We start from the raw sequence: 1,071,888 nt of genomic DNA, 5'->3' as shown, positions 1-1,071,888 counted from the left end.
AAGCGCCGGGAGCCTTCCGAGGGGCCTCAGGCCCTGGGGGCCCGCGAGCTGCGGTTCCTCGCTGGCAGGCTCCGGCAGCTAAGGAAGAAGCAGGCAGCGGCCCGTGCGAGGGAGGGGGGGGGAGGGGAGATCCGAAGAAAGGGAAGGTCCTCTGGAGAACTCCAGGGACGAGCGCAGAAGTGGGCATTTCTCCCTCTGCAGTCCAGCAACAGCATTGGGAGAAAAAGCCATAACAGCCCAGACCAACTGTGAGCATCAAATGAAAAGAAGTTAAGATGCATCGCGTGGTCAGTGTTGAGTCTCTAAGGCCATTATGAATCTTTTATGTTGTAAATATATCCGCAAACTTTTAATATTGCTTAGTCCCTGACATCGTGTAGTTCTTTCTACCAGAGTAAATGTGAGCTATTGCCGGCTAAGGACTAGGAAAGAAAATAGAACTCAAAAAGCTGACTGAAGAGCATACTAATAGTTAAACAACAAACAAACAAAACACCAAAAACTCAGTTCCTTAGCAACTTAGACTTTTTTTTTTTTTAAACTCCTTATTCTCCCTAAGGATACATATTTCAGTAGCCTCAAAATTTCCCAATGACACTCTCCAGGGAGGTACAAATGCTTGTGCCTTTTTCCTTATATCTATGAGGCAGTTGAATTTTAAAAGAGAAGAGAATTTCAGAGCAAAAGCTATGTTGAGTACAACTCATACTGGTCTGAAAACCACAGGAACAAGATTCATGTGTGCGTGCGTGTGTGTGTGTGTGTGTGTGTGTGTGTGTTCATTTAGCCAAATTTTCAGTAGTGGTTAAGAAAATGGATAAATACTGGCATCAAACAGACTGGGATCAATTCTGTCCTTGCCACTTAATGAGGTCTGTGACCCTGTACAAGTTATGTAATTCTCTCTGCCTCACAGTTTCCTTATCTGTGAAGTGAAGATAAAAATAGTACCACATTCATAGGACTATAAATAGTAGCAATAACAAACCTTTATTAATGACTTATTATGTGCCAAGCAGTGTTCTAAATACTTTGCCAGTAAATTACTTAGCATTGTGTCTGGAGCATAATAGCCCCCCCCCCACCCCCCGTTAGCTTTTTAATATCAGTGTTATCACCAAGGGGCTGCCAGAGGCATCAGAGAAATTTGTAGCTGAGAATTATACCACATACACAAAGAACAGCTTAGTGAAAGACCAAGGGATGCATCCAGAAGTGGAAGAAATTGGAGCCTTCTGAGGTTCCAGGGGACAGGTGAGTAGAAGAGAGATTTGAAACAAAGGAAGTTCAGGAAGTCCACTTTCAGAGATGGAATTTTAAAGTTCAAGGGAGAAAAAAAATGGAATGGGCTTGGAGTGGCAGTTCTAAATCAAATAAGGAATCCGAAATAAGAAAAATGGCTCAGAAAAAATCCTGAGGCAAGTGCAAGCACCAAGGTGTGGTGATAAAAATTGTCAGAGATATTAGGGGGCAAAAGAACCAGAGAAAGCCAGGCTGCCTGCCTTCCCTCACCCATTATACATTCTACAGAGTATTAGGGCTAACTTCTCAGATTTAGTATGGACACACATCAGTTTTGTCTTAGACATGCAGCAAGGCAGCTAGTTAGAAACAGAGACAATTCAAATATTTTTTTCGTCAGTGGGGTGTTTATAGGAAAAAGAAGTATCTGGATATGATTGTCAGAGAAGGACCAAGAAAGGGATGTGGAGTTAAAGGTGGTAAGGCTAGTCTGGAGACTGGTTAAACTTTGTGCAACTTTCTTACCATTTGTAATTACCAATTGCTAATTATCCACTGTGAGAACACCTGATGAACAAAGTTCTGCTTCAAGTAAAAAAATTGCTCAAGTATGTTATGGAACAGTTAATTTTGTCTTCTCATAGGTTTTGGGGGGAAAATGTTTTTCTCAAGAACAAAGATAACACATTATATTGTGGCTCAAATTTCATTATTTCTTAGTACAGTTTTTGCTTACCAACAAGTACAAAGGAGAATTTTTAGCTGCTGAAATAATGGAATATATTTTGCAAATTTTAAATGGAAGTCAAAGGATCTGTGAAAAAGATTGGTTAAATTACTAACTTGCATCAAAGTGCCAGGACTGCCTTAAGGGATTTAGTCCAGGATGGTGAGTGTGCACCCAGATCATACTAGGCTCTCAGGTCCTACAACTAGTCCAAGACTAAAAACTTAATTGCTGAAGTCACTAGACATTGAATTTTTTTTTTTTCTGAAATAACATTTGTATGGTGGTGATGCCCTGTTATACATGTCTTTTGGAATCAAATCCTATTGTATTCTTACTATAAAAGTTGAATTTCTTCACAATTTCCCAATTTTAGTGTTTGGGGAAAATCTGTTTATAGTTCACAAAGAGAAAAAAAATCATGAGAACTGAGTCACAAAAGAAGGAGGAAAGAAAATTAACATGGGGTGACATTTAATAAATGGATATATATAGATATATATCTATATAGAGAGATACATATATATCTCCAAGATTATAATGTTAGCATGACATTTGATTCTGTCACACTTTCAGTCCCTGCTAAGGAAATTCACAGAATGTAGAATAGAAAATATTGTCCAAGTCCTGGAAATCAGCAAGGTCCCACCGGAAGAGTTAGACTTCTGTGGGATGAAATAGGTGAAATATATATTTTTAAATATGAGAGAGATTTGTATATTTATATATATTTACAAGAGACAGATTTATATATTTATATATAAATATATGTATATATATATTATATATATGTATATAAAGCCCAAACTCACTATATTCTTGGTTAGAATGAAGAATGCCAATTGGAATTGACATGGCCAAAGGGGGCTTTATTCATGTAGCTCACAGAGTTACATGAAGGACTGAATAGCTGAGAGAAAGCAAGAATTAGGATGCTCCAGGAAACTTTGTTACCAGAACCAAGTACTCGTGACTCTGTTTCTCTCAGCATGTCAGCTGGTTTTCTCTTACTAATTTTTTCCCCTGGGGTCTGATAGCTGGCCATTTAAATTCTCTAAGCTCACATCTTCAGAACTTGACCATTCAAGATCTACTTCAAAAACCTTCTGGATAAGGGCTCTGATCGAACTGGCTTGGCTCATTGGCACTATTCCCGGAATAAGAGAGAAACTATGAAACAAAAGCTGTCCGCCATAGACATTACTCAGTTCACCTATAAAACTGATAAAAGGATTCATGATCCAGAGGGACTGAGACTGTTACCCTAACCCCATCCAGCATACTTGAGAAGTTATTCATATTTTCGCACTCGCTACATCATGAGAAAAACTGCAGACCCCATCCTCCTCTTCACTGTGGGGAAGCAGACCACACTTCTTGTTTCCCTTATCCCAAATACAAGATATGCCCTGGTATGCTCTCCACCCACTGCTCTGTCCCTGCCCAGACCTACCAGAGTACTGAAGGAATGTATATCAACTGGGAGTACTGCTTAATCTAGAGGTACATGGATAAAGCTAAGCAATAAAGACTGAGCACATCAGGAGAGTCAGCAGCTTCAAAAGAGGAAGGAAACAAACAATTATACTTCCCCAAAGCAGAGGAAACACTCTCACTGAAAACAGAGGAAATGTAGAAAACTGGAAAGGCATTGAAAAAAATCTGTTTTTTACTTTTGATAAAATTTTAGGGATATGACAACAACAGATAAGATCAGAGTGCTATGACAAAAGAGTAGGGGGCAGCTGTGTGGCTCCATCAGTTAAGGGTCTGACTCTTGATTTAGGCTCAGGTCATGATCTCTCCCCACCTTCCCCTACCCATCTCCCTTCCATCCCCCCATCTCCCACCCCCACTCAGGCACCTGCTCTCTCTCTCTTTCTCAAAAAAAAAAAAAAAAAAAAAAACAGACTGAAGGCCAGGAAGAGTGCATGATAATAGTAAAAATATTCTCATTAGAAATGTTTAAATGTTAGGGGCATCTAGGTGGCTCAGTCAGTTAAGTATCAGATTCTTGGTTTCAGCTCAGATCATGATCTTCTCATGGGTGGTGTGATTAAGCCCTGCAATGGGCTCTGCACTCAATAGGGAGTCTACTTGAAAGATTCTCACCCTCTGCCCATTCCCCCCTAAAATAAATAAATCTTTAAAAAATGTTTGAATGTTATAGCTGTAATCAAGGTTATAGAGAATACTGCCAATAGGAAACATTGATAGGCCCAGTGCAATATGCCGGAAGCACAGACCCATAGCAACAATGACTGGCCCAAGCATAGTGGAATTCTTTTTCTTTGAGGAATCATTTAACACAGATGCAGTTTTAACAGTTCAAGAAACTAGAGAAACAGAAAAAGTTCCAAAATTAATTATGAATTACAAAACCTGGTAAAAAATAATTTTTAAAAAGAGACTATATAGTTCAGTCTTATTCTTGAATATCATACAAAATTTTTAAATAAAATAACAGCAAGCAAAATCCAGCTTTTCAAAAATATTATACATATACATACATATACATATCATAAGTAGACTATTCTAGGAGTAAGAAAAATAGTTCAACATTTAAAAAAAATCTATGAGCATAATTCACAACATTAAGCTACTAAAAAGAAAATTATATTGTCTCCACCGTTGCTGAAAAGATATCTGATAAATTCCAACTTATATCACTCATTAAACAAAACCCTTATTCACAAAAAAAAAAGAGATAAAAACTTCCTTAGGATGATAAAATACACACATCTCTTCCCCAAATCTTCCTCTTATTAAATGGAGACACAATGAAAAAAAGCCTTTATTAAAATTAGGAATAAGACTTAAATGCTTTTTGTCATCATTGTCGTATAGTATTTAATATTCTTCTATGGATGCTGGCCAAAAAACTGGGAAAGAAAAAAAAAAGATATGAAATTGTGTTGGAAACAGTTATAATGTTTTACCATTTCTCTATCTGAATACCTAGGAAGACTGTATTTGTTGGCCTTTCTTGCATCTGGGTGAAGTTATATGACTAAATTAGGCACTGGAATTTTCCAACACTGGCCTTTGCAAACATCCTACACATACTCCTTGCCTCTTTATCCCTCCCAAATGGTAGAGAGCTACTTGATCTACATTAGACTTGAAATGCACGAGAAATAAAACTTCATTGTGTTAATCTCTATACAATTTATATGTAGTGTGTATATAGTGTGTACTGTTTACATATGTTTCCACGTTAGATGTGTATATAGTCTTTTATGGATGATATAATAAAAATACATATTTTTTAGAAGAGTTAGAGGAAGAGAAATCTAAACAGAAGAAAATGTAGAGACCATCAAAAGGGAAAGAACTAGGTATGTTCTAGAATCACAATATCTAGTCACTAGCTACAAGCGTCTATTTAGCACTTACAATATGTTTGTTCTACACTGAGATGATATAAGTGTTGAAATGCACACCGGACTTCAACAAGAGTACAGAACGAAGAGAATCTAAAATATCCTGTTAATTGTTTTTAGATTGATTGTATGTTGAAATGATATTATTCTATACACTTGATTAAATAAAATGTGTACTTGAAAAGTTCAAATTATACCTGTGGTTCATAATTGTGGTCACATTGTATTTCTATTGGATAGTGCTGTTCTAGAGACTGACAGAACCCCGACCCAATAAACACTGTGGACGAGGGGGATGAGTTACATGTGAGGGTTATGTGTTAATGGTCCATATCACCACCACTCTACATGCATTCATTTTTTTCATATGACAAAAATATGTTAAGAATTGTCGGGATCCCTGGGTGGCCAGCAGTTTAGCGCCTGCCTTTGGCCCAGGGCGCGATCCTGGAGATCCGGGATCAAGTCCCACGTCGGGCTCCCGGTGCATGGAGCCTGCTTCTCCCTCTGCCTGTGTCTCTGCCTCTCTCTCTCTCTCTGTGACTATCATTAAAAAAAAAAAAAAAAAAAAGAATTGTCAATGCTCCGGAACTTTCAGGGTTTGGGATACTGAGATGAAAAAGTCATAATCCTTTCAAGAGGCATATTGCATGGCGGAGGAGGCAGATGAGCAAACTGATAATTAAACAGAGATTTATAAATGTTCTTAGCTAGGGCAACACAAAGGCGGAGCAGCTGGGGCAGAGAGGAGGCCTAGGAAAGTTGCATATATATCCACTGTACTGGAGGCCATCTCCCTTTCCCCTATCCCACCCTCATCCCCTACTCACTAGGTGAAGAGCAGTGATTGGCATTTTCTTATTTCTCTATTTCAGCCTCTGTGTCAATCATTTGCTGCCATTACCAAAATATCTTTTAGGATCCATCCCTCTTACTTTCCCCCATTTTAGTTGTTTCTTTTTTTTTTTTTTTTTTTCTTTTTTTTTTTAACCAACCCCAGACCAACTCCTGGTTAAACTTTTCTCTATGACTTTAGCAACTGTATCATAATCCTCTTTATCTCACCACCTGTCCTCATTATTCATGACTTCAGCATCCCTTCCATGATCAGCCATACCTATTTCACAGTTGCTTGACTTTCTCAATCCCAATGGCCTTCATTTCCCTTGAGTCTTAGGCACTAAAGGTATATTCACCTTTTGGACCTCATCTTTGTTTCCTCCACTATTTCCCACTGTAGATTTCCCTGTACTCTGAACTATTTATCTGCCCTTCATCACCCTCCACATATCATACATATATGCCTTAACACATCCGGAATCTACATTTGCTTCTTACTGTGATTCCTAGGGCTGCTGACCTTCCTTATTCACTTCTCATAGCCTTGGGAGTGAAAGCTGTGTTTATGTATGGTAAAGTGGGAGGAAGGATCCTTGAGAGCAATCTCTCCTTCAAAACACAACACTACTTGCTCCATTTTGCTCTGGCCATTCTCTCCTTGCACTCATCTAATCTGAAATGCCTACTTTTATCTCTATAAATGCCATGCTTTTTTTCAACATCAAACTCAAATCCTCTCAGAAACTGAGATCCAACTGAAAAGGATCTTTCACTCTCTTAACTCCTACTGCATGTACCACATCTGCTTCTGATAATATAGCTTGTCATCTCCTAATTATTTTGTGTCTATTAGTTGTTACCTCAATAGAGGTCTGGAAAAAAGGGACCATACCTTCTATTTCTTTGACATTTCCTACAAGAGATAACACAATGCTGGATGCATATTTGGAGTCCAAAATTATTATTCTTTAAAAGATTTTTATTTATTTATTCATGAGAGACACAGGGAGAGAGAGAGAGAGGCAGAGACACAGGCAGAGGGAGAAGCAGGCTCCATGCAGGGAGCCCAACATGGGACTCGATCCCGGGTCTCCAGGATCACACCCTGGGCTGAAGGTGGCGCTAAACCACTAAGCCACCCAGTCTGCCACAAAAATTATTTGATAGGGCAGCCTGGGTGGCTCAGCGGTTTAGTGCTGCCTTGGGCCCAGGGTGTGATCCTGGAGACCTGGGATCGAGTCCCATGTCCAGCTCCCTGCATGGAGCCTGCTCCTCCCTCTGCCTGTGTCTCTGCCTCTCTCTCTCTCTGTGTGTCTCATGAGTAAATAAATAAAATCTTTAAAAAAAATTATTTGATAAACAAATATATTATTTTTTTATTAGAGAGGTCTGGGAAGATCATAGTAGGAATATACACCCAGAAAATTACCTCTCAGATTGGATCCAAAAGCCAAACCTGTTTAGTGAGGTTGTTATTAGAGCAACCAGAAATGAAAAAAACATAGGGCATCATGATAATAGCTGAGTTTTTTAGGCATTTCATAGCATCTTACATTTTATTAAGCATTCTATAGGCAGTCCTGCTAAGTAATTTGTGAGCATTACTTCAAGTAATTCCCCCAAACCCATGATATAAGTATTCTAGTCCCATTTTACAAATGAGAAAATAGAGGCTCAGAAGTAGAAAATAATTTGTTCAAGAAAACAGAAAGTATTAGAGCTGAGATTTGAACTCACATTTGTCTGACTCTAAAGCCCATGATTTAACCTTGAAGTTACAGGATTGTAAGTCTGTCTTGAGAATATTAATTATTATTTTGGGATTCAATATTTCTCCTTTGCTCTGTTAACACCATTCTCCTTTTTGGGGGGAGAAGTTCCCTTTTTCTTCCCACTACATTCCATCATGAAGAAGAAATGGTTCTGTCACCTCCCAACATGGCTATACCTCTTTATCCCCAGTGTTGGGTCAAGGGAGAGATACCTGGCCCAAGATGAACCAATAATACCTTATTCCCCATGTTGTAGGTCAAGCCAGCCCAATTAGAAATCTTCCCTGAGGTTTAAGAAACTAAACCTGTGAGTGAGGAGCCTTTTCCTGTTAGGTACTCGAGCTGTATGAATGTAAACCTGGAGCCACAGCAGCAGCCACAGCAGCCACGTCCTTCCCCTGGACAAAGCCTGTGTGTAGGGAATGCAACTGAGAAGGAGAAAGAGGAAGACAGAGCCAGTTCTACTGGCTTGTAAGCACCTCTACCTTTTTTGTTTTTTAACTCCTGTTTTTTCTGATCTTCCTACAGTTAGAAGAATGAATAACATCCCCATTTTGCTCAAACAAGTTCAGGTTGGCTATTTGTCCCTTGCAAAGGAGTTCTAAATGAAGCTCTTTTCTTTTTAAAGATTATTAGTCAAAATAAGAATCAGTAGGTCAACTTAGTTCAAAGACATGGATGGAGTAAGACCAATAAATCTTTTAAGAATCAAGCCTAGATGAAACCATCTCCATCTTAAAATGGTTTTTTTCCACCGGTATTCACCACCTCTTTTTTAATGACCACTACAAACTAAATAAATCATGTGCTAGACCAAAGGAAAGAGTCAAAAGGAAATAAAGACATTTGAATATGTAATATGTCATATTAGCCAAGGAATTAAAGTGATACAGAATTGATTCACAGAAGGAAAAGAGCCTTGGTTCTTGGTAGACTTAATTTCACCAGGATGATGTTTTGATGTTTAGATTAGGCCACAATCAATCTTTGGCAATAAATGACTCTCTAAATGGAGTCATACTCACCACTAATTATTTGACTATAAAAAGGAAGCTTTCTCACTCTGTATTTTCCCTTTTGAAAATATAATTGCACAAGCTTAATTGCCTAACTGGGTTTAACTGGGAATCCGAGTCAAGCAGCAAGCTCTAAAATGTAAACAATTCATTAGTTCACATTGTGATTTCCATAGCCATGAAGGACTTTAGCTCCCTGACCTCTGGGAGACAGGGTTGAAGGCTGGACTGAAGCTTTATTTAGCAAATCCTTTTCACTCAAAACCCATAAGCTCCTTGTCCCTGTCAGCAGGTGTCTAGAAGGTGCCTTGTCAACAGACCCCAACGGAGGGGAGCATGGCTGCAAGCTGACAGAAGTGGGAGGAGCCTTGGGAGCTTCTGCTGCAATTAGGCCTGTCTCTCGAAGTAAATTGAAAGTTGCTCTGATTTACCAGCTGAAAGTAAATAAGATGTGTATGGCTTGCTTTCTGTTTCGTGATGTGCATGTGTAGATGTATAATATATGAGGTGTGTATGTGCATGCACACATGCAAGTGTATTTATCAATTGAAATTGGGCAGTGTTTCCACAAAGTCCATCTCCAGGTCTTCTTGTGGGTTCTGTGATTATGGTCCAATCCAACTCATTGCAGAATCTACCATCAGTACAATCAAGGAGTATGACCAAAAATGTCTGAAGGCTGCTAATTTACATGGATCAATGTGTGCCCAAGTTGTAATATTAACCATTCAGTTTTCTCTGAAAGATTTAAAGTTTGGGAGTGGCTTAGGAGTTACATACAAAAAAAAAAAAAAACCAGAATTGCTTATGCAAATTTCTTTTCTCCTTTGAGAAAACAATTGTTTCCTTCTTTTAGTCACATCACTGGAAATAGGCCATGATGTAATGTTTCTACCATGAGAAAGACAAATTAACTAAGTTCTCTAAATTGTATCACTTTTACAGGTGACAATTTAACCAAATTATTATGCCCATAAAATAGAATAAGAGAAGGGCCTTGCTGAATAAATCATTTCAATTTTGGAGTTGCTTGATAAATAGTAATAGGAATATAAATTCTATTAAATGAGAAACTCTGCACTATAAATTAGATACATGGGTGGACCTGAGAAATGGATTTGAGATGAGAAATATATTTGCTTTGTGAAAAACAAGTAATGTAGTGGTTGTTAATTTCATTAAGGTATTATCTGGTTTATAATTCAGCATGTTAATTTAATATTGTGGATGATAAACTTTGCCCTAGTTTTAGTTCTGATCTATAATAATCCTGTGTATATATATTTCCCCATTTCAGACCATCCCTGTTTTAGTCCTTTTGAAATAGCATCATTGATACCTTTCATCTGTGGCTTGAACTGCACTTCTTGTGAATCTTCTCTGACAAAAGCTGGAAAAAATATTAGTAATTGCACTCATTCCTACCAGTAGGTGAAGCTTATAATTATTTATGTTTTCAGTGTGTTATCAGGGTGCTTTGGGTGAACTCTGGATGCCTGAATGCTCTCTTATACCATTTTATACTGGTCCATATACATCATCTTCCCTTAGTTTTCCAGCTTGTTTCCCATAGAACCTGCTTATCAGAGACTCTGACATTTTTCTAGTTTTATCAAACAGAATTGGTATCCATTTTCCACTTGCAGTTTTACATCACTGAACATCACTTTGCAGAGGCCACAAGCTGAATATAAAATAGTAATAGATGATCACTTCCAGCATCAATCTGAGTTTGTACAAGATAGTTGAGATACTACAAGATTAATGGTTATCATTGAGTTTAATAATGAAGACAGGGCTTACACAAATGTGGAAAGAGCCAAGGAAATATCAGTATTGATGGTCAAGGCTGGAGAATCAAGAAACAGTCACAAATGTCAGACCAAAGCAAAGGAGCAGAAGGGTAGTTTTCAAACCTCTGTGATTGCTAGCTGAGGAAGACATCTGGAAACCCACCATGTGGAATTGTGATGATTTTCCAAAAATTCATTTGCTTCATGTCTACCTTCTAAATTTCAATTAAGTTATTCTCATTGGAAAATTCTGTCCAGAACCATATAGGAAGGATATTTGGGGACACATATTTTCCAAGTTCAAAAGGTGGGACTATCAAGATGCTACTAAATTGACAACAATCTAGTGGCCTCAATTCCTTTGTAAATTTCTTTTTACCACATTTAAACCCCAAATACAGAATTAAACAACCTCATTCTTTTTAAATATTTTTATATTTTATTTATTTACTCAAGAGAGACACAGAGAGAGGCAGAAGCATAGACAGAGGGAGAAGCAGGCTCCCAGCCAGGAGCCTAATGCAGGACTTGATCCCAGGACTCTGGGATCATGTCCTGAACTAAAGGCAGACACAACCACTGAGCCACCCAGGCATCCCAACATCATGCTTTTATTTTATTTTATTTTATTTTATTTTATTTTATTTTATTTTGTTTTGTTTTATTTTATTTTATTATTTTTTCATGCTTTTAATTAGCACAATTCAACCATCTTTTAACAACCAAATCCAACAAGCAATATTCCCAAAGAGGAGACTTAAGCCCATATGTCATATTGACTATCCCTAGGTTATGTCTAACCCTCTTAAGCTGAGTTACATTTACCCATTTGAAATCATGCAATTTAATATTGAAATAGATAACCATTATTAAAATAACTAATATTAGTTAATATGACAAGAAAAAAGGAAAAAGAAATAATTCATTAATTTATATAAATATAAATAAATAAGGCATTAAAGAAAATTCGTATAATTACAATTATTGTTTCTATAAGTAATAATTTGGCCATGGTTGGTATTTACATGTTTCTTATTCTACTAAACTTCTCTTAGTCTCCTTGTCTTTTGGAAATGGCTCAGTTGTTTGTGGTTCTCTGCCCAGTAGAGTTACCTAAATTCTCCTGGAAGATGTCTGTCATTAAAAGTCCTGTCTGTATCAGATTTCTATAGATTCCTGTTATCTTTTGCCACAGAACAGGAGTACTAAGAAATACCCTGCAGTACATTCTGGGTTCTAGTCATACCCAATTTACTCCCATTTTGTAGTAGCAGCCTACTTTCTTCTTTATAAATGGAATGAATTACCCCAACCATCATAGCAACACCCTACTTTGTTGTTGGTTTAGTGGCATGAGGTGTCCATAATGGCCAGATGGTGGTTACTGTTTCTAGTTCATAAAAATTATTTTATGTCTCCTGATTCTAGGAATTCAGATCTTAAAAGCAGCAAGCCCAGGTGGTAATAATGGAAATGGATAATTATGCTTGTGCATCATTAGAGATATAATGAAAGGAGCCAGTTCTTTTGTGTGGTTCCTGAATCCATGCATTCTGGCTATGGGTGAAATAACATACACTAGTTGCTCTTTCAGAGCATAAAGTATCCTGAGGACATTTTCCCAGCCTTGCAAAGTTTGGCAAGCACTTACAGACCTATATCTTAGAATATCTATATCCAGAATAAATGTTTGTTTCAGTAAGAACAAATCACTGCCACTAGGCAGCTGCCTGGCCCTCCTAGGGAATGGCAACATATAGAGGGAATCAGTATTTTTAAAAAATATTTATTTAGTTATTTATTTATGATAGACAGAGAGAGAGAGAGAGAGAGAGAGAGAGAGAGGCAGAGACACAAGAAGAGGGAGAAGCAGGCTCCATGCCGGGAGCCCGACGTGGGACTCGATCCCGGGACTCCAGGATCGTGCCCTGGGCCAAAGGCAGGCGCTAAACCACTGAGCCACCCAGGGATCCCCGAGGGAATCAGTATTGATCTTTGCTTTGGCAGATTGGTCACTCAGTGGAGGCTATAGCCAACAGCGTTGATGAGTGTGCAGTCTTCGCCCCATTTTGATCATAAGCACATTGGGTAAGAAAAGATGCAGCTGGAGAGAGACTGATGAAGATCCAGACATGGGATTATATTGTCCCTCCAGTTATTGAAAGTCCCCTCTCCTGTGGTAGCCCTTTGGTGAGCATTTACATGGGACACGAGTATCTTATATACTATGCCAATTTGGAGAATTCCATCCACTTAATCTCTTCTCCAGACTTCCTTGTAAATAATTTTGCAATTCTGTGTCTTTCAATTCTATGACCGTCTAACTAAACTGTTAGCCACTGCCCAGAATACAGTAAAGATGCATATCTCTGCCCACAGTTCTGTCCAAGAAAAATGAATAATAAGTATATTGCTCAACATTCTTTGTACTGGGAAGATTTCCCTTCACCAGCATGCTTTAGGGTCGCTCCTGAGTGATGCTGCAGTGTTGCAGCTGCCTGCTTATAGCCACTAGGATATAATGTAGATCATCTGTGAACAGGCTTTGTTTTTGTCAATGAGCTCACCATGAAACTAGAGGTGCTGACTGAAGGGAAGTCTGTCAATAAGAGTAAGAACCATAAGAGTGATTTCCTATGCAAATTGCTTGTGCTTCTAGTACCAGCTTAAGCCCTATCTTGTATATACTCCTTCTACTTGATGATGAAGCAATGTTGAACTCACCCAAGTTTATAACTTGGTGAGCCAGACAACACACATTTTGTGAGAAAAGCTTCTCCCAAGGTGTATTTTCTTCGATGGCACATCTCTTCCCCCATCTCCCCTAACTGGATGAAATGTACAAATATCTGAATTAAGCAGGAGGATGTATCTTATTAAGGAAGGACCTGGGATCCCTGGGTGGCTCAGCGGTTTGGCACCTGCCTTCGGCTCAGGGCATGATCCTGGAGTCCCAGAATCGGTCCCACGTCAGGCTCCCTGCGTGGAGCCTGTTTCTCCCTCTGCCTGTGTCTCTGCCTCTCTCTCTGTCTCTCATGAATGGGTGGGTAAAATCTTAAAAAAAAAAAAAAAAAAGAAAAGAAAGAAAGAAAGGACCTGCAATTTTCCAATACATAGATGCTGTTGATCATTGCGTTGTGTGAGTTCCCCACCTGGCCTGCCCCTGCTGACCTGGCACAGGTCCTTCTGGAGGAGGCAAGTAGGAGTGCCAGACACATGTCCCTCCTTCAGCAATATCCCCAGGGTCTCGTCCTACCTTCAGACTTCTCAGACAGCCACTCCTGAAAGGTGGGGCTCTATAGGGATGGGGGTCTGCAGACTCTGAATCCAGAGCCAGTGGATCCAGTCTAGTTTCCCAGGGGGAAAAAAAAGTCTCTTCCAGGACCTGGGAGCAAGCCAAAAGCTGTTTTTCAAAAGGAAAATACTGATCTTCAGAAGACAACATAGCTTTACTCCAAAATTCAAAAGGTATGCACTGTTATTTATCTATAAGGACCTGCCAAAGACTCTATATAGCATTCATATCTGTGGCTGATGCTTCACCACCATTGAATATGCATGGTTATATGGCTCAAGTGGTGGAGTAGTTTGAACAGGAAGTACCGTGGACCTGTCACATAGCACTTGCTCTGTGTCCTACTGAAAACTGTTAGTAATAACACATTAATACTCAGTAATGGATAGATCAAAGCAGAGTTCCTAAATGACGTTTTGAGGATTGCCTCAAAATCCAAGGAAGTATCCTACATGTTATACCTTTTTCTTAGTGGTTGGAGCCACTCATGATTCACTTTGCAGGTATTATTGCAATATATCCCACACAATAGAATTCCTAGAAATTTCACTGAGTGCAATCTCTGAATTTTATGGGCCTATCACCTGACACGTGTAGGTTTTATTAAGGTATTCAAGGATATTAGCTACTTCCTGCTTAGCAGTTCCAGTGAGCCTGATATCATCAAAGCAGTAGACAAGAAAAATGTTCTGTGGAATTGCTAAACCATCAAGGTCCTTGAGGACTGAAGTATTACAGACGTGTGAGGTTAAGGTAACCTAGTGAAGGTGTATTGCAACTCCCTCTACATGAAAGAAAACTTCTTCTGGTTGTGTTTACTAACAAGTGTAGAAAAAAAATTCATTAGATCAATAGCTGTCTACCAGATTATCAAGAGCTGCATCAATTTGCTCCAGTAAAAATCCACATGTGATCAATAGTTTCAACTAAACTCACCATGTGATAAGTTTATGGTAATCCACTGTCATTTCCAAGATTTATCTTTTCTCTGCACCAGTCAAGTAGATAGGTCACATGGGTAGAGTGGTAAGAACCAATAGCCCTCCATATTTCAAATTTTTGATGCAGCATTACTTTTGGTTTATTATTTTAGAAGAGAGAGGACTTTCTTACCACAATCTGTCACTCCACAGATCAAGAAACTAATATGAGAAGTCTGAATATGTCTATTTGAGCTATGCATTCAGAACTAGGTAAACAGTGAGAGTGCTGGAGACCTAATGGCCTTATAGGCAGGCATGAGCTGAAACTTCATTAACCAACCACCTGACCTCTTGCGTCCCTACTTTAACTATTGGGCCACAGTGGCATATGGGTCTACAGGTATGAGCATCATTTCAGAGTTAGTTTCTACTAATCCCTGGAAAGTGTGGCTATTTCCATTTCTTCAGCATGGTAAGGACGCAAGTCCCTTTGGGAAAAGTTCAGAGGCAGACTTACAGACAATTTTTATAAGTATAGCAGATTCTTTACTTAAAATAACTTCGTGTATTGACTTAAAATAACCCATGTCTGTCATAATAAATTACCAAAAATGTAATGACTCAAAACAATACAAATACAAACTTATTAACTCAAAGTTTTGGAGGTTAGAAATCCAAAAGTGGGTCTCATTGGCCTGAAGTTATTTATTTATTTTTTGGAGGGCTATATTCCTTTCTAGAGGCTGTAGGGAACAATCTACCTTCTTGGCTGTTCCAAAGGCTACTTGCATTGGCTCAATACCCATCCTATATTCAAAACCAGCAGTGATTGGTAGACTTTCACCCAATGCCATCTCTTCAGTTCTGACTCTTCTGCTTCCATCTGCCATCTTTTAAGGACCTTGTGATTACCATGGATTCCCTCAGATAATCCAGGATAATCTCTTTATTTTAAAGTCAGCTGAGTAGAAACTATATGCAACTTTGGTTTCTCCTTTGCTGTGTAATATGACATATCCACAGGTTCTGGAGTTTAGTATGTGGACATCCTTGGGGAGACCTTACTCTCCTGACCATACCTAAACCCTCCCTTTTTAAAAAAATTTGTTTTAAGATTTTATTTATTTTATTCATGAGAGACACACACAGAGAGAGACAGAGACATAGACAGAGAGAGAAGCAGGCTCCCTGTGAGCAGCCTTATTCAGAACTCAATTCCAGGACCCCGGATCACACCTCAAGCCAGAGACAGACGCTCAGTCACTGAGCCACCCAGGTATCCCTAATCCGTCCCTTTTAAAAGGGGCTGTAGGTCTGTGATTTGGCTCAAGTCTAGGAACTTGTTGAAGAAATGTGTCCAGCTATTGTATTGATCTATATTAGGTCTCTGTCATCCAATCAAGTTTTGTGTTTGTTTCTTTTGCTTTTATGAATGAAGTGGGTGTTTTATTGTGGTCCCAGGGTCCGTATGATAAATTAGCCACTACCAAAGATTTCTGTAGGCCAAATCATTCTGATTACTTCTTGGATCTTAGAACTCAAGGATTTCATCATTCATTGAATTCAGAGCCTATATCTATGGCAGCATCTCTTACTTTATTTGCAAGCAACTGCCACTACAGAGTCTTTCAAGAATACTGATAGTGTCTTAACTGATTTATTTCTCAAAGCCTTGTGGAAGGTCCTCACCTCCCCAGGTGGCACAAGTAGCAGATGGGTAAGCAGGCCATTCCTAACAAATAAACTCCAACATTCATATCTCTATAAGCCTTTGGATACCTTCCTCTATAGCAATGGTTCTCAACTGAAGCCAATTTTGCTCCCTCAGGGTACATTTGACAATATCTAGAGACATTTTTGATTGACTTAAACTAAAGGAGATGCTACTGGGACCTAAGTGGTAATAGCTAGGGATACGGCTAACCATTCTACATTCTGTCCCCAAACTCCAACAAAGAATGATTTAACTCCAAATGTCAATAGTGCCCAAATTGAAAAATCCTGCTCAATAGTATACTAAGGAAGTTTTGATATCTTAACCTCATTAATTATGGACCACTAAATTTCAGTCAACCCATCTAGAAACTCTTAGAGTCTTTCTCAGCCGGTTGAGCTAGTACCTTGAATTCAGAATCTCTTGTTGATGCATCCATTTTAATAAATTCAGGCTGATTCAATATTATATTTCTCCCACCCTGGTCTAATGCCCTTAAAATCCCTTCTTTAAAAAATAATTATTGTATTCTTTTACCAACTTCTTCCAATTTCCTCCACATCCTAGTCCCTAGAACCATTTTATATTCTGTGTTTCTATGGGTTTGACTTAAAAATAATTAGATTCCACATTTAAGTGATACAGTTTGGTTATTTGTCTTTTTCTGCCTGGCTTAATTCACTTAGCATAATTACCTCAAGATCTATCCACACTGTAGCAAATGGAATGATTTTTCATTTTCTCGTGGCTTAATAATATTCCATTTTATATGTACACTAACTTTCTTTATCCATTCACCTGTTGGTGGACACTTATGTTATACTCATTTCTTGGCTATTGTGAATAATGTTGTGATAAGATGAATGTACATATATATTTTTGATATCCTATTTTCATTTCCTTTGGATATATATCTAGAAGTGGGAATTCTGGATTGTATGATAATTCTATTTTTAATTTTTTGAGGAAACTCCATACTGTTTTCCATAGTTGGTGCACCAATTTACCTTCCCACCAATAGTACACAAGGGCTTTCTTTTTTTCACATCCCCAACAACACTTGCTATTTCTTGTCTTTTTAATAATAGCTATTCTAACAGGTGTGAGATGATATCTCATTTTGACTATGCACTTCCCTGATGATTAGTGATATTGAGCACTTTTTCACATACCTGTTGGCCATCATTTGTATGTCTTTTTTTGAAAAAATGTCCATTGACTTCCTTTGCTTATTTTTAAATTGGATTGTTTTTGTTTTCTGTCCTTGGGTTGTATGAGTTCTTTATATTTCTGGATATTAACCTTCTATCAGGTATATGATTTGGAAATATTTTCTCCCTTTCCATAGCTTACATTTTCATTTTGTTGGTAATTTCCTTTGCTGTGTAGAAACTTTTTATTTTATTTTTTTTTTTTTGTAGAAACTTTTTAGTTTGATGTGGTCCCACTTGTTTAGTTTTGCTTTTGTTGCCTTTCTGAAGATCTCTTCTCATCCATATTTCTCAAATTTCTGCTGGTATAATTGGTAAGACCTTATATTCAATGCCTGTTCATCTGGATTATCCTGGGTATTGAGTCGTAGTAAAGGTGTAGCATCGATAGTGGTGATGGGGATTAGTCTTAAGGATCAGCATTTACCTAAAAGAAAACTGTCTCTGGAATGGTCATTACGGGTTCTGCAGGCAAGAAGAGTCTAACCCTTTTACACAGGGAAAAAAAGGCTATTTCCACTGGCAAGAGAGGCTCAGGGGAATTTGAAGTTCCAGGTCCTCAGCTTAATTAAAATCTGCCAGATATTCTTACCCCAGTTTTTAAGGTCTTGCTCTTTCCCAATCTGTGCCCTAAATTTAACATGAGAGAAAAAATAACTTTGGATTTGGTTGTCAGAAACTTCAACCCTGAGGCTCTAGGAGATAGGGGTTCTTTCAGGGCAGTCATAGAAGTTTTCTGATTATTTACCTAGCCTTAAGCAGGAATCAGAGACCTAAGTATACCTCCCCATCCTAAATTCTCCATTACATATAGAAGCAACCAACCTATCCAACAGTTACTATGCGCTTATTTCCATTACACTGTTCTATTACAGAAGCTTCCAGCCTCGATTTCTATAAGGGTACTTGACTCCAGGTAACTACAGTGATAATATAAGTAACTCGTTTTCCTACTGTCTGCCATATACTACCATTGACTCACTACCACTAAAAATGAAGGTTATTAATACTTTAAAATCTAATCAGGTCAGAGAACCAATGCAACACTCCCATCCACAAGTTTCTGTACCCCTAAGGCTACTTTTAACCCAAAGGTTTTATTAGTTTTGGTTTGGTCAGGGAAACAGGGTGATGACAAGTATAATGGAAATAATTACTTTAATATAGAAATTAGAGCTTACAAATTAGAAGGATCTGAGGGATCTGGGATATCTGCTATTCCAAGGCTGGATGATGGGAGAAAGTTTCACTGTGGTATCAACAAAAGCCATGGAACAGAGAACGAAAACTGCCACTTTTGGAGAAATCTGCAACTACTGCAACTTAAAAGTAGGAACTTTGGAAGAAGTTTTGAAGCCTGCCATGTATGACTGCCATGATATTGCAAACATAATAGCTTCTGCTTCATTTCTGCCTTTCAAATCTCATGCAAGTTCTTCCATTGGCAAATTTGAACTCTGGAACTTACAGATGAGGAATTCTGGGTAATGTAGTTTGTAGCCTCAAAAGGGACTGGAGGTGATACTATCAAGTCAACCACAAATGCAGCATTCTTGCCAATTTTACAACTACTGATGAATTTCCATTGTCCAACTTTGCCACCTATATTAACCTTGGTGTTTCAATTCTTGTTTGTTTGACCCCAATCTGCTTTTGAATGCCCTACCTAGCATTAATGAATCAGCTTCCAAAAGTAAATGCTCAGTGTTTTGATTCAAAGATTTTAACTTTTTTTTTTTTCAGAACTTTACACTGGCTTGAGGAAACCATGTTTCTGGACTGAACCAGATGGTTCATGTGTTTGAACTTGATTTTAGTTTTATTAATCCTTTGGGCTTTTGGAAACCAAGTCTCCATAGCAGCTGTAGGTAGAAGCCATTCTGAGTTTCTAAGGTCTGTGATCCTATCACTCTAATTTTAGTTCGAACATTACATCCTTAGAGAAATTTAGACTGACTTCCATATCTAACTTACCCCGTCAGATCAGTTGAATACATTCTCATAGTAACACTTTGCACTTTTTAATAGCTCTTATCACAGTGTGCTTACACATTTGTACAATTATTTAATAAATAATTCTGCCTCCCCCTACACTGTAATTCCCAGGAGGACAGAGACTATGACTGTTTCATTTACCACTACATCCTTTTGTTTATCATTATATCACAGTGCCTGATACATAATAGGTGCTCAATAAATATTTGATGAACGTGTCATTTGATAGCACCATGCCATCCCTTGCAAAGGTGACAACATGATATAAAGAAAGAAGTGCTAATAGACCATCAAGAGAGCTCTGTTCTAGTTCCTCCTCACTTGCTACCTTGTCAGATGACCTTGGGCAGGTGACTTAAACTTCTTGAGTTTCAGTTTATTATCCAAGAAGTGAAGCAGTTGAACTGGAGGGAAGGTCCATTTCAGTTCTGAGCCTACAACTTATTTGTACCTTGTGCATAGAATCCTATTCAAATTGGGTGTACTATCAAATACCTACATTGAATATAGTGGATATGAAAAATGGAGGATACTGAAATGACCCCCAAATTTTTAACTTGGGCTACTGGTATTATTTATATAAACAATAGAAATCATAGTCCATAGCAGGGATCTTTCTTTGCATTCAGGATTAACAGTATTTCCCTTATTTTTACTCATTTTCATTAATTTTGGTCATCTTTTTTATCACATTACCCCATCAGTTCACAATCAATTATACTAGTTGAATCAACATTCCTAAATTATAATTAATTTCAAATCATGTTCTATGTGTAATCTTTGTTTTATAGGAGTAAAAATGAATAGCCCCAAAGTTGCTTTAAAGATTATAGATTCAACCTTCTTAATTCATAAAAAGAGAATGGAAGCAGAGGGAGTTAAAATAACATGTTCAAGGTTTTATGCAATCATATCACATGGCATAACTGGAATTTAAATTATTGTCTTAACTCCCCAAAACTCAATTTAAAGATTATCATTTCTTTGGTTTGGGTACTTTGGAAATACTTTTAAAGTAAAATATGGCAAATACAGAAGCTTACAGAGTTTAATATATTAGTATATGTGTACTTATTACCCAGATTAATTGAAATTTAAGTGTCTTTATATTTGGCAATGAAATATAGAGTTGTAGCTCTTCCCCAACATTCTCCAAAATTCTCGTCACTTCCCTCCTTCCTCAGAGATAACCGTTATGACAAACTTGGTCTTTTTCATTTAGGACTCCCTTCAAACGTAATTACATTTATGGAGTGTTTTTATTCTTAAGATGTGTGAACCTACAATGCTAAAAGGAGAATGCAAATAGAGTTGCTTTATACACCAAAATCACCCTATGAAGGGAAACAGAGCTCTCCCAAGTACATCTCTTACGAGAGTCCCAAATTGAAACTCAAGTTCATACATAAGAAATTCTTTGGTTTCAATAACAAGAAACAAATCTTCTTTCTCCAAGAATAAAAACCCAGAGAGATGCTTCTAGGCAGGACCAGCTTCATGGACAGGCGGCCTGTGCAATCACGCAGAACCCCCATCGCTTAAAGGGTCTCAGGCTTGATTTAATGCTATACTATTGCTGTCTTGAAATTCAGCAAGAATTGGTTAATTTTAAACAAAGGGCCCCACTTTTTCATTCTGCACTAAGCCCTGCCAATTAAGTAGCTGGTTCTAGTCCCAAGGCAATTGGCCTCTGAACTGAACTTTCCATCCCCAGCTCTACCACTGAGAATGAAGTTAGTTGGCTTCAAAGGACTGGAGCTGACCAGGGCTGTCAGATTCACTTCGAGCTCAGAAGGGCGCTGTTCCACCTTTAATACTCAGTCCTAGTCTTAAATGTTGACTTCTTGCCTTCTTTCCCCAAAGCATACATAATATAAAGCCTGGAATGTTCAAGTAGGATTTTAAAGGATGGGCTACCTCAAAAGAGGTATGGACATGGAAATACAAAGATAAGAATTACAGCCATTTGTTGAGCTTACCTTGTGCCAAATGCTATGCTAAGCACAGGAAATGCAGTATTTCTTTCATCTGTATGCTATGATATAAATGTTATTATCTCCACTTCACAGGTAACAAAACTGAAGACCAAAGAGTTTAAATGCCTTCCCAAGGGCAAATAGCTAGTAAGAAGAAGAATTAGAATCTGAACCCCATTCAGTCTGCCTCCAGAGACCATGAATGGAAGGCTCTTGCTTGTTCTAATCGAGGAGTAAAAATTCCAGAAACAGACAAACAAACAAACCCCAAGTAACAGTTGTTTTTAAAGGATTTTTTTAAAGGGGTCTCCATGCTTTAAATCATCCCATTCTAATAACACAGGAACGATTGCCATAGTGCATCATGTACTTTCTGAGCTCATCCTACTAATCAGACGCAAAGCTCTGTATTATTGTCTGGATCCAATAGTTATGCATTTCAAATTTTACAGAATGCTATCCTCTGAACGTTTGTGTCTCCTCTCATTCATATGTTAAAATATAACCCACAAATTGATGGTATTAGGAGATGGGATCTTTGAGAAGCTCCACCCTCATGAATGAGATTAGCAAGTACCCTCATAAAGGTGTGCTGGAAAGCTCTCTTGCATCTTTTGTAATGGGAGGACACTGTGAGAAGATGGCCTCAGTGAGGAAGCAGGCTCTCATCACACATGGAATAATACTAGTACTCTGATCTTGGATGTCCCAGCCTCCAGAACTGTGAGAGAGAAGTTTGCTGTTTATAAGTCTTCCAGTTTCAGGTATTTTTGTTAGAGAAGTCTGAAAGGCATAAGATGAAGAAGAGTCCGGATTTCAAATATGTTGTCCCATTTTCTTCTGAAGTTTTTAGTGTCCAAGGCAATAAGTTTTGATTTGGGGCTCTGGAAACATAGTCATGAAATTGAGACATAACCATAAGCTGCTACCTTTTAACCAAAACCATTATCAACTTTATAAACATAGCTTTGGGGTACATCAAGCCATATATTTCTCTAGGCTATAAATTACCTGTAGGGTGGGAAAGTTAACTATTTATGATAATTTTTAAAATGTAGTTCAATACGCCTAACACCTTTACAGAAGACATATACATTTCCTAGTAGGGGTTTATATTTTTAATAATTTAAGCTGGCCCTTATAAAATGCCACATTAAAATAATATTTTCTCATAAAGTAGAGAGATAATGTATATCAGATGAAGGAAATTTCCTTTGTTTCCTTGTTTTCTAATAATTATTATTATGAATGGGTGTCGAATTTTATTGAATGTACTTTCCATGTCTATTGAGATTTTCATACCTTTTTTCTTTCTTTTATAAAGAACATAATGTGTCCAATTATATTCATTGGTTTTCTGACATTTTAAACTGAATAGCTGGGCTAAATTCAACATAAGCATTGCATATTCATTTGGTTATTTATTACTAGATGTGGTTTGGTGAATCTCTCCATTGTATCCCTGTTATTTATTTAATGTTTCTGCTGTTATTTTATAAGCTCTTTCATTCTACTTTCTCTGGGCTTATTCTCCTCAATTAATTCTGATTTCTTAGGTTCAAGGCTTGGCTGGCATATTTTAAGGCTTCCTTTTTCTTTTTCTTTTCTTTTCTTTTCTTTTCTTTTTTCTTTTCTTTTCTTTTTTTTTTTTTAGAGAGAGCACACGAGCATGCAAGTGGTTGGTGAGGATGCAGAAGAAGAGGGAGAGAGAGAGAGAATCAGAAGCAGGCTCCATGCCCAGTGCCTGAGCCCAATGCAGGGCTCCATCTCACAACCCTGAGATCATGACCTGAGCAGAAATCAAGAGTTTGATTCTTAACTGACTGAGCCACCCAGGTGCCCCTTTATTTTCTAATATTACCTTTTATGGTATAAAATTTCTTCAAGTACTGCTTTAGTTGAATGTTGCAAGTTTTGATATGTTTTATTATTTATATTCATTTTTAAATATTTTCCATTTTCCATGATAAGTTTTCTTTTGATTCAGGAGTCATTTACAAGTAAATGTTCAAAATCAATAACAAAAAGATGGCTAAAAATGAAATAATTTTCTGTAATGCAATCTATGAAATCTTATTAGCTCCTAAGTCTCTAACTATCTTTAGCTCTGTCTTAATCTTCTATTCAACCTATCCATTGAGTTTTCATTTCAGTTATTATATTTTTCATTTCTAAAAGCTTTGTTTTCTTTTCCACATCTTCCTGGTCATACTTTGATACTCTTATTGGTTCTTTAAGCATATTAAACATGCTTTTAAAATATCTATTTGTTAACTTTTATATATAAAAGTACTTACTGGATCTAATTCTACTGGTTGTTTCTGTTGCGTTTTGCTTCACACATTGTTGATATCTGACTGTGAGCTCACATGACTAAAAACTTAATCCATATCTTGTTTCAAGACTGAATTTAATGTGATTTCCCCTAAAAAAGGATCTACTTATGCTCTGTCGGGCACCTGTCAAACACTACCAATATAGGATTATTTTCAACTCAATTATTTTTATTTCAAGTTCTTAGACCACAAATAAGTGTGAATTCTTACCTGGGGTTATGTGACTGTGGGATTCTGTTGAGATTTCTCAGGGAAGATTTTTTCTTTTCTTTTCTTTTCTTTTCTTTTCTTTTCTTTTCTTTTCTTTTCTTTTCTACCTTTTCATTCACAGTCAATGCTAAGAATGTAAGTATTACCACAGTTTTCCTCTACAGGGTATTCCATCCTCCTCACCTAAACATCCCTAGAGGACATCATCTTCCAGGTTCCTGCTTGAAAAAGGGGTTCAGGACCACCTTCCCATTTATTCAGGTGCCAGGAATGGTCTTTGGTGCCCCTTGAAGTATGAATGCCCAAACTCTTGGCCATCAGACACTTTCAAGACACTACCACTCCTGAGCTACCTTCCCTTGCTGGTTTCCCTCTTCCTTATCTTTTCTGGCCTGCATTTTTTTTTTTTTTTAATTTATGATAGTCACACAGAGAGAGAGAGAGAGAGAGAGAGAGAGAGAGAGAGGCAGAGACACAGGCAGAGGGAGAAGCAGGCTCCATGCACCGGGAGCCGGACGTGGGATTCGATCCAGGGTCTCCAGGATCGCGCCCTGGGCCAAAGGCAGGCGCCAAACCGCTGCGCCACCCAGGGATCCCTCTGGCCTGCATTTTTAAAGCTTATTTTGCTCTACCTCAATGGTACATCTATCAAGCACTTTTTTTGGTGTTATAAATCAGAACATTTTCTCCAGACCCCTTAACAACTTGTCAGAAATGGAAATCTAGGAATCAGCTTTAATAAAGAGGAAACTATGACATAGATACAAACTACTTTATTCAGGTACTTTTGTGTGTTAATAAAGAAATCTCAGATTAGGGATGCCTGGGTGGCTCAGCAGTTAAGTTCTGCCTTTGGTTCAGGGAATGATCCTGGAGTGCCGGATCAAGTCCCACTTCGGGCTCCCTGCATGGAGCCTGCTTCTACCTCTGCCTGTGTCTCTAGTTCTCTCTCTCTCCCTCTCTCATAAATAAATAAAATCTTAAAAAAAAAAAAGAAACCTCAGTTTAATAGCTGATAAAAGAAACAAAGAGCAGTGGCCAGTAAAATGATCAACTGGGGATAGATCGTCCGTGACAGTCTTCTTTATTCTTCATGTTATAGGTTTATTATTTCTCCATTTTTTTTTTTTTTACTTTTTTTTTTTTTTTTCTTTTTAAATTTATTTATTCATGATAGTCACACGGAGAGAAAGAGAGAGGCAGAGACACAGGCAGAGGGAGAAGCAGGCTCCAAGCACCGGGAGCCCGATGTGGGATTCGATCCCAGGTCTCCAGGATCGCGCCCTGGGCCAAAGGCAGGCGCCAAACCGCTGCGCCACCCAGGGATCCCTCTCCATTTATTTTAATTTAATATTTCTCCATGTCACTGTCAGAAGTGTTCCCATTTGGATGATGAATTGTGGTCATCCATACTAAGGAAAAGTTTCCTTTGGTCTCTCATGTGAGAGATTTATCTATTGTATTTTCTTGTCATTCAGTTTAAAGAGATAAGGACACTTGTTAGGTCAAATTTTTCTATAACAGTCAACCTTTACCTATTTGAAATGTAAGCACTATATTTTTATGATAGTCATCCTTTGAGACAGAATAAAAGTGATTATGGGAAATGATAAAGTATAGCGAGAGAAGGAGATAATTATTGTCAATAAAGTTATTAATAATTTGTAACAGAACTTACAATGAAATTACTGTTTTTATTTAATGTATTATAAAGTATTTAAGATATATAGATAGTATAAATTTAATATATATAGAAGGTGTAAATCTAGTATGAAAAGCTTGATTTTATGTCATTATTATTTATTAATACCCCAAGTGATGGTACTTCTGTGTTATCTCTCCCCCAAGCCATACCACCCCACTCAGAAATACTGTTCCAAATTTCACCTGATAATTCTGATTTCTTTTTTCAAAATACATTTTTTAACTTCACATGTATGTTCCCATTACCAATAGTTTTCATTTTAATTTGATTTTAGTGACATCTCATCATATATATTTTTTGCAATCTAATTTTTAAATCTAATTATCACAGTTGTGAGAAGTATCATGTTTATTTGTGATGCTCTTAAACATTTATTTTCATTGGCAAATAGACTCCACTGTGTTCATGTAACCATATTTCTGGAGGTGGATATTTAGGCTTCATGCATTTATCTTTTATTACAAAAAGTGCTTCTCTGAGCATTCTTCTACATGCGTCTGTGTGCTCATTAAAATGTATTCAATATATACATGTCAAAGAGTTGGAATACTGGATTATAGGGTATGCTTATTTTCAATTTTACCCTAATAACCTCAATTTTAATTTAGTTACTTCTTTAAAAGCCCTATCTCCAAACATAGTCACAATCTGAGGTACTGGGGGTTAGGGCTTCCATATATGAATTCTGGGGAGACATGAGCCCATATCACCAAATTACATGGAAAACCTTTTAGGATTTTATATTTTATTTATTTAAATGTATACAACAATTCAGAGGAGAACTTGGACTCTTATAAGTGTTCCAATTCATGAGCATTTATTTCAGTCTTTAGAGTCTTTCAATAAAATTTTGTAAGTCTCCCCATGAAAATTTTACACATATCTGTTAGATTCACTTCTAGTGTTCTCATATTTTTAGTAGCTATTACTAGATATACCTTTTAAAAATGTATATTTCCTGGGATCCCTGGGTGGCGCAGCAGTTTGGCGCCTGCCTTTGGCCCAGGGTGCGATCCTGGAGACCCAGGATCGAATCCCACATCAGGTTCCCTGCATGGAGCCTGCTTCTCCCTCTGCCTATGTCTCTGCCTCTCTCTCTCTGTGATGACTATCATAAATAAATAAAATTTAAAAAAATGTATATTTCCTGTGTTTAATGGTCTTAAAAAAGAAATGTTACCAAGTTCTTGGTATTTTTATGTGCCTAAAGATTATATAATGATTCATTATCAAACTATGTTTAATCCTCAGCTTACAATTTATGTCTTTTTCAATTTCTTCTTCTAAAAATTTTTTTTTCTTCTTCTATCTTTGCAAACAAGGAATATGGAACCCACCAAATTTACAATAGAGTTTTTCTACCCACTTGTGGGTGATATTCACATTCTCCATAGCTATATTAATATTTCAAATTTTTCCCTTTGTGGTACCTTAAAGTTGTTTATAACCTAAGGAATTTCCATAAACAATCTAGTATAAGTGTGAAGTTTGGCCATTTTTTTGTTTCTTGGGTTTTTTTGGAAAGTAGAGAAAGGGATTCTCTAGCCATAGGTGTCTTTGCAGGAACATCAACTTTAGCAAAGAGTGTGAATGAAATTAGGTATCTGGAAATCAATTCCTTAAAAACTATACTTGACATGTTTTGATTATCCACAGGAGCATATAAACCCTGCAGAACTTTGCTACAACCAATGAAAAACCACTGATGACACTAACCAAGATAGTGTTAGGTTCATATTTGAGTTTTAGAAAGATCTATCTGGCTTTGGAAAGGAGAGATCAATAGGTTGATGAAATGCAGAGATTGGCACCACTGGCCAAAGGAGTAAAACTGAGGCCGCTCAGATCATGTTGGCCACAAAAGGAAATGGAAGTTAGGGAAGGTGTTAAAAAATTCTGCAAGTAGTGGCTCAAAACTACCTAATGGTACTATTAACTCATGATTTCCTTGATCTGTTATATTTACCTACACCATGGGAACTATGTAGGAAGAACCCCAGGGAACAATGGAATGAATTTCATGTATATATGAAATTATCTTGAGAATTTGGTTTTTATCAAGTAGAGTTTTCAGTATTCTCAATTCAAAAATGATGATTCAAAAATGATGAATCATTTCCTAGAGTATGTTTTAGAAACTAGTAAACTAAATCAGCTTCTGCTCCCATAAAGAATTTATTTTGGGTAAACTGGACTGGGCAGTATAATGTGAACTCATCTTACCTAAATACTATGCATCCTTTAAGGACCATCTCATATCTGATTTCTAAAAATTTCTCAAATGGAGCCAAAGATTGGCTAAAGTCAATGATTACTTTAGGAATCTCCATTTTGTACTAAATTGTTTACAATTGATTTCTATTAACCTATATTCATCCATTTTTTTCCCATATTGCCTTGAGACTTCTCTTTGGGGGTTGTAATAGATTGTTGTTAATTATAGACAGTTAGCATTCCATTTTACTAAGGTTGTATCATTTTTTTTTATTTTTATTTATTTATGATAGTCACACACACACACAGAGAGAGAGAGAAAGGCAGAGACACAGGCAGAGGGAGAAGCAGGCTCCACGCCGGGAGCCCGACGTGGGACTCGATCCCCGGTCTCCAGGATTGCGCCCTGGGCCAAAGGCAGGTGCCAAACCGCTGTGCCACCCAGGGATCCCACTAAGTTTGTATCTTGTATGACCCATGAGCTTTTAAGTTAGAAGTATCATGATCTTCTGGAGTTGGGACCTGAGTCTAAAGCTTCTCTGAGGCTTGCAGAGTGTCCAGTGTCACGTCACGCAGAGCAGATTCAATAAATATTTGTCAACTGATGAAATTAAACCTCCTAGATACTATCCTTGTCTTTGTGAGACTATTTAGAGAGGGTATCCTTTTCTCCAAGTTTTAAAAAAAATCATTAGTTTCCATGTTTCAATAAAATAGTTGAGTGATCAAGTAAACAAGAATAGAAATGAGGGTGACAGCCAGGTCTTCTTTATTATAAGGCTCACTTTTTAGGCACTTCTCTTCCATACCATTAAAAACAGAGTTTCTGCACCCCAAACTTTACTCTTTGGTTGTAAGACTAATCTGGAACTTAAATATTCAGGGATGGAAAGAGATATAGGAAGCAAACATGTATTGAACTCCTACAGTGCAAGAGATGACTCGAGTGTGCTATCTTACCACATCAGCAATTTCTTGGGGAAGGTCAGAGTGGTAGAGTGCTAAGGATTAAGTATCTGCTCTCAGCAATCCTTGAAGGTTTTTCCTAATCCAAATTTCAAATTCCAGATATCTTTAAGAGACCTCGACCCTGGACAGTCATCTGAGCTTTCATATGAAGATGTTTTATAAAAACCTCCAGAATCAGATCAAGGTAGTGAACAACTTGCCCCACTTTAGATCACTCAAACTACCAAATTCTTTGCAGTAGCAGACAGAAGGAAACAACAAGAACAGGAACTCTGAAAACAGCTGGCTGATGTCTTCAGTGTAGTCGAGATCTCAGGCCTCGTTCATAGAACAAAACTACAGTAGCTTCCCAGTCTCTGGGGCCAGGGAAAATGGCTTCCCAAAAAGGTAGACTCCAATAATGAATTGCAAAGTAAGTGGGCCTGTAGCTAGAGAAAGGTTGTATGAGGCTGAAGCAACCTAACTTTGGGAACTGATGATCTCTGTGTGTCAACTTGAGTCTTGGCTTCTTAAAATCTAGCTGAAGGTAGTCTTACACCAAGATCTATATTGGTAGAGAAGCATGGGAAACATGGGCAGTGGGGAAGAATACTACTAAACAGTTTTAGGGAGGTTGAATTCGATTCTTGATTTTGTGACATTGACATTGAGTTAGGCCCTTAAGCTCTCTGAACCTAAACATCCTTTTATGTAAAAAAAAAAAAAAAAAGTAATAATGATACCTACCTTGCCTATACCACAGAACCATCATGAGGATCATTCCATCCATTTTAAGCAAAATATTTTGCTTAAAACATATACTGACACATATACTTTCTGTGTGTCAGGCACTGTGCTACATGCTGGGGATAAACTGGTGAGCACAGATGTGTTTCTTGGCCTTATGTAGCTTTAATCCACACAAAGTTCTTCAACCTCACCATTATTGATCTTTTGTTTTGACTAATGCTTTGTCTTTGTCGTGGGAGGCTATCCTGTGCATATCCTGCAACAACATCTCTACCCACTAGATGCTAATAATGTCTCTGCCTCCTGTCATGGCAACCAAAAATGTCTCCAGACATTTCCAAATTTCCCTGGAGAGGCATAATTATCTTCAGTTGAGAACCACTGGACTGATGGAAAGCAGGTGGCTTCCAAGAAAGGGAAAACAGTTCTTTTTTTCTCTCTTTCTCTTACTAATATTAATTGGGAAGCATCTCCTGGTGGCAGCCATCTTATAACTGAAAAGAAGTTATAGGTGGCAGAATGGAAAGCTGGAAATAACTTGGCACCCTGTTAACACAGTAGAAACTTAATTCTCGCCCTCTGGATTAGCTGTTCAGTAAGACAGTGCATTTTCATATAATTTAAGCAAGAGTTTCCATTGCTTGGAGTTAAAAGATTCCTATCTCATATGACCTAACTTCAGTTCTTCTTGTTTCTCATCTATACAATGAGTATCACAATACATTCTTTCTTTTGTAATAAGGATAAAATGTTTGTAGAACATCTTGCCCATTGTTGGGCATATTGAGTGTGTTTAATCAAGTAACCATTACTATAATTCCCATTACTGGCCTTTTAATACACTCACCATCATTTGTGTATATTTCTGTTTCATGCTGATCCTTAATATGTGCTTCAGACACTAATTTTGATCAGAGATTTCCTTGGAGAATGTTCCTTAAAACATAGTTTGCAACTTGCTAAGCACTATTATTTGTTAACCCAATAACCATACATCTGTATATTAAACCTATAGCACTCTTGGTGACCTCACTGTTCTCACCTCTCTCCATGTCTCACTTTTCTTCAGATTGCTTATCTTCCTTATAGTGAAAAGATGTATCATTACACCCCTCTCCCTTTGATGCAAATTGTCACTTCCTAAGAGAGGCATGAGATTAATGCTGGATCTTCAGTTAGGAAGGAACAAGAACATTATGACCCTCCCAGTGATGCAACATTAGATGTCCTTCTTATCTATGCTGTAGTAGCCAGTCAGGAGGTTTGAGGTCTCTACACAAACTAACTGGTGCTAATCTTACCCAGCTTTCCTTTCCTTCCTGAGCCCAAAGGAAAAATGCCCTGGGCCCTTATCTTCAGATAGAGCCATATGACCAATTTTCAACAATAGTCTGAACAAAAGTGACACGGGTTAACCCTGCACAGAAACATTTGAGAGTGGGCATGAGCTCTGCAGGTTCTTTCTTTTGTAACTTTGGAAGCTGTTTTTTATCCAGATGATGTAGCCACAAAATGGAAAGAGTCTGGATCCCTGCTTGGAAGAGAACAGCCTTAGAGAGCTGTCTGACCTAAGCAGATTTTGTGAGTGAGAAATAAACCGGTGTGGGTAAGACCACTAAGGTTTCTGGGCTGATTTGTTACCCAAACATAGCAAATCATATCCAGATAAGGGGTATTCCTAATTGTCTGTTTCATGTCACATATCCTGTGGCTATACTTGGTCATTTTTTATTCCAGATAAACATCCTTTTTATCTGGAATCATCTGGGAAGGAGATGTTCCACATTAGTGAATTTTCCAAATACCCAAGTGGAACCAGCATGTTGAACAAACACTACTTGTGATCATCTTTCCCCATGTCTGATTGAAAATTGGGCAGGTCTCATAAATTTTCTGTTCAATCTTAGAGAAAAAAAAAAACAGTCTTAGGGTTATTTTAAGTTGTAAACACAGTTTCAATTCAGTATTTGGAATGCTCTATGTAAGATATTAATCAAAACTCTGAAACCACATTTTGTTCCTTCCCCAAGTTGGGTCTGCTTTGGACTGGAGGTCACAGCAGGAAGGGGACATTTGGGTTTCTCCTTCTCCTGTCCCTGCTCATCTGGTCTTCATATGGAACCTTTGCATATGGCAAAGTGTGGGGAGGTGCAATAAGGAGATGGGAAATTTTTACTTGGCTGTGTATCTTTATGTCCTATAGCCCTGGAAGATGATTAAATTGGCAGCTCTGGATGGGCCCAGAAGATAATTAAGTTTGACTTCCTCTTGATATGCTTTTGTGAGCTCTATAAAAGTGCTATGCTAATTCTACTCTCTTCCATTTCTTTTGACTTAGGCAGATGCATCTCTATTCTCAATGGCAAGACATATGATTACTTTCTCAGCTCCCAGATATCTTCTTCTCCTATGGGTCACCCTATTAAGTAAGAACCAAGAAGACTCCATATTAATATGGTCTGTGTGGCCCACAGACAGTCCACAGGAAACATGCCTATATTGCCTTGTCAGACTCCAGAGTAAAGGCTGATCTCACCATGACAGCAACCCTGGCTCTGGGTCCCTAAACTAATCAATCTTTCTCTTCCTCACTCTCTATGTCGTCCACAGTCTCCTTGTGCTTTCTTAAACACCAGTTTTCACCTTGGTACCTCCCAACTGCAGTGGCCACATAGAATCTCTCCAAGTGGTCCTCTTGAAGATCACTTCACTAGGATTTAGAAGATAGTAATTCCACTTTTCCAAAACAGCCAAGTAGAGACTTACAGCAAGGCAAACTCACTCCTCTTTGAGTGCATCTCCTTTCCCCAATTTTTTTTTAATCTGGCCCCATTTTTATTTTTGATCTGACTGAGGAGTTTAAGAGACTAGGACTATTTTCTCAGGATCATTTTCTTTATAAATCTGCGTTTGGAAGAATAGAGGTAAATGGAGAAGTTGTATCTCAGGCTCATTTTGGGATCCTGATATGTATAGAATGCCTTATTTGATACTAAGATAAGGTAAACAAGTCCCACTGTAATATCTCGTTACATGAAACTTAACTTTTCAAAACAGTAGAGTCCTTTTCATTTTAATAATTTTCAGTGACATTTGGACTGTGTTACATACTTTGCCTGTAAGCTTAAATAATTAGTAGATATTTGAGATTTATTTACACGTTAGTTATTATTTTCATGCCTAAAAATTTAATGCCTTTGGGGTATACTGATGTATGTAAATGTGCTTATTTCTATATAAAATGGCCCTCAAATGAAGTTATTGTTAATGTCAAGTGAAGAAATTAAAGAAATTGGAGGTATTTAGATTGAAGACAATAAAACATATGAGAGACATAAAATCATTCTTTAGATATTTGAAGGGTTATCTTATGGAAGAGGGATTAGAATCATTTTATACTGTCTTGGGGCAGAATTAGAACCAATCTATGTGGAATTTTGGCTCAACATTAGAATGAAATTTCTGATGGATAAAACTGTAGCATTGAGTGGCTAGTCATTTAGGAAAACCTGTTTCTCCTTGTCCTGGGCACAAAATTAGACATATTTCCCAGCCTTGTTTGCAGTTAAGTATGTCCATGTGATCCAGTTCTGACCAATGGAATGTGACATTTGCTGCTTTCAGGCCTGCTCTAGAAATAACTCCTTTGCACAATCCTCCATGCTCTTTCTCCTTCCACTAGCCGCATGTGGGTGATACTGGAAGCCTTAGAAGCTACATGCCAGAAATGAAAGGAGACCATGCTCTGACTCAGTACCTGGGGTGAAGCCTGCTACCCATTAGGTAACCTATTTTGGACTTGACTAGATTTATTTGACTAGATTACTTGTTACAGATATGAGCCCTGCCCTAACTAGCATACAAACCATTCTGGAAATGGAAAGGGCTTCATTGGGAAGTACTACATTCTTTGTCACTAAGATATTCATTCCACAATGATGCCGTAGAAGTAATTAAACATTTGCACAATAGTTGAATTGCATGATCTCTGAGTTCCTCTCTAATCCTGAGCTTTTTAATATTTTATTCACTCAAAGATTTTTCTAATTTACTACACTCTCAGACACTCATTCGAGAGTTGAGAGCATATTTTCCTTTAACGGTCCCTAAATCTCTCTTATAATTTGCTGCTTCTAATACTCTGTGAATATTTTAGACAACCAAACTTGTTAGCTCTGGGCTTAAAATAACTATCAGTATGAAAAAGGCAGGGTATGAATTATATAGAGAGAATGATTTTCATTTTTCAATCTATTTATATTCATATGCAAAGAAAAACAAGATTAGAATGAAATACACAAATAGTAAAATGGTTATTTTTGTGCACTGGCATTACTGTGAATGTTTAATTTTTTTTCTTTAAAATTGTATTTTTTTAAACCAAAAAAATAGAAAAAAAAGAAAGAAAAAGAATTTTCCCTTGAATAATCTAAAAAAAAAAAAAACAAACCCAAATTAAGGGGTTACTTAATTTATTAAATTATTACTAAGTTTACCTTAAAAATTAAAAATAAATGCATCTTAAACTAAGACCTCTGAGGTTATGTATAACATAAGACTGTGACTTTGATTTGTATATTTTGTCATATTCATTATCTCCAGACAATCAGACTTTACCATCAACATCTCAGGTGACCAACCACATGCCCTCCAGCTAAGTGATGCTACTTCACTGTGCACATGTTGAATTTTATTTATATCTGTCACTCAGCCTCCATTTCTCATTGCTGTATACAAAGGAAAGGCAAGAGAGAAGCTGCATTTATAGTTAATATTAGAGGTGTTTATCTCATTCTTTATGACTCATTTCATTAACTGATTGTTTATATAGTTTATATACCACCATTGTTACTCTATGGAAATCTTTGATTGGAATAATTATTCACAACTGCAGCCTTAAACGAATGCCTTTTGTAATAGAGAACTTGATGGGGTATTATTTCATATTCTTCACGGAATTATAATTGGATAACTCTCATTATAGCTGTCCTTTGTTTTATTACCCCCTTGAGTCCCAGTTTACCTTTCAATTACTTTTGGATTTGTTTTCCCCCTAAAATCTGAGCTATCATTTCACATAGTTGTAAGAGAAGCAAGTTTCCCTGGTAAATTTTATTTCTGTCCTTAAAATGGCTCACCAGCTACCTTGTTTTGTTGTAACTGGAATTGACTGCTGTGAGATAATAGAAAACAGATATATATTGGTCTCTGCCCCCAGTTCCTGCACAGGATTCCTAAAACCCTTATAAATTCATAAGTGGTAAGAGCACCAGGAGCATCTTTTGTTCTAATGAGGCAGCTCTGGGTGGACTTCTGGATGGGAACTGATCACCAAAAGGACCAATCCAGGATTAGAAGCTTAGAATTTCCAGCCTCAATCTCTCATCCTCCAGAGAGGGGCGAGGGGCTGGGAATGGAAATAATAATTGATCATGCCTTTGTAATGAAACCTTGATGAAATCAACATAATATGAGGTTCTGAGAGCTTCTAGGTTGGTGGACATATCCACATTCTTCAGACTTTCATTTCAGACACTATATTAGCCATTTTTATTTACCTCTTATCAGAAGCTACTTATGAAATGCTCTCATTATCTTCACCTCCTTTAATTTGTTTATTGTTTTCTGTCTTCCTATTCTACCCTCTGAGTAAATAACTTTAAAAAAACTTACTTGTGGTCAGCCCGGGTGGCTCAGTGGTTTAGCGCCGCCTTCAGCCCAGGGCGTGATCCTGGAGACCCAGGATAGAGTCCCACGTCAGGCTTCCTGCATGGAGCCTGCTTCTCCCTCTGCCTGTGTCTCTGCCTCTCTCTCTGTCTGTGTCTCTCATGAATAAATAAATAAAATATTTTTTAAAAACTTACTTATTTCCACTTTAAAATAATTTTACATAGCATTTCTCTTATTCATATTTTTAAAAATTATAAATAGTTCCTTATTTGGTCATCATATTTTCTCCAAATGTAATTATTCTCATCAAATGAGAGGACTGACAGAGAATTTGAGTAACTTGATTATGGTCACAAAGTTAATAAGTGGCAGACTAGGGCGATGACAAAGTCTGAGGGATCCCAGAACCTGCTCTCCATTCTACTACTGCTTTAACTGATAGGGGGATCCAAGAAGAAACAGGGTTCAGGGAAAAATATTCATGCAAGAAAGATACTGTTTTCTCATTCTTTCCAAAAATTTTATAAATGCCAAATTTGGGGTGGAGAGAGACAGAGAGATGAAATGTAATCATGAATCAGCCCTAGCTTCTGCCTTCAAGGGACTATTCATAGCCTAGTTGAAAGACCATCTATTTTAATAGTTGTGTTTTATAAGGAAGGAGAATGTAAGAATGCCCATCTTCTCAGAGGAAGTGATATCTGATCTGTGTCATGAAAGATGAGTAGAAGTGGTAATGGGACAGTTGGGGAGAGGGAGCCATCAGCCCCAGTGGCAGAGTCCTGGGAAGGCTGGATCCAATAAGAGCCATCCAAGGAGAGAATGAGGTTGTGAAGGCAGTGAATCAGAGCCAGTTTATGAAGGGTCCTGGATGGAAGGGGCAGGGAGTTTGGGTTTTACCCCAGAGACAATCAGAAGTCCTTGGAAGTTTTAAAGCTGTTGCCTTTGAGTGACTAGCTGAGCTCTGCATATCTGGGAAAAGTCGCACTGGACTGGAATTAACACACTCTGCTAAGAAACAATTATGATTGGTGTGTTTTTACTTGCACATGTTTTTTGGTTATTCTCTTCTGGTTAGTCAGCTTGTTCATGTAGTTCTCAATCCTGGCAGGTGCTTGCTTTTTTTTTTTTTTAAATAAAGATTTTATTTATTCATTTGTGAGGGATAGGGGTTGGGCAGAGGCACAGGCAGAAGGAGAAGCAGGCTCCCTGTAGGGAACCCGATGTGGGACTCAAGCCCAGGACCCTGGGATCACATCCCAGGCCAAAGGCAGACGCTCAACTGCTGAGCCACCTAGGTGTCCCCTGGCAGGTGCTTTCGAGTTGATTCATCCATCTTATAGCTGCAGTTGCCCCCAGAGTAGCTCTAACTTTTCTGAGTTCTGAGTTCTGGATCCTTCTCAGATTTTGGCCACTTAGAAATTTGGGCATCCTCATCTCTGACCTTGAGCCCTTCTGAGTCAGCTGGCTTCTAACCATGGCAGGGGAATTGGAGAAAGAAGCTGAACAGCAATGTCTGCAAATGTCACCTGAACCAAAGTAGGCCAGTGAGTGAATCCTGGCCTCAGCTCCATTCATGTGGTTGTGAGGGTATCCATGTTTGGAAATCGCAAAGAATTTAAGAAGTGATTTTTTTAATTACAAATATTACCTCATTTAGTCTTCATATTAATGTGTTTTTTTGGAATGTTGGTTAAGTCCAGAGCCAATGGTCAAGAAAGAATTCTTGAAATGTCTTTGGTGCAAAAAGGTGGTTTTATTAAAGCAGGACAGGACCTGTGGGCAGAAAGAGCTCCTGCACTGGGGTTGTAAGGAATGGCTGATTATATACTTGGGGGTTGAGGGAGGTAAAGCAAAAGGAAGGTGTCCATAAGGACTTTGATATGCAAAGAAGACTTGCTATTTTCAAGCTAAGATTGTTTTTACCTCTAGTAAAGCATTAACATTAAGACAGTTGAGAGTGGGCACCTGGATGGTTCAGTGATTGAGCTTCTGCCTTGTGATCCCAGGGTCCTGGAATTGAGTCCTACTTTGGGCTCCCTCTGGGGAGGCTTCCTTTCCCTCTGCCTATGTCTCTGCCTCTCTCTCCGTGTGTCTCATGAATAAATAAATAAAATCTTTAAAAAAAAAAAAGACAGTTGGGAGTTTCCTGGAGGAATGATATACTCTTCTGTTACAAGTCCTTGTCAAGAGTCTGCAGCTCATAAAGAAATTTAATTTTGTTTATATTCCCTTCAGCCTCTGTTTCCCGCATTGTGGAGGGAACTCATACATGGCAAACTAGGCTCTCTTAGCTTGTTTTTTTTTGTGCCTGCTCCAAAGTCCTGAGAATCCCAAAGAACAAACATAATGTGAATTACATTTCACTGATTTGGTTTTCCTCTTCCCTTTCTCATAATAGTGTAGTAGTTAATGGGATTCTCGCCAAAAGGTAGTGGGAGGAAAGGAAGGAATTAAAAAGGGATCCAATGCCTATGCATTAATTATAGTATCCTGAGAGCAGAAGAGAGGGTATATCAAAAATCTTAGACAAGTTTGATTCTTGTGGGAATTTTGATATCACCAAAAATATTACTGATCCATCACTGAAATATTACAAAAGAGAACAGAAATACCCCTTGTGACTACCAAGTTTGAGATACACTCATCTTGACTTGCCCATGGTCAAGTATTTCATAAGCATAATCTTAGTCAAACAGCACAATTTTATTCATTCCACCTTGAAGAGGGGAAAAAAACCCTGAAACTCCAAATGGCTGAAAATTTGGGTCAAGTTCATATTAGAGCAAGATTAAGGTGGAGCAGACATAATTTAGTTAAATTTCAGGTCACCTGGGCCAAAGCCAAAGGGCTTAGGCTTCCTGTGTTCTGCTTCATCTTCCCACCCATCCTTCCTAACTCCCTGCAGCATAAAACTCTGTAAACCTCTATGTCTAGGAATAAATAACATGCAGTTTAGCCAGGTATTCCATGTTGTGCCCCTAATTTAGCTTTTCAACTTTTCCGGAATCCTCACTTTTATTCCACCAAACTGTTTACTTTCTAAGCCTTGAGCAGCAGGTGCATTTTGAGGACTCCATATCTTCTTAAATAATCCTCCTTCCCCCTTAAAGCTTTTTCCAGGTTTCTCCAGTTTCCACAGGTCCTTTGCTTCACAACTCATCTCAATGAACTCATCTGAAAAGCTTTCTCAATCTCCACTTCTCCCACCTTATAGCTTTTTTTTTTTCTGTTTTAGGTCCCTTGCCACCATTGTGGGGGCTACCTTTTGTTTTTGTCTGTCCAGGATCCCTATCCTGAGATATAGCTGCACCCACTTCTTGGTTCCTTCTCCAGAACCTACTCTATTTTCTTCGGTGGCGATTCCTACGTTCCTGGTCATGGTAGGATGGTTTAGATGAAGCTCCTGTTTCCAGTGGGAAGTTTAACTGGAGTCTTTCCTAAGATTTTTATAAGTAGACCTGAAAAAAAGGAGGACAAAGCTTCCTCTCCAAGGAGCCAAAGTTATCAGGCATCAGTGTTGGTAGCGTATGGCATATGTTCATGAAGAATGGGACTGCCTGAGTTGATGTGCCGTGACAAGCACAAGTTAGAGGAGAGGAAATCCAGGCAGCATCCGGGTCCTATTTCCTGTGGTTTCTGAGTTAAAGCTGCCTTGCATTCTGCGAGCCAATTTGCCAATTATTTACCTGTTGTCTCTCAGCTGCCTCCTCCTGCCTTTCTATGTTCTGCAAACTGCATTTTCAAAACCCTCTGCTAGCTGGCTTCTTGTTTATTTATAGGATGCCCAAGAGGGAGAGAAGGAGGCCAAAGAGAAGAGCCGGGACTCCTTTTCTGTTTTCTGGATGCTACCATCAGTGTCTGCCCAGCAGTGCCAGTTGGCTCTCAGTTGCTGACTCATCACAGCCCCTTGGAGAAACCAACAGTAGCCAGGTGGCAAGCCACCCCTTCCTCAAAAAATCTGAGAATTAGGTCCACAGAGATATTTATCTGAGATCCATGGTTCTGGAAACTTACCCTTCTGTTTTGTGCTCCAGCTGGTGGAGGTAGCTTCTTTCTGCACCTATCATCCCTGTGGTAGCTTAGGATTCCCTTTTCATCCTCTCAGCCTCCAACATGCATGAAACTATTTCCTATATGTGATCCTCTTTGATAACCAATTATGATCTCTGATACATAAAAAAAACTCCCCTTTTGTTTGAGGTAGTTTAAAGTGGGGTTCTGTTTCTTGCTATCAGATTACTCCTGACCAATGCAGGCATGCTTTATGGTTATCTATTAGAAGTAGCAACACAGTGCCTTGCATATATCTCACTGTCTTATCTCCTTCAGAATATGACCAATACATGATTTCATTTCTTTTCTACTCTTCACTCCTGCCCTCAATTTATTGGGCAGTGCCTTGCCAATAACCAGAGACTCTAAGAATGAATATTGAATATCTTTATAAAAACACAAACAAACAAACCCCACCATCTGTGAACTTCATCTTCTTTCTATTTGTTCCAAGGGCTTTGAGGAAGGCCAAAGAATCTGCTGGGCAGTCCCATCTTTGAGACCTCCAACCCACCACATTCAAAACAGTCCTTCTTTTTTTCTGTTTAATACTACATAATCTATTTTACATAAGATAAAATCTGAGAAAAGGGTTTCTGCTGTCAAAACAACTTTGAAAAATTCCTGATACAGAAGACTTTTCAAACTACCTAAACTAGTTCTTGCATATGTTTTTATCTCCTTTTACCCAGTCTCATAAGAAACAGTACCTAAACAGTACCTTTAGTACCTAAAAAGCTGAGCTGCTAAATCCATGATGGTAGGCCATTAGTATTAAAATACTGATGGCAGTGGAAAGTGATGAAAACTGGTGGCAACAAAGGTGGTATAGTACATGGCAGATATTTGTGTTCTTGCTGCATATCTTTAGAGGAAATAGGAGTCATGTCCTCAAGTCTCAGTGGCATTGCTGTCAAGGAAGAAGCCTCTGTGATTGGTGGCACAAGGGTTGATGGAATTTCACAGAGGATGCTGCGGGACCTGGCTTCTTCTAGATTCACTTCCTCATTTCATTCACTAGGCACCTCCATAGAGAGCCCGCCCCTGACCTGCTGTCTCTACAAGTGTCTTCTCCTATCCATCTGCCAGCCCTTATTCTGTTACATTTTTCCCTAATTCCTTTTATCTCTACCTGAATTGTAGTATATGTGTGTGCTCATTTCTGTATTTATTGTCTGTCTCCCTGCACTAGAACGTAAGCTCCATGAGGGCAGACACTTCATCTTTTGTACTCACTTCAATCTTCCCAGTGCTATAGACAATTCAATGCCTTTGTTGAATAGGTGGATAAATAAATTCCATATCTTGGATTTCTCTTGGGTAGAGTTAAAGGTCTACAACTCTATGCATATTAGAAAGGAATTGGAACAGACCTCTGGCCTATGGGTTTTTTCTTTCTTACTAAATTAAGCTAATAATGACTTTTCTTACCAGGATTATTATGTTTACACTGTATTTCCATGTCCACAACTGATGGGGAGATAGGAGTCGTTAGTAACTGTGAAGTTCACTTTAACTTACATTTGTTAATATCTTCAGGAAATCCTATGATATTCTCAGACACAGTAAAGTCTCATGTATTCAAATCCCACAGATTTGTGATGATATGGGCAGACATTGGACTGAAGTGTATTTTCTCCATTATCTGAAGTAAGGTTTTGCTATGTCCATCGATAGTCCAAACAAGGTCATAGGGGAACTGCATAACTACTTAACAAAATAAATTCTTACCCAAGTGTTTTTTAGAATTTTCTGCAGTACAAATAGACTCATATGTTCCAATGGTTTAAATGACTTATCTATATGGATTGAGGCATATGCAGTAGAGCCTTGAATTGAAATGTTAACTTTGAACTTTGGTTCTTTTTTTTTTTTTTTAAGATTTTATTTATTTATTCATAAGAGACACGGAGAGAGAGGCAGAGACACAGGCAAAGGGAGAAGTAGGCTCCATGCAGGGAGCCCGACGTGAGACTCGATCCCAGGACTCCAGGATGAGGCCCTGGGCTGAAGGCCAGCACTAAACCACTGAGCCACCCGAGCTGACCTTTGTTTGGTTCTTAAAACAATAAAACTTCACAGAGACTGGGACATGAAATCTCTGTACTCTATTTTTGGCTACAAATTTTAAAAAGGAATTAACTAGATTCCATCAAAGGTGGCCACCATGACGGTTGAGACCCAGCTTGTACCTCTAAATTCCTGTTTCCTTGGCTTGCTTATCTAGATCTCATGCCACCACTGTTAGGCAAGTTCACCTGGTTCCTGTCAGTTCTGATTAGGCCCATGGGCATATTAGCAATTTTTGCTCTCATCAGTGAAAAATAATTAAAATAATATATTGACCATTTGCTGAACACTGACTACATTGCCATGTACTAAACTATGAACTAAAATAGTATTTCCTTTAATTTTCTTGATAAGGCCCTTTAGTTAGGCATTATCTCATTGCATAAAGGGAGAAAGTGAGGTTCAAATAGGTTAATTAATTTATGCCCCAGGTCCCTGTAGCTGGTAAGCTGCAAAGCCAGGATTTAGAATCAATGCTTTTAATCTCCAAATCACTCTCTTATCTAGTGCACCAGAGGTAAATGGCCTTTGGTGCCACAAACTAAGCCTTGGTGCACTGAATAAACCCTGAATTCTCTGGTACCTCCCAAGTATTTCCCTTCAACACTCCAGTCTGTAGAACCGCACAGTGCTTTGCCTTGGTTTTCTGCCTACCCGTCTAGTTATGTCCATAACAGCCTACTGGCTAGGTCTAATATGTAACTCTGATTTGACGTGTTCCCCTTTCTTATGATAACTCCTAGGACATACTCTACCCCACTGATAAGAACTCTTTGATCCTCATGCTTGTCAAAATCACATTCAAACTTGCTCAGTCCTTTAACATTGCATGCTATAGCCTTCTCCAGCCTCTGTAGATGACTTAGTTTTCCCTCATCCTGTCCTAATGACCATGCCTGCCCTTTTTTCTATGAAGGTTTCATCATGTGATGTAGTCTAATCCCCTTGAGAAATGATAACATCTTTCCATAGTTTAGCCCAAAGGATGTTTTGGCAGAAATTTTCTGCACGCATCATTATTTTCATTTCTTTCTTCTAGTGTTATGATTGAACGTGCTCATTAGCAGTTGTTCATCCAAGAACTTAGCAAAGCAGTCATTGCAGATTACAGTGCACCTGGAGATAGAGCCTGATGATATGATACCCAATTCTTTATCTCTATCTCTTCTGCCCATTCTCCTTGCTCCTCCCAGGCAAATTTACTCAACATTCCCTTTGTGTCATCACCTTAATCCATCCTTGAATGCCTCTTCCATCACACCCTTGGCCCAGAACAATTCAGTCTATTCATTTCTTATGTAACCATCTCCTGAACGTGATTGCCTCGTGAATTATCCAAAAATTCCATTTGACAAATTGAAAGAGAGGTTGCAATGATCTCTGAACTCTTAATCTTTTTCTAAACAAGCAACTACCCTTTCTTCTCCTGTCTTACTACCTTACAAACAATTCATCAGTTAACAGCAGCTATCAAGATTTCTTTAATGCATTGGGTTACATCTCCAGTTACAAAATAATAAGAAGTTAAAAAGGAAAAGTGTATTTTAAATAAAAGTATCACAAGTAGAATTAATTTGATTTATAATCTATTTTAGATTTCCATGATTAGGGCCCATGGAAACCTTAAGAGACAGGCAAGTGGTGATTAGCATTAAGCTGGGTGGCCAAAGAACTGGATTGGATATCAGGAGGACTGAATTTCAGTTCTATCTCTTCCACTATCTGTGTGATGGTGGACAATTCTTTTCATATTTTTGGATTCCCTGAAAATATAGAAAATTGGACCACATGGTATAGTAGGTTCTGGAATATTTCATGGCGATAGCACTTACAAGCCCAATTTAATGTTTTATTAAGAAACAAAAGTTAACTTATTTAGGTTTCTTTTATCTCCTTATAATCTACCAGATAGGGCAGCCCAGGTGGCTCAGCGGTTTAGCACCACCTGCAGCCCAGGGCGTGATCCTGGAGACCCGGGATTGAGTCCCATGTCGGGTTCCCTGCATGGAGCCTGCTTCTCCCTCTGCCTGTGTCTTTGCCCCTCTCTCTCTTTCTCTCTCTCTGTGACTCTCATGAATAAATAAATAAAATCTTTAAAAAAAAATCTACCAGATAATTTATTTCTACACCACTCAAAATTTCAAAACAAAACAAAACAAAACAAAACTCTTTAAACTGGACTTTTGAAGCCCCTGCAACTCTGTGTTTTTTTTTCCTATTATCCATGAGTTTATAATAAAATTTTATTTGGATGTTCTAGTTTTGCCTCATCTGGAACAAGAAATATTAAGAGAGAGGTCCAGTGTCTCTGCTTGGACAAGAGTGTAAAGAGGATGTAGACTAGCATGGAGATATCAGGGACAATGAGTGACAGACTCAGAAGGGAGAGATGAATCACTGGGACAGACGTGGGCTGATTCACGAACCACCCCTCACCCCTGAAAGGTTCTTCTCCTGGTTCCAACCTAGAGACCCTATGGGTTTTATTTTTGCTGAGAAAGAAAGCTTTTCCTTTTCATTTATGTATTTAATAGAGAAATTACTACATGCTAGTCATCAGGCTAGGAACAGAGATGCAAGAGGGAGCAGTGCAGAGGAGCTCAGTGTGTAGAAACAAGCATTAGCCAAATAGTCAAATAATAAATACAATTACACAAAGTAAGTGTTATCATAGCTCTGGTGAAACAGGTTCCCTCACCCATCCTTTCTCCCTGGTGATGTTCCTTACTCTGCTATATGGTAGAGGGTGTGTGTATGTGTGTGTGTGTGGGGGGGGGTGCGTGTAATCTATACTTGAGAACAGGGCCCCAGTTTTTTATCTTAGCTAATGTCTTTGCCTGGATATCAAAGGATTTTCTTAGCCCAGGTTTTGATATCTTACAAATGGAAAGATAGGAGTTCTCATTCTGTGAGCAAGAAGGATTGTGCATTCTCTGTTTTCAAATGACTCTCTATATCAACAAGATCTGATTACATCACAAATTACCTAAGAGTAAGCACTCTTTGCCAAAATAAATATCTACCAGATATTTTCTTCTAAGATAACTTATATCCCTTATGAATTATGAAGATAACACATTTGTCCTATTGACATAAATTTTTACCTTACTCCTTGCAAAATAATAATCCTGTCAGGATACTGTTAAAAACATCTTCCTAAACCCATTCATAAGATAAGACCTATTTTATTAGCTTGGAAAATCTGTGTCTGGATCAGATGGACCTGTTCTAAAATATTCCTTTTGATCATATCATTTCTCCCAAGATAGAAGAATAAAACCATATGTGTGGAGAAGTTCAGTTCACTCATTCCTCCAACTAAACCATGAAAGAACATAAAACTAAGGCATCTGATCTTGTCTAGGGACATTGGTTATGGGTCTTAGTAATGAACAATGACATCAAAAATCTGAAGGCCATCTCACTGAAAGAGGATCTAAAGACCCCACCAAAGAAATACTCAAACCTAATAATTCAAGTCAGTGTCAACCATTTGTAGGTTTGATTCTATTGGTTCATTCAGTTACTCATGCAAATGTACACAGCATTATCTGCCATGTGTGCAATATGATGCTAAAGACAGAAATGCTCTTGCTGGTTACAATCTAGCTGAGCCTTTTATCTATTGCAAACATACGAAGAGTATTTATTAGCTGTGACATCTAAAAGATACATTTTTCTTCTTATAACACATTGCTTCTGCACTAACACTGCAAAAGATGCATGTTATTCAGTGTTGATTGAAAATTTATTTGATTATCCATTTCCTTTCTTATTGAGGAAAGAGAAAAATCATTTTCTAGGTTGTTACTGATTCTCTCTTGTCTTGGAAAGAAGGGTCCATCAGGTGACCTGGCAACTCGTTAAATTAAAAAGCATTCTTGAAATGTGCAGTCAAGGAATAAACTAAATTTCTTTCTTCTCTTTAGTCTGGAATTTGTGGTTCTATTATTTCTATGACCTAGTTTCAATAACCAGAGTGTTCAAGGAAATGGCATCAGATGAAGGCCAATGCACATCTCAGCACAGATGCTGGCAAAAGTTCTACCAAGTATAACTCAGCTCTATGACTAATTGAACAAAAGTAACATAAGGCTGAGTAGCTTGTAATTTCCTGTAAAAGTCTTTAATGTTGGGACTTGAGATCCAATTCAGCTGTATTTGACTGCATGTTAATAGCGTTTCCTTTTAATGGGAAAAATCTTAAGTGCTGTTGGCTTAGCTTTTGAGAGTTTCTTGAGTGTTCTCAAGCCTTGTAGAAGGGTGCTCGGAAAATCTGTCCTTAGTGTGCTGGGATCCTGATGAAGAGCTAATAAACTTTGACTGCATTCATTGAAACTTAATACCCTCTATAACAAGTTGGAAACAGACAAGTGGGAAATTGTGTCCTGTTCTGGGTGCGGCACTTCAACAATGACACTGGCAATTATAAAATATAAGGTGTAATAAATGCCACCTGGGAAGTAGCTCACTAGGAAAGTTTTACAAAGAATAGTTAAAAGAACTCAGGATATTTTCTCTGAAGAAATGAAGATTCAGGAGTGGAGAAAATAACAGGAGTTGGGGAAAAGCAGAGTTACAAAGAATTAGCTTATTTAGATTTATTCCAAAAAGCTGCATAAAGACTCAGTGGAAGTTTCTGGTAGGCAAATTTTGGGGTCAGAAATTAGAGAAAAACCTCAGAGCTATTCAAATATAGAAAGAGCTGCCTCTCAAAACAGAATCCATTCCAGACTATGTTGTTCCAGATGAAGATGGGACCCCTACTCCCTGTGATCTGTGAAAAAGAATGCTATAATTGGAGGAAGTAAATCTGATTTAGGTACGAAAGGTTAAGGTCTTGGATCTGAGCACACCTGTGTTTGTAGATTAGCTCTATAACTTCTTGGCTTTAAATTTGAGTGAAGAATGTACCTTATCCGAATCCAAGTTCTGCCATCTTATAAACAGAGGTTAACACTTTCCTCAACATTTTGTTTTGTAATGAATAAATAAGACTTTGTATGTCAATGGTCTGTTGAAATGCTTGACACATAGGAAGCACTTCTCTGAGTAACTTGTAGGGTCTCTCCTAGTCTTAAGAATCCCAAATTCTAAGAATGGTACAGGGAGTATGTAACCCCATTTCTTCTGACACATATTGTGATCCTGCCTTTTTTGGGTTGCAGTACCCTGTGCACAAACCTGTGATCAGAGGTTCTGAAATCAATATGCAATTACTCAGCTGATACTTAGTAATTTTGTCATAGAATCTTGAGTGAGTTCAATTTAAGATAGTATGTTTGGGTTTGCCTTTAGTACTGGGGGAGGTTGGAAAAACCCTCCACACCTTCCTGTCTATTGGGATATCAGGGGTTTTGTTCTGGCTTTACTATAAAGTAGCTCTATAAATTTGGAGAAGTAATTGCACCTCTAAATATCTCAGATTCCTAATCATTGAAACAAGGATGTTGACTAGATAATCTTTAAAGAACCTTCCTATCTATAAAAGTAACAGGATTTCACCTTAGAGGCAGCTCTTTCAATATTTTCCTAGAATGGAAAGTGTGGATAACACCTCAGAGAATGTAATTTGAATTCCAAATAACTTTATTATGGCAGAGAAGTAGGAAGAAAGCAGTGGGAAAATGTTCATTGTAAACTAATACAGAGGAAAGTAAATGGTACTATGTCAAGGTAAGAAAAACACCAGATTTAGATCACACAAGAAGCCTCAAGTACACGAGTCAGGGAGTAAATAAAGATTAATGAAAAGAGATACACAAGGTACGCTGAAAGACCCAAATCTTGTAAGAGGCAGTCAAGACAGCCTTCAAGATCTCTTCCTAATAGAAGAGAGGGAATTTGCCAGAAAGACCAGGAGAGAAGGCAAGTGAGTGTGAGAGGACATGTGGTAACTTCAGGGACAGCAAATGGGTCCAGTATACCAAGAGTTCCAAGTGTGTATAAAGGAGTAGCAAAACCTGAAATGAAAGAAGTAGGAAGGGGCTCAGAACATGAAAATGAGTGTTTCTGAGCTATAGTGTTATGAAGAAGAGTAATGGGAGCTTGAACATACCACTTTTATCACCCTCATTTTCCAAAAAAAAAAAAAAATGTGTGTGGGTGTGTGATTATATAGGGGGTATAGTACCACACAAAGAGAACTAACCCACTCACTTTTTTCTTTCTTATCTGACTTCCATAACCATTTACTGTGCATCTCCATTAGGGCGGCCCCATGTGACATGCAGCCGACATTTAAGTCCTCACTCTAGACTGCAGAACGTCTCTTGTCTACACAACTCCATGTTTTAGGAAACCTGGCCTTTGTGCCACTTACCCATTCCACCAGGCCTCCCAAAAGGTACTCCATCCTGCTCCAGCTCCCAGATTCAGCACGCAGCCCAGGTTAGGCCAATAGCCTTTCTTGGTGACATCCACAGGGGATTTCAGGTATCTGCAAGGCACGCTGCTTCACTCTGGTCCCTTTCTCAGTCCAGCTATGTTCCAGTTCTCTATTCCTCTGTTCATGGTGATAAAGAGGTTAATAAATTACCAGCCATGCAGATTTCTAACTGGGGAATAATTTCAGGTCTCCTCTCATTGCGGGAACCCCAAATCTTTAAGAACTAGTCAACCAGTCTAACAGAGACCCTGAGCTCTGAAGCAACTGGCTACCCCTCCTCCACAAGCGATGGCGAGGAAGGAAACCTCCACTCTTTGCAAACTCTACTTTCCAGAAGGTTCACTACCTTTTTCCCTTCTTGGTTCTTCTTGTAATGACTAGGGTTTGGGCAGTTTGGGTGCTTCCCACTGAGTCCTTTAGGTAAACTTCTGAAGACTCATTCTTCTTAAAATGTGTCATACTTTGTAGTATCTTTTGTAGTAAATTTTGGGCCTTAACCGCCCTCTTGACTTCTTATATTGTTTAAAAAATAACATCGTGGGATGCCTGGGTGGCTCAGCAGTTGAGCATCTGCCTTCAGCTCAAGACTTGATCCTTGAGTCCTGGAATAAAGTCCCACATCGGGCTCCCTGCATGGAGCCTACTTCTCCCTCTGCCAATGTCTCTGCCTCTCTTTCTGTGTCTCTCATGAATAAATAAATAAAATCTTTTAAAAAAAATGACATGGTGCCCAGAACTGCAGTTTACCTTTTTAGAAGTTTAAAAAATTAGTACAATTTAGAGGATCCTATCTAAACCTTTGATTGTTCAATGGGAGAGCTAAGTTCCAAAGATGTGAGGGGGCTTGTCCAAGGTCACATATTTGCTTCTAATACTAAAACTGTATGAATTAAGATGCTCCTGTTTAGGGGCACCTGGGTGGCTTAGTCAGTTAAGTGTCCAACTTTTGATTTTGGCTCAGGTCATGATCTCACAGTTGTAAGACAGAGACCTGTGTCAGGCTTACACACTGGGCATGGAGCCTGCTTAAGATCCTTTTTCTCTCTGACCCCCGTTTCCTCTCCTTCTCAAAAAAAAAAAAAAAAAAAAAAAGACGTTCCTGGTTATAAGAAACTCTGATTCTAAACTGTGTTAAATAACATGATACATTATATAAATTAATTAATTAATTAATTTAAAAAATGATGCATTACATTATATAATAAAAAGTCCAGAAATGGGACAATCTGCAAGCAAGGCATAATCAAGTGCTCTGACTCTATGACTATACTCTTCTCTCTGCTGTGCCTTTCTCCCAGGTGGCAGCTTTGGGTTGAGCTTGCATCCCATGTGCTCTCAACCTGTTTGCTCACTGTAATTGTGGCAAAAAGAATTCTTGATTCTTGTCCAACCAGTAAAAGAGATTCTTTCCTCCAAACATGGAATGGAAACTCTTCTTTGTAATCTGACTGAGCCAAACTGATCATATGCTCAATCATGTACCAATACAGTCACAGGAAAATGCCTGTGCACTGATTCCCTTAAACCTGGGTCCCTGAATAAATCACTCACTACAGGGTAGAATTATTCTACTTGGTTTAGTTACTAGGATCTATTTCTGGGCTGCAGATAAGTTATGCTATTCTAAAGTCACAAATAGGACTTTCAGGGAGTGGTGAGGGGTGGTTACCTAAACAAAATTAGGAAGGAAGAAGAAAGGAATGGATGCTGTGTCAGCAACAAAAAGTATTAACTACAGAAACCCAGGGACCCCCTAATATTCCAGTCTTGCTTTAATTGACTGACATGAGGAAGAAAGATGAAGGACTCTAAAACAATCTAATACTTAAAAGAATACCACATTCAAAATAGACATTGTGTGATCCTTCCTATGAATAGTGATGCTGAGACAGTCCAAACACAAAAAAAAAATTGCTATGGAGAGAGCAACCATTTCATTCTGCTGCCAAGGCAAGGCCATCTGCTGTGACATCACAGGTAGACACAGGAGCACATTTTATCTTGTGAAGTTGCCAAGGCAACATAGTCTGGTCTGACCGGGACAGCAGGTTAAGGTGGCAGCACAGAAACTGATGTTTTTTTTAAGATTTATTTTTTTATTGTGAAAAATAATTTAGATGAAAAAACAACCTATTGTTACAGAATATTTTAGATTCTCAGAGGTAGGTTAGCCAGAGAAAAGGTAATTAATTGCTGTAGATCAATATACTTTGGAAATTCTTTGATGATTTAAAATGGTCAATAAGTCCCTGTGGTTGGAGTCTTAGAAGGTTCATAAATGATGAGTCTCAGTTGCTTTGTTTAACTTTTTCTTTGTCTAATTCTTTTTGAATTTTTAAATTTCTTATCAATTAGGCATATGTCTGTAAAGATCTGGCTTTTTTTTTTCCTCTTGATTTATTTCTTTATCAACTTGTCCAATTCTGTTGTAGCTATTTGATGAAGTTCTTTCCAATATTCTTTTGCACCTGCACTCCAGAATGCCTATCATAAAGCTAGCCAAATAGAAGGTATTTAATTATACTTTTTGGTGAAATACTCTTTCCTCATGCTTCCTTTAAATTTTTATTCCATCACTAATTTTCTAAGTTAATTTTCCTTATTTGCTTCTTTTTTATTTGAATTTGTCCAAAACAAATAATAGATGGAAATAAAGTTTACAAAGCAGCATGAATCTCAATTAAAGAAACACATCTACACTATCTGTTTACCAGCCTGATATATAATTTTAATTTTATCTCTACAATTGATGACTGAAACTCTCATATACCCTTATAAGCAGCAGAAAGTCCAGTGTCTCCTTGAGACTTTAAAACTGATTGTGCAAGAAACATGGGACTTTCTCAGTCATTAATGTATTCATAAAACAATTATGAGTGACCATTATATGGCAGTCAGTGTTCCAGGGGCTAGCGCTACAACAGGGGAAGAGTTCTACTTTCAGATACATTCAGACAGAGAGAATTAGGAAATTTATGTCAACAAGCACTGATGCTTTGATCATTTCCATATGGTTCACTATTAACACTCAGTTTGTGCCATTGGATTGAAACCTGCCCACCATAAGGTGATACTTTTTTGAATTCCAGATTCTTACCCAGTGTTGCCTTAGCACCTTACCCTGAGGTCCAGAGTTACTATACCTTAGTTCAAATTTATAGCCATTTTCTCCAAAGCTTATAATTGAGCCAGGAAAAATAAATCTTGATGGAGCTGTATTTGTGTGAAATTATTTCTAATTAACCTATTTTTTTTTTTAGTGACTGAAGCTTTTTATAGTGATTGTGTGTTAAATTTGTAAGCAAACAAACAAAAGAACAATTAAAAAATTGTATATCTGGAGACTTACTAGTTTCCATCTGGGATGTAGATAAGCTGAAGAGAATGTTGCTTTTATCCTACAATAGAAGACTCCAGAAAAATCCAACAAAACCCTAACTTTTTTTGAGAGCCTAGACAGGGGAGAAGGCTCTGCTATGGAAAAAGCCCAAAATCCTGTCCAGGCCCTTCTCTAAGGAACAAATATTTAAGCTGTCAGTGGAAGGGCAGCAAACCCTCTTGCTCCTAGGCTGTAGGTGAAGATCCATTTCAGCGGGGGGTTGGGGAGGGGAAAAAGAAAAAACTATGACTAGAGGAGAGTTAGAAAGCTGTACAGGGCCTATTTGAGATCATCTACTTTGAGGGAAGGACAAGATCACCAAGAAAGCTCCAACTCTAAGACCCTTAAATATAGGGCCTGCCTAAGAATGAGGCAGAAGCAGGGCAACAGAGTATCCCTCATGCTCCATTACCAATACCATGCCAGCAACCACCAAGTAACAAGCAAGAGCAGTCTATTGCTGCTGAGTGAAAGGCAAGTCTACTGGAGAGACAACTTCTCTGCTATATAGGTACACAAGGAAGGCCTAAAGAGGAGGATAGGGCAGCAATATTGATAAAACCACCTGGCAGGGATCCCTGGGTGGCGCAGCGGTTTGGCGCCTGCCTTTCGCCCAGGGCACGATCCTGGATACCTGGGATCGAATCCCACGTCGGGCTCCCGGTGTATGGAGCCTGCTTCTCCCTCTGCCTGTGTCTCTGCCTCTCTCTCTCTTCTGTGTGTGTGACTATCACAAATAAATAAAAAATTAAAAAAAAAAAAAAACCACCTGGCAAACCAGCCTCCACCTTAAGTATAAGGTAATACCAGAAGAATTAAACTGGTTAGGCTTAGAAGCAAGAACAAAATTGGAACCAGCTGAGTTTCTGACCATATTGACTCAAACACCAGCAGGAGCTGACGTATTCCTATTTGCAGGCATAAATAACATTGGCCTTACTCTCTACTGTTCTACATACCACATCCTGGGTGCAAAAAGATACAACCACTGTCAGGAGGAAAAGCAATTAATAGAACCAGATCCAGAAGGCAGTTAATAGAATCAAACCAGAGATTCCCCAGGTGTTGAAATGATCAGGTTTCAATTTAAATTAACAATGATTAATATATGAAAGACTCTAGGAGAAAAGATGGACAATATACATGAACAGATGGGGAATATCATCAACCCAGAGAATTGAAACTGAAAGAGGGTGCCATATAGAAATGCTTGAAAAACAGTAGTTGGCAGAGATGAAAAACAATTTTAATGGACCCAATGAAAGAATCAATACAACTGAGGAAAGAATTAGTAGGAAACAAAAGTCAAGAGAATTCTTTTTAGCAGACTCGAACTTTAAGAAATCCTAAAGGCAACTCTTTAGGCAAAAGGAAGATGCTATCAGAGAGAAACTTTGATGTACACAAGAATGAAGATCTCTGGGAATGGTGAAAATAAAAATAGAAAGTTTTCTTTTTATTTCTAATCACTTTAAAAAATAATTGGCTATCCAAAGTAGAATCAATAGTGATGCATCATGGCACATGTCAAAGAAAAATGTATGACAGCAACAGTATCAAATATGGGAGGGAGGAATTGGGAGCAAGTGCTATAAGGTTCTTAAATAATACTTGAAGTAGTATGATATTATTTTAAGGAAACATGCTTTGTTAATGATAAATATTGTAAACCTTGGAACAATCACTAAAAATAAAATCGTTTAAAAAGATTTGTGAATAATAGACCAAAAGTGGAGGTAATATGGAAACTTAAACATACTCAATCCAAAACAAGGGGAAAAACAGGAGCAAAGAAAGGCACCTGACTGGGTCAGTGGTTGAGCATCTGCCTTTGGCTTAGATAGTGATCCTGGGGTCCTGGGATCCAGTCTTGCATCCTCCTGCAGGGGAGGGGAGCCTATGTCTCTGCCTCTCTGTGTCTCTCATGAATACATAAATAAAATTTTCCAAAAAAAAAAAAAAAAAAGAAAACAAAGGAGCAAATTATGCAGAGAACAAGTAGAAAACAACAAAGAAAATGGTAGGTTTTACCTAAACATGTATCAGTAGTTACCTTAAACATAAATATTCTAAACATATCAACTAAAAGAGTTTATCAGATTGGGTAAGTGAGCAACTCAACTATATGCTATCTATAAAAACTAATTTTAAACTCAGGTTAAAAGTAAAAAAGAAATGAAAAATAGATTTACTATGAAAACACTAATCCAAAGAAAGCTGGAGAAGATAAATATCAGACAAAGTAGACTTGAGAACAAGAAATATTACCAGGGATAATGACAGACATTATTACATAATAAGTCAATTTATCAAGAAGACATAACAATGCTAAATGTAGATGAACCTAACAATGGGACTTTTAAAATTCCTGAAGCAAAAATTGACAAAATAAAGAAGAAATTGATGAAACCACAGTTACAGTTGGTAACTTCAATACTTCCATCTCAGAAATTGATAAAACAAATAGATTTAAAATACCGATAAGGATAGAGAAGATACAAACAGCATGACACTATCAACAAACCTGAACTAATTGACATTAACAGGACACTCCTTTCAAGAAGAATAGAATAGGCATATGTTCAGTGCAGCTGGAAATACATCCTAATAGACCATTTTCTTAAAGTTGCGTATTCATAAAGCAAACTCGAATTTTATTTTTTCTAAAGATTTTATTTATTTATTTGAGAGAGAGAGTGAGTGAGAGAGAGCACAAGCATGAGCAGGGAGGAGGGGCAGAGGGAGAGGGAGAAGCAGACTCTCCACTGAACAGGGAACCCTGACCTAATAGGGGGTGGGAGGGCAGCCTCTGGAATCATGATGTGAGCCAAAGGCAACTGCTTAACCAACTGAGTCACCAAGGCACTGCACAAACTTCAATTTTAATGAATTTAAGAATACTTGAAAAAAAAAAAAAGAATACTTGAAATCACACAAAACATGTTATCATTCAGAAATTGAACTAGTGGGCAGCCTGGATGGCTCAGCAGTTTAGCGCTGCCTTTAGCCCAGGGCCTGAACCTGGAGACTGAGGATCAAGTCCTGCATTGGGCTCCCTGCGTGGAGCCTGTTTCTCCCTCTGCCTGTGTCTCTGCCTCTCTCTCTCTCTCTCTCTGTGTCTCTCATGAATGAATAAATAAAATCTTAAAAAGAAAAAAGAAAAGAAAAGAAATTGAACTAGTAACAAACAGAAAATTACCTAGAAGATCCTGAAAAACTTGGCAATTGAGTAACATAGTTCTAAGTAACCCATGCCTCAAAAGGCAAGACTCAGTAGAAATTAGAAAATATTTTTAAATGAATGAAAATAAAACACAATGTCTAAACTGTATGTAACATAGCTAAAACAGTCCTTGAAATTGCTAGAAATAAATGTTTAGTAGACAAGATGAAGAATCTCTAATCAACAAGCTAAGCTTCTCTTTGAAGAAATTAGAAAAAGAACATATTAAACCAAAAAGGGAAGAAGGAAATAATCAAGATCTGTACAAAAATCAATGAAGTATAAAGTAGGATAACAGGAGAGAAAATCAATAAAATCAAATGCTGATTGTTTGAAATCAGTAAAACAGTAAATCTGATCAAAAACAGGAAGTCACAAGTTACCAGTAATGGGAATGAGAACAGTGACATCACTATACATTCTACAGATATTAAAAGATAGTAAGGGAATATATGAATAATTTTATGTCAATAAAGTAATTGCTGTGGGCTGAGTGTTTTGGGGGAGAGTATGTTTGACTGTGTCAAGGACCTGACCATGCAAGTGGCAGGATAAAGAAATTCTTGCGGCTGATGGAGCTGTTCTACACCTCGGTTGCTATGGTTGCACAACTGGATGTGTTTGTCAAAACTCACAGGACTGTGCATTACAAGAGGTGAATTTTACTCAGTGTAGAACCAGCAGGTTCTTTAGGCTACTTCATTTTTTCTCAATCATTCTCAACATATGTAACAGCCAGATCTAATTTCTGGGCTTTTTATCCTCTTGTTTTTAATTCACACAGACTAGGAAACTTAGAAGATAAAAATTTCAGGGTTGCGTGGTTGGCTCAGTCAGTCAAGGGTCTGCCTTCAGCTGATGTCGTGATCCCGGAGTCCTGGGACCCAGCCGTGATTCCAGCTCCAGCTCCTGCTCAGCGAGGAGTCTGCTTCTCCTTCCCCCTCTGCCCCTGCCCTCTGCTCATGTTTGTGAGCACGCTCTCTCTCTCCCTCCCTTCCTCCCTCTTTCTTACTCAAATAAACAAAATCTTTAGAATTTTTTCAGTTAATAAAAATTCTTGTCATGGAGACTGGAGAGGACTACCGAGATGAATGTAATGATCCTGAGTTGGATCCGGAACAGAAAAGGACATTACTTGGGAAAACTGGTAAACACTAGAAAATAGAAAAATAGTCTCACACATAGGACTTTTAGCTTAAATATGTTTCTTAAACTAACAAATGTATGTAATCCAAATGAGAACAAGATTAGAAATTTAAAAAAATAAATAAAAGGCTTCTTTTTGTTGGTGCAGCTAAAGAAAGTTCCAGCAACACCCACCATTGGCCATCCCCCAAGTGAACTTGTTTACTGAAGCAAAGAACCTAAGGCAAGAACGATGTGCTGCTCATGAATATTTGCAGCTGCCCTTGTCACTCCTAGCCCTTGATTCTGGGACATGCGAAATTCATCCGATAAGAGGGGAAGCTCAGAACCTCTCCAGGCAAGGACAGAAGATGAGAGGCCCACACCTCACCTAAGCCTTGTTATAGACATCTTAATGAAGCCTGTGTGTGCCAATCACAAAGAATCCAAAATTAAGAAATCCACAATGTATAACATTTTTTCTTTTAAGTTTTGCTTGTGACAACTCTTTATTGTGAATGACACGTTTTTCATGACATAACCATCCGTGACTTCTTGGGCAGGTCCAGACTTGCTCATGAATTTCAAGGATTAACTCCCACCTCCATTTGCAATCCTCTTGTGTTCTACACACAACTTGGCATTCAACTCCCTTTTTCCCAACAACATTTGAGCCTTTTCTTTCTGCAGATTATCCCACAAAGTTTTCTCAAATCTATTTATCTCTGTGTTCTTGGTGCTCCTCAATCTTCTGCTAGAATTTCTATATAGTTGGGAGGAGTTCATCCTTTTTTTTTTTTTAAAGGGAAACAAGCTTTCCCTAAATATTTTTTTAGTATGTCAATAAATCCATGGTAGAAAAAAGTGGCTGATATCCCCCAATGTCCCAATAAACACAATAAAAAGTATGTGCATCACTGAATTACAAAAATTTAATCTAGAATTCTACCTTTGGATGTAAGGCAAACATTCCAAAGAACCTAATATTGTTCTTTTATGATTTTGAGAAACGCTTTGTCTGTATTCCTCTAAGAAAGTAACTACAAAATAAGGGAAATTCCTTCGTAGTTGAACAAAAATGTCTTCACATTATGAGTTTAAAGGACACTATTCCCCACTTATAATTTCTCCAAATTAATGGTTTTTCTAAGTATATATACATCTGCAGTTAAGAATTTCCAAGCTGGGGCATCTGGGTGGCTCGGTTAAGTGTCTGCCTTTGACTCCCATTGTGATCCTGAGGTCCTGGGATCGAGCCCCACATCAGGCTCCCTGCTTAATGAGGAGTCTGCTTCTCCCTCTGCCCCTTCCCTCTGCTTGTGTTCTCTCTCTTTCTCTCTCAAATACATACATAAATTAAAATCTTTAAGAAAAAAAAATTTCCAAGCCATATCCTTAGAACTACCTTTCCTCCCCTTAGAACTACATATGGTTTTTTTCCTTAAGCCCCTATTCCAGCAAAAACAAGACACAATGTTGCCAATTTAGAGTAAATGTTGACATCTTAGGGGTTTTTTTTAGGGGAAGTGTTATCCCTTGACACTTTCTCCTCAGGCTTTTTCTCTCTGTGGCACCTACATCCTGGGGGTCCTCAAAGCCCGCTGATCATACAGAATGGGGCAATTGCCCTGGGTCCCAGGCATCCCTAGCTCCTCTGTCTTTTAGTGTCATGTCCACAGTCCTCTCGGCTCTCTCAGAAACATTCTGCCCCTCTCAGTGCTCCATTGGTGAGCAAAGGAGCTGAGTTCACCTCTGGCCCATCAACCGGTGTACCTCACCCAGCATCTCCACTCTACTCCTATGACCGTGATGCCATAAGAACTCCGCAGCTGCTCGCCACCTCCCAAGGCAGATGAGAAACAGAGCACCGGCCTCCACTAGCCCAAACCTTCCAGTTTCTCTGAGTGCACTATCATCCCCTCTATCCACCACCTCCTTGAAGTTGAAGAGAAGAAGGGTATCATTGCCACTTTTCAAATCTCCTTACCACTTTCATGAATTCCTTGGAACACTCTCTTCTCTATCTCCTCGGAGCCTGTGCTTATTTACATATTTTGTGTGTGTGATGGGTGATGGGTAACACAATAAGGCAGAAAAAAATGACTAGATGAATATTCTTAGAAATCTGTAGTTTATTCCAGATTTTTAAAAAACAAGTTTTATTTTTTAGAACAATTTTAGATTCAGAGCAAAATTAAGCAGAAGGGACACAGATTATCCATACACAACTTGGGTATGCCTTCCCATGATCAACATCCTCCACCGAAAGCTACATGTATTATGATTGATGAACCTGCATTGACTATAACTATTCAAATAAATTGAACCTTACATTAGGGTTCACTCTTGGTGTACTTACTGTGGGCTTGTACCCAGCATTCTAGTGCCATACAGAGTAGTTTCAGTCAGTTCAGCGTCTGCCTTGAGCTCAGGTCATGATCCCAGGGTTGAGTTCCACATTGGGCTTCCAGCTCAGTGGGGAGCCTACTTCTCTCGCTATTCCCCAATCCCCCCACCCCACGGCCGCTCCCCTTCGTGGTGCTGTCTCTGAAATAAATAAAAATAAAATCTTAAAAAATATATTTTAATGTTGGTAATTATTTTATTTTAATATACTTATTTTGTGAGCAATGTGTCCCCTGAGAGCCATAGTACTCTTTTGTCTATTTCTATAGATCTTAAAGGAAGGGCAGGACTGGTAACAGTGCATATATGGACTCAGGTGACAACACACAGGGATTTACTGTCATTTGTTGTGATCATTATGCTAATGATTTAGTTTGCAAAACAAAAAGAAAAATAATAAAGCTGTTCTAGGGAATCAGGCTGTTCAAAATGCACTGAATCATACAATGGGTTTGGGAAGGGTTTCGTGGATATGACCCCATAAGCACAGGCAAAAAAAGAAAATAATAGGTAAATTGCACATCATCAAAATGAAAAATTATTGTGTGTCAAGAGATATTATTAATAGTGAAAGCAACCTACAGAATGTGAGGAAACACTTCTAAGTCATATAGTTGATTAAAGGTTAACATTTAGAGTATATAAGGAACTCCTACTACTTAACAACAACAAAAAAAGCCCATTTCCAAAATGGGCAAAAGACTTGAATAGACATTTCTCCAAAGAAGATATGCAAAAAGTCAATAGACACATAAAAAGATGCTCAACATCCTTAATCACTGGGGAAACAAATTGTAACTGCAATGGGATAGCACTTCATACCCACTAGGATGGCTATTATGAAAACAAAAGACAAAAATAGAAAATAACCAAGGTTAGAAAGAATGTGGAGAAATTTAATTAAAACCCTCATACATTGCTGGTGGGGATATAAAATGGTACAGCTGCTGCAGAAGACAGTGGTTCCTCAAAAAGTTAAACCTAGGATCATAATATGATCCAGCAATTCCACTTCTAGGTATATATTCAAAAGAACCAAAAGCAGGTACTCAAGTAGATACTTGTACAACAATGTTCAGAGAAGCATTATTCACAATAGCAAAAGGTAGAAATAACCTTTACTTTCAAAACTTCTGATACCAGATGGTGGTGGTGATATTGGGGGGAGGGGGCACAGATTTTCCCACATCAGGGACTTTTCCAATACTCAGAAGACAACAACTGGATGTCTTACAAATGAAACTTAGTTCTGACACTATCTACCTGAAGACAGCATCAAATCCCACAATTAAGTCTACACCTCCTTCAGACGTTAATCACAAGCCTAGGTTGTCATCTGTGTGTCTGACTTACCAGCTCTATATTGAGATTCCACAACCCCCTCCTTGGGTTCAATAATTTGGTAGAATGCAGAACTTCGGGAAACATTTATTTAAGTTTACTGACTTTTTATAAAGGCATATATCTCAGGAACAGCCAGATGGAAGAGATGCATAAGACAAGTACAGAGGGAGGGCCCTCTCTAAGCTGACTGCTCCCACACACCCTTGATGTGTTCACTAACCTAGCAATTCTTCAAATCTCAGTGTTCAAGAGTATGTATGTATGTATGTATGTATTCATTGAGATTGAAAGAGAACGCACACACAGCAGGGAGAGGGCAGAGAAAGAGGGAGAAGCAGGCTCTCCATCGAGCAGGAAGCCTGACTCCAGGCTCCATCCCAGGACCCTGGGATCATGACCAGAGCTGAAGGCAGATGCTTAACCAACTGCACCACCCAGGTCCCCCAGTATTAGGAGTTTTTATAGTTTTAACCTCCATATCCCTTTACCAGTGGTGGATGGGTGGGGTTGAAAATTTCAAACTTCTCATCATCTGTTTTTCTGGTCACCAGGCCCATCCTGATGTTAATCTAGAGTTCCCATCTGAAATCATTTTATTAGCATAAATTTAGGTATACCCGAAAGAGGCTCTTTATGAATAACAAAAGACAGACCTATCACTCAGGAAATCCCAAGGATTTAGAAGCCCTGTGCCAGGAATACCACAAACCCAAACGTCCATTGATGGATGAATGGATAAGTAAAATTTTATACACATATACAATAGAATATTACCCCACCTTATAAAGGAATGAAATTCTGCTATATACTACAAATTGATGAACCTTAAAAAGTTATGTTAGGGGGATGCCTGGGTGGCTCAGCGGTTAAGCATCTGCCTTCGGCCCAGGGAGTGATCCTCGAATCCCGGGATCAAGTCCCACATCGGGCTCCCTGCATGGGGCCTGCTTCTCCCTCTGCCTGTGTTTCTGCCTCTCTCTCTCTCTCTGTGTCTCTCATGAATAAATAAATAAAATCTTTAAAAAAAAAGTTATGTTAGGTAAGCCGGGCACAAAAGGACAAATTTGATATGATTCCACTTATTTGACATACCCAGCATCCAACTAAATTTATAGAGACAAAAAATAAATAAATAAATAAATAAATAAATAAATAATAAATAAATTTATAGAGACAAATAGTAGAACAGTGATTATGGGTGCTGGAAGTGGGGAGGGAGGAATGGAGAAGTATTGTTTAATGATTATAAAGTTTCTGTTTGGGCTAATGAAAAATTTCTGGAGATGGATGGTGGTGATGGTGTACAACAGTGTTAATGTACTTAATGCCACTGAATTATACATTCAAAAATGATTAAAATGGTAAATTTTATGTTATCCCAATTTTAAAAAAGTATATACATGTATACACACACACACACACACACACACACAGTGACATGCAAATGTACTCATATCTACTTCTCTCTAACGGCTGATCATCTCCTTAAATGTAAGGACCTGTAGTTCTTTTTTGAGTGGCCTGTGTGTCCCTTCTGACAAGAACAAAGTAGATGTTTGGATAAGCTTCATCTTGTGGTCAGGCCCAAACGGTTTTACCCAGCTAAGTTATTCATTTTAGATTTGCTGCACAATTTACTGTGGGCTGAACTGTATCCAACCAAAATTCATATATTGAAGTCCTAACTTCTGGTATCTGAATGTGATTGTATTTGGAAATAGTGTGTTTAAAGAGCTAATTAACTCTTAAAATGAGTAAAATGAGATCATTAGGGTGGGTCCTAAATCAATATGTCTGGTATACCTATAAGAGGAAGTTGAGACACATACTACATCAGAGGGATGGCCGGGTGCAGGCAGAGAACCAGTTATCTACAAGTACCTGAGGCCATGGGGAGAGGTCTCCTAAGTACAGGTCTCCTATACTTCAAGTTCCAGAATTATAAGAAAATAAATTTCTGTTGTTGAAGTCACTCTGTGGTATTTGTTACAACATCCCTAAGAACTTACTATACAATCTTTGAAGGAAACCTCTATTTGCTAACAGATTGAAGCAAAGAACTTCTTGGATAGGGATGCCTCGGTGGCCCAGTGGTTGAGCACCTGCCTTCAGCTCAGGGTATGATCCCGGAGTTCTAGGATCAAGTCCTGCATCGGGTTCCCTGTATGGGGCCTGTTTCTCTCTCTGCCTGTGTCTCTGCCCCTCTCTCGACTAAATAAATAATATATATATTTTTAAAAGAACTTCTTGGATGAAAACTGTTATTTGACTAAGCATTTCCCCCCAGAGATTAAGCTAGCTCTTATCCATATAATTTGTCTTCCAGATAAAAACATAACACATTGTATGCTATATTTTTAATTTTTATTTTAATTAGAGTAAAAGACTATGTGAGCTCCTATTCATGGAGATCTATTTTGTCTCTTAGACTATACCAGATACTGCCATTTTTTATGCACTGCTACAATGCTATAACTTCCATTACTAAATGTCAGTTTGTTATTTTTATATTTTTATATTTTGTTTTATTTGTTATAGATTCAGCAGGAAATGATTAGCTTGATCTTGGTCATGAGTTCAAAAGGGAGCCCTCCGGTCATTGTAACCAACTATTCCAAAAGAAAGCTTATAACGAGGTTCTGAAGAACAAATAAAAGTTACCACATATTCACATCTTTAGCTGAAAAAAAGTGAATAACTGGGCAGGATTTTTTAAAACATTTTTGTGTAGGGGACACCTGTGTGGTTCAGTGGTTTGAGCATCTGCCTTCAGTTCAGGGCGTGATTCCAGAGTCCTGGGATCAAGTCCCACATCGGGCTCCCTGAAGGGAGCCTGCTTCTCCCTCTGCCTATGTCTTTGCCTGTCTCTGTGTGTGTGTCTCTAATGAATAAATAAATTAAATCTTAAAAAAAAAATCTTGTGTAGAACAATATTCTAGGTGTCATACATGTAATAATTAATTTAAGGCTTACAACACTGTAAGTGCTTTTCTTATCCCTACCTAACAGTCACGATGAGCTTACCTTACTTGCTCTACATCATGAAGCTAGGGAAGGGCAGAAATGGATTATGGGTTCAGGTACTGAGGTCCAGGGCCCACCCTCTTTATCAATACCCTTCAAGGCCTCCATCCACTCATGCACCAATATTTACTTCTGTACTCCAGTTAGTTGTGTTAGAATTTGCTTTCCCCGATCTGTGTCTCTTGATCTTCTATTTGTGTTATCATCTCTTTCTCTCTGGACCTCATTACAAGTAATTGCTTCAAATTACATTTCTCAACTCATTGTCTCTTCAGGTCTGTTCCACTCAACCATGGAAATCTATCTGTGTGTGTACTTGAAATCTACAAGGTTTTTCATTTGTTTTTAAAGATTTTGCTTATTTATTCATGAGAGACACACACAGAGAGGCAGAGATATAGGCAGAGATAGATGCAGGCTTCCCAATGGGAGCCCCATGTGGAACTCAATCCTGGGACTCGGATCACGCCTTGAGCCGAAGGCAGATGCTCAACTGCTGAGCCACCCAGGTGTCCCGAAATCTACAAGTTTTATTTAGTTCTTTCTATAACCTGCCTTATCATTTTATATATATATATATATATATATATATATATATATATATATATATATATATCTCCTAGGTTTCCTTTCTTGTTTTTATTTCTCTTTTTAGTTCCTTGAACCTTTCACATGGATTATTGTACATTTTCTTCAGCTCATGCCAATATCTGAAGTCTTTGGAGAAGAGATCTAAGTCTTTCATTTATTGTTTCTGTTGTCTCTCACCTATTCCTTGTGCTTTCATGGACTTTTTAAAATTGTGGACTATATTTCATTGAATGAAATCTGGGAGAATCCCAAGAGCCTAAGACAGACGTGTTGACTGCAACAATGTGAACATTTACTTCCAGGCAATATGATCTTATAGCTCCTTCTTCTGCATACTTATGTCCTACTCCTTGCTCAGGCTTTAGTTCACTGCTACTGTTACTGTTCATTTAATTCTTAGATCCTCAGAAAATTCCCTTCACTCTAGTAAGTACTAAAGGCATTAAAATTGTGTTTACTGTGTTTGCCTAATCCACTGTCTGATTAAATATTATATGGAAGGCCATTTAAAAGCAGCTAGTTGGCTATATTGGCAGGAATTGAAATCCAAGTCTTCCTTTGGTAAGTTAAATTTTCAGGTCAAATTGAGAGTTTGGGTTGTTGGAAGCTCTAAAGTATTTTTCATACATTCTCCAGGAAGATAACAAACCCGCTTATCCATGTCCAATTATTCCAGACTTTATTTTTCTAATGAAAGAAATGAAGGTCAGAGGGAGAAAATGACTTGTCCAAGCTACTTCTGCAACTGAAAAACAAAACAAAACACCAAAGGATCAATACTGATCAGAACCAAAGGTCTTTTCAGGTTTATCCAATGGTCTGTGGATTAGATTCATAAAAAAAATGAAAAAAAAAAAAAGACAAAGTAAGAGCTCAGCTAGCCACAGACTGCTTGGCCTATACAAGTCATCCTGGATGTCCAGCAAAGACACCTCCACTCACTGGGCATACAAACCATAGTTCTTTCCAACTTGAGTCTGATCAGCACTCACAAGGTGAAGTCATGAGAAAGCGGAAGGAAGAAAAATTTGCCAGTTGACCAGATACTTTTTGAGTCCTGGACACATTATATAGGTTGCCTCTTTTCAAAATTCCATGGGGATAACCCAAATCTACATACCTTACTCTCTAAGACTCAAGAAAGTATATACATCTGCATTCCCAGACTAATAACAACTGGGTAGTAGTACTCTAAGAGAGATTTTGCAAAAGTCTTGCTTCCCTAGAAATGCCCACACCAGGAGCTTGAGGTTTAAAAGATCTATATTTTCTAGGCCCTAAGAAGACTGACATCACTTTGGGCCATAGATTAAAGAGTGAGGAAACTCTGTCTTAGACACCTGTCTGAGAGGTCCGGCTCATCTTTTAGTAGTGAAGATAACAAATAAGTGATGCCTATAAGAACAACTTGTACAGATCTTTCTGAAACCAGTGTATATAGATTTTTGTAAACAACACTTGCTATGTTCCCAGTGTCTAGTGTAAAGCTCGACATATCAGAGGCTTTCAAATTAAAACTTGATTGATTTTTTTTTTAAATGACTGAACCCTGTTTTTGAACTTTAGTGACAGTTTTGTTTTGTGCCACTGGGTGGTGCTATTAAACCACTCTCACATGCACACACTCAAAGCAGATTTATTTTTTATTTTTTATTTATGATAGAGAGAGAGAGAGAGAGAGAGGCAGAGACACAGGCAGAGGGAGAAGCAGGCTCCATGCACCGGGAGCCCGACGTGGGACTCAATCCGGGGTCTCCAGGATCGCGCCCTGGGCCAAAGGCAGGCGCTAAACCTCTGTGCCACCCAGGGATCCCTCAAAGCAGATTTTGATGCTTTCCAGCGTTCCAAGCATAAGCTATCTCTCACTTCTTAGCTTTTCAAATCATCTCAATCTGGACATCAAGCAGCCCCCTTTTTTTCCCCTGAAACAAGCTGAAAACATTTCCGATTCATTCTTTTTTTTTAAGACTTTATTTTTTAGAGCAATTTTAGCTTTACAGCAAAATTAAGATACAGATTTCCCATATAATCTCTACTCCCACATATACTTACCCCCACCCCATTATCACCATCACCCATCAGAGTAGTACGTTTGCTATAATGTTATCTGCATGTCATCATTTCCCAATGTCCATAGTTTACACTGTATACAGACATATCTGCGGAACATTTTGTTGTTTTTTTGTCAGGAGTGGCAGTATCAAGTAGTTAATAGAAAGAAAGGAAACCAAGAATTTGAGCACCCATTGTACTCTTACTCCTCAGTGACCTACAGATTCTTCAGAGATGCTTCCAATTGTGAAGGGTGTGTGTATGTGCACATTTGGTTGTTGCAGTATGTGCAAAGGAGGAATGAGACCAGGACTGTCTCTTCCAACATTATTAACCAGAATAGCTCCATGTTGGGGATGGGGGTAGGAGATATATGCTTCTGTTTTATTTTTTGTTTTGTTTTGTTTTTAAGAATATTACCCTCTATTAAGAGAAAATATGAACAAACGACAAGGCTCAATTATCTCAATGGTTCTTCTGGTCCTAACATGCTGTGTTCTAAGTTCTTCAGTTTTCTTGGTTGAATAGTTCACCTTGGTCTGCCTGCATAGAGACCAAGAGGATGTGAGGCTCTGGATTAGCCTGAAACAGTGGCATGCAGGTCTGAACTCATTCCCAGAGGCCTCCTGTGACTGCTGTCTCCCTACTGTCACCCTGGCTGCCTGGCTCAACAAGTCACCACTCAGAAGGAGATATCTGGGAAAGGTTTGGAGAGACACAGTGTTTATCAACTTCTTATAGTGGGCTGAGGAAGTACATTGGTAGAAACTGAATGCCAAGGTTCTCAAACAAGAATGCATCAACCCAAAGCAGACTGTTCAAGAGGTGGAAACAAAGTATGCTGGGAGAAGAGGGTCACAGGGATGGGCAGGTGAGAAGACAGTGTAAACTAGTTCAACAAGTGTGTTTTGAACTTCTACACTGTGCTGGGCTCTAAGGATACAGAAATGAATGTAAGGAGATGTCAGAAGATTGGAGGTGAATACATAAGTGTAGAGCTATCAAGCCATATTTAAGTGTTTGGGGAGTGGTTGGAATAGAGCACTAAGGCAATTCAGAGAAAGTCACCAAACCTAGAGGAGGTGATGCCCAAACTGATTCTCCATTGCTCGGAACACTCATCATTACAATTATTCTTGACTAAAAGGTTTTTATTGAAAGTATTTTTTTAAATAGGACTTCTGTATATCTTTGATGGTTGCCTTCATAGAACTATATAGTATTAATAGCTATTCTTCATTAAGTTCAAAACATAGGGCTGAGCACTTTACATATAATTCCACATTTAATCCTCACAACAATCCTGTGAGATAGTCAGGCATTAAGATCCTTACGCTGGGAAAATTTTGTGGAAAATTTCAAGCCCATAGAAAGTTTTGTTCTGGGATCCCTGGGTGGCGCAGCGGTTTGGCGCCTGCCTTTGGCCCAGGGCGCGATCCTGGAGACCCGGGATCGAATCCCACGTCAGGCTCCCGGTGCATGGAGCCTGCTTCTCCCTCTGCCTGTGTCTCTGCCTCTCTCTCTCTCTCTCTCTGTGACTATCATGCATAAATAAATAAAATCTTTAAAAAAAAAAAAAAAAAAAAAAAAAAAAAGAAAGTTTTGTTCTGAAGTACAATTAGCTCCATTGTAGCCATCATCCTGTATGAACAGTTATCACTTGTGGCCAGAGGTGTTTCATCTATACCCCACACATTTTCTGATGTCAGGAGTACACTGAGGCAAATTTCAGGTATCATGTCATTTCTGAACATAGCTCAGTATGTTAATCTAAAAGATAAGGATATTTCAAAAAAAGGTAACCACAAGTTTGCTTTTAGCTAAGATGAGGTAACAGACTAGATCAGACTAGATTTACCCACCTGCCTGGCTTAACAGAAAGAAAAGAAAGAAAGAAAGAAAGAAAGAAAGAAAGAAAGAAAGAAAGAAAGAAAGAAAAATAAAGAAAGAAGTAAGAAAGTAAGAAAGAAAGAAAAAAGAAGTAAGTGGGGAAAGGATGGAAAAGGGAAGAAAGAGGGAGGGAGGAGGAAGAAAAAAAGAGAGAGAGAGGAAGAAAAAGACAAAATGTGTGAAAGTATGTTTTTCAAGACACTGAACATCAGACAGTGAAGGGCAGTGACACCTGAGATGGGAAAATCAGATGAGTTGCCCCCTTCTCTCACCCTAGATTATTGCCTTGAGAGGTGCAGCACAGGGAAGCCATATGGACAACCTGAGCAGGCTCTATGTAGATGTGATAATTTGACTGTGAAGTTCAAATGGAAATGCAAATGATTTAGAACAGCCAAATCAACTCTGAAAAAGAAGTTGGACTAGGATGAAGGAGTAATACCATGTGATTTTTATACTTATGACAAAGTTACTGTAATGAAAACAGTATCATTGGAATTAAAATAGGCAAATAGATCATTGATCAGAATTCAGCGTCCAGAAAGAGACCATATATATATGACAACCGATTTTTGTAAAAAAGAAATCAGTAGAGGAAAGTCTTTTCAAAAATTGCATTGGAACAATTAAATATCTCTGAAAAACATGAAGTTTGATATCTACCTTGTACAATATATAAAAAACAACTCTAAAATATAGGGAACTTCTGTAACCTTGAATTAGGCAAAATTTTATTAGATATGATGTCAAAAGCAAAATCCACAAAATTAAAAATTGACAATTTGGACTTCATCAAATTTTGAAACATGTACTCTTAAAAATTCTGTTAAGAGAGTGAAAATATAGCCTATAGCTTAACAGAATATGCTTGCAGATCATGTATCTGATGAAGAACATGATTTTCTTTATATATCATGATTGACTGATTTTATATGAATATACATATATATCCAAGACACTTGATTTTATGTATGTGTATATACATACAGAAAGTAAGAACCATGAGGGAAATGCAAATTAAAGCCACAATGTGAAGGCATTTCCAATCTATTATACTGGCTAAAACCAGAAAGGCTGGACAACACCAACTGTTGGTGAGAATATAGAGCCTTAACTAGTATGGAACCGGGAGGCAGCTCTCTAAACACATTTCCAATTGCCTTGCTTTGCCAACACTATCTGAGCATTTTGGCTAAACACCCACATACCTAATTAGGGAAACAAAATCTGGGGTGAATGCAGTAAAATGAGGCCTAAAAATGTGGTCATCTGCCTTCCAAGTGGGGGACATTGAACACTTAGAGACTCTAAAAGATTTGAGAGCCTGGGGAGTTGTGACACACACTGAAGTCCAGTGGACTCCAAACTTGAACCAGAAATCAGGGGTTTACTAATTAAACTGCCTAGAGGCTTGTGAAGGACGGTAGAAAGCATGGCCTCTAAACTGGAATGTGCATCAGCAGGACACACTTTCTTTGCTGGACTGTCAGTGTCCTCAGTTCAAATACCCAACATGAACTGAAGTTTGATGTTGCAACTCAGCTATCTGCTAAGAATAGGGGAAAAAACTAAAGCAAGGGTGGTGATTATCACATTGTGGTGAAATACATTGTCCATCTGGTGAGTGTGACCTAGTGGTGTGAGGAAAAAGCTCAAGTAGTTTTTCTAAACAAGCAGGATGGTAAGTGAAGTCTTATCAAAATAAATAAATAAATAAATAAAAAATAAAAAATAAATAAATAAATAAATAAATAAATAAATAAATAACATTAACTTATGCTCCTGCTTCTGATCAATAACATGCCACAACACATTAGGGCAGTAGATAATGAGTATTCAACCTAAGCAGTTGCACTTTAGGTCAGAGAAGCAAACATTCAGGATTCAAATTATGGAACTGAGAATGGGGACTTTTTAATCATTTTGGATGTAGCCCCTGTGCCCTGCTGCCCTTCCCCTTCCTTCTTGTTCAAAACTGTGGGGTTGTCTTGAACCATCTCTTTAGCCATCGGGTCCCTAATTTTCTCATCTGCAAAATAGAGAAAAATATTATAGTACTCAAAGAGAATAATAGGGGCCTAATATATATTCCTTAAGAGAATTAAAAGATTGGTTTCTTCAACACTTAAGTGCTATCACGGGTAACATCAGTGACCATAGTTTTCCAAGGACTCTAAACCTTACAGAGGATGTAAACTATTTCCTGACTCCAACTGTAAAAACCAACTTCCTCATTTCAGTAGAAATGACACGATGAGCAATGAGTCAATACCATAAAGTGTGTGTGTCCTAATACTGATATATTTTTCCAAATTTCAGTGCTTTTTCTTTTGTTTTAAGTTGGAAGGAATCTGAGCAACCTTCTAGCTGCTATAGATCTTTTACATAGGAGCCAAGTGAAGCCCCCAATAACTGAATGTCTTGCTTGTATTTCCCTAGCAAAGACCCTTGGCCTATTGATCTTTCTTCCACCCAAGAAACAAGTCTTACTAGAATTGCCTACCTTCAGTTAAATCCCAGGATTAATAGAAGAATCTAATGCTCCATTAAACCTGCTCTTGATACTAGGTTGCAGATGTGAATAGGTCATACAAATTGACTTGAAGGGGTAGTAGGAGCCATACAGGTCAAGGAGTATCACTGTCCTGATAGGTTCAATCCTTTATCATTTGAATCATCCTAAAGTAATGAAAACTCCATGGGGAGAGTGCCTCAAAGAGGGAGGATATGGAAGTTTGGTTTAGTCCTGGAGGCAGGGCATTAATGCCAAGACACAGGATGGCTTCAACTTCCAAAGATAGTGCAAGTGGGAGCAAGTGCAAGGGATCGGGGTGGCTTGAAAAACTGGCCAGTGTAAGTCTCTGCCTATCAGAGACCCATCTCAGCCAAGCTAGTGAGGCCTGAAGTATGGAGGGCAGAGTTGCTGACAAATAAGATAGTTCATAGTCCAATGGACTAATTCCAGAAATATGGAACTTGAAAACAAGTAAAGGGGCAGGAAAGGAAGATGCTCACCTAGGGGTGCTGAGGCTGTGTGTCCACAGAAGTTACACACCAACCACTTGGAAATGTATAGCATCTCAGGAACATATCCATAGCTTGATTTCCAGCAAGTGTACAGGAAGCCCTGTGCTGTGTTTTACCTGCTTACAGGGCCTACTCTTGTAAATGCACTGGGGAGGTTAGAGCTGGCCATTCCTAGCCAAATCCATTACTACCAATTATACTATCTGCTGAATAACAAGAAAAATCATAATTCAGAATTATAGAACTTTAGAGTGAGAGGGACCCTAGAACAGTGTGTTTATCTATTGACATTTGACATTTTGGGTCCAATAACTCTGATTAAGGGGGACCATCCTATGCACTGTTGGATGTTTAGCAGTATCACTGGCATTTCACTAGATGCCAGTAAGCAGCTCCATAGCGGTGACAACTAAAAATGTCTCCAGACATTGTCAGATGTCCTCTGGGTGGAAAAAATCACCCTCAGTTGAAAACTGCTACCCTAGACAACTGTATCCAATCTTTTTCACAGCACACACTCTTAAAAAATAAAAATATTTGAATAGGATGAGGAGTAAATGAGATGGGATCTGGAAATAGCTATATAAAGCTTGGTGAAAAAAATTTATTGTGCTTTATATATTTATAGCAAAAATAAGATACAAAATATTTAGGGAAATATTACATATTAAACTTACATAAAAATTCTAATTTTTTTTTTATGATAGTCACACACAGAGAGAGAGAGAGAGAGAGAGAGAGAGGCAGAGACACAGGCAGAGGGAGAAGCAGGCTCCATGTACTGGGAGCCCGATTTGGGATTTGATCCCAGGTCTCCAGGATCACGCCCTGGGCCAAAGGCAGGCGCTAAACCGCTGCACCACCCAGGGATCCCTTTTTTTAATTTATTTTTTTATTTAAAAAAATTTGTTTTAATTTAATATTTATATATAAAAATTCTAAATAAAATTATTTCAAAAATTTAAATGAGAAATTTGAACTTACTTTCACAGACATATCTTTTACCAACAGATTATGTCAAAAGTCTACATGAAACTCTGATCAAAACTTTTGAATGAGGATCATTTCAAATCCTTAGCGATCTCTATCAATAAAAAACTTCATTTGTATGAGTAGATGATAAAGATTTTAAAACCATTATTTACAGACACTTGGAAGATTTGCAACTTTTGAAATAAAAAAAAACAATAAAAAAAGAAATAAAAAAAAACCTACTAGTTTATTCTTTTCTTATATTGACAAACCAGTATTTATGAAACCAGTTCCTTATGAAAAAACAAAAATATTTCAAATTCAAATTTTACATATCTTGTATTTTAAAATAATAATGGAAGGCTAATTAAATACATTGCATATGCATTGTAAAAACAGTCATCCTGTAGCTTAGTTTGGAAAACCCTAACTGGGTTTCTTGTCCCTCAGCTGCAGATGGATCGGAGAATCTGACACAAATAAAGACAAGAGATTCTGGGCTACTGTTTATTGCTGGCTAGACCAGAAAATCCCACCATTTTTCCCCACTGGTTCATCCCCAAGTGGCTGCATCTTGGGCTGAGCTCTTGTGCACTTGGCAACAATCTCCCTACTGATCCAGAGTCTTTGTCTAGGATGGTTGGTATGCTCTGAAGCTGGCTGCTGAGATTTCCAGGCCATCAAGCACCTGAATGGGTGTACTCAGGGCATTAGAGTAGAAGAATGCATGGTAAACATGGCTCATTGTGTCTTTTCTGGGAACTATGAAGATGGCCCTTGGACTCCTCAGATCACTAACCCAAGGAACCTGTGATGAGACTTCTTTTGTTTAGAGACACTCAGCCCCAGAGCCTTGGCCACTCCAAATCCCACAAGGTCTTCTGAGTGTTGACAGCCTCAGTCATTCAGAGCATATTTAGAATTCATTTGTGGCACACTCTTGTGATACGGCACATAGATTGGGAGGCTGTGCCTTGGAGAATTCTTTCTGGTCCTGGTTGAGTACCCTGTGGCCCAGAAAAGAGGTGTGACTCACCCCAGGTTCCATACTAAGTTAATGACAGAGCAAGGACCAGAACTTCATCCTACTGGCTCCTAGCACCACAATCATGCAGATCCTTCATTTCTTGTCCTTATTTTTTCTCCCCTTCTCTTCCTTCCTCCCACTGACTCATTCACCACAAATTCCTCATGTGCTTAGCCTACTAGTCATAAACATTGGCTTGTACCGCAGGGATGGCAGTGTTTCTTAAGCTTTGGTGTGCTTAAGAATAAAATGTTAAGAATAAGTGTGTTTTACTTTTCTATCTTTGTGAAAAAAGTTGAAGCAAGAAGAATGAAGATTCACAGTAGGAAGGCACAAGGTAGCATTTCCATTATACTCTACCTAAGTTCTTTTTTTTTAAGATTATTTATTTATTCATGAGAGACAGAGAGAGAGAGAGAGAGAGAGAGGCAGAGACACAAGCAGAGGGAGAAGCAGACTCCATGCAGAGAGCCTGACATGGGACTCCATCCCAGGTCTCCAGGATCAGGCCCTGGGCTGAAGGCGGCACTAAACCACTGAGCCACCCGGGCTGCCCTCCACCTAAGTTCTTTGGTTGAGTCTTAAGCTAAACACTAGATCTTGGTGACCTCTGAGGAGACATAGTGACCCAAAGTCTACAAATATGTAAGAGTTAAAAATAACAGATTTGTTTCTTTCATGAAAGTCCAAAATATCTGCTAAGGCTTCCCTTGTCTTGGACAACCTGATTAGACACACTTGGGCTACACTCCTACTCTCTATCTCCAGAAAAGGTGAGATGGATAGATATAATGTGCTAGTGGCTGCCTTTCTTAAAGTAGGGTGTGGAAGGCTTGGAGTACCAGTTAGGGCTGAACTGTTGCCCTAGGAAACCACATGATAGAGTCCATAATGTTAGCCCAGAAATGGGCTCATAAACACATTTCCACCCTAAGTTAACTAACCCTTCATCCTTTTCTTGTCTAAACTCTTTTATATAAGTCTTATGTGTGTATTTGTGTGTCATATTGTTACACGTTTTATGTGTGTGTGTGAATGATTGCTACCATTTTATCAATGTGAGAAGAAAAAAATTAAGAGTCCCTGGCATCCACATCAAATACTGTGATGTATTTATATATATATATATATATATACATATATACATACATATATATATGAACCAATATACATATATATTTTCTTGTTTGATCCTCACAAAAGCTTTATGAGGAAGGTAGAGTTGAATTTTTAAAATATTTATTTATTTATTTATTTATTTATTTATTTATTTATTATTTGAGTGTAGTTGAGACACAACATTACATTAGTTTTAGGTGTACAACTTAGTGATTTAACAAGTTTATATATTATGCTATTTTCATCACAACTATAGCTACCAGCTATGTTGATATATCACTATTACTTGATACATCACAAAAATACACATCAGTATCATTGACTATATTCCCTATGCTGTGCCTTTTATTCCCATGGCTTCTTCATTCCATAACTGGAAGTCTGTATCTCCCACTCCCCTTCACTTTTGCCCATCCCCTTATCCCACATCCGCTCTGGAAGCCATTGGTTTGTTCTCTGTATTTATAGGTCTAATCCTACTTTTTGTTTATTTATTCATTTTTTTCCACTTATGAATGAAATCAAATGGTATTTGTCTTTTTCAGTCTTACTTATTTCACATAGCATAATATTCTTTAGTTCATCCATGTTGTCTCAAATGGTAGGAGTTCATCTTTTTATGACTGCTTAATATTCCATTGTGTGTGTGTGTGTGTGTACATACACATCATCCTTATCCATTCATTTATTGATGGACATTTTGAGGAAATGCAGATTTAGAGAGTGAATATGTTGTGTAACTTTGAACAAGTTATTTTTCTCTTCCGAGTTTCTGGTTTTGTTTTGTTTTTTAACCTATAAAAGAGGGGGATTGGCATAGTCAATCTCGTGGTAACAATATACCATAACCAGCCCAAATTACACAGCTAGAAAAGGACTTTAACCCAAATCTTCTTTCTCTAAATTCAGTATAAGTCTTTTAAGTAACATAGCTTATCAAAGAGGATGATACTCAGAGGAGTTAATCGAAGTCCTACAAATCTTGTTCTATCTAGGGTAATAATAAGTCAAGAAATACTCCTACACTGCTGACCCTGTGAGAGCTAGGATTGACTGTGTGGGCCCATTTCCCCTCCATTAGGTTTTAGTTCCAGTTTTTCTGCCTCACTACTTTGAAAGTGAGCCTTCCTTGCCACGCCCAACTGTCAGATATCAATCTTGCATGGCACAGCAGAACAAGTCAAGTGAGTTAGAAGTCCTCGTCTTAGTTCAAGATAGCTGTGTGACCTTGGGAAAGTTATGTGACCTCTTTGAACCTGGGTTTCCCATCTTGAAAACAAATACAATTGGTCAAATAATCTCTAAGGCCTTCTTAGAGAAAAAGAAATTCTCAAAGTTGTAAGAGGCCTTAGGAATCACTTGGGGATTGACTTACTTCACTCAGCATATTGCCCTCCAGTTCCCTCCACTTCGAAGCAAATGGTGGGTATTTGTCATTTCTAATGGCTGAGTAATATTCCATTGTATACACAGACCACATCTCCTTTATCCATTCGTGTTTCAATGGACACCGAGGCTCCTTCCACAGTTTGGCTATTGTGGACATTGCTGCTATAAACATCGGGGTGCAGGTGTCCTGCCATTTCACTGCATCAGTATCTTTGGGGTAAATCCTCAGCAGTGCAATTGCAGGGTCGTAGGGTAGTTCTTTTTTTTTTTTTTTTTTAACTCTTTGAAGAATGTCCGCACAGTTTTCCAGAGTTGCTGTACCAGTTCACATTCCCACCAACAGTGCAAGAGGGTTCCCCTTTCTCCACATCCTCTCCAGCTCCTCTAAAAAAAAAAAAAAAAATATATATATATATATATATATATATATATATATATATATATATATACACACACACAAAATAAGCAAGCAAACAAAAAAGAATCACTTGGGGAGCTTATTAAAATGCATACCTATAGGGCTCCTGGTCCCAGTGATTCTTATTTAGTAGGCAGAAATAGGATTCAGTAATCTGAATTTTTAACAAGTACCTTAAGTGCTTCTGCTAGAGGTAGTCTGTAGAAACACTTTCAGAAATACTGCAGGGCTGAGGGCCCCTCTAGCTCTTTCTGTGTGGATTATTCATCTCCCATCGTAATCAGCTAATCAGTAAGTGCTGGTGATTATTCAGGAAAAATATCTGCTTCATTTGCCCCTTCCTTTCAGTCCCACAGCAATGCCAATTTTACGTCAGGATGCTGACAATGACTTCTGATTTGAATTCCTGCCTCTGTTATTCTACCCTTCATGTTCTTCCATTACAGTCTGCTTATATTCCTAAAATCTTCTCATCAAAAACACGCAGTGGCTGTTACTTGTCTGTAGGATGAAGTCCAAACTCCTTGATCTGGCAATTGTCTCTAAATCCTTATCTTCTTTACCCCCATCATAAGAACTTTCTGCATGCAGAGTTTGACTGTTTGAGGTCTCCCTAATGAGCATGTATCCTTACCACCATGCCCTTTGTTGGTAGCTTGTCTGCTTTCTCATACTATTCCCTTGACCCTCCTATACCCACTGTCAAAGTTCTATTCATTTTTTGAAACCCAGTTTTAAGTTTCCCTCCTTTATGATGTCTTCTCAGACCAGCCCTCTTGACGTGAGCTCTTCTTTCTTCCTGTAACTCTAGCCCAATACCACAAAATGATCACTCTAACTTTTCTGCCTACACTGTGTGTTTGTTTATCTCAGTAGTTTCACCTCGAGCACAGTGGTATGTCAGTGGTTACCCATTTCTGTGTTTTCTGAAAGCCTCTGCACAGAAGAGGTATCCAATCGGATTTCTTGCAGTCTTTTCTCACAGAAAGCCTTGACTAGTTAAGCAACAAAATGAATACACACCTGAGTGAGTTAATTCACTTTTGACATTTTTCTCTGTTTGCAAAACAGAAGAGCCAAAACAGGATACTCCTCATCCCAGGATGTTATAATAAACCATTTTTAAAAATGAGAAATTGTTGACTAAGAAACAGAATGAATGGGTGCACCTGCCTGCTCAGATTAAGAATGCTTCCTTTCAGTAATAAGCCTTTTTCCCTCCGTGAAGGATTTCCTGACATCCAAGCATATCTGAACATGCCTGTTATTGTTTATAATAATGGCGTGTATTGAACATTTCAAAGAATCAGACACTCTTTACTACTTCATATATGTGATTTTATGTAATGTTCACAACCACCCTATTAGTAATTATTAACTTTATTTTATAGGTAAGGAAATGGAAGTGTAAGAGATGAAATAATTTAGCAAAAATCACCAGCTAGTGTCAGAACTGGAACTTGCACCTAAGTCAGTCTGATCCCAAAATTTAGGCATGTAGTCATCACATTATCCTGCTAACCTAACATCCTGCTGACCTAATATCACAGAGCCTCTCAGTTGTTGCTTGCAGGCTAGTCATCTGGAGAGACTGTAAACTCTTTGGAAGTGAGCTGTGCCTTTAATGTCTGACACATAATAGGTGCCCAGGTAAGCTGAATGAATGTGGACTGGAAGGGAAGATAAGAATGAGACATAGAAAAAAAAAAAAAAAAAAGAATGAGACATAGCCTACAATATGTCCCAGGCCAGGTGATCATGACAAGTGTTAATAAGCAGCCTCAAAATGTGTGAGGCAGAGGAGGGAGGGAGCGCCTCCAGCTGCTATCAGGAAAGGCTATGTGGAGAGGTTGCTGTTGAGATAGTAATGATCCCTTATCCTAGGGTCCCCTCCTTGATACCTTTGACCTAAAGAAGCCCTTGATCAATAATCAATATGGTATGCACAGCACAAAGTCCGAAACCACTTAATAATTCAGATGATCTGTATGTCACTTGGGTTCTTAGATGCAGATTAGCTCCCCCTAACTAATTTAAGCAGATGAAGAATTTATTAAGGATCTTGGGGAACTCACAGAATCTCCAAGAAGAGCCAGAGAATCAGGAATTAGAGGCTATTCAACTTGAAACAACAGCCCAAGCCCCATGTTGAGGATGCCAGGCTGAGAATGTCTGAATCTCAGCTGATGCTATACCTCAAAGCTGGGGACTCCAGCCAGCCAACCATTTTATTCAAAGATGGGGTTAATTGGGTGCCTGCATCAACACATTGCTCTATACCTAATCAAAAAGTATGAAGTTGCTGGGGGAAGCACCGCTTTAGGTACTGACATCTGGGCTTCACAAAAGGCTAAGAAAGAGACTTTGGGCTTCTAACTCAGCAGAGCCAAATTCAAAATGTAAACTATTCTCCTAAATGTAGGAAAATAGTTCAAAAGATGTTGAAGGGTTCCATAAAGCAGAACAGACGTTAATATAACAGCAAGAGTAGCTGAAACTTACTGAGCATTTACTACGTGCCAGGCATTGTACATATATCCCCTTTCTTCCTTGCAAAAGCTACTCAACGAATAATGCTAAAACTGAGAATACCTTGGCACACAGGTGGATACTAAGCCCTAGAGAGGTTAGCTTTTAAGGCCATACATTGAAGGTGTTAAATTCTATACCAAATCATATTAGAGGTTTCTGCTACTTCCCTAACCTTTCTGTATCATATCACTCTTCTAATTTTATTCTTCTTAAATACTTAATGACTGCCTTTTTGGCTAAGTGCCATGAGCATACAGACCTGCTTGTCTTGTTGACTATTTTGTCTCCAGCACCTGTTATATTTATTCATTCAGTTAACACACAGTCAAGGTCCACTATGTGTCTGGCACATTCAAGCATTCTCTCAAGAACAATGCTTTGAATTTGTTTAAGGTGCCAAGCACGGTCATTAGGTGCTGAGGGTACCATGGGAACAAAGCAGGTGAGACAGCCTCAGGGAATTTACATTCTGCCTGAGGGAGACAATCAACAAATAAACAAGTGTATAAAGTAACTCAACCCAATAAGTGCTATGAGGAAAAAGCAAGCAAAGGAGGCGATAGGGAGTAATGGGGTGGGGTGATGAGAAAGGCCTTTTTGAAGAGATGACATTTGAAACACCCAAATGAAGGAGAGGGTGATGCTTATGAAGATCTGGAGAACCATGCTCAAGTGGTGGGGATAGCAAGTGCAAAGCCCCTAGGTGGGAATGAATTTGGACTGTTCTGGGAACAATGAGGCTGGTAAGGCTAGAGCACAATGAATAAAGGGGGAAGTGCTTAATGATGAATTCAGAGTCAGGGTCAGGTCATATACAGACTTGAAGTCACTCCCTGGTAGGAAATTTAGGTTTTATTTAAGACAAGGGCAGTGTTGGAGGGTATTGAGCAAGGAATTGCCATGATCTGATTTAGTTTTAACTAGATTACATCAGAGGCTGTGTGGAGATCAGCCTGGGAGGGAGGTTAGATTCAAAACAGGGAGATTGTGTAGGTTATTTCAGCAGTAGAACAAGAAAGAGAGAACTTGCACTGGGCTGATGGTATAGGGGATGGAAAGAAGTGGCTGGGTGTGGGGGTTTCTTTCCAAGCTAGAACAGAAAGGTTTCCTAATGTGTTCGATTAGGGTAGGGAAAGAAAACTCTCTTGAGTCGCTGGGTAAATGGAGGTCCATTTCCTGTGATGCAGTAGATTTGGACAGAAGAAGCTTTGGAAGAAAAACCTAGACTTCATGGTATTTTGGACATGGACACTTTGAGAGGCTTATCAGACATTTGAGTGGGGATAGATATTCAGAGGCATTGGATATACAAGTTGGGATTCCAGGGGAGAGGTCAGGACCAGATGTGTGAACTTGGGAGGTTTGAGTATACAGGCGATGTTTCAAGTTTTGAGACTAGATGGGATCACCTAAGTTAGAGCTCAAGAAACACTTGCTAAGTATTGAATGGATGTTTAGGGATAGAGACCACACTGAAACAAAGGTCTGGTTCAAAGCCCTTGGACAATGCTTTTTCTGAGCTTCAAGATAGGTAGAGGAAACAACTTTATTGAAAGAGAGAAAGAGAAGTTGACAGAGGGATAGAGCCACTGAGAAAAAAAAAGGAGTAGAAAGAGGAGTGCCAGATAGAGCAAAACACAGACAAGAAGAGAGGCCACCAGGGGAGTTGGGGAAAAGAGAGTAAGAGCTTACAGGTCTGACTGGGACACCTTTCATCTTCCATTTTTGTACTTTTAATCACCCTCTACCTTTGAATGCTTTCTTTGGATTTGTGGACTGCATTTTCTAAAATTATTCATGGAACTAACTTTATACATCCTCTTGGGAGCAATTTATTTTTATTTGGTATCAAAAATAGCTATCTTTTCTTTAGAAATTTAAAGCAAATCCTGAGAAATCTAGGAATCCCATACTAATCGGGCTTCTTTTTATGCGTCAATACTGGGAAGCTTAGAACCTCGTGAGTGGTATTTTTGTATGACCCTAATTCCAACTCTATTTTATGCCCCAGTCATGTTTGTCTTTTTTATTTATATGTGCTTCTTGTTTAAGTTTCTTTGCTCCCTTTACATATCCCTGACAGCTATATTAACTGCTATATGGAACAAGGCAGGAAATGACCAAGAAATTCAGCATCTTAAAGAAACTTCATTTCAAATCATCTGTTCCATTTCTCTTATAAACTCACTTGTCAGATATATGTCTCAACTTCTGGTAAAGAAATTACGTCACTCAGATCCATCAAGGGACTGTGCCCCAAGTTTCTGCTTTTTCTTCCTTTTCCCAGAGGAGGGAGAAAATGAGTTCAGTTCTCCTCCCTCTAGGCACCTGATGAATGAAGAGTAGGATTAGCTTAACTATACCTGAAATAAAAGAAAACCAAATGTTGTCAGCACATTTATCATTATCTCTTCAGTAAAATCGAGGCTAATTCTATTTTATTTGGGGGGAAAAAGCCAATGCAGTCGCTTGCTTTAGCTTTGTAGCAGGAATCTCAGCTTGATAGTTTAAAGTTGTACTTGTCCTAGGACATAGTTCCAAACGCATAAGGAGAACAGGTGGATTGGGCCTCAAAATGGCATGTCCACATGAAGGAATACCACCTGAGCCAGAATGAGCTCACATGTGGAATGGAGAGGTCATTATGCTCCAGAAGAAAGACATGTCATGGAGTCTTTGGCATTAGCCATGACCGAAGACATCACTGCTACCAGGCTTAATGAGAAAAAAAATGACCAAAGCCAAGACAGCTACCGAAGATGGCCACTTTTGGGGACTTCCAGAATGAACAAGGGAGGAGTTTGAGGTGGCCAGAATTACTGCAATAGCAGGTGGGAGAAGAGCCCAAGAAACGCTGTTTTGATACGGAGTTGTTGGGACGTGAGTTGATTTAGCCTGGAGAAATTCTAGTCAAAGGCTATTTTTAGAATGGTTTGAACTATTAATGGTTCAGAGAATGTTTATCTAAACCTACTTCTGTTAGCTTCCAGGAACACTCGGGTAAATTTCCTTATAATGCAAAAGAAGCCCTTATGAACTCACTGTTGGTAATGATTAGGTGTATACAGGAGAAGGGAGATGCTATTTCCAGTCATTGATCAGCCATTTGTAAACATTTATTAGGAACTGATTACAAGCTTCCACTGTGCTTGGGGCAGATCTACTTTAAGAGAAAAGGGCGGTTGTCATGGAAACTGCAGATGGTTACTGTCCCCTTTGGCCTGAATGAAGAGTTAAAGCCCTCTGACCAAATTCTTGTCCCTAGCCAAAAAGCCTAGAGGCTTCAAGACTATTCTAATACTAGACTTCTGGTTTTGTGCATGACTCTCCCACTCTAGTTCTGAAGTGTGCTGTGAAATCAGGCTCTTCTGGTAAAGAGGAAGATAATGACTCAGCATGTGACACACTCTTCAAAGTCTGTATTGCCTTTTTTGGAGCAATGTAAATCCACTCTTGCCTTTGCATTTACCTTAACATGGGATCTATAACAGAGAGAGCAAAAGTAGAAGGGTAGAGGGCACCTGATACATCAGATGGACTAGGGTGAGCTGATTGTCTAATACCTCTCTGTCTGGTTTGCACTAGTAATTTAAGCAGGTCCAGGATCTCAAAGATGTGTGGCACAGACTAAGGACAATGGACTTCCTTGCCTTTCCCTTAAAGTTCCTGTCCTTTCAAATTCCAGCACCACTACTTAGTGTTTCTTTGACGTTAGGCAAATCCCTCAAGCCTTTAGAACCTCAGATACCTCCTATGTTCAATGGGGATATTTGTTATTAGATAACAGAGTTATTTGAAGAACAAATGAGAAATTGCATGTGAAAGCCTTTTGTTTTTTTTTTCTTTCAAATACTATGAATTAATGGCACCTTTATTTAGTTTCATGGAAAGAGGTTAGTATCCAGTTCAAGACTGTGTTGCATTTGTAGAGATACCTATGCTCAGATTCTGGCATAGCGCCTGGTTTACTGTGGGGGCTTAGTAAATATTTGTTGTTGAAGAAATGAAAAAAGATGGCAATTACTTTGCCTAGAATCTCTTTGATATTTGATTCCAGGATTTGGAAGGAAAAGCTTGAGGTCATCTGGTCCAATGCCTCTTCAGTTTGATATAGAATGAAAGTTGTTCCAAGGATACAGGTGTCTGTGTGCCTTACAGCTGCTTATAGCAAAGCTTGGGGTAGAAGCTCTAATAGGACACAAAAAAAGAGCAGACTTGGCCCACCTGTAGAGAAAGCAGACTGTCTTAGACTATGCAGACACCATAATGTCCATCTCCTCTAAAATAATTCCACTATCCTAATCTTAATGTTGGGTTTGGAGCAATATCTCTAGGAGCAAATACAAGTATGTTTTCAAAGAATGATAGCTTACAAGGTCATCGACAAATTCATAAACCAGCAGATAGTAGGGACTACTGAACAGTAGGCTTTCATGGGTGGGAGGGAGAGGGATTGAGGGTAGAGTAGATTTGAGGTTATTTCTCTAAGAGCATGAATAAGCTAACATGCTCTGGTGAGTCCCAGACAAACTGGGGACAACACAAAAGCACTGAGGAGAGGAGGACTCAGGAAGTGTGGGATGGGGCATGAGCAAAATAAAGGGGATTAAAAGATCTAAATTTCTGGTTATAAAATTAGTAAGTCATGGAGATGAAAAGTATAGCATAAGAAATATAGTCAATAATATTGGAATAATGCTGTATGGTAACAGATGTTGACTACACTTATCACGGTGAGCACCAAATAATATGTAGAATTGTTGAATCAATATGTTGTAAACCTGAAATTAATGTCATATTATATATTAATTATACTTCAATTAAAAAAAGAGAATCAAAGAATGTGTGTGATGGGTATCTAAGGCATAGGGGGAAAATATTGCCATTTGACTGATTTTTAAGGTTATTAAAGGTTTCAAAGCACAGCTACCTTAATTTTCTCATGTAGCTCTCATGACAACTGAGGTTATCAGAGAGGATTATGGTGATCACATCATTTTCAAGAGAGGAAAATGAGGCCCGGAGCAGTCAACTGATCTCTTGAACATCACTCAGATCTTATGCACCAAGAGTGATGCTAGAATTTAATTCTTTTGACTCCTAATTGGGTACTCCATTCATTAGGTTCTGCTGGCTCTCAGACTAGGACAACATGCCAAATAACACAATGACAATAAACTAAAGATCATGCTGGCAGTCTTCTTGTATGATGCCCTCCCTGTGCAGTAAGAGCATTGTTACTAAGGAACACTGTGGCATTATGCTAAATAGCAGAAACTTTTGCCCTTTAGTATCACTTGTATCTTGTAAATTTGAGAAAGAGGTGATGGAGGTGGAGGGACTAAGTAATGGGCCCACACTCCTGCAGAGATGGAAGGAACATGGACTCCAGTCCTGATCCATCTGCTGTCAGTCTGGGCATGCTTGGAACTCTTGCACTAAAGATTCTCTGGGTTGGAAGGATCATAAAGGTAGTTTGGTATAACCATACATTTAATCCTTCTCTCATGTCCCCCCAAATGGCTCTCTATGTGTTTGACTTACAAAAAGAAATCAATATCCCTATTTCCACGGGCAACCTGCTCCATTTTAGGGCAGTTCTCATGGTTATATCACCAAAGGGAGAGATTTTTATTCTTTCAGCGACAGATATAAGAAACATTTGAACAGGAAAACACTTTGAGAGCCTGACTTGAGGCTGATCTAACCCTTTCAAGTTCTGGGAGTTGGCTGGTGCCACTTTAGCGAGAAGGACCAGGGAATTACGTAAGAGGGGATGAGTTATTACTCTCCGCCAGGAGAGAGTATTAAAAAGGAGGGAAAGGAAAGAGGGAGGATGAGTAAAATCGTGGTATGCTGTGTGCTTCTTCACATATCTCCTCTTTATCTACCTCTCCCTCTCCCCAGTTTTGCAAAGTATCTAAAACCCTAAAACATGTGTTTGGATTTTTATGGAAATCTTGGAAAAGGTTGGCCTGGGCATACTTCCAAAGAAATAGAGACAGTTCTTGTACTCAAAGGAGCTGTCCATATGAGTGTAATGCCCAGAAAACTGACAAATGACTCTAGCAATGAGGTCCTCCTAGATGATCAAATGGGAGGTTGTGCAAGCTCTAGCTAGATCTCAAAATCCAGGGAGACCTCAGCTGATGCCTGTGTCACAGTTAGAAGACTTCAGATCATGGCGCTCATGATTTTTCTTTCAGCTGGATTGTTCCAAGTAAAGAAGAGGCAGGTTAGTTCAGTGGATGCCTGACAGGCAAAGGAGATACTTTCTGAGACTTTCTCAAGTCCTCGTCTTCAGGAATATTATCATAGCTCATGACTTCTTATATAATGATCTGGAAGGTGAACATAATATCTACTCAACAGGGCTCTTTGCGAGGATTATGTGAAACCATGTTTTAAGTGGAGATGAAACTCCATAGAGAGTCTGATAACTTGCTTTTCATAGTGTTATCTAAATTTGTGCCTTGGCAAAATTTTAAAATGATGGCGTAATACAGTCTTTGGAAGGTAGCATGGCAATAATTGAAACGTCACATGAACATTTCCAGTGCCAAGATTCACCTATGTCAAGCAACTTATTCCAGGTATATTCCATATTCCCTGGGGTTTAAACCCTCAGGTCTTGGCATGTCAGCCATCAGTTTCACACTAAAAATGACGAATGACCCAGAATAATGGTGCCATTTTTTTTCTTGCCAGCTTTTTCTTCCAGCGAGTAATGACCTCATCTCTGGAGTTGAAATCCCCTCCTACTAATGACTATTCAGGAGTAGGTGATAACCATGATTACGTCCCCACTCCTTGCTTTTGCTGTCTCTGCAGAGCTAGAAAGGGATGTCTAAGTGTAGCAGCAATCTTGTTGAGGACCAAGGGGGAAGCCTGGGATAAGAGATCAAAGCTTGGCTGGATGCCAGGTTTATGAACAAAGATCATCTTGTTTTTGTCTCCTGGGAGATTTGTGAGAGGTAAGAACTTCTCTTGTCTGATCAGAGAACATGAGTCTTAACAGTAGAGAGAATGAGTGATATTGGCATCACAAATAATTTGGGGGACTGACAGGGTGGTCACAACCACATTGTAATCATCCGTGGGTTAGCCAGAACTCCGGGTCTGCAAGTTTATACCATCTACATGAGCCCCTGACCTTCCAGCATGGGATGATTGACTCTCCTTGGAAAGTGACCAGCTCAGGTTCCCTAGCCCTCTGAAGATAAGACAGGGGAAGTGATGACAAGAGGGGAAAGGCTGAGAAATTGCATTCCCAGGATGATCAGAGAGGTTTAGCTGAATGGGAATGTTATTTCTTGCAGGAAAGACGTGGCATTATCTGTGAACCATCTGGTAGCAGCGGGAACAAGAAGGGGGAAGGAGGCTCTGAGCAGTCGTCACGTAGCCATGTCTTACTGTTTGCAGATGCCCAGGATCAAGCTATTTCCTGACAGAAGTGGGTCAGCTAATAGCATCGGCTCAAGAAAGAATAGAGCTTCAAGGAATAAGAGAGTGGTTCTGCAGAGGCTGTAGGGTTCCTCTAGCAAGAAAGCTTAGAGACACTACCTGAAGCTTCCTATAGCGTGGGCTAGGTCTCCAGACCTAAGGACAGTGTAGGGTGCCCTTGACCTTGCAGGGTGAGATTGATTGGACTCAGGTGGGCTGATTCCCTGGGAACCTAAGTGTAAGATGGCATTTGTGGTTTCAATCTGGTCTGCTTTTGTCTTTTGTTTGACCCACAGTAATCACCACAGAATAGTTGGATTAGTTCCCAATATTCAAATATCAAGGCATTTCATATAAGATGCAGATTTCTAGCTGCTCTTGGAGAACAGGAAATCTGGCAGCCGTGGGCCCATGTTTTCACATGGCAACATTTGGCTAGAGTTGTGTAGCCACTGGCCACAGAAGCCAGGGAGTAACCCTCCACTCCCACATATTCCCCCTCATTCACTTCACTTCAAGCCCCTGTAGGAGTTTGTATTTGTGACTTCTGCTCTAGAATGCAACATCAGTGAAGGCAAGGAATGAGAGTATTTGTCTCTAGTAAGGATTTGTCCCCAGCACACATCCGCACAGTGCTGGGCAATGCACAGGAATTTGTTACGTATTTATTTAATAACAGACAGTGAATGATACAATCCTGTTGAAACAAAGCAGATTTGCATTTAAATCCAGGCTGTGTGGTTTTAGGTGAGTGATTGAACTTTCTGAGCCTCCTTTTCCTCATTTATAAATTAGGGATAAAAACACTGACCACATTGGGCAGTCCGACAGAAAATGTGAAATGCTTAGCATGATGCCAGTTCATGGTAAGCACTCACTAAATATTTGCTAAATGGCTGAAATAACATTTAGTCACAAGGTTTGATCCATGGGCCTCTTTTGTTGGATAAAGTAGAAATTCATTTCATTAAGCATGCATGGGAATTGCAAAGGGCAAAAATCTCAAATAATGACCAAAATAGCAGTTCCCATGGGGTGAGGGGTTGCTGTGCAGGAAAGATAATTTGTTCCTCAATTTCACTGTTGACGGTCAGAGAAGCAAAGTGATTTGCAGTCATAGGGAGGAAGGTGCTGGGTGAATTATAGGGATGGAGGTGGGGGTTGTTAAGTATAGGCTTTGGAGACCAACAGGTGTGTCTGATGTGCCAGGCGCTTGGCTAAGCTACTACATGTGTTTGAGACCTTGGTTTACTCCATTAGAAAATGAAGGTAAAAGGTGTGGAAGCTCACCTCTATAACTAAACTCTATGCGGTTTGATCTGATTAGTTAGTGTAAGACTCCATATAACATGCCTAACACATTAGCTGGCACACAGGAGATGCTCATCAAATGATACATTTATTGGTATGAAAGGGAGAACCCTTTGAGGCTTATAGTCCCGAGTACTGTATTTATTCCACCGCTTTATTGTGCGACCCAGGGATCTAACTTTCCTTCCCTGGGGCTCTCTTTCCTGTGATGTGAGAGAGTTGGCTTGTGTAGCGGATACTGTGGGGGTACCACAAGAAGCTCCCTTCAGAAGAGAGGCTCTCAGTTACCTCCAGCGGCTGGGAGTGCTGGCCTTGGAGAGCTCATGACTGACTTTCTCTTGGAGAATGGCTCTCAGCCAAAGGTAACTGCCTCATCTGAGCTTACACCCTCCTTCCCCGGGGGTGGGGGGCAGAGCCATGCAGAGGTACAAACTACAGAGAGGCTAATTTAGGACCTTTATGAAAGACCAGCCCAGCTTCTCACGCAGGATCAGTGGAAATCCTCTGGTTCACTGTAATTCTGCCTCTGGCTCTGCTCAGTTCCATTTCCCTCATTCCCCTGTATATGTTGTTCCAAAAGTGCTCTCCAACAGATCTGCCTCACGGAGGCTGCTTCCAGGTGACCTGACCAATGGCAGTTTGTGTGATGATCTCAGTTTCTCTGAGCTCAACATTTTTTGGCTTACTGCATTTGGGTTAGATGACAAGAAACTGGGATCTATTACAGAAGAAGATCAGAATTACCTTCCTATGAAATCTTTAATCCAGAATCTATAGAATTCTCTATGAGGATCTTAATTCTATATGAGGATCCTAAAAATAATGTGGTAGCAAGGCAAATATTTTCTAGAAGGATGTGAGGATTCAAGTAAGTGGCCGACTTCATCTTAGTGCAGCTGATGTGGGATTTCGGAACTTGAGGCACACATAGTACAGATATGTCTCTGTCAGATATGCCTCTCATGGGTCTCTGTAGAAACGTGGAAGAAAATTCCTGCCTTAAGCCTAGAGGTTTCTTCCCCCAAATGCTATGTGTAGGCTCTGCTAAGACTGTACCATCTTGCCAGCAGTCAGTATAGGCTCTGGCAGGTGCCGCCTCCATTCCAGAGAGAGGAGATTGGGAAACTCATGTGGGATGGGGGAGCCAGGGCAGTCCAGCAGCACTACTACTTACTGTCGGTTTTCTCCCAAACATCAGGCATTTCCACGCCAGGAATGGTGAGGGGAGCCTGTTTTTTTTTTTTTTTTTTTTTTTTTTTTTTTTTTTTTTTTTTTTTTTTTTTGCAGAGGAGTAGGCATCTTGATCAATGCAGGATAACCCCCAGATGTCATTTCAGTACCCAAAGGTGGGGGGAGTTCGCTCAGCCCCTCCAAGAACAGTGTGTGCAAAAGGAGCCACAGCTGCATCTGGTATTTGCACATACTGTCCCTAGGGACCCAGAGCTCAGAGTCCTATGAGTTGTCTGTGTGCTGCAGCAGCAAAGGTGTGAAGCCAGGAAAATAAATTCTTCCTTCACAAAGACTCTCAGGAGAAGGAAAACACCCTGACTCATGTCCTGGGAAGCCAGGGGATGGGGTTGGTTTTAGGGTCAGAACAAATGAGCAGAGGAGGAGCCCTTCCCACAGTATCTGCCAGAGATTCTTGGGGGGTTGAAAGGAGTTAAGGACATGTCTTGGAACCAGAAAACTGTCTTTTCCTTGGGCATGCTCTTTAACTCCTTTGAATTGCTTATTTCCCTTTCTGTAAAATAGGGATGATAGAGTTTGGACTTAACAGGTTGCTGTGCAGCCTAAGTGAGATCACCTATCTAGAGGATTTAGCTCAGGCTCTGAGTCTCAGCATGCACCCTCTAAGCAACTGCAGTCTTTACCCCCATTCTCCAAGGTGGCTGGAGCTGAGAGGTCAGGTGGAGAAGTCTGGGCTCTTGGTGTTTTTAGGTCAAGTGTCCACCAGGACTCTGCTAAGGAGCCCTGTAACATGCAGAGACTCAGGCCTGGGATTGCTATCACATCCCGATTGGGTCATCCCCCTGCATTTAATGTCTAAATTAGCATCATCAATAGAAAAGGACTATCTTTCCCTTTCAATATTCCAAACTAGCTCCTACAGGTCTCTCTTGATTCCTGTGGGTGTCTGGGTTAAGTCGGCAGAAGGAACCAGACTTACTTTTCTCCAATGTTGATGCTATTATTACAACAAACTCTGATTTGCTGAGTGCCTACTATGTATCATCTCATTTATTGTGTCTTTTTTTTTAAGAGCTCATTGTGGGGCTTGAACTCAGGACCCCAAGATCAAGAGTCACATGCTCTACTGACTGAGCCAGCCAGGTGCCCCTCACCTCATTTTTTAAATACAATCTTGATATATTCCTAAAATGTTATTACAGATACTAAGTTATCACAAAGCACTCATTTTATGGGTAAGAAGTAAAGGGGGGAGAAAAGAAGCAACACTACCAACTCTTAACCTATTACTGTGTGTCAGGCATTGTATCATCTCATTTCATCACCACACTTACTTCCTTTCTCATGTGGAATGAAAGTCCCATGGAAAGGGGATGCTGGAACAGAAGAAGCAAGTTGGGACACAAGCAATGTGGTGGCAAATAAAGCTTGTTCATGAGTACATGTGGGATTCCCAATTACTGGAGCACATTCTCCAGGACCTAGAGGTCCTTCATGAGCAAGTGGAGGCAAGAGCCAGCCATGGTCTATATTGGAGGGTCCTTCTGAACTATCTCCTTGTCAAAGGTTTCGTGTTTTCTTACAAAACACCTTTGATGGCCTTCTCCATATCGTCCAGCTAGGATTTTCCCATGCCAATGAAAACAAATTCCAACTCCTGCCACTTGACATTCTCCTTGATGTGGAAGCTCACCTCTATAACTAAACCTTTCGATCCAGGTCCAGGGCTGTGAAGAGAAGGAAATCTGCCCCTTAAGGTGGTCTCAGGATGACCACGAAAAATCCAGCTTTGCCTGTGGGAATCTAGAAGGACCTCTTTGTGAGCCTTTCTTAGGCAAGTCCTTGGGGGTTTCCAGAGCCAGAACTCCCTAATAATGCATTCATTTCTGTGGTATAAGCCAGGATCTTCTCATATTTCTCTTGCTCTGGAGACAGCTCTAAATACTGGAATTACCTGCTTGTCTTCCTTCCTTCATTACTTTTTTTTTCTTTCTCTTTCCTCCCCCTCCTTCTTTCTTTCTTCTTCAAACACACTTACCTCCAAGTCCTGGCTTTACCACTTTCTATGTGCCCTCGGGCAAGTTAACTTCTCTGAACCTCCGTTTCCCTCTCTAAAACGTTCAAGCCCTAAAATCAAATTTAACACTGTTGAGAGCTTGGGCATGACAGTTAGTAGGACTGGATTTGAATCTCATTTGCCATTGACTTCATGACCCTGGGCTGGAAAGGTGAGCTTCCTTTGGGCCTCAGTTTTTCCAACATGGAGGTAATATCGACCACATAGGACAAGAGGATTGGAGGTGATAGCTGCCCCGAGCACAAGGACCATGTGCCCGATTCTGCTGTAAGCTCTGTACATATGGTAACTCATTGGATTCACACAGTATCATTTGATTTTCTTACTGTCTTTACTCATTTTTCTAACTTACTCAAGATTTTTATTTGCTTATTTTAAACTTAATTATATCACTTCTTATTTTTGACTTATCAACAGCTACAACACAGGTGGCCTCTCTGTCTTCATTCAATACATTCCTTAGAAATGTATTGTAAAAGCTATGTATGGCCAAAAATAGAACACTAATAGTGCTAAATCTTTGCCCATTAGAACACGAGGGAGTCTTTGAAATATACAAATGACTGATGTTCACTGAGGACAAATGAAATCTGAATCTCTGAGGGTAGATCCAAGTACTGGTGTATTTTAAAAGTTCCCCTGTTTATTCTAACAGTTGGCCATGCCTGGGAGCCACACAACCCTACGTCGTGAGTCTAGGGATACTTGTCTAGACTAATAAGCCCTGAATGACAGTGAGTAATAACCACATCCTAAACAGAACTTTTACAGCATCTATCAAAAAATCTTAATTTTTAAAACTAAATCCCTCTCCATTCTCTTAGAACAAAGACAGATTCTATGTGCTCACCAGTGTTTTATATACTCTCATTCCTTCCTATCTTTACAACTTCAACATAAATCTCCTTCTCCCTCATTTTTTGTCCTCTATACACAGTGGGGACCTTTTAATTCCTTAAATAGTCGATCTCCCTCCTTCCTCGGGGCTTTTGCACATACTGTTTGTTCACTCGGTGATATTTGTCCCCTCCTTCCTTATCTGGTTAACTTCTCTTCTTCCTTTTGAGCCCCAGTTAGATCAGGTCAGACCTTCACCTATCCCTTTTAGCATTATAGAACTTTCTTTCACGGAGCTTATCATGGTTTGTGAATGTGCATTCACTGTGTCAATATTTAGTAAATTCTATCACCTCACCATTTACTTCCAGAGCCCCAGGGTGTGGCACAAAGAGGGTAGACCAAAAAAAAAAAAAAAAAGACCAACCAAGTAAATACAGACCAATGTCTTGACGTTTCAAATCAGTACAGGAGCCCTGTGAATTATCAGCTTCCTTTGTCCTTTGTGTATTTAAAGTATTAACCATAATAAATGTGCAGAGGACCTGTCACAAAACAATGCATTTGTGAAATGAGGCAACACTAGTCAGATGGCAATTCCCCCTTCCCTGGCTTGACCCATGTCACATGCATGTACACCCATGTACTCTTGCTGGGCTGCTCTATTGCCACCCGAAGGCAGTGGGCAGAGAGATAAAGGGGAGAGTAGAAGTGCTGAAGCAGGCAGAGGTTTGAATCTCAGCTCCAATATTCTATAGCTGTGCTAAGTGTGTTATGTGGCTTCACTTCTCTGTTCCTCAATGTTCTCATCTGTAAAATCCCTCACTCATAGCATCATCGTGGAGATATAGTAGGATGAGTGAATCTGAAGCACCCACCTGCACAGATACTGACTTGTTCAGTAATTCTTCGTACCCCCAGAGGACAAGACATACTTGGTAAAACAACAGTGCATTTCTTCAATCAAGTTATATGATTAAAGTAGTTGACATTATGTTATGGCACATAGTTCTAAACATTCCCCCCATATAAACCCAGGTAAACTCCCAAGAGCACTGTAAAGCAAGTGCTAGTACTGTCAGCCTCATTTTACATATAAGGAAACAGAGTTTCAGGGAGATCAAGTAACTTTCCCAAAGTCACACAGCTAATCATTACTGGGCCAGGATTTAAGCCTAAACTGTTGCTTTATGTTCTTAGACCATACTCAATACCATCTCTTGGCCAGAGAATTAGCAAGAAATCTTAGGCAGTGAGAAGACCTTTGGCTTTGAAAAGAAAAAAAAAATCTCCCGGTTTCACTATGTGCTGGGTGACCTTGGCCAACTCAGTTCTTTCTTGTCTGAAATGGGGATAACACCTCCTACCTCTAGAGTGAGAGCCAAGACAGATAACGAATGTAAAATTCCTGCACACACTGAACGTAAGAATGTTGGCTCTTTCCTCTCATGACAATCAGGCTGGGCAATTTCTCTTTCTTTTATAAAAGTGAAACCTTTGAGTTTTCTCGTCAATCACCTGGGCACAGTAAAGAGAACTTTGGCACTTGAGCTCTCAAGTTTCTCGGACAAAATTTGTTGTCATTGAACCTCCACAAAGCTGGAAACTCCCAGAGGGATAACGGGACAAGCTCTGACCTGGCACAGATTGCCCCTGAATTCTACAGAGTTTCAACACAGCTGACTCTCTTAGAGAGTAAAGCTCAGAGATTCCGGAAATGCAGAGCCCAGCACAGGGGAGGGGAGCTCTTTTTCCTTTGAATGGGAGGGAGATTTGGTGATTGAGTTTAGCGAGTAGGGCTCCAACCATGCTGCCCCTGCCCTTCAGAACCATCATGAAGGATGCCTGGGTGGCTCAGTGGTTGAGCATCTGCCTTCTGCTCAGGTCATGACCCCTGCAGGGAGCCTGCTTCTCCCTCTATGTCTCTGCCTCTCTCTGTGTCTCATGAATAAATAAATAAAATCTTAAAAAAAAAAAAAAACACAAACAACGAACCCATCATGAATGTCTCTTTAGGAACTTCCTCCATACAGACAGCATCATCCCGAGTGGTGGTTTTCAAAAGAAAAAAAAAATTTTTCTAACATTCACTCTTTGGTCATCAGAATTGCCTTGCTCTGTAAAGGAGAAGGATCTGCCAAGGAGGCTTCAGAACATAGACGAGCACTCTGAGCCCTAACAGGTCGGAGTCTGCAGAGTGGCTCCCTCTCATCCATGAGAGAAAGGAAGGCATGGCTCCCATCTCCTGTGGTTGTGCGGAGGACGTGGTGGGATAGTAACTATTAGGAGCTTGCGACAGGGCCTGGGCCTTTGTAAGCACTTAGGCAGTGTGAGTGGTAGCTGTGTTATTCCAGCAGGTAAGCTTTTGGCCCTAGATCACTCAGCAGCATAAGTAAATAAACGGGGATTGAAACTAAAATCTCAGAGCATCGCAAGCCCAGCTCTTTCTGTCCCATCTGGCAAGTGTGAGCCTCGGTTTCCTACTCTGTAAAAAAGTTGAGCCCTGTCATTGCATTGTAGGATGCGGAGTGTAAAAAAGCCTCCGCATCACACTACTCACTCTGCCTCGTGTAATCTGACCTCATTACAATCAGTTCCCAGCCCCTCACCCCTCTGGGTTCTTTGTACCCTGACAGGCTTCCTCCAGCCTCAGAAAATCCCTGTGGGATAGACGCCCACACAGATTTTTCTAATCAGCGTTTTCTCCTAAGTTCCCATATTTTGCCGGGCAGTGGGCTCCGGGCATGGCATCTGAAGAAGGTACCCGTGACCCATAGCAGTTCTGAGCCCAGGGGTGCTACGTCTGTCTGTGTCCTGCCCTGGCTCGGCGTGGCCAGTTAGACAAGGGCCATGTTCCAGGTCTGTGGGAAGGAGGGGTGAGGAGCTCCGTTCCCACAGCAGCATGTGTGTAGGGGCGGGAGGCACTAAGCTTGTGGAGATTGGGACTGGAGAGGGCAGCACAGGCTGGTGGGACGGGCAGGAATCTTGGAGGCAAACAGAATTCTTTTTCTCCCTCAAGTGAGTTCAGCATCTGATTCAAGTGACTTCACTTCTCCGATTCTAACTTGCATGCACGTGAGAGATCTTCATGCCCTCCTTGGGGCTGTGGGGACAACCGAGAAGGTAGTATGTGTAAAGCAGGAAGCAGAGACTCAGTAAAGTAGCTGTTTACTTACCCTTGTCCTCATTCTTTTAATATAAATGCAAATAATGGATCTGGGTCCCAGGTGGATGGAAAGAGAAGGAAAACTTAATGACAATTCAGTGGTATTTATCCTCTGTGCAATACATCCTTCTATCTTCTCTGTAGCCCCATGAGGTAGGGATGGCCATCAGCCCCATCTTACATGTGAGATAACAGTCCTGGCGAGGGAAGGAGCTTGCCCGTGTCCTCTGGGAGGTGGTGGAGTGGGACATGAGCGTAGGCCTGGTCTCCTAAGCTCTCCACCACCCGAGCAGGTCTGTCATCCATGAATTGAACTGGCAGCTCTGAGTCCAGCAGCTGCGCATTAGGCCTCCTTTCAGCATTTCTGGAAGACGTTTCTCACAGCTGAAGTCTCCTCTCAACAAAGTTCTGCTACTTCCTCTCTAGGGGTAGCTTCAGCTCAGCCTCAGCCTCACCCTTTTCTTTTGAAACCACAGATCTCCTGTTAGCTGTTCACTCTCGGTCACATGAGAAGAAACGTACAGCCGGGGAGGGAATGTGGTCCCAGTGATCCAGACACTCCCAATGGGGACGTCCGGGCTGGCCTGGGCCTGGGGGCATCTGAGGAACCTGGCTGTGGTGCCCTCCAGGGCATGCTCCTCATTCTCAGTTGGCCCCACTGTTGGTTGGCCATTGCTCACCCTCCGTTAGGGCCTGGGCCTTGCTCTGCTGAGGTCCTACTCTTTCTGTCCCATTGCCCACTCTGTTCAGTCTTCCCACAGCTCTCCTCTGCATGGTCTTCAAGTCTTTTGCAGTCTGGCCACACTGGGTGCCATCCCTTCCTGCCCCCAGGCATCCCACGCTGCTGAACTTTTCAACGTGCACGTCAAAACTTTGGGCCTTCCCACACCACTTCGGTTTTTTGGGCCTTCCCATTTTTGCCCTCTCTAAATGGCACACTCCACGTCCATCAAGAACATGGCCACCACATGGCAGGACTCTGCTATTCCCATTGTAGTCTAAGGAAACACCACCACCACCTCCACCCACAATATGTACTTTTGGGTAAAAGGGACCTGGATATCAGGGCAGGAGTGGAGAGCCATGGTATATTTGTTTGTGAGATGGGAAACCAGGTTCCCTCAGTTTCTCCAATTCTCAGATATGTATGGAACCTTCCAGGTTCTGGGCCGAGAAATTCAGAATCTGCTTCAGGATCAGGGCAGGTGAAGGGTGCTGTTTCAGGCAGCATAGCCTCCACTCTCTCTGGTCTTAAGTGGATATGGCCAGATCTTCAGATGAGTAGAAGAATTGCCGTTGGCCTTCCATGTCCTCAAGAGTACCACAGGCTGGTGGCTCCTCCTTTTGCATGACTGCAAAGGGATCCTCTGAGATAGTCTGGGGTCTCAGACACATCTAGTGGGCTTGCAAGTAACACTTTTCCAATCAGCTAGCTTTCTGGGGTTTTGGTTTCCCGCTAGTGATGCTTTGAGTGTGGACATCCTATGAGCTGGGGATCAAGTCTCTTAAGCATATTTTTTATTCTTTTTTTTTCTTTTCTGATTATTAAATAATGTATTCTAATAGTAGAATATGTGGGAAAGTGTAAAACAGAAGCCAGTCAGGGATCCCTGGGTGGCGCAGCGGTTTAGCGCCTGCCTTTGGACCAGGGCGCGATCCTGGAGACCCGGGATCGAATCCCATGTCAGGCTCCTGGCATGGAGCCTGCTTCTCCCTCTGCCTATGTCTCTGCCTCTCTCTCTCTGTGTGTGACTATCATAAATAAAAAAATAAAAAATAAAATAAAATAAAAAAAACTGAAGACAGTCAAAAACTTAGGCCTCAGAAAAACCTAATAATTATGTATTGATGTTAATTATTCTTTTTCTTGTGCATTTGTGTGTTTATGTGCTTGCTTGTTTTATATATTTATTACATGGCTTTCAATAAATATAAATGAAAATATATTAGCATATATAATTAAATATTACTCAAAAATTATTTTAATGACATCATAAAATCCCATCATTTGTCTTTACATTGTTGGACATTGAGACTGTTTTAAGTATTTATGCCAATATAAATAATAACGTAGTGAATATCTTATTTATAAACCTACATGTATACTTACATCATTTCCTTCCTCAATTTCACTTAAAAATAGAATTACTGGGGTGCCTGGGTGGCTCAGTCGGTTAAATGTCGGCCTTCAGCTCCAGTCATGATTCCAGGTCCTGGGATCTAGCCACCCTCCCTAATCAGGCTCCTTGCTCTGTGGGGAACCTACTTCTCCCTCTCCCTCCCCCCATGGTCTCTCTCTCTGTACTCTCTCTCTTAAATAAATAAATAAAATACTTTTAAAAATGGAATTATTAAATTAAAGAATTAGAGTTTTTTTTGGCCTTTTGCTGAATAGTACCCAAATCCCTTTCCAAAGAGTTGTATTATTGATACATCTCTCAGAAGTGAGCATGTAAAAATATGAATGTGAATTTTATTGGAGTATTAGGTTTGATCTTTTAAAAAAATTTGCCCACTTGAAAAATAGTATTTCATTATTATTTTAACTTGCATTTCTTTTTTCCTTGTAAAGCTAATATTTTCCACATAATAATTAGTGATTTTAATTTCTTTTTCAAATGAAATCTCTATTTGTGAGTTCACTTAGTTTTGTTTTGTTTTTTGTTTTTCTTTTTTAAAGACTTTATTTATTTATTCATGAGAGACGGAGAGAGAGGGAGAGACAGAGAGACAGAGGCAGAGACACAGGCAGAGGGAGACGCAGGCTCCATGCAGGGAGCCTGATATGGGACTTGATCCCGGGTCTCCAGGATCAGGCCCTGGGCTGAAGGCAGCGCTGAACTGCTGAGCCACCCAGGATGCCCTAGTTTTCTTTTTGAGTACCCATCTCTTCTTTTTCTTATTGGTTTTGAGAGCCCTTTATTGATTTTGAAAATCAAACTTAACCTTTTTGATCTTTGGGAAGTCTATGCTTTTCATATATGTGGCTTTATTCTCCAAGTTAGGGCTTCCTTTAGGTTGGTTTATCATGAGTTCTAACACACATATTTTAATGTTAATGGAGAAAAACTGATCAATGTTTTCGTTGAAGTTTCTTTTTCTTTTTCTTTTTTTTTTGTGCTTAGAAAACCTATCTTTACCTAGAGATAAGGTAGTCTCCCATAATTTCTTATAATTTATTTCTCCCTTTAGCTCTATAACCAACTTATTTTTTTAAACGATTTTATTTATTTATTCATGAGAGACACACAGAGAGAGAGAGGCAGAGACACAAGCAGAGGGAGAAGCAGGCTCTATGCAGGGAGCCTGATGTGGGACTCGATCCCGGGACTTCAGGATCACACCCTGGGCCGAAGGCAGGCGCTAAACCGCTGAGCCACCCAGGGATCCCCTCTACAACCAACTTAAATTTAATTAATATATAATATAAAATGAGAATCTATTTTTCTCTAATAATAAATAATTCTAGGTTTGATAATACTAATCAATTCTTTTTTTAAAGATTTATTTATTTATTTATTCATGAGAGACACAGAGACAGGCAGAGACATAGGCAGAGGGAGAAGCAGGCTCCATGCAAGTAGCCCGACGTGGGACTGGATCCCAGGATCCCAGGATCACTCCCTGAGCTGAAAGCAGATGCTCAACCGCTGAGCCACTCAGGTGTCCCAATCAAGTCTTCTTTTAAAAAATGATTTGAGGGATCCCTGGGTGGCGCCTGCCTTTGGCCCAGGGCATGATCCTGGAGACCTAGGATCGAATCCCACCTCGGGCTCCCGGTGCATGGAGCCTGCTTCTCCCTCCGCCTGTGTCTCTGCCTCTATCTCTCTCTCCCTGTGTGTGACTATCATGAATAAAAGTAAAAATTAAAAAAAAATGATTTGATATGAAATACATGATACTACATATTAAATAGCCATATATAGGAAGTTCAGTTTCTAGGCTTTCTATTACTTCTATCTTCTTACCCTGTAACACTGTCCCATGCCTTATTTATTATATTTTTACAATAATTTTAATTATCTGGAAGTTTACATTATCTATAATTTGTTCTTTCAAAAGATCTTCAGCTGTTCTCACTGGTTTGATATTTCATCTATCTATCTATCTATCTATCTATCTATCTATCTATCTATGATTTTATTTATGTATTTGAGAGAGAGAGAGAGAATTGAGGTGAGGAGCGGAGAGAGAGGGATAAGCAGACTCTGCATTGAGTGTGGAGTCCGACATGGGGCTTCATCTCAGGACTCCAAGATCATGACCTGAGGGGAAACTGAGAGTTGGTCACTCAACCAACAGAGCCACTCTGATGCCCCTGCTTTGATCTTTTAGATGAATTTTAAAATCAGTTTGTTAAACTACCCCCCAAACTATCATCAATTCTCTTTTGAAATTACATTGGTCATATGCAAATTCGAGGTTAATTTATATTATTATGATATTGAGTCTTTCCATCCAGGAATATAGTGTGCATTGCCACTTGGAAAAGTCTATCTTTATGCCTTTACATCTCTGTTTTTCTTACAGTTCCTTCCTGTTTTCTCTTGTTTGTTTCAATGTTTTTAATTTTTTTTGCTACGAATTTTAAAATATTTTGCAAGTTATTACACTTTCTCACTGGTTATTATTTCATATGGATTGCTTAGCATTAAATAATCAATCAATAGTATTGATCTAGCATTTGGTGATAGCATACAAATCAAGTATATACAGCATTTTTTCTTAGTGGAAGAAGAAATATACTTGTATTCATTTCCTAAACTCCATCCACTCACCATGCAACACCTATTCATTTTTACCACTTACTGAGTGCCTCCCTTTGCTTCATACTGTGCTTGGCAGTGGGGCTCAGAAACTTTCACTTCACACTCACCTTTCAGAGTTTGTCCTTTAGAGTCCTCTGCCCCCCTTCCACCACAGTGAGAGGTTGGGTGTGTGTATTAAAAACACTTTCTGGCAGCCTCATGATGCTTATTTGGAGGCTTCCCAGAATTGGCAGCATAGGCTTCCATTTTAATTAGCTTCTCAGGAGGTGTTTGCACAATTCCTAAGGCAAATAAGCCTGCTTTGGAAGCGGGAAGCCCAGCGCATAGTGGGCAGATCTCCTCAGTAGAGCTCCCCAGCACAATGTTTCTGGGAAGAGTGATTGAAATTGAAATTGTGACAGGGGAAATGGTGGATTTGGCTCAGCTTATCCTTCCTGCGGATCAGAGACTTGGGCTATTGCTGGAAAGGAGTGACACGCTAAGCTATGGAGACCTAGAAGGAAAAAGTCAATAATACGGATCTTGTTTTTATTTAAAATTTCATATTTTTAAAGCATTCACTTTCTTTAAAAAAAATAAAAAAGATTTTAGGGATGCCTGGTGGCTCAGCGGTTGAGCGTCTGCCTTTGGCTCAGGGCATGATCCCGGAGTCCCAGGATCGAGTCCCACATCGGGCTCCCCGCATGGAGCCTGCTTCTCCCTCTACCTATGTCTCTGCCTCTCTCTGTGTGTGTTTCTTATGAATAAATGAATAAAATCTTTTAAAAAATAAAAAGGATTTTATTTGGGATGCCTGGGTGGCTTAGCGGTTGAGTATCTGCCTTCAGCTCAGGGAGTGATCGTGGGGTCCTAGAATCAAGTCCTGCATCAGGCTCCCCACAGGGAGGCTGCTTCTCCCTTTGCCTATGTTTCTGCCTCTGTCTGTGTGTCTCATGAATAAATAAATAAAATCTTTTTTTAAAAAAGATTCTATTATTTGATAGAGAGCAAGCATGAGCAGTGGGGAAAGGTAGAGGAAGAAGGAGAAACAGACTCCCCCACTGAGCAGGGAGCCTGATGCGGGGCTTGATCCTAGAACCCTAGGATCATGACCTGAGCTGAAGGCAGATGTTCAATTAACTGAGCCACCCAGGCCCCCTAAAGCATTCACATTCTCCATTAATTTTGACTTTTTGAAATATTTTATTCAAACATTTGCATTTATTATTTATTTAGTATTACTAATTTCTTATTTATTTATATTACTGTGGATTTTTTGACACTCTATTAAACTTTGCACTTCAGTCGAGTGCCTCACTTTCCTCACCCTAGTCCTGACCCTGCTGGAAATGACTCTGTCATGAATTGAATTGTGGCCCCCTAAAGATATGCCTAACCTTCTGGGACTCATAATCTGTAGGTGTGGCCTTACTTAGAAGAAGAGTCTTTACAGATATCACTAAGGATCTCGAGATGAGGGTCTGTTGGATGGGCCTTAAATCTGCTGACAGATATCCTCAGAAGACAGCCCAGATGCACAGAAGAGACAGCCTTGTGAAGACAGAGGCAGAGACTGAGTTATGCAATCACAAGCCATGTGATGACCAGAAGCTGGAAGAAGCAAGGAGAATCCTTCCTTAGAGCCTCTGGAAGGAACACAGCCCTACCAACCACTTGACCTTATAGTTCTGGCATCTAGACTGTGAAAGAATGAGTTTCTGTTGTTGTAAGCCACCAAGTTTGTGATCACTTATTCTGGCAGCCCTTGGACACTGTTACAGCCCTAAAGGCACATGTGTTGGTGGAAAGTTTGTAAGCCAGACTGAGGGGAAACCTCCATCCTTGGGTCCCAGCTGGAGAAGCTACAGGTGTTCCAAAGTGTGTAGAGAGAAATATAGGCACAAATAAATGGTTAAGGACAGTTCCTGGTGGGTTAATTGTGTGTAAAATTTTGTTGATTTATCAAATATTTGGGTACTTTCTATTTGCCAACCCCTTGTGTTAAGCAGCGTGGGGCCTGCACACACATGGGCCTATGCTTCCAAGCACAGACGTGATGATTAAATCAAATATTAAAAAGACAGAACTAAACTGTGAAGCAACTGCAGAATTCTAATCAGCTTTTCCCAGAATTCTTGCCATATTTCTCCCAGCTCTCAAAGAAACCTAGCAAAAGCTCTCTGTGATTTCATAATACCCTCTGTTTTCTGCTGGCATGGTACTTTCCCCACTGGGTGGTAATGACACATTATTTTTTTTTAAAGATTCATTTATTTATTTTAGAGAGAGAAAGAGCATGGGGCAGGGCCAGGGGAGAGGGGCAGAAGGAAAGGGCAAGAGACCGAAGCAGATTCTGAGTTAAGCTTGGAGCCCAACACAGGCCTCAATCTCACAACCCTGAGATCACAACCTGAGCCAAAACCAAGAATTGAGTGCTTAACCAACTGCACCACCCAGTTCCCCAGTCATTATGTTTTTACCTGCCTCCTCCCCCCATTAACCATGGGATCCAGAGAGTCAAAGATTGTCTTTTCAAATCTCTATTTCTCCAGGACTTTCTCTCACTTTTCACTCTCTCTCTCTTTTTCCTTCTCCCTCCCTTTCCCTCTCCCCCTCTCTCTATCTCTATCTCTATCTATCTCTATCACTGTTTTTAAAAACAGATCTCAAATGATTTTTTTTGAGGGGGGGAGGAAATAATCAAGACACTCATTCTTGCATATGCCCAGTGAGGCCACAAACATTTTAACTCAGAAGATTTTAACAAGCAGAAATTCTCAAAAAACAATGATAAAACCAAGTAAACAAAAAAGAGAGGGCAATGTGTAGTGGCTAAGCTCGTAGACTCTCAATGTTCTTTTGTTAAAAGGATTGAAATCCGGGTTTGTGTCCTATCTCTATTCTGTAATAGCTCATCCCTTGTTCATTCTTCTATAAAATCAGGCTTATAGAAGACCTGCCTCAAAGGGCTATGGTAGGGCTTAGATGGGCTATTATATGTAAAGCTTCAATACATTTTAGTTATTATTGTTATTCATTGAATATAAAACTTTGAGCAATGTAGTATCCTTATGCATTCTCCAAAATACATTGGTAACAAAATATATTTCTGGACAAAAGTTAAAATGCTATAAACAGTTGTTAGCTTTAAGCTGGATAAATGTTGAAGGTTTGCTATCCAAAATGATGACATTGGTTTTATACTAATTGATCTGAAGACGTTCTTTTTTATACACACGTATAACAAAAAGCCTGATAATAACACTCTTCAATTTCTTCACTTTCAACATTTGTACTCTAGCTGTCATTCATTTTACTTTTATATACCTTATAAGCTCCATGCTATGTTATTTTCAATTTTGCTGAATCAGTTATCTTATAAAAAGATATTTTTTAATAAGAAAAAAATATGTATTTGATGGTATAGTTACCATTTCTTGGTTTCTTCTTTTCTCACTATAGATCCAAGTTTCCACCTGATTTCCTTTCTCTTTTGCTGGAGGGTTTCCTTTTTTGTTTGTTTGTTTGTTTTTTGTTTGTTTGTTTGTTTGTTTTTTCCAGAGGGCTTCCTTTAACATTTCCTGTAGTGAGAGTCCATTGGCCATGCATTCTGTCACCTTTTGTATATCTGAAAAAGCTCTGGTTTCTCCTTCATTTTTGAAAGGTATTTTCACTGGGTATAGAAATCTTGATTAACAGTTTTTTCTTTGAGTACTTTAACCATGTGGTTCCATTGCTTTCTTGCTTCCATTACTTCTGACAAGAAATCTGTTGCCATGTTTAATCTTTGTTCCTCTGAATATAACATGATTCCCTGCCCCGTCCATCACTCCCATAGCTGCTTTTAAGATCCCCCCTCCCCCCGCTGGCTTTAAGCAATTTGATTGTGATGTGCTTTGATGCAGTTTTCATCAAGTTTCTTGTTCTTGGGCTTCATTGAGTTTTTTACATTTCAGAAGGGTTTTTTTGTGGGTTTACAGTTTTCATCAAATTTGGAAATTTTCCAGCATTTATTTTTTAAAAGATTTTAATAAGCCCCTCCCCCTCCCTCAGGGACTCCAACTACACATTATCAGATCCCTTGAGTTTGTCCCAAAGGACAATGATGACTGATTCATTTCTCCTTTTTTTTATTCTTCCTTCTTTGTGTTTCATTTTGAACACTTTCCATCACAATAAATTTAAGTCCACTAATCTTTTATTTCACAAAGTCTACTCTGTTATTAATCCTGCTAACTGTATTTTTATATCTTTCTAATTTCTCCTTATAGTTCAAACATTTCTAATATGGCTCTGACGGTATTCCTACATCCTAATTCTAACATTTCTGTCAGTTCAGAGTCAATTTTATTTGACTGATTTCTCTCCTTCTTATGGGCCATATGTTCTTACTTATTTCCATGTCTGGCAAATTAAATGCCATACATTTTGAATTTTACCTTGTTTGGTGCTGGATAATTCGTATTCCTAGAAATGTAACCAAGCTTTATTCTATGATGCAGTTAAGTTAGTTGGAAAAAGTTTGATCCTTTTGATCTTGTTTTTAAGACTTATTAGATGAGACTATGGCAGTGCTCAGTCTGGGCTAATTATTCTTTACCTGTGGCATTATTTCCTGAGTACTCTAATACCTCATGAATCTTAAGGTTTCCTAGTCCAGATGATAGGTACAGGCACTCTTTCTAGCTCTATGTGAGCACAAGGCACTGTCATCTCATCCATTCTAGTACTTATTACCCTTGCCCTGGGTCATTTTCTCATAGGTATGTGCTGGTCAGTACTTTGCCATATACTTGAGGTGGGCTTTCTGCAGGCTTCTGGGGTTTTCTCTCTGTCTGCACCCTCCTTTCTGGTGTTCTATCCTGAGACCTCTAGTTACCTTGTTCTCTTCTGATTCTTGGCTCTTTCTCTTCAACTCAGGAAGTCAGCTGGGCTTTGCTAGGGTTACTATTCTCTAACTGTTTTCCACAGATTGCAAATTCTCTCAGGGAAGATTGTTGGGCTTACCTCATTTGTTTCCTGTTTCTCAGAAATCACTTTCCTTTGTTGACTAATATCTAGTGTCTTGAAAACCATTGTATCCTATTTTGTAAGGTTTTATTATTTTTTTTCCATTGGTTGTTTTAGGCAGGATGGTAAACCCAGTTCCTATTTTTTCACATTAACTGGAAGTCTGAGGCTGCCTTTTCGATTTTCATATGTCCCATCCCCTGCTAAAATCTGATTCAGAATCTGTATTTTGGGAGAGCAAGCTATTCTGATGGATGCTCCTAGTTATAAACCAGAGGACTAGATTTTTGCTCTTCAAAGTGTAGTCCATGTATTAGCAGCATCAACACCATCTGTAAGCTTGCTAAAACTGTAGAATCTCAGATCTCATTCAAGACTTACTAATTCAGAAGCTACATTTTAATAAGATCCCCCATTGATTTGTATGTACATTAAAGTTTAAAAAGTGCCAGACAGGGCTAATTTTAGAGTTCTCTTCTTACTCTAAAGTTCTATGTGCCTGTGAAATGCATTAGGTGGTTTCTAAGAGAGCAAGATGCATTGCGGAAAAGGTTAAAGGCATAAGTTTATGGGATAGGTTTGTCATATTAACTACAAGAAATCTAACAAAGGGCAACAAAGGAGAAACAAATACTCAACTTACATTTATTTTTGCAATTATTTGATTAATGTCTCTCTATTTGGTTTATATATTTCTTTTTTACCAATCTATACTAAAAGCCTAGATGGTGGTTGGCATATGTCAAGCACTCTGTAGTTTTTGATTGACTGAGTGACCAACAAACAGACTGAAAGTTTAGATGCCCTGTCAAAGTGGGTATTTATATGCCTCTGAGGACAATTTAGGCACAGAGAGCTCAAAAGGGGAAGAATAATTTGACTCAGATGAGACGCTCAGACTACCCAAGAAACATTAGAATTCATAAGAATTTGGAAAAGGTGGGTCTCAGAAAGTTCAGTCAATAATTCATAAACATTCTTTATAATTGAGGAACTGACTAAGGGAACTATAATTCCAAGTAATTACAACCAAAGAGGAAGAGCATGTTGAGGAAATAACAGGTAATTTTGGAGAAAGTGATTATGCCTCCAAATTTATAATAGCTGAGGAAACAAGTCCTGGAGTAGCAGCTTTACATATAAGACAGCCTCAATGTTAGGACTGTGCAGATCTCAGTTTGAGTCCCTGCTTTTGGGCTGTGCAGTGGAATGATCTGAGGCACTTCCTAGTCTTCTCTGGACCTCTATCTTTACAACAAAGTTGGAGATGACCATGATGGTGATTATGGGAAGTAGTGTTGCTATTAGAGCTGGTGGCACAGAACTTGCATCTTTAGGCGACATTGTGGGGTAATCAAATGCAGTAATAACTACATATGGGTGCTATAACATCTATTAGGTTCTATGCATATGACCATTACTCCTGGATCTTGGGAAGGAAATGAGAAAAACTCATGTGGCTGCACAAGGGTGTGCTCTGAAAAGCTCAGGTAGTAAAATAACGAGTATAAAAATGATAGGAAGAGGAATGACTTCCAAAAATGGATACAAAAGTATAGAGCCATAAAAAAAGAGGCACGAAGTCCACTTGATGAATATGAGTGTATGCTTAGTAAGAAAACAATAAAAATAAACTAGGCGAAAAACTGCTGAGGACAAGAGAGGGAGTATTCAAAGCTCTGATGGAAATCAAGTCAAACAACACACACACACACAAACACACACACACACACAGAGACATGCACACACACAAGCAAAAAAGAGAAAACATCAAGGAAGTACAGGAAAGTCTTATAGACAGTAGTATGGAGCCAATAGAGTAGAACTAACAAGTCGAAGAAAAACTCTGCCTCTAATTCTTACTTCCTATCAACTCTTCTTCCCTATCTTTCCATCTTTCTATCTTCTCAGGGAGAATAAACTTCAAGATGAAGAAAGAGAGAACAAATGACCTCAAGCTGTAAAGGGGAAAAAAACCAGTCAAATAGAATTCCCAAAATCCAGCCTCCCATCTCATGCTTAAATTTCCCCTTTTGCATCAGCCCCAACAAGTACAAGTTTTAAACAACTGACTCTAGTATCTGAGGATTCACCACATGTTTAATCAAAACATTTCATCTTTGCACAAGAACAGTTAGAAAATCTAGTTTGTCTAAATGCTGAGTCCAAACTAATCTCCCAAATCTCCCTGCCATCAGCCTGGGTTCCACCCTTAGTGAAATTAAGAACAAACAAAATTTTTTTAGGTAAAAATTACTTACATATTCAAAGATGACTATCATCTCCCTTCTCCAAGTAGAGCTATCACTTCTTCAGGCTTAGCATTCTTATTTGGCTATAATAGTTGAATTTCTTTAGCATCCTCTCAAAGTGTCTTTACTTGATTTCAACCAGATGTCCTTCCTGGTTAAAAAAAAATGTGAGTGAGAAAGGGCCAATATTCTTTTGTTAAAAGAAAATCAAAGATGGGATGCCTGGGTGGCTTAGTCAGTTATGCATCTGCCTTGAGCTTGGGTCATGATCTAGGGGTCCTGGGATTAAGCCCCACATCGGGATCCCTGCTCAGCTCCTGGCATCTGCTTCTCCCTTTCCCTCTGCCCATCCCTCCCACTCATTCTCTCTCTCTCTCGAATAAATAAAATCTTTTTTTTTTTTTTTTAAAGAAAGAAAATCAAAGATATCAGAAGGAATTCTTTGAATTTCCCTTTGTTGAATCCACTTAAATCCATTCCCCTCCTTTTCTGGTATATTGGAGGAAGTGACCTTTCTTCTAGGACAATTCCTCTACCAGTGTTTTGGACCACACCATCTCTGCCTTCCCAGGCAGACACAATCAATGATCCCTGAGTCTCTCCCAATCTTCCTCGTCATAACTGAGCTTCTCCTCTCTTCTTACTACATCCATTTTTCACCTCCCCTTATTCTTTCTTCACTGAAAACTGGCCACCAAGCCATCATTTTACTGGAAATGATATAAGATCTCCAGTAATATCCATATTTCTAACTAAAGTAAGTATTTTTTCCTTTTTGATTTTACTTCTTCTCTCAGCAGGGTTCAATATTATAGAACATCTCTTTCTTAAAATATTTTCTTCCTTCAGCCTTCTTTTTTTTTTTTAAAGAAAAAGATTTTATTTATTTATTTATTTATTTATGAGAGACACACAGAGAGAGGCAGAGACATAAGCAGAGGGAGAAGCACGCTCCCTGGGAGGAGCCTGATGCAGGCCTCCATCTCAGGACCCCAGGATCACAACCTGAACCAAAGGCAGACGCTCAGCCACTGAGCCACCCTTTAGTTCCCCTTTAGCCTTCTTAGACACCAGATTCTCTTGGTATACTCCTAGTTCCTTTACTTTGTCTTCCTCATTCTCCTTTGTAGGCCCAACCTTTTTATATCGTCTCATCAAATAACAGAGATCCTCAAAGTTTAGTACTATCCCCAACTCTCTTTTCTCACTACATAATGAGACACCCCATGGCTTTAAGTACCAGGTGTATAATCTATGGGTACCTTCCAGCCCAGGCTTCTTTGCATTCCAGACTATCATATTTTGATGTCTCCTTCACATCTGCTGAGATGTCACAAAGACAACTAAATGTCAACATACCCCAAACTGGAATCCTGTTCCCTCCCCGTTTGCCAACTACTAGTTCCCTGGTGATCCTTTTTTTTGGAAATTGACTTCACAACTTTCCACTTGTGTGAGCCAAAAACTTGGAATCTATTCTTCTTTTTTCCTTTTTTTCTTCTTTAAATCATTCATCACCAAGAGCTATAAATGTGACACCTAAATAATTCCGCATGCATGCATTTCTCTCCACCTCCACCATCCTACCTTAGTTCATATCATTTTTGCTGGACTATTGAAATTACCTGCTAACTGTCTTCCAATTTTTATCATCCTCTCAGGATTTGCCTTCCACATTATAATTAGTATGATCTTTCTAAAATCCAAGTCTGATCATTTCACTTCCCTACTTAAACTGCTTAGGGCATTCTCATTGTGTAAGTTAAGAGCAAAATCCTTAAAATTCCCTGTGAGATATGGCCTGTGCCTGCCTCACCAGGCTCATGTTTTACTACTCCACAATCTCTAGTCAAACTGGCTCTCTTTCCGTCCCTCCTAGGCTCTCTGCTCCTTCCTGCTACAGGACTTCGGCAAATATTATTTTTATAGTCAGTCATAAAACACTTCCTTTTCTTTTTCCTCATAAATTGTCTGAGGTGATTTCTTCTAATTATTCTCATGTAACTATATTTCCATCCTTTGGAGAACTTCTATCAGTTCCTAATAACACATTCACTTTTTAAAATTTTAATTAATGTCTGTCTCTAACTTCATTCAATGAGAGTAGGGCTTTTCTCTGTTTGTAGGTCTCTGTATCCTCAACATCTAGGAGAGTACCTGGCCCACAGTATGTATTCAATAAGTATTTGTGTAATATATGAATATATGGATGGGCTTCAACAATAGTCTTTCATGGCTCTATATGTTCTTTTCTCTTTTTTTAAGATTTTTATTTATTTATTTAATCCTGAGAAACACACACACACAGAGGCAGAGACATAGGCAGAGGGAGAAGCAGGCTCCCCGTGGGGAGCCCAATGTGGGATTCAATCCCATGACCCTGGGATCACAACCTGAGCCAAAGGCAGACATTCAACCACTGAGCCACCCAGGCGCCCCTCTATGTATTCTTTTCATGTGTCCTTCCTACCCTTCCTCTCCTGATCCTTTTGGTCTGTTGGCTGCTCTATATCCTTGAAGACTCAACCTTGCCTTTCATAGAAAAACACTCCTATTATTCCCCTCCAAAAAGAATGAGCTCCCACGTTCGTGTTCTTTATACATATATCTACTTGAGCACTTCTTATACTGCTTGAATATTTTATTTGAACCTTTGTTTTCCTATATCCTCCAGCACATGAAAAGCAAGAACAATGTCTTAGAACACTGTCTGAGAAATATTAGGGACTCAATACAAGTTTCCTGAATTAAAAAGTAGTAGGTGCTAAAGAACCCTTATTCCGAACAGTAGATAGGTTCCCCTATCCTCTTTCACTGCTCTTTTGACATCCTTTCTGAAATTGTATGTTTGGTGGAAGATGGCAGTTTTCTTCAGGTAGAAGGAGAGAAGCCCTTAACCAAGAGGATATGAGTACCATTATTTTCTGCTAGACTTGCTCAATAAAGCAAAGAGGTGTTAGGAGAGCATCTCCTAAGTGATTTCATTTTTCTAAGTGCATTATTTTCCAGTGTATTGAAAGGACTTACCAAATGTGTTTTTGATTCATAATTGGTGATCTTGGAGAAATGAGAAAGAATACAAAATATGTCACAAATTTGGGGGTGTGTGAGAGACAAATATTATCCCAATCTCTAGAAAGAAAGATAGAATCTATCAGTACAGATTGTCAAGCATGACATCAATTATATGAGAAATTTTTAAACAGATTATTAAGATATGAGTTGTAGGTCATTTAGCAGAGGAGTTTCCTCAGATCAAGTCATGCTATAGTAGTTTTTTTTCTCAGTTAGGGTTAGTAGATTGTACCAAGGAGACAAGTGCTTTAGACATGCCGTGTCTCAATTTCAGGAAAGCTTTTGATCACAATTTTCCTGATACATTTGTGTACACAGGTGAATTTATAGCTGGTACACACAGCCGAATTTATAGTCAACTCACTACCATTGCCTATGGAACACTGACTAATGGATTGATGCTGATCTGGAAGGCTGCTGGTGACTTCATACATTTCCATTCCTTGTCCTGTCCTGGTTAACATTTTACTAACAATGGAAATGAAAATATAGAATACATGATAATCAAAGACTTAGATCACAAATCCTAAGGAGAGGGTCAAAGCTAATGAATTATTGGAATAATAATTTACAATTATTTTTAGGCTAAAACAATGTTTATTTTAGAATTAAAATGAAAAATATATTTTTTCCCCATACATATATTTTCAGTTAATCATCACCTATAGTATGGCACCAATATTACTCTTTTATTGAATGCCTGAACATGCCAGACTCTTTACTTAAGTTATGTCACTTAATCTTTCTAAATAATCATTTGACATGGATATCATTCCTCTATTTTTCAGAAAAGAAAACCAAAAATCAAACAAGTGCCTTCTTTGAGGTCTCAAAAATAGTGCTGTAGCTGGGATTCACACAGAAGTCAGTCTGACACCCCAACTGAAAATGTTCTTCCCTATACTCCCCTAGTTTTTCAGATGAAATGTTATCAGTAAAGTGTCAATGTGGCATTTGGTTGAAGAAACCCAATGCTGTAAGCACAGAATGGAGGAGATGTGGTTTCACAGTGGTTCCTGCGAAAAGGTGTGAAGGGTTTGTTTGCCTGTAAGCACCTTATGAATCATCACAGTGAGTCACTGACTTCTCCCCAAATGAATACAATCTTGGGCCCTGGAACAGTGCTCAGAACAAAGAAGGGCAAGAGTCATACCGTGCTTTACCATGACCAAAATATGGTGCTTGCTTCTGGAACATTCATCCTAAGAAAGCACAGTTAATGTGAGCAAGCTCAGGATAATTTGACCAGAATGATAAATTTAAGTCAGATGAAATATGGTTGAAGGAACTACAATGTAGAAAGCATGCTGTCTCTAGCTGTATATAGTTAACATCTGTTAATGTGTACTGTGGGCCAGACACTAATCTGAAAGTTTTCAGCCATAATTCATTTAATCCTCACAATAATTTTTAAGCTTTTGTTCTTATCACTTCTGTTTTACAAATAAGGAAACTGAGGCACAGAGTGATTATATTATCCTTCCCAGGTTCATATAGTCACAAACTCTGAAAGTTTGGCTCCTATCTTCAATTGGAACAAGAAATTAGAAAAGGAATTATATATATTATTTGGCTATAGAATAAAAAAGTAAACCAGAGAGAATGCTCCAGAAGAGCACAATTGGATTCCATCTTAAAAACCTAATAATTAAAAAAAAACCTAATAATTTACAACATCTCAAAAAATATTACTGAGTTCCCTATTAACAGAAAGCTTTCAGTCAGGCAGACATACTTTGAGGGATTTGCTTCATTGGAGCACCACAGGCTAATATGATCTACATGTTTCCTTCTGTTTCCTTGAGCTTGTCAGTGTCAGAATGGCCCCATATTGGTGGAGTGGAATGTGAGCATTTATCCCTCTGGAGTATTGAGGTGTGTGTAGAAAAATCTAGACTAACTGGAGCTTAATTTAGAGAACACTAAATTAATCAAAAGATATTGCTGCATTATGCTTCTCAGAGACAGAGGTGATTTTTAAAAGTATTTTAATATTCATTAGTCCTTTCATCCATAAGAACATACATCCAAACAGTAGAGTATTTACTATATGGAACACTATATATGACCCCATCTTTAGCTGTCTATTACTTATTCCATTTAATTATGAGAAAACCTAGGCTCAGAAAATTTAAGTGGTGCCCAAGTTCCCACAACTAGGAAAGGGCAGAACAAGGCCTGTCACATGGATTCATCAAATCTTGTTTTCCCAGCATACTCTATTTCTTCCCCAAGAAAATCAAGTATATGGATATAGTTCACAAATTATTTCAATAACAAGGTTTTTTTGTTTCTTCAGCCATTTCCTCAAGAAACATCACTGGACACTCTTTTCACTTAAGGCCAGAATAATGCTGTTGATAGGAATACAAAGATTAAAAAAGAAATAAAATGAAAAACATCCTAGCTTGGAGGGGCTCAGTGTTGAGTAGGGAGACAGATCTGGAAACAGATCATTGCAATCCAGTGAGAGAAATAAGAGCCAACTTGCCTGGAATGTATATCTTTCTCATCTACCTATTAACTGAGGTCTTCTTGTAGTCACCTTCCAGGTTTATTCAGCAAATGTTTGATCATCAACTCTCTGTGCCAGGTGTGGGGCTAGGCATTGTGGAAACAGAGAACAAAGCCCCAGACCTGGTCCTTGTCCTCACAAAGTTTACAGTTGCTTGGTTTCGAGCACTCCAGCTGGGCTCTTCTCGAGATTTCCATGTGGGAACCTAGAAAACGTGGAGTCACATCTTACTTGAAAGTTAGGTTAGAAGTCAATGAAAAAGACAAAAATAAAATAAAAACAAAATTACTATTGAAAATAGCTATACTGAACATGACATACTGTACCTTAAAGCATCCAGAATGGCCACTTTTGTTCTTCCCCCTCTGTTGTAACAAACCACTTTTTATTTGTTTTTATTTGTGGGTCTCCCCTCTGCTCACACCAGAGCCTGCACTCAGGTCACTGAGCTATATAGAGAAATGCGAGAGCTGCTTAGGGTAAAACAGGAGATGCAAAGAGCACTCTTAAGCAACAAAAGGGCTTGGAAGAATTGTTCTATCAAAGACACGGAGAAGAGTTCATGCCCTTGAAGTGACGGAGTAAAATTTGAGAGGAAGGAAAAAAGAACAGGAGATAAGATCGCTACCCAAGAGCCCAAGTCCTAACCACTGAGCAGAGCCTGAGGACACTGCTCAAGCATCAGTGCAAATCTGGCAAAGGTCATGAGCAGGGTTTGACCATGAGGTAGGGAAGGCTTGGGAGCCATAAGGAGACACTTGAGCTTTGCCTTCTCCTCACTTACCTCTTAGAAAGTTTGTGAGACTTTCCATTTTTATGGAGGGAAGAGATAATCAAAAAGGTTCTTATATTTGAATTCCTCTTAGGAGAGCAATGTATATAATTGCACAAAGAACATATTGAGAAGCTCTTTGGTTTTGAAAGGAGATTTCCCTAAATCATACTCCATGAACAAAATATGAATGCTAAATGTGGTGCAAAAGGCAGGAAAAATAACTCATTTGCTCCTGAGAGGGTGGTTCAGTGGGTTCAAGGACAGAGGGTACAGAGAAGAGGTAATGAGGCAGCTATGCAGTCCAGAGAGCAGCATGTCGTAGAAAGTGACCTTCCCAGACCCAACTGTTGCTTCTATAAAATTCTATTAAACCACAAAAATGCTTGGTTTGGGCACATCTCTTGAGGAACCTCCTTAAGGGGCCACATTTTGTGTCAGAGATGCCTTGGGGTAAAATAGATTTAGTCCACATGGACAAGTAGATACGGAGCCTACTCACTGATAAGTTTAGGACTTTGATGACATCTGCCCTGAACTTCAGATTCATATACCAATTGCCTCCACAATATCTCCATTTGGATGACAAAAAGCACCTCCAACTCACCAAAATCTGTTCTCCTCCAATTGCTCCCCATTGTGGTAAATATTCCTACCATTCAACGGGTTGCCCAGACCACACTCTTGGAATCTTTCTCACTCCTTGTCCTATGCTTCCCTTTTCAAATCCATCAGCAAGACCTGTTGGCTCTTCCTTGAATATGTATCCCAGGTCTTCCAAATCTGAACCACCTTTACCACCGCTAATCTTGTCAAGTTTCTGTCACTTCAGAGGATGATAGGAGCAGCAACTGGTCTCTCTGAGTCTGTATTTGCCTCTGTATCATTTATTCTCCTTACAGAGTAATCTTTTAGAAATGCAGGTCTGATCATGTTAATCATGTGCTCAAAATCATCCAATAACTTTGTGAAGTCCTTGCAAAAGCCTAACAATTCTCTGTGACCTGGCTGCCAGCCCCATTTCCTGTTCCTCTCCTTTACCTGGTGTTCCTGCTCTTTGTTGAAGTTGACAGGCACACTTTGTATTTGCTACACCCCAATTTATACTATTAGCAAAGAGTGAGGCTGGGATTCCTACCTGAGTTGAGGAACTCCAGAGCCATTGCTCTTACACCACTGTCCCTTGCCAAACCCAAAGCACACATCACCCTCAGATACTGTAGTAATCATCTTCTCGTTTCTTTGGGGTCTTTCTCCCCCATTAGAAAATATAAACTTCATAAAGGCAGGGACTTTGTGTGTTTTGCTCATCACACAGTGCCTAGCACATAATTGGCACTCTATAAATATTTGTGGAAAGAATGAAGCCTTAGCTGATACCCATGTATAATGGCTCATGCTGAGGCACTTTTTATGCATTGTTCACTAGTCTTTACAGAAATCTCATTAAGAGTTACTATTATTTTCCTCATTTTAACAAAGAGGGAACATGGCTTGAAGAGGTTAAATGTTTGCCTCAGGTTACACAGCTAGGAAGTGGATTTGAACAAGGATCTGTTCATTTTCAAGGCCTAAGCTTTTAATCTCTGGGCTATGTATTTCCTCGTACCCTAAGGTTCTGCTTTTTCTTCTCCGTGTGGCATTTAGGAAAGGAAACATTTAATAATTAAATAATTAATATATTTGAAGAACTCAGAAAGACCTTAAGAAAACAAAATGCCTTGGTATAAAGTGTTAAACTTTTTATAATGGGGTAGTACCTCTTTAGGAATACGGTCTCTTCCTCTGATTTCAGAGAGAATTTTGAGGTACAGGAAAGTTGAATGGGTGTCTACAGCTCCCAACATCCATGATGCTGACAAAAAAACACCTGAGTAAGGAATTGAGAACTCTTCTGGTGAGTAACTATGTATTATCGGTTGAGTTATATCCTTCCTCACATTTATATCTTGACATTCTAACCTCCAGTACCTCGGAATGTGACTTTATTTGGAAATAGATGTAATTAGTTGATTAGATGTAATTAGTTAAAGTGAGGTCCGACTGGAGAAGGGTGAGTCCTTAACCCAATATGACTGATGTCCTTATAAAAAGGGGAAATTTGGATGCAGGTATACAAACACAGAGAACACCATGTAAACATGAAGGCAGTGATTAGGGTGCTGCATCTACAAGCCAAGAATGTCAAAGATTGTCCCAAATTACCAGAAGTGATGGGAGAGGCGTGAACAGATTCTCATAGCCCTCAGAAGGAGCTGACCCTGACACCATCATAATCTTGGACTTCTAGCCTCCAGAACTGTGAGACAATAAATTTCCATTGTTTAAGCACCCCCAGTTTACAGTACTTGTTTATGGCGGCTCTACAACACTACTATACTGTGTTACACTACTATACTGTGTGATTTCAGGTGAATCACTGGCCATCTCTGATCCTCAGTTCCTTTATTTATAAAAGTAATGGGGTAGACCAGATGATCTTTGGGAAATCTTTGGTTCTAAAATTATATGGCTTATTCATTCCAGACTCAGAGACTAACACTTTTTATTTTTTTAAGATAGATTTATTTATTTATTTGAGAGAGAGAGAGAGAGAGAGATGTCCAGAAGGAGAGAGATAATCTCTCTTTTAAAAAATATTTTATTTATTTATTCATGAGAAACAGAGAGAGCCAGAGACATAGGCAGAGGGAGAAGCAGGCTCTCTGCGGGGAGCCCAATGCAGACCTTGATCCCAGGACCCTGGGATCACAATCTGAGCCAAAGGCAGATACTCAACCACTGAGCCACCCAGGTGCCCCGGGAGAGAGAGAAACTCAAGCAGACCCCCAACTGAGCATGGAGCCTCACACATGGCTCTATCTCATGATCCTGAGATCTTGACCTGAGCCAAAAATCAAGAGCCAGACGACTGGGGGCACCTGGATGGCTCAGTGGTTGAGCGTCTTCTTTTGGGTCAGGTCATGATCCCCGGGTCCTGGGATCGCGTCCTGCATCAGGCTCCCTGCATGGAGCCTACTTATCCCTCTGCGTATGTCTCTGCTTCTCTCTCTCTCTGTGTCTCTCATAAATAAATAAATAAAATATTAAAAAAATAAAAAAAGAGACAACTGACTAAGCCATCCAGGCGCCCCTCCCAACATCCTTTTTTGGTTTGAAAAGCTTTAGGCATGAGATTGTGTTTTACCCTTGCACAAAACCACTTGATTCATTTAGTCTGACAAATATATATTTGTATCAGATATTGGATTGGGCATTGGAAGTTCAATAGGAAATAAGATCCAGCTTCTGACTTCAATGTTTTTTGGAGAAGATGGAAACCAAACTTCACCGTATAGCAGTAGATGTTAATAATTATAATATTTCCCAGAACTTTATGTATATCAACTCATGTAATTCTTGCATAACCTGCTATAATCTAGGTATTATTATAATTATCTTTATTTTACAGATGATAAAGCTGAGGCAAAAGAGAGTTAAGTGACTTGCCCAAGGTTACACAGCTAATTACACAGGTAAAGCACAGGCTGTTCTGGGAGCTCTAGTAAGAGTCCTTATCCCAATCTTGGGGACCAGGGAAGCTTCCTGTAGGAGGATATCTTATCTGAATCTTGAGGAATGTGAGAGATAACCAGCTTGGAGAATTCTTCATAAGGGGTACAGGATACATAAGGTGTGGGTTTATAAAGGGAATTTGCCAGCTTTCCTGTCTCACCTGGGTCTCATAGGTTTTAAAGCTCATGATCATGGATTTGATCAATCACTAAGACATGGGCTCAGATAAGTAGCAATGGAATGTTGGAAAAATCCTGGGATTATTACCTCCACCTGACAAATTAATAATCCCCATTTTACTGTAGCCGAGAGAGTAGGTGACTTATCTCAGGCCATGTGGTTAGTAAATGGAGGAGACAGGATTTAAACCCAGGCCAGTTGGCTCCAGAATCCATGTAATAAACCATGTTTCTTTACTTGAACTCCAGTAGGCTTTGTTCAGTGGACTGAACAAAGAGAATTTGAGACTTTCCATGACTTCCAACTCATGTCAAAATAAGCCTGTGGAAGTCTGATAGTGCCTGACTCTATAAGTCAGCCTTAGGCTCCTACACATTTTTTTAAAGTATCCTCAGCCCTGGCAAAGATACCATAGTAATTTCTGCTTCCACAGTAGCTCCTTGCCATTAGGAACACTGATGTGTCATTATAGATAAGAGAACGGTTATACTTATAGCCTATGTTCTAGAACCAGATGATTAACTTTCTTTTAGACTTATCTTCATTGTGGTTTTCCTGAGAACATAATTATGATTTTGTGGTCTGCAAAGCAGATGGTGAGCAGCACAAGCAGCTTGCAAGCTCCTGGAGTATAGAGCTCTGAGTTACCTCATCTCTGATGCCTGGCCTCATCTCTGTACCTGAACCAGCACCTGGCCATGGTGGGTGCACGATATCTGAAGACAATTGCAGTGAAAGAAAGTTGCTATGGCCTGAATGTGTCCTCTCCAAAATTCATCTGTTGAAATCCTAACTCCCTAAGATGACAGTATTAGGAAGTGAGGCCTTAGGGAGATGCTTAAGTCATGAGGGCTGGGTCTTAATGAATGGTATGAGTGCCTTAAAATAAAAAGGTCCAGAGAGATCTTTAGTCCTTTCCACCAAGTGAAGACAGAGCAAAAAAGTACCAGCTATGACCCAGGAGGTGGACCTTCACCAGAATGTGACTATGCTGGTTCCTTAATCTTGGACTGATCTCAGCCTCTGGAACTGTGAGAAATAAACTCCTGTTGTTTTTAAGCTGCCCAGTCTTTTGTCAAGATTAAAGGAATGACAAAAGCCTTAGTCCCAAGCATGGCTCTTTCTTCAGGAGCAAATAGCTCTCCACTCAGATTGCACATGGAATTACCTGTGGAGAATTTTAAATTTGGCGCCCAGGGCTCTACCCAACACCAATTCAAATAGAATCTAGGAGTGTGGGTATGACCCAAACATTAATATTTTTTTAAGAAAATATTTATTCTCCAGGCGATTCTCATTTGCAACAAGGATTAAAAACTATTTCTCTGTAGAAAACATACCTGCACATATTCATAAATATTTATAGCTGTAGACATTATGAAAGTCACACCTGTGACTCTGCTAACCAATTCACTTTTGTCACTTAATCTGTAAGAGCTCAGGAATCCAAAAATCTAAGAAGCACTTCTCTATCAGAGAAGGTAGCTAAGTGCTGTAAACATTAGCTCTGCAACCAGCAGGCTAACTGGTTCTGCAATATTGGCTCATCCTGTCTTTGTAAAGAATTAGGTAATTTCAGTTTATTGAGTGGAATTCTAAAGCAGACCCACTTACTAGTTTACAAACAGTTCCCTGTGGTTAAATATCCACTGGTTCTTATCTATGGCTTTCCTCACCACACACACACACACACACACACACACACACTTCTTAGGAAAACATTTTTTAAAGCTGATTTTAAAATTTAAAATTTCAACAAAACATTTTAATATTCTGCCTATCATATTTATATAGCTCTTTCCAGATCAAACCAGATGATCAATAAGGGGCTCCACAAATCATCAAAAAGACCATGAGAGTCAATCAGTACTCTATCAATGGTGCTTGAAGATGACTCTTTGGACCTCAGATCCTTTGTGTGTAAAATGAATCAGTAGAACCGACTCCATGAAGCTAATGTTCTGGAATTCTATGATTCATTTTTTCTGGAGGACTCAGCCAAGTTGGAGATTCCCTTGATTTATAGTGGATTAAACTTTTCAGACTCTTAAACTGGTTTTGTTTGTTTTCCTTTACCACCTCCCGCATCATTGAGCTGTGTGGATATTTGCTAAGAACATGTGAAACGTTCCAAGCTAGGGGACTTTTGGGACACAGATTCTGAAACTTCAGTTGAGAGGTTGGCCAGGCAAAGTAATTGGTTTCCTTAGTGCGGTATGGTAGGAGAGAAGAGAAAAAAAGATCTGCTTTTCATAGGTCAGAACTAACCACAAAATAATTGGGCCTACAGTCTAATCTAATCATGCTTCTGTTTATTCACTTCATATAAAAGTCTCTTACGAATGCATTTGAGCACAATATATAATAATAATACTATAACATACATTGTGAGAAACTTTTGAAAACAATAAAATGTTCACCTGAAATAATGCAGTGTTCATAGACATACAAACCCATTGGTCATGCACATTTGTGCCATTTCTTTAGTGAGTTACAATGTTGAACTGAAAGCGTGGAATATATTTTACAAATGGAGACTGAAGCCAATTACAGGTCTAACAAGTGTTATCAGAAGCTTCACATTTGCATAATTTACTACATCAGTTCACATTTTATTATAAAATTCACATTGCTTTATTGTGTGTGTGTTTTTTTTTTTTTTTTTTTGTAATTAGTTAGAACATGACATTCCTGCTTAATGGCAGGCAGGAGGCTTTTGCTTCAAAGTCAGTAGTTTGGGAACACTCAGAAGAGCCATCTGTGAGCAAATGTAGTGTTGCTGTTTAAACCAAAGCCACAATTATAGTAGAACCCAGTCATAACCCAACTCCTGCGTACACAGATTTGGATAGAACATGGGTAAAAACTACATCCCCTTGCCCCCTACCCCTATCAAACTCTACAAAAGTAAAAGCTCAGTATAAACCATTTAATATCGAATGTGAGAATCCTGTTTCCAAAACTGGTTCACAAAGGAGTTGTGCAGAATTAGCAACTCAGACAGGGAAGGGGGCAGACCGTCTGAATAAAAGCCCACGAATGTCCTCCTGGGAGGGGGTCGTATGTCTTTCTTAAGCGATGTCCAGGTTATATAATACACAATACAAAACGTTACAAGAAAAGTCGCAACTCTTAGGCAGAGTTTTCTACACAAATGTAACACCACCATTGGCAGGCAATGTTAGATATATAAATTAATAACTTACAAAACATTACATTATATACATTAAGTAATAAATAGACTGTTATAATAAACAGAAACGGAGGTGTTAGCGCAGAAGGCAGTGCAAGAGAAGGACGGCAGCATCAAATTGAAACCGGTGTGTCACTGGGTAGAGAACGCTGGGGGGTGGGGGGGTGGATGGGGGGCCGTGCAGCGCCCAGTGGCTCAGGGCTTCAGGACTCAACATGGCGCACTGCCTAATCAAGCTACATTTTACAGACTGTTGTTGGGAACGACACAACTACCCCTTCCCACCTCTTAGCTTGTTCGCTTTTATTCTGTTTGTAGCACAAAAGTGAAGTCCTAAGAGGAGAAGAAAAACTGCTGTAAGCAGGCAGACAGAGATTTGTTAGACGGGCAACTGTGAAGTTGGATGGGACAACAGGGGAAGGAAGTAGAATGTAGTTAGAAGCATATCCTTTCTATTTGCAAAATAACTGTAGTAAAGTGAAAGATATTGCCCATGAAAGAAGGAAGACCATTTTCTTTCCTTTTTTCCCCACCCCCAGAAAGAGTCAAAAAAGTTTATGTCAACTTTGAATGCTTATCTGTGTAGAAGTTGATACTAAACTCTAGGTATTCAACAGGTGTTTTAAAGACGTGAAAATGTTCTACAAAAAAGGCACACAGGTTGGCAGACAAGGGGACAGGTGAGCGGATTTATACGTGAAGTTATTAGTCAGTTCAGTCACGAGAGGGGGCAGATTCCCAAAACTTAGTGCAGAGAAATCTCTCAGTTTTGTGTCTTCCATTTTCAAGCCATTTACTCAGGATCTGATCTTGGCCTCCAGTACCAGATAAAGCTTCAGCTCTCCATCCACTAAGCTTGCAAGCAAGGCAAGTCAACCGTGGGATTTTCTGAACTGCTGTCTGCTTCACGGTCTTGCATTCTGGCTCCAAACTCGAGTTAACTGGAAAGGCCACATGGCCCTTGTCCCGCGCAGGCCTACGTCCCCATGATGGGCTGGCCCTACCATACAGCTGGCATGCTTGTCAAAGGTGGAATGTTCATCTCCCCACAGAGAAGGCGATTATGTGTCGATTGGGGTCTTGTTCTCCGCCCCAGTGTCTCCATCAGTGTCTCCTAGCGAATCCCTATGTTCAGGGTCGATCACACAAAGTGTCTTTGTGCTGCTGAAATAATTGTGACCCTCTCCCTCTTTGTCAGGGCCTTCAGAATCCTCCTCTTCAAGGGTTAGTTCAAACTGAAACTTCTCCATCAGACCCTGACAGTCTCTGTTCTGCTCATCCAGCGGTGGGGAGGGACTCTGGGGTATCATGCTCTGATACCAGTTCCTGTTATCTTCTAATGTATCCAGAATGTCCTGGGCATCAGGCTGTACCAGATCTGCCCAGGTCTCCCACAGTGGGTGCACGATGTAGTCAATGAAACCGACCTGGAAAAAAATAAGGTTACAAGTCGATTATTATGATGGACTCTTAAAAAACCAAACAAGCAGTCCTGGTTTCTAGACAAAGAAAGAGCCACAACAACCCAAGAGAGATCAGTAATGATGGATTCCCCTATTTGAGCATATGCTCTGTGGTACACCCTGCACTGGATGTAATATATATGTTATTACTCTTAAGTCCCCAAAGGAGGTATTGTTATCCGCACTCTACAAAGGAGGAAACTAAGATTCATTGAGACAAAATATCTTGTCAGAGATCACAGAGCCGGTAAGTGGTCTGATTCCAAAGCCTGTGTTTGTCTCACTAGAACATACTACTTTTCCTTTTTTGTGTGCCAGATAAGAAGTCTGGATGTAACCCTGGCTGGGAATGACTTTGCCTCTACTTGGATTCTGTGAGTCATTCTCCAAAGAAGGAAGCTCCAGGTCTAATGAGTTCTGACTCAAGATTCCTTCCCTGATTAATTTAAAATATGCCACCATTCCAAAATGAAGAGGAGACGGCCCCTGATGACTCTGAAATTTCTCAAGTTCCACGGAATGCTTTTGTTTGTAGAGGACTTTGGTAAAACATCTGAAGATACTTCAAGCACCTAAACAAACAAATATTCCCTCTGTGGACATGTCTGCAATTGTCTTAGATCCACAGGGTTATAATCACTTCCATCAGGAGAAAGGAGGGAAAATAAAAACAATTAAGCAGTTCCTTTGCTAGTGTTCCTGTGAATAAATACGAGGCTTATGGCTCTGTTATGGTTTACACAGGGGCTATGCATCCTGCATGAGCTGGCTCTGTGGCCTTATGCTGACCTCTCCATTGTCGGACAAACAGGAAACACTGGGGGTGGGGGCAGGTTGTGAAAAAGAATAGGCACTAGTTGAATGAGGGAATGGAATTCCCCTGTCCTGGTCTGGGGGACTGGAGAGATACTGGGTCTGGATTCAGGGGTAAATGAGCAAGAGCAGCGTATATGTGTCTGTGGGACATGAAATAGCTATCTTTCCATACGACTGGAAACCTGCCCTTAAACAGCTATTCTGGGTTTTGGAAAATCATTTAATACATCAAAGTTCATAAGTGACTCTTTTATATCTATATCTATATCTATATCTATATCTATCTATATCTATCTATCATTATCTATCAACCTATCTATCATCTATCTTCTCATCCCTGGTGCTTCCCTAATTTTAACACAACTCATACCAAAGTCAGGGACCTCTGTCATCTGCTTTGGTCATGTGAACTTGACTGCAAATGATTCAGATATTTCTCTTGCATCTGCCCACTCCCTCCTTTCTCTTTTTTCCTTCTTTATGTGTATTTAATGGATTTTAGAGACTATTCTCAAGGTGTTTTCCAGGGACCTGAAAAAATTAACTCAAGGCAATGGAGAAAATGGGATCAGCTGAACAAAGTGCTGTCATTTCCTTTCTTCATTTGTTTTGCTTCTGTTAAATGCTTGGCACTTTTTTGAAAGGGAGCCTCTAGTTGCTTATTTGTGAGGTCCAGGGATGAGAGAGCTCTACAAATCCGAAGAGCACCGAGTCAAGGACTTTATTGCCAGACAACTCAGACAATGCTTGCCAAAGCCCATCTGCGGGAAACACCTGAGTGGACCATGACGTCATGGCAACAGAGAGACCTGCCCACAGTGATGGAGAGTGAAGAGCTCTGGGCGGAGGGTAGCTGGGTCATCCAGGAGCTGGTGAATGAACCAAGAGGAGAGCTTCTCCACCTGATGCACTGGGAAACAACTGCTGTGTCTATTTCACAAAGCTCTTTGAGGTTCAAATAGGACAAGGTATGGGAAAATGTATGGAAAACCACATAGAACACCATATAAATATAAAATATCACTGTTGATAATCAATGGACATTATTCTACTTAACTAATTGTTCAAATTTAGGCTTTAGGGGATTTGAATTGGCCCTGACAACTGAATGTTAGCATGCATTTTTATAGCATATTAGACTTTTAGAGCACTTTCACAGATTTTAAACTCATTTGACTGGGTTTCTTTAAAAAACAACAAAATGATAACTGCAAAGGAACTTTGCATTGATATTATAACATGTGTAAGTTTGGGGGTAGCAGGTAGCGGGGAAAGAGGATGAACACGAATTAAAAAAGCACTCCTCAACCTGGACCCATTATCGATCATGACCACCTGGCTCAGGCCATTCGTTGCCCTGAAAAAATAACATTTCAGCATGCCCTGAGGCCTTTGTAGGGATATTGATACCTCTAGTGGGACATACTCTGCAACTACAAGTGTCTGAGGCATTTCTGTATCCCCCTGCCTCCAGCATAGCATCCCCAGTTCTCAGACACAACCCAAGATGTCAGTGTGTTCTCAGAGGTGGAGAAGCAACCTTGGAAGGGGACATAGGATGGGGCGTTGACTGTGAGGTAGAAGAGGTATGCAGAATGAGATTCACATTTGGCCGTGCACTTGATAATGGAGAGACAACAGACACAGGGCGGAGGAAGCAAGGATGAAGAGTAGAGCTCTTGGATGAGGACAGGGAGAAAAGAAATCTGGAGAGACAGTGAGGAGGCAGCCGCTCTAAGTTTAGTCAGCTAGATTTGCTAAGGCCATAGACAACTTTCTAAACTGCTTGAGAAGACACAGATCAAGCTGCGATGAGTTTCTGAGGCCTACTTTGTCTACACCCTGTGAAATTGAGTGTAATGGAGAAGGCGAATGAGTCACAAGCAGAATGGAACTAAAGGGGTAGTTGCTTCCTTATAACTTCAGGAATTAGATAGAACCCTCTAGTTCTACAATCAGCAGAGCTCACAAAAACTTTGAAAATGGCATAGTATATACCTGGGATTTTTCCACAGAAGCTGTGTGCTTATCACACATTGGGCTAATCTCCATTCCTCTCTCCCGCTCTTTGTCTCCCTGCTGGAAAAATTCTTCCATGATGCGGTCTGTCCATTGCCGATACAATTCCAACGACTTGGTGGGGTTGCTCAGGTCTGCACAGTGTACCATGTTGCGAAGGACCTGGAATCACCAAGTTTTAGAAATCCCATAAAATATAGTGTAAATACTACCAGAACATCTCATATCTCTTGTACTAGTACACTTGGTACCAAACCCTAGAACATTTTAGTTGCATTATAATTGTGGTGTGTGCACAAAAAAATGTGCTGGCTAGACATGGTTATTTACCATTATCAAGTCCTGAAAGGGAAAATGTGTGTCTTCTCAGATTGACAGTCATTGAATGTAAAAATTGGAATGAACATTAGAGGTCAAATGCTGCCATCATTTCCCTTCCCCAGTTTGGAAAAAATGCAAAGAATTACTCAAAGTAGATGTCTTCATATTTTCCACTTGTGGAAAGAGACCAGCTGATGGCAGTTAGTATAATCAAAACAGACCTAACAATCTTCAAGTCGATGGGATTTATATCCAAACGCGAGCTTTTGGGACCAGCAGTCACGTATCCCCTATTACAAATGAATTTTGCCATTTATTTTTAGCACTAAGCAATTCAATAAATAGGGTTATGTTTTTTCTTCATAAATTAGAGGATAAACTTGAATGTCCATTTTCCTTAGCTTGTTCTTAAAATAAACCCAAGTTGTAATAATAATCAGATGTGTGGCTAACTGAACTGATGCTTGTTTTCATTGTTGACTTGTTGTTCGGTTTAGTTTGATTTGGCTTTGTGTTAAATCAAAGGCATTCTTCAAATACCTGTATACGATCCGTGTAGTTGTCCAGGAGAAGAACACCTGAACTTGTAACTTTCTTTGTTTCTACCATTGTCTTCAGGTCTGCCAGCAGGCTCATATGTTTGGACATATCAGTTGCTAACACCTAGGGTAAAAAGAAAATGAAACTCTCAGGAAATTCAGTTTATCATAGAGAATGGGATTTCTCCTTCTGGGAAGGGAACAGTAAGTGAAGGATGTAGAAAGGAAGTCTTACCATGTCAATAACCATTTTCCTGAGTGTCTGGCGCTGCTTCTTGGTGAGATTCTGGAAGATGTCACAGTGTTCTTCTTGCAGCAGCTTGAAACCCACAGCAAGGTGATGGTTTTCCAACACAGATTCATCATTATACATCAAAGCGAGTTCTGAATCTAATAAACACGGAAAATGATGACTTAATAAGAAAGGGATATAATTCCAACGTTGGCATTACTTCAGTATGAAATCAGATCTAGTTGTCTCCACATGATGTCAGGAACCAAGACCCACATGTCATTTCTCATCAGAGAAACCATTTCCCTCTTCAAGAGGAAGTAGTCCATTCCTAAGCAAAACATGCTTGTCATAGATACTGGTGCATAAACTCTCTTTGACTAAAATTCACAATATTTTAAAATTCTTTTTCTCCTTCTTCATTTCAGATGAAAAATCGACCATTAGGTAAGCTCATTCCCAAGCAACTGAATCTTACTTTTATCTCAGTTTGTAATTTCCTTTATGTCTTCACGCATTTTGTGCTGTGGAAAGGAAAATGCCACTAAACTTTATCATATGTATGAGGATTTTCAAACTGATTCACTTTTGTTATAGGTTCCCCCTGTTCTGTCAATTGCGACTTTCCGATTTTCAAAGATGATAATAGTGTGGGTGTGAAATTTTGTTTTATCTAAATAATTCAGCTCTCTGTAGCTTTCTAAAAAATGGTAATGAAACATCAGTAATTTTTTAGAACAATCTTGATGTCAGATTTTCTGTCCTCTGGCCCTATATGTCATAAATAGCAACATCTGGATACCTGAACAACAGTTTCCAGCCTGCTTTGGATCACACAGAAGAACCACAGACATGTTTTGTTAAAGCCCTGGTCTGCATTGGAGAAGATGGTCAATAAATTCTAGAAGGACCATTTTCTCTTAATAAAGAATAATAGCCAAGGGATGGTGATAGGTTACTAGTTGTGGATGCTGTCCCTTATATACCATTGCTTTAACTGTGTGCTTCATGTTCCATCCTCAGAATACATGGTGGGGTATATTAAGTTATTTCAGCCCTTCCTGCCTGTTGACCCTGTGATTAATCCCAGATCTTCAAACTGCGTTTATATGTTCTAGTGTTGTCGGTGGCTGTAGCAGAAACACCATTTTTCTGCGTGAAGCTAACTGGCTGGTATATGGATTGATTTGTGACACACACTATACCAGCTGTTACAATCCAATAGCCAAGTAGTTGCCTGATGTTTATGTTCTTTCAGTAGAAGAGCAAGGTTAAAAAAGAATCTACCCTATACCTAGATCATTCAGATATTCTGATAACAAAGTAGGACAGGAACTCTTTTATAGCAAGTGGCTCAAAACATTTCCATAAAACCATCAGCACTTGATGTCAATTATGACCACAACTGTATAATCAATATTCTCAGAAGAAAATGTACTGAGATTTTTAGCACTTAGAAATAGTGCATTGAGAAAATTCCACGGCTTCTCATTAGCATGGATACTAATCATTTTCAGCATGACAAAAGCATTGAGTATAGTTTGGGATCCTAAGGCTGGAGCAGCGCTAAATGTCACTGGGTCATCTTCCCTACTACAGACCAAGCATTCTGGTGCTTTCCTTGGAGTCTTATTTTTTTTTTTTGGAGGTTCCCATGCTCAGGTCCAACATTTGGGACAGCTTCCTCAGTAGAGAGGGACACTAGTGGGTCACCATGTTCTATGGGAGAGTCCTGCATAACACTGAAAATCATTATCACGTTATCCCCAAGCCTTTCCTTGTCCTTACTGGATAATTCCACATCTGTTACTCTTTCCTCACGTATTGTATTTTCCAAATGTTGAGTACTTTTTATGGCTCCCCTCTGACCCTTTCCAAGTTCTCCATGCTAGCTCAAAAATTATGTTGCCAGACTGGACACAGTATCCAGGAAAGGTCTGACCAGCTTGAGTGGAATGGAAGGATTACCTCATTATTACCCTTATTATCATCCATAATGAAAACATTAGGGGGAAAAATGAAGCAATGAATCATACAATTATCTCGAATGACTATTCTGGTAGTGAACTCACTTGTGTTGATGAGAAACTGGTTGGAGACTCCAGGGTGATCCACGTCATGGATAGCAGCTGCAAAAATGGTGGCCAGAATTTCCAAATCAGTGAAGACAGCCTGTAGAGCAAAAGGAGCACATTTAACTCCAGATCCCATTGGCCTATCCTGCTTATTCACTTTCATATTGAAGTATCCCATTCCATTCTTGTTGGGAGAAGGACTGTTTGCTGATGTATATGATGTCTCAATACACTAATTTCAGTGTACACTCTATCCATCATCATAAGGTCTCACATGAAAGGGATGATGGCAAAAGCCCATGCTCACATCAAACTTATAGGAAGGCATTAGCACCATGCTCAAGACGAGTAATCAGGTGGGGTCCTGTTTATTTATTGGATAAGTAGTATAGAAGCATGGTGCTTATATAACATGAGTGCATACAAGTCAAAAAAGCAAGTCGGACTGGCTCTGCTCTGAGATATAACAACATTCATGGTTTCACGTGGTTTCAGGCTGAGTAACTCAGAGAAGAAAGGCTAAATCCCAAACTCAGAAGACTGGCAATAAATTATTTCCCAAAGCTAAATTTGTAGAGTGGCCAGAAGCTTTCATATATTCACCCATCCATTCATTCATTCAAGCATTCCTTCAGTTCCTATCCACTAAATGTTTACTATGGGCCAGATCTGAGAAGATTTCTTAGAAGTGAAACCTAATGCCCCTCTGCTCCCCTTCATGCCATGTTGTGAAGCCTCCTCTGCCCCTACTTGTATAGGATAATTTAAACCTAATATTTGTGTAGATATATATTCCTTCTGACTAAAAGGTCTTTCATTGGCTGAAATGTCTTTCCTCATCCTCTGTGATTACTTAAATCTTCTGATCCTTCAACCACCAGCTCAGTTTACACCCCTCCTATGAAGACTAGTTGCTCAAGGACACGTTGAGCGGTCTCTTGTCTCATCATGTACAGCCCCCGTGGTCAATTTCTGGACGCACAATAGGCATCCTATCAATAGCAGTGGGTAGTTGATAAACAGTGTTGGCCCACTCTATAATCCTTATACAGAACATACAAATAATACTGTTTCTCTCCTTCAGGGGATAAAACAGCCTCAGCTCCATTTCACTTTCCCATCGTCTTGGATCTCTTTTATCAGGAAATATGGAACACAAACAATAGAATAGTGGTCAGTCTAATCTTTCTTCACCTTCCAAACTGAACCTGTGAATCTGGTGGGGGTTGGCAAGTCTCCTTCTGCAGTGAGCCTACACATTTTGGAAGTACCTACCATTGCCATATGTCAAGGAAGAATATGGCCTGCTAGGCACATTGCTGCTAACACTGGTGCATGGAAATGCATTAATCTACTAAGGAAGGAGTCACAGCCGCCTTCTAGCAAGATGTCTAGCAAAATGGAATGCTGTTCATTAATTCCTCAGTTTTAGATATTCAGTTACTTTTGTAGAATCAGTTTTATGAATTCTTAGGAGAATAAGCTAACAAATGCTTATTCCCCACAGGAACTATGTAGGACATTTTATATTATACTTCTGTGCTATCCCTTACAGTATTTGGGTTGGTATGGGCAATTCAGATCAGTATATGCATATTGAGGATAAACTACATACTAGATGCTGAACTGGATACTTAACTACATACTGGAGATGCAATGAAAAATAAAGCACCCTGGGGGCACCTGATAGCTCATTCGGTTAAGTGTCTGATTCCTGATTTCCAAGTGTCTGACCTGATGATTTCCATCATCAGGTCATGATGTCAAGGTCATGAGATCAAGCCCCACGAAGGGCTACATGCTCAGTGAGGAGTCTCCTTGAGATTGGCTCTATCCCTATGCCCTTCCCCCCCATGCATGAGCATGTGCTCTCTCTCTAAAATAAATATATCTTTAAAAAAAAAACACCCTGTTAAATGCTTGATAATGAAATAACTTTTCAATTTTAAGAGATATAAAGAGATGGTTACTCTGATATTTGAAAGCAGAGTAAGTAGAAATGCCATTCATTTTTATTAGTAAACCAACGGATAGATGCTACACAAAATAAAGAACCCATTTGAGCATGTGCAATTATTTCTGTAACTATGTTACATGCTGTATAGCACTTTTCTAAAGAGGATGGGTGGTTAATGCAAAACAGATCATAACTACTCACATCTAATGCTGGCGTAGAAAGAAGAACATGGGTTGACTGGGCTACATCAGCAGCGTGTAGGCTGTTATGATATGCCACATCAGAATGGTAATGGTCTTCTAAAGTCATCATGTAGGTTACAAATGTATCAGATGAGATTTTGAATGTCTTTAGGAGGTCTCTTTCCTATGTAGTAAAATGGAGTAGAAAATAAATAAGTGGATGTTCAAAAATGAAGAAAAAGTTAAATCAGGAAAGTGAACTGGGATGGAAAAAAATCATAAAGAGCCATCTAATTAAATAAGCAATACTCTCCTTTTAACTCACCTGGAAAATGGCATACATGATGCATGTGAGGGGCCTATTGTGTGAATATCCAGCCACATTGAAGATGTTAAGGCCCCATTTGTTCAGGTCTTCCAGCTCCTGTAATTAAAATGAGAGGAATTTAGGAATAAAACTAGTTTTGTTAGCATGCCTCATTATTTTCATTTAGTTTTTGGACAATGGCTGGCTAAGACTGTGGAGTGTCTCTTTAGAGTGTTTGGGTCTAGTTGCATGAAAATTTGAAAATAGAATGGCCTACGAGATTGGACATCCTCTTCATATTAGTTATAAGTTTCTGTATATTCTTCAGAAAAGGGAAAGTGTGTGTCTAATATATAGATTGAGTTGTTAACCTGTATTTGCACATCAGTCCTCAACCAAGTTGTATTCAGAGGTAGCTGTCAGTGGCTTAGAGATCCCTCTAGTTCCATTTCCCTGTCTCTTCTCTTCACTGAGCACTGGCTAATTAGTAATAGCTGAAAAACCACCTCAGGGGAACTCCCTTGCCCTTTGGCTATCATTGCAAAGGGCCCAGTTGGGGAGACTCAGTTGCTAGAATGTGTGGAAGTCAACCCTAATTTAGTAAAAGGTCACGAAGAATGCCAACCATGGATTATTCCATCTTAGAGTTCTTGGGCCACGGACAGGCCTCGGAGAAACAATTCAGTCCTCCGTTGTGTGATTATTCCAAGATTATCTGATTAAAGGAGTAATTTATTCTATCCTGAATTCTTGCCCAGAATAAGGGATCTAGGCTCTCCCCAGAGGCTTGCCCCAATGTAAGATCAATCTTGCTCCAATGCCATCTGTCAGAAGTCTCATTGAATGTCTCCTTGCCCATGGCAAGCTCCTTTCCTATTGTCACAAGGCTGCAGGAACCTCCGTGGTCACCTTACGTGGCCCTCTAGGGGATGTGTGTCTTCCTTCATTCACGAGGTTTGGGATCTGAGTCAGTGCTGTCAACCTCTCTCATTTCTTCTTTAGCTCTGCCAATCAGTGCTGATTTTCCAACTAATCCTTGGCATATAGTCCTAGATCTGTCCTCTGGGACAATTCAATCCTGTCTCCTGGCCACCCTGTGGATTCTCCCAGTGTGCCTTCCTTAGGATTCTCATTCATGAGGAATTTCCATTTACAAATCCAACTCAGAATAAAAAAATAAAGGTCCTTTGTTGTTGGAAAAGGGTTTCGAATTAGGTGTCCAGCAATGGACAAAGAGGCCACACCAGCCTTCTTATCATACAATTTAATAATAAAGCAAAATGATTACTACTATTTTCTAGTAGATAGTTTTGGGCAGCCACCTGTTATAAAGAGAGAGCTGCATGCACATGCCCCTAGCTCAGACATACCTTGGCCAGATGATCTTCGTTTTCTGTGTTGACTCCAAAGCGTGAAATGCTTGTATTGTTCAAGCTTGAGCTATGCATTAGTTTTTTCACTCCACTTATCTGTGTCATGAGTTGTTGCTTTTTCTTTTTCTCTCGGTCTTTCTGGGTGGGAGATGGAATCTCCACATCATTCTGCTTATCTGCAACAAGGGGAAACATTTTTCAGCCCCTGTGTGCCAATGAGAACCCACTGCAATATCCAAAACAATTTCTAATGTCCTACAATTATACAGTCTTATAAAGGACTATCCCACATTATCTCACTTGACCTCCAGGACAATCTTGTGAGGTTGATGGGGAAAATAGGAGAATTTTTTTGGCTTCATTTTATTGCTCAACCAACTGAGGCCAGAGGAGCTAAATAAGTTGTCCAAGCAGTGGCAGAGGTAGGACTCAATCCTCCATCTTCTATCTGTAGTGTAATTTAGAATTACATTTCTATATTTTCAAATATAGGCATCAATATTTATATGTAGGGCATCAATATTTATATGTAGGGTTTTTTTAAGTAAATAACTTCTATGAAAAAAATAACTTCTATGTTTGTATAATAGAAAAGGTTCACGTAGCCAGACCCAGATTAATAAAAACAGGCTTTATGTTCTGCTAATTTTATCAGATTTGTATTAATTTTTTAAATTTAAAATCAATTAGCCAACATATAGTACATCACTAGTTTCACATATGTATTAATTTTTTTAATTTAAAAATACATACAACTTTAAATAAATACAGCATTTCAATTTAGATGAGCAGTATGTAAGTTAGAGAAATGCATGGTTTATGATCTTTATATAATTATGTTAAGCCTTGGCTTAACAACAAATATGGTAACATCATTTGAGGTTCAGAGGAAAAGTCTATCAGCTTTACTTCATGCTTTATTTTTATTCATTCTACTAATTAATAATAAACAATGCCTCTCACTTGTAACAGGCATTAAATTTATTAAAATATTTATGCTGATTAAATATTTATGCTGATCTCATTTAATCGCTTAAAAAATTTCACTACAACAAGGTAATAGCAGAGCTACAATTCGTGACAAAAACATCTACCTTCTCATGGAGGTTCTTCCTTCTATATCACGCTATTAAAGGCATCAGCCACCAAATATCCCATTTTACTTCACAGGGGGCTTTATCCTGAGTCCTTCTGCAAAATGCATTGACTCTTTCAGGTCACAGGGCTGCTTGTGAGTGTGCACAGAGGCAATCATTTAGTGAATTGCATGAACAGCTACTTCATTGAACTAAATGACACCCTGTGGCTGAAAGAGTTAATGCAGCTCTCAGAAATTCCTACCTGTATCTCTGCTTGTTACAGTAGAAATTAGGACAAAGACAACTTCCCCATTTGAAAATGACATGTTTCCAGATGGCATGCTGGCGCCTAGAATATTTGCTTTCAACTCTTGCAAGGTGATGGCACAGTCACATGCTTTCCCCAGAGACCTCCGTCTGCTCTTAGGGCCCTGTGGCCAACTCCTCAATGCAAAGCAAGCTCAGGGAGACAGAAGCAGCGCCCAGTATGTCTCAACACCTGGAACAAGGGTATTCTCCATCCCTAGCATCCCTGTGCTATCTTTAGGGACCTATAAGCTCCTCGCCTCATCAGTCTATGACTTTTGCCTAGGGAGGAATTTTAGTGGTCATTTCAATTAGTTCAGGGGTTTCTAACCTGCTTCAACATCAGAAACACCCAGGGAACTTGAGAAAAACACAGATTGATGAGCCCCATCCGGTCCTCCTGAATCGGTATTTTTTTTTTAAAAAGAACTTCCTAAATGACACTGATGATCAGAGCCAGGTTTGGGAACCAATAATAATCCCACACTTTCGCTTTTCAGATGAAGTCAGCGATTTGTCCAAGCTCAAAGGGCAATTTATTCCACAGATATGTATTTTACAATTACTCAGTTCCAGACACAGTGACTTAATAGCATAAAACCCAGGCCCTGAGGTTCCCGTTAAGAATTTCTTTCTGGTCTCACGATCAATGGCAAAAAATACTGCATATTATATTATTTCTGACATTAACTTTTCTGTCGCCTCACTCCTAATAAGCATAACTCTTCGCTAAAAGGAAAGGCCACAGTAGCCTCTGTCTTTCCCGACCACCATTCTTCATCATTCCTCACGTCTGGTTATCTAAGAGACTGTCAGTTTCCCCTATGCTACTGTACATAGGAAAACCTCTAGTGGGACTAGCAGCCTTTCCCTGTGTTAACTAAAGATTCCTTGCAACAGCCAGTAATTGAACCCTACTGTGTCTGGAACATTACAATAAAGAAGAAAGCCATTATTCACAGACAGGAGCAATTTGACATTAATGGGTGTTTCCCTATACAGGCAGGCAGTAGAACAACTGAGAGGTTCCCCTAGTCTGAATCTCCTCTGTTTAGAAGCTGAACCCTTACACTGCAGAAATATCCTGAAACACAGACTCACAGAATTGCCATAAATGCTCGGTAAATTTACATTTATTTGCAAAATGGTCAGAATACAGTGGGGACATAGTGGACGAGCATAAAACAAATCAACAACAACAAAAATGCAAAAAACGGTCACGTCAAAACTCTGTTAATGGCATAATTTGAAGGACTTTTATTAGAGCATGGCATATGATCACGCAAAATGTCTAAATTCTTTTCCTTGCATCTTTGAAATTCTACGTCCTCTGGCTTTTGAGTCGTAGTAGGGGATTTGCAGGAATGAGTTTTCTCTGTAAAAAGATTTACTAAATTATAATATATCTACTTATCTTGCTTTACCTATGCTCCCTTCCTACAGGTCCTGCTTTATCTCCTCTTGGGCCAGCAACCTGGAGCTCATTAGCATATCAGAGCATCAGTAAATGCCTGCTGTGGTAAATGGACTCTTGCCTGCCTTTGACTTGCCCATCTCAACACCATCCTCTTGAATGGAAACAGTACAAATTTCACAGATCCTTGGAGTAAGGGATTCCCTCCTTCCTGGACGACACATTTTAGCAATCAATGGCTCTTACTGCAATAATGCTCTTTAATTTTAACTTAAAGCACTCAGGTCTTCTCATTTTCTGCTCACTGAGAGGGTTGCTGTACTCTGGACAAGGTATTTTTATGTTACTGGGAAATGTTAAAAACACATTTTACTTTTAGGTCCAACAATCACGATTCTTAAAGACTTTTTTCCAAAAGAATATACCCATTATTTAAGTGTCCTTTAAGGCAATTTTCTTTTTTTTTCTTTTTAAGATTTTATGTATTTATTCATGAGAGACACAGAGAGAGGCAGAGACACACACACACACACAGAAGCATGTGTCCCAGTGCAATCTTCTTCTATAGGGTCTGAGTCCCTGACAGCCTTCTTTCCTAGTTAAAGTGACAGGGTACTTTAGTCTGGGAGTCAAGAGAGCAAAGCCTTCGTTCTGGCTCAGGGACACAGTAGCCAATTAATCTTGATTAGGTTACTTTGTCCTTCTGGGCCTATTCTCTCTCCCATAAAATGACAGAATTGGAGTGCAAGGCCATTAAGGTCCCTTGCGGATCTGACCGTTGATAAAGAAGGCTTTATTCATGCTTCTCCAGGAATATTCACCCCCACAAGACAGGATTAAGAATTCCATGTCCTAGGGACACCTGGGTGGCTCAGTGACTGAGTGTCTGCCTTTGGCTCAGGGCAAAGTGATTCTGGGGTCCTGGTATCAAGTCCTGCATCGGGCTCCCTACAGGGAGCCCATTTCTCCCTCTGCCTGTGTCTCTGCCTCTCTCTGTGTCTCTCATGAATAAATAAATAAAATCTTAAAAAAAAAGAAAAAAGAATCCCATGTCCTACATTTGCAGTTTGGAAGCAAGTTGTGTTTGTTTGTTTGCTTTTTAGGATTATCAGATTGCAAGTCTATAGTCCATTATGGAGAATCCAGACTGCCAGGTATGTCTTAGCAAAACTAATCAACTCAGTTCATATCAGAGTCATAAAATGTTAGAGTTTGAAGAACTCTGTCACCTATGCCAAGTGCTCCCACTGTACAGATGAGGCAACTGACATATCTTTTGTTTATATGAGGGATGTTTTCTCTCCTATATTTTTCCAAGAATATTTAAAATTTTAATTTGTCTAGTCTGTTTGATCAGGACTACTTTGTGCACACACACACCCCATCCTCCTAATGCTGAGTCTCTAAGAATTGAGATTCTATTACCTTCCCCAACAACCTGTATTTGATCATTTAATTTTTGGAACAATGAGAAGCCAAATGATTGGTTTCCTCAAGAGATGTGCTAACAGCAAATGAAATATTCAAGATTTGACATTTACTTGTTTTTGAGATACAGTGTTGACCCTGAGAGGTCATCTTTATTATCTTATCAGCTTTCTCACTTAATAGCTTATGATGATTAAAAATAAAAAAGATCGATATGCTAAACTATTCTAGCTGTCCTTGGCAAGCTGCTGGTGAGAGCTAGTACGTGTACAGAGCTGCCTCTGTGCAGTCTTGGATGACAAAGGGCTCATGCAGCTTTACTCTGGTTGTGAGAGTCTCTCCCAAGATGACAGACAAGCCCCGGCTTTTTAAAATGCAATGTTTTTGAGAACAAAAAGGAGTTCTTGCACTAATCGACTTTCTTCTTCTCTCCCACAATCATTAGCCTTGGAAAAGTGTAAGATTCCCAGTTTGTGAAAAATACTTGAGTGTTGCACAGAGCAGAGTACATTTGAAAGGAACAGCGAAAGATGTCTCTCTTCAAAGGGATGAAGGGGGGATGATGGAGAAGAAAAGATCAGTATATAACATTTTCTGTTCAATTAGATCCTAGCTGCCTCTCAGAGCTAGGACATATGAAAATTCTTCTCCTTTGTTCCCAAAGGTGTTTGTAACTGCCGCCGGAGAAAACCAGGTGTGGAAGGTACCCACAGAGGAAACAGTTGGCAAGGCACTTGTTAATTGTGCCACTGCCCATCTGCTGCAGGGTAATGCCATGGGCTCTGCACTAGACAGATCAAAGATTGATCGGCTGACAGCAGAAACTGCTTTGGTATTGGAGAAATAGGATTGATTTTTTAAAAAATAAAACCAGAAGAGGTGTGTGTTTCTATAAGGCCCCAAGGCAGATGTTCATGGATTAAATGATGTGTTGCTATGCCAAAAATGTAGGGAGGTGTGATGTTCAGTTGTAAGAATGGGTTGTTTCCCTACATAATGGAGTTCTGTAAATAGGCATAATCCAGCAGTATTTGAAAGTCAACAGAATCAGAATCGAAATGCTACCTATTTGCTTTAAAGTAGATTTGCATATTCTGCAAGCCCTATTAAAGAAAAATATAATCCAAATAGGTTCACTATACAGCAGAATGGCTTTAAACATGAGATCAGAAATCTCTAGTAATCAAACAGGACATCTGACAGTAGTTGAGGATCTTTAATGCAAACCTTTACTGTCAGTGTCATGTGTTAAATACCATCAATGTGACAACACAGCACAATAGATAAAAGCATCAGATTGGGAAAATAATGATGCAGCTTGCAGAAAGCCAAATCTTTCAGAGATGTGAAGATTCTTTTCTTCCCGTTGATCTTTAAGAAATAACTTAGCAAAGCAACAGTCAAATTACTTCCGAAGCTTATTCCCATGGGCCAAATCGGCACACAATTATTCTCCAACCGTATCTCATACAAACCAACTAAGAGGAAATCTTTTGCTCCAAGTCAAGTTATTGGAAGAATTTAAAGAATACCATGTCAAAAGAGCCAATAGACTGGTCCCTCAGGTTTGGATGACTGGACCCCCCCCCCCCCCCCCGCCGCCGCCCCGCCCTATTCGGAGGTCTTGGCCAAGATATAAGTGGGTGGGTGCATAAGGGGTGACCTGAGCTACACAGAAATACAATTAGCCTATAAAAACCTTCTGTCTTTGATTCTTTAAAAAAAAAAAAAAATCTTTCTGCCTTTTTTTTTTTTTTACCTTAAATGTTGTCTTTAGTTCTTATTTGAAATGGCTTTTTCTGTGACTTAACCCCACTCCAAACTCACATAAGGATGTCGCTGACAGATTGCAGAGATTAATACTGAAAAATCTCAATTATGGGACAGGTTTCCCAGTTAATGTCTTACCTAAGAAAGTATTTGAAATGTATTCAGAAACCTGGTTTCCTGATCGGCTCATCTCTGAGAGGTGTGTCAGTTCCCGGTTCAGCATTCTTTTGAACTGTTTATGAGAAGAAAAAATGTATTAATCACCTTAAAACTAGCAAATGATCACTTCAGATGTTTTCGACTTTACTAAGAACCAAGAGATTGGAAATGGAGCAGATACCATTAAATAGATGATACTTCTTCTACAAAATACCTCTCTTAATGTGAAATCATTCCAATGCCACCTTAGGGGAAAAGAAGTTTTCTTAAGATTTCTTAGAATTAACATCTTATCTTATTTCTCTTGAAGATGCAAACATAGGAAAAGGAATTTTAATAGAGGTCAAGATAATTTCATTGAAAACGTAACGACTTTTAAAACACATTTATTGGCAATTAACTCTAAAATATTATTTGAGAAGAGATCATATGTGAAAAATTGAAGAGAAAACTAAGGGAAAAAAAAGAAGCATCCTTTAAAAATCGAGCTGCATAAAAAGAATAGGATTAAAATACAGCACAGTCTACTTAAATACGATGTAATACCACATGCTCTTATTTTACAATAAACAGCCTCAGTGGGCTAAGGGACAACACAAATTAAATCATTACAGATGTTTTTCTACTTCACAGAAAGCATACAGATGTAAATGTTTCACATTCTATCAAAGACACATAACAGAATCAAATTAACCCACCTTGATGTAACCCCAAGATACAGTTAACAAATAGTTTGCCTCAGGCATTTTGGAAAGCTCTCCTTGCCACAATCCACAAATCCCTTTGCAACAATTCACTGTTCTGAGAGAGCACTCCCGAAAAGGACCCGGGAAAGCCGAGCAGATTCAGTGGTAAAATAATCAAAACTTAGAAAAGACAAAGTCTCTTAGGGCATTTCCTAATCCAAACAAAGCCCATCTTCACACTCCATTGTGACAAGAAGCCTGGGCTCCCTGCTTCTTTCCTGGCAGAGAGAGTAATGGAATCAGGAATTGCACGAAGGAGCAGGAGCTGTCTAAATGTATTCAGCTGCTGGTTTACAGCACTTATGAATTATGAATAGTCCTGGTGGCCGAAGGGGTTTCCATCCTAGATTAGTCCTGCTCAGCTGAACTCTGCAAGGAAGGAACGATTCTTCTTCCCTGAGGGGTTGCCAGACTGGGAAACACAGCCATCTTTTAAAAGGAGAAGATTAAAATGGAGGAAGCCCCATGAATATTTAAGTAAATCTGAAGTCGGTCCCCTCCCCCTCCCCCATTTCAACTAGGTGTTCTTAACCCTCTCTCCACTGTGCAGACCTTCCTCCACACAGACGCAGTCACGCTGACGGTTTCAAGGGGATGGTGCATTTAAGTCATTTACTTTCCAAACATCTTTTTTTTAAAAAAAAAAAACTGAGAACAGGTTAGAACTGTGGCTGCCTCCAGACTACGCTTTCAGAATACGAAGGCTTTGTTAAAGCTAGCTTTTTGGAGGATTTTTTGCACACCGACAGTGCGTGCCAGTGTGTTCAGCCTTCCTTCACAATGAAACAAGTGGGAAAAGGATGAACTTATTTCATTTAAAAAGTACTTCATCTGCCGAATGCAGTTTTCTCCACTCCATCAGCTCATTAATATGCATATTAGATTGCATTCGACAAATGAATTAAACACGTTTGATCTTTCCATCTAGGATCACGAAAGGGTGAATTATTTGGGTTAGGAAGGACCACGCCGTTTTGGAATTTTAGTGTTAAACGTCTTCTAATTCATGTTAGGTATATTTAGGAGTTAAACTGATTTTTATTTCATTTTAGCAATCTGGGGCATGTTGAGAAAGTCATTCCCTTCCTGTAGACTCTCAATCTCTCTGCCTCCCCCCATCCTCCCTCCCCCGCCCCCTTTCCTTGCCAGCCTTAGATAGCACAGGAAAGAGGAACCTTATGGAAGACTAGAGTCCTATTGCAGTGAGCTCTCCAGGCCCATCCCACTCCCCTCCTCCTTCCTCCTCTCTGTTACCCCACCCTTGGACTCCCAGAAGTTCAAGCACAGCATGTTAAAGCAGGAGCAAAGCACCATGGCAACAGCCCCCACATGCAATTGGCTCTCTTTCCTGTGAGGCTTTCTCCTTTCAAATGAGCATCTTGCACCAAATATGGCTTTACTTCAAGCATCCAAGCCCCCATGATGCCACCGCCTGTGCCCAGGAGACTGGGCCTTTCCAACTGAAGACAGCGCAACTTAGTACCGTTGCCTGCTGGCTCACGGCACTATGCATTGTCTTCGAAGAGGTTCTGGGGGAACTCTGTTTGCGTATGTGTGTTTTCCCATAACACAATATGTTAGTAACAGTAACCAGGGATGTTTGGATCAATTGTCTCAGCTCGTGTGTTTTACTTATTGAACCTCAATGCAATTTTGAACTCCAAGTGAATCACGTTAAGTTACCAATTATATATTTTTGAAGACATACCTGCTTGGTCATAGTGGCCTCTCAATTTTACTTTTCAAAAGCCAGGCACATACACTAAATAAAGACTTAGAAGCTGGAAAAGACAGGTCTCTGCACTCTCATTGATCAGCTAAATTTTGGCAAAGAAGGAAACTGTACTTGGAGCACTGCAAATATATCTTGAAAAAAAAGGCAGAGACAGATGATGTCTTTACACTATGCACAAGACTTAGCCAAATGTAACATTCAAACACTCCATCTTGGTTCCTTTGGTCAGTAAAATATTTAGGAAGATTTTGGAGTCAATCGGGTTTGTACCAATTTAAATAAAACCAGTTTATTATGTACTTGATAAATACTTTTTGGACCTCTAAAATGTGCCAGGCAAAGCATTAAAGATGGAGCAATAAAAACAAACAAACAAACAAACAAACAAACAAACAAAAAACAAACCAAAACAAAAAAAAACCACCCTCTTAATCAGCTTTCATCCTACTGGAAATAGATACATTAGAGCATGTTCGTTGACAACAGTTAATAGAGAGTGAGGCCAGTCTTTATTAGTCACGTTGGCTCCTCAGGGCTAGATAATTTGTGAGAGATGAATACCACCCCCTTCCTTCTCATGCCTATATTGCTCTCTATGAGTCTTTTGCTACGAGCGTGGCAAGCCTACCAAAAAGCAAAGTCATCCTAAGGTATGAATGGATGAAACACATGATGTGAGGAAGCATGCACATGGAGGTCATTCAGGGTCAGAAGTGACCCAGTCCTAACGGGCTGCTTAGCAACAATCCTCGGTTTTCCTCCTCCATAAGGGAGGACCCAACCACACTGACTAAGGCCATCACTGCTCTCATCAAAAAGCATTTACGAATGGCCCACATATGTCAGGCTCTGTATAAACCAAGAAAGGCAGATGTGGCCTGCAAGGAGCAGACAGGAGCATCTTTGACATTCAGTAATGTAGAGGACAATTAGTATGATCAGTGCTGACCTGTGTGATGAAATACACCAACGAGTGGATCAGATATGAACTGTGTTTGAGGCTAAGGCTGAGGAGACAGCCAGAAAGTTGGGCTTAGTTGGGTTTTCAGTGTCAGACTCCTATCTGAGAGTTGTTTCTGTTGAGCCAGAGATAGCCACACTTCACCTCTCATATAGAAGATGAAAATAACGCATGGTTTTCAGCTCTCGGCCTTTCGATCTGAACCTGTCATGATTCTACAACAAGTTCTGAGGCAGTCTCCTACAGATTGGACACAACATTTACTAGCAACTGATATTTCCCAGAAAACAAAACTCTCAATACTACTGAGAAAAACAACTCAAATTGGACATGCTTCAGACTGTAAGAATAAGTCGCCAACAATGGAAAAGAAGTATTTATAATGCCTCCACAGTTTGGTATTCTAAGACTCTTGGAATCTTCCCTATTTGTCACATTGAGTGTTCAGTCTAGATAGGAAGGTAAAGTAGCTCCTGAGTGAAACCGTGTCCCAAGCAGTTACAGGATTGAAAGGGAATGAACATTATTTATTTTGTCAAATGCAGCAGAGAAATCCACAAACAGGAGCATACTATTTCAAAGATAAATGTGTCTTTAACCACCTAATGTACACAGATTCTATTTTTCTGTTAAGAATCTGTCTTACAAGAAAACCCTGTTAGAGCTTACCTAGAAATAATGTCCCCAGAGGAAATGGCCAAAGCCCCTTTTGAGTACAGACAAGCAAAGTTTGTGAATGGACCCTTAGTAACACAAATTCCTTCAATGCTCCCTTAAGCTTATTCCTGACACTGGTTTGTGAACACTGCTAGAAATTGCAGTTATTTTTTGAAAATGAAAAAAGATACCATTCTCTATCGATGATTTAATCTTACTTGCCTAAATATATCATCCCTATAAAATCATATGTGAATGTTTTTGAATAGGCTACCTTTAATAGTGGAAAGCTAGCTATTTAAAATATATAGTGGAAAGCTAGCTATTTAAAAAAATATATATATAAATATATATATATAATAAAATATATATATAAAATATATAATTGAATCTGAAATTCAATTACACTTGCTAGGAACATTTTGTTTTATGGCTTCAATTTTTCTTCAGCTGCAGTGCTTACATACAGAGATTATTTTCTTCTGAGCCAGGTTTTTGTGAAATGATGGAACACTTCATCATTTTTCTAGATTTCTCAGGAGAGGACTGGTTTGAGCTTTGTGCAAAGATCCACAAGCAACTTAGGAGCACTCTTGGTAACGAGGTTTTGCTACGCTAATCACGCAGGAGGCAGGGAGTAGAAGGATCTCAGAGATTCATCCCAGTTCTAAAACTCGGTGGTTTTATGTTTCTAAGAATAAAACACATTAGAAGAGTAATGATAAGAAGGGCTAGCATCAAGCACATAGAAGAGTTAATCTCGGGGGATGCCTGGGTGGCTCGGTGGTTGAGCATCTGCCTTTGGCTCAGGTCGTGATCTTGGAGTCCCAGGATCCAGTCCCGCATCAGGCTCCCTGCAGAGAGCATGCTTCTCCCTCTGCCTGTGTCTGCCTCTCTCTGTGTGTTTCTCATGAATAAATAAATAAAATCTTAAAAAAAAAAAAAAAAGACTAATCTGGGCTTGGGAGGGGATGACTTGCATGTCACAGGAGGAGTGAATCTTTAGTGAACTAGTATATCTTCAGCCTATCAGACTAGATAAACAGGCACCTTCCTCTCATTGATAACCTCACGCTGAAGTCAGTAGGTGAAAACTATGTGGATTTAAAAAAAAAAAAAAAAAAATGGAGCCAGAGAGGAAGACCGCTCCAGCAGTTACCCTTGTGGGTGGCCATCTACGCAGGAGCCCATCTGTGAGACAGGCGCCTTATTGTGTGGGACCTTCCTGTTTTTGCAGTATGAAACAACTGCCCAAGTCATTAAAGTCACAATGACTTTATTAGGGACTAAATTTTGACTCATATTTTACACTTTGTTAGTCACAACTTAATCAGAATTCCTGGGCATCAGGAAAGCAAAGGGGCTGAAAATTCTTCCTTAGAATGCTACGGGCAGTTGAGGAGGTCACAATGGCTCAGAGAAGGTGTACAGCTCAGGGAAACATGCTAGTCTCTGGTTCAGTTCTGGCACTAATTCCATGTGTGATCTTGGGTCAGATAAGTTGACTTTTGTTTTGTTTGGGCAGAGTTTCTTTAGTTATAAAATGGCTAATTTCTAAGGTTCTTTCTGATTCCAAAACATTGCTTCTTTCATACTCTTATTTTGACAGGGAAAGAAGACCCAAAGAAGTGAAGAATTCTAACTGCTAAGCCGCTACACTTCACTTTGCAAAATCTGATGTAAACAAAACACAGGGATTTACTGTACTTACTCTAGAACCCTTTATCAAACTCAAGATTTCCACAATTCTTAACATTTCAGATCATCTGACAGTGAGCATCCCATCTCTTGTCTCCTTTTTCTCTTTCCTTATCTATCATCTGTTTGAAACTTGATGTCACAGTCGCTTTAATGACCTGTTTGTCTTATTGGAGAGGGAAATGAAATTGAATTGAGTGACTAGTAACAGGATTCAGGCTGGAAGAACATACCATTCACTGACCATCAACATCTACTACCCTAGAAACTATAGTTCCAAGATGGGCCATCCCAGAAAACAAGCTCTGCTGTGTTAATATCTGGAGCATATTGCTGGTATACCAGAGAATAAAGTTAGGTCATTCTAACTGTCCATGTGCCATACAGAATGAAATTCATCTAAACAACCAGAATTGAGTGATTCCCTTAACTGCCCAGTGATGTAATAATCCACAACAAATATGTCATGAAAAACAAGCATGAACAAACATCTCTGGCATTACTTTGCAGCAAAACATTGGCATTTATGATGAAGCTAACTGAATAAACTCCCTTTGCTGCTTAAAGGACAACTATCTGCTCCAGTGACATTTTAAAAGTCAAAAGAGGGATAAACCATTAGTGCTTTCATACACAGAACTGAAAAAACGAAAACTCAAAAGAATTTAAATATAACTTTCTACAACTTGACAGTAGGTCTGAAACAACCCTCAAAATTATTAGGTGTTTCTTCCTACCTATTTATCCTCTTTGCTGCTGTCCATTTTTCTTGGGATTTCTGAAACTGTTCAAGAGGAGACATGGCACACATTATTGGAGCACTAAAAAATTGACTTCTCCTACACCCAAAGTAATTCCCATAAGAATGTTAGTGAAATTTAACATTCCCTTAATTCCAAAAGTTTTTGCAGTGACACAATTAAATAGACAAAAGACACTATATTTATACCCAAGGGCGCTCAAAGATACATTTAAATTTTAGATAAACATTTTTTTTTTTTTTAGTATAAGTGTATTCTAGATACTACATGTTCCAAATATCCCATAAAGAGACTAGATTACATGGGACCCCTGGGTGGCTCAGGGGTTAAGTGTGTCTGCCTTCGGCCCAGGGTATGATCCTGGGGTTCTGGGATCGAGTCCCACATCGGGCTCCCTGCATGGAGCCTGCTTCTCCCTCTGCCTCTGTCTCTGCCTCTCTGTGTGTCTCTCATGAATAAATACATAAAATCTTAAAAAAAAAAAAAGAGACTAGATTACAAAATCATATACTCATGTCAGGTTTAGAGGTATTGTATATTTTTAATAATTTGAAATGCTCAAACTTGTTCTTTTTGACAGAGGTCTTCTCTTCTGGTGAGAAACACAGCAACACTGCATCTGTTATTGGAGTTTCAGTCTTATTTTATGTATTTGATCCTTCTCTTTTAATCTGGCTGTTAAGAGAAATACACTTAAAAAAAAAAAAAAACAGGAATGTTGCCAAGTCTGGGGTGCTGGCCTGACGATTAAAGATAGCAAAGGCCTTTCCTTCAGCAGATGACATAAATCATTGCAGCAACTGAGAAAAATCAAGGAATCAAGGTACACTGTTCAGTTACCCTTTTGTTTTTCATTTAAACTATCTACAATTTTTCTGTGTATAATGGCTAATATTTAACCTCAAGCTTCTAAAGCCAGTTCCAAAGCCATGGGGTGCTAATGTGATTCCAAAGCAGATGACTAAGGTTTCTGCTGAACCATTTCATGGCCAGAAGTTCTACAACTTATTATATTTTTAAAATTAGAAATCTTACCATAGATCAGACCCAGAGACCATGCAGTCTAGTGTCCTCTACTGACTAGCAGAAAACAAGGCCTATGTCTCAAGACCTCCATATCTGCCTTGAAAGCCATTGAAACAAAACAGGAAAATCATTCCCCAAATGCATGCTTTCTTTTCATAACCCTATAAGTATTGGTCATGATTCTCTTTAAGAACTGATTTCCAATTTTATTCTATAACATCTCCTGAGGTGTTAAAAATTATGCACTAAGTATTATCTTACTAGAATTTTCAATATTTTTGTAGACACAAAAATCTACCACAGCTTGGTTTTGAGATCACTACTCTACCCCTTTAAATAAATCATGTAACATGTATTGTGTTTAATATTAATTATATTGATTTCTACTAATACTATTTGAGATCAAAGACAATGTGATGCTTCAAAGACTCCTGTGGAAATCAGTACTTCTGGATTAACAGTTTCCCAGGGCTGAAAATTTATAAGATCAACTCTAAGAACCATCTAATAAATAAAGGAAACCCATGGGCTACATAGACGTATCATTTTATTCCCTGAAAGCATACACGTTATGTGTTTTGGCATTTTGGTAATCTCCACACTAGACTATGCACTTACAAATTGAGAAGAATCTGCCACATGTTGAAGTCTAGAATGTATTTTTAAACTATAAAGGATGAAAACAGTGGTCTTATCTAATGTAATTCTATAAAAAAGTGCATTTTCTTATTATTCTTATTAGTTCTTGGTGTATTTCATTTTCTTATTATTAGCTACCACAATTTAAAATAGATGGATGAGTACTTTGCACAATAATACACCCCAAGATGTATAGTTTGTTGGTTTCATGATTAGAAATATTTTATGTAAAGGGATTGGCCAAGTGTCTCTAGCACTTGGACTTTCTTCCACAGGATTTATACTTGAAGTTGATGTTTTATTTCTCAGTTTTGTTCCATAATTTAATTTAATTTAATTTAATTATTTAATTTTAGGGGGGGGAGGGGCAGAGGGAGGGAGAGAATCTCAAGCAGGCTCCATGCCCAATGTGGAGCCTCTCAGGGCTCCATCTCACAATTCTGAGATCATGATCTGAGCTGAAATCAAGAGTAGGATGCTCAACCGACTGAGCTACTCAGGTGCCCCAGTTTTATCTCTGAATTTTAAAAGAATCTGAGCTTATGGTATGGTCTTCAGTTGGGTTTGCATTTGGGTGGAGCTTGCAACTGGCTCTTTGGCATCTGAAGTCTTTTTTTTGTTGTTGTTGATAGTAGCTGGTATAATTAACTACAGAATTCCCACAATATGTTATTGCAGGTGTGACGCAGGGCTATGTCATATTGATTACATGACACATGAGTTACTCATAGAAGTTCTGGCTCTTTGGTTGACATTTAGATTATTCACCAGTCTAAGGAGTGTAAACCAGAATTGCCAGAAAGATAGATGAAGCTGGTCAAATGAAACAAGAACTGAAAGAAAGAAAGAAAGAAAGAAAGAAAGAAAGAAAGAAAGAAAGAAAGAAAGAAAGAAAGAGAAAGAAACCATAACTCAAAAGGGCCTTGTGTTAAAACTGTATCATTAAAAAAAAAAAAATGCCTATTCTGAGATGTCTCACTATTGCTAACTCTATCCATTCATGATTCCATGACTTAGCCAATTTTCTCAAAGTAAGAGACTTTGGAACTCTTCAGGTATTAACAAAGCCGGAATGACCACAAGTTGCCTGACATAAGGAAAATTACACCAAGTATTCATTTTGCTCAGATTGCTACAGTTGAGGTCAATCCAGAAACACATCTAGAATTAATTGAATATGTGGCTGGGAGAGTAGTGAGAGGAGTATCAGCAGTATGTCATGAACAAAAAACATCACCAGACAATGACAGAATGACTAAACCGCTACACTCCAGACACAACAGATATGTAGAATGGCTGAATTTCAGACACAACACATGTTCATAAATATATTCCCAGCTGAGTGTGTGTTGCCAGTCTCCGAAGGGCTAAGATCCTTGGCCACAGGATGCAGACTTTTCAAGAGAAAGCTAAACTAAATACCCCAATGCCGAACCAAATGACAACCACGATGTGCTTCACATTTCTGTTTACAAGGAAAGAACATTTGACTCTGATAAATTTGTTCTTTGTATCTGACTTTGAACTTGGGAGAAGGCTCAAGAGCAAGCTTTTGCTGCTTCTGGGGGTGCTTTGAAGAGTCACTATAAACCAGAGACGAGTTTCTCATTCAACTGAACAATTAGAAAAATGAGTTGGGCACAGCAAGCAAATGTACATAGTGTGGTACAGTGCAGCAGAAAACAGGATTCCTGGGTTCTAATGGATTTGCTGCTAACAACATAGTTGGTTCTGGACAAATTAGATTAAATTTCCGAGCCTCATGCGAAGGATATTTATTTGAATGCCTACCATGTGCCTAGAGCTGTTTTAAATGCTGGGACTACTATAGCGAACAAGGGAGACCTAATTCATGTCCCTAATAACCTTACCATCTGAGGGAGGAGATGAGTAAATACCAAGTTCCACAACAGAAAATAAAAATTATAAATTGTGATAGCAAATTGTAAAACCAACAAGTTATTGGGTTAGGATAATTAGAGAAGTTCTCTCCAAAGAGATAACATCTAAACTGAGGTCTGAAAAATAAGAAGGGAACTTGATTGAGCCTTAGCTTTCAAAATCTATGATTACATGTTTTGTAACCAAGTCATATAAGAAGATAATAAATTATCCTGTGGATTGCTCTTTAATTTTAATTTTTAAATTATTTACTTTGGAGCAAAAAGAATGAGATTTGATCTTAGGCATCAGCAGTGAGTAGCTGAAGGGCTGGGACAAATCAGTGATCTCTCTTGCATCCTGATTTTACACCGAAAATGGGGATATAGTAATACTTTCCTCTTGGTGAACATCAGAATGAGATCACATAAGGAGAGCTCTGTGTAAGCAGGAAAGCCCTCTTCAGATATGTTTCCTTACCTTGCTACCTTGGACCTGGCAACACAAAAATAAGAAACAGCTATATACTTAGAGAAAGTGGTCCTTTATTTAATGCTCTATCCCAGGACCATAGGGAACTTTGAGAGCAAATAAGCTTTAAAGTGAAGAAATGAGCCTTAAAAATCCCCACATTGCTCCATAACTAATGTTCCCTCCAGCAGAATCGGAGTTCTCTGGGAAATGCAGTCCTGGATCACAGGGCTAGATTTGAAAAGCAATAATTAAAACAGAAAAATCTTTCCTGAGTCGTTCCTCACTAATATCTCCTTCTCCTTTATTACCTTTATGAGAAAGTGCTCATATTTTACTCATTTCAATCCAATTTATTATCTTACTTTAAAGAAAAAGAACCCATTCCTACCCAGGGGGTCATGTTTTTATTTATTTTTGGCCAGGCTCTCTTATTTTAGGATTTACTAAGGGCACTGAAGGGTTTCTTGAAAAGCAGTATATGGCCTTTCTTAGTTTGAAATTTTTTCTATGCCCCATCTACAATGCAGCATTAGACAATGAGTTTATCTTAATACCATAAACATATAGGAGAGTATTAACAAAAGAGTATTTAAAATTATTGTATCAAAACTAGATAAATTCTTTGAAATTAAATTATACTGATTTAAAAATATTTTAAAAGTCATACTGGTAAATCTTAATGAGATATTATCAGGGAAGCTTCCATGCTATGGGTAAGAAAGATGCAAATAAATTTTGTGCAACTAGATCCTGAGTGTGTTAAAATATGGCAGGGAAAAATTCAGTGGCAGCCCACCCTGCCACAAATATAATGTACTGGACACGCCAAGTAAATGCAGATATATTTAAACCATCCTGACTTAGTTACAGAATGGAGCTGGCAATAGCAATCAAATGAATAGGGGCTGAGGCAGGGAGGGCACTGTGCCTTTCAGTTGGGTAGATGGGTAGCATCTGGCTGGCTAAACTGACCCGTCTGGGCTATGAGTGGGACATCTAAGCAGGAGCCGGAGATCATTAATGAATGATCTATCAGAGTCCTTAGCTTCTCACAATCAAATGGGCATGCAAAAGTATACAAGAAATTCATATTACCACTGGATAGTCTGAGCATGTTCCACGAATTTAAATTTTTTCAAAATTCTAAACAATATTTCCATCTTGAATATCATGCAGTACCCGCCAGTGAAGTCATTACCTGTCCTAATATCCATCAAAAGTCCTCACGTCAATAAATTTCTTAAATGACCAAATCAAGAAGAATTTCCGAGAGCTTCTTAAAATATGATAAACCCCAAATCAACTCCCATCAATTGACAAAAGCCTTCATTTGCTTTTTGTTTTTCTCCTGACCATTAAACAGAAAGTTATGTCTCTTTGATACTTTTTAGTCCTACTACTATAAGCATCCATGGAGTCTCAAAAAATTCAAGACATAATCATGCAGGCATCAAGAGCTTGCAATCTGGAGTAGACATAAAACCTCAGAGAACTAAAGTATTAGCTATGATATTAACCAATAAGCTAGGTAATAGGATGATTTATGAAAATCTGATCAAAGTTAGAGTACCTATATCAAGGTTTCAAAAAAAGAAAGCCAAGAAGCATGGCACACCAGGGGTAGGTTCATAGTATAGAACCGATGATGTATTCAAGCCAAAGGGAAGTCTTCAAGGCAATGGAATGCCAAGGGAGGCATAAAGGCCTGTATTTCTTCATTTTCAAGTTATCATAAAACTCTTATATTCTTAAACCAGGTTTTCAATAGATCTTCTAACATCAAGGGCAGAGAGGAAGTTGGAAGTCCACTGTTTTGATCAATGGGAGCTACTAAAACTTGAGTATCATTTTGATTATGTGAGGATAAAAATGTTAATCCTGGCTGCCTTTGTAAAACGAGATTTATTTTCCTGCTGGTGTACATATATATTTTTTGATGATATATATGCATTTTTTAATTCATAAATTAAAACAGCAAAAAGTGGAAAAAAACAGCAATGGCAAAGGCATTTAAAGTAACTCATTTCAACTATTTCCTGCTGGATTTTGAGCACACAATTTTCAGGACTACTACATTAGTTCTCTTTACTTGAAGTGATTAAGACACGTATAGCTTTTACTCAAGAAAGGCAATGAGGAGAACAATAACAAACTTAAAAACCAATGCAACTGATAAAGGGAAGTCCTATGTCTTTCTTAAGTGTAATAAGCCTTCTGGATTTGTAATCAGACCTGTATTTTACTATCTTATCTTCTGCTAATTAACCTTGGAGAAGTCATGTCATAATGAAATTATATTTCATTTAGACTGTGTTTTATATTTTACAAAGATCTCTGGAGTAAATTAGATTTTTAATCCTCAGTTTTTATCACTCTCATCTATAAAACAAGGTCTTCAAATCAATGATATCTATGGTTCCATTTTGGGTTTAAAGTTTTAGGATCTGTTTAATGCAGCCATGTAAGCCTATAACCAGAAAGGATATATTTCCATCTTTTTCTGGCTTGATTTATCAACTTTCCCCATGCATTCTGACCGAAGACGTTACACAGACACCAAATAACCACTTCACTTTGTCCTGTCAGATCAGCTTTATCACACAGCCTATGTGGTTGAATTGGAAAGGTATTTTTATTTAATGACACCTTCTCTTCTTATTGTTTTCTTTTCCAAAATAACTAATTAAAAATTTACTCTTTCAGATAGCAAATGACCAAAAATTCTTGTCCTAAGTCTACATTTTTTAATTGGTTTGATCATGTTTATGACCAATACCTGTGCTTGAGTTTCATTTTTACAATTGATGAAGGTTATAATATGCTATGCTGTTAGCAAGGAGTGAAAAGAACTTGGCCATTTAAACATTTTAAGGAGCATTTTGAAGTGCTATATTTTGAATGGCTAAAAAAATATAAAGAAGTGAAATTGAGCCACTAAGATGAAATTTTATTTTCAATAAATTCACTAAACTTCACTTTCTGAAGGCTTTAGGTTCCAAAAGTGTACATTTTTAAACCGCAAGTAATTAGCAGGAGAAAACACAGTACTGATGAGCAGAAATGCATGATTTATAGCCTTTAAATGCTGCTCCATAAAAAGAAAAAACTATCAGGTACTTCTTAAAGAGAAAAAGATTATCAGGCACTTCCCAAAACAGAAACAAAAGAAACAGAAGTTTTACTGTCTTCTTCATTTCTAAATAACTTAACAGTCCTTTCTTTGTGGAAACACTTGGCCACTTTAAAGTAAATCAAACAAAGGAAGTTACAGTAAAATATCCAGGAGACTAAACAGTTTGGCACCAGTTGAGGGAAACATCACGTACAAATGGGCAAGACAGAGAGGGGCTGGCAGGTCCCTGAAAAAATGTTAAAGTGGAGGGATGTGCTGGGACGCACATCCACTGTTGGCATAGTGCCTTCAAGAGTGTGAAATCTTTTGACTGTGGCACAAGGCTTCCCTAGGATCTTTGGTTTGGTGAGTCCTGGCTTCCAGAAAGCTGATGTATCTCTACTTGCTGAACATATTTATACTCAGAAGTAAAATTTTGGGAAGACTAGCATAAGACTAAGCTCCACCCTTGGCTTTTCCTTCATAGGTAGCAATGGCACCAATTTTGGAAGCTTTTTAGATTAGGACACATTCTCAAAGAAAAATGAAAGATGAGAACGAAGTATAAAAAATGTGAAATAGACGCTTATCCCATTAAAATATTATAATTCTATTTTTTTAAAACTAGTGTCTTGGATTTATATTTGATACTTCAAATATTGTTGTCTGATTTTTTTTAATATGAAGATAAAAGCTCCCCTTAAATTGACTTATTTATTAGATTTTGATAATATATTCTTTTCTTACCAGCTAGCCGGGGATGTAACAATCAAAGGTAATATGCCCTGCCTTCATTGCTATTTTATTTTTAGAGATTTGATCACTTGGGGACTTTCAAGTGAATTAGCAGAAAGACCAGGGTGTAAATGAATGAGAATTCAATGAAGGAAATGGTTCGGTCTATATCAAGGAAGAAATATTTAAACTAAGCAAAACAGATTAAAATTCAAACCTATTACAAAGCACTAAACTTTCAAAACCTTTGATTTGTTAAGTTTTCAAAGAGTAGAACTTAGAACACTCAATGACATGGTCAATAATACAACTTATTTTGTCGTAGAAATGGTAACTGAAACAATACCAGATAAACAGCTTAATCTTCTCTTTCTTCTCTTCTTTCTTGTTTGTTGGAAGACAAAGTCTAATGCAGACAGGCTATATGTTACCTCTAGAAAATTTCCCTATATTATTGCTACTGGAGCACTGATCCTGTTTCATGGTCCTGGGGCATGTATTAGAAAGGATATAATGAAATTGCCTCAATTTTTGGATGATAATTAAAAAAAATAAAAGAAAAACCTCTCTCCATTTTCTTTTTATGTTGGAAGAGGGGTGGTAAAAGGGGAATTTTCAGGTTGGTTGTCTTTTAAACAAAACTTCACTGTTTTCTCTTACGCCATGTTAGAGAATTTGGAATAAACAGATCCTGAATTTGGCAAACTGGTCCGCAAGAGGCAACAGATAAGTCTAGTACTGTCATTTACATTTCGATGAGTGGTTTACAACTATTTTCTTTTATTTATTTTATTTAAAAATTTTTTTTTAATATTTATTTATTCGTGAGAGACACAGAAAGAGGCAGAGACACAGGTAGAGGGAGGAGAAGCAGGTTCCATGCAAGGAGCCCAATGTGGGACTTGATCCCGGGAATCTGGGATCATGCATGCCCTGAGCCAAAGGCAGACGCTCAACCGCTGAGCCACCCAGGCTTCCCTACAACCATTTTCTATAACTACAGTTTTTCTCCTCCCTTTTCTCTGTTAACAGACACTGCTTCCCAGTCAGGAAGACTGAGTTTCAGGTTATTAATGGCTGGTCTGGAGGTCCAGAATATGGTAATTGCAGATTAGGATTCTGAACCAAATAAGCAATGATGGCCAGAGTTAGGAGAATAAGACCTCCCAGAAATGACAAAATTCCCGTGTAAGAGTTATTAAATACACCTATATTTCTATGTTTAGCTGTCCCGTTAGGATCATTGACAGTGAGTCAGATAGTCCTGGGTGTGAATCCTGCTCTCTTCTTTACCTTAAGGCAATGTAATCCAACTCTTTAAATCTCACTTTACTATAAAATGGAGATGATAATAATAGTATGTATTTCAAAGGGTTGCTGAGAGTATTAATGATGGAATGTAGGTAAGGGGCTTAGCACCATGTTTGCACAGATAGTATATACCCGTAGAAGTAGTTTGGCTATTGACTATTACTGTCCCAATAATAAATGTAAGAGCTGCAGGAGACCACGAAAATACTCTTCTCCCAACTATTTTGTTTTGTAGATAAAGAAAGGCAAAGATTCAAAATGAACTAACTGTTTAAGATAATATTCCTAAATGGAGGCAGAGCTAGACCTCAAACTCATGACTTCAAGCTAGGCTCTTTTACCTTTGGTGCCTCCAGTTCTATAGAAATCTGAGAGTAAAGAGAGAAAAGTTGGATTGAAAATGTTCAAGTGTCCCACCTAGCTGTCAAAACTGATTTTCCTTCTAGTTTGTCCTCTAATCCAGGCCACCTCTAACATTTGTGGGGCCACATACCTAAGTCTGAATAAAGTTATAAATCAAGCTACCTCCAGTGCTCCTACCTCAACAGACATCCCTTCCCAGCAGCTTGGAAGGCCAGCATGAAATGTGAATTCTTGAATTCCTTGGGTATGTCAGTGAAGGGAGACCTAGCTCTGGACCACACCCTGTCCCATTTCTTCCCCAAGGAACTCACATGCAGGAGTGAGTACACCCTCAGCCACCACCCGCATGTCAAAACTCCTCCTCCACACTTCTTCCAAAACCAACTGCTGCCTTTTAGGCTACTCTTTGGGCCTAAGGGTGTGAATTCCTACAGCACATCCAGGAAAGAGGTCTGTACCGGCCCTGGAACAGGGTTCAGAACTATTGGGCAGAGAATGTAGGGGGTCTAGTAGATGCATTCTGGTCTGGAGCAGGCACCACAGCTACCCCTTGGCCCCATCGGCTCCTCACCTCCTGGAGCAGAGCACAGTTAAAGGAAGACAAGGCTAGAGTTCTCTTAAAGCAAAAAGTTCAGGTGAAGGACCGCTCTTGCCCTAAGGGTGGGAATGCTCTAGTCATATCATTTAACTTTGAGCAAAAGTAGAAGCAGTCTCCTTCGATAACTGGTCACCTGCCTATCATTTTCGTGACAGAGCTATCAGATGAATCTGTTGACCAACAGATTTATTTCCTTTTTGGTTCTGTTGGATCCAACATTTCCCATACTTACTGATTAGTCAGTTGGATAGAAAAAGGACTCAGCCAAGTGCAGGGCAATCAGCCTACCCTGATCACATGCAACTTGGGTCCCAAGTGGCTCCAGGTTGGTAGAATTATATGAGTTTATTCCTTCCCACCCAAGAGCACAGACGATTATTTGCCTTTATGTTCAATACCCCAGTACAGACACACCTGAAGAACCGGAAAAATAAACCTGTATAGCCAGAAGGACTCACTTCCTCTGTGATGGTATCTGCAGCTGACTTCATGATCCCTTCAAAGAAGAAGGACCTTCTATCTCCCATTCCTATCTTGTAGATTTCCTTAGCAAACGGACTGAAGTGCTAGGTCCTGAGGCTTCATTTTAAAGAGACTACTGCTAGTATGCACGACTGCTCTTTTCAACAATGAAGCATCCATTTTCACTGATTGGGCCCAAACCTCTGTCCCAACACATACAACAGCCCCGGGCAAAGCTAGTCAAGAAAGAACAGGAGAATGGAGAGTGTGGGGGAGTTAGGAGAGTGACTAGTTGCTTGAACAGAGCTCCTTGGTGCTGCATACCACAGCATGCTCATCTTTTGAAAAGCATTCGACAGGCTGGGTACAAGTGACCCCTTGGACGCGTTCACCTGAGAAGCTGGGGCGAGAGACTCTCGGGAAAAGCTCCCTGTCCTCCTCAGTCACAACTACGCCTCACTGGGATTGTTTTGTGTGGGTCCTTCCTCAGCCACTGTTGCTGCAACTCTGTACTTTTCTGACTGAGTCTGTCAGGAAGGAGACAGGAAATTCTAGTCACCCGCACAGCAGCTGCGCCATTCCTCCTATCCTCCTCCAATGACGTCGGTTGGCTTTGGTGACATGAGGTCAGGAACTGAGCCACAGTGAAGGTCAGGAAGATAGGTCAGTGTTTATGCCGTTGTTGGGCTGGGGATCCTGCTGAGGCTATTTGCTTTCTTCCTTGCTATACTGTTTCTCTTTCCGTTCCTCTTTTTTATAATGCGGAGCCAAAGCATCCTGTTTTGAAAACATCTGACTGTTTTGCCACCGAGGAACTCATGCTCTGATGCATTTCGCTGAAGTGTAAGACAATTCTTCTAATTCGGGAGGCGATAAAAGTTGAAGCAAAAATTAATGAACAAGTCTCAGAAGCCAATCTGTCGTTATAGAAAACAGTTCTAACACGTCCAACTGAACTTGGGCTGCTGGCAGGAAGGTTCACTTGACATCCTTTTCATCTTGAAAAACAATGTCACTGCCTCATAACACTGCTTCATTTATTTCATCTTGTAATTTGGGGGGGGGGGGGCAGAAATAACCTACACTACTAAGCCACCTGGCTGCATCGTTCTCTATAATCCTGGAATTCCATTTGGCCTATGGCCAGCGTTCAAGGGATAGGGGAAATCGGGCCCAAGGAGGAGACTACGTTTCTATAGGTCACAGAAACAGTTCCTTATCTAACTCTCAGGCTCTAAAGCACACTTGGGAAAGTTGGTTATAATCTTTGAATCACAATTTTCTTTAAAATATAAGAGGGTTAAGAAAAACACTAAACACACAACCCTCCCAAGATGTGCTACATATGAAAGACTGCTTCCTTTTCCTCGGCTAGGCACAGTCACCCCTCTACCATTTGCAGGTTCCCAAACACACCCTACGCCAAGCACTGGCTTTCCCATCACCACTGCTGAGTAGGTGAAAACTCAGTAAATCACTTAGTTGATCAAACTAAGGACATACAGTTTTTGCAAAGATGTAGCAGATGCTATTAATAAGTCATCATTCATTGAATCTTTACAACCCAGCAGGTGCCTTGCTGAGTATTTTAGATGCATTATCTCATTTAATCTTCACAGTGACCCAGTAAGGTAGGTACCACTTTTATCCCTATTTTCCAGATAAGAAAATAGTCTTAGAAGAGTTAAGTAAGTTAGCCAAGGTCAAGTAGGTAGTAAATGATAGAGATAGGATGTGATCTTTTGACTCTAAAGACCATGCTTTTCACATACTTCCTGTACAGAACATCTTCAGACTCACTTCCAAATCTGTAACTCAGATCTGCCATGGCTCTTTTGTTCAGTGAGGAGAAGAAAAAGATGATTAGATACAACTACCTAGTAGTGACAATGGTGATGGTGCTGATGATGATGATTATATTTTTTAAACACTGACTTGGGTGGAATGTTCAAATAATTTCAACAAGATTTATGATTAAATGTGGGACTTTATTTTTTACCATAAACAATTAAGTTCCCCCAAAACTGACAGTGATCAATTTCTTTTTGGTGGCCACAAAAATATTTTCGTAGCCATGGGTTAAGTTTTACCTGAGACAATTATCTGGATAATCAAGATTTGGGGGTAACATGATTGCTAAGTAAAAAGAGAAAGAGATCTTTTTACAAATGAAATTGACTTTAGCTGTCAGCTGAGCACTATTTATCCACTGGATAATTGCTTTGCCCTACAACCTTTCCACCGCAGATGTAGAAAATAGGTACATGCCTTCTACGTAAGCTAACTATGCCAGCATTAAGGTTTAGCCCTTTCCTTAGGGTTAGCTCTATTCGACTTTCATTGCTTCCTGCACAGGACACCATAAAGGAGGAGCGGAAGCCCGAAGTGATTGGCATTCTCACCAGGTCCTACACAGTCCTTGGTCTCAGAGCCTTAATGACCCTTACATGGAATATGAAACATTTTTTAAAATAAATTTGCAAAACAGACAATGTGTCATTTCAGCAGTCCAAATCCAAACCTTGTTAGAATCTATGAGGCATCAACAATCAAAATGAAAAATAATGACAATTTGCAGTTTTTCAATGAGTATTATTTTTCTCCCCTGGAGTTAGTTGGCTTTCTCTTAGCAACCCAAGAAGAAAGTTCAGCATGTCTTTTATGGTGAAACCTGCTGAAAAACTACCCTTAGATATTGGATCTACAACTCGTATGGGTATCAATGCTCACAGCACACAGTAAATAGAGGATCTGTTAATGCTCCAAAGTAGGCTGAAGCATGTGCGCAAATCTTTCTACTTGGAATCCTGTGTGGATTGGAGAAGTTACGCAGTTAAGCCCTCCTCATAGGGAAGCAGTTGGTTGAGATTTGCAACAGCCTGGAAAATCCCAGATTTTGGCTTTCATTTGAGAACTTCAGAAAAACATCAGTCAATAGTTAAATCTCAAAAGTTTTCTTTTTTCCAACTTGAATCTAAACTAAAATTTGGGAAAGAGACTTACTTCATTTTTTGCCCTTTCATTAACCAATAAACAAGAGTAAAAAGAGTCTATTCTCCCCCCACCCCAGCCCCCTTCAAAACCTCTAAGGACTCAATGCTCCTTCTGCTCAGACCCTGTGAACAGGAGCCAGTAAGCCTTGATAGGAAGGTGATACTTTTAACCCTAGTAAAGAGGGAGTAGGGACACACATTCCCTAGCGAACCTCAGGGCTGGAAAGGGCATGTTGGCAGGTGTGGAGCAAAGCTCTTCCCGGACCCAGAACCTTAAGACAGTAAGACAATACCTAAGGCTAGGATGGTTGGGGATTCTTAAAATGCGTACTTATAAGGGTCCAGTGTTAAGGTTTTCCATTAAAAACAATAGCAGTAAGTATATACATATATACACACACACATCATATATATTTATAAAGTTAGCATTCTCCAAGTTGGGGGGGCGGAGACAAACAAAAAGCAGCAACTCTCACTACATAAATTAGCACTCTAAATCCAGGTGTTAATTAAACAAATGATATAATGATAGATAATTAAAACCCTTCCACATTAAGTTTTGTCTGGGAATCGTAAACAAAACTATTGTTTTGAAGTATGGTGGAACTTTTTTCAAGTAATTCTTCGAAAAGCAGCAAACTTTAAAAAAAAAAAAACTTTCGCTTGTTGGAGATAAAGTATATATTGTTTCCTTTACAAAAAAAAATCTCGGGTCACACCAGCATCACAAAAGAAATATTCGAAAATCCCAGAATGCCCTTCGGAGAAAAATTTCAGAATTTCTAAAGCTTCAGGGCTAACCATTCTCTCCACTGATATACTGAGGTCACGTTATTGTTCAAAAATAATAATAATAATAATAGGTCTAACACCTGATTGCAATGCAACGTGTTGTCCATTTCACCCTACGAATTCATTCAGAGGCTATCTACCTGACAATTGTCTTTAAAAAAAAAAAGGGACCTTTCAATTTTGCACAGTGATTCGTGAGCTTTTGAAGCACCTCTCCCCTTAGACATATTCTGAACTACATCAATTAACAACACAAGTTTGGTTTCTGGGAACGAAGGGGGGGTTTAGCTTTTGCCCTAGCATCGAGGCACAAGCAGAGTGTGGCAGCCGGGGCCGGAATCCTCGGAGGCAGCCGTGCAAACCCGCGTCCCCCGCGGCGTCCTCGGATGCACCCGCGCCGCAGGCCGCGGCCGGGGCGCCCCGGGGAGCGCGGGGGGCGCGGGGGGCCGGGGGGCCGGGGAGGGGCGCGGGGCAGCCAGGCGCCCGCGGGCCTCTTACCTTGTTAGAAGCCATCTCACTGACGGAGCGGTAGGTCTGGATGGTCTCGAGCTGGTCTAGGCACCAGTCCAATTCCTCCAGCGTTTCCATTGCTAATTTTTGATAAGATTCTTCTGCAAACAAACACACAGGCATGTAGTTAGGCTGGAGCGGCTGCAGGCTGTCCATCGCCGCGGCCCCGCTGCCGCCGCACACCCCGGAGCTACTGAAGGTCGCCCCGAGCTCCTTCATGATTCGCGCGCCGACTCCTGCCTTCCAGCTCCCTCCACCAGGAGAGCAAATCACCGCGGCGCTCCGCCTGGGACGGCTGGTGCCAGGGGTTCGCGCCGCCGCCGCCCCCCCAGCCCCCGCCCCCCGCGGGGATGAGGTGTCCGCGATCTACCAAGAAACTTCCTCCGAGGAAGAAGGCGGGGAACCATCTCTCAGAGGCTCATCTGCATACATGTGTCCCAAACCTAAAGGCAGAAGCAGCGAGTTTTCTCAGGCTCCCTCTGCCTTAGTCATCCTGGGGCTCTTTAGGGTGCGTGATGTCATTTCTGAGCGTTTGCAGGCTAGAGGAGAAATGAGAAAAGCCTTTTCTCATTTTTGCTTTTCTTCTAAATGAAACGCAGGGGGGAAGATTGGGAGGGTGGCGCGGGGTGGGGGCACGGACAGTCAACGTTGGGAGGCGAGGCAGTCAGTCACTCATTCCTGGGGATGTGCACACAGTGGAGTGACTTTTAACTCCGCAAACACCGACCCCCAGCAGCTGGAGGTGGTGGCTCTTCCTCCGCTCTTCTGACTCTCTCCCTTAAGGAAAGGCAAAATGAAGTTTCCCTGATAAGACTTGGGTCTGAGAGAAACTGGAGTTTTTTACACGTTTATGGGCCACAGTAGGTAGGCAGCTCTTGTTATACTAAACAAAGCTAAAACTTCTCTTCTCCAACTGTCAGGATCACTGGGAAATTCTGAACCGGACTTTCAGTTGGAGCCAGATGGGGACACTGCAGAATTTCACTTTGATTAAAGTGGGGTGCTCTGGTTTGTGGTTACAGAACTCTACAGACTTTCTAGAAATGTTTCTCAATTGTCCATTCAAAAAATATTATTTTTTAAGATCATGTTTTTTCTTTTTTGCTGGGTGATAATAAAGTTCTTACTGAATGGTCACAATATATCAATTCCATACTCAAACATTGAGGAGTCTGAACTAATACTCAGGAATATTGACTTAAGACCTCTATGCTAGTAAACTCTGAATTAACTCAATAGATAGATGCTGGATGAATTAACGATGCTACAGATGGTTATAAAAAGTCAGACTCTCCTGCAACCATGACTGATTTTGAAAGGAACAACATTCATTAATTCTACCAATCCTTCTGGAATGCAAGCACATAATAGGCACTAATAAAATCAAAAGTCTTGTTTGGAATTCTCCTAGAGAGATTACATACATCCCTGTCAAGTTTAGAATACATTTTTTCCTATGTTCATACAGAAGTCTGAAGGAGACCACATACCCTTTTATCATTATTTGAAATTTTGTGTGTGTGGCACTCATACTTGAACCCGAAGAAAAGAGAATAAGCACAACAGACTCTAAGAGACTGAGATCACTTGCCCACAGACGCACATTTCAAAGAATAGATGCTTTATGTATTCCTCGAATATGCATACACCTCAGGATAGCTTGGGGTTAACATTCAATATCCTGTATGTCATACTTAAAAAGCCCCAAAACCGCTGGAGGTGTCTTCCTCTATTTTTTTCACACTCCTCAACAATGTGCAGACAAGAACTGAGGTGTTTAGAGTAAAACTCATTTCAAGCCAGACTTACACATACCTTCTCCTTTCCTCCCCAGTTTTGCTCAGCTGCCTCAACTTGCGGAATCTCCTCACCCCCTAGTGTGTCCAAAACACTCCCTTATTTCCTCTAGTTCCCTCCAGAGGAGCACTTCTTCCAAGGAAGCTTTTCCTGAAGTGCCCGAACCTCCTCTATCCCATTCCCAGCCTCTCATCAAAGGAAAAGTCCAACTACTTCCCAACTACTTGGACTTTACCACCTTGCTGTCCATATCACCCCGTGGTTCTCTGGTACCTGGGATGCTCAGGGCTTTTGAATTGGCTGATATGCAAAATGACTGTAAGATCATCTATCACCGTTCTCCTTCTTGGAGAGGGAAAAAAAGGGATCCAATTTCCACTCAGGGTTGACAAAAGAACTACAATAATTATAGCAGCAAAAGCACTAGAAAGAGGGAGGACTTTTCAAAAATCCACAATTAAGGGTTACCTGCCCAGCTCATTCCCGGTCTGTGACCCAGAACAAGGACACGTGAGCTCCTAGAATTAGTATAGTAGTGATTTGCCAGTGACCGGCCAGTGAATGTGACAGGCCCTTCCTCTCCACTGCCCTTTCTTATAATGGTCAGCTACAATATTCTTTAATTCAAAGTTTTTTGAAGTTAATGTGGAAGTTAATGACAATTTGTTCCTTTTCAGATTCTTAATCTATAGTCAAGACTTTGTGTCCCATTTTAGACCCTTCTTATCACAGAGACTAAAGTGGGAGGCACAGATGTCAGAGTGGGCTGAGTATATGGGCATCAAACCCCTGCTACTTCTGGGTAGTACAGCCAAAAGAAAGGACGGATGCTGCTCACGAACTTCCTGACTCCAGCACCAGCGCCAGATCTGGAACCTACCAGATACTCAGTAAATATGCAGAGGAATGGAGACCAAAGTGCCTGCCCAAGTAGCCTGCAAATACTTGGATATCTAGAGGCTGAATGGTGCATCTGTAGTATTGTGGCTAGCGCACCAGTTCTGGAGTGAGACTCAAGCATTTTGAGTTTCTCTTCTACTGCTTACTGTGTGATGCTGGACCTCAACTTCTACATCTTAAAATAAGGATAAGAATACTTATCTCGTAAAGTTATATAGGGATTAGAGAGAAAGCATTAAAGCTTCTGGTATGGTAGCCAGTTCTCAGTAGATGATCAATCCAGAGAAGCATAACTCTTAATAGTAATCAAAGTAACCCAGGGCCTGGCATTTGGGAGTAGTGAGGGATAGGAAGGGAGATAGAGGACTTGTGTAGTCCACAAAGGGTGGAGCTACATAATTTGTGGGGTCCAGTGCAAAATGAAAATGCAGGGCCTCTGATTCAAACAGCAGGAAAAGTGCTGTTGAAAGTAGTAAAGTATGAAACTCTTTTTTCCTTCTGGAATCTCTCTCTCTCTCTCTCTCAACCTGTCATACTGGTATTTTTGGGGTTTTGTCTAAGCATTTTATTTTAGGATAGCTCTAGATTTACAGAAAAACTGAAAAGCTAATATAGAGAATTCCTAGATAACCCATGTTTAGGTTTCCTTATTGTTGACATCTTACATTATTATGGCACATTTATCACAATTCATCAATGGCATGGTGTGTTCTATTTACTCTCTAATACTGTGTTCCCTCAGGCATAAGGATACCACAAGGAGAGTGCAGACCCTCACAGGCCCCAGCCCCTGCATCCAGTGACTGAGTGCAATACACAGTTCACAAGTCACAGGGCTACCCCTATCCGCCAGCTGCCAAACTCATCTCCTGTGCCCCAGCCAGGGCCAGGCTCTGGGGAAGTCAGACATTCCCTTCCTCACCGTACCGATGCACCACTCCACAGCAGATAGGTGGCCCCTAAGGATGCCACAAGTTCGGCATGGGGCATACTAGACACCCAGATCAGAGGTGGACAAGAGGCTCACTCCCACCAAGACATGTCCTGGTCTACCATGGTACTGCCATGCCAGCCCAGGCCAGGGATGGCTGCGACCATGCCCCATGTGAGATTTTGCAAGGCACACATGCCCAACTCAGACCCTCTCTGCACCTGCACCCTGAGGCCCTTCTGGGAATGGATGGCAAGGATGAGGGATGCTGGATGAGTTCTAGGGTGCCAGGGATCAAGGTGGCTGATGACATGTCCAGGGGAGGCAGGCAAGTGGCAGGAAAAAGGTGGGACAGCCTAAGAACCAAGGCTCCAAGCCACTGGAGTAAGTATATTCTATTTTACCCTCAGATTTCACTTACAAAACATAAGATCAAAGATAAAGTTATTATAAGTTTCAAGATATCAACTATGGGGCCCTGCTGGATATGGGGCACTATGCATCTTGCACAGGTTGCATGACCGTGAAGCTGGTCATTTCCTGTCTTACAAAAAAAAAAAAAAAAAGGCTCTGAGAATGAACAATGCTTAATATCACAGAAGCAAGGCTCAAGGGGATGGGAGCAAGTGATGGGACCATGTATGGTCATGGGATTGACCCTATTTATCACAAATTTCCAGAGGGACAGGGAAAACCAAACTCTCATGTGTTTTTCCCTCTACCAAGAGTGGCAAAGAGAGATTTACTTCCTCTTGTAGGTCTGGTAGGAATCGCATTTGGCCCTGGTAAACAGGAAGAAAGAATGGATAAATAATTATAGTTAATATTAATCTGATAATAATATGTGGCATTCATAAATCCCTCTCCTCAAAGGAGCTCCAAGGACACTACTCATTTATCCTTGCAACATCTCTGTGGTAGCCACAGGTATGAAGAAGAGGTATGATTATCTATAATTTACCTTAAGGCACAAGCCAAGAAGTCAGAGGTTAAATTACTGGAGCAGGATTCCTGGCAAGACCATATCTTGGTCTCTTAACTAAAGGATTCAGCTCCACACTGAAAATGCACGAATCCCTGAAAATGCTGATTTAGGGTGGCATCTTCCCCTTGGGTATTTTCTGTTTAAAATTGTGTAATTGCTTTCTTAAATGTTGTCACCTTCTTGAGTCTCCTCTTCCCTTTTCTGATGTATCTAACGCAGTCAGTAGCGCAAGGAGACTGTGTGGTATTTACTCAGAAGACCTGGTGTGGTTCTGGTCCTTCATCTTGCTTCAGTTGGCTGACCTAATGCAAGTTACCTAAGTGTGCTGAGACTAAGTTTCTTTATCTGGAAAGTGAGGGTTAAGAAGAAAACTTACCCTATTCTCAGTGGGAAGGTAAAATAGGAGAATGTCCACAAAACCAGACTGTCAACCTTTAAGTATTGTGCACATTTTGTAAATATCACATTTATTATTACAGATGGGATATAGATACATTAGAGAAAATTACAAAGAGGCAAACATTTTATCACAAACGTGATAAAAATGTCACGTTTTTACTAAGATCATTATTAATCCTTTTGTGCATATCTGTTCATGTATGTGTGTGGAGATCATACTATACAAACTGTTGAGTTACACTTGTTTTAATGGTTTTCCAATTCAACTAATACTTAGCCCACATTCCAATTTCCCCAGGTTTTTTTCTACATAAATCCAGTAGAAATGTGTGTGTGTGTGTGTGTGTGTGTGGTGTGTGTGTATAGAGAGAGAGAGAGAGACAGAGAGAGGTGTGGGAAAGGACAGACTCAGAGATGGGAAGGGAAAGGGTAATGAGAAATCTCAGCCTGGCCACAAAGAGCTAACTCCTCATAGCTGGAAAACATGGAAATAGATCTTAGCAGTAAGGAAGTCAGTGACCCAGCTGGTAACAGACCTCAGGTATCCTAAGAGTTGGCCTCACACTCAGTGCAGGGAAGTGTTATTATGCAACTGATCTCTGGGTAAAGTGGAGACAGAGGCCATTTACACACCTATATCATTTAAATTTTGAAGCCCTGAGTATCATAATTCTTTTTTTTTAATTTTTATTTATTTATGATAGTCACAGAGAGAGAGAGAGAGAGAGAGAGAGGCAGAGACACAGGCAGAGGGAGAAGCAGGCTCCATGCAGGGAGCCCGACGAGGGACTCGATCCCAGGTCTCCAGGATCGCGCCCCGGGCCAAAGGCAGGCGCCAAACCGCTGCGCCACCCAGGGATCCCTCATAACTCTTAATACAGATGAGAATTTAGCAAATGAGAGCATCACATTATAGCCCAAATATAAATTTTCTACAAATAATATCTCAATCCAATTTTTTATTGAGGTGTGACTGACATACAAAAGAGCTGTGCATATTTAATATGTACATCCTGATGAATTTGACGATAAGCATACGCTTGTGAAACTGTCACCATAAACAACGTCATAAACTAAACCATCACCTCTAAAAGTTTTCTTCCTCCCTCTGTGGGTATGGGGGTGTGCATGTGTGTTATGAGAATATTTAACATAAGATCTACCCTCTTAACCAATTTTTAAGTAAATGATATATTATTGTTAACTATATGCACTATGCTATACAGTAGTCTTTAGGACTTACTCACTTTGCATATCTGAAACTATGTGCCTTTTGACCAACACCTTCTCAATGCCCATTCCCCCAGCCCTTAGCAACTACCATTGTACTCTCAGCTTTTATGTATTTTACAATTTTAGATTCCTGATATAAGGGATCGTTCTAAATACAACTTTAAGATAGCTCCATATGTATCAGAAACATATCCATCAAGTCATTTCACTTTCTGCCCAAAGACAGCACATAGAAAAGAATATAAATAACCTTTTGTTTAGCTTTCTCATATAATTGGCCTCTTCCCAGTAGAAAAGGTGGTAGTTATTTTCAAGGTTATGCAATAGTTAAATCAATCAGAACAACTGTCACATGCAACAACAGGGATGAATCTAATAAATGTAAATGTCAAGCAAAAGAAACCAGATATTGCAAAGCGCATACAAATGGAATTCAATTTATATAAAGTTCAAAAGAGGCAAAAATGAATCTAGGTTATCAAAAGTCAAGATACTAGTTACTGTGGAGAGCTAGTGACTGGAAGGGACTTAAGGGGGGGCTTCTACAGGTGCTGGTAATGGTCCATCTCTTGCTCTGACTACTGGTTACATGACTTTAAAAAGCAAATAATAGGATTTCTAAAAAAACACAAATTTCCTTTCCTTTTGTTGAACTATAGAATGAGTAGCAACAGAATTTGAATAAATCTAACACAGCTGAAAAACAGCACCCCCCCAATATGCTAATTTATATTGCATAGATCAGAATGCTCCTACTAACTCAAAAGTCAGTGGAACACATTGGAGTCTGATCCAGACATTTATAAATCCTGATGGTGCCGTTCATTTCCTAGCAGTGTAACCTTAGACAAGCTGAGTAGCCTGACTATGCCTCTGTTTCTTTACCTGTGAAACAGGAAGACAGCATAAACTAGCTGTGAGAATTAAGGGAAGCAACCAATGCCAAGTGTTTGGTACAGCGCTCACACGTCAGGAACATTTTTATTGCCTGTCCCCATCCCCAACCTTATCCCTATTCCTGGTCACTTTCCTGAAGGTAGATTGCCACATATTTCATAGCTGAGCTGGGTGGAGTTTTGGTCTGGAGAAGAGTACATGTAAGTGACTATGAAATCTTAAATTGTCCCTCCCACGGTGTGACCTCAGATAGGAACTGCTTCTTGGTTAGGTTAGAGTTTATTGATGTTCACTTCTAAAATATAGACCTGGCCTGATATATCATTCTGCTTTCACCAAATCCTGACTGACACACCAGATCAGAGGACCTTCAGAAGTAGAGAACTATACAAGAGAGCTGTTTGTTCATTTATTCATTCCACAAAAATACATCGAGTATTTAGTATAAGCCAAGCCTGATGCTCAATGCTGGGTGTTACAGTAATGAATGAGACATAGTCCCCCTGCATTGAATGATCATATAAGAAACCCCTTTCCCATTCTCCAGAATTACCCCTCTGTGAAACGGGGTGCCTTAGCAGCTTCCTCCCCTTCCCTGCCCCCTGTCCCAAATTTATACATTATCTTTGTGAAAATTAGAAAAATGTGCCTTCTCTCGGCAGACATTGCCCTTGGGCAGAAAGGTTGGGAAGTGACGCATGGGCTGAAATTCAGCTCTTCTCATCACCTGGCTGAGTACCTTTGATCAGTACCCAAACTACACAATGACCTTATGCAATGGCCCAGTGGCACAAACTAGCAGGAAGCTTTCTCCCACATGACTGGGAGTGCTCTGTGAAAGCAGAGCACAGAACACAGAGTCACAGCAAAATCCACACTTTAACCTCAAAATAAAGCAAACCCTTGACATTGAAAGGAAAGTATCCCAAGACCTTTCCTAGCTCTTAATTTGTGAATACCATAATAACTGAAATAGCATTAAATAGGCCTCTATAAAATAGCTTAAAAATTTAATTTAATAGACTAATTATTACCTTTAAATACAGTTTTTGTTTTTGTAGACAAAGCTTCTAAAGCAAGCGCCCCGCAGGGGGAAAAAGTATTAAAGAAGTCCTTCAACAGGAAAACTAAGAAACCACTCTTCTGATCCTTGGAGGTGAGAAGTGTGTATTAATTGGATTCTCTGTATTCGGCCTATGACTCTAGCTTTATCCACAAGCTTCTAACCCTGTAGATGTCCGCTCTAGGTTCTTCGCACCGCACCTGGAAGTTAGCAGGCTTATTTCATTCCTCCGTTGCTCCTCACAACGCAATGAGTATTTGTTAAAATGCAAAATAGTTGCATACATATGGAAATCAGCCTCTCTTTATTTCAAGGTGTTAAGTTGTGGCTATTGGTCTATTTATTTAGTGGTCTTGGTTATGATTTTTTTCCCCTTATATTAGCAATACTTTTCTTTTAATTGTAAGTTCTTATGTCCAAAGGTATTTATTTTCTTTCGATGAATATCTGGTAAATGAAATGTACCTGTGTTAGAGTGCAACATTTCAAGAAGGCATGTTGCTTTAACCTCGAGTAAAACATTCTTAGAACAAATCACAGAAACTGGAAGACATTTATACATTCTGTAACATAGTTCTTTCAAAGGCAGTTTGTAAGCCCTACGTGGCCTTTCTCTAGGCAGGACTTTGTCACTGTGTCTCTATAAATATGGAACTTTGCAATTGCATATGACAGGGATTTCGCTGTGGGTGGATTCACAGAAGAGGTTCACTGCCCTCAAGAGAAATAACAGTGAAAAGTAGGTCATTTTGATGTCGATTTCTTTAGCAAACTCCTCTAAGACTAGAACTTAAAAAACGTCCAATCCAACTAGCTTTTGTAGTTAGTAGTTAGTTTAGTAACTTGACAGTTTACCAAGTACTTTCATTTGCAAATCTTAGTTTTTCCTTGAAATATAAATCCCATGAGATAGAAATTATTATTACATATTATTATTAAACACTTTCTATTATGCATGAGAGGAAATTGAGGCTTGTTGGTGTTTAATGATTTGCTCAAAGTTATCCAATGAGAGAGAGATAAGATGAGAGATTGGGAGGAAGGAGGGAGGTAGTGGGAAGGGGGACAGCCAGCAGGGAGGGAGAGAACCTAATTTCTCTGATTCTAAATTCCATGGTAATTTTTACTAAGCTAGGGGCCCTATTATAAACAAATGGTCCACCTTCTTCTTTCACCCAGGTGGGCTTAGACAGAGCAAAACTATGTTTTTGATGAGCCAGCCTCAAGCTCTATTCCCTTCTACCCTACTTCCCCCTCTTCCAATGGCCTTCTCCTTACAGAAACCTGCTCTTCAGAAGGACTCTGACTTTAGCATTTACTTCCTAATGGGAATCTGTACTTATCTAGGCAATAGCTCACACTATCAATGTGAAAGAGTACTCAAGGAACTTCATTGTCCACTGTGTTAGTGTTAAAGAGCGGTGACACAAGAAAGTGATCAGAGGTGGAGGTAAGTTGCTATCCAAATATTTTTCTAATACATTAAATCTATGCAAGAAATATTTATGAAGAAGATACAATGATGGTTAAATCTTAGTCTCTGGAACCCGATTGTCTGCGCTCATATTCCAGTATCACTACTTACTGTTACCTAACATTGTATTATAATTTCTCTATGCCTCAGTTTCCTTGCCCATGTAATGAGAAAAATAATGGGAACTATATAGTAGATTGTAGTATTTAATTAGTAAGTAATGTAAAGGGTTTAGGACAGTACCTGGTGTGTTATAAGTACCAGATAAATATTGGCTATTGTTTGTTGAATATGATCAAATATTTATTTATTTGATGAGTTGATTTTTTAAAAATGTTTTGAGTATAATTGACACACAATGTTACATTAGTTTCATTAGTTTCAGGTGCACTACATAGTGATTCAACTTCTCTATACATTATGCTATCTATGTTCACCGTGCTATGTCCACCGTAAGTATAGCTACCATCTGTCACCATACAGTGCTGTTACAATATCATCCCTATATTCCCTATGCTATGCCTTTTATTCCTGCAACTTACTCATTCCAGAACCAGAAGCTTGCTATTTCCTACCCTCTTCACTCATTTTGCCCCTCCTCCTTGCCATCTCCTGAAACCATCATTTTATTCTCTGTATTTACAGGTCTCATTCTGGTTTTTGTTTGCTTGTTTATTCATTTGTTCTTATAGATCCCACACATAGTGAAATCATACGGTATTTGTCTTTCTCTGTCTGACATATTTCACTTAGCATCATACCCTCTAGGTTCATCCATGTTGTTGCCAACAGCGTGATTTCATCCTTTTTTATGGCAGTGTAATACACATACACACACATACATCTATGTATATATACACATACTACACACATATATACACACACACATATACACTATATGTACATTATTATATAGGTATATCTATACACAAATATATATATATATATACACACACACACACCAACATATATACACACCATATTAATGAATAGATTTTTTAGTGCCTATTATGTCTTAGGCTCAGCATGAATCTCTGAGGATATAGTGGTAAATTTTATAGACATTGTTTTTGTTTATTTGAAGCCCATATTCTAGCAGAAATAGACAATTACACAAGAACTTATTTAATTAAAATTGGAAAAGGAGCTAGCAAGAAATGTAGATTGTCCTAAGAACTTGCCACAGGATATAGGGAACCCAAAAGTCTGAGGAAGAGCAGGGATATGATAGAGCTCAGGGCAGGGATACCTTGGAGGGTTATGAGATTCAAAGGAATAAGAATTTGTTACAGGGGCACCTGGGTGGTTCAGTCGGTTGAATATCAAACTCTTGGTTTTGGCTCAGGTTGTGATCTCAGGGGTATGGGGTTGAGCCCTGCAAAGGCAAGAAGTCTGCTTGAGATTCTCTCCCTCTCCCTACCCCCACCCCCACCTTGAGCTTGCACTCTCTCAAATAAATAAATAAAGTCTAAAAAAAAAGTAATTAGGTACAAAGAAGAAAGAGAATGTTCTAGGCAGTAATAACAGCAGCTCTCATGGAACTGAGAGCAGTACCTGCAGCAGGAACACAGAGGAAAAGAGAAGTTTAGGTCAGGTCCTACAGAGCCAAGGAAGGTCAGGGAGAGGACTTTGAACTTTGTTCTGGAAGCAATGGGAAATCTTTTTGGAGCCTTATCAAAGGTGTGGCCTAGCCAAATTTGCATTTTAAGAAAGATCAATCTCCCTGCAATTTGGAGAATAAATTTGAAGGCTGGAAGGAGGCAGCTAACTTGTATTTAAAAGCCCAGAGTCTGAGGGTAGACTAATAGTTTGATTTCTGACTCTGCCATTTAATTTATTAGCAGTGTGAACCTGGACAAGTTACTTCATTTCTGTAAGTCATGATTTCCTCATCTCTCCCACAGCACTGTACATCTTTCCCACCAGGTTTTATGAAGGGTAAATGAAGTAGCCACATCAAACCCCTTAGCTTGGTACCCAGCACCTAGTAAAGTATTCATGCCAGTTGCTGGTAACATTACTATTGATTTTATTGCAGTTACCTATGCAGGAGCTGGTTGGTGGTGGCTAGAATTTAATAGCGTGGAGATGGAGATAGGTAAGTGGGTTTGAGATGCTTGGGTATTGAAATCAGGTGGCCTCTAGGAAAGTGGTTTTAGGCTAGTGCCCAGAAGTCCTAGTCACTTTGGCTTCTCAGGTCCAGAATGTGATTTTTGTCAGCGTGGTTTGATTTCATTCTGCTCATATGAGTCCAACTCACAAGAACACGTTGAAAAGAGACCAATCAATTTACAGAATAATAATTTATGGTGACTTTTTCTGGTCATTCTACATTCCTTGACACAGGAGACCAATTTCTAATCATAAGTTTGTTCGGTAAGCATGAAATCAGAGCAGAGGAGTTAGCTGGATGATCAGGCCGCTTTCTTCAAGGTAGACTTGAAGAAAGTCTGAAGTGCCCATCTCAGCTTTATTCACCTGGCCAATTTTTACTTCTCGTTTAGGATTCAGTCTAGAGTTATATCTTTGCAAAGCTTTCTAAATATTTTAAAATTGGATTAAGCTCCCTACCCTTTATTTCCAACTGACCATATTTCATTTCAATTATTTCTCTTGATTTATCATACCCATTAGATAACCTTCCTGAGAGTGGGCACCTGGGTGGCTCAGTGGTTGAACGTCTGCCTTTGGCTCAGGTTGTGATCCTGGGGTCCTGGGATTGAGCCCTGCATCAGGCTCCTTCCAGAGAGCTTGCTTCTCCCTCTGCCTATGTCTCTGCCTCTCTCTCTCTGTGTCTCTTATGAATGAATAAATAAAATATTAAAAAAAAAAAGATAACCTTCCTGAGAGAAGGGAAGATATCTTTTTTTTTTTGCTTAATCTTTTATGCAGCACAGCATCTATTATCTGGTAGAAGCTCAAAATATATTGTTTGCACTGCTGACCTATCCCATCGATGATGGGATATTGATGAACCAAAAGGAATGGGGCCTTTGCTACTTAACAGTATGGGAAAAAAAATGTCAGGAATTCCTGTTCTCGGTTCTCTTTTTATTCATCATCAAACAAACCGCTTTCTTTTTTTTGTTGATGTATATTCAATGTTACCACAATTAATGGGCTCTCCATTTCTTTTGCCTTCATATCTTGATTAGATTCCTAGGTTGGCTAAATTTTTTTCTTTTGACTAGGCTCCAAGCCCAACATGGTGCTTGAACTCATGACCCTGAGATCAAGAGTTGCATGCTCTACCAACTGAACCGGCCAGGTGGCCCCTAGGCTGGCTTTTAATATGAGGGACATTGTGTCTGTCTAGGAGACTTCTGTAAAATCACATGCAGAATTTGTTATTTGACTCACCCTGAAGAGCTGTATTTTAGGCACCTTACTGGAGATCTCTGTGCACCAAGTGATACTAGAATCCCAAATATTTTCACAGTTGTCATAAGAAAGATACAAGTAAGTTCAGAGGCAACACAGATAGATCTTAAAGACTAATGAGATCAAGAGATCAAGAGAGATTTGGAGGCCAGGTAAAAAAGAATGAGTGGAATTCTGAGAGATGAAAAAAATTAGGTAAGGCAATGAACAGCATGAATAAAAGTATAAAATTAGAAACATGCCACACCATTTAATTCTGTTTGGGGAGATCAACCTTAACAGTTCTATTTGTCAAGAACACTGGGTTTTAGTAATGGGGTAGAGTAGAATAAATTTGCAAATTAGGGTGGTCAGAGCAATCTTAGAGAATTTTTTTTATGCTAGACTAAGGTATTTGACTTGACTTGTCAGGCAATGAAACGGGATTGAAAATTGTTCAACATAAGAATGGTACACCCAAATTGGTTTATAAATATCTAATACTGTTTTATAGTTGTGCAATGCTTTATAGTTATAGATTTCTTTCATACATATACTCTCAATCTTCACCATACCTTATGAGAGGTATATTATTGTCTCTCTTTTATGGAGGAAGAGACTATTGTCCAGGGACTTTTAGTGTCTCGTTCCAAATCCCGTAAGTGGTAAATGCAGAACCTAGAGACTTGAATCTAGGCTTTCTGACTTGAAGTGTAGTGTTCTTGCCATTACAATGATGCCTATATGAGATGAATTATTGATTTGATAGCAGTAAATTGTAAGGATTATAGGAGGGAGTAAAGAATAAGCACTTGATAAATTATTAATATTAGGGATCATTACTTGCAGGAAAAATTAGGACTTAAGAAGAAATGGGATCCCAAACTAGGGTGTTATCAGAGGGAGTAGAAGGATTATTTATACCTTACCTTTATTTTTACCTATAATATGAAAGTTGTCAAAGGAATTTCAAGGATAGAGAGTGGAAGAGTAGAGGCAAAGGTTTTTGTCATTAGGAGTAAACATGGTAGGTGGGGAACAGAAAAGAGCTAGAAATTTTCCTTCCTCTCCAAATATTATTAGCCAAATCTCTTTCAGCTACCTGTAGGAAAGCCCCATTCACCTGGTGCTCTCCTGGGTGATGTCTCAGATCACCTTCATCACAGGATTTTGGGGACTTACCATGTGAGAATGGCAATGCATTTGACAGTCAAATGTTGCAAAGAGCAGAAAGCCTGCTACAAACAGCAGTTTCTAGTTGACAAAGCACTTTGAAGTTTGCTCATTTTCTTTTGCAAACAAAGCCATAAAAGTTATCGCCATATTTACAAATGAGGCTTTACCTTGAGGCTCATCAAGGTAAAGGGATTTGCTTTAGAATTTGGAATTTCTGCATTGTCCAGTATGTAGTTTCTAGTCATGTGTGGCTACTGAGCACTACACTGTGCCTAGTCAGTGTGCATGGGGATCATACACACTGGATTTCATAGACTTTGGGTGGAAAAAAAGTGATGCAAAATATCTCAATAAATTTTCATATTGGGTTACATGTTGAAGTTATAATACTTTAGATATTAAGTAAAGTACATTATTAAAGCTAATTGCATCTATACGTAGAAAATTTAAAATTATCTATAGAGCTTGCATTATATTTCTGGACATCACTGTTATAGATCATAGCCTAGAGCCACGACTTGAACATCGCAACATTCACAAACCCACAGATGCTTGTCTTAAAAGAGATAGTAATGATAATGATCGTAGTTAATATTCATCAAGTACCAGTTACACCTTCTAAGCACTTTACATTCATGAAGTAGTTTTTCCGTCATCAAAAATTTCATGACTTGAGTATTATTTAATATATAATGGATTGTTTTATTTTCCAGATGAGAAACACAGAAATTCAGTAACTTTCCCAAGGTCACAGATTTAGTAGAGCCAGAATTCAAACTTAGGCAGTCCACCTACAGTGCCATTAGGAATGCCTCAGGGCTGCCTCTATTTGCGGAGTCCCAGGGAAACATTTGGATGGGCTGCATTTTATTTTAACCTACCAGGAGTCAGGCAGTACATAAGAGACTTTGTGTATTATGTCCTTTAATTTTTGCAACAACCTCATTAAATAGTTACTACTCCTATTTTATAGATGAGCAAACTGAGGTTCAAGAGATCATGCAGTTTGCCCAAAGTTATACTAGACACGTGCTGGAACTCAGTCTCGAACCCAGCCTGGATCTGAAGTTGATGCTTGATCATTACGCTCGACTCCTGGGGGTAATTCCCAGACTAAACCCTGAAGTACTGACAGTCTCTCTCCAGGGTGGGCTCGGGCAATTTGTTCTTTTTAGAATTGGTCCAGACGGCCCCCATTCTCAGCCAGGTTTGGTGATCACCAACCTATTGGAGTCTTCATTTTTGATGTGTTTTTTTCTCTTAAAGTTCTGTCGCCTCAAACTCGCTTGGGATCTGATGAAAAACACTTCTTAAAAAAGGAAGGAAGGAGGGAAGGAGGAAGGAAGGAAGAAAAATGGAAGGAAGAGGAAGGAAGAGGAAGAAGAAAAAAGAAAGAGAAAGAAAGAAAGAAAGAAAGAGAAAGAAAGAAAGAAAGAAAGAAAGAAAGAAAGAAAGAAAGAAAGAAAGAAAGAAAGAAAGAAAGAAAGAAAGAAAGAAAGGCCAAACAAAACCAAACTAAACCACATGAAGCCAAACCAAATGAAACAAATAAAAACAGTATTCCCCTCAGGCAGTCTCGGGTAGGGCTGACCATTTATTTGAGCAGGGTCCCTGCTTCTTTTAAATCTGATCATCATCTACCCCCAAATGCAGGCTGCAATGATTTAATTAAACAGAGATAATCATAGACTTCAGAAATACAACAGCTGGTCCTCCTGAAGACATTCTTAGAAACATCTGAACAGCCCAGGGCTGTGTCTGAAACGAGAGGGGTGGGAATATGGGGAGTGCAGAGGTGGTGAGGTGAGAGGAAGGGACATGGAGATTTACAGGCTCTCCAGGTGATCTATGGAGTTCTGGATGGGAATGAAGGCACAGAATGAATAAAGTCAAGCAACTCTCTTGTGGGCGGGGTTTGTGCGTGTGTGGTAAGAGAGCTTAATAGTATGATTTTTGCAGCCTTGTTTGCAGGTAGACATGCTGTTGTTTTATGTGACAGATTCAGAACTTCCAACTAGCATGCACTGGAATATAAAATTAGGTCCCAGATTTCATGGTAACCTCATTTGACACAGTAGCAAACAAAAATTGCTTGGGAAGATATAAGTCAACCCTGTATGGCACAGCTAGCTTGGCTTCCTTCAGCCATTTTCTCCTGATCTAGCAGGACCTTGCTCTTGCCCTAATTTCCCCTGGTTTGTAAACGATGTTACTTAATTGAACTCAACTCCAGACTTTAGAAAAATAAAATTTTGTATTTCAGCAATGGTTTTCTTGGCATTTCTACCTCTGAAGAATTTCACTTAATTCTAACTTTTCCTTTCTATCTTTGAAAGTTGGTAGCTATAAGCTGTGCTTACTCTTTCTCTGCTTCTCCCTTTCTAATGCAGTGTCTGATGCAGTATAATGCAGTGTCTGTTTAACCGTGATTAAAGATTTCAGTGTTTGGTTTAAACCAATATTTACCAGTGAAATCCTGCCAACATAAATGTGCAGGCGAGGTAAAAAATATTGGCTTAAATCAATCTCCCCCTGAACACACACATACAGACAAGGACTGTAAATGTTTTGTGTGTTACTTCTGACATCCTGGCCTCTTTTCGTCAGCTTCACACATATATCAATTTAACACAGATTCAGAGCAGTCTTAAAACCGGCGTAATCTAGATCATAGGTTCCAAGAGTGATTTTTAAAGAAATTGTTTCTCTAGTCGATGTTTTTGTCATTTAATTTGTTTTGTTGTTTTTGTATGGTGGTTCTTCTGGCACTTACCACACATTGCCCTGTCATCTAGCCTAAAAAGTTTCCTTGAGTTATGAAAATTTGTATTATTCAAAATAGTAGTAAACAAGGGAATAATGATCTTTTAAAAAATAGATTATATTACAAAGCTTATTGTGGAATCATACAATAGGCGTTTTGAGATTAAGTCAGGCTTGGTGAGTGATTGCTTTTATTTAGCAAAAATTTACTGAACTGAATTTATTCAGTGATTGAATTTATTGAATGAATGAATTACTGCTACACTTTGAATGAATTTCAAATAGTTGTAGTTTGGATTAGAAATTATTTTTCTGAAACTGAATAACCCAGGCAGCCAGCAGACAGAAGGCCCCAGCTGGCACCTGGCAGCCTCAGGAGACCTGGAGAGGGTGGAGAGCAAGTGAGTTTTACATGGCCAAGGCTCAGGACCAAGCCCTCAGTGAAAACTTTGAATTGCAGTTCCCATACCGCACTTCCTCTTAGGGAGGGAGGGAGGGCTGGGTCTGAGATGAGGAAGGCAGAATGACTCATCTACAAAAAAGGCCACTGAAATTTGCTAATGGCAAGCCCTGAACAGTACCTGGCAAACAGCAGGCACGTAATAAGTACTTGCCTTATATACAGGCAAAATAAAATGTAATAAACTCCATAATATGTGGGGTTGAGTGGGGAATGTTCCAAACAGGATTTCAGGGCAAGAGCAATTCCATGTCTAGTAGTGATAAAATGTCTTTTGTTACTTTCTCCAACTCCAAATGCTCAAGAGCCTGTGCACCAAAAACTGAAGCACTATGGAAAGGATGGATAAGTCAGATATTATATTAATTACAGCAATAATTAATTGAGAGTCTGCCTGAATGAAATATCTTTGATCTTCAAAAGAACCTTGTGAGTTAGATTGCACTGTCACTGATATATAGAGGAACACAACAGGTGGGAAATGAATGGAGAGATGGGAGATGAATCTGGAAAGGTGGCCTGGGCATCTGGACTCAATGGTGGAACTCTGTGGGGAATACACAGAAGTAAAAGACATAGTCATGGCCATCCTCAAGAAATGTGCAGTCCAGGAGGAGAGCGGGGATACACAGACATAGAATGAAAACAGCAAGGGCACACCATGGGCTGTGCATTGGATCATTGGAGAAAAACAGCGAGCAGCAAAGGTTTGCTGTGCTATGAATGGAACAGGTGCTTACTAAATGTTTGTGGAAGTGCACTGAACTTAATTAAGAGCCAGGGAAAGGTAATCATAGAAGGAAAGATGTGGAATCCATAATGAGATGCAAAGCAGCAGGAAGATGAGTTTTACTGAGCAAAGAATGTTGAAGAAAAATGGTTAGAGGGTCAGAGTGGGTCCAATTATGAAGTGAAGCAGAGGAGTCTGGACTGCTGGAGACTCTTGAACAGAGGAGAGGCTTGAGGGAGGTTGGGATTTAAGACAATTAGGCCAGCAGGAATATGTCAGATGGTTCTCAATGGGAAGTAGCTAGAGTTAGGGACCCCAGAAAGACCCTAGGGCAGGGATTTTTCATGAGAGACACACAGAGAGAGGCAGAGACATAGGCAGAGGGAGAAGCAGGCTCTCGGTGGGGAGCTCGATGCAGGACTCAATTCCAGACCCCAGATCACTGAGCCAAAGGCAGACACTCAACCACTGAGCAAAATAGGGTAAGGATTTAAGTTGAAAACAATGCAGGCTAGAATAGATGGTGACAATAGAATGGAAGAAAAGAGTTAAATTCTAAGTAATGCCCAGAAGAAAAAAAGATGTCATCTTCATAAGAGATGGTATACAGAGGACTAGGGAGAAGAAAGTGTCCAAAATTGTCACCAAGGTTCCTAGCCCTAAAGAAGGACATAAGAATAGAACCACAAACAGACATGAGGGATTTGGAGGAGGGAGAGGGAGAAAGGTAGACCAAATTGAGTTCGGTGTGATTCTCATATGGTTACAAGAATTTGAGGTGGGTCTCTAGTAAATAGTCAGAGCTCCAGGCATGGATTGCTGCAAGGATTGTAGGCTAGGGATTGTGAGGATGTACTACTTGGACGTGGCTCTTGAGGGCATGTGTCTATCTTCTAATTGGTTCCTGGAAGAAGGTCAATAACAAATTCATAATTCCCCATATTATCTCACCAACTCCTTATTTTCCTGTACTCCCTCCTTCCCTATTTCCTCAGCCCCCAGTTGCCACACAAAGCCAAGCCATGAATGATAAATGTCTTGGATGATTTCCAGCTCTGCAGGGCACAAACCTAATGCAGGAGATCTCTTTCAGCACTGGCAAGGAACTAGGTCAAATTTTCCATAGTGAGACCAAGGCCAGGAGAAGAGAATTTATATCTCCAAGACCATACAGCCTCCATGTATCAGCAGAGACCAATTCTGAATTTTCATAGAATCTGTTGTTATTGACACTATATTGTGCCTCAACTCTGACTGATAATATTTAAAGTACTCTTCATTAGACTAATATTTATTAGATGCATAATACATCAGCCCCTATGCTAGGCACAGGGGATACGAAGAAGGATAAATACGGCAGTCATTGCCACTGAGGCACTTATAGTCCTGAAAGATTGCTTTGAGAATAGGTGTAATTACTTATCCCTGGGTAGAGGTGTTGGGGAAGGTTTCCTGGAGGAAGTTATGCCTTGGGAGGGTTTTAAAGGATGAATAGGAGTTTGCCTGGCAGGAGACAGAAAAAGAAGCTAAATGTATTCTAAGTAAAGAGACCAGCATGTATCAAAATAAAGAGACAACACAGTACAATGCTTAGAGTTACTATAAGGGTTCAGTAGTTTTATGGCATTTAGGGTAGAAGGAGGAAGGGAAAGAGAGGCAGGCACAGCACTGCTATGAATTTAAAAAGTATGGGTGTGGGGAACAGGGAAGTGGGAAACATGAAGAACGTATCCAGAAGTTCCCCCAGTGATTTTATGTAGAAGTATAGTCACAATCAGAGATAGACGGGGTGCTATAGTGAAAAGTCAGGAAGCTTTTTAGAAAAGCCAGACTGTTTAAAAAAAAAAAAAAAAAAGAAAAGAAAAGAAAAGCCAGACTGTAATCCTTTTAGGTTTGTGGGCCATACAGTCTTTGTGGCGAATATTCAACTGTGCCATTTAGGCATGAAAGCAGCCACAGAGAATACATAAACCAATGCATGTGGCCGGGTTCCAATAAAACTTTATTTGCAAACACAAGTGGCTGGCCATGAACCATATTTGCCAAACATTGCTCTAGAAACATCCCGAGATTCTGACGTCATTCTCAATACTCATGGTAGACAGAACAGTGGTCTCTCAAAGATATGTCCATGCTAATCCTTGCAACCTGTGCATATATTATCTCACATGGTAAAGGAGAATTAAGGTAGCAGATGAGAATAAGGTTGTTTGTGAGCTAACCTTAAAATAAGGAGATTGCTTTGGATTATCTCCGTAGACCAAGTGTATAAAGGTCTTTGTGAAGGACTGAAGCAGAGGTGTCAGTGTCAGTGTGATGGAATGTGAGAAAGATTCAACCAGCCATTGCTGGCTTTGAATATGGAATAGGACCAAGAGCCAAGGAATACAGGCAGCCTCTAGAAGCTGGACGAGGCAAGAAAATGGACTTTTCTTAAGACACTCCAGAAAAGAATGGCTTGCCAAAACTTCGATTCGTGTTGTTTGAAGCCACAAAGTTTGTGCTATTTGTTACAACAGCAATAGAAAACTAATACAATACCCACATGAGCTAAACCTTCTAAAGACTGTGGAGAAAGCCGAGCCTCCAGAGTTAAGAATGCAGGTTGAACATCCAATTAAACGCCTCATTTAGATGAAAAGGGCAGGACTCTGGGAAACAAACAAAAGGGTGGCAGAAGGGGTTGTGGGTGGGGGTATGGGGTAACTGTGTGACAGGCATTAAGGAGGGCATGTGATGTGATGAGCACTGGGTTTTATACTCTATGTTGGCAAATTGAATTTTAAAAAATAAAATAAAAAGGCCAGAAAAAAAAATCTGCATTTGAACGTGGGGAAATTAGGCAATGCTTTCAGGGACTGTCTATAACAAGGAGCTGCTTTTACACCAAAAAGGCTTTATGGCTCCCTGATGGAGTATAAGAGGCATTGAAACAAAATTTTTCTTTATTTGTGTTTCTCCAGGCGCTTTCAGACCTACACACTTGGGGATTTATACCTAAGGCAAGAGAAAGTCTTGGCGTGGGGATGAAGATCAAAGTCCCAGAACAGGTCCCCATAAGCAGTGCTCATAGTAGGGAAGTGGGCTGCCAGAAATCAGCCCCTGACTTTCTATTCCGCTGGCACCGAGCCACCCTCTGCCCTGCTGCTGTGCCACTGTACCATTTACGTCATGGGGAATACAGCTTGCTGCTTTAAAATGTGTGTTATGAGGGAAATGAGAACATGACGCTGGTGACATTTCACAAAGGAGGCAGCATTCCAAAGATGAACTTGGGCAAGCCTGGCATGCATGTACTGTTAGGGGTCACTTCAGAGACCACAGCCTCTGGGCACTCACTAAGGTAGGTCAGTCGAGGTCAAGGGTCCTTGCCCAAAAGATCTTTCCAACTACCTGTCATGGAGGGGGGCAGAAGCCATGAGTCCTAACCTCCCTTCCATGCTATAAACATCTTGAAGGCAGCTGACACAGTGCCTTCTAGTCCACAGACAGGCATCACTGCACAGTGGCTACCTAATTATTAAGTAAAATCAAGAAGACAGAGAAGGAGGATCTTGTCATGAGGATGACTCTCCTAACAAATTCAGAAAGTCCATTTTAAGTTACAAAACATTCTCACATCCATTGTCTCAAATTATCCTCCTAAGGGTGCTGTGAAACGAGTATTAGGAAATTCGTTTTGCTGATAAAGAGAACGAGTCTCACACACATCCAGTGACTAGTTGAACACTTTGCAGCTGGCAAGTGGGAAGCAGTGCCTGAAGTCAGGTCTTTGGTTTCTTCATTTGGAGCTCAGCCACATCCCACAAAGGTTCCTCCCTCCCTCCTTCCTTCCTTTCTCTTTCTCCCTCCCCTCTGGAAACATTGAGTATCTATTACGTACCAGACAACACCATCCAAGGCCCCACAGAAGCAAAACTAACCAAGAGAAGGTTCTGTACCTGTTGAAGATCATCAGTTAGTGTGGGAGGCAGACACTTCAATGTGCAAATAGAGATACAGTGTAAGACACTGACTGAGTGCTATGTGCCAGGCACTGTGGTAAGGATTTCACGCGCTATTAATGTTTAACACCTTAGGAGGGAGGTATCATCTTCCCCATTTTACAGGTAAGGAAGTACAGGTTTAGAGTCACTGAGTCTCTTGTAAGTTGCAACCAGGATCTTCATTCTGCTGATTCCAGATCTCACTCTTAGCCACTAATCTATGCTATGGCAACAGAAGCATTGGCACAGAGCTCCACACTGGGCCAGTAAGAGAGAGAAAGAGAGCCCGGGAAAGATGGACTGGCTGCCCGGAAGAATTAGAGAAGGAAGCTTTCAGCAGGAAGTGTGCATTCTCATATACTGCAGCATAGAGCAATGAACCAGGTCATTTAAAGATGATCTCTACACTGATCCCCAGTTTCCCAAACTGAATGAGAATTAAGTATCCCAGAAATTTGATTCCACTTAAAAATATTTTTCAGGGTAACTATTTTTTCAGGTAACAAAGCATCGTTCAGGGGATTCCATGTAGAATCAGATTCAAGCCCAGCTCTCAAGGAGGAAATATTTCCTGGAGGAAATACCAGGATTTTTCGAAATCCTGCATTTGCACTGAGACAGGGAGGTGAAATCAACTCCCAAGGGCAAGTGTTCTGAACAGAGTGGAAGATTTGGGTTCTCGTTCCAGGTTTATCACCAGTTCACCCTAGACAGGCCCCTCAGCCTCTCTGAGCTCCATTTCGTCAGCTGTGAAAAGCAAGTGTTGGAAGAGGTGATGTCTAGAGTCTCTTTTAGCTCTGATGTTCTATTATTCTGAGACTCATCAAGGAAGTTCAGGGAAAGTGCTTACCTGGGAGAGTAGGGTGGGAGGGAAGAGAATAGTACATCTCATCAGAAGCCCTTTCACCTGAGAAGCCTTTGGCACCTGAATCTTCCAAGTGCCCAGCAGCCATATGATTCCAGCTGCCAGGGCCCTAGGCTTGCTCTCTGTTCTCAGCCTGACAAAGGTTCCCCTAAACAATGAAACCATAAAATAAGTAACCCAGGAGGTCTGTGTTTGTCAGATGCCTTGCAGGCCATCAGCGCTAAGTGGCTGCTTGAGGCTTTGATACTATTACTATTGTTGTCGTTACAGAATTACAGTAACAAACACCACTCATTGGGAGTCTTCTGTGCATAAGGTGCAATGAGGAGTGCTTCCTTACAATTATCTATTTCTCTTGGGAAACGTACAGAGTGTTCTTATCTCTACCTTACAGATGAATCTGTGGCCCAAGAAGGTTAAATAACTTGCCTGAAGCCATAGAGCCCTAGTCTGTTATTCTCTCACTGTCTAGCTTTAAAGGTACAGCTCTTCATCCTCCTGCTACACTTTGGACACCAGTGATGTTTCCAATCTGGGTAGTCCTCCTTCTTTTCACCTGCAATGAGCAACTGAAAGGGACACACACTCATTAAGCATCATATCATACCTACCTTACAATTTGAAAAGTGCTTTCTTGCACGTCCCATCATCTGATTCTCAAAGGCGCTGGAGAGCTAGAAGGAGCATTAGCTCTATTTTACAGAAGAAGAAACGGAGTCTCAAGGGAGGTTGAGTGACTCGGAGCTTTCTTAAATCCACTTGCCATACCAATCACATACTTGTCTAAATTTCTGACCACTCTGGTACATTGTTTTTCAGAATATATGTCTTGTGTCTTAAAGTGTATCCAGTTATTTGTATTTGCATCGCAGATTGGTTAACAGAGGGCCTTCTCAGAGAGATATTACCAAGCAGCTGTTAGCATTTCCTCAAATCTTCTTCCAGGACTACTGCGTACATCATTTCCAAATAACTAAGACTAGTTCAGTGAATCCTAAAGCTTCAAACCCTCATAACGATACAATTTTCTTCTTTCGAAATGCCAGTACATTCACTGAAACTTACCCTCTTTACTGAGTTGACAGGGTATATGTAAGCTACATAGAACATAGAACATTTTGAAAACCTCTTTTCTACACATGAGGTGAATGCACTGCTATGAGTAGATCATGAAGAACTTCCTTAGCAAATCGTCTACCAACTCTATCCAAATGCAATTTTAACAGAGAAATGTATCTATCAAGTCTCCTCCACTTTCTACCCAAGGAAAGCACATAGAAAAGAAATGTAAATAACCTTTTGTTTATCTGCCTCACATAATCAGACTCTCTTCCCACTAGAGAAGGGGGTGGCTGTGTATTTGCAAAGTTGTGTGGTGGCTAACTCAACCAAAACACTTACCATAGGCAACAACAGGGATGAATCTCATAAATGTAAATGTGACTTTTGCCCTTAATTCTTCCCAACATTGCCCGGTCTCTTTATCCAACATGAATCCCATCAACAGCGATACATAAAACAGCGACACTCACCACTGCCTGGGAATTCCAGGGAAATCCCCACTGGCCATGTTTCTTCTTCTACTGCCATAACTGAAAGTTTCAAGGCTAAGTTCATTACATCCACCCCGCACGCATGACTCTAACCCCAAGTGCAGTTTTATCGTCTCAATACTGATTCCCCACAGGCGTTATACCAAACCATTCCCAATTCTGTCTTCTTACTTGTACCCTACATGCAATGTCCTACCTCACTAGCAACACAGAGGCCAAGTCGAACTCCATCACTCTACCCCTTCATGCCTCTGGAAGCCTCTTTCTGTCAGCCTCTTTCTGTCCGTTTACTCATCCATTTTACTGTCCCTCCTCATTGTATGCTCCTCCATCCTCTAGTACTCTGATTTTGGAAACTGGCTCTTCTACTTAACATGTTGAGTGATCGTAGGCAAGTCATTTACTCTCACCAAATATTCTTCTACATGAAGCAGACGGATTGGGCATAATCATGACTTTTATAGCTGTGAAATTCCATAATGCTGTGTTTAAAAAGATAAAGCAATTATCTTCTTCTGACCTGCAATTCACCCTTTTCCCAGATCTCCATATTTTTGTGAATGGTACCACCATTCCCCTAGTCATCTAAACTTCAGATCTTAGCTTCTCTTCATGCCTCTATTTTTTCTCAATTTCTACAACCCACCAGTTGGCAGGCTCAGTGGGTTCTACCTCAAAACTATCCATTGCATCCAGTTCCTCTTTTTCTCATTATACATTAAAGTCCAGCCCTCACTTAACTAGCTAAGGCATTAACAGTCACTATCTCATGGGTTTTCATGTTTTGCACCACCAGAAGACTGAGTTTCTTCACATATGCCTCTTACATTGAGTGCCAACACAAAAATTTCCTTAATGACTCCTATGACTTATCAAATGCGTCTGAATACTGTGATTCAGTGTTCACGATTCTATATAACCAAGGTCTAACATCACATACTCTTCCCCTCTACTTCTTCTCTGCTGCAACCACAGAGATGGATTCGCTCCCCACACAAGTCCTGTTATTTTCACCACCCGCTCCTAGCGTGTGCTGTTTTCTCTGCCTGGATGATGATCTCTCTCCCCTTTATTGAAATCCTTACCATCTATCAAAACCCAAGTCGGATGTTAGCTTCCACTTAAAAGCTTCCTTGATTCTCACACTGGAGGCCATCTCTCCCTGCTAGAAATACCAGTGCCATCTCATTCCACTGCAGTGACCCTTTGTCATGTTCTAAGCTGACTTAAAATGACTTATAGATGCTCATTTTTCCTATTATCTGAATGGCAGAGGCCAAATCACCTTTGTATCCAGAATACTACTTCTATTGCAGGCTTGCAATTGTAAGGAGATACAAGAATGAATTAAATATTAATGTACTTATTGTATGACATAATAAATAAATTTCACAGAGAACACATCCTTGAGTTGTTGAGGAGACAAATTACTTCCCAGTGAGACAATTAGAAAGCAATATAAGATTTTCTATAATATCAACACCAAATTGAATTGCTTCTGCTTTAGATTCAGATTTTATTCTAGCTCAGCTCCAAGTAGCTGGATGATATTGAACACATATTGCCCAGGGTCACTTTTTCCCATGAGTAAAATGTAGAGTTGTCAGATTTAGTGAAAACACCCCAAAAAACAAAAAACAAAACAAAACAAAAACCAAAGAATCCAGTTAAATTTAAATTTCAGATAAACAATATTTTTTTTTAGTTCTTATACTATAATTCGTTCTTGTACTAGAAAAAATTGTTATTTCTCTGCAATTCAAATTTAAATGAGCATCTCATATTTTCTCTGACAATCCTAAATGAGGAAACTGCTCTTAATCATCTCCTAGGCTTTCTACTACAACATGCATGTCCAATGGCACTTTCAGAAAAAAGAAAGATAAATATGCATTCCCTTGGCTCATAATTATTTTCCCCTGGATTGCTGCACTCAGATTTTAGCCCAATGATAGTTTCCCTAAACCCTTCTTGATTCTCCTAAATAAAGTTGTGCCTTTTTATCCTTCCATCTGTCATCCCCAGTTACTCCTTATCTCATTAGTTTGTTTTCTTTATCTGAAATGATCTTCTTCACTTTCATGGGCATGGGTTTATTGTTTGTCTCTCTCATCACTAGAATGTAATTTGCAAAGGGAGGGACCTTTACTGTCCTATTCATTGTTGTACCTCCAGCACTTAGAGCAATGCTGGGCACAAGAATCACTTAAATAACCAAAACATACCATAGGTGCTAAAAATTAATTTTTTGACCAACGAGGGCTAAGGGTGCCCAAAGAAAAAGAGCTGAGTGTGGGACGGCTTCTTGGAGGAAGTGGGATTTTAGTAGTGCCATAAAGCAGTAGTTTAGAAGGAGAGTAGGAGTTGCCCAAATAAGTTTAGCAACATTTTAAAGCTATACCTGTCCTTATCCCCACCTCCCACCACTCCCATTATCAGAATTTAGGGTGGGTGGGAGATAAGCACTGTTAATGCCAAAGGCTTCTCAGCTGACTCTGACTTGACTTTTCTATCTGCATTTGGGAATATTTACCAAAAAGAATGGGTAGGATTTGGTTAAGCAGAAAGCATTAGGAATCGTGTCATTGGTACAGAGCAATGTGAGTTGAGCCCAGAGAACAAAAAGTAGCATGGGGTATGAAAGCACTGCTCAGATCAGAACAGAATAGAATTGAGGAGTTTGTGTAGGCAATAGAGAACTAAGGAGGGATTTTTCAGAAGGAAATAAAATCGTAAAAATGAGAATGAGTAGCTATAATTTACACTTGGGTCAGAAAACTATGGTATGCCAAACACAACCCACTGCCTATTTTTGTAAATAATATTTTATTGGAACACAGCCATGCCCATCTGCTTACTATTGCCTGTGACTGTTTTGCTAAAAGTTCAGTACAATGCCTGTGATGCTCAACCCTGTCAAGACCTGGATGCCCTTTAAGACTCTGTCATTGAAGAAATGGCCTCACTGCCAAGGTTCGACTAATTCATTTTTTATGATGATTATATCCATACAGTCATTAATTCCTAAACACTTTAAAAGTTTTTGTATATATATAGGTACTAGGATAAGTGCTGGGTTTCACAGTTAGAGGAGTTGTGAGTCCTAAGCCTTGTTCTTCATCTACCATATTTATCATATTTTATCTGTATGTGGTTCTAATAACATACATCAGTGATATTGCAGGGTCTTCTAACCTGACACAAACTGGGAAGACATAGCTATAAATAACCGAATAGCAAGTTTAAGTCTCTTTCTGGAAACTGGTATCTGACAGAGGATTGGTGTGAAGCTTGGTTCCTAGCAATAGTACCAGACACATGAGCAGGCTGGGTGTCATGGCTAAGTTTTCCAGTAACTCCAAAAATATCTGCTCTTACCTCTTTCCCCATATAGCTACACAAACACTAACCTCCATCCTTATCACATTTTTTTTGTCTTTTTTCAACTTTAAGTCTTCTGGGAATAACCTAAAATTTTAGGCGAATGGCTAGACTTTCATTTCCTAAGAACTTCCTTCTGGAAACAGTACTGCCCTAGATGGTTTTAAAAGAGCTTGCAATCTCCTCTGACTAGTGCTGATGGTAATGGAAGCAAAATTCCCTTTTGGCTACAGTAGATCATACAGCATTTACTCATGCTAGGTGTTGAGGTTACAACCGTGAAGAAAAATCCACCAATGAGTGACTTGTGAATAACCAGTCTTAGTTCAGAGTTATATTTCAATACAGGCAATTTAATTACAGTGGTAATGTTAGTGGTGATAATCACTGGGAGTCAAGAGAACCTATAGGATGGTCACCTAACAGTCTTGGGGACTTCTTGAAGGATGTGGTATCTGAGTGATAAAATGTAGGAGTTACTAGATAAAGAGAAGGCTGGGGGATGGAAGATGAAGGCAGAGAAGTTCCAAAGGCCCAGAAGGAGAATAATATTGGAGTCCTGTGTTAACAGTATACTATAATCAGTTGCTGATTAGCTGAGTATGGCTAAAACACTTTATGGTAGATTCTAATCACTCTCTGGTGTGTTGCAAAAGGAAGCAAGGACTTGGCTTTTATTCTACTTTTTATATTACCACTAGCAATTTTTTGTGAAGTGGCCAGTGTTTCGGGCCATCACTTCACCTTTTCGCATATCAATTTTCAGATTTGTCAAATGGGACTAAAAATACCACAAGTCTTTGTAGGACTTTGCAGGGATCCAATGACACTATGTGTGGGAAAGTGCTCTGCAATCTCTAAAATGCAAGGGATTATTATTCTAATTCCTGCCTCCACCCAGACCACTCCCTGTTTCCACCTTCCACTGCCCATCCAGATTTGCTCAGCAAATGCAAGCTCATTTTAATGTCATCTGCTGACAATAAATCAAATAAGGTGATCAAGAGCCAAAAAAACAGTTTGTTGATTCTCCCCCACTGCACAACATGATAGCCCATGTCGTGGTCACAGACAACAGTAGGATGATCATCAGGGAAACTTATCAAACTGACCAATCTGTAATTCTTTTTATTTTTCTTGCTCATTTGACAAATGTGGAAACTGGTGCAGGGAAAGGTTTTATGAATGTCACCCAGCTAGGGAGTGGTGCTAAACAGGGTCTGGTTCGTTTCTATTACCTCTTTTCTCCAAAGCCACTGGGTCCCTTCTTTTCTGGTTCTTCTCAAATCCTCCAGAAACTAGTATAGAAACAGTGCGGTGCAATCTGCAAGCAGGATAGTTTCCCCATTTTCACTTGGTGAGGCTGTGTTCTAATCCCTTTCTGCTACTAGGCTCACTGTAAATGACTAGGGCAAGCCTCTGAGGTTTAGGAGACTAATGGCCACTTTCCAGCAAAGTTGATCAGCTGGATGAGCAGCAAACTCTCAGCTTCAGAAGGAGCTTTCTCTTTGGTGTAAAAGTCTAGTGAACATGTTACTTGTATTTCTCCCATCAAAAAGTCATTCCTTAGAAGAAGTTCAGCAGCAATCCCTGCAAGAAAAAGTCCTTGTAACTCACATGGATAGAAAAACCAAACCTGTCATTTGGGAAAGGAACTCAATTATGCCCAGGGGAAGGAAGAATTATAGAATATATTTGTGATCTAGTTTCAGGTAGTATTTAAAATGAACTTTAACATTTTTATTTCATAGTTTTATTGTATCATGAGATCACACTTAAGTTTGCGAAAATTACTCTCATCTCTGCTTTATTTTTTAAAAATAAGGGCAGGCAATCTGGTATAGATAAAAACAACACAAAACAAAACAAAAACCAAAGAAAAAGACTGTCCTAGTGGCAAGAAGAATGGGGATCCAGTCCCAGTTTTCTTAGTCACTCATGTTGAGGATCTTGGCACGTCACTAAACCTCTCTGGGACTCAGCTTCCTTCTCTGTGACATAGAGATAACATTACAAGTTCTTTTACCTCAGGATCAACTGGAGCAAAGAATGACAGCCCCAAGAAGAATGTCAAAGCGGCTTGGGGATCATGATCTCTGACTCAGTCTCCCATAGCCCAAAGGTCTTATGGGGCTGGGAACACAGCAGGCCCTCGAGGAATACTTGCCAGTCAAATGGAGAAGCTCTATGATGGGTTCTTAAAATAATGGGAAAATAGTGTTCTTAAATTATTAAAAATTATCAATGGACACAAATCTGCTTATTCAATATTGGTAGACTGATGAGTGTTGCAGCCATGTGAGGCCAAGAATATATTAGTAGTTTCTACCATGGGTCTATTCATGAGCAAACAAACACTTTTCTTCTGTTTCAGAGAACTACACCCCATGAACACATATGCATATATTTACATGCAAGCACATGTGTCTGTATGGACTCTTTTACTAGGGAGAAAATGGAGCCCATTGGTAGTATTACTTGCTTGATCTTTGGACTTCACCCATTTAAATACTATTTATCAATAATGCCATATTTGGTTGAGGCACTCCTGTCAGAAAGTTGAAGACCAAAGAATAAGCCATTTATGAAGACTGTATCTAAATACTAGAAATGGAGCTGTACATGACCAACTGTGATTTTTAAATCCATGTAGGGTAAAGAGATTACTCTGGCATTGAGTCGCTTTCCTAACAGAACTCAGACCCTTTAGGAAATCAAAAACGTGAAGCAGGGTAAAGGCCTTGAGTGCAGGGTCTGGGTCATAATTCACCTTTGTAGTCACAGCTACTCATGCTGTAAGCATCCAATAAATGTTTGATGAATGTATATAAGTGAGTGACTGGGGAATGGAAGGAGTTCTGGACTCAAATCAGGGAATGTGGATTCCACCTCACGCTCTATCATCAGCACTCTGAACATAAGGAAGTCATTCCAAGTCTACCCTTCATCTGTGAAATGAAAGGCTGGGATAAAGTGCAGTGAATTAGCTGATCTCTTAGCTGAGAGATAGTGCTACAGTTTTCTCTTCAGCATATTATATAGTTTTCAGGCTCCTTGGTAGGCAAGGAGAAGTGAATCCAGCTAGAAGTGATATCCCAGGTTGCAGCCAGAAGTGCAATCTGAGTGCTGACCGGCTCCCAGAACTAAATTGATAATATTTTCTTCATGGTCAGTATCTCAGGAAGTCTCACGACAAAGGAAACTAAAATCACCAGAAAATAAATTTATTCAAGAAAAATATTGGCTTCCTTCCACCAGCTACTCTGCTAATTGCAGGACAAGACCCTTGAAAGTCTTCTCACATGGAGATAGAAGCAAGAACCCTAGAGAGAAATGTCCCTCTGGATGCCTGGGTTTGTGCAATACAGCAAATGGCCCCAAGATGCATTTAGTTAGATTTTAATATTCATGACATTATGAGTTTCTATCATAGCATGTTATTTTCCTTATAATATTTTCATTCTGCAATCACATTTATTATTATTAAAAAGTACTATAGGAATGGCTACCATGCACACGGTGCTTTCTGCTTCACTAAATGTTTTAAGATCCATATGCAACACATTTCAGGCTATGGAGATGCTCTCAGAGGAATCATTCATGGTAGAAGATGGAGAAGATGCTATCTCAATTCAATTCCACTGTGTGGAACCTCTCCTCAATTTGTCTGAGAATGCTTGTAAGGAAATCTAGATGATGTCAAGTGCAATTCACCCAAATGGCCACACAGAAGTTTAACTGGAGTATTCTGGGGCTCTGTGGTCAATAAAGGGAGCATGAGTTTTAAAGGCATGGGTTTAAATCTGAACTCTGTCTCCTAGAGTTGAGTGACTTTGGACTGGTGACTAAAAAAAAAAATAAAAAAATAAAAATAAATAAAAATTAAAAAAGGGATCCCTGGGTGGCCCAGCGGTTTAGCGCCTGCCTGCCTTTGGCCCAGGGCGCGATCCTGGAGACACGGATCGAATCCCACATCGGGCTCCCGGTGCATGGAGCCTGCTTCTCCCTCTGCCTGTGTCTCTGCCTCTCTCTCTCTCTGTGTGACTATCATAAATAAATTAATTAATTAATTTAAAAATTTTTAAAAATTGTTATGGGCAGTAGTTCACTATAAAACATATGCAATAATCTTCCCCATAGTTTCAGCATTAGGATGTAAAAGACTGGGAAGCACCTAGTACATAGCAGGTGTTCTAAAAATGTTAACCTTCTTTGTTTCTCCCAAAGCTCTTCTGTGGTCTCCTCTGATCCTCATCACTGAATCAACTAAGTAAGACCTACTGGTTAGTCAGGCAAGCTTCTCCTTCTTTTAACTCCACTTACCAAAATGTATTCTCTTTCTCCCAAAATATACTCATCTTTCTATTTCCAAAATTTTAATGAAGAGCCCCACCAGCCTGATATGACTATAGTGACTTAGGGGTAATCATAAGTTTGAGAACAGAAGTTAATGTGAGAACAAAAGTGTTTTAATATATCATTCTGTTGATGAATTTAGTAAGATATTAAACTAGTATGGTATCACAGGATATATGTTCTTTTTAATATGTACTCTCTTAGTATATATCTCTCTTAGTATATATGATAAGGAATATGCTTTGAAATAGCACCTTAATTCACTCACAAATGAGTAAAACAGCTTTGGCAGACTTTTACATACAATAGAGTAGGTAATGATAGGACAACCCTGTTCTTGTCATGTGAAATATAAGGCAAACAGCCCTAATGGCTAATAATCTAGATCATGTAACATTACTATGTAAAAGATTCTGCAGCAAATATTATAATAAAGTGTATTTTGAATAAGTGCATGAGAAAGTGAAGGCTAGGTAAGTACATCCTTGTGAGAATTCTTTTAGTTCAGATGCATTATAAAAATGAAGCAATGCCATTGTTTTATTTGCCCTGGTTTGTGGAAGAGTTTGAAAATTGTTTTTTAATATTTGTTTCTTTGTTTTGCATTCTGGTAGAAGTGAGAGAGGTCTATAAGCTGATGACATGCAGAAAACCTTAAAACAATACCTTTATTATGTGGCACAAGAAGTTACTTATAAATGTACTGAAAATGGGAAAGGCCTAAGATGAAACCTTGGAATACAAACATCCATTCATGAAATGGAAAAGAGTGAAGGACATTAGGTAATAATGGATTTTCCATCTTTAGGGATCTCACACAGAATCTTTGTAGAGGAAGGGAAGGAAACAAATCTACGAACACTGAGCAATGCCATCATTTTCCCCCAAGACCCTAAATCAGAATCTGCATAAGTCTATCAAACATGCAGTGAATGATGATGTGGCTCATGGATGTATAACAAGAAGAGAAGGGCAAGGGAAGAAGCAAGAATCAAACACCCATATGTGGCAACTTAAAAACAGAACCGAGGAACCTCCATAAAATTAACCTCGAAATGGTTAAACTTAAATGTAGCTTAATGGCCTGAAATACAACATTCTTCAGGAAGACCAATGTTTCTACATGCATCTGGAGTTATTGAATGTCAGGGTCTTGGAAGTATTACCTCACTATAGGAACCTAACTTCTGATTAAAGAAGTTACAAGGAATTATGTACATCATGTGTAGTCTAAGGAATCCTGTACAAAACTGGATGAGAAATCCACATGAATAGGAGCTGCTATAAAGTATTGAGGACTTATTATGAGCAAAATATTCATTGATACAATGAATATGTGCCAGGCACTCTTCTAAATCCATGACAATGAACCAAAGTGACAAATATTCCTACCTTCATGGAGCTTACATTCCATTATTTAACATCTACACAATCTTAACAACACTCATAGATGTTATTATTCTTATTTTGCAGATAAGGAAACTGAGATTTTAAAAAGTTAGGTAACTTACTTACAGAGCTAGTAACTCATGTGCCAGAGTTCAAATCCAGCTCTGCACAGCTTCAAAGCCTAAACCTTTACCTACTCTGCTACACTATCTTCTATAAGCAACAGAAAATGGGTTCTAATGAGCATCAACATATCTACTGCAACTCAGATGAGTATTTGCAATAAAAAAAATACTTCCTTGTTTGCAGTAAACAGACCACAGCTTACCAAGGAGGTAGATACTCAGTACCCAGTGCCTACCAAAGGCAGGCTCTCACTCAACCAAAATTTATTAATTAGGTTCAGTGTCAAACTTAGATCACTTCTTAGGGATGTAAGTAAGACACGTCTAGTGGGGAAGAAGAACATATGAATGGGTCATCATAACACAGCATGATAAGGCTGAGATTAAGATAAGCCCCGGATGCTCAGGAGAGTACAGTAAACAGGTTGACATAGATCGAAAGGGAAGAATGTTGACCTCTGCATTGAGTCTTAGCCAGCAGGAATGAGCTTGATGAAGAAAGGGGAGGTGGAGTGAGAAAATTGTAAAGTGCTTGGAGTGGAGAGGGAGAATGACATGTGCAGGGATGTGAAAGGCAGTATGCTATTCAAGAAAATGCAAGCATTTCAGCATGATGGTGAAGTGTGAGAGAGATGCTCCTGAAAACTGGCTGCAGCAATGTGTGTGTTTAGGGAAGGTTGCAGACAGGATAGAAATTGGGGAGCACACCTAGATCTGTATGGAATCTGTTTCATGGATCTTGGCCAGTATTTACTTAAAACAACAAAAGAATAGAATAGAATAGAATAGAATAGAATAGAATAGAATAGAATAGAATAGAAAATATCATGTATTACATATGTAGTAAGGTATTGTCTCATAAAACCTTATGCCCATATGTTGGGACTGGGTCTTGATGTTTAATGTATGTCTTATTATGAGTCATCATCCAAAAAGTTTGAAAAGCTCTGATCTAGTCTGTACCTTTCAATAGGCAGACTGTCCCCTTTGGATTTACTCAACAGGGTTCCCTTTGGGGACCTACTACTATCTATCTATTCATGTCAGGAGAAAAGAGAGGTCACTTGGAACAAACCTGCCCCAGTTTCTTAAATACTTTCCATATTCCAAAGTCCATGATCTAATTCTAAATCTCAAGTGGCTATACAGATAAACTCCAATGACCAGGGCTATTTCTGAAAAGCAATTAATATTTCCATTTTGCAGGAGTGAGACAAAATATGCACACAAAATGAAGCTTCAAATGATTCCAAGAAAGTTCAGGGCCAGTAAAAAGTTCTCTGTCCCAGCTATGTTTTCCACCAAATGAATCATTCAGGTACAGAGCCAACGCATGTGAGTCATGAAACACACCCTATGTTGTATCTCTCTCTTCTTTTCCTCTACACAGGGATTTTCCCTAAAAATTCTTTTTTGGATTTTATTCCTCAATTTTTTTTTTTCCTAAGTCAGTTCATTTCTTGCCAGTTTCTCTGCTCTTTGATCTTTTCCTTTATGTTGTTTAATCTTGTTTCTCTTTTCTTTAGCCTGATCATTTTGAATTCGTAAAACAGTTCGTATACAAAGAAAATCCATATAAAACATGGCTTTAAAAGAAAAGAACTTAAGATAGTACTGTTTCGTTTAAATCTATTACTTAACTGATTGCAAAGCACAAGAGTCAAAGAGAAAGTTAACAGAAGTAGTTTAATAAAATATCTCTTAACTAAATTATCTGGGTAATTTAGGCCATTAAAATAGAGAAGTTGATAAAAACAAGTAAAAAATTGACCTTGGGCCTAAGTTAATTAGGCTATTGGTCAATATCAGCAGAATTAATCACTCATTTGTCTACAAATCAACAATCAGAAGGCAATATTGGAAATGATTGATCACCTCGCAAGCCCTAATGATTTAAACTTCTCTAAGAATACATCTCTCTTCTCTGAGCTATAAAAATACCAATTCTTACAGGGAGGAGCTTTTGTAGAATTACAGACTTCTTGAAAACAACCTTAGAGATGATCTGATCCAGAGTTTTTCAATTAGCTTTATGAGGTTGAGAACATAAAAATATCACATGCCTGGTCCTCATGCAGATTTAAATGGCCCTTTGGTTGGGAGTCTATGCTTTTTATATCTCTACTGGCTAAGAAGTGTTTGTCAAGCACTATTTTCTGTGGTTCTTGAAAATATTTTTCTTATATTTTTTAAGTAAAAAATATAATATCGAAATTGTGTTATTAAACTATGTATAAAACTTGGGATGTACTGATGTAGTCCAACTCTCCCTTTTACAGACCAGGAAAATGAATCTCAAAGATGGCAAATAATTTTACCCTGGGTTCAGTTCTCCAGAGACCTGGTATAGTATATACAAAGCACATAGCAAGGCCTGATAAATACCTTATTTAACCATTTTTGAAATGGCCATGCAGGGAAAGAGTGAGCAAGGAAGTGAATGACAAGAAATAATTCACTGAGTTACAATCTTGTGGCTTACATTTCCTGAGGAGTGTGATTTTCCAGACTTCAGAATTTGTCCTTAATTTCTGTCACATTTTAGTTACTTTGCCAAGAGCCCCACAGCAAATAGCTGCTGCACATGAGGGGACACTTGTCTAAGCAAGTGATGTGAAAACAAATGCTGCTTTGTTTAAAGCAACTCGGTGTCTTCCTTCCCTCCCTGCAGAACCTCAAGGACCTTGAAAAAGGTCATTTAATGAAGTTCTGGTGTGTATATGAGTAAACTTGAATCATCATATGTCATAATTGGAACCACTAAACCAAATGCCATGAACCAGATTACATGTCATCCCCAAATAGGTTATTATGGCAGAGCTGCTAGGTCACCAGGCTACTTTGGCTAGGCTTGTTTTTTAATCATACTCCCAGAGAGCTCTGGACCATTGCAAACATCCATAGCTAAAGTCATAGGAAAATATCTTGAATTCATTAGAAAGGACAAAAGAACAGAAATACTTATTTCACTTTTTAAATTATGTAGAATTAAAGCATCTGACAGTCTCGAGCACAGATCACCTCTAAGAAAGCAGAAGGAAGTGGAGGCATCGAGTTGATTAGCTGAGTAATTTAGGCACTTAATAAGGAGAAAAGATTGTATTTTATATAAGGCAGATATTTGAATTATAAATGTTTGCTGATTATGGTGATCAAAATTATGGGATACTTGTTAAGTTTCCGGCTTATTCCATTTACTAACAGAGCTACCATTTAGTGAGTATCCAATACCCGGTAGGCATGTGCTTGGTGCTGTATGTGCATTTTTTCTATCATCCTTGCAATAACCATGCAAGACCATTCACTTCGTCTTTCAAACTGGTAAGTAGTAAAGCTACAATTCATATCCATGGCCATCTGTCTCCAGAAGAGGACTTGGCTTTCAAAGGCTCTAGAATCACTCTAAATCCTCATTTTGCCTTTTAGTAGCCATGTGACTTTGGGCTAGTTACTTAATCTCTTTCCATCTCATTTTCTTGATCTTCAAAATAGGGTTAATGATAGTCTCTCCCTAAGAATTCGTTATATGTGAAATAGGCACATGAGGCCCTTCGTTGGTACGGAGTAAGCAGTTAATCAGCTTCTGGCTTTTGTCATTATTGTAATGATAACTTATTATCAGTCGATCCACAAATAACCTGAACAGTTGAGATGCCCAGATACTGAGACTAAACTTTTCTTACTGACCTCAATTATCTGGGAATTTGTGGTAAAGATCAAATCTCAATTCATAATTACATGGTGGGAAGATCAGGTCATCGCCAGTGCTCAGGGTCCAAGGAGCTCAGCTTATGCTGTGTCACATGTGTCAACACGTTTGACTTTGGGGAAAACTGTCTTAACATAGGTCAACAGGCTTGCAAAAACCAACAACCATAAACTCCTCTCTTTTAACAGGGCTGGTGGCTCTGAAAAGAGGAAACATGAGTAAAATTCATAAGTTCTGTAGTCACTCCCAGTTGAATTTGTTCTTTGAGTACATGGGGGAGTAGAAACCAGTCTCAATCTAATTGAAAATAAAACTCATGTGTTTTCTGCGTAAAACTGATAGAATGGTAGCAACATACAATAACATACTGATATGCACAATAGTTTGATCTGGCATGGATGCTCACCGATCTGTTATTATAATGTACTTGTTAAAAGAGCCTGGATCCTGGAGTTAAGACTTCTGGAATCAACTCTTGGCCTTTCCAATTGTTAACTTCCTAATCTTGGAAAAATTATTCAATCTCCTTAAAGTTCAGTTTTCTTATGTGTAATATAAACCTTATAAAAATATTTACTTTATTCTGTTGTTTTAAGGATTAAGGGAGATACTACATAAAAAAGGCACTTAGCCCAGAGTCTGATCAAAGAATAAGTGCTTAATAAAATGTTAGCTATTGGTACATGCTGTCAATCTAAAGCTTCCTGTGTCAAGTAAAGGTTTTGTACCCCTTGTCCATTCACGAGATCTTGGCAATGGGAAGAGTTAATGGTGATTTCTTAGACAGAGGAGACACCTTTGACAGAAACCTGGCAAGCTGCGAGGTATAGCAGGACAGAGATTTAAGCCTGGACCTCTGATACCTATAAGCTCAAACATGGTTAGTCAGTTTCTATTATCATCCCGATGGGCTACTGATGGTTTCCGCCTCTGAGCTAGGGGATAAGCGGTAGCAGGGGAGGAGGAGGACTCCTTGTGGCCACGTGTCCAAAAAAGCTTCAGAAACATTTATCAAGAGCTAGGATGCTAGTAGGGGATACTAGTGGATTTTATTACTCCTGGCATTGGAAATTACTCCTGCTTGCAAATTAAGTATCAAATCAGGCTCCTAAAGTATGCGTGCTGAATGCTGTAGAAGACCCATTTGGATTTTGTGTTACACTTGCTTTTTATTCATGATTTCAAATCTCAGATAAAGTCTCAATACTGCCTAGAAGTCTCACTAGGAACCTTGTGTGACACTATGCTCTATCTTCTCCCTTTTCAAATATTCCATCTGCCTCCCCCTCCACAATTTAAACCATCAGGTGAGAAGGAACTCTCTCAGTTTTGAGTATGTGTACAAACCTATCACATAATATTGTTATAACGATTAAATGAGTTAGTAAATGAAAATTACTTAGAGCATTACATGGTACATAGTGAACTCTCAGTAAATGTTAGCTATAATCATGATTATTATTACCTGTGCCTAAATCCATTTTCTCCTGCTTCCCTCTTTCACCTGTTCCTGCCAGATGCCAAGCCCTCAATTTGCTTTCTGGACCCCACTGTCCTTTATTTTCTCTAGGATTGCTCCTTTGATTGTTCCCTCTTTCTCTTCATCAGTAACTTCTCCTTCTCTCTGGATTTTTTTTTTCATCAATGTAAAAATCTGCTTTACTATCCTCAAATGTTCAACCCACTTCAATTCTGCCTCCTATCCTTATAAGTCCTATAAATCTGCTCTTCTCAAGATCATCAGTGAATTCTGTTGTCAAAACTGGTAGTCAGTCACTTTCTATCCTCAACTTACTTCAACACAGCTGATGGCCATTCTTCTCAACACAGTGCCCTCAGGTTCCACACTGTAGGGTTTCCTCTTAGCTCTCTAATCATTCCATCTCAATCTTTTCCCCAATCCTGTCCTCTACTGAGTATCTAAATGCTGTCACTTTCCATGGACATGGGTCTAGACTTATATTCTCCCTCTACATTCTCATTCATGCCCAGGGATTTATTCAAAATGTATGTGCTCAAAACTCCAAGTTTAGATCTTTAGCCTAACCTGTTTTATGCCTACCTCATATTTCCTCTAGGATTCAAAATAACACTCAAAATGAATAACTCAAACCAAATCAAGAACTTCTTTCCCACCCCAGCTGCCAAAATTTCCTCTTCTAATCTTATCCATCTTAGTCAGGGGCACCCAGATCCATGCTGTGATTGGCTTAAGCCAGAAGCCTGGATTTCATTCTTGATTCTTCTTTCTCTGAATATTTCTACCTTCACCCCTTCCTATTTAATCCATTAGCAAGTTTCATCTCTTCCATAACCCAAATACATATCTGATGTCTGCTTCTCTCCATTGCTGTTTCTCCACCATTGTCAACTAAACAAGCATCATCTCTTACCTGATCTGTTTCAATGTTCCCCTCACTTCCACTTTTCTAATCCACTTTATTATCCACATTAATGTCTTGGTGAGCCTTAAAAAGTTATATAACATTTTCACCATTTCTTGAGGGCTTCCTAATTTGCTTTAATATTGTCTTAACTCCTTACTAGAGCATACAAGGGCCTACAGGATCTGGCCCTCACCCCTCTCTGACGCTATTTTGTACTGTTCTCCCCCAATTCACTTCACTTTAGCCACACTGGCCTTCCTCAAACACACCAAGTTCAATACATTCTGTTTTAAACATTCTGCTTCTCTGCCTGGAATAGTGCCCCCTTCATTCTCAGCTTTCTGGGTTCAGGTGAAATGTCACCTCCCTGGAGAGACATTTTCTTATTTTCCCATCTCAACAACTTCCTTTCTTCCCCATTATTTTCTATAGCTGTGTCCTCTAAATATCCTTCAAAGCACTTATCCAAACTTGTTTATTTTCTTGTGTATAGTTGGTATCTCCCTCCTGATCCAAAAGAGAAACGGTCCATTTCTATTTTACTCACCAGTACCTAACAAAATGCCTGATATACAGTGGAGTCTACATAATACTCACTCAATAAACGAGTGAATAAATAAGCAGTCATTCACATATTAATCTAAGCAGTTGAAAGCATAGAAGTGAAACAGAGCTTTGGACAACTCACTTAAAGAGCTGGCCCATGACAAATTATTCCCCCAGAGAATGGTGCCAAGTCCTGTTGATAAAGGAGCATCTTATGACTATGACTGGATCTTTCCTTCTTCCAGTTTATGCAAATTATATGCCTTCTTTGTGAACTCCTTACCCCTATTTAATTCCTAGCCAAGATCCAACTTAACTCTTTGTCCTTGATGAAACCCCTCCCCATAATTCTAGCCCAAAGGTCTTCATGATCCTCAGAAAAACCTACAGTACTCACTTAATATTTATATTCCATTTTGTGCATTTTTTATGAGCTAAGCACTGCCTCAGGAAATGAGGATGATCAAATATAAAGATCTTTGAACTAACATTTATTCAGCATCTTTTGTACATTAAGTATTTTATATCAGCACTCATATTATAATTACATAATTATAATATTAGCACTCACTCGTTCTCACTACAAACCCAATTTCCATTTATTTTTATTTAGCAAATATTTTCATAGCACAGACTGCATACCAGGCCATAGTTTAAGGACTATACAAATGTTAATTCATTTAATCCACATAACAAACCTAAAGGATAGGTAGTATTATGATACTTTGGGACCCCCGAGGCAAAAACAAGCTATTTGCCTAAAACCATAGAACTAATAAATGGTAGGCCAGAATTTGGGCCCAGGCATGAAGCTCCAGAGTCTCCATTCTCAACCATCATTCTAAGCCACCTCTCAATTCCTATCAGGTAGGTATGATTACTTCTCTTTCCAGAAAGAACTCAGGACTCTTAGGTTAACCTTGCTAGGAATACATAGTTAATTCACGTATTCAACATCAAATGTTTATAGAGTACCTTCTAAATGTTAGGCACTATGTAAAAGTTTTGAGATACACAATGTTTGAATAGACTTGTCCTCAGGGAGTTTACAATTCAGCGGACAAGTGGAACAGTGTGGGATTTAGATTTAAGGGCTTTTTAACTGTTAAATCCAGGACTTGTGACCTTTCCAGGATTCTATTCTCATAGAATTCAATCAAATTGTTTGGGTTTCAAGATGATCCCTCAAGGAACAGGTGGTGGAGTTGGGACATCTCCAAAAGGCTTCCCTGAGGAGGAAGGCACCACTCATCGCTTTTTGTTACTTAAATGGTGAAATGTTTCACAATTAAATATCATTCTTCAACTGCTCACTGCAATCTCCTTGAGGACTGGGACTCTAACTTAACATTGCTCATAGTGTTTGGGACGGTGTGCTACACACATAGGGTCCAATAAAGAGATCTCAAATTGTGACTGGTTGAGTTCTTAAAACAGTGAACAAAGCTGGCAGTCTTAGTTTTGCTACGTGTAAGATTTCTTCAGACTTGAACACTTACTTACCATGGCAGACATACACTAGCTTTTCCTGGCTCTCTGGGGACTGTGACTCAAAGAGTGAATGCCATAAAACCAGGAGGTGTTCTCAATTTTCACCTTACCACATGGCCTAGGTCCTTTGCACTTCCAGATTCAATATTGTCTTCCCTAAGGAACCTCACAGCCCCATCCGCTGCCACCAAGCCCTCTGGAACGGGGAGTCCTGCCTTTATGACCACAAATTGTCCTGTGTTTATATTGCCAAAATAGGCAAACTGAATTCCCACATTTTTTTTCACTGGTGCAATGGGAAGCACCAGGGCCTTGGTCCTAGGAAATGATGAAAACCCAACCCAGATGTATACAGAGCAAACACTGCTATTTGCCACACTGTCTTGTTTGTTTTGGAGGAAAGTGGATTTATTAATAATAAAGTTTCACCATGTGGCAGGCACATCTGTGTTACAAAGTATCAGTCATAGAAAGTAACTCAGGAAAAACCCCATTAAGTCACCTAGTCCTGCATATGCCAAGGCTGTAGTCTACGTTTCTGTCTTTTGAGATTTACCAGCATTTCAGAATAAAAGATGAGATGTTAAGAGCAATGTCTCACCTATGATTCCAAACTACCATTAACGATGGTGCTCATGGTGGGAAAATGGAAAAGAAAACACACACACAAAAATCTCAAATCCTCAAAGTTTCAATTCATAGCCCTGAATGGGGTGTTGTCCCAAACTGATACAGAGAATAAACTGAGGAGCAGACTTCAATTCACAAAAGCACATGGTGTCTTCTGTGGAGACTCATGGCCAAAAGAGGAGAAAACCCTACATTTATTTATTTAACACTTATTTATTTAACCTTCTTGCTGGGTTGGGTTGTTGGATTTGGTTTTACATCCTGAATTACAAAATTTATGATGGGAACATGTGTCAGCTGTTTGCTGAAGGAAAGAAAGACTTCTGTTCTTTGTCTTTTCTCATAATAGAGCCAAGCATCCCACACCATTTAGAGAAGTTAAAATACGTGAAGAGTAAGAGCATAACCCTTGCTTGGCTTCCTTTTCTACATCTTCTGTTCTTTCTTCCTGATGGTACCCGCCTGGGCACGATCCTGGTGCCTCCTGCCTGGACTGCTGTATAGCATTTACTCAGACTTTCAAACCCTCTGGCCAGCAGCTGCCAAAATCAGCATCAGCTAAGATTTTCTGAGACTCAATCACACACACCTGCTCTTTGCATACTGTGATCAAATATGTATCCTTTGCTTAATTTATTTGTCACAATGGGGCACAGTATGGATAGTAGCCAAGGGCATGGGCTCAAAATGAAGCAGAAAGAGTTTTTAATCCTAGCTCTACTACTTCCCCACCCAGCTTTATTGAGATATAATTGACATATTACATAGTGTAAGTTTAAGGTAAATAACGTGATGATTTGATACAGGTATTATTGTAAAATGATTATCATAATAAGGTTAGTTAACTTATACATCACTCTTTTTTTTTTTTTTTTTTGAGAGAAAGAGTATGCATGGGGGTGAAGAGGCAGATGGAGAGGGAGAGAGAGAGAATCCCAATCCACACCCAGTGTGGAGCCTGACATGGGGCTTGATCTCACAACCCTGATATCCTGACCTGAGCTGAAATCAAGAGTTAGACTCTTAACAAACTGAGCCACCTCCACTGCTACTTTTTAATGGAGGCTTTGGAAAGGCAGTATCTTTATCTGTAAAGGGTAATAAGAACAGAGCCTACTTCATAGTGTTTTTGTTTTTAAAATAACTTTATTTAGGCATATTTTGCATAAATATATTTCACCTTTTCAAGTGTAAAAATTCAATAATTTTTCGTAGATTTACTAAGTTGTGCAACCATCACCATGAATTAGCTTAAAAATATTTTTATTACCCCTCATGTCCCTTTACTATTAATCCTGTCTTCTGCCCCTACCCCACTTTCCCTGTCTTCATATCTTTGCTTTTCCTGGATATTTCATGTAAATAAAATACAATTAATGGTATCATACTATATATGGTATCTCATGTCTGGCTTCTTTCACTGAGAAGGATAGTTTGAGGTACATCCCTATCATATGTAGCATGTCTTCTTAGTTTGTTCCTTTTCACTGCTAAATAGTTTTTCATTGTATGGATATAGCATCTTTTGTCTATCCATTCAGGCGATGGGCAGTTAGGTCATTTTCACTTCTTGGTTACTATACATAATGTTTCTAAGAAGACTTGCATTCAAGACTTTGTGTAGGGATCCCTGGGTGGCGCAGCGGTTTGGCGCCTGCCTTTGGCCCAGGGCGCGATCCTGGAGACCTGGGATCGAATCCCACGTCGGGCTCCCGGTGCGTGGAGCCTGCTTCTCCCTCTGCCTGTGTCTCTGTGCCTCTCTCTCTCTCTGTGACTATCATAAATAAATAAAAAAATTAAAAAAAAAAAAAAAAAAAAAGACTTTGTGTAGATGTATGTCTTCAGTTTACTTGTGTAGACACCTAAGAGTGGAAGTGATGGGCCATATGGTACACTATGTTTAGCATCTTAAGTCACAGAGTTGTCTGAGGCTTAGATATTACATAGAAGGCCTCACTCAAAGCCCCTGGGAATAATGATCCATGAAAATTGCTGTTGTGGTTGTTGCTCTATCCTTTGGAGAAGTTTCTACTTGTTTACTGTGTAGACAAGGAGGCTAAAACAAAGCTCAGAAAGGGTTACCAACTCACTCAAGACCACGCACAGTGGGATGCCTGGCTGGCTCAGTGGTTGAATGCCTGCCTTCAGCTCAGGGCATGATCCTGGGGTCCCGGATCAAGTCCCACATCAGGCTCCCTTCATGGAGCCTGCTTCTCCCTCTGCCCGTGTCTCTGCCTCTCCCTCTCTGTGTCTCTCATGAATAAATAAATAAAATCTTAAAAAAAAAAAAAGACCACACACAGCTAATCGATGGGTAAACTAGAATTCTTCTCTTATGTTTTCTGACTCTAAACCTGGCATCATTTCCTGCCATCATAGCCAATAGCCACACAAAGTATCCTGAGGAGCGTAGTCCCCTGTGTAACAAATACTCCTGGCTCCTCAATGCACATGAAATAAAATCTTGATTTGTGTGCTAGGTATACAAAGCCTCCTATTATTTTCCCACTGATCTTTTCTGCCTAATTTCCCTCCACACACCTCCACTCTATCCTCCCTTCAGGAATCTGCCAAGATGACTTTCATTCCAAAAACTAAGCCCACACTCTTTGGCCCACTATACCTTTGATGGCACATGATCTGGGTTCTTGAATAGTATTTCTCACTTTTCCCTTGTGAACTCTTACCCCTCCTTCAACACAGAGTTCAAGTCATACCTCCTATACATTCCTACTTCCTCAGCCTAGTGACCTGTTTGAAATTAATCTGTATTTTCTTAACACACTTAGTTATAATAGGTAGTCAATGAACACACTGACTTGAGCTGAAATGACTGAAAAAAAAGAAAACAAACAAACAAACAAACCCTCAGCTGTGTAATGAATGACCTAGCTATGAGAGGTACTAATTTTTAAAAATTCAATAAAAATCATTTGTAAAATGTCCAGGTATAGCAACACAGTGTTATTTGTTACAGATTACCTGGAGTAGAATCTTATTCCTCACCACTTGGCTTCCTCTGTGTATCAAGAGCACTTTACTGTGTTTTGGGCAACTTCTTATCACACTGGATTGCATATCCATTTGTGTTTGCCAGCCCCAAAAGACTGTGAGCGCCTCCAGAGAAGAAACTGTCTTATTCATTTCTGTATACCCATTCCCCACCACAATGCTCGATTCATGTAATGGTGAGTACTCACTCAATGCTGAATGAATGAGAGGGTTAGTGAATGAGAGAATGAGCTGCTCTTTCTGTCTGACACAGATAATCCATTAAAAATTGGTAGTACTCTCTTGCCTGACATTTGAGTTCTAAAAGAGGGTTCTCCTTTAAAAAAGATTCTAATCTTCCCTTTGACCTACTGTTAATTCCACTTCCTCCAAATGGCTCATCTGAATAAGTCAATAAGCATATACGTAGACTATTTTCTTCCCAGTTCCTTCCTTTAACTCTTTCTAAACAAAAGCCACAAGAAAGATGAATAGTTAAAGAGAAAAATTCTGCAAATTATATAAGCTCTAAAACACGGTGACTTTTCCTAAGTTGTCAGATTCTAACAAGGATCCAGCAGAGGCCTTCCACATAGTACAGGCATTGTAAAGAGTTGTGGAATAATTAGATCCAAAAAGATTTATTAAGTGCCAATGAACAAGACCCTGTTGCAACCTTCTAAGACTTCTGGCATGAGGGAGCTAACAAACATATATAGTGGTAACAATAACAACAACTATGTATTCCTTCAGTCATTACTCTATGACTGGCACTATTTCAAGTGTTTTATATGAAATAACTCAATTAATTTTCATAATAACTCTAAGAGGAAACTATTATAGACGAGAAAATGAGGATGAAGAATCTGAAGTTTACCAGTTTCAGAAGTAATTAGTGTAATAAGTAGTAGAACTGGGACCCAAGAAATCTGGCTCCAGAAACTTCCCATAAGAATGCTTCTAAGCTTAGGTGAGGGGCCTTGTGCCCTCCCTTCCTGTTTCCCCAGCACTCATAACCACTCAATGACCATTTGCTGTTAAACTGTGCCAACTGCAAGGCTGACAGGGATTAGGAAAAGAATAAAGATACACTGTGTTATCCAACAATAATATGGCCTAATATCAGGGTAGGAAGGGGTGGAAGAAGCCCAGGTTTGGGAGCCAGACCAGAGACCTGAGTTTGAACTCCAGATTCACCAATAACTAGCTCAGGGGCTATTTTTTCTCTGACAAAAAATTATCTACCCCAACTCCCACACACTACCATTTCTGGGCCAAAAGCCATTTTGGAAATCCAAAGACTCTGTAAGATTGGACTCTAGACTCAAAGACTCAAACTAATTCAAAATAAAGATGACTAAGTCTGAGGTTAAATGATTTACCTCAGGTCACACACCTGGTTGGTACTGGTACTAAAATTCAGTTTCCTGAGTTCCAGCTCAGTGCTCTTTCGTTTAAGTCAGAGTTTCATTTGAGGTAAAGACGTTGAACAAAACGCCATCAGAAGCAAATTATTCAAAACGGGACTTTCCAGAGCCAGCCTGGAATTGGACAGCTGCCTCCTTGTGTTCAAGAGAGGCACACCCCGGTTTCACTATATATCTGAAATCTAACTCTCTCCTTGTGATGCCAGAGCTGGGGATATCTTTTAAGCAGTGAGTAATGCTCTGGAGATAAGTCTCCCACTGCTCTCCTATGTCCTAAAAATTCTCCCTTGCCTTGTTTCCTTGTGGGGATGTCCTACTCAATACCAAAAATACTTTTCAGTGAAGAGGACTTATTTCCGGAAGAGAGAAAGACACTATCACCTTCCTGTTGGCTCAGTTCTTTCCCTGAAGGGCTTGAAGCACATTTTCTTTTAAATTCTCTATAGTTCTAGAATCTGGAGAAAAGAGTAGATTAAATGTAGCACAGGAAAAGGAGGGCATTGTTAGGAGAACGCTGAGTATGACTGGAGCAGCAGGTGTAAGCATCATCTTAAGGGCTGGTATCCCTTGAAAACAGGTACCTGAGTGGGCATCACCTACAAGACTTTATGTACCTGATAGCACAGAGGACTAGTGCCAAGCATCTTTGGAGCCGAACAAGCCAGAGTTCAAATCTTAGCTCTTTCCCTTACTAGCTGAGTGTTTTTATATTAATAGCTACCTTCACCAGGGCATGGTTTCAGTAGTTTAGAAAAGTGAGATAATAATGACTTCATAAAGGGTTATGGATGAGGAGAAGATTGTAGTTCCTAACAGCAAATCTTATATTTAGCAGGGATTTAATATTACGTTAACCCTTCTTCCTCCTGTTTTGTAGTTGAAACAAATGTTTCAGAGTGAATTCTTTGAAAACGAAGAAAACACTTTGGGTATAGTATAGCATTAAAAGTGATTTGTCAAACCACTGTTCAATTATATATGCTCATAATGCAGGGAAAATCTCAGAATTGGCTGAGTCTGCCCTTCTTCTGAATAAGAGAATCTCATGTTAAACTTTCTACATCTATCTAGACATGCTCTTCTGGCAAGGCGCACAGAATGAACCACCTCCCAGGAAACACATTCCATTTTCTGCCAAATCTTTACTGGGCTAAATGGTTCACTGAGGCAAAACTTGTCTCTGCTATAAATTCTACCCAGTATAACCTGCCTTTGGTCTTTGCTCTGGCAACACAGAATGGTGAAAAGGGAATGTTTCCCCAATGCTGTTCCCTGCTAAAAATCAGAGTGACTCTCCTCCACAGAAACCCAAGGAGTAGAGGGTAATAAGTAATCCCACCAACAAAATCAGAAAATGAAATTGAAGGAGCATATTCCATCGCTGCAGAAAAAGAGGACACAAAGAGAAGTGTTTCTACAACTTGAGTATACCTGTGACTCCAGACCAGGAGAAAAAGCAAGATTTGGGGGAAAAGAACCAGCTGAGATGTCAATTCCTTGGATGCTAGAAAGTATCCATAGTTGATTCAGTTTAGTTACTTGCTGAGAGCAATTCCTTATCTACAGGTAAATGATCACAAGTCTGAGATGTTCTGGACAGAGGTGGTTATGGGAACCACCTGGCTCACGGTTAGAGTACCCAGGGAATCCCCCTGAGATGCAGAACTGTAGTGGTGAGAGCAGAGGCTGGGAGCTGTGGCCAACACAAGGCTATGTGCTTGGCAAAGGGGCTGGAGGCCTCATCTCTGATGTGTATGTTCTCAGTGGCAGGAACACAAGATGCAGAGAAAGCATGGACGTGAGGAGGTGTTACAGTCCATGTCTGAGAAAGAAAGGGTCTCATGGATGACCTAGCGAATGGGGCTGACATCAAATTTCCTCAAGAGGAGATGAATGTTCCAGACCCCCTTCTGTGGAAACAAGTACTATACATAAAGAGGATGCTCACCCCACTCCAACATATTTCTGGCCAAATTAACCTGTTTTTTGAAATATTTCTCCCAACTGAGTTTACAGTAATAGTTTATAGTCTCCAGATACAGGGCACAGAATGACTGGCATTCTTGTAGAGCCAAAGCCCAAGATTCTCTTTTCTCTCACTGCTGCTCAGCAGAGAGAATGGTGAGAATGTGGGGCATCTGTGGTGTCACCAACATTTAGTAGGTGTGTCACCACTGCCGGGGACTGTCAGGGTGTTCAAAATACAAACACGTTGCCCTTGTGGTCTTTCAAACCATCATACTGTTTCAAAACAATTCTGTGAGCTGGGAGGAATGGTTATTTACCATGTTTTGAAGTAAAGTCTCAATTAGTCAGAAGGAATATAAAGATTTTTTATTCTCCTGGATCTTATATTTTGTGTGTGTGTGTGTAGAACTGGGCATAATTCTGGTCTGATATCCAGGGCAGGCTTGTTTATTTATTGGTTGGTCCTTTTGATGATTTGTTTTATGTGTCAATTTGTCTAGGCAATAGTACCTGGATATTTAACCGATATAGATCTAGGTGTTGTGAAGATATTTTGTAGATGTGATTAACATCTACAGTCAGTGGATTTTAAGTAAAAGAGATTACCTTCAAAAAAAAAAAAAAAGAGATTACCTTCAATATTGGTGGGCCTTACCCCATCAGTTGAAGTCCTAAGAGCAAAAACAGGTTTCTTGGAAAGGAACAGATTCTGCCTCAAGAACACAGCATTAACTCCTGCCTGAGTTTCCAGAAATTTAAACTTGCTAGCCCCTACAATAACACAAGCCAAAACTTTAAAATAAATCATAAATATGTGTATATATATTCTCACACTACTTCTGCTTCTTTGGAGTATCCTGACTGATATGATCTATATCTTCCGGTAGTTTTTTTCTCTACACTTTTATTCCCAGATGGTCCAAACTCAAGATCAGATTCTGAGTCTTATTCAACTTAGCACTTCCCTTCCCCTTTACTTGGTAGGAGGCCACAATAAAAATTTTTAGCCTACAGAACACACAAAAACTCAAACAGATGAAGGAACATATGCCAATGGCATAAAGAAAAATTATGTTTTTAAAAACCAATGCAGGACATGGATACCCCAATACAATATATGAAGAGTAGACAGGGCAGCCCGGGGGGCTCAGCAGTTTAGTACCGCCTTCAGCCCAGGGCGTGATCCTGGAGACCCGGGATCGAGTCCCACGTCAGGCTCCCTGCATGGAGCCTGCTTCTCCCTCTGCCTGTGTCTCTGCCTCTCTCTTGCTTGCTCTCACTCTCTTTCTCTCTGTCTCTCATGAATAAATAAATACAAGATTTTTTAAAAAAGAGTAGACAATTATTACAATAAGCAAGACTAATTGTAGGAGGCTTTCCATAGGTATGTTTGAGTTTGATTAAGAGGCCTATAGAGAAGGTGGTTTGGAGGTATGAGGGGCATGAAGAAAACAGCAAACCAGAGGGAAGCCTAGACGCGATCTGCAGGTGAAGAGAGACAGACTGGTGAAATTTGCAATGCGAGAGGAAGAAATAATAAGAAACGAGGTCAGTGAGGACAGAGGCCCGTTGTATTGACTAAAAAGGCATTTAAAGAACCCCTACTTCCCCCCAGGATTGAAAAAAAAAAATAACAAACCAGCATGCATGTACATGCCCGCACATGGCATAGGGCTGGCACAAGAGAGATTTGAAGGATCCCCTGTCGGGACAGGTACTCTGCATCGAGACGTAGAGCAGCTGTTGCCACTGAATGCCTCAGACCTCCCAGCTGTGCAAAGCCATGAAAAGCCTCTCCCAAAGCCTATGCATCACATTTAAGGTATGGGTTTGCTTCGTAGAACTGAGCCTCTGTCAGCAACGTAGGGGTGAAAAAGAAGTCCACTGGCCACAGGGTTACACTCTGGGCCAGTGGGACTGTCCTCCAAAGCCAGCAAATGGAGAACTCCGGAGGTTTCACCTGTGCCTTCCAGACAGCTAGTCCTGTAGTCTGAGGGAATGCAGCAGCTCTTTTAGGAGCCCACTTTTCTTTGTCTGCAGATGGCAATCCAGATTGGCAGCAGTGATCCTGAAGCATATTTTTGTCTCATGGACATTGTTTCAAGTTCCCCAAAGCTGGAGCAGCTGGGCAGTTGCAAAGTCATTCAGTTTCACCTTCCCCATAAGCTAATTTCGCCTTATCAGAATCTACTACTAGAAATCGACTCAAGAAAGTCCATTTTTTGGGATCCTTGGGTGGCTCAGCGGTCTAGCGCCTGCCTTCAGCCCAGGGCGAGATCCTGGAGTCCCGGGATCAAGTCCCACATCAGGCTCCGTGCACGGAGCCTGCTTCTCCCTCTGCCTGTGTCTCTGCCTCTCTCTCTGTGTCTCCATGAATTAATAAAATCTTTTTTAAAAAATCCATTTTTTTCCATGAGCAAGTCAGCAATCTTTCTCTTCTTTTGCTTACAATTCATTGCACTACCTCTCTTTCACTGTCCTTTTCAATGATGTTTTCCAATAATTTTTTTTGAGCACCTGCCCTGTGCCAGGCACTGAGCACACAGTCTAGAGGTATAAGTAATCAAGAAAACAGGCCATTATAATACATTAAAAACATTAACATTTATTTACTGCTGTGTGTGGCATTGTGCTGAACCCTTTACATACAATAATCTAGCTCTCACGATGATTCTTTGCTGAAGATCTTATTGTTATCCTGATTGTACCTATGAGGAAATGAAGGCCCAGAGAGTGGAATTACTCACCTATAGTTATACAGAAAGATAGGAATAGAACCAGAGCTAAACCCAGCCAATCAGGATCCAGAGCTCACCTGCTTAGCCATGAAGGTGGACAGAAGGGGCAGGTGCCCAGTATTGTGCCAGAGAAAGTGCATGTCCTGGGGAGCCCACAGGAGGTGCCAACAGCCCAGACTTGTGGCTCAGGGAGCCGTGCTGTATTTGAAATTCAAATCAGATCATGCATGTCAATCTTCTTCTCAAAATTCCTTAATGGCTTCTCTCATAATTTAGAATAAAATTCACAGGTTTCACACATGGCCTACAAATGCTCTGCTCACTGGCCTTTCTCATTGTCACCCTATGGATCCAGACCTTAGACTGCAGCACCTGTAAGGTGTCACTTACTGTCTCTACCCACCCGGCTCCTACTCAGTGTTTAGGTCTCAAAGTCAAAGTCATTCACAAAGGCCTTCCCTGTCTCCTAATCTGCATTAATCCCAATAATAACTAATGATAATAATAATTAGACCCAACACTAAATAATACTAGATGGTGGGCAGTATTTTAAATGCTTTACGTATAATAGTTTACTTAAATATTACAACAAGCCTAATGGTAAGTATTAATATTATTCCCATTTTTACAGGTGAGGCAATATTATAGTATTCTGTACTTTTCTTCATTATAATCAAATGTGTAATCATGTATTTATTTGCTTAATATTTCCTGGGCTATCAGATCAACAAGGCGAGGCTGTAAATGCTTTCTCTTCCCCATTATATCTCCAGTGTCTAACACAGGGTCTCATCTATAGTAAGCACCTAATAAACATTGTTGAATAAATTAATAAATGGATAACTACCATGTAGGAGATACTTCTTTTAAGATTTACACATTTTTTATGACTTAAAATGGATAGGCAACAAAAGAATTGGAGGAGATTATTATATAGTAGCTATTACAGCTGTAGATGATTCAGTTTGTTTGCTCTCCTGTTGTAAAATTCTCACCACCCCCCTTTTCATCAGTTATAACTTCTGAGGTTTACAATGGGGTGGGGCCGGGACAGCGTGGTCTAGACGACAGGAAAGAACATGTGTTTTCAAGAAATACAGATCTGGGTTTCGGTTCTGACTTTGTCACTAACTGTGTGGTCTTGAGTAGACCCCATGTGTTCCCTGGGCCTCTTTTTCTAAATCTGTGAAATCAGGACAACCATCTACAAAACCGTTCAGTTTTGAGAATTAGGTAAGATAATGTATGTAGAGGGCCAAGCCTCATGCCTGACACATAACGGGAGTTGAATAACTGGTAGCTCCTTTCCTCTCCTGCAATCAGAGGCAAGCAGGTGGGCTTTAGAAACTATATAGTTTGCCAGGTGGGCAGTACTAGCCAGATTAGACCCTAGAAATTTGAAGTCAAAGCACTACTGAGGATAGAGTGGCAAAGACTGCATTATCTGAACGGGCTGGATCATGGATCAAATGGCCTGGGTAATTGTCATGGCCCCAGCTCACGCCATGGACACAGCCAAAGAGGAGGTAGGAAAAGAGTACAAAACTCTGAGGAGTGACGTTTGCTACTTGTCATCAGCTCTGGCTGGGAGTAAGACAATAAACTAAGAAAAAGATCCAGTGAGTTCTGTTGCCTATTCTCTGTTTCAAGGGGACAGTCCCTGCTTTGTTTCTCTTCTCTTGGTGAAAGACTGTTCCCTGAAATGCTCCTGGCTTCCGAGAATAGCTCTAAAGTCAACTCCATAAAGTGCTGGCCAAGGGTTGATCAGAAACAAGCAAGCAGAATTCACCCTGCCCCCAAGATCATGTGGTCTTGGGGATGCAGGAGGGAGAAAACAGGGAACTTAGAAGGTCCCCTTCCTTCCTCATTCATTTCCCAACATCCATGTTCATTCTTCTCTAGGCCAAACCTGACCTTCTTTCCTCCTTCCCTCTCAATAAAGGGAAAACAAAGGGGTAGGTGTGTAAGAGGAGGCCTTCACATTCTCAGAAGATCGAGGGCAGAAGGGTCTTTCCAAAAGGAGTCAAAGCCATGCCCTGGGCTAGACTCTGCTAGCAGGTTTTATCTTTTCTCCAAAGGGAAGCTCTGCACCAGCTCCCATTGTTAATCTCTGCTGAGCTCCCCAAGTTGAAAAACCTGTGTCCATGCAGATGTGCACTAACCCCTAAACATTGTATTTAAATACAATTCTGTATTTAACATTGTATTCAAATACAACTGTAATGGGTTGTAGAGCTGCAATTATTGTAAAAGAGAAGTCCGGTTAAGTTTATGCAAGAGAAAGCTCTCAGTCAACTAAGATCCTTTATCAGAGTCCTAATCCAGCATTCTCTGCAATCTGTTTTTGAGAAAGAGCAATCCTTGTATGGTGTCCTACCTTCAGCTCCAAATCTATTTCAGATTTTTATGGTTTCAGGGAAAAGGAATCTTAAACCTCGAGAAAGCTTGCCTTCTAGTTTGTATTACTATAGAAGGGAAGTAGATCAGAACCCTTTAGAAAGAACTGAGCAAGGCTTTCTGTTTTGGTTCCCTGCTTATGCCAGCAGGCCTGGGCCTCTAACTATCACACACTGACCACCTGCTATGGGAAGCACATTGCATAACATGATTAATAAAATGCTACTAATAAAATGCTACTAATGACACTTTCTAAGTGTCACAAGCAATTCTAAGTGCTTTTTGTATGTTTACACATTGAATCCTTACAACCAATATATGAGATATGTAAAATTTCCATCCCAATTTTGGAGGTGAGGCGATTGAGACTTGGAGAGGTTAAGTAATTTGTCCCAAGGTCAACTAATGGAGTTGGGATTTGAGAGGGGCAGTCTGGCTCCAGAGTCTTTACTCTTAAGCACTACACATATAGCTTTTCTCATTTAACCTTCACAGCAATCTTACAAGATGGAATATTAAAATGCCTACTTTCTAGACAAAACAAAAACAAAAACAAAACACAAAGAAAACAACTGAGTCTTAGAGAAGTACTAACGTTTTGGCCCAGGTATTCCCAGCCCAGTTCAATTCAATATACTAAATGAGTACCTACTTTGTGCCAGCACTATGCTAGGCATTTAGAGCACAGTATGAAGTAATAAGCTAGTTACAGTCTTTTTTTTTAATTGTATTTCTCTTAGCACTGCCACTTCCCCCTGAAGTAATAATGGATGATAAAGAGCTTACTTCAAGTGAAAAGAAGTTACCTGTAGTCAAGATTAGTCAGGAATGTCAGCATTGTATCCATGCCTCAGAGCTAGAAAATATTTAGACAAGCCAAATATGAATTCTCTAATCCTTCCTGATTCAGGTATGGCATATACTCATTTGTATTTTTTCATTCCATAAACATTTATTGAGCATCTACTATATTCCAGGTCATATTCTATAAAATGGGGATATTGAAAAAAATTAGCCCTTGAACTTGGGACAGTCTTAGTTGAGAAGGGAATAAAATTAAATAAATACAGCATAATATGACAAGCCAATTATTGAGTTTGAGATAATAACTAAGATAATAGTTGAGAATAATTTTGGATGTGTGGCAGGGAGCTCCTACAGAAGATGGCAGATATGCTGAGTGTTGAAGGGTAAGGAATGTACTTTTCAGATGGGAATGAGTAAAAGAATTAGTGTTTACTAAGCATGTGTTATATATATCAGGCTCTGGATTGAGATTATGTATTTAGTTGAATCCTGACTCCAGAATCCAAGATTCAGTGAGTCGAAAGAACTTATTCACTTGACAATGTAAGAATATCCCCAAGCTCAATACGTGAGTGATATTTTTGCGAAAAGGCAGCTCGGACAGAGGGAACTGCGTGTACAAAGGCCGAAAGGCAAGAAGAACCTGACATATTTGAGGGACAGTATGTTTAGGGCACCTCAGCCATCAGTTGTGCATGGGGGTTAAAGTGAAAGATGAGAACAAAGAAGGAATTAGGAGCAAAATTCTGCAGGAATTGGTAAGAAGAAGGGATCTTGTGTTGAAGGCAAAGGAGAGCCAACTAAGGAAATAACTATCATTGGGTTTAGAAGATTAATTCTAGTACCTGAATGGAGGGTGGATTGCAGCAGGGAAGGATTAAGGACAACAAACCGAGGGGGAGGTCCACCATAATGGTTTAAGTGTGGGAGGATGAAGCACTGAATTAAGAAAGAAGGGATGGAGAGGAAAAGAAGGGGGGATGATTCAAGGAAAGGCTATAAAAATCTGCTGTTGGTTGGGCTCCTGGGTGGCTCGGTCGTTGAGTGTCTGCCTTCAGCTCAGGTCATGATTTCAGGGTCCTGAGATGGAGTCCCACGTCAGGCTCCCTCCTCAGCAGGGGGTCTGCTTCTCCCTCTGCCTCTCCCTGCCCCAATGCACTCTCTTTCTCTCTCTGTCTGAAACAAATAGATGAAATCATAAAAAAAAAAAAAAAAAAAAAGGGAATTGGCTGCTGGAGGTAAAGAGAGAGATAAAGGATGGACTGTGAAGCCACTACTCAAAGCTAGGAATATAGGAGAAGGAGCAATGGTAGAGGCGGAATGGATCCAGGTCTCCAGATGCACCAAAAGGGGTGACCAACGGTGGTCAGATGTCTGGCATTTATATACACACTAACTAAAAAAGAAAACCAAACATATATATCAATATATGTGTCTACACACACACACACACACACACACACACACTAACTGACAAGCAAGTGGGGCAGTGTGGGAGTAGGAGACCACGGGGGGGGAAGGGAGATGAGAGCTGAAACCAACATGGTGGATTCAGGTGACCAGATCTGAAGAAAGCTGTCTGCTCAGGATGGCTCCTTAACCCTGAGGTGGAGGAGTCCAGGTATGAGGTGAATCTTTGGCTCTGACTCCTGGGGCTGTCCAGGTAAATGGAGCTGTCAAAAATACCCAGAAGGAGACAGATGTTTCCTGAAGGGCTCTCTCTCACACACCTGGGAGCTGCATGACCAGACTTGAGGTAGGCAGCAGCTGCGGCTCTGGAGGCCCCGGGCACGTGGGCAGCCTCTTGCCTGCTGCGGCAGCTGAGAGAAGTGAAGCTTTCCCCCTAGCCTCCTCCTCCACCCCTTGCTTCAGAGCCCCCAGTGCCCCAGCACAGAGCAGGCTGCATTAAGGTCGATTCGTGGATGGAGGGCTGTGGCTACGAGCCATGCAGAAGTGCAGAGAGGACAAAGTTGTGCGCGTGTGTGGATGTGTGTGTGTTCAGAAAACACTGTTTACTCAGGGAACCCTATATCAAACACAGCCTTGCTGGCAGACAATAGCGGTTTGCCCAGACAATTTATGCCACCAAATAAACATCAAGATGGGCTGTGGAGAGCTGAAGGTGAGACACGTTTTCAGAAGTGGGGGGCCACCCCTCACGGTCTCAATTACAGGAGATGCTTTTGAACACAAAACACTGAGGCAACAATATGTGGGCATCGCCTGAGCCTACTGTAACCAAAGAGAAAGAAAGGCCGGAACTAAAATGCAAAAGAAAAAAATAAACTGTGTTTGGAGATAGGTCTGCTACAGTATAAACTTTTCCCTTTCTCTGGCTTACTGCTATAGCAAAAGCTGATGGTTGTCTTTGTAAAAAACGTGTCTGTATCTAGGTCCCTGGCAGTGATTTGCCTCTGGGAGGGCCAGCAATCTATTTAATGACTCCATTGACGTCAATAGCATAACTGAAATACTTACTAACATGCATGATTCCAACTTTCTGGGGGGGTGGGTGGATGGTGTTTCTCGGCAGCACAGAAACATGAAGTGGAGTCAACCCGGAATGGACTCAAGTTTTGAGGCAGCAAGTGAGAGATTAGATGCGGCAGGTTTCGCTGGTGCCACTGAATACGAAGAAGCGGTCACACTAAATTTAGAAATTAATTTTGAACTGGGGAAATAGCCATTAATGAGCAGGGCTTTATTTTTGGCAATGTTTGCTCAAGGGTAGCATTTTAACTATTCACACTTCAGTTGACTTGTCAAAGTTTTTGCAACTACCCACACTTAATTTTAGACATACATGAAATAATTGCAGATCAATATAAATAGCCTGATATTGATGCTCTGGGGTAAATGTTCAGAAGAGGGCTATTTTAGACAAAAGAAGTTCTTATAAAACAACCATTTGGGGAATTATTCCCAGAATTACTGGGGCTTTTCTAGCGCATTTGCCCTAACATTTGTGTGCAGGCTGCTTAAACACTCGAGGTGAGTCATTAAGGCAATTATTCCAATAATTCAGGCCACAGGACAATCAGAACACTAATGAAAAAATTCTCTGATATTTCTAGTTTTTTCTCCCACTCCTTCTTCTCCCCCCACCCCCCCGCCCTCTTTCTCTGGTTATTTCCCCCAGTCTCTCTTTTGTTGTACATGGCCACAGCCTTTGGTAACACAATTGATTTTATTCGTATTTGTCCGTAAGTGTTGTAATCCTGCCTCAGAGTTCTTGCTTAATGTAGAAACCAAGCAAATGTCGTGCTTATGCCAGGCTTCATTTCCAGTCATCTGACACAGGCCAGCTCTCAGGCCACTGCTGTGGTTCTCAGAGAGCCCTTTACTTGTGTACCCACAGTCCATTTCTCATCCTAGGACCTGGCAGCTCTGGCCAGGAATGAGAACTCAGTCAATGTCATGACTTTCTGAAATTTCTTAGAATCCAAGATAACTCTCTGAGCCCCTTGTCCACTCCTTGAGCAGATCCTGCGTCTGGCACACCCCCATGAATCTTCGGGGGGATATTCATAATAAAGTAAAGATGTGGGAAGAACTCATATTGAGAAGTAGGCTTCTTAGCAGAAAGCCCCTTCTGTTTTAGCAACCAGTAAAGAGTCATTTCCTCACCCAGGATGGCTTGGACACAGAATAGGAGAAAGAGATTCCCATGAGTACTGAAAAAAATTAATTAAGTCTATTTCTCACTTAGGCAAACCTATTTCAGACATACAGGAAAGTCCTATGTTATCGCATCTTATTTCTCCATGTACAGGCTTTTCTTGAAAACTGTCTAATTGACTGGTGTTGAAAACCACCATAAACCAAGGCTTTGGAGACCCAGGCTGGGAGAGACTCTTGGTCTGCACCAGTCTGGCCTGAAGTCTTCAGGCAATTTTCTGGTCATCTTCGTGGCCTGGTTTGCTGTCATTTCTGATGACTCATGGACCTGGGGACTCACTGTCATTCAATCTATTATATTGGTGATGCTCTTGCTCAATATGTTTATTGTTAAATTTTAGAACAAGAAGATTAATATAGAATATCCCATCTTACAGATGGATTTGACTGCTGAAATGTTGTATATACAATATACATTATAAATCAAGTCACAGCATATGAATCAGAGGTTCTGGCCATCAAGAGGAATCCTTCTCTAATTCTTTTGTAAAGCAAAGAGTCATTTTGTAAAGGCAGTGAATGCTGGATGATTTACTCTTTCATGAAATTCTTACTTCCCATGACATATCTGTACTCACTATTGAAATGCATGCAAAGGCAAAGGATAGGATGGATGGAAAAAGTGAGACAATTATCCTACACACACACACACACACACACACACACACACACACACACACTGGTTTTCCTCATCTATCTGATTTTTTCTGTTGAAAATAGTTTGAGGCCTGAAATCCTAAAAATTACTTCCAATTTCCATGTTGAATGTATACAGATGACAGAAACCTGCCTTGTTTTGGAGAGTTTTTTCTTCTATGTTTTTCCTCCTTTCTGTTCCAATCCTAACTCACTACAGGGAAAAGGTCTGGAATTCCTGCTTGTGCAAAGGCAAAATGTGATACAAATAGAGATGTTCACTACACTCCACAGTGTTAGCATTTTCAACACTTCCAGAAGGATGTAGTGCATCTTTCTCCTGAAACCAGGAGTGTATCAATTCCATGCTGCTATACTTTCTGCGTTTTAAATTCTCAATTACTTTCCTCTGGCTTTGCAATTCAAAGTGCAAAACGCCAACTTTTTGTATTTAACTCTTTCTGTCTAAAACCCATATGACCACACAAATACATATATACATACATATGCTGTTATATAATGTGTTTTAAACCTCTTTTCATTTCAATGCAATAACTGATTTTTTTTCATAGTAAAAAAACCACAGTTGAATATTTCACATATTCATAGAGATAAAAAATATTGACTCATTGTTGAAATTTAATTTATGGATGTTTTTCTTAAGATGAACTCCACAAACATTATGCAGATCTGGTCAAATCAAGATTTACTGTCCTCCTACTATGTGAAAATAGCTAAGCTAATGAATTTTGAATAAGGAGATGAATAAGGTGCAGCTCCTGCCACCAAGGTGCTCCAATGCAGGAGACACATAAGCCATGAATTGCAATATAACCTAGAATAGGATTGTTGCCATAGCACACAAAAGGAGCAATTACACTGATTTTTTTTTTTTTAAAGAATATTGGGATAGCTTAGCAGAGGAGGGAAATTCACGTTGTATCTGAGAACTGAGAAGAGAAACCTTGATTCAATAGAGAGAATAAAGGTACTGAAGACTAAGCAATTTGCTATTTCCCCCATGCATTATTTCAGTTAATGATCAATTTGTAAGAGCAAATGTACCAGCTTAACCATGGGTTCTGACAATTAGCTTTTACAATGAATTGCATCCCCTTCATTTAGATACATGAAAAAAACGCCTTTTAAAAATATTTAACTTTTTTATTTCTCTCTTTGTCTCTGTCTCTCTCTTACACTTGCTTTTTTTTTTTTTTTTTTTTTTTAAATCTAAGAACAGTTACCTAGGTCAGTCAGGCTTTCTTAACAAACTGGATTGTTGCTAAATCTGTTTAAGTGATCATGGGTTTCTTGTATCTTTTATCTTAGATTTCATTGAAACGATGAGTTCCACATTAGTGATAATAAATGAAAACTTGATCTTATTATCATGAAAAATCATCTTTTAAAGCAGCACTCCAGCGTTTTAATTCTGTTTGCTCTGAGCTACTTATTTTTCATTCCCCTTTAGAATTTCTATTTAAACACACCTCTTTGTCACATGCTGATAAATATTAAAATACCAGGAAAAATCTGCCTGACTTATTTAAGCTGATAATAAGAACAAAACACAGGATGTGTGTGTCCTCCTTCCTTTTCTGGTTGTGGTTAAGCATTAAGGAGATTTTGAAACCTATAATTACGTAATAATTGGTATCGCTACATTCTCTTCCCGATGAAAAGCCAGAATTTTTGTAGTTTGCCACAAAGACAGACAAAAACAAATTGCCTAAGTGGTATTGTCATTTCTTTGCTTCATTGTTTTAAAAGAATTTAGCAAAAGAATCCCTAGGTGCCAAGCTATAGTTACTGTGCCAATAATCACAAAATGATCTTTTCAACAACATCTTTGGCTAATGAGCTAATTTATAGAGCCATAAATATCACATATTTTCCTAGTGTTTGTCAGTATTTATTACAAGAAAAAGAAAACAGTTTAAATATTCAAATTGATGTCAAAAGCTTCTTATTGCATTTGGCTAACAGAAATGTGAGCAATGGTGTCTCACTGGTAAGCTAAAATGATGAAATGATAGGAGTTTCAAAACCACCTCCTTTGGTCTCCAACTACATAACACCAGTTATATGTTAAAACACTCTATTTAGTTTCCTTTTATCAAACTTCTAACGGAAATAGTACATCAGCACACCAGGTCTTTGAAGCCCCTGGACAGAGTACTATTTTCTTCTCTCTGTTTCATATCATGGGTTTCTCGAGGCAAACTTACTTTTATTTAATTTCTTCCTTTCACCTTTATTCTTATTCTCAATCTTTTTCTAATAAAAGTATTTTTTAAAGCGTGTACCATAAATACTTCGGAAACTAGCGAGCCAATGGAACCTATATTTTTGTTCCTTTGTTTTAGAAGATGGGCTTTTGCATGATTTCCATCATCCTCATGGCTGTGATACCAGCGAGAGAATGCAACATGCAAGGAAGGAAGATCGCTAAGTATAAACCAGTGGGAATACCATAGCTGGACAGAGAAGTGTTCAAGGCAGTGCTGTTTGGTGTGAGACAATCTCAACAGAGCTCTATTTCTTGTTTCTCCTGCAGTTTTGCTCAGGTCCACTACCACTCTAGCAGGGAATGGTTGGGAGGGTGGAGGGTGGGGGTGGAGGGACTCCATTTTGGACTTTTAAAAACCTCATATAACTGGTTGCATCTTATGTCAAGTAGGTTTTATGTTCAATACATCTCCAGAGTGTTGCTTCAGGGTAGCCCTGCCCCTCCATAACTCTCAACTCTGCACGGAGAGTATATGCACAGCCCTGTAAGATGAGACATTAGGTTTCTTTAAAAAAAAAAAAAAAACCCACAAGAAAAACACAACGCCATCCCCCCATGCCTACCCCCCACATACATACATCTGAGGAACAAAGTTGGATGACCTCCAAGGGAAATGATTTGTGAGCTGGAAAAGGCTTTGGTTTCACACCTGGAAAGGATGTAGATTCAAGTGGGACCTCTAGTTGACGCTAGGAGGAAAACCACTAACATACCCTGTGGGGAGCTCAGGCCAACCTGGGGGCCCCTCGGGGCCTTTGAACTTAGCTGTCCTGGCATTCACTGGGGCCTGCAAGCCTAGGTGAAGTTGCAGTATCAATAGAGCTCCTGCCTCCCTTCTGGGGAGCCCCATTACCACCCATCCATCACATGATGGGAAAGCCCAGGCACACACATGATGGGAAAACTGTTTCATACTGCATTTCATTCAGTTTTACATGGAATGAAGTAAAGCTCCACTATGCCTTTGAAAAAAAGTCACCAAGAGACTTCAGAGGGCCATGATATGCAAACAAATGCTATCATCTGAAAAAATGTTTCTGCATAAGTGACATATTTATTACTTTGAAACAGGGAGATTAGGCTGCACGATGCAGCTTACCTTGCAGGTTGACTCTGGAGACAGGTGGCTGACTAGTAGCAGCTGGGGATCTCCTGTGGAAACAGAGGAAAGAAGGCCCGAGTCTGTGTATGAACATCACCTCCACATCTCTTGCTCCCCTCTCCACCCCCCACCTCCATGATCACTGAGGAGTTTTCCAGGTCATAATGAGCTATCAAATGACATAATGCTCTCTCCAGAAGGCGGTCTCCCATAACACTGGTAGATGACTGCAATCCTCTCATATCCAGATGGCCTGGAATTTCCCTATGCACAGCCTCCTGGATGCTCCGGCTCTCCAGGAAGGAAGTCGTTTACTCCAGGTCCCTAACCAGCCCCTCTGTTTCAGGTGTCACTGCTACAGGAGGTCCTCAGACAATACGCTTGCTCAGGAATAACACCAAATGTCAGAGTGGATCTCCATTCCTTTGGCAGTGCTGCTAGAATGTTGTGCCAGAAGAGCCCTTAGAGACCAATCAGTCCAGGTCTCCCTTTTGCACTTCCGGAAACTGAGACCCAGAGAGATGAAGTCAGTTGCCAAAAGTCACATGGGAATAGCATTCCAGCTTCCTTAACCTCTGGAGTGGTCTTTTCACAGAGGAATTGGGCATTATTCTACATTGTAACAAGCCTGCTGATGTCAAGAGTCTAATGACACAAGCAAACAAACCCAGGCTTCACAAATACTGGGCTCCTCCTTTTGTTTTTTGTTTTTCTTTTTTCTCTTCTCTATCCCCCAAACCCGCTTCCACTCCCCAATTTTGCTGGTCTCACTAACCTTTTCATGCTTTGTGGAACTTCTCTGCCCATCACATGACAGGAGAACTTCCCCCAAATAGTATAGAGCAGTGGTCCTCAAATTTTAGCGTCATCAGAATCACCTAGAACGCTTTACTAAGATTCACTGCTAGACTAGTCAATCCCCAGGGTGTTTGACTGAACTGGCCTGGGGTGAGCCTGAGACTCTGCATGTCTAGAAGTGCCTTGGTGGTACTGATACTGCTGATCTGGGGAGCCCATTTTCAGAACCACTAGAATAGAGGACTTTCTGCCCCACTAAAGAGCAATAGGATATTAGCAACAAGCACGAGAGTGGGACTCTAGGCCAGTCAGTGGTTCTCAAGTATGGATGAGTGTCCTACTCACTTGCAGAGCTATTAAAAGTATGATTCCCTTCTCCATCCCTGGAGAGACTATTTCAGTGTATCTTGGATGGGGCCTGGGAATCTGTATCCTTAACATAAATCTGTGAGTTCTGATCCACAACCAAGTTTGGGAAGGAAGCCAGATTCTAAATGACCGAGAATGGCCTGCAAGGATCTTAAGAAAGGGTCTCCCTACTGGTATGGTCACCAGTTCCTAGGTTTGTAAGTGCACCAAATCCATCTGTGATCCATTAGGGGAACCTAGTTTCTAGGTAACATGCCTGACAGCTGCAGGGTCTGATGGACAGGGTTCATATTTACCAAACATGTACCAGCTAGGTCATCTAAACACAGTACTTTAAAAAAAAATTTATTTATTCATGATAGACAGAGAGAGAGAGAGAGGCAGAGACACAGGCAGAGAGAGAAGCAGGCTCCATGCCGGGAGCCCGACGCGGGACTCGATCACGGGACTCCAGGATCGCGCCCTGGGCCAAAGGCAGGCGCCAAACCGCTGAGCCACCCCGGGATCCCCTAAACACAATACTTTTAAACCGTCTATGGCATGACATTTTCTTGTCATCCAAAAATTACTTTTTTCCTGCTAAACATCATGCTAGGTACTTCTTAGCTTCCACTGGGAATATAATCATCTCATTTCAAGCAGAAGGAGACTGAAGCAGAGGTTAAGAGCTTAAGAAATATGCTGAAGCACACATGGTTTATAACTGGCATGGTTGAGATTCAAAGCTAAGACCTTCTGAATCCAAAGTGCATTCTCTTTCCACTATTCCATCTGCTGATAACACCTGCAGTCATACTGAGGGCTGTTTTTCAGGAAAAGTAAGAGATTAAATTCCAAACTCCTTAGCTTAACATTCAAAGTCCTCTGCTCTTTGGCCTCAACATGCTTTTCCCAGCTTATCTAGTAGAATTCCTGACATTTCATCTCAAACCACTGGCTGGCTGTTTGATCTCCTGTACCTCATACTTCTCCTTAGTAGCACTTTGAAACTGTGATTAAAATAGGCACTAATGAGTGTTCAATACGGAACTCCTTAGTTTAAATATAAAATGTATGCAGGCCCGGAACAACTTGTTGACTACTGGATCCCTGGAACCCAGGATGGTCTTTCATATGCCGTGCACTCAGTGAAGGGTTAATGAATAAAAAAAAGAAGGAAGGAAGGAAGGATCGCTTATTCTTCCTTGAACATGTGCTGTCCCTTTCCTGACATTGCTCAGGCTATTCCTCTGAAAGGGAAGCTCTCCACACGTGTAAATATCACCTTCCCTTCCGTGATGTTGTGATTTATAATAAGAAATATATATTTGATCTTTGTCTTCATTCCTACCACAGAGTTCCCAAAACTCTTGGAATTTGCTATAAAAAGTGCTATAAGATGTAAGTGTTAAAAGAGCTATAAAAAGAGTCTTTTGTTATGTTAATGAGATTTATGGAAAGCTTCTGAGTGACCTAAGGATGGGGGCTGATCACGGGGGAATCAACCACCTGATTAGAGGGTTGGCACTTTCAGCCCCTCCTCTGGGGAGATGAGAGGAGCTGGAGATTAAGTTCAGTAACCACTGGTGGCCAGTGATTTAATTCATCATGACTATGTAACGAAGCCCCTCTAAAAACCCTGAAGGACTGGGCTTGGTGTGTTTCCAGGATGGTGAATGCGAGGAGATTGCACCTCTTCCATTTGGCCATTACTGAATTATATCCTTTTATAATAAACCAGTATTCTTGTAAGTAAAATATTTCTCTGAGTACTGTGAGCCACTCTAGCAAATTAACAAAACCCAAGAAGGGGGGCCATGGGAACTTCTGATCTATAGTCGGTGGATCAGAAGCACAGGCAGATAGAGCATCAGAACTGAGTTGAGTTGTAGGGCATTCAGCTGGTGTTAAGGGAAAACTGCTTGGATGTGTAGGGGAAAAGTCCACATTGGCATTGGTGTCGGAATCCCACCTTCAAAGGTCAAATGCCATCTTCTGCCAAGGATGTCATCATGTTAGCTAAAATTGACCCCTCTTCTAATATCCCATGGTGCTTTGTACCTTTAGGGTTATTTCCTCCTGTTACAACTCATATGTGCACATATTATCCCCACCTAATCCATGATCCCATTGGTGGGGGGATCCAGTGTTGACTCCTTTCGGTATATCTTCTGTAGATAGATACCAACCTGCCTCACAAAGAGTGGACACTCCATAAATGTTGGTGAACTGTTTATTGAATGAACTGTTGATGTGACAATCCTTTGAGAAGCCAAATACTACATGAATGTTTTATCTGGTTTCCTTTTCCTCTACAGTCTTGGTTCTGCATACTTCTCACTATTCCCACAAACACAGCATGTACTCATATTACTGGGCTTTTGCAAATGTTTTGCTCTGCTTGCTCTTTTCCTTCTTTGTAAGTGGCAGACTCCTTCCCCTGCACATGGAATCCCTTCAGCCATCACTTCCTTAGCCTTCCCCACTGTGAGTAGTCACTGGCTTTGCTACTTGTGGTTTGCTGCTTTTGCACCATCCTCACATTGCTCAGACTGTCTTGCAGTTCCTATTTTCTTGTCTGTCTCCTCAACTCACCTGTGAGAAATTTAAGCAAAGACTGGGTCTCATTCATCTTTGTAAACTTGGAACCGGCAAAACATTTGCTACAATAGAGGCATTCAATATATATTCATGAGATTAATAACACATTGTTAATAATTTTATTTTACCTCTCTTGCTGAGTTCCAAAAAAAAGCTCTTGTGCAAGGAGACACTGAGCTAGGGGACCCTAAATGTTTGGGAATCTCTGCTTTCTTAACAGTTTGGCTACTTGCAGCATCCAATTCTCCCAATGACTTCTTGAAAATGACACAAGCTACATAAATTCCTTTGTCCTCGGAGTGAATTCTGAAAATAAGGCTCTTGTTTAGAGTTGTTAATTCAGATAAGCATCTATGTGTGTAAGCTTTGCAAAAGCAGGAACCATATTTACTTGGTTTCCCACTTATTCCCAAGACGTAGTGCAGAGAAGAGGCTCAACACATATTAAATGAATAAATGACTTCTGAAAGCTGTATTATTGCTTGCAGGGCATGAGAGTGCCAATTAGAACCTGTCATGAGTGCCAGAAGAAAATGTCATTGGTTGCCCAGTTTCCAGTGGTCCTTAACTTATAGAAGAATCATAAGAAGTTATATGCCTGGATTAAAGATGTGGTATTAATAGGGAAGATAATTTGGCCACAGCAGTTAATATTTTACAGCCCTGAATAGCACAGTAGAGAAAGGACTGGACCATGAATAAGAAGACAGGAATCCTAATCTTGGCTCTGGCACCTTCCAACTGTATAGCCCTCGGCAACTCACTGAACCTCTCGGTTTCTTCCTCACTTGGGGAAAGCAGGCGGCAACTAACATTTACTGCTAATTTACAATGTGCCATCTCCTGTGTGAGGACTTTTATGTATATTTCCTCACTTACTCTGAGGAAATTTGGCTGGGTTCTTTCCCCTCTGAATGCTAGAGATTTTATTATTCTCCACTAATTTAAATACTATGCCAAAGGACATAAAGCAATGAAAGATATACATTGAAAACAAAGTTAAGTGGTTATTAATTCTTTCTTAAAGAGTACATACACGTTGATTAAATCATGCCCTGGAAGAATGTTGATACAGAGATGTCACATGATTTCCTGATAGCCACTAGTGATTTCTGCAATGCCAGATGCACAGTTGAATGATGGAGGACACCTCTTTGTTCCCAGCTGCTCTACTCCCTGGTTATCAGACTGAAGAATGGTGGGCATTCTCACTCATAAGTGATTTCTCCATCAGTTGAAGCCAGTAAATGCTTTAGGGATGTTTATCTGAATTAACAGCTCTAAATGAAGGCCATATTTTCAAAATTAACTCCTGGGACTGAAGAAATAATAGGTTTTAATTTGAAGCCAAGAAATACAGGCCCAATCAAGCATCTCTCAATGAAACATTTCATGGAAGAGCAAGGAAATCACCTCAACAGAAACTGAGATTTTCACCCCTTGGGTGGTAAAGCTCAGGCAGACAATGAACTATTTTTATGCAGAGCAAAGAGCCAAAAGATAAAGGAAATCTTGACTTATGAGAAGTAGAGTTCTATGTGGGAGTTCCTTTTCCTATAGTAAACCACACTATCCAGATGTCTCAAGAAAACCATTCCAAGGACAGAATTATTGCTTAAATGTTACATTTAAAGCAAGAAGTGTCACCCTGGAACCCAAGTCAAATATCCCAGAAAGCAACTTGTGAGTTCCATGAATCTTACAGTTTCAGTTGTTATGACAAATGAATATGTGGGAAATGGTCTCGGTATAGTGGACCCATTTCTGGCAGGTATTCTTGTCCTCAGTGTTATTTCTTTGAGGATATTGACTATCTAGGAATAGGATAGGATGCATTAAATTAACCCTCAGTTTTCCAATCTGCACCCACTATGCTGCTTCATTTGTAGCTAAAGCCCATCATTCAGTTCTCAGCCCAAGCTAGATAGGCAATCTCCACTCCTGGTGAAGTTCTAGTGGTATGTGTGCCCTGCTTTGAACTTTTGTTAGGTGGTCTTGGTTTCAAGAAAATACTTGGAATCAATAAGAGGATTAACACTATACAAACATGGGGCTAGATTTGAGACAGATCATCAGATACAACTATCCTACTGCTGGAGATCTATTCTGTTTGATGAGTGTGGTTTGGTTTGGACCAAAGGTGATGCAAAGGGCCATAATTTGGAGGGTGGTCCTCAGCCACATTGTGAGAATGGGCTCTGGGGTCAGCTCTGTATGTGACAATCGTGGTCTTAGGGTACTCTAGTTCTTGAAGGTTTATGTGTCTCAAAACCCTGAAGGCTGTGGAGAGACTTGATTCTCAAGAAAGCAGCTTCAGCTGGCATAGCCGATTAACCAGCACAGTTAGGCTGAATGCCCTCATAGTTACAGAAAAAGAATATTCAAGTTGCTGGTTAACACTCAATAACTAAAAACATCCCTTATAACCCTTTGCCCTGGAGCAGTGTGGTAAACTTGAGTCCTGCTAAGCTAAAGAAGCCTTCGAAATGTATCCTTATTAATCTTTCCTCCCGAGTTCTGACCTCCATCATCTCTCAGTCCAGGGCTTTACTCCTAATATTTTAACATTAAAAAAATTTTTTTTTACTTATTTGAGAGAGAGTAGGGGGGAGGGGCAGAAGGAGAAAGAGAGAATCTCAAGCAGGCTCTGCCCTCAGGGAAGAGCCCAGTGCAGAGCTCTATCTCAAGGCCTTGAGATCATGACCTGAGCCAAAATCAAGAGTCAGATGCTTAACTGACTGAGCCACCCAGGTGCCCCACTCCTAATATTTTAATTCCTGAAAACACTCTCTTAGTTCATGTCTCTGCCTTTTGGCTCTCTGACCTTCATCTATTCCATAAGTTCTTTCTAAATGACTCTCTTTTAAAAATCCCTGGGAGGTTTCTCCCCCAAGCCCAAAAAGACTTAATGAGTGTAGTGAAAGCAAAGATGTGAGGTGATAGAAATAGAATATATTGGTCTCTGCCCTCAATTCCTGGCACAGAGTTTCTAAAATTCTTGTAACTTCCTAAGTGATAAGAACACTAGGAGCATCTTTTGTTCTAATGAGGCAACTCTGGGTAGGCTCCTTGGAGGGGTTGGACACCAGAAGGACCAAGCAACAATTAAGGGTTTGGAATTTTCAACCCCACCTTTCATCCTCCAGAGAGGGAAGAGGGGCTAAAAACAGAGTTAATAATTGATCATGTCTATATGATGAAGTATCCATAAAATCCCAATAGCATGCAGTTCAGAGACCTCCCAGGCAGGTGAATATTTCCACCCTGGGAGGGTGATGCCCCCCAAGTCCATGCAGACTGATGCTCCTGTGTTCAGGACCCTCCCAGACCTCACTCTAGGTAGCTTCTTCATCTGGCAGTGCATGTGTGCCTTTGTCTTGTCCTTTAGTCAACTGGTAAAGCTAAGTAGGTGTTTCCCTTAGTTCTACAAGCTACTCTGGCAAATTAGTTGAACCTGAGGAAGGGCCCGTGGGAAACTGCACTCCGTAGACAGTAGGTGAGAAGCACAGGTGCCAGCCTGAGCAGTGACTGACATCCAAGTGGGAGGCAGTCCTGTGGGACTGATCCTGTAAGCTAGGACCCGATGGGGTCTACAGGTAGATAGTGTCTGAACTGAGTTAAATTGTACGATGCACAGCTGGTGTCCAAGACTTGCTTCTTATTGCAGGGTAGGGGACTTCCACACATTTGGTGACCAGAGAGTCAGAAATGAAGTGTTTTCTGTTCATCAAGGAGACTCACAGGGAAGAAAAACACAGAAAGAGCTCTGTTTTCCCCTACATGGGAAGAGAACAACTCTTATTCCTTACAAAGTACACTGCCATGAGAGTCAAGTTATTATGCTTGAGGTCTGACTCTGCTCTTCATCAGAAGTGCTGCGTTCTTGTGCAAGTCATTTAATCTCCCCAGGCTTTGTCTCCTTGTCCACACAGTGGGGGCAACAACACCTGTCATAACTAGCATTTATGGTGCTTATAACTGAGATAATGAATGTGAAAATTCCAAAGTGTTACACTGTCTGGATTCAGCAAGAGAAATGTTAACTATCAGTTATAATATCTCACAATTATGGAGCACCTACAATGTGCTAGATGTTGTTATAAATGCTCTATAAATATCAATTCATTTCATCCTCAGAGCAACCCTATTTTATAGATTGGGAAGTAGAGAAGTTGTGCCCACATCACATAGTTGTCAAGTGGTAGGACTGGGTTATAAAACCAACAGTATGGCCCCAGAGGCCCTTGTCTGTAAAAAAAAAAAAAAAAAAAGGGAAGAAAGAAAGAAAAGAAAAAAGAAAAAGATGGGGAAAGGGAAGAAATCTCTTCTGACATAATAATTGTCCAAATAATTGGTGGTCTTTCTCTAATGATTACTTATTCAAAAATTTATATGTGTGGTGAATATTTACAGATTGTATACTATGTGTCAGGCATTTTGCTACATCTTGGAAATTCAAGGAAAAGTAAATGTAATTCTAAAGGGACCTCAAAGGACACTGAGGCTAGTGATGGGCAGAGACCGCTAAATGGTGTGAGAAGTTTGGATGAGTGCTTGGGGGCCATGGAGGGGCAGTCAGCCAAGCTTGGTGGGGTCAGGCAAAGCATTCTGGTGAAGGTGATACTAGAGATGAGCTATAAAAGCAAGTAGGATTTAGCCAGACAATCACTGGCAGGTGGAAAGAGACATTTTAGGAAGAGAGAACAGTAAGTTCATAATTAGGATGGAAAATAGAACATGCAGGGAACAACCAGACCACAGTTGTTAGAATGTGATCCCATGTGGCTAGAGACCTGGTCTGATTATTCACCACCATATGCTCTGGCACTTCCTATTTGAATGCAAGACTTGAAAGGGCAGAAAACTTGTCTGTTTTGGGGCACTATTATATTACCAGTTCCTGGTGAAAGGTGGTGCTCAATAAATATTTTTCAAAAACATACATATATGCACAGATAAATAGTATGTACTAAATAAATACTTCAGGGTGAATCATTTAATAAATGAACAAACAGGGAGTATCACTACAAAAGAGGCCGGGCAAGTTTCTAGCTTTCATGTATACTGCATCAAATATAAACCCAGTCAACTATCAATCAAACTAATTTGAACTGGATCATGAAGTGCCTTGGGTGCCATTCCACAATCATTGATTCTTGGACCTTCTGAGCCCTGTGATGATCTTTTAAAATGCTGGATAGTGAATGCATAGCACTTAGACTCACAGATTGAAATGATTTTGGAGGAGAAAGTTATGTGGGAACTTGGAGTTCAAACCTTACATTATAAAGATGAGGAGACCAAGGTTCGGCAACGTTAGCGAAATGACCAGGGCTATATAGTTATTTGGGGCAGAGCAGAAGATAATCCCACTTTTATTCATTAAATTGCATGAGCCTGTTTATGTAGTATCCAAAAAAGGCAACTTGGACTTGAACTTTTTGCTACCTTTAATCTTGCATTTGAATCTCTGAATTCATTAATAGCTATTCCCAAAGAATTTTAGTAGAATTTATGGCTGTTACTGATAAGTATTCACACTTTGTAAAGTAGTACAAGCAAATGTCAACAAAAATCCTCATCTTGAGCTTCCGTTTGTTGAACTCTTATTGTCTACTAAGTGTCAAGGGTGCAAAGATTAATAAGATCCAGACTAATTTCTAACATCTTACCAGTTCTAAAATACTATGGTGCTCCATCCTATTTTCACATTCAGTTTGTCCTAACTTAGTTTGGAGGGCAAATTTCCATGCAATAGTTTTTTTTTCTTCTTCTTCTTTTTAATGTTGCTCAATGTTTTTGTCTTTATGGAAGGGATTCATAACTCCACAAAAAGTTCATGCTTACTTGTTGGATGCTCCATGAAGGTTTGTCAGTACAGTAAAGTTGTTTCTCACACTTCGCAAGCTGGCAAGGACCTAGAAGGACAATTATCAGGATGGTTAGGAACAAAGGGAGACCAGTGGGCAAGTTCAGAGGCCACAGAGAAACTGCACCTGGGGCAGAGGGAGAGCAAGCCAGGGCCAGCATGATACATACCTGGGCAAAAGGTGTGACAATCAAGTCATCGCCATGTCTGGTGAAGAGAGAGAAACAAACATTTAGAAACGAATTTGAATTATAACTATGACATAAAAGTTGTAATATTAAACTTTATCAGTGTTAGCAACACAAATGTTACACAAGTCTTTCTACCTGGATATATGGCAGGACTGATCTAGGCATAAATGGAAACCCTAAGAACTCGAAAGAGAAAAATACCAGGTTCATGGCTCCTGGGCTTACAGTGACACAGAAAAGCACTTGCAAGTAAGCGTATATCCTCAGGGTACATTCCCATTAAATAGCAGACCCAGAGTACTGTAATTCAAAGCGACTTGGTTGCCAAGAGCCAGGAAATTCAAAGGGAAGGCTGCTCACAGGCATACACAGAGTTGGAAAAAATGGCATAACAGTCTGGATAAAGGTTAACTTTGGATTTCCTGGCTTTTGTTGATTTGAACCACAGCCTTAATGCCATTTAAACACAGATTTCTGTCTGGGAATCCCATTACTTTTTTTGTTTTTAATATAACTTTTTTTCTTAAAGTACCCAAGGAGAAGCTTTCAAGATGGGAGTGTATAGACTGAGCCTACTATTAACCATATCACTGTTGTTCATTTTGTCCCAAAGATCTGATGATGATATAACTAGTGTTACGTAAATCTGTACTTAGGAAGAGTCAAAAGCATGTTTTCAGAAATGCACTCTCTCTCTGGCACATGCTTTGATAAATCTACTTAAGCCCATATTTGGCAAGCTCTTCATAAAGTCATTAGAAGTCACATTGTTGTTAGTTGCAGACACAAAATCAGGCCAATTTATTATTTGTGAATCGAAACAGCTGCACAGAAGTTGACTGACAACGACCTTCTTTTACTGTCTGATCTTCTCTGTCCTCATTGCCATATAAATATGACACCTTATTATGTGAGCACAACCAATGATTATGCAGCACCTGCCTCAGTATCAGGCATTACATTTGATGTTGAGATGCAGAGCTCAACAACTCATATGCCCAAGTGGGCCTCTTCTCTAATATGGACGCACCTCTCTGGGGTCTTATTTAATATAATACTTTGCTTTCTACCTTCATCTTTAGCTAGAAGTCCCCCTTCAATTCATTCCAGTCAAGTTCTTGTGCATCTACTGTGTACAATGACTACAAAGAGAATACTGACGAGAGCATTCTTTGCATGATTACCATACGTCAGACCCTGCTCTAAGCACTTTATGTGCAATATCTCATTTAACTCTTGTAAGAAGGCTTAAGGCAGGTTACTCGTAATATTCCCATTTAAAGATGGTATCAAGGCTTAGAGAAGGTAAGCTACTGCTTAACCAGCACATCATAAGTGGAAGAGCTAAGACTGTTTTGTAGCCAAAATCTGTGTTTTTAGCCATTAAATTACCTATGTTATGATGACCCTACATAGTTGGCATATTGAATTATACAGAGTCCATGATACCACCCTCCCCTCGCCCCTGTCCTACCCGCCGTTAAAACACAGTAGGGGATACAGAAAAGACCGCAATAGATATAGAATGAGAAATACAAACACCTAATGGGAAAACTTAATGGGTTGTACAGGAGAGGTAATAATTACAAATTAGAGGAAGTAGGGCAGGCTTGATTGAATGAGTGGTTTTGAGATGAACTTTGAAGGGCAGGCTTTAAAAAGCATGCCACCAATGAGAAATGGCAAGAACAAAGGCATGAAATGGGAAAGTACTGAGCATGCTCACTGAGATGCCTGGTGGCTATTTGGGCAGATTTGAACACACTACCTAGAGACATTTTTAGAGGATATGATTAGAGGGTCCTTCACACCCATCTTACGGGTGGTATAGACCATGTCATAGAGGTGGTACATAACTCAGAAGGGAGAAGGGAGTTAGTGAAGGTTCTTAGTGAGGTAGACAAATGGAAAAGTGCTTTAGAAAGGAAAATGCTGCAGACACCAAGAGACAGATCAAAGAGAGGACAGAGTCAGGAAGAATGGTTAGAGGGATAATGCAGTCATTCAGACAAGAAGAAATTGGTGAAGCAGAGGAAGAAAGAGGAAAAGACAGTTTGAAGAGACCCTAAGTCTTGCCAAAGACTCAGCATTTAATTGGCTAAGGGGTCATAAAGAAATACTAGTCCAGTTTAAAAGATGGGTGAGAGGGAAAATAGTGAAGTCATAAGCAGAAATAAGAAAGTAAGGAGAAATTGGGCGGGAGACATGTCACTTTCCCACAAGCTGAATTTTAAGATCCTCATTGATATCCCAGTGGAGACATCAAGCAGGAAGACAGAAATATGGGAACTGGAGCTACACATTTCAGAGTGGGGAAAGTTAAAGCAATGGCAGGGACTGGCTTCTGGAGGTGGGGAAATATAGAGAAAGAGAGAAGCCTCAGGGTTCTTGGAGAAAAGCCAAAGGAGACAGAAGAAGGTGCTGAGAGAAGCAGTTGTGATAAAGGCAGGGTGGTGAACTATACCAAGAACTGCCCTTTACCAAGCCATTTTCTTGAGATGAACTTTACATGGGTGAAATATCTTGCTATTTGTTCTGATTTCTGCTAGGAAGTTCACATTGTTCATAAGGGCCTCAGGATGAGTTGGGGATCTAAGGTAATGAAGCTAAGAGTTAAGTAGATTATCTAAGGCTCCTAGATTTTGGGAGTCTAAATACCCAATAAAAGCTAACCATGTAAGCAAATCTCATACACATGTAGCACCTAAAGCTGATGAATTGTTGCATGAACGAGGAGTTACCAAAAAGGCACAAAGCAATGATTTAAGGGAAGAAAAGACTAAGGGGGCACCATGTCAGCATGACTTTATCATCATGGAACTTTTGAAGTTTAGGAAAGCAGAAAATTCAGGGACACCTGGGTAGCTCAGTGGTTAAGCTTCTGCCTTTGGCTTAGTACATGATCCTGGGTCCTGGAATTGAGTCCCACATCGTGCTCCCTGCAAGGAGCCTGTTTCTCCTGTCTATGTCTCTGCCTCTCTCTGTGTGTGAACAAATAAATATAATCTTTTTTTTTTTTTTTAAAGGAAAGCAGAAAATTCAGAAACAAGAGATGGACTTGCAGGTCCCCAGCGCTGGTTCCTTTAAAGGATTTGAAAGGCAAAAGCTCATGCTGTACATCATATAATAGCTGCTAGGGGAATGGATCAGACAATTTGCAGGTAATTTATAGCAAGCATAGGAAAAAAACAAAACAAAATTCCTATCTGAGCACAGCCAGATTATTTATTAAACGATTCTAAAATGTTTAATCATAATTTGATATATTAATAATTACAATAAAATGGCACGGAAATAATAAAATTAATTATGATTAATTATGAAAACTGATGTACTTTGTTTCCCAAATGGCTAGGGAGGGCAATGCCAGATGTTCAGAACCATGGCATGAGCAACATCTAGTGACAAAACCAGCACATTACAACTTTGTAGAATAATTGCTGACGACAACTATAGGTCTTCAAACGAGTGCAGGTCTGCACTAAACAGTGAAAAGGTTTTCTAGAAAGTAAAAATGCTACTTCCTTTGGTATGCCCTCTGGATTCCATTAATTTTGTCTTTCTCTGTTTCATACCTACACATAGAATTCTACTTGTAACGCTGATTTTACTCTGTCCTACAGATAGACATATACTACGGTGGTCAAGAACACAGATTTTGAAGCCAGACAGCACTGGTTTGTTTCTGGATTACACAATTACTAGCTATTAGACATCAGGCAACCTCTCTAGGCCTCAATTTCTTTATCTGTAATGTGGTGTGTTGTAAGAATTAAGTTAGTTGTACATGTACAACTCTTACAACAATGCTTGGCACATATAAGCATTTATTCATTTAGTCATAGTTATTCTTGTTAGTAGTAGGTATCATTATTATTATAATTTTAAAATTGCATGTCTATCTTCCCTACTGGTGAGAACTCTGTTGGGAGAGTCATATCCTCCCCTCTTGCAGTCAAAAGAACTAATGTTGTACTTTACAGTTTATAAAGCATTTTCACATACATTATTTCATGTGACAAGAGAATGTTCTTGACCCTAAAATATGGCGCAACCACCTATCTTGTTGGTCAAGTCTGAAACCTCCCCCCATACAACCACCAACCCCTGCTTATGCTAACTTGCAAATATTTATTAATTGCCCACTGGATCTCCTCTAATGTAGATCCCTACCCTCTATTATGTGGATTACCAAAGCAGTCCTCCATTTGGCTCTTGGACACTAGTCTTTAGGCTTGTCCACCATCCAAACCACTCTTGAATGTAATCAGAGCTATCTTTCAAAAATATTCATTGGATTATGTATTTTCCTGCTTAAAAGCCTTTAGTAGCATGGCGCCTGGGTGGCTCAGTCAGTTAAGCATCTGCCTTTGGCTCAGGTCATGATCCCGGGATTCAGGGATGGAGTGCTACATCGGGCTCCTTGCTCAGTGGGGAACCTGCTTCTCCCTCTCCCTCTGCTGCTGCCCATGCTTATGCATGCTCTCTTTCTCTGATAAATAAATAAGTAAGTAAGTAAATAAATAAATAAGTAAAATCTTAAAAAATAAAAAGCCTTTAGTAGCTCCCCACTAATTCCCTTCAGTACAGAGACCAACTCCTTAGGACAGGCACCTGGTGATGAGGTTTCTGTTTACTTTTCCAGCCTTGCTTCTCACCACTTCCTCATCTGCTCACATTCTCTGCCTCAGTTGCACTGAGTTGTGCTTCTTCATAATGCTCCTGACAACTAGAGAGTAGTTAGCACATGGCCCTTCTTCCTGCATAATCCTCCACCTGGCTAACTCTTATATCTTAGCCCTAACTATTCAAAGTGGGTTACTCACCTGCCTGGCCAGACCTTTCAAAGTCCCCCGAATACCTTTCTATAATTCCCCTAATTCGAAGATATTAAAACTCCCTATAGACTTATTAAACTTTCAACCCTCATGAAGACACAGAAAATGTTTTCTTTGCTTGCAGAGTGCCTAAATTTAAAAGTTTTTGTTATAAAAAAAGAATGAATATGATCCTCATAACAGCTGGGAAAGTAGGCAGAGCAGAGATTAATATCAATATTTTTATTTTTCATCCTCATTTTGAGTCTGTATATATACTAAATATCCATATGATTTAGAGTGAAGCCTTGGTTCCCCGTTTATTAGGCATGTTACTTAACTTCCTTAAGCATTAATTGTCTTCATCTTTAACACAAGAAAATTATAGTACCAACTCAAGTAAAGTAATGGGAATTAAATGAGTTAACGTATGTAAAGTACTTTAAATAGTACCTAGCACATAGGAAATGCACTTTTATTTTATGTGCACTTTTATTTACAGGTAATTTAGCACTGTAAAAGAGATTCAATGCCAACGTCAGGATGCTAGTAAGTGTGATGGCTATAGGTCTAACTGAAGTCTTAAGCACCACGGGGTACTTTTTTGGTAGTCCATCAATAAACTGGTCTTACATTTAAGTGAGCAGTTATTAATGCTTTTTTCCCTTGAATGCTCTCTCTAGAGACCATTTAGCTCTCACACAAATGACTTTAAAATGCTCTTTGCCTACATTAGGCTTTGCAAATCGGGTGACCAAATGAAGGAAATGCGGATCTTCCTTCCCTGTGGATTTGTGGACTGTCAAAACTCCATCCTGTTCAGGGTAGTTCCTGCCACAGTTTTGAACAACGTAACTGGTCTCACCAGTTTCCAGTACTTGATGTTCCCATTGGGAAATCTGTACCTCGGTGTACATAGGCATTACGTTAGAGATGACTATAACAGAGGAACAAAAGAGAAATCAGCAGAGTATTGCCACATCTAGGAAAGCATCTGAAATTTCCTCATGGGACCCAGTGATGATCTTGTTTTCTTTAATAAAAAGCCTTATTTCAATCTTTCTTTGGTTGCTAAAAGTTAAAGCCACTTTTAATTTTCCATTCCCATTTTTAATCTTAATATTTTCTCACTCACTCTCCCTGCTTATGTTTCCCTTTACTCTTCTGAAAGTGTTCAGATGAGAAATGTGGAAAAGCTAGTGTTGTCCCTACTACTGGGCTTTTTATTTATTTATTTATTTATTTTTATGATAGTCACAGAGAGAGAGAGAGAGAGAGAGAGGCAGAGACATAGGCAGAGGGAGAAGCAGGCTCCATGCACTGGGAGCCTGACGTGGGATTCGATCCTGCGTCCCCAGGATCACGCCCTGGGCCAAAGGCAGGCACTAAACCGCTGTGCCACCCAGGGATCCCTACTACTGGGTTTTAAGAAATATTTTATTTAAATTCAATTTGCCAACATATAGTATAACATCCAGTGCTCATCTCATCATGTGCCCTCCTTAATACCCATCTCCCATTTACCCCATCTCCCCACCCCCCTCCCTTTCAACAATCTTTTGTTTCCCAGAGTTAGGAGTCTCTCATGGTTTGTCTTCTTCTTTAATTTTTTACCATTCAGTTTCCATCCTTTCACTATTTCTTATATTCCGTATATAAATGAAACCATATGATAATTATCTTTCTCCGATTGACTTACTTCACTCAGCATAATACCCTCCAGTTCCATCCATGTTAAAGTAAATGGTAGCTATTCATCCTTTCTGATGGCTGAGTAATTTTCCATTGTATATATAGACCACATCTTTATCCCTCATCTGTTGAAGAACATCATGGCTCCTTTCACAGTTTGGCTATTGTGGACATTGCTGCTATGAACATCGGGGTGCAGGTGTCCCATCATTTCACTACATCTGTCATTGGGGTAAATACCTGGTAACCTCTAGGGTTTTTTTTTTTTTTAAAGATTTATTTATTTATTTTTATTTATGATAGACACTGAGAGAGAGAGAAAGAGGCAGAGACACAGGAGGAGGGAGAAGCAGGCTCCATGCCGGGAGCCTGACGTGGGACTCGAACCCGGGACTCCAGGATCGCGCCCCCGGCCAAAGGCAGGCACCAAACCGCTGAGCCACCCAGGGATCCCACCTCTAGGGTTTAATACAGAGTTATTATGCAAGTTTTCCACCTTCTACATAAATCCATGATGGTACCATGCTGAATACGAGGAGCTTCTGAGCTGGGAGCATCCCATAACCCCCACCCAATGACCTTTCCATCAAGACTCTAGACCTATCCTTCTTTTCCTTGGCTCCCATGGGAAGAAGACAGGAAAAGCATGGAGAGGATTGTGGGTTGCTCTTCTTCTATTCATTTCAATTCACTCTGAAGAGTAATAATCAGGTGAAATATCTTTGAGAGCATTACTTCAGTTTAGCTCAAGCTACTGATGTGAAACTGGATTTTCCAACACAGTCCTGATAAAAGGAAATACCAGAAAAATCTGGATATCATTCAAGCTCCTCTTCTTTTTGTATTGAGAAATAGAAATTCCTAAACCGACAAATATGTAAAAGTTTACCTCTAACGTTGAAACATTTGCAAAGTAAAAAAATACGCCATTTTTATTCAAAGATTTTAATAGATTCTATTATCAATATCTTTGAAAGGGTGATCTTATATTGCCCACTGTGTTTTCTCAGGAAAGGCTATTCTTTATTATGAAAGTGTGTCCTTTCTACATTTGTTCTTTTAATTTTAAAAAGTCCTTTTCTCGAAAAACAAAAACAAAACAGTGAGAATGATACTAGATAACTTACACATACAATTATAACTTGCCTAAATTTACAGTAGGTTCTAAGTTAGGGGGAAAATTTTGGTGGTTGACAAAATTGAAGAGGGTAAACCATGAATATTAGAGACACCACATGCAGAGTCACTTAGAATTAGGTCTCTTTTTTTACAGCTGTAGACTGAGTTGGACTGTAATCTTTAAGGTCTCCTTGAGTTCAAATTTTCATAACCTTTGGTTCTTAAAAAATTATCAGAATTTAATCTGAAGTTTGGTCAGAACCTTCTGGGAAGCCTCAGAATGACCCTGAGATTCATCACGCTATTTGGCAAGAGTGTGGGGTACTGTGAGCTGCCTTCCAAAGCTAATCTTTTACCTGTCAGACACTATGTGAATGGAACTATAATTACTTTCAGCTCACCCGGTTTCCTCTGCTTTCTACCTACGATGTCTAGAGAGGTGTTTCTCTTGGTAAAAGAGGAAATTCCAGGTATACTCAGCCAAGCCCCCATGCAAACCTTGGTCAGAAACATTCTTGGCTCGGCATGATCTGCAGCAAAGGGATTACCTCTCCTCCTGCCTCAGGCACCTTGACTCTGCACTCATCTGTCTTCTATCTGGTGGTAGAGATTCTACTCTGCAGTTTAAAGAATATAGGCAAATAGAATAAAAAAATTTGAATGTGGTCTTAGCTACATTGTGGGATACAGCATGGCATACAGTCATAGAGTCACGGAATGAGGGCAGTTTTCTCCAGTCTCTCAAAGGCTTGCTTTCATTATCTATACAGTGAAGATAATAGTGGTACCTACCTGACAGGACTGTCATGAAGATTAAAAAAAATAAGCCATATTGGTACCACTGGCCTTGAGATAAGCACTCATTAAATATTTCCTTCCACTCCGTAGTAGAGTTATGTGGGTGTTCTTTTTATCTTTCTTATTAACTGTAACCTCCCTGAGAGCATGCAACCTTTCTGAGAATATCTGTTTTTAACCTATCTGTGATTTTTCCACTGTTTTGTTAATCTTTTATTCCCAGAGCCTAACATACTGCATGGCACATTGGAGAGATTTGGGACGTATCTGCAAAATGAATGAATAAATGAATTTTGGCCTACCCAACAATTGAGACATTTTAGGCCAAGGGTGCTTCTATTGGAATTTGTTGGCAGAAATGTCCTAAGAATCCTTTCTTACTGGTAGCTTTAAAATGTCCCCTGCCCCTTTCATAAGAAGGTGACCCTTTTTTGCTTCTTTTCCAACAGCAGAAGAGAGCCCAGTGAAAATTTTCAGGCCAGAGATTTTAGGGAGCTACCAATATCTTTATAACATATGATGTTAAAAACAATTGTACATGTGCCCAGAAACCTCTTAAGGCATGAATTCCAGCATCCAGCTTTATTTAGTTTCAGAAATTTAATAAACGAGTAATACAACCTTGTCATTGTTCTTTAAGAATTAGAGATCTACAATTAATAGTAGCAAAACAAAAACATCAACTGTGTTTAATAGGGTGGTGGAGTGTTGTGTCTCACCAAGGAACCCAGCAGCAAGTGGGCATTGGGTTAAGGTTCCAGAAAAGGGATGCAGACGGCTGGATGATGGCTATTAAATGTCACCAAAGACCACTGAGAAAGGAGGCATGTCCCCAATTGCTGTTTTTCTTTTTCACCATAGCCTCATGCAAACTGCATATACTGTGGAAAATTCAAGTATTATTTGCAAAAAGTGTCAAGGTTCTCAACCCATAAATGATTCAACAGTTCAGGAAATGAAGCCGAATGACAGTTTTTTTTTTTTTTAAAGTATCAATAACAGAGGAAAACTGTACACTGTGCCTGAGATTTTGAATACCTTTGGAGACCTCAGCTACATATTTCTCATGCTAGTGAGTACTAATGTCTTAAAGATCATCATTGTCACCTCTGCCCATGTTCATTTTTCTCCTCTCTCCTTCCCACGGTTAAAGAGGGAACAGTTGTTGTTGCTGCTGTGACAGGTTAAAGATGAGATAAGTGTGAGACTGGAAGCCACACAGGGCTCATACTTACTGCTCGCTTGGAAGTGAAGAGTTTCTTGACATTGCCTTTGGTGACAGGTCATAGTCGCTGTCTGATCTGTAGAGAAAGGACTCTCTACGCTGGCTGTGCCCAGGAAAGGTGGCATGGAGCACCAACCCAGAGGAAGAGCTGGCCTGGGGGTCCAGCGGGCTCCGACCTGGAGAAGGGCCATTTTCCACATCAAAGCTTAAGAGAAAGCAAAAAATTCTGGTCACATAATCATGGAGGAGGACATTCGATGTACATTCATAGAGAACCAAAGTGTGCCAGGCATTTTGCATAAAACGTCTGCACTTTATGCAAAATTTTAATCTTCTAAACAGTTTTGAGTTGCAATCACTATTACTCTCATTTTGTATGAAGGAAACAGTCCCGCAGAAGTCCAGTCATTAGTAAATAGTGGAGGCAGGACTTGAACCCTGGAGCAAAGCCCCATGACCTTTCAGCGGCAAGAACATTTGACAAATTCAGAATAAGAGCCAACCATAAAATAATTTGGTGATAATAAGCAACTCCAGAGACTGCATCTAACACAGCTCTAGGTGTCAGACACTAAACTATCACTTAAATGAGTCTTCAGAGCTGGGAGACTTCTTCCTGCCATAAATAAACATCACGGTCTCATTAAAGATACAATATGCATATTTCGCAATGTTTCAGGAACAGAGTGCTATCCTGAAAACATTCACTGGCTGATTAGATGGGAGGCCCAGTCTGAGACTTAATATTCATATGCAAGTTTAATCGCAGAAAATGGTTTAATTAATCTGGTGATGCCAAATTACCCTCCAGGGCTGCAGAACTTTATCTTAGGGTTCTAGCCACTGGCTCCAGCATAGGAAAGACTTTAGGATTTCTAGTTAGTCTGCTCACCCTAGGAAGGTACCCTCAAGCCCAGATTAGTCGAACAAGGTTTGATCTATGAACACTGATGAGAGCAGTGGAGATTTAGTCTCTTGTCCTCTCTCCCTATCCTGGTAGCTTGTTAGGCACTGTGTCCTTCCCCTGCTCTCCATCATCCTCTATGCATTTGCCCGTGTGCACTACCTCCCTTTGCTTTAAACTGCCAGTAACCCTCTTGCCTACCATTTCTCTAGACCACTCACTGGTCTCCAGCTAAAGCTCTGCAGAAAGGTACTGAAGAAAGTATGAACAAGGGAATGTTCTCTCTTCTAAGCTAGGACCACAATAGTGGACTTCCTTCATACTCATCCAGCTGCCATCACTTATTTCTACACTCATGGTCATTTCTTTCACTAGTTCTTACAACTTGCTCTCTTGGGGTGAATTTTGCTTACATTTCTTTAGTTTACAAATTGCTTTCTAATCTGTTATTCCACCTACCTTAAAACAACCTGATGAAGTATACAGTATGTCCACACTCTACATTTGAGGAAAATGAAGGCTTAGAGAGATTTTAAATACTTGCTCAAGGGTACCTTGAGGTACCTTGTAGGGTGAGTACTGAAAGACGCAAGTCCTCCAATTCATTTCTCTACAATCCCAGCCTTCTCTAATCACAGCCTATCAGCATGACTTGCCGGCTAGTTGAGGGCAATTTTTCTTTTGAATTCAAACAAAATTTGCGTTCGGTATGTAGAGAGTCAGTAAGATTACGTGCAGCCTTGACTGTTATCTTGAATGAAGACAGAAGCAGCAAATTACCCTGAAGCTGTAGGTTTCTTTGAAACAGGAAATAAGAAATAACACAATGCAGGGTTATCATGCTTCCCCAGAGACTATTCTGAGAAGCTGCTTTTAGCCAACCTACAAACACCAGGTGTCTGATAAGAAGCAGCGGGTGAGAATCTCTGGTTAAAAGGACAAGAAAGAGCCTTAACAATCCAATATGTATTTGGACTTTCTAGGCACCAGTGCATGGATTTTCACAGCAGGCTAATGGTCTGGGATGGGGCTGCCTTTCAAAGACTACAAGCAAGCAGGCAGGTGGGCAATCACTCACATATACCGGCTTGTTTCTTTGCCTGCCTAGAGGTAGAGCTATGTTGTAAGCCAACTACATTGCAGAGAGTGAAAATATAATGAAAGCTGACTTGCAAACTTTCCTTGGGTGAGATCTATACCAGTTGTTGAGCAAAATAAAGAGCTCCTTTGTGGATAAGGACTCCTTTGTGTCACCCAGACCCTGTAGAACTGGTAGGTCCTGACACTGGTTCTGAACTCTTCTTCAGGACAAAGAGGGTAGTTCTCAAAAGGTGAACATGACACTACATATAGCTTAAGAGTGGGCACGGGCTTTGAAGTTTCATGTGTACTCCTGTTATTCTTTTAGGATGTATCTGTTCAGCCTTGATGGATATTAAAACACTGAAATACTTTGGTAACAGTTGGCAGCCAGTCGCTGCCCCAGGCCCTCCAGAATTTGCCAGTCTCCCCGGTGACCCAGTAACTACAGGGTTGGTGTCTGGAACAGCAGGGGTCTCTAGCTTCAGCACTATCACCTGTGTCCATTTAATTGGTCAGTGCCCATGTGGTGGCAGTCATTAAACATTATGAATGCGTGTGCCTGTGCTAAAATATTAGACACCCATCAAGTGGGTATGCCTACTAAAGTCTTAGAACTTATTCCACCAGGGAGGGTTTCCACCAGGCCTCATTCTGCCCTATTTTCTGCTTGAGGCATTCCTAGGGGGCGAAACTTTAAGTTCACCAGGCATTACCCTTAACACGGATGTCAAAGGCTTTCTGCCCCAGGGTTAATATATAAGAAGTTTGGTCCTGACAGGTAAGCAGGGACTAGACCCAGACACCAAATCTCTTTCCATGCTGTTCTCGTTTGTTTTTGTTTGGTTTGGTTTGGTTTCCTTACCCTTTACCGTGCCTAAATTCTAAACTCATAGTGGAGCTTGCTGGAATTCAGAAGAATCCAGGGAAGAATTCTGGTGCAAAGAAGCAGTCTTGGTGAAACAAAGGGCCTTTCATATCCCCTGGGGCACTGTTTCAAAGCAACCAACACAGATGTACAACTCAGAAACAAACATGAATCACCAACCAGACACCAGCCCCAGTCACAGCAACATTCACGGGCAGACATCACAATACATCCCGCAGACCCTGGGTGGGAGGAGGGCTGTGGGCTAGGGGAAGACCGGGGACAGACCTAACGAGCAAAATGAATAGACCACACAAACTGAAACACAATTAGGGAGAAAAGGGAATCTGAAATATCAGAAACAGACACACAAATGGGGATAATTTATTTAGGAGGAATTACGTAGGGTAATTTTTTGCGCCTGCCTTCAGGACACACATTTCACCTTTAGACTTCTTTGTAATAAAAAAAAAAATCATTATAACAGTCATCAGTATAACAGTTTTATATATCATCTAAAGCACAGACAACAGAGAAAAAATACCACTTTTATTAGCAATTTAGTATGTTTCCCTCTGAATAAGTTTTCCTGGAGGCTCGTATCATGATTTTTTGTACCAGTATTTTCATGTACTGCAGTTTCTGGAATTATCATTTTCCATGCCCTGGCACTTAATGGTTCACCCAGAAGCTGTATCATAATTTCTTAAGCACTTTCCTTACTGTTGGCATCGCATTTACGGTCTTAAATAATATCATAGTTGATATCTTTGAGCTTATAGCTACTGTAATATTTAGATGAGGTCACTCATAACTTTCAGATAGATTAAGGCGGGATGTCACTCATGAGTTTCTGAATATTTCACTGTACTTCCCTGGAAGGGCTCGTGCACATCCAGCACACGGAGGGAAACAGTAATGCTTTTTTTCTAGGTTCAGAGAAAGTCCCAGAACTGCTCTCTCCCGTCCTGGATTCTGCATGCTGCCCCCCCACCCCCCCCACCCCATGATGCTGCCTCCTGCTCCCTGCCTTGGTCCATCACCCTGGGCTGAATCAATTGCTCGTTGTTGTCGAAGACAGAATATTTTAACGACTCTCTCCTGCTTTGTAGCTAGGATTCTCGGCCTCTCTGAGGCAGTGGTGGTAGCGGGTAATCTGTGGGTAAGAAGTGGTGCTCCCCGAAATGGCAATGCCTTTCTCACCACTGTCTCTGCTCCTTTACTGAAGCACTTGATCACGGCCCTTTGTACCTCTCCACTCTTTGTTCTCTATTTTGCTGATTTCCCACTAGATTCCTGTTTCCCAGAGAGAAGGGACCTGATATTACTACTCACTTCTGTATCCTGGGCATCTGGGCCAGAGCCTTCTAAATGACAGATCCTCAAAAAATGGCAGCTGTGCCACTTAAAGAATCCTGCGATTTACTGCGAAATGCTTCTCCTCTACCCTCTTCCTGACTCCTTACTCTCATCTCAGTTCCCACCGAAATGGGTTTCTGCCCTCTCTTACAGATGAGTCCATAGAGAGGTGGCAGTGACTTATGTGAGAAGCCTTAGAAGGCGACGATCTAAGAATAAAAGTAAAATCAAAGAAAACAGAACAAATGGAAAGAAACTAAAACACACTGCTGTGTCTTCCCTGAACAAAACAATCTTGTGCAGAAAAATCACTGCCGTGGATATCTGAGATGGTGCCATCGTTCCACAAGCCCCATAATGGGAAAAGCCCTCCTAGGCCAGTCTCAGTTTGCCATCTTCTTATCTCCTTTTTCATGAAAGGCACAGCCTTCTCAGCCCCATTGCTTTCTCCGCTGGCAGTTCCCATTCCCTAAGATCTTGCAAAGCCAGGCCCCAACCGGTGCAAAGAGGGAGCCAGCAGATGGCAGAAGACAGCTGAGGCTTCCACCCTCGGCACCTCCCCGCCTCCCCTCGGAGGTGGGGCTGCTCGCAGGCTCCAGGGAGAAAAGTGACTGAGGCCTTATTCATAAGCCCAGGAGGAAAGATCAGGGATAAAGAACAGAACCACAAGGTATACATGAAACCTTTTATTAAACTAAGAGAAGCTCTGCTTCCGAGAATTCAAGCTAAGCCAGGTGATTGCCAATTGTTCCCAGGGCAGTTGTTTCCTGACCCCCAATTGCACGTGCATACCCCAATTTCAGTAACAAAAACTCACAAAACAACCTCCGAGGAGGAATTCCTTTCTGAAGCAGAGGAGACTTCTTTTCCAACTTGGCCTGGCGCTTCTGGAGGTGAGTCTCTGGCTTATGTTGATAAATGGCCCCATGGTAAAGATGGTGAGCTCTCCAAAAGAGGCTTAGATCCACAGGGCATGGCTCATGGCCATTTGGGGGAAAGTGCCCTATCGTCTCCGTTTTGTTTTTCTTTCTTAAAAATGTATTCATTGAGTATCTCATATATCACTAAATTTTATACAGCTCAGGAAGGATAATTCTCTTCCTCCCATCTCAAAGAGGAGAAAACAGAGCCTGCAACCACGACGTCTTCTTGATTCCAGAACCTACCACACTGGGTTGTATTCCTCTGTTTATTCATCTTTTTCACTCCACTGGTCTGTGATCTTGAAGCCAGGACTAAGCCTAATCCATTCTGTATTCCTGGGGCCTAGAGCTAAATCTCACACCAGAAGGCACAGATAACTAGCGTTTGTTAAATGAATGTGAGGAGCTCACAGTTTATATTTCTCATCTAACAAAAAGCTTTTTCTATTTGGATTAAAACCTCTGGCAGGTGAAGACTTCTGAGAAGTCCCTCGGTGGAATCCATAGGTTCCTCTTCCCCCATTCTTTCTCACCTCCCTGCAGTATCCCAGGAACTCCATCCCGGGGAGTTTTGGCTTTTGAAAACTTTTGTGTCTCTGTTCGTGTATAGAAAGTGTGTGCGTGGATGGTGGTGGTATATCTGTGAGAAAATGCCATGTTTCATTAAAGTTCTGTTGGAAAATATTTCCCTCAATTGTACTCAGAAACTAACAACTTCAAATGCTTGCTTATAGTCTTGATAAAAATAAACATACTTTTGTTGGCCATGACCTCAGTGTGCTGTCTGGTCCCTGGGGATGGGGAGGCTGCACAGGGACATGCATTTTTACCCACAATGAGTGACCCACCCTTATATAATTAATGGTGGCAGGCTGCTGCCAGGCCTCATTTTTAATGAGGGGCTTAATGGTGCAAAATCACAGGCAGCGTGATGTAGAGCTCATGTCCTCGCTGCAGGTAGGCCGAACTCCTCTGGCCATAGTTACAGCAGAGAATCCAGTTCCAGTCTGTAACTTCCCTCCCATCTGAATTCTAGAAGCGGCTTCCCACTGTTTTCTTTTCTTCCTAGGGGCTTTGAAAATTAAACTCATGGCAATAATCTAAAATTGCTTTGCCCACAGAGAGGTTTAACCAGAGATAGCAGAGTAATGCTGAAGAGCTCTGGGATTCTGGAGATCTGGCTTCCAGTTCCTGCTCTGTGAGGAAATAACTGGAACGAAACAGAGACTCCACATTCCCTGACCCTCACACCTCAGTCTTTCACTCCTGAAATGAATGAAGAAAAGAATGAACAGAAGATCTCTGAGGCACCTCTGAGATTAGACATCTCATAGACATTTTGGAGATGGAAGAAAGTTTGGTTCTCAAGAGTGGCTTCATGTGATTTTATACTGTTAATGATCATTCATTCAACTCATTCATTAGGTGCCCACTATAAAACAAGGCACTGTTCTAGGCTTGAGAATACCACACTGTGCAGGACAGATGAGATCCTCGTGGGGAGGAATGGACAAGAAATAAATCAAATAAGGTAATATCAGATAGTGATAACTGCCTTGAAGAAAATAAAACATAACATTGTGGGAGAAACAGGTGTGGAGAAGAGTGTTTCTTTAGTTTGGGCGTCAGCAGGCCCACCCTATAAACCACAAAGGTGGTCTCCTGCTCTACACCAGCACATACTCCTCTCCCCACCACCCCTCATCATTCCCAGATGGTGGCACTTGAGTTGAGATTTTTTTTTTTTTTTTTTTGAGATTTGATAGAGGTAGTGGGAAAGTCTGCCCTTGGATTCTTCCCAATCTCCATTTCTATTCCCTTTTTTACCAAACAATTTGGTCAGATGATATTGTGTTTGAATTTGGTGCCATTTACTTTTTAAATTTTTTAAAAAAATATTTTACTTATTTATTTGACAGAGAGAGAGAGAGAGAGAGCACAAGCAGGGGGAGCAGAAGAGGGAGAGGGAGAAGCAGGCTCTCCGCTGAGCAGGGAACCTGATGAGGGACTTGAGATCATGACCTGAGCTGAAGGCAGATGCTTAACCCACTGAGCCACCTAGGTGCCCCAACTTGGTGCCATTTATTAAGCCAGAGATTTAATTTTCCTCATCCCTGTTCCCTTTCTGAGCTGAGTTAGTTGTTCCATTGTCTCATATAGCCATACCTGTATTGACATCTGTGTATCTCTACCACAGCACTTGTCCAGCATAATTGTTATTATTCTAGTCTGTTCGTCAAGAGCACAGAACGTCTTTTTCATATTTTTTACCCCATTGCTAATAGTCATGTTTGTCAGAGTATGGGTACTTAATAAATGTCTGATGGATATACCAATGAAGGAATTAATGACTTGGGACCAAGAAACTTTTATCAGCTCCCCTTGATACACTCATCATAGCACAGATGAACTTCTCCAAAAAGAAGAAACATTAGTGGTGTTGTGGGCACCCCTCTTCTCTAACTGACCTCTAAAAGCTAGCTCCATAAAGAAGAACCCGGGGCCTGCTATTAAATATCACCCTCAGAGAGGGCTGGAATACCTTCCATAGGGTACTGAGCTCAAGGAGAAGGCAGTGGTCCTACTTGGCAGCAGTCATCCTCATCCCTTGGTATTGGTGGTATCCGAAATAGAAGTGCCAAGAATATTCCTTAATGTTTCTTTGGTAGAAAGCTTTAATTTTTCTGAGGAATTTATGTTGCAACTTCTTTCTTTTACTTGTTGTTTAGATCCCTTCTTGGGTTGTAAACATTTCACGAAAGAAATGCATCAACAAAGATGTAATACCAATACTTCATTTTTCTAATGAGATTATAAGACAAGGGTCATTTCTTTTAAAAGCTTTCCTTTTGAAATGCTCAGGAGATTATTTTAATGTGATCCTTTAATCACTTCACATTGTGTTGTTCCTGTGCGATAGGATTTGATGTACAAGGAAAGCAGAACCAAATATAAACATTCCTACCTCATAATTATAAGAACATTATTTCTAACAAGTTTACAGAGTGCTCTGTCAATCTATTTCCAGGTAAAAAATGATTTTCAGAAATATGAATGTTATAAAGTAAGTATACTTTTCTTTACGTGTTCTAATTATGGCTAAAATTTCACATATCTACTCTCAGACTTTGATTCACTTAAAAGTACTAAGGTTTAGAAAGACTCTTAACTAAAAGTCACTTTCCATAGAACAGTGATTCCCAGGAAAGGTAGGGGTCCCTCTAGATGAGAATAGTTTTGTGTGGGAATGTATTTCATATGTGGACTTTATAAAGCATGGGGGAGGGAGGGGAACCAAAATTGAGAAGTTACTACTCTGTGTTGCTGCTCTACATTGCACTTTGGGTATACAAATTTTTTACTAGCTCCATATTTTCCAATCTACATTTTCCATCTTTTCTAAAAGATTGTCATAGAAGATATTCAAATGATGTCTTAACAGGATATAAATACTCCCATTTATATGTTTGTAGCCCTGCCAAAAAGAAAATCTATTAATCAAATAAAATATTTATTTAAAAGTATCATGTCAGTTTCCAGGAGCTCAAAGGCAAGTGAAATTCCCTTCAAGAGAAATGATCTGGGAAAACCAGTTCTTGTTCAACCAGTGATGGCTTCCAGGAATTGTTGCTTTCTTTAATAAGTTCTCAGATACCATTTAGAAATCAGTTCTAGAATTCTGCTTGATGTATAGCTAAAATACTGTAGACAGACGGTCACTTAGCTTGTTGGTATATTCTCCAGTGATGGGGGGCACATTAATCCCATGAGATAGCAAATTTCACTTTTGGATTGATTTCATTGTTTATGACTTAGGCCGCACACTTGAATTAATTTTAATCTTTAGCCCAAACCTCCCCCACCTTCATCCACTTATTCAACCAGCCACCGTCACTGTGGTAAATGGACCTGCCATCTATTCAGTTGAATCATCCATGATTTACCTCCTTCCTCAAAGTATCCTCCTCCTTTTTTCAGTTGGACAAGATGTTTTATTCATCCTACATCAAAACTATACACTTTAGGGATGCCTGGGTGGCTCAGCGGTTGTCTGCCTTCCACTTAGGGAGTGATCCTGGAGTGCCAGGATCCAGTTCCACATGAGGCTCCCTGCAGAGAGCCTGTTTCTCCCTCTGCCTATGTCTCTGCCTCTGTCTCTGTGTCTCTCACGAATAAATAAATAAAATCTCAAAAACAAAACCTTATACATTTTTTTTGCTGCCACTACAGTTTCAGTGCATTAAAATCTCACTTGAACTATAATAGCCACCCTATGAATCTCTCTGCTTTCCACTCTACTCCCAGCTTCCAAAATCTTCCCCATATAACAATAAAAGCAATCTCTTAACATAAAAATCAAATCATGTCATTGCATTCAGAATAAAATCCCACCTCTTTACCATGGATTACAAATCCCTGTATAATCCAGTTCCTGACACTACCCCTCCAACCTCATTTCATACCACACTCCCCTCTGTTCAATGTGATTCAGCCTCAGGGGCTTCCTTTCTGTTCCAGGAACATGCCAAATACTTTCCAACCTTAGCTAGTTTTGCGTGTGTTTGTTTTGTTCACTAGTATATTTTATTTGCTTTGGACACTCACAGAAAGTACTGAATAAATATTTGTTAAATTAATAAATACATGCTGGCCTCTCTGCTTGTTCTCTCCTCCACTCTAGGCATGGCTGCCTTCTTCTCATTCTTTAAGCCTTGGATTAATTTAGCTACTGGGAAAAAAAAAAAAAAAAAAAAAGAATTCTTTCCCTAACCCATTATTTGTAGAGGGTCCCTTATCTTCATAGCACCTATATAAACTTTTTGCTATACCTATTTGTATGTTCATTATTTTTTACTTGTCTTCCTCACTCATAAAACTCTAAGCTCCATGAAGGTCATCTGTTTTATTTACCAATGTATTAGCCAGTGCCTGGCCCTGGGCCTGGGACATACTGCTAGTCCTGAACTAATCTGTTCAACAGATTAATGAATAAATAACTGAGTGTGTAAGGGTATTAAACACTAACAATCAGCTCAGTAATTCATAGCAGACTCATCTTATTGCTATTTAAAAATGTATATTTCTTTATTAGGAGAAGAGCTCATTTATTGACTTCCTGTCCTTGGGGCAGTTCCCATACTAATCCTAAGGAAGCTCAAATTTAAGATATCAATTGATGTAAAAACTTGCTACAGCATGTTTTGTGATTATTACTCTGGGCCTATTTCAGAAAATGAGACTAGTTTTCAGACTAAGTTTCACAAGTCATTGACCTTTTAGACAGAGCTGCAAGGATGTAGTGAGGTCTACGAGGAGGCAGCATCCATCCACAGTTCTAGGTGTGTGAAATGCCATTACTTAATATTTCCAGAAATTCATATTTTTAAAAATAATTTATATTCTCTTGAGACTGAAAAGGCTACACACATCTTTTTGGTGGAGGTAGGGGGCTGGGAGGAGCGGCAGACTAGTTTACTGTAAACTCAAATAATAATCATAAAATCGGAAATCATTGCCTCAGCCTCCGGTCTACTGAGCACTTAATAGTGTTTACATCAGTTAACATCTGGCCTCCAAATGTTATCAGTCTTAAACACTGCACCTGCAGACAACCTGGCATTTGAGTCTTAAATGTATTCTTTTGGGAAGGAAGGAGGGGTGAGAGAAGGGGGATAAGAGAAAGTACAGGTGGAAAAATGAGATCCTAGAATCTTTTCTCCTTGACTCAGGCAGTAAAGCGAAGAAACATTACACATTTTTTCCTCCCAGATACTGAGCATTTATAATGTGCCCTGCCATGTACTCAGTGTTTGTTATATATTAACTCATTTCATTGCTATAGTCACTCTGTGTGGCAGTTGTTCATTTGACTCTATGGATGTGAACACTGAAGTTCAAAGGGTTTAAATAGCTCAGCTATTAAGTGGTGGATCTTTGATTCAAATCCGGAAACCCACTTTGATTGCATCCATTAACAGATCAATGAATTCACCCCCATCAGGGGCACCTGAGTGGCTCAGTTGGTTACGTGTCCGCCTTCAGCTCAGGTCATGATCTCAGAGTCCTGGGATCAAGCCCTGCATTGGGCTCCCTGCTCAACAACAAGTTTGCTTCTCCCTCTGCCTCTGTGGCCTTTCGTGCTCTATCTCTCTCAAATCAATAAATAAAATCTTAAAAAAAAAATTCACCCACATCAGTAAACATCTGCTCAGTCTTTCCTTTTGTGACCATAGATAAGTTTTCATGATTGTATCTGAAGCCAAACCTTCTGTTCTGAACCCTGCCCTTTCTCCTCTACTCAGAGATTGTGCTACTGTATCATCATTTTCCATTTTGCACATCAGCAAACAATCAAACTGTAAAAATTTATATCTAAAACAAACTAATCCACAAACAAAAAATAACAACCAAAAAGATTTCTATCAGACATATGAAAAGTTGAAAGAATTCCTCACCAGCAGACCTATAGTCTAAGAAATGTTAAAGGAAATCCTTCAGGCAGAAGGAAAATGATACCAGATAGAAATCAGTATCTACACAAAGGAATTGGTTTTTTTTTTTTTTTGCTTCTTTTAAAAATCTACTCAAAATACAATTGACTGAAAAGAATAAGAAATGAGAACCATGTATTGTGAGGTTTATAATGTACATAGAAGCAAATCAAATGTTAATAAGAGCACAACAGCAAAGAAGGGAGAAATGGAAGCATATTGTGGGAAGGTTCTTACACTATATTTGAAGATATATGATATTGCTTGAAGGTAGGCTGGGATAAACTAGAGATTTACACTAGAAACACTAAAGTAACAATTAAAATAAAAAAAAAATGAAGAGCTTTACCTAAGGAAATAAAAAAGGAAGCATAAAACTCTTAATTATTCAAAACGCCAGAAAGAGGAAATGTATAATGGACAGATAGGGCAAATAGAACACAAATGGCAACACGGTAAATATAAACCTAACCGTGTTAATAATCTCTTTAAATGTAAGCAGTCTAAACACCATAATTAAAAAGCAAACATTTTCAAGATGTATAAAAGAGCATGATTCAACATTATGCTGCCTATAACAAGCCATTTTAAATATAAAAACCCAAGTTAAAGAAAAAGGAGTGGAAATACATATACCATAATAACACCAATCAAAGGAAATCCATAATGACATTATTAATATAAGAACAAGTAGATTCTAGAATAAAGAATATTATTAGGAATATTAAGTCATTTCATAATGATAAAGGAGACAATTTGTAAAGAGGATATAGACAATTCTAACAATTATGCACCAATAAATGAAATAGAGTTTCAAAATACACGAAAAAAGTAACAAAAAGTAAAGCAAAGAAGGACAAATAGAAAAATCAAAAAGTATGGTATCAATAATTGATAGAACTAATAGAAACCCAGTAAGGATAGAAAACTTGAATTGAACAACACTATCAATTTAACCTAACTAACGATGTTAGAACACTACACCTAACAACAGCTGATGACACATTCTTTTTAAGTGTACATGGAACAAATCACAAAAATAGACAATATTCTAGGCCATAAAATAGGTCTCAAGTTTTTATTATTTTTATCTTTTTAAATTTTTATTTGCATTTATTCTATGCAGAATTTACTCCCGGGCCATAAATGTTTGTTTCTTCGGTTTCTTCTGGGATATCTTTTTCTTCTGTGCAACCTCCTCTTCTGGTTTAGGAATAATCTGCTCTTTTTCAGTAAGAATCATCTCGATGTGGCAGGGAGAGCTCAGGTATGATTAATCCAGCGATGAGCCCTGTAAATTCTATGTTGCATCTTGGGGGCTTTGTTCACCTGTATGTGCTCAATGACCAGAGAATCTACATCTAAACCCTTAAGTTCAGCATCACTCTGCATTTTTAAGCATGTGGAATAAAAATTCAGCACTCTTCTTGGGCCACCGACCCTGTGTCCAGCTCCACTGTTTGGCCTGCACACACCTACCACCTCCACCAGGCCACTCGGGGGAAGAGTCAATAAGTTTTTAAAAATTCAAGCCATACAAAATGTCTCTGATCAGAGTGGAATTAAATTAGGAATCAATCACAAAGATATCTCTAGTGAAGCTCCAAGAATTTGAAACTAAACATTTAAATAACTCATGAGCCAAAGATAAAACCAAAAAGTAATTAGAAAGCATTTTGAGGGCAGCCTGGGTGGCTTAGCGGTTTAGCGCCACCTTCAGCCCAGGGCATGATCCTGGAGACCTGGGATCGAGTCCCGTGGGGGGCCTGCTTCTCCCTCTACCTGTGTCTCTGCCTCTCTCTCTCTCTCCGTGTCTCTCATGAATAAATAAATAAAAATTTTTTAAAAAAGCATTTTGACTGACTGAAAATGAAAACATTACATATCAAAATCTGTGGCATATAGCTAAAGCAGTACTTATAAGTAAATCTATGGCATCAAATACCTTTATTAGAAAAGGATAAACATAAATGACCTCAGTTTTTAGCTTAAATGAGAGAAATAACAGAAAAAAAAGAAAGAAGAAAGAAAGAAAGAAAGAAAGAAAGAAAGAAAGAAAGAAAGAAAGAAAGAAAGAAAGAAAAAGAAAACAAACCACCCCAAAGTAAGCATAAAGGATAAGAATGAAAATAAAATGGCGGGGGGGAGGGAATCAATGTAGACAAAATGGGTTATTTGTGTAAACACCAAAACTAACAAACTTCTAGCCAGATTTACCAGGAAAAAAAAAGAGAAGCTACAGATTAAGTATATCAGGAATGGAAGAGTAGACATCAGTACAGATTGTAAAGATATAATAAAGACAACAAGGAATGACTATGAACAACTTTATGCCAATGAATTCTACAACTTAGATGAAATGGATAAATTCTTTGAAAAACACAAACTATCAAACCTCACTGAAGAAGAAAGAGATAACATGAATAGACCTATACACCCATTATAGAAATTGAATTTTTAAAAGTTTAAATCATTCTCACAAAGAAAACTGCAAACCCAGAGGCCTTCCTGGTGAAACTGCCAAAAATTGAAAGAAGAAATAATACTGATTCTACATACACCTTCAGAAAGTTGAAAAGGAGGGACTACTTCCCAACTAATTGTTTAAAGTCAGCATTTCTCTGAAAAGAAAATCTACAGATCATTTCCCTCATAAACACACATGAAAAAATACTTAATAAAATTATAGTAAATCTAGTCCAATAACATATAAAAAGGTTGACATATTTTGAACAAGTGGGTTTTATCCAACGAATATAAGGTTGTTATAACCTATAAACAATCAATGTAATTCACCCTATTAATATTTTTTTAAAAACTATGATCATCTTGAGTAGACGCAGAGAAAAACATTTGACAAAATTCAATATTTTGAATTTCTGGTAAAACAACAACAACAACAACAACAACAACAAAAAAGCTTCTTGAAAACTAGCAATAGAAGAGAAATTTCTCAGCCAGGAAAAGAGCATCTGTGAAAAAGCTACATTTAACATCACACTTAAGAGTGAAACACGAGTTTATTGCCCCTTGAAATTAGGAAAAAAGTAAGAATGTCTGTTCTCACCATTTCTACTGAATATTTTACTTAAGTAGTAATCAGTGTAGTAAGGAGGAAAAAAAGATATAAAATCACCTACACTGGAAAGGGAAAAGTAAAATTGTCTCTATTCATAGGTGATATGGTTGTCTATGTAGAATATTCATTGCAGCTTTGTTATAGTAAAAAACTGAAAACAACTCAAATATAACAGGTGAATAGGTAAACAAATCATAGTGCTCTCATACAATAGAATACCACTTAGCAGTAAAAGGAAACAAACTATCAATACCTGCAACAATATGGACTAACCTCAAACTAATTATTCTTGGTAAAAGAAGGTAGATCAAAAGCGTATTGTACGTTTTCATTTATCTAAAAGACTAGAAAATAGAACTGTAGTGACAGCACATTAGTGATTTTGCGGGGGTTGGAGGCGCAGTAACAGGGAGGATTGGGAGAAATTGCAGAGGAAAACTTTTGGGTTTGAATGAATATGAATGATCTTGGATATAGCAATAGTTTCATGAGTGTATATGTGTCGAAATTGTACACTTTAAAAAGTAAACTTCTTGCATGTCATTTGCACCTAAATAAGGATTTAAAAAAAAAAAAAGACTTGTGATTACTCCATGCTGTCCTTCAACTATTGCCTCATTTCTTTTTTTCTTTATTTGCACTCTTTTAAAAGCAAAATTCTTCGAGAAGTTGTCTTTACTTGCTGTCTCCACTCCACAACATCTCTGTTTTTGTCAGCACAGTATAACCAGGATTTGGTCCACAGCACTTCATAGGAAATCCATCTTGCCTAGATCATCAGGGTCCTACATCTTGCCCAAACTAATAGCTAACTCTCAGTCACCTTCTTTCTCAAAGTGTTGAGAACGCTTGACACTTTTATCCTTCTCTTATTTTAATTTTTGAGATATTACTTTCTTCTGGTTTTCTCCCTATTTCATTGGCCTTCCTAGTCTCTCATCTCTCTCCAGATTCTACACGCTGGAGAATCATGGGACTCAGCTTTCAGCCTTGTTTTCTTTATCTATACTCATTTCCTAGGTGATCTTATCATGGCATTTATCATGGTTAAAATATTATCTGTTCACCAATGACTCCCTAATATGTTTAAAACAATGACAACCACAGGAAGAATATGATGAATGGTTAAGAGACTCATAAACTAATTAGACAGAGCTGGAAATCTCAAGAACAGCCAAGGCAGTTTAAAGGGTAAAGGCCTGAAAATGTGGATGGATGCCAGGTGCTGTCAGATAGGCTCCCAGACAGTGCTTTCCAGTGCATTCAAAACACTGTCTGCACTGCCTTTGTGCATCACTGTCCTCAGCTCTGGTGGTGATTTTATGTAAAATGCATCCAATTTCTATAAAACTACTTAGCATTGATTTTGCATCTGAAGAATTTCAGAAACGTCAACATTCCAAAAATAAATGGCATCATGATTCTATTAGAGCTCAAGCAAAGTCTCCAGGCTTCACTGTTCTTTGCCATTATTTTTAGAAATTAAATCTTCCTGTAATCTAAGTCAAATATCTCTGAGCAGATCACAGCTTGCCCTTCATCAGAATAGACAGCCCTCCTTTTCATTCCCGAGACATGGGACCAGTCAATCTTGGGGGATGGCCGCACCATTACAGTATGTTTGGGGAACTATTAGGATCCTTTACTTCACATTTGGCCTGCACATGGAGAATGAAAACCCCAAATCACTAGGGCAGGTTTCAGCTTTTCTTTCCACAGCAGTCTTCTGTTTTGTTTTGTTTTTAGATTTATTTATTTGAGAGAGAAAGAGAGGGAGCACAAGCAGGCAGAGGGGCAGAGGGAAAGGAAGAAATAGACCCACTGCTGAGCAGGGAGCCCGATATGAGGCTCGATCCCAAGACTGTGGGCTTATGACCAGAGTTGAAGGCAGATGCTTAATGACTGAGCCACCCAGGTGCCCCATCCAGAGCAATCTTTTCCGAAGAGGTGTATATAGCATCAGTGTTTTGAAATAACTGAGAAGCTTTTATAACTAATGTGAATTCATTTTCTTCTTCAGATATCAATTCCTATTCATGACTTATTATTTTGGAAAGAGCATTGTTCCTTTACAAATCCATCTTTTCAATAACAGAAACAATGATCATCTTCAAATAGAAGTAGTTGAGGAAACCCATTTGCAAAGTATTCACTTCCTTTCAATTGCTTTTCCTACAATCCTGTCTTTTGACTGACTCACAGTTAAACAAGACACTTGAGGGCTGATTTATTTGCCAGAGATGTCCCCTGAAAATTTTGTCTCAGCTCTGTCACTAATCCTATTTCCTCATTTTATCTTTTCACAACCAATTCTCTCGACATGGATTTCCTCTTTAATACTCAATTATGTTAACTTACTGGTAAATTACCCAGTCTAACCAAAACATCAGTTTCAGTAATCAAAAGGGCAGAGGGCTCCTCACACAGTGTTTCTGACTCACATATTTCTGACTCACGGTTGGATGTACTATGTTCTGTGCCACCTCAATAATGTGGCATTACTTGGACAAATTAAAAAAACACCATCTTATGCAGGCTAGCTGTTTCTTGCATGTTTTCTTCTCAATTTTATAAATGAGTCACTTAACTTCTTCAGTATTCCTCAAAAAATTTTTAAATTCTATTCTGAAATGTGACCGTTTTACTCTAAACAAGGAAGCTATAAAACTCATTCCATTTTCCACGCAGGTTTTATAATTTTATAATTTTTCAAATTTGCAATTTCCATGTAAGTTTCACTATTTTAATATAGAATTAAGAGATGCTTAAGGTCATTCCTTATTGAATATAAATAGCAGCAACTTTTATTCTATTGGGAAAATGGAGTTTGGGAATAGTTGATTTCTTCTTTTGTTTATTTATAAACTAACATTTCTGATGTATAAACTACAAATCTCATTGCTATTTTGAAAAAAATATGACAGAAAAGAATGCAAAACTTTCAAATGTCTGTTAACAATTCTTGCAGTAGGATTATCATGTGTGCTTGGTACTTGAAGCAGTTTTCAAACTCCTCTTTTTAAAAAATTTGCAGCATAAAATGCAAAGCGTAATTAAATTCTCTTGTGGCAAAACCTCTAATACATCACTACCACAGACAGAAAAAAGTTCATACTCCTCTGTCTGATAGTCAAGGTCCTAATGGTGTGATTCGAACTTGACCTTCTAAGCATATGTGTTAGGATCTCTAATCTCTAATCAAGCTAAAATATACACTTTCCCAGAGTTATACTTACTTCACTTTTGTTCATGCTTGTCCTATTTCCTATACTGTCTTTCCACATAGAATATCCGTTTTGGACATTTCTGCAAATCTAAATCCATGTGTGAGCAAGGGACAAAGTGGGAGATGGAAAGCACAAGAATTAGAGAACTCAGTAATTGTAATTGGGAGAGTGACTGCCTAGACACTGTTAAGCTGCCCTGAGTGGTCAACCCCATTAAGAAATACTTAGAGTGACTCAAGAGCTCCTATATATAGAGGGAAATGATTGCCCTGGGAAAGATCTGCTTAAAAGCAGTTTAATGTAATGCATCAGGTCAGGCAGAGGCTTGGGAAAGAGGCAGACGTGGGTCTGAACCGAAGCTCTCGCCAGTTGCCAACTAAAGGGCCTTGGATTTAACTTCCATAAGCCTTTAGTTTCTGCATGTGTAAAAACAGTGATAGAAGAGAAAGCTAAAGGCTTGCTATGAGGATGATGTTAAATAATATGTGTAAAGATTTAGATGTTCAGCTCTACAATTCGCTAGTCATGCCAGTGCTGGACAAGTGCAATAGAACAGAAATGGCAGTATGGTTTGCTTAGACAAAGGGCCAGAGATTTTACCTATCCCCATTCTCAAAATGGAATTCCCCAAGATTTATAGATATCACATAGCAGACCAAAAAGTTCTTGCGTGGCCTGGGAAGCTGCTGAAGTGTGGAGTAGACATTTCCCTGGGTCTGTGCAGGAGTGCTGGCCACCACCTTGTAATGGAGGCTCTAAGGAAGAAGGCCCAAAGCCAGGAGGCTGAATTGAGTCTGGGAAGATAAGCACTTCAAGGAGAGACAAATTGTGTATGGCAGACACTGAAGTGGTTGCCCCAGAGGCTCCCACAATCTTTGTCTCCTACTCTGTTTTGAAGATAAGAGTATCCAACTGACATAATTTTGGCTGATGACATGTAGGCAGAAGTCTCTGGAAAAGGTGTTCCTTCCCAAATCTCAGGTCAGACACCTGAAATTTACATTTTTGTGTTAAAAATAGTTGAAAGTTAGATATTTTGATCCACAGAAGACAAGCCTTACTCCCTAAGAAAACTCTGTATTTTGCTCCTTTACCTTTCTTCTTTATTTTTCCTCCCTGAGCAGGGGACTCAATACACAATCACTCTTAGTCTTAGGGCTTTGAGGATATGTACCATGGTGGCAGAAAAAAAAGATAAAAGGATCCTGAATCTCAGGACATCAGTGAGTGACATGAAGCTCTGGACTACTTACCCCTGAAATTCTTGTTGTACAAACAAACACAGCCCTAATTGTTTAGCCACTATGGTAGGGTATCTCATATGCAGCTGGAAACAATGCAAAATTGATGTCATGGCACTGAGTTAGCAAGCAGAGGGTGGGTGGACCTACTGAATGGAAGAACTGACTCCAGAGAAACTGGCTTTAGGGAGTAGAGCTTCTCTGGGAATGACCAGCACCTCTGGAGTAGAAACAAACCTTAGGTTACCTTGGAGGGAACACGGTACAAAGCCTTTCCTGGAAAAGACAAGAAGGGAAAATAAAGGAAGAGGAGGATGGGGAAGAGAGGGGAAGTTAAAGGGGAAAAGGAACATAGTACTAGGGAAGCTGTAGTTTTAAACGGATGGTCAGGTTAGCAAAGCATATATCTCAGGGTAGTATCTGGGATATTTGAGTGTCAAGCTAAGGAAACAGGACACTAACAGGTCCTAAGGTAAGAACATGCTTGTGTATCTAAATATTAGCAAATAAGTTAGTGTGGCTGGAGCTAAGTGGATGAGGGAGAGAGGAGGAGATGAGGCCAGGGAGCCATTTCTTAGAAGGCTTCCATAAAGCATGTGTGAGAAAGACAGGAACCAATGAGGACTGGGAGGCTTTATACTTGAGCAATTAGGATGCCTGAGATGCCATCCTCTGAGATGAGGAAGCCAATAGAAAGATCAGATTCTAGGTTTGGGGGTGAAGATTAAATCATGTTAAGTTGGAAATGACAGGCATCAAAGAAGAGATGTCATATAGCAGCTGGATATAAGAATCTGGATTTCAAGGGAGAGAGACACATTTTAAGTTCATATGAATGTTTCCTAGATTGATAAGTGGAGATGTGCACATTCTTCAAAAAGTGAAAAATAAATTTGTGTCTTCATCCATCTCTTCTCAGTCTCCTTCCTGTATATTGATATTTAGCCAGAATGGTTGATGTGAGTCATCTGGGGAAGATTCGGTGAAATAAAGTATACAAAGGACATATCTCAGTATAGATATTCAATTAATAATACCTAATATATGTTGTGTACTTATATTTTTCCAAAGATTTTGTTAAGCACTATGCATGAATCAACTTATTTAATCTTTACAATCAACAGATAAAGTATATAATATTTTAAACTCATTTTATAAATGATGATACTATGGTTCAGACAGCTTTAAGAATCTTGCTTGAGGTCACAGAGCTGGTAAGCAGAAAAATGTGGATTCATACAAAGATCCTTTTACTCCTGAACCAATGTTCTTAGCCTACATACTATAGCAGAGTTAGACTCAGAACCCCCTCAGGAGTAATGTAAATTTATGCAGTGACTCCTATATCCAATGCCTTCTCATAATTTACACATAGGTGTCTAATAAGCATCTTAGACTCCACATGACTGAAACAAAATCCTTTATTTTTCCAACTAAATGTGTTCCTCCTCCAGCCCTTCAGTTTCCCATCTCAATTAATGGCAGTGTTTATTTAGTCACTGATCTTCTTGTTTCCAGTCTTGGCTCCTATAACCTATTTTACCCACAGTAACCAGGATGAACTTTTAAAAAATAAACCACACCATGCTTTAAAATATTCTATAGCTCTTCATCACATTTAGATAAAATCCAACATCCTTATTGCAGCCTATAAGATTCCTCCTAACCTGCTCTCTGCTGCCTCATTTTGAACTAGTCTCCTTCTTACTCATTATACATTTTTAAAGACTTTTTTCATTTATTTATTTGACGGCAGTTGGGAGAGGCAGAGGGAGAGAATCTCAAGCAGACTCCATACTGAGTGAGGAGACCGAGGCAGGGCTTGATCTCAAGACCATGAGATCATCTCATCTGCAGCTGGAAACAATGCTAATTGATGCCATGGTGCTGAGTTAGCAAGCAGAGGATGGGTGGACCTTTACTGAGTGGAAGAATTGACTCCAGAGATACTGGCTTCCTGAGCTAAAATCAAGAGTCAGATGCTTACCTAACTGACTCACCTGGGTGTCCCTCATATTTTGGTGCACTGACCTTCCTTCTCCTTCAACAAAGCAAACTCTTCCTGCCACAACCACTTGCACTTGCCAGTTGACTCTGCTCACCATGTTCTGTTCCTGGTTCTTCATATCATTGAGGTCTCAGAGCAAACGTAATCTCAGGAAGGCCTTCCTTGTCTGCTCAATCTATATTGTCACCTCCTCCCACAGACACTACACACCACACCATCTTATTCTATTTGCTTCATTATTTACTTATCATTATTTGGAATTTCTTTATTAATTTATTTATTTGCTCATTTTTATCAGTCTTTCTCCACTAGAATGCAACCCTCATGAGATCTAAGATCTTGCTATAACTTGTTCCCAGCTATATCTCCAGGGCCCAATACAGTGCCTGATACATAGAAGGCCATCAACAAAGATTTGTTAAATAAAACTGGCTGAATATAATATAATGGAGAGTAATTATTGAGGTCTTAGTGAACTGGATGCATCCTCAGCTCAAAGAAATTTAAATATAAATTTCTTTAGAATACTTTGTTGGCCAAATCAAAAGGTCTTAGAATTTATAATCTCTGCACTCTACCACTTCATCTCCTAACCCAACGTCACTAATTCCATAAGGTCAAGGACCTGAAAACTCACAAACAGAATGATACTGTTTGCAGATGAGCAACTCCTTTTGAGCAAAATATATTTCTCCTAGATCTGTAGTGATTTCCCCAACAGAAGAAATCATTCAGCCACCTAGTTTTCCTTTAAATATGACACATACAGTGAATGGATTACTTCCCCATAGTGGGAAATAGATTGATGGAAAATTTATTGATGGAAATTTATAAATCTATGAAAAATTTTTGTTTTCTTTTTTTAAAAATTTTTATTTATTTATTCATGAGACACACAGGGAAGGGCATAGACATAGGCAGAGGGAGAAGCAGGCTCCTCACAGGGATCCTAATGTGGGACTTGATCCTTAAACTGGGAGCATGCCCTGAGCCAAAGGCAACCACTGAGCAACCCAGCTGTCCCTAAAAAAAAACAGTATGAGTTTATATAAGTTATACAGAGGGTAATTTTTAAGAGATTTAATTTCTAGGTTAAGCATCAAATAGCCCTTTAATGGTTTCCAGGCCCAATATTCAGGTTATAGTTTTTAAAACCCTAGTCTAGGGATCCCTGGGAGGTGCAGCGGTTTGGCACCTGCCTTTGGCCCAGGGCACGATCCTGGAGACCTGGGATCGAATCCCATGTCAGGCTCCCGGTGCATGGAGCCTGCTTCTCCCTCTGCCTATGTCTCTGCCTCTCTCTCTCTCTCTCTCTGTGTGACTATCATTAAAAATAAAAATAAAAATATAAAAAACCCTTAGTCTAGATGAATCCTGGCTGGAGATGTACATGTCTTGCTCAAAATCCTCAGGAGTAATGCCATGGGAGCTGATATATCTGTACCTAAGGAGGGATAGGCTTTCTTCACTTAATTCAGTTCAAATCCTTTTTATGAATGTAAAGGAATTTATTTCACTCATGGTCTCCCATTATAAAATGTGAAGGTGGAAAACTATTTAAGCTAATATTAAGAATGCAGTAGTTCTTAGAAATATTATATACTGGGGCACCTGGGTAGCTCAGTGGTTGAGAGTCTTTCTTTGGCTCGGGTTGTGATCTTGGGGTCCTGGGATTGAGTCCTGCATCAGACTTCCCGCAGGAAGCCTGCTTTTCCCTCTGCCTATGCCTCTCTTGCTGTGTTTCTCATGTATACATAAATAAAATCTAAAAAAAAAGAGAGAGAGGGAAATATTATGTACTGAGTAAAATAAGATGAGGATTGATAAGGCACCAGAGGTTTGGGAAAAGGGAGAATATAGGTGATGTGGTTTATATTTGAGAGTAGTTTGCTAAAGACTGATTGAAGTGGGGTGAGGTGAGAATGGGAGGTAAGAAATCAAAGACAACTTTTTAAAGAGTTCTGCTGTGAAGGGGAGGGCAGATGTGAAGCAGTAATCGGTAGGGACCCATGGAGTCCATTGGCTTCTTTACTGTCATACTTGAGTGCTTGAGAAAGGGAGAAAATGATAATCAAGGTGAGGGAAGAGAAATACAGGTGCAAAGTCCTGGAGGAGGCCAAACAGGATGGGTCCAGGATACAGCGGAGGGGCTAGAGTTTGGGAGGTTACAAGAATTAACTCTCCTGTGATTTCTTCTATTTTCTCAGTAAGAATGAGATAGATGAACTTGGTTTTGTAGGTTTTAGGAGAAATGACCTGGCACGAAATAGTTGTTTTAAGAGAATAGGAGAGTGAACTGACCTGAAACATGCAGTAAAATTGCTGAGTAATACTGACAACTCATCTGATATTTGCAGTCATTAATTTAGAATGAGCTCCAGAAGCATGGTTGAGTGTTTTTCTCCAGTCATGTCCAGCTGCTCTTGTGCTGAGGCTGAGTAGTTTGAGTCAGTCTAACAGGGTCTAAAATGTTGCTGGTGAGTAAGGCAGGCACCTAAGGGTATTTATAAGGGAGTAGTTTCAATGTAGCCCTTAAATCTAAGCTGGGTAAGGAAATAAATGGGGGATATGTAGGACAAGAGTTGAGGGGAGTAAGGGACAGTAAAGAGGTGGTAGTGTCAATGAATTGGAGGGCATCACAGGGTACAGATCTAAGCAGTGAGAAACAGAAAGAAGCGCCAGAAAGATGGGTTGTAAGAATTAGACAGTAGGATATTTAAGATTTCAGATATGGTTCACTTATTGTTAACTAAAAGATCTAGGATAAATATGGGAAAGACGCTTAGTTGGTGTGGAACAAGAGATTATTCAAAGTGATAGCAAATAGCCATAAGACAAGAGTATTGAATAGATTGTCTACATATATGTGGAAGTGATCCTAAATGATGACACAGTTACCTAGTGGGGAGAAAGAGTGAGTCAGATGCTGCAGGATTCAGTGAATTAGACAAAGTGACCCCGAGATGGATGAATGACCACACCCAGGAGGGATATTGGGTGGTAGAGTCTGATGGCATGTACTTCAAAGGAGCCAGGTTTTTGCAAAAGAAAGGTAATAAAATGGTCCCTAAGCAGCAATGAAAAGTAAGGACAGCACCTCCTCTACCTTTAGGTCCTACAGTATATGAATATGGGAGAAAAGAAGGGTAGCTATCTCTTAAGAACAATGCAAGGGTAGCCCAGTGGCCGAAGGGAAGTCAAGTGTCAGTTATAGCAAAGCAAGGGAACAATCAATCAACTGAGAGACGGAGAATGCAGGAAATCTTGATGATTCCAAGACCAGGAGTTCCAGCAGTATGGTGTAAAGGTTAGGGGAGATTAGCTTATATTAAGGGATGTGTCAGGCCATTTGGAGCTAAATGCCAGGGTGGTTATGGGAGGCTTGGGTTTCTGATGGTAACTGAGGGAACTATGAATGTAAGAAAGATGAGAGAAATGGTGACAGAGAGCAGGAGGGTCAGAAGGAGGGAAGGAGACAAGATTCTGGACCTTAAGTTCTTCAAGAATCTTATCTATCTGACTATCAAATCACAGAATAGGAGAGATAAAGAGGAAAGAATAAAAAAAAAAAAAATAGAGGAAAGAATATAACATATATAATTAGGAGACATATGACTCTGTCACTTAGTTGCTACATTACTTGAGAGAATTTATATAATACATTGAATCCTAATTTATTTAATCTATAAAACAGTTACACTGCATATCTCTTAATTGAGATTAATTGGATAATGTGTTTTTACATTTTTTTTATAAAAAAAAATACAATGGATTTTTTTTTTTGTTTGCCAAATAAGCATTTCCTATTTTTAGCAATATCTCATTTTGCCCCTAAGCAATTTGGTCTTCCCCATCAGAAAAAGTCAGCTGACATAACAAGCAACCAGAGACCCTACCTAAACCAAACAAGGATCCAGAGTATAATTCTGGCTGAGCTAAACAAGATGCTCCATCCTTAGAATTTAAATTCCCCCTAGAGGGATGAAGAAGTTAAAAATGGCTAGAGTTCCTTTCCTTTCTAGTGGGGTGGTCTTTATCAAATGGTTCTGGTTGGGAGGCCATTCTGGAGCATCCTGCTCCTTTTCTCCAGAGTTATCTTCATCCTTGACTATTTATAGGACTGGTTCTCCAGACTCCCAACAATTTTAGAAGCTCCTGATACCTTTTCAATAAATTCCCATTTGTTTAAGTTAGTCAAAATCAGCATCTGTTGTAAGAAACCAAAGACCCCTCACTGATATATTAATGCATATTATATAAATAGTTATTGCTACTGCTACTGCTAATAGCAGCGAAAATGATATGCCTGTTTATCACTTTAGACAGAAACAGCCAAGCCTTAACTAGAAAAATAAATGAAGATACCAACTTCATGTCATTCCCTGGAGCTCTGGCAACATTTTCAACCTATTCTCCTTCAAGGGACTATCAATTCTGATTGATGTTATTACCCATCTCCAGAAAGCTCATGGAAACAATTTTAAGACACCTTCCTAAAGCTCTAAATTTGCCAAACGAGGCACAGTAAATCCAAGTCTGTGCCATTAAATAATTGTAGCACAGGGAAAGACAGTTTAAGATTGTGAGTGGGGAAGGATAAATCATGGGTAAAAAAAGAAATTAGCTACGTGAGAGAGCAATGACTCAAGAAAGGAGCATGCATTCTAATTTATAATGCAAAAGGCTCTGCTGTCATCATCCATCTCAGCCTGCACGCAGCATATGGGGCTACTTTGCAATTTCAATAATCAGTTTTTATAAGGAATATCCACATTAAAAGCCCCTCAACTTCATACTGCATTAAGAGGATGCTAATGTGTCAGGCTCCCGAATGTCTCTCACTCTATCCTCTGGAATTCATGAAGAGACAATTTGGAAACTAAATGTTTTTTCTCTCTAATGGAAGGAAGATGAGGCCAAGAGAAAAGTACCTGAACAAAGAAGTACTGAATATTAATCCAGGGCTATAATGCTTTGAAGTAGAAGGCAATCAGAGAACATTCTTGATATCAGCTCCTCTGCTATTTTTCCCTATGGTAAGTAAAATATCTAATCTTGTGAGCTTCTTAGCTGCTTAGCCTCAGACCACCTCTAAGGCTCCAGACATTTCCTGACCTCTCTCCACTTCCTTCCTTTTACTTAGTTTGCCTGGTGGTTATTAATTTTTGCCATCCCTTGGGACTTTCCTCTTGAATCTGCTTGGTATATGTAGCTCTCTCAGCTCTAGCTCCTCAGCCCCATGACACTTTGGAAGATAAGTAGGAAGGCCTTTCTAGTTTTAAGAGTTTTGATGCCAATCACCATAGAAAAACTGTCAAAGAATCACACACACACACACACACACACACACGCACACACACAAAACAACTAAAGAAATGATAAAGGTCTCCAAAATTGTACAAAGTCTGTAGTCTCTGGGCTTTTGTTTCCAATTACCTAGCAGACATGGTGACTAGAAGTTCTATTGTGTTCCTGCTCTCTGATTTTGTTATTAAGGATGGGGCTCATTTCTATCCCCATCCTTTGCCTGATCTTGTCTCTCTGCAAGGTTATGTAGAGTCCTTCTGCAACATCAGTCTTCTTGTCAGTGCTTGACCTACAGACCATAATTTTTGAGAGCATATATTTTGGCTAATGGAAATGAGATCATTGAAGAGTTTGATTTGGATAATTTGATCTCTATATTGTAATGCCAGATAAAGTAACACCTCTTCTAATGTCATTGCCCAACCCAGAAATCATTAGAACACCTTTCATCATGAAAACGGGGCATAGAATCCAAAGGTAAGGAAGGGCAAATAATGTGCTTTGTGAGTGTCTCTGCATTTCAATTTTCTCCAAGACTTGGTCTTCACCATCACAGGAGGAATAGAAACAGCACATTTTGTGCCCACAACTGAAACCACAACTTAGGAAAATGCTATTACCTGTGAAATGATTTGTGTCAACTATAAAATCTCTATGATGGTTTACTAATCAGTTTCAACCTCTGTGAAACTTGTTTGGCACTAAGCAAAAGCAATGGATTCTTAGTAGCAGCCAAGAGAGCTGGGTGAGAAACATGTCACTTACATTATGATTTATTACTTGTCTGTCAGTACCAGCTACTAATGGCTGCCATTATGCTGCCATTGCCCCTGGGCCATATTCCAAGGGAAACAATATTAAAGGAAGAATCTTCTAGTGACTTCTCTTTTCTGAGCCCATATTTAAGAGAGATCTGACATTACTAACTTCTGCACTTGTGAAGAAGTCATATATACTGGCATCCCCTGACTGAGAGGTAATTTGATTTTATTTACTCAATCTGAGGAGACAGGGGTACTGATGCTATTTAATGCCATTGGCAGAAACGATGAGCATTAGTAAATGCAATGACAGTATCACTTTTCTATAAGAAAAACATAATTGAACACCATAGTTAAAACCCAACTAAACAGATTTTTAAAGGATGCCTGTTGATAGTCATAATTCCAGGTTACTAATCAACCAAAATTTCTCCAATTCTATCAAATGCTAGGCTTTATGGTAGGTGTTAAGAGTGCTAAGATGAATAAATAGCAACACTGTTTGCAAGAATATTATAGTCTAGTGGTTGGATAATATATACACAATCATCTGACAGAAGATTTCCTCCAGATCACAACATTTTGGGAAGATAGAGAAGAGGTCCCACAGAAGTCACAGAAATATTAAAATTTGGTGCGCTGGAGGTTGGGGGTAAGCACTGACATTAGAAAGGACTGATTGTCTAGGAGGATCATAGCTCTTTGGCAAATGGAAATATGACCATTAAAGAGAAGAAACAACAATAATCATTCAGCAAGAATTGTGGCTAATGAGTTTATCTCTGTGTCTCCCTCCTTTGCAATTTCCAGACAATTGAGAAAGAGAGAGACTTTGAGGCTTGTTCCACAACAGAAGCCCTGGGACCACTCCCAAATTTCACTGATGGAAACCAATTAATTCTTCTCTTAATGCCTATGTTGTTGGACTTGTGAGGAAACTTTCTTTCTCATCGCATTTAAGATCTCTGCTGACCCTGACTGGGAGTTTCCTGGTTTCCTCCTTGTCCTCCATCTGGTGGCTAGGAGCTGCTGTTTTGGATGCACATTTACCTTTCCCATGCACTGGATAATATATCCCTATCTAGTTGCACCTAATAGCTTTACAGAGTGTTTGGCAGGTTGCTTCTAAGCTATTGCACTTTCCTCAGTGTTCTCCTTACCTTTAATTACTCTTCCATCAATCCATCTGATAAAATGTTGTCAGCTTAATTTTTCCATAATCCATTCCTAACTAAGTCACTCCCTTCCTCAACATCCTTCACTGTCTTCCCAATGAAAGTTCTCAATGATCTAACTTCAAACTACTTTTCCAGCCATACTTTTTTGTGTTTTTCTTCTTGAACCTCAACCAGCAACGACACAGAACTTCTCCAATCCCATGTGTACAATTCAGTTACTTGCCCCTGGATTGTACCTGTGATTCCATTCCTTGGAAATAATTTTTTCTCTCTCATTGTTCGATCCCAGCCATTATAGAAGGTTTTCTTCAAATGCTGTCTCCAGAAAGTTTTTTTTCAAGATTTTATTTATTTATTTATTCATGAGAGACATGGAGAGAGAGGCAGAGAAATAGGCAGAGGGAGAAGCAGGCTCCCTGGGAAGAGCCTGATGCAGGACTCGATCCCAGGACCTCAGGATCACAACCTGAGCCAAAGGCAGAGGCTCAACCACTGAGCCACCCAGGTGCCCCCTGGAAAGTTTTCTTATAATACCTCAAATATATTCTATGGTTTATGTGTATAGTAGCCTCTGAATTCGTCTAAGGATATTCAATAAACAGCTACTAATGTACATGGTACTATTCATAACACTTAGGATTTAGACAATTACCATTAGGAAACCCCCTGTATAATCAGAAGAGGGGATATAAAGGGTCAGCAATCTAATTTTACTCAGCAAATATGATTGTTGTTCCTACTTGATTTCAGACACACACAAAGCTGTATTTTTCAAAAGATCAAATGCAATTTCCCTCTTAAAATTTTTTTTCTTATCTGGGTCACAGTAAAAGCAATATAATCCATTTTCTGTCTGGAGTTGGAAACACAGTTTCAATTTTATAGCCTCATCATTGGTTACCTTTTGGAAAAAAATGTACCACTAAAGTTTGAGGATGAAGGTATAATTTGGAAATAGAAGAGAAATGAAACAGAATAATAAAGAATCATAAATTTAGGTTTGAGAAAGTCCAGTGATTTCACAAATTAGGTGATATTTGGTAACCTGAGAAGTTATAAACATCATCTTGTTCCTTATCTCCTAGAAATTATACCTAATATGTTGCCATTATTTGCTATTGAAAACATGGTCAGAATCTCTCACCCTGCTCTTGTGTTTACATTGTGTGGGGAAACCAGTTGCAGACCCACATATTTTTAGAGAGCTGGACTGGATCTTAGAAATCAGGAGTGACCAGGGGTTGTCTACCTGCACTCCTTGGGGACCTCTGAGGGTGAGTTAGGTGGGGTTAGGATCCAGGAATATACTTAACAGGACTCCAGGGGTCTTCTCTCCAGGCTTCATCCAGATAATTGCAACTTCACTAACTTAGAATCTTATTTTTTGAGGTTACTATGGTTAAAACAATAAATTTGGAACCACTAAACTAACCCATTTCTTTTATTGTTCAGTGAAAGAACTGAAGCTCAGATATTAAATGGGTCTTGCTCAAGGTCACACAAAGAATGAATCAGAAAAGTACTCAACAACTTATCTATTCCCTCATTTCAAAAGACTAAAGAGGTCTACAGAAACAATCAAGGGATGGATAGGTGGTTGGATGCATGGATATACAGAAGGATGGATAAATTATTGAGTGAATGTGTAAATGTGTGGATGTTATGATCATTTGATCCAGATGTGTGCAGGCTGAACTACATCTGTGATGCCTTTAAGGAAACAGATTGGTCATCAGAGGTCTTAGGTGCAAATCTCAGCTCTGCCATTTATTAGTTATGAGAACTTGAGAAAATTTACAAAATGGAGTTAAAATGTATTTCTATTATGGTTATAGTAAGGAGTCAATGATACACTGTTCAGAAGATCCCAGTGTAGTCTGGGTACCAGAAATGTGAGTAGATAATAAATAACAATTGCTTGACAAAACCCAGGCCTTGGCAAAAAAACACAATTTTTAACTAAATAGATTTTTAATAAGGATTGCAAAAATAAAAAAACACAATAAACCAAGCCAGATAAACATCCCAAATAGCAAATAGATTATTCTCCATTTCCTTCCTCCAGTACATTCTCCACCCTTCTCTGTGTACTATGAGGCTGACCCCTAGATTCCTTTGCCTTCTAACTTTGGTTGAATTTAGCCAATAGGAGACACTAAAAGGGGACAGACAGGCAGGAGGACAAAGATGTCAGGGCATTTCTTTTCTTGTTCCTTCCTGCTTAGTACTGGAGTTCTGGTGGTGGCTGCATACTATACTTTAGCAACCCTGCTTCCTCCTCTTATTCCTTTAGGGGAATTAGATTACTAGCACTAGCAACCACTTCCTACTTTTGGCAGTCCTTGGGAACCTCCATATCTCTTATGTTGGTTCCCTTAACTCTGCCTATATATCTGTAAATAAACCTTTATCAAATTTCATTCAGAGTCCCAGCTGGATATGCCTTATATTCCCTGATAAGAGCATGACTGCTACACTGTTGGGGTAAACACTTAATGATGAAATTAAATAGCCTCACAAGGCCTTCAAAAATGAATAAGGTTGAACTGATCCAGTGGATTAAATGCAGGTACCAATGACATACATGAGCAAGAGCCTGGTGAGGGTAAACTGAGACCTTTGCAGACCATTGCATTCCTCCTCCTCTACTTAATGACCTGCCTTATTTTTCATATTGAAAAAATAAACTTGGGGTGCCTGGGTGGCTCAGTTGGTTGAGTGTCTGTCTTTGGCTTAGGTCATGATCCCAGGGCCCTGGGATTGAGCCCTACATGGGGCTCCCTGCTCATTTGGGAGCTTTCTTCTTCCTCTGTCTGTGCCCCTCTGCCTTGCTAATGCTCACTTTCTCACTCTCTCTCAAATAAATAAATAAAATCTTTTTTTAAAGAATAAACTTGAAGCAAATGAAGCAAGTGGGATGATATTAAGAAAAGTAATTTGAGTTCAAAGCTTTATTCAATTTCACAGCAAAGGAATTTATAGCTGAGGCTGGATCTAGGGCCATGACTTGTCCTCAATTCATCCTGCCATGCAGAAGTAATGAGGCTGAGGTTAAGAACATGTTGTCCAGAGAGTCATAGTCAAATCCAGAAAGAACTGGGCACATTAATGACTGTGCTACCTCCAAGACTAACTTCTCCACACAGCCTCCTCTTTGTTTCATTATCCCTTTTCCTTTCCTCTAGTGAACATCATAAACTAACCAGTTGGGAAATGACCTTGTCACATTCTGTCCCTAGTTAAGAGTTGACTGTGTTCTGAGACATTTTCATGGATGTCTTAAGAAAGCAGGCTCATAGTCAAATTGCATTGACTTCTTTAATAATCTAGTACATGCTCTTGTTAAAAGTGACATATTGCATTCAAAGAGTAATTTGCTAGATATACTAGAACTAAATCCATGAAATAATGCTTGAGATTCAGCCCTTAGCAGACGAATACCATGGTACCATTTATAGCACTAGTGTAACCAGTTTATTGCAAAATGTCAACTCTATTTGGGATAAACTAAGAATTTTTTTCTAATTAATTTCTTCAATTATACTTTTTTGAATTTCCCTTTATTTTGATACTTTAATAACATTCTAGATAAACCTAATCACTTTGCAGTTTTAGAAGTTGGTACTTGCATACCAGTTTAAAACCCCACTCTCATATCAAATGTCATGTTTTCTACTTGCTAATCACTGACTTAGGCATTTGGCTTCTGCTCTTTCACCCTTCCTCCCAGCCCAGACCTTATGGGATGGGGTACAGAGTCTGGTTCTATGTCAACTTTTCACCTCTCTTTTCAAGACCTAGTTTTTCTGGGGTCAGGAGAGATGTTAGAAAGAATAGGAGAGACAGAGAGATTCTTAGGTAACTGATCACTTAATTGGTTCAGGGGGCCCTCCCTGGTCTCTTTTGGCTCCTGCCACTGAGCTGGCCCACATGTGGATGGGCTATGTTTTTCCTGGGACATGTTCAGCTTCAGTCCAATCCCCAGTCTCTGAACACTCCTGATGAGAAAAGCCATTATATTGTTCTCTGGCCCCGAAAGGAACCTATGCCGTCGTGCAGCTTTAGGTAGAATATTCTGTCATTTGACCAGCAGCAACCCAGCCAGCTTACTGCTCTTACCACTCCTTTAGCTCCTTCTTCATGTGGCATCATAGAGCTCCTGGGGGTGCTCTTCTTCCTCTTTCTAGTAGAGCTGGGGTAGAAACTAGGAGTTCTAGCACTCAGCCCAGGGTTGTTTGCAGCATGCCATTGCTAGCTCTCTCATCTCCTTGGCATCTCCCAGCCCCAAGATTTTGTCCCTTGCACCATCCTAGAAAAATCATATTCTTCAATGACTGTCAAAACTATTGCCTCTAGAGTGAACACACTTGCTGGTACTTGCTCAAACTATAACCTTTCCATACACATGGTTCTTATGACCTGAAATCTATTGAGAGAGCTCTCTGAGGCCTTTTGTCTGCATCATTATAGACTGCCTGGACTGAGCTTTCTAACTCCTGGGCTCCATTTACCTATCAAAACATCCCATCATCTCTTACTAAACTTCACTCACCTGCCACAGCAGGTTTCTGTTGCCTGTCACTCTAGTCTAGACTTCCTGCTTTCATCCTTATCTACTGTAGCTCACATTTTAAGCTCTACCTCATGACGGTACCTGTTCTATTCTAGGAGTTGTGCCTATTTCCTCCTTCTCATGTTCCCATTTATTCCTTCAAGTCTGGCCATATTATGAGAGAGGATCACTTTCAATTTCATTTAGTTTGTACTGAACTGCCCTCAACAGCTGACTAGGGTCCTGAATTTGTCATAATGAGTCATAGGTGTTTATCATAATTTGAAGTAATACCTTCTAATTTGTTAATGGTTTTTGGAACTATTCCAGACCTGAGCTAGAATCCTGGTTCTACTTGTGACTTGGAGTGGATAACCTCTCTAATTAGAGAGGCTGGATCTTCAAAACTTAATAAAGATGATGCTCAGATTAAACAAGGCATATCTCACTGGATTTAAGACACTGCCAGTTTTAAGACATGTTTTTGGAATATTAAAATTTAAGGAAAATGCCCAAATTAGACCCGATGCAGTAACATATGTTCAATGCCTCAGCTCAATACCTGCACAAGAGTAAGTACCCAAGAGATAGGTGTTCACTTCGCCTCCCTTGTCTTTGTGACCTCCCTTCACACTACTGTCTCTTTCCTCTTCAAAAATCAATCAAAGTTACAAAACAACACCAGAACGGAAAGTAGGGGATGAATAAAAATATTTTTTTGCCTAAACAGAAGCTTTTTGTCACTTAAAGTCTAAACATAGTAGTGATCCCAGAAATATAGTTTTCTGGAGAAAATGGTTGTTCTGCTTTTAGAGCTAGGGAACATTTCATGGACCAAGAATAAAGAAAGTTTTTCAGTTAAGAAAAAAAAGATGTTGCTTAATTTTCATCATATTATGCCCAAGATCGCAGTATGTCTCTTGCCATGGATATGCTTAGAGGGACATTTCAAGTTTTGATAGAGAAATATTTTTGCATAGTAGGCATCCATATGGCTGGCAGAAAGGTCTATAAAGATAATCAGGACTAGATTACAGGGAAACTTTTAATCATGATAATGAATTCAAACTTCGTCCTGAAAGTGATGAGGTGGCATGGAATGATTTTACCTAGAGATGAATGAGATAATATGATAATCATACTTGCATTTCCAAAGAAATCATTCAGGGCAATGTGATGAAGAAGATGAATGAAAATAGAGCTACTCTAAATCTACACTGGAGCCAAAATCACAAAGGGTCTTGGATTTCCAAGTGACAGTAAGTGCATCGTGGAGGAACAATGGAGCAAAAGCAAATTAACACAGGGAAGTCCAGCATGCATGTGTTCCCCATCAAGCAGAAGAAGAAAAAAATTGACTCTGTTACACATAGTTGTTTATTGCTTACAAATTCGGGTTTCAAAGAAAAGACCCTAAAAGGACAAAAAGTATTATGTTAGGTCAGATTGAGATACTCAATGAAATGTATGATTTTGCAATACTAATGTTTATAGTGCTTAGTTAAAATTGCTATAAAAACAGAAATTCCACAGGTACATGTAGCAAGGATCTAGAAATTAAAATAACCCATGGAACACCTGGATATCAGGTCCAGTTACCAAGCAGTTACCAAGAGTCTTTTTTGTAGACTTGATGGTGTCTTGGGGGGAAATCTCAAAAGCAGTTTTAGAACTAATGATTTCTAGCTAGAAGAAAAGAAGGGAAGGTGTTCCCTGGGAAGGAACTCTCTGAATCACTCCAAATAAGAAGAAAGTCAGGGTACCTTTCCCTCTCTTGGATCACTTATTTATGTTTGGTGGACAAGATTGTGCCACTGAATATCATCTAGTTCAGTCTCAAGGAGATTTCTTTTTTTTTTAATTTTTAAATTTTTTAAATTTTTTTAAAATTTTTATTTATTTATGATAGTCACAGAGAGAGAGAGAGAGGCAGAGACACAGGCAGAGGGAGAAGCAGGCTCCATGCACCGGGAGCCTGACGTGCGATTCGATCCCGGGTCTCCAGGATCGCGCCCTGGGCTAAAGGCAGGCGCCAAACCGCTGCGCCACCCAGGGATCCCGTCAAGGAGATTTCTATGGCTTCCTTAGAAAGATTTCCTTTAGAGAGTTAGTGATATATGCTGAAAGAGTGTCCACGGAGTAGAGGCTAATTAATTATAGTCTCCAGGGCTAAAATAAAGGGCAAAGCAAATTAAGAACCTTTCAGATTTAATTTGAAAAAAATTCCCTGTCTGGAAACCAAAGCTTGATTGATATATTTCCAAGGCCCTCCATAGACTTTGAAAGCAATATAAACCATATTATTATGTTTGGTCTAGACTCATTGTCCAGGTGACTTGAAAGCTTCTAGTTTTAAGCAGACTCCAGAGCAACAGTAGGCCTTTCTGCTGTGCTGTGCCACAGTACATACAGCTCTGTCAGTTGTTCCTTATTGAGCTTATCCAATGATGCTCTTAAGTGTTGGTGTAGGCTAGGAAGCTATATGGAATCTACAGCATGTCTCAGAAAGCATATCATGATGGACATCTCCAGGATTTGGGTCAGCTCAATAAATATTGGGAACCTAGTATAAGCCAGTATTCTAGGTGCTTGCAATATGTCAGTGAACATAAAAGAAATGATATCAATGAGTTTACATCCCAGTAGGGAGAGAAAATAATAAAAAATAAAAATAATAAATAAGTAAATTTTATGGTTTATTAGAAAGTGTAAGTGCTATAGAGAAGACTAAATAAAGTAGAGCAAGATGATGAAGATTAGGAGATGGGGTGGAGGGGCTGAGAATGTGAGGTTGAAGCCAAGGCTTGAGGGAGGTGAGGCAGTTAGCTATGTGGATATGGAGTTGGGAAGATTTCAGACAAAGGCAGCAGCCAGAAGAGGTTTTGAGGCCGGAGTGTTACAGATATGGTGTGTATGAAGAATGGCACAAAAATCTATTTGGCTGAGAGAAAAGAGTGAGAAGGAAAGTAAAAAATAGAGGAGTAGAGTTCAGAGAAGTAATAGAGGGCCAGATCAAATAGAGCTTTTACTGGGATTATGAGAGAAAAGATTCAGTGGTGGCTCCATACAAAGGTTTAGGACCAACTTCAAGCAGATTCTGTGACATGAATATTGAGGGAATCCAACGAATTTTCTAGAGTACGCTCTGCTGCCCATGCAAAGTGGTAGGTGGCAAGAGAAGTTTCTGTCCTATTCAGGACCTCAAGGATTAGATCCATCAAGAATAAAAGTTTGAGTTCCCCCTCAACAAATATCAACTATCTGAGATACAGGCTGAAGGACTATCAGGTAACTTGGTACAACCGGTGGAACCGTAGAACTATCTCCTGCCATGCACTAAGGAATGTCACGAAATTGTGATAACATTGCTGTCTTAAAGTTAAGCAAACCTGGTCTGCTGCTATGTACTAGTTGTGGAACCTTGGACAAGTTACCTAGCTCCCCTAAGCTGCAGTCTCTTTCTTTATAAATCAGGGCTAATTAAACAACCTACTTGAAAAGTTTCCTGAGAGTATTAAATGAGATAAAGCATGGCGTAAGACTTAGTAGGGTCTTATTTTACTATTAATAAACCAATATCATTTACTCCAAGGTACAGCATTACTATTGCATTGGCCTCAGATAGAAGCATGGATAATTCATCTATAGGTGGGAAGGTAGAGTATTTGAGGGCAGAGGCTAGTAACAGGGAGTCTGTGGAAGGCTTTTCTTATTGCTTCACTTCACTCAATGAATTGATAGGATCATCAGCTGAGAGTGAGTATGGGTGAAGCTGACAGTGGGGAGGGTTTGAGGAGAGTCACTGAATGTGTGAAATACTCGTCTACAACTTTAGGAGAGTGAATGGACTTAGATTGTATAGTGTGATTGCCTGGAGAAAAGTCATGCCTTTTATACAAGTAAGAAGTTGCATCTGACTAGTGTCTGAATCTGAGAGGAAACTAAATCTGTAGACCATGTGATATCATATTTACACCACGTGGGATTCAGGTGACTATGTGGCCCCGGGATGTCTAATGGTGTATTTAATCTTCCTAGTCTTAAAATCAGGCATACCCTGCCCTGCTATACTCTGTTATGAGGAGAAAGTGCTCAAACAAGTTTTGATGTCTCAATTAGAAGGCAGAGGCTTCTGGACCACACCTCTAGGATGTCTGCTCCTGCTTTCTACTCTTCCTCCACAACCCATATCAAGGGCCTCACTGAAAGTTTCTTAGGAGCAGCCTTCTGAAAGCAACGAGGAAATGGAATATGTAATTATGGTTTTATATCAGGAGTGGAAATGGAGAGTCTAGTGTTAGCAGCTGGGGCAGTGGTGTTACCAACGGACAGGATTTGTGTGTGATCTTGGTTGTGGCCCTGACAACTGTCTAGCTTTTCTTGGTCTGCCTGTTTGCCAAAACTTGTTTTGTAGGTTCCTGGTGATTGCACGAACAGCCTCATATCCTTTCCATATATTCACCTACTTTTTAAGGGAGTTTAGAACTAAGAAGCCTGATGAATACTGTGTGAAGCAATGATGAATGCTACTTGTGTGAAGTAAAAAGATCACTGACCCTAAAAGCAACACAACCAATCAGACATATTGCAATGCATATTGTAAATGCATCATCAAATACCTCAGAGAAAAATGCTTACACTAAGCATGGATTTCAGAAATTGGCTAGAGTACGTTATGTTCCATGAGATCAGGCTTGTATGAACAATTAGAGCTTCCTTCAAGGCAAATGCTGAGTTCAAAAAATGTTTTGGGATAATGATGTCCATGAGCCAATAAAACTGGGCTATGAATGTTCTTAGTAGCTTGATTCATAATAACCCCAACCTAGAAACAATCATATATCCATTAGCAGACAAATGGAAAAACAAACACAGTATAACAGTATAATAGAATACTATTCAGTAATACAGAAGAATGAAGTACTGATATTGGCAACCATGTGTGAATCCCAGAAAACATTATATCAATTGAAAAAGGCAGACTCAAAAGAATATATAGTGTATAGAATTCCTTTTATATGAAGTTCTAGAATTGGCAAAACTAATCGGTACTTATAGCAATCACATTCATGGTAGCTTGAAGCAAAGGTGGTAGGGAAGGACTGAAAAAGGGCACAGAGCAATTTACTAGATGGAAACGTATAGCTTGAGACTAGTGGTAGTCACTTCAAATACCATCAAAAACATTACACTTAAGGGGCACCTGGGTGGCTCAGTGGGTTAAGTGTGTGACTCTTGATTTTGGCTCAGGTCATGATCTCAGGATTGTGAGATCAAGCCCTGTGTTGGGCTCCATACTGGGCATGGAGGATGCTTAAGATTCTCTCTCTCCCTCTATACAAGCTCCCCAGCTCTGCACTTTCTCTCTCTCTCTCCCTCAAAAAAAAAAAAAAAAAAAAAAAAAAGAAAAAGAAAAAGAAAAAAAGAAAAGAAAAAAGAAAAAAGAAAAAATCACACTTAAAAATGTGCATTTCATTGTATGTAAAGTATACCTCAACAAAGTTGGTTTTTAAAAATTTCATATGGCTAGATATAAACATATGGTAACATGAGCTCTGACTTAATCAGCATTATTTGGTGTACACTTTGCAATTAAACAGCAGAGTCTGAATCCAAGACCTTCCATTCATTTATTACCTATGTAACCTTGAATAAATTACTACAGATTTTAGAAAACTGGTATTCTTCTGTATTTTTACAGAGAGGATTAAAGGAGAAACTGCCTAACATATAGTAGAAACTCAAGAAGTAATGGTCTCAATAAGCAACTGAATTGGATTCATGGTGCTTTGAGTAACCCTACATACAAAGTCCTGAACATAACAGATGTTAGCAACCTTTTCATATAGATTGCTATGGGACAAGAAATCATCATTAGACTGAATTTCCACTGCCTATAAAACACACATGAAAAGATGTCTAAAGCTTATAAGGGGGCAGACATGAGAATTAGGATTCATATGTGACATACCTATTAAACATAAAATAATTCTGATGAAAGATTCCAAAGTTGTGCAGGGTTGAAGCATTTCCTATGGAATCAAGATAGTCCTGGCCTGCTGCTATTTACTAGTTAAGGACTTTGGGCATGTGGGTTCCTTTCCTAAGCTTCAGATTTTCATCCATAAATGAGAGTGTATAAAATAAATACCTTGGGGATCTCTGGGTGGCTCAGTGGTTTAGCGCCTGCCTTTGGCCCAGGACAGGATCTTGGAGTCCCGGATCGAGTCCCACATCGGGCTCCCTGCAGGGAGCCTGCTTCTCCCTCTGCCTGTGTCTCTGCCTCTCTCTCTGTGTCTCTCATGAATAAATAAATAAAATCTTTAAAAATAAATAAATAAATAAATAAATAAATAAATAAATAAATACCTCAAAGCGTTGCTATGAGAATTAAATAAAATAATACAAAGTATTTACACAATTTTATTTTGTAATTACTAGATCAATATATTTTCGACATTTATTTAAATGACTTATCCATTATGGTACACTTATTATTTGTAATAGCTTTCCTTTAAACAACATATTGAGTAAGTCTTGCTTTGTAATATTTTAATTATTTTAAAGGAGGAAGATAGTATGTTGTAGGAAATTAACAGGTTTTTTTTTTTTTTTGTATGGCTCCAGTTATAATAATAAGTTTACCGTGTTAGAGAATATTTTAGGCTCACTATACCTACAACTACAAAGAAATGCAAGTCTTCTGAAGAGGAAGATTATCAGAGCTTTTCTTGACAATTATCTTAGGAATCATACCAGAAGAATCTCCAAGCAGTTAAGCACTTATTAACATGGCTTGCATGGCTACCTCTATCTCTGGAACTGGCAGGTGATGACTAGAAAAGCTTGCCAGAAGAAGATGCTCCCTAGACCATAAATTCTTTTAGGATTGATTCATCTTTTTATCCCTAGCACCTCACACAGTGTGTACTCAAGAGTTGTTAGTTAGGTGAGATGGGGTGGGGAGAGTAAAAGCAAATAGTACCAACAATGGCTTATATAAGAGAACTTGTGCTGATCCTCAAGGCTTCTTTCAGAGACAATTATGGGAGTGATTAGCAACCATTTACGAACAATGGCCCAAAATGACAGGAAATATTGAAAAGAGCACACCTAGAAAGCATGGAACATTAGCAACAAATGCTACTTAAATTATACAGGAAGCAGTTATAATTAGTGGGAAAATACACGGTGTGATTGTGAAAATAAGAGTCTTCCCCTAGGATTTATTTAAAATTAGTCTAGGTAATTGAACCAGGCGAAAGGTAAAGAAGAGGTGTTAAACATTTTAACACCTAAGAAGCTGCACTATTAGTTGGTAAAATTGAATATGAAGAGGATAAATAAGCTGAGACCCTAGCGTTCTTAATGCAATTCTGAAGACTTAATTTCAGAATACGAAAGTACTCAAAGAGTATTTTGTAATTACAAACCAATAAGAAAATCCATCCAAGAGGAATAATTATATAATTTCTGCATGGCTTCATTGTGTGAAGCCTAGAGAATGGGAATAAATAGATTCCTCTATCATTATGCCTGCTGTAGGCAGTGACTCATCATTACAAGTGGGACCACATCCTAGAATAGTTTCTTGTCCCTTTGTGTGTCATATAAGAAATTAAGCAGACTATGTTTCCCAGTTACTTAAAAAAAATTTTAGAAACCCCAAAACCTAATTCAGTTTTGGAGATTTTTGCCAGTAACAAGATCAGCAACAGAGTTAAGCTATTATTAAAAATACAAGAATTCTCTGTTTTGAAATTTTTTTTTTGTCTGCCTTAAATTGTTGGTCTTTACTGGTGGGAAATTAATTTATATCTTCAGTGACCTGTAGTTTCATAAATATTTATAGTAGCAAAATGCCATCTGTGTAAATAATTGGGGTTTAGTTTCTAAATTCTTGAGACTAACACTATAAATCACATTAAGAAACATTTCACTTGCTCTAATCCTGCTGAGTTTTAATCAATGAATATTATAACAACCTTGTTATAGTCTGCATAGTATTAACAATAAATGATGGCACTGAGAGACTACAAATTTAACAGATAACAAAGAAGCAAGATGATTATAAACAAGTTACTCTACAAACAAAAATAAGGAAAACTTTAATCTTTTAACCCTCAGTCTACCTCCATATGAATTGAGAATCTGTAAATTTTTGCATGATAAGTTATGTTTATTTACTTAGTTCCATTACTCTTTCCTGCAAAGCTTGTGGCTGGAGAGAAAAAAAATGTAGGGTTTCCTTTTAGTACAAGCCTTGGTGATCTTTCACCAAAGAGCAGGCTCAGCCTTAAATGTTTTGCCTGAGAAAGACAAATATGAAGACAGTAAAGGACAGCAGTGAAGGCCTAAGTGCCCATATAATCAGACCATTTTATTAAGCCATGCCGCAATGCAGAATCTTGCTCATGTTTACCCTACAACCCTCCTTCAGTGTAACTTACATGTTCTAAATTCACATGCTAGGAATTCAAAGAAAAATGGAAACAGGCCTTGAGTTGGAGGACCACACAGTCTCTGAAATTCCACACACGATTATATGAGGTCCAGACTCTGCCATAAGGGACAAGGGTTGACTCCAGAAGACTCTAGCTATACTTGGACTACCCGGTCAGACTCCGGTTCTGCTTCACCAGGCATTTAGCCTGTGACAGATTTCCCAACAAGCATATTCATGAACCAAGCCAGCTCCTGGCGAAATTAATGAAGGTCATTAAAATAGATGATCCACATTTCATTGTTATCAGTTATTCCTATCCCACCTAAAGGATTGTCGTTAATATGAAAGATTATATAATGCTTGGTATACCTAGGATGCCCAACTTCTACTTTTTGCTGCTTCCTCCAGCTTCCTTTACAGGGTTACCAGAACACCTCCAATCTTTCCTTACTGAGCTACGTCTGACATGAGAGGCTGGGATGAGAGAGCTGGGTTGCAATCGTCCCTTAGAGGTTCTGATTGTGCTCCAGGCCAAGCCGCCTCCTGGTGTGGACCATTCAGAGACCCAGAAACATAAGTCCTTGGAGAGACCACTGGAACCTGTCCCATATTAGGATTTCACTCCTAGAGGGTATATTACAAGTTTCCCTGAAGGAAACAGGATTGGAAGGAGAAACAAAAAGAGGCTCCTGCATAAAATATCCATGTGTGAGGATGCCTAGCAGTGCAAGCCATGGTGAGGAGCAGCAGAGATTCTAGGGGAAAAACCATTGTGCCTGACCACTTGGAAGCCATATCTGTCTGCCCTCAACCCCACCAGGGTTCTGGACAAGTTTACGACCTCCCGGCTCCTGGCATGTTGCTGCCACTCTCTTCCTCACCTTTTTCCTTTCTCCCTATAATTACTACAAGTGTCTAGAGGGGCCCCAGCAGGAGGACAGATAGTATTGTGCCAAGGACTGCTTTGAAGAACAACTGAAAAGAATCAGTCTATCTGAATGCAGAAAAAGACCAGCAGAGGCAGTGGGGAATAGACTCCAGGGAATACAATTTGACATCTGACGAGAAAGGACCATTTACTAGTTGCATGACTTTTCCAGTTCTTTTTTTTTTCATATGTAAAATAAGGAAATTAATTATAATACCTTGTTTCACAGCAGCTGTGATGATCAAATGGAATATCTATGAAAGTATATTATAACCAGCTGCACACTGCAAACATGGTAATACATATTTTTCTACAGTGAGAGTAAGATTGTATCAAGATCTTAACAATCATAGAGCAGTTGATACACGCTACCTACTGTGGTTGTTATTTTGTGGTTATTATTGATAATTACAAACCATGAGTGAGTAGTAATGATGAACTATTAATTGGAAAAACCAAGATTAAGACAGAGGGGCACCAGGATAGGTCAGTGGTTGAGCATCTGCCTTAGGCTCATGGCATGATCCCGGGGTCCTGGGATGGAGCCCCACATCAGGCTCCCTCCATGGAGCCTGCTTCTCCCTCTCCTCTGCCTCTCTCTCTGTCTCTTGTGAATAAATAAATAAAAATCTTTAAAAAAATAAAAAAAAATCTAATAGAACGATCCTAACAACATTTAAACAGTACATAAGCTTCCTGGGAAGCCAGAAGAAAAGACATCAAAATGTTATCAGTAATTATCTCTAGGTGGAGGAATTGTAGGTTTAAAAGGGAGATTTATTGGAATATTTGCTGAGTATCCTTTTATGAGGAAATGTGTCCCCACTCCATGATCCATTTAGGTGCAGGGGAAGCAACTATGTTCTGTCTTATGTGACCTCATTTCAGCTTGAGCTGTATGTGATTGGGCCAAGGATGGGCTATGAGTCTCTTTCTAAAGAGTCTAGATATGGAATGGAGAGGGAGCATGGTAAGTAAGCGGTCTATAGAACGGAGGTGTAAATTCTAAAACCTGGGAGCTCTGTGCCTGTGCTTTTTGTCACGTGGGCTGGAAGAGACTGGATTACCAAAGACTGCTAAGAACACAGCAGGAGTGCAGAAAGGAGCAGAGAGAGGCCATGGAAAGTCCTAATGGTCTTTGAAAGTTTGGAAACACCTGCATTTCTGTCAGTGTCTCCAAGCTACCTCATCATCTCTACAAAACATGTCCTTTTTTGGCTTTACCTGGCTTGACTGTGGTTTCTGAGTATTTTCTCAAAAACAAAGAGATTTTAAAAATACTTTTTGTCATTTTTTTTTAATAATTCCCCCTTGGTGGGCATAAACTTCTTTTATAACCAGGAAAACCATTTAAAAAATAGCTCTGTACATGAGGAATGCATGTAAAGATAAGATGTAGAACTTTAATACCAGCTATTTTGCAATTGCTCAGGAGAATGGATTTTTAAATCAGGCTTAATAAATGACTTCCACATCCAGGACTCAATAGGAAGGGGACCTGGGGCTCACTGGAGAGTGTTAGTCACTTGGTTTGTCCCTAAGTTTCCAGATCCAAATTAACATGAATAACATTAACAGTGTATTAATACAAAGCCTCAGCCTACTTGATCTCCACTTACATTCTTCTTGCAACTGAGTACTTGCAGCGGTCATGAACTTAGTCCAAAAAAGCTCTTTGCGAGGAAAGTACCAAAAGCAGTGTGATTTCTTTGGCCTGCTCTCTTTATTCCATTCAAGCATACTAACTTGCCAACTCAACAGAAATCTGTTCCTTCCTATTGCAGTGAAAGAGCAGTAAATTTTGAACAGAAATATACAGCAGTAGGGTCTTCCTTTTCTTTCTCAAATTATATATGAATGCACTTTAAATGCTCTCAGAATAAATCCCAAGTTGTTAGGGACTCTAAATTTTACCATGTAGTTCTTGTTTGCCTTATCCTTGCGTTTTTAAATTAGTTTATTTTTTATTTTGATCTTTTGAGAGAAAAAATAAATTTATACAAAATATGGATTCCAAGTCTCAAGTAGGGGATTTTGAAGAAATCAATGCTCTTTGGGTTTTACATTCTCCCTTATCAGCACAAAACAAAACAGCAAAGGAGGTTCTTTATTGTCGTTTCAATAGCATATCTATAGACTACCTCAATTCAGTTTTAACCATGAGAAATGCCATTCCTGAATATTCTACTTAATAAAGCAATACATAAGATGTGTGTCTCTGGGTGATTTTTTTTTTTTTTTTTTTTTACTCTCGCTCATAATAGGAAAGGCTGCTGCTAGCTATGAGATATTAACATCTATAAGTCATTTTGTTCTTTTAGTTGGGAGAAATGAGTTGATTTATCATCTGTTATGGCCAAGATTATGGCTCTAGGCCAAGCATACAATTAGACACGGTCCATTTCTAAATGCCGAAAACATGGAGATAAAAAAATAAAAATACAATTTCTTCAAATATATTCTTTTATTCCAAATAAAAAGATCTAATTTCGGCCATAATTGGGAGAATCACAAATATCTAAACATTCCAGCTCCAAGATAATTAGATTACTAAAAGTGATACTGAGAATTTGGTAAATTCAGCAGACACTGCAGTGCCACAAACAGATCCAGATGCAAATCTCTGAAATCTGATTTAGCTAAGTAAATCACTTGTATGATTTCTGATTTCTATGGTTTTTATTCCCTTTTTTGTTGTTTTCTGTGTCTTGAACTCCTGCTTAGTGTTCTTCTGCTGTTGTCCTTTCTACTTTTCTATTTAGTGACAAACTTTCTCCAATCAGGACAGCAATGATCTTCATCTAAAAAAGGAATGTGAGGGGGCAAAGTACCTCTGGAATCTTCTTATGTTCATAATGAAGCAGTTGAGATTTTCCCTACAGAGATATGCTGGCCTAAGGTCCATATCATGGTGCAGAAATCCTTCATGCCTGAAGTTTGGATGGCAAAAAAAGATGGAGCCTCACCCCTTTGGGACTCCAAGCAGTATCTCTTTGAGAGAACAGCAATGTCTGAATCTCAGTGCTATAGACTGTTGATGCAGGAAGACTCTGGATATCATTCTCTCATTTTAAAGATGAAACAGTTAAGGTCCAGAAAGAAAAGTAACTCACCTGAATTTATCTAATTTGTAAAAGAGCTAGCTCCAAACCTAGGGCTCCTGATTCCTAATCCAGACTTTTTTCCCCCATGCTATACAGTCAACCTTGGCAGACTGTTGTCAATTTTCACTTTTAAAAATATAATTTTTAAAACTTAGTTCTTCAAAAAGAAACACATTCTCAGAGGTTTATAGGTTTGTGTTATTACTAAGTGATCAATATCACTCTTGGAAAGAAATGCAATAAAGTGTTTTATCAAAAACCCTCAGTCACTTCTTGCAGGGGTCTCTTAGGTCCATTGCACATACTAGTTTTGCAAATCATATTAATAGCCATTTCTTACTAAAGAGATGGGCAAAGGAGAAGGAGAACTGAATGTGGAGGAGACAATAAACTTACCAAGATCCCAATAGTGCCAGGAATCTTAGGAGATGGGTAATTTATTTCCCATTTTACAGAAAAGAAAACTAAGGTCAGAGGAGCTAAGTAACTTTCCCAAGGATCTACTTGTATGACAGACCTAGGATCTCCGAAATCACTTTGAGTCCAAAGCTCATGTTCCTTGAGTTAAATATTTGTAAATCAAGTACAAAGACAGGGAAGGGTGCTCTTTAGAAAGATCAACATATTAGTTACAGACACTCCTTTTTATATCCCTGACATAAAAATTTTTCCTATATTACTCCTCTGGCCCTTTGGCAATGTTCCCCATGGAAGAAGGTCAAGTACTTTAAAAGACTCCTTTTAGTTATGTTGTTAATAAATAAAGCAATGTTATTTAAACCTTTGGGTGCTTTTGTCAGTCAAAGAGATCACTGATTTTTCTCTCCCACATAGGGAAATATACACAAGGTCATGGAAGCCCTGGAAAAATAGAAGTTTTTCAGAGTAGCTCACCTCTCCTGGTGCCAGGGTGACTTCTAATGGGCTCTGGGAGGTCACCTTAGTCACATTTGAGTTCATTTGTCATTTCAGATTGTTCATCAGAAAAGACGGCATTAAACTCCAAGAAGTTAAGCTTTGTACCACTGATTATTTAATTTACGAACCCAAAATTTTCTTTAAAAAAAAATGTACTTATTTGAAAGAGAGAGAGAGAGAGAGAGTAAAAGTGGGGGTGGGGTGGGACAGAGGTAGAGGGAAAAGCTGACTGCCTGATGAGCTGGGAGCTCAACATGGGACTTGATCCCAGGATCCTGGGATCATGACCTGAGCCAAAGGCAGACACTTAACTGACTGAGCCACCCATGTGCCCTAGGAACCTAAAACTTTCAGAAATTTTTTTCCAAGATAAACAATAAATGGATAACAGAAATATTCCAGGGGGATTAGGCAAATCAAAATTTGGTTTAATTTTTAAAAATCCAGTATTAATACTGACTCTTTAAAAATTAATAGTAGTGGCTCAGTGTTACATAGAGTTCAATAGTTTACCAAGTATTTTCATATATGTACTCTCATTCAATTCTTACAAGCAACCCTTCAGTAAAATTCAAACACTAAGTGAGTGTTAATCTATGTTATGAATTGAACTAGGCTCTGGAGGTACCAAAATAAATAAGAATGGTTTGTTCTTATCCTCAGGGAATTTGTCATTTTTATCATTATCATTTTATGTAACATAAATATAAGCTCATAAATTAGAAGGCAGTTATGCACTGAGTCCAGTTACATCCAGGACTGAAACTGAAATTGTTTTGATACTCAAATTTATTCTTGTCTCACTACATCAAGCTTCTGCTTAGGATGAGAGCAGAAATTTAAAGGAAAGTGACCAGAGTTGTTTTTTTTTTTTTAATCATCTCCCTTAATTTATTAGTTTTTATTTATGATTTTTCTAAATTCGGGATTTTTAAGGCAATGTGCACCCTTATAATCACTCATGCTGTTAATACAATGCTTCCCAATTATACTGTTAAAAAGAAAAGTTTAAAAAAAATAAAATAAAATAAAAAGTTTTCCCCATATGTTTGCTTAAAGAGAAACAGAGTCCAAGTTGTCATGTTCATGTAAAATACTCAACTATGCAATTCACTGGGTACAATTGCTAACCAACTACATATGCTATATTTATTATCCTGGAACTCACAGCTGAGAAAATGAAGACTTGAGAAGAGTTCAGATGTGCAAAAGGAAGATGATTAAAGAGTTGGCAAAAAGAAATTATGAAGAAAGAGTTAAAGAATTTGGCTTTAGGATGTGAGTTGAATAATATTTTGATAGCAGGGATGCCTAGGTGGCTCAGTGGTTGAGTGGCTGCCTTTGGCTCAGGGTGTGATCCTGAGATCGGGGATCGAGTCCCACATCAGGCTCCTTGCATGGAGCCTGCTTCTCCCTCTGCCTGTGTCTCTGCCTCTCCCCACGCCCCCCCATGTGTGTGTGTCTCATGAATAAATAAATAAAATCTTAAAAAAAAAAACCTCGATAACAATCTTCACGTACATGAGAAGTTATTGTACCAGCTATTTTTTGTTTTTGTTTTTGTTTTTGTTTGTTTGTTTGTTTGTTTTTTACCTCTGAGGATAGAAGAAAATGAATTCAAACTGCAGCCCTAGGGGTTTAGAGTAGGTATGAAAAATGCTTTGCTGACAAGTGAGATTGCCAGTTACAGGAATAAGATACCAGGGGAAGTTGTGGAATCTCCCTTAAAAAAAAACAAAAAATATTTCTAATCTCTCTAGTTCAAATGTAACATGGCTCAAGGCAGAAAGGTAGAGTAGTTAATTTCCCAAGGTTCCCTTCAGTTCAAGGACTCTATCACTCTAACAATCTAGCGACCAAAATTATCTTGCCATGGTGAAAGCCAGTTTGATGCTAAAATTCATAGTACCTTTCTATTTTGCTGATAGTTCCATGTAATCATTTAGAAATAATAACCTTAGTTTATGGTTTCCTACAAATGTCAGCTAGAATCAATTTAAAGTTGACTTGATCAATGTTCATAAAGATTAAAAGGCCAAGTGTAGGACATTGTTATTTCATATTTCAAAACTGTTGCCCCTCTCAGGGAGGCTGGGTGGCTCAGTGGTTGAATATCCGCTTTTGGCTCAGGTTGTGATCCCAGGATCCTGGGATCAACTCTCACATCGGACTCCCTACAGGGAGCCTGCTTCTCCCTCTGCCTATGTCTCTGCCTGTCTCTCTGTGTCTCTCATGAATAAAGAAATAAAATCTTAAAAAAACAACAACAACATTGCCCCTCTCATTAAGTCTCATTTTAATCCCAAACCATGTAAAACCCAGTAAATAAGATCATTATGAAGCTCTGAGATGATAATATCCCCCTACAAGTAACCCCCAAAACTTTCTCTCACCAAATTATGTTGATTTAGAACTTCAGAGGTTGCTCAGAAGCAAATCAAACATAGCAGAGGGATAGGATATCATTCTATCTAGCTTATTTACTTGACAACTAAGAAATAGATTCATGATACTTACGGAATCATGCCAGATCATACAGATTAGTAAAATACAAAGTTGGGAACAAAATTCAAGTCTTTTGGTTCCTTATATAGTAGTAGTTATTTTATAAAACACATTTTTCATGTCAAAGAACCAAACTAAAGGCAACTTAAAAAAATCATGTTTAAAATATATCCAGATGCTTAAAAGACTGGACAAAGAACTTGAAATTCCTTTTTTGTGAAAGGTCTGACCATTCTCTCCACACTATAATGAAATCAAGTATCTTCCTGCACTAACAGGTATATATAAGAGTCATTCCATTAATATGTGGCTACCGTATTCTAGTACCGTACGTAAATAAAATGTATATCTTCTCTAATGGGTTTGTTATATACTATCAACTTCCCATAACTGTAAAAAGTAGGCTTTAGAGGCAGAAAAATGAGTTAACTTGATTTTACCAACTCTTAATATCTATATGACTTTGAGAAAGTTACATAACCTTTTTATTTCCCCATCTGCAAAATGAAGGTAATATTATTTGCCTAGATTGACTAAGATATTACAATATGTTAAATACTTAGCACGAGCCTGGGAAACACAAGTCCTCAGTAAACTATAAGTGCTGTTATTATTATTATTATTCCTATAAAATTATCTTAATTGATGATGAAGGCTAAAGCCTTTCTATTAGGCATAAAGAATAAAAAACCTCTTTCTTAGGAAAATTATACTTACCCTCCAAAGCCGTATTTCCATTATCAAAAGAAAGTTCAGTTGACCTGACACTTCCTGCATTTTCTGAGGACCTAATTTGTGCCAGAAGCTCTACTAAGTGTTGTGGGTACAAAGATAAAACAAAGAGTCACAGCTTCAAGGGTCTCATGGCCCAGGGTTGAAAGAAACATATAAACAAATAAATACAATATGACATGACACAGAAAGCAGTAAAGAAAGTACAGTGAAAGGATGGAGGAGAATGGGGAGGGGTAGCAGGTGGAATTTAGAATTGCTCATCAGAAAATCCAATCAAGTAAACGGGAAGGGGGTTCAAGACAGTATTGTAGGATGACTATAAGCTCACCTCCTTCCATGAACACAGCAATTTGGGAACATATGGGACAATTTTCCTCTGAAAGGTTGCTGAGAACTAGATGAATAGTACAACAAAAGACAAAAGAGATGCATTAAGAAGGGTTAGGAGAGGCAGAGATGTAGCCTTGGCTGAACCCCACCCCAGATACAGTGATTCCACAATTGGGAGAAATCTCTCAAATATGGAACTTTCCCTGAAGGTACTGTGCCCCACATCAGGTACTCCAACCCTGGGGGCTGGCACTGGAAAGATGAGCCACCCAGTGTCTTGTTTTGAAAATCAATAAGTTTTAAGAGAAGAATACTCATAGAACCACAAGGAAAGGAAACTGTACTTTTAAAAAACTCATATGCAAACCCACTCACCATAAGATCCAATGTGGAAGGAAGGGATTGAAAGCATCTAGACCTTAAGTGAGGGAGACACACTAATTTTAAAGCAGCTACCAGAGACACAGGAACCTGCAGGGACTTTATCTGAAAACAAAAGGGCTGGCAGACACCGTCTTCACAATCTCATTCTAACTTACTGATGGATGCTATTTTTGGTGCCTTCCGTCTATCCTGCTAATACCAAAGTTTACTCTTCCTACTCTCCCTGCTGACCACCCCCTGAGACTGGGCCAGGAAAGTGCCCCACACTCTGCCCACTCCATATACACCCAAGTTGCAACGGGGCCAGATGAGTGCCCTGAGCCTTGCTTAACCTGTGCAAAGACTGAACTGCAGTGGGACACACAAGTGCCTTGAACCCCACCCAGAGCACTTAGAGATAAAGCTGCAACTGGGAGGCACAAGCCATTTGAACCCTGCTCCACCTGTACAGTGGCCCAGCTGCTATCAGCCAGGGAAGTGACCCAAACTCCACTTCTCCAGCAGCAGGCTCAGCCCTATCATGTCCTGCAGGCACACGCAACCCACACAAGAGATGCCCATAGTGTGCCTGGCTCTGGTGGCCAGAGGAGAATGTCTTCTGGGCCACACCAAACAATTCCTACACGAAACCACTCTTTCAAGACTGAGGGAGGTATCTGTTTTGTGTATTACAATAAATAAACACAAAGAGACAGGCAAAATGAGAAGATAGAGGAATCTGTTTTAACCAAGGCAAATCCCCAGGGAAAAAAAACAACACCTTAATGAAACGGAGCTAAGCAATTTATCTGATAAAGAGTTACAAATAATGGTCATAAAGATGCTCACCAATCTTGGGAAAAGAAGGGATGAACATAGCAAGAATTTCAACAAAGAGAAAATATAAGAATGTACCAAAAAGAAGTTATAACTGAAGTGAAAAATACACTAGAGGAATTCAACAACAGAATGGATGAAATAGAAGTACAAATAAGTGAGATGGAAGACAAAGCAATGAAAAACACCCAGACATAACAGCAAAATGAAAAAAAGAATTACAAGAAGTGAGGATACCTTAAGTGACCTCTGGGACAACATCAAGTGGAATAATCTTTTCATTATAGGAGTCCCATAAAGAGGAGAGAGAGAAAAAGGTCCAGAAAAATGACTTGAAGAAATAATGGTTGACAACTTCCCTAATCTGGAAAAGGAAACAGGTATCCAGGCCCAGAAACATAAAGTTCCAATAAGGTAAACCCAAAGAGAAACACATTATAATTAAAAGGTTAAATGTTAAGGATACAGAAATAATCTTAGAAGTAACATGAGAAGAGCAGCATATTATGTATAAGGGAAAACTCATGAGGCAATCAGATTTTTTAGCAGACAGACCAGAAGGGAATGGCATGGCATATACAATATGCTAAGGGGAAAAATTGCCAACCAAGAACTCTCTACCCAGCAAGATTACCATTCAGAATTGAAGGGCAGATTAAGGATTTTCCAAATAAACAAAAACTAAAGGAATTTATCACTACTAAACCACTATTAAAAGAAATATTAAAGGACATCTCTAAGCTAAAAAAAGGTCACTAATTAATAAGAAAACATACATATGTAAAAATTTATCATCTTATTTTTATTAACATACTCCTCAAAGATAATTTTCCAGGTGCTGTTTTCAGTTTCTCATTTCAGCTTTCACATGAATTCTCATTCTTAACTTGATAAAAGGCAGACACATTAAAGAGGTCATTATCAATATCCTCGGGTTTCTATGGACTGGGTAATAATTTAATTGTGTGGCTCACATTTATTTGGATGGGTCATGAGATTCTTAATATCTGCTAGTTTTTAAATATATCTTGTAACTTATCTGTAATGCTAATCAGCTAAATATTTTAAATATACATTGTAACTTATTTATAACACCAATCATTATAATTAGCATTATGAATAAGTTCTGAGACTTGTGGATACATAGGAAAACCCACCTATACTCTATGTGATAAATCACATTTAAGTAACCTCAAAGAAGATCGTTAGAAGCTTAAGATGACATAGCTCCCAAAACATATCAATACGCAAGCCCGAACTGAACCCTTCCCCATGAGGAACTAGCACCCTGCATATTAATTTTAGTTGCTCCCTACACTCAGTCATAGAAAAGGACACACGGTCATAAAAAAGCTCCCTATACAATACCTAATATCATTATTCGTAATGTATACTACATTAGAACATAAGCAGAAATCATAGAAACAAGATTAAAAGATTACATGGCAAGGTAACTTCCGAAAAACATACCTTTGAAATAACTTTTCTGAGATTCTTTGAAAACACATAATGAATATAAGCATATTTGACTCTGATTTAAAATGATAAGTAAAATGGGAAAAAAAAACAATTTCCCAGATTAAATACTCTGAAATATTCATACTGTGTTAGAATAAAAATACACTAAAAAGGCATTCACAACCACAAACGATAATATATATATATGTAGTGTGTGATGCTTTGCCAAACATCTTTCCATAAGTCCTCATACCTGAGCTAGATGGTATCCAAGTGAAATGTTATAGTAATAGAAGAAGGGTAACTCTGTAGAGTAAATGCACTTTTAGCTAACAGGCTATGGGGCATGTTGCGTCAAGCAGAGAATTTCCAAGTCAGCATGGGCTCTTCTTCCATTCAGCAGGACCTATTACTAAATGCTCTTACTTCTAGCTCCACAGTACTTGAATTTGTCTCCTTTTTTCCATTTCCTCCTTTAGAGACTGAAAGAACAATGAGGTGAGGAGTTTATCAGTCTGCTACTGGCATATTCTCATACCCAGAATAGTGCCTGACAGGTAGAAAGTGCTCAACAAATCCTTTTAAACAAATGAATGAATCCCCATAGTCCCACATTATCCTATTTCCTCAAACCTCATCCCCACCCTCGATTTCTATGGAACCTTCTAGTTGGTGTCATGAATCAGATTTTCTGTTCTCTCGTGCACCTTACATATGGCTGCTTCACTGATTACACTAAAGCACAGGTTTAATGGTTTTACTTCTGAGATTAAAGCCCTTATATTTCTTTTTATTATTACAAACTCCTCCTCCTCCTGGTACTTAAAAGTCTTCCATAATGACCCTAACTGACCTTCCCCAGATCCCAGCCTTCAGTTTAAAAATATGATCCTTTGTATCATTCTTGTCACCTCTCAGACCATCTTGCTTATTTGGCTGTGTTCCTGCAGGTTCTTTAACCCACAATAGCTGCAGTCATCACATTTACCTGCAGAAATAACAAGAGTCCTTCAGTATTTATGTGAAATGCTACTTCATTCAAGATTTACTAATCAGATGCCATCGCTTTGTCTTATGCAACTCTCCTACTCTGTCTTATAATAGTTACATGTAGATCCATGTCTTCTCCTCAGTATTCTAGACTCCTGAAGGCCAATAACTATGTCTTACGTAACTTTGACTTTAAAGTTTATAAAGATTGTTTTGTGTTGTTGTTGTAGTTGTTTTCAAATTGTATGCCACGGAGATTGTTGGCTGAATAAGAAACGAAAGCTGTTTGGTAACGGTGAGTCTTTTCCTGCCATACCTGGTGGAGAGTGAGGAAGGGGCAAGCCTAAGGAAGAGAGAAGGAGAGCATTCCTCCTTCTGCTGGTAGCCCAATTGCCCAACATGAGCAAAATTAGCTTTTGGACATCTCTGAACATTAATATTCAGCCTAGTCACTCAATTGATATGTGGCAGCATTTAGAAAAAAAAACTCTCTATGATAAATTATTTTGAAGTTCACAGTTTATCATACATTTAATGTAATAAGCTGACAAAGCAGCTTTAAAAACATTGTGAAGGTTTTGTTTTCCTCCTCTGCTTCCTCCTGTGTGTTTTCTCTTTGTTAAATTCATTAAGAAAAAGAAAAATACTTCCTTGGAAAATACTGTACTCTACTCTGTGATCATACCATTGTCTATGGATGCCCCTGTTCTGAAACTCAAAACAAAAGGCTGTGTCTGAAGAAAGAAGAGGAGGAAATGGTGCAGAGAACTAGCCTGGGTGGTTAGAGTAGTCCTGCCCCCAACCCCCAGGGAAAGCTGTTCCCCAGGCCACTTTCTGCTTTAGACAGCCCTGATCTTAGAGATAAGCGGGATGCAGGTTATGCTATCTGAGAACCCTGGACAAATGTGGCTCATTGTGATGTAATCTGATTTTAGAAGGGCTTACGCAATTCACATTCCTTGTCAGAGGCTTTCCCACATTTCTGGATTGCTGATTCCATTTTAATAATTTTTTTTAAGTGCAGGGAAGGAGAAAACATCTGCTCATTATCTGAGAAAATATAATAGCTACCTCTTTGGATGGAGGGTTGGGTTATGAATCAGTGTTTTTCTGTTTCTTCATTTCATTTATGTGCAGGTTTACTACACACTCTGGACTGGTTTGAAACCTCCCAATGACGTCAATGGAGCAGAGAAATTGGAGCAGCGGAGACAGCTGCAATGCACCAAGTCTACTGAGGTTTTATTCTTTTCTCCCAGAGTGACATCTGAGACAGATATTATCAATCAAGCCCTCCTGGCTCAGCATCAAATCAAAGGCACTTTATCATTCAAAGCAGTAAAAGCTGCAATTAGATGAAATGCTCAGTTTTTTTCCCTAGGAATATCTTGTGACAATTAATAATGCAATTAAAACTTAAATAAAAGAATGCTTACTAAAATATTTAATTTAAATATGGGCATGATTTCCTTTACTGTTTAATTATCAATTATTAAAGATCACTCTCTACATTATTTTGTATAAAAAATTCAAAACAATCAAATTACTGCCTCTTTTGAAACATTAATAAAAAACAAATGACCAACTTCAACTGGTTTCCAAGAGATGTCTAAATGTCCAGGAAGAAAAATATATATAGCATGGTTTTACTATCATTTAGAAAACAACATAAAACAACAACAGAAATCCCACGATATCTGACAGGCAGGGATCCAGAGCTCCGTGAGTTAACATTTCTTCTAACAACACTCAAAGCCAGAAAGAAGAAAGGAGAGCTTACTGCTTTTTTGTTTGTTAAGCACAACATATTATTTACTGACTTTTCAAGCATCTCTTCCTAGGAATAGTCTTACTTGCCTGAGTATATAATAGCATATTAAAATTAAAAAAAAAAACAAACAAACCCACAGCACTTAATCTAATTATACAGTTTTAAAGAAATGTCTCTCTTCTCTTCTCTTCTCTTCTCTTCTCTTCTCTTCTCTTCTCTTCTCTTCTCTTCTCTTCTCTTCTCTTCTCTTCTCTTCTCTTCTTCTCTTCTCTTCTCTTCCCTTCCCTTCCCTTCCCTTCCCTTCCCTTCCCTTCTCTCTCTCTCTCTCTCTCTCTCTCTCTTTTAAAGGGAGACTTTAAACTTCTAAAAATCCTGAGGGCTAATCATAACCAGTCTAACTAATAAATATCCTTAAAATGGGTTTTTGTTTTTAAAGTTACCCAGGAGACATAAGCATAGAACAATATTACCAGAGTAAAGAAAATGAAGAATACTTTCTCATTTCTCCCTGCCTTCTAGAATATTTGTTGGCAAACAATGCTGGTGATAAAATAAACATAAAGTGGACCACAGAGAAATCTGGGATAAAAATAAAGGAGAAAATACCAACATCAATCTCAAGGTTATGTGGCCAAACTGAATAGGATGCAAAGCCATTTAGTCCAGAAAATCGGACTGGCCGAGAACAAGAAATAGAGAAAACAATACTCTTCATCAATTGTCTATTATCCACAAAGCATCATCATCCACTCTATGTTATTCTATCAGGTAATATTATATATGATGTATATTGTTGTAACTCAATAACAGATTCCAAAAATACGAAAAGCTATGATGCAGGAGACTTACTTTTTCAGTGAGAAATAAACGAGAGAACTAAAAGTTTAGGTTAGCTAGACTAACAAACGTCTTGCTAATTAGCCATGCTTACCCAACATAGGGTATTGAACATGTTCTTTATTATTTGGATTTAAAAAGTAAGTTTCTTTTTCCTACCCTCTTTCATTCATTTAGCTGTGAAGCAGACAATAAATCATAGCTAAAGCTACCAAATATCTTGTACATTACTTACAAAGCTGAACTTCCCAACTGATCCAACCCTAAAGTCTCTCCAACCACTGAATCCATCTTCCCTTTCCCATTCCCTTTGTTCCACATAATGGTAACATGTTCTTGTATTCCAGCTCCCAGAAAAAACAAGTACATGTCCTTGCATGACTAAGTCTGCCAAATGATAATACAATGAAATGACACATGAACAGATGCTCTAAGTGTGATAGATATTATTTTAGATGTTTGCTTAAAAATGTGTATCATTGTGCTTTGGTGCCAGGTACTATGCTACACAGTGGGAACAAACACAAACACACACACACACCCAAGTAAATCATACAAAATCCACGGAGTAAACCAAACCAGCAAATAGAGACTCATCATTCTTCCCTCCCACATCTAATCTTCAGTATCAGTACCCAAAAAAGCAAAGTCCCATTCACAGCTGTGGGAAATCTGTCTTATGCTGATAAGTGGTCTGCCAAACCTTGTCATAAGTGTCATAAACAAGCAAGTAATAGCTCAGGTAGTTACGCATCCCAGAAGATTCTACCTCTTTTACCTTTCTTGGATTGGTTTCCTCTTCATCTGGCCAGAGATGACCTAGTTTATGTCATCTTTGTCTCTTTCGTAGATTACCCCGACAGTCTCCTAACCAGTTCCCTTGCTTGGAGCTTTACCTATAAGATCATACTTTTATTTATTTATTTTTTCAAAGATTTATTTATTTCAGAGATAGAGGACATGAGCAGGGGGAAGGGCAGAGGGAGAGAGATGGAGAAGCAGACTCCCCGCTGAACAGGGAGCCCTACAAGGGGCCAGATCTCAGGACCCTGAGATCACGACCTGAGCCAAAACCAACAGTTGGATGCTTAACCGAGTGAGCCACCCAGGAGCCCCAAGATCATATTTTTAAATGCTAAATCTGGCCTTGCCATTCCCTACTTAAAAGCCTTCATGATTTCTCAAAGCTTTTATGAAAAAAAGTCTCTTCCTCAGCATGTCACAACAGATCCTATATGATAGGTGCTTTGACTACCTCTCCAGCTCTATCTTCTTGATGTGTCTATAAGTACCCACTCACAATGCTCAGTTTCCCAAACTCACTGTACTATTCCACATTTTTGTATATTTGCTGCCCTTCAGCTCCACCTTTACATCACAATTCCCATTAACACATACTTTTATTTATGATAGACACATAATTGTAGCATATGTATCATACATAGGTCTGCTGCCTCCCTACCTGAGTGTGAGCTCCTAAAGAGTTATGACTATATATAGTTCACTTCTATTTCCCTCAGCTAGGCCCAGAATGGCATTCTGTTTCTGAAAAAATGACAAAGGAATAAATGAATATTAGTATCTATGATTTCAGTTGATCTACCTTACAAAAAAAGACATTAGAATCCTTTCTGTGGGATAAGGATGAATCTTAGAGGGTGGCCTCGGCAATTAGGCCCCATTTCCTTCTCCTCTAGACTTGTTTCAATTGGGAATGGGCCCTGCATCCTGGAGCCATGAGAAAAGATACCAGAAGTTCCAGAATCAGGTTTAGATAGAAGCATTTAAAATCTACACATTATGAGGGTTTCCAGTTCTTCTAAGGAGTGCATAGCTGACCATTTCCATCCAAAAATTGTAGTGAAGCTAGAGGTAGCAGTCTACATCAATCAATCCCTGTAGGATGCCAATTAATCATTTATTGACAACTACACTTATCCAAATGACCTGAGCATCCTGGCTTGTTTACTGCTTAATTCAACAAATATTGATTGACAACTGTGTCATCCTAGACATTGCAAATTTAATGGTAAACAAACAGGTTAGCTTGTACTTAGCTTTTTTTTTTTTTCTCTTCTAATACATTTTTGGTATGTGAGCAGCACATGAAGAAGGGCCCTTTTTGTCAAAAGGTAGATCTCATTCTCCAGCTCATTACTTGGATCTTCTCCAAGTAATTCCTGTCTCTGTGTGCAGTCTCTACCATCAATTCTATTCCATGTTCCAACCTGCCTTGTGCAGTTCCACTGTCCATTGCAAGACAGAGGGGAAAAGAATCACTGCTCTCGAAGCATGCACAGGCATCTAGATAGTCTAGCATTGGGCATCCACAATTTGATGGTGCTTTGATGTTAACAGAGAAATATCTGAGTGAGCTCTCCTGGTTGACAAACACTAATGAATTAGTGGCTCTGAATTAATCAAAGTAGTAAAACGTGAAGGTGGATTTTTTAACAGATGAATGATATGCAGAGACTAGATATTAAGCATATATGCTTCATTATCCAAATTTAATTTTAGGGTCCTTGGGATCTTTCCCTTATTTACATCAGTTTCAGTACACAGTGTAACATATATTTGCCCATGGCATGGGTGCCATAAAAATTTGTGGATTGTTGTTTTTGTAAGCAATCAAAATATTTTTTTGTCAAGAGCACCAGATATATCTAAGTAAGCTAGAAAATAAATGTGATTTTTCTGTTCATAAGGCCCCCCAAATTTAAATATAGTCATTAAATAAAATTTAAATATTTTAAAACTTTGTAAATAATAACAAACATTTAAAACCTTGTCATCAGCGGTCAAGAAATCAGTAGTTACACAATCAGCTTTATCATGTGGTACAAAGAGCAAGACTTTTAGAATCATACAGACCCAAGTTTGTGTTCTGAATCTGTTCAAATATTCATTCCTTAAAAATGGTTAAAACGATACCATCTAAGCCTCAGTTTATAATCCATAATATAGGGAGCATAGTACTTATTTATTAGATTATTATGAAGAATAAGTATGTATAAAATACCTTAAACTGGAATAGAGTATATAGTTAATATTTTTAAAAGATACATTTTCATCTATTTTGAGTTTTTTGGAGAGAAGGGGAAAATTTTACATGTAACTTCAGAACATCATTAATCATGAGCTTTTTCAAGAAATATATAAGCGAATAAAAGGTGCATATATAATCTCTTCCTTTTACTGTCTTCTTAAAAAAGCAATGGTAGACTCTGTGATGACACTTTATAGTATTTTTAAGTGTGAACTATAATTCCAATTCCAGGACTTGTCCTTTATATCTTAGAAAGTGATTTTTCACTGTGTGACTGAAATTTTTGTATTTCATAGAACATATTATCTACCAAATCTTCCAAATCTTTGTTTACTGAGCCATTAAGGCACTTTACCTTTAAAAATGGGTATTCTTGTTGCTTACTTGAAATCAACACTGAGGGTCTATATTAAATATCTTTGAATGGGATTTCCTAAAATGTCACAGCTTAAATATTTATTATCTGGTTTCAACATGCAATGGACGCAAGCCATTTTAACTTATTTCCACCTGCGGCTTATGATACTTATGCCAGTTCTGATGGCAAAAAATTTCTGAAGGCTTTGAAACTTTGCTAATGTAAGAATAAAAGCTACACAGTGACTCTTAGTTTTAAAATAAAATTTTGCTTTAGGTCAGGTATTCTCAAGGGGGTAAGAGGACCAGAGACCAACGATTTCCTAATGTCATTTCTCCAAAATCACTTGCATTTGTGGAGATACCTAAGTGCCAAGTCACACAACACATGCATACAGGCGAGTATGCATGTGCATGCATGCACACACACAAATACACACACACACACAATGCCTTATTTTAACAAGTACTTAGTGGGTTTATTATGTGCCAGACAGTCTTCTAAGTATTTAGAATATATCCATTAATGAAACAGACAAAATATCTTGCCCTCATGGAATTCACATTCCAGTTTGGGGCAGGGAATGACATAGGAGGAGTAGGTTCCGAAAATAAAATATATAAAACCATAGTATAGAATTTATCTTTCCCTGGACCAGGCACAGCCACTTCTGCTTCCATTCCTTTGCATTTGCTTTCATCTTTATCTGGAATGCCTCCTTATTGTCCTGATAGACCAAGGTTAAATATCAACTTTCTGAGAAGCTAGGCTAGCTCTTCTTGGGGACTTAAGGAGCTTCTTGCATGGCTCCTTTATGGCATTTCTCAAATTGTCTTCCAATTGACATGTTTGTCTCTGTCACTGGAGGACAAGCTCCTCGTAGGCAGGAACATAGCAAGGACTAATATTTAGTAAGTATTGTATCACCAGGGCCATCAAATACAATCAATGAATATTCAGTTAAAAATGAATACAGTTTTTGCCTTTCTCAGTCTGACTCCTTTCACTTACCTTCTAGATCCATCCATGTAGTCTCAAATCACACAATCTCATTGTTTTTATGTCTAGATAATATTCTATTGTATATATGTGCCACATCTTCTTTATCTATTCATCCACTGAAAGACACTTAAGTTGCTTTTATATCTTGTTATTGTAAATAATGCTGCAATAAACATAGGGGTGTATGTATCTTTTCATATTAGTATTTTTGTTTTCTTCGGGCAAATACCCAACAGTGGAATTATTGGATCATATAGTATTTCTACTTTTAATTTTTTTTGAGGAATCTCTATATTGTTTTCCACAGTGGATGCACAAATTTATTTTCCCACCAATAGTGAATGAGGGTTCCTTTTTCTCCATATTCCCACCAACACTTGTAGTTTTTTGTTTTTTTGATTTTAGACATTCTAACAGGTGTACAGTGATACCTTATTGTGGTTCTTTAAAAAAAAAGATTTATTTGATTATTTTAGAGAGAGAGAAGCATGGGATGGGGGGGAACAGAGGGCAAGGGAGACTCTGCAGCAGACTGCCTGAGCATGGAGCCTGACACTGGGTTCCACCTCAGGATCTTGAGATCATTACCTAAGCCGAAATCAAGAGTTGGATGCTTAAATGACTGAGCCACCCAGGCATCCCTCTCATTGTGGTTTTGATTTGCATTTCCTTGATGCTGAGTGATGTTGAGTATCTTTACAAGTGTCTGTTAGCCGTCTGTATGTCTTCTTTTTTTTTTTTTAATTTTTTAAAAATTTATTTATGATAGTCACACAGAGAGAGAGAGAGAGAGAGAGAGGCAGAGACACAGGCAGAGGGAGAAGCAGGCTCCATGCACCGGGAGCCCGACGTGGGATTCGATCCCGGGTCTCCAGGATCGCGCCCTGGACCAAAGGCAGGCGCTAAACCGCTGCGCCACCCAGGGATCCCCGTCTGTATGTCTTCTTTGGAAAAATGTCTATTCAGGTGTCAACTATACTCAAAAAAAAAAAAAAAAAAAAGAATGAATGTAGTTTTATTTTGTCACAAAAAAAGAAAGATTAATTGTGAGGTTAGCTATGAATACAATGTTTCTTTGCACACCATCCATACACAAGTTTGGATAATACATAAATTCAAGAAAAATTTTGCTAGAAATAGAAATATTTTATGTGAAATACAATAGCATTGTTTTACTAAAAGCTGATTCAGTAGGCCTGGTAACTCAAAAGCTAGCTTTTAATTAGTTGATATAAATAATCTTGATAGAAATATTAATTCTATGACTTGATTATCCTTTAAAATGTTTAATTTCATCTGTGGTATAATCATTTGGATAATTTGAGGAGTATAGTTATTTATTTTCTTCGGTCTTGTAATTAACAGAAGAAAATTAAATTACTGTGCTGTAAGAAGGAAGTCTTAGCCATCAGACTAACTTACTGTGATTGGCACAATAGAGCTTACTATGGGGAGCTGCAACTGAATGGAGGTAATATTCCAAGAATGGAGGTTCTTGTAGCTTTTAAACAGTGCCTATACCCCACTGCAGGATCACACCTGTGGTTCTGTGTGTGGGGCCCTGTCAAGTCATTATCCACCAGATTAGCTGTTTGTCAGTGACCTCTAATCTTCAAATTTTTCTTCTGTCTTCGGTTTGGAAAACCTTGCCTTTGTTTCATTTGACTATGCAATGAAAGAAGAAGCTGCCTTGTTACAGAGAGGAAAATCTTGGGAGCAAGATAACATCCCTTCCTGCATCAACTCTCAGGGTAATTTTAGGTCTTCTACTGATCTGATAGCCTGTATTATCTGTGTTTAACAAGCTTGTATTACTAGGTACTAAACGTAGCTTCTAATATTGAATAAGAATATGCGTCCCTCTTTGGTCTTCTTTCCTGAAAACAATCAATCAAACAAACAAACAAACAGACAAATGAACAAACACACTTTGCCTGAATTTTCAAGGAATAATTTCATGAGAAAGGTTTTATTCTTCTGCTCTAAATCTGGGGCAAGTGCATTCACACTTTTCTTGCATACCTCTGACACCTAGCTTCATGCTGAGCACAGCAAATATGTGATGATTGATAGATTACTCTGACTTAGAAGTGTGTGCTATGCTTGAGCAGACTGTATGCAGTTCCTTTAAATAGCATAGGAAGGAAGAAGTAATATAATTCTTCAAATATTACATACAATTTTCTTCATCAAAGTAGGCTCATAGGCATTCACTCATACTGCTTGTTCTATGGCTAAAGTCTCAAGAGAAGGATAATGATACAGCACAGAAAAAACAGAAATGTACTTTTGAAAGTTTGAGAGTTTATATTCCAGCTAAATAAAAGAGTCATTGATTGAACTGAGTTCTTTGTTTTGCTGTCTGTACCTCAGTAATAATCAGTAAAAGATTTTTTGAATTTTTGTGATATTCAAATTTTACTTGTTTTTACCTTCATCACAGGGACCTGATCTCAGGCATATTTTTTTCTCATGTTGGCTTTGGTAATTTTAGTATACATGTTGCTGAAGTGAGCACTGTTGGCTTTGGTATTTAATGCAAAGGCCTTCTTTGAGCTAAAAAAAGTATCCTTTGCAACAGAATCACACACAGGATTGGAACTTAATGATTGTTAAAATTAGCTCTTGAACTAATTTTAGTTTAATTTAGCTTCTATGTTTAACAGTGACAAATGCACTCTATCAGGGTCTATAGAATTTTTAACTATTATTTAAAAAAACAAGTATTTGCTGATTTCTGGAAAGGTTTACAAGTCTATAATTTAGTTTCTAATATGATTCCCATGGAAGCCAGCATGGTTTTAGATTAAGCTCATAATCCTAACTACTAAACATGATAAATGTAGGTATGCCCTGCTCTAGGGAATCATGTGGCATACATATATATAAAACAAATAAATTGTGAAGTAATTTTACTATAATTCTTCTCATGGCTAAAAAGATTTCCCCCAGAGTTCCTTAAAAGTTTAGTTTCACTGGTGCATTTAAGTGATTGTTTACATATAATTAATTGACATCAGTGTAATTGAAAATGTAGAGTGCAATTTTATTTTCTCACTTGAGTTTATTCTTAGCAGTTGAACTATATAGTTCAATAAGAAAAATACATGTAGATAAAGTAACTTAAAAAAGTATGTAAGTCAAATGAGGTCAATTGGAAAAAAGACAAATTTGCACTTAACTCTTAAGGAGTTATATAAAAAGAGAGAAATCTTTATCACATAGAGGGCTTACAAGGATATTCTAGACGAGTTTCCAAGCTTTTAGCTGTTGAACCTTGAAAATATTTTACCACTTAAAATTCAACAGTCTAATTGTGAAGTTCCATTTTAATCATTACAAATTCTCATCTAAGAGTTGACTGAGCCATTGGGTCAGCTCAAAGATTATAGATAAACACAAATAGACTCTTCTAGGTTTAGTAGCCCTTGCCTGAATTTTCTCCTCTAAAAACAGAATACAACCTTTGTGGAAGTCCCCAGTCTCTGCCACCAGGCTGGCCCTACACAATGGCTTATATCTTTCTTGTCTCAAGATTCTTTTTCTTTTTTTAAGATTTTATTTATTTATTCATGAGAGACACACAGAGAGAGGCAGAGACACAGGCAGAGGGAGAAGCAGGCTCTTTGCAGGGAGCCTGATGTGGGACTCATTCCTAGGTCTCCAGGGTCACACCCTGCTGAAGGCGGCGCTAAACCACTAAGCCACCTGGGCTGCTCCTGCCTCAAGATCCTTAATGGTTTCTCACAGCTTTCAGGATAAACTTATAGCTACTTGAGGGCTTATCCAGTTCCGTTTGTCTTCAATATCTGTCTCAAGCAATCATTTCCCTTCTTGAGATTTGAAACACCTACAGTTTTTCCCAAAATGAGTCATGCTAAGCTATGTTATGCCTAGAAGGTCTTTTTTCTTATTCTCTGTCTTGTTGTGGCCTACTAATCCATCAGAATTGTAGTTAGAGGTCTCCTCCTTTATTCTCTGATTTGATATAGATGTATCCAAAGCAGGCTGTGTATACATATATTATTGTTTTCACACATTGATTTATAATCCTTGACCTACTTGTGTGTTTACTCTTATGGTTACACAATTTTGGATCCCAGAAGCCTAGCACAGTACCTACCATATACTAAGTGCTGAATAAATATATGTTCAATTTCAATAGATAAGTGAAATTTTTCAAAAAGTTGATTTCAACAGCATATCATTACTAAAAGAATCTAGATTTTCAATGAAATGCTACCAACTTACAAATAACTGTAAGGTGATGAGATGAGGAGTTAAAGAGGCTAATTTTGTTGAGTTAATTCTTTGGACCAGGCATTGTGCTAAGTACTTTTACATCTCATTTAAATATCACCAGTAGACACGTAACATCTATATTACTTTTCATATTTTGTGTTTAAAATGAACTTAGTCTTATTGGGTGATTCATATGTGCCAAACGTTGTTGGGTGATTCACATCATATCACTTAAATTTCACGACCTCTCAAGGGAAGCATTGTAACTTCATTTACAAACAAAAAAATTAGTACTCAGACCTGACAAGGTCAGACAGTTGTTAAACAATGAAGTTGGGATTTTCACCCACAGTAATCTGGTTATGTAGGCAGTGTTTGCTTCATGGAAACCTCACATCACCCAAACTGTTTTCCAGAGGTCCATGAAGATAATAGGTATTTCACTCCCCCAAAAGTTTTATGGTTACATAGGTGTAAATTAGTTTTTCCCTTTTAAAACATATCCTCTTTTTAGAAATGCGCAATGACATTAGCTGTACATCACAGCTCCAAAGCCATCAGGAAACCTGCTTAACTGTCTAACCAAGTGTTTTCCAGTTTTAAGAAACCATTTCCTTTTATTCCTTCAGAAACCACTGAAGTTCAACCCCAAGACTGCCTTCTATTAAAGTTATATCAAAATGTGATAAAGGGGTTCTTTTTTTGACCTAGTTCTCTCTTGAATTCCATTTTTGATGGAAAGAGTAAAAATTCTAAGTTCCTTTTCTTTTCATGTCTCCCATATTTTCATGTAATCAGGAAAAACTGTGGATGGGTTCTTGAGAACTAATTATGCTCAAAATTAAGAGTAGGAGTACTTTGCTTCTCTGATACACTCATCAATATCCAAAGTATTTGTTGAATGAACTGTCAGAAGCCTGTGTTATGAACTGTGCAAAAAAAAATTATGCCAGCCATAATTTCTGCCCTTTCAAAGCACTGGCATTCAGAGCAATTAGAAAGTGAAGTAATCCTCAAACAAGCAATACCTGTTTAAATGTATGCTCATAGTCCTGTTTTGATGCATATGTAAATCTGTGACTATAGGTGACATAAGGGTAAACTGGTGTAAAACCACACAAATCATTGTTTGGTTCCATTTTGTGTCACCCATAGTCTCCCACCTACCCATAATTCCATGTTCATCACCATCTTAACTCAAAATGAAGACACAGTTCACAGACAATAGAAATATTTAAACAATGCAAAGTATTTACATCTCTCACATAGCTCTAAAAACAAGATTAAAAAATACTCAACTATTCACTAAGCACATAAAAATATACATTCAAGAATGGTTAAAAATCTTTATAATTTATAATAACTGCTCATTAGATTATATTTCTTTTTTGTAAGAGTCTAATACAGAAAAGCTTTTTAAAAATAGTCTTATGCAAGTTGAGGAAAACTTCAAGTCAAGAAAAATAAATATAATTCACAAATTTTACTCCGGCCTGAGGAATCAACTTATTCTTAAAGAAAAACTTCACTTAATTCATAATCTACTTCTATAATTTAAAAAAAAAAACCTAAAGAACTTTTAAAATATAAATATATTCAAGTATTTTTCCTAAAAATCATACAATTTTACAAAGCATAACATAGTCCCCTAGTCTTTTTACATATTTTTAATTTCTTATGATTTAGTGATTTAAAATATGAAACCATGTCCCAGCCCTACCCCTGAACTGTCAGGTCAAGTTTGTTTTTCATAGCATTAACAGCACCTACCATATCCACGAATGTCGCCGGGGAAGCAGCAAATCACTAACATGCAACATCCTGAAGAGCTGGTGCTCTATTAGTATCCCACTATTTGGGACCTTAGTTTATTTTCATTAATTTCCCTGTGTTCTCACTGCCACATAGTTATTGCTTAGCTCTTTGTCCTTTTATTTTTCTTTCCGAAGGCATGCCACTTCCCACTGCAGAGTAGATATCATTTTCAGTACGAATACAAATGACTTAGCAATCAACATGTAAGCATTCAACTGGAACATCATCAGTAGTTTCCTTTAGATATCAAATGAGAAAATCGATTTGCAGTCACATCTGAATGATAGCTCCCATGGTGTATGTAGCATTTCTTGCAATTTACCTCAGAAAAGGAAAGAATTTGAGTTTCCAAAATGGTTGAAAAATCTCCCTTTTAAAAGTATCCTCTGTCTTCTCTTTCATTTTGCATTTTCTCCTCCATGCCTGGTGATATGACAACATGTTTTCGGGTTTTCTTTTAACTGAAATAGTGATCAGATTGATCAAGTAAAATTCTCTCTCCTTCTACTCTTTGCATTGTGTTTGGAGCTATCAAACCTCTTGTCTGACTCGTTCTGCATTGTTTAGTCCATTCGGAGCACGATGAAAGAACACCTAACACACGGGGTTAGATTTCCTGAATGACTTATGTTAGACCACAACAAAGGAGAAAACCCTGGAGAGATTATAAGTCCTTTTCATCACAGGAGATTACAGAGTACAGAAAATGTCTATGTTACACAAAGAAATAACAGTGTGACTGGAATAATGAATTCAACTTTGCCCAGGTTTAGGATCATACCCCTGACTGTTCTAAGCATTCTGGTGTGTGTTTCAACTTCCAACTCTCGCTGAGAAAGACTGGCCTCTAAGTAGAGACAATAGCCCCTGAAGGCCACTGGGATCATCATTAACACAGCACAGCAGTAACATGTTCAAAGATCCTCAGATCCCTGAAGAACTAAAGGCATCTCCCAGTGGACAAATTACACCCTGAAGACATTCAGCAGACAGGGTAAGGGCCTCAGCATTCGGGATCTCTGAGTAGAATGTGGCCATTGCATGGCTCTCGCTGACAAACACCCATTTGTGACAAATGAGAAGACACATCCAAATGGCTTCCCCTTGGTCTCCTGTTTTAGGACTTAGTTTTATTTGTCACCTTTCTGGATCCTGATAATCGTGTATTTTAATAGGATCTGCGCTCCTAGAAGGGATACCTGGTTTCTCTATTTCAGATTTACCTTCACATTTCAAGGTCCAAAACCTCACAATGTCTCAGAGAAGCCAACTCATTTTATGTAATGAGAGCAACAGGCATAAAAAAAAATGTAGATACACAGACAATGAAAACTTAGATGTGAAAACCAGTTTTTTAATTAGACTTCCTCTGGAGTCCTTGCCCTGCTATAGTCTTTTCAAAAGAGCTGCCAGGGTAATTCTTTAAAAACCTGACTCAGGTCACATCATTCATTGGCTGAACATTTAGTTGGTCTCCTTACATTCACAGCAAAAGCCAAAGTCTGTGAGGCCCTAAATATAATCTCCATCATCTCCCTGACCTGCTCATTAGGCACCCCCTCCTCACTCTATTTAAGTTGCAGCGGCCCTTTCCTGTTTCTAGAACATGCTGGTCATGCTTGTGCTTCTGGAATATTTCAGTGGGTATTCTCTCAGCTTCAAATGTTCTTCACCACTTTGCTCCAGGGCTTTTTTCCACCCTTAAGTGATCGCTCAAATGTCATTGTTGTTGAGGCCTGCCTCCATCACCCCTACTGTACCCCAGCACTCTTTTTTCTTGCTTTGTTATGTTTGTGCACAGCATTTAACACCTTTTAACATGCGTAATTTATTGTGTATATGAACTATATCCTCCCACTAGCATATGACTCCAAGAGAAAAAAGATTCCTGTATTTTTTCTGCTATTGTACTGTCAGTGCCTAATTTAATGCTGAGCCTAAAGTAGGTATCCAATAAATATTCATTGAAAATTAATTAATCAATTAATTAATAAAAACAAACGCCAGTCCATATGCTTACAGCTAACAAGAAAGAAGATAGCTGGCCTAGTTTATAATTCAATAAAAGTACCTTTCATAAGAATAATATTTTGAGTTAGGGCGAATGTGTAAGTAACGCTCCCCATAGGAAAAGGCTTTATTTTTTCCCTTGTGGTTTAGAAAGCAATATAATTGTTAGAAGCACTAAACAGAGAAGAGGGGGGCATTAGTGAATATGGTTCATTTAATCCAAGCAGGCAACATGATGGCTTTCAGGAAAGCTAATAAAGGACTGTTTTCAGATTATGAAGGAAATATAAAATTAACAAAGGCTATCTGGGAAGACTCGATAAGGGGAGTTTTTTTAAAAAGGCATGTGGCTAACTTACCACCATAAGACCCGAGCAAGAAACTACGCTTTTACTCTCGGAAACGGAAAAGGAGGCACATCATGTTATTTTTCAATGCCATAGGATTATCAAAAAGTTTAAGTTTCTTCTTTTTTAATAACAGCTTTATTGAGCTATAATTCATATCCTATAAAATTCAACTTTGTAAGGTATGCAATTCAATACTTTTTACTATACTCGCACATGTGCAACCATCACTGCTACTCAATTTTTAAACATTTTCATCATTCCCAAAAGAAACCCCATCTTCATTTACCCCTCCTTTAGCCAATGGAAACCACTGATCTACCTGCTGTTTCTACAGATTTGCCCATTCTGAACATTTCATAGAAATAGAACCATATGATTTGTGGTTTCTTTCACCTGATGTCAAGTTTTCAAGGTTCATCCATGTTGCAGTATGGATCAATATTTCATTCCTTTCTATTGCCAAGTAACATTCCATTTTATGGATCTATCACATTTTGCTTATGTTGATTACCATTTGAGTTGCTTCTACTTTTTGGCTATTGTATATGAACAATGTTTCTATGCAAGTTTTTGTGCGTATATGTTTTCATTTTTCCTGGATATATGCGTAGGAGTGAAATTTCTGGGTTATATGGTAGTCCCAACTTTTACATTTTGACATTACAGTTTGTCAAACTGTCTCAAAGTGGCTGCACCATTTTATAACATCTTCAGCAATGTATGAGGGTTCCAATTTCTCTACATCTTATCCAGCTTTTGTTACTATCTGCCTTTTACATTATAGTCATCTTAGTGGGTATGAAGTGGTATTTCATTGTGATTTTGATTCACATTGTCCAAATGGCTAATGATGTTGAGCATATTTTCATGTGGTTATTGGCCATTTGTATGTTTCCTCTGGAGAAATGTCTATTCAAATTCTTTGCTCATTTTTAAATTAGATTATTTGGTTTTTATTGCTGAATTGTAAGAGTTCTTTATATATTCTGAAAAAAATTCCCTTACAAATATTTTCTCTCATTCTAATGTTTGTCTTTTCGCTTTTTACTGGTGTCTATGGATGCACAAAGTTTTTTATCTTAGTGAAACCCAGGAACACAGTCAATAGGATATAATGGCAGTGCACGGATTCAAATATAACTTAAAGAAACTAAGCCTGGGAGACACAGCTTCCTCGAGGTCACTCATCTAAAGATCCCAGAATCAAAGCCCAAACCTAAGTTCTCTGACTCATTTAATGTGCAGTGTGTTCTACTGCCTATAACAGATATCGCTGGTCTTTTCATAAGAGCTGAACTACTGTTAGTAGAAATTCCTCCAGATGGGGAAAAAAGATTATACATATGGCATATATTACTCTAGGATTATGTCTATAAAATGGTACTCTTTTGGGTTTCTCTTAAAGCATGTGTGGCTAATGGAGTAAATCCTGGTTTTCAGATGAGAAGTCTAGGCAATATCAGGAAATAAATGGAAGGAAAACAGTGGCAGAGACTTACATACTAACAGACAAACACATCTCAAGACTTGTGCCTAAAGCTCATGAAGTGGAAAAGCAACAGGGAATAATTGTTATCTGAGAGCACAAAGACACATAGGCCATCTATCAACAGCTAACAGCATGGAAGACACCAAACAACTTTGCCTGAGCAATCTGTTTCATTTAGTAGTAAGTCACGCACCAGTGCTGAGTAGAGACTTTCCGTAGGCTGGCACTGAGAATCTGAAGTGTAATGGGCAACTTGGTAACCTTTAAGTACTCAGCCCTTATTTTACTTCACTAATTTTTGACCTCACTAGTTTTAAATGACATTTAAAACGTTATTTTGCTCAAAACATTAATTAAAAAATATACATGCACCCTTATGTTAATTGCAGCATATTTACAATTGCTGAATTATGAAAGCAGCCCAAGTGTCCATGAACAGATGAATGGATATATATTCATATATATATATATGAAAAAATATATATATTCCATAATGGAATATTATTCAGCCATAGAAAAGAATGTAATCTTGCCATTTGCAACAACATAGAGAGAGCAAGAGAGTATAATGCTAAGCAAAGTAACTCAGAAGAAGACAAATACTGTATGATTTCACTCATATGTGGAATTTAAGAAAACAAATAAGCAAAGGGGGGAAAAAAAAGAAAGAGATATGCCAAGAAATAGACTTTTAACTATAGAGAACAAACTGATTACCAGAGTGGAGGGGAGTGGGGGGGATGGGTGACATAGATGATGGGGATTAAACAGTACACTATGTTGAATATTGAGTAATGTATATAGTTGTTGAAACACTATATTGTACATTTGAAACTAATATAACACTATATGTTAACTATACTGGAATTAAAATAAGAAATAATACAAAAAAGAAAGTAAAAATTATTTTGCTCAGGAACAACGTTACATGCTAAAATGTGAAATGTAAGTGGTTAAAGTACTTTATAATAAATGTGTCTCTGAATAAAATCTTATGGGCTGGGGGCAACCCGGGTGGGTGAGCGCTTTAGTATCACCTTCAGCCCAGGGCCTGATCCTGGAGACCCGGGAGCAAGTCCCACGTTGGGCTCCCTGCATGGAATGGAGCCTGCTTCTCCCTCTGCCTGTGTCTCTGCCTCTCTCTCTCTCTCTCTGTGCCTCTCATGAATAAATAAATAAAATCTTTTTAAAAAATCTTAAAAAAAAATCTTATGGGCTGAAGAATTTGAAAAGTTATTTCCAAGCCATCTTTTTTCATAAGTATTTCTTAGATATAAAAAATCAGAATCTATACTTTCTGACTTAGAAATAATAAAAGCAGTAATAATGATTAACAGTAGTAAAAAAAAAAGCATTACTTTACTTATTATTATTACTACTAATAATAGTAAGAGTAGTATTAGTAAAATAATAGTGATAAGAAATTAAAAATAGTACTAATAATTACTTTTATATAATATTTTGGAATTTCCTTTTTTTGGTTTTGTTTTTGCAGCAAAAAGGAAATTAATGACTTAATTTCTATTTATTAACCTGAGCCGAGCACACAGGCCAAGCCAACAGTGTTAATTTGGGTTGAGCAGCAACACACACTGCATGGGGTTTCTAAGAATGATCTGATCCTCTGGGGAAGGAAGAGCTGGTCACCCAGCTCTGATGGAAGGGGAAGGAGGGAAGAGTTTCTGCTTCCGTGACTTTTGAGGGATGGGTGAAGTCAGGTGGGGTAACTTTCTCCTGTGATGGTCCTCCAGGGGTGGCGAGAAGAGTCAGCTCAGGCTGCTGACTATTTTGGGATTTCCAAAGTGCTTTCACATATTTCACATATTGCATTTAAATCCTATCACAATCTTCTGGGAAAAGTATCCTTATCTCTATTTTATAGATAAAGAAATCCAAGTCCAGATCCAGTCTCAACAATCATCATTGTATTAGACACTATGCCAGATATTGCTACTCATGCAGGATTATCTACCACTCACAACATTTTTGAGGAAGGCCTTGTTAATTCCATGCTGCAGATGAATCTCTAGGAGAATACAAATTGCCCAATCCTACAGCTAGTAGAAAGCAGTGAGAAGTTTGAACATAGCTCTTTGCAGTCTAAGATTGTACTATTCTAGTAAGAAACCATAGTTCTTGAGATAATGTTTATATATGAAACTGTGTTTTACAAAAAGTTTTCATAGTGGTTATATGGATGGGAAGTTGTATTTTGCTTCTGAGACTCAATAAGAAAAATAACAATGACAATAGAAATAGTTTACATTCATTGAATACTTACTATATCTCAAACACTGAGTGAAGTAAGCACTTTGAATTTACCATCATTTAATCCTTATGGACAACCCTATCTCAACTTAGGATACTGAAAACTAAAACTAAGAAAAGTTCAGCAAGCTATCTATGGCCATAGTATGGCTGATGGCTTCCAATCACATTGAATTTGGTCTTTCTGTTTTTTACAGAGAGGAACACCATAGATAATCCATCAATCTATTATCCTAATGACTGATAATCTTTAACTCATGTTTCAGTTTACCTAAGGTCTGACACTACCTCATCCATACACTGTAAATAGGAATCAGCATAGACTGGGCAACACGCTGAGTCTGTTGTCATGGAACAGAGAGAAACTAGCTGGTTTACACAAGATCTGATGCATACTTTAACAAAATTTACCAGCTCCTTTAGATACTAGTTCCAGATAATGCATCAGCAGACTAAGAAACAGATTTTCTCCCTTTCCTGGAAGCCACAGACTGCTAGATTCTATGTGTGTAGGGAGTAGGGAGGAGGTTAAAGTGTTATGAGACTGGCAGAGCAAAGTAGGCAAGCTCATGAACCTTCTGAGGAACCAAAGAACCACCAAAGAACCACCAAAGAAACTTGTGAAAGCTTAGCTTATCCTGTATACTAGTTTTCAGTTAGGGAGAAACTGAGAGGGCAGAAAATTCCTGGAGGCTCAAAGCACCTCAGCACTGACCACTTTATACTACAAAAGTTTGGAACTTCTAAAGACCCTCATACATAAACACTGAATAGAGCCCTCCTCCCTTTTTCTTCAACAGTCAAAAGCTTTTGGGTTAAAACTAGAGCCCCTAGAGCCATGCATCACAGCCATGCCATAGCCAGCTAGTTGAACATTCCACTTGCCTCCCTATCCTGTGCTGTAGCAGCAGCCCTGCCACAGCTGACAGGCACATGCAGCCCACACGTGGGACTCCCCTTAAAAGCCTAAACCTGGTGGCCAGGGGAAATTGCACTTTTGGGCTCCATGAGTCATTTCCTACACAGGGCCATTCCTTCAAGACTGAAAGAGATAGTAGTTTCACCTATTACATAAAAACAAACATAGAGAATCAGGAAAAATGAGAAGAGGAATATGTTCTAAACAAAAGAACAAGATAAAACCTTAGGAAAAAACCTTAATGAAACAGGTGGTCTATTTGATAAAGAGTTCAAACTAATGGTCATAGAGATGCTTACCAAACTTAGGAGAAGAATGGATAAATACAGTAAGAACTTCAACAAAGAGACAGAGAATATAAGAAAGTACCAAACAGAAATCATAGAGCTAAAGAATATAATAAGTAAACCGAAAAATCCACCAAAGGGCTTCAACAATGGAATGGATGAAGCAAAAGAATGAATCAGTAAGCTGGAATACAAAGCAATGGAACTCACCTAGATAAAGTAACAAAAAGAAAAAAATTTTTAAAGTGAATATACCTTAAGGGACATATAAGACAAAATCAAATGAAATAACATCTTCATTATAGGAGTCCCAGGAGAAGAGAGAGAGAAATTTATTTGAAGAAATAATGGCTAACAAATTCCTCAACCTGGTAAAGAAAATTGACATCCAGGTCCAAGAAGCCCAGAAAGTTCTAAAATAGATGAATCCAAAGAGGTCCACACCAAGAAACATAATTAAAATGTCAAAAGTTAAAGATAAAGAGAAAATTTTAAAGCAGCAAGAGAAAAGCAGTATGTTGTGTACAATGGAAATGCTATAAGGCCATCAAATTTTAAAGCAGAAACTTTGCGGGCCAGAAGAAAGTGGCATAACATATTCAAAGTCACATTGACAGGCAAAAACTTCCAGTGAAGAATGCTGTACCTGGCCATGTTATCAATCAGATTGATTGATAAGAAAGAAAGAATTCTCCAGGTAAGCAAAAGCTAAAGGAGTTCATCACTACTAAACCAGTCTTATAACAAATAGTAAAGGGGATTCTTTAAGCTGAAAAGAAATGGCAGTAATTAAAAGAAACAAAACATATGAAAGTTAAAAGCTCACTGGAAAAGATAATATACAGTAAAGGTAGTGGATTAATCCCTTACAAAGCTAACAAAGATGAAAAGACAAAGGTAGTAAGCTTAATTAAAATATAATAATTATTTCAGGAATACATAAAATAAAAAATGTAGAATGAGCCATCAAAGCATAAAACATAGCAGGGAGATAAAAACTTACAGAATTTGGGAATAGGTTCCAACTAAAGTTATTACCAACTTAAAATAGCCTGCTATATACATAGGATAATATATATGAGCAGCACAGTAATCACAGAGCAGAAGCTTATAGCAAATACACAGAAGAAAATGAGAAAGAAATCTAAACGTAACACTAAAGGAAATCATTAAATCAGAAGGAAAGAGGGAGAAAGAAGAAGAAACAGAATAACCACAAAACAGCCAGAAAACAATAAGAAAATGGCAATATATACATACTATGAACAATTACTTTAAATGTAAATGGATGAATCTCCAATCAAAAGACATATAATGGCTGAAAGGATTTAAAAACAACATCAACAAGACTCATCTATATGCTGCCTACAAGAGACTCACTTCAGAAGTAAGGGAACAATGGCTGAAAGTGAATGGATTGAAAAAATATCCCATGCAAATGGGAACCAAAAGAAAGCTGGTGTAGCTACACTCATATCAGACAAAATAGACCTTAAAACAAGGCCTGTAATAAAAGACAAAGGTGGGCATTACACAATGATAAAAGGATCAAGTCAGTAAAAAGATGTAACATTTATAAATATATATGCACCTAACATAGAAGTATCAAAATATATAAAGCAAATACTAACAGACCTAAAGAGAGAAATTGACAGCAATACAACAGGAGACTTGATTACCTCACTTACTTCAATGGATAGATCATCCAGATAGAAAATCAATAAGGGAAACTTGGCCTTAAATAACACATTGCATCAAATGGATTTAATAGATATATACAGATATATATACAGATGCATTCCATCCCAAAGCAGCAGAATATACATTCTTCTCAGGTGCACATAAAAGATTGTCCAGGATAAATTACACATTAGGCCATAAAATAAATCATCCCATAAAATGGTATGAAACTAGAAATCAATTATAAGAAAACTGGAAAAAACTACCAAAATGTGGAGATTAAACAACATGCTACTAAACAATCATGATCATCAAATAAATTAAATGAGAAATCAAAAAATACCTAGAGACAAATGAAAACAGAAATACGACATAGCAAAATCTATGAGGTGCAGCAAAAGCAGTTTTAATAGTGAAATTTATAGCGATATACACCTACCTCAAGAAACAAGAAAAATCTCAAATAAACAATCTAACATTATATCTGGAGGAACTAGAAAAAGAACAAGCAAAAGTCAAAGTTAGTAGAAGGAAGAAAATTAAAAAAAAAAAAAGATCAGAGCAGAAAAAATTAAATAGAAACTAAAAACAATAAAAAAGATCACTGAAGCTAAAAGCTGGTTCCTTGAAAACAAACAAAAATTACGAATCTTTAGATAGACTTGTCAAGAAGAAGAGAGGGCTCAAGTAAATCAAATCGGGAACAAAAGAGAAGTTGCAACTGATACCACAGAAATATAAAGGATCATAAGAGACTGCTATGAACAATATACATGAAAAAATTAGATAACCTAAAGTAAATGGATAAATTCCAAGAAACATACAATCTTCTAAGACAGATTTATGAAGAAATAGAAAACCTGAATAGATCGATTACTACCAAGGAGATTAAATCAGTAATCAAAACCTCCCAACAAACAATATTCCAGGACCAGACAGATTCACTGGTGAATTCTATAAAACATTCAAAGATTTAATACCAATCCTTTTCAAACTCTTGCAAAAAATTGAAGAGGAAGGAATGCTTCAAAATAAGTTTACAACACCAGCATTACCCTGATACAAAACCAGACAATGACACCACACACACAAAAAGTTAAAAAATTAAAACTACAGCCATTTGATGAATACCTACTTGACATTCATAAGTACCCACACTGGAAGTGATGAGTGTCAAGGGGTTTATATGGCTTCTTATTTAATACTCCTAAGAAGCTTGTAATTTTGAAACCCTTAACTCTGTTGTAAAGATAATGGAACTAAAGATCCAAGAGATTAAGTTACCTGCTCAAGGTCACAAAACTAGTGGGTGAACTTGGATTCCAGCCCAGATATGCTTGGCACTGAAGCGCTGCTCTTTGCACTATCCAAAGCCTGAGTGGAATATCAGTTCTACCACTAAATTAGTCGTGCATCCCAGGACAAATCATTTATACCACACCAAGCCTCAGTATCTTTATCTTTAAATGCAAATTATAATAGAGCTGCTATAACGATGGAAGATAAATAGGTAAAATATAAACAATAATACTACTGACGGCATAGGTTGGTTTGCTAGGTAACTTACATAGGTCATTTGCATAAAACACCTGGTAAACAATAAAACATTACTTAAATATGAATTTAGAAATAATTGAAGCTTCAGTAGAAAGGAGATTCCAAAAAGATGAATTGAAAGAAAAGAAATATAAAGAGTTGATTATCTTATTCAAAGAATTGAGTGTTAGGGGATCCCTGGGTGGCTCAGCGGTTTGGCACCTGCCTTTGGCCCAGGGCGCGATCCTGGAGTCCCGGGATTGAGTGTGTCTCTGCCTCTCTCTCTCTCTCTCTCTCTCTCATAAATGAATAAATAAATCTTAAAAAAAAAAACAAAGAATTGAGTGTTAAAACAAAAATGCATTCAGATTAAGATTATCCTGGTCCTTTAGACTTGGGCAAGTATCAAAAGGCTTCCACAGGGGATAATTTCCCAGCACCCAATCTAAGAACGCATTCCAAAGAAAACAAATGCCAGTCTGTGTGGTGTGTGTATGTGTTTCTGTTCAGGTTTGCATGCCTGTGCCTGTTTGTGCCATGTCGGTGCCGAAACGAGCTTCAGTGTACTGATTTTATCTCTCAGTGTGATCATCTATAGAGCTCCAGATGTTCTGTAGGAGTTGCTGAGCACCTAATTTGAATGCCAAAAGAAAGGTGCTTATAGCATATTTTCAAAATAATGTGTTTCCGAGATTTAGGAGTGTATACTATAATTTTCAAGGAAAAAAAAAAATAAAAACTCTCTTTTCATCTTTCAGAAGATGGTTGTTTCTGGAAATTTTTAAATTCCTTCCTGACAGTGCACACATGTCCTTCAGGATAGAACTCTGATCTGTAAATAACATATTGATGTTCTGACAGTGCCACTCGAGTTATTGCTGCAGGGCTGGAAGCCAACTTGGCTCCTGATCATGAAATCTGACAGAGGCAGCTCCTCTTGATGGCTTTTTGTTTTTGTATTTTAATAAATCTTAGAGGCACAGTCATATAATTAGATCTTCAGAGGCACTAAGAATCAATTTGACTTTGGAAAACTTTCCATGAAAAAGAAAAAAAATATCTTGGAGGTCATTGAGTCCAACTTGGTCATTTCACAAATAAGATACTTAAGCAAACGCTTGTGTGGGGTCACTTGGATAGCTAGAATTTTTTTCTATAACTACATTAGATACTTGTTGCCATTAAAACACAAACGAATACAACAAGAACAGAAAAAAAAAAAAAAAAAAGCCTAAGTAGATTGTGTCATTTTTAACTGCTTGCTGAGTGCTAACTTTTTTGGGGGGGTAGAAAAGAGTGATAGACCAGGGGTGGTAGTTAGAAGCCCACAGACCTGATTTCAAGTTTCATCTGGCCACTTAACAGGTAACAAGTAATTTAACTTCCCTGTACCTTGGAGTTTATACCTATAAAATGGAGATAATATGCTGTACTATTTAAGGCTCCTGTAATTGCAAGTCCCAAGTATCCAATTAAAAGAGACATAAAGGATTGGCTCATATAATGAAGCCATTGGAACAACTGAAAGAATAGAAATAGTGCCAACCTCAAGGAAGACTAAATAGAAAGACTCCAATACCTCTGTCCCTGGTGGGACTCTATTCTTTATATGCCAAGTAAATTCTCTAAGTCTAGCTCCTCCTAGCGGTACATGGCCATAGGCCGCAATATATAGCCTTAGCATTAGAAGGAAAACCCCTTTTCTTCTTCAGTATTCACTGTAAAACTCCTGTGTAAGAACTTTAATTGGGTCTTCCTTGGCCACATGATAACATCTCTGGCCAGCAGGTGGGGAGCTATATGCAAAGATGTTATTAAAGCATCCAGGGCAGCCCGGGGGGCTCAGCGGTTTAGCACCGCCTTCAGCCCAGGGCATGATCCTGGAGACCCAGGATCCAATCCCACATCGGGCTCCCTGCGTGGAGCCTGCTTCTCCCTCTGCCTGTGTCTCTGCCTCTCTCTCTCTCTCTGTGTCTCAAATAAATAAATAAATAAATAAATAAATAAATAAATAAAATCTTTTTTTTAAAAAAAATAAAGCATCCAGTGTTTGATAAGAAGAGGTATTTTCCAGAAGAGGAAGACTGTTCTGGATAGACGGAATTATAAATGTCTACTAAAAATGCCTACCTCAGGAATGTGAAGATCACACAAGCTAACAGACTTAAAATGTTGGACACATAGTAAGTTCACAACAAATGGCAACTGTTCTATCCTACTATAAATATTCTTGAACCAATTTTATATGTCTTCCAGGCAAGGGTGGGGGAAACAATAAACTCCTGGGTAACAAGGACAGGAAAAGTTAACATTTTAAAAGTAATCTCTACATAAAAAAAGAGAACACAATCCTAGTCTGCCAGGGCCTGGGACAATCAGACTGAAGCTTCAAGATCACTTAAGTCTATGTCCAAGATCCCATTACCCATGTCACCTTATATAGAGACTATCTGAAATGGTTTTATTTGTTTTTCTTCTGCTCATTTAGTTTCACTAGGTCAAAATTTAAAAATCTGTTCGTTCCTATTTTTTTAGGATGTGCTCCTTTGCTACTCTTGACTCTGTAACTAAATCTACACAATGGAGCATTAATGTTAGATGACTCTGAGCCATTGGAGTATTGTCCATGTCCCTTTCCCTGCAATTACCCGACCCAACTGCAATTACCTAATTGCTCTAATATGATACATATCCATTTATCTAGAAGAATCTGAAATTGAGTTTCTCAAAATGTTTCTTCAGAATATTCTGGAGATATCAAAAATATGGAAAGATGATCACTTTTTACTTTGCCTTTGAATCGTGGAAAAGACCATTCAACTTTTAGTTAAAAGGCTTATATTCACAACTTGTTCTCTCATTCAGCAAATATTTGTTGGGCATTAATAATATAACACTCTTGAACTTATATTCTATTGAGGAAAAGAGGGACCATAAAGAATGAAGCAAACAGATAATATATTGACAGGTAAGTAAATAAAAAAAATAAAGTGGGTTAAGGTACAAAAGGATAAAGGATGGTGAGAGAGATTTCCTGTTTGAGTAAAATCAGAGGGAATTGAGGGAGTGAATCATGGGAAAATGTGATAGAAGAATACGGGAGACAGGGTCTGTAAATGCAAATACCCTAAAGGTAGAAATAAACTTGGACAGAAAGGTGAAATCTAGATCATGTAGACCTTATAGGCTCTAGAAAAGACTTTAAGTTTTAATTAGAACAAGAAAAGAATCCCACTGAATAGTTTTACATTTAAAAGAACTACTTTGGTTGCTCCAAAATGTCTTCCACAACTACACAAGGGGAAAGAAAGGAAGCAGAGCCAGATATAAAAGGATTCCAGAAGTTGGTGATAAGGGTGGCTTTGCCTAGATTGGTCAAGGTAAAGGTAGTTAGATTCCAGGTATATTTGGAATGTAGAATCAACAGGACTTACTGATTGATGAAACGCTGAGCCTGGAAGAAAAAGAGGCATTAAGATGACAGGCAGGTTTTTGGTGCAGGCATCTGGTTGAAGCTAGCACAATTTCACAGAAAGGATTAGGGCAGGATTTTCCAGAGTTCTGCTTTAGGAATTGTAAGCCTAAAATGCCTATCTAGAGAGTTAAGAAAACTCTTGGATATACAAGTTTGGAGCTGTAGGGAAAGAACTGGGTTGAAGCTACAAATGTAAGAATTATCAATTTGCAGATAATTTTGAAAAGCAGAGTCTGGCACCTTGGGAGTGAGTGGACAAAGACAAGATGAGAGATAAGAACTGACCAGGGGGACACTTAAGAGTCTGAGAGAGGAGGAGACAGACTGGAATAAGGTAGTTGAGAAATTAGTGGAATATATCATGTCTGAAGCCAACACAAGAGAAATGGTTCAAGGAGGAGGTTCCTAATTACCTTGATAAAAGAAATTTCAGTGGAGTTGTGGGGATGAAAACCAAACCTGAGTTAAGTGAGGAAAGAATGTCAGATGAAAAAGTAGAGACAGTGAACACAGCTTTTGAGCTTTGCTGTAAAAGAGAAGACACATAGGTTTGTTCCTGATGGGGAACTTGATGTCTGCAGAGGGAATCTTAAGGATGGAGAATTATAGAATGTTTGCTTACATTATCTTAATGAAGATAATGGTCCAGTGGAGATTGAGAATTAAAGTTTAAATAGGATAATGAATGTGAGTGTGTTTGATGAATTTGAAAATGCTATACAAGTTTCAGGTGTTTAGTAATTTGATCTAAATGAACATTCACAATCTAATCTTTCATAACCCACATCTCGCAAAACATTGCACCATGTCCATTTTATAAATATTTATGATGACATAATAAACACTCTTCTGACTATTTCTTGTTTGTGTCCAACTCATAAGACTTGCTTTGTCAGTCACAATAATAGCTATTGAGTTTGAAAAAGGATGAAATTGTTCATTTACCAATGAACTCACCCTTTTACTTTCCTTTCACTCACTCATTTCTACTGGATCTGAAACCAGATAAAAACACAAATGCCATGTTTTAATCCACTCTAACAAGAACATACTGAATGCTTACTACATACAGGGTAATCATAGGTTTTGTGAGATTTACACATTAGTAGATTTATATCATTTAGACATTAAATCTTATTAACCTGTTAAATTCATCTTCACTTCATCCCATACTTCTGCATTTCTACTGATTCTGTCATGTGTAAAGGCAAGGGTATGGAATAGCATAATGTATTTCATGAATGACATTGGTTTTGTAGAAACATAAGGTACAAGAAATTGAGTAGGGTTAGGTAAGAACTAAAGTAGTGATAAATATCCTCATACTAATTTGGAAGATAAATACTATTAATATTTTTAAGCAGGAAATATCATGGCTGACTTGTGTTTCAGAAAGATTATTTTTTTGATGGTGGATTGGAAGAGGGTGAGTAAGAAGTAAAGATGTCAGGAGTTTCATTTAGCCATTCATTCAATATTTTGAGGACCTATAGGATGCCAGCTTCTATGGAATGTGATAGATTCTAGGGGAGATATAAATAATTCTACCCTAGTGGTACCAACTATATTACATATACATTATAATGTAAGTGTATAAATCTGTTATGATATTTGTTATATTAGAACCAATCTGTGGATCAGAGTGCTAAAAATTAATTTGAAAAATACATTTGAAGAAAAATTAAGATTAGCATGAACCAGAGGGTATATATTTGGAGGCATATATTTTTGAATCTGAACATTTATGAGGTAGTTGGGGGTCTGGAGCAACCATGACAGGTCATGTGAAGTTGTGAGAGAGCAGAAATTATAGGTAAGCAGAAGACATGAGAAAAGAAAAGAGGCCTATAGGGCAGGAGAAGCAAGAAGAAAATGGAGCAACTCTACAGAAAGAGGAAACATTGTCAGAAAGAGAGAGCTAATGAGAAAGAAACAGGTAGTAGTGGACTCAGAGAGCATCTTGGTTTCAGAGCTGATTTCAGCTCCATCTAGATACATCTTGAAAACTCTAACCCTATAACTTGAGAGAATTTGTCTCCGTCTCTATTTCTGCTGCCACAGGACTTGGGAAAAACACTGTGGCTGTCTCTACTTATCCTTTGAGCAAAGGCAGAGGATAGTGGATGAGAGAGACGCAGGAAGAGGTTTGTGTTCTCAGTTCATGCAGAAATAAAAGATAGTGTGAACACACTTTTGCTTTTATAAATGAAGCACGTGTAGCCACCTTTATACCACAAATGCTTCCAGAAAAAACTTCTGCTATCTGACAGTGCTTCAGATTATGTATTGCAGGACAAAAGAAAAGAGTGTGCTTAATTCACAAGGTATTTTATCCATGAGTGAAACCAAAAAGTGAACTAAAGCAAAGAGCAGGATCAAGGATGGATCCAGGGACAAATTGGTTTCCCTAAGGTCCTTTTCCTTCCATACCTAAATAGGAAAGCAGTCAACATTTGGGAAGGCAAATGGTATTTGCATGGGGTCTAAGGGAGAAGTCAAGGAATCTAACAGCTGGGAAAAGGAAGGAGGGAGACTCTGGAGTGGAAATAGTGGAACTAGCAAAGGCACCAAAAGGCAGGGATGTGCAGAGCTCTTCCAGATGGCAGTCCAGTGTGGGGCATGGCACTATGTGACAAGTTAGCATGTTGAGATGGCATGTTGGTATGGTAAGTTGAGAAGTTGTAGAGAGGGGAAGCTACTTACTGTAAGCGACAAAGGACCTTATGATTATATTTTATATGTTAAGTTGGTTAGGCTACAGTGTTTAGTATCTAACCAAATGCTAATCTTTGTGTCTCTGGGAAGGCGTTCTATTGACCGAAGTCAAAAATCAGTTAAGTAAAGATTACCTCAATAATATGAGTGGGGCCTCATCAACTTAATTGAAGGCCTTAAAAAACAGGTTTCCCAGAGAAGATGAAATTCTGCCTCAAGACTAACACCTGCTTGAGTTTCAGCATGCTCTTTTAGACTCAAGGCTGCAACATCAACTCCAGCCTGAGTTTCTAGCCTGTCAGCCTGACCTACAAATTTTAGACTTGCTAGCCCCCACAATCCTGTGAGCAATTCCTTAAAATACATGTTCTGTGTGTGTTTGTGTGTGTGTGTGTGTGTTGTTGTTGTCATTTCTCTGGAGAACTCTGACTGATAGAGACCTTGAATGTCAACATTAAAAAGCACAGACCTTGCCTGGGTGGCGGTTGATGTACTGCTATTACAGACAATGCTGCCACTCCACATGTTCACCTTTGCCTTGTGACAGGACAATATAAAAAACTCGAAATGTGCTCCTCCCTTTGAGGATCCCACAATGCTACTGACTTTCTCATATTCCAAGGCATTTAAGTAAATGGCTCTGGGGATTGCTTCCAGATACAGAAAACAAAGCTTGTCATTGAAAAGCTTCTAAAATGGGTTCCCCTCCCTAGTATCAAGCAGTGCTGTTATGATCACCAGAATCCCCAAACACAGCTCTGTTACTCAGAAATATTCAAGTGTAATTATGTTTCAAAACACAACAGAATTGTTTTGTATCTTCAAAAAGAAATGCCATCCAAATAGATTTTTACCATTTCTATTTTTTACAGCTGCTTTGAGGCTTTTATGGTGCCTTTTTACTGTAGGGTTCAAAATGTGCTGCTGATATTATAATATTAATTTGTCATTCAGCTGAGTTAACTTCAATGAACATTTATCAGTGTCACACTAGATGCTGTTAGAAGCACAGAGAACTATAATAACATCTTGACAATATGAAATGCTGAGGGAAACTCAGGATAGCTGGGGCTATCTATTAATTCAACAAATATTTATTGAATGTCTACTATGTGACAGGCACTTTGCTAGATTTGGGATAAAGAGCTGAATAAAAATGGTTTCTACAATCAAAGGACTTATAGTACACAAGAGAAGCAAATTAAGAAAAAATATCCGTATTTCTTAAATGTTCTTCACTGATATTTTATTTAGGGACATAAAAATGTTTTCATTGTGCAGGTGAAACTTGAAGTAAGTTATTAATAATGAGTAGATATTTGTCAGTTGCACAAAACTGAGGCAAGGAGGGAGCAGGGATGAATAAAGGCATAGTTTATTCTGGCGAATGGTAGTTTCATGAACAAAGTGATAAAGTGAGAGAGGCTTTATTTCTGGAAACTGAACATAATGGTTAATTGAGATTACCATAGGGCCTGCAAAAGAATAAATATTATTATCATTTCTTCATCCTAGATGATCGTATAGTGTGACAGAAGTTATAGCAAGAGATGAATGAAGCTGGATACGTTAATCAAGTTCCATGTTAGGAGGAGTCACAAACTAAACTAAGACTGATTGATTGATTACATATTTGAATATAGTTGACACACAATATTACATTAGTTTCAGGTGTACAACATAGTGATTAGACAAGTTTATCCATTATGCTATCTATATTCAACACAGGTGTAGCTACCATCTGTCCCCGTACATCGCTATTATAATATCGTTGATTATAATCTGTTCACTATGCTACCTTTTATTACTTTTATTCCATTGACTTATTCTATTCATTCCATAACTGGAAGTCTCAATCTCCCACTCCCCTTCACCCACTTTGCCCATTCCCCTAAACACCTCACCTCTGGCCACCATCAGTTTGTACTCTGTATTTATGGATCTGATTCTGCTCTTTGTTTGTTTGTTCATTTTTTGTTCTGAAGATTTCACATATGAGTAAAAGTATATGGTATTTGTCTTTCTCAGTCTGACCTATTTCATTTAGCATACTACCCTCTAAGTCCATCCATGTTATCTCAAACGGCACAATCTCATCCTTTTTATGGCTATGTAATATTCCATTGTGCATGCACACTCGCATGTGTGTATCACATCTTCCTTGTCCATTAACCTACTGATGGATACTTAGGTTGCTTCCATATTTTGGCTATTGTAAATAATGCTGCAATAAACATAGGGAGAGGTGCATATATCTTCTTGAATTAGTGTTATTGTTTTCTTTGGGTAAATACCCAATTGTGGAATTATTGGATCATATGATAACTTTATACTATTTTCCACAGTGGCTGTACTAATTACATTCCTACCAACAGTGTATTAGGATTCCTTTTTCTCCACATCTTCACTAGTACATGTTATTTCTTATCATTTTGATTTTAGACATATTAACAAGCATAAGGTGATATTTTGATTTGCATTTGATGAATGATGCTGAGCATCTTTTCATGTGTCTGTTGTCCATCTGTATATCTTCTTTGGAAAAAGGTCTATTTAGGTCCTCTGCCAATTTTTAAATTGGATTGTTTGTGGGCATTTTGGTGTTAAGTTCTTTATATATTTTGGATATTAGCCCTTTATCAGATATATCATTTATGAATATCTTCTTCCATTCAGTAGGTTGCCCTTTTTTGTCTATGTTTTCGTTTGCTTTGCAAAAGCTTTTTATTTTGATGTAGTCCCAAAAATTAATTTTTGCTTTTGTTTACCTTGCCTTAGATGTATGTAGAAAAATGTTGCTATGGCCTATGTCAGTGAAATTACTGCCTGTGTTCTCTTTTAGGATTTTTATGGTTTCAGGTTTCATATTTAAGTATTTATTCCATTTTGAGTTTACTTTTATGTGTGGTGTTAACAAGTGGTCCAGTTTCATTCTTTTTTTTTAAATTTTTATTTATTTATGATAGTCACACACAGAGACAGAGAGAAAGAGGCAGAGACATAGGCAGAGGGAGAAGCAGGCTCCATGCACCGGGAGCCCGACGTGGAACTCGATCCCGGGTCTCCAGGATCGCGCCCTGGGCCAAAGGCAGGCGCTAAACCGCTGTGCCACCCAGGGATTCCCCAGTTTCATTCTTATACATTCAGTCATCCAGTTTTTCTAGCACTATTTATTTGAGATTAATTTTAACAGTCAGGCAATAGGGAGTCATTTCAGTTCCTGTTAGCTTGACTTTATCTTTTTGAAAAACCAGTCAAATCCTATTGCATCTTACTGTTTTCTCTGCCTATAAATCCCTTGATCCACAAAATGTCCAACAAAGAAAAGTCCAGGACCTGTTGGCTTCATTGGTAAATTCCACCAGACATTTAAAGAATTAACACAAATCGTTATCAAATCCTTCTAGAGGAAGAAGCAGGAGAAGGAGGAGGAAGAAAATGAAGTGAAAACAGTTTCCAACTCATTCTGTGAAGGCAGATTCTAAAACCAACCAGAGACATCACAAGAAAAGAAAAAAATAAAGGCTACTATGCCTTATAGATATAGATGTAAAATTCCTCAAGAAAATATTAAAAAGTTGAATCCAACAATGTATAAAAAGCACTAAACATCATGACCAAGTGAAATTTAACCCAGGTATCTAAGGTAGATTTAACATACAAAAATCAACTAATATAATATGATACTCATAAAATGAAAGTGAAAAACCCAAATGATCCCCTCAATAGAGACAGTAAAAGCATATGACAAATTCTAACACCCTTACAAAATACACAAACTCAACAAACTAGGAATAGAATGTATCTTCCTCAGTCTTTGAAAAATCCACAGCTATATCATATTCAACAGTGAAAGACCAAATGCTTTCCCCTTTATGATCAGGAAAAGACAAGATGTCTGCTTTTACCACTTCTGTCTAACATTATACTGGAGGTTCCAGTCAGTACACTTATGAAAGAAAAAGAAATAACAGGCATTATGATTGGAAAGGAAGAATGATATCTTTTTTTAAATTAGAGAAGCTTTTTATTTTTAATTGAAGTATAGCTGACATACAAAGAAGAAAGATGTCTATCTAGTGATGACATGAACTTACAAATAGAAAATCTTAAGGAATCTACTAGAAAACTATTAGAGCTAACATATGAGTTCAGCAAGGTTGCATGATACAAGACCAATATTCAATAATCAACTGTATTTCTATGCCCTAGCAATGAACAACTTGAAAATGAATTCAAGAATACAATATCATTTACAATGGCAACACAAAGAATAAAATATTTAGGAATAAATTTGACCAGGCACTATGGTCTGAATGTTTGTGTCCTCCCCAAATTCCTGTGTTGAAATTCTAACCCCTAAAGGTAATGCATTTTAGTAAATAAGCCTTTTGGGAGGTACTTAAGTCATGAGACTAGAGTCCCCATGAATGAATTTCATTAGTGCCTTATGAAAGAAGTTGCAGAGACCTCTAGATTCTCCACTGTGTGAGGACACAGTGAGAAGGTATATGCTATGAACTAGGAAATGAGCCTTCACCAGGTGATCATGCTAGTGCCTTGAATTTGGACTTCTAAGCCACCAGAACTGTAAGGAAAAAATTCCTTTTCATAAACTACCCAGTTGGTGGGATTTTGTTATAGCAATCTAAAATCCAAATCCTGATCCCTTGTTTATTGATTGGAAGAGTTAATATTGTTAAGATGATAATACTCCTTAAAGTACTCTACAGATTCAATGCAATCTCTATCGAAACACCAATGCCTTCCTCCCCCCTCTTTTTTTTTTTTTTTAAGATTTTATTCATTTATTCATGAAAAACACACAGAGAGGCAGAGGAAGAAGCAGGCTCCCTGTGGGGAGCTTAATGCAGGAATCAATCACAGTTCCCCTGGTCACAACCTGGGCCAAGGGCCAACACTCAACCACTGAGCCACCCAGGTGCCCCTTCTCCTCCCTCTTTAAACAGAAATAGAAAAGCTGCTAAAATTCATACAGGATTACAAGGGATTCCATGGGTAAGGTGGTACAAATTCTTACGTGTGTGAATGTATACATTTAATGATACGGGTATGATAGCTACCCTCAAAAGATAAGAAAATATGTTTATCCTCCTTTCTATTGTCTTTCTGCAAGACTTGGTATGGTTATTTTGATATAATGCAAATAATTATTGCCTCAAGTGATAGAGTAATACCAAGCCATTAGACACTTGTTAGGACAGAGCTCCTGCTACAAATCAGGCTTTCTTATTCAGTTTCTCTTCCTAAGTGTTGTAAAGCATTTCCACATAGAACTCCAAGAAATAGAATACAGTGGGTAAGAAATGCCCTCCTGGAAGCACTCTTTTACTGCCATCTATAATTTGCTCATTCATGCTAAAATCTGAGTTGAATCCAAGCTGGCAGGAAGATTTACCAGATTTAGAAAATAGCTTTTATTCTGAACAAGGCATTTGAACCAGAAAAGGCAATGTGATATGTGTGGACTGGTTTTCCTCTTCCTTGAAATTGGTTATTGAGAAGAAAGTGTCAATGTGGGCATGTAGAAGGTATCTCATGTCATGGATGGTGCGTAAGTTCCCTCTCCAAATTCCATCATGAGCTAACAGTATTATTTTGGGCAAGTCAATACTCAACCTCAGTTCCATCCTCTGCAAAATGGCAGTATTTCTCAACTTACAGGGTTGTGGGGAGGGCCAAATATGATACGATATGATATGATTTCTTGTTGATTAACAAGAAATATTTATTGAGGATCTATTTGGGGCAATGACATGGGAACATGAAGAATTTAAAGATGGTGTTTGACTCAAAGAGGCTCACAATCTGAGTGTGCTTTCTAAAAGACGATATATTGATCACATATAGACATTATTTTTATTTCCTTTCTACATGAATTGTTCCTTCCCACACAAATCGGCTCACTTGTGCTTCTTAAGCTGTCCACCTATTTTGTGGCCGTTGGCCAGCTTATTAGTGTAGCCATACACAGACTCTAAAAGGTGTGGACTCGCAAATCAAAACAGGCTGAATTTCCAAGTCCTAAAGTTGCATATGGCTCCTCATCAGAGAAGTTGCGTTTGTGTTTACCCATCTATTTTAGTGTATAGTAGGTATAAGAAAGTACAGGATTTTAAAACATTGTGAATTTTTTGGGAGTTTTAATTTTCTGCTGTTGCAAGCAGTTTATTTTACCTTTTTTTGGTATAAAATCATTCATTTTAAAAGTGCTGATCCAATAAATAAGCTGAATTGACATGGTTGTTTTAAGCAATTTAAAACATAATTTCCATCTTAGACTTCTGTTAGAATTGAGGCAAAATTTACTTGAAATTTTAAAATACAACCTTGACTTTCTAGGGACAACAAGCAGACTCTCAAAGTGTGTAATGATAAGATGGGCACATTTCAAGTATCTTAGCTCAGAGCTGTGACTTTTGTGAGGACTCTGCACGTGTGCATGCATATGTTATTTATTGCACAATGTCAGGGTCACCATTCACATAGACTTTGAATTGAAAAGTGTCCTGGGAGTCATACACAGTGGTAATTCTGTTTAGCTGCTTATCCAGGGAAAAAGTCTTGGTATACTAAGTCCATAAAAATCCTGCTGCCCAGGATATGGCCTTCTCCTAAAGTCTTTTTCAGGACAAGTAATTTGGGGTTTTGTTTTGTTTTGTTTTTGTTTTTGTTTTGTGTGTGTGAGGCCTAACATGTGACCTATCCTAAAGACTATTCCAGACCTCCTTGGAAATAATGTGTATTCTGCTAACTTTGGATAGAATGTTCTATATATATCTCTTAGGTCCATCTGGTCTAATATGTCCCTGAAAGACATTGTTGATTTTCTGTCCGGATGATCTTTCCATTAATTTAAGTGCAGTCTTAACTTCCCCTACTATTGTGTATTCTCAGTTTCTCCTTTTATGTCTGCTAATATTTGCTGTGTGTATTTAGGTGTGTCTGTGTTAGGTTCATAGATATCTACAACTGTTATAATCTCTTGTTGGACTGAGCCTTTCATCATTATGTAATGTCTTTTCTCTCTTGCTATGGTCTTTGTCTTAACATCTACTTTGATATAAGTATTGTTACTCTAGGGTTGTTTTTTGTTTTTTTGTTTTTTTGGGTTTTTTGTTTGTTTGTTTGTTTGGCTTCCTGGCTTCCATTTCCATGAATATCTCCTTCCATTCTTTCATTTTCAGTCTGTATGTGATGTGTCTTTAGGTCTGAAGTGAGTCTCTATAGGTAGCATGTAGATGGGTCTTATTTACTTATCTTTTTAGCCATTTAGTCACTCCTATGTCTTTTGATTTGAAAGGTTGGTTCATATACACTTTTTAAAATTTTTAATTTTTTATTTGGGTATAGTTGACACATCCTGTTTTACTAGTTTCATGTGTACAACATAGTGATCCAACAATTTATACATTATGTTATGCTCACTACAAGCATAGCTATCATCTGTCACCATACAATGTTATTACAATATCATTGACTATATTCCTTTTTTTCTTCAAATTTTAATTTAATTCTAGTTAAACATATAGTGCAATATAGTTTCAAGAGTAGAATTCATTGATTCATCACTTACATACAACACCTAGTGCTCAACATGACAAGTGCCCTCTGTAATACCTACCACCCATCTAGCCCATCCACCACCCACCTCCCTCTATCAACACTCAGATTGGATCATAGGGTAGTTCTATTTTTAATTTTTTGAGGAATGTCTATACTGTTTTCCAGAGTGGCTGCACCAGTTTTCATTCCCACCAACAGTGCGAGAGGGTTCACCTTTCTCCACATCACTGACACCTGTTGTTTCTTGTGTTGTTAATTTTAGCCATTCTGAAAGGTGTGGGGTGGTATCTCATTGTGATTTTGTTTTGTATTTCCCTGGTAATGAGTGATGTTGAGCACCTTTATATGTGTCTGTAGCCATTTGGATATCTTCTTTGGAAAACTGTCTATTTATGTCTTCTGTTTCATAACTGGACTATTTGTTTTTAGGGTGTTGAGTTTGATAAGTTCTTTATAGACTTTGGATACTAACCCTTTATCATATATGTAATTTGCAAATATCTTCCCCCATTCCATAGACTGCCTTTTACTTTTGTTGATTGTTTCTTTCACTATGTGGAAGCTTTTATCTTGATGAAGTCCCAATAGTTCATTTGTTTTTGTTTCCTTTGCTTCTAGTGACATGTCTAGTAAGAAGTTGCTACAGCCAATGTCAAAAAGGTTGCTGCCTGTGTTCTCCTTTAGGATTCTGATAGCTTCCTATCTCACATTTGGGTCTTTCGTCCATTTTTTAATTCGCTGTTGTGTGTGGCTTAAGAAAGTGGCCCAGTTTCATTCTTCTGAATGTTGTTATCTAGTTTCCCAACACCATTTGTTGAAGAGTCTGCCTTTTGTCCATTGGGTATTCTTTCCTGTTTTGTCAAAGATTAGTTGACCGTATAGTTGTGGGCCCATTTCTAGGTTTTCTATTCTGTTCCATTGATCTATGTGTCTGTTTTTGTGCCAGTATCATACTGTAAGACTACAGATTTGTAATACAGCTTGAAGTCTGGAATTGTGATACCTCCAACCTTGCTTTTCCTTTTCAGGAGTGCTTTGGCTATTTGGGGTCTTTTGTGGTTCCATACAAATTTTAGGATTGTTTGTTCTAGTTCTGTGAAACATATTGGTAGTATTTTGATAGGGACTGCATTAAATGTATACATTGTTTTGGGTAGTATAGACATTTTCACAGTTCTTCCAATACATAGTATGTTTTTCCATTTCTTTGGTTCCTCTTTAATTTCCAGATCATTTACCTCTTTGGTTAGGTTTCTTCCTAAGTATCTTATGGTTCTTAATGCAGTTGTAAATGGGATCCATTCCTTGATTTCTCTTTTTGCAGCTTCATTATTGTTGTATAGAAATTTCAACAAATTTCTGTACATTGATTTATATCTTGTGACTTTTCTGAATTCATATATCAGTTCCATCAATTCCTTGGTTGAATCTTTTGGGTTTTCTACATAGAGTATAATATTATTTGCAAAGAGTGAAAGTTTGACTTCTTTTTTGCTGATTTGGATGCCTTTTATTTCTTTTCGTTGTCTGATTACTGAAACGAGGACTTCTGGTACTGTGTTAAGTAGTAATGGTGAGAGTGGACATCCTTGTCTTATTCCTGACTGTAAGGGAAAGGCTCTCAGTTTTTCCCCACTGAGGATGATATTAGCTGTGGGTCTTTCATACATGGTCTTTACAGTGTTGAGGTATTTCCATCTCTTCCTATTTGTGAGGGTTTTTATCAAGAAATGATGCTGTATTTTGTCAAATGCTTTTTCTACATCTATTAAGAGATCATACGATTCCTATCCTCTCTTTCCTTTATTAATGTAGTGTATCACATTGATTGATTTCTGAATACTGGACTACCCTTAAAGCCCAGGAATAAATCTCACTTGATTGTGGTGAACAATTATTTTAATGTTCTGTTGAATTTGATTTGCTAGTATCTTGGTGAGAATTTTTGCATCCATGTTCATCAGGGATACTTTTTGTAATTCTTTTTAGTGGGGTCTTTCTCTGGTTTTGGAATCAAGGTAATGTTGACTTCATAGAAGGAGTTTGGAAGTTTTCCTTCTGTTTCTATTTTTTGGAACAGTTTTAGAAGAATACATATTAACTTCTTTTTTTTTTTAATGTCTGGTAGAATTCCTCTGGGAAGCGATCTGGCCCATTTTGTTTTTTGGGAGATTTTTGATTACTGTTTCAATTTATTTGCTGGTTATGGGTCTGTTCACATTTTCTATTTCTATTTTATTTTTCTATTTCTTCTTGTTTCAGTTTTGCTAGTTTGTATGTTTCTCAGAATTTGTCCATTTCTTCTAGATTGCCCTGTTTGTTGGCATATAATTTTTCATAATATTCTCTTGGGATTATTTGTAATTCTGTGGTGTTGCTTGTGACCTCTTTCATTCATGATTTGATTTATTTGGGACCCTTTTCTTTTTGAAAAGTCTGGATAGGGTTTTTTGTTTCTATATTGCTTATTTCTTCTCTAATCTTTATACTTTCTCTTCTTCTGCTGCATATAGGCTTTATTTACTATTCTTTTTCTATCTCCTCAGGGTAGGCCTAAATTGCAAAATACTTTCTCTTGGGACTACCTTTGCTGCATCACAAAGTTTTTGGACTGTCATGCTTTTATTCTCATTTACTTCCATATACTTTTTTAGTTCTTCTTTAATTTCTGGTTCACTCATTCATTCATTAGTAGGGTGTTCTTTAATCTCCATGTATTTGTGGTCTTTCCAAATTTTTTCTTGTGATTAACTTCAAGTTTCATAGCATTGTGGTATGGAAATATGCATGGTATGATCTCAATCATTTTGTACTTGTTGAAGGCTGATTTGTGACCCAGTATATGATGTATTCTGGATAATGTTCTGTGTGCACTTGAAAAGAATGTGGATTCTGCTGCTTTAGAATTCTGACTATGATATTATATTATATTCTGAATATATCTGTTAAGTCCATCTGGTCTAGTGTGTCATTCAAAGTCATTTCTTTGTTGATTTTCTGCTTAGATGATCTGTCCACTACTATAAGTGGGGTGTTAAATAAAATCCCCTACTATAATTGTACTATTATCTATGAGTTTCTTTATTTTATCATTAATTGATTTATACATTTGGGTGCTCCCAAGTTGGGGGCATAAATATTTACAATTGTTAGATTTTCTTGATGGAAAACCCCTTAATTATGATATAATGTCCTTCTTCATCTCTTGTTACAGTCTTTGTTTTAAAATGTGGTTTGTCTGGGCAGCCCCGGTGGCTGAGCGGTTTAGCGCCACCTTCAGCCCAGGGTGTGATCGTGGAGACCTGGGATCGAGTCCCACATCGGGCTTCCTGCATGGAGCCTGCATCTTCCTCTGCCTATGTCTCTGCCTCTCTCTCTCTGTGTGTGTCTTCATGAATAAATAAATAAAATCTTTAAAAAAAAAAAGTGGTTTGTCTGATATAAGTGTGGCTACTCTGGCTTTCTTTTGATGTCCATTAGCATGAAATATGGTTCTCCATCCTCTCATTTTCACTCTGCATGTGTCTTTATGCCTAAAATGAGTTTCTTATAGGCAGCATATAGATAGGTCTTGTATTTTTTTATCCATTCTAATACACTGTGTCTTTTGATTGGAGTATTTATATTCAGAGTGATTACTGAAAGATATGAATTTAGTGCCACTGTGTTACTTGTAGAATTGGTGTTACTGTGATGTTCTCTGTTCCTTTCTAGATTTTGTCGCTTTTGGGTTTCTTCCTCTCACTCAAAGAGTCCCCCTTACTTTCTTACAGGGCTGGTTCAGTGGTTATGCAGTCCTTTACTTTTTGTTTGTCTGAGAAACTTGATTTCTCCTTCTTTTCTGAATGACAGCCTTATTAGATAAAGTATTCTTGGCTGCATATTTTCCCCATTCAGCACATTGAATTTATTCTGCCCTTCTCTTCTGGCCTGCTAAATTTCTGTGGACAGCTTTGCTGTGAACTGATCTGTCTTTCCTTGTAAGTTAAGGACTTTTTTTTTCCCCTTGCTGCTTTTAGGATTCTTTACTTGTTTGTGTATTTTCTGAATTTGACTACGATATTCTTGGCCAGGTTTTGCTGAACTTAATGGGAGTTCTCTGTGTTCTTGGATTTTGGAGTCTGTGTCCTTCCCAAGATTAGGAAAGTTTTCAGTTATAATTTGCTCAAATAAATCTTCCCTTTCTTCTCTCTTTTCATTTTCTGGTACTCCTATGATATGAATGTTACTACATTTTAATAAGTCACTGAGTTCCCTAAGTCTACCTTTGTGATCCATACCTTTTCCTCTTTTCAGCTTCATTATTTTCCATACTTTTATCTTCTATATCACTGATTCATTCCTCTGTTTCATGCATCCTTTGTTACAGCATCCATCTGGATTTGGATCTCAGTTATAGCATTTTAAACTTTGGCCTGACTAGATGTTAGTTCTTTTATCTCTGCAGTAAGGGATTCTCTAGTGTCTTCTATGATTTGTTCAAGCCCAGCTAGAACCCTTATAATTGTTGTTTTAAATTCTAGTTCAAATATCTTACTTCTATCTGTATTGATTAAAGGCCTGGCTATTAATTTTACTTCCTGTTCTTTCTTTTGGGGTGAATTGCTCTGTCTTGTCATTTGTCAAAAAAAAAAACAAAACGAAACAAACAAACAAAGAAAAAACAACAAAAAACAAAACTAGGTGCTGGGTGTGTTTTAGTGTGCTTGTTAAAAAAAAAGCTAGATCCAAAAATTTTAAAAATAAAATAAAAATACAAAATATATAAAATTTTTTAAAAATAATAAAAAATTTTAAACTTTTAAGGAATTTAAAAATAAAAATAGAAAGGAATCTAGGTCCTCTTTCCCCTAGAGGTGAAGCTTTGCAGCACTCTATGATCAGTAGACTTGGTGCATGTGAGGTGTTTATGCTGGTCTTCTGGGGGAGGGGCCTACTGTGCTGATTCTCAAGTAAACTTGCCCTATTGGAGATGCATCTATAGGGTGAGGGGGCCAGGGCTTGGTGTAAGCAGCTCTGACCTCCACTAGGTGGCACTGCTTTTTCTCCCTGAAGACTTTCAGCATTGATAGGGTGAAAATGGCATCACCCAGTTCTCCAGCCCCAGAGGTGAGAATTAGTGCCCTCCAATCCTCAGGAAGCCCTGTGAAAAGAGCAAACAATCACCCCTCTTGTGTCCCCAACTTCCATGGGATCCCTGCCTTTACCCTGCCTGTGTCTGAGCTGTTTTACCTCAGGTGCCCACCCAGGTTTCAAAACTTCAAATTTTGGAGACTCCTATGGTGCAGATCTGTGCTGATCCTTAGGGGGAGAGTCTTGCTGTGCTTTTGTCTTTTGCTGGCCAGTGCCAGGAAAACAGTGGCACAACCTCTCAGCAGTTCAGAGTTTATGGTAGAAAGAGAGAGCTGGCACCCAGGCTCTCTGCCCTCAGCTGGAGTCCCCACTCCTATGCCTGGAAACAATGCCACCCATTCTCCTTGTGACCCAAGGGATCCTCAGACCACAGTATCCACTCTTGGGTCTCTGCCTCACTTCCCCACCTGAGCACCTTTAGCCAGGCACAACCCTGTAGTGATGGACTTCTAAAACTTCTGATTTTTGTGCTCCGCTGCATATAATACCTTGTGGTAGTCTCTGTAAGCAGGGCTCCCCCCTCTCTGTAGCACCCATAGTTCTTATCTCCCCCAAATCTCTGCACCTCCTATTTTCCAGAGGGTGGTCTCTTTTCTACTTGTAGACTTGCAGTTTTGTTCTCTCTTTTCTCAGATTGACTTCTTGGTTGTTCAGAATTTGATAATTATCTACCTGTGTTTGAGAGACAAGGCAAACATAGGGTTCTCCTACTCTTCCATCATCTTAACTCCTCCCTGGTCAAGTCTTACTGACTATATTCTTTATGCCATACCTCTTACTTTTATGATGTATTCATTCTATAAATAGAAGCCTGTATCTCCCAAACCCCTTCACTCATTTTGCCCATACCCCTACTTTCTCTCTAGCAACCATTAGTTTGTTCTTTGTATTTATAGGTCTAGTTCTGCTTTTTGTTTTTTTATTTGTTTTCTGTTTTTTAAATTCCACATATGAACAAAAGCATACGGTACTTGTCTTTCTCCATCTGACTTATTTCCCTTAGCATAATACCCTCTAGGTCACCCATGTTGTTGCAAATGGAAAAATATCATTCAGAATGAGTAGTTTTAGTATACTTGTGTTATTTTGCTGTGAGTAAAAAAGAAGGATAAGAAATCTTATAATAATAAGAGCAGGTGTTAGAAGTTACTTGCATAAATGGGTGGGGGGATGGACTGGCTAACCTATCAAATGTTTTTCTATCCTTGGTGACTTTTGTGAAACAAAACAAATATTGCAGTCATCCAGCAGTCCCATTATTTTCAAAACACACATACACACAAAATCTTAATAGCAGGGATCATTACTCAACATCACAGAACTGATACTATCACTCTGCAGAAATAATTAGGAGAAAAACAACTTTCTGTGTCTGTCTAGAAAAGCACAACAATCCACTGTGGGAAGCAAAGTAGCAATGAAATGGCTGGAAAGGCACCATCTACATTTTATCTCATCCCACATTTCTTAAAGAGCAAGCAATAATAAGGCATAAAAGCTTTTGTGGAAATCAATTGCTATCATCTGAACACCACAGGACTACTACTTAAATAAAAGACTTGGAAACAACTTCCAAAGGTCCCTGAGACTAAAGACCTCAAAAAACACTGCATTCATCATACAAAGATGGTGATGAAGTGCCTTTCTTCCCATGAAAGGCCCAACTTTTAACTTTGCAGTATATGAGAGCTAACAGCACCTCAGGGTATGGTTATACACCTGGGCTCTCTCATCCTATTTGTAGTAACGTCCAAATATTAAAGTAGAGAAATAATAGCTTTACTCATTGTACTGCTTGACTTATACTATCTACGAGATTCTTTTGTACTCTGATACCATTAAAACTGTTTGGCTTTCTACTGATGAACCCTCCATGCACTTTCTGCAGCTATCTTACGTGTCTGCTCTGGAAACTGCTACCTCCCTGTTTGCTTTTGTAGGCACAGGCTCCCGGGAGCTTGAGAGCAAATAACATGCTACTCTACTTTGTTTTCTCATGACCTGTGGTTTCTGGCACACAGTAGGTGATTGAAAATGCTGAATATCTGGAAAGGAATGCATCAATGCTCAAATTAATGTTTATTTTAGGATCTAGCGGTCAAGTTTGTAGATCGCGTTTTGTAGCCACCAGAACATTATCAGGGTATAAGGAGGTTATATTTCAGATATCAGTCAATTCTACTACCTTCAAAGTTAAATATTTGTTAGTGTGGAGTAGAGATGGGAGCCTCTGGAAATTTACCAAAGCAGAGTAGCCTTCCATAAGTATCCTGGCATAACTGGTGGCATTTATATGTCTTCCAAGATGGCCTATCTTCAGCTACTTAATTTATTTTCCTTTAGAAAAACATTGATTGTATGTTACCTTAACTCAAAATCACCAGTGACAAAGTACCATGGCCCCTTTTCTTCTGTGTCACTAATATATCAGCCAATTCAAACTCCAAATTGTTGGTGCAGCTGAAAAACAATAATTTAGTCTATATTTGAATTTCAGAAGTTTTTTTAAATCACATTTTTGAAATTCAGCCTATTTATAACCAACTTTGATACCCTCATTTTCATTATATCGTGTGCTTCCTAAGAGGCCACATCATATATTTGTTGTATCCCTGGAACCAACACAATGCCTGACACATAGCAAATGCACAATAAATACTTATTTGATTGATGTATAGATGGATTTTCTAAAAAACATGTTAGAATGTTAGATGTTAGAAAAAAAGGAAAAGAAAGGGGGAGAAGGGAGAGGGAGAGACCCAGAACCCTTTGCAAAGTACTGACTCAAAAAGATCAAGGAAGTTTCCTTTTCTCTATCACCATGATTCTTAAGACATTTAACTCACAGTCAGAATCACTCTTGCTTATTTGGTTAACTATTTTTGCTTTTACTCACAAGCCATCTTTACCAATTAGGATTGAATTTAGCTGCATTAGTAGAAGCCTAGCCATAGTGGTCTAAACAAGTAAGTTTATTTTTTTCTCCTATAACAAAGAGCCTAGTGTAGGCAGCCCAGAGCTATTGCTTGAGAACCAGGCTTTTCTTCCTGCTCTAACTTCAGTGCAAGACTTTTGTCATCCTGGCAATGAGATGGTTTTGCATCAATGTGAATTGAGTAGAAAGATGGCACATGGCGATATGAAAAAGACACATTTCGGTTATGTCTGCCCCCTTTTGAAGAGCCTTCTACAATACCATCTGAGCCCCTTCTGTTTATATCTAAAGGGCCCAAACTAAGTTACATTGTTATTCCTGGCTACAAAGGAGTCTGAGAAGGGTTGTGGTTTTATGTAGGTATTTTTTAAATTTCATTTAAGTTCAATTTGTCAACATATAGTATAAAACCCAGTGTTCATCTTACCATGTGCTCTCCCTAATGCCTGTCACCCATTTACCTGGTTACCCCCACTCACTCACAATTCTATAACCCTGTTTCCCACAATTAGGAGTCTCTCATGGTTTGTCTTCCTCTCTAATTTTTCCCCACTCAGTTTCCCTCCTTTCACTATTCCTTATATTTCACATATGAGTGAAACCATATGATAATTATCTTTCTCCAAGTGACTTATTTCACTCAGCATAATACCCTCCAGTTCCATCCACGTCGAAGCAAATGGTGGGTATTTGTCCTTTCTGATGGCTGAGTAATATTCCATTGTATATATAGACCACATTTTCTTTATTCATTCAACTGTTGAAGAACATCATGGCTCCTTCCACAGTTTGGCTATTGTGGACATTGCTGCTATGAACATTGGGGTGCAGGTGTCCTGCCGTTTCACTACATCAGTATCTTTGGGGTAAATCCCCAGTAGTACAATTGCGGGATCATAGGGTAGCTGTGTAAAAAAACTAACAGTAACTTCAATATATTTCTTATTTGTTTGTAGAGTTTTACACACACACATACAAAAATTAGTCCAGAAATTGTTTCCCTATAACAGTAGGGTTATTTTAAAGCAGGTATTCTTGTAAATGAACTCTATTGTGTTTGCATTCTAATGATGTTTCCTGTTTTTTTTTTATCAGTACACATACAGACACATACACACACACATACACACACACACACACACACACACTGCTAGTGTATTGGCATACTGCAACAAAATCCAAGTTCCTACTATGGTTTTCTTTATTAGAAAATGTTTGCATGCCAAACTCCTGGCAAAAGACTGTAGTTTTTTCAATTATGGAGAGAGCCCAGTGAAGCAACATGTAAACTGGGATGCCACCCTTTACTGACTTTCTTAGAAGTTACTTAAAATTTTTTCTACTCCCCTACTGTTTTCATGACACCTTAGGTACCTAATACCTTGTGCTGCTTTCCTAGTTCAAGCAACAGCTGACCTGGGAGGGAAGTCCACTGGCCACATGTAGCATCACCCAAGATGGGCTCAGGAAATATTGCCTTAAACACAATGGCTCAGGCAGCCCGGGTGGCTCAGCAGTTTAGTGCCAACTTCAGCCCAGGGCCTAATCCTGGAGACCTGGGATCGAGTTCCATGTTGGGCTCTCTGCATGGAGCCTGCTTCTCCCTCTGCCTGTGTCTTTGCCTCTCTCTGTCTCCGTCTCTCATGAATAAATAAATAAATAAATAAATAAATAAATAAATAAATAAAATATTTAAAGAAAAAGAAAAAGACACTAAATACAAAACAAACAAACAAACAAAACAAACAATGGCTCCTTCAAGCCCTGCCTCTCACAGGCCAGAAAGGATTATATATCCTATTTTGACTTCCATCAGATGTAGGGAGATGATCCCTACTCCCTGCTCTAAGAGATCCAGAGCGGAAAACAGAAACCAATAATAACATTTACATCCCAGGGCAAATCACAGACACATTCTGAGATCCCTTCTCAATTTCTGTCTTTTTTTTCTCTCTCTCCTTTCCTTTATATCCCATCCTCCACTAAACTGGGGAATTCATCCAATCTGAAAAGATACCAAAAAAATACCAGAAACCTAAATAAACAAATTACTTCTAAAGACTTGTTCACTAAAATAAAGTCTTCTCCAGGAATCCTCACTCAATTTTTTCTGCCCTAGTTTAGAGTAGGTTTCTTTTCTATATTCCCAAAGATCTTCACACGCACGGCTGGCTGCTAGCACAGCATTTACCACAATATACTATTTGAAGCTTCTCTCAACCAGAATTCTGAGAGCTCCTGAGACCAGATCATATGTCTTAATAACACTAGCATTCTCAGTGTTCAGGTCACTATAGGAAACACAGTAGGAGCTCATTAAACATTTAATAAATAAATGAAGGTAAATTTCCTAAGCTCTAGCTTATACATACACACATAAATTTACACATATATACCTATAATTGTATATTTATATACATACTTACCTACATACATACATATATATTTAGCTCTGATTCGATTGATATATTTGACAACCAAACACTAGTAAAATTCTGCATCTGCCAAAGCACACCATATGTGAAACCACTGTATCCAGACAGAGACCTAAAACGTTAATATGATGTTTTTAAATATATCTCACAAGCTTCAAAACAGAGCTCTAAAATGTAAGTGGGTGGCAAAAGTGGGGAAACCAACTGCCACAGAGCTAATTTTCAAGAGAGCAAAATGTATGTGAAATTATATTCGAAGTAGTAGAGCAAGAACAATCTGCAATACACCTACTCCTCCCAATGAACATGCATCCTTCGAATATATAAGACTTAACTACAACTTTAACAAGCACACAGATCACATTTAAGCACTGTCATAAGTCAAATAATACTCTCTTGTACTCAAATATATCCACAGTCCCCAAAAGTCATGAGAACTTTTAAAGATGAATATTTTTAAAGTTGAACAAAATAAACATAAGGATTCCTATAAACACTATAAAAACATGATTGATTCCTGCATTTCTGCATTATTAAACAATGCCATTTTCCTTTTTTGTATAGCACAAATTGAGATGTTTAAAAAATTTGCAATTATCATATGGTGTCACTCATATGGGGAATATAAGAAATAGTGAAAGGGATTATAAGGGAAAGGAGGGAAACTGAGAGAAAAATTAGAGAGGGAGACAAACCATGAGAGACTCCTAACTCTAAGAAACAAATAACTGGTAGTGGAAGGAGAGGCAGGTGGAGGTTTGGGGTGACTGGGTGATGGGCATTGAGGAGGGCACTTGAGGAGATAAACACTGAGTTTTATACTATATGTTGGCAAATCGAACTTCAATAAAAACAAAATAAAACAAATTTGCAGTTTTTTTCCTTACATGATTAAAGAATCTTCAGCTCTTTTGACATTTAAATTATATTTTATGCTGCTTATGTAATGATGTGTCATTCTTTGCATTTAATTTGTAGTTGTAAAAGTTGCATTGAGGCCTTTGTTTCTTAGTTCTCTATTTTTAAATCTGAGAATCTTTGCTGACCTTTTTGCCAGTCCCTGGCCCTCTCTGAGACCATTTCATCAAGTAGCTGGCCTTTCTGCAATGCATAGGGAGCATGCCAGTTGGGGCAAATTGCATATTAACAAACTGCTTTTCACCTTTCACATCATTTTTATCTGATTGAGGGCAGTTTAAAATGAATATTTAGAACAGCCAACAAAAGGAAAAAGAAGTACCTCTTTTCAAGGTGTTTGCCACTCTGTCCGTTCAATATATTTATCTATATACCTGTCATTTTTCCTAGACAGAGGCTATGTTTTATTTTCTTTGAATCTGCTTCAGTTACTAGCATAGTGTCCTATGTCAAATTTAGTAAGATCACTGTTGTGATCATTATCACCATAGCTGTATTTTACTAAGCACCTCACACAGGCAAAAACTGATCCTATGCCTAGTATATATACAATGGGATACCTGATGAAATTTTTTCCACAGATCATGTCTACCTCTTCTCTAACTGGAACTGGAGAGACAACAGGTAGGTATTTGGCTCTGGAGCAGATGTGTATTCTTATAGAAAGAGTCACTTTGTTGGCCCTAGCCCCATTGTCCTAGAAGGGAGAAAGTAGGAGGTGTAACGATGTCCCAGGATGTCCACATCCTAATCCTCCAAGATTTCAGGCTTTAGGATTAGAAGACAATCTTGAATTTTCCTGGTGGGCCCAATCTGATCCTGAGTCCTTAAAAGTAGAGAACATTTCTTCTATTGGAGGCAGAAGAGAGATGAAGCATAAGGGGAAGTTGAGAAAGTCTGCAGTATGCAGATGAGCCTTTGCTGGTTTAAGGATGGAGGAGGCAATGTGACAAGCATTCAGGCAACCTTAAGAGGCTGAGAAGGGCTGGCTTTCAGAAGAAAACAAAAAAACAAGGACTATGATTCTACAGCCACAAGAAACAGAATTCTGTCAAGAATTTGAATGAACTTGGAAGAAATTTCATCCCCAGAGCCTTCAGGAAAGAAGGCATCCATGCTGACACACTGACTTTGATTTGTGAAACTCAGTGCAACAGGCCCACTTGCGCCATGCTGCCCTCAGACTTCTGATTTATTGACTACTGAGATAATAAATAGGTGCTGTTCTAAGCCACTTAATTTGCAGTAATTTGTTATGCCAGCAATAAAAAACTAATACAAAGGCTGTACCCAGACATTTGAGTTCCAATACAAGCTGTCCCTCCCAATACACCTTTGATATGTGGATACATTGGGGATAAAGCCAGTAATTTTTAATGGGTGCTAAAGAGCTTCCTTAGAAGTGAAAAGAATCAAGGCCCTTACCCACTTACTCTTTTGCAGTTCAATGTTAGTGTAATTTATCACAATGGGTTCAGAAGGTTCTAACTTAGGTTTGTTAAGAATAAAGGAATTTACCTGAAAGAAGGAAGTCTAGCCTGGTAATTTAGGTTTTAATAAAAGAGTTTAAGGGTTTATGTATATGTACATTATAAAAAATGTCTACTTGGACTATTCCTCTTTGATCAATTAAATTCAACAAATATCTCTTAGTCCTAAATATTAGTAAAACATGTACCAGTATAGATACAGAGGTGAGCAAGTTATGGCTGCAGCCCAAGAATCCTGACAACTCCAGTATTGAATATATTGAGCAAAGATGCAATGAAATTTGCTGGATGGATGGGTGGATGGTAGATGGACAGATGGATGTGAATCATCTGCTTTGTCTAAAACCTAGCTCTTGCTTTCTTCATTTTTTAAAAATGAAATGTAGAATGGATATGATTTTGATGGAACCTCAAAGAGTTGCCTATTCTCAACCTCAGTCTATTCTTACCTCTCTCAGATTTGTGAGTCAAACTATTCTAATCCTACCGGCCAGGCAAATGAGTCCACACTGAGCTCTTTGATTTCTAATTATCTAGACCAGTCATTTTGCAATTCATCATGCCCTGTATTATTGCTTTTCTTGTATTGTTACATTTTCCTGCCATTGAATGCTTTATATGTTAAAGCCAACATTGTTTTCCTTTTGCTTCCTCCCCATCCCCCCGAAAATAAGCCCCTCAAGAGCAGGAACTATGTACATTGTAATGGATAAAACTGGGTGTTGTAGCCAGACTAGCCTGGCTTTGTCATTTAATATCCGTGTGATCCAATGTATGTTAGTCAACCTTACTAGATTTTTGTTTCATCAGCCATAATATGGAAATAATAAGAGTTCTCCACTTTCATTGGATTGTTGTGAGGACTAGAGTCATTTATATGTGCAAAGTACTTGGAATAGTTACTGGAACATACTAAGTACTCTTAAATATTAGCTGCATATTTGGTTTCCCAGCATAGCACCTACCACAAGGTATAACAGGAGATTTAAGATACTCAGTAAATAATTGTTAGTTTAGCTATAAAAAGGAGAGAGGAATGGTGATAAGAGATATTTTTAAAATTTTTTTATTTTTACCCTTTATACCTTGGTAAATATAAAACATACAAATCTCTTAAGACTCTCTAACAATCTGGAGACTCCTGATGCAGTCCAGACTCTGACATTAGCCTCCGGGTGACCTCAAGACAAGTCACTGAAGTATTCTGAATCACTGTTTTGACATCTCTATGTTGGGCATAATAATACCCTCCACTCAGCTGAATCTTTCTAATTTCCAAATGACTAGATTAGGATGAGTGACTCAGATCCTGATTCATCACCTTCAGCAAAATAGCCATACCCCCTACCATCAGTGAGAAAACTAAAGCCATCATATGTGATCCCTTTCAACTTTCTACCTCCATGAACAAACACATCCAAATGTATGCTTATGTAATTCCCCTCCTTTTTTCAGAGAATGAGATATCCCTCCTTCTAATTAGCCCTAACCTCTTAGCAATGCTCTTTAAAAAAAAAAAAAAAAGATTTTATTTATTTATTCATGAGACACATGGAGAGAGAGAGGCAGAGACACAGGCAGGGGGAGAAGCAGACTCCATGCAGGGAGCCTGACGTGGGACTCGATCCTGGGACTCCAGGATCACGCCCTGGGCCGAAGGCAGGCGCTCAACTGCTGAGCCACCCAGGCCTCCCTTAGCTATGCTCTTGAGCTCCTTCTTTCCTATACCCCATGAGGTCATGAAAATACCTATAAGAGAAATAATCAGCTTTAAACATCTGCCATCAGTTATCCTCTTTCTTTCCCGTATCTTCAAATCATTCCTCACTAATGCCTGCTTTCCCTCAGCCTGTGAACATGTAGCTGTTTTCCCATTCCTAAATCTCTACCTTGACCTTACATCTAACATCCATACTCTCCTCTCTCATCCAAACTTCTCTAAAGCCTTCATTGTGTCCCTCTCTTTAAGTGGATTTGCTTGAGGTAATGGTTTATCTCCTAATTGCTAAATCTGATATTCTTATGCTAGTCCTTATCTAATTACATGTATTTAATATGGTGGTTATGCCCTCCTTATAACTCCCTACTCTGTAATTTCTGTGACTCCTTACTCTTATAGTCCTCCTTTGACTTCAATTCCATCCGTGTTGTCTCTCTCCTTCTCTGCTTCTCTTCACTTTCTGAATGACGTTTTCTCTCAGAAATCTGTCCCTATTACACTTATTTTCCCTTGTGAGCATTCTTGCTTGAGCAGAGGGGTCTCATCATTTCCATTAAAATTTCTAATGAAATGATTCATACATCTTTGAAAAATGAGGTTCATTCTATCTTGGTTTTAGTTAAGGCTCCAAGATAACAGATATCAAGTAGTCCATTGTTCAGAATAAAGAGCTACAGCACCTGAGCAGAACTGGAAATTCAGAGCATAGTTATACTAATGCATTTTCACAAAGAGGTACTATAGAGGTGAGGGTGGGGAAAGGTTAGAAGAAATCAGCCAAAGCAGACACACTACTGACATGGAGGGATCTATGGTTAGAGAGCTCAGTACATAATTCTTCAATGAGCTCAAAAAAGGGTCCATGGGAGAAAAAATCATATTGAAACACCTGAAACAACCAGAAAAACTCAATACTATATTATATTGGTACAGTCAAGAGAGATCTTTCCTGACCCTTGTTATATGCCCAAAGTAGTGGAGGACAGGAGTTTTAACTTAAAATGGCAATTTGAAATTTCAGCTACTACATGAGATCAATTTTTTTTGAGATCTAATATCTTAATTACTAAAATGAGACTGGGGAACTAAAAGTGATTAAAATGCTCTATGATCACTGCCTCTCAAGTTGCATTTGTTAAGCATAATGAATACATCTATGTGACTGGCACAGATTCTTCTCTGAGCTTCATGTACATGATCCTAACATCCAACTGTACATCTTCATCTGGATGCCTTAAATTTTATCTGTTCCAAACAAAACTCATCCTTGTTTCTAAACTTGTTTCTATCTCTATATTTTTTCTTAATCATTGGCATCAACTATCATTCATTCCCATATTTAAGTCAATATCCTCAACAGCTAAATCAATCTCCAAGTATTGCTTTTTTCTTTGCACTTGTCATTGCTTCCCCTGGACTACTGATCTAACTTGTCACTCCAACTGTGGTTTTGATATCTCAAATCTACTACTGACCCAGTGAAAAACCTTTGTTGGCATTATTTAAAATTAAAATCTGATGGCAAGAGATCCTTTAGTGATCTCTAATTCCCCAAAGTATTAAGACTGAACCCCTTATCAGAATAATCTGGCCTTTAACTACCTCCTCTTTTTCATCTCCAACTACATGTTGCTTTAAATTGTATTAATAAGGGCATCTGGGTGGCTCAGTCTGTTAAATGTCTGCCTTGGGCTCAGGCTGGGATCCTGGGATCCTGGGATCAAGCCCCACTTTGGGCTCCCTGCTCAGCAGGAAGCTTGCTTCTTGCTCTGCTGCTCCCCCTGCTTGTGCTCTCTCTCTCTCTCTCTCTTAAATAAATAAATAAATAAATAAATAAATAAATAAATAAATACTTCAAAAATAAATAAATAAGATGTATTAATCATTGTAATGGTGTTAATACTGCCCCAGCAGTATTAATATGTACAGATCCTCCGTTTCTACCAACACATACCAACACCTGGATGTTTGCTACTTCACTGTCTTTTTTTTTTTTTTAAGATTTTATTTATTTATTCATGAGAGACACACAGAGAGAGAGAGACAGAGAGGTAGAGACACAGACAGAGGGAGAAGCAAACTCCATGCAGGGAGCCTGACGTGGGACTCGATCACAGGTCTCTGGGATCAGGCCCTGGACTGAAGGCGGCGCTAAACCGCTGACCCACCTGGGGAGCCCTTTACTGTCTTTTATAATTCTATTATTGATCCCTTTGAATGTCTTTCTCACCTATTCTTCTCATATCACCAAATTCTTCTTCATCTTATATGACTCAACTTAGACATCAACTCATTCAGAAAGCCAATTCTAGCACTACCCTCAAAAAATGGACTGTGTTGTTAGCTCTTTTATGCATGTATTTGTATCTTTACAGGTAATGCTTTACACTGCGCTTTTCTATTTATCTACCTTCTTGACTAGATTATACTGCTGGAGGAAATGGTCATATTTTATTTATCTATATAGCTCCAAAGCAAAGTTTTGGCACATGGCAAACATGTAACAAACATTTTTGGAAAAAAAGATAGGATTATATAAAAGCTAGTATTTTACAAACCTCCTTCCATCATAGAATTTCATTTGAACCTCAGAAGAAAATTATGAAGTAGCTATTTTTATTTCTATTTTACAAATAAGGAAACTGAGCCTTAGGTAACATAAGCAACCTGCTAACAACCAGCAAGTGAATTAACTGCAGCAAGAGATAATGCATCTATATCTGTTAGGTCCAGGATCCATGTTTAGCTAACTGAAACACACTGGGATGCGTGTGAATGCTGATCCTAAATGTATGTGTGAAATAAGACATGAGGTGTCTGATAACATTAACAGGAGCTTCATCTAAAAGCCCTGAAACACCAAAAAGAAAAGAATCAAACTACACTAAAAATAAAATAAAGGGTCAAAGCTGTTTGAGTGTGGGGAGAAGAAGTAAAGGGTCACGTACCTTTGAGAGCTATGCTGTTTTATATATCACTTGCATCTCAGTGCATTGTATTATTAAATAGAGAAGTTTTCTAAAATACTGCATGATTGCATTGCTCATCTGCAGTGCCAAGTCTGTAACTATCTGCCTAAGACATAATGTTTCTCAGGCTGAATCAGATTATATTTACTCAGGAAGCCAGCATAGTTCTGGCATGACAAGAAAACTGTTCTTTTGGTTTCAACATATTCATTTGGATCTCTATCTCAACGTCGAAAAGATTTCCATCGTTAGTGGCAGATTTAGGAGTCTTTCTGCCCGCCCCCCCAGTTTTGTCTATATGATATTTAAGATTACCTACGCTTTTCTCTCCCTGCCTTTTCCCTGTTCCCTTATCTCCCATTAAAGTAAGAGGTAGGCTTTGAGTTCATTGCCCCAGTGGAAGAATCAAGAAAAGCAGAAAGCTTTTAGTATGGTAGATAATGGGAACAGAAAGAGGACTCAAAATCATCTACCAACTCTCCTCAACACTCTCTCTCCCTGAGTTAGGTTCCTGATAATAGAGAGGTCCTGGTCTCTGCTCACTGATAATACCATGAAGAAGGTGGCAAAGGCTTGAGAAAAGAGAAGGCTTCTTAGGGCTTCTAGGCGGATAGGATCAGAGGAAGCCTAGGTTAGGATTCCTGAGTCCCAAGCATGGCAAGGAAGCAACAGAAGGCTGCTATAAGAATAGGGACAGCAGGCTTCTTCTCATGGTCAAGTCAGCCTACAGGTCCAATGACCAGAGACAAGGCTGTCCTACAGTCATACTTGACAGTGAGACCAGGAGTTATGAGTCATTCTTGAGGGTGAGAACCCCAGAAAGACCTGAGCTTGAGTTTTCAACCAGGTAACTAGAGTAGGTCTCAGAGACAGAAGTTAAGATGTGTTTGCAGAAGTGAAGGAAGTGGTATATTGATTGCATTTCCAAGCTTACATACTGGGATTCATAAAGCAAGCAATAATAATAATATACAGTGGATTTCTTCAGATACCTAAGAGTGATATTCAAAGCTGTCTCTACTGTATAGGAAGTTGGTAGGATCACTTGGGTTTATAATGCTGTGGGGCATTATATTGTGAAGAAAAAGTGAATTGCACCACAGGAGAACAGAGGGAACCTCCCCACTTCTGTATGTGAGTCTTTATCACCCAGCTTCCTCCTGCTCCTACCAAGTTCTTCCTATTCACTTTAAACAAAATCACAAAACTACAATATCTCAGAAGAGATTGCTGGGACCCCTAGGCTTTAATACCTGTGCTCTAAGCAAGTAACTTAGAAGCTAGTTGTATCAACTCTTGTATCCAGAAGTTGCCTCAGGGAATAGATTTTCCAAGCATAATATTTTCCAGGACATGCTACTGTTGCCTCTGAGCTGTACCTGAATCTCCCTAGTCCTAAAAAGCCTGTTAAACCAGTTGGATAACCTTAGTCTTCTCTGGTGGTGCTTTATTTTTGAATCACTGCTACAGCAAAGAGCATGAAATACAAATGCACACACTCCATAAATGTACCATATCATCGTAGGCTGCTATCTAAGGTTGCCTAATGTGATCTGGAGACAACACAAACAGTCTGCCTGTGGTATAGGATTTCAAGGCAATGAAAAAAATAGGGGAAAATATGAAAGAAACATTCCAGTCTTACAGACTCAGCAGCTTTTCACTTCTGACTCCCTTTGAAGCTAAATGACCCCGAAAGGATTCTTTCTCTCTTTAAGAAAGGTCAGAGTTTATTTGTAGCCTTTCTAGCACCAACACAAGTAAGAACAGAGAAAAGCCAGCATATTTGCATCACTATTCATTCAGTCCTATACTCTTCATTTGTCTCTATCACAAATACAGATCTCTCACCCCATGTCAGGCACTGCATATGAGCCATCCAATCCTAAAGTCCTGCAAACTAAGTCTTATTCCCTTTTACAAACAGGGTGACTGTGACTCAGAAGAGAACCTCTAAATAGAAAAAAACAGCTGGAATATGAACTGAGATCTGTCTGAAACGTGGTCTCTTTAGCACCTGATACTAAGTAATGCTGGAGTGGCTCCTGAATATACCATTTTCCAGGGCCACTTCCAGTTAGAACAATCTTATTAAAAATACACGTAAGGTCATGTTATTTCATTGCTTAAAACACACTAATGAGTTCTTATCATACTCAGAATAAAATGGAAATTCTTTCATGACCTACAACGATCTGGCTCTTGGCTAACTTTAAAGCTACTTTTATACTCTCCCCATCACTTCCTCCACTCCAGTCATCCTATCTTTTTTTCTTCTTTTTCAAAGTTCCTCTCCTTCTTCTTGTAGGGTTCTATGTTCATCTGTTGCCTGAAGGTTCTTTCCACAAGTTCTAAATTGGTTGCCTCACTGTTAAGCTGTCAGTTCACCGAGTGGTGTTATTCACATATTTGGTTATTTACTTGTTGACTATCTGTGTACTTCCAGATACTTCTAGCCCCACTGCTTAGAACAATGTCTGGTAAACATAGGAGTTGCCAAATAGATATTTATTAATGGATTTAAATTTATTACTACTAGAAAAATTAGCAGTATTAAATCACCATCCTTTACTGGTTATTAATATATATTTGGCATTCACAAAACATTGAAGGTTTAAAAAACATTGAAGGTTAACATTGCCATGAAGTCTGATTTTTACCATTTTCATAGGCAACATAAAATAGTGTTTAATATGAATGCTAACTTTCTCTGATATCCACAGTTCTTCTAGATTCAGAATCTGTTTTCTGTTACCAATAACTGTTTTAAGATGATTTCTCATAAGTATTTTAGGTTATTTATAGCTGTTTATTTTGATTGTTCAATATTTTGTTACATAATACGGGAAAACAATACAGGATCCCTGGGTGGCTCAGTGGTTTAACACCTGCCTTCAGCCCAGGGCGTGATCCTGGAGTCCCAGGATCGAGTCCCACATTGGGCTCCGTGCATGGAGCCTGCTTCTCCCCTGCCTGTGTCTCTGCCTCTCTCTCTCGCTCTGTCTCTCTCTCTCTCATAAATAAATAAATCAAATCTTAAAAAAGAGAAAACAATAAGGTTAAATAAGTGTCTGCTAAGTGGATCTGACTTCTTAAGTTCCCAGTAAGACAAATGGTGTAAATGTGTGTTTCCATTTGGTAACACTTTGATCAATTTTCATCCATTCACTAGCTCCTACTTGCTTCTTCTTAATGGTGACATTTTGACATGTTTATCCTGCCCTTAGAATCAGCTCTGTGCAACCCTTTTGACCAATTCTGAGAAGATCAGATCACCATTCTGGATGTTCAGAAAAGAGTCTCTGAGCCTTCAAGATTTGTGTGCAGGAGGTTTGTAAGCCAGTGCTTTTGCAAATATCACATGTCTGAGGAGTGAAGGATAAGGTTTGGACAGAGCAGGGGATCTGTGATGCTGCTCCAACAGAGGCCTCAGCCAAACCTACTGATGCTCTGGAGATGTGGTGGCCCTTCAGTGATGTTCCCAATAGAGATGAGCTATTGAGCCTTCTAAACCCATGTCTATCAGTCACTGAATCCAAGAGAATGTGGGATCCTGGGCAACTCAACTGTCTTTGGTTGAGAGCAGTTCTTGATAGGGAGTCATGCAAAAGCCTTCCACTGCCAACATCTGAGGGCAGATGAAGAGTTAATGCTTAGTCTTTAAGAGGGGTCTGCGTGGTGCCCCTCAGCATCCATCACATGGAGAAGATCATATATCTTCGCCAAATGTCGCAGGTTATCAAATGAGATCACGTGTGTTGAAAGCATCTAGCCTAGTCTCTGACATTTAGAGAGCACTCTATAAAAATTTTCCTCACATGAATGAATGAAAGAAAAATGAGTAAATGTTTTACTGATGCCACATCTTGTTGTCAGTATCTGCTTTTCCTGTGTGCCACTGTCTGTCATGTAAGTCTCTCACAAAAAAACGTGACTATACAGACTAAATCTTTTAGAGAGACTCTATTTGGTCCACTGGGTCTCCAGTTCATAAACAGATCCATTTTCCCACCTTCTTTGATTGAGTTATGGAAAAGAAGTGTGTTGCCTTAGAAGCCACATTTTGGACCTTTGAAGATAAAATGTGGGGGATTTGTAGTATTAGGATTAGGCTGGCTGGAGTCTGATCTTTTACAGAATTTTTTTTTAAATCACTTCTATTTTTTAGACTCTAGGTGATATTTTCTAATTATTTCACATTAGCTGGATCATATAAGAGATTTGCAGTAGAAACAAAGCAAATGTAGTATGTAAATCAGGAAAAAGACATATTAGGTGGTTACTGCTTTTACAGAAGAATTCACACTCTTGTTTATGGAATAGTTCCATATTTTAAAGAAATTCTTTCACTAAATATCCTTTTTATACATATTAATTAACAACCATATGAGATAAAAAGACTTCTTTCCCCACTTATAGGAAGGTTTAAGTGACCTGCTTAGTCACAGAATTTGTAAGGGACAGAGCCATGGCTTCTAATTTTGACTATTATGCCATCTCTCTTTAGCCCCCATAATACCACAATGATTTTGTTTTCTGCTTCAAAATTTTGTCATATTACTATAGAAGTACTTCATTCCATTATCAAAGATTTTGTACTTATTACATCCCAAATCCACACTGCAAGATGAATAACAGAGTGTCCCTAAATGCGAGCATGCACATGGGTAAGAGATACAACTATTACAAGAGATATATCAGACCGAACAAAGCCTCAGACTTATGTGAGCTGAATCTACTTCCTGCAGTTTCCTTATTTGTTATTCAGTTATTCAATCACTAGAATATGTAAAGCCAGGCTATTTATATGGTTTTCAAATTTCTTAAAAAGAAGCAGTCATTTCCAACTTCAAATAAATGCCAATAAAGAGTGAAGTTCTTTTTCAGCCCTCAGGGTGACAAATACCATCCTTAGAACAGGCTGTTTCTTCTCAAGTGAACATCCTGAATACATGCTATTTAGACTCCAATATAAACATAACTTAATGGTCAGAGGAAAATCACGTTCTCCTGGAATTGTACATTTTATGACCCTAATAAGGTGATGACAATGGATCTCTTGTTAATTTTTTTGAAATCCAATACAATCACAATTACACTAATGCAGGATGATTTTAGAGGGAACAAAAATAAAATAAAGTGTTCCTTTGGAAAAATCTCCAATGAGAGCTATCTTATGACACGGTATCTCCCTGGAGACTGGTTATGGAATTTTCTTGCCGAAAACATTTTATGTGATGAAAATGGAATGCATTTGTTTCCTTGGAAACAAACCCTTTCACCTTTGTTGCACAGAATTTTGAGCAAAGAAAATTTAGTAATTAGACCTAGAATCTACCTATTTTAAACTAGTGGAATTTTCAAACACATGATATTATTAGAAATAATGTGTAATAAAACCCACTTAGCTCACTTATGATCAAACAAATAAACCTTTACATGACTTAGAAGTATGGACATCGGGCATTCTAAACATGGCAATAGAATTACCTATGAACTTTTACACTTGAATAGCTTAGAAAATCCCTCAGTTAAAATCATCAGCTGACTAAAATAATCTATTATAATAAAAGCAAATAAAAGCATAAATTGAGTAATAAAAATATTAGAAAGTTTCAAAATGTAAAGTCAATACTGTGACTATTGGCCAGTAGTTTCAAGCCAATAATGTCTTCAGGGATAGAAAATATTTTCTATAAGGAAAGAGATTCTGTTTTCTTTGATTATGAAGTGTCTTACTGTCTTATGCTTTTTTACATCCCAAGAATCAACCTCTTGAATACACATAAGAAGTTATGTTTTCTTCTTTTCTTTATGCACTGCAGTCCCCCTTATACCTGGTTTGTCTTTCCAAACACAGCTTCAACTATTCAAGGTCAACTGTCCTCCAGAAGTGATGTCAGACGATCAACAGTAGCCTTGAATGCTATGTCACCATGCCTACCTCATCACCTCATGTCACCTCATCATCTCACATCACCACAAAGAAAGGGTCAGTACAGGACAAGATATTCTGAGAAGAAAGACTATGAATGTATAGCTTTTATTATAGTATATTGTTATAATTGTCCTATTTGATCATTACTTATTCTTGTTAATCTCTTACTGTTCCTAATTTATATATTAGACTTTATCATCACACATGTATATGTAGGGGAAAAAACAGTATATATAGGGTTTGGTATTATGTGTGATTTTAGGCATCCACTGGGGATCTTGGCACTATCTTCTGTGGATAAGGTGGAGACTGCTGTACTCTATAGCATAAATATAGCAAAATATTGGTGGGGCAGGTTAAGACAGGTTAAGACTATTTCTGACATTTCGCAGGCTCAAAGTTACTTTTGTAAAAGAAATCATATAGTTCAATTAAACTCCATACTTTAACTTGTATACTTCATTTAAACCCTAGAATAAAAATATTACAAAATGCATCCATGTTTTTTTCTGTATCAACATCTTTAATGAATAATTTGGAAAAGCTTTGATCATATTACCCTGTCTTTGAAGTTCAAATCACTTCAAAGAGTCCCTAATGTGTCAAGAGAATTATGTTTTTAATTTTTTTTTACTTTGAAATAATTTGAAACTTACAGGAAAGTAGCAGAAATAGAAGAGTATTGCTGTGTATCCTTCACTCTTTGCTCAGTTTCCCTAAAGTTAATGTATTGTATAACCATAGTGCACATACCTAAACTAAGAGATTAACATGGTCTAATACTCTTAACTAAACTGTAGTCTTTATTCATATTTTACCAGTTTTTGCACTACTACTCATTTTTCTGTTCCATGATCCATCCAATCCAGTATCTCACATTACATTTAGCTTTTAAATTTCTCTATGCATCTTTAATTTATGATGGTCGCTCACTCTTTATCTTCCATGACCTTGATACATTGAAAGAGTAACAGTCAGTAATGTAAAATATCTCTCAGAAGTGATGCACTCTTTGAGTATATCCTGTAAGAGAGTACATTATTTCAATATATCTTATTATCAATCATATTAAACTTGATCATTGGTTGATGTTGAATTTGCTGGGTTTCTCAAACACTATAAAATTATCTTTATCTCTGTAATAAGGATGTTGGTGGTAGATACTTTGAGACTACAGAAATACCTATTCTTTCTCAAACCCAGTAGTTTTAGTGTCCATTGGTGGATCTTGCCTGCAACTCTTACTGCTATGTTCTAAAGATGACTTTCTGTTTCTCTCATTCCTTCTACATTTATTTTTTTTAATGTTTTATTTATTGGGACACCTGGGTGGCTCAGTGGTTGAGCATCTGCCTTTAGCTCAGGGTGTGATCCCAGGATCCTGGGATCAAGTCCTGCATTGGGCTCCCTGCAGGGAGTCTGGTTCTCCTTCTGCCTATGTCTTTGCCTCTCTGTGTGTCTCTCATGAATAAACTAATAGAATCTTTTTTTTTTAAAGATTGATTTATTTATTTGAGAGAGATGTGTGAACAGTGGAAGGGGCAGAGGGAGAGGGAGAGAATCTCAAGCCGACTCTCCGCTGAGAGCAGAGCCCAACATGGGGCTCCATATCATGACCCTGAGATCATGACCTGAGCCGAAATCAAGAGTCAATGCTGTACTGATTGAGCCACTCAGGTGCCTCTCCTCCTACATTTATTAACTGGAATTCTTCTGTAAGGAGGAGTTGTAAGGCAGTCTTTTTTACTTTTGTTTTTTCAGTTTGAAAATAATGATCATTTTACCGCTTTGTCTTATGTCTTCTAAAACATTTGTAAGAAAAATAAATAAATACATAAAAATAAAACATTTGTAAGTTTTAGAAGATCAAAGCTATTATATTAATTAGGTAGGATAGGGATAAAGAAATGTCCTCATGGGCCAAGAAAGTTAAAGTTTAAAAAAGAAAGAAAGGAGGTTCCATAAAGCAAATACTGTAGGGAAAACTACCAGTAATTTATTTGTATTTGATATTAGTAACAACAGAGTCATATTAGAAAGTTACCAAGTCTTGATTATTCAGTTATGTATTCAATGAATTGCTGACATTTTGCTAGGTGAGGAAGTGACCTTTATTCATGAGCCAATTCAAACATCTCTTGTCAAAACACTTTTCTGACTTACTCTGCAGTGTAATTATTCACTCCTTTTTATTGTCTGTTAGTGGGTACCTCTGATATTTGCTACATTTTCTGCTTAAATTATAGATACCCTCTCCTTCTCCCTCTCATCTTTCCCCTCCCCTCTAAGACTATAAGCTCCATGAAATCAGCCATCTCATCCCAATCACTCTTGTATCTCCATCACTTAACAGAGTATTAATACATATGAGCCTTTAAATTAATTTTTAATAAATCTTGACAGATGTATATATAGATGGATGGGTAAGTCAAAGGGTCTGCCTTCAGGAAACACAATCTAGTGAAGATTTGAACTATTATAGTCAAAATATGGGGGGTAATATATAGAAAGAACCTGGCTCAGCTCCTGAAAGTGGTCATAACAAAATCATTTTGCCTTTCTGGGTTTCAGTTTCACCATCAAATCAACAAACTAGATGATTCCTGAAGTCACTTTCAATGGTAATATATTCCATCATTCTAACATCTACTTGGATATTGCCAAAATATGAGCACTCCTTTCAAAGTGTCCAATTGAATAAAATTTATAAGCAAGTACATGTGTTCTAACACCAGAATTTTATGTTTTATCTAAATTGCACCAGTGTAAAATTAGATCCTTTTTCATATTACTGTCAATCTGTTAGCTCTTCAGAACTAACCAAAGAGAGTGATCATTTTCCATTTCAAGCTATGGCAAAGCAAGCACATTTTTTGGTGCCTTCCCAGCTCCTCTGGAACTACATTTATGCATTATGCTAGTCTTGTTTCACATATGCTGATGTTGTTAAGTACATCACCTCTCATGGGGTGAATCCATAATTTGAAAAATAAAATTAAATGTACCACAAAGACTTTTTTCCTTATAGAACAGTTTTCTTTAAACTTGCTAATGAAAACAATACCTTATATTTGCTTTGCATTTTATATTTCAAAGGGCTTTCACAGTCCTCACCTTGCATAAGGGAAAATTTTTAAAACTTTCTTTCATGAGCTGAATAGAAGTTCTATGTTACTATCCTAATTGTGGATATCATTATCATTATTTGCAATGTATTAATGAATGAATATGCTCAAGAACCCTATTAGATGAGGTAGAAAGGAAGGGCAAGAATCATTAACCAGGTGTACAAGTTAAATAACAAAGCCACGGACAGGACAAAGGATCTCCCATGATTGATCATAAGTACCGTGACTTCTGGGTCCTTTAACAGGTATTTTGCTTTTGGCCTAAAGGCAGGCAAAATTTAATAGACTGTATATAAAGACAACTAATTTGTTTTTATTTGATAAATTAACAGTGAGAGGAGGGCACAAGTGTCTGTGATGATTATTTAATTGCACATTCACCAGTTTAAAAGAATCAGCATGACTTTAAAGCCTTTGAAAAAAAGAAGAAAGAGAAAGGATAAGGGAAAAGGAAAGAAGGAGTGGGAGGGATGGGAGGGGTGAGAGGGGGTCCCCTCCCATTCATATCCCACCTCTTCCTTTGAAAACTCAAGTTGAGAAATTATAATACAAATATCTGAAAATGCTAATAAACATAAATGTTTAAGCAAGTTACCCAGATACACAAAGGCACTATGGAGGAAGAGCTTTCAAAATGGTGTCAAGAATGTTATATTTGTACAGTTTTTTGTCAAACCTATTAGGATCTCAGTAATCATACCTGTTAGAATCATGGTTATCAGAACACTCTTAAATAGTGCTATTTCCTCTTGTTAGAGTCACTATCCTAACAAAAAAGTACCAGGAATTCATTGTTTGACCTACTTTAAGGAGAATATGCTTACTTGTATATGGAAACATATTAAGCTTTTCAAATGTCAAGGTATGATATGCTGGATATTCCCAGAAAAGGAAAAAAGAAAAGAAAAAAAGATAAATGGTCAAAGCATGGAAAAATCCTTTGATTTCAAAAAATCCTAAAAACAAAAACAAAAACAAAAAAAACCCAAGACCCCTTCAGTTCTTACATATAAAATATGCCATATCCCAGGTAAGCTTCTTATTTCAATAAGAGAATATAAGACAGTATCTTTAATATGGATAGATTTTCTAAAAGCAATTTAAGGATTATATATGTAAAATTAATCAGCTTGTCAGTCAACCTGCAATAATTCAGTGTCTTCATTATGTGGAGCTAGGTTGTAAGTTCTACATGTTATTTCATAATAACATTTGTTTTCAATATCAAAATATATCTCTTGGGCCTAAAATGAAACATGAAACAATAGGACTTATTTATCTCCATATTTTTTTAAAAAGCCCATCTTCAGGGAGGACAATAACAATAGCAATAATAGCTAATATTAACTGAGTACTTAACATGGGCAAGGCACTGTTCTAAATTTTCTCCATGTGTTAATGTATGAATACTCTAAAAAGAACCCTATCAAGTGAGTATTATTATCATCACATTTTGTAGATGAGAACACTGAGGATCAAAGAAACTAGATCTATCTCAGCATTTCACAACCAGTCAGTAATAGCATGAAGATTATAATGCAGGTCGTCTGACTCCAAAGGCATTGCTCTTCACTTCTACTTTACCTTACACAAGTAGGAAGGGAACAGGAAGGGAGAAAGGAAGAAGAGAGGATGGAAAGAGGGAAAAGAAGAAGTTGGGGCAGGAAAGGGAAATAGGAAAGGAATATAGAATAGAAATAGAAAAGGCGATAATTATTTAGCTCACATTCAAAATGGCAGACAAGCTCTCTCGATGGACAGTTGTGACACTCAACTTACAGGACATTGAGTATACTTTTGTGAAAGTAAAGAACACTAACACACTGACATTAGACAGTTGGGGGAGGGGAAGTTGCAACAGAAATAAGAATGCTGTATTGTTTCTTTAGAATTGCCTACCAAGAACTGGCTTGAATCATTCTCCATGAAAACTGCTGCTAATTAGGGAACATAAATGGGAATTTTCAACCATGAAACTTAATAGATGCAAACATTAAGTGGCCATTTTTTCCCCTTTTAAGCAACAAAAGTTAAAGCACAGCCTTCTTGTCTAATTCTTAGCTATAGCCAAAGAATAAAGGTAGCTTTTTAAAGAGACTGGTATCTCACTGCTGCTTAATCTCTTTAGGCCTGATGTTCATGTTCATGTCACATTAGATGGTTCCAAATTATCCTCTTTAGTGTATTCCCCATAACCTCCTTTAGTTTCATCAAACTGAACTACTTGTTATTTCTCAAATGACCAGATGTTTGTCCACCCAAAAGCCCAGTTTTCTTCATGTTTGATCACATTCTACATTCTTCCAAGTCCCCACTAAAATGCCTCCCCCAGTACAAAACTTCCCCTGGTGGTCCAAGTCAGAAATGCTCTCTTCTTCCTCTGAATTCTTATCTAACTTTACATTGGTCTTTACACTTTTCATTTTATTCTTGAATCTCTTACATGCATGATTCAGTATCTTACTTCCAGCATAGACTGTAGCTCCCCTGAGGCAGCACCACTATCTGGTCTATCTTTATTGACCTCATGGTGCTTAATAAATTGATTTTTAGATAATGGACAAAGAGAATTTTTTTTTAAAGAAATACTTATTTTAGGGCAGCCTGGGTGGCTCAGCGGTTTAGTGCCGCCTTCAGCCCAGGCATGATCCTGGAGACCTGGGATCGAGTTCTGCATCTGGCTCCCTGCATGGAGCCTACTTCTCCCTCTGCCTGTGTCTCTGCCTCTCTGTCTGTCTCTCTGTCTCTCATGAATAAATAAATAAAATCTTAAAAAAAATACTTATTTTAGAGAGAGAGCATGAGTAGGGGCAGGAGGAGTAGAGCAGGGGTGGGGGGGTTATAATCTCAAACAGACTGCAGTGAGTATGGAGCTCGATGCAGGGCTCCATCTCACAACCCCAAGACCACGACCTGAGCCCAAACCAGGAGTTGGATGCTCAACGGACTGAGCCACCAAAGCACCCCTGGACAAAGAATTTTAAATGAGTATTTGTTTAATTTCTGCAATATACATAGCGCTATTGGGCATTGCTCTGTAAATCATTACAGGGCATATACACAGGTAGATTTAACATATAGGCATCTACAATGACAAACTAAATTTTGTACTTCTAGAAAAAAATAACAAGAAAATAAAGAGTTCTTGTACTAATGTCCATGGAGGCCTAAAATTCAAATGTCTATAGGGATCATGGAGGTAGCATTCATAAGAGCCAGAACAGGGTGTAGGAATAATAAGGAAGATGGAGAAAGTGGCAAATGAAAAATGCATACCCCTTCCCTTTCATTGGAAGTGAGATGGAATTAGCTTACTACTGTGTAGGAATGCCAGAGTACTGTGCCAGAAATTCAGTTTTTTGATGTGAAATCTTATAATTTTTATATCCTTGTAACAAATCATTATGATTATTTTGTGTTTTAAATTTTTTTCAAAGATATTTATTTATTTATTTATTTATTTATTTATTTATTTATTTATTTTAGAAAGAGAAAGTGCACAAGGGCCAAGGGCCTGAGGGACAAGTGCACAAGGGCCTGAGGGACAGGGAAAGAGAATTTCAAGCAGACTCTTGCTGTTACTGTGCTGTGTACAGTTTCTGATGCCAGGCTTGATCTCACAACTCTGAAATCATGATCTCAGCAGAAATCAAGAGTCAGACACTTAACTGACTGAGCCCTGCAATTGCCCCTTTGTATTTTTAATCCTTTTTTTTAATTTCAGACATTTTTTTCTTCAAATTTATTTATCAGGAGTAACTGAAATAAATGTAATTGAGTCCCATCATCATGGAAATGGCTTTAAGAGAAAACTGGTCAGATGAATATTATTGCTTCCCATTTTCAACTAGTATATAGTGGCCATTGATAAATAGACAGCCAGCAGTCTGTCAAGAATGCTCAAGATATGTTATATAATACAACATGCCTGTTCACAGGGGGAGAACTAGGAAATAACTTATGTGAACTTCTTGGTTTCATCATACAAGACAAGCACAAAAGCACCACCCATGCCTCTGAGAACATTGGACCATGCCCCCTTGAAAAAGCTTTGGCTCCTTCATCACGGGCAATCTTCCTCCAGCAGTTGAGTGTGCCTGTGTACATGATATCCGTTCCTTTGCACCCTGACTACATCATCATTCGACGGTGAACAGTGTCAAATGGGTAGGAAGTCAACCCAGCCACCGCTGTTATGTATTGTGCAATCATCCAGCTGATGAAGATGTGAGTATTCTTGGGATCTGGAAACATTCCCTTTGCAGTGTCATAGATACCAAAGTAGGCAGCTCGGTAGATGATAATACCCTGCCCAGACACATTAAAGCCTTGGTACAGGCCCTTAATCCCATCAGACTTCATCTTCTTTATCCATTCATCTTTCGATGCCATTTAGAAACAACAAATACCCACCATTTGCTTCAATGTGGATGGAACTGGAGGGTATTATGCTGAGTGAAATAAGTCAATTGGAGAAGGACAAACATTATATGGTCTCACTCATTTGGGGAATATAAAAAACAGTGAAAGGGAATAAAGGGGAAAAGAGAAAAAATGAGTGAGAAATATCAGAAAGGGAGACAGAACATGAGAGACTCCTAACTCTGGTAAATGAACTGGGGGGTGGGGTGGAAGGGGCAGTGGGCGGGGGGGGGGTGACTGGGTGACGGGCACTGAGGGGGGCACTTGGTGGGATGAGCACTGGGTGTTATTCTATATGTTAGCAAATTGAACACCAATAAAAAATAAATTTATATAAAAAAAATCCCATCAGACTTGTAGATCTTAACCAGGCAGTCACCGAGCCCTCTGAATTCTCTTTCAGCTCCAGCTTTGCCCACATCAGCTGCTAGACGGGTTCGGGCAAAATCGAGAGGATACATAAAACACAAGGATGTGGCCCCAGCGGTGCCACCTGATGTCAGGTTCTCTGCAAAGTAGCGCCAAAACTGGATTCTCTTGTCCACACCACCCAGGAAGATCTGCTTGTATTTATCTTTAAAGGCGAAGTTGAGAGCCTGGGTGGGAAAGTGTCTGATGACTTTGGCCAGGTTACCACGCCAGTAGGACAGGACTCCCTGCTCCTTGGGAATCCAAACCACGCAGTCTATAATGCCCTTGGATTGCTTATCTGCAGTGATTTGCTTGCTGGCGTGTTGCACCTGCAGCAGCAGCTTGACCTGCTCGATGGGCGCCACCACCGTCTTGGAGATGGCAGCAGACACTCCACCCGCCAGGAAGTCCTTGGTGAAGGACACAGTGGCATCTGTCATATTGAAAGGAACTAGACGGGTGCCTGCGGGACTGCGATAGGAACTGGCTGGGACTCCAGGACCCTGGGGCTGTATTTTTAATCTTAATAAAACATTGTACAGGCAATAAAACCCATTTATGTGCTGAATCCAGGCTGGAATCACCAGCTTAAGTTTCAGACCTGAAATTTTCAGGCAGATGTGATAGAAAGAACAGGGAGCAGAGATTTATGACTTTTATGTGAGACACACTTTTCTCTAATTCTTGCCATCACTACTAGGGTTAGGGAAAAATGTATTTGAAGTTAATTTCCCCAGGAGACTGAAGAAGGATGAGATGTCCCCAGTCAGGGCATTCTGGGTGTCTGAAACACAGAAATTTATTGTTTCAGTTCTGGAAACTAGAAATCCAAAATCAAGGTGTTAGTAAGGGGGGTTCATTCTGAGGGCCGTGTAGGAGAATCTGTTCTATGCCTCCCTCCTAGCTTCTGATGGCCTCAGATGTTTCTTGGCTTGTAAATGGCATTTTCACTTGCATCTGTGCCCAAATTTCATCCATTCTAATGACCTCATCTTAACTTAATCATCTCCAAAGACCCTATTTCCAAATTCAAAAGGTACTAGGAATTAAAACTTCAACATCTTCTGGTAGAACACAGTTCAATCCGTAACAATGATGTTTTTTTTTTTAAGTGACTATTAAGGTTAAAGTTTTGTTTTTTTTTTTCTTAAGATTTTATTTATTTATTCATGAGACAGAGAGAGAGAGAGAGAGAGAGAGACAGGCAGAGGGAGAAGCAGGTTCCATGCAGGGAGCCCAACACAGGACTCCATCCCGGGTCTCCAGGATCACGCCCTGGGCTGAAGGCGGCGCTAAACCGCTGAGCCACCCGGCTGCCCTGTAACAGTGATATTGTTAACAACCCAGTGCTTCTTGCAGAGTCCTCTCTGCTTCCCGGAAATCCCAGCAGAAAACTATGTTCGGAAGACATAAGGAGGAATTGTGACAGTAATCAGTTAAAGGGCAGCAAACTGGAACACATAACTGCTTTTCTACTTTGTTGAAGAATGCCAGAGACAGTACTATTTCTCCTGAGAAATAAGCAAATATATTTCCTTCCTCCCCATAGTCTGGGGATACAGGTGGCTAAATTTACATGTTGCTAAATGCACAAGCAGCTGTTCTTTGTGTCCCACTCTAGACTAATGGCCTTAAAGGGTCAGATCCTACTTGATTTTACAGGACTAAATGTAACAATTCCCTCTGCGTAGAGTGGCACATTAGCTAAAATCACAGTGGAAAACACACTACTGAGCTTTGCAAATACATGAACTATATGGTAAAGAGGTCAAAGCACCTCCTACAATGAACTCCTGATCCTTCTATTTCCCTATTTTCTCCTCAAACACCTGTGGAATTCAACCACAATAGTAATTATCCAGAATTCAGCTAGGCCACCTAATTGAACACACAGAGATGATGTGTGTCTTCAATTAGACCACTCTGTTTCTCTGAGACCTTTAATGATGTAAAATGTAAAAAACCCCAGTTCATCTCTCTGGATTAACTGTGCTACTTTTAAAATGAAAAAGCTGAAGAAGGTGGCATATATAAAGATGAAGACGGTGATGTGTATCACATAGAGGAAATGACATTCACTGTTACCATGAGAATTCAGGAAGGCTTTACCGAAACGGCGACATTTGAACAGGTTTTGAAAAAATTGGTGAGGAATTCACCAAGAAACAGAGGGAATGGACCTCCCAGGCAAAGGAAAAAAAACGTGTGCAAAAGTAGAGGAGAGGAAAAGTATGGCACATGAGAAACAGGCAAGGAATGGACCTAATCAACTTTTTAAAGATTTTATTTATTTGAGAGAAAGAGAGCACAAGCAGGGGAGGGGCAGAAGGAGAGGGAGAAGCAGACTCCCCACCAAGCAGGAAGCCTCATGTAGGACTGGATCCCAGGACCCCATGATCACAACCTGAGGGGAAGGCAGGCACTCAACTGACTGAACCACCCAGGTGCCTCTGTATCTACTCAATTCTTAAATGCCACCAACTCTAAGAAAATCCACCAATGTAAAAGATGTAATAATAGTTTTGTTGTATTTTCATTAGAAAGAGTACTAACACACTATCTGTACATACCAATTTTCATACACATCCTCTTTTCAGCAATGATTGTATATGAAGAAGAAAAATGTCCCAGAATCAAGGAAAAACTAGATGGTCTGAAAATTCCTTCCAGCTCTCATATTTTATAAACTGGTGGGCTGCCGGGGTCCCAGAAACTAACTCAGTGCATCAATTGAAAATTGAGCACATACTCCCAATGGATAAAGATATATGCTGAGTGTTATGGGAGAATACAGAAATAATTTAGAAATAGTGGCTGCCTTGGAAATCTTGAAAAAAATTAGTAAATTCCACGTTTTACTATCATATCTCTTCCAATATGTATACTTAATCTGCTAATTTTTCTGCATTCAAGTACAATCTTATCTCTACCAGTACTAAATGTTACCTTGACAGATACATCATAATTATAGCTTGTGAAGATCTGCACTCCTGAGTTTTCTAAAGAAATGGTTTTAAATCAGTGTTCTAACAGAGTAGTTATTCATAAACACTTGTAAAGAGGGTCAGAAGGAATTTCTCATTAATACTCAAGTACTGGGATCCATGAATTTGACTTAAGAAGTTAAGAAAATCTCTATACTATTATCAGTTTTTGTTTGTTTTTAATTAATAAAAGCTTTCTTGAGCAGACAAAGAGATGAAATGCAACTATGTACATAATCTACAACTACTTATCTATGTGGCAACCTGCATTCAACAATTTTTCTGAATGTCTGCTTTAATTTATCCATAAGTGACTGTCTTCTTTTCCTCTTTATATGTATATAAAATAATAATAATAATAAAAATTGAAAATTCTGATAGTACACAAAGATGAAGATAAGGGGGAGGGGTCTGTCATTGGCACTTCAGAAGAACAAAGCTGGATTGAAGAGGGGTAAATGATGAGGCAGGGCAGAGACAGAGAGACTCAGGCTAATGACATCCTGGAGGCTTCAGCTGAAAAGGGAGTCAGAATGAGGCCTCATCTGGAAAACTGGAAAAACAGTCTAAAGTCTCTATATAGACTTCCAGATATTTATACTTCCATCCCAGTCCTCAGGTCAAAAATTGTAAGAGCCCCTCTAAAGAATTTACTAAACCAGGGCACTTGGGTGGCTGAGTGGTTTAGTGTCTGCCTTTGGCTCAGGTCATGATTCTGGGGTCCCTGGATGGAGTCCCGCATCAGGCTTCCTGCATGGAGCCTTCTTCTCCCTCTGCCTATGTCTCTGCCTCTCTCTGTGTGTCTCTCATGAATAAGTAAATAAAATCTTAAAAAAAAAAAAAAAAGAATTTACTAAACCATATGGTGAAACTTCCAAGACGTGAGTGGTTGAGAAGGAGTACTACACAACATGCCCAGTTTGATGTCTTGTCCATTCATGCTTGAGTACCCTGAAGCTGGACCTATCCATGCAAACAAAGCTCCAAACCAACTTTTTCATAGATTCATCCCTGAATCTGAAAGGACAATCAGGAATCATCACACATTTGAGGAAAGCCTACAATAAGAAAAAAAGACCCAGATAAAGAAACAGAAAATAGAGATAATTTGACAGAGTTTTCAAAATCTGGGTATGCCCATGCAAGTGAGCATCAACTTTGATGAAGGTCTCACTGGAAAAGTGTAAAAAGCAACTGCTCTTCTAATGTCGGTTCTATCTCTCCAAATTTCCTATCTTCTACACATTGATGAGCATCCTACAGGCTATGCTTCAGGGGCCCTAGAACCCTTGACTAATGCAACCAAGAAAATATTACAGAAACAGAATGTTGTCAATGCTAAAAACTATTAGATAAGGTATTATATCTAAAGAAAGGAGAGATGAGCACAAAATCATAGAAGTACAGGAGTCGGGGAAGTAGATTTGGCAACCTTAAATTAGGGTATCCAGGGGACATTTTCAAAAACTGTTAAAATATAACCCTGAATCTGTAAGACACCACAATTTGAACAAAAGAGTTTTGTCATTAGTTGTCAAGGCTGGGACAGTTTATCAGTGTTTCCTACACCTTAAGCAAAATATGCCAACACTTAACTTCCCTCAGGTCAACCTTCCACAGCAATGATTTGATGACTATGTCTGCCCAGCTAATCAAAAAGGAAGAAGAGATTTTTCAGATAGTGGATGCGCCCAATGGAGATTCCCCATAGTTCCAGGATTCTATGTTCAATACCAGAAATTTTTATGTTTGACTAACATGTTATCAATTTCCTAGGGTCTGATTAACTCCTAGGCAGGGTTAGAATCAAATTTTGGACCTTAACTCTTGATAATTCATAAAATCATTGCCATTCTGGATTATCTGGCTAGGTAGCTAGGTTGCTCCTTGCCTGGCAAGAACCCTCTATATTTAATATTCATTTTCTTACCAACTTTGACTTCACATTAGGATTATCTGGGGAGCTGTTAAAAAATTGTGATGTCTGGCCCAACTCCAGATGTTTAGATTCATTTGGTCTGTGAAGGGACCTGCACATTTATATTTTTTAAGGATTCCCCAGGTGATCCAAAAGTAGACAAGAGAAGGGAACCATTGTTTTGAGGTGAATCATTGCAGATCAGGAGTTCAAAATAATACTGGGCACCAACAAGTCTGTATGAATTGCATCATCCATTTTAAGTATCAATATTATCTTACTAAAGTTTGCTATATCCATTTCTGCTCCATGATCGGACAATTTCAACAGGGGGAAATTATGGGAGACAGACTGTTACTTAACAAATAAAATCTTTCTTGAGGGCAGTTCCCGTGGCCCAGCAGTTTAGCGCCGGCTTCGGCCCAGGGTGTGATCCTGGAGACCTGGGATCGAGTCCCATGTCAGGCTCCCTGCATGGAGCTTGCTTCTCCCTCTGCCTGTGTCTCTCCCTTTCTCTCTCTCTCTCTCTCTTTGTGTCTGTCATGAATAAATAAATAAAATCTTAATAAAAAAATACTTTCTTGATGCCTGAAAGTTCTCAAGAATAAATTAAACCACAAACTCCCTAACCTTGAAAGGCTTTGAGATTAAACAGGTATTTTAACAGATATTTTCTGTGGGCTATTATACTCAAGGACATTAAAAAATGAGTTAGACATTGTCTTTGTTTGCAGGGAGTTTTTAATCTAAGTTTCTTTCTCAATCTAAGCTTGTATAATTTTACACATCAATTATTTTATTCTTATTAGACTAATAATAGAACTCAGAACCAGGTATTATTAGTTCTGCCTTTTCCTGGTTTTCACTTTCATTTAAAAATCTTATTTTATGCTGTATCTACATTTTGCTGGCTTTAAAACCTCAGGCAACGTAAATACTATAAACCTTAGAAAGGGTTCCTAAAAGTGAAAGTACTTACCCTCAAAAGATTCTTGCAAGCATCAAATAAATTTGGCATAAAATGTACTTAGCCCAGTGCCTAACACAAAGTGCTTAATAAATGTTTATTACTGTCTATCAACTCTCAAAACAATATGTTCAGTGCATAAGTTACTCTTTTCTTCCCTCTATTATTAGAGTTTAAAGAAACAGATAATTTTTAAGAATTCTTCTAATGCACTGACAAGAATTCGATTGATAGTGCATGTAGTGAATACATTTTTTGTATTTTTTTTAAAGAAATATGAAGGGGAAGAAACACTTAACAAATGGGATTAGGCTCATTGTTAACTTAGTTACAAGTGCTGTCTAGACAGACATCCAATGTTTCATTTTCTTCATGTTTGGGCTCTTCGTTCTCTTAGAGCAGCTCTATAATTCAACGATTAGAATTATTTTATTATGGACTAGCACAGTGAATGTAAAACACATATATGAAAATAACAGGATCTTATATTAGGAAATAATTACAACATAGAGCAGGAATAAGAATTTTGTATTCACTTGTCCTGATGAAACCTATTTTTGTTTTAGAAACCATTAGAAATTTTCCAACTCTGCAAAATAATGTAAATAGATGTTTTCCCCCACAAAACGCTAAAGTAAAATTTTAATGGCAATTATAATTGTAAATTGATCACAAGCTTTCAAATATCAAATGCAAATAAAGCAGCTCAAAGCATAGGACATCTGGAGCAACACAGCAATGCAACCTGAAGGTTTTTTTTCTTCAGTGCAAAATGTTCTGGTTGGGTAAACAGATTAACCTTTTTGCATGCTATTCACACATCTGATTCAAATCCACGGGGAAAAGCACCTTTGAGTGCTTGAGAATTCAAAATGAGAATCCCAATTTCGGTTCAAAAACTTAACACTAAGGGAGAAAAGGAACAAGAAAGAAATTTGGCCACTTCAGATGCTGTCACCAATTACTTGAGACAAAGCACAAGACAATTTGATTGCTTGGGGGCAGCACTAGATTTGGAAGACCTAGTTTTCAGCTTCTTTCTGCTATGCACTTTCTGTCTTATGTCGGGAAAGTCACCACATTTCTATGAGTCCCTGTTTCCTCCTTTGTAAAGTGGGGAGAACACCACCTCCCTCACAGAGGTACAATGGAAATTTCCTGATTAATGGGGATGAAGCTCTTGGTAAGCTGAAAAACACTTCAAAATGATTAAATACCATAAAGTGTGGATGCATTAATGCTAGAAGCATAGGAGGAAAACACACACAACAGCAGAGACAAAGAGAAATTGCATAATAACAGCCAGCATACATGACAGAGGCATGGCACACGGAGGTGCTGTCCTCTCCATCTTGTTTATGACTGTCATCTTGGCTGTGGTGACTAGGAGACAGGTATGAGAGCGTATGTAAGCCATCTGGCTCATGGTAGACATCCAGTCAGTCTTTGCTTATCCACTTGCAAGCACTAATGCATTACTTATTTTTGCTATCTATGTTTATATGGTTATTTAATTAGTGCAATAGTCACCAATGCCCCATTTGGGGGTAAAAAGATATAATTCTGTCCTCATTAAGTTTTCTAGTGAGACAGACATTCAATAAACAATTTCTCCAAACAGATCATTATTAATTGTAATAAATGCTCTGAATAAAAAGTACTAAAAGGAAGCCACACAAGAACATCCAACTTGGAAGAGTTTGGGATGATTTCTACCTCTTTATTACTACTTGGATTTTTCAAGTATGTTTCCCTTTTCTCTCAAATAAACTTAGCCTCCTATGTGTATGCATATATGACTTCCATACATATATAAGTATATGTATATGAGTGCATGCACACATACTAAGTATGGATCTTAATGAACACATGACTTATTGATCCACTATTGATGAGAAAGCTGAAATCAAGTAGGGAACAGTGCCCTTCGTCCCTAAGCCTCATTCTACAAACAATCATACCTACAAACATTTCTGTGACATAAATGACGGCCCAGACAATAATGAGTGTGACTAATCAACATCTGTCAGACAGCGACAATTATACTCACTTGGGACTGAAAAGGCAAAGAAATATGATTTAAGATCATGTTTTGAAACACCTTAGTGGCAATAGAAAAAAAAATCAGCTATAATTAAAAAAAAGAAAAGAACAAAGCAACTCACTATGATAGATGTTCCAGCAACTGCTTCTTATGTTTGCCAGTTCCAATGTGCTGGATAGCCTCTGCTTTCTCCCTCTACATGCATTCCCCACCTTCTCCCCTCCCCTTACCTTCCCCTTCGTGCTACAAAGGCTCCCCTGATGAATGAAGTCACTTGGCTCTCTTGCCCCAGCTTCTGTTTGTGGTTCAGCCAATGGAGAGTAGAAGCAGGTTGGGAGAGGCATTGATTCTAGGAGGTCACCATGGACCAAATGGCAAGACTATCATCTCCTTGGATACCTCACATGTAACAGGCTCCCTCCCCTCTCTCTTGAGGCTTAGGGACAGTAAAAGCACCACTGTTTCTAACCTGGGCAACTGAACTGCCCTTGGTGGCTTCCTTTATATACCCTTGTAAATAAATCTTTCTATAAATCCTCTCAAATTATCTTAATTCAGGAATGCAATTTCTTTCCTACATTCCTATATTCCTATGAATAGATAAATAGCCATGGAATTTGAGATTAGAGAATAATTCACATATATTAGTAAACCACTTCAGTTTTTAGGTGAAGAGGGAAAGTTGCTTGCTCAGAGTGAAAAAATTAGTGGCAAAACCAGTATCTGAGGGTCTTTATCAACTAAGACAAAGCTATATGGCAGTGGTTCTCAGAGTGTACACCCTAGGCCAACAGCTACAGCAGGCAATGTATGGGAAAGCAAATTCTCAGGCCCTACTCTAAACCTACTGAATCAGAAACTCTGGGGTAGGACCCAGCAATTTGTATTTAATAATCCCTCTAGGTAAGTGATGCTGATCCATATTAAAGTTTGATAATCACTGTTTTAAGATACCATTCGAATAGCCAACATATGAGACAAGAGAAAGTTCACTAACTCAGACTACTATGGGAGAAAGTTCACTTTAATGCAAAGCCTTAGCTAAACAATAGTCTTAAACGCAGATACACCAGTGTACATAATAGCAGCATAACTTATAATAGCCAAAGGTAGAAACAAATCAAATGTCCACCAAAAGATGGATAGATAAACAATATATCATATACACATATAACAAAATAATATCATGCCTTAAAAAGGAATAAAATTCTGACACATACTACCATGTAGATGAAACCTGAAGACATTATGCTAAGTGAATTAAAGCAGACACAAAAGGATAAATATTGCATGATTCCACTTGTAAGATATACTTAGAGTAATCAAATTCATAGAGACAGAAAGTAGAATGGTGGTTGCCAGGAGATGAAGGGAGCGGGGGAATGGGTGCAGAGTTTCAGTTTGTGAGGATGAAAATGTTTTAGAGAATGATAGTGATGTTTCCACAAGAGTGTGGATGTACTGAATGCCGCTGAACTATCCACTTAAAAATGGTCAAACTGGTAGCCTTTATGTTATGTATATTTTGCAACAATAAAAAAACAGGTATCAATAAGGATTCTCTTCACCAGCACTGATCTATATTTATGAACACTTTTCATACTTTTTTCTTAACAGTTTCTTATGTGATCTAAACTCAGCAGTAGTGCCTGAAATTTATAGTAAGACTAACTTTTCAATTGAAAACTGTTGACAGTGAGTGACTTGATCTTTCTGCAATCAGACAAATCAGAAAATCTTGTCTAGGAGTACTGCATAGAAATTAACTAAGTCACCCATACATTCTTTTAAAAGGAGTTGCACAGATTTGATCCTTGATATACTAATAAAAATACCTATTGCAAAAATCTTAGCAATATTAATATGGCCATCTAACTTCACCTACAGAACTACTGTTATGCCTCAAGAATTATCCCATCATCACCAATTACCTGTGTATTCTCATGCATAATTTGCAAAGAAACTATTAAACAAAAAGAATTTCAAGAAGTTTCCCGAGACATCTGTCGGTCTATTTTAGATCTATCTCCACCAGGATTGCCTAAAATAGAATTTCACAAACTCTATGCTCTAATAACAATGCTTTAATTACTTTACCCCTTAATGACCAGGTACAATGACTAGCAAGAGATATTAAAATATCTCTTATAAAATATTAATATTAAAATAACTTATTTTAGTCAATACAAATTTCATTTCTCCATCCACCATCTGCACCACAGACAAAACACTGGGCAGCAAAAAAGTTGATGAGAAGATTAATGGGATGGAATCAATGGTGTGGGAATGGTGTGTGGAATAGTCATAAAGAACCATAAAGATCCTTCCTTTTATATAAAGTCACTATAGAGGCTTTCTATATAACCAATGGTTTGGCTCAAATTTGGTCAAAATCAGACAAGCTACGTTCATTGGAAGATAATATGAAATCATTTGTTTGACTTGATTTGTCAGTTGAATCAAATAGTGTAAAACAACTCTGTGAGTAGAATTGAAGTTGGACTAAGCATAATAAATAGAAACATATATTAACACCCTTGTATCATTAATAAAGGGCATTAAAATGAATGTATATCTTTTTAAAAAATTCAAATGAAATGTTTGAACTCTAGTTTCACCATAAGTGTCAAGATTTGTTGCTCCTATTGTTGTTTTATTGACATTTATTTCATAGCAACAAGAGCTGCAAATAGCTTTTACTGTCTTGAGTTGATGCTTTTACAACTAAGATTGATCGTATTCACCTGGAAGCTTGGAATGGTTTTTGAATTCTACAGTATCCAATTTGTCTTCAGAAAGATTTGCTTTACCTATCTCATTAAATCTTAGAATCATGAAAGCTCCTAAAGGGAAAAACACTAGCAGATAACTTGGTGTTCTTCCTGGAAATGAATACATCTGCGTAATAACATACTATCCTCTGAGACAAAAACTCTAACAAATAAAAAGTCTTTTGGTGTAATACTGGACTTCCCATGAAAAGCCTCATGGGAAGACAGGTATTTTTTGCTGTTTTCTGAATAATCCAAAGGTTGAAAACTTTTTTTAAGTGCAAAAAGAAAAATAGTTTTTAAGATTACTATAAACCATAATCTCAAAAAAAAAAAATAGAAGGAAATGGACATTAATAACCCAAGCTCATTACTGTGATGTTCTCATTTCAACCATACACTGAAAATATTGAATGATGGCTATCGATCTTACTTTAATTTGTATGTAGTGTGTTGGTATGTTTTTATGCATTCGCAATGGAATATGACTTCCCATTTCCTGGAAAGCATATGCTTTGGTATAAACAGATTTTGTAATGAAAAGTAAATTTCACTCAGAGTCCACATGGAAGCCTAAAATGTTCTCACAGATTGCACAGGGGGAAAAATATCTATATAGCTGATTCATTGTGCTTAATGGCTATCATACCAACTCAATGTTATGGAATTATATTGTCTATTTATGTGTATTTATAGGCTTGTTTTTCTCTGTGGTGGTAAGACCATACTGAAAACTACAAGTATAGAGTAAAATCTTACCTAGATTTACCATGAACTTCACTAGAAAAGCCAAGGCTACTTCTAGAGCTTAATTTGCCTAAAAGGATATCTAGACTCAATCTCTATCAACATGTTTGGAAAAATACTTCACTGAAAGAGGAACTCTAAGGACATTTCCCAAGAAAGACATGCTGGCCTCATTTCAGAAGTTTAAGACATAAAATAGGAAGCAGAGTAAGACCAGGAAATCTGATGAATGAAAAAAATCTTTTAAAGTTTCAGCCTTTTGGAGACATACACTCAGCATTAGCTGTTTCAGGTCCTCAAGTATCCTGAAGCTCTCAAGAAGGAGGAAATGACACCAAGGAGTTTACACAGGCAGGATTTCTCTTACTCCATGATTTTCAGTGGTATCAACAACTCACTTCAACCTTACCATGAAGAGTCATGGTGATTCTACAGGAGCAGATGCCAATTTGTGACAAAACCAACAATTTACAGATGTTTACAATGCATTCCTACAACTAAACTAAATAATTTGAGGAAGGCAAAGTGATTTTACCCTGTTGCTAATAACAAACCTTCTTGTATCAGTTTTAGAATATATTATTTTCATAAAGAACCATAAAGATCCTTCCTTTTATATAATTTCCTGAAGGGTAGACTGTGGTTTATTCTCTGGCATGGGAACCTTTATGAGCAACATGTTACAATTGAAACAATATTTAAGGCATGAGGTCCAAAGAATTTGGAGCCAAAGAAGCTTGGTGTGTTAGTACACTGGACAGGAGGTTTTTGATTTCCAGTACTGGCTCCTGCTAACTCTGTGTCTTACAGAAAGCCATTTTCTGACTCAGGAGAGTAAACTGAAGAAGTGTATCTAAATGTTCTTACAGATCCCTTCTGTTTTTGTTTTGGTTTCTGATTATAAAAGATATTTATTTGCTTTATTTTATTGAACCATATTAAACAAATATGTTTATATTATATTAAACCAATATGTAAGACAAATCAAAATATAGAAAAGACATCTACTTTGCAGGAATTTTAGCAGAAGTACTCTATAAGGATACAATAACCCCAGATATTTTTCTCATGAGTTGAAAATGTATGATTAAAAGGCCATAATGGTAAGCTTCTAAAATATCAAAGGCTCTTAGTACAACAATACTGCTCACTTCACCAGTGATACTCACAGCAAAATTAATCCCATTATTTCACATGTGCTGCTGGAAAGATAATTTCAAATATACAGAACTTAGTCTCTCTGGGACTAGCTACATTTTCATAAAATTCAAAACAAATAACAGTTAGACTATTTATTCTCCCTGGAAGTATGATACAATTTCGTATTTGAAACAGAATAATAGCACAATGCAGAAAACTTTCTTAAAAACAAACTAAAGACCTTAAAAGATCTTAGTATGTAGCACTACTGGGGTCTATTTGAATTAACTATTAGAATCAAAGTATTAAAATCTCAAAAGGAGGGTACCTGGGTGGCTCAGTCAGTTAAGCATCTGCCCTTCAGCTCAGGTCATGATCTCTGGGTCCTGGGATCAAGCCCAAGGTTGGGCTTTCTGTTCGGTGGGGAGTCTGTTTCTCCCTTTCCCTCTGTCCCACCGCCCCCCATCCCAACCCGGCTTGTGCTCTCTTGAGCTCTCTTTCAAATAAAAAAATAAAATCTTTTAAGTAAGTAGATAAACATATAAAATCTCAAAAGCTTAGATTTTAGCTATAGATAGGCGATAGAAAGGTTTTCGGCATCTTGTTTCTGCAATAATGCCTGTTAGGGATGTACAATTCAACTCTATATCTATGATACCCCTTATACAAACAACAGGAAGTTTAGAAACTGTATTCTCAATGAGTTCTAATACAGCTGACCAGCAGTAGGAAATTCTAGCTACAAATAGCTCGGGGTAAATTTAGAATAGGTCTTCTTCTCATCGAACTTATTTGAAGTAAGGAACAGAGGAGGTAACAAGAAGAATGAAGAATCATAAAGCAGAGTAAGAAAATAGAGTATAAAGAGAGAATTCCATTTTACAAAATATGACCAGTAAAGACATCTTTGATGAAGTGATATTTAAGCAAGGACTTTAATGAAACAAAGAGCAAAACGGGAGATTATCTGGGTGAAGTGTGTTGCAAGGAAAAGGAACATTCTAAGCAGAGAAAGCATTCTGTTCTGATAACATCAATACAGAATAGAATTCTGGAGTGATTGCTCCATAAAAATAGAGACCGCATCCCTCAATTTATTTCCTAGCATCCATCACATTTTGTGTATCATTGTAGGTGCCAGTATGTGCTTGGCACTGAGATAAATTGACTTTAATAAATCCCTCCCTGCTCACTTAACTATTCAAGAAAGGAAGAAAAAATATGTTCACTAGCTTTAGCCTACCAGCAGTGGACTTCTGTTTTCTCAGGGTTTACTGAATCCAAACTGCGTCCAGCATTGTAAAGATAGAAAAATATTTTATTCTTACACTATTTAAAAGTGTATATTCTGCTATTAAAAATCATAATAACGGGGGATCCCTGGGTGGCGCAGCGGTTTGGCGCCTGCCTTTGGCCCAGGGCGCGATCCTGGAGACCCGGGATCGAATCCCGCATCGGGCTCCCGGTGCATGGAGCCTGCTTCTCCCTCTGCCTGCATCTCTGTCTCTCTCTCTCTCCTCTCTGTGCATTCTCATAAATAAATAAAATTTAAAATATATATATAAAAAAAATTTTAAAAAAATCATAATAACATAAAGGGACAAGGTTGAAATGAGTTAAAACCACAAAAGTACATTAAATGACATCTATTAATTTATTCATCAATATTGTTCAAGATTTTCACCAAGTCAAAAACAAAAGACCTGAAAATTAGATTTAGTTCAGAGCTTTATGGCAACCAAGGGGGTAAAAAAAGTACTGGAAAGTGTATTATGGTAATTTAAGTTTCACTGTGTGTGTGTTTCAACTGAAGGTACAATATGCTTTTATATCACCTTAATGAAAGTTATACACAAAATATCAAAATATAGCTGAGTGAAGCATTTATAGGAGAGTTCAAGGAAAGTACTCCACTTAAAATGTTTTTTAATATTCTAAGTTGATATAAAAATGGAGTCTTAAAATTTAGAAACAGCCATGTTTATTATAATCTGTAGCCAGCGTTTCTTGAATGTTAATATGTTAATATACTTAGCTGTGTTTTTCTTGGAACATAGGGAGCAAAAATTGAACTAACCTCTTGAAGAATCACCAGGATGGTGCTGACATTTTGAACTGATGATGGAAGGAAGCACTCAGGCTACATATGAAAGTTCTGAAGGCTTAAACGTTATTTGATTTCAAACGTAAAGTATTTGGACTTCTGCTTCTAGCCATGAAAGAATAATGAATGAACACTTCCACCTCAAACAACTAGAAAATTGAACAAAATATGAAACAATGAACTGTGATTCCTTAGAGAAGGTAAAATAAATGGAGTAAGTGCAATGAATATGCAGGGTACAGCCTGAGGGGAGCTGTCAGACTGCAGTTCACAGAGGGAAATCCAGATGGAGACCAGGATTCCCAATGAGTTGAGAAGAAAGAGAGCAAAGTTTAGGGAGGGCAAGCTGAGTAGAAAATGCAAGATAGAGTACCAGAGATGAGAGAGCTCCACAGAGACAGTTCTCTTGGGTTCTACTGAGTGGTCCCCTTGAGTCTGGCTGAATACCAATATGCAATTGTATGAGAAGAAACTACCCAAGCCTAGAAAACAAAACAAAATAAAAACGTGATCTGAACAACTCTCAGAGCTCATAAAGAGCTAACCACAGTGCATGTTTCCACCAGCCGGTGTGATTACATGGAATATCAATAAGAAGCATCATACAGTTATCACCACAGCAGTGAAGGTGTATTAACCCGAGACTAAACACTACTCTGAACCCCTCTGACAAAATTGAAAAGCAAGCTTCAAAAGAACAAGCCAATTTCATGTAGCCTTGCCAAAATAAATTGTATCACTAGTTAAATGTACATAAAAATCCAATAATAAACAATATAAAATCCAAAGTGTCCAGCATCAATTAAAAAACAGGAAAATAAAGTTAATAAATGGAGGGGGGAATTATTCAATGAAAACAGATCTGGAAATAATAGGGTTAATGGCATTTGTAGGGAAGAATATTTTTTTAAAAATATATTTCTTTATAAAAATGCTCCATTGGTTAAAGAATATAAGGAAAAAATGAATGTAAAGAAGAAAATATGTAAGTTATAACAAAGAGCTGATTAGAAATTTAAAGAAGAAAACTATAGTATCTGAAATGAAATAAATATAATGTATTATATCATCAGCAGATTAAACACTGCAAAAGAAAAATATAACTGAACTTGAAGACATAAAAATAGGAACTACCATATTCAATATATTTAAAGGACTCTATCCTTTCAACCCAGCTAAAAGACAAAAAAATTCAAAAAATAGGCAAGACACTCAAATGATACATTGCATCAGAGAAGAAATATGAATGGTCAATAAGCACTTGAAAAGATCCTCAACATCATTAGTCCTAAGGAAAAGACAAATTAAACCCACAATGAGATATCATAGACATTCACTAAAATTTGAAGAGTGACAATATCAAGCTGATGAAAATATGAGCATCTGGGTCTATCACACACTAGCAGGAATGTAAAGCGTTACAACCACTTTGGAAAACAGCTTAGCAGTTTCTTCTAGAGTCCAATATATGCTTATCATACACTATACAGTAATCCCATCCTAATATTTTTACCAATAGAAACAAAACATCTGTATACATAAAGACTTATACATATATGTTCATAGCAGCTTTATCACAATAGATAAAAACATGGAAACAACCCAAATGTCCATCAGCTGAGAAGTAGATAAAACTGTAGAATAGCTATTCATGAATACCACTCAATAATTAAGGAACAAACCACTGATTCATAACAACATAGATAAATCTCAAAAGCATTGGTAAATGAAAGAAACCAGATATGAAAGACTATACACTGTGTGATTTCATTTATCTGATTTTCTAGAAAAGGCAAAACTGCAGTGACAGAAAGAATATCAGTGATTGCCAAGGGCTGAGATAGAGGAAGAAGGCTAACAGCAAAGTGGCAAGAGGGAAGATTTTAGGGGTCATGGCAATGTTCTATATAAGCATTGTCCAAAAGAAGTATAGTGCCAGGTACATGTGCAATTTAAATATTTTACTAGCCAAATTCAAAAAGTAAAAGGAAATGGGTAAAGTTAATCTTAATATGTCCTATTTAATACAATATATCTAAATATTTCTCAATATATAGTTAATATAAATTATTAATGAGATATTCAAATTTTTTTCATACTAAACCTTTGAAGTCCAGTGTGTATTTTATACTTAAGCCCCAATTTAGTTAGGACTACTCACATTTCAAGTGATCACCACAGGTGGCTAGTGGCTACCATTTTGGACAGAGCAGTTCCATATCATAATCGTGGTGGTGGTTACACAACTCTATACACCTGTCAGAACTCATTGAATCAATTATTTAAAGTTGGTATAATTTATTGTGTGTAAAGTAGACCTCAACAAAGCTGATTTTAAAAAAACAGTTAAAGTGGTTGAATTGTGAGTTTCCTCATATCAAAGACCTTTCTTCTGTACTGGAAGGTTAAGTTCAAAAAGAGAGAAATACAAAAACACATAACCGAGAAACAGATCCCTCCTCCATTATGATTTTATAATCTAATTGGGAGAGGAAAAGTATTATGTTACACAGAATTCTTTGACATTATACATAATGTAGAAGCAGCATGGTTCAAACTTGAAGTTCAGTAAATTAGCTTGAGGAAGTAACACCACATATTCTGAACTGGAATAACAGATATACCAGTAAACTGGCGTCACTTTTTATGAATCTTGTCACTAAGTCCTTTGTGTGGTTCAGTGCTAGAAATATATTAATCAAGAAACCTAATTTATATCCTGGATACTCCACTACTAGCTTGTGATGTAATTTCTCTGGCCTTAGTTGCCTCTTTGGAAAAGAATAATTGTTCCATTTTTAATTACTTCATATATACTTGATACTGTGTCCAGCACTTTACATCATTCCTTTCTCTGTACAACATAATTTAGCAAGTATGATTGTCCACATTTTATAGATAAGCAAACTAAGACTTAGAGAAGTTAATTAACTTTTCAAGATCACAAGCTAGCAAGTACAAAACTAGATTTAAATAAGATTCTTTTACCTAAAAATGCCCACGTGCATTCTCCTAGACAGAGTTCTCTCCCAGTGTGGAGTTTGAATGGAGATAGTCATGAGATATTCTTCAAGGATGGATGATGCTCTGTAGCAGAATAATGATGAAGACTCAAATTCTAGGCTCATACGCAATAAGGCTGAAATTCTACCTGTGTAGGTGTGATCTTGAAAACTTACTAAATCATCAGTCTCCATTTCTTTTTTTTAATTATTTCTTTAAAGATTTATTTAGGGCAGCCTGGGTGGCTCAGCGGTTTAGCATCTGCCTTCGGCCAGGTGATCCTGGAGACCTGGAATCGAGTCCCATGTTGGGCTCCCTGCATGGAGCCTGCTTCTCCTTCTTCCTGTGTCTCTTCCTCTCTCTCCTCTCTCTCTCTCTCTCTCTGTCTCATGAATAAATAAATAAAATCTTTAAAAAAAATAAAGATTTATCTATTTATTCATGAAAGACACAGAGAGAGAGAGAGAGGCAGAGACATAGGCAGAGGGAGAAGTAGGCTCCCTGCAGGGAACCCGATGTGGGACTAGATCCCAGGATCACGCCCTGAGCCGAAGACAGATGCTCAACCAGGTGGCCCATCAGTCTCCATTTCTTCATATTGTCTAATATATAATGGTTAAATTCAGATTCTGGAGTCAGACCTCCCAGGTTGAATGCTTATTAGTTGTGTAATCTTGGTGAAACTCCTGAACCCCTGTGTTCCTTCATTTCCCCCATCTTAAAACAGAGATGATGATAATAATAATAACTTTGGCAAAGGTCCTGAGGACAAAATATGTTCACATGATTTCAGCATTCAGAAGTGTGACTGGCTCTATAATAATAATAATAATAATTAATATGATAGTAATGAATATGCTTCTATATGACTTTGGACATCACTGTTCAATCCTAAAATTCTAGAGTTTTCACAATTTATAAAATATTGTGCACCAATAGAACTATTTTCACTGAGTCCATTTGTGTCCTTGCCTTAATAATTCTAAAGTGATTCTCAAAGTTTGTAATCTGAGAGTGATTTTTAGTGTTTAGGAAATTAAATCCTAATGCTGAAAAGAAATCACTTTCAATAGAATTGCCAAAACTAAAAGAAGCCAGATTTGAATTTAGATGGCTTCTAGGCAGAGACTCAGTAGTCATAAGGTAAATGATAGATCTTTGAGAGTCTCTTCTATTACACAAGGACTACAAACTCAGCTTATGAGATAAGATAGTCATTAACCATTAGATTTTTATAAAATTATATTTTTTTTTATTCATGAGACACACACACACACAGAGGCAGAGACATAGGCAGAGGCAGAGGGAAAAGCAGCCTCCATGCAGGAAGCCCAATGCAGGACTCCATCCCCAGTCTCCAGGATCATGTCCTAGGTTGAAGGCAGATGCCCAATCGTTGAGCCACCCAGGCATCCCTAGATTTTTATAAAATCTTAAGTGCAGCCCTTCTTCCAACCAGCCAAGAACATTATTTCTTTCAGTGTCTTTGTGCTTTCTGGTCCCTTTGCCTTGAATTCTCTTCTTCTATATGGCACTCCTTAGCTTCTCTTAGGTTTCTTTTTATTACTATTATTTAAATTCAATTAGCCAATATATAGTACACCATTAGTTTCAGATATAGAGTTCAATAAAGTTGCATATAATACCTAGTGCTCAACACATCACACACCTCTTTAATGCCCATCACCCAATCACCCTATCCTATAGTTAAGAGTCTTTCATGGTTTGTATCTTTTCTCTGATTACTACCTATTCAGTTTTCCCCTTCCTTACCCTATGATCTTCTGTGTGTTTCTTTCTTTACTCCACATAGGAGTAAAACCATATGATAATTGTTATTATCTGATTCGCTCAGCCCAATACCCTCCCATTCCATCCATGTCAATGTAAATAGTAAGTATTCATCTGTTATGACTATTATTCCACTGTGTATATATATAATACACACCACATCTTCTTTATCCATTCATCTGGCAATAGACATCTCGGCTCTTTCCATAGCTTGGCTATTGTGGACATTGCTTCTACAAACATTAGGGTGCATGTGTCCCTTTAGATCATTACAATTGTATCTTTGGGGTAAATATACAGCAGTGTAATTGCAGGGTCATAGAGTAGCTCTATTTTTAACTTTTTGAGGCACCTCCAGTGTGTTTTTCAGAGTGGCGGCACCAGCTTGCATTCCCACCAACAGTGTAAGAAGGTTCCCCCTTTACTGCACCCTTTCCCTTCATTGTATCCTGATTTGTTATTTTAGCCATTCTGACAGGTGTGAGGTAGTATCTCACTGTGGTTTTGATTTGTTTTTCCCTGATGCTGAATGACGTTGAACACTTTTTTTCATGTGTCTGTTGGCCATGTGTATGTCTCCTTTGAAGAAATGTCTCTATCAGAGGTCACTTCCTTCAGATAGTTCTTCCTTGACCAACTTTTACTGCTGCCATCTGTTTGCTTTACTTTGTATCATTTCCTACTCCCTGGCAATGAATTATAATTCAATAGATTGTGTTTCCTATAATGTCAGAGACTTTGTTCAATGGAGTATTCACAATACCTAGAAAACAGTACGTAGCATACAGTAGAAATTCAATTTAAAAAAACATTGAATGTATGAGTGAACTTCACGGGCTCAAATGACCTCTTTGTCCCTTCTAGTTCTTTTTGTTGTTGTTGTTTTAAAGATTTTATTTATTTATTTATGAGAGACTCAGAGAGAGAGGCAGAAACATAGGCGGAGGGAGAAGCAGGCTCCCTTCCCTGCAGGGAGTCTGATGCGGGACTCAATCCCAGGACTCTGGGATCAGGACCTGAGCCAAACCCTTGAGCTATCCAGGTGCCCTGTCCCTTCTAGTTCTAAATGTTTGACTCTATAATATGAGGGTCATAAATCACTTGGTTACTCTTCCTCTTGATACCAAACTAAATACAAGAAATTGCAAATACATCAATTTCAAAATGATTGTTAAAGCATGCAGTTTAAGAATAATTCAATTAAGTTTCTTGAAAAATAAATACAAAAATAAATGGTTGTATTAAAAAATACTAAAGAAGAAATTTAGTCTTTCTAAATTGGGCTTAGTGTTGCCTGTTTTCTAGATGCCTCAGTTAAGCAATATTAAAATATGTCTTTGTGGGATCCCTGGGTGGCGCAGTGTTTTGGCGCCTGCCTTTGGCCCAGGGCACAATCCTTGAGACCCGGGATCAAATCCCACGTCAGGCTCCCGGTGCATGGAGCCTGCTTCTCCCTCTGCCTGTGTCTCTGTCTCTGTCTCTCTGTCTCTCTCTCTCTCTCTGTGACTATCACAAATAAATAAAAATTAAAAAAAATTTTAAAATATGTCTTTGCCTCCCTCATTGCTATAAGACACTATATAAAGGGCATCTTGATATCCAGGCTCTGTGACCCAAACTACAGCATAGAAGAGAGGAAAAATGAATTTTTATACTGGAAAAAACCCCACACCTTTTAGAACCCAAAAAAGTTCTAGATTCTAATCCCAGCCAAATTGCTATCATGTTACCCATGTTATCATGTTATATTATTTATAGTCCCTATTCCTTGATCTCTTGATAATATAAAAAGGAGGGAAAATAATAATAACACTTTGCTATGCAGTTGTTAGAACTAAATGAAATGATGTGTATAGAGCACCTGCCATAAAACTCAGCTTCAATAAATTCTACTTTCTACCTCCTCCTCTATTGCTATGTTCTTGACTGGTTCTGATCCTCTGGCTTTCAGCCTTTCTGCATGGACTATGTAAGCTGCTGTCCGACTTTCAATTTTCTCTAAAATTGAAAGGGGGCATCACAATTTTCTCTAAATTAGACCACTAGTCCATTAGCACAGTCTGTTCCAATGCCACCTTCAGACCACCAGCCATATTGTGTAGCTACTCAATTCTCTCATAACCTCAAAATTCAGTTTTCACCTTTAAGTCAAGGTCTTCAGTAATTTTTAAAATACACTTATTACTATAAGTGGTAAAATGCAACTATGTGCAGTATTTCCAAACTTCTACGTTGTTGCTCTTAAATGCTGAACATGGCCTATAAGGCCAGTTGAGGGGCCCTTCTGAACCCTCTGAAACTTCCTCTCATTCTGTGCTCACTTCCACTTTCTGAAATTCAGTCTCACTGGACTCCCTTGGGCTCCTCTTAAGTTTCACAGGTCTTTTGCACATGTTCCTCTGTCTATACTATTCCCCACTTACACTTATCTTTTTCTTTTGTCATGCCTACTCCACCTTTCATCTCTCAGCTTAAATGTTACTTCTTCTGAGAAATTGTCCCTGATTAGCCCACCCTCAAATCAGAACAAGTTTCCTTGTTAAATTCATGGCACTATGCAGCTTGTCTTTAAAATATTTACTAAAGTTGTAATTTTACTTTTGTTTGGACTATCATTTAATAATTTATAATTCCCAATAATTTTATTTTCCTAGTTCTTTGAGGCAGGAACATGTTTATTTTTATTCACCATTGATGCAAGGTTAGTTCAATACTCATAAAACAATCAACATGGTAGATCATATCAACAAGAGAAAAAACAAGAACCATATGACCCTCTCAATAGATGCAGAGAAAGCATTTGACAAAATACAGCATCCATTCCTGATCAAAACTCTTCAGAATGTAGGGATAGAGGGAACATTCCTCAGCATCTTAAAAGCCATCTACGAAAAGCCCACAACAAATATCACTCTCAATGGGGAAAAACTGAAAGCCTTTCCCCTAAGATCAGGAACACGACAGGGATGTCCACCACTCTATTCAACACTAGAATAGTGCTATTCTATTCAACACTGCTATTCAACATACTAGAAGTCCTAGCCTCAGCAAGCAGGCAACAAAAAGAAATAAAAGGCATTCAAATTGGCAAAGAAGTCAAACTCTCCCTCTTCACCGATGACATGATACTGTACATAGAAAATCCAAAAGACTCCACCCCAAGATTGCTAGAACTCATACAGCAATTTGGCAGTGTGGCAAAGTACAAAATCAATGCCCAGAAATCAGTGGCATTTCTATACTAACAATGAGACTGAAGAAAGAGAAATTAAGGAGTCAATCCCATTTACAATTGCACCCAAAAGCATAAGATACCTAGGAATAAACCTAACCACAGAGGTAAAACTACAGAACACTTCTGAAAGAAATTAAGACACAAACAGATAGATGCTCATGGATTGGAAGAATTAATATTGTGAAAATGTCAATGCTACCCAGGGCAATTTACACACTCAGTGGGATCCCTATAAAAATACCATGGACTTTCTTCAGAGAGTTGGAACAAATCATCTTAAGATTTGTGTGGAATCAGAAAAGACCCTGAATAGCCAGGGGAATATTGAAAAAGAAAACCAGAGCCGGGAGCATCACAATGCCAGATTTCAAATTGTACTACAAATCTGTGATCATCAAGACAGTGTGGTACTGGCACAAAAATAGACACAGACACAGAGATCAATGGAACAGAATAGGGAACCCAGAAATGGGCCCTCAACTCTCTGGTCAACTAATATTCGACAAAGCAGGAAAGACTATCCACTGAAAAAAGCACAGTCTCTTCAATAAATGGTGCTGGGAAAATTGGACAGCCACATGCAGAAGAATGAAACTAGACCATTGTCTTACACCAGACACAAAGATAACCTCAAAATGGATGAAAGATCTAAATGTGAGACAAGAATCTATCAAAATCTTAGAAAACACAGGCAACACCCTTTTTGATTGGCCATAGCAACTTCTTGGAAGATTCATCTATGACAGCAAGGGAACCAAAAGCAAAAATTAACTATTGGTACTTAATCAGGATAAAAAGCTTCTGCACAGCGAAGGAAACAGTCAACAAAACTAAAAGACAACCTACAGAATGGGAGAAGATTATTTGCAAATGACATACCAGATAAAAGGCTAGTATCCAAGATCTATAAAGAACTTATTAAACTCAACAGCAAAGAAACAAGCAATCCAATCCTGAAATGGGCAGAAGACATAAACAGAAATTTCACCAAAGAAGACATCGACATGGCCAACAAGCACATGAGAAAATGCTCCTCATCACTTGCCATCAGGGAAATACAAATCAAAACCACAATGAGATACCACCTCGCACCAGTGAGAATGATGAAAATGAACAAGACAGGAAACAACAAATGTTGGAGAAGATGTGGAGAAAGGGGAAACCTCTTGCATTGTTGGTGGGAATGGGAACTGGTACATCCACTCTGGAAAACTGTGTGGAGGTTCCTCAAAAAATTAAAAATAGAGCTACTCTACAATCCAGCAATTGCACTGCTGGGGATTTACCCCAAAGATACAGATGCAGTGAAACTACAGGACACTTGCCCCCCAATGTTTGTAGCAGCAATGTCCACAATAGCCAAACTGTGGAAGGAGCCTCGGTGTCCATCAAAAGATGAATGGATAAAGAAGATGTGTTTTATGTATACAATGGAATATTACTCAGCCATTAGAAATGACAAATATCCCCCATTTGCTTCAATGTGGATGGAACTGGAGGGTGTTATGCTGAATGAAGTAAGTCAATCGGAGTAGGACAATTATTATATGGTTTCACTCATACCGGGAATACAAAAAGTAGTGAAAGGGATTATAGGGGAAAGGAGAGAAAATGAGTGGGGAAAAATCAGTGAGGGTGACAGAACATGAGAGACTCCTAATTCTGGGAAACGAACGAGGGGTAGTTGAAGGGGAGACGGGTGGGGGATGGGGTGAATGGATGACAGGCACTGTGGGGGGCACTGGACAGGATGAGCACTGTGTGTTATACTATATGTTTGGCAAATAGAACTCCAATTAAAAAAAATACACAAAAGTTAAAAATAAATAAATAAATAAATAAATAAATAAATAAATTTTATTCACCATTTTACTCTGAGCATTGAGCACACAGCCTGGGATCTCATAGGCCCATAATAAATATTGGAAGGTATAAATGAATAGCATGAAAGTAATACATTTTGACTCACAGTTTAAAATTCTTGTGCACAGAATTCATTATATTTATCTCCTTCTCCATTGTTATTTTAGCCTGTTGATCTACACACGAAATCTTGATTTCTACCAGAAAAACTAAATGAGCTATTGACCATGGTCATTCATTAATTCAGACTTTCATGTTTGCCACAAGCTATATTCTAGGATAGGCACTGAAGTTGCAAAGATGAATAGTCTAAGTGGCACAAATTCTACTTCTAAATATGTATGCTGCTATTTTTTTCTTCTGTTGACATATCATGTATTTTAGATATATCCCAAGAGAATAGAGCTACTCAGTATAGTTCTTCAGAAGTAATTATAAAAGGAAAAAAAAAACAATTCAGTAGGTAGAAGTAATTAACGTTAGTCACACTGCACTGGAAATTACTGGTCAGTGTAAGTTTACAGTTATTTAATGGATTCCCACCAGCCATCTATCTAAGCTTCTAATACACACTCAATCATTAAAAACAAGTTGGTATTATTTGATTCTACAGTTGAGCAATCACTTTGCTGTCTTCCTAAATGACCCCTCATACAATTATAAAAAGGTGACGAAATTTGATCTGCTAGGCTACCTATGGACAATAGTCAATCAGAAGAGATAGGAAAAATATCCTAATTTCAAGGAAAAAGTTAGGATCAGGCATATTACAAAAGCAACAAAAAAGAATACATAACCTAATGTGATTTTACTTTGCAATCTCCACAAGTTATTTATTACAGTTATTAATGCCTATGGAGATACAGTTCTTCATTATAAACAGAGACACTCAGCAAGCAGTAACCTGAATTTTTTGGAACCTCATTCTTTAGAAGGAGGGTTTTCTTCTGTGCTTTTGAAGTTGCCCACAAGAGTTATGTCGTTGCTTATAACCAAGGAAACCACAGGAAACTTGGTTGCTAGGAAACCACTGAATTGTCTCCATGAAGATCACCGCAGTAGGCTTGGCTTGAATAGAACAGATGCTAGGAAAATAAAATTAGGAAGTTACAGTTACTTTTTTTTTAAGCCTAGGATGCCTCCTTAATTGCCAGTTAAATCTTTCCACCTAAGAGAAACTATTTGTCATTTCTGAAAGGCCATTACACAGGTGGAATGGCAGGCCACGACAGGGTGCTGCCTGGGGCAGCAGGAAAGGGGCACTGTAGAGTGTGTTAAGTCTGAGCTCCAATGCACACATTCTTCTTTTTCCCAATTAACTTAGCTACCTAGGGAAGGGGTATGATGACAGCTACTGAGGATAGATTATTTTTAAAAACACACACTTGTAATTAAGTATTTTCAAGCCTGTGACTTTCAACATTTTCTAGTATGCTTTATGCAGAATAGAAGTCTGAATTTTAAAATTTTAAAGAAATAATTTCATAATTTTAGTACTACACACACAAATATATATGGAAATGATTTTGTCATCAGGGGCAATGGTGAACTTGTGGCAATTTGTTCCTTTGAGTAGTTGAGCTATGATAATACCTAGCATAAGAACAAAGAAATGGCTAAACTTGGTCTGGCTTCTGAATCATCTAGCATAAGTTCCTCTTATAAAATAGGGTGATCAAAGTTCCCTTCAATACCATACTTGTTCTCTTATGACCTCTCCTGCCCTCTATGGTACAATTCATATTTATAAATCTATCTAAACCTGTTTAGATTCTAAGTATATTTCCAGCCTACACCATTCTTCGAAGAAAGACGATTCATAGTCTGACCATACCATCACAGTAAGTGGTATTTCCTTTTATAGGTCTCAAACCTAATTCTGAAGGTAATTCTTCTATTATTCCAGAACTACATTTACCTTACTTACTTCTTGTCTTTCTCTAGTTTTTCTTTTTTTTTCTCTAGTCTTTATATGTCCATTTGTCAAAGTCACTTTGTCCATAAGTTCCCATCTCTTCCATAATACCTATTTTTGTTTTTCAAAATGAAGTTATGGGATGCAATTCCTATCATCCCTTCTTCTATTTTCTAAGAGTTAAATTTATCAGCCACCTAAGTCAAGGGTGTATTATATGCTTCTCCACACATAGATTTAAGTTTTCCAATTGATACTCAAATGGATAAAATCTTCCATAAACTTTATCATGTGAGCAATAGTCTTTTGGGACCAATGGAGAGTTTTAAATAAAGGGTATGGCATAAGCTGATAACGGATTATGACAGATAGCTCTATGATGGCAGAATGATGTAAATTTTGATATAGGATTATGTTGAAAGTAAATAGAATAGTTAAGAACCTATTTGTGTATTTCAGAATGCACACAAGAGGCTTGTCTGGGAGGGGAGATGGAATCCAGAATATTACTAAACAAATAGTTTACAAATATTCAAGAAACCCAAGTGATTATTTCAGATGCAGTCTCAGCAAGGCGACTGGTTTAGTGCAACCTCTTTTATATGGCACTTCCGAGAAGAGCTTTATATCTTCATGGACAAGATGAAAAATTTGGAGCTATTTCAAGGTGAACTATTGGTACAACACTATCCAAAAATAGTTCAGGGATGTCTGGGTGGCTCAGTCAGTTCAATGCCTGCCTTCAGCTTGGGTCATGATCCCAGGGTCCTGGGATCAAGCCTAAGCAGGGAGCCTGCTTCTCCCTCTCCTTCTGTACCTCCCCATGTGTGCTCTCTGTTTGTCTCTTTCTCTCTCTCTCTCTTTCAAATAAATAAATAAAATATTAAAAAATAAAGACAGTCCATAATAAATGGCATATCTATAAGAAGATCTATGTTGGCATGAACACCCAGTTATGTCCTTCGCCTTATCAGATAAATGTATAGATAACATGCTCAAGAAACCTGAGTATATCACAAATCTGAAAGTGTGTTACAAAATCAATATACTAAAACTGAGTAACCATCCATAAATATAATAATATAATCCGTCCATAATTATAATAATAGCTGCAAATTCATGAATGGCTATTACATAGAAGATACTCAGTACCCCTGTCTCTAATCCTCACAGAGATCTGGCTAACTCGGTATCATTATTCCCATTCTAAAAATGAAGAAACTGGTGCTCAGCAAAGTTGTGCAACTTGCTCAGAATTAGTTAATTCGTGACAGAGACCAGGCTGGAGCCCACGTCTGGTTAGCTCTTTGCCAGTCAGACTGGCTGGTTTATGCTCTGAGAATAACAAGCTCAGTGGTTTCCTGCAGGAAATTTTATTACTCACTCACACTCCCTAAGTGGGTCATATGGGGGACTCTCTTATTACAGTCACTCAAGAACCTTGGCTGATGAGGGCTCCTGTCTCCTGTCTGCAGAGACAGCGGCGGGGGGCGGGGGGGGGCGGGGATGGTGATTCGCAAATTCGTTCTTAAAGCTTCTGTATAGGAATGACATGGTTTGTCTACTCATATTTTAAGAGCTAAAAACTACTGACATAGCTAAATCTCCAGGAGCCCAAGGGACATAATCCTACTGTTCCAGGCAGAAGAGGGGGCCTGGAGCATCTGTGAAAAAATCCAAGTGATTATCAGGCTCCCTCAGTCCAATTTCTCCCCAGTTCACCTTATTGAATATTCAATAGGATGATATTGAAAAAAAGATAAATAGGTAGGTCTCTACTCCATTTGGGGTGAAAGAATATCAGAAATACAATATAGAGTAGATCTCACAGAGCAAGAGAAGATGTAAAAAAGACTCAGAGTAACCTCTAAAGAAGCCATCTATGTAATGAAGCTACAGGCATAGCATTATTAATAGCATTAAAAGCTATGATTCCGGTACACCAGTAATAAGTCCCCACACTTTCAGAACCATTTTTCCTGTCAAAACTTCTTTTCTGGGCTTCAGGCCTCTTCATCTAATAAATACTAGACATTGCCACTTGGATATCCAGAGGTGCTCAGAACCTCTGATTCCAAAACTGAACTTCTTGTCTTTAAAACTTCTTCCTATAGCTAACAAACCTCCTCATGCATCTGCATTGACCAACATAGCACCAGCCAACACCTCAAGTTAGAAACTCGGACTTGTGTTTTCTCCCTCCCCTCTCTCTACTTCAAACAGCTGTCTACCAAGCTCATTTGATCTTTGCTCAGCAAAGTCTCTCCATCCCAAGGGCCTAAGCCCAAGTTGTAGTTCCCTTCAGGTATATTCAGAACTTTTGCCACAGCCTCTTAACTGGTCTCCCTGCTTCCAGGCTAGCCCACTCCAAACCCTTCTGTCTCCTTTGGCCAGAGAAATCTTTCTAAGATGCTGCTTTAAATACGCTCTCCCCACTGAAAGCCATTGACTGCCCTTCCAGTTCTAGTAGGGTAAACCTCAAGCTCAACTGTGTAGAATGTAACCTTTTGCAATTTGGATTCTACATGTCTGGCTTTATCTTCTGCCCTCCAACTCCCACTTCATGGACACAAAATGACCAACTGCTCTCAGAATATATCTAACATTCTGCTCTTTCATGACTCTATGTGCTTGGAGGTGCATGTCTCCCTCCCTGGCATGAGCACCTTTCTCTTCACAGTCTGGTGAATTTCCATTCAATTTTTATGATCCAATTCAAACATCACTTTTCTCCATTATATCTCTCTCTTCAAACACCTCTACTATTATCCTTATCACACTGTGTTGAATTTATTTTGTTTTTATAAGTCTATCTCCTGTATAGAGATTAATACCTACTGTGGTAGGAATTAATTGTCCTAGAACTTATCATGGGCCCTAAAGTTTTGGAAGAATTAGGAGCAAGATAAGCTGGAGAATAAAATTCTACTTGGATGGAACTAATGGTAAGTTTGCAAACAGCAAAGTTGGGTTAAAATGTGCAGAAATGAAGTAAATCATGAAAATTCACTGACAAAATTTTTTAAAAATGAAGTGTGATTAATGGCAGTATTCATAAGCAAATGTTATAGGCCTGTTCACTCATTAGAATTTCCTAATAATTAATGACATAAGAAAATAAACGAGAGTGTAGAACGTCAGGACAAAAATGATTCTGAAAGCTGATCACAGTGAAAAGCTGGCCTTGGTTAGGTGACTCTAAAATTCTACACATCCCTTTACTATATTGCACCTACCAACTCCTTTATGAAAAGTTCAGGTAGCAAAGATACAAAATATTAACATCACACCAGGCTGGTGCTCTTTGAAGAATTTTAAATTAGCACAAAGGAAAGTGTTTCCCCTGAGAGCTACTTTGGCATTTTTACCTGCTCACTGCAACTGGTATATGAGGCCAAAGTAACATGCTTTTAATAAAACACTCCATAAATGCAGGAGGGGTGTGTTTCATTACCCTGGTATAATTCTGCTCCCTCCCCCCCTCATCACAGAAGAGAGACATCAAACCCCACTGAGCTGATAAAATAAGCTCAATGAATCCCTATAGCGAGAACAGCATTAGCTGTGGGATTGCATAGATTTCCTATCGCCCAAGCCTGGGTAGCATTTCATTATTGAAGTTGTCTAATTGCTTTGGTTCAAGGATTTTCCCCAATTCCTTTCTTTCTCTATTTAAAATCACTACAACAAACAAATGAAACAATAACACAACAAGCAGTAGTGTGGGTTGAGTGCCTCATTACCAAGGACAGCTGCACAAAACTGTAGTCAAACACTTATTTTTTATGCTAACACAAACAAAGCTTGTCAAGATACCCCATAACCTGTCAAGACCAAGGGGAAAATGCGCTGCCTACCCTGGATCTCTGTGTTCGTGCCATCCAGAATCCAGCAGAAATTTCTAGAATCAGAGTGCCCAGCCATTCTGCTAATTATGGCAACCTATGGTTCTGTTTTCAGCTGCTGCCAAGTTATTATTTCCCTAGCTGCATGTAGAGCCACTCTAGATTTCCCTTCTCCCAAAATAAAACTTCTTAGATGCTCTTAGAGCGGCTTCATAGGAAGGTAAATGGCAGGATGTGCTGCTAGTTCATATTAAAATTTGCCCATTCATTAAATTTGTACCTTCTCCTATTATTAAGAGGGCTTCTAAATTTCCCTGTCTGTACTTCTCTCATAAAATCCCTTTTTAAATTCAGTGACTTGCTCCAAACCACTTAATCATTCTATATTTCATAAAAAATTTAATGGTATCTAATCCTCTAAGTCCTACTAAAATTGTTCTGTCTAATATCAGCTCCAAATCAGCCTAAGAGCAGATACCCATCCCTGAAACTCACAGGTTCTGACCCACTGTGCCCCTAATTCAATGGCCCCCAAATTTTAGTCTGCATGACAATCACTTGGGAGTTTATAAAACATGCATCTGTCCAAAACATGGATCTGCCAAAAAATAACTCAGTAGGTCCTGGATGGATCTGGATGGCTCACAGGAGTGTGAATACTGACAAGCACCTCCACTTGATCCTATTCCATACACAGAGAACCGACAACAAGGCCATGAGGACAAATTCCTTGCATAGATATACTGTCAGCCTCATCCTCACATTTGTTGTGTCCTACCTAAACAAATCAGCACACCCTTAAATCTATCAAAATAATCCCATATCTCCCACCATTCCTGCCCTAGCTCTATGCACACGGTGGTGTTAGCATGGGTTTCTTGATTTGTACATCTGTTTCCAGCCAAAACAAAAACCATCTCTGGAATCTCAGCTGAATTTGCTGCTTGCTTGACACTCCAACCAGTCCCCATCAGTGAGAATCCCCTCCACTCAAGTCAAAATCACAGCCTGAGTTTTTACCAAAACCCAGACAAAGCCCCTAGAAGAACAAAGAGACTGTCACCTATCCTTTAAAAAAAAAAAAAAAAAAAAAACTAAAAACAGATGAAATCTACCATCTCGATTCCCCTTGTTTGCATGTTATCCCCCACTTCTATATATGGGCCTCTAGACATCCGAAGTACTCATCTGAGAGATTATGAAATAATATTGAGTGCCTGCCCTTGAGGTACCCACAAGGTAGCTGGGGAAAGAAGACTGGCACGTATAGAAAAATAAAACACACTACAAGGGTAAAGGCTAAAAACAAGGTGATATAGATTGTTAATATTGCAGGCATTCAAAGACGAAGGAAATCAATAAAAGCAAGAAGAATTTGATGTTTTCCAAAAGAGATTAAGACTTGAACTGGCACTTAGATCATGGAGAGATTTAAGGTTTTAGATTGACAGAATGAGAAGAAAGATACTCTGGACCAAATACTATGTAGAATAGGGTGTACAGCATGTATAGTATAGCATAGTACGAAGTACAGCATTGTGTAGAGGTGCAGTGAAAAGAGAAGAAAGTTGAAGTGAGACAGGCATGGGTTTGAATTCTGACATGACATAGGCAAATTCCTTAAGGGGATGCCTTAACCTCTCAGAATCCTTTCCTTCATTTGTAAATCAGGAAAATGATGTCCATGGAGTCTCACTTGCATACACATTAGAGATAAGCTCTGTAAAACAGCTATACAATACTAACCACATCTTCAACACTTAAAAGTTAGCCATGCCTATGACAATAGTGACAAGTCTGGAGGCAAGGTTTAGTGTCTCCAGCATGCAGAGTCTATCGTCCTACAGCAGCTGCTACACCCTGAGAAGTGGAGACATGATTACAGAGAGTTGGGGACAAATGGTGGGTGGTCCTGTAAGTTAGCAGATAACTTTGGACTTGATAGGGGAGGAACAGATGAGCTGTTTAGAGTTACTGAACTGGGTAGTGACATGATGAAAGCAGTGTTTAAAGAAGATTAATGTGGTCATGGAGGAAGAGAAGGAACGAGAAAATCCTACAGGCGTGGACACTAACTAGAAGGCTGTTGTGGTGATGGGCACAAAACGACAAAGTACAGAATGCAGAGGACTGCAAAAGGGAGGCTTGGAAACACTTTAAAGAAAATGTTTTGTTCCTTTCTTTGGAAAGGATTTTGTGATTGACTATGGGGGGGGGGGAATGAATGAGTCAAAGGTCAAGTCTAATCACAGTAATTTTCTTACTACTGCTGTTAATCTTTATCTCCCACTAGATTTTGAATTCCAGAAGGTAAAATAACATTTCTATCTCACTCACGAGTGCCTAGCATTGTACTTCAAGCATAGAAGATATTCGAAACATTTTAAAATGTTTTTATTAATGAATAAGGAATTCACGAGTGAATTTTATTTGTGGAAAATAAATGGAATGAAGAAATAAATAACATTCATGACTGCCCCCAATAAAAATTGTGAAGATTCACTGAGCACTTTCTACTGAGCATTTTGTAAGGCTTTACATGAACTATCTTATTTCAATCCTAACAAAATTCCTATACAGCAGACACTGCTGTTATCTTCATTTAAAATGAGGCACAGCAAGTTTAGGCAATCTGCCTAAGGTCACTCAATGAGAAAATGACAGAGCCAGGATTCAGATTTATGCCTTCTGAGGCCAAAGACTATGCACTTTCTCAAGAAAGTGGGAATGAGGGATGCCTGGGTGGCTCAGCATTGAGAGTCTGCCTTCGGCTCAGGTCGTGATCCCAGGATCCGGGATGGAGCCCCCCTCGGGTTCCCTGTGAGAAGCCTGCTTCACCTTCTGCCTGTGTCTCTGCCTCTCTCAATTTGTGTCTCTCATGAATAAATAAATAAAATATTAAAAAAAAAAAGAGTGGGAATGAGCGTTGGAAAAACAGAAAGTCTTGTCAAAAGAAAAAACAGAAGGAATGGGAGCCAGTTGACTTTTATATACCTTACACTTCATAGACATCTACTCTTCATATCAATTCCACTGGTAGGTAGGCATTCCCTTAGGTTTAAATTGACTACCTACTGTGAATAAGCAAGGTCCCTAAAGAGAAAAAAAAAGCAGGCTTTGTTCTCAAGGGTAGGAATATTGAGCAGGGGAAAGTCAATGTGACAAGTAAAATAAAACCAAAAGATAACAGTAAAAGACACACTACAAAGCTGCCCTATTAAATGTGCAAGGGAGATGCGCATGAATAAATGTTAGGACTTGGGAGCAGGAGTGAATGCTGCCGTGCTCCAGTGCTTCTCTCATTTTATTCTCTCACTTCTTTCACATGTATGTTTCCATTCTGACTTCTCAGTTATGAGGCTACACAAAATACATTAACCCATTTCAAGAGTTTTTTTTTACAACCCCCCCCTTCCAGACATCTGATGATACTTTCAAAGAAGTGACTTATGAAGTGAGCACATGGCATTTTAGCAGGCAAATCCAGAGGATCTGCAGCTACACACACACACTGCCTGATTCACTTCTATGGACAATGTTTTTTGTAGTAAACAGCTTCAACTGAATTAAGAATTTCTCAGTTACTACATTAGAACTAGTTCTATGAAGTATTTTAGGTATCTCTACACTGTAAGAAGAGCCATCGTAGACCAAATGTACACAGAGGAAACAAATATAGGGATGAATCTAAGGCAATGAACATTATCCAGTTTCTCAGAAAGCTAAAAGAAAGCCCTCATCCCTCAAAGAAAGACATTTACAATGGGAATATTTAAAAATATGTACTATCTGGTCTCCTGTCACCTTAATGAGAGTATGCTAGATATGTAATTTATCTTTAGATTAGAGATTTAGTTGCACCTTAGAATCAACTGGAGAGATTTAAAAATACCAATTCCCTGGGCCCCACCCCACATGAATTAAATTAGAATCTCTGAAGGTTGGGCCAAGAACATCAGACTCTTTGTTAAATGACTCAGATGATTATAATGTAAAACCAGGACTGAGAACCACTACTTTAGATTATGACTCAGAGACATCTTTATGAATATCAGTTATTTCTGCATTTACTACCCATAGCTGCAGGAACTGATGGAGAAGAAGAATTGATGGCAGTCGAGACTGATGATTTACTTGCCCAAACTCTTGCACTCTGACAGTGCCTAGGCCTTCTTCCCAGTACTACTGTGTGCTGACTATGTGACAGGTACACTTCCCCAGTGTATACTTCTTCATACATAGTACTTGATTTCTGTTGAAAAGAATGAGCTTTTTATCTATCACCAAGCACTGAAGGCAAACTTTTGTAATACCAACTGACCAGTGGCAGTATATCCAACCCTCAGGTGATCTGTTCACCATCTCTGTGGGTATTCTGGTTATTCAGGAGCTGGCTCTCATCATTAAAGTATGGAAAGTTATGGCTCACAATGTTTCCAGGGCCTGACTGACCCAATCTTGAAATAGGAAAGCTCCAGAAGCTGGTCTCTGCATAATACCAGAGACCACCATTTCTTGAATGTTTTTAAAGGTCAGGTACTAGATTAAGTGCTTTTCACAACATTATCTCATTTGATACTCACACAGGAACCCTGGGGGTGAGTATTTTGTTCAGGGTCCTGTCATTAAAACCAAAACCAACCTAGATATTTCAAACCAAGGGAGTTTACTTACAGGGAATTTGTTGCGCAGATATTAGATGATTAAAAGAGAAATAAGGATGCTGAGGTAAGCCAGGTCTTAGTAACTGCCAAGAAGTAGCTAATTGTCCTCAAGCTGGAAGGAAAAGGAAGAGGCAAGGATTAACAGAATTTATAAATTCAGAGGAAGAGCCCTAGAGTTGGTACTCAGGGAGCTGGCTCTCGTGGAAGGGAAAGACCATGGAGAAAGCTCTGCATGACATTCCAAAGCAAGGAGTTAAGCAGACCAAGAAGAAAAAGGGAAGGAAAATTCAGAAGGTCTGCACTAAGACTAAAGATAATAAGGAAGGCCACTTATTAACCATCTACAACATTCTGATAGGGAGTAAGAAAGCCAAAAAGAACGTGCCTGTAATACACAGGTGACTGCCTTGGTGCTACCTGTAGGATAGGGCTTCTCTGTTAGCACCTAGGGACACTTTTGTGAAGACATTACTCCCCCTCCCTCCACACACATACACTTTGTTTTACATATTTCCCATCATAGGTTACACTTCTTATAATTTTTATTACGAATTCAGGCTATCTCAACAATAGCATCCATACACCAAAACCTTTGTCCATGTATTCAATGATGATACAGTTTCTCCACTACCTCAAACTAGAACATTCTTATGAAACCTTTCATAAGCTGAAATGGCATGAAATGAAGAAGCAATTACCATTAATTTATATGGAAAGGATTTTTAGCATTCCCAGCCTCATAAAATAAGTTCTCTTAGGCTTTTCTGATACCTTGGGACATATCTTGCTAATGGACACACAAAATAAATTGAGATAAAGCGCAGATGCAAATCTATGGTGGCCTGAGGCTGAGCTGTTGAGGGTAGTTCCAGGGAAGAGGCTTGGCAGGGCTACTCTGGCTGCTCCGGGTGTACACTGCCTTGATAACAGCTTGCTGCAAAGCATGCACTGAATTTAAGAAACAAAACAGAAGAACATAGGGGAAGGGGGGAAAAAGAGAGAGAGGGGGAAGCAAATGCCAAGTGACTCTTAACTATAGAGAACAAACTGAGGGTTGATGGAGGGAAAGTGGGTGGGGGATGGGCATTAAGGAGGGCACTTGTGAGCACTGCAGTGCACATGTAAGTGATGCATTACTAAATTCTACCCCTGGAACTAATTTTACCATAGATATTAACTAACTAGAATTTTTTTTTAATTGAAATAATAAAAATGACGAAATCAATTTTAAAAAGCTAAATGCAAAAAAAAAAAAAAAACGAAACAAAACACACACACATACACTGAATGCTATGATTTTGGGAGCTGGGTTAGTAACATTTTGACATGGCCTTCCTGTGTGGGCTGGAAACTTTCTCGCGTGGGGAAAGGAAAACACAGTGGCACAAGAACATGCAAATGTCACAGGCTGGGCAACAGCTCCCATTCCTCTCAGAGGTGTGCCAATGAAAAAAAAATTCTAAAGAGCAATTTGTTTAATACTGCTACTCTGGGCCTCTCAGAGAGTTACAGACCTAGGATTTTGCAGGACTATGTGTTGTAGGAACATCTGAGGATGGTATGGGCCTTTGTTGGAATAAAAAGGATTGCTCAAATTAGACACTAATAAACACCAAAAATTAGCAGATTATTTAAACTGTTCAACAAGTATTCGAATTGTTTTCTTTAAAAACTCCTTAGTCCGTGTTTATGCTTATTCTTATTTCTTCAAGAAAGCCTTCTACCTTATAACTGGAAAGACTACTTCACGATATTATACATTTTATTTTTAATAGTATTCATACGTACCTCACTTAATATCCTCATTCTCAATTCTGTCTCTCTGCTCTTAACAGCTCTTCATTATATTATACAAAATATTGTTTCCTCCTCATCATTTAGCATCTTCAAATAATATCAAGGAACCATTAACTCTCCCCTTTAGTTTCTGCTCACTCAAGCTGTGTGTAATTAGCTCCTTTAATCTTTTCTCTAAATAATCCTCTCTACTCTCTTAAACAGTTTGTGGCACATTCTCTGAAGTTTCTTGAATTGGCTGCATTTGATGAGCTGCATTACATTTGGCTTTACAGGTATACTACATAAACTATGTGCAATACACTGCATTACCCACCTTGCAGAATATCACAGGGAATTGAGAGGAGTGCGGGTCTATCCGACATATCGCATGTAACCTGCAGCCTACCACGTAAATAAGGTGACAGAGATAAAAGGTCAGAATCCCCAAGCTCCCTCAAATCACCGGCAGGGGCACCTGTGCTACAGTGACTCAATCAGTAGGAGTTGTATTGTTTTTTTTTTTTTTTCTTAAGATTTTATTTATTTATTCATGAGAGATACAGAGAGAGAGAGAGAGAGAGAGAGAGAGAGAAGCAGAGACACAGGCTGACGGAGAAGCAGGCTCCATGCAGGGAGCCCGATGTGGGACTTGATCCCGGGACTCCAGGATCACGCCCTGGGCTGAAGGCAGATGCTCAGCTGCTGAGCCACCCAGGCATCCCCCTAGTAGAGGTTCTAAAACAAAACATTTCTGGAACGAATAGGTGAATTCATGGATGGGTAGTTAGAGTGATTTTTTTTTTCCTTCTGTTCCTGCCACACCCTTCCCCAAAGCTATAAATGATCCGCACTTTGAAACAATAAAAATGGTTTTTGATCAAAGTTAAAAAATGGTTCTAAACCAGATAGAACCCCCCATGCACTATGTGGTTTTCATCAAAGCTCCTGTGCTAGACCATGGTGCAGAAAATAAGAGCTGAAATCTATGACAAAATTGAAAGTACACTTTAGCATAAGGGTGGGAGAGGGAGGGATTTCACAGTTTTGTACAAAATGAATTGCCCAATAAAGAACAAAGTAGCTTGGAGAAGGAAGAAGGAACTGATTTTGACTGTATTCTAGGGACTAAGTAGAGGTTGCCGCCATGGAAAGAGGGGTTAGAGGAAGGAATATACAGGGGGATGGGCAGTACAGCACACTGGTTAAGGAAAAAAGTCTTAAGCCAAACAGGCAGAGTCTGAATCCCGATTCTGCAGTTCGCTAGCCGTGTAACCTTGGACTATTCACTAATCTACTACTCAACTTCCTCTTTGCAAAAATGGGCATAATAGTAATAGTCAACTATGCTGATTGCTCACTGTGTGCCAAGCAGAATATCAATGCTTTACATGAATTAACTCATTTAATTCTCACAAAATCCAGGAGCTCGATATCACTAAGAGAGATAATTCATATAAGTTGCTTACAACAGTCCAGAGCCAGTGGTCAACATTGGAACAGGCCAGTAATGGTTACCATTACATCACTACTACCATTTTGAAGATAATTAAAATTAGGTACACAGAGGTATGTTACTTGACCATGATCACACAAAGTTTAACAGGCAAAGGAAAGATTTGAAGCAGAAAGTCTATTTCTAGACAGCAAACAACTGGCTTCTTCATAGTGTGAAGGAGTGTGGACTTTATTAATAAAATAATAGCTATGTGCCTGATTCTGCCCCAACCACATGAAGCCTTCAGTGTTAGTGATTATTCTTACTATTGCAGAGTAGACAAGAATTATAGTCTGGGACAGATACAATTCATTCACTCACTTTACCGAAATTTAGAGTGTATCTACATATACTTGGCACCGGACTTAGTCAAGGGGTCATAAATATAAACAAAACATGGTGCCTGCCCATAAGTTGCTTCACATATAAAGAAAGTCAAATTCGTAAATAAATAACTGAAGTACTCTGAGAAGTGCTCTACGGGAATAAGGATAAGGAAATTGCACCTACCTCATTAAACTATCAGGAGAATTAAGCTGACATATGTCAAATCCTTCGATTAGTTCTGAAACATAGCACTTAGTATAAGTGCACTGGCTGTTGTTGACTTTACTGCCTTTACAGTGTTCTGAGTGGTGGTAGATTCATAAAGAAAAAAAGAGCAGAAATAGTAAATTGATGGCCTGTTAGCCAAATTCAACTCCCAGTCTTGTTTTGCTCGGTGTTGTATTCTTGTTGTTTTTTGTTGCTTTTTCTTTAATGGGAATGAATTGGCGACATTTACAACTCAGAAAATCATATAAAAATCCAGACTTCCAGTGTCTTTTGAGAAATCAAAATCTGGAAGCATATTTCTGCCTGGCAAACATTAGCAAAAGCCAGGGTTTTGTTTTTGTTTTTAAAGATTTTTATTTATTTATTCATGAGAGACACAGAAGGAGAGAGGCAGAGACATAGGCGGAGGGAGAAGCAGGCTCCCTTCAGGGAGCCCGACGTTGGACTCGATACCAGGACTCCAGGATCATACCCTGGGCTGAAGGCAGACGCTTAACCGCTGAGCCACCCTGGCATCCTCAAAAGCTAGGGTTTAACAAGCGCAAGAGGCCTGGAAGACATCATCCCATTGCATGGTGTAGAGACCAACCTGCAAGCAGGAGGTGCAGGGTCCCAGTTGCATAACATCTTATGAAAAAGAAATGATATGGCCTGCTGGCCTGAAAACATGCAGCAATTCCTTTCTAGACCTGTATCTTTCCTAATAATTTTTTCCAGGATTTCGGTCGCCATTATGAATTGATTTTTTTTCTCATTTTTATATCTAAGTGGATATTGCTAAATCTCTAGAGATGGGGATAAAGACACTGACGACTTTTCTAAATTCATAAGCTCAAGACACACCAGGGAATATAAGACCTGAAGTCTCACTTAAAAAGAAAAATAAGGTTCCCAAGTAAGTTAAAGAATTAGCATATGACCCAGAAATTCCACTCCTAGATATGTACACAAACAACTGAAAACAAAAACTTTTGCAAAAGCATTCATAGCATAACCATTCACAATAACCAAAGGAGGACACAACTCAAATGTCCATCACCTGATAGACAAAATGTGGTATATCTAGATAATGCAATATTCATTTACGAAAAGAAATAAAGTATTGGTACATACTACAACACAGATGAGCCTTCAAACAATTATGCTGAGTAAAAGAAGCCAGTCATTAAAGGCTACTTATTGTGATTCCATTTATATGAAAAACCCTGAACAGGCAAATTCATGGGGACAGAAGCAGAAAGCAGGTTAGTGGTAGTCACGGGATGGAGGGGGGGAACATGAGGAATGACTATTTTAATGGATACACAGTTCCCTCTTAGGTAACAAAAAGGTTCTGTAACTAGATAACCTGATAGTTGTAAAACACTGTAAATATACTGAATGCCATTGCATTTGAATAAAGTGGTTAAAATGATAAATATTGCATTTATTTCACCACAATTTTTTTAAAAGGCACTGTTTATAGGACTTAGGTTCTCAAAGTACAGGGGATTAATTCTCTTTTGTCAACGTATCTTTGTTCAGTAAGCTTCTCTTAAATAAGTGGTTGGCTTAATTAGCACTATATGAATAAATATCAAATAATGATCAAGTGAAAGAAAGCTTGCCTTAATTGCTCCTCTCTAAAGGCAAGTAGATGTCACTGATACTAACAATATTTTCTGACCCAGAAAACATTTGGATATGTGTACCATTATAAGTGTACAAATTAGTTCATTAAACCAAAGGACTTCCAACTCCTCTTCAGAGAGCATAAAAATGAACAATCACACCTCTAGAACCTTTTGACACAAACAATGAGTCAAATGGGAAGTTGTGTCTGCCTAAACAGCAGGTATTATTGATCTATGCTCTACCTACAGGGCCCACCAAATAAAAGCAATGTCTGAGGGACTCCGTTCCCAGCCTTGACTTTTCCAAAGAGCACTCTGCCCACAGAGCCCTTCTTATATTTAAAGGTAGCTCTCCTATACCCTATTTCTACTTTTTTCCGTACTAAGTATCTCTATGCTTTTAAATTCTTTCCTTCTTTCCTGTAGCTTCCATACCATTCAGCAACCTACACTCCCTTCCTGGGATGCTCACTAGTTTGTTAATGTCCTTAAGGACAGCATCCAAAACAGGGCTCAATGTTCCAAATGTGGTCCACACATATTAGAGTAGGATTTCCTCCAGAGTTCTAGAACTTCTACATTTACTGATACAACTTAAATGAATATTTAGGGGGCACCTGGGTTTCTCAGTCAGTTAGGCATGTGCCTTCAGCTCAGGTCATGATCTCAGGATCCTGGGATTGATCCCCACAACAGGCTCCCTACCCAGCAAGGAGTCTGCTTCTCCCTCTCTCTCTGCTCTTTCCCCCTGCTTGTGCTCTCTCTCTCTCTAAAATAAATAAAATCTTTAAAATTAGTTAATATTTAATTTGGGAAGATACATGTTATTTGGCCTCCTATTGAGTTTGTTGCCAACTAAAACTTGAAAGTGGCTATATTTTTCTTTCAAACAGTGTAAAAGGAAGACATGGCCACATCATTATATCATATACCAAAGAAAGAACAGAAGGTAAGAATGGGGAGAATGGGTCAGGATAGGCTGGAAAAGGAAAGTGTTATGAACTGCTTATATGGCAGGGTTCCTAAGACTCCTACCACTGGGCTTTCCATTTATTCAATCATAATTCATGTTATCATAAAGCATTGGATCTAGTATTGAGGCTTTATTGTCCAGGCACTATTCTAAAACCTTAGCCAACACTGCCTCATTGAATTCTCACTATAACGCCATGAAATAGGTTTGGAGAAATAGAAATTGTCTTTCTCCTCCACTAAACTGTAGAACTTCAAGTGCAGAAACCATATATGATTTGCCTTGGTTTTCCTAGAACCTATCAGGGTACTTAGAATAGAACAGGTATTCAGGAGATACATATCCTGTGTGGTTCATCAATTGCACTTCAGCCTGTTCTTTTCTTTCGGAATGGAAGAACAAAACACTCTAGTGAGGTGGCCATTTTGGAGCCATTTTGCAAGGTGACGCTATATAGGCATTGTATCCTCAGAACTGCCATGTTCACTCTCTGAAAGAGAAAGCTTCGCAATCTAATCACTTCATAAACTGGAGAGCTACCTGGATGTTCTCTCCAAAGAAATGTTAAATTTACAAACTAAAATTTAAAACCATTTCGGTAGTAAATTTTTTATTAACAAAATCCACCCCCCCAAAAAAAAGTGTCCATGCAATGTTTAAAAATGTTAGCACTGAGAAGAGATAAGAAAAAGTCTTAATACAGTAAGTATAGAAGAATCCAGGTGTGTCTCCTTCACTTGGTAGTGGTTTGGATGTAGAACCTTTTGGAGGAAGGTCCATCCTATTTAGATAGATGCACACCATTCTTAAACGTCACTGCATTCTCATTATTTCTTAAGCATTCCCTACAATATTCATCAACCTCAAGAATTTTTATTACAGGGAAAGTACCCGGTGAAGGATTTGTCTTGAAGCTTCATTTACATGAGCAGCCTCTTTGTGTATATTTATTTATGGTGGCTTTGGGGTAGGTTAATAGAGATGAGGGCATAGAGTGTAGACAAAGGTAAACCCAAGCTATGCCTTGGGAATGTACTGGTGCTGCAGAGGGAATGCTGACTGACATACAGGAGACAGCCTTAAATACATCATCTTATTTTCTTTGTCCCCCAGTGTTTTCCCCTTAAGAATGAAAGAAATGGATAAGTCCACCTCTAAATCTCTCCTACCTATAAAGTTGTATGATCTCAGTAAAGGAGAAGGCTTTCTGGCTGCCCACAGTGTCTGAAAAACCAACATGCTATCTTCTCCTAAGTTTATAGATAACACATAGACTTAGAGCATCTAAAGATGCTTTTCATATGTTTTTTGAAATATAAAAGATCAGTGATGATAAGGAACCCATAAGAGGTACCTACTCTCTTTTCAGAAAACTAGACTCTGAATTCCAAAGATGACAAGAGGTGACAATCAGGAAAAAGCAATTCTCAAAAAGCCAATTCAGTCCACGCGTGACATTGAAGGAGTATCAGTACCTGTTAGGAAATCATGTATTCTCTCTAAGTTCTTTACATTTCAGTTTTACAGGACTGAAAAAGCAAGGAATCACTTCAGAATATATTATCTGAAGTACTTAGCAAAGGGAACCTTAAAATTGAATCCTACAACTGTACAGGTAACAGTAAAGTTTGATATCCTGTTTTATCAAACCAAATCTCTGCATCTGGCACTGTTACAAACATGTACATTTTTCAATCATCTAATTTCTTCTACCACAAATATATTGTCCATGAAAGAAATTTCCTCATGTTTCTATAGTAAGATGACAGTCAAAATAACCAAAATAAACTTCTAAACCTAAAAAAGATCTCAAAATTCAAGCTGTAAAAACTTGTTTAGAGAAAAAGTAAGCCTGTTTTAAATGTATCGTGATACTTGAAGCAGTCTTCTCTTAATATTTGCAGAGTATTTTATGTGCTACTCAATGCAAATTAAAAGCAATAATTTAAATTTCCGTAAGTAAATTCTCATGATTAACATATTTTTTTAAAGATTTTATTTATTTATTCATGAGAGACACACACACACAGAGGTAGAGACACAAGCAGAGGGAGAAGCAGGCTCCATGCAGGGAACCCGATGCAGGACTCGATCCCAGGATGCCTGGATCCCGCCCTGAGCAGAAGGCAGACACTCAAAGGCTGAGCCACCCAGGCATCCCATTAACATCACTTTATACTCTAAGGAAAATAATAAATTAAAAAGATGTGTGTTCATAAAATGCTCCTATAGGTTAAATAGCAAATATGTCATATTTTTAAAGGATTTTATATTCATTAAAGACATTGTCTTATGGAATTGAAAGAATACTCCCTAAATTTCTGTAAATATAACTGACCATGATAGAAAAAAATGTTCTTAAACCTTAAGAAATATCAAAAATAAATTATAAACAAAGATGTAGCAATTTGGGGTTAATCAGATATTTAGCTGAAAGAAATAAGGTATCTCTTCAAGTGCATTTCTCTGAATGTCTATGTATCCATGGCAACTATCTCTTTCCTTCCCTGCTTCCTAATATCCTCATCAATCAGTATTTTTTGATAATTATTCCCATGGAAATTTGAACTTGTCTAGTTTTGCCCTCCCCTAAATAGCCACATTCCCAAAAGGTGAGCCAAAAATATGTAATTTTTCAGTAAAGATAAATCTAGAATAGCCAGTACTTTGGGGACAAATTATTTTTAAATGGCTTATTGTCATTTTATGTTTCTCTTTGCCACCTTTCACTGCCCCCAGCTTCCCACTCCATCTACATCTCTCTTTGCCACCTTCCCATATACTGACACATTCTTTTTTTCCAGCTTGCAAATCTGTCCCTTCCACCCTCAACGCCTTTCCTCCCTGAAATTACAGACTATTTATAGTAACAAGAACACTCATATATTCCAACTACAAACTACAACAGACCTGTTCCTCCTAAAAAAATGTATATAGACATATTAATCAATCTAGTTTAACACATTTATTGAGTGCTTGCCCTGTTATGTTACAGGCATTGAACAGCTCAATGCACTTGTCCCAAAAGAGTTCACAATCTTGTAAAGTGTATGGACATGAAATAGATACCTTCAGAATAGCAACTGCACAAAAACAGTGTATACCCTAATCAAGATTTCACAGTCTGGCTAGATAAACACACAAATACATAACACACACACATACACACACACACACACACACACTACATACACAAGCATAAAGGGGGATGGAATAAATATTATAACAAAGATTCAAACAAAGAATTAAAAATAAATATAATTTTAATAATTATAAATAAACAGAATTCTACCCAAATGATTTATTTTATTTATTTTTTTAATAATTTATTTATTTATGATAGTCACACAGAGAGAGAGAGAGAGGCAGAGACACAGGCAGAGGAAGAAGCAGGCTCCACGCACCGGGAGCCCGACGTGGGATTCGATCCCGGGTCTCCAGGATCGCGCCCTGGGCCAAAGGCAGGCGCCAAACCGCTGCGCCACCCAGGGATCCCTACCCAAATGATTTAAATGAGAAAATATAATAAAGAGGCTATTTACAAAGTTAATATTTAGCTTGCTCTTGGAAGTTTTTTCTGGTCTACACCTGAACTCTCCCCTAAAATGAATATTAACTTAAGTGTTACTCTTTATAACCCATGACACTTTGTTATATATCTATGATAGTGTTTATCATATTCAGTGTTAGAAAGTTTTCTTATGTGTCTTTACTAGACTTGTGATCTGGGAGAGCAGGAGGTATGGCCGTTTCAACTCCGTATCACTAGTATCCAAAGGAAGGTGTTCAATAAATGTGTGTCCTCTACTGAAAAGACAGAATCATAAATTATTAGGGATATAATTTCTGCATATTAGTATAATGCAAAGCTAATTGTTGCAAATGCTGAAAGCAAAATACAAAAATGTGCTATCAGAGCTGAGAGGAGGAATTAATCCTATGATAATCAAGAAAATTGTCTTAGTGAACGATGACAATTTGAAGTTTGGTTAGGATTTCATCATACAGATAAGCAAGGAGGGTATTTCAGGATGGAGGAAATGTAGTAAATGGCAGCATGGAAGCAGGAAAGAAATAGAGCATGCTCAGAGAAAGATATGCTTTGACTAGATGTCAAAGACTCAATAATAGGAATCAGGTTGGAAAAGTCCATTGGAACTATGCATCAGAGCTTCACTGCTGATGAAGGTCAATGCCCAAATTGAAATAGACGAAAGGCAACCATGTAAGGACAGAGCAGGAAGTTAACATGGCCACCAAACCTTATCTAGAAATCATTCTTAGAAGGCCTCCTATATGTTCCACCCACTCTTTGTCAAACAATTCTTACTTCATTTGTCAGTTAGATATCCATTTGGTCCTGGCAACTATCTATACAATGAAAGTTTTATTAAATAACTATGTCTCATAAAAGAATGGAATTCTTTTAATTCAGGACTTTATAAAGATAGCTTAAAATTTAATTCAAAGGGATTTAGTCACACTGTGAGGTAAAATCTATCCATAGTTAACCAAACAGTGCATTGGACATATACCTACCTACTACAAACTATAAGTAATGTTCTTGTAATTCTGGTATTAAAAAATTGGTCAGGGGCACCTGGTGGGTTCAGTTGGTTTAGCATCTGACTTTTGATTTTGGCTCAGCTCATGATCTCAGGGTCATGTGCAGAGCAAAGAGCCTGTTTAGGATTCTTTATCCCTTTCCCTCTGCTCCTCCCCTACTCTCCCTGTCCTAAAAAAAATTTTTTTAAAGATCAAAAATGGGAAATATCTATATCCTGATGCCTTCTGGGTTTTCCTTTTCTATGACTCTGTATTGGTCTTCTTGAGAGTCTGTCCTCTTATATTCTGCATCCCATTTTAGTCTATATTATGATTTTATATGAAAGTACAGGTTATATTGGGGATTATGTTTAAATAAGAGAAATTTTTCTGTATTTCCCTCTGCAACTTTTCAGCATATTAATTAAAGAGCAAAGCACATATTATTACTTCTATCCAGAGATTTGAGTTATTATAAGACACAGAATTAATTTAATAGTCTCCCATGCCCAGGGGGCTGGCTGAGGGTGGGGGTAGGGAAAGGACATTAACCTCAAATGTAAGATCAATTCCAAATTCAAAATGGTAAAATATAAATTTTGGAAGTGTGCATTGAGTGTGCTTTGAATTTTAAAAATAGTAAAAGTCATTATTTTCAAAATCTTATCTTCACCAACTCTGCTTTCATAGTTTTAGCAGTTAGTTAATTCTAATAGCTGCTACACAAATCTTCAAAGAGGTCTCTTCTCTTTAAATGCTTGCTCTGCAAGATGCTTGCTGACTCTTACCCTGTTTCCCTGGGAATAGCTTCCCTGGTTTTGAGTTGTATTTCTGCTCTATGCTATTCTTTCAGTGAGAGTTCTCTAAGCTGTGTTATACTCCTGGCTTTTTAGAGGGACAAGAACAATTATAGCTCCCTCAAGGCACTAACTTTTGATTGTTGAATCTTATATGTTCCCTAGCTTTAGCAATTTTAGTTCTTGTATAAATATTACAAAATAAAAACAGCAGCTAAAATGTACCAAACATTATACACAGAACAAAAATTATATATATTCTTTTTCTTACAATAATCTTGTAAAGTTCTATTATATTCTGTAAGAGAACTGAGTCTTAGATCAAGTAGGATGTCTAAAATCATACATTTAGTTTAGAGTCTAAGCCAAAATTCATATTTAAGCCTTTGGAACTCCAAAATCAACACTCTTAAATACTGACTGGGCTTCAACTGCTGTGCCTTCAGATTAGTTGGCCAGGAGTGTGAATAAGAGATGTAAGATAGAAGGCATTAAAAAGCAGAAATGGACATGAAGCTGTAACTTTGTAGTCAGAATGAAGGAAGCCAAATGGTATTTATGTACATAATTATATTCTGCAGCTTTTAAGGAATATATATACGTATCCACCTGGAGCTTTCAAATTTTATATACATTTTTCTGAATGCTGACACATTACATCCACGTTAACATTTCAACAAAGCTAGTGCCAAAATGTGATAGTTAAATTCCAAGGCAGAATCAGTTTTGTTTACCCAACAGAAATACTACCTACCAATCATTTCCTACTTAATCTGGAAATAATTTATCTTTGAACACTTAAGAATTTTGTATAAAAAATACTACTCACTAATTTGCAAGGCTTCAAGGCAAACTTTTTCTTTTCATGTAATCGATATAAAAATAAACATAGATGATATATGTTGAAAACAGTAGACTAAAAGCATACTACAGCCAAATAGCTATGACAAAAGTTAATTCAATGTGTTCAGTACCTTTCATTCAAATTTCCACTGTATGTACATGATTCCAAAATGGATAGTTAACTTAGGAAATTAGGGAGGGATAATCTCATTACTAAGTACAACAAAATTAATTAAGAATATGGGAACAACCATCACAGAAATTGAAAACTAAGTATTTGATAAGGATTAGATGAATAAATAAATGATCAAATTACTTATGCATATTTTATTTTTTATACATACAAATTACTTACACATGTTTATTTATTTTCTTCTCATTTTTGTTGTTAGAAGGAAGAACAAGGGCACTCAAAAGAAGACAAGATGAGCCATTCAGTATAACAATAACTAGATGAAATTTTCCTAAGGTAAAAGCTATTATTAACATACATAGACACACACCTTAACGTGACACAAAGATATCACTAAACTTTTTTGTACTAAGGCTAAATGACAGTAACACTCTAATACCCAAGAAGAGTATTAGTATTGGGGTTAGTTCTCATTAACCTTCAAAAACTAATTATGAACCTGATAAACACATAACATGTGTTATCATTCACTGAGTATGTACCTCTTAAAAACTATGTTGTATAACAGACAAAACCCTGGACCAGGAATCTGAGAATTGGATTTTATTTATTTATTTATTTATTTATTTATTTGAGAATTGGATTTTAATCTCCTCTCTGCTACTGACTGGCTGAGTGAACAGGGAAAGTTCATACTTCTGATTCTCTCTTCTGTATAGGAGGAGGTTGGACTAGATCACTCAATGACCTCAAAAACCTTTTCCATCACTAACATTCTGTGTTTGATTGTATAATCACACCACAGAAAAGGTCAAAGAAATATAACACAGCTCCTACACTCAAAGCACAAAATAGACTTACTGAAAAAAGAAGAGCCACATACAAAAATGACACCCAGTACCCAGATAATGTTTTTTGTTCTACTTTATTTTACTTTCTTTTGATTATAAATCCTAGATCATAAACTATTTCCCAACCGAAGTTATTCTAAATTAAAATATACCCATCATTTAGAATTTCATCAATTCTAAAGCACACATTTTTTTTCACATGTTAATATTTCTGAAATGTTAAGGTGTTACTTAAAACTGATGATGGCAAAAAAAAAAAAAACAAAGAAAAAAAACTGATGATGGCTGGGGCAGCCCCAGTGGCTCAGTGGTTTAGTGGCACCTTCAGCCCAGGGCCTGATCCTGGAGACCCGGGATCGAGTCCTGCATCGGGCTCCCTGCATGGGGCCTGCTTCTCCCTCTGTCTGTGTCTCTCATGAATAAATAAATAAAATCTTAAAAAAAAAAAAAACTGATGACAGCTTATATTCAATGACATATGTTGTTAACAGTCACTCAGTAAATATTTTGCTCCATGAATGAATGAATGAATGAATGAAATAATAAAAGATTCATGTAACTAAGAACAAATTGATTTTAGTCTTTAATTTCAAGAAATCATTAAGACATAAGGCAACTATAGATTTTCATACAGGTAGCAGGAAAAAATAGACTTCAGAGTATAAAAACATAAACAACAACAACGAAAAACACAATAGACCATGAGAACAAGAATCAGTGAGATCACTAGGTAAGTGGGCTAAGGAGGAAGCTCGACTGGACTTCCATTTGGATTTAACTGATGGTAAACACCCGTGGGAAACTGGAGACTAAAAGAGAGACAGGCTATCAATATTTCTTCTGGGTAGCCTTCTAGCATTAGACTGCTCTCTTCTCTTCTTTTTTTCATCTTTTGTTCTCTCTCTCTCTTTCTGACTTTCTTTCTCTCTTTCTCTGTTTCATGACCTTCCATTCCCACAGCTCCACTCAGTGGCCATTCCTTCAGCTTCAGCTCATGGCCCCATTAACACTATTTCTTGCCCCCTCAGACCTAGCCTTCCCACTGTAGTTAATCTCTTGGTGTCTCATCACCCCTTGCTTGGTCCCCTACTTTGATCACACTCTGTGAGTAGCTTCTTCACTAACATCTCATTATGACAAGTGTGACAAAGTCTGTTTTGCTGGGTCTCTGACTGACAAAGGCTAAAAGAAACCTAAGTAAAATCTAAAATATGAATAACTTTGAGGAGTTGAAAATCTAATCCTGTTCAACTATACCTCAGTTTTTTTTCACAGGTTACTTCATCACTCTCAGGAGAAAAGCACTGACAACTTTGAGTGACTCTATGTTAACTATTGTTAATCCTGACCTTTCTGAAACCTCACAATGATGTTTGGCATTCAGAGTTCTTACTAAATAGGGAAGCACCTGCTTATTCCAAAAGACCCAGAATAGTTGACATATAGAATATTCAAGAATATCTATAAAACTGTCTGCTTCTAATTTGGGCTTTGATACTTCATTTATTTTAAAACATTGAGAAATTTTCTACTTTGAAATTTAAGAAATAAACATATCAAAGGAGGTAAGCACTTCTTTACTCAGGGTTATTATTATTTTTTAAATAATTGCCCTATTTTGGATGTCAGCCAGCTTTTATAGGACTTGAAAGAATACCAATTAAATACCAATTAACTCATTTATCCATTAGAGTATATTAGAGAGATAGAGCTGTCCCTAAGAGCTTCCGAGACCTCAAGGGCAGCATATCTGGCAGACTGGTGATAGTGAGGGGAAAGGAAGTGGGGAGAGAAAAGCAAAAAAAAAAAAAAAAAAGGATAGAAGTCACATGAGAACTACCTGAGAAGTGACCAGATGTACTAAAGAGCACCTAGGTGACAATCCCCCAACCTCCTTATGTTGTAGGATCTATTACACCAAGGTAGTGAATTTTTCTTAGGACTCAAGGTTTTCAGAGCTGGGAAAATGAGCACAAGAATAAGGAGCATAAAGAGAGCCTGGTTCCTCAGAGAGGGCAAAGTCATAGCCAGCATATAGGGAACAGGCTCCAGATACTCCTAGACTCGTACAGTAGGAAACTAGCCAGATGGTTGTAACTCAGTTGCTCTTGGCTCCCAGATTTTTATAACTCAATATACATCACTGGGACACCTCACAAAATAAGGTCTTTTTTTCTTAGTCATCAAAATGCCATCCTTGTATAACTGCTAGAAAGCAGAGCTGGCATCATCAGTTCCTGAAGGTCTGCCACTTTGCTTTCTTGTGGTTGTTGTTACCAGGGCCTAAGATATTGGATATTTGTATTGCACATCAAAGCAAGATTCTTGTGACTTTCTTTGCATACTTAACATGTACACTTTGAAGGCAGAAACCAATGGTCTTAACATGTGTTTAATTTGTTGCAACTTCTGTGTGAGAGCAAGTCTTTCCATCTTCATTCACACTCATTCAGGCAACTATCCGATTGTTTCTTTTACTTTAATAAACATTTCTCAAGTGCATAATACACACCAAAATTATACTAAAAGGCACACCAGTAGATTAGGCCCAAGTCGGGTCCCTAGCTAAGGAATTTGGGTCTTTGCATCAAGGTATATAAATTGTACAACTGAGAATATGTCTTATAGGAGAGAGAGATATGAACTGGGTATGCAGATGATGGGAGTGGTTAATACCTCTTAGAGGATATTAAGGAAGACTTCAAGAAGTTCAGTTAAATTTAAGACATGAATAGGATTTCTTTGGTGTAAAGCAGAGAAGAGCATGTCAGTCTGCTGGCACAGCAGGTGCCAAGGCTTGAAGGCAGATAAGAACCTCTTTTTCTTGTATCATCAGTCTCTAACTTCTTATGTCAAGACAACACTCATCACCTCTGAGAAGTGTGTTAGTTCAGAGAGATGGGTGGCAGTGCTTTCTAGGGAAGACTAAAATAAAATCTGCCTTTTTCCACTAAAAAGACACAACTGAAGATCTTTCTCTATACAAATGAATACCACCAGCTCAATGGCCCAATTGTTAGAATAAAGAATCTCTCCTCATTATTTCAAAGATTATTGAATTTAATTTTAAAAAATAAAATAGTCCATTAACTTCTAAAGCAGTGTTGAAATGGATAAATAGTGAGCTATGATCAGCTATGAAATGAAATCAAATATAGTAAGGTACAGAAGTTTGTAACATTTAATTCGAGCTTCAAGGATACCTCTATAATATTCTTCTCACTTATATGCATTCTTAAATTCCTTCATAACTAGAAGAAACAGAAGTGGACATAAAACTATTGGATTGAGAACATGTACCCAGAGAACTATGTCATCCATTATGTTGTCTCAGTAGAAAAGCCTAAAATTGCTGATTCATCTATTATTCTCTGCCCTTCATTAAAGTTACTGGAGAACTTTGGCATATTGTCTAAGGACATTTTAGCAAGTCTATATTCAATAATTCTAAGCACATTGGGAGAAACTGATCTATTTTCTATTGGGAGAAACTGATCTCTTCTATTTTGATCTCTTCTATTTGAGAAATTAGAAAGGAATAATAGAACATGCAAGAGACCTAAGAAAATAAAATGTGTATTTTAAAAATCATCTTAAGCACTATACTTTATAACTCAAATAGAATGTCAAACTGGCTTTTTTTTTTCAACTGTCCCTATCGAAAATGATAAAAGCCATTTCTATAAATGCAGCTATTAATGAATTTATCATCCTGATTCTAAGACCATTTATAAAAACATTATCCTTAACTATTTGTGCAGCTTCTAGGGTTTAACAATATCAATAACCAAATTTCACTGAACTCATCATTTCCAAGTTTCATAAGAGGTTACTTCAACTCATTATATTTGTTAGATTACAAATTAAAATTCTTTCCACACAAATTGTTTGTAGGTATTCTGCTGAATTTATATTGATCTGCTGATCAATATATAAAATTATATTTTGTTACAATTGCATAGCAAATTTTTATAGTAAAATGTTTAATATCTTCCATCAGGAATGATTTTCCCTCTCACTCGTTGCTTGATTAAATCTAACTTATCCACCTCATGACCAGGGAAACCTTGCCCAGACTTCCCTGATTGGATCAGCTCCCCAGTTTACATGTTTTCACAGGGCTGTACATCTTCTTGGTACTTGTCATTGACACAATTTTACATTAGCTTAAAATTATTATTTGATTCATGTCTGTAAGCTTCAGGAAGACATAGACTTTTTTCTCACCTCATCTCCAGTGATGAATGAGTACATAAAACGTCTGCTAGATGAAACATTGAGCAGGGCAGCTCATGGACTTGGATATCAGGGAGGATGCAGGTTTTTGCAATTAGGATTAGTAAGAAGCTGGTAACAAAGAAAAATCACAAATTTGGAAAACCTACCAGAATGTTGACTGTGCAAATGTTAGTGAGCATGGTCAGGACAGTAGAGGGTTGTTTACAAAGTTGATCAGGACACCATAACTGGGAATGTTTTTGTAGACACTGTGAGCCATCATCCTACCATGACACTCAGTGGTTGAGAGTGGTTTTCAATCTTCTGGTATCCCAAAAGCCCAAACTTACAGCTTTTGAGAGTATGCCACAAATATTTTTTTGAAAGATTTTATTTATTTTGAGACAATGTAAGAGTGTGTGCAGGGGAGGGGCAGGAGAGAGAGAACCCCCAGCAGACTCCACGCTGAGCACAGATCCCAACATAGGGCTGGATGGATCTCACAAGCCCGAGATCATGACCTGAGCTGAAATCTAGAATTAGATGGTAACCCACTAAGCCACCCAGGCACTCCTGCTATAAACATTTTTTAAAAGACTGGAGAACTACTTTTCTAAGTCCTAATACCTAATATCTCCACTAAGAAAAATGAATAAGTTAGAAAAGACTAGTGCTTCCCAATCCTGTCTACACATTGGAATTTGTAGGGAATTGTCAAAAAATAACCAAAGCCCAACCAATAACCAATTTCAGTTTAATTTTAAAAATCCCTGAGTATGGGAACCAGATCCTTATTCTTTTTAAATCTCCAGCAATTCCAAAGGATAACCATGTTTGAGAATGACTAAAACATGTAATTTTCACCTTCTATTGCTTTAACATTTTGTCATTCCAATTTAGTAAGAAACTAGACACATTTCTATCTTCACAGTTTTGTGAGGGTTTTAAGCTGGTGTCTTTCAGAGCCTCACTGTGCAAAACCACGAGGGCACAAAATGAATGCTATCTACAATGAGGCAGCTGTGTACAAATATGCTTCATGAGGTCTTAGCTGATCAATGTTTTAATAAGGTCAGAGTATAGACTAGCTGTGCATACAAAACTACCATCCACCAGGCTATGCTATATGTGGGACAGCTTCTTCTTCCTTCACCTCTTATCAAAAGGGCTCTTACCTGGAATATGAAAATCCATACTAATAAACATATTATTCATTGCACTGAAGTGGGTAATAAAAACAGTCAACAGCTTTAAGTACATTAGTGAATTTCATTTGGATTTGCAATGACTAATGCAGTCCAGGTACTGAATGCTTTCTTTTTACAAATCTGTTAACACAAGCCAATCATTGTTTTTCATAGAATCTTAACATTGAAAGGTCTTTGAAGGTTAGCTTGTCTAATATCCTATCTAATTTCTAGCTAAAATTGAAATCTCATTCTAGCATACCTCAAAGACAGTTAGTTTCCTATCCTCTTCCTAATCACATTGTCATGGGTGAACCTGACCTGTAAGTGCCACCAATTTTACTATTATCTCTATTTGTTAGGAGGACCTTTGGTAAACTTAAAAGAAATCTCCTTCATCTTTAACATCATCTGTTCTTCCTAATTCACATGAAGTCACACAGAACAAGTCTAATTTCCTACAGTAACTGAAAACATTTTAAATTCTTGGAAGAGAGCTATACATAATGTCTAATTTGTTTCCCCTAGCGTGTCTCTCAAAGATGCCTTCTCTAAACTCTCCATGATACTGATATATGGGATGCCATCATTATGTGCTATAGTTACAACAGTTCCCATGATTAGCACCCAATGGTTTATCTGTAGAGTAGAAAACTGCATTTTGTAAAGAAAACCAGAGCATCTCCTGCTTTTTATTTTTATTATTTTTTAATATTTAAGATGTTATAGTGTTTAGATTTTCTTGTCTGGACAAAATTATCCCCTATGCATGGATCAGAAAATAAAACATTAGCAATTTTTCAATGCTAAAATGGTTAAAGTATTCAACACTTTGCAAACTATATGAATAAGCAACCCCTCCCCACCCCTACCACCACCTCTTCTTAAGAAAAGCAAAGACACATTTGGAGAACCAAGCATGATCACTTCCAAATTGCTTCTGTATAAACATCACTACTATGTTTCTAATAGACCAAGGATCTAAAAAAAAGAAAGAAACTGCACCCAAATATCAATTTAAAGTGGAAAATTCTACTTTATTCCCGTTTCTTACTGCCTTCAAACCATCAGCCTTAAACACACTATATTACAGAAGATTGAGAAAAAAAACACTCAATAGTAGAGATAAAATATCATCTACATACCTGTTTATAAGATATATCCAAATAATAAACTTGTTTCCATTCTGGACAAAATATAGTTAAAAACACTTTTACCCTTGTTAGGGTAACCTATAGGAAGCACACCCAGAAACAGATACATATACTTGTTTACAAAAAGCAGTATCTGATTATAAGATGTATCCAAATAATAGACTTGCATCCATTCTGGAAAAAACATAATTAAAATCACTTTTGCCCTTATTAGGGTACCCTAGAGGAAGTACAGCCCAAAAAAGCCAAAAACATATATCTGTTTACAAAAAGCAGTAGCTACCCCTGTGTAAGTATAAATGAAACTATGTTGAACAATGAAACATTTTGGATTTTTTTGTGAACAAAAATATTTTTGTGTGAACAAAGTACTCAACCACAAACTCCCTGTGGACCTCACTGTCAATAATCTAACATTTAAGTGGAAATTTTTTTAAAGTTTGCTGTAACAATTTCATTATAACAAAATTTCATTGACTGTCCATGGTTCAGATTTCTAACATATCATTTTCTGTAAAAAAGAAAAAAAGAAAACCTATGCTTTAAAAAGTAAAAGTATCTGGTTTTCTCAAACATTTACTACTGAGGCATGGGGGAGAGTACTACAAACACCCCAATCTGACAAAAAAAAAAAAAGGCGTATCAATAGAGGGAAACAATGTGATGTGCTTAAAAATAGTTTCTTATTACTGACCTAGAGTACCAACCGCAGCCATTCATCCTACTTGTTTAACTCACCAGACTATGAGAAGCATAAAATTGTTTTTATTTATTTTTTATTAAAAAAAAATTTTTTTTAAGATTTTATTTATTCATTCAGAGAGAGCAAAGAGAGAGGCAGAGACACAGGCGGAGGGAGAAGCAGGCTCCATGCAGGAAGCCTGATGTGGGACTTGATCCCGGGTCTCCAGGACCACAGCCCAGGCTGCAGGCGGTGCTAAACCGCTGCGCCACCGGGGTTGCCCATAAAATTGTTTTTAACATGCCTTTATCCATAAACAGAATGATAATTCTTTAACTAAAACTTAATAGCAGCTACTATGTGCCAGGTACCAAACTGGTTATATTATTAATAAATATTTCATGTATTTTTATCTTCACCACAACTCTGTGGTAGATATTGCTAGTCCAAGGACAACTGAGGTCCAGAGAAGGTAAACACTAGCCCAAAGTTACTCTTTCGTCTAAGTGTTTACATGTGTGCTCTTTGCAATGCTACACCAAACTCCAATATAATTAATCACTGTGAGCCTCCAGGCATTTATGAAACACTACCTTCAAACACAGAGATTATAAAAATTGGTTAATTAAGATAGTCAGTGGTTAAGTTACTTATGGTTGAGGCCATGCAATTTAAAAAAAAAGTAATTTAATATTCCTTAGTTTCTAGACAGTAACCCTCCTTCAAAATCAAAATCATTCTAATCAAAATAAAAAATCACATCCATCTAAATTTTCTGCATTCCTCAAAGCTCAGCTCAACTAATATCTTTTCTACAAAGGTGTCCATGACAACACTAGTTTGAATCGATTTCTCTCTTCTTTCAAATCCTAAGACAATTTTATCAGTACTATGTTATAGATAGAAGCTATGAAACTAAGGTAGTGGGGTGGAAGAGGGGGAATAGGGAAATAATAACACTTAGGGAAGGAGGAACCTAAGAGGGAAGCATGACAGGAGAGAAAGCTGAGAGGCACCTATGTGTGTTGAATGTATTCATTATACATTCCAGAACCATGTGGGAAAATGGAGACGTAGGGTATATATGAGAAAGGTGTCATTTCAATAGGGATCCATGAGGGGCAAATAAGGCATAATTTTATATTATGAGTCCTGGTGACTTACAGGAAATAAGGAATAGGCTTGGGAGAAACCCAAGTATAAAAAAAGTAAATGGCCCACTTGTAAATGACATGAAGCCAAATTAAGAATCAGAGCATGAAATCTACCCTCTTACCAACTTTTTTTAATTGTATAATACAATACTGTTAACTATAGATATTATGTTCCAAGCAGATCTCTAGTGCTTATTTAAAAATGAAGACACAAGGAAACTTTTGGAGGTGATGGATGTGCTTATTACTTAATTTGTATTGATGGTATCATGAGTATATGCATATGTCCAAACTCATCAAAATACATACATTAAATATGTGCTGGGGTTTTTGTGTATCAATTATACCTCAATAAAGCTGTTAAAAAAAAGTGTGAGGTGTTGGCATATGATTACTTACCCAAACACATTACAACTTAGCAAAGCATGATCACTTTTGTGATATATTTTGTACCATAACACAAACCATGGATATATGACGGAAACATAAAAGGCAGACCTTATCGTCACACACAGGAGGGTTCAAAAGCTGAGACAACTTGGATCTATTGGGACCAATTGTTGCAGTTTTCCTGGAACTCTTGCAGTTTTAGCACTCAAAGTCTCATATCCTTGGAAACCCTTCAGTCCTGGGCAAACCAAGGTGGTTACTAACTCTAGCTAGGCTGACTCCGACTCCCACCATTTATCCACCAAAGGATACTGTTCAGGTTACCTCATCTCTCCATATCTTACCTTTCTCATACATAAAATGCCGGTGATAACAATGGGGCTTACTTCAATGGGGCTTACTTCAATGGAGTCATTCTAACAAATAAGTAATTAATATATGTAAAGCTCTTAGAGCATGTCTGAGATGTAATAAATAGCCAGGTCAAGTGCAAGTAGTTATCTAAATTAAACTTGATGAACCTTAGATTTCTTATCCAAAAATAAAAATGATATCTACTTCACAGTGTTACTGTGAAGTTTAAATTCAGTGAGAGTATTATATAGTTCCCTTTTCCAGTGTCTGAATATAGTAATATGCAGAGTATTACTTATTTGACAACATCTACCTATATAAATGGAAGTATTCTATAGAATGCTGAGTAGTTGTGAAAATATTAAAGCACTAGAGGAAAGATAAATAGATCACAACTATTTAAGAGATAAATAGATATAAATACAGAATAAAGCCAGGTCATACCCTCTGGAACGTACTTAGCAGTAAATGCATTGTATTTCCATATTTCAAAGGCTAAAACAGTCTCTAAAATAACACATTTTTTCTTAGATTGCAATACTTCTAATGGCATTTTGTTGAATCTAATTCCTGAGAAATACTGAATGCAATTCTCATGCCCATGGGAGGAAGGTACAAGTGCGTAGTCCTGCATGTGAAATGAAGAAGCTGTCCATCAGCCTGCCTCCTGCATTCTCAGGAAGAAGGGACTGCCTAATAATCACCTAATCTTGGAGAACTGCTTAGTTCCATGGGGTTCAGAAAGCACCCATCAATTTTAAGCACTTTCACCAGCTGACAGAATTACAAGAGCTATATGTGCCCTTTCTATACCTCCCTACATACAACACACTCCTAATAATTTCTCTAGAAGGATTTTACTGTTCTGGGAAACAGCTGCGGCTTAGAGATATGAATAAAGAAACTGGGTGGAAGGAACGAAGAGAAAAGAAAGATAAAAAAATTGTCTCTGAACACAAGACGCTAAGGAATTAGGAAACCTATCTTGGTTTCTAATTTCTACTATGGCGGCATGACCTTAAGTGAGTCCTTTTACCCTGGGGTGCCAGCTTCTCCTCTGTATGAGTGGATTTAATAGGATCTGTAGGTCTCCTCAAATCCTGTAAATATAATAAGGCATTTCCTCAAAATTCTTAGAGCAAACTGAAATATTGCAAGCATTTCTTTCTTATAAATTCTTAAAGAATATATAGAGTAGATAATTTAATGTCATGTATACATTTTTAATTTTATGCACATAAATTTATTCATGTGAGAATTTGCATGCAACAGAAAGATGTTCACAATGCTGGATCAGTTCTCCAGAAATCAGACTCTGTAATGGAGCTCAGGATGTACAATGTTTAATTAAGAAGTGCTTTGGGGCTCAATACCTGTGGAGGGATGAGAAAGGAGGAGGATTGGCAGGAGAATCTGAGCTACAGTGCAGAGCATCCCTACTGCCTTGGTCAACTCCACAGGACATCAGAGTTATTCCACATTGGGCCCAAATAGCTGGACCTTTATACCTCCAGCTTCCATCAGCCATGGAAGCAGACTGCTCTGGGAATGGCATAATCCTGGATGGGGAGGCAAGAGCCAAGCCAAGTCTTTCTTTGGAAGGGTATCTGGATGGCATATCACCACATCCACCACAGTACATGAATGATATTAATCTACAGGTAAACATTTCTAAAAAACATATCATCTTTTATAAATATATCAACTTTGTATTCTATTCTGGCATGAAAAGATGATTAAAATAAAATTGTGCTTTGACAATCTATCCAAATTAGCAAATGAATGAAACTATTAAACCTATTAAGATCTTTTTGAAGGTCAAAAGTAACATTTAGTAGCACTTTCTTCATTTCCTTTGCAAATTATCATCCAGTTACATATTTTACAAGTGTATAATAAATGTTTTCTACCTCTATCCAGAGACTTCAAACATGAACAAGTCACTGTCTTTTGTAAAGAGAGGAATGAAGGATAAAAAGATCTTTTTGTCTTCATTCTCAAATTTTCAAAAGAATGATTTATATCCCAAGTTGAATTTTTAATCTTCTCCATAATTAAAGATGTTCAGTCCATGGACTGGAGTTTGAATTTGGTTCTTTCATGTACTAACACAGTGATTATGAGGTTGGTATTATTTTAAACCCTGTCCGAAGGTAAGATCAAGTGACTTGTCCCAAATTCCTATACTTCTCAAAAAAGTACTCCATGCATAGTTTCTTCCATTCTCATTGGATGGCACCTCTTCTTCCAATTGCTTTCTACTCCTCAATGTTCCATCTGTCCTCTGTGTGTCCATGAAAGGACGAACTTTTGTTACTGTAGTAACAATGGTGTTCCCCTCACAGATCTCCCAACACCACAGACTAACATAGCCTTGAAGGATACTCTTCATTATTTTTAGTTACCGAGGTCCAGGAAAGGAAAAGTGACAGGATCGTTTTTCACAAAGGTATACCTCAGAAGAGAACCAATGTTGTATGTTTTCTTGGCCCTATCGAGTTAAGAGTATGGCTTTTCAAATAGCAAGGCTTTCCAATACATGAACAATATTATTTTCAGAGTCTACAGAATGTTGTGACTCTCATACATTAGTAGGAAAATTTAAATGAAATATTTTGTTATATATCTATATATCTATATCTATATATACACACACTTACATAAAATTGCTACTTATATGTAGAGAAATCAACATTGCTTATTACATTCTCTTAGTTTTCATTAGGTTCACACAGTCAAGCAAAGAAGCCACTGCTTTGTTTCCTAAACAGTCCAAATTCTATTTTCACTAAATGATGTCACTAATGTCATGGTTACAATACTGCACAGAGCCTCATTCCTGCCACTGGCCACTGATAAGATAGATTATTTGAGCAGCTGAGTCATTAGTAACGAACAATAGATTTTCCACTGATCTTGAATTAAATGTATATTTCCAATTAAGCATACAATTTATGGAAACAAATTTTGAAGTTGCTCAATGTTCTATTAAATGACAATGAATATCCTGTGTTCTTTAATTTGTTGAGGACACATCTATTTCCACAAGACTGTATGACGAAGCAATGAAGGAAAAAAAAAACATAGGTATGTGTCTTTTGTTGTCCATTCTTCAAAACTACTTCCTTAAATTCTACTTCTATGAGTATTTTAAAATATATTTTTATTTATGTGTATTTTTCACATTGCTTTTTCTTAATTCTCAGCATCAGAATGGAAAGGCTTAAAAATGTTTTTCCATCCCTAAGGCAGAAAGTAACTCAGGGTTCAATTTGTATTTCTGCAAAAGTAAAGTGACAGGCATTTTGAAGAGATACAGCACGGTGAAATACAAAGGGCCAAGAAATGCTAAAATCAAGCTCTTTGGCATCACTGGTATCCAGATCCATCCCCAATGCCTTCCTTATTTATACTTGCAAGAAAGACCCACAAATGACCATGAGTCAAGTCTTATAACTCTAATTTCCTACTCTATTCTCTTGGAGGGTTATTTAGAAAATCCATGGTTATGTCATCCACTTTTAAGATACATGCAAACACATTAATGTTAATACAAATCAGCTACATTTTAATTACATGCATTTTTATTTTAATATGAAATGAAGGCTTGATTGGAAAAAAACCTCTCAAAATATCTCCGTGTCTTACTCAGAAATTCTCTTCAGCATCTTCTCATTACTTAGTGAGAAACCTCGAGATGGTCTTTTTGCTACTCAAACATACTACTTCTATTTTAAAGCCTGTCAGCTGACAATACAAACACAGATGCCAAACTCCCACCCTTGTCCCTCTTCCAACAACCAGGCACTGGAAATGTATGAAACGCATGAGGGTAACTAACATGACAGTTGTAAATTCAGGGACTTGTAGCTTTTCCCATTCATACTAACTGAAAGGGATTTGAGATGTCCTTTAGAGTAATGCTCCAATTTTACATGTAAGGAAACTAAGGCAAAGAGTGGTTGAAGTGACTTACTCATGATCAGGCTTCATGTTCATGGCAAAATTTGGAACAGAACCTAATCTCATCCTAAGCTTATGCTCTTTCCTCTCTCAAAATAACAAGTAATTAATTTAAAAAAATTAATTCGAACAAGAGATAAAGAATGTAGAAAAAGCTCCACAGTTCAGAAGGCAAATGAATTACTGTGGCAACTGTGGCAGACAGATTCCAGAAAGACCTAGAGTTAATTAGTTGGGACTCCCCCCAAACACAGTAACTTAAAAATGGAGGCATCTATTCCATCACTGACTTACTGATAGGTTAAAAGTGGACTTCCTGGGTGCTTTCTCACACATCAAGTGAAAAGGAAGCTACCTCAAGGAGCCTCCCAGCCAAAAATGTTCAGACATTTTCAAATATGCTATCAGGTATGAGATGTTTGATAATGAAGAGCACTGGGCTGTGAACCAGAAAACTACCTCCATGTTACTGCAGTTTCTTGACTCCTTGTGTTTTTGAGCAAGTTGACTCTACTTGGCTTCACCTTCCACAGCTACAGAAAAAAGGAGCCAAGCCAGACAATAATATTGTTTCTTCTATCACTAAACATCCATGGATTCCATAATTTATTTCTTCTTGACTATTTTCTTTGTAGCACAAGTCATATTGACCATGATAGTTACACGTTCCAGATAATGATTGAAAAATATATTGTAGGGCAGCCCCAGTGGCGCAGTGGTTTAGTGCCGCCTGCAGCCTGGGGCGTGATCCTGGAGACCCAGGATCGAATCCCACGTCGGGCTCCCTGCATGGAGCCTGCTTCTCCCTCTGCCTGTGTCTCTGCCTCTCTCTCTCTCTCTCTCTCTCTCTCTGTGTCTCTCATGAATAAGTAAATAAAATCTTTAAAAAAAAGAAAAAAAAAGAAAAATATATTGTATACCATATTCATATTGTTCTACTCCCCCAAATCAGGTAATATCTGGTCAAGATTCTTCCCCACCACCCCCAAGTCATTAAGAGGGTACACTCATGGGAACCTGTATTACTGACTGCAGAAAAGATTGTTCATTGTTATGTGGATGGTGGAGCTTATTGCTCCTAAGCCGTCAAGAAACAGTTCATCTAGAAAGACGCCTTGGAGTATGGGGGCAGCTCAAAAGGAAAAGTTTACTCATAAATACAAGTGATATCTGGAGGAATTTTAGTGATCAAAAGCCAAGAAAAATGATAATGGTAGTCATCTAGGCTTTGTGTCTAGAAAATGGTACAAGAGGAACAGCAATGAGGGAACCACGAGCTTCCTGCCTGGGTGAAGGGACAACTGGCTGGGATGTAAAGAATAAAAGAGGAAACCAGAAGCAAGTCTTAAAATGGCAATGGTCCTCCAAGGACAACTCCTGTCATGATCCAAAGAACAGAATTGATGTGCAGACCTTATGGAAATGACTCATCTGCCACTCAGCTCCTTAGCCCTATTCACACTCACAGGTGGCCATCACCAGTATTAACAAGATCACAAACGCTAAGTAAACAAGCAACACTTCCCTTGGCAGGACATGACAACTAATGTTGGAATTTATTTAATTGGCATTTACAGCCTGCCTCTTCAAAGGACCTAAACTTGCACCACCCAAAATAGGTGAGGCCAAAGTCTTAGCATAGTAGATCGCAGTCCTATTCAATGAAAGCCCACAGTAATAGCAGCATTTCCCTGATCTCAAACAGAAAAGTTATTGTTTGGGGTGCCTGGGTGGCTTAGTTGGTTAAGTGTCTGCGTTTGGCTCAGGTCATGATCCCAAGGTCCTGGAATCGAGCCCCCACGTCAGGCTCTCTGCTCAGCAGGGAGTTTTGTTTTCCTTCTCCCTCTCTCCGAGCTTGTGCTCTTACTTGCTCTCTCTGTCTCTCTCTCTCTCTCTCTTAAACAAATAAAATCTTTAAAAGAATTTTTTTTTTAAAGTTACTGTTCAATCATCTTCAGATTCCCTCCCTGGACCACAAGGAACTATGGGTGTAGGACATGAAAAGCTGCTTGGAAATTTCTGCCACCTCTAAAATATTTCATTTAATTCAGCTCACCATCTATTGGGCACCACAAATTAATTATCTCAAAACACCCACGTGAAACAGTTTGGGAAAATGCAGGGCTGGGTTTCAGCCTACCTGGCACAGTGGCTAGAAATAAAGTTTGGAAACAAAACTACTCAGTTGTACAGGGACTTCTAGGCCATTCTAAGAAAAATTATGGCTGCTTCTCTTTGGAAAACAAATTAACAAATACCTATATAATGCCTCTTTATTGTGTACCAGGAGTTGCTTCTGAGATCTTTCCATCTATCAACACCTATAATCCACTCAACAGTAAAGTAGGTATTGTTATCTGCTTTTAACAGATCATGAAACCAAGACACAAAGGGGTTGAGTAAAACCAGTAAGCAGTGAAGCTGGGAATCCAATTCATTCAGTCCAGCTCCAGGATCCTTATATTTAATCCAAGTGCTATATTGTCTCTCAAAGTTGAGACAGAAAGCTTCATAAATTCTGTATTGTACCAAATCTTGCCACATTTCTTACTGGAATGACCAACTGTCTAACAAGTATAAAAAAAACCACAGGAATTAAAACTGTAAGGCTAAAAAGCTGCTATCCTCCAAATAAAGCAAATGACGAAATCCTCTTTATTCTTACTTTTGCTATCTTGTTTCTGCTCACAGATCTCAAATTGGCAAAAAAAAAAAAAAAAAATCTAAAGTTCAGATTAGTTTATCTGCATTGGCTCATTATATGCTTCAAGCTTTTTGGTTCTTAAAGACCACAGCAGAGGCCACTACATGTGAATATTGTAGGTAGCTTTATTCAGCAAGGTACAAAATGAATGAACACTGGAGGAATATTGTATTCCCTTGCAAAGTAATGTTACAAAATGTTTTCTTAATATATATTCTTCCTCACTCCTCACTATTAACAACTATAATCATTATTATATTCTTTTTTAAGATTTTATTTATTTGTTTATTTATTTAGAGAGAATGAAAAGGGCAGATTGGGGGGAGAATCTCAAGCAGACTCCAAGCTGAGTGGGGAGCCCAAACTGGGGCTTGATCTCACAACCCCAAGATGATGATCTGAGTAGAAATCAGTAATCAGACAATCAACTGAGCCACCCCTATCATTATTATATTCTTAAAGCCAAAACCTATAATTCAGAATCTTGATTTTAAAACTGGAAATATTTTGTCCAGATAAGAAAAAAAAAAGGAATGGTTTATATCTATGTTGATTGCTCACCAGTCACAACGATGGCTCAGTTTTCCACCAAGTACAAAAGGTTCTGGGATGTATCCTACCTCTATTGATTCTCTTAACACAATGGTTTCACCTGTCATATTTCTTTGTGTGCAGAGATATTTAAAATGGATACTGGCAGTTTTGGGAAATGGCTAAAGGGAAGTTGAGAGAATAATACATTTAGTTTGTACTTAATGAGATATACTTCTCTGTGCATTTGGTGAGATTTATGGGTTTTGTCGTTTTCTTAAAATGTGTAACTACATGCTTGCTTTTCTAAGTAAATATTTACTTTCATACCTCATTTTACATTCATAATTTTGCATATGAATTTTCAAAAATTGTGCAAGTTTCAGGCCCCACAAAACCCAGATTTTTTTAAAAAAATTTTAATAAAGATTTTTATTTATTTATTCATAAGAGACACAGAGAGAAAGAGAGGCAGAGACACAGGCAGAGGGAGAAGCAGGCTCCATGCATGGAACCCAATGTGTGACTCGATCCCTGGTCTCCAGGATCACACCCTGGGCTGAAGGCAGGCACTAAACCGCTGAGCCCCCTAGGCTACCCCAAAACCCAGATTTGTTCTTGCTGCTCCACATAAACATTGAGAACTGATCAGACTTGATCAAATATTTCTCTAACTTGTCTCCTTCCCCACTGCTATCACCATAGACTTAGTCTGTCTTCATCTTACCAAGCTTTGATTATTTGTTGTCACTTCTTAATCCATTTCCCTACCTCCAGTTTTGCCCATTTTAAGTATCTCTTCACATTACTGCTAGAGAATAAGTTAACTAAAATTAAAACATGCTGGAAACATCCCTCATCATGTACAAAATGAAGTCTGGTTCCTGAACATGGCTCCCAGCTCCAACTTGTAACCTGTTCGCACTCTACACCTGCCCTCCTTCCACTCACCATCTCCCTCACCTCTATGATAATTGCACTACACAGAGTTCCTTCAGCACAGCATTAATCTCCATGTCTCTTGTCCCACTGCCTGTCATGTTCATTCTCATTTTCTTAGATTCCCATCATGTATATAATGATGACTAAGAGTCGAGGAAAGGTAAAATTTTATTCAGATCATAATAAGGCATGGTAATATAGAACTTTTTGTATAGAGATCTTTATTCAAAAGTCTAAAAATAGGGGTACCTGAGTGACCCAGTTGGTTAAGCAGCTGACTTCGGCTCAGGTTCTGATTTCAGGGTCCTTGGATTAAGTCTCACCTCTGCTCAGCAGGGAGTCTGCTTTTCCCTCTCCCTCTGCTCCTCCCTGCCCCCTGCTTGTGCTCTCTTTCTCTCTCTCCCTTTCACTCTCTCAAATAAATAAAATCTTTTAAAATATTCTAAAAATAATGTCTTTCTCTAGGAGTTAAATTCAATTTCAGTTATGTGGGATATTTGATTAACATCTCACGAAAGAAAAGAAATGTAATGCAGTTTTGCTGAACATAAGTTCTAACTTCAACATACTATAAATTATAAAATATAATCAAATATAATCGATATATGCCAATTTTTTCAGATTCCTTTGCTCACTGTGAGTCCAGATACTTTATCTAATTAAAGGTATAGCTAATATTTCAAACATTTACTTTTAAAACATGGAATCTATAATCTCTCTGCTTAGGCAATCCAAACATGCTATAGGTTCCTAAAGCAAAAGAAAGAAACACTGCTGAGTTATCACATAGGTCATTATTTATTTTCTCTTAAAACAAGTCTTTTCATTTCACAACAGATATTCATCTATGTAGAAACTTGCTCAAGGGGGTAAGCAAAGTCTTTAGTCATGCAAAGGATTTTAAACAATTTTTAAAAAATTTAGTGTCAATATTTTCAGGAAGAGTCAACCTATTTTAACCACTTTTAAATCCATCAAACAAGACATAAATGATAAGCGTCGCAAAATGTAGTATGATGTTGGAAAGAGGCTGAAACACACCTCACAATCAATGTGGATCCCTCCCTTCTCAGCTGTGTGACCCTTCAGAAGACATTACATCTGCCTGTCAATTTCTTCAGAAACTAAAATGAGGTTAAAACAATTCCTATCCCCACAAAGTTGGTGACAAAATCAGATGAGAAAATACATGTAAGAAGCTTATCATAATGCTTAGCTGACTCTCAATGATTCTCAATATCATCCTAGAACCAAGTGAAAATTTTTTTTACAATTTTAAGACTACATGCATATTTCTTGCCAATCATAATCCCTAACTGCCTGTGATTTACAATGCTCAACCAAATTTTCCCATTTGCCTCTAGACTATTGCAAAAGAAAGCTAAAATTATTGCATAATCACTGTTTTACTATAGAACACAATTTTGTTGCCTGTTTGGTTTTGGTTCTGTTTGGCTCCTTTGCTCATTTTTTGGTGAACCAGTTCCAAGGGCTCCTGAATTCTGAAAAGACGGTTAAACTGGATTTTCTCCTTTAACTGCCATTAGAAATCAGTTTTCTTAAGTTTGATTGGTCCTGTTGGTCTTTAGGAAAGAAGTCCAGTTACTCAGAGGACAAATCTTTAGGGTCCTAGGCCAGTTGAACAGAGACCCCTGAAATAGGAGCTGCTCTCAGGTAGTACTATAAGACAGTTTAGCTTCTATGTTTCCCTTAAGTTTCCATATGGAAGTTATAGAAGTTGAAACCACTAAGCCAGCTCAATGAAACCCAAACTGCTGAGTTCTGCACTGCTTTAAAAGAGGACTTCTGTTTCCTAACCAGCATGAGCTTGGGAAATTTTCCATGTACTTGGAGGGCTGTCATGTAAGCCGTTCAACCAGTTTTGCTCATAGATCAACACAGACCGACTGAAATAGTGGAACAGATCCAATTAGTTGACTTCTCCATTTCACTTTATTTTATAACTGCTTTCTCTGGTCAGAATTCAAAGGAGTTTTCTTTAGTTTCTTTTCTTATTCTAGCAGTTCTAAAGAACTATTGTTAAAGGCCATGGGCTCAAAATGATTTTTATTCTTTTTTTTTTTTTTTTTAAATAGCTAACATTTATTTTTTTTAATTTTTATTTATTTATGATAGTCACAGAGAGAGAAAGAGAGAGAGGCAGAGACACAGGCAGAGGGAGAAGCAGGCTCCATGCACCGGGAGCCCGATGTGGGATTCGATCCCGGGTCTCCAGGATCGCGCCCTGGGCCAAAGGCAGGCGCCAAACCGCTGCGCCACCCAGGGATCCCTGATTTTTATTCTATAAGTACTAACACATGCAGATACTCAATAGCCATTAAAACACACAGTAGGCACACTGATCCATCTGCCCCCTTTCTTCCTTTATAAGGTCTCTTAAAGCTCAATACATAGCCCCAAACTCAAAAGAACATCAGTCATTTTATAATTCCATGTTCATGAAAAGAACACATGAATTTCACACAGTAAGAAAATAGTTGACCTAAAAGATTACACTATAAAGAACCACACCATTGGTAGAATACGGTTTCAATTGAATCCACTATTTACTGGGCTCATACTACTGATTCTGGTTGGAAGTTTCATTGGCATTGAATAGTCAAATATTTTTAAGTAATATATCCAATTAATTTTTTCCAGGTTTACTGAGATATAGTTGACATATAACATTGTGTAAGTTTAAGGTGCTCAATGTGTTGCTTTTATACACTTATATATCACAGAATGATTGTCGCCATACTGTTGTTAACACTTCCATCACCTCGCATAATTACCTTTATTTTTTTTGGTGAGAACATTTAAGATCTACTCTCTTATCAACTTCCAAGTATATAAGATAGTGTTATATTAGATTCAGGTGTACAATATAGTGATTCAACAGTTCCATATATTACTCAATGGTCACCAAGATAAGTGTACTCTTAATCTCTATACCAAGTAGGACTGGATCTTAGGGTAGTTCTATTTTTAATTTTTTGAGGAACCCTCATACTGCCTTCCACAGTGGCTGTACCAGTTTGCATTCCCACCAACATTACACCACAGTTCCTTTTTATCTACATCCTTGCCAACACTTATTTCTTGAGTTTTTTAATTTCAGTCATTCTGACAGGTGTGAAGCGATACTCATTGTAGTTTTGATTTGCATTTCCCTGACAATGAGTGATGTTGAACATCTTTTCATGTGTCTGTTGGCCATCTGGATGTCTTCTTTGGAGAAATGTTTGCCTATGTCTTCTGCCCATTTTTTAAATTGGATTATTTATTTGTAAGACACTATTATTAACTATAATCACCACACAATCTACTTTTATAGTAACAATTATATCTATTTTTGATAATATAAAGATAATCACTCTTTTTAATAAAAATTTTCTTCCTTTAACAGATCAAAAACTTTTCATGCCAGTGAAGTATTTTATTAAATACATAGTGGTCCCCAAACCACTGCAACACAGTGCCTGAATAATACTGAGGAAATAAAGAAAAGAGAAATGATATCTTACTGAGTACTTGCTGTATGCTGGGAACTGGGCTGATTGCTTTCCTTACATTACTTCTTTCAAATCTATTAACATTTTGGACTACATATTACCAACCTGTTCCAGACAAGGAAAGGGGGGCTCAGGAAGATTAAGTAACTTATCATGTTCTCAGGGCTACTAAGTGAAGGACTTAGAACTTGAATTCAAGTTTGTTGTATTATAAAATTTTGGTTTTTTTTTCCAGCTCCAGTCATGCCCTGTACTTTATTCTAACCTATTTTCATCCTCAAATTCAGTAAATCTCTGATTCAACAATGTATTTCAGGCACATGAGAAGAATTGCTGCCATTATGTATGTAGTAATGAAACAACATAGTAAGCTATACTCAACATAAACATTCCTCAGATAAACAAACTTTATTTTTTACCTATTAATGTTAAAACATATTACAAATTAAATATCTGTAGTCTTCCTTTCCTTGGAAAACATGAAGAAAACTCACCTTATGCTATCTTTGGTCTGAAAATGTTAACAATAAAACACTTTCATTTTTAGCTATTTCAATTTAGAGTTATATGAATCACTCCAATATCTATACAAATCATTATAATATCTACTTGAGTTGAAGGTGTTCAGGGGGAAAAAATCACCAGAAGTTGGTTGAAAAGGAATTAGTATATGATTAGTGACCATCATATATGACATCCTTTGAAAACAGCTACTAATCGAACCCTGTACATCTTTCTAAACTTTTGTGCTAAAAATAAAATTGATGAGTTTGTTTTCTTCAAGGAAAGTAACTCCTTTAAAACATTATTTAACATTTACAGATCATATATACATTATATAAAGCACTTGAAATTCATATATTCATTTATTCTTTCAACCAACTGGTTACCTACTGAGTCAGACACTATGTTGAATCATATGTTAGGTGCTATATATATGCAAAAACATGATCTCTCTCCTCAAGTTATTCATGACCCAGGAAGAGGAGGGCAGGAAAAAGATGTTCAATTGTTGTGATAAATGCTATTATAAAGTACAGAAGTCTAGCTGAAGCACACAAGATAGACAGCTAATTGACTTCACCTTTTCAACTAGCCTTGCTTTCTATAGGGCATCGAGCCCTGTCTTGAGGATTTAGTAGGATAAGGCAAGTGGAGAAGTCAAAATGTTCAAAACACTGGGTAGAGCATAAGCAAAGTCAAAATATTGTAGAAGCTGCTAATAGTTGTATATAGCTGCATTTTAAGTTTGGAGAAAAAGGAAGAAGGAAAGAAAGATTGGTAAGGTTTAAAGACAAAAATGCACTCCTGTATTTATTGCAGCATTATTTACAATAGCCAAGATAAAAAAGCAACCTAAGTTGCTTCATCAATAGATGAATAGATAAGGAAAATATTTATATACACAATGGAATATTACATAGCCATAAAAAGGATGAGATCATGTCATTTAAGGCAACATGGATGGACTTAGAGGGGATTATGCTAAGTGAAATAAGTCACATTGAGAAAGATAAGTACCATATGACTACACTCATAAGTGAAATCTTAAAAAAAATAAATGCACAAACAAAAAGCAGAATCAGCACTATAAATACAGAGAACAAATTGATGGTTGCCAGAGAAAAGGGAATAGAAGTTGGACAAAATGAGTGAATGGAAGAGAGAAAGAGAGAGACAGGCCTCCAGTTATGGAATGAGTAAGTCACAGGAATAAGAAGCAGAGCATAAAGAGTGCAAAGATACTGTAATAAAGATGTGATGGAACCGGTGGTAGCTACACTTGTGAAAATAGCATAATGCACAAACTCGTCAAATCACTAAGCTGTACACCTGAAACTAATGTAACATTGAATGTCAACTACACTCAAAAAAAAGAAAAAAAGACAAAAAGCTTCAGAGGCTGTACAGTTGTTGGTTTTGCATGATAATGTGGAACAAACCAATATCAAAGGGGTATTATCAGTGCAAAGAGTGTCCATTTGGTTACTAAGAACAGGCCAGAACATTTTTGTACCTCCGGAAGGACGGGGAGGTAAACAAATTGGAGAAGCCAACTACTAGAATTGAATCATTTTAAACAATATTCACTAAATCAGAGGTAAACCAGCAGGTTATCTTTGGGACATCATGCTTTCTATGTTACTTTGCTTAGCATGTTTGCCCAAGAAATAAGTAGCTACTACCACCCCCAGTCCTTATGGTTACAACACAAGGTTAATATGGGTCAGTTTTAGAGAAGGAATAATTCAACAAGAAATCATTTGATGGTCAGTTCTCACCCATTCCAATCTTACCAATTCCAGAAAAGACAGGCTGAAAGGTTACAAAGATGGAACTATTACACCAAGAAGATCAGGTACATTAGTTTTTAAACAAAACTATCCAGTAAATAGGATGGTTTTGCCTTTCACTTCCTTCCAGTCTTCTCCCTCCTCTTTGCCAATACTTTCAGCTGACAATTGACTCTCAAATGACTCCTACATGACAATGCCTGAGCTACTCCCTAAAAATGAGCCCAAAGCGCCAATCCCTTCTTTACCTTTATTTTGTCTCATCAAAAACTTTACTTCCTGAATAAAAGTACTTCTTTAAAACTGCATCCCAAAAGGTCTCAGACATTACAGGATTACATTTTTGTGTTCTACTAGAAAATGCACCTGCAATTATTCACAGGTCTTCATTAAATCCTTTACATGCTTTTATCTTCCAACACCCAGTACCTGAGCATATTCTTCTTATTAAAAAGACAAAACAAAACAAAAAAACTTTTTCCCTCTAGGTGCCTAGCTTATCAAGAGAAGTGTCACCTGTCATTTTAATCTCCTAATGCAGCAAAGAATTGTAACATCCAGCCTACTCTCTCTACATAGTCTTTCTCTTTGGGAGTGGGAAGAAACATGCCTTTGTGCCTCCAGCCCCCTTCATCCTGCTGCCTAAGGAAGAGGAGAGAACTAGGCATCACTGTAAAAGACTGAAATTTCTCTACAGAGAAGAGGCTTCTTGTTTCTCCATTCAATGACAGGAGGGCCTGGGTGTTTTGAATGATCTCTGCTAAAAGGTTTATGTGTTAGGAGTTAGGCAGAAACAAAACCAATGCCAAGAAGTACTCTTCCTGTCAATACAAAAAATCATCCTCATTGAAAAGGCTGAAAGATGGACATAGAGTTGGGAACGCCAGTGTTCAGATGGTGCAACTATCTTCCCTAACAGGAGGATCCATCCTATCCTACAACCTGACAGAGGCGGGGAATACAGGATCCCAGCTTCATCCTCCCAACCCCCATTCTTAAAGGGGTAGCATCTAAATATCAGTCTTTCCTCTCCCATGCTCACCAGAATTGATCAGAAAACGTGAATTAAGTTGCTTACAGAAAGCTTACATAAATAGCTATTTATGCCTATACAAAACTGCAGAATAATCATATCATTAAAATGTATCAAAATAATAACCACTATGTGTTACATGACAATTATGAAATGCTTCATAGATATTAGTTCTAATTCTGCCATCAACCCCACAAGAAAAATTATTCACCATCTTCAGATTCAAGACTGAGGTTCAGTAACTAAATTGCTTTTTGAGGTTTCAGCTAAGTGAAAGTTGGTTTAAGCCAACAAGATTAAAACCCATGTTTAGGGCAGCCTGGGTGGCTCAGGGGTTCAGCGCTGCCTTCAGCCCAGGGCGTGATCCTGGAGTCCCAGGGTCCAGTCCCAGTCGTCGGGCTCCCTGCATGGAGCCTGCTTCTCCCTCTGCCTCTCTCTCTGTCTCTCTCTCTGTCTCTCATGAATCAATAAATAAAATAAATAAAATAAAATAAATAATAAAATCTTAAAAATCAATAAATAAAATCTTAAAAATCAATAAAATCTTAAAAAAAAAGTTTATATGCAACTGATGAATCACTAAATTTTACCCCTGAAATTAATAATACAGTATATATGTTAACTAAATTGAATTTAAAAAGAATTAAAAATAAAACATGCTTATCTGGTTCCAGAGTATGTTTTGTGATGATAGATAGATAGATAGATAGATAGATAGATAGATAGATGATAGATAGATAGATAGATAAGAAGAGGGAAAGGCAAGAGAGGGAAGGGGAGCTAGATACCAAGAAACTGAGAGGGATAGAGAGAAAAGAGCAAAGAGTGTCTTTGGGGATTTCTGAGACCAGCCACTAAAAATGGAAAAGCAAAGCATGTTTTATTGTTTGATCATGTCACACTAAAAACTAAATAAATATGCTGTTAGATAAATCAAGGGGGCAGCCCCAGTGGCGCAGTGGTTTAGCGCCGCCTGCAGCCCAGGGCGTGATCCTGGAGACCCTGGATCAAGTCCCACGTCAGGCTCTCTGTATGATGCCTGCTTCTCCCTCTGCCTGTGTCTCTGCCTCTCTCTCTCTCTGTCTCTATGAATAAATAAATAAATAAATAAATAAATAAATAAAATATATAAAAAAAGATAAATCAATTACTATTCACCTTCTGTGAGTTGAAAAGTAACAAATCTTTCTGCTCTGGACATGAAACTAATTTCAACAAGGAAATACTGGCTCTTTTTTACTTAAAGACATATTCAGAAAGGAGGCAGTAAGATAGGCTACATGTGGAAAATAGAGAAAATGCACAGGTGGACTTTATTCATTTAGCCATTCAGTTAATAACAAAATCCACGGTGTGGAATTTTGGGGGGGAGGGGAATTGAATGTCTCTATTAAAGAAATGAGTAGAGGACAGCACAAATTAGTGGCAATAATTTTGGAAGGAATGGGGGGAATAAGGTGTATGGTCATAATGTGATTATTTCATGGTCTCAAGGTAGCTGAAGAACTGTGCCTGAGGCCAATTTATCAGTATCATGCAATTGTAGGTGCAGGGCAAGACTAGAATACTAAAGACCAAACCCTAGGCCTTTTAGTAACAGAATCAAAACCTTACCAATTATCATAGTATTCAGAAAGATTGAATTTTAAGAATTGAACTTGGAGGCATTTTCCTCAGCTAGAGTTTTCAGTTAGGAGCAAAGTTACAAAGTGAGTAGGCTTGGAAAAGGAACACCCTTTTGAGAATGTACTTATTTCTGAAATGATTCAATGCTGTCCCCATTTTAATTTTCCATGATGTATTATTTCCTCTTGTTTTTTAGTTTTAACTACCCCCAATTTCTCTGCGAGAAAGTGTGCTCCAAGGAGCAGGATCAAATAGCAAGAGACGCATCACCATAACCTTTTAGAAATCCTAACATTTTATAGTATATAATCTCACATGAAAACTTCTAAGGTTTTCATCAACCCTGGAAGAACTCTGCCATAGATGCCCATGTAAAATAAGTAACAACTCTCCCAGCCATGGGAAGTTAACAGTTTTATTCAGGGAACAAGAACATAAATAATTAATTGTTTCATAGAGTGTATGCTAACAGAGATAGAAATAGAATTCTGTGGGATTCTGGGGGAGTAGCTATAACTCTTCCTGAGGGAAGAGGGGGAGATTTCACTGAACATATGATTTTGGAGATACACACTCTCAACCTCATTTAAAAAAAAAGGAGTGGAAAATAAATTAAAAAATTAAAAATTGAAAAAATAGGAGTGAAAAGATGTCACAAAACTGGAAACACATACAGGATTTTTTCACATGGATATTGAGCTATCTAGATTCATGACCTTATTACTCCATGCCTGCTTATATGCAGCTATCTTCCATCTGACCTTAGACCTTAGTTATAGTCTTTTCCTACTCCAATCATTCAACAATCCATCACCACCAGTTTGTTAAAGCAATGCCTTCACCAGTTTACATCCTGCTCAAGTTTGCTAAACAATCTCACCACTAAAATATGAGCCCTCACTTAAAATTCTACTTCATTTCCTATTTTCAATTCCTTCGACCACCTCAGATGTCATGCAGACATCTTCCTTTCTTCCATATTTTCAACCACTTTCTATGTACAGAGTTGCCAATCTTAAAGCAAAACAGATTTTTTTCACTTCTGCTTTAGATTTTAGGGTCGATGTCACTTCATCATGGAAATCTCTGGTCCCACTCTATATATCAATACCCTCAGCTATATACTTTCAAAACTTTAAGTTCTTTCTGTAGAAACACATATGATGTGGCTTATTACTAAGTTCTTGTGTAATTGTTCAATTAATACATATGTATTCTTACATGTTATGTTGTATGTTTCTATTTCCCACTGAAACTCTGAAGCTTTGTACAGTAACTGGCACAGATAAGAGCAACTAGATAATTTTTTTTAATATACCACTGACTAAATGAATCCTGCCCACTGTACACATCTTCTCTAGCTGCGTACCATACTAACACGTACCAATTTTTTTCCATCATCTAATGTCCCCTCACTCCTGCAATTCTGAGCTCCTGGAAGACACTCCCATTTTTCTCTAACCAAACTGTAAATCTTTCAAAGTTCTGGAAAAGTTACTTCATTAATCTCTTCTTTCTGATTCACCATACAATTTGCACTAAAATTGAATAATGGTAAAAAAGGAGCTTTCTGTATGTTTTGTTTTGGTTCAATAACATTTTTCTGATTCATACTTTTACCCAGTGATGAAAATATCCTCCATAAACAATTTTTACTGCACTCAAAATTCAAAAATATTTTTATTGTTGAGAAATCTTTAATTAAACTAAAATTTCAGTTTTGGCTTAGCATATTTTTGCAACTGACACCAGGAAATGATCCAAACTACATATAATGAGAGTATAATGCATGGAAGTATTCAAAGACTAAGGGGACCCTAAAGGACTCTGATAGACTGATAAGCTCCTCTCTAGCAGAGCTAAGATACCAGAGAAGAAGAGGGAGATAGAATGGTGACCTGAAAGTGGAAAGGTTTAAGTAATCTCCCCTCCTTGATTCTGTCAAGTGGAGAGAGAATGGGTGCTATAGCAGATGGAAATGACACGGCTGGTCCACTAGAAGGGCTTCATGGGAGACAGAGAATGTAACATCAAAACTTTAGGACCAGAGAGGAAAAGCTAGGGGAGATGATGCTGAACAGAGGTAGAAATAAAATGGAAATATGACCACTTCCAAGATTCAGAACTTTAAGCATGAATTACTAGAAAGGCTAAAGATCTAGAGAGAAAAGCATAAAAGGAAAAAGAACAAAGGTTTTGAGTTCAGTGCATTTACAGGCTGAGGTCTGTACATAATTGTTCAGTTGTCCAATTGTCCAAACACAGAATTGTCTTTTTGTGTTCAGTATATGTTTTAGAGAATAGTTTCTACAGTTAAGCCAATTCATAAAATTTTGTCCCTAAAACTAGAGGAAGAGGCAGCTCAGCAATAACCCATAATACCATGTATAAACTAAATTCCTTGTCTAGTAGCATTAAAAGAACATCTTAAATTAGAATGATGATTCTTTCTTCTGCTGAAAAAAATTGACTTAGAATTCAAAGGGGGAATTGATTACACATTAAAAAACAACAACAACAGCCTCTTTTTCTCTCATTTGACACATGAAATTTAAAGTTTTCAACTCACTTGCTATTTAAGGGAAAACTAGAGGCTGTAAATCTTTATGAAGTAACAAATTCCAAACTTACAATTCAACATCTATGACATGTACAGAGTAAAGGTATGCAAAATACTTTGAGAAAGAAAAGAGAGAAAAAGTTAATTCATAAAGGAAAAGAAAGAAACACGGAAAGAGAGGGAAAGACTGAAAACACAGGATTCAGTAGAACAGGTGAAAGAGGGATCCCTGGGTGGCTCAGTGGTTGAGTAGTCTGCCTTCTGCCCAGGGTATGATTCTGGAGTCTCAGGATTGAGTCCCCCATCAGGCTCCCTGCACGGAGCCTGCTTCTGCCTCTGCCTATGTCTCTGCCTGTGTCTCTGTGTCTCTCATGAATAAATAAATAAAATCTTAAAAACAGGCAAAAGAAACTCATAAAACGGGATGACAGAAGCACAGAAAGATCAAAATTAGGGGAGAGAATTCTGGAATGTAAGGACAGGGCGGGGGTGGCACTGGGACCTGTGTCACTGGGTTAGTCAAGCTGACATTCATTGGATTGGGTGATTCACAGAATCACACTCATTGTCTCTAACTCTTTGAAATGTTAATGAGGCAAAAGACTAATACGAATAGCTAGTGCAAAAAGCACAAGATGATTTGAATGGAAAGCTTAAGGCAAAATTAAAAAAAAAAAAGAAAGAAGGAAAAAGAAAGAATACACTCAGCCTCCTTTCTTGCTCCTCTTATTTTTTAGCCTGGGTACTTTTGTCTTCTCTTGTTTGGCAGGTCCACCTGCTCTCTGGCATCTTTCCTGAGGTAGGCTTCCTTTCAGCTGGCTACTAACATATTCCAGATAAGGTTCTAACTAAAAATCAAAGTATACTCTCAAATATACTACTTTCCATAGGTATGTATATTTTTAAGAAGGGACCTCTACTACATTCAGTAAATTGAAGAATAGTTTGCAGGAGGCCTAGGAGTTGGTGGTGAAGAGGCACTACCCTTCTGAAGCTCAGTGCAACTCTCAATGAAGCCAGAGAGTAGCATGGCAAGACGAACAAGGAGAACCTGGGTCAAGTACCACATGTGGGGGACTGGGGAAAGCAAGATGTTTTGGAGAATGCAGAAAGAACAAGAGTAAGGTGTTCACTACTCCACACTGTCCATATTGCCTTATAGGTTGCCTTCTAGACAGTTCTCACCTTGCTTCTGCTGAAAAGTTCAGTTGCATAGTAGTCAGATTAAAGTGACATCTAGGGATAGACGCCATAGTACCTTGAGGACAGCCACCACCTCTTCAGTTGTGACACCCATCTGGTTTTTTATTTCATAGGAAAAAGTGTTTGGCACAGAGCACAAGCAAGGGAAGGGGAGAAGGAAGGAATGGAGGGAAGGCAGGAAAATAGATTGCTTATTCAAAATTGAATAAATGATACCATGGCATATAAACCTCTACTTTAGAGACTCTATCCCAAATGAAATAGTCCATTTGCACAGGGGAAGATTAAGTATGCCATCTTGACCTCATGAAATTATATTAACTTTGTATAGACCACCAAAGAAAATTAGTACCTTAAGAATTTTTACCAGTACAGTATGTTAAAGGATACTTTATAATTTATTATTCCAGGTAAGATAGATGTCTTTACACAAATCTTAGAGTTGAAAAAAAAAGCATAAACTATAGTTTCTCAGGATTATAATTTGAAGCATTCAGGCCTCTCATCAAGAAAGCCATAATTACTGTGAGTAGCATTTTCTCTACCACTTCATTATATTGCCAACACGGTATCACTGTCTTAGAAGAGATTATTAAATATTGACACCAGTAAGACATGTCTAACACTTTGCAGGTATTGTTTCAATTTTCAGAACAGGTTTATGACATAGGCACCATTTTATGCTCATTGTTACTAAGGAGGAAATGTTGTTTAGAGAAATTGTATTACTTACTCAAGGTCACAAGGCTAGTTGGAAATATGGTCATGGCTTAAACCCAGAGCTGGTTTGTCAGCCGTGGGCCAGAAGCTACATTCTAGCTGAATGTTTTATCATCTATGCCAATATATTTCAAATTATGTTAAATGAAAGTCCCAGGCTTTTAAGGAGCTACCTCTAGAGTCGACACACAGGGATGAAAAGTTGAAGGGGATCACGATGTAATAGTCCTTCTTATATGCAAACCAAGCAGCTCTGCTTAAATGTATTTTAAAATACATGTATTTAAATACATGTATTTAAAATAATGTATTTTAAATGTAACTTGAAGAAATAGTGCTACTGCTAATAGGAAGGAAAAAAAAACAACTTTGAGAACCACTGATCTAGATTTTCAAAACTTGACTTTTTTCCATGAAACACTTGAATTATTGAAGAGCTGTGAGCACCAGAAACATATGGGGTTCATCAAGAACTAAAGAGGAAGGAAAAACACCATTCCACCTCCGCATTAATAGAAAATGAACTTTACAGGCAGCTGATCAATAATTAAAAATGAAAACAAATGCTCTCTAACTTACTGACGACAGCCCAATTCTGAAATAATACACACACACACACACACACACACACACACACACACACACATACATGGGTCACTGACATGTTTTGTTTTTATTTTACGTTATCAATCTCAAAAATTTGTCAATTTAAAAAATATCAATTTGATTTTATATTTTGGGTGAATGCCACCAAATTTTCACCAATGGAAAAGAGCTTTTCTACTGGCTAAAACATGTGTATTGACTATGAATCAATTTCTGTCCTTAACCATGTCTCCTTGCCCCTCTGCTTTCATTGCACTTTTTTTGTAAAGGAATGTCAAAAAAGAGTAAAGAAGAAGGGATATTGATTCCTATTTCTTAATCCCTGGTGAGAAAGTACTATACTCTCACTTACAATTCCCTAATCAACTATGTTAGTCTATTCATTCTCAATACCTGCAAATGCAGTATTTGGCATTGAGAGCCCAGATTTAATTACCAATTTTGTCACTACTGACTCTGTCACTTAATCCTTCCAAGTACTCTGAAATGAGGGTTAATACTTTCTAGTGAGCAACAATAGGGATATCGGTTGAAAGGACTTTTGTATATCAAGCAAATATCATTTATCATTATGATCACAGATGTGAAATTAGATATTGGTTATTTCAAAGTTACAGCTATAAAAGCAAACTATCCTAAATTAATGCTTAAGGTTTTTCATGATTTTTTGTCTAGGTGTTAAGGAACTGATTTCATTATGCTATGATGATTACAAGAAAGATATTTTGTCTGTAGTGATGATTATAGAAACACATGATTTATAATTAATATTATAAAAAGTAATAGTATCATTCATAAATATTGCACATTAATCAATACTGGGGTTGTCTCAGCTTAAGAACAAAGAGTCAATAGATTCATCTTTTATCTTCTACTCTAAAACATTTTTAACGATGGTAAGTTGGAAAAACGTTTGCTCTAAAATATTTGTAATATAAATAATATTTATTTCAAAATATTTCTATTTAAACTTTATTATATTAAATGCATTGTACAAGCCTAGAGCAATCCTCCTACCTAATCATGTATTTTTTAATTTTACTGGGTTATAATATGAAAAAGGAAAGCGCATCAAGCTAACAGGTAAAATAAGGGCCACAAATCTGATTACACATTTTTACGGCACCACTGGGGCACAGAATTGATAATATAACTCAAGGAAAATCTTGATTTGCAGCTGGGAAAAATGAAAAAGCAAGTTTACTTAACCATGTATTATATAATAGTCCTTTACTAGCATATGTTATGACATTGCAAGGTGAAGTGTGTACCCATCTTCAGGAGGCCATTTTCCCGCCCACTTTGTTGTGTTCTCTGTTGAAGTGAAGAATACAGACTTGCGTTAAGAGGATATACTCTCATCTGTTTTTCTTTTGGCCAAAGTCTGAAATACTGTTTATGGAAATTGGAATGGAGTTTCTGGCAATAAGAATAATAGTTAATACTTGACTGAGTATATACTATATGCTGCCAGGCACTATGCTGAGTGCTTTATAAAGATATCAATAATAGCAAACAAATAATAGTTATTAAGTGCTGGTCAGGGTCCTAAGCACTTTTTATATGTTAACACATGAAATTCTCACAACAACTTTTTGAATTAAGTGCTGTTAGTAACCCCATTTTACAGATCAAAAAACAAAACCTTATCCCTGGTATCATAGCTAGTGGAACCAGGATGTGTACTTAAATGTCTGACTCCCAAAGCCTGAGAACTTAATCTCAAAAGGCTACACTTCCATCCTATGGACCACTCCTAAGTAGGGCTACATGGGGATAAGAGAGACATGAGACACAATGTTAGCTAGACCTAAAAAGGGATCATCAATGGTATCAAGTCCAAGCTCTATTCTGAGTAAGACTGATACTTATCCAAGGTCCAAAGTCAGTTTGGGTCAAGGAAAAAGGTATAGCCATAGCCATGAGTCCTAATCATATTCATGGTCCCTTCTACTATGTATGTTAAGCTTTTGAGAAAATATTGTCATTGATATTTCAAGGACATTTCCTAGGTTTATTAGAAAACCAAAATTGTCTTTACATTTTCATCTCTAAAGCAACATTGACAGCATGTCATTGATATTTAAAATTCTTTTTTCAGAGTTGTAACCCTAAGAACAGTGAAAACAAAACATTTCATTGAACAGAAAAAAATGTATAGTATTAAATGTTTGTATTCTGAAACATATACATTCAGCAAGATTCTTCAAAATTGAAGCTAAAAATAAAATTACTAAAATCCATTTACCATCCTAAGCTTAACATTTAATACTATAGAATTTTCCAGAGCTCACAGAGAAACTAAAAGCATAAAACCTCTATCGTTAGTGGAAGACCTAAGTGTTGATTGTACCTAAGTAGATATGATCATTTGTTTGGTAGATATTACAAACAGAGAATCAAAAGAGTATGGTAGCCAACTAATTGTGAAATTGGGAAGAGGGGTCAAGTTTACAGTTTGCATCCTGGGAGACATAGGATACAGATACAATGAACAGAATTAGGAAATTCATGGAAGTGTCACTCTGGAGAGAAACAAGTAGTTTCAAGCCTGTTAAATTTGTATCATGGTAATCTAAATTCACATAGCAGAGAGTAGAAAAAAAGAATAGCAAAATATTATTTTCTTTTTCTTCATTCTACTTCTTAAATTTGTCTCTGTACTACTATGTTCTTTGAAAATATCTATCTTTAATAAAATCCCAGATTTCTACTATTTGTGGTACTCCAAATGGGTTTTCAGTTTCCCAAAGATATCCAGATTTTAGCTTATATGGCAGTCAAACATCTATTCCTTTTTATGCATAGCTATCGTGTTTTCCCCCCCCGTTCTTTATATGAAAAGAACATCTAAGTTATTTGTCCTTCAGATATTACTTCTATCATAATTTTTCTTGAAATACCCTCTTAATATTATCTCAAAGTCTATTTTTCTAATTTAGTTCTAATATGTTCTTTAGCCAAATCCTAAATGTTACCATATTGCAATCACTTGAGTCCAATTAGAAAAAATAAAGACACACAATCAAAATGCTGGTTTTCTCAAGAGACTGTATATTTGAATAGGCAAAAACCTATAAATCCTTTACACTATATCATGTAGTCTTCAAAGTGGGTGTATAACACACTTTTTTGAGATATAAGGATAAATCATACATACATACATACATGATATACATACATAATATTTAGTTCAATATTTCATATTTATAATTTTAATATGCACTTAAAATAAATACATACATGCTACTTTATACATACATGTAAGATTTGCCTGAATGTTTTATACTGATAAGGTATACAATAAAAAAATTAATCACTACTCTAGAGGATATTAGGACATCAATATGCCCCATCTGACATTTTTCTCTTGTAAAATTACTTACAAAGTTAACACTTGTACGACATAGGTTTGAACTGTGCCAGTCCTCTTATACAGTACAGTACTGTACATGTATTTTCTTTTCCTTATGATTTTCTTAATTAATATTTTCTTTTTTCTATATTACTCTATTGTACAAATGTAGTATATAATGCATATAACATGCAAAATATTTGTCAATCCACTGTTTATGTTATCAGTATTCCTTTCAATGGTAGCCTATTAATAATTGAGTTTTGGGGGAGTCAAAAGTTATATGTGGATTTTCAACTACATGAAGTATTGGCACCCCTAAACCCCACATTGTTCAAGGATCAACTATATATCGAGTTTATCTATTATTCAGTAGTGAAAAAGAGAAAACGTAAGAATTTATTCATCTGTCCATTCATTTATTGATACAGATGCTTGGTTGGCTAAGCATCCAACCCTTTTTTTTTTTTTTTCCAACTCTTAATTTCTGCTCAGGTCATGAACCCAGAGTTGAAAGATGAAGCCCTGAGTCTGGCTCCATGATCAATGGGGAGTCTGCTTGAGATTCTTTCTACCTCTTTGCTCTGCCCCCTATTTGCACACTCTCTCTCCTCTCTTAATAAATAGTAAAATTTTTAAAAATCTGTCTTCTTACTGAGGGAAAGCATAATATCCTTATTCATAACTTTATCACTCGTAGGTCAAAAAAATTCCTTGCACTTATTATGTCCCCAGTTAATTTTGTTGCATAAATGTATGAATTGACTTCATTGGTATAGCTTCCCTAGAAAGAAATTAGAACAAAAGATCTAAAGCCACATAATCAGATGCTAGCTTAATGCAAAACCTTTTTAAATGTTAAGATTGGTCAACAGTGGAATGAAAAACCACCTTGGGTAGGGAACCTCCCATTTTTGAAACTGTTCACACAGAGCCTGATGACCAGCTGCCAGAGATGTGATGCAGTGGAAGTGACTACCTGATTGGGTAAGGAGTAAAGGAGGCAACCTCTGAAGCATTTCCAACTTCAAGATATTGTGACACTGGATTTATTTTTTTGGAGACATTCTGAAAATGCCCTGGTGAAAGACCTGACTGAATACTATTAATAATGATGCTATTATCTGTACCCATTATTATTTTTCTATCTCCTAAAACTCTGCAAATACAAGCAACCCTACTCCACATTAATGGAGAATACTTGTATGGAGAGTCTCTCAGAGTAGAGAATCTAAAAGTCAAGAGGCTGGCAGAAGGATGAGCAGTAGTGAGTAGGCAACACAAAAGCAACAAAAAAAAAAAAAAAAAAAACCCTCAGGCTGAAATAACCTATAGAAGTCATGACCAAAATGTATATAACTGAGATATTCTTGCATACAGAATTTTTTCTTTTACTTTATGGGTATTTCTTCCTGAGGTCAATGCTCCAGTTAAGAAAACACAAAATACACTTAAGAAGCACTAACATAAGAAATAGAAAATAGTAACTCATCAGAAGACAAATCTCTACAATATTGCCCTAATTAGCCCTATCCAACACTGATCCTTCATTCCTAAGACTTTATCTCCAAAACATCATTATTAAGTTTATACTCTACCTCTTTGTTCTTTTACTACATAACTGGTAATTATTCTAATGTTGGTTCATGCTTACATGTTTCTTTTCTCCCTCAGGTGGATTATAGGCTATTTAAAGAGAAAGATTTTGTCTTGTAATTAACTTCCCCCAAAAATCAATGGAATGTGAAAATGGTTAACATTTTCTCCACCTGAAATTCCCCTCTCCGTCTCCCAGATTGTCTGAACCCTTTCATTACTACAAGGCTGGCTATTGTGTGGAGTCTTTCATAGGTTCTACAGCCCTTACTCATAACTTTTTTCTCCAAATTCTTATAGTGTTTATTCCCTATACCACTAATTGGAGCTAAACACATGCTACCTGGTTCTTGGCAACACTTCTCTTGTCTGAACCAAAAAATGGTTCCTCTCACTGGAAAGAAAGCAGGAAAACACTGTGAACCCCTGATAAGCTTATCTGTCTTCCTCAATACATATGTAACTTTGAGGAATCAGTAAGTATTGTCCATGATCTAACATGAGAGCCAAAATGTTTTAGTAGGATGAAGATGACACCCTGGCACTACCATTCAGTCTAATCATACCAAATTAGAGTAAAGCTGTATTATCTGCTTACTTCTACTACAATGATAGAACTAATCAAGTAGGCCTCGGGGCTAGGAAGACAAAAAGCCTCAGTAAAATCTTACAAAAAATCAAAGATAGAGGTTATTGAGAGCTCTCCAAGGTAACAAAGGACTATAACCACTTGGTATACCCACCCAATGGCAAGAATCCTATTTCTCAGTGTTCTTCAAGAGACACAATTTATTTATTTATTTGTGACTTCCATAATTATCAGACATGTGCTTTAATCTGAATTCAACTGTACCTAGCAAACTGCCACAGTGCACCTATTATCCTGACCTAATTATGACTTGTTCTTGTAACTCACCTAGCTAGCTATACTGTTGAACAGCAACAAACTTTCCAGGCCAACTTTCAAATAGGTATTTTAAAAAGGTTGAATCTCCTCAACATTAATGAAGACACTTGAAAGAGAAATTGTGCCATTGAGTATCAATAGATGCCAATTGACAATGACTAATTAATTTTTCTGTGACTTCTATGTCCACAACTTAGTGCAGGTCTTGTCATGAGTGACCACTCAGTGAAGTCCTGTTGGCTGACTCACCTAAATTGAAGATTATAAACCCAAGGCTTGAATGACACCTGCAAATGAACCAAAGCAGCACACTTAGTTCCTGTTTCTCTCTAAGTATATTGTCTATTGAACTAGCCTTCCAAACCAGATCTAGACAGACTTCTAGCTTAGATTTAGGTAAGTACTATACAGTAGAAGAATAAAATAAAAAAGATGTGTTACATGTGTAAATTCTAATTATCTTTCTGAAGGTGAAAGAACTCCCATAGAAAACTGGTTTGCAAAGGACTGCACAAAGGATATGATATATTGAAAATAATTTTTTTAAAAGTATTTTCTAGGGACACTTGGGTGGCTCAGTGGTTGTGCATCTGCCATTGGCTCAGGTCCTGGGGTCCTGGGAATGCGAATCCTGCATCAGGCTCCCCACAGGGAGCCCACTTCTCCGTCTGCCTATGTCTCTGCCTCTCTCTGTGTCTCTCATGAATAAATAAATAAAATCTTAAAAAAATTAAATACATAAGAAGTAAAGTATTTGCTGGACCATCCCATAAATTTGCAAGAGACATTTAAATAATTCTATGTGAATAGTAAATTTATTCTAAAAATTTCTTTTTAAAGAAATTAGGTATCAGTTCCTTAATTACTGATTTCTAGGCTAGGAAAAGCACTAATACATTTAGTTGTCATTGCCATAGTATCAAAATAAAATATGCAGCAGACTACTAGCCCCAGGCAATGCCACTGAAAGTTTTCATCAGTATTAACCAGGTCATCAAAACTATATTTCATCATATGAGGATGCATTTGAACGTGAAACTAGTAAGAACTCTTACCATTAATTTAAGAATAGAATTATTCTAAAAAGAAACAAAATATTTAAAAATGGTGTTTTCAATCTTATATTTTCATCATTATAAAATATAAAATTATCTAATGACATCCTATAGCGTTTTATTTTTAATCATCTGTTTTTATTTATAGATCACAGTCTATATAACAAAACCTCTTAATTATTATTATATACATTTGTATCTTCCTTAGCACACAGTAGGCCCTCAACTGATATTGGAGATATAGATAGATGATAGATAGATAGATGATAGATAGATAGATAGATAGATAGATAGATAGATAGATAGATAATAGATATATAGCATTCTCCACTAATTTAAAATTATGTTCTATTGACACTTTTACAATACAGTATCATTTGAATATGATAATGCTACTAATTTCCAAATCATACCCTTAAGTTGAATTATTTGGAAGATCATATAGGATGTTGATTATCACTGTAAAACAGTTTCTAGGTGCTCAAATATTTTCAGTAAGGGATATTAGAATATGAACCTCATCTGGGAAATGTCTTGTGAGATTTCTGCTTGTGTCTGCACAAATAAAGTAAAGCACAAAACTGAAGTACCAAATCATAAAACTTATTTGGTCAGAACCTACTGTTTTTATAAAAGTCAAAACCACATACTCTTTAGGCAAAAGTCTTTGTCTTACCTTCACTATAACAGCTAAAGAGGTCATGTCACAAGAGTAAGAGCCAACTTTCACCTCAAAGAGTCTATGATCTATGGAGAGCTATATAAAACTAGCCAGCTACCCAGGTGCCAATGTGGAAGTGGTTTTAAAATACAAAAATAAATCAGGTAACTCTGATTTCCACATGCAAGTTTACATATAATTGGTGAAGTGTAAATGGCTCTTAGAAAGAACTCCTCGATAGAAATTTTCTTAAACCTGGGAAGCCTGGGTGGCTCAGCGGTTTAGCGCCTGCCTTCAGCCCAGGGCATGATCCTGGAGTCCTGGGATCGAGTCCCATGTCAGACTCCCTGCATGGAGCCTGCTTCTCCCTCTGCCTGTGTCTCTGCCTCTCTCTGTCTCTGTCTCTCTCTCTCTCTCTCTGTGTCTCTCGTGAATAAATAAAATAAAAAATCTAAAAAAAAAGAAAAAGAAATTTTCTTTAACCTTACTAATAGTAGATTATCTCCATTAAGCATTTCTGCACTTCACAATAGTAAGAGGGAATAATCAGTAGTTGTTCTCTTGGGACACTTGGGTGGCCCAGCAGTTAAGCGGCTGCCTTCAGCCCAGGAGGTGATCCTGGAGTCCCAGGATTGAGTCCCACATCAGGCTCCCCACATGGAGCCTGCTTCTTTCTCTGCCTGTGTCTCTGCCTCTCTCTCTCTCTGTCTTTCATGAATAAATAAATAAATACAATCTTAAAAAAAAAAAAATAGTTGCTCTCATCTGAGCTTCTAAACCCAAGAAATGGATTGTGTAGAGATTTTTACCAGGAAAGAATGACTTCTTTTATAATTTCCTAAAGAGTTTTCTAGTTCTGTCATAAATGAAGTTTTAAAAACCAGAAAATCTACAGAAATACTGGAGACATTTTACTATTTTCACATTACTGACTATGCTTAAATAGAGTAAATTGAATTAGCAAGACAATATGACTCCACATGCAATTTTTTGGCCACAGAAAATCAGTTGTTTACTTGAATTGAATATGTTGAGTACATTGTAGAATACATGTAGAATTGAATACATGTAGAATAAATTCAAACATTATTAGTTTATAGAAGTGCTAAATCACTATCCTGACTATGGTAACCACATATTACCTGTTAACCTTTTATTAGGTATTTTTATTTTTAGACACATCAGTATTAAACAAATTGCAGGCTAAGTCCAGTGGATAGGATCCCTTTTTCCAGACTTATTTTAATAGATAAATAAATAAATAAATTTAGTATATATATATATATATATATATATACACACACACACACACACACACACACATACATAGATCATATATATATATATATATATATATCAATATATATATATATCACATAATGAAAGATGTTGGTTATCCAAGGACAATACATTTCCTGCTCTCAAATCTTTGCTCCCATATTCAACAGTCTGACGGAAGATACCAAGTCTGTAAATCCCAAAAAGGCAAAGAAGTATTTGTATGGGCAGAATCTAAATTCCTGAGAATCATCCTCCAGCCTTCTTGCTTGAAGCCAATGCTCACTATGCTAGCTAGTCCATCCCACTCCCACCCCATTTGCATTTTTTCTCTGCAGGAACATCCAACAGAGCCTACACGTCTCTCTTTCAATAGCTGTTCTATGTGTTCCGCCTCTTGGAATATTTCAACATCTCCTTACACTCAAGTCTGACTTGGGGTTGAAAGCAAGCTGCACTGCTGTGCTCCTTATCTATTCAATTCTGACACCAAATCAATCAGTGGAGTCCTTGTGGTTTTAAGTGTTTTACCACCAGAAAACTGGAAGAACACAAAAATATGAAATACGGGAAGCTTAGGGAATCTACAAAGTTATTATTTCATTATCTCTTATGATATCCTATATTTCTTATTTCTCTCACACAGTATCTCTTGGCCATTACTTTTCATCTTGTTTTCCTTTTAGACACTCTTTGCCTTTTTCCTCTGACTGGATTGCACTTGATATTGTCTATTCACAACTGTGACTAAAAAATTATTTATATCTCTAATATCTGTACTCTTCCCTCTACTAAAGGCAGTTACAGTGGAGAAGCATTACAATGTGAATGCACTCAACACCACTGAACCGTATACTAAGAAATACTTAAGACGGTAAATTTCAATTATGAGTGTTTTACCACTATTAAATTTTTTAAATTGTCAATAAAGAGCAATGAGTGAAATCAAGAGAATTCTTCCAGATTTGAAAATTCAAAATCCAAAGCATCATCTTAGGAGTAGCAGGGCCTCATATATGGGTTATCCCTAAATACTAGGACCCACTGGCATTTCTGAATGAAGAGCAGCCTCTCCACTGGCCCCATTGTGATTTGCCTTTGGTTTTACCCATTTCAAGTATGGCAAACACAGTCATTATTACTTAAACACTTAGGTAAGCAAACATTCATTGAGTGTCAGCTGTAAGTCAAGCATAGTTCTGGGGGAGTTACACAGAGTATGTAGTTCATTTTTGGGAAAGTAAAATATATTTTTGGAAACTGGCAGCTGAACACAATCAATCGTAACATAGTTTGATGTTTAAGAACATAGACCTGGGCCTGACTACTAACTTTGAATTCTGGTTCTGCCACTTGCTAGCTGTGATCTTTTTGCATCTTTGTCTAACTTTTCTTGTCCTTAAGATGGGGATATTAACAATACTTCACTTTATTCATAATGTTGCCATGCAGATTAAATAATTTAATATGTATGAAGATATTAGAGCATTACCTAGCATATAGTGGGGTTACATAAGTACCTACTAAAGAAATTCACAGAATGGAAAAGACCCTGCTAAAAGTTATGAACATTTGTTTGAACTGTGCCCTAGAACCTACTATTTAACATGCTTTGTTTGGTTATTTCAAGAAAATATTCAAGTCCTTGAAAATATCCCCTCCATCTGTGATGACTGAGAACAGATTGTTTAATGAAGAGAAAGAATGATGACTGCTAAGTTTCTTGTACCAGACTCACAGTGTGGTAACTTCTCCTACTCTAGCAGCTTCAAACTGTCCAGAAGTGAGGAGTGAGCTTGTTGTCTTGGTATACACACTGTGTTTTCAGAGAGAAATGCACCATTAAAATCAAGTGTTATTCTTAGGATTAAAAGAAGGGGGAAAAAGCAAAAAACAAAATCCAAAGTTAAAAAAGTATCTACTCTATCAAACTAGAGTCATGGATGGAATTATAATGATGCTCTCTGAGCAGGAACCTGAGCTGCATTACAAATGTGAAATTTTTTATGAGGGCCAGATGGAAACATTAAATGTCTAAAGAATTTGAGAACATGTTAAAAATGAAAATCCCAATCCAAACACAATAACTGTATCTGATGTGTGCTACTGCAAAACCAGAAAATATTTAGGACATAAACTCCTTAAAAGATTGTCTTTCATTGAAAGCTAAACAACCCTTAAGAGGTCCCAAACTTGGATAAAAAATCTGGCATGGAAGTTCAAAAAAACAGCACTTGGATCACAGCAAAAAGTGATGATATAATTGCTGATACTTGTCATTATTACAATATGAAAAAGAAAACAATTATAAATTCTAGATCTCAACTAACAATGAGTTCCTTAGCTGAGTCCCTAGAAGGAACAGGTTGTAATTATTATAACCTAGAAAACCATATATAAGTTCTGTGTTTATACCAAAAACCAAAAATGTTGGATTATCTTTCCTTTTGCTAAGGGAAAAGGAATTGTACGTCTATTGTACGTCTGTTCACACTTTAGAAATATCTTAATTGTTTGACAAATGGTATGTGTGCAGGGTTTTTTATACACTACAATTTCAGATGCTGTATCACCCTCTGTCTATATCCCAATGGTAAAGAGGAACAAAAATAAGTTTGTCTCGTGTGCGGTAAAAATATAGACACCTCAGGGGAAAAAATTAAGAAATTCAAGGTTTCTGGCCTGAGTAATTAGAAAAATGGAATTGCAATTTAGTGAGATAGAAAATAGATTACAACAAAGGGGGAAGAGGGTTGAGAATCATGATGTCAGTTTTAGATGTGCGAAGATTTAGCTGTCAAGATGGCTGTTGGATAGATATATCAGTCTGAACTTCAGAGAAATCTGGCTAGAGATATAAATTTGGAAGTCATTGGCATACAGATATGAATAGAACTATGGCTTGTTTGCACACTGATAGATATACTCTAATAGGGTAGAAAATTGACGATGCAGGACAGAGCAGAGGCACTGCAAAAGCAAAGCCTTACAGGGTGATGGAGATAAAATGCAATGTACTGCACCATGTAAGGGTTGGCTTCAACCACAAACACAGAAAATAGATCCATGGAAACAGGAAGGAAGGCAGGAAACATCGGCACAGAACACGTGGGCAATAAACGTGGTAAATGAATGAAAGGTTTGCAAATACAACTCCGTGCCTGGGACATTCAGCTTGTCATCTAGGTCTCATGCCTTGAAAGAAATGAAAATGCCCTTTTGTTCCCCCAAATACTTCCCTTTGACTCTGCTCTCCAATGTGCAAAATTCTACAAGCAGAAATTAATTCTTCTGGTTTAATGTTTATTTCCATAAAATGGAATAACACATGAAACCCCGTGAGTCAATTATGCTTAAGTGCGAATGAATTTGTCAGTTCATCACTGTGAGAAAGCTTTTAATAAGGAGACATGAGAGAATGAGAACCCTGGGCGTTTTCCCATAGGTGTTTAGAGTTGGAGGCAGAGAAGGAAATGGAGTGGAGGAGTGCCACTGAATCTAGGGAACTTGTCCATATAAGCACTGTATAAATCAGAACACATTGGCTATTTCTTGGCTTACCCTCTCATAGCTGGCTTACAGCTGATCAATCAGTTGATCTTTCTGAATCTCAGTTTCCTCATCGGTAAATGGAGATAAGGATTAGATGATATAATATGTATGTAATATGATTCTTTATGCAAAAAATTCTTAATTATTGCTATCTTATTTCTCTCTTAGAGCATACTTCCATCTTGTTCATATCAGTAAACTACTTGCTGGTACACCAGTTCCCAAGTATAGCTCACTAGTGATTAATTGCTCAATAAATAAATAAATAAATAAATAATCTTAATAGGGACAAAGTCAAGGTTCACAGACATTTGGAAAGAGGAACAGCATCATTGCTCTGTAAGCCTTCAGTTTCATAATCAGATTGGCACCACTTGCTAGCAGTGAGAGTACTATATTTTATACCTATATCCTTTTAACACATATCTATCCAAAAAAAGTTATTGCACATGCCAAGTGATTATATACTCTCCTTGGCTAGATTAAAGCTCCTTAATGGCAAAGTGTTATCATGTTTGCCTTATCCAATAATAAACATTTGTTGATTGGAATCGATACAAAAATAAAAATGCAAGGCATACATCAGAATTAATTCAGTAAGTGATGTCTATCTAGCCATTGAAAAATGTCCAGCCATTGAAAAAGTACTGACATACACAAATATGACAATGCTTTAAGAAGCTCTAAACATAAACATCTAAACTATCTGAGTACCAAGTACTTGGCAAAACCATTTTTAGGGTTCACATAATATATAAAATTCATTAATGCATCTTAAAGCTGAGTCACATTTTAAAAAATCTTTTATGCCTAGATCTATTAGAAGACTTTTTATTCTTCTCAATGTCTCTGCCACGTTACTTTGCAGAAAACCAAAGCACTCTATAGCCACTTGTATTCAATATTCATACCATAATGCACGAGATATGGATGGTAGAGCAGGTAATTATTAATTCCACTTGACAAAAAAAGCTACCAGCAGCAAATATACAATGTATGTGCTCACAGGTCATTTGGGATGCAGCTCACATTAAAACTCAAATCCTTTGAATCCCAAGCGAGTACTGTGTTTATAAAGATAGTTCTTTGCTGTGCAAAAGCTTCTTATCTTGATGAAGTCCCAATAGTTCATTTTTGCTTTTGTTTCTTTTGCCTTCGTGGATGTATCTTGCAAGAAGTTACTATGGCCGAGTTCAAAAAGGGTGTTGCCTGTGTTCTTCTCTAGGATTTTGATGGAATCTTGTCTCACATTTAGATCTTTCATCCATTTTGAGTTTATCTTTGTGTATGGTGAAAGAGAGTGGTCTAGTTTCATTCTTCTGCATGTGGATGTCCAATTTTCCCAGCACCATTTGTTGAAGAGACTGTCTTTCTTCCAATGGATAGTCTTTCCTCCTTTATCGAATATTAGTTGCCCATAAAGTTCAGGGTCCACTTCTGGATTCTCTATTCTGTTCCACTGATCTATGTGTCTGTTTTTGTGCCAGTACCACACTGTCTTGATGACCACAGCTTCGTAGTAGAACCTGAAATCTGGCATTGTGATGCCCCCAGATATGGTTTTCTTTTTTAAAATTCCCCTGGCTATTCGGGGTCTTTTCTGATTCCACACAAATCTTAAAATAATTTGTTCTAACTCTCTGAAGAAAGTCCATGGTATTTTGATAGGGATTGCATTAAACGTGTATATTGCCCTGGGTAACATTGACATTTTCACAATATTAATTCTGCCAATCCATGAGCATGGAATATTTTTTCATCTCTTTGTGTCTTCCTCAATTTCTTTCAGAAGTGTTCTATAGTTTTGAGGGTATAGATCCTTTACATCTTTGGTTAGGTTTATTCCTAGGTATCTTATGCTTTTGGGTGCAATTGTAAATGGGATTGACTCCTTAATTTCTCTTTCTTCAGTCGCATTGTTAGTGTATAGAAATGCCACTGACTTCTGGGCATTGATTTTGTATCCTGCCACGCTACCGAATTGCTGTATGAGTTCTAGCAATCTTGGGGTGCACAGCAAAGGATACAGTCAACAAAACTGAAAGACAACCTACAGAATGGGAGAAGATATTTGCAAATGACATATCAGATAAAGGGCTAGTTTCCAAGATCTATAAAGAACTTATTAAACTCAACACCAAAGAAACAAACAATCCAATCATGAAATGGGCAAAAGACATGAACAGAAATCTCAGAGAGGAAGACATAGACATGGCCAACATGCACATGAGAAAATGCTCTGCATCACTTGCCATCAGGGAAATACAAATCAAAACCACAATGAGATACCACCTCACACCAGTGAGAATGGGGAAAATTAACAAGGCAGGAAACAACAAATGTTGGAGAGGATGTGGAGAAAAGGGAATCCTCATACACTGTTGGTGGGAATGTGAACTGGTGCAGCCACTCTCGAAAACTGTGTGGAGGTTCCTCAAACAGTTAAAAATAGACCTGCCCTACGACCCAGCAATTGCACTGTTGGGGATTTACCCCAAAGATACAAATGCAATGAAACGCCGGGACACCTGCACCCCGATGTTTATAGCAGCAATCGCCACAATACCCAAGCTGTGGAAGGAGCCTCGGTGTCCAACGAAAGATGAATGGATAAAGAAGATGTGGTCTATGTATACAATGGAATATTACTCAGCTATTAGAAATGACAAATACCCACCATTTGCTTCAACGTGGATGGAACTGGAGGGTATTATGCTGAGTGAAGTAAGTCAGTCGGAGAAGGACAAACATTATATGTTCTCATTCATTTGGGGAATATAAATAATAGTGAAAGGGAATATAAGGGAAGGGGGAAGAAATGTGTGGGAAATATCAGAAAGGGAGACAGAACGTAAAGACTGCTAACTCTGGGAAACGAACTAGGGGTGGTAGAAGGGGAGGAGGGCGGGGGGTGGGAGTGAATGGGTGACGGGCACTGGGGGTTATTCTGTATGTTAGTAAATTGAACACCAATAAAAAATAAATTAAAAAAAAAGATAGTTCTTTCATATTAGACTCTGCAAATCTTTATTTTGATGAAGCAGTTGCTTAATTTAGTCTACAATTGCCAGATAGGGTCCTAAAAATCTTATTTTATTAATTTAGACAGAACCAAAAACTTGGCATGATCCCTGTGAAGCCCCAAATCATTTAACTTTATTTTGCATTGTTGCAAAGCTGTGAGTTTATTGGGGTAGCCGATTTTTCAATGATGTACGAATTCATTTTAATAGAAACACCTGCCTTACAGATATAACCTTTTACTGCCTTTCAATTGCTAGGAGACAGACTTGACCTGATCAATGATAATGTGAGAAGGAAGTCTGTGTCAAAAGAAAAGCAATAACCTTTATTTCTGTTTTCATCCCTACATATTCTTGGAAATGATGAAGAAATAAAGAGCAATTTTATCTAAGTGCTGTAAAGTCATCTGGCTAAATATTAAACACAACTTTCACTGTACTGAATATTGGTTATATGAGTTTTTCTATTGTATTTCTGCAGGAAGCACCTAAAATGATGTAAGGACCCACAGGGGCAGTTAAGATCCATAGTTACCATTTAGCCTAGCCCCTGTCTCCATCTCAGTCTCTCACATAAGTGGTCCCACTGAACAGAAACTCCTCTCCTTTGTATGAAATTAAACGTTCTCAGGACAATGTTTGTGGTGTTTAATAATGTTTACTAACAGGATGCTTTTTACATACAACCCAAATACACCTGCAACATGTAAGCCAGTGACTTTGCTTTGTAACCCATAGCAACAGTTTAGCATGACTTTCTGTCCTATAATCTTATCTTTGTTCTTCTTCCAGCAAAGAACTTCCAACTCTTTGTGTTTTTCAACAATTCTAATCAATTTTGTAAATTAATTCACATGTGAATAGGGAAAGAATTGTTTTATTTCTACTTTTACTGATGAGGAACTTAAGGTTTCAAAAGGTTAAAGGCCTTGCTCTGCCCCACTCAGAAATAAAACAAAACAAGAAAAATTTGTAAGTAGTGGCGCCAGGATGCACGTCTAGATTCTTTGACTCTAGATCCTAAGCTCTTTTCCCATTGCTTCTCATGAATAAACTCTCTTCCATAAACAAATAACTAGGAAGTTAGATTCTACTGGCTAGGGAAAACAACTTCACGGACATTCTGGTCCTTGAAAAAGAACCATTTTTTTTTTAATTTAGTAGAAATATATTTAAATTAACTTAGTGTTTCACTGGCAACCAGTTTCACTAAGAGAGGCAAGTATTGAATTCAAGAAGGTTACTGAAATCTTAAAGAATACAGATCATTGTGTGGAAAAGTCGTTTGCAGTTGTCTTTGTGAGGAATGAAAGTGATTAAGCCCCATAAAGCATGGTGATTTCTCTTTCATTTTAAATTTTATCTTACTGGGGAAAGACTAGTTAACATGGGTTTTAAGATAAAGTACAATCCTAGGAAACTAAGTATCCGATGAAATCAAATAGTCTTAAAAAGAACGAATATGCACAAGTTGCTTAATAAAGACTTATTTAATTAAACCATGTCAATAAAATATTTAATTAATTTATATAATGATATATGCTATAGATTTTTATTTTTACTTATTTATGATAGTCACAGAGAGAGAGAGAGAGGCAGAGACACAGGCAGAGGGAGAAGCAGGCTCCATGCAACGGGAGCCTGATGTGGGACTCGATCCTGGGTCTCCAGGATCACGCCCTGGGCCAAAGGCAGGCGCCAAACCGCTGCACCACCCAGGGATCCCTATGTTATAGATTTTTATATGGAATCCTAAGCTATGGATACACTAATGAATTAATGTCTGCTGATTACCTGTTATTGGCCAAGGATTGTGCTAAGCACACTATACACATTCATTTAATCTCCATAGTGGCCTAATGAGATACAAGTAGTATTTTTTTAATTTAATTTTATTTAAATTCAATTAACATATAGTGTATTATTAGTTTCAGATGTAGAAGTCAGTGATTCGTCAGTTATATATAACACCCAGGGCTCATTACATCACATGCCCTCCTAATGCCCATTACGCATTACCGCATCTTCCGCCCACTTCCCCTCCAGCAACCCTCAGTTTCTTTCCCATATTTAGAGTCTCTTATGGTTTGTCTCCCTCTCTGATTTCTCCTCATTTCATTTTTCCCTACCTTCCCCTATGATCCTGTTTTGTTTCTTAAATTCCACATATGAGTGAGATCAGACAATATTCTTTCTCTGATTGACTTATTTCACTTAGCATAATACCTTCTAGTTCTATCCACATTGTTACAAATGGTAAGATTTCATTTTTTTGATGGACGAATAGTATTTCATTGTATATAGACATATATACCACATCTTCTTTATCCATTCATCTGGCGATGGACATCTCAGCTCTTTTCATAGTTTGGCTATGGTGAACAATACTACTAAACATTGGGATGCAGGTGCCCCTTTGGATCACTACATTTGTAACCTCTGGGTAAATACCTAGTAGTGCAATTGCTGGGTCACTGGGTAGCTCTATGTTTAACTTTTGAGGAACCTCCATAGTATTTTCCAGAATGGCTATACCAGCTTGTATTCCCACCAACAGTGTAAGAGTGTTCCCCTTTCTCCACATCCTTGCCAACATTTTTTGTTTCCTGATTTGTGAATTTTAGCCATTTTGACTGGTATGAGGTGGTATCTCAGTGGTTTTGATCTATATTTCCCTGACGCCGAGTGATGCTGAGCCTTTTTTCATGTGCCTGTCAGCCACTTGAGATATAAGAAGCATTTTTCTAATTTTGCAGATGCAGAAAGAGGAACCAAGCTAAGTTAAATGGTTTGTCTAAAATCTAGGGTCTGGAAAAAATATTAATTAATTAATTAATTAATTAATTAAAACAAAATGAAATCAGAGAGGGAGACAAACCCAAAGAGACTCTTAATCATAGGAAACAAATTGAGAGTTGCTGGAGGGGAAGGGATGGGGGATGGGGTAACTAGGTGATGAACATTAAGGTGGACACGTGAGTAATGAACACTGAGTATTATATAAGACTGATGAATCACTGACCTTGACCTCTGAAACCAATAATATATTATATGTTAATTAATTGAATTTAAAAAAAATTAAAAATAAAATAAATAAATAAAACCTAGTGTCTGATAAAAAGTGGAGTTGGGATTCAAATGTTACAATCTGCACCAGATCACCCAGCTTCCTACAGTCCCTGTGTTATTTTGGTGAACATGAGCATGTTAGAGGCACAACTCTGGTTCCTGAGTGAGCACAGATCTGGCAGAGAAAGCTGATAGGTGAAGAGAAAGGGCATAATTATCCCCATAAAGTTAAAATTTGCATCTGGATTTCAATGGTAAAATCTCAGAGGGAAGTCATGGGCAGCTCTAAGGTACCAGCAAGAGAGAGTTGGACGACCTTTCGTGAGGAGACAAATAGTTCTGATGATGAGAGAGGTTTCCTATATAAACTGCTGAGGTAATTGTGGCCCAAATAAGCCACAAAAGTACTCTCAGACCTTCTCCAACAGAGAGAGTAGCAAGGAGACATTTTGAAATAAGTGAGTTTTTGATGACACTGGAATTTTTCCAAGGCATTTGTTCACTGAATCCTATATTGGCTTTTTATATGTGGGATCTTGAAATAAACAAGGCATCTTCTTATGGGTTTTTTTGGGTTTGGTGTTTTGTTTTGTTTTGTTTTTTGGCCTTTGCTTTCAAGCTGATTGGTCAAATGGATGGAATTACTTCAGTGTGGTTCTCTTCCTATCTCTTTCACACAGTGGACAATGACAAATTACTTTTCAAAATATATTGGAAATAGCAGCGAAACAAGGCCATAAAGTTTCTTAGTGGACGTAAGCTATTCGCACTGGGTCTTCTCATGTGCATATCAGCGTAATTATGCACGGTTCATTAGAATGTGATTATCACATGATAATAAATGATATTTTGTTTCTTTTGTATATAAAATGGTCACACTGTGGATACTATAAAATTACTTCTTTGCAAATTCACATGCATTTTGACTCTCAAGCAGCACAGTCCATACCCAGTGATGTTTTTCAAATAATGAAAAATAATTCCTGCTTTACCAAAGCTGACAATAATGTTAATGTCTGAGTATGTTTAGAGATTTGGAAAGTTATATAATTAAACAGTAGCATCTATTATGTGATTTATGATGCATGAAATACTGTGTTAAGTACTTTAATACACTTAGAAGATGGATAGCAAGCCAGATAGACAGGTATGTTTTTTAAATTAACATTTGAAAGTATTTAAACATATGGCTATTTTCTTCTTTTTGCAAATGAAGGAACTCAGGTCCAATACAATTAATAGATAAAATTTCAACAGTAAGTCAAGAGAAAATACTGAAACCAACTAGCTTTCTTGACTCGGGGCAATGTAACATAAAATGAAAATTAATAGTAAAATAATTCAAGATAACATCAAAATTATACAGTGATAGAACCTCATGTGTAGTATATAAAGACATTATATAATGTTCCATTCTAGTGATACAAGTTTTAAAGTTTTAGAAAAAGAAGTATCTCTTCTTGGGGAAAGAAAATTTAAATACCAGACATCCATCCTCCTAGAAACTGTTTCAAGCACCTAAAAACAAACAATTTATCACTAGGAAAAGTAATAAACTATTATAGATGCCTCTTACCCTCCACTGTAACTGTTCCAATGGTTGACTTTAAAAAGGAGGACACAACTTATTTATAACTTGTCAGTATGCTAGTACACTATTAAGAATTAAACTCAAATTGTGATATGAGAACATGCTGATGGAGTGGAAATATAATTCCATATTTTGAAAATAAATATGAGTCTCCTTTGATCCCCAAACTACTGTTCCCCATCTAAATGTGCTCTCTTCAAACTAAAGAAAACGCACACATTGTTTTAGATATGGAGAGAGAAACAGAGATAGAGTAAACGTAGGAAAACATTACTAATTAGTAAACCTAGGTAAAGAGTATTCATTGTGTTACTCTTTCACCTTTTTGAAGTTGGAAATACTCACTCCCAGGGTAGCCTGGATGGCTCAGTCAGTTAAGTGTCTTCTTCTCTTGATTTCAGCTCAGGTCATGATCTCAGGGTACTGGGATCAACCCTTGGCATCAAGCCCCATATCAGGCTCAATGCTCAGTGGGAAGTCAGCTTGGGATTCTTTCCCTATTCCTTTCCCTCCCCTTCTGCTTCTCCCCTGCTCGCTCTCTCTCAAATAAATAAATAAAATCTTTTTAAAAAAAATCTTCATTCCCAGTGACCTCTCCTTGACCTAGACACTTTCACCTTCCCCATCTGTCCTGCTGCCATTCCTGGATATTTTAAATTCATATAATTTTAATTTTATAAATTGTCTGCAAATTTCTATGACTTTACCAAACACAGACACACAGAAATTTTTTTCTCTCTCTCAATTCATTAATCTCTTAGACTGGTGGTTTTCAAGTACTTGGATATTATGGAATCTATGTGAGACTCCTCCAAAGTTCTCCAAGGCTCCAGTTATCCACATTGTTTTGTCCACCTGGGACCAGGAAAAAGATCGTCAGCACCCTATTTTTCAAGGAATACCCAAAATGGTTCCTAGCAGACTGATGTGTTTAAAAATGCAGTTTGAAAGCAGTTTTCTTGGGATGCTTGGGTGGCTTAGTGCTTGAGCATCTGCCTTGGGCTCAGGGCATGATTCCGGGATCTGGGATCAAGTCCCACATCGGGCTCTCCTTGCAGGGAGCCTGCTTCTCTTTCTGTCTATGTCTTTGCCTCTCTCTGTCTCTCATAAATAAATAAATAAAATCTTTAAAAAAAGCAGTTTTCTTGAAGCCATACTATCCCTCCCCCTTTATTTCCAATCTGTGTAATTCACAGTAAGCCTCAATTGTGAGGGGTATAGGACAAGTGGGTCTGGGGAGCATGCCACGTGATTTGTGTTCTTTTCCACAAAAGGTCTAGAGAAGCAATCATTCTTATTCTCTGTCACAGAGAAAATGCCTTAGTTCTAGCAAGAAGTAATCTGAAATGGTCAACAAATTACTTTTTTTTTAACTTAAAGTACATGATGAGATTGAAACATATCTGTGTCAGACAAATTACTGGGAGCAACAGAGGTCTCACCCTCAAAGTACAAAAAAAAAAAAATGAGATAGTGCCAAGTGAAAATTTTCACTCCTGCTGATGTCTTTTCTAAAGAACAAGGGTTATTAATTCACAATTTCCTCACTCTGCAAGTCATAGGCTCTTACTTCCAAATTCCCTGTGGGGAAATCCCACAAAAAAACTCAAATTGCCATAGCTCTTGCTACATTAATATTTTAGGTGTTGCATCAGTGGAAAAACAGTGATAATCAAACATTTTACTGTATAATATGCAAACATTTTAAAGGCCATATAACAAATAGATTCCTCTGTACAACACTTCCACCCAGACAGTTAATAAGAGATATGTAGAGCTTTCCTGAGCTGAAGCACCAACTGTGCTATTTGGTGCATGAAGAACAACCAAATAAATAATTGTACAGAGCTCTGGACAAATATTTACCTTACAGCACTACAGGCTAGGTGGTATGATTTGTACAAAGTGGCTTAATTAAATAGGCTACCATGTAAAATATTTAGCCTCTAGTGAGAAGTTGTAATTAAACCTGTATCTGCAACATCATAGAGTACAAAACAGTTAGCAAGGTGGAGTAGCCCTACTGGCAGAAAGGGAACACAACTTTAAGAGATGTATGGAAAGCTTGCCCAATGAGTATTAGCTAAGCTTCCTTTTCTCTTCAATCAGGCCAAAGGAAATATCCTCTAAGAATAAAGAGCAAGACACAGGGATCAGAGACATTTTCTTTTATTTTTCCAACAAATATTTATGAAGTACCAGCCTTGCTTGTAGGTGCCTAGGATGTAGTAAAGACAAAATTCCTGTCCTCCTGTAATTTAGAAGGGTTGACAGATAACAGAGGGAAAAAAACCAATATGACAAACAAGCATGTCTTTTCTGGTGAATATCCTCTGGTAATGGCAAGTGCCAAGAAGAAAAATAAAGCAGAGTAATGGACAAGGAAGTAAAGTATGTATGTATGTATGTATGTATTTATTATGTGGAGGGGTCAGAGAAGCCTTCTTGAGCAAGTGAGATTCTAAAAGAAACCTAGACAGAAGCAAGAGAATGGGCCATATCAGCATCTAAGGCTCTCCCCTTCCAGGCAGAAGAACACCAAGTGCAAAGGCCCAGGAGTAGAAACATGCATGCTAGGTTTGGTGAAGAACAGAAAGGAGGCTAACCTGGCAGGAGAATAGCAGATGAGGTCAGAGGTAGCCTGGAGCCAGATAATCTTGGGCCTTGTAAACCATGGTAAACATTTTGGATTATTTCCTGAGAATCATTTAAATGCATTAAGCATAATGTTGCTGGTATCTTAACAGTGATGTTAGAGAAGAAAGCATCTATAAACATTCAAGGAGAAAAACTGGGAGACCACAAAAGAGGGGAAAATGGGAAAAGAAAGCGAATGGGATTTCACAAAGGGGGGATAAACTTTAGCAGTTGGACAGCAGGCACACTTGCCAGACCACCTTCCAGCATGTGTCTTGGGAGTTGTCATCGTTACTTTACGAAGCCATTTTTACAGTAAGTATTTTTAAAATTCAATATATTGAAGACTTACGGACAAAGGCTAGGAAAACTCCATTTATAGACTTGCATTACTGAGAAAATGCTTGCTCTAATTAAAGCAAATATGAGGCACAGATTTCTACCAGCTTCAGTTCAGTCCATACACTAAGATAATTTCTGTAAAAAACAAAAACAACAACAAAAAGAAAAGCCTCTAGGATACACATAAAATGTAACATAAGCGCGTCTAGTAAATTAAGACTGAGCACTAGCATTTTTCCAGATGCACCATCCCCCCAAGCACCTTTGCTATGATTCTTTGATACATTTGGGGATAGTGCACATCAGCTAATACTATGCATAGCATCATAATGTAGATGATAAATGTGAGAGGATACCAAATTTACATACTTTCCTCCCATTTTCCATAAACAGTAATTTGTTAAGTCCTAAAGAATGTCATAAGCACAGTTTTCAATGTTATGGGATATACACAATAATTAGAAGTCATTACCCTCAAAAGCACATTCTCCTTTTTTCCCTTTACTTCTAATCTCCTCATCCACCAAACCATTCTTCACAATGCCTGACCAGTCTCTTACCAGAGTAAAGGCTATTTATGGCAATCCCTTTCTCACTATCTTGCAGTGGGTCCCACTGATGATGGAATAAAGCCCCAAGTCTTGTTTATGATAGTGAAATCTCTAAAGTATGGCTGCACTCTACAGGCACAGTTTTACTTCCTATCTTTGCTACATTGCATCTTATCCTGTGAATTCAGTAAACTTTGCTCACTTTCCCCCATGCTCTGAATCAAATCCCAGCTCAGCCCCTTATTTGCTGTGTAACCCTGAGAAAATTACTTATCCTCCCTATGCATCACTTCTTTCTCTATTAAATGGAATTAGTAATACTGTATACCTCATAACTTATGGGTTTTTCATGGGACTAAATAAGTATAGAAATTTAGAATAATGTAACATACATTGCAAGTGTTAAATAAATGTGAGCTATTATTACTGTTATGTGTTAATGGAATTTCCTATTATTATTATTCTCTGACCAAAAAAAAAAAAAAAGGCCTTCCTGCCTACTCTACTCCCAGAAAATGCCTACTCATTTTTCAAGACTCCACATAAATATCACCTCTTCTCTAAACCTTTTCTAACACATTGACTGACTTTTTTATTTCTCCTGTGCTTTCATGACAAATTGGAGCATCATTCTTCAATAGCATTATTTACACACCATTGATTAATTATTAATATATAAGTTTGTTTGCCAGGCAGTATATGGGTTCTTTGAAGGCAAGGGCTCTATCTTTCTCAGTTTTTATCTCCTAAACCCAGAGTAGGGCCTGGAGCACAGTAGTCTCTCAATAAATGTTTTGTTCAATCAACTGTTCAATCAGTAAATATGGAAAGACATTGATATTTCTCAAAACTTTTCCAATGTTGCCAGGAAATATTTCAAGTAAATTGAAGAATACAAGGCACAGATTTTGTAGGCTTCGCTAAGAAACTAGCCCTAAATCACCTAAGTTTATGCCTACACTGTGCCTAAAATTTAGAGAAAAGTCAAGCATATACTATATTCATTGGTCTATTTTTACTCTTCCCCTAGTCATTCCAGTTTTGTATTGTCTGCTATAAGTTCCTGTAGACTATGAACTACATCTTTTAATACATTTGCATTCAATTATTAGGCACAAAAGTACATATTTCATGAACCTTCATGAAAACGGGAAAGATTCCCAAGATATAGGTAGAACTAAATGGGGGAAAGGGAGAAAAACACAAGTCTTTTTTTCTAATACTAACTCCAATTGAAAGAACATCATTCCTTGGGCAGGCATATTCCCACGGGTGAGCATGAATAGATGGACAGAGTGTGGTGTTCACCAATACATTTGCTCTTCAAGAGGAGAGTATAGGGAGAGGTGTGTGGGGAGCCCAGGATACAGTGAAGGCCATCACCAGTAACTCTTCACAGAGCACTCTGCTGATTGTAGAGGAGAACCACTGACTGCAGTTAGAAAATTAGCAATGGAAGAAACTTGAAGAAGTTGGACACTGTGGCAAGTGCCAGTCAGGAAAAAGCAGGCCACAGAGCCAGGTAGAAGAAATTACACCTCTGAAGTTGTCACCCTTTGGGTTAGGGATAAATAATATGTTGACCTAAGGACTCCAGCATTAATTTTCCAACTCCCTAAACATTTCATTGACACTTTGCAATGTAAGATGTGTTTTTTAATCTGTATTTTCTCATATCATCTAACAATGAGTATGGCGTCAGAACTCATTGTTCTGGGTTTCAGAACTGGGTTTCAGAACTCCAGGGAAAATTTGGAAATTTAAGATGATGATTCAGAATCAAATTAATGGTTAACAGAGTAGAAATGCATGGAAGAAGCTAAAGCAATTCAGAACATTTTTTTTATATCTGCAACATGTAATCTTGAAGAGAGCATGAATTTAGAGTACTCTTATACTCTAAATGAAACTTAAATGAGATAATACATGTGAACATTCTAGAAAAGAACTTCAAATATGGTAGGTGTTGGAATCCACACAGGTTGAATCAAAATTTCTTCTTGTTCACAGCAGTGCTCAATTCTATATGTTGAGGGTATTAAAAAAAAAAAGTTTTTATAGGACCAGTTAATAATCTTTGGATTTAGGCAGGTTCTTATAAGCCTTTTCTTGGTGTTCACTGAGGACCAAAAGCCAGATTATAAATATTATATGTTATATATAGATTAATCATCCAGAAGAATTTTCCAATCCCTGGGCTATCAAGTATTGAGATTGTATACCAAATGGGGTTAGAGAACTATTTTCTCCAGAGTCATAAAAAATAGGGCAGATTTCCATATGTCAAAGATGGAGTAATTGTGGTCTGCCCAAGGGTAAAAGGAAGCAGTGAGATAATCATTCAAATTCCTTCCAGATTTAGGATTGTTTAAATATTCTGATTAGTGACAATACACCAAATATCTACTTTTGTTTTCAGATATTTTAAAAATAAGCCCAGAGTCAATATTTCACAAGTGCTTCTTAAATTTTCTGCCATTAGCTCACACTTCATAACTTGGGCTTTCAAAACCAGAACTACACTTTCATCTGACCAAAATATGAAATCTACAAATAACTAAAGATAAAAAAAGTTGTTCAGTGGGTTTGGACATAAACTGCATCTTCTGCATTGTTTAGCCTCATCATGAAAATTACTTTAATTTCAATGCTGGAATCAAAACAATCCAGTCTTCTTAAAAGAAGCTTACTGTCTACTGTAAAGTAATAACATGTTTTTAGAGACTTCTAAGTGCATATCTTGGAATTTCTAACTTAAATGCATGGTTTGGAAAATACCAATCATTGATCGTGAAAGGATGGTTACATTTCATCATGACAGAGGCAAAAATAAAGTACTTACGCTCTTATTTACTCATGTAACTATTAGATATGATGCCAAAAAAAACATAACTTTTAAGATAAGTGAAAAAGTCATTCAAATACATAAGGTGTATATTTTCTAAAAAGAAATTTTCATGGAATGTTTCATGAAAATAAGTTTGAAAAATACTAAACACACACCAAAATAAAACAATAGAAATAAATGTAGATATGGACTTAATCAAGACCTGAAAACAAACTGATAGAGCATTACTAAGAATGATAAGAAGTGAAGTATGTGAGTTGGGAGGGAGAAAAAGGGTGGAAATGAATCATGGTCATAACTAAAGTCATTTTATAAGTTTGGTGACTAATGGATTCTTTAAACCTATATTATGGTGTATTATAACTAAGTCATATGTTTTGTGGGCTTTTTTTTTGACAATTTGTAGAAATTTTTGTTTTAACCCATCTAGAAGATCACTCCAATAGCATAAGTTGCCTTAGATATCATTTAATTGTTCTTCTTTGTAACTTGCTGTAAGAAAATTTGTATGATGCATGAGTGAAACTGGGTCTTTAATCACTTTAAAATTTGGGATCTTTTGAAGAGAAAAAAAATCCAGCATTTATAGCCTATGTTCCTAACACATCAAAAATCTATTCCAAGTAAAAGAAAGGTCACATTATTATATTCAGAAACTCTACAATAAGGAAAATATTACCAAAGTTTTAGGAGGATTTACCATTATCTGAAAACTAGCTTACTAAGATTAAATGTCCTTCTGGTCAAAACAATGGTTTGATATTAACACAAGTATTAAAACATATAAGTCTATTAGTTAATTGTACATTTTCCATCTTAGTTCTTTTTAAAAGAATTAATTATACCACATCCCTTCTCCTTCAATTATATACTACTTAGCAAACTATATGAAAATACACACTAATAATAGGACAGGAGTAAACCACCAGAGAAAGGAGTTCTTCAGTTCATACTTATACATAAATTTCTTTATACCTATGCTACATTGGTAGTTTTTAAAAAACTAATCACGTGCATTCCACATATGAGACTATAATTAAGATTTAATTCATCAAAAAGATGACCTAAAAAAAAAACTCTAATAAAACAATTATAAGAACTACAATCTGTTTTCAGAAAACACAAATAACCATATCATTTTTAGCTAGGTAAAGTATGTTTTAGCTAAACATGTGGTACCCAGCAAAAGCAAGCTACATATTTCTAGGAGTAAGTTGAATTTACCAATGTACTGTACAGTGGATGAGACAAACATTTCAGATGAGTGGAAATCAGAATTTAAGTAAATATTAATGTGCAAACTCAGATATCCTCTGTTTATGATGTTGGTTGGCAACCTAACATGCAGTCACAAAATCAGTGTTAGACTTGCCTATAAGGAGTACTAGCTCCCTTTATTGCTATGGTCCTTATGAAATAAAAACTATATAGATACCCAGTTTTGAAGAGTATCTTAATCTGAAAGAAAATACATCCTTCAGAGAAATCTGAAATGCCCTAGCATAGATGATAAAAGTTCATCTACTTTCTACTGTGCTTTTTTTCTTACATTTCATGATCATACTGATTTAAGGAAGCTACCCTATTGCATATAACATATATGTTAAAGGTGGCAGACTCAGTGCAATTTTTACAGAAAGTTCTTGAATTTATTTACTTGGTATTCCTAAATAAATTGGAATTTATCACTGCCTATAAATTTGAGTCACTTTTTTTTTTTTTTTTTTTTTACAAAAGGCTCTTAAAGACAACAGCAATTTGAATCCAAATAAGTCTAATTAACCATGCCATTTCAGAAGTGGGAACTTTGTTCTCCCTTGCCCTAAGTAAAGTCAATAAATCAAACCCCCACTAGTTTCTACACTACCAACATGGCAATGCAATAATGAAGTTTAACTTGATGCATTGTCTTAAGACATAAATTAGAACTAAGATTAAAATAGTAATTCTTGTACCAAAAAATCTACTACTAAAAAAAATCATCAACAACATCCACAAAGCACCCCCCAAAATAGTCAGCTATCACCTCAGCATAGATTAAACAAAAAACTGAATGTGTACAACTCCTCCGGCATTTAATTTACCTAGAATCGGCTAGGTATTCTTTCTAAGCAGTAATTTTAAAGGCCCCCTACGGTTAAAGGCTTATTTTATCTGGAAACAGCTTGGCAGCACAATGATAATTTAATACACGGTCCGCTATGTATTCTTCGGCGGACCCGCTCTCCATTCATTTCACACTCGTGTTATGCATTATGAACAAAATTCAAATGTTCTGTTTTCTACATTTCTGAATCACGGCCGCTAATGAAAAGCACTATAGACACCTCCAAGTCCCGTCTTACCATGTATGAGCCACAGTGAAGCGCCGACGTTGCCGGATGCTTTTATTCACCAGCAACTTTCTGAAAAAGCATGGTGAGTTCCTTGGTGAACTGCGTGGAGAAATTTTAGGTGATGTAGGTCTGTTTCCCGGTAGTCTTGGAAGCTCGAGTTCTAAATGCATTTGCTCCTTGAAAGTCTTTATGCAAACCTCAGATTCGGAAGCAGTAAGTTCTTTTGAAGACTCTTTGGCTGTCATGTCTTATATGGAGCGCCTGCTTTCACCAACCAAAACAAAAACCTCAAACATAGCAGAGACACAGCTGCAGGTTAGGAGGCTATGAGTCTGCAAACTGTTTTCCAGTTTAATTTCAGAAGCTGCGGCTCCAGTGTATGAGCTGCTTAGAGCAGGAGCAGCATACTCGAAGAATGGCAAGTCAGGCTGTCACAAGGAGCTTTATCAGCCTGGCTTTGCCTCTGAAAATGCGCCAAAGTGCTTCCTATGTCAGTAGCCTCCTTGTGGATGAGGTTTGTCTGCAAGCTACACACTGACACTCACTGAATTCATTCAGCTGAATATATCAACTCATGAAATATTCATAAGGGCTTCTGATAAATCCTTTACATGTATTTTTTTAAATCTTATCAAACAAGCTGCATTCACTAATGGATAGTCGGCAAGACGTAGTCACCTAGTCTCTTGTTTTGTTTGCACAAAAAGCAGAACTAGAGACCGTCCAGCATGTGTGATATTTAAAGTCTTCATTCAGAATTATCTTGCCCTGTAATGCACACAACAGTAACTCCACCTACCAAATGCTTATTGGCCTACGATTATTTAAATAATTGCACTCTGTTTCCCTCTCAACAACACCCTCCATCGCTCAGATTTTCACAGGATTTATAAAGCTACTGCTCTCAACACAGTGAAAACATTAAATCAGGGACTGTCAAAAAGCCTAGCTAAAACAGCCCCCCGAATTCCATTTCTGAATGAAAAAGCTGATTTGCTGAAGTTTCTTTTTTTTTCTCCCTTCTCCAGAAGATCCAAAACAGCATCAATATAAAAAAATGTCAGCTAACAGGAAAACATTGGATTTGGTTCATTCCCCTGAGGAATTTAAAGGCTAATCTTTATTCCAATAAACATTACCCTCATTCTTCTGTTTAAGCTCATTGTTCAAGGGTTGCCCACAGCAGCCAGTCTGTTAGTTAGATGCAAAGTCACTTCTGAAAGCCAAAGCTCTGCAGAACAGAAATGGAGGTAACAACACGGAAAAATGCTGCCCGGTAAAGTACAGAGTCCAAAGTCAAGCATTGCACGTGGGGGCAAGGGGGAGGTGTAAATGCACATGCACGCATGCACTCAGGTGTACAAGACAGTTTATGTCTGAGTGTGTGTGTCTGTGTGTGTGTGTACTTTGTTCCTAAGGGCATGCAAATGAGATGTACAGGCAAGGGAATCCAAAAAATGTCTCAAGTTCTAAGGCAGATCATTGTTACCTAAAATTCCATTTAGAAATAGACTGACATGCAGCTTCTATACTTCAAAAGGCACGTGGAAGTGAAAAGAATATGGTGTTGTTTGAAGTGTACGGATGTTGTGAAAAGTCTGCACCAGCAATGACTGCCGCCAGGGCCGGCCTGATCTCACAAAAAAATTGACAAAGCAGAACTAGGGCTAGGCAGTGAGAGTGGCAGTTAAGGAATGATTCACAGAAAGACTTCAGTGAATAAGGGAGACATTAATTTTCCTCTAAGGGTGAGGACTTCCACCTTTATAAAATCATTCACATATGTCACATACTCTGGCTGAACATCTGAAGGACTGAATAAGAGCAGACGATGACCTAGGAAAAGATGAGCCCCATGCCCGCCTTAGAGGGAAGTCGGTCAACCATAACAGAAAGGATTCAAACTCCTAGTTTACAGGTACTATCTTGGAAAGTTCTCAATATTGCAATAAAACCCTAAAAATATTTCAGGAACAAAAGCAAAGTTAGGGAATTTCAGAGTTGGAATAAATCCCAGTCATCACCTTGTTCAGCTCCTCCTTTCAAAGACAAGGCAATAGTCCTACTAAAGAACTTCAGTAACTTGTCCCAAGTTATATTTGCAGTTGACAGTAGACCTAAAGATAAAGTCCAGGCTTTCTGATTCCCAATAGAGCATTCTTTTATTATATGGAACCGAGAAGTCAAAACAGTCAGTTTGTCCCACTAGGCCCCGGCACATATTCTTTATATATCAACTGCCCTATTCGAGAATGGCTTGTTAGTAATATCATGGGAGGAAATATTGCTGGTACCTATTTACTTCATTATGAAAAAGCTAGGACTTTCCTCCAATGATAATGTGATTTAAAGCTGAGACAAGAGAATATATGATCCTACCAATATTCAGAGTGACTCATTTGCAAGAAAAAAAAAGGCAATTTGAAGTTACGAAGATCTCTCTCGTATTCACTTTTTAAGATTGCCAAAATAAAGTAAGCATTTCAGGGATTCTTTCTCTCCCCAATGATGGCAAATTTCATAACCTAGATTTAGCTGTATGTAAACCGGGGTTCAAGTAGGGAAATGTTGATAGACACTTACCTAAAACAGCATAATGATGCAACTGTAATTACTTCCCAATTCTTATTGGTAATTTTTTAAAAGATTTTATTTATTTATTCATGTGAGACACATAATGAGAGGCAGAGACATAGGTAGAGGGAGAAGCAGGCTCCATGCAGGGAGCCTGATGTGAGACTTGATCCCAGGACTCCGGGATCACATCCTGAGCTGAATGAAGGCAGGCGCTCAACCACTAAGCCACCCGGGTCCCCTCTTATTAGCAATTTATGTGACATTATGTGACATTACACATTATTCTTTTCACTGTCTACTATGACAAGCCAATATCCCAGTTAAAGAAATTTTGGGAGTCATCCTAAGACAGAAAATTCTCAAAAATAAAGTCTGTTCACTCCACCTACTCTAGATAATATTAAGGAACACCAAAGACAGTTAATTGAGATATAAAACTTAAAAGATAATCAGATTATTTTAAGTCTAAATGAGTTACTCAGAGGAAAGGAAATGCATGTCTACAGGTAAAAGCAGTAATGTTTGTTTCTAGAGTCAAAATGCCAAAGAAAAAACTCTATACCATGTTAACTATTGAAATCAAAGATGAATCTAGGAAGTAGGAAATGGGAGGTGGTATCTAAGAAAAAGTACACAAAAGCACAGTGAAAGCAGATAATACCCTGCTATACTTCAGCAAAGAATATACTGTTCTGAGAGAGACAGGAGAACTGGAAAAAGAGCCAAGAAGAAAGCAAACAGTTTATGTGCCCTTCTGAGAGCCCAGGAAGGAGCCAAAGTAAAAACCTTCCTATCTACATGCCGTGCTTAGCCCCTGGCATCTCAAAAAGAGAGATTAGTAATTCTGAGTCAATTTATTAGTGCGCAGGGCACCTGGGTGGCTCAGTGGTCAAGTGTTTGCCTTTGGCTCAGGTCATGATCCCGATCCTGGGATCGAGTCCTGCATCGGGCTCCCCCTGGGGAGCTTGCTTCTCCCTCTGCCTATGTCTCTGCCTCTCTCTCTGTGTCTCTCTTGAATAAAATAAAATCTTTTAAAAAAATTATTAGTGCGCAGATAGTTGCCCTTGGGAATTACTTGAGAATTCCAATTATAGCTATGTCTCAATTTTAAATTAAATTCCTGGTATCCACATCCTGTGAAAGCAATAAGAATCAAGAATTTATCATAACAAAACATCATTAAAGGATCTGGATAGAGTTATATGGGCAAAAACAATCAATAATGTGTTATTTATAAATATTACAGACAACTTGAAAACATTTTGACTTTCCATTAAATTGAAATGGAAAGCAAATTAATTATAACCAAAACAAAATGATAAACTTCTAGTGCAAGTATTATGATGTTGTTAAATGTATTTTAAAGGTTATGGCTCTGTAAGCAAATTATTTTAAGTGAAAACAATTACATTCTTCCCATATTCAATATCTTTCAGATTTTAAAAGTTTACCTGGAATTAACTTTCTCTGAACTGAGGGACCAATTTTTAACTAACTGCTATTATAAAACTAAAGTATTTAAAGGCACAAAACCACTGATTCTATGCAATAATATTACATAAAACAATGTTGAACAAAAAATAACATGGCACACATTTACTCTAAATACAAAGCTGGATATTGGAGAAGACAGAATTTATCCAGAAGTTTCTTTTTGAAGAGGAATAGATTTGGGATGCCTGGGTAGCTCAGTGGTTGAGTGTCTGCCTTCAGCTCAGGGTGTGGCCCCAGGGTCCTGGGATCGAGTCCCACATCGGCTCCTTACAGGAAGCCTGCTTCTCCCTCTGCCTATGTCTCTGCCTCTCTGTGTGTGTCTCTCATGAATAAATAAATAAAATCTTAAAAAAAAAAGAAGAGGAATAGATTTAAGAGTATCAATATTAAAATAGTTAAAAGATTGTGGATGATATCTTTAAGTCACTATCCAGTGTTCTTTTTCTAAAACATACCACCTGAGCACAGCCATTAGGCTCTATTTTGCCTAAATACAAACGAGCTCTTCTTTCAGACAAGGTAAGAAGTGAATAAAGAACACCAAGAAACACTGGTAGCCTCTTTCAACAGAATGCCCCACTCACCACAGATGGCAACTTCTCCCAATGTCTCTATTTCAGAAATATCTCTATTTGAAGAAATAGAGCTAGAGTTATTCTAACGTGACTGAGGAAAATATCACATTCAGCTGAATGGAAATAGTTATCTAGCCATCTTGGAGCAGAACAATTAACTGACCATTCTTTAAGAATTAAGGGATTACAGAAAAGTAGCATACATTTCTTGCATGCCTACTGGGTGCCAGACATTGTTGTAAATATTTCAACAAGTCATTTCAGCTTTTACTCATTATAAACTATCAGACAAGTGGTATTGAAATCTTTGTTGGACTTCCCAGTAGTATTAACCTCAGATGTCCTTGAGGGCTGGGCTGAGTCTTGTTCGTTTCTAGAATATGGAACAGAGTCTGGCACAGTTGATACTCAATAAATATTTGTAGACTGAATGCACATTATTTTGCTCATTTTCAGATGAGATCATCACGACACAAAATTGCATATCTTTAAGGAGTTGATCCTGCAACATACTTTTTATAACAGAGGAATCTAATGAGACAAAAGAGGGAATACATGCTCCCAAGGTGGTCTGGTCATGTCACTCTTAAAAGTGTATTTTCACAAGTACTAAATGTCCTTGAGTCTGAAGTCATTTAGCATGTTATCTTTATAAGATTATATGAATGCTTCATTCACTTTTATCCATTTAATTACTCACCATTATGAAACTAGTGCTCCAGAAGGATCAGTTTTAATCTGTACCACCTCCAATGTCACCTGAATCCTACAGAGGGAAGTTATATTGCTTATACTTCTTCCTAGAATTTATGTTTCATGAGAATAAGAACTTTGTTTTGTTCACGGGTATAATCCTCAAACCCAGAACAGTACTGACTACATAGTAGGTATTTAAATAAATATTTGTTGGATGAATAAATGAACGATCTCCTGAGTGCAGATTAAAATAAGGGAGGGAGGTAGTAGGCCAAAATTGGATAAAACACCTTACTCAAAGGAGAGCAAGAGCTACAGTGGCATTAAGCCATAACCCTTCCACAATTTTGCATTTTATTTTATGTAGTTTTCACTGCCTAAACGTGTTACTTCTCTACTTTCTTTGCCAAGATTACCGTCTCATCCACTGAGGCTAAATTCAAATGAAAACTCTTCACTGAAACCTTTCTCAGCTTCCATAGGCAGAGTCAGCTGTTTCACCCCATCTGCATGCCACCAGCACTGGATTCATCTTCAGAATTTTTCAGAGGATATAGTACTACATATTTTTGTTTGTCTCCTAAAGTAACCTATGAACTCCCCAAGGACATAAATTATTTTATTCATCTCTTTATCTCCACAGCCTGACATTGCTCTGATTGTTTAGTTTATGTTGATTGAAAATATGAATAGAAAATGAATATAGTGCCCCAAATCATGCCTCCTGTCAGCCAGAGATTGTTCTTATTGTCTTGACAGCTAGTCTAGCCAACCCCCAACTTCTTGTACTTGAGCTTACAAATATTTCCAAAATGAGCTTCTTAAATCCTAGCAGTTTGGTTATGTTTGCCATTTTAACCAGCATTTCTTCATTCTTTTAAAAAAAATAGTATTATTACTATTATTATCATTCACATTCTTACTGCAAAGCAAAAGCGGAATATCCATGTGTCATGATCTCTGTTGATTAGATGATGTACTTATAGGATAGATTTGCTAGGCCCTCTCCTCATGGTGCTTTCTGGTTTTGGCAGAGTAATTAGGTGCTTCTGTCACAAAGCACATCCTGTGAAGGCAGAGGACACAGACAAAAATACTAAGGAAGATCCTCTCTTTGTTTCCTGGGTCATTGTTAACATCAAGATATATTAGCAAAGATGAGTCAGATACCTAAATGCAAGGAGAGAAACTGTTCCCATGGTAGGTGTTTTAAAATCTGCATTAAAATAAGGTATTCCAGTTCCCAACGATAATACTAACCTGTCAGCAAATTACCTAGAAGGGTGATTTCAAATGAATAGGAAATTAGGAACATATATGTTAAAAACAAAGGCACATTGGGAAAACCTCTTTCTCTAAATGAGCTTGTATCTTTTTATTATTTCTACTCTGTCAGAAGTCTTCTGTGAAATATGTAAAAAAAAAAAGTATGGTATTAATCTACAGTTAAAATTTTTAAATGTAAATAATGATCAGTGTGGGGCCAATTAACTATGATACTACAGAGATCATAGAAAGAATATATAGCACACATGAAAACTAAGTCAAATTCATTCCATTGCTCTTAAAAAGAGATTAATATTAAGGGATCCATTTCATTTTTAAGTATTTATATTTGCAAGTATTTTACAGAAACAATATTTTCCTAAATTAGTGGATAACAGTGTGAGTCCAAAAAGGATACAGAACACATATCAACATGGAAAATGCTTCCAAAATAGTGGATTAGATCACAATTGTCTCACTTAATTTCAATACTGGCTTATTTACAACATATTCTGTTAATTTAAAGTCTGTTCACATCAGAAATTTTTAAAAATTCAGTGACATTAATGATGATGGTTTTTTGATTTATTTTTTTTTAATTTTTATTTATTTATGATAGGCACACAGTGAGAGAGAGAGAGAGAGGCAGAGACACAGGCAGAGGGAGAAGCAGGCTCCATGCACCGGGAGCCCAACGTGGGATTCGATCCCGGGTCTCCAGGATCGTGCCCTGGGCCAAAGGCAGGCGCCAAACCGCTGTGCCACCCAGGGATCCCGGTTTTTTGATTTATAATGAAGAAAACAGAATCTTAAGACTGTGTGTGAAATTCTAGTATTAGGAAGTAACTCAAATTTAATTTCATATAAATATTTCATACCACTGAAACAGTGCAATATTAGCATATGTAAAATCCAAGAGTGGGGACTTTTTATATGTAAGCATGCCAAACTTTGTAGCGAAGATTTTTAAATAGAATGTATATTTTTATAAAGCTCCCTTGGTTACTTTTCATCTCTCTTGTTTTATTTTTAAATTTATCATACAATAAGATTGACCATTTTTGGTACAGTGTTCTATGAAATCTAACACATCTGGAGCCATGTAACATGTATCATAATTAGGATACAGAACAGTTCTGTTAACCCCAAAACTTTCCCAATGATGTCTTCCCACTGGTTCTAGTTCTATGACTTGGAAATACAATGATAGACTTTCAAAGATCTATCCTCCAGTACTTTATTTTATATCTTAAATAACTACAGCTCTTTGAATTATTCCTTATCAAACACAGATAAGACAGTTTTTGTAACACTTAGGCTGACCTTCTGACATTCATAATAGTAACGAGAGGGGGTGCGTTAGTTTTCTGGGTCTGCCATTCCAAATATCACTGATCAGGTGGATTAAACAACAGGTATTTATGATCTCAAAGTACTGGAAATTAGAAGTCCAAAAGCAAGCTATCAGCAGGGTTGGCTCCTTCTGAAGGGTTGTGGAGGAAGGATCTGTTCTGCGCCATTTTTCTTGGCTTGTAGATGGATGGGTTCTCTCTATATCTCATCACATTGTCTTCCTTCTCCTCATGACTCTGTCTGTCCACATTTCCCCTTTTATAAGAACACCAGTCCTATGGATTAGGGTCCACTTTGATGACCTCATTTTGACTTCATTACTTATATAAGGATTCCGTATCCAAATAAGGTCATATTCTAAGGTAATGGGAGTTAGGACTTCAACATATTAATAATATGGGAGAGACACAATTCAACCCATAACTTTCTACATTCTGACTCTTCAAAATTCATGTCCTTCTCACATGCAAAGTATATTGATCCCATTTTAATCTTCCCCAAAATTTTTAACGTTGCGGCATCAACTCTGAGTCCAAATGCTCATTTAAATAATCCAAATCAGTTATGGGTAAAATTTGGGGCAAGATTCATTGTGGGACAAAATTCCTCTCAATCTGTGAACCTAGGAAACCAGACAACAACAGAGATAGGATTAGGAACAGGATAGATATTTCCATTCCAAAAGGGATAAATTGGAAGGAAGAAAAAGTCATGGGTCCCAAGCATGTCTAAAACCTACTAGGACAAATTCCATTAGAATTTGAAACTTGAAAGTAATCTTTTTTGGCTCACTGCTTGGTCCTCTGAGCCCTCAGCCCTGAGGTGGAGTGCCCTCCAGAACCAAGGAAGTGGTTCACCCTCTGAAACTTAGGAAGAGGCTCCCTTCTGGAACGAAGGAGGACATTGCCCCACCCTCCTGGGCTTATGCCCTCTGGGCTTGTAGTGTCGGTAGTAGCCACTGGCCTCTGAATTGCCTTCAAGGTTATTCTTTACTTTTCTTTAAGGTTTATACATGTCTACAACTGGATAGATTTATCAGCCTGTCTCCTACCTGTGGAATCTCAGAAGTCTGATAGCCTTCCTTCATTTCATTCTCTGTCTCCCTTTAATCCAAACTGGCAGTGTTTCTGCTGATAAAAATTTTTTTTCAAAAGCCTGAGGGAGTCTTCCATGCAATCCTTAGGGGTCCAAGCCATCAGACAAGGGAGTCCACCATAGATCTTTCCTGGATAACCACCTCTGTCTTCCTTACTTTTGCTGAGATGATTGATTGGATCCACGAGTTACATGGTTGTCCAGCTATACCCTTGATGTTCTCTCTAGAACACATTTTCTCTTTTGCAATAGGAAAAGGTTGAGAATTTTCCAATCTTCAAGTCCTGGTTTCTTTATACTTACCAACTTCTTCAATTTATCTCTCTCTTCTTGTATTTTACTATAAGCAGAAAGGAGAAACCAAGTCATGCCTTCAACATTCAGCCTGGAAATATTCTTGGCTGACAATCCAATTTTGTCACCTACAGTTTCTACTTTCCATCCACAAAAAAAACCAAAACAAAACATAATTCAGCCAAGTTCTTTGCCATTTTATAACAAGGATCACCTTTTCTCCAGTGTCCAATTCATGTTCTTCACTTCCACCTGAGACCTCAACAGAAGCACCTGTAACAATTATATTTCTACCAAATCTCCTCAAGGCAATCTCGTTCCTTCTAGTCCCTCCCTCCCCACAGTTCCAAAGCCACTTCCACATTTTTAAGTTTTGTTACAGCAGTCCCCCACTTCTGGTACCAAAATCTGTATTAATTTGATAGAGCTGCTTTAAGGAAGTACCATAAACTGGGTGATCAAACTACATAAATTTTCTGCCTCACAGTGTTGGAATTTAGAAGAACAAAATCAAGGTGAGGGCAGAGTTGGTTCCTTCCGAGGGTTCTGAGAGAAGGGCATTTTCCAGGCTTCTCTTGAGGAAGTGAAAGGCAGAAGGAGAAAGAGAGAACAAGTTGGGGGATAAGATATAGTAACTAGTATTATTGAGAGCTTACTATGTACTAGGTGCTTTTGCACACATTATCCTCACATACCTCATAATAACTCTTTGAAGTATAATCTACCCTTTACAGATGAACAAACTGAATTACAGGAAGGTAATTACCCAACATCATCCAGTTAGTAAGGATTTGAACCCAAAGTCACTGAACTTCAAAACTCAAGCTCTTATCTGCTATACTACATTGCAAAAGAAAAACAAGAAGGAAATATATGGATATGTCCTAAATATAAAGAAAATTCCACTGTATAAAAACCGATTAACTTTTTTTTTAAGATTTTATTTATTTATTCATGAGAGACAGAGAGAGAGGCAGAGACATAGGCAGAGAGAGAAGCAGGCTCCATGCACAGAGCCTGATTTGGAACTCGATCCTCGATCTCCAGAATCATGCCCTGGGCTGAAGGTGGCACTGAACCGCTGAGCCACCCCAGCTGCCCCCTATTAACTTTAATTATGTTATATCCTGAAACTAGAATTACTTCTTTATAAATGCCATATTTCAGGACAATAGAAAATAATTTGAAGATGCAATAAAAATTATTAGTTTCACCTGGGCAGCAAGTAACTTCACTAATGAGTTATTTTTTAAATAATTTTGTCTGAATGTGACCTTATTAGTTTTTTTAATTTCTTTTTTTTTTTTCAAGATTTTATTTATTTGTTCATAGAGATACAGAGAGAGAGAGGGAGAGAGAGGCAGAGACACAGGCAGACGCAGAAGCAGGCTCCATGTAAGAAGCCCAAATAGGGACTCGATTCCTGGGACTCCAGGATCACGCCCCGGGCCAAAGGCAGGCACCAAACCGCTGAGCCACCCATGGATCTCCCCTTATTAGCTTTAAGTCAGTTTTGGAAGGGGGAAATAATTGGCTCAATGGGCCTTAGCATGTTCATTCATTTGCAACTCAACATTAGAATTTATTTGACCTTTATGTGTTGTTAAAAACTAGGAATTTTTCTTATAAATCTCCTTTTGTTTCCGTTCTTAAATATTAAAAATAGAAATATCCTCCTATGAATCTCTTCCTAGCCTGTTTTAGCTTCTAAACAGAAACTCTTGAAACTTAACATTTTGGGACTCCCAGGTTAAAAACCTCATCCTCTTGGTTATCATTACTGTGAAAAGCATTTTTCTATGAAATCCATACTCATTTTCAAGTTCTGGGAACAGATTTTAAACTGTTTCATTTGTGCTACATTAGCTATAACCAATATTTTTATTTTATATTTGGTAATTTAATCATTATAGAAGTGAGACTAAATTTTTAAAGATACCACTTTTGTGTAATCTCTTTAAATTTTTCTCTCCTTTGGAATCAGGTCATTCTTAGCAGATACTCTAAGGTGCCACTTCACACCAACCCCCTACTCCAGAGTCAATTACAGACTCTTTAATTCCATTTCCCAATCTGTGCCTAGCACCAGTTCTTAGTTCAGTTTTCTGGATTTCCAGACACATTTTGAGATGCAATTTGGGTTACAGTAGCCACTAAAATTCATGGGCACTGCTTGTCATTTACAGAAGCCAAAGAAAATTTCATCTTCAGAAAAATATAAATTCAAAGTGAAACATATTGAGAACATAAATGAGACTCAAATAAAAAAGAAAAGGAACACCCCTCCCCCTTTGTAGCAGGTGACTTATACTCTAAAATCGCAGCCTATGATTATGGCTGTAGATTCCATCAGATTATTTTTTACCACTAAGGAAATGTGCCTCTTAAGGCAGAGATCCAAATTTCTGAATCGTGACAGTAACAGCTGAAGACTAAAGATAGACAGTCAAAATAGCATTTTCTGTACATTTTCAGCTGTTAAAAAAGCAGTTACAGTACATTATGTATGAAGTATATTGTTTTAATCCTGTGAAGGTTCCACCAGGGGGAAAGACTTATGACAGAAAATATTATTTCCTGCTTTCACTGTATACACATCTTTAAAATGGTGATGACTCCTTTTCCTAATAGAATCTTTTCAAATGTATTTCATATAAAATAAGTTTTATGAACAAAACATTTCCTATTTTAAATAAATGTTGAATTTACAATTTGGCCCATCACAAGGCCAAGCACACTCACCACAGGGGCTATTTGCTTTTACCTCTGCCTGGACAGCTCCTTCTCTAGATCTTTCTATGGTTCCTTCCTTATTTCCTCAGATATATGTTCATACATCTTCTCCTCAGGGAGGTTCTACCTACTTATTCTGTGTAACACAGTGCCCCTAGCCTCCCTCTCACTTTACTCAGATTTGTTCCAACAGCATCTATCACTCCCTGATATTGCTGGTTGTCTGTCACTCCCACTAGAACCAAAGTCCCATGAGGACAGAGACCTTCAGTTTTCTTTACTACATTGACTCCAACACCTGAAACAGTGTCTAATATACAGTAGGTGTTTAATAAATATCTGCTTAACAAAGAAAGGCCACATGGTTAAATTATAAGAACATTTATCTGCACTCTCATTAAGCACTCATCCCCTTGTCCATCACCTCAACCAAGTCCTAAAGAAAATTCATTCCTACAGCCCTGAAAAGAGATGCTGAGAGACATGTGCAGAATGACAGATCAAAGGCAAGGAGAAGAAGTGGTCTTGAATTCTCTACTCCTCATGACCTTTTAGCCACCACTGCTGGGTGGCTACCACCATTGAAAAGTTGAACCTTCCATATGCAGAGAAATATCCCAATTATCTATTGCTTAGCCCAAACACTTCTTGCTAGACAGAAGGCAAAGCAGACATGAACTTGTGACCTTCCCGATGGAGTTACTGCACCACCACCCAGCAGGATTCGCTCTTCCAGCTAGCACAATAGCAACACTGTGTACAGAGCATGATTCACAGGGGACACAGGAGCTCCGCCAAAGGCAGGAAGGCAATCTGTACAGAATACTATATGCTGAGAAGGCTTTCTTTTCATTTCAAAATGAGAAGCAAGCAATTTGGGGGATGGTAATGGTCCAGGTAGCATTATATGTCCCTTCGGTGGGAAGACCCAAGATATGTGAATCATTTCTTCTTTTGTGGGGCATGGGGTGCCAATAAAGAATTTCATTTTGGTAAAGTAATGGAAATGTTTTTTGAACTTGATATTCAGTTTTTCATAGCTCAATAAAACAGGAAGGTGATGAAGATGATGATGATGATGATAAAAAGTGGCAAAATATTTCACATACACCTGAGTTAGATGGCTAAAAATATTTATTAAAAGGATAATGATTAATGGGATTTTGAAGAATATATATTAAAAATCCAGATATATATAAATGAATGAGATGCCGAGACACTCATGAATCTGTATAAAATTTTAAATGATCCAGTATTCAAAACATTGAGCTTTTTACAAGGAGATTTGTGGCAAGCATAGTAATTCTCCTTTCAATTCTAAGCTATCATTTATATTGTCCAGAACCACTGCATTATAATTAAGAACTATTTTGCCATAGATAACATTAAATTTCCTAAACAGTACTCTTGGTGCTTTTTATTAAGATTACTAAGCACAAAACTACAGCAATCTATAAAAATCTGTATGTGAAAATACTTATGTGGAAACAAATTAAGCTGCTGATAAATTGAAGAGCAATCAAGGAGAATGACCTAAGAAAGTGAATTATTTATCATGACTCCGTGCCTTGAGATTTAACATAAGCCAGCTTCTTCATCATCATAGGGCAATTCATTCAAGCTTTCTGTTTCTCAGGTCCTTGCCTATAAAATGCAAATGTTCATACCTAGTATTTTGCAGGGTAATTCATGTAAATTAACAAACTCCAATTTAAAATTTAAACAGCATTGCATTGCAATGCAATCTGGTAGGCACATACATTTGGATAGTAATATTCCCTAGTAGGATCTAAAAAGTGTAATAGACATTATCATATTCATTTTTAGGCATTCCCTGTAAAGAGGGAAATTCCAGACTCAGTGTGGCTTCCTAGCTTTTGTGTACAGTTCCCTTTTGTCCACTTTCCCAAATTTGAATAAAGTAAAGCTTTCTCCTCAAGACCTAAGACAAGATTTTCAAAGCAAAGAGCAAATAGAGTAAGAATACCACGGAGTTAGTTTCTGATAATTAGTATATGTAACATTTCTTGGAAGAAAGAACAAGAACAATACATCTCCATTTCCATATAGGAACCAGAATAATGCTAGATCTGGTTGGATGTTTGTGTCTTATTCCATTACAAAATACACAAAAATTTACAAAGGGAATAAACATTTGTTGAGGGATTACTTGTACTAAATGCTTGAAGTATTATCTCCTGTAATGCTTAAGATAATTTCATGATGCAGGTCTTCTTATAGAGAAAATTTCATATAGAAAAAGTTCAGTCCCAGATAGTTTATTTTTTTTAAAAGACTTTATTTATTTATTCATGAGAGACAGAGAGAAAGGTAGAAGCACAGACACAGGCAGAGGGAGAAGCAGGCTCCATGCAGGGAGCCCAACGTGGGACTCGATTCCGGGTCTCCAGGATCACACCCTGGGCTGAAAGCAGCGCTAAACCGCTGAGCCACCCAGGCTTCCCAGTCTCAGATAGTTTAATTTACTCAAAATCAAAGCACTAATAATGATGCCTGAGAAACTTTTCTATTATTCTTTGTTCTTCATTCTATCAGTGCTTTTCCAAGTGTATGGTTCCATAACTGGCACTATCAGCATCACTTTGGGTTATATCTCCCAAAGTGTATTCTGGACCTGTTTTTAAAGACTGATACCTACTGAATCAGAAACCCTGAGGGTGGGACCCAGCAATGTGCTTTAACTAATTTTCAGTTGATTGTGATGTACACCAAAGTTTGTAAACTGTGGCATTCCACCATGTTTTCAGAGTTGATCCCATATAATTCTAGCATATAATGAGACCAAAAGAAAAAAGAGCAGAATTAAATAGTAAGTCAAGTTTCCCGAATATAGATTTACTGGGTTAGATAAATTTGCCTTCAGTTAAGATAACGAACATAGAATTCTCAAATTCAGAAATGCTTAGGTCAGAATGACAAACAGGTGTTATATCAGGTGTCAAGTCAAATCAATTTGGTTGTGATTGCTTGAAACACCAGGATGAAATAAGAAGGTTTGTGAGGCTGCATTCCTTGGGAAAGAGTGCCATGCTCAATTAGTAAAGTCTGGCCAGGGGTCAGGGAGAAGGGAGTGGCCTCACTCAAGCAGTGTAGAGTGATCAACTGTAAGCACCTCTAATTATGCCAATGCCTAAAAACAGTACTTCCTGTAAAAGAATTAACTTAAAGATATAATTTTAGAGACTGAAGGCCTCCTGGAAATAATGGTGAGAATTTAATACAGAATTGAATTGAAACAATTCCAGGTAATTACAAGCACAGTCTTATTTATTGTAGTTGGACACATCGGTCACCAATAATGGTTCTCAAGAACACCTTTGAGCTTATTAAAAGTATTCTACTGGAATCTTAAATGCATATTATTGAATGGAAGAAGCCAATCTGAAAAGGCTACATACTGTATGATTCCAACTATATAATATTCTAGAAAAGGCAAAACTGTGGAAAAAACTACAAGATCAGTGGGGGAGAGATGAATAGGCATATGACAGAAGATATTTAGGGCAGTGAAAATACTTCAATATTATAATGATGAATATATATCATAACACCTTTGTCCAAACCCATAGACTGTACCAAGAGTGAATCTTGAGGTAAACTGTAGACTTCTGGAGAGTAATTATGATACACCAATGGAGGATTCATCTTTGGTAAAAATGTACCTCTCTGGTAAGTGATGTTAATGATGGGGAAGGCTTTGCATATGTGAGGGCAGGGGATATATGGGAAATCTCTCTACTTCCCTCTCAATTGTGTTGTAAACCTAAAAATTACTCCTAAAAAATTAAGTCTTCAAACAACAAGAAAGTATTCTTTTACATCAAGATCTCTAAGTAGAGATTGGGAGGGAGGGCAATGATGATAGAGAATTCCCACCTTCATGACATAAAAATTATTCCAGCACTACATTTCAACCCCATACAGGTTTTGCATTGTTTTGTGTGTTTTATGGATTATTTCAGACTTGTCTGATGTGTGAATGTGTCTGTCTCCCCATCTAAACTCAGGCAAGCTACTTCAGACAGATCTTATTTGGTTTCTTTGTGTCTCTCCCACATTATCTTCCTGCAGTCTTTTGCTCATAATAGAACTTCAATATTCATTACAAAATAAGCCAACAATAAAAAGAAAATAGCTAATTCCTAAGTGTCTACTGTGTTCTAGTAGCTTTGCAGATATTACAGTGATTTTACAATATGTATTTTTATCTCCTGTTATATACCAAAAGAAACTCATGTTCTGAGAGGTAAGGTACTCATAGCTGAAAACTAAGATTCCTAAAAGCTTTATTCAGACCCAGCTCTCTCTTCAAAGTTCTTTCTTCCATTAGAATGTCTGTTTCACTAAAATTCAATTACTCTATAAACCAGACTATATATTTGTTATTTTACATGTAAAAATACATATATAAATATAAGAATAGACACTGTATTTGAATATCGACTTAGGAAATACATTATTCATAATTATCTATGAATTAAAGCATTTCTCTGGCATCCATCCACTTACAGTTTAGTTCTATGAAAATGGGCTATATTTTTTTTAAAGATTTATTTATTTATTTATGATAGATGTATAGAGAGAGAGAGAGAGAGAGAGAGAGAGAGGCAGAGACAAAGGAGGAGGGAGAAGCAGGCTTCATGCCGGGAGCCTGACGCGGGACCCGATCCCGGGACTCCAGGATCCGATCGCGCCCTGGGCCAAAGGCAGGCGCTAAACCGCTGAGCCACCCAGGGATCCCCCGAAAATGGGCTATATTAAAGAATAATTCCATGTGGCTTTCCAATTAATGAGAAAAAGGGCTTCATTTTTGTCATTATTTTGTCGATATTGTCATTAGCTAATGCTCAAAGCTAGTTAACCCTGGGTTTTCCTGACAGAAACAGGAGGGGCAGATTTTTCAGCCAGAGGAACACTTTGTTCCTAGAACTTTGCCTAAATGCAATCAGAAGAATGTACAAGACAAGATATTAGCTAGACTAGAAATTCTCTATGGCAAAAATTTGTTATATTCAACTTTATGCATGGTGCAATGTGGGCATTCAATAAATGTTTGGTCCTGAAGAAGTTAAAAACAATAGAGTGTGTTATTTTCTCCTCTTTTACTAAAAAGGTAAGAAGACTAGTAAGTTATAGCATAATTCATATAAATAAAGGAAAAAAATGAAAATACTGTCCAGAAATAGCCATGTAGAAATAGTCAGTAAATTGGAATATATCAGATAGGATGTGATCCTTTTACCTTTTCTTTCGTATCTACTACTTTTGGTAAATAAATGACCTTCCGGTGACTCTGCCTCCTCCAATTCCACAGCCACCAGTTGAAGAACATCAACATTCTTTGGCTGAAGCTAGTTTCAATTCCAGATAGACTGATCTAGAAAATGACAAATTGTCCCTTCTGCAAGGAAATATTTAGGTTTATCACACCTCTTCTCAAATAATCCTAAATCTATAAAACATTGCAGAAAAAAAAATAACCCTAAGGCTCAAAAGGTAAACATACATGGATTTTCTGAGAACTCAAGATCTGTCATAAATGCACAATCACAATGACGAAAAAACAAAGCAAAACCTTCTGCATAATGTAGCAAGGTATGGTATTAAGCGAACTATGCAAACACACACAGCAGGTCATTTGAAGGAATAATCTCTGGCCTTTTAGGAGATTGACCATCTAAATCGCAAAATGATTTGGAAGACAACTGGAATCTTACTTAAAATGTACTGTGTCAAAACAGACCTGTATTCCAACATGCAAGTGAGTTAAGGGCTTAGAAACCTAAACATCATGGGCACCTGGGTGACTAAGTGGTTGAGCATCTGCTCAGGACGTGATTCCGGGGTCCTGGGATCAAGGCCTGCATCGGGCTCCCCATGGGGAGCCTGCTTCTCCCTCTGCCTATGTCTCTGCCCCTCTGTGTGTGTCTCTAATGAATAAATAAATAAATCTTTAAAAAAAAAAAACTTAAAGATCAAATAAATCACCTTAAGAGAAACAGAAAATCCAACAAGTGTATACTGATAACATTTTAACCAAGTTTTGTTCTGTTTTTTGTACCAAAGTTTACCTAGGCTGGCTAGAAAGAAAAGTGTGATTTCCTAACAGGCAACAAGGGTGGATAGTTCTTGATAATACAGATAATGGCTTTTATATTCACAAGATACAAGACAAGGCATTTAATGGTCCAAAGAAAGAAGGGATTATGACTTACTTTGTTGCATTATTGATCATGATGCTCATTTCCAAAATCTCTCAAATTATGTATTGTTAAAGCTCCAGGAATTTAGCAAAACACCTGCTCAGGCATTTCTAGAGATGATTACTTAGAGGTAGTCAATTTGGGCACTAATCATTCTCCCTCATTTTTCTCTTGGTTTGTCAAAAACAGCTGCTCACAGTATCCTCCCTGAATATTGTCAGGGCCTATCATATTCTATTTCTAAAATAATTGGAATAAATGTCACTGCCAGCACTTTCATATCACTTCAACTATATATCATTCTCTCAACTCTGCCGATAGCTACATGTGTGCCATCAACTCTTGCCTTTATTTACTGATGGGTTCTTGCATGTAAGTCACATAAGGCTCTGCATGAAATGATACCCTTAGAAATCTCCCCAGGATAACTACTGCTATCTATTAATAGAAATGCCTACATAAGTATCCAGAACCACATAGATTTTCATAGCTGAGGAAGGCAATGGTGCTATTAACATGTCTGCTGCTTTCTAACAAATGCATTGGTACTTGAAAGAAAATTTAATGGAGATGTTTTATGTAGAAAAAGCAATCAAATTATTAAAGGACCAGCTGCCATTTCCTATGCACATAGTCATAATATTATAAATTAAGAGTACAAGAATTAGTCACCTATCTCAATTGCCAAGAATCTAGTCACTGGGGAATTAAGCAGATGAAGCCAAGATTTAAGTTCTGTGTGCCTCCAGGTCTCACTATTTCTAGTTTCTCCCCCTCCATTTCCCACTACAATATCTTATCTTCTTAAATAGATCAACCTGGCTATGTCACTCTTTTGCTTTATCAGTTTCAAGATCCCAAGCACACGTGGGATAAATTCCAATCCCTTTAGCTAATGCCTCTCCTTTCTGATCCTAAAAAATAATATATTCTTCTATAGCAAACCCAAGCCAAGACCGTGTTCTGTCTGGCCCTGGGCTTTCTTTCAGCCTCATCTCCTGCCAACGCTCCCCAAACACTCCTTGTACCCATGTACTCAGCCCTCCAGCTGCACGTTTTCACACTTTCATGTATTTAATCACTCATGCTGCTTGTTATGCTTGTAGTGTTCTTCTCCCTCCTCTCCCAAAAGAAAATTCCACTCAGAACCCCAGTAAATGTCACTTGATTACCTAGCTCTTGGAAGATTTCGTGGATACCTCCAGGTTGGTTTTCCACAATTTCCATTGTCTTTGGTAGGCACCTTTACCATAAAATTTATTATATTATATACTTGTTAATTATATATTAACATGTCTATTTTTCCCAGTTGGCTGTGAATTCCATGAGAATGTGTCTGTGTCTTAATGATCTTTATATTCTAAATTCCTACAAAGTCTAAGGCCCACATTTGACAGATAGTGACTTTTGGCTGGTCAAGTGAGTAACGTATGGATCCCAGAATATTTAACAGCAACATACCATAACATCACTCCAGTTAATAATCCTCCAAATGTATATATCACTCTTCTGCAAAGCCTCACAGGAAAGAACATAGTCTAGCCCCTGCCACTGGACATATTCCAAAGCATATGTTCTATTGTTAGGTTTGTATTGCCAGCTCTTCATATGATTGAATAGAACATTTATGACCCTTAAAGGATGGCTAACTTCTTTACAAAGCTATTTGTAACTCCTCGTACATTTTTAGTAATATCCTTATAATTAGATTACTTTCCATACCTGCTTACAGTTAAGAGTACAATAAAGATTTGTTGAATAAGTAAATGAATAAAATTATTAATGCATATAAAAATGATGGTGGCTCAGTTAAACGTCTGACTCTTGATTTGGGCTAGCTCATGATCTCAGATTCCTTAGCTCAAGCCTCAGGTCCAGGCTCTCAGCTCAGTGAGAAGTCTGATTCTCTTCCTCTCTCTCTGCCCCTCCCCCTGCTCACATGTGTGTGTGCACTCTCTCTCTCTCTCTCTCTAAAATAAGTGAATAAATCTTAAATAAATAAATAAATAAATAAATAAATAAATAAATAGTAGTAAAAATGATGCTTCAGTTTGAAAATTTGAAGTAAAAGGTACTCATTGTTTATCACTTACCTAAGAAAGTTAAATAATGAAATGAACCTTTGGAATTGATATTTAAAAGTCTTGTGAGTCTTAAATGGTTTTCTGACAAAGTCCTATCTGGACTTTTTAGGACCTATTTAGGACTAAGTCCTAAATCAAAGTACATTTAGTACAGAAGTGCATTAGAATGAAAAACTAGTATGCACTAGTAGAGTATTGTCATAGGATAACACTGAAATAGCAATTCAAAGCAAAACTATGAAAGGGTCTAATGAAAAGTGGAAAAGAAGAATGTTAAAAAAAAAAGTTAAAAAAAGAAAGTTAAAAAAAAGCACCTCTACTATAACTTAAACTTACTTCTTTTTTTATTGCTGAGAATCATAGTAATAAAGTGATTAATACCCCTGGGCAAAAGTGTAGAAATACACATCACTGCAAATGTTTTCATAAACCTAAATTTTGAGGATATTGATAAAAATTTCAGCAAAATATAACATAATGCAGTAGATCTTTTCAAGAAAGAAAATTTTGATATTTTTTTAAAAGTGGTTTCTCAACTAAACAAGTGGCTAGGATAACCAACAGCTAATTGATTCCCTAGCAAATTAAGAGAGCTAATGCCTGAAAACAAGCCTTTCAGGCTGTGTATGGCAGCAATTAGTGTTACTCATCAAGTATCCCAGGTGTCTTCCTCTTAGGCAGATGGCAGGATAGCAATTCCTGGCCGCCTTGTGAGAATGTGTAACACGTGCCTAATTCTGACCAATGGATGTGTAACAGGATATAACTAAACAATTCATTGCCAGAGTGAGACCTTCCAGAGCTCCGTCCTCTTGCACTTCTCAGGAAGATGTTTGAGATGGTGGCTGCTCTCAGACCGAGTCTCAGAAGGTTTATAATCTAATTACGTCTAGCTCATTGATATCCAAGATGAATGTGTAGTATGAGCAAGAAAAAAAAATGTATAGTGTCTTAGCCTCTGAGAGTTTGGAGGGTTTTTTTTTTTTCTTTATAACAGCCTAACCAGGCTATCCTGACTTACCCTGAGAAAGTGAGGGATTTCCTTGGTAAAACTAGGTGGAATATTTTAGTACATCCACAATTAGGTCAAGGTAATAAAAAGATCTACACTGTGCCAAAATGTGACTATGATTATTTTAATATAATTGCTCCCATTTTATTCAAGTACAGAGATGATCTGCATTAAGAAAAATTTTATAGTAAAAGAAAAATGTAGGTTGGGTCATAATGACACGACAATATGCCTTCACTGTGAGTCACTAAAATATTACTTCTTATCTTATGAAAATATGACCATTTGTAAAATTTATAACCTGCATTTTAAACATATATCTACATTGTAATGTGAAGTATACCCTTATGTCATAAAAAGCTAGAAACACTGAATTTGTCATTGTTCTGCTCTGTTCAAAACACTTAACAAGGAAAGACAAATTGCAAATTTAATCTTCCTGAATTCCTATGTCCATCAAAGAGAGCCCTCTGATGACAATTTTTCAAGAAGAATAGCTTCCCATTACTAGAAGATCATGTTTTAAACAATGAGTAAATATTTTTTAAATGTAGTTAGTCAAGTAGGAGGGGACAAAACTCTCTGACTGAAAAAAGGGACCCCAAGACCAGGGACTGTTTGTGCCTTGTTTGCAGGCCTATTCTGTATGACATAGCACAATGCCTGACACACAGAGAAGACATTCAATAAGCATCTGTGGAAAGCATTAATAAATACATGAGCTTTGGCAACAGGGAAAGGAATTAAACAACAACAACAACAACAACAACAAACCCTGAGGGATCCTATTGAAGAGTAGGTACTTAAATATGAAAGAAACTCCCATTCAAGTTTTTTAACAAACAGGTAAATGGAGCTACAAAGAGAAGTCACATTGAGATCATAAAAATGCTGAGACTAGAACCCAAGTCACTGGTCTCTGACCCTTTATGCTTTCTTCCACACCATTCTATTCAACAGCAAGCACAAATTGGAAACTTCAGGTAAGCACATTTTCAAGCTCTATCAAGTATGCATACTTTTGGTGAGTGTCTATTATGTATCAGGCCGTATGCCAAGAACTCAAGTAAGATAACATGTTTGCTTTATAGAAATTTATGCATGGGTTACCTTGATCCATTCATTGGAAACCATCATGGTTGACAATGTTTATATTCCAATTTGATTTTTGCCTATCTGATAAACTGTTAAAAAATGTTGTCTTGGATTTGTGGAAAAATAAATACATTCACTTTTAAATTAAAAAAAAAAGCCATCAAGATTCCTGGAAATGATCAGCACTGTTTAACATTTAAACCTATAAAACTGTCTAATGTGGTTTGCTCTATATCAAGTATATTTAATTTTTAATATATTAAATCAAGGATCCCATCTTTCCATGCTGGATTTCCTTTGACAACAATATGTGCTTTGTAACCCTTTGAGAATAGGATCCTGCACCAATTTCACTGAAGTTTGTAACCACAGACTATGCAAAGCTGAATTCTAATTAATAGTACAGTAAAAGCTTTGTTCTCCTTGCTCTGTGGGGTAATGAGATGCCTTAACTCTTTAAGCAGACATCAATTCATGTTACCCAAGGTGTTCTCATTCTTCTAGGTTACTTTTGCTCACTATTCTAAAACCCATCCCTAAATAGAAGGGCAGAAATTTAGTGAATTACTCTGATGTCTCTGCTCCATAAATTTAGCATACACATATGCCTCATTTTACAGTTAATTGTGCATGACTGTCTACATCAAAATCCAGAAAGCTCACTGAGAATAACTTTTCTTTAAAATAGTCAAGTATGCTCAAGGCAGTAAAACAGAACACGTTGAACAATGTAAATAGGAAATGAACCAATTGGACTTGAATCATTCAACCCAGGTACAATCACTGCCAACAGATCATGTCGGTATATATATTTTTCTAGTCTTCACACACACATTCACACACACACACCACACAAAAGACACACATATATGTAAAAAAATTATAAAGTTTTGTAGCTAGTTTTCACTACTTAGCAATATATTCTGAATATCTTTCTGCAGCAGCAAATATTTTCTACAACATGGTTTCAAATGGTTTGATAGCAATGCATTATCTGTCTGAAACTAACTCAAGCTCACTTATTAGATATGTAGAATTTTTACTCTTTTTCAGAATTTCAAGCAATTCTTTCATAAACATCTTTATATATATTATGCTATGAAAGCTACTTAGACTCATGTCATCTTACACTAGCAAGGACATTAATGGACACATTGTAAGCACAAAAATTTTGTGGTGAATTGATTGTCACACTATGGTTTATAAAAGTTAATTTCTCTTGTCACAGCCAAAAGTACCAAGAGTCATGAATCTTGATCTTGATTCTAATGCATGTCTACTGAAAGCTGACACTTAGTGTCTGTAGTTACAAGTGTGAATGTGTACCTTTATTTTTACAGTACTTTGGGATGCTTGCCCTTGGAAAAATTTTTGTTATTTAACCATTTTATTGGTCAGCACATAAACTGGGAAGACTTTTGTAAATAAACAGCTATTTAAGCAATTCACTTCAAAAAGACAGTGGTCATACAAGGTAGTAACAAGGCATTTTGCTTGATTCGCTTCAGCTGTGAAGTGCTGGGAAAGACTGTGTGTTTTCATGAGCACACATGTGTCTGACTTGGGATAAATTTTGTCCCAGTAAAGGTGCAATATCAATTACTTAACAATAATTCATTTAGCATTTTCAGAAGAAATGTCTTCTAGTCGTACCTCTTCTCAAAAACAGGGATATGTGCTTTTAGAAAACTTAGAAACTGAATTCTGATATTTCACCCATCTCCAAGAATCTATAAAGATTTTACATACAAGCAAATATAGGACTAAAAAGGTGGATGGGAAAGAAAAGAAAAATCTAGATTTGCAGGCAAGAATGTATTTTGCACAATCTAGTCTTAACTAATGAGCTCAGGTAATCAGTTTGTTTCTACAACAGGTTGGAAGAGTCCAGTTTGTGGAAGATAAAGATTGTGTTATTTGAAGAATGAAGAACAAAGAACCAGTTTGGCAACACTTGCCTCAGGGCATTGTGAGCAGGCTAAGGAGAAGCATCGGTCGGATAGTACCCATGTGGCTAGAGGGTAAGACCAATCCATAACTGAATTAATAAACTCCATTTTCTGCTTGTGGTAGGCTATCATTTGACAGGGATTAGTGTGTTCACAACAATCAGATCACTGTGAGAATGTCAGAGCCCCAGGCTCAAAATCCCCTGAGAAGCTGTGCTTGCTGTCACAAAGGTACCTTCCCATTGCTGGCAGACAAACTGTAAAGCACAACTGGGTAACCTTTTTGCAGGGGAGCCAATGAGTGACACCTGAAGCATGAATTGAGCGGTTGTTTACCGACTAGTGTATATTCCTCACTGTGCTGGGCACACGGGAAAATAGAAAGGAAGCTTCAGACAAGGAGCTGGAATGGAGCGTTGTAGGAAGACTTCCCAATGTCTATCGTTCCAAGTCCAAATGCACTAACTACTGTTCTTCTCATCAGCACTTTGGGAGTTGCAAGGATCCAATATGCTCAAAACCCTAAGTACAAATTCAAGGGAGGGGGCCTGGGGAAGAGAGTATTTTAGGTAGGGCCGTAGGCATCCAGGGTGAGCTGGAGCTGGCTTGTCACAGCTTGAGAAAGTTGACTGTTGAATTTTCAATATTTTTTTCAAAACAGTCGATACCACATTGGGAATTTGGAATCAACCATGGTGGGAGTATTTATACCACGGAAAGGGGGAAGCCTTACAAATCAAATTTTGGTCTTTTGCTGTTGTCATTGTTATTCCCTGGAGAGCAAGCTGTTAAACATGTCCCACCTCAACTGTATGCATCCTAATTATGCCTGCTATTATTTATAGTATCCACCTTTACTCTCAAAAGTGTGCCATTCTGGATCATAAATTCTATGATCTCCCCTAATTTTAGGATACAGAGATCTCTGGGATCCAGGACAGGAAACAGACCTTCCTCGGGAGGCCTAAAGAGCTGAGAACAGCAGGTGCAGCAGAAATGAGGGGTCATGGTCTCCACTCCAGGTTCTTCTTCTGAGAGACCTCATGATGCTCCATCTTCACTCATCTCTGCACTTGCTTTGTTGTTCTTCTAAAAACAACTTCCTAAGCAGTTTTGACAGGGCCTCAAATAATTTCCTGAATGCCCCAATTTGGATAACCTCCCTATTCCAGGGCCATATGTGGAGTAGCAATAGTTTGGTATCCTTGCTTCAAAGTCTTAAAGAATCAGATTCAGCCAACTCAATCTGTTTGAGCCAAGCCACACAACCCGTATGTCCCTAGTAAGACAGATTTCTGCTGCATTTGAATTGGGGCTCCATCTCTTCCTAACCAGCCATGGCTGGAAAGTGCCCTGTGTCACAGGAACAGACCCTCGGCACTGTGGGCACAAGAACATATCTATCACACTTAGTGTTACAGATTCTTCAGCCACATATAACTGTTTTTTGCTATTTCCTGCAGAAACCATGCTCTTCCAAGCCTCCAAGCCTTTCTTTCTGCCAGGAGGTTCTCCACTCCCACCCCTATCTCCACTCTCTGAAGGAACTCATCCTCATCTTCCATCGCACAAGTCACACGTCATCCCCTCTTGGTAGCTTTCCATAACCCCCTCACATCATTATGTACGTTTCACTCATTCGTCTTCCCATTGAATTACCCTGCAGCCTGTACTTTCAAACAAGACCAAGTGCTGTCTCACCAACTTACTAGATGTGTTATCTTAGAAAGGCTATTTAGATTCTCTGAATAACAGGAGATAATTATGTTTCTTTGGTAGGGTTTTAAGGATTATCCTGGCACACAGCAAATAGTAAGAATTAATTATTGCCATCATTCTTATCATGGACACCTTTAAGAAAGGAGCTATCAAGTCATAATATTCTAACAGATATTACCTCCTAGAAACAAGGAGTTATGTAGGAAACCCATCGGATTGCATGGTCCTCCCAGTCACCTGGCTGTTTCTCAAACATAATAAGCACACTGTCATCTTTCAAGGCATTTACTTTCTGTTCCCACTGTTGAGAACTCACTTTCCCGGATGGATATGTGGCTCAGTCCTTTATCTCAGATTTTTGCTCAGTTTTCACCCTCTCAAGGAAGCCTTCCAGCCAATCCCTTCTAAAATAACCGCCACCATCATTCTCTAACATTTTACCAAGTTTTATTTTTCTTCTTCTCTTCTCTATTGTTATTAGCAAACTTTCACATGTGTGTGTCTTTACTATCAACCTTACAAATACAAACTCCGGAGTGCAAAGGATCAGCTCACTTTGTTCACTGCTGAATATCCATGGCCTAGAACAGTGCTCATTTCAAAATGAACGCATGTTTTCCCTTGTATATATTTGGTGCTCAAGAAATGTTTATTGATTTGAACTAATTAGATAAGTACAAAAGTATAGGCATGTATCAAGTGGAAGCTGAGTTCAGAGAAGGTTAGCCATTATTATCCTGTTTTTACAAGGCTCATAGTTTATACACACTGCATGTTGCAAGTTCTCAAGTATCTTTTTTCTTAAATTCAAGCTTTCTAGAGACACCTAGTGGCCTCAACGGGCACTGCTGAGAATTACAGATGGCCTGAGTCAGAGGCTGGTCCCCTTGCCACAAAGTAGAGTAAATTTTAAAAATATATCCATTATTTATTGAATGGGTATGTATGTGCAAAAGGAGGAGGAGGAGGAGAAGAGGAAGGAAGAAGAAATAAAGATTTCCAATTGTGTAATCTCAGTCTGAGTCCAAAGGCCTGATTACCAGGGGGTCCGTAATGAAATTCGTAATCCATGTCCAAAACCCATGAGCATGGATATCCAAATGCAGGAGATGTCACAGCTTAGAGAGGCAATTTACCCTCCTTCAGCCTTTTGTTTTATTCAGGCCTTCAAAAGATTGAATGCCACCTACACTGATGTGAGTGATTTTTACTCAATCTAGTGATTGAAATGCTAATCTCTCCCAGAAAACACCCTTATAGACTCCCCCAAAATAATGTTTTACCAACTATCTGAAGGTTCCTTAGCCCATTAAAACTACCACATAAAATCAATCATCAGAGTAGACTAGATTAAACTATACATATGAACTGGATAGGGTAGGGAATGAAGAAGTCTTAATATCAAATCAGATTTGAGGGGAGTCAAATTACTGAATTCAGTCTCTTTCACTGTTGGTAGAGAGGCAAAAGTGAAGAAGTGGGAAAAGCAGTCAGTGCTGCCACTTATGAGTTTCATGAACAGAGGGGTGAATCACTTAACTCAGTAAGTTTCTACTTCCTCGTTATAAAAATGAGAGTAAAGATACCTACTTTACAAGAGTATTAAGAATAATAAGTTAAGCAAATAAAGGATCTAAGATACAGCAAGCAACCAAAAAAAGGTATTTTTTCTTATTATTACTATTACTACCACTACTATTATTATTGCCCTCCTACTCCCCATCCCCAAGGGCACTCACATGTTCAGACTTGCCAGAAAACTTGGCACCAATTCTACTCTCTCTTGCAGACATGTTGAATCACATCTGACAGGAAGTTCACCTGCTTTGTGGGTCAAACAGACCTATCTCCTGATACTCTATCTACTTTTCAGAAATATGATTGAAAATTGCATACAAGTGGTTCAGATCTGAACAAGTGGTTCAGATTTCTAGAAAATTATCACATGTAACCACCACAAAACATAGTATTACCTATTCTTCTTTTTAGAAGTGATTGTTACAGAATCAGAAACAATGAAGCAAATATAAAATGTATAAAATTTGTGTGAATGCTCATCAAAGGGCATTGGTCTCAAAACTAGCACTAAAACGAATTTTATGTGGCTGATAAATATCCTGGATCTACCTTTGTGCAATGCTTAAATGATTCTCTATTTGAAAGAGGTGCTCTATATTAATTAAACCTACAGAAAGTATAGCCTAGCCGAGTCAGACCTTTGGGAAATGAACGGTGCGGCAATGCTGCCCCCTTGTGTTGGAAAATAAAACAAATGAATATTTATTTCTGCTTGTGAAAATGGCCTCAAATTTTAAATGATGATTTAAATATACTCCATAATCCTTTTCTCAGACAGTAATAAAATTAAATATTTCAGTAAAAAATTTTAGAAGAACATGTTTGCAATTGTGGGTGAGAGTTCATAAATAAAAAGTATCTGGAATATAAATTGCCACTTAGGTCTACTGTCCTTTCTAGTTTATACATCTCCCTCTACACCTGAGAGGGTGGTCTACACATTGTGGCCTTTTATCAGTCACACACTTGGCAAGAAATAGACTGAAATCACCTCCCATATACCATCAAATATATATGTACATTTTGTTTGTTGGGGTCAGTTGGGTTTAGTTAATAAGGGAAAGAATGTGTGGGGTCTGGGGGACTATGTAGCATCGTGGCATGAGTTCTATAGCCACTGCAACATCTTTCTCCAGGTGATCTTTTATTCTACAAAACTAAATGTCTAGGGGATTTAATAGGTCCTCAGGCCTGTGTATCTTGCTGCTTTGAAAGCAATTCTACTGATGACAATCTCCAGAGAAGAGGCTAAAAACAAGAATAAAAAGCTGCTTGAATGAGAGAAGGCAAGTGTACTAATTTCCTAGGGCTTCCATAGCAAAGTACCACAAACCAGGTAACTTAAAACAGGAATATGTTCTCCACAGTTCTGGAAGCTATAAGTCTGAAATTAAGATGTCAGCAGGGCCAGGCTCCCTCTGAGATTCTACGTGAAATGTCTTTGCCTCTCTCTGGCTTCTGATAGTGGCCATAGATGCTCAGGATTCCTTGGCTTATAGCTGCAGCATTCCCATACCTGCCTGTCATCACAAGGCATTCATTCCTCCACTTGCCTGTGTCTTCACGTGGCATTTTCCTCTTCTTTTATAAGGACACAAGTAACATTGGATTAGGTGTCACATTGGATTAGGGCAGCATCTTGACTACAACCACAAAGCCCCTATTTCTGATATAGTCACACTGATGGATACAGGGATTTAGGATTCGATCTATGTTTTGGGACACACAATTCAACCCACAACGGCAAAGGAAATACTTTCTTGACACCCTTACAGGGGAAGATCCATTCAATTTTTTCCTGAATCTTTCTAGTAATTAATCAATTAGTGCTCAGAGAACATCAATCCAAATGAGAATATGAAATAAAAACACATGATGGAAGAAAATTGTCAAAAGGAATCATTTTAGGGGTTCCTGGGTGGCTTAGTGGTTGAGCCACTGGGTGTCCTGGGATCAAGTCTTGCTCCCCCTAGGGAACCTGCTTCTCTCTCTGCTTATGTCTCCTGACTCTCTCTGTGTTTCACATGAATAAATAAGTAAATCTTAAAAAAAAAAAAAACTGGTGGGAGGATAATCTTATCTCAGGCTGCTATAACAAAATACCACAGACTATGTAGTTTAACTACAATTTTTTTTCTCTCTCACAGTATTTGAGGCTGGAAACCCATGAGATGAGAATGCCAGCACAGTAGGGTTCTGGTGGGGGCTCTCTTCTTAGCTTACAAAAAATCACCTTCCTCAGTTAGCTCAGTATGGGCACGTGCAGACAAAAATATCTCTCTTCCTCTTCTTTTAAGGCCACTAAGCCCATCACGAGGGCCCCATACTTATGATCTAATTTAACCCTAATTACCTCCTAAAGGCCCTCTCTCCAAATACCACCACAGTGGGCATTAGGTTTTCAGCATACAGATTTTAGGGGAATACAGCTCAGTCCACAGCAGATTACGATAGAGTAATTTAGAGGAAGGACAAGTCTGCCTTAAAACAAAACCAAAGGTTCTTATTCTCCTTTTGTTTGGTTATTCACTGTATTATAACTTGGGACCATCCTGAAAAATTTTGCAAGGACTTGGAGATCCCTCTCAGAGTTTATCCTGACCTCTGATTCACTTTGGGATGACTAATGAGGTAAATTATAACTGAAGGAGTCTTGTTCCTCTAATGAGGTGTGGAGAATATAAAACTGAAGACAGGGATGCCTGAGTGGCTCAGCAGTTGAGCGCCTGCCTTCGGCTCAGGGAGTGATCCCAGGATCTGAGATCAAGTCCCACATAGGGCTCCTTGCAGGGAGCCTGCTTCTCCTTCTGCTTATGTCTCTGCCTCTCTTTCTCTCTCACTCTCTCTCTCTCTTTCTCTCTCTCTGTGTCTCTCATGAATAAATAAATAAAATCTTTAAAAAAAAACTGAAGACAATGAGCTTGCAAGCATCATGGGGAAGCTGTGCTCACAGGTTTTCTATTACAAAGGTAACACTATGTAAAACAGTACACCAGAATTAACTCTCCAGGACATATTGATAAGAGATCATCCCTTCTTCTCAAGGACACACTGACTGGTCCAGAGGTGAAGGCTAAGCAGAATTTACATGGACAAGGCCACACAGTTTCTGTCCTTCACTACGATGTTATTCACATGTGTTCTCAGCCTTTTTTCTCCAAAAGATCCTTTTTTGATTATTTTATTCCATAGCATGAATGTTTTAAAAGAGTTGGAATATCTTTCCTAAAGACAGTTAACAGTTAACATTTGAATGAATACTATATATACCAAGTATCATGCTGAGAAGTTACAATTCACTCATTTAGTATTGATGGAGGACTCCTATGATTTTCAGATAGGACACAAAGAATGCTTAAGAAACTTGTCCAAGGCATCCCCATTGGTAAATTGCAGAGCTCAAATACCAACCCAGCAAATCTGATTCCAGAATTCACTAGCTTAACCTCACTAATTCTATTTTTTCACATGGTAGTAAGTGTAGTGATATTTATTTTAAAAAAAAAAGATTTTTTTATTTAAAAAAAATAAAAAAGATTTTTTATTTTTTAAAAAAGATTTTATTTATTTATTCATGAAAAGCACAGAGAGAGAGAAAGAGAGGCAGACATATAGGCAGAGCCATGCAGGGAGCCTGATGTGGAATTCGATCCTGGGACTCCAGGATTATGCCCTGGGCCAAAGGCAGGTGCTAAACTGCTAGGCTACCCAGGGATCCCTATTAATTACTTTTTAAAGCAAATTTCCAATATGCATAAGCCCTGTCATCAATATATACTCAATAAGAAAAGAGGTCCAGAGGGTTTAAGAATCCTGCCTAAGGCCATACAACATAGGGAACAAAGGCTGGATTCCATTCTACATCTTACAGGTTTCTAAGGGCTATGCTCCTCTTTTTTTTTTTTTTTTTTTTAAGATTTTCTTCATTTATTTGACAGAGAGGGAAGGAGAGAGCACGAGCACAAGCAGAGGGAGGGGCAGAAGAAGAGGGAGAAACAGACTCCCCACTGAGCAGGGAGCCCTAAACGGGCCTCAATCCCAGGACCCCGGGATCATGACATGAGCCAAAGGCAGAACTGACTGAGCCACCCGGGCACCCATGTTCCTCTTTTTATACCAAATTGTGTACCCAGGACCAGCTACATTATTTGTGAGGCAAATTGAAAATGTGGGGCTCCTTGTTCAAAAATGATTATGAAGGAGCAAAGCACTAAAGCAAGAGCTGGGCCCTCTCAAATATGGGACTCTGTACTTATCACAGGCTCACGAAGCTGGCCCTGCATCTACCTCCATGTTTACTGCATGTAAGGATGTTACTGAAAGCAAACAAGCAGATTATATTAAATTTCTTTGTTATTATGCCTTGGCTATCTTCTCCGTACTCTTTATTTTATAGTCACAGCTCTGAACTAGAGGAAGAAACTTCTGGAAGTATTCAAAGAAAGAACAAATACACCAAAGAGGCATAGAGGGAGCAAAGCACTAAAGGCTGGTAAGTGCCTTGGTCTTAAAGGTAAAGGAACCACAGACTGCTTGAATAACAGAACTTACAGACACATTCTAGGTCACAGTTTAGGGCAGCCCAGATGGCCCAGTGGTTTAGGGCTGCCTTCAGCCCAGATCCTGGAGACCCAGGATCGAGTCCCATGTCTGGCTCCCTGTAGGGAGCCTGCTTCTCCCTCTGCCTGTGTCTCTGTCTCTCTCTCTCTGTGTGTGTGTCTCTCATCTTAAAAAAAAATAAAAATAAATTTAAAAAAAAGGTTACAGTTCAATTCCCTTCAGTTGGAGGTGAGAAGAGACTAAAGTTGAGTTGGGACCTCTGGTGAGTTATTTCAACTCTAGGATCTTGATTTTTCATTGTAGAATGATGTAAAGTTAGAGTATTTCTACATGGCTCCCAGGAAAAATTTATGACATGTGTAGATATTTTAAATATGTACTCTTTGGAGGGGAAAGGAGCCATGTTAGTTCTAAACATTTTTTTTAATTTATTTTTTATTGGTGTTCAATTTACTAACATACAGAATAACCCCCAGTGCCCGTCACCCATTCACTCCCACCCCCCGCCCTCCTCCCCTTCTACCACCCCTAGTTCATTTCCCAGAGTTAGCAGTCTTTACGTTCTGTCTCCCTTTCTGATATTTCCCACACATTTTTTCTCCCTTCCCTTATATTCCCTTTCACTATTATTTATATTCCCCAAATGAGTGAGAACATATAATGTTTGTCCTTCTCCGACTGACTTACTTCACTCAGCATAATACCCTCCAGTTCCATCCACGTTGAAGCAAATGGTGGGTATTTGTCATTTCCAATAGCTGAGTAATATTCCATTGTATACATAAACCACATCTTCTTTATCCACTCATCTTTCGATGGACACCGAGGCTCCTTCCACAGTTTGGCTATCGTGGCCATTGCTGCTATAAACATCGGGGTGCAGGTGTCCCGGCTTTTCATTGCATTTGTATCTTTGGGGTAAATCCCCAACAGTGCAATTGCTGGGTCGTAGGGCAGTTCTATTTTTAACTCTTTGAGGAACCTCCACACAGTTTTCCAGAGTGGCTGCACCAGTTCACATTCCCACCAACAGTGTAAGAGGGTTCCCTTTTCTCCGCATCCTCTCCAACATTTATTGTTTCCTGCCTTGTTAATTTGCTCCATTCTCGCTGGTGTGAGGTGGCATCTCATTGTGGTTTTGATTTGTATTTCCCTGATGGCAAGTGATGCAGAGCATTTTCTCATATGCATGTTGGCCATGTCTATGTCTTCCTCTGTGAGATTTCTGTTCATGTCTTTTGCCCATTTCATGATTGGATTGTTTGTTACTTTGGTGTTGAGTTTAATAAGTTCTTTATAGATCTTGGAAACTAGGCCTTTATCTGATATGTCATTTGCAAATATCTTCTCCCATTCTGTAGGTTGCCTTTTAGTTTTGTTGACTGTATCCTTTGCTGTGCAAAAGCTTCTTATCTTGATGAAGTCCCAATAGTTCATTTTTGCTTTTGTTTCTTTTGCCTTCGTGGATGTATCTTGCCAGCATCACCTTAATTCCAAAACCAGACAAAGACCCCACCAAAAAGGAGAATTACAGACCAATATCCCTGATGAACATGGATGCAAAAATTCTGAACAAGATACTGGCCAATAGGATCCAACAGTACATTAAGAAAATTATTCACCATGACCAAGTAGGATTTATCCCTGGGACACAAGGCTGGTTCAACACCCGTAAAACAATCAATGTGATTCATCATATCAGCAAGAGAAAAACCAAGAACCATATGATCCTCTCATTAGATGCAGAGAAAGCATTTGACAAAATACAGCATCCATTTCTGATCAAAACTCTTCAGAGTGTAGGGATAGAGGGAACATTCCTCGACATCTTAAAAGCCATCTACGAAAAGCCCACAGCAAATATCATTCTCAATGGGGAAGCACTGGGAGCCTTTCCCCTAAGATCAGGAACAAGACAGGGATGTCCACTCTCACCACTGCTGTTCAACATAGTACTGAAAGTCCTAGCCTCAGCAGTCAGACAACAAAAAGACATTAAAGGCATTCAAATTGGCAAAGAAGAAGTCAAACTCTCCCTCTTTGCCAATGACATGATACTCTACATAGAAAACCCGAAAGTCTCCACCCCAAGATTGGTAGAACTCATACAGCAATTCGGTAGCTTGCAGGATACAAAATCAATGCCCAGAAGTCAGTGGCATTTCTATACACTAACAATGAGACTGAAGAAGGAGAAATTAAGGAGTCAATCCCATTTACAATTGCACCCAAAAGCATAAGATACCTAGGAATAAACCTAACCAAAGATGTAAAGGATCTATACCCTCAAAACTATAGAACACTTCTGAAAGAAATTGAGAAAGACACAAAGAGATGGAAAAATATTCCATGCTCATGGATTGGCAGAATTAATATTGTGAAAATGTCAATGTTACCCAGGGCAATATACACGTTTAATGCAATCCCTATCAAAATACCATGGACTTTCTTCAGAGAGTTAGAACAAATTATTTTAAGATTTGTGTGGAATCAGAAAAGACCCCGAATAGCCAGGGGAATTTTAAAAAAGAAAACCATATCTGGGGGCATCACAATGCCAGATTTCAGGTTCTACTACAAAGCTGTGGTCATCAAGACAGTGTGGTACTGGCACAAAAACAGACACATAGATCAGTGGAACAGAATAGAGAATCCAGAAGTGGACCCTGAACTTTATGGTCAACTAATATTCGATAAAGGAGGAAAGACTATCCATTGGAAGGAAGACAGTCTCTTCAATAAATGGTGCTGGGAAAAGTGGACATCCACATGCAGAAGAATGAAACTAGACCACTCTCTTTCACCATACACAAAGATAAACTCAAAATGGATGAAAGATCTAAATGTGAGACAAGATTCCATCAAAATCCTAGAGAAGAACATAGGCAACACCCTTTTTGAACTTGGCCATAGTTCTAAACATTTTTATAAACAAGACTGTTTTGGATCAGGTTCCCCCCAAGAAAGCATGTGACAAATGAGGCTGATAAAACTGAAGATCTATATAAAAAAAATGAATCTTAGACTTTCACAAAAATTAACTCAGAATAGACCTAGATGTAAAATGAAAAATTATAAAATTCCTAAAGGATAACACAGGAGAAAATGTTAGACCTAGATGACTCTGAGTGTGGTGATAACTTTTTAGATGGAACACCGAAGACAAAAAGCATGAAAAAAAAAATGGATGAGCTGGACTTCATTAAAATTAAAATGTCCTGCTCTGCCAAAGGCAATGTAAAAAGAACTAGATGAAAAGCCAGAGACTGGTAGAAAATATTTGCAACAGATACCTGATAAAAGGCTATTACCCAAAAATATACAAAGAACCCTTAATACTCAGTAAGAAAATAACCCGATTTAAAAATGGGCCAAAGGGGTGCCTTGGTGGCTCAGTGGGTTAAGTGTCTGACTCTTGATTTCCTCTCAGGTTATGGTCTTCGGTTCCTGGGATCAAACCCGGCCTCAGGCTCAGGCTCAGATTCTTTCTCCCTTCCCCTCTGCCTCTCCCTGTTCATGCTCATGCACAAATGCTCTGTCTGTCTCTGTCTGTCTCAAATAAATTAAATCTTTTTTAAAAACTTAAAAATAAAAATGAGCCAAAGACCATAATAGTCACCTCACCAAGGAAGATATGAAGATGGAAAATAAGCATATGAGGAGATATGTATCATCAGGAAAATGCAAATTAAAACAACAATAAAAAACCATTGCAGGCCTATGAGAATGGCCAAAATCCAGAACACTGACAACATCAAATGCTCGTAAGAATGTAGAGTAACAGGAATTCTCATTCATTACCGCTGGGAATGCACAATGGTATAGTCACTTTGGAAGACATTTTGGCAATTTCTTACAAAACTAAACATGTTCTTGTCGTATAATCCAGCAATCATGTTCCTTGGTATCTACCCAAAGGATATGCAAACTTATGTTCACTCAAAAACCTGCACATAATGTTTACAGCAGCTTTATTCATAATTGTCAAAACTTGGAAGCAACTATGATGCCCTTAAGCAGATAAATGAATAAATAAACTGAGGATATCCAGACAATGGAATATTAATCAGTGCTAAAAAGAAATGAGCTATCAGGCTATCAAAAAAACCATGAAAGGGATCCCTGGGTGGTGCAGCGGTTTAGCGCCTGCCTTTGGCCCAGGGAGCGATCCTGGAGACCCGGGATCGAATCCCACATCGGGCTCCTGGTGCATGGAGCCTGCTTCTCCCTCTGCCTGTGTCTCTGCCTCTCTCTCTCTCTCTGTCTCTGTGTGACTATCATAAATAAATAAAAATTAAAAAAAAACCATGAAAGAACTTTAAATGTATATATATAAATGAAAGAAGATAATCCGAAAGGCTATATACTATATGATTCCAACTATATGACCTTCTAGAAAATGCAAAACTATGGCAACAGTAAAGAGATGGCTTTGGCTGCAGGGCTGTCCGATACATAGAGAATTTTAGGGCAAATAATCTATATGGCATCATGATAATGGATACATGTCATTAAACATTTGTCCAAACCCATAGATGTACTTACCAAAAGTAAACCCTAAGGGAAACTATGGACTTTGAATAGTTATGATGTGTCAATGTAGGGTCATCCTTGGTTTAAGAAAAGGTGCCATTCTGATGAGTGATGTTGATAATGAGGCAGGCTCTGCATATGGAGGGAGACAGAGGATATAAGAGAAATCTCTATACACCTCTATCTCAATTCTGTTGCAAACCTAATACTGCTGTAAAAATAGTCTTTTAAAATGGTAAATTTCAAAAATTTTGAAAAACTGTTCAACTTCATTAGTAATTATGTAAACAAATTAAACCTACAATGTGATACCATTACATATAAGCTAGATTGGCAAAGATTAAGAAGTCTGACACTATCAAGGGCCAGATAGTGTATCGATAAATAGGAGTTTGTATACCCTGCTGGCAGGATCTTTCATACACTTTAAAAAATTATTTAGTGTTTTCTAGTAAAGTTTGCTGTGTCCATACCCTGGAAGCCAATGCATATCTCTTGGAGAAAATCTTGCACGAGTGCACCAGGGAGACATGTAACAATAACATTCACAATAAAAACAAAAGTAGCATGTTTATGTCAAGCTCCACCTCACTTTATCTCACTTATTATCCAGATATTTCACAAACATTTACTGAAAGTCTCTACATCAGTGTTAAGTCACTAGAGAATCACATAGTACGAAATCTTCAGAAACTGAAGGAACTATTATCTATATCTCCTCCTACAATCTGCATCTAAAATAGCATATATATGTAATGTGATATCTGTGTGTATATGTGTGTGCCTGCAGACGTACACGTCTGTGTTTTAAATGAAAAGGCTTTGAGAACATGGAGGAGGGAAGGAGTGAACAATTCTGCTTGAAGAGGAGAATGGTTGGTGGAAAATGTTTAGAGAGGAAAAGGAAGGTGCTAGTTATCACTGCTAGTTAAACCTACACCTTTTGTTTCCTGAATTAAAGAAGGACCATTTGCCCAAAAACTAAAAATACTGCTCTTTAAAAATGTGCTGAGTTTAATATTCTCAAATCTTAAAATATACCCCAGGAGTCAGAATGAAACTTTAGCAATTACAGCCTCTCTTTCAGAGTTGCTGCACATCATTTAGAAGTACTGCTTCAGGTTAAATATCAGGAAGAAATTGCTGACAGGATGGAATAGCCCGTATCTGAATAACTGAAGAAAACTATGGAATTGTCTCAGGATTCTTCTTAAAATATCCCAGCAGCTAATCAGTCTGGAACCCAAAGACATTTGAGTGACTTCTGAATGTCATGCCCATAACTTATGATTCTGTATTTGCTGAATTCCAGCGGTGGTAGATTTCTTTTTTAAAATCAGTAACATTCTTATTGTTCCATTTAACTTAGTTAAAAATTGTTTGTTCAGCTCCTAATGTATTCCACACACTCTGTTAGGTCTCAGATATGCAGAAATGAGTAAGATCCTCCTTGTCCTCAAAGATCAGTAGGGGGCTAGTATATAACCCACAAGATGACTAAATCGTGTGCTAACATCAGAATTATGTTTATAAAATCCAAAGGAGATCAAGAGGCCTTCCCCAAAGGAGCAAAAAATGAACTGGTTTTGAGTGACAAAATATGAACTGGTATAGCTAAGTTGCTGGACAATTAAATGAGAGAAAGAAGTATAAATACTGCTCTTAAAGAAACAGGCTGGAGTACCAGAACAAGCTTTGTGTGAAGCCAAACCTGGGCTTGAATCCTGAGTCTCACAGTTACTAACACAAGCTTGAGCAACTTACTCAAATTCTTCGCTCTATGTGTGTGTGCGTGCGTGTGTGTGTGTGTGTGTGTGTGTTAGCCTGCATAGAAGTGCCATGTGGCTCATTATGTTGTTCTGCAGTCATGGATTATGCCTTTGTTGCCACCACCAATTTTTGCAGGCAATAGGGGGATGACACATTTCTGTGGGTAGAGAATAGAATACCCCTTAAAAAGGTGGATGTTCCCCCACTGAATACCACGCTTAACTCTAGAGGGTAGTTCATAAACTCCATGCCCAAGAGAGAAGATAAAACCTCGTTGTGTCTTCATACTTAAGACTGAAAATTATTTAGTGTTTTCTAGTAAAGTTTGATGTGTCCATACCCTGGAAGCCAATGCATACCTCTTGGAGGAAATCTTGCACAAGTGTGCCAGGGAGACATGTATCAATAACATGTATCAATAACAATCTGTGACTGACATTGAGACAGACATAGCTTCAGAATATGGAGAAGGATTTAAGTAAAAGAAAAGTCAAATTACTTAAAAATATCCTCTCATACAGAAAGAATGCAGTCTCATATCGTTTTCCAGCCACACCAAGTGTCCATTTTCCTACTTCTCTCTGTGTTCCTGCTCATTGTTCTCAAGGTACTTACAAACTGGGGTGGTATTTTCAACAGCTGCACGTGGAAACTATGGAGAATTATGCAATATTAAGCAATCCAAATTAACAATAAATTGGTATATATGGAAACCTAGATGTAAAATGCATGAAGTGTAATGCAGATTTTTTTAAAATTGGCAACCAGATAAACATTGTGCTCTAGAATTTTTAATAGTTTTTGTTTCACAACATGTTTAATAAAATTAATAAAATTCTCAAAGATATCAAATATATTTCCAGTTTATTTAAATAATTTGAAATATTATTGAGGATAGGTCTTTGCTATTCATGCTAAATAGCTGGCAATAAAAAGTGTTCAACACATAATTTTGGCATTCTTTGGGCCATGTACGGCTAGTGCATAGTATGAACCTATTACTGGAAGATGCAGTCACAACTGGGCTGTTAACAATGACTATCTATGAGCAATTCAAATAGTATATACAATATTGTACAGGTCTACCCAAAATAAAGCATCTTAATAAGATACATATCAAATTTATCCTTAAAACCACTCTTGGCACACAATGGGAATGCCAATGAAATTCTATCAAAAATTTTATTTAAACATGATAAAGGATGCCTAAGAAGAAATAAGCAAAATGACAGTATATCCTCAAGTAGGAATAAATCAAGATGCTTGGTGAAAATGTGATTAATTTTAAATTTGGAATAATCCATCATCATTTAACATGAATTGTTGCTTGCTGTCGCTGATTCAGCAAAAGCTTTACTAGAACACAAACACAGATATGGGTTTGGCTACTTCATTTTTAAAAGAATAAAAATAATTCTTAAATTTCTTGAAAAATTTTTTCCAAATTAAAATAAACTGCATGTGAAATATGCCACTAAGCGACAGTCCAATAAAATACTAAAAAATCAGAAAAAGAAGTTCAAAATATTTGTATAACAATGAAGAAGATTTGTGTACAAATAATCTTGAGACTATATTCTGGCCACTCCAGGTCATCCTATAGCTGCACTTGAAATCAAAGTTTTGAACAAAGTAAGCGTCATACTTCTCTATTTTTTACATTTTCTTTTAATATCCCAGGATTGAAAAAATTAGAAAAAAAAAAAGAATTTAAATAAAACTCCTTGCATCTAGAAATTGCTTTATAAATGTCAGAAAACACATCTATTTGCTTAAATTAAATATTTTGGGGTTTTTCCCCTGATATCATAATAGTTTATCATCTGTTATCCCCTTAAAATATGTAAATATGACATATAAATTAATAGTTTATTTCTAAATCTAGATTCTTTAAGAGTATTGACAATTCTATTGCTACTGCCTTAGTAGAGCCAAATTTCTCTAAATCATAAGATAACTTACAATAACTAAAGAAAAGTGGTCTAATTTACCAATCCTGTCTATTAAAAACAAATTCTCTGAACAATATAATGCATAATTATGCTGAAATAAAGGCAAGAAAAATAAATGAAATGGAATAAAAATAATTGAGGAATTATATCTTTTTATTATTCACTTAAGTATCACTGGGTCATTCACACACCATTCACTACACAAAATAATCATTAAACTCAATCATCATTGATATTTTGCCAATTTGCAGTCTTATAAAAGCATACGTACACACTTCTTTTTATTTCATTGTTACGAAAGCAGAAGGATTATGGATTCCTTAATACTATTATAAAAATTATCACAAACTTAGTGGCTTATAACAACACAAATGTATTACCCGAACAATTCTGAAGCTCAGAGGTCCAAAATGGGTCAGCAGGGCTGCATTCTACCTGAAGGTTCCAGAAGAGAATCTATTTCTTTGCTTTTTCTCTCATCTACTGGCTGCCTGCACTTCTCATGCATGGCATCGTACCACTCTAACTTTTTTGCTTGTTGTCGCATTTCCTCGGACTCTACTGCCTCCCTCTTACAAAGACCCTGGGACCCTTGTGATTACATTTTGACCAGATTATCCAGGATAATCTCCCTATCTCAAGGTCTTTGACTTAATCACATCCGCAAACTCCCTTTACCATGTAAGGTAACATAGTCACAGGTTCCAGGGTTTGTGGGGGCTGTTATCCTGCCTATACAGAGGATAAAACATTTTTTAGCTTGCTCTGTAAATTATGACTATAAATATATGTTGTGTGGGCCTTTAATTTGTACTCTCGCTCCAAGCCCTCCCTGTAAATGGTGGGGATGGGCCTGATGTTTCCCAAAAACAATAGCCTGGGTAAGAGGAGGGTACTGAGACTGTGAACTGGAATTTGTACTATAAGAGTCAGACAAGGGAGAGAGAATCCCTGCATTTCTTTTGGCCTAGACTCCAAGGACCCTAAGACATGCTTAGGGCTGCTTCTGAACTCTAAGGGTAAAAATGTTCCATGCCCTGAGGAGGTGGCCTAAGAACTCATCGCTGAGATCCACTGCAAATAGGAGCTACGTACTGATGACGACTGAGCAAAATACAATTGTTACTATTTATTGAACACCTTGCATAAGTCAGGAGCTTTGCTAATTGCTTTACCTTTTTTACCTCACTTAATTTTTACAACAGCTCTAAAAGGCAGGCATTACTATTACCATCATTTAACAGATGCAGACCCTTCATATGATTAAGTAACAAGCTGGTTTCAAAGGCTATAGTTTGTCTGACTTTAAAACTGGTGCTTTTAACCACTATAACACATTTCTATATTTTATGAATCATTGGGTCTAATTATACTTTACTCTAGAAATTCATTTTCCTTTCATTATGGACAAACCATTAGGAAAGTTAGTTTAAATGTTCCAACTGTGCCATGGCAATTAAGGGTTTATTTGGCTTGAGTGCTCAATAAGGGAGCACTCCCATGGCCAGAAAAAAAATGGTATCAAAGGTGATCAATAAGAGAGTCCCTCAGAGATTGATTCTCCAACTTTAGCAGGTCTCAGAATTACCTGGAATGTTTTTAAAACACAGACCATGGGCCCCATATCCAGAGTTTCTAATCTAATAGGACTAGGTTAGAACCAATAACTTTCATTTTAACAAGTTCGTTACTGATGCTAATACTCTGGCTTGGCAAACACACTTTGAGGATATCATCCTAAGGAAAGGAGATACCATGTGGAAAGAGAATCTCAGTAGACAAGAGTGAAGCCCACAGGTTTTCATCATGGTTTTCCCCACAGTGAGATGCACCCTCTGTTGTCAAATCTTGGAGTATCAGAATTTGTTTCCTACAGCAGCAATTCAAACCAGAATTATGGGCAAAATTTTGACACCTCAGAAGCAGAAAATAAAAAGGGGATTGTAGCAAGTGGGAGGAAGAATCTCAGGCTGGAACAAGGGATTTACATATGGGGTGAAGTTATGATATAATGTGAATATTTTTTTTAAGATTTTATTTATTTATTCATGGGAGACACAGATAGAGGCTGAGACATAGGCAGAGGGAGAAGCAGGTTCCCTGAGGGTAGCCTGATGTGAGACTCAAACCGGGGACCCCAGGATCATGACCTGAGGCAGAGGCTCAACCACTGAGCCTCCCAGGCATCTCTTAATACCTTATTTTTATGTAAATTTGCAGTTTTCAAAGCACATTAGCATGCACCACCATTTTTCTGGTGTTTTTGGAGCATAGGCTACTTATTCCACAGTGTTCTCAGAGCTTTGGAGAATAAAGAACAGGATGGTTCTAATCATATACTATTTTTTGGCAACTGAGGAGACAATGATTATTTATAAACCCTTTAAAAACACTGAAGCCCTGAGCTGAATTTACACTTTATTTTTTTCTGGCAAAAAAACCCCACAAATTCTGAAACTCAGATTAAAAAATATAGGAAATAAAAATCTCATTCTCAACCATTAGTACCTTACTTTTTGGATCATCCCCTTCAGCTTTTCTTTTTGACTTTCTGTTCCCTTTTCAGAAATAATATATTCTAGTATAGAGACATTTTCACTCGCACATGAAAAGCAAAAAGGCCATTCCAAATGGGACAACGTATCTGAAAAAACTGGTTCTCCTAATCTCTCACTCCAATCAGTATATAGTAAAAACAGAGATAAAAAGGGGAGAGAATGGGTGCCTGGGTGGCCCAGTTGGTTAGGCATCTGCCTGCTCAGCAGGGAGTCTGCTTCTCCCTCTGCCTTTCGCCCCTGCTCTTGATCAATCTCTCTTTTATTCTCTCTCTCTCTCTCTCTCAAATAAATAAATAAAATATTTTTTAAAAAAAGTAGGGGGAGAGGGAGAGAAAAAATGATGAAATAAACCAAGGTCACAGTGGGAAATAACATTCTCAATTTGGGGACTCTACAAGTTGACAGCAGACTGGGAGGGGAGATCTCATTTGCATGAGGATCTTTAGTCAAAGATGGTGAATTGGAAATTTGGGTTTTATAATCAGCAGGATTGAGTGTAATTCCACTGAAAAGAGGGGTAGATAAATACAACCTTCCTACTGACGCCTAGAGTAGATTTCTAAACAGTTTAAAGAAATATTTTTTTTTTTTTACCTTAGACACAGAATAACTCCAAAAATTTGCTGATCATTGCAGTTCATAATAGCTCTACATTGTTGTGGTGGATGCTGTGGATCCATGTCTGCCCCATCCTCTCCTCTGGCTGGTGTACCGCTGTCCCATTTGCTGTGATTGTTGGAGATAAAAATATAGAGGAATGCCCTGGACCGAATGGGAGCCCCTTGTTGGAGAAGCTTTGCTTCTCCCCACTCCCAACCAGAGTTGACTTGGCCAATGACCCACTGGCATGGAATACAAAGGTCAGCCCACTTGCCCCAATGTGAGACTGGCTTTGTCATCCCACTTGTGCTCTGGAGTATCTTTGGGATCAAACTGAAACCAATCTCTCCTGAGACCACATTCGTGCTTGTTATTTTTCCTGCCCTGCTCTGTTTCCCTCACCTCTCTTTTCCTAAAAGCATATTCCCAATAAGCACTTAAACAAGAATTCTTATCTCAGGTTTGTTCTAAGAACCCAGTCTAAAACAGTTGATACCAGAAATGTTCCCAGGAAGCAGACTGTAAGTATAGGAATCTTAGGATTGGACCATTTTCTGGCTGGGACAGCAATGAGAATCCCATCACCGGGAATATGCAAAACATGGATAGTCCTTGGAATGCTAGGACATTTGTCTGGCTTCCACCTATGACAATCGGTGATAGGATAAAAGTGGAAGGGGCCACAACAGCTGGAACAATATCCTGGGTGTTTTAGAGGTATGAAAAAGTAATAACTGTAAGAACCGTGGAACTGGTTATTTGTTGCTAGGTACCACTGATTAAAAAGAGAAAATGATAGGCTTGGGTGTATTAATGAACAATTTAAATCAAAGTGTGACAGTAAGAGGGACTCCATAGCAACATTTGAAGTGCATTTCTGCTCCTGTAGCGAGATAGCAGTCACAGCAGAACAAGGACAGGACTTAATGGTTAGCAGAGCCTCAGGAAAGGTGGAATCCCAGCCCTGACAAATCTCTTATACAAACTCAGAGCCTTTATTTTTTTTTAAATTTTTATCTATTTATGATAGTCACAGAGAGAGAGAGAGGCAGAGACACAGGCAGAGGGAGAAGCAGGCTCCATGCACCGGGAGCCCGACGTGGGATTCGATCCCGGGTCTCCAGGATCGTGCCCTGGGCCAAAGGCAGGTGCCAAACCACTGCGCCACCCAGGGATCCCAACTCAGAGCCTTTAAAAGGAAGAAGTGGGAACCTGACACTTGGAAGGGGTTATCTGTGTAGACACGATTAGTAATCTCAAATCCTGGGGCACCTGGGTGGCTCAGTTGATTAAGCATCTAACTCAATTTCAGCTCAGCTCATGATCTCACAGCTGTGATATCAAGCCCAGTATCAGGCTCCATGTGGGATATGGAGCCTACTTCAGATTCTTTCTCCCTCTCCCTCTGCCCCTCCCTGTTAATTCCTGCTCAGTGTCTCTCTCTCACTCAGAAAGAAAGAAAGAAAAGAAAAAGAAAGAAAGAAAGAAAGAAAGAAAGAAAGAAAGAAAGAAAGAAAGAAAGAAAGAAAGAAAGAAAGAAAGAAAGAAAGAAAGAAAGAAAAAGAAAGAAAGAAAGAAGGAAAGAAAGGAAGGAAGGAAGGAAGGAAGGAAGGAAGGAAGGAAGAAAGAAAGAAAGAAAGAAAGAAAGAAAGAAAGAAAGAAAGAAGAAAAGAAAAAGAAAGGAGAAAAGAAAAGAAAAAAGAAACAAAAAATCTCAAATTCTGAATCCTACGGACCTAAAGAAATGGCCAGCACATTACTCCTTATCAGAAGATAGAGCTAAACACACACACACACACACACACACACACACGTGCTTTAAATTCTACAAAGGCCTCAAATGAGGCAAGTGCCTTAGAAGGTATTCCTTGCCCTTTACATGATTTGCCTCACCTTCTCTCTTGGCTCATAATTAAAGTCAAATCTCAGTATAACCTGATTTAGGAAATGCTGAGCCAGCTAAAGCAAAAGGAAGTAAATGCCTAAAATGATCCCAATCTGGATATCTCACTATCAGGAAATAGGAATGGTTCCTGGTGGGGCTAGGTCAAGAGGAAACAGGAAATAAAGCTGAATTAGGGAGAGTTGTCAATATGGTGGTACTTTCCAGTGATACAGGATTCAATACCCCAGAAAGGTGCTGATGCCAGTTGTAGTAGGCTGTTGGAATCACCCTTGAACAATTGAAAAAAGCAAAGGCCTATATTAAACAAAATAGAGATGCCACAACTGCTATATCAAAGTATGGAGAAGAGTTTAAAAGCTCAGAGAAGCATGCATAAGGTCCACTCTATCAGATAAAAAATCCTGTGGCTGACCATGGTCCTTAGGAAGTCAAAGGAGACATTCCCTATATAAAGGCAGAGGGGTTAGAAAGACATTACATCATTCAATAGGCTGGGAATAATGACAGGAGATCTTATTTAGTACAGCATTCCCTAATAGCAATGGGGATGATAGAATCCAAGAATAGCGGAGGTCAGTGGCAGCATATACCCCTTAGAAGGAAGGCAGACAAAATTACTATAAACTGCAACAAGTTCAGAATGAGTCAGCGAGGCCTGACTCATAGAAATTTATGAAAATGGCTTATAAAACATTTGATCCCTAAGACCAAGATAGATACACAGTCAAAAAAAGGTACATGTGTATATGTACATGTATACACGTTTGTATACACACATACATGCAATGGCGATCAAGAACACATTGAGCTGGGACGCCTGGGTGGCTCAGCGGTTGAGCAGCTGCCTTTGACTCAGGGCGTGATCCTGGGTCCAGGGATCAAGTCCCACATCGGGCTCCCTGCATGGAGCCTGCTTCTCTCTTTGCCTGTGTCTCTGCCTTCCTCTGTGTGTGTGTCTCTCATGAATAAATAAATAAAATCTTTAAAAAAAAAAAGAACACATGAGCAAAAGTTTGAGGTCAGCCACCTTCAATGAAGAGCTGTGTTCACACACCCAGTTCTCTGACCCAGAACACATCAACTAAAGAAAAGGAAAGATCTGGCAATACCACAGCTAGTTCTATAGAGTGCTCAGATCTTTGAAAACTCTTTAATACAAATTGAACTCATAGCCAAAGATCCTAAATACTATCATGACCTTTGATTAAGAGTAGAGATATATGGAAGTCAGTTAAGAAACTGAAACCCAACGATGTTTGTCTTACAGTGAGTACTGATGGTCATTTCCCTGGTTTCCAAACATATGATTGGAATGAATACACTTAGCAATTAGCAGAATTCTAACCTTGTTCTCTGAATTGGAAAGTCAGAGCTGTTGTAGGAAAGCCATGTGGAAGATCCTTAAAGTACTCCTACCATTCCTCCAGGAGGATAATCATTCTTAAAAAATATTTGTGTCACATCTGCTATAACAAAGTACCAAAAACCAGTTGCATTTAAACAAGAGAAATTCTCTCATAGTTCCAATGGCTAGAAGTCTGAAACTACGAAGTCAGCAGAGCCATCATCCAAAGCCTGTAAAGCAGGATCCCTTCTTGCCTCTTCCAGCTCTGGCAGCCCCCAGGCATTCCTTGATTTGTGGTAGCATAACTCTAGTCTCTGCTTCAGTCTCTCTTCCCTTTACCTATCTTCCCTGAATGTCTGTATCTGTGTCTAAATTTCCATTAGAAACGATAAATACCCACCATTTGCTTCGACGTGGTTGGAACTGGAGGGTATTATGCTGAGTGAAATAAGTCAATCGGACAAGGACAAACATTATATGGTCTCATTCATTTGGGGAATATAAAAAATAGTGAAAGGGAATAAAGGGGAAAGGAGAAAAAATGAGTGGGAAATATCAGAAAGGGAGACAGAACATGAGAGACTCCTAACTCTGGGAAAGGAACTAGGGGTGGTGGAAGGGGAGGTGGGCGGGGGGTGGGAGTGACTGGGTGACGGGCATTGAGGTGGGCACTTGATGGGATGAGTAGTGGGTGTTATTCTATATGTTGGTAAATTGAACATCAATAAAAAATAAATTTATATAAATTAAATAAATAAATAAATTAATTAATTAATTAATTTCCATCTTCTTATAAGGATATCTGTCTTATTAAGGGCCCACCCTTCTCCTCATGATCTCATCTTAACTAATTACACCTGCAATAACCTTATTTCAAAATATAATCACATTCATAGGTACAAGGGGTTAGGACTTCAAAACATCTCTTGGGGGATACAATTCAACCCACAACAGCATCTCAAAGGATGGCAAGAATCAGTGCCACCCTCAAAATCTTAAAGGATATAGCAGTGGTCCCAAGTAGGGCCCTATTAATGTATTAGTCTTGTCCTTGTGGAAACTAAAGAGTCTACAGAAAGAAGACTATAATTGACCACCACAAGTTAAGCAAGCATTCATCTCAATTACAGCTGCTTTACCAGATGTGGTATCTTTACCAGATCAGCTTAATAGTGTTGGCTGCTTGGTATGGCACCACTGAACTGACAAATGTTTCCTTTCTCATTTCTATCAAGGAAGAAGAATCAGGAGAAGCTCACATTCACATGGACTGACAACAGAGCACCCTTACAGTCTTGTCACTGGGTTATGTCCATTCTCTTTCTCTCTGTCATAATATGGTCAGGAGAGCCTTCGGTCATCTGAACATTATACAAATAATCACACGGGCCCGATATATTGATGATGTCATGTTAGTCTACCTGATAAGCAGGAAGTAGCAAGACATGCTACTTAGAAAGTAGACATGCATGTTCCAGAAGGACACAAAACCCAGAAAGAATTAGAATCCTGCCACATAGGTATAGTTCCTAGAGGCCCAGTGTTCTGGGCATCTTGGTATATTCAAAAATAAAGCATAAGTTATTACTTTGCAACTCCTAGGACTAAAACAAATCAAAATGCTTGACAGGCTTCCTTAAGACAGCCTAGAGGCAGCATTTTACATGTCTGAAAATACTACTATGACCCATTTGTCAGATGATGTAGAAAGTTATTAGTTTTGAGTGGAACCCAAGGCAAGGAAAGGTTCTGCATAAGGTCTAGGATTCTTGATTGGTCCACATCACTCACAGTACTAGAATTGTTTGTGGTAGCAAAATATATTATATACAGTACACATTCCCAGGGTTCTAGAGAAAAGCTATGACATCTGTGGCAGAAAAGTATCAACTATTGACATACCACTCCTACCATGACATTGGGCCCCAGGAAAAACTGAGCATCAAACCACAGGACCCCAAGTGACATCAAGTGGCCAAAACCTCTATCACCAGTGAGATATAGTGATGTGCTAGAGAGAGTTTATACCAGCACATCTCCATGACACCATTTTGGCAGCTTGAAATCAGCAGTGGGTGGGAATATTTACAATACAAAATTCAGCAAAAGCCACAAACTAGGGTGTTTTTTTTTTCAGAGATGATAATTAAACATTTACTGGCACACTGGTGATACTAACAGACCCAACAAATGATAAGGTCAGGTGACCCCAGCAGCAATCCACCATAATAGGGATGTGACACACCTGGGATCAAATTTGAATAGGTCCAGAGATTACAAGAGAACAGCACAAATCTGTACTCGTAATTCCCATGTCATCCGTCATTGCTACAGCAATGTCTCTCCCCTATTTCACACCTATGTACTCATGGAGGGTTTTGTACAACTTGTTGATGAAGAATGGAAAACTCCAAGATTAATACATGAATAGAGTCCAGTATGTGGGTGTAAGCTGAAAATAAATTGCTGTTACACTACAGAGTAGCCCTGAAAAATAAGTTAAGGAAAGAAAAAGTGGCCTGGCATTAGGATATATGGGCTAATGACTTGGCTGTCTGACTGATCAGGACCCTGGAACAAGCAATATTTGAAGACTAAGTATAAGAAGGTCTGGGTAAAAGGCATGTGGATGGGCCTATGGGAATGGGTACCAAGTGTGGAATTGTCCTATGGCATGTTTCTACGCCAACCAGAGAGAATCCACTGCAAAAGAAACCTTAAAAACATCAAGCTGATTTAGCCAGTAAATGTCAGCCAGACTCTGTGGCCATCTTGTAGACGCATCATCTTGTAGACTCATCAACAATCTTATAAACAGAGTGGCCAGAGTGGTAGAGATGGAGAATATGAATGGATCTAATGGCATAATGGACTCCTCCTCTTGAAAGCTTATCTAGTAATTACTGCTGCTTTATTTTGGACCCGGCAGCAACAGAGAACATTGCAGAAATCATCCCTCAAGGAGACTAACCTACAACTTGGTGGCAAATTGACTATATAGGACACTTTCCACTCAGGAAAAATCTGTATTTAATCTAGTCAGGACAAACATACACTCTTGGTCTGGGTTTGCCTTACCCACAATATCTTGGCCAGACCACTACTCAAGAATTTGAATATTGATGACCAGATTGGAATCCCACATAATATCAACCTGGACCAAGGGATCACTTTACAGCAGAGGAGAAATGGTGGAAAAGAAATAACTGAGGGGTACACTGCTCCTACTACCACCACACTGTCTAGAAGTTCCATTAGAAAGGAATGGACTCTAAGTTGCCACTGAGGTGCCAGTAGGTAGATGACACCATTGTAGGATGGGGCATTACCCTTTAGGATGAGGTATACACTTTAAATCAATCACGGCTACATAGTTATATAGCCTCAGGTAGGAAAATACATGTGTCAGGGAGCCAAGGTATAGAAGTAGAAGTGGCGGAACCCTGGGTGGCGCAGCGGTTTGGCGCCTGCCTTTGGCCCAGGGCGCGATCCTGGAGACGCGGGATCGAATCCCACGTCAGGCTCCCAGTGCATGGAGCCTGCTTCTCCCTCTGCCTGTGTCTCTGCCTCTCTCTCTCTCTGTGTGACTATCATAAATAAATAAAAATTAAAAAAAAAAAAAAGAAGTAGAAGTGGCTTTGCTCACCATTCATTCCTCTGTGACCTGTTTAGGGTATTTGTGCTTCCTAACCCATTAGTTAGCAGTAGTCTTAAATTCTCTTAATGATTAAAGTCCATTAACCTTGTCAATATGGCAACATCTTTTTTGCTTACTGGTCTACTGACAAAAGGAAAACAAAGTGACCAGATAACAGCTATAGCTTTAAGTTTAACTGCTCCATCTTTCCTAACTCAGGTCTTCTTCCTGTATTATCAGGGCTGCTCAAGCTCCATTGTCTTTGCTTGTTCTTTGTCTTCCTCCTCCTTTCAAATGCTGTCCTTTTCTCATTCTAGAAACTCCTTTGGGGATTCCATTTTCCTATCTATAGAAAACTCAACTATCATTTTCTATCTCAAGACTACAAATCAGCATCTCTACAGCTAATCTTGCTCCTGAGTTAGACTAACATTTTCTATTGCTTCACAATGCCCCAAGGCCATAATGTTTTTTCCACATAAATATGTTCCTCCAATACTTTCAATCTTGGAAAGTAATATGGCAATAGATATTTGAGAAATGAGTGATCCACTAAACAACTGGCATTAATGATGCCAGGAATGATCCTGGGAACAGTAATTCTTAACATTTCAAAATTCTGACAGTGTATTGGACCTCCACCCAAAGATGCACATACTCAAAATATATTTGGAGATTACTTGTACCTATATGGGGAACTCAACATTTTTGGTTCCAAAATATATATTCAACCTGTAGTTAAGCAATACACATTCTATGATAATAACATGTTTGTTCAAGGAACTAGTACTGGTCAAAATGTTCTAAATGAATATTGAGAAAGTTGACATAGATCTAGAAGTTATAAAACAAGCCAAATTTGACCCTAATACAAAGAGTCATACTAAGGAAAACGATGTATTGGCCTATACTTGCTGCTTAAAAGGAATGCTATTTCGGGAATAAGGAAAAGAACAGCAAGCGGCCTGGAGAGAACACAGCTTTATAAAAATGGATAATAATTAAACAGATAGTTAACCTACTAGAGTACAAATATGGAAAGCAGCCTGCATACTGATCAAAGAGGGACTGTTAAGTATGTTCTTTCAGATGGAAACAGAAGTATCTAAAGGACTATGATCCAGGGCCTTGGTAGCAAAAGTACAAGGAATAAAATTCTTAAATGGAGAACATAGTTTATTTTAGCTCATTAATTGCCAAGTCCCTATGCATAACAAAAATCAAACATATCCAAATAGTGCAGTTAGTCAGAACTGTAAACACAGAACAGTTAACTAGAATTTTACAGATTAGGGGAAGATAGGTATCACTTAAAACATACAGTCCTTTGGGAAACTGTATCAGTGCAATCTTGTAGTATGAAATGGGGGACATATGGTTATGCCAATAAGAGACTTGAAATCAGAACTTATGAGATCTGGCCCTTAAATTTATAATCCAATCCATGATAATTTGTTACATAGGCAAGGACTACTCTTGCCGAGAAATTAATTTTAACTGACATTTTGAAATGATCTTAGCCTAATTCATAATATAACTACTCTTTGGTATAATAATGAAGTTATTAGTAAAAATAACTTGATTTTTAAAAAAACTATCATAACACGGATGTCAATGGTCAAGTATATCAGGAAATTAAATTAAAACCCCCATATGGAATGTGAACTGGTGCAGCCACTCTGGAAAACTGTGTGGAGGTTCCTCAAAGAGTTAAAAATAGAACTGCCCTATGACCTAGCAATTGCACTGTTGGGGATTTACCCCAAAGATTCAGATGCAATGAAACACCAGGACACCTGCACCCCAATGTTTCTAGCAGCAATGTCCACAATAGCCAAACTGTGGAAGGAGGCTCGGTGTCCATCGAAAGATGAATGGATAAAGAAGATGTGGTTTATGTATACAATGGAATATTACTCAGCCATTAGAAATGACAGATACCCACCATTTGCTTCAACGTGGATGGAACTGGAGGGTATTATGCTGAGTGAAGTAAGTCAATCGGAGAAGGACAAACATTGTATGTTCTCATTCATTTGGGGAATATAAATAATAGTGGAAGGGAACAGAAGGGAAGGGAGAAGAAATGTGTGGGAAATATCAGAAAGGGAGACAGAACATAAAGACTCCTAACTCTGGGAAATGAATTAGGGGTGATGGAAGGGGAGGAGGGCGGGGGGTGAAGGTGAATGGGTGACGGGCACTGAGGGGGGCACTTGACGGGATGAGCACTGGGTGTTATTCTGTATGTTGGTAAATTGAACACCAATAAAAAATAAATTTATTATTTTAAAAAAAAACCCATATGTTGTTCTTCCAATGGAAGCTGATTGGCCAGAGAAGGAGATTTACTTGACAATTCTTCTTTATATTAAATCAATCTATTGACACCATACATGAAATTCACATTCTGGTGATGAAAGGAAGTAAAAGAGTTGATGAATATGTGCATATGTGCATGATTACAAACATATCTGTGCTGGATATTTGGAAAACTGAAATATTTCTTTAAAGCAATCCCTATACTCTATTGCATGAACCAAATAACTTCTATTTTACCATTTGTATTTTTGCTTTTTTGTTGTTGTTGTTCCATAAATGGTGCAAAAGATTCAGGAAAAAAGACTGATAATGAGCAAAGTATAATTAAGAAGCCCTGACCAAAAGTCAGGTGGGTGGAATGTGTAATAGAGTTATATTATAGCTGACCCAGAAGAGTTCCTTGCTCATCTTCAGGGACAACTGGAAGTCAGATACTGATTCTTGGCCAAGATAACAATGAGTATACTAATTATGTATAATGTGCTGTTAGAGTTTAACACTTCCCTGATGGCACCCAGGACCAGCTTCTTTGACGTCTCACAACTGCTATAACCAATTAAAGAGCCTGGCTTGGCTATGGGACCAATGGAGCATAAAAGATCCCTTAGAAGCTTTTGATTCTCCTAATATAAAATAAGTTTTTTGGTTTACACACCGCCCCCCACCCCACAATCATTCCCCAGGTGTTTCTAATTTCAACAAATGGCACCACTTAACCCAGCTGCTCAAGCAAAAAGCACAGCATTGAGTCTTGACTCCTCCCTTTCCCAGACCTCTTCATGCATTCTGCAGCAAGCCCTATCAGGCTCCTTCTAAACAACATACCCATATCCAAAGCACTACTTTTTGAAAGTCAGATCATGTCACATTTTTGTTTAAAACATTGTAATGGGGACACCTGGGTGGCTCAGCGGTTGGGTACCTGCCTTCGGCTCAAGTCATGATCCTGGGATCCAGGATCAAGTCCCGCATCAGGCTCCCTGCAAGGAGCCTGCTTCTCTCTTTGCCTATTGTCTCTGCCTCTCCCTCTCTTAGTCTGTGTCTCTCATGAATAAATAAATAAATCTTTAAAAATAAATAAATAAACAAACAAATAAAACATTGTAATGATTTCTCATTGCTCTTAAAATACAACTAAACTCCTTACTAGCCCAGAAGTGTCCAAATGATTAGCTGCTTCCTGCCTCTAATTCCAGCCATAATTCTTCCTCTCCTTTGCCTTTTGTGCTGTAGCCACACTGGCCTCCTTTCTCCTATTCAAACATCCTGGGCTCTTTCCCCTCTCAGAGCATTTATATTTCTATGCCCTCTGCCTACAAAGCACACACAGACACACTTTTTGGTGATTAATTGGTTTTTATCATTTGGGTTATCAATCACATATCTCTTCTTGGAGGACTCCAATAGCTACCTTATCTAAAGTACCATTCCTTTGCTCAGCTCACAGTTACTCTATCTACATTACCCCATTTGCTTCCTTCATCACATTGTTTCAGCCTATAGTTTTCTGTTTATTATTATAATCACTACTGTAATCAGCTTGCATTTACTGTAATCAAGAAACAGACTCATGACTTTATTAATTAACCAATATACTTGAAATAGGATTCGTAAGTACAACAGATAATAAGATGACATAATGAAGTATATCAGATGAGAAGAAGAAGACATAATGAAGAGATATTCAGCTCCCAGTCTCCCTTATATCACACTGGCTGGCACACCCAAATGTAAATTCCTTGCACAAGTAGGTCTCTCTTGTCTGAGGAGCAAGTGACTGACTAGCTTGGACATTTAGTAACCTCTTCCCTGAGTGCAAAGTACAGCTAGTACTTATTTTGAAAAATATGTTAAGCTTAACAGATTCAGCGGTATACAACATTACTTATACAGAATTTATTTATACTTTTAGATGATCTGGGCATTTCCTTCATGTAAGCCTCCATTATAATAGTCTATGTCTCTCAGTATTGCTTCTGATAGTTCAGTTACTATAGCAGACAGAAACCCAAAAGAACAACAGAATTGAATTTACTTCACATTCAAATCCAGTCTGGTGTGGCAGCTTCCATGAACTTGTCACATGCTCAGGACCCTTTGGTTTTTTGCTGCTTCATCAGCCCTATGGTTTCACCTGGGCCCACAGTGTAAGAAATCACCACTGCACAGCCATTCCAGCTAGCAGAAAAGGGGAAAGAGGAAAGAGAAGGATGCCTCTTTATTTCAAGGGCATGTTCTGGCCAGAACGTGGGTTCAACCTAGACTAAGAGGGACCTGCAACAAACGCTGAAAGGTACAGTCTATTTCCTGGTAGCCATATGCTCAGTAACAACTCCGGAGTTTTCTTATTGTTGGAGAGAAGGAATTAGGGAGTTCTCTCACAGACACCCATTAGAATGCAAGCTTCATAAAAAGAGAATTTCTAGGCAGCCCTGGTGGCCTAGCGGTTTAGCACTGCCTTCAGCCTAGGGTGTGGTCCTGGAGACCCGTGATCGAGTCCCACGTCGGGCTCCCTGCATGGAGCCTGCTTCTCCCTCTGTCTGTGTCTCTGCCTCTCCCTCCCCCCCTCCCCGTGTGTATCTGTCATGAATAAATAAATAAAATCTTTTTTAAAAAAAAGTATTTCACTGTCCTTTTTCATCTTTACACTCCACCTCCTAGAACAATACCTGGTACATTTGCCTTCCTCTAACCATTTTCCTTGCTCTTGTCTTGACTCAGCCATCTTCACTGATGTAGTTTTTGAATGTAGATGAGGTCTGGTGGGGTGAGGCCTGGAGCCAAAGACCAAGAAAGAACTCTTGAGACTTCTTTGGTGCAAAATGGTGGTTTTATTAAAGCATGAGGACAGGACCCATGGGCAGAAAGAACTGCTGCACCAGGGTTGTAACAGGTGGGGTGGACCTGGAAAGATAAGGAAAGTTCCAAAAGGATTTTTATATGCTAAAGAAGACTCACAGGATACCAGAGGCCTTGCTATTGTCAAACTAAGGTTGCTTTTCCCTCTAGGAAGACAGTAACATTAAGACAACTGGAGCTTCCTGGAGGAACATTATATTCTGCTTGCCTCAAATATCTGTCAATGAGCTGCAGCCTATAAGGACATTTACTTTTATTTACATTTTCCTCTGGAAGTTAGGTTATCGATAAGAATGCTCTTTTCTTGTAAATCACTAAGACATTTGTAACTGAGGGAGACTTGTGTCTTGCAGGACTCTGATCTCTATAAGTTAACCACTTATATTTTTCCTTCCCTTAGCTTTAGGGCAGCCAGAAAGGTCTGAGGAATGTTACACAGATACCCCTTGGATGGGGGGTGAGGTGGAGGGGTGTTTGCAGGTTGCCAGTTTGTGCTTTTTGTCCTCAGCTTGCCTTCTGCTCCTTCATCAATCACCACTTATTGGACAGAGACAGTGTCCGTCTAAATTAGTTTTCTATCTCCAAGCTGTCTTCCAAACTGCCATCAAAGTTAACTGTTTAAAATAGAAGCAGTCTTCTTTTATTTCTTTTCTTTCTTTCTTAAAGCCCTTCAATAGCTCACCAATATCCTCAGGATAATTTACCAGCAGAGCCTTCAAGGGCCTTGCCAACTGCATCTCACTGCGCTCACCCTGTTCTCCAGCCAAATAAAGCTGAATAGAATTCTTTCAGCATTCCATTCTCTTTCAGGCTTTTCTGTCTCTACACACATACTGTCCAAACCAGGAAGAAGAGCCTTCACTCTCCTGCATTCCCTGTACAGTATTTTGTACATACTCCCGATGACATTATTTTGTGATTTTTTAAAAAGACTTTATTAATCATGAGAGACACAGAGAAAGGCAGAGACATAGGCAGAGGGAATGAAGCAGGCTCCATGCAGGCAGCCCGATGTGGGACTCAATCCCGGGACTCCAGGATCACGCCCTGGGCTGAAGGCAGACACTCAAGTGCCGAGCCACCCAGGCATCCCTGTGATTTTTTTTTTTTAACATCTTCCTTTTCTATGGGCTATTACTACTGAAGGGAAGAACAGAAACCATGTCTTGTTCATCTTTCAGTTCTTAGCCATGAGTTAAGCACAATACTTTTGGTTGCTGTCTGCAATAACCACATGCTTGAAGGAATAAAGCATCACCTTTCCTAAAACTAAAATATCTGGGCACCTAACATCCCCTGCTAGATGCTGGGCTGCTCCAGCCAAGGAATTTATTATAGATGACAGAATGAATGACACATAAGAATAACAGTTACAAAATAAAGTTTACTATTCACATAGTAAAGAGCAAAATGATTTCCCAAGAGAAGAGCTCAGGTTCTCTCTAGAGTGAAAAAAAGTTGAGAGAAAAGTGAAAAGTAGCTTAGTGATTTATTATGATTAAGGGGGGAGTGCATCTTTCCTAGATGTGAGGCAAAGGGGAGAGGTAGGGAATCAAAAGCTGTCGGCCATCAAACATCAAAAATAAATTCTTTCTGTATTATGAAACCCTTTTTTCCAATGATTATATTTTATTTGAAGTCATTTTTTATTTTTGTTTTACCTTTAGAAATAATGCCCACCTCACAGAGTCACTGTGGAATTAAATTTAAATACAATAGGAAATAGAAAAGGACATTATATACTATAACATATTAGAGTGAGAATATTATCTATACCATAAAGTATTAACACCAATTATCATAATCATAAAGGGTAGGTCCTATCCTAAGTACTTTCTACACAAAACCTGCACCTCCCATATTCCAATATAATTTTGATCTGATAATAGAATATATAAACAATATAAACAATGATGGGTGGAGAGGATGATGTTTGATTTTAAATAACATTGTCCACTGTCTCACATACTTGAGATGGGGACCCTGGGGCAGCGAGTACTTGGTGACTTGCTGACCTGTAGATAGCAGTGCTCAAAGCACAAGTCACAGATACAGTTTCTGTAGCCAAAATTTCAGTGGGTGGTAAAGCCAGTGGGTGGGAGCTAAACAGATGTATGTGTCATCAATTTCCTATCCTCGCACCAGCTTTTGTTGAATCTCTGGCATTTGCACACAGCATCTGTGGGTATTCTGATCTCTAAAACAGGGCTTTAGGAGCTATAGTTGAGAGGCAGCTCAAAAGTATAAAATATTTTTATTGAAAACCTCATCAGACTGTAAACTTGTGACACACTGGAGGAGCAATAAAGCTCATCCCGTGTTTCTGAGTCACCACCTCAGCAGACTGACCACTTTCCCCCCTCTGTGATAATGAGAACAATCGAAAAATGCTTCTAGCCCTCCACACAGCAATAGGGAATCTGGCACCACTCTCCCCAGTGGAGGTAAAAGTTGGGATGGTGAACACTGAGGACATCACATCTCATTTAAAGATGCACAAATAGAATCATCCTGTTTACAACTGAAACATTTAGAGAAGTAAAGCGCAGCTCTCAGGCAAATGGAGATGGGAGACAAGCAAACTGATATTTATAATCTTCTTTGAGGGAATATCAAAGAAGTCAGATTGTTTTTTTTTTTTTAAGATTTTATTTATTTCTTCACGAGAAACACAGAGAAAGAGGTAGAGACACAGGCAGAGGGAGAAGCAGGCTCCCTGCAGGGAGCCCGATGTGGGACTTGATGCCAGGACAGCGGGATCACAACCTGAGCCAAAGACAGACGCTCAACCACTGAGCCACCCAGGCGTTCCCAGATTGTTTCTTAAGAAAAAGTGTACCATGAGGAAAACCCTAAAATAAGATTCCCTGCTTTTTTTTTTTTTTTTTTTTAATCTCTGAGCTTCTTCCTATCCAACTGAAAATGCACCTGAAAATATTTCTATTGCATTATTAAGATATAAGCATTCATAAAAGAGTACTGTTTTCTAATACCTGGGAGTTCAATTCCAATACAGGTCAGTTGGCTTGGCGTAGAAAAAGAAATACCCCCAGATAAAGACTCATGCTTGGTGATCTGGAACAATGTATGCCTTTGGCTAAAAGGAAAGTTGAATATCTTTTCAAATGCTTGTTTGCCATCTGTGTATTCTCTTTGCTTAGTTGCCCCTTCAGATCAGAGGCCTATTTTCTAATTGGATTACTTGTTTTCTTATTGTTGAATTTTTTAAGTTTCTTGTATATTTTGGATACAAGTTCATTATCAGTTATGTGTTTTGCAAATATTTTCCTCCAGTTTATGGCTTGTCTTTTCATTCTCCTAATTCTGTCTTTCACAGACCAGAAGTTCTTAATTTTAATGAAGTCCAGTTTACCAGTTTTTTCTTTCACAGATTACACTTTTGTATTGTTTCCAAAAACTGGTGGCCAAATCCAATGTCACCTAGGTTTTCTGCTTTTATCTTCTAGGAGTTGTATAGTTTTGCATTTCACATTTAGGTCTCTGACCCATTTTGAGTCAAATTATGTGAAAAGTGTAAGCTTTCTGTCTAAAATTAACTTTTTTTTTACATATAGATAGATAATTATTCCAGCAAAATTTGTTCAAGATACTATCCTCTGTTGACTGAATTGCTTTTACTTCTCCACCAAAGATCAGTTGATTATATATTTTTTTTAATTTTTATTTATTTATGATAGTCACACAGAGAGAGAGAGAGAGAGGCAGAGACACAGGCAGAGGGAGAAGCAGGCTCCATGCACCGGGAGCCCGACGTGGGATTCGATCCCAGGTCTCCAGGATCGCGCCCTGGGCCAAAGGCAGGCACCAAACCGCTGCGCCACCCAGGGATCCCAGTTGATTATATTTTATAGGTCTATTTCAGGGTTCTCCATTCTGCTCCACTGATCTAAGCATCTATTCCTTTCCCAATATAATCCTATCTTGATTACTGCAGCTTATGTTAAGTCTTGAAATCAGAATGAATCTTGCAATTTCTTCAGGGTTGTGTTGGCTAGTCTAAATCTTTTGACCTGTATATAAAGTTTAAAATCACTTTGTCAATACCTATAACATAGCTGGGATTTTTTATTGGAACTGCATTCAATCTATAGATCAAGTTGGGAAGAATTGTGTCTTACCAATTTCGAATGTTTTAATTTACAAGCAAAGTATATCTATTTACTTAGAGTTTCTTTGATTTTTTTCCATCAGAATGTCATAGTTTTCTGCATGTATGTCTCATACAAATTTCTAAATATATCTAAATATTTCTTTTTGTTTTCATGATCTTGTAAATATTATTATCTGTTATCTATTTCAAATTTAATTATTCATTTCCAGTGTATAGGAAAGCAATCAATTTTATATATGAAACTTGTAATCTCAATTTTGCTCTACTTCATTTATTAGTTCCTGAAACTGGGTTGAATTTTTGCTCTTGAGAGGTGAGGCAGGATGGCAGAGGAGTAGGGTCCTCACCTCACCTGGTCCCACCAACTTACCTAGATAATTTTCAAATCATCCTGTAAACCTACGAATTCAACCTGAGATTTAATGAGACTACAGCTGGAACACTACAGAGAGAAGGGTTTTTGCTTCTAACAAGGTAGGAAGGTGGAAAAAAATAAAATAAAAAAGAATCAAACGGGGAAGGGGCCCTCGCGAGGAGCCGGGCTAAGGCTGGGCGGGGAGAGCCTCAGGGACAGGAAAGCCCAGCCCTGGAGAAGCAAGAACTTTAAAAACCTGCATGGAATTTTCCCTGGATGGAAAGCGCTCGCAGGGAACTTGGGCAGGCTTGCAGGAGGGGCAGTGGAGCCTCCAGATTCCCAGAGTCCCTAACAGAGGAAGTGCGCCCGGGGGATAGCGCCCCACACACCGCAGGCTGGGGCTGATCTTGGTAAAGGGCTGGAGCTCGCAGCTGGCGGGACCTCAGGGAGAAGATGGTCGGTCAGGCGGGGGCTCCGGGCGGAAGGGGCTGCGCCCTGCTGCCTTCGGGAGCCGTGGCCTCGGGAGCGAGATTCCAGCAGCACAAGGCCCAGATCCCAGGGCGCTGAGGGGACACAGCGATCCTGCGGTACCCCTGGGACAGGTGGAGGCAGGGAGGGCACAGGAGAGCGAGGCCGCTCCTGCTGCCAGGCGCCCCCGAGCTGTGCAGGTCAGCGCCCCCAGCCCTGGGAGCATCCCGGCCAGTGCGGACTGGGAGCTGCGGTAGTTACTGCCAGGAGCTGATTCTAGGGCTGGAGTGCTGGCCGGGGCCAGTGTTGTCATTCCTCCTTGTGTCACCCTGTGCCTAGGATGGATCGGGGCGCCAGGGAACAGGGGCCTCACGGGGTAAACAGCTCCACTGAGCCTGGCACCTGGCGGGGGCGTGGGGCAGCCCTCCCAGGTGTACACACCTGAGAATCAGCACAGTAGGCCCCTCCCCCAGAAGATAAGGAAAGAGCAAGTTCTTGACCAAGCAGGGCTGGAAAGCTCCAGGGGAAGTCGAGGGATTTACAGTATATAAAACTAGAAGGTTCCCCCCCCCCCACCATTTTGACCTTTTTCCAGTACAACTCGTTTTTATAACAGACTAAAAATTTCCGATTTTTTTCTCTTTTCCCACCTTAACTACAATATTTTACCACCTCTTCATTTTTAAGTTTCTTCCTTTTTTACTTTCATATTTCTACAATTACATGTCTTAGTTATATCTTCCACTTCTAGATTCCCTTCAACATACTCAATTTAATTTTGGGAGATATAAAGATATGTTTTTTTCTTTTGTGTTTTTGGTTTCTCTGCCTCTTTTTGTTCTACAATGGCAGAAGTTAATACCTTCTAAAACATGACCAGTATGCACCCAGAAGCAAGTGGTATACCATGCTGGTTCATTCTTTGAGATTATATTCTCTCTTCATTCCCATTCTGCCACCCTCTTTTATCTCATTTATGTTTTGGTGGTCAACGTTGGGGCCCTCTACAAGTATTTCAGGTTTATATAAATTTAGGACTGAGCATCTTCTAACATACAGAACTTAACACACTCAGAACCAAGAGGATCATCCTCTAGGACCCCTCAGGTAGACTACATTCTCCCTTCACTACAACTTTGTCATCACCATCATCTCCCAGTCCCCCCTTTTTTCTTCTCTCTTTTTTCTTTTTTTCCTCTTTACTTTTGCTTTTTTTCTCTTCTTTCTTTTCTTCTTCTTTGGGATTCTTGGCCTTTTATTTTTTAATACTTTGTTTTACAATTTGTTTTTCATTTTAGTGGTCCTTTTATTTTATTCTGATGTTTATTTTCATTTTTTGGTCTCTGACCTCGTCAGAATCATCTAGGGTGACATTTACTTAGCTCATGGTTGATATTCCTGACTCACCCACTCATACAGCCACCCTGCACTGAGCAAAATGACTAGAAAGAAGAACTCACCACCAAAGAAAGAATCAGAAATAGTACTCTCTGCCACAGAGTTACAGAATATGGATTACAATTCAATGTCAGAAGCCAATTCAGAAGCACAATTATAAAGCTACTAGTGGCTCTGAAAAAAAGCAAAAAGGACTCTAGACACTTCATTACTGCAGAATTTAGATACAATCAGGCTGAAATTAAAAATCAATTAAATGAGATGCAATCCAAACTGCAATCCTAACAACTAGGGTTAATGACATGGAAGAGTGAGCGACATAGAAGAAAAGTTGATGGCAAGGAAGGAAGCTGAGGAAAAAAAGAGAAAACCAATTAAGAGACCACGAGGAAAGGCTAAGGGAAATAAATGATAGCCACAGAAGGAAGAATCTATGTGTAATTGGGGTTCCAGAAAACACAGACAGGAACAGAGGGCCATAAAGCAATTTTGAACCAATCATAGCTGAGAACTTCCTTAATTTGGGGAGGGAAACAGTCATTAAGACCCAGGAGATAGAGAGGCCTGCCCCGGCAAAATTAATAAAAAGTGTTCAACACCTCAACATTTAATAGTGAAACTTGCAAATTCCAAAGATAAAGAGAAAATCCTTAAAGCAGCAAGAGACAAGAGATCTCTAATTCATATGGGGAGAAATATCAGATTAACAGCAGACCTCTCCACAGAGACAAAGCAGGCCAGAAAAGGGTGATAGGATATATTCAGGGTACTAAATGAGAAGAACATGCAGCCAAGAATACTTTATCCAGCAAGGCTCTCATTCAGAATAGAAGGAGAGATAAAGAGCTTCCAAGATAGGCAGAAACTGAAAGAATATGTGACTACCAAACAAACTCTGTAAGAAATTTTAAGGGACCCTATAAAAGAAAGAGGAAGTCCAAAGAAATAATCGACAAAAACAGGACTGATTATGTATTACGATGACACTAAATTCATATATTTCAATAGTTACTCTTAATGTGAATGGGCTAAATGATCCCATCAACAGACACAGGATTTCAGACTGGATAAAAAAGCAAGACCCAACTATTTGCTGTCTACAAGAGACTCATTTTAGACCTAAGGACACCTCCTGAAAATGAGGTGTCCTTAGGTTTCATTTTCACTAGCCTGAAAATGAAAGTTTGGAGAGCCATTTACCATTCAAATGGTCCTCAAAAGAAAGCTGGGGTAGCAATCCTCATATCAGATAAATTAAAGCTTATCCCAAAGACTGTAGTAAGAGATGAAGAGGGACACTATATCATATTTAAAGGACCTATCCAACAAAAGGACCTAACAATCATGAATATTTATGCCCCTAATGTGGGAGCTGCCAATATATCAATCAATTAATAACCAAAGTAAAGACATACTTAGATAATAATACACTAATAGTAGGAGACTTCAACACTGCACTTTCTGCAAATGACAAATCCTCTAAGCACAACATCTCCAAAGAAACAAGAGCTTTAAATGAAACACTGGACCAGATGGATTTCACAGATATTTACAGAACTTTACATCCAAATGCAACTGAATACACATTCTTCTCAAGTGCACATAGAACTTTCTCCAGAATAGACCACATACTGGGTCACAAATCAGGTCTCAACCGATACCAAAAGATTGGGATTTTCCCCTCCATATTTTCAGACCATAATGCTTTGAAACTTGAACTCAATCACAAGAAGAAATTTGGAAGAAACAAACATGTGGAGGTTAAAGACCATCCTACTAAAAGATGAAAGGGTCAACCAGGAAATTAGAGAAGAATTAAAAAGATTCATGGAAACTAATGAGAAAGAAGATACAACCATTCAAAATCTTTGAAATACAGCAAAAGCAGTCCTAAGAGGGAAATGCATCTCAATACAAGCATCCCTCAAAAAATTGGAAAGAACTCCAATACACAAACTAAACTTGCACCTAAAGGAACTGGAGAAAGAACAGCAAATAAAACCTATACCAAGAGTGATGGGATTGCTGTGGGCAACAGCAAATATAAAACTGGTGAGATTAAAAAAAAAAAAAAAAAAAAAAACCTATACCAAGAGAAGAAGAGAGTAATAAAGATTCGAGCAGAACTCAATGAAATAGAGACCAGAAGAACTGTAGAAAAGATCAACAAAACCAGGAGTTGGTTCTTTGAAGGAATTAATAAGACAGATAAACCATTAGTTAGCCTTATTAAAAACAAAAGAGAAAAGACTAAAATTAATAAAATCATGAATGAAAAAGGAGAGATCAGACTAATCCCAAGGAAATACAAACAATTTAAAAAACATATTATGAGCAGCTATACACCAATAAATGAGGCAATCTAGAAGAAATGGACGCATTTCTGGAAAACCACAAACTCCCAAAACTGGAACTGGAAGAAACAGAAAACCTGAACAGGCCAATAACCAGGGAGGAAATTGAAGCAGTTATCAAAAACCTCCCAAGACACAAAAGTACAGGGCCAGATGGCTTCCCAGGGGAATTCTATCAAATGTTTAAAGAAGAAACCATACCTATTCTACTAAAGCTGTTCAGAAAGATAGAAAGAGATGAAATACTTCCAAACTCATTCTATGAGGCCAGCATCACCTTAATTCCAAAACCAAACAAAGACCCCACCAAAAAGGAGAATTATAGACCAATATCCCTGATGAACACAGATGCAAAAATTCTCAACAAGATATTAGCCAATAGGATCCAACAGTACAGTAAGAAGATTATTCACCATGACCAAGTGGGATTTATCCCCTGGATGCAAGGCTGGTTCAGCACTCATAAAGCAATCAATGTGATAGATCATATCAACAAGAGAAAAAACAAGATCCATATGACCCTCTCAATAGATGCAGAGAAAGCATTTGACAAAATATAGCATACATTCCTGATCAAAACTCTTCAGAGTGTAGGGATAGAGGGAACATTCCTCAGCATCTTCAAAGCCATGTATGAAAAGCCCATAGCAAATATCATTCTCAATGGGGAAATACTGGGAGCCTTTCCCCTAAGATCAGGAACAAGACAGGGATGTCCACTCTCACCACTGCTATTCAGCATAGTACTAGAAGTCCTAGCCTCAGCAATCAGGCAACAAAAAGAAATAAAATTCAAATTGGCAAAGAAGAAGTCATCTCTCCTTCTTTGTAGATGACATGATACTGTACTTAGAAAACCCAAGACTCCACCCCAAGATTGCTAGAACTCATACAGCAATTCGGCAGCGTGGCAGGGTACAAAATCAATGCCCAGAAATCAGTAGCATTTCTATACACTAACAATGAGACTGAAGAAAGAGAAATTAAGGAGTCAATCCCATTTACAATTGCACCCAAAAGCATAAGATACCTAGGAATAAACCTAACCAAAGTGGTAAAGGATCTATACCTTAAAAACTACAGAACACTTCTGAAAGAAATTGAGGAAGACACAAAGAGATGAAAAACATTCCAAGCTCATGGATTGGAAGAATTAATATTGTGAAAATATCAATGCTACCCAGGGCAATTTACACATTCAGTGGAATCCCTATATAAATACCATGGACTTTCTTCAGAGAGTTGGAACAAATCATCTTAAGATTTGTGTGGAATCAGAAAAGACCCTGAACAGCCAGGGGAATATTGAAAAAGAAAACGAGAGCCAGGGGCATCACAATGCTGGATTTCAGGTTGTACTACAAAGCTGTGGTCATCAAGACAGTGTGGTACTGGCACAAAAACAAACACAGAGATCAATGGAACAGAACAGAGAACCCAGAAATGGGCCCTCAACTCTATGTTAACTAATATTCGACAAAGCAGGAAGGACTATCCACTGGGAAAAGGACAGTCTCTTCAATAAACCGTGCTGGGAAAATTGGACAGCCACATGCAGAAGAATGAAACTAGACCATTCTGTTACACCATACACAAAAATAAACTCAAAATGGATGAAAAATCTAAATGTGAGACAAGAATCCATCAAAATCCTAAAGAGCACAGGCAACACCCTTTTTGAACTCGGTCACAGCAACTTCTTACAAAATACATCTATGAAGGTAAGGGAAACAAAAGCAAAAATGAATTATTGGGACTTAATCAAGTTAAAAAGCTTCTGCACAGCACAAGAAACAGTCAACAAAACTCAAAGACAACCTACAGAATGGGAGAAGATATTTGCAAATGACCTATAAGATAAAGGGCTAGTATCCAAGATCTATAAAGAACTTGTTAAGCTCAACAGCAAAGAAACAAACAATCCAATCATGAAATGGGCAAAAGACATGAACAGAAATCTCACAGAGGAAGACATAGACATGGCCAACAAGCACATGAGAAAATGCTCCGCATCACTGGCCATCAAGGAAATACAAATCAAAACCACAATGAGATACCACCTCATACCAGTGAGAATGGGGAAAATTAACAAGACAGGAAACAACAAATGTTGGAGAGGATGTGGAGAAGGGGGAACCCTCTTGCACTGTTGGTGGGAGTGGGAACTGGTACAGCCACTCTGGAAAACTGTGTGGAGGTTCCTCAAAGAGTTAAAAATAGATCTGCCCTACAACCCAGCAATTGCACTGCTGGGAATTTACCCCAAAGATACAGATGCAGTCAAAAGCCAATACATCTGCACCCCAATGTTTCTAGCAGCAATGTCCACAATAACCAAACCTTGCAAGGAGCCTCAGTGTCCATCAAAAGATGAATGGATAAAGAAGCTGTATCTATGCATACAGTGGAATATTACTCAGCCATTAGAAACGATGAATACCCACCATTTGCTTTGACGTGAATAGAGCTGGAGAGTATTACGCTGAGTGAAGTAAGTCAATAGGAGAAGGACAAACATTATATGGTTTCACTCATATGGGGAATATAAAAAATAGTGAAACAATCAAGTCCCACGTCGGGCTCCCTGTATGGAGCCTGCTTCTCCCTCTGCCTGTGTCTCTGCCTCTCTCTCTCTCTCTCTCTGTGTGTGTGTGTGTGTCTCATGAATAAATAAATAAAATCTTTAAAAAAAATAGTGAAAGGGATTATAGGGAAGGGAGAGAAAATGAGTGGGAAAAATCAGAGAGGGTGACAGAACATGAGAGACTCCTAACTCTGGGAAATGAACGAAGGGTAGTGGAAGGGAGGTGGGTGGGGGGACAGGGTGACTGGCTGATGCGCACTGAGGTGGGCACTTGGCAGGATGAGCGCAGGGTTTGATACTATATGTTGGCAAATCGAACTCCAATAAAAAATATACATATAAAAAGAAGAATTTTTGATGTTGTTTTGTTTTGTTTTGTTTTCATAGATTTCTTGGGATTTTCTGCATAGACAATCATGTCATCTGAAAATAAAATTGTTTTATTTCTTCCTTTCCAAACTGTTTACCTTCATTCCTTTTTTGTTGTTGTTTTGTATTGTTTTTTTTTTGTCTTATCGCACTTGCTAGGATTTCTAGTACAGTTTTGAATAAGACTGGTCAGATAGGATATTCTTAGTTTGGTCCTGACCTTAGACAGAAAGCATCTAGCTTCTTACTATAAAATATGTTAGCAATAGGCTGAAATCTTTGAGATGAGGATGTTTCCCTTTATTTCCAGTTTACTACACGTTTTTACCATGAATGAATATTAGATATTGCCAAATGCTTTTCCTGCATCAAATGAGAAAAATGCATGATTGTTCTTCTTTGTTGGTGTGGTAGCTTGCATTGATTTACTTTCAAATGGTAAACCAGTGTTGCATATCTGGAATAAATCCCAATTTATTTATTTCTTCGTGTATGTTGCACAATTTTATTTGCTAATTTTTTTTGAGGATTTCTGTATCTCTGTTCAAGGGAGATACTAGTCTGTAATTTAAGATTTTTTATTTATTTACTCACGAGAGACACAGAGAGAAAGGCAAAGACACAGGCAGAGGGAGATGTAGGCTCCCTAAAGGGAACCTGATGCAGGACTCTATCCTGGGACCCCGGGACTCTAGGGTCATCCCTTGAGCTGAAGGCAGAAGCTCAACTACTGAGTCTCCCACGCATCCCTATATTTTTGCATTCTTATAATGTTTTTGGTTTAGTTATTAGGGAAATGCTGGCCTCATCGAATTAGTTCATTTTCTGGAATAGATTGTAGAGATTTGGTATCATTTCTTCCTTCATTGTCTGGCAAAATTCATCAATAAAACCATTTAGGCCTGGAGCTCTCTTTTTTACTAGGTTATGAATGTTCTAATCAATGTCTTTAATGAACAAAGGCCTATTCATGTTATTTATTTTCCCTCAGTGCATTTTAGTACTTTGTGTCTTTCAAGGAATTAGTCCATTTTATCTAAATTTTCAATATGTAGGAATAGAGTTATTCATGGTATTTATTATTCTTTCAATCTCCATGGGATTAATAGTGATGACCTCTCATTTCTAAAAGTGGTTATTTGTGTGTTTTCTTATTTTTCTGGGTTAGCCTGAAGAGAGGTTTATCAATGCATTTATTGATCTTTTCAAAGAACCATTTTTTTTTGTCCTTCTGATGTCCTCTATTGTTTTCTGGTTTTCAGTTGCATTGATTTCTGCTCTAATTTTTATTATTGATTTTCTTCTGCTTGCTTTAGTCTAAAATTGTTCCTTTTCTTTCTAGTTTCCTGTGACTGATTTTATCTCTATTCTTGTCAAATATATACAAATGCTATAAATTTCCCTCTAAACACTGCTTTTACTACATCCCACAAACTATGATAAATTATGTTTTTATTTTCACTTATTCAAAATATTTTTAATTTTCTCTTGAAATTTCTCTTTGATCTGTCTGATATTTAGAATTGTGTTATCTAATCTCCAAATTTTGGGGTTTTTTTTCCAGCTATCTACCTGTTACTGCTTTCTTGTTTAATTCCATTATGGTCTGAAAACATTCTTTGTATGACTTTTATTCTTTTAAATTTGTTAAAGTGTATGTTATAGCTCAGAGTCAATGTATGTTGATGAACATTCAACACAAGCTTATGAAGAATGAGAATTCTGTTTTTGGATGGAATATTCTACAAAATTTTCATTAAACCAAGCTAATTGGTAGTACTGCTTAAGTCAAATATATCCATAATGATTTTTCTGCTTGTTTGTTTTGTCATTTGCTGAAATGGTGATATTGATATTTATTGCTTTTTTTTTATTCATGGCTTTTATTATTTGTTCTCCTCCCCTTTTTCTGCCTTCTCTGGTTTTAAATGAGCATTTTCTATGATTCTATGTTTCTCCTCTCTCTGCATATCAATTGTACTTATTTTTTAATGTAGTAATTTCTATAGAGTTTTCAACATACATTTCAAAATAATCCAAATCTGCCTCACTGTGTAGGGCAGGTACTTTAAAACAAAATAGCCCCAATTACTCCCTCCTGTCCATTATGGCATTTCTGTCATTTGTTTCACTTATCCATATATAATCATCCCCCGACACATTCTTATTCCTCTCATGTTTTATATAGTTAAGATTAGTATAATAAAAAAAAGATTAGTAAAAAATAATTAATGTTGGGGTACTTGGTTAGCTCAGTTGGTCAAGCCTCTGACTTCAGCTCAGGTCACAATCTTGGGGTCCTGGGATCAAGCCCTGCATCTGGGTACATGCTCAGCAGGGAGTCTGCTTCTCCCTCTCCCTCAACCCTCTCCCTGCTTGTGCTCACACATGCTCTCTCTCTCTCCCACTCCCCCTCTCAAAATAAATAAATAAAATATTTTTAAGATTAATGTTATTTTATCTTCATTTATTTCTTCTCTTACACTCTTCCTTGTTTTATAGAGATCCAAGTTTATGCCCTATATTTTTCCCTCTCACCAAAGAACTATTATCATTTCTTTTGGGACAGGAAGGTTGACAATAAATTCCCTTAGGCTTTGTTTGTATGAAAAAAAATCCTCATTTCTTCTTCACTTCTGAAGGATAATTTTGCTGGTTATAGCATTCTAGGTTAGTGAAGGTTTTCTTTCAAAGTCTTAGACAATTTACTCCACTCTCTTCTTCTTTTCATAATTTTGTAACAAAGTTTGCTTCTTGCTTATCTTTGTTTCTCTCTATATACATTTTTTTCATTCTTTGGCTTCTTTCAAGATTTCATCTTTGTTTTGGGTTTTCAGTAGTTTGAATATGATATTGCCCAGGTATAGATTTTTGAGTATTTATCCTTCTTGACATTCTCTAACCTTCTTAAATATATTATTGAGTATCTGTCATCAATTTTGGAAAATTCTCAATATTACTTACATATTTATATCTCTTCCATTATCTCTCCACTTCTCATATTCCACTTCTCATATACTTATGTGACACCTCTGAAAATTCTCTCAGATTTTTGGATGTTCTGTTGTTTGTATGGTTTTGGTAGAGCTGTTTTATTGTTTTTGTTTTTCTCTTTACATTTCAGTTTGCAAACTTTTTGTTTTCAAGCTCAGTAATTCTTACCTCAGCCTTATCCACTCTACTAATTGGCTCATTTAAGGCATTCTCCATTTCTGTTATAGAGATCTTTATTTCCAGCATTTCTTTTTGATTTGTCTTAAAGTTTCCATTTCTCTGCTTTATACTATTGACCTCTTGATTGTTGTTTACTTTTTCCACTACAGCCCTTAATATACCCAACAGTCACATTTATTTATTTGTTTGTTTGTTTAGTTTTTAGAAAGAGGGATAGAGAAAGAGAAGGGCAGAGGGGCAGAGAGAGAGGAGAAAGAAAGAATCTTAAGAAGGTTCTATGCTCAGCACAGAGCCTGACACAGGGCTTGATCTCACTACCCTAAGATCATGACCCAAGCCGAAATCAAGAGTTGGACATATAACCAACTGAGCCACCCAGGCACCCCTCTAACAGTCACTTTAAATCCCCTTTCTGATCATTCTAATATATGTGTCATATCTGAGTCTCATTCTGATTCTTGCATTATGCCTTCGAATTGTTTTTTCATGCTTTTAGCATATTTTGTAATTTTGTTCTTGTCATTAAAAGCCAAGCATGACATATCAGTTAATAGAAATTGAAGGAAGCAGGCCTTTAATGTGAAGTTTGGTCTTGATCTGGTTAGGGTTTGGGCTGTGTTCAATGTTTGCTGTAACCATTAGTGCTAGAGACTTCCAATTCCTCTAGTGTCTTTCTTTTGGTTCCTTTATCTTCTATGAGCTTCCCTACAAACTCTTCCTTAGGTAAAGTCTTTTTAAGCTGTAATTCACTCTTATTATCTTGAAGGAATGTTGCTGTGGTGGAAAGGGATTGGAGAGAAGAATTACTCCATAATTTTTTGATTCTACACACATCACTCTTTTAGTGGAACTATGTCACAAGTGCTTCTTAGCTTTCTCCTCCCATACTTAAAACAGGCAGTCTAAAGGGTCTGGGATTGGAGAAAGTCCTCCCCCTAGGTGGGATGTGGTTCCAGTAAAGTAATTTCCCTTGAAGAATAGGATGTTTTGGAGAACAGTGTAGGCATATTTCACAGTGGTTACTTTTCCTCTCCCTGTGCCAGAGCCAAAAGAGGGCCTTTCAAAGTTCTTTACCATGAGAAACAGTTGGGGTTACAGGAAGTAAAGCTCCCTAACAATGCAACCCCCATGAATTTCTCATTCTCTTAACAGTCCACAGCCTTCATACAAGGATTCCCTTGTAACTACCATTTAAGTTTCCCCACTAATGTATGACTCCAGCGGCTTCTGCTCCAAGGAGGCAGATCTCAGCTGTGACTCTCTGGATTCTCTAACCCCCATTCAAAAAAAAAAAAAAAAAAAGAAACTAAGACTTGAGAGAAAAGCAAAGGAAAGAAGAGGCATATTATAAAAGAGCCAAATTGTATAGTAATATAGTCTGGACCCGGATGGGGAAAAAAATCTCATGAGTAGAATCAACCACTCTGGAAAGATGCAGGTAGATGAAAATTTGTTTCTACAATGGATCCTTTTATCAAATCCAGAACTCAATGACTTAGGAGTATATTAAATAACAAAGAGATCAACTAATAAAGAGAAAATTTAAAAAAATAATCCCAATATATACATACTAAAGGAAAGAAGATACTAAAATATCAGATTAGAGTATTACAAACTCAGATGGTCTTTCATGAAAGGGACATGAAACAGTAGCAGCATTAATGTCTCTTACAGAAAATAAGAAATATTATTACTCAAAGTCAAGAATATTCAGATTCTAAGACATGATGGTTAATATTATGTGTCCATTTGACTGGACTAAGGAATGCTGAGAAAGCTGGTAAAGCATATTTCTGGATGTGCCTATGAGGCTTTTTCTGGAAATGATTATCATTTGAATTGGGAGACTGAATAAAGGTCACTCTCACCAATGCAGGTGGCACTGTCCACACATTTGAGGGACTGAATAAAACAAAAAGGTAAAGGAAGGGCAAATTTGTTCCTTGCTTGGAACATCCATTTCCTCCTGCCCTTGGACATCAGTGCTTTTGGTTCTTAGGCCTTTAGATTGAAACTGGAACTTACACCATCACACCTCTTCCCCCCATTCTTGAACTTTTAGATTTCTACTGGAACTTATAACATCAATTCTCCTTTCCTCAGACCTTTGGACTTAGACTGAATTATACTACTGGCTTTCCTAGTTCTCCAGCTTGCAGATGACATATTATGGGACTTTTTGGTCTCCATAATTGCCTGAGCCAATTTCTATAATAAATCTCATATATATCCTTTGGATATCTTTTTGCTTGTGTTTCTCTGGAGAATCCTAACTTAAGCAAAGACTGTCTTCAGAGCCTAAATCAAAGAAATGGGGCCACATTAGCTCTCTTGGAGCATAACCTTCAGTAATATGAAAAAAATCTTCTATTAAAAAATGCACTGAAGGAAATTTCACAGATGAAACAAATGTGGGATGAAGGAGTCTAAGAAATCCATTACATATAGCTATGAAGTGTTTCTGCTAATAGTGAACTAGATTATTTCAACTAACCCTTTGCTTTAAAAAGGTTAAGTATCTCTTTACCTCCTTAATATCACCAAAGTGACCAGTTAGTAAGGAACTGACAAGCCAAAATCTAAAGAGAAGTGTCTCACCAGAGCTATATGATAAACACCAATGCTGATTTGCCCTGAGGACATTTGTCACAGTGAATAAATGTGAACATTAGTTTGATGGCCTTGTGAGTCAAGAGGAACTGCAATCAAAGCTCAGACATGCCGTGGTGGGAAGTCCAAAAGGAAAGTCCTCCCAAATTAAACTAGGACTTCATAGGGGTATTTGCTCAGAGTCGATGTAAAAGAGAAAGGAAAAAAACAAAACAAAATAGAAGAGCAGAGGGGGAATGTCCTTAATAGGTTGTGACCATCAGCCTGGATGTTTGAAAAAACAAAAAACAAAACTCAAATCACTCTAGAAATGTCCCAGTGACTCTACAAACCTGATAGAATCAAAAACAAATTCTCTGTAACTAAACACACCTTCTTCTTTAAACTTTAGGCTTTAAACTTGCCTACATGATGAGATGACCACAGGTGTTATACTATATGTTGGCAAACTGAATTTAAATAAAATAAGCAAATAAATAAAAAAAATAAATTTGCTTACAAATAATGTTTCAATGACAATGAGCAGCACACAATAAAAAAACAAATTAAGCACATTTCATGAATCTAATGCTGAGGGAAAGAAAGCCAGACCCATCTAAGTATATATTGTGCCGTGTCATTTATATGAAGACAAAACATTACTGATCATTGTTGTTAGAAGTTAGTGACTAGAAAAAAGCTGACTTGTGGGGTGCTAGTGAAATTCAGTGTCTTGATTTGGGTGCTAATTATGTGGTTGTGTTGAGTTTTATCAAGGTGTACCCTTATGTATATCATTTCTGTATGTGGGTATACTTTAATAAAAAGGTTTTTTTTTTTAAGTATGAAAAAGAACCATCAGAAAATAGCAATACTAGAAAAAAGATCTATGGAAATTTCACATATCTAAATGAGCAAAGAGGCAAAATAATTATTTTTACTGTATTCCAATAAATTTTTAAATGTTTGAAAATATCTGCAATATGGTAAGCAGACTTTAAATTGATCTTTTTTTTTTCCTTTAAATTGATCTTCAATGATGCCCACCCACTTGTGTTCCTGCCCTTGTACAATCCCTCCCCTTGTGTATGGACTAGACCTAATGAATATAATATGTAAAAGTGACGAGATGCCATGATTAAGCTGTAAAAATATTTTGACTTCTATCTAACCCTCTATTGGTCTGTCACTCTCTCTCAAAGTGCTTGCTCTAGAAAAAGTAAATTGCCATGTTATGAGTAACCCTAGGAAGAGGTACACATGGCAAGAAACTGATCTTTCTATATACTGGGCACCACCTTTCATTTGCACTCACTCAAAGTTCTTCATTTGCTTTAAAAATCTGATCTCTAGCACACAGCCCTATACCTATGGCACATTTACCACACCAACCAGAAGCTCAAGATCAGTTTCACCCAGTTGTAACTGGGTGTTATAGCCTAGAGATCTTTTTCAGTCTAGATCAGGAGTCACCAAACTGATTGGTGGGCCAAATCTAGCCCACTACCTGTACGTGTAAATAAAATGTTACTGGGACATGGCTACTTTTATTCATTATGCATTATCTATGGCAATTTTCACACTACCACAGCAGGGTTGAATCATTGTGACAGAGACTCAAAGCCCACAAAGCCAAACATATTTATTATCTGGCCTTTCACAGAAAGTTTGCTCACTATTTAGACGAGATTGATTCCATATTCTCAGTGCTTTAAGTGGTCAGTATAATTCTTTCTCTCATATGGTCATAGGCTGTATCTCTTACATTTGTGAATTTGTATCAAGTTGATGGCAATAATGATAGGTGGAACTCTACTTCCTCACTTCTAATCAAATGTCTTTCAATCAGATTCCTCAGCCAGCAATTTTATCAGTCTGTAACTACCAATATTCCAGTGACAGCATTTTTAAGGAATATATATAAATGCTTTCAGTTATTTATATTTAAAACTAAATTTAGAGTCAATGACTGATATTTTCTCATATACTAAAAAGTATCCAGGTAATTGAAATGAAAGACATGTTATGACTGAACTACTAATATGTAGTATTACCGATTACACAACATAAACTCTCTGGATAATGGCTAAATCCTCCATTTCAATCTAAACTACAGGACACCCAGCATGAGGCCACTAATAGTTGAGACATGGTTTACTAGTTTTCAAAAGCCTTCGCTGGATAATGTTCAAGAGGAGAGAAACTAACATTTGTTGATAACCTAATGTGCTTTTTACTAAGATAGGTACCTTATAGAGATTACCATATTTAATCATCACAATAGCCTATGAGGTATTATTACTGTCTCTGTACAGATTAATATACTCAATAGAGAGAGAGACAAACATGTCCCAAATGTCAGTCGGGATTTGCGACTTCTTTGTGAAGGACAATTCAACAACTCTCAAGGTGTCCCTGAAATAAATAAACTCAAAATTTGCAAGATACATTATATCCAGATTGTTATTCTAAAAAGTACATCATCAACCCCTGCCAAAACCAGACCCCGCTGTGCTGGTCATCACCTCTTTAGCTGCTGGCTTGTGAGGAATTTACTTCTGGGAAAAGAGTCTGGGATGATGGAAAGGGCAATCAGAGAACTCAGGAAAGCATACATTTACCAACTGGTATGAAAGCATTTCAATATTGTAACAACTGGTACAACTGTACCAGAGCCAATTTGCTGAAAAATAAATCTGTGGAATTCTTTACAACTCCAAATCTGCAATTCTGCAGAAGCATAACCAAGATAAATTACAGAAGCTATGCAATTGAGTAAGCAATCTGGGAGTGATATGCCCATTTTAGTTCTCAATGATTGGCTATGACTATTCGAATGTTAATTCAGTTCAACAGAAGATGGTAAATCAGTGCTTCTCAAATTTTTAACCCATTCTCCCGACAATGTGTTATCACGCTTCTCTATCACATACACACTGTCTGATGAACCATTTCATGCCAATAACTGGGATAGCTGTAGTCTCAGTGACCTAATTCTGAGTGTATTTGATAAGCAACAATTAAAAAATGCCCTGCATTATTCAATGGATATATATTGAGCTACTCATCAGCACTGCAGAGTTCAGCATGTGGAAAGGGTACCATAAAAATCAGATTTTAATGACTGAATATGTTTAGTCCTTCTACTTAATAAATGATTTAAACAAAAGGTGCACCATAATTTTACAATCTAAAACTATACAAAATATAAAGAAAATATCTTTCATTTTAATGATAAAACTTCATGTTATGTAAGCAGGCTATTCTTGGAAAATATTTAAGAATTGCATAGAGAAAAAAATAAAATGCTAATTATTAAATATATGATAAAACACACATTTGAAGCAGCATCAGGGCACAGTTTTAACCACAATTATAAGATTATGTGTACTTGATTTACTTCTCAACCCTAGATTTAAAAAGCCTCTTTTTACAAATACAGATTTTGCAAAAACAATCCAAGCATCTCTCATGGTATAATTTTCATTCCTTTTTTGATTTATAATGAAAAATTTATTTCATACATAATCACAAACTGAGATTAGTAAAGTGGTATTATAATAAAAAGAAGCTATAATTATATGTAGAGCAGAGCAATAAGAATATCTCCTGTCATATATACATATATAATTCCTTTAGGTACTCTGACACAATTGTGCTTTTCTAAATGGAAACATATTGATGCACACCAAATAGTTTTAAAAACAGCAGATCATAGGCAGTAATTTTGTTTTCCCTTGACATTAATAAAAATGTATTTCATTCCTCCCTCAATAGGCTCCTTCCAATCTTAACAGGTTGAAAATATTTTCACTGTTGAAAAGGCCTCATCTTGCTACCCAAAGGAAAACAAATTCTCAAAATGTCAATAGCCTTAGTTATTCCACAAACAACTAACATTTTAGTAACAGGAAATTATGTTGGAATAATCAGAAAATAAAATTTAGACTTGACATTAATTGCAAGACTACTCACCACTCCTGGCTTACGGTTGTAATAGCGATGCTTGGAAGTGTCATCAAAGGCAGCGTAGTGGGTCTGGAAATGCCATCTCCCTCAGGAGTCCTTGCTCTCTCACTCTGTCTTTGGGCCAGTGGCGGTAGCTGTAAGTTTCCTGAGCAACACCTTCTCCCTCTCCAGAGGTCAATCCCAAGTGTGTTACTAGAAGAACTATAGGATTTACTCAAGCTACATTCCAAATAATCTTTAACATTCTGGAGGGACCACAGAGAAAGAAAAAAGAAGAAAAAGAAAATGAAATTCAAATGTTTAAAATGATGTACAGTGGAGTGAAATAAGAATCCAAATGATCAAGTCATCAGTCATAAAGTCCTGATCTTCACAATCAGAATCTAACACTGACAAAACCTTGAGAGAAAACAAGAAGTGGGCAGGGTGGCTAAGTCTCAACTTTTGGATTAAACATATCAGTTGCATATTCTTGGTTAGTTTTAGGATCCCAGTTATAGGCTACTAATGATAGCATGTGAGTTAGAGAATTTTCTATCTTCTTTCTCTTTCTTTCTTCTCTTCCTTTTTTTTTAACTTGCAAAATGAAAGCTTATAATTGAACATATATTTTGGAAATCATTGTTACCATTCTGCAACATGGGAAAAAACTGTATTAGTTAAGGCATATACTCTCTTGTTCAGTGTTTTAAAACAAAAATATTTTCTATCTTAGGACAGAAAGATGTTGATAATTATGGGTAACTGACTATCTGTTCCCATAAAAGACCTCCTCAGAGTTGAAGAGTTGAAGTTTTTTTTCCCTCTCTCTCTCTCTCTCTCTTTTTGTTGTTGGTAAAATTCTATAAGAGCTCAGAAAAAGAAGAGCACACTTTATCCAACCCTGAACTGAACTGCATGTGTTCAGTACATACCCTAATGCTGACATGAATGAACTACTTGTTAGAAGATAAAGACATTGTTTTATAACCACTGATAAGAGTTATTCATTCTTCCTGTATCTCTTAGTGACTGTGGTTCCTGGAACTGCTGGGAGAGGGAGCCCCAAATGAACCACTGTCTATGTACCATTCATACCAGCTCAAAGACAGAAAATGTCATAGCACGGCAAATACCCACGGATAGCAACTTGGAGTTAAAAAAATTTAACTGTCACCCTCTATTCTATTCTTATCTTAATATGGAATAATGGAAGTCCTGTCACCAGACCAAGGTGCCTCACCTGAAAGTCATTCTGTGGCCCTAAAAAGACACGGCCTTCCTGCTAGCCTTTCAGAATAGATTTAGAAGAACCTGGGAATAGACCTCCAAAGGTTTAAACAACAGAAGTTCTCTATCGCCCACTCCACGTATTCCTATCCTAGTTTATACAAGAACAATTCAAGTTTCAAGGTCTACCTGGGTTCATGCAACAAATATTTGTTGCCCATCTATTATAGTTTTGCACTGTGCTATTTAAGAAGGATACAACAGCAAAAGAAAGCATAGTATCTATGCTCAAAGAAACCTCTATTCTAGTGATTATGCTTCTCTGATCCACACAAGACATTTTGATGAAGGAAATTTGGGTATGAATAGGCCTGACAATTTTCAGGGGCCCCACTCTTTTTACATGAAATGGGATACCATCACATTAATAAAACAGAATACACAAAGTCTTGCTGAAGAGATTCAAAAACAATTAAAAGCCAGAATTCATGACTATAAGTCAGACTGTTCTAAATATTCATATAAAGAAAGTACTGGTTATCTGGAAAGCAAGTCATGAGTATATACTTTACCTATGCAAGAGACTTTGTACCAGAGAACAGAAATAAGGATATCATTTAGCTAAACCACCAACCAGTATAGACTCCTTAATAAAGTTATTGGATATTTTTCTCTTTTAGAAAAATGAAGTATTATCAACTAGGTTTAATTGTCATAAATGAACTAAATGGGTACTTATTCGACATTTGCTGTTTGAAAGGTAACAAAGTCCCACCTACCACAAAATATCTCCCACACTGATTTGTCAACAGGCTTAAATTACAAATCCGAAGTCATTCTTTGAGTTAAAAGAACTTGTTTTAAAGATCCCAGTAGGGACGCCTGGGTGGCTAAGCCATTTGGTGCCTTCCTTCGGCCCAGGGCGTGATCCTGGAGTCCCAGGATCCAGTCCCAGAATAGAGTCCCACACTCCCTGCATGGAGCCTGCTTCTCCCTCTGCCTGTGTCTCTGTCTCTCTCTCTGTGTCTCTCATGAATAAATAAATTTTTAAAAAGATCCCAGTTAATGTGAAAGTGCATTGTCACAAAAGAACATAATGGGGTGGCTTTTTAGAAATTAAGTTAAATACTGGAAACATTAATATTATATTACAAATACTCATTAACCCATGTGGAGCTTTTCATAATTATCTCAAACTCTCTCATACTCATATCTGTACAGCATTCCCCCCAAATCACTAGCATCCTCAAGGGAACAACCTAATTCAGTCAATTCTCAATTACTGAATTTGAGATCTTAGACTTATAGTCCTATTTTAACTAGCCTGATTCTGGCTGACTACCCACTCATCAGATTAAAGATCTGGGGAAAATGAACATTAATTTGAATGTTACTTCTAGAAATCGCAAATTTTAAAATGTATTATACTGCCCCAAATTCACCCAATATCTCTATAATCCCAAGGGAAATAACCCAGTTTGGGATTATCCTCATGCTCCTGGATAGCTATTTAAAAAATCAATATTTTTGCCAATATAACTCCAAAAGGTTATCACAAAAGAGAAGCTAGTGTGAAACCCTGCACCTAAGTGGGAAAACTCTGCAGGGAGGAAGGGAAGGAGATACCAGGGGTACTCTGTCCTAGCTCCAAATTAAAACTAATCCAAGTAGGACCACTTAAATGCACAGTTGAGGCATAGCAGTGCCTAAGTAGTTATGACTTTGTTGCCACTGCTGTTGTTTTATGTTGCCTTGGTTAAGTATATCCCAGCCCTTTTTCGAGCTTGCTCCAACTATTGGATTCTGACTAAACTCCTGGTAAGGAAATGTGTTTGGATATTTCCAAGGACATCTAGTGTGCTTGGGTACAATTCAATCTGGACCATAAGCCAGAGCTTTTCAAACCTTATAAAACTGGAAATGGAAATTATGGAAAGCATCAAGTGACACTAGGGTTACTAGGAAGACTAAATATGTCATGAGGTTCCATGAGACAATAATAAAAGTAATTTTGCCTTTGAAAAACATAGTTTTATCATAGGCAATCGACATCTATTATGAGTAGTTTGCCCAGAGGTAAGTAATATATTTTACATATAAAATCGGTCCCTCTGTGTGTGTGTGTGTGTGTGTGTCTCCCATACACATATTTCCTGGTTCTTCTTTCTGACTCTCTTTAGCCATTTTCCCCTTTTCAACTCCTCCCCAAACCAGCAAGTCCCACCTCTTTAAGTTATCCTGTAATCCCTAGAGTTATGGGACACCTGGGTGGCTCAGTGGATGAGCATCTGCCTTTGGTTCAGGGTGTGATCCTGGAGTTCTGGGATAGAGTCCCACATCAGGCTCCCTGCATGGAGTCTGCTTCTCCCTCTGCCTATGTCTCTGCCTCTCTCTTTTTGTGTCTCTCATGAATGGATAAATACAATTTTTAATAAACAAATAAATAATAAATCCCTAGAATTATAATTAATTGCTATGTTCAGTACCTGAATAGTACTAATTTACTCCTGACTTCAGGGACTTAGCTCCCAGATGCAAAGCTTAATATATACTGTTCCAATGTCATTCATCATATTAATTCTCCCATTAAAGGTATTTGTGTACAACAAATAACTGTATATAAACACAGTAGTCACAGTTATTCATAAGTCACAGCTTATTCTGTCAGAGCTGAACACAGTGTCTTACATGCAGTAAAAGTCTTTGCAGAAGTCCTTCCCCTACCAGAAATATTCTTCTAGAAAGAAAAAGAAAGAAAGAAAGAAAGAAAGAAAGAAAGAAAGAAAGAAAGGAAGGAAGGAAGGAAGGAAGGAAGGAAGGAAGGAAGGAAGGAAGGAAAGAAAGAAAGAAAGAAAGAAAGAAAGAAAGAAAGAAAGAAAGAAAGAAAGAAAGACTCTTCCCTCTGATTTTCAGAGGGCTCACTTCCTCACTGCCCATATGTTCTGTCTATATGTCATTTCCTCACATTATCCCTCCATAAACACTCTATATTCTTACCATTCAAGCATTCTTTGTCCACTGACCAACTTCATTTTTCTGTATATATTTCATCATAGTTATGGTTATTTTATAATTTTCTATTGATTTTTTCCACCTCTTCTCTGGAATATAAGCTTCAAAGGGACAAGAACACTGTGCTACTGAATTTCTAGAACCTAACCAGCATTTGGAAGAACACAGGTGCTAAATTAATACTAAGTGAATATTTAAATCACTTAATAAATGCTGAATTAAAATAAAGGGATATATGATCAAATCTTCCTGACTTAAGGGTGAAATCTTACTTCAAGAGGATAGCATATAAAATGTAAAATCTGCTAAATTGCTCTTGTTGTGAGGAAAGAAGTATTGTGTGTAACAATAAGTATGAGCTTTCACACTGTACTCAAAGAGTGGAGGTGCATTGTGAAAAGTTCCAGGTCGCCACTGTCCACTAGAAATAAAGTGCAAGCCACAAATGAGAGCCAAATGTATTAAATTAAATTTTAAATTTTCTAGTAGCCTCATTAAAAAAGTAAAAAAGAAATAGGTGAAATCACTTTTTTTTAGTATAGTTGATGTGTTACATTATTTTAAGGTATAGGGTAAAATTACTTTTAATAGTATATTGTAAACTAGCACATCCAAAATATTGTCATTTCAAAATGTAATCTATATCAAAAACTATTAATGGCACACTTTACATTCTTTTCTATTTTTACTATTATATATTCACAATCCAAGATCTATTTTTACATATCTCCATTCACACTGGTGCTTAAGAGTCACATGAAGCTAGTACTACCATGTTGAACAGTGCAAACCTAGGTAACGATCACCCACTCTGATCGGCTTAATATTCTTTGAATGTGCTCTTCTTTCTTGGATTTTCTTTCTTGTATGCAAAACTCCCATCTTTTGTATTTTGACTGTGGCAACTAATTGCCTCAAGGGAGGATTCAGATTATTACGGTAAGGATGCAATGAAAAAGACAGAATGGTTGTCCATCTTTTATAGACAGAATGCATTGCTTAGTTTTATTCTCCCCCCCAAAAAAAATTTTTGGAGCATGCACTCTACAGATAGTATTAAGAGACAATCCCAAGCTTCTTTTATCTTAAGAAAAATTATTTATAAATTCCAGAAGTTTTCCTTTAGATGTCTGGAGCACAGCATGGAAATCTGAACATCGCTTTTTATCGTGTGTACTAAAACTTAGAATATGAGTTAAGGGAATTTCCCTTGTGGTCAGGGAACAGAGAAGGGGGAAATAAAGAAAGGAAATATTGTCATAGGTGATGATACTAGAACACTAATCTAGAGTAGAAATGACAAAGGGGTGCATTTTGCAGGGCAAGAGCCTCGTAGCATAGCTAAGGCTTGTTCTGGACTTGTGGCTTCAAGATCTCACAAGCACTTACAGGGATACAGTAAGAAGCTGAGAATTAGCCTCAGCTTGTTTGCTAAGAGATTTGCTTCAGCATGAGGCAAAGTGAACAGAAGTCTGTGGGGTGAGCAGACTGAGGGTAAGGGCTAGGGAGAAAGCAAAGCTTTTAAACAACCAGAGCCCCCCTGAGAGGTTAGGTGGAGTCCATACAGTGGAGAAGAAGGTCAAACTCACAGTATACTAAGAAGGTATGCTGCTCACGGTGAGAGCAATCATTACCTGGTGCTCCTGTCACATGCCTAAGCAACACGACCAAGGACAGAGACTTGACAACCAAAGACCTGGGGGAATGAGCTGTTCCTCAACTCAGTAACAGGAGATGTGCATGGAAAAGAGGCAATACAGGATAAGGACAATACCACACATCTGTTACCACAATGTTAATAACTAGTGTTAAATCCCTTTGTCCAATGCCATGCAATTCAAGGGGAGGAGTTAGAACTGGGAGGAATCCCAAAAGACGGAGCATTTATTTACCCAAAAGACAGAATTTTATATAAACTGCCAAGTTCAAGTTCCTCCCAGCCCCTCCCCCATCTGTTGAACTAGGAGTTTAACAACAAGATGAGTTATTACAGAAATGAAAATTACTTCTTTTTCCAACCTCCCTCCCTTCCTTCTGCACATCAGATTAGTGGCATATGATTTTTGGCTCAATTACAAACAGAAACAGTAAAAACTGGACAATTAAAGACACACTAATAGGGGACTGGTCAATTGAAAACAAAGGAGAGAATTAATCTCAGTTGCTCAAGATGCAAAGTTATGAGATGAGGAGTTTACAGACCTTCAGATGACCTGGCACAGGGTTTCTAAAAGAATACATATATCTAAACACCCTGGGATCTTGCTAAAATATAGTCTGATTTGTTGGTCTAAGACATAGCTTAAGATTCTGTGTTTCTAATAAACACTTAGGGAATGCTGCTGCTCTGAGGATAACACTGGAGTAGCCAAGACCTACAGGATGTACATCACAAGCTTCTTAGGAGCAGTCGTCAAAGACCCCACCATAAGACATGACTCTCAAGAATTAGCTGTCCCTGGGTAAAGACAGGAAAGAGAGTCATCAGGGAACTGATAAGGCAAGTAATGCAGAAAGAGGAGCTTCTAAGAGCCAGAATGTAGGCATCCATCAGAGATTGGAGGTTTTGTGAATGAAACCATAAAACTCAACCTGAGACCATCTCCAAGCTGCAGAGAGGGCAGTGTTCCTGCTGTCTAAATTCCAGAATTCTGGATCTAGGTTCTGGTGATGCCTGGGTCACAGGAACAACTAGTGACAAAACGATGGTGTTCAACAACCTTGCCTGCCCTTTGGATAAAATTATGGAGCAACTTCTTCACTGAGGAGACAAAACATGGGTGGAATCGAGCAACTCTGACTTTTGGAACTTACATCATCAGCTGTCACTGCCATCACACTCCTGCTTTTCTTCATTATAGAGGTGAAAGTATCCCCCTCTTAGGATGTCTGTTGTTCAGCACGTTTTGCTGACAATTTTTAAGACCTATGGGGGAGAAAAAAGAGACACATACACAAAAAAGAGTTCAGTTTCCTTAGTTGAATACAAACACATGGTTTATCTGTATTCTTCAGACTAATATTTGAATGGATACAATGTACATGTATAAGTAAATATGACAATTTCCCACGCCAATTTTTCAATCTTATATGTGAGAAAAGAGGTTCACAAAATACAAAAATCCCAAGAAATCAGTGCAAAGCTTCTCAGGGGGAGAGAACAGAATAGAGGGCGACACTTAGGCTCCCAAGTAATGAATGATCACTAAGAATATTGAAATAATACATACTTGTGAAGAGCTTTATACTTTCTCATTCAATATTTCATTTAATCCCCATAACAGTCTGTGAGATTATTTCCATTTTTTTCCTAATGAGGAAATAAATGATCAGAAAAATAATTGGACCAAGATAACACAGTTAAAATATGGCAGATTTAGAATCTTTTTCTTTTTGGTGGATTTAGAATTTAAGGAACTCATAGCTTTGATATTATGGTCAAAAAAGAAAAAGAAGGAAAAACAAACCAATACAGAAAATATATATGGCCACAAAAATCTTAATTTCAATTTGCCATCAATTTAAATCTCCTATACATATGTGCATATATATATGTGCATATATATGTGTGTGTATATATATATGCACATATGAAATATTTATCACAGAAAATTTTAGTTAGAGAGAGCTAGAATTACCTGGTCAAAATCACAAACCTGGCCATTTTGAAAAAGAAGTGTTGCAATTTATGAAATCTGTTTTGTGTAGATAATTGGAAGCCACTTCAGAAATAAAGAACCTCAATAATGTTAATAACCTGGTTGTGCAACTCCAGAGAAAAACTATTCTCTTGTTTTTAAAACCCAGGGGTCCAAATTTAAAGTTTAGGCATCCAATAGTCTACAAGAGAATATAAAGAATTCTGTTTGCAGGATTGAACTGGAAAAGATATACTACCGAAATCACCAAATCCAAGAAGCATTAGTCCATATGGTGGTTTCTCACAATCTTGGTAAAAAAAGGGTCCTGCATCATGGCTGAGCTCAAGAAGCTTCTATGTTTCCTCACTCTGTACATTTAAACTCTCAATACATGCCTGATTTGAAATGTCTGCTTCTCGAACATGAAGATATATATAGATTAAGAGCGTGATGGAATTGTAGCTATGTGACTAGGAATACTAAGTAGTGGCATTGTACCATCACCCAGGAAACCAGGGTTGAATTTCGAACACATAATTTGACTATATTATGCAAAAGTTGGCAGCAGAACTGACAGGGTGGATAAGAGAGTGGGGTAGGGAGAAACTTTGCCTTTGTAAGTGTTCTAGGGAAAGAATCCATCCCATACGCTTTTCAGGGAGTTGATTTAATATACCAAGGAAAAGAATTTTTTCAGTATACACCAAGGAATGATTGAACTTTACTAAGGCTGACCAAACCGGAGTAGCCAGAATTTTAGAGCTTTTATTCAAAGGTTTCTTGACATCTAACAAAAGTAGGCAAATAACATTTTCTCACAAAGTGATCTCCAACCTTGAGTGCTTCCATAAGGTAGACTCTGAAAAAAAAGTTTATGCTCCTAAATTAAAAAAAAAAGAGTCAAAATTTAAGTTTTACATTCAAGATAAAGGATTGGATATTTCCAGTGATTATAATTTTGTAAAAATAAAAGTATGGAAAAATACGAAAGAAGCTGTGTAAAATGGTAACAGTGAACATCATGTAAACGTTCTATGAGAGGCTTTTCTTTTTCTCTATGTTTTCTAAATTTTTTGTGATGTATTATTTAATGAACTAAAAGCTGATCTTATATATATTTTATTATATATTATAATTATTATATATATGTTAATATGTTTTAGTATACATTATTTTATACTATATTACATATAATATATTAATGTGTATATATACATACAATAAGGACCCACAAAATGCATAAGAATATTAACTTATTTTAAAGTTATTTTATTTCTACAAAACTTAGTCTGCCATATATTTGGGAGACTATCTTTTTGTGAAGTAAATGATACCTACTTATCTTGGATGAAGAAACTAAGAACAGTGACAGGGTAGGATTTAAATCTTAGGCCACAGCTAGATGATAAATTATACGGTCTCTTAAATAACTATTAGGAAAGTTCCAAATGAATTTGAACAGTTAATAAAATATATGCAGCATTATGTCATACAATGGTGCAAACACATGTAAGTGATAAGTTTGGCATCAGTACTATCAAGATGCGGGGTGCCTGGTTGACTCAATCGGTAAAGCATCCAACTATTGATTTTGACTCAGATCATGGACTCAGCATCGTGAGATTGAGCCCCTCATCAGGCTCCATGCTCAGCATGAGATTCTCTCTTCCCCCTCCCTCAGTCCTCGCCACCCCCCTCTTTCTCTCAAAAATAAATAAATAAATAAAGGATTATCAAGATGCAAATGTTATGTGCAGTCAATTAAAAAAAAACAATAATTAGTAGAGTGTGGATCTGGAAAGAAAATAAGAACACCAAAGTGATCTCTAACAAATGGCTTCATATACTAAATTAGTGGGAAAAATCTATGAGGCAAAAGTTTACTTTTTATCTTACATTCATTTTGCTTGGTAAGAACTATACTTAAAAACAGGATAAAACACTGCAACTAGAGTAGAAATTTCTAAGCTATCTTCAGCAAGGAGGGACAACGATCAAGTTTTCCCAGCAGAAATAAAGACCTTAACAATACCTTCTCAGGCTTACACAAAGTATGATGGGATCCAGATGAAGCTCAATGTATACTTCGGTTGCTTTCATATCTTGGCTATTACACATAATCCTGCAATAAATATGGGGTCCACTCAAAGACAAATAGATAAGGAAGATGTGGTATGCATAGACCATAGAAAAAGGGTGAGATCTTGCCATTTGTGACAACATGGGTAGACTTGGCGGGTATTATGCTAAGTGAGATAAGTCAGACTGAGAAAGACAAATGCCATATGATTTCACTCATATGTGGAATCTAAAAAACAAGACAAATGAATAAGAAAACAAGCAAAAAGCAGATTCAGATTTATAAACACTGAGAACAAACCAATGGTTGCCAGAGGGAAGGAGGGTACAGGAATGGACAACACGGGTGAAGGGGAATGGGAGATATAAGATTTCAGTTATGGAATGAATAAGTTATGGGAATAAAAGGCACAGTATAGAGAAAATAGTCAATGATATTATAAAAGCATTATATGGTGACAGATGGTAGCTATACTTGTGATGAGACAGCATACATATACAGAAGCTGAATCATTATACTGTACACCTGAAAATAATATCACATTGTGTGTCAACTACATTCAAATACAAAAAAGTATTTTAAAAAAATGCTCAAAGCAAATCTGGCCCCCAAGAACTTTAGGTCTAGTTTGGAAGGAAAAATTTACACATATTAAATATTTACTTGGTAGATCATAGCTGCTCAAAAATATTTATAAAATTAGTATATCAAAGAAAATAATTAAATGCTAAAATCCTATGTGTAGATTCAACACTTCTTTGAAATGAAGTTGTTGGTGCTGGGTTTCAGGGAAGGCTTTGAGAAGGAAATGAGGTTTCTTTTTTAGCCTTAAATAATAAGTAGGATTTGTTTAGTGGAGATTATGAAGAACAACATGGTGTGCAAAAATATGGAATGGAATTTGATATACTAAGAGTATGATACATGCAGAAGGATGCTATGCTAAGGAAATTTATGACAGGCAGAAAGACAAAATGTTCCTGGGTAACATCAGTAGATTTTCTGGCAAGCAAGAGTACTTTTAAGAGGTCTAAGCCATGGAAATAAACTTATATTTTATGACATTTTGAGTGTGAGAGCTTACTGGATAAATTTATGTACCTTTAACTGAGAGTATGTCCTGGCTAGGAAAAGCGGGATCTCAAGTTATAAGACAGATTTCCAAATGTTATATATTAAAAATATTTTTACTTTTATACTCAGAAATAAAACACAACATCTGTTATATAAAAGACAAAAAAGGGATAGGAGAGATATTTTCTGTATAGTCCTCATTTTCCAATAGAGATCCACCCCTCCATCTTTTCCATCCTGGACACAGTCCACGGGCTTTCTAGCCCTCTGGCTCCTGTTCAACCAAGGAGAAACAGAGGCAGTAGACGAGAGGGCAAGAGGATAGAGAGGTCCCTCTCTGCCGGCCATGGTGTAGCAATGGTTAAAGTCTTCTACTCTAGGTCACAGCCAGGCACCAGTCTTTGAAGGTCCCTAGGTTCCATTAACTAATGTCTTCACTTGACACTTCAGATGTAGGCTAGCCCTGTGCTGTTTCATCGTACCTTTCTGTTTATCTTCAACCTTGCCCACATCTTTTGTAAATAGTGCCTCATTAAGTGGTACCTTTCTGTCACCCCTTTGAGAACACAAACTATTTCCTGCTGGGATCCTGACTTACAACAGATTTGCTCCAAAAACTTTACAAAGCCAGATGGCAATTTTGAAATATCCCTGCTCAGTGCCTAGTACAGTGACAGACACAAAGCAAGCTCTCAATAAATAATTGCTCAAAGAATGAATGAATAAATGCAGTTGGAGTTTTAAAATGGTTTTATGGCTTTTAGAAAAGAAGGTCAGGCATTATCTCAAGTTGCTATTGTAAGGCAGAAACAGTTTTATGTCTTCACTCTTTGATGGCAATAGTGATTCTATTTGGGAATTCTGAGAAAGGTTATAATGTGCTAATATATTACTTTACAATATTATATACAATATATGATATAATTGAATATATTATAGTATTATGATATATAATATGTCATATATATGACTATATATATATATATATATATATAGGAGAATAGGAGATTACAAATCATTTTATTGTTGATTGTTAGTGTCAGTTGCCTTTCATTCAGGCTAACAGAGATTGACAAGTTATGCCAGTTTAAGCACCATACATTTATGATTTGAAATATGCTTCATAAGAGCAGCCAACCAAAGGAGGTAGGCACATAATAGCGACAGGTGAGGAAATCACATCTTGGAATAGCAATGAAATATGCTTAAAGTCACACCCTCTGCTGGTTCAGATCAGAATGTTCTGGTTCTAAAGCAAAGCCTCTTAACCTATCCCTATGCAGCTGATTGGGTCTTATTCACATCTTTTCAGGGTAGTAGTAAATGAAGTGATTTGTACTTCATTTTCTGATGTTGGAAATACAAGTTAAGTTAATCAGCTTTCTGGAACCATGCTCCCTAATCTTTTTACCTTTTAAAAAATACTGAAGTCTTAAGTGATTCAAATTTAAGGCAAATATAGGCAAGAGAAGAGATCAAGTTCTCTTCATTTGAGATTATTCTTCCATTAGCAAAATTTGCTTCTCAATACATAGAACACCATATGCTTCATTAAAACAAAATATTTCTAAGAATTTCTAAGGTGATGAGTAAGTATGATGACTACAAATTCCATTTCTGGCATATTTTAATAGTTTTCCTATGGTTTTACATTTCACCATCTAAAAGATGCTTTTAAACTTATGTTACTCATTCATAACATTCTCTTATGTTCGAAGACTACAGTATTCTTTAATAATTTCACCTATCCTTCTTCCTCCTCTCGCCACAGAGATTTAAAAGCTAAAATGAGGGAAGGGATCCTGCCTGCTGTAGCACTAAGTATGAATTTCTCTTTTGACAGGTTATAGCTTTCAATACTAGTAATCCTTGGTTGATAAAAATTTCAATGACTAATGATAATCATTTTAAAATTCCACACCATGGACACATGCTATATCAAACCATGAAGAAATGAGAAAAATAAGGTAATATTTTTGAGTTTTTAAGAAAACTTTTTCCAATTTAAAGATTACCCTTTATTCTGAGATGATGTCCAAAATTTTAATTTTTATTTGTGTAATTGATTTACTAAACAATCTGAACTCAGTAGGGTACAGATATGTACTAGCTTTAATTATTCTCCAGTAACTGCTTTCCATCTGCAATGTCAAATCCATTTTCTCTTCTTTAACAACAGTTCAGACTGATTCCATTACTGCAGCTTATATGTGCTTTAAATCACATCTCTCTTTTCCAGCTCAATGGCCAGCCTCTGTTGGACCACTCAGTGGCAGTGGTTAGGACTTGAGTGGACAGAGGGAATGGTCTACTCTTTTATTTTAGGTTCTAGTTTTATTTTAGGTTCTAGTTCTTTCCACATTGCAGCAGAGAGGAAGAATTAATGAAAAGGAGCAAAAGTCTTTTTACTTAACTGGGCATTTAATTGCAGCTCTATTGAGTGCCGCTATTTTTCCAACAAAAAAATCCCTCTCTATAGGGTGTCCAAATGCTCACTCTCTTCTTAGGGGTAAATAGGAGTTTTCTTATTGGGAAAATAAACATTCTAGTCTCATCAGCTCCCATACTTATTGATACACATTGAAACTCTTGCTGGTAGGACTACCTTGTGCAAAAGTCTACTATCTTGATTGAAGTACTGACAAGATGGCTCAGGCCACAGTATCTTTTTTTTTTTTTTTAAGATTTTATTTATTTATTCGTGAAAGAAAATTCTTTCACACAGAGAGGCAGAGACATAGGCAGAGGGAGAAGCAGGCTCGTTGCAAGGAGCCTGATGTGGAATTTGATCCAGAATCCCAGGATCATGCCCTGAGCCAAAGGCAGACACTTAACCACTGAGTCACCCAGGCATCTCTGCCACAATGCTCTTGATGCCAAATAAGCTCCAGCATCCCTGTCACGTGGTGATGAGAGTATAGGATGCTCTGCTACTATCTCTTCCCTCTGCCCTGCTCTCTCTCTCCATTTCTCTTTCTCCATTGCTCAAGAAGTCATAAAGAGATTAGAAAGTATTCTGCATAAGTGATCAATGGAGAAATGAGATACTATGTCAGTTATTTATAAATATCTTGCAGCCCCAAGCCAATCATTCTAAATCCTGTTCTGTGATGTTGAGGCAGAGACTTTGCAAACTACATTTACAGATTCTTTTGCTAGCTGGCCTCCTTTAAGTGATGACTATGGGAATCAGTAGTAGGAAGCTGTAAGAGAGCTGAGGAAAAGGTACTTTCTTCCTCCTTCCAAGAGTAGAAATAACTTTGCCACTCCATTCTGGCAAATTCAGAACCATCCACACAATATCCCCATCAAATGTCTGCTCACTAGTTTCAAAGTGACCCCTTGGTGGTACCAGCTTTTATGGTAGTGAATCCTCTTTTACATGCCTAGATCTCATAAAACCATTTCGTCCACTTCCCTAGGAATGGAAGTCTCTTCATTATTCTTTGGGTTACCTGGCAGACCTCTTTTCATTTTCATCATTCAATACTTGCATAATAAATCTCTTGTATTAAATCCCTAACTAGAATCTAAGGGATACAGAAGCTAACCTTCCTTTTGTGGAAGATACCCCTGATCTCTACAAATAGTTTTTCATCTCTAGTAGGCCAATAACTCGCTTCTCCAAAACCTCTCCACAGCCATTCTCTCCCCACCCAGAGTGGTTATATGGGCATTGGGAGGTTGCTGGAGTAATCCAACTGCTACTTCTCACAAGGAGTTGCCTAACCACTTTTGTATACAGCTCTCTGTAGAGAATATCAGATATTTTGATGGTTTTAGTCCTCTCTTCTGGATTATAGTTGCTATTTGTAGCTTAACAGGAAAACTCCTACTCATCGTTCTTTCAGATGTTAAAATTTCCTTCCATGAGATGATAATAATGTATGGGGCATGAGCATTTTTTTCTTTTGTTTCTCAGTGGCCTCAACTGAGAATATTTTTTTAAAGATTTTATTTATTCATTCATGACAGACACAGAGAGAGGGAGAGGCAGAGACACAGGCAGAGGGAGAAGCAGGCTCTATGCCAGGAGCCCAACGCGGGACTCGATCCCGGAACTCCAGGATCGCGCTCTGGGCCAAAGGCAGGCGCCAAACCGCTGAGCCACCCAGGGATCCCCTCAACTGAGAATATTAAACATTGGCAACTCTATCAGTCCTCTGATCCTTTGAAAATTTTACTGACTCATGACTCATAAAGTACAAATACCTAAGATCCTTTGTACCAGATCAGTTAATGTATTAACTTATTAAAATAAGTAGCATAAAGTCTAGCTCAAGAAAAGGAGGGTTTTCTGGTTTGGGCTAGCATCTTATATAGTGTGCATTTGGGGAAGAAATGCTAGACAAAGAGGAGTCTAAATTTCTGTCTCCTTTCAGAGGCACATTACCACCTCACTATAGTTATCCACTGTGAAAATTAACAAAGGTGATATAGGAACGAGTTAGGGGCAGATGGGGCTAGGCAGGGAAAGATAAGGGAATGGTCCAAAGTCAGGCTCCCAGGAATCTGTGGGCACCCATAAACCCCAAGGACACTGAGAGGTCCCAGAGTCAGAATCCTATTCATCCCAAGAAAACAGAGATAAGACATTTAAAACAGAATGAATAAATAAGTAAATAAATAAACCTGGCTCCCTAGCTCCAAAATGTTAGGGAATGTCTCCCTTTGATGGCTACTAATAAATCACAGAAACTCAGCAGACCACAAAGAAATAAGTCATCAAGTCCATTTTCAAACCAAGACTGCACAAGAATCTCAAGCCTGTGGGCTCCCTGGCTAGGTTCTCAATAAAAGACTACCATGAAAAGCCCTCAGTGGCAATCCTATCTGGATTCCTCTCACTTCTCAGAGCTTTCTCTGTATCTCTGCTTAATAAACTTCTGTTGCTTTGCTCACGCTCCATTGCCCATGAGATTCATTCTTTGACTACATGAGACAAGAACTTAGCTCTCCTGTATCAAAGGGAAACCTCACTAAAATGGAGTTGGGAGGCCAGATAGGGGAGCATAGAAAGGGGAAATAAGAAGACCATCAATTACACTCAAATGTCAGATAAGAAGACCATCAATTACAGACTCCAACTGAAGAATTATCATCAGGAGAAAATCATTAATTACAGTTCTCAATAGGGAAAGATGTACATTACATCTCCTATAAAAAATTGACTACCCCTGCAATTATGTCAGTAAGAAACTGTCATCAGCCTAAACTCTTGCTTTTCTCCAATGGACTTCTATTCAAAACAACCCCCTCCAACTTCCTCTTTCCTTATAAAATAATATTCCTTTCCTTTGCTTGTTTGACTTGACTCTGGTTTTGCCATAGCTTGCATGTCCTGAATTGCAATTCTCTGCTACTCCCAAATTTTTGATGATAGAATAACTTTCAATTTTTAGGTTAACACCACCTAACTCTGGACATTTGTAGGGGAAAAAATGTGTATGTAATAAGACATTTTCTGTGTAAAACTTCTTAAGACTCTAAGCACCCAACACTTAGATATAAGTATTTCTGGAGAGAAAATCAGTTTGTTTAATTAGGCAATAAGCATCAATGACTTTTGAGATATAAATTGAAGAGTATTAAGAATTAATATGAACTTAAACCATGAGTTTTAGCCTGAGAGAATAATAAGTAACAAAGAGATAATGGAATTCTTTTAATAGTCATCAGACTGCAAAGTAGCTAGGCTAAATGCTGCTCTGAGTAAAATGTGTCCCCTGAACAACCATTTAAAATCAATTTCTACTATAAAATGTGTTCTCTGTAAATTACTAATAGGATACAAACTTGAAATCAGTACACATGTTGACAGAAACGAAAAAATTCTTAGTATACAATTTGTTTGGATGAATGTTAATTTCCCACAATAACAGAACATGCAGAAAGTAACTAACAAACTATTCCCAGGTTTCTACTTGTATAAGTAATGCCTTACTGGTCGTCCACAAGATGGAGGCATAAGAAGATCCTGAACTCCTCCTCCCACAGACACATCAAACCAACAGCTACATATCGATGATCATTTGCTTCCAAAAAATATCTAAAAACTAGATGAACTGGGGGATCCCTGGGTGGCTCAGCGGTTTAGCACCTGCCTTTGACCCAGGGCATAATCCTGGAGTCCCGGGATCGAGTCCCACATCGGGCTCCCTGCATGGAGCCTGCTTCTCTCTCAGCCCACCGCCCCCCATCTCTCATGAATAAATAAATAAAATCTTAAAAAAAAAAAAAAACTAGGTGAACTGTTTCTCCATAGCAAGGGATAAAAAGACCATCCCCACTGCCTAAAGGTCTAACTTCCAATCAGCCCAAAACTAGGGGCTAAATGACTTCCTTGAATTTATTTTTTTAATTTATTTTATTTAAACTCAATTAATTAAAATATAGTGTATTATTAGTTTCAGAGGTAAAGTCTGGTGATTCATCAGTTGCTAATAACACCCAGTGCTCATTACATTACCTGTCGTCCTTAATGGCCATACCCAGTTACCCTATCCTCGCCACCTCCCTCCCCTCCAGCCACCCTCAATTTGTTTCCTATAGTTAAGAGTTTCTTATAAAAGTGCCCTTGACTTTAATGTGCCCACAGTCTTGTTTTCAGAGCAATGAATAAATGATTATTCATTCAACAATACCTAATGTGTCCTTGGCATGTGTCAGTATCACAGCACAGTGTCAAAAGTGCTATGACAGGAATAGACGTTGGGTTCATTAGGTGAACAAATGAGTGAAGGTCATCTCTACAAGCAAAAATTATAAAGAAAGCTTCATAGAGGAGGTTATAGTTCTTGTACAGGTACTGTAGCTAAGGAACAAAGAAAGGAGCCCTTCTACTCTCCTTCTATCTATTCTCCAAAGTGGCTTTTTTTTTTTTTTTAAGGTTTTATTTATTTATGCATGAGAGACACAGGCAGAGGGAGAAGCAGGCTCCTTTCAGGGAGCCCAATGTGAGACTCAATCCACGGACGCAGGATCATGCTTTGAGCTAAAAGCAGACACTCAACCACCGAGCTACCCAGGTGTCCCTCCAAAGTGATTTTTTTAAGTGCAGAATTCCTTATATTATTTCCCTGCATTACATTCTTCATGGCTTCCTGTTACATTTAGGATAATCCAAACCCTAATATGTCATACAAGTCCCTGCAGATATGGTCTCCCCTTGCCTTTGCAGTCTCACCTTCTTATATTGGCTTCCACCTGCTTCCTCAACCTAATCTCACATCACTGTTCCCTTTATCTCATTTAGCTTTAGCCAAATTGCATTTGGGGTTTACCCAACATGCCTTCCTTGCCTCAGGACTTTTCCTACACTGTAATACTTCCTCGATTTTGCCTGGCTCACTCATTCCTCAGCTTTCAGCTTAAATATCTTTCCTTCAGAAAAATCTTTACTGAATTACTCTGCTTGTCACAAGGTTTTACCACACCATTACTTTTTTCTTATTCACAGTATTTATCATAATTTTGTATTTATTTGTAAGAATGCATAGTTTTGTACCTTTCAGAAGCTCATAGTGAATATTGCTAGTCACTATATTCCTTGCCCCAAGCAAGAAATATTTACTCTAAAAAATTTTTTGAATGAATAAAATACATATGTTCTATGCCTCTCCCTGAAACACTAAAAGTGTGATAATCCAAGAGTAGCAGATAGGAGGGGGCAGGAGACTGAACCAGAATGCCTGATAAACTACAAATATCACCTCACAAATAACCAATATTGACAGAATATATGTTCTTACTCCTGTGATGGGAATACTAATAGCTGTGTGGTAAGCACTATCTGATAGCCTCTAAATATATTACTTCATATAATTCTCGTAACTACTCTTGTCTCCATTGCACATGTAAGAATTCTGAAGCACTGGAAGGATAAATGACTTGTCTAAGCAAACTCATCTAGCAAAGTACAGAGACAGGCTTCACACTGAGGCACTATGCCTCCAGAGTTCACACAATTAAGCTTTATCCCCCACTGCCTCTTGGAAGAGGCAAACAAGCATTATTATCAGAGAGCAAGAGCAAATGAAGATGGGTTAGGGCCATGATACAGAGGATACTTGGGAATAAAAGTGGAATTTCAGGACAAGAAAGAATTTCAGGACCAGATAATTCTTAAAATAATGAAACAAAAAAAGAGATTCTATTGTTTTCAGAACATACAGAGCCTATGAAAAGCTACTCTTTTATGTAATCTTATACAGATTTACGTTAAGTTGGAAAACTTAGACTATGTGTATAAAACATAACTAAAAAGGCCTCTATTTTATCTCATGCTTGAGCAAGAACTGACAAGTATTTTCTTTTTCTATCTTTGCTTCAATATCTAAAATTATTTTAAGTTAATACAGAAGACCCTTGATATTCATTCACAAGTGCTACATCCCCAGGCTTTTAAAAATTGTCCACCAGTATAATGCTTTTCAAACATGCTTCATGGGACATGTGGGAGATAGAAAGGCTTTTGATCAAGGTCTTTCTTTTAGGCCCAAAGACCCCAGACACTGATCATAAATTAATTCTTTTTCTTTCTTTAAGAAGACTGAAATCACAAAGTGCAGCAGTTCGTTATTGTCTTGAGCAAGTAAGCATACAAAACCCCCATGTGCTCCCTTCTCGGAAATATAAATACTATATCATAGACTTCCTATGAGGGAAATCCAAAAACTGTGAGGAATCTTCCCAGGACCTCAAATGAATTAATGGTATGACACTTGCTGATTTAACTGAATTAACTGGGTATGATTATTGCTCATTTAGAAGCAGACACTCAATTTAGGGCAAGTTGTCCCAGACCTCCTAAAAGATCAGGGATCCAAATCTAGGTGGATATATAAAGGAAAAAAAACCTCATAAACAGAAGGCTGCAACTAAATTTGGTGACACCAGAATGCTATATTACATTGTTTTGATATGGCATAAAAGAACATAAGTAAACATTTGCTATTGGTGTTTAAGTATCTTTATATTAAGAAACTATGATTTCCTTATTTTTAAAGATGCAAAATTAGGCCTCACTCTAAGAATGGACTCACTCATGAATTTAGCAAACATTTGATACATCTGATACATAAGAGGTGAGAACAGAAGGAGCAGGTATTAGAGAATAAAGAGGCTTGGCAGCCACAAAATCTCAATTTTTATATATTTCACATTCTGAGTCTCTTTGTAAGATTTTATTTGACAAGAGGTCCCCTTAAAAAGAAAAATTTAAAAACCACTACAGTACTCCCTATAACACCACCATAAATACCTTTTAATACTATAATATTCCTATAATACCCCCCCATAAAATGCCTTCGAACAGTGTTTGCAAACTTTATTCAAGTACCATTTTTGTAACTTTTGCCATATGTAATTCCCTCATCTTACAGATGAAACACAGAGCCCTTAAAAAGCTGATTTGGCATTCACCCAGTGAGTGGCATAAGTCGAACTAAAATTCCAGTAATCTGGCTCTAGTCCATTGTTTCTTCTCCCACTACAGTGCCTTCATGTGTTGTCTCTAAATTAAAGACTTTTGTTTTATTTTGTGTTGTTTTTGGCAAAGGCTTATTCATATATTAGAGAGCATGCTAACTCACATACACAAGGCTTCAGCACCAAGCAATTTACTTATGAATTCATATATTCACGTACTCAGGCATCCATGAATGCATTCATTTATACAACAACCATTCACTAAGCACTACTGAGAGCCATGTACTGTGTAGACACTGAGAAGACAAAGAGGAAAAGGCATGACTTCGATCCTCAAGGACTGCAGAGCCTCAGTAGAGTAGAGTGGGAATAGAGAGTTCATACCACTAATTATATGACAGAGATACTTTCAAGGTGCTGCAGCAGCACACAGGAAGGTTCCAGAAGTCTGCCTAGGAAGACCAGAAAAGACTTCACAGAGAAGGTAAATCTAAATCATCCTCTGGTAAGATACATACGATTTTATTAGAAAGGTGAAGGAAAGTATAATTCCAAATGAAGCGAGATGTCCTCTCACTGATCTTTAGCCACCCACAAGAGCCGCATTAGTGACTATGGGATCTTTAATAAGTCATTTGATCCCTCTAATCTTGTGCTTCTATTGATGAAAAATGATTATTTGCTGTATATATTCCTGACATTGCTGTAATCATAAATGACCAATATTTTAAAATATTAAAATACTTTTGAATGATGGAAGCAACATATTTCTGGTATTAGTGACAGGAATTTGCAGATTCTCTAGTATAAACTGTATCCAGTGCAACCCAGTTGTTGTATAAAGGAAAGGTCTCTGGAAGTAAATTCAAAAAACTCTAGGTGGAGATTCCAACTCTGTGGTACATATAGCAATTTACTTGACCTCCATGAGACTGTGTTCTTATTTATAAAAAGAGGCACAATGTCTCCCACTTCACAGGGCTATTGTAAGGACTAAATGAAATAGTGAGTGGTGCCTGGAAGGGTCTTGCACCTAGTAGGTCCTCATTAAATTATTTGCTAAATCACAATCTCATCAAAATACTTCCTTTAAGTCTTATCTCTCTATCTTACCACAAAGATGCCCAGTTTTAACCTCCCTCCTTTTAGAAAGCATAACTGAAATAACAAGACCTTATATAACTCTGCTTTAGAGCTATTTATGTCTGAATTTTCTTATTACCAAGAGAACATAACAACTGCTTCACTGAGGAAGAAGTCTCCAGGGATCTGAGCATGGGGGTCAAAATGAATCTTACAAGATAACATTACAATCATCACAAAAGGATAATCGTAAGATGAGAAAATAATACAATGTCTGAAATGACATTAATCTCAAATCCACTAGAGTTTATTTATGTATAAGAAATAACAAATACTGATAAGTTACTCTCTAGCCATGACTATAATATATAACATTTCCCCTCAGTAATTAATGAAAACCAAGCAAAATCTCTTTTTCTCTTTTATTATAAAGCTATGTAACAACATCTGCATCACAAAAAGTCTTTTGGCCTTATCTATACTTTATAGATTGTCACTGTAAACAGATCATTGTCCTAACAATAGCCAGTCCAGATTAAAAAGTTCAATAGTTGTTCTACCAGCTGTGTTGTAGAAATAATACATTTATACTATATACTCATATACACATATAATGAGAATGTAGATCAGATTTTGTAGAAATGTGAACAGATTTCAAACACAAAATCCAAAGTTTACATAGGTCTTCCATTCACTTCTTAGGGAAATATTATTGATGATTTGAGCTAGTATTGCTATTTTTTTTATCTTTGCTTAGATGGCAATAAAACAACAATTATAATTTGTTAGGCATGTTTTAAATCTAAAACTATACTAAGACTGAACATAGAGAAAACTATGTCTTGATCCATAACTTGTATCTATGAGTTCTCCTGTTCCATTATCTATCTGGTCATGTTTTTAAGTGCCTGACAGGAAATGAGGTGATGGTCTCAAGCCTAAATCTTATGAGAAATCATTCTTTCTTTTTTTTTAAAGAAAAATTGTTAAGGAGAGGTATAGATCTAGTATTTGACAGGCACTGTTAACTAAGGACACCAGTTTGGCTGCCAAAGAGATCACATTCTAGGATGCTGCAGTGTTGAGTGGGCAGTAATGAGTGTTTTGTATTATGTACAGAAGAAACGCCTGGAAAGGGTTATTAATTAGCACAAATAAGAGGATCTTAGATTTATACAAGCTCATAGTTTTGAAGACTGAATAGATTTCCTCAAAGAAAAATAATTGGAAAATTAATCCAGCTAGAAGAAACATCACAGAGACATTTGGCATTTTGGTATGTTTGGTGAATTATATCTAGTCTGTATGGCTCCAAAGAATAGAATCTGTAGGATGAAGAGCAGTGGAAAACACAACTGGGAAGATGTGTAAGAGACAGAACATGTTGATATTTTAATATAATGTTAAATGGTATGGACTTTATTCCATTTAGCATGGGAGTAGGAAATGTTTTTGAAGAATTGTGGGTGGAGGGTTAAAATATTCAACTCTGCACTCTAGAAAATATATTCTTGTGGCAATAAGAAAGTAATTTCAAGTAGGATCTTTTTTTTTTTTCAAGTAGGATCTTGAAAGAAGGACAGTAACAAGACGAAAAGGATTTCTCAAAAATATTAGGAAAAAAATAAGGAAATAATAGAGACAGAAACCAAGGTTGTCCGAAGTTTTAAAGATGAGGCACAGGGATGCCTGGGTGGCTCAGCAGTTGAGTGTCTCCCTTCGGCCCAGGGTGTGATCCTGGAGTCCCAGAATCGAGTCCCACATCAGGCTCCCTGCATGAAGCCTGCTTCTCTCTCTGCCTGTGTCTCTGCCTCTCTCTGTGCCTCTCATGAATAAATAAATAAAATATTTTAAAAAAAAAGATGAGGCACAAAATAGCCATGGTCTTCTGACACAGAAAGATCAGGCAAGATAAGGACTGAGCAGTGATTATTAAACAGAGAAATCAAGTGGTCATTACCTCTGAAAAGAAATGTCTCCAAAAAGTTATAGAAGTACAAGCTTGGTTTGAGGAGACTGCAAGATGAAATTAATATCTGTAGAATCCCTAAGTACTGAAAAGATTAGAGTATATTACCATGTACAATTCAAAATAAAAACAACAGGTGGACTGTGGGCCACCAGGGTCGGTGAGGGATCTCAAGATGGCTGGGTGAAAACTTGCTCTAAAAGCAACTGACTGGGTAGCTTTTGGGGAGATCATACCCCAAAACCAGAAGGCCATTGCCAACCCCTGAAATCCTGGAATGAGAAGTTTACCCTACAGGTTGGCTATTCTCCCTAAGAAACCACCCACTATCAGCTGCACTTACTACAAGGCCAATGTGGCAAAGGCTGGCTTGGTAGATGCCTTTGAAAAGAAGTTTAATGACCTGAAGTTTCCTGTGCCAGAGGATAAATATACTGTCCAGGTGGATGCTGAGGAAAAAGATGTGAAAATTGTGCTGCATTTTTGTCTCTTTCAAAGGCCAGGATTGAGGAATATGAAAAAAAGCTGGAGAAGATGAAGAACATAATTCCATTTGATCAGATAACAATGGAAGACCTGAATAAAGTCTTCCCGGAAACCAAATTAGACAAGAAGTATCCCTATTGGTCTCACAAGCCAATTGAAAACTTATAAACATGGGCAGCCCAGGTGGCTCAGCGGTTTAGTGCCGCCTTGGGTCCAGGGCCTGATCCTGGAGACCCGGAATCGAGTCCCACATCAGGCTCCCTGCACGGAGCCTGCTTCTCCCTCTGCCTGTGTCTGTGCCTTCTCTCTCTCTCTCTCTCTCTGTCTCTCTGTCTCTCATGAATAAATAAATAAAATCTTTAAAAAAAAAGAAGAAAATTTATAAACATGAGTTGGGGAGAAAGCTCTGGCCCTCATAAACGTTGGACATTAAAAATAATGATATGGAAAAAAACAAAAAACAAAATCAAAACAACATTGCAGAGTCAATCTAGGTTGGCTGAATAAGTCAAGAAATAAAGAAAGTCTAAATCATTCACATATCCAACCTCATGACAAAAAGAGAATTTCTATTATTTCTAAAACAAAATCCTGACTCTACCCTCATACAGACCTCCAATAGGTAAAAGTCACTTCACTCAAAGATGAATGTGAATCAAAAGACGGGGATCCCTGAGTGGCTCAGTGGTTTAGCGCCTCCCTTCGGCCCAGGGCATGATCCTGGAGACCTGGAATGGAGTCCCACGTCGGGCTCCCTGCATGGGGCCTGCTTCTCCCTCTGCCTGTGTCTCTGCCTCTCTCTCTCTCTGTCTCTCTGTCTCTGTCTCTCTGTCTCTCCCACCCCGGTGTCTCTCGTGAATAAATAAATAAAATCTTAAAAAAAAAAAAAGAACACAAAATCTATGCAAATAAGGAAGGGCAGAAGGAAAGGGGGAGGGAACAAGGAACAAGGGACAGCCAGAAAGAAGGAAGTCAGTTCAAATAACACCACTAGAAAAATACTATCATAAAAATTTTAATCAAGCACATTGCTATTAAATTGTTCGTGTGTGTATGTGTATATATATATATATATTTAGAGAAAATGTGAGAGTGAAAGAGGATTTCTATAAAATAATGTCACATAGAAAACACATAGTGAGGGGCACCTGGGGGCTCAGTTGGTTAAGCATCTGCCTTTGGGTCAGGTCATGATCTCAGGGTCCTGGGATGGAGCCCTACATTAGGCTCCCCACTCAGCAGGAAGCCTGCTTCTTCTGTCTGCCACTCCCCCTGCTTGTGTGCTCTCCCTGTCTCACTTTCTCTATCTCTGTCAAATAAATAAATAAAATCTTTAAAAAAAGACATAGTTGAGAGAATAGTACTTAACACATGGTAGTAAAGACTCAATAAATACCTGTCAAATGAATAATTATTCTAAAACAAAAGAAGATAAAGCATGGATGTGTGAGTTGACAGAGCTTAGTAAAGAAATGGAAGCACACAGTAAAATCAACAGAGAAATAAAGGCCAAATTGCAAGCAGCAAAAGGGAGAACTGATGAGGCTAGAAACATATTAGGGTACAGGCTTACATAAAAGCAAGTGTTCGGAAATGAGCAGAGTTTAAAGGGATTAGAAAAATAAAGATAAATAAGGAAAACAGGCGATACATAATTAGCACCTTTGAAAAAGAAATGAAGAATGGAAAAGCAATAATATAAGAGGCAAATATCTAAAGGTATAATTTAAGATAATTTTCCAGAAATAAAAGAACATTGAAGAAGAGTGAAAAGCCTTAGTGTGGTCCAGGAAAAAGTGACCCATGATGATCATACCTTAGTGAAGTCAACAGATTCAAAAATGAAAAAAAGAATCTATTCAGATTCCAATAAAGAAATTAAGCCACTAATAAAATTTTTAAAGAATTTCTACCACAACAGGCGCTTGGGTGGCTTAATTGGTTTAGCATCTGCCTTGGGCTCAGGTCATGGTCCCAGGGTCCTGGGATTGAGCCCCACGTTGGGCTCCCTGCTCATCCAGAAGTCTACTTCTCCCTATTCCTCTGCACAGCCCCCTAACTCACTCTCTCTCTCAAATAAATAAATAAAATCTTTTTTAAAAAGAATTTTTACCACAATATGTATTTATGAACTTCATCTATGTGCAACTATATAGTATGTTCTCTTGTGCCTAGTTTCTTTTGTTCAGCTTAACATCACTGAGTTCCATCTGTTTCATCACATCTATCAGCAGTTTATTTTTTCTTTTTATTGCTAAAACGTATTTCATCTATAAATATATCAAAATTTGTTTAGCCTTTCTCTGACTGATAGACAACTGAGTTCTTAACCTTTCTGATAGACAACTGAGTTGCTAACATTTGGGGGCATTATAAATATCATTGCTAGAAGTATTTTGTACAAGTTTTTGTGTATTCATATATGTATATTTCTCTTAGAAATTACTTAAGAGTGAAATTTCTGAATATAATCACAGAGTATATTTAAATTTAGAATAAACTGCCAAACAGTTTTCCACAGTGATTTTACTATGCTATATGCCAACCAACAATATACGAGAATTCCAGTAGTTGCAAATTCTCACCAGCATTTGGTATTGTCAGTTTCAGGGTTTTTTGTTTTTTTTCTTTTTTTTTTTAACTTTTAACATCTTACAAGGTATGAAATGGTATCAAATTGTGGTTTCAAAGTACATTTCCCTGATAATAGTAATGTTGAAATTTTATCATGTGTTATTTTGCCTTTGGTATATCATTTTTTATTAAGTGTCTGATCAAGTATATTGGACATTTTTAATCAAGTTGTTTGTATTTTCATTATTAATTTTTGTAGGCATACCTGAATATTGATACAGGTTCTTTGCTAGATATAGTTCCTCCAGTTTATTATTTGCTTATTTGGTTTATTATAAGTGGGTTTTTTGTGAGAAGTTTTTAAGATTGGTGAAAGTCAATTTATCAGTTTTTTTCATTTACATTGATTTTATAGTCTAAGATCTTTGTCTACCTAAAGAGCACAAAGAGCTTTTCCTAGTCTATGGTCCTATTTTCCTGTTCTTCTAGAAGTTTTATAATCTTATCCTTTATGTTACTTACCCTGTCTATATGAAATTAATGTTTGTGTTCAAGTGCCATTGTAAAAATCAGCATACTTGAAGTAAAAATAGCATCTTAAAAGTCACAAACTTTAAGTTGACTAGTGCACAGTACTATAACACCAACACAATCAAGATATAGGATATTTCCATCACCCCAAAGAGTTCTCTCCTGCCCATTTGCAATAAATCTGTTCTCCCACAACTAGTTCCTGGCCACTGATCTACTTCTTGTCACTATAATTTTGCCTTTTCTAAAATTTAATATAAATAAAATAGTATATATAGCATGCAGACTTTCACATATGGAATCTTTCATTTAGCATAATACTTTTGAGATTAATTCATGTTACCGTGTGTTTGAACAGTATTATTGTTATTTCTGAGTGGTATTCCATGGAATGAACATACCACAATTTATCCATTAACCAGTTAATAAACATTTGGGTTGTTCAGGAGTTTAGTGATTATGATAAAAACTGAAGTGAACAACCAAGTATAAAAAAATATTTGTAAGAGAACATGTTTTCATTTCTCTTGGGTAAATACCTAGGACTGGGACAGCTGAGTCATTTGTTAAGTGTATAACTTCAGAAGAACTTACCAAGTTGTTTACCAAAATGGCTAAACTATTTTGCATTCTCTATAGCAGTGTAGTTCCAGATGCTCTGCATCCTTGCCAGAACTTGCTATTGTTGGGATTTGGGTTTTTGTTTTCTTATTTTAGCCATTCTAGGGGGAGTGTAGTGGTGTCTTATTATGGTTTTGATTTACATTTCCCTAATAACTCATAATGTGGAGCATCTTTTCATGTGTTTATTCTCCATTCAGATAACTTTTTTGTGATTTGTTCAAATCTTATATCTGTAACTTTATCTGGTTGTTTTCTCCTTACTGATTTGTAGGAGTTATTTGTGTATTCTAAATACAAATTCTATACACAATATATGCTTTGCAAATATTTCCTCCAAAGCTGAGCCATGTGGTCTTATTTTTCTGAATTTTAAAGATCAAATTAAGAAAGGAACTAGTATATTCTATGTCTTGTCATAATGATATTAAGTAGCTTATTTACAAGATGGATCACCTGTAAGAGTCTACTATAAACACAATATTTAATTATGTGTGATACTTAACTCCTAGTCTCTGTTACTAATTTGATTTATTTATTGGGGGAGTTATTTTTATTCATTGTTATTTATTACAGGAAATATTTAACTTTTCAACACTATATTAGGTACAATTTCACTCCTTAGTACTGACTGAGGGGTACATTTGAACTACTGAAATGGAGGTAGTATCTGTAGGCAATGTCTTCATGAACTTTATATGGAAAAAGAGGCAAGAGTCTATCTACAGAAGAAAAAGCAACAGATGGAGAATAAAAGATTTCTATTGTTTTGGGTAGGAGTGGACTTGAATAAGCTTGTTTGTGAAGAGGAAAGAGCTGATACAAAGGGAGAGGTTGAAGGCAAAAGGATAATGATGAAGTAGAAGGGGATTGAGATCTACAGCACAGAAAGACAGTTAGCCATAGACAGAAGTGTGGGCCAGGATTAGGATGGGTACAGATGCAGACACTTTCTGTACTGGTGACATAGGTTAAGTGAAGAGGGTCTTATATCTAATATCGACAATTTTCTTTTAAAAATTACTGCCTGATATCAGGAAGTTAGAGTCATCATGACTTGCCAGACTTAGTAATTGAATCAAAGGCATAAAGAGGATTTGAGGCATGTTCTGCTTGCAGTAAAACAAGATCCTGACCTATTTAAATAAGGTCATTCAACATAAAATAGTTACCCATTTGTAGTGGCTCAAGATGTTTAAGTCATGATGTTTAAGTCAAGATGTTTTAAATCAAGATGTTTAAGTCATGTACTCTAAAATTACATGTATACTGGGTGGCTCAGTGGTTGAGTGGCTGCCTTTGCCTAGGTCACGATCCTGGGCTTCTGGGGTCGAGTCCTGCATCGGGCTTCCTGCAGGGAGCCTGCTTCTTCCTCTGCCTATGTCTCTGCTTCTCTCTCTCTCTGTCTGTGTCTCTCATGAATAAATAAAATCTTTAAAAAAATTACATGTATACTATCAACATATGAGCATCTCTGATTTGTAGAAAGTTGAAACAGAAGACCTGAGTTCCAGTCTGTTCTAATTACCATGGACTTAACAAGTAAGATACTTTCACAGGCCTTGGTTTCCGCACAATCAAAATAAAGGGATTATGGAAGACAATTGCTACCCTTCCAGCTCTAGAATTCTATGATTCTCTGGCTTTGCTAGGTTTAAAAAGGGGAATTACTGTTATAAGAGTTTCCTTTATATCAAAGCAAAACTAAATGAATGAATATTAAATATAAGACACCTGCAGACGAGATTTAACTATGCACCTTTACTTCTGCAAAGGAGAGTTATAAAGAAGATAATCTGATCTCAGAGGCCATCATGGGCCACCTGAGGCTGCATTCAATCTCTTAATGATTCCTAGAACAACTATTTGACCTCCACAATACACTTATTTCATTTTCTATAGTGAGAAGTAAAAATAATATGTTCTTTTTAATATTTATCACGCAGTCCCTCAAAACAATTTGCACATATGCCAACTATTAGTCCATTCCACCCTGGAAATTGTGACATGACCTTCACTAAATGAAAAAGCATTTCAGTCTTAAATCCATGAAAACACTGAAATATCAAACAAATGAAATAAGTAAGATTAATTGCAGTGATGTAAAATCTATTCCACATTTCTTATGTAATTCAGACTTCTGTTACTGAAACAAGAAAGGCATGTTTTGTAACAATGAGCTCACCCATATGCTTGGCCAGTTCCTGTATGGGACACTCAGAAGATGATACACCAAGGAGTGTAATTATACTCTATCCTTATAAAAGCTATAATAAGTATAACTACCAAAGAAGGAGAAGCGACTAATCCTTACAACAGGATATATTTCCATCACCTGATAATTATTTACTTTAATAAATGAATGAAAGAAGGCATGATAAAGGTTCTGGTCTCAGGGAGCCTTTGGCAATACATCAACAGTACAAACTTATGAATATCTTCCACAAAAAACATTTACTGAGGTCTTACTGCATGCTAGATACTATTCTAAGTACTTGATCTCCTTCAATTTACTTCCAAAACAGGTGCAAATATTCCTTGCTATGTCCCCTCAAGATGTATTTCTTTCTTTTGCTTATTCATTCTCTTCCATATATCCAAATTCTCTAAAATCAGTTTAAACTCTATCTCTCTCATAGGACTCTATGCCTTTCCCAACTCTGAGTATAGCAGATTTCAATTATCCCTTAATTGGTCAATACTACTTTGTCTCCCATGCATAGAGTGAAAAAGTACATGGAGACTGAAAATATTTTATTTCGATCTGTCACAATATCTAGTTTGTTAACTGATTAAGTCAGTTCGGATGCTTAAGTGACCACAGGAAGAAAAGTAATACTGAGAGAAGCAGGCTCCATGCAGGGAGCCTGATGTGGGACTCGATCCCCGGATTCCAGGATCACGCCCTGGGCAGAAGGGAGGCACTCAACCTCTGAGCCACCCAGGCGTCCCTGGTTTTTAACTGTATTAAATGTGATCTTCATATATGAACAGACATACAAATGGTCTTTCCATGCATATGCAAAGCAACATAAGGCAAATGAATTATCTTTATGTTTTTTAGTTTCATGTATAGGGAAATTGAACCTAAATTTGAAAATTAAGCAAAAATGATATTGAATTTTCCCAGTCTGGGGAAAACAAATTCAGGAAGATTTAAATTACAGAATTCCCCCAAGTCATTTTAAGATTTACAGTTCTGGCAATTCTAAATTCCTCATATTCTTTATAGTACAAACAGGATTTTTTTTTTTTAATTTATGGATTAGCTGTTTAAAGTTGGAGAAAGCTGAACTTTAAAACTGTGGAGTCTGCCAAATTAATAACTATTCAACCTTGGTATGATTTCAGTTTGGGAATAAGTTTGAATTTTGATAGGATTATAAATCCAGTGGAAGCTCTGGGATAGGAAGGAATAGGCACTATTGTTCACTGCAATAGTTACATACTCTGTGGCACAGAATTGTAACTTTTTCATGAAGGTGTCTACTAAGCAATGACTCCAAATGAAATGGAACTTCTGAGTAAAGGCACATTGCAGCCCATATGCTAATGCAATGTGTCTGTTCCCAAATGCCCCCACTAAATCAGCAGCTACACAATAGGAGGCTGCTGGAGTGTTCTAGGAAGACTGTCCCTGTCCTCTTCCCAGCCAACGCAGTCTGATGCTGAGTTATCTGCCACATTAAGAGGACAAATATTCTGCAGCAGCAGCATGTGCCTTCCTTGGCTTCAGTTATAAACATTCTTGATGTTATGGAGCGCTTTCTTTTTCAAAAACATTATTATTTTATTTCATTTCACATTTTTAGCACTTGGCTTTGAGTAACCCACAGTATAGATACTGAATGTGAAAAGCAGGGAATTAATACCAGAGTCTGCCTAACATTTTACAGTTTAAAAGGCACTTTCACAAAGGAGTCTCATCTAATTATCTTAACCCCGTAAAGTAGATAATCTCTAGCCCCATTTTATAGATGAGCAGATGAGGCTCAGAAAGGGCAAATAGTTTGTCCAGGGTCAGAAAACCAATAAAGTGATACAAATTAAGGACTCTAATTAAGATCTTAATTCCAAGTTCAATGTTCTTTCCACTCTTAAGGCCTAAATTAGTTCATTTGTATCTTAGAGGCATTTTGATCCTCAATATTCTCTTTTAAAATTCAAACACTCCTATAATCTATTGCATTATTAGATTAACTTTCTTGTACAATCTTTTTGAAAAACATTGCACATATGTGTGTATAAACCATATGAGCCTATATAGACATTAAAAGTGTCATCATTCATCCATGAGCCGATCCTTTCACCTATATATCATTTTTTTCAGTTACCAATCAACAACACAAAAAAAGCAATTTAAAATCCCTCATCTAAAAAGAAATGAATGAATGAATGAATAAATAAATAAATAAAATCCCTCTTCTACTCTTATGTTATAAACCTTTCATTATGTGGCTATTCAAAATTAATAGTGGTTATTGATAGCATAACATTCCATTATATCTTCAACAACATTTACATATTATTAGGCATTGAGATTATATCCAGATGTCTTAAAGATTATGTTATTGAGAGAAAAAAAATTCCTACACTTCTAGTGAAAGACTGATTATTCAGTAGCCATGGTGATAAGCCATTACCCAGCCAAGTTTATACTTATTTAATTGGTCAATGACAACTCACTTCAATAAGCAAGTTTCTGAAAGTTAGCCAATTAAAGGCACCTCAGGATTCTGAAAGTCAGCCAAATGGAAGCAGCTTCACTTCAGTGATCACGCTTTTGAAAGTCAGCCCATCAGCTGACTGACTGGTAACCACACTTCTACAACCAAGGGTCAACCATCATTAATCAGTCCCATGTTGTTTTAGGCACTCAAATCTTAAACTTCATGCTTCCCCAAATCTTATAAAATCAGATTCATGCCTTGCTCAGAAAGGCCTAAAAAGCAAGACTCTCCCGTGTTTAAAAAAGTAAGAAATTCAGTATTTTGTTTCAGATATTGAGTGATAGATAGTCTCTTCTGTCAACAAAGAAGATATTTGTGCATATAGCTTTGTTCTTCCATTTAATTGTGTAAGAATACATTCCCAGGAAAATGATTGTTAGGCCAAGCAGCATAATGCTGTATAATGTAATGCTATTTTTCTGAAGAGTTATTTTTATTAACAATGCCGTCAGCAGTGTATAAATATATCTGTGCCAAAACAACTTCAACAATGCTGGATGATATTATATTTTTAAATGTTTGCTGACTTAGGTAGGCATAAATTGGTAGTTTAGGTAGCTTTAATTAGTATTTTTAGATCTTTTTTTTCAAGAATACACATTAACCTAAGAGTATGAGAATATCATAACAAGACTAAGAAAATGAACTGGAAAGGTACAAAAACAAAGCTATGTCCGTTGTGGGTCCCATTGGCAACTACAGGCAAGGGAAGTCAATTAATCTTTAACAAGAATTGGCAGCACACATTCTCTTTAAGAACAAGTGTGGTAAATTGGGCTCTCTGTGACATGGATGCTGAAGGTGAGATCAGCCTTCCAGATAACTATTATAGAGCCCTCTCAGCATCCATATTTGTGCAAGTGAGAACAAAGAAATGGGTCTGGCAGGGGGAGAAGCTGAGCTTCAGTGCAGTCCCAAAAGAGGTCTCAAACAATTCTATGGCTGTCCCCTGCTGGGTCCAAAGGAGCAAACCCTTCATTTCCCACACATGGATCAGTCACTGGATGTAAGCTGCCCCAGGAAGGAGACAGGACCTTGGTGAGGGCGACTGACTGAGGGTGATTCTTAAGAAAGCAGAAAGCCATTCATCACTCCTGAAGGAGGGATGTGCGGGGTGTAGCCCAGCAACCAGAGCACAGATGGAGAACACACTCCACGGATTTAATTTAAGAGCATTAAAGGAAGGGACATTTTACAGAGCTACAGACAGGGTTAAGAAAACTGGTAAGGGGGCACCTGGGTGACTCAGTGGTTGAATGTCTGCCTTCTGCTCAGGTAGTGACCCCAGGATCCTGGGATCAAGTCCTATATTGGGTTCCCTGCAGGGAGCCTGCTTCTACCTCTTCCTATGTCTCTGCCACTCTCCGTGTCTCTCATGAATAAATAAATTAAATCTTTTTAAGAAAGAAAGAAAGAAAGAAAGAAAGAAAGAAAGAAAGAAAGAAAGAAGAAAGAAAGAAAGAAAGAAAGAAAGAAAGAAAGAAAGAAAGAAAGAAAGAAAGAAAGAAAGAAAGAAAGAAAGAAAAACTGGTAAGGAATGGTGAAGCACCCAAGGATGAGAAACAGTGGGCGTCACTATACCTCTAGGCATGGGAAGGGTACAGTGCTATTGAAACCTAAAAAGAGCTGGAATCAAGGCTGAGTCAAAGGAATATAATTTCTGCCAGACTATGGTCTGAAAGGAAGAGGGGTAACAAATACCTCAACCCCAACCACTTTTCTTCAAATTCCCTCTCCTCTTTTACTACTGCCTCTCACAGACCAAAATCAATGGGAATCCAAACAGCAAGGAAGCACCAACAATGCAGTCTTCAAGGGCAGCCTTTGAGAGCACAGAGAAAAGCAGAGAATAAATCTGGAGAAGCAGAGAAGAACCAAAAGAGGCAAAGAAATTGTTTGCTCCTCAAAAGATTTACATTGTATTGATGGCCATCGAGTCAGGCCTGACCTGATTGACTTTGGTCTAAAATTCTGAGTCCTCACTAGTCACAAGTTAGCAGAGGTATTCACAGCAGCTGACATCACTGGAGACTCCTGTCCAGGAATTAAAGGAAAGCTGAAGCAGCATAGCTTGAATGATCGTCCAAATTATTTCTTCCCTGGCCACACCTAAAATCTAGCTAGCAAAGGTACAAAGAGTAAAGAGTCATACATGTCTGAATCACCTTCTCCTGTCTTGTAGTGATCATGATGCATATAGATATCTGGAGAAGCAGCAAATATGAATGTTTTGGGAGAGCAAACCACCTGCATTTTTTCCTTCTGTAATTCCATTTCAAAGTCCTTCTATCCGGGAAGGGAGACACTCAGACTAGGAAAAGCAGTAACCCTTTGCTGTTGTGTATAAGCAATGAGAAGGGGAAGAAGATGGATACAACTCATCTTCAATAACCTAGACAGTAAACAGTCCTTAATTCTGGTTAAAGTTGATATTCTTCAAATACATAAGTGACCTTGGGCTAAAGGGCAATTGACCATTCCTCTCGCATTTTCTTTCATATCCCTTGTACCCTAGCTATAAGGCCTAGTCACTGTACCTGATAAACAACTTCCCTTAAATCTTGCAGTGCTTTTATTCATGCTTTCCCTGTTTCTGAATGCCTGAGTACCAGACAATCTCCTTCTTTTGAAACCCAGCTCAAATCACATTCTTTATAGCTTTTCACACTTCTGCTTCCTCTGGTCCCAATTAAATCTTTTCTCATCTGTTCTTCTGTAACACTCTTTATACATACTTACTTTATATTATTTATGTTTTGCATATGTTATTTATTTATGAATTTGTCTCTTCCTTTATTAAGCTTTTGATTTTATATATCTTTGAATTGCATTTATCTAGCAGATACTTAACATTTGTTAAACCAATGAATGACCAAGTAAAACTTCATATGATACTCTGGGAATGTCAGAAGGGAAAAAGCAGGATACAGCTGTGCCTGCTACACAGAATTACATATTAGTTCTGGCCCTGTTTGTCATGGGATCTACTCCTTGTCCTTCTCCTGGTTTGATCTGTGTTCCGGGGGTATGGATGACATTAATTAGATAAAGAAATGTTTATGTTTAAAGTGGGTTTTGGTTATTTATTCATGAGAGACACAGAGAGAGAGAGGCAGAAACATACGCAGAGGGAGAAGCAGGCTCCCTGCAGGGAGCCCAATGCGGTTCTCCATCCCAGGACCCTGGGATCACGACCTGAGCCAAAAGCAGATGCTCAACCACTGGGCCACCAAGGTGCCCTCAAGAAATGTTTATGTTTTTAAAAAACTGTGCTGTGTATATACTGGTTAATGGGGTGGATAAATCTGAAAAAAAAAAAAAACCCAATAATGAAATAATTATTATGTGATTTAAGTTAAAAGTGGAGGTTTAGGGTATATAACAAAAATTTTATCTGCATTGTTCTTTAAAACCTAAGACATTCATCTTGCCTGTCCCCTTTATATCAATTTTTGAACCACTTTGACTATATATGAAAATAAATAAACTGCAATAGAATGAAGATCAAAAAATATAAAGAAAAAATAATTTATGTAGAATATCCTTGAATAAAATACAGAGAAGAAAGAGAATCAGAATTTGACAAAAATCTCTAGCTCTATTTATGGAGTATCATGCCATGCCCCAAGACACATATACAGAACTCAATACTTTATTAAATTCCTAATTGATTCCCAAAATATTTTTAATGTCTTTTGTATTTTTCCAAAGAACAATTTAGGAAAGTTTTGTGATGACCTTTATACTAATCGCTTCATATAACATGGCTAATTTTAGAAATTTTTACTATTTTTTAATTTATATTTAATTAATTAACATAGTGTATTATTAGTTTCAGAGGTAGATTTCAGTGATTCATCAGTCTTATATAATACCCAGGGCTCATTATATCACTTGTCCTCCTTAATGTTCATCACCCAGTTACCTTGTCCTCCCCCCTCCAGCAACCCTCAGTTTGTTTCCTATGATTAAGAGTCTTATGATTTGTCTTCCTCTCTGATTTCATCTTATTTTATTTTCTCCTCTCTTCCTCTATGATCTTCTGTTTTGTTTCTTAAATTCCACATATGAGTGAGATCATATGATAATTATCTTTGATTGGGTTATTTCGCTTAGCACAATATCCTCTAGTTCCATCCATGTCGTTGCAAATGGCAAGATTTCTCTTTTTTTTTTTTTTTTTTGATGGTTGAGGAAGATATATATATACATCACATCTTCTTTATCTAGTCATCTGTCGATGGACATCTGAAATCTTTCCATAGTTTAGCTATGGTGGACATTGCTGCTATAAACATTGGGGTGCAGGTCCCCCTTCCAATCACTAAATTTATATCTGTGAGGTAAACACCTAGTAGTGCAATTGCTGTGTCATAGGGTACGTCTATTTTCAACTTTTTGAGGAACCTCCATACAGTTTTCCAGAGTGGCTATACCAGCTTGCATTCCCACCAATGGTGTATGAGGGTTCCCAGAAACTTTAGAAGAGATGTTTTAAATTGATCATTAAGAAATTGGTTTCTCATCTCTCATCTCTCATCTCACATCTTATAATACACATATCACACTCTACCACACTAATTTTTTTTTCATCCTAATGCTTAAAAACCCTCAATGATCCCTCACCTCATAAAGCTTAAACCTTGTGTCTGGCTATCTGGACGTAATTCCCAACCTTTCCAGTCATCTGATCTATCAGCTTCTAGCTGGGTGATCTGCCCATCTTATAATCCTGGGTTCTATCCTGATGCCCCTGCTCTTTCCCCTTCCCTTTGAGGGGGAGCACCCTGCACATACACACCCCGCCTTCCCTCCCACAGACAACTTCAAAACCCAGCAGAAACTTTCCATGCATTTTCACTTGCATCTGCACCATCTACCCAGAGCCCAGTATTTTCTACTTGGAATTATTTTTCCTTTTCCCCTTACAAAATGTGAGTTCCAGGAAAGCACGGGCTTTTTATCATAGCACCAATACTTAGCACCTAGTAGGCCCTCAATAAATATTTTTGAGTGAATGTATATTTGCACATGAAGATGTGAATCCAGATGCCAGGTCTGCAGATGATTGAGCAAAACTTTTAATTTCAAAAAACCTCAAGATGTCTTATCTTTAAGCAGTAACAACATCTGTATCCCCTTCTCTACAGGGATGGTGTCAAGATCAGATGAGCTGTTACATGTGAAAGATTTTCTTTACTTGAAATATAATACAAAGGCTTATATTGTACTTTCTTATATCCCTCCACAATGCTTAATATACAGGACTTTGCCCTGCCCACAGTGCTTTGTATACAGTAAGTATTCAATGAAGCATGAAGACTGATAGAAGGTGGGAAAAAAATCCATGTCCATTAACAATGCCATTCTGCCCTTCCTCCTTTGAAACTTCTGATAGCTAAATAGCTGCTTTTTCCCCTTCTCTAGACACTAAGTGAACTGAGATTTACCTTGGCAATCTATTCATGGAGTGCAGAGGATTACAAAGCTGCTATGGTTCAGAATTGTTAATAACTCTTTGATCTAAGTACTAAATAAGGTACCATTAAACCACCACTGTTCTTTGTTTACTTCCCATTCTTACAGTGAACCCAGCCTCAGCTGAGACACTGAACTTACTAGGAGGTATCTGCTCACGACTGCATTTTCAGGACTGTACATTAGTTGAGGCCAGGATCTCTTTACTGTGTTTCATTATTTGTCATTAATTATTAACAATTATTCAATAAATCACACATGCAATTTCATTACTCATAAATGTAACCATTCATTATTTCATTACTCAGAAACATAACCATTTTTCTGAAAATAATTTCAGACAAAGTCCTAAATAATTTGGTGTGTTGGCAGCAATTTTTAAAAATTTACACTTACTGAAATATGGCTAAATTTGGTACTTATAAATTTGAAAAAAAATGAGTTTGATAAACAATAAGGAAGGACTGGATAAAAACTTACAAATTACATATATAGGTTTTTTCCCATAAAATTAATTATGAAGCCAAAACAGTAACCATTAAGAGAACAATTTTTATTTCATGTATTCTTTTTTAAAAAGCATATTTGCATCTTATTCTTAGTAGAATTCTCAAGTTTGCACAAAAAAAATTATATCCACAGGGGTGCCTGGATGGCTCAGTCCATTAAGCCACCATCTCTTGATTTCAGCTCAAGTCATGATCTCAAGGTTGTGAGATCAAGCTTGGGGCCTGGCTCACACCGAGCATAAAGCCTGTTTAAGATTCTCTCTCTGCCCCTCTCCTCCTCCGCCCGCCCCAACTTGTATACACGCCTACTAACTCTAAAAAAAAAAAAAAAAGAAAAGAAAAGAAAAAGAATTTTATCCACAAAATACCTTTCCATATTAAATTGTATTCAAGAATGTTAAGTCATATTCAGAGTTTAGGCAAAATTAACATATTAAACAGATCTATATGGCCCAGCGGTTTAGCCCCGCTTTCAGCTCAGGGCGTGATCCTGGAGACCCGGAATCGAGTCCCGAGTCGGGCTCCCTGCATGGAGCCTGCTTCTCCCTCTGCCTGTGTCTCTGCCTCTCTCTGTCTCTGTCTCTGTCTCTGTCTCTCTCTTTCTCTCTGTCTCTCATGAATAAATAAATAAAATATTTTTTTTTAAAAAGAAATAAACAGATCTATAGAGATAAGATTTCCGATGTTCTATTTCTTGGTAAGTATTATTACAGGGTTTTTATTGATATTTATTATGAAACTGTCACACAGTTCAGCCAGGCGGAGAGGCACAATGAAAGAGGCAAAAGGGTAGCCAACCTACAGAGTGTCTGGTCAGATGACAGAAGACTGTCAACTGGTGCCTGAGTGTCAACCTTTCAGCCCAACTTAAAGTCCTCTTTTTATACCTGGTAACTAGTTAGAATTAAAAATAAAGTGCAAATACTGCTGAGCTATGTGCCAGGAATTATGCCTACTACATTACATCAATCCTAATGAGGCTCTGAGATAATTTTCTTATTTTCATTTTATAGGTTAAATAACCGGATGTGGATCCCACAGCTAGTAAAGGGATCTAATACTATAACTGCTGTTTAATCACTATGTTATACATTAGTTAGCAGTTAACTAACAGACCAGTTCATATGAAAGCAAAGAGGAACTGTGTTTCACCAAGGGATGAATCATCAATGAGAAAGCTTTATATCTTAACTCTTACCTGCAGGCTATAGTCCAGGCCATCCAGAATGAGGCCAAGTCTAATCATAGTTATGGGGAGATTTAAAGCATACTCAAAAGAGATTATAATAGCATGTTATGTGAAGGATACTGACTCTCCATCTACCCTAATTGCCAAGCTTCTATTTTCTCCTTCACAGTAAATCTTGACCTTGAGCCCCAATTGTGGTAGCTGGGTTCCCTGCTATTGCCCCCTGTTCCTGGGTTGAAATATTCTACCCAGGATCTCAACGTTGAGCACATTCCAGGGCTTCAGTGCTGTGTTCGCACATTAGGCTCATAGTATGGTCCTTCCTCTGATATGGGATCTCCTGACCCACATATTCTCTTTCTTACCTATCTGACTTTTAGAGCACTAAAACTGTCTACGTGGGGACCCACTTAGCTCATAACATATCGCTACCTATCACTATACTCTCTGATAATCTTTCATGCCTCGAAATTAGTGAAATATAAGCTTAGCATGCTTATACAGTGACAATAAGATACTCATCATACTACTGATAATTTGCTTAAATAGTCTGATCTACATGGGAAAAATGAAAATACAGTCCCTCTCCTCACTAAAGACTAATCAATAAATTATTGATGATTTGATAGATGAATTATTAGTAGTGTATTATTAGTAATTTTTTTACTGATTTACTTTTTTTAGTCTCAAAGATTTTTACAAAGGGATGCCATCAATGCACCCAGATGAAAATTTATTGATTCTTTCCAAATTAAATCCAAATATCCTCTGGATGAGTTTGCTGTGCTCTAAGTAGAAAGTAATTTTTTTCACCTGTCTGTTCTTTTAATGGTAAGGGAGGCAAAGGGCTTAGTAGAGGACTATTGAGAAATTATATCCTTCTATAAAATAACTTTGTGCTCAATAAACAGTAGAATGTGCTATTATGAGCATTCCAGGACATGATTTGAAGAAAAAAACATCTAAGGACATGAACATTTTCGTTCTGGAGATGTGGCTAGGATATGTAAACCATATCTCTGGGTCTACCTCTGAAATTTATTCAGCTTGGAGAAGAATATTAATGAATAATGAATCAATCCTCTTGGGAAATAATTCTATCTCTGTGGTCAAAAATTTTTTGGATATTTTAAATCTTAGCATAATATTCTGTAAAAGGAGAAAGTGAGCACTGAATAAAAAAATATCTAGTCTAAAATTAATCTTATGACATATGTGAGCTGTCTTAGTTCTCAAATTCTTCCCACAACCATATTCACATTTTTACCATCTCTAATAAAAGCAGTCAAATTTATGGAGATAAGGCCTAAAGGTTCTAAATGCCTTTATGGGAGCATTTCCCTAAGATGATGTAAAAATCACTAATAACAAGCAAGTTAAAGTAAACTGGAATTCTGTCTTTCATACTAAGAGATGCAGAAAAATACATTTTTAAAAATGCAATAAAGGCGGGTAATTGGTGGAGCTCTGTTCCAGCATTCTAGTACTAAAACTTAAATAAATACAAATATCATCTCATAAATTATTAGGAGTAAATTTCAGTCAGCTATTGACAAGTATGCAGATACCATGCAGACTTCCTCTCAGAAAAAGAGTGGAGTTCCAACATTCTTGGATGTACAGCCTGTTGTTGGAAACCGACAACTGATTCTTCATGATAATGATTTGTTACTACCAGTGGTTCATAAATTAATTCTATGACATTCTGTAAGCTCTTAAACTGTTTGTACTTACAATGCATGCACACACATGTGTACACACATTCACACACACATACATACAACCTTATTGTTTCATTTTTTTCAGAAATACTGCCAACTAACATTAATTCAAAATCCCAAACTTTAAACAGTTACATTTATTGAGCACCCTCCCTGTGACAAAAGTTCTTAAGTTACATAAGTTCTATTTACTACTCCCAAGAATCTATAGGTTGGTTACCTTTATCTTCATTTTACAAATATGAAAACAAAGACACAGAAAGGATAGCTTTGCACAAATAATACATTTGGGATGAGAACCCATGTAGATGGTACATATTGTACCTAAAATGTAAAGTGATTTAACTGCATTATCTACCTATACCTCCAAAACCATATAATTATCCCCCTACCCCAAATTCATGAGGACAGGGCATCTGCCAAGAATCAGACTGGGTTTCCCATTCCCCCATTTGGACTTGATCCACTCTTTATCTCTGATCCAGATTATCTGTATTCACCATGTTGTCTCTGTTGGACTGATACCTGTTCACCTGCTGAACCCCTGACACATAATATGTGCTTAATAAATATCTGCTCAATGATTGAATAAATAAATGAGTGTCCTACTGCTAACCCCAGTTACCTGCAAAAGGGAGAGTCACTGAAAGAAAAATGGTAACTCAACTCCGTATGCCATCCTTTGAAACTCAGCCTAATTTTCACATTCTGTGAAGACCTCTCTTGCAGTATTGTCCAAAACTCCCTCTGTTCCTTGTGCAGTCTTGTACTAACACAGTGTTTATCCATCTCCCACTGGACAGCAAGATTCCCAGAACCTGAAACAAAGCAGGATGCTCAACTATTGGTAAATTAATGCAGGATAATAATGTTAAAATGCCTATGTTTCATCACAGGCATCAGCAATTGGTGAATTATATGAGAGATGGAATAAACTGGGGCTAGAGGGAGTCTAAGGAGCCATCTGGAACCTTAATAATTATGAAGTTTCCACAAAGCAGAGGTCATAGATGTCAAATTTAGTGCTGAGGGCAAACAGACTGAATACTAAGAAAAGAACAGGGGAGTAAGAACCATGTTTCACATATTTGCCTCTGTACCTCCAGGACCCACTCCTGAGTCAGACATTGGTTAGCCACTCATTAAATGTTTATTAAATGACCACTGAGTGAGTTCACTGGTGACTTTTGTAATACCAGTGTCAGTGGAACTTGCAATTTAAGAGTCAGTGGAGAAATAAAGCAATTTTTTATTTTTATAAAGAACAGATGGTGAGGCAAAGTATGTATTCTCCTACACTTCTATGCCTAGGAAATCAATAAGTATGTGTTGGTTGACAGACTGGCATCTGCTCCTTTCTGAAATGTGTAATCCTGTTTGAAAACAACAACAACAAAAAAAAACACTGACCACTCTGAACTGTGCTGTAAGACCCCAGGAAACAGTTTGCAAGTAGAATAAGAAGTCAGATTTGTGGTTTTGTTTAGTGCTTTCCAAGAATCTTTAGGGTATGACACATGTAAGAAATTATAATACCTGTGTAATATATTAAGACAAAAAGATAAGGCTGCTTACAACTAAAGCTCAAAGTCTTAGTCCATGAGATTAAATGGCCCAGCCACTACAAAAGCTTAAGCAAGCCTGTAATCCATTCTCACCTCCCATACTGGGAAGCTCCAGTTTGGTAAGATGTCAAGGGAGTTGCCAATCTGTCAGACAGACTTTTTTAAGTTTAAGACACAAATATAGGGATCCCTGGGTGGCGCAGCGGTTGGGCCCCTGCCTTTGGCCCAGGGCGCGATCCTGGAGACCTGGGATTGAATCCCACGTCAGGCTCCCTGCATGGAGCCTGCTTCTCCCTCTGCCTATGTCTCTGCCTCTCTCTCTCTCTCTGATGACTATCATAAATAAATAAAATTTTTTTAAAAAGACACAAATATATTACAAAGTTAAAAAGAAAGGACTTTGAATTACCTGCTGTTGGCAAGTGCTAGGGAGCTATAATATTAAAACAGAACTAGAATGATTTTTACTAGATACCCAAGATTTGATTTTATTTTAATTTTTTAGTGCTCGCTTTGGCAGCACATATAATTAATTTTTTTATTTTATTTTTTAGATTTTATTTATTTGAGAGAGAGAGAGAGAGAAAGAGAGAGAGAGTGAGAGAGGACACGAGCAGGGGAGAAGGGGGAGAGGGAGAAGCAGACTCCCTGACAAGCAGGGAGCCCAATGCAGAACTTGGTCCCAGCATCCTGGAATCACGACCTGAGCCCAAGGCAGATGCTTAACCTACTGAGCCAAGATATCCAAGATTTTAAAACCTGTTTTGGCCTTCCTTCACTTTGTACTATAAAAAAACACTTTCTCTAGAGTTTATAGCCCATCCTCTGGTCCTTATAGGCTCATTTCAACATCTTTTTGTTCTCTCAGTGGATTTAAAAAAAAAATGTTTATTACAGGAAATTTCAGTATTCCACAGCAGAGAGGGAATGCTATAATGCTATAATAACCTCAATCATCCAGCTTCCAATATTATTAACTCATGACCAATCTTGTTCTATCTTTACCTCATTTTATTTCCTCACCCCAGACATCATATTATCTGCAAATATTCCATTGTGCATCTCCAAAAGTTAGAAATTCTTTTAAAAATGGCCACAATACACTTATTACATCTAAAAATGTGTAATTAATAATTCCCTAATATAAACAAATACTCAGTTATGTTCATATTCCTAAATTTTCTTTTAATTTTTATAGTTTGTTTGAATGAAGATCCTAATATAATCTATATAGTATAACCAGCTAAAATGTTAACATGTCTCTGATGTGTTTTTAATCTATTCTTTTTTATTTTTATTTCTATTTTTTTTAAAGATTCTATTTGTTTATTCATGAGAGACACAGAGAGAGAGTCAGAGACATAGGCAGAGGGAGAAGCAGGCTCCCTGTGGGGATCCCGAGGCAGGACTCAAACCCAGGACCGTGGGATCACAGACTGAGTCACAGGCAGATGCTCAAACACTGAGCCACCCAGATGCCACATAATCTATTCTTTTTTATTCTGTTATTTGTTAAAGGTATCATTTCTTCAGTAGTATTTCTCCCCACAGTCCAGAATATACTGATTATATTCCTGTAGTGGGGTTTAACATGTCCCTGTGTCATACATTTAGAGGTTGTTATGATGTGGGTCTTATTGCTATTGGTGGGTTTTACCTGACTTGACCATATTTGGTGATTCATACTTGTCAGCTAATTTTGTTACAGATAATGTCTATAGGTTTGAGACCTGCTATCCCCATTGCTTTTTTTTTTTTTTTATGGTGAATTCAGGAAAAATTTAAAACTGTCATCACTATCATATTCTAAAACTACTTCATCAAATTGACTTTACTTTTTGGTTAAAATTTCAAGAGAAATTGCTTTAGTCTTTTTTTATTTTTGAGTTTGAGTATGCTAGTGATGATTCTCTTATCTCAGATCTTCTGTAACTTACATGATATATGAATGCACAGTATTGGAAGAGCATGCTCAAGGATTCTTGGTATCGGCTTAACTTATTTTCATTGTAATCTTACTTTTATTTGTGTAACATTAAAAAGGAATGAAATCCTTTGCATATTACTCCCATAAAACCATAAAAATGAAGCAAATTTACAAATTAAATGAATGAAAAAAAACCTGTTGGGGTTTGGCTCAAAATGATTGATTCCTCTCCCTCCCAAGATGGGAACTAATCAAGAAAAAAGATAGATGGAGATCAAAATATCATCTTTCATACTGATGAGGCTATTAAAGAACTTGGATTAGTATTAGGATAAGCATTCCCTGCCCTGACCCTTCAAGTCCAATACTTGTCCAGTCTTTCCAACTGATACATAGAAAGTCTGGCTCTACAGAACAGCCACAATTTACAATGGATCAATGGTTATCATTGTCCAACCAGGTAATTCCCTTTTCCTCCATGGGCAAGATTGAGGGTTGCAGCAAGATGTCAGGAGTGTTTCTCTAATGGATATCTATCTACACAGAAATAAGAAGAGTGGAGAAATTTCCTCTAACCAAAATTACAAAACAATTATCAATTTAACTACATTAATTTCATGATGTGATATATAATGTTTTTCCAAAGCTGAGTTGCCAACATTGAGTAAACTAATGGAAAGCTGTATCTATCTACAGTATTTATATGTTTTATGTCAATTACTACTCGCTTGATAATTATTATTGTGAGCATATTTTGACCACTGATTAATTTTTATTTTATTCCTTTTTTAATAGCAAACTCATCTTTAACAACCAGTTGGTCATTTTATGCGACAAACATATTAGTATATCAAAATGCAATACGAACGTTGCTAAAATATTGCTTCTGAACATAACTTCATTGAAATGCAAAACGAAAAGAAATAAGCACTGCAATTTGTACAAAGATAGAATCTACCCAATCACCCAGTACATTCATATGCAAGATAAACATAGTATGTTACATATTCTTTGTATTTGAAATCCCTAAACCAGCAACCTCTGATGATTAAACCCTTCCAACTCTTCTCTCAATTCAGGCTATAGCAAAACTTTTGCATTAATTATCATGATGTCAATTGACTCACTTTGTTCCCATGTAAATGTAAACTCAACAGGAAACGGGCATGGGGTACCTGGATGGCTCAGTGGTGAAGTGTCAGACCATTGGTTTAGGCTCAGGTCATGATCTCAGAGTCCTGGGATCAAGCCCCTCTGCACGCAGTACCAAGTGGGCTTGTCCCTCTCCCTCCTTGTCTGCTCCTCCCCCCGACACGTGTGCACGTACACTCTTCCTTCCCTTACTCTCTCTCTCAAATAAATAAATAAAATCTTAAAAGATAAAAAGGAAGAATATGGGCATCCAGATAATCTAGAACTTTTTTTTTTTAATCTAGAACTTTTTATGTCAATTACCTTGTATCACCAAATGGAAAATCTAAACATTCTCCTTTTACTTATGGATAGCCAAAAATAAATTCTCAAAGATTTAGGTATTTATAGATGCCAGTTTGAGAAATATGAGACAGAGAAGGGCAATAGACCAGTATTTGAGGTAGAATACATGAATGCCAAAATGTGGCCATATAATAAATTATAAAATTCCAACAGCTTCACAGAAAACTAAGAATTCACACTACCAAAGACAAATATCTCTAAAATAGGAGCAAAATCTTCCCTCTTCCTATCTCTTGATAATTGTCAACAGAATGTGGATTGTTGAATTATGGGAGGAAGGTTGAAGAGAACAAAGACAGGCACATCATGCACAAATCCTATGTAAAATCTCTGAATCCCCCTTGGAACATCACATGTCTAATAGCATATTGTTCATAACCATCATGAGATCTAGAAGTCTATTTACTTTTCTAGAGGATGAACTGGTCTCTTTTTCCTAGAGGTCACTCTGTGACTCTACAGGACTATAATTACAACATGATAATAAGAACGTAGATTATCTTTGCAAATGTTCCAGGCCAGAATTTAAAGTTTAGCTGCATCTCTTATCTTTCATTCACCATGTTAAGAGGTTGCCCAGCAAACAAAATCAGGGCCACAAGAATAGCCTTTTATCATTCTGTGATAAATTCTCTGTCCTTCCATTAACCAAACTGCTAAGCTTTTAAATGTTAAAATAGCCAATGCTACTATCTGATTTGCTAACTAGGTGACTTAGGCTCAAAAGAAGAGAATGCTGTATATGAGCTGGGGAAAAAAAGCAAAGGCAAAAAACTATGAAATAAAGCCTGTCATAACTTAATGCTCTTAAAATCCTAATTTCTGTATACAACATTCAATCAACACTAACTGTCACATTTACCCAATATAATGAAATATTTTTAAGTAATATAATCCCCAACATGTCATCAAGTTATATTTCAAAAATGTTTGCAAATCAATTACTTGGAACTTTCAGCCAGATAGCCTCACAACTGCTTTGAGCTTGAATACATTTTCTCGTACGAAAAAGTTTATAAATCATGTAGGTACAATGATATTATTAGAATTACTGTTCAGCTTCATGTGAATAAAATAGGCTTCTGTGGGTTAGCCAGTACACCTAACCAACATTTATTACAAGGAGCGTGGCAAGGAATAAACACTGATTATATGAATTCAAATGCTCACAGCTGAACTGAACTCATTCTTAGCACGTTTAAAAAGGTTATCAGTGACTACAATGAGTTGCCCTGGAACTTAAATTAATGTTGCCAGCTGAGATTGAAACCTTTGGAAAGAAATCACAACAAAATTAGTTCTCAATAAAAGCAACCCGGTGCAAAAGATATATACCTCAGTCTATCTGGGGACCTCTAAGTCCAAGGAAAATAACCAAGTGCAAAACCAGGAAAATATGTTTCAATACAAAAGAAAGCTCTATGCTAGTCATAGGTTATTATGTAACCTGCCTGCAAAAGAAGAAAATATGGCAACAGGGTGGTCTGTGTGAAGTCTGAAAAAAAAAAGGTGTGGGAGAGGTTCATAGATCAAGAACCTGCCAGTTTTTGTACAACACCGTCAAGAGCAAAGAAATGCTGACTCTGGAAGGCACAAGTATCTGGTCACTAAGATAACTGACTTCAAATATTCATTTATTTCACAAATATCTCTTGAGTGTTTAATGTTATCAATGATATTTAGGCAAGAGAGATATTCTAGTGTTTAAAACAGACAAAAACAAGATTCTAGGTGGGACAGAAAAAAAATAAACAAAATAAATTGATAAAATATGTACCTATGTTGTATGATAACCAATCATTACCAAAAAAATAAAAACAAGGAGAATAATGAGGAGGGAAAGGTGTATAATTTTAAATAGATTGACCAGAGAAGACCTAATAGAGAAGGTAGTTGCTGGTGGCAAGAGAAGCAATGTAAATAGTTGATGCAAAAAAAACAAAAAACAAAAAACAAAAAAACCCCAAAGAGAACAGAAATGATAAGGCCCTGAGATGGAAACGTGTGTGGTGTGTTTAAGAAATAGCACCACTATGTCTGGAATATGTTGCAGGATGGGAAAAGATAAGCAAGTGAGGCTAGTCTATGTAGGGCCTTGCAGAATATTCTAAGGAAATTGGCTTTTACTCTGGATAAGACGGGAAATCATTACATTAGGTACTATGACAACATTAAAACATTAAACTGCAGGAAGGGGTGTGTACAGGTTTCATGGACCAAGTAAAGAAAACAAGCAGAGAACTATAATATTCCAGGCACAAAATAATGGTGACAAGCATCCTTTGATGACAAGCATGGCAGCAGGGAAATGGTGACAAGCTATTTTTAAGCCATTTTGATAGTAGGGCTGAAAGAATTTCCTGAAAGACTGGGTGGTATGTAAGAAAGGATGAGATGTACAGAATGACATCCATCACAAGGCAGGGTTGCATTTAATGAGGTAGGACAACATAGGGGAAGTACATCTGTGTTACTGACAGTGTTTTCAAAACTTTTCTGTAGCTGAGGCAAACAAACCCTTAAGAAACCTCCATGTGCCCCAGGAGAGCTCTCAATCATTTTTAATACACCCTACTCAACAGTTTTAGGGAAAGATTACCCAGGATAACAAATAGGAGTATTTTAGTCATAAGAGGGTTTATCTTCTATCACTTAAAAGTCTTGATTTTCTCTGGCGCTTTAAGTATTTATCCCCATCACTAGCCTTTGGCAATTTAATTATGATACACGTGATTATTCCTGTGTTTACCCTTGGGTATATCCTTTGACTAAATTGAATTCACTATTAATATCTTAACGAAAATTCCAACCCCAGATGGCATCATTGAGGAATTTTATCAAATATTTAAGTAAAATACTACACTAAAGCTACCTAAACTCCTTTAGATATTTGAAGATGAAGAAACTCTTCCCTTATAGGTCTTCCCTGACCTATAAGGTCAGCATAACCCTCATACCTTAGCCAAAGTATAAACAAGAAAACTACAGATCAATATCCTTCATGACTATAGATACAAAAAAAAAAAAAAACTCACAAAATTTTTGGAAGCAGAGTCCAGCATTATACAAAAAAGGGTACTATACCATAACCAAGCAGATTTATCTTAGGAATATAAGGTTGGTTTCACATTCAAAAATCCATCAATGTGATTCATGACAATAACATAATAAAACACATATTGTCTTCTCAATAGATTCCAAAAAAGATTTCCTAATTTAAAAAGGTCTAAAACTCTCAGAAAACTAGCAATAGAGGACATGTCTATCAAAAACGCTTTCTAATATTGTAATGATGAAAGAATGAATATGTTCCCCCTAATGGGTAAAAAAGGTGAGGATTCCAATCTCACCAGTAATATTCAACACTATAGTAGCCATTGAAGCAAGGCAAGAAAAGGAAATTAAAGGAAGAAAGGAAAGAAAGAAAGAAAGAAAGAAAGAAAGAAAGAAAGAAAGAAAGAAAGAAAGAAAGAAAGAAAGAAAGAAAGAAAAAAGAAAGAAAGAAAGAGAAAGAAAGAAAGAAAGAAAGAAAAAGAAAGAAAGAAAGAAAGAAAGAAAGAAAGAAAGAAAGAAAGAAAGAAAGAAAGAAAGAAAGAAAGAAAGAAAAGGGAGGGAGGGAGGGAGGGAGGGAGGAAGGAAGGAAGGAAGGAGGAAGGAAGGAAGGAAGGAAGGAAGGAAGCAAGCTTCCTAAATAATTTAGAAAAACAACTTCTAGAATAAGTAAGTTACTTTAACAAGGTACTAATGCCAATACAAAAAATCAAGTTTATTTCTATACACTACCAAAAATACTTCCTGGAAAATAAATTTTTAAATACCATTTAAACGAACATCTAAAACCATGAAACATGTATGAATAAATTTAACAATTTGTGTATAGACTTGTACAATAAAAACTACAAAGCATTGTAGAAATAAAGACCTATCTGAAGGAAAATACTATTTTAATGGTATTTGTTCAGATAGAAGTTCTTTCCAAATTGGTCTATAGATTCAACTCAATCCCAACTGAAATCTCATTAAATTCCTTTGTAGACTCTGACAACATAAATTTTTTTAATAATAATTTTTTTATTGGTGTTCAATTTGCCAACATACAAAATAACACCCAGTGCTCATCCCGTCAAGTGCCCCTCTCAGTGTCTGTCACCCATTCACCCCCAACGCCCCCTCCTCCCCTTCTACCACCCCTAGTTCGTTTCCCAGAGATAGGAGTCTTTATGTTCTGTCTCCCTTTCTGATATTTCCTACCCATTTCTTCTCCCTTCCTTTCTATTCCCTTTCACTATTATTTATTCCCCAAATGAATGAGAACATATAATGTTTGTCCTTCTCCGATTGACTTACTTCACTCAGCATAATACCCTCCAGTTCCATCCACGTTGAAGCAAATGGTGGGTATTTGTCATTTCTAATGGCTGAGTAATATTCCATTGTATACATAGACCACATCTTCTTTATCCACTCATCTTTCGATGGACACCGAGGCTCCTTCCACAGCTTGGGTATTGTGGCCATTGCTGCTAGAAACATCGGGGTGCAGGTGTCCCGGCATTTCATTGCATCTGTATCTTTAGGGTAAATCCCCAACAGTGCAATTGCTGGGTCGTAGGGCAGGTCTATTTTTAACTCTTTGAGGAACCTCCACACAGTTTTCCAGAGTGGCTGCCACCAGTTCACATTCCCACCAACAGTGTAAGAGGGTTCCCTTTTCTCCGCATCCTCTCCAACATTTGTGGTTTCCTGCCTTAATTTTCCCTATTCTCAATGGTACGAGGTGGAGTTGAGTTTATCTTTGTGTATGGTGAAAGAGAGTGGTCTAGTTTCATTCTTCTGCATGTGGATGTCCAATTTTCCCAGCACCATTTATTGAAGAGACTGTCTTTCTTCCAATGGATAGTCTTTCCTCCTTTATCAAAAATTAGTTCACCATAAAGTTCAGGGTCCACTTCTGGGTTCTCTATTCTGTTCCATTGATCTCTGTGTCTGTTTTTGTGCCAGTACCACACTGTCTTGATGACTACAGCTTTGTAGTACAACCTGAAATCTGGCATTGTGATGCCCCCAGCTATGGTTTTCTTTTTTAAAATTCCCCTGGCTATTCGGGGTCTTTTCTGATTCCACACAAATCTTAAAATAATTTGTTCTAACTCTCTGAAGAAAGTCCATGGTATTTTGATAGGGATTGCATTAAACGTGTATATTGCCCTGGGTAACATTGACATTTTCACAATATTAATTCTGCCAATCCATGAGCATGGAATATTTTTCCATCTCTTGGTGTCTTCCTCAATTTCTTTCAGAAGTGTTCTATAGTTTTTAGGGTATAGATCCTTTACATCTTTGGTTAGGTTTATTCCTAGGTATCTTATGCTTTTGGGTGCAATTGTAAATGGGATTGACTCCTTAATTTCTCTTTCTTCAGTCTCATTGTTAGTGTATAGAAATGCCACTGATTTCTGGGCATTGATTTTGTATCCTGCCACACTGCCAAATTGCTGTGTGAGTTCTAGCAATCTTGGGGTGGAGGCTTTTGGGTTTTCTATGTAGAGTATCATGTCATCGGCGAAGAGGGAGAGTTTGACTTCTTCTTTGCCAATTTGAATGCCTTTAATGTCTTTTTGTTGTCTGATTGCTGAGGCTAGGACTTCCAGTACTATGTTGAACAGCAGTGGTGAGAGTGGACATCCCTGTCTTGTTCCTGATCTTAGGGGAAAGGCTCCCAGTGCTTCCCCATTGAGAATGATATTTGCTGTGGGCTTTTCGTAGATGGCTTTTAAGATGTTGAGGAATGTTCCCTCTATCCCTACACTCTGAAGAGTTTTGATCAGAAATGGATGCTGTATTTTGTCAAATGCTTTCTCTGCATCTAATGAGAGGATCATATGGTTCTTGGTTTTTCTCTTGTTGATATGATGAATCACATTGATTGTTTTACGGGTGTTGAACCAGCCTTGTGTCCCAGGGATAAATCCTACTTGGTCATGGTGAATAATTTTCTTAATGTACTGTTGGATCCTATTGGCCAGTATCTTGTTGAGAATTTTTGCATCCATGTTCATCAGGGATATTGGTCTGTAATTCTCCTTTTTGGTTGGGTCTTTGTCTGGTTTTGGAATTAAGGTGATGCTGGCCTCATAGAACGAATTTGGAAGTACTCCATCTCTTTCTATCTTTCCAAACAGCTTTAGGAGAATAGGTATGGTTTCTTCTTGAAACGTTTGATAAAATTCCCCTGGGAAGCCATCTGGCCCTGGACTCTTGTGTCTTGGGAGGTTTTTGATGACTGCTTCAATTTCCTCCCTGGTTATTGACCCGTTCAGATTTTCTATTTCTTCCTGTTCCAGTTTTGGTAGTTTGTGGCTTTCCAGGAATGTGTCCATTTCTTCTAGATTGCCTAATTTATTGGCATATAGCTGCTCATAATATGTTTTTAAAATCGTTAGTATTTCCTTGGTGTTGGTAGTGATCTCTCCTTTCTCATTCATGATTTTATTAATTTGAGTCTTCTCTCTCTTCCTTTTAATAAGGCTGGCTAATGGTTTATCTATCTTATTAATTCTTTCAAAGAACCAACTCCTGGTTCTGTTGATCTGTTCCACAGTTCTTCTGGTCTCGATTTCGTTGAGTTCTGCTCGAATCTTTATTAACTCTCATCTTCTCCTGGGTGTAGGATCTATTTGCTGTTTTTTCTTCAGCTCCTTTATGTGTAAGGCTAGCTTTTGTATTTGAGTTCTTTCCAGTTTTTGAATGGATGCTTGTATTGCGATGTATTTCCCCCTTAGGACTGCTTTTGCTGTATCCCAAAGATTTTGAACGGTTGTATCTTCATTCTCATTAGTTTCTATGAATCTTTTTAATTCTTCCTTAATTTCCTGGTTGACCCTTTCATCTTTTAGCAGGATGGTCCTTAACCTCCACGTGTTTGAGGTACTTCCAAACTTCTTGTTGTGATTTAGTTCTAATTTCAAGGCATTATGGTCTGAGAATATGCAGGGGACGATCCCAATCTTTTGGTATCTGTTCAGACCCGATTTGTGACCCAGTATGTGGTCTATTCTGGAGAAAGTTCCATGTGCACTTGAGAAGAATGTGTATTCAGTTGAGTTTGGATGTAAAGTTCTGTAGATATCTGTGAAATCCATCTGGTCCAGTGCATCATTTAAAGCTCTCGTTTCTTTGGAGATGTGCTTAGAAGACCTATCGAGTATAGAAAGAGCTACATCGAAGTCACCAAGTATAAGTGTATTATTATCTAAGTATTTCTTCACTTTGGTTATTAATTGATTTATATATTTGGCAGCTCCCACATTCGGGGCATATATATTGAGGATTGTTAAGTCCTCTTGTTGGATAGATCCTTTAAGTATGAGACAGTGTCCCTCTTCATCTCTCACTACAGTCTTTGGGGTAAATTTTAGTTTATCTGATATAAGGATGGCTACCCCTGCTTTCTTTTGAGGACCATTCGAATGGTAAATGGTTCTCCAACCTTTTATTTTCAGGCTGTAGGTGTCCTTCTGTCTAAAATGAGTCTCTTGTAGACAGCAAATAGATGGGTCCTGCTTTTTTATCCAGTCTGAAACCCTGGGACTTTTGATGGGGTCATTAAGCCCATTCACATTCAGAGTTACTATTGAGAGATATGAGTTTAGTGTCATCATGATATCTATTTAGTCCTTGTTTTTGTGGATTGTTCCACTGAACTTCTTCTTAAAGGGGAATTTTAAGAGTCCCCCTTAAAATTTCTTGCAGAGCTGGTTTGGAGGTCACATATTCTTTCAGTTGCTGCCTGTCTTGGAAGCTCTTTATCTCTCCTTCCATTTTGAATGAGAGCCTTGCTGGATAAAGTATTCTTGGTTGCATGTTCTTCTCATTTAGGACCCTGAATATATCCTGCCAGCCCTTTCTGGCCTGCCAGGTCTCTGTGGAGAGGTCTGCTGTTACCCTAATACTCCTCCCCATAAAAGTCAGGGATTTCTTGTCTCTTGCTGCTTTAAGGATCTTCTCTTTATCTTTGGAATTTGCAAGCTTCACTATTAAATGTCGAGGTGTTGAACGGTTTTTATTGATTTTAGGGGGGGATCTCTCTATTTCCTGGATCTGAATGCCTGTTTCCCTTCCCAGATTAGGAAAGTTTTCAGCTAGAATTTGTTCAAATACATATTCTGGCCCTCTGGCCCTTTCGGTGCCCTCGGGAACCCCAATTAAATGTAGGTTTTTCTTCCTCAGGCTGTCGTTTGTTTCCCTTAATCTATCTTCATGGTCTTTTGTTTGTCTCTTTTTTCCTCAGTTTCCTTCTTTGCCATCAACTTGTCTTCTATGTCACTCACTTGTTCTTCCACCTCGTTAACCCTCGTCGTTAGGACTTCTAGTTTGGATTGCATCTCATTCAATTGATTTTTAATTTCTGCCTGATTAACTCTAAATTCTGCAGTCATGAAGTCTCTTGAGTCCTTTATGCTTTTTTCTAGAGCCACCAGTAGCTGTATAATAGTGCTTCTGAATTGGCTTTCTGACATTGAATTGTAATCCAGATTTTGTAACTCTGTGGGAGAGAGGACTGTTTCTGATTTTTTCTTTTGAGGTGAGGTTTTCCTTCTAGTCATTTTGCTCAGTGCAGAGTGGGCAAAAAGCAAGTTGTATTGGGAAAAGGAGAAAAAGAGAGGAGAGAAAGAAGGAAAGAAAAGAGAAAGAGAAAAAAAAGAAAAAAGAAAAAAAAGAAGAAAAAGAGAAAGAAAAAGAAAGAAAGGGAAAAAAAGGGTGGGGGAAGCAAACAAATCAAAAAGCAAAACAAAACAAAACAAACAAAAACAAAAAACCCACGGGGGAGTATCTTCTGCTTCTGTATACTTTAAGTCCCTTGACTTCCCCTGGAACTTGTCAGTCTAGCTGGTCTTCTGGAGGTGGGGCCTGTTGTGCTGATTTTCAGGTGTTAGCACTTGGGGGAGCTACTCTGCCCCCTGCCTGGTGCAGGGCTCAGTGGGGGTTGTTTACCCCTTGTTTCTACCCCAGGAGAAACAGCCCCAGTGGCGGGGCCAGCTCTGGAGCCCTGGAGTCAGCCCCCGCAGGAACTCCGGAGCTCTCGGTCTGCAGGGCCTGGAGGCTCCGGGGGGGCCGGTGATCTGCTCAGCTCGGGGCAGGAGCGTCCTCGCTGTCCTGGGCCCTCCCGGCCTCTGCCTGTCCCGGGGGGAGGCCGGATCCTGGGCTGTGTCCCGGCGCCCTGTGCTCCGGGGCCTGCGCTGTTGGAGCGCTCGGGCTCCCCCTCTGCGGAGCGGCCGCCCGAGACCCCCGAGCTGCTCCTGGAACCGCGCAGCCTCCTCCGCCCGGAGCCTCTTCCTCTGCCCGAGCCCCTCCGAGCTGCTCCGGGTCCCGCGGTGCGCGCTGCAGCCCTTAGGGAGCTCGGCGCACTCTCCTGGGCGCGCAGTTGCTCTGTTACTGTCCCGGGGAGCCCGAGGGCACCCCCGCCCTCCTGGGTCCTGCTCCAACTCCCCGCGAGCCCCTTTCCGCCCGGGAAGGTCGGTGCAGCTCCTGCTCCTCCGGGTCGGGGCTCTCCTGTCCTGGGGACACTCGCCCCGGCCTCAGCCCGGCTCCTCGCGGGGCCCCTCCCCCTTGGAGGCCTTTTGTTTCTTTATTTCTTTTTCCCCGTCTTCCTACCTTGATAGAAGCGCGAACTCTTCTCACTGGAGCATTCCAGCTGTTCTCTCTTTAAATCTCAGGCCGAATTCGTAGATTTTCAGGGTAATTTGAAGGCTTTCTAGGTAGTTTGGTTGGGACAGGTGATTTGGGGACCTACTCTTCCGGCATCTTGCCCCTCCCCCAACACTTTTATGATTGATGTTGATAATTTTTTTATTTTCTTACTGGATATTTGAATATCTTTTTTTGATAAGCGTCCATTAAAATATATTGTTCATTAAAAAAATTAGACTGTCTTTTTATAACCAAGTTCTAAGCATGTGTTTATGTCTCTCTGTATATACACATACACACACAGAGTATAAAAATGTGTATGTATGTAAATACATATATTCTGGATTATCCATTGTCAGATATATATGTTATGAATATTTTATCCCAGTATGTGTCTTGCCTTGGCATTTTGATAATGATAAGTTTCAAAGAGCAGAACTTTTAAAATTTGGTGAAGTCTAATTTAACAATTTTTCTTTAGCAGTTAGTAATTTTCTGTCCTATCTACTAAATCTTTCTCTAAGTAGCAAATGTTTTCTCCTTTGTTTTATTCTATAAGTTTTAGAGACTTAGTTTTTACATTGAATTATATGATCCATTTCACATTAATGTTTCTGTATGGGATAAGTTTCTATCGGTATGAATATGAATCCTCATATGAATACTCCATTGTTCTAGCACCATTAGTTGAAAAGACTTTCTTCCATTGAAATACCTTGGGCACTTTGTCAAAAATCAATAGATCACACATGCTGGTCTGTTTTTTCTAGATTGTCTGATCTGTTCCATTGATATGTGTTTTTTCTTTGGGTCTTGATTATAGTAGCTTTATGTTAAAATTTGTAATCCAAAAATATAAGCCTTCCACAAGTTTTTTTTAATTGTTTTTTCTATTATAGCTTTTTTCCTTTTTTTTTGCATTCCTATACTTGTTTTAAAATTATGTTGTCAACAAAAAGATATTAAAGGCATTCAAATTGGCAAAGAAGAAGTCAAACTCTCCCTCTTCGCCGATGACATGATACTCTACGTAGAAAACCCAAAAGCCTCCACCCCAAGATTGCTAGAACTCATACAGCATTTTGGCAGTGTGGCAGGATACAAAATCAATGCCCAGAAGTCAGTGGCATTTCTATACACTAACAATGAGACTGAAGAAAGAGAAATTAAGGAGTCAATCCCATTTACAATTGCACCCAAAAGCATAAGATACCTAGGAATAAACCTAACCAAAGATGTAAAGGATCTATACCCTAAAAACTATAGAATACTTCTGAAAGAAATTGAGGAAGACACCAAGAGTTGGAAAAATATTCCATGCTCATGGATTGGCAGAATTAATATTGTGAAAATGTCAATGTTACCCAGGGCAATATACACGTTTAATGCAATCCCTATCAAAATACCATGGACTTTCTTCAGAGAATTAGAACAAATTATTTTAAGATTTGTGTGGAATCAGAAAAGACCCCGAATAGCCAGGGGAATTTTAAAAAAGAAAACCATAGCTGGGGGCATCACAATGCCAGATTTCAGGTTGTACTACAAAGCTGTAGTCATCAAGACAGTGTGGTACTGGCACAAAAACAGACACAGAGATCAATGGAACAGAATAGAGAACCCAGAAGTGGACCCTGAACTTTATGGTGAACTAATTTTTGATAAAGGAGGAAAGACTATCCATTGGAAGAAAGACAGTCTCTTCAATAAATGGTGCTGGGAAAATTGGACATCCACATGCAGAAGAATGAAACTAGACCACTCTCTTTCACCATACACAAAGATAAACTCAAAATGGATGAAAGATCTAAATGTGAGACAAGATTCCATCAAAATCATAGAGGAGAACACAGACAACACCCTTTTTGAACTCGGCCACAGTAACTTCTTGCAAGATACATCCACGAAGGCAAAAGAAACAAAAGCAAAAATGAACTATTGGGACTTCATCAAGATAAGAAGCTTTTGCAAAGCATAGGATACAGTCAACAAAACTAAAAGACAACCTACAGAATGGGCGAAGATATTTGCAAATGACATGTCAGGTAAAGGGCTAGTTTCCAAGATCTATAAAGAACTTATTAAATTCAACACCAAAGAAACAAACAATCCAATCATGAAATGGGCAAAGACATGAAGAGAAATCTCACAGAGGAAGACATACACATGGCCAACATGCACATGAGAAAATGCTCTGCATCACTTGCAATCAGGGAAATACAAATCAAAACCACAATGAGATACCACCTAGCACCAGTGAGAATGGGGCAAATTAACAAGGCAGGAAACCACAAATGTTGGAGAGGATGCGGAGAAAAGGGAACCCTCTTACACTGTTGGTGGGAATGTGAACTGGTGCAGCCACTCTGGAAAACTGTGTGGAGGTTCCTCAAAGAGTTAAAAATAGAACTACCCTACGGGGGATTTACCCCAAAGATACAGATGCAGTGAAATTCCGGGACACCTGCACCCTGATGTTTCTAGCAGCAATCGCCACAATACCCAAGCTGTGGAAGGAGCCTCGGTGTCCATCGAAAGATGAATGGATAAAGAAGATGTGGTCTACGTATACAATGGAATATTACTCAGCCATTAGAAACGACAAATACCCACCATTTGCTTCAACGTGGATGGAACTGGAGGGTATTATGCTGAGTGAAGTAAGTCAATCGGAGAAGGACAAGCCTTATATGTTCTCATTCATTTGGGGAATATAAATAATAGTGAAAGGGAATATAAGGGAAGGGAGAAGAAATGTGTGGGAAATATCAGAAAGGGAGACAGAACGTAAAGACTGCTAACTCTGGGAAACGAACTAGGGGTGGTAGAAGGGGAGGAGGGGTGGGGGTGGGAGTGAATGGGTGACGGGCACTGGGGGTTATTCTGTATGTTGGTAAATTGAACACCAATAAAAAATAAATTTAAAAAATCATAAAAGTGTTAATTAAAACCAAAAAAATATGCCATACCAAATTCAGGATACTAGCTAAAGAAAAAGACTAATAATACCAAGTGTTAGTGATGGTGTGTGACAACTGAAAAACTCTTAGATTACTGACCAGTGGCAATGTAAATGGTACAACCATTCTGGAAAAGAGTTAGCAGTTAAACATACAGTAGTAACATATGATTCCATAAGTCCACACATACATATTTACCAAATGTGCTAGTTTTCAGGTTTTTAATGCCTAGTTCTATATCCACCTTTCATTGCCTGCTGTGTGATAATAGAGATGAATGCTATAAATATCTCTCCTTTGCCAAATGGTATAATGGCAAACTTTACAGTAGAGGGTTCTGGAAACAAGGAAGAAAGAAAGGGTTTCTCTTTCTGGTTCTGGTGTACTTCTTATATCAGAGTAGACAGTTTTTTCTTGCATGGCCAAAGCATATGGCACCTTCCCATGGGCACCTTCACTTAGCATTCCATCTGGAAGCTTTGTAATAGAATGCCACTCTCAGGACACCTCACTGTGAATAGCTTCCCCCAGGACCAATAGCAACTTTCCCACGAGTGCCACCTACTAGGCACCTTCTCTTGAACTGCTTTCCCTGACACCCACAGAGAAGCATCACTGGCAAAACAACTCCACTTGACTGGCTTTTCTCAGCAGTCCCTTAAGATCCTTCCCTATTGAGTGCCACTGTGTGCCCCCTGTGTACAAGGTCTTCCCTTGGTACACCAGACAGTAATTTTCCAGTGAGTGTGGCCAACTAGGCACCAGTCCTTGGACAACTTCCTGGTCCCACTCCATGTATCTTTGCAGTGAGTTCCAGAGTATAGTGCCTCCCTGTGGACACTTCTCTCCCTCTCCAGCACTCTTGAAGGCAGATATCCAGTGAGTTCTGTTGGTTCAGGACCTCATGGAAATTCTCCACCATCCACTGAGTCATGGCATACCCTTTCAACTGAGCCCTGGACCTCAGTTCAGGACTCCTCCTTGGGTATTCTATCTCAGTTCTAGGGGCAGTGGCTGCTCCATATTCTTTTTTTTTTTTTTTTTTTTTTTGGCTGCTCCATATTCTGCTAATCTTGTATTCTTTATGAATTCTCTCTACCTCTTAATAGCCAATTCCCCATTACTCCATTAATTCTCTAATAATACTCTCCTATTAACAATTATGTGCTATTTAATTATTTTATTAAATTTTTCAATTACACTTACTCTGTTCAAATTACTATGTGGTTTTTCTCTCTCGACTGAGCCCTGACTAATATACTAAGAGAAATGAAGATTTATATCCACAAAAAGACTTGTACATAAATATTCAGAGTAACTTCACTCATACCAGCTAAAAGCTGGAAACAAATATTCATCAACAGGTAAGTGGCTGAATGATTTGTAGTATATCAATAAAATCTTGTCAACAATAAAAGTGAATGAACTCCTGATATGTGAAATATATAAAGGCATCTCAGAAACATTTTGTTGAACAAGAGAAGCCATCTACAAAAGAGTATATATTATGATCCCTTTTATATGAAACTTTGAAAGAAAATGTAGCCTATAGTAAGAGAAAGCATATCAGGGGATCCCTGGGTGGCGCAGCGGTTTGGCACCTGCCTTTGACCCAGGGCGCGATCCTGGAGACCCGGGATCGAATCCCACGTCAGGCTCCCAGTGCATGGAGCCTGCTTCTCCCTCTGCCTGTGTCTCTGCCTCTCTCTCTCTCTCTCTGTGTGACTATCATAAATAAATAAAAATTTAAAAAAAGAAAGCATATCAGTGGTTGCCTGAGGCTGACAGTAAGGCATGAGAAGTGACTACAACTTGGCATAAAGGACCTTTCGGGAGAATAAAAAGCTTTACATGTGGCTGATGTTTGACACTTGTATTCATTTTTCAAAATTCATCACATTGTATATTTCAAATGAGTCCATTTTACTGCTTAAAAGCTAGATCTCATAGTTGATTTAAAAATTAATGAATTCACAAAATTGATCAATACATTAGTCCCTGCTCATTAAATTCTGGTGAAGTTGTCCCCCTGAACTTACTCAACTCTCATTATACTGACAAAATTGAGTTTCCAGGTGTTCAAAGCCAAGGACCTGATACTGAATGATAATATCATACCAAAGAGATTCCACCTTTTAGATTTTCCCTTGATAGTACCTCTTTCTGAGTTCTCAGTGTGCTCTAATTACATGAAGATGGGAATGATACAGAAGGGGCAGTGAATGCAGTTGTGTCACAGACTACTGAGAACTACAGAAGAGCATGGCAACTCATCACATCCCCATACTTTCAAAATGCCCATTCTACTATAGTCAGACAAAGAGATTCAGGAAGAAAGGAGGCTAAGAGAAGGACCCATGGTTGACCAAATACAACATTTTAGACAAAATCATAAGTTTATTCCTCTCCTGGTTAAAAACATTCAGTAGCATCATAACTCTTCCTAAAATAATTAACTTGGATCTCTTCAACCTAGTATTCAAGACTCTCCACAAATGTCCCAAATATTTCTCCTTTCTGCAACTTGGCCATTACCTCCCCATGCCACAACCAAACTGGACTATTTCTTTGTGTCAAACATGTCCTTTTCACCTCTATGTTCATTTCAACCTTCTAAAATCCCACAATCTTTCCCTCTGTCTGTTGAAATATAATTTGTCAAATATTTACGTGTTCAATCAAGTCTACTAAAGCCTGCCATCTGTTCCTACAAGCTTCAGGGAGTACAGAGTTCATGGAAAGAATCCAGTCCCTCCTCTTCCTGTGCTTTTCTCTTGCTAGAACTACATGAGAGAGACTCCAAGAGATGCATTCATAGAGATTGGGAAGTCCTGACATCCACTGTGGCTGGACGCTTCCTAGGAAGAAAGAACCTGCAGGCTTGCCCTAGTCCTGTCGTGGAGATGAGCAAGATGAGGAGAATATACTCCCTAAAGTTACAGGCATATGTGACCAGAGAGCCTGAGGTCCTTTCCTGGAAAAGAGATTATTGAAGATGGAAAGCCTACCAAAGTGGCCAAACCAACAAGGTTTAAAGAGTCTGTGGTATAGGGCACATTGAAGAACAAAGTGCTTATTGTTCTTTCTTATTCCCTAAGCCCCTCAAAAGGGACTGAACAGGACTGGTCTTTGTGGTTCCTGCAATGAGACACCCACCCAAAGGAGGGAAATACAGAACTCAAGAAAGACTGGACTTCCCCAGTCTGACAGGGTCCTTGGGGATAAAGGGAGCAGAAGTAAACGGGACCACAATGCCCCAAAAACATGCATAGTACCTATGTGGATATTCCTTCACAGTGACTAACGGAGGCCACCAAGATCAGCCTGGGCCAGGATGGACTACAATAACAGCAGGGGCACTTTCCCACGTCACCAATACAAAACCAGTTACACTACAAAATTTCTGTTTCCTTATTCCTTCATTGTGCCCACCTTCCCCCCACACCCAAAGAGCCTAACCTCAAAGAATACAGTGGAAATGGTATCTCTGAGGCAGTCCATGTCTTACCTCTGTAATAAAGTCAGGGCTACAACTCTAACCCATACTACACACAGAGGAAGTTTCGATTCACCAATGAGAATGAAGTTTTAAACTAGACCAAATCTAGTTTTAATAACTGAAAATGACTAGAAAGCTACAGAATCTATCCAAGGGATAGATTAGTATCCTAAGGGATACTAACAGGGGAGTCACATGGTAAGGTTAAAAATTTGGACTTGAAAAAAATAAAAGTATCTCATATCTATACTGCAATGAATGTATATTCCTCAACAAATCATTCCAGCAAGCTTTCTTTACAATGTGGAAATAACTATGTCATATTAGTTAACTTCCAAAAACTGCCAAAGATGTTTTGTTGAATGTTATGTCAGATGCTGGTATACTATACAGAGGAGAAATTAAAATTAAATACCAATTAAAAACAATTTGTCGCATCATAGAAACCCAGAACACAGAAATGCTAGGTAGAGGGGCCTGTAAGACAGATGGGGGTGGGCCGACTCTTCACTGCAGCTTCTAACACAACAGCTGGGGACTATCTAGGCTGATCGTTATAATTTCATGTGTCAAACTACAGCCCACTGAAGTGATCCAACCTTCAATAAAAATACTCCTCATCAGAGCTGTTTTACAAGTCACTTTCACTTCAGAATTCCTTAATAATTCTGTAATAATAACAACTGGTCCATTCATCTGCTTATGATTTCTGGAAAGCTGTCCAACTGGTCATAGTATCTTACTCTTGAGCCAAAAAGCAGAATAGAATTCCTGAGTCTTCTCCCTGCTTCTCTTCACCTCCTTCTTCTAGTTGCAATTTTTTCAACTAATGTGGTTGGAAGGGGAAAAAACTATGAATTAAACTACGAATTGTTTTGTTTTGGGTCACTAAACAATCTTGGGACAAGACTCTTGTCATAAAAGAGATTACAAGAGACTCAAATTAGTTTTTGTTTCTTTTGTCTCATTTTTTTTTTAAATTTCAAATCCAACATAAAATAAGTTCCTAAACCATTTTAGGCTGCCACATTAATAGTAATGAGAAAACTAGTTTAACTGGAAACCTTCCATTTGTCAAAGAGTACACAATAGTATCTAAGATTCCAGCTCTGAGGACAATATTTCTTCTGTAATATCAAACCTATCATCAAGGCAATACCAAACACTCTCATGTGTACTACCTTTATTCATCTTCAAAAATGTATTTATATTTGGACCACTTGGCTATATTGTAGGCTACCTGAAAGCAGAGAAAATATTTTCTTTCTCAATTTTGTTATCTCCTACAGCACCCCCACACAGCACCAGCACCATCATTAGGATGCAATAAATACTCTTATACTATTGACTGCTTTTGCTGTTTTGCCCACAGGCCTAAGTCCACATATATAAAGCAAATTATGTATGCCAGATGTCAGGCACTGCAGATGAACCAAGTATTATGATTATACATCGAAGACGTGGATAAGAATAAATGCAATGAGATGGTACTTTGTTTCCCGGAAGATAAAACAGAAAATATAAAGCATGAAAAAATAAATTCAACTACCTAAAACTTAAAAAGAGAATCTAACTAAGCTATCCACTCATGTAAGCCTTATATGGCAACTTTGTTACCAGAATTATCTATAATTGTCTTATTCCCACTTATGTCACATTCTAGAAACAGGCAAGTCATATTCAATTTCACCAAGCAAACATATGTAGAGATATGCCATTTTTAGAATAATTATATTTAACTGAAGGAAAATTTTATGTTATATCTTCAAAAAATATATCTTTATTCTTAAAAAAAATTGCAAGAATGATATGTTTGGGTACAAGAGTTCTTATTTGCAAATGTAAGAAGAAAAAAAAAAGCAGACTTTGAAAAAATATATCCTGTCTTTCAACATCTATGGATTTAAAAATAATCAGCCAAAGTGATTAAATGCATGGATTTTCTTATGAAATTTTACCTTTATTTTCAGATGAAGAAACTCAGGTTTAGACATACAAATGAACATGCCCCAAATCTGATAACTAGGAACTGGAAAAGCTGAAAGTCCAAAATATAGCTCACTTTTCTTAAGGGTTAATATGGAGTACCTCTCATGGCCACAAATGGCTTTAATAGGGGGAAATTTTCACAGGCTCTCTTAATAGCTGTACTTTGGGGAAGGAAAGAGCAAAGTTTCCCATACAGGAATTAGAATAACTAGCCTCCAAAGGGTAAAGTCAAATGATGGGGGGAGAAGTGAGCACATGAATATTTTAAAATCTTCCTTAGGGATCTATCTTCTTGAGATCTTCCCAAGGGGTCTCAGTATGTTTCTATTGTGTAGGAAGCTAGCACAGCTAGGACTTCTCAGCCTCATTCCTGCTGGTGATTATGCCTAAAATCTAACTCTGATGTCACCTCTTCTCTTCATAATCCCTCAGTATATCCCAGGCACTCCAGAATAAGTTCATAGCCCCATTGCATGACAGATAAGGTTCTTTAAGAAATGGCCTCCACCTAAAACTCCAGTCTCATCTTCCCTTCTCCCTCACCCATATACATTCTAGGGATCTAATATTTTCCCCAAAAATCATGCATTTTCAATATCCATGCCTATGCATATATAATGTCCTCTGTCTGGAACCCTTCCTCCATTTCCTTATCTGTCTGGCACAAGCTGCCATATATTATGATAGGATATAATATTATATAATATTATATGTTAAATATAATATATGTGAGTTCTTTGGGGGCACATATTTATTCTTCTCTGCTTCTATTCTCAGTATTTTTCACAACGCTTGGCATGGAGTGGGTATTTATTTATTTATTCAGCAAATATTTATTGAGCACCTGTTAAGTGCTAGGCACCATGCTAAATTTAGAATGAGAAGTCAGATAAACTTGACCCCTGACTTTATGGAATTTACAATACAGTAAAATTCAATATTTGCTGAATTAAATCATATTTTTCATTATGGTTTGTTTAAAGGGTACCACTTATAAGCCTCCATGAATGGTGGTCCTTGTGCCTGGTACGTTGAACCCCTTCCTCCACATTTACCTAAATTTAGTTTGTCCTTCAAAATCTGTCCCATATTCTATGCTCTCAAACTTGACATGGCTGGTCCCATCCACACTGACCTCAATAAGAATTAAACTCACTCTACCATCTTTTCTTCCTCAACAATTCATCCTTCTGAGTTTCTTACTTCTGCCAACAGCAACAGCCACCTCCCAATGATCCAGGTGCAAAAATGCTGACTCATTTCTGCCTTCACTCATTCCCACACTTCCTCAGCTATCAAATCCTGCTGCTTCTGCCTCTGCAATGCCACAGGAATCTGTTCCCTCCATTTTGTTCCCAATGTTCTCTGTCTAGCCTCCCATTACTACTCACCAGTTCATTGTTACAGCAAGTGTCTTTCTTTGGCCTCTCCACTTTCAAATTCATCCTAGTTAACCCTCAGACAGTATAGTTCTATATATTTTCCCCTTGTTCATCAATCCATAATACTTCTCACTCCCTCAAGGATAAGGTTCAGACTCCTCCCTTGACCCTGGTTTACATTTCCAACCTTGGTTCCTGCTGCTGCTTTATATATACCCTGTGCTCCAGGTAAACTCGAAGATGTGCTGTGTTTTATAAATATGCCCTTAGCCAATGTCTTTGCTCCTGCCACTCCCTCTCTGCTCATCTCCTCTATATTAACCCCACCACAATCAAGTTTCCACAAAGCCTTTTTTCTATTGTTCCCCTATACTCCTTTCCTTATGACAACATAGAACTCTCCTTCCTCAGATGCTTCCTTCATAGCAAATCATGATACAATATATTTCATCCTATGTTTTAGCTACTTGTGTATTTATTGTTTCACTCAATTAGACTTAAGACCACTGACAGTGACCTTATGGGTCGGCTTAGCATGATTCTTCTGTTTTCCCATGCACCTTTTTCATAACTGAATTAAGATACCAGATCACAACACTGTAACTATTTGTTTCTATGTCTATTTCCTACACTATAATAGTTCTTAATGATGAAAGACTGTATATTATTTATTAGTGTATATTTTTGCAGACTTAGTGCTCAGTAAATGTGTCTAGCATAAATGGATTAACTTAGAACCTTGAAAATATCTCCTTATCAGTTAGAATTAATAGTCTATTTTACTTATAGCCAAGATTGTCTTAAATATAGCTTCCCCCTAATTTTCCATGGTGTAAGATTCATCTCCATGACTACACTGAAATGAAAGATTAGATTGATTTAGTCTTCCTAATTAGATAATGGGTTCTTTGAGGAAAAATATTGGTATACCCTTCACTATTCCCCTTTGTTACAACAGTTCACAATATATAATGGTTATCTATAAATATTCATTAGCTGCTTGATGGGTTAATGACTTGGTGAAGAGAGGAACCAGAGAACAACCCCAAATGGGATTTCTCTTGTATAATAACAAGCTGAAAAGTTTATTTCCTAACTTCAATCTACTGAATAAAATTTTTACTTGTTACACTAAGCACTGTTTTTAAAAGTAAAGCAAATTGTAGAGCTAATTTAGACCAGAAATGAAACTCAGGAGGTAAAGGGAATCTAGATTGCTGAGAATCCATTGAAGTTTGGATCTTCTCCAAGTAAATATATGTATTCTCAAACATCTACATATCATTTTACATGCCATTCAGAGTCATTCAAGGATTCCCTTAAGGTCATTTGTGACTTCAGGTTACAAATCTTTCTTTGGTCTTCATGTTAAAGATGAAAAATCTCAGGTTCAAAGATGGTAGGGTACTTTGCCCAAGATCACACAGCTACCCTACCTGTAGATTCTTGTTCTTTGCACTATACGAAGTATTAAAAAAAAGCACAAATGTTTTACACCATAAACTCGAAGTGCAATATTATTATTTGAATACTGTTAAATAATTTACATCCTAGCGATTTCAAGAGATCCTACACCTGTGTTTTCTTCCATTAACAAAATTTTGAGAAGCCCAAACATAAGTCAACTTAGTGATTCCAAGATTTTTACTTTTTCACTCTTGCCACAAATATTCAATTCAATGCAACAAGCAGATGTTGACTGCTTTTTATGTGTGGAGCTCTGTGCTAAGTGCTAAAAGAACACAGATGAATAATACTCATACAAGGAACAAAGCCAGCCACTTCATCTGTCCTTGGAGGAGACAGGAAGTTTATCTAATTCATCCAGTGCCCAGCACTGAATTGGTAACTAATGAGTACTCTCAAGATACTTGCATAAAACAATATAAGAGGTAGTGCATACCCTTAAATGGCTCATATTTCCTGGAAATCATTTTTTACTATTTCTATTTACCAGACTGACTCATCAATCTATTGCTTTGTTTAGTTTCTTTTTAACATTGCTAATGCTTATAATATTGAAATATGCTAAACACAAAACAACTAAACTTTTAAGAGGTTATAATAAAAGTATAACTATTCACTAAAAAGTCAGGATAATGTTTTAATATCTTAAGAAAATCATTATTTTTAAATCCAATGAATTATTTTTGCATCAAGTTTAAAAAGCATAACTACATGTTGTTTCTTTTAAACTTTTATTATTTTAAACCAATTATTTTAAAGTGTGCTATATTAAATATAGGTCCTGGTATATACATGTATATAAATTCTGGTATATAAATACATATATATATACACATACATATATTATATATGTATACATACATATATACCGTATATTCTGGTATATAAATACATATTTATATATATATGTGTGTGTGTGTGTATATATATATATATATATATATATATATATACCAGAATCCTTACCATATTTACTGAAGAACAATATAACCAACAGAATTCTTTTTTACTGTAAATGGGGTTGTTTTCATTTCCAGATAATTCATTGTTAGTATATAGAAACTCTACTGTTAAATTTTGTATCCTGCAATTTCACTGTATTTGTTGATTAGATCTAGCCATTTTGGTAGAGTCTTTAGGACTTCTATATATGAAATCATGTCAGCTACAAATAGAGACAATTTTAGCTCTTTCTTTTCAATTCTCATGCCTTTTATTTCTTTTTCTTTCCTGATTGTTAGACTATTTATTAATTGAGTTTTAAGGACATGGATAGATTTCACAATTTAGCTATTAACTTTAATAATCATCTTTCTTCATGGATTGTAATGTGCACAAACACTTCCTTCGTTTTGCTTGTTTTATTTTTATATATAAAATCACAGAGGAAAAAAAAGGCATCTAACAAAGGAAGTCAAGACCTAATCTTGGAACAGTGAAGGTAAAAAGTATAGGGATTTTAGTGTAGGGATTTTAACTATAGCTGTTATAGTTATTTCCAAATCCTAGACGATAGAGCAAAATTCCATATCTTACATATGCCTACTGCACAAGCCACTAGTTACAACTAATTTTCAGAAATAAATCATTGTCCTTAGCACAATCTTTTTAAGTTCTTCATCCAACACAATGAAATTATACAAAGCATTTATTAGCTTCAAGGTCTTTTTGGGTTCCACAAAAATGTTTGCTTGCACTTGTCATTTTTAAGCAACAGAAAATCAAGAGCTTGTAAATCAGTAAGAATGATTAACATTAGAGGAGCTTTTCCAACATGCAAGAAAAATAGGAATTCTTTTTCTGCCTTTCTTATTAAAGGAAAAGGAAGGGAAAGAAAAACAATTAGAGTAACCTCTTTGTATTGTCAAGTATTGTCAAGTCATCTCCCAGGGTTAGATCAATCACTAGCACACTCTGTTCCTACAACAAAGAAACAGAAAAGAAAAAAAAATTACAATCATCTAGAGGAAGAAGAAAGAATCAGTGGGACCAAAATGTAAATTGTACAAGCAAAATTAATTCTAAATTAGACACCTTATTAAATCTTGGAAGTGTGAGTTTCTGCTATAGCTTTTACTTCCACATACTCTCTAATGTGATCGATCCTCCACAACCAGGAGGCAATACAATCTATTGTCATTATGCACATTTTTTATGATCTAGAACACAAAATGCAAAAATATCAGTGAAATACTTTACCTGTTCCAAAAAACAATGTCAGTTCTTAGGCACTGTAAATTCAAATTACATACAGAGGCTTCACTGGCTAGGTACAAGTCTATTTTGAACAGAAAAATCAAGAGGAGAAAAAATCAACTAACTTATGCATATCTCATGTAGCTATAAAAGAAAGGTATCTTATTTTTATGATAGTATTTTACATCCAAAGGGGAAAAAGGCCACCACAAAAACACAATACATTAGATGTGCTTAAAACAAAATCATATGCCAACAAGACTGCCCATCAATTTTTACTTTACACTATGGTCCTCCGGCTACTGCAGCAGCTGGCACATCAGATATAGGATCTTTAGCCTTGTGAACTACATTTGAGAACTACTACTTAAGAAGCTGCCCATTTGCATGTGATAAGCACTTCATCCTTTATGTAAATAAGAATTTTATGTAGTCTACAAAGAAAGATGCTAATTGTTTAGTTCTTTATGTCTAGGATACCTACCACCATGGTAGCTTAATGACAAAGATCTGGTGCAGGCTGATATATTCATCTTAGAAAAGTATACAATGAACATTTGACCTCTTGAATAGCATGGTAGTGAGCTAGAGTGTATGATCCATCTAAAGAACTCAGGACTACTTAACTCAAGGGGATTTTTGCCTTATGGTAATATAGGTCTGGTGTTACTGGACATATTGAATTTTCAAAAGAAGTCAGAATTCCAGATTTTTAGTGGAAATCCCTTGATATTGTTGGAAACTATTTCAAGATTTTTACCTAACATACCTGCAGCCCAGATACCGCCTGCAATTGTTAGCTCATGAACCCTGGTCTAGAGCCATCCGGATGCTCTCAAAAACCACTTTTTCTTTTTTTTTAAATGTGTTCAAACTGGTCAAAAAGTGGTGCTTTTAGTGACTTCATTAGGATAACCAGTAGATTTCAGCCTAGGGAACATTTCACTGATACCTCTTTACTGGGGGCACCTGGGTGGCTCATTGGTGGAGTGGCTGCCTTCTGCTCATGTCCTGATCCCGGGGTCCTGGGATTGAGTTCCACATCCATCTGCCCCCAGAAAGCCTGATGGTCCCTCTGCCTGTGTCTCTCATGCATAAATTAAAAAAAAAAAAAAAAAAAAACGATGGCTGGTGTAATTTGCCTTCATTTTCTCTTGCTCAGCCTTCCCAGAGGGCTACCTAATTGGGCAGGCTTCTCTGGACTGCCAGACAATCCACTTCACAGTCTTATTTTCATTGAGTTTGTTGAGATTGAGTTTTTGGGAATTAAGGTTTTTCTGAGTTACGATCTTATGATCTTATCTCTTTGCCGGGTAACTCAGCATTCCTGCCTGCACTTGCCTTAAACGTATCAAGGGAAGAAAAGGTGTCAAATTTTCTTCAGGAACTTGTGAATGGTGCAGGGATGGCTTCGGGGAAACTCTCTTTGAAGAAGAGGGAGAAATAATTTGTTTGCAAATTGAATTCTGTTAAATGTTATCTCCTCTGTACTGCCAGTATAAAATAGCCAAGGCAGTTACAGGGAAAAAAAACCACAGAAAGCAATTTCAACCTCATTTAAAGGTGGTCCTCGGTTTCTCTAATGTTGCTTCCTTTAAAATTCCTGCTGGCCCTAATATTAGTCAGTCATTAATTAATCCAATAAATAAATATTAATTGAGAACTGACAAGAATGAGCATTAACAATGTATGTATCCTCATGGAGCTTAAATTCTAGAGGCAGGGAGAGAGATAGGTACACACAATGGTGTGCTGGTAAAAGCTTAACAAGAAGCTCTCTGGAGGAAAGAGTCTGGTTTACAGTGTTTGATGATTTCTGTGGTATAATCATGGATAATTTCAAGCTTCCAACTCCCATCATGGATAATTTCAAGCTTCCAACATGACATCACTGAATATAAAGCTGAGTGAGATGGTCATTAGCACATCATTGTATGTTTCCACCATATATATGATAGATATAAATAACCTCAAGAAAAAAAAAAATAAATAAATAAATAACCTCAAGAGCATAAATAATAGAAAAATGTAGCAAAGTAATTAAGAAAAAGGTAGATTTTTAATATTATTTCCTTGTCTTTTAATGTAACTTATTTCATTGTAAGTCTACATAATTTAAGGTTTTTTTCTTCGTATAATTTAAGTTTTAATGTCTGTTTAACCACTGTCTCCAAAAATTCCTGAAAATTTAAAGTTTGGTTCTCTTCATCTAGTACAAGCTGATTTAAGCACATTACTCAACACAGATAGAAGAATAGATAAATTTTTGATAATGTAAACAAGTGATAAACTAAAGAAAAATAAGGGAGAGAAAGAGATAAAGAATAACAGAGGAGGTTATCCACTGGAAAAAGCCTAAGAATCAAAAACCTGGAAGCTAGAAATGGCCAGCTAGTAACAGAATGCCTTCTATCACATACCTGCTTAGTATAATCAATCAATGTTTTAACACTTATTATGAAGGGAGCTCTCTATTTTAGCATCCCATTCTACCTTTAGATATGTCTGATTGAGAGAAAGTACTTCCTTATGGAGCTAAAATCTATCTTCCTATAGTTGTGGTTTTTAAATTGAGTTTTGTTAAGATTTAGGAGTTCTATAAATGGGCCCAAGGATCCCAAAAGCCTCACAGTCTGATGAAAGATGGAAGAGAAACTGGCTAATGAGGGCTATTCCAGCTTCTGCTTCTAACAAGGTAGTTGTGCAATTTATCTCTTTGTCTATTGGGAATGTCTGTGTGTTTGTATTTGAGAAAATATTTTTTATAGGTAAAACCTGGTTGAAACCCATTTTTATATATATAGATACTTATTTACATGTTACTTATTATACATACTTATATATTAGACACCTCCACTAATTTATGAATTTTGTTTTTAAAGATTTTATTTATTCATGAGAGACACAGAGAGAGAGGCAGAGACATAGGCAGAGGGAGAAGCGGGCTCCACACAGGGAGCACGATATGGGTTTCAATCCCAGGACCCTGGGATCACACCCTGAGCCAAAGGCAGATGCCCAACCACTGAGCCACCCAGGTGTCCTTGAACTTTCACGATAACATATATCTCGGTATCAGTAAGGACAGGCTAGATCATGCAACAGCAATAAGTAATCCCCAAAGTCTAAGTGGTTTGATATGACAAAAGTTTATTTCTTATTTATGCATACTCCAAGTCTAGACAATTGCTCATTTTTGCTCACTTCTATTCATCATGGAAAGTCACAAAGTTACATGTAGCTTCAAGGAAGAGTCCGAAAGGAGTATATCTCCTGCGCTCAGAAGTAGCAGAACTGAACATATTACTGAGTAGCACTAATGTCTACTATAATTTTCTATTCATTAGACTATGTATTATTTATAATCACCCAATAACTTCAACCAAGAATATACACAACTAGATCTTTAAAAGTGTCATATGAAATACTGATATTTATCACTACCTTCACTTTTTATTCCTTATTGAAAACCACTAATTGAAGAGGAAGATACACGTTTCCACCACTTCTAATTTTGACTTTTAACTTTTAACTTCCAAAGAGGTTATTAGCAACTACAATGAGAAGTTAATGTTGCCATCTGAAAATGAAACTTTCAGAAAGAAAACCACAAATGGCAAAATTAGTTCTCAGAAGAAATAACCCACTCCAAAATATATATACCTGAGTCTATTTGGGGACTTCCAAGTCCAGGCAAAATAACTGGTGTGCAAAGCCAAGAAAACATGTCTGAACACATAAGAAAGAAAAAAACATTAATGTGTGGCTTTTCAGCTTTATTCCTGTTGTAAAGGTGAAAGTGATACTCTTTCCAGGTCTCTACATTTCGGAGCTGAAACCAAAAGTTACCCTCACACTACAAACAGACAAATGCTTAGAATGCTAGAATATTGTTTTCTCCTTTTCTGTCTCTTCTCCTTGACATTTATGTTAAGTACTCTCAGCTGTTTACCTCTATTTTTGGGGTGGTGGAAGCTTCTTAACCTTATGTTCCAGAATAACCTCTAGAACAAAGGTTGGTAAACTATAATCCATGGACAGAATCCAACCTACAATTTGTTTTTATATGACCCATGAGCTAAGAATGGCGTTTACACTTTAAAGGGGTTATGAAAACAAAAACAAAGAAAATTATGCAACAGTGACCACATGTGGCCTGTGAAACATCAATTATTTACTATCTGGACCTCTACAGAAAAAGCCTAGCCTCTCCTGCTCTAGAATTAAAAGCCTCGTATTTATTGGATATCTATGATCCAAGTTCAATGATTCCATTAAACTCCATCACAAAGTTAGGAAGCATGATCAAAAACAACAACAACAAAAAACTTATACTACTAAGGTTATTTTGCAAAGAAGCATCACAACAATTTATGGTAAACCTAACTCCAACAGGGCAATTTTTCCCAAGTAAGAATTCTCATGAATTTCTAGGGTGTATGCACTTTGAGAAGAAAAGTTGTCCTGAAAGTGAAGAATTTGTTAAAACTCCCTAAAGGGGCAAAGTTAGCAATTCCTCTGTAAACCAGGCATTCCTCCACATAGATGAGAATAGAATATTTTATGGTAGTTCAAATGTAAAATATGATGAAATTTTAGTATGAGTCAGATTTCCATGAAGATAATAATATCATCACCATAAAAGTATTCACCATCAGTGCCAGAAGGATGTAATATATAAAGAGAATGAGTAAGAAGTTGTTATCTCAGGAAAAGAAAATTAAGGGAGAGTCTCTCAAAGCTCATTTCAGGACAGACACCAGAAAACTCACCAACAGGCTGTTGAAATTATAAGCAGAAATGTGTGTGTAAGAGAGAGAGAGAGAGATGTTTTCAAGAAGATTATAGAGAGAATTACACATGGATGACCTTTTCAACATGTGACTCTATCAGTTAGGATATAATCAGCTTCAAATTATAGAAAATCCAATAAATTGTTTGCTTATACCTATGTATGGAGGTAGTATTTCAAGAATTTATTCCATTGATCAACGGGATCATGAACCAGCAGCTTCTTTCCATACTTCTGCTCCCGCATCTTGGTGTGTTAAGTTATTGTCCTTGTGGTCACTGACAATTACTACAGTTTCATATATATGGGATCATCTCAACAGGACCCAAGAAAGAAGGAAAGGAAAGGGAAGATGCCAATAACTTCTCTTCATATGCACATCCTTTTCATTCAGAAGCAAATTATTTTTCTCCGAAGAAAAAAATAAAATAAAATAAAATAATTCTCCGAATTATTTTTCTCTGTTCTCTCCAGAACAGAGTTACAAGCAAGTATCTGGCTTTTCAACTTCTAACATAAGCAGACAAGAAGAGATAAAAGGAGAAAGGGTTAAGAAATCCTTTTCAATAACCAGCCAATCCGGTCTGCTACTGATTTAAATAATTTTAGGGGATTTCATTTAAAAAAAAAAATAGCCACAGTCTTCTACTGTCACTATGAGAAACAGGCTGGGTTTAATGGATCCTTGGTATGATATGGGGTATAACTAAAGAATCTGATTTAACTGAGCTTCTAAAAGCTAATCCTCCTGATTGCCTGCCTAACAGCCCAACCCAGAGACCTGAGGAAGAAGCAACAAAGTCAACATTCAGGATCAACAGCATGAAAATCTACCAAGAATGGTTTACTATAAGATTAGATTATAAAATGACAAAAATAGGGAGTGCCTGGGTGCCTCAGTTGTGGAGCATGTGCCTTAATCTTGGGGTTGTAAATTCGAGCCCCATGGTAGGTATAGAGATTACTTTAAAAATATTTTTTTAAAAATTTTGTAAATGACAAGAATAGTTTTAACAAGAGAACTTACTGGTATATGAAATGAATATATATGCAATATTTTTATTGGAGATATATATATTTCAGTGATGATATCATCTCTAAAAATATTTTTGAAACATTCATGAGGAAATAACTTCAGGGACAATTTGTAAGTCACATAAGAAATTCAGTCTTGGGCAGCCCCAGTGGCTCAGCAGTTTAGCACCGCCTTCAGCCCGGGCCCTGATCCTGGAGACCCAGGAGCCTGCTTCTCCTTCTGCCTGTGTCTCTGCCTCTCTCTCTCTCTGTGTGCCTCTCATGAATATAAATAAAATCTTTTTTTAAAAAAAGAAGTTCAGTCTTATTTCTTTATAGTTCTACATAATTAACCCTTTAATAACTTGCATACAGAGCCCTGACAATATCTTTTACAAGTAATACTGCCCAGTTACTTAAAAAAGTTTAATCACCAGACTTAATTCCTAATAAAATTTAACTGCTTTCTTTAAGTAAACTCACATTAAAGTATTTCCTATTTCTCATCACTAAGAACTTTTTCCAACATATCTTTGGTCTTAAGGTATAGTTTATCGTGCAACTTTAAGTATGTCTACTTAGACAATATCAACAATTAAGCCCATGGTCTTTTATCTTCATGCCAAGCATGTGAAAGATACTCTAGTTAAGAAGAGTTGCACACATGAATCAGAAGACAGTTTATGGCCATAAGGAGTTGATTTATTTAACAGAGAATAGAAGTATAAATTCTGAGACTTGGGTTCTATTTCCACTCCATGGTTTCACCCATTCACAAAATTTACTGTCACCTCATATATAAAAGACACTGAGGTGGAGGTGGAAAAATAAAGGATTGTACTTCACAGTTTCACTACCTGGCAAAGACAACTATAACACCAGGGAGGAAGGGGTAAGTAGAATAAGGGAAATATAAACAGTTACCAGAAGTTACAATGTTAGAGTGCATGGGTCATCGAGCATGAAGGGAAGGAAACTGTGGTGCTCATGTTGAGATTAACAAGGTATTAGGGCAGACAGAAGTAAAAGATATATGATAAAACTAGAGGGGCTCAACATTAGAGACGTAGGAAGGTATTAATCAAAATGGTACAAGAAGTTCAGACTTTATTAGCAGGCAATGGGAAGTCAGCCACATTTTTTTCCAAAGGAGTTAGATTATCAGTCAGAAATGGGTTCCAGGAACAGAACCTGGTCAAATGAATGGACCGTGGGGAGACCAGAGGCTCAGAGATCAGTAAAAAGAGTACTGCAAATATGTGAGATGTGCCAAAGTGATGGGAACCTGACCAAGTACAGACACAGTAGGAACAATGAGGAAGTCAGAAGGGTGAGACATGAAGGCAGTTACCCTCACCCCTGGCTGCTTTCAGAATTACCTGTGGAATTTTTTAAATTCCAGTAAAAGAGGAACAAATTCGGCAGAAGAGAAAGCAAGAATGGTAAATACACACAAGAAACAATACTTAGCCTCATTAGTTAGCAGAAAAACACTAACTAAAATCACTGTGCAACACCATTTTCGGTATAAAAATATTTACATAAAACTCAAACAAAATTTGAACATTTATTGTTTAGAAAGGCACATATCTGTAATAAAACTATAATGAAATCTGAGGGAAAGATAAATATAATATTCAGGATAGAAACTACTCTTGAAATAAGGGAGAAGGAAATGAAAGACCAGGAAGACACAAGAGACCTCAGCTCCATTGGTAATTTTTTTTTTAAAACTGGGTGGTAGCTAACAAAAGTCATTTTATTATATCCATACCTTGTTTTTACATTTTATATATATTCTTCAAAATCTATGAAACTTACGCAGTACAAAATATGGATACTGGTAGCCCAACATACCCAAGTGGTTTTGAGGAGTGTTACTTTTAAAAGGTCCACAGGTGACTCCTATGTATGCTAGGAATGAGAACCACTGTATCAGGATGACAAAGTTGGCAGGAGATCAACAATTTTAGGTTGTGAGATAGGACTATAAAATGACACTCAATTTTGAGCTTCTGTTCCTAGAAAGAGAAACAGGAACGATTAACTAAAATAGAGACTTCAGAAAGAGCTGGATTAGGGAGAACTGTGGACAAGATACGTTTAGTTGCAAGTTGCAAGAAGGACCAAGACCTCTTGTTGAAGGTAACTGGATAAAGCAGTTAATGTTTCAGTTAATTTTCATTAAATGGAGAACTTTTTCTTTTTTTAAAGATTTGATTTATTCATTCATGAAAGACCCAGAGAGAGAGAGGCAGAAACACAGGCAGAGGGAGAAGCAGGCTCCATCTAAAGAGCTCAATGCGGGACTCAATCCCGGGATTCCAGGATCACGCCCTGGGCCTAAGGCATTGCTAAACCACTGAGCCACCTGGGTATCCCTAAATGGAGAACTTTTATCTGTTCTGGAGAAAGTAGATCTCTTGAGGAGGTAGCTTCCAGCCCCAAGAACTATTATATAGAATCTATGCTACTTTACAGGAAAACGTGGCAAAAGAACTTGCTAAATTGCTTTAAGATTAAGGAATTTGTGGGACCCCTAGGTGGCTCAGTGGTTTAGTGCCACCTTCGGCCCAGGGTGTGATCCTGGAGTCCCAGGATCGAGTCCCACATGGGGCTCCTTGGATGGAGCCTGCTTTTCCCTCTGCCTGTGTCTCTGCCTCTCTTTCTCTCTCTCTGTGTGTCTCTCATGAATAAATAAAATATTTTTTTAAAAAAAGATTAAGGAATTTGTTAATAAACTATAACAGGATTACAACCTCCCACATCTCCAATCTTCTACCAAGGGGTATCTTTGTGCTTATCTGGATTGGAAGAGATAGCTGTTGCTATGGCAATTATTCTCCTGCTTCCTTAAGAATTAAAAAAAAAAAAAAAAAAGCTGCTGTTTATAAATGATGCACTACTTTACCCTTTCCAAGGGCAGAATGAGCCAGGTTCCTTGTGCCTAGCCAACCTGTAGTCAAGTTGGAGTCATCATTAGAGACAGAGAGCCCTGTCTCTGCTTTACACTCATCTCTCAATAGATTCACACAAGATGTAGGATTTGCCAATTATGGTCAGGGTATCTGAAATTCTCTATTCAGCTTCCAAGTAGCTAAATGGATTGTGAGTCTGTGGAGCAAGAACTTTCTCCTACTGGGAACCTCCATGTGTCACTGTTAATCCTGACATATTAGGAAATTTCCAAAAGTAAATCAGTGCTGATCAAATTGTCTTTTTAACCTCACTTATATCTTGCTCTTCCCTAAGATCTAAAAATGGTTAACTGAATAATTATCACTAATTATCTTAATTAGTACATCTTTGGGGTTACAACTGATTGCCAATATTGTACACTTATTATTATTATTTATTATAATAAAATTTCAAGGCAAATATTTTTATTCCTACTTTATAGGTAAAGGAGGTAGAAATCAAAGAAATTAATTTCCCCATGATTTCGCTGCTATTAAGTAGAAATTAAATTAAAATCTAAATCCAAGGAGGTAGAAATCAAAGAAATTAATTTCCCCATGATTTCGCTGCTATTAAGTAGAAATTAAATTAAAATCTAAATCCAAGGAGTTAAATAAGTTTTTTAAACCACCTAGATTTCTTTTACTTAAAACCTATGCTTTTCCTCTGCATCAAGATCTCTTGAGGGAACTCTCATTGCCCACGTGGGATGCCTTATTCTAATACTCATTTCTGGGACCACACACAATCTAATCTCATAAGTGAGAAAGCAACGATTCAATGAACTTTTATGATTTCATATTTTACTGCAACCATAAAATAATATTATTAAAATTTCAAAAAGTGTCTAACTCACATTTGACATTCTACTTTTTTGGTATTGGATTATTGAAATTGGTTTTAAGCATTCAAGAAGATCAACATGGTCATTCAGGACTAGAATCCATTCTTAATTTTTAAAGACATGTGTATGTCAGGCCACCTGAATGTACCGAAGAGAGAAAAACTCTGTACCTCAAATATGGGATCTTGACAATGCTGAACCCCAGGAATTGGTCTCAGAATGCCCCGAAAGATAAATATTGTCACTGTCGCTTCTGCCTTTGAAGGTCTAAACAAATCTGAAAATATTCATTTATTTTCTCCTTTGGCTCCACTGAAGTATCTGACAGCAAAAATCTTTTCTAATCAAAGCTTAGACTTTTTTCCTCATCAGTCTCTTGCTGTTTGATGCTGCTCTCTTTTCCTTCTGAATTTTTTTCATTTGTTTTTAAAGATTTTATTTATTCATTCATGAGAGATACACAGAGAGTGGCAGAGATACAGGAAGGGGGAGAAGCAGGCTCCTTGCAGGGAGCCCAATGTGGGACTCGATCCCCAGATCAGGATCACGCCCTGAGCCAAGCAAAAGCTCAACGGCTGAGCCACCCAGGCACTCCTGAATTTTTTTTTTTATATTTATTTATGATAGTCACACACACACAGAGAGAGAGAGAGAGAGAGAGAGGCAGAGACATAGGCAGAGGGAGAAGCAGGCTCCATGCACCGGGAGCCCGATGTGGGATTCGATCCTGGGTCTCCAGGATCGCGCCCTGGGCCAAAGGCAGGCGCCAAACCGCTGCGCCACCCAGGGATCCCTGAATTTTTTTTTCTTAATCTGATTTCTCAGAAACAATATTCCCGGCCTCATTCTATGTCTGGGGTCATTCTCTCTCTAACCTCTTTAACTGTCATTGCAAATATGCTACGTAGAAAATGATGAAAAACAAAGCAAATACAAGACAGAGTGAGCAGAGATATTCAAGAAAGGGGTATTGTTAAGTACCTGAGACTAAGTAATGCAAATAAGGAAGTCATTCAGAGTGGGCTCCAAAGTTAGACTAACCAGATCACAGCTCTGGCTTACCTACTAGTTTTGTGACATTCAATCATTCAATCACCTCATATACTGAGCTCTATAATGGACCAGGCACAATAATGGGTGCTGAGTGTGCATCATAAAACATTTAGGTTCCCTGTGGTAGGTTATGTTAACATCTGCCAAATATTTCATTTTTCCTCTCTAAGAGCCATCTTTATAGGAGGATTATGTATACCCATCCTGTTGTACTTAGGAGTGCTCACATGATTTGCTAAGGCCAATGAAACATGGTTCCCTGTCCCTGTTTTTCCAGGTGTAACAATGGGCAACGTTCCAGAGAAAGGCTTGTTTTGTCAGCAAATAGCAATACAATAAATATTCCTCTCTAAGCCTCAGTTTCTTTATCTGTGTAATAACATCCACCTCATACGTGTGCTACAGGGAATTTAAAAAGACAATGTATGTAAAGTTTCTAGCTTTACACATGGAAATATTAAACATATATTATAAAATAAGCCCTCAGCTAGCTGAGGAAAACATTATTCTAGCCTTTGAGTATTTCCCAATATTTATAGGGAAGACACTCAAATAGCCAAAAAATTGCAATTCTGCACATGTGGTGCTGGGAACACAGAAAAAAACAGATTCCTCTGCCAGGTAAAACTGAGCTCATTAAAGGAAAAATAGAGGTTCTCTCCAAAGAAAGGGACAGTAGCAAGAATGAAGGAGAGAAGAGGAAAAAGCATGAGAAACAAAAGCATGAAAAAATGATCAAGCACCCCAGGAAAATGACAAGTAATTTAATAAAGCTAAAGAATAGGATGTAAATAGGGAAAGAAGCAAGACCCCAGGCAGAGTCCTGAGGGGGAAGGGCCTGGTGAGCCAGGCCTGGAGTTTGGTTTTACGACACAGGAAGCTACTGAAGAATTTTAAACAGGGAAATAATTACAGCCAGATCTGCATTCCAGAAACATCCTTCAGAAGGCAGTGTTGAGGGTGGAAGAGGCTAGAACAGAGAATAGTTAGTAGGCTGCCAAGGCATTCTACACAAAATATGACAAGAGCATAATCAACGGCAGTGACAGTTAATTTAGCTTTGACTTCTGGTAAATAAAGCAGAAGAGGCCCTATATTTTTATTTAACAAAAGTAATCTTGCAAGTTTATCTGTAGAAACATTTTCCTAAAGTGTCAATCTTTAAGAACGACAGTGATATGTGGATCCTTATAAAATGTAAATCAATTAACACAATGAACATCATTTTCAGTTATGATTTTGCAAAAGCCCTATTTTTATAATATATATTATGAGAGATTATAAATTATACTTCTTGAAAATACAGGGAAAACTAAATATGTCACTAGCATGCATCAATAATCCCACTATCAAAAAATAACCATCATCAATTTTTAGTGTATATTCTTCTAGCCCTTTTTTGCTCATTAAGATATGTACGAACTATAAACACAATTCTATTTTTTTTTTAAAAAGTTTATATACAATCTGGCCATCATGTCAGTAAGAATCGCAATTATGAAGTGAGGGAAGGGGGGGCCAGTTTAACATATCACAAGTGGAAAACAATAAAATCAATCCACATGTATACTCCAATAAGTTAATAAATCTCAATAAACCAAACACCCGTTGTATGTATACACATAAACTTTCAATTATCAGAACAGTCTCACCTTGATATCTAAAATTCAGTCTTTTCATTTTAAAATTTCAACCTTAAACTGAATTCAAAGTTCTCCTATTTCCCTGCCACCAGTGAAAGCCAGACTTGTGTTGCTGACTCTTAAAAATCGTGATAATAAAGTGAGGCATCCTGATTACCACCCCCTTCTTCTAAAGGCTAACTCTTCTGAAGGAAGGGAAGAGAACAGAACAGGGGTAAATCTCTCCTAATTTAACTGGGAGAGATTGGCATCAGCCCCCCAATAGTGCAAATACTGCACTCCCCAGTCCCCCAAAAAACAACTGTCTCTGTGGGGTACATAGTAACTTTTGTTCTTGGCCTTGGACCTCAGCTGCAAGTCCAGAAAACAAGAATGATCTCAGCTGATACTGGTTTTTTTTTTTTTTAAGATTTTATTTATTTATTCATGAGAGACATAGAGAGAGAGAGAGACAGACAGAGACATAGGCAGAGGGAGAAGCAGGCTCCATGCAGGGAGCCCGACGTGGGACTCAATCCCGAGTCTCCAGGATCACGCCCTGGGCTGAAGATGGCACTAAACCGCTGAGCCACCTGGGCTGCCCCTGATACTCTGTTTAATAGATATGTTTGTGAATATGTTTGTCTGTTTTGTTACAAAATTATTTTTTCAAATTATAATTTATAAATATCTTATACAAAACTTCATAAAGAAAAGCTGCTTACAAAATCAGAATCATACATCTGGTATTGTATCTTGCTTTAATCTAATTTATACTATATCACATGCATTTTTAAACTCACTACTCTTCAAAAAACGCTTTGTATAGCTTTACTCATAAGTAGTACAATATTTTCATATTACATAGTTATGTTGTTTCTCATTTTTGCCCCTTATAATGCTGTGATTAACATTCTTGCTTACAGGGGATCCCTGGGTGGCTCAGCGGTTTGGCACCTGCCTTTGGCCCAGGGCGTGGTCCTGGAGTCCCAGGATCGAGTCCCACGTCGGGCTCCCTGCATGGAGCCTGCTTCTCCCTCTGCCTGTGTCTCTGCCTCTCTCGCTCTCTGTGTCTCTCATGAATAAAAAATAATAATAAAAAACATTCTTGCTTATAAATCATTGTGAAAATCTTTACTACTACTTTAGATTTTATCCTAACTATGAAATTGATGAATAATTTATGGCTATTGACACAACTTGATGATTTTGGAAAATTGTACCAATTTATATCACTGCCCACAGTTTAAAAAATCCTTACACTACAAATTTTTCAATACTTGCTATCTTTCCTTCTGAAGCCTTTTCTGAATTATCAATTTAATAACAGAAAACATGGTACCCTCTTGTTTAAGTTGCATTGGTTTGAATACTATGGAGAATCAATAGATTTCCAAGTGTTTATTAACTGTCTAGGTTTTTGATAACTAATCACACTCTCTACCCCTCCCCAAAAACACACACTCACACACCACAACACCCTCTTTGTGTCTTTCATAAATACACACAGTGTATTAATAATGTATTAATATAATTATATTGATTATATGTTAACTATTATAATTAATATAATTATATATTCACTAAAAATTGAAGCACAAATAGTAACCAAAAAATAACTTTCTTAATGTTTAGGCTAATTCAGATATGAATACTTAATTTCTGGTAACAATTGGGTGTCCCAACATTCTTTTAAATTGAAACATAAGCAGCAGAGGTGCATCTGTAGAAAACAGAAGACAAAGAAAAAGCTGAGCCATGCACGTGTGATATTTTTCTCCCAAATTCTTAAAATCAGATAATTCATCCTCCCTCACATAGGACAGAGTGAGAAATGGGGAGATTAGCCAATGTGATTCTCTAGTTGAAGTCCTCCTACGTGGAAATATGCAGCAGCAGAATAGAGTCTCTTCTTTACACAAGCCACATGTACAAATTATTTTATTGATTGCCTTTATGTTCTTGACTCATTTCTCTTTCGAGGGATTAGGTTTTTTGTTATTGACTAACAAATACATTTCATTAAGGATATGTCTTTGTCATATGTTTTTCTCACTTTTAATGTAATTTTTAGCTTATAATTTTATTAAGCAGAAACAATATATACATTTGGTATCTCAGTGAACCTTTATAAAAATAAAACTTTTTATTTTCACATGGTTTAGATTCACAAAAAAATCTGCAAAGATTATATGGAGTTCCCATATACACTGCATTCATTTTCCCACTAATGTCCTTTTACTGTTCCAGGATCCAATCCAGGATACCATATGGTATTTAATGTCAGTTTGACTTTTAATTTTGGTAGTACTTCTTTTTTATTCAATTTATAGAGCCAAGATTGTTCAATTTCTTCTCCCAAAGTGACCAATCATTTGATCAATAATTATTGTGTTCTCCAGTGACTTGAAACATCAACATGATCTTATAAATGACTTCTAAATTGATACTTCTCAAATTAAATTCCTACGAAAGCAGAGATACAATATTTAATTTTGGCTTTCAAAGCATAAAATGTGTTTGCTCAAGAATGTGTGTTGAATGAAGAATGAATGAATACATATATTCTGGGAAATGCAACAATTTTAGCATAGCCATACACTTTCTGATGATGTAGAACAGCCAACCTATTCCGTAACTAGGGATTTACCCATGACAAATGAAAAACATATGTTCACATAAAAACTTACTTAAAAATGTTTATAGCTGGTGTATTTGTAATAGCCCATAGCTAGGAACAACCTAAATGCCAACCAATAGATAAATGGATAAATTGTGGTATATCCATAATTAATTAAAAAGAAAACATATTAAGTTGAGCCAGCATTAAAAAACGAGACAAAAGAGTACATATGGTATGATTCCATTTATATAAAATTCTAAACCTACAAACTAAGCTATAGTGAAAGAAAGGAGATGTATCGTTGCCATAAGCTGGGGTGGAGGGAGGAATGACCTGAAAAAGCAGCAAGAGGAAACTTTTGAGGATAATAAAAATATCTTGATTGTTGTGGTGGTTTCATAAGTGAATACATTTGTCAAAATCACCAAACTGCAGACTTTAAATGAATATAACTTATTACACACAAGTAATATCTCAATAAAGTTGTTTTAAAAATTTATAAGGTCCACAAAATAATCTGCCAGTTATAGGGATACATATTACAAGTCATCTTCTGTCAATTTATTGCATCTCCATAAATTTGTTTTCATGCATTCTGTATATCATACACACATATACATATGTATTTACACACACACAAACATACATAAGATATAACAGTGTGCTTTAAATAAATTTTGTTGTAGAGATAAGGGAGATCTAAAGACTACCAATCTAGGAAAGTAGGGGAAAAAAGTGATTTGTTTCTTGAGCCATTTCTGTCAACCAGCAGCTGTCTCAGGCAAGGCTTTGGCAAGCAATGTGCTTTAGCTGATTCACAGCTGAATTTTCAGTTAAGTGCCCAGAGGACCCTAGTCCTTCTGTTCACCTGGCTCTCTACTCTAGGTATTGCCCAAAGCTCAAAACTTGGCCTTCTGCATTGTTCTGTCTTTATTCTAAACCTTTGCTTAGAGCTCAAATACACCCAGGCTTGTCATATCATTGGGATGCTGAAGACCAACAAATCTATATTCTGATCTCTCTTCTGTTCCCCTTTGCCACAATCCCTGCCACCTGATGGACACATTATTTTCCAAAGTTTTATCCCAACTCAAATTAAATATTTCTAATCATATATTTTCCCAAACTGATCCCCATTCATGGTCTTTTTTTAACTGCCAAGTTAAAAAAAATACTGTAAAGTTATCTTTAATTCATTTTCCTCTTTTACTTTAAAATAAGCATTCTTGCCAATTTGCCTTTCAAGCCTTCATTTACTATCTGTGGCAGTGATTCCTTGTAACTATGGAGGACCCCCTCCTCAAAAAAACCCTCTTGGTACACAACATTCTTCATAGAGTTTTGCATATGATTTCCAGGGATCACCCACACCTCCACCAACCAAATATGTATGGATCTTGACATTGTTCACTTCTAAAATCTGGTTTCTCTGATGAGGCTGTTCCTTGATAGTTCTAGAACCATTTTCCAAGTACTTTCCAGATAGCTATTATTTTGTGTTGCTGGATGTTCAAATATCTCAAACTCTGGATGTTCAAAACCCAATGTGCCATCTCCCCATCAGAAACGACAACTTTTTCTCACTCCTTTTGTTAATGACTGGTAACACCATCCCCCACTTATTAAAACAGTAATTCAAATATATTGACCTCTTTCTCCCCAAACCCCACACATCTACATGGTCATTATGGTGACCTGACATAATTGGCTAAGGGTGTAAACATAACTTCATTTGCCAAGGTGGTAAATGTACTGCTAACAGCTGGCCCACTGATATACACTCAGGTCACTTCTGTATGGATATAAAACAAGTGACTCTTTCCTTTTCAGTTGGTAGCCAATGCTCCAAATTATCAATACCTCACTGTTGGTTTCACCTCCTTCCCAGTCTCTTTCCAGTTCCAACAGCTCCCACAATATCTTAAAATGGAATTAACTCTTCCCTCACCAGTCCCCTAGAGAAACTTCTGTGGCCTTTATCCTCATTTAGTCTTTCTACTCCTGGGGCAGCTTTGCCAGGGTCAGCTGGGCCTTTAGAAAGCATGTGATATGCAAATAGAAAAGGAAAAAGCTGGAGTACTGTTAAAGATTTTACACTCCCCCACCCCACCTCTAGTGCTGTTATTATGCGCTTCTCAACCTGTGTGCCACTATGCATAATTTTGTAAAGGGGCTGAGTGACTTATCCCCTCTGTCCCTCCACCATAGCCCATGCAGGTCCTGGAACCAAGAACAGCATCATCTATGTATCTCAGTGTTCCCTAAAATACTACTATTCCCAAAGTATACCGAAAAATGAAGAAAACATTTGAAAGGCAATGCAGACACAAAAAGGCCCTTAAGACTCTAAAACCAATGAATTTGCATCATGACATTTTACTGTCTGGGGAATTCCAAGCCACCAACCTATAGTTAAAACCTAAATGATTACAACCAATTACTTTTGGAAGGAAAAGTTGGCGTAGGGCCAGAGGAGCAGCAGAAGGTGAGAAATGCTACCTCTGAGCAGCCAAAGGGCAGGGCATGTCGCCACCTCAGGAAGGAATCCAATGGGGAAACTGAATCAAGTCAGTAACTAAGCGGAAAGAAGACTCCAGTCCCCTAGGAAAGGAAACCTCTGAGCAGCAGCAGCGAGGATCAGAACCCAAAAATGAGTCAGAGGAAATGCGGCAAAAGGTCAGACCTTAGGGAAGGAAGCAGGAGATGCCAAACCAGCAGAAGGCTGAGGGCTGAGATCCAGGGATGAGTCAATTCAGCTGCTGTTGTAGCCAAAAGAAGGCTCTCTCTCCTTCAAGCAACCAGGAGGGTTAATAATTCTTTACTGAAATGAAATGTGCTAAACTTAATTCTCCACTGAAACCTAAATAATTCAGTATTTTATTCTGTTCAATAGTCTTGTTTTTTATTTGCTTAGCCTCACACTCCTCTCCACTACTTTCCTCATTTCTCTTTTGAATGTTCTTTTTATTTTATGTAATTTTTAAATTTAATGTTAACGCAACAGCAGCTTTCAAGTTGTTCCAGATAGACAAAACATTTTTTTCTAACTTAATTGAAATGTAAGTACACATAATGATCTCATATTACAAAGGGAAAATCAAAACCACTTTATTATCGTAAATATTATGATTATTTGTATTACTCGTAGTTACCATTTACTGAATTGTTTTTAACATTATGTCATGTCCTTGGATCGATGACAGTTACTCCTCACAATATCCACAGGAGGAATTATTAGTTCTGAACAATGAGGAAACCAAAGCTTTTAGCTTTGGTCAAAAATTTTCCCAGGATCTTGGAACTAATAAATGGCAAGGAGGAGATTTAAACCTGTGATGTGTCTGATTCCAAACTCTGTGGTCTTAATTACTGCACTAAGCTAAATTTTATTTAAAAGATTCTTATTTAAATAGGACTCACATAAAATGGGTCATTTATTTAATGAACATCTGTCAAAGCACTGTGATATTAAGTACTCTTCTAGGCGCCCCTGGGGCAAAAGAAAAAGAACAACATTCAGAGCCCAAGCCTTCCAGAAATCTGAAGTTGGGCCTGAGGACACAGTCCATGAACTGAAAACTACAAGTAGTCCAAAAATGTATGTAAACCTTGAGTTTGAGTCCTCGAGATGCCATTACCCAGCAACGTGGCTCTGAGCAAATTACTCTTCCTGCATGCAATGGAGGTCACAGGAGTATGAGCCTTACACAGGGCACTGAAGAGGAGATAACAGACCAGCATTTCTCAAACTTAGGTGATTTCCTCCCCCACCCCAAAGAATATTTGGCAATGTCTAGAGGCATTTTTGGTGGTCCCCACGTCAGAGAAGAGGAAGAGTGCCATTGCAAGAGGCCAGGATGTTGCTAATTAACCTATAATGCACAGGACAAGCCTCCTCTCCAACAACAAGGAATTGTCTGGTTCAAAATGTCAGTAGTATTGAGGTTGAGAAATCTTAATGTAGTAACAACATGTAATAGGCTCTTATTACGTTTACATGAAAAGGTAGTACTAAACGTACTGAAGTTGCAAAAAAGATAATTAAAAAATCATTGCAAAAAAATAAGAAGAATTTGGAAACATAACCTTTAAAGATGAAGGCTTACAAGGTCATCCACTAGGTAAGAAAATAAGCTTTTGGATCTAGTTTGAATCCCAGCTTTATGTGATGTTGAGCAAATTACTCAGACTATGAATCTCTCAGTTTCCTCACCTTTAAAATTAAATGTACCTACTTATCTTTTTAATTTTTGATGAAGATTAAATGAGATAATTTATGTACTTGGAATATAACAAAACTCTCAATAAATATTTTTAAAATTTTGGCATACTGAGTCTCATTATGCAGGGCCTAGAAAAAAGTATAGTCTTTGGACTGGTAAAAAGAAAACGAAAATCACCTCTTGTCATACAAACTTAAGTAAATTACTTAATCTGGCTGACACATTATTTTCATCTTCAAAATAAGTTTAATAATGCCTCTATCACAAGGTTATAGTAAGAATTCAATGAAAGAGCATTTTAAATCATTGAGTAAGGTGACTGACACATGGGAGTACTCAATAAATATTAATTATCTTCTCTCACCAAGATAAAAAACAAGGTTTTGGGGTGTCCTGAGTGGCTCAGTGGGTTAACCATCTGCCTTCAGCTCAGGTCATGATCCTGGGGTCCCGGGATTGAGCCCTGCTTGTCCCTCTCCCTCTGCCCCCCCCAACTCATGCTCTTTCTGTCTCTCTCAAATAAATAAATAAAATCTTTTTTTAAAAAAAAAAGAAAAAACAAGGTTCTTATAAAGGTACTGAGGTTGAAATAAATAGTAAAAATTTTCTTAGCTGCAGCAGAAAATCTTAACTGAGGAGGATGGGAATACTCCACCATTTATAAACACTCCACCTTGGAGGAGCCCTCTAACTGTATCTGAAAGGAAAGCTATATATGCATCTCTCTCACCACCCACCCGCTTTCAACAAGCATCCTTCTTTGTGCTCAGGAATGTCACTATGACTTATTGAGGCTGAGAGAGAGTACAGCTCTTGGCTGTAGTTACTGGAGGAATAAAAACTGTATTCTTCAACTACAAATTTAACTGCATTTTATGAGCACCAAAAAGATCCACAGCAGTAACTATTCAGAAATGAGCTAGGTGCAAGGCATGATGTATTAAAAGATATTTGCCATGCCGCTTCTAAGAAATGGTCATTGATGAGGTCTATGACCATCTCTGAAAATCACTGTCCATCAGACAGTAATACCTGAGATGAAATTACTTACTCATCTATTGACTACCAAGCCAAAGCAGACTATCTAAAAGAATATTAAATGCTATTTCAGAAAATACAGTTTAAATTTTAATGAAAATAAGAAAATTTTGTAAACTACCCAACTCCAGAGAATTAATGATAAGGGCCTTTTTAAATATCCTGTACTTTGTGCTTAAGATAATTTCCCAAACAAATGAAGGTAGTGTTTGGATATCATTTACTCTGATATTTCAATTGTGAATGATGTGTCCATATATAAATGAAACTCAAGAATAACATATATAACTTTGCTAGTCTAAATGGCTTAATGCGTGCATTTTCCATTTGAAATGACACATTTGCTGCCATTTGGCAAAGTTGATTATCGTATGGCAAGTCTATAGGGTGTCTGATGCAGTTTCTGAATTCATTTTCCAGTTTTATATGCCAAATATCTGCCCACATACCACATGACAAATTAAAAAACAATTGTAACTTTGTTATAACTCATACATACATATTCTAAAGGTCTGACCTATCAAAAACTGAGCTACTTTCTCCTTCCCTTTCTGGGAAAAAGAGAATAACAACAGGATACTGGAAGCATTCACCTGGTTCTGTATCCCTTCTGAACATAAATCAGCCATAACTAAAAAGATTCTAGCTTATATCAACTACAGGACACAGGAAGAAACCAGAAATGCAACCATTTGTATTTTGCCTGAATACATTTCCAATGTCATTAAATGCTATGCACTTTCCTAAAATATGGCATTTGTCAGGTCTCACCATACTAGTACTCTGAAAATGTCAGAGGTCTTCCACTGCCCTTAAGATAAAGAACATTATCCTTAAACTCACATTCAAGACACATTCAGAGTTCACAGTGTGTCCTCAACGCACCTTGCAAACATATTGTCCCCCTCCCTCTCCACTATATGGACAATTGTCTCAAGCACTGCCTCACTTTACCTTATGCTGTTTACCTTCAAACATTTGTGTTCTTCCACCTGCTTGGTGAATCCCCTCCTTTTGCTCTCCACTGATTCAAAGCTCCCACTTATATCTCCCCTATTTAATGCCCCAAGGCCACCCAGTCTATAGGACTAGATGAGGATCATACAGCCTTGAGGGCTATATTCCCACAGAAACCATAATCAAAGCCCCAAAACTGTGCTACCTGGAAAGCATCCAGCCACTAAAGGCAGGCGCTGAATAGGATCTCTATGAAGGTGAAAGACTTTAAGATGGAGTTCCCTAGACCAGAGAGCAGTAACTACTCATTCCCTGCCAGATACCTTCTACTAACATCAATCAAAATCTGCTCCAGCTGCCCTACTTGGGCAGTCTGTCTCTCTCACAGGAAACTGTATCACATTAAGTTCTTCAGGCTCCCTAGTCATCAAAGAAAACAAATTGAAAACAACAAAGAAATCATTTTCCTCCTCACATTCACAGAAGACCAACAAAACCCAGAATCAGATGGATATGAGGAAATGATCACTCTAATGTATAGCTGACAGAAGTCTAAGTTGGGTATAACCTTTCTGAAAGGCAATTTGGTGGCAAAAAGCCTTTGAAATGTGTATATTCCCTTACTCAACAAATTACAGACATTTATATTAAGATGTTTATTAAATCATTGTTTAGACGCAAAAACTAAGCAATGTGATGTTCATCACTAGAGAAAGGATTTATTAATACTATACAGCCATTCATAAACATGCTAGAAAGCTATATTTTTCACTCAATTTTGGCCAAACATATCCAGTTATAGAATAGCATTTACACTATGAATGTGAATCCATACAAAGAAACAGATGGAAAAATATTTTTCACTGCTTTTAGGCATGGCTTCCTGATGCACCTGCAAAAGACTGCCTGAACATAAACATGGTACTTCTTAGGTTTTGATCACCTCCAAGTTTAGGTGAGTGTTCTGGCACTGTTAGAGGCAAAGAATCCTCAGAGATTCTTACCATTTCATCTTGAGAAAATTCAAGTTCTTCCTCACTTTTATAAATAGGCGCACAGAAGAGAAAGACTGTACTACCTATACTGATAGAAATTGTATAACAATACATAAGATGTAAAAACTGGATTTAAAAAGATGAGAAATTTTTACAGGATTCATCTATATGGCTCAACATGTAAATATCATGCACGTTTTCCACAGCATTATAGCTGAAATCAGATACATCTATATACATAATATATATCTGAAATCAGATACATCTTACAATTGATAGTATCCTACCATTCTTCTCAGTGAGGCAGTGGTTGTCATGACCTGCACATTCATGAAAACCTGCAGAATGAGTATTAGTTTCGTTGGAAGAAAACCCAAGAAATGAAAATAGGACATTCTTAACATCTAGAAATCATATGCTTGTGAGGAAGAGATAGGAGCAGTGGAGAATCAAGCATTTTTAACATTTTAACATTTGCTATAGCAGCAATCACAAGCCAGTCTTACTTTACGTGATCAAGGTCACTTTTCAGGGCCAGCAGTATTGCTGGCACAGGAAGTGATGACGCACGCAGGGATGAATACACATGGTAATGACTTGGAGTTCAAAAGGGAGTCACAAGATGGGGCACCTGGGTGGCTCAGTCACTTAAGTGTCCGGTGGCTCTTGGTTTCGGCTCAGGTCATGATTTCATGAGATCATGAGATCAAGGCCCACGTTTAGCTTCACAATCAGTGAGAAGTCTACATGAAGATTCTCACCCCTTGCCCCTCTGCCACTAATGCACGTTTTCTCTCTCTAAAATAAAAATTAAATTTTTAAAAAGAGATTCAGAAGAGATAAATTCTGAATATGAATAAGTTTTCAGAAAACTCATCCAATTTATTTTAGTCGGTAATCTTTTTTACACATTCACAGAAATACATGATATAGTTTAATTAAGTCTAAACATATTCTTTCAATCAGAATAAAATTAATATTCTAAGTGATAATAAAACATTTTTCATAGTTTTATTGCAAGTATATTTCTCTCAGTGGTACATAAAATGATATATTTTACAATAGAAAGCATATTATGATTAGATGAAATAAAGTAACTGAAGTTCTAGAAAGAGAAAACCAAGAAAACCAAATGAAAAGATTTACAATATTTCATTTAAAACTCTTTGACCCTGGCACTATATTTTTACTCATATAAGGGAGTATCAACAGAATAGTTTTTACATAACCATGTCATGACTGTCACCAAGTCAATGGCTATTATAAGATTATATTAATTTAATATGCATCCTGATTTTCTGATTTGAAATGTTAAATTGTAGGGGAAATTGACTTTTTAAAAAATGTTTATTCAAATACAATTAACATTGTTATATCAGTTTCAAGTGTACAATATAATGATTTACAATTCTATACATTACTCAGTGCTCAAGATAAGTATACTCTTAATACCATTCACCGATTTCACCCATTCCCCCCACCCACCTCTTCTCTGGTAACCATAAGTTTGTTCTCTGTAGTTAAAAGTCTATTTTTTTGGCTTATCTTTTTTTTTCTTTATTTGTTTTTTTCTTAAATTCCCCATATGAGTGAAATCATATGATATTCATCATTCTCTGGCTGATTTATCTTACTTAGCATTATACTCTCTAGATCCATCCATGTTGTTGCAAATGGCAAGACCCCATTCATTTTTTTTTAAACATTCAAGTTCATTTTTTTTTATAAATTTTTATTTATTTATGATAGTCACACAGAGAGAGGGGAAAGAGGCAGAGACACAGGCAGAGGGAGAAGCAGGCTCCATGCACTGGGAGCCCAACATGGGATTCGATCCCGGGTCTCCAGGATCGTGCCCTGGGCCAAAGGCAGGCGCCAAACCGCTGCGCCACCCAGGGATCCCCCCCATTCATTTTTAAGGCTGAATAATATTCCATTGTAGAAGATGTATACCATATCTTTATCCATTCACCTATGGATGGACATGTGGGCTGCTTCCATATCTTGGCTATTATAAATAATGCTGCATAAACATAGGAATGTATATATCTTTTTTAATTAGTGTTTTTTCATATTCTTTAGGTAAATACCCAGTAGTAGAATTCCTAGATCACATGGTAATTCTATTTTTAATTTTTGAGGAAACTCCATACTGTTTTCCTTAGAGGTTGCACCAATTTGCATTCCCACCAATAGTGCACAAGGGTTCCTTTTTCTCCACTTTCTCACCAACACTTGTTATTCCTTGTCATTTTGATTTTAGCCATTCTGACAAGTATAAAGCGATACCTCATTTTGATTTTAATGTGTATTTCCCTGATGATTAGCGGTGTTGACTATCTTTTCATGTGTCTGTTGGCCATCTGTGTGTCTTTGGAAAAATATCTATTCAGGTCCTTTGCTCATTTTTAATTGGGTTATTTCGGGGGGTTTGATATTGAGTTGTATAAGTTCTTTTTTTTTTTTTTTTTTTTTTAATTTTTTATTTATTTATGATAGTCACACACACAGAGAGAGAGGCAGAGACATAGGCAGAGGGAGAAGCAGGCTCCATGCACCGAGAGCCCGACGTGGGATTCGATCCCAGGTCTCCAGGATCGCGCCCTGGGCCAAAGGCAGGCGCTAAACCACTGCGCCACCCAGGGATCCCAAGTTCTTTATATACTTTTGACAGTAACCCCTTATCAGATATATCATTAGCAAATATTTTCTCCCATTCCATAGGTTGACTTTTTGTTTCATTGATGGTTTTCTTTGCTGTGCAAAAGCTTTTTATTTTGGCACAGTTCCAATAGCTTAATTGGAAATTGACATTGAAATTGATGAAATTAATAATACAAGAATAATTCCTAGAACTGAAGGACAAGTTTCCAAAAAGAAAAGACCCACTGAGTTCCCACACATAATTAATTAGAAATAACTAGCACCACAGCACATCATCTTGAAATTTCAAAATTCCCAGGGTAATAAGATGATGCTAAAAGCTTCAAATTAGAAAAAAGAAAAAGTTCACATTTGAAGGATCAGAATAGCAGCAAACTTCTCAACAGCTAAAACTACAGCAGGACAATGAAATATGCCACTAAAATGCTGAGGACTAATGACTTCCAACAAGAATTCTGCATCCAGAAAAACTATCTACCAGGTGTAAAACAAAATAAAAACACCTTCAGATATAAAACATCTCAAAATGTTTACCTTCAACACTCTCTTTCTTAGGAAGATGTTGGAGGACATGCTCCACCCATCAAAACAAGAGAGTAAATCAAGAAAAACCTAGAGCTATAGAAATCAGGAAACAAGGGATCCAACATAGAAAGGGGGGGGAGACATCTGCAGAATAATTGTACTGAAGATTTGATTAGCTGTCCACCAAAGCCCATTTCTCTTCTCTGGGCACATAGCAAAGACATTATCTCAGCTTCTCCTGCAACTAGGTTTGGCCACAAGAGTGTGTTCTCAACAAAGACTTCTAAGTGGGAGGGATGTAAGCCATGCCCAGCACTACTTCCATGCTCTGACTGAATGCAGTGATCCATGATGACTTTGGGACTCATGTACTGAAAACAGTGCCTCCTTTAAGCAGGGCCCATGAGTGACTTCTGGAAGCAAAGCAGTACTACATCCCATTCACCAGAACTAGCAGGTCACCCCTCCCAGCTCACCTGAAACAGTTCAGTAGTGTGACATGAAGGAGAAATATATTTCTGTTGTGTTTGAAAGATTATAGGTTTGAGGGCTACTTGTTACCTCAGCCCACAGTCATCCTGATTTACATGGGGAAAAAAATTCCAAAATCACAACAGTGAGCAAACATACACACAGCTTGAGGATGCATGTGGCTAGCAGAAGGATGAAATGCATAGACTGTCTAACGAAACTAAATATATTAAAAAGATATTTACAATTTAGATGCAGTGTTTGTGGATGAAATGGTGAGAGGCACTTCAAAAACTCTGAAAAATAAAATAAAACAGTTATGAAATAGGAAAAAAATAAAAACATGCATAAAGAAATGTAATCCTAGTACGCCAAAGGATTCAGCTGTGAACGATAGTTACAGTCTCAGCAATTTGAAAATTAAATTGAGGAAGCAAAGTAGGTGAGTGTGTGTGTCCAAATCCATAGCAGGAAACAAATGCATAAAGAATAAAACTAAAACGCAAGAAATAGCAGAATAAGCATCTTGTTTGCACAAAATGGAGGGAAACATGAAGAAACAGTAGACTCTGAAAGTTAACTCCTCTGGAAAGTAGGAATCAGAGATGAGGAAAAATACAACAGAGAACTGCTGCACTTAGACGACATATCAAACTGTAAATTTGCAGTCGGATAAATTTGCAAACATTTATTGCTTTCTTGAGTGAACAAGAATATCAAACTTGTTCGCTTTTGGCTGAATTGTAACTTCTCGGAACGGTAACACTAGTTATCTCACATTTAGTTGGAAGCTCTAATTGGCTGCCTTATATGCTTCTGGTTATTTAAAAAGACATAATTATAGAAATAGTTTGGCGGACAAAAAACTTTCAAAATAAAGGAGTCAGAGGAAAGAAAATAAAAGTGGCTGTGAAACTACGACTTGGTTCAATCCCCTCATTTTCCAGATGAGGAAATTGCAAGCCTCCTGGGAACCTGCCACCTTCTTCAACAAAAGTAAACACCAAGCTTTTAAGATGTGCAGTGGAGGAAGAGTCTCCATTTTGAGAATGGCAGCTGGACCTCTAGCAGCGTTTGGCAGCCACAGCTCCTCAATCCCCACCATAATCTCTGTAATGTCTCTCGGGAATTTCCTACTCTCTAGTGGTGGCTCCTACTGCTACTAGCACACTGGTTTGGGCTAGAGGGAGGGAAGTCGTCCCCCTACAGCTCTTCCTGAAATTTGACCTTCCTCTCTGTTTCCAAAAGACAGATAAGACAATTAAACAAGACTTTCCAAAGACTTGAGGAGCGAGAGAGAGAAATATAGATAATCAGATCTACAAAGTATGACACACTGTCCTTAACTGCCCAATTTTGTTCCATAAAATTTTAGCTACTATCCCCTTAGCATCAACCACCAATGAGCTTATACCTAAGCATCATCTTCAACAAATTACCCATGAGAATAAGGCACAGAGAGAAGCAAAGTTTCCCACCTTGTGCTCACTTCCAGCTTTCATGTGCCAGTTTCATGGCTGAATACCCATCATGGTAAGACTGACTCAGAGAGGCAGTACTCTTCCCACAGAGATGTGACTTGACCCTATGACTTCAACTAGTCAACTTAATTAAGCACCTTAAGTCTTGAATGCACGAAGAGGAGAAAGAGATGGCTTCAGGGATGTTGCTTTGCACAAAGCAACTGAATAGCTTTCCCAGTTACCCAGATAAATTAGTGGCAAACCTGAGACGTGAACCTCGTCCCCTGGCTAAAAGTCAAAGGTTCTTATCACCATATAAGGTGATCCGCTTTTACCAGCATACAGAAAGCATGGCAGTGAAGTTAGAAATAAGAAATAGCTTCCTGTCCCAAATTATCTTTCATGGAATAAAAACCTGTGGCCAAGAACATAACAAAAACCTTTACCAAAGATATTACAAAAATCTTTTTTGAGGATTTTTATGAGTCGAGCAGAACCTCATTATTTTCAAGATAATAGCCATAAGAAGTTCAACTCTTAAGTTGGAATCAGAATTCACATTTTAATCAGAGCTTTCCCATTTCCCTAACCACTTAAGAGACCCAAAGGACTTTCTATATTTGCATAAAATCTAGTATTATATTGCATTACTCAATAAATCACCTCTCTTTGAAGCTCTTTCTATACATTCTCTTCCCCTCACATTGAAGTTTACCTTTAATATTTTGATTCAAGAACATAAGAATGTGTTGCTATATTGCTCTCCTTGGAAAAAACTGACATTGAGGATCATACTAAAAATGCCTAGTTATGATACTCACTTTTGGAAATGCTCACCCATCATCTTATTCACACATTAATGATACTATTTGTAGAATTTATATAACACCTTCTTTCAAAGCAAAAAAAAGTTGCACTTCACATCCATTATTTCATTTATCTTTGTGCTGTCCCTCTGAAGTGTGGTGAGAACAGTTGCCTCACCCTATTTTAATGGAAAAAATTTAACAAAAAAATCCATTATCCTTCTTGATGTGGATAAACAGCTTCTAAGTAGAGTGCCTACATCAATTGGAGAATAAACCTTCAATTATAGGATATTTCTGCCAATATCCTGAATGAGAACAGCTAAGCAGAAATGCTGGAATTCAGCCAATTTTATTCTTTTTAAAATAAATATCTGCTCTTGGGTATAATTCATATATGTCATTAAAATTTTTAGGACAAAAAATAGCCCAAAATATATAAATGCAAATTTAAACAAAAATTAAACCATAGTAATTCATGAATGACTGTACTAGGATGTAATATTGTCACTGTCTGATCTCTTAGAATTTCACAGTTATCTATGTCATTATTCATTATAGAAAAAAAATTATGACTTTTTGCCCACAGTTAGCTTAATACCAGTGACCATCAAGATATACTTTGAGTTGTATAGGTCAGTCAGCTATCTTGACACAAAGCAGCAACTGATACAAAATTTTAAATGACTAACTTATAGGTATTTAAGGCAATAATAACTAATAACTGTTTTTATACTGTTATAATTTAAGAAATCTCCAGGGTATGCATTTATGATATAACACTACAAAGAGAATTTTTAAAGCTGAGAAATATTCTTCATACAATGACAATGATAGTTGGCTACCCAGTATCCATTCTTCCCTTCTTCCTTATATAACAGAAACCTGACTTTGGGGAGGTACAAGTTTTCCCTTATTTTTTTTAACAGGATTGAATATACATTTATTCTCAACATATGGAACACATAAAGATTTTATACTGAATAAATGATTCCTTAAGCCAGAGGAAAAGGAGGAATTTATATCAAGTTTTTTTTTTTCTAAAACTATATTATCTTGAAAAATATATGGATTTTCGACACTGAAAAATCTTTGAACTTGTGTTTCTTCTTTTTAGTTATATCTTTTTCCTTTTTGTCTGCACTGGTAACTATTTTCTAAATCAATCCGTATACAACCATTTCCCCACCCTGATTCATGAAACAAGTTGTAATCTCCTAATATAGAGCATGACTGTATACAGACAGAAATGTGTACATCATCCCCTTTTTTGGTTTGTTTGGTTTTTTTATTTTTATTTTTTGTATTTTTTCTGTTTCTATGAAAAAAAAAAAAAACTTCTATTTCTTAGATTTCCCCATTGTCTGGCAAGACCACGGACATAATTCTGGTTAGTAAGATATTAGCTAAAGTCACCAGAGTCATCTTCCTGGGAGCTCTCACTTTAAAAAAGGACTGATGGCTGGTATGGGCCTTGCCTTTTGTCTGGCCCCTTCTTCCTGCCTGTGGTCCAGATGCCATTCCCATATGTTCACTAACTGTCTTTCCACCAAGAAAATGAAACCCATACAATAATGACAGTAGAGCCAAAAGCAAGAAGAAGCCTAAATCTTTGACAACCCTGTTGTGCAGCTGCCCCAGCCTTAGACAGTCTTCTTCCAGATGTCTTATTGCATGTAAAACAAACAAACAAACAAACAAACAAAAAGAAACTCCTTACTTGTAGTATTGCATGCCAAATTTTCAGTGACTCTCAAATGAATGCAATTCTAATTGAGAAAAAATGTAAAAAACACACATATATCCTGATTGAATTCTTTTTCTCTCATTATTTGGCTTATATGCAAAAATTAATTCCCTGCACTTAAACCAAATAGAGGGGGTGCAAATGCTATGTCACACACAAAAAAAAACCTCTCCCATCTTCTATATCCACATACTGCAAATGGTCATCCTTCTTTCAATCTTTCAAGTCCTTCTTTTTAAGTCTTTTTCAGTCATCCAAAAGTGTGAGGTCAGAAGGAATATGCTGGAAACAAACTTAGACTAAACAGTAAAGCAGGCAACCCACTCAACTATACATTTTTGACTATAAATTAAATGAGGAAAACATTTTTTCAAGGTTCATTGGCATTCTTCGGCTATATCCCCATCTTACCAAAGATTACAGCAAAGTGGGAGTTGTGACTCACAGAAATAGTTTTCCTCATATAAATTTCACCCATTGAATAAAATTTGAAATATTCTCTAAGGAATAGAAAACAGTCTTATGCTATTCTTCATGCTATGAAGAATAAAATAAAAATTTTACAAATTATCCAAAATTTTCACACCCAAGCTTCCTCACAATGAAGATATTTGTACAAACTAGTCCAAATTTTGCAGCCCAACATTAGTAATTACAAAGATCTATAAACACTAATTTTATCCTTCAAAAATGCAAAGTCATAATAGTTACTTTACATATTCAGTTGGGAATGTGTTTGGCTCGGAGTAACAGAAAACCTAATAAATACTGGAAGAAACAGAAGTTTAATTTTTTCTCATGGAATAATAAGACTGGAGGTAGGCAGTGCAGAGCTGATAGATCTACTCTAACATATTATCAAGGATCCGGGCTACATCTGTTTTTCTGCTTCATCATCCTGATCATCTGATTTTATTCCTCATGCTTGCAAGATGATGCTCACCTCAAAGCAGGGCGTCCAGGCTCTACTGAGAAAGAAGGAATAAGGGTCAAGGGCAAGAACCTTCTCCTTAAGAAGCTTTCCCTTTTGCTAAAGAAGGAAAGCATTCTCCAGAAATCTCCATCTAATATTTGTAATATGGGCCATTCTTAGCTTCAAAGGAGGCTGAAAAGTTGAATGATTGGCCTTCCAATTCGAATAGCACAGGAGGATAAAGAGAAAAGACGTAAATGATGCTGAATGAGCAACCTACAGTATCATGCACCTCCAGACCAATGAAATCCAGTGCCGTCCACATTGGCATCATCACTACTGCCACTGTCACAACAGCATTAAGATGCTTATTCTCCAAATTGTGCTGTATTGTACCTGTATACTTAGGTAGTCCTAACCCAACCATGACCTCTCTGACTAATGCAAATTTCTGACCCATCAAGGTATTATAATAATTTCAAATTTAAAAATTAGTTCCCTGGAGAGCTTTCTTATGACTAATACTTAATTACACAGGCATATCAAAAACTCCTAATGTGTCAAATAACAACTGCTAAAATTTCACTAAGTCATAATGCTGAAAAGACTCTTGGAGATTACCATAATTCAACATCTTCATTTATACCTTAAGGCTTACACAGGGGTTGTCACTTACCCACTTAGTGGCACAACAGAAATGGCACTTAGGATTTGTGATTCTCAGCCCTCAATTATACAATTACTAAAGAGTAACCCTGAAAACAAAATTCTTTTCAATATTTTATTTTTTTTGTTTTTTTTATTTTTTTCAATATTTTAAAATATATAAAAGCACTAAGAAATAAAAATAGTCATTGTATTATTTATTTTTATACTACCTCTCTTTTTCTGCATTGAAGTTTTTCACTCTAGTATACAGCATGGCACATCAAATCATTTCAGAGTCTTATTTCTCATCCAGGACACTGTACTAGTCACCAAGAAAATATAGGAGCTTCCTTTAAGTATATACATAAACAGATTCCTTAAAAGTAATTTAAGCTTAACAATTTAACAAATGCTGGCCTCACTCACTGAACGCAGAAACATTTATTATCCTATGCTCTTAAATTATTTTGACCCATTCTGTAAGAAAAATATGGACATGGTTTTCTTCTCCTCCTTGAAAAGTACACAGTAAATACATCAAATGACACTAAACAGTTTGTTCTTTCAACCCCTAACATTTGATGTGGGTGAAATTTGGTTTAAATGACTACCAGAACAGCCTTACTAGAGCAAAAGAGAATTGTCTCCAAAGGGCAATGTTTCTCCATACAGTAAGAGGGTGACAGCAGATGGGAGCAGAAGAAGGATCTTTCTAAGGAATCTTGAGGTGTGTGTGTATGTGTGTGTAGGAGGAGAAAGCAAGTATTATGGGCTGAGTTGCCTGTTTGTATTTCCCACAGTCTGTTTTAACACCTGCTGGTCCCATTATATTCTTCTCACCTACTGGCTCTCTAGAACCTGCAGGAAAACAAATTCCTCAGTACGCCAATGCATTGTGCCCAGGACAACTGCCAGGATCCACAAGCTCTGAAGGGTGAGTCTGAATATAAAATGAGGAATTATCCCTATGTCATTTTCCCCAGCAAAGACCATCCATAGATATCACATGGTACAAACAAGACAAGAAGCATAGTGGTCTTCCCTAGGAGCGGTCTTCCCTCAGAGTTCACAAACCCTTAATACTGCATGCAAATTATTGAGTTTGTGTTCATTTTTCTGGATAGTGGGTCCATAAGTTCATCATATTTTCAAATATGCCTATTTTTTTAAAAAGTACCATCATGCCATCCCAACTTATTTAGTGTTTCTTCTCCTTAGAAAAGGGAATGGGAATCATGCTACAATATATAATTTTAATTTTCTTCTAAAGTCTTCTAAAAAGAAAGTGATTGTGATTTCTTAAAGAAAACAAAATTAGGAAATACTATGAATTCAGAATAAATAAGCCCTGCCATTATGGAACTAAAGGAACTTAGGTTCCCTTATTTTCAAGGTATCAGTTTCCTTAAATATAAAACAATAAGGTTGAAATAGGCTAACTCTAAGTTCATTTTCAGTTCTGAAAATGCCAGTATTCCATGAGTCAGCACTATGTTATAAACCAGGACAGCCAAAGACAGAATTCTGGTATCTTTTCCTCAATCCACTCTAAATATCACCAAGTTGCTTATGCAAATAATGTCATTTATTTTCTCTATGGTTCAAAGTATCCATCTGGTAAAGGTTTTTTTTTTAGTATTTTCCAGTGATGGGAAAAGAAAAAAAGGTACTAGTATTTTTCAAATGCAATAGAACAACTTGGAGAAAAATGTTTGATAGAGAAAACATCACATACGTAGATCTTTGTCTTATATCCCACTGACAGCATTGACTTAACATTTAATTATCCAATTACAGTAATATTAATTAACCTAATTTTAATTTAAATTAATTTAAGTAAATTTAAGAGGCTTAGTCTATGTCTCTCTCACAAACACATATTACAGAAAAACACAGTCAAATGAGTATCTTTAACTATGTTAATGGATAATGTGGCTAATTAGTCAACCTGGTTTTTTTTTTTTCAAACTGGTATTTTTAAAAGACATATACTTCTGGTCCACACAGATGGCAGCTACTTACCTCTCCCAGCCTCTTCCCACTTAGCACAATTCTAAACACTAGAAATAACATAAGAGGACTCCAAACACTGAAAAGAGGAGGTGGGCTGATTAATCAGGCCAGACGAGAGGAAAAACAGGGTAGTAGGATGCCTAAGTACTCCTGATCCCACTGCAGGTTACCTGGGTCTAGAGTCTTCCAACCCCAACTTGGCAGTGGATGATATAGGTGGGCTCATTCTTCCCCTGCATCTAACTGGGGTCCAGCCAACAACACCAGATGGCCTCACAGCACTGGCAGGGGGAATCCCGCCACAACAAGCTCTGGGCTGGGGAGTCCTTTTTATCCCTACAGGCCAAAAAATCCCTTCCCTCATCTAGAGGTACAGCAGGCCTGCCCTGGGGAGGCTTCTTCCACCACCCTCCAGTAGTATCAACAGGGTTCAATGAGAGCCCAGAAGCACCTAACAAAATAAACAGATTAAAACAGCTAGCAAAGCCCCTGGAAATCATATTGTCATTGAAACCACAACCCAGAAAAGTAATCCAGGACCTGTGTGCTAACCGAAACAGAGTGGCTGCTAAACTCATAAGATGTAAACAAGACCTGAGCCTCCCAACTTGGTAGCCAACATGTCCAGGATATAATCACAACTTGAATGAGAAAAGTCAATCAACTGATACGAACACTAAAGTGAATCAGTTACCATAGGTATCTGATAAGAATTTTAAAGCATTCCTTTAAAGCATTTTAAAGAATACCTCAGCAAGCAAATTCAGATTCTCTGGAAATAAGTGAAAAAGTATGGAAAATCTGAACAAAAATGTGTAAGTTTTGGTTTTTATTGTATAAGTTTTTTAAAAAACAAAATGGCAATGGCAATTATAGAACAAAAAAATAAAACAACAAAAATAAAATACTCAGTGGTTCTACAGTAGAGGTGATAGAGGATAGAATCAGTGAACTTGAGAATAGCTCCACAGAATTTAGCAAATCTGAAAAACAGAGAGAAAGTAAACAAAACAAAACAAAAAGATAAACAGAACCTCAGAGTCCTCTGGGACAATAAAAAATGATCCAACATTTCTATCATTAGAGGACCAGAAGGAAATGAGAAAGACAGTAGAGCTGAAAGAGTATTTGGGGGGGGCGGGGGGGGAACTTCCAGAAAACTTCCCAAATTTGGTGAAAGACAAAAGCACATCAATTTAAGAAGCTAACCAAAACTCAAAGAGAATAAACCCAAAGAAATCTATGCCAAGACACATCATAACCAAGCTTTTTTTAAAAGATTTTTTTAATATTTTATTTATTTATTCATGAGAGACACACAGAGAGAGAGAGAGAGAGAGAGAAAGGCAGAGGGAGAAGCAGGCTCCATGCAGGGAGCCTGACGTGGGACTCAATCCCGAGTCTCCAGGATCAGGCCCTGGGCTGAAGGCAGAGCTAAACCACTGAGCCACCCGGGCTGCCCATTACCAAGCTTTTAAAAACTAATGATAAAGAAAATATCATAAAACCAACTAGAGAGAAAGAGCTCATTGCCTTTAGTGGGGCATCAACTCAAATAACAATGATTTTCTCATCAGGAACCGTAGAGACCTGAAGGAGCAGCACATTTTTTAAGTGCTGAAAGAAAAGAACTGTCAACCACAAATTCTTTCCCAGTATGAGTTGTCTACATCATTTCCTATTCAGTGATTGAAACAAACAAACAAAATGACAGTCTTATATTCAAGACAACAGCATTTAAAATGAAGCAAGTGTAAAGAAACATAAATGCATATAGTAAGAGCCAACAGGACGACTGAGAAAACTATACAAATATGCTTGAAAAAACTATAAATAAATCAAAACAGAATCCTATAAAACATTTCAACTAACTCACAGGAAGGCAAGTAAAGAGAAATAAAGGAAGAAGAAACAAACAGAAAACAAAGTAAAATGGAGACAAATTCTAACAATGCAGAAAACAGGATCATCAGACATTGCTGGTAGGAATGTAAAATGGTACACCCATTCTGGAAAATGATTTGGCAATTTCTTTTTTTTTAATATTTTACTTATTTAGTCATGAGAGACACAGAGAGAGAGAGAGGCAGAGACACAGGCAGAGAGAGAAGCAGACTCCATGCAGGGAGCCCGATGCAGGACTTGATCCTGAGTCTCCAAGATCATGCCCTGAGCCGAAGGCAGATGCTCAACCGCTGAGCCACCAAGGGATCCCCCAATTTGGCAATTTCTTATCCAATTAAACATGCAATTATCATAGGACTCAACCATCACACCCTTGGGCATTTATCCCAGAGAAATGAAAACTTACATTCACACAAAACCCATACACAAATGTGCATAGGAAACTTAGTCATAATAGCCCCAAACTAGAAACAGTGCAAATGTCCTTCCATGGATGAATGGAATATGGCTCAGCAATAAAAAGAAACAATGATTGATAACACAACAACTTGGATGAATCTCTAGGGAATTACAGTGAGAAAAGAAGCAATCTTTAAGATCATATTATCTATGATTCCATATATGTACCATTTTTGAAATGACAAAATGAGATGGAGAACAGATTAGTGGTTGTTAGGGGTTAGAAATGGTGCCAGGAAGTGAGAGGGAGGCAGGGGTAGTTAATTCTAAAAGGGAGCAGCATAAAGGATCCTTGCGGTAATCGAAAAGTTCTATATCTTGACTGTGGTGGTGGATACATAAACCTATACATGTGATAAAACTGCATAGACTTAAACATACACACTCAAATGAGTGTAAAACTGGTGAAATCTGAGTAAGATTTGTAGATTCAATTAATGTCAATTTCCTGATTGTATTACTGTATCATGTTTTTTCAAAATGTTACTGTTCAAAAGAAAGTGAAGAGTATACAGGATCTCTGTATATGTCCTTTAACTGCATGTCCATCTATAACTATCTCAAAATTTTAAAATTAATTTTCAAAAATGGGGTAAAAGTTGTGGGGAAGCAGGTTTTTCACGTAGTCTGAAGGTAAGAGAAACAAAACGGGAGAAATTTGGCAGGTATCACCTTTCAAGTGGTCTAACCAGTAATGGGATAAACAGACATTTCTGCTGTGATGTAACAGGAAGTCCACATCACCCACATAGGAATGTTCTTGCCCAAAATGGTTAACCTGAATCTAATCAAGTGAATAAATCACTAGAGAAATCCAAACTTTGAGACACTCTGTAAGACATCTTTCTTGGAAGAAAAGAAAAGAAAGAAAAGAAAAAAAGAAAAGAAAAGAAAAGAAAAGAAAAGAAAAGAAAAGAAAAGAAAAGAAAGAAAAGAAAAGAAAAGAAAAGAAAAGAAAAGAAAAGAAAAGAAAAGAAAAGAAAGAGAGAAAAAGAGGAAAAAAGAAAGAAGGAAAGAAGGAAGGAGGGAGGAAGGGAGGGAGATAGAGAACGAAAGGCTAGTATAATTAAGTTTTTAAAAATAATGTGAAAAAATGAATATAAAATAAAAATAGTGTAACTAAAAGAAAAAGAGAAAGTGATTGAAAAGAGTCAATTCTCAAAGTGGATCCAGTCACTGATGGCTGTCTTATTCCACTAGCATGGCCGACTGAATGAATGAGGACCAAACTCCCTTCTGCTACAAACACATAGATAATAAGTCTTTTAAAAGACCAGGATAATTGAATAGGTTAAATAAACTTGAAGAGGAAAAAAAAAAAGGTCATCTGCAGATATTAAAACAGAAAGGAAACAAATATCAGAATAGCAAGCATGTACACTGGCCCTACAGCAACCCTGCCAAGAGGCTGGAGATTTCATATGTGTGTAGGGACAAGCAACTTGGTTTGGGACCCATAAAAGGAAGGTAACTGGAGCCAAAACCTTTGTATAAAGGAAAACTCTCAAGAAGTTGACTTTATAGTTTAAGGACTAGAAGCCCAGCCTCGGAAGTAGCAAGAAAACCTGTCTCTTTCTGGGGCTCCAGATAAAAGGAAAAAAGTATTCTTTGGATTAAATTCCTAAGCACTCCCCCCCCCCCCACACACACACACATATCACCTGCATGGTTCAAGAATCTCAAGCCAGGAAATTAATGTAAAAGTTGATCCTTAGGATGTTAACTAGACTTAATGTGGTGATCATTTTGCAAAATATATGAGCATTGAATCATGTTGTACACCTGAAAATATAATGTAATATGTCAATTATACTTCAATAGTTTTTGTTTTCAAGCTGATCCCAGACCAGCAAAACTCCTGAGGTATTCTATGAAGACAAGCACAATAACACTCTACAGGGAAACTTTCAAAAACTGGGAAAAACAAAACTACTATGAAAAAAACAAAAGTAAAAACCTGGCTGAAGATGAGTCATAATCCCAGTCACAAACCACATGAGGAAAAGATCTGTTTATAGTGGATGGGTAGTTTTGGAATAACCAGCAGAATTTCAAGTAAGAGAATAATCTGAAACTATAAAATAGGACGAGTGTGACTATTAAAGAGATAAAATAAGGACAAAATTCATAATAAAATGATAGAAAACCTAGAGGGAAAGACAGGTAGATATGAAAACGTATCAATTAGCACTTCTAGAAAATAAACACTAATTAATAGCTCAATAATAGCTATTGAATATATTATATATATATTGAGCTATATAGCTCAACCTTTTTTAAGCTACAACTTAAAAGATAGGCATAAATAAAGAAGAATTGATTAGCTGGAATAAGTCCTGAAGAATTACACCAATGCCTCTTAAAAATATTTCTAACAGAAAAAAATATATATATACAGAGGTAATAGACATGAGGAATAAAACAAGAAGGTCAAACATATACCTACTAAGAATTACAGAGGAAAGTTTAGAGAGAATAGAGGCAAGATAATATATGATGAGACATGCCACAAATTTGTAATAATTCAAGAAATATAAGAATCACCTGATTAGATCATAAGAAAACTCAAGGAGAAAAAGTAAAAACAAATCCACATCCGGGCATACCATAATAAAACTGCAGAACACCAAAGACAAAGAGGAATCCTAAAAGCAACCAAGAAACAATCTCTGATTTTTAACAACAGAGGCTAGAAGACAGTATCTTCAGAGTGGTAAGAAAAATAAATGTCAACTTAGAATTTTGCTCCCAGGTAATCTATTATTCAAGTGTTTGGATAAAATACAGTTCCAAACAAACAAACAAAATAGATGAAGAGATATTTATCATGTGCATATGCTTATCAAAGAATTACTTCCATCCGAAGGAATTTGAATCCAGAAGGAAGGAAAAGGATGCAAGAAACTACAATGAGGACAGAAAATGTGGATAAGCCTAAATAAACATTGACTATGAAAAAAAACCAACAACAACAAAAAACTAATTATATAAAATGCCACAATCCATGTGAAAAATGTAGCGGAACTATTATGCCACAAAATACTATGAAATACAGAGTATGATCAGAATTATAACTTAATAAGGCCCTTATATTATTCAAGAAGAGAGTAGATATTTTTATTCATCTGTTAAGACAAAATCTGAATATTAAAAACAAACATACCTACTAAAGGAATAGAAATGAGAGATATAGCATTGATATCATTAGATGGAAAAGAGATTAAAGACACCGCAAATCCAACAAAAGGAAAGAATGAGAAAACGCGGAGGAACAAACAGAAGGGCAGCAGAGATACAGAAATGTCTTCCAATGAGAAATGGCACTACATTTTAAAAGACAAAAGATCAAAACTGGCAAAATGAATGTGCATGGAGGAGACGTTGTCATAGGCTGGCTTCCCCAAGGAAGCCACCTCGGAGATGAAGCTGAGCATGCAATTTTATTAAGGACCACCTTGCTATCAACATCTGAGAATGGGGAAGGAGGCAGAAATGGGAAATGTCAAGCTGCAATGCAAGTCCTGTAGGGAGTTTCAGAGCTAGAATGGTCCTTCAGAGTTGTGTGGAGATGACCAGCCCTTCATACCCCACACATGGATCAGCCACTGGGTGTGAGCTACCCTGGAAAGAGACATGGCCTTGGACAAAGATGCTTCCTACAACTCAGGCAATCCCCTTCAAGGACCCTTGAAGGCTATGTGTTAACAGCACTCTCAGAAGCTGGGGCAAAAAGCTCTTCTTGAAGGGGGATTTGGCACCTCAGTGTCTGCCATATTACCATAAGGTGACTCCAACAACCAGTGCTCAAAGAAACCCCATTTGTCATATAATCAACAACAACCTCACATCTTCTACAAACTCCGCTCCTCAGATTTTTTTGGAAAGAGTAATGAATTTTTATGCCATAATAACGAAAGATAAATCCAAATCACTAACCCCTAAATCTTTCTAAGACCACATCATGTACCTCTGGCTCCCTAACGAAAGTCAGCCAGATAAGATACTAAAAGCAACATGGGACTCTTTATTCCTTAATAATTTTAAATCTTCAGTTTACAACCATTTACAAACCAAAATGAAAATGTCATTTCCGTGTCTAATATATATTTCTATGAAACATGAATCCCTACTTGTGCATACACATTATTATTAAATACCTACCTCCAGATAGGTGAAGGACACCAAGATCAGAAAACCATATATGATTGATTTCTTATTCCTCAAACCATAATCAATTCTATTCAAAAGAAATTAGTAGGCCCAACTAGATAACCTCTAGAGAAATTTAAGATAATTCATCTTTGCAAAAATATGTCAAATCAGAAATTAAAGCAGACTGGCTGAGAAAAAATACTGTGAGTAGACACAATGCAAAATTGTTCAGCTCACAAGCATCATAAGGAATACAGAGAGATGATACACATATAGTTAGCCTCAAGGTGTCAATGTGTCAATCATACCATCTCAACAATTTCAATCTATTTACTTATTCACTTATTTTTTATGGAAGTAATATTCTGTTGTTTAAAAAGAAAAAGAACAGAAACAGCCAGCAAATATGTTACTAGCCAAGTTCTGCAAGTATTGATTTGAAGAGTTGATCAAACCACAGTGATGCCAAAGACACAAAGACACAGGTTGACAGCAAGGGGGTTCCTCTGTGGGAATATCAGAAGTTAAATGAGGTGCCCTCAGAAGGAAGTGCAGCTGAATTTTTTTACCTGAAGTGAAATCATTTGCCTTATCTACCTTCTTGTCAATTCATGTACAGATATATGCCAGACGTCTGCCTACACCTCAGGCCTAGGTAAAAACACTTTGAAGTCCTCAAATTGTTTTTCTTTTTATGAAAATTACTGGCATAACAACCAGCTTTTAGTAAAAGGAAAGAGAGGTATGTGGCTGATCCACTAAAAAAATCCAGCATCCATACTTTTTCTCTTAATTTCTTAGCCTTTTATTCTTACAGCCTTATTCTAAGGCTTTCAATTAACTGGAAATCTCTGAATTTAAAAGATGGATGTGATTCAAAGAACAGTATAGATCTGTATAGCCCATACAGATCTAAGACACAGACACAGGATGCATAGATTTACCATTGCTGTTTAATATAGCACCATATACACATGATGTAAACATAATGCAAATGTAATATAACTTTAGGTGACAGTCTCAAAATGTTTCTTAAAAATTACCCTAGGCCTGTGCGTATATTATATTATATATGTATATCACACCATATATAATACATTATATGTTATTTATATACAGTATTTTCATCTTTAAAATGAACCACGATGCAATTAAGAACTATTCCTCTGTGCTCTCTCTCTTCTTTATACTTGTTTTATATATTTTTTTAAGATTTTATTGATTTATTCATGAGAGACACACACAGAGAGGCAGAGACACAGGCAGAGGGAGAAGCAGGTTCCATGCAGGGAGCCCCATGTGGGACTCGATCCTGGGACTCCAGGATCAGGCCCTGAGCCCAAGGCAGAGCTTAACCGCGGAGCCATCCTGGCGTCCCTCTACTTGCTTTAAAGCTATTGACTACGGTAGGTTTGTATTTTGCTTGAAGTTCCGGCATATGGGAGGGGGTGGTCTGTGAAAGGGGGCAGGAAGAGATTGATGGAAGAGGAGGGCTAGCAGGGAGGAAAGGGAGAAGAACCCTACACACACACACACACACACACACACACACACACACACACACACTTGTAGCTCAGGAAGGGCCAGGCCCTGAACACATCCCAGCACCCCTCCCCACACCTGAGACAGGGCTTCCCAAAAGTTGCCGGCAGAGCCCCCCTTCTGCCGCGGCCCCGCGGCGCCGCACTGGGTGACCCGCCACCCGGGTGCCCGGGACCGTCCTGGGGCCGCAGCCGCGCCAAACTCCCGGGACTTGGGCTCCCTCCCTCGCGCGCCGCCCGCGGTCAATCCCGGGCTCTGCGCGCCGGGCAGCCCAGCCCCGCGAGCGCCTCGGCCTCCGGCAGCCTCCCGAGCTCTCCCGCGCCCAGGGGTTCGCCCCGAGGCTCACGGGCGGAGGCAGGAGCCGGCAAGGAGGGGGCGGGGCGCGAAGGCCGGTTGGCGGGTTTCCTACGAGGGTCCCCACGACCGCCCTGGCGCGGCCCCCCGCGCCCCCGCCCCCCGCCAGCCCACAGCGCCCCACACTCTCCATTCCGGCCTCGCTGTTTGATGAAGTAAGAGAAGGAGGAAAATGAAGCCGCAGCCTCCTGGGCAGCCCTTACCGCGGAAGCCGCCCTCCTCCTGCCCGAGGCGCCGCTGGTGCAGCGCGGCGGCTCCGCCCGGCTCGGCTCGTCGGTGCAGCGCTCCGCGGGCGCGGGAGCCGGCGGGAGACGCTCGCGTGCAGCCGGGCGGGCGACGAGGAGCCCGCAGCCGCCGAGGCGGGGCCGGGAGCCCCGGAAAGGGGCGCACGAGCCGGGGGCGGCTGCGGGGCGCGCGCGCGGACCGGCGGGCAGCCCCGCGGTGCAGACGGCCGCCAAGCGCCCAAGCTCCGGTGTCCTCCGCTGCCCCCCTCCAACCCCCCCTTCTCTGTACCCCCACTACCCCCTCCCCGGGAGGCAGCTCGCCCGTGGCACTTGCTCTGCCGCGCTGCGCTCTTCCGCGCGGCGCGGGGAATTAACAACGTGATCGTTTTTGCACGGACGAGATGCTAGGTAGTAGGTTGTAACTGCTGAGGCCACCACCTGTCAATTCGGGGAGCGAGGCACAGCGTCCCCGGGGGCTGGCCTCTCCCCGATTCCCTTCCCGTGTCTTTCCCTCCTCCACCTACCTCGCCGACCGCCCGCAGTACTCTGCTGCACGACACTAAGGGAGTTTTGCAAAATAACCCTCGCCTCCCCCAGGAGCTCACGGCATCTCCCTTCCCACCAGAGCTGAAGGATTACGCACAACCCTGCGTGCCTATCCAAAGCCCGCTGCCGAAGATCCCGGTTTGAACCCCACACTCGCCGCCCCCCCGCCCCCATTCATAATCCCAGCGGCCGTCTGCCACTACACACCCTCCCCCTGCCACCCGCGCTCGCTGCGATTCGCCGTCCCTGGAACGTGTCAGTCACTCTCTCTTCATCTGCCATGAATACAGTACTAGAAGCTCCGCAGCCACGGGTTGCACAAAAGGGGATGGGGAGGGGAGCACTCAGCGCTAGTGGCGGGGGGGGGGGGGGGGGGGATGGGGAGAGCGGTAGGAAAGGGAGCGAGCGGAGCAAATTACGCTGAAGGAGCCGGTACGAGGGTGAGACCCCGCTGCTCCCTGTCGCACGAAGATGCTCCAGAGTGGCTAAGCACGGTGCCACTTGAACCGCTGGGTCCGCTCACCTCCAAGGAGGCGCTCCGCCAAGATAGCCTAGGAGCGGGTCCCACAGCTTGTAAGGACCTAGCAACACGCACCCCGTAGCCTGAAGGCCCCCAGCTTGAAGAGCACAGCTGGGTGGGAGCCTGCCACTTGAGGCGGAGGGAGCAGGAGCTAGGGGGAGCCAGATGTGGGAAGACACAGGTCTCCTTTTCCCCAGTTGTCCAGCTCTTCCAATCAGAGGAAGAGAGAAGAGAGCTGGCGAGGAAAAGCGAGATGCAGTAACTTTGCATATGAAACTATTACAACTAGCTAGAAACCGCAAAGACTTTAATGGATAAAATTGGCTTATTTCTCAATTTATTCCAATAAACATTATGGCACACCCGTTAAGCACTGAGCACAATACACTGTGTCAGATGCTGACATACAGACATGATCGGGGCACCGACCCTGCACCCAGGAAGCTCTCTGCCTCGTGGGAGAAGCTATTATGGAAGCCCAAAACGGACAAGTATCACATATGACACACAGAAGCACATACTAATTATACTAGTGGAAGCATTTTTCTCTAGTTGGAAGGGAAATGGGTCAGCGAATTTGATCCCTTCTGAACTGTGTAATAAAAAGCAAATAGGACCTTGTCAAAGGAGTGACAGTAACCTTCTGTTGCTCACTCATTAACCCAATCACCTTCACATACCCACACAATGAAAGTCATACCTGAAAGCTTTTCAATGTAGGGACTTAATGGACTCCGGCCCAGTACTCTTTCCCCTTGGTGGTTTTGAAGGAAACATTTTCAAATACTAGCACTTGGAGTGTAGAGCACCCAGTTCTCCACAGCTGAAATGCTGCCTTCTTGGATCTTTTGCTTTATGTTCTATGCCATCTACTTATCTATTAGCTTGAAATTGAGCCCAAAGCCAAAATTAATAATAGTGAGGCAATGAGCATGTGGAGGAAAGCCAATAAATCCTGCAATACAGTCATGATTCTGTCACAGTCTTTGTCTCAAAAATGATGACAATACAACCACTTTTTCCTGAACTACAGTGAGGATTAATTAGTCAGACTTATTAAATAGAAACATCCCATTGCCCAAATAGAATGTGAGATAGGACCCTAAATTGTGATTCAACCTGGGAAAAAAAGAATCAGTTTGAGTGACATGCTTCCCCTGTGAATATTAGAACTTTTAAAGGTATTAGTGATTACTAAAGCACTCAAGGTTACTATACTACATCATCTTCAGAAAAACGTGTCCAAAGGGTTCTGGTTGCAAACAAGGATTAAATGGACTCCTGTATGAAGATGATGTCATCTATTTAAAAATTCTTCCCACTTCTCCATAAGAAATATCTAAACTAACAAAGACAATGAGAAAAAATGTTAAATGCCATTTTAAGCAAAAATTTTACTGACAAATTCCAAACTACTTGTAAAAGTTGCCTAAAAGCAGCTGCATTTGGGCAGAAGTGATACAGAAAAGGTCCAGGAAGAGTCAAAGAGAACCAGTAGTAAGGACTTCAGAAAGTACCAGCAAAAATGCATTTCCTGAAAGTAAAGGGCTTACCTTAAATTGCAAAAGCAGCTGTGTCTCTCCAAAAAAAAATGGAGCAAGAGTCGAACAGGTGAGGCAGAAGAGGCATACAGAGATGAGGAGAAGAGGCACAGAGAGTTTCCAGGGAACCCACTAGCATCAGGCAGCAAAACTATAATCCTTGAGAATAAGGTAATCACTATGAGATGTAGAAGACCTATTCCTTGTCTTTAAGAACTGGGGAGCATAGATCTGTTGGCAGACGATCTCTTGAACTAAATTTACTTCAGAGACTTAGAGGGAGTGAGTCTACAGAAAAGCCATAATTACTGGAAGCGGACTGTTTCTGCAGCAGCAATAAAAGTGAATCTGTAATCTATTGCTGCATGACAAACCACCAAAAACAATGGTTTAGGAGCTACCAATTATTTGCCTACAATTGAATGAAGTGATAAATTGGGATGGGCTCAACTAGGGCGGCTTATTTCTGCTTCACCTGGTGTATCACTCAGTAGGTCTCACTTGCGTATTTGGGCCTCAGAAGGGAGGCTTGGGGCTAGCTCAGGCTTTTTCATGTGGAGTTGGAATAGTTCCCAGCAGCAAGAGAGAGAGAGGGCAGGCTCCAATATTCGTGCTCCTTTGAAGTTTCTGCCTGCATCATGTTTCCAAATGCCCCATTGGCTAAAGTAAGTCATATAGCTAAGTCTAGAGTCAATGTAAGATACTATTAGAAAGATTCTGAAAAGGAGCCTCAAAATTACCAAAAGATATGGAAAAAAAGAAAAGTTACCACAGAGCCAATGAAAATAGTGACTATACGTAGTGTTTCTCCAGTGTCTGTGCTCTTATCCATTAAGCTATATTGACTCCCTAAATGAAATATATTTCCCATTATGTTAATGAAGCAATATAATTTATTATGCAATGTGACAACACACAAATGAAGAAACTCAAGAAAGAGGTGAGGTTGAAGTGAGCTGAAACAAATCAGATACGAAGAAGAAAAAAGGACCAAACCATCACAGAAATAAAGACGATATTGGAAGAAACACAGAGGGGAATAAGCACTGTGGATGAGTTAAGAGACAGCAAAGATGTATATAAGAAGAATTGTCAAAATTAAATGAAAATAAAGAGAAATATATTTTTAGGCATTGTATGAAAATGCAAACAATAGATGAAATATGATGCAGAGCCAACATACCTATAATTGGAGTCTCTGAAGAAGAAAACGTTAGCAGTGGGATAGAACAAATACTTTCAAACAAAATTATAAAAGAACTTTCCTGAAATTAATACAGAAGTCTTGAATCTCCATATTGAAAGTAAACACCATGTGCTAAAGAAAATTCATTCATAATGATTAAGCAAAGACATATGCTAACAAATTATTAAAATTTAAATATAAAGAAAGAATCTTTGAAGCAGAAAAGCAAAAAGATCAAGTCTTGTATCAGGAAAAATGAGTCAACCTCACTTCAGTCTCCTCCAAAGCCACATTAATGGGAAAAAACATGAGATTTTCAAGGAAAGAAAGTATGATCTAAGTATTTTATATCCAGCCAAGTTCTTCATCAAGTATGAAGACCATATGTTTAAAACATTAAAAATCAAAGACTTTTCTTTGTGAGCAATCTTAAATGTGAGGAAGCTCTCTTAAAAAGACTCATGGTGAACAATGAATACACTTGTATTCTAAAGTTTAGACTATTAAAAAATGTATTTATATTATAGACTTTGAAACTATATAGACACAAATATTCAGAAGGAAAAGGAAAAAGATAGTATTAATTGGAGCAAGTTCACTGATCGACTCATCTATAACTGCTGAGGTTGAAAATGTCATTTAAAGCTGACATATGGGATCCCTGGGTGGTGCAGCGGTTTGGCGCCTGCCTTTGGCCCAGGGCATGATCCTGGAGACCCGGGATCGAATCCCACGTCGGGCTCCCGGTGCATGGAGCCTGCTTCTCCCTCTGCCTGTGTCTCTGCCTCTCTCTCTCTCTGTGACTATCATAAATAAAAAAATAAAAAATAAATAAAAATAAAAATAAATAAAAAAAATAAAGCTGACATATAAGTTGTACACTAAATGTGCATAACAGCACAAAGATAAACACTAGAAATTTTAATTAATTAATTAATTAATTTAAAGATTTTTATTTATTTATTTACAAGAGACACACAGAGAAAAGAAGAGACACAGGCAGAGGGAGAAGCAGGCTCCATGCAAAGAGCCCGATTGAGCTCCATGCAGAGAGCTCAATCCCCGGTCTCCAAGATCACACCCTGGGCTGAAGGCAGATGCTTAACCACTGAGCCATATAGTCATCCCTAGAAAATTTAATTTTTTAAACAAAGTTTGATAATGCAGAGTCGGAAAGAGAAGGAGATGCATGGAAATTTATCACTGCTTGTAACTAATAATATCTGAAATAATAGAGGATTATGAACATAAAATGAAGACTTAATTATAAAGGTAGCCACTAGAAAGCAAATACATACCTTAACGCACACCTTCCTAAATAGAAGAACTATAAACACATATACACATACATTCACACGCACAAATGTATCCAAGAATTGACAGAGATACTTCTAAATCAATACATATGTCGAGTTATTTTTTAAAAGGATCTTCAAATTGCATTCAAGTCAAACTTTATACTGTAGACAGATATGTTAGAAAGAAAGATTTAGAGTGGTTGATAACAAAAGGAAAGTCAAAGTTTTACCTGAATAATTAATGCCCCATCCACACACACACAAATATAAAGAAATAATAATAAAAAAGCAAGAGTTTGACCTTAATTTCAGACAAGTTGGATTCAGGACAAATAAGTATTGTATAAGACAAGAATGACACTTTATAACACAAAAAGTAAAATTCACAATGAAGATGTGAAAGTTATGAATATCTATGATCCAAATGCACTGTAGCAATTACATATATTACAATACAATAATATATACATATTATATATAATATATATATTATATTACAATTTTACAATATAAGAGATAGACATATAGAAAGGAAATAAAAAATAGAAGAATTTTACTCATCTCCCTAGTCTAAATGTGGATATATCAGATGCTGTACTTTAAAAAGAGTTTTTAATATGTTTTTAAAGGATTAATAGCATATTCATGAAATATGAGCATATATTAAGCCACAAAGAAAACTTTAATAATATCTGAAAATAAGGAATCACAGATGACATTCTATAATCACAATATAATAAGCTAGAAATTAAGAGAAAAATCAGAAAAACAAAAATCTCCATACCTGGAAATACACAACAACAACAAAATACTCTCTTAAGTACTCTTATAACAAAAATTGTAGAGGTTCTAGAAAATAATGATAAATGAAAACACTACTCATCAGAATTCTGTGACACAGCATTAGCTGAATTAATTCAATAAGTACCAACTCAAAAAGATAGAAAAACACTTTAAAAAAACAAGGAAGGGGCACCTGGGTGGCTCAGTGGTTGAGCATCTGCCTTCCACTCAGGGCATGATCCCAGGTCCTGGGATTGAGTCCCACATCAAGCTCCCCCCGGGGAGCCTGATTCTCTCTTTGCCTATGTTTCTGCCTTTATGTCTCAGTGATTAAAAAGCATAAGAAATGAATATTTCTAATTAAATTCTATAAGACAACATTGAAATTAAAATCTACCAGTTTGGACATAAAAGAAATTTATAGATCAATCTTACTTATAAATTCAGAAACCAAGAATGTAAGAATCATGCAACATTAGTAAATTTACTCAGATAATCATATGGAAAGATCTAAAAAACAAAAAACATAGGGTTATTTCTAGAAACATTGAAAAGATATTTGAAAAAGTAAAAAAAAAGTCAATAACCATTCTTGATTTTTTTTAAATACTCTTCTTTATCTAGGAATATATGAATACTTCCTTAATAAGACAATACATCTGTCTCAATATGAAAGCCATGTTTAAAAATTAGACATTAAAGGAATTTCTAATAAAGTAAGGAAAAAGACCATGATGAATTAAAACTATTTTTAAACTTTATTCTGGGGTTATAAGTCAGTGCAAAGAGAAATAAAGATATAAACATTGGAATTTAAATAAAAAGTTTTTAAAAAGATAAAACCTTGGGATGCAGCAAAAAAAAAAAATATATATATATATAAACTGTAATTAAGGCTGTAAAATCATCCCTATTTGTAGAAAATCTGAGAGTATATCTGGAAATAAGATACAAATTTATTTGTTGCAATATTATCTGGAATAATAAAAGATTCGAAACAACACAATTGTTTTTTAACAACTCAAATGTTTTTTACAGTCTTCCAATGGGATACTACTATGCAGATACAAAAAATAAAAGAAAATACACTATGAAAACTTTACAAAACATGTTATTAAGTTAAAAAAAAAAAGAGAGAGTTTATGCAGATGTCTGGGTGGCTCAATGGTTGAGTGTCTGCCTTTGGCTCAGGGCAGGATCCCGGGGACCCAGGATCAAATCCCACGTCAGGCTCCCTGTATAGAGCCCGCTTCTCCCTCTGCCTGTGTCTCTGCCTCTCTCTATGTGTCTCTCATGAATAAACAAATAAAATTTTTTAAAAAGAGGTTATGTTTAAATAACAAAGGAATAAAATTAAGAATATATATTTAAGGGGCACCTGGATGGCTCCGTTGCTTAAGCCTCTGCCTTCAGCTCATGTCATGATCCCAGTGTCCTGGGATGGAGCCCTGCATGAGGCTCTTTGTTCAGTGGGGAGCCTCCTTCTCCCTCTCCCTCTGCTCCCCACTCATGCTCTCTACCTCAAATAAACAAATAAAAATTTTTTTCAAAAAAAAGAATATATATTTAAGTTACAAAGGGATAAAAGTAAGAATATATATGTCTTAGTTGAACATTCATTTTAAAAATGTCTGAAAGGATACCCAACAAACAAATAAAAGTGGTTACCTCTGGGAGTGGGACAGGATCTGGGGCATGGGTAACCAGCTTTTCAGTGAATTTTTATACTATTTGATTTGAAAATCATGAGAATTATTAGCTATCTAAGTATTAAATAAAATTAATTTAAAAGTCATTAGGCGTAGTGTGAATTATATGTTTTTATCCACCAGCCTCTCTTTAACATTGGGAAAAAATGTGCCGTGTCACAGAACAATAATAGTACTACACGTACTTTCTTTTTGTAAAAAGGTCAAACTAAATTCCACATGCAAGGTATAATCATCTTAGCAGGTGTGATTCATCTGGTTATTTCAGGTACATAATCTTCCTTTTTTATTAATTAATCATACATTTGAGTGTCAAAAGGAATGACAACTTCTAAGGAAATGATGTATTTACCCATAGCCCTTTTTAAGTGCTCTTTTATTAGACTTTAGGCCAAGATGGGTTGACTTTGAAAGCATGAAGCTAAGCCTAGCCCCTAGCTAATGAAAGGGCAGCATCTACAAGTTCAACACCGCTGTTCTCAAACCTCAGTCCTTAAGTGGAAACCAAGAGTCACCCACTTATCATGTCAGCCTCAAGAAGACATCCAACTCATCCCACAGAGAGCCACCTAGCAAAAATCTAAAGTAGGGTCATGGTTGGTACTGGATGAACAAGGTCATGTGTGGTCTAGGAAATTGCAGATTTGCTCTGGTTTCACATCTGTGACACATTCTTTGGAAAAGTGAATTTAAACAGACTGTGACCTATTTTGAAGTAAAAACATAGCTTGAAGGCAATTCAAATCTTCATGTCTCTTTGTCTTCTTGTAGACAACCTACCTCGTAAATAAATTTCAATTCTTCCCAGTATTCTAAGCACTATATAGATTGTGATGCAGAAAGTTTGAAAGTCCACTAATTTCATCTACAAGACCCAGAACAGTAGTGGCGTTACTCAAGTTGACAGTCTTCACTATATTGGGATATACAGTAGTCTCCTGGCAGTAGAATTTGCTAGGATTTTATATAGTCTTGAATATGTGGTTATTCATGATATGTACAATAATATGTACTCCAGAGAACTGTTGGAAGATTGAGAGAGAAAATACACTACATAAAGCACTTGGCATAAATTGGATTCATTCACTTATTTCCAGACTAGTGAACAGAATCAATTTGGTTGGCCATAATGAAACCAACCCAATCTTCCTATCTTTTACATAGTAATTAAGTCATTATTTAAGAACTTGGAGAATTCTTAACTTGAATTTAAACCTCAGTCCTATAATGACTTAAAACTTGCATTTTCTTAACATTTCCATGAGAATTTATAGTAATGAATTTTCGCCAAATGATTTTGGGTAGTAACTTCTAGTCTGGACACAAGCACTATTAACCCTACAAATGACAAACAGTAGTGTGACAAATATCAATTTGAATGTAGCATATTTAGCTCCAATGAGCTCATTCACACATCATCAGATGAACTCTGTGGGCAGGGAAGTGCAGAAAATATCCTCATTTCTAATGGTAGCATTAAAAAGTAAACTTTAAAAAAAAGAAAAAAGAAAAGTTTGTTTAATGATCAATATTATAAAAGAAGATTTTGCTCCGTGTTCATTCATTCATTTAATCAACATTCATCAAACATAAAACACATATTGAACATTCTCATGTCCCATGAACAATGCTGAGTACCTAGAATATAGTGTTGAACAGGATGAGTGCCTAGACTGCCAATGACTATCAAGTGTCACACTGAGGTTCTGACTAGTCCAAAAAGAATCTGCCAAGGGACTTTCAGCTGAGCATCTGGTTTTTGCTAGCTTTTCTATAGAAAGCACAGCTATAATCTGGCTGTAGTGGCTTAGAGTTAAGGTGCAGATGTTCAAGTTCAATTGTGAATTAAGGCATGGCAAAAACTAGTCCATGTTTCTGGTTATTGAGCCCTGGTCTTCTGCAGCTACATAGTAATTGTCTTAGCTTGAGCTTCCATAACAAAATAGTATAGATTAAGTGACTTAGCTAGCAGTTTACTTCTCACAGTTCTGGAGACTTGAAAGTCCAAAATCAAGGTGTCAGCAGGGTTGGTGCCTGGTGGGAGCTCTCTCCTTGGGTTGCAGGTGGCCCCTTTCTCATTATATCCTCACATGACCTTTCCTCAGTCATGACAGGACTGAAGAGGAGGGATGGGGAGAGTAATGCAAGCTCTCTAGCCTCTTATCAGGGCATTAATCTCATCATGAGGGCTTTACCCTCACGATCCTATCTAGACCTAATTAGTTTTCAAAGCCCTCATCTCAAATACCATTACACTGTGGGGGAGGGCTAAGGCTTCAACACATGTATTTGGGGTGGAGGAAGTCACATTTCAACCCATAGCAGTGACCAAGGGACTCACTCAGTCCCAGGACTCTCGGATCACACCCTGAGCTGAAGGCAGATGCTCAACCACTGAGCTACCCAGGCATCCCTATGTAGTAAATTTAGATAGCAAAGAGAGTATGCCTTAGAGTACACCAATGCTTAAAATCCAAGGAGATAACCAGAATAGAGCTGGAGATCAGTGTCAAAAGAGCTAGAAAGAGAACCAAGAGAGGAAGTGATAGTATTAGGAGCATGTGAGTAAACAGTTCAAAGAAGGAAAGAACTCCCAGTCATGTCAAATGCTGGTTTTGTTCAAATAATATAAGGATGGAAAATTGAACAGTTTTTGTCCACGTGGCAATCGCTGATGGCTTTGACAATATTCAGAGTTCGGGAAGGAAACTTGAAGAGGGTGGATTCAAAAAAGAATGAAAGGGGGCAGATAAGTGGATACAATGATTTTAGGCAGGTCTTCTGAGGACATTTCTATATACAGGACTGAGGCAGTAGCTGGAGAGGCAATTTTATTAGAACATTTTTGTGTGATCTCTGATCATAATCCAGCAGCCTGGAAAAACTGATGAAGCAATAAGGGGACAGTTGCAGGAACAACATCATGGAAGAGTAAAGAAGGAATAAGATATTTTGCATCAAGGCAGGGAGCCTTAGCTGGGGGCAAGGACAATCTATCCATTCAACTGGGAGTGAATTTGTAGTCTATGGATAGAGTTATAAGTAGCTAAGAAGATGTATGGTGGTATTATGTGGAAGTATTATAAATATGCCTATCTTCTCAATAAAAATGAGGGATGCAGAGTCCTCCACACAGGATGAAGAGGCCTAAGGTATTAGATGTTTGGGACAAGAGAAGGAAAGAAAAATAGCGATCTATTAGACTGGAGAGTGAATTAACTAGGAAAATATGGATTTGTCTCCACGAGGACTGCCTTGACATTAATGGTCATAAATGTAACGTGAGAACAGTCAACATCATTGCGCATTTTTCTTCAGGCACATTCAGCTGCCCAGATGCAGACACAGGGGAGATGATGCTGGATTAAATCAAAATTCAGTTTTACCAAGTCAATACAAAAAGTCAATAGTGTAAATCAGGGAGTAAGCCTAACAATTAACAATGGTATCCAAGCTGGCAAAGAGGGAATGAATGACATAAAAAATAAAAAGGATAGTAAATGGGTGTGATTTTTAAAAAAATGTATTGGAGCTGAAACAGTTCAGCAGAGGAGAAACTGAATCCTTGAAAGGAAACATAACTTGCCAAAATCAACCTGAAATAAAAATTAGGCATAATATACAATTGACCCTTGAACAACATGGATTTGAACTGTGCAAATCCACTTATATGTGGATTTTTTCAAGAAGTACTGCTGACATTTTTGTACATTTAAAACTTCTTTTCTTTTAATTTGGTGAGCACCTTGAAGACAGGAACTGTTTATTGGAGGCTGATTCACCTAGTAGGAGACAATTGAAGCAGAAAATACTAGCTTTATTTATTTATTTATTTATTTATTTATTTATTTATTTATTTATTTTAAACACTAGTTTTAAAGTCAGACGGATTTGGGATTAAGACTGTTTTGCCACTTACTCGCTGTGAATTTGGAGACTCAATTTCCTTATCTGTTAAAGGAGGAAAATACTTCCCACATAGACTGTGGTGAGAATAATAGGTAATATAAGCAAAGTCTCTAGACTATTAAGTAGCACATAATTGTTATTCTTTTAACAATTTTTACTATTATTGCTATTCTTGATAACTGTATCCTTAAAACAATTAACCAAGTACTTTAAGGGACCACAGTAAGGGCCCACTTCACTTAGCAGTATAACATATTCCTATTCCATAATGATATATTGCTATACCAAATATCTATGCATAACTTCTTTTTTTAAAGATTTTATTTATTTATTCATGAGAGACAGAGAGACAGAGAGAGAGAGAGAGAGAGAGGCAGAGACACAGGCAGAGGGAGAAGCAGGCTCCATGCAGGGAGCCTGACGTGGGACTCAATCCCAGGTCTCCAGGATCACACCCTGGGCTAAAGGCAGTGCTAAATCGCTGAGCCACCTGGGCTGCCCTATGCATAACTTCTACTATTGTCTCCAGTACTATATTTTTCAAAAGTTTAGAAAATTTGTATTCTTATACAAATATAAAGTAAGCATGTTTAAATATTTTATTTAATTCAATTAATAAGGGAACTAGTGAAAAATCCACAAAGTAATCTCAGTTCCTACCAAATTGTAAAATAATATGGTCAAAAGAAGGTCAAGCCCAACACTATACTGAAAGTACACTAAGTAATCTCTCTTGCCTATTCCCAAATTTAGGGTAATTCTTCTAATAGTCTCCCCTTTGGGGATTATAAATAAACTCCAAATAACATTCATGAGCACAAAATAGCTGGGCTCATTAACTTTGGTCTGATTGTTTACATAGGTGCAAAAAAGAATGTCAATAGCCACATGGCCTCCTTGAGTTTACTCTGCCAATCTAAAGCTGCACAGTTTTGAGCAACTAAATATGAGATAACTGACTTCTGTCTGGAGATTTTTGTAAGGAATCTTGTATTGAATTCTTAAAAGTCTCCTATTTTCCTTTTTACCCTGAGACTAGGAAGCCAAGATTGAGATAACCTCCCTCTCTCCAGATTTTATCTGCAGTACCTATAAATTTGGGAGAATATATATATTTTTGAAGGTTTTCAAAAATTGCTAAGGAGTGGCCTGACACGGAGTATCCTTTTTTTTTAATCACCTCTGAGATTGGAATTCTCTAGTCCAGATACCAACCCAGTTTTCTTAGGAGGCCTATGAACACATTGGATTCTCATATAAGATTGATCCTTGGTCCTTATTTGTGAGTTTATTGTACTTGATAAAATGAGATTTGTCAAGTACAGCATGCAGGCATGGCCTTGGTTGCATAACTGAATTGTTCAATCATATGCTGATAGAAAAGAACAAAGGTTATTATTGAATATATAAACAATACATATTGCCATTGAAAAGTCAGAAGATGGGGGCACCTGAGTGGCTCAGTTGGTTAAGTGTCCAATACTTGGTTTCAGCTCAGGTCATGAGCTCAGAATCGTGAGATTGAGCCCTGAGTCAGGCTCCACACTGGGCATGGAGCCTGCTTAAGATTCTCTCTTTCCCTTTGCCCCTCCCCCTGTCTAAATAAATAAACAAATTTTTAAAAAGAGGGAAAAAAAAGAAAAGTAAGAAGACTAGTAAAAGTTTTTTTCTGAATTCTGAGGGGTATCAAATACTATTCAAAAACATTTCATTTCAGTTTATAAAAGCATAGTTTCCCAAATGGGTTAGAAATAAGCTTCTAAGGAGAGAAAAAGGACTTCTTCATATATACATTTAAAAAGAGAATGTTAAAGGTACTATCAGCAATAATCCAAACAAACACCGATTCAGTTTCCTTCTTCAGGCCTATGGTGTTGATCTGGATGTTTTGTCAGCAGTCAGCTTTCAGATGTACATCGACTTCCAGACTGGAAAAAGTCTTAAAGATATTGACTCAGTCTGAAAATTATCTAACCGAAATAAGCTTGGAGGCCTGTACACAACAGTTTATTTTTTTACACACCAATTATTAAGACTATTTGATACAGTCCTTTCTGCAAGGCTCTAAGTCTGTCCATATATGTTGAAGACACATATTGTAGCCTGTAGCTTATATAGTAGGATCTTTAAGCAAGTATCTAAAGAAAGCAAAAACCTATTTGAGAATGAAACTGAGTGATTGTAGTTATTTTAATCCAAGGACCAATAATATTAGAATGGAGGAGAGTAATAATTTTCTATTATGTGCAGTACATTGTTATCTTCTAAGAAGCTGATCAATGAATGTTTCCCTTAAGGTTAGGAACACATTATGGATCACTAAAGCATTGAAAAATCTCAAGGGCCTTCCCATAGAAGTACACAAGGTGTGAAATATCTTTAAGGATATCATGTTTCCTATACAAACTTAACCTAAGAAAGACTAAGCATATTTTCTGATTTGACAATTCTCCCCGTGCAACTCTTACACTAGTATTCAACTAATTAAGAAATGTGGAACATATCAAACAACCCTAATTATTTTTAGCACTCTTATTTTTATAAGCACAATAAGAAACTTTTGGAAATTTCCAAGGGCTTTATGAGAAAATCCAAAACCAATTTGAGGTACAAAAAAAAAATCTCAAATTTTTTTTTTCTTAATTTAGAACCAATCTTGAGAAAGAAAAAGCAAAAAACAAAACAAACAAAAAACTGTAAAAAGAGGGGCACCTGGGTGGCTCAGTGATTGAGCATCTGCCTTTGGCTCAGGGCAAGATCCAGGGGTCCTGGGATGGAGTTCCGCATTAGGCTCCCTGCAGGGTGCCTGCCTCTCCCTCTGTCTTTGTCTCTTCCTGTCTCTGTGTCTCTCATAAATGAATAAATAAAATCTTAAAAAAAAAAAAAAAACTGGGACACCTGGGTGACTCAGCGTTGAGCATCTGCCCTCGGCTCAGGGCATGATCCTGCTGTCCCAGGATCGAGTCCCACATTGGGCTCCCTGCATGGAGCCTGCTTCTCCCTCTGCCTGTGTCTCTGCCTCTCTCTGTGTATCTCTCATGAATAAATAAATAAATAAATAATATTTTTTTAAAAACTGTAAAAAGATATGGTTGATTAAGATTGAATCATGGGTGGCCGAAATGAATGAGGGTGGCTAAAGCTTCTAGTTATAAAATAACTCCTCAGGTTTTGTATTTTACTAAGCTTTCTCACATTCTAAAATGGAATGAGTGTTTATTTTAGGACAAAAGTACTCTCATTATTCCTTAAAAAAAAAAATCATGTACTCAGTTGTATTTCTCCTAAGATAGCCTCAGCCACCCATATTAAGTATAACTTTTAATTAAAGTAGAAACTTCTGTATTGCAGAGAAAACCAAAAGGTAGGAATTGGTAACAGTCTATCATTTACAAGTCTCTTAGATAACAAGCAAATCTCATGAATACACATAGTTCAATAAACTGCAGACACACACCTCTTTTTTGATCCCTTTCATGTTTTCTTAAAGAAGCTAAAATGGCCATTTTCATTAATATAACCCAAATATATATCCACCCTGTAGAGTATATAAAAATAAGAAACAATAGTTTATAAATTATGCTTAAAATTATGCTTAGTAATCAATGTTTCAGAATTCTACGTTAATTATAAATTCTCCAACTATTCAAAGGTAATTAAAAAATAATTCAGTTTGGGGGATCCTTGGGTGGTGCAGCGGTTTGGCGCCTGCCTTTGGCCCAGGGCAAGATCCTGGAGATCCGGGATCGAATCCCACGTCGGGCTCCCGGTGCATGGAGCCTGCTTCTCCCTCTGCCTATGTCACTGCCTCTCTCACTCTCTCTCTCTGTGACTATCATAAATTAAAAAAATAAAAATAAATTAAAATTTTAAATAAATAAATAAATCTTTAAAAAAATAATTCAGTTTGACATAAATACAAGTATTTAAGTTACCTAAAAATCTTGGAACCTGTAAGTTGACACACTATAAACCATGATTATTGTTAGAAAAATGTTTGTTGGAGGGCAGCCCCGGTGGCGCAGCAGTTTAGTGCCGCCTTCAGCCCGGGGTGTGATCCTGGAAACCCAGGATCAAGTCCTGCGTCGGGCTCACTGCATGGAGCCTGCTTCTCTCTCTGCCTATGTTTCTGCCTCTCTTTCACTCTCTCTGAATAAATAAATAAATAAATAAATAAATAAATAAATAAATAAATAAATAAATATTTTTTTAAAAAAAGAAAAATGTTTGTTGGAATTATGATTCAATTCAGCCAAACAAAAACTTTCATTATTCACAATATTAAACAGTATATAGGACTAATGTTAACTCATTTGATCAAAAAATCAATACATGAAGTTTTGAAAATTTAGCTTAACTAGTCTTTTCATTAGGAAACATTGCCTCAAAAAAAAAAATAGGAAACATTGCCTCAAACCTTTTTTTTTAAGCTATGCTTACTTCAAACTCCATAATGATTCATTCAAGAAAAAGACAAAGAGCTATTATTACTTTTTTAAACAAAAATCACTAAACCAGTCTAATTTGTCCAAATATTCATCATAATTATGTAAACTAAAGTTCTTATCCAAAAATTTTTCTAAGCTAGCAGCTTATATAAAAAGGATTTTATTTTTCCTTAAGGGTCTAGCACATTTACAATAATTATAAGTTTGGAGTCTTCATATTTGTGAATTTGGTGACTGTTCTATTTTTTTTTTTTTTTGGTAACTGTTCTATTTTATAAGCACTTATTTATCTCATCAAATGAACAGAACAAAGTTCCTGTAATTGAAGAGACAATATTCTATTAACACTTTCCACAGCAAAATACTTTTCTGTTCTGCACACAGAAATGTGGAGTTTTTAGTTTATTTTATGACTCCATCACAGGTCAGATGTAAACATAAAAAATACAAAAATTCACTCATCTAGCTCTCATACAGCTATTTTTCTCCCTAAAGGGCATGAAATTCTTACTCAATTTGAGCTCACAAAAAGACACAAGCAAAAAAGACTAACTAGATTCTGGTTTCTCTTACCCAGCAGAGAATAGATATGCCATCAGCCTCTTGCAGCAATCACTAAAGCCAAACATATAAAAAATCATATCATAAAGCCAAACACACAATTTTAAGCAATACCCACAGGGAGTAATTTACCAACCAGGACAGAACTGGGGTACAGGGTGGGAGGGGAATGGGAAATGAAACTAGATGAAAAAACTAGAGAATCAGAAAATTTAAAGTTGTCTTATCACTTGGAATTCACTCAGGGAGCCAAGGGAAAAATGTTTCTGGGCTTAATAGCCCATGAAATAGGTAGGTAGGTAGGTAGGTAGATAGATAGATAGATAGATAGATAGATAGATAGATAGATAGATAGATAGACAAACGGACATCTGGCAATACAGTTTACTTCTTTCTTAATTGGACACCTTGGTAGATGAACTGTCAAATTTTTAATGTCTAATTCTCAAAAGATTAAAAATCACAACATGATACAAATACAAAACAAACATGTATCAAAGATTTTATTTAATTCATTAAATAATGAGAAGGATATTGAAGATATTAAAACAGGCCCAAGAATATTTTAGGAGCAAGATGCATACAGGGAATTTAATCAAAGAATGTCAGGGAAAGGAGAACCTGGGTAGTTCAAGTGGTTTTCATCTGCCTTTAGCTCAAGTCATGATCTCTGGGTTCTGGGATCCAGCCCCACTTTGAACTCCCTGCTCAGGGATGTCTGATTCTTCCTCCCCTTCTCCCTCTGCCTCTCTCCTTCCCTAGTGCTCTCTCTCTCAAATGAACAAATAAAATCTTTAAAAAAAAAGAATGTCAGGAGAAGAGAGCTGGCTTACATACAAAAGTGCTTAATGTCTTACAGGGCAATAGATAGTAAGCTTTGCTGTATCCATTTTACCCGACAAAAATCTATAACTTAACTTCTGCTCCCATTGAGTTGTACAGTACCCTAGCCTAGCCCATTAAAAAACTCAATCAGCATGACCCTGACAGAGCTCGCCATAATCTCTTTGCCTATTTCCAAGTTTTAGATAATTTAGAATCCATTTTCTATTATGATAGCTACCCCTTTTCCTTTGCATCAAATTAGTAAGTGTAACAAGTCTTTTCTCCATCCAGACTCAGTCTTTGAGTTTTATGATTTTCCACCTTGACTCTTTCTCCAGTAACTGGGTTCCCATCACCAAATCCCCAACTCATCCCTTCATCTGAGGTTGGAGCCAGGCTGTGGAGGAGACCTTTTCATCTTATCTTGTCCTCCTGGCCTTAGCTCTCGCTGGGGGACAAGCGATGGTAGTGAATGGAAACAATAAGGAGCTAGAAGGAGCTAGAAGTGGGGCAGGTCTAGTGTCTAATATGTACACTAATCATACCTCAAGAAGAGAATCAACTCCCTGTGAGAGGAATATCACAGAGAGGGGCAAGACTTCTCAGTTATTTACAATTTCAGGACTTAGAAACAGGAAACCCCATGAGAAAAGTCAGAGTTATCTATCATGAAACACAGGATCCTCCTGCTTCCTCCTCATTACTCTCACGTACCCAGAACCTGTCTCCTTAACTTTTACTCTGGTCCACACACCAACTTACAGCCTTTCTTCTGGGAAACATCTAAGCTGTCTCTAACATACTAATGCTTATTATTTTTTTTACCCAGTTAAGTTTTAGGTATAGTGATTGACTAAGCTCAATTCTCCAGGTAGGGGTATTCAGAGCTTAATGACAAACACCCTGGAGTATGTTGGGTAGGCATTTGCCCATCTTTTCTTTATTCTGCAAAGTAATGATGTCTTGGAGGAATGAACAGGAACAACTCTGTTAGATTAAAATCTTATTATAATAAGCCATTGGGAGCATGAATGTACAGAGGTAATACATTTTCAGATTCCTTTTAACTATTGTCAGAAACAGTTTAGAGATTATTAACATGGGAAGAATATTAAAAATATAATTTGTTTCTACTATTTTATTGCCTTAGTTTATATTCTGTTGTTTTGCTAAGTTTGGGTGCTTTGTGATGTTTGTCTGAAGTCAGTAAAATCCTTTGCTCTCTTGGGAATTACACAGCCAAAAAAGCTTAGGAGAAAATTATCTTATGCATGTTTCTATGAATTTGTTCCAAGGACCTTTATAAGGAGTGATTTCAGAAACAGCCTTTAAGGGTAGGGTCGGAACATGATAGAGAAGAGAAAAAGAAAAGAGAGGTGTGTTTTGAAATATTGCCTAGGTGATTCCAATATTCTTATATAGTTTCCTGTTGAGAACTGCCACTGGTTTGAAATGATGGGTTCAGAATAGATAAATTAGGTTTGGAATTTAAGGAGTAGACCTACAAAAACCAATTTAAAAGAAGCAACTCTGGAAGCACAGATACCCAACAGGCCAATAAAAAAGAGTTAAAGAGATGATTGGTGAGTTCAGAAATCAAGACTTGTAGTCTTCCCTCTGCTCTCAAGAGAAGATATTGGTAAGGTTTTTTCCTTTTATGATACATTGGGTTTTTCAGTGGGAAAAGCAAGATAATTATGTGATGCCTTTCAGAATTTATTTGTAAGAATTCCCATTTTAAACAGAAGTCAAAATTTCTGACTCCCTCGTACTTGGGTCTTCCAATGAAATACACTGCTTATTGATGCTTTTATAACAGGCCAATTCACACAGTAAGATTCCGGTCTTCTGAAAATACACCACTGCTCAAATACCTTTTAATTTTCATCACCTCTTTATGGAACATTCTTGGTTCTTTAAAAGCAATTAATTCCTGTTGAATGCCTAGATGATTTATATGTATGCTTACCCAACCTTTTTCAGAGTTTCTAAATAGTAATATATTAACGTCTCTATTTTTTTAAAAGGGGTGAGCTTTCCCAGCAGGATGGCAGGATAATTTTGAGCATGCAGTACTGAATGCTATTGTATGAAATAGAAAAGAGAGACAGAATGTGGCTCATACCATGGGTATAGCACAGCGGCGGGTCACAACCTCTGAGCATAAAGAATGAGCAAATCAGAAGGGGAAACACTTCTCAAATCCATAGAGCTTTCTTCATATTTTTTGAGGTTGTATAGCATCTATTTTCCTCTATAACAATCGATCCTTTTCTGTAAGATGGCTTCTTGATTCTGGCATTCAGAGTTGGTTTTCCACATAGGGGACAAAAGAAAGCCAGGCGGATTCCCAGGTGGTGGTATTTGAGAGGCAGTGTGGTGTAGTGGAGAGAGGTCGGGAGAGAAAGACCAAGACATAGGTACTGTCTCCACTGAGTATCTTTGGCCCAAATATGTAATCTCTTTACATATCTGGCCCAAATGGCCGAAATATGTAATATAGAAGCTTAGTTTCCTTTTCTGAGGAATAAAATACTTTCTTATCTACTTCACATCATTTTTCAACGCTCAAGGGAGAAAACCCATGTGATAACACAAGTAAACTGTAAAGCACCACATTTTAATTTGCTATATAAATACAAAGAATATAAGGAATTTCAAGTATGAAGGGATCAAAAGATTCCCTGATCAAAACATATCTCTCAAAAGAGCCCAGTTACAACTTTTCAGCATTATTTTCTTTCCTGAATTGCTTTGAAACCTGGAACATAACCTATTAGCTTCCCAGATCATCAGTAGTTCTTTCAGTGGTTTATTAAGCATATCTGTTGGTTATCTATTTTGAAACCACGCTCAACTAAAGATTTGTGTTGATTCCTTTGTGGGTGGCAGTCTCTGCTCTAAGGGGCTGGATCACATCTGAGTCAAGTGTCTCTGGCCAGCCTACATGGACAGATCCAGCCACTGAAGAGCCACTAGGTCATGTTCTGGGTATATTAACAACTTTTCGCAGTGTTTCCAATTGGTCAATGAAACAAGATAGTCTTTTTTTTTTTTTTAGGATTTTATTTATTTATTTATTCATGAGAGACACAGAGAGGGAAAGAGAGAGAGAGAGAGGCAGAGACACAGGCAGAGGGAGAAGCAGGCTCCATGAAGGGAGCCTGATGTGGGACTAGATCCCGGGTCTCCAGGACCAGGTCCCAGGCCGAAGGTGGTGCTAAACTGTTGAGCCACTGGGGCTGCCCAATAGGTTTTTTTTGTTTTTTGTTTTTGTTTTTGTTTTGCCAAAATTAAACTGCTCCTTTTAAAATGGCCACAGTGAAAATAAAATAAGATAAAATGGCTATAGTGATTCACTCATGTCTTGTTATGCATTGGCTTTACGATCTGCCCTATGTTCAATCCACAGCCTCATCAAACTGTGTCACCATGTTTACCTTTGTCTACAAAATGGGAGTAATCATTAGGTCACCTTAAGAAGACTCGACTGAAGAAAGAAGAGCAGGTAGGATCAATGTGATGTATAGACAAGGCTCAGGAGTAACACACATTGATTGCTTCCACCAAGACTGTGGCTACTGCCTTCTGCACCAAGCCATGATCTGGGCCATGTGGGGCTCGTGGACTTGCCCATTCAATGCAAGGACATAAACATACTTAACTGAGGACATAAACAACTCACTTAACCTCACTGAGCCTCTATTTCCCCATTCATCAAATCATCATAATGGTGTCCACCTCATCAGATTATAGTGAGGATTAAATGCTTTATCACATGTAAAAGGCTTAGTATGTTAATAACACATAATCAATGATCATTATGGATTTCCCATCTCTACCCTTGATTTACTTTCAGTATGATATTGAGATGTGATTCATTGTGTAAATACTACTGCTGACTGTGTTGTCTGAATACTGTTCTTGGGGTTGAATCCTTCCCCTAGAGACTTCCTTCTTCAAGCCCCAGGTTATCATCCATAAAAATGATGTGATAATAAAATAATGATTCCAATTTCAAAGGGTTTCAATTTGAAATTCAAACAATTTCAAATTGTTCTGACAATTTAAATGAATTAACATGAGAAATATCTTTATTCCTCTGTTACTGATGAAGCTATAATCACATGCCAGGAAAATATGTTTTCTTTAGCTTTAGAATATGAGACTGATGAAGACTTTACTTTTGTCCCCATTTTCAACAAAAGAAGTTAAAACATTGGCAGTGAAAACATTCTAATATGGAATACTATGCCTTTTAAACTTTTCTAAAGTGAACTTGATTCCATTTTGATAGAATGATCACGTGTTCTTTTACTATAAAGGATTTTAAGATTCATATCACTTTACCACAAAGAAAATGGTTTTATATCATTATCTAGGAGTAGCTTTTGTAAGACAGTACAGCTACAGATTAGCAATTCTCAAACTGAAAATTAATTTTTATTTTTTGGTCTCTTTTTTCTAAAGTTCTATCGAACAAACAACCCTACTAATTTAACACATACACACATTTTATAAAGTTTTGGTCTAAAGGATATAAGGACCTAGGATTATGCAGACTCCAAAATACTGGGATTTAAAAGAAAAAAAATGGGATAGAACTCATTATTTTTAGAATTCTGGTGTATATATATAAGGAAACAAAAGTAAAAGAAGACCATCATCCCATATCAAACAATTCATTTCGTTTCATTCATTAAATTAATGACTACTGAGTGCTTACTATGTGCCAGGCATTATGTGAGACTCTGAATTTGTCCCAGTTCTAATGGAGGTTACCCTCTCACCAGAGACAAACTTTAAACAAATAATTATTTGCCCTTATGTTAACTGTGAGAAAAGAGAAGTGCCATTCTGCAAATATGTATAATAGGGAGATCCTAACCAGTCGTGGGGGTCAAATAAATACTGAAGGTATTAGCTGAGTCTTGGGGGTCCAAGGAAGTTGGTTAAGCATTTTAAAAATTGTTTGGGCTATTTTATTCATTTTTAGACTGTCCAATCATTTTCTTTGCACACTTTTAATTGAAATTGCATCACTTTTAAAAGGGAAGTATTAATTTTAGATGGTGTTTTTCTCTGGCAAGTCTTAGAACACTAGTTAAATGCTGTCTTTGCAGTGGTTACTTTTACATAGCATTGTCCCCTTTTCCCTGATTTCTCACTTCATATTCTGGTAATAGACTCTCCCTTCCTGGCCCCAGGTGTGGGCATATGACCATTAGTGGGCTGATATTGTACCCAACCACCTGGTCCAAACTTAGGCACATCCTTTGACCAGGTAGGTTCCCTGCAATTAACAGAAGTTGTTTGGGAAAGGTTTGCTTTCTACTCCAGAGATAAATCTGTAAGGACCAGAGATCCCCACAGCTATAGTTGTATGCTTGTGGGCACAAAATTAATGTGCAGGACGAAATAGAGGTTTTTGCACAGAAATGGAGAAAGGGGTGCAAGAGTGAGGCCTAGGGAGGGACAAGGGAGATAGCAATTAAGTCCTTGCTGCAGTTACCCCTGAGGCCTGCCAAAGGTCCAGCCAGCCCACCCTATTGTTTAGGTGAGCCAAGGGGATCCCCATAAATCAATCTTAGGAGGTTTTGAACACCCATTAGCAAAAGGGTGGAGTGCATTGTTGAATATATTAATAATATTTTCTTATTTTAGTACCTGACACATAGTAAGAAACTACTATTTATTGAATGAATGATTAAAGGAACAAAATCATTAAAATAGTATACAGCAAACACAGAATTTTGTTGTTGATGCTGTGTTTTGGTTTGGTTTGGTTTTTGCAACCCTGAAAAATCCAAAACTGGTGTCTGGATAGCTTCAGAAAAGCTAGACAAGAACTGGCTCAGAAATAGCAAGTGCATCAAAGCTGTGTTTTAATTTGATTTCCAGAGAGGAGATATGTTTGAACTTACATTTATTTAATAAATGTCCTATCATAATGTTTCTTCTGGAAGCCTTCTTCCTGGTGGCTTCTTTTATTTATTTTTTCCATCCCATGTATTGATGTATTAGTAAACTCCATTTCCCTTCTTCCTGTTGGGTGAGCCAGCTACTAAGGGGCACCATGAGGGAGTGAAAATGAGGAACAAGAAGAACGACCATTTCCCCCTTTCTGAGAGTGTATTTTTGCTGCTCTCTGTGATCAGTTATCATTATAAATGAGAGTAGTCATATGAATGTAAAAGAGGAGGAAGACGAATAACAGTATGTCCTCTACTACATGGTTAAAAATGGGCATATAAGGAGTAAATGGGGCCAGTAGAAATGTGCGAGCAGAAATAAAATTTTCTTTACCACCTTTATTTTTTTTTTTTTAATTTTTTTTTTTTATTTATTTATGATAGTCACACAGAGAGAAAGAGAGAGAGGCAGAGACACAGGCAGAGGGAGAAGCAGGCTCCATGCACCGGGAGCCCGATGTGGGATTCGATCCCGGGTCTCCAGGATCGCGCCCTGGGCCAAAGGCAGGCGCCAAACCGCTGCGCCACCCAGGGATCCCTCTTTACCACCTTTAAATAAGGAAGGAGTCATCTTTCACCTGTATTTCTTATTAGTATTTCTCCTTCACCCAAATTCTAGTAGGACATAAAACACTATAAGACAGAGAGGAAAAAGTATACTTTTTTACACTGCAAGAAGAACTTGCACTTGGCTTTCATTTAATATTAAAAATAGTAGTAATAAACTGGAGGAAAAAAAACATGAAGTTACTTCTAGGTCCTGCTGTCTATAATGCCACCACAAGACTGATAGTGCTTAGGCGGTTTCCTTTGAGAAACACTTTCCTATCTATTAACTTACTTTACTCAACCAAGTAGAGTGATGGGAAAATCATAATACCTTGAATCAGAAAGTTAGCTGTGCATTTGGACAAGTCACTTAATTGCAAGTGTTTCTTCTATAAAATGAAGGGAGTAATGCCTGCCTACTGGCTGTGTTAAGGAAATGGACAGTGAGACTAAGTGCCTTGACCAAAGTAATACCAAATGACTAGCAGAAGCAGAAGCTGGAACTCGGTTCTTTTGTCTTTTATAGGATTCCTGGAAGGATATTGTAAAACATTGCTACTGTCTGGGGTACCTAGTTGGCTCAGCCGGTTAAACGTCTGCTTAAGTGTCTGCCTTTGGCTCAGGTCATGATCTCAGGGTCCTGGGATCGAGCCCTGTGACAGGCTCCCTGCTTAGCAGAGAGCCTGCCTTTCCCGCTCTCCCTTTGCTCCTCCACTCTGTTCCTGCTCTCTCTCTCAAGTAAATAAATTAAATTAAAAAAAAAAAAAACATTGCTACTGTTATATATAGAGAGATATAAAAACAATTTTGGGGGATACCTGGGTGGCTCAGTGATTGAGCATCTGCCTTCAGCTCAGGGCATGATCCCAGAATCCCAGGATCGAGTCCCACATTGGGCTCCCTGCATGGAGCCTGTTTCTCCCTCTGTCTATGTCTCTGTCTCTCTCTCTCTGTGTCTCTCATGAATAAATAAATAAAATCTTAAAAAAAATTTGGGAAGTTATTTCTTCTGTAGAAATTTTTTTAAGAAGAATGAATTAATTTTGTAATGCATGATACAAGCTCATTACAAATAAAACAGGCATTTTTAAAATATTTTAATTAATTTTTAATTCATTTTTAAATTAAGATTTATTTATTTATTTACTTATTTATTTGAGAGAGAGGGCAGAGCAGGAGGAGAGGCAGAGGAGGAGGAGCTAGACAAAGGGCTCCATCTCATGAGGAGGCTGAGGTCATGACCTTAGCTGAAACCAGTAGTCAGTCACTTAACCCACTGAGTCACCCAGGTGCCCCAATACAGGTAATTTTTTAAAGTGCATAATAAAATATCCAGGCTACATTGACCTACCCACTTACAAGAACATAATAGCCGACATCTCTGGTGCATATGTACAGGAACAGTCTAAAGAGCAGAACTTTTGTTTCTGTCTGTCAGCATTGCCACCAAAAGCCCAAAGCTGAAAACAATCATTGGTGAGTGCTCCTATATTCTGTAGAAGCGTGGAAACACTGCCAGATACTCCTTCTGAGGGTTTGTAGCTTCAATAATTTGGAGGGGTCTTTTAAAATAGTGTCATTCATTCTAGATTGATTTCCTTCATTGATTAATCTTCAGATGTAGTTCCCCGACTTCAGAATTTTTTCCTATTAACCTTGCACATCTTCCCTGCTTCTTGGAATTTCTACTTCAGAAACACCAAGTATAGTTATGCTTTATTATCTTGTTTTTCAACCTATAATTATATCTAAAATTGCTTTATACTCATCATCATTTTTCTCTTCATTCAGTGTGATCATTTCAACCCTTTCCTCCATGTCAGGAATTTGTCTATGAGTCATGTATATTCTAGTTTTGGTGTTTCCCATTCGTCCATTACATGATGATGTTATTTTGGCACATTTTAATCTCATCCCCGCAATTTCCTGTGTCATCTTATTCTTTGACTTATCAGAACTCCCATTTTACCAAATTTGTGCTTGTATTAATCCTTCTACAGCAGGACATGATCACAAGAATTTGCCTTCTGACCCTTGAGTGATATTTTTTGCATTGCCCGTTGTCCATTTGTCTTTTCCACAATATGTTTCACTTTCATGCTTTAATAGATTGTTTGCATAGTTGTCATGCAATTTTTTCATATATATCCAATGATAATGTGGCCTGCTCTGAATACCTATTTTATTTCCTCTGATATCCTGTTGAGAAATTTCCTAAAATTCCCTTCCCACCTTATTCTAGGCTGTAGTTTGAGAATGGGTAATGGGTTTGGAGGGATACCAACTTGGGAGTAGTGCAGTTTTTGTAAAAAGGCCTTAGATATGTTTTGTGTTTTAACATTTTAATTATTATTATTATTTATTTAATTATTATTATTAAGTAAAACATTATTTACTTGATCCTTTGCCCATTAATTTATCTCCTCAACTGCTTATATTTCATCAAAAAAAGAAAGAAAGAAAAAAAGAAAGAAAGGAAAAGACCAGAATTGGATTGATCCATTTTCTTTCCCTACAGCTGATGTAGAGTTGAGGCCAGATCAGTACCCAACAAAACAAGGCTCACATCTTCTTTCTTTCCACAACTACATATAGTTTAAAATTTTGTCAGAAAGTATTGTCCCTTTTCCTTGTTAGGTTTCTTATGATTATTTTTGCTTATTTTTATTTTACTACTTTTTTTCCTGATTCAATTGGGTACCAGAGAGAGGGAAATTATATGAGTCATCCTCACTTCATCATTTTTACCCAGATGTTATTCATGAAAAATAAAACTTTCCTACACTCATCATGTTTTTATATTTCACTCATTCAATATGCAATATCTATTTACGCAACAGCTACTTTGTGCTGAGCATTACAGCGATCCTTACACAAGCCAGAGGAAAGAAAGGCATCAGGTTTCCATGATGCAAAAGTTGCTTCATCTCTTTCTCCAGCCTCTCTAAGCTGTTTTAACTGGTACTTTGGATTTTATCACTTTGGTGACTCATAAATTTTTGAAGCTCCCTAGTTAATTACATCTACCCCAACCTTGCCTATGCCACTAGCCATGAATACTGCGTTCTATCTCTCTCCCTCTCATCTCCTCCAAAAGCTCTGACAAAGGGGGAAAGATCTCTGTACCAGAAAGCAAGACTGTTGCTACTCAAAGAACTATATGAGACCATAAGTAAAAATAAAAATAATTGCTATAGGCCTCAGAGATACAGACTGATAACCCATGTATGGATTCTAAGAAAACAAGAGAAACAAAGAAATTCTACTTTACTAACTTAGCAGGTGTAGGGGAGAAAAATTTGTCACTCTAAAATGTGTCTTTTGGCATGTGGATTATTTTAAGCTGATTATTTTTAAGAAACAGAAGGCTCAGGAAGAACTTTTGACCTTCTCCCTAACTGCCTAAAAGAACTTGGATGGAAGACATGCTCTGGAAAGGGAGCTATCACCAAAGATGACTGCAGTATAATATGCACTAGGTATGGTAGACAGGGAGGAACTTAGCAAGGTCTGTTTTTTAAAATTCTTCTCTATGTCCTATTGTTTCCTTATGGGAAACTTTTTTTCCATCTTCCTGTGAATTGTCTTCCTTCCCTGTGAAGTCCCAGACCCCTAACTCCTTATTAGTTCTAGATGGCATATAAGCCTCAACTGCCCGTCTGTTAGCCTCATATTAGTGCCTGTACACACATAAATTTTATTTTCTTTTGTTTATCTGTCTCATGTCAATTTAATTCTTAGATCAGCCAAAAGACTCTTGAAGAGTAGAGGAAAATTTCTCTTCCCTAACACAGGTATCTGAATTGTATTTATCCCCAGGATCTTCAGCTTTCAGAGCAGTCCCTTTAGCTTCTGCAAACATCCAGGGATAGAAACTGGGAATGACTAAGGTCACGGATCTTGTTATTTCCTAAAGCCTAGACTATCCTGAGTACTTAGTGGGGAAGGGATAATAAGACCATTAGTTTTGTTTCTTGCTTCTGCAAAAGGGCTTGTCAAGATTGAGTGTGATTGGGAATCTCTTCAATCCTTACTGAGCAGATCTGGGAATGTTATCAGAAATACAAATTTCTGCACAATAATACACCACTATTAGTAAAGTATTCCCTTGCAGTAAGTACAGCCTATTATAATCTGATACCTAAATGACATGTTGCAATGAGCCCCACACCCCACTTCCAAAGATTGCTTTATAAGTCAAACTTTATATTGCTTTATATGTGTGTGTTACAGTTTAAATGTATGGTAACCTCTTGCTTTGACTTTTGATTGTGTCTTACATATTATGGGATTATAATAAGCAACTTGCTTCCAACTAAGAAAGTATGGAAATTGATGTATGTTTGTATCTTATTAGTGAGCTATGGCAGAGACTTTCCTAGATGCTGTAATCTAGGAATAAATTAATATTAATTTATCTCAAAGAACGTGACATGATTTTTCACTTTTCAAATGTAAGTCAGTCAACTATAATATCTTTCTTAGATACATAATTAAAATAACCATGAGTAAAGATGGATTGTATAAAGGATCTAGGGTTTCTCAGATTCCATGACCTGAAGTTTAGTTCAAGATTCAAAAACTTAATTACAGGATGGAAATATAAACACTTTGGGCTGATGACACATTAAATTACTAAAACTTTTATGTATATGATTGTGGTAATTATCTATTGTTGCCCAGCATCCATGCTTTCTTCTCCTGGTAATTTTGATTTTCCAAAAGAAAGAAAAAAATCTCTCCCCTGCTTTCTGCCAAAGCTCATGGGTGAAGCATGTAGCTGATTTCTAATTTAAATACATCCTAAATGCAATCAGCATAATACATCAGCTGGACACATTCAGTGCTTGGTTCTTGAAAGGCAAAGAGATTTTCCCAATTGGAACATTTATACCAGTTATCTGATCCTTCTTCTACAAGGTCTAGAGCTAGAGCCAGCACAGTCAAGGCTGTTACAGGAAGTTTCTTTTATGAAAACCCATGGGAGCTTGAAGTAGAGGAAAACTAGACCAAGATATTAAGCCAATGTGTAGAATCTGAAGAAATTACAAAACATGGAACCTCTACTAGGTTATAGAAATTGAAATATATATGTGAGAAACAAAGAGCCAAAAAATAAAAATAGATTAAGCAAATATCAGAAAGAGGGCTGTTTTCTAAAGTTAGCTTTTCCATCTTTTTGCAGCATTATGTTTAGACATGTCATCCACATTTATTTTTTTTAAGATTTTATTTATTCATTCATGACAGACACAGAGAGAGAGAGAGAGAGAGAGAGAGAGAGAGAGAGGGGCAGAGACACAGGCAGAGGGCGAAGCAGGCTCCATACGGGGAGCCTGACAGGACTCAATCCCGAGTCACCAGATCACACCCCGGGCTGAAGGCAGAGCTAAACCTCTGAGCCACCCGGGCTGCCCCACATTTAAAAGCAAACACTGGGTATCTACAGTTATACAATGATACCTAGATTATAAAATATCTGTTGTTCTGAAATGTGAATCACAGATCATTATATATCCAATCATAATGCTGTCAGGTACTATAATCTTAAATTTTATATACAAAATAACAGGAATCACAGGAAGATGAAAGTCTGGAAATTTGAGGGTTCCTGGAAAGCATCTGTGCAATGATATTCCCAGAAAGCATTCCAGAGGAACACTGCAGTGGTTTATGGCTTAGTAATATAGACATTCTGGGAAAAGTTTGGGAGAAACTAAAACAGTTAATTGTAATGTTGAGCTCCTGTCCCCTGTGCAGAGCATACTCAAAAACTACAGCTTAAACTCAGCCAGGGCCAGAACAGAAGAATGGGCAACTTCCCTCTCTGCAGCCAAGGCAATAGTCTCAGAATCACAGCTCTGCTGAATTCCCTTGTTATTAAGTTGTATTTTTAATGACCAGAAGCACAAAGGCTGTCAGCTACTTAAGAGCCACTCCTCTTCAGAACCCAGCTGCCAGGGACAGTAATTGCCAGCAGCACCTGAACAGGTATCCCAGCAACAGCACTTCCCTCTGCCTAATTACAGGCCAGTAGGGTTTCTCATTCTTTTTTTCCTTCCTTCTTCTCATCTGTCACTTTATTTCTTCTTTCTCTTTAGATACTCTTCCAATTGGGCCCTCATTATGTCTCTAAATCTTGAATTTTCTGTGTCTTGATTCTTCTTCAGAGGGCCTTCTCACATCCTTTTATATCAGGGTTCACACTTTCTTGTACTTCTGTTATACTGATTGTTCTACAATGAGTTTCATTCTTGTTCTGCCTTTTGGAAGAATCTACTGTTTCTCTTATTCTTTTATCTTTTTTATTGGTTTCTTTTTTCAGGTTTATTGAGAAATAATTGACATATATCACAGTATAAATTTTTAAAGGATAGCATAATGGTTTGATTTATATATATATATTATATATTACTTATATATATTATATATATATATTTATATATACACATAGAAATGATTACCACAATAGGTTCAGCTAACATCCATCTTTTCTTATAGATGCAATAAAAAGAAAGGAGAAAAGAAAAACTAAAAAAAAAATTCTCCTTGTGATAAGAACTCTTAGAATTAACTCTTTAACAATGTTTCTATATATTATACAACTTATTAGCTATAGTCATCATGTTGTATATTACATGCCTAGTTCTTAATTATAACTGGAATTTATACTTTTTGATTACCTTCCTCCAATTTCCCCTCCCCCCCACCCTCTATCTCTGTTACCCACAAGCCTGATCTCTTTCTAGGAGTTTAGTGCGGGATAGGTCAGGTTATTTTTAGGTTTCATATATAAATGAGATCATATGATATTTGTCCTTCTGTCTGACTTATTTCACTTAGCAAAATGACTTCAAATTCCATCTATGGTTTCTTATAGCTGAATAGCATTCCGCAGTATATATACGTATGCAATGTGTTTATCTATTCATCCATCAACAGACACTTAGATTGTTTCCATGTCTTGGTTATTGTAAGTAATGCTGCTATGATCATGGGGGTGCAGGTATTTATCAAGTTAGTTTTTTCATTTACTTTGGATATATTCCCAGAAAAAGAATTGCTGGATCATATGGTAGTTCTATTTTTAATTTTTTGAGGATCCTCCAAACTGTTTTCCATAGTAGCTGTACCAATTCACAATCCAACAGTGCACAAGGGTTCTCTTTTCTCCACAATCACACCAGCATTTGCTATCTCTTGTCTTTTTGGTGATGGCCACTCTAATAAGCATGAGGTGATATCTCATTTTGTTTTTAATTTGTATTTCCCTCATGACTAGTGATGTTAAGCATCTTTTCATGTACCTGTTGGTTTTTCATATATTTTCTTTGGAAAAAAAGGTATTTTATTTTTTATTCAGGTCCTTTGCCCATTTTTTAATTGGATTGTTTTTAGGCCATTAAGTTTATGAGTTTTTAAAATATATTTTGGATATTAACCTTTGATCAGATATATCATTAAAGAATTGTCTCCCTCTTAAACTCCAAGCTTAAGGAAATGATCCTCAAAGTGAAAAAATTCCATGCTTCTGGATTTTGGGATGAATTTTTCTAATTTAGACAACCATTTCTTTGGGAAGGGATTGTGGTTTTTCACACATTATATCTTCTTATAATGTTTTATTAGTCAGATTTCTCCCAAGAAATAGAACCAATAAAATATTATGACTTGTTATAAGGTGATTGCATGATTATATGGAGGCAAAGGGGCTACACGATCTGCCATCTGCAAGATTGACATAGGAAAATCAGTAGTATGGTTTGAGCCAATGGAGTAGATTCAGGTCTGAGGTCTGAGAACCAGGAGCACCAAGGGTAAAAAGCGTCAATGTGCCAGTGCAACAGGCAGAGAGAGACAATTTAAACTTCCTCTGCCTTTTTCTTCTATTCAGACCTTCGATGGTTGGGAGAATGCCTATCCACGTTGGGGAGGGCAATCTGTTTTACTCATTCCATCGATTTAAATACTAATTTCTTTCAGAAAACCCCTCATAGGTAGGGGCAGCCCGAGTGGCTCAGCGGTTTAGTGCCGCCTTCGACCCAGGGGTGATCCTGGAGACCCGGGATGGAGTCCCATGTCAGGCTCTCTGCATGGAGCCTGTTTCTCCCTCTGCCTGTCTCTCTGCCTCTGTATGTGTGTGTGTGTGTGTGTGTGTATCTCATGAATAAATAAATAAAATCTTTAAAAATAAAAAAAAGAAAACCCCTCATAAGTACACCCAGAAATAATGTTCAGCCAACTAGTTGGACCTCCCAAGGTCCAGTCAAGTTGACACTCAAAATTAACCATCACGAACCATTTGCAGTGGTATGGTAAATGTCCCCTATTTTGCCTTCCATGACCTACCACTGGCTTTCCTGGAAACAAGTATTAAGCCCTGTGTCCGCTGTGGTGGGATGCAATTAGTTATGCATGCCTTCAAAAAGTGCCTCCCATGGGATGTAGGATGTACCTTGGGGCCTCTCTCAGGTATAATAAGATACATACATCTGTAAGTCATTAAATACCAGAAAACAGTTCTTAAAACTTCTATTTTATAAAATGCAAGTGTGTTGGACAAAATGCTTAGATTTTTAACACACACATTTTTAGTCTCAAAATTTTCTGATGATCTGCTCCAAAAACAATAATTTACATCTCTCATTAGCAATTGACAATCTCATTATTTTTAATGAGAAAAAAATCCATAAAATACAAATATCTAAAAAATATTTTGAGAAATAATATATCAGCTTTAACTCCTAATTGAAAGTACTAGTACTCAGTTAAGTGTCATAAACTTCATATTTTTACATTAATGCTTCAGATACCAAACTAAAGTACTGAATATATATGCAAGAAGAAAAACGCATGGCTTTTGAAATTGTTGTGATGTCATTCTTGATTGCAAGTCATTATGTATACCGTATCATGCTCTATAAACATTGATTTAAAAACTAAATAGCAATAGAATTTTTAGCTCGATGGTTCAAAGAAAACATGTGCAGTAAGAAAATAAATCTATATATTCTACAAATCCTTTACTAAAATACTTGAGAATACTATTTTAAGAAAGTTTTAACAAAATTAATCTTCAAAAGGAGAATGTAGTCATTTAAAATGGTTTCAGACATAATATAGTACAAGTAATAATTATTACCCAGTACACATCTTGCATACCCAGAAGACTGGATATATGTCCTGGTCCTGCCACTTCATTTCGTGTGAGCTTAGAAAGTTATTTAAATTCTCAAATCCTCTTTTTAAAGAAATGATACTATCCAAACTTCTTCATAGCACTTTTGTAAGGACCCAATGAGATAATTTATAATACTCTTGGTAAACTTAACAAAATGTTAGTTGTTCTAATTATTATATGAATAATTTATTCTTATCTCTTCCATATATCTAAGATACAGATTTTCTTTATTCTTTTTGTTCCTCCACATGAGATTTAATGTTGAGCAAAGCCATCCCATTCTTCTAGATTGGTCTTCAAACTGGAATGTGCATCTCTCGGAGAGCACAGAGACACTCCAAAGGAGCACGGTTATTGACAGTTGCAAAGGAATCAATTTCCAGGTCCTCTATTTCTACACGTACCCTATCCTAGCAACATATAGATTCTTATTTCCTACTTCCCTTTTAACAGTAGCCTTTCTCTTACTTCAAAAAACAAAAATTAAGTCAATATCTCTCATCTGTCCAGAGTCTTACCATGATAGACTGCATCAGAGTGTAAAAACTTGAGGGAATTAAAAAAGGGAATATTTGAAAGTATCACTTTAGGGGAAGATTTCTTTAATGCTTAATCAAGGCATCAGAGGTTTATAAGATGAGATGACATATGTAAATTCTCTAGCATTAAATTTGGCTCTTTCAATGTTAATTCTTTATTCCTTAATTCATGTTTCAGAACTCTCCTCACTTAATGGAAATATTGAATAAATGTTTTAGAGGAATGGGAATTCAATGGATGACCATACTTCACCATTTGAAAATAAATACCTATTACTTATAATAAAGTTACCACTTGTTGAGAGCTCACCGATTTTTATAAATGATCTTTCATCCTCCACAGTTCTGCAAGGTATGTATTATAATCACTTGAATTTTAGAAGATACGAGTTATTACAAATAACAAAAACAGAATTAACCCAGTTCTTTTTTGCCCATGGTACATCCATTAATTTTAATTAGATTTTTTTTTTTTAGAGTGGGGGGAAAGAGTTGGGGGAGGAGCAGAGGAAGAGGGAGAGAATCCCAAGCAAGTTCCACACTCAGCATGGAGCCGATCTCAGGACCCTGAGATCACAACCCAAGGTCAAATCGAGTCGGTCATCTAGAGCACTGAAACACCCAAATACTCCTCTAATTAGAAGTTTTTCTTTCCTACATTTAAGAACTCTTTTAAACATGAACATAATTTTGAACTAATTTGTATTCTATGAAAAGAAAGTCTTTATAAATATAATTACAAATTTATCGATTTGCTACATCTACTAATTATATTTTAATAACATTTTTCTAATTATCTTAGTCATACATAATACAGAAAACTTGGAAAATCAGAAGCAAAAAAGAAACAATAGCTCTTGTAACCCAAAAGTAAATACTGTCAATATTTTGATACTGTTATACCAATATTTCTTTTACTCAACTTTATAAGATTCATAATTCATTACAAAGTTGATATATTGATACACTATTCTGTAGCACATTTTAAAAATTTATCACTGTATAGTGAACTATTTCTCATGCCACTAATACTCTTCCACATGATTTTTAATATCTTTGTATCATATACAAATATATTTTTCTTAATTATCCTACATAGTTGGACATATGTTTATTCTAATTTTTGCTATCATAAATAGTACTCTCTGCTACACATTCATATACACATATTTTGTCTATTCCTTTGATTGCTTTTATAGCATGAGTCCTTAGAGAAGTGTACCAGAATAGGACAAAGCCTTTGTAGCATGTTGTGAAAGTGCTCTCCAGGAAGATGATTATCTTTATATTGTCCCTAGTGGTATATGGGAGTTCTCCTCTCCCTTTACCTTTGCTCCTGGGATTTTGGAGAGAAGCAAGATTCAGACAAATGAAGATGAAAACATAGTTTTATTACTGATAAAAAATGAATTTGAAGACAATGCTTTAGATTTGCTGTCAAACTGTTTTGTTAATATCTGACCTCTAAGCCTACAGACTTATGGGCTCCATCTCCCGCCCAGGAGGAGTCCATAGGCTACCCCCTGGGACCCTGCCCAGTAAACAGATCACATAGAAAATTACAGGAAAGCAGATTATGGCAGGCATACCTTCTCAGAATTAGAATTGAGAAAGAATTTAGACAAATATATTTAGTTTCTTCTCCAAAGATCACCAGGTCACTCCCATAAAAAACAATGGAGGCTGAGAGAGAGGGCTGAGAAGAGAGAAGCCAGAGGTATTAATCTAGCTGCACTCCTTCCATGTATAAACATGAATCAAAACAAATGGAGGTTCTGCCCAAATGTTTGCCAATACTCTGCATTGAATGTTCCACCTTAAAAAATGATTTTCTACTTTGATAGGGAAAAAGAAGAGTCTCATTTTAATGCATAACTTTTGGTGACTAGAAGGCTGAGTTAGTTTATTTTTTTGTGAATTGCCCCTTCATGATTTTTGACTATGTCTATATAGGAGTCATCATGTGACATTGATTTATAATACGTGATATAGAAGAATAATAGTAATTTGCTCTATCCGTTATCAAAAAATCCAATTTGCCCTTTGCCTCTTATTTCTTCTTAAGGAGGCTTTTATTCCTTTATATATGTAAAGGAATAAAATAAAGGAACACTATATATACATAAGTATAGGCATACATTTTTTCAATTAGAAAATAATTAAAAGTATAAGAAAAAAGTAGGAAATTTCTCGTAACTTTCCAACTTGGAGATAATAACTGGTAAGATTTTGTTCTATATCCTTCCAGACTTGATAGATGGATAGATAGATAACTGCATAGAAATGTATATATAGAAACAACCACAAACATCTCGTTTCATAGAAGATGGACCACATTTGCCGTTTTGTAGCCTGCAACATGTGCATTACTATTCTTCCAAATTCATCTTTACATGTGTGTCCAGTTTTTTCCTTAGGGCATATTTACAGAATGTTTATCTTTTTGATGTAAAGAAGTGAACTTGTATTTATTACAATTGAAAAATATATACTGTTACTTACTTGCATAATTTAAATAAGGCGAAGTTTAGAGATATTTTCTAAAGACATTAAATTTACACAAGTATAGACAGCAATAACTGTGGTGCAATTTATTCTGTTTGATGACAAGTTTATTTTGATATCTATCTTGGTATTCACTTTAACTTTAGGACCTTAAAAATGTGAGAAAATATGTGTTTTTGGAAACAAGGAACTTTGGATATTAAAGCTCTTTATTGTGAATTAAAATTGGAAATGCATCTGTTTTCTTATTTTTCATTTCAGTATATTCTTACTTGTTCCTGCCTTTTTGTCCTTTTAGATCAGTGACTGGAGATCATCTTCTGTACATAGTGAATACTTTAGGATTTACAGACCAAAAGGTTTCTGTCACACTACTCAACTCTGCCACTACAGAGTTTTATAAATAAAACTTTATTTATAAAAACAAGAATAGGCTAAATTTGGCCCATGGGCCTCTGCTTGCAGACCCCTGTTCTAGATGAACATTGAAACCATTTTGTTTTGGGGAAATTTTATTGGAATTCTGTCAAGTGTTAAACTAATCTAGGGTTAACATTGTTAATGCCACTTCTCATCTTGAAGCAAAATATGTCACTAAGTTGATTTAAATTTCTTTTATGTTCCTTAGCAAATTTGTTAATATATTTTTAAAACTGCAAATTGTTTCTCAAATACTTGATTATAGCGCACACATCAGGGATCATGCTCTCCATTCTTTAATCTCAGATTACACCTACAGTTATTTAGCTGTTCACCTATTGAAGGACATCTTGGTTGCTTCCAAGTTTTAGCAATTATGAATAAAGCAGCTATAAATATCCTTGTGCAAATTTTTGTGTGGACATAAGCTTTTAACCCTTTGGGTCAATACCAAGAAGCATGATTGCTGGATTTTATGGTAAGAGTATGTTTAATTTTGTAAAGAAATGCCAAGCTGTCTTCCAAAGTGGCTATACCATTTTGCATTTTCACCAGCACGGCATGAGAGTTCCTCTTGCTCCACATCTTCCCCCAGCATTTGGTGTTATCAGTGTTCCAGATTTTGACCAATCTAATAGATATGTAGTGGTATCTATTGTTTCAATTTGCATTTTTCCAATGACATCTGATATGGAGCATCTTTGCAGATACTTAGTTGCTATCTGTATACCTTCCTTGGTGAGGTGTCTATTAAAGTCTTTGGCCAATTTCTTAATCTAGTTGTTTTCTCATTGTTGAGTTTAGAAGTTCTTTGTATACTTTGGATAACAGTCTTTGTATACTTTGGATAACAGTCCTTTACCAAATATGTTGCTGGCCAATATTTTCTGCCAGTCTGTGCCCTAGTACATTCTAATTCTCTTGACATTGTTTTTTCAGAACAGAAATTTTTAATTTTTTTTTAATTTTTTTAATTTATTTATGATAGTCACAGAGAGAGAGAGAGGCAGAGACACAGGCAGAAGGAGAAGCAGGCTCCATGCACCGGGAGCCCAATGTGGGATTCAATCCCAGGTTTCCAGGATCATGCCCTGGGCCAAAGGCAGGCGCTAAACTGCTGCGCCACCCAGGGATCCCGAAATTTTTAATTTTAATGAAGTTTGTCTCATCAGTGATTTGTTTCATGTATCGTGTCTGTGGTATTGTATATAAAAAGGCCTCACTATATCCAAGGTCATCTAGGTTTTCTACTATGTTATCTTTTAGGAGTTTTATAATTTTGTGTTTTACATTTAGGTATGTGATGTGATCCATTTTGAGTCAATTTTTGTGAAAAATGTAAAGTCTGTGTCTAGATTCATTTTTTTTTTTTTGCATGTGGATGTCCAGTTATTCCAGCACCATTTGTTGAAGAGACTGTCTTTGCTCCATTGTATTACCTTTACTCCTTTGTCAAAGATCACTTGACTATTATTTATGGGGATACTTTTCTGGGCTCTTAACTGTGTTCCATTGATCTATTTGTCTCTTCTTTTGCCAGTACTGCATTGTTTTGATTATTCTAGCTTTATAGTAAGTCTTGAAGGAGGGTACTGCCAGTTTTCCTACTTTGTACTTCTGCTTAAGTATTATGTTGGTTATTCTAGGTTAGTTCAAACATTTTACATACAGAATTTAGTTACTAATAACTGCCTTCTCTGTAGGTTGAGAGTTCAGATCAACTGGATAAAGAAAGCAAAGAGAGTGAGAGCGTTGAGGGAGGAGGGCGACAGATTTGATAAACATATTCTGAGAAGCCAGTTTGGCTTTAGTGCATTAGCTCTCTCCTTGCCCTCTTGATGGAGACTTGCTAATGATTTTCCATTTATTCCCACAAACACTTTCTCCCTTTCATGGTTTATAGCTAAGATATAATGTGAGCATATTTCTCTCTTTGGCATGCAGAACATAGTTAGGGCACCCCTTTTTATTACTGGTCTCCATCCTGAACAGCTATGACTGATGCATTTCATTGAGCCTGAGACAATCACATTAGTTATTAACATTGTGTCATTTTCTCTTTTAGATATAAGATGATATGTTTGGAGCTTTTCCATTTCCATAAAGTTTCCTTGGAAACATGTGCCTTGCAGAAGACATTTGCATTGCAGATGAAAGAGTTTGGTAGAAGGGTCATTCTGGAGGGTTTGGCTGAACTCAAATGAAACTACCATGCACTCATATTAATCACAAATAACCAATATTTTCTATTGTAGGGGGGAAATATGCAAAAATAAAAGACCAACTTTCCATAGTTCAATTAAAAGAAAGTAGGATAGAATTCAAAATCTGTTAACATAGTAGATGAATACTGGGGACATTTATTCACAATCCAGGAAATTTAATTGACTGTTTCACTAAAAATATATACTCTACTATGTCCTTTTACCTAACCCTCTTGCCTTAGGTATGTTAGGGAGTCTCTGCTGCACACACAGAACCATACAATTAACAGGTGATCAATATTCATTGAAAAGAAGATTCCAGTTTTCTTTTCCCATTAGCACTAAGCTATATTTTTCTCTTATACCCATCTATATTCAATATTGGGTAGATATATTTTCTTCTTCTTTTGATATATTCTTGATTCTGAATCATATAAATCCTGTTCTAATGACTGTCTTCTTTATAAATATTCATACTTGTTATGGAAAAATTAGAAAATACATGTAAGAATAAGAGAATCATTCAAAATTACACTGCTCAGGAAAACCACTGTTAAAATGGTGGTTCTTCCTGACTTATATATCTTATACATAAATATATGAAATGTAAAACAAACATGGGTTTTGCTTCTTTATATTGCTCTCGATCTACTTTTCTTTGAATATTTTCTGTATTGATAAAAAAAAAACTTGTATCCTAATTTTAAAGGATTCCATAAAATTCCATCATATATATATATGATAATTTAGTAAAGCTTTATTGTTAAACATTAAGATTATTCCACTTACAAAAACTTCTTTGAAAAAATACTCTTGCATGTTTTTTCTTTCCTTAGGATAAAGTCTAGAAAAAAAAAATTAATGGATTCAGGAGTATGTAATTTTTAGCGCTGTTAATGCATTTTGTCAAATTTTTCTTCTAAAGGTTGTAACAATTACATTTCCACCTGAATTATGTTAGTTAATGCACCTATTTTACCACACCTCATCAATACCAAGCAAGTATTTACACACTTCTGCAAATTTCCTTTTAAAGGGCATCTTTTTATTTTTGAGTGGTTGACATGGGTTAGAAAAAAGACTAAGGAAAGATCAATATCACTTTTGAGAATCCTGAAAGGATTATTGGTTGTTCCCTATTTACTAAACCATCATGGAGCCCAACTCAAATCTATACCTCTTATTAATATAAACACATGTTCCTAATTATTCTTGTTAAATGTATTACAAATGTATAGCTTATTTTCTGTAAAGCCGCTATTAAACTTCAGAATGCTATTTATTTCAAATCTTGTAGCTATCAATTGAAAAAGCTTTTACACAAGTCCCTAAGGCTGAATATTGGCATCCTTTCCCAGTGGCTTAATAAAATACACAACAGAGAAAATAGGCTTAAATTGAGCTGCTAGTTTAAGATTTGGGACTTCTGCCATCTTCTGACTGAGATTTGACCCAGCTACTTTTTTTTTTTTTTCACTTCTAATTGCTTCTATCTATCAAGATGATTCTTCAAAATGAAAAGATTGCTGGACATTTTTCTTCAGCTGAATCTCCAGCTCCTTGATATGGTAAAAGAAAGAAAGGAATAAAATTCTCTGGACTTCTTAAAATTCCCAAATGTGACTAAAAATAATAATAACAATAGCATGTTAAAATGAGATCCTTTTCATCTATTTTAACTGATGTGGTATATAGCAGATATTAAACTGCAGGTACAGCCTATAACAGGATTGAGAGAGGGGACAGAGAGATGGAATGATTTGTAAAGAAATTTCTTTGGAAATGGCTTTGTTGTGATACCCTAATCAATTTTCCCAAAAGGAGAGGATTTACCTCAGTAACCTTTAGCTTATGGAGGGGGCATGCACTGGCTTCTCTAAGAGCTTTAAATTGTTCTCTAAAGCTGACAACACTAAGGAATATTGCCTTGACCCTCATGAGAGAAAGATAAAGTGTCTGCAGATAAAGGTTAAAAGTCGCTGCATTGCATTGTGCCAGCATTTCCAGATTGTCAGAGCAAAGGATGAGTTACTGTTCCCTGTGGTCTCAATAGGAGCCAATCAGGAAAGAAGGCCATCCTGGAGCCATGTTAATCCTGTCTAGAGGAGTATCTAGAAAGGTGAAGAACTCCAGTAAGGAGAATCTGCTAGAGAGATAGCTGGAAAACTAGGGGCTAGGGTGGCATGATAGGGTTGGGAGATGAGTCAAAGGCAAAGCATGGCCTTCAACAAGGTTGCTGCCCTGAGAGGCCACAGAAGCCCCCCACCAAAAGTGAGTCCACTTGAAATACCATGCTCTTGAAACCATCTGGTCAAAGTCAGAAATAGCAGCTAACTCACTGGGGAGGAAATGAACAGAGAGCAGCTTCTCTGGGGGCTGGTGGCTCACCAACAAAGGGAAAGCCAAAAGTTCAATTAATATATAAGAGGAAATTGATATTTTGGACTAGACTTTTTTTTTAAAGATTTTATTTATTTATTCATGAGAGACACAGAGAGAAAGAGAGAGGCAGAGACACAGGCAGAGGGAGAAGAAGGATCCCTGCAAGGAGCCCGATGTGGGACTTGATCCCAGATCCTGGGATCACACCCTGAGCCGAAGGCAGATGCTCAACCGTTGAGCCACTCAGGAGTCCCTGGACTAGACATTTTTAAATTTATGAATCCAGATTGATTTGAAACACAGAGACAGAATTGTCTATTGTGGCCTGACAAAGACAGTTTTATCCAGGCAAAGAACAATATTTTCTCTCTGAAAGAAATATTTAAGGGAACAACAGCAGAAGATGATAGCTAGCTAACACATATACAGGCCTTCCAACAATGCCAGCCATTCTTCTAAACACTTTACCACTATTCACTCTTGTGATCCTCACCATGATCCCAGGAATCACGCATTATCTTCTTCCTTATTTTACATGTGAGAAGTCTGAAGCATGAAGAGCTTAATTTGACAAAAGTCACATGGCTAGTAAGTAGCAGAGCCAGGACCAGATATTTAACAATCTAATTCCAGAGTCCATCAAGCTCCAAAGTTGGAGGTATCCATTAAAAATTATACAGCACAAATATCTGAAACTCTTCATGGATGGATGTGGTAGGAAAAAAACCTCTAGGGAAGCTTGAAGAATAATGGCCAGTCTATCCGTCTTTCTAGCACATAGGATGACAGTATTACCAATTGCCTGGCAGCTCTTACTTTCTAGTGATAATTTGGGTAGCAAAGATCATCTTTCCCAAATGAAATTGAAGTTTTTTAAGGATAGAGAAAATGTCGTGATTTTTTTTCATAAATATTACATATGTTGGACCATAATAAGCATCTGTGAATAATGACACATGAATTTAAGGGAAAAAAGCAATCTTTATTTAAATTATTTTGGATATATACCAAGCATGGATTTGCTGGATCACATGGTAGTTCTGTTTTTAATTTTTTGAGGAACCCCCGTACCATTTTTCACAGCAACAGCACCATTTTACATTCCCACCAATAGTGTACAAAGATTTCAATTCTCTACCTCCTTGCCAACACTTACCTTAAAAAAAAAAAAAAAAAAAGCCATCCTAAGGTATAAGAGGATACCTCATTGTGGCTTTGATTTGCATTTCTCTGATGGTTAGTGATAGTGAGTACCTTTTCATATGCTTATTGGCCATCTGTATGTTTTCTTTGATATCTGCACTCCCACATTCACTGCATTATTCACAATAGTCAAGACATGGAAAAAACTAAATGTCCATCAATGGATTATTGGATAAAGAAAATGTTGTGTATATATATATAGATATACGGAGATCTTATCCATACATCCAAAGATATGGATGAGGATAATTTTTAATTTATATTATTTATCTATAATTATAAATAATTTATATTATTCAGCCTTAAAAAAAAAAAAGGAAATCCTGTCATATGGATGAACCTGAAGGACATTATGCTAAGTAAAATAAGCCAGTCAGTCACAGAAAAGCAAATACTGCATGATTCCACTTACATCAGGTATCTCCTATAGTTAACAGGCATCTCCTAATGCCTATAGTTAACAATACTGTATTGTGCATTCAAAAATTTTATTAAAAAGGTAGATCTTACATGTTAAGTGATTTATCACAAAACAAGAGGGCAGGGGAAGACTGCAGTAGGAATGGTTTGATAGAGATGGGTATGTTTATTACCTTGACTGTGGTGATGGTTACACAGGTATATGCATATGTCCAAACTATCCAGTTGTATACATTAAATGTTTTTTGTATATAAATTAGACCTCAAGAAAGCTTTTAAAAATAATAAAAATTAAAAATTAAGAAAAACAAAAATAAAAGGTGTCCTTTTTCTGTCACCAATTCAAGTTTGTTTCAAGATAGGTTTCTAAGGAAATATAAACATAGGCTAAATCTGATGCTACTGAAATGTGTCTTGCTTTCTCCATGTTTTCTACTGCTACCTGGCAGCTAATATTGGCTGGAGTAATGAGAGGGAGTCAACAATCACTGAGTATCTATTATATACAAGATGCTTTCATTGTAGGTTATCTTAAAGAATTCTCATGAGAAAGATAATTGAGAGGCAATTGTCATTACCTCCATTTGGCAGCTTTTAATAATAGCTAGCATTTGTTGAGCACCTCCCCTATGCTAGGCACTATTTTAATTTCTAAATTAATTCGGTGATTCCTGTAAAAACTTTATTAATTATTATTTATCCCATTTTACAGATGGGAAAACTGGAACACTAAGAAGTTTAAAAAAAAAGGTTCCCCCCCCAAATTTTGCCACTAAGTTATGGCAGAGTAAATATTTGAACCCACGCAGTCTGTAGCAAAACCATTCAAGTGTGTAGCCACTCTACATCCTCGGGCGAAATGAACTGGGAGTTTGGATACAATGGACTGAATGTTTATATCTCCCCCATTCATATGTTGAAACCCAATGTCCAAAGTGATGTGTTCGGTGGAGGGGCTTCTGGGAGGTGCTTAGGTCATGAGAGTGGAGCCCTCATGAATGAGATTAGTGCTTACAAAAGAAACCCCACAGAGCTTCTCAGCCCCTTCATGTGAGGACACAGCAAAAAGATAGTCATCTTGGAAGCAGGTTTCCACCAGACACTAAACCTGCTGGCACCTTGATCTTGGACTTCTTAGCCTCCAGAACTGTGAGAAATAAATTTCTGTTCTTTATAAGCCACCCAATTTATGAGGTTTTGTTATAACAGCCCTAACAGACTAAGACACTGAGTGACATATCTAAAAATCAAAGGACAAAGACTAGATTCAAAATCTAGTCCCTTGGACTTGCATGCTTTTCTGAATACTCTCCCTTCCTGATCTAAAGGAGTTACCCTACTCTCCCTCCCCCAAAAGAACATATGGCTTTACCCCTATGTGTACCCTTTGGGACTTCTATTTCAGTGTCTTCGGTATTGCAAGAATTCATCTGGTTATCTTTTCCCTGTACATATGTGAGTCACAGATACTACTAGAACTCAATTTTTAAAATCTCTACTGTTCTTAGTTTTAAATACAAGAGAGAGCTTGTTAGTGTTCTGGCAAAGGATATGCAGGAGCAAAATTTCACTTCTAGTTTTCATCGGCATCTGCCTGGCAGACATTTAGAGCTTGAAATTTGACCCCTTCTGCTAATTAGCAGTTATTTCTCTGATTGCCATTTTAGATTGACTTAGTTGTTGGGCACATAGTGTTTCCAGTCTCTCTTTATTGTGTTATTGGCCCAACTTTTCTTTCAAGGCTCAGTTCAAGGCCTGCCTCCCTTGTGAGCAGTCTCAATGGTTTTCTCCTTCTCTGAACTTATATATGGATTTCCTATACCTCTTAGCTGGTGTCTTGTGTATAAGCTACCTTGAATCAAATCTATTGTTTTATACTTGAGGCTTGCCTTAAAAGTATCCTCTTCATCCTCCATGTACCCTTAGCTCTGGGACTAGTCCAGAAGGAATGGATTCTAATACTGGGTAGAGTCGCTACATAACAGGTTCCCAGAGATAGACAAGACTCTTCCTCACAATGCCCAAAGAGAAGAGCTGATATTAAAAATATTAGTGAGAATAGACTCCCAATCAAGCAGAATGGTAACTAGCTGCTAAAACTTATCAGTGTATAAGGACTGAATATTCTCCTTGCCTACAGAGAAATTAGGATAGCATAGTACTTAGGGATATGAGCTCCCAAATTAGATGAACTGAATTGAATCATGCTGCTGTTTAATTTTAGGAAAACTTTTCTTTGCCTATTTGTACTCCATCTCCCTATCTTTTAAAAAAGAGTATAACAGTACTTTCTTCATAGGGCTGTTATGAAAATTACATATACTAGAATAGGCAATATATTTAGAATTACGCCAAGCACATAAAAGCTCAGTAAGTATTGATTATTATTGTGAATTTCTCTCAGGCACAGGATCTATGTAGTCTGTGTAGAAGGCAGCAGATACAGATGAAACTCTCAGCAGACTTTCTGTCCGTCACTATCTATTGGTTGACCATTGTTGAAGAAAACCCCTACTGGCCAATAAAAGAGGAGCATGCTCCCAGGCAGATGAATGAAGCTGGCAATCTAAGCATAAAAGCATCTCATTCTGAGGTTTCATCCAAATACAACAGATGCTGGGGTTACAGCAACAAGATTTATTCCAGAACCCACCCACTGGTAAGGATGAGACATGTGGTAGACTTGCAACACAAGCTCAGGAACTGGGTAGGGTGCTGCTCTGCAGCCTGACAGTCACTGGGGTCAATAGTTAAGCAAGCAGAGGAAACAAGGACCTCACTGAATTCCCTACAAAATTGGGGTGCTCAAGAGGGTAATATTAATAATGATGTTGAAAAAATCATGTAGTCACTTAGCCCACTGAAACATTCTTTGAGGACTTAATAAAACTGAGGCACTGTGCTTTACAATGGGAATTCAATAGCAAACAAGACAGACATGGGGGATGCCTGGGTAGCTCAGCGGTTGGGCAGCTGCCTTCGGGCTCCCCACATGGAGCCTGCTTCTCCCTCTGCCTATGTCTCTGCCTCTCTGTGTGTGTGCATCTCTCTTGAATAAATAAATAAAATCTTAAAAAAAAAAAAAAGAAAGAAAGAAAGACATGGTCTAGCGGATGAATTCCCAGTGAATTCTATTCTGTTTCAACTTTATCAACCTTAAAAACTTCGTATTGACAACCCAGAAAGGTAAATGTCCTTTACCTTTTTTTTTAAGATTTTATTTATTTATTCATGAGAGACAGAGAGAGAGGCAGAGACACAGGCAGAGGGAGAAGCAGGCTCCATGCAGGAAGCCCGATGTGGGACTCGATCCCAGGGCTCCAGGATAATGTCTGGGGCCAAAGGCAGATGCTTAACCACTGAGCCACCCAAGCATCCCATGTTTTTTACTTTGATAGGGAGTTTCTAGCTTCCACAGATTTGTTTGGCTGATATCCTAGAAATCAGGGTGAGAAACATTTCAATCATAAACTTCACAGTCTGACCCCAAATACTTCAATCCAAGGCAGTACCTAATATTCTAACACTTCTAAATTCAAATCATAAGAGAGGCTTTTAAAAAAAATAAAAATGAAAAAAACTCTCGTTCCTTGAGAATGCTAGTAATGTAGGGCAGATATGATGTGCAAAGTTTGAATAGAAATACCCATCCTAGCATATTTCATTTTTTCTCTTAGAAAGATAACTACATACTGAATACTTTCTTTTCTCTGGGATGAATGCTTAGAAAATCAACATGCTATGCCCCTGGAGAGAAAAGCTTTGTCCTTTTCTTTGGCTTTTCTCTGTTCTTTTTGGTGAAAAATAATGCTTTTTAATAATGTGGTGGAGAAGTAAGCATATAATCTGCCTCTCTAGGTTCTAGTTTTATAAATGGAGCCAGAGGGCTCAGAGACAAAGCAGATGAAGAACCCCAGAGCTTCAGGCCAGCAGTCATTTCAAGAGCCAGCACGGCACCTACCATTTCAATTTCACGAAATTGAATTTGCTCACAGTGATAGATGCTTTGGAAATAGAGAACCCCAGATCCACACTGCTCGACACACATGCGCACACACACATGTGCTTTTGCTCTTAGTCCCTTGACTGGTCAGTGGGTGGAAGACTCACACCCAATTGAAAAAAATTTTTCCTCCTCTAGGCTCCTATCAAGTTGATCATCTTTCTCACTCGAAGGAGTAAATGTCATCATTTTCATAGCATTGGGTAGAAAACGGCTTCCCAGCAGGTGCACGGTAGCTCAGCTTAAAACACAGCTGGTATTACATTCAAGAAGATGAAATGGAGAAAAAGAGTTCCATCTCCAGCTTTAATCACCGGCTCTCTGCAGCACCCAGGTCAGCAGGCAGCTTACGTTCTGAACTTGCCTTCTCTCCCACTTGAAGGAAAATGGAAGGTGGTAATGAGAAGAGAAGGAGGGCAGCCTGTGGGTGATCAGTGACCCAGCCATTCCCGGACCAATTTTTCCCTTTATTACCTGCCCAACACACATGTGCTTTGCTTTTTCTAATTCTAACTCTGTGAACTTCCCTAGGTTGAGCCCTAGCCACAGATGTCCTGAAGGTTTAAAAATCCATTCTAAACAGCCAAGTGGGGACATCTGGGTGGCTCAGTGGTTGAGTGTCTGCCTTTGGCTCAAGTCATGATCCCAGAGTCCTGGTATCGAGTCCCTCATCAGGCTCGCTGCATGGAGCCTGCTTCTCCCTCTGCCTATGTCTCTGCCTCCTTCTCTGTGTGTCTCTCATGAATAAATAAATAAAATCTTTAAAAATAAATAAATAAACAGCCAAGTGCCCTGAGCAAAATAGTTGCTCCAGAAACATTAGATGATGATGATAAGGAGAGAAAATGAGAAAACCCAAGCTCACAATATCCCAACTGTATTTATATTTGAGTATTAAATATCTATTGAGCAATTAGTATAGGACAGGCACTGAATGTCTTCACAAAAGTGAGTGAAAATGGTCAGACCCCATGGAGCTTACATTTGAAATGGGAGAGGCAGAAAATAGATAAATGTAATCTTGCAGTAGTGACTAGTGCTAATAAGAAGTTCAAGGTACCATCAAAGGGAACTTGGGAAGAATTTGATCTAGACTGAGAAGCTAGGGGATCATTTCTAAGTAAGGACAGTTGACCTGAGATCTAAGGGGTGAAGAGGAATTACTGGGGGTGAAGGATGGAGGAAAGAAAGATGTGCATTTCCAACAGAAGAAACAGCATGAGCAGATTCCGGAGGAGAGAAGCAGCAGGTGAGAGTTTAGGGAACCAGCACAGCCAGAGTAGAGTGGCTGGACTGCTGGGGGCCACGGAGGACATGTGGGAGGTGACGCTGGAAGGGCTTTTGTATCCTGTGTGAAATATTTGGGCTTCCATCTGAGAAGCAACAGAAAAAGATTGAAAATTGTTTTATGAGGATGAAGGGGGAAACATTTTGCATTTCAGAATACTCTCTCGGGTTGCTGTAGTGAAACAGATCAGAAAGGGCCAAGTTTTTGAAGGAGGCCAAGCAAAATGGATAGTGGCTTGAGCAAGTGCTGGCAGTAGAGATGGAGAAAACTAAATAGTGCTTACACATATTTAAGAAGTAATTAGTGTATTATTTTGGTTATTCACAATTCAAATCATCATTTTTACTCATTCAATAAACAAATATGTCTTAAATGCCTGCATGCACTAGACTGTGGAAGTATAATAAATAAAGATACAGTTATAATTGGAAAACATGGCAAGGGTTGATTTAGCAGAGCAGTCAAGAGGCTGGGCTTTGGGGTCCAATGGACTGGTTTGAATTCTCACCATGCTTCTAAGCAAGTGGTGAGAAAGACTCTGAGCCATATTTTTTTCTGAGCCACTTTTATAAATGAACATAAATGGCGCCTATCTTATAGGATCGTCTTGAGAATAAAATGAGATGATGCATGTCAAACTAATAAGATAATTGCATTTAGAAATTTTTTATAAGTGGCAGCTATTTTCCTGGTTCATCAAACAACTGAAATATCAAAGATACATCAAAGTTGGCTTATTTGCAAATGCAACTCTGATTTAAAGGATACATGGTTATCAGGTGGGTACTTGGAGAATCCTTTCTACTTAGAGACGTGAATTCACCACAAGGTAGTGGCCCGTCATAGAAGTTGTACTCTACTTAACACATTCTGTCCTGGATGTGGAAACTGGTATAGAAGATATTTGCAACACAACCTATGTTACATAAATATCTCCTTTCAATCCTCTATAAACAGTATCCTCAAGACCAAGCCATGTCTGCTATGACTGAAATAATATTATGATAGTTCCACTCAAAAGATAGCTATAGGCTAATACACAAGCTAAAGTCAGTACATGAATTGACCCGAAAAACCTTGCTCTTATAATCTTCCTTATCATAAGTAAAAACCTCATAGTCATAATCAGCATTTTTAGGTATGATTACTAATGAGCAACTCTATTATGGATCCTGATGTAGCAAGAAGTAGAATAACATTAATGACCAGCTGGCTGAAGTCAGATTTGCTCTGTTTTGAGGAAGAAATCACTGAAAAAAATAAAGCTACCTTGGAAATTTACCCCCCACCAACTTTTCTTCCATTCAGAGGTTTTCGAGGCACTCATGAATATTAAATCATTAAACTTCAGGATAAATAATACTAATTTTAAAAGCAGTTTGAAATCCTTGGAGCAGTGCAACTGCCTACATTTGTTGTGAGAATAGTTATCAAAGAAGGACTTTGAAGTTAAAAAATAACTCTTTAGTCAGAAACAAAAGCAAAAATAAACTATTGGGACTACACCAAAAGAAAAAAACTTTTGCACAGCAAAGAAAAACACCATCAAGCAAGAAAGGCAACCTAACTGATGGGAGAAAATATTTGCAAATGATATATCTGATAAGGGATTAATATCCAAAATATGTAAGGAATTTCTACAACTCAACACCAAAATAATAATAATAATAATAATAATAATAATAATAATAATCTGATTTAAAAATGGGCAAAAGCCCTGAATAGACATTTTTCCAAAGAAGTCATCCAAAGGGCCAACAGACGCATGAAAAAATCTCAATATCATTCATCATGAGGGAAATGCAAATCAAAACCACAACATCACCTCACACCTGTCAGAATGGCTAAAATCAAACACATAAGAAATATCAAGGATTGATAAAAATATGGAGAAAAGGAACCCTTGTGCACTATTGATGGGAATGCAAATTGGTGCAGAAACTGTGGAAAACAGTATGGAGTTTCCTCAAAAAGTAAAAAAGAGAATTACCATATGATCCAGTAATTCCACTAATGGGTATCACCCTAAGAAAACAAAAACACTAATTTAAAAAGGTATGTGCACCCTTATGTCTACTGCAGAATTATTTATAATAGCCAAGATATGGAAACAACCTAAGTGCCCATCCATGGATAAGTGGATAAAGAAGATGTGGTATATATATCTACAATGGAATATTACTCAGCCATAAAAATGAATGAGATCTTGCCATTTGCAACAACATGGATGAATCTAGAGGGTATACTGCTAAGTGAAATAAGTCAGAGAAAGACAAATATCATATGACTTCACTCATATGTGGAATTTAAGAAATAAAGGAACAAAGAAAAAAAGAAACAAATCAAAAGACAGACTCTTAAATGTCAAACTGGAGGTTCCCAGAAGGGCAGACTGGAAATGGGTGAAATTGATAAAGCCGATGAAGAGTACACTTTTACCACGATGGCACTGAGTAGTGTACAGAATCACTGTATCATTATTTGAAACAAAACAAAACAAAAACCTCTTCAGCCAATAAAATCCACGTAGGAAAAAGTCTCCCAAAAGGAACATTTTTATGTAAATTCCATATTACGTAACAGTTTCATCTTCTTTTCACTTATTTTAATGACTGATTTTGGAGTTAATATGGTATGAAATGGTATCTCAGAAACAGATTGCAAATGTTAACATTGATCCTATAGGAGATAAGGGCTCTACTCACAAAGGCACACTTGTGACCACCATCCTGGAATGAATTAAGTCAGTGGCTTTCAAACTGCTCTCAGATTCTAACATTTCTCCAGAGGTGTCTCAGGGCTGTAGCAGGGCTAGAGGCGGCCAGGAGTTCCCCAGATGATTACAGTAAGCTCTGCTTCCATGCCCAGCGGCATCTATTTTATATGTTAGCCTTCGGTACAAAATTTCACTTTAAAAAAAAAAAAGGCTTGCTGCGTTTTTTAAAAAAAAAAAAAGAAAATCCCTGAACTAGCATTTCTGCCAAACAGAGAGAGTGGGGTGTTATTTGCATGGCCCCAGGGCCTTGACATAACATTTTTTTTCCTCTTGACAACCATTCCTTGTTCTTCCTATTATTCCTCTTTGTTTCTTCACCTTCTTTTTCCTTTCTCCATCTTTCTCTCCCCTTCCTCCCACTGTTTCTCTATAAGAATAAACATTTGGTTCAGTATTTAATAGCACTGGTAAGCCTCATTGGTGATTTTATATATTCCAGAAGTATTTACTTCTGAAGATGTTTGGTGCTGGGGACGGACTTAGCTGCTGGGGTCCTCAAGAGGCTCATGGTGCAGGAGAGCATGGAGTTCCAGAACCAAACCAAGAGTGCTATAGGTTGTGGTAAGTGACACATGCAAGCAGGTGGCAGGTTAGCAGAGAAGTTTACAGCATGGGTTCTAGAATTGGACTGCTTAGGCTCATAACGTTCTTACTGAACTATTGGCTAGCTGTGTAATCTTGGCAAGTTGTTTGATCTCTGAGCTTCAGTTTAGGAAGGAAGGGGGAACAGGCCTCAAATGGCGTCACTTGTACTAAGCCCACATCACCAAACTGAGGCTTTATACTTAAATTACACTTTCAACCTTTCCCAGGAGTGGAATCTTATACCAGTCAATCCTGAATTCCTTGGTCTGCATGAGACGAGGTCATCTGTCTGATAGACCCCTGCTGTGCTCCAAAGGAAGGTGACCTACCTGAAACACTTTGCTGGTAACTCTGTCCCACCTTCTTCTGCCTATAAAGGTCTCTCATTTTGTAGAGCTCTTCAAAGCTCCTTTATATATGCTACATGGATCACTGAATAAAGCCAATAAGATCTTTAAAATTTACTCAGCTGAATTTTGTTTTTTTCACAATTGCATTATCCAAAAAGTAGAGATAGTGTCTTCTACTTCATTTGGCTGTGGTGAAAATTAAGTGAGTCAATACATACAAAAAGTTTTAAAAAGTGCTTGTTAGCCTGTGGTAAGTGATAAATGTGTATTCTTGTGTTTTAAGGCCAAGACATTTTAAATGCGGAAGGACTTGGGCAGAGCAAAGAATTTGGGGATCAGTGATATTTAAGCTAAGTATTAAATAATTACAAAATATTGCAAAATGGAGCAAGCAAGCCTAGCTAAGAGAGTTCCTTTTACAAAAGGGCTGGGAAGCCATTAAGGCAGGAGCAATTTCTGAACTTTTTGCCAACTGCAACCCCTCAGCCTGGACTTAACTGCCTTGTTGCCATGACACCTAGCACTCCCATTCTTCACTTTAAACCGAGCCAAAACACAAACGGAGGCTACACTTGCAATGACATAGCATAATATATAGGCTTCCTAGTCACTATGTTGCACAGCTGAAACTCATGCAACATTGTGTGCCAACTATACTTTTGATTTTTTTTAATGGAGCCAACTCTATTTGACAAGTTTTAAACCCTCATTTGCTTCTTAACCCAGCAAATCCCAGTTAATCTTGCCTCAATCCCTGTTTTGCATGGAGGACCCAAGTGTGAACCACTCTCATGACCTTGCACTTTCATACCTCAGCTCCCTCTTTTGTCTTCCTAGGAAGACAATTCAGGTTTCTACCCAAATCTGTGTCTCCCAAATTGCAAATTTAATTGCCCAAATAAATGACTGTTTGCTTGAATTTTCAGTAAATTCCTTCTTGGTCAATATAATGAACAGAAAATTCTCTTCAATAGACAAAGAGAAGGAAAGTGATATTCTGAGAAGTAGGACCAGCATTCTGAGTCTCTAAAGGGAAAGAAAGCATCATTCATTTTGTGCTGGTAGTGACAGTAATAGCTCATCCTGAAACTTATAAAACACAGACAAGTACAAAGAAATAAAACTAAAATTTTTCTTTAATTCCATCATCCAGAAATAATCACCAAATAAGTTGCCTATTTCCTTCTAGACTCTATAAAGCTCAGTCCATAACAAATCAAAGTGCCTTACTGGTTTTCCTGATTAGAAATTCACTATAAACATTTCTCCATATCATTATTCTTCTATAATACATTAATAATGTATTATTATTACATTAATTCTAAAATTAATTAATAATGACTACATAACATTCCATTTCAAATTACAAATAGCATGCTTGTTCATCCATCTTTAGCACATTTTAATTATTTCCTTTGAAAAATTTCCCAGAATTGGAATCACGAATTAAGAAGTATGCCCATTGTAAGGTCTTTGGTATGTATGTATGGTCAAGATACCCTTGGGAAAGATTAAGTTATAAATAGGAAACTTGCCAAGTGTCCCTTTTGGTTATGATAACACAGGCACTTGCTGAGGATATTCATCTATCCAAGAGTAAGGAAATTTTATGGGTGAGGTCTGAATGCATACCTAACTGGGGACACAGCAATGAATCCCATGTCCAGAAGAAAACAAGATAAAAGCCAGGAGGCAAAGCAAATGACACAAATGTGGCATTTCTGCACATAGATTTTTCTTATAAAAAGATATTCCTTCTATTTAGTAAATTAATTTCCCTTCCTCCAGCCTATTCCTATTAATAAGTGCATAATAGTGTCTACCTCATTTCTATCCATTTCTCACTTCTGTGGGGACTGTACATACAAGACTGCATTTCCACCGTTGCTGTCAGGTGGGTCTCGGAAATACATCAGTTTAGCTTTTTCAATAAAGAACACTGTGGTAGCACAAGGTGAATATTCAGTGAAGACCACACTGAACATTGGAGAAAAAGGAAGATCTAATTTTGTTAAGAACCTACTATGGGCCTGCGATTTGCCTATATAAATCAGTTAATCCCTCAGTTACTATCTAGATCATTATCATGGTTTTATAAAAAAGATTAAGTGATTTATATGTTCTTGCTGCAAATGACAGAGCAGACTTCCTCCCACACTCTGCTGGACTCCAAGGCCCATCCTGTTTCCCTTGCTTCCAAGACATGGAGATACCCCAAATGTGGATGCCACATAAGCTTCTTCTAGCACATTCTTCAGGGAAATGCAGTCTTTTTCCATTGTTCCTTAGGATAATTAGGCAGCCTGAATTGATGGGCTGAACACTTGGATTAAAAAACAAAGTGCTGAGGATGGGGGCGTTGGTGCCTTGGAAAATCCAGAGGGCAACAGCAATAAGAAGCCTGGCACAGACTAGAGGTTTGCTTACTATTTATTTGTTAAATGAGACATTAAAAAGTAAGGCTGGGGGCGCCTGGGTGGCTCCATGGGTTAAGCAATCCCACTCTTCATCTTGGTTCAGGTCATGATCTCAAAGCTGTGAGATTAGAGCCAGAGGTCTGGCTCCTTGCTTAGCAGGGAAGTCTGCTTGAGATTCTCTCTGTCTCTCTCCCTGGAACCCTCTCTCCCCACTCGCCTGCACTCTCTCTCTCTCTCTCTTAAATAAATAAATCTTTTTTTCTTTTTCTTTCTTTCTTTTTTTTTTTTTTTAAGTACAGACTGTTTCAGATGCTGCTTTACTCCTTTCTTTCTCCATGCTACCACAAAGTAGGCACTCACTGGAGTGACAAATGATATCACTTTGGGATGGAATTCAGTTCTGGTTTCAAGGCTCCTTCGCTGGAGTCCTGAACGAATTTCAGATCAGCCTTAGCTGATACAACTCATTTGCATTAGAAACCCAGAGCTGCTTGGGACGCCTGGGTGGCTCAGCGGTTGAGCATCTGCCTTCTGCTCAGGGTGTGATCCTGGGATCCAGGATCGAGTCCCACATTGGGCTCCTTGCATGGAGCCTGCTTCTCCCTCTGCCTATGTCTCTGCCTCTGTGTGTGTGTGTCTCTCATATATGAATAAATAAAATCTTATATAGAAAAAAAACCCAGAGCTGAATGGACTTCTTTGAGGGGGTGGTGGAGAGTGATGTGGATGACAAAAATAGGAGGTGTGAGGAGATTTGCTTCCTAGCTCTACTCCTGGGAAGGGGAAGAGCCTACCACACCAGGCTGCCTTCAGTGGCTGTGGGGCTGCACTGAACACAGCAGTTTATACATATATATGTATATGTATATGTATATATATTTTTTACTCTTGATGGGGGCGCATTGTGAAGCCACACACACAAGTTGTGTCTCATCTCACTGGCAGCTTTATTCAATCATAAAGCAAGGTTAAGATAATTGTAAAGCATTTGTATTTGAGTTCTTTCCAGTTTTTGAATGGATGCTTGTATTGCGATGTATTTCCCCCTTAGGACTGCTTTTGCTGTATCCCAAAGATTTTGAACGGTTGTATCTTCATTCTCATTAGTTTCCATGAATCTTTTTAATTCTTCCTTAATTTCCTGGTTGACCCTTTTATCTTTTAGCAGGATGGTCCTTAACCTCCACGTGTTTGAGGTCCTTCCAAACTTCTTGTTGTGATTTAGTTCTAATTTCAAGGCATTATGGTCTGAGAATATGCAGGGGACAATCCCAATCTTTTGGTATCGGTTCAGACCCGATTTGTGACCCAATATGTGGTCTATTCTGGAGAAAGTTCCATGTGCGCTTGAGAAGAATGTGTATTCAGTTGAGTTTGGATGTAAAGTTCTGTAGATATCTGTGAAATCCATCTGGTCCAGTGTATCATTTAAAGCTCTCGTTTCTTTGGAGATGTTGTGCTTAGAAGACCTGTCGAGGGTAGAAAGAGCTAGATTGAAGTCACCAAGTATAAGTGTGTTATAATCTAAGTATTTCTTCACTTTGGTTAATAATTGATTGATATATTTGGCAGCTCCCATATTTGGGGCATATATATTGAGGATTGTTAAGCCCTCTTGTTGAATAGATCCTTTAAGTATGATATAGTGTCCCTCTTCATCTCTGACTACAGTCTTTGGGGTAAATTTTAGTTTATCCTCAAACAGTTAAAAATATACCTGCCCTACGACCCAGCAATTGCACTGTTGGGGATTTACCCCAAAGATACAAATGCAATGAAACGCCGGGACACCTGCACCCCGATGTTTATAGCAGCAATGGCCACGATAGCCAAACTGTGGAAGGAGCCTCGGTGTCCAACGGAAGATGAATGGATAAAGAAGATGTGGTTTATGTATACAATGGAATATTACTCAGCCATTAGAAATGACAAATACCCACCATTTGCTTCAACGTGGATGGAACTGGAGGGTATTATGCTGAGTGAAGTAAGTCAGTCGGAGAAGGACAAACATTACATGTTCTCATTCATTTGGGGAATATAAATAATAGTGAAAGGGAATATAAGGGAAGGGAGAAGAAATGTGTGGGAAATATCAGAAAGGGAGACAGAACGTAAAGACTGCTAACTCTGGGAAACGAACTAGGGGTGGTAGAAGGGGAGGAGGGCGGGGGGTGGGAGTGAATGGGTGACGGGCACTGGGGGTTATTCTGTATGTTAGTAAATTGAACACCAATAAAAAATAAATTAAAAAAAATTGTAAAGCAGTTTTAGGATTCCAAATTCAATGATATCTCACATATATACATTCAGCTTGGCTTCTTACACGTCACACAAAGCAAAGCACCAGGCAAAGTCACACAACAGACAAGATTCAACAAGAAATTAATGAACCAAACCTGAAGTCAGTTACTACGCTTAAGCAGTGGAGGATCTCTGTGATGTTCAGGGATCCATCGAGCAGAGTTGGCTTTTTGATGCTGTCAGATGTGAAAGGGTGATTGTCTGGGGAGTCTGACAGTTGGCTGCAAAAAATCCTCTCTTTTTAAAGGAGTTTAATCAATCTTGGGCCTTTGCATCCTCCTCTGGTTCTGCTGATTATCAGTTTGGGTGTCATCAACCTGTGCTGGTTTCAGAGATACCCAGTCTTAGCGGCACTGCCCCTGGCTGCTTCCATCACTGCTTGATATGAGTGACTCCAACTTGCTCTCTACGGTTCTTCAGGCCTTGGACATTTTCATAAGCTCTGGTCAAGCTGGTTCTAGAGCTTTTGACTTCGGGCTGTCCTAAAACATTTGGTATCTTTTTATAAATTGGACAAAGTTACCCTCTTTTAGACAAATAAATTTATTTTATTATTTTTTTTATTTTTAAGTAGACAAATAAATTTCAAAAATGTTCACCCTTCCTATGTTAAATTTAGGACCTCTGTACTTCCAGCCAGGAGTAAGCAGGTGGTAGGAGGCAGATGGAGGCACTGGAGCTAAGGAGCTGCCTTCTTAAGGCCAAGAAAAGCTGTACTTGCATCTGAGGCCTTGAGTGGGCTGAAGTTGAAGGTGAAGATGGGGATTTCTGTGGTTCTCCTCAGCAGAATTGCCTCTCTCATCCAATAGGCAGTCCCTCAGAAGGATACTCAGGGGGCTAATCTCCTCAGCCCAAGCCCTACTTCCTGGTTAATAATTTTCATTCATTGCCTTTTCTGGCTTTCAAAAATGGTTGGGGTTAGAATTTCTAAGGCTAAACTTTCCACAGCCTTATATACATGAAAAACCCATGGGCTTGAGGTCAAAGGCAAGTCATTTATTATCTTCATCATGATGCGGGAGAGCTAGGTTCTTGTCTCACATAGTCAAAGAATGAATCTTGTGGACAAAGGAGAGTGAGTAGAGTAATAGAGTTTTATTTAGTATGGATACAGAAAAAGCTCTCAGGAATAAGAGGAGTCCCAACAGGGTTGCCACTGGGGCCTGTTGGGTTGGTTTTTTTATTGAAAGCCAGCCAGGGAACCTAAACCCTTGTAACATCTTTATTGATAGCATTACTGAGTAAGGACTAGTAATAACATCTTTAATGGCTTACTTCCTTTTTAGGGTCCGGTAATTCTTTGCTGGTCACAAGTAGCCGTTATAACAAGACCCTACCTCTGACACCTAGGACAGGATGGCCTGGTTTGTTTCTGTCTCTCTGATTTCCTTTCACCTCCACATTTCTGGAATTTTTGTGAGCCCGATCCCATAGCCCCTACCTATCTCTCCCTACCTAGCCCCACCTGTCCCTTACTCAATCATATGTATCAGAAGCTTAGGAGGCAGTAAAATTCACTAAAAAGATGGGAAAGGAGAGGGAAAAATGAAGACTTTCCCTCATCTAAAAATGACATATTTGAAAAAGAGACAGAACTTGAGAGTGCATGCAAACTAGGCAGTGACAGGTAGTTCCTAGGTGTCAAAGGTAGGGGTAGTGTCCCAGGGGATTCTAAGCTCAAATGCTTTAAGGAATCAGGCCAATAAGGTTAATACTGGGAGCAGCCATCAGATGTGTGTCATGTGTGGCACATGGAATATATATGTTTGATGTTTAAATGGAAAAAAGAAAATGAATCAACATTTCCCCCCTAAATTTTTCACTGAGAGAATCAGGCAAAAGGATGATGTCTCTTATGTACTCTTGTACTTATTCAGCAGACATGTTTTAGCTTTGTGAAAAGATTAGAGAATGCCTGGTGGAAAATACAACTTAGTAGAATAAGAAATTTACCCAAAAGTGCAGGTCAGAAACAGAGCTACCACTGAGGAAACTGAGAAAGTTGTGTGCTGATAAAACTGAGCATCCAACATGTTTTTCATCTGGTGGGTACCCAAATAATAAATGAGTTCGCATGGCAATAGTGTCAATGTTTTCATTCAATTAAAATTATTTTTGCTATTGTTTAATGTCTTTCTTATGGAATGTTTCAAACATTCACAAAAGCAAAGAGAACAGTACAATGAAACCGCATGTATATAACAGTTTCAACTAATGTCAACATACTATTGTTAGTGTCTTATCAATACCCACCCCCACAAAACACACCGACACACACACACACACACATATTTTCTTTTTGCTCATGAAAGTAAATCCTAGATGTTGCATCATTTCATTCTAAATACTACACTATATGTGGCTGACAGATGAGGCATTTTTCTTTACTCCAACCACAACACCTTTATCATATTCAATACATTTTTTAGGGGATCTCTGGGTGGCTCAGTGGCTTAGCGCCTGCCTTCGGCCTGGGACATGGTCCTGGAGTCCTGGGATTGAGTCCCACATCAGGCTCCCTGCACGGAGCCTGCTTCTCCCTCTGCCTGTGTCTCTGCCTCTCTCTGTGTCTCTCAAGAATAAATAAATAAATAATCTTTTTAAAAAAAATACATTTAAAAAAGATCCTTAACATCATATGACTCCCAATCTATGTTTGATTTTCCCAGATGATCTAAAATAAATTTTTTTGAAGACTTATTGATTTATCTTAGAGAGACAGAGCATGAGCAGGGGGAGGTGCAGAGAGAGAAGGAGAATAGCAAGCCACCTATGCACTGGATGCTGAGCCCGATGCAAGACCAGATCTCACAACCCCAAGATCATGATATGAGCGAAACTAAGAGGTGGATGCTCAACCAAATGAGCCACCCAGGCACCCCATGAATTTATTAATATGTTTCTTTTTTCTTTTAAGATTCATTTGTTTATTTGAGAGGGATCATTTATTTATTAGAGAGAGAGAGAACATGAACAGGGTGAGGAGCAGAGGAAGAAGCAGGCTCCCCACTGAGCAGGGAGCCCAATGTGAGGCTCGATCCGAGGACCCCAGGATCATGACCTGAGCCAGAAGGCAGATGCTTAACCAACTGAACCACCCAGGCTCCTATTGTTTAAATTTCTTAATATATAGTCATTCTTCCTCTTTCTTTGTTTTGATATCCATTTATCTGCTGAAGAAAATAAGTCATTTGTTTTACAGAACTTCTCACATTCTGAATTTGGCTGATTGCATCTTCATGATATCATTTGACATCTTGCTCTATGCTCTATAATTCTTGGTTACTTCTAAAGGTTAAAAGTTAAATCTAGAGAAGTCAGCAAAATGTAGCCTTTGGCCTGGCTGCCTGTTTTTTTAAATAACCTTTTTTGGAATACAGCCATGGTCATTCATTTATGTATTATCTATGACTGCTACAACAGCAGAGTTGAGTAGTTATGACAAAGACCATATTGCCTGTAAAGCTGAAAATATTGACTATCTGGCCCTTCAAGAAAAAATTTATCAACTCCTGATCTAAAGCTAGAACAAATTCGATGAATTCTCTGAGTTCCAAATGTACTCCTTCACGCTGCCTGTTGTGTAGCCACTTCACAGAAATCAGGGTCCAATATATCAAATAAAATAACTCCTTTATTGCTGGATAGGTTATATGTATGAAGAGCCCAAAGTGGCCAGGTGGCAGCTTCTAATTCAGAAAACTATGCAGAGGCATGTCCTGGAAGAGGCATTCCCACTCCATTGGGAATTAGGACCCCTAACATAGCAGAACTTTAGGTTATAAGGACAGAAAGTATAAATACCCCACCTAAGTCACTGGAAGTGATGAGGTCACATCTACTTCTATTGCTTTCTGGATCCACCTATTCTGGCTATTGAGGACACAGCACCATATTGGCCATTGATTTGTTTAGCACATTCTGAGTGACAGAGATTTAATCTACAAGACTTATTTGTCTATGAGACATGAAGGAGAAGCAGGGACAAGGATAGAAATAGACACCCAGGTTTTTGACTAGGATAACTGAGTAAACTCAAGTTAGCCACTCACACTAGGAACATGGTGGGGGGGCGGGTGGGCAGGGGCTGGTAGGAGAAACAGATAATGATCAATTCAGTTGGGATGCTTGGATTTGGGTGAAGTAGAAGGGCTTTCTAGCCATGCTCTGGATGGAAACCAGGACCCCTCCATCAGTATACAGACCATCTACCACTAACTGAAGGAACACCCAAGTACACATTCCAGAAGGCAGTTGAATAAATGGGTCTGGAACCCAATAATAATGTCTGTGCTGAAAACATGAATCTATAAGTCAACAGAAGACAGATCCTAACTGAGGCTATGGGAAATGGATGAGCTATTCCAGGGAAAATGGGTAGATTGAACAAATAAAATGGCTACTGTCAGGGCCCTAAGGAGCACCAGGATAAAGGAAAAAGAGTCTTCATTAAAAACTGAGAAAGAATGGCTAGAAAGATAGGAGGTATCAATGGGAGTGTGACATTACAGAAGACAAGATGGTCTAATGTGTAATGGAAGAAGTGGTCAACAGAGTCAAATGTTACCAAAAAACGAAATAAAGTCACATCTGCAGCAAGTAGTCCATTTCCTACTGAGATGCCTTAGAAGATTCACCCTTCCCAACAGAGGAATATTCATAAGCATATCACTGTCGGTAACTGTTCTGAAAAACAGCGGATGCATTGTGTTTCAAAGAGAGGGCATTTAATGCTAGAAATTGGTTATTTAAGTGCCGGAAGCCTGCAAGGGCAGAAAGGGAATACCGCCACCTCTAGAGAGTAAGAACTGCAGAGAGAAAACCTCACTCCTTAGGAAGGAGGAACCTCAAGGAAAAAGATGGTGTTTCCAGAACTAAAGAGCTGGGCGTTCAGACTTCTTGGAGGAAGCTCTAGAAAGCTGGCACTCAGATCACTGTGGGAGAAGAATCCAACAAAGCTTTGGATGATCAAGGGATTTTTCAGGCCCATCTGGTGAAGGATCATGGGGCAGCTGGTTCCCTGCTTGCCAATGGAGTTGACACCCAGCTGCTGCTGACAACCAAGGGGCACACAACCAGAGAGGACCCAACCAGAGAAACAGGGACACGCACAGGGGAACAGGGAGGAAATAGCTTTCTCCTGCTCTCAACTCTCCAGTCTCTTTCTAGTGCCTCCCGATGGCAAAACCTCACAGAAAAACAGCTGGCAAAATAGTCCAGGAAATGCAATTTGCAGTCCCTGGCCCAGCACCACACAGATCACGGATAAAAGGCTAGATTTGTTGCTGAGAGATATAGATTTAAAAAAAACAACAACGACACACCCAGCCCTTGTGGCACATAAGACCCTGTATAATCCACATCCACAGAATGATGTTGCTTGAGCTGGAAAATGCAGCTTTGCCATTGACGGGCTACGCAAAACAAGAGCAAGTTACATGCATCCAAGGTCCCATTTCCTCTTCTATGCAGTGGGAATTCAATGGTTCATGTCTCCTATTGCATTACATATATGATCCTGAAAAATCTCTTGTTCTACAAAAATCACATACTAAAGATAAAAGGACTGAAGGGAAGCATAAAATCGGGCAGGTCTCTCCAACGCTGTGAAGCATTGCAACCAGAGCACAAGGAAAACTACAGTTGGAATCTCAGGAGGTAAAGCAGAGACTCCAGGCAGGTTATTGAGTACATGTAAAGCTGCTTTGGGGGATATTTTTAAAACATAAAATTATAGAGTGGAGATGCTATCCTGTGGCAGCGAAGCCCATGGAGACAGAAGCAGAGCTCTGAGCTGGGGGAGCTGCAGTGAGTGCAGAAAGAGAGGGAGCCAGGAGCCAGGAGTCAGGAGCTTGGGCTCTCTGGAGAGGGAGCCCCGGGGCAGGCTCTCATTTTTGATTTTCTTAAAATAGAGCAGTAGAGGCCCTAGCCTAAGCCATAGTTGAGCTGAAGGTTTTCTTATTTCCGGCTGAAAGTTCTAATTATACTCCTGCTCTTCCAATTCCACTTCTCCCAGGGGGAGGGGAGGATTTTGCCTTTCAACCAACCCAACTTCATTATACTGAAATCATTCTCCCATTTTTCCAATCACATGAGAGTTCATTGGTGCTATCGTAACACATATTTTAGCAAAAAAACTATACCAATATCCAGGGTCTTGTGAAAAGAAAAATATCCAGAGGAAAGCCTCTGAAAATTGCTGAGCAGAAGACAGGGCCCCTAGGATGATGTTAACATTAGTGCTGTTGCTCTACTGCCCCCAGCATCCTCTCCAACTGCTTTCTCTCAGGCAACCTAAGCCCCAGCCAACCTGGACTACTTGTAGTAGCACCTGCCCTGTGCTCTTGCAGTTCCACACATCTGCTTGCCTGTTGCCCCTGCCTAAACCATCCACCAACCCCCCAACACCCATCCCCACCCCAAGCAGTAAGGCTAACTGCCTTCCCGCGAGGCTCTCGGCCTACACTCCTAGACAGCTTTGGACCTTGATCTCTTTAGCACTGACTACACTGCTGGCTGCCTCTCCAAGAAGATTTGGAGACTGGAGGGCAAGAGGCTGTGAGAGTGTGTCTCACATTCTCTGTAGCCCCAGGGAAATAATAGGCAAATTTGGCTGCTCACTGGGTTACCAGGAGGGGAGGAACAGACAATAATCCTGGGATGAAATTGTGGAGGGCTTTACATGGCCACCTCTGGACTTCAGATTTTATTTGGTAATGCTGGATTCCTTGGGAATGTTTTTGGCAGGAACAGTCAAAACTGGCCCTCAGATGGATGAAAGCAGCATCTCCGTCGCATTCAGATGGATGGAAAGATGAGGAAGCCTGAGAGATCGAGATGGCTTGGGAGGCTAGCACTGGGGGGGTGGGGACAGTGAGCAGAGGCAACCAGATGGAACAGGGAAGCGGCAGGGGGAAGGAGAGATGATAGTGAGGCCCAGAAACAGAATCTTCAGGATTGGATGCTTGTTCAGATGGGGTAAAGAGTCAAAAAAGTAACTCCCAGATTCTATGCTTAGTTTCTAGCAGGATAATGGCCCTGTTTTCAGAAAGGGAGACCGTGAAGAGTTTATTGGGATTGGGGAGAAGCTGAATTTGATTTCACTCATGTGGTGTTTATTTTGCTAATGGGGAGAGCCTAGATTTTAGCTCCTCTCAGCTCAAGTTAAACTATACATGTTAATAAGTCTTAAATGTTGACATCCACAAGCGTCTCCAGTGGCAAAAAAAAAAAAGTCCTTGTGGCCCCTCCCTCTCTCCCTTGAATTTATTCTGAATGGACACAGGTTTCCCCCACTATCCAAAACTTGAGGGTTCCTATGAAAACCTTTCTAAATGGAAACATCATAAAGCAAAGAAGCAATTACCGTGAATTTTTATGAAAGCATTTTTGAACTTTCCCAGACCCCTCAAATAACTTCCTTTAGGCTTTTCTGATCCACAAGGACACATCTTGCCAACAGATGCCCAGAATAAATGGAGATAAAGCACAGATGCTGACAGAAACAGTTCCAAGCTATGGCCCCTTGACGTTGAGATTTCTGAGTGTAGTTCCAAGGGAAGGCACTTGGTGGCGCCACGCTCCCTGCTCAGGGTGCCTACTGCCTCTGTTTAACTGGTCTGCAAAATACACCCTGAATGGGATTTTTTTTTTTTTTTAAGTGAAAATTCCCTTCTTATGTCCTTCGGTTCTCAAAAACAGATACTAACACTGGTCTTTCATAAAAAGGAAGCAGCATAACTTAGACTTTTGAAAAATGGGGGGGTACCTGTGATGTCTGTTTCTAGCCACTTGTTTGTGATCATTTCTCATGACAATGGGAAAAGAGGTTGGAGTGAGGGCGGGACAATTGCCCTGAGAGAGGAGGGCTAGGGAGAGAAGTAGTGGCAGGGGATCATGGGTGAGGCAGGAATGAGAAGAGGTAGGGACACGAGGACAGTGCCAGGTCTCTAGACTCCATAATAGCCAGCATCCTGCCTTCCCCGCCAAGCGAATGAGGCCAAAGAGCTCTGCCACAGTCTTCAAACTGCTGGCGTGAGTGAGCTGCAACCACGAAGCAGAGCTGCTCCTTTTTGCCTTTCCCTCTCCTGCCTGGGAGACCCATGTCCACCCTACCCAGAGCAAAAAAAAAAAAAAAAAAAGTCCCAGGAATATGGTCTCTGCTTAAGAAGCATTTTTTTAAGTTAAAAAAATCATACTAGTAATAAATGTTCACAATAGAAAAATATCTTCATCACCCCCAGATAAATGCTGTTTGATATTTGGTCTTTTATCAGAAATTTTTTATTCTTTGTATATGTGTGACTATATGTATTCCCCAGATTGCAGGTGGAAAAATAAGGGGCGGCCTTCTGAAGTCATCATGGAGGGTTTCCATTCACCATTTCCACAACTGTTTCATGAACAATCTGGAGTCTGAGTCTGGGAAGCCTGCTGACTTTGACAGCCCACCTAGCCGAGGCCCTGGCATAACCAGGTCAGCAGCTTGCAGACTGTCTAGTGGTGCACACATCCCAAATGAGGGTGCTTCCTCCTGAGTAAGTCTGTGGGCAGAGTTTTAGCCAGTGAGCAGAGTCCTAAATGCCAGCAAGAAGGCCCCGAGTCCATGGGACTCTTTCAGGCTCTAAGTGTGCTCCAAATAGGTGGACTGCGGGGACCAGCATTTCTCAGGGAGCTGGGGGTGGGCAAAGGGTGGCGGGCTGGGGAGGTCTGGTGAAGGGAGGACAAGGAAAAAAAGGGAAAAACTCTCATTTGAAAAACTCCCACTGGGTGCCGGTGAGGCACGTCTGGGCCCTCCATCTGAACCATCCATCCCCTTTATATCAGTGGTTCAGAGGACCCAGGGGAGCGGCTTCCGCCTGCATCCGGTTGGTAGGCTGGAACTTGAGACTTTGAGGCGTGGGTCCTTCTCTCAGAACTTTCCGCGCAGGGAATCCCTGGGTGGCGCAGCGGTTTGGCGCCTGCCTTTGGCCCAGGGCGCGATCCTGGAGACCCGGGATCGAATCCCACGTCGGGCTCCCGGTGCATGGAGCCTGCTTCTCCCTCTGCCTGTGTCTCTGCCTCTCTCTCTCTCTCTCTCTCTCTCTCTCTCTCTCTCTCTCTGACTATCATAAAAAAAAAAAAACACACACACAAAAACAAAACTTTCCGCGCACACCTGCACCAACAGAGCCAAGCCAAAGCTGTAAAAACAAACTCCTCCAGAAGAACTGCAGGTGGCGCTGTAGTCACGGCAGGCCTGACCCCGAGGAGGGCGAGCACGGACTGCGGGTGAAGCTTCTATCTGCCTTCCCACAGACGACCAGCAGGTGGCAGCAGAGCACAACGCAAGTCGGGACCTTCTTGGGCCTGTTTCCTAACCCCTTGGGGCTTTGGGGTCCAGGGATCCTCTGCCCTCAGCCACTGCCACTCCAGATCTCGCACCCCAGTTAGGAGCGCTTTCCAGTGAGAAGCACACTATTTGATGAGCTGCTTCCCATATTTCCTATGCTTTGAGGCCCCACTCCTTTCCTTAACTCAGCCACTTACTAGTTCTAACTTGCTGGGAAATTCACTAAGCTCCCAGTCTCCTGCTGGGGTTATTAACCATTATCAGGATTAAAACAAGAAAATGAAGTTAAATCACCAGCACGTTGGCCACTTGGAAAGTCCTCAGTAAATGCCAGTGATCTTGCCCCAACCAAGACAACGTAAAGTGGGGTGAATAAAGAAATCATGTATTATAGGGAGGGCTGTCATTTCAAAGGTTTAAAAGAGATAGAGGAAATGATTCGCAGGCCAAAATCTTCTTTGTTAATTAATTTTTAACTTTCCTCTGCAATGTGAGCAATGTCAACACTTCTTTGTCCTAAACGTCTCCCTCAAAATTTGATTTTGAATGTTCAGTGACACAAGTAAAGATTTACCAAAGATCTACTAGGCCCCAGGCACTCGCATAGACAGATACAAAGGGGTATCCATGTAAGTACAACATTTGATTTCCCAATGTTTTCTTGAAGATTCTGCGTCTATATTTGTGTCTGTTGTTTTCTTTTTTATATCTTTGTCTGGTTTGAGTATTGGGGCATATTTAACTTCTTAAGATGAATTAGGAAGTATTTTCTCCTTTTAAAAAAAAATTCTGGAAGTGATTGTGCACAACTGATTATCTCTTCCTTTAAAGCTTTCTAGAATTCACCAATTAAAATGTCTGGACCTAGAGTTTGTGTTCTGGGGGATGATTTTTATGGACAAATTCAATGTCTTTAATAGATACAGACCTAGTCAGGCTATTTCTTTCTGATTAAGCTTTAGTGGTTTGTGTCTTTCAAGGAATTGGTCAAACTGATGTAAGTCTCTGAATTTTCATTGTGTTGTGCCGCTCTGAGCTACTGAACACAGGGCACAATGGGCAGAAAATAACACCCAGATAGTAAAAAAGGCTATCTTTGAAAAGCACTTGGCTAAAGATGTGCAAGGAGAACTATGATTCTGAGAGTAGGCTCCTGGGAATTCAATAATGTATTTATTTAGGGAAAAAAATGATAGGTTTACTTTGTTTCAAGCAGTGCCCTAGGCATTAAGGACATAGAGTTGAAAAAAACAATACCATGCCCTCCGGAAGCACATAAGCTTATATGGTAGCAAAATGTACAAACAAAAAAGTAAGCAAAATAAATATTAATATAATTCTACTTAGAGAATGGTTTAAAAAAAGGAAAAGTCACAGATTTCAATAGTCTGGTCTTGGATGGTCTCTCTGGGTTTCCTCTGGGTGAGGAAATCAGAGCAGAGGTCCACCTGAGATGAGTCAGTGAGCCATGCACACACAGGGGAGCAGAGCATTTGCAGCAAACAGGTACCAAGTGAGAACCAGAGTCTCCTGTTCTCAAGTCTGGCTTTACTATGTTCTTGTCCAGGTGAATGTATTTGACCTCTTGACAAAGATTCTGGTTTGTCCTTCTTTGTACAGGAGGTGGGAGGAGGCCTTTAGCTCCCTTCTCTTTTTGGGGGAAGCAAGAAAATCCAAGTGCCACTCATTTTTACATCTATACATATCTGCCATGTTGGAAGAAATGTAGCTTTTTTTTTTTTTAAGGTTTTCTCTATTTATTCTTGAGAGACAGAGAGAAAGAGGCAGAGATACAGGCAGAGGGAGAAGCAGGCTTCCCTCGGGGAGCCCAATGTGGGACTCAATCCCAGGATGCCAGGATCATGATCTGGGCCAAAGGCAGATCTCAACCACTGAGCCACCCAGGCATCCCAGCTTTTTTTTTTTTTCTACAAAGACACCAAACTTACTTCACTCAGCATAATACCCTCCAGTTCCATCCACATAGAAGCAAATGGTGGGTATTCATCTCTTCTGATGCCTGAGTAATATCCTAACTCTGGGAAATAAACAAAAGGTTGCAGAGGGGAGGTGGGCAGGGGGTTGGGGTGACTGGGTGACAGGCACTGAGGAGGGCACTTGATGGGATGAGCACTGGGTGTTATACTATATGTTAGCAAATTGAATTTAAATTTTAAAAATATTTTTTAAAAAAGATACAAAACTTACTTATGAATCTCCACTTCTTTTCTGCTGAGAGGAAACTAAAAACTCTCTGCCTTTTGCTATCTGCTCTTTCCCTCTTTCCATACTTCTCTTAGCCTCAGAAAGCTAATCATGTATGGCCTGTATCAACAGGGCTCCATTTGGCTCCTTCCTCTGGCTGGGTTTGACGAGTTGAACCTCTGGAAACAAACAAGGAAGGTGAGGAGAGTGATGCTGAGGTAGTGATTCCTTTGGCTCTCTCCCTATCTAGAGCCAGAAGGCCTTCAGATTTGTGTCCCTCATCTGAAGCCCACTCCTCCTCTCACAGTGGCTCTTTCGTTTACTATGTTCTCTGGTGGAAACTCAGTCCACTCATCTTTCTGTGCCTAGGGGTGGTAACAGTTTGGCTGTGACTTTCTTGACATCCTAATGAAAAAAAGAATCCAAAGTCTTAGAGAAATAGGTAAGTTGGAATGGATCTATTATGTGCAACCTACTCAACCATCTTTGTCATACCCTCCTCAGGGGACCAGAGGATACTCCCTTCACCAGTTAAAAAAATGTCTTCATGAAGGGGCACCTGCATCCTTGAATGCTGATGTGGTGACTGTCTTCTGAGGCTGTGACTATGCAGGGTGATGCAATGGAATTGGGTTCCTGAGCTTAATGGGGAAAATAGGATACTGGCATGGGAGGGCCCAGGGGTGGCACTTAAGAATCAGTGATAAAGTGGCACAAATACCTAAGGAAGGAAGGAAGGAAAGAGAGGAAGTTAATCAGAATGCTTAAAAGTAGCCTTAACCATAAGAGACTCTTAACCATGGAAACAAACTGAGGGTTGCTGGAAGGGTGGGGGAGGGGGTAACTGGGTAATGAGCATTAAGGAAAGCATGTGATGTAATGAGCACTGGGTGTGATATACAACTGATGAATCACTGACCTCTACCTCTGAAACTAATAATACACTATCTGTTAATTAATTGAATTTAAAGAAAATTAAATTTTAAAAAAGAATAAGAGTCTAATTTTAGTGTACAGATCAAGATTCCCCAGTAAAGCATCTTCTGACACACACAGCCACAGAAAGTAGTCTTAAAGTAGCAGAAGAAAGAAGATAGCTAGGAAAATAATGAAAAAAGAATGAAGATGAAAGCATGACCATCTTTATCTTTTTTTCATTGAATTTGAGGAGAAAGCTGTTTACATTTCACGCAGTCATCTACTTGGGTGGAAGGTCTTGGGTGGGAGCTGTCACCTACTGGGAGATAATCAGTTTCTAGACAATAAGAACCCTCAGTTTGAGATCTGGTAGGAGCACCCATGGCAGCTCCTAGGTCTTTAATGGTGGCATTTATTTCTGCATTTGTCCCTAGGGGTGAAACAGTTCTAAGGGCTTCCACTTGGCCTTTCCCACAACAATGGCTCCCACTCCTGGGTCTGAAAACAAACATGGTGACTCTTACAGTTACAAAGAAAGTCTATTCCCACTACATAATCTGGGACTGGGAAAAGGAACACAAGGCAAATCTGAGACTCAGGCCAAGATTCCATCTCTCACTCATCTCCATAAAACCCAACCTGTGGAACATAGCGGGTGTTTCTCACCTCTGGGAATGGGTTTAAATCCAGAGCCAGCATATAATAATCCCTGAAAGACCTGAGTATTTCCCTATCCCCAGTGCACCATTAATTTGGCTGGCCCCAGCCACCATTAATGGCTCCAGTTGCTCTCAGCTGAGGGCCTTTTGTTCTGCAAACTTAGTTCTAGGAACTTGGTAAGAAGTTATGAATCTCTACAATGGGTCCTCATGTCTTCTCAGCAAAATCCCAATTTTTCTTCCTATATATGTCAAGCAACACCTCACAAGGCTCTCCATCTATTTCTAGAGACCCTGTAACCAATTAGCCACCACTACAGAACCCTGTGGTTAGAATAACCTGGCAATTCTGTATTCCCTATCAAGTTTGCAGGTATGATGGCATAGAGGAGGAAAGAATATTTTTGGTTAAAGATCTTAGGATGAGCCCAGTCTTAGGCTGGAACATGAGAAATCCCTGAGGATTATTAGAGGCCCCCACCATTTGGGTTTGTTAATTTCGAGGTAGAGGTTGCGAATTTGTGGTAAGGATTAGGGTTTACGTGGTAGTGTCTATATCAATGAAAAATTTGCAAAGTTATCGTTTAGAAGAGAAATTTCTCCTTGTGAGTTAAGTCAACATTTTGATTATGGCTTGAGACAGTCAATTTGCCCATATCTTACTAATTTATTTGCAGAAGAATATGAATTGTATCTCATTCTGTCCTGGGTTCCATTTCTTACTTATCAGTATCATATCCTCCTATGCATGGGAAACTCTAAGTACACTGTTATTTCCTGCCATGGCATTAATTCACAATTTGGGCCTGTGATTCCTGGATCTTAAAATTCATGATTTTCATTCCCCAGCATGATGCATGCGCACCTGTCTTTGCTAACTCCTAGGGAAGCCATGCTGTGGTATGGGTGAGTTCGTCTAGAGAGCTGATGCATACCTTAGCTATCATAAAGCAGATGACACAAACTTATATAAAAACTATCTTAGCCTGATTCAAATCAAATCATCCAAAGCTAAATTTTAGCTTCTGCTAATATCTTGCCATTACTGCAAAGCCAATGGCTACATTTTTCAATTTTACATTCTTTGGCATAAGCCTCCCAAAGATGCTACTCCTTGAGTGCATAACATTTCAAAAGTAATGATCATAATTTGTTAGCTATTTTAAGTAGGATTAACATTACATATCTGCAAGGGATTTTTATTTTAGAAAACTAATCATCCCATGTGTAATATTTTAGAATCATATGTTTTCCTGGCTTTAGGTATATATATTTCTGATGAAGTTGAGTGATATAGTTGACCTGCATCTCTTACACCCCCAGGTACTCTCTGGCATGAATCTCTTCCTTCTAGGCCTGGTTTTTCTCTCTAAAACCTTTTTCTCTTCTACTATGCTAACACTCCCCACAGCCATTGCACCTTAATTAATCTTATATTCTGTTGGCCTACACATCTGGCTGAGCTATGGAATCCAGCTGTAAATCTCAACTGGGAGCAGTTTCTATGCCTAGTCCTTATAACCAGAGTCTGTAGCACAGACTGTCTTGCACCAAGCAATGCTGGGCACATATTGCTGAAGCTGCTGCAAGGAAAATCTAGGGAATTGGAAGCAGTTGATTTGCCTCAAGAACTTTAATGGATCAGTTACTCTGAAGAAAATAATTAACATTTCTCACTTCAAGTGCCCTCTACTGCATATCAAACACATCGCAGCTTAGAAGGAATAGCCACCTCCTGTGCACCACGCATCCACTTTACCAAGATTTCATGTCCTTTACAGCATTTTTTTTACTTAAAGGACCTCACTTCTTAGATACAAATCATCCTTTCCTCTGATGTCTGGACAACACTGTGTAGCTTAAAAGACGTACTAATGCAGTACATCAGGGGCTTCAGAGCACACAGCACCCAACATGACCTTCTACCTTAAGTTCCCTCCCACCTCCAGTACAGGGAAGAGGCAATGGCTAATTCTTTCCATAGTGATAGACAGTGACAAGAGTGACAGGCATTCAGACTTAAAGGACTATACATTAGTAGTGCTGGGAATTACCAAAACTATCTTCTTTTTTCTAGACTGGGGAATTCAGAGAAGACCTTGGAAGTACACATTTCCAGGACTAAAGATTCCACAAGAAGCAGGCTGAGTGGGGGGCGGGGGGGCCAAAAATAATGAACTTAGCATCCCCCAGTACCGCCTCAGGCTCTGAGAGACACCAAATTCCGGTTCCAGCTCCAGTCTAGATCAGAAGTAGATAGCCAGACAGGTAGGTGCTCATGGATCATCGCTAGAAAATGAAGAGGGGCAGACATGGAGCCCAGGACATCAGTCCTAAGGCAATTAAGTATAAAATTTTTGAAAGTAAATAAATCTAGAAGTATTCTCATTCATTCTGTGAAATAACATCAGTTTTGCAAAGGTGAAAGATACCATACTCAGATGGAATCAACAAAACATAGTAAGTAGGAAAGATTTTAGAAAATAAAAGTTTAAGTTTGGGAGGTTTGTATTAGTTTTCAAATAGTAAGGTTGATAAAGTGACTCTTACAACTTCATTATTCCCAGATTATTGGGAAACATACCACAGAAGATCTAGCTGGCTAAGGTTATTTTCTGGAAATATTTATTTCCTTAAGTTGACATAAATAGTCTTTGAAATCAAGAGTTTATCTCACTTAGAAATACGCAACATCTTTAAGTATACGATGGAGTCTAAGCTTGAATAAAGTACAACCCAAAGATATCTATATGCCTAAGCAGAGAGTGGATAGATTTGATGTTCTCAGACAGACAGACATCCCACTGGAAAACATCTACCACTCGATAAAAAGTTAATGAAATCTTCAAGGTCAAAAATCTTGAACAGGGTGTTAAAGCCAGAAAAGTTTGAAAACCAAATTCAGATAATAAATTCAGAAGATAAAACCACAGAACACCCAGTTAAATTTGAGTTACAAGTGAAAAAATACACATTGCATGGGACATACTTGTACTAAAAAAATTATTCATTGTTTATCTGAAAGTCAAATATAACTAGGTGGTCTGTATTTTATCTGACAACCCTATCCCAGAGCCAAATGATTAATGCTTACATGGTACTGGGAAATGAGACTTTATCATTGCAAAGAGTGGGAGATAAACCTGAGAGCTTCAGGCAAAACTAGGACCCTTGGGATGCCTGGGTGGCTCAGTGGTTGAGTGTCTGCCTTTGGCTAAGGTCATCATCCCAAGGTCCTTGGATGGAGCCCCATGCGCAGCTCCCTGATTAGCAGGGAATTTGCTTCTCCCTCTGCCCCTCCCTCTTCCCCTGCTTGTGCTCACTCTCTCTCTCTCTCTCTCAAATAAATAAAAATTTTAAAAAAGAAATAGATGTTGACATTTCAAAAAATAAACATTGAACAAGATATAATGAAAATGACCAGCTGATTTGAAAAATAATTCCTCGAATTAAAAAATAATGTCATTGGAATTTAAAATTCAAGAACTATTTTGGTAAGGCTAGGCTGCTGTAACAAAAATAGCCAAAGAAAATTCAGTGTCTTAAAGGATACAAGTTTATTTTCTTCTAATAGTCTGGGGTAAAATTCAAGGACACGTTGAACTTTACTTCATTTGACCATTCAGGTATAAAATGTGCTGCTCCGTTATGCTCTAGGTCCTTATTTTTGTCTACATTTTGAGGAGTGGGTTATCATTGGTTCCAGCTAGTCAGAAGGGAGAAGAAAGAACAGAGGAAGAATGGGTAGGCCTTACATTTCCATCCTGGAAGTGGTATACATCTTTTCTGCTTTATATAGGAAGAATTTAGACTGAAGTGTGCCCCTTGGCAATCCCTCCTCTAACCCCTCTGTACCCCAGGCAAACAGTGACCTACTGGGGCGCCTGAGTGTCTCAGTTGGTTGAGCATCTGCCATCAGCTCAGGTCCTGATCCCAGGGTTCTGGGATGGAGCCCCGCATCAGGCTCCCCGCTTGGCAGGGAATATGGGTTTTTAATTTTTTGAGGAACCTTCATGTTTTCAACAGTGGCTGCACTAATTTGCATTTCTTCCCACGGAGCATAGGGGTTCCCTTTTCTCCACATCCTTGCCAGCACTTATTTTTTGTCTTTTTGATTTTAGCCTTCTGACAGGTGTAAAGTGATATCTCATTGTGGTTTTAATTTGCATTTCTCTGAAAATTAGTAATGTTGAGCATCTTCTGGTATGTCTGTTGGAAATCTGTATGTCTTCCTTAGAAAAATGTTTATTTGGGTCCTCTGCCGATTTTTAGTTGGATTATTTGTTTCTTTGGCGTTGAGCTGTATAAGTTTTTTTATATATATTTTGGATATTAACCCCTTATTGGATGTATCATTTGCAAGTATCTTCTCCCATTTAGTAGGTTGCTTTTTTGTTTGGTATTTAGAAAATACTGTCTATATTTTCCTCTAGGAATTTTATTGTCTCAAGGTCTCACATTTAGGTGTTTAATTCATTTTTAGTTTATTTTTGTGTATGGCATTTCACAGGGAGCCTGCATCTCCCTCTGCCTTTCTCTATATATATTGCATGAGTAAATAAATAAAATCTTTAAAAAAAAAAACAAACAAAAAACAGTGACCTAATTTCTATAATAGATTACTTTGAATTTCCTAGAATTTTATTTTATTTTATTTCAAATTTTATTTATTCACTCATGAGAGACACACACAGAGAGAGGCAGAGACATAGGCAGAGGGAGAAGCAGGCTCCCTGCAGAGGGCCAAGCCTGATGCAGGACTCCATCCCAGGACCCCGAGATCACGACCTGAGCCGAAGGCAGATGCTCAACCACTGAGCCACCCAGGTGGCCCATCTAGAATTTTAAACAAATAAAATCATTTGGTATGTACTCTTTTTCTTTTTTTGTTCTAGCTTTTTTCACTCAGTACAATTCTGCTGAGATTCATCCACATTATTGTGTATATTACAGACTAAGTACCTTGACTGCATTTCATAAATTTTGATATGCAGCTCAAAACTGTCTTTAAGGACCAAACTTTTCCATTTTCCTCTTCCTCCTTCCTCAGCATATTGGCTTGATTTTCCAGTCTCTGTAGTTCTGATACCATCATTTGTTGTTCCCGCTGATTCTCACTAGTGGGATCTGTGTCCTTGTGGAAGTGACTTTGTCAATAACCATATGTTCCTTGGAACTTTGAGGTCTTCTGGGTCTAGGTTGAAGGTGGTTTACCCAAATTTCATTTGTATTTGCTTCTGTGATGGACCTTAAAAGTTCAACCAATCTTGAGCTCCTGAAGATAAATATTCTATTTGTGTTTTTCTGGACCACACAAGTATAAATTTGGGCCCCAAATCCACGTGAATGAAAATCTGAGGTTAGAAATCTGAGTGGATGCAGACCTGACGGTTGGTAGCTCTTTTTTTTTTTTTTTTTCCTTTTATTTTTTCAACTTGGTCCAGCACAGTGGCTGAGATAAGAACATAAGCCCCAGCAAGATTTTATCTTGTTCACTTCTGAGGTCCTCTATGAAAGGTCTCTCCACTCTTTTTCTTTTGACATGTTTCCCTCTCAAAACTAGGCTATAGGTCATGGAGATCAGTTGACTCCAAAGTTAGACTCCTCTGGTATTTTCTTCTTTATCCTTCAACAAAGCCTACATTAAAATGATTTTTTAACCTACCAATTTTTTTTTAGATATGCTGTATTGGGAGACATTTCTCAGAACATCTAGTGTACCATATTGCTGGATAAAGAAAGCTTTTATGCTACTTTTGAGAAACAGACACATGTGTACAAATAACTATTTGCTACTAGATAGTTGTTTTCAGGTGTTACAGTGGGAGATTTAAAGCAGTATCTTCATGTTCTTTAAAGTGCACTATGATTTCCAGATGTTCCATACCTGAACAAATTTAGTAACTACTGATACATTAAAGAGATAAAAGCAACAGTAACAATTACTGTCAGAGAGCTAATCCTTTATATGATAACCATGTATTTTGTTTGTCAAAACTGGACATTTATAGGAGTGACAGGGATCATTATATATACCTAAAGGAAGACTTGGACAAGCACAGTGGGATTGATAATCACCCTACTTATATCTGCATATCTAAAGCATGCAGTTTACAGCACCTGCCACATTTCTATTCCTTAGTATCAAAGGTAGATTCTGGAAGTAATTTAATATTGCAGATATGATATGAATGATTTGTCTCATTATTTAGCAAGATACAAGGCACAGTTCCCTCCAAATTTTTATTTTTATTTATTTTTTTAAAGATTTTATTTATTTATTCATGAGAGACATAGAGAGAAAGAGGCAGAGTCAGAAACAGAAGGAGAAGCAGGCTGCCTGTGGGGAGCCCGATGCAGGACTGGATCCCAGGACCCTGAAATCATGACCTAAGCCAAAGGCAGACGCCAACCACTGAGCCACTCAGGTGTCCAAAGTTTTAAATTTATAGGCAACGTAGGGCAACTAAATACTGATAACATTTTTTATACTTTATCTTAACTACAATACTTTTATCTTACCTACAACTGAAATAACAACAGAATTATTTTTTATAAAACTTAATGATGGGGGATCCCTGATCCCCTAGTAGCTCAGCAGCTTAGTGCCTGCCTTTGGCCCAGGGCATGATTCTGGAGTCCCCGGATTGAGTTTCACATCGGGCTCCCTGCATGGGGCCTGCTTCTCCCTCTGCCTGTGTCTCTGCCTCTCTCTCTCTCTGTGTCTCTCATGAATAAATAAATAAAATCTTAAAAAAAAAACTTAATGATACTAAAATTGCTCTGAAAGAATATCAATGAAGCATAAAGAGCAGGCTGGATGAGGAATCCAGCCCTCCAGATATTAAAACATATTGAGTAGCTGGTGGTAATCAATAGATTTAATAATCAGATGAAAACAGATTGCACAATCAATGAAAAAGAATAGAGAGCCCAGAAATAATCACAAATATACTTGAGAATTAATAAATGATAAATGTGACATTTTATGTGAGTGGGCAAAAAGATTGTTCCAGAATCAAATTGGGACAGTGTTGGGACAGCTGATTAGACCTTTGGAAAAAATAAAAGCTAGATCATTATTCCACTCCTTATAACAAAATTAATTCCAAATAGATTAAAGATATTCACTCCAAAACAATAGCACAAAATACCAGAAAAAATAGTTATTAAGGAAGTCACAGTTGATCCACAGGACAAGCAAGTTCTTTAGGATGAAGGGAAACTATCCCAGATGGAAGCAGAGACACGCAAAAAGGAATAGACTACACTACAAAGGGCAGATTTTAAAAAGACTATTTACTGCTTAAAGCAACAATATAACACAACACTTTAGATGTTTATGAAATACATAGAAATAAGATATACAACAAAACAGCAAAAATGTCGAAAGGGATTGTTACTCAAAATCATCACATATTGCAGAAGTGTAAACCCAAACCACGAGAAACCATTGCACAACCATCAGAATGGCTAAAAGGGCTGACAATATCAGTGTTGAAGCAGAACTCTTCTGCGTGTAAATTAGTTAAATCATTATTTGGCAGTATCTATTAAAGCTAAATTAGAACCTATTCTGCATTCAGCAATTTTACTCCTGGGTAAATACTCAGGGGGAAATGTGTAAAAGTTCATTAAGCTATACACTGAAGGCTTGTGTACCTTACAACATATCAGCTATATCTCAATTAAGAAAAAGATCACATATGTAAAAAAGAATTATAAGAAATCAATAAAATTATAATAACCCAATAGAAAACTAGACAAAGAATATGAAAGTAGAGGAAAGCAAATAGCTTATAGACATGAAAATATGGTCAACTTCACTCAACAAGATGAAACTGAAATATCAAAAAGATACTTTAGACAATTTGAGTTGATTTCTTACACTTTAGCCAAGACTCCTGACAAGTAGATTTGCCAAAAGTATGCCAAGACAATTAGGTACAAGAATGCTCACTTGTATTGCCCATAATAGTAAATGAGTGGAACCTAAATGTTCACCAATTGTAAACTGTAAACATAAATCATTGTACTTTGATACAATGGAACACCATGAAAACTTTACAAATAATGAAGCAGATATATATGGGTTTATATGGAAATATCACCAAGACCTATTAAAAGGGTAACTTTACGGCAGACAGAATATAATCCCAGATATATAAATTTTTCGAAAGATATGTGATATAATAATAATAAGCATTCTGGGGAATCAGAACTGAAGGGTACGAGGGAAGAGACACTTAGACTTTTTAGCTTATATTTCTCTGTACTGTTTTTTCCTGTGTGTATTTGTTCTATTTACATTTTAAAATTAGAAAACAAGAAAGAGAATGCGTCTGAATACTAGACCAAATAATGGTTAAAAACTCAAATTGCGGGATCCCTGGGTGGCGCAGCGGTTTAGCGCCTGCCTTTGGCCCAGGGCGCGATCCTGGAGACCCGGGATCGAATCCCACGTCAGGCTCCCGGTGCATGGAGCCTGCTTCTCCCTCTGCCTGTGTCTCTGCCTCTCTCTCTCTCTCTCTCTGTGACTATCATAAATAAATGAAAAAAAAAAAATAAATAAAAATAAATAAAAAAAAAAAAACTCAAATTGCTAGAAACCTAAATGACAAAACAAATGTTCACAGATCACTAAATCAAGACTTCTTAATGAAATAAAGAATCAAACTAAAGAGCTTTTGATATTTAAAATGAGTACTTTTTCATCCTAAACAGCTATCATGCCAGAAAAATTTGGTGTGGGTGATGTATGGAGTAGATACCTGAGACAATAACAATGAAGGGAGATATTTGCATCTAAAATGTTTTCAAACCCCTTTCAAAGGTCAGGCATTATGTAAGTATTTTGAAGATATAAAGGCTAACAACATATAAAAATTTTGTTAAAAAGATTAACATAAAAGATGACTTCTTTGTATTTTCAAATCTTTGCTGAAAGTAATCATATAATAGATAAAATAATTCTAAATAACCTAAATTCATAATAACTCTATTTGGACATTCAATTTCTCAAAATTCTGACATTGCTCATGATTTATGATGATAAAAATATTCACAGTCATAATTTATTTTCCTTCTTTATGATTTTAGGAACATAAAGAAGAACTGAAATACATTTTACATTTTATAAAACAATTGGTGATCATATCTTAGCACTTGTTTATAACATTTATTAATGTACCAATTGTGACTAAAGAGAAAGTGTTCACTGCATGCCAAATACTTAATGACAAGTTTTAAAAGCACAACGTCTGTGATCTAGGTATTTCAGTACAAAATTAGATAGTTTCCAAATCCTTTCTTGGTTCTAGAGTTTTTGAATAAACATTATTTAAAATATCCTGTCAAAGATCCTCACAAAATTGAATTTAATGCCAAACATCCAAAGTGTAATCAATTTTGAAAAATAGACATCTCCAGCAGCTTGCCAAAATACTGAGTGATAAACTTTGTATAAAAATAATTTGTTCAGTATAAGAACCCATGAAAACCATTTCTCAATGCTCAAATGCATGTAATAACATCTCAGTTCCCATACAGACCTTTGTATTCTAAATTACTCCCTCTACACTGTGATTATGTGCAGGAGTGCCTGTTTTCAATTAGTTGTTCAAGAAAAAGTAAAAGTAGTAACTTATCTAGTTTCCTGGTGTAAATGTTTCTTCACATGGGGGTGGGTGGGTAACTGTTTACATTTTCTTTTTCTCAAATGCAGCTTTTCATATAGTAGAGTGGACAATTTTAATTTTGTGTTTTAAATCTGAGGATGTGTTTTCTCAATAATAAATAGTTTAGAAAAATCCATAACTATCAAGATGACCCTTAAAAGATGAAAAGGGGAACAAATTTCTTTTAAAAACCACAGGAAAGAATTGGGGAAGAGGTCTTTTTCCATCCATGTCTATGGGACATATGGTTGCTGCATGTCCTGATCTATTTAGCATGTTGTCCAACTCCACAGGAGCCTGCAGGCACAGCTCTTATGACCTAGCCTGGATCCTGTGCCAACCAAAGTAGCATTGGAATCTGGTATCAATTTGTGGAGGAAGTTTATCTTCTCTCAGCTTTTGGGTAGTCGGGATGAATATTCCTAAGGGAATGTGACCATATGTTTGGTATTTGGAAAAAGGGAGTTGGCTTTATTGGAAAGGGATGAGAGAAGGTAGCAGCTCATGCTCAGCAGCATCAAACCTGATTCTAGGTCCAGGATTACCCACTGGTTTGCAAATTTCATCCAAGTCTTCTTACTACTTGAGACTAGGTTTAAAAATAAAAGATCTGTTCCTACTCCTCTTGTTCATATGTAGCTCATCTCCAAATGAGAACAAACAGCTCCCACAGGAGGCCCCTGCTGTTACTGATAAGCATACCTTGATTTGTTTTCTTTGTCTTTGTTCTTGGGAGTCTAACCTAAGAAACATATAATCTCATTAACACTGACAAATGATTTGTCTTCAGGCAGTCTGGTGAAACTTGAGGTCATAGCTCAAATTGGTAACTTCTGAGTTTCTTTTCATTAAGTTCAGATTTAGAGAGGCTGACTAGTAACTTGCATTGCAATTCAAGGCCTTATATGATATACTCAAAATTCCATATTTATCCTAAGTGTAAAAGTCCAAATCCATGTTTCAGCTCTTCTCTCCCTTAACATTTTTTTTTAAAAGAATCTTTGGGAAGAAATGGAGGATACCTGACCATCCTGAAGTATATAAATTCTATAGTAATATAAACAGTGAATCAAACTTTCAAAAGTGAAAATCACAGCCCTAACATACTGGCCATAGATAAGAACTAAATCTACATATGCCAGTGGGCCAAACTGTACCACTTGAGCCCTTTCTATGAAAGAAATTTTCTTGGCATATCAATAATTGTGATGTTTTCACTTGTTTTTAGGAACCGAAGTTGCACCAGGACGATATTAATGATCTCAAGTTAATGTGCTGTTACTAAATTCCTGTAACACAGATCTACAGCACTACAGTGGTCCTGAGACTTCTGAATTCACTACAGCATTCATGTACCATGGTGACTGGAACATCTAGCAGTTTATCTTCCCTACAGTTATGAATCCCAAACTGCAGGAGAATGCTATGTCTCAGTGGACATGCTTAGTGTTTAATCTCTAAATATGTGCAGTGTGGAGCAAGATGTAATTCTTCTGTCTCTCCTATACCCTACTCTACTCTCAATTAAATGTATTCTCTGAGCAGCATTAAAAATAATGGTCCATTTTACCAGAACTTCAATACATGCAATAATTTCTTTCTGTTTCTGGATCTGTAAACCACTTAATACATCAGTGGGGAAAAAAAAATATTCTCTTGATTTATCTTTGTATAGAAGTAAGGCTTTCATACCACACCAATTATTCAGTGAATTGATGTAAGCCCTCTACCTTTCTCTGGTGAGAGTCATCAGCTGAGTATGTGAGATCCTGAGATAGCTCAACAATGCTTACGATATCAAACAGTTTTATTGATTTCTAATCGGCAAATGATCATGAGGTGTGCAAAAATACCTGGTGGTTGGGGCCTGAGATCTTTGTCATTGTCTAGAACTGAGCATTTCATGTGGCTACAACTAGAATAGAAATGGAGTGCAGGATTTTATTTAGGGTAACAGTAAAATCAGTAGGATCCTTTCTCAGTCTAAGTATGAAACTGGTGATGTTTAGCAACCCAACAGGCATATTTTTGAGGACTGAAGTATTTGTTTTGATCATACTGATCTTGAAATTCTTAATTATTGCCGTTCAACATCTCTGTCAGTTTCTTAATTTAGTTTGTTACTCAATATGCTGCCTTTGAGTTTTCTTGCCATACCAGAAACTGAAACTGACAATAAATATTCTAGTCTTTAAGGACAAAAACAACATCTGTGTAATTCTCACTTAATTTTCATCCAGCATTATATTTCCACTTAATAAATCTTATTTGATTACAAATCACTTATTTTTAATGAATGGCAATGTAAAGGAATAGGCTTCAAACATAATTACTAGCATTAAAAGATCTGGGTTTAAATCTGAATTCTGGTTCCATCACCCACTAACTCTGTGACCTTGGGAAAATGACTTAATCTTCTAATCTTTAAAAGGGATGTTACAGGAATACATGTCTCATACAATTATTTTAATAATTGAGTTAAAGTATGGAAAAATTTAATACAGTGGTTGGTTATATGAGAGAGAATGCTCAGTAAGTGAGGGAAAAATAATGTATAAGCAAGTAGGAATCAGGGAAGACAATGATTCCAGACTGATATACAGTAACATTTGGCAGTCTAACTGTATCAGAAAGTGACCATTGCAACATCTTTTACAGAGAAAAGTTAAGACAGATATTATGTCTTCAAAAGTACTTTTGTTGTCATCAAAATATTGGTTGTGGGTATTGCCATTCTAATAGGTAGTTTCACTCAGTGGTACATATCTTAGCTTTGATACATAAAGATTGGCTTACTTGTCAGCTTCAGAAGTCTATCCCCCTAGGCCAGACAGAGCTAAATCTTCTACTTATCTGCAGCTGTTGTGGAGTGCCTACCACAGAGTAAGTGCTCAAGACAAGTTTGTTAAATTGCAAAATCTTAAAACCATACAGTCAAGTAGCACAAAATACAAATACATCACATACTTTAAAAATGTATGAGGATGCCTCTTAGGTATAAACCTGTGTGTGTGTGTGTGTGTGTGTGTGTGTGTGCACGTGCAAATCACTGGAGAACAAAGACAACTCAAGGTAAAACAACCACACCCTTGAAGCAAGTTCCATCTCACAAGTATCAGTTTGAAGTCTTTCAAACTTAGGTACATCTGAAAAGATCAGCTCTTTCTATATAGGTCTCATGTTCACAAAAGAGGATATCTGTTGGGCTTATTTCTAGCTAGAAACAAGCCATTGGAGACCTTCCCACTGTAGCTTGTTAATGGAATCATTAGAAGAGTCAGTCTATATTGCCAGGATCTTGAAGGCTTTCTCACATTCTTTTGTCTATCTTACCAAGCGAGGACAGAGATCATTGATTTGGGGACAGTCATTTTCAGTTTTGACTGATAGTTTTCTTTCTCTCTCCCATATCCACCACCATAGTGAAATATATTACACTTCATCTGATTCATTGTAACAGAAATCTGAGATGCTTCTTGAATGGAATTAGACAGTTAGGTCACACATTTTGGTTTCCATTATCTTCTGAGTCTGAGTGGAACAAATCTGAAATTGAGGCATATAAGGTACAAAAGTCTTCTGACCAGAAGTTCCTAAATTGAAGTTATTTTCTACAAGGTGTGAGCAACTATCCTGGAGGATTCTGATGTCAGTGAATAAACAGTGGGCTGGGAACGGACACAACACTTGGGACTCGTCAGTCAAAAACACACCACTCTCTCTTTTTTTGATTGAGGTGACCCCTAAATAATAGACAGACCTTTCACCATTATTTTCTTCAGGAAAATTTCCCTCAAGTTTCAAAAGGTCATCCAATCCTTCTGAGAATGGAAGGTGTGGCAAAATTATATTGGGATGCTGATCTGATAATATAAAAAATGCCTGAGTTTCTATCTCCCATGAGCTGTTAGAAAAAGAACCCTTTGGTAGAGAATTTTTGCTAGAGAAGCATTTGCTGACTGAGCTGTTTATAAGCCCTTGCTCTTCCTCAATTTCACTTGATTTAGAGCTGGTGAGGAGGGTGGCATATCTAACAGAGGGCTGCCTCCTGCCCTCATCCTCACGGGTTACCACGGTGCTCTCCAGCTCAGAGAAGTTAGCACTGTTGTGCTGATCACGGATACAAATAGAACCCTTTTCAAGATCCGGAGTTGTCAAAAGCAGAGAGACCATAGTTGTTGGCACCATCTCATCTTTATTCTTCCATGATGTGTCAACACTGATATCTTCTGAAATGGTTTCAGGTTCCAAAAGAAGAGGACCAAATATCACTGATTCTGTATGCTTGATAAAAAGATGCTCAAATGTTTCTGGCTAAAAGAAAAGACACATTTTAATGCTCAATTGTATTATTATTATTATTTTTTTTTTTTGCTTCACTATGACATCAATGCAGAAATGAAAGTGTGAAAGCTTACTACTAAAGGACATAAGTCAACCACAAATTAACTGGGTTTTTTGGACTGAAAACGGATATGTCAAAAATCATAGGTGAGAAGCAATAGAAGATAGTGTTAAAAGTGGGATGAGGGACCCCTGGGTGGCTCAGCGCTTTAGTTAAAGCCTGCCTTCAGCCCAGGGCATGATCCTGGAGTCCCAGGATCGAGTCCCACCGTCAGGCTCCCTGCATGGAGCCTGCTTCTCCCTCTGCCTGTGTCTTTGCCTCTCTCTCTCTCTCTCTCTCTCACTGTCTCTCTCATGAATAAATAAAATCTTTTAAAAAAATAAAGAAATAAAAAAAAATAAAAGTGGGATGAGACAGACTTTGGTTTGAGTCCTTCTATGACCCTGGACAAGTACATTAACCTCTTTGCCTTTTTGTCTCTTCATCTGTTAAAATGTGTTCAATATTTACTTCCTGGCATTGTGGTGAGGAATAAATTAGAGAAGGTCTGAAAGTGCTTAGCTCTCAATAGAGATTGGTGATTGTAATTAAAAAGGGCTGTTTTCTGAAGAATTCCTAATATTTTACAGCGAATTAGATTTCCAAAAACTGAAAATTTAAACCTCAAATTTTAAAAAAAGGAACCAAAATAAAATGAAATAAGCAAACCAACTAGTCTGATGACAGTGAAAATAACTGCCCCATGACATATGATATAAGGGTAGACTATTTGTGACTGTTAAGACTTACCTGCCTTACACCATACTGAAAAATCTGTTTAAGACTATCAGAAAATAAGAACTAATACCAATTTGTTGAAAACAAGGATGGTAAGAGACACGATCACAGACTGTTAAATTACTATTCCTTTTAAATAACTTCATATAAAAACACATACTATGGAACATGTGGAATGAAGACAAAGACACAAGACAAATGCACATCGTATCTTTTATAAGAATGCTGGTTACATCACAACAAAAAGCCCTGCCATGCAGCTACAAATCAAGAACCTATGTGCAAAAAGCTCAACTCATACAATGTAAACATATTGAAAAGATAAATGCAAAATAAAAAATACCAGGCACATCACACTGAAAGTTTAACAGAACTAAATGAAGTACTACTGAAAATGTGTTCAATTCATAAAACATACATATGATTGAACTTCTGAATAGTACAATTTTTAAACTACTAGAATGAATTCAAATTTATTGCCTGAAATAACAATGTACCCAACTATTCTTCATAATGGCAAATATATTCCATATAAAAACATACTTCGTTAGCAGTTTTAAACTCTCAAATGAAACACATTGGTGATTATAACTATAAAAGAATAAATATACCAAACACTAAATATAATAAAAATTGAACAGACTTATATGGATATTAAAATACTGCATAATGACAAATATCATGTTAACAGAACCTTTTCTGTTATTCTGTGAACATAATATATGAAAATTTTCTATGCCTTTTTTTATTTCTATCAGAAATCTATCACTAGATTTATGATTTCCTTCAAATATTTACTTGCTTATTTTGCCTTTTCTTAAACTTGCTACTATATGTCTTGAATTTCTTAAAACTTAAATGAACTTCGAAATTAAGATCACCAAATAAAGGAATTACATGCTATCAATATGAAAACAAAAAATACTCACAAATAGCCAATAGCACACAGTCAAACTCACATATGCTCTTCAGATGATATCTTTGGCATCTTTTGTGCTCTAAAGCTTTACAACTAATTATTGATACTGAGTAATTTACATGTCTTCAAATGCATTCAGATGGAAGATTTCACTAATAATTAACAAGAAATTACATACCCATATATTATTGAAGTATATTTCATCAGTGGGTCAGAAACCTTTATTAAAAATGTTTATTTTTTAAAAATCACTTTAATCATTATATGCATCTATTTTTTCAAGATTTTAGAATAGCCTGGGAACATATTAAACACATATTCAGCTGGTAGAAATTAAAGAATAACCTTTCATAATCTCACACTTAGATTTTATATTCCAATGATATCTATTAAAAGTCAATGAAGGGGAAAAAAGGACACATTCTTCCTCATTTTTAGTGTTGTTTTTATAGACAAAACTATGAGTGAAATCTGAAAGCAAGTGATCTATATATAGCCTAAATTTGAATATTCTTTAGGTTCACTAAACAGATGCTTTGGTTTATTATGAATGTGAGCAACATAACACACTTAGTATGCTAATATTATAGAGATAGCAAGGGTCCTTTTTCAGGAAGAAATATCCTGTGCTTGCCACGAACTATTTATAAAAAGCTCCCCTCCTGCATCGCTTTGTACTTCTCTGCTGCCAGAAGCTTTGGGTGGTTCAGTGTAAAGAAATTACATTTAGGCAAGAATTTCACAAAGAGGTTGAATTGGAGACTGATGCGTTTTCTGATCTGGTCAATATGACCTGGATATGTCAGGTCATCGTGATATGAACTGTAACTTCCACTGGCCTGTGACCAGCACAAACCCTAACTTCTGGCTTTCCTTGAACTGAAATAGAAGCTGGTGCCTAAGCCATTTGCAAGACTACTGAAGATAGGAATTCCTGGATTGACCAAGGGTAGACAGACATAAAAACTACAAGACAGTAAAAAAAGCAAGACAAAACAAAAGAAAAAAATACCCAAATGGGTCCGTTTATAAGCATAGGTGTCTATAAAAGAATATAAAATGAGAAATTTTGTACATAAAAATATAAACTATATAGTTTCACTGTATCTTGTGATCAGATTCATTGTGTTGGCAAAGTTACGTGTCAGAACTACAGTTTTAGGTACAGCATTGTCCACTACATACCTGATGATATGGAATAGATAGATATATGGTAAGAACAATAGGCATAGTTTTTACTGTGGCATGACTACACAAATGATAAATCAAAAGCCAGACACCATGAATATTACTTTTTAAACTTTAGGAGACCTGAAAAGTAATCATGCATTCAAACTGACTTGGACTCAGACCTATCTCTTGACCCCACATTTTTTACCCTTTTAAGTTCTAAATCAACACCATCCACCATATTTTAGTTCTCAGTAGTTCAAATGTTTTTTAGATTTGTCTCCCCTTCTTCAAAGTGTAAAAATCTTCTAATACTCTACAGAATGTTGGGAAGTTGGTACATTGGATTCATCTGTAGTAATCATGATTAGACTTCAAAGAATGTCCATTCTCTGTTTAGATAAAATAAAACAAAATAAGAAAGCAAAATAAAAAATCACTCTAAAAGCAAAAGATAAAAGATTTCAAAAACATTTTCTGTCAGGCATGGTTTCTGGACTATAAATTCTTCTGTTACACGACAGTAATACATCTTTTTAGGAAAGAGTAAAATTTTGAACTGAGGTTGCCTCTTCTATTTTCATAACGCATGCCTTAACATTACACTCTAGGAACAGTCTTGGTGACCCTAGACAAGGAAAGACTACAGAATAAGGAGGGGGAAAAAAAAGCAGGAAAAATAAAAAGGAGGAAGTGGGGGAGCAACAGTAGTAATAGAGAGCTTGGAACAAGAAAGAGTAAAAGGGTAGAGTAGTAAAAACAAAAATTTTTAAATGAAGAAAGAGAAGAGCTGAAATAGTGAAGAGAATGTCAGATCACTATCATGATTTTTCTAATCTAGAAAAATCTAAGAAGCCATCTGTTCCATGTGCCTCCCTTTTTTACAACAAAGCAGCTAGGGCTTAAGGTTACAGAGCTAATTAAACCAGAGTGAGGACCCTGACTTAGTTCTTTAATTTTTCCTAGTCCAACAATCTTTCTATAAAACAATGGAAGGATTAAAAGATATCCTAAATGCAAACTGGCAGGAAAACATGTTCTTTGTTTTGCTTTTTCTACTTGCTGTGATAGTTTTCAGTTAACTAATACATACTCTCTTCTAGTTATTTCTAACCCGTGGGAATATCATAAATATTAAGAACATGAAAATAAACAAAACTGAAGTTATATTTTAGGGGAATGAGATATACTCTTTTAAGCCCAATAACGCACACTTCTAAATAGAGCTTCCAACTCAAAACTGCACCAGCTTTACCCACTTCTATGAGACCATTCAAGCAATTTCAGGGATATTCTGCCTCACATCTGTGAGACTAGGGTTCTGAGAACCTGCAGGTTGTTGAGCTTCTTTGGAGGCATAGAGCAGACTGAGGAATCTTAGACAGTCTTTGAATCACAAGTCAAAAATCCACTTGGTTTTAGCTTTCAAACTCCTAAGGTACATTATTAACTGGAGTACATTCTTGTGGAAACGGACATCGATGTAGACAACAAAAGGGAGGGGTAGACATCCAAAAAAAAAAAATACAGATGACTTAGATTTAGAGGCAGAAAATAACGGATGAGGCAAAAATGCTAAATAAAAAAGTAAAAAAAAAAAAAGCAAATTGGGTACACTGTTATAAACACTGTGAAATTTGACTTAAAAGAAAAGCAAGTCTATTGCATCACTACAATACGTTTTCCTAAAACAAGAATTCAGCCTTTATTTAAGATTCTGATTTCTATCTTTATTTTTATTTTTTTTACAATTCTGATTTTTAAATTATCAAGATAAATGGTGTACAGGGGTATTCTGTTCAAGATGGCAGGTTGAACACGTTGCTCTCTCATCTTTGTAGATACTCTATTAGAATTAAAGTACACAAATAACAAATACACACCCACAACACAGAAGATAATCTGAAAAAGCAAGAGGGAATAAGATTTTGAATTCATTTCTAAGAGACAGAAAACAACTGGAAGAGTGTAGATCAAAGTGGATTAGCAAAGGAAGCTATAGACCAAAGTATCTCCAGAGTGGGCTGTGGCTGAAGAGAAAGTCTGTTTGCCCAGTTTAATACAGTAGAGATGGTGAGTGAAGAAACAGTAGGTAAAAACAGAGGGAGGTATGAGACCTGAGGCTGAAAACCATGAACTATGTGGGATGGGGCTTTTCTAGTTCTCTCCTGTACATGGGAAAGCCTTCACATTAGAACTACCTTTCACACCCAAACTAAGGTTTTGTTTTCTTTTTTTTTTTTTTTTAAGGTTTTGTTTTCAAAATCAACTAAGGAGCTATCCATGGGGTTACCAAGCAGCTATGGGGTGTTAGTGCCTGTGAATACATCTTCCCTCATCTAGCCAGAGCCCTATCTACCCACCCAAGCAATAATCCCTGCCTAGATGCATTGGGCTCCCAAGCTCACCTATTCACCTATTCAGCTCGCCTATTATTTCATTCTAAAACATTAAAGGAAAACAAAGAATTACTAGATATTTGCGGGAAAGTCTGAGATTAAAAAAAGAAAAGCAAGGATAAACAAGAAGAAAACATGATCCTAGAAGAAAGGGAATTCAGAGAATAGGGAAAAAAGAGGATTTTTTTAAACAATGATCCTTTAATTAGTATTTCTATAAGATTTAAGAAAATATTGTATGCATAAAATCAGAATAAAATACCCTGAAAAAAACTTGCAAATTTACAAACATAATAGTAAATAAAAGCTCAACAGAAGCACTAAAAGAATAGGATACAGCAAGGTCTCAAATGTAAAACAAAAGCCAAAACAGAACATATTAAAGAGATATGAAAGATAGATCTATGCCGAGGGTTCAACATCTAACAGATTCTAAAAAGTGAGAACAAAAGAAACAGGAGGAGAAGAAATTAGCAAAGAAATAACAAAATTTCTTAGATATGACCAGAATCATGGAATCGAAAGTGTCTTCAACTGGTGACCAAGTTAAATGAAAAAGAACATCCCAGACCCATCCTTGAAATTTTATAATATCAAAAATGGAGAGACTACTTTAAATGCAAGAAAACTGCAATTAACCAGTGAGGAGTAAAAATCAGAATGGCATCTGACTTCTTGGAAGCAATACTGGGTGCTAGATGATAAGGCAAGGAATCATTTCAAAGTTCAATTGGAAAAGACTTGTCCAACCTAGAAATTGACACTCCACCAAACTATCAATCAATGAAGTCACAATAAAGAGAATCTCTGGCATGAAGAGACTCTGACCTGACACATACATTTCTTAGGAGGTTACTTAAGGATGTAGTTCATCAAGAAAGAGAAAGAGAATTTAGGAAGCAGCAGTCACTCGAAATCCGTTCAGGAAAAATAGTGACTGATGGCTTGTAGCAATTTTAGAAAAGTATCCAGTGAAGAAACTTATATAATAGTAGCACACAGAAATTCAAAAAATCTTAAAAAAAAAAAAAAGAAAAGAAATCCTAGAAAAACTAGCAACAACCCACAGAAACTAAAAATGAAGCCAACCTAAAATTTGGCACAATTTTGACCAACAGGTGAAATATTTCTAATATCTTTAAAAAATATATTCTCCTGTGACATTAGTATTCCCAATATTGTCATCAAATATATTACTTGCTCTACAAACAACAGTATTTATATATTCATAGCAGTGTAAATGCAGCTTATTGACTTTCTATTTTTAAATGATTATAGCACAAAGCATACTGTCGATCCTGTCTTAAAGCGTAGAATTATACTTACAGAGATTGGGAAGTGGAGGGAGAAACGGATTTTATTTTAAGAAAGGGGGAGAAAGGAGAGCTCCAAGAAGTATTCTCTATTTGATGGAAATAACTGGAATATAAGAAGATTTTTCTGAGGTTGCAGAGTAATTACTGAAAAAATTGATAAAAGTGACAAAACAATATGTGGTAGGGGCATGGGGGAAGGAGAAGGGCAGGAAAAGTATATATATATATATGATATATATATATACCATATATATATATGATTAAACCTTCATTATAGCCAGAAATTAATACATAATAACTATATTTCATAGTAGTAGAAGCATATTATTTTTTAAGATTTTATTTATTTATTCGTGACAGAGAGAATGAAAGGCAGAGGGAGAAGCAGGCTCCGTGCAGGGAGCCCAATGTGGGACTCGATCCCTGGTCTCCAGGATGACACCCCAGGCTGAAGGTGGTGCTAAACCGCTGGACCACCGGGGCTGCCCACATTATATTATTGTTAGAAATACAAAGGTGATCTGCCAGAAAAATTAAAAGAAAACCAGTTTAAAGTAATAGCATTTGGAGAGCAAGACTAAGGGTAGATAGGAGGAGAGGAGGACACTGTATTTTGCATAAATATTCTTCTATACTATTTCACCAGTAAACCATGCACATTGTTCATATGGTAATACGAAAACTTTTTTTTAAATAATATCCCCAGACAACAGACATATACAATCATGTTTCCTACAGCATTATTTATAATAAACAAAAAAGCTTTTAAACAGCTTAAATATCCATCAGTAGGGGAATAGACATATTAATTGTGATATATTTATAGGATGGAATATCATGGGCTAGTACACATAGGAAAACTATGTTAACTGTATCAACATGGAAAGATCTCAAAAAACAATGCTGAGAACAAAAATAACTTTTGAATGATATGGATGTCATGAACAGTAATAATAACCCAAAGTGTTATTGTCCATTGGTCATAGTTGCATCTATGCAGGTGTGGGAAAGTATAAAAGCACAACCTAGACAAATACATACTATATTCTTGGAAGTGGGTGCCCCTATGAAGGGAAGGAGGCACTGAAACTACTGAGGATAACAAGCAGGACAAACATTATAATTTTTATTTAAAAAATGAGGCAAATATGGATTTAAATTAATTATAAGCCAAAGGGAATGAAAATTGCAAGCTAAGTGGAAAAGATTAATTTTAGGGACCATTTTAGATATCAAGTTGGATGTCTAAGGAATTTTAAGTATAGGTTAGTTTCATGAAAACTAATGCTCAGGGGTGCCTGGGTGGTTCAGTTGGTTAAGCATCTGCCTTCAGCTCAAGTCATGATCCCAGGGTCCTGGGATTGAGCCCTGCATCGGGCTCTCTGTTCAGCAGGGAGTCTGCTTCTCCCTCTCCTTCTGTTCTCTCTTTCTCTCAAATAAATAAAATATTAAAAAAAAAAACAATGTTTAAAAATAATCTGAATTTGGAGAACAAATTAAAGAAATCATGTAAAAAATTATCTCCTCTGAAAATACTATACATGTTTTTAAGAGCAATGGGCTGTCACAGTCCACTTGCTTTGCAATATGCAGTAGGATTTTTGTGTTTGTTGTTTCCTTTTGTTTTAAAATTGGATTTATCACCTTTTGCTTATCCACTCATAATTTGGTAATTATTTGGCTTGTTTCCACATTTTGGGTATTATGAACAATGCTGCTATGAACATTCATGTATAAATGTCTGCATGATTTCATTTCTGTTGGATATATACCTAGCAATGGAATTGTTGGGTCATACAGTAATTCTGTTTAACTACTAAAGAATAATTAAAGACCATTTTCCCAAAAGGCTGCATCATTTTACATTCCCACCGGAAGAGTACAAGTTCTGATTTCTCCATTTCACCAACACTTACTGTCTTTTTGATCATAGCCATCCTAGCTAGTGTAAAGTGGTATCTTGTGGTTTTGGCTTGTATTCCCCTAAGAGCTCATGATGTTGAGCATATATTCATTAGTGCTTTTTGGCCATTTATATATCTTCCTTGCAGAAATGTCTATTCCGATATTTACTCATTTGTTAAATTTTTCAAAAATATACATAACATAAAATTTAGCATTTCAACTGCTTTTAAGTGTACAGTTTAGTGGCATTAGTTACATTACACAATACACTGTTAATATGGAACCGATGGCAAGGGCAGCAGTTTGAGTCTGATGCAGTTGGGTTTAACCCAGGTTTTTACAACTAGAGACTAGATGATCAAGAGAAGCTACTGAACCACTCTGAGACTCAGTATGGTCATCAGAACATATAAGACTATTAGGCCACGAGAGAGTTAAATAAAATAAATGAATATGAAAGCAAAGAGCCAATAGTAAATTTGCCTTAACCTCATTAGAAATACAGCATGAGTTACACTATATTATTTTTCCTTAAAAAAGTACATTTTTAGTTATTTAGAAGATTAAAGTAGAAGAGATTTTTTTTTGTTATTGAATTTTAAAAGATTAGATTTTTATCATTAATAAAAATCTTGGAAATCATATTCTGCTTCACTTTTCAAATATTCATATTATATTCCAAAACTGAATTATTCCTATGTTATCTGTGTACCTGTTAAACCCTAGAAATACACTAAGCATCTTGAAGACTAGTTATGCTCAAATAATATCTTGTCAGATTATAAAGTCAAACATTTTCAGAGGGAAATAAATCAATCTTACAAATAAGGATATATTCACACCCACAGTATCTCAAAAATTCTTCGCGTTTCTTAAGTTTACTAGAACATGGAAAAATTGAGTGATATTTCATTCTCCTTGTGAATAATATCTGTCAGATGATCTGCTGCAACATTGTGCTCATCTTCAAAGCGCGTGTGTGAGACAGCAGGGTAGCACATAGTCTACAAACGTTCACTGACTCAACCTCTATCCACCAAGGGGTTCCTTTGCGCCGGTCATCTTCCGGAAAGGGGTAAGATCACTTGATGCAGGTTCAAACTTCATATGCTGAGGTGAGCCTGATTGTTTCCCTGTCCTGGTAAACATTTAGAAACTATTTTCATGGTGGTACATAGGGGAGATTTCAGAGCTTCACTGAAGAGAGAGAATTTGAGCTTCTCTTAAAGGGACAGTAAGATGGTTATTCCCACATTCAGATATACCCGTATAGTGACATTTAAAAATTTTTATTGACAGAGGTACCTGGGTGGCTCAGTCAGTTAAGTGTTTGCCTTTGGCTCACGTCATGACCCCAGGGTCCTGGGATCAAGCTTCAAGTCGTGCTCCCTGCTCAGTGGGAAGTCTGTTTCTCCCTCTCCTTCAGCCTGCCACTCCCTCTGCTTGTGTTTTCTCTCTCTCTCTCTCTTTCTCTCAGATAAATAAATAAAATCTTTAAAAATATAAAAATAAAATTTTTACTTACATATATAGTTTTTGACCAAAAAAATTGCTCATATTAAAAGAAAGAACTATTCATATTTAAGACAAATAGTCTCCTCCTTTAATCTCCCTATTTTCAGTTTGTGAATGTGCTACAATCCTTCCTACCTCAGGGCTTTGTATTTGAAGGTGGCTTTGTCTGGGCTCTACCTCTCCACCACAAAAACTAGTCAATGACTACTCATCTTTCAGAGCCTAGCTTTCCTATCTGTACCTCTCATCCCCATCCATCCCACACAATAAGCTCAGCATACTGGATTCTTTTCTTTCACAATATGTAATTTATAAGTATTAGTATGTTATATATATCATTTATACATTATTATTTCCATTATCATTGATTAATGCTTATTTCCACACTAGACTGTCCACTCCAGGAGTTTCAGTTTTCCTAATCAGTAAAACCTGAAGGTATAATATGGTGATTAGGAGAGGATAGGTATTCAATAAATAGCCTGTGAATGAATGAGTGAAATGAACTAATGAATTAATTTTAAAATGAATAAACTATTCTGGAGATGGTAAAGAAGACAAGTTCTTTCTATTGTGCTTTCTACTCAACCACTCCTCTATAACCTTACCATCTTATTTCCCAGATAGTAAGGAGAATCTCTGAAAAATTTGTTTCCCAAGATCCTAGCAACATCCTAGACTTACATATAAATACTCACTATGTGCTTATTGAATGAATGAATACATATGGCTTAAATATCACTATAGCTACATTAAATGTTACTGTGTGAATCCATAATGGAAGAGACAGGGGAGGAACAAATATTTTACTAATTGAAAAAAATCATGAGTTCTGTTTAATGAAAGGAGGATTCCACGGCTTAAAGTGCATAAGGGCATAGCTGAGAGGTTTACAGTATGGGACTGAGTGGGCTCAAAACAAAGTCAAGTTTCTATAAAGAGAATGATCATCTTGTGCTGCCTGGTCTAAGGATAAGACCTTATCATTTCTGCTGAAAGATTACAATTGTTTGTACTATTATATCTACAATATCACAAATTTGCTTATTTGTTTATTGATAAGCTATAGAGCAGTGTTTTTCTCACTGTAAGTCATAGGCCAGTAGTATATGACATCAGTAGTTGCAACCAGTATTTTTTTAAAAGAAAACAGAATTTTGAAAACAGACCACTGCATATAACAAAATCATTTCAGTTTGGCATATTGACATCTATGCATGTACTAGGCTGCAAGGTAAAATGTATTTCTTACTGTAGGTCATGGTCAAATTAAAAAAAAAAAATTGAAAGTCACTGCTCTGGAGAAGAATGACTAGTGAAACAGGCCCCATAGTCACACAAATGGGCAAGCCAAGCCTGGTTCTAAAACAAGATACCTAACCACTATAAGCTTCAATTTTTTTCTTCTATAAAATGGAAATAATGATCTTTATCCCACCATGTAACTGAAAGAATAATAATTAAAAAAATCTAAATATGTAAAATAATGATAATAGTTACTGAGACTTTACCACACTACCAGTATCATCTTCTTTAATCTTCAAAACAACCTTATGAAGTAAGTTCCATTAAACCTCATTTTACAGGAAAGAAAGCTAAGATACTGGGGATTGAAGCAAAAATCTTAATGCATATAAGAGTATACTGTATCTCAGTGAATTGCACATATATGAACGGGCACTCTTAATTACCAGCAATGCTTTAATGAATCTCTACTTTAATACTTCCCATGTAGCAAGAGTTCAACATGTATTTGTAAGGAGTAAAACATACCCTAGGAACTCAGAGCATTTTCACAATAAATTAAACAGTAAAACGCTCTGGAAATTAGAAGGGGAGAAATTCTTCTGAACTACTTTTGTTAAAGGAAGGTTTGGGGAAAAAGAGGTTTTCACCAATGTGGAGGAGGGGCAGTCCGTGGAGGTTAAGGGGACACAAAGGCATGATCAAGGCCCAGGCACAGAAGATATAGAATATGTAGGTTGGTAACAGATTGTAGAGAGAAGTTACTGAGTACTAGCTTAAAGGGAGTGTACTTTAACTTGTAGCTAAAAGGAAGCCACTGAAGACTTTTAACAGTAACTAAGGATAAAGATGTAATCATTGAGACTGTTCAATAACCTCCATACGATTTCTATTTAAGACATTGTAGATATATTTTTACATGAAAACTGAATTCTATTTTCTCAATTTTATGGGTGGAAACCCAACCTTGCTTCAGGGGAAATTATGAGAATTAATAAAATATCGGTTAAACTCTAGAGTTTTCTGAGAAATTCTAAGATGTTTGGACAAGTAATTTTATTATAGCTGCCTAATTTATAAAGTACTTAAGCTTGAAAAAAACTATGTACTTAAATGTAAGCTTTTATAGGATAATTGCATTTTTTCAGGTTGTAGTGTTTGAGGACAGTATTATTTATATAGTTTTTCGTTGACTTAAATAATTATGAAACTAATTAGAGGGATTAAAAATATTGATTCCAGCCTTTACCTAAAGACAATTGATTTACACCAAAAAAGTATATCTAAATATCTGTTTGCCATCAGATTGAACCCTTAATATTCTAATATTTATTATACACTATGACACAGAAGATGTCTATATGTGTGTGTGTGTATATATATTTATATTTAATTTTCATATGGAAAACTACCTACTGAATTTTGTTTCATTCTAATTTCAAATCCCTGTATTCTGCTATTTTTGAAAATACGTAATGAACAGAACTCATATTTAAATGAATTGAATAATATAAGATTCAAACCTTATTCTTAAAATATTTCAAACCTTAAAAATGTTTGATGCTATATAAGGCATAGAGCATCTAAATTGCAATCTTATATATTTGGGGTTAAAAAAATTAAAAATGGGACCTTCTGAAAATTAAGTCCTTGTGCCCAGGAGCAGTTCTTGGGGTTTGGAACATCTTCCCAAAACAGCTTTTTCATTCTACGAAGAATAAACAAAAAACATTCATATTGAAAATGTTCACAGTTAATGCATAAACTAGAAATTAATCTCTAGATCAGCTATTGCTCAGTAGAATATGATTCATTTTCACATGCTATCCCATGAAGATTTCTACCAACATTATATCTAGATCAAAGTTAATAATCTCTATAATAATAAAATAACCAACATTTATTGAAAGCTCTGTGCCAGGCACTATGCTAAAGGCTTTATGTGGATTTCTTCTGGAGAAATAATATATTAAAAGTGGCCATCAGGGCACTTGGATGGCTCAGCTGGTTAAGCATCTGACTCCTGATTTCAGCTCAGGTCATGACCTCAGAATAGTGAAATTGAGCCCTGCCTCAGGCTCCATGTGGAGCAGGCCCAGTGAGGAGCCTGCTTAAGATTCTCCTCCTCTCCTTCCACTGCTTTCCCCTCTGCATTCTGTCTCTCTCTCTCTCTCTCTCTCTCAAAAAAAAGGGGGGGGGGGCATCAAGAGTTTCAGAAACAATTCTACTTGATATAGCCCCATCAGTCCACTTGACTAAAAGGTATATTCAGATTCTAAAATCTCCCATCCTTCTTTTTTTTTTGCTATTAGACAAAAGTTTCTGCAGAGATTTAACACGTGTGAAATAATTTCATAGGTCTAAGTCTTTTGGCACGTGGTGATATGGCACCCTGCAACCAGAAGAAACTCAAGGCCATTTGCCAAACCAGACAGGCTGGGGAACCACATACTGCTGATTTTTAAAAACTGGAGTGCTTCCTAATCATAAATGAACTGACCACTTCAGCTAATCTTCACCGCTCAAAGTCCTTAACCCAAATAGTACAGATCTAAAAGCCATTTTTGCCATCTCTGAGAACACAGTGCCTAGGATTTCCTGTTATAAGCTTACTATTTCCTGAATGTATTTACATTTAAAAAATGAATTTCTTCCATGACGTTTGTGTTGTGCCAGCAAAACAGAATGTGGTTTCCTGAAAACAGGTCTTTTCTTTTTAGGCCATCTTAATTGTATACTGAATAACACATAAATGTATTTAGGATACTTTAATGTTTCTGATTTGGGTTTTAAATCAAGGTTTAAATATGCTCAAGGGCTTTTGTCATAAAGATTCATTACACCAAGTACAATACCTTTGGTGTGATATTAACAACGTTCCAAGCAGTAAGATTGAAGAGGAAATAATTATCAGCAAAATTACATATAGACCTGCATCATTCTGGTGTTTTTCAATATCATCTGAAAAAGAAATACAATTCACATGATTCAGAAGCTTGAGGGAATAATAACATCTTTTTGTATCAAAAATTACAGCAGACTTTTTCTGATTTCACTATAAGTCTGTATTACCTTTAAAGATATAAAAATAAGAAAAGATAAAAGTATAGTTATGATCACATTAATGAAATCATTATTTTATGCAGAATTATGCTTACTGTAAGTTAGCAAAACATTTTTTAAAAGTATTTTTTGCTAAAAAAAAAAAAATAAAATAAATAAATAAATAAATAAATAAATAAATAAATAAATAAATAAATTTTTGCTGATTCCATGTGATCAGTTTAGGTTATATGAGTCAAAGTGCCAATTAAAGTTGTTCTGATGACTCTGTCTCAGAATCTGCTTCTAGAGAAGCCAACCTTCAACACCTGCCAATCTCTACCTTGTTTGCTCCACATACATTGATCTTGCTTTTCTTGAGCCACCATGCATGCTCACTCTTCAGAACCTTTGCACTTGCTATATCCCTTTGCCTAAAATGCTATTCTCTTTTGGTACTTACATGGCTTGACTTAAATGTCACCTGCACAGAGAAAAAGACCAATTCTGGCCATCCTAAGTAAAGCATCACATTTTATCATTATTTAAAAAATATTTTATTCATTTATTCATGAGAGACACACAGACAGAGGCAGAGACATAGGCTGAGGGAAAAACCTTCAGGGAGCCTGATGGGGGCCTTGATCCCAAGACACCTGGATCATGACCTGAGCCAAAGGCAGATGCTCAACCACTGAGCTACCCAAGTGCCCCTAAAGAATCACATTTTAACTCTATCCTTTCATCTTACCTTTATTTTACTTCATGGCACTTATTTTTTATTATTATTAAATTAGTCCTTTTATTAATTATTACCAATTGCCACTCTTATGTTATTTATTTTTCATTGATTTTGGGGTTTTTTTGAGCCCAAGTAATTTTTTAAAGTTTTTATTTAAATTCTAGTTAGTTACCATGTAGTGTAATATTGGTTTGAGGAATAGAATTTAGTGATTCATCACATAACATACAACACCCAGTGCTCATCACAACAAGCATGGCACTTCTTCCACTCTGCCATTATATTATACATGATTTATTTACTCTCACTCACATTCGAGCACTAGGTGTTAAGTTCCATAAGGACAAAGACTGATATTTACTATTCAAGTCCCAGTTGTGTCCAGCCCGTATGTGTCAAATAATAAATGAATGAATGTTTATAATTATTTGAATTCTAAAACCAGGCAAAATATTTCTCTCTTGAAACTTCATTATTAGTTTGCTTGGATTTGAAGATAATTTATGCAATAATCGCAAAATCAAAATGTTGATATTCTATTAAGATGAATCAGGAATTTAAGGGGCACAGTGAATTTACTTCTATAACTATTTTTCCAGTTTTATTTTTAGAGGAAAAATGTTTCCTTTAAAAGACTGATTAAAATTTAAAGGCTCCTAAGTATGTACCCCAAAACATATTGTTTGGAGTAGATGCATTTATATCCACAGAAAATTACTATTTTTCTAATTAGTCTTTCTGATATGTTTTATTATACTACTGTACATTTTCCTTTATTTTGTTTCCATTAATTTTTTACCCAATTTGAGACTGAAAATTTTAATTTTCAGTACTAACACCAAGGAACCCCATACCCTTACTGTCACTCCTTAGCACATCTATTTAAGACTCTGGACTCATCCATGACTCCATTGAAAAGAAAATAAGATGGTAATATAACTGCTAATTGAGTGAGAAACTACACATCTGTGTAAAAAGAAACCAAAAGGAAAATTCTTACCTTGGGTAAAACTATTAATTGTCTTCGGTTTCCCTACTCCTTCCATAAATACTGGGTAAAGACTGAACTGATACTTCTCAATGGGGATAAAATGATCTGAGGAGAAAAATATATTAAAGGGTCATTCCTATTGAATTAATATTAACATGTGAAACATATATAAAAAAAATTTTAGGTGACTCTCCTATCTTTCCAAACATAGAAATAAGTTATTTATGGATTGAAACTGATGATGAAGAGAGTTTCAAAAACAACCTAAGCAATCCAAATTCTCCAACTAATAACAATAATTTTCAAATAATTTTTGAAAATATTACCCAGAGACAGGATATTCCAATTATCAAAGGCATGATCCAATGATACCCAGTTTGATCAAGCTCACAGTGTATGTTACATCCACTTTCCCTTTCCAGGACAATATGCCCTACCTTCCTTCCCATATCCCCAAAGCTAGCAATATTCCCCTTTCATAAGCATTTAGCTTACTTATTTTCCCCCATTCAAGGCAGCTAAGAGACTGAGTCTTATGAAATACAAAGAAGTGGAGGTGGGGGCCAGGAGTCCCCTTGCTTATCCAGGAGTCCCCCTGTCAGGGGGACAACCATCTGTATAGCAAAGTTCGAAACGAATCAATCAGTGATGTATCATTTTTACAAATGTTAATAATATATAAATATTCCACGAGGGATAAATCTCTTTGAAGCCTAAATTATTTATTTCCATGGTTTAAAAAAAAGCACAGAGACTAACCGTCTGGACAACAGTAGTAATGAACTGAATCTAGTTCTCTAACAATCATTTCTATTTGCCCTGATGCTAAATTCTAGGGTCTTTGGAATGAAATAGAAGTAAAAGTCTCTGGAGTGATATTGTATAATAGGGTCATAGTAATCGTTAGGTGCCCTACTAAAATCTTACTCAGACTTGGAGATACTGTATTGTGCACGTTTACTTCATATTTTAATCACTTCCTGGGGCAACCAGTCTACTTTGGGGAGTTTATGCTGCCTACATCACTAAGTCCTAAATTTGTATACCTTTAGCCTGGCATTCCCACTCACTGTTATTGGCAATTATAAGTTGGTACACAGATTTGGGAAAACAATTTAGTGGTAGATATCAAAAGCCATTAAAAAATAGCCTAGAAAAAAAAGTAAAGCTGGAAGCAACAAAAATGTTCTCAAATAAAAGGTTTAAATAGACTTAGGAATAAAATGCTATATGATCATTAAAAATAATGGTTAAAAGGATTGGGGAGAAAATAGAAATATGTTTGTGGTATATCAAATGAACAAATTAGAAGAAAAGTGATAGATGATATGATTACAACTGTGTAAAATATTTTAAAAGGATCAAATGAGGGCAGCCCACGTGGCTTAGTGGTTTAGCACAGCCTTCAACTCAGGGCATGATCCTGGAGACCTGGGATCGAGTTCCATGTCGGGCTCCCTGCATGGAGCCTGCTTCTCCCTCTGCCTGTGTCTCTGCCTCTCTCTCTCTCTCTCTCTCTCTCTCTCTGTGTGTGTGTCTCATGATAAATAAATATAATTTTTTTTAAAAAAGGATCAAATGAAACAGAATTGAATGTTTATTATAAAGTGATAGGGGCAGCCCCGGTGGCACAGCGGTTTAGCGCCGCCTGCAGCCCAGGGTGTGATCCTGGAGATCCGGGATCGAGTCCCACATCAGGCTCCCTGCATGGAGCCTGCTTCTCTCTCTGCCTGTGTCTCTGCCTCTCTCTCTCTCTGTGTGTGTGTTTCTAATAAATAAATAAATAAATAAATAAATAAATAAATAAATAAATAAATAAATCTTTTTTTAAAAAAGTGATAGAATTATATGTGGTAAGATGGTACTATCATCTATATTTTTGAAGTTTTCATTAACTGGCTATCTTACTTAAATTAATAATCACGCTCATGCTAATCCATAAGAGAAACTTATTAAAGCACAGCAAACTTACCGTGGATATAATACTTTTTCACAGATGGAGGGATCCTAAGCCATTTGATTTCACTGTCTTCATTAAGAATTTTCCACTCAGTAATAAAATACGTCAGATAGTAGTCACTGGGTGTTAGCGTCCAGGAAAGAAGCACACAAGTGCTGTTTAAAGGATATGCACTGAGTGACTGCACAGTATTTACTGAGGGGAAAAGAAGGAAATTTGTTTTTAAATTCAAAATTAATTTTAAAAAATCTAATACATTTGAGGCGCATATATCTATTGGAGAAAGGGTAAAGGAAGAGAAAGCTAAGATCTACATCAGTAAATACAATGCAATTATTTTTATACTACAGAGTCACATATGCAGAAAGATGTGGGAACATATGCCATGGAGGAAAAACCAAAATGGGATTTTTTTGGATAGAGGCAAGAAAGTTGCTCTCCACTGGAATACTGCACAAGCCTATTCACCCTCTACTTCCTTCCAAACTCTTCTTTCCTGCTAAGAGAGTTGAGCTTTCAAACAAATCTGATTATTTAACACCCTCCACAGAGTCCCATGTAAAAGCCTCCACTGGATCTCCACATGTGAGGATAAACTGCCTATCATGTCTGGGCCAAGCCTCAGGCTACCTCCCAGCCTTTCGGGATTTTCTGCTGGTTTCTGAATGGTTTCTGAATGCTGAGACTGTTACACTTTTTCTCACATTGGAATTCCCACCACCTAACACAGTGCAGCAGTCAATAAATATTTCTAAAACATACTAGTTGAAAATATTTTAAATGTAAAACATTGCACAAGTGCTATGGAACTTACAAGAAGCTTATGACATATGTACAAAAGTAATCATAATGTAAGGCAAGATATAAAATACCTTAAGAAAGGTAGGAAGCACCTTGATTTAGGACATATCTCATTAAAGCAATAAGCAAAGACTTCATGGAAGAGATTAGTAGAGGTACAGAAGATTTGAATTTTTCATTACAAAATTACACTCTGAATATGTAATCCAGATTAGAAACTCCTACTAAAGGTAGTTCTCAATTCTCTAGTTAATCAAATATAACAAAATTAATGAAAGAAGGTTCACCACTCTTATTAAATGAAGTACAGGTTAATTTTCAAGTCTGAGCAATTACTTATATCCATATAATATATAATACTATTACATATATGTAATAAATATAACCCACACATGTCCATGTACTTATTTATACATATATATACACACAGAGAGAGACAAGGGAAGAGATTGATTTACATACATTTTCCATTGATCTAAAAGGTTTAAGTATCAGATTTGCTAGAATATTCTTATTTATCATAATACTATTTCAACATGGTTCTATCACATGAAGACTCAAGGACCATATTACATCATCAGAGTACAATCTGCATTGCTATTTTTCAGAAAAGAAGAGTCTCTCAGATTCAGAGAATTGCAGGTTTCTTGGAGATCATTTAGAATGGGAGGATTATGTAAAGATTAAATACTAAAAGGGGCATAGGTTTACTACCCTGCATCCTTTCTTACCTTTGCTCATAGGCCATGAGAATGTTAAATTAAAATTCACAGAAGAAGCACCAATTGAATTGACAGCCAGAACTGTAACAGAATGTGCTTGCTCTGTCCACAGGAAAGTGAATTTAGTGTGATTTCCCACATCTTCTGACCATGTTCCATTGCGGGAAGTATGATGTTTTACCACATATTTTCTCACACTGCACAATGAGTCATTTTTCATCAGAGGCTGTAGTAAACATAAAAATTGATTAGTTTAAGGGCTCCAGTGCTTTTTATACCAACCAAGCTCATGAATTCTTCTTATACATTCCCCACTGGGAGGCAGGGTCAGACCAGGACAAGCCCTGTCTAGTTCAAGGCTGAGGGATGGGATGGTGAGGTAGGATAGGATCCCTCTCTGACCACTGATGCAATAAAGGCATCTGGGTGGGTATGGAACACAGGAGATTTATTTTCTTCCTTTTATTTTTTTCCCTTAAGTCTCAGAGAATAAATCATTTAAAGATAATTAAGTATGGATACAATTAGGACACTTTCATGCCAAGAAGTTTCACACTAATTTTAGAGAAAAGAGAGAACAACAAGGAGTCAAGAGTTTCCTCATCGAAAAAGCAAACAAGGAATAACACTCTAGTTCTATAAACAAGAAAGAGCTGAAAAGATGTTCATCATCATTTATGTTAATCCCAGTAAGATTTATCATTTGTTTTCTTCTAATCTGTTGCTAATTCAAGTTGCAGAAGCTATCAGAATTGTGTATATTGATCGCACCCCAGAATTTCTGTCCCATAGTTTAAAAAAATCATACCAGATCACTGATGATTCCAGTTTAAAATATATGCCTAGTCCAATTCTGCTCTTCCAATCTACAGAGTATTAACAATATGCCCCACTTGCCACATTACCATCACCTGTTTCAAATAAGATTAAGGGCTTTCAGTCCCTTATAAACCTACAGAAAATGACTCTCTACAATAAACTGGAACAGTGCCTCTCAATATATTTTTTTGTCACCAAGAATCTTCTAAGTCAAAAATAATAACAACAACAACAAAAATACAAACACATATACGTGTATCCCTGCAGGGTGTGGAACAATCTGGGTAGGTGAGGAGTAAGATTTGAGTAAGCATAATCCAGTCCAGCCCTATATCAGGAAACTGAGGCTGAAGAGTCTAAGTGACTTTTACAAAATAATGCTGACTGAGCTCTAATATGTTCAGCTGAGAACAGAATGAAGTTCCCTCCCTCTGTGCCTGGGCCCTCTCCTCATAGCTCTCTGCAATCATATCTCACAACGAAAACAAAATGTGGGGCTGCAGAGCCTAAAAATGACAGGATTCCGAACAACAAAGTAAATCTTTTATGAGTATAAAAATTAAATTTTTTTTTATAAAAATTAAATTTAAGAATAATATAAAAAGTAGGAATACCTTCCAAAGTAAAGTAACATTTCTCTCTTTTCGGGAGGTATCTTCATCAATCATTCTCCAAAATTCAGGTCCTCTGGTAGGAACTGCAAAACAACAAGCAGCCTAGGTTGTATACATGTTTTCGGAAGGAACCTTTTTTAGTCATATTTGAAACACACCCTTGTGCATTTTTTTTTAATTTTTATTTATTTATGATAGTCACAGAGAGAGGGGCAGAGACATAGGCAGAGGGAGAAGCAGGCTCTATGCAGGGAGCCCGACGTGGGATTCGATCCCGGGTCTCCAGGATCGCGCCCTGGGCCAAAGGCAGGCGCCAAACCGCTGCGCCACCCAGGGATCCCACCCTTGTGCATTTTTAAGACACATTTACAGAATCTCTACAGACCTTTTATATCCATGATGACTGTGTAGGCTGGACTACTCCAATTACTCCAATATCCCAGCCCATCCAGCCTCTTACAGCGCACCTGAACAGCATAGACTGCACACAGCTCTGGCACCGGGACACTGGCAGATTTCGATTTTGCATCATACACCTCATACATCTGTAAAGTAAGGCCAAACATTAGACTAATCATTACTATCACCTACGTAGCTAACAGGTCCTGAACTGCATTCTACGTACAACCTTAATACTATGCCAAAACTCAGAAAGAACTGATTTTGTGTTTTCTGGCTTGAGAGATATTTGTAGTAGGCTTGGATTATGAGTTTCTTCAAGTTAAGGATTGTCTTAGTCATCTTGTTTCCTTTTCAGGACAAGATCTGGACTGGCCTACAGGCAGCCTCACTCTCCAGTCACTCTTAACTCTGCTACTAATCTCTGTCCACTAATCCTCTAGCCACAAAAACTCACAGTAATTTTAACCTAGTGGTTACATAGTGGTATCTCTGATATTTAGTCTCCTCAATAAGCTGGTAAGCTGTCACATTCCTTTCAGCTAAAATCTTTATTACCTAATGACATAGTTAGGATTCCTGATATTTCTGGATCTTCACAGACTGCCATCTAAAAACTGATGTGGCCAGTCATCATAGCACGCTTACCACTATAGACGTGATTTGGGTTGTTTGATTAAAGCAGCTTCTTCCAAAAAAGTATCTCATTGAACATGCATGTACTAAAGAATATTATTAGATGTTAAAGGAAAAAGGGTTCCTTAGTAAAATGAAATTGTGAAACACAGGATGAAACAAAAGTCACAAATAAATTCACAAATGCTTCTTTAATGCAGGACCTCTCTGAACCTTTAATATGTAACATAATGTGATTCTGTACTAGGAACACTTAGGGATGCCGGGTTTCCTAAGTTGATTCAGCCATGCAATCTTTTGTCAAGGAATACTTTATGGGATCACACTCACTTTGGGAAATGATGGATTGCAGGAAATGTCATTCCTTAGAAGAGTTAGACCCTAAAGCAATCTATTTAACAAAAATGGTTACAGAATACAGGAAGATGTACTTTTATGTCAATAAAATAAATCTTATGCAATACAGTTATTAAAATAGTTGTAAGAAATAACATTTAGTGAGGCAAGCTGAAGACATTTCTAGGTAAAAGGTACCTTCCACTGTACTTCTTTTCCATTTAAGCCGTAGCGAATCTGGAACTTAAGATTATTCTCTGGAAAGACTGGCTTTTCCCAAGATATTTTCAATAATCCAATTTTTACAGTAATTTCTGCTTTCACACTGGATGGAGGCAGCGGTTTCACTAGAAATTTTAAAAATAGTATAATGTAACAGAAATTTAAACAGTGACAATATCTTTAAAATGTCACTATGATGTTAGAACTTTGATACTCAACATTTATTTATTTACTTACTTACTTTTTAAAAGATTTTATTTTATTTATTTGACAAAGAGAGTGTGTGCACACAAGCAGGGGGAGTGGCAGGTAGAGAGAGAGGGAGAAGCAGGACCCTGGGATCACAACCTGAGCTGAAGGCAGATGCTTAACCAACTGAGCCACTCAGGTACCCTTATACTCAGTATTTGTAAAGCAATATCTCTTTCTCAAAGCTTTCTCATTCATTATCTCACTTGATCTCCTATAATTTTATGTGACACATAAAAAAGGATTATCTCTATTTTGCAAATAGATTGATAAAAAAAATCAATACATTGACCATGTCACTCTGCAAGTAACAGAAACTGAGCCATTAGTTCTGCATGCAAAAGATTCCATACTGAACATCTAAGTATCGATAGCATACTCTGTTCTACATAGAGCTTTAATAAAAGGAAAAATATAACACACATTGCATTCATTTCCACATGTGCGAATTTCAAACAGTTCTATTATTAAGTATTTCTAGGCCATGGTCGAGATAGTCTTATAGAGTAAAGCCCTGGTTCTCTATCATCTAAGGAAAAGAGGCTTTTGAAGGACAGAGATAGAGGCAAAGATGATCAGAAGGGCAAGAGCTTTCAAAAAAAATTAAAAAGTAAAAGACAATAAGCAAACTCAAAAAAAAAAAAATAAGCAAACTCAACGTATTTGGGAACTAAATGTCCCAAAGTCCCAGAGTACACTAGTGTGAACTCTGAAGCTCTGGACTTCATCAATAATACCTTAGACTGTTGATAACCAAAACCCCTAAACTTTCTCATTACTATAAGAGTTCTCATACTTATTCAATTCTTCACATATGAAGAAGACATTCTTCACCAACAGTAAGATGACACGCATTTTGTCTCCTGGAAAGATAATTTCTCCTCAGAAAAACTATGTATGTTTGAGAGACACTAAGATTGTACTCAACTGAATCATACAGATGTCATATGGATATAATCCATGAATATCTAGTTTATGGAAAGGATGCTTAAAGTACAAGAGTTTGCATGATCCCCACAACACACACACTGGGAAGGTAGGAGGAGCTTTTCACGTTTTATGGGTGATAAAATAGTCACAGAGCACTTACATACATGTCTAGCCCCTGTTCACAAAGTAGTAACAGATTGAGCTGGCATTTGAATCTCCACATTGTTTTCTAGTACTAAGTAGTTAATAGAATCGAACTCCTTATTGTAGTACTGAAAAGAATAACATTGAAGGTTTGGATAGCAGATAGAACTGAATCCATGTTGCATTTGTCACATCTTACATGTGAGATTACATCTGTGCATATTTGTGGAGTAGAGAGTAGTAGAAGGGTTTTCTGCTGTCCCAAGATGTTCAGTTCCAGAGAAGTATTGCTTACACTAAAATCACTTTAAATGTAATCAAACTAAATAGCATGGGGGGGGGGGAGCGATGTGGAAAATCAATTAATTGGGACTCTATAGTGATTTTTAAAACCGTAACAATTATGATTTTAGGCTATATTTAACAAAATATAAGTTTTAATTCAGATGTATACTAACTATTTGAAAATATAATGAATCAAATATTGATTTCTGGCTTAATTTCTCAACAAAACAGTATATAGCACCAAAAGATATTCTTTTACCTCTGTTGTATAATCATAAATGGGTCATTTCTCAAAGATTTCTCAGCAATATTGGAAGAATATATTATTTACTTCAAGAGCTCTTAACTTTGAAATTAACATATCTTTTTAAAAGAGTAAAGTATCATGATGGATATCATCATCCTTGATCTATTTTCTCTTCTTCAGACTTTAGTTATTTTGAATCCTTCTGCATCCTACATAACCTCACAAATTAAACCCTTGGGTTTACTACTCAGATTACAAAATCCATCACAATACCCAAATTAAATTTTTAAATTGAAAACACCAAATGTTTTCACAAGTATATTAAGAGAAAAACAAAGCACTGCATTACTTAGAATAATATTACTGCTAAATTTTATTCCTAATGATCAATATAACTCACCAGATTATATGCTGAAAATATTCCTATGGCAATAATATTGTGCTATATGTAACTTAAAATAAAATAAAAATGACATAACTTTGTAAGATTGCTTGTCTTCTCAATTCCACTGTAAACATGAAAAAAATGTTTAAATATTGTGTAATCAAAAAATGGTAAAACACAACAGTTTCCATGAGTTAACTTGAATCCAAATCTGCTAGTAAAAATGAAGACACACAACACAGTTTGACATACCCACGGAATCAGGAACCACACACGTTGGTGAAGAGTCAAGTGAACCCAAAGAGTGATTGATTTTAATCCACATTGTATAGCCGGATAATAGAAAGATTGGCTGAAATATGCATTCATAAAAACCATCCCTCCGCAAATGGCAATCTTTGGGTTCAGATATGGGATGAATAGATGGAACATCAGAACAGTAAAGGCTGCTCCTTAAAAGATATGAGAACAGTCAGTTAATATACAACATTGATGAAAGCAGTAAGATATTTGAGAATACCATAGTGTCTGTTCCATCTAAAATAAATGTTCTTATTGGAAAGGCATTTTTGGATTCCCAGCTATATCACAATTTTATATCTGTCCCTAAAAATAGACAATAAACCTTTAAATATTTTATTGTACTAAGTGGAAATGCAAATAAAATAAATGGCATTGCTCTAACAAGGAGATAAGGATCCAATTAGAGGTAGATCCTACAACACTTTGAAAGTTAAGCTAACATTATGCATAAGTGATGCCATTTTAAATGTATAGATCACAAGTATTACTGGGAACATTACCAATTGGTGTCCCCTTTGTTGGGAAAAAAGATAAATCCCTTACTCTTTAAATAGGAATTAAATTCCACCACAAATTGAAGACATAATTGATAGTAAAATATAGATTAATTGATAATGTCCTAATATTTTCTAGTTCAAAGCAATATGATGAAAATAATACCAATTCTTGATTCATATCTGAATCATATGGTTAGATATATAACACATTTTCTCAGAGAAGAAAATTAAGAAAGTAATTTTTATAACTGTCCTGATCCACACTCCACCCCAGAACATACAAAGCATTTCTCTTTTTCTTTGAAGTAGCCCTGCTGCCACTATTTGCTCTGAATATGGCATTTAAATGGTTAAAATTGCAGTTACTGTTTCCATAAATGCTGTAAGGAGGTTACAAGAAAATGAAAAATGTATATTCTTCTGTTTCTCGTTTTCCATTTTTTGTGACATTTTCCCTGCTCATCTCCTCAAAATTACAATCATTGGGGTGTGTGCATGAATGAGTGCTGGGGGGTGGGGGGAAGAGAAGAGAATAAGGCTCGAAGAGTCCTCTGAGGGTAAGAAGAATCGTGACCATGTACCGAAGCACAGTTAATACTCCACTTGGAACGCAAAGGTTAGTGTCTTTGTCATCATGACAGCAACAGCCATTTATTGAAAATTTACCTGTAGAAATTCTATCAATTATAATTAAATGAAATATATCATTAATTCTTGCAGAAATCCTGTAAGTTCTATTATTCTCTCCAGGTTACAGACAAGGAAATCTAAGCTTAAAGAGGTTAAAACACCCGCCCGAGTTACATGCAGGGGCCTCTGTAGTTCTTCTGTAAATGTTAGCAAGATAAATGATGCACAGAGCTTATGTGATGGTCATCCACAAACACCTTTTTTAATGTGAAAAATGTCATGGAAAGAAAGTAAAGACAGATTATAAAAGTAAAATGGCATCCCATAAATATTCTATTGATTTTAAAATACTCATATCAGGTAGGATGAAGTTAGCTATTACTCCCATGTAAGAAATGTAGAAATGGCCCCAGTTTTTCTAATGCTACATAAGAAAAGACTGGTCACTTTAGGAATAGAATTCAGACTGCAGTATTTGAGGAAGGGGATTTGTTTTTCAAGTAGAAAACTTAGATTTTAAAAATAAATGAGGACAAGTGATACAAACTGGAAGACCCCCAATACAAACACAATTTAAGACAGGGTGTTTGAGAACAGTACACATAATTGAAAACCACTATGAGAGATTATAAAAATAAAAATGTATCTACTGTCTCCTAATCAAGAGTGCTATTATTTCAGATGATACTATAGGAAGATGATGCCTTGAATTCTTTTCAAAACAGAGAAGGGTAAAAATAAACAAGCACAAATTACTTTTTATTATAACACTTTACTCCTTAATGTTTCTTTCTTAATCTTTTTTTACTTCTAAAAGTATTGATATTATCTCTCACAATCTTTGCACTACTACCTCTGGCTTTTTTCCAAAATATTAATCTTTAGCAAATGACATTGGACTTCTACAATCATTGCTATTCTCCTCTGGTCAACTCTCTAAGTCAAATTAAAATGTACAGAAGCCAGTTTTTCCTGGATTTCATTCTGTAGTTAAAATGCAATTATGGGACATTAATCAATTATCAGAAAAAAATAATTTGAGGTAAAAAACTACACTTTTTACCTCAATGTGGATTTTTTCAAAAGCCACCAATTTATTTAATCCCTCAAATGTTTTCCAATCAAGTAGATTCCATCTTTCTCTTTCAGGAAGAACATCTACTAGAGGACTGTTATGATGATATTTCTACAGAAAGTCTTATCTCACCATAGCCACAGAAAAAGAAAACAGCAAAAACAATACATACCTATGATACCTCAACTGCAAAGTACTTCCCTCGAGTGATTGGATTGCATTGGTTGACCATCTGCAAGTCATTTTAGTTAAGTACCCATCAGTTTCACATGATATATTGATATTGACATCTATTTAAAACACATTAAAATATTAATACAAAGCAAAAACATCAAACAATTTTTAATGAAAATCACATTTCCTTACATTATCAATGGGACTCTAACATAGGGCCTATCATAACAATTTGCTTGTGGAAGAAAATGAAGAGAAGTTCAGTATTCTTACCAATCACGTATAATTCAGCATAGCGATGGTGGCATTCCTGCTCCTTGCAGCAGTACACTGCATCATAGGTGAACTTCCCTCGAGGCTTGGTAGCATTCAGATTTGGAAAAGTAACTTTGCTAACACGGTCACCCACCATGTTATACTGGCTTTGAGGAATTTTCTCAGCTAAATTCAGCCACCAAACAATCTTTTTTGAGGAAACAATCTTGTTTTCACTTTTATAAATGCAGTGAAAAGAAACATTAGACCCGACACTTGTCAGAATTTTAGGTGGAAAGTATATGACATCTGCAGTATGAGAAGAAAGGGAAAATATCAGAGGAAGACCAAAAACATCCCATCATCCCATTAGGAATTTACGCTATGTGAAAAGATTCATAATGCATTCAAGATCACACTGCCAAAAATAAAATGAGTGTACCAAGAGACTGTGTAACTGTAATTGCCTGGTTATGGAATTGCAGGCACTCCTATTCCCAAAGGACTTGAACATCAAAAATATCTTCAGTATTTTCTAAACATACAGACTTATTATAAAATATCTTTTAATGCATAACTGTCACTTGCTAATTGATAGGCAGAAAATTCATTCAAATAAATATAATTTAATTCCACTATGACACGTTTTCCATCATCTGCATTAAGAATCAGTGAAATTTAGGGCAAGTTCTTGAATCAAATCACTATAAGGCAAAAACCTGAAGAATAAATGGTGGTTGATATTGTTTCATTTGGATATATGAAAATTTCAAATAAACAGGTAGAGTAGAGAAATAGCCTTAAATAAGAAAACCAGTTAGGGATATGTAAAATCAATGCTGTACCAAAGCACCAAAACAGGAAACACTGTAAATACTGATCTGTAATATCTTAAGTTAGTTAACACCAATATGCTGTGGTTAAGGACAAAGAGAACCAATATTTTTCTAAAATATTATTTTTAAGGCCTCTATACTATTCCATACTACTTTTTCCAGCCCCCTATTGTTGGAAACATAGCTTGCCTATAGTTTTAGTTTAGAAACAGAATAGAAGGTAATGATTGTTTACACAGAAGAAATTATTTCTGCTACAATGCATTATAAAAACAGTATATTTCAGTTGTAAAATTTAAGGTAGGCCATTTTCTGATGAAAGAATATGAGTATCTGTTTTCATTTATATCGTCTGGATTGCCCCCAAAACAAAAACAAAAAATTTCATTGGTTCTTATTATTTAAGTTTTTTTATAATAACAGTCTTTATATTTACAACCTATACAAAACATTTGTACTTTGAATGTCTATAGTCAAGCATAAACAGGAAAAATTTTAGTAGCATGAAGTCACTGGCAGAAGCCAGTCCATTAGATTTTTAATCCTAGCCTAGGGTGGCACTCAGGCTTCACTGGGACAATGCTTACTACACACATACCTAGCACAGATCTGAAAGATCATTAACCTACCTTCAATATGCTACACATCTCACTACTGAACTGCTTCAAAAGTCTAAGAGTAATTTTTATCTATTTTTTTTATTTTTTAAAGAGTTTATCTCAGAGAGAGAGAGAGAGAGAGAGCAGGTACATGAGTCGGGGGTCAGGGGGTGGTAGCAGAGGGAAAGGGAGGAGCAGGCTCCTTGCCAAGCAGGGAGTCTAACACGGGGCTTGATCCCAGGACTCAGCGATCATGACCCGAGCTGAAGGCAGACGCTCAACTGACTGAGCCATTCAACCATCCCTAATTTATTTTTTTTAAGAGTATAAATAAGATTTCAAAAGTTAAGCTGAATCTTTTAAAGATACTAAAAAAGGCATTTCACTTCAAAATTGAATGCCTAAGTAAGGCTTAATTGAGAAATACAGTTAAAGTCATAGTATTTGGCATGATTAAATACTAAAATATTAGCTTAAAAAGAAGAAAAACAAGTTATTAAAAACTTGATTTTGTAAAATCTACATTGAATATATAGGAATCGGTAGGAAGTAAATGTTAAATATTTGATTTTCAAAATAGTATAAATGTATATTTTATTCTCATGTGAGATACTATACAATATTTCATTTATAAAATAAGAATTTTCTTCTCATGACTAAGAAATACTTTTGCAGAATCTACACTAAGAATTTCATTAAAAGAAATTCTATTGATATTAGTGAGTTACTTACATGAACATAAATCATGTGTCAAAACATTTTAAAGTTATTTTAAAATGTGTTTATTGGGACGCTTGGGTAGCTCAGTGGCTGAGCATCTGCATGATCCTTGGGTCCTGGGATGGAGTCCTGAATCAGGCTCCCCGTAGGGAGCCTGCTTCTCCCTCTGCCTGTGTCTGTGCCTCTCTTTGTGTGTCTCTCATGAATAAATAAATAAAATCTTTAAAATGTGTTTATTATAGTGCCAGAAAATAGATTTTTAAATTTTCAAAGCAGTTTTCCTATTTTTCTTCAAGGGGAAAATATTTTCCCTAATGCATTACCAGCAATGTCTAGAACGAAATGTTGAAATTGTTTCTCCTCTCCTTTGGCAGCACAAGAATACAATTAAGAAACGTATTACAAGAAGTCAGCACTTCTAAACTTATTTTCAGCATGCAGCATAACTAAAGTACAATATTCTTGGACTTCTTAAGTTCCGGTAAGGTCCTGGATTTTCTTCAGAGTCCAAGATCTCCCAACAGCTAAACAAAGAATCTAGCCAATTCATTTTCAAAAAATCCATAGGATTGCCTTGATTAAAAACTGTCAATGCTTCATTAATTGTGCACTTGGTAGAGAAAGCTTTGATAAATCAATGAATAAAAAGTAGTAGCTATAAAGGTACTGATAATTAGCATCTGTTTGCTCTGGCAGCGATACATCAGACAACCTCTATTCAAAACAAAAAGCAAAAAATAAAAAAATCAGTAACATCCAAATGTTCGGAAATGAATAAAGTAGGTATGCTAATTCATTCTAAATAAGTTAGTGCCTCAACCTTAGACTGTTTCTGTTAGGTGGAGGCCATTGTAGGACCCATCCGTTGATAACAGAGGATAATCCAACAATATTAAATACCTAGATTTAAGAGAGAAGGATCCAAAAAGAAGTCCAAAAGAATAGGAAGCTCCCAAGTTTGGAGAAAGATACTTCACTGGTGCACACCATCCAAGAACAAGCCTCCAGTGCAGTGAGTGCTGGAAGTATCGGAACTGCTCTAAAGGCAACTCAGCAAACCTAAGACCTGAAAAACCCAAGCAACACTGAAACCTCATTTATCAGGAATCATGAAGGAAATGAGGTGTTCCACTGAAATGCTCTATGTAATTAAGCTTACTGCTTATTAGTTCCCAGGATCAATTTTTAGTGACACCAGAAAATGCGCCTACATATACATCGTGTACCTCATCACTGTATTAGTGCGTACAAACATGAACGCTGGAATGAGACTGCCAGCTCTAGACTTTTACAATTTATTTAACCTCTCTAAATCTTGATTTCTTTGTTTATAAAAAGGAAATATTAGTACCTATCTCACAGGGGATAGAGAGGATAAAATGTTAATATACGTAAAGTACTTAGAGCAGTGTTTGAAGCACAGGAAGCACCCCATAACTATCTTTATTGTTATTATTAGTATTATTATTCAGTAGGGAAGTATGAATCTAGTTATACCTTTTACCTGTGATTCAGTACCCACGTATTACATTATTAGATTCTTTTAGAATTTCCCTCTTCTTTAGTCAGGGTAGGTTTTCTAATCTAATTAAGAAGTAAAATTAAAAAAAAAAAAGAGAAGTAAAATAAAGAAGAAAGCCATCTTCCTGTGAAAGAGAAATATTTCACCAGATGGTACGTAAAGGCAGAAAGCCACAGGCCACTCAGAGTGGGAGTCAGGGTTACTTCCCTCCTCTGCCATCCACTTTACCCCATCCCACTATAAAAAGCCTCCATTGGGCATTCTTTAAAATTTGATGTTGTAATTCATTCCTCTTTACATAATTCACAGCTGCTCATTAAGACCAATTAATCAACAATAAATCACTGAAGGTAGAAAAGGTAACCTTCCTTAGAAAAATTCCAGAAGCTGAGGTGTCAGCACACACATTGTGATGTTCAATAATTATCTGAGGAATCGTGATGAGAAATCCATGTCTTCTAAATCCATTGACACAAGGTTCTTGACTTCCCTGGTGAGAACCAATCCTTCTTATTGCCTAGTACTTTGTTAACTCTTCTGACAAGCTTGCTCATACAATTAGTTATGTATCATGTCAACCTCTCACCTTCATTAGATACTGAGATTTTGAGTATTGAGATTATGGATTTATAAACTATGATTGCAGATACTATTTATTGAGTGATTACGAAGGATTAGGCACTGCAGTGAGCACAGTTGGTACAAGGATTCATTCTATCCCTATAAGAATGTTCCTATTTTGCAATTGGGAAAATTGAGGCAAGGCATAGAAAGGTTAAGAAACTTTTCAAATAAGTGGTGGGGCCTGAAGTTCTATAATATTTTGTCAGACTCCAAGTCAGTGCTCTTAAACCACTAATGCTACTGATTCTTTGACTAATCAATTTTTTTAAAGATTTTATATATTCATTTGACAGAGAGATAGAGGTAGAGAGCACAACTGAGAGGAATGGCAAAGGGAGAGATAGAAGCAGGCTCCCCACTGACCAAGAAGCCAGATGTGGGTCTCGATCCCAAAATCCTGGGATCATGACCTGAACTCAAGGCAGATGCTTAACTGACTGAGCCACCCAGGCAGCCCTGATCAGTACTTTTTAAATAGTAAGTAAACAATAAACAAATTTATTTCATTAAATATGTTGACTATCTGCTTAGTGATTTACAGGGTACTTGCTGTCTCTACATACCCATAATCAACCTGCATGAATTTCAGTAGGAATAATTTTGCTCTTTTGACAGATCAGACAAGTAGGCAAAGGACCATGAAGTGTCCTCCTAGGGTAACAAGTTAGCATATGACAGGGCTGGACTATTCTTAGGCGGCTGGGCCTCTTTGTAAAACACCACCTCAACTTCATGAGAAAGTATTGAATAAACCACAGTTTCTCTGATGTTAAAGACAACTTGAAAAATATGAAAATTGTAAGTGAAAAGTCTCAAAAGCAAGCATCTGTAGTGAAAAGAATTATTTCATTATGTTATTACTTATATTACATAAATGTAATAATTAAATGAAATTTGAATATTTGAAATTTATGTCAAATAAATAGATCTGATTTTAAATGTAAATAAAGGAAATATTGAGACCAGTAATGTTCTGAATTTGTAAATTTGGAACCTTTCTATTAACCCTATATTTTGAATAGGTAAGAGTAATTCAGCAAGATACACAAACATGGGAACTCTTATACAAGTTTTTCATTCACAAATTAACCTGCCAACATTTAAATAAAATATTAATATTGTGTCCCTCCTTTTGGTTTACTGCCACAAAATTTAAGATGCTTATAATAGGCCAAAGGAAATCAGGAAGCATATTCTCCTCTCAATAGGAGCTACTCTTGGGATCCCTGGGTGGCGCAGCGGTTTAGCGCCTGCCTTTGGCCCAGGGCGTGATCCTGGAGACCCAGGATCGAATCCCACGTCAGGCTCCTGGTGCACGGAGCCTGCTTCTTCCTCTGCCTGTGTCTCTGCCTGTCTCTCTCACTGTGTGCCTATCATAAATAAATAAATAAATAAAAAAAATAGGAGCTACTCTTACAAAACCTACCTTGTGTGATAAAGATAAGAGGGGTGCTCCAGTCACCCCAGATTCCTGGGCCATCCAGTTTCTTGCCTCTCACTTGAACTTCGTATGAAGACCCAGGAAGCACACTGTCTATTAGCAGAGATGTAGCTGAGACAATTTCATTAGCCTGTTAAACATGAAAAATGAAAACATCAGAGCATCAAGTTGACACAGAACCTTTATCAAAATGGAGAACAAGCAGTCCTAAGAAATTTCAAAGAATTAAAGGCTTTAGAATAGTTAGCTGGCCACAGTGGGATTTAACCAAAATCAGTAACCAATAACAAATGTTGGGACACCTGGGGGGCTTAGTGGTTGAGCGTCTGCCTTCGTCTCAGGTCATGATCCCAGGGTCCTGGGATTGAGTCCCTGCATCAGGCTCCCCACAGGGAGCCTGCTTCTTCCTCTGCCTATGTCTCTATTGTCTCTCTCTCTGTTTCATGAATAAAAAAATAAAATCTTAAAAAAAAAAATGTTTGCACCTTTGTCAATAAAATTTTAAGTAGCCCATGAGTGCAAGAAGAAAATCATAATGACAATCAGCAGATATTTTTAACTGAATGATAATGAATATTGACCTTGCAAAATTTGACAGGTATGGCTAAAGTCAATGGGGAGTTTTAAGCCACGGCTAACATCTATATTACACATGTGGTAGAAAATGATGAGCAGGAATGGACTGAGAATTATAAACATTCCTAGAGGAAACTGTCACAGAGGAGGGCATGAATAATTTTAAGAATCTGAACCCAAAGATAAGCTATAATAAATCAAAATACAGATTGAAAACTAGAGGGAAAATATTTAAGAGACCTAATTCTGCATAAAACAACCACTACTAAGAATTGCTTAGCAAATAAATTCTGTTTTCCAGCCTTGTCCTCTGTTTTTTTTTTTTTTCCCTACATGACACTAAGGATTCCTTTTCTGCTCTCTATGAAAATAAAATCTTAAAAAAAAATAGGCCCAGAGCTTAAAAGACAGGTGTTTACTTCCAAATTATATAACAAATGCTATAGTCCATGACCTTCTCCTTTTCCTCTCCTATTCCTTTTTGACTCATCCACTGCTACTCTTGCCCTCACTCACTCTCCCGGCCTCTCCCTTCTCATCCAGCTTAAGGGTCTCTGACTTGCTGTTGTCTCTATTTGGAAACTAATTCCCCCAGATATCTACATCACCAACCTCCTTCAAGTCCTCACTCAAATGTCACCTTCTCAATGAGGTCTTCCTCATCTCCACTTAATATTAAAACCTATAGCACCAGTACCCTCAAACTCCTTTGTCCAGTTAGCTCTACCATCCAGTATATCCTGGTGCAAATAGAACAATTCCAAGCACTTAGTGGGTACTCAATAAATACTGAAAGAATGAGAAAATAATTTCACACACTTTTCATTACAAATGAAAGCACTGCCTGTATATAAATACACTGAACAATAAAAAAAAAAAGTTTGAGGGACACCTGGGTGGCTCAGTTGGTTAAGTGTCTGACTCGTGATTTCAGCTCAGGTCATGATCTCAAGGTCGTGACATCCAGCCCTGCGTCATAGGACAACTCCACACTCAGTGGGGAGTCTGCTTGGATTTTCTTTCTTCCCCTTCCCCTCCCCCCACCCATTTGCTCTCTCTCTCAAATAAATCTTTTTTTTTTTTAAGTTTGAATTGTAAAATAAAAAACCAGAGCTCTGTAAGTGAAAAAAATAACTATTAACTAAAGTTTCTATAACTGGACTTCTGTAGTTATTTAGCTGTGTGTGTAAGGAAGAGGGAACTAGAGGGAGAGGGAGAGACAAAGAAAGATACTAATCTACGTAAACTTCTTTTTGGAAGAGGAACCTTCTCTGGCAATAAATTCTGGGAAGAATTTGTCACAGTCCTCAACATATAACACGCATCCATAGGTAAGAGAGATTGTGCAACATCAAACAATTTTTCTAAAAGGATTTTACCAAAGATGCAGACATGCTGTTCAGGTGTTCATTTCCTATGCTGATCTTAAATGAAAGCCAATGATATAATATTAAATTACAGTTGATTCTGCTCTAGAAGGACCATGTATATTTGGCATGCAACGGGCATTTTCTTTTTTCTTTTTTTTTAAGATTTTATTTATTTATTCATAAGAGACATACAGAGGGAGGCAGAGACATACGCAGAGGGAGAAGCAGGCTACATGCAGAGCCTGCACAACCCCAGGATCACGACCTGAGCTGAAGGTAGATGCTCAACCACTGAGCCACCCAGGTACCCTGCAAAGGGCATTTTCTATGAGACTTAGAAAGCATCTCATCTTTACTTGCTTCTCAACTTTTCATTTTATTTTCTAAAATATACTTACTTTTCTCACATTTGTTGAAGAATTCTCTGAATATCTCACTTGATATTGAAGTTGAAATGGTACTAATGTTGGGCTGGACCAAGAAATCTTTAAATTGCCCGTATCTGTGATCTCCATATGCAAACCTAATGGTGGATCAGGCTTCACTTAAGGAAAAAAAGAACATTTTTAAGTCAAGCAATTTTCATGATAATCATAAAATATAGTCAAAATGAATTTTTAGCATTTCCCATTCTTTCAACTACTTAAAAGGTGACCTTATTCAAAGGCTAATTATACAAGCAAAATATTAGGTCTCCTTGTACCTTTCCATAGCAACCCATGTATACCCATTTCCTCTCTCAAGTGGTAATAAGTATAAATCAGTAATGAGGTTGTTTTGATAAGCATAAATTCCTGCTGTAAAAAATGTCTGCTAACCTTATTTAACCTAGCATTCCCCAAACTTCCAGAATTCCCCCACCATACTCACACACTGATTTAGTGGGTGACAAGAAAGAACAGCATTTTGCAGGACAGTACTTGGAAAATGCATACTTAGTTTGCATGCAAAAATGCATGCAAATATGCATGCAAAATTCAGCAAGTCTATTAACTTTGAAATATAATCTAGACACATCTACTCAAAAAATCCACAGTATGCATATTTTACATGCAATAAACATAGCATTTGCAGGCCCTGGCTTGTCACCAGAAATGTGGATAGAGTTTCTTAGCCTAACAATGTGTTTAACTTGGTAAATGATTTGAGTTCATGTGTATATGCATGTGTTCATATATGAATATTCATTTGTTTATAGGTTGTACGTGTGTGTATATAGTTTTAAACACACATAACCTTTACATTATTTGTAGAAACAATGTAAACCTCTTACAATAAAAGATTAAATAAATAATGGTTTATCCCTATAAGGGAAATCTATGCAACCTTTAAAAATCATATTGGAGAAGAATACCGAAAATGTTTAAGATTTTTAGTTTTAAAAGTTTATTAAACACCATTTATACTTTTAGTTCCTGATTTGTTAAAATTAACAAATAAAAGTATATTTACAAATATATATAAAATAGAAACAAAATGCCAAAATGATAGAAAATAGATGATGCATTTCTCTTTTCTGTGCATCTCTGTTTTTTCAAGATTCTATTTATTTTATTTTTAAGATTTTATTTATTTATTCATAGAGATGCAGAGACACAGGCAGAGGGAGAAGCAGGCACCATGCAGAGAGCCTGACTGTGGGACTCAATCCAGGGTCTCCAGGATCATGCCCTGGGCTGCAGGTGGCGCTAAACCGCTGCGCCACCAGGGCTGCCCTGTTTTTTTCAAGATTTTAAATAGCAGGACTTAACATATGTAGAAATAATCATTACACTGAAATGCTGGCTGATTTAAATTTTATTTATCAAGAACTAAAGTGGCATATTATTATTAACATACTATATCTTCGAAAATTTAGACATAGTTTTTGTCTTGAGTCAAAATTTATAAAGCTTTTACTTTATGTGACATATTATAAATTTTAGTTACTTTAAAGCACAAACACTAAAGTGTAGAAATAATAGGTGAAATTAGTTGAGTTCTCATGATCAAAAAGAAAACAAAACAAAAACATCAAACAGAAATCATGTAATTAGGGGTGCCTGGGTGGCTCAGTTAGTTAAGTGGCTGCCTTTGGCTCAGGTCATGATCCCAGCGTCCTGGGATTGAGCCCTATATCAAGCTCCCTCCTCAGTGGGGAGTCTGTTTCTCCCTCTCCCTCTGCCTCTTCCCCTCAGCTTGTGCTCTCTCTCTCTCTCTCTCAAATAAAAAATAAAATAAAATAAAGAAATAATAGAAATCATGAAATTATAAACTATCGTATATTTCCTGCCTGCATACATATGTACCTTAATATTAGAAATCTAAAAACAAATCATTCACTGAATCACCCATGTCCCCAGTCTTAGATATACTGCCATCTACCTGCTTCTTTCAGAGTATTATTCCTTGAAAAAGTTGGCACTACTCACTCTCCCCACTTTGTGTTCCATTTTCCTAATCAACCTACTGTGATCAGGTCTTCCTTCTCAGCAATCCACCAAAACTTCTCTGTCAAAGTCATCATCCTTTGCCAAATACAATGCCAGTTGTCCGATGCATTTTACTCCATTTGTCAGTGGCATTCCACAGCTGCTCACTCTGTTTCCACATGGCTTCCAGGCCACCAACCTGGCCACCAACCTCTTTTACTCCTCTTCTCTCTCTGATTGCCTCAGTCTTTCTCTCACTGAACTCTAAGTGGATGATCTCAGGCAGTCCCATAAACATCTATATGCCAGATACTCCCATATATATCTTTCCTGAACTCTACGATCATATGTCTAACTGTCTACTCAGCATCTCTTGGATATCTATAAGCATCTCAAAAATAATGTGTCACATACCTGATCCTCCCTAAATTTCCCCATCTTAGTATCTGGTACCACTATTCACTGACATGCTCAGGGCCAAGTCTGAATGTTATCCTTGGTTCTTCTCTGCCCATACTCTACACCCAATCCACTAGAAATTTTGGTCAGCCCCATCTCCCAAATGAATCTCAACTATGATCATTTCTTTACTTCTCTACAGCTACATTCCTAAACCAGCTAGATCATTCCAGTTAGCCTCCTGTCTGAGCCTTCTGATTTCAGTCTTGTAACTATTATTCTTCTTTTCCCCATTGATTTCCTTCTTCACATGTCAAGTAAATTTTAAATATACACACAGACAAAACACACACAGACACACACACCTGAAAATACCACTCTATTGGTTCAAAACTTCCCCTGTAATTAGAATAAAATCTAAACTCTATAGCCTGGCCTACCATATGACCTGAATCCAATACCTCTGACCACATCTTCCAAACATTCCCCTGCCTTATTCACTCTAAGCACAAAGGTTTTCTCTTTGGTTCCTCCAACTTCCAAGCTCAGTCCATTTCAGAGGTTTTATGGGTGCTATTTTTCCTGCTTGAGGCACCTTTTGCTCTGGATTTTTGCATGGCTATCTCTTTTTTACATTCAACCCAAATGCTATCTCTTTAACAGGTCTTCTTTGACCTCCATAGCTGAAATAACAGTCCTTACACCTACCTGGCCCTCTCCATGTCTTATTTCTTTTGTGGCACTTAAAATTTTAGGACATTATCATATGTGCCCAAGTATAAGGAAAATTTTTTTTCTCAAAAGATTATCCCTGGGCAGCCCCTGTGGCACAGCAGTTTAGTGCCGCCTTCAGCCCAGGTGTGATCCTGGGATCGAGTCCCATGTCGGACTCCCTACATGGAGCCTGCTTCTCCCTCTGCCTGTGTCTCTGCCTCTCTCTGTGTGTCTGTCGTGAATAAATAAATAATGTTTAAAAAAATATTATTCCTGAGGAAAAGACAAAATTTAAGTTTCTTACAAACTCTATCATAGCACCTTCTCTTAACTATTTTTTTAAATATTTAATTAAATTTTGGCTCTAAATGTTTCTAAAAATCACCTGACAGAATTAGTTTTTAAAAGAGAACATAACAATATTTTATAAATTTCATATATATTTTTCCTGTGGTATAACTTCATGACAGAATTCCTTAGATGACATTTTAATCATGTTGTAGAGACCACAAATATAACCCTAGAGAACAAATTATTTGAAAATCCTAATGTTAAAATATGATGTCATGCAGATTCAAAAAGTGGCATATCCCCAGTAACTTAGAAGGAAATGACAGTGAAGTTTGTAGAAAAACTTTGTGTGAGATACTTGGAAAAGTGGCTCTAGTGTCACTAGACATCTACTGATGCTAAGATGCATGCAAAGAGTTTATATATAATGGTCTCAGGAAATAGGGAAAATAGTAACGCTGTTAAGTTATATGTTATATATAAAATACATACCTATATAAAAGTAAGTTAATAAATTAAATATTTTAAGTGAACATGGCCTATATTATTCACATTTGTAATCATATGTTCAAGCTGATCAAAAGAAACTGAGAATCTTTGCACTAAAAATATGTGATGGCACTACCTATTTGGATTTTTCTTACAATCAGATTTGTATAGCAAATTATTTAGTTGTCTACTTTTTTATTGTTTCTCTCTGCTCACTATTGTTTGTCTCTGGTTTTTGAGGCAGGAACTTTGTCTCATTCACCATTGTTTCCCCAACTCCTAGATCAGTGGCTGACATACATGAGCTTCTAAGAAATATTTATTGAAGGAATAAAAAAAAGTATAAAATAAAGATAAAAAAATAAACTTCTAATTACTTTTAGAAATTGTTATCTGACCAGTGAAAAAGTAACAACCAAATAATACATATCATTTAGACAGATCCAAGACTGAAAGAAAAACTGTTCTTAAGAAAGAATTTAAGGGGGGGCCTCAATGACTCAGTCAGTTAAGTAAGTGTCCAATTCTTGGTTTCTGCTTAGGTCATGATCTCAGAGTCATGAGATCAAGACCTTCATCAGACTGCATGCTCAGTGAAGAATCTGCTTAAAAAGTCTCTCTCTGCCTCTCCCCTCACTCGCACTTGCACACACTCTCTCTCCCTCTCTAAAATAAATAGGTAAATCTTTAAAAAAGAAAGAACTGAAGTAATAATTGCAGAGATATCTATACTACTGTGAAAACATTCTAGAAGCCGCTTTTAATATTCCCAGTTCTACATTTGCTGTCCTTACCACATTGGTCAAAGTAAGATAAGCTATTGAAAAATTTTGTACACAATATTTAACCTGTTTGTATGACTGATGTTTAGATCTATTACCTTTCTAATGCACAACTTACCAACATTTATGGGCTTAACTGACATTAGAGGTGACTGAAAATTTATTCCACCCAACGTGATTTTCAAATACATAAGAAGAGTGTGGTTGAGTTTGGCTGTTGGCACAGGCACATGGCATTCACAGCTGTCATGAACACTGCAGTTGCATGGAACAATCTGAAAACTTCCCTTCTGGGGGACTGGAGGTGACTCTTCTAAAACTTCAGGCCTATGTGAAAAAGGAAGAGCTAAATATCAGCACAGATGTGACAGGACTGGATTTATTTAAACTATATGACAAAAATCCAAACTGAGGTGAACTATTCTGGACATCCAGCTTAAATGGCATCTAGAAAAAACAGGGTACATTATATCAGAAACACAAAGAAAGGGTTAAAGCAGGTTAGCCATTAGAAATAATAGCAGGAAGAAAATAGTGAAGCAACAGTGAAGTACTAAAAGGAAAGAAAAATTGCGATCCTAAAACTCTATACCCAAAATATCTTTCAAAATAAACATGAAATAAAGGCTTTTTTCAGGCATACCAAAATTGAAAATATTTGTCACTATCAGGTCTGCATTATAAAAAAAATGCCAAAGACAGTCAATCATACAAAAAGGAAATGGTAGCAGATGGAAGTCTGATTCTATACAAAGAACTGAAAATAGCTTTAAAAGGGTAAATAGTTACTGACTGCTTAAAGCAAAAATAATACCATGTAGTGTAGAGTTTATAACACAGGTAGAAGTAAAATGTATGACACTGGCTCCCAGTTTGGGGGCAAGAGACATAATGTAAGCATGCAGTTTTAATGTTCTCATACTATACATTAATTGATATAAAATTACTTAAAGGTACATCAGTTAGATTATAATAAGTTAAAAACCTATATCATAAATCCTAAAGCAATTGTTAAAATAATAAAACAAGGGGTTATAGCTAAAGAACCACAATGATCAAGCTAACAGAGTATTGGTATAAAGACAGAAAAACAGATTAATGGAACAGAATAGAGACCAACACCTATATGGGCAACCAGCTTTCTACAGGGATACAGAGCTTTCTCTCTGTGAAGAAATGGTAATCTTCTCATTAAGTTGTGCTGAACAATGGGATATCTATATGCAAAACAAAACAAATTTCAATCCATACTCACACCAGATTCAAAAATTAATTCAAAATGGATCATCAGTTCAAACGAGAAACCTAAAGCCATAAAACTTCAAGAACATGGGGACAAAAATGTGTGACCTTGAGTAAGGTAACATTTCCTTAGATGCAACACCAAAACCATGATCCATAAAAGAACAAATTGATAAACTGGACTCTTACCAAGATTGAAAACTCTATTTTTTGAAAGAAAGACACTATGGAGCAACAAAAAGACAAGCCATATACTGAAAGAATATATTTCCCAATTATTTATCTGATAAAGTACTTGTCTTCAGAAGATATAAAGAATGCTCAAAACTCAATAAAACAATACAATTAAAAAACAGGCGAAGATTTCACCATGCACTCAGCCATAGAAGATAAACAAATGAAAATAAGCATGTGAAAAGAAGCCCAAGATCATTAGTCATTTAGGAAATGCAAATTAAGACCACAATGATACCACTATCCACCTTTTAGAATGGCTAAAATTTCAGAAGTTAATTAATGGAAGTGAAGAAATTAGAACTCTAATGCACTGCCAGTGGGAATGTAAAATGGTACCACTTTGTAAAAACAGTTTAGTAATTTCTTAAGTTGTTAAAATTACACCTATCATAGGATTTACACATTCTATCTCAGGTATTCATCCAAGAGAAATGAAAGCCTATGTCCTTTCAGAGACTCATGCACAAACGAACACAGAGACTTACAGCAGCTTTATTTGTAACAGCCAAAAATGGTAAGTGACTCAAATGTCTATCAACAGGTGAATGGATAAACAAATTGTGGCATATCCATATAATGGAATGCTACTTCACAATGGAAAGGAATGAACTGAAACAGTCAACAAAACTAAAAGACAACCTACAGAATGGGAGAAGATATTTGCAAATGACGTATCAGATAAACGGCTAGTATCCAAGATCAATAAAGAACTTATTCAATTCAACAGCAAAGAAACAATCCAATAATGACATGAGCAAAAGACATGAACAGAAATTTCACCAAAGAAGACATAGACATGGCCAACAAGCACGTGAGAAAATGCTCTGCATCACTGGCCATCAGGAAAATACAAATCAAAACCACAATGAGATACCACCTCACACCGGTGAGAATGATAAAAATTAACAAGACAGGAAACAACAAATGTTGGAGAGGATGTGGAGAAAAGGGAACCCTCTTGCACTGTTGGTGGGAATGTGAACTGGTGCAGCCACTCTGGAAAACTGTGTGGACGTTCCTCAAAGAGTTAAAAATAGAACTACCCTACGACCCAGCAATTGCACTGCTGGGGATTTACCCCAAAGATACAGATGCAGTGAAACGCCGGGACACCTGCACCCCGATGTTTATAGCAGCAATGGCCACAATAGCCAAACTGTGGAAGGAGCCTCAGTGTCCATCAAAAGATAAATAGATAAAGGAGATGTGGTCTATGTATACACTGGAATATTACTCAGCTAGTAGACATGACAAATACCCACCATTTGCTTCGATGTGGAGGGACCTGGAGGGTATTATGCTGAGTGAAGTAAGTCAATCAGAGAAGGACAAACATTATATGGTCTCATTCATTTGGGGAAGATAAAAAATAGTGAAAGGGAATAAAGGGGAAAGGAGAGAAAATAAGCGGGAAATATCAGAGAGGGTGACAAAACATGAGAGACACCTAACTCTGGGAAACGAACAAGGGGTGGTGGAAAGGGAGGTGGGCGGTGGGATGGGGTGACTGGGTGACAGGCACTGAGGGGGGGCACTTGACGGGATGGGCACTGGTTGTTATGCTATATGTTGGCAAATCGAACTCCAATAAAAAAATATATCAAAAAGGAAAGGAATGAACTACTAGTGGATGCACACAATATTAATGAATCTGAAAATAATCGTGCTGTATGAAAGCATGACAAAAGTACTGTATGATCACATTTATATAAAATTCTATAAAATACCAAGTAACCTGGGTAACAATGCAGATCATTCATTACTTGGGGACAATGGAGGGTGATGAGAGTGGTAGGGTGCCACAGATACAGGCGGTGGATGGTGTTACAAAGGGGCAGTAAGCAATTCTGTGATTGGTAGTATATTCATTTTCTTTATTAGGGTTGACGATTTTATGAGTGATTTCACATACCAAAACTTACCAAGTTTAAACCTTAAATATATAATAAAACTGTAAAATTCCCCTGGGAAGCCATCTGGCCCTGGACTCTTGTGTCTTGGGAGGTTTTTGATGACTGCTTCAATTTCCTCCCTGGTTATTGCACAGAGGAAGACATAGACATGGCCAACATGCATATGAGAAAATGCTCTGCATCACTTGCCATCAGGGAAATACAAATCAAAACCACAATGAGATACCACCTCACACCAATGAGAATGGGGAAAATTAACAAGGCAGGAAACAACAAATGTTGGAGAGGATGCGGAGAAAAGGGAACCCTCTTACACTGTTGGTGGGAATGTGAACTGGTGCAGCCACTCTGGAAAACTGTGTGGACGTTCCTCAAAGAGCTAAAAATATACCTGCCCTACGACCCAGCAATTGCACTGTTGGGGATTTACCCCAAAGATACAAAAGTAATGAAACGCCGGGACACCTGCACCCCGATGTTTATAGCAGCAATGGCCACGATAGCCAAACTGTGGAAGGAGCCTCGGTGTCCAACGAATGATGAATGGATAAAGAAGATGTGGTTTATGTATACAATGGAATATTACTCAGCTATTAGAAATGACAAATACCCACCATTTGCTTCAACGTGGATGGAACTGGAGGGTATTATGCTGAGTGAAGTAAGTCAGTCGGAGAAGGACAAACATTATATGTTCTCATTCATTTGGGGAATATAAATAATAGTGAAAGGGAATATAAGGGAAGGGAGAAGAAATGTGTGGGCAATATCAGAAAGGGAGACAGAACATAAAGACTGCTAACTCTGGGAAACGAACTAGGGGTGGTAGAAGGGGAGGAGGGCGGGGGGTGGGAGTGAATGGGTGACGGGCACTGGGGGTTATTCTGTATGTTAGTAAATTGAACACCAATAAAAAATAAATTAAAAAAACTGTGTAAATATATACAGTTTATTGTCTATTAATTTTATGTAAATACAGTTGTTTACTCAAAAAAAGAAAATTTAAGAAAAACTTTTTAAGCAATACTTTGCCTATCACTGTAAACCTACAAATGAGTGAACTAACCTTAAAAAGTAATTGCAGGGGTGGCTGGATGGCTCAGTTGGTTAAAAGTCTACCTTCACCTCAGGTCATTATCCTGGGGTCCTTGGGATCCAGCCCCGCTTCATGCTCCTTGCTTAGTCGGGAGCCTACTTCTCCCTCTCTGCAACAACCACCCCCTGCCCTGCTTGTGCGCTCTCTCTCATTATCTCTATCTCTCTCTATCAAATAAATAAATAAAATCTTTTTTTTAAAGGTAACTGTACAGTTTTTCATTGACTTATGATGGGTTACCTCCTGATAAACTCATTGTAAACTGGAAATATCCCAAGTTGAAATGCATTTAATACACCTAACCTACCAAATGTCATAGCTTAGCCCAGCCTACCTTAAACATGCCCAGAACATTTACACTAGCCTACAGTTGGGCAAAATCATCTAACACAAAACCCATCTTGTAATAAAATGTTGAACATCTCATGTAATTTACTGAATAGCATACAAGAGTTAAAGGAGACATTGAGAGAGAGAGAGAGAGAGAGAGAGGATGGTTTTAAGTGTATCAGTTGTTTACCCTCATGGTCATGTGGCTGACTAGGAACTGCCACTGCCCAACATCAAGAGGGGCTACATATCACCAGCCTGGGAAAAGATCAAAATTAAAAACTCTACTGAATGAGTATTGCTTTCATATCATTGTCATAAATCAAACCATTGTAAGTGGGTGACTGTAACTAGTTGGGTTGAGTTACCTATCTCAAGGCAGAAAGAATAATGGCATGCAACAAAGACACAGAGTTGTTATTTCTGATTTATTAGTGTTAGTTTTTTTAATCAGCCTGGTTGCCTTGAGAGTCTAAATCTAGGTGTAAGTAAAAAAGACTTTAAGGTGGGAGCCCTTGGGTGGCTCAGCTGGTTAAGCTGCCAACTCTTGGTCTCAGCTCAGGTCATGATCTTGGGATCTTGGGATCAAGTCCCGTATCGGGCTCTGTGCAGAGTCTGCTTCAGATTCTCTTTTGCTCTCCCTCCAGCTTGTTCTCTCTCTAATAAATAAATAAAATTTTAAAACAACAACAACAAAAAAAAAAACCTCTAAGGTGGAAGTTCGGGGTGGGGGGTGGTGGACAGGGGTAATTAATATTTCCCTGTCTTGCTTAAGCTATCCCATTCTGTCCAAAAACACCTGCTGCCTTCTATCTAAACCACTCCATCTTTTTTAAAGAATGTGGGGATGCGAAGAGAGTATTAATACTTAGATATGATCACTGCCTTCAGAAATACTGTAAGTGCTAAATATACTAATTAAAAATTACTATGGAGAAAGCATTGCTTTAGAAACTGCTAAATAGCATATATCTGAGAATTGAGATATCAATACAACATGAAAGAAATGGATCCAAATCTTTCATACATACACCACTAGTATTAAATGTGAGTTAAGATAGATTTTCAAGTTTCCTGAGATAGACTTCAGTATTACCTTAGTCCTAAAAGAAAACAATCAAGAAATAACATTTATAGGCCTTTTAACGTGTAAAGCAGTCTACTGGGCACTGTAATAGGGAATAATATTATTGTAGGAAGCACAGTAAATTAACACCAACACTTAAAATCAAGTCCTTCTGTTTATTTATGAGCCATAAGACCATTAGACAGGTAAGTTCTTTTTTGTGAGCCATGGTTTCCACAATCAACAAAGCAGAGAAAAATTCCTGCATCATCTTTATAAGGCTGTTATAAATATCAAAGACAATTACATAAAAGTATTTTTGAAAACTTTAAAGTGCTATAGATCCATAAAATACCATTTGGAATTAGCGTTGGAATGACTTAGCACTTTCAATTTTATTTAAATCTTTAAACAAAGCCAATGAAATGTTATTTTTTTAAAAAACCACATTATGCCTTTTAGGTGTTTTTCAAATATTAAAGGCTTTTATCAAAAGATTATGGAACAAATTGAAAAAATTGTGGTATTTTATGTCAGAAATATGCTTGTATGGTGTTATACTTTGAAGAACTCCCAAATTTTATAGTAAAAATAGAACTAAATAGAAAATAAGCACATCGTTCTTGACTGACACTTTTTAAAGGACAGAAAATTTAGTGATATTTTTCTTTTTTAAAAAGAAAGGTTAGGGACATCTGGGTGGCTCAGTGGTTGAGCGTCTACCTTCGGCCCAAGGCATGATTCTGGAGTACCAGGATTGAATCCCACATCAGGCTCCCTGCATGGAGCCTGCTTCTCCCTCTTGCCTGTGTCTCTGCCCCCCAACCCCCGCCTCTCATGAATAAATAAATAAATTTTTTTAAAAAAAGAAAGGTTAGAATTGCACTGTCTTACTATAGATGGTCTTGCCAATTCCATTTTTTTAAAAGATTTTATTTATTTATTCATGAGAGACACAGAGAGAGACAGAAAGGCAGAGACACAGCCAGAGGGAGAAGCAGGCTCCATGCAGGGAGCCCGATGTGGGACTCGATCCCTGGCCCCCAGGATCACACCCCAGGCTGAAGGCAGACACTAAACCGCTGAGCCACCCAAGGATCCCCTCATTTTTTCTAAATAGACTGGATAATTGTAGAATTGGGCTGATTACCAATTAGATTAACTACCTCGTTTCTCTATTACTTCACTGTTGTGTGCTCTGTTTAATCAATCTCCTTGTTAACTTCTTTATAATTTCAACATATACAAAGAAAATATATAGTATATATTCATAATCATGATTATATGTAATTTATATGTTTATTTTAGTAATTCATTATTTGTTTTTTTAAAGCATATCCATTTAGAAATTTCCCAAGGCACCCCAACAGATAACCCATTATGAAACTAATAATCAATCTAAAACTAATATTCAAATATCCTTCACAGGGGTAAGGAAACTACAGCCCACAGGCCAAATATACCTGTTTTTGTACAGCCTGTGAGCTAAGAATGGTTTCTTACATTACCAATGGTTTTTTAAAAAAAGGAAGAATGTCCCTACATGATAATTACATAATATTCAAATTTCAGTGTCCATAAACATAGTTATGCTTATTCATTTACATATTAACTATGACTACAAGGTTGTACGAAAGAGAGTTTGGCCTGAAAAGTCTAAAATATTTGCTATCTGACCCTTAAAGAAAAAATTTTCACTTAAAAAAAAAAAAAAAGAAAAAGAAAAAATTTTCAATCCCAGCTATTGGCCAGAAACATTTTGTACTCCCTACTGGTGGGAACTCAATGGGCAAAAAATACAGAATCCATATTAAATATATCATCATATTTCATTTTATAGCATATTTACAATTTACACAAACACCCTGAGAATCACTAATGTAATTTTTCAAACTACCTTATGAGGGAACTAATATCACCTACTTTCTAAGTGAGAAAGTGAGGCTCAGAGACAATGTAGTCCTTAAACTTGTCTGATGTCTTGTGCTTCCATGTTCATTGCTCATTTCATTATACCCAAGGTGTCTTATTATCACAAGACACTGTTACTGCTGCCATTTTATTATTTTATGTAGGGGATTAATTCCTTAGTGGCCACAACTAAAAAACAACTATAATCTGAAGCACCTTAACATTTCTATAAATCAGAACTTTAAAGAATTAGAGGATTATTTCAAATTACTTTTTCCTTGAAGAAAATATTAGATATTTCTCATATTTATGAGAGCATAATCTTTTCAGTTTGTGTGGAAACTGGAATACACAAGCCTCGTTATTTGTCAAAGTCAGCCTAAGAACTACTTTCATCTTCTAAAAGAAGTTTGAAGTATTTGTAAACATCAAACAACTACTCTAAATTTTGATAATTTAAAGCATAAGGATTAAAATGGTAATCAAACTTTTAAAATAAGGAGAGACATTGACTTAAACCAAACTTAAGAATTTCTGAAATTGGGACAGCTGGGTGGCTCATTTGGCTCATTGGTTGAGCTTCTGCCTTTGGTACAGGTTGTGATTCTGGAGCCCCGGGATCGAGTCTCACGTCAAGCTCCCCAGGGGGAGCTCACTTCTCCCTCTGCCTATGTCTCTGCCTTTCTGTGTGTGTCTCTCATGAATAAATAAATAAAATCTTTAAAAAAAAAAAAAGAATTTCCAAAATGCTTGAAAAATTTTTATGCAGCAAAGTATCTTATGCCTTGCCAACACACACTAATTCAGTGCCACAATTATTAATTTCTCTGTATGTGAACAAACTTTACTTAAAAGTGAAAATAGTAAAAACAAAACCAAAAAAAAAAGACTTCTCAAATTTTAAATTTGGCTTCTTTGCAAATTTCATCATATGGGCTATTTTCTGGTCAGAAGTAAGATATATATTTAGTACCAAAATTTCATTTTTGATAGCCACAGTGGTTTATAGAGAGAGCACATTCTATCCTCTGACCTTCAGTCAAATTATTTGTTCCCAGAATTATTTTTCTATGAATATATTAAAACTTCTCTAAGCAAAGATCTATGCTAAATTATTACAAGAATAACATCAAATGGATGCCACCCAAGGTCCTGACTGTGACATAAACTGAGAGCAAACTAGGGTGGACAAATGTGTACATAGGAATTGTTTAGAACAGTATTACTTTTGTATATCATTTGATCAAGTCATTTATTTTAAATAAATAAATTTTGTTACCCAAAAAGTCTACTTTACCAATCCCCCAAAGCTCAAAGACCAAATTAGTGTTACAGACTAGTCTCATCATCAGAATCACCTGGAGCCTTGTTAAAAATAGAGTCCTAGACTCTCCATGGAGAATTCAGTTGGTCTGGAGCTAAGGAACCTGTTTTCAGTAGGAGCCATAGATTGATTCTCCAAGCGTTAGCCCCAAACCAGTAGCATCAACATCCTCTGGAACTTGATAAAAATGCAAACTACTGGCTCCACTCCAGATCTTATGAATCAGGCCCAAGTGAAAAGTAATGACTAGATAAATCTCATCAAGGAGACAAGCTTAAGAAGCATTTTATAAAACTCAAAGTACTCTTCAGATATAAGATATTACCAAACAAATGGAAAATCAACAAAGATGAAAGGGAGAAAAGGAAAAAGGAAAAGAAAAAAAAAGAAAAAAAAAAGAAAAGGAAAAGAAGAATGCTAACTAAACAAATGAATCTTAGTATCTATCAAGTTAACAATAGAACCACAGGGGTAGAGGAGGAGGGAATATCTTAATTAACTTTGGGACATAGTATTTTGATCACGTAACCTTCAGCTTTAGCAAAGGCAAAATGAGTGTACAAGAAATATTGTACTCAGGGGCACCTGAGTGGCTCAGCAGTTGAGCATCTGCCCTTGACTCAGGGCATGATGCCAGGGTCCTAGGATGGAGTCCCGCATGGGGATCCCCACAGGGAGCCTGCTTCTCCCTCTGTCTGTGTCTCTGCCTCTTTCTCTGTATCTCTCATGAATGAATGAATGAATGAATGATAAATAAATAAATAAATAAACAAAATCTTTAAAAAAAAAGATTTAAAAAAAGGAAATATTGTACTCTAGCTAGTACCCTTGTTTTTCACAGTGGTGTAAGTTAGCAATTCCAAAACTACTTTACATGTATTCTAGGACTAAGCAAATGGGTTATAAATTGTGGGAAGTGGAAGCCAGATTTCTTACTGCTGGGAAAATAGAGAAAAAAGAAAGAGGGAAAGGGAAGGAGAAGGATAAAGAGGAAGGAGAGGAGGAGAGGGGAGAAAAGAGGGAAGAAAGGAAGAAAAAAAGGAAAGCTGGAATGGATCCTATGGTTTTTGGACTATAATGGGAGACATTATGGGTGCCTGGGTAGCTCAGCTGGTTGAGCTGAGGTCATGAATAACAACTTGGTTTTGCTCAGGTCATGATCTCAGTGTCCTGAGATGGGGGCCAGCATCAGGTTCCTTGTTCAAGCAGAGAGTCTGCTTGAGATTCTCTCTCTCCCTCTGCTCCTCTTCCCCACTCTCAATCTCTCTCAAATAAATAAATAAATAAATAAATAAATATTTTTTAAAATGGAGGATATTAGTAAGAATACATGCTTTTAATATATGTCTATACAGAGATATAGAAATATAGATTTGTGGATATGATACATACATATCATGTGTGTATTGTGTCCGAAATGTCTTGTAGTACTAGAGAGTAAGGAAATTCTCAAAAAAGAAAAAAAGGATGGGACACATCAAAAGGACATAGAGGCCAGTGAATAAGTTCCCAATGGCTAAATATGGGGCAATTTGAACAATAAAATTAAAAATGAGGGGATCCCTGGGTGGCTCAGCGGTTTAGCGCCTGCCTTTGGCCCAGGGCGCGATCCTGGAGTCCCGGGATCGAGTCCCGCGTCAGGCTCCCGGCATGGAGCCCGCTTCTCCCTCTGCCTGTGTCTCTGCCTCTCTCTCCTCTCTCTATGACTATCATGAATAAATAATAAAAAAAATTTTTTTTGAATGATAGCAACTGATTATAGCCCATAAAATAAAGAATCCACAAGTCCATCTGGTCGGGAAAGAAGGAAGGAGGAGGAGGGAAGGAGAATGGGAAGAGGAAGGAAGAAAATAAAGGAAGGAAAGAGAATGGAAAATGTACTTCTCACAGAGACAGCACTGTGGCCTCTACACACTAATGATACTAGCCCTAAAATGTTCTAATTTATATTGGGTACTTTTGTTTACTTTACAAATAATGTATTTTTCTTCTCTAAAATTATAGTCAGTTCTTTTCTATATTACCAATTTCTCTTCTCATTTTATTCATGTTTTCCTTTATATCCCTGAGCATGTGGAACATTGTAATAGCCACCCTTGCCTGCTAATTTTATTATCCCTCTCATTTCTGGACCTATTTCTATGGATTGATGTTTCTTTTCCTCCTGGCTAGGGGCTGTATTTTCCTGTTCTTTCATGTGTGTCACCATTTTTTACTAGATGTCAGACATTATGAATATGACATTTTCGAGTGTTGGACTGTATTGTTTTACTTTAAAGAATGTTGGATTTTGTTCTGGCAGTCAGGTAAGTTATCTGGGCACCAGTTTGAACCTTTCAAGCTTCTTAGAAGTTCTTTTGGAGATACGGTAGCCTTAAGGCTACTAAGGCTAATTTGGCCTCACTTTTAAAATGTGGCTATAATGAGGTTTTTACTGACTGTCATTTGATATTCAACAAATATCTCCAATCTGCTTGGTGGAAACTTTAATTATTCCTGGTCCTATGTAACTTTTGAGAATTGTTTAGCTTACAGTTCCTGGTGATCATTCTCTTCCTAGTGGTTCTTACTCAACTCAGTGTTTCTTACTCAACATCATGGGACAGATTAGTAATCAGTCAAAGAGTGAAGGGGACCCCAGTACTAATTCTGCATACTCCCTGCTTCAAGTCCTCTGCCTCACAAACTCAAGCCTCCTTAGGCTCTCTGAATTTCTATTTCTGTCTCCTTGATCCAGCATTATCACTGGGTTCTACTAGAGTTTCCCAGCCCTGTGCCAGGTTCTGGATATTGCCTTTAGTCCAGCAAATCTGAGTAATTCAGGATTCACTTTGTTTCCTTAGGTATCACAGTTCTGTTCTGCTTTTGTCCTGTAGCTTGAAACAGATGTTTCCCACATTTTATCACGTTCTCTGGTTATTTATGACAGAAGAGTCAGAAGAGTAATCCCAGACTGTATTATTCCCTCATAACCAGAAACCACTTTTGACTTTATATATTAGCTTCTGAAAATCTAATATATTCAAACAGTTCAAAACTTGGTTTTCTTTAAAGGAAGCAGTGGAATGGGGTGGTTACTTGATGGAATGTGTGATCTATGTCTTAAATAGGAGTTACTACAGCATGTTTATCAGCTGAGAGGAAAACTTGATGATATAAGAAAGAGAGATCATTGCAAAAGCAAAATCCTTGAGTAAGCTACAGGGGATGGGACTAAAAACACATGAGAAAGGATTCACTTTAGATTGGAACCCAGAGAACTCATCCATGATTAAAGAAGAGAAAAGAAACTGCATGGGCACTGATGTGAGCAGGCGTAGATGTCAGTGAGAAAAGCAATTATAAGAGAAGCTAACCTCCCCCTAATTTCCTGCTGCAAATCAAAAGCAAGGTCATTGGGGAGCGTCTTCGGCTCCCTCTCAGGGAAGCCAGCTGCCATGTTGTAAGGTATTCTATGGAGAAATCCACAGACAAGGAACTGAAGGAGACCTCCAGTCCCAGCCTGGGAAGAACCTTGTGAAAGACCTTAAGGCAAGTGGCCCCAGCTAATCTGCTCCTAGATTCCTGACCCACAGGGCCTGTGAGATGATAAATGATTGTTGTTAGAAGCCACTAAACTTGGGGTAGCTTATTATATAGCACAGAGAACCAAGGCAGATATTGGTACCTGGAAATGGGATGCTGCCATAGAAATACACCTGCAGAGACACCTGGGTGGCTCAGCGGTTGAGCTTGAGCGTCTGCCTTTGGCTCAGGGCATGATCCCGGGGTTCCAGGATCAAGTCCCACATCAAGCTCCCTGCATGGAGCCTGCTCCTCCCTCTGCCTGTGTCTCTGCCTCTCTCTCTGTGTGTCTCTCATGAATAAGTAAATAAAATCTTAAAAAAAAAATACACCTGCAAACGTGGGAGTGGCCCTAGAGTCTGGTGACGACAGAAGCTGGAACAATTGGAGAAGCATGATAAAGAAAGCCTCAACTGCCTTGAATAGACTGTGAGTGGAAATGTGGAGTTTGAGGACACTACCAGTGAGGGCACACAAGCAAGTGAGGAACACAGACTGGATCTTGGAGGAAAGAGAGTCTTACATATTGGCAGAAAGCTAAGCCACACATCTACAGTTCCCTGGGCAGCAGGAAATATATCTCCCGAACTGGTGGATCTGCTGCAGCAGACTGCCAAGTAGGTGGTGAAGGTGCCCCTTGTTTTCTTCTTGCCACAAGAAGAGATAGACCACTGAGCAAAGGACTGTCAAACAAAAGAAAACACGTCTTGAGAGTGGTGAGATGCCCAGCCTCTCCAGATGGCAAAGATGGCACCTCTAGGAAATGGCTCCCAAGCAAAGATCAAAGAGAAGGCAAAGAAGGGCTTATCTCTAAAAGATCTGTGGGCTTTTATCTAAAGGGGTAAACCCCCATGAGATTCACAGGAGGCTGTGTTGTCTTGTGAGAGAATGTGGCTAGCTCAGACTGAACGGGTACAGAATGAATCAAAGCCACTGGACTCCCAAAATTGTGCTGATGGAAGCATGCTGAGAACTCCTGCTCCTCCCCCTCACCCTGCTGCAGCAGAGATACCTCTGTCTTTCATGAAAAAGAAACTCAGGAGACAGAGCCGAGAAACATGGGGAATTATTTCTGAGGGTGAGGTAATAGAGGGAATAAGCCTAAAGTGAGGAAGAGGGGGAGATGGTCAAAGAGTGGGATCCCTGAAACTGAAATTACAGACAGCATTCTTACCAGTAGTGACAAGGTCTAGAGGAGGGCCATGAAAATGGGTGAACTAGGCAGAGTGAAGAAACAAGAACAAGGAAAGTAAAGCCTTCAAGAAATTGAAGATCATCCAAATGAATATGGAAATCACCAAGAATGCGGAGGGGGTAATAGTAAAGAGACAAAGTAAACTAGATGTTAGCAGTTACAAGAGTGCAAACTCCTTGGATGACTCTTAGTTATTCATCCACCTTGATTTCTCACGATTCCCCAGCTTTATAACCCAAGCATACTTAACTTTTTATAACCTCAAATGTCCAGATATGACTGTGGGACTTTGCAAATACTCCTCACTCAACCTGGCTCATTCCCTGACCCCTTGTAATCCAGGCAGATACTTCTAATACTCTGTATATGCTTTCACAAGTCTCTGTGTTCATTACATCACAGCATTTTTAAACTTTGTTATATTCTTTGTCTTTACTGTTAGCTCCAGGAGGACAAGGGCTGTGTCTGAGTGGTTCAACATGGTTCCCCACACTCAGCTCAGGGGCTGGTACACACAGGAGACATCTCACAATGGAAGAAAAGGATTTCTCTTCCAGGTCAAAGATAAAATGCCCTAAAGCAGTTCCAAAGTAGCACATTTCTATGGTATCTCTCCTTTGGATTCTCTGACAAACATTAATATCTGAGCTCAAACAATGCTTTCCCTTAAGGGACATATGTATAGGGCATTAAATCCCTTATAAACATTAGGTGTTAGTTCCTTTAAAAAATACTTATTTACACATGGAAGCATTTAAAAGATTGCCTCAAGAATTCTCTAATGTCTAGAGAAGGGGATTTTGATTAAAAACTCTTCTTACAGTAACTACCTTTATGCATTTTCCCTCTCATGGAAAGGAGGGAATTGTCCATTATACTGACCATCTCTTCTTCCTGATCTGAAAAGTCTTATTTAAATTATTTGGAGATACAGTGCCCAAAGATGTACACAACAGAATTCAAGACAGAAACAGTATGTAACAATTGGTAAAAATGGACAATTTAACCAAATCATACAAAGAAGAGAACAATTAATGTGGTAAAAAATTCTTAAAAAGGAAAAAAACCCACAAACTTTCTCAAATTGTATGCAATTATGATAAGTTTTCCTGTACTGATATATTTTTAGAAACCTGAGTTCAAAATAAAAGCAGGTTGGGGTACCTGGATGGCTCAGTCAGCTAAGTTCCTAACTCTTGATTTTGGTGCAAGTCATGATCTCAGAGTAGTGGGATGGAGCCCTGAGTCAGGCTCCCCACTAGGCATGGAGCCTGCTTAAGATTCTCTCTCTCCCTCTGTCCCTACCCCACGCCCCTCCTTGTCTAAAAAGAAAGAAAGAAAGAAAGAAAGAAAGAAAGAAAGAAAGAAAGAAAGAAAGAAAGAAAGAAAGAAAGAAAGAAAGAAAGAAAGAAAGAAAGAAAGAAAGAAAGAAAGAAAGAAAAACAATAAAAATAAAAAGCAGGTCAAAGAATCTGCTAAATTCATCATATGAGAAAGTTGAAAAATCTAGTTAATTTATCATAATTTTCTCATTTTTCTGGTTCTGACCCTTTAGATGAATAGACCAATGGCTACTTGTGTAGTCAAGTGAAGTGAAGTGAAAATTCTCAGTTCTAGCTAAGTTACTATGTAATTTTGTACTGTTCTGATATGTTCACGCGTATCTTTTCTGAAAATGCAGACCTCAAGACATAACTGTAATCTATACATAATAAAATTTAAATCCTTATACATAGTCACAGAGCTTTAACACCAAGCACATTGCCCTAGCTTGCCGATAACGTTTGAAATTTTCTTGAATAGGCACCCAGCAAGTTTCTGATCACCATCCAAAATATTTAGGTCATCATAGGAATGTGCTACATTGCAAATGAATTCTTTTCTCTGAGCTAAAATCTATTTTTCTCAATAAAGCAGGAAACGTCCTGCTCCAAACTTCAAATATATCTCCACCCAAAAGAGTACTTCCTTTCTTTCCTCATCAAAGTCAAAGTGAGCCTCCTTCATTTTAAGGCCAACCTTCCAACTGTGCTCTTTTTCTGGAACTTGCTTTTTTAAATATTCACTCTATCATAGACCTTCAAAGAGTCCTCTTCTACCTATCTTCAGACTTTCTCTCTCTGCTGGGTCATTATCTATAGACTAGAAACAAGCTTCTTCTTTTCCAATCCTTTAAATGTCCACCCTTGGCCATACATTACTAATTACTACTCTAATCTTTCCCACTTTACAACCTCAGCTACTTTGTGAGCCTCTAGAGATACACAGCTCAGTCATTTCTGTTGTGAACATGTATCTAGGTTTCCTGCTGCCCAGAATTTGTCTGGAAAATCTAGTATTTCATACAGCACAAATACTGGCAGCTAGGGGCACATTCTCACCAATCAAATAGTTCCATTTAGGACTCTGACCATAATGAGAATTGTACAAAGGAGGAGCTAGGAGGGGCTTCCAGAGTCATCTAGAATTCAGCTGCACCAGACATCCCCACCTAAGGCTTCCCAATAACCTTGCGCTCCCATAGCTTCACGTACCTACCTAACATACAATAGTAACCACTAAAACTGAAGCTATGTGCATATCTGCCCCCATCACTAACTAGCCTGTGATGCCTTCAAGGCAGAGATCATAACTATTCTTTTTTAATATATTTGCTTCCTTTAAATATTATTTTAATTTAAAATGTATTTAAATATATAATTAATTTAATTATTTTATTTAAAATACACGTAACATAAAATTTACCATTTTGAGTGTACAGCTCAGTGACAGTAGTACTTTCATGTTGTTGGGTAATCATCACCACCATCTAACTTCAGAACACTTCTCACCTTCCCAAACTAAAACTCTATACATATTTAAACAAGAACTCCCCATTACTCCTACCCCTAGTCCCTGGTAACCACCATTCTACCTTCTATCTTGACTCATGTTTATATGGGCAGTTTCTAGCACATCACTCCTTAATGGTATGATCTCAATAACTACAGAACTGAGGGAAATGAGTCTCTTTCTCCTTAAGCATCACATAAAAGAAGAAATTAGAAAAAATTTTAAAGAGCTAAAATTCACATGGAAATATATGTATTATCACTGGAGTTATTAGAAAACTTGAATGATGTATTAGCTGGAATTGTGAGTGTATGGCTATGAAAACTTCCATCTTGGCTCTCTAGCTAGCGCAAATATCAAGCACTTATATTTTTAAGCTAACAAAATCATCAAACATGAAAAAAAATTCCATGAAAAAGAAATGCATAACAAGCTTTCTCCTCCACTCAAATATCTAAGACCCCTGAGTTGAGTTCATATTTCTTTCAGAATATATGCCCATCCATAACTGCGGTGTCTTGCTACCTTAATCAACAAAACAATAAAAATAATCAACAGGAGGAGCAAAGAGAAACCTAATAGAGATGAATATTGCATGAAAAACTATATAAAACTGCCTTCTAGAAATGTACATATATACAAAATGAAATGTAGGGATAGGAGAGTTTTCATAATCCACTTCTATATATGGAAGGTCTTGCATTTAAAAAAAATGGGGTTGTAGAAATTTCCAAATTAATTTATTTGGTACTTACAAAACATATAAAAGATGGACCTTAAGGTCATAGGTCTTGAAAGGATTCTTAAATAATGACTCCATATAACAGATGAATAATTTCAAGTCCTCTTTCATCCAGCACTGTATGTTCCAGTTTGCACCTGAATTAAAAATAAACTATATTAAATCTGAAAAACATTCTGAACAACTCAGTGAAAGAGGAGAACTAAATTAAATTTACCAGTGTTCAGACACAACTTCCACTGCCTATTCCGAGAGAAAAAGAGCCAGCTCTAACCAGTGGTATGTATCTGTCCAAGTCACCTAGGCCCTTAGGCCCCTAGTTTCTTTTTGGTAAAGTAAAAGAAGTAAAGTCTCACACTTTTTTTTTAAATCTTGAACTACTTAAGGAGGACAAAGGCCTCAAAAGTCACATGCTTGCTTTCCAACAGAAAAGAACATATTCAATATCAAGGTACAAGTAAATGTGGAGTGATTTTTATGTATCTGCTTTAGCAATAAAGGCAGTGATTCAGATGTGAACTATATGATTCATATCTTAAATTCTTGCTATTGTATTATTATTGGCCCCAAATATAACTGATGCAAGTTTACTTCACTGTGCATGGAAAAACACACCTGATAATAAATTACTGGTGATTTGTAATTTAAAAGGCAAGAATAGCAACAACTACAAATAATGACTAACTTAAGACAACACTAACATATTTCCCCAAACCTGAGGATTTCTAGCTGGTAGGGATTTTACAAAACTGTTGAGCTCTTTTTTTTTTTTTTTTTGTATTTTTTTTATTGGAGTTCAATTTGCCAACATATAGCATAACACCCAATGCTCATTCCATCAAGTGCCCCCCTCTTATGAAGTAAACAGCATGCTTGGTAGAATAATCAGCTGAAATCTTCAGTAACTATCACATAATCCCTCACTTTCAGTTACAAAAACTTAAAATCATTAAGAAGTGGCTAGTTATGTAAGTTTTATGTGTAAAATTTAAATCTATAGCATCATAATCATTCCTCTTGAAAACTGAACAAAGTACTAACATTTTTGATCATTTCAAAACTCATCACGAAGACCCTGCCTTAAGTTCACTCTTGGTATATTTAATAATTGCTGAAGGCCAAGTTAAGTTCCCCTACAAATTAAAAAACTCACTTAAAATTAAATGAATTTTATTGATTAATGGCCATAGACTCAGTTGGAGACACTAGGAGTTACTACTACTAACTTGTTTTAAAACTCTAATTATGTATTTATGCTTTATTCTTATCCCCAAGCTGATTTCAATAAATTGGAGTATTTCTTCCATCTAATTAGTAATGCTCAACCAAGGGCAGTTTGACCCTCAGGAGCATGGTAATGTTTGGAGATAACGTTTTGGGGAAGGAGCTACTGGCATCTAGTAGGTAGAAGCCAGGGATATTGCTAAACATCCTACAATGCACATAATAACCCCCCATAATCAAGAATTGTCTGGGCCAAAATGTTAATGTTGAGATTGAGAAATTCTGATTAACCCTTTATAGGAGTGCCATATTTATGTGTGCCTTTATTTTCATACTGTAGGTCTCTTTGTATTATTGAATCAATTGACTGCTCCATTAGCTTTTCCAGAAGGCTTGGGAATGATTTTGTGGTTTTGATTTCCAGATACAGAATTATTAATGGCACTAGCTACATTCAGTATGCAATATACTTAAACAGCAAAATCCTCTTGATTTAAAGTACATAATTGGCTAAAGAGAGATTTCTTGCTTGAACAAATATTATTTATAAGTACTTTAAAATTTAATTAATTCAACAGTTGAATTTTTTAAGATTTTATTTATTGAGAGAGGGAAAGGGAGAGAGAGAGAGAGAGAGAGAGAGAACACGAGCCAAGGATGAGGGAGGGGTAAGGGAAGAGAGAGAAGCAGACACCCTACTGATCCTGGCTCAATCTCAGGACCCTGGGATCATGACCCAAGGTGAAGGCAGATGCTTAACCGAGAGCTACCCAGGCACCCCAATATTCATGTTTTGAATATTTTATCTATCCAACAAAATAAGATGTGCTTTTTCTATTTTAAAGCAAATTCAGAAGATTACAAGAAATGGATTTAAAAGAGTTCCCTCATTGCATTTTTATAAGACGTAAAATAATTCAGGGCTCATTGGTTTATAATAATAACTTTATTACTAACATAAAATGATGATATGTGTTAAGAATCCCATCCATATGACATCTATTTCATACAGGATTCAGAGAATGAAAACATTTTGTTTAAAATAGTTAAATAATAGCTAATGCTTGGAACATTAAAATACTTACCTATTTGTTGAAAAACTAAAGAATTCACTGTTGAAACAAATGCCTTCCCTTCCATGTTGTCTGCATGGACAGAACAGTTTTTATCTTCCTTGCTCCAAAAGCAACAGTGGAAAGTTGTTTTGGAAGATAAATTAGAAATGTAGGTACTACTTGAATTTAATTTAGCTTCAACAACTGCCTCATAATGTTCATTCAAATTGGAAGTGTTCCTTGAGATTCCAGCAGGCAAAAGGAAGTCATAGGTTGTATTTGGTGGCATGCAAGACAACTTAAATCTCCAGGGAGTAATTGGATATGCCAAGTTAAATGCAGTTGTCAAATAAATGAATTCTGTTGGGATATTAAACAGATACATAGAAAAACAATCATTTTGACTAAGACGTAAATAGGAAGTAGCTAAGATTAAGCCATGTGTACTCAACAGTAATTATTTACCTTTCTAAGTGCTCAATCTGTGCATAATGCAGAGCTTCTATTACACAATGTGTTATACTTGAAAGGATCCATTAATTTATGGAGAAAAACCTTACTCTTTAACACTTCTTTTTGAAAATTCATGCTTCATTTTCCTCATTAATCTAGCATTCTATGTTTATATTTTAAATAAAAATATAGCAATTACTTTTTCTAAAAAAGATTATTCTAATAAACTTTCAGTAAAAGTGGAAATATCTAGATGTGCAATTTTATAAACAAATATTAAAGTATTGTTTTAATATTTCTTAAAGAAATAATACCAATATTTTAGCACGATGAGAGCTTTTAGAAAGGGTTTTTCTTCAACATCAATACAGTTGGATGATCTCTTGAATCTGCCCATGATCCTTAGATATATGACACTGTATAAGACATGTGCTTAATGCACTCTCCAAGAATCAATATACAATGACAGGAAAATTCTATTGCTTATTACAGACAATTTTCACTTTTTAGACATGTAAAAATTAAGAATAATTATATAATCTCGTACCCCAAAAAATTCTCAAAAGTGGTAGTTGGTTTTTAATAAGTAATTGTTTGAAAATAAAATAATAATTCTCAATAATTCTTTCTTTTCAAGCTACTCATACTATTCAACAGTGTGTTGCCTCATATACAAACCAACGTAGAATGAGAATTCTGAGAATTTAGCATGTATTTGCATGGAATGATAATTTTGAAGAATTAGAGTAAATTTAAGAAAATAGCAATTGAAAATAATTCACAAAAAATGTTTTAAATTATAAAAGTAATATATGTAAAAATACCTAAATATGTAAGTAATGACTGTTAAAGCTTGATTTCTAAACTTTTCCATAAAAATAAACTAACGTAAAAATGTACCAGATGCAAAAATTAAATCAAACGTGACTAACACAACTAATATTATTTTGCCCACACTGATAACAATTAGGTATCATAATATCACTAAAAGTGACTCTTCATTACAGTTGTGTTCCTTTGGACTTCATCTTTCTAACATATGCTTCTGAAATTATAACATCTCAATAAAAATAGGTTATTTCTTGGGTTTTGCAAAACTATGAATATTTGTTGGTATTAATTAAAAGCACATTTTCTAGGTGTACATGGAAGATTCAGTCCTCTGAACTGAAATGAGCCTAAAACCCTCAAAGTATTTGAAATTTTAAATGTAACAACAAATGTCACAGACATAGATATAGATGCCTACAAGAAGAAAGAACAGTATGCAGAACAAGGAAGACTTGTAGAGAAGCTCCTAAGAGTACTTTCAAATTGGATTAGCCAAGGAGATGCTTAGAATTAGGTGACCCAGAGGTGGACAGCTGCATTATCTCCCAATATGATTGCCAGATAAAATGGGTTTTGTTAAAAATAAATCGGTTTTGTTAAAAATATTTTTGTTAAAAATAGCCTGTTTTAATTTTAAAAACTTGAAACATAACCTAAATTAGATGATTTGAGGGTTTTTTAAATCAGAGTATCTTTAGAATGCAGTAAGAAACAAGTGAGAATAGTATGCTCAAAAGTCATTGGCACTGGGTGACTAATTTCAAACAGAAGCATGCTATGGTTCACAGTAGTTAAAATAATGACATTTTAAAAAACCTCTGTAAGCTTTCTCTTGAGGATATATTCCTGCAATGGGTAGGAAGAAGTCTAGTACACACTTAATTCTTCTTCTAGTGGTATTCAAGATGGAAATTTTCAATGTAAACACCATTCCTTGATAATATCCCCTTATAGCATTATACTTGTCATTGTGTACCAGAGTTATAATATGGAATAGCACTTAAAACAGCATCTCCCTTCCATGTGAGAATAAATCCATTATTTTGTGTCATAGCCATATGTTTTAAATATTATCACCAAGTAAATTGCTTCTTGATATAGAAATTTAAAGCTTTACTACCAATCTGATATCTATATATACATTTGTAATTTAATGCTGCTACATTTACTAAATTAAAATTAAAACATTTAAGTGTCACTATATCTTATTTCTACACATGTGTAAAGGTGTTGGTGTGCGTACATAAATGTTCTGTACTATAAAAGAAAACAAAGTTAAATAACAGACAATGGGCAGGAAGAAAAAATTTGTAAAACATAATAAATTGTTAAGGGCTTATGATGATCAAGGTTATGTGTCAACTTGTCTAAGTCCATGGAACATTCGCTCATTTGGTCAAACATTAGTTTGTGTGTATCTGTGAGGACGTTGTGGATGACCTTAACATTAATATCAGTCTTTTCTTTCCTTTGGACTTTCCTTTCCTTTCCTTTTCTTCAGATTCAAACTAAAACATCAGGTCTCCTGGGTATCCAGCCTACCAACTGCACATCATGGGACTTTTTCACCTCCACAATCTTGTGAGCGACGTCCTTATAATAAATCTTCTCTCTCTCCCTCTCTCTGTTTCTCTCTGTCTCTCTGTCTCTCTCTCTCCCTGTCTCTAAATCCTACTGATTCTGTTTCCTGGAGAATCCGGACTAATACAGAACTAAATATCAGGTACATTTTAGAAATTTCTAAAACTCACTATGATAAAATACAACAACAAAATGATCAAAGTATATGGTTTAGAAAATCTCCTAAGAAATATAAATGGTCAATAAACAGTGCTCAACCTCACAAATAATCAAATAAATAAAACTGAAATGAGATGTCATGTTTGCCTTATCTGATAGGGCAAAGAGGTAAAAGAATGATAATATACATCTTTGACAGAAATGCAATCGGATAGCATTCATATATTTGTGTTAGTACTGCAAATAGTACCAAGCTTTGTGGAGAAGATTTCACAGTACCTATCAAATTTTTAAATGCGCATACTATTTAACATAGAACTTCCTCCTTAATAATTAATCAACAGGACTATTCTCCCAAATATATAAAGATAGATGTATATGGATTTCAATTATTTGTTACAGAAAAAGAAATGTCTATCAATGGGGAGTTGGTCAAATAGATTAATAAATTAAGGCATATTCATACAGTTCATTGTTATGCGACCATTAAATGAATAAATGTATCAGTAAGTACTCAGTAAAAAAAAAAAAAAAGCCATCATGATAAATTGAAAAACTATTAAGCAGAAAAACACAGAACAATGTGTATAGACCAATTCTATTTTTGCAACCATAGATACGAATTGCGTGTGTTTCTGTGTGTTATAGTTCTGGAAAGCTACACATCAGGTTGTTCCCAGGAGATTGGGAAGGGTTTTCATTTTCACACTTAACACTTTTGTTTGATTTGCGTTTTTAATCATGAGCATGAGAATTCCTAACTGTAGACAAGGAAAATTCTGCTAACCAATAAAAGAAACAGCACATCTCTAAGGGCAAAATCTCTTATACATGAACATTTACAAAGCAAATTACTTACCCCAATGTAACAAAGCCACACAGAATTTTTGACAAGTCATCTTACTTCAGAGAAGTAGACCTGAAAAATAGTACATCCAAAACAAATACACACACACGCACACACACAAAAAAACAACTGACATCTATACAAGCTGTCTGGGAAAATATAAAATGAAAAGGATTATGAATAAGTCTTTAAATTTTAAACCTCTATAATACTCTGCATCAATATGAGAGAAGTATCTCATGTTAAAGTACAACTATACATTATAGGTTTAGTCCTGTGTACACACTATCTTACACAGTTAAGATATAAACCACATATTCACATATGGCATATTCAAAAAAAGTTTTTTTAAGATTTTATTTATTTATTCATGAGAGACAGAGAGAGAGAGAGGGAGGCAGAGACACAGGCAGAGGGAGAAGCAGGCTCCATGCAGGCAGCCTGACATGGGACTCAATCCAGGGTCTCCAGGATCATGCCCTGAGCTGAAGGTGGCGCTAAACCACTGAGCCACCTGGGCTGCCCTCAAAAAAGTTTTAATGTTCCTTCATGCCATTACAAACCGGGACAGGCATCATAAGATAAGACCGAATTTTTAACTCAACAGAGTATTCATAATGTTGATTAAATATGTACAATCTAAGATTAATTTTTTTCATATTCAGGGTTTTTTAATTTTTTAAAGATTTTTATTTATTTATTCATGAAACACACAGAGAGAGAGGCAGAGACACAGGCAGAGGGAGAAGCAGGCCCCATGCAGAGAGCCCGATGTGGCACTCGATTCCGGGTCTCCAGGATCATGCCCTGGGCCAAAGGCAGGCGCTAAACTGCTGAGCCACCCAGGGATCCTCATATTCAGTTCTTAAATTTCTCTTTATTTTCTAAAGCCTTTATCTTTACTGTGATATTACAAAGCCAAACAGTTATAGTATAGGTAATGATTGTATATTTATTTCTAAGGAAGAGGAGGAAACTTTCCCGTATGCTTTTGGAAACCCCCACTGTTTATTTGCAGATGCAGTAATATTCACATTGGAGAGTTATCAGAGTAATCTAAGGAAAGGCTGATGGCTTAATATATCCAAATGATAGGGAGCTCTAAGAGACCAGCTTTCCCATGAAGTCGACTCAATTTAAAATTCATCATGAATAAGATTATTTGTACTAGTACACCATGAATTAGAATGGTAGCATAATTTTAATATATTGGGCTCCAATCTGTAATGAAACCCTAAAGGCTTTTGTTGTTCCAGTGTTTTTTGTTATCTCAGATTGGGGATTCAGGTCACTACGCAAAAGTTAATCTGAGGTAAAAAAAAAAAAAAAACAAAAAACTCTGAATTAGGTGTCAGAAGTCTTGAAGTGTCAATCTAGACTCTTCAATTAATCAGCTATAGGACTCGGGATTTGAATGCTCTAGACCTCAAGTTCCTCACATACAAATCCCCCTGGTAGATGAGCTCTACAATCCCTTTCAGAGCTTCCTACGATTCTGAGCGATTTTATTTTAAAACAGAAGTCACAGCTTTACCACAAAGAATATTATATAATATTAAGTGAGAAATATGTACTATAAGTCATATCTGAGAACGGGTACCATGTGATAAGTAAACAGAAAAACATGTTTGTTTAGTTGACAACTTAACACTCAGGAAGAAAATGTATGAGTATAAACATTTTGTAGTCTGGCAATTTGTTCTTCACCCTCTCGGTTTCTCATCAGAAGTTTGGTTCTTTATATACTGGTATCACAATGTTTCTTTAGGATTTCTAAAAAATCAGTTCAGTCTTTGAAATCTTCATTATTTAATGATATGAATTTTTTGATATCTGTTTCTGACACAAAATTCTTTATGCTACCTAGTTCTGATACAAAATTTTCTCATAAGGGGAGGTCAGTGGGGGGGATGTATAAAATAAGTGATGGGGATTAAGAGGTACACTGGTTGTATGAGCACTGGTTGTTGTATGGAAGTGTTGAATCACTCCATTCTACATTTGAAACTAATATTACACTGTATGTTAAGTAACTAGAATTTAAATAAAAACTCTTTTAAAAGTCTTATAAAATAAACCTAAGTGTAAGTTTCATAATCAGGATGTGTCATAGATAAAATATTTCATTAGACTAAGTGTTTTTGAATGAATCAACTGTGACAAGTAATTCAGTCCAACAATTGGTTTGACTCAGTTTTAACTCAACTAATCTGCTGAGTCAAATGACCAAATAGATCAGTTGTTTTTGCTTATATAAGACAAGTATTCTTTTATTTAATGTTCCACGCAAACACCAACTATTCTTATGGTTTGAATTCTTGCAGGCAGGTTTCACTCTTACATAGCAGAGAAACAATCACAAAAATGAAAAGGGCATAGACGCAACCTTGAAGAGAGTGTGAAATGTGGTCCTACATAGACTCAATGAGACAAATATTTATATGACCCTCCATTGTAGCAGAAAGGAATACATAAGGGGGTTTATGAAAATACAAATACTATCAAAAAGAAAGGGAGAGAAATTTTTAAGCTGTGAGGGAAAAAATTAAGCAAAGTGAAAACTAATGGTAAGATGACCAAAACATGTGTAATATACAAAATGCCATTAATTTGAATTCACTTTGTAAAGATGGACTATTAATTTCCTTTTTACTTCCTTATGTCAAATTGTCCAATTATAAATTCAGAGTACTTTTAAAATAAAATGAAACCAAAAGGTTGGGGAAATATTCAAATAATCCTGACACTAAAAACAGAAAAGAAATTTTGTCTCAGTAACTTCAAAACAGGTAATAGCCTCATGAATATCCTAACAGTACCAGAGTTTCATGGGAACGTCAAAGCTCAAAAGTTTCTCAACCCCTCCACTACCAATATCCTATTCTAAGTCACCATTATCTCTTCCCTAGACAGTCAGAAGAGCCTCCTAACTGATCTCCCTGCTCCAGCCCTTACTCTCCAGTTCATTCTATTCAGTGCAGCAGCCAGAGTGGGCTAGATCATGTCTGTCTTGCCCAAAACACTGCAGTACTCTCCTTTTCATTCTAAGTAAAAGCCTGAGTCCTGCACAGAACTACAAGGTCCTGGATCTCTATTGCCCCTCTGAACTCATCAACCATTGTTCTTGCATTTGTTCAAGCCCCTTTCTCAGAGCCTTTCCTGACTAGCCCATCTAAAATTTCAACACCTTCCCTACCTTGACATGTCATATTTGATGTTTTGCTGAATTTTCTCATTACTTCATACTATCTAATGTGAATATGACTTCTTGTTTTGTTTTTTTGTTTTTGTTGTTGTTGTTGTTTTGCTTATTGTCTAACTCCCCACTAGAATGTAAATGCCACTAGACCAAGGGATTTTTTTTTTTACTATTTCCTTTTCATCATTATATCCTTCATACATAGAAGCCTGCCTCTCACATACTAGGTGCTCTCTATACATTAACTGAATGAGTGAATAAATGAATGGCATAATATGACTCTTTCCTGAAATATTCTTCAAAATAGGCCAGTGGCATCATACCAAGAAAGTAACAATAATCTTCAAAAGATGCATTCTATGGATAACAGAGATGTCACACACACACACACACACACACACACACACACACACTGAGGAGTATTATGCAGCCATAAAAAGGATATATTGCCATTTGTGACAACATGGATGGACAACTGTGAAAGACAAATATCATGTGATTTCACTCATATGTGGAATCTAAAAAAACCAAAATGAATAAACAGAAAGCAGAATCACACCTATAAATACAGAGAACAAAGGGATGGTTGCTAGGGTGGAGGTGAGAGAGAGGGGCAAAATGGGTGAAGGAAAGGAGGAAATACAGGCATGGGAATAAAAGTCATAGCATAAGGAATATAGACAATGATATTGCAATGTGTTGTATGGTGACAGATGGTAGGTACACTAGTGGCAAACATACCATAATGTATAAACTTGTCAAATCACTATGTTGTACACCCGAAACTAATGTAATATTGTATGTCAACTATACTCAAATTTAAAAATTGTTTTAAAGGAGTCATTCTAATATAACCCATCATAGAGAATCATATTTAATTCCAGAGAGAATTTCAGAATGGTTATTCATAACCACTTTTTTAAATGATTCATTTATTTTAAAAAGAGAACTCACATGCATACAAGGGGGAGGAGCAGTGGGAGAGGGCAAGAAAATCTCCAATTCTTAATCTTTTTTTTTTAAGATTTATTTATTCATTTGAGAGAGAGAGAGCAGAGGAGGGGCAGAGGGAAAGAGAGAATCCTGAAGCAGACTCCCCACTAAGCAGGCAGCCTGACACAGGGCTCAATCTCACAGCCCTGAGATCACAACATGAGCTAAATCAAGTCAGCCACCCAGTTGCCCCTTTAACCATTTTTAAAGATGGATCTTGTTGGGGTGCCTGAGTGGTTCAGTTGGTTAAGCATCAATCCCTTGATTTCTGCCCAGGTCATGACCTCAGGGTCATGAGATCCAGCTCCACTCTCAGCACAGAGTCTGCTTAGGATTCTCTCTTTCCCTCTCTTTCTGCCCCGCCCCCATTCACATCTGTTCCCTCTCCCTCCCTCTCTCTCAAATAAATAAGTAAAATCTTTTTTAAAAATAAAAAATAAATAAATATGGTTATTGTTGAGAATTTGTTAAGAGCAAGGGACCAACTCCCAAAAGGAGATGCATATACCCAAAATTAGGGCTATAATTTCAGGGGGTTAACAAACTCTCTGAAATTTATCCAAAGTTCCCAGATTACAAGATCCTGATACATAAATAAATGGAGTTCACATTGCTCAGGTAATTCCTCCTGAGGAACCCAGTAAGTAGTGCTCCTATGAATTGATCCATTGATAGACACCAAGCCATGAGGAGTTCGAGATAATATTGCCTAACATTCCTCCTGGAATGTAGTCATTCTATGTTGACAGTTACAATGAATAATGTATTTTATTTGAAATATTCATAAAGTATAAAAGATTTATCCATAGACTAAATGATCCATCCATAACACATTGATGTGCAGCCAATAATTCGATTTTCATAACATGCCAGAGTAGGCATATTAAACACATTACTGACTCTTCAGTTATTACTATAAACTTTAAACAAAAAGAAAAATCGAAATCTATATTCTACTAAATTGTTATATTATGGGTTTTCAGAAGAAAATCAGATTTTAACTTCTATCATAGAAAATTCTTTGTGTAACTTTATATATCAAATTCTACTTAAATAAAGCAGAATAGTCTCAATTAGTGTTTGAATGAGTGATTGGGAAGAAGGAAATTATTTACAACTTGTTCCAATGATCTCACAAAGTCTCTAGGTTTGTAGAAAGGTTTATGAGTAAGAAAAACAATTCTGACAATTCCGTTGCTTTGATGAGTAAACTTAATGAGCTCCATCTGCCACTAATTCTTGCTTTTACTTCTGCTGGAGAAGCACCCATCCTTCACTTAGACAACACCATTTAAGTATTTTGTTTAAATATAAATAAAAAACCCTATTTCTTCAAGTGTCAAAATAAACATATCCTGGTCTATCTCTACTAACCTTGTCATTTTAAATATGTTTAATTTTATTTCTTCACATTGGACAGAAACTGGTCATGTTATTCTTTCCATCAAGTAGCTGTTAAAGACTTAAATTGTTTTAAAATTTTAAAAACTTCCATCATCTTGGCAGAAGCATCTCACACTTTTGATCTAAGATCTGGCATGAATGCCTTTCAGTGATAGAGCCTAGTTCACAGTCTATGTGTAGGCAGTTAAGAAACTTGGGAAATAAAGATTTATAAAGTGGGAAAATCCCTAAACATAGACAAAATATTCAAAAACGTCAAATAGCCAAAGACAATTAAAAACTGTCCCATAAACGAACTAGGGGTGGTGGAAGGGGAGGTGGGTGGAGGGTGGGGGTGACTGGGTGACAGGCACTGAGGTAGGCACTTGTCGGGATGAGCACTAGGTGTTATTCTATATGTTGGCAAATTGAACACCAATAAAAAATAAATGTATAAAAAAAACCTGTCCCATATACTCCTATACGTTAGAGTTTAAAAGTACAAGTTATTTGAGAACTTGGCAGTTTAATATAGACTTGACACCAACATGGTAAAGAACTTACATGTTCTTTTTCTTTTTTTAAGAGGATTTTTTTAAACGATTTTATTTATTTATTTATTTATGATAGAGAAAGAGAGAGGCAGAGACACAGGCAGAGGGAGAAGCAGGCTCCATGCCGGGAGCCTAACGTGGGACTTGATCCTGTGACTCCAGGATCGCACCCTGGGCCAAAGGCAGGCGCTAAACCGCTAAGCCACCCAGGGATTCCCCAAGAACTTACATGTTCTGATATTTAGCAGGACAAGCCTTCTGCCTAAAAGGCAGATCCCTGTTCAAGTGCCTAGAATAAAGCCTACTAGTTGAAAACACTGCCTATATGCATAGAATTCACTTTCTTTCTATTTCTTCCCTAACAGCCATGTTGAATGAAGACATGAACTAAGATATGAAGACTTCAGCTTGATGAAAAAATTTGGTAAAAAGAAAGAAAGAATGAATGAACCTACCACAGGGAACATAGATAAATCATAAATATAAATAAATCAGAGTAGAAAAAAATAGCTTTAACAAATGTTCATGAATATCTTCAAAGACATTTCAGAAGACTACATCCATAAATTCAAAGATTGCTCTGACAAAGGAATCATCATCAGAAGAAAGAGCTTTGGAAAATTACATGCATAGTTCCAAGAACATTTTTCAATAGAAATGTTAGAAAACACCTTTGTACACTTAATTCCTCCTCAAAAAAAGAGAAAAAAATGCTTTAAAAAAGGGTCAAATGATCCATATCTAACCAGTAGTATTTCCAGAAAAAGAGAATAAAGAGAAAATGATCAATTAAATAATATGAAAAACTTTTCCAGAGCTGATGATGAGAGACACAAGTTTTCAAACTGAAGGAAAAAAAAAAGTGTACCAAATCCAAGGAAGAAGAATGAAAAAATATCCATTGCTAAACATATCACTAAGAAGTTAGAAAAGAGCAAAGAGAAGACAGGACACAGTTCCAGGGAAGAAAAAAATCTCTAAAAGAATGAGGCACAGAATGGAAGCAAATGTTTTATGCCAAAACAATGAATACTAGAGATAATCCAGTGATGCTTGACGGAAAATTATTAGAGTGGAAAATTCTATTAGCCAGTCAAGCAAGCATCAGAGAAAAGTAACTATATTTTCAATAACACAATGACTTAGAAAACTTATATCCTATGAATCTCTTCTCAAAAGTAATTTTATGAAGTATTCCAGCAAAATGAGGAGTAAACCAAGAAAGAGGGATTCAGGAATTCAGGATTCAGCAAAGCAAACTAGTTGATGCCTCCACAGACTTGAGAATGACCAGTCCAGGTAGCTGATGACCCCTAAAGGAAATGGCCAGAAGGAAGGCAGGGATGAAGGTAACTCAATATGGACTATGACTCTGAAGTTGCAAAAATGTGACCAAAAAAAACAATCAAACAAAACACAGAGGGACGCCTGGGTGGCTCAGCACAGGCCCACATCAGGCCCTGCGAGGAGCCCGCTTCTCCCTCTGCCTGTGTCTCTGCTTCTCTCTCTGTGTCTCTCATGAATAAATAAATACAACCTTTAAAAAAAAAACAGAATAGCACAAGTGAAAAAAGGAAGCCATATTTCAAAATTGAAGTCATTAGGCCAAATAAGAGTATGACTTCATGGTCTTCAAAAAGAAGAATGAAATGGATTCCAAAAAAATAAAGAGAATGATGGAACTTTCTCCAGAATAGACCATATACTGGGTCACGAATCAGGTCTTAACCGATACCAAAAGATTGGGATCATCCCCTGCATATTTTCAGACCATAATGCTTTGAAATTAGAACTAAATCACAAGAAGAAGTTTAGAAGGATTTCAAACACGTGGAGATTAAGGACCATCCTGCTAAAAGATGAAAGGGTCAACCAAGAAATTAGGGAAGAATTTAAAAGATGCATGGAAACTAATGAGAATGAAGATACACCGTTCAAAATCTTTGGGATACAGCAAAAGCAGTCCTGAGGAGGAAATATATCACAATACAAGCATACATCCAAAAACTGGAAAGAACTCAAATACAAATCTAACCTTGCACTTAAAGGAGAAAACACAGCAAATAGATCCTATGCCCAGCAGAAGAAGAGAGTTAATAAAGATTTGAGCAGAACTCAATGAAATAGAGACCAGAAGAACTGTGGAACAGATTAACAAAACCAGGAGTTGGTTCTTTGAAAGAATTAATAAGATAGATAAACTATTAGCCAGCCTTATTAAAAAGAAGAGAGAGAAGACTCAAATTAATAAAATCATGAATGAGAAAGGAGAGATCACCACCAACACCAAGGAAATACAAATGATCTTAAAAACTTATTCTGAGCAGCTATATGCCAATAAATTAGGCAATCTTGGAGAAATGGACACATTTCTGGAAAACCACAAACTACCAAAACTGGAACAGGAAGAAATAGAAAACCTGAACAGGCCAATAACCAGGGAGGAAATTGAAGCAGTCATCAAAAACCTCCCAAGACACAAAAGTCCAGGGACAAAGGCTTCCCAGGGGAATTCTATCAAACGTTTAAAGAAGAAACCATACCTATTCCACTAAAGCTGTTCAGAAAGATAGAAAGAGATGGAATACTTCCAAACTCATTCTATAAGGCCAGCATCACCTTAATTCCAAAACCAGACAAAGACCCCACCAAAAAGGAGAATTATAGACCAATATCCCTGATGAACATGGATGCAAAAATTCTCAACAAGATACTAGCCAATAGTATCCAACAATACATTAAGAAGATTATTCACCATGACCAAGTGGGATTTATCCCTGGGATGCAAGGGTGGTTCAACACTTGTAAAGCAATCAATGTGATTGGTCATATCAGCAAGAGAAAAACCAAGAACCATATGATCCTCTCATTAGATGCAGAGAAAGCATTTGACAAAATACAGCATCCATTCCTGATCAAAACTCTTCAGAGTGTAGGGATAGAGGGAACATTCTTCAGCATCTTAAAAGCCATCCACGAAAAGCCCACAGCAAATATCATTCTCAATGGGGAAACACTGGGAGCCTTTCCCCTAAGATCAGGAACAAGACAGGGATGTCCGCTTTCACCACTGCTATTCAACATAGTACTAGAAGTCCTAGCCTCAGCAATCAGACAACAAAAAGACATTAAAGGCATTCAAATTGGCAAAGAAGAAGTCAAACTCTCCCTCTTCGCAGATGACATGATACTCTACATAGAAAACCCAAAAGACTCACCCCAAGATTGCTAGAACTCATACAGCAATTCGGCAGCGTGGCAGAATACAAAATCAATGCCCAGAAATCAGTGGCATTTCTATACACTAACATTGAGACTGAACAAAGAGAAATTAAGGAGTCAATCCCATTTACAATTGCACCCAAAAGCATAAGATACCTAGGAATAAACCTAACCAAAGAGGTAAAGGATCTATACCCTAAAAACTACAGAACATTTCTGAAAGAAATTGAGGAAGACACAAAGAGATGGAAAAATATTCCATGCTCATGGATTGGAAGCATTAATATTATGAAAATATCAATGCTACCCAGGGCAATTTACACATTCAGTAGAATACCTATAAAAATACCATGGACTTTCTTCAGAGAGTTGGAACAAATCATCTTAAGATTTGTGTGGAATCAGAAAAGACCTCGAATAGCCAGGGGAATATTAAAAAAGAAAACCAGAGCCAGGGGCATCACAATGCCAGATTTCAGGTTGTACTACAAAGCTGTAGTCATCAGGACAGTGTGGTACTGGCACAAAAACAGACACAGAGATCAATGGAACAGAATAGAGAATCCATAAGTGGACCCTCAACTCTCTGGTCAACTAATATTCGACAAGGCAGAAAAGACTATCCACTGAAAAAAAGAGAGTCTCTTCAATAAATGGTGCTGGGAAAATTGGACATCCACATGCAGAAGAATGAAACTAGACCACTCTCTTACACTAGACACAAAGATAAATTCAAATTGGATGAAAGATCTAAATGTGAGACAAGAATCCATCAAAATCCTACAGGAGAACATAGGCAACACCCTTTTTGAACTTGGCCACAGCAACTTTTTGCAAGATACATCCATGAAGGCAAGAGAAACAAAAGCAAAAATGAACTATTAGGACTTCATCAAGATAAGAAGCTTTTGCACAGCAAAAGAAACAGTCAACAAAACTAAAAGACAACCTACAGAATGGGAGAAGATATTTGCAAATGACTTATCAGATAAAGGGCTAGTATCCAAGATCTATAAAGAACTTATTAAACTCAACAGCAAAGAAACAAACAATCCAATCATGAAATGGGCAAAAGACATGAAGAGAAATCTCACAGAGGAAGACATAGACATGGCCAACACGCACATGAGAAAATGCTCTGCATCACTTGCCATCAGGGAAATACAAATCAAAACCACAATGAGATACCACCTCACACCAGTGAGAATGGGGCAAATTAACAAGGCAGGAAACAACAAATATTGGAGAGGATGTGGAGAAAAGGGAACCCTCTTACACTGTTGGTGGGAATGTGAACTGGTGCAGCCACTCTGGAAAACTGTGTGGACGTTCCTCAAAGAGCTAAAAATAGACCTGCCCTACGACCCAGCAATTGCACTGTTGGGGATTTACCCCAAAGATACAGGTGCAGTGAAACGCCGGGACACCTGCACCCCGATGTTTATAGCAGCAATGTCCATAATAGCCAAACTGTGGAAGGAGCCTCGGTGTCCATCAAAAGATGAATGGATAAATAAGATGTGGTCTATGTATACAATGGAATATTACTCAGCCATTAGAAACGACAAATACCCACCATTTGCTTCAACGTGGATGGAACTGGAGGGTATTATGCTGAGTGAAGTAAGTCAATCGGAGAAGGACAAACATTATATGTTCTCATTCATTTGGGGAATATAAATAATAGTGAAAGGGAATATAAGGGAAGGGAGAAGAAATCTGTGGGAAATATCAGAAAGGGAGACAGAACATAAAGACTCCTAACTCTGGGAAACGAACTAGGGGTGGTGGAAGGGGAGGAGGGCGGGGGGTGGGGGTGAGTGGGTGACGGGCACTGAGGGGGACACTTGACAGGATGAGCACTGGGTGTTATTCTGTATGTTGGTAAATTGAACACCAATAAAAAATTAATTTATTAAAAAAATAAAAAATAAAAAATAATAATAAAAATAAAAATAAAAAATAAAGAGAATGAATTTAAAAACTAAAAAATTAAGGATATAATGAAGAAGGCCCACCTACCCTCTCCTAACAAGAAAAAATAAAGTTAGTTAAGAAAAGCTTTATAGAAAGTCCTATTCTAAATATGAACCAAAGTAAAATACGGCATACTTTTTTTAAAGTAAGCTCTACACCCAATGTGAAGCTTGAAGTCATGACCCCAAGATCAAGAGTTGCATGCACTATGGACTGATCCAGGCAGGTACCCCATATTTGGCATAATTTTGACCAAATACTAGAGTTAAAGAATCCATCTGAAAGAAGTAAGCATCCCCTTAACCTTGATTCTAGGAATATTCTTTGGTTGGCTAAGGAGTCACATTAAATGAAATGTAATCCTGGAACACTTCTTGATTCTGCAGTGAATGATATTTACCAAGTCATAATAACATTAATGCTATTTATTGATTTTTCAACTTTTTGGTTCAACCAATAGACCAAAATGAAAGATTCAATTAATTACAATACTAATATGAAATATTAACAATATTCTCACAAATACAAAATATTAACAATATTTTCACTATATAAAGTTCTCAAAACTCAGGTAGTATGATCATATAAGGAAAAACAGGAGAAAGGCAAAAGGGTAAAATATACCAACCTGATCATGTAGGAAGTCAAGAGGAACTGTCTGTACTGAATGGAACAGAAATAGTGGAAGGAATTACAAATGTAACCAGTTAAAAAGCTCAGAAAATTAATATAATTATATGTAGGAACAGAGAAAGAAGGAAGGCAAACTAGTAAGCTAAACTCTCTTCTACTATGGTATCTGTTTAAGGTTGGTAAATGAAAAGAAAAGAAGTCAGTATATTACTCAGCCTTTACAGAGATAACCACAGGTCTAAGAACCAAAACCAGAAATGGTTCAAGTTAATTGTTCCTGAAGTCAGCATTGGCATAGAGAATGCAGCGAAGCTGGGAACTAGAGGCTTTGTTTTGTTTTGTTTTGTTTTGTTTTTATTGCAGTTGGTTTTTGTAACCATGCGTGTGGATCACTTTCATGTAAAATTATTATTTAGTCCTTTTAACTAAATAGAGGGCTATGAGATTTCAGAGAAAATACCAGTAACAAAGTCCTAGGGGCCGACAAAAGGTTCACAGAAGTGAAATTTTAGCTGAACTCTAAGGAATACAAAAGAAGAGAGTAGTTTTGTATTTCTTCTACTTTAAGGTTCACAATATGTTAACACCTCTGCCATCAAGATATTTGTTAAAATTGATGTCATCTCACAATTACCAATAGCCTAGTAGCGGCTATGATTGAGTTGTCATTGATTGCATACAGACAAACTGGGGTGCTTACCTCATGACAGCCTGGACAATTTTAACCCATCAATATTTTGGTCAACAAACTATTTAAAGTCCATTTGAAGAAATAGGAGCCCTGAGCGTTGTCTGAAAACCTTGTGTTGACATCTTATGGGAAGATCATATACAGAACCAGCATAAAGTCTGCAAAACGGATGACACTGGTAGAAAATCTAAGAAACAACAGTGAAGCATTCTTTTATGTAGTGCTATATCACAAATATTCTTGATAATCCAGAAAATGCTAGTGTTTGGAAAAATACTGATATCAACAGCACTGAGTTGAAAACTAGTTTAAAAAAAAAAAACCCAGATTCTGAATATGAAAAAGAATTCCTTAACCAATTTCTTTGATTTATACTTTCCTTATGAGAATGACACAATTTAAACAAAAAATCTTTTATTTAAATAATTCTAAAAGAACTATTCCAGTAGGTACAAAAGAAAAATTCTAAAGGATAAGAAAGCACTGTAAAATGGTTAAATAGGCAGAGGTTTTTCTTTCCTGGAGGTACAAAAATGGTAGTATATCTTTAAAATTCATGATGTCTACATTTACAGAATTACAACTACCAAGAAAGAGGGTAATTAGGAGAAATCAGAGAAATTACTTCTAGTTTGGGGAAATCGTAACAGATACCAGAGAGGAGTAATGAGTTAACTGACCCCTTGAAGAATGGGAAGGCATATGAAGCATAATTTCAGGGTTATAAGAGAGATTCTCATAGAACCTATGGTCAGAAAAAACAAAGATCAGCCAAAGAATATCATAAAAGACAATAGGAAATCCTGTGTGAGAACTGATTTGCACATTTAGAATCAAAAGACCCTTCAAGAAGCCACTTGTCCAGATGACTGCTTTTTATAGAAAGAACATTTTTTTACATCCTTTTGTTCTGTACAAAAATCTTCTCTCCCTCAAATCAAACCTGTGAGTAGCAGTGTTGTTTCAAGACACCCATTTCACTAGAGAAACAGCTACCTCCTGGGTAGGTCTAATATAGTAAATATGTCATAATTCTAAGGGATAACATCTTAATAACATAGCAGCAACTATAGTTACTGAGTGCTTATTATGTATGTGTCATTATCTTTTCTCTCTGTTTATATAGCGTCTATGTCTGCTTATAATTTATTTTCTTCTTTATCTCCTAAATGCTATCTATGTCAGCTTATAATTTGTTTTCTTCTTTATCTCCTAAATGCTAACCAGTTTAGTTCAAAAATTTTGTTAGTACATACAGAAATCTAATTGTTCAATTATCTCATTTTCATAGTTTCTCAATTTTCATAGGTTTAGACAACCAAATAACAGCTGCTGGATAAAGTAAAATGAGAAAATATGATTCTCAGAAAAACTAAGTTGTCCTACGCCTTCACAAAACAAATATTTAGTAGCAGCTATCCTTAAACATGAGTTTACACGTTTAAAGCCTATTATAATATCATTATAGAAGCTCCTGAGAATCTGTTTCAAATCTTTAGCTACTTTCTAGTACCAACAGATAAAACATATATATGTTCCCATAAACCTTATAGAAACTATTAACCCAGTAGTAAAGCCTCTCTCTGCCCCCAACTCCTCCTTTTTCTCTCTCATTCACTATTATACCCATATGTATACACATTTGTAAGTCTATATTGTTTCCAGGGTTTTTTTCCCCACTAATTGCCAAAGACTTTAAAATTAGTATCACAATGCTCCTTAAGAGAGTCTCCTCTCCTTAAGAGGTCATTTTCTTTTGCCAGTCCATAGTGCTCTACTGTGATTCAAACACATGACTCTCTTCTTCAAGATCATCCACCCATCCACCAAGCAGTGGCTCCTCCACAGCTCTGTGCTCTCCTCGGCAAGTCTCTATGCTGTTCTAGGCAGGGCCACACCTCTCACCCAGCTGGGCAGATCACTGAGAGATTGCACTGGCCAGGCAAACACTCTCCCATACTACCTGAAAGTAGACTGTATTCACTTGCATTGGGGAGACTTTATTTGGTACCATAAAATTGTATAAGTGGGAAGAACCTAGCCTACTAACTTTATAGAAGAATACGTGACTTGCTTTCATTCAATGAGAATCAATATCCACAAAAATTTCTCATAGTCTACCTAAACTTATTAAGTGTTCACAATTCTGAAAAAGATGTTTTTTTTATTTTATCTATACTTCACCTTTTTTTTTTAAGATTTTATTTATTTATTCATGAGAGACACAGAGACACAGGCAGAGGGAGAAGCAGGTCCCATGCAGGGAGCCTGATGTGAGACTCGATCCCGGGACCCCAGGATCACGCCCCATCACGCCCCAGGCTGAAGGCAGGAGCCAAACCGCTGAGCCACCCAGGATCCCCCTGAAAAAGATTTTAAACTCCCAAGTATGTGGCACTTAAATTTGACAGTAATTTTCACTGCATATCCGGCATTGCTGTGCCTAATATTTCTTATAAATACTTATAAAAGTATTTATAAGTATTTAAATAAAATTTATTTGAAAATGTTATAATGGCATTAATCACATCTTTTTAAGCTTGGCATGTTGGCAATGCAGATTTAAGGGTCACATTGCTGGTGGAATTGTAAAATGAAAGCTGCTTTGGAATGTGGCTTGGCAGATCTTTAAGTGTTAAACATAGTGTGGCCATGTGACTCAGAAATTCCATTCATAGTTATATACCCAAAAAAGATAAAAACATACATCCACATAAAAACTTGTACATAAACGTTAGTAGCAGCGTTATTCATAATAGCCGAGAAGTGGAAACTTACCCGAATGTCCAACAACTGATGAATGAATAAATAAAAAGTAGTATTCCATATAATGGAATATTATTTGGCTATTAGAAAAAAGAATGAAGTACTGATCCATGTTTTAGCATAGATGAACCTTGAAAACATGCTAAGTGGAAGAATTTGGTCACTAAAGGCCCCATGATTTTATTTATATGAAATATCCAGAATAGGCAAATCCATAAACACAGAGGGCAAATCAGTGGTTTTAAGGGACAGGAGAAGGATTGGGGGATGAATGCTAATGGATACAGAGTTTAAGAAGTAATAAAAATGTTCTCAAATTACACAGTGATGATGGCTGCATAAATTTGCATAAGTCTGTTAAGGTACTAAAAACTAGTGAGTTGTATACCATAAAAAGATGAACGTTATGATATGTGACTTACAGTCCAATGAAGCTATTAATTTGAAAATATGTTTAAATGTCAAGTGTATTTCTATATGGCATCAACAATGAATTTTTCTAAAGATATTATTTTAAATAAATTTTAAAATACGCAGTTCTTTTGATAAATCTAACATGAACTTGTTCAAGAATTCCTAAGGAAAATATTAAACAACATTTACATTTCTTAATCAGAGAAGACCTAATATACTGGGAGTCACGGATTCTAGGACCAAATATTTAAAAGATATCAATTTCCTTTTAATTATTTATAGACTTAACACAATCTCAACATAATCTCCATTAAATTCCTAACAAATTTTATAGAACCTGAAATGCTGATCCAAAAGCATGTATATGAAAGGCAAAAGGCCAAGGAATGCTATTGCACTCTTGAAAAAATTGCACAGGGTGGGAAGATTTGCTACTACACTTACCAGATAGCAAAATTTAATTTAAATCTGCAGTAATTACAACAATGGGATATGGGCAAAAATACAGAAAGAGATCAAAAGCACAAATATAGTGCCCAGTAACACACCTATGAATATATTAACACTTGATATTTGAAATAATAAATATGTGTTGTCTTAAGCCATTAAATTTTGGGGTAATCTGTTATACAGCAACAGGTAACTAATAAATTGTTTACTCACCAGTATTCCCAGATTTATTTTCCTTTTGGCACCAAAGATTAACCTTCCCCACCTCCCTGAATTTCAGCATACCACATGACTTCTTTTGCTTCTAAAATGTGAGTGGCAACAATTCATGTCACTTCCAGATAAAGGTAGTTAAAACTGGCTCATGATTATCCATGCTTTTCTTCTCATACCATACCAACTGGGAAAGACTTGTGTTGCAGATTGTACAGCTACAGAATGATGGACATTCCCTGAATTTAGACCTCTGAGTTACAAAGGACAATTGCCCTGGAGGGTTGCCTCAATCCATAACTTTGAATGGATGAGAAATAAAGCTTTATTCATTAAGTCAATAAGATTTGGAGATCATTTGTGACTACAGCATAACTTACAGATATCAGGCTCAATCCTACTAGTAATGAAAAAAAAAACAATAATGAGACAACAATACATACCCATCAGATGGGCAAAAATTAAATGTTTTGATAATACTAAGTTTCAGCAAAGATGTAGAGCAATGAAAGCAAGAATGTAAACTGGTAGACCCATTGGGGGAAAATGTGGCATTATTTAACAAAGCTACTATCTGTAATCCCTGTGATCTAGTAATTTGACTAGTAGTTTTATACTCTTAAGAAACTCCTGCATCTGTGCACCATGACACTTGTAGAAGAAGAATCATAGTTGTTTTGTTTATGGTGGAGAAAGAAACAAAGAAGGAAGGAAGGAAAGGAATGAAGAAAGGAGAGAGGGAGAGAGAAAGGGAAGGGAAGAGAAGGAGAAAGAAGGGAACAGAGGAGGGAAGGAAAGGAGGGAGGGAGAAAGAAAAGGAAGGAAGGAAGGAAGAAAGAAAGAAACAGAAAGAAAGGGAGGAAGGAGGATGGAAGTAGGTAGGAAGGAAAGAAGAGAAGGAGGAAGGTAGGGAGAAATGAAAATGATCCAGTTATTCAGAATCAGTAAACAAAAAGATATTATATTCATAATATAATATATCCAGCAATGTAAAACAACTGCCACTATCAGTTCTATATGGCATCAATCAACAAAAAAATTACTGAGCAGCTGTTGTGTGCCAGGCCCTATTTCAGGTACTGGGGATACAATAGTGAGCAAAATAGAAAAAAAAAAAATCCATTCTCATAGAGTTCATATTTGAATAGAAATAAAACAGGAAAAAAATAGTAAATGAGAAGTCATATAGTATTTTATTTTAAAATTTTTATTTATTTATTCATGAGAGACACGCAGAGAGAGAGAGAGGCAGAGACACAGAGGGAGAAGCAGGCTCCTTGCAGGGAGCCTGATGTGGGACTCGATCCCCAGACCCAGGATCAAACCCTGAGCCAAAGGCAGATGGTCAACTGCTAAGCCACCCAGGGGTCCCAGCCATAGTATTTTAAAAGGTGATAAGTACTATGGGGAAAAGCAAAGGAAAGGGGAGAAAGTGTATTGCAAGTAAGAGGATGTATAGTTTTAAATGTGATATTCAGTCGTAGCCGGGTTCGGAACTGTTTACGTGAGAGACAAGAGTGCTTTTTAGACTTCATTCCCTCCAAATGCAAGGAAATGTGATAGTGTTAGAAGCTCACAAATAGCTTACCATTTTCCAAACCCATCAGAAGGAAACTGTTGGAAACGATGAGTAGAGGCCACTAATGGAAACCCACCCAAAGCCAACCCCACGCTTGCTCCAACGCATCCAAGATTATCAAAATGCTCATTCTGAAAAGCAGAAGGTTAATATGAGCAATTCCCCAGGACAGTGAAACAGGCATATTTTCTTGCCCTACTTTTTTTTTCTTATCTAGAGCCCTTTCCTTCTCTTGGAGTTTGGATCTGACCTGTGTCTGTGCCTTGTAGGCCATTTTGGTAGCTAACATATTCTGTGAGGAACAAGAAGGGGGAAATTATGGCAGATTAACAGTCAGGAGTGGTCAATTGCCTCCTTTAAATTTCTCCATAGAAAATCGGAAAACACCAAAAAAAGGAACTATTAGAACAAGTGGGGGGAAAATGTGATATTCAGAGTAGGCTTCATTGAAAAGTATTTGAACATTTAAAGTGTATTCTAGGCAGAGGAAACTGAAGAACAAAGGTGGCCTCTGATATAGTCAAGGAATATCAAGACGAGTGAGAAAAACAGTAGGAAAATGAGATCAGATAGGTAAAGGGGAGAGAAGTATCAGGTAGGGGTCTTGTAGGCGATCCTAAGAAATTTGGTTTTTACTCTGTATGAACTAGAAAGCCATTGGAGCTTTTGAAGCAGAAAGGTGACATCTTTTGATATACACAGTAAAAGGAGAACTCTGATTGCAATTTTGAGAATAGATCATAGACGGCAAAGGATAAAGGCAGGGAGACCGGTTAGGAGGTCCTTGCAGTAATTCTTATGGGATATAATGACAGCTGCAACCACGGTGGCAGCCAGGGAGGTGATAAGAAGTAATTATATTCTGGATTGATTCTAAGGATAGGGCAAAGCAGATTTCCTAACACATTACATCTCAGGTATGAGGGAATGGGAGAAAACTAAGATGACTGTGGGGCCAGAACAACTGAAAGGGTGGTTGGAAGTGAAAAAGACTACAGATGGAGTAGACTTGGGCAAGACGAAGATTCTGTTTGGAGAATGTAGAACTGGAGATGTCTACTACACATCCAAATGGAAATGTTGACTAGGCAGCTTATAGAGAGGTAAGAGGTCAAGACTTGAGCTATCATTTTGGAGTCACCAGCACACAATTATAGAAATTAAAGAAAAAAAATAAAGAGATTGCATGAAATCATCAGCGTGTCAAGGGGAAAGAGCTCCTGAGGACTAAACATTAAGGCATTCCAAGAGTAAAACCTCAGAGAAGCTCTTGACCAGCAAAGGAGACAGGACCAGCCAATGAAGAAGGAGGGAAACCAAGTGTGTTTGGTGACCTGAAAGTTAATAGTGAAGGATTACAATGAGCAGACAGTGATAACACTGATAACTGACTATCAGATTTAGGAAAGGTGATGTCATTGGTAACCATGACAGGGGTAGTTTTGGTAGAGTACTGCAAACAAAAGATTAACAGGAATGGGTTTAAGAGATAATACGAAGAGATGCAGGGAGCCTGGGTGGCTCAGGTCATGATCTGAGGGTCCTGGGATCAAGTCTGCATCGGGATCGCCACAGGGAGCCTACTTCTCCCTCTGCCTATGTCTCTGCCTCTCTCTCATGAATAAATAAATAAGATCCTTTTTAAAAAATATGTAGAGATGCATTGCAGAAGGGAACAAAGACAACTCTCTTAAAAAGGTTTTGTTTGGGGGGTATCTGGGTGGCTCAGTTGGTTAAGCATCTGCCTTCGGCTTAGGTCATGATCCCGAGGTCCATGTCAGGGTCTCTGCTTGTGAAGAGCCTACTTCTCCCTCCCCTCCTCACTTGTGCTCTCTCTCGCTCTCAGATAAATAAATAAAATCTTTTTTAAAAAATGTTTTTGCTTTAAAAGGGAGTAAAGAAATGGCTTAATCTCACAAACATGTAATGCAAGACCATCTATGAAAGAATGCCTCTTAAGTTCATATAATGTTTTTTTAAAGGTGAAACTAAACTTGTGATCAAGAAGGAACAAGCAAGAAGTTTCTAGATAGCGGCATGTCCTCTTACTGATGTGGCAAATAACAGGGTATTTGTCTTATAATTATCTGTTATAATGATTTGCTATTATTATTTGTCAACCAACCATTACATTTGTTTTGTGTAACTCTTCTGTATATATATGTCATATATATGTTCAAAGGGTTAAAAAATTAAAGATTAATAAGATCATGCGCATGAAAAGACATCAGAAAATATCACTATTGCATCACAAAAGTTTTAATTAAAAGTATGTGAGAAAGAATATTCGAAATTATAAGCAGACCAAATTTGAATTGAAACTTCAAAAGGTTACATGTACTAGACCTGGCCAGTAGGTGAATATTTGTGCCTTTCTGTTTTAATTAAAAGTGGAATTTGTAAATCACGTAAAATCTTAAGAATTAGAGGAGTCTGTAAGCCCTTTTCTTCATTTTTAACTCCACAGGATACTTTTTTTTTTTAGTATATGTGCTTGGTTCTCGGTATGAAAGAAATAGTACAGCAACTGCCAAGACAATTTTTTTCTCTGGATATTTTAAGTTTTATTTCCAAGGCCCCCAGAGATATTGCACTTCACAAACAAAAACCATTGGATTATATAATAATGATCTAAGTGTGAAGACATGACCCTTTTTTCCTTGGTAAATTCATTACAAAAGAGGAACAGAGCTCCTGCCAACCATGGTGACACTCCCAAGCTATGAATGAATTGGGGGTAGACTTCAAGTGGTCAGATCCATCTATTGTTTTCCAATAAGCACCTACAAAGCAGGGTATTTGGGTTTTCCTGCTTTCTGCTCATTCAACAAACAATTTACTTAACTCCTTGAGCATCTGTTTCAAAGGAGATGATCACCTACTTCACCAGAGAACATGAGGCAAGACAAATGCCTGAGTGATTAAGGACACTTCCAACCCAAAGAGGAAGAGGCCATAGAAATAAGGAAATGTGTTCATGAAAGAGTATTATACTTCAAATCCCTTCCACTCTCCCAAACTACAAAAAATGCATATTCTGGGTGGGAATATATTATTTTATTTTATAGCAAAGCCACCAAAAAGAGCCAGAGACACTTCTAAAACCTATCCTATCTACTGATGAACATATCTCAAATAATTTTAAATTACAAGTAACAACAAAAGCCATTCTAACATCCTCTGTCTGCTGAAACAAGCCAACAGTTGTTTGTTGTTTATTTTTTATCAAAAATAAATAAAAGGTTCACTGACACTTTGGGGCACACGCTTCTTGTACAACTTTGTGTGTGTGTCAATTCCTAATTTCTGGTTTACCTGTTTAGTTAACCTCTGCTATTTTCTGGGCTTCATTCCAAGACCACAAAAATGCATTACCAAAATTGGCATCTCTGCTTTTGAGCTTAATTTCAGAGAGGCTCTGAAATGGTCTGAAGCCACTTTTTTAATATTCTGCACACAATCTTATGCTAAAAAGTAACAGATGTTTCGAGATCAGTAATTGACAGGAAAGGTACAATTTTTGTTTTCCTCAAACACAATTTTTATTTCCTCCAAAAATACGATACCAGAAAAGAAGTGCTGTGCTAAAGCCACACGTTTTTGTTGCTGTACTGCAAATATTGGCTTAAAGTTGAACAGAATTCCCTAAGGTAGAGTCAGAGATAATCTAAATATTTACTATACATTTCCGAAGTCTTTTAATAAGTGTTTTTCTCTTTAATTTTTGGTTGGAAAACCCTAAAGACACAAGTCGTAAATGCATACAAACAAAATGCCAAGATCAAAATAAGAGTTTTGAAGTTTCATGAAACTATGAGCCTCACAATGTTTGCAGCATGATAGAGAATTACAGAATCATACCTGTTTAAGTCGGGAAACATCTTAAATATTATTGAAAGGCCTCCAGAATCGGAACCCTCTAATTTGACAGATGAGGAAAGTGAGGCTCAGAGAGATTAAGCTAACCACAGCTGTCACAGATAGTAAATGGCCAATCATGCAAAATCCTGATATTCTGACTCCAAATCCAGAGCTCTGAAAGAGTATGTGTCTCAATACACTAATGGCACAAGAGGCACTCCGGGCAGGCCCTCAACAGAAGGAACTCTTACACACGTAAAGGAGCCAGCTCACCTGTTCACAAACACAAGTCCTAGAAATAGCACTGGCAACAACCGGCTTCTGAGCTTGCCTCGCCAGACCTGGGGTTTCCAATGATTGCTCAGTTAGGTCTATTTTTCTCACCTCTGTGAGTCCTTTTAGGTAAGTGCTTTTAGCTGGATCGGGTTGGTTATTTTATTTTGTTTTTCACATTTCTTGGGGGGGGGGGGGGGGTTAGAATCGGAGAGGGTTGAAAAGAGAAGCTCGGATGTTAAACCGCCCCTTGCAGCACAAAGTTTGTTCTTTTGTCAGCAAAACTAACAAATCCTTCCCCGAGCCCCAGGGCTTACTGGTTTGTGTCGCGGTCCCTTCAGTTTCCAAAGTAGAGGGAGACCTGGAAAAGAAGTTGGCTGGGCGGCTCGTCCTCCGGAGGGGCCCGGCAGGTGCGCGCCCGGGGGGGGGGGGGGGGGGGGGCCGGGCAGGTGCGCGCCCGGGGGGGGGGCCATCGGACGCGCGCCCCTTTCCTCCTCGCCCCTCGAGCCTCCCGCTCCCCCGCCCAGGAGCCCACGGTCCCCGCCGCCCCCCGCCCCCCGCCCCCCAGCGCTGGCGCCGCCCGGTCCTCCCGGACTCCCGGGTCCCAGGTGGCCCGCGGGCTCCGCGCCCCAGCGCCCGCTCCTCCGGCCCCCGGGGGCGCAGGGGAGAGAAGCGGGTCCCACCTGGTTGCCGGGGTCCAACCACGCGGAAGGCGGAGATGGCGGTGGCGCCGGGGCTCGGGCACCTGCGTCGCACGCGCGCGGCGGGCCGCGGACTCCTCGGCCGAGGTGCACGGGCGGGGAGCCGGGCAGCGGCGGGGGGCGGGGGCGGGGCGGCGGGGGCGGGGGGGGCAGAGCGCTCCCGGCGGGCAGCGGCGGCCCGGCGAGCCCAGCAGGCAGGCGGCGCGCGGCCGGGGCAGCGGTGGGCTAGCGCGCGCCCCTCCGGGGGCCTCCAGACCCGGCCTAGGCGCCCCCCTTCCCCTGCTCCTCCCGCTCCTCCCACGCCCAGACCTCGGGGCCTCCGCTGCAGCGCGCGTGCAAAGCGCTGTGATGAAGAGTGCAATATCGGGGAGGCGTGGGGAAGGAAAGCAGACTGGCGAAGGCCAGAGGGAGTGAGTTCCCTGTCACCAAGGATGTCTCAGCCAAGCATGCTGTTGGTCGGGAGGGCTGAAGAGGGTCCTCGTGCGTCTCTGCGGGGCTGGACTAAATGGCCACTTCTCCTTCAGGCCTGAAAGTCTATGGCGTTTGATGTAGCAAACAAACAAACAAACCAAAACCAACCAAAGAAATCTGTTCTTGAACAGATGACACCCCCTAAGAGACATTTTCTTACCCCCCTCAAAATGTTCATTCACTATTTATCATTATTAATAATAACACTATTATTGAGGACCTACTATGTGCCAAACAATATGTTAGGTATGATTCTTATGTTCCTTGAACTTGGAGTTATGACGGACAAGCAGGTGTTCACAAAATTACAATTATGATGGGTGACACCCAGGAAACCAACCGGGAAAGGCAAGAATAAAGGGGAGTGGACATACTCTGGCTTGGCTATGGGAAGGAAATGGTTAATTTTTCAAAGGTCTCTCTCCAAAAAGGGAACTTGCCTAACACCCTCATAGGAAGATGCAGCGGAGGTAAAGAAAGTAGCCCAGAGTTGGGTAGGGCCAGAAGCAATATGTCTTGGCTCTCTGACCCAGCCACTTTGTCAACTTGTGGAGCTTTGTAAATAGAACTTTGCATCCATAGGAATATCCGCTCAGAACCAGTGGCACTTTTATGAAGTGAAGCTTTGAGATCTCCAGACCACTTGTTGAGGCCACTTCACTCAGAAATTTCATATTTGTGCATTAAATGGGCTTTCTGGGGCATCTGTGGTTAGAAGCACTAAACTTTGGGTTTCATCAAACCTCAAAAAGACAGACAAATGTCTCCATTGGACAGAGACAAGAATTGGAGTAGAGATACTGACTTTCCCAAATTATTATAAACAACACAACAGAACCCTTAGTTAGATAATCTGTGTGTAGTTAGATAATCTGTGTGAACCAGCTAATTAGTTTCCTTTTCCTTTTTTTTTTTTTTTTTAATTTTTTTTATTTATTCATGATAGTCACATGGAGAGAGAGAGAGAGAGGCAGAGACACAGGCAGAGGGAGAAGCAGGCTCCAAGCACCGGGAGCCCGATGTGGGATTCGATCCCGAGGCTCCAGGATCACGCCCTGGGCCAAAGGCAGGCGCCAAACCGCTGCGCCACCCAGGGATCCCGCTAATTAGTTTCCTAAGGCTACTTTTACAAATGACCAGACTTAATGCTTAAAACAAAAGAAATCTATTCTGTCCCTGTTCTGAAGGTCAGAAGTCCAAAATCAAGTGTCATCAGGCCTGCACTCCTTCCCAAAGACCTAGAAGGGAACCCTCCTTTGCCTAGTCCATCTTCTGGTGGCTCCAGGAATTCGTTGGCTTGTGACAGCTTTCCTCCAGTCTCTGCCTCCATCTTCTATAGCCCTCTCCTCTATGTCTTCTGCCTCCTACAAGGATTCTTGTCATCAGATTCAGGGACCATCCAAATAATCCAGGGTTATCTCAGCTCAAGATCCTTACTTAATTACATCTCAAAGACCCTTTTTCCAAATAAGGTCACATTCGTAGGCTCTGGGGTTTAGAGTGTGGACATGTTTTTTGGGGGAAGCCACAATTCAACCCACTAAAGCTAATAACCAATTGGGACCAAAATGATTGTCTACTGTGGTATCAAGGTGTCATTTCCGCACCATATGCAAAATCATATTGATGCTAAGTAGAATTTATCATTTCATTGTGAGATACTAAACAAAGGTATCATTAAACCTGAGCATTATGAGGAATAACTGCAACGAGGAAAAAAGTGCAGAGGCCGGAGCCTGAAATTCATGTTTGAGTCACAGGTGATACTTGAAGGCCGAGCAAGGCTCCTCAGCAGCTACCATTGCTAAATTAATACAGAAATACACCCCATATCCGTTGGTATGGATTTCTGATAATGTGATCCAACAATGAATGTCTGCTAAGCACCAGGCTCTGAGTCAGGGGCTCCTATGGAGCTTTCATTGTAGGTTAGGAAACAACTTTGAATCTCATTGCCTCTGCACAATGTCTGCTGCATGTCTGAAGCCTGATAAACAGCTGTTGAATGAATAGATGGGTATAAATAAATCACTACCAATCAGCTAGGCAATTATTACTGCATTGGAAAACATCAATATAATAAGAAGATATTACTAGATTTACTAGAGCAAAACAGATTAACATGCTGACTCATTCAGTATTGCCTTGAGTGAAGGAAAAGTCCTTAAAAGAAAAACTTTGATTTGAAAAAGAAAATAATGAGATATCTACCTTTTTCTACTTTTTTTTTAAATCAATAATATGCCTATTTACACAGATACAGGTCCTGCTGAGAACAATCAATGATGACTGAAGTTATAGCTACTTGGTGAGTAAAATATTTTGTCCAAGTATTTGCTTGACAAATACTTTCAAAAACATAAATACTATTCAGCTGGTAATTTCATGATACACATACATCACTTCTTGAAACTCCTGCGATGATTTCAATGACTCCAGTCTCTCCTGGTTCACCTCTTCCCTCTTTGACTTTCCTTCTCACTTTTCTACTCTTACGATTTTAGACAATCAACCAATATATTAATAACTACCCAACAGTTTCTCATTCTTGGGCTTACCTGAGTCATAGGCTCATCCCTGAACCAGTCATGGCAGCCGGTGAGTTGGAATATGATGACCATTCTGGTATGTACCACCTGTGCACTCCTGGAAAATAGGGAATGGGAAAAGAGTTGATCTCACCCTAACCAAATAACTTAGAGTGGGGGAAAGTGGTATCCAAAAATAAACTAGAGAAAGTGGGCAAAAAAGCATACATATCCACTGCAATAGATATTTAAAAAGGTTTTTTGTTAACTGAATGTAGTTTTAATTAAAACAGCACTTCACCTTTTCTATGGTGTTCTAAAAGTTTTCCATAGTCTTCAAAAAATGAATTGATAATTGTCACTATTGATTACATGTCTAATTACCACACAAATCTTTAGAATTTACACTTACAAAAGACTGTGAAAAAATGTTTTTATATGTATGTAAAGCCATATAGCAAGCACGTAAACTCTGAAATCTGATTGCCTTGGTTTTTTTTTAAATGCACGTTAATTACGAGACTATGTTCTCTATCCTTTTTCTTTCTCGGTTTCCTTTTTTGTAAAATGGAGTGGATAATAATTGCCCCTCTGAAATGTCATGCAATGTAATGAGATAATAACTATACCTTCATATTAGGACTTGTCACCTAGAACTCTATTATGTTTGTTTATTATTAATGTAAATTAGCTTTCACAGCATCCCTGGAAACTATTTTGGGGAGTTATACTCTGATCATTTATATTTCTCTTAATAAATAATCAATATCTATTATGTATCAGGCACAATTACCAAGATAAACAACATGGGTTCTTTTTACCCTGGAGGAGGCAAGTTAGGATTCCCATAGTTCAACCAGGTTGTTGTAGGGCAATCCATGCAGGGGAACAGAGAATGGAAGGAACACAGAGGAAAGAAGGCATAGTAGCTTAGGAGAGTGCCAGTAGTGTAGCCCTGGGTATGGTCAGTAAGGTGTACCTAGAAAAGTACATGGTAATAGGAAGAACTGTGAAGGTCATGTGGATTTTGAAGGCCATTTGGACTTTAACTTCTATGAATGAAGAAATGTTGAAAACTTTTAGGCTCAAGAATTATTTTCAAATTTGTAGGAAGGAAAGCACACTAGGTGTGGAAAGAGATAAATATAGAACCAGGAATAACAGTTAAAACAGTTAAGAAAGTAGGCAAACTTTAATGTGCAACTGAATCAAATGAGCGTTATTTAAAACATAAATTCTGATTCAGGAGTGCTGGGGTGGGGCCCTGGAGTCTGCATGACTAATAAGCTTCCAGGTAATGTCAATGCTGCTGGTCCTCAGCAAGGCAACAGACTATTTACTGGCAATGTTGCTTCCAACAAAAAGAATCTGTATCTAATATACATCAAACTTTTAAGTCCCCATGGAGAAATAATTTGCAGCTCGTTAAGCGGTAACAACTAATTGAAGAACTATTGTGCACAACAAGGCAACAAGATAGAAATGTTTTATCGTAATTCTTAAGATGTCTCTGAGGATAAATCCCTTCAAAGCCTGAACATCCAAATGGAGGAGGTTGTGGTGAATAGAAGTGTAATATAGGGTACAATGATGGTCTTTTTGATGTTGTCAACTTGACTTAGCTACAGTTCCTAGTTACACAATCAAACACAAATTTAAGTGTTGTTATGAAGATATTTTCTAGATTTGACTAAAGTTCATAATCACTTGACGTTAAGTAAGAAAAATTATCCTAAATAATCCGGGAGGGCCTGGTTCAGGCAGGTGAAGGCTGTAAAAGTAGATCTGGATCTTCCCTGAAGAAGAAGTAATTCCACTTATGGACAGAAGCCTCAGCCCATGACCAAGTGCTCCAGCTTTGCCTTTCCTGACCATCTGTTTTATGGATTTTAGACTTGTCTAGCCAGTCCCTACAATCACATATCCCTTCCAATAAATATCTTACTTTATATCCCCTACTGGTTCTGCTTCTCTGGTTGGACCCAAAAAGATTTTGGTAACTGAAACCAGGGAGCTGCTATAACAAAGACCCAAGAATGTGGTAATGGTGTTGGAATTGGGCAGCAGGCAGAAACTAGAAGAATTTTGAGAAGCATAATGGAAAGAGCCTAACCTGTCTTAAATAGACTACTAGTAGAAATATGGTTGTTAACAACTCTGCTAAGTGAGGACTCAGGAGGAAGTGAGGAGCATGTTATTGGAAATTTGAGAAAGGGAGATTCTTGTTATGAAGTGGAGGAAAGCTTGACAGAACTCTGTCCTGCAGTTATATAGAAAGCATAACTTGTATATAGTTAAACTGGACGTAGAGCTGAGGAGATTTCCAAGCAAAGTGTTGAAAATGTGATCTGGCTTCTCCCTGCTGCCTACAATAAAATGTAAGAAGAAAAAATAGATTGAAGAAAGAATTCTCAAATAAAAAGTAACCAGGACTTGATGATTGGGAAATTCTTGGCTTATCCAATTCTTATCCAATCCAATTTCTGAAGGGTACAAAGATTGACAGATTTACTACCAGGAAAGTGTGCTGTAGAGAAAAAGCCAAGAATATGGCTAGTCAACCTTTTGCTAATACGTTAGAAAGATTTTTTAAAAATCAGAATATTCAGTCACACGACGGCTCGCCTCAGATCTCCCAAATAGAAATGGGATTATTTAGGGAAGATCTATGAATAAGCCTCTTTTCTTCTGGAGTGAATTCCTTTTAACATACCCAGGACACCTTTAAGGTTCTCAAAAATTTTATACCAGTGGAAATACTGCCACCTTGGATTTCAAGGGATAGAGTAAGGAACAAAGAAAGCTGTTGGACTCTGAATTCTACATGCAGAAAATAGGCTAACAAAACTACACAGCTTGTACTATAAAACAGACAAAAATCCTAGGGCCCATCAAAGATGTAATGAGTAAAAGCCTCTGAAGAGAAGGAAACAGAACTCTGTGTTTTAATAGGCAGGCCAAGTGAAATTGGATGTAATTAGCTTTTGGAGAAAGGCAAGAATGATAGTTTACTTCAAACACTGGAAAGATGATCATGAAGATGTGGTAGGTTTTCTATATAGAACCTATAAGCCAAAGTAAAATCAGTGAATGCAAAGCACAGGTAGCCAGATTTAAACCAAATCAAAGGAATCCCTTTCCAGCTGTCATAGTCGTTAGATGTACAATGGGCTACCAGGCGAGACAAATGAACTCTTCACTAGTAGATATTTTTAAATAGAGAATAAAGGACTGGCTATCAGAAATATTGGAGGATGACACTGGGTGGGAAAGATCAGAATGATGGTAATTAGGCCTGAACCATACTAAAGTATCTATGGTTTGGAGCTGCAACTTCAGAATATTTCCAGGAAGAGGATTTGGGCTGTAAATGAAAAGTTACATAGGAAAAATATTACCTACTACATCCACAGAGAGTTAATTCATTCACAGAGCATGAACAATCCTTTCCCTCCAAAAGTGAATACTGCTTTACTTTGCCCACATCTGTTTTCTATTGCAATAAATAAAAAAGTAAATAGAATGTGTGTGTCTGTGGGTCTTATTTCCAAGACTGTTGGGGTGAACCAGTAAATCTGAAACAGGAAAATTAATTGATACAGATTGTTATTTAGACATACATACACAGGTTTAACTTTATTTAATTAGTTCAGTTAAGCAGCCAAATAACTTGACAGCTTGTAATGTATATGCTCTGCTGTGACTTTCAGATTAATTATACATGAATACTTTAAGTCTGGGACCCCAGTACTCTGCAGAAATCATTAGTGTCTATGGGCAGAGGGGTATTTAGCAAAGTTGTCTTGATGTTGACCAGCTTTATATTCCACACTCCCTTAGTAATGTCAAAGAGGTAGAGAATATGGTGAGAGGTGAAAGGGCATTATTTTGATCATCTAAAAACTATGGGAGATTACCCAAGTGTTAAAATTTCATGAGAGTAATTTGAGACTATTTGGTTATCATGGTCCTAAAAAACACCACTTGTCTTAGTTAGCTTTTATTTTGTGATTTCTGTGTTGCTACAATTGCTCTGAGTTTCATGCCTTTGGAAGGGAAAAGAATGAAAGTAGCAAATATGGAATCTCAGAATATGTGATGAGGCTTCATGAAATGGATACAAAGGCATTTGGATCTACCAATAAGAGAGCTGTATTCACAAACTTAAAAGGTGCTATAGTAAAAAATAATTCATCAATACAATCATCAATATTTAACTGTAACATTGCATTAGTTATATAAACAACTATATATTATATATTTATATGTATATATTAAACAACTATATATTATATATATTAAGCACAATATAACTGCTTAATTAAATAATGGTTTCTGAGACTGAAGTTAACTTTAGAAGAAAAGACCTTTTACACAAGGGTGTTTAAATTTGGGGGTCTCTTGACATGCCATTTGCCGATAATTATCAGGCCAACTTATTTGGGTAAATGGTAGCCAGTACCCCTACCTACACCAGAAATATATTAAACAATGGTAAGTCTAGAGCAGAAAATGTAAAAGCGGATTTAATGGAAGCCTAAATTGAATTTTCTACATTAAACACAAATACTACCCCTAAAATACATTTTTCAAAAGGTTTCAGCAATTCAAAGTTAAATGAAATAGTAAAAAGCAATGAAAGGAAAACACTTTAAAAATGTAGAAAGGAGGGGCACCTGGGTGGCTTTGTCTTTAAGTGTCTGACTCCTGATTTGGGCTCAGGTCATCTCAGTGTGGTGAGATTGAGCCCTGCATCCACATCACACTCAGGGAAGAGTCTGCTTGAGATCCTCTCCCTCTACCCTTCCCAACCTCCCCTTACTCACACTCTCTCACTCTCTCTCTCTCTCCCTCTCTTAAAAAAAAAATGTAGGAAGGAAACTGAAGAACAAATAAAGAAAACCTGTGGTTCCAAATATTTAATAAAAAGGATAATTGGTATCAACTAATGAAGTTTGGCTATCATAAATGTTAGTAATTTTATCCTTATGTGAAAAATATTCAAAATTCCTCTTACTAAAATGCTATCTCCAGGCCCAAATTATCCAGAAGACATAGTTTCTATAATACTCATTATATAATACAATATTCTACTAATAATGTTGCCCCATAAATGCTTTTTGAGTGCATAAAGCATTTTATGAAAGATAAAGGGAAAATATATACAGAACAAATGAACATTATGTTGTCAAATTGTAAATGATTAAAAAATACTAATAAGGAAGTTTAGGCATTAAAATACTTCAGGAAATTTGTATGCTCTTCCCAGAAGTTCTAAAAAGGTATTCTTGGGGTGTAGAGAGAAAAACAAAAACATCTATGATTTACATTTTTCAAAAAGGAAACCTAGAAAGCAATTACATGAACACCTACCCATACACATTTGGCCATATATCATTCCTTGTAGGAATTTTAGGTTTTTTATAATCCTCTTAATATACAGTCTTCATCATTTCATGTGCTGCTCAGAAGAATCCGTGGTTCTCCACTGCCTATGGATTAAAGTTTAAACTCACTCTGGCATTCAAATTCATTCTCAATGTACTGAGATTTAATTGTCCAATGTTTTCTCCCACCATGAAGGACAACACTTAGTTATCTAAACACAACTTTTTTTTTTTTACCCATTTCTTGCCCTGTTCATGCTGTTCCATCCTGAATGTTCTTTTTTTTTTTTTTTAAGGTTTTATTTATTTATTCCTGAGAGACACAGAGAGAGAGGCAGAGACATAGGCAGAGGGAGAAGCAGGTTCCCTGCGAGGAGCCTGATGCAGGAATCAATCCCAGGACACAGGGATCATGACCTGAGCTGAAGGCAGACATTCAACCACTGAGTCACCCAGGTTTCCTCCATCCTGAATGTTCTTCCTCCATCCCACAACACTTCTACCTAAACCATCACCCATCATCATCCTCTATCTGCTGGTCAACATCTTAGCTAATCTGTCAACATCCAACTAAATTGACTCTTCTTTGTAAGCTCCTCATTTGGAGCTATGCTACCTATGGACTACGATCATTTAAAAATTTATTTTGTGTCCATTTTATCATGACAGAGATCTACACAAATATCCTGAGGGCAAATATGTTATTAGTGTTTGGTTTCCTATCCCCTAAAAGTATATCACAGTATCTTGGATTGCTCAATTAATATGCATTGGACCAAAATAGAAAAGGCAAATTGTATAGTTTTCCATCTGTATTATTTAAAAAAAAAAGCAAAGACTGTCTTATTTTATGAATAATTACGATTATTTACCTACAGTACTATTTAAAATTATATACAAAAAGATTTTTATTCTGAATTTCTGTAGAATTTTTTCCATAGGAATTATATATGTAATATAAATTCAATGAATTTTTAAATATACAGACAGAAAAAAAAATGAGGAGAACTGTAATGAAATGTTAACAGTAGGGATCTTTGGATTGAAGAATAGATGAGTTTGTTTAATAATTTTTACCTTTCCAGATTATCTAGAATAATCATATATTACTTTATAGTCAGGGAAAAAAAATTAAAAAGCTATTTGAAAGTATCTGTGTAAGATCATGTGTTCTTTGGAAATGACTCCTGGGAACTAGAGCCATTAAGATACACCTTAAGGCCTGGGGCAGCCCCATTACTGTTTGCTGTTGTTCACTGGCCAGTGCCCCAATTTGTAACTCATTTAGGCTCTTAATCTGTCCAAAACTGTTTCTTGCCCTTGGGATGCTACTGGTGTGCATGTGGACGAAATGTATTATCCTGCCTGCCTCAAAAGCTACAGAACAGCAATGAAATTCATAGTAGCTAAATCATCTAGGATGAAAAAACTGTTTAGAGTTGAAAGGCAAGGTAATTGGATTATTTGCTTACAATTTAGTACCAAGTATAAACATGATTTTAACTTGAAGGTTAAAATTAGTATCAGAACTTGGACTAAAATAGGATTTTCTTTTCTATATTTTGTCAGTACTTCTTGCTCTATCCTTGTATTTATGATCCACTTCCCTTTTTATCAGAAATGGGTACCAGGGTGTAAAAGCGATTACAAAATTCTCCAGATTAAGCCAAAGTAATTATCATTTCTTTGTACTTGAAAGAATATATAATAAAAAGTAAAGAAAGTAAATGTAGAGAAATTACTCCTAGCCTGTTCCCTGAGAAGGTTGCTATGAATAAATAGTGGGCTAGAATAATTTCAGAATTATGAGGCCAAATGAAGTTTTCATCGAAATGCATTTCAGATTTAGGTCCCTATGGACCTTAAAGGAGAGTGGCCAGTATTTCTGATAATCTTGATGATTAGTATACACATACTATAAACTAATTTTCACGTAGAACAAAGCACTTTGTTCTCTGCAGGCATATAATAAGATTTGAGAGCAAAAAGCACCAGGCCTACTCATGGCCTATTAGCCAAATCTCATAGTTGAGCTGCTACAGAGTTTACGCATTCACAATGAAAAGGCTAAGTGTTTTTGTTGTCATTGGTGGTTTGTTTTTTGTTTCTAATATTTTATTTATTTATTCATGCGAGACACGGAGAGAGAGACAGAGACATAGACAGAGGGAGAAGCAGGCTCCCTGCAGCATGATATAAGACTCGATCCAGGGACTCCAGGATCATGATCTGAGCCAAAGGCAGACGCTCAACCACTGAACCACATAGGTGCCATTGTTTCATTTTGTTTTGTTTTGTTTTTTGTTTTGTTTTGTTTCAGAGCCCAGTTTCTAGTCCCAAAGGTCTAAAAGGTCATAAAAGACACAGTATCTTGTTAATTATCTTACTTAGCTTCAGCATTTCAGTGTGACATTAGAATACCATTATCAGTGTGGTCCTACTAGATAGCTACCCAATACAAACAGACTTACTATTTTACCAGCCAGCTCCCCACTTCTTCCTCTGGTCAGAGGATTTCCTTTGGCAGTGGAACTACTGGTCCATTGACTCTAAGCACATGGATCTGCTACAGCCTCCTGACTTCAGGGGCAACATAGCACATGGTCCAAGCTCGGCTTTATGGTAATATCTCACAGTTCTGGCTCTATAATTGGTCAATGGGGTGGGAACATGAATAGAAGTGTAGCAAAGATTGATATCTGAGGCTTTTCAAATGGAAGCTGGGATGGGAGGACCAAGGAGGGGATATTAAACAGGTCAAGAGCTTTTTTCCCTCAGATGGTGAACATGTGTGATTGTTAACTGCAGCTGCCAGCAGCCAGGTTCTCTGCCACATGGAAGAACACAGCCTGCAGGAGAAGACAGAATTTGAATTCCAGGCCACACAAGCAGGTGTTCAGAAAGTGTGACAATTTTTTTATGCAATTCAACTTAATTTCTTCAGTGATATTTTCTTTCACACAGATAGAAACTAATCCTCAATGAAATCAGGTTCCTCTTTTGTTTCCCTAACTTTTCTTCTAACTTCTAAGCAGTAGGCAGTGGGACAGAAAGGTAGGTTGGACCCAATATAAGCAAAAGTTCTGATCCTTGGTCATCTGTTGAATTTCACATCTAACTCCTCAGCGTGTCTGTTTTTCAGATGTTGAGCTACATGGGTCCATGCCAAAGGTCACTTCAGGATCAATGACTCTCCCTGCTTGCCCCTGGTGCCTTCCTGAAGTGAACCGAGTATTCTCCAAACACTGCCCTGGACCATAGCCACCTTGATGAGGCTTTCCAATCCACAACCACATCTGTGCCATTCTCAAGAATTTTGCTCAGTGAGTCAAGTTGGAACTCTGCAAAGCTACTTCAGTTTTGACTGCCTTCACCACACAGACCTTCTTATGTGCTGCCCCATGCTTTCCTATGTTGCTGAGCCCCTAGGGTCTTCTCTCCATCCCTAGCTCTATCTACGATAGAGGCAATGCCTCTTTCTACTCTCTGATTCTCTATGCTCTTAGATTTCCCCCAAACTCTTTGGGAATGTCCGTTGCTGCTCCTGCATCAAGTTCAGTCCTCAGATATAAACTTCATAAGGTACTTTAAAAAAAATGTTTTCAACTATAGATTGGCTGTAATTGATATTATGAAACACATTGTTTAAAATGCCAGTAAACATAGATGTCCACAGTGTGTTGCTTAGCGATGGAATCGTCCATCTATGGGGTACAGGGCTTCTTTTTCAATGGTGCACCAATGTAGCTCTCTTTATTTCCCTTTTGGCTTTCTTCTTTCTCTCTAATTTAGGATACCTCTATTAGTCTTCAGAGCCTGAATTGAGTCTAAATTTGGGACTCAAAACACAGTCTGTTATCATGTCTCCTGTGGCAATGGACACAAAAATGCCCATGAATGGAGTTGTTACAGTATAAATAAATGAAAAGTACTGGGGGAAAACACAGTAAGTAATATATCAAAATATTCCTCCAGGAGGACATGATGCCCAGGCAGAGAAGAGGCAGTGGTCACATAAGGAAAAAGTGAGTCCTGATGGTACCTACTTCTTGGCCCATGGCTCTGAGTTTCTCCCAGAGAGCTTGCTCCTGCCTTCATGAAGCTGTATTAATCAACTCTCCTAGTTGCTTCATGATCTTTCCTTGATTCCTTCCTTTTACTTAAGCTAGCTCAAGCTATGTATGGCTGACCGACCCAATATAGTAACTTAGACAAAAATGGAAATTTTTATTTCATGGAATCAGGAAGATTTGAGCAACCAAACACCAGGAAGAGCAGACATGTAGCTGGTCTTCAGGAACCCTAAAACCACCAATAACCTTCTCCATCTCTTTTTTTAAAAAATATTTTATTTATTTATTCCTGGGAGATACAGAGAGAGAGGCAGAGACATAGGCAAAGGGAGAAGCAGGCTCCCTGAGGGGAGCCTGATGCAAGACTCGATCCCAGCACCCTGGGATCATGGCCTGTGTCGAAGGCAGACACTCAACCACTGAGCCACTCAGGTACCCCAACCTTCTCCATCTCTTATCTCTGCTTCTCAATACGAGTGGGGTTTGTTCCTTTTTACTACATCTCTCCACAAGGTGGAAACATGGCTACTGACCATTCCCAGGTTTTTCAACTGTGGGTTCCACCATCAGATAAAGAAAGCAATAAGTCAGGGTTTAACATTTCTATTATTTTGTTTAAGTCGTAAAAATGTAAAGAGAAAGAAAATTGTTGAGTTCATCAGTTCATCTTTCATGAAATATGGACAATAGCTTCTGTTTGGATTATAACAGTATAAAAAAAAAAAATTCCTCCCTGTGACTAAGCCATTTGACCCTACTAAATTCCTTTTTTAAAGTGTATAAAAGAAAGAATGAATTTTTTTTTAGAAAGAATGAATTTTAAAAGATTGCTTTGTGTCTTTTCTCAAGCCAAACACAGAAAATGAGAATATAAAAAACAAGGAATATATTTTTAAATGGATGAAAGCTAAAAAACAATCACGCATTAATGTCTTTGCAGTCAAAATTAAAGGTGATACCACACAACAAAGGAGAATATTATATTGCTAACATAGAAGAATTTTAAAGTCAAGGAGACTGAACCTGGTAAATCATACCCTATGTTCTACCCTGCCCAAGCACAGGGTACTTCAGAAATTTGTTTCAATTATAAATTGACTATACTTGACATTATGAAACACAGTTAGCGATGGCGTCATCTATAAATGAACTTCTGCAATTATTTATAATAAAAAGAACTTGGATCAGTGCAAATACAAACATTTCTGGATCTGAGAACACGAAAATTCTTAGTCACTCTCACTCAAACTACATGGAAGAGTCCTGTAAACTTTTTGCCTACACTTCCAGACGCACTCTTAACCTCTTCCCCTATCTCTTCCCCCATGAGATCTGCAGCAACATATAATAGTGAAAGATGCAGAAAATAACCATTTGCATTTTTATAGTTCCTTCTATTTGCTCCGATACTATTTCCCTCTTTACCAGGAGTGAGATCCTGTTATATAAACAACTAAACCCAGGAACTTGAATGCCTGCCATGACAGTGTCCACATTGGCTGCTTTCCCCAGATTTGTAAGATTCTTGTGGTAAGAAGAATTACTGCTGAATTCCCTTAATGTTTCAAAGTCAAATACTCATTTAGATCAATGGTTCCCAGACTCTGGATTTCAAAAATGAAATTTCAAAAATGTGTGGTGAGCCAGCATAGCTTTGCCAACCGTTTCTTTTGCCAAGAAAGGATTTTGGAAAAATAATGGTCTCTACTATGAAGCATCATTTTACAAAACATAGAACATTTTTAAGGCCAAAGAAGTAAGCAGTACATTATATCAAGTTAAAAAAAAAGTGGGGAAGGGGGGCGGTCTTCATTCCCAAGAAGAAATGGTAGACAACTACACACTGATTGTATGAGGCACTCTCAAAGGAGTTAAATTAAAAATATTTCAGTGAAGTGACTACAGAGGTGTTGGCAATTTTTTTTTAACTCCAGTAGGGGATATGAGTAACCCAGAAATAGCCACAGCAGGAAGCCATTACTTCTCTGGGGCCTGAAGGCATGAGGAAAGAGCCAAGCAAGGACAGGAGACAATAAGACCTGGATCAGGGACAAAGGCAGCCACTGCCCGCCATGATGAGGAATGGAGAGAGTGGAGCTCAAAAGGCCGCATCTATCTCCTCCATCCTGCCTGAACTCAACTAGAAATCAGAGCTCAGCGGGCCTGGGTGTTGCAGTCCACAGACAGCCTCCACGGGCCACAGAGTAGATCAAAAACAGTAAAAGATGGATCAGACCATGGGTCCACTAGAGCATATTGACATACTCTGGTGAGGGGGCCAGGGACCAGAGAGAGGAGAGGGTGTACATGTGAACATCATTTTTCATTTCAATTGCAGGAAAATTACAAGAGAAATTTTATTTTAAGATACGATATTGTTTATAATTATATGCTTGATACCTTGGTCATTTAGTGGCTCAGTCTCTAATTATGTACCATCAAGTGGTGTTCAAATGGGCAACTTGTTCCAGGACTTTATTTTTATCACACTCATTATTAAAAATTCAACTTCACATAGGTATAAAATGGAAGCAACACAACATTTTTATTTAGTTCGGAACATTCTGAGTGAATTAATGCCAAAACATAACAGCCTCCAGGCTCAGAGATTTCTCCTATTCCAGAAGTTCCTAAACTTTTGCTGTATATTGATATCATCTGGGATCTCTAGAAACAAATAATGATGCCTGGCTTATAGCCCAGAAATACTGATTTCATTGGCAGAGGTGGAACTTGGCAAAGGAATTTTTAAACAACTTTTTATTTTAGGAGATTTTAGATTTAAAGATAGTGGAGTTCCCATATATCTTATACTCGGTCTCCTCTATTATTTACATCTTACTTTAGTATGGTGCATTGGTCAGTCAGTGAACCAATCTTAAAATACTGAGACATAATTCTAAACTAAAGTCTATACTTTATTCAGATTTCATTAGTCTTTACCTTATATTCTTTTTCTGTTCCTGGATCCCATCTAGGATATCACGTTATGTTTTAGTCAGCAAGTTTTCTTGGGCTCCTCTTGGCTGTGATAATTTCTCAGAATTTTCAGAGGACTTGTACAACATCCCTCCATTTAGATCTGTCTAATGTTTTTCTAATGATGAAACTATGATTCTATGTTACATGGGAAAGAAGACCACAGAGGGAAAGTGCTACTCTCAATCACATTGTATCAAGAGTACATACTGTCAATAAGATTTATCACTGTTACAATGTTGACCTTGATCACGTGGGAGACACAGTGTTCACCAGGTTTCTCCACTGTAAAGTTACTCTTTTTTTTTACCTTTCCACTCTGTACTCTAGGAAGAAGTCATGAGCAGTCTACACTTAAGAAGTGGGAGTTGTGTTCTTCTTCCTTGAGGACAGAGGATCTACATAGATTATTTGGAGTTCTGTATCAGAAATATGTCTATATCTCCCACAATTATTTACTGATTCAATCATTTATTTATATGAATATAGATGAACAGATATTTATTTTATATTCTGGATTATAGGGCAGCCCGGGTCATTCAGTGTTTTATCACCACCTTTGGCCCAGGTCGTGGTCCTGGAGACCTGGGATGAAGTCCCACGTCGGGCATCCTGCATGGAGCCTGCTTCTCCCTCTGCCTGTGTCTCTACTTCTCTCTCTGTGTGTGTCTCTCATGAATAAATAAATGAAATTTTTAAAAACGCTTATATTCTGGGTTATAATCCAATGCTACTTTATTTTGTTGCTCACATTGTGCCATCTTTGGCCATTAGGAACACCTTCCATTGGCTCTTGTCTCCCTTTGATATGCTCCATCATTGTGAGGTGTTGTTTGTTTTTGGCACTTCCATATTTTCTGACACTATAAGATGCTCCAGGCTCATCTTGCCTATTTCCTCTATAGTCAGCCACTTTTCTAAGGATTCCTGGTTCTTTTTAGTGGACAATAGTATTAGAAACAAGTATATGTGTGTGTGTGTGTGTGTGTGTGTGTGTACCCTTGTTTCTTGGCCCTTTCAGCTGACTGAGCAAAAAAATGTGTATGTATATAGCTAATCCCCATATAGATACATATCTATATATATATTTCTATATGTAAACATCTAGAGCATAGTGTTCATACTGTGTCTCTTATCCATAACCACAAGGATCATTTCTGCCTCTGCCCTTGCTTACCTGTAGGCTTCTACTATCCACTTACTGAATTGTTTAATTCTGGTATACATGTATACTGTTTTCAGGACCCATGCCCCCATGGGAAACTTTTTCAATTTGAATAGAGTGCTTATGCACAATCCTTTTTCCTTTGGTCTTCTAGTCACCACTCATTTCTAAAGTTATTTGGTCAGCCTTTTCCCCTAGTCCCAGCAGCGAGGTTTTTTCCATACATTTGTAACAGAGTTAGACTGTTTTCTCATATTCTATATTCCATCTTAGGATCCCTTGGCATTCTAAATGATTTTTTAATTTGCATACATTAAGGCTTACTCTTTGTGCTATAGAGTTCCATGAGTTTTGACATAGTGTCAGACACCCAACATTACAGCAACATACAGAAAGTTTTTACCACCATTATGCTCATGGGTACTCTACCTATTCAACTTTGTCCCCTCCCTAAACTTCAATAATGACAAATCTATTTATTGTCTTTATAGTTTTGCCTTTCAAGAATGTCCTATAAAGTCATACAGTATGTAGCCTTTTCAGACTGGCATTTATCATTCATCTGTATTTGTGTGACATGATAGCTCATTGTTTTTTAATGCTAAGTAATATTTCACTATATGTATGTACCACAATTTGTTTATTCATTCACCCATTGGAGAAAATATGGTCATTTCTAGATCTTGTTGATTATGAGTAAAGCTGCTTATTATAAATTTTCACATGGAGGTTTTTTTTGGGGCATAAGTTTTCAAATCAACTGGGTAAATATCTAGGGATTTCTGGATCATACAATAGTACATATTTAGCTTTATATGAAACTGCCAAACTGTCTTGCCAAGTGGATGTATGACTTAGAGATTTTTAAGGGCTTCCCAGATGATTCCAATGTGCAATAAAATTTAGGGGCTGATGCTCTACTCTCAAAGGTTTAAGAAAAGATTCAGGGATAGGAGGAGTGTCTATATATGAGGGCTACAAAAAGAGAGTTTTAGGGCATTCTCCTCCTCAAGACTACTCATAGCTCAAGACACTGATCATACAAACAGCAGTCACGAATTTTTGTGGATAAATAAATCACAGATATATCTGGTGATAAATCTTGGAACTACACTATTCCACTTACTTGCCCTTGTGAGAGGTCAGATAAATGTCTATACTGCTAAAGATGTCCTCTGCAATACCACCTAAATAGAAGATATAAACAAAAAAACCAAAGTGAGTAAAAAAGATGGGTTAGTCAGATGCTTTGCGTGCAAGTTAGTAGCATCCCAAATCATCTTAAGGAGAAAAAGGGCAGAAGCAGGAGTGATGGTATTTTTTGGCTTATTGAGTTGAAATGTGCAGTAATAGTTGATTCTCAACATGGCACAAATGACACCAACAAATTGTTTTTTCTTCCCTCCTTCTCTTCTGTTTTCTTCCCCTCCTCTCTCATTCTCTCCCTCTCCTCCTTATCCAACCCCATTTCCATGTCTCCAATCTTTTCTGTATGGTGGTATCTCTGTATGTGTACAAATTTCTTCTTCTAAGAACACCAGTTAGATTAGATTAGGGTCTACCCTAATGGTCTCATTTTAACTTAATTGCCACTTTGAAGGCCATATCTCCAAACACAATCACATTCTCAGGTATTGGGGGTTAGGTCTTCAATCTACAAATGTTTGAGGGGACAAAATTCAGTCCACAGCAATTATGCTTCCAGTGAGCAACCATTTCTTGTTTTGTATATGAAGGAGAAAAGATGAGGACCACTGCATATCTATCTCATATAACTTCCACATTTTCAATGTTGCCTTATTAAAATCTCTTATTCTCTTTTTTAAAAATGCATCTCAAATGTGGTTTGAGAGGAAAAGTTAAGGGAAAGTAGCTACATTCTAGGAAAATATATCCAAAAACTGTATCTTGTGCATCCCACTTGTGTTTTGTGAGTCACCATATTTGGTACTATCAACTTCTATAATTTTAGTCATTATTTAAATGACTGTTGAGAGAAGAAAACTTAGAAAATCAGTCTGAAGAGTCCTATTATTTAAAAAAAGCAAGAAAAGATAGGAGCCCCATTGTTATGGGTCAAATTTTTTACCCCAGAAAGCTATGTCCTGATGCACCTGATACCTGTGACCTTATTTGGAAGTAGGGTATTTGCAGATATAATCAAATTAATATGTGGTCATTCTCAATTATGATGGGCTGTAATCCAATGTGACTGGGGTCCTTATAAGATAAGAAAGTAGAGACACCAGAAAGAGAATATTACAGACAAAGATGGCCATGTGAAGATGGAGGCCAAAAATGGAGTTATGTTGCCACAATCCAAGGAATGCCTGGGGCTACCAGAAGGTGGAAGAGTCAGGAAAGGATCCTCCACCAGAGGTTTCAGGTGGAACATGGACGTGTTAACACCTTGATTTTGACTTCTGGCTTCCAGAATTGGAAAATAACAAATTTAAGTTGTTCTAAGCCATCCAGTTTCTGGTATATTTCCAAGGCAGCCCTAGAAAACTAAGACAACCTCTGAGAAGACTCAGAAGGGGAAAAAAATCCAGCTTTTAGAAATCAAAGAGAACAATGGATGGAGAGTTGTTTGTATTGTGAACTACTCTAGATAGGTTAGATAATATCCAAATTGTAATTATCCATTGAGTTTAGCATTATACAGGCTCATAGGCATTTATTGTTAATATCATAAGGAATCATTAAGCAGTGTCAGTAGAGATCACTTCTGTCTAAAGGATTAAGGAAAATTTCATGGAGGGAGGGCATAGCATTCAAGATGGAATTTAAAGCATAAATAGGGTTTCAAATTACAGAAATAGAAGGTATTGCAGTGAGAGGGGGAGAAATTAGTGAAATTATGTGGAGAAAGAGATTCAGGACACAAAGAGGAAACAACCACGAGAACACAAGGTCTTTATAAAGGAGATGTTATTTGGAATCACATCATAGATGTCCTTAAATAAGGAGTTTGAACTTTCCTCTAGAAAGTGAGATATGGCACAATATTAAGTTTAAGTTAAGAGGATTGTGTGAAAAATGTTATAAAAATACCTGAGAAGAAACAAAATGGACAAAAGGGAAGACTATGGACAAGGAAAACTGGAAGCAACTAGAATGCCCAGAGGAGATATTCTGAGGATCTGAACTAAAGCAACAATAAGAATGGAAATAAAGTTCCTAGTTTTGAAGCCCTATCACGTACCAGGTCCTCTGCTGGCTGCGTTATATATGTTAATTGCACTAAACCTGACAATTCCTCTCTCTGGTAGAACTTACTGTCCTAATTGTACACTTGTAGGAACTATGACTCAGAGACGTTAGGTATACAAAGCTAAAAAAAATAGTGGGGCTGATATTTGTACCCAGAAATTTGGCATATTTTTAGGCTCTTTGCCTCATCAGCTTACCTATCCTACAGCTCATGTTGCAAATTCTAGACATTATTTGGAAGATGCATTGAATGAGACTGCACACTTTTCAATTTTGCACCACCTCCTCCAAAAGGGGAAGAATACTGTGAAAACAGCAATTCTCTTTGGGAAATCCACTGTGTGGATTGCAGTTCATTTGCCAATTATTTTTCCTTCTTTCCTAGCTCCTAAAACACACTGTTTGACAATCGTAAGCATTTAATAGCTTTCCTTTTCCCACTGGTACCTGAGGACATCAGGTGCATTTTGACATAGGAAAGAAAAGTACCTTTTTGAACTATCTTTGAAGCACTGCTACTCAGTGTACATTGATTTTCCTTTTAAACCAGAACCACTTAGTGTTCCTCTGTCAGACACTCACTGACGACCACTTAGCCTTGAGACACATATGAATGAATCAGACAATTTTCTAATGATACTGAATTAGAAAGAAAACAGTACCTGATTCCTGTTTGTGTTTATTGTATCAAAGTAAAGATACAAACTTTTAAAGAGAGCATTCTTTTATGCTTGATGAAATAGAACACAAGCTATCCTTTGATGAGCTTTTATAGAAATCCTTGATTTATTTATTTTTAATAGTAAAATATTGGGAAGTCAAGTGTATTCCTGCACATCTCAGGCACTAAAAGAAATGATCAATGCCATTGCAAGATAACTGGCTGCCATCTTTTGAGAATCTAAACTAAAAACAGGAGAACTGGAGGATCAGGAAAGAAAAGCACAGGGACCAAATAATTGCCTTTCCTTCTTCTGTTTATATAATAAATGCACTCATTGTTGCCATGGCAAAGGGGCCAGTCTGTTTTCCTGATTCCTCTGTTTCTACCCGTTATTATTATAACCAACACCAGAAAATGTCATACTTCACTATCATCTTTCTTGGATCATTATGTTTCTCCATCTATTCTGCATTTACTACTCTAGTCACAGTCTTTTTCATAGTGATACTTAGACAAAGAGTGATTTCAGGCGAGGGAAGTGGCTTCAGATGCAGTTAGAGACATCAGGAAGCAAAGAATGATGGAAGGAGGGGGAAAGACCACAGCTCTCTAGCCAGAAGGGCCAACCTAACCTTGGAAAGGCCCTCATATCCAAAAGGAAAAAAACTCTAAAAAATGTCACTTAAAGCAAATTACACCTTATTGATAAACTGAATTGACTTTGTAGACATCTATTTTGACTTCCTAAACCCCTAAATGACCATCATGATGGGGGTCATAGTCTCTTTGGTCCTGATCAGGGGAATTAATACTACCTCCACGCCAAAACAGTCATACAACGTATGGACTAGTCTGCCCAAGCCACCATGTCACATTTTGTTACAGATAGTGACATCCTAATGTATTTTATTTCTTTTTTTTTTTTTTTAAGATTTTATGTTTTTATTTGACAGAGAGAGCACACAAGGAGAGGGAATGGCAGGGAGAGGGAGAAGCAGACTCCCCACTGAGCAGGGAGGCTGATGTGGGGCTTAATCCCAGGACCCTGGGATCATGACCTGAGCTGAAGACAGACTCTTAACTGACGGAGCCACCCAGGTGCCCCAACCTAACGTATTTTCAAAAGATGACAACTAAGGTCTTGGAAGCACTTTCCCCCATTCATTAATTCATTTGTGTATTCAAAAATTACTTATTAAAAGCATATTATGTACTAAGCACTGATTTAACCTGAAATTCAAAACAAAAAACATTAAGTAAGACTTCATCCCCTCCTCTCAAAAACTTTACATTCCAATCTAGCCATGCAAGAGACTGTTGAATGAACAGGGTAATTTTTAGTTTAGAAAACAGAAGACCGAGTTGGAACAACTGTCCCTGAGAAGATGGCAAATTTAGGAAAATACCACAATCTGTAGGAAACAATCAATATGAGTGAGATAAGTGGTTGCATCCTGTTTATATGTCCTAAGGCTAGAGTTTATAAACAATCAGCTCAAATGTTCTTTCTTGTTTGTTTCCATTCCGCAGGCAAAAGGATGAGGCAGCCTGCATTTCCCTTCATGAATCCCTCAGTTGCAGACTATGATATTCTTGTTAAAACAATCCTACCAAGGGACACCTGGGTGGTGCAGTGGGTTAAGCGCCCAACTCTTGGTTTTGGCTCAGGGTCCTGATCTCAGGGTCGTGAGATTGAGCCCCATGCCCAGCTCCACGCTCAGCATGGAGTCTGCTTCAGATTCTTTCTCCCTCTCCCTCTGCCCCTCCCACTCGTGCCCTCTCTAAAATAAATAAATCTTAAAAAAAAAAAAAAAAAAAAAAGAATCCTACAGAACAAAGTGACCATGGGAAAGCTCAGGAAAGGAAAGTTTCCAGCCTTGGAGAATTAGAAAGATCCCAGACAATAAACAACCTGGATTCTACCTTCAAAGATCTGAATGGTTCTCATGTGGAATAAGTAAGACTCTAGACTTATATAAAATTGCAAGAAACTAAATTGAGACTAATGAGTGGATACTATAAAAATAAGCTTTCAGATCACTACTAAAAATAAAAAAAAATTTAAAAAGCTCTAGAGCAATACTTCTTAAATTGTAATATGCAGGTGAATTGGTAGGAGAGCCTATTAAATGTAGATTGAGATTCAATTCAGGTCTGTCATGGAGGCTGGGATTTTTCATTCCTTTTTCTTTTTTTTTTTTTTTTAAGATTTTATTCATCTATTCATGAGAGAGAGAGAGAGGCAGGGACATAGGCAGAGGGAGAAGCAGGCTCCATGCAGGGAGCCCGACATGGGACTCGATCCTGGGACTCCAGATGCTTAACCACTGAGCCACCCAGGCATCCCAAGGATTTTTCATTTCTAACAAGATCCCAGTTCAGGCTGATGCCACCAGTCCTAGGATTAAAATTCACATATTACTGCTCTGGAGTCTTCTGACATTCACTAGGCTCACCAAGATATTGCCAGCATTAAAACTATAAGCAGAAGCTGAGTAGCTATTTGTCAGGCATGCAACAGAAAGGAAAGCTATACTGCATGAGAGAGTACACTAGATGTTCCCTTTCAAATCTAAGTCATTTGATTCAGTGATTTTTATAAAGGAATTAGTTTTACACATGATGGCTTACTTTAAGTATTAAAACATTTGCATAGAGATAATGAAGAAAGTAAAGTGAGACTTTTCTTACCACTTCAATAGATTCGGAAACAAATGATCTTAGACATTAATTATTTTGCTCAAAATTCGCTTTGTCATACAATGAATTTATGGAGCACCTACTCTTAGCCAAGATCTAGCACATGGCTAGACAACCACCAATGAACAAGGTAGATGTGGTCTCTGCCCTCCAAAGATCACACTTAGCTGAATAGCACGTAACACATCCATGTGATAAATCTCATTTGCTGTTAGCACCTTGAATTGTCAAAGACTCTCAGATCAAGAAAAACTGATTACTATGACAATGAGACCTCAGGGAAGAGAAGCCATAGTTAGAAGTGTCATCGTTTAAGTGACAGAGAAGGACTCTGCTGAATTTTCCAGCAGTTTAGGCTCTATTAGGATGGACAGCATGACAAGGCCAATTTTTCACTAAACCTCAAGAAAGTGTGACATTAGCAAGGGTTAAGTCATCCTAACTTCTACAAACAAAACAAAAACTGAAGATCCCATCTACTCACTTTTCCACCAGCTGACCTACCTCCCCACACCCACCTTTGTAGGATGGGCCTGAAATCCTCCCATTAAAACTGTCTAGAATCTTTCACACTGCAAAAACAGGCAGACTCACAGGAAATAAAAACCCACCCAGACATTGCAGGCTGATTAGCACTAGTGCCTTCAATTTTAGCGTAAAGTTAACCTAGGAATTTCTTATTTCAATAAGCTGGTGCACAGAGCACTTCACTATTACTCTCTTCCAATCCCCTCATGAATTTCCTGGATGACCTCTCTCATTCTTTATCTCTTCCTAAGGCTCAGAGACTGCTTGGCCCATTATGGATTATGTCCTCTGACTTCTGTTTTACAAGGGTCCAATCCTCTCATCTTTCCCTTATGCCATCTTTATTTTCTTTCCTTCACCCTGCCATTCCTCCCATTTAAGATTTAAACTCATACGTGAGAGAGAAGATGGAGATAAACTGAAGTATTTTTACATATTCTCAGGTCTCTTCATTGTGTGTCAAAGGCTGGGTTTCCCAGGAAACAGACTTCCAGATGGAGATTTGCATGCAGGTGGCTCATTGGGCAGTGCTCCACAGAACATCATCTCCAAGGGAGTGAAAGAAGCAGAACTGGACAGCTGGAAAGGAAGAAAAGCAAGACAGCTGCCACAGATGCCTAATCAATTTCACAAAGAACTCTGAAGCTGGGATGACCCTTCTGAGATATCCCTAAGTGAGGCAAGGGGAGAGGGCTTTGTATCACCTACATTTATTAGTCATGGGATGTAAGTTGCTCCCGTGATAGAGGCACAATCAGGTGAGTTGGTTTTCTTTCTCCAATACCTGGTCCCAGGGTTGGACTCAGATGGGAGACATTGGTGCTCTGGGCAGCTGGAGAAATGTGAGTATCAGGTCTCAAGATACAGTCTAAACAGCAAAACACAGCATCCACTACAATCCACCTCTCCATTGCTTGAATTCATTTGCTTCATATAATACATTTACCTCACCTGGGAAGAACTCTTCCAGAATTCTAGTTGGTCTTAACCCGTGGGAAAACTTACAAGATAAAGAAGGTTGGTGGGACAAGCTGCTTGTCACTGCAGCTGGTCCCTGAAACATAGTAGATTCCTATCACCTTTCTCTACTTCCTATTTACCTATTTATTTTTTCTTTTTTATTCCAGTGCAATTAACATAGTGGGCTTTTTTTTTAATTATTTATTTATTCATGAGAGACACACGGGGGGGTGGGGGCGCAGGGGGCAGAGACACAGGCAGAAGGAGAAGCAGGCTCCATGCAGGGCTTGATGTGGGAGTCGATCCCGGGACTCCATCTGGGGACTCCATCCAAGGACTCGATCCAGGGACTCCAGGATCATGCCCTGGGCTGAAGGCAGGTGCTAAACCACTGAGCCACCCAGGGATCCCCTAACATAGTGTTATATTAGTTTTAGGAATATAACATAGTGATTCAACAATTCTACACATGACTTGGTGCTCATCAAGATAAGTGTACTCTTTATCCGTTCACTTATTTCACTCACCCCCCAACCCACCTCCCCTCTTATAACCATCTGTTTGTTCTCTATAGTTAAGAGTCTAGGGACACCTGGGTGGCTCAGCGGTTGAGTGTCTGCCTTCGGCCCAGGGTGTGATCCTGGGATCCCAGGATCCCAAGTTCCACATCGGGCTCCCTGCATGGAGCCTGCTTCTCCCTCTGCCTGTGTCTCTGCCTCTCTCATGAATAAATAAATAAAATCTTTTTTTTAAAGGGTCTGTTGTTTGGTTAGTTCCTGGGTTTTTTTTCTTTTTTTTCATTTGTTTTGTTTCTTAAATTCCACATGAGTGAAATCAGTATGTCCTTGTCTAACTTATTTTGCTTAGCATTATACTTTATAGGTCGATCCATGCTATTGTAAATGGAAAGATCTCATTCTTTTTTGATGGCTTTTTTTATGGCTGTGTAATATTCTGTTTTAAATATTTATATATATTTTAATATTGTATATTAAATATTTAATATTATATAACAAATCTAATATTATATATGTATATATAAAACAAATCTTTGTTATCCATTCATCTATTGGTGGAAACTTGGGCTACTTCCATATCTTGGCTATTGTAAATAATGCTGCTATAAATACAGGGGTGATATATCCTTTGGATTATTGTTTTCATATTCTTTCAGTAAATACTCAGTAGTGGAATTAATAGATTATATGGTAATTCTATTTTTACTTTTTGAGAAATCTCTGTACTGTTTTCCCACAGTGGCTGCACCAGTTTGAGCTACCAAAAGCACAAGGCTTCTTTTTTCTCCACATCTCCACATCTGTTGTTTCTTGTGATTTTGATTTTAGCTATTCTGACAGGTGTGAGGTGATTATTTTATTGTGGTTTTGATTTGCAGTTCCCTAATGGTTAGTGATGATGAACATCTTTTCATGTGTCTATTGGTCATCTGTATGTCTTCTTTGGAGAAATATCTGATCATGTCTTCTGCCCATTTTTAAATTGGATTATTTGTATTTTGAGTCAAGTTGAGACTTGTAAGCTCTTCAAATATTTTGGATACAAACCCTTTATCAGATATGTCATTTGCCAATATCTTCCCCCATTCAGTAAGTTGTCTTTCCATTTTGTTGTTTGTTTCCTTTGCTGTGAAAAAGCTTTTTATTTTTATATAGTCCCAATAGTTCATTTTCTTTTTTAAGAAAGATATTATTTATTTATTCATGAGAGACACAGAGGAGAGAGAGAAAGAGAGAGAGGCAGAGACACAGGCAGAGGGAGAAGCAGGCTCCATGCAGGGAGCCCGACGTGGGACTCGATCCTGGGTCTCCAGGATCACACCCCTGGCTGAGGGCTGCGCTAAACCACTGAGCCACCAGGGCTGCCCCAATAGTTCATTTTCACTTTAGTTTCCCTTGCCTCAGGAGATGTATCTAGAAAAATGTTGCATGGTCGATACCAGAGAAATTACTGCTTGCGCTCTCTTCTAGGATTTTTTATTTTTTCTAAGTCTCACATTTAGGTACTTAATCCATTTTGAGTTTATTTTTCTGTATGGTGTTAAAAGGTGGTCCAGTTTCATTCTTTTTTTTTTTAATTTTTTTTAATTTTTATTTATTTATGGTAGTCACAGAGAGAGAGAGAGAGGCAGAGACATAGGCAGAGGGAGAAGCAGGCTCCATGTACCGGGAGCCCGACGTGGGATTCGATCCCGGGTCTCCAGGATTGCGCCCTGGGCCAAAGGCAGGCCCCAAACCGCTGCGCCACCCAGGGATCCCCAGTTTCATTCTTTTTCATGTAGCTTTCAAATTTTCCCAACACCATTTGGTGAAGAGACTGTCTTTTTCCGATTGCATAGTCTCACCTCCTCTGTCAAAGATTGATTGACCATGTAATCATGGGTTTACTTCTAGGCTCTTTATTCTGTTCCATTGATCTATGTCCTTACTTTTTTTGTCAATGTCATACTGTTTTGATTACTACACCTTTGTAGTACAACTTGAAATCTGGAATTGTGATACCTGCTTCCTTTTTTTTTTTTTTTCTTGATTGCTTTAGCTATTTGGGGTCTTTTGTTGTTCCATATAAATTTTAGGATGGTTTGCTCCAGTTCTGTGAAAAATTCTACTTCCTATTCTTAATCTCCTTTACTCAGCTAGCATCTCTGCTGGTCTGGGTAGCTTAACTGGTAGGTGACCCAGAATCACATTCTTAAAATGTATGCGCCCCTTATTACCATGTTGTTCTTCTCAGTCCATGGCTACTTCACTTGCACTAGTAATAAGTAAGGATCAAGGTCAACATTGACATTGATAAGCCATGTTAATAAAAATCATACTTGACTTCTGTGTTCTTCCTCCAAGAAACACATAACTCTAGTCTAATGATGAGAAAAACATCAGACAAATCTCAGCTGAGGGACATTCTACAAAACACTTAACCAGTACTCCTTAAAATTGTCAAAGTCATCAAAAACAAAGAAAGTCTTAGAAACATCACAGCTATGAAGACTCCAAGGAAACATGACAATTAAATGTAGTGTAGTATCCTGAATGGCATCCTGGCATTTTTTAAAAAGGTCATTAGGAAAATATTAAGGAAATCTGAATATAGTATAGAATTGAATTAATAATCATGTAGGGCAGGTAGGGCAGCCCCGGGGGCTTAGCGGTTTAACGCCGCCTTCAGCCCAGGGCCTGATCCTGGAGACCCGAGATCGAGTCCCACGTCGGGCTCCCTGCATGGAGCCTGCTTCTCCCTCTGCCTATGTCTCTGCCTCTCTTTCTGTGTCTCTCATGAATAAATAGATAAAATCTTAAAAAAAAAAAATCATGTATCAATATTGGTTCATTGTGACAAAAGAACTATTGGTGTAAGATGTTAATAATAAGGAAAATTTGATGCAGGGTACATAGAAACTGTACTATTTTTGCAACGTTCCTTTAGATCTAAAACTGTTCTAAAATAAAAGTTAAAAAAAAACTAAATTACTTTTAAGGAGATAACTACCTTTTAGTAAAAACAAACAAAAAAATGTTTGTCATTATAATTATGGAATGATAGTCCCAGGGCATGATAGAAATTTGGGCAAGATAAACAATGAACTAAATTTGGATGGATTGTAGTATTCCAAGAACTGACTAGAAGATTGGGCCCCAAAGATGAGCCATCAAGGAAATGGGATGAAATCAGTGATACAGCAAGAGACCAAGGATACTGAAGAATGAAATCAGGCCCCCAAATATTTCCAGGGGTAGGAATGGCCAATGAAGTTTAAGCATAGTGTTCCTCATATCTAATTTAAATTTTTCTGCACCATTAAGTAACCTCCACTTTCCTTCATGTTACCTCCTCTTTCCCCACTTAACATATTTCTTCTGGACAACACAGGCAGTATTTTTGAGAAATTGAGGAAGATGGGATGCTTTGGGGCACTTGTTGGATAGAAGATAGAAAACAGCCACAAGAAGCAGAAGCAGAAAACCCAGGAGAGGTGACTCCGGGAGACATGAGCCCTCTGCGAGCCTTCAGGGATATGAAAAGGAGTGGGGAGACAGACACTGGGTCTCCCCTCAGGCTGGAGACAGGAGTAACAGAAACAGTAGAATTCTGTGAGGCAATGACATAACAAAACACATTCCTAGCAGGGTGCAGATTCATAGGCCTTTTTTAAAAAATAGGAACCATGAAAGTATTTGCTACTTGGCAATTTCCCCAAGTGTAAAATGTTAGACTCCAGTTCACACCCATCACTTCAAACAAAAGGAAGTTGCAATTTATTTGTTACCATGTTAGTTAGAATAATAATATGCCAGCACAGAAACTTCCTTTCAATTATGTGTTCCTGGCTTTCTGCCTTCTTAAAATAAATAAAACAGCTTTATCCTACCTCTCAGAACAAAAACACCACCACCATGTAGCAGTTAAAGCAAAACCTCCAAAGCAGATCAACCCCTCAAGCCGAATTCTAATTCTATGGACGCTCACCTCCTTTGCTTATCTAAGTGGAAATGTTTTCAAAACTACTCTCGGTTTCATGGAAAGAAGGATCCAGGTCTGTGAGCAGAGTAGGGTTCCTGAGGAAAGCAGGTTAGATGAGCACATGGGGGAAATGGGGTCAATTCAACCTCATGAAGTAATTACCTTACTAATTGATTATACTGGGCAGTTTGATAAGGGATACAAAAATCAGTAACACAGCCTTGTCCTCAAGAAACTTCCAGTCTAATAGGCAAGTTAAATAGAGCAAGCAAATAAATGGCTGTTTGAAAAATAAAGATTGCAAGATGAGAAGAGTTCTGGAGATTGGTTGCATAACAATGTGAATATATTTAGTGCTACATAACTATATACTCAAAAATGGTTAAGACGGTAAATTTTGTATTATGTGTATGTGTTCCCACAATTGAAATTTGTTTTAATTTTTAAAAAGGAAAAAAAGTGTAAATAAAGATAGTTGACTGACCACCTCCCCCCCTGGTTTGGCACCAGGCAAGATTGGATTCTGCCCAAGAAAATCCACTTTAGGAAAACACACACACACAATTCAGTTCAAAATCCATGATGGAGAAGCAATCATCAAACGCTAGGAAAACAAGTAGAAATAATAAGGAACCAGAATTGGGGTGGAAGATGCCCAGGAGAGAGGACAGAGTTGGGCAAAGAACTTGCAGGCTCTAGAACTGGAGGGCCAGAGTGTACCAGAAAAAAAGAGAAGGCTGGCGCAGCCTCTGATGGCTGCTGTGGGCATCTCTGGCGCCCTTTCTAAGTTATTAGGCAAACAATTGGGAATGTGTAGGGGCTGAGTCTGGATAGTTAGCTAGCAAGGACTAATGAATGCTGGAGAACAAGTTCCAAGGATCTGCCAAAGAAGAAGGAGGAGGGAGATCAGGAAAAGAAATTGACCATTAGAGTAAGCTTTACAAGATGGACTGATTTTATCATATGGGATGATAGGAGAAAAAAGCATTTCTTTATGAAGAGAACAACAAAACCACTGAAACTGGGAAAAGCCAGAGATTGTGGTCACGTATCTAATAGATAAGTGTATCTAAAATGTAGAGAGCTAAGAAAATTAAGAGAGGGTGTAGGTGCCTGTTTGCCTCAGTCAGTAGAGTACATGACTCTTGATCTCGGGGTTGTGAGTTCAAGCCACACATTGGAGGTAGAATTTACTTAAAAAAAAAAAGAAGAAAGAAAGAAAGAAAGAAAATTAAGAGACTAATGTGAGATAACCTTGGAAAAAAAGTCTAAGACCACGCTATTAGGGTCTTGCAAACCAGAATGAAGCATTAAACAAAATTAAACTGGCAATCGTGTTTCTAATATAATGCAGGGAGAGAGGCTATATAACAGATCTTTTTAAGGCTTTGGCAGTGAGTTAGATCACTCACACGTGCACTCTCTCTCTTTCTCCAAATAAGTAAATAAAATTTTTAATTAAAAAAAAAAAACATTTAAAGGATGAAATCAGAAGGCCTGAATTAAGATAATGACAATGGCAATGGGAAATGGGGGGGGGGGGGCTCTAAGATAAAATCCATATGATTTAATATTAGATTAGAAGAGGGAAAAGCATATGTGATCTTGAAGTGTGGAGCTTGTGTGCTCTGGGAGTGGAGGGAGAAGATAATGAGTGTACCCCCACTTGTACATAGAAAAGATATTCTAATGTAAATCTTTCTAATTAGAAGTATAAACTATGGTTGACCTTGGTAAACACAGTATAGAAAGGAGCACAAAAAGTAGATTACAATTGACATGAAATTGAATTTACAAATTATCTAGCTATACTTTTGGAAACAGCCATAAATGGTGTTCTTAGCTAAGCTATTCAGGATTCTAAGCAAACTATATGCTTCAACGAATGAATAGCTCATGTCGTCGTCCTCCTCCATATTTCTCAACAGAAAATACAAAAAGAAAGAAAAGCTAATTAAATAGAAATGCTGCCCTATAGCTCATCTCACAATTTTAGAAGCAATCCATTTACCTTAACTACTCCTAACAGATAACTTCTAAAAGGCAACAATACAGGTTAAACGAAACTCAATGTTCCCAGCTCATAATGTTTCCATCTCTGCCCAGATGGATGGTAAAATAAGCAAGATGATCTGCATACTTCCTACCATAATATCCAGCTTTTTGCTAAAAAGGATGTTTGCTTTTTACACCGGAGATCTCCTGAGGTCCCCCGGGGCAGTCGATCACAGGAGAAAGTGGCTCTCTCCTAGCAGAGACAACGTTAGAGAGCGAATCACACTGATAAACCTGACCACATTTCTCTCTGAAATCTTAACTAAAGCATAGGTAAAGGTAATGTTTGGCTACTTAATAGTAACTTAGTGGGATATTCTCTAAGAAGTTTCATTTCTTGCTTCAGAATAATATGAGCTTTTGAGATTCTTCGGAAGTTTTACAAACGAATAACAAATAGACACAAACCTGTTAGCTGGAAAAGGAGCTTCTTAAGATTTTCTGGACCCAGCTGACATAATCTGAATATTGAGGGAAATAACTGCCTCTACCATAAGGAGAATTTTTTTTTAAGATTTTATTCATTTATTCATGAGAGAGAGAGAGAGAGAGAGAGAGAGAGAGAGAGAGGCAGAGACACAGGCAGAGGGAGAAGCAGGCTCCATGCAGGGAGCCCGACGTGGGACTCCATCCCCATCCCTGGGCTCCATCCCGGGCTTCCAGAACCACGCCCTGGGCTGAAGGCGGCGCTAAACTGCTGAGCCATCTGGGTTGCCCCCATAAGGAGAATTTAAGTACATCACAAACATCAACCACTTCACATCTGACAAGCAGCAGCAAATTTTCAAGGCCAGGCTGATCTCTGTGCCAGCAACAAGCACTTATTTTAGGTAAGAATATGGAAGCACATTATACAACCATATGTATGATGGTATGTTGCTCAGCCAACAGTTTTTATCTTAGAGTCATAACTTTGTGGTCACTTGGCCTATTTAACCACCTGCTTTCCAAATAGCGTTCTACCTATTATTAAAAATGGAAGGGCATCTGATTCCTCAGGCTCCCCTGCAAGTTTGACCCAGTGTTCCATGAATTTGATGGATTATTTACACCTCTGGGATTAACTCTCTGCTCAAAGTCCTCATTTCTACTTCTCCGTTTAAGTCTCAGAAACTCAGGAAAGAGGTTGGAAGATAGTTCCACCAGTCATCCAAGGGGGCGGAGATCAAAATACAAACATTTCAGCCATTAAGGGCATGGCTGTCGGCTAGTCAGAACTTTCTCTTAGGTTCAAGTATTAAACATACACAGGATAGGCCATTTCCCACAAAATGTCTAAGAAGGGATGAAAAACTATTCTGGGGTCTAAAAACAGTGTTCATTGTGAAGAACTGCCATTTCTCATATCTCTTTCCTCGAAATACCATTCTTGCCACAGCCCAGATTGAAATTCCTAGGATTGAAAGGGGGAAAGTTGAGAAAACCCATGGTACATTAGGGAAAACAGAAATTCTCGACCAAGAAAACAGAAATTTAAGAAGCACAAGGGAGTTGGTTCTCACAGAAGAACAAATCTGGGATAGTGCTCATAAGAATATTCACATTATCCCCAGGGCAGGTCTGTAAATAAGTTGTGTTACCACTGACAAATGTTGAAGATTTTTCAAACTAACATCGGAATTCCCAGAAAACATATTATGCTCTTAGGAAATGTTTCTCTCAGTTCTCTGTCTTGCACGTTGTTTTCTATATCTCTCTCTGAGGTCACGGACAACAGAGTCTCACAGAAATACAAAGAACAATAAAAGCTACCAGCTATTGAATACTCACCATGTGCCAGGCACTACACCAAGTATTCCATAGACATGCGAGTGTTTTAACCTTCACCACAATTCCTACAATTTGGTAGTATTCATTTTATTTTAGATATAAACAAACTGAGGTATGAAGAAATTAAGAGAACAGAGGAAAAGTTGTATGGCTAAGAGATAGAGGCAGGATTCAAATGCCTTAGTTGATCACCATTCTGCTTTTATTGCTAAAGAAAATGGAAGATGGGGGCGCCTGGGTGGCTCAGTTAAACATCTGCCTTTGGCTCAGGTCATGATCCCAGGGTCCTGGGATCCAGCCTGTGTCAGGCTCCCTGCTCAATGAGGAGTCTGCTTCTCCCTCTCCTTCTGCCCCTTCCCATGAACTTGTTCTCTGTCTCTCTCTCTTTCACTCAAATAAATAAAATCTTTAAAAAAAGAAAAGAACAGGAAAGAAAAGAAAAGAAAGAAAAAGGAGGACAGACCAAGTAATAAACTTGGCTACTACACTGGCATTTTGACTATAATAATTAGAGAGAAAAAGTCCCCAAGTACATCTGCTAGTCTATAAATGTAACCAATTTCATTTTTTAAAATATCATCGACTCTTCCTCACTGTTGGATTCTGGTAGAAACCTTATTCAGTTTTTCCCTAGCTATGTATATATATTTAGATAGAAGCTTATGTGAAATATGTATGTATTGAACACACATAACACCCCAGTTACACAATATTTATTTACTACATCTTCAACAACCCAGAATCTAAGAGGAAAACAGAAAATAGGCAAAATGTTCTCTTTGGAGGCAGCATAGATACAGTAAACATCATGTGCTTCCATCCCTGCACATGCCCACGCTAAGAGCTTAAGGACTTTTATTTTGCTGTTACTGCTCACAGCTCAGTATTTGGTAACCTGTTTGTTTTTCATTCCACTGCTGATAAGAGGTAGATAGAAAGGGAGGATTATGAGAGGCAGCAGTCCTTGTCAGCAGCAAAAAGTGACAACTGACATGCAAATAACTAAACAATAGAAAGTATATTCACATATAGTAGTTGCTTAATGTACTGTTGTAGCATGAATAGGTGCATGAACAAATGTTCCCCAAAACCTAAATTACACAATCAGTTTGACAGCAGTTCATGGGAAAAGACCCGGGCATTCTAGTTTTCTGAATGCAAAATGTGAGTCAAGAATTAGTCTTATAGGGGCACCTGGTGTCTCAGTCAGTTAGGCTTCTGCCTTTGGCTCAGGTCATGATCCCTGGGTCCTGGGATCAAGTCCTACATCGGGCTCTCTGCTCAGCCGGGAGCCTGCTTCTCCCTCTCCCTCTGCCTGCTACTCCCCCTGTTCGTGCTCTCACTCTCTCTCTCTCAAATAAATAAATAAAAAATATTTTAAAAAAAAAGAATTAGTGTTATACTAGGTTGAATAAACTGTTCTATGCAATGTGAGTGTGCATTTGTGTGCGTGTGTCCGTGTATTAGAATGGAACAGGAATTATCATAAAGATTCAGAGATTGCCACAAAAAAAAAAAAAAAAAGATTCAGAGATCTCACAAAATCTGGCCCCCAGAGTAAACTGGAGCCAGGTGCTGGGAAGCCATGTGGTTCACTTGCAGCCATGGGGTGTGTCTCTCTCTGTGGACCTGCACTATTTCTCTTACTTCCACTCCTTAAGGCTATGACTAGTCACATCTCTACATTCAGCCTCAATTCTGGGCCTTTCATCTTCTCTCCCTTCTCTCAGACAGGGCTTCCACACTCCAGGAGAGGTATCTAATTGGCCCAGTTAAAGTCAGATATTCACCTTTATTCCAACCAGTTGTGACCAACCATGGTACAGTCAAACATAATACTGTAATCACCTAAAGAAGTCCTTAAGCATTTATTCATTCAACCACTCATTTATGTATTTATACATGATATGTAGGTCCCCAACCACATGGAGCTCACATTCGAGAAGAGTTAATGGTCACATTTCTGGTTTTCCATTCAAAGAAACACAATGTTGCAGTCACTTTATGAAAGATGTTAAGGAACTAGACCATGTTCATGAATGGATCACTAAGTCAATGAGAAATCTGGAAGCCCTGTCTCATGAAGAATTGTTCAAGACTCTGAAGTTGCTAGCGTAGAGAAGAGAAAACTCATTAAGTCATTCATCAAGACATTTCATGAATACCTTATTTATTTCCCACAGTGTTCTAGATGCTGTGATTGTAATGGAACACAAAATGAGACCCAATTTTCTCACACAGGAAACCTGCCTTACAAAGGAAACCTGATTACTGTCTTCAAATTTTAACAATTTGTCGTGTATAAAATATACACTTATTCTATGCTGCTCTAAAAGGCAGAATTCATCAGAGAATGAAAGTTACAGACCTGAAGATAGAAGAATGTGCTATTTAACCACTGGTGGGGTCCAGAAATAAAAACTCCCAGGAAAATACGTCTCCCTGCCCAACTACAGCAAGTGGGCTGTCAGGAATATTGCCAGTCATTCTGACAGAGAAGAAAAGGTGGAACAAGGTAATTGCTAAAGCCCCTTATAAGTCTAAGACCCCAAAATGGGGCTTCAGAGAACAGAGTTGAGAAACATAATACCATATCTGAACCTCCAGTTTAGCCCAGAAAGAGGGTTTCCCAATAGGCTTCATTATGTTATTCCCTACCCTCATTCTTCTCAGATGCACTCTCTGTACAAATGGCATTGCAGAAATGTTCAGAGACCCACAGCAGCTCCAAAAGAACATTTTTATGAGTAATGTTGTAGGCCAACTGTACAAATTGATAATAGAAGCACTATAGGATCTATTGTTACTAATCTGTTTTTAGAACAATACTGAAAAATGACACAACTTCTAACCAGAAAGGGAAATAAATAGGTTAGCCTCCATGTGTGTCTGCATGTGATGGCAATAAAGGATTTATGTGACCTTGGAGATCATCTGTATCGACCCTAGGATAGGCTTTCTGTGGTAACAGTGGGAGACAATGAAGCTGAATTCTGCATGCAGACTTCAAAGCCCACGAGATGTGGGTTTGAGTCCCAGCTCCCTTGTCTCTACCTATGCCTGTTTCCTCATTTGTAAAATGAATATAATCAAAACACATATGATTAAAAGAGATAATCGTACTCACGAGGCACTTAGCCCAGTGCAGTGAGCACTCAACATACACTAGCTATAATATTTACATAACAATGAACCTGCACTGACTATCCTTTTATGTGCCAGGCAACGTGCTGAGGACTTCACATGTGTTTTCTTATTACTCTGCCTGTTGTATAGATAAGAAAATTAAGACTTAGGGAAGTTAAGCAAATCATTCATAGTCAATAGTTAGTGAGTAATAGGACTGGAAAAACTCTTGATTAAAACTACAAGAGGTTGAGCGTCTGCCTTCAGCTCAGGTCATGATCCTGGGGTCCTGGGATCGAGTCCTCCATTGGACTCCCTGCGAAGAACCTACTTCTCCCTCTGCCTATAGCTCTGCCCTTCTCTCTGGGTCTCTCGTGAATTAAGAAATAAATAAAGTCTTTTGAAAATAAATAAATAAATAAATAAATAAATAAATAAATAAATAAATAAACTACAAGAGTTAAATCCAAGTAGTTTTAAATCAAATCTTAAACCAGTAGTTCCTACCTACTGAATATAGCTCTACTTCAACTATGTTCTCTCTGCCACATCTTTAGTGTCAGGCTTCTGTCTGAAATGGTTATCTCATTATGTTTTTAATTTGCATTTCCAAAATTGTTAATGAATCTGAGTGTATTTTCATGGTTTTGGCCTTCTCTTATTGATTTGTACAAATACTGTATATTCTGAATACCAATTATGTAATCATTTGTCAGATACGCACAGTATCTATATATCTATTTATCTATCTATCATCTAACTTTCTCCAAGTCTTTTCCTTTCTGCTGTCTCTATGGTGTCTCCTGATGAACGAAAGCTCTTAATTAATGCAATTACATTCATCAATCTTGGTGGTTTGTGCTCTTTAGATCTTGTCCAAATAATATTTTCCTACTCCAAGTCACAGACATTTCCTCATACTTTCTCCTAAAAGTTTTATTTGGCTTTGCCTTCCACAGTTACATTTTCACTCAATATGGAATGGATATTTATGTTCACTGTGAAGTACAGATACAATTCCATTTTTTCAACAATTTCAATGCATTTGTTGACCATTCCATTTTTCCATGAGTATCTGGTATATATCTAATTTGTTATGTTCCATTGGTCTCTTGGTTTCATAGTTCTTGCACCAATCACCATTTCTTATTTCATACGACATTATAATAAGATTTGCTTCTTCTTTTTCAGAACTATTTTGGTCATTCTTGGGCCCTCAATGATACATATAAATTTTAAAACCAGCTTTCAAGCTTTGTTGTGTCAAGCTCTCAAGGACAACCCAAATCGGGATCCCTGGGTGGCGCAGCGGTTTGGCGCCTGCCTTTGGCCCAGGGCGCGATCCTGGAGACCCGGGATCGAATCCCACGTCGGGCTCCCGGTGCATGGAGCCTGCTTCTCCCTCTGCCTGTGTCTCTGCCTCTCTCTCTCTCTCTGTGACTATCATAAATAAATAAAAAAAAAAAAAAAAAAAAAAAAGGACAACCCAAATCATTTTTAGATTTTTATTTTAATACCATTGAATATATTATTCCATTTGAGTAGACATCCAAGATAGTTTACCTATTATCTGCTATTAATTCTGGTATTTGTAATCTCTATTAATAAATTTTATAATTTTCTCCATAAAGATTTTTAATGTTATATTTCAATAGTGTGTTTGTGCATGTATATGTGTGTTATGTGTTTAAAATTTCTACTGAAAATAGAATTGTACCTTTTTATTTCAACTATTTTCTTTTTTTAAATATTTATTTGTTTGTTTACTTATTTATTTGAGAGAAAGAAAGCACGAACAGAAGAGGAGACACAGAGGGGAAGGGACAAGCAGATTGCACACTGAGTATGCTGAGCCTAATGTGGGGCTCAGTCTCAGGACCCTGAGATCATGACCTGAGCCAAAACCAAGAGTCAGATGCTTAACCAACTGAGCCATCCAAAAGCCTCTATTTCAACTATTTTCTAAGTTTTTGTTGCTGTTCCATAGAAATACAATGGATTTTTGTATATTAAATTTTATGCAACAACGTATCTAAACTTTTTCATCAATTTTAGTAACGTATGTCTAGATTGCATAGGTATTCTACATAAATAATCATATAAATTCCTTATAACTATAATTTTCTCTCTGTAATTTTGACACTATTTTTTCTCTTGTTAGTTTTAACACCTGAAAGATCATGTGTTAAAGTTATACCATTAAGTATAACTTACTGTAAGTTTTGGGGAGATATCTTTTCTTGGTTTTTTGTTTGTTTTGTTTTTTTTTTAATTTTGGTTAAGTCTCTTAGAACAGAGGACTGAGTGGAGTGTTCTGGCTGAGTGTTTCTGGAGTTCTTGTTCTTACATTTATTTTTTTTTTAAGATTTTATTTATTTATTCATGAGAGAGAGAGAGAGGCAGAGACACAGGCAGAGGGAGAATCAGGCTCCATGCAGGGAGCCCGACGTGGGACTCGATCCCAGGTCTCCAGGATCATTCCCTGGGCTGAAGGTGGTGCTAAACCGCTGAAATTCGCTTTATCCCTAGTTTTATATAAGGTTTTCTCCTCAATCATGAACAGACATTGAGGGGGGACCTGGCTGGCTCAGTATGCAATTCTTGACTTCAATCAGGATCATGAGTTCAAGTCCCGTGTTGGGCACAGAGATTACTTTAAAAAATAAAAATAGCATATGAATAGATATTGAATTTTATCAAATTCTTACATACATTGAGATGATAAATCTTTTATCTTTTCTAATCTGTTGCTGTGAATTTTATTAACAGACTTTTCCAAAGTTAAAGTATGTTTATATTCTGAAATATATTGAACTTGATCAAGATGTATTAGGGTCTTATTTACACTGCTGGATTTTTTTTTTAAAGTGTGCTGTTTGGCATTTTTGTACCTATGTTTTAAACATGAAGCCTAACATTTCTTTACACTTATTCTACCTACTTTCTGAATGAAATAAGTTGGTCAATTGTTTCTTAGCTTTTTCTTTCCAGAAAGGGATTTTCTGTTTCTTGGAAAATGTGTTTGAGCTCACCTGTAAGACCAACAGGGTTTTAATTCATTGATGGGTAGGAAAGTAAAAGAAGAAGGTTGACAACCATACTGTTATTGATGTATTTAATTTTCTATTTTACCTTAGGCCAGTAGTACACCACCCTGTCACCACCCCACTGCAATCCACTTTTCTAGGCTATTATGGGCTTAACTGTGTTCCCAGAAAATTCTTATGCTGATTCTCTAACGCCCAGTACCTCAGAATGTGACTCTATTGGGAGAAAGGGCCTTCAAAGAGGTGATTAAATTAAAATGAGGCTGTAGGGTAGGCCCTAATCCAATCTGACTGGTGTCCCTATATAAAGAAGTTTGGACTCACAGAGAAATTTAACAGCAAGCATCCCCTCATACAGAGAAAACACGATGTGAGGACACAGGGAGAAGGCAGGCATCTGTAAGCCAAAGACAGAGGTCAGGAGAAACCAAACTGGTGAACTTTGATGTTAGATTTCAATTATCCACAATCGTGAGGAAATGAATTTCTGTCCTTTTAGTCACCCAATCAGTGGTATTTTGTTAGAGCAGCCCTAGCAAACAAGTATGCACATTTACACATTTATCAAAATATAAGCTGGTTGTTCAAAATTTTTTTCTCTCTCTCCCTTTTTATTGTGTATTTTGTCTACTCATCTCTTTGATTTTCTTCTTATCAGACTTGATAGAGGCTCTGTCTTCTGAAGGGTAAACCAGACCCCCTGGTTCAGATCGTGGCTCCACCATAACTAGTTGTATAACTGTTGACAGGCTATAACTTATCTTCGCTTCATTTTCCTCTTTTGTAAAATGGAGATAATTACATTACCCTCGTTGTAAGGTTGTTAATTGTTACGGAGATTAAATGAGCGAACATAAATAAATCATTTAAAACAGTGCTAGTCAGTGCTAAATATTAGCTCTTTTGTTAATATTGTTATCGTTGTTATTATTCAAAGCATCATATTTGGGTATTGCCAATTTTCTCTATTGTTTTTCTGTTTTGTATTATTTTTACATTATATTCTTTCCTGTTTTTTGTTGGTTGGTGGCTTTTTTTTTCTTCTGTTAGCTTACTCTTCTTTTTCCAGGTGAAGTTAAGATGTTTGCTAATTTATTTCTCAGTATTGCTATTTTCTATTCAGAAAACCTACTCAAATTGATAAATTTCCTCTGCTTTGGCTACTTCCCGCAAATTTTGATACAAAATGCTTTCATTATATTTTTTAAAATTTTTATTTAATTTGTTCATGAGAGACACAGAGAGAGAGGCAGAGACATAGACAAAGGGAGAGGGAGAGGCAGGCTCCTCACAGGAGCCTGATGTGGGACTCGATCCCGGGACTGGGATCATGCGCCCTGAGCCAAAGGCAGACACTCAACCCCTGAGCCACCCAGGCATCCCACATGCTTTCATTATCATTCACTTGTAGGTATTTTGTCATTTTCTTTTAAACTGCCATTTGTTACAAGGCTAACTTGGCACCAATATTCTTTTTTAAGTTTGTTTCCAGAAGTGTGGGGTCATTTATCCTACTTCCGTTATATTTTGGCTTTATTGCAGCCTCTCTTTAACACATCTGTCTCCATCCAGTTCAGTGTGCTGAGGGCCTTCTGCCCCTCGGGCACAGATGCCATATCTTCTTGTCCTTTTCTGAGGATGAAACTCTTTCTTAAATATCCTTTTGGATCCCAGAGCTGCTTGTTTTGAAATGTGTACTCTTCCCAAGTCTGCTCCATATTGCTTCTTTTCTTTGTTGCACAGTATTTTTTCCACCCAAGGGACCATTTCAATTTACTTTTTCTTCTTTACTTCTTCTTGAACAAGGCAAAACCCAGTCAAGCTCCAGGTTCCAAAAGGTAGGGTACATGGATTTCCCCTTGGTCCTACCTGTTGTCCACTGCTGTGGATGTTGACTACTTTTCTCACATCTGTGACTGATGGGCAGACTCACTGGCACTGCTCTCATTCCAAAATCTAGCTTCTAGTCAACTTCTATCTGGCCTGCTTCCACTCTACATGGTTAACATATTCCACTCACACAACTCCACAATTCTACTCACCTGAGAGTTTTGTCTTGCTTTGCTTTGTTTTGAGTCATCTGAACTGATTAAGTACCCACTAAGACCAAGTTTCTTCCTTTCAACTCAAACCTTCAGAGCAGTATTCCTGTGAATGCAGTGAATACTGCTAATTCTTATTTCTCCCCAGTTGTTTCAGTGGATTTGTAGTTTAGTGCCTATTTGGCATGAGAAGATGATGCTTGAGTTTACTGGTGGATACAGGGAAGATAGAGAAACATGTCTTAAAACCCATTTTCTGTTTGAGTGAATGAGGGCATTCAGTATTGCCCTACTTCTGGAACAAGAACTGGTATATGCCAGATGTGGCTTTGAAAATTACTTTGATGTGTCCTGTCTCTGTCACTTCTTTGCAGGTAACCCTGGGGGCAAGTTTATTAGCTCTTCTGTGCTCCAATGTCCTCCTATAGACAGAGGATACCTACCTCATTGGATCATTATGACACATAAAAGAAACAATCCACATAAAGTACTTAGAACCATGCATGGCTGTAATAAGTGCTTCACCAGTGGTAGGTGTTATCATTATCACTATTATTATTTAATAACATAGTTGTTCTTGTGAAATGTGTCCTGTTCTGAGAGCTGTGAGATGTAGGTACATTTCTATCTCTTCTGGCTGAATAACTGAATAATTTTGAGCTTTCCTTTCCTCTCTGTGCCTTAACTTTCTCATTTGTAAAATTGTAATGTTCGGATACATAATCTTCAAAATCCTTCCTGCTTTGACATACTGAGATTCTGTGGAACCTACAGCAATGCAGCTTCCTGCATCTCCTGGGAACAGAGCTCTTTTATCCAAAGTCTATATTAAACAAACATAGATCTTTAAATCCCACAAAGTAGAACTGGGCCTGGGACAAGAACCTAACACAAAGTTCTATTTGTCCTCAGGCAGCTCAGATCAAATATGTTTTTGCAGTGCATCCTTTTTTTTTTTTTTTTTTACCTCTTTCTTGCTTCCTCTCTGAGTTTCTTCCCCTCTGTCTTAACTTGTGGTGCTAAAACAAAATACAACAGCCTGAGTGGCTTACGAACAACAGGTACTTATTTTTCACAGTTCTGGAGGCTGGAAGTACAAGATCAGGTGCTAGCACAGTTGAATTTCCATGAGGGTCCCCTTCTGGATTACAAATTGCCCACTACTTATGTCCTCACACGGTGGAGAGCAGAGAAAGAACACAGGTTCTCTTGTAAGGGCACAATCCCACTCATAAGAGTCCCACCCTGGTGACTGCACCTAATCCTCATTACTTCTGAAAGACCCTACCTCGCAGTACCTTCACATTGGGGGCAAAGACAACATATAAATGGAGGGGGGGGCAGCCATATAAACATTCAGGCCCTAACACCCTTCTTTCAAATCACTAGGGCTCTTTCTTACCAACACACTATTCTTCTCCACACATTTATAATTTCTTCTACCAGGAGGAGGCTTTATCTTTTTTTTTTAATTTAAATTCAATTAGCCAACATATAGTACATACTTAGTTTGAGAGGCTGTATCTTCTATATTTCCTAAGTCAGGACCACGATGGTAGAATCTTTTTTTTTTTTTAACCAGGTTTGTGCAGAAACTCATCATGAGAACTCTCAGTTAGACCACCAGACATTTTAAGTTGTTCCAGAGCCAAGAGTCAAAGAAAGGTCTGTATGGTCCAGAGCGAGTACATTTGACAATTGATCAATTGCACACTTGAGAAAAGCATTTACCAAAATGTATTGAGTGAAAACCCTGTTTCATGAAATATAAAAGGGTTTTGTGAAGTATAGGTAAAAATTACTATGGTCACATAAATTTGGTTATCACTATGCTAAGCAAAACCAGACAACTTTATTTATAATAGGAGTTCTTACAACCTTTAATATGTAATTATATACTGGGAACATCTAAGAAATTTCTAAGCTCTTTAAAGCATGTTCCTATTTTTTTTAAAGATGTCTGAGAAAGTTTGGATTAGTGTTTAGCAAATATTCACCTCTTCTGCCCCCACTGTCAATGAAGTATCCTTCCCAACCTCATTGACATTGGGGTTGGACATGTGACTTGCTCTGGTCAATGGAACATTAGAGGCCTTGGATGTTCTGGTGCAGATCGGTTTCTCTCTCTCACTTCTGCATCTTCTGGGAGAACCTGTCTTGGTTAGCCACTTGTACTAGACTGATGACAGATACATAGAGAAGATCTGAACCCAACCAGTAGCTTGGAAACAAGCCATGGTGACCAGAATTTGATGCTGAGTATGCAGTGGAGCCCAGCCTAGACCGGCTGAACTGTGATTGAACTGAAGACATTGAGCATGATAATAAATGTATATGGGGGATAAGCCACTGAGATATTGAGGCTAGCCATCATCAAAAGCTGACTAAACATGTCACTGATGTAGTATGCCATGCAAAACAATTTGGGAAAATAAGCTCCAGAGTCTTTCAGAATCCCTCTTTCTACCAACCTACCATCATTCTCCAGCATTTAAGAAAATTAATGCAGCTTTTTCAATTGAATAAACATTACAATTTTCATTGTGATTCACATATCTATAGTTCCACATAACAAAGCTTGGGAATTAGGATGAGCAGGCCCATTTCCCAACTAAGTAGGGGACTAGCAGTCTAGTCTCTGATGGGCAGAGAAGCCCATGGGACCCAGATCTCTGGGGTCATGGCCCTGGTGCTTTCCCCCTACACTTTGTTGCTCCTCTTACTTCTTATAAAAAGCCCTTTATGTTCAGGGTGCCTGGGTGGCTCAGTCGGTTAAGCATCTGCCTTCAGCTCAGGTCATGATCTCAGGGTCTTGGGATGGAGCCCTGCAATGGGCTCCCCATTCAGCAGGGACTCTGCTTGTCCCTCTCCCACTCCCTCTTTCCCCTGCTTGTGTTGTCTCTCTCTCTCTCTCTCTCTCTCTCTCTCTCAAATAAATAAATAAAATCTTAAAAACAAACAAACAAACAAACAAAAAAAGTCCTTCATGCTCTTGGATGTACTTAGTTCCAGCTTTCTATTTTCAGATGTACTTTCTGATTTGGAAATTCTATAATTAAAAAATGACCTCAAAACAATCTCCAGTTGAATAATATGAGTGTAGTTTGCATATTTTGAACATTAATAATACCAAGAAGCCTTCCATTTATGTAGTTGCACAAAATTGTCATCCAAAGTCTTCTACCCAAAATGGCCCAAGTAACTTTAAAAGCTACTCTAAAGTATAGAGAGCCATGGGAAATGACTAAACAGCACTGAAAGCAGTACTCTGCTCATAAAAAGGTCAAAAATTAGGCAATCTGGATGGTAGAAAGATGCGAACCAAAGTAACCAGAACATTGTCCTGAACAAGTCTCAAAATTTGTAGTGTATACAAGTTAGGTGCTCAAGGCCTGAAACCAATAGCTGCACAGGTACATGTTTTGAAAAATCTTCCTGTTGAACCTGTTTTAGGGCAGGTGGTACCTTCAGCATAGCATCTCCCTTTGTGTATGGCATGTGCTATTGGCCTAGCAGTCCCAGGAACCACACTTTGTTCTCGTGTTGCAAGGCTCCTGACTCTCAGCACCCTCTACAGAGAGTCTTGGAAGCATTCGATTGGTGCCTCAAACTTCTACCCACCAAAAATACTTCTCTGACATAGTCAACATTTCTGTAGGAGTGGAAACAGTATGGCATTTCTGGAGGGCATTTTGCCAATTTCATTCATTCATTTTCCACATCCTCTCTGTGCCAGGCACTCTTCTAGGGCTGTAGATACTGTAGTAAAAAAAGCAGATAAAACTTTCTGCTCTTTTGGAGCTGACATTCTAGGGGGTGTGAGGCAAGGGAAGATAGGTTACTCTGGGGGAGAAAAATAAATGAATTAAAATATCAATAAGTAGAAGGTCAGAAATTCTACAGAGAAAAGTTAAGCATAATAGGGAAGGAAATGGACCTAAGTTATAGTTTTAAATAAGGTGGTCAGGGAAGTTCTCAATGATAAGGCCATGTTTAACTCCATATAATGTTTACAATTTTAGAGCTACAAAATAGATCAAATGGAAATACACAAAGTGATGTTTGTGATTATCTTAAGAAGGTAGGATTTTGGGGTCATTATTTGTGCTGTGTTCCAAATGTGTGTGCTTGTGTATTTTTAATTAACTGGAATTTTTTAGAAGGATGTACTTAGGCATCTCTATTTAAAAAAAAAAAAATTCCCCCAGGCAATTCTGATGCATAACAGGTATAAAATTGTTTCCTTCCCACTTTATATTTTAGATCTTATGGTCAAAAAGATCCCAATAATCTGAACATACCGAATTCAGTATTTCAAGTGATAAATCTTCCAAAAATCCCATCAGTTAGATTACTAAGGCTTCATACATAAATATTTCAGAGGGCATTATGAGAAATACATAATGTAGTCCAAGTAAAGAAGTTAGAGTCCTGCACAGTAAATGTTTAGTTACCATCACTGTTATTATTGTGAGAGGCTTAGTGGAGATCAAGGTATCTGATCTGGATCTTGAAAAATGAATGGGATATGTGGGGAAAAGATAGGTAAAGGATGTGGTTAAAGGTCAGATATTAGATTTTCTAGGCAGGAGAAATACAAGGCCAGAGTCATGGGCAATGAGCGTATTTCAAGCAAAGGCTCCTTTCATTCCGTACACATTCACTGGGCTATTTGACCATTAGCTCCACCTTGCTCACTGCTTTATCCCAGAACACAGCTGCAGATATTTGCTGAATGTTCACAGTATTTGGACCACGACTGAAGGTTTTCCATTTTAAATGTAACCTCAGGCCATTTTTATGACATCAGTCATCATTTTAACAAGGAGCTAACCAGAGCCATGCGGAGACAGACTTAAGCAAGATATACTCAAGCTTAACTACAATGCAATCACTCTTGGGTGTGTACACAATCACAACTCATTTATCTGGTGTGGTTTGGAAATTCGAAAATGCTTTAGAATGAAAATGGCCATTTAATGCTAAGGTTTTAAATTTTCTTTTAACAGAGTTGGATGGAAATATTTTAAATGTTTTTTACAAATATCTGTGGCTTTTTAACTGCATATGGAACAAAATTGAGCCTTTTCTTTAATGAATCCGTGTTGGTTCCGGATCACAAACTGTGAGCAGCCTAAAAATGCTTTTGGCTAACTAAGCTAAGTGATTTTTTTTTTTTTTTTTTTTTTTTGAGAGAGAGAGAGATTGAGAGAGAGAGCCTGAGCATGTGTTCGGTCAACCCGAGGAGCAGGGTTGGGGAGGGGCAGAGTGAGGGAGAGAGAGAATCTTAAGCAGGCCCCACTCCCAGCACAGAGTCTGGCTCGAGGGTTGATCTCATGACCCTGAGATCATGACCTGAGCTAAAAATCAAGAGTCAGATGCCTAATGGACTGAGCTACCCAGATGCCCCTAAGCTAAATATTTTACTGCAGTGTTTCAGAGTATTCCTCAAATTAAGGAAAACTGGATAACCAATCTTGAGAAGGTCAGGGATCACGCAGTTCCAAGGGTCTGTGTGGAAGGGAAGAATAAAGTTTGGGACCCCAGGATCAAGCAGCCCCAACAGGTATGAGTCACCCGGCTCAACATCCAAACTCCTGCCCAATAGCAACTGATCTGCTCAGATCAGATGCTCAAACTTGTGCAGCAGAAGAGAGGGCACCTTGAGTGACGGCTCCTCTGACACAGAGTACAACCCGGGAAAGGTAGTTTTCCAAAGGACAGTCACAGTGCTGCTTTCAAAAGAGAGCAGAAAGAAGGCTGCACACACCTGAAAACACAGCGATCCAACAGAGAAATCAATGATCATTTTGAACATCAGTGGTGGTACTAGATTATAATCCAGTGATGTTCTTGGAATCTCCTCAGCTGTTTAAGGCTGTTTTCCCCTGTCCTTAATGGTCTCAGATCTGTGTACTTCTCAAGTCTCTAATCTGTAGTTCTGTTGTCTCTCTCTCTCTCTCTCTCTTTTAAGATTTTATCTATTTATTTGAGAAAGAGAGAGAGCACGAGCTGGGGGAGAGGCAGCAGCAGAGGGAGAGGGAGAGGGAGAAATAGAAGCAGGCTCCCAGCTGAGCAGGGAGCCAGATGCGGGGCTCATCCTGGGATCAAGACCTGAGCCCAAGGCAGATGCTTAAACAACTGAGCCACCCAGGCACCCCTCTCTTTTTCTTTTAAAATGATTATCTGTTTCTTGCTACCTTCAATTTGCCTACTTTGGTGCTTTCAATTTACCCACCTCACTATCCTCAATTTACCTACCTCTACTTGCCTATGGACTAGGAAATGAAGGAGCTGAGCCTGTCAGAGGTATGTGTGTCATGAAGTTTTAAATGAGTCTGGGTCTCTGAGCAAAATGCAGATGACAAACACACAGGCTTGGCGTCATCTATGCTGCCTTGCTGCTCAGGGACTTCTCTTGCCAACAGTTAGTTGTTTAGCTATTTTGGTAGTGACTAGATGAGGAATTTATCTGTAAATGGTATGCTGCCATTTTTTGAAGAACACAATGTTCTTTTATAATTATTTATTTCATCTTCTCCATGGCACTGGAAGGAAGGAAAGGGCAAATATTTGCTCAGGTTTATAAGTATAAAAACAGAGCCACAGAGAGCTTAAAGTGCACGGATGGAAAGGCTAGTGTGAACCCCAGGTGTCTGGTTTCTACTCTAGAAATCGGTTAATAGATTCTGCTATGTCAATATCAGGAGATCTATGGAATCATAGGTCAGAGGCAGCTTAAAACCCAAGGGATCACCAGGGAATATAACAAGTGTATGATACAAAAGCGTGAGGAAAATCGCAGTGGAAGCAAGTAAATGGGAACCAACAGAACAGTAAGTTAACTACATGGGAACATAAACTTCACTATGTAATCACTTCAAGCAACAACTTGGATGAAATGCTGAAAATATGTTTACCAATTTTCAGGCAACACAAAACTAGAAGGCATTACTAAATCATCAAATGAACGACAGAAACAAGATTCAAGCTGGAACTCTTGGTTGAATCCAACCATGATGAAATTCAATATAGATTTTTTTAATGTTTTAAATTTATATCTAAGATTCAAATTTATAAGCATGGTACAGGTGAAGCCTAACTTCATCCCCCAGAATGTGGGTTTACTACAAATCAAGAAATTATAATATTTACTGTTCATTGAGCATAGCACTGAGCATCATGCTAAGTTTTTTACATGTATTAGGTCAATTCTCATAACAATTCTAAAAAGTAGGCATCATCATCACCCCCTTGTTATAGGTGAGAAAACTAGTAATCCAGGAAGTAAAATGCCCAGAGTCTGACAGCTTGTCAGTGTTAAAGCCAGGAGTTAAATTTACCTAAACCTATGTCTTAATTAATATGCTACTGTTACTGTTTAAGAATAAATGTCATTAATAAAAGACTCAAGGAAGTCTCTGCAATACTCACATCTCAACTGGAGTACTCTGTGCAGTTTTATATTCATCGATCTATAGCTTTCATAAAGATGCAGTCACAGTGTGTCCTGAGAGCAACGGAAAGCAGCATATGAAAAATCAATGAGGAAACTGAGCAGAATTTAAGAGATGCCTTCAAATACACAAACTTGAAACAAGAATTATGCATGATGTCGAGGAAGGGGCCTTGGCGTGGAACTTAGCCTAGACTGGATCCACCTCTCTCACCGTGTGACCTTTTCTCCCCATCTGTAAAATGCTCACGGTGATCCTTCCTGCCACTAGTGCTGGGAGCACTAGAAACAAGGCATGGGAAGCCCCTTGGCACAGCACTGGTACAGAGACATGCTCAAGAGATAGTATTATTACTTCTCATGGAAGTTAAGGAAAATGGACTTTACCCTGACATTAGGAAGAAACTTTTAAAATGGCCACAGTCAGAAAGAGAATTAACTGCCTCGGGGAAACAGTGAACTGAAGGCACATAGTAAATTTATATGTGTACTTTACAGAAATATTGCACTACATTAGATGTGTTTTTAGATTAAATGTTCTCTGAGGTCCCTTTAAAAGTGGAGATTCTGAATAAAAACATATGTGCTTTTATCCAGCTACAAAATGTGCCAGCCAACCAACCAGCTGTAGGACCATGCATTGACTTTTGGCAGGGTGTGAGAGTGTGTGGAGACACCTTCCTCATTCCCCGGTGGGCTCAAGGACATACCCCTTCCAAAAGTCTATCAAAGTAAAGGACTAATGGTAATCCCAGATTGGCAGGCACCCTTATATTGTTTTACATATATATAATGTATAGCCATAGCTAAATGATCCAGAAGAATAGAGTTAGTTCAACAGGATACAACAGAAAAGGAAAGAATGCATGACTGCATGCTAACTTCTTTGGCCACAGCACCCTTCTCTCCTTCTCCCAGTGACAGCCCCGTTAATGAATTACAGTAGCTGGTCTGAGTTGCTTCCTTTTACTACCTCACACTACCAAGCCATTGGTGAATTGATTTTCTTCTTCTTTTTTTTTTAATGAATGTTTGGTAGCACCTCAAATTTACATGGTGTTTTGAAGACCTGAGTTGCCCTTTGTTTTACCTTTTGAACCAGATTTCACTGTAGCATATTTATTTACAAAGGTTGAAAAAAAGTTTTACTATGTTACTAAAGTCTGGAAGTTTATCTGAGATGATGAAAAAGTAATTATAAGCTGACCTCAAGCATTGGGAAAGTGTTTTGGGGCATTCTGTTTACAAGCCAGAAAAATAAAATCCACCTCTTTGAAGTTTCCTTCCTCACACATTTCTGGCCGGTCTAAAGTAAAGTGATGGGATTTTCTAATATCATGGGATATTGAATTTCTATTTTGAACTTTAGAAATTTTTCACAAAATGAAATTTATTGAAGTCACAATATACTGTTTCACATGGAGCTCCTTCTGCTTGGAAATATCTTCTCTTCATTCTTGATGAGATAATTTTCTACTTATCCAAGGTCTCTGCTTAAAGGTATCACTTTCTCAGAGAGCCTTCCCTGTCTATCCTGCATTAAGTCTCTGTGTTCTCTTCCATTTTTCTTTTGCACCTCCTCAAAATTTGTAGTTGTGTATTAAACCATAGATACCAGTTCTATCTTGCTTTCTATTGTGTCTCAACATTTAGGACAGTGTCTGGCATGTGGTGGGGGCTCAATAAATATTTGTGCAATGAATGAGTATCTTCTAATTTTTTATGACATTAAATTAAAGAAAAATAACTCAGTGTCAAATCCTTACTATGGTGAGGCTTTAAAAGTTAAAAGTTGAACTCAGTCCCTCACTACTGTTTTTTTTTTTTTTTCAACTTTGGCTCATGTTTCTTATGTAAAAATTATGCCACCATAGAATTTTGCTTGTAGGTAGATCCTTTTGGAAAACATGATCTTCTGTTTGTTCATCAAAGACTTGGTCAAAGGTCTTTTGGAAAAACAGGTCAACCTGATCATTTTTTGACTGGCCACATGGGCAAAAACATTCATGTGCAAAGGTCACAAGCAATGTAAACATTATAAAGACACCAGACTTGCCACAGTTTCATGACTGTGATCCCTAATACTTCCTAGGACTATAATGGTGTCAAGATGATGTTTTGGAGGAAAGGTAAAAATTTAACTTAAAATGTGGGCATATATAACAAATAGCAGTGGTTTCCAACTGGCTTGCCTCAAAGATTTGCTTTTTTGTTCTCCATTCCCTATCTTAAACCCCATTCTTACCAAAGATCCATGAGAGCAGGGACCAAAACCACAGTGTTATTCTTCCTACCCTTGGTGCCTGGTGTAAAAAAGGTGCTTAGTTAGCAATCATGGAGTAAATAATTGGATCTTACATTAAGTATGAAGAGAATCATATTTCTCTTTACACAGAGGCAAATTAAGGGTGATCAAAACAATAAATAAATAGAAACATTTATATGAGCAAAATAAGTTTGATTATTAAATAACTCTTTAATCCAGCATTACTTGATCAACAGTCATCATGAGTATTATCTTTCTTTATTGCTGCTTACAAGCACACCTTTGGAGTTCCCCTGGGTGAATTGACCTTAAAGAGATTTTTGAACCTCTTTAATGAAGGTCCCTACTATTACTTGTGCCCTGTTTACCACCTTCCAATAAAGGATTATCAGGTGTCTCAAACATTCACTTTATTCACCGTGCTTGACTTCAAATAGTGCTTTAAAAATGTTGAAAATTACATAAAATTACTTTATTATTATAAAAAGATTTTGGACAAATTTGAAATAGGGGTAGGACCTTTCCCCATGCTATTACTTGGATAGAAAATAACACCCATTTGGATATCATGAATGTTCATTATTTAAGTTTCACATAAAGTTTCATCCTTATCATATAGACATCAAAAGAAGTTTTCATTATAAATCTTACTGGCAAAATCATAAGCAACTTTTCCTTTGTTTGAGGGAAGAGGAATTTCCCTCTGCTTTGTTGGGAAGGGAGGAGAAATCAGACAGGATCCCACTAGGGACTTACACTATTTAACAACTTTTTCAGGGTTGCTAATAGTTTTTGTCATTAATAAATTCTCTTCCATACAATGGGAATGAGATTAGAGCTGATTTGTCTCATTGGACAGACTAGAACAAATAGATGGAAGTAACAAGAACACCAACTTTAATTCATTGTTAGAAAGGACCCGCCAACCATTAGCAATAACCTACTTAAAATATGTAACTGCCAGTTTCTTGGCCTCTGGTTCCTACTTTCACCACAAGGAGCTTATAATAAATCCTAGAAATGATATTTGATCTTCTCGGTAATGGTGGTGAGGTGGGGGTAGTTATTTCAGCCTCTTGTGGGCTATTAAAATACCAGAATTCAAACAATAAGAATATGAAATATAATGCTTTTGTTGAGGTTGGAATGTGCTCATCTAGTGGCCTAGTGGAATTTGACGAGTTTCAAACAGAAATTATGGACTAGATTTTTTTGGGGAAAAGGATGTCTAAAGGAGACTGAGAAAGGAGGATAAGAAAGGACAGACAAGCAGAGAGGGAAACTTCCCCCCAGATAAACCTTTTTCATTTTGTTGGCTGTATGCCATACCTAATAAGGCTTCCTAGCCAACTCTGACCTAATCTTACATCAAATATCACTGCTGTGTGCATGTGCACAGGTCAGGCATAGGTTTCTTTCTCCGTTTCAACAGCCCTGGATCAGTGTAATCATCCCTGGGGGGTCAAGAGGCACTAAGAGAGGAAAGAGAATGAGGATGAATCTAATCTTCCTCATTGGTATAAAGCTGGGGTGCCTGTGGGAACTGTTCTGATGGGCCCAGAAAGGCCAGTCTAGCTCAGTTACAAAGGTTATTTATGTATCAAATAATCACACAAGGGCATATGCATAAATACTCTTTGGCTGGTTGTTATTAATGGTTTCTCTCACTTAAATTCAACTTTTCTAACTACATTCAGTATATTTATATTACTCTTGCCTTGCTCTTTATGGCTGGGAAATCTAGGTGTTAATGTCCAATTTCTCATTATAGCTCGTGATTTCTGCCCTGTGCTCCTTCAAGAGAAGCTGGAGATCAGTCATGTGCTGCCAAGCATAAAGTCTAAATGCCCAGGACCACCATAATCTAGCTCTAATCCAACTTTCTAGCCCAATAACTTCCCATCTTCATGAATCTTCAGTCCCCTAAACACACCCTGTGATGTTGTAACCCTCAGCTTTTGCTCATACTACTTGCCAGGGATGCCATATAGCTATTCTCCACATTATCCAAAACTTTCAAGGATGAGGTCAAACATTTACTCCCCATATTGACCTTAAGAGTCACAGACTTTACACAGACAAAGCTCTGGCTCCCCTAGACTGGTCCACCTTGCTCATCAGAGCTCAGGTTTATAGAGAGTAGTTGCAAACTGGCAGTGTGAAGACCATGTCCACAGAAATATTTCCTCCAGCATAGTTTGGGTATGCATGATATTTAACAAAAACTTTCTAAAACAGTTGCCAATGTTTAAAAAAGAAGACCATTTGGGAAAAAAAAAGTAGACTATTTCACATAATTTTTTTAAAATCTGGATTTCCAACTTCTTTCAAAATATCAAAAAATAAGGCATCTGAGCTAACCTTCCTGCACAGCAAAAATCAGCCAGCACTGAGTAGCAGCTGCTCTTTCATGTAAAACTTGTCTCTCCTATTTGCTACAGTTCCCAGCCCTCCCATAGTTCTTGCACTCTGCTTGCTCAGTCATTTAGACGACCACCTAACTGGGTGTTATGGGCATTTGAGTTTGCACACCACCACCTCCTGCACCATTGAATTGTCAAATCTCACCATCTAGTACACATGTCTCTGTGGAGCTTTTGCTCTTCCCAGGAAGAGCACGAGACAGCAAAGTAGAAACAAGTTGGACACCTCAATTTGTCTCAGCCCTTCTCCTAATCAAATGTCATTTCCTTTCTCCCACATGAAAAAGAAATATAGGTCCTAGTCCTCTGTGAATTTTCTCCAACTCTCTTTTTCCCTAGGTTGCAAGACAAAACTGTTACTCGTCCTATGCCATCCACTATTTTGGTAAGCTTTTTATTTCAGAATAGTTTTAGGTTCACAGAAAGGTTGCTAAGATAAGATAGATTGTTCCCATATACCCCAAATCAAATTTTCTGTTATTAAAATTTTATACTGGGATGCCTGGGTGGGTCAGCGGTTGAGCATTTGCCTCTGGAATTCCGGGATCAAGTCCTGCATCAGGCTTCTGCATGGAAGCCTGCGTCTCCTCCCTCTGCCTAAGTCTTTGCTTCTCTCTGTCTCTCATGAATAAATAAATAAAATATTTTAAAAAATAATAAAAAATAAAATCTTATACTAACTAGTATGGCTCATTGTGACAACTGTAAGCCAATATTAACATATGGTTATTAACCAAAGTCTATGCTTTATTCATATTTCTTTATTTTTTATTTAATGCCCTTTTTCTTTTCTCAAGACTGTATCCAGAATACCATGTTAAATTTAGTCATCATGTCTTATTAACCTCTTCTTGGCTATAAGATCAAAGATCTAGGGAGCTCAGAGAATACCAAGCATGATAAATACTAAAATATCTACACATAGTCATATCATATCCAAACTGCAGAAAGTCAAAGACAAAGAGAAAATCTTGGAAGAAGACAGAAGGGGGGAAATAATACCTCTAGAAGAACAAGGATAAGAATTACATTGATGTACCTTCAAAAACCACATAAACAAGATGAGAGTGGAAAAACCACAAACCCAGAATTCTGTGTCAAGCAAATCAGATACACTTTTATCCTTGAAAAGTGAAGGAGACATAAAGACTTTATCTGATCAGCTTTGAAAGAAATGTTACATTCTTCAGAGAGAAGTAAAATGATAGTGTAGGCCAGAAACCTGGATCTACATAAAGAAAGGAAGTGCATTCAAGAAGGAATAAATGAAGGTACAGTTGGCCCTTGAACAACATAGTTTTGAACTACATAGGTCCATTTATACATGGATTATCTTTGATAAATACAGTATACTACTGTAAATGTATTTTCTCCCTTATGATTTTCTCAATAACATTTTTCTTTCTCTAGCTTACTGCTAAAAAGCAAACTACAGGTCCAAATTGATGCCACTTAAGACTTCAAGTAAGTTAAAAAAAAAAAAAAAAAACTTCAAGTAAGTAAACTAAGACTACCCTGGTCCCAACCCTAACTGCAGTTTCAGCTCCTCAGAAATGTAACTTTTAACCAGTCAACATGGGAATTTCCTTTCAGCACTAGGAAATTTACTGATATTCCATTCCTCCAAGGCAACCTTGCCAAAAAACAATGGATTTGCTGCTAATAATTTTTTTCCACTCTTCTATCTTTAAAAACTTCTTTTCTATAGCCCTTTGGAGCCCCCCTCTATTTGCTAGATGGGATGATGGCCAATTCATGAATTGATTAATAAAGCCAACTAGATGTTTTTAATTTATTCAATTGAGTTTTTGTTACTTAGTATTGCCTTATTGTAAGAATACAGTGTATATTATATATAACAAAAAATATGTGTTCATTGATCTTTTGTTATCAATAAGGCTTCTGGTCAACAGTGGGCTGCTTAACTACTTAGTTAGTAAAGTTTTGGGGGAGTCAAAAGTTATAAGCAGATTTCCAACTGTGTGGTGGTTGATGTGTCTAACTACTGCATTCTTTAAGCGTTAACTCTACTTCTATGGTGACTTCAGGATGTGAGAGAGCTAAGGCAGCCTCCAAGAGCTCACATAGACTTTCCCTCCAATATTACCCCAGTTTATCCCTCAGTGAAAATTAAGTCCTTAAATTTTTTCATCTAAATTTGAGATTTGGGCTTTATGTATAGTTGTCAAGACTGTTCTCAGCACTGTGCCTGCTTAGATGAAAGAATGCTATTCATACCACAGCTTTGATCTCATGGATCAGAGAGATCACCATGGAAACATGTTTGGAGTTATATCTGGTCATCTGCAAGTAAACAGAATCACACTGCTATCACATTTCAATTTATTTGCCATACAAGTTTTATAAGCCCAAACTCTATAGGCATTCATATATCATAGGCTAACCCAATGTTGCATCGGTTCTAACCTGTTGATGGGTATGCTCCAGGCTAGGAATGCTTGAGGCATTCACCTGGGCCCATAGTTCTCCTAGTGAGCCCCACAGACATTTCCCTCATTGGGGCCAATGCTGTGGCTGGATGAATCTTTGTGGTTCTTGTGATCTCAAGACACACATCAGCAAAAACCTTCAGGGATCTTTGAGGAACAAGATTTAGTACCCACAAGTCCCGGAGGGTACACAGAATACTTGAAGGCCAAACAGGAAGATCATGGGTAAAGAAAGGGAGCATGGATCTAAGGCTTTGCCTTTAGAGCTGGAAGGTAGAATGTCTAGTGTGTTATGGGTTCACTGGCTAATTTAAAGCATAAGAGCAGGAATTAGGATGCTAGACAGGAGACTCACATAGTCAATAACCTAGGCTAGCCAGGGCATTCTGGAAGAGAGAACTTCCTTGTCTGGTTGTTTTGCTGGTAGCTATGTCAAACAGCTGACAGTATGTTTATTCAAGATGGGTGTCTTTCGAAATGGATGTCTCAGCAAACAAAAGCTTAAAGTCAGGCACTTACACTACACCCAAGCTTGTCCCAGGCACACAGAAGGTAACAGGCTACTAGCCTTTGAGATCTCAAAACTCAAGCTATTTAGAATCATTCAGACTGGGTACAAATGTATCATCAACTCTAGTTTTGAGACTACATAGTTCTTTATCTGTAGATTTAGTTCTGTTCTGCTATTCAATACTGAAAAGAAAAACTGATATCTCAAATAGACAAAGATAAATTTATATGGAAGCAAAAGAAAACCCCCATTAAATGATTTCATGGCAAAAAAAAAAAAAATGATAAACCTTAGACTGACCAAGAAGAAAGGGAAAAAGAGAGAGAGAGAGAGTGTGTGTATGTGTGTGTGTGTCACATACCCTATGGGCACTAAGCAAATAATAAGGAAATCCAACAAAAAAATCTGGGCTCATACATTTTATAATTTAGATGAAATGAAAAAATTCCTTGAAGGATACAAACTGACAAAGTTCATTCAAGTTGTAAGATTTTACCAGAAGAGTCCTCCACCTATTAAAGAAATTAAATTTATAACTTTAGAAGTACAAAAATAAAAGAAAACAGATAATTTGAACTTCACCAATATTAAAAACTTTTGTGCTTTCAAGGGTACCATCAAGAAAGTAAAAAGACAACACCAGCACACAAAACAGGGGAAAATATTTGTAAATCATTTATCTGAGAGGAGACTTGTATCTAATGTATTAAAAAATTCTTACAACTCAATGTTAAAAAGATAAATAACCTGATTAAAATAGACAAAGGATCTAAATAGCTGTTTCTCCAAAGAAAATATAAAAATGTCCAGTAAGTGTACGAAAAGATACTCAACATCATTAGCTAGTCAAGGATTAACTTTACCAAAAAAAAAAAAAAAAAAAGGATTAACTTTGCCCAAAGAAAGTTTCAGCTCTTGGCCTCTGACTTCTGGGACATAACCTCTAAATCTTTGGAATGTTCTGCATGACAGAAGTGTCTGATTACCTGGGGCTTTGTATCAAGCCAGATAGTCCAGGCTAATTCTATGACCTAGAGTGAGGGCCATCTGTCACACCACGTGGTCTGGGCTAACAATGTGATTTATGATGAGGTCTTGAGCGACATGGAATCAGCCTCACCACTGGAAGGGCTTGGAGGCTGACATTAGCCCCCAGGTAATAAGCTGTGTCCACCTGGCCAATCCTCAGTAGAAACTCTGGATGCCCAGGTTTGGGTGAGCTTCCCTGACTGGCAATACTCTGTATATTGTAACACTCCATCGCTGGAAAAAAATAAATACTGTGCATAACTCCAGTGGGAAAGGACAACTTGAAGCTCTGCATGTCATCTCTCCTGATCCCTACCCTATGGACCTTTCTCCACTGCTAAATTTAATCTATATCCTTTTGCTGTAATAAACCATAACTGTGACAATATTGCTGAATTCTATGAGTCCTTCTAGTGAATTATTAAATCTGAGTGTGGTCTCAGGTACATCCCAAACTCATAAAAGTCAGATTTTTTAAAAAATCCTATTTCTATATACTAGCAGCGAACAATTAGAAACGGAAATTTTAAAAAATTAAAAGCACAAAAAAATCACAAAATACTTAGGGATAAATATAAATAGTTTTATATGCTGAAAACAAAATACTGGTGAAAGAGATCAAAGGGGACCTAAGCAAATGGAAAGACAAACCATGTTCATAGATCAAAAGGCTCAATACTGTTAAGATGTCAATTGTATCCAAATTGATCTACAGGTTTAGTACAATTCCCGTCAAAATCCTAGCATGATTTTTTTTTTTTTTTTTTTTTTTTTTAGGGAAACCTAACATACTCTCTGATTTTCAGGCTTATTATATACGTAGAATTACATTAGTCAAGACAGTCTGGTATTGGAGAAATGGTAGTTATAAAAAAATCAATGGAACAGACTGTAGAATCCAGAAATAGATTCACACATATGCTGATTTATTTTTTATAAATACACAAAGGCAATTCAAGGAGAAACACAGCCTGTCAACAGATGGTACTAGAACAATCAGATATCTATATGTAAAAAAGAAAAAAAATCTTGATTCATAACTCCTTTCCTATACAAAAAATTAATTCATATGAAGCATAGACCCAAATCTAAACCTTAAAAGTATAAAACTTCTAGAAGAAAACATAGGAGAAAATCTAGGTTTAGGCAAAGACTTCTAAGATAATAACAAAAACATGATCCATTAAAAAAATGATTAAAGTTCATCAAAATTTTAAATTTCTGTTCTTCCAAAGATGCTCTTCAGAAAATGAAAAGATGGGGCACCTGGTGGCTCACTCATTTGAGTATCTGCCTTCAGCTCACGTCATGATCTCAGCGTCCTGAAATCAAGCCCATCGGGCTCCCTGCTTCACCTTCTGCCTCTGCCTCTCTCCTCCACTTATGGTCTCTCTCTCAAATAAATAAATACAATCTTTAAAAAAAAAAAAAAACAAAACAGAAAGTAAAAAGACAAGCCCAGAACAAAATAAGTTTCAAATTCAATATTAATAAGTCAAACAACTCCTCAAAGAAATGAACCAAAGATTTGTATGGATACTTACTTAAAGATACAGATATGATAAGTACATAAAAATATTCTCAACATCATTATTCATTAAGGTAAATACATATTAAAATCACAATGAGAAATCACTACATACCTATTAGGCTAAATATAAAAACAATTTCTTATACTACTGAGTGAGCTGAACTGGGACTGTCATACATTGCTGGTGAGAATACATAATGGTATAGCCACTTTGGAAAACAAAATGGCAGTTTATTTGACAGTTAAATGCACATTTATAATTCAATCCAGAAAATCTGCTTCTAAGTATTTAACCAAGTAAAAATACTCATTGGTGCCCCAGACAAGAATACAGTCAGCACCTCTGCTATTGTCTCTGGTCATTCATTATACAGTCTCATTTGGCTAAGTAGTATCTCCCCAAATGACTTGAGATGACAAAATGTTTTCTTCGTTGGAAAACAACTTTGTCCTCAGAAAGATCTAAAATTAAATATAGAAGTGCTGAAGAGAATCAACCACATAATATTAATGTTTTGGGAAGCTTCTGGTGGCCTCAGTCTGTCAGGCATCTGCCTTTGGCTAGGTCATGATCCCAGAGTCCTGGGGTTCAACCCCCGAGTCGGGCTCCCTGCTCAGCAAGGGTCTGCTTGACCCTCTCCCTCTGTGCCTCCGCATCTCCCACCTGATGCTCTCTCACACCTACTCTCTCTCTCAAATAAATAGATAAAATCTTTAAACAAATATATTAACGTTTTTGTATCAAATCTGCATATTTGATGCTTTATGTACTTATAGTGTTAAGAGAATTTTCACTTGTTAGAGAGTTAGCAGGTTAATTTAAAACATGTAATTAAGAAATTGACTTAGCCTTCTATTTTAAGTTGAAATTTTCTTGTTTATTTGCAGAAGTGGAACATGCTTAAAAAAAAAAACAACTAAGCTCAACATCTTTACAAATTAGTGACCTCTAACTTAAAATTGCTAATACTGTATATTGAAAGATTTGCAGTTAAAGAAAACCTCTATTCAGTTAATATAATCACTGAAAGCTTCACAGGAAAACAAGTATTGACTGTTCCTAGTAATGAGTTTACTCACAGATCTACTCATTATGTTCATATTATAAAAGACCTCAAGAAAGAAGATAAAATTACAGTCAGCTCCCAATGTTACCTTACTCACACTGTGTTGGACACTTGAACAAGAAATACCATTTGGGGTTAGAAGGACAAAAAGAAGAATGACACTTAACTTTGCCCCACATGCAGGTAGCGTATTAACCCTCCAAGCAGGTGACCTTCCTCTTAAACAAAGCAAACTTCAATTCTTAGTTGCTCTTTATTAAGTTACTGATTATTGACTTTGATCAAAAACTCAAACATCACCAGGGGCGGTGTTTACAATCGCCATAGCTTGGTAAAGGTCTTTTGACATGTGCTGCCCTTGAGGAGGATTAACTTACACTCCGTTTTCTTCCACAGTTAGAGTGACTGTATCTCAAATGTGCCTGGATCATCCCAATTTATACCTGTTGTGCCAGCATAACGAATGGTACCTACTTCCACTCTCAAAAATGTCCCAGTTAAGATGGCAATTCATAGCCCACACATCTAGCTTATTGTCCATTGAGGCTGGCATTTGTAGAGTACTAAGTCATTCCTCTTGAAGTCAGAAACCTTGGATCTGAGAAACAGCAAGGTTATTTCTGATCTAAGGCTTGGAGAACATCCAGATTTCCCAGTGATGACGCTGGGGTTTTTTTTCACAGTGCTATATGGAATACATTAAAACATGAAATGAAACAGCCTTGAAAAGTACAGAAGACTGTACAAATACACTATCACCATGAAGCAAGTGGATGTTAGCAAGCAACAATTGTAATAGAATACAAAGAATTCAAAATGTTTTTTAAAATTTTTAAGATTTTTAAAAAATATTTTATTTATTCATGAAAGACACAAAGAGGGAGAGGCAGAGACATAGGCAGAGGGAGAAGCAGGCTGCCTATGGGGAGTCTGATGCCGGACTCCATCCCAGGACCCCAGGATCACACCCTGAGCCAAAGGCAGATGCTCAACTGCTGAGCCACCCAGGTGTCCCTAAAGATTTTAAGTATTTATTTGAGAGAGTTATTCACCCTTTCCTCCTCTTCCCTCCTTCCTTTGTTTTCTACCTTTCAATATCTGAGTCCCTACTATGTACCAGGTACTACTCTGGTGCTATGTAAGGAAAAGGTACCAAAACAAAGGACCAAGGTATGGCCCTTTCCAGCATTACTTAACTCAATCACATATCAATATTTATTAAGTGCTTACTATTTAATCCCTTAATACTTAAACATAGTATATCTTTTTATTCATTTAATGCTTATAATGTCCTGCAATAAAATTTTGAAATTTTTCCCTAAGGAGGCATTGCACATTTTTAAATAAGCCTTATTTTCCTAGGTACTATATATGAGGAAAGTGTATTTCTGGGGCGCCTGGGTGGCTCAGTCAATTAAGCATCTCACTTTCGATTTTAGTTCAGATCATGACCTGAGGCTCATGAGATGGGGCCACATTGGGCTCTGTGCTCAGCAGGGAATCTGCTGGAGATTCTCTCCCCCTCTCCCTCTGCACCCCCACATGCTCGTGTGCACTCCATCTCTCTCTCTCTTCTTTTCTCCCTCTCTCTAAAATGAATAAATCAATCTTTAAACAAAGAAAACCAAACTGTATTTCTAATTAATTGTTACTGGCATATAGGAAAGCAATTGCTTTTTATATTGATCTATATTCTGACTATTAGGCTTGATAAATATTTTTCTAATCTATAAATTCTCTTGGATTTTCTAAGTAAATAATAACACTGCCTCCAAATAATGACTTGTTCATTCCTTTCCAGTCTTTCTAGCACTTACATTTGTAGTAAAATGTTGAACAAGTGATAGATGTTAGTATAGTGAACCATGTTGCCGGAATTGGACTACTGCTAATAATGTTAGCATGTCGATCTCTGTCTTAGAGTATGAGGGCCTCAGACTGATGCCGATGCTTCCTCCCTGTGAGTCAGTGATTCAGAGTCCTTGTACATCCGTGTCTCACAGTCTCCACTACAGGGTCTCCGATGCTTGATAATACCTCAATAATGTGTGTTGAATTGAGTGGAATGCCCCTTCCATGAAGTTTTTCTTTTTTAAGAATATTTATTTATTTATTCATGAGAGACACAGAGAGAGAGGCAGAGACACAGGCAGAGGGAGAAGCAGGCTCCCTGCAGGGACCCCCATGCGGGACTCGATCCCGGGACTCCAGGGATGCCATGGGCTAAAGGCAGATGCTCAAGCACTGAGCCACCTAGGCATGCATTCCCATGAAGTTTTTCTCAGCTTCCTCTGGCATCCTTACTTGATCTTTGCATTCCCAAGGTGTTTGTTTGTTATTTGTTTAGTTTTTACTGCAGTATAACATTCCGTGAGATAAAAGGAAAAAACACAGGCATTGGTCTCTGTCCCTGGTTCCTGGCACAGAGATCCTAAAACCCTTGTGATTTCCTAAGTGGTAAGAGCACCAGGAGCATCTGTTCTAACGTTTGGTCTCTGACCCTGCCTCCTGACAGGAGCCCCCAAATCCCTTGGAATTTCCTGAGTGAGAACAGTGTCTTCTGTCCTAATGAGGTGACTTTTGGTGGGCTCCTGGATGGTTCCTAGGAACCAGATGGTTCCTGGGCGGGTCACCAGAAAGACCCAGCTATGAGTAGAAGCTTGGCATTTTCAGTCTCACCCCTGCATTCTCCAGAGGCGGGGGGCTAAAAGGGGAGTTAATGATCCATCATGCCTATGTGGGGAAGCCTCCATAAAAATTCCCAAAGTATGGGGTTTGGAGAGTTTCTAGGTTAGTAAACACATGGCAGTGCTGGGACAGTGGCCCTCAGAGAGGCCATGGAAGCTCCAAGCCCCTTTCCACACACCTTGCCCTATACATCTCTTCCATCTGGTCCATCTGTACCCTTTATCATATCCTTTTATATTAAGTTTATAGTAAATTGTTTTCCCGAGTTCTGTAACCTACTCTAGCAAATTAATTGAACCCAGAGAAGGAGTCATGGGAACCTCTGATTTTTAGGCAATCTGTCAGAAGCACAGGTCACAACCGGGACTTGAGATTGACAACTGAAAGGGGGCGGGGCAGTCTTACCGGACTGAGCCCTTAACTGTGTGATCTGACGTTATCTGGGGTAGACAGTGTCTGAATTGACTTAAATTGGAGAACATCCAGGTGGTGTCACAGAACTGGTTGGTGTGGGAAGTGCTGAGAGTGTGATAGTCCTGTGGGAGCAAAGGAGAAACAGAAGAAATGAAGTTTCCTTACACTTACACATAGAGAAGTGTACATATTTTAAGTGTACAACTTAGTAAACTTTCAAACTTAAAACCGCTCTGTATCCACCACTAGGTCAGGAAACTAGACATTCCAGCATTCCCAGAGCCCCCCCCGCCGCCAGTCTCCTGCTCTTACCACAGCCCCCAGGGTAGACAGCAAGGTTTAGTTTGCCTGTTTTTGTACTGTCTATAAATGAAATCATTCGATATATACCCATTTGGATCTGGTTTTTCACTCAACCTTGTTTGTGAGATTCATTCAAAGCTTTCCACGTGGCTGTAGATCGTTCACTCTTATTGCTGTGTAGCATTCTATCACATAAATATGCCACAATTTATTCATCTACAGCTGATGGTCATTTGGATTGTTTCCAGGTGTGAGCTCTTATACATAGTGCTTCTAAGAATTTCATTACATTTTTAAGCTATATTTTTCAAATAACAATTCTTTCAAATCAGAGTCCCACAGCCTTGCAGGTAGCAAAATGCTAGCTATTAATACATCCATATGACCAAAAGATCACCACCTCAGTGTCCCAAAGTCTATCAACATTTGGGGAATTATCTTTCCATGCTATAATTTTAAAAACAAGACAAAACTGGCTTGATTCTCAACCCACAAATAGGAGGGTCTTCCCCCTAACAAACATTTCTGAGATATTTGGGGTGGCTTACATTTCTCTCACTCACCTCTTTGTCATTTTGTTCTGAATTCCTCTTTACCCTGTGACTCACACAGCCGCTGGCTGTCCTTCTGTCTTAGCTCACATTAGCCACAAGAAGCAATCATTCCCCTTTTCCCAAATCTTCCCTTTTTCCTATAGACCAGAACACCATGGTCAACAACAGTGTGCATCGCAGGTTGAGAGTCTGGGCAAAGGAGGGTGTGGCAGTGGGGAAGTCCTGAGGGTGTCACACCCACCCGACAAAACCCAGAAAGGTTATTATTGAGACTTTGTTCTCAAAAGTCCTTGGGCTCATTCTCAAAGGAACATCTCCTGGGCACTGTTTCAGCCTCAGGTCCCAGTCTCCCTTGCCAGGATTTCTCAGTCCTTCCCCATGGACTCGTGCTCTGGAGTATTTCCTCCCTCCCTCCCTCTCTCCCCAGGGTCACGAGCACTCCCTCATACTGATGCCAAGCCCAAATTCCTCCTTTATTATTCAAAATATTTCAACCCTTTTCCCCATCCTGGGTCTCAGCTCCGGACACTCAAATAAATGGCTCTTCTGAGTTGAAACAAAAAACGACCTTCTCCTCGGAAGAATTGTGCTGCCAGCCAATAAAATGGCAACTTTCTTTCCCCTTGCTCATTTAATTAATTAAATGAATGCAATCCAAGGGCTAATGCTTAGAAATCACTTTCCTTTTCTTGATAGTTAACTTAAACAGATGTGGGTCCTGACAGCAAATGACTAAATTACACCAAAGTCAACTCCCGGAATTGCCACGAGAGGGCGGCAGCACCGAAGCGTCGGTGTGTGTCAAGGCTCCTCCAGCCCTGTCCCACCGCCCCCCCCCCCCCCCCATCCCGCTACATCAAAGGTTAGCATCCGCAATCTTCGTGCCCCAGGGACTGACACGCAGGTGGGCCCCGCTGGGGATGTGGCTCACTCAACGCAACACAATTTCGACATAGTTTGGGTTATTTTGGCTTTACCCAGCATTCTTTGCCAACTTCATTGAAAATATGTTTTCATGGGAACTCATCTCATTCCACCTACTACCAGCTAAATCTGACTCCACAGAGTTTAACAACGTGGGATGATTACTTAGGGATGAAACCATTTCCTGAGTACTTTGGACATAATTGATTCTATGAGTCTGTGATTCACTGTCATTGGTTTAGCAGTCTGTCCCTGAACACAATGCATTTGTTTGTTTTCTGTGGCTTGTTGTCTCTCTTTTCCTTGTTTCAAAGACAAACACATTTAATTTGTAAAAGTAAATTGTTTTCTCTGCTTCTTTATAAAATAGTTTTAATTGAAATAGGAATCCCATTGAGAGCTAAGTTCTATTGTGCTACTCCTGCTCAAAGCCTTCTATTAGCTTCTCATCTCTAAGCAAGTCAAAGACCTTACAGTGACCTGTAGGATATATCTAATCTCTATGCACCCTCCACTCTTCCACTCTTCCCCTGAATGCTACTTGCTGGCCAATAGGAATGCTCCACCACAGGACCTTTGCACTTGTTCCTCTTCTTGGGTCACCTTCCCACCCCATGACCATATATCTTTTTCAGTTCCTTCAAATGTCATCTTCTGAGGAAGCCTTTCATGACCACTGTATCTAAAATGAGTATCGTTGGGCCACCCCCACAAGCACACTCACATACATCATCTAGATCCCTTCCTTTATATTTTTGCTCTAGCATTTAACAGACATTTTACTTATTTGTATAGATTATTCTTTGCTTCCGTACAAAAAAGTAAGCTGCATGGAGGTGGAGGTTTTGCCTGATTTATTCACTACTATATCCTCAGCACCTAGAAAAATATCTGTAACATAGGTGCTTAGCAAAAAAATTATTAAAAGAATGAGTGAACAAAGCCAAAATTGTACCCTAAGAATAGGTCATATCACATTTATTCCTTCTTATTATTCACATCTCTGCTCAAGAAACCTCTCTATCCACCCAGTTTAAGTAGCCCATCCTGCAAGTCCTTCTCTATGCCTTTATCCTGATTTATTTCTTCATAGCATTCACCATTATTAAATGTTATTACTCAAAATTTGTTAACTTTAAAAATTTAGTCATTTGTCTTGCCCATTTGAAGGTAAGCTCAATGGGGGCAAAGAATTTGTCCTGTTCACTGCTGTGTCTCCTCAGCTTAGAATTTTTTTAGTCAAAAATCATTTTGATCATATATGTCTGGGTCTATTTCTATTTGAATCCTTGATGCTATTCCATTGACCTATATGAAAGTCCTTTCTCCAATATCACATTGTCTTAGCTAACTGTATAATAAGTCTGGCAATCAGGATGTATATTAATTTCTCCTAAAAATCTTGCTGGGATTTTGATTAAGATTGTACGAAATCTACAGATCAGTTGGGGAGAACTGAAATCTTAACAATAGTGAAGTCAATCCCTTAAGCAACCAGGATCAGGCCCTAATCCCTGACATGAGTCCTGTGATGGTGGAAAGACCAGAAAGGGAAAGGAGCTTTCTGGTAAAGTCTCATTAGCGATGCCCTTTCATCAATGGCAGCCCCAAAGGTGCAGAACCTCCTCATTCTAAAGAGTTGTGTAATAAGAGGCAATGAATATCTCCACAATGACTCATGATGGATAAGGATCAATGACTATAAAGGTAGAAAACTTGCCCCTTGCCTTAAGATGTGGGTTCTCTATGCTGCCTAAGTTTCAATTTCAAAAAAAAATTGGAGTTGAATTTCCAATCAGTCCAACGAGATGGGATGCACAGAATTCAAGTTGATACAAAAAGTAAGAAAATTAAATTAATCTGGGCTTTCCAGAGAACAGGACTGGAGCCCCTGGGTGGCTCAGTGGTTGAGTGTCTGCCTTCAGCTTAGGGTGTGATCCTGGAGTCCCGGGATCAAGTCCCACATCGGGGTCCCTGCATGGAGCCTGCTTCTCCCTCTGATTCTGTCTCTGCCTCTCTCTCTCTGTGTCTCATGAATAAATAAATAAAATCTTTAAAAAAAAGAGAGAGAGAGAGAGAACAGAACCAACAGGAGACCTATATATCTGCCTATCTATGTATCAATCCATCCATCTATCCATCCATCCATATATCGAGAGTGGGGTGGGATTATAAAAGGGGTGATTTATGATAAGGAATTGGCTCATACGAATATGGAGACTGAGAAGTCCCAAAATTTGTGGTCAATAAACTAGAGATGCAGTAGAGATGAAATTCGAAGAACCAAGAGAGTTGATGGTGTAAGTTCTAGCCCAAGTCCAAGTTCCAAGACAGGAGAAAATTAGTGTCCTCACTTGAAGACAGAGAGTGAATTTTCTTTCACTCAGCCTTTTTTTGTTCTACTCATTTGTCTGCCTGATAGGATAAGGCCCACCCACACTGGGGAGGGCAATACTGATTCCAATGTTAATTTCATCCAGATACACCCTTAATGAAAAAAACAAACAGAAAAACCAAATAGCTGAGAACTCTGGCTGGTCAAGTTGACACATAAAATTAACCATCACAGGAGATAATTGTTGCACCCAAATTTCTGGACTAAGATTCATACTCGTGACACCAGAATCAGTTTCTGACTCATTGTTCAGGAAGACATAGATCCACAGGCTAATGTGAAGAGAAAAGTAGAGAGGACAAAAAAGAAATTATAGGAGAAGCTTTTCACAATCCATCAGGAATGAACCCCAGCATTCTGTTTTTAAAACAGTGCTGAAGGTAAGGAAGCATGTATTTTTAAATATCACCAAGATAGCCCAAGAAATCAGATCCCTGTTTTACACCACTCACAAGAAACTTAAATGTAAGACCTAAAGTTATAAAACTCCTCGAGAAAACATACAGAAGAAGATCTTTGACATGGGCCTTGGCAACGGCTTCTTGGCTAAGACACCAAAAGCCCAGGCAACAAATACTAAGATAAAAAAAGTGAAACTACATTAAACAGTTTCTGCACAACAAAGGAAGTAATAAACTGGAAAGGCAACCTAACAAAATGGGAGAAAATGTTTGCAAACCACATGTCTGATAAGGGATTAATATCTAAAATATATCAAGAATCATACAGTACACTAGCAAAAAGTAAATAATCCAATTTAAAAATGGGCAAAGGACCTGAAGAGGCATTTTGCCAAAGAAGACATAAAATGGCCAATAGGCCTATGAAAAGATGCTCAGCATCATTCATTATCAGGGAAAATCAAATCAAAACCACAAGGGGATATCAACCTTATACTTATTAGGATGGTAACTATCAAAAAGACAAAAGATAACAAATGTTGGTGAGATTATGCAGAAAAGAGAACCTTTATAATGCTGTTGGTGGGTTTGTAAAACATTACAGAAGACAGTATGGAATTTCCTCAAAAAAATTAAAAATTGAACTACCGTAAGATCCAACAATCCCACTCCTGGGTATATATCAAATGAATTGAATTCAGTATCTCCAAGGGATATTTGCGTATCATGGTCATTGCAGCATTTTTCAGAATAGCCAAGATATGGAAACAACCTAAATATCCTAAATATATGGATGACTGGATAAAGAAGATAGAATAGATAGATACACAGGGAATATTACTCAGCCATGAGAAAGAAAGAAATCCTGCTATTTGCAACAACATGGCAGGAGCCTGAAAGATATTATGTAAGTGAAATAAGCTAGACAAAGGAAGACATTGTATTGTATGGTTATCACTTATACGTGGAATCTAAAAAAAATTTTTTTTGAAGTCAGACTCATTGGAACCTTGAGTAGAATGGTGGTTACCAGGGGCTAGGAGTGGCGGGGTACAAGACGTCTGTTACAAGATGAGTAAGTTCAGGAGACCTAATGTATGGCTTGGTGATTATAGTTAACAATAATGTACTGTATACCTGAAATTTGCAAATGGAATAAATCCCAAGTGTTCTCACCACATACACACAAAAATTGAAACTATGGGAGGTGGTGGATGTGTTAATTAATTCGATTGTGGTAATCATTTCACAATGTATATGTATAGCAAAACATTGTGTTGTTCATCTTAAATATTTGACAATTATTTGTCCAAAATAAATGAATTACATAAATAATTTGTCAACTTCTTTGACAATTTTTGTCAAAAATAAATGAATGAAAATATTTTAGGAAAGAAAATGCCAACTATATTTTAATAATAGAACAGAATGAAAAGAAAGAAAATATGCTAAGTGTTAGCAGCCAGTCACAAAAGGCCATATATTATATTTCATTTCATTTATATGAAATATCCAGAATAGGCAAATCCATAGAGACACAAAGTGGCAGAGTAGTGGTTTTTTTGGGCTGAGACAGTTGGGGGAGAGGGGAATGAGTGACTGTTGTCGGTTACAGATTTCATCTGGGATGATGAGAATGTTCTAAAATTGATAGTATTGTCCGTCGCACAATTCTGTGTGCATACTAAAAACTGTTGCACTACACACTTCAAATGGGTAAATTGTGTGTGTGGTATGTGAATTATGTGAGTTAATTTAATTCAGTTATCAGCTCAGACTTTATTCCCATGTTTTTAAGAGTCATGTCAAACCCAAACAAACTGTAGAGGAAGCACTTGGGAACTTCCCACTGGGTTGAAAGAAGCAGACTTAAAAATTAACAAAAGACACCTTTAATAAGACACCACATAGTCCTCAATTGCTGAGGACTGAAAACCAGAGGCTAAAATATAGGTCATAATCTAATCTCTTAAACTAAACCTATTTTTAGCTAAGGCTACTTAATCTTACTACCCCTTCTCTAAGAAACTCCTTATCAATAAAATTGCCATTTCATGTTCAGAGTTCCTACAATGTGCCCACTGTATTTGTTTTGATTAAAATATTTCACGATCCAAATAAATACAAACCAAAATCAATTTCCATCTGATAAAACATGTAAATTTAAGGTCCTCTAATACTAATGCTGCTCAGAAATACAGAAGATTCGGCAGGTCCCTAAAAGTTGTTGAGCACCTGAAGAATGACCTGGGTTACATCAGCTACAAGGGGATTTGTAATCGGACTGACTTGGAGTCGAAAAAACAAACCTTAAGAATTCACTGTTTTCAGCAGTTTTCAACCTGCATCAGGATAATTTCCAATAACAACAACAAAAAAATGTATTAAGAGCAGAAAAATGAAGAGAGAACACATAACAGTCTTCCTGACGTTGCCTTCATTTGTCTTCAAAATTGATGGGCACCAGAATTCAGGAACCAGTTGCTACTTGTTCCACCATCTATGAGGGACACTTTACTTACTCTCTTCTTTATCAATGACCAAGACCTGACAGAGTGTCAACTAACACATAGCTTCACTTCCTAGAACAAGAGCTATTTTATTTATACTTTCTATGTCTCAAGCTATAAATGCCAATAGTACTTAGAATTTTGTGTTAATGAAAAGAAGAAAAATCACTGCAAACTTAGTCTACCAAATTTAAAAGCATATTATAAAGCTATACAATTTGTTAAAAATATGGTACTAGTTCAGTTCGGGAATACATATTAAGTCAAAAAAGAACAGAAGAGAAAAATCTAGAAATAAACTAGGTGAATTTACAGTTTTACTATATGTTAAAGGCGATATTTGAAATTAAATGAATAGTTTAGACAACTTATGAAGCAGCTAAGATACTGGATGAAGATATCCACACAGATATTATTGTACCCTATCATTTACCAAAGTAAATGCTAGATGAATGAAAGATAAATGTATTCTTAATAAACCCATAAATGCTTTAGGGGAATATCTTTTTTTCTCTTGAAACAGAGAACTTTCTAAGAATACATACAAATTCAGATTTTTAGGGAAAAAAATTAATATATTTGGCTACATAAGTAGTTCTGTAGGTAGGAAAATGATATCAAGTTTAAAATCACAGGACTGAAATAAAATAAAATAAAATAAAATAATAAAATAAAATAAAATAAAATCACAGGACTACCTTTTGCTAGGTGATCGTGTGCAAATATATTTGCAGAAGTAAAGTACTTTGATTCTTAATATGTATAAAACTCTTGTGTATCAATTTAAAAAGGGAAATGTAAGTAATTCACAAAAGAGAGGGGGAAAATATGAAAAAGAATTCCATATCACCAGTTCTTAAATAGTTTCACTTAAAATAACACTGAGGTCGTTTTTTTGTTTTGTTTTCTGAGTAAATTAGTAATTCTTTTAAAACACGAAAACACATATTTTGGTTGGGGGGCGGGGAACAGTATTCTCAAGAACTGTTAAGCAAAGGGATGCCTGGGTGGCTCAGCGGTTGAGCGTCTGCCTTCAGCTCAGGGTGTGTGTGATCCTGGAGCCCTTGGATCGAGTCCCTGGATCGAGTCCCACATCAGGCTACTTGCAGACAGCCTGCTTCTCCCTCTGCCTGTGTCTCTGCTCTCTCAGTGTCTCTCATGAATAAATTAAATAAAATCTTAAAGAAAAAAAACCTGTTAAGCAAGATGATTTAGTACCACAAAAAAAAGAAATGTGTATACTCTTCAATCCCACTTTGATCTTCTGAAAAAGCATCTTAAAGAATAATTAAGGATGTGTTCAAAGATTGACTTGTCCTCTGAAATCTACATTGCTCTCTTTCTCACCTCTTTTGGAACTGAACTCAAATGCCTTCTTCACAGTGAAGCCTGCATGACATGCCACCCTATGTAAAGTCCAAAGCCTCATATACCATTTACCCCCTTCCCTGATGTATTTTCCCCACCATGGCACCTGTAGGTTCATGACCATCTCAGATTTCCTGGTGCAATCTGAAACCAGCCCCACTATACAGAGGGCAGGGAGAGACCAAAGGAAGAAGCAGACCACTCCAGATTGGTAGGTGGCAATTTTAATAATGACAAAGGGAGGGACGCCTGGCTGGCTCAGCGTTTGGGCGTCTGCCTTCAGCTCAGGCCGTGATCCCGGGATCTGGATCCCTTGAGAGGAGCCTGCTTCTCCCTCTGCCTGTGTCTCTGCCTCTCTCTCTGTCTGTGTCTCTCATAAATAAATAAATAAAATCTTAAAAAAAAATAACAAAGGGAATTTACACACACTTGTCTTAGGCAGCAGCCAGAGAAATGGATCTCTGCACCTGCCCTCCAAATCTTAAGAGGCTTCTAAAGAGGCCCTAACTGGGCTCAGTCACATACACCATGCGGGTATGTTCAACATCACATTGCCATCTCAAGGCTGTGTCCTTAGAACAGCCTCTGGAAGCAGGGAAGGCAAGTAGAATCCACATCCTCAGGACAGGGGAGGGTGTAAGGAGCCTCTGAGTACCCAGGTCCAGAGGATGGGTCAACTGCAGTCACATCTTTTTTGATCAAGTTCCCCCAAAGCACTTGTCAGATATTTTATTTATTTATCTAGTTTTTTTTATTTTCTTCTTCCACTAAAATATAAGTTCAGTATGACAAGTAATTTTTGTCTGTTTTGATCACTCTTATGACCAGGCACAGTCCTAAGATTTGTGGGGTCTGACATTTATACAATTGGGGTCCTCCTTAAAAAAGTGTTTCTAAAGTAAATTTTATTTATTTTTTTAAACATATTATTTACTTATTCATAGAGATGCAGAGAGAGAGAGAGAGAGAGAGGCAGAGACACAGGCAGAGGGAGAAGCAGGTTCCATGCAGAGAGCCTGATGTGGGACTCGATCCAGGGTCTCCAGGATCACACCCTGGGCTGCAGGCAGCGCTAAACCGCTATGCCACCGGGGCTGCCCTTTAAAGTAAATTTTAAAATTTCAAACTGGGGCAGCCCCGGTGGCTCAGCGGTTTAGCACCACCTTCAGCCCAGGGCCTGATCCTGGAGACCTGGGAACAAGTCCCACGTCGGGCTCCCTGCCTGGAGCCTGCTTCTCCCTCTGCCTGTGTCTCCACTTCTCTCTGTGTGTGTGTCTCTGATGAATGAATAAATAAAATCTTTTTAAAAATTTAAAAAATAAAAATAATAAAATTTCAAACTTAAAAAACCCGAGGACAAATCTACAAAATCTAGGGGCCCCTGGGTGGCTCAGTTAAGCATCTGACTCTTGATTTGGATGCAGGTCATGATCTCAGGGTCCTGAGACGGAGTTCTGCATCAGGCTCTAATCTCAGCAAGGAGCCTGCATGGGATTCTCTCTCCCCCCCTCTTTCTGTCCCTCCCCAACTTGTGCTTTCTCTAAAATGAATATCAAATCTTTTTTTAAAAAAAATCTAGAAAATCTAGAAAAATGACAACACACATTTAAATTAAAACCCTTCATAAGTTGAATTATTTTGGTATTGGCTGGATTCTTAAAGATATCTCCCACACAAAGCCAAGGAATAACTGATACTTTTTTTTTTTTTGTAAATCAGAGTTCATTCATTCATTATATTTTGCAAATGTATTGCGATATAATTCACATACCATAAATCTACCCATTTAAAGTATACAATTGGTCTTTAGTACAGTTATGCAAACATCACCACACTCAAATTAGAACCATTTTTATCACCCATGCCAAGTTCATACCATACTTATCATCAACATTTAGGGTGTTCCTACTTTTTTTTGTTTTTGTTTTTTATGACTTTTTATTGAGATGAAATTAACATACTATTCAATTCACCTTTTTAAAGTATATAGTCCGATGGCTTTCAGTATAGTCAAAGAGTTGTGCAACCATCACCACTAATTCCAGGACATTGTCATGACCCACAAAACATTCTGTGCCCATTAGAGTCATTCCTCATTTCCCGTTCCCTCAGCCACTGACAACCACATACCCACATTTTATTTCTACGGATTTGTTCATTCTGGACATTTCAAATAAATGGAATTATATAGTATGTGGGCTTTTGTGCCTGGCTTTTTTTCCCACTTAACAAAATGTTTTCAAGGTTCATCCATCCGCGTATCAGTATTTCACCTCTTTTTATGGCTGAAAAATATTTCATTGTATGGATATACCACTCCTCAGTTGATGGATATTTAGATTGCTTCCACTTTTTGGCTATTATTAATAACACTGCTATGGACATTTGTGTATAATTTTTTGTATGATGTATGTTTTCATCTCTCTTGGTTATATACCTAGGAAAATGGAACTGCTGCCATATGGCAACTCAAAATTTAACATTTTGAAGAACTGCCAAAATCTTCAGTACTTACACAATTTCACATTCTCACCAGCAATTTACATGGGTTCCAATTTTTCCATATCTTTGTCAATATTTGTTATTGTCTGCCTTTTTTATTTTAGCCTTCCTAGGGAAATGTGATATCTCAAAGTGATTTTGATTTGCATTTCCTAATGTCTCCGGATTTCAGATTTCGAGCATTTTTTTCATGTATCCATTAGCCACTTTCATATCTTTGGAGAAATGCCTATTCAGATCCTTTGTTCACTTTTTAAAACTGGATTGTGTCTTTTTATTATTAAAGTGAGACGGGAAGCCACTGGGGCAGAGGAGTGGCACGATCTGATTTACATTTTACAGGCTCAAGTTGACTGCTGTGTTGAGACTAGTCTGAAGGAGAAAATAGGCAAAAAGCAGGGAAACTAGTAGTGAGGAGGTTAGCGCAGTAACACAAGCAAAATAGGATAGTGTCCTCAAACCACAGTGGTAGCAGTGGTGGTCTGAGAAATGTTTTGATTCTGGATACATTTTGGAGCTAGAAGTGACAAGATTTCCTGATGGATTGCATGGGGGATGTGCAATGATAAGTTCTGAAACACTTCCAAGTCCTTTGTTCTGAGGAACAGAACCAGAGAGTCAGTAGTTTGATTTTGGACATGCTGAGTTTGAGATGCCTATTAGGCATCCAAGTGGAGAGATTATGTTGGCAGTTGTATATATAACTCGGGGGTTTAGAGAAGTCTGGGCTGGAGATAAAATGTGTATCAGCTGCCTACAAAAGGTTATTTAAAGCCACAAGACAGCATGAGATCACCAAGTCAGTGAGTATAGATACAGAGGATAGGTTTTTGTTGAATAAATGAAGTTTATTCCTTAATGCATTTTATATATATATATTTCTATTAATTTAATTTCTATTAATTTCTATTTCTATTAATTTAATTTCTATTAATTAATCTAATTTCTATTAATTTCTATTTCTATTAATAAATATATATTTCTATTAATTAAACTTCCAACTAAATTTGTGGAAAGTGTATTAATCCTGCAGTTTCTCATGCTATTCATTTGTCCTCAAAAATGTTTTATGTGACACCTTGCATTCAATCTCTCACTAATGTGCTTTAGGGTGCTAAATTCAAACAGCCTGTGTATCTGCCCCCAACCTTCAACTTCCCCTTACTGATAAGCTATAGAAAAAGAAGAGATAGGGGCACCTGGGTGGCTCAGTCAGTTAAGCATCTGCCTTTGGCTCAGGTCATGATCCCAGAGTCCTGGGATTGAGCCCCCCACATTAGGCTCTCTGCTCAGCAGGGAGTATGCTTTCCTCTCTGCCCCTCTCACTCAGCTCGTGCTCTCTCAAATAAATAAATAAAATCTTAAAAGAAGAGATAAATGCTGATATAGAATGTGGTGATAAAATGTGTTTCTCAACTGCAGAAACATAAGTGCATTTATGCTTTAAATTATTAAGTAAAATAATTATCCACCTAAGATTGAATTGATGGTTTAGAGTTATACGGAGGATAAGAAAATGAAGGCACACTTTTGATTTAATAATCTCTAATAATTAATTTGAAAGTGTGTGAAACAGCTGTAATTAACCAGTTTTGATTATGAAATCATCAACAATAGAGATACTATGCAGATTTCAAGTGTGGTCTTTTCCATATGTGTGATCTCAAGATTAGGACCACTTCGTCTAAGTGCCCAATACTGAACATGAATAATTGTTTCAAAATGGTCATTTATTAATTTTGCACTATGCCTGGTGACTACAAGGTATTAAATGTTAGAACTGGAATTCACTTTCTACAAAGTTACACTTCGTAAAAAAATGTGAGGGAAGTTCTGAAATTTAAATTCTCCAGCAACTTTGGTTCTCTTTTTTCTTTTCTTAAGATTTTATCTATTCATGCGAGACATAGAGAGGCAAAGACATAGGCAGAGGGAGAAGTAGGCTCCCTGCAGGGATCATGCTGCAGAACTCGATCCCAGGACCCCAGGATCACAACCTGAGCCAAAGGCAGACACACTCAACTGCTGAGCCACCCAGGCACCCCCACTTTAGTTCTTTAAAACAAACAAACAAACAAACAAACAAACAAACAACCCAGACATTTGTTTTCTACTTCTTTCTGCAAAAACTGATACCCTCAGTGGAAATCTGTAAAGAGCCACTGTAGGAAGCAGAAAGGAGAAAATAACTTTCCAATTACAATGACTGGACAAGACATTTTTTATTCGCATTTAACTGACAAAAAACAAAGAGGGAAGTTTGTTGTTTAAATCTCAAAACAGGAGATGCTGTTTAAATACCAGGTGCATGATTTCTCAGACACATCCATTCTCAGCCTCAGAGGAGGAACCTTGATGCATCCAGTGTACTTTCTAAATGAAAATGCATATGTAAAAACCCTTGGACCAGAGAAGTTTCCTTGGGAACTGTTCTTTCTTACGGGCATTTTATGGTTATATTGATAATATTAAATTTCTACTAAAACTTTACACTTGGGATCCCTGGGTGGCGCAGCGGTTTGGCGCCTGTCTTTGGCCCGGGGCGTGATCCTGGAGACCCGGGATCGAATCCCACGTCGGGCTCCTGGTGCATGGAGCCTGCTTCTCCCTCTGCCTGTGTCTCTGCGCCTCTCTCTCTCTCTGTGACTATCATAAATAATAAAAAAAAAAAAATTAAAAATAAATAAATAAAATAAAACTTTACACTTACTCAGACAACACAAAGAAATAACTAGCTCAGGCTCTTTGTAATCTAGCAGCCTAAATCCACTTGAAAGACATTAGATCTTCCCCAAATGTTTCATGCATAAGGAGAACATATTATTCTTTAAGTAGGATTTTACAGCAGCTCATTCTTTTCTATAGCGCACAAAAACTCTTTAAAGTATGTACAGCAATTTTTTTAAAGAGTTGACTTTTCTCTCTTTTCCAATACAGGAATTACTGATTATTAACCAGGTCCAGCCACCCACCCCCACCCACAGGAGTGTTAGCCTCAGCAAAGCTCTAATTAGCAACTGGATCCCTTCCAGAATGCACATATCCCTATCCTGCTTCTCTTTTATCACAGTAAGTGTAGGCTCAAAACTAGTCACGTTCACATTAAGATTATCCAAACAAAAAGACTAGGAAAATTAATCTGCCCAAATTAAACACTTTAATAACATACAAGAAGAGTGTTTGTTAAAGTATAAATGACAAGTTTTATTGAAAAAGTAATCATCCTTATCATACATATATAATTCATTCTAAAGCACTCTTAGAGATCCTTCACATTATGTTTGGGGTACCACTGACTGTGTTCCGGTAGCATGGCCACTTACAAAACAGATTATAATTCATGAGCTATTATGCACTGGGATTTTTGCAAATAAGGGACTTCATGAGGCAGATTGGGGAAAAAAAATTAAAACAAACAACCTATATCCACTTACAAAAATAACAGTTCCCCATTGTGGACTAATTACTCTGCTTGGAAAATGCTAGTATCCTCATAAAAATCTGGTTAAATTATGGTGCAAAATTGGACTTTTCTGCAAAAGGGGCTCATTTCTGTGACATCTAAGCATTTCCCTGGGAGCATAGAAATGTTATTAACTTAATGAAACATTTCAGCCTCTTGAGTCTTCGTCAGGGGAATAGCTCAGAGGTAAAAATTTCTTGAGGACTGTAAGGAGAATCTGTGGGTCTGTAAGTGGAGGAAAAGAAACCACCATGAAAAAGTGCAACCAGCTGAGAACTCACCAGGAGGAAGGGATCAAAGATGAGAGGGTTGCCCCTAACCCAAATATTATTATTCTTCTATAAACTGCTGGAATGCTTTTCCACTTCACTTTGAAACACTGCCATTTTCTGTGAATAAGCCACTGGGTTCTCAGGCACTACCTTGTGAAAATGCAGCTGCAGCTCAGCTTGGGAACTGCTCAATGTTGTGGGCACTGTTAAGAGTTCCAGGGGAGGGGCACCTGGGTGGCTCAGCAGTTGGGCGGCTGCCTTTGGCTCAGGGAGTGATCCTGGAGTCCCCGGATTGAGTCCCACATTGGGCTCCCCACAGGGAGCCTGCTTTTCCCTCTGCCTATGTCTCTGCCTCTCTCTATGTGTCTCATTAATAAATAAATAAAATAAAATAAAAAAAAAGAGTTCCAGGGGAGTGGGGAGATGATCACAAGTCAGCCTTTCTTTCTGGGGAGGAGTCTGATCAGCACTGCACCGTATCAGCGACACTAAGAAAACTGACTGGGTAGGAGCTGGGAGGTGGGTAATCTGGGCATAAGAGGAACTCAGGAAGTGAGGCAGGCTGGGAGGAAGGTCCCACATCAGGAGAGGAGACCAAAAAAACTCAGGAATATACCTGGACTCCAAGGGCGTTAGGGGATGGGAAGCGTTGCAAAAATTGAATAAAGATCTTTGTTCTTAGGAAAAGAGGTGGAGATTTACTTTCCTTTCTCCACCTTGTTCGTGCTACCCTGTTTCTAAAACCGGAAACTCAGGCAGGTTTCCTGAGCATTGTTAAGTCCACTACATCTCAGAAGGCTTGGCCTGGGATCACCAATCTCCCATTTTCTGTGGCGAAGTGTTTCAAAGCCCACCTATAAGTCAGTTGTTTGGAGTATGATAGAGAATCCCTGCATAAGATGACTGACTTACTCATAAGAGCAATTCATTATGTGTATTCTCAGTTTTAGAATGTAATCAATGTGCTCTGCATCTCCAAAATATTTTCTAAGGTATACAGGGAAAAAAAAACGAACCTTTTATAAAGGAAAAAACAAATTCCAACACTTGTGTCATCAAAAGGAAACTTTTGTCTTGTACATTCATACACAGCACTGCTTCCTGCTGACACTTATTACTCAGCTGACAGTTAACCACTAAGAATAAATGTTCATTTTTAGACAAAGAGCAAATTCAACAATATATCACTTCAACCAACCCTTCTATTATTAGGGAATAGTTACAAATATTCTCTATGCAAGTACTTTATATCATTCTGGAAATACAATCAGAGGCAATGCTTTAAGGCTACATATTAAGGCTACCTGGTTTTCTGAAATATGTATAAGTAACAAAGATACTTTTACAAAAGAGGAGTATAAATTAAACACTATTTCCATGTTAGGAAAAGAAATACTATTACAAGCCAACTAGACATTCACATGGTATCTTAAAATTTATTGCTATTACTATATAAGGCCGGATAGATTATTGCTCAAACTGCCCATTTTGAATGCCAAGAAATTCTCACTTCTTATCTTTTAAGCAAGGCTACATCAGAATAAAGACTTTTGAAATTAAACTTTCTTTTATGTTAAAAGAGAAATTTATTACAATAAAATAAGTGCAAGTATTATTTAAAATGCTGGTTAAAATTATAAAGTGTCTATATAATTTTTCTAGTATAAATATCAGAAACAAAATCAATAATTCTGTATGTACATAGATCTTTGAAAACATAAAATCATGCACAAGGACAAAATATAACTGCACGTTGTCCTTTTAGTTATCACTGTTCTCTTCTCCTGGTCCCGGATCATTCCAGAATATGAAAATATATGCCAGTTCCTCAGATTCCAAACTTCACAATTTCAGTGTTTTGATGTCATTACAGTCTCACCAAGTGGTTCTATTTCCCGTATTTCCCTTTCTCAATAGATCTTGGACAAGAAGTTGAGCTAGAAAAATTGATTACAGGACCCAGCATGACACGTATTCCCAATGGTTCATTTAATTAAAAGTGGCTTAAGGTGTTTTATATATACATAGAAAAAGACCTACAAGGCATGAAGGACAGTAAGCACATCAACATGTGGATAAAGTTAAGCAGCTCGCCCTCCGCCTCCTACCTTGGAAAAGCCAGAGCCGTGAGGAAGTAAGGGCAACACAGAACTGCGAGGAGTGTGTGTGTTTGGTGGGGTGGAGATGGAGCGCATCACAGAGAAGGAGCTGGGGAGAAGTGTGTGATTATAAAGGGAAATTAAGCAGTTATTATCTATCCTCTCTTGCCCACCATGCTAGAGCAGGGGCTGCTTCCAGCCTGGCCTCCCTCTGTACACCCCAGGGGGGCTCTGTGGTGATTCTGCTCTCCCAGCACTATGCACCCAGCCACTGCCTCTCAGACAGTATGAAGACATAGTGCCTCCCTACTGAGAGCAATTCCACAATGTGAAGAACAAGATTATAGATTTGGGCATTTCGCAAATACCAAAGGGCCTCTGAACTTAGGCATCAACACAAAGGCAGGTGAATCCATTTTTACAAATGAGCAGCTCATGCCCAGAGAGGTTAAGTGGGTAAGCCAAAGGGAAGACAGGGACGCTAGATGTGATGCTCATTCCTCTATGACAGCACTTATCAAACTTTAATGTGCATATAATTATTCACTTGGGGTCTCATCCAAAATGTACTAGGTCCATGGTGGGGCCTCTGAGTCTGTACCTACTGGCCGGTGAGGTGGGTGCTGTGCAGACCACACTTTGCGCGCCAAGGATCTACAACACAAAGAGGGAGCCACATCTGTCTCTCTGGGCCACAAGTACACCTTGGAAGTCCTGGGCAGAATGGACACTTGCTCCAGTGTTATCTGCCTACCCAAGCGCATCCCCCGGCAAAAGGTACACGGCGTAAGTGAGCAGCTGTCTACAAGACCATGTTAGTATCCGAGAGCACCATGACCCTATGAACAGCCAACAAATAACATAATTCAGCTTGAGGAAATGGAGAGGTCTATTTGCTGGAAATAAAACTTTTTCTCATGCAGTCCTTACAGTGAACATGATAAAGGTATAAAAAAAAACAGCATATGATATTTCATAGTAAAAGGCCACATGCACACACAAGTACATATAGTATGACTTCTAAGAAATAAAATGCATTTTATCAGAATAAAGTGCTACCACTGCTCCCAGCTAAAATCATCTCCTCTTCCAAATACAAGGAAAAAACCTTGAATTGTAAGGAAAATGACTGCATTGCCTGCCAGCACAAGGCCACAGGCTCCCCATTTGATCTGAAACACAAAAAAAAAGGATTAAATCTTTACTTTCTTCATATTGTACTCTTTGAAAATCTCTGTTATTTTCTGCATTAGAGTCATGCAATGAAATATTACATAAAACTGCTAAAAGGCTTAATAATATAACAGGCAGGAGACAGTGAACTATTCAGTAATTAGCCTAATTACTTCGTGATGCTAGATAATTAAGTCTGTATCATCCTTATCATTTTCCCCATTAGACGTATTTCTCAACTTGTTTTCAGCAGATGATGATTGCCTTAAGTAAAATACAAGCAGCCAGAATATAAAGGGTCCAAGTATAATATTGGGTACTAAACGTTCTATACCCATTGCCTTCTTTCAGGAGAATAGAAATTGGAGAGTTATGGATTGGTCTGTTTCTTTTTAAAGCTTTAAATAATAATCTGCATACAAATGAAAACAGCTTTCCAGCTTGGCAGATCCTTCTAGGGGGACAGAGTAAGGGATGAGAGTACCCTCTAGTGGACATTTTTTGTTTTAACTTAACCAGTAGAAAGAGAACATCAATGAAAGTTTCTTCATGAGGGACACCTGGGTGGCTCAGCGGCTGAGCATCTGCCTTTGGCTCAGGGTGTGATCCCGGAGTCTGGGATTGATTCCTACATTGGGCTTCCTGCGGGGAGCCTGCTTCTCCCTCTGCCTATGTCTCTGACTCTCTCTGTGTGTCTCTCATGAAAAAAATAAAATCTTTAAAAAAAAGTTTCTTCATGAAACATGATGCATAAAACAAAAATCCTTACAGTCAAACATAAGAAGTACTAGTGTAAGGCACAAGAAGAATAAGGTCATGATGATTTTGCATTCAAAAACCTTCCAATGCTTCTCAAATTATCTAGACAGAGTTCAAGCTGGCATGGCATTCAAGAGCCTGCCCAACTGGGCTTCATCAACCTTTCTAGCCTCCATCTCAACCACATCCTTTTGGCTCCACACACTGAAATACCACATACTTCATTTTCACACTTGGGTGCCATTCCATATAACAGTCTTCCCTACTTTAATCAAAACCTTATTTATCCTTAGGGGCCTACATCAAATGCCAGTTGGAATGTCTTTCTTCCTGGTGCTCCTATGGTGTTGTAATCATGTTTCAATTATCACACATAATACATTTATAGTGTACTTACCCATCAGGCTAGTTTCTGTGCTCTCTGGAACAGAGACAGTATCTGGCTCTTATTCCTGGTATCTTACAAATAGCAGATGTTCCAAAGTTTCAATGCCACAAGTAAGATATCCAATGCCCCAAATAAGAGTTTCATGAAACTGAAACAGTATGTAGTTAGGGGGAATAAAAGCAAGTAGTATGAAAGACAGTGAACGTCAAAGAAGTGAATAAACTATACCCATGATATGTGTTTTGGAAACAAAAGGAAAAATTTTATATTAGATGTGAAGATGGCATCTTATTCATTGTATTTCTATTGGCCATGTAGTTGTTCCTCAAAACATGCCCACTGTATTGGGTTGAAAATTGTGTCCATGATCCTATTTGCAGGAGAAGAATCTGATGTGATGTTTACTTTGGAACCAAAAGAGCATTACTACCATAGTCTCCATGGATCGCTCTAGGAGGCAAGGATTTAAGCACAATTCCAGAAAATAGCTTAAAGTTGAAAGAGCAAGAAATCACATGGTCTGGCTAAAAGTTATAAGAGAGACAAAGAAAGCATTCTGAAAACATGGCCAAGACACCGATAGGGAGATCTAAAATGGAAAAGAGGAACTAGGGATCCCTGGGTGGCGCAGCGGTTTGGCGCCTGCCTTTGGCCCAGGGCGCGATCCTGGAGACCCGGGATCGAATCCCACATCGGGCTCCCGGTGCATGGAGCCTGCTTCTCCCTCTGCCTGTGTCTCTGCCTCTCTCTCTCTCACTGTGTGCCTATCATAAATAAATAAATAAATAAATAAAAAGAAAAGAGGAACTAAAAACACACTTGGATTTGAGTATCAAGCCTAAGCAATGGAAATGAAATTGATGTTCTGGACACAGCCTTTGAAGAACACTCAGCAACAACAAGGCAAAACAATAGAAAACAAAACTTACCACAGACACACGGGCAAGAATAACAGGAAATCCAAAGGCAGAAACAACAATTCCAGTAGTGAAAAAATATGCCAGCTCCCGACAGGCACTACTTGTTGCGTCAGAGTCATATGTTGCTCTTTTGGCAATGAAATGGGGGATGGGAGAGATGGCGTGAAATATCAGGACAAACAGGGGCCAGTAAACGCTGTCAGGTGGACCCAGAAGAAACCCAAAAAGAAAAGCTATGGTTACATTTTAAAGACACACTGCATTTCAAAGTCAGAATTATCTTTGATGTCTAGGTCAAAGTCATTAATTTAATTTCAATATTCGTACATGAGATGATTTATACCAGGAACCAATAAGATGTAATGATTATAAGCTACTAGTCCATTAATATGTAGATAGTTTACATCGTGTTACAAAAAACAACTACAAGATGTGTAATCTAGAATCTTTACTGTTTTCTGTTATTATTGAGCTGTAATTTCTTAAAGACAAGCTTAGTCATCTTAGTCATCTTTGTTTTCCTTATAGAACACCGTACAGTGCCTTGCACACGCTAATTCAATAGAGATCTTTTGAGTGTATGCATGTTGGAAACCCTTTGATGGCTTAGAAAAACCCAGATTCTTTGCTCTGGCCTACAAAGCCTTATATGATCTGTCAGCGTCTTCCATTCATTTTGTGCCATCTTCTCTTCATTCACTCAGTCAGTAGCCATACCAGCCTTTTTTCTATTCTTTAAACACTCCTAAGCTCATCCCTGTCTTAAGGCCTCTGCACTAGCCATGCCCTCTGCTTGGAATGCACCATTCCCCCTCTTCTCATTGACTGGCTCTTTCTTATGTAATCTAAACTGAGAGGTCTCCTTCTAAAAGTGGCTTTCCCTGACCATTCAATTTCATTAATTTATTTATGTTTTAACTGAAATATAGTTCACACATAACATTACATTAGTTTTCAGGTGTACAACACAGTGATTCAACAACTCTTTACAAAATGCTATGTTCAAAAGTGTAGCTACCATATATGTCCAAATACATTGCAATTATGATGCCATTGACTACATTCCCTGTGCTGTGTGTTTCAACCCCGTGACTTACTCATTCCATACCTGGAAGCCTGCATCTCTCACTGCCCTTCACCCATTTTGCACATCCCTCCATCTCCCGACCCAGCCATCAATTTGGCCTCTTCAAAAAATGGTAACTGAATAGTTACATGCAAATGAATGAAACTGGACCACTTTCTTACATCATGTATAAAAATAAACTCAAAATGGATTACAAACCTAAAAGGGAGACCTGAAACCATAAAACTCCTAGAAGAAAACACAGGCAATATCTGACATCAGCCTTCGGAACATTTTCCTAGATATGTCTCCTCAGGCAAGGGAAACAAAAGCAAAATTAAACTACTGGGATTACAGTAAGATAAAAAGCTTTTGCACAGTGAAGAAAACCATTAATAAAATGAAAAGGCAACCTACTGAATGGGAGAAGGTATTTTCAAGTAGTATATCCAGTAAGATATTAATATCCCAAATATACAAGGAACTTCTACAACTCAACACCAAGAAACCCCCCAAATAATCCAATTTTAAAAAGGCAGAGGGGGACGCCTGGGTGGCTTAGTGGTTAAACATCTACCTTCGGCTCAGGTCATGATCCTGGAGTCCCAGGATCGAGTCCCACATCGAGCTCTGCATGGAGCCTGCTTTTCCCTCTGCCTATGTCTCTGCCTCTCTCTCTCTGTGTGTCTCGCATGAATAAATAAATAAAATCTTTAAAAAAATAAAAATAAAAAAGGCTGAGGACCTGAACAGATACTTTTCCAAAGAAGAAATACAGATGGCCAACAGACACATGAAAAGATGCTCAACAACACTCAACATCAGGGAAACACAAACCAAAACCACAGTGAGATATTATCTCACACCTGTCAGAATGGCTAGTATCAAAAAGGCACGATACAACAAGTGTTGGCAAGGATGTGGAGAAAAGGGAACCCCTGCACACTGTTGGTGTGAATGCAAATTGGTGTAACCACTGTGGAAAATGGTATGGACATTCCTCAAAAAAATTAGAGTTACCATATGATCCAGTAATTCCACTACTGGGTATTTACCTAAAGAAAACAAAAAAACCCACTAATTTGAAAAAGATATATGCATACCTATGTTCACTGCAGCCTTATTTACAATAGCCAGGATATGGAATATGGAAATAACTCGAGTCCATCAACAGATGGAGGGACAAAGAATATATGTGTATATATGTGTGTGTGTGTGTGTGTGTGTGTATGCATACATACACATTAGAATATTACTCAGCCATAAAAAAGAATGAGATCTTGCGTTTGTGACAACATGGATGGACATAGAGGCTATCACACTAAGTGAAATACAACTGACCACCCATTTTAAATACTTCAAGTTATCCTTAAGCACATCACTCTCTTAGCTTTTTTTACACAACACTTATCCCTATTTGATATTTCCTTGTTATGAGAACAAGAATCTAATCTGTCTTAATCAATTACCATTTATCTCCATGGCCTAGAATGAGGTATTCCATTGATACTTACTGAATTAACGGAATGAATTTTATGAATGGAAGTCATAAAAATAAAGATGCTTACTAGCAAAAATTTTAGATAACCTTTATTATAAGAGGTAACAATACTGTAATGAAAATTTTAATGTTTTACGTTTATTAAAAATTGCCATCTGCTTTTCAATTACATTTTCTCTATAACTACTTCAAAAATATTTATCTTTATCAGGTAGTTATTATGCTTCATTTCTTGAGGGAGGAAAAAAGCATAGTCTCTACTCATTTTTATATATCCACATCACAGTAATATATATCACCACAACACAGATCCACCCTGATAGCCAGCACCATTAAGCAGAAGTTGTGGCAAAGCTATAATGTGATGAAAGTTTATTTCAGCCACAGATCTAGGAGTGCAGGATGGTAATAACCAAAAAGCAAGAACAGAAAAGGCCCTTTATCAAGAGGACTCAGGATGTAAACACTGAATTCTAACTCCTAATTTCAAACTATAGGGATTGTTGTGTGTTTCAAAAATCACCCAATCCTGGTGAAGGGACTTTTAGAGATTCTCTAGTTCGAAGTCTTTATTTTACCACTGAGGAAACAGAGATACAGAGAGGGGAAGAGGCCTGGAATAGATCCAGCTATGACGGACATGCCCACAGCCAGGAGCTCTAAATTCTTCCTAAAATACAGTGAGAGTTGTCTGTAAAGTAATCTAGGAGGGGCATCTGGGTGGCCCAGCAGTTGAGGGTCTGCCTTTGGCTCAGGTCATGAGCCCAGGGTTCTGGGATCGAGTCCCGCATTGGGCTCCGCACAGGGAGCCTGCTTCTCCCTTTGCCTATGTCTCTGCCTCTCTGTGTGTCTCTCATGAATAAATAAAATCTTTAAAAAGCAAAAACAAAAAATCTAGGAGACTACATTTCCATTCACAATAAGCCACCAATATTCAACTACAAGAACTAATAGAGAAGCAACCCTGCTTATACACAAAATTTAAATATTAAATGTATACTATTTGGAAAACATGTAGGCCAGAAATTGGCAAGCTTTTCCTGCAAAGACCAAATAGTAAATACTTAAGACCTTGCAAGCCACAAGTTCTCTGTCTCAACTACTCTGTCCCAGTAGTATAAAAGTAGCCGAAGATAGTACCTAAATGAGCATGGCTGTGTTCCTATAAAGCGTTAACTACAAAAACATGCATCAGGGTATGTTTGGCCTGTGTGCCAGTATGCTGACTCCTAATGAAGATGATAATCCTTGATCACCATTGTTATGACATAAAACTAATTTCTTTGTTGTAGTAGTAATGGCTCATTTGTCTGGGTTTTTTTTTTTGGGGGGGGGGGGGTTGTTCTTTTTAACCTTATAGAGACCACAGAGAATTATAACACCTGGATTCAGAGTTGGTTACAGAAAAATGGTCGAGATTCAGAACATGAGTCCAATTTGAACATGAATCACTTAAAGCTGTGTGATTTGGGTTAAGTCTTTAACCTCTCTGGGCTCTGGGTCCCCAGCTAGAAATGAGGATAGCTTATACCCTTAATGCTAGACTCCCGTAACAGCTGCAAAAGCTCCAGACAAATATGAGTATTGCTTATAACTGCAGGGCTCCCTCTTGTGTTTAGACAATTTCTGTGATAGCTGGCTGGGACTGGGATGAGGACTTAAACTCATCAATGTCTTAACAACTGGCTCCAGTTGGTCTAAGTTAGTTCCATCATCTTCCGTGCAGTAAGTTGCTCTAGCCAATCACCTGGAAGCATCCCAGAACCTTTTCCCCTTGCTGAACCCTGACGTCAGTTAACAAAACCTATTAGTTCTGCCACCAGGATTTCTCTCCTTCCTTTCTACTGCTCTTGCCACAGCCCTACATTTTGCTTGACTTATGATGGTAGTGCCCTACTACTCACCCTGACTATACTCTCAGTACCTTGCTATCCACACTAACATTCTGGCCAGACTGACCTGAAAACCTAAACCCCCTCACCCTTTAAACCTATTTTCAAGCTATTTCTCCAGCTCCTATTGCCTGAAGTATAAAATCTCATCTCCTTTACAAGGCATACAGTGCCCTAAGGATGAACTCTACATCCTTGACCAACCCTTCTTCTGCCCATCCCAGCTACCCTCTATGCCCCACCATAACAAACCCCGAGTGGTTTTCTGAACAGTCCATATACTTTCATATATGTGAGCCTCAGCATATGACCTTCCTACTGCCCGAAGTCCTCTTTCCCCAGTTAATTATATGTCCTGCTTCCTTTTCTTCTTTACGTTTCTGCTCACATGTCACCCTCTCAGAAAGGCCTGCCCTGATCACCCTCTCCCAGACCTCTGGGCCCTTTATCTTTCATAACATTTCTACCACTGATAGAATGGATTTTTTTTTTATATTTGTTTATTGTCTGTGCTCCCCACGCTGAAATACACACTCTAAGAGAGGACCTGGTTCTCAGATTCCTTAATTCTCATAATGGTGGCTGGCATGCGGTAGGCACTCAACCAACAGCTGCCAAATAAATCTTTTTGAAGGTTCCTACTGCCTGGAATGTCCTTCCCTAACTCATCAGCCCCACAAACCCTAATACAGGCACCACGTCTCAGCTTAAAGAGTGCTGCTTCTCCGCAGCCCTTCCTGACTCTTCCAGAGAGACTCAAACCTGCCTTCTCAAAGCTCTCTGTGTACTGTACACTTGACTCCACCGCAGCTCTCATCTTCCGGACCGGACCGTCACCTGCCTACCTCTCAGGTACAACTAGAACCACAGGCTCCTTGAGGATAGGACTGTGTCTTCATTCTTGTATCCCCAGTGGGTCCAGAGTAGGTGCTCAGTAGATGCTTATTAAACGAATACATCAAGTTTACAAAAAGCTTTTCTCTGCACAAATCCAACTGACCTGTGAAGGCATCTGGACTTCACTAACTCATTGGTGAAAGCTCAGTGCTACAGTGAACAAACTTGCTAACACCCAAACTAATGGTGACAAAGGCACAAAAAACAAGAATAGTTGTTTTTGAGATGATAACTTACCCATAATCCTCTAAGGCACATCCCAGCATGAGGAAAGTCAGCCCAATAGCCCCACTGAAGGATAATGCCACAAGAGCTGTGAAAAACAAAAACCCAGAATTAAAGGTCCCAGATCAATGGTGGCCTGAGGCTTGGAGGAGGAGGGGAGGAATGGGGAGTTCCTCCTAATGGGTATGGAGTTTTTCTCCTTCAGGTGATAAAATGTTCTGGCATTAACTAGTAGTGACGGTTGCATAACCTTGTGAATATACTAAAAACCACAGATTTTTGCACTTTAAAAGGGCTAGTTTGGGGACCCCTAGGTGGCTCAGTGGTTGAGTATCTGCCTTTGGCTCAGGTCGTGATCTCGGGGTCCTGAGATCAAGTCCCGCACAGGGAGCCTGCTTCTCCCTCTGCCTGTGTCTCTCATGAATAAATAAATAAAATCTTAAAAAAAAATAAAAGGGTTAGTTTTATGGTACATGATTTTTTTTTTAAAAAGATTCTATTTATTTAATTGACAGCGAGAGAGCAAGTGAGCGCACAAGCAGGGGAAAGGGGCATAGGGAGAGGGAGAAGCAGGTTCCTTACTGAGCATGGAGCTCGGATGATGCAGACATTCGATCCCAGGACTCTGGGATCATGACCTGAGCCAAAGGCAGACACTTAACCGCTTAACCTACTGAGCCACCCAGGCACCCCTGGTATGTGATCTGTATCTCAATAAAAACATTCAGTTAAAGAAAAGATCCCCAATTTAAGCAAATATAGTGATTTACTTATTAGCTGATGTCACATTTGACGGGCAAATGACTAGCTATGTCCACCACTTTAAAACCATTAGGTGAGAACACTCTCAAGCATTCCCCAACCCCTAATATAGGAGTTCCATCTATTCATCATAAGACACCAGCCAGCCTGTCCACACAACTCCAGTGGAGAGAATTCACTACTGCCTGAGGCAGATCGTTTTCTTCTGACAGTATCCAAATGCTGGAAATCCTCTTTAAATTATATCCCAAACTGCCTCACTGTAATACATATACCTTTTGATCATTTTGCCTCCCCCAACCACAATACTTCAAGTATTTGAAGACTGCTTTCATGTCTTCATAGAAAATGATTCCCAACTACTATCCACTGAATAAAATATTTATTCCCTGCCTCTGTTCAACACTAATCTCTGAGGGGGTAGGAATGCATTTGTTCTTGTAATGCTGCTGAGTGGGAGATAAAGATTCAGGGCTGTTAAAAAAGCTCTGAGCTCTGAGTCACCAACAGGGGTTCAAATCTTTTTTTTTTTTTTTTTAAAGATTTTATTTATTCATGAGAGACACAGAGAGGGGCAGAGACATAGAGGAAGAAACAGGCTCCTCGCAGGGAGCCGATATGGGACTTGAATCCAGGACGGGGATCACGCCCTGAGCCAAAGGCAGATGCTCAACTGTTGAGCCACCCAGGTGTCCCCAGGGGTTCAAATCTTAACATTGGACCACCAAGTGGTTGTGTGACCTTGGAGAGAAATTGAACCTCTTTCAATCTGATTTCTCACCTGTGAAATGGAAATAACAGTGCCACCTTCTCATGGAGCTTATGGGAAGTAAAGGAGATAATCTATGTGAAGTGTTTGGCAAAAGGAGGTGCTCCATATATAAATCTTGCCTGATGAAGGTATCTGCTCATTTTAGCAAAGTTCTTTGCTCAAGGTATAAACCCAAAGCACAGGACACAATTTAGCCAAATTTTCTTCTCAAAAAATCCATAATGTTCAAAATTATTCACTAACTTAATTAACGTTTTGATTATTTCCTTTTACTTTAAGAGATTTGAGGAGACTGCTTTATAGGAAGATGCTAAGGTGCTTTCTAAAAACATCTGCAAGTATACAGACATTAGGGGGCAAGGGAGGACCATCAATTTTAATTTTTATATTTTTCCATGTGGTACATGTCACTTTTTAAAGAAACGCTTACAAAAGTAACTTTGCACACACTGTTTCACTACATATGGTCATTCCCCAGTTGGCGTTGTCCCTGCGCTGTGCCTCACCATCCATATCACTCCCTCCTGCTGGAGACCTTTCAGAGCTAGGAACCATAGTATCTTCTTTCTGTTTTGTGATACTGATCTCTCAAAGGTCACAAATGTACCTCCGGTTGATTCTTTTTTAATTTTTTAGGAAATCACATCCTCCGCTATCTTTGGAGCTAACCAAGAATTCACCTTCATTTCTTTCCACTGTACACTTCTGCTGACACATTGCATTCAACCCCAAACTCCCTGGTACCACAAGGGTCCAGCCACATCTGATGCCGCAAGCCCAGAACAGGTCCTAAGAACCAGGCCTGCGCATCCTACTCCACTCCGCACTTCTCTGCTTGGGTAGCCAGCAAGGACCTCGAATGCAACCTGTAAAACGGAAACATTTTACTCTCTCCTTCCAAACACACTTTCTCCCCTTTAAGTTCCATCTTGAAAGAACAACCAACACTATCATCACACTCTATCTTCGAGAAAAATCAGCAAGGCAAAGTGACTCCTCCCAGATGTCACTCAAACCTACTGCTATAGGCTGAATGAGTGTGTCCCCTCATCAGATTCATGTTAAACCCTACTGGCAATGTGACGGTCTGTAAAGCTTCTGGGAGTGATTAGGTCATGAAGGCGGGGCCCTCCTGGATGGGATCAGGGCCCTCATCAATGGGACCCCAGAGCTCCCTTGCCCTCTGCCACATGAGGGCACAGTGAGAAGACGATGGCTATCTATGAATCAGGAAGCAGACATTCATCAGCCCCTGAATCTGCTGGCATCTCGATCTTGCACTTTCCAGGATCCAGGGAATCCCTAAAGGAGTGAGACGACCACCCTCTTCTCTTGAACCCTGCGCTACTGCCCTGGTGCAGGCCCTCACCATCTCACACCTGCCTCCAACCGTGACCCTTCCAATCCACATAGCAGACAGTGATCTCTCCAATAAACGAAGCTGGTGTCACCCCTTCACAGCTGCTTCCACAGCCTATCAGTGTTCTGGGAACATGTTCTCTCCACTTGGCAAAAACTCTGTCCTTGCTCCATCCTCAGTAAGGCTTTACCTGACTGATCTTTTTAGATTTGATGCAGTGCAAAATTGCCTCTTTTGTGAAAGCAGTCCTTTTTCTCCCAGGAGCAAGGTTAAGGAATTCCATTTGTGTTAGTTTCCTGGGGCTGCTGTTAACAGTGTACTATACCGTGGACCCTTTAGAACCACCAAAGTTTATTTTCTCACAGTTCTGGAGGCTTGGCATCTCTAATCAAGGTGTGGGCAGGGCCATGCTTCCTCTGAAGGCTCTAAGGCAAGAATCTTTCCTTGTTTTTTCTTAACTCCTGGTGGTCACTGGCAGTCTTTGGTGCTTCTTGGCTTCTACCTGCATCATTCCAATTTTGGCCTCTCTTTCCCTATGGTGTTGTCCCTATAGCCCTCCATGCAAATTTCCTTTTTTTATAAGGACACCAGTCATTGCATTAGGGCACGCTCTAATGCAGTATCATCTTAACTTGATAACATCTGCCAGACCCTCTTCCCAAATCAGGTCACATTCACAGGTAGTGGGGACTTAGAACTTGATCATTAATCTCTTGAGGGATTCAATTCAATCCAAAACACCATCTCTCTGCTGCTCTTGTTATCTAAGCACTGTTGAAGACTTCAACAGTAATATAATTATTTCCAGTTCTGTCACCCCAAAGTTGCTTTTATCTTTTTATCCCAAGCCACAGGTATACAGTAGTCCCTCAATAAAAGGGGAACTATCTGTAAAACAGTTCCCCTTTCCTTTAGTCCTTTGCCATTTCATAGTCTATCTTCCTTTTTACCACATCATGATTTCTAACACATTCACACATAACCTTATTATTATTTGATAGTTTTGGGGGGCATGACTAAACAGCACAGTCCAGTGCTGAGATACTACACGTCATCTGTTTTCTGCACCGGCTTCAGAGGGACATGCTACACACTGGACACGTGTAGCACAACGTCCAACCGGACACATGTTAACACAATGTCCAAGTAAATCGTGTTTACTAAACCGATATAAAAGTCAGCCATAAATAATGACAAAATGTGTCTGCGGCTAACAGCTCACATACTCACATAAATTTCAGAGTGCACGCACATGCATGCAGATACAGTCTATACATGTTTAGAGCAGATGCTGATTAACTGGGAAGATTCTTGGGTACAAATTCCAAAGAGGACAGTAATTCCAAGATAGGAACAAGTTATACTACTCTAACCAAACATTAGAGATATAACGGTTTCCCACCAAAATAACAGGAACCTTCCAATAGCCTCTCCCGCCGCTGCCATCTCCCCTTTCTCTACAGGCGAGCAAGTCAGGGAACTGGTGTTCTCGGCATCCCCTTGCGGAACTGCCCCAGTCAAAAAAACACACACGGTACAAACACTCCTCCTTGTCTGTCCACAGATAAACACTAAAGTAGCGATAACACTGCACCTCTTCTACACCCCAAACTACGAGAAATACAGCGTTCCTGCGGCCTTTCCGTCGCCTGCAGTCAACTCTGCTCAACTGGAAAAAAGATCAGTACCGGGAGGATTAAGAGCCCCGAGGCCGAGGAGACTCGAGACAATGGCTGCTCCGGAGGAAATGGGAAACTGCAGAGCTACAGGAGGGAGGAGGAGAGGCGTCAGGGTGGACACGTCAGGAAGTGGAAAGAGACCCAGGCGGTCTGAAACTCGGCAGGGGTGGGGGCGGGGGCCGCTCCGAGGAACTGAGGAGCCGGGAGGTGATGCTCCGGGGTGGCCCGGCGTCCCAGGCAGGCACTGCTCCCGGCCCCGCCCGGACGGCCCCAGACAGCCGGGCTAGGGCGTGAGAACCTGCGGGTCCACCGCACCCCGCGGGCGAGCCGAGACGGGAGCGCCCGGGCCCGGGGGAAGCCGGTCCCCGCCCACGCGCTCAGGCGCAGCTCCAGGCTTAGCCCGGGACGGAGGCTCACCCCACCGCAGGAGCCGCGAGCTGGGCGGCCACCCATATACCTTTAACACCCGCCATGTCTCCCGAGCTGGGGCCGCGGCTGCTTCCGGCTTCCTGCCACGGCCCGGCTGCCGCCCACACCCGGCCCAGACCCGGCCCAGCACCGCACCGCCGGGCCCGGGCCCGCCCCTCCACGCAGCCCCGCCCCCGCCGGTCCGATCCTCCCAGCTCGGCCAACCAGAGCCCCGCCCCGATCCGCCCCGCCCCGTCCCCGAAACCCCGCCCCCGCCTGTCCCGATCCTCCCCGCCTTCCCGGCAGAGCCCCGCCCCGATCCGCCCCGCCCCCCGGAGCTCCGCCCCCGCCGGTCCCGATCCTCCCAGCTCGGCCAACCAGAGCCCCACCCCGATCCGCCCCGCCCCGCCCCGCCCCTGGAGCCCCGCCCCCGCCTTCTCGATCTTCCCCGCCCCGCCCCCCGGAGCTCCGCCCCCTCCAGTCCCGATCCGCCCCGCCCCTCCCGGCAGAGCCCCGCCCCGATCCGCCCCGCCCCGCCCCCCGGAGCTCCGCCCCCGCCGGTCCCGATCCTCCCAGCTCGGCCAACCAGAGCCCCGCCCCGATCCGCCCCGCCCCCGGAGCTCCGCCCCCACCGATCCCGGGCCCGCCCCGCCACCCGGAGCCCCGCCCCTCCTAGTCCAAGACCCTCCACGCAGAGCCCCGCCCCTGCCAGACGCTGTGGGTCCCAAGTTCCCTCCAACCTTGCACAGCCCCGCCGCTGGGGTCTCGATCCCGCCTCGCCACTCAGAGCCCCGCCCTGCTGGTCCCGGCCGCCTCTCCTCCTCGGCTCAGAGCGGGATCCCTGCGGGTCCCAAGCTCACTCCCACCACGCAGAGCCCCGCCCGGGCCACGCAGAGCCCCGCCCAGCTCGTCCGTACGCCGCCTCCAGCTTGCAGGGCTCCGCCCCACCCCGTGATCCCGGTCGGGGCTTGGCCTGGATACCCACTCTCAGCGCGTGAACCGACCTTGCCCCCAGAGGCCCCTCCTTCTAGATCCTGAGCCCTACGCGTAATCCCCGAACCTGCCCCACGCTCAGTCCTTCAATCCGTCGGTTGGGGCCTCTGCTCCTCCCGGTCCCCTGGGTGCGCAGGCCAAGACCCTCCAGCGCAGCCAACCCTGTACGGGTCCAGCGCCACCGAGCCCCAGCTTTGCGGTACGCTTTCAGGAACCCTAAATATGTATTAGTCTTACACCTTAGGACCTCAAAGTCTGCAGGTAACCAAGGCCAATTTAAACGTCAGGGGGCCATTTGGTACTTACCTTTCCTCACAGGAATACAGAGTATTGTCTTGGTGGGGCCAATCTGAAAGAGACCTTAAGAGCCATTTGATCCAAGTGCTTTATTTTACCTTTATGGAAAGAGGCTCAGAAAAGGTAGGACTTACCAGCTTTTTGGAGGTTGGATTACAGGTCACTTATGCCTCATTGTAGCTGAGAACTACTGCCCCTTTTCTATTGCTTTTTCTTATATTTCAAAGGGACGGAAAGACAAAGGGGTTCCCCTGGCTGCGTGAGAAGTACAAATTCTCACCACCACCACCTTTCAGGATCCCCATTCACTTTACTTTCTCAAAACTGTACAATGAGTTTATTATTGTCTCAATACATGCTTACCTGTGAATTTATTTTTCTAGCCCCTTCCATTTCTCCTCAGAGATGGAGGTACACTTATTAAAAACATTGTGTTGCAAAAAAAAAAAACCAAAAAAACAAAAAAAAAAACATTGTGTTGCTAATACTTGGCTCACTGTAGACCCTTGAAGATCCAGAATTACACTGCGCTCTGCTTTGTAGCCTGCAATCTACTCAAGATCGTTGAGAACGTCTTTTTCCCTCTTTTCTGTATCACACCCTTCCTAATATCTGTTAAAGCATTCAGGGGGAACCGCCTATCAGCCATACACTGGAAGCCTGTCCTTTTTGGCTCCCTTACCATACTGCCAAACTGCTCTCATTAGAAAGTTTAGACTTTCCCCCCTTAATTGATGAGGATTTTCTATAGGGTCAAATCTCCCCACTTCCCTATTTCTAGGCACCCAGCAAGTGCCTGAAAAGCCGTATATAAAGGTTTGCTGGAGCCTTCCAAGTCAGCCTGAGGCCAGGCCCACACAAGGGAAGTGATTTTGGAGGAAAGTGACATTACTTCAGAGGTGCAACTTGATCTGAGTAGGCTTAGCTGTAAGAAACTGGAAGGGAATAAGAAGCAAATAGATGAGATGCTGGCTCAAGGGTAATGTCTGGAATCAGAAAAATGCAGAGACAGTATTTATCTCTAAATTCGGTTCCTGGACCTAATTTCTAAGTGTGTGTGTGTGGCGGGGGTTGGGAGGGTTAGGGGGGTGAGTAGGGAAGCTTCCCATACAACACCAAGCAATTCTTGGACACCAGCAGGGTGTCCTACAATTCAGTTCAATTCTGATACTCTCTACCTAGAGATAGCATCAAATTCCACAGGTTGAGGGTTTAATCCTATAAGACTCTGCACCTCTCACCTTCCGTCCCAAGTCATAAGGCAGGTCATTACCTATTGCTTCTGACCTACCTTGGACTTGAGATGCCGTTGTTAAGTCCAGGTTGTTACATGTACTTCTGATGGACTGGCTATAAATCAGAGGTTCCCAGGACCTCCTCCTCCTCATGTTTAATTTGCTAGAGCAGTTCACAGAACTCAAAGAAACATTTTGCTTACCAGATCACTAGTTTATTATAAACGATTATAACTCAGAAACAGCCAGATGGAAGAAACAGATAGGGCAAGGTGTGCAGAAAGGGCACTGAGCTTCCACCCTCTCAGGAGAGCTTCTCCGTCCATGTCTCCAGGTGTTCACCAACTGGAAGCTGAGCCCTGTCCTTCTGGGGTTTTACGGAGGCTTCATTACATAGGCACAATCAATTAAATCTAGGCATTGGCGAATGATTCAACCTCCAGCTCCTCCCCACCACCCTGGGGGTCAGGGGTAGGACCAAAAGTACCAACCCCCTTAAAAAATGTGGTTGGCTCCATTGGCAACCAGCCCAGATCCTTAGCTGCTTTCCAAAAGTCACCTCATTAACATAACAAAAAAACATCTTCATTATTCTCTACACTAAAGGAAATTCCAAGGCTCTGGGGAGCTGTGAGCCAGGAATTGTGATGAAGACCAAATATATGTAAGAAATATATTTTGGTCATCCAAATGATCAGACATATACTTCTTATAATTCACAAAATTGCAGTAATTCACACCATCTGTCCTCTCCAGTTTACTAAACACTCTAAAGAGACAGCATCTTTCCAGAGGCTTTAACCATCTCCTGAGAAAATCTGCTTTCCCTTTGCCAGATGTTGCACTGAAAATTTGTTCTCTCACTTACCCATTCCATGTTTCCTCAAGAATAAAAGGGCTACCCAAAAAGAAAGTAAAACCTTAGGAGTTGAAACCTAGCCTGGAGTTGGATGTGTAAGACCCATGTCCTCCCTCACGCTGCCTAGGACTTCAGTGAACCACTTTAGATAAACTCTTATATTCTCTCCTTGATTCAGTTGCCTCACACTGTGAACTGGGTTGTATTATCTCCATCTTACAGATGGGAAAACTGAGGCTCAAATAGTCACTAGTGAGTAGAGAAGCTGAGATAAAATCCAAAACTGGTGAACTTGACAATCAGCACTTATACTACTCCCTATAAATCTGTTGTAGTATTTAGAACAGCAACCTCTTAGGTGTTACAGGGCAGATTTGGTCATTCTGATTTTCCCTTACATATCTATTGGTATCTTGCATACAGTTTACACAAAATATTGGTTGAATTAACAAAAATTAGTAAGTTCAGGGGCACCTGGGTGGCTCAGTGGCGGAGCATCTGGCTGACTCAGGTCGTGATCCAGGGGTCCTAACCCCACAGGGAGCCTGCTTCTCCCTCTGCCTGTCTCTGCCTCTCTCTGTGTGTCTCTCATGAATAAATACATAAAATCTTTAAAAAAAAAATTAGCAAGTTCACCATCCATAGTACCATCCTACTCTGTAGTATCCTACAGAAAGATCTAGCTTCATACCCGAAGTCTGGGTAAACATCTCCAGGCTTCCATTTCCTGAGGCAGGATTTACAAAACCTGCCTCTAAGAACTTTTTGAGAATGAAATAAGAAAACAAATGTATATAATAACACCTAGGATCGTACATGCAAGATAGATGCAGTGGCATCTGTCTGTACCAAGGTCGCTCTCAAGTCAGGGCTTAAGTTAAATCCAAGGGTGATGCCCCCACTGAAATGAGTTAACATTAGTTTCTCTCCCTGACTCACAACCACTTTTCACACAGCCATCCCTTCACAGAGCCTACGGTTCAAATCTCTGCCACATTACGCAGGCAGATCTCTGGAGTTCCATGGATACAGAAATAAGGGCCAAGGCACAAGTTTCTTTTGAAGCTTTCTTCTATTTATGTTATTCACTCCCCGTAACCCAAAGTTTTGGAGTAATTCCAGCCCCAATACTGACCTGCAGTGATCTACTTCATCCTACAGACTCTCAGTAACAATGACAACAGCTCCTGTGTCATGAGTACTCACTTGATAGCAGTTTCTGTACAGTCCCTAATGCCTCCATTGCAGGGTGGCCACAATTCTCTCTATTGTACAAGTGGTAAAATTAAGCTTTAGTTTAAGCAACTTGTCGAATAGGACAGTCCTTAAGTAGAAAAACCAGGATTTAAACGCAGTCTTCTGGTCTCAAACCAATACTGTACCGTTAAGGCAAACACCATGGTTTATCTTTAGAACAACCAAGACCTATTTACTTGACCTAAATTCCCCCATAGATGTTTCCAGCAGGGAAACTGTCCTGTTGCTGTGATAACTGTTTCTTTTTTCTTTTTTTTTTTTTTGTTTCTGAAATTCAACATTTGTGTTCACTCCTTTCACAATGGGGTTTCATCAGCAGCACGAGGATCCAACTTGAACATTCTTCCAGACAGAGACAGCAGAGGGATGATTCAAATGCTTTTGATTTGCAGCATATGCTTCCAAATGAACATGCTGCTTCTATCCTTAAAGAACTAAAATACAGTTGACCCTCAAAAAATTCAGGTTTGAACTGTACAGGTCCATTTATACGTGGATTTTTTTCAATAAATACAACACAGGACTGTAAATGTATTTTCTCTTCCTTGTCGTTTTCCTTTCTCTAGCTTATTTTATTATATGAATACAGTATTCTGTAATATAAAATATTATACATTATACTGTATTATATACATATATATACAAAATGTGTGTCAATTGACTTTATGTTCTCAGTAAGGCTCCTGGTCAACAGTAGGCTCTTAAGAGTTAAGTTTTGGGGGAGTCAAAAGTTATACATGGATTTTTGACTGTGGGGGTTCAGAAACCCTAATCCGCATATTTCTCATAGGTCGGCTATATCTGTATTCTATGACAAACTTCCAGACTCCCAGGATGAATCCCTTTGCCTCAGCATACAAATGTAGCTTTGAAAATCCATTAATATTCTATCTAGGAGACCAGGATTTCTATGCTGATTCCTTTTAAAACATAGTATTTAGGTAGCATGATCAAACAAAAGTGTGTGTGTGTGTGTGTGTGTGTGTGTGTGTAGGGAAAGAGTGGTTTGGAGGTGGTTAAAGTATACATCTAGAAATCCTCTCAGATTACAATTTGGTGCAAATGTATTAAATGCTTTTCATATTCTTTTCCCGTAACTTTTCTTAAAAGTGAATCATGTCAGAAGATACAACTCAAACTTGTCATTATATTCCTACAAGTGCAAAAATAACTTAGGTTTCTACAAATATTTTTGAGCCTTTTAATATACATTACAAATATTTTAGACCAATCACATTTTGTTGTGTGTAACATATTTACAAAACAAAAAATATATTACAATAAACATGAATGAAACAGTGAATCTGATCAACAACAAGCTTTGTCACAACCAGATATTTAAAAGGAATGCAAAAACCTGTTGGTCTGCATATATTAAGAGTTTTGAGATAAATAGGGCCCAGAATTATAATGTATCTGGAAAAAGATGAGGGAAATCCCAAATTTAATAAGTTAGGTAAGATTCTTTCTCATTGCTAATTACATAATATTTAATGATGTTTTAAACTGTGAACATTGATGAATTACCCAAACATGATACAAAGCTAATATAGTTCTATCATTTCAAAATGTACGTGACATTCACATAATAGCCTTTTAATATTATCATTATATACTGTGGTTCACACAATATCTACAAATGTGAATGAGAAAAAAAAAAAAAACCCAGGTCACAGCAACATGTCTCACATTCCAATTTTAAATAAGACAAGCACATACTGGATCAAACATTATTTCATAATACGTTAATAAATAACACCTAGTTTGTTATGGTTACCTTGAACAGTTTACAGCTGTATATTTAAAAAGAGAATATTTTTGGTGAGTTTGACATTGTCAGTAAAGGGTAAAATAAATAACAAACATAACAAAAAAAGGAAGGAGAGAGAAAGAAAGCAAGAAAGTGAGCAAGCAGGAAAGAAAGAGTTAGTTCTATACAGAACAAAGTATTTTTGACATGCTGCTTTTCTGGTACAGTTTGCCACAAGAAAATTAAAATAGAAACAGAAAAATGATTGTCTTTTAAAAACAACTTTTGAAAGCTTTTCACAATATTGAGCATGAACCTTTTAACATTAGCATGGAAATCTTTTTGCCGTCTGCTTTGCATATATTTACTATGCACATCGTGTATGTGCACCCCCAGAGAAACTTCCTGAAGTCACGGGACAGCAAGTGCTGACCCCTCAAGATGAGAAACAGCCAAAACACTGAACTGAAATCCAACCAGTGTGAAGTCTGCAAAGGTTTCCTTCTTGCTTTGCTTTCACAGATGTCCCTGTGTGAATGCTGTTCCTGTGGGCCCCCGGCTACTCTGAAAAAATAACCCCCACTGTAATAATCCAAGGGATCCAGTTTCAACATGTGGGAGGAGAACACGGTTCCTCTAGGCAAATCTGGACAAGCCATCGGACTCGGGTGGGAAGGTGAGCCCAGCTCTCCTGCCGCAACTGTGCCTACCTCATTACTCGTGTTGAGTGTGGATTTGCTACCCTCTCACAGCAACCGCTCACAAACCTAGAGGACAGAGACTCCTAATACACTTACACTGTGACTGTCCCAAACTGCTTCACAACCCATTTCCAGCTAAGAACATTTTCTTGACTAAGCAAAAGGAAGCGTATGAAGCCTAATGACAACATTGTAAGTTTCTTTCAAATCAGGTTTAGAGTTGAAGTTACGTCATTAAGACATGTTCTCTAAGCAACCACAGTTTTCTAAAGGGAAAGGTAGGGAGAAGCCCAACTTTCTGAACAGGAGCAAAGATTTCTATCTCCAGAGTCACTGTTTTCTTCAGTCAGCATTTCCACTAACTTTTAGCTTATCTAGGAAGAGTTGGCAATTGCTGCATTGTAATACAATCGCTTCCCACAATTCAAGTTCTTTTACACCACTTAGTCCTCTTGACCAAAAGAAGTATACAGTATTATGCTAAAGACCATTGTAAATTTCCATAAAAATAAAATACTTGGTGGTTGTGTTCCTAGAATGTATGTAAAGCCATGGCTCAAATTACATCTTTCCAATAAAATCTAAAAGCCATTAGTTAAAATCCATCATGTAAATCCAATTATCATAGCTTTTGCTCATTAATCCTGTTCTCAGACAATGAGATGGGTGTTATGCCTTTGGTGGCCTCTGTTTTCCCCACAAAATGCTGAGTCAGCTCCCCAAAGGGCAGGCTGGAATGTTGTAACTCCACAAGTTCATCTCACTAAAAGTTCCTTCCCTTGCTTTGGACTTTTTATGGTGGGGACTTGGGGAAACAAACATCCACGTTCCTTATCAATGAGGAATTAATTCACGAGTAATTTAACAGTTTAGTACTGGATACATGTTACTGGAGTTTTTTGGTTCACCTGTGAAAACTTCAGAATTGTGATGCACACTAAGCATTAGCACAGGTCTGCAGTGGAGGTGGAAAAGCTCACGAATTAATACAAGGGTTTTTGACCTTGATTTTCAAATTCAGACCAGGCATCATTGAGCTCCATGAAAATCATCTTTGCATATTGTTCATAGGGTTGCCCCGTAGCCTATAGAAGAAGCAAAAGCAAAAAAAAAAAAAAAAAAAACATTAGATACTGCGGACCAAAATTTTATTTGTATTGCAATTTTCACAGCTAATATGTGGGCTCTGAGTAATTGAAATGTTTTTCTATTAGCCCATTTCTCTTTTTATAGCTCAATCTATATGATCCTAATTACTATGACCTCCCCAATACTCCCTCCCCTTAGGGATTCATATGCAGTAATAGTAATCCATGAATGAGTGGATATAGAGCACTTAACGAGCAGCAAAAGATGCACCCATTCTCCAGAATTATCTACTAATTGACAAAGGCTCATGATAGCTTATCTATAACTGATTGTATTTCTAAACTCCTAGACCCACAACACAGGTGTAGAGTTTGTGTATTTTTCTAGGCTCCTATTTCTTTTTCTGTTTTGATTCACTGGAATACATTGTTTCTTATTAAGTCTTCTCTTCAGACTAGTCACAAAATGTATGGAGAAATGAAAATGAAATATATCAAATTCAAACATGTGTTCCCAAGTGGCATTTCAACCATAGCCTCACATAACAGGACAGGGATAAATAACACCTAGTTTGTCTATATGACAGCAAGGCGACTCACTTTTATCTAAGAGGTTTCCACGTGTTATGATTTCAGTCGTGCCATGCAGTAGTTTCTGACATTGCAGAGCATGTATATGTGTATGTACTTCAATGCAAACATAAACTGGCACAATTGATATAATGACAAGTTTAGTTCCATTTTTTTTTTTTTAATTTTTATTTATTTATGATAGTCACACACACAGAGAGAGAGAGAGGGGCAGAGACATAGGCCGAGGGAGAGGCAGGCTCCATGCACCGGGAGCCCGACATGGGATTCGATCCCGGGTCTCCAGGATTGTGCCCTGGGCCAAAGGCAGGCGCCAAACCGCTGCGCCACCCAGGGATCCCGCATTTTGAACACTTTGTTGATTCACACCAATTTTGCCAACTACATTCTAAAGCTTTTCCCCCATAATTGTGACTAAACATACTGCTATATCTCTACAGGAGAAAAATTTTCCTCTGTCCGGTTCTTAGCCCATCCTTACTATTTTAAACCAGGACACAATTTAAATCTGTTCCCTGAAAATTAGTCCATGGTAAATCATACACTTAAGTAAAGCCCTCTCATCCTATTATTGTAATATATAGTTTAATTTCTCTTGCTTCATAAAGCAAACTATTTGTTTAAATACTTGATGTTAGCCCATGGACTTTATTTTATCATTTAAATAGCCTAGTAACCAGCAAGTTGAGAATATAATGTTTTAATACATGGTCAGAAACCAATAGAATGAGGATGGCAGAAGCAACCTGATAGGGCAAGTTATACTCACTTTATCTGGGTGTACCACCAGCACAGCCCTCCTGTACACCTTTTTCACCTGTTCTGGTGTTACCAGGTCTGCCATGCCAACTGGTTTCCATTTGGTCTCCCCAGCCCACAGCACAGTGTGCATTGTGGACAGAAGTGCTCTGATATTTCTCTCTTTGCCTTCAATCCATTCCAAAATCTGTAAATGCACAGAGAATTAGGAAATTCAAATGTTTTCAAGTCCCCAAGGTCCCCACCAAGACTTTGGAACCCAGAGCAACATCAACTACTTAGGACTCTGTGCATACAGCCATGCCGTTTCCTCTGCCTGGGATCATTTTCCCCATCCAACTCCTAACTTGTCTTTCTGGTTGACCCTTCATCGTCCTTTTAAAGCCTGCTCATGAATTTCATACTGTTCACCTTTGAGAGCTTGAATTCCTTCCTCTATGCCCCACCCCAGAGTTAATCTCACTCCTAAAGCATGAACTCTATGGCAGCATACCCCATGTCTACTTTGGTCTCTGCTATCTGCCTCTGTCTAGTGCAGTGTCTAGCACACAGACACTAAATAAATACTCCTTGAAAAAAAGAACAAATTTCTCTGGGATAATCCCTTAAACATGTTTCTATCATAATATGTGTGATACCTTATCATAATCACCTGTGTGTTTGTCCTTCCTTGCCATTAGGCAGAGTTGTCTGAGAAAAGGTACCATTTCTTTTATATCAGTGTAACTCAGGAGCCAAATAACATGCCTGGTTCAAAACAGAGCTCAAAAATGAATTATCCAAGAAGTTCTATGAATGCTCATAGTTTGAACCAATGAGGTGATAAAGTTGAAGGATTTGTAAGAACACACCAGCATTTAGCACATAATAGCTGCTCTGTGGGTATTTGTTGGTAAATGAATGGTTTAGGCAAGGTAATGATGGCTGCTCTCCCAAGCAACTAAATATTCTGTATAGCTAAATAACCAAGCATAAACTACTTTCTTTCATAGAAAACTTTCAGAGTTTGCCTAATGAACAAAAGTTATCAAGATGGAACACAGAGTTGTGGAAGGTATATGAAACCCCTGTGGTGTTACATGAAATAAAAGGCACATACAAACAAAGGATCCTCAAAGAGTACTCAAAAGAGTTTCTAAGAATCTATATATTTTTAACAAATGTTCAAATCTGTCTGGAAATATGTTACATTTCTTTAAAATGTGTAAGATGGACTGGCTGTGCTAATCCTGGTTTTGGAGATCTTTTAATGCAGTAACAAGATCAGAGCCCCATCTCCCAGTTTGTTCTAGTGGGTCAGCATATTTAGAATTTTGTCACGTAGGAATTCAATCTCTCCATCTGTGAGAAACATTCCAATTCTCTTGATCTTTTACAAACCCTTCCTTCACTACCTCACACAATTCATCCACATAACCATCCTTTTATTTCCAAGCTAAACTGGAGTATCTGGTTTACAATTTCTTTTTAATGGGGAAATATTTTTTCCCCAAATCTAATCTTACCTAGACTTCTAGAATAAAAACAGATAAAAGTAGAACTGCTTTGGTTGAAAGTGGAGGGAAGCAGTGAGGAAGCCAGGAAACAGGAACACTGATGCTCCATACCCATGACCTTGTCACATGACTTTGTCACACAGAATAATCACAATGGGGGGGGCTCACTCACCTTTAATTTCTCAGGATCCATTTCCTTAGCCATTTCCTCCTTTCTCATCTCAGCTATTGTTCGAGGCCCCTTTTTGTCTTTGTGTGCATTGAAACCTTGACCAGAAAGTAGGTCTTCAAAGTCAGCTGCTTTTTGTTTCCCTTCTGCAATACAGTTTTTGAAAAATCATTATAATTTTTACTCTTAAACATAAAATCATATCACCTCATAGCACTTAGGTGCTTTCACATGCATTAATCCTCTTAGTCCTTATATTAACAAATGAATAGGGTATGAGACTGTCATGCCCATTTAACAGATGAGGAAAATGAGGTCTAGAGAACCTAAGAGATTTGCCCAGAATCATAAACCATATCCGTGGCAAAGCTAGAACTCCAGGCCAGATTGTTAGACTAAATCCAACTCTATAACACCTTTCCCATTGTGTCACCTTTTTACAGCTGAGGATACTCATTATGCCTCCCACCCCACTCACCCCAGTCAGACAACTAGTTAGTATCAGTGATGGGAATAACACCTGGGTTTTGGTACTTGCACAGATGCCACCACTTTCCTGCCCACACCCAGCTGACAGTTTAGTCCCTTACAGTGCTCTTATTCACCAAGTCTGGCTGTAGCCTCACAATCTTTCTTAGTGTTTAAAGAAGCAGCCTAGCATGGTGGCAAAGAGCAAAGTCTCTGGAGCTGGACTCTCCAGGCTTAAGTTACAGCTCTGCCACTTATTGGCAATGTGACCTTGGGCCAAGTCACTTAATCATCTGCATGCCTCAATTTTCTCATCTGTAAAACAGGGATAGTGTTAACAATACTTACTTACCTCATAGGGTTCTTGTGAGAATTGGTACATTAACATTTTAAAGTGTTTCGAATAGTGCCTTACTACTTAAATGTTTATTAAATTAAAACAGAATAGAACCAAAACACAGAAATCCACACTGTCAGTACTCATCCACCAAAGGTGGCATGTGAATTGAAACCCATTTGCCGTCTCTATACTATAAGACGTTCTGAACACACACTCTCACACATGCACACACTAAAATTTAAGTACTCTGAGATGAGGGATTTTGTCTGTCTTGTTCACTGTTGTAATCCCCAATGTTTTCTTACTGAAGATGGTCCATAAATATCTGCTGACTAAAGACCCTACTCAAAATAAAAATGGAAGAGAAGCTACAAGACTCTATGGAATTGTCCAAGCAATATCCACTGCTAACCAAAGAACAAACATGATGTTATATATGAAAAAAAAATCCATTATGTTGTTGTCTTGAGAAGACAGTTATGTGAAGGGGTGTGACAGTTATGAGAAGGGGTTCTGAAGCCACATTGTCTGGGTTTTAATCTTGCTTTTGTCACTAACAAGCTGTACAAACTTAAGAAATTACTATTTATTTCTGTCATAGATTTTCTGTCTACGACATGGGTTTGGTTTTGAAGATTATATGAAATAATACATGAAACTGCTTGGAATAAGTGGCAGAGCTACAGTTACTAGAAAAAGTAGAATTTCCTTTTCCTTGGTCCATCGAAAGGCCTGTTTCCTTACCATGTCCTTATACATTTAGTTCTTGAGTACGAGCAAATCAATTGAAATGTAATACATTATAACAGGCCATTTAATAAACTCAAATTTAACCATCCCTAACTAGGCAAAATACATTATTTTTTACTTGTTATCAAGAATCTCATTCAAAAAAAGAAAGAGTCCTATCTACAGTATCCTCTAGCCAGCTTTAGCTGTTGGCCCATTTTGTTTGTGTTCTTTTAACTTTCTCCTCAGACGAGAGGATAAAAACCATCATAGAAAACCCAATGATCTCAGAAACATCCACCAACCAGAGCATAAGCAAGACTAAATGTCCAGGATGTACACACTCCTCTAATCAGGATTCAAATATGACCAGTGCTTGCAAGGTTCCCAACCTGTCTCTTCTACTCCTTTTTCCAAAGGAGTAACAGCTTCCAAGAACCAGCCACCCCTCCATTCACATTGATTCGGTATTCACTTAATGCCTACTACATGCCAAGCACTAAGCTAGGGGCTAATGATAATATGCCACAGTCCCTGCTCTCCATCTGGTCTCAGTATGGAGACAGACAAGTGAACTAGTAGTCACAAAATGATTAAAGTGTTATGAGCATGGTAAACCCAGGTGCTTCAGGCACAGAGTGGGAAGTAGGGATCATGGTGTGCCTCTACAACTATAAGACTGATTCAGAAAACACTGGAATTGTTTTCAGTCTCCTTCTTCAGATGTACACACATACAGGTAGTATGACAATACAGGCTACCCTCTGGTCAGGCTACACACCATCATCCTTACCCAAATTAGTTGATCCTTTCCCACGTTCATTCTGCCCCCCAGGCATGGCTGAGAAGCTCACGTTGTAGTTGGGCCGGTTCTGAGGAGAGGAGTGGGGGATGCCAGCCTGTGGCTTAGATGGTGTCTGCTGCCAGCTGTAGCCGCCTCCCTGCTGCCACCCTCCACCCATGGGCTGGGGAGACGCTTTCTGTGGTGAGCTGAGAGGTGGAAATCCTCCACCCAATCCAGTTGGTGTGGTGGGTTTGCTGGCAAATGAAGAACTACCTACAGAAACACAAATAGAGAGAGGGTAGGACTGCTATTTTGAGTAGCCTCTAATTCCTGTGTCCCAAGTTACTGTTTTCAGTGGCTTGAGCGGAAATTACCTTGACTAATAGCACAATGAACCTTCCTAATAGAGAAATTACAGGTATATATTTCCTTTAATCTCCACATTGACATTTTGAGGTATGTATTAATAGCCCCATCATTTTCTTCAGATAAGCAAACTGCAGTTCAGAGCAGTTAAGTGATTTACTCCAAGACTCAGAGCCAACAAGTGGCAGAACTGGGATTTGAATCCAAGTCTTTGACTCCAAGCCTGAAGAGCCCTGGCTTTTCCCTCTGTGCCATCTCCCTCCTTCCTACCTTCTAAGCACATTCTATTTTTTCACTGGAAGAAAAACTACCAAAAGACAAGAATAGAGAATAAAACAAATATGCTCACTCATTAAGGTATGACTTAAAAGTCAATGATCAAGATTAATCATTGTTTGTTGTAAGTACAAACGTGATTAGTACCCAAGAGTAAACAAAGATATTTTGAAATTTCAGAAGTAGGTTTCAATTTCACACTTCTTGCATTTCATTGCAGGAAAGCAAACACAACTTTCAACCAGGCAAATTATCTTACTCAAGCTTTAAAAAAATGATTATTACTCTGTGCTGGGAATTTAAGTAGAATTCTGATTCCACCATCTCCAAACTTTTAAGTATTCACTCCATACATGCTGGGCTCTTTCCAAAATACAAAAGCCAGTTGTGGCTTTGTTTAAGGAAGCAAAATGAGAAACTGGAATGTAGTGATCTCGAGGAAGCCTTCCATGCACCAAATCCAAAGTAAGAGTGATAATAAAATAACTAATATTTATGTACAAAATATGTTTGTGTATATTACTGTCTTCAGTCTATACAACACTCTTAAGGAGGTAGGTAGTACTATGACCCCACTTTATTATTTTTATGTTTTTAATCCATAAGTAGTGTATGTATGTATGTACATATATTTTTATTTTAAATTGAATTTCATTAACATGTAGTGTATTATTAGTTTCATAGGTAGAATTTAGTGATTCATCAGTTGCATATAACATTCAGTGCTCATTACATCAAATGTCCTTCTTAATGCCCATCACCCAGGTTCCCCACCCATCCAGCAATCCTCAGTTTATTTCCTATAGTTAAGAGTCTCTTATGGTTTGTCTCCCTCTTTGCTTTCATCTTATTTTTCCTTCCCTTCCCCTATGTTCATCTGATTTGTTTCTTAAATTCCACATATGAATGAAATCATATGATATTTGTCTTTTTTGACTGACTTTTTTCAGTTAACATAATACTCTCTAGGTTCCATCAATGTCATTGTAAATGGGAAGATTTCATTCCTTTTGATGGCTGAGTAATATTCTATTGTATATATACACCACATCTTCTTTATCGATTTATCTGTCTATGGACATCTGGGTTCTCTCCATAGTTTAGTTATTGTGGACATTGCTGCAATAAACATTGGATGCGTGTGGCCCTTCAAATCACTGTTTGTATCCTTTGGATAAATATCTAGTAGTGAATCACTGGGTTGTAGGGTAGCTCTATTTTTAACTTTTTTTTTTTTAAGATTTTATTTATTTATTCATGAGAGACACAGAGAGAGAGAGAAGGCAGAGACACAGGTAGAGGGAATAGCAGGCTCCATGTAGAGAGCCCGATGTGGGACTCGATCCTGGGTCTCCAGGATCATACCCTGGGCCGAAGGCAGCACTAAACCACTGAGCCACACAGGCTGCCCTATTTTTAACTTCTTGAGAAACTTCCATACTGTCTTTCAGAGTGGCTGCACTAGTTTGCATTCCCACCAACAATGTAAGAAGGCTCCCCTTTCTCCACATCCTCACTAACATCTGTTTTCCTGAGTTGTCAATTTTAGCTATTCTGACTGCTGTGAGGTGGTATCTCATTGTGGTTTTGATTTATATTTCCCTGCTACCAAGTGATGTTGACCATTTTTTTCATGCTGACCCCACCTTGAAAATGAGGAAATCCAAAACTCTGAGAAGTTTCCACATGTGCCCATGATGGCACAGCTAGTTAGTGGTGCTGGGACTTAACTATAGGCATCCTACCTCCAAATGTCATGCTCATTTTTTGCACCCATAATCCTGAATTCCTCCCCAAATCTCTGAGCCTGTCACTACAATTTATCCCTTACTGTTTCTTCTTTCTATAAATCTTTCCCTTATTCTCATCTAGGACTCCTTCTGCCTTCCCCACTGGGAATGCTGTATTATGGACATTGGGAATTGGAGTCAATCTGACTTTGAGTCTCAGTTTTTTCACCCATTCATGCACACATTTATTCATCCATCCATCCGTTTATTCATCAGTATTTACAGGGTATCTGTGTCCCATTTACTCTGCTGGGCGCTGGAAATGCAGCACTGAGAATATGATCTATAGAGAATCCTACCTCTTCTGAAGCTCAGTGAAAAACTTCAACTCACTGAGCTTCAGTTTCCTCATTTGTAAAACCAGAACCACATCTATATCACAGGTATATAATAAAGACACAAAGGCTATATGAAAATATTTCACAAACCCTGAATTAAGTGAATTAAGAGACATTATATATTATAATACAATGTAAATTCATATGACCAGTATACACCAGTACATGATAAAGGCTCAATAAATACTTGTTAATAGGAAAAGGTAATGATGGAAGGTCTGAGGCTTGGCATTGCCCCTTGTCAATATGTAACTCAGAGCACGAAGCCTCTTTCATGAGCCTCTGGGCCCAACTGCCAACAGCACATCAATATACACCTTAGGCGGGGTATTCATTCTGCACTGGGATTTCATTTTACAGTGTGAGGCTCCTTACTATTGTCTTCTGAATATATATATAGATAGATATAGATAGATATATATTGTCTTCAGAATATATATATTAAATTCAATAAATATGGAAAAGCCTAAAAACTAAATAAAATAAAACAAAACAAAATAAAATAAAATAAAAGCTTCCATATTCCCATTACACTGTTATTTATTCATTCATTACAAAACCAGGAGTTGGTTCTTTGAAAGAATTAATAAGATAGATAAACCATTAGCCAGCCTTATTCATTCATTTATAAAACACTATTGAGCATCTTTCATATGCTAGGCTGCAGACATAATGGTGAAAAGGCAAATGCTGATCCTGCTCACAAGGGGCTCATCAACATTGCAGGACTTTCTGATGCCTACTCTTCCAGAATATTCTCTACCATGTTCAGAAATTTAATTTTTAATGCTACTGAAGCAGGGAACTGACAAAAATGCAAAGCAGCAGCTAAACCCAGAGGCCACTGCTATCCTCATTAAAAGCTAAAGCAGTGGTTATCAGGCTTGGTCGTGCTTTACAATCACCTGGGGAGCTTTTAAAACTCCCTATACTCAGGCCACAGCCAGACCAATTAGATCAGACTGTCTATGGGAGGAACTAAGGCATTGGTGTTCATATCAGAATTGTTGAATGTGAAAATACCGTTAGGAGAAGGACACTGTCTTTTGTCTTTTCTGAATTGCAGATATGTAATTTAGAAGTTTAATTTTAATCCTCAAAGCAATTGCCAAGGTGTCAAAAATTCTTCTTCCCTTTGCTTATACACCTGGTTCAGTGTATAAGGCTTGAGGAAAGTCACTTCACTTTCCTAAGTTATGTGACCTGAAAAATGAAGAAATGTAGGAAGCCAGTTTTCCCAGCAGTTGTAAGAATTACTATCTTTCAAAACTGACAAAGAACTCCTACCCAGCAGGTTTGTTGTTGCAGTGATATGGGTGTAGCTACTCTGAAATTATTCTTGTTGTATGACAGTTAATGCTGTTGAGATCCAGGGCAATGGAAGACACACATGTGGAACAGGGCAAAGCACAGAAAATCCCTGTGACTGGATGGGATTTTATATATAGTTATACCTGCTCATCTCCCCTCTCTGTCTCCTGAAAGGCAGAGCAGTGACACCCACTCCAGTATCAGTGAACACCCTTAGCACACAGACCTTGGTTTCCAAATGCCATTCTTTACAAAAATGGATAAAGATTTCTTGGAGAATGACTGGTTTTAGGACTGGGGAACAGACATTTCAAAACAAGCAAAGAACATTTCGTTGTGCCATAAAGAAAGAAGGATCTCAAAAACTGATGAACACAAGTGAAAAGGGCACAGAAGCAAAAAAAAAAAAGGAACTTTCACAAACCAAACCAAATCTGAGATGTGAACATTACAGAAAGTAATGACAATAGCGAATCAAAAAAAGAATATATTAGTCCATTCTGATGAGAGACAGAAAGAAAAAGAGATTCTTTTTTTAAAAAAAAAAAAAGTGAATGCCAATTAATATATGCAAAAAGAAGGGCAGAATCAGAAAAATCACAGTTTTGTCACCATCATAGTAATAACTGCTCCAGGCAAGAATTATTAATGACTGCTAAAACCAGTAGCTAAATCAGATGGAGAATCGGATATTCTCAGATAGGATAGTCTCAAATTATCTCCAGATTATTCATCAATTACAAAGAGAAAAAATGGTAACTTTGTAATGAAGAAACCTGGCAGACAGCCCCTAAAGCCAGTGATCAAAGTTAACATCAAACCCAAACTGAGACTTTCTCAACTAGTCTATATATCCTTCAAGGATCAATATCATAAAAGGAAAAAATATATATATAAAGGAATGATTCCAGATTACAGGTGTCTAAAAGGACATGACAACTAAATGCAGGATATGATGCTGGATTTTTAAAAAGAACTTTCTGGGATCCCTGGGTGGCGCAGCGGTTTGGCGCCTGCCTTTGGCCCAGGGCGCAATCCTGGAGACCCGGGATCGAATCCCACGTCGGGCTCCCGGTGCATGGAGCCTGCTTCTCCCTCTGCCTGTGTCTCTGCCTCTCTCTCTCTCTCTCTGTGACTATCATAAATAAATTTTAAAAAAAAATTTAAAAATAAAAATAAAAAAATAAAAAGAACTTTCTATAAAGATCACCTCTTTAGAGAGGTCTTTCCTAACCACCTAATACCTAAAATAACACCCCAGGCCATCCATCACTCACATGCTCTCTGCTTTTTTTTCCCATGCGCTTAAGATGGGGCTTGTAAGTGTGAGCTCTGGAGCTTCAGGGTGTGAAACCATGTGACTCGGGTGTGTGACTTAATCCTCTGTGCCCCAGTTTCCTCGTCTGCAAAATGAGGATACCAGTCCCTATTTCGAAAGATTATTGAGGAGATTAAATAAAATGATACAGGTAGAGGACCTAAAATAACATTGCTATTTTTTATTAACTGATACTATTATCATACATTTGTTCATTTACTATTTCTTTCCCCTTCTAGAATATAGGATTCAGGAAGGCAGGAATTTTGTTTTGGTTTTGTTTGTTTGGTTTTTACTAACACAATGTTAAAAAACAGAAGGCACTTAGCAAATAGTTGTGGAATGGACAAAAAATGAACAGTGAGTAAGATTTTATTTGAAGCAGAATTTCACCTGATGTTATGATTTTAAAATTTGAAGCTTATACTAAGAAGGAAAAGAAAGGAAAGAAAAATCATTTTGAGAATTCTTAAAAAGAATTCTAAAGAGTGTATGATGGAAGGTCAAGATTCTGACACAATTACTGGCAATAATGGAGTCATGCTCTCATTCCCTATAGATGATTTGGCTCTAAAGACTCAGAAGGGTTCTCTTGAGAACCTAAACTATCAGCATGGCCAATTCGAAGCTTTAGGTGAGGAACACCCTATCCTTATTTAACTCCACACTGCCCAGAGGAGGAAGGAGAAAGGAAAAAAAAAAAAAGTTTTATGACATGCTAGTCCAACAAACTGTTCCTTGAAAAAAAGGTTCCTTGGTAACATAATTTGAGAACCCTGCAAACTACATCCTTTGGGGAACATCACAATGAACGGTTATGCATAGAAGTTTTTGCAATAATCAATGTTCACTAAACTTAGTGCTTCCAAAATGACTTGCTCATGGAATACTTATCCTACAACAGTGATTAACATATGATGAAAGGCATTTTGAAAATAATATACAGACTCTTTTTTCTGTATGGAATTTTACAAACTGACCAAAGAGCGCTGTAGTCAGTGGAGAGAAGAGGGATGTTGACGTGAGGATCCCAGGGGTGCCATCACAGGAAGGCCTGCGCACAGCGGGCCCCATATGGCACAAATCTATCTTGACTAGCATCATTTCTCAGCATTTCCCTACATGTCCCTTACCTTTGCTAAACTCTGTTATTAGGTGCTCCTGAAGGTTCTAACTATACTTATGTTACTAATCCAAAATAATGCATTGGAGAAACGGTTTATTAGGGGTTAATTCCAACTCAGTGTTTGAAGCCTGTTTTCTTTTTTTAAAGCCAATCTCAAATTTTAGAGTATTGCTTAAGAATATACTATTTTAGTATGTATTTTCCCACGTAACAATACCAGCTTATTGTAATACCAGAGATTAGATGTAAGGCTTTGTAGCCAAAATAAGTGCTATTTATATCTTAACCTGCTGAGTTCATACCTAGTGTCCCAAGGTCAGCAAAAGGATCCAGAGTCTGCGGTTTGTTCTGATGGGTGGGTGTGCCATGTGAGGATCCTGTTGGGCTTGTGGCAGCTGACTTGCTTCCTACACCAAAACCTCCTGAAACGGATAAAATCATTGAAAATGAGTTAGTTGTCCAAGGCTGAATTCTGAAATTCAGAAATCCAGAGCTACTGCTCATCTTGCCTCCAATAGCAAATTAGGATAGGGTCTGCAAATATGTTAGAAGTTACCAGACCATATTTCCCTGACTTAAGCAATAGTGGGCTGGAGAAGGAACAGGGAACAGAGAAGGCATATGTCATTTCCTGGCCATCCCTGTAAACTATTATGTCCAGTGTTTACGTCTCATATCACCTGACTTCATTCTTTCCAATGAGATTTGAAGTCAGGACTGGATCTGAATTCTGGCTCTGCCATTTCCTAACTGAGTAACTTGACATGTTGCTTGATTTTTCTGAGCTTCAATATTTTTTAATTGGTTAAACAAGGAAATAGTAACTGCTTCAAAAAGTTGCTGTGATAAGCATATAATGTGTGTATGTGTGTACGCATGCTCACGTGTGCATATATGTATGAGCGTGTGTGTTAACTTGCACTGTACTGGAAATGCAGTCATACAAGATGGCTCTCAAGAACTATCATATTAGCCATGACAAAGAGAATTTATTTATTACAGACAAATTCAACCCTAAAACAAATCCCTTGTTAAGAAAGACTATGCAGATTATTCAGTACCTACTCTATGCCAGAAAACTTCATATAAGCTGTTTCACTTATACAACTGTGTGAGACAAGATTATTAACTCTGTTTTACGGATTGAAAAATGGAGGGTCAGGCTTATAAAAAAAATCTGCACGTTTCTAAGTGGTTGAGTCAGCTACATACCCAGATGTTATCTAATTCTATTGTGAAAACAGACATGCAGCAAATGAAACTGTGAATAGTTAAATAATGTATAATAAAACACACTACTACCATGTCATCAAAGACAATATGAAAAGCTCCACCAGAAGGTCAGTCTTTAGGAAATTACCTAGGTGGGCTATAATACTCTGCAGGTACTCATGATAGCTTGGGTGAAGGATTATGCTTTAGCAATTGGCTAAATGTGCACAAAAATAACCAGTTGACTTTTACCTGGTTTGGTATGCCAATCCCAACCTCCTGAAACATCTGGCTGAATGTTCACAGCAGGTGTACTAGAAGCTGCAAATGGGAAGAAAAAGAATCATAACAAAGTAACTGAGAACCTGCTTTCTTGAGTTCACACAGAAAAACACTGTCCCTTCCATGAAGCCTGCATGACCTGTACCAAGTGGGTCCCAAGTGATTCATCTCCCCTTCTAAGTTCTCCCAACATTCTGCAACACTGATATTTTCGTGCCTTCATCTATGGTTATTTACATTACAGTGGGTAAAACCCATATACTGTCTGTTTGTCTTCCAGAAGGAATATTGGCTTACCCATATTTTACTTCCATCCACACTTTGAATTAGTTCCTTGAAGACCTGAAAAATCTTATTTTTGTGTGTCCTACCTCTACATATAGCACAGTCAGTAGCCAATAAGAAAAGGTAAAAAGAAACTTAAACTCCATTTGCCTTTAGTTGGTATTAATAAGTGTATGAGAGCCATGATCAGCTTAGAACTGAAATTTTGTTTTATCTTCTGCTGTGACTGAACGAAGAATGATGAGTCAAGCAGAGCATGTATTGAGCACTAACTATATACATCATTTACCATGCTGGTGTCATAGTTCACTATCACTCAAAACTAACTGCCATTTGAAGAGAGATCATTCTGACCCCTCTCAAAATTCCAAATGTAGAATTTGAAAGAAATGTTCAGCTATAGAGAATCAGATGTATTAGAAGAATACACATTGGTAGAGTAAACTTTTGCTGAATACATAACACATAAATTATTGAGTTGATAAATACAATGGAAAGAAAAATCTAGAGTAAGGGCATGGAGATGAGTTATAATATGAAGTGAAGCAGTTGGAGACCTCACTGAGAAGGTGCCAGGGGAGCAAAGATCAAAGGAGGTGAAGGAGTTAGTCATGCCAATGCCTGGGGAAGAGAAGACAGCCAGTACAACAGCAAGAGGCCAGTATGGCTAGAATGGAGGGAGCAAGAGGGAGAGGATATGAGGTCACAGCACTGGAGTGCATGAGAGCACATGGGCTACATAGGCCATTTTGATGACTCTGGCTTCCATGCCGAGTGAGCAGAAACGACAGCTTTAACCCCTATCCCTGCATCTTTCTTCCCAAAGTAATTAACTTCCAATCAGGAGATTCTCTTCAGGGGCCACTACTCAAGGTGAGAGGTGAATTTCTTGTATGTTGTCCTATGACCCCACTTTAAATAGTTTGACATTTAAGACCAATTGGAAATCACCCATAAAAGTTTTTCTTTGAATGAGTTCTCATTTTCAGAATTTGGCCAATGTTGTACAACTATCCTTTGTTTGCATTTGCTTGGCTTCCAAGAAGTCAACCTGATGATGACTAGACTGCATTCACCTGGTGAGCTCAGGGTGCCTTCAACAATACCTCACCCTGCAGACTGAGGCCAGTAATGTTCAGTAGACTTCAGCAGTGAGAATAAGCTATAATTCTCTAGCTTGAAATCATTTGTCCTCCACTACAAAGCTCCAGTTTTAATCAGTGTTACCTAAATGATACCCTTTGTACTGAACAAATGGATAATTACTATTCTTTCCATATAACCTAAGTCTCTAATATAGAAATATAAAGTGGTCCTCATATGTAATTTTTAATTTTCTAGTGGTCACATCAAATAAGGCAAAAAAAAAAAAAACCACTGGTGGAAATAATTTTAATATATTTTATTTAATCCTATGCATTCAAAATATTACCTTAAGGGATCAATATAAATATACTAATGAGATATTTTACAATCTTTTTTGTATTAAGTTCTGAAATTTGTCATATATTTAATATCTAGAGAGCAGTTCAAATCAGACTAGCCACATTTCCTGTGCTCAAGACAATCCAGAGCATTTAATATGTTACTGTAATTTTTGATTTCCAAAAGGGAGATGCATTATGTAGCTTTTCCCAAACAAAACAAATCACCTACAGGATGCTTTTATATATGAGGACCTATTAGTGTCTTGTGGAAAATGATGTTCCACTGAACACAATATAAAATACATTCTTATGGGGCACTTGGGTGGCTCAGTTGGCTAAGTGTCCAATTGTTGGTTTCAGCTCAGGCTATGATCTTGCAGTCATGAGATCAAGCCCCATATGGGGCTCTGCTCTCAGCAAAGAGTCTGCTTCAGATTCTCTCCCCCCTCTGCCCCTCTCCCTGCTCACACACTCTCTCTCTCTAAAATTAATAAATAATATCTTTTAAAAATTAATTAATTAACTAAAATACGTTCTTACCATGCACTGTAGGTGAAGGACTTCTTGTAGGCTGAAGAAAGGGGTCACTGGAAGCACTGGATGTGGTCAGAAAAGAGCCCAGCAAGTCTTGACCTGATGGTTTAGAAGGGGCTCCAAATGGGTCAAAGGTGGCACCTAGGCAACCAAATGAAAAACGTGTCTCTTTGTCCTGTGAGTTCATTCATTAAGTAAATATTGAAGAGTTGTCACTATAGGCAGGCATTAGACCAAATACTTGAAAAATGGGGATGAAGTCTGCCTCCTGAGCTGCCCCACAGCCCATCCCATCCTTAAAACGTCCCCCAGGCCAATGATGGAACCTAAGGATTTGACTGTACAGAATAATCCTATTTCTGTGGACAAAGGAGGACTGTAGATTTATCCACTGGATGATCTGTAAACACTATAAATGAGGACCTCTTGGGCCCTCTATAAATGACTAGCAAAACCATACTTGGGCCAAAAGAGATGCTCAATGAATAAACTGTGCTCCTACTGAATACATTAGTGGACAAATACTAGGTGGGGTAGCTCCGCTATCAAATTGAACAGTAGAAAACCACACTGATCAGGTTTTGCTTCGTTTTGTGTTTTTAGTGGTTTCTGGTTCACTTTAAAGTTAGAAAGAGGAAAAATGAATGTTGCTATGCACAACTCAAATGCTTTCTCAAAACACCACCCCTTGATAACTTGCTAGAAACCAGATGCAGATTTAGTGAAGTGAGGAAAAGTCTGTGGATGTACTAAGAAGACTAGAACAAAGCGAGCAGCTGAGGTCTCCAGCAACAGTACAGTAAAACTAATATTGTATCATTTCTTAGGGCTTCTGTTGCCTTTCATAAAAAAAATACTTCAACTGATTCTCAGTCTCTCCCTGTCAGATAATAGAACTGGGTAAAAGGAAGCCAAGGATAGAGGAAACAGCCTGGATTTCAGGGGACCTGGGTACCACAGTGACTCCATCAATCCCGAATGTAGGAGCTTGAGCCTCAATATCCACATTCTATGATGTTAAGGCTCACTCTTACAAATAATGCCTTCAGTTGAAGGCTATAAATCAAGACCACTTCAGAGCCTAGCCTTCCGAGAACCAGAGGATTTGCTTGGGAAAGAAAGTCCCCAAAGGTTACCATATGAGTGGAGAGTGGAGACATTTCTCTTTACTCTTCCTAATGTGATGTCATCTTGGATAATGGTGATGGTAATAAGGGGCAGCTCAAATGCTTACCCACCTACAGTGTCTTACAAATTTCAAAAAACTGTGGATGATCATAGGTGGAATCTGTAGCAATGAGCAAAATGAAGCTGAACCACATGGGTGATAACTGCTCTACTATAGTCAGCTGTATATAGTCAACTAGCATATGTCCCTTAAATGTATCTTGAGGTAAGCAAGTACTTCTCTGCATAATCAAAGTGTATTCAGAAAATTACAATTCCAGGAAAACATTACAGGAAAACTAAAGAGAGAGCTCTCAAGTGAAATGGCCCAGTTCTGGACCCTGGCCCCAGCACTTACTAGCTGTATAAATGTATGCCACTAATTTGGCCCTATGCCTCCGTTTCCTTAACTATAAAAATTGGGACAATAAGAGCACCTAATTACCAGGTTTTTGTAATAACTGAATCCATGTTCAGTGTTAAATTTCATATTAGGCAAACAGTAAGTACTCCTTAAATATTAGCTATTATGATTAGTAATAATTCATCAATCTACATCTCCAAGCAAACGTAACTGAAGCAGCTCAGGGATTGAAGCTTTGAGGAGAAAAAAAACAAAGAAAAGATGAAGAGCTCAAATATTGACTCTTACATTGTCCTACCAAAACAGACAACATTTCTATTTCCTCTTGGGTTCTCAGTTTAACTGAAGATAGAGACCTCTAAAAGACTTTCAGGGAGACCAGAAAAGTCTAGCTTACTAGGAAAGTTCAGTTGTGCCTGCTTGGCCCAAAATTTACAATTCAAAACTGAGAGGTACAGTGCAACACGGAAAAAATCACCTTCTCCCACTCTTAGGGTCGGAGATGCAGAGGTGGATGTGGCAGATCGGCGTGGTGTCGACTGGGCAGACGCAGGTCCACTTGGATGAAACATGTCTTCCACCCCTGACTGGCCAGCCTGGGCAGGCCCAGCTGCGGCTGCACCCCCAAACAGGTCACTCAGCAGTTCAGAATTGGTGGGAGGAGCCACTGGCGGAGAGAAGTTCTTACTCACTGCAGACCCTTCAAGGCCCAGAAGGTCCACATCCTCAGGTGGTGGGGGTGGAGGCGCAGCTGGCTCCTGCTGCTTTTTGCTGGGCTTTTTAGCTCCCTGTTGTTTGTCACAACTGGAACTGCCATGTGGACTGGAAAGGGTCAGAAGTTCATCGTCCGACTGCTCACTTTCTGGATTCACTAAGGCAGCATGATCCTCTTCACAGAATGATTTTTCTGATTTCTGATCTAAGGAAGGCAAAGATAAAGGGTTGGTTACTGGCCACAGCATTACTGATTTCTGTGAGTTAGAATTAGTATGTAACTCCAGAAAGAGGGAAGGAGCAGCCCTGAGCAAATGCTGCCTTTAGATCCTTATTAATAGAAAACTTGCCGTATTTCACATTGCATCCAATTGCCCTTTGTTGAGCATCTGAGGGGCAATATAGCATAATGGGGAAGAGGACGAACTATGGAGCCAGATAGCCTGGGTTTGAATCCCAGCTCTACTACCTACTGGTTCTGTGACATTGAGAAAATTCCTTTACTTCTCCTCTGTGTCTTGGTTTCCTTCTCAGCAGAATGGGGTAACAAAGAAACCTAACTCAGCTAGCTGCTGTAAAAATTACATGAAATGACATACAGAAAGTATCAGATAAATATTAAGTAGCACTTGAGTGTTTATGATTATGATTATTATCTTCCAGGTGCTATGTTAGGCACTTTGTTGAGAAAAAAAAAAAAAAAACAACCGTGTTATTTCCTAATCCTTTGCCAACTCCTCTCACTGTCTTTTCTTTTCCAGGCCTGCAGCCAAAAGCAAGTCTTTCCTCCCACAATCTGGAGTGGAAGCAAACCACACACACACCTAACAAGTGAACTGACAAGAGGCTCCATCCAGGATGGTCCTTATACCAACCTGAAAGGAGACCATTTCAGCATAAGATGGGCAGCAGGGAAGAAGCCTGTTCTGGGGAAGGAATGGAGAGGCTGGTGAGGGACTTACCAGGCCCTCCTTGAGACAGATCCTACAAGGGAATTTTGTTATTTAATGTCAAGTATACCCCCATTTCAAATCAAGTACAGATCCACATCCCTAATCCCTAATTCTGAAATACATAAAGTTATGAAAAGGGGAAGGTTTCCCTAAGTTTGGAAGAAATTCAGCTGATGGAAAAATCTAACCAGAACGGATGTGAAAGTATTTATAATCTTCATTTATCTCACCCGGTATTATTCTTTTCATATGTTTCACTACAGAAACATTAATATGTTCCATTACAAGTTGTCTGAGATGCTGCTGGGGGATGCTGAGTAATATACAATTTATGTACCCTATCATCTTTCTAAAATTCAAAAACTTTTGCAATTCCTAAATACTTCTGGTTCTGTGGGGTTCAGATAAGAAGCTGTGCATTTGTGCTAAAACCTATTTCAGAGCCTAACAGGAATGATTTCTAAATTACTTACTACAATGTCAGTGTGGAGGAAAAAGTGAAGTTTTATTAAAAGCCTTTATGTGAGGAAGGTAAGATACGGGGAGCTTGTTACTGGGAGGAATTGGGAAGTCTACCTGCTGTCTAGGTTTTGCTGGGCTTTCCAAATTTTTTGTTATTGGTCTCATTTCTCAGTAGGAAATTCTGAGAGTAAGGCTTTTAATTCAAAGGAATTCTGTGAAGTTTTTTTTTTTCACCAAATGTGGAAAACTTCATAGACAATGAGAATACCATCTTATGTTCACATAGCAGAGAAAGGTCAATCAAAAGAATGTTAACCAGAGCATTGCCAAAGCTATTTTCCTACCCCTTTCTTAGAGAAAGTCCTTGCAATTCAATTCTGCATTGGATCTTGCAGTTTGCCTCAGCAAACTCTACAGCAAGGAGGCAAATGTATATGGACAGAATGCCAATGCCAGTCTACTAATGGCAGCAGTCTCAAATTTTACATTGGAAATATTCTAAAAACAACCCCAGGTTTGGCAGAAAAGGATACCATGATTGAGCCCAATTTCTGCCATGGCTGTTAAAGCACGTAGAAGAGACATATGGGCAAAGTGTTCCCCTTTTCTGCACCAGGGGAAGTTTAGATCTGCCCTGTTAGTGGTGAGAGCCCTCTAGGGGAAATGCCAGATTTTATATTTTCAGAATATGTACACAAGGGTAGGAGACAGAGTCCTTTATTAATTCGTGTGTTGGCATCATAAAGAGAAATCCTAGAAAATATCATGCTTATTCATAAATCCAGGAAAGATGGGATCCAAAACAGCACAGAGACAAAAGGTAGAATTTGGCTTAAAATGTTTTTTTTTACATTAGTCTAAGAGCACCCATGGAGTTGGAAATAGGGAAGTAATTTCAAATTGCCTGATTTGTAAAAGGAATGAGCACGGAGGGTGTGAAAGAAATAAGGAGGGACAAGGATGACTTCTAAGTGTTGTTCTCTTTGAGACTGCTTTGAGAACTAACCATGTTTATAGAAGAACCACATGACTTAAGGATCTAACCATGTAACTCAGAGAAGTGCTTGGAAGTACCTTGCCAACAGAGAGAGGAAAAGAAGCCACCTTGCCCAAAATGCCTGGGGTTGTCTGGAGGGACGTCTATTGGAGCCTGTCCTGCAAGACAAAAAGCCATGTGGCATCAATGAAAATATAGGAAATAAGTCAAAGTGATAACTAACACAGAGGCTTTGTCCTGAAAACAAAACCAGCAGGGGACTCATACCTCCTAACACCAGAGTATCTTGATGCTCCTGGTGAGAAGAGAAGAGAATGCTGGGATTGACATCTTTTGTGCAGTAATGCTCCCATGGTGGGGTTAAGTCTATCACTTTGTCGTGAGTCTGTAGTTCTACATCTAGAGTCACCTGAAATAGCTGAGGATATTTTTCTGGTACATCACATGCATCCAGCTCAGGCCTACACGGGAATTTAAAAGAATAAGATTCGTAAAAACAATGAAATCAGTAGGATGTTCAGCACAGAAACCATTGTAGGTTGATTCAGGTTAACCCTGAGACTCATTCCTAGGGAGAAAGCAATCATTAACCAGTTAAGTTACTTTACTGTTCTGAGCCTGTTTTCCTCATGTAGAGAAAAAGGAGAATAAAGCCCAAAGAATTTGGATACTACTGTGTATGAAAGCATTCTAGGGACGCCTGGGTGGCTAAGCAGTTGAGCATCTCCCTTTGGCCCAGGGCGTGATCCTGGGGTCCTAGGATCGAGTCTCACATCGGGCTCCCTGCAAGGAGCCTGCATCTCCCTCTGCCTATGTCTCTGCCTCTCTCTGTGAGTGTCTCTCATCAATAAATAAATAAAATCTTTAAAAAAAAAAAAAAAAAAGGAAAGAAATAAAGCATTCTAGAAGGAGGGCTGATAGATCCACGCAGTATGCATGGGCAAGGCCAAATCAATTGTCAACTTAATGAAATAGGCCCCAGCTGCCACCCTGAGCTCCTGAATGTCTACCCCTACCCTCATCCTATCTCCCTGGCTTCAGCCATCCCTCTGAGCTCCCTGGACCACACCATAATAATGCAACTAAGGTTCACCATCTGGGATAAAAGGTTACCCTGCTTCAGTGCTATGGCCTGGCATCCTGTCTTAAGGGTCATTGCTCATATCATACCACAGATTAAACTGCCATCCCTGTTGAGAAACACAAAGGGATATACAGATGCAAAGGGTATTGGTATTGATACTTTGTTTCCACTTTGTCCAGTCTTGTTCCCTCATATGATCCTTCAGTCCTTTCTATTTGAAGTCTTTGATCCATTATTGTTCAAAACAAATTATACCCAATTGCAAGTTCCAAATGCAGCCAGGCTCTCTGTGCTGCTAAGCTATACTCTTAACAGTCTTGTACCACAGGATTCCAGGGGATGCTGCAGCAAAGAGCCAATGAGCCTTGGGCACTTGGCTCCCAGCATTTCACAGCTGCTTGTATTGAAAGGGGTGTTCCATCCATGCAGAACTCACTTGGTGAACTTTAAAACTGTGGTTTCCAGTGGTATGAATCCAGTATGAAACTGAAGCTGGAATATCTGGGTGTTGGTCACCTAAAAATACATGAGAGAAGCATATTACAATCAGCCAGTGAAAAGGGAACTGGATCAAAAGATTGTATTTTGGGGAGCTGTGCACCTTCAACTGTTTTGACATTTGAGCCTTTGTTTACTATAAATACTAAATAACCTTCCCATTTAGAAATAGCTTAGAGTCATTTCCAGCCTCTTTTCCACGAGCTCTGCTTTGGTAAGCCATTTCCTCTTCCCCTAATGTCCCATGTTGCTGCACATTGCCATACTTTGGCTCATTCCATTCCTTCTACCCAGGATGCCTCTGCTCCAACCTGATGAACTCAACCTTCAAGGGCCACCTTACAAGGTCATATCCTCTCTGTAGCCTTTCTGTAGCCACCACTGGCTAAAATGAATCATTCCCACTATAGCATCTCATCCTATCTCTACTGTGATCATGGATATTCGGACATGTGGTGAATTTCTCCTGCTAGGCTGAGCTCCCTAAGGGCAGGAACCCAGTCTTATTCTTGTTTGTCCTAAACTCCTAAGGCAATAACTGGCACAAAGCATGCATTTAGCAAATATTTGATGAATTAAAATACAATTACTTATAAAATTAATCATAATATCCAAAAAGAGGCAAGACCCAAATGTCTATCAACTAATGAAGAGATTAATGAAAGGTGATATAGCCATAATGGAATATTAATTGGCCATATAAAGGAATGAAGCACTAATACATGATACAACATGGATGAATTTCAGAAACATTCTGCTAAGTGAAAGAAGCCAGTCACAAAGGACCACATATTGTATAATTCCATTTATATGAAATGTCCAAAATAGGCAAATCTATAGAAACAGAAAGTAGATTAGTGTTTGCTCAGAGGATGGAAGAGGGGATTGAGCAGTGGCCACTAATAAGTATAGAGTTCCTTTTTGGGATGACAAAGATGTTCTGGAATTATATAGTAGTGCTGCATAACCTTTTAAAAATGCTAAACATAATTGTACTATATACACTAAAAGTGAATTTTATGTTATGTGAATCTTATTGTAATAAAAAAATTGAAAAAATATAATTACTTAACCCCACATCCTTAACAGAAATATCTCCTCTCACACTGATCCAGATGGAACACTATAAAAAGGGCACAAGCTTCTAAAGAGAAAGGTTTGCTAGAAGTTCTAGGGCTGTCAGCTTCTGGCAAAGTTATCATGCCAAAAACCAGACAAATCACAACCTCTCTGAGTCTCACTGCCTATAAAATCAGGGAAATGGGCATAAGTAATCTTTAAAGACTCTTTCTAATACTAAAACTGTAAATCATTCAAACTCAAAGTGATGCAGAGAAAAGACTCTAAAATATTCCTTATACTAAGGGATGCCTGGCTAGATCAGCCGGTAAGGCACGTGACTCTTGATCTTGGGGTTCAAGCTCCACACTCGGCATAGAGCTTACTTTAAATAATAAAATAAAATAAAATAGTCTTATTAAAGGCTCAGAAGAATTTATGCCATGATTCTTCCTGAAACCATACCTTAGCCTGTAGCCGGCTCCCGATGGTTGACCTCAAGTGATACATGGAAACAACCACGTCTCCTTGCACAGTGATGCTCAAGGGAATAAAGATTTTTCCATCTTGGACACGATATTCTCTTTAAACAGAGACACAAATATACATTGAAAGAGTCTAATCTTGTATAATCACATAGGTATAATCCTCTGTGGCTCTGGCCAAGGACCTGTTTTCCAAGCCTGGACCCAAGAACCATTTCTTATCTGAGCAGAGTCAGGAGTACAGCCATGGGTGCAAACTGGTTCTGTTGTGGGATTGTATGGGTCTAATGCTAGGTCCTCTCTATCTCTGTCCTATCTGGATTTCCAGATAAATTGACAGCCATCCCTACTTTGCAGCTCTCATAACCCTCAAATATACCTAGCCCTGATGTATTTGTCATTTCCTAACTTAAATTAATAGTAAAAGCAGGGACAGAGGGAACAAAAATATCCAACTCAGATCAGTATAGAAATTGCAATGCCATGGTCTATGAGGATCTTGGATACCAATCCCCAAATTCAATCTATTCCAAACTAACTTCATTTTATGTTACCATCCACTTGCTTCTCTCCACACTACCCCTTCAGCCACCTGCCACTGGCACCTGCTTTTTATTTGTGGATTCTATAACGTCTTTAATTACATCACTGTCTACCTACTTGCTCACTCAGAAACTTCATTCATCCCTGATTCTTCCCTCATCCTCACCAAATCTCATCAAGGTCACCTCTTTCTTAAATGTGCAGGTCCTCTGTCCCCATTACTGTCTTCATCCTCATTACAGCTCATGTCAGTCCCTTAGCTGGTATCTCCATTTGAGAGGGAGCTATAGCATCGCTCTATTTAGTTGTGCTTTTCTGTAATTACAACCTACGCTTAACTTTTTTTTTTTTTTTTTTAGTACCAGCCATGTCACAGTAATGTAGTTCTCACAGGAAGAATATGATCCAACTTACACAGGAATTGAGCAATTTACAAGAAGTGAAGAAAAGTATCATGACTTACTTCATTCGTTCAAAATCTGCACAGGTTGTATATATTTTAGTTTCTCCAATCAATACATCACAGTAAGGACGACATCCATTTCTCTGTTTGTTAAAAAAAGGAACTGGACTGACAGTGATGGACTTAATAGTGAGAGGTTTGAAGTGAGGGCGATAGGGTTTGTCTGCTAGGAGGTCACACATATAGCCCAGATATCTGAAACATAAGATTCACATTCTGTTAGTGCCCAGTACACCAGAAGAAAAGAAGCAATCTTTGCCATGAAGTCTGTTCTTATAAATGACTAACTTATAATAACAATTTACTGTGTAATTTCCTTAAACGTTAACTACCAAAAGAGGATGTGGCCAAAAATTTAGGAAAGCTTTCAGCTGGCAACATCGCTATATGTCCCCCCAAAGAACTGATAAAGGGGTATTTATTAAATGAAAAAGCTTATGGGAGTCTTATACTAGCTCGATATTTGCACCTCTGTTCCTATTTGATCGACCAGATTCAGTTTATCAGCTAAAGGCTGGCTCTGGAAAAATTTTAGAATTTATCATCAGAAGCACTTTTAATCCAAAAAAAGTAAGGAGAAGTTATTTAAAAGAAGAAACTGTGACTAACAGAATATAATAAGGTCAATTCCTTTTTCTAAGGGCACAATACTTGTTGAAGACATTTGTCCCTACCCTGCATCTAGCTTACTTTACCTCCTGTGAGATGGCGACAGCCCAATTCCGGGTCGCTTTGCATATAACAATCGCACAGCTGGGCCAGGAGTAGAGTAGAGATTACAGAAAATGAACATAGCACCAACCAGAATTGACGATGCTGCCCGTCCATCCTGCCAAGGAAGATACGTAAACCTGTCACAAACATGAGCCAATCAGCCACTCACCACCGAGAACGGCTGTACTGGAGGTTAAAAGAGAAAATCACTTAATAGAATGATTTTCAGTTCAAAAGTATGCACTTGAAAAACCAAACTCTGTCCCAGGTCTTCAAATCACAAAGTGGCAAGAAAGAGTTATTCTTAGGGTGAAATTAACTCTCTGCTAACCTAAGAAACCAAGCAACATAAATTTGATTCACATAGATTGACTGAAAAACAATTTAATCTTCAAAGTAGCTTTGGACCTGTAGGGTCAGAACTAGTAGTTGAGGTCTCTTGGTGACAGGCCGGAGGTAGAGTTCACAGATTAGGTAAATACTGCTTTCTGGAATATGCTATGTATATATTTCACCCAAGGTATGTTCCTAGAAAATATCATAGAAAATAAAGAAGCTTTGTATGATTCAACCACATTCAATGGAGAAACATACACAGTTACATTCCTGACAGATGGTGACCCAGGCTCTTCTAGAATATTTTAAGTGACATGGAGCTTGCTGCTACTTGGAAGAAGCCTAGTCCATCTTATAAAGTTATCCTTATTCAGGATAAAGTTCTTTATCTTGAGTAAGTTGAGTTGAAGTCTATTCTACTCAGTGATCCTCATTCTTCCTTCTGTCAGGAAAAAGTAAACCTACTTCTTTCTCCCTGGGAAAGCCTTTCACATATCTGAAATACCCTCCCTTTCCACCAGCTCTTCTATTTTCCAGGTTAAAAACAATCTGTGATGGCTAATCTTCTGTGTCAACTTGACTGGGCTAAGGGATGCTCAGATAGCTGGTAAAAATGTTATTTCTAGATGTGACTACGAGGGTGTTTCTAAAAGAGATTAGCATTTGATTCAGTAGACTGAGTAAAAAAAGATACACCCTCAGGGATGCCTGGGTGGTTCAGTGGTTGAGTGTCTGCCTTTGGCTCAGGGCATGATCCCAGGGTTCTGGGATCGAGTTCTGCATTGAGCTCCCCGGAGGGAGCCTCCTTCTCCCTCTGCCTATGTCTCTCTCTCTCTCTCTCTCTCTCTGTGTGTGTGTGTGTGTCTCTCATGAATAAAGCAATAATTTTTTCAAAAAAAAAGATACACACTCATCAATGTGAGTGGGCATCATTTAAACTGTTGAGGACTGAACAGAACCAAAAAGTGAAGGAAGGGCGAATTTTCTATCTTCTTGAACTAGAGATGTCTATCTTCTTCCCTAGGACATCAGAACTGACCCAGGACTCAAACTGAATTACATCACCAGCTTTTTTGGTTCTCTTGCAAAGAGCAAAAAATTGTGGGACTTCTCATCCTTCACAAGTGCGTGAGCCAATTAATTCCTATAATAAACACATTATATGTTGGCTGTTTCCCTAAAGAACCCCAAATAATACACGGTTCCTTTGATTCTTTCCCATTTGACATTGCATTTTTAGAGACATCATTTGGCGAACTTTCTCTGAACAGATTCGTTTTAAAACAACAACCTTAAATGTGCTACCCAGATGTGAAATACAAGATATGAGATACATTCCAACCAAATTAGAGAGGAGAAGAAATATCTTTCTTACTCTGGACACTATGCTTTTACGAACATAACCTCAGGCCAAACTAGTTTATATGCAGCTAAGTCACACCATCAGCTCTTAATGATCTTCCTATCCACTAAAACCCCTAGTTCTTTTTTAAATGATGTGTTAAGCTAAGAGACAAATATATTTAATCTTTTACAACAAGATTCAGGACTTCACATTTATTCTGTGTTTAATTTCACATTGTTAGCTTCTTTTAAATAATCAACCTGCAATGGCTTTTAAAATCCAGATTCATTACATGACCCTCCCAGTTCTGAGAAAATTAGTAAGCTTGATCTTCACATCATCATCATTTTTTTAAAGATTTTATTTATTTATTCATGAGAGACACAAAGAGAGAGAGAGAGAGGCAGAGACATAGGCAGAGGGAAAAGCAGGTTCCATGCAGTGAGCCCGATTTGGGACTTGATCCCAGGACTCCAGGATCATGCCCTGAGCTGAAAGCAGATGCTTAACCACTGAGCCACCCAGGCGTCCCATCATCAACATTTTTAATTAAAAAAGCAACCAAATGTAACCTTCTCCTGGAAGGATGCTGATCCATTAATCACCTACCTTTGGAAGCAGATACTGAGCCACAATCCAACTAAATGTATAACAACCTAGCCCAAATTTCTCTATCTTGATAAGAAATTGGGAAATATCTTGCAGGAATCGAATAAACTGTCCTTACTAATCAATTGGTCTTGTTGCAAAAGTTCAGTTGTTTTGACATGTGTGTTCATAAGGAAGCAATGAGGACTTCTTTTTCCTAAGAGTTTAAAATCATCTGTACAAAGATTTATATTAGAATTTTGCCTTGAATTGCCATCAAGTTCACCAGCCTGTAACTTCCCAGGATCAACCTCCTCTATCTTTTGGAAAAACTCTGCTGTCTTTGTTTGCCTGGCACCTCTATTTCCTGTTTCTTCATGTTACATAAAGAGTCCATGATTGCTTTTCCAAGGGCTCTCAGCATTCTGTCACAGAATTTAAGTCTAGAGAGTGAATTATTTTTCAGTACTGTGAGGTTCTTTTCATATCTCACTACCTACCAGCTGTGCCTTTATGATCATTGTTACTCCTTTCCTAGCCTGACATTTGTTCCCCTGATAGAGAAAACAGAATAAAAGGGTTAAGATTATACCATGTGCTTCAAGCATTTGTTATTGTCCATATTCCAAGGACAGTTTTTTTAAAGACATTTTAAATCTTTATTCCTTTTAGATTTAGCCTTCCTGATACTCTTAACTGATTCATGGCTCGTGGATATGTGTCCCCTCTTTTTATCTACCACACAAGTCCTTTTAAAAAGTCTAATCAATTTTTTACTGAAAGATTAATATATGCTAATTATTTTTAATAAATATATATGATAAAAATAAAAGCTCTCACTTCCAGCTCCAATTCCATTTCCCAAAGACTTGGTGCAGGGGATCCCTGGGTGGCGCAGCGGTTTGGCGCCTGCCTTTGGCCCAGGGCGCGATCCTGGAGACCCGGGATCGAATCCCATGTCAGGCTACCGGTGCATGGAGCCTGTTTCTTCCTCTGCCTATGTCTCTGCCTCTCTCTCTCTCTCTGTGTGACTATCATAAATAATAAAAAAAAAAAAAATTAAAAAAAAAAAAAAGACTTGGTGCAGATGTCTGACTCATGTGTATCTTTTTTCAGTGAGCCAGAGAGCAGCCCATGGTGTCATAATCCTTTGTCTGCTTTTTTCTTCTTTGTTGGCTTTTTATTCTTCATGATTGTATCTGAAGAATGGGAAGCCTCAGGTCTCTCTTGATCCATCTCCCCTTACAAGGCTGTCAGACTTTGGTTCTCTGACCTTTTAGAAAGCTCTTGAGTGAAGAGAAAATCACCAAGGTGCCTAACGCCTGCTTAGTCTCCGAAAGTAATCTGTTCCATTGTACAATATGTTGTGTCTCCAAAGGAAAACACTTTGGCCTTCTGCATTAAACTCCTATGAACACCAAGTGTTTTTCTTTTGTTGCCAAGAGTTTGGGAATGTGAGATGGAAAGAAGAAAATATGTTCTTTAGCTTTCTTCCCTCTTTTAGCCAACTGGCTCTCAAGAAGGAGAGAGAAAATTGTCAAGTAATCATAGAGCAAAAAAAAAAAAAAAAAAAAAAAAAAACACCCTGAAGTTTATAAAAGCAATGAATAGTTACAGTATTTATACTCAGATTCCATTTGTGTGTTCATTTGTTCATGTATTCAATCATTTTTTCAAACCTTTCATACTCATACTCGGGGTGAAAAGGTAAAGAAGACACAGTTTTTGCCTGCTTACAGTCTAGTGGAGAAACAGGCAGATCACCAGATTATGATGATGCCACTGAGATAGATAGTCAATGGGAATGTCCATAGAGTCAGAGATTTTACCAGAAGTTGAGTTTTAAACAGTAGGTAATAGGCTACCAGAGAAGAATTGGGGAAAAGGACTCTTAAGTCAGTGATCTGAAAAGTCATCAGTCTCACTAGGAATTGTGATAAAATACAGTCAATCTATGTGACCACGTACAAGGGCATAGAGGTCTTCTTATTTTTCATTTTTATTCAAGCACAAAAAATTCCAATGTGATTATCAATTTTATTCACACAGGATTCAATGGTATTTTTGCCTATGTACCCATAGTCCTTGTTTCTACTTCTTTTATAATACTTAGCACATTCTAGAGACCCTATAATTTTATGTATATATCTGCCTCTCTCAAGCTTTAAGGCAAGAATAATAAATTCCTCCCTCATTTTTTATATCCTAAGTAGGGATTCAATAAATGCTTATTTAGCTTAAATGTTACCTCTCCACCATTCTCTATAGAGCCAGCTGTATTTGTCCAAACCAAACCTAACTAGCACAAAAGACAACAACAACAATAAAGGTTACTCACCAAGCAGTGGACAACACAGACATTTTTGGGATTCTGGAGTAGCCAATTATACATATTCCGACACACAGCAAAAAGGTTGTGCAGACTGGGGGCCTGCCTGATGGGCCAACTGCACTCTGACACCTAAGGAAACAGAGCAAAAGGAAATGAATTCCCCAAGCAACTCCTCTTCATAAGGAGCTGTCGCACCAAACAACTTCTGAAATATGATACCATATTCTCTTTTAATATAGACAGGAAGAGATGGGAACAGGGTCCAAACACAGAAAAAAGAGTTGTTTAATATAGCAATTTCTTAATTAAAAAATTCCATTCTAGTAAAGATATAAGAACGCATATTAAAGTATGTTTTAAATAAAAATAGACCATTAAGGGGCTCCTGGGTGCCTCAGTTGGTTAAGTGACCGACTCTTGATTTCTGCTCAGGTCATGCTCTTAGGGTCGTGAGATCAAGCCTGCATTGGGCTCTGCACTCAGCACAGAGTCTGCTTAAGCTTCTCTCTCTCCCTCTCCTTCTGCCCCCTCCCCCTCCCAATCCCTTACCCGCAGGCACACTCTCTTTCTCTCTCTAAAAAAAAGACCATTTAAACTACATATTTGGATTTTTAAAAATTCTATGAGATTGCATTTCATTTCTATTATGTATAAAATGTTTTGACGTGCCTATTAGATATTTAATTATAGTATTACCTTATAAATTCTGGATTATCCCTAATTTTATACCAGTTCTCATGAGAACATGAAAAGAGTTGCAGAGTGAGCCAAAGGTACCCTTGCTTGGAGCGCTAATTTCTTCCTGCCTTAATGAGGGAACTCACAACTCCTGGGGGTAATATTTAGTATTTTCATTCATCTAACACATGTGTTCATTGAACTCATTACAGAGCATTGACTATGTTCCTGGAATTATGTTTGACTCTGAACTATACACAATCATAAAAGTCAGGTATTAATGTGCTCCCCATTCTACAGATGAGAAAACTGACTCTCAGAGGCTGTCTTGTCTAAAGTCATACTGCCAGTCAGTACCAGCAGCGCAACCCAGATCTTCTGAATATAAATCATTGTGAGACAACAGTATACTGGTAAAGATTAGCATTTGCTCAAAATATTGGGCATGAACTCTAAATGATTAGATATTTACTAATTTGGGTAATAAAAATAAAGAGAAGTTTAGACGTGGGCAAACTTGGTGACCTCTTTTAGCCTTTCTTCCTTCATAAATGTGGTGAGTGGTACCTCCTGCCTCATAGGGTGTAGTTAGTACATAAGGATATATTTTAAAGGCTCAGCTCAGTATCTGACACACACAAAGTGATTAAGGAATGTTAACTGTTATTATCATTATTTATCAGGTAACTGCCAATGCAAAGCTCTGAGTTCAGATGAAGCCAGCCTTGTTTGAATAAAATGAATGAAACCCTGTTTGGCAAGAATGTAGACTGAAGGGCCAGATCATACAAGGTCTTGTTAGAAGCTGGGAGAATATTTAAGAAGGAGAGTGACTCTCATCTATATTTTCCAAAGATCTCTTAGGATCCAATATGGAGACTGGATGTGGATGATATGAGAGTAGCCAGGAAGAGTAGTCAGGAGGCCACTGAAGAGTCCAAGTCAGGGATGATGGTGGCTTGGGCTAGATGAGTGGCAGTGGGGTGCAAAAAGACTTGATGGATTCAAGAATTAGAGATGAAGTGGAATTATTTGTTCATATGTTTTGGAGACTGATTGTATGGGGGCAGTGAGTAAGTGTGGAAAGATGTACTTATGAGATGAGGGAGAAAGAATGAAGGACGGCTCCCAGATTTCCAGCCTGGAATGGCTGGATAAAAGGATGGCAGGTGCCATTTGCTGAGGTAGGGAATTCTGAAGAAAGACTAGGTTTTATATGGATGGTGTTACCAGAAAATACTCTGCAACACTAACACCACTGGCCTAAGAAAACCCAAGTGTCTCAAATTCCTAATGTTTAACAGTGGGGAGAGAGGCAGGAGCAATCTATTTGGTTGCCTTTTTCTGGTAACCAGATAATCAATAGTCAAAATATAAATGGGAAATGCTGTGTGGTCTCTGTAGAGCTGACATCTAAAAGCAAAGACATGGAGTTTCTCTCTCTGGGGTTGTCAAGAAAGCCCAATATTTTAGCTTAATTGGTAACATTTCTCTACAAGATGATTATAGAGAAATGGCAGGGGATCTTTCAGGTACTTTTCAGGTACTCACTTCCCTATGCCTTTCAGCAATGACAGGTGTGGTTTATTAAACAAAGTAGTTGAAATGCTTGACATAGCTACCAAACAATCCAGGGTGACCCACCACTGGGCTTCTGTCAGCTTAAACTCCGTATCAACTTGCTCTTTTTACCCAACATGAATCAGGGCTGTTTCTGGCCCATTCTTTACCTCAAAATGGATGCCTAACTGATGTGTTCTTAAGGGATGGAAATTATATATTGATCTTTTTTAAAAAAGAATAGCTGGGAAGATAAATTTTATTTTACCATCAGAGAAATTGCAAAGTGTACATTTGTACAAACTGGTTCTTATCCGCAATGTTTTATCTTCCTTTGGTAAATTTGTATTCATCCATTAAAACCCAAGTTTAAGTGCTCTTTTGTTTCTCACAGTTTCTCTAACACCCACAGGCAGAAATCTTAACTTAGTTCTTCGTACCCATGCTCTTGTCCATTTTCATCTATTAAAATTTTATCAGTAGAGCAACATGGTTGAACCCATGGGCTGGGGGTTTTCACCTTTGCTTCACCGCTTATAACCAGATTCACATTAGTCAAGTTACTGATCTTTCAGAGCCTAAAATCTCTCGTATGTAAAGTTAAAGTGGGCATTTACAAGACTGTTAGGAGAATTAAGTAGCACAGCATAAGCACAGAGAGTGCCAGCTTATTGTCCAACTGTACTCAAATTAACTCTTTACATTTGTCTCCCCCTCTAGACACTAAGCCCCATGAGAAGAGACACGATAACTTATTCATTTTGTAACCCCAGAGTCATGTCCGTATGTTAGCTGAATGGCAGGTGCTCAGAAGATATTTGCAGAGTGAATGAATGAGTGAAGTAACAAAGGATTGAACCCCATTTGGCAACTCCTTCTTGTACTAAGATTTGTCTACATGTACAATATCTCAGGGAAGGAACAGGTGAATCAATTTTGTTGTTGTTTTAGGTTGCAATCATGTAAAAGTATGAATAAACTGTTTTTCCATGCAGTATTTTTAAACCTCGTAGAAGCTGTCAACCATACAAACACTTTAAATGTCAATATCTGCAATGAGTCTCAGCTAAATTGTTCTTAGCACAATAGGCTAAAAGCTCCAGAATCATTAAATCAATCAAGTAAATAATATTAATTTAAAGTACTCCATAATTACATATTTACTTGATACATAATTATACACCATTAAGCAAACATACAATTAGAATTTTTTTAAAGCATGTACTCTGTATAAAAGGGAAGGAAACCACTAAGGCATAAACAAAACAAAACAAAACAAAAAATTTTAAGGAATTGCAATTCACTGCAAGTTATTTTTGCAGCTCCCTGGGTCTCACAGGTTCATGCAATAAGCACAATCCTTGGGTATGTGACACTTCACAATGCTATCTCCAGTCTCTAAACATCTCCCAGAGCCACTAAGCATCAGAAAACGCCATATGGATTACAGGCTGCCATGATACCACCCAGTGGGGAAAGAAGCCAAAACAGCACCAGGGCTGGATGCCATTCCGTTTTCATCTCTCCATCACCCCAAGCATGAGATAAAATGGCAGAAGCATCCCACTTGCTGAGCATAAGAGCAGACGGCACTAGAGAGAATCAGACTCAAGAGCCATATCCAGGATTTTAAGAATCTGCTACATCATTTTTGGAAAACAAGGTATTTCAGTCAATCATTTAATGTGGCATTTTATTATTACTAACATTAATCATTAACTACCCATTACCAACTGTTTTCCATAGGACAGACACTGCTATCAAGTTTATCCCTTACAGCAAACCTACAGAAAAAAACTTCTCTAAGTATTTGCAACGTAGATTTTGGTATTGTCAGCCCCATTTTATACAGGAGAAAACAGTACCTTGGGTGAAGTGAAGTGATTTAACCAGGAAGAAAACAGTTGAGATGTGAACCTAGGGTGATTTTTAAAGTTTAAAATTTGTGTATATGCTATAATTTCATATCAATAAAAAAAAATAGTAAGAGTCATGTACTTTCTATCCTATCACACTATCTGATGGTTGGTTGTTGACTGTAATTCCATCTTATACTTGTGGGGTGGTTATGGCTTCAAGTGATGGCTATATTTTCTAAGATTAAGATAATTCATTGAAGCCTGCAGAACTAGAGTGTGGGGATCACTGGTCCTCCGGCTTCTAGGCCAGGGTTTTTTTTTTTCCTACCTCATTTTGCCCCATCCTTAGCTGTGTTAGCTGTAAAGTCACTCCTCTATAGCCAACCCTTCTCACCCACCAGTGAACCAAAGCCAAACAACTGGGAGCTATGGTGACCTCTTTGGTGAGCTCTGGAAGGAAAAGGAAAAGAAATAAAGAAACAAATAGAAGACTGACCTTTAAGATGTTCAAGTTGATAGCATATTCCCCCCAAAATCAATTTGTTCTCCAAGGGGAAGAAATCCTATAAGATCATGTAGTTTAGAAACAGTCAAAATGAAGAAAGGTCTTAAAGGAACCACTGGGTTTAATTTTTCTATGCCCCTAACAGGGTTCCTTCAGCATACTTTCCTTCCACTTGAACAGAGGAAAAAGGATGCTCAAAGGGGCACTGGAGCGCTATCAGAATGTAAGAACTTCAGGACCAGGTCAAACTTAGTAGCCATTCATCCAGTTTTCCACTTCCTGCCAACAGCAATGCTGAGAAATGTGTAAAGCAGTGGTTCCTGATATTCTGAGCAGTTCTAAACCTGTGCAGAGTAAACCAGTATACCTGCACCCACAGAGTGAATAGGTACAGTGTTTATTTGAGAGATGATGGAAAAGGTTGAGTATAGACAATGGTGATGGTTACACAGTATTGTGAATGTATTCAATGTCACCGAACTGTATTCTGACCAATGCTTAAGATGGTGTATGTTCCTGGCATGTATAGTTTATCACTAAAAAAAAAAAGAAAAAAAGGAAGGAAGGAAGGAAGGAAGGAAGGAAGGAAGGAAGGAAGGAAGGAAGGAAGGAAGGAAGGAAGGAAGGAAAGAGATGGTTAAACTCTCTGAAGCCCATCCATGGATCTGAATATACAGTGGACCTGGATTTCTTTAACTGAGATTAGGAACATCTGGTTCAGATAATGCATCTCACTGGTCTCCAGGACTCTCCTGTCAACATCGGTAATTTTTATTTCCTCAAGGTGGAAACTGGCTAAGACTAGTAAGAAAACTGATGTTAAATACCTCTGGTATAGTTCTGAAGAGGTATTTTAGCACCTCACTTTGAAAGCGGGGCAATCTGCCAAGTACTGTTTTGAGTTGGGACCTCTGTTAAAATGGAGACTAACTATGAGTCCTATTCTAACATTCTGCTACACATGCACATACTAAGGAAACTGCTATTTGATTATTTTATATGATTCCTATCAAACCATGTGGCTTCCAAGCATAAAAGCTAATCACAATACAGAATGACTCCCCTCAGCAAAGTGAAATCTTCCTGGAAACAGCCTGTTTCTGCCACTACCACGCATATCCCCAAACACACATCACATAATAAAAATGTAAAGTGACTCAGTTCAGATATACACAGAGCTAGACCCCTGTGAGTCTCTAAATAAAACCAGTCTCATGTTTGGTCTTTTCCAACATTGGTATTTATGGAAGACTCTGCCATCTACATTAATTCTTTTTAATTTTTTTTAAGAAGATTTTATTTTTAAATAATCCCTTACACCCAACATGGGACTTAAACTTACAACCCTGAGATCAAGAGTTGCATGCTCTACTGACTGAGCCAGCCAGGCACCCCATGCCCTCTCTATTTATTAGAATAAAATTTGGGATCCCTGGGTGGCGCAGCGGGTTAGCGCCTGCCTTTGGCCCAGGGCGTGATCCTGGAGACCCGGGATCAAATCCCACATCGGGCTCTTGGTGCATGGAGCCTGCTTCTCCCTCTGCCTTTGTCTCTGCCTCTCTCTCTCTCTGTGACTATCATAAATAAATAAAAAATTTAAAAAAAAAAATAGAATAAAATTTAATTGCAGACCCAGCACTCCACTGTCCCAGAAGGATGGAGAAATAGTTCTAGCCCTTGTGCACTGGAAGATAAGAACCAAAAAAACTTTCCTAAGTAATGCAACAATGCAATGCAAATCAATTTGTGGTATATGTGCTGGGGTGAGAAAGGACTGGGGTTTGAAAAGAGATGTAGCCAAATCGGAAACAGAGCTAAGACAAAAATACTAAGGTTTCAGGGCTATCTTGCTAAAATGGAACCGACAGCTGAAAGCTAGTTAGGTCAATGGGTCCAGTTTCATTTTGCCAAGTTCTGGGACTGTCTGGGACAGGCTGAAGATATGTTGCAGGCCTGGGTTTTAGAAGAAAACAACTGGAAAAGCCTGTGGGGTAGCATACTCAAATCCTCTCCTTAGCAAAGTTAAGCTATTAGAGGCGATGGGGAGGTATGACATGGGAGCCTCTTAGGGAGAGGAAGCAACTCATGCAAAGATACAGTATGTGTCTCCCCTGGTTTGAGCATGGGTTTTTTTAGGCAGTGGAGAACAGTGAAAAATGAAGTTGGAGAGGCAGACAGAGTCCCAATCATGAAGAGCTCTGTAAGATACCTTCTACAATCTGCACAGAGAGGAAATAACCCCCTTCCTTTCACTTACACTCATAAGTAAGCAAGACTTACTCATGCTTCAAAGTCTAGCTCTCACGGCTGTCTCCTTTCCCTAAACTCCCTCAGTAGGGATTGTAAATATTATTTGCATTTGTCTTTAGTATGTTTTGGCTTCTCTTTCCAGCTAGGCTTAAGTGTCTTGAGAACAAGAACCAAAAATGTATTTTTGATCTATATAAGTAACAATTCTTGGCATATTCTTTCTTCTGCAAAACATGTACTAGCCATGCCAGGCACTGTTCTAGGTGGCAAATAAAATAAACATACCTCCTGCTCTTCTCGGGCAAACAAGAGTAGCCCAGGACAGATGTTCAATATGTAAGTCCTGGTATTGCTGTAACACTATTAAGACTGGTCACAAAACATGTAGTTACATTAATAGATGCCTTTTTTTAAGTACCTTTATAGAGATTGCTTTTACAAATACTACACAAAGAGATATCCTCATGTGTATGAATGCTTCTATAATGATATATCTTTCTTTACTTTCAGAGTGAAATTTTTCCAGACTATGACAGGGCTTTCAAGATCTAATAAAATTTCTATGAAATATTGTGGAGAATGTTCCAGAGTCCTTCAGTTATGAAAATGATGACACTGAGTTGCCAAACAAGAAAAATCAATTCAAAAGATTTGTATCCAAGTTAGAAATAGAGTATCTACTCACATTTTTGTTTGATGTTAATTCACTTGCTCTGAATTAGGTAATAGATGGAATAAGAGTTGGAAAGGCAGTTAATTATAGGGAATTTAAAAGAGCTGCATTTAAAATCTCCATTACAGGATGGCAATTTAGACCAAACTGCTACAGAATGGTTTTATCAGTGCTTCTCAAGAGTGGTCCCCAGGGCAACAGCCAGAGTAGCACCCAGAAAGTTGTTAGCAGCACAGATTCCTACCACTCTCCTGTCCTGCTGAATCAGAAATTCTGGGCCTAGGTATTTGACCAGCACTCCAGGTGCTTTTCTTGCTCACTAAATTTGAGAACCATTGGGTTTCCTCTTGCTGATTCCAGGAACACTCAGAGAAAAGAAAGTCCTTAGCAAAACTCTCCCTTATCTTATTGAACATTAAGGCAGGCAGAGGTCTTAGAGAACACATAGGCCAAAGTTTTGTGTTTTTTATAGATCTGGAAGCCAAAACCCAGAGATTTTGACCAAAATGTGTTCCAGCATCAAAGCTGAAATCCTAGATACACAGCATGGACAACCAACTATCATTTTGCTTATTTGAAATCAATTTTCACTTTTAAAGTGCCCATTGTATAGAAAATCCTTTCTATTTATTAATAGACTCAGATGTAGTTGCAAAACCAATCATATCTAAGGCTAAATCAAAATATTTGAAATTGTTCTTGAGAGAGAAAAAGCCTTAATTTAGGGAGTAAATCAAGAATTCCACATCAGATTCAAACCTAAGCCAGCACTTACGGCTTCTCAACCAGCAGGAAACTAGGAATATTTCTCTGCCTCATTCAAAAAGCTCCTTAGGAGGATATGCCAGCTTTTCCAAGTAATTTTGTCAGCCCAGTAATGGTTAAGAACACAAGCCTGAGACCACCTACTAGTGGTAGTCTTAGGCAAGTCACCTTACTCTTCTGTGCCCCAGATCTCCATCCATCTCAAAAGACAGTATAAAAGCTCCAAATATTAGGAACAGTATTACCACACCTACTGTGTGGGACTGTCTGTGTGGTATCCTCTACCTATGAAAGAAGCACCTTTACTGAATGTCAGAGAGCTATTTCCATTAACTGCTGTCTGTACCGGTCTAGTGGCACTGCTTCATCATGATGCTGAAGTAGCAATAAGGAAAGGTTAAAGGCATAATCAGCACTGTAGTATAGCGGTCACCAACCACCCTACATAGCAGTTCAATTTCCAACTGAGCCTCACAGCAATATTGCCCTAACAACTGAGCAACCAGTCATAAGTGATTTGAGATCTCAGATTATATGGTATCTCGTTGACAGACTTTCCTGCAAATGTCCTCACCCAAAGAAAATCTTCAAAATATTTCATAATAGCCTAATAAATATTTTGTGGCTAGAAGCATCCAAAATATATAGTTAATCAGTTTTGTGTGGCTGAGGACCAAGGCTTTAACGACAGCTCTTAAAGGGAAAAATACCGTTACAGCTTCAAACCATGTGATCCTAGCACTAAAATTCCTTACCCTGCTGTGAAACTTGGCAGTTCGGTAAGACTTAGGTGACAGATTGTACACTGTGTAGTGGTCAAGATGTCTGGAATCCAAAAAGCTTCGGATATCATCAACCTGATTCCTGAATCCTATGTCAACATTGTCCAGAGGAAAGGACATCACTAGGAGGGATCATAAGAGAGAGATCATAAGAGAGAGGTTAAACAGGTTTGCTGTTGCCATTGGTAAATAATGAAAGCTGAGCTATTGAGCAGTTATTAAACATGAGAAACTTACCAATAATTCTGGAGGTTACATAAGTGAAGTCTAAATCTCCCTTTGTGTAGCTAAAAGCAAGACAGGAAAGGGTGCTCATTAAAATGATCCAAATATGTTAGGATTCCCCTCTCTCAATCACCTGCCTATCATGACTTGGACACTTCCATCCAGTAGGCATTTTTACTTCCCTCAAGACCTTCTCTCTAACAAAGAACAATTATTGAGAGAAGCAACCCACACTCTCAGGAGTGTGAATCTACCACTCTAACTGATGTGTGCCCCAATACCCTTTGTAGATGATGCTTCATGAACAGAATCAATCTCAGAATAGAAAATGCTGCTTAGGGATGCCTAGGTGGCTCAGTGGTTGAGTGTGTGCCTCTGGCTCAGGGCATGGTCCCGGGGTTCCGGAATCGAGTCCCACTTCGGGATCCCTGCGGGGAGCCTGCTTCTCCCTCTGCCTATGTCTCTGCCTCTCACTGTGTGTCTCTCATGAATAAATAAATAAAATCTTTAAAAAAAAAAAAGGTTCTTATTCATTAACACAGCTTATTCCAGCCACTGTGCCTATGTGTGAATATCTCCTCTAAGCATGAGCAGCTAGGGAATAAGGAAGGAAATAATGGAGAAACAGGGACACCGTTTCTCTGCCCATCAGGCCCTAGATGGGGATTGCAGGTAAGGGATAAATTCTTTTGAACAAGGGTTAAAATGTTGATTGAAATTTTGGACTTGACATGTGAATTTATGATTCAAAACTGCATACTGTAACTTTAGGTGACACTGAAATTTTATAATAAATACAAATAAAAAATAATTCATATGGCCTGCTTGTAAGAATCTTCATAGTGGAAGTGGTAGAAAATTTCTTCCACTGAACAAGGTTCAAAGGGCTATTAAGATAGAAAAGATAATTGTTTCAATTAAAATCCATGAATATTGCTTTTTCAGATCACACATACCTTATTATTTCACTTAATTCTCAAATCAACCAGAGACATGAATCCTATCAGAGCATAAAAGTCAAGCTCAGAGAGGCTAATTAAGTTGCCTAGGTCACATGGTTAACAAGGGCAGATAACGCACAAGAACCCAGGATGCTGGATTCACAAGACAAGAATGGCAACCACTATATTTTAATGTAAAAATGTGCTGAGTGAGTCCTCTGAGCCTGTGCTTGATATTCTGAAGGCCTCAACATTATGGCTTCAATGACATTGCTCAGTTGGTCAGATTCCATGCAATTACATCAAACAATTGTCAATCCTTGAGCCAGAAAAGCAGTTGGCAGATAACCAGATTCTCTGGGGGCATGGAGGTCCATTAACTCAGCTGAAAAAATGTGCATACCTGGTAACAGACTGTATGACTCTGGAAGATGTGTCTTTGAGGGTGTCTTTCAAGTTGTCCTTCAGGTTACTGAAGAGCCGCCCTGCACCTCCTTTCACCATGTCAAAGAGACCTCCCCCGTAGCTGGGCTCCATGTCTGGAGATGAGGCACCTGCCAACGCAAAACAGAAATGGAGGTGATGTACAGGCTACACAGTCTCTCTTCATCCCTAAAACGTACACAGACTGGGGCAGATACTCCTGGAAGTGATGCCCACTCTTAGAATTTCTCTGGGCCTCAGAGGCCCAGGGAAACAATTCACTAAGTCTCAGGTGCAGGAACTTCACAGTGCTATAGCCATTAGCCACAGGTGCCCACTGAACCCTTGAAATGTGGCTAGTCTGAATTGAGATGTGTTATGGGTAAGAAATACACAACAAATTTCAAAGATGGGGCAAAAAAAAGAATATAAAAATGTAAAATTTCTCGTTAATACTTTTTACATTGATTACATGTTGAAATGCTGGTAGTTTGAATATACCAAATAGACTATACTCTTAAATTAATTTCACCTGCTCCTTTTTACTTCTTTAATGTGGATACTAGAAAAATCTTAATTGTACATGTGGCCTGCATTATACTTCTTTCAGACAGTGCCACATCAGAGGAAGAGCCTCTTAGAAGTGTGTTCAGGGACTTCCTCTGCCCTTAGATGGAGTGGACTATGTTAGAAGACTCATCCTATGGCTATCCCTCCAAGTCATTCTTCACTTCCATCATGGAAAATAGTTTCTCCAGGGCCTTCATAACAGTTTTTAGGATGCATAGTGATCATCAGTGTTATTTGTCAAGTATTCCAGTTTTTCCTTCCTTACAGATTCCCAAGACTGTATCTTCTGGCCCCTTGTGGTTAGCTCTAACTAAATTTCCCAATCTTGGCACTATTGACATTTAGGGCCAAATACTTCTTTGCTGTGAGGGGGGCTGCCCTGTGCACTACAAGGTATTTAGTAGCATCCCTGGCCCCTTGCCACTAGATAGCACCCTTCTGCTGCCTGTGTGACAATCCAAATTGTCTCTAGACACTGGCACAGATCCCCTGGGGGGAGGAGCAAAACTGCCCCCAGCTGAAAACCATTGCTCTAGTCTATGATAGGTAATGATATGTGAGTGGAGATATTGTGTGTCACTTTCAGGAGAGAGCATTGAACTCTGAGTGTGAAACTCTCTATAGTTCTCTTTCCCTCTCTGTGTCTCTGTTTCTCTCTTTCTTTGCCCTAGCAACTGGCAAGGTTTGAGATCATGGCTGTGCTCCTCAGTCCTGGAGTAAGAAGCTGTGCAGTAGAGAGCTCCCAGCTGACTTTTGATGAATAATTTGTAGCATGAGTGACCAATAACCTTTTATTATTAGCAGGGCCCCTATTCCCATTTTGGGAATGTTCCTTACCACAGCACAACTCCACTTATAAAGGTTGATATAGGAAGAAAGAAGAAATCTACATATAGGAGGCTAGTGTAAACAATGGCTAGGTAGTCTGTTCAGCCTAGCAGTCAAGTGCATGAGTCATTCTCACCTGGGTTCTGGCCCAGCCTTGCTTCTGTGTGACCTTGGCAAGTAACAGTCTTTATAAGCCTCTTTCTTTCTAACTATAAAATCAGGATAAAAATAGTGCCATCTTCATTGGGAAAGGTTAAATGAGTGCATATAAAACTATTAGTATAGTATCTACTATATCTAGGGAGTCAATAGATTGTAGCTAACTATTATTACACCACATCCTAAAATTTCTATACTGATACTTTTAATCTTTGTTCACTTTTCAACTATAGGATGACATCTCTTCTTTTTTAAAAATTGCAATATTTATAATGCACTTTAAAATATGTTAGGAAGATAGATCTCAAGTGTTCTTCTCAAAAAAAAAATTACAAAAGAACACAAGGAGATTTTTGGAGGTTGTGGTAATAGTACCACAAGTATATGCATGTTTAAAGTCATCAGAGTGTATACATTAAAGGTGTGTAATTTTTTGCATATCAATTATACTTCAATGAAGCTAAAAAAATAAATTGCGAGAAAAAGGAAAGTTGGAGGAGGAATCTATAAATTAAATGTCTCAAAAGACAAGTCAACCAAGCAGAATGCGTGGATCTTGTTTGGAACTTAATCCAAACAAAACTAAAAAATTAATCACATTTAGGGGACAACTGGAATTTGAGCACTTACTATTTGATATTAAGGATTTATTGTTACTTTTTTAGGAGTAATAATAATATTATAGTTGTGTTCAACAATAGTGCTCACCTATCAGAATAAATACTGAAATATTTATAAATAAAAAATGCAATGTTTAAGATTTTTTAAAATAAACAAAAGATAAAAAGGTTTATGTAATAACTATAATTACTAACACTTATATAGTACTTACTACCTACTGAGTATCATCCTAAGCATTTTGCCAACATTTACTCATTTAATTGTCAAAGCATACCTGTGAAGCAGATACTATTATTACTCTCTTTCATAGATCAGGAAACTGAGGCACAAAGCTTAAGGAACTTATGTGAGGGTACATCGGTAGTAATTAAATGGCAGGGTTGGGATTTGAGCCTTAGGTAACCCTTCATTTTTTTAAAAAAATATTTTATTTATTTATTCATGAGAGACACAGAAAGAGAGGCAGAGACAGAGGCAGAGGGAGGAGAAGCAGGCTCCATGCAGGGAGCCAGCTGTGGGACTTGATCCTGGGACCCCAGGATCACGCCCTGAGCCAAAGGCAAACGTTCAACCACTGAGCCACCCAGATGTCCCCTAGGCAACCCTTCCAATCACATCCCTCTTTCTTTCCCTAATACTATTCTGATTTTCATATGTATCATTCCAAATAATATCTTTAAACACTTATTACATATGTAGGTATCCATAAACAATACATTAATATTGTTTTTCCATGTTCTAAAGCTGTATATAAATGGTTTTCTGTCTGAAATTTTATTTTTTTCACTTAGCATGGTTTAAAATTCATCTATCATGGTGCCACTTGTTCCTTTAGCTCACTCAAAGTATGATCCATTACCCCACTGATGGACACTAAGGTCGTTTACTATAATGATGTGGTTATGAACACATTGCCTTGATTATATATGGGAAATTCTCCCTAGGTTATACCTAGGAATGGAACTTGTTATTAAAAAGGATATGCACATTTTCAGGTTTCTAGATATTGACAAATCATTTCCCAAAGGAGTCATATCTGTTTAAACTCCCACTAGTAGTGCAATACAACATGTGGTATTGTCAGACTTTAAATTTTTTACCAATCTGGTGAGTGTGAAGCAATATCTCACTTTTATCTTGTTTTGTGCCTTCCCCAATTAGGGATCTGTATATCTTTTATTGTGTTTATTGGCCAGGCAGTTGTTCTTTATATCAGACTTCAGGTTCCCACTAAATTCCTATGTGGCATCTGGATGCTCACATATGTATCTATAAATACATGTTGACTATTATGTACTTTCATCCTGGTCACAGGAGGTATTAATGCCTACATCACGATTGGGCATCTGTTTGAAAATACAGCTCTATTAGAAATTGCAAAGAACAGTCAATGGTGATGAGTAAACGAATGAATGAACACATGGACAAACACGAATAATGTCTACCACAGACTGAGATCCCCTATGTACCAGGAACTCCATTTGGACTTTTATGTTAGTACAATTTCACATAGGTGGAAAGAGGTAGGGTGTTTATTATCACCATTTTATAGATGAAGAAATGGAGGCTCAAAGAAGGGAAGAACTCTCCTAAAATTTCAGCTAACTACTTGCAGAGCCAGAGATTCAAACCCAGATCTGCACAATACAAGTCCTAGGCTATTTCTACCATTTGTCGCTATTCTACAGCTCCATATCAGCTCCATTCTAACAGCTGTACTTAGGACAACCTTTACCTGCCCTATGCACAACCACCCCTCTCCTATTCCTTGCTCTCCACCTCCCACCTGTACACCTTTCATCTGGCTACTCTCAGCAGCAGATGTTTCCACAATAAACACTCCCATAAATCACTGCATCTGTCAGACCCCCAAACCAATCTCATTATGTAGGTAGATACACTATGTCACTCCCACTGCTTCACAGCCTTAAATAAAATGTCAGGAATTGGTCTGATGGGCAGCCGCACAGATTAGGGCTAGAACCACAGATCTGAGAATGTCCTTTCGGGTCTGTTTCCCTATGACACAGGGCATATTATTTCCCTCTAAATGCATCCTCACATAAAAATCTGTATCGCGTTTCATTTTAAATATATTGAGGATAGGGTAGTATAAAATCTTTATAATTCCCCCATTTCCATCCCAAGTTTCCTCTCCAGCCCCAAAGCCCTTGTTTATACCACTCTTCTAAGAGATGACACCAAACTGATTATTCAGGCCTCTTTGTGACTCTCGATTTTGTGCTGGAGCAGAATTGCATGGTAGCAGCCTATTAAGAGTATATAAATACCCTGATTATCTAAAAACCAGACTCTCACCATCTCTAAGGCTGCATGCACTGTTCATTAGAACCTTGGAGCCCTACAGAAATCAGAACCAATTGTCAGGGTCTATTTGTACCCTTCATAGCCCATATTATTATATGTCAAACTAGCCAGGACACAAAAAAGAGAGGAGATATATTATCTGAATTTGCCCTAATGGTTCTTTTAGGTTAGGTATTCTGGCCTTCCCTGATGAGCTACATGAAGGCCAGAAGCAGAGATTTGCCAAAGGATATGTGAGTCCTAGTGGAGAGAAAGGGCCGAGAGGCTTCAAAAAATGACACAGCACAGAGGGAAATGGTGCAGTCAGAAAGTAATACATAGGAGAAAAATAATGGCTATTATAGGTCAGGGGCTGACAAACTACAGCCCACAGGCCAAATCTAGTCTACTGCCTATTTTTGTACAGTCTGTAAAGTAAGGATGGGTTTTACATTTTAAATGACTGAAAAAAAAAAAGTCAAAAGAAGAAAATGTTTAATGAGGTGAATATGATTTGAAGGTCAAATTTCAATGTCTATCTGTAAAGTTTTATTAGAATACAACCACACTCATTTCTTTACACATTGTCTATGACTGTTTCCATGCTATGATGGCAGAGTTGAGTAGTTGAGTAGTTGAGCCGATGGCCCACAAAGTCTGAAAGTATTTCATAGCTGGCCTTCTACAAAAAAGTTTTGTAATCCCTGCACTAGTTGGTTGAAAAGATTTGCATTCTTAGGAATCCAAACCTTGCCACCTCTGAAATATTTCTAAATGCTTTAACTAAATGGCAACTAGTGGCAATATACCCTGAGTTTACTAAAGGGTCCTCAGGGATTGGTGGGTCTTAGAAGGTGGGAGTGGGGAGGTCAGAGTTGATAGAATATGAGAGTACGATCCAAAGACAAAGATCCAGGTCTGTGCCTCTAAGGCTCCAAGTAGGTCTTGTTTTATCATTTAAAAAATCTTAGCCCACCAAAGACAAGCACTAGAGAACTGCACCCTGCCCCTGTGTCATTTCTAAGGATGTAAACACAATTTTCCTGGAATTCCTAATTTAGGAGATAAGGCACAGCCTCCCATCCCTTCCAAGTCATGAGAAGTCACATGAGGAACCTTACTGGTTCTCACAGAGCAACACAATGTTGGTATCTTCTGGGAAAAAATCTCTGCTGTGCACTGGACTGAGTTAGCTATTTGCTCTGTATTTATATCACACTTTATTCCAAAAAAGATTTGAGGTTATTTGATAGCTATTTGGCATTGAATATGCTTTTAAGAAGACTAGCACAAATGTTAAGGCTGGTCTTAACTGCCTTAATGTAATAGGAAAAGTGGGCGTGGCTACTTTTCATTAACATCTTACTGATTTGTAAGCCATTAGCAAGATGCTATGAGAAGTACTATGAAAGAGGAAGGAAAATGTTGACAAAGGCCTGACCATGATGCACTTCAGTCATTCTCCATGTATGCTCCTACTGCTCATACAATATATGTGTCCATGATACCCTAGGCTGCATATAATTTTGCTTGGTGACCCCTAAAAAAAGATGCTCCCTGATAAAGTACTGTCATCAAAACAAAAGGATAGTATGCAAAGATTTAGCAAGCCACATGTTCACTGAGGTATTGTTTACAATGGCAAAAGATTATCAATGTATTTCTCCACAGTAAGGGAAGGGTTGAGTACCTCTAACAACGCCACATAATCAGCTATTAAAACCAGTTTGTAGTAGAGTACAGATGCTCATGATAAAGAATTACGTGGAAGATAAGCAGGATACAAAACACATAATTACAATCTCATTTTTGCAAAAGAAAATTATTTGCATTTTGAGAAAGAATTAAGACAATTTACTAAACATAAAATAAAAATAACAAGTCAAACTTACTGAATGCCTACTCTGTACCAGGTACTAGTCTAAATTCTTTACATGTAGTAATAAATCTTCACAACCACCCTGTGAAGGAGATACTATTCATTGCTGTCCTATTTGTCACATGAGGAAACTGAAGCAAAGACACATCAGTGACCCACCCTAGATCCCAAAGTCAGTAAGTCAGAATTCATACCCAGGCAGACTGCTCCACAGTCTAGGCTCTTAGCTGCTACACCTTCAAAAATAGTTACAGCAATTGAAGAGAGAGAAAAAGTGATTTTTTTTTGTTGTTAAACTATAATTTCTAAATTTTCTATAATTTACAATTTGTAAATTTGTAAGTTCTACAAAAAAAAAAAAAAACAAGTTATGTAGGATAAAGACAACAGCCAAGTGCTATGCTGTTAAGGTTCAATATGTGGTTCTCAGAGGCTTGGAGAGACCTCCTTCCTCTGTGCACAATTCATTGGAGTTCACAGCCACAGAAGGGTTTCTAGGCCCAGCGTGTAAGATGGAGGCAAACGCTGCCTACAAGCACTGGAGTAGCCCTATACAGAGCCTTATCTCCTAGTAGGATGGGAACTTGTCATGAATATCTTGTAGTACTCTAAGTAATCTAAGACCTGAGACCCTGCTTCATCACGGTTGTGACTGTCTCAGCTCTAGTCTGAATACTCAAGCTAAGCTAGTACATCAGGACAAGAAAAGAATGGCAAAGCACACTTGGCAAAATTGAAATTCTTGGGACATCAGCTTTCTACAGTGGGTTCTCTGAACCTCCACAAAGACTCTTCTACAGAGCATTACCTTTTCTGTTTCTGGAACATCTTTGTCATTCAGGTCTAGTCACTATGAGGTATCATTCTGTAGGTTCAGAATCAGTCTGTTTGAAGAGTGACTAATAACCTGAATACTGGCATAATAATCTGCTCATATTTGTGTTCCTTTTCACCAATGGAGCATATTTTTCCATAGTTATCTAAGAGTCATAACACTATACATGTCCTTTCCTGCCTTCTACAAACTTGGGAGCTTGCAGAGATGTACTATTGACTCCTATCTTATGAAAATACTATTCCTTCTCCACAACACCCAGCAAAAAGCACAGAACCAGTGTCATCTCCACAGAAAGATTCATCCTTCTTGTTTACAGCTGACTTTCCGGCTCTTGGCTTCCCAAATTAAAGAAATGGATCCCATGGGCATAATAACAAGATTGACCATGAAAAAGCCCACTGTCTTGGCTTCCAGAATCAAAGGCTGCTTATATCTCATTCCTCATACACTCTAGTTCAGGACAGCTTGGAAAAAAGAGAAGAACATTGGGGAGAGAGTTCTTGACTGGAGACCTCATTTTTCTACCTAAAAACTCTGTGTCCTCAAACATGATATCATCTTCCTCTCAGACCTCTTCTCCCTCTGTAAATGGGAACAAATTGAAAACAAAAACGTTCCTACATGTATTTTGATGTCAAAAGGATCAAGTGAGGCCATATATGTCAACATGATTTGTTTTAAGTTTATTTATTTATTCATAGAGACACACAGAGAGAGAGAGGCACAGACACAGGCAGAGGGAGAAGCAGGCGCCACACAGGGAGCCCGACGCAGGACTCGATCCCAGGTCTCCAGGATCACACCCCGGGCTGCAGGCGGTGCTAAACCGCTGCGCCACCGGGACTGCCCAAGTTTATTTATTTAATCTCTACACCCAGCATGGGGCTCAAACTCATGACCCTGAGATCAGGAACTGTATGCTCTCCTGCGTGAGTCAGCCAGGTGTCCCCAATATGATTTTTAAGTAGTGAGATTTTCTTTTTTCTCTTTTTTTAAAAGATTTTATTTATTAATTCATGAGAGACACAGAGAGAGAGAGAGAGGCAGACACATAGGGAGAAGCAGGCTCCCTGCGGGGAGCCCAATGTGGTACTCAAGCCCAGGACCCTGGGATCACAACCTAAGCCAAAGGTAGATGCTCAACCACTGAGCCATCCAGGTACCCCAAATAGTGAGATTTTCCAAAACAATCTGGAATTTTTTAGTTTCTTAGAAATTCAGCTCTCATGTAAATGAGTCATTGGATTGTCTGCTACAAAATACTGGAGGATCCAAGTAGAAATAACAATTTCATAGCAAAAATAAATAACATTAAGAAAAAAACTAAATAAAACAAACATAAATAGGCCAACAAGAGGCTAGGAATAGGACAAAACCACTATAGTCAAACATAGGCTTTAAGCAGCTATAACTGGTTTGGATTCAATTTCTGCTACCACTGGATGAGCAGCCAAAAGTTAAGTACCTAATCAGAGTCTTGACTTCCTTATCTGTAAAATGGAAGTATTAATAGAATATCACATTGTATTCTGGTGAGGATCATGCAAGAAAACTCTGTAATCCCTTAGCATAATACTTGGTGTGTTGCATGCACTTAATAAATGATAGGTACCAGGTGGCTCTGGGGAATAGAAAGACTGAAGCTATGAAAAAAGGCTGTCTCCAGCAAAATTACAAAGCCTCAGCAAAAACAGGCTATGCTGCTCAGTTTCAGGGTTGATGAAGCCAGATGGGACAACAAGGACAAAGCCTCTTTCTGGAGCTTCAGCTACAGCACATATAAACTTTTCCCTTTCAGTAGGAAAGAGTCCTGAATGTTAAACAGAGGTGAACTTCTTTATATTCTGGGGTTTCGTCTCATCTTGAAGTGATCTGGTGCCTGGTATGGGAAACTATTATGTGCTACTTGCACGACTAATACCTAGGTTCACACAGATTCAGCGGTCTGGTTTTTGAAATATTGCAATACTTCTATACTATTTGGCACATAGTATGAGCTATTAAAACTACAAGTCAGTCATAAAACTACAAGTTACTTGTAAAACTACAAGCCATTGCACTGCAGCCTTTCTAGACATGGATAAATCTGGAAGCCACTCAACAGACCAGGGGGGTAGAGGCTGGGTTTGCAGCACCCACCAGCAGTTCCAGAGGAGCTCAGCAGTGCAGGCACAGGCCACAGAGCAGGTGGTGCCAGTGATTCAGGCTCTGAGGGCCCAAACCACGTAGGAAGCACTGGTTCCCCCTCAACACAGCTCTGACAAAACAACAGTATGCTCAGCCCTTCTTTGGCTGGAATAAAGAACTAGGGCTCATTACAATCAATTTAATTGGGAAGTTGCTGGAAGGATCTGTTGCCATTCCCTATGTCAAACCACGGCTCAGAAACGGTGAACATTTAGCTAGTGACAAGAACATTGTAAAGAATGTCCAAAATCAACACAAAAGTGAAAATTAGAATGATAGTTTGTGCTATAAATATTATCACCTGTTAAGCAGTTATATGTACATATGTATATTTGTTTAAAGAATAAAAGGGGACTATACTTTACATTTGATATATGTTTATATATTAATTTATAGTCATACCAGTTATTAAGTATTTTATTATCCCTCCAGATACCATAATATCACTAGGTTCAGTATTTTTGTACCTACTCTTCAGGACTTTGTTTGTTTGTTTGTTTGTTTGTTTTTCTCAGGACTTTAGTGGGGCAAAAAGCCCCAGCAACTTCTTGAGCCATGTGGCCATGGGAGAATCACAGACTCGTGGTCTCAGAGAATATAAAACCTGGGGAATGAATTAGATGATTCCCTAAGTCCCTCCTCCACCAAAGTTATAAAACTCTTTGACACTATCATCACTTTTTAAGGTCTTATTTATTTATTTGAGACAGAGACGGAATGAGCAAGAGAGAGAGCACGAGCAGGTGAGGGGAGGGCAGACAGAGAGGGAGAAGCAGGCTCTCCATTGAGCAGAGAGCCCAACATAAGGCTCTATCTCAAGGCCTGGGGATCATGGCCTGAGCCAAAGGCAGACACATAAGCAACTGAGCCACCCAGGCACCCCACTATCATCATTTTTAAAAGGCCATCTATTAGAAAAAAAAATCCTCATGCACTGTTGGTGGGAATGCAAACTGGTGCAGTCACTATGGAAAACAGTATAGAGGTTCCTCAAAGAATTAAAAATAGAATTACCAAATGATCCAATAATTCCATTGCTTTCCCAAAGAATATGAAAACACGAATTTGAATACATATATATGTATGTATATGTATACACACCCCGTGTTTATTGTGGCATCATTTACAACAGCCAAATTATGGAAGCAGCCCAAGTGTCCATCAATAGGTGAACGGATAAAGAAGACGTGGTATATACATACAATGGAATATTACTGAGCCGTAAAAAGAATGAAATCTTGTCACTTGCAACGACATGCGTGGATCTAGAGGGTACAATGCTCGGTGAAATATATCAGAGAAAGACAAATACCATATGATTTCATTCATATGTGGAATTTAAGAAACAAATCAAATGAACAAAGAACAAAAGAGACAAACCAAAAAACAGACTCTTAACTATAGAGGACAAATTGATGGTTCTCAGAAGGAAGGTAACTGGCACGATGGGTAAAATAGGTGAGGGGGATTAAGAGTACACTTACTATGATGAGCACTAAGTAATGTATAGAATTACTGAACCACTATAATGTACACTTGAAACTAATATAACTCTGTATGTTACAATACTAGAATTGTTTTTAAGGTTGCCTATTAAACACATACGCTAGACTAGGCACTCTGCTGAGCAGTTTCTATAAACTACTGAGTTAGATCCTCACACTAAGCATAGTGGAAGGTGGGAGGCCCACTGAGGAAAAGGAAGCTCTGGTGAAGTTTAGTAACAGTTGTGGCAGAATGAGATGGGACCCCAGTTTGGCTGGATCCAAAGCCTCTGCCCTTATTAACCACCTCTTATCCTGCCTTCTTTTATAAGAACTTCATCTCTCACAGCCCCATGCTCCCACCTCACTTTGCATCCCCATCATAGGATTTGGAGCAGTCTGAGAATTATTTATAAGTGGGTCTGACCCATCACACTCAATCCCAAGTGATTCTGGGTCTTTAGTAACAGGGATAATATTTCACTTCTTCATAGCCCCCTAAAATCTTACCAAAATATCTGGTACACAGTAAGCACTCAATAAATGTATGTGAAACTGGGCTGTCATAGATAGAATACAGGAATCAGAGAGAAGAGGGAAGGGATGGCAAGGAAGACCAAACACATCAACTTGTCAGTGACTTGGTCTTTGCCTAAATGTAGGCAGCAAATATAGCCAGATACTTTTACTGTCTCCTCACACCTCTCTGAATTTCTAACTGTAGCACAGTATCTTCTAGCACCCACTGGCATGCTTTCCTGAGAGATGGGGATTTCATGAAACTCAACAATAGTTTTATTGTATAGAAGACTAACACTTTACCAAAAAGCCAAGGAGAAATTTCTATCTCTAGATAGGTAAGGGGAGCCAAGTAAGTAACCATCATTGGCTACTCTTTCCTGAAAAAATCCAAGATATAAAGAAAAGAATAACGAGAGGAGAAAGAATGAGAAACGGAATCCAAGTGAAGACTACAGTGAGACCAAAATTGACTCTGTGAAGAATAAAAGTAAGGCAGAGGTCAATGCTAGGGAAATTCCAGCTGAATCAATGTGACATATATTATTCTTTCATGGGTCCCTGGGATAGGGCTACAGTTGTCATCCAAATTCTATTCTATAAACTCTCATATGAAACAATGGATACATGGATATTGCTTAATTTGATTATTATTTGCAAATATTTCAAGTGATTACGGTGTGCCAGAAAAACAGATCTACATGAAAGATCTTTTTTTTTTTTTATGTGAAAGATCTTTACTTTCCAACACTTGAGTCAACTAAAGAGCTTCACCATTATGAAATAGCAATGATCAAACCTACTTGGCAAGATCAGAACACCCAAGAGAATTCCGAAGAAATAGAAAGGGTTCTGCCTACAACATAGCCTCTCAACTCCAGGAAGCAAGAGGCTATCAATTTTTTTCTCCCTTCTCTAACCAAAAGGTCAGGGCTTAAATTGCATTAAATGGACTATGATATTTCTCTTAATTCCCTTGTTGCCTGAAACAGAGAAAACATCCTCAACTGTTACCTGACCCTGTCTGTGATGGAGGACAGAGATAGCAAAGGACCTGCTTAAAAATACTGCAAAGAAAAAAATCAAGCAAAAGTCTTCTTTACAACATTTTGGTTCTTTTTCTTAGAAAGAGGGAAGACAATTGAAGCCTCAAAAGGTGGCTGATAGAACTCTAGTCCTCCCAAATAAACCCCAGATACATGTAGAATTTGAAAAAAAGCACTGTGTTTGTTGTCCAAATGCAGCTCTAAGAAGAGCTTCTCAACCCCTTTTCTTCCTGTGAGACTGCCTCCTCTTAACTCCTCCTACACAGAGATTTTGGAGCTGCTACTCCATCAGATTTCCTAGATCCAATCATTGCTCTCAAGAAGAACAGCAACTACCACGGATGTATATTATGTGTTGTTTACAAAATCAGGGTCGATGTGTATATACTACATACCACACAAACATATATGGATGCCACATAAGGGAGTCTTCCTACATGCTAAACACTACACTCAAAACACACACTATCCCACACAGTACTGAATGATACTTTCCCTCTTATTTTTCAGATAAGAGACAGATTCATTCACACAGGGTTATCTAGTGAGGACATACAAATGTCTATCTGTTTTCATTTCATGAGACACAGTCAGATACACAGTCAAGAGGTGGAAGTCTTGCTTGGTCCATGAAAGGAAGCAACTCAGACTCCTAACATTTCAATACTCGATGGGATATTAGTAATGTGTTTCCATGCCTCAAATAGATGTATCAGAAGATAAAATTATTTTCCCCACTATTATGATCAACTTTTTTAAAAAACAGCTTTATTGACATTTATAAAGTTGAAATACAATAAACTTCACACATTTAAAATGCAAACACTTGATAAGTTTTGATGTATATGTGTGTGGAAGTGTATGTGCACACATGCACACACCTTTAACTCCAAAACTAATGTCTTTATTGCCATACACTTGAATAGAGCCCAGACTAGTTGGGAAAAGATAGACAAACATAGGAATCACCACAAAATACTATGCGTGGTCTCATAGGCCTGTCTACCATGCCACGGTCATTCTCTGCTAAAGTGCAATGCTGTGTTAAGAAGCAGCGAACCCTGCTCAGTCACTCAGGACAAGTCAGAGTGAGAACTCTTCGTATAACCGTGTATCACAGAGCTGTAGGGAGGGATCAACTGATATATGCAATAAAGCATCCTGGTATTTTAGAGCTGGAAGTACAACTGACTCTTGGTTTTGGGTCATGACCTCAGGGTTCTGGGATGGAGCCCGGTGTTGTAGGGCTCCATGCTCAGCGGGAAATCTGCTTCTCCCTCTCCTTCTGCCCCTCCCCTGCTTGGCCTCGCTCCCTCACTCTGTCTCTTTCTCTCTCTCAAATAAATAAATAAATAAAAGCTTTAAAACAAACAAACAATAGCAACCACTGTTAACATTTTGGAGAACCGTGTATCCTAGCATTTTTCGTTCTGCATTTTTATGTACATGCACACAAACATATTGTGTGTTCTGTGTACATGTACACAGAAGTCAGATCACACTATATGCAGTTTAGGACCTTCCATTTTTTCCACTTAATCCTGAAAAATAGTCTTCTAAGTAATTAACGAGTTTTCTCTAATATCTCTCATAGAGATGTACCATAATTATTAACTGCTTTTCTTTTGTTCAGACTTACCAAATGCTATTTATATGTACATCTAAAGTGGACAGGAGTTCAGAAGTGCTTATGTCCAGTTTGAAGAGAGGGATACAGGTCACCGGAAGTAGTAAGGAATAAGGCTTTAATGAAGAGCTGGTATGTGATTTGCAGTTTGGGTGGAAATGGGCTGAAGGGACACAGATAAAAAGGAAGACGACTGGCCACCTGGGTGGCTCAGTCAGTTAAGCAGCTGACTCTGGATTTTGGCTCAGATTGTGATCTCGGGGTCTTGGGATCCAGCCCTGCATCAGGCTCTGCACTTAGTAGGGAGTCTGCTTGAGGATTCTCTCTCTTCCTCTCTCTCACCCCACCCCCAACTCATGTTCTCTCTCTCTCTCTCTCTCTCTCTCTCTGAAGTAAATCAATAATCTTTTTTTTAAAGGGAAAGGATCATAACTGGGCATGAGTTATAACAGCCCTGGGGACCTCACTGAAAGCACTGAGACACGGGTATTCCAGCCTCCACTAAAAAGATGAGGAAGCAAGGGGCACTGTGAGATGGTGAGTAATGTGTCTGAGGCAAGTCCAGGAACAAGGAGATCCTATAGGGAGATTGGGAGCATGTGGAGGCTGTATAGACGGGGAGGGAGGCAAGACTAGGAATGTGGGGGGTCCTCAGATTCCAGAAGGCTTGAAGGTCAAGCTAAAGAGTAAGAACTTTTATCTGCTCTCTGTACAGCTGCTTGGGAAACTGGTCCTCACACTTACATAACAAATGATTAAAAAAGGTTATCAGCAGATTGCCAAGAAGCTGTTCCCAGAGCAGATGAATACTGCCTCAGACAAGTGGAATTCCCCAGAGACTGCACATCTTTTAGGACATATTTCAAAAGCCAGTATTTCGTCTGAGGGCACCCGAAGGAAATTTCAAAGCAGTACTTTTGGCACCTAATTCTCATATAAATGTGTTAGCAGGAACCTCTAGTTAGGTCATGCCAAGCATAAAGATGCTTAATGACACTGAGTGAACTTGGAGCGAGGACACATCTAAACGCTAACTCAACAGGAAATGCAGAAACATTCTGAAGGTGAACTGTGGGACAAACAAAAGACCAAAACAAAACAAAGAAAAAAAAAGTCAACGAAACCAAACCAAACCACAGCAAGCATTGGGAGGAATATCTGCTACCTGAGTGCAAAGAAAACCTGCAACTCTTCTGTTTCCTCTCAAGGACAAAGCTTCTGGCATTGAGGTGGCTTGTGGAGACATTCTCATAAAGGTCTGACCATTATCTTCTCATGTGGAAAAAAACAAACACTGTGAAGATTCAATCAAAGACTGACAGGGGTTGGCTTCAGTGCTTGGCCAGACTTAAGAGACTGTGGGTCTGGGCTTGGCACACAGCGGACATGGGCTAACTCTCCAGGCACACCCTTATCTATTAATAGTAGGTTGGTTCCTAACCTCTCTGTGGATCCCCTGCTTTCCAAAAATTGGCCCTCTAGGTTCTACTTATCCCAAAGAGCATTAACTCAACAATAAGCACTCCTGGAGAACCAGGAAAAGGGAAGAAGCATTTGGTACAAATAATGTGATGGAAAGGACCTAAGCTTTGCAAATAAGCAGATTTATGACACTGACCTTATTTCCTGTGCAACAATGGGCAGGTTAATTAATCTAAGCCCCCATTTCCTCATCTGTAAAATGGGGGCAGATAATATCTTCCTTCAATATATAAGGTTTAAATGAGATAATGCAGAAAACCATCTGTCAGCTGCAAGGCTATCATAGGTAGTATTTTCCCACGGACGCCTATCTTCTTATTACCCTAGGGCAAAGTGGAGGAGATCCTATCAGGCAAATGACCATGAGAAAGAGAAAGAAACACGCACTTAGGAATGGTCTACATCTAGGAACTGCCAAGTTCTTCCATCAACTCAGTGGAAAGGCCACTTACTATCTGTATAAACTTTAGACAAAGGAAAAGCCTATGATTCCTTATTCATAGAACCATCACAGAGATTAAATCCATCATCTGTAAAAGCCTACTGTCTAGTACACTGACAATTTAGTAAATGGTAACTTAAGGTGGGGTATATGTGGTGGCACTAAATTAACTGTAACACTGCTCACAATGGATCACCAACTGGATTAGTGAAATCTTTCCCTTATCTGGAGATTTACCATATGGGAATTTGAACTAAGCAGAGATCAGACTTCCAGGAAATGGTCCTCAGTTGGAAATTCTTACATGTGGCCCCAAGATGCCTGAGGCAGGCTTACTAAGGAAAGGAAGGGGATCCCTCCCTGGCTCCTATGTTAACTATTAAATAGCTGTTCTGGCTGTCTTCCTGGCTTAATTATGCTCCAATAATCCTGACAAGACTGGCTGAGCTTCCCTATAAATCATGACAGTGGAAATTCTAAAATAAAAGCAAAATTAGTGATATGACCCAATCTTGGCATGAAGGCCCATTAATTGGAAATTATGGACTTAACTGAATTCTGGGCATAGCACTAGCAGCTGGGTTAAATTTTCTGAGAACTGTTTCTTCATCCACAGGAAGATAACTGAACTACAGTAGTGACAACTAAGCCAAACATTGGAGTTTCTTAGAAGACAGATAGATAATTATTTTCCTGGCAAACTAGTTACCTATCAGAAATCTGAAGTCAAATTTGGAGGAGTCATTGCAATCATTGCAATCATTTCTACCACCTTCCCTGTTTTCTACATGCTCAAGGATGCTGTGTATTCTCTGTGGATCTCAATTTTGAGATAATAATTTTAATCATTATATACACACACATATGAATATATACATATATATTCATATATATATAAAGCGCTCAATAAGAAGCACCATTATCATCATCATCCCATCTTTGCCATCACCCACAACTATAAGGAGCCTAGAGGGGGAAGGGAGACAGGAGAGAGCCATGTGGCTTCTCTACTGCAGGCTGCAGAAATGGCACCACAAATAGCACAGACATGTCACTTTATACCTAGGGACTTCCTGAGTTCAAGGTAGCTTCTGTCTCTGCTTGGCAACTTGGCAGATACAGATTCTTGTATGTCTCTTCTCTTTCCTCCAGTCTGGTCTATGTGAGTCCATCTGCTCTTGGGACAAAGACTTACAGGCATGAATCCTCACCCACTACTGAGAGATAGGAATTAGTCCCTTATGGAAGAGAAGGAGGGGTCTCTGAGACGGTGACTAATGTGTCTGATGTACAAACTGTGGTATGTGCTGGAACCAGGATATGCTGTTTCCTCAGGGAACTGGGAAGATGTAGAGAGTGTATTAAGAGAGTAGAAGGTGAGACTAGGAAGTGGAGTAATCTGCAAGTCCCCAAAGGTTTTGAAGGTCAAACTAACCACTCCTTCAAAGGAGCAGACATTTATTTAGAATTACTGGAAGGGGGAGGGGAATGCTTTTGTTGAAGCTGCAACAAGACAAATTAATTTGAGAATCACCAAGATGAGCTTAGTGAGACAGAGACCATGTTTAATTTATATCCATATCATGCACCCAGCAGGACACCTAGCAGGACAAACACTGCAAAACAGGATACTGAATTGAACTGAAATAGAGCTGTCAAGAAATCAGGAGCCCCACTTCATTCTTAAACTTACTGCAATCGCTTTGAAGTGCTGCAAGGTAATGGCTGTAGCTAACACTTATTAATGAATCACCTTCTGACTGCTGGCAAGTGGTACCCCAAGCATCATACCCATTATCTCACTTAATCCTCACAATTATGTTTCCAGATAAGCTTTATTATCCCCCTTTTACACATGAGCAGACCAAAGACACAAATACAGTTACACAGCCGAGACTTTTCTCAGGTCTGTCGTCCTCAAAAGCTCATGTTCTTCTCATGACATTTGGTTACCTCCTATGTGTTTGTTAAAAGCTTAGGACACAAAGGATAATGGTTAAGCCAGAAAGAACTGCTGGGGAATAGAGAAGCCAGATCCTGGCCTGGTGTCTCCTCTGGTGTGATCTAAGGGTATCTTTTAAGAACAGACATTCAGAAGGGAAAAACTGAGAAAGATCAGGCACTAGAAAGGCACAAATAAAGGAAAACTGCCTTCTGAGACTTTGACAGAGGAGAGAAGCCAAAGCTCAGCTGTGCTTATGGTCCCTCATGAGGCCTTGGTGGTCATATAAAGGGGTGTTAGCAGTGGCTTAAATGTTCTTTTCTCATATGTGGAATCTAAAAAAGCCAAGGGCACCTGAGTGGCTTAGTCAGTTAAGTATCTGACTCTTGGGGTTTTGACTCAGGTCATGATCTCAGTATCATGAGGTCAAGCCCAGAGTCAGGCTCCTCGCTCAATTGGGAGTCTGCTTAAGACTCTCTCTCTCTCCCTCTCCCTCTCTCTCTCCCTCTCCCCCCATTCTCTCTCTCTCTCTCTCTCAAGTAAATAAACCTTAAAAAAAATTAATTAATTCTAAAAGCCATACTCATAAAAACAGAAAAATAGAATGGCGTTACCAGGGGCTGGAAGGTGAGGAGATAGAAGAGATGTGGTTTACAGAGTACAAACTTGAAACAAGAAGTAAATAAGTCCTAGAGATCTAATGCACAGTAAATACAGACTATAATCATCAAACTTGCTAAGAGACTAGAACTTAATTATTTCAACCACAAAAAAAAAAAGAAATGATAATCATGTGACATGATGGAAGTGCCATCACTATAATGTCAATCATGCTACAATATATAAACGTATCAAATCAAAATGCATGCCTTAAAGGTACATAATGTTGTATGTCAAATATATTTCAATAAAAAAAAGAGAAGCTTTTCTGAATTAGCGTCTTCTTGCTGCCTCATGGTACTCACCCTACAGGCACACACAGTCTTCAAGGTCAGCAGCTGCAGCAGCTGATTCTCCTGTTTACTAGCCCACGTACAGGTATTCTAGGAATGGCACCCAGAGCACCCAAGAAGGGAAAGAGCAAGAGCTCAAAGATGCAGCCTGCAAACATGCTCTCCATCTTTCCCAGAGAACCATTCTATAGACTTTGTAGACTTGCTCACTGTCAAGGCCCTTTGAGGTATAAAAGCACATTAGCACTAACAAACCCAGGGTCACAGTCTTCTTTGAGAGGGCTATGGCTGAGAGGGATGATAAATCATTAGCGGTGCCTAGTCTCCCTTGGTGCCTTTTAAATCCCAGATAACATCATCAGAGCTCACAGGCTCTGAGATTTCAAAGGTGGGTACCGACAATCACAAAAGAGAGCCTTGGTAAAGGAGGGACAACATGAGAGCCTGAAAGCAGGTGGCCTTCCATCATGAATAATGTGTCCTCCACAAAACCCAAAGAATGGTGTCAGAGTAGGTCAGTGCATGCATTTGAAAGGTTTGGTTCCCTTCTTTAAAAGGAGGAAATGGGATTACAGCTAGCTTACACAGAACCTTCATACATGTTGGAAAAGGTTGGTACAGTTTTTTGTTATCTGATCTCGGTCCCCACTGCACCCTTCAGAAAAGCCTGCCTGTGCATAGCATAACTGTACATGCAAATATGACAGTCTTGGGGGAAACTAATCTTCACTGGCCCCCACTTATGTGCCAGGTCTAAGCCACATGCTTCACACACACCGAGTCATTTCACCCTTACAAGGACCTCGCAAAAAGGCTATGATGGCCCCACTTTACAGGTACTTAGATGAGGCTCAGAGAAGTTGCATAACCTGCCCAACCTAAGAAGCCTAGTAAGCAATGGTACCAGGGGCTCCCAGGATTAAATATTAGGTCTGACTCCAGAAAGGGTAGGTGCCAGGCTACTGCATTAAAATAGCCTGAGGTGCCTGTTTAAAATACAGATCTCCATTTTTTTTTAAGTTTTCTTTATTTACTCATGAGAGACACACAGAGAGAGAGGCAGAGACACAGGCAGAGGGAGAAGCAGGCTCCACGCAGGGAGCCCAACATGGGACTCGATCCTGGGTCTCCAGGATCACACCCTGGGCTGAAGGCAGGCGCCAAACCGCTGAGCCACCCAAGCTGCCCTCCATTTTTTTTCTGAATCAGAATCTGAAGGTGGGACCCAAAGTCTGCATCTTTCAACACTCCTGAGGACCTTCTGATAATCAAGTAAGTGTAAGAACACAGCCACAGCCCTATGCCAAACTTCCTCACTAAAGATAAGCAGCTTTAAATGAAGGTGGGGTGGGGGAAAGGGAGGAGGAGACAAAGTGAGAAAGAAAGAGAGAGAGAGGGAGGGGGGCAGGGGAGGGAAAGAGGAGGGAATGGAGAGAGAAAGGGAGAGGGAAAAGGGAAGAGATGAAGGAGCTATAATTTACTGAGCATTTTTTATCTGCCAGGTGCTTCCCAAATGCTACCATATGTGAAACCTTACAACAACCTGCTGAAGAGGATATTATTACACCCATCTCACAGAGAAGGAGATTGAGGCTCATTAAAGTTAAATAATGGGGGGACACCTGGGTGGCTCAGCTGGTTAAGTGTCTGCCTTTGGCTCAGATCATGATCTCAGGATCCTGGGATCGACCCCCATATTGGGCTCCCCATTCAGCAGGGGATCTGCTTCTCCCTCTCCCTCTGCCCCTCCCCTGCTCATGCTCTCGCTCAAATAAATAAAGAAAATATTTTTTAAAAAAATAAAGTTAAATAATGGGGGCACCTGGCTGGCTCAGTCAGTGAAATGTCTTCCTTCAGCTCAGATCATGATCCCAGGCCCTGGGACAGAGCCCCAAGTTAGGCTCCCTGCTCAGTGGGGAGTCTGCTTCACCCTCTCCCTCTGACTTTCCTTCTTGCTCATGCTCTCATTTTCTCTCTCAAATAAATAAATAAATAAATCTTTAAAAAATAAAGTTAAGTAACTGGATAAAAGTCATGCAGCTAACAAACAGCAGTGTAAGGACATGCATCTGGTCTACCTGATTCTAAATTCTACATTCTTTTACTACCACATTCTTCATTACCCGTTTGACAGAAAAGTAGAGGTCTCAGTGCAACGGCCAACAGTGCTTGGGTGAGGTACATCTGAAAGGGCCCCTGATTAGACCTTACCCAACACTAATCAGGTAGCAAAGATGGCTATGTCCTGGGGCCTCCCAACTGTTCCCTCAGCAGCCACTGCCACTTGGCCCTTCACAGGCATGGAAGCCTGAACTGGCCAAGGATGATGGAGCAGACAGGAGTGGAACCCTCACTCTCCTCCTCACACATGTCCACATTGGGGGCCACTCCCTCTGGCTGAACCTAGACATTTGGGAATCTGTATCATCTGGCTCTGGAGGAGAACCAAAGGAGTTTAAGTTCCGAATATCAGTGTGCCCTGAAGCAGACAGCGTGATCTCTCTGGACAAAATCTGTTCCTCCGTGAAATGAGGCGGTGGAATTAGCTGCTCTCTAAGGTCCTGTAGCACTGGTGAGTCTTCACTCATAGACACTACAGAATGTGAGTGTGCAATTGTATGCAATTTGCTACAGGACAAGGGAGGGGTAGGGCCCTAACAAACCAGACAAGGAGCTGAAATTTAACTGTCACCACGGGCAGCAAAGACATTCAAATCTCCATCCTGACTCCTGTTTTCTACTTCTGTCTGGGAGGCCCTGTTATGTAACGAGCTGCAAGCTCCTTCTGTCCTCTTTCCCTGCACTTGGCCCTAATCTCAAACTGACTAGCCACTCTTTTGGTGCCCTTTTTTGCAACTTTTAAACATCTGCAACTTGCCTTTTTAACTAAGTAACTGTGAGCTCCTACAAGTCCAGCTGGGTGGGTTAGACAAGACTGCACACAGCACAAAGCAGGGAACTGTGGCCAGTGGTAGTAAGCATATTCTAGCATTCTGCTAGTCAAAATAAACACTAACAAAATCAGCTAATATTTGAATGCCTACTGTGTGCCAGGGATTATTCTAAATGCTCTACAACCCTATGAGGTACATAATATTACAATCTTGTGTTTTGTAGACGTGGAAACAGATAGAGAGAGGCTATCTCACTTGCTGAGGTGACACAGTCAATAAAAGCAAAGTGCTGGTAGTCTCTCACAATCAATTCTCGAATGAATATGCCTAGACCCAGATCTAAACAACAGGTGAGGCTGTGTGCTTTTGGCATCAGACAGGCCCGTGTCCACTCCAGCTCAGTAATTCACCAGCTACTCCTTTAGATAAGCACTTGAATCTTTCTGTGCCTCAGTTTCTTCATCTGTAAAATGGGATAGCATCTACCTTGTGGAGTTATTCTGAAAATCAGAAATAAATACCTGTAAAAAGAACCTGGTGGTCTGCTCGGCCTACTCATTTACTCATATATTTATTGAGTTGCTACTTACTAAACGGCTTTGTGCTGGGTGGTAGGAAAATAGAAGAAAGCATGATCCCTGCCCTCAAGCTGTTCCCAGTCTACTGATCAGGTAACATAAACAAAAGCAGTAGGTACCACATGGGAAGGACAGTGTTACACACAGGATATCAGTGGAACACAGAGAAGTGCACCTGAGGGAAAGGCAAGCTGAACAGAGTCTGCAAGGATGATGGCGGCTAACCAGACCCATTTGGACAAATGGCAGAAGGACTCGCAGGGCTGGGTTATTCTGTTCTATCCATCAATTAAGCAATACTTCTAGGGTAGCAGCCTGGACCCTATTCTCATATTTCACATTCCATCTTTCAGAAAATACTGTCTGTGCTACCTTCAAATTTTATCCAGAACCTAAAATGTGTGCACAACTCTTACTTATCTAAGACAGATTGGAGGGACATTGGGGAGAAACATCTCTATATAATGAATACACTCACACACAGACACACACAAACTCATATTTGCAAAGTGAAAAGATAAACTCAAAACTACCAATGCAGCAGGAGACAGGGTATAGGGAACAGGGAGTTCTTTGAATACACTTGTTTGATAGATTTGAATTTGGAGCTATGTAGATATATAACTACAAACATCCATTTAAAAGCAACCTCTAGGGTAGCCCAGGTGGCTCAGCGGTTTAGCGCCGCCTTCAGTCCAGGGCGTGATCCTGGAGACCCGGGATAGAGTCCCACATTAGGCTCCCTGCATGGAGCCTGCATCTCTCTCTGCCTGTGTCTCTGCCTCTCTCTCTCTGTGTGTCTCTCATGAATAAATAAATAAAATCCTTAAAAAAAAAAAAAAGCAACCTCTAAAAAGTGAGAGCAAAATGAAGTAAATGAACCCAACTAGGTTTCAAATCAATGATATAACCACACAGACAGAAAATACTTCAAGTGACTTTAAGACACAAAGTAACTGTCTTAAAGTGAAATATATCCAGACCAAAACAAAACAAAACAAAACGAAACAACCAAGAAACGTAACAACCTTCAACTGGTTTGGTGGTAGTGTTGATATTATTATTCAGTGACTGTGTATTATGGCAAAAGGCAAATAAGTAATTATATTGGCATAATTGAGAACCAGGATTTTTGGAATGGGAAAAAAGAGATGCAGGTGTAAGAGATACCAGTGTGAAAGACTGATAGAAGTAAAAATCCCACATTCCTGTTTGAGTTGGAAGTATCATAATGAATTCATGATGTGTTTTATCTTTTAAAAAAATGTGTTTCTGGGATACCTGGGTGGCTCAGTCAGTTAAGCATCTGCCTTTGGCTCTGGTCATGATCCCAGAGTCCTGGGATCGAGTCCTGCATCGGGCTCCTTGCTCAGGAGCCTGCTTCTCCCTGTCTGCCAGCTCCCCCTGCTTGTGTGCTTGCTCTCTCTCTCACTGACAAATAAATAATTAATATCTCTTAAAAATGTGTTTCTAATTCTGTCCACTGAACAAGGCCAGACACAAAGGCCAACTCAGCAGCAATGAGCATCTATCACAAGAGTGTGGTCCTGAAATATCATTTCCCTCTAAAAAGAACTAGGAAACTTTGAAAAATTTCTGATTAAAGATTGGAACAGAAAACATACAATGAGCCTGATGAGTGATATCAGAAAGCAAGGAAAGAGTCAATGACTACTACAATGTGTCAAAAAGACACAGACACCAATTGAAAAGGCTGGCTTTGGTCAAAGATGGGTCCATTTGAGTAAGAATAGTAAGTGCTCTGGGTTGAAACAGATATGTTTACAAACATGAGTTCATAACAATAAGATAAAGAGAAAAAGAGAGAGAGAAACTTCATAGTCACCCTTGGAGAAGGCTAGGGAACCAGTTCTTTATTTTTAAAAATAAGTAAAAGGAAAGAAATGAGCCTTTCCTGCCTTTGCTATATGAACTGTGTTTCAGGGTAACCAAATAGCTGATGAGGGGGGAGTACTTATTCCATAGAAGTATTCCAGCTAACAGATGAAGAAGTGATAGAATTTACCCTTCACAACTCCTAATAAAATAAAGGAACTAGGCAGTGATCAGAAAAACAGAAACAACCATGCATTATGTACCCCCAGTGGAAATACAAAACACAGTGTATGAGACAGTCTTGCAAGAATCTAATCTGAATCTCAATCTGATCAAGCCTTTAGATCTAACTGCCAGGGAACACAGAGGACAGAGGAATAGGTTGTGTACCACAGGGATGCAGCCAGTTAGCAAAATCCAGGTGTTGGGAAAAATCTATAGTGCAAATAACCTGATTTTTTCAACAAAGATATTATAAGGGGACAAAAAAGAGATAGAGAGGAAATTTCAGAAAATATTAAAAGACCTGTCAACCAACCTCAACATGAACATTATTTGGATCCTTGTTCAAACAAACTATAAAAAGAAAAATCAATAAATAAAACTCCTACGTAAAAGAATTGGGAAATTTTGAACACAATGGATAGTTGATGATATTAAGGAATTACTATTAATATTCTAGATGGAAGGAAGATATTGTGATAATGTTTTTAAGGAAAGACCTTATATTTTGGAGACATGTTGAAATATTTAAAGATGAAATGATATTACGGCTGGGATTTACTTCACAATAATCCAGAGGGGAGAAGTACAGATACAGGAGAAATAAGATTGTTCACAAGCCGAGAATTACTGAAGCTAAGTGATAGGGACATGGGTTTCTGCTTTCTATCTGTGTTGTTTCCCCTTCATACATCCATATATATTTGGAATTAGAAAGGTTTATGTATTTACATATTATACACATTATATGTCATAATTTTTATGCAATATTTTATATACACACATACATATAGATATAATCCACCTTTCCTCACCGCCTATGGTGCCACCAACCATAGATGTAAGTCACCATCATTTCTCACCTGAATTACACAGTGGCCTCTTAACTCGTGTCTTTGTCTCCACCCTTGCCTCCCTGCAGTCTGTTAAACTAAGAGCAACAAAAGTGTTCTTCTAAGAAATAAGGCAAATTATGTTACTCTTTTGCTTAAAATCTTTCATTGCTTTCCCATCCCACTTGGAGTAAAAATCAAAGTTCTTGTGATGGCCTATGAGGCTCTGTAGGAGTTGAGCTCTACACATCTCTCTGGCTTTTCATCTCCAACCTCTCTTTCCCTGTCTTCGCTGCAGCCGCACTGCACCTCTATTCAACATATAGCTAGCTGTCTCAGGGCTCTGGCACTTACTAACCCAGTCTTCCCCCAGATACATGCATGCCTTGCTTCCTTGCTTCCTACAGGTCTCTACTTACATGTTCCATTTTCAGAGAGGCTTTCCAGATTGCCTTATATAAAGCAGCACCCTCCAATCTAGTTTATTTTTCTGCATGGTACATTTTTATCTTTTTTTTTCTGTCTCCATCTACTAGAAAAGCAGCTCCATAAAAGGATAGACATAGTGTGTTTTGGGCAATGTTATTTCCCAAAGTGTCTGGCTCAATAAACATTATTAATTTTGTTTTTAAATTCTGTACTATAAACTAGTCAACAATACTTCACAGTGTCAAGCAAAGGGTGGTGGGGTAGGTAGGTAGGAAACACATTATGAAATGCTTGTGTGCCCCTTTAAGACACTTGAATTTTGTCTTGTAGGTGATGGAGTGCCCCAAATTATACATAACAGGCCTTCAAATTTTAGTGATAGTCATTCTTACCACTTTTGTTAGTATCTTAAAAGAAACACATGCATTTTTAGTGTTCGTATAACATATAGATTAGAAGGTCTATCATGTTCTAAAAAAGCTGAACCACTATACTTCTGGTTAGCCACTTAAGACATATGTTTCCTCCTAGATTAGAATAAAATGTCCCTGCATGATGAGATATAGACATAAACAAACAAGGCAATCATTTGCCCATAAGATTCTTTGAATAAAAAAGTCCCAAGGGTATTAGCAGCTTAGTATGGGAGTGGTTACCAGGAAAGAATCTGTTCTAGAATCAACAAGTCTAAGAGCACCCAGGTGGTTCAGTTGGTTAAGCGTCTGCCTTTGGCCCAGGTCATGATCCCAGGGTCCTGGGATGGAGCCCCATGGTGAGCCTCACATTCAGCTCCCTGCTAAATGGAGAGTCTGTTTCTCCTTCTCCATTTGACTCTGGTCTCCTGACCCCCTGCTCATGCTTTCTCTCTCTCAAATAAATAAATAAATAAATAAATAAAATCTTAAAAAAAAAAAAAGCATCAATAAATCTCTCTTGTTGACTGACCACAAAAGCAAAGTGTCAACAAAGGTTTTATGGCAACAAAGGTTTTATGGCAAAAATGAGTGAATACAAAGAGATCTAAGAGGCACCTTGTCTCCTCCCTTTGTTCCTACAAACCCACAGCCTTAGTTTAGGCCACTTCCATCTGCAGCCTAAGTGTCCTGCTAAATCAGTCTCCTATGGCCAGCTTGGAACCCTTCCAGTCCTCTCCAGAAAGATGTCATTAAAATACAAACTTAATCTTATCACAGCCCTTCTTAGAAACTTGTAGGTGCTCCAGATAACAGGGTCTACAAAGCTTTGAATGACCTGGGAGCTGCTTACCTCAATAGTCTCACCTCCTGTGTTCCTCTCCAATTTTCCAGCTCCTGGCTCTAGCTAGTCCCAGGAAATCACCCGAGTTTCTTTCTCCCAATAGCCCAGGCTCTGGCTTTCTCCTGAACTATGTACATGCTTTTCTGTTTCCTGTGCTGCTGCTGCTGCTGCTGCTGCTGGAGAGTATTTTAGCTGTCTCTCCAGCAACAATTCTGCATATGTTACATTTTGTGTGTTGTCACAAGAAAGGCCATTCTAAGGGGCCTCACATGATTTACCACCTTGCCAGAGGCTGTCAGGCTTAAGGGTTTCATAGTCTATGTTCTTTAAGTTCTGTGTCAAACACAATTACATCTTATACTTAGAGTCTTCATGTCTGCCTAAAAAATTCTGCAAGTATGATCTCATCTGAGAATCTTCTTTTTCTTTTGATACAGTTTTGTCATGGCCCTCTCTCAAAGCAGAGATAAATTAACCTAACAACAAAAATTGCCATCTTTTTCTCAATGATCTAGTTCAAGAAATTAAAAATATATCTTCAAGAATTTCTTGCAAAAAGTGAATCAGATATGGACATGGCTAGAGCCTTGGTTATTTTGCGAAATAGTTTTATTTCTTTCTATTCATATGTATGCTTCTTTTTTTAAAAAAAGATTTTATTTATTTATTCATGAGAGACAGAGAGAGAGAGGCAGAGACAGGCAGAGGGAGAAGCAGGCTCCATGCAGGGAGCCTGACATGGGACTCGATCCAGGGTCTCCAGGATCACACCCTGAGCTGCAGGCGGCGCTAAACCGCTGTGCCACCAGGGCTGTCCTATGCTTTTTCTAAAAAGGTCATGCAACTCCCTTCTCTTCCTCTGTGGAGATGCCTGCCCTCAGACCTCTGGTGAATCCCAAGATCATTCAAAAGAGGAGCAAGAAGCTCACCAGGCACCAGTCAGACCAGTATGTCGAAATTAAGTGTAACAGAGGGAAAGCCAGAGACATTAACAGTAGGGTGCATAGAAGATTGAAAGGTCAGATATTGATGCCCAACATTGCTACAGGAGCAACAAGATCACAAAGCATGTGCTGCCCAGTGGCTTCCAGAAGTTCCTAGTCCATAACATCGAGGAGCTTGAAGTGCTGCTGATGTGCAACAAATCTCACTGTGCAGAGATTGCTCACAATATCTCCTCCAAAAACCACAGAGCCATTGTGGAAAGATGGCCAGCTGGCTGGCCACGAGAGTCACCAATCCCAATAGCAGGCTGTGCAGCAAAGAAAATAAAGAGACAGCTTATGCGCACGTCGTATTTGTGTTAATAAAACCATAAAACTATCCCCAAAAAATAAAATAACAAACTAAAAAAGATCATGCAAACAATCAACAAATCCTTAATAAATGGTTCTCTAGGCTCTGCCTTTAATGTGATATCATCAAACACTAGGCAATATTAAAGATCGAAGCTTGGGATAAAATCAGATAGTCCTGAGGAACTCTAGACTCAGGGACATTACAGAAAGTGTTATTAAGGGGTGCCTGGGTGGCTCAGTCATTAAGCGTCTGCCTTTGGCTAAGGTCGTGATCCCAAGGTCCCAGAATCGAGCCCCACATTGGGTTCCCTGCTCAGCGGGCAGTCTGCTTCTCCCTCTCTCTCTGCTGCTCCTCCTGCTTGTGCTTGCCACCCCCCACTGTCAAATAAATAAATCTTAAAAAAAAAAAAAAGAAAGTTTTGTTAAGGTCAGTACAGAACAGAATCTGCAGTTATTTATTTAAAATGTTTAAAACTATATTTATGGGGAAAAAAATCCCTACACCTTATCCTAAAGGTTGCACTGATGGTTGTTGTGGTTTTTTGTTTTTTGTTTTTAGATTTTAAAGCTACTTTTTTTTCAGAAGTTGTGCCTCTAAGTACAACATCTAGGTTATAGTCCTGATTCTGTCACCTGTTAGCTATGTTGTGACTTTGGGCAAGTCACTTACCCCTTTCAGCCTCATTCTCCTCAGCCACAATATGAAGATAATTATACTCAGCTCACAAGGCAGTTGTAAGAATAAAGTAAAATGATGTCCAAGGAAGCCCTTCATAGACTAAAAATAAGGCATCGATGGATTGTAGTCATGGCCTCTGCCAAAGAGCAATAAGATTAGAAGACAGAGCTCTTCCCAGAACTTCAGTTCTCTACCTAAGAGTCCATTTATTTCACCAAGCTGTTATTTTTATTGTTATTGGAAGTACATCAAAAGGATTTCTGCTGAGCCTGAGCAAATGATAAGTCCAGAATGTACTATCAAAGTCCCACAATTAATTACTGGACTTGCATTCTTTGTGCTTGCTTTTTTTTTTTTTTAAGAACCTTTTGGTCTATTACAAACCTTAATATGAATAGCTGAATTAACATCAGATTGAAAACCTAAGTGCCCAAACTGGAACCATGTGTAAATCCGCTAGCAATGGATGGACTGTTGCCAGTTGATGCACATCTGGGAGGCTCTAGTCATTGTAAATAAAAGAATCTGCCATTGTTTTCAGAGCAGCTCAGCACCTCTACCAACAGCACACTCTTTTGAGTACCCCCCACTTTTCTATAAATCCCAGGTTTGAAACTCTCACGTAATCATCTGATTTTCAACCCTTTACGTGCCTGAATGGATTTTAAGAGGAAAGGGATATGTAAATATCTTGATACACCACTGCTAATATAAAAAACTCACTGCTTTCTATGCTCAAAGCCCCGGGAAGATCTCTAAAAAATTCAGAAAGAACATTGCCAATGTTACCACTTCTGGAGGTGAGTTTAATGATGCAAAAGAGAACAACACTTCATCAAGGAAGTGGTTGATCACTCTTCCAAAGATACCTAAGCAAAGTAGAACTTGACAAGCATGATGGCCTCTGCCCTAGCTTCATTAAGCTTTGCCCCCAAATAGCCATTGATTCTCCACTGGGGCTGAGGGTATGACTGACAATGAGCTTCTCTCTCCGCTTCCATAACTCTAAAATACATAAGACTCAAACATGATCTTAGTTTATTTCTTGCCTCTTTTCCATTTTCCCCACTCAGGGAAAGCATTCATTTTTGCTTTTCCTTCTTTAGGAACCTCTTCCTGGCTCTTTGGATAATTGATTCTTTCTCCTTGATCCTCTCAGACAACGTGGAGTCAACTCCCAGCTCTACCATAACTAATAAATCCTATAATCTCTGCACCTCAGTTTCCTCACACAAAAGAAAATATCCCAAGGAACACTGCTGATAACAAGATGGAGCAAAGGGACAATAGCTTTTGACAATTTGGTCATCAACTTTTTTTTTTCTTTCCCGAGTTCAAAGTCAGCAAACAGGATGTAAGACCCATCTCTTCAACTTGGGCTCATAACCTATTTAAAACAACACTTCCTGCTCAGGTTATAATTAGAAGTATCTGATGATTATGAAGAACATGAGAGGGCTTTATGAAGTGTTAATGAGCAACTCTGCTTTGCCTGGAATCAAAGTGGAGAGGGCAATGACCTCGGGCCACCAGCACACCATGACAGATAGCAGTTTTACCACGTATTTGCTCTGTGACCTTGAGGGAGTCACTTCATCTCTGAAAATGTGATCTGTAAATTAGGGACTAATAAAAGTACCTGCCTCCCAAAATGCCTCTGAGAACTAGTAAGATAATGCCTGTTAAGCATTTGCACATGCATGACAAATAATTAGGAAGCTCAAATAATGATAGTTATTTCTACCATTGTGACCTGCTCACCAAAGATTCTGAATTTCAGCCTTTCATGAAATCCTGAGAATTTCTCTTAACTCTCCTGGGTGGGGAAAGGGAGGGGGTCTTGCTTTGCCATCTTCCCTAGAAATAGAACTTCATAAGCCTGGGAGGCTAGTAACTATAGAGTAACAACTGGGGATTTGTTTTCCTGGAGCTGAAACATGAGGAAGGATGTGGCAGAGACAGCTATTTATTAAACCAATATTCATTTTTCCCTTCTCCTTCCTTAGTAATATGTTTTAGCTGATCATGGGGCCTCCCAAAATAAGACTACATTTCCCATACTTCCCTTCAGCAAAATGTGACCATGTGGTTAAGTTCTAACCAACAGGAAGTGAGTGGAAGTGAGAATATAATTTCCAGAGTGTGTCTTAGACGGAAGAAGTATGCTGGAAAACAAATGTGTTGGCTAGCCATCCTGCATAAGGAGGGAGAAAGGAACATCCTAAGGAACATAAAGCAACAAGAGAGAAGAGCCTGGGACCCTCATTATTTCATAGAGCAGAGCTGCCATTCCAGATTAGGCTTTTATAAAAGCAAGAAATAAGCTTCCATCAGTTTAAGCCAGAGTTATGATGGCTTTTAATATATGCAGCCAAACCTGGAGCTTCATAAATACTGTAGAGTTAGAAGAAAGGTAGAATGTGTTGGAGGGTACAACATGTCCCTGGCACAAAATAGGTGCATGATATTTTTAACCATAAGCATTTTTGCCATAGACTTCTTTGCCCTGAGCATTTTTTGCTGCAAACATTTTCATCATGTAACTAACTGGCCATAAGACAATTCTGCTGTAAAAGATAAAAACATGAAAAATAAAAGAGACATCCATTTAAAAAGCTGTAATGAAATATGAAAAACGAAAAGATTTTATTGCAAAATACAAAATATCTGAATGCATTTAATATGTGTGTAAATTCATGGCAATACTGCACAAATAACTGATCTTATTTTGTGGATTGTACCTACACACTTGTCTTTGAAGTCTTTCATTTGTCATATTATACATTTTTTGCTTGTTGATTCATTTATCTCCTCATTTGCCATCACACTATTTTCTTTTTTTTGCTAAAATTTCTTCCTTCATTGAGAGGTATCAGTTTTCAAATATTAGGATGCTTATTCGTAACTGAGCTTTCTATTGCATTGTAAAAGTCTTCTATGCTATTCTTTGTTCTGGTATACTATCACAAGTCTGTTTATAGACATTCCAAAGCTCTATGGGAAGTGTAGGACTAAAACACTAGGCCACTGTATAGATCATTATATGAGCTAAGATTTATATAATATAAAAACAGGATTCTGTGTCAATGGAGAAAGGAATCCAAACTGTCAAACAGTTATTTTTGTTATCTTTTACGGCAAAATTGCCTTACAGCCAATTAAGTTATGTGGCAAAAATGTTTGCCACAGAGATCTCAGGGACAAAGATGCTTACCGCAAAAGTAATCCACACAGCAGGTTCTCGTTATGACTTGCAGAATTAATCTTTAGGGTTCTGGGCAATCAACCCAAATTTTGAATATCGAGGTCAGCTCCAGAAATAAGAGGACAGTGGTCACCTGGAGAGTGTCCACAGGACAATGACTAGGGCAATGAAAGGTCAGAAAAACCCATCTCAGGAGGAAAGACTGTAAGATCGAGGAGAAAGGTAAGCCAGAGCAACAGAATTAGGTTTCAAGTAACTCAAGTGTAGTAAGTTGAACAGGGCTCCTCTCTTTGCACTATAGTTTCCTCATCTGTAACAGATAGGACCAGAAAATCATTAAAATCCCTTCTAGCTATACCACAAGAGATCTACAGATTCAGAGGAATTTATATTGCACCACAGGACAGAACTACAACCCACCTAGAAACAGCACAGTGACAGTCAAGGACAGATTTCCACTAAACATCAAAAGACAACTTCTTAGCAATGTTTCTTGCCCGGCAATAGAATGGCTGCCATCCAAAGTCCGAAGTTACCTGACTTGAAGGGTTCCATCTAGACTAGGTTTCTAGAAGAAAGTGCTGAGTTTGGCGAGGACCATGGGGTTAAAACAGACTCAGCTCCTTCTCACAGACTGGTTGGGAAAGCGAGCTTTATAGTAGACAGTTCTGAATTTCAATCCACTTCTCCCACTTCCTTGGATATATGATCTGGACAAGTTGCCCACCTTTTTCTGATTCTCGGTTTTCTCACTTTAAAAACAGGAATAGCAAACATACCTTAAAGTATACTGCATTAAAAGAGATAATGCAAAAAAAAAAAAAAAAAAGAGAGATAATGCATGGCAAGCACATGGCACAGTGTTAGCAGTCATCATCAATATCGCATTAGCTTTAGAAATGGAGGAGGAAAAGAGAAAAATGTGAGGAGCTCAGAAGATGGAAGTTAGTCATCCCGGTGGAAGCACCAGTAGGTAGAGGGCTGGAATTTGTGGACTGGGCACATATTCGCACAGCCAAAATTAACCAGGACTTCCTACATAAATGCTGTGACATGCAAGGAGGATCAAAAGCAAGTAAGAGTAGGAGAGAAAGGGAAGCTGGGAGTTGGAGGTTCATCAGAAACTGAGAAAGAGCTCTCATCCAGACCTTATCCACCCATCCGTTATTGGTTATCTACAAGCAATTATAATATAGTAAAAGTGTCACAAAGAATTAAACACAGAGTATAATCAAGGCCTGTGTCTCTGCCTCTCTCTGTGTGTCTCTCATGAACAAATAAATAAAGTCTGTAAAAAAAGAAAATGATAGCTAACTCAAGACAGAAATTACTGAGAACAAAAGGTAGAAAGAGAGCTCAAGCTGATGATGTATTCAAAGGAGGGTGGAAAATCATAAGAACTTTCCCACTTCCCCTCTAAAATTCCTACATTCTACTAATTGTTCCACTTTAAGATAATTAGGTTCTACAATTATGGCTTCGGATGAAAAAGCAAAATAAAATAAATGCCCTACACGTGTGATTTAGTTACATTTCTTTTCTAAAAAGATTTTATTTATTTATTCATGAGAGACACAGAAAGATAAGCAGAGACACAAGCAGAGGGAGAAGCAGGCTCCCTGCAGGGAGCCGGATGTGGGACTCAATCCCAGCACCCTGGGATCACGACCTGAGCTGAAGGCAGACGCTCAACCAGTAAGCCACCAAGGTGCCCTGATTTAGTTACATTTCTAAGAGAGTAATGGTGGGTGGGTGTGACTTGGTTATGAAAGGGCAGCATGAGGGCTCCCTATGCTGTTGGAACTGTGCAGTAGTATCTTGACCGTGGTATTTGATTCATAAATCCATGATAAATAGCACAGAATGTGCACACACACAAACACATGGCCCAGGGAAATATGAGGTGGGATGTATCCATGTCAATATCTTAGCTGTGATATTACACTATAGTTCTGTAAAATACTGTCACTGAGAAAAGCTCATCATTTACAAGGATCTCCCTGTATTTGTTTCTTAGAACTGCATGTGAATCCATAATTATTTCAATACAAATTGCAGTTAAGAAAGTAGCAACAGAAAAAGAATATAGTTATATAAAACTGTAGTTATGAAATATGAATTTATTATTGAAACTTTAGCAAAACACACAGAAAATAAAGTGTTGGAAATGCAGGTACTCTATGACTCAAATATCCTGTTGCAATATTTTGATCTAGTTCTTTCATTTTTACCTTACATTTTTACCTTTACCTTTTTACCTTTTACAATGATTTTCCTATATGTATATATAAATATATACATGTTTATATAGTTTAATTCAGCATAGTTTATTCTTTGTTTATTCCACATATCTTTCTATTTCAAAGATATTCCCGTTATAGTAAAAAATTCCTTAAACAATTATTTTTTCATGGCTACTTAGTAATTAATACCATATAGGCATATCATAATTACCTGAACCAATTCCTTTATTTGAAACATCTTAGGGTGTTTTAAAATTTCTCCTATTATAAGTAATTCTATAATAAATTAAATCTAACTGACTGCCAACTTTACTGAGATGAAACAGAACAAGTCTCTAAATACTAAAATGTTAGAATTACCAAGCATTTTAGAAATCACCTGCCCAAACAATCCCTCTAAAACAAACACACATAAATCATTTTATAGTTATGAAAACTATGTGCCTATTCTCACTTTAGGAAGTAAGGACAAGGCACAATTTCAAAGGCTGTTGAGAAAAAAAAAACAAAACATGAGCCACCGACCTTGCTCTAAGTAATTTTTGACCTTGTAGAATCAGGTAGAAAAAAGCATAAATGACGAAGTTAAAGAGGAAAAAAGTTTTTAAGACTTTGGTACATGCTAGATATGGTTCACATTCCCATTCTCTATGACATTGAGGAAGCAGCTGAACTATTCTAATTTTTATTTCTTCATCCATAAACATACCTTCCTCCTTGCAAGCCCTCAATAAATATTCATTGTCTGAATGAGTGACTGAAGTTACTGGCACATTAAGTACTCAGCTGCTCACGGCTACTCAAACATTCACTGTTCCTCCTTGTTGCTAGTCTATTCCTCTTTAGAAGATCCTCCCTTATCCTTCCCCACCTGAGGACATCCTCCCTACACCTTAGAGTCAGCACTATTGTCCCTCTTTAGAGAAGCCTTTGTCTTCTCACTTACTCACTCACTTCTCACTCACTTACTTCTTGCCCATATTAACCACCTCGTACTTAGGTACAGCAACATAGATGTCTGTCTGCACTTACATTAAAGGAACAACTGGAGGGTCAGTTCTGTTCCTTTTTCATCCTTGAGTAGGGCTTTGCCAACTGTGTTGACATGATAAGTTTTGCACGTCATTCTGGCTACAACTACTGGATGAGAGGTACACAAGTAATATCTCTTAGGCCAATAGATTCTCTCCTCTTGGAATTTAGAGTTTGAGATTTGGAGACAAATGATCCATGCAGATGGGTGGCTTGAATGTGTGACATGCAAATTTGTCACGTTCGGGGAAGCCATGCACACAAAGACAGGAAAGCTGTTCTATAGAGAGAATGAAGGATGCAGCAAATGCAGAGGAGAGGATAAAACAAGAACCATGAAGCACAAGAAAGACAGAGGCCGCCAGAAGGCTCTCAGCTCTGGTGTTCCAGGCCCAAATGAAGCCGAGTTCCATTCCCTAGCCTTGGCACCCAGGAGGTACACTGTGATTTTACAACTCCCTTCCTTCAGTTTTCAATTAAAATATTTTGAAATAAGCTTTTTTTTACTTGCAACCAAAGATAATTTACAAACATGGGTAAGAACGCCAATGCTTTTTCTTCCATCATTTTTTTTATTCTATTTCTTCCTCTGAAATATTCTTTTCCACTTTATCTAGAATTTTAAAATCCTGTTCATTCTTCAGGCTGATCCTAAATGCAACCTAGCCAAGGAATCTGTCTCTGCCCTCTCTGAACTCCCTCTTAGAACATTGTTTCCAGGGTGCCTGGGTGGCTCAGTCAGTTAAGCATCTGCCTTCAGCTCAGGTCATGGTCCTGGAGTCCAGGGATCCAACCCCACCCTCCAATTAGGCTCTCTGCTCAGTGGGGAATCTGCTTCTCCCTCTGACCCTCTCCCCTGCTCGTGAGCTCTCTCTGTCTCTCTCTCTCTCAGATAAAGAAATAAAATCTTAAAAAAAAAAAAGGACTATCATTTCTGTGCTTGACACATGTACATTAGAGTTATTCATGTACTTGCCTAATGCCCCATTTAAATCACTTCCTCTCTCTGGGCTTCAGTTTCCTTGCTCTTAAAATGAGTGAACTGTTTGAGACTGGGGTTGTTAAAGTGGATTCTCCATAGCCTCATGTTTGGCAATTAGGAAAGAGAGGTGAGTGGTCCCAAGAAAGCAGTATCCCAGGCTCCCATCCTTACTTTATTTTTTTTTCCCATCCTTACTTTAACAAGAGTCCTCTGTTTTCATGTAATTCATATATTGGGAGTCTGGATAAGGCTTTATTGAGAAAAGGAATCTAGTACTAATCAAATTTGAAAATCCTAAACTAGATAATCTATAAAGCTCCAGGATTCCAGTAATAGTAGTGAAATAAAAATAATAAAACCAACTAAAATTTTATTGAGCTAGACACTGTTCTAAATACTCGGCTTAAAAAAAGAAATATTCGGCTTGTCAATATTTTAATCATTGTAACAATCGCATGAGCTAGATATTCTTCACTTCAACCTAAATTGAGGACCCAAATCCAATGTCTTACAAATGGCAGGGGCAGGAAGAGAGGAAACACAGATCCAGATCTGAGTCCTTACCCATAATACCACTTCCAAGCTCCTTCAGGGCAAATAGCATGGCTTTTGTTTCTTTTTCTTTTTATCTCAGAGCACAGTACTTAGGCTAATGGTCACTATTAATAGTGTCTGCAGGATGAATAAATGCTTGATGGAACAAAAGAAGTCTACCTTGGATTCTGAGAAAACTGAGACAGGAACTTGAACTCTCTAACACTTCAGTGGCCTTTAGAGAATAGCCCTAAACAAACAAACAGAACTATTTCACAGCTTACATCTTTTCTATGCCATCTTTCTGAAAAGCAAGGGACAACCCCCCTGCAGTCAGAAAGAATTCATTTTAGATATAGTTTAATTTGTAGTACTGACCAGACCTGATGGGTCCATGGACACATACTTCACCAAATTCGCCATCTTCAATTCATACTCAATATATCTATTCCTTTTGTATAAGGGTTTCTCAACCTTTGCACTACTGACATTTTGAGTCAAATAAGTCCTTGTTGTGGAGAGTTGTCCTGTGCATTACAGGATGTTTAGCAGCACTCTGACCTCTACCCACTAGAAGCCAATGACAACCCATCATCCATCCTTGCAACTGCAACAAATAAAAATGTCTCTAGACATGCCAAATGTCCCATAGAGAGAGGGGGTATAAAGTAGGGAACCACTGCTTTACATGAATTAGCTTTTGTGGAAACACTGGAGGGGGGTGGGGAGAAAAGAAAAGAAAAAGAAAAAATAAGCAATGCTTACTTATACTTAGAACATAAATGGTAATTTCCTTTCGTTGTTAGTTAGCTCCTCACTTCATCCTCCACCCTCAAAATTCTCCTTAAACCGGGCTATTCTGAGCACCCCACCATGTATCAAGCCTGCTAATTGCCTCAACCAAGAGTTGTAATAATAGATATCCTACACATTTATGAGGACTATATGGTGACCACAAATTACCCAAAGCTTATGAACAATCCCGGTATGAATATAATGAAGAAATTGCTCAGAACCTTGTAAAATGAAGAGAGAAATATGATCTGCCTTAAAGAAACCTCAGGATAATTAAATATTGCCAATATGGTCTTACTTCATGTCAACCTCTTGATACAGCCAACATTAGGCAAGTAGCAACTCTAGAGCAGGGAATGCACTAGGTACTTTTCTGAACCTTATCTCATTTGCTTTTCTCAACAATCTGATAAGAAAGACATTATCTGTTCTGCAGAGGGGCTCAGAGGAGTAAAATGTCTTGCCCAAGTTCACAAAGTTAGTCAATGGTATCAAAATTTGAATCTGAACAACCACTGGCTACCGTTCCCATGTACTCCCCACTTCTGTATTGCTGTATTTCACAAGAAAACCTTAGTGGCCACAATCAACAAAGAGCAAAGAAGGTAACGCAGTCATTTCATTCATACTTATGCACAGATAAGAGACAAAAGTATGTATTTCATAATGTCAATAATAGTCATCTACAGAAAACAAGTTTATCAGTTATTTTTCCCTTTGTGCTTTTCTACATTTTCTAAACTGTTTTGCCCTAAATATGTATTACCTATGTAATAAAAAGCAATTAAAACCCATTTCTGGTGCACCTGAGGGGCTCAATCAGTTAGGAGTCTGCCTTCCACTCAGGTCATGATCTCAAAGCCCTTGGATCAAACCCTGCATCAGGCTCCCTGCTCAGCCAGGAGTCTGCTTCTCCCTCTCGCTCTGCCCCTTCCCCTCACTCATGCTCTCTTGCACGTACACTTCCTCTCTCTCTCTCTCAAATAAATAAATAAAATCTTAAAAAAAAAAAAAACCCACTTCCAACAACAAAAATAACGCATGGAAGTATCAAAACGTAATGCCAGTTTCAAGTAAACCATTACCACTATTTCTCACTTATGAGACTGCCAAAAATTTAGCAATTTGGTAACAACATCAACTTTAATAAGAGCCTGGGAAAATAAGTAGTCACATATATCGTTAGCAGAAATTTAAGTTGGTACAAGGCTCTTTAGAAAGAAATCTAGCAGATCTATCATAATGTGATGTGACTATGCTCTTTCTCCTAGCAACTCGTTCTAAGAATTGACCCTATGGCATACCACATATATAATACATAAATTCATACTCAAAGATATTTGCTGCCTATCAATAGAAAAATTAGAACAGTGGAATTCAAAGCAGTCATTAGAAAAAATAAGGTACCTCACTAGGTAAGAATGTATAACATTATCCAAGACTTGGTGTTAAATAAGAATCAAGTTATATAATAGCATGTACAGAAGGATCTCAGGATACACAGGTATTTATCATATATGAATATGTACATACACATATGTCAGTATGCAGGAATCTGTATGTGTCTATGTGGTTGTGTATAAGCTTGTAAATGCATAGAAAATTCTGTACATACATACAAGAAACAATTGATATTAATTATATCTGTAGGGTAAAACTAAAAGTTGGAGAGAAAGGAAATGAAATTTTATTTTTATACCACTTACTAAATTATTTTATATTTTCTCTTCATAAATATGTATTCTGCTGTAAGCAAAAAACAGCGTTCTTGTTTTGGTTTGGTTTTGCTTTCTAAGAGACAAGAAGCCCTGCTCTCATGCAATAGCTTGAAAACAAAGCAACATATGATATAGAACTGTCTTCTGTTATAATTGCAAATGCTCACAAAACAAGACAGTGTGTGAAAGCCTCCCAGGATCTGTGTGCCAATGAAGCATAATGGAGACAGTTCTCTCCTGGCACACTGAGAGACAAAGCCAGGCTCCTATCATGTTAGGGGATTTAGTGGCTGGATTTTAAGACCAATAATTAAAGTGAAATGCTGCTATACATTTCAAGGCAACCTAAGCCAATTTCTTTAGCAGTTAATACCCAATTTTACTGTTCTATCCCTCCAGCTTGTCTCCTTTTAAAGTAGCTGATACATCTTGGCCAAGACCTCAGCTCTCCTCCTCTGCAAATGTGTTATGCTCTAGTATGTTAGAAGACCTGGAGCCTGCTGCTGGCTTAACTGCATATCAGCTCACTGACCTCTACAGAGCTTCTCACCTCTAAAACATTGTTAATGCCACCGATTTCCCTGGGACATTCTAAAAACTAAGTGTGATAGGGTATAGAAAAGCATGTTGCCAACACTAAGATGCTATGAGAATATTATCATTTGAACTTGAAAAAAAAAGGCCGACCATTAGTGTTGAACAGTGTAGTTACTGATGTCATCTCTGGGATATACATCCTGTCTATGGTCTCGAATGCCTATGAAGCTATGAAGCCACCTCAAATTCTTACTTGATGCAAGCAGCCAAAATGATCTTTTAAAAACACAACTCAGACTTCATTTGCCCCCCTTCCCTCCTGGCTCACTAAGTGCTGGTTGTAACAATTACATATCTTTTCACAGAGCTTGGCCCCTCTTCTAATTAGGTCTTTGTATTTGCTGAACCTAGTACTTAAAATGCGCTACATACTACAGCTTGCTTTCTTATTTTTTCCTGTTTGCTTCTGTTTCTTTGGATGTCAGCTCAAATGCTATCTCCTTGGAAAGGCCCTTCCTGATTGTGCTCTGTAAATTAGGCTTCCCTCCTCCCCACCACCACCTTGAGCTATTCTCTCCCTCACTCTAGTCCCTCCGTGGCATTTAGCATACCATATAATCCTTTATCCTTGTTTACTGGTTTATGGCATATCTTGTGAGCTACAATGTAAGCTCATAAGCACCCAAGTCTTATCTGTCTTATCCTCCACTGTATCACTGTGGCTAGAACTGTGCCAGCACACAATAGGCAATCATGAGACATTCATGAAATGAATGAATGCAGAATTTACCAACTACAAAGTGTTTTCATCCACAGTCCCACATTTTCCCTTGCCTGTGAAACAGGAAGGGCCAATATGATTTTTCTCATTTGAATTACCTGCCCAAGGTCAAAGCTTACATCTGGGGTTTCTGACTCATGATTCCCTAATATCCCCACTATCCAATAGCATCCACAAATTTGGACTTGGAAGGGTTGAAAATAGGGCCATTTATCTGGGCTTTAGCAACAGAGGGAGGGAAGAAAAAGATCTGCCTTCCTGCAGGGAGGAGGTAGGAGAGACAGGGAGAGGGAAATGGTGTGCTATTCTCTTGTACTCCCTTGCTGCAAATTAGTAAGTGAAATTCTTTCCTTCATCTGAATGAAATGCAGCTACCTCTGGGATGGAGGCTTATGAAACCTCTCATCACCAAGTCACGGTGCGGAACACTTGGCTAATTGAAACAGCAAGTGAAATTTTAGGTAGGTCAGATGCAATTACCCAAATTGGAAAGTGACACCAGTGTTCACACCCACTGGACCACACACAGCAGCCTGGGAGCTAAGTCACACACATACACCCCCACACTCATACCCCCAAACTAAAGTCATCCACATGCCCTCCTACAGCATGGGGTTCCAACTTTTGCAAATATGCTGATTCACTAACTAGGGAAAAAGTGAGAAGATGCTGGTAGGACAGGGGAAGAGGAGAGAAGAGGACAAGGAAGCTGAAGATGGAGGGGAAGGAGGCAGAAGGAAGAGAATATGGGGAAGGACTATAGAAGAGGGAGAAAGTGAAGGAAGAATAAGTAGTGAAGAGAAATACCATTCAGCTGTGATGCTCAAGTGGCCAAACGCTGGCACAACGCAGTCCTTGAGGATTTCTGTGGTCAGGGTGTTTTTTCAGGCACTTGTCTGTTTCCATAGAGACTAAGAATTCCTGCTTCAATAATCATCTTCCAGGTTTCTCTGGTGTTTGAGCTTTCTTCCTATTTCCCCATCAGCGGGCAAGGAAGGACCCAGAGCCTAGGGCTTGCCTTGTGAGAACAGGCATAAGGGCAGGCTGGCTACTTTACACCATCCTGGCCTCCAGCCACTCAGCCCAGTGCCGTAGAATTTCAGTTCTAGCATTTCCACTGATTACCTTACTCCTCCCCTAGGCAAGCACAGACCCTGCTCCTGCCTCTTCCCTCCTCCACAGCACTGCCCTGGAGATCTGCACAGCCTCGTGGGCAGTCTATCAAAAAGCTGAAAACCTGGTGAAACCTTGTGCCAACCTGACAGCATTTTCAGCCCTTTCACTAGTATGTTCATGGTGCATCTGTAGCATAGAAAACCAATTGGTCACATTTTCCACTTCTGGCCAAGAATGAAAATACTACCTCTTCTTCTATCAGGCTAGACACCTCTAGCTTCCCCTATACCTCCCACCCCACATCCAGTCAGCTGTCAGTCTGTCCAGTCTTTTGTGCAATGCTTTCCTCTTTCTTCCACAGTTCAGTAGCACTACCCTGGAGGGGCTGTCATTATTTCTCAGGTCATTAACTTAACGGACATGTATTTCTTCTCCCTGTCCATCAGGGTCAGGCTCTCTCCCTGTCAATACATCCCCTCCCTTAGTAAATCATAAATCCCTGGGGTCCAGGAATCTGTTTTCAACCTGCATCTCAGGTAAATCTGATGCAGCCAAGACACAGTGGGGAACCACAGATGGGATCCACCTTTTATGCAGCTGCAAAGAATTTCCAGTATTCACACATTACATTCTTCTCTCTGGAACTGCAGTGGGACTTCTATGGGCCCTAGGTAGTTTTGCTTTTGTGTGTTCATTCCCCATTTAAAAAAATTATTTTTTACTGCATTGGTATGATGACGAATTCCTTAATTCCTTAAGGTTAGACTCATTTATTTTATTCTGGTTTTTAAAAGAAATCAAAATTAAAACACGTTTGTCAGCCTTAAAATTGTTGTGATCCCTAGGTGCCATGCCTATGAGTAAGTCAGCCCTGCCTCAGCCCCTCTCCCAAATCTTCAGGACCCTCACACTGCCTACAGAATGAAGTCCAATCTTCTCAACACACTTACCCTGATCTGGGTTCAATCTGTCTTCCCAGCACCATCCATGATAGCACTTCCAATCCATATGGGCTCCAGCTTCCAGGCCTAAATGCAAATCTCTCAATACCCCATGCATATATGATGATGCCACTGCACCTTAGCTCTCAGCCCAGCCCAAAACAGGTTTCCTTTCCTTGTCTACCTACTGACTTTCTATTCAAATGGCCCTTTCCACTGTGGTCTCCCCTAGTCCCCCTGGTTGAAATTATGCCTCCTGCTTCTGCACTCCATAGCACTTTACATGTCTATTATTATACCACTAATAATACCACTTTTTCACCCTGCCCTGTGCCAAATATACCTAATTCTGATGTGTACTTCTTTCACAGCATAATATTTCTAAAATCAGGAAGTGGCTTATAACACATGCCAAGCAAACTCACCAGCCACCAGGTAGAGTACTACACTTCAATGTGCCAAAAATAATTTTCTGCATGTGCAAACCCAAAATGAATAGCAAGCCCTGGACCATCTAATTCCTTCATTTGTAGGGTTATTTGCATTCTCAACATCACACACAACTGAATTTTAATTTTAATCCCTAGTGCCTTTTTAAATTATGCTTTGATGCATTATTGAAAGAAAAAAATACTTTGGGTCCAGGCTATGGCCTAAGACATGTCAGGTGAAGCAATTTTAAGAAGTAGAAATTGCCAGATCTCTTGGCATATGTCATGAAATTTCCTAATTCCTTAGACCATGAAGGACTTATTACACAGACATTGAGTTGCTCTGTCAAAAGCTTCTAAGCAGGGGCACCTGGGTGGCTCAGTGGTTGAGACAATGAGATGCCTTTAGCTCAGGTCATGATCCCAGGGTCCTGGGATCGAGTACCACATCAGGCTCCCCACAGGGAGCCTGCTTCTCCCTCAGCTATGTCTCTGCCTCTCTCTGTGTGTTTCTCATGAACAAATAAATAAACTCTTTTAAAAATGCTTCTAAGTAAATGTCAAGAGATGTTGTTTAAGTAGACAATAATTATGATTTAGTTTCTTCCTGAGTTACAAAGTTTTGCCAATGAGGAAATGTACAATTTAAACTCCAGGATTCATTACTCCACTTCGAAATTATAGACTCTCTACAAAAGGAGTTCAAAATGGAGAATACAGGTTATAAAAGGATATCATAATGCTTACATACAATTGCAGATGGCCAAAAGTGATAAAATTTTTAATATTAAACCCGAAAATAGCTAAGATTCCAACCTCATAATATTGATGAACACACAAATCTACAGAGAAAAGTAATCTATTGTTAGTTTATTTTAAAAATTTGTATACATTTAGTGTTCTTTTCTGCTAAAAAATTATCTTGATGATGAATACTACAATAGGTTGCTTTTTTTTTTTTGTCAAGAAAGCAGTCTTTTGGTAAGCTATTATTTTTTTACATTTCCACATTAGAAAGCTCTTAGGGGTCTGGGACTGTGTATTAATTATCTTTCTCTCCCCTCTAGTGTCTTTGCATATGAAAAATGCTCATTTTTGAGTTGATCTAGCTTTCTGCCAGCAGTTTCATTGCTATCAAGTCTGGCCTCGTTTCTATTAAAATCTAGTTGTATGTTTATTTTATAGTTTGGATGCATACATTTCATTAAAAATGCCCTTTTTAAAAATTCAAAATCAGTTCATGCTTTTATTCATTCAATGAGTATTTATCAGGCTCCTAACAAATGCCGAGCAGTGACAAGGATACAAAGGTGAGTAAGACACAGCCCTGCTCTGAACTTTACTCATAGTCTAGAGGGAGAGATAGGCCAGGCAACATATCCCAATCTAATGTGATGATTGCTAAGGCAGGAACATACTAGCTGGGGAAGGAATATGGAGAATGGCCATCTCATGCAGTCTACAGGGTTTAAGGAGCTGAAAAATGAGTAGGAGCTAACCTGGAAAAGTAGACATCTAGATGGCTATGGGAAAAGTTGGCCTACCCTGAGAGCGCAGTGTGTACAAAAGCATAGAGATGGAGGTGGGGGGATGAGGACCTCCCAGTGGAGACACACTAAGAAGTTCTACTGGCCTGGCTTGCAGAGGTACCATGATAGACTTCTGATGTCCAGTTAAGATAAAGTCCATTTCTGGGACGCCTGGGTGGCTCATTGGTTGAGCATCTGCCTTTGGCTCAGGGTGTGATCCTGGAGTCCCTGGATCAAGTCCCACATTGGGCTCCCTGCATGGGGCCTGCTTCTCCCTCTGCCTGTGTCTCTGCCTCTCTCTCTTTCTGTGTGTCTCTCATGAATAAATAAATAAAATCTTTAAAAAAAAAAAAAGATAAAGCCCATTTCTGGACTTAATCCTGAGAAGAGTGTGGACTCATTTTCATTGGCAAGATACTGTTCCATAAAGTTATAAAGCAGTACCAATATTGTTCTCTCAGTGTCATATAAGGATTTAATCAGTCTTACTCAATACTGCTTTTTCTCTGCCTTCTTTTTTTTCTAGCATTTAAAAATTTTTTATGTTATATTTAATTCAACAGCAATGTCTTATTTACAAGATTCAAGCTGAAAAAACAACTACATTCATTTCAGTTACCTCAGACACTCCTATTTTTCCTTACCATAGAGAAAGAAACAAATAGAAACATTTACCACTAAATTCTTCGCTTGCAACCCTATGGGCATTTCTCTATGACATTTTACTCAATGTTGAATAAGTAGAGCCTGTGTAACCTCAGACAACTTGCCTAACCTCTCTGTGCCTGGTATATTCAACTATAAGAAAAAATTAACTATCACCTACCTTAAAGAACTCTTATGAGGGTTAAATAAGATATCCTATGTACAGTCTCTGGCAGGTGGCCTGGATTGTAATCATTGCTACAATAAAAAAATTGTAACAATTTTTATCTTTAAGCATTACTGAACAATGTATATAAATATACAGGGTTGTAACTTTATATTCTATTATTTTAATCTTATGTATACACACATATAATATATATATATATATATATATATATATATATATGTTGATACACACTTTCAATAGAGGTAATTGCGGAGACAAAGAATCAAGGAAGAGGGAAGGTATATTTTCCATTGTATTTTTTTCTGTAATCTTTAACTCTTTCTTAACAAGAGCATGGAAAACTTTTATGATAAGAACTTCTATAATAAAAATTAATTTTAAAACCTTATTAAATAAAATAAAAATGTATCTAAATATTACATATATTATTATACATCTATATATCTGTCTATAATATATATTATTATATATCTATCCAATATATCCAGATATCTAAAGATACCCAGATATATATCTAAATAAACATGTAAATATAAATTTACATACATATATTTATGTATAGCTATAGATATAGATTTAGCCTAGAAAAGAAGAAAACTGTAGTAAGAGGAGGAACAGGATCTGTTTCCTAATTTTCAAAGGGTAGCCATGTGGACAAAGAATTAGATTTATTTTGTACCTAGACAGCCAAAAGGCCTAAATAAAAAGAAAGAACTTTGGGCTGATGAGAACAATCCAAAGGTACAGCCTCAAAAAGCAGTGGTAGCTCCATCATAGAAGGTGTATATCATAGACTACATGGTCATCTTTCTGAAACTTGGTTCAAAAGATTTTTCTTCTGGGATACCTGCGTGGCATAGTCAGTTAAGCCTCCAACTCTGGGTTTTAGCTCCGGTTACAATCTCAGGGTTTTGATCTCAGGGTCGTGATCTGAGGATCTGGAGATGGAGCCCCACAACAACCTCTTCACTCAACATGGAGTATGCCTGAGACTCTCTCTCCCTCTCCCTCTGCCTGTCCCCCACCCCCTGCCCTCACACACTCTCAGACTCTCTCTGTCTAAAATAAATAAATCAAAAGAAAGAAGAAAGAAAGAAAGAAAGAAAGAAAGAAAGAAAGAAAGAAAGAAAGAAAGAAAAAAGAAAATAAAGAAAAAAAGAAGAAAGAAAGAAGAAAGAAAGAAAGAAAGAAAGAAAGAAAGAAAGAAAGAAAGAAAAAAGAAAGAACGAAATTCCTCTTCCAAGTCTATGCAACTGGGCAGTCTCCAAGCATTTGACCTTGGATGCATCCTTAAATGGCTACCTAGAAACATTCAAACTTTCACCACACACTAATTAAGTTAGTATATCAGCTTTACCTTCAACCTCCAAAACCCTTAAATGGGCAGGTATTCCTAAAAAAGAAATACTAGCATATTTATGCTTATAATATCTCAATACAATATGAAGTTATCCAAATAAATACTTCATAATGGTATAGCCTGATTCAAAATACAGATGCTGTGTTTAAACACCACCTAGAGAGATACCTGGCTGGCTCAGTGCTTGAGCATCTGCCTTTGGCTCAGGGTGTGATCCTGGGATCTGGGATGGAGTCCCATATCAGGCTCCTTGCAGGGAGCCTGCTTCTCCCTCTGCCTGTGTCTCTGCCTCTCTCTGTGTGTCTCTTTAAAAATAAAAAAAAAAACACCACCTAGAATTGGATTTGTTAAAGGTAATTTTTGCTTTCAATCAGATTTATACTAAACAGGGAAGTATTTTAGCATTCCTCATTATCCTATACTTTTAAATCCCATTAAAATCTGGAAATGGATTTTAATTGGACTACTGTTTTGTGGCTTGCCATTATGAATTTGGTAAGTAAAGCCTAATGTTGGAACACTTTAGTGACTCAAGACTGGGAGTTCTATGTTTGTAGATTCTAATTTCCATGGTAGGTGAAACGCACACAAGATAAATACGGGGTTCCTGAGCTAATGAATTGGGATAGCTACAGTGCCATCTGGAGATGAGAGCATGACCTTTGAATGGCAATCTCTGCTAGAGAATAATTTAAATGAAGAGAAAGTGAGCCAAGGCAGGCAGAGAGCTCTGGAAGACACATCTGACTTGGGGGCTGCTCTGAAATCTACCAATCCAGAGTCTGTTGACTTAGAAAGTCATTAAACTTCTCTGAACATCTGTCACTCTTTCATCCAAAAACAGAGGGAAAATCCAAGGACATAATATTGGTTCCTTTTCAATAATCAGTTGATATTTATCTATACAGAAAGACAGTTTAGTTCAGTGGAGAAAAACTTAGACCTTAAAGTCAGAAAACCTGAATCTGGCTGTCACTAAGTAGCTATTTTACCTTGAACAAGTCTCCTACCATCTCTAAGAACAGATTTCCTCATCTAATTTAAGGACACAGCAAAATAAAGGAAAATTGCAAACATATCCTCATGTTGTTTTAAGCCTCAAACTAAAAGCTCTATTGTAAGAACAACTATCATGATTCTCCTTTTATAAATGGGGGAACAGGCTTAAAATTTTCCTAGGTTTTATAAGTAGTAACAGTACCCCAGATGTTTGATATCAAGTCTCTAGGCACAGACATGCCACATCACCTGCCTAACAGACTTCTGGGGAAATGAAATAAGGTAAGTGTCCATATGTACCATTTATTATAAATAGCTATACAAGTTTAAGGTATTGTTAAAACTAAGCTTTAAATCCTCTAGACTTATTTTTAAGTCCTCTAGACATATTTTCCATTCATAAACATTTCTATTAGATCCCTATGAACTACCTTTCCTGTCCTGCACATCACAGTACAACGAATTAAATAAATGAGCGGATCACTGCTGCTTTAGAAATGATCCATGAGCTTAATTAAATATCTTAAACAAATGGATACATTTACATTTCATGAGGCCACTCTTTGAGGATCTTAGAAGAAAGAAACTATAATTAGACAAGATAGGTATAGTTGCACTGGTCAATGAAACTTGCTCCCCACTGAAAGAAACCCTGTTCTCAGGGCCCAACTGCTCATCCAAACCAAACAAACATCATCATCCCAGACTGTGTTCTCAATTGCAAATATGCATCAAAAGTCATAAGATACATAGTACTGCCATAATGAAGCCACAACATTTCCCTAACCAGAAAGAGAAACCGGCAAAAGGAAGAGTCCCTGCAACTTCTTCATACGGGGCTAGTTTGATCAAGCTGAAGAATCAATTCCTAACAACGATGCTTTAGAGATAACAATATTCTTAATAAAAATGTTTTCCCATTACAATGGCTTATCAATTCAATTCATTCTTCCCTAAACCTACTGGAAAAGTCTGATTTGGTGAAAAAGACAATCCTCAAAAATCCAAACTTACTACAGGCTGCCCTGTGTTTGTTACTGCTCCCATTAAACGACAGTCCCCTAAAGGCCATTCACTATTATATTCCCCACAGTGCTTAGCACAGTACCTGACACATAATGGACTCAGGAAATAGGTGTTGAATTTATGCTAGAATGTAATATACTTTAAAAACAAATTCCAGGGGGAATCCCTGGGTGGTTCAGCAGTTTGGCGCCTGCCTTTGGCCCAGGGCGCGATCCTGGGGTCCTGGGATCAAGTCCCACGTCGGGCTCTCTGCATGGAGCCTGCATCTCTCTCTGCCTGTGTTTCTGCCTCTGCCTCTCCCTCTCTCTCTCTATCATGAATAAATAAATAAAATATTCTTAAAAAATTAAAAAAATAAAAAAATAAAAACAAATTCCAATCTTAATTCTTATGAAAAGTGAAAAAATACAAAATTTCATATTTCTTTCATTTCCTAAAGGTGGGGCTCCTCCTCACTCGTTTGGAAATTGTTTATTCCATTTCAGTTATTTGTGTACATGCCCACTATGTTCCAGAAAGGATTATAGTGGCATCATTTGGAATGGATGAATCTTTTTTTTTTTTTTTTTTTTTTTTAAGATTTAAAGGCAATCACATCCAGTCAAAAGATGCTTTGGACTTTATCACAGATTTAGAAAATCATAAATCAGATACTTATGTACAATATCAATACCAAAGCTGTTAGAACCAAGAATCCCTCAGGTAATTTTAACTTTAATTTAGGATGGTCCTGAGAAAACACTCTACCAACACCTTATTCAACTTCAGTAAGAACTTGTATGGGTAAAACATGTTTTCAGGCCAGGACACTTGAACATCTGTAGACAATATTTTACCCCACTTATGGGGTCAGGAAAATAGGAAGTGGTAGTCCAGGAAGAGCCATTACACAATTAAAAGAAAAAAGCATTTATTTGCAATGCACAGGAATTAAATTCAGTTTGCTTTCATTCCTTCCCAAACAACCCAACATGAATCTTTCCTTTGGAGTCCTAAGTTGTCCAGTATATTAAAGTCACCAATGTGGAACAAACCACTGAGCCTTCAATTATAGATTATCTTTATGTAAACAACCCTCTGATCCTGGTTCCTTGAAAAGGTGAGCAAACAGCTATGATAATACCCCTGGTCCAACATACATATATTAAATAACTCTTTTGCTATGGATATGGCTAAAAGAGCATTCCAACAGAGAGAAATCCAACTTGTTAAAACGCTTTATAAAAAAAAACAAACAAAAAAAAAAAAAAGGCTGCAAGCCCAGATACAAAGTTTAGAGGCTTTTTCGTGTTCCTTCTATGCAAAGTTTATGAAACACTAATACACTCAATGCAAAAAAGATAATGATAAGACCAAAGCCAATAGCAGATGAAATAAATTTCATTGAACAAATCATAAATGCTATGTAAAAGACTTCTAGATAAAAATTCGCTCAAGGTAAAAATTGCTGAGGAAAGGTAACAGCATTAACCCTAGCCGACAGCCGGAGTTGGAAAGAGGCACGTCTTTACAGAATTGCAAACAACATCAGCATTACGAGGATAATAATTAGAATAAATACCGTCCGCAGGCTGCAAAAACAAGCAACGCACTTGGCTCCTTCACCTCTCCCCCTCATCCAGCTGGGTAGTGAAAGCAGCTGCCTCTCCCTGCCCTCCTTCCCAGCGGCTCCTCGCGCCACCCGCTCCCTTCTCGCGTCCACTCCTTCCCTCCCCTTTCGCCTCCTCTCCCCGCCCCCAGCTAGTGTATTCAGCAGCCCAGCGAGATTAAGAGGCGCTCGCTACGTCCCTGGGCCTCAGGACTGATCTAACGTTTCCTAGCTCCTTGAACTAGAGAAATTAGAGACGCAACACCCTGGTGGTATTAGATGCCTTCGCTCCATCCCGGCCCCTCCCAGGCCAAGGTGGGGGGCGGGGGGGGGTCGGGCTAGTGGAGTAGGAAGCCTCGGGAGGACCCGGCGGAGTCCAGCTGGGCGCACCCCGCCGCCAGCGCTACCTGAGCTGTCCATGGTGCTGGCGCGGTCTTGAGACTGCTGGGCGGGACTCCGCGCGGCTGCCGCCCCGGCGTTCACTCTCTGCTTGCCGCCACCCGCGCCGCTCCCCGCACTTAAGTCCCGGTTACTGTCCACCAGCTGCAAGGATTCATAACCATCGTTGCTGGTCTTTTTCCGGTAGCTCCCGAGGAGACTCATGGGCAAGCCCAGAGACCAGGGAAAAAATATCAACCTGGGAAACGAAGGGGGGGGTGGAAGGTGGAAAGGGCTAAAGGAGGAAATAAAAAAAGAAAAAAAAGAAAAAAAGAAAAAAAAAAAAAACCATCAAGTGTCCGACATGACGCAAAGAGGAGGGAAAGAGGGAGCAGCTAGCGGAGAGGAGCTGTGCGGGGCGAGCGGCGGAGCCACCGCCCTGGGCAGAGCGCAGCTCTGGGCACCCGGCGCGACCCAGAGAGAAAAAGAGGGCGCGGGCGGGAGGGCGAGCGGGCCCTGCGGAGCTCCCAGCCCCGGGCCAGCCACCCGCAGGCTGAGGAATGCCCGGAAGCAATCCTATAGGTGTCGCCGCGTCGCCCCGCCGCGCAGCAGGGCAGCTCCAAGCGCGGCTGGCCCACGGGGAGGGAAGAAAAGAGAGGGAGTGAGGGAGGGGAGATTCTGGAGCGGGAGGGGGGGAGGGGGGGCGGTAAATGGGGCGTGGTGGGAGGGGGAGGGGACTACTACGACCCGAGCAGAGAGTATTTTCGCGCGTCACGTAAAGAAGAAAGAGGCTGGGTGTCTCTGCTTCGTAAGCTTTGGGGACGGTGGGGGGGGGGGGTCTCTTGGTAAAATCCAGACACGCCCATTTTGTATAACTTAGCCTATATTTGCTGGAAGATTCGGCAAGTCAAAGCCACCCCGACGGTTACCGTCCTGGAGGGCTGACTTGTAACTTAACTGAATAGAAAAAGAACACATGTTAAACCTATGCTAGGGCAGAAAGGAACAGCAATTTCTTTCAAACCAGAAGGGGAATAATCCCCAAGAGCTGGCTATTCTAAGTAGGAGACCATTCCACCTAATGAGTAGATAGGACTGTTTCAGTAACTATGAACCAATAATTGGGGAGGGTGACCCCGGGGAAGAGATTGAATCAGGTGCAATTTCAGTTCTGACATCATTTACCTTGGGACCTGGAAAAAGGACTATACCACTCAGTTGGCTTGAAGGGATGGATGGTTAGGAGACGAGGATTTTTCTTTCCATTCTCTGGCTCCTCCCCCTTTTTCTTTCATAATTTTGAGAAAACAAAGAAAGCAGTCACTCATTATCAGAGGAGAATTAATCACCAAGGTAATCAAGCTGAAGGGCCAGAGCCCCTTTCTGGCAGAGAAGTCCCTTTCAAGACTGTGTACCTAATTTTATATTCATGATTTTGCCTTCTTATTCTTAAAGAGAACCCCAACATTGGATATTTCAAGACTTGCAAACACTGGACATAACTCTAAGTCTCAAAATGCAATTATCAAATGTTCATTTTCACTTGATATAAAAAGCATGCAGAAGTATCTATCCCTCATTTTTATCATTTCGAGTGAAATTGTGGTTTTTAAATGGTCCTTTTCCCTATTAGGATTTGGAATGACTATGTGAGGAGCTTTTCAAAAGTCATTTGGCAGAGTTTCATCACGCATCAGCAAGAAAAAAGTTCACATATGTAAAATTTGCTTAAGCCCATACACAAAGCCAGCATTTCTCTCTTTTCGCCTTTCATGGCTTTCTCGGTGTCATTTTGATCACTTAAGAACACAAAATCAAACAACAGCATCTAATAGGATTGGGTCCAAATCACTTGGGACCCAAAGAGTTTCCAGGAAATTCTAGCTCTATACCGGTCTATGTAAAATAAGTTGGATTGAGAGACATTTGCCTATTCAAGGATCACTCAAACGCAAATTCTTATAGGAAGAGGATGAATCAGTAGAGGCCAAGAATGCTAGTCTCCCCTCTGGGAAGACCTCAATTCGTTCACTGAAGATGTAACCTGACCCAAATCATAAATCGCAGTTAATGCTTATTTATAACAAGATCAAACAACTTGAGGGATAGCAGTTAAAACTGTAATACAATTTTAAACACAAATTTTATACTTTCAATTTTCCAAATCTGTCAGATTGAGTGATTTTTAGGTACTTGACTGAAACTGTACTCTGTAAAGTCTAGTAAATATTTTCAAATAACATTTTAAATAATCCTTTTCTGCATTTTTCCTTCTCTTTTAATTCATTACTGAGGCACAGAGAGAGTAAATGCCTAGTGTCCATCATGTGCCTCGGCAAATTCTGGATTTATAATCACTGGATTAAGAGAATTCAGAGATGACCATTTTTCAAAATTGAAAATTATTATTTTCAAAAAGAGTGCTTTCAGTTATTTTCATTCAACTGTTTTCAGAGCTGCAGACATATTGCTGGAAGAAATTAAGATGAAACATATGCCTTTATATTTTTTAATATCTATCTCCCCAGTTTGCAAATTTAAAGAAAAACTTGAATGGGCTAAAGAGGCCATTTAATTTTTTTCTTTACACTTAATTTAACATAATTAAAATTAATCAGAATAACTATTCATGACCTTACAAAATTAAGGATATAAAGAACACACACACACAAGAACACAAAAAGGTAGAAAACACAATAGCTGTTTTAACATACAATAGTCTAAAAAATAGTTTGGAGCTTAAATTGGAATATATACGAATTCTGACACTAACATTGTTTTTCTTATCCTAAAGATCACATTCATAATAAGTTCACTTATCCATGATGATCTTACTTTTCTACTCTATACAATAGAGCATAATAAAAATACCATCATTATATATAGTTGAAGAATTAAATTAGTACCTAACACATAGAGAATAAGTATTTAATGAATATTCACTGTTATTACTATGATTGGGCTGGCTTGTGCACAATTCTATCCTCAGTGCCCAATAGTCCTAGTTCTTCCCGTGGAAGATGCTCAATAAAGGATAAGTATTTTTTTCCAGTACTATACTAGTAGAAATTTGTCTTTGTGATTCTGAATGAGTATCCGTGCCTAACAAAGGGCACTGGTAAGATCCAAGGTGAACATTCAGAGCTAAACTATCCTGTTTTTTCCAATTTACTTTATTTCAAGAATACTACATCACAGAGCAGAGCCAAAGGATTAGGTGCCCTCTTTGGGGGAGAGTATTCTTTCCCTTTGCCTTTTCAATTGCTGACTTCAGTCACTTCTAAACTTGGCAAAGGTTACTCACACTGAGGAATGTTCAGGCTCTATTCCTACCCATCCCTTCCACCCCCAAAATACTCTCCCATCACAACAGATGTCACACTATTTTTGTGGTGCGGGGTAGGAGAAGATGAATAAATGCCATGACCCATCTGGATTATGATCTGTGCTTTTTAATTTCCAGGAACTATAACACAGCGGTTAAAACTCAGGTTCTGGAATGATATTTCCTAGGACTGAACCCTATTTCCGCAGACCCTTTTAGCTCTATGACCTTAGGCAAGTTACTTGACTTCTCTGCCTCACTTTTCTCCTTTGTAAAATGAGCATAATAGTACCACCAGGGACGCCTGGGTGGCTCAGCAGTTGGGTGTCTGCCTTTGGCTCAGGGAGTGATCCCAGAGTCCTGGGATCAAATCAAGTCCCACATGGTGGGGCGGGGGGGGGCGCTTCTGCCATGGAGCCTGCTTCTCCCTCTGCCTGTGTCTCTGCCTCTTTCTCTCTCTGTCCTTCATGAATAAATAAATAAATAAAATCTTAATAAAAGAAAAAAAAGAATAGTACCATCAGAATAAGGCTGTAAGTGAAAATTAAATCAGTACCTAACATATAGTAAATGCTTAACAAATAGTTACCACTATTGTTCTAGTATTTTTAGAAGGAAAGTAACATTTTTTCATGTAATTTCCTATCTGTAAATTAGGCTAAAATCTGTCCTGCCTAACTTAAGAAATTTATTATGATGATGTATAATATAAAAGCATTATGTATAATGTAGAGTGATTGTTCTGCCTTGAGGTTTTACATATTTCATACATCTCTTATTAGATTTTAGACTCCTTGAGAACAAAAATCCGTATTTTGCTCATGTCTATATCCCTCCTGATACCCAAAAGAGCACCGTACACTCATGAGACATCGAGTAAATATCTACTGAATAAATAAATAAATAAATAAATAAATAAGTAAATAAAATGTATTAATAATCACCTAGTCTAGTGATTTTTTTAAAAAACTATGTTGTGGTCTACTATTAGATTATAAAATAAAATTAGAAATTCATAACCATTATTTTATTTTATTTTTAAAGATTTTATTTATTTACTCATGAGAGACACAGAAAGAGGCAGAGACATAGACAGAGGGAGAAGCAGGCTCCATGCAGGGAGCCCGACTTGGGACTCGATCCCAGGACTCCAGGATCATGCCCTGGGCCAAAGGCGGGCACTAAACCACCTAGGCATCCCTCATAACCATTATTTTAATATAAATGAACTAGGTCAGAAAACATCAGTTTTTGGCATCTGGTAAGATATTGTTTCCTGAACTATTGAGATTGTGTGGTGAAAGTGCGCGTGTATTTCTCCTCAATAATGACATCAATGTATTTCTTACAAGTACAAGTTACAAATGTTTGAACGTCTATGTATAGCAAAGTCTCCAGTACCAAGAGGTCCTAGGGTTCCCAATTGTGAATGTCCTACACATTGTGACATCTGAACTCACTCGGATACATAACTGGACAACAAAGAGTTCTGGCTAACCAGACAATAAATGAAAACAGAATTGCTCTGTTCTCTCTGTCACAAAAGGCAAAAATTATTATGTATGATCGGGTTTCTAAAATGCACTTCTTCGATTTTATGCTTTAATATAAATCAATGAATAGCACTGAAACTTTCTTTGGCAACATGCCTCAGGTACATAATTTAGATTATGTCCTTACTGAAGAAAAGTCTATGGATATAGACAATGTGAAGTGCTCAAACTGGGGACAAACAGGCCATATCTGGCCCCCAAACTTGTTTTGTCTGCCCTGTACTTTTTTAAAAAAGACTTTTATTTATTTATTTGAGAGGGAGAGAGAGCAAGCACAGAGGGAGGAGAAGAGGCAGAGGAAGAAGAAGACTCCCTGCTGAGCAGGAAGCCTGATGTGGGGCTCAATCCCAGGACCCCAAGATCATGACCTGAGCCAAAGGCAGACACTGAACCTACTGAGCCACCCAGGGGCTCCCTGTACTTTTTCTTTTAATTGTAAACTTAAATATCTCCACAGAAGGTTCAGAGGCTCCAACTTGAGTGGCATAGTTCACCACCACTTTCCCATATGAAACATCCAACCTACTCCACTCATTCCTTGTCAGTCAACCCTTGCAGGCATTTGAATTTGAGACCTCTGGTGTAGTGGCCAAAACTGGAGGAATAACAACACCAAGACAGATGCCAAAAGCCACATCTTTAGGCCACCATCCAAAAGAAAGAGCAACAGGCTGGAATCCTCTCCTGACTCGATTATTAATCAGCAGAGTGGCCTTGATAATCATTCTCTTCTTAGCAGTAAAATTGAAGGTGTTGGATTACAGCATTCCCTCTAGTTCTCAAATTTTTCTATCCTTCTCAAAACTTGAGTTGTCATTTCCTTCCTTCTCCAAAGGAAGCCCAGAGGGAAAAACTATGACCATTTAAGTACTTCAGTTCTAAGTCCCAGTCAATCAAGGTTTTACTAGAGAGCACATACTTAAGTAGTGGCAGCTGTCAAGAGTTGCACATAGAGCAATACACAAGAGACATGAGGGAATGTGCTGGAAAAACAGAGTGAGCTGATAATATTTAGCAAAGGAAAACCTCAACTATTCCTACAATATTTCCTTAGAAATGAGCTTGTCTGTTCCCAGTGCCTGGCGGAGTGTTGGGTTTCCCACAAGATGAGACAAATTTTCCAGGCAGGGCATATTTTTTAAGGTAACTCAATATCCCAAAACATGTGCCTCCTTGAATCTCTAACAGTCATAAAAAAATAAAAAATAAAAAAAAAAAACAAAAAACTGCCATTAGTTTACTTTCCATTTGCCAGGTACCTTACCTACCTTAACTGTCATCTTCTCAACAACCCCATGAAGACACAACCCCTTTTGTGAGGCACACTAGGAGAGGTTAAATAACTTGCCTAAGCTCATACAGCTAGCTGTCATTTAGTATTTAAAATCACATCTTTCCAATTATACTTTGTCTACTTCAGCAGCCTGAGGAGGCAATTCCAGTGGTCAACATGAATGCTGTATGACATGTGGGTCATTTCTTGGATGTGACCTAAGCGTGGCCAGTGAAAAATAGTTTGGGCACTTTATGGGAATTACCCTTGCTTTACTCCCCAGGTGGTAGGTTCTGTTCAGAGAAACCTAAAAGGTTTTAATTTATATGGATTCCCAATAGGCAATCTTGTTTTGTAACTATCTGGCTTAGAGGACTTTTTATGTTGTGCTCTTGAAAATTGATACTTGTCTACTCTTTGGCCTAATTTTAATCACTAGAAGGAAAAATAATCTTTATATTCATTAAATGCAAGCCCCCCAGCTTTCAGAGAAGCTTGGCCCCTGTTGTGTATGTGTATAAATATGTATGTATGCAGATTACAAAGACATCAAGGCATGGTGGAAAAACCACTAGCTTTGGGAAAAAATACAACTGTGTTTGAGTTCTGGCCTGCCACATGCAAGTTTTCTATCTTTTCCCTGTTTCCCACCCAAAGCCACATTCCCTCTCAATAAAGTTGAGGAGATACTTGTTCTACCTCATAGAATCAAATGAAATAAGGTCCATGAGAGCACATAATAAACACTAAAGCCCTGCTCAAATGCTGCATTTCATCAAATCTAAGAAATCATACATTTTTAGTCACAGCATCAAGAAAAATATACTACTGATGATATATATACATGGAGTATTCTCAATTTTAAGATGATTAGGAGTGTCCAGGTGGCTTAGTAGGTTAAGCATCTGCCTTAAGCTCAGGTCATGATCCCAGGGTCCTGGGATCGAGCTCCACATCAGGCTCCCTGTTCAGGGGAGAGCCTGCTTCTCCCTCTCCCTCTGCCACTCTCTCTGCTTGTGCTCTCTTGCTCTCTTTCAAATAAATAAATAAAATCTTTAAAAAAAATAAGATGCGTACAGATACATAAATGTTAATATATTAAAAATTGTCTTAGAATTGATGAAACAAATTTTATTATTTGACTACTTGTTAATCTGAGAATATTATTTGTCTATTTATAATTCAGGTATTTTGAGCAACTCTGGTAAAGACAACATTCATCATATTTACCAGGCCTACCATAGTGCCTGCCAAGTAATAGATGTTCAGTATCTAATTGAATGAAAATGCAAAAAAAGTTATTTCAGAAGCCATCTTTAGCTTACAGAAAAATTCACCATGGGTTTCTTTAGTAAGCTCATTTAAAATGCTGTTCCATTTGTGAACATTCAACTTACCCTTGACTTTTCAAGGACATGCTCATGGTTTAACGATGTTACACCTACATTACCATTTCAAGAGTAACTCATGGAAGCACATGTCTCTTTCATTTGTCATTTTATAAGCAAGGAAACCAGCTTTTCAAATGGACAGACTCTGACAGACTACCATAAACTGGCCCTGTGTTCAACTGCTTTCAATATTGGGAATAACAAACTGAAAATATTCATGTGGTAATTAGTTCCCCAAAGTCAGGTACAAATCTACACAGAAGGGACACCTGGGTGGCTCAGCGGTTGGGCATCTGCCTTTGGCGCAGAGGTGATCACAGAGTCCCGGGACCGAGTCCCACATTGGGCTTCCTGCACGGAGCCTGCTTTTCCCTCTGCCTGTCTCTGGCTCTCTCTGCCTCTCTCTCTCTCTCTCTCTCTTTCTTTCTGTGTCTCTCATGAATAAACAAATAAAATCTTAAAAAAAAAAATCTTGGGCAGCCCCTGTGGCACAGCGGTTTAGCGCCGCCTGCAGCCAGGGCGAGATCCTGGGGACCCAGGATCGTGTCCCATGTTGGGCTCCCGCATAGAACCTGCTTCTCTCTCTGCCTCTCTCTCTGTGTGTCTCAATAAATAAATAAAATCTTTTTTAAAAAATCTACACAGAAGTGAAAGTTTCCCTAAATCTCAGACGTTCCCATGTTTTGCTCTGAGCTCATTTTATATGATTTTATCTTTAAGATGTTTAAAATGTAGTTTCTTATTCTCTGTAACCCCTTTGTGCAAAGGTTGAGCCCTAGAGCATGTGGCAGATCCTATATGACAGTGATGAGAAAGACAATGATCACCTCAGCTACAGGCGGAATCAATTCTTGGGGTGCTGAGTCTCCAGGGCACCAAACCACCATTACTCATTTGACCACAACTCCTTAAAGGGAAAGAATTAGCATTTCCTGAGCACTAAATTAAGTTCCTGGGCTTTTATTTTTTGTTTTTTTGTGGGTTTTTTTAGATCTATTTACCTATTTAAATCCAAAAGGTGTTTTGAGAAGGATTACCATACCCATTTTATACCCATGGAGACCAGATCCCCAATATTCCTTTCCGCCTGTTATGCTAACAGAACACTTAATCTTTAGCTGGGCACATGGCCATATAGAATCACAAATCTATTTCTCAATATCAATGCAGTCTGAAACATTTTAAGCCCTTAAAGTTGATACAGAACTTAGAGCAGGGGCCCCTGGGTGGCTCAGTTGGTTGAGCATCCGACTCTTGATTTCAGCTCAGGTCATGATCTCAGGGTCATTGAATCGAGCCAGAGCCACACATCGGGCTCTGTGTTGGGTGTGAAGCCTGCTTGAGATTCTCTCTCTGACCCCCACTGGGCTTACATACTCTCTTCTATCACTCTCTTTCTCTAAAAAAATAAAAATAAAAATAAAAATAAAAATAAAAATAACTTTTTTAAAAAAGAAAGCATAGTGTCAGTGCTGATGATACAGTAGCTCTGAGTCTATTTCAGTATGACCAAATGACACTCTGATTCTTTCTCCATTTGTGCTAAAAGTAATAAGGAAGTAAGGTAATAAATCAGAGTATTTTTATTTTATTATTCTATCTTTTTGCTTTCTATTATGGAAATTTTCAAACATATACAATTATGACAATTATATAATGGATCCCTTTGTACCCATCATTCAGCATCAACAATTACCAAGTTACAGACAACCATGTTTTGTATGTATGAACCCCTAACTACCTTTTTTCCTTTTTTTTAAAGATTTTATCTATTTAGTTGAGACAGAGACAGAGACAGAGAGAGAGAGCACAGGCTGGGAGGAGGGTCAGAGGGAGAGGGAGAGGCAGACTCTCCACTGAGCAGGAAGCCCAAAGCAGGGCCCGATGCAAGTACCCTGAGATAATGACCTAAGCCAAAGGCAGATGCTTATCTGACTGAGCCACCCAGGTGCCTCTCCTAACTACCCTTTTAGCAAATTCTAGACTTTGTATCATTTCATCAGCAAACATCTCTGTATGCAGCACTTTAATTTTTGGAACATAACATCAGATTTCATTACATTGGAAGAGGGCAAAGTGCCATCCCACTGTATCTGAGAAATGAAAGTCATCCACCAGTTCCCTTTCAGGAGACTGTCAGAGGATCCTGCATAACCTTTCTGTTTCCACATTTCCCAGGGAAATAATGTATCATCCATTCAGCTTCCTGCCCACTCTCCATCTCCACAAAACCTACCTTTTCAAGTACTGGCCATAATCTTAGTTGCGCCTTGCTACTTGAGAGATCTGGAAATCAGCATGGATTAAGTTTTCCCAGGATAGCAGAAATTCATGGACTATTAAAATTGGAAGGAGCTATAAAGGGTAGACTATCCCTTTCAATTTAAAGATAAGAATATTGAGACAGGGAAGTGAGCAAATTGATTCACTTCTGAGTTTTCTAAAATGCAAATCCAATTAATTATGTGACTCAACTACTTAAAACCATTTAAGGGCTGCCCATTGCCCACAGTCTAAGGTATTTAACATAACAAACCCTTCACATTCTAAGATAAACTACTTCCCTCTGGAGACCCAGCCCTCACCATTTCCCCTTCCCCACATCCTCTTTCTAAGTCTAGACATAAAGCTTCTTTATGATCCCTTGTCTAGCCAACTCCTGCTTGCCCTTCAGATCTCAGCATAGACAACACTTTCCCAAGGAATCCATCAAAGTTCTCAAAACCAAGTCACATAATTCTGTGTGTCCCACAGCACATTGTACATCTTCTAACATAGCACTTATAATACATTACTTTGAAATTTCCTGTTTGATGTATGACTTCCCACATCAGATTATAAGCTTCATGATGGTATGGCCATGTTTGGTCTAACTCTATGCCTGACACAATGCAAATACAGGATATATACTTGCTAAATAGATGAATGACCACTGCCACTGGGAAGAGTCCATGAAAGACATTAAGGGAAAGTTGCTCTGTATAATGTCTAGCACTCAATGAAGGTTAGTCATTGAATTTCTTACTACACATAAGGGACTGGCTGGCATTCTGACCAGTCAGAGCTCTTAATATTCCTATTCCAAGTATTTTACTTAATATGAATTCAGCCAATAAAGCTATACTTTACTGCTAGTTTCCTATGTAAATAAAATTATTTCTACTGGGTTGGGAAAACACACAGATTTATAGCATCTTGAAATCATTTCTGCTTGAAATTTACTTTTTGACCTGAGTAGAGGATTCACACACTCCAGACCATCCTTCTGAAAGACTCACAAATCATCATTTTTGAAGAATATTTCCTTTGGGCCATATATTGTTTATGAATCACTGAAGATGGCTCTTTCATCTTCCCTCCGAAATCACTATGCCCATATTGTATAGACTATAGGAAATCATGTGTTGGTGAAAAATGACATGGGAAAGTTCTCAAAAGAAATAGACAATTGGTTGCACAACTCTGAATGTACTAAAGACCACTGAATGATACACTTTAAATGGGTGAATTGCATGGTACATAAATTAGGTCTCAATAAAGCTCTTGCAAAAAAATTAATATGAGAGATGTTAAGTTATTAATAGGATATGATGATTTTAATAGCTAATATGTATTAATATAATCAACATAACAGCTAACATTTATTAATATAAATATAACAGCTAACATTCGTTAGTATGATAAATACAGTAGCTAATATTTATTGATATGAAGTAGGCAATACGTACCTCCCAAAAAAAAAAAAAGGTATATAATCAGAAATTACTCAGGAGTGCCTGGGTAGCTCAGTTAAGCATCTGCCCTCAGCTTAGGTCATGACTCCAGGGTCCTGGGATTGAGCCCCACATCAGGCTCTCTGTTTAGCAGGACCCTGTTTCTCCCTCTCCCTCATATATGAATCATATATATAACTTTTAAATGTCTAATAGCCACATTTTTAAAAAACAAGAAACAAGTGAATTAATTTGAATATATTTTATTTACTTCAATGAGCACAAAATATTGCCATTTCAACATATAGTCTATAGGAAAAAGTAATCCGTGAGATACTTAATGTTTTTTTCATAGTAAGTCTTCAAAATCCAGGATATATTTTACACTTACAGCACATCGTTTACAGCACATCTCAATTTAGGTAAGTCACATTTCAAGTGCTCAAAGGCCACTCAGTGCTAGTGGCTACTGCATTAGTGCAGATATAAACTGTCCATCAATCTCCACAATTACCTCTAAGAAGACTGAAGCTTTTGTAATTATAGATGAGAAAACTGAAACTCAAAGAAATTAAGCAATTTGTTCATACTCAACAGCTAGATAATACAAAGCCCAGGCTTAAGTCCTGGTCTTTGGTCTCCTCCATATTTTATGCTCCTTATCACATTATGCTCATTGTATAGTAAGAACTAATGTTCAGCATGATCCTGAAATACAGCCAGATCAAAAAAATTAATGATGATGTGGCTTCATCTATAAAATGAAAGGTTAGATAGGTCGTCTTTAGGCACAGGTTCTGTAATTTTTTATTGATCATTAGGACATAGAGCCAGCCAATGGGACAGATGTGGCTTCATCTATAAAATGAAAGGTTAGATAGGTCGTCTTTAGGCACAGGTTCTGTAATTTTTTATTGATCATTAGGACATAGAGCCAGCCAATGGGACAGAGGAGTTCAAATCGGAACAATCCCAACTTCTCTCTATTGATTCACGAGCGTCATGAATCTCTTACTATCAAAAATGGAAGTATTCCCTCCATTACACCTTTTCTCACCAATTATCACTCTGTTCACAGACTCAAAATCAAAATCTTTGCAAATAAAATTTTTCACTGAAAACAGTCTGCAATTGCCAACAATGTAATGTTAACACCTGAACTAGTCCAACAAAATGGTTTCTTTAAGCAACAGACAGAAATGGAGAACACACAATCTCCTCTTTGTCAGTGTCCCAACCCTCCCACCATTAACAAGAGGGAGACTGCCCTTTCCTAAGTGGTTGAAGTTGACAGGTTAAGCTTTCAGGAGAAAAATGGGCATTGCTGATATATTTTAACCATTATAATTTTCTCTGGATTTTTTCATCACTCAAAATTCATTGTTTTTTTGGTTTGGGGGGATTTTTTTTTGCAGCAGCAGCAGACTATAAATCCTGCAAGTTAACAAGAAACTTGTTTTCTAATCAAGATAACTGTGAAAGTGCTTAGCATAATGCCTGGAACACAGCAATGTATTGTTGATTTCCTATGCATCATAAATTAAACCACATTGTCAAGAAATATTTAATGTCAGGGAAATACCTACAATATAACGTTAAGAGAAATTATCAGGACACAAATCAGATTCTAGATATGAATCATATTCTTTAAAAAAAAAAAAAAAAAAAAAGTCTGGAGACACCTGGGTGGCTCAGCAGTTGAGCATCTGCCTTTGGCTCAGGGTGTGATTCCGGAGTCCCAGAATCGAGTCCTGCATCTGGCTCCCTGCATGGAACCTGCTTCTCCTTCCGCCTGTGTCTCTGCCTCTCTCTCTCTCAATCTCTGTGTGTGTGTGTGTGTGTGTGTGTGTGTGTCTCATGAGTAAATAAATAAAATCTTAAAAAAAAAAAAAAGTCTGTCTCTATATGTACATAGACCTAACAATGGAAGGAAATACACCAATATATTAACAGTAACTATCTTTTGATAGTAGTATTAAGAATGATTAAAGGATGCTTATTTTTGTATGTTGTGGAAGATTGTTTGCAAAAATGGCTGCAATCAGCCCTCCCCCACTTCTTGCCATCCACACCACTTTGCAACATTACTTCACATTTCGTTTCACCAAGAAGTAGTTTACTTTCTCACTCCTTAAATCTGGGCTGGCCTTAAAACTTCCTTTGAACAACAGAGGGTGTTATGAACTAGATGTTTTTGTTCCCACAAATCATGTGTTATAGCCCCAACCCTAATGCCATGGTATGTGGAGGTGGGGGATTTAGGAGGTAATTAGGAGAGGGTGACGTCATGAGGGTGGCCCCAGTGATGGCACTTATATCCTTATAAAAAGAAGAGAGACGAGAGCATTCTCTCTCCATCATGTGAGGACCTGGCAAGAAGGTGACCTGCAAGCCAGTAAGAGGGCTCTCACCACCAACCCTATCTCCTCATAGCCTCTAGAGCTCTAGGCCACCAATAGTCCAGTCTATTGGAATGGACTAAGACAGAGGGGAAGTGGTATTGTACCAGTTCTAAGCCTCTCCCCAACAGGCCAGGTGGACTCCTGCTTGCTCTTGCTCTCTTGGGCTCTCCTCGCCTTCTCTGGAAGAATGATCACAAGCTAGTCTGCCATAGGCTGGAGATTTCATGGACGAGCTGGCTCAGTCATTCCACACATGACAGCAAGCCTGACAAGAGCCAAGCTTGGCCCAGACCAGAACTGCCCAGCTGAGCCCAACTCCTGCCCAAAAAATTGTGAGCTGAATAAATATATATTGTCTTAAACAACTAAGTTTTGGGTGGTTTGCTAAGCAATAAGTGTAATTGATAAATATGTGCTTTCCAGAGTTTCTACAAAGAAAATAATACCATTCATTTAAAAATCAAAACAAACCAAAACCCAATCTTCATCATAAAGAAGAAAAGGAGGGAGAGGGGAAAGAAAAAGACAAAACAGATCTGGATTCAAATCCTGACCACTATCCAGCAGCTGTGTTAGCGAAGTTATTCAAAGCATGCTGAACTTTATTAATATTACCTATATCAAAGAGTTGCTTTTTAAATTAAAGGTGACAATGCTTATAGCATCCAGCAGAGTAGTTTAATGGGCACTCAATACATCCTAGATCCCTTTCTTATCTTCCCCTTACTTATATTCCCAGCAATGCCTTCATTTTCTGGAAATAGCTCAGCTTTATCCCACTCAAGTTGGCAATTCTTGAGTTCATTTTTTATTCTTAATGCATTTTCTTCTCCTTTCCTAGATGGAACAAGCTCATTTACTCAAAAACCACTGAACTATGCCCTTATGTACTTTAAGCTTTGGAAAAAATATTAAATAATAGAATGCTATAACTGTATTAATAGCTAACTTTACCCTGATGATTTTATTATGAAAATTTCACACATGCCAAAAATTTGAAAGAATTTCACAATACCCACATACCTAATACCTAGATTCAACAACAGAAAATATTTTACCAATTTGTTTTATCTAGATATTTGAGGGTTTTTTTCTTTTTGCTGAACTTAGCGCAAATAAATTGAGACATCATATTACTTTACCACTCAATTCTTCATCATGCATCTCCTAATAAGGATATTCTCTCACACGACCACAAAATTAATAATAATTCCCTAATGCATCTAGTATCCGGTCTATATTCAAATATCCTCAATTGTCCCCAAAATGTCTTTTATAATAGCTGACTTCTTAACAGTTTACATATAGATAGATGTGATGCTCACAACAGTATTTTTAGGTAGATATTATTATTCCCATTTATAGTTGAGGATAAGTTCAGAATGCTAATTTGCCTTGCCAGAGATCATGCAGGTATGGAGTTTGTGGAAAAGTCATTATTTAAATTTATTTAATGTTTAACTGGTTTTAATAGATCAGGCTGACTTATGAACAAATGCATTTAATTTTTTTTACATAAATGCACTCTAAAATAATAAAACTTCTAGAAAAAAGCATAAAACAATATCTTCATGATGTTGAAGCAAGCAAAGATTTCTTAAACAGGACTCCAGAAGTAGTAACCATAAAGCAAAAATTAATAAAGTGTACTAAAAAAAATAAAAATAAAATAATAAAGTGTACTACAACAAATAATTTGTTCATCAAAAGACATCATTAAGAGAGTGATAAGGCAAGCCACATAGGCAAGAAAATTTCTGCAATACATATATCCAAAGGATTCACTTCCAGAATATATAAATCAATAAGAAATGTTCAGATCAATAAGAAAAAGGCAGATGACCCAATAGAAAATTTGGCAAAAGTCATAATCAGATCCTTCACAAAAAAAAACTGTATACAAATGGCCAATAGGCTACTAGAAAGATGTTTAACCTCAGATTCATCATGGAAGTTCAAATTAAAACCACAGTGATAGACCATATATACCAACGAGAACTGCTAAAATTTAAAATGACAGACATGATCAAAAAAATGTTGGTAAAGATGTAGAACAACTAGAAATCTCATAGACTGCTGATGGAAGTAAAACATAGTATAACGACTTTGTAAAACTCTTTGACAGTATCTACCAAAGCTTAATGTACACATATGGTATGACCTAGTAATTTCACTCTCAGTGTACAGCCAACAGAAATAAGTGCACCAAAAGACACACTGAGAATGTTCAGAGCAGTACTTTTTGTACTACACCAAAACCAGAAATTACACAAATTTCTCCTTGTCAAAATTAAAATGAAAAAAAGTAGAGTGGTTTATTTACTCTCTGGAATACTTTATAGCAATGAAAATGCACTACAGTTACCACACAGCATGGATGGACCTCACAAATACAGACAGCACTGGGGAAAAAGAAGCTAGAACTAAAGATTATATACTGAATGATTCAAAATCAAGTAAAACTAATCTAGAGTGGTAGACGTCAAATTAGTAGTTATTCAGCAGTGGTAAGAGCATGGATGGTGGCCTGAAGACGGCTCTGGGTTGCAAGTAACCTCCTGTTACTGGATTTGGATGCTAGTTTCACAAATGTGCTAACTTCATAAAAATTCATCAACCTGAACACTTAGAAGTCATGTGTTTTTTTCCATATGCTTGATTTAAAAGCTTGCTTTAAAATTCAATATTTCCAGGGCACTAGCATACCCACAAATCGAATCAAAGAATTCTGAGGCCAAAGATTACCATTTTGTCTCCTGAGAAGATTCTGAATATGCCTATTTGTGCAATGCTCTTATTTACTTTTGATGACCCAAATCTGGCCTTTCCCAGTGCTATCGTTCATTATAAATTTCTCATGTTAGATTAAGCTTCTTGATTTTGCTTTCCCTTCAAACTTTTAATCCTTTCTTATTAATTCAGAGGAAACTAGCAACAAATTTTAGAAAGAAAAAACAGAATCGAGAAAGCTGAAGCTGATATTAAGCTGAATGATAATACAGACTCCCCTAAGGATTCAGGATGTGATAGCACACCTAGCTCTGAGCAATATAGTGAGGGATAAAGGCAGTGAGGTCTCCAGTAGACCCCTGCCCTTGGCTTATGCAGCTGGGCAGCTGCCATTCCCCAAATCCCAGCTAAAGACAAAGAGGTTTTCTCTGGAGAGAGCATCAGGAGGTTTGCTGGACAGGGGAACATTAGGCAGAGTTTAAGGCTGAAATAATAAAATACATTTTGACATTCTGAATGCTAAGACCCCCTAGCATTCTTCCCGGTACCTCAGTGGATATACCAGCAACCTCTTAAATTAAATGGCACAGCAAAATAAGGCAGGAAAATGGGTAAGGGAAGTGTTTATTCTTCATTCAATCTCTGAAGCCTTAGAATGAGTCTGTTCCCTGATGACTAAAAAGGAAATACATGGCAATCAGGAATAAATGACTACTACTCTATGAGAGTCACTGAGGAAGTACCTTTACAGGAGACAGGACAATGAGGCCAAAATGAACTACCACAGAATCTCATTATTTAACTGATTCATGGACCTCTAAAGGTCATCACCCCCTTCATGTTTTCACACTGCATTCCCTCATTTGCCTGCAATTTTTGAATGGATTTTTAATTTCTTTGAAGATTATTTTCCAGCAAATCTACCATTATAAATATTTTAATATATTTTTATAAGTATTTTAATTAATATTTTAAGTGCACTAGTTTATGTGGCAAACTAATACATATGGTACCTCCAATCTACCCACTTCAACCTTTTTTCACTCTTTCTTTTACTCAAGTCATTCTCTCACTGATTTATGCATTTTTATATGGGCCAAAAACAAATAATAGTAATAATATCATTATAAATAATAATAATTTAGCTTTCAGAACATAATTTTCAGGTGGGCATTAACTCTCACGATGTGACAGTTTTTTTTTATCTAAAGTGACAAAACAGCACAGAGAACGTACATTGGGGGTCAAAGAAATCTATGTTGGCATCCCAGATTCACTGCTTACTAGTTGTTTGACTAAGGTTATTTCATGATTCTGATCCTCGATGCCTTCTTCAATTAAACGGACATATTAATATTGCTAGTTTTATTTTTTTTTAATTTTTATTTATTTATGATAGTCACACAGAGAGAGAGAGAGAGAGAGGCAGAGACATAGGCAGAGGGAGAAGCAGGCTCCATGCACCGGGAGCCTGACGTGGGATTCGATCCCGGGTCTCCAGGATCGCGCCCTGGGCCAAAGGCAGGCGCCAAACCGCTGCGCCACCCAGGGATCCCCATATTGCTAGTTTTAAATGAGACAATATACGCTAAGCACTTAGCATAATGCTTGCACATAGTAAAAGTAAGTAGCAACTTTACTTTTTTTTAATATTAATAACCTGCTTTCTATATCTAAGATTTGAAATTATATGCATTATCTCATCTGAGTCATATCAAGACCAACACACTGCTCTCATCATTGCTGTTATAGTTTTCTACATTTATCAAATAAGATGAAAGAGACTGTCCATGGCTTTTCATTCCTAAAAGGTGATCACAAGAAACAAAAACAGATGATCACTTGGAATTTTGCTGTTCAAATGGCTAATGCAGAGTACTAATTAACAAAACAAAAATTAGACCCTAATTGTATGAGAGAAGAATATACACATAGTAAGAGTGAATGTCATTCAGCACCTCTTCATTGGTCTCCCAAGTTGCTGGGGATAGAGGATACATTAAATTACTCTGTAAATGTATCAGGAGCATCAACTTGGTGATAGGCATAGTGCTGGACCCTGGATTAGATACCTCCCCAAACCTAAAATACAGCACAGAATAAGGTAGATACTACAAAAGGATGGGGTGGAGAAGCTATGGGGACTTAGAGAAGGAGAAATGGTTGGGAACACCAATGAGAGATCCAGAGCGATCTCCTGATCACTTCATATCGCTGTGACTCAGAACCGTGCTTGGCATAGTGTGCACTTCATATGGCTAGGAGGGAGCCTCTCATACAGGTGATAAGGCAGCAAGGAATATACTCCCTTGAAAGGGGTCTTCAAAAAGATTAATCTTAATTGACCAACTGAATTGGGAAGAGACACTTCATATACTCCCAGCAGTGAAAGATTACCCCAGACCCAAAGGACAAAAACAAAACTAGCCAGTCAGTATATTCGTCTCCTGGATTTAAGGAGGGTTGGGGGGCTGGGCGAGGGGGTGTTTAAGTGGTTTATTACATGCACTAAATAGAGCCCTTTTTTAAAAGATTTTATTTATTTATTCACGAGAAACACAGAGAGAGGGAGAGAGAGGCAGAGACACAGGCAGAGGGAGAAGCAGGCTCCCTACAGAGAGCCTGAGGTGGGACTCAATCCCGAGTCTCCAGGATCATGCCCTGGGCTGAAGGCAGCGCTAAACCACTGAGCCACCGGGGCTGCCCGAGCCTTTTATTTAAAAGCCTGAAATACTGAAATTGTTTTGCCTCTCAAAGAACCGTGCTGATAAAGCATTCTACTACTATGGGACTTCTAACAGTCTGATCAACTTTTTTTTCCAAATTTGAGGGGAAAAAATTCCTGAAAACCTTGAACAGAAAGGAATGCAGCACTTACCCATGCTACCATACAAAGAAACCTTGAAAATACTATATTAAGTGAAAGAAGCCAGACACAAAAGACCACATATTTTATGTTTCCATTTATATGAGAAGTCAAAAAAGGCAAAGCCATAGAAACAGAAAGTGGACTGGTAGAGAAGGCAAAAAGAGGAGAGAGCATTAATGGGCACCAGGTTTCTTTGGGGGCGATGAAAATGTTATGGAATTAGCAGCAATTGGTTGCACAACCTTGTGAATAGACTAAAATCCTCTTTATTGTATACTACTTCAAAAGGGTGAGTTTTCATATGTGGAATATAAGAAATAATGAAAAGGACTATAAGGGAAAGGAGGGAAACTGAGTGGGAAAAATTAGAGAGGGAGACAAACCATGAGAGACTCCTAACTCTGGGAAACAAAGAAAGGGTTGCAGAAGTGGAGGTGGGTGGGGGGATAGGGTAACTGGGTGACAGGTACTAAGGAAGGCACTTGATGGGATGAGCACTGGGTTTTATACTATATGTTGGCAAATTGAATTTAAATAAAATATTTTTAAAAATTAAAAATAAATAAAAGGGCTAGTTTTATGGTATGTGAATTACATCTCAGGGGAAAAAGAGGAAAAGCACACCGGAGTTTTATTAGAAATGTTTGATTTTTTGGTATTTGTTTGTTTTAAGCCATATAATTATTCTGGGATTTGTTTTAAGCCATATAATTACTTCCTCAGAGGCAATCCTACCCTATATGAAAAAAAAAAATTCTCCACAGTCATGTCCCCAACGTTCCCAGTTTGAAAATATCTATAACAAAACCCACTCTCTCATTTACACAGGTGGGGAAAACAAGACCCAAATTCGAAGTCAGAGTCAAGCTGTACTGGGGACTGAACTGTAAGTATGAAAATTCCAGGCCTCTGAACCTCCAGGCCAATGGAGTAATCGTTCCCCCGGCCTCCTCATATTTTTAAAAGCTCAAATAATCTTCTAATGCACCAAAATAAATAAGAAGGGTTATCTAAACAGAAAACAGGACAAAACATCAATCTGTACTCTATCCCCTATATTATTTGTTTACCCAGGTACCCCATAAAGCACATATATGGAAATATAAAGATATGCACAGAAAGGGGAGACATCCAAATTTTTTAAAGATTTTATTTATTTATTCATGAGAGACACAGAGAGAGAGGCAGGGACATAGGCAGAGGGAGAAGCAGGCTCCCTGAGGGGAGCCTGATGTGGGACTCCATCCCAGGACCCCAGGATCATACCCTGAGCCAAAGGCCAAGGCTCAACTGTTGAGCCACCCAGGTGTCCTGAAACATCAAATTTTAACAGTGGTCTCTAAAGTATGGATTAATAGATGATTTTACAGATTTTCTCTGTGCTTTTCTGATCATACTTTCTTTTGAAAACATATGTACTTTTTAATGACATCAAATTGAGTCAGGCCTGTGGCAGACTAGGCGCCAGGTGGGATCTGGGCTGCTTTTTTACGTATTATTTCTAATCTCACAACAACCCTGTAAATTAGGTATTACCATTTCAGTTTTGAAAATGAAGAAACTGAGGCTCAGAAATTAAGGAACTTGTCCACCTTGTTAGTCTAAGAGCAGGAATTGAATCATGACTTTCTTTTTTCTTTTCCCTCTCTCCCTCTCTCCCTCCCTCTTTCTCTTCTTCCTTTTTTTCCCTTCCCTTCCCATTTTGCAGTATGTATTGAGTGCCTGTGGTGTGCCAGAACTTAATCTAGGAACTAAAAATATGAGAAGTGACATGAAAGGGAAACACAGGATGCTCTGGGAGTATGTTATGAGGCAAGGTATGGGGAGGGGACTGGAGTCAGAGAAAGCCTCCCAGAGGAAACTACTATCTGAAAGAGGAGACAAACTAAGCCAGGAAAGAGGAGGGTAAGTACATTCCGGATAGAAGGAACAGCATGCTGGGAACTCAAAATCTAGCCCTTGAGAAATAAAATGAATTAAAACGACTTAACAACTCACTAACAATTCCAAGGTTTATTTGCCTGTGTATGTATATGTGCCTGTGCATGGACTTGGGTGGGTATGTGTGTGTGTGTGTGTGTAAATAAAATGCCCTCACCACATTCTCAGGAGGCCAAATCTTGCAAGAGCAGGAGGGAAAGAGATACCAACCACTGTTTCTTTCTCCTTACTGCTCCCCTACCCCAGTGAAGGCAAGCCCCCTTCCCTGCAGGACCCCTCTCTTGAGATCCTCTCCTAACACTAGTTCTCAGGTTTTCCCATTTATTTCACAGCAGCAGGAGTCACAGCTGGGTTCAATCTCTGCACCCCCACCCCCATCCCCAGTTTGGAAGAAGTATCTAAATTTAAACCATGCAGCACCAAACTAAAAATGGCTTAAAAGGGGAATAAAGTACCTTGTGCTGGGCTCTTGTTAGATTTCACAGGCACATATTACCCTTTTTTTAAAGCAGATATAGTCAAATGATTCTTAGGTAATAAAATAACCATCTCCAAGTTCACATGAGATAAAAGTGTCTATTTTTTAATGATCAGGGAAGAGGTTGAAGCAGGCAGAAATAGAGTGGGGAGTTAAGGGCTGACTCATGTAAGATACATTTGGGGTTCTGAGAATGTTATCCAGCTCCAGTGTTAGTGCATGCTGGATCTTTCCTCATTCCCTGTGTGAATCAACTGTTTAGAGGGGCACCTGGCTGGCTCAACTGGTAGAGCATGTGACTCTTGATCCCCGAATTTTGAGATCGAGTCCCACATTGGGTGCAGAGATTACTTTAAATAAATTAAATATATTTATATGTATATGGATCAACCAGTTAGAAAAGCAAAACAGACCAGGAGTGAGAAGTCTGGTTGCCAGTCCTTGCCCACCCCTCAAGCAATTTCTCCTTTCTAAGCTTCAGTCTCCTCATTCCTAATCATTTTAGGGATTGGAGGCTGAACTTGATCAGTGGTTCTTAAGCTCCTTTTGCCCATGACACTTTTTTTTTTTTTTGTATTTAACATGAAAACATTAGTTCCTTTAAAAACTTTTCATTTAAGTGCCACAAACATACTGAAAAGTGATCCAGTCATGTGTTCAGCTTTATGAATTTTCACAAACTGAATGGACCTAAAAAAAAAAAAAAACAGTAGCCAAATCTAAGAAATAGAACATTACCAGCACTGGAGTAGGAAAACACATCTGAAAAGACTGAAAAATGAATGCCAGCTTGTTTGGTTTTTTTAAGGGAGAGAGTGGGGTGGGCGAGGATGGAGACAGGGAGAGAGAGAATCTTAAGCAGTCTCCACCCCCAGTACAGAGCCCCACACAGGGTTCCATCTCATCACCCTGAGATCATGACCTGAGCCAAAATCAAGAGTCAGACACTTAACTCCTTAACTCACTTAACTCCACCCAGATGCTCCTAGCTTATTTTATTTTATTTTTAAGATTTCATTCATTTATTTGAGAGGAAGACCAAACGAGAGAGCACAAGCAAGGGGAGGGATTCAGGGCTCAATCTCAGGACCTTAGTTAGGATCATGACCTGAGCCAAAAGCAGCCACTTAATCTACTGAGCCACCAAGGCACCCTGATGGTTTGATTTTAATAGGAAATGTGAAGAAACATGAAAAACATTTCCACAAATGGGTTATGCACCAATCACTCAGTCACCCTTCAGTTTTATGCCACACTTGAGGAGAGCTATTTATTGCCATGACCTAGTTCCTAGAACTATAAAAATGTGTATTTGAGAAGGAAGGAGAGTCTAGTGCACAAGTGCTCAAAATATATGAGATGAATGAGTGAATAAACTGAACTTGAATTTGAGAAACTGAGGACACAGACTGAGATGAAGCTCATGGATGTGACCAGCCCCATATGTAACTCTACATCCTGACAAGGACATTATAAAAAACATCTACTCGGCTATGGCAAAAGGTTTGAATCAAGTTTTCTAAAGCTTATGACAATGCAATATTCAAATCACTTTGTGAATTTTGGAATCATAGGGAACTTGGGAGGTGAGAGTTGAAAATTCAACTCATAAAATCACTGAAGTATTAAACATTTGGATGGAGGACCAGACTCAGGAAAATGAAAAAGTCTTTTAGTATACACATTCTCCAGAATAAGGCAACACAAATATGTACGTATTTCAAAGAAAAAAAATGGGGAAAAAAGATACTGACACACTTTTAAAAAGCAATAAACAGTAACTAGAAATCAACAACTGCACACATTCTTTATCATTTATATAAGATGTTTAAAATGTCATTGATACCTTGGAGATTTTTTGCTCTGTTGTTTTTATTTTTTAAGAGCTCACATAAAATGAAACAGAACAAACATGGTCTGCTTCAACTTTCGGCTATAACAGACCGTAACTTCTTTCAGTATTTCTAATTAGTATTAATATAACTTCCCCTGTAGCAGACCAACAGTTCTGCTGAGGGCAATCAGAAAGCCAGGTAAAGTCCAAAAACATCTGTTTGAAAGAAGCAACAGGAAAGCAACCGATCAGTCCAGCTTTGAGGATCCAGATCCTGGGGAGATGTGAGGCTTCCTGAGGCAAGCCCAGCTTTCTGAAAGCCCATTTTTCTCAGTAGGGTTTTTGCCAGTTCTTGGCATGGGGCAAGAAGTTGAGAAGCCAGGCAGAGGGCAGCTGCTAAGAGGCAGCGAAGCGTGCAGAACTTTAGACATTCTTCTGGGGCTGCAGTGACAAAAATGGAGTTTAGAACTAAAAAGTCATATCCTCGAGAGGCTCAAAGAAGTGAACCTAACATGAGCTTTCTCCTTGAAGTATTGCTAACTGAGTGCACAAGGTAAGAGACTCAGAAGCCAAAGAGATGAAAGGCAGAATGAGCATTTTTTTTTTTTTTTTTTTTTTTAGAGTATTCAGTGGACTCGCAGTATTAGAAAGACAAAACTTGGAGTTTGGGACCTGCTGAGGGAAACATCTCAGGCTCTCTATCAGTGCTCCTGGGCGCCTAGGATTGGGGAAACCCAGAAATAGACCAAATCTTAAAAGTCTGCAAAACACATTTAGTTAGACTGAGTGCCTAATTAGACTGAGGTGATCTGCCTTCTGTGAGCAAAGAATAGGGTAAATACTCTCATAAAGTTGATGACATCATCCAGAGCATCTTCCTACACAATATTAGACATTTAATATAAAAATGTCAGGCAGGGGATCCCTGGGTGGCGCAGCGGTTTGGTGCCTGCCTTTGGCCCAGGGCGCGATCCTGGAGACTCGGGATCGAATCCCACATCGGGCTCCCGGTGCATGGAGCCTGCTTCTCCCTCTGCCTGTGTCTTTGCCTCTCTGCCTCTCTCTCTCTCTCTCTCTCTCTGTGTGTGACTATCATAAATTAAAAAAAAAAAAAAAAAGTCAGGCAGGGCATCCCTGGTGGTAGATGCAGGCAGGGCAGTCCCCGGGCGGCGCAGAGGTTTAGCGCCACCTGCAGCCCGGGGTGTGATCCTGGAGACCAGGGATCAAGTCCCACATCGGGCTCCCTGCATGGAGCCTGCTTCTCCCTCTGCCTGTGTCTCTGCCTCTCTCTCTCTCTCTCTCTCTCTCTCTCTCTCTCTGTCTCTATGAATAAATAAAATCATTTTTTAAAAAAATGTCAGGCATATGATGAGAACCAAGAAGAAAAAACAGAATATATACACAGATTCACAAGTGGCCCATACATAAAAGTTAATAAGCTGGTCTTTAAAATGACTGATTAATATATTTGAAGAAATAGGTAAGATGGAGAATCTTTTTTTAAAGAGATTTATTTATTTATTTATTTGAGAGAGAGGGAACCGGAGGGAGGGGCAAAGGGAGAGGAAGAGAGAGCCCCAAGCAGAATCCATGTTAAGCACAGAGCCTGACGTGGGACTCGATTCCATGACCCTAAAATCAGAACCTGAGCCAAAACCAAGAGTCAACCAACTGAGCCACCCAGGCACCCCTGGGTTTTTTTTTTTTTTTTCTGGAGAATTATTTTTTAAAATAATCTAATAATCTAATAAAAATTTGAAAGCTGAAAAATACAAAATAATATTAACAGATTGTGTAATAATAAATTAGACACAGCAAAGAACTAGTGAGCCCTAAAATAGCAAAATATAATCAAAATGGAAAAGAGAAATGAAAACTAAAAATACAAATAATAAAACTGGACATGTACATAACAGAGTAAAAAGTTCTAACATAAAAGTAACTAGAGTCCCAAAAAGAGAGAGAACAAAGCAAAAACAATATTTGAAAAAATAATGGCAAAGAATTATGGGAATTACAAAAAACATCAAGCCACGCAGATTCAAGAATTCTGAAAGCCACAAGCAGGACAAACACAAGGAAAATCACATGTAGAAAACCTGCTGAAAACCGAATATATAAAGAAAAGTCTTTTTTTTTTTTTAAGACTACTTATTTTTTGAGAGAGAGAGAAGAAGCAGGGGGAGCACAGACAGAGGGAGAAGCAGACTGAGCAGGAAACCTGATGAGGGGCTCTCAATCCCAGGACCCTGGGATCATGACCTGAGCAGAAAGCAGACACTTAACCGACTGAGCCACCCAAGTGCCACAAGAAAAGTCTTTAAAAATTGCCAAAGGAAAAATATGTAACATCAAACAGCAACAATAAAACGAACAGCCAACTTTTCAAGAAAGGAAGAAAGCCAGAGACAATAAAATGACATTCTTAAAGTGCCTCGGGGTGAGGTTAGGGGGGGATCTTCCTCCCCAGAATTCTTTTTCTTTTTTAAGATTTTATTTATTTATTCATGAGAGACACACAGAGAGAGGCAGAGACACAGGCAGAGGGAGAAGCAGGCTCCATGCAGGGAGCCAGATGTGGGACTCGATCCCAAGACTCCAGGATCACGCCCTGAGACAAAGGCAGGCGCTCAACCACTGAGCCACTCAGGTGTCCCCTCTCCCCAGAATTCTATACATCCAGTGAAATTATCTTCAAAAACAAAGGCAAAACTAATTATTTCCAGGCCAAAAAAACTAAGAATATTCTTTTATACCAGATATGCATTACAAGAAATACTAAAAGAAGTTATTTTGTTGTTGTTGTTGTTGTTGTTTTGGTTTCTATGCAGAAGGAAAAGATCTCAGAGGGAACACATGGAAGTAATGAAACGCAATGGCTAGGGTAAATATGTGAGTAAATCTAAGCAATGGCTAGGGTAAACCTAAGCAGAGATTGATTGTAAAAACAACATCAGTGCCTCATGGAGAATTAAATATATAATTAAAATAAATTATAATAATGACACAAGAGGCAGAAGGGAAGGCGGAATTGTGAAGGGAAGATAGGGTAATGGAATCAAAATATTCTTAGAGCCTAACTTGTGATCAAGTGAAAGCAACACTGGATTAATCACATACACACAAAAAGTAAAATGAGGGACGCCTGGGTGGCTCAGCCTGCCTTAGGCCCAGGGCGTGATCCTGGAGTCCCGGGATGGAGTCCCACATCGGGCTCCCTGCATGGAGTCTGCTCCTAACTCTGCCTGTGTTTCTGCCTCGCTCTCTCTCTGTCTCTCAAAAATAAATAAATAAAATCTTTAAAAAAAAAAAAAAAAAAGAAAGAAAGTAAAATGGAAACAAATGTGTAACATGCTAGTTGAGGGGAAAAAGGGAAAGTTAAAAGTAATGCTTGATGAATCCCACCAAAAAAAGCAAAGATGAAAAAAATGGTACATAAAACAGGTGAGACACAAATAGGAAACAAATAGTAACATGGTAGCTGTAGACCTTAATATATCAATCATTATATTAAATGCTTTAAATATTTAAAGACCAAACTGTCAGGCTGGATTTTTAAAAACTCATTTATATGCTACTTACAAAAGATACAGATTTAAAATAAAGGCAAAATTAAACTGAAGTATAAAGATGGAAAAAAAAAAAAAACTGTACTATGTATCTATTAGCCCAAAGAAAGCTGATAGGGCTCCATTAATATCAGAAAGGTACAGTTTAAGATAGGAAGCATTACTAGATATGAGAGATATTTCACAATAAAGATATAACAATTCTATATATAGAGAGAGAGAATTCTAGAGAGAGAGAGAGAGAATACACCTAATATCATACCCTCAAAGTTAAATAAAGCAAAAGTTAGCAATTATGAAAAGCAACATGGGAATACAAAGTCAAAATGGGAGAGTAAGGATATACAAGATCTGTGCTACAGGATTTTAAAAATTGATATAATTGACATATATAGAACATGGAACTGGGATGCCTGGGTGGCTCAGCGGTTGAGTGTCTGCCCTTGGCTCAGGGCATGATCCCGGTCCTGGGATTGAGTCCCACACCGCGCTCCCTGTGAGGAGCCTGCTTCTCCCTCTGCCTGTGACTCTGCCTCTCTGCATGTGTTTCACATGAATAAATAAATTAAATAAAATCTTTAAAAAAAAAAAAAAAAAAAACATGGAACCAAATAACCTCAGTATGCACATTCTTTTGAAGTAGACATGTAACAGGCAGGCACCCGGCTGGCTCAGTTGGTAGAGCATGCAACTCTTGATCTCAGGGTTGTACATTCAAGCCCCATGCTGGGCATGGAGCCTACTTTAAAAAATAATAAATAAAAATAAAGGCCAAATCAGCCTCAAAAAAAAAAAAGTAGGCATGTAACATACAGATACAAAAATTGACAATATGCAGGGCCTCAAAGCAAGTTCTAAGAAATTTCAAAGAACTAAAATCATCCAAAGTATGTTCTCTGACCACAGGAAAAGTAAGCTAGAAACAAACAGCAAGGGGGGGAGGGGGAACAACTAGAAACTCCTTAACTGCTTAGTAATGAAGAAGTACATTTCTAGGTGGGTGGGAGGATGTATGAAATAGGTGATGGGAATTAAGGAGTACACTTGTGATGAGTACCAGGTGATGTGTGGAATTGCTGAATCACTATATTGTACACCTGAAACTAATATAACACCTTATGTTAACTGGAATTTAAATAAATACATTTTTAAAAAAGAAGTACATTTCTACATGACCCTGTGTGTCCAAAAAAAAAAAAAAAACCACACAATGGAAATTATAAAATATTTTCAACTAAATGACAATAAAAATATAACAAAACAGGATTCAGCTAAAGCTATGCTTAGAGGAAAACTAATACCCTTAAATGAAAATATTTTTTTAAAGAAAACAGAGATAAAAGCTTCTATTTTAAGAAACTAGAAAAAAAAGCTGCAGAAAATTGGAATCAAAGAGTGTAAAAGTGGGATCCCTGGGTGGCGCAGCTGTTTGGCGCCTGCCTTTGGCCCAGGGCGCAATCCTGGAGACCCGGAATCGAATCCCACGTCGCGCTCCCGGTGCATGGAGCCTGCCTGTGTCTCTGCCTCTCTCTCTCTCTCTCTCTGACTATCATAAATAAATAAAAATTAAAAAAAAAAAAAACAAAGAGTGTAAAAGTAAATAATAATGATAAAAAAAACTCATGCGAGGGCGGTCGGGGTGGGGGGGGCTGCGGGGGCGGGGGGCGGGGGGGGGGCTGCGGGGGCGGAGGGCTCACGGGTTAGCGCCGCCTTCAGCCCAGGGCGTGATCCTGGAGACCCAGGATGGGGTCCCACATTGGGCTCCCTGTAGGGAGCCTGCTTCTCCCTCTCCCTGTGTCTCTGCCTCTCTCTCTCTCATGAATAAATAAATAAAATCTTAAAAAAAAACTCATGAGATAGAAAACATATTTATAATATAAAAAACAAATCAAAAATACTCTTTGCAAAAATTAATAAAATTCATAAAACTTTGGTAATATGCATCAAAAAAATAAGATTTACCAGTATAAAAAAACAAAGAGCAATATCAGTATCAAGAACAACAAAAATATAGGGATAAGACCATACAATCTGGGATGCCTGGGTGGCTCAGTGGTTGAACATCTGTCTCTGGCTCAGGGCATGATCTCGGATTCCTGGGATCGAGTCCCGCATTAGACTCCCTGCACGGAGCCTGCTTCTCCTCCCTCTGCCTGTGTCTCTGCCTCTCTCCCTGTGTCTCTCATGAATAAATAAATAAAATCTTAAAAAAAAAAAAAGACCAAACAATCTATAAATATTAAGATCTTAAAAGAATGTAAAGAAAACCTTTTACTAATAAGTTTGAAAATTCAGATAAAATGGATAAATTCCTAGAAAAACACACCTTATTAACACAAGAAGAAACAGAAAATCTAAATAAATCTATACCTATTGAAATAAATGAATCCATATTTTAAAGTCTTCCTATAACAAAATTTCCAGGCCCAAATGGTTTCGCCAGTAAATTCCTCCAGACACTTAAAGAATAATTCCAATCTAACAAGCCATTCCAGAGAACAGAATACAGAGGAAATATCTCCTACCTGGTTTTATAAGGGCATCAAAACTTGATGTCCAAACCTGGCAAAGGGACCACAACAATAGAAAATTGCAGGTTAATCTCTCTTGTAAGGAGTGCCTGGGTGGCTCAGTGGCTGTGCGTCTGCCTTTGGCTCAGGTCGTGATCCCAGAGTCCTGGGATCAAGTCCCACATTGGGCTCCCTGAAGGGAGCTTGCTTCTCCCTCTGCCTGTGTCTCTACCCTTGTCTCTGTATCTCTCATGAATATATAAATAAAATATTTTTTAAAATGAAAATCCAAGGATTGGAAAGAAAGAAATAAAACTGCTATTATTCACAGAAATATATAAATTATATATAAATAGAAAAATATAAAACTATTAAAATTAAAATTTTAGGACAAATTCTTGTCCTAAAATAAGGACAAGAAATAAAAATCAACTATATTTCTATATCCTAACAACAAGTAATTTGAGAGTGAAATTTTAAAATGCCAGTTACAGTAGCATAACTAAATATCAATTATCAGTGACATCATTTTTTAGATTTGTAACATCTATATCTCAGTATTTCTGCCTTAAAGAGGGCAGTTTATGATTAGCTCAATCTCATTGTTATAGATTATTCTAATTTTTTAAATACACCTGGATCATAGAATTGAATATATAATCTCCAAAACTTGTTATGTTGGCTCAGATTCTCTAAAATCATTGAGGGGATCAAAATAAAATCATTTTGACACACTGAGTAACACAAATATATATAAATATAAAAATATTTTGTATTTCCTTTTTTAGTATCTCAAAATGAAACTGAAAGGTAAAAAAACCCTATCTCACACAAAACTAAACGAAAATATATACAATATACCAACTATAATGTAAGAGAAGTAAAAGTTATTTATAATAAAATAATATAGATTTCAATATGCAAATATTCAAGCAGTACTGTATTAGAGAACATAATAAAGTCATCAGGTACATGTACCTCTATGTAGACTGAATGTCACAGGCGTGTTATATTGATGTCTCAGATACAAGCAGCGTTGCTTTGGCTAAGTAGTTTTTCTGAACAAAATTAAGTATGATCTCTACCCAATTTATACAGTATTTTTAATCCTGGAAATTTCAGTGCACGTATATTTCAGTGTAAAACCAATGCATGTTCTAGGCTCAGAAAAGTATAGAGGGTTTTCACTTACCTCTTCAGCAAAACATTTGAAAGCTGCACAGGACATGAGATAATTTGTCACTGAATGGAACACTCTGGAATACTGCAGGACATTTACAGCATTTCTGGTTTCTGCCCAGTGAATGCTTCTAGATCCCGTTACATATTTCCAGTGTGTCCCCTTGAAAGCAGTACTTTGCCCATTTGAGAACCAGTGGAATAGACCAGGCTCAAAATCCAGTTTTATCACATGCTAGCCCTGAAAACTAAGAAATCAGGCAGCCATTTATAGATCATCCCAACCAACATATCATTTCTCCAACCTACCCAGTCACAAGCAACAAATGACAAAAATCCTTGAAAGAATTTGGGTTTTCTCTAAAAGTATCAACATAGTCATAGTGGTTAAGAAAAATCACAACATTTTTTTATTTCCTTTCACTTATTGTATTTTGATTATAGATTGGGAGACGTACATATACCATAGCCTTTTTAATACTTAGCACCTAAAAGGCTGAATCTGACCTATTCAAACTCTCAATCAGATTTTGTAATAACTTTCAGCAACAAATCAAATTCTTTCAAGAACTCTACACCTACTTTAACCACATTAAAATGTTATACATAACTTCATTTGTTCAAAAAATGCCATGCTTGTTATTCTGAAACAAAATACAGAAAAATAACAAAGTTTAAAAGAGAACTTTTTTGCCCTACATTCTTGTAGGAAAAATATTTTCCAACCAAATTTTCAAATTCTCCACTTCTTTCCTATCACTGCTTTTAAAAACCTCATTGCACAAAATACTCAGAGAACTTTCTAAATAAAAGGAAAATTTCCAGCTGAGTTGAAACACTTATTTTCCAAATAAACACAATCCAGAAAATTAGTCAAAAGCCATCACTTTCTATAGTTCTCATTTCCCTTTGAATAATAAGTAAATCATTTCTAATAATAGATGATGTTGGAAATTTTATTAATAACTATGCAATTTCATCATGCTGCTTATTCTCAAGCCCTTGCCTACCATGTGACTGGTTTGGGAGGTATAATGATCTGGGTTTGAATCCCAACTCTGCTACTTACTAGCTACGTGTATCTAGCTATGTGTATCTATACAAAATTCTTAATCCATTTCTTTACATGCACAATACCCCTACTTACAGTGTTATGACAAGACCGTATGTAAAGCACCTCACGGAGAGCTTTACACATACTAAGTGTTCATTAAATAGGAATTATGGTTGTTATTATTATAATTAGCTGTCATGTTTGCCAATATCTGTTTAACTCATTCAACTATTTTCTTCTTAGTTGCCTCATACATAATTTTTTTTTTCTGGCTTGCAAAGCATTTTGAGATATGCACGGTAAATGTCATATGATAGTTTTTGTACTTAAAAGCTTCACTGAGGGGCATCTGGGTGGCTCGGTCAGTAGGCTCAGGTCACGACGTCAAGGTCCTGGGATCAAGTCCTTCCTCCTGGCTCCCTGCTCCACGGGTAGTCTGCTTCTTCCTCTCCCTCTATCCTTCCCCTGGCTATTACGAGCCCTCACTGTCTCTCTCTCAAATAAATAAAATCTTGGGCAGCCCGGGTGGCTCAGCGGTTTAGCGCCGCCTTCAGCCCAGGGCGTCCTGATCCTGGAGACCCACGTAGGGCTCCCTGCATAGAGCCTGCTTCTCCCTCTGCCTGTGTCTCTGCCTCTCTCTCTCAATCTCTCTCTCTCTCTCATTAATGAATAAAGTCTTTAAAAAAATGAATTTCTAAAAATAAATAAAATCTTTAAAATTCAAAAGTAAATAAAAGTTTCACTGAACTGTCTTAAGAGGTAACAAAAGGAGGAAAAAGAAAGGCATTTGTTAAACCACAAATCAACATTTCCTGAACATTAGTCATGTGATGGTAGCTTATAAAAATTCAGTTTGTGCCTACCAATATCCTGATGATTTATTTGCCCCTGACAACCTCCTCAGATTTCATCTAATTCTCATTTTCAGTCTTTGCAAGAAGAGTAGACTTCTGAACAATTCACAACATTTTAACAGTTTTTCTGTGGTACTTTTCAGCATAAAGCCTCAAATTTTTAGATATTATGTTTCATATTCAGGTCACTGACTGGTACTTTGGAACCTACAAATAGCTCTCATGGTTTGGTTACCACGGTCACTCCTTCTCCTTACCATTGGGCACGTGCACACACACACACACACACACCACCTCACACTGTATACTCAGCTGCTCTCTGTCAACACATACCCATCTCCTGGCCCTGAAAAGATTCTTTGATCACTAATAAATTAGCTTGGAAGAGTCTTGGGAGACCTTAGATAAACAATCTTTCAGAACCTATTGGGGATCTTAGATCTTGAAAATCTGAGAACTATTAATGTTCTCCTCATCCATAAACCAAATGGGCATGCATATAAAACTGTACTTCACAGACCCCTTGAAAACCAAATTAATAAACTGTGCTGTGTTTCAATGTTTCTCAAACTCCTGACTGGGATTCATAGTAAGAAACAGACCTAACGCCAAGACAGCCCATACCTACATGCAGAAACAAGCATAAATATCCAAAATTTCAGTAGTTTTGGTAAGTTTCAGTAAAGAATGTTTATCCTTACCAGGTGCAATGGTGACCAGCATTTTCTATTCTATGTCATCTTTCTAAAATGTTGCTCAAAACTCACCATACTACTTATTTACCACCCACAATCTGAAGAGTACTGATCTAGTTTAACATTTCTCTATTTCATAAATATGTAAACTAAAATCGAAAGGAATAAAGGGTCTTGTCCTTAGTCGCTAATAAATTAGGTGAAACAAGCCAGAACCTAACTATCCTGACTCCCAAACAAAGGCTCTTTCCCAAACAAAGTGAAACAAAAATTCTAAATACCAACTCCCCTCAAAAAGCAGCTAGGGATTTGAAGCTTAAAACATTCTGACACACTGAGAAACCGAGTGTTAAAATTCCAAACAGCAGTGAGTAATTAGCCTTATCCTGAGCCTCCAATTGAGCTAGTCTTCACTATTTCTAAAACATGAGTATGGCCTAGCATGACAAGGCATATAAGCAATTTTTTTTCTTTCCAAAAACCCTTTATCTGGCCCCTGAAAACAACACAGGGAAAGCCAACCCTCTGAGTTCACTTTAAATACTTTGGATTACAGGAGTACAGGTTTTATTTGTTCACCAGAGAGGCTGGCTTAGCAGTGCAGAGAGGCCCTCTTTCCACTTTGCCAGACCCAGGCATACATAGCTCTTCTCCCCCCCGCCCCCCCACCTCCACCTCTGGGCTGCTTAATTAAATTTTAAACATGGAAACCACACAGATCAATACGTGGATGTGAATGATCCAGAGCTTATTAGATGTTAATACTACCAACACCAACTACCTCTGCCGCTTTTATAGCCTCTCTTACAGAAAGTGCCCATTGCTTGGGAGCCTTCATTACAAACAGTTCAGTAGATTAAAATACTAGTCTCCTCGCTGGCATCAAGCTGTTTGTGGCTTTGGGGTTTTGTATTTTGGTTTTGGTGTTTTGGGTGGTTTGGGTTTTGTTTGTTTGGTTGGTTGGTTGGTTGGTTGGATGGTTTGGGTTTTTTTTTTTTTTGGGGGGGGGGTCCTTTTTTTAATGTGGAATAATCCCTGATCAAAAAAGGTGAGAATCTTATAACAAGCCAGAGTGACTGGGAACTCGTCTGGGGAAGGCCAAGCCTGGGGGCTTGTGTCGTCCCCTAGGTCACCCACATAACTGGGCGCAGAAGGGGCGCGGTGGGCGCCAGCCGCCCCCTGGGGCTCGCAGCCCCGCTGTCCAAGGGCAAAGTGCTGAGGCCTCCTCAACGCACAGCTCGCAGCCGGAAGAGGGTGGGGTGCAAACTGCGGCGCAGCCTCTCCGGGGCGAGAGCTGCGAAAGCCCGCGGGGGAAAGTGGGGCGGGCGAACCCTAAAATTAGCGCTCGGGAAGCAGGGGCTGGGCACCGTGGCGCGGCGATGGCGTCCTCCGCTGCGGCGTCCGCCCTGGAGCCTTCCCTCCCCGGGAGCCTGGCCCCTCGGCGCCCTCCTCGGCCACTCGGACCTCGAGCAGGAGCAACGCTGCAGGAAGGGCTCCCTCCGGTAACGGGGTCGGGGAACACGTGTAGCCTCCGGAGACCTTGGGGTCTATCGCTCCTCCCCCAACTGCGGCAGAAAATTTAAGGAGCCTGGGAATTTAAAACACCAGAATCCTCCAGAATCCCTGTTGGTGAATTAAAATTTGGCTGGCTCATTTTAGTGAGCCCCATCCTTTCCAGGGTTTTCATTTAAATCCATTTCTCTCTGCCCCCATGCTTAAAATAGAATTCGAGTAATGGGGGGGGGGGGCGGGGAGAATTAGGGGCTGGAGGCTGGAGGGGTGGGGGTAGTTTGCATGGGAACATCTCTGCAAGATAAACAGTTCTGAAGGTCAGGGATGCTTCGCCATTGGGTCCTCCTGAAAGGATTAACGTTCATCAGACAAGTCTCCCGTCAACATTTTCTTGTGAACCCAAACTGTAAAAGTCTGAAGTATTTCAGATATTCCAATTGCAATAAATGCATTGAAAACCTACCCATCAATAACTATTGTGAACTCTCCCAAAATAAAATTGTCAGAATCCTGGGAGCTATTATAAGAAAATCTGTGAAATGGAAATATGTGTTAGGCAGCCAAGATTACATGAAGAATGCAAAAATATTGTTCTATTTGGTAGTACAGATATGGAAAATTGAATGACACAATATTTGGAAACCAGAAGCCAGTCATTAAAAAAAAAAAAAAGTCACGTTTATTACATAACTAGAATTTTAAAATAATATATACACAGTAATTTAAAGTCATCCATTAATACAAACTAACCTTATCTGTGGAGTGACATTTCATCCCTGGCATCTTTTAGTCGCCCCTCTGCAGTTGGCCCCTTACCTTTATTTTCAGAATCTTTCATTCTCTCTTTCCTCCCTCTGCTGCAAATGAGCAGGAAAGTCCGGCTGATTCTGCAAACCTGACTTTTGATTTGTCATTCACAGAAAGTCAGGAGTCTTAGGGGCGAAGTCCCTCAACGGGGGAGCACCCGAGCTCTGATAATTGCATGCAAGTCAGTGTGCGGGGTGATAATTTTGCTTATGCTGGAGCAGAAAGGATGGGGATGAAGGCCGACGTAAACACAAATTCCAAAACATGGCATGGAACTGGATCTGGAGTCTAGGCTTGCCTTTCCTTCTCTTTGATTAGGGAACCAACTGTTTAGTGCCTCCTCATCTCTGTAGAGATTTAGTTCAGGTTGAAAGAGGAATGTTTGTGCCATGTGCCAAGCTTATTCTCAAATGGAGACCTTAATTTTGGAGGGAATTAAGAGACCTGTGCTTTATTTTCTCTTTCATATTCATTCATTCAACACATATTTCTTTTACCTCTCTGTGACCCAGGATCCATGCTAAGTAGTGGGGATACAACAGTGAAGGGGACCAGTCCCACTCCTCAAGGGGCTCACAGGCTGTTACAATACAGAGGCATAGAGTGACCTGTGTCTGCTGCGTGGACACAGATCATTGAATCCATTTCACTCAGGCGTAAGTTGATTCTCAGGGCTGAGCAAGAAATGGGCATGAGGAAGCCAGACCATGAGAGCTCTCTCTTAGAGGGCAAGGAAAATTCAAACAAATCTTTCAGTCATCCAATTCCAACTTACTTTCAATCATTGCATAGCTCAGATTCATTCCTTCATTCCTTCACTGAACAAATGTTTATTTGTACCAGGTAGAAGTCCATCTGTTAGGGAAAACAGACCAAATCCTGCTCTTGTGGCTATTACATTTTGGTGAGAGTATGAAGACAGACAATACAAAAATGTGAACATGTAGTAAATGGTAATAAATGTCATGAGGAAAAATGAAGCATGGTAATGAAAAAGAGACATGCCATTTTAGACAGGGTGGTCAGAGGAGGTGACAATTTATTTTATGAAAAATGGGTCAAGGTCATCATAGTCCCTTCCAAACATCTTCACTTAGACATTATTTTAAGTTCTGACTCCTCACAACCTCCTCTGCTCTGGGTACACTCTAGGTGATGGGTGGTGTTTATTCCCCCATTATAAATTGGTAAACTGATATCCAAAAAGATTAAGTGACCCAATCCAGGACCTCACTAAGTTGTAAGAAGAGCAACACCAAGAAATACACCTACCTGTTGCTTTCAACCCCAGAAATTGCTGGGTTACAATGCAATATTGACATGGAAAATTTGCTGGAGTAGTTGAGATAAGGTCAAAAACCTGTTTCTACCACTATTAACTGAGTAGTGTGGGGTAGGTGACAACCTCTCTGGCACCAGTTTCCTCATCTGTAAAGTGGGACTAATCATATCTACCCTTTGTATGTGCCAGGCTTTTCAGAAGATCAAAAGGGAGAATAGATGTGGTACTTGGTAAACTAAGTCCTATATAAATGTAAGGTATAATTATCAACATACTTGGACACATTAAGGAGAACTAATTGCTAGTGTTCACCTGATCATTACTGTAGCCAGTCAGATAGAGCTGTAGACTGAAAGCTTGCCATGGCCACTAAGGGTCCTGGAGTTGATTTCTAGCTGCCACAATTTAAAGACTCCCTGAAAGTTTTAGGAAATTTTAAGTATTCAGTTTTTGTTCCCATCTTTCCTTGGCAGTAAATAATACCTTTATGCTTCTCTTCGACAACTTAAGACCAGTGTGGAAAATCTGCCTTCATTGGAACTCGTTGCTGGCCACCAAATGAGCCATGTTGGTGCATAGACCACATCAAAGCTAGAGACATCTCCATCTTGAAGGTCCAAGTTCAGAACAGCCAAATTGTGCCCAGTTAGGAGCACCTTTAGGGGCAGAGTGGAGAGAGAAGGAGGTGATATGCAGCCACCATTCATGCACTCTTTCATTCAATAAATATACATTGTGCCCGGTACTGCTTCGAACACTGGGAATGACATAGCGCTGAAAAAAGCACTGTGTCCTGAAGAAGCCTGTGGCTTCAGGGCAAGAGGTCTCTACAAGGTATGCTGATTTACTCATTAATGAAAAGGAATGCCAAGACCTGGGTTTGAATAGTAGGGCAGGGGCCATAAAGCAGGAGAGATGGTTCAAACATGGGCTCTACTACATTCTGGGCCCTAAAGTAACCTGGGACACTCTCCTACACCTCTGTCTATATTTCCTGATCTGTAAGATAAAGACAATAATGGAACTACCTCCTGGGGTTGGGTGAGGCTCAAATGAGTTAATACATGTAAAGTACATAGCACAAAGCCTGACACATAAAGTGAGGGCTTCATAAATGCTTTAAGACTAATATTACTACCTTGTGACCTGGGTCAAGTTTACCCCTCTGCTCCTTCTACAGGAAATAATAACTAGCTTGTAGGGCTGCTGTGAGACTTACACATCAGAAAGAATATACAAGCCTCAGCAGAAAGGAGTAGCTCCCCCTCAGCTGCCAGCTTCGCTCCAGGAGGTGAGCTTTAATCAAGTAGGTTTCCCAGGAAAAAAGACTAAGGCTGAGAGGAGTGAAGAAGTGAGAAAAGAGCTCCTATTTATATTTAAAAGAAAGCCAATTGTTTTCAAGAGTGTGGTCATTTCTAGGGGTACCTACATTTTACCCAACACAGTATTTTGCATGATGAACGGTTTTGGTTTTGCTCTATTTGCTTTATCGCATATCTGTTATCTCTATGCATCCTTAATTGATTGGTTGTTGTTTTTGTTTTTAATTAAGTGCACAGAAGTTTGAAGTCCTCTTCAAATAAAAAGAGCTTTTATTTCCCTCCTGCTACAATATTTACAGAAGCCTTACACCTCTATTTCTAGAGCTATTCCAAGAAGGGTCAGGTGAATTCTCAGAAACCTTGTCTTGATCCACAGTAAACCTCAAGGCCCCACCCAATTGAGGGACAGGAATGGGCTCAAGCCTTGGAGCTTTCCAAAATAAAGTAGGGTCTCTGACAGACCCCACACTTCAAAGAAACTGGTATCAAGGACCTCTGTAAACACCCATTAAGGGAAATGATGCCCTATGTCAATAGCTGGGTTTAGCAAAGCTCAAACAGGCTCCACTGGCTACCACGTCCTTTCATAGCTCTGCACAGTCCTTGTCTTGTTTGATGCCACTTCTGAGTCACTAGACCAGTGAGTCATGCCCAGTAAGGAAGGCCATCTTGAGAGCAAAACCGAACAGAATTTTCAAGAACAATAAGTGAAACCCTGAATTGAAAAAGAATAGGCTTTTTATTGTCCTTGTAAAACAAAAATGAAAGAAAAGATGCTGTTGTTAATATTGTGGGTTCAGCTTCCCAGCTGTAAATTCTATTCTGAAGAAAAACTGAGCAAAAAAGAGCTTTTACATTCTCTTGGAAATCTGAGAGCAAAAGAGACTTAGAGGTTATGTCCCAAATTAGGCAGACCTAATGGCCTTTCTTTGACTTGCCTTGACCCTCTTGTAGCTTTAGTCATTCATTCCTGTCACCACGTGGTGACAGGAGGATGGTTCCACATGCATCACCACATTCCATCTTCCTCCATCCAGCCAAGCCTCTGTATAGTTTGCTCAGATCACTGGAGTGGCCATAAAGGAGGTAAAATAGAGAAAAACTGCTGATTGGGGGTGGAGGAAGGTTTGTGCCAGCACACGGGAGGGCAGCATGACTGTAAGAAAAGCTGCAGAGGCTCCCATGAAGCCATGCTACAAGGCAAAGGGAAGGCAATTAATACATAGAGTGCCTAGTCTGTGCTGGGTACTCTTCTTATCATCATTTTCAGACATTTATTGAGAACTTATTTGCCAAGCATTGTGTTTAAAGAGCAGTTTGGTGCCTGCCTTCGGCCCAGGGCATGATCCTGGAGTCCCGGGATCAAGTCCCACGTCAGGCTCCCTGCGTGGGGCCTGCTTCTCCCTCTGCCTGTGTCTCTGCCTCTCTCTCTCTCTCATTTTCTCTCTCTCTCTCTCTGTCTCTCATGAATAAATTTGTTTAAAAATCTTAAAAAAAAAAAAAAAGAAAGAAAGAAAGACTTTCACAGCACCCTGCCTGGGTTTGAATCCTAGCTTACCCAGTTGTGTAACATTGGAAATGTTACTTAACCTCCCTGTGCTTCAGTTTTCTCATTGGTAAGACAGAGATGGTTAAGAAAAGGTTATTGTCAGAATTAAATAAAACAAAAATATGCACCTGTTTCGGACCCTGGCCAGCACACAGTAAACCGTGCATATATGATAATTCTTGCTGTTCCATCTTTTTTCAGATGAGAAAAATGAGGCAGAAATGAGGAGAAGCCACTTGCCAAAGGATACAGAGCTAAAAAGTAGCACAGCTAGGATACTTTGTTCTCAAGACAACATTGTGAGGGAGGTGATACCATCTTCCTTTTATAGATGAGAGCTTGTAAACCCAATAAGGGGCCTAGGAACTTGCTCATGCAAGAAGCTGGCAAATGGAGTTAACACTTTAGAATCCACATTTGCTAACGTTTAAGTCTTTGCACATCCCACTAGGCCAGTGGTTCTCCAACATTAGCATACATCAGAATTACTGCAAGGCTTGTTAAAACAGATTGCTGGACCCTACCTCCAGAGTTTCTGGTTTGGTAGCTCTGAGGTGAGGGCCAACACTGCATTTCTAACAGGATCCAGGAGATGTTGATGCTGCTAGTCTGGAGACCACACTTGGAGAACTACTGTTCGACAATCATGCACTCGTATGCAGAACAAATGGTAGGGAACAGGGCCTAAAGATCGTTGTAGGTCAAGTTCTCTCCACTCTGGCACAGTGTTGGTTACTTCACAGGGCCTAGCAAATATCCTTGTATTTACATAGGTCTTTCATATTTATATTTATGATCTCATTTGATCTTTCCAATATCCCTAGGTAGTAATCAATATTTCCATTCAGCGTGATTTGTTTTTAGGGGTATATGGTTAGAAATTGGCAGTGGAGGATTAAAACCGCTGATCACCTGTCCTCCTCTCCAAGTAACTTGTCCTAGAAAGCACCATCTGCTGATGGAGACTGGCTCAAGTTCCAATCTGTCTTTCCAGGGAATACTACAGTTCAGGAAAGGGCTCTTTGACCCGCTGGGATTTCAGGGAGGTAACTTCTGGTGGGAGAAACTAGGGCCAGTTTTCTAGCATTGTTTCAAGGTCTACTTCTTACAAAATACTTCCACCAACTGTTCACTCCCTTTTCTGTAACCTAAAAGCTTTGATATTTGTCTAAAATGTAGTTCTTTAGAAAGTTTGGAAGCATTTGGGAGGTTAATTTCCACTGGGCACAGCTTGTTCATATTCCCATTTGGAACAGCTTGCATGCTTAGGTATATTTTTTTAAAGTTGTTTGGACATATAAGCCAACAAATTATTACTATCCAGAATATTTAAACAACTGTAAGTGGATAAGAAAAAGACAAACCATCAAGTTAAAGCAAAAAATGGGAAATAACATGAATAGGCCTTATTCACACATGGCCAATATTCACATGAAAAGATCTTCATTTCATCATTCGTTAAGGAAACTCAATATAAAACAACCATGCAGTACCATTTCACACCCATGAAACTGGCAAGCATTAAAAAGTCTGACAGTACTCAGTATTGGCAAGGATGTAAGGAATCATGAATCGCACACACTTCTGGTAGGAACTAGATTATCACAAATGTATGGAGGTTAGCTATTTTTCCAAAATCAAAAAAGCATATACCTTTTAACTCAGTAATTGTCTATCTAGGTATGTATTCTACTTAAAGTCACAAATGATCATAAGGTAAATTTCTGGTGCATTCTCTTTGGAGATATATATATAGATATATAGATATATAAAATCTCCTAAAGGATAATCTCCTAAAGGATCTTTTCATTACAAACATATTTATTGAATGTCTGCTATATTCAGGACACAGTGTTAGGCTGAAAAGATGCCAAGAGTCCCCGAAAGCTAAACTACTTCTCACTGCAGCCTCCTGGTGGGAAAAAAAACAAAAAGGTGGGAACAAAAAAGATGCTGTGAAAGATGTTCTGGTTAGTACAGAAGGAACAGCTGCCCCTAAGGAGCTTCCCGGTCATTTTTTATTCTCATAGGTTACTGAGTTTTCCAGCTCTGTGACTAGCCATTGTTGAGTTGTGATCATATGGTAGACTATCTGGACTAATATCAATAAAAATAGTAACTAAGCTACTGTGTACTAGGTACTTTATATACATTAATTCATTTAATCATCACAGAACATTATGATAGGAATTATCATCTCAATTTTATATATGATATATAACTGAGTTTTAAAATGATTTAGCACCTTGCCCAAGATCACACAGCTTATTACTGTGCCACTTAGTAATGGGAGATTCAAATCACAGTCTGGCACCAAAGCACATGATTCTAGATGCCCAAATTGGTGTCTATCAATTATGTGATGATGTCCCATCATTATAAGAAATTCAGGGCACCTTTAAAAGAAACACAAATAAAATCGGGATATGGATTTCTTGCATTGCATGATATTTATTAATTTTACTTCTCTCCATGAGTATAGATATTGAAGCATGTTTATTTTGTGCAGGGAGATATGGCAGAAAGAATGCTGTATGGGCAATCAGGCCCGAGTCTGCCACTGACTAGTCATATGACCTCCTGCAAGTCACTCTGTCTCTTGCTTCACCTTCCTCATCTATAAAATGGGGGAAATAAACACTATCTGCCCTCCCTCCTTCCAGTGTGCTATCAAGATTAAAATAACATCTTGTAGTTGACATGTTCTATAAACTGTGAAGTATCATATAAAATATTATAATGGCCTTATCCCCAGGTTGTATGGGAGAAGTAGAGAAATACAGTGATCAGCCATGATCCTACTTAAGAAAAAAGAGGGATAGTGTGGCAATAGGTCCCAAGAAGCCATGATTGACCTCCGGGACAAAAACAGAGAAGAGAGGAGAGGACAACTGTATACACAGTATAGACCTGACTTTAAAAACTATAAAATGGGGTGCCTGGGTGGTTGAGCGTCTGTCTTTGGCTCAGGTTTTGGGCCTGGGGTCCTGAGATTGAGTCCTACCATCAGTCCCGTGGGGAGCCTGCCTCTCCCTACACCTGTGTCTCTGCCTCTCTCTCTGTGGGTCTCTTGTGAATAAACAATTAAAATCTTTAAAAAATAAAAACTATAAAACTAGGAAACTTATCGTAACCCATTTTACTGCAGTGGAAATAGCCGTTTTGTCCTCTTTTGCAAACATTCGCAGACACCTGGAATTTCATACTGCATGTAATTATCACTCAAGGAATACTTGTTGCAGTGACCCTTCTATTTAACTCCTCAGCCAAACTAAAGTAAAAGGGTGCTTAGCCTTCAGACCTATGAAGTTTCAGCAACAGTTGAATGGCAGTGGGGAAGGAATTTAATTGTGCATTGACTAAAAGTAATAACACATTCTTTGAAAGCCAGCAAGATGACAATACCAAGCCTTAGTCTAACCACCAACAATAGAAAAGCTTGTTTCTAATGCAATAAATAAATATTAAGAAATAATTCTTGCTTTTGGTCAAGTTTAGTTTTAGAATGTTTACTGTGCCAGCACTTCACAATTATTAACTCATTTAACTCATCAATTCATTTAATCTTCAAGACAATCCTGCGGTGGAGGTGGGGGGGTGAGGACCGTATAAATGACAGGGCCCTGGTGCAGTGTAGCTTCTGCCTTGGATCGGGTCGGCCATTTTAGGAATCAAGGCATGTCAGCCTCTCAGAAAAAGAATCCTCAGATGATAGAAACAGATGGAAAGGACAAGACAGGAGACACACACACACACACACACACACACACACACTCTAGCAAACAGGTTATCTAAGAAAGTACCAAGCCTGGTCTTAGCCTGGTAGGGTACGCAAAGGCCAAGTAGATGAGAACCTGCCCATGTGGAATCTATTAGACCAGATGAACGGTGACAGATGCCCTATGGGTGACAAAACGCTAAAAAAGAGGTTACAGGTGGCAGAAACCCCAGGAAAGGCTTCAGAAAGGAAATGGCATTTCCTTATGGATGGGTCGGCTGAGAGACAAAGGCATGGCTACTGCAAATACACACAGGGCAGTGAGCTAGCAGATCATGACATGTCCTTGCTTAGAACACCAGTAGCTTCCCAGCTCACTTAGGAAATAAAATCCAAACTCCTCGTCGTGTCCTACCCAGACCGCGATCCAGGTCCCGCGTCTCCCACTGTCCCTTTGCTAAGCTCAGGCACTCCGGGAACCTTTCCCACTTGTTACTGTCTGGCAGGGGTGCTCTCCCCAGGCTCCATGCTGGAGTAACTCCTACTCAGTCTTCAGGTCCTGGGTGAAATCCCATTGCCTCCGAGAGGTCTTCCCCGTCCATCTGCCATATAAGCCAGGGTGCCTCTGCCTTCTTTTTCTCTCAGCACACTATGTGATTTCTTCCCAGCACCCACAGCAATTTGTAATGGAGAGGTTTAGCCAGTTTGTGTGTGCAACGTGTTGCCCCCTCTAGAAGTAGTGCCTAGAGCTGGGCCTTGCCTATCTTGCTCACTCCAGGCCGTGGCACGCTGGAAGAGCTCAACCCAGACTCTGGAAGGAAGGAATGGGGTGAATCAGTGATTGGATAAATGGGAGTTAAGGCCATGGTGGGGACAGGGTGTGTAATGGGGTTTGGGAAGCAGCGTATTGTGGCTCGAGCTTAGGAGAGAACTGGGGATCACCGCAGACAGGTGGGAACGGGGGATGGGTGCAGACGGGGGAGACCTTGAAGGCAGCCTTGGGTCCAGATTCACTCCTCCAATGGCTACTGCATTGCAGGCAACCGGCCAGGTGTCGGGCGGGACGCAAACCTGAACAGTGTCCCCGAGGCACCCTGAATTCGCTCTGGCCAGAGTCAAACGTGCACACAGGGGCTTTTGCAGGAAACAAGCAAGCTCCAACCACCTGGCCCGAGGAGAGATGCTTAAGAGGCCAAGGGATGGAAGGAGAACGGGGGACAGCGCGGACGCCGGCCCCCGCACCCCGGAGGCAGCGCGCGGAGCTGGTCTCGTCCCGGGGCGGGGGCGGGGGCGGGGGGAGGGTCGCCAGGCCCGGCCGACGCCCAGGCCGCGCTGCCCGCAGCCCCAGGTGCCAGGGCCCGGGAGGTGGGCCCGAGACGCCGCCGAGGCTCGTCCCAACAGGTCCCCGGCCGCGACCGCACTCACCCTGCGCCGCCTTGGGAGCCGAGCGCGTCCTCCACAGCCGCCGGGTCGCCTTCCACGGCCGCAGAGAAGAAAACAGCCTCCGGCTCTTCCTGCCGCCCTTCTCAGTTGCTCCCATCTGTGCGCCCGCGCCCCTCCCCCGCCGCCGCCGCCCGAGGGTGGCCTCGCGCTTCCCCGGCCGCCGCGCGTCTGCAGGTGCCGGGCGGTCGCCGGGCGGCCGCGGCCGGGGGGGAGGAGCTTGCGGCCGGGCGGGGCGGGGCGGGGCGGGGCGGGGGCGCTGCAGCCGGGCGCCCTCCGGGAGGCCCCCAGCGCCCGCGGCCTTGCAGGTGCGCGCTCTAGGCCCGCGTCCCGCGCCCAGGAGACGTCGACGGAGCCAGTGCCAGGTCCTGCGAGGCGTCGTTAAGGGACGCCGGGAGCCCCGGGGAAGTGCGCGGATTTGATCCCCAAATCACAGATGGTGAAACTCAAGCTCCGAGAGGTTAGCTCTCTGCCCAGAGCAGCCGATTGGGGACAGTTCCCAAGTCCTGGGCTCTAACCGTATTTTTTTCCTGCCTAGGAATGATCTCACATTCTTTTTTTTTTTTTTTAAAGAATTGAATTGACATTTCAATTTTCAATTTTTAAAAGAACTGACTATTGACAGATAGTCCTTCCTTCCTCCTTTAACAGCTTATGGATCACTAATGATTTTTTTGAGAACCCAGTCTAAGTCTAGAGGGGCACTTTTACATACAAGTCCTTAAACCTCACAGCATTTTCCCATTTTCCAGTTGAGGAACCCAAAATGGCAGAGCTGAGGCTGCCCCACCACTTTGTCTCTGTCGCGATTTTGCTTGTAATTTAGAGTGTCCGAAGGGAAGATCCAAACCGAGATCCCTTAACACTTGCTGGCTGCAATAAGCGTAGCTAATATTTATGGGGTGCTTTAAAAAAAAAAGATTTTATTTATTTATTCATGAGAGACACAAAGAGAGACATAAGCAGAGAAAGAAGCAGGCCCCATGCAGGGAGCCCGATGTGGGACTCGATCCCAGGACCCCGGGACCATGCCCTGAGCCGAAGGCAGACAGACGCTCAACCAGAGCCACCCAGGGATCCCCTATGGGGTGCTTTTTATGTTTATTTAACCCTCCCAATGATACTCATGGGAGAGAAATTATTAATCCACACCTAACAGGTGAAAAAAAAAAAAAAAACAGCATCAGAGAGGGCAGGTTACACATGAAATTGCCATTTTTTTAAGGCCCAGACAAATATCATACAATAGCTTCACCTGGTGATCAAAATCAAAATGGAGGCAGATGAAATGTGACTTCCTCCAGATGTGTTAGACTAGAAAAAGACGGATCAGCTCTGTAATATGTTGGCCGCAAATGCAAAACCTGAATCTAATCATAGGGATTAAATCTAAGATATACCGCAAATGAGGACTGCACTTTAAAAGTGGGGCTAGGGGAATCCCTTGGGTGGCTCAGCGGTTTAGCGCCTGCCTTGGGCCTAGGGCATGATCCTGGAGTCCCAGGATCCAGTCCCACGTGAGGCTCTCTGCATGGAGGCTGCTTCTCCCTCTGCCAGTGTCTCTGTCTCTCTCTGTCTGTATCACTCATGAATAAATAAATAAAATCTTTTAAAAAAAAATAAAAGTGGGATAGGAGTGGTTCAGCATTCTTCAAAAAGTGTCAATGTCATAAAAGATGAAATTTTTATGAATTTTAAAAGTGTCAATTTCATAAAAGATGAAAAAAGGCTATGGAGATGTTCTAGATTAAAGGAGGCTAAAGAGAAATGGCAACTAAAGCTAAAATCTAATACCTGACCATAGATTGGACCCAGTGTTGGAGGCTTTTGTAAAACTCTAAAGGAAGGGGGTACCTGGGTGTCTCATTGGTTGAGCATCTGCCTTTGGCTCAAGTCATGATCCCTGGGTCCTAGGATCAAGTCCTGCATCCGGCTTCCCACAGGGAGCTTGCCTCTCCCTCTGCCTATGTCTCTGCCTCTCTCTGTGTGTCTCTGTGTGAATAAATAAATAAATAAATAAATAAATAAATAAATAAATCTCTAAAGGTCATTATTAGGCCAATTTTCAGAAAAAATGAAATACGGATAGTCGATTAGGTGAAAGTGTTCACCAATGAAAAGTTTATTGGAGTTGATAAGTATACTGTAGTTATGTAAGAAAATATCCATATTTTTAGGAAGTACACATAAGGACATTTAGAAATAAAGGGCCATGATACATTCAACTTAGCTTTAAATGGTTTAGAAAAAAAAAAGTATCATATATATGTTTGTGTATAGCGGGGCAAGTGATAAAGCAAATGCAGAAAAATATAAATAATTGGTGAATCTGGCTAAAGAGTACATGGATATATTTCATACTATTGTTATTTTTGCAACTGTTCTGTAAGTTCGAGATTTATTCCCAAGTAAAATGGTAAAAAAACATAAGTTCTAAGTTCCATAGAAATAGAGAATAAAGTGGCGAGAATCACTCTACCTTGTATCGCTCTATAGTTATCAAAAGAGTGTGCTGTGCTAGGCTGACAGCGGGGCAGACACATAGGTCAATGAAACAGAATAAAGAACACAGAAATAGACCCACATAAATGTGCCCAAATGATTTTTGACAATGGTGTGAACGCAGTCCACCAGGAAAGATAGCTTTTTCAATAGGTGATGCTAGAATAGTTGGACATCCATTGACAAAAAAAAAAATGAACCTCAACCTAAATCTCACACTTAATAAAGAAAATCAAGTCAAATAGATTGCAGACTTTTTTTTTTTTTTTTTTTTTTTTTATGATAGGCACACAGCGAGAGAGAGAGAGGCAGAGACACAGGCAGAGGGAGAAGCAGGCTCCATGCACCAGGAGCCCGATGTGGGATTCGATCCCGGGTCTCCAGGATCGCGCCCCGGGCCAAAGGCAGGCGCCAAACCGCTGCGCCACCCAGGGATCCCCCTAGATTGCAGACTTAAATGTAAAATGTAAAACTATAAAAGTTTTAGACAAAAATAGGATAAAATCTTCTAGGAAGTACAGCTATGCAAAGAGTTGTTAGACATGTTGCTAAAAGCATGATCCATAAGAGGAAAAATTAATAAATTGAACTTTATCAAAATTAAATACTTTTGGTCTGTGAAAGACCCTGTTAAGAGAATGAAAAGGGGATCCCTGGGTGGCTCAGTGGTTTCGCGCCTGCCTTTGGCCCAGGGCGCGATCCTGGACTCCCAGGATCGAGTCCCGCGTCGGGCTCTCGGCATGGAGCCTGCTTCTCCCTCTGCCTGTGTCTCTGCCTCTCTCTCTCTCTCTCTCTATGTCTATCATAAATAAATAAATCTTAAAAAAAAAAAAAGAGGATGAAAAGACAGGCTACAGACAGGGCAAAAATACTTGCAAGCCACATATCCAATAAAGGAACAGTATTTATAATAAAGAATTCTCAAAACTCAACATTAAAAAATCCAATTAGAAAATATGCAAAAGACGTGAACAGGTATTTCACTAAAGAGGATATACAGATGGCAAATAACCACATGAAAAGATTCGCATCATCATTAGCCATTGAGGAAATACAAGTTAAAACCACAGTGAGATATCATTGCACTTTATCAGAAGGCTAAAATGAAATACAGCTTTCTAATATACTGGCAAGGATGTAGATGGAGAAATTAGATCAGTCATACATTGCTAGTAGGAATGTAAAATGGTATAGATACTCTGGAAAACAGTTTATAAAACTAAACAAAAAACTACTATAAGACCAGCAATTGCACTTCTGGGTACATATCCCAGAGATAAGGAAAACTTATGTTCACACAAAAC

General features: G+C 38.2%; 4 protein-coding genes, 7 long non-coding RNA genes and 2 pseudogenes across 37 annotated transcripts; 6 read left to right on the top strand and 7 right to left on the bottom strand.

Annotated features, from left to right (window-relative positions):
- Window positions 1-118,173: 118,173 nt before the first annotated feature.
- On the bottom strand, window positions 118,174-660,066 carry PDE4B (phosphodiesterase 4B). Of its 8 annotated transcripts, none has more exons than XM_072820651.1 (17): window positions 659,958-660,066; window positions 554,953-555,064; window positions 547,924-548,162; window positions 240,057-240,251; window positions 230,375-230,411; window positions 230,183-230,253; window positions 220,586-220,638; window positions 157,957-158,069; window positions 136,494-136,587; window positions 130,356-130,534; window positions 129,004-129,102; window positions 128,698-128,862; window positions 126,537-126,636; window positions 124,468-124,622; window positions 124,234-124,356; window positions 123,352-123,534; window positions 118,174-120,501 (listed from the first exon to the last, which is right to left on the bottom strand). In XM_072820651.1, the coding sequence occupies exons 2-17, from the start codon at window positions 554,992-554,994 to the stop codon at window positions 120,136-120,138; spliced, it is 2,214 nt and encodes a 737-aa protein (XP_072676752.1). In that variant the 5' UTR covers window positions 554,995-555,064; window positions 659,958-660,066; the 3' UTR covers window positions 118,174-120,135. The 8 variants fall into 8 exon arrangements, with proteins under 8 accessions (XP_072676752.1, XP_072676753.1, XP_072676756.1 ...); XM_072820652.1 differs by lacking the exon at window positions 659,958-660,066 and adding an exon at window positions 659,413-659,430; XM_072820655.1 differs by lacking the exons at window positions 547,924-548,162; window positions 659,958-660,066 and having other exon boundaries at window positions 554,953-554,972.
- LOC140630452 (uncharacterized) lies at window positions 141,028-155,136 on the top strand. Of its 4 annotated transcripts, none has more exons than XR_012028217.1 (4): window positions 141,028-142,104; window positions 142,223-142,385; window positions 143,653-143,895; window positions 153,615-155,136. It is a non-coding gene; the product is annotated as an uncharacterized lncRNA (long non-coding RNA). The 4 variants fall into 4 exon arrangements; XR_012028214.1 differs by lacking the exon at window positions 153,615-155,136 and adding an exon at window positions 151,339-151,491; XR_012028215.1 differs by lacking the exon at window positions 153,615-155,136 and adding an exon at window positions 145,497-151,307.
- On the top strand, window positions 220,827-234,301 carry LOC140630457 (uncharacterized). The gene is made up of 3 exons (XR_012028222.1): window positions 220,827-221,114; window positions 233,422-233,556; window positions 234,019-234,301. It is a non-coding gene; the product is annotated as an uncharacterized lncRNA (long non-coding RNA).
- Window positions 244,730-245,950, top strand: LOC140624888 (uncharacterized). Its single transcript, XR_012024332.1, has 2 exons — window positions 244,730-245,150; window positions 245,337-245,950. It is a non-coding gene; the product is annotated as an uncharacterized lncRNA (long non-coding RNA).
- On the top strand, window positions 351,861-363,063 carry LOC140624880 (uncharacterized). Of its 2 annotated transcripts, XR_012024321.1 has the most exons (5): window positions 351,861-351,958; window positions 354,489-354,620; window positions 357,138-357,187; window positions 361,633-361,921; window positions 362,520-363,063. It is a non-coding gene; the product is annotated as an uncharacterized lncRNA (long non-coding RNA). The 2 variants fall into 2 exon arrangements; XR_012024324.1 differs by lacking the exon at window positions 357,138-357,187.
- Window positions 361,581-362,967, bottom strand: LOC140624870 (ADP/ATP translocase 2-like; annotated as a pseudogene).
- On the bottom strand, window positions 387,898-423,038 carry LOC140630455 (uncharacterized). Of its 3 annotated transcripts, none has more exons than XR_012028220.1 (4): window positions 422,902-423,038; window positions 421,259-421,341; window positions 397,529-397,630; window positions 387,898-388,179 (listed from the first exon to the last, which is right to left on the bottom strand). It is a non-coding gene; the product is annotated as an uncharacterized lncRNA (long non-coding RNA). The 3 variants fall into 3 exon arrangements; XR_012028218.1 differs by having other exon boundaries at window positions 421,278-421,341; XR_012028219.1 differs by lacking the exon at window positions 397,529-397,630 and having other exon boundaries at window positions 421,278-421,341; window positions 422,902-423,037.
- On the top strand, window positions 423,059-431,864 carry LOC140630456 (uncharacterized). The gene is made up of 2 exons (XR_012028221.1): window positions 423,059-423,328; window positions 431,791-431,864. It is a non-coding gene; the product is annotated as an uncharacterized lncRNA (long non-coding RNA).
- On the top strand, window positions 571,590-572,068 carry LOC140624864 (ATP synthase subunit d, mitochondrial pseudogene; annotated as a pseudogene).
- Window positions 660,067-736,249: 76,183 nt separating the features above from the next.
- Window positions 736,250-830,099, bottom strand: LEPR (leptin receptor). Of its 6 annotated transcripts, XM_072820646.1 has the most exons (21): window positions 829,964-830,099; window positions 829,598-829,641; window positions 829,281-829,348; window positions 807,085-807,144; window positions 803,232-803,561; window positions 800,936-801,059; window positions 783,589-783,797; window positions 778,783-778,928; window positions 776,424-776,568; window positions 770,715-771,005; window positions 770,440-770,557; window positions 768,015-768,214; window positions 765,499-765,647; window positions 764,315-764,474; window positions 763,930-764,012; window positions 762,506-762,722; window positions 760,986-761,168; window positions 759,023-759,118; window positions 757,094-757,199; window positions 755,871-755,946; window positions 736,250-742,961 (listed from the first exon to the last, which is right to left on the bottom strand). In XM_072820646.1, the coding sequence occupies exons 4-21, from the start codon at window positions 807,122-807,124 to the stop codon at window positions 742,134-742,136; spliced, it is 3,501 nt and encodes a 1,166-aa protein (XP_072676747.1). In that variant the 5' UTR covers window positions 807,125-807,144; window positions 829,281-829,348; window positions 829,598-829,641; window positions 829,964-830,099; the 3' UTR covers window positions 736,250-742,133. The 6 variants fall into 6 exon arrangements, with proteins under 6 accessions (XP_072676747.1, XP_072676746.1, XP_072676749.1 ...); XM_072820645.1 differs by lacking the exon at window positions 829,281-829,348; XM_072820650.1 differs by lacking the exons at window positions 736,250-742,961; window positions 829,281-829,348 and adding an exon at window positions 743,969-746,250.
- Window positions 830,100-888,212: 58,113 nt separating this feature from the next.
- Window positions 888,213-894,255, bottom strand: LOC140630450 (uncharacterized). The gene is made up of 3 exons (XR_012028213.1): window positions 893,870-894,255; window positions 892,995-893,125; window positions 888,213-888,717 (listed from the first exon to the last, which is right to left on the bottom strand). It is a non-coding gene; the product is annotated as an uncharacterized lncRNA (long non-coding RNA).
- A 12,884-nt stretch (window positions 894,256-907,139) lies between these two features.
- Window positions 907,140-923,773, bottom strand: LEPROT (leptin receptor overlapping transcript). 4 transcript variants are annotated; one of them, XM_072820641.1, is made up of 5 exons: window positions 923,646-923,716; window positions 923,198-923,272; window positions 918,628-918,703; window positions 913,044-913,230; window positions 907,140-910,966 (listed from the first exon to the last, which is right to left on the bottom strand). In XM_072820641.1, exons 1-5 carry the CDS (start codon window positions 923,659-923,661, stop codon window positions 910,850-910,852), a joined length of 471 nt encoding a protein of 156 aa, XP_072676742.1. In that variant the 5' UTR covers window positions 923,662-923,716; the 3' UTR covers window positions 907,140-910,849. The 4 variants fall into 4 exon arrangements, with proteins under 4 accessions (XP_072676742.1, XP_072676745.1, XP_072676744.1 ...); XM_072820642.1 differs by lacking the exon at window positions 907,140-910,966 and adding an exon at window positions 912,047-912,262 and having other exon boundaries at window positions 923,646-923,728; XM_072820644.1 differs by lacking the exon at window positions 923,198-923,272 and having other exon boundaries at window positions 923,646-923,773.
- Window positions 923,774-929,424: 5,651 nt separating this feature from the next.
- Window positions 929,425-1,068,257, bottom strand: DNAJC6 (DnaJ heat shock protein family (Hsp40) member C6). Of its 6 annotated transcripts, none has more exons than XM_072820634.1 (20): window positions 1,068,068-1,068,191; window positions 1,023,112-1,023,377; window positions 972,123-972,273; window positions 970,791-970,840; window positions 970,527-970,675; window positions 961,488-961,610; window positions 956,862-956,995; window positions 956,167-956,361; window positions 955,141-955,258; window positions 953,555-953,634; window positions 952,302-952,495; window positions 952,112-952,192; window positions 949,387-949,827; window positions 947,384-947,518; window positions 945,102-945,170; window positions 943,940-944,059; window positions 937,122-937,385; window positions 934,795-934,937; window positions 933,137-933,313; window positions 929,651-931,773 (listed from the first exon to the last, which is right to left on the bottom strand). In XM_072820634.1, exons 2-20 carry the CDS (start codon window positions 1,023,305-1,023,307, stop codon window positions 931,672-931,674), a joined length of 2,922 nt encoding a protein of 973 aa, XP_072676735.1. In that variant the 5' UTR covers window positions 1,023,308-1,023,377; window positions 1,068,068-1,068,191; the 3' UTR covers window positions 929,651-931,671. The 6 variants fall into 6 exon arrangements, with proteins under 6 accessions (XP_072676737.1, XP_072676735.1, XP_072676736.1 ...); XM_072820635.1 differs by lacking the exon at window positions 1,068,068-1,068,191 and adding an exon at window positions 1,058,781-1,058,906; XM_072820636.1 differs by lacking the exon at window positions 1,023,112-1,023,377 and having other exon boundaries at window positions 929,425-931,773; window positions 1,068,068-1,068,257.
- Between the last annotated feature and the right edge of the window lie 3,631 nt (window positions 1,068,258-1,071,888).

This window comes from Canis lupus, chromosome 3 (genome assembly GCF_048164855.1).
Source record: "Canis lupus baileyi chromosome 3, mCanLup2.hap1, whole genome shotgun sequence".
Classification (NCBI taxonomy): Eukaryota; Metazoa; Chordata; class Mammalia; order Carnivora; family Canidae; genus Canis; species Canis lupus.
The sequence above is the reverse complement of the archived record's forward strand: the minus strand, read 5'-3'. Positions and strand labels throughout refer to the sequence as shown.

Excerpts from the sequence above, each read along its gene's own strand:
- PDE4B (XM_072820651.1), bottom strand. The coding sequence starts at position 554,994 with ATGAAGAAAAGCAGGAGTGTGATGGCAGTGACAGCTGATGAT. Across the intron at positions 548,163-554,952 it reads TGGCAGTGACAGCTGATGAT|AATGTTAAAGATTATTTGGA; the intron begins GTAAGTTCCAAA and ends TGGTCCCTCCAG. Across the intron at positions 126,637-128,697 it reads TTTCTACGCCAGCATTAGAT|GCTGTCTTCACTGATTTGGA; the intron begins GTGAGTAGTTAT and ends TTTGCTCTACAG.
- LEPR (XM_072820646.1), bottom strand. The coding sequence starts at position 807,124 with ATGACTTGTCAAAAATTCTGTGTGGCTTTGTTACATTGGG. Across the intron at positions 765,648-768,014 it reads TGTGGTTCCTGATTCCGTGG|TGAAACCGCTGCCTCCATCC; the intron begins GTATGTCAAACT and ends TAAAATTTCTAG. Across the intron at positions 764,013-764,314 it reads AGTCATCATGGATATAAAAG|TTCCTACCAGAGGACCTGAA; the intron begins GTCTGTAGAGAT and ends GTTGTTTTGCAG.
- LEPROT (XM_072820641.1), bottom strand. Across the intron at positions 918,704-923,197 it reads CGGGGCTCTTAATCCTCCCG|CTCTTGTGGCATTATCCTTC; the intron begins GTACTGATCTTT and ends TGTTTTTCACAG. Across the intron at positions 913,231-918,627 it reads TGTGCCTTAGAGGATTATGG|CGTTTACTGGCCCCTGTTTG; the intron begins GTAAGTTATCAT and ends TCCACCTGACAG.
- DNAJC6 (XM_072820634.1), bottom strand. The coding sequence starts at position 1,023,307 with ATGAGTCTCCTCGGGAGCTACCGGAAAAAGACCAGCAACGATGGTTAT. Across the intron at positions 970,676-970,790 it reads TGTAACCTCCAGAATTATTG|TGATGTCCTTTCCTCTGGAC; the intron begins GTAAGTTTCTCA and ends GATCCCTCCTAG. Across the intron at positions 931,774-933,136 it reads TGGTGGTACACCCAGATAAA|GCTACGGGGCAACCCTATGA; the intron begins GTGAGTATAACT and ends CTTCTTCTATAG.